The following is a 957,700-nucleotide window of genomic DNA, read 5'->3' on the forward strand; positions in this document are numbered from 1 at the left end:
GGTAAATCTGCACTGTGCTTCCACCAAGGCCAATACATCTTCCCAGATGTGGTGCCCAAAACTGAATGCAATGTTCCAGATGGGACCTGACCAAGAATCTGTACAATTGAAGCATAACTTCCTCATTTTTGCATCCCAGACTCCTTGAGATAAAGGCCAACATTGCATTAACATTTTCATTGCATTTTGTACTGTGCACTAGCTTTCAATGATCCGTGCACATGGATAACAAAATCCCTTTGCTCCTCCACAACTCCTAGCATCTTACCATGAAGAAAATATTCTGATTTGCCTTTCTTGGATCCAAATTAAATGTCCTCACATCTTCACACATTCCAGCTGCCATAACGTTGCCCACTCACTTAGTCTCCCTACTTCCTCTTGTAACATCCTGTCCCCTATCCATGGAACCTGTTATGCCTCCGAACTTCATGTCCTCTGCAAACTTGGATGTACAACTCTCTATTCCTTCATCTAAGTACCAGCCATTCTGTGGCCTCTCTGAGTGGGATTGCCAATTTGTAATGAATTAGGGACAGTTTTGTGCTGAGGACCATCTCTAACCAAGAATACAGGTCCCTCCAGCCTGCAGATAAACTTGAACTTCATAAGTAAATAGCATCAGATCAGCGTGTTGAGTCAGAAGAGGTTGCAGAAACACACCAGTTGTACCCTGTCATTGATTGTGAAGATAATTACTGTGCTTGTCTTGTATGTCACTGACATCCTTTAAATGACAGCTGGAGCATAACCCAGTTGGCAATATTCTTTCTAAACTCATATGGCTTTGCTGCTGAAGATGCCTCAGTTCTATTAATTTTATAATACTCCTACTGCACCAGCACAGCATCATAGATGCCTAATACTGTTACAGCATCTTGGGTTCCACTGAAGGAGCCCACATACCCTTCTGAATGTTTGATAGGATCCATACTCTGTGTAATATGGAATACTTTTATTTCATTAGCATGCAGACAACGTATGGTGCCAAGGAGATAAGGCTGGCAGCACCTAAATTTATTTTTTATCTTGCCAATTCTAGCTGAGATGTAAAGCTTTGGGCAAGAAAGTTTGAGTGGCAGTTGAGGTGACTGATAGCAAGAGTCTCATGAGACACATACATTTCTTTATAGCTACTGCCATGTTTGTTCAGAGTTAACAGAGGTTATAGTCCAAGGTATTTCGATACTAAACCCCTAAAGCTTTGGACAAAGGAGTTTTCTTCTGGTAAAATTTTGTACATCTGCATAGATTCTCAATGTAATAATTGCTTAACGTGCTGGATGATGATTCTAAATGGTTGTGACTCTACCATGAAAGACTTCAGGTTGGCTTTGGGCACAAGCTGCTGTTGGGAGACTCACACATAATGGTGCTTAGAATTTTTGCTTTTCTCTGCTGTTCTCTTTCAGTTGCTCCCAACATCAGGACCGCCCCATGAGGTAAATCATAATCTTATTTCCAAGTCATTCCTTTTCACACAAAGCTGCCAAATGCACACACACCATAAGCCTCTCTCTCTGCTGACCTGGGGATAGATTACTCAAATGCATCATTGTTTTAGATAATCATGATTGAGTGGTCACCGATAGATGAAACAACATTAATTTAAAAAAAACTAAATTCAGAAGAGACTATCTGGTATGAAATATCAAAACAAAAGCAAAATGCTGTAGGTGCTAGAAATTTGAAATAAAACCAAAAAATGCTGGAAATATGCCGAAGAAATACTCTCTCTGCAGAATCTGTGGAAAGAGAAACAGAGTTAATGTTTCAGGTCGATGGCTTTTCACCAGAACTGGGAACACTGGTCATGCATCTTTCAAGCTATTTCTATATTAGTGTGGCAACTTTTATTCCTGCAAAGTTATGAAAATATTATAGCAGGGGGATTGCATTTTGGGCTTGATGTACAAGATGTAAAAGTATTCCGATTCATCTTTTTATCCAAAGTGACTGGAGCTTTTCATAAAAGTCTTCCAATGGTTGTTGAGAAATACACAAAATCACAGAGGATTAGTAAGGTCTAATGCTTGAAATAAGATGACACAATGCCAGCTTTGGCCCCTGGTGATAGGTTGTTGAAAATTTGGTGCTACTTGCTCTTCAATCATGTCAGTAGTTCACAGGAAGTGAGTAGCTGTGGGTTAGACCTGGGGGAATTTCACTCCTCCCAGAATTTGTATAGTTGACATTGCAGTGTCATTCATTCTGTTCCTGGCTAGTTAGCAAATTGACAGACTTAGCCCTTTGGGATAAAACAATTGCTGAGTTTTTGAAGGCATCATGTTGACTTCCAGACAAACTGAACAAGATGCTTACTGTGCAGCTGACGTAATTTGCATGCTGTTGCTACTGGCAACAAGTAAGGGTTCTTCCAAGCATTACTTACCTGCTTAATGACAGAAGGGCTTTAACTCCATTATCAAAACTCAGTTTGGTGAATGTCCATATTATATCATGTAGACCCAAAGTAAGAAAGCAAATATAAATACTGCCTTTTATGACCATTTATATATTACAAAATAGTTTTAAATTGTTCAAAGGCTTAAAAAAAACACAAGATTTGTTGACTTGAAAATAGTTCCTTGGATCCTAAATTAATGTAATTTTTTTTGTCCTTTCAGACAAATTATAACATGAGAAAGTATAAGGTTTTATTTACTTTATGAAACAGTTGAATATTTTCATAATCAAATTAGGGAAAGCAGAAATAAACTTATAGGGAAGCTTGTTATTTGGGAGGGGTTATGATACCGAGCCAAATTTGTTCCATTTTTGAATAGTTTGAAAAGTGCAACTATGTATGGGCAACCATGGCAAGAAGACAACTGAGTCCTCTTAAAAAAAAATTGCAAATGCATTCAAGTGTTTGGAGTACTTGGAAAGGAATTGTGTTTTGTTTAGCAAAGTTAGTTTCAGGAACTGACTCATTTAATCTCATTACAAGGTTTTAAATGGCATAAATGAGGTGAATCCAGAGCATGGCTTCCAGGTAGGCCAAGACTCTCCAACAAGAAGGTAGAATCTAAAACTGGCAAAAGGACAGTTTTGTTCAAAGAACATTTTCGGGGAAAGAACAATAAAAACTTAGAATTGGATGAAGCAGCCTGAGATTTAGTTGGATAACCTGATTGGGGTGGGGCGGGGGGTGGGGGGGTGGGGGGGAGGGTGGTACTGTAAGGTTTTTTTTCTGGATTAATGAGCTAACATGGCTTAATGACTCCTCTGTATTTTTAAAAGGAAAAACTTGCATTTATTTGGCGCCTTTCACAAACACTGGACATCCCAAAGCACTTTCACAGCTAATGAAGCGTAGTCACCATTATAATTTGCAGCAACTAATTTGTGCAAAGCAAGACCCCACAATCAGCAATGTGATAATGACCAGTCTGTTTTCTTTATTCATGTTGATTGAGAGATAATTGTTGGCCTGGGTACCAGGAGAACTTCCTTGCTTAACTTCACATAGTGTCCTGAGATCTTTTACAACTGCCAGAGAGGGCAGACGGGGCTAAGCTTATCATCTTAGCTGAAATTCAGCAACTCCCAACAATGCAGCACCCCTTCAATTAGGAGTTCAAGTCTTGGACAACCTTAAGAGGTGAGAGTGCTGCCTCTGAGTACGGGGAAAATTTAAAACTCAATTGCAATGTTCCGACATCTGAAGCTATAACATTGATGAATAGTTAAAAATTCAAGGTGATGTTACAATCCATAACATACTCCAAATTCTCTTTCATTTGGTATGATCATAGTCTTCAGGATCTTTTTCAATTTTTCTCTTTGAAGTTTTCACTTGACTTTATATATCTGGTTACCATTACCAATTCTTATGTTACTGCTGCCGTTATGATAAAGTTCTGCAATATGGCTGTGTATCATGTGACAGGATGGTCAGTTTTAATGGGATCTTCACTATCATTTATATTCTCTGAACTAATAAACATTTACTACACATTTTAAATATGACTGAATGGATGTGGCTGCCCATCTTTGCTAATTCGGCACCTTTGGTAACTTGGCCAGCTCATCGTATCAGTATTGTAATTTCAAACTTTCAAAAGATATATATACTACCATATTAATCAGTTTAATTCATATTCAGACAATGACAGTTAATCTGTGAATTCTGCATTATTGAACTGACATTTTGATAATGATAATAATAGTACAGTACTTCTAATCTAACAGTGTCATAACGCTACTTTTAAATGTGCATGCTTTCCGCATTTGTGATTTTATAATTATGCTATCATCAGAAGTCGATGATAAGGAAATGACAGCTCTTCTTTCATTCTTGTCTTACAATGAATTTCATTATTGCCAGTAACTGAATCCATCACAAGGATGATCTGAGTCCATTCATCGGGTATGTGACCTTTAATGTGACCATTGCATGAGTGAGAGCAGCATTTAAATGTAGTCTAACTTTTGTAAATTGGTTTGACCCAAAATGTAACAATTCAGACACAAAATATAGCAAGTAGGCACGGGGCAGAATTTTTCAGTCGGCCTGCAGGGGTGGGCCCGACATGCCGACGCGTAAAATGACGCGCGATGACGTTGGGCATGTGTCCTGACGTCATCGCGCAGCCCCGCGATATTTCGATCGGTGGGCACGTGCCAGAGTCGGCTGCGTGCCCGTTGACATGTAAACGGCCTATTGAGGCCATTAAGAAATTAATTGAAGTACATATTAATGCTGCTGGTCCAACCTTATGGCTGGTGGGCAGGCGAAAAGGCCAAGTTGCCTTCACGTTTTTCAGTAAACCTCATCCACGAGCGGGATGAGGTTTCCTAAAGGTTTTATTCAATAAATAAAAATTTTTCCATAAATATAAAAACATGTTCCATCTCATGGGACACAGTCACATGAGGGGATATGTTTAAATAAATTTATAAACCTTTTATTTAATAATTTCAGAAGCCCTTCAATCTCCCTGAGGCAGCTTTCTGTGCCTCAGGGAGATTGAAGCGCTCTTTCGCGCACAAGAGCGCTGGCCCCGACTCTCCCTCCTCCCCCACCTACACAGGTAGCACTGAGCGCTACCGGTCGTGCCTTACGCTGGGCGGGCCTTAATTGGCCCGCCTGCGTAAAATGGCGGCGCAGAGCCGATCGCGGGCGATGATCGGCTCTGCGCCCGCTCCCGCCGAGCCCGTCCGCCATATGAAAAATTCTGCCCATGAAATCAGAATTATTTTCCCCAAATTTCATCCATGCCATTGAAATATTGCAAATGCAAATCCTATCAGGGTCATTGGGGCTAGACACTCCCAGAAGGAAAGCAATGGAATGCAGATCCAAAAGCAACATCCATGCATTGCTCAGTCAAGCCTTTTCACATGAATGGGATTTTTTTAGTGCTTTCCTGCAGGTTCAGCCTTGACAAATATTGTGCAATATTTCTAGAACGCTATATACTGGGAGGAATGAATTTCAGAGTAAAGCATTGCAGCTGATTGATTATATGGAATTAAATGTTTATTTGTATGTAAAGCAGCTGAAGCTTTAAATTAATTTTCACAGTCGAATCTGTACTAAAAAACCCTCTCCCCAGCTCCTCATCCTCCCCATCATAAAATAAATTTGATTTTGAGAAACCTAGAGGCATTGAAATTGCACCTGAAAATATGTCATCCATATTTTTTGGCCTGTGATTTACTGCTGAACAACACCCAGCTAGCTGGTCCTTGCAGCTCCACCATCGACAGGAAACCACTTAATTATAATGACTTCTGTCTCAGAATAATGATGCCTTTGTGTTCAGAGATAATCAAAGCATTTTTTTCCAGGAGAAAATGGATTAAAATATTAAAAACACAGTGAGCAATCGAGCTTTTAAAAATTATATGTATGAAGCTTAGCTTGTAAAGGAAGACTTTTATGTTGAAATGGTTTCACGATTGCGCAGTCAGTATCTGTGTATGTGATCAGCCCATGAGGTGGCAGTAAATCTGTCTTTACTTCATCCAGCTGTGTGACAGTCCAAGCTGGTGTTTGGTCAGTGGACCACATAAATGGTGAATGGGTATCAAGATCTGCATGTTATTTATAAAGGAAACACTTTAGGATTTGGAATTTCAAGCGCAGCAACAAGAGACGTTTCACTCGGCAGCGACAGACTATAAAAAACTGGTTTATTTTTGTATAATTTGTAATTTATGGGACATCTTAAAGTCGGCAACAGTTAAGGAATATTATTATTTGCACAGTGTTGAGCACACTCAGTACATTGTTACCCTACCTCTTTATAACATCTTGCATCATAAAATATGAATACAGAGTCCTTGAAGTATTGTAGGCTGCAAGGGGTTACAGAAATTGGGAGGGGCAAGATCATGGAGGATTTAACACAGGGAAGTTAAGGGACACAGGTTTGGTGCTCCAATTTGCTGAATTCACAATCTCAGAATATGTATATGTCAAAGGAGGGAAACAATAGGGAGAGGAGATGTATAACTGAGAGCAGGGGCACCCTCTCATCATCATGTAGCTAGTTAAGATTTGTAGACCGCAGGGAATTGACTGCTGACCTACACATTTGGCTGTAGTTCATCCTTGTCCTGGTGAGATCAGACATCAGTTGTGATGGGTAGGAACTCTACCTCAGGGGCACGTTTTGTGCTGACAGCATATTGTGGCAATATGTTGTAATCAGCTATTAATTTATGTTTGTCCTATAATTTTCCAATTACATTTTTAAAATTGAAAAAGGGAGAGAGAATGTTGTTAGTGAAAGCTGCTCCTAACTGGTGTCAAAGTCAGCATATTCTAAAGGAAGGTTGATCAGACTATGGGTTCAGCAGGAGCATGTTACACTTCAAGCTTCAAACATCTCCATGGCAGCTGAATGTGATTCTATTTCTGAATCAGGTATAATACATTGTGCACATACACAGGCAACAGCTGCATAATCCAGTAAGTATTTGTTAGTCTAATAAAGGCTGCCAGAGAAGGAAGCTGACAATTTAAAAATTATATGTATGGATAGTCCTTTACTCTGTGAAAGTTAATTCTACATATCCCCAGAATTAAAACAATTTTACTGACTAGCCTTATGAATGAAACACTATTGCAAGTTCTGATAAAATCATAAACTAAAACAGAAGTTTACCTTAAAGTTATCAGGGCTTTGAGAAGACAATATTTGATATGTCAAATCTTTATAATGTTTCTTCATGAATTGCAATGTTCATTCTCAAATGTCCACTAACGTTTAAATGGATATCTGTTGCTTTTTTAAATATGTAATTGCAGTCCTAGTTATCAGTTATCCCAATCTCTGAGGCAAAGGTGCATGGTATTTTGTCATGTCAGGTGACCCAATCCATTAGCAGAAAAACAGCTTTTTGGCCTCTTAATGGATTGTAGCAAGGCTGTCAAAATCAGGGAAATGTTAGCAATGATATTTATCATCAGAAGGACTGAGTAGACCTGATTAACCTAATGGAACCAAGTTTTGATTTTCAGGGCAAAATACTGTGGATGTTGGAAATGTGAAATCAAAACAGAAAATACTGAAAATACTCAGCAGGTCTGGCAGTTCTGACAAAGGGTCATTAACCTGAAATGTTAACTCTCCCTCGCTCTCTTTGAGTTCTGATGAAGGTTCATCGACCTGAACCTTCAACTCTGTTTCTCTATCCACAGGTGCTGTCAGACCTGCTGAGTATTTCCTGGATTTTCTATTTGATTTTCAGAGCAGCAGATTTCAAAGTAATTCTCAGCATTGAGGATGATTCCCTCTAGTTATTGAAGAAATGGTGAAAACAAGCATGTCAGGCCTGACTCTGAGGAGCTGTCTGCCTGACCTAAGTTAGCATTATGATTCAATTTTAGGCAAATAGGACAATAAATCACAGGAGAGAAGCAGTATAGCAGGAGTGGCATACATCTCAAGGGAAAATGATCAAAAATTTAGCTATTAAAGTTAAATTAACATTCAGAATGATTTGCTGGATTTGGATTTTAAGTTAATTGAAGTATTCAAATGAGTATAATTTGAAATTCTTTTTGCATGTAATGTTAAGTATAGAATAAAATCCTGCATATATTCAGATCCTATCTTCTGCATTCATTATTAGGGATAATAAGTTTGTTTTTTGCCTGCACCTTACATTTCATCCTTCATTGTGTCCATTGAGGTTTGTCATGTGGCTTTTCATCAGTAGAAAATAAAGTTTGTGGGACAGATTTTTCTGAATAATAACATTATTCAGTATGCATTATATTAATTATGCTTTTTGGTTCAATAAAAGAAGCTTTTATTAATTCTGCAATTCAAAAGTCTCTTGTAAAGCTTGTTGTGCTGAGTAGTACTGTATGTTCAAATGAAATTGAAGCAGACAGCACAATAATAGTTTGTCTATCTTTGCCGATGAAGCCTCTCTCCAAGTTAATAAGTGTTATGCACTGTCTCATGACTGTAAAGTCTGATTCACGAGGAATGTTTTTCCAGACACAGGACATCGGATGTCAGATTGACCTGAGGACTGATCCTTCCTTTATTTCTTTTGGGCTTCCTTTTCTTCAGCTAGCTTGATACGACTTACTTCAAGCTTCGTCAGCCCTCACAAAGCATCTTTTGCCACTTTTCGTTTCCGCAACTATCATACTCCTAGCTTCCAGTTGAGATGCCATTTTTTTTTTAGCTTGGTCTTTACACAGTCTTTATGGGGCAGAATTTTCAGGTTGGCGGGTGGGCGCGATCGGCGGGTTAATTAATTATTAATTAGTTAATTAACAGCCAGCCAGCATGAAGCGCATGCTGAAATGCTCAGCGCTGCCGGGGTGGGGGTGGGAGGAGACGGACACTGACGTAAACGCGGGCGAGCGCGGAATGAAAGCTCCCTGAAGGCAGAGAGCTGCCTTCAGGGAGCTGAAGACTTTAAAAGTATTAAATAAAGATTTTAAAATCCGAACAAAAATGTCCCAAGCATCACAAAGAGTCACCTGAACATACACATTATAAAAATTCTGTCCAAGGATTTTTATCTTTTTTTAATCTAATAATGGATACCTCATCCCGCCCTTGGATGAGGTTTCATGAAAAATGCAAAGGCCGCCTGGCCTATTTGGCTATCCACTAACCATGAGGCTGGACGGACCATGAAAAATCGAGGACAATTACAACTTTAATGGGCTTAATTGCCCTCTTAATTGTCGGCGGGCATGCTTCTGATTTTAGTGCGCGCCTGCCGACCGAAATATCACGTGTGTGCGGGACGACGTCGGGACGCCAACCTGAAAATTCTGCCCCACGTCTCTTGAACTGACCTCTACAAATCTGTTCAGCAAGTTTCAGCTCATCTTAGAATACTTTCGCGGTTATACTAGAATCAGGCATTCGGACTAAGTGACCAGGCCAACTTAATGTTGCCTTTACTATCATTGTCTCTACGCCTGGCCTGTTTGTTCTTCTGAGGGCCTCAGCATCTTGAATCTTGTGTGCCGTCGAACAGTTATGATCTTAATGAGGCAACCTGAATAAAAATGATTTTGTTTTCTGATATGGCGAATTGGTCCACCTCTCACAAATGTATGGTAAGAATGTTTACAGTTATTGCCATGTAAACCTTAAGTAATGTTGTCAGTTGAATTGTTCCTCCCCCTCCGCCCCCCATGCCCTCCCTCCCCATAACCTCACAGGAAGCCTTCTGAGAATACTACTGGCTACAATTATACTGCAGTTCACTTCATCAAGGAGCATGTGGTGTGGCATGGTGTTTCCTAAGTAGGTGAACCTAACTACTGCAGGTAACATGTGCCCTTCCATGGCAACATTGGGTGGCACAAGAGGTTTTCCAGCAGCAGGTATAACTTCCCTCATCTTGAGACACAGTGAGGTTCAGATAAAATTCCCTAGCAAAAGGAAAATAGAAGTACCTTTACTTGACCTCAGGAAGTATCCAAGAACAATTGGCCTCCAGTTAACCGCTGCATGTGCCTAGTTACAGTAATAAGACATTGATGTTTTAAAAGGTCAGTCTCTTTTACACATCTTATCATTGGAATATGACATTGTATATAATCTGGTGTAATGATTCTGTTCCTGTAAAACAGCATATCCACTGATTCAGCAAGAGCCACACCATGGGGCATTTGTTAGTATATACAAGACCATATATGACCAAGGGACACGGGCCATTTAACACTCTGGTGAGCTACTGCGCTCAAATATACCACATGTAGAGGGTGAACAAGTTGGTATATTATTAGCATGATAAACCATGTTTAAAAAGTATCATTCCTAGTTACCCATTTAGATACCTCTTTATCTTCAAATTGTAATTGTCTAATTTTGTTATTCTGTCAACTTATTTATTTAACTCATGCTTCAAATTAAAGAGTTTCTACACTGTAAATCTATTGAACCTGCTTCACCATTCAATAAAATCATGACTGATCTAATCCTGACCTCGACTCCATTTTTCCACCTGTTCCCTATAATCCTTGACTCCCACATAGTTCAGAAATCTATCTATCTTAGTTTTGAATGTATTCAGTGACTCAGCCTCCACTGCTCTCTGGGGTAGAGAATTCCAAAGATTCACCAATCCCTGAGAGAAGAAATTCCTTCTCAATTCTGTCTTAAATGGCTACCTGAAGGAGAACATCATCAGTGAACTGTGTATACAACTGAACAGCCCATAAGCTAAATTTCAGTAACAGCAGATAGGAGCCAGTCTTCCTCTAACAATAGCACAGATGCTAACATACCTTCAGAATCAAAATGCTGACCTTTGTTCAGAGGTAGCAACAATCTATAAAAAATGAATATCTTTTAACTAGAACATTTTCTTTTAAGTTAGCTGCAAAAGTGATCCTAATTATACTTTTGACCAAGTAAATAGCTAAAACTTTGAACTGAAAAGGGTCTACAGTTGTTACTTTCACTGGAGGAAAGAAATAGTGAATTAAAGGGCAATAAAATTTGTTTATGACAGGCTATCCAAAAATATATATTACTTGCATCTGAAGGATTGTTTTGATGTTTCTGAATGATACTGGAGAAAATACTTGCAATGTTAAAGGGAAAACCATGACACACTCATATATGTTAGGTCGGTGGTGTTAGTGTCCTTGGCCAGAATTTTCCGGCTGACGTGCGGATGGCGTAGCCCGCACGTCAGCGCGTAAAATGATGCGTGCGAGCGTGCCGATGTCAGCGTGCGCCATCGCGATATTTCGGTGGGTGGGCGCGATCAGTTCGCCCATTAATTGAAGGGCTCGTTGAGCCCCTTAACTTGCCAATTGTGTACGATTTTGAGGGACCCGTGCGAATTTCGGGTCGGCGCACGGGCCCAACGGGAAGGCGGGTAGGAGATTATTTAAGAAAACTTTTGCAATGTCGGGATATGTGGACTCAGAGGGGTTGTTCATGTTTTTCACAAAGTTATAATTGATGAAAGTGTTTAAAATATACCTGTATGATTGTTAGTAGTTCTCATCGATGTCCAAGAGGTTTTAGTGTAATTTGAAACCAGTCTGCAGACAGCATTCTTTTTCGGCCATGCAGCTTTCCGGAGGCCTCCATTTAGCCTGGGGCTATGGGTTCTGACCTCTCCACTGGAGGCAGCTCCCTTGAGGAGGAAGGGAGGGATAGAATCAGGAGGAGGCCAGGACTGGACAATCAGCCTCCAAGGGAGGCACCTTTGGGAGGCCAGGCGCAGGCACAAGGGGCACAGGGCCAAGAGGTTGTCCAAGGTGCAAGGGGCCGCAGACAACGCCACTATCCTGCCAGGGTATACAGGCGGCGAAGCAGCTACCTCTATATGACTGAGTTGCAGTGCCGAAGGAGGCTCCAACTCTCAAAGGAGACAGTCAACTATATCTGTCAGATGATTGGCCCTGAGATCTCCCCTAACTGTGTGGGTGGACACCCCATGCCAGCGGCTCTGAAGCTCACAGTTGCCCTCCACTTCTATGCCTCTGGCTCCTTCCAGGTCTCGGTGGGTGATCTTTGCTGTGTCTCCCAATTAGCTGTCCACACTTGTGTCAAGCAGGTTACAGACGCTCTGTTCAGACAGGTATCCACCTTTATCCACTTCCGCTGCAACCAGGCAAGTCAGGCACAGTGAGCCAGAGGCTTCGCGGCCATTGCTGGCTTCCCCCGCGTCCAGGGTGCAATAGACTGTACACATGTGGCCATCAAGGCGCCAGCAGATGAACCCGGTGCCTTTGTCAACAGGAAGGGCTTCCACTCCATGAACGTGCAGATAGTGTGTGATCACAGGATGCTGATTCTACAAGTTTGTGCGAGGTACCCAGGCAGCTCCCATGACACCTACATCCTCAGACACTCCCAGGTGCCGGGGCTCTTCAGTGCTCCGGCTCGGCTGGATGGTTGGCTGCTGGGTGACAAGGGCTGTCCCCTGTGAATGTGGCTCATGACACCACTACACCGTCCAAGAACAGAAGCTGAGCATCAGTACAATAGGGGCCAGGGCACCACAAGGGCTGTGGTGGAGAGAGCCATTGGTCTTCTCAAGATGCGCTTCTGTTGCCTGGACTACTCAGGGGGCACACTCCAGTACCCCCCAGATCGTGTCTCTCTGATAGTGGTAGTCTGCTCCGCTCTGCACAATGTTGCGCTGGAAAGGGGGGATGCGGTTGACGATGAAGACCTTCACGCCCTGGATGAGGCTGCACATGATGAATCCAGCAGTGCCTCAGAGGATGAGGAATCACAGGGCGATGATGAGGGGCAGAACAATGACCCGCATTTACACCAAGGAGGCAGGGACACCCATGACAATTTAATCCAAAGAACCTTCAGCTAGCTCCACACACATGGATCAACAGGAACAGCATTGCCTGGCACTTCCACACGTGGCACTTAGGTGCCACATCTTCCACCTGATCAGCTGCAAATAAGGCCTTAGTACAGAAACATCAATCTCCACTCTAACATTCATGATAAATATGTGAAAATGAAAAAAAACACTACAATGAAAAGACGCTCAGCTATGGTAACAAAGGTGGACTTTATTCTGTCCGCAATTAAAGCCCACATGATTATTCGACAATGTTACAAAAAGGGGTCCCTATTCTAAGGCCAACACAAAATCACCAGTGACATTCCGGGGAGTGCCTAAGGTGCCTTATGCTTACGTTTTCGGGTGCTACGTCTAGGTGCCGCCCCATTGCTCGCAGTGGCTTGAGAGGCAGCCTGCTGACTCTGCTGTCCTATTGGCCTAGCTCACCTTGGCAGGTGTCCTCTGGCCCGTGGAGCCTGTGATGGCCCTGCCTAGTGGCCAGCTCCTGAACTGTCACCTCCCCAGTTGTCGCAGCCTCAACGGAAGAAACGTTGACTGGCAGAGGGGCGGAGGAGCTGCTGCCCTCATCTGGAGCACTATGAGAGGAGCTCGCAGCGACGACAGGCAGCTGCTGCACCGACGTGAGGTCCAAATCTATCTCCCTGCTCACTGCAGATGCATGGGCACCGAGTGTCGGCGCTTGGTGTCCACAACATCTCCCACAATGGAAAACACCACCTGTGGCCAGAACCTCTGAGGGCTTGCAGGTCAGAGTGTAACCCAATCATATTTTGATCCATTTGGTGGAAGCCCCTCTCTATGAGAGTCGCCAATCTCTCATTGAAGGAAACCTGATTCTCTGCTCTGAGGCCGGATTCTTTGTGTGCACTCTGCCTAGACTCCTCCATTGCAGAGAGCAACTGAACCACTCCCTCATGCAATCCTGCCAGATGCAAACGCACTTCCTGCCACCTTTCCTGCAGCTGCTGCAATGGGGACAACTCCAGAGGCACGTCATCAGTGCCGGACTCAGCATGTGCCTTGTCCCCTGCAGCCCTCCGGCTGCTGGTGCCATCGGCACTCTCTGCCCCTACCATCTCCTCCAGTGATTGTGATGTGCCCTCTCCACTGTGACCTGGGACACTAGCCGATGGTAAAGTCCCCACCGAGGTGTGTGTGTCTGCGCTGGTGCCTGGCTGGCTGAAATTATGTGCCGCAAGTTGCACTTGTTGCCCCTCAGGTGTGGAGGGGGGGCTGCCTTGAGGACATGCAGGTCGCTCTGGTGGTGATGCTGAAATTTACAACAAGGACACTGCATCAGTTAGCGTGCATTCACTTCAACCTTTCATCCCTTTCCCCCCCACCCTCATAAGTAGCTCACCCTTAAAGACCTTTAAAAGAAGGACATTGGTGAGGTCCAAATGAGTCAAGACGGGCCCCAAGGTGTTAAACGCACATGCAAACAGGCTGGTTAGACGGCCTCATGAATGGCACATGGCTTGTAAAGAACCAGAGGAGAGGGGAGAGTGCAGAGGTACCTGATGTGGATGCATTGTTGCCTGGATTGTTGTGCGGCTGAGGAAACATTTCAAACAGTTGTGTAATTTTCCACCGAACTCAGGAGATTGAGAGGCCATATTATTGCCCTTCATTCTGTAAGGAGGGGCATAGACCGGGTGGCCAGAAGGCAACGTTTCCCCTTGGCACAGGAATGAGTAACGTGGTGGCATTCATCTAAGTTGAGTGCCATGAGGTTCACAGCTGAGGTGCTGAGGACCTTTTGGACAAAGTAATGTGGGGCACACTGGCTGAAAGGGTGCAGGAGGTCCCAAACCCCCGAAAATGGAATAAGTCTTTGGGTGTGCAGCAGCGATCCAATGGCATGTTAGACCATAGTGATAGTGGTCACAAGTGGGATAAGGTGACTTTGGAAGGTGGTGGAGAGGCGATTCCTCAAGGAGACGAGGGTCCCTCCTGTATGACCCAGATGTCAGAATGCCTCAGTCAGTGAATGAGCATTGTTTCAGCATTAACGATTGCAGCAACCATCAATTGTTTGGATGGTGGGCAGACAGAGTGGATGGGACTGTGGACCTCAAATACCTGCCCGCTGGACCCCAGCCTCACTGCCCCCGGCTGCCCTGGCCTCCTGCCTCCTGCCCAGCTCCATGGCCTGCTCCTTGAATGGGGTGAGGCACGGGAGGAGGGCGCGCCCACCTCCAGCCCTCAGGCGCTCTCGGGCATTGTGGTTACTTTTTGCCTGCAAAACAGAGAAGAGGATTTATTGGGGCAGGTCGCTCATGTACTCTGCACGCACACGCCGCACCCCAACCACAGTGGGCCATCTGAGGCCTCCAGCGGCTCCTGTCCACACTACTAGTGATGAGTCCCCAGAAGATAGTACGGCTGGTCCCAGCCCCCTCCCCCAACGGTCCCCTTGGATACATTTGGCGTCCATCGCTTTGAATAGCACACGGGTCCTAGCGCCCATGGAAAGGAGGATCAAATAGGTGCGGCGCCGATGCCAGCAGATGGGACTTGTCCAAAAGACCTTGGGGCACCCCTTGGACCATCTCATTACCATCAATATGACATGTGTCGGAGTTCTGAGTATGTTTCTACCGGCCTCCCCTGCAGCTTGCCCCCAAACTACTTAAATGCCACAAAAACCAACATATGCTGCACAGAAAGCCCTTCTCCTCAACCACTAAAGCTGATGTAAGCATTGTCAGTACCCATTTGCACACCCAGCGTGTGACAGATGCCCTATGCAGTAACGGCAGACATACATGGTGGGGGGAGGGGTCAAAGGCTAAGGCTGCCTTCTGCCTCCTGCCTCAAATAGCCCAGACAGACATGGTACTCACCCGCTCGGAGCGCAGCAAATCATTGAAGCGTTTTTGGCACTGTGTGCCAGTGCGCCGGATGTCATCATGGGCACTTACAGCCTCGCCCACCTCCTCCCACGCCTGGCTGGTGACATGGGGGACCCTCCTCCTCCCATCCTCAGGATACACAACATCACGTCGCTGGCCTACCTCTTCCAGGAGGACAGCAAGGCATGCGTCTGAGAATCTGGGTGCACAGTGGCTCCCCGCTGGCCTCTCCTGCAGCCTGCCCCCCTCCTCCTCTGCCCTCCTTGGAGCATTTCTTCCTCTCTGAGTGGCCATGGTGCACTGCTTCAAGCAGGCTGCCTGGCCACTCTTTAAACAGGCTGCCGGCTCCCCATTGGAACCGGCAGACTGAGGCCGCCCGCCCCCGCGACTATTTTCCCGTTCTCCGCAGGAGTCGCAAAGCTGCGGTGAGGGCCTTAATTGGCCCGCCCGCGGAAAATGGTGATGTGGCCCGTTTTGCCAGTGGCAATCGCCCGCTCGCCCGCTGTCGAGTTGGTCGGGCCCGCCCAATGAACATAAAGTTCTGCCCCTTGTTGTTCGATTATGTCTGAGCTGTAAAATGACTTAATCGTCTTCTGTTGGTCCTCTCATGATTGAAGAGTCGAACAAGGGATCAGCATGGATGTCCACAGAACTGGCAGTTCATATAGTTCATATTGTATTTGTTGGTACTTGGGGAACTTCTGCAGCTGCACCACCTCTGATCTCCCTCTGGGCATTTTGGATGTTGTGAGTTTGGCATGGATGGTGCTCGAAACACGCAGAAGCAAATTTTAGTGCTTGCTTCTACTCAGGCCAGTCAGCTGCTATGTTTTTCCAAGAGAGGTGGTCTGCAATACATGATAGGTAACAAAATTTTAACTCACACAAGGAAAGAAAACTTTTTTTGCAAGATTACTTGTTTATTTCATGTAAGGTTTAATGTTATTAACTTTTTTTTTCTCTAACACACTGGAAATTTTAAAACAGTTTTCTTTCTCCTGTGATTTGAATGTATTACTCAGTTTATTTTCTGCCTTTATTAAATTATACATCTTAGACCAAATAAATCTAATTACTATAAATTGATTAATGTGATTCCCAATAATAATTGAGTTCCTGGAGTTTTCTTAAATTCTTTCATGGGATGTGGGCATGGCTGGCTAGGCCAGCATTTGTTGTCTTTTCTGCTTTCTTGAACAGCTACAGTCCAGCTAAGGTCGGTACACCCACAGTGCCATTAGGGAGTTCCAGGATTTTGACTGAGTGACTGTAAAAGATATAGTTCTGATTCAGGATGGTCTGTGGCTTGGAGGGGAACTTGCATGTGGTGGTGTTCCCATACATTTGCTGCTCTTGCCCTTCTAGTCGATAGTGATCGTGGGTTTAGAAAGTGCTGTCAATAGAGTCTTGGTGAGCTGCTGCAGTTAATCTTGTGGATGGTACACTTCTGCCACTGTGCATTGCTGGTGGAGGAAGCAAATGTTTAAGGTGGTGGATGGGGTGCTAATCAAGCGGGCTGCTTTGTCCTGGACTGAGCTAAACTTCTTGAGTGTGGTTGGTGCTGCATTCATCCAGGCAAATGGAAAGTATTCCATCACTCCTGACTTGTGCCTTGTAGATGGTGGATAGGCTTGGGGAGACAGGAGGTGAGTTACTCACCACAGACCTACTCTTGTGGCCACAGTCCGGTTTCTGGTCATTGATAACCCTCAGAATGTTGATAATGCGGGATTCAGCAATGGTAATGCCATTGAATATTAGGGGAGCTGGTTAGATTTTGTTTTGTTGGAGATGGTCATTGTCTGGCACATGTGGGGCATTTATGTTACCTGCCACTTATCAGCCCGAACCTAAATGTCTAAGGTCTTGCTGCATACGGATACAGGCTGCTTCAGTATCTGAGGAGTCACAAATGGTGTGGACCATCATTGGTGAGCATCCTCACTTCTGGCCTTATGATGCAGCTAAAGATGGTTGGGTCTAGGACATTACCCTGAGGAACTCCTGCAACAAAGCCCTGGGACTGAGATGATTGACCTCCAACAATAACAACAATCTTCCTTTGTGCTAGGTATAACTCCAACCAGTGGAGAGCTTTCCCACTGATTCCCATTGACTTCAGTTTTCTTAGGGCTCCATAATGCCACACTCAGTCAAATGTTGCCTTAATGTCAAGGGCAGTCACTCTCACCTCACCCATTGAGTTCAGCTCTTTTGTTCATGCTTGGATCAAGGCTGTAATGAGGTCAGGAACTAAGTGACTCTTGCAGAACCCAAACTGAGCATCAGTGAGCAGGTTATTGCCATGTCAGTGCTGCTGGATAGCACTGTCGACGATTCCTTCCATTAAAAAAAATTTTATTTTGTGAGACGTATCCTTATTTTTGAGTATTGCTGAAAAAAGAGACATGTCAAAGCTTTTTGTCTTGCACTCATCAGGACACTTTGCAAGAATATAAGGAGGAAGACAACAATTTATACTGTATGTGAAGAGAGCGCTGATTGGTTAGCGAGTGGACTCTGATTGGTAGAGGCCATGCCATGGAGAATGCACTAGTGATGGTGACTGACAGTTGCCAAGCATTGTTTGAAATTTAAGCCAAGCAGCTTGACCCTGATTGTTAAGGCATTGCCCTGAGGAATAAGTCAGCGAATGGCTGTCACTTATTTTGTTTAGCTGAAACAAGTGTGTCGTTATTCTTTCTGTCTGCAAATAACAGGGCCCTGCGTATTAATATATTTAACTTACAGTACACGCAAATGCGCCACACTGCGAGTGGGACTGACAATCAGCGTAATTCTTAGTACACTGAGGATTATTTAGCAAATGTCCAATCGTGGAATCACACCTAATGTTGGACACTGTGTTTTGAGTTTTGCAAGCACGGGTTAATTGGGTACGGTGTGTATCTTGCCCGTTGTGAACAGCGGTTAGAACATGTTGTTTGAACCTTATTTTTATGATCTAACATTTTCAGGTGTGACATTCAGTTGTGCCTCTCCTCATTAAGGTACTCTCCATGTGAAACACGGGGCAGGATCTTTAGGGTGGCGAGCGGGGGATGGGGGAGGAGTGCCGGGGCCCGCTCACTGACACGTAAAATGATGCGGGATGACGTCGGGCGGAACTCCTGACGTCACCCCATGTCACTTCCATTTTCAGGTCGGTGGGGGCGCAGCCGAGTCATCTGTGCACCCGCCGACCTGTCAACGGCCTATTGAGCCCATTAATAAAACAATTTAGGTAATTGACAGGGCTGCCCATCCAACCTTAGGGTTGGCGGGCAGGCCGGGAGCCCTGGCGGGCTAAAGAAAAAGCATGAAACCTCATCCACGGGCGGGATGAGGTTTCATGAGGGTTTTTAAATATTTAATAAAGGTTTGAGTTAAAGTGATGGACATGTCCCAACTCATGCGACAGTGTCAGGGAAATTTTTTAAACATTTACCTTAAAAGTTTTAATTCTGAGCCGATCTCCCTGAGGCAGCACTTAGCCTCAGGGAGATCAGTGCGCTCTTTCGCACATGTGCGTGAAAGAGCGCACTCCTGGCTGAGGGAATCCCCTCCCACCCGCACAGGGAGTGCATAGTGTTTCCTGGTGGGCGTCATGCTGGGCGAGCCTTAATTGGCCCGCCTACTTAAAATGGCAGCATGCCCCTGATCGGGGGCGCCGATTAGAGGCGCGCCTGCCTGCACCCGCTCCTGCACTTCCCCCCCCAATGGGGGGAAAAGTTTTCCCATGATGCTTTAAATTACCCCAAAGATTGCAGTGAACAGTGCTAAAAATTGGATAACTGAAAATATGTACTTTTTACTTTTCAAATTACTCAAGCATCAATATATTCATTTAATTTGTACATTTTCTTTATTTTAAGTTAATCAGACATCAGTTCAAGTAGATAAAGAATGGATATAAGTACAAAAAAGGTAATGACAAACCAAAAAATGAGGCGAAACTTTTTCTCTAGAGGGTTCTGAGTCTGTGGAACCAGGGAGCGGTAGAGGCAGGGTCACTGGATATTTTTAAGGCCGAGGTAGTTAGATTCTTGACTAACAAGGGAATCAGAGGGTATAGGGGGTAGGCAGGATAATGGTGTCAGCATCAGATCATCCATGATCTTATTGAATGGTGGACCAGACTCGGAAGGACTAAATGGCCTGCCCCTGTTCCTAATTCATTTGTACGCATGTTCTTATGTTATATTAACTGCTTTGCATTGTTCTTGAGAAAACAAGTTCAAATTGGAATCATATATCAATGGCACAAATGTATCATCTTAAATGGCCCATTAAAATGAGTACTTCTGCAGTCAATTATGCCAACCAAAGATTTAGGTGTAGATTTGCTTACCGGAACGTTCAGAGTTCAGCTTCGAACCTTCTTTCCCTGAAATTAGGAAAACATATCTGTCAAAACTAACACAACAAAAACTGTGCAAAACTGTCAGTGGCAGAAGCATTTGCAAAATGGATATAAAGAGATTTATGAAAAAGCCTCAAAAACATCAAAGCACTCACATTCCTGCCAGTTTTTATTTCAATAATTTGTTTAATCTTTTAAACCGCCTTCTTCTACTAAAGTTCATAGAGAAGACTCACAAAAGAATTTACTACAAACCTAATCCTTCTGCATGATATCCGCAGCACATTGAGGTGCAATAAGTACTATTTACTGGAAAGCACTGTCGTAACTCACCAAAAGTACTCTGACGGCACATCCACCTCAGTGATCACCCCTACTGAGAAGAGATGGTTGAAAGGAGATTGGATAGATATGTTCAAATTCATGAGGGGTCCAGACAGAGTATAAAGATAGAAACTGTTCTCATTGGCAAAAGGATAAAGAACCAGAGAACACAGATTGGCAAAGTAGTGACTGGCAAAAGAGCTAAAGGCGATATGAGAAAAAACTTTCCAGGCAGTGAATGGTTGTCATCTGGAATGCACTGCCTGAAAATATGGTGGAGACAGATGAAATTATCGATTTAAGAGGGGAATTGGATAAGCACCTGAAGGGAAAACAATTGCAGGGCTACAGGGAGAGGGTTTTAGGGAGAGGGCCAGGGAAAGAGATTAACTAAATTGCACTTGCAAAACTCCAGCATGGGCTCAATGGACCAAGTGACCTCCTTCTGTGCTGTAACCATTCTCTGTTTCACAGAGAAGGACTAGTGCATGTCATCAACTCCAAATTCTCCTTCAAGCCATACAGCCTCCTGACTTGGATTTATCTCCCTCTTCCTTCTCTCAGCGTGACTTAGTCAAAATCCTTTGGAATTTACCTTTACCTTACAGAATGTCTTTTCCTAGCTTTTACTATTTTAATCCCATCCTGATTCCTTTAAATTGCATTTCCAAAAAAGCTTGTGAAACTACTTTATTTCATAATACTTCAAATTCTATATCCGATTCCTGAAAATGAGTTCTGTAACTTGTATTGTATGTTCTAAGTACAAAATCCGTCAATTTAGCTATCATGACACAATGCGTTGGTTATAGGGGTAGATCAGAAGCAAGATAAGCAATTTAATGGTAAGTTGACACTTGGGGCTGGATTTTCACTATCAAGGTGGGTCGCTTGTGTTGGAAAATTTCATAACTTGGCACACCTCTGTGTAAAGGACATTGTTATATCTATTGTTAGCTCTGGGGAGGCAGGAGCACGATCAAGTTGGGGTCCGCTGACCCCAGAAGCAGCTCCTAGGCAGCCAATGAGTGCTGAGGCAGACTGGTTAGATGTCCCATTTCGGTTCTGTCCCCATTGCTTTAGATGCTGTTAGGCCCTCGGCCCCTCAACCTTCACACCCTCTCAACCCCCATGCCACTTTCCATGGCCCTTCCATGCTAAGTCATGCCCCCCACCCATTCCCATGCCTTCTCATAGTCCCCATGCTACCTCAATAGCCACTCACCCAATACCCATCATGAGCAGACCTCAGTGGAGTACCTCCATGTGGAGGTACAAAAAAATAAAATTCTAACAATCTAGTGCAGGCCTCACTCATACACACTTGATGGTGAAAAATCTGGCGTTCATGAAACCTATTCTCCTCATGTTTAGTATTTTATAAAAAACAAACTTCTATTCATACCACATATCAAAGACTGCTAATCCTATAAGCCTCTTTAAACTGTCAATCAAACTGAACTCAGAACACCCTGCTGAGATAATTGTAGGTTTTGAAACTCAGCCAAGCATTCACAGTGACATACTAATAATCCTTTGGTAAATGTCAACAAAGATCTCTATTTAAACTGCATGACCAGATGGTAATTCTTTTCTAACTTACACCAGGTGGCCTGTACATCAAAGCAGTACAGCAGAGGGTTTTTATTTTCTCTCACTGACAGCTTAGGCTGTTACTTTTCATGTTCAAAGAGCATGGGATTTTAAAAAATTTCAGATCATGACACTTAAACAGACCTTATCCACCCTTCAAGCGTGTTTAGACTACTCCATCGATTCATGACTTCCACACTGCTGGTTAAAAGCCCTTTTAACAGCCAAAAGAGGGCCTGTTTGAATTTATCACTAAGTTCAAATGGCCCTCCTGTGTTTGGGTTTTCCTCCTGTGTGAGTCACGCCCTGCCCTCTTCCTCTGAAGGCAAAAATTGGATCTGTTGTAAATGGGGGCAGGACTTCCACATGTGGGTCCTGCCAGCCATTTTAAAGGTCTGCAGGGTCAGGAAGACTCCATGAGAATCCAGTCCTTGGAATCATATCTGACTATTGTTTTGCATCCTTTCGTAGCTTGTGTAAGCATTTATTGTAGGATATGCTTTCCAGTGTTTTTTTTTTACAGCCACTTCCTTAAGGTCAGATTCTTCTAAGATTTTGTAGTGCCATTTGAGTAGTGCAACTTAGTAAAGTGATTTTTAATGACACTCTGTGTAAGCATTCAATTTTTTATTTCTAAATAACTTAAATATGAAATTAGCAGAAAAATGTATCTAATTTCTGTTGAAATTAACAGTTAAACTCATTTAATACTTGACAAGGTGGACATTAAACTGAAAAGTATAGTTATATTTCTAAACTGATCAATTCAGTCAGTCAAGATTCAGCAGCAAAGCTTTTCATTAAGTTGGCAAATTTTGCCAATAAGTTCTATTCCAGTGATACTTGTTACACTCCGTTCCTGAACTCAACCAGTTCTTATAAGTCGATATCATGAAAATAGAAAACCACTCATCCCCGAATGGAAGAAAAATTTGAGGGCAACTGAACCTCCATTTCACCCTTTTCCCAGTGTGCAACCCTTCCTGTCATGCATTATTATGGTATGTGCTATGTGCAATTTGGCTGCTGTTTCCCCTACCTATAACAGTGACTTTACTTCAAAAGTACTTAATTGCCTGTAAAGTGCTTTGGGATGTTCTGAGCTCATGAAAGATGCTATATAAATGCAACCCTATCTACTTACCTCATTAGTCTGGAATGGTGGCTGACTATTGCTGGCAAGTGTGTATATGGGGAAAGGAGGGCAAAGGGTAATTTGTTTAAAAAAATCTAGAGAGATTAAATTTTGATCTTTCACTTTGAAATAATTATTTTCTACTGAGGATTGTTCAACCAAAGACTCCATGTGAAGTGATTACTCATTAAACCTATCTTAGTGGTTTACAAAGCTCCATGTTTCCCAGCCATTATGATGAAAAAAATACTCATATCAAACCTTAGTCAAGAAATGACTGATCTGTCATCTGAAGTGTTACTGGGCTTGAAAGCTAATTTAACATTAAAAAAAAAGATAATGTTGATGTTTGTCTCTCTTGTGACAGAAAGCCATAAAACTTAATTTTCAATGTGAGACAGTTCATCACAAGAAAACCTCTACTAGAATATAGAAATGAAGAAGATAACATTTTTTTTACTTTTTCATGGGACGTGGGCATTGTAGGCTAGGCTAGCATTTATTGTCCATCCCTAATTGCCCTTGAGAAGGTGGGGGTGAGCCATCATTGATTCCTACAGAAACAATCAACTAACACTCAAATTTAAAATTCATATCCTTATGTTTAAATCCTTTCATGGCTTTTGCCCTCCCTATTTCTATAACCTCCTCCAGAACAACAAATCCTACTGCATGCACCCCTGTCTCTGCCACTACTCCACACCCCACATTCCATTGACCCGAGCCTTTTATTTAACTCTCCTCCCTATACCTTACCATTGACAGTCATGCCTTCAGCCACCTCGGCGCCACCCTCCAGCATCTTCTCCCTAAAACCCTTCCCTCTGCTCCTTTAAGACTGTTATGGTTCCATGAATATCTGCAGTGCTTGTATGGTTTGGAAAATATTCATAACCCCAATGAAAAGTAGGTTTTGTAGTTTTTATTACTTTGATTCCTTTTAACCTTGCATTGATTCAAGACTGGAGGCGCTGCTGTAACTACTTGCAATGAGGTAATGTCTACCAGACGCATTGGCTTCTAGGTAGATACTGTAAGAACAGTAATTAAGTTCTGACAAGAGTCCAGACCCATAGGGTATAACATTGAATTTGAATATAAGGTTACAAGGAAGAACTCAGTAATGGTGTTAATGAATAATCTTTAACAATGATGAGAAAAGAAGATACCACTGAATTATGTGTCAACAACTTAGACTGTAAGGTTAAAGAGCCTTTGAAGAGGTATGTGAAAACATTAAGCAGATGAACTAACATACATAACCAATTAAGGACCACCTTCTGCAGCTGAAACTGCCACTGAACATCTTACACTTCATCGTGCTACATGAGATGAGTAAGGTCAAGCAAGTGGAAACCTTCCACATTTTCAATTAAAGTAAATTAATAAAAACAGTTGTTTGGTAGTGCAGAACTTGAGTACTGCTGAAAAAAAGAGGCATTTTTGTTGAAGCTTTCTGTCTTGCACTCATGAGGACAATTTGCAAGATTTGTCAAGGGAAGCAACAGATTTATACTGTATGAGAAGACAGTGCTGATTGGTTGGCAAGTGGACTCTGATTGGATATCCGAGGTATGTAAGCCGTACATCCCAAAGACTAGCAGATCATATCAAACAGCTTATCCCTTCCACTGTTTGCAATGGGAAAGATGTGGACCGAAGCCAACCAGCCTGTGCTTGCTGAACTCAAAATAAGTGTTGAACATTAGGTGTGATCCCACGATTGGACAACATTTGCTAAATAATCCTCAATGTGCTAAGAATTATGCTGAAAACCAATTTAAGATTGTCAGTCAGACACACAGTATGGCACAATTGCGTGTACTGGAAGTGACATACATTAATACATAGGGCCCTGTTCTTTGCAAACAGAAAGAACATGTACACACATTGCACCTGTTTTTTTTTATTCATTCATGGGATGTGGGCCTCGCTGGCTGGGCCAGCATTTATTACCCATCCTTATTTACCCTTGAGAAGGTGGGGGTGAGCCTTCTTGAACCGCTGCTGTTCATGTGGTGTGGGTACACCCACTGTGCTGTTAGGAAGGGAGTTCCATGACTTTGGCCCAGCAACAGTGAAGGAATGGCGATATATTCCCAAGTCAGGATGGTGAGTAACTTGGAGGGGAACTTCCAGGGGGTGGTGTTCCCATCTATCTGCTCCCTTGTCCTTCTAGATGGTAGTGGTCGTGAGTTTGGAAGGTGCTGTCTAAGGAGCCTTGGTGAATTCCTGCAGTGCATCTTGTAGATGTTACACACTGCTGCTACTCTGCATCGGTGGTGGAGGGAGTGAATGTTTGTGGATGTGGTGCCAATCAAGCAGGCTGCTTTGTCCTGGACTGTGTCAAGCTTCTTGAGTGTTGTGGGGGCTGCACTCATTCAGGCAAGTGGGGAGTATCTATCACATTCCTGACTTGTGCCTTGTAGATGGTGGACAGGCTTTGGGGATTCAGGAGTGAGTTACTCGTCACAGGGTTCCTAGCCTCTGTCCTGCCCTTGTAGCCACAGTATTAATATGGCTAGTCCAGCTCAGTTTCTGGCCAATGATAACCCCTAGGATGTTGATGGTTGGGGATTCTGTGATGGTGATGCCATTGAATGTCAAGGAGTGATGGTTAAATTCTCTCTTGTTGGAGATGGTTATTGCCTGGCACTTGTGTAGTGCGAATGTTACTTGCCCTTGTCTGCCCAAGCCTGCATATTGTCCAGGTCTTGCTGCATTTGGGCATGGACTGCTTCAGTATCTGAGGAGTCACGCATGGTGCTGAACATTGTGCAATCATCAGCGAACATCCTCACTTCTGACCTTATGATGGAAGGAAGATCATTGATGAAGCAGCTGAAGATGGTTGGGCCTAGAACACCAACCTGAGGAACTCCTGCAGTGATGTCCTGGAAGTGAGATGATTGACTTCCAACAACCACAACAACTTCCTTTGTGCTAGGTATGACTCCAACCAGGGGAGAATTTTCCCCCAGATTCCCATTGACTCCAATTTTGTTAGCGATCCTTGATGCCGCACTCAGTCAAATGCTGCCATGATGTCAAGGGCAGTCACTTTCACCTCACCTCTGGAATTCAGCTCTTTTGTCCGTGTTTGAACCAAGGCTGTAATGAGGTCAGAAGCTGAGTGACCCTGGCGGAACCCAAACTGAGCACCAGTGAGCAGTTTATTGCTAAGCAAGTGCAGCTTGATAGCACTGTTGATGGCCCTTTCCATTACTTGTGCTCCAGAACTAGCTGCACCCCTAGCCAAATTGTTCTAGTACAGTTGCAACACTGGCATCTACCAAGAAATGTGAAAGATTGCCCAGGTATGTCCTGTACACAAAAAAAGGACAAATCCAACCCATCCAATTACTGCCCCTTTGGTCTACTCTCGATCCTCAGCAAAGTAATGGAAGGTGTCGTCAACAGTGCTGTCAAACTGCACCTACAAAGGAATAACCTGCTCAATGATGCTCAGTTTGGGTCCGCCAGAGCCACTGAGCTCCTGGCCTCATTACAGCTTTGGTCCAAATATGGACAAAAGAGCTGAACTCTAGAGGTGAGGTGAGAGTGACTGCCCTTGACATCAAGGCTACATTTGACTGAGTGTGGCATCAAGGAGCCCTAGAAAAACTGAAGTCAATGAGAGTCAGTGGAAAACTCTCCTCTGGTTGGGGTCATACATAGCACAAAGGAAGATGGTTGTGGTTATTGGAGGTCAGTCATCTCAACCTTGGGATATTGCTGCAGGAGTTCTTCAGGGTAGTGTTCTAGGCCCAACCACCTTCACCTGCTTCATCATAAGGTCAGAAGTGAGGATGCTCGCTGATAATTGCACAATGTTCAGCACCTTTCACAACTCCTCAGATACTGAAGCAGTCCATGTCCAAATGCTGCAAGACCTGGACAGTCTTGGGCTAACAAGTGGCAAGTAACATTCTTGCCACACAAGTGCCGGGCAATGACCATCTCCAACAAGAGAGAATCTAACCATCACCCCTTGACATTCAATGGCATTATCATTGCTGAATCCCCCACTATCAACATCTTGGGGGTTACTATTGATCAGAAGTTGAACTGGACCAGCCATAAACTGTGGCTACAAAAGCAGATCAGAGACTGCAGACAGTAACTCACCTCCTGACTCCCCAAAGCCTGTCCACCCTCTACAAATTACAAGTCAGGTGTGCGATGCAATACTGTCCACCTGTTTAGATGAGTTCAACTCCCACAACACTCACAAAGTTCGACATCATCCAGGGCAAAGCAGCCCGCTTGATTGGCACCCCATCCACCACCTTCAACACTCACTCCCTTCACCACCAATGCACAGTGGCAACAGTGTATACCATCTATAAGATGCACTGCAGCAACTCACAAGGCTCCTTTGACAACTCATTCCAAACCTGCAACCTCTATCACCTAGAAGGGCAAGGACATGGGAACACCGTCACCTGCAAGTTCCCCTGCAAACCACACACCATCCAGACTTGGAATTATATCGCATTTTCTTCACTGTTGTTGGATCAAAATCCTGGAACTCCCTTCATAAAAGCACTGTGCATGTTCCTACAACACAGACTGCAGCGGTTCAAGAAGGGGGCTCACCACCACCTTCTCAAGAGCAATTAGGGATGAGCAATAAGTGCTGGTCTAGCCAGCGATGCCCGCATCCCATGAATGAATTTAAAAAATACAGTTAAACAGCCTTGGTGAGGTAAGTTACCATAAAAGCAAGTTTCAATGTGTTTTTCTCATGCTGTCGTGTTCTTATGTTTTATTTATAGATCCTTCAATGGAATTGATGAACGATTCTGAGAAAGATGTTCTACCTCAAAGGTTAACCTATTTATTCCATTACAGAGGAGGTTGAACCTATGTTTTATACCCAGAATTTTACATTGTTTTAAGGAAATAAGGCTAATACATGAAATTGTAAGAAAATATGAAAAGAATAACTATGAAAAAAAAACCCTCAGTTTATAAGACCAAGTGGCTTAGAGATTTAGTGGCACTGTGCTTGTTTTTCAGGTGTCAAACAGGCTCCTAAGAATGCAATGTGGTTGACGGGGACTGCGGCTCAGTGCAGGCCTAAAGTCTGCCGTCTACCATGTTGGTCAAGACAGAACCAGAAGCCTCCAGGGCCCATGCCTGAAAGTAGGCCCTAGGCTTCCTAGGCCCTTTGCATATGCTGGTGTGACTTAATATCTAGGCCAACACTTCTCACCTGTATGCATTCAAACTTTGATAGATCAATGTTTGTTTGTGTGCGGTTCATTATTTTACCTTAATTGAAGGTGTGGAAAGTTTCTGCTCGCTTAACCTTGCTCATTCTTCAGCATGAAGAAAGAGCCTGGTGGCTAGTGACGGGATCAGCTACAGCAGATTGCCCTTGACTGGTTATTGTATGCTAGTTCATCTGCATAAGGCTTCTGCATTCCCCTTTCAAAGGGCCTTTAGTCTTGTACTTTAAGTTGTTGACTCTTTTTCAGTAGCGTCATCAATGAAGCATGGTGCCTTCCATTTTCATCACTGTCCCATTGCAGTTATCAATCAAGGCCATCCTTGAGATCTTCCTGATAGTTAAACTGATAGTTTCTGGTTACATGTCTTTTCCAGGGAATTGCCAAATTTTAACTTAAAAGATTGAATTGAAGGCTGTTTCTGATTGCACCGACCCTTCACCGATTGTAAAATGGGAAGTATTTGATCTAGAAACATGCAAATACCAAGAGCCTGGAACAGATGCAGTGGTTATTGTATAATCTTTGAAGAAATCTGATGTATCATTATTGAAACACTCAAAACCAACCATCGTAAGTTGTACAATGCTAAAAAATATGTTCCTGTCGTGGACAGATTGCATACAGGCAACTGCTTAATTGGGATGATCAGATTTTTCATTCTGTACATAATATTGAATAGGTATGGAATTTTTTCAGCATCAAATAAGTCAGTAAATCAAACATTCATTTTGTAAAAATGTTAGTAATTTTCTGTAGTCTCAGCCCAGTTCCTGTGGACATGAAGGCAAAGTTAAAATGAAAAACTGTACCTTGTTTGGCACAAATGGAGAGCAAATTGGCCAGCTTCTTCATGGAATGCTAGAGTAGAAATGCAAAATGCCCACATGTGCAGCAGCACACTGTTGAAGGAAATATAGGGTGCCGTCATATGCAGTGACCCCTGCCATAGCTAAGCTGGGACAATGAGGCAACAAATTTGGATCCCTTGGATTGACATCCTCATCTTGATGTTCAAGAACATTTATTAAAAATATTATTTAAAAAAGCTTTAAAACCCTTTCTGAACATCCAAGTGCCTTTTGGGGAAAACCTATTTCATGGTATTATGATCTTGTGGAGACTGATAGCTTTTAAAAAGAGATATGAATTTCCCAGTGACTGATAGAAAGAATCGGAGGACAAGATTTCACATTTTCAGACTTTTACTGAAAAAAGTTAAAATTAACAGAGATGAAACATTATCTAATAGGCAGTTAATACAAACTAAAGAAAAGGTAGTTCCCCATTAACTGACTAACACAACTGAAATATTTTATGACCCATTTATATGATATTCCAAACTCCCAACAGATATGTAGCCTTAAAGATTAAGCCCCACACTCCTCCTAGCTTTTCAGCAGGCTCCCTTTTCCCTGCTACACCAAGGCAAGTCTTCCATTTCCTTTGAAAGCTGTTCTACTTCATCTTCTATGTATCACCAAACTGGCTTTCAGCAGCAAAGCACCCTCCAGTGACTCTTTGGTCCTTAAATCTTCATAAGTCCTGTATATTTGAACAGAGAACCAGTTCTCATTGGCACCTTTCTTGGTGGCTAACACACAAGTCTTTTTCTTTGCTTCTCACAGCAACAGCTGTTTCTGTCTCCCTCTCTGGGTCTCTGAGTCTGTGGATATAGAAAACCAGCTACCTCTCAGTTGTGTCAAGGTGTGAAAACTGGTACTTGATTTTCTATAGGCTTCTGCCTGGGCTTCTTTCCCCATGACAACCAGATCACATGCGCCTGTCTCAGGGCAGAGTTTAGCATGATCTCACCATCCTCCTATTTGGGACATTCTATCTCACCTTAAATTAAAGGAAACATTTTAAACCATGACCATCTTATAAAGTATTGCATTCATAACAATGGGTACAGCTGTATGGAAAAGCATGTTCATTTAAAAAAAATAGGTGCACTGTTTCTTGTGATATAGAAACAAATAGATTCACTAAAAATGTTGAATGCCTTTAAAAAATACATTCACACTGACAGTCTTACTCTTTGACACCCTGAATAAATGTTGGGCCTATTGCTGCTGCACTTGCCTTTACCACCTAGAAGGACAAGGGCAGCAGATGCATAGGAACACCACCACCCTGCAAGTTCCCCTCCAAGCCACACACCATCCTGACTTGGAACTATATCCTCATCCCTTCCCTGTCACTGGGTCAAAATCCTGGAACTCCCTTCCTAACAGCACTGTGAGTGTTCTCACAACACATGAACTGCAGCGATTCAAGAAGGCAGCTCACCACCACCTTCTCAATGGAAATTATGGATGGGCAATAAATGCTGGTCTAGCCAGTGACATCCACACCCCAGAAACAAATAAATAAAAACCTTACTTACAATTTCCCAAATCCTAGAGCAATCACTCTGAGCAAGTCACTGTTTCTTGAGGTAAAGGATGATGAGACAATGTGTTAAGAATATGGAATTACTGTCCCTCCTGCCGTGCCAGTAGCCAATGCCCTGCTGTTCGTCAAATATATATACTGTATATTGTTGCCCCTCTATTATAATAGGCCTGAGAGTATGTTCCTCGTATGTGCGTTGTGTGCTGCTCAACATATAATCCACATTTACTTCCTTACTCCAGATTTGGAACAAGTCTTCAATGAAACAGAACATGTTGAGCACACCAAATTTCAGATTCTGCTCTCACTCCGTACAGACACTAGTTTAACAACAGCTTCTTTGTACATGGAGAATAAATAACCAGCATTATACCCAGCCTTATCTCATTAATTATTAACCAATCAGTACCTCAGCCACCGTTGAATGGCTCAGCCGGTTGCAGTCAGTGTCTAATGATCCAGATTCAATTCTCTGCCTTTAATATGCTAAATATATTTGAATATCAAATGGTTTCATATCTCCCTAGTACACCTTAACTATATATATATATTTTTTACTTGTGTAATACTCGTTCCAAATTATATTTAGCAAGACGATTTATTAACGAGACGGTGATAAAAAGAGTCACAGGAAACAATTTCTGCAGATCTGGCTTTATTTCTTTACCTGATCTGTAAAATATCACAACAGAAGTCAAATCACAGTTCGAGTATTTCTGTGGCGAAGAGTTGCAACAAAAATAAACATTTACAATTATTCCAATCAAATATTTATCTTTATTGCAACGAAATGTGTTTTAAAGCAGTGAGTAGGCATTACACTACGTTTTAGAGGCGTTAAACCATTTCATTGAGGGCAATGAGAAGAAAATAATGTATATTAACGGTAGCTCACTCAAAACACTTCAGTGTTCCTGAGGAGGATTTCCAGAACAATAATTGTGGGTAAGCTGCAGGGAATGAAGTAAGGGTAACAGCGTTAGGTATATATAAAAAAAACATTGGGTGTATGTTGAAGCAAACATCCATTATCCTGAAGGAATGTAATCCGAACGAGAGTTAGATTTAATGAATGCAATTGATCAGCTCCGTTTGTATTCGAAGAGTTAGGTGGAGACGAGGCACTGGCATACAGTGCAGAACCGTGTTTACTCTATTTTCCTTTATTGTTAGCCGCGTGACTGTAAATCACACAAAACGCCTGGAAGACTGGCAGCAACTGTACAACATTGAAAGGTCGTGGAATGTGTTTTCGGGTCGTTTGGGGGGTTTCTTTGCCGAACGAACCCAGATTACAACCTTCCTTTTGATTCTCTTTCTCCTCCTCCCTCGCTTAGGCCAAGCATCTGAGAAGATTTTCTTACACTTCTGCATCAGATCCACCATGAGGCTTGTGACTACACAGCTGCCAGTTGGCGTCGTGCATTTCACATTGATAGAAAACATCGAAGATTCTTCATCAGGCTCAATCTGCAATGGGTTAATGGGGGAAAAAAAACGTGTACTTAAAAAAAAATTGTTCTGTCACAGTGAAGTTGGCCTTGTTCAATGCCTTGCTTTCACCACTGCACACACCATTTTTCCCTATATAAATAAATTCTGATTCCATGGTACTGTACAGAGTTCTTTATTGATTAAAAAAAAGGTTTAATTTATTTAGGAGACAGTTGATACGAATGGACGGCCTGTTTCTGTACTTAGAGATTTGTTATTAATCGCATATTTATTCGAACTACAAGCTCGCATTCTCCAAAGCTTTGCTTTATACAGGGTTATTTAATGTACCGTGTTAATGACAAATACTGACAGTCCAAGTGTACAATTTCGGTGCTGTACTGTATGGTAAATATAGATTATTATGGTTTCGGAAAACAATACTCACTTTCCAGTGATTAGATGTGCAACTGTTTCGCTGGTTTCCCCCCTTTAAACGCCATAGCCCCGTAGAAGTGAGTTGTGCAGATAAGATAGGTAGGTTTTCTGTTGGTCTTGAGAGAGCGATGGACGCTCTGACAATTTTACATGATTTTATTCATGTATATTTTTTGTTATTCAATGCCCCGCTGCACCAAATTTGGATTGTGGGTTAGGCGTGATAGTGACTCTAAGCTGAGCCATTGGATTAATTATTATGAACTATTAAAAACAACAGCAATTAAAACTGTCCGTACACAATTTGGAATGCAAAAGGGTTGTCTTTGACAAATGGAATCCAGGCCCTGGGCGTTGAACTGCTCAGACTCTAATGAATAGGCAGACCAGACAGATGCATATAATCTTGCACAATATGCGTGCAGCACCTCTGATTTATACCGTTTACCTTTCTGACATACAGATTTAATGCTGAGGTGAGCATCGCATTTTTTTTTAGCTCTGATAATTAATAGGTTAGTTATAGATGAACTAAATCGTTCTCCTATTAGAGGTTACGTTTTTAACAAAGTTTGAACGTTTTTCAAGATTTCGAAATCAGTGGTTTTGAGTATCCTTTGTTAGTTTTATAAACCTAAAGCCATTTGGAAGATGATGCCAAGGATATATAAAATTAAAGATATAAAATATAATATACGTTATTTTAAAAGAGTTAGTCTTGTTTTAATGGTCTGATTATCTTGTTCTATGTGAGCTGCGGGAGAAGATTCTATGTTGATGTGATAGTATAATAATGATCAGCAATGAAAGACACGTTTTAAAAAGGAAAGTTGCACGATGGAGTGAGTGTTGGAGAAAGGGATGGAGGATGATTGCTGTTTTTGGGGTTGATGGGTGAGTTGCAGCCACGCACATCAGGGCTGCTCTAAGTTTTTTTATGTTTCGGTGGTCTAGATTGTCCTCGTTCTGTTGTGGTGCAGTATCGTAGGTATGGGAGAGGATTCCATGTTGATTTGACAGCATAATAAGAACAGCAATGAAAGAGTATTGGAAGGAAAAAAAGGGAATGTGCATTTTGGAGTGTATGTTGGGGAAGGGAATGGAGGATGGTTGTTGTGATTGGGTTGCAGCCACACTCACATATACGCACACGCAGGGCTGCTCTAAATTACTGTTTTTAAAAAAAGTGAACCTGATGTTTTAGTGGTCTAGTTTGGATCACAAAAAATCAGGAATCATGAACATGGCTTGTAAGGAAAAAGGGGAATGTGCATGTTGGAGTGATAGCTGGGCAAGGGGATGGAGGATGGTTGCCGTGATTGGACTGCAGCCACACACACTCTCACTCACTCATCCACCCCCCAAACACACTCTCACACTCACACCCACACACGCATACTCTCTCACTCACACACATAGATCACTCATACCCATGCACTCTCACTGTCACATTCAGGATTCCTCCAGTCAGACAGTCTCTCACACACATTCACACACACTCAGGATTGCTCCAGTCAGTCACACACACACATTCACTCACATTCAGGGTTGCTCCAGTCAGTCACACACACACATTCAGGAATGCTCCAGTCAGTCACAAACACACATTCAAGATTGCTCCAGTCAGTCACACACATTCAGGATTGCTCCAGTCAGTCACACACACACATTCAGGATTGCTCCAGTCAGTCACACACACACATTCAGGATTGCTCCAGTCAGTCACACACACATTCACTCACATTCAGGATTGCTCCAGTCAGTCACACACACATTCACATTCAGGGTTGCTCCAGTCAGTCTCACACATTCAGGATTGATCCAGTTAGTCACACACACATTCATTCACTCACATTCAGGATTGCTCCAGTCAGTCACACACACATTCATTCACATTCAGGATTGCTCCAGTCAGTCAGTCACACACACAGGGTTGTTCCAGTCAGTCACTCACACTCAGGGATGCTCCAGTCAGTCAAAGCCAGTGTGGCTCTGGGCGGCGATGACGTCACGCGGCGGGCGGGCGCTGCGTCACGCGAGCTGAGCCTGAGCCATGGCTTCACCGGATCCTGAGGTAAAAGCAGCAACTTTTCCCTCTCACACTTTACCCTCCCCCTCACCCCCCCTCCTCCTCCTCCACTATCACCACCTCAAAAAAACACCGCCGCGGGAGGAGGAGTTTGGATGGGGGATGAGGGGGGGGGGGGAAGCATCTTCTCGCCGGAGGCCCCGACCGTCAGAGCGCCGCCTGCAGCTTTTAAAATACCAGGCGACAGCTTGGTTTTTTTTTAATTAAAAGTTGGCGCTTTGTGTGCGTTGTAAAATAAAGAAGCTGCGGGAGGAGGAGGAGGAGGAGTGGGGGAGGGGAGAGGAGGGGAGGGTGGGTTGGCCTGCTGACCGGAGAACCCTGGAGCGTGCCGCCCCGTACCCTGTATAACGTATGCGCTGCCCGTGTCTGCCCAGCGGAGGCGCAGCCGTCAGGCTGGTTCCCGGGCACCGGGCAACAGACGGAACGCAAGCCTGGCTCCAACGTCGAGTCTCTCTCTCTACAAGATTTTTGTTTGGCCAGGCGGTTAGGAAACGCGTGTGTGTGTGGGAGAGAGAGTGAGAGGGCTTTTTTTTAATTGTTAATTCCACCCCCCCCTACTCTTGAACCACCACTCTCTCCCTCCTCTCCCCCCCCATGTATCCGGGCTCTGGTAGATGAGAACAGCGTGGTTTTGCTTTTCATGTGCGAGTCTTCACTCGACAGTTGCCAGCACGTTCAAAAGAAAAGTGCTCTTGCTTTTGGAGGGGGGACTAGAGTATGGAGGATGGATGGATACCTTTCCCAATGGTCAACAGAAGCCTCTTGGAAGTTGAGCTTTTACACGTTGGAAAGGTGGTCTTTTGCACAGTATATACATCTCTGCACTTCTTGCATTGTTTGCAGATTCTTTTGTTTACACAGTGACCATTGATATTTTGAAAAAAATAGTTTTTTCTTTGAAGCTGGTTCCAGTTCTAGCAGACGAAAAACGACTTATTGATTTTACTTGTTGGGCTGTGCACAGTGTAAAGGGGATGAGCATTCTTTTCGGAGTGGTTATTTGGTTACTGTAATCTGGTGGTACAGTAAAGTGGGTCAAGATTTATTGTGATCTACTACCGAGTTCTTCAGCTGCTAAACACACTTATTGTTTTGCAGGTGAATGTCAAGTACATTTTACCTGTATTTAATCATTGCATGTTAATGTAGCTTTGCTTGCTTGTTGTAAATGGATGGTCTTCTGTGTTGAATTACCTTGCTCACTAAATTTACAGTAGTTTAATATTTTAAAGTGGGAAGGTTTGCAATGTCTAATGCTGAGCATTTGGTATCCTTGCCTCAATTAACCTTTCTTTATTTACCAGTTTGTGTCAGTATTCATGCCAAAATGTATCCTTCAGGATCCCACTTTCCCTTGTCATTAATCAGCCTCAAGTAGAGGCCTTTATAGCATTCTGATCCGAGAGCAGGGGGTTCCACTTTAGATGGTGACCAAGCTGTCATTTTGGTAAGGTCAGACTGGCCTGTTTTTCATATAGAAGATACTCCTCTTTATTCCTTTCTTAAAGGTTCTTCTAAATCTGTTTGAGAAGTAATTGCTTTTTGCCCACATCTTTTGTTCATTTTTGAATAATCAGGTATGCCTAATACTTTACAATGTAAGGTAGATAGTCAGAATGCACCAAATCTCTACAAAGTTGTGGCACTAAATGGAAAAAGTATTTTAATTTATTGGAAACGTTTTATCTTTGATCTTTATATTGGGTAAATATCATGTTGAAGTGAAGCTGCTGTTGCATCTCCATTATTGTGGTTGGTGTTTGACTGATGACCTCAAATTGATAAAACTTGGAATCTATCAAACCAAAGAAGATGTTGGTTACTTTTGCTATAGCTGTCATCATAATGGTGCTAGTGATGAAAACCAAGTCATTTTAAATTGTATCTTGCAGCAGGTTATGATCAGTCAACATCTTTTGGTCGTTAGCACATATTTAACATTGTGTATTCATTCATACATAACCTGTTTATACATGTGCCTGGGACATTTGTATTTTAACATGAGTAATGGTATATTCTATTCCAGTTTATATAGTGTGACAACTGTCAATAGCATGGTCAACGTTGCCTCAGTTAAGTTTTAATTGTTCAGGGGGAACTTAGAGTTGACTTTTCCATTACACCATGGGACAGAAAAGGGCCTTGCATGTGCACATGGTGACACCTGCCATTTTTGGGATTACTTGAAATCAGAATTTAAATTTGAAGATCTTGGTCATGCTAATATAGTATGCCTTTTAAATGGATAAAATTTAAACATGAATTTAACCTAGGAAGGATTAGATGTTACTCTGCCCCTGTCGCACAGAATCTCAGTTAATTTGAGGGTATTACAACCTATCCACAGTTACCAAGTGGAGGGCAGTATGACCATTTGTTTCAATTATCGGTAATTATTTTTTTCAATTGAGCCTATGGATTAAGGGATTCAGAAAAATGGGTTAAGGCAGTTTAAAATAAAGTATGTTTTTAACTTCAAACCCATATTTAGAATTTTAAATGATTTGAACCAAACCCTATTGACATTTAGGGGTTGTGTAACTATTTAACCTTTTCCCTGTAATTGTCATATTGAAGTGAACAGTTGGTAGCTGACTTCTGACTTTACCTTGGTGTTTGTGTTAAAGTTAACCTTTCTGTGAAGTAAAATTGTAAAGGAATGATAATATGCCTGTACATCTTTCACTCGATTTGCAATGTGCTGTTTAAAGTTATCTTTTGATGACTTCCAACCTGCATCACCTTCTTCCTATAATTATTCTGTGCTTAAAAGCGGCATCCTTCATAAAATTAAAATTGGACTAGCACACAACGCCAGATGTTTTTTTTCACCAGCGAATTAACATTGCTTATGTTGGGTAGGGCTAGAGATCTGCTTCAAATTCTGTTTTCTGTAAGTGGTGTTGTGGACATTTACAAAATGGAAGGATATGTTCAGATCTTTGTTTAAGCTATAATTTTTCAATAACTGTAAAAACCTGTGAAATATTTTGAGTTTATTATCTTGAATTCCGTATTATAAAAATTAAATGAAGAGGTGTCTTTTTAAGATTTAAGGCAGTACAGTGGATTAGTCTCCAAATGGCAGGCCTTCATGTCTGCCAGCAGCTTGGACCATGAAATGGCTGAATCTGCAGTGAATTTATGTCCAATGAGCATGCTCAGAGTGCTGTAACTGAACCTATAGGGGGAGTAGAAGAGTTGACTTGTTTACTGTAAAGGATTGAGATGGAGCTGATCAAACTAGTAACTATAGAAGCATCCCTTCATTAAATGAATAATTTGATCATCTTTCTTTTTGAAAGCCTTACCTACAGTAGTTGCAATGTTCCAGTGAGTTTTAGATGTCTTCATCTGATGTCTTATTGGGAGAGTGTTGAAATGGGACAATGCCAGCCTTTGTGTTTGCTACTGTTGATTCAACACAGTCTATTAAGTGTTATGGTGTACTCTGTTGTGCCATTTAAACGCTCTTGTGATTTTCAGATTGGTACAGCATGTATATTTTATACAGGGTAAACGCAGTCTCTTGCAGTGCCTAAGAATAATATATAGGTATGCTTTTTATGCTGCCTCTTACCAATTTGGATTCTTACAAATTGCTAGCCTCGTAAGCATTACAGAGCTGATCATAGCTGTTGAATAAAATTGGTTAACTACTCCTTTCGTTCTCCCAATATATAGATCTTTAAGATAAGTTTCCAGTGTTACTGACATGAATTTGCCAATGCAGCAATTCTAAAATGGATCTAAAGTGTTAGCTAGAACATGCACTGTACAATGTAGCATCTGGCTGAAATGGATTAAGGCATGATCCAAAATGATATTTTGACTGACAGCTTGGTAATTGCACAGTGTATAAAAGTAAATTATTTGTTGACCTTCTCAAGAACTATAACTTAGGGTGTTGACCAACAACTGGGAGAATTTTGGATGGTGAGGAAACAACATGCAAGTGTGTTAATCCAAGAACAGAGTAACAGTTTACTATATTGTGTATCAACATGTTATTTTAAACGATGAATATAGTAATGAGAAGGACCGTAATCGTTACCATGCTGAAGAATTGGTACAGCAGCAAACCATTAACAGAAGCTCAGTGAAATTCAACATTTTCAGATTCTTTATTATAAATACAAAAGGTATGCCTGCAAAAGTGCAATTGTCAGAATTATAGCTTGATTGATAAAGGACACCAATTTTTTTTGATCTATCAAGTTGCACTGTCATCCAAGTTGTGCAATTGTAGTTGTTCACAATCTTTTGTATCTTACAGCACTGTTGGTAAAATTACCTACTTTTTATAGTGTGGTGAAGCAGCGGTGAAAGCATTTGAAACAGATGTTTGGGTGAATTTGCTTCATTCTGCCTGTTTAGAAAGAAATGATCACTTTATGTTAGGAGTCGAGTTAATTTTGGCAGGATGCAGAATGTTTCTTTGAAATCAAACATTAATGAAGCCTGGTTTTGCTAGAATTCTAGAACTAGTATCGTTGAAAGGTTCTATGGTGAACATTTTCCAAATGTAAAAAAAAAGCCTGATTTTAGTTAAAATCTTTTTCACAATAGTAGCTCGGTTTTGGTTGTGGTCATCAGTAGGTTGCAAACATGGTTATGTTGGTTGTGGATTTGTTCTCTCAACGCTTTGATTACTACTGAGTTGCAAAAATCCCTGTGCCATATAGTGTGTTGTCTAATTATACTTTGTTTAACTTCTTGTATTTCACAACAGCCTTTGGTATCTGAAATGATACACATATGTGTTTATACCCAACATAATATCTGTACATTGTCTAAGAATAAGGAACTGCCAGTATGGTCAAAAGCTGTGCTTGAAACTGCATGCAGTAATATAGAACGTGAATGGATGAATAGATGAATGGATAACTATTTCTGGTGAATAACAGTTCAGTGTCTTTGTTTGGTTTTAATTTTTTGTCACAGCTTTATTAATGGAAGATTGTCCATGAGAGCACTTAAAATACTTAAGTCTATGTTTGAGATTTATTAGCTTGTATCCCAATGAACAGCTTATTACTGTATTTTATTAATAGGGTAATTATTTCCCTTTAGATCATCATATGTGAAACATTTTGAGTTGTATGTAGTGAAATAATTCATTTTGGAGGGGCTGTTTTGTCTATTAGCACTCTACTTTTAACACCAAGCCAAGATAATTTTTCCAATCATAGAACAAAATATCTAAAAGCGATTGATTTGATGCCTCACAATAATGCCAGAAACCGCTGTTTAGATATTTCTGTAAATCATTGTCTTTCCTTCATCTTACACTGCTGTGCAATTTAGTATTAATTTTTACTGGTGCTTTGGTTTCCATATTTATGCAAGAAGTGAGCTGCAACCAATTAACATTTTGCTTAGTGTACTTTTGGACTTAACAGTACAGTGGTGGAGCTCATGCAGCATTAGGCTTATGTCTGCAAATGGCAGCCCCACATATCTGTCAGAAGCTTGGACCACAAAATGGCTGCATCTGCAGTGAAATGATCTCCAACTAGCATGCTCAAAAACACAATCGGAGCCAATAGGGGGAGTTGAGAGTTGAGCTGCATGCTATATTCAAGTGGAATAATAAAGCACTGTATTTTTTTAAACTCATTTTCAAAAATATCAGAGATCAAACTTTAGCTTACTTTCCCAAAGCCCCTTGCTTTAGCAGATATTCAGAAAGTATTTTTATCAATAGTATGAATTTTACAATAAGTTTGACCATAAACATGTTAAACCGGTGACAGATACATCAATGTTTGAGATTTTTATAGTGCAGTGTGTCCATTCTAACATTGATTCAAAGACCATAGATGCATTTTTCTCAAAGATGCAAGGCCTCATGACTGAAAACAAAACTTGGTTTTTTTAACCAATATTTTATGTAACCCGGCAACAGGATTTATAACCGTGACATGAATTGGCACACTAAAAAAATCTACATTGGAGTTAATTTCTAGATTTGCATCATCTTGGTTTTGAAATTGCCTTAGATTTCACCATTTATTTATGACATGCATTTAGAATTGGGTACTTAAGATGATTAGGAACATAGGCTCCCAATAATGAATGGTTGCACTACACTACTGAATATGACCCCATATGCTTCATGACCGATGATCTTAAAGGGAATGATTCTCTTATCCCATTAATAAAATTCAGCAATGAGCTGCTCATCAGGATATGGTTGTTTTGTAATCTCCCATGCAAATTAACATTCAACTGTATAATGACAAGTAATCACAATGAAAGTTATTTTGTAAACAATTAGGGTAGAAAATAATCCAATGAACTGTACTTGATGCAGCAGAAAGTACCATTTCCAGTTATGTTGTATTTTTTGGAGTACCTTGAATAAATGTTTGTATAAGAATTATTCAACATTGCTTAGATTTTAGCTTCAGTTCATTTAGAAAATGAATGACTGGGAGCAACAGCTGTAAATGTTTTAGAGCCCATAGGCAATTAATCTCAAATGCAATGAGTGTTGACTCTTGACCATGTACAAGCTGTGGCTCAGTTCATAGCACCCTCGCCTTTGAATCAGAAGGTTGTGGGTTCATGTCCCACTCCCGGAAACCAAGAACTGTGAATGTACTCAAAAGAGTTACATGCGATCTGTTGATAACTCGAAAGAGTTACAAAGTTTCTTCCAAGTTTAGGAGAATGATGCAAGAGTAAATTGATATTGGAAACAGAAAAATTTCAGGTTAAAACATTTCACCAAATTTCATACAAGTTTTCAACTGTTTACATGAAGTTGTTCATCCATACATTTTTCCAAAATTCTTTCACAGTTAAACATTTTTAGCATCATAAACTCAACAGTTTTGAATAAGTTCTCTTGTGAGTTCATGAATGTTTGTCCTTACTCAAAGCATGGACAGTTTATATTGGGAGACCTTGAATTTTATGACTTTGAATATAAATGTCAAAACAAAATCCACATAAGACATCTCGCCAGACTAAACTGTGTACATATTTTGAAAAATTCAACTGAGCTACGCTTGCAGCATTGCCTGACCCATTCTTTGTAATCTTGCTATTGTATATGTTATGTGCAGCAGAAATTAGTTCTTAAGGTTGCAGGAATTATTTGGGTATTACTGCTCAGCCACTTTATACTTCCATGAGAAGTTTTAAGAATTTAACATTCCCATGATTTGAAAGCTTAAAAATAATATGGAAATTTTATATTTTAGGTGTTGTTTGGATCAGTGCAAATATTGTAGGCTACTGAAATAGCAAATTATTTGTATTTGTTATGCTTTTCTTAAAGCTTCGTGAAGGAGCTTGTGTATCTCAGAATTTTTATATTTGAGGTTGTCTACAAATGTAAAGATTAGCATTTTCATTTATTTTTCTTTTTTCCTCCTTACCCCTGCTCACATCATTCTTAGGCTTGGAGGGTGGGCATAAGCCCTGCTGGAAAGGCGTTTGTCAGTACGTTGTACAAGCTAAGCTGTTAGGGGGATATGTAAGATTAGATGGTGGTGACTCAATTTTTGTCTTTTCCAATCCATTGGAGAAAGTGCCTGACTTCGGCTACTACCTTGCACATTAGCCATGCAGTGATTCTGGAACTCTGGTAGGACTCAAGTGGCCAAGCACATTGGAGTCCTGACACGTGGTCTGCTGTTGCACTTGATGTTGTTTTACACTATGTTATACTCAAATCATTTTACTTCTGTGAAAAATTAATATTCATCAAATAGTATAATCACACCAATCGTTGGTTCTTTTTCTCCTTTTATATTCTTTTTCTTACTCCTTTTTTTCCTCTCATGCTTGTGGGTTCTCAGTAGCTTGCAATTTTTCTCGCTTGTTGTTCCTGCTGCAGGTGTTCTCCCCCACATGGGTCACCTTCATTTGTCCGCCTGGTCTCTCATTTGGAACGCCCTCACCTGCCAGCATGCCTCCTCTTGGTCTCTGGCCCATCTGTTTGCATCTGTGTGTATTTTCATTCATTCTCCCCTCATGTTTTCACTCATTCGCTTTTGCTAATGTGTTCTCGCTTGTACTTCATCTTTTTATTTCATTCCTTCTGTGTTCTCTCCCTGCTTTCTCATTGTTGTGTGCCCTGACTTTCTTGTTCTTTATCCAGTTCTCTGATGTTTTGACCTTTTTTATTCGTTTGTCAACGTTTTCTTCTTGCTTTCCAGTTCATGTACGCAGTCCTTTTTCTTTGTCATTTCTGAACTTCTCTCTAATGCTTTCTTCTTTTCTTCTTTATTATGCTTGTGTTCTTTCTGACTCTCCTCTGGTTTATTCTCCCCCCCCACCGAACTCTTGTTCATGCTTTCTTTATAGTTTGTGCGTGCACTTCCATTTTTTTCTTTTGTCCTTTTGTATGTTTATGCTATCACTTCTTCCCCCCCCTTTTTGTTCGCTCTCCAGTTCTTTATTTTGTCTCATTTATTCCCTTTCATTAGTAGCATTCGTTTTCTCTCAATTTGTCACTCTTCTCATTTTTTATGTCTCTTTCTGATTTTTGTGTTTTGTGTTCCCTATCTTTAGTTCCTTTCCTATTCACTCTCCAGTTCTTGCTCTATCTCTCTTCCCTTGAGTCAGTTTTCCATCCCTCCTAAAGCAGTGAAAGGTCCACAAGCTCTGTAACAGTAGTATATTATGCCTCCTTATGTTCTCTTTGTCAACCTGGTCAGCCGCATCATAATCCTCCAAATGCCTCTCCTATTGTCCAGCTTGTTGAAATTGCCTTTACTCTTACTTATTTGCAGATTCCACCTTGGCAACATGTCTACTTTGATTTGGTTGAGGAAGCTTCATCTTTCACTATTTGTTACTGGAGCACTTTGTTGTCATCTTTTTTGAAAGCAAATTGTATTCTGCTACACCAGAGTTAAACAAGGTACTTAATTCTGCAAATTCTCAAAGGCTTTACAGCATCAAATATATTCAGTATAATTTCAAAGGTTGTGAAGCTTGCTTCCATCTTTCCAAAGGGTCTTTTGGTAAAGAATTAATGTCCTGGAAATTGATTCTTTAAAACAGAATGGCTTTGCTCACTCATTGGGAATAAGACTTCAGAGCCAGGCCTGCAGTTCAAATCCAAAGAAGTGCAAACATTTAAGGTCACCAAGCTCCATTTTGCACAACAGTTGAATGATCATCTTACTAAGTATTCTTCTCTTATGAAAATAATTCTTTTACTGTTGTATATGATTTTAAAGTAGATAATTTTAGTCCAGGAGTATCTTGGTACTATGATTTTGAATATAAATCAAAGAATGGTTACTGCACAGAAGGAGCCCATTTGGCCCATCATTTCTCTGCCAGCTGTCTGGAAGAGCAAGCACCTAGTCCCACTCCCCTACCTGTTACTTGTAGTCCTGAAATTTTTAAATGGAAATTAGATTCCTGAACATAACATCTACATACATATGGCAGAGTGACTCTGCTGAAGCACCAAACTGGTGCACCATGAGGTTTCGGCTGCCTGTATTTTTTTCTTCCTTGATTTGCACATTCTCTGGATTTTCAATTTATTGTGTAGTACAGTTCTGGAATGCTTGTAACCATTTATAATATTCACCAAGGGAATGATCCTTTAAGAGATTCTGTCAATGTCTTTTGATCCAGATGATCTTTTGGACTCTTTGTTCATCAGAGCGAATAGTTGATTTTCTTGTCCAACCTGCTAGGACTCTGTATCATTTGGCAACTCTTTCTCATATGGTCATTCAACTCTCTTAAAATGCATGGTTCTATTAGCAAGTTCCTCATCAGCCTTCTGTGGGTGTTTGGATTATTGAGAACAAGTCTTTAAGTGATGGTCTCTGTTTTTTTCACTTAATTTTCATCGCTCAGCTGAACACGGTGGGTGTGCATCCACAGGGCCTTGCATTCTTCAGGCATCTTGCCCAAATAACTATAGGCCATACATGACCACAGGCAATGTTAGCTTGCTTATTTGATCTTATTTCAATCTTGGCATCAAGAAGAACTTCCTATCTATATGGAACCATTGGGTAAGGTTTCCTTTTTTATGGTTTTAGGAGAATAACAGGTACCTCTGATATTCTGACAATAATTGGGCAATTGAAGCCTCCAGGTTCTCACTAATTACAGCCTTCGCTCTTTTGGAGATAGGAAAACCAGTAGGAGGTGCCCTCATTCTTAACCCACCTTGTTTGGTGTTAAGATTTAGATAGGAAATCAGAAGTTGACCTGATGCTCAGCATACTGTGGTATCTTAATCTTGTTCCTTGCCAAATATATTTGTGAGAGTTCATCTGTGCTTGAATTTCTTGTGTAAGGACTGTCTGACTCTGTCCTTGCATATGGGCTCATGAACTGTATGCACTTGCAAATAGATCCTCTTTTTTTGTCAGTCTGTTCAGGTTGTTCTTTGACCTCAAGCCAGATTTCTGCCTATTCTTCTTATCTTGGATTTGTGGGTTGTTTTGGAGTCTTGGCATAATATATTTGCAGCACATATGCTTAGGTAGTTATGTTTTTATTTGAAAAAATCTTATGAAACCCTTGTGTTTAGGTTAGTCAGTTCCAAAGTGAACTTATTAAGCCCATCGTAGAAAATATCATGTAGATTTCTTCAATGCATTAATTCTGCACTTCATTTGTGGAAATCCATTTTTAGCCCTTAGTCTCAAAGTTTTAAGAGTGATTTCTAACAGTGTTAATACAGTTTGTTTTATGGCATGCTGTTTCTTCAGAATGTTCATGGTGTGTATGTGTCTTTGGTTAGCCACTCAGGATCTCTAGATCATGATATTGCACTGTACTAATCTTGTCAAATCTTCAAAATGAAGCTAGCAAAGAAAAGATTCCATGATCCTGATGAGATGATAAAATCAAGAATAGTGGTAATACTATTCACAGTCAAGTCTTGACAGCCATGCAAAGTTAGTTCGCAAGCCTGTCTCTTATGTAAATTCATTGGAGGTAAGACTGGGAAGGCAATAGCTTGGGTTGTACGTTTGACAGAAAATAATCTTAGTCTAACCTGTTTCTGTTTCTGGTTGGTATAAAGGAATTTCGAAATTCCCTCATTGCTTAAATAGTTAAGATATTTGGTATTTTCTGTTTGATCCTAATCCTTAATTCAGGGCTGATGCAAAATGCTTCTGCTTTTGATCTTGATACTGCAGGCTCATGCTAATTGAACATATGCATCAGTAAGATGTGGAAAAACCTTTAAATATGAAGAAAGAGACCTCTGGACCAATGTTGCAGGATTCTTGATGTATCATTAATGTAATTCAGACATTTCTCCTTCTATTAGGGAGGAAAACCTGTATAACTTAGGTTGTGTTAGAGATTTGGACAAGTGCCCCAAGGTATCCCAATACTGTCCTGTCTTTGCAGTTTGTGCAGGAGTTTGCTGAGAAGATTAGTTTTTTTTTGCAAAGCCTAGGTGATTAGCCAGTTCTATTGTCCAGGACATTCCCAAGGCAGAGAACGTGGAGGCAAATTATGAAAGAATGATGGTGATGTCATGCTTGAGTTTTAAAAGTTTGGAAATTGCAAGGAAGAAAAGGCTTAGGAATCACTTCCATGATCTTGAGGTCCAAAGACAGAACAACCTGGATTTGCAATCAATGACGAAGGGCTGGTGCCTGCTGCTTACTGTGAAAAAGCTGCCAACAAAGATTTAGAGCATCTACTTCTCCTATCGTGACATGACTTTGAATCTGGCGCAATCTACAGAGAATCTCGTGCCCAGGAGCAATGAAGTCATTAAGCTGGCTGAATTGAATTCTCACAGCAAACCAGGGAGTCAAAAACATTATAATAATTTTTCAAGAAAAAGACATAGATAAGCAATTTAGGTAGAAGCTGAAATATTATAAACTTGAACTTATTATTTTAAAAATCATGGAACTTTTATATGTTCAAAGGAATGGTACTCCATACTTGTAAAATTAGGTTTTAGGACCAGAGAGGCTGTTCAGCAGTAATTATTACTTAATATGCTGTTAAAACTTAATTATGCTCTCATGACAGGAAGAGAGAGAGTGATTGCCTTTCCTTCTCTCCAGCACTAAAGTATGAGGGAGATGTTAAATGTACCCCCAAGGTACAGATAATATTCAAAGATTTGGGTTTTGTGGAGATTTGAGATCAAGTAGAATGTTTGTGCAAATAAGAAAAGGGAGCATTTTAGGCAAAGCTTTAGCAGTGGAACTGATGTGGGAGATTCATTTTGAGGGCAGAGTGGATAGCGAGACCAAAAGTGTTCATCGATAAAGAATGAAAGGTTGGCTGCCAGCAGTGGCTTAGACTTGCAACAGAAAAGAGACAACCTTGGGCATCTTTCTGTGGTTATCAGAGGTTGGTTGAAAAGCATTAATAACAGAAACCTGTGAAAAGAATAAATACAATTGTTTTCACTAGATTGGATTAACAGACTTGTCTTATGCTATTTACCTAACAGTTTTCCCTACTGATAGTACTATGGCACTGGCAACTGCAAAATATTTGACGAATTCAAATATCCAACATTTTGCAAATTAGCCAAGAATGAAAAGTTTCAATTTATGAAGCATTTGGCTCTGTTTCAGTATTACTCTGTAATAGTATCCAGTTTTAAACCTTCTCCTACATCGTCTTCATATCATAGTAATTACTTATATTCCCTCAAGATCCAAATGGTTATGAAATATGGTAGGCTTGATTAGGCTGGCATTGAAGATAAAGAACGTCAGCTATCACATCCTTGTTGCTTAAAAAATGAGGGGGAGAAAAGATGTCTCACCTTAGTATTCGGATCTTGTGGCCAGGCAGTATTAAATTATTTGTGTTTCATTAATTTATTAATAATAAGATTCATGACTGTTTACAAGGTTCGAGGTGAGCAGGCAAGTTTTGCTTTGGTAGAATACTGTAATTTTCCACTTTTGGGAGACCAAATTTCTTAAGTTTTCCAACTAATGAATTTTCATGTAGAGCAGTTGAATTACAGTGGCTTGTTTTGAAATCTGGTGGAACTACTGAGGTTGGTTCCTGATGTAATTTGCATCCTAATTCTCAGCAGGATTTGTAGCACTCTGACAAGCAACACTCTGCAGAAGTGAGATGGCGTAGTGCAACAAGTGATACCATAAAATTGCCTATGTGGATTCATAGACCTGACTCTTAATTTGCTAGTCTTTTATGATGCTGTGAGAGTGTTGAATGTAGGTGTCTGTTTAGTATTGGAGCTGCGGTGAATGGAAATATGGAGGGCCCTGTAATTGAATTCTGTTTGTACACCTCCCAATACAGGGTTCGCAGTGATATAAACCAACCATTAGGAGAAGGCTACCTGCTCTTAGTTGGCTTGGTTAGTTAGTTTTTGGGTGGAGAAAATTGAACTTTTCCTTAAATTAAAAAAAATGCAAATTCCCTGATTCTGTCCCCAGTCTCCCTGAGTTGATTATAATGGACAATCTCAACAAGCCTAATAGAAATTTGGAAAACCTAAGTGGTTTAGAATTATGATCGCTTCTTGACCCAGCGTATCAGAGCAGCCAAAGGAGTTAGCTTATTTAGGTAACGTACAGAAAATGAAAACCATTGCATCCTTGGAGACAGTGACCATAGAATAATCAATTTCAACATAATCTGGAATTCAGGAAAAAAAACAAATTAGACGCTGTGAAAAGGCCAAATTTGAAGAAATAAGGGAACTGCCAAAACAAATAGAGCTGAATCCAGAGTAACCTTTGAGGAAATTAGGGGTGAGAAGAAAATTTTGGAAAGGGAAGTTCTAATGGGTGAAAACATAACATACTCTTTAGAAAAACTATACTCAGTTTAGTGAGAGAGGCACACTGGGTGGCTTCTTTGTGTTTTTATTTCATGGATTTTCAATAAGGTAGCGCGTCCAATGACTGTCTTGCTGCAAGTGTTACGTGGTGATTGTGTTTTTTTCCTGCACGTACGCATTTTAGCAGCATGAGTGTAAATTTAGATATCAGGTGACTTCATTTTATTTATCTAAATCTGACTGGACCTGGCTTCTTATCAATTTCGGTGGGTAAGAGCATCCAGCTTCTCAACATTGAGTTTACAAGATTGTGGCCTGGACTTTCACAGAGTCATATCAAAATGATGGATGGATCTGGAAGTCCCATCCCCATACCCGGCAGAAACCATTTCGCTGGGGTGGCAGGGGGTGCAGATTGGGGGTCGGATATGACTCCTACATGTGATGGGAAACTGGAACTCAGGGACGTTTGAACTCAGTACTGAGTTCAAACAGATTCCTTTTTCACTGGAGCAAGGACTTTATCCTGCAGCATGTGAGTTACAGATTTTTAGAGTAGATGTAAATGCTCTTGAAGGACAGATATGTAGAATCTTCAAGTTATTTATATCCCCAGTCCTTGAAAAGTTTAAACCCCTGCCTGCCTGTGTCTGTGAAAGTTGAAACAGATCTGTTTCAGCAGTGTTGATAGTACTTAGGGTTATGTTAGCAAACAGCTATCATTCTAGCATTATTAATGTTGATTGTTTTCCACAACCTATCATGCTCACAGTGGGGGTTGTAAGTTCACAGTTTGATTGACAGCTCAGAGGTTATTAAATGATTAGCTGTCTTTAGTGTGGGAGTATGAATTCAAATGTTTGTTTTTATAAGGGATTAAGTACTTGAAGTGAATTAAATGTATTGAATGGACATTCATGATTGAGAGTTTTTTTTATATATAGTGAAATCTGTAATAGATATTTAGAACTTTATTTCATCTCAGCATGGTTCCTGAAGTCTGCCCATGGTGGATACTGGGTGAGTTAGCATTGGGGCTATAAGGGGCCATGGGGATGGGTGGGGGGCATGGGTTGGCCTGGAGGGTATGAGAGGCTATTGGGGGTATGTGGAAGCATGAATTGGCATGTATGGGCATGGGGAGTGGGTGGGGATGCATGATTGTCAAGGTGAGGGCCAGATGTTTAAGAAAACAACTGGGACAAAGTCCCAGAGAACCGAGGTGGGCCTTTCCACAACCAGTAGCCCCCATGGCTGTCTCTGATTTGCATCCAAGGGTGTGGGGATGGGCATAACTCCACCTTGCACCCTCCCCACTCTGAAAGAAGGTCCTGTCATTTCGGGTAGTTTTTCCCAAGGTGGCTGTGGCGGATTTCCTGGCTCTGTGCACCCACTTCGGGAGAGGAAACCCAGGCTTAAGAGTCTTTGGAGGCTGAAGTTGATTGGCCTTCTGTCGGTGTTGAGTTCTGACCTGGAGAACAATACTAAAATGCCACTAATGGAGGTACCTGATTATAGAGGCATCTGCCAAGTTCACTATTGCTTGATCAATTTTTTGTATATGAGTTGTCAGTTTCTTTTGATTATTGTCATACTTGTAATAATTGAGCATTAGTAAATGTAATTGTCTTGGTAGCTACTGGGGAGCAGCACATCCAGTTCTTTCCCAGTGGTATTTGCGTTGGTATATTCTAGTGGTATGTTGCAGTATTTTTAAGGCTGGTGAATATTGTACCCTCTCATCAGTATAGTCAAATTTTGAAGTGGAGAAAGTGTAACACAAATTTTACAAGTAATCAGTTAATTTTGAATTCTGTGATGACTTCACATTGACAACATTTTCTTTGATATATTTGCTCAAGATTGTAAACAAAGAATGTATTTACATAAAAATGCCCCTCATCACCTCAGTATGTCCCAAAGTGCTTTATAGCCAATTGTGACGTGGTGAATTTGGGAACCAGTCTGGCAAACAGCAATGCTAAGTAAATGTCCAGTTTATGGCTAGGATTTTGCAGTCAGCGGTGACCCAGTGGTACTATCCATTTATTATACTTGGATTTGCCCACAGACTTTCTATGGTCTTTAGCACTGGAACTTACAAATATTAGAAATTCAAAACAGTGTGGCACTCTCTACAGGGGATCTAGCACCTGTGTGAACAGGACAAGAAAATGCATATCCTTAACTAATTAGATTTGAGAACCCTTACTGAGGCATGCAGAATCTGGACCAAGAAATGTAAGAGAATGGTTAATTGAATGGCAAACCATTTACAAATAGCAAATGTAAAGAGAGGGAAGGGATGATGGAATTGAGAGAGATTTAAAAATAACAAATAAAAAGTAAATATTTATTTAACATTTTAAAATCTCCAACAATATTTAAAATCTGAAGGAATGAGATTCTACATTTAGAGAGATTGTTTGGCAGTGATTAAGACTGATCATGTTCTTAAAAATTTACCTAAACTGGAATGGACAAACCCTAACTATTTTCTGGCATGTTTAGTGGGCATGTATCACACATTTAACCCCACTTCATACCCTTCCATTTGTTTGAATGCTGGGTGTCTCAGCTAGGTATTGTTATAATGAAGCTTTTGGAGGAGCACAGGCAACTTGAACAGCAACTCCCTGGTTTCCGCTTTTAACTGTGCATGTGCAGTCGCTGGAAATTTCTCTCCGATTTACACTTCAATAATGGTAAGTGCTGTTAACCTCCTTGTTATTTCTACAACAAAATCTGGGCCCACATATTTAAGGTTTTGACAGAGATGAATGTTGGCCAGGACATTGGGAGGACTCTTTTGCTCTTCAAGCTGCCAACATCTCAAAGGCAATTAGGGATGGGTAATAATTACTGGGCTTGCCAGTGATGGTCACATCCTATGAATAAATTTAAAGCAAACGTGAGGGATCAGACGGGGTCTCAATTTAATGTGCCAGCCAACAGATGGCATCCCTGAGAATACAGCACTCCCTCAGTACTGTACTGAAGTGTCGGACTAAGTTATATGCTCGAGCCTGTGGAATGATACTTGAACCCACTACCTTTTGACTCAATCGAGAATGCTAGGCACTGTGCCGTTACTGGTACCTAATGTAATGACAGGTGTCTCACTATTTCAAAATTAAAGGCAACATGATTAAATAAGTTGCACATATGGATACTGTTTTATGGGTGGACAAAATTAGAGCAAAAGAAGATAATTTTTGTATCACACCATGTTGAAACTTGAGTATTAAAACATTGTAGTTCTGTAGTATTTCCATATGAAATAATTATTCTAATCTTTAGGTAATTTGCATACTGTGGGTAAGTTAGTGGATATGGATTTCTTGTAATTTATACTACAGCTTGCTCAAATCTCAGCAAAGCATGCCCAAGTGGCTTTGTCACCGATATTGATTTTTCTTTTTGGATAAGTGTACCCTGGTAATTTGGTTTACATAACGATTGTTCGTTTAAATCATGAATAAGAACTTCTTGTGTCTAAATTTTGTTTTAAAACTTAGCATGTACTTTGACAGTACCAAATATTTTGACACAATTTTATTCTTAAAATGTATTATAGAGTGCGATGATTATCAGATTTACATTTTTGTTTCTTTGTGCCGGAACTATTGTTGAAAATATTGCACAAAGGAAATGTATATGATCTATAAATGAAAAAAAACGCCTCTGTTCTGATTTCCTATTAATTCTGTCCTTCCATCACAGCAGACTGCCAACCAAATAAGGATTTCTTATTGAGATATTGAGACTTTACACCCTATTTCACAATTAACTAAAATGATTTTGATTTGTTGTATTATATTTGCGGTTACCTGCTCTGGATGTTTGCATAGCTGAGAGAAAAATATAGCATTTGATAAAAAGGATGTAATAGAAAAGTGGCTGATGTTTACAAGGCTTCAGCTTATAAGGAATTCACATGATAAATTAAACTGTTCTAGTTTTACTGAATTCTGATTGGCATTAAGAGAATAGCACTAGATGCCTAACAATTTCTTTAAACCATTGAAAAGGTCAAGATTTGGAACAAAAATTAGATTTTTAACATCAAAGTTTGACTGAAGATTAGCATTTTGGGGCTGTTAACCTGGAGCTTATTTCTTGGAAATATCCTATATATATTTACCCTCTATGCCTCTGCAAACCTAAGTAAAAATTGAACAACCAAACAATGAGGGAAAAATGAAAGTGAACAATATTAAAATAGTTTTTGATGAGATGCGATCCTTTGCAAAGTTGTAATTCACTCCTTCAGCAAATTTATTTTAGCAAAAGTTATATTTAATTAGGTTTTAATTAAAGTGAGCAGAACCTCCTGACATCTTTCCATGAAAACCCTAATGAACAGATATTAGCTGGCTGCCCAAAATTTGGTACCATTTGAGGATTATCATTATTTGAATATTCCTCAGACGCTACCTTGGGATGTTGAAGGTGTCAATTCTCCTTTCCCACTTGAATCTCATTCTCTAAATAATTACACTGATTGTTGAAAGTGGTTGAGATGTTAAATAGGCATTTTCAATTCGTAATTGTAAGCAACTTGACATTAGTTCGTTTCAAAATTTCATCCACAATCTATTTGCTCACTTCATTGTGCCATCATCATAAAAAAATAGAAAAAATGACTATGATGAATGAATAAATTGCACAAGAACTGAAGTTACATAGGAACATAGAGATTTATGGAGATTGAAGGTGACCATTCAGTTCATTGTATCTGTGTTGTGAAGTTGGAGCGAGATAGGAGTTTTATTTCTGGTACTGCATTCAAACCAGGCAGTCAATTAGTCCCAATATTTCTACCGTGAAGTTTATATTCTAGGAGTGCTTCCATTTTCTTCAGTTGCTGTTAAAAATATGACCTATAATGTTGGCGTGAGACTGGGTCAGTGGCAACTATATTGCTGAATTAATTTCAGTCTTCACTTATTAAGGGTCTTCAATGTATTTAGCATTTAAATATGCCATTCACCCAGGGTTTCTAGATTTCTATCTCATATTAAGAACTGATTAGCATCCATGAAGCGCATATTGTAGTACCCTACAGTGCAAATTATAAGTAGTAGCCATTTTGGATTTATGATTCAGGTTCTCAATGTTATCTTTGAATGGCTGCTGTAACATCATACAAAATGAAAAGCACAGCTGTATGAAATATCCTGTGTCTACAATAAGAAATTTTTTTAAAAAAAAATCATTTTAAATTTAAAAAAATGTAATAACTTGTACTATTTGGAAAAGCTTGATAATTTGCCAACATGGTGGCACCTTTGCTTTTAAAAATTAAATAGGATTTGCATTTGGAACACATTCATGGTTGAGTAAGTAAGAGGTTTCTTTCTGTGTTAAGCTTTCTCTTGTTTCATGAAATTTCCAGTTTGTAAGAGATTGAGTTGAGCCAAAAAAACTATTTTAAAGTAGTTTTGGAGAAAATTAACAAATAAAATTCTTTAAAAATGTTTCCTTGCAATGTTCATGGAATTTTGTCCTTTAGCCTTCTAAAAAGAATTTGGACAAAACTAGCCCTATTGATTTGAGTTGGGTTTACTTTACATTTGAAAACTATAATAGAAATATGTTCATTAAATGATCTGAAATACTTGCTTGCATAATGATTCTGCCACCAGAATTGTAGAGGACGACCAAAATACATACTAATTTAAAGTTCAAATCTTTTCCAACTTGGAGTCAATTGCAGAAGGTCACTAACTAGCACTTTTTCATAAGCATCTTTATGTAGCCTTAATTTCACACAGCTTTGCAAAAATCAAATACCTTAGTCGCCCCTTCAAACTATTTGACTGTTTCTCAATTTGCATTTATTTTCAGCAGTTGACAGCTCATTCTAAATTGTCAAAGTGTGGAATCATAAAGCTTAATTGAATGAAGTGAAGATAATCTTCTGACTTATGTTAACATACTGGCCTCAGTGTCATTGAGTGAGGTGCCTGTTGCACCTTAATGTTTCAATTATAGTCGGGATCCCAGGACATAACAAGCGAAGGTAAGGGATGTTGAGCACTAGTCTTGGCCTGTAAAGGAGTGACCTTTAAAAGGGAGAATTAGGGAACTAAATCCATAAAATAATACTCTTGTCATTTAAAATTAAACGTTTTAATCATTCATGCTAGTTAGTGATTCAGGCAATAAAAAGCCTCCTGACCAGACAAGAGTTATTTCATGTTGAGGAAACATTCTGATTTTTTTTTTCCCTTTTTCTTTTCAGTATTATTTTCCTGCAAATCTCTGCACAACACACATTTTTCTGTACAATTCGGGGAAAAACATTTAAAAATTACATTTCCATAAAAAGCCACCAAACATTAATTTGAAATGCTCATCAAAGTGTAATTTTTAAATTTTGTCAGATGATGTATCTAATACAAAAAACTAAGTGCACAAGTTATAAAGTAGAATGGAGTTTTTTTTTGAATGCTAAAAATGCAAAAGTTTGAAATAGAAACCCAAGATTTTTGAAATGCAGCAGGTTCATCATCTAATAAGAGAACGTGGGGGACCTGTTCTGATAACTTGCATCAGAAGCGCATTATAGCAGCTGCTCTGTGAAAGGACTCTACACTCAACTCTTCAATTTTACTTGTTGTTTACCCTTTCTCTGCTTCATTTTGCTGAGTCCTATCAAGGTGAAACAACATTTTTCAAGTTGTGACAAATAACCTGCAGTAGAAATTATAATCTACCTTTTTAGAGATACTAATGGACCAGATTATGCTCTCAAAATAAAGGTGAAGCTAATGGCACTGACAATTATTTATGGGCAAATGGTACAGCAACTTAAGCGAGGAGCAGATGCATGATTAAATGCCAGTACTCAAAGGTTGCTGTCCTAGTTACGCTGTTTGCTCTTAGTTTCATGAAAATGGCATCTCGCTGCCTGGCTTACCCTTGAAATGTATTGAATGGTGTGAATGTGTTGTATCTGTGCAGTAGATATGAATTAATCTTAAATTTTGTCAAATTGAGTCTAAATGCCCTTTTAATGATGCAACGACTGTACTTTACCGCCACTTGCCATCTCTGGCACTGAAAATTAATTATTACAAATGTGGAGCCTCATTCGTTCATGGTATTGTTTGAGATTTTTAAAAGTTAAATTTAAAAGTGAAACTTTTTAAAGACTTTTTTTTCTTCTCTTAAATAGAGGAAAGCAAGATTGGTTTATCTGTACCTGATTTGACATTGAATTGACCCACCCTTAATTTACGTTTCTGCCCATGTGCTATTAATTTCACAATCCTTCAATTTGATTGGTTAAGAAGAAAACCAGTTGCTTGCCTGTTCACTCAGGCCCCAGATGCCCGTTTTCCCCTCAATATACTGTTATCAGCTTGCAATTCCACAACTCACCACACTAAAAAAAATTAAAACCTTAAAACGGGCAAGTCCAACAAACAGCAGATGGTGTTAGATGCCCTGTCACAACAAAATCTGGGCTGGTGTGTATTTCCAGTTTTTCTGTTTTTTTACAAGGTGCAATTAAGTTGGCACATTATAAACCCACTACAGATTGGAAACCTTGCCCTCTCTTTTTTTCTGGTAGATAGTTCATTAGTTGCTTTTATTGCAATTGCTTGAAGTGACTGACATTCCCTACCTTCTCTGCCTTTGAATTCCCTTGGTTATCACTGTGTCTTTTAAGTGCCACGCATAGAATGACATTACATTCAGCTTCTCGTATGAGGTGGAAAAGTGGCAACCTAAAGGCATGACTTAATGTTTGTAGTTCAAAACTATAAAAAGTTATTGGAAGCCGGGGATGCAAATGATTAGTAAAACGAAAACAGCCGGACTTTGTGCTGGTTATGCAGTTACTACAACGTGATGTAACCTGACATGCTTCAACAAATAGCAGTTTTACCAATATAAACTAATGGAAATTTGAAACAAAATAGGATGAACAAAGCCCCTATAAATGAGACAAATGAAGTAGTTATTTTTTAAAAATACAAAATGATGTTTATGCCAAAATGTTGAACACGCTGCTACACATTATTCCTTGCTTTCTTTCCTATATCAGGTCATAATGTTGAGTGGGAAGGAGAGGAGAAATTCCAAAAATGGTTCTTATTTAAGATGTTTTTGATTTTTTGATGTGCATTTCTGCAGAAGCACTGACAAAAAATACTTTCTTTTTATTTCAGAATTTATCAGGTTCACTCGTAGAAAATTGCTTGTTTTGATATCCTCTAACTCAAGAGTGTAGACATTGTGTGCTTCAATTAACTGGGAAATGCCAAACGAGTCAAAGGGTGATGGTTTTGTTTCCATTTTGGCAAGTATTTCTTTCTGGTTCCTCTTGAACAGCTCAACTATCTCTTCAGAAAGAGATGGTTAGGCAGTGAGAGTCCATGTATGGACAGCAGCAACAGCCATGTAAACATTTATATTCTGTGAACTTGTGTCCAGCTTAATTTACATCGCAGCCGAATGCACCAAATGTTGCTATTTGCTAGTTTTGTTCTTTTAAGGATGGATAGTTAAACCTGTAACTACTGTAAATTTACAGTGTCATTGCTGCTGTTTAATTATCATTTACTGTTGAATAAATCTGGCAGTTTATAGTCTAAGCTAAAGCCTGACAAAGTGCTAATCTACTGCCTTCCAAAGTTGAGACAGATCATGTGATATACCCACTTTTTATAAATTACTCTGCTATCAAGCAGGTAAAGCACACTCCAGGTCATAAGGAGTGAGGGGCTGTTTGAAAGTACACCAAGATCCTGACAATTCAATATTTAGAGTAAAAACACAAAACTCCAGGTATCATGACTTCTAAACCATATTTTTTGTATGATTATTGATTTAAGATAAACAATACTTTCTAAAATCTTTTTTGTAACTTCAGGGAAGTTGATTTTCTTTTATGAACTCGTGATTTGAGGTGACCTTGTGGAACAAACAGTGCTGTTTGAGTGGGAAGTTGAGTGCTTTACAAAACAAAGAGGAAGGAGAGCTGATTGACACTGAGCATAAAGGGGGAGAAAATTGGGCATTCTAGTTTGGGGCCTGAAGACACATTCGAAGATCAGTGTTTTGAGATGTTTGAGAGCAGCGAGAAAGTGGCAAAGAGGAAGCTACTCATTAACAAGTTCTGGAGCGGGTGAGGGAATAGCTGCCAGTGCTAAAGTGGAAGAAGTGATAAGCCGAGTATTGAATGAGTAGTCACTGCAAGGATGCAAGGCAAATGGAGGGCATGAAGAATGAGTGAGTGGGCAAGGCCAAAGAAAAATTTAAAAAGGAGTTGTAGCAAAAGCAAAATCATGCAGAGGCTGGAAATCAAACAAAACAGGAAATGCTGGAAAACACTGAATGATGGAGTGTAGGACATAAATGTGGATGAGAAAGGATGCTGTACCTTACTCAGGGTGTGGCTGAAACTAATTGCTTTGCCATGATGCAATTTATCGGTACTGTAACTTGAGAGCCTGGTACTGTTTGGACCTGGATTGGAGCATTGTATGGCCTTCTGTCGAAGCTATTTTGCACCATTTCAGCTTGGTGTTGCCTGAGGTATTACACCAGCATGACTTCAAACTGACTTCAGAAAGTGCTTAAGAGTTGATTAGATTTCCAGGTCACTATAAACTGAAAGCAAATCTATTTTGCTTTTATGAGAAAATGGACACCTTCCACCTGGTGTTACATTTTAGTCTTTTTAGTTCAGGTTTCCTTTTTCATGTTGAAAGAAGAAATGTTCTGTGATGAAATTGGTTATGTAGCATATTGTTTTTTTGGATAAGCATGAAAGTAAAGTGGCTGTAGCTCTGTATGCTTTCATTTTAATAAATTTGGAGTTACGCTCTTTCAGAGTGCTCTTGAGCACTACTTGGCCCTAGATTGCTGTTACATCTAAGTATTGTTGCATACGTAAAACTAAATAGATGTGAATGAGTTTACAGATTCACAGAATTGTTACCGTGCAGAAGGAGGCCATTCAGCCTATTGTCTCAGCATGGATTCTCTGAATGAGCATTTCACCTGGTGCCATTCTCCCGCCTTCCTGTAACCTTGCAGATTGTTTCTTTTCAAATAATCATCTAATTCCATCCTGAATGCCTTGATTAAACCTGCCCCCACCACGCTCTCAGGCAGTGCATTCCAGACCACTTGCTGTGTGAAAAAGTTTCTTCTCATATCGCTTTTGCTTCTTTTGCCAATTACTTGAAATCTGTGCCCCCTTGTTCTTAGTCCTTTCATGAGTAGGAAGTTTCTCCCTATCTATTCTGTCCAGACCCTTCGTGATTTTGAATACCTCTATCAAATCTCTCAGCCTTCTTTTCTCCAAAGAAAAGAGTCTCAACTTCTCCAAACTTACTTCATAACTGAAATCGTTATTCCTGGAACTATTCTCGCAAACCGCTTCTGCACTCTGTCCAATGCCTTCACATCCTTCCTAAAATGTGGTGCCTAGAACTGTATGCAATACTCCAGCTGAGGTCTAACGAGAGTCTTCTCCAAGTTCAACATAACCTCCTTGCTCTTGTATTCTATACCCCTATTAATAAAGCCTAGGTTACTATATGTTTTATTAACTGCCCTCTCTCAACCTGTCCTGCCACCTTTAATGACTTATGTACATGTACACCCAGGTCCTTCTGCTCCTGCGCCCCCTTTAAAGTTGTACCCTTTGTTTTATACTGTCTCTCCATGTTCCTACCAAAATGTATCACCTCACATTTCTCCATATTGAACTTCATCTGCCACTAATCCACCCATTCTACCAACTTGCCTATGTCCTTTTGAAGATCTACACTGTTGTCCTCACAGTTTACAATGCTTTTAAATTTTGTCTGCGAATTTTGAAACTGTTCCCTGTTCACCAAGGTCAGGGAAACCCCTGGGGACCTCCACTGCAAACCATCCTCCAGTCTCCAAAACGTCCCTTAACCATTACTCTGTCATTTAGCCAATTCCATATCCATGTTGCTACCATTCCTTACATTCCATGAGCTACAACTTTTCTCACAAGTCTGTTGTGTGGCAGTGCCTTTTGGAAGTCCATATACACCACATCAACAGCATTGTCCTTATCAACCCTCTGTGTTACCTCTTCAAAAAACTCCAGCAAATTAGTTAAACACGGTTTTCTCTTAAGAAATCCTTGCTGGCTCTCCTTAATTAATCCGCATTTGTCCATGTGATTATTAATTCTGTCTCGAATTATAGTTTCTAGAAGCTTCTCCACCACCAAAGTTAAACTGGTCCATGGTTGCTGGGCTTATCCTTACATCCCTTTTTGAACAAGGGCGTAATGTTTGCAATTCTCCAGTACCCCTGAATCTAAGGAAGATTGAAAAATTATGGCCAGTGCCTCTGCAATTTCCACTCTCACTTCCTTCAGTATCCTTGGATGCACCTAATCCGGTCCTGGTACCTTGTCTGTTTTTAAGTACAGTTAGCCTATCCAATACCACTTCCTTGTCAATTTTAAACCCTTCTAGTGACTGAATGACCTCCTCTTTCACCATGCATCTGCTTCCTTTGTAAAGACAGATGCAAAGTGTTCATTTAACACCTCAGCCATGCCCCCTGCCTCCATGTGTAAATCCTGTCCTTAATTGGCCCTACTCCTCCTTTTGCCACTTTTTTACTATTTATATGCTGATAGGAGACTTTGGAATTCTCTTATGTTAGGTGCCAGTCTTTTTTCATACTCCCTCTAAGCTACTCTTACTTGCTTTTTCACCTCCCTCCTGAACCTTCTGTATTCAGCCTGGTTCTCAATTGTATTTTCTACCTGACACCAGTCATAAGCATACTTTTTCTTCTTTATCTTGATTTCTACCTCCTTTGTCATCCAGGGAGCTCTGGATTTGTTTGTCCTAACTTTCCCTTTTGAGGGAATATACCTTGACTGTGGCCGAACTGACTCTTCTTTGAAAGTAGCCATTGTTCAGCTACCGTTTTTCCTGCCAACCTTTGGCTCTAATTTATATGACCCAGATCCGTTCTTACCCCATTGACGTTGGTTTTCCCATTGTTAATTATTCTTACTCTGGATTGTTCATTGTCCTTTTCCATTGTATCATAGGATTTAGAATGACTATGATCACTGTCCCCTAAATGTTCTCCCACCGACACTTGACCTACTTGTCCCACCTCATTCCCAAGAACCAGGTCTAGCAGTGCCCCTTTTCTCATTGTTCTGGACACACACTGTTGTAGAAAATTCTCCTGACCACACTCTGGGAACTCTTGCCCCTCTCTGTCCTTTACATTACCACTATCCCAGTCTATATTCAGATAATTATAACTAATGTATAATTTTTGCACCGCTCTAATTCCCTTGCAGATTTGTTCCTCTACACCCATCCCACTAGTTGGTGGCCTATAGACTACACCGAGCAATGTAATTGCATCTTTTTTGTTCCTTAGCACTAGCCAAATCGGTCTGTCCTTGACCCCCCCGGGACATCCTCACTGCAGTGGCTCTCAATCAATACTGCCGCCCCTCCTTTTTCTTACTTTCCTGTCTTTCCTGAATACATTGCATCCAGGAATATTTAACACCCAGTCCTGCCCTTCCTTGAGTCAGGTCTCTCTTATAGCCACAACATTGTCATTCCACATGGTAATCTGCACCTGTAACTCACCAGTCTTATTTACCACGCTCCGTGCTTTCATACGCATGCACTGTAACCATTACCTAGCCCCTATTACTTTCTCGCTTACTATTCTCTATTCTAGTGCTATCTGTCTGTGTCTCAGTATTTTGTGCACCTTGGTATTTCTCTCTGATAATTTCTCCTGGTTCCCACGCCTCTGCCTAGTGGGTTTAAACCATCCCCAACAGCACTAGAAAAGCACCCTGCAAGGAGATCAGTCCCAGCTCTATTCAGATTCAATCAGTTCGGCTTGTACAGGTCCCATCTCTCCCAGAGCCAGTCCCAATGTCCCAGAATCTAAAGCTCTCCCTCCTCTAATTAGATGTGCAATATTGTTTTAATAAAAAAAATCAAAATTGAACTCTAGTTTTTAATGTAATAACACCAATTAGTTTGGGCTATATGTAAAGCCTTTTATAATGATATGCATTACCTGTTTAGTATATTGAGATCTTGCTATTTATTTGAATCCAATGGTACTAGAAAATAAGTGGACACATTGTAGTGGTGTCAATTGGACCCATTACTGCTTTGGTCATATACAGCAGGTTATTATGAAGTTACAATTGATCAATCAGATCATTACATTTTCTTGCAGTTATTAAGCATGATCCTTTTTGCAATACTGAAAATTGGTACAGCTTATTTTTGGTGTAAAACTTTCAATGGAACATTGATTACTTTCTGCAACTTTAATAATCAGTATTACCACATTCTTCTTTCAAGCCCACTTAATTTCTCTAGACTGTCGATAAGGTACTGTGTTTTTAATCTGTGACTAGCCAAAATGTCCTATGGCATTGGCATGCAGCTTACTTGAAGGTATGCAGGATTCTGAAACTCTGGGGAAGAACTGTTGTTAAGTGTGCTTCTCTTTTGAAACATCACATTTTGAAATGTTGTTTCTTGTCATAACTCTTGTGGAGTTACAGAAATCTTTTGTACCACTAGATTTGAAGCAGTTTGTTGAAATACTAGGCCTGTTAATTCAATTTCTTGCTGGAAAGAATACACTTCCATTTCAATCTTTATAGATTTTATTTTCATAATTTTATTGCAGTACTTTTTCGAAGTAAAGTAAAACAGCTGGTCTTGTAGTATTGTTATACAATGGTGAAGTGCTGCATCTGGTTTAGCTTCCAAATGGTAGGGCCTCCTATCTGTCCCAGCAGTTAAACCATGAAATGGCTGACTTTGCAGAGGAAGTACCTCAACTGAGCATGCTCAAAACATTGAAGCTGATCCTATGAGGCTGCAGAAGTCAGCACTCTGTATTCTTATGATGGTGGAACTGGTTCAAAATTGTTCTGTTGTATAGAAGCTTCCAGAGATATAGAAAACAGTTGGTGTAAAGATTCTTAGGTTTATCGACCATACTTGTGGTTTTTTTTTGTTTTTTGAAGCTCTGGGCACAGCATGCTACTTTTATGTGTTTAGAATGCCCCAGTGATAGGTTGAAAGCATTTTCTCCAGCTAATATATTTTATGTAGATATTGGGATTGTATATATGTGATATCTGAAACATTGTTGCAGATGAAATCATTGTTTTGTTTGTCCTGCAGTTGTAGATTTCACAATATTGAAGATTCTGGGTGACTTATTATTTGTCCATTGAAGTACAAGGCTACTGTACTGAGGAAGAACATTGCATAAAGCGATGCTTTCTTACTGAACAAAAGAATTTGCTTGAAGAATTGTATGCTGGACAAGACATGCTTTTAGTGGAATTATGGTTTGCAGCCCAAGTCATGACTGCTTTGGAACAATGTTGAAATAATTTGGTGCTGGGCATTTGCATGCCAAAGGGAGAGTCATTAGATGTTGAACATGGCATATTGTAAGGATATTTTGCATGCGAATATCATTCTGTAAACATTTCATAATTTTTTTGAATGAACAAGAAATAAGATGTTTATGTTACTCAGAACAAAATTAGTCTTTTTACAACTATTCTTCAAGCAGTGATCCACCCAAGTTTGATTCAGGGAGGCATTACATCAACTATTTTTAAAATTAAGGTTTAATATTCAGTTAAATTTGATTTCAACAGATATATTTTTGAACTATTGCTAGCTGTATATCATTGGTATTTTCTCTACAATTAGCCCCGCAGTATTCAGTAAATCTGGAACAAAGGAGGAAGGAAAAGAATACAGTGAATTTTGCAGATGTTTATATTGGAATCACTTCAAGATTTTTCTTTTAGTATATCATTTTAAGTCAAATTGTTTTGACTTCCTTGTTGACCAATTGGTGTTCTGCTTCAGACAAGACCACAAGGCATTTGCAACTTGAGCCTTGTTTCTTCCAGTTAAGATGACCCTTTTTTCCCTTTTCTCTTCTCCTCCCACCAACTTGATTTTGTTTAGTCATTTAGATGGCAGCCAGTTCCATGAATTGCTGACACAGTTGTGCAAGTTAGAAGCATGCTTACTAAATCAGAACTGATATGTAAAGTAGTACATACAAGTAGACGTTGTACGTCCAGCACAATTCTCCTCTTGTTGAGGGCTGCTTTTTAAATAATTTTTTTATTGTGGGCCCATAATTTCCTCAGTCTGACATTTTTAATAGCTATGTATATGTAATTGGATAAATATCTGCATAAACCTTGTTCTTTGAACTTTAATCTCTGTGCTATTAATCAGTCAGTGTGCAATTTTGAAGGTAAAAGGTGGCATTTGGTTCACTGAAACTAACTTTTAACATTTTAATTAATATTAGTTGGGCCTCGGAATGAACATAAAGTTAATCCTTTGCATTTGTGTGTTTGTGCAATGATGCAATGTAGCATCACAACTCAAGCATGCAGACAAACAGAACCTACTTTGCACTTTGAGTGGGGAGCAAAAGAGCTGCTTAATTTACTGGCATGAAACTCTGGATCAGCTTTCGCATTGGAAATCTGGAGTTACCTCCTTTACTTGTGAGAGATGTTGATGGAGGGTGGGGAATTTGAGGTTGATGGTACTCTCTTCAGATAAAAGTGCCTCAGAATACGCTATTTAAAATAAACAATTATGAGAGTAAGAATTTGTTTCAGAATGCAGTGGCTTTCTACAGATGCTAACTATTTTACTTACTGTTACTGGCTTTGTGCGAATCAAAATACAAGTCTTTTTTATTACACAGAACCGACATTATGCCATTCTCTGTTTACCTTGCACAAGTACGCTGAGGTACCACAAACAAGCATTTTTGCTCTCGCTGGGGCAGTTCGACAAAAATAGTTTTAGTTATTAACCTGTGGTTGAAATACTGTTAGTACTTTAAACTCTTATGGCAATATACAATTGTCTCGTAAGGGGCAGGTGTGATTTGGGCTAGTACCAATTTGTGTGGAATGGAATGATTGGGTTTTTTTTCTTCTGCTCTGTTGTCAGTGAAAAATTAGATTTTGGATCCAAATTGACTATGTGACAGTTTAGAGCAGATAGTGAAGATTTTTAAAAAATTATCAAAGTCAAATTTGCCTCTGGTTTACAAACTTGAGAGGTTAAGAGGTTCCAGATAACTTATTACCTGGTATGTATTTTCACTTCTGTACATAGTTGCTGTGCCTGCAAAGTATAAAGGTGCCCTGATCAAATTTAAAAATGTACTGTAAAATTCAGTGGACAAATGGTATCCTACCCCCATCCCCTGCATCAGGTGTGCATATCATAAAAATCTTGTGAAAGTCCATTTTATGCTCTAGATTTTACATTTAGTGTCCAAGTTAAACAGGAATATGTAGATGACGTTGAGCAATTGTGATTGAATATTTTAGGAATGATATCTTGAGAAAGAAATTGTTGTCATCTTTCTCCCATCCCCTTGCTTACAGCAGTCTATAACAGCATCAGATGTTTTCTAAGATGAGCAAATGTTAAACTGTTTTATCATATATACTCATGTACAAAGAAAAGTTTTCTTTTAGACTTTTTAGGCAAAAAGTAGGGGGCTGACTTTTATACTAGTATTATGAGGAGTTGAAATCCATGCATGTTAGAGGGACAACTCTTGTATTAAAACATGAAGAATATTTACCAATTACCGGCAATGTATGCCAGGCTAAGTAGTGATAGCTGTAGCCTAAATTTCTTCTTGGCTACGATGAGAGCAAAGCCACATTTGATCTCCATATTCCACTCATAAATCCTTATTTGTGGATTTACCCACCCTTTAATTTACCCTAATTGTAGTGCCATCCTCTTCCATCTACTTGACAAAGTCACATACCTGCTTGACAATAAAATAAAGACCAAGACTGGCTTCTTTAAACAGAGTTTGTTGTATAAAATGCAACAGGATCCTTGTCTCACCTGTTTTCTCTTTTTATACACACCAAATGGGTACTTGTTAACTGATAATTACCAATTGAACACCTTGTGAGTTAACCGTTTCCTTCCCCAACAGATTCCCCTCTTAAGATGAAAGTAACATTTAAGTATATAATCAAAAAAAAAGGATTCTTTTTACCATAACACAAACATCAATATATATATTTTCCATTCAATAAATCCTCCTTATTCCCCCTTAGGAAAATAAACATGTATAGCAATGTCCACACAAAAAACTTTATCTTCTCAAAGGAAACTATGTCCTCCTTTGCAGATCACCAATAACTTTTTGGAGCTTGCTCCTCTTTTCGTGAAGCAGTCGGACAATTGGTAGCTGCTATCAATCCATTTGACCGTGGCAATCTCCTAATTCTCTAGCATCAATTTTAATGAAATTGCAATGTCAATTCGCAATCTCTTTGTTAACACATTTTGTAGAGTGAACATTGTCCCAAAGTGACTTATCATCTATTTGACATCTGATAGGAACAATTCCTGAATACTCTTTTCCATTTAAAATTTCGCCAGCATCTTTGATATGAAGAATGCCGGATCCACCACTTCAACAAGAGCGAGAGTCTCCACTGCCGACGTACTTTCTACAACTCTATCTTTTTAGCTTCCCATGCCAAAGGGCATCATTTATTTTCCCCCATGAGAAATATTATAAATCCTCCTGCACTCAAAACCATCACATAGATTTGCATATGATGTCTCATTAAACACACTCAGTTTCATTAAAGAAATACAATAATGTCCAGATTGTGTAAATTGCAAATCCACACGTTTTCCAAAGACAATAGCCTTGTTTTTCTCCATGATTAACTTCATTGGCACTTTCTTCATTGATGGCCTGCTCAACAGTAATGGTACTTTGCTGGACACTACATCCTAACTGATGAAATGATTGACTCCAGCTATCTTACAGGAAATCACTACCCTTTTTAACGATTTTAGAGTATTATCATCTCCAAATCTAAAACTGGTGGAACTCAAATTCCTTAACCTTATTTCGGTCCTTGTCATTTAAGTCCAGATAGCATTTTAACCTGTTTATTCCACACACAGTAGACGTGCATCTGCTATCAAGCACCGCACAGTTGAAGGACTCTGCAACCAAGACATTCATTTTTGTAACTAATACAATGCTCTCTCTTTGGTCAATATCTCCATCGTCTTCCGATCCTGACTTATGTTTAATTTTGAACACCTTTTTATATCATTTAGGACAGTTCATTGCATAATAGTATTTCGAATTGCATCTAAAACATTGATTGACCACACCCTGGGCATTTCTGGTGTTCATTCTTTTGTTGCAGTTCCCCAATTCTTTTCTCCTGCCATAATTGTCAAAGGTGCTTCTGTCCTCATTGTTTCTAGTTACAAATCTTCTTCCATACTGACGCCTGTGTCCTGTTTCTAAACTATCCTTCCATCCCATTAACATTGTATCCTCCATTTTCTGTCTTATTGCCGAATGACCCATTTGTGCCATGTATGCTGCCAGAAAGGAATATTTTCAGAGGAAATTTTTTTTTTAAAGAGCTTCAGACATCTGTTCTAGCAGTGTGTCTCTTTCAGCAAATTTAATTCCCGTCAAAACTAGAAGTCTGTCTGTATTTGATACTTTGGCACAGTCTAGTAACTTAAATACCAGCACTGATTGCAAAAATTCTGTTTAGAAATTCCCCAATCTTGCATATAGTCGACTGAATTCCATTATGTAATCTTCTATGGAACTATCCTCCAACTTTCTAAATTTGTCAAAATCTGACCACGCTTCGTAGGCACTTAATAAGTCATCCTTCTGGTAGATCTTATCCATAAAATCTAATAACGTTTCCAACCTTCATCCGTGTTCAAATGCTCAGGCACCACCTCTGAAAATACTTTGCATCTTATTTTGCTTTTGTATGGTAACGAAAGTGCCAAGTCTCTCTGCTTTGGGGGAAAGGGCATTATAAGATAAAGGGTAAAGTCCGCAGGCTCTCAATGCTGTCGACCTGGAGTTCTCTTGTGTGAAGCTGGTCCCGGTGGATGCCTGGAAGTTCTCACCAATTCTCCGCTTTGCAGGTCCAAATGCAGACTAGTTACACTCAGATGAGGGTTATCTGGCTACAGGTTGATAGCCCCACACAAATTTAGGCAAGGTAGAAAGAGGGAGCCAGTCAAGGTAGCCTTCTTTCCTCAGCTTGTTCTCCAGCAACTACCTTCCAAACCAGCAGGTTCAAGTTTTTTCCCTGTTTCCCATGTGACTGCCTTTTTTGACTCCTAGCCTTTCATTAAGTAAAGTGCTTTGCAGTTCAACACAGTAAACAACTCATTCTCAAGTACCATACAGATCAGGTGATTTCTTAGAAGAGGCCTGCTTGTTTACAATTCCAAGTTGAATTTATGACCTTTTTAAAAAAAAATCCCAGGTTAGCATCCAGATGATCAGATCATGCCAGGTTCTTCCATTTTGTAAAATAAAACTTCAGTATTGAGAATTATGATTCTAACAATTCTTCCATTGCTCATATGGATCAGTCTCAGAAAACATCGGTGGGTAATCATACCCCAAAACTCTACATTTTGATTCAGTCATTCTCCAAAGTTACTCCAAACCACTCTTCTCAAAGTTAACTCCAAATACAGTTTTTTGTCTGAAGAAAGCTTAGCTTAGTTTCCAATCTTTTACTTACAAGCAGGAACCATCCTCTGCTACCACTGATAACGTCCCAATACCTGCTTGACAATAAGATAAAGACCCAGACTGGTTTCTTCAAACAAAAGTTTTATTTTTGGTGCATAAAACTCAACAGGATTACTGTCTCGCCTGTTTTCCCTTTTTATACATACCAAATCGGTACTTAACTTGTTAACTAATAATTACCATTTGAACTCCTTTTGAGTTAACTGTTTCCTTCTCCAACACTACTCACTACCTAACTGTTTAAAACGTAGGTAATCTAATAGCATTGGACATATGACTATAACCTCAGGATATTATGAATACTGGTAGTTATTTGTGTTTGCACTATTTTGGCATAGCGTTGTACAAAAAACATGAAACAAAAACACCTTCTACTGTCCGTCAAAAGCTAGGGTCAACTTTGACACGAGATTGACTATTCCTCGACTATATATGGTAAATAATTTTAAGTATATAAGAGGCATAGGGGTCTACAGCACAGAAAAAGACCCTTCAGCCCATCAAGTCTGCGCCGGTCAAACAAGTACCTAACTACTCTAATCCCATTTTCCAGCACTAGGCCCATAGCCTTGTATGCCACAGCATTACAAGTGCACATCCAAATACTTCTTAAATGTTATGAGGGTTTCTGCCTGTACCACCCTTTCAGGCAGTGACTTCCAGATTCCCACCACCCTCTGGGTGAAAAGATTCTTCCTCACATCTCCTCTAAACCTCCTGCCCCTTACCTTAAATCTATGCCCTCTGGTTATTGATCCCTCCACCAAGGGGAAAAGTTCCTTCCTGTCTACCCTATCTATGTCCCTCAATTTTATACACCTCAATCATGTCCCCCCGCAATCTCCTCTGCTCCAGGGAAAATAACCCCAGTCTAACCAATCTCTCCTCATAACTAAAACTGTTCAGCCCAGGCAACATCCTGGTAAATCTCCTCTGCACTCTCTCTAGTGCAATCAATCCTTCTTATAGTGCGGATTCCAGAACTGTACGTGATACTCTAGCTGTGGCCTAACCGGCATTTTATACAGTTCCAGCATAATCTCCCTGCTCTTATATTCTGTGCCTCAGCTAATAAAGGCAAGTATCCCATTTGCTGTCTTAACCACCTTATCTACCTCTCCCGCTACCTTAAGGGACCGGTGGACATGCACACCAAGTTCCCTCTGATCTTCGGTACTTCTCAGGGTCCTACCATTCATCGTGTATTCCCGTACCTTGTTTGTCCTGCCCAAGTGCATCACCTCACACTTATCCAGATTAAATTCTGTTGCCATTGATTAGCCCATCTGACCAGCCCATCTATATCCTCTTGTAATCTAAGGCTACCCTCCTCACTATCTACCACCCCACCAGTTTTCGTGTCATCCACAAACTTACTGATCAACCCTCCTAAATCTCTTATAGATACCACAAACGGCAAGGGACCGAACACCGATCCCTGTGGAACCCCACTGGACACACGCATCCAGTCACAAAAACAACCCTCGACTATCACCCTCTGCTTCCTGCCACTCAGCCAATTCTAGATCTAATTTGCCAAATTGCCTTGGATCCCATGGGCTCTTACCTTTGTTATCAGTCTCCCATGTGGGACCTTATGAAAAGCCTTGCTGAAGCCCAAGTAGAGTACGTCAAATGCATTGCCCTCATCTACACACCTGGTCACCTCTTTGAAAAATTCAATCAAATTGGCCAGACATGATCTCCCCTGAACAAAACCATGCTGACTGTCCTTGATTAATCCCTGCCTCTCCAAGTGTAGATTAATTCTGTCCCTCAGAATTGCTTCCGATAGTTTCCCCACCACTGAGGTTAGACTGACTGGCCTGTCGTTCCTAGTTTATCTCTTCCTCCCTTCTTGAATAACGGTACCACATTGGCTGTCCTCCGGTCCCCTGGCACCTCTCCTGTGGTCAGAGAGGTATTGAAAATTATTGCCAGCGCCCCTGCTATCTCCTCCTTTGCCTCACTCAACAGCCTGGGATACATTTCATCCGGGCCTGCAGATTTATCTACTTTTAAGCCTGCCAGACCACTTCGAACCTTCTCCCTTTCAATGCTAATTTCTTTAATTATATCACAGTCCTTCTGCCTGATTTCCATACCCATGTCGTCCCTTTCACTTGTGAACACCGACACAAAATATTCATTTAGAACCCTACCTACGTCTTCCGGCTTCACACACAGATTACCACTATGGTCCTTAATGGGCCCTACTCTTTCCCTAGTTATCCTCTTACCCTTAATGTACTTGTAAAGTAACTGTATTTTCCTTTATTTTACCTGCCAATATATATTCATGCCCCCTTTTTGCTCCCCTAATTTCCTTTTTAAGTTCCCCCCCACACATTCTATACTCCCCTAGGGCTTCCGCTGTTTTGAGCCCTCGGTAGCTGCCATAAGCCTCCCTTTTTCTAATTTATTCAATCCTGTATATCGCTCGACGTCCAGGGTTCCCTGAATTTTTTAGCCCCACCCTTTATCTTTACTGGAATATGTTGGCCCTGTACTCTCCCTATTTCCTTCTTGAATGAGTCCCACTGCTCTGACGCAGATTTACCGAAAAGTAGCTGCTCCCAGTCCACTCTGGCCAAATCATATCTGATCTTATTAAAATTGGCCTTCCCCCAATTTAGAACTCTGATTTCTGGCCCATCCTTGTCCTTTTCCATAACAATCTTAAATCTAACGGCGTCATGATCACTATCTGCAAAATGTTCCCCCACTGATACCTCTACCAATTGCCTGGCTTCATTCCCTAAAATTAAGTTCAAGACCGCACCCTCTCTTGTAGGACCTTCTATGTACTGGCTTAAAAAGCTCTCCTGGATGCATTTTAAGAATTCAGCTCCCTCTAAACCTATCACACTATGACTAACCCAGTTAATGTTGGGGAAGTTGAAATCCCCCACTATTACTACCCTATTATTTTTACACTTCTCTGAAATTTGCCGACATACCTGCTCTTCTATTTCTCTCTGACTGTTTGTTTGGGGGCCTATAGTACAGTCCCAGCAATGTGATTGCTCCTTTTTTGTTTTTCAGTTCTACCCATATGGCTTCATTTGAGGAGCCTTCTAAGATCTCATCCCTCCTTACTGCTGTAATTGATTCCTTGATCAATATTGTGATTTCCCGCTCCTCTTATACCACCTCCCTTGTCTCGCCTGAAGACCCTGTGTTCTGGAATATTGAGCTGCCAATTCTGCCCCTCTCTCAACCATGTCTCTGTGACAGCAATGACATCATACTTCCATGTGTTAATTTGTGCCCTCAGCTCATCTTCCTTATTCGTCAGACTCCTTGCATTAAAATAAATACCATCCAACCTTGCCAAACTCCCTTGGCCTATAATTTCTATGCCTTTCAGACTCACTTGCTCTCTCTTCTAAATTTGGCTGTGTATCTCCCCCTGTTGAAACACCTCTCAGGATCCCATCCCCTGCCAAGTTAGTTTATACCCTCCCCAACAGCATTAGCAAACCTCCCCGCAAGGATGTTGGTCCCATTCCAGTTAGGTGCAACCCGTCCGCCTTGTACAGGTCCCACCGCCCCCAGAACCGGTCCCACTGTCCCAGAAATCTAAAGCCCTCCCTTCTGCACCATCTCTCCTGCCACGCATTCATCTGGACTAACCTCCTATCTCTATACTCACCATCGCGTGGCACCAGAAGTAATCCAGAGATTACTACCTTTGAGGTCCTGTTTTTTAATCTGCTTCCTAGCTCCCTAAATTCTGCTTGCAAGACTTCATCCCTCTTTCTACCTATGTCATCGGTACCAATATGTACCATGATCGCTGTCTGTTTGCCCTCCCCCTTTAGAATGCCCAGCAGCCATTCAGTGACATCCTTGACCCTGGCACCAGGGAGGCAACATACAATCCTGGAGTCACTTCTATGGCTGCAGAAATGCCTGTCTGTACCGCTTACTATCGAGTCTCCTACCACTATTGCTCTTGCCCTCTTTCCTCCCCCACTGTGCAGCTGAGCCACTCTGTGCCATGAGCGTGACTGCGCTCCCCAGAGGAGCCGTCACTCTCACCATTTTCCACTACACCAAAACGGTTCTCGAGTGAGATGCACCTGGAGATTTCCTGCCTACCTGCCTGACACCTTTCTTCTGACTGATGGTCACCCATTCCCTCTCTGTTTTCACTTCCATAAGCTGTGGGGTGACCATGTCTAAAAACGTGCTATCCATGAAACACAGCCTCGCGGATGCACCTCAGTGCCTCCAGCTGCCGCTTAAGCTCCGAAACTCGGAGCTCAAGTAGCTGTAGCTGGTGGCACTTCCTGCACACGTGGCTGGTCAGAGCACAAGGAGCTTCTAGGACTTCCCACATGTTGCAGGCGGTATGTAACATGGGACTGAGCTGCCCTGCCATGCCTCTAGTTGAAAAAAACCCTTACTTTAAGTTAAACACAGTAAAAAAAAAATTAAATTATTTATGTACTTTTAAATAAAACCTAGAACGCTTACCTTTCCTTAGCTTAATGTATTTTAAACTGGAGAAAAACACTTACCTACTACTCACCAATCAGCTCTCACCTTTGTGCTGACGTCACTTTTTGAAGCTTCCCTGCATTCGCGCTGGTTCTGATTCCTCCGCTGCTCTCTCACGCTGTCTTGTGATGTCACTCTTGTTATTTTCAACTGTTTGCAGGCCAGTCTTCCCAGACTGCTTCACCGCGATGCTGACTGCGGGACACCCTTCCCAGACCAAGGGAAAAGTGCCCATCTTCCATTAAAACTCATCGCTTTAGTACCTCACTATTTAAATGCATTTTAAATATATACATATTGTTTTTACATTCCAAAGGGATTGTTCCCTCCACAACACCCTAATCCGCTCCTCAGTCACCTTGAAACTCCCTTCCTCTTCACACGGCACATTTCCATACAAGTGCAGAAGATGCAACACCTGCCCTTTTATCTTCTCCATTTTCACCGCCCAAGACAAACATAAGAGTTTGCAAAAACTCATTCCAAACTGGACCTCTCTCCCTCTCTCTGACCCCCTCTAAGATGTTCTTTAACACCTACCCCTTGACCAAGCTTTTGGTTATCTGCCATAATAACTCCTCAGGTAGCTTGGTGTCAAATTTTCTTTGATAACGCTCCAGTGAAATGCCTCGACACAGTTTACTCATCTAAAGTCCTATATAGATACAAATTGTTGCTGTAACCTTCAAATACAAGGCATGTGTTAGGAATTATTATTGATGCTGTAGCACAATAATGTGCAGCATCAGCACCTTGGGATATGATCAGCAGGCCATAGTGGAGGTTATGAAGGGTGAGCAGAAAGCTATTATGAATCCATAATGAAATAATTAATATGATAATTTAATATGAGTTGGAGATACTGTATTTTGTATTTTAAAAACTGTACCTATAAACCTCTAAGCTTTGCAGTCCCGCCACATCCAGTCGTGAATAGTGGTGGACAATTAAACAACTAACTGGAGGAGGAGGCTCCACAAATATCCCCATCCTCAATGATGGGGGGAGTTTAGTAAAAGAGAAGGCAAAGCATTTGCAACCATCTTCAGCCAAAAATGCCGAGTTAATGATCCATCTCAGCCTCCTCCTGAGATTCCCAGCGTCACAGATGCCAGTCTTCGTCAAGTCAATTCAATTCACTCTGCGTGATATCAAGAAATGGCTGAAGACACTGGATACTACAAAGGCTGTGTGCCCTGGCAACATTCCGGAAATAGTACTGAAGACTTGTACTCCAGAACGAGCCAAGCCCCCTAGCCAATCTGTTCCAGTATAGATGCAACATATTGCGGCATCTACCCGACAATGTGGAAAATTGCCCAGATATGTCCTATCTACAAAGCAGGACAAATCCAGCCAGTTACCACTCCATCAGGCTACTCTCGATCATCAGCAAAGTGATGGAAGGTGTCATCAGCAGTGCTATCAAGCGGCCCTTACTCAGAAATAATCTGCTCACCGATGCTCAGTTTGAGCTCTGCCAGGGCCACTCAGCTCCTGGCTTCATTACACCTTTCATCCAAACATGGACAAAAGAGCTGAATGCCAGAGGTGAGGTAAGGTGAGCGTGACTGTCCTTGACGTCAAGGCCACATTTGACCGAGTGTGGCATCAAGGAGCCCTAGCAAAGCTGGAGCCAATGGGAATCAGGGTAAAAACTCTCCACTGGTTGGAGTCGTACCTAGCACAAAGGAAGATGGTTGTGGTTGTTGAAGGTCAATTCTCTCAATCCCAGGTCTTGGTTGCAGGAATAAAAACAAAAAAAGCTGGGAAAACTCAGCAGGCCTGACAGCATCTGTGGAGAGAGAAACAGAGTTAACGTTTCAAATCCATATGACTTCTTCAGAGCTAAAGAGAAGTAGAAAGTGATGGAATTTATACTGTTTAAGGGGGTGGAGCAGTTAAAGCAGGATAAAAGGTAAGTGATAGGTAGGGACTAAGGAGCGATTGACAAATATGTCATGGACACAAGACAAAGGGAGTGTTAATGGCATTTGTAAGGTTTGAAGAACGTGCTGATGGTGGCATAAAGGTAAGAAAGCAGAACGTGTGAATAGCAGAACAAGGGTCAGCACTCTGAAAGAACAACATAAAAACAAGTGACATGGCCCTTTAGGGGGTGACATGTGGGGAGCGGGCGGTGGGGAAAATGGATAAAAAAAAGGATAAAAAAGGGGGATAAAACAATGAATAAAAATAAGTAAATTAATGATGGTTATTGTATATTCATTGACTATTATTAAACTACCTTCACATTGCTGAGGATTGTGAAATTGAACTGCATTCCTAAATTTAGACTTTTCTTTGTGTAGAGCTATCACCTAACGTCAATAAAATTGGGCAAATTTTGACTTGAAAATGTAGGGTATTTCAGAGGGCATGTAGTGAATATTTTAAACATTTTCTCAAACATCTGCACCTGGGTTATATGGGCCAGTTCTAGGTCAGTTGGACTTGTCTCAGCTGTTAAATTTCCATTTGTAGGAAGAGGTGGGGGAAGTTATTTTGAACTGCATAATTCCCCAGTTCACATGAACTGGAGGGGAAAATCCTGGTACATTTTTGGGTGAGATTTTCAATGTTTGTTTCTCTTTTGCAAAATTATTGCGTTGTAATTTGAAGTAGTGGCTTTAATTTTTCATATAAGAATGTTAAACTTACTGGCACTTGTGCCTTCTTCCAACTCTCAAGGACAATTGCAATTGAGACAGGCTGGGTGATTCCTTATGTACAGACTGGCGGGCATTTTACAATAGCAGTAATGGTTAACCTTACTGGAATTTTGAGAGCAGTCCCTTATGGGAATGAAACCCATTTTTAATCTTCCTTCCAGTTTCTCTTTGCTTTTTGTTGCACTGCACAGTCCCTTGAAGATTGATGTGGCCCCACATATGTGTATCTTAAAGAACATGTATCTTAAAGAGAACATTGGTTTATACAGTCACTTTGTTTTCTGTTTGTATGTTCCTGATCTAGGGAACATTGGTGGTGGCTGGTCTTTTAGGTTTGGTTTATATTAAGGCAGTATGAAAATGAAACTAGTTATTAAATTGGACCAAAGTCCAGCATTTGTTTTATTTCCCTAACTGCTTGAAATATGGGGAAAATATGGAAGTGAAGGGGAAAAACAGAATGCACTGAAAAATATGTACAAAGTGATGATTTTTTTCCCACCTGGTTCTGGCAATGACACCCTTTGTATTGTAGACCATATGATTCTTATAAAGCTTTGTATATCAGATGATAATTGCTCAGAAGAATTATTATTGCTCTGAGTACCTAGAAAGCCAAGGAAATTCATATTGATGGTGTCACCTATTCAAAACGTACCTGGCAGTTTGCTTCTAATTGCATGCCACATCTTAAGTTACCTTGAGTCAAATCTCATAATGTTAAATGAGCCAAAGCCTTGAAGTCTAACTTACCTTAACCCTTAAAGTAATATCTGAAAAAACTCCACCATTTTGTTTAGAACTGAAAACTACAGTAATGGTGCATGGTATGGAACACTAATCTGAAGAAATTGCTTATAATTGATTCTAATTTTGTACTATTTTTGGATGTATTGCAGGCATGTGTCAGTAGTTGTCCAAAATGTTAGTGTTGCCAGGGGATTGAAGCCTAAAAGAAGCCAAATTTTTTTATGATTACAATCCTAACTTTTAATTGCAGTTTTAAGCTCACGAAGCAGAATTGTGGAGTTCAGTGCTAGGTGAGTAATAATACAAAAATGTTATTTCTGTCTTCATTCTGGACACAATAGAAGACTTATTAGACTGAGCTATTAAACTATTTCACAAAATAAGAGTTGTACACTATATTTGGCAGTGATGTCAAATTGTTGCATAAACCCTTTTGACATAAGTTTGTATAAGTCATTGTCATGAAGACAAGGTTGGTTATTGGTTTAAAAATATTGTCATATTGATTCATTCTGTAGATTGCCACATATATTCTTGAAGTAAACATGTAAAATTATAGCAGAGCCCCCTCCCCAATCTCTGAGGAATTTAAGTGCCATGGTAAACATGTAAATTGTGTTGTATTGCCACAGTATTCAGATGCAACAGTGGAATTAATTACAATTTTAGTGAAAATGAAATGAAATTTTGCATCAGCGTGTTCTGACTCATTTTAATACATTTGAACCATTGTTAGATGCTGTAATCAATAACATGATTTTATACTTGATCCATTGTATTCTGCTTGAAAATTATTTTGAAATCATTGTTGATTCATGGATCATGCAGATTCTAATGCAAGTTTTTAAAAAAAATCTTCCTCGATTTAGGTTTTGTATAAATTCTTAGCTGCCATAGTGTCTCCATATTTATATGTTATAAAAGCTCCACACAGCCTGGAGAATGAGATACTTTAACAGACATTTTGAAGTAAATGCGTCCAATTCTGTATTGGGATACAAAATGCTGACATCCTTGGATTTTGCATATTTTCATTCTTGTTGATGCAACCCAACGTACTATCGTATTTTGGATAAGTGCCACAATTCCAAACTGTTTCCTTGATGTCAGTGCAGCACAATAAGTCGGAAGTACCAAGTATTGTTTGTGCAAAGATAAGCTCAGGATACCAACCAGAGTAATTTGAATAGATGTTCAAGCTTTCTTGAATGTAGTGAGTACTATTTCCCTGACTCTTGTGTAGAATTCTGTGCCCCATTGGAGTAATTTTGCACCCCACTTAAGTCATGGTTTAATGAAGCTGCAACTTTTGCAAAATGAATTGAATCCCCAATTCATTGTCGCAACTAATTCAATTGAAAATTATTGACCTTGAGTCTGCATGCAACTAGTATCCATAAATGGTTGAATTTTTAAATACAGTGCTGTTTAATAGTCTTCATTGAGCATGCTCACTTAATTGAATTGAAGCTGTAGCATTTGCTCACAATTCTTTGAACCTGAGGTAAACACTAGTGATTTTATGAAAGGAAAGGCCTTTTGATATTGGTTGTGTACTGCTCCAGCTAATTGGTTTGTGTTTTTCTTCATAAACGTGTATTACAGTAGCCTACTGGCACTCATGTCTTTTATCAGGAAATAATTTTTATCTTTGTCTATGGGTTTTTGTACATGTCTGCATCTGAAGACATAGGATAGCACGTTTTGTATTGTAGATGCCACCATTTAGCATTTGACTGTCTACTTAGCATTGTAATTCTGAAAGGCAATGAATTGATGTTAATGTTGTGGGACAAATGAGCAATATCTGGCAATTTATTATTGCTTTCTTTTAAGATGGTTTTATGAGGATTGATATGTTGTCAAAAGAATTTCATAAATTGACATGTTCCATAGTTGATTGTATTAGCAGTGCATGTACAGTGGGGTGTTAACAAAAAAATCTTAACATGGAGAGCTTCTCACCAAAGGAAAGGAATGTATGGATTTTAAACTGCTTCAGTATTTTCAATAATTGAGCATGAAATCATTTTAATCATGATGTAACAGTAATGCCTGGCCTTCAGTGCTTGCAACATGATACATTATGATGTTTTGGTATCCTAAAATGGTTTTCCCTTTCTTCTTTGTTTTAATGTACAAATGCAAACTGAAATGCATGTAATGTGTGCTTGTAGTTATACTGTACACATTTGTGCCTGAATATAAAATAATACCAAATTTCCCTTAGCTATTCTCCCCAGTGGTTATTGGGCTATTCCCTAAATGGTTGTAGATGACTTCCTTGGTGTTTGTGTGTTTTTGTAGGTTTCTAATCTCACTTGTTTATTGCTAATTATTGAAGTTAAGCCACACGGCACTTGAGTGTAACAGCGGCCTGTAATGAGATTTTAGAACTTGGGGAAGCCATAGATGATACAATACAGTTAGGACACAGAGGGTTAAGTCAATTTTTGTAATGTAGAATTTGCCCGCAGTAGAAATGGGAGAAAGTATTAATTTTATCTGCTAATTGAACCATGTTTTTGAAACTGATTGAGGTATTTGTGTTGTATTGCAATAGGACACTTTAAATATGAATTCAGATCTTTTCCCTGCTGTGCATTGAGTGGTTCGCTGGAGAAGTCTGGGACCTGGATTTAGATACAACCAGAGCAGATTGGTGTTCTTGGTATCTTTTTATGCTGTATTTTTAAATGGTGGAATACATATGGGTGTCTCAATTCAGATATTGATGCAAGTCTGCCACAAAACTGCCCTTTTTAAAAATAAAATGAAGTGAAAATGCACTATTTATGCTGTCTTTTACAACCCTAAGCCTTTTCCACTTCAAGTACAATTTCAGTTTGTAAAAAGATTCTTTTTCAAGTGATTTGCCTGTTTGTTGTTCACCTGCAAGAAGTTTTTATTAAGAATAAGTGGCTACAGTGAAATAATCTTAATTATTTTCAAACTATTCACTTTTAATATGCTTATCAATGGGCTGTTCCCTTATATCTTTTTAGTGATAAAATTACATTATTTGTTAGACTGTTATTCACTGTAATTTCAACACTTTTTAAAAACATTTTTTCTCTCATCTGCAAAAGGCATTGACTTCGATCACCAATGTCGCCATCCTACAATACCTCCTTTACACTTAAGCATGGGCTGTGAGTGCTGACAGTGGGAGCATCAAAACTGAACCACATTCCTCAAGAAGCCTGGAACCTTGGCTAATTTATTTTATCCTCTGTAGTCCACATTTGCTGGAAGCATTTGTCATATCCAGCGGTTCCCTTGGCTGCAACTAGCTAGAACAAGTAGGGAATCACATCCCAAATATATGAGTACCTGTGGCCTACTGATAAATAGTGCATGTGAGGAAGGATAACATTTGCTTATGGTTGCCTAAATACGTCAAAAATTGAATAATTTTCCAGAGTTAATAGGAAGTTTTTTATGTATTGTAAGACTTATGGAGATAGGGGTGTTCCTATACTTAATTTTCAAGTGGTTGCTCTACATAAACATAAAATGGTCAAAGCTTCAAAGGATTCTACTCCTAGCTTAAATGGAAAAGTGGCCTTCAAGTTCAGCTGCAAAGATCAGTCTTCATAAGACTTCCACAAAATATTATACAACATACATCAGATTGTGATGTGAAACAGTGCTTCAGAATAATGTATGTTCTCTTGCTATTTTGATTCTATTTTATTTCAATAAATTTAGTTGCAGATGAAATCTGCTTGGCAATAATCCTGAGTTCTTTCAGCTATATTTTTGTTTCACTTGTTAAAAGTTGGTTAGCTTTACTTTTTGTTGTGTTTGACACCTATGAACCCAAATTTGGTGTAACCTGTTTTGGTATTCTAATTCTATTTTGAAGGATTTTAGTATGGCTAGTATTGAATTATTGCATTTCAATTTAGTTTGTTGCTACTCTACCCTCAGCTGAAGTACTACATTTTTTCCATTGTGCGTGATTATTTCAAAAGGAATTGATGTATTGTATTAATGTACTTCGTCTGACATTTGGATAAAGTAGTGCAAAAGTACCCTATTTAAAAGATTTCTACCTGTAGTAGTTGTGTAGTTAAGCTGATGTGACAGTTTCTCAAAGGATTACGATTTGTATATTTTGGTTCAAACCACATGTACTGTGCTTTTACATATGGCTGTAGACTTGGTGTTCAATATTATGTTTTAAGACCACTTGAACTACTTTCAGTAAATCACAAAATTCTTCTCTTGGAATTGAATTTTAGGCTTTTTGCAAGCCGTTTTATTGAATTACAATTAGTGTATAATACTGTAACAAAAATTATTTGGAGATGTGTGAACTTTTAAAAAATCATTCAACAGCCCCTTTTTATTAGCTCCAAAACCAGATCTTCTAATAAATAAAGCCGTGTTAGTCAAATAAGATCTCTCATTTAGCTGATTGAGTTTCATCCAAGATTAATCTACAGCTGATTTTTAAATGCTGGGGCATGTATTTCTTTTCATACCGACTTCTTTTGCATTAATAGTCCTACAGATCCTGGATTAAGCATTCGTCAGTGAAATTTTACTCTTTCTAGATTTAGTTGCTTGTTTCTTGCAGCAGAATTGCCCAGTATTTTTGTTTGAAATTTGGTGTATTATGAACACTTTAGACCTGCCAAGAGAAAGATGTATTTTTATCTGTATGATCCTATCTTTCATGGTTATAAGACACAGGTCAGTATTTCATGTATTAAATGTATCTTAATTTAACTAAACAGTTTCGTGAAATTTCAAGAGATTATCAAGAGCTTAACCCCAATAGTGTTGTCTCAAACAGCCTCAAAATGGCAGATAATTTTGTTTGCAAAGAGCCATGTTATGAAATGGCTGAATCTGCAGTCAAGTGTCTGCATTGAGCATGCTCAGGTCATTGAATTATAGTCCATAGGGGGAGATGAAGAGTAGAAGCTGGGAAACAGTCTTTAGCAGGAACTAGGGTTTGCAACTGCTTGTATCTTTGTCCATGGAGAGATATCAAAATGACCTGTAGGCCTTCAGTTTTGCAGGCTTTGCCTTCTAAAGAAGTAATTTTCACCTGCTGCTTGTGGCCTAACATTACTTTGTGCTTTCAAATCTATCAGCAATCTTCAAAAATAGTTTATGACCAAAAAGAGTGATTTCCCAAATAATTTTCCTAAATTTGAAGATCCGAATAATGATTAGTAGCATAGAGAATTGTTAAGCGCATTGAACAAAAGTGCAAGAGAGCCACTTGGTTGGGGAACTTTAAACATGACTAGATTTTAATGTTTAAAATTATATTATTTCACATTAGATTGCTAAGCTTACAGCATTGATAATTGAAATGTTTAGTCAAGCAGTTGAGAATAGCACTTGTCATTTGAGGAAACTTGGTAGATATTTGTGGAACCCAGGTTTAGCAATCCTGAAATAATATAACATACACGTTAGGAGCATAGGGGTCTGTTTTTTAAAAAGAAAATCCTCAGGCAAATTGGAAATACTTTTTTCAGCTGCTATATCATTTTTTGCCCTATTAAATTATCAAGATAGACCCATCTTGTCATACATACATGTGATCTAAAATTGTCAAAATTCTGATTGGAAACATTATTGGATGTCAATCAACCAATGGCATTGTGCATCTCAAAGTTGAAGTTGCATGATTCAGATACCTTGCAGTGATGTCACGGTATAATTGACATTTTATACTAGCTGTTTGTTGACAACACTTTTAGCTTAAATGAAAATTAAATTCAGTATCGTTTTGAGAATTGTAGGTGACTGCAACATGAATTTATGCTGTTTTCCTTGATACAGAGATGTGTGCTATTTTCTCAATACGTGTTGAAAGAAAGCTGAGGGGGTATGGGGGAGTTTTCTTAGTTTTTCCATGGTGTTTTCTGCTGAAAATGATTTATAGTTATGGACTTTAAAATGCTGCTTTATCTTTCCTTCCTTGAGGACATCTCATGCACTATTTTTCTAGTTTCTGCACATTTATACTATTGTCAGATGAACTTAAATGTAGTCATCTGAAGTTGTTTTGGCTTGTTGTGAAAATTAGCTGCATTGATATTCATTTTGTTGGCTGTAGCAAGTTGTACTTTGAAAATTTAGTGTTTCTTTATCAGGAAATACAATATCGGGAATTCTATTTCTATTCATAATACCATTTAATAATAGCTTGAGCATCTACATACATACCTTGTATGTGATAGATCTGAGCAAAATTGTTGCTAGAAATTGGGTGGATAATTGTATCTGATGCATTTTGTAGTCCAGAAGTATTTTGATTTACTAGTCACAAAAATAAGCTTTGTTGTTGAATTGTTTAGTTTTTGAGCTCTCACTGACTTGTACTCCATGGAGTGAAAACTGTCTATGGGTTAACTTTGCTGCTTGAAACTCTTAAATGTGTTGTTCATGACATCGGCTGCAGTCCTTCTCAAGCAATGCTCTTTGCTCTCTCTACTGTAGAGCATTGTGTACTCTGGGAGCTTGCATATATTTATTGAATCAGTTAAAATATTTTGAGTAGGTTGGCAATTTGGCTGTATATGTGGTATCCATTTGGACTTTGTTAAGCATTTTGGTATGTTTTGTGCCTTTTCCCTGTTCAGTTATGGACTTAAAAATGTCTGCTACATCAAGTAGTTCATGATGTGCATTGTTGATGACTAGCATAGCATCTGCAGCATTTTGTTAACTGCAAATGTAAATTTGTGATAATACTGCAGTTTTTTTTAGTGTGAAATAAAAGTATGTCCACCATAACTGGGACAGCTTAAGTCTGAGAGTGAAAAGAAAGGCAGCAGAATAGAACTTTTAATATGAAATGCCTTCACATGATGATCTAACAGCTTCAGTTGTGAGTAGCTAATGGATGGTTTTTTATTTCAGCATATCACTGAGACTTCAATAACCAGTCAGAAGGAAGTAATTTGGGATAGGTGGAGCCAACATAAAAGCTGAAAATATCTCAGCCATTGTTTTGGTGCCAATTTTCCTGATATTGCTGTATATGGTGTGTTAAGAAAGCCCCAGTTGGAGAGTGATTTTGTCTTGGTAAAGAAAAAAGCATCAAGTTTTATAAAAGTTAACTTTGCATTATATTGCTGCTATAAAATGTTGACATTGTCGCATTCTCAATCAGATGTACTATTTAATTAGAAGTTTATGTACTGTTCATGCAGTAATTGGGAATTACATTCTTTTCACATGTATCATCGACGAATGGAATAAAAATGGAAAATTTCTTGATGCTTAACTGAGCTGTATGGACTTACTGTGCTGAGATTTAAAGATTTTATAATGTTATGATTTAATATGTGGTCCATGTAATGTTAAAGTTACGTATCAAAAAGCAACCTCTCTGCTTTTTTCTCTGTAACCCCCCCCCACCTCATTCAATTTTGGAATGATTAAGTGACACTTGCAGATGAAAAGCATTCATTCAGAAGTCAGAAGATTTTGGGAAGTGATCTAGTCCCTCTGTAGTATGTACTTTGTGAGCTGTATTCTAAACATTTGCTTACAATTCCATTGTGTTGCTTTTTCACCAAATTATTGTGTTAAATTGTGAGATAGATTATTATATAATGCTTACAACATATTATTTAAAATTCTCGTTATTTAGCGATATTGATAAGACATTGCTTTGATATGTGACTTAAAATTTTGAAACTATCAGTGAACTGCACTTTGAAGCCAAGAATGAAAATTAAATAGTGTATTTCTCGCAAATCTTGTTAGAATTTTAATTTTACATATTATTCTTGTGATACAGTTGTGAGAAAAATATGTTCATTTCAGTATTTCAATCTGCAGTCCCTGATTGTAAAGGTTGAAATGAGCAAAATGAATAGCTCTAAACTGGAATTTCAAAATTTTAATGTGTTTTAAAGTGAACCTCTATCTTAGCATGTTAAGGTTTCATAAAATTATTTTATTGGAAATAATGTGGAATAACACCTAAACCCTTCTTTGGACAGTGCAGTAAAAAGTATTACCTCAGAGTACAGTCGGTTGCTTAATTGCAGGTTCATTCAAACACAAGGCATTTTAGACAATGTCTTTATTGTTTGTCAACTCATCCAGACCAGTTAGGAAATGGTAATATCATTTGAATCATTTTGGTTGCATCCACACAACCTCTGTTGCTCCTCCCAACCTATAAGAGTGACTCCTGCTGGGCAATCATCAGTATTTTCATCTCTCAATCAATATGAATTGCCTGAGTGCTGTTTCAGTTTGTGAGAGGGGGAAATTCTTTCTTTATACTGCTGTGTGTCTTTTCTGTCTACATCTTGTTCCAAGTTCCATCTGATTTTAAAAAAAAATCTCAAAATCTGGAATAACTGCAACACAGGAAGAAGGTCTTTGCTGTTTTTATTTTCTCTAGACACTGACTTTGCTACCTGTGAAGTTTTACTTTGCCTATTTTCTGAACAGTTTCCAATGCTCTCCCTAGATGGAATGAAGTATCTTGTGTTACATTTTGTGTGTGTGTTGATTGTTGTGTTGAAATTGGGTGTGCGGAAGCCCAAAGACAAATCCAAATACCCTGAATCGGCCTCTCAGGCACTCTGTTAGAGATGGAGCAGACTGGGAGACCCTAGGGCTTCCTGTCTTTGAGTGCTCATGTGAAAACGTTTTAAAATTACTTACATCAGTTGCAATGATCTAAGCACAATGAAAACGATAGCTGGCAATGATATTCTGCCATGGCTTGAGCCTGAGAAACCTTTTTATTCTTAAGGTAAGGCTCTGCCTCCCAGTGTCCAATTTCACTCTGAACAATGTCAGTATGTTTTCACAAATTCATCTGAACAGGACCCCCTTGATGTCACTACAGTCTACTGGTGCATTACTTTGGCAGATGCCAGAATCATCAAAAATTTGTCAGAACTTCTTAAGCCAGCATATTTGAGATGTACCCGGATCAGGGATTCGTTTGGATGTTCTGGATAGAATTATGACATTCGTAAAACTAACTTTGATTGTCACAGTGACAGCAATCCCGCAAGTAGCTATGCCTGACAATCGCTACAGCTGTTTGGTGCATGCACTTTACAGCACAGAAGGAAACCATTGGGCACATCATGCTGGTGCTAGCTCTTCAATTTAAACTCTAATTGCTTTTCCCCAGTCTTTTATATACTTCCTTTTCAAATATGACAATGGCCCCTTATTACCAATTTGCATGAAAAAAAATCATTATTTATTCTCTCAAAACCTTCCATTATTTTGAAAATGTGTTTTACCCTCTCTGTTCCAGGGGAATAAAATCTTTCTCCACAGTTATAATGTGTAATTCCTAATACTCTGGGGAGTCTTCATTGTCTCTTGCCATGACTGGTACCCTCCCCAAAACCAGATGCACAAAATGTAATGCAGTACTGCAGCTATGACCTATCCAATATCTTATGTAAATCCAATAACACTGCCTTGCTTGATTGTCAGTGCACATGTGTATTAGAATTTAATTTGCATTTTAACAGCCTTTTCGATCTGGATTCTTTATAAATCCATCTACCTGTAATGCAATATCTCTCTCTAATTGGTGAAGTCTTACAGTTCCAAAAATGTGTTGCAAATTTTGCTGCGTGGCACTGTGCCTGTAACTTACCTTTTGGCTTTTTAAAAGCATTTGAATAATGCAGACTCTGGGGGGAAAGTATAGAAATGTTTAAAATGATGAAATGATAAGACAGAATAGCTAGAAGCATACAGTTTCCAGTAATTGAGGGACCTTGAATCGGGTCACACATGAAAGATTTTTAAAAAACTTTCGTTTATATAGACAACCATGGTTGTCTAAAGTGCTTTACAGCCAATGAACTACTTTTGACATGCAGTCAATATTATAAATAGGAAACGCGGCAGCTTGTTTGGGTACTGCAAGCTCCCATAAATAACAATGTGATAATGGCCAGGTAACATTTCATGTTGATTGAGGAATAAAAATTGGCCAGGACACTGGGGTAACTCCCCTGCTTTTCAAAAAAGTGCCATGGGATCTTTGTTTTATTCTTTAATGGGACGTAGACATTGCTGGCAAGGCCATCCCTAATTGCCCTTGAGAAGCTGATGGTGAGCTGCCACCTTGAACTGCTGCAGTCCATCTGGTGCAGGTACACCTACAATGCTGTTAGGAAGGGAGTTCCAGGATTTTGATCCAGTGACAGTGAAAGAACGGTGATATTGTTTCAATTCAGGATGGTGAGTGGCTTGGAGGGGAACATGCAGGTGGTGGTGTTCCCATGTGTTTGTTGCTTTTGCCCTTTTAGGCGGTAAGAGGTCATGGGTTTGGAAGGCACTGTCGAAGGAGCCTTGGTGAGTTTCTGCAGTGCACCTTGCAGATGGTACACACTGATGTCACTGTACATCAATGGTGGAGGGAGAGAATGTTGAAGGTGGTGGATGGGCTGCCAGTCATGTAAACTGCTTTGTACTGGATGGTGTTGAGCTTCTTGAGTGTTGTTGGAGCTGCACTTATCCAGGCAAATGGAGTGTATTCCATCACACTTGTGTCTTGTAGATGGATGATAAGCTTTGGGGAGTCAGGAGATAAGTTACTTTACATTCACCCGAGTGGACAGATAGGGCCTCACTTTAACGCCTCGTTCAAAAGACAACACTTCCCACAATGCAACACTCCCTAAGTGCTGCACTGGAGTGTCAGTCTTGAATTTTGTGCTCAAGTACTGGAAGTGGGACTTGAACCCACAACCTGCTGAGTCAGAGGTGAGTGCTACCAACTGAGCCACAACTGACATTAAATGTAAGAAAAACTTTTTGACAGAGTCATGAGATTCATTCCTATGGTTACTTGTTGAGACATGAACTGTCAGTATTCAATGTAAGATTGGATGGGCGAATGAAGAAAAAAGGTGCTAAAAGGATCGGAAAACAAGTGGGTAAATTTGATCAGAGCCATTTGCTTACAGCAAGGGTAAATGTCAATGTGGACTGGTATGGGCAAATGGCTGGTTTCCCTGTTTTATGTTTTTGCTTGCCCACTCCATAAACCTGTTTTAGGTTTGCTTGCATTCTGACTCTGTCAGGTTCCCTAATTTGTATCATGAGCAAATTTCAGTGATTTTTCCTCCTGTGCCCATGATCAAATCATTTATATAAATGCAAGACAAAAGATATTCCAGCACAAATTCCTGCATCATGCACTTAGACACATTCTTGCAATCTGCTCATTTGGTGAACTGGTATAGACACGATGTGCCAAATGGCCTCCTGCACCATATCAATTCTGTGATTCTGTGAAATCCTCTCTTTCTACCTTCATTTTGACAAGTTTCTTCTAGAAGAACATAAATAGGAAAAGGAGTAGGCTGTTTGCCCACAGCTCTTTGAATGGTGTTACGACCGGAATGGGGGGAGTGCACAGTTTATCTAGCCCCACTACTCCGCAGGCTGCACTAGTTTTAAAAGTTTAATTCACTGACCAAAATGGCTAATTATTTACCTTTGCCACTGTTAGACTCAGAATGAAAGAGACTTTAACCAGGCTTCTTTCAATAAACTCATGTTTTTTTAAAGTTTTGTTTTATAATAAATCAAAGTTGCAAGGCTGGTTAAGACACAGTTGCACTCTGGAAGTATAACTATCTATTTTTAAAAATACCCCAGAACGCACGCATGCACAAATACACAAACAGGGCCTCTGTGCAGAGATGGGCTTTAGAGGATAGGCATTGTAAAAATAAAGGATAAAGCTCACAGAGTCTTGCGCTGTTGATCTGGAGCTGGTCCTGGTAGATGCTTGATGGCTCTCACCAATGAAGCTTTGCTGTGGTGGAGATTATAGCTGGGCCAGTCCTCCTTCTCAGCACCTCAGGTTTCCAAAAATGGACAAGCTCCACTGAGCTGAGGATTCTTAGCTGGATACTGCCAACAACTTTATTTCAGGCGAGGCAAGAAGTTGAGCTGGGCAGCTGTTTTACTTTCTCAGTTCAGTCCCAATTGAACTCAAAAAATACAAGTCCAAAGCTTAAAGCTCATCACAGTCATGTGATTTCCAATAACTCATTAGTTTTTTCCTTTAAACCAGTCTTTTTCATCACTTAAAGTAACTGCAATGTAAACAAGTGCACAGCTCCTTCCCTCCTAAAGTACTAGGCTGATCAGATGATTTTTTTTTGGAGAAGGCATACTTGTTGACAGCTTCATGGTGGATTTATGGCCGTTTATAAGAAAAAACTCCAGTTCAGCATCCAGAGGCCCAAATAACACAACGTCCTTTCAAATTTTCAAAGAAAAATCCAGTTTGTAAAAATGTGGTTCTCCCAACAATGTAGAAATTTCTCTTCATCTCAGCCCTGAAAGACTGACCCCTTATTTTCAGACTGTGACCCTGTGTTCTAGATTCCCCAGCAAGGGGAAACATTTTATTAGTGTCTACTCTGTCATGCATCTAAAGAATGTTATATGTTTCAATTGGATTAGCTCTCATTCTTCTAAACTCTTTACTTAAAACTGTAATAAAATTAATTAGCCTATAATCTCCTAACACTTTTTTCCCAGATCTTGAAAAGGGTGTTCATTTACCAGTTCTTTGGCCTAATACCCATTTCCAAATTGTTTTGCAACATTAAAGTCACTCTCTGCCACCCTCTTTCCCAACTTGTTTCAGTTCCGGGACTTTCTGGCTACTACCATTTTGGCCAGGTGACTTTTCAGTTTTTGAATATTGCTGAAACATAGAACACACGATGCTGAAGCTTTTTGTCTTGCACCCATCAGGACAAATGCAAGAATGGCAAATTTCAAACAATCACAACAATTTATACGACTGAGGGAAACAAATGTTGATTGGTCAGCAAGTTGACTCTGGTTGAGGTGTTGTCTTGGAGAAAGCAACATAGAACTATAGGCTGCCCAGGTTCCTCGGTGACTCCAAAAGATGCAAGGCTTGAACATATTTCTTCTGTTTGCGGAGAACTGATCCTTGTATGAATGTACATTGCTTCTAGCCAGCGTAAATGAGCCAGGTTAAGAGCTCAACTGATTATCTTAAGTTGGCTGTCAGTGTCGTTATTCACACATTCAGGATTGTTCAGCAAGTGCTTCCCACTCAAAGAGTAGATGTTTTGGGTTTTGCAAGCGCGGACTGGTTGAGTATGGTCTGTACTCTGCCTATTACAAACAAATGAATGTTCATGCTGTTTGATTCGATCAACTAATTGCTGGGATGTCCTAGTGCAGCTTTGGAACTGAGTGCATACTTGGGAGTTTGGTGAGTGGGGGGGGGGGGTTAGTGAGATGGGGAAGGAGGTGTTTCTTTCCTTTTGCTTTTTCTAACTTTTCCACCCTGTAGGAATAGGTTCCTACTCTACTACAAGGAAAGGAGTTAGCTGTTTGGTTAGTATCGGGTAGGTGGTTAAAGTCTATTCCAGTCCTAATGTTTAAAATAGTATACAAACTGGTGATAAAGTTAATAAAATATATTAAAAAGGAAAATAAATTAGTGAAAAATATAATTTGAGTAATTAATTAAAACACATTAAGGGTGGCAGGACAGGTGCTATGTCAAGGCTGCAGCACGTGGGAGCTTCTGGATGCCATTGTCATCCAGGACAAACACGTCTGCAGTAAGTGTTTGCAGTTCAAGGAGCTTCAGCTCAGAGTCATTGTGCTGGAGGCTGAGCTGCAGACATTGCGACACATTGGGGAGGGAGAAAGTTTCCTGGATGCTTTATATCATGAGACAGTTGCACCACTTAGGATAGGATCTTCTGATTTGGTCAGTGGTCAGGGACAGGAGGGTGTGAGTGAGGCAGGTAAGGGGACCCAGAGGGCAGGAGTGCTGCAGCCTCAGTCTTTGCAATTGTCCAATAGGTTTGAGGTTCTCTCAGCCTGTTTGTATGAGTGGGGGTTGCAGGGTGGATGGACAAACTGACTATGGTACTGTGGCACAGGAAGTCATTCAAGTGGGGGGAGAGAAAAAGAATCTAGTGGTAATAGGAGCAGTATAGTGAGGGGGATTGACACTGTTCTCTGCAGCAAAGAGCAAGAGTCCAGATGTGTCTGTTGCGTGTCTGGTACCAGGATTTGGGACATCTGCACAGGGCTGGCGAGGAACTTGCAGTGGGAGGGGGAGGATCCAGTTGTGTGGTCCATGTAGGTACCAGTGTCATAGGTAGAACTAGGAAAGAGGTTCTGCATAGAGAGTATGGGGAGCTAGGCACTTAATTAAAAAGCAGAACCTCAAAGGTAATAATCTCCGGATTATTGCCTGAGCTATGTGCAAATTGGCTTCAGGTACATAAAATTAGAGAGATGAATATGTGGCTCAAAGACTCATGTGGGAGAAATGGGTTCCGGTTCGTGGGGCTTTGGCACCAGTACTGAGGAAAGTGGGGGCTGTACTGTTGAGAAGGTCTATACCTCAACCGTGCTGGGATTAGTTTTCCAGTGAGCCGCATAGTTAGGGAAGTAGAGAGGGTTTTAAACTAAATAGTAGGGGCAAGGGATCAAATTTGGGAAGGTGTGGTAAATCAAAGTGTAGAGAAAAGGCAAGAGAGAAAGTTATTAATGTTGGAAGTGATAAACAGACCGTGAGGAAGCACCAGAGTACAGGGAGTGCAAATCTAAGCGTAAATAAGCAAATAAGGCTAGAGGTTACAAAAATAATGAAAGGACAAAACTAAAAACTCTTTCTGAATGTATGTAGCATTCCAAACAAAACGGATGAACAGGTTAGCAGAAATAGAAATAAATAAGTAGATAGCCATTACAGAGACACGACTGCAGGATGACATAGATTGGGACCTGAATATTGAAGGGTATATAACGTTTAGGAAGGACAGAAAGCTAGGAAAAGGTGGAGGGGCAGCTCTGTTAATCAATTATGGTATTAACACGGTAGAGAGAGATGACCTAAGTTCAGGAAACCAGGCTGTAGAAACGGTCTGGGTGAGAAATGGTAAAGGCAAGAAGTCAATTGTGGGAGTGGTGTACAGCTCCTAACTAACCATATGGTAGGACGAGGTATAAATGAAGAAATAATGGGAGCTTGCCAGAAAGGTACGGCGATAATCATGGGGGATTTTAATTTGCATATAGACTGGGAAAATCAGATGGACAAAGGTAGCCTAGATGAGGAATTCATAGAATAGTTTCTTCGAACAGCATGTTCTGGCACGAACCAGAGAGCAGGCTATATTAGACCTGGTATTGTGCAATGAGATGGGATTAATTAAAGACCTCATAATGGAGGTGCCCATGGGTAGCTGCGACCATCATATGATTGAATTTTACATTCAGTTTAAGGGAGAGAAGTGTGGGTCCAAGACTTGTATTTTAAATTTAAATAAGGGCAATTATGAGTGCATGAAAGCAGAGCTTCCTAAAGTGAACTGGCAAATGAGGTTAAGGAATAGATAATAGAGATGCAGTGGACATTTACGGGGATATTTCAGAATACATAGAATAGATACATTCCAATGAGCAAGAAAAATTCCAAGGGGAGGACCTACCACCTGTTGTTAACTAAAAAAATTAAAAATAGTATCAAACTTAAAAAAAGCAAAGGTGGGTGACAGGTCAGAAAATTGGATAACATCAAAGAATGACCAAAATATTGATAAGGAAGGAAATATTAGAGAACAAGAGAAAGCTAACTAGAAATATAAAGACAGTAAGAGTTTCTATAGATATTTTAAAAAAAGAGTTATCAAAGTAAGAGTTGGTCCTATAGGAAATGAATCTGGGGAATTAATAAGGGAAAATAAGGAGATGACAGATGAACCGATATTTTGCATCGGTCTTCACTATAGGGGATACAAGTAACATTCTAGAAATAGCTGTAAATCAGGAACTGGAAGGGAGGGAGGAACCCTGAAAAAGCTACAATCACCAAGGAAGTGGTACTGAGAAAATTGTTGGGGCTGCGGGCTGACAAGTCCCAGGGTCCTGATTGATTTCATCCTAAGATCTTAGAAGTGGCTAATGAGATAGTTGATGCATTCATTTCAGTTTTGCAAAATTCCCTAGATTCGGGCAAGGTTCCGTTGGATTGGAAAATAGCAAATGAAACTCCCTTATTCTAAAACGGAGGGAGACAGAAAGCGGGAAGCTACAGGCCAGTTAGCTTAACATATGTCATCGGGAATATGTTAGAAGCTATTTGTAAAGACGTTATAGTAGGGCACTTGGAATTATTCAAGCCAATCAGACAGAGTCCAACATGGTTTTGTGAAAGGGAAATCATGTTTAACCGATTTATTGGAGTTCTTTGAAATAACATATGCTGTGGATAAAGATGGATGTACTGTATTTAGATTTCCAGAAGGCATTTGATAAGGTGCCACATCAAAGGTCATTGTGAAAAATAAAAGCTCATGGTGTGTGAGTAACACACTGGCATGGGTAGAAGATTGGCTAGATAACAGGAAACAAAGGGTAGGCATAAATGGGTCTTTTTCTGGTTGGCAAGATGTAACGAGAGGTGTACCACAGGGATCAGTGCTGAGGCCTCAACTTTTTACAATTTATATAAATGACTTAGACGAAGGGACGGAAGGTACGGTTGCTAAATTTGCTGATGACACAAAGATAGGTAGGATAGTAAGATGTGAAGAAAACACAAGAGGGGCTGCAAAGGGATATAGATAGGTTAAGTGAGTGAGGCAAACGGAGTATGTTGTGGGAAAGTTCAAAATTGTCCATTTTGGCAGGAAAAATAAAGTCAAAGCATATTATCTAAATGGTGAGAGATTGTAGAGCTCTGAGATACAGTGGGATCTAGGTGTCAGAGTGCATGAATCGCAAAAGGCTAGAATGCAGGTACAGTAAATAATTAGGGAAGCTGAGAATGTTATCGTTTATTGCGAGGGGAATTGAATACAAAAGTAGGGAGATTATGCTTCAGTTATACAGGGTGTGGTGAGACCACATCTGGAGTACTGGTATACAGTATTGGTCTCCTTATTTAAGAAAGGATGTAAGTACGTTGGAAGCAGTTCAGAGAAGGTTTACTAAACTAATACCTGGATTGGGCGGGTTGTTTTATGAGGAATGGTTGGACAGGCTAGGCTTGTATTCGTTGGAGTTTAGAAGAGTAAGAGGCGACTTGATTGAAACCTATAAGATCCTGAGGGGCCTTGACATGGTCGATGTGGAGAGAATGTTTCCTCTTGTGAGAAAATCTAGTACTAGGGGCCACTGTTTAACAATAACTTGTCGCCCATTTGGGACAGAGATGAGAACTTTTTTCTCTGAGGCTTGAGAGTCTTTGGAACTGCCTTCCTCAAAAGGCGGTGGAATCTGGGTCTTTGAATGTTTTTAAGGCAGAGGTAGAGATAGCCTTTCACCCCATTGCTTATCAAGAATCTATCGGGGTGAGTGGAATTGTCAAATTGGGATTACAATCAGGTCAGCCATGGCCTTATTGGATGGTGGAGCAGGCTCTAATGGTCCAGTGGCCTACTCCTTCTAATTCGTATGTTACCAATCACTGGGACATACAGGCTATGTACCTAGCATCGCACTGTCACTGAAATTCATACATGATGTTGCTCAATTTTGTGGTAGAACATCTTTTTGGACTGTCGGCAGCATCTTGTTAGTGGAAAATACCATCTGCGTAGCCACTGCAAAATAGCAGCATGAAACACTTGCTTAACCTGTTGTGAGACACTAAGCTTGCAAGGTGAGCAAATGGCTAGAGGTTCAATTTACAAGATTACTGATAAGTGCAATCCTGTAGCACGTGGAGCTATATGAATCCCAACGTGTATATTGACCATTTAAGTTAGGCTTGCAGTGGATAGTCATGGAAAACCCATTGGTATATAGACATATTAGTAAACAGATGAATAGAGAATGAGAGAATGGCAGAAATACTAAATAAGTACGTGCTTATTTTCATAATAGAGGCAGATAGTGAATTGTTTAAGCTAGTGGATGTTATTTTTCAAAGAAAGATAGTGTTCAAGAAGTTATTGAAAACTAAGGGAGACAATTTTTAGGACCTCATTGTTTGTACCCAAAGATCCTGAGTGATGCTTGGGAGGAAATAATGGAGACCTTGACTTCCTGAAATTCATTGGAAAGGAAAATGGTGCCAGAGAACTGGAGGTTGACAAATGTTTCTGCCCCCTTCAGGAAAGGAGAATGCAATAAAACCGCATATGATAGGCTAGTTAATCTTAATTTAGACGTTCGTAAGCTACCAGAGCCGATAATACAAAGTGAAATTAATATGCATACAGAGAAACTCTAGGTAGTTAGAATTGAAGTACATTTCTAAAAGAGAGGATATGTTTGACCAACCTCCTAGAATTGTTTTTTTTTTGAAACAGAGCATACAGGTGCTACAGTAAATGTGTTTTTTTTTTAAAGAAGGCATTTGATAAGGCACTGTAGCATGAATGACTCGCAACGAAGAAAATGTCCCAAGGAATTAAGGGAAATGTAGCTCTGTGAAAGGAGATAATTGGAGGGGAAAAACCAAAATTAGAGTGAAAGAAAATATTTTTGTTTTAGAAAGTGTCATAGAAGGTTTTCATTAGAGGTTTTTATTTGGGCCACTTTCTCTTGCTGTATATGTTAGTATACAGCAATATGCTATATCTGTTAATGATCTGGACTTAGAAATTGAGGGAATAAATTGGAAATGATGACAAACATTGGAAAAGATATAAGAAGGTTTTAGAGGGAAGCAGGATGGGCAGAAAAGTTGGGAATGCAGGTCAATGTTAAAAACACTGAATTATAGTTCTTGCCGCTTAAATGTTTTCCATTTTGTCCAACTTAAGGAAAACGTTGCTAACCATGTTTAAACTTCAATATTTTATGGAGAAATTAATTTTGGCATGTCAGGTGTCACCTCTTGGAAAGATAATCACCTACATGCTTTTTGAATATTGTAATCATACACTCTTATTAACCTGGCTGAGAGGAGGAGCACCCAAAATAATGAACTAAGCTGCTCAGTCTGGATCTTCGAAGCGTTCCGCTGGAAGTAATGAGTGGAACTTAGCACTTTATAATTCATTACCTTTCTGTTTATTTTACAAAGCCCCAGCACAGTGGGAATGTGTTTTGTTGCTCCAAATTTCCTTTTCAACTAACTGATGCATTGCATGCCAATGGGTTAGTACACCATTGCTGTTTTGTAGAATGTGTGTGCATTGTACTCCAGCTGCTTACCTAGCTTCCTGGATGTTTCCCTCCTAATTTGTGATTTCTTTCTCTCTGCTTAAGCTAATCCTTGTATCTTGACAAATAGTGGGGAGTTAGAAAAGGTCAGAGTAGTCTAGTCTAGAAAGCAGCAGACCATGCTTTCTTCTGTTTGCATGCTTGTGAAATTGATCTCATTAGAAAAGGTGAATTTCATAAGGCAACAAAATCACTGGCATTGGACTCATTTGATGAAAGTTCAATTAATACTGTTTTCATTGGTCACTGAATTTTCAAATGTACTTAATTTATATAGAAAAAAGAGAATACTAAACTATTAATTCGACCTATTTAAAGACTAAATACGTTTCTGTGCAAGTATATCTAAAAACTCAAGTGATCCTGTTTGTACTTAAGTCTGCAGGTATGACTGGGGCAGACACCGCTATAGAAGATCGGAAGCGGGAAGTGGCAAAGGAACTATCCACTACTGAAGATCAAGGTGAATAAAGACACAAGCTCAGACTCCTAAGCCCAGATTTACGCTCCCAGGTTGAGTATGCAGAGATGGGAGAACTCCCGGCACTGCGAACTCTGCCTTTAAAAATGGCTGCCCAGATGTTGGATTTTTGGTCTGGAAGGGGTGGGCTGGATTAGAAGTTGGAGCGGGCGACCCTGGAAGAACTGAGGAGGATGCTGGGTTGGAGGCCCTCTGGGATCTGGCACTGGGTCCCAAAGTTTAAAAACAAAACATGAAACACCCCTCTAGCCCTCACTTTCCATCACACCCCCCACCCCCCCCTCCCTCGGCAACTCCCCACAAACTCCCCATGACCCATTTATGCCAGCCTATGGCCCCCCCACCCACCATCCTTTGCCCTTACACCTAACATGCCAACTCGCCTACTTACTTCATTTACATTCCATCAACTAAATAAAGCCTTATGACAACAAACATTTCATTCAAGTGCATAATCCCTTATAACAACAAGCATTGGAATTCATAATCCCAGATCAAAGCGTCTATAACCACTTATAGCTCTCAATCAAACTGTGAAATGGCAGGCACCCTACTGTGATAATGGATAGTTGTGAAATCAGTTATGCAGCACTAATCCAGTAATGTAGGCTTATGTCAACTGATAGTGAAATAGCAAACATTTTTATTTAATACTCCTGACAATTTTTTTCAAAGATTTAAAGGGTAGGATTTTTAAATGTTTGACAGCTGCTAGCTCCCTTTGACAGGTCCCCTTGACACGTGCTTCTGATTGTTTTGACAGCTGCTTCTGACAATTTTGACAGTTGACTTTGACAGGTCTCTGACAGTTCCAATGAGTTTGACAGTAATATGTTTATGCCCTTGTTATGCATATTTATGTTTTCTTTTAACAATTTCAAAGGGCACCTTACCTACCCCAAAGGTTTCCCGGGCCCAGATCCAAAGTGGTACCTTACCTCTCCAAAAGGGCACCCTGTACCCCAGCTATCCAGACAAATTCACAAAGTTCAAACCTGCTACTGCCTGATGTAATCTGCACACTTGAGGTTTCATACTCCTGGCCTACCAAAATCCCACTTCGGTGGAGGCAGCTGATGATTTAAATGGCCAGCTGCCTCCATAAATTGCACATGTGTGAAACGTCCCAATCCCACCTCCGTGAAAATAGGAAATGCTGTATTTGGGGGTGGCTCTTAGGATTTTCGGGTATTTCTGCTATCTTTGCCACAACACAGAATATCTCTGTTATGGTAAAACTCTGGGCCATAGTTTTGGTATTTTTTTAATATATTGTATAAACAAAGCATTTTAATTCCATGAAGGCTTTATGGCTCATAGAGCACTTGAAATATTTTCTGTGAATCTAGCACACTTCATAACTGGAAATCAAAATCTGCATTTTTATGATAAGCCTGTTGATTTAGTTCATAGATAACTGCTGAGTTTAAAGTAAGCCATGTAGGATGGAAGGGTGTGTTTATCATGGCTGTTGATTTAGAAGTGAAACTGTTGCAGTATAATGTCAAATAGTACTTTGGCAAAAATATACTTTTTAGGCCCTTGCTAGAAGGAAGAATTCAAAATTTGAAATACACCAAATTTCACATTCAAAGATATTTCACTGATTGGTGGTAAAATACACGTTTGGGAAATTGAGGTGTTGTCTTAGGATTCATGATTGTACAACATTGGATAGCTAATAGAATGGTGACAGCACAGACAGAGGCCATTCAGCCCATGTGGTCTGTGCCAGCTCCCAGCAAGGGCAACTCCACTAGTCTCCTTCCCCTGTCTTTTCCCCATAGCCTTGCAACGTTTTTTCTTTCCAGATAATTTCAAAGGCCTCGACTGAATCTCCTTCCGCCACAGTCTCAGACAGTGCATTCCAGATCCTAACCACTTGTTGCATAAACATGTTTTCCCTCATGTCGCTGTTGCTGCCTCGGTCAATCACCTTAATTCAGTGCCCTCTTGTTCTCAATCCACTAGTGGGAATAGTTTCTCCCTATCTACTCTGTCCAGACCTTTCAGGATGTTGAACCTCATTCTCAAATCGCCTCTTCTCCAAGGAGAACAGCCCAGCTACTCCAAGCTATCCATGTAACTGAAGTTCCTCATCCCTGGAATCATTCTGGTGATTCTTCTCTGCACCCTCTGTAATACCTTTTTTGTGCATGAATTTGACAGTTTAGATAAACTATTCTGTATTTTGTGTCTCCTTAATAATCAACCTGGTTATATATTGCACATAATAACACAGTTCCAAAATGTAATTGTACAAATACTGTCTTATTTCCAATCTGACTGAATTTAAATTAGAAGTTTGTGAAATCATTTGGCACATATTTATAAGTTAATTTAATGCAGAATGGTTCTTGTATGTTACAATACTGTTTGACATTTTAAATTTAACATAATGAAAGTTTTGTATAAAGTGGTTGCTGCGCACAAATACAACTGACTCCCGAGACATGATAAAACTTAGTGTGCCCTCTAGCTAGTTTCAGTGCCTTTATTGTTTTTGAAGAGGTAAAACTTTACATATTTCCATTAAAAGACCAAGGACAAGGACCTACAAGTTAGTTTTTAATCTTTTCACAAAGTAGAAACTTAAACATCCCTATAAAAATAATTTTATGAAATTGTTTGTTTGCTATGTTTATTTATTCTTGACTTGGGGTACCAAAAAACTTTCTGCACATATTAAGCATTTTGCATACTTGCTATCGCTCACAATTCTCCCTTTAGCTTGTCCACGTACTGTTCTTGTGGAGGAAGTAATGAAGCTGTTGTGACCTCTTCTACAGGAAGTGACCTCAAAGCTGCTAATTTGAGTGCCACAGAGAAGCCACTGGAAGTTTGTGAGATGTTTGCAGATGGTGAAACCAATGGTTCTTGTGGAAAGAGTGAAGAAGCATCTTCGACAAAGAATCATCAAACATCAGTTAAAAACACTCAGGACACTATAAAAACAGCATCGTGGGATTTAAGTGAACTAAAGCAGATAAATGAAAATGGAATATTAGGAGAAGACAATAAGACTGCTAAAGCAAGCAATCATATGAATTCAGATGATTTGACACTAACGTCTTTGACAGGAAGTAATGGATTTGTTTTAAATAGTAAACCCTTACCACAGGTACAGACTGGGACTCCTCTAATTGGTCATGCTGCCAAAACACTTCCTTCATCTCCTAGCAAGGCTGGAGGAGTTAACAAGGTAAAAAACTTAAGTGCAGTTGAAGTTCTGCAAAACCAAGCCATGAAACCGCTTAATGTGGCATCAGCCAAATCACAAGAAGAAAACCCAGAAGAAAATACATCTCAGGCTAAAAAACTTTCACAAGGCCTCAGTACTGAGGTCAAGATTCACAGAGCGAGGAAGACTCTCCCTAAACTCAACTCAAATCAGGTGAGAAATTCTTAACCTTCAAAAAAAATGAAACCCACTTCTACTGGTTACATGATTTTCCACAATTTACTCAAATTTTGGAATAAACTGCTTGAAATATAGGATGTCTTGATAAGGATTAAAAATTGATAATAGCGAATTGTTTGCTTTTGTGAAAAAATGTTACTTTGGGTTTACAGAAAGAGGTCCAATTATGCACAACACTGATACATAGCCTAAAAGCCATTTAGAATCTATAATAATAATACTCAGTTTTTGTCTGGCCTGACTGTGTTTTGATTGACCAGTTTAAGGGGTGTGTCTGCTGATGCAGGGGAGGCATGTGATGCACACAGAGGATTGCAGCGGGTGCTGCACGTGTGACTTCCAATGGTTGGTAGCAGTGGAGGGTGTGGGTGTGGTTTGGTAGAGAACAGAAACAGCAGAAGGTAAGGGGAGCCCAACAACAAAGTTGCCCTGGCTGGAGAGATTGTTTCCATATGGGATGGGATTGATGGTTGGGATGGAGATGGCATTCGGAGGGATAGAAGGAATGGGAAAGATGGGATGGCATGGGAGGGAAGGTTTGAGATGATGGAATTGGTTAAATGTGGCAAAATGGCAGAGACAATTATTGATACAACTTACTGTTCAAAGGCTATTCTTTATGCTAAAAGTGAAGATTCACTCAATTTAAATGAAAATGTTTCAGAAAAGCTGTCAGGTGAACTAAAAGAATACAGCGGCTTTGATTCTATCGATGAAAAAGATGATGAGCAGTCTAGAAACTCCAGAGTTTCTACACAGTCTAACTTTAACTGGCATGCCAGTGCACAAACTTAGACTCAAGGAAAGAGAAGTTATAATGTTGCTCCTAAAATTGAATCCTAAGCAAGGACTTGTCATGGAACAAGATTGGTAGTTAGGAAGCTGCTTTCTTCGATGCTAGATGCTACAATTATAATGGATAGATTAAGAAACTGAAGTGTTTATTCCTCAGATAGTACTGAGCTCATCAGATATAAACATGCCATTTTAACTCTGTGGAAAATTGTTTTCAATTAGACTTTTCAAAATCTACAACTATAAACAAATGGCAAGATCAGATTCTTAACAAAATTTATATTTCTAATCTTAGGCCTTTTTTTACACATGGACAGCTTTACATAGCTTCTTCCATGGTGAAATGTTGATTCTGTTAAGCACTGTTGCAGTAAAGATACTAATTTTACTGCAAATATTTTTAGCAAGTTTTGTCTTGATATCAATTTAGTAATTTTAAAACTCCAACAATGATGTACTCTCATAAACTGGCTGCATTTCAACCTAAATCATGCGCGAGTACTAACAGAGTTGATAAAACAGTACTAAACCACATTGGACGGGGGAAGTGGTTATCTGGATAGATAATGCTCACAGGAACCATCCAAAATTAAGATGCTATGTAACTTTCTGAAATATGTTGTTCTTATAGTGCAAATTTGATGGTGAATTTCAACTTTCTGAAATTAGTCTGGTAGTCTGTTTTATAATACTTAATGGAGTCTTTTTAAGATGCTATTTCCCTGAAAGTTACACAAGTTGAGTAATGAACCCGAGGGACTGCCTAAGAAGACAACTGTAATGAACCAAATTCAAATATTTCCAACGACCTGTATGAAAATCTTAAAAGTCTTGGAATGATTATCTAAAAGATGAAAGAATGAATCAAAAGTGCCAGTAATGAGTTCTAAACTTTTTTGTATGACAACTTTTTCAAAATTTAATTTGGCATGCAACACAGGAATAGAAAATCACAGCTTGCTCTTATGTAACCTTTAATGTCGAAAGATTTTCCAAGCCTCTTCCCGGAATCACAGTCATCTTCTTAGGCAGTCCCTTGGGATTCAGGATGGCTTGCTTCCATTTCCAGTGATGCATTCTGAGATGGCTAATAAGTTCTATGTGTGATCTGCAGACTCTGCCACATGTGGGGCAGGTGGTGCTTGGAGGGTGAGGTTCATAAATTGTTGTAAGGTTTGTGCATGCTCTCTGATGCCTCGACTTTGCCTTTGTGTGTTCACGACGAAGTGTCTCGAGGTGAATTCCCAAATGAACCTTCACCATTTTGATTAATCACAACTCAGGGACTCCCCTGAGTGGGTGGGACATTTGACCTCCTCAAGGATGCTTTTAGGACATCCCTAAAGAGTTTCCGTTGTCCTCCTGGGAGTCTCCTGCCATGACTGAGTTCCATGTAGAATCACAGTGAGACAAGTATGGACACCGAGCCAGTGAAGGAGATAAAAGGATGTTTGATTAAAAGATTGACCAAAGCAAATGGTATAAAAGAGGGTCTTTAAAAAGAAGAGGGGAGTGGGAAGACTAAGAGCTTTAGGGAGAACATTCCAGAGCATGGGGCCCCGACTGTCTAGAGCATGATGTAGAGCTGGGTGTCATCAATGTACTTGTGGAAGCTAATACCATGTGTATCTGTGGTGTTGCTAAGAGGCAGTATGTGGATAAGGATGAAGAGGAGGCCAAGGCTAGATCTTTTTGGAAATCCAGAGGTAATACTGTGGAGATGGGAAGACAAATCATTGTTGGAGATACTTTGCCTTTGATTTCATAGGTAAGAGTGGAGCCTAGAGAGGAGTTGCACTTAGCTGGACAATGGAGGAAAGCTGTTGAAGGAGGATAGATTTGTCAGTAGCTGTAAAAGGATTTTGAGGACAAGGAATGATAGTGTACCACAGTTGTGCGGGTTATCATTTGTGACTTTGACTTAGGGCTGTTTTAGTGCCCGGGGAGGGCTGAACAGCTAATTGGATTAATTGAAACGTGAAGCTATTGGAAAGAGCGGCACAAATTTGGATACTACAATATGGTTAAGGAGGTTGGTGCAAAAAGGGAGGTTACAGATCATATCGCAATTTACACAGACTAGGACTCGTGTTCTTTGAGGAGAGGAAACTTTATAATTCTGGCTAGTATTAAGGCCCAGGAGAGAAGTTGGATGTTCAGCGGTTCAGTGAGAATGTGGTTAAGTGAACAACAGATGGGCTTATAGACAAGTTGAAGTCAGAGACGGCTTGAAGGGAGATTGGAGAGAAATTGGATACTGATGCAGGTTCAGAACTAGGGCTAGAGGGAGTCTGTTTGGCTTGTTGGGCGGGCGGGGGGAGGAGGAGGAGGAAGTAACTGAATGGATTGTCACTGATGGAGTCCATGAGCTGCTTTTACTTGTTGTTGAAGGTGTGGACGAAAGCAGCAGAGGAGAAGGATACATGGAGACAGTTGGTAGTGGAGAAGAGAAGCCATGGGTTGTTTCTATTCTCTGGAATGATGGTGGAGCTGTGAGCTGATTTCCCAGAGGTGTGGGAGGCCCAACAGCATTTGATGTGATCCAGCTAGTTCTGGTGATAGTTAAACCTGTTGTGCACCAGATATGCTTGAGTCTATCAAAGCATGTGAAATTTCTCGTGACTTTGTTTGTAGACGATATTGGAGGCTGAAATATGGATTGTGTTAGATTTCTTTTATTCTAAAGTAACTATAGCACACTCATTTGTTATCATTTGATTTAGTTGGCTTATGGATTGTCATAAATCATGTTTTTTACAAGGACCCAGTAATGAGTTAGGTAAACGACTAGTAGACATTACTGGCATGCTAGAATGTTAATGTCTACCGAATGAATAGTGTTGGAATATATTTAGTCTTTTTTTGAAAAAGTGGATAACTGAGTTGCCAACTCTCAGAATAGAATATGATTACATTCTAACGATATCCTATGAGTAGACATTTTTCCAGACCTGGAGAATGTTATCCCTGTATTAAGGCATTTTGTGCAATTAACAACATAGCACACAATCCATTGGAGCTGTGATTCCCAGTATTCGGAAACTGCCAGATGTATTTTGTGAACTGCTGCTACTCCCTCCCAGTCAAAATAAACTACCCAATTCCCAGCAGTTGCATATTGCCATTTCATATTCACAGAAGAAATTGTGTCAAAGTGAATGTGCTATCTTATTATTGCTACTAATCGCTATGAGATTATAGTTTACTTGAGATTGAGGTTAAGTTTCTTATACAGGAAACTGTAATAAGAAACCTAGTCCCTTTGTTTTGAAAGCTAACTAGAAAATTGATGTTTTAAAAAGTCAGTGCCTCTATATTGTTTTATAATTCTGGAGCAAAATATTTCGCTGAGCGGGCGGGCATGCGCCCAAACCGCTCGAGCATAAAATAGCGTGTGATGACATCGGGTGAGCGTCCCGATGTCATCATGCACTTGCGCGATATTTCGGTTGGTGGGCGTGCGCGGGAGTTGGAGCCACGCCCGCCATCAATTACGAGGCCAATTAAGGCCATTAAAAAGGCAATTAAACTGGATTTTACGTTGCCTGTGTGATTTTTGCGCTCGTCTTGTGGGTAAAAAGGGCAGGCGGGCAACCAACAATTTGCTAAACCTTATCCATGGGTGGGATAAAAAGGGTCAGCAGCATTGCCAGTGTGAGATGTGAGGAGTTTTGGAGATAGTTTGCTGCTGGTTGCTTATTGGTACTTGGCATCACTGTTTGGGGCTTCATTTCAGGACTTATTGGTGTCTCCGAGGCCCCTAGAGGATTCAGACTCTCTGGATCCTTCCAGGTATCAGTTGGCCTTCCATTACCTGATAATGGGGATTGTGGTCTCCACTGGTGGCATGAGGGGGAAGAGAGGGGTAGAAGGGAGAGGAGGCCAGGTGTCCCAATGTAGCTTCCAAGGGAGGGACCTGTGGGAGGAGAGGTGCAGGGCCAGCAGAAAGACCAAGGTGGAAGGGGCCATAGAAGACACCTCTGTCCTGTTGTCAGAATTTCCAGGCAGCGATGCAGCTACCTCAATATGTCTGAAGTGCAATGCCAAAGGAGGCTCTGCCTCTCAGGGAAGACCATGACCTCCATTTGCCAGATGATTGGGCCTGAGATCAGCTCCGACTGTGTGGGTGGACGCTAGTGGCTCTGAAGGTTGCAATGGCCCTTAACTTCTACGCCTCTGGCTCTTTTCAGGGGTCAGTGGGGGATCTGTGTGATCTCCCAATCATCTGTCCACAGTTGTGTGAAGCTGGTGACAAGCTCTGTTCAGGCGGGTACTGACCTTTATTCTTTACCAGGCTGAGCGAGCCAGCGGCTTTAGAGCGATTGCTGGGTTCCCCTGCATCCAGGGTGCCATCAACTGCACACATGTGGCCATCAAGGCGCCAGCGGGTCAGCTGGGTGCCTTCGTCAATAGGAAGGGATTCCACTCAATCAACGTGCAGATAGTGTGACCACAGGATGCATATTCTGCAAGTCTGTGCAAGGTACCCTGGCAGTTCCCATAATGCTTCTTCAGCTAGGCTGCCAAAGATCTGCTTCCACCTCATGCCAGGGCTGCCGCCTGCATTCCAGACGTCAGAAATGACCATTTTATTTGCACTCAAAGTCCACTCAATGCCTGTGCAATAAAGTATCGAGCCACTCACATCCAGCATTACATATTGGCGTACCCTGTACCAGAAAGAAAAATGGTGAAGCATACTCAGGCCATCAGAACCAAAGCAAATTTAATGTTGTCACATTGATGCATGATAACATTACCATTACTGGTGTTGATGTCCACACCAGCAGATATATAAACCAAACATAAATGAACAGAAAATCAGCCATGAACTGTCCCTCTTGTGCTCATGGTGCCTTTAACTTAGGTTTCTGAGTGTAATGTCTTGGTGCCCCCCACTCCTCGCTGGTACTGGCATTGGAGACAGCCTGCTGACTCTGCTGTCTTGATGACCTTGGCGGTCGTCCTCTGGCTAGTGGAGCCTGTGCTGTCCCTGCTTGGTAGGGAGCGGTCAGTGCCACAGCTGGCATCTCCCCAGCCATCGCAGCCTCATCAAATGTGACGGTCACTGGTGGAGGGGCGGAGGAGCTGCTGCCATCATCTATAGCGCCCTGAAAGGAGCCCGCAGAGACAACAAGCAGCTCGTGTGCCAGCATGAGGTCGCTCTGGACCTCCCTGCTCACCATTGATGGACGGGCACCTAGCTGGGATACTGGCTGCCTTATCCATCTCCCACACTGGCACTGACCACCTGAGGTCATTGCCTGTGTGAGTGCTTGCAGGTCCAAGCGCAAACCTAGGAACCCCTGTTTCTGTCCCTGGAGCTGCCTTTCCATGAGAGTCACCACTGTCTTGATGGAGGAGGCAATGCGCTCAGCTATGAGGGTCAACGCAGTGCTCATGCTCCGTATGGACTCTTCCACAATGAAGGCAATGGCACGCAGACCCTCATGGATCTCCGCCAGATCCTCCTGCACATCTCACTGGACATCCAGCATCTGCCACCTAATGGACAACTCCAGAGGCTCATTATCTGCCTTCGACTCAGCATCGTCCTGGTCCCCAGCAGTTCTCCAACTGCAGGCGCCCTGGGCGCACTCTGCCTCTGCCTACACCTGAAGCAAGTGTGAAGTGCCCTCACAAATGTGCACCGACATTCTTGCTGCTGATCTAATGCCCACCAAGGTGCTGGTATTTTTGCTGCTGCCTGGTTCAGAGAGCGGGTGTGACACAGGTGCAAATGAAGCCTGGTGGTGCTCCAGCGTCTGGGGTGGCCCTTCAGGGTCCAGAGAACGAGTGCGTGCTGGTGAATCTAAGGGAGAATGAGGACATGTCATTAGTTAAAGTCACCACACTCACTGTGCATACCAGGCACACTGGTGAGACAATGGAAATCTGCATCATGGTGCCCTTGTCTTTCAATGATCAATGGGGACTCCAGGTTTGGGGCTCCCATCAATGAAGGGACTGCACTAGAATGGTTGCACAATCCGAAACCTTCACCTCTGTGCATTGCACTCTTACCTCTATCTGGCACATCTGCCTGTCCACTCCTGGTTGCACATGGAGCATGCTGGCTCTCCAGCTCAAGAGCATCTTGCTCGAACCTGGTGAGCAGTAGCAGGTTGGTTGGGCCTCCACCTATACATGACCTCCCTGACTATGGCTCATCTTCTCTTTAAAGGACAGAGGAGCATTGATTAGTCCACACTCTACCTGCAGCGCCATTGCAGCCTGGTCAACCCCAACTGAGGAATACCTCACAGGGCACATCCGAGTTGCAAGGCACTCACTCCAAGCAGCCAGGTCTCACCCCCTTGGCCAGCTCTGGCATCATTAACAGTTGCCACTCAGACTCCAACACCCCGAGGTCCACGGGTGGACGGAGACACCTTAACACTTCTGCACACTGACCCATGCCAACGCAGTACTCACCCTTCCTGCGCGCAGCAGGTCATTGAACCTCTTCTGGCACTGCACCCAGGCGTGCTGCACCACATCATGGCTGCTAACCAGCACTGCAACCTCCTCCCATGCTCTCTTTGTGAGGTGCGGTGACCACCTCTGGGGACAAGGGTGTCCCTCCTGGCAGCCACCACCTCCAGGAGGACTGCAAGGCATTCATCTGATAAGTGGGGCCCATGTGCCATCCCAGCCTGCCCTTCCGCCTGCCGTGTCCAGCTGCACTGGACTCCACAACTTGAATATTGAAAACGCAGAGGAGACGTTCTTCCATGGCAGCTTTCAAAACCGGCTGCCGGTTGACATTGGACCTGGTGGCCAACTGACACCCGCCCCTGTCCGCTCTTTCCCGACCATTGAGGAGCCGCGTTTCACAATGGGCGGGCCTCAATTGGCCCACCAGCATGAAATTGCAGGTGGCGACTCATTTCTCGGCTGATCCTGGGCCCGCTAATCGCACCCTCACGCCGACTTCAAAATTCTGCCCTGAAGTAAATCAGTTGACAAGCATTCTTGTTTGCTTCAGTATCTTTCTCAGAAAACTGTTCTAAATGTAAAATATTTACAACGATATTACATTTATTGTCCTGTGTTTTGACCTTCCCAATTAATGGTAGTCAAGTTGCCACTTTAAAGCAACTAAACGTTAATGTCTTAAATGCTGAAAATTACATGACTAAAATGCTTTGCTCCTTTCCGTCTGTTTTTCTATTAAATGTCGTTCTTGTAAAAAGTTTGTTTCATTTTCTAACTGGAAGAGGATGGCATGTTGATGCTGATTTCCTTTACGGACAGTCATCAATAGTGGTTTATCCAGAAAGAAACTACTTGCATTAACGAAGAACATCTGCCACGAATCATTGAAAAAAAAAACCATAGGTAGTACAGTGATTACAGTACTGGATCGGCAATCCAGAGGTTGATCTCCAATTCCAGAATGGCAATATCTGAAGTTAAATTTATTAAATTAGAGAATTTTTCAACTATCTAGATTGACATACAAGCCCATCTATTTTACAACTGCCCTTCAGGGACAGGAAAGCTGCTGACATGTGCTTTGACTGCCAGACACCATTGTTATTTCTTTTTTTTAATTCATTCATGGGATGTGGGCATCATTGACTAGGCCAGCATTTATTGCCTATCCCTAGTTGCCCTTGAGAAGACTGCCGTGAGCTGCCTTCTTGAACCGCTGCAGTCCATGTGGTGTAGGTACACCCACAGTGCTGTGAGGGAGGGAGTTCTAGGATTTTGATTTTCATTCTGACTTTTGAATCTGATGTCACAACATTGATACCAAGCACTTAGCCAACTGGGAAGAGCAATAAGTGTGGCGTTTCCAGTGAACCATGTAATTTTATTTTTTAAAAACGACTGGAGTGTATTAATTGTAGAATTTTAAAAAATATTTATAAACAGTGCTCTAATGCCACGGTCCTTGACATTTTTTTCCCCTTTATAACTTAATGCTCACCTTTCCTGAGGGATTGACTTGCTTACTGGCCTACAGTTCGAGCAATGGTCAACCTGTAGTACGTTCCCATATGTCAATTACTCATTTATGAATAATGGTATGAGTGCTAACTGAAAGACTTTAAAACCTAGTCTGATCTTGCCCTCATTCTGCATACATAAGCACTTGAGGGATCAGGAGTGAAGCAATTTTCCCTCTTGCCGAACAAGGGTACGGTGTGTTTTATTTGAATTCACTTATAGGAGGTGGGCGTCACTGGCTAGGCGAGCATTTATTGTCCATCCCTAATTATCCTTGAGAAAGTGGTGGTGAGCTGCCTTCTTGAACCGCTGCAGTCCACGTGGTATAGGTACACCCACATTGCTGTTAGAGAGTTCCAGGATTTTGACCCAGCGACAGTGAAGGAATGGCGATATACTTCCAAGTCAGGATGGTGAGTGGCTTGGAGGAGAATCCCCAGATGGTGGTATTCCCATGTATCTGCTGCCCTTGTCCTTCTAGATGGTAACGGTTGTGGGTTTGGAAGGTGCTGCCTAAGGAGCCTTGGTGAGTTTCTGCAGTGCATCTTGTAGATGATGCACACTTCTGCCACTGTTTGTTGGTGGTGGAGGGAGGAATGTTTGTGGAAGGGGTGCCAATCAAGCAGGCTGCTTTGTCCTGAACTGTGTCAAGCTTCTTGAGTGTTGTTGGAGCTGCACTTATCCAGGCAAGTAGGGAGTATCCCATCACTTTCCTGACTTGTGCCTTGTAGATGGTGGATAGGCTTTGCGGAGTCTGGAGGTGAGTTAGTCACTGTAGGATTCCTAGTCTTTGACCTGCTCTTACAGCCACGGTATTCATATACTGATCCAGTTCAGTTTCTGGTCAATGGTAACCCACAGGATGTTGATAGTGGGGGATTCAGTAATGGGTAATGCCATTGAATGTCAAAGGGTGATAGTTAGATTCTCTCTTGTTGGAGATGGTCATTGCCTGACGCTTGTGTGGCTTGAATGTTACTTGCCGCTTGTCAACCCAAGCCTGGACATTGTCCAGGTCTTGCTGTATTTGGACATGGACTGTTGAATTGTTGCCCCAGTGAATATCAGTGCAGACTATCAATATACTTGTGCAACACCAGATGAAAGATTATATCAGCTTCTTCATATCTCAAGATTCAGTCTGAAAGTCGAGATTACAAAAGTCTCGAAAGTTGTAAGATGATGAAAGAAACCGTGGGTCAGTTTGTAGTACAATTTCATTTATAAAACCAGAATTGAAGGGCCACAGACCTGAAACATTAACTCCGATTTTCTCTCCACCGATGGTATCAAACCTGCTGACTATTTCCAGCATTTTCTGTTTTCATTTTACAATTTCTTGTTGTTTGACATGTTTTAAGAATTGAATTTCTTTACACAAGACAGGTTCTGAAACCTGGCATCATCTTGTTAAAGCAGTGTTGGATTCAAAGGGGTAATTTTCCAACTTTGTGGTCTTGCTGGAATGGTTCCATGGATGACGTACTAAGGTTACATGAATAAATTGGAGAAGCTGGGCCTGATAAAGAAGAGAAGGTTTGAGAGGAGATTTGATAGAGGTTTTCAAAGCCATTGGACTCCAGGCAAGAGTAGATAGAGAGAAACTGTTTTTACTGGCGATGGGGTTGAGAACTAAAGGTCACTGATATAAGAACCATAGGTGAATAAATACTCAAGCAGATGAGTGATTAGGCTGTAGAGTGCACTGCCTGAGGCAGTGGTGGAGGCATTTTCAATTGTGGCTTTCAAAAGGGAATTGGTAAGCACCTGAAGCAAAAAATACTTGCAGAGCTATGGGGGAAGGTCAGAGGAGTGGAACTATCTGAGTTGCTATTGCAGAGAGCTAGCATGGACATCACTGGCCTCCTTTTGTGCTGTAACCATTCTATGATTCTATGCTGGGGAACCTTACCTGAAGGGAGCTCATGTCAGAAACTCAAGCATGTGCTGAGCATAATTTCCTGATAAATTTTCGTGGTTGGAAAATTGTGTGCCTGTATTTCTAATATCTGCTACTGGCTGGCAAAGCTCCCCACATCACCTGTCAGGTTGGAAAATTACTCTTGTTTGGTTCAGTTACTGATAGGGTTTATGCTAGGAAAAGCTAAAGTCAAGTGTTAGAAACGTTGAATGAAGTGTTGAAGTTTAACACGAGAAATATCGAAGAGGTTTTAGTTTTTCATTACTTCTTCCATTATTTTCAAATTCAAATGCAAAACTCAAATCATTGATGGAACTTGGCTTGTATTTTGAGTCACTGTTTGGATGTAGGTACTACAGTTTGCAGATCTCTGACATACTTTCAGGGGATATGCTGAGCAACAGCTTGATGTTTTCCTACAGCGAGTGGGAAAAAAACCTGTCAGGCAAGTCATGCATTTTCTGTCCTCAAATTCCTTGGAGTCGAGCCAAGTCCAGTAGAGGGCTACATGGAAATTATCTGCATGCTCTAGATTGGGGTTGTTGCATGAGGATACCAAAGTAGGAGAGGAAATACCATCTTCTAAATTGTTCCCAATGTATTTAGACAACAAGAACAGGTGGACATGAAAAAAATAAATGGTGAGAGACTGGGGAGTGTTAGTATTCGGAGGGACCTAGGAGTCCTTGTACATGAATCACAAAGTTAGCATGGCAAGCACAGCAAGCAGTTAGGGAAGCAAATGGTATGTCAGCCTTTATAATGAAGGAATTGGAGTATAAGATTAAAGAAGTCTTACAGAAATGTATGGGGCTTTGTTGAGGCCTCACCTGGACTACTTTTTGCCTGAGTTGATAATGTGTCTCTTCCCTGCTTCCCTTTTATTTTTGCAGATTAACTTTTGTTTTGTACTATACAATTTAATGTCCTGATCTAAGGATGTATATATTTGCCTTCGAGAGAGAGCAACAAAGGCTCAGTAGACTAATCCCGAGAATGAGCTGATTGTCCTATGAGGAGAGATAATCCCTAGGATGAGCTGATTGCCCTATGAGGAGAGATTGAGTAGACTAGGCCTATATTCCCTAGAGTTTAGAAGAATGAGAAGTGAAACATATTAGATTTCTAGAGGGCTTGAGAGGGTAGATGCTAGGAGAATTGTTCCCCTGATTGGGAGTCGAGAACCTAGGGTCTCAAAAGTCAGTCATTCAGGACTGAGATGGGGAGAAATTGCTTCACTCATAGGGTTGTGAATCTTTGGGACTCTTTACCCCAGAGGGCTGTGGATGCTCAGTTATTTAGTGTACTCAAACAGAGATTGGCCAGTTTGGATAGTAAGGGGATCAAAGGATATGGGGTTAGTGCAGGGAAGTGGAGTTGAGGTGGATGATGAGCCATAATCTGTTGAATGGCAGAGCAGGCTTGAAGGGCTGAATGACCGACTCCTACTCATGCTCCTATTTCTTATGTTCTTATGATTCCGCGACACTATCTGTAGAGTGGCGGGGGCTGGTGTTTGGTGTCCTAGCAACATTTATCCCTTATTCAACAGCACTAGAATTGATTTTATCTGATAATTTATCTTATTGCTGTTTGCTGCACTTTGTTGTGTGCAAAATTGGCTGCTGCATTTCACTACATTGTGGATATGACTACACTTGAAAGTACTTTATTGCCTCAAAAGTGCTTTGGACATCCTGAAGTAAAGAAAGGTGAGGTGATAACAATGAAATAAATAATAGTAACAATGACTATACCCATTGGAGTTTAAAAGAATGAGAGGTAGTCTTATTGAAACATATAAGATCCTGAGGGGACTTGATAGGGTGGATACACGGTGGATGTTTTCTCTTGTGGGGGAGACTAAAACTAGGGGACATTGTCTTAAAAGGGGCACCTCTTATTTTTAAACTGAAAGGGTCTGTAGTGTGTGGAATTCTCTTCCCCGGAAAGTATTGGAGGCTACATCCTTGAATTTATTTAAGGCAGAGTTATACAGATTTTAGTTGGGTAAGGGAGTTGAGGGGTATGGGAGGGAGACAGGAAAGTGGAGCTGAAACCAGAACCATGATCTTACTGAATGGTGGAGCAGACTTGAAGGCCAAATGGCCTACTCCTGCTCCTATGTCACTATGCTCCTGAAAATAATGAGGTACGATATGAATGCAAGTCCCATCCTTTCACATCAAATTAACATCAGAGTCTTGGGAATTTGTTGTCAGTAATATCAAAGCTAATAATGGCAAAAACTGGATCTGATTTTTAAAAAAAACTTTTCATGTGCATTCTTCTTGGAAGGTAAAAATGTACAAAAAAAGAGTTGGAATAAAATGCAAATAAGCCAGAAAGCCATGCGTTCATCGTGCATTATTTCTTTAATAAAATAAGGCTTAAGTAAATTTTATTTCTAGCTGATTATTTTTTGATACGAGATAAAAAGGCACAAAAGAAGAGAACAAGGAATTTGGTTATTGAAGCGGAAAAGGAAATGTTTTATGCAAGGCATTCCTGGACAGTGTTCTGCGAGAGATATAATTACGCGTGCCCTATTTAAAAAGCCCAATAAATAAAACCAGTACTATGAACTTTACACTAACGTATACTTAGCTGATTTGACTGGTTATTTGTGCAAGAAATCAAATTTTTCACTGGTTGCAATGCCAATTTTAGATGGTCCTGTGCAGGACTAAAAATATTTCTAGCCATAACACCTACAATTTAGAAAAAATGTTATTATTTGTGTGTAGAAATTAGAACTTTCAATTTTATAAACTTATAATGAGCATAACAGTTATGCATTTAAGGTATAATTGCTCATGTTGTCATCAATAATTAATGATTTTCCAAGGGTTTTGTCATTGAATTTAGTTGATGTTATCTAGTAAACTGCTTGTGTCTGGAAATAACTCTGTTTATAAAGAAAACATGTATATTTTCAAATGTCAGTGGGAATTGTTTTTATTTCCTTTTCTCCCCATTTCAAACCGTGAGTGATGGATGCTGGCTGAAATGCTACATGCAGTTGATGTGTGATAATGTTTCTGAATGATTAATGATTGAGATGTAATCGTCAAAAGTTTGCTGAAATTTAACCTACATTTGGTCAATAAATAACTAGTATGTTTGAATGTTGCTTACTGTTGTGTTGTGTACTGGCAAAAAAAGAGAAAATATTTATGCTCATCAAGATAAGCATAGTCAGTTCAGGAATGGAGTACTTACAGTTTGGATACACAATACAAGGTACTCGGATGTCAGCTTGTAACGTCATTGGAATCTCACTGGGAACTGAATTGAAACAGTCCAATGCCCTTTCATGTAAGTTCTTTTGATCCACAGAAGTCTTCCACTTTAATAGTCTGGACGATTTAAATCCAAGTCTTCAAAGGATGTAAGGCACTGAAACAGCCCATTTGGTCCAACCAGTCCATGTGGCGTTTATGTTCTATCGAGCCTCCTCCTATTTTTTCTCTACATTCTCTCCACTCTGGGTAAAGAAGTTTCTTTTAAATTCCATATTGGACTATCTTATATTGGTGGCCTCCAGTTATGCTCTTCCCCACAAATAGAAACTCTCTCACTATATCCATTCTTAAAAAAAAATCCTTTCATAATTTTAAAGACCTCAATTAGGTCAACCCCTCAGCCTTTTTTCAAGAGAGATGAAACTCAGCCTGTCAATCCTCTCCTGATATGGATACCCACACTTCTCTGATATCATCCTTGTAAATCTTTTCTGCACCCTTTCAAGTGCCTTCATTTCCTTTTTATAATATGACGACTAGAAATGTATGCAGTATAAGTTGGTCTAACCAAGATTTGATGCATGTTTAACATAACTTCTCTACTTTCCAATTCTATCCCTCTGGTAATAAAGCATGGTGCTTGTTTTTTTTATGGTCTTACTAACTTGTGGTGCAACTTTTAATGATTGATGTATTAATATTCTGAGATCCCTTTGTTCCTCTATCACACCTAGACTCTCACCTTCTAAGTAATAATTGACCTCCCTATTCTTCCTAGCAAAATATACTCCTCACATTTATCTGTGTTGAACTTAATTTGCCAAGTTATTTTCTCACTCTGCAAGTTTATTAATGTCCTCCTGTAATTTGTTACAGTCCCCCTTCAGTATTGACTATTCCCTCTGCCTGCAATTTGGTGTCATCTGCAAATTCAGAAATATGTTTTTGATTCTATGTCCAAATTGCTGATACAAATTATGAACAGCAATGGCCCCAGCACCACATCCCACCTGAATAAGAACAAGAACACAAGAAATAGGAGCAGGAGTAGACCATATGGCCTGTCAAACCTGCTCTGCCATTCAATATGATCATGACTGACCTTGGGCTTCAGCTCCTGCCTGCTCCCCATATCCTTTAATTCCTTGAGAGACCAAAAAATCTTATCTATGTTATCTATCTCAGGCTTAAATGTATTCAACGATGGAGCATTCTCAATCCTCTGGGGTAGAGAATTCCAAAGATTCACAACCCTTTGAGTAAAGTATTTTCTCCTCATCTCAATCCTAAATGATTGGCCTCTTATCCTGAGACTGTGTCCCCATGTTTTAAACTCCTTGACCAGCGGAAATAATCGCTTTGCGCAATCATAAAGAATAACTACCCTTTATTCCCACTCTCTCTGCTTTCTGTCTTGAAGCCACCTAGAAATCCATTCTGGCACTTGTCCCCTGATTCCATATTGTCTTGACCTTATTTATTAGTCTATTATGTGGCACCTTATCAAAGGTCTTTTGAAAATCCAGATAAATTACATTTACTGGATTACCATTGCCTACTTTCTGTTACTTCCTCAAAAAATGAGGTTGATCAAGCAAGATTTTCCCTTTTGAAATCATGCTGACTATTCATTATTTTATCTTTCTTTTCTAGATGTTCTCCTATCTTCTCTCTTTTAGTAGGATTCTATTATTTTTCCTACCACTGATGTTAATTTGCCTGGTCTATAATTCCTTGGGCATGTCTGTCCCTCTTCCTACCTTTGTTGTTTGCTTTAAAATGGACCATGACAACTGAACTGAACTTAAATAAAAACAGAAAATACTGGAAAAACTCAGCAGGTCTGGCAGCATCTGTGGAGAGAAAAACGGAATTAACATTTCAAATCCAATATGACTCTTCTTTGGAGTGGAAGAGAGGTAGAGATGTGTTGGGTTTTATGCTGTTGGAAAGGGGGGAGGGGTAGGTGGGGAAAATAGGAGGTCAGGGATAGTTCAGAGGGCAGGAGGGATTAAATGACAGATCAGGGAACACATGACAAAGGGAGTGGTAATGATAGTATTAAAGACTAAAGCAGGTGATAAAATCAGAATAAAGGTCAGCACTGTCTGACAGCAAAATAGCAGAATGTGTTAATCGCAGAATTTACCTTTTCCCTTTCCAAGTTTCTCACCACTGTTGTGAAATTCCCCTTACCCTGGCATCAGGTAGACAACACTCCCTTCGGAATTCTTCTTCTTGGTTGCAGAAGACATTATCTATCGCTCAAATTATAGGGTCTCCTATTAGTACTACATTCCTTTTTTGCTCTTCCCACCACCACCACCACTTCCCCTATCCCCAGACAGCCTTCTGAGCCATAGTGCCTTGGTTTGCACTGTGGCTGTCCACCAGACAGTTTTCCTCTTTGTCCTCACAAATAATGAGTACATTGCACCTGTTGGACAGAACCAGTGTCTGTGGGATGACTTCCTCAACCTCCCCAAAACCCTCGTTACCTGACTTCCAAACAGTCAACATCCTCCCTTTCTTAAACCTGTTTTTTACCTCTGGGGCGTGATTGTAACCTGGATAATACCATCCAGAAATCCCTCCCTCTCCCTTATATGTAAGAACCTCTCCAACTTACACTTCCAGTTAAATGACTCAGCTGGAGAAATTTAAGACGGCGCCAACTCCGACAGATGTGTTTACTCAGGACAGTTTTGTCATCCACAGATTCCCACATTCTGCAGTCCAGACACACAACCCTCCTCTGCTATATCTTAGACAAGCCATTTTATTTATTAAATTAGTTGATGTTTGTGTTTCATGATTATTTGTAGTATTAAATAGTTTAACTACTGATTCTATAAATTTAATACGGTACTTAGATTTTCCTGGCTCAAGTTTAAACTACTTCTTTAGAGAAAAAAAACTGAGAACTCACCAATACCTCTAGACTTCAGCTCTCAGGTCTCACTGTCTTCTGATCCCTTTCTTGGATTGCACATTGTTTTTTAAATACCAGAGTTGCACCTGTGCTGAATTCCCTCACTCACCAAATTCCACAACTTAAGTACTCTGCAGAAGAAGTACTCCATCGAGCAAAAGTCTCCTGTATTTTACTAGCAAAATTTAAAGATCTGAATCAGCACCTTCTAACCAGGAAACCAGTTCTTGCTAGCCACCTAATTAATGAGCAGCTGCCGCCGGCAGGCAGCTCATTTAACATTGACTAACACTGAACCTTAACCTGTAGTTTATTTCAGTGTTAAATGCTAAATTCAAAACTTGACTAGATTTTAGAAAGTGAGCAACCCTCGGAATTCTCTCACTCACCAAATTCCCTGAGTTATGTACTGTATAGAAGCAGCCATACAAATGAATAGGTCTGCTGCCTCACACATTGTTGCTGTTTTAACTAATGTGCTCAGAGATAATAGCTTAATGATATTACAAAGGACAGAATTGATTGTTCCAAGATTCCAGTGCCTGTCATTTAAATGGTCAAAATTGCAACCTGGCACACAATGCAAGCCTGCATGCAAGCACTGCTTTTTGGTATATTATGAATAGTGGTTTGGAGAGCAATTTTGTTGGAGACTTCTTAAGCAAAGTATATGGGGCAGAATTTTCCGGTCGAGGTGGGCCTGACACGCTGATGTGTAAAATAACGTCCGGCGTGTGTCCTGACGTCATCGCACGCTATTGCGAAATTTTGCTCGGCAGGCATGTGCCGGAGTCGGCTGTGCGCCCACCGAAATGTAAACAGCCTATTAAGACCATTAAGAAATTAACTGAACCAGTTTTGAACGCTGCCTGTCCAACTTTAAGGTTGGCGGACAGGCGAAAAGCCCCAGCGGCCTTCGCGTTTTTCAGGAAACCTCATCCATGAGCGGGGTGAGGTTTCCTGAAGCTTTTATTAAATAAATTTCCACAAGTATAAAAACATGTCCCAACTCATGTGACACAGCCACATGAGGTGGGACATGTTTAAATGAATTTTTGAACCTTTTATTTAATAATTTTAATATTGATTCAATCTCCTGAGGCAGCTCCGTGTCTCAGGGAGATTGAAGCGCGCGAAAGAGCGCTGGCCCCAACTCTTCCTTCCCCCCCCCCCGCCTGCACAGGTAGCCTGAGCGCTACAGGCCGCACATTACGCTGGGTGAGCCTTAAATGGCCCACCCGTGTAAAATGGCGGCATGGAGCCGATCGCGGGTAGTGATCGGCTCCGCGTGCGCTCCCGCCCGGCACGCCCGCCATAGGAAAAACCCTGCCCATGGTTTCCAGAAAACTGTCTTGACAACAAGAGTGGAAATGTAGAAAACTTTGACAACTTTTAGAACAGAGCCTGTGGCAAGAGATAATAATGATTTGGCTGTCATTGTTGTAGCTAAAACTGCAATTTGGATGATGGGATTAAATGTGGATCCTCGGTTATCGATAATGAATGGGTTCCTGACCAATAACGGGTAATTGTGAGCCCTAAATCACCTTATTAATTGAAATAGATGAGTAAAGAGGTGTCTCAACAGCAACATTTGCTTTTGTTACTGCTGCCAGTAAAAGTGGTTGGTTCTGTGAACAGCTGAATGGTCGGCTTCCAATTTTGCAGCCGTGAAACCTGCCAGGGACCCGATGATAGCCAAAATTGCTTCCTATTGCTAGCCATGACACCATGGATATATAGGCAAGTTCTAGGAACAAAGTTTGACTGGCCACTTTAATGTTGCCAGCTCTGTTGAGTTTGACATTGTGGAAGCTTGTGACTGGATCATGAGAGATCAGTTTCTGTTTCCTATCTCATTCACCCGCATAGCTGGGAACGTTATGATGTACTTTGACAAAGCATTTCTGGTTGTTCCTTTTGAGTTTATTATGGGGCTGGTGGCTGAAGTTGCTGGCAGGTGAAAGGGGTATTCATGAATCAGTACACCAGCTGATGGATCAACTGTTGCTATACGGTTGATCTTATGGTCAAAGGAACAGTGAGTGGAAAATAAAGATGAAATACCGGCAGTCTGAATTCTTGTTGGTCTAACAACTTTCATGAAATTTGTATAAAATGACTTTGAAACTGCAATACGGAAAAGGGCATACTGAAGTTATCCTCCAAATGAGCAGTAACCCTAAAGTCATGTTCCCATATTCATTTACCCTCTTTCCTTCAACCACCTATCTGACCTACTAAAAGTTGACAACATTCAAGGCAATTACGAATGGGCAATAAGTGCTAGACACAACATTCCATAAATGATTAAAGAAATACATATGGTCTTTAATCGCTAACTCTCTGAATTCCATGGCCTCTCAACCATCAGGAAAAAAAGTTTCTTCTGCACTCTGTACTATGTCTCTTCCATTTAATTTTAAATGTGTGTTCCCTTGTTATAGACTCCTAAATTATTGAAACAGCTTTGCCCTATTCTGTCCCATCCATCGCAATTATCAACATCTGTATCAAATCACTCTAATGAAAATAGTTACAGATTTTAAATCTATTCTGGTGAAAATGTATTGCATCAGTTTAAAAAGCTTACATTTTATAACTGAAGGGGTATTATGAAGATTAAGTAACATCTCAGTTGTGAGTTATTTATAATGGTGGTCTTTCACACCTAAGAAATGTTCTTTGTTCAATATTTATCTGTGATTCTAGAATCAGCATTAAAAGAATTCAGGAAACCAATTGATACTTTTAATTTCAATATATTTAACTTCACACTTCTTATCTGAAAGCTAATATTCACATTCATGATCAATTTGCAGTTGCAAACTGATAATCTAATGCATGCAGTTTTTGCCACTTTCACAAGCCTGTCATGTGAATGAGGTAATCTTAATTAGTGAACTACCTGACACACTATTTCACAGGATTTTTGTGTTGCTTCACTTCTTTTATCAAGTCAGCAGTGTTTTCTATACTTGTGCTATATCAAAAGCTTGTGAGCAAATAATTAAGTGTTGTGTTAAGTAGCACACCATATCAGGGGATCACTAAAACACTAATTAAGGTCTTAACTGACAGGAATTGGATTTGTCTAAACTTATAAATTTAATTCACTTTATGCCATCAATACGCTTTAGGTGGGCATAATTTCCATCAGTTATAATAAGTGGAGTGTTACTTTGAAAACCACAGTGTTAAAAGACATTAATTTTGTACTTCTACCTTTTAAAGCCACCAAACAAAGACCCAAAGGAAGAAGGTGTAAATAGTCTAGAATGTGGGAAAAAGCCACCACCTCCTCCATCACCACAACCAACACCACCACAGCAACTGATACTACCTCAGAATCAGAACAATACTGCCACTAGCAAACCACAGTCAGGTAATAAGAAAAACTGAACTGGAATACAGTAAGTTTTTATTTGATTGTGCACTCATTGTAGTGTTAAACTGATACAGATATCATAGCTTCACATAAAATAATTAACAATAAATATTTCAAGAGCAATAGTTATTAGATAAAATTTCCTGTAAATTTAAAATTTCCTGACTACATAGAAAAATTATGCCATGGCAGAAATGTTAATTTTTAAAAGTTAAAAATGGCATTTTATGTTTAATATTTATATTGATTTAAAAACTGAATAGCACAGCTTGAAGTACATATTCAGTGCAATAAAAACAATTCCAATTTGAGTGTATAACTACATGCATTTATAATTGACAAAGCAGCAAATAAACATGAATGACGGTCATGACTTAAATTGCAAAGCACGCAATTTCTGATTTTATTAAATGTTCAAAATAATTAAAACTTTGACAGTGGCTAGGAAGAAGAAGAGAAAAATGGGAACTTATAGCCTGGCTCCTAAGAAGAAGACCAAACTGCTAAAACAGCGCACCGTACTTGAAATGTTTCAGAACATGTCACAGTCTGCATCTGGCATGCAGGTGGGTCAAGAAAGTGTAAGCCTACTATATAGGAATTTTTCCCATCTCTATTTTGGGGAAATCTATTACATTATTTAAGCATAAGTATCCCCCCCCCCCCCCCGAATTCTTTAGTTCCATTGTCTTGATTTTATGCTATTAGTCATTTTAGATAAATTCCAGTATACTTTATGAATGGTGAATATATTAATGATTTTGTCAAGTGAGTATTAGTTATTGGGAGAAGCTCTACTGAGTTTATGCCTTTTCTAAACCTGAAGAGAGGTTATATTTTGCCTATCTGAAATATAAATGCTGTGCCCTCAGTTAGCTACAAGATTGAAAATTCTATGTGACGACCCAAAACACGCCATTTCCTTTTTGTCATAACCAAGGTACATTACTTTGTCTTAAGTTTGAGGTAGAAGTTGCTTTGGATGAAAATCAAAGGTCTTTCTTAAATTTTAACAAGTTTGCATGGGAGTTTGCATTTAGTATAGTATAACAGAATGAACATGGGTCTAAAAGACCACATTGCTTGCAATAAAGCAACTGCAAATTGTGAGCAAAATAATTGTCATCCAGTCATATCGATACAAAATTTTATGGTCTTGACGTTTTCTTGCTTAACTTATTTTTGAGACAAATGTCTCCATTTGATACAAAACACTAATTCAAGAAATGTCAGTCTTCACTGGAAAATGAAACTTGGACATAAGTTGGAAATAGCCATGAAAATTAATGAAAAATGTAATGCCATAGGAATTATAGTAACTCTTAAAACAGTCACTTAATCAGTATATTTTCTTCTCTCAGATGTAAGTAAAACTGAGTGAAAGTGTAATTTTTGCCTACCTAGACTTATCAGTGTAGCCTTGAGACCTAGCTTTAGAATTTCTTCTCTATCTCTTCATGTAGTATCCTCAGTTGTCTGACGGTTGCTGATCATGGCTCTCCGCACACCTTTATCTCCAGTAGTCTTTTCATTATGCCATAATGTTTCAATGGGGCAAGCAGAAGAGGCAGGTTCCAAGAACTACCTCAGCCAGTACGGGCACTGAACCCATGTTGATAGCGTTATTACTCATAGTGCAATCAACTGAGCTAACGGTTGTACTTAGAATTCCTTATCCATGCAAAATTAAATAAATAAATTCCCCTACATAACTAATGCTCACCTCCCTTGTATCCTATTTGCCCCAGTATCACAGGATAGAACTAGATGCACATTCTTCAAGATAGTTGAACTACACCTTGCCTTTCTCCACTCACCCAATGCCTTAGGTCTCATCCCAGATGAATAAGGGCCAACTTCCACAGGCAATGTTTAAAATAAAAACTCAGCACTTCTTCATACCCTCCAAATACATGACCCGTGACAATTTCTCCTAAATCATGAGAATGATATGGATGAAAAGGAGAACATATATTCTTCTTCAGTAAACACATGAATTGGCCCAGTTGGAAATAATTAACAAAAAGCCTTTATTTAATTATTAACATTGAACCAATGGTGCCATATTTGTGTCAATTACAGTTAACTTTGGTCTTGGAACCAAATGTAGAAGTTTTAATCTAGATTGGTATAAAATTGCTGATAAAGCAGGTTTGAACCTTTCTGACAGTGTAGTGGGGCACTTAATACACCAGATGGTGCTGTGTTGTGTTAGAAGGTTGCATAGTGAAAAGGATAATGATGCTGGTATGAACAAGGTTTTGGAGGAATTATGAAAAAAAATGTCTAACAAAACCAGTTCTGTCCTTTTTAAAAGCAGCCCGAGGCATGAGTAACTTATCTGAATGGCTTGAAATCACTTGACCAACGTGAAATGGATATACTTTTATATATGTGGCAAAAAATGAATTCTGATTATGGTTGAAAGTGTTAACTAACTGCACTGTGAAAAGATGGATTTCAAATCTATAGCATGAAAATGCTGCAAAGCCATCTCTTGAATGCATTGTATTTTATAAAAGAAATAATGAGTGAAGGTAAGGGCCAAGGCTTGTAATAGAGGATATGAGGTAGAAAAGAATAAGTGAGAATACATGACAGATCAGAACATAATTAGGTAATGTCAAGCTTGGGTTTTAAAAGACTGAAGATTCCAGATATATGCAACGTTTTTGACTGCATCATACATTTGAAATGTTGTCCTGATTTTTACCTCTTTCCTCTGTATTGTAGGAACAGAAAGACTCTTCTAATGGTGTCACTCAGAACATTAACGGGGAGAATGCTGACATATCTCAAGATATGGAGTCCGAGGAAGATGAAGAGGAAGATGATGAGGAGGAGGAGGAAGAAGAAGAAGAAAAATATGGTGTTGCAGACCATCCAGATTCAGAGTTATCCACAGACTTTGGAGGCACTGACAGCATTCACAAAATGGAAATTTCTAAGAAAGTATGTACTTGGTGATGCTCATGCCAGTTGATTTCCACATTCAGGGACATGTTACAACGTGGAAGAACTGTATCTCTGGGGCACCACCAGTCATTGCACAAAATAAAGTTCTTCCTCGTATCCCTTGCCTGAAACTTTAAATCTGTGCCCCCTGGTCCTAATACCATCAGCTAGTGGGAACAGCTTTTCTTTGTGTATCTTATCTAAGCTTATCATAATCTTGTTTACACCACTTTTAGTTCTCCCCTCAATCTCTTCTGCTCCAAGGAGAGAAACCCCAACTTCTCCAAACTAACTTTGTAGCTGAAATTTTCTATTCCTCGAGCCATTCTCCTCTGCATCTTAAGAGCACTCACATTCTTCAAGTATTGTGGTGGCCAGAATTGGACACAATATTCTAGTTGTGGCCTAACCAGAGCTTTATATAGATTCAGCATGACTTCCCTGCTTTTGTCTCATACTTATTTTATTCCGCCGTGAAACATTGGGATTAAGTATTGTTGCTAAAATGTGTTTATTTTACACACGCACGCACTTGCGCACACACACACATATATATTTATATTTATAAATTGCTGTGCCTTGGACCTGATCTGCTCAATAACTGAACAAGTTACTTCTGGCCCCTCTCAAGTAGAAAACGTTATTTAAAAAAACCCCTGCTGTTTTGTAAATGTAACATAATCGGTAAGCGAGAACTTCTATTAAAATCCATATAATTGTTCATGTTTCAAAATCCTTTTGCAGATTTGCATCAGACTTGAATGTTCTTGAGTGTTGCTGAAAAAAGAGATATATCTAAGCTTTTTATCTTGCAATTGCAAGAACACCAATATATACTGTATTTGAAGGGAGTGCTGATTGGTTGGCAAGTGACGTTGCCATGGGGAATGCACCACTGATGGTGACTGACAGTTAACTGCCAAACATTGTTTGAAATTTAAACCAGGCAGCTTGACCCTGATTGGTCAAGACATTGCCCTGAGGATTGAGTCAGCAAATGGCAGTCACTTATTTTGTTTAGCTGAAACAGGACGCAATGCCTGTCTGCAAAGAGCAGGGCCCTGTGTATTAATAGATGTAGCTTCCAGTACGTGCCACATTGCGAGCTCGACTGACTATCTTAAATTGGTTGTCAGTGTAATTCTTAGCACATTGTTAGCACATGTTCTCTTTGGTGCTAAAATATACCAAGTCAAGTTTAGATATCTAAATAATTTAAGAGGCATTTGATTTTTCATTCCTTAATTGTGAAAGATTGTGGCAGTTTTTTGCCCCTTTGAAAGAAAGGTTTACCATTTATTTGGTGGCTTACCTGTGATTTCTTTACACATGTTTTTTTTCATTGTCTTATATGACATTTTAAATGCATTGGAAGATTATCAAAGATTACAGTTAACTGCAGAATTTTAAAATTTTTCTCTACACAGGCTAACTTGCAGACGGAAGAATACGATCCTGAGGAGGATCAAGACTCTGACCTGGAGGAAGATGATGATGACTTTGAATCTGATGTGGTGAGTCATTTGTTCTGGAATTGCAGTTGTTTAACTGTTTTTCTTTGACTCTGTGTCTCAGGCTACTTTCATAAGTGAGCTTTTGTTTCCTATAATCCAGAGTGTGCATTTAACTGCTCATCATCACAGTAATTTGCTACAAGACCAGAAATATTAAAAAAAAACATTTTTTTTACTTTCTGGCTCAAATCATGTACTTGCATGATATCTCCTTTCACATCAGATAGCAATGGAGTCAACACTTTTAGTAGACAGTGGCTTAGGCTGTGAACTGCTTAGGCTGTGAACTGTTAAGCAGATTTATTAAATAGTAAATAGATAAATTAGCAGAAGCAGTGATGCATTTGTAGATTTAGAGTAGTTATATGTTCCCTGAATGTTAACCTTAATTGGGTTTTTGTTCTCAGTTATCCATGAAATTACTACTTGGCCTTTCCGATCTCTCTGTTAGCTTCAGATGAACTTTTCAATTCGAACAATACAAATTCAATAGAATACTGGTGCAAATGAAACTAATATATATATTTTATATATATAAAAAAAACCCAAAAATACATGTCTCAAGATCAGAAGTGCTGTCAATCCAACACTGCTAGATCTAGAACTCTCAAAATGTTTATATTAGCAGTGAATAGCTTACCCCCTTCATCACAAAACACAATGGGCTAAACTTTAATTTATAAAATGGGTGGGTTTGGGTCCCGTGGTTGGTGTGGGCGGGGGGAAGGGGAAGGTTGGGTGCTGGGGGTTAGTGTCGGGGTGGCATTGCTGTGGCGTGGTTAAAGTTTCTTTTTCGTGGTTGCCACAATTGTGATTGTGACTATTTTCTCAAGTTGTTTATGTAATTTGCATCAAAATGTCACTATATAGTTAAATTTAGATCATAAGGCGTTAAATCCATTGAATAACTATGCATTAGCGTGCTCATTACATCTAGATTAAGCACTTGAAGAAATATCATTTACTACAATTTTAAAAATTTGTTCTGTGGATGTAGGTGACAATAGTAATGCTGCATTTATTGCCCATTTCTACTACCCTGAGTGTACAATTTGGCCTTGAGACAATTGTAGTTTGTATAGGCATTTCAGCAGTAAACATTTATGTTGGAATGGCCCCATTTATTGGAGTTCAAAAGTGGGTGGTGGCTAGAGAGCCTTCACCTTGAAGAGTGATGGTCGATTTGATTGGCAGCTTAATTGGTTACTCTGTGAAGACCAGAGTTGGGTGTCAGAAGTTAAACTGTTGGGTCCCTATCCTCTTAAGAAATAAGAAGCAAAGAAGTGTGTGTGGCCTGGGGCAGTAAGGATGCCAGGCCCAGATAGTGAATGGGTTGTCTTCAAATTTAGGGATAACCAGTTTCAGAAATTTCTGTTCCGAAGAGTGCAATTAGCCTGCTAGCAGGGCATTATGGTGTGTATTGTTGTGTGGAGTGTTCGCAAATTGAAGTAAAAGGGAATTTAATGTAACCTATTTGTTCACTTGGAGAAGAAATCAGTCAACGTTTCGAGCCCTCATGGCCCTTCAGCAGAACTGAAGCATAGTTTCAACAAGGGAGAAATATAAATTGGTTTAAGGTGGGTGGGGGGGAAGAGACACATTGAGGGTGTGGTGTGAGCAGATAATCAAAAGATGTCAGAGACAAAAGGGTCAAAGAGGTGTTGAAGGTGGTGGTCTTTGTCTGAGAAAAGTGCTAATTAAGAATGCAAGACAGGATATTCAAAGTACAGCTCTAGTGGGGGTGGGGTGGAAAGACTAAAGGTTTTAGTTTTAGATTTAAAAATAATGGAAATAGGTGGGGAAAGAAGAATCTATATAAATTATTGAAAAAAAAGGCGGGTGGGGGGGGGAAAGAAACGGGGTGGGGATGGGGGGAGGGGGAGTTTAAGATCTAAAGTTGTTGAATTCAATATTCAGCCCAGAAGGCTGTAAAGTGCCTAGTCGGAAGATGAGGTGCTGTTCCTCCAGTTTGCGTTGGGCTTCACTGGAACAATGCAGCAAGCCAAGGACAGACATGTGGGCAAGAGAACAGGGTGGAGTGTTAAAATGGCAAGCGACAGGGAGGTTTGGGTCTTTCTTGCGGACAGACCGCAGGTGTTCCGCAAAACGGTCGCCCAGTTTGCGTTTGGTCTCTCCAATGTAGAGGAGACCGCATTGGGAGCAACGAATGCAGTAGACTAAGTTAGGGGAAATGCAAGTGAAATGCTGCTTCACTTGAAAGGAGTGTTTGGGCCCTTGGACGGTGAGGAGAGAGGAAGTGAAGGGGCAGGTGTTGCATCTTCTGCGTGGGCATGGGGAGGTGCCATAAGTGGGGGTTGAGGAGTAGGGGGTGATGGAGGAGTGGACCAGGGTGTCCCGGAGGGAACGATCCCTACGGAATGCTGTCAAGGGGGGTGAAGGGAAGATGTGTTTGGTGGTGGCATCATGCTGGAGTTGGCGGAAATGGCGGAGGATGATCCTTTGAATGCGGAGGCTGGTGGGGTGATAAGTGAGGACAAGGGGGACCCTATCATGTTTCTGGGAAGGAGGAGAAGGCGTGAGGGAGGATGCGCGGGATATGGGCCGGACACGGTTGAGGGCCCTGTCAACGACCGTGGATGGAAAACCTCGGTTAAGGAAGAAGGAGGACATGTCCGAGGAGCTGTTTTTGAAGGTAGCGTCATCAGAACAGATGCGACGGAGGCGAAGGAACTGAGAGAATGGGATGGAGTCTTTACAGGAAGCAGGGTGTGAGGAGCTGTAGTCGAGGTAGCTGTGGGAGTCGGTAGGCTTGTAATGGATATTGGTGGACAGTCTATCATCAGAAATTGAGACAGAGAGGTCAAGGAAGGGAAGAGAAGTGTCAGAGATGGACCATGTGAAGATGATGGAGGGGTGGAGATTGGAAGCAAAATTAATAAATTTTTCCAGGTCCCGACGAGAGCATGAAGCAGCACCGAAGTAATCATCGATGTACCGGAGAAAGAGTTGTGGGAGGGGGCCGGAGTAGGACTGGAACAAGGAATGTTCCACATACCCCATAAAGAGACAGGCATAGCTGGGGTCCATGCAGGTACCCATAGCCACACCTTTTATTTGGAGGAAGTGAGAGGAGTTAAAGGAGAAATTGTTCAGTGTGAGAACAAGTTCAGCCAGACGGAGGAGAGTAGTGGTGGATGGGGATTGTTGGGGCCTCTGTTCAAGGAAGAAGCTAAGGGCCCTCAGACCATCCTGGTGGGGGATGGAGGTGTAGAGGGATTGGACATCCATGGTGAAGAGGAAGCGGTTGGGGCCAGGGAACTGGAAATTGTTGATGTGACGTAAGGTGTCAGAGGAATCACGGATGTAGGTGGGAAGGGACTGGACAAGGGGAGAGAGAAGGGAGTCAAGATAATGAGAAATGAGTTCCGTGGGGCAGGAACAGGCTGACACGATCGGTCTGCCAGGACAGTTCTGTTTGTGGATTTTGGGTAGGAGGTAGAAGCGGGCCGTCCGAGGTTGGGCGACTATCAAGTTGGAAGCTGTGGGAGGAAGATCTCCAGAGGAGATGAGGTCAGTGACAGTCCTGGAAACAATGGCTTGATGTTCTGTGGTGGGGTCATGGTCCAGGGAGAGGTAGGAGGAAACGTCTGCGAGTTGACGCTCAGCCTCCGCGAGGTAGAGGTCAATGTGCCAGACAACAACAGTACCACCCTTGTCAGCGGGTTTGATGACAATGTTGGGGTTGGACCTGAGAGAACGGAGTGCAGTGAGTTCAGAGAGAGACAGATTAGAATGGGTGAGAGGAGCAGAGAAATTGAGACGGCTAATGTCACGCCGACAGTTCTCAATGAAAAGATCAAGAGAAGGTAAGAATCCAGAGGGAGGGGTCCAAGTGGAGGGAGAATATTGGAGGTGGGTAAAAGGATCCGTTGAACGGGGAGAGGACTCCTGCCCAAAGAAGTGAGCACGGAGACGAAGACGGCGGAAGAAGAGTTCAGCATCATGCCGAGCCCGAAATTCATTGAGATGAGGGCGTAAGGGTATGAAACTAAGTCCTTTGCTGAGCACTGAACGTTCAGCATCGGAGAGGGGAAGGTCAGGGGGTATAGTGAATACGCGGCTGGGGCTGGGATTGGAAGATGGGGTGAGGGCGGAGGGACAAGCAGGGGTGGAGGGTCCCCGATGGGTGTTGGAGTCGATGAGTTGTTGGAGCTTGCGTTCCTTAGCACTTGAGAGAAAGAGAAAAAGTTTCTTGTTGAGGCGACGGATGAGGCGAAGAATAAAATGAAACTGGGGGCACGCGCAGCTTTGAAAAAGGGTGCGGCGGTGCTGCTGGAGGGAGAGGTCAAGTGTGTTCATATGGCGGCGCATGGCACTGAGTGTGGATCTCAGAATGCGACGGGAACAGCAGTCCGAGAAACGTTTTATGTCCCGGAGATACCTGTAATCCTGGGTGGGTTCGAAACAAGAGGGATGGAATTTCAGTTGAAATCCACGTGGGGTGAGTCGGAGACGGAGACAGTCACTGAGAAAGGAGATATGGCTGTGAAAGCGGGTTTTAGTAAACACCTTGTCAAACACCAGGAGAGAAATGGAAAGCAATGAAGGTGAGCAGGGCAGAAGAGACAGTCGGAAATCCTGTCGGAGGACAGAACCATACTTCTTCCAAGAGGGCATTTTTTTGAAGAGAGGTGGCAGTCAATCAAACACAAAGATAAAAACAAAAAGCTAAAAGCTACTGCGGATGCTGGAAATCCAAAACAAAATAAAAACAGAATTACCTGGAAAAACTCAGCAAGTCTGGCAGCATCGGCGGAGAAGAAATCAGTCAACGTTTCGAGCCCTCATGGCCCTTCAGCAGAACTGAAGCATAGTTTCAACAAGGGAGAAATATAAATTGGTTTAAGGTGGGTGGGGGGGAAGAGACACATTGAGGGTGTGGTGTGAGCAGATAATCAAAAGATGTCAGAGACAAAAGGGTCAAAGAGGTGTTGAAGGTGGTGGTCTTTGTCTGAGAAAAGTGCTAATTAAGAATGCAAGACAGGATATTCAAAGTACAGCTCTAGTGGGGGTGGGGTGGAAAGACTAAAGGTTTTAGTTTTAGATTTAAAAATAATGGAAATAGGTGGGGAAAGAAGAATCTATATAAATTATTGAAAAAAAAGGCGGGTGGGGGGGGGAAAGAAACGGGGTGGGGATGGGGGGAGGGGGAGTTTAAGATCTAAAGTTGTTGAATTCAATATTCAGCCCAGAAGGCTGTAAAGTGCCTAGTCGGAAGATGAGGTGCTGTTCCTCCAGTTTGCGTTGGGCTTCACTGGAACAATGCAGCAAGCCAAGGACAGACATGTGGGCAAGAGAACAGGGTGGAGTGTTAAAATGGCAAGCGACAGGGAGGTTTGGGTCTTTCTTGCAGACAGACCGCAGGTGTTCCGCAAAACGGTCGCCCAGTTTGCGTTTGGTCTCTCCAATGTAGAGGAGACCGCATTGGGAGCAACGAATGCAGTAGACTAAGTTAGGGGAAATGCAAGTGAAATGCTGCTTCACTTGAAAGGAGTGTTTGGGCCCTTGGACGGTGAGGAGAGAGGAAGTGAAGGGGCAGGTGTTGCATCTTCTGCGTGGGCATGGGGAGGTGCCATAAGTGGGGGTTGAGGAGTAGGGGGTGATGGAGGAGTGGATCCATCCCATTCTCTCAGTTCCTTCGCCTCCGTCGCATCTGTTCTGATGACGCTACCTTCAAAAACAGCTCCTCGGACATGTCCTCCTTCTTCCTTAACCGAGGTTTTCCATCCACGGTCGTTGACAGGGCCCTCAACCGTGTCCGGCCCATATCCCGCGCATCCTCCCTCACGCCTTCTCCTCCTTCCCAGAAACATGATAGGGTCCCCCTTGTCCTCACTTATCACCCCACCAGCCTCCGCATTCAAAGGATCATCCTCTGCCATTTCCGCCAACTCCAGCATGATGCCACCACCAAACACATCTTCCCTTCACCCCCCTTGACAGCATTCCGTAGGGATCGTTCCCTCCGGGACACCCTGGTCCACTCCTCCATCACCCCCTACTCCTCAACCCCCACTTATGGCACCTCCCCATGCCCACGCAGAAGATGCAACACCTGCCCCTTCACTTCCTCTCTCCTCACCGTCCAAGGGCCCAAACACTCCTTTCAAGTGAAGCAGCATTTCACTTGCATTTCCCCTAACTTAGTCTACTGCATTCGTTGCTCCCAATGCGGTCTCCTCTACATTGGAGAGACCAAACGCAAACTGGGCGACCGTTTTGCGGAACACCTGCGGTCTGTCCGCAAGAAAGACCCAAACCTCCCTGTCGCTTGCCATTTTAACACTCCACCCTGTTCTCTTGCCCACATGTCTGTCCTTGGCTTGCTGCATTGTTCCAGTGAAGCCCAACGCAAACTGGAGGAACAGCACCTCATCTTCCGACTAGGCACTTTACAGCCTTCTGGGCTGAATATTGAATTCAACAACTTTAGATCTTAAACTCCCCCTCCCCCCATCCCCACCCCGTTTCTTTCCCCCCCCCACCCGCCTTTTTTTTCAATAATTTATATAGATTCTTCTTTCCCCACCTATTTCCATTATTTTTAAATCTAAAACTAAAACCTTTAGTCTTTCCACCCCACCCCCACTAGAGCTGTACTTTGAATATCCTGTCTTGCATTCTTAATTAGCACTTTTCTCAGACAAAGACCACCACCTTCAACACCTCTTTGACCCTTTTGTCTCTGACATCTTTTGATTATCTGCTCACACCACACCCTCAATGTGTCTCTTCCCCCCCACCCACCTTAAACCAATTTATATTTCTCCCTTGTTGAAACTATGCTTCAGTTCTGCTGAAGGGCCATGAGGGCTCGAAACGTTGACTGATTTCTTCTCCGCCGATGCTGCCAGACTTGCTGAGTTTTTCCAGGTAATTCTGTTTTTATTCTATTTGTTCACTTATTGTTTGTAATGTAAATCAGTTTGTTAACTTGTAATTGGCTTTGTTTAACTGAAGTGTTAATCTGCCTTTTCTAAGGCTAGGGAAATACATTTGGTGGCTTGTTCTGGATCACAGTTCGCTTAACGAGGGATTTCATTGTCATGCTTCCCAGGTCATGCTGCTGTATGACTAGTTGTTGAACAAGGGTTCACGAGAGTTGAGGTCTGTTTGTGTGAGAGACCAATGATGCTTAACCTTGCGAGAATATCTAGTTCAAACATAATTTGTAACTGTAGTTTTACGTTGTTCCAAGGATTGTGTTCATTCACAATTTTTTCTGTAACAAATGTAGTGAAATTAAGCTGTTGTAAATATATAGTTGTATCCCTAATACTTGGTGCATACCTCCTATGTTACGTCGCCCTTGTATTGTCTTTGTGGTGAAAATGTTTTATTGGGAACTTAGTTTGCAAATTTACTAACTTCAATACATTTACAATGTTCTAGATTCTCTCATCTTGGACTTGTAATTTACTGTTGACATTTTTAAAAGTAACAAAAACATTAGTGTAATTGTTTTCAGTGTAATTCTGTTTTTCTTGTTATGACTGAAACTATTTCAGCCTATTATTCAAAATGAAAAGTCTGGCATTCGAAGGGTAGTCCAGAACTTGCTAAGTTACTGCAGCAAATAACGTTATAAACCTGTTTCTTGACCATTCAGAGTTCAGAGTCTAGTTTGAAAAGGAAATGGAAGAAAAAAGGGAAGAATGACAGCCCATGGATAAAACCAACGAGGAAACGAAGACGAAAAATCCGGCCCAAAGGTAATGATAGAGGTAACAGAAGTAAATATTATATAGATAACAAAATGAGGGCATTAACTGGTGCATGCTATTTTTGATGCAAAGGAAGTTGACACTTTATATCCTGGTGCTGTGATGTAGGAAGATGTTGGGTTAAAATGAAAATTACCCTGCCTTTGATATTTTTGTTATTTCAAATGTCAGTCTTTATAGCTAAATCCTATACTATTGGAAATTAGAATTCTGTTATAATTCCCCATTGAAGGTAGACAGGAGCATTGTGAGATTGAATGCCAATAAACTGCCAGTAATCCAGCGGTGTCTACCCTGTATCTATTCAGTACATTGAATTTATAAAATTTGCTTGTCTTGAGAAACACCTTGCCAGTGGTTGCATTACCAGCTTGGGATGGTGGGAGTAGAGGCTAATTAAGTTCTTATATGGATTTTGACAATTTAATAACAGTTCAAAATTCATGATGAGCTTGAGATGCATTTCATTTCAATGTTCTTCCAATAGGTTTTTTCAAATGGCTAGTTTTACACACTTTTAACTTTCTATCTAGTCCTATTTTTGCATTGACACAAAACAACTTTAGGTTTGTACTGATACCAATTAACTTGTAGTTGGCCTTGTTTAACTAATGTGTTCATCTGCTTTTTCTAAGGTTAGGAAAATACATTTGGTGGTTTGTTCTGGATCGCAGTTCATTTAACAAGGGATTTCATTGTTAAGCTTCCCATGTCATGCTGCTGTATGACTAGTCGTTGAACAAAGGTTCACAAGGGTTGTGAGTTCTGTTTGTGTGAGAGACCAATGATGAGAATATCTAGTTCGGGCATATAATTTGTAACTGTAGTTTTATGTTGCCCCAAGGATTGTGTTCATTCACAAGAATTTTTCTGTAACAAATGTAGTGAAATAAGCTGTTGTAAGTACATATGTTGTATCCCTAATACATGGTGCATATATCCCACATTACTTGGAACTTGTATTGTCTTTGTGGTGAAAATGTTTTATTGGAAACTTAGTTTGAAAGTTTACTAACTTTAGTGCATCAGGTCACCAATCTGTTTCCCTGGCACACTAAAGCAAGAGGTGTAAGACCACCTCCTGTCAGCACTCTGTTCCCAGGATTTTGCACTGGGTGTTGCACAGCTCCAGAATAATGCAAAGTTGATTTTATGAAGCAAGGTAAGTTTTTGAGCCTTTCTTTAAAGCTCTGCGAGAAATGGCATTACTAGTTGATCTCTCATAACATTAAGAAATAGGTGACTGTATTGGTGCCGCTTCATGCTCTCGTCTGGACCTGGAAAATTTTATCGATTTTTGCTTCTAATTTCCACCCCTCTCTCACCTTCACATGGTCCATCTCCGACACTTCCTTTCCCTTCCTTGACCTCTCTGTCTCCATTTCTGGTGATTGACTGTCTGCCAATATTCATTGCAAGCCCACCAACTCCCACAAATACCATGACCATAGCTCCTCACACCCTGCTTCCTGTAAGGACTCCACTCCATTCTACCACTTCCACCACCTCTGTCGCATCTGTTCCAATGATGCTACCTTCCGAAATGGCGCTTCTGACATGTCTTCCTTTTTCCTTAGCCTCGGGTTTCCCCCCACCATGGTTGACAGGGCCTTCAACCGTGTCTGACCCATCTCCTGCACCTCTGCCCTCACCCCTTCCCCTCACTCCCAGAACCATGATAGGGTCCCCCTTGTCTATACTTTTCACCCCACCAGCCTCCACATTCAAAGAATCATCCTCTGCTATTTCTGCCAACTCCAGTATGATGCCACCACCAAACACATCATCTACTCACCACCCCTCCCCCTCCTCCCCGTCGGCGTTCCGTAGGGACCGTTCCCTCCGTGACACCCTGGTCCACTCCTCCTTCGCCCCCAACGCCTCACCCCCTTTCCATGCAATCGCAGATGGTGCAACACCTGCCCCTTTTACCTCCTCCCCCCTCACCATCCAAGGCCCCAAACACTCAGGTGAAGCAGCACTTCACTTGCACCTTCTTCAATTTGGTCTACTGTATTTGCTGCTCTCAATTTGGTTTCCTCTACACTGGGGAGACAAACGCAAACTATGTGACCGCGTTGTGGAACATGTTCACTCAATCCACAAGCCTGACCCAGAACTTCCTGTCGCTTGCCATTTCAACACACCATTTTGCTCTCATGCCCACATGTCTGCCCTTGGCCTGCTGCGCTGTTCCAGTGAAGCCCAATGCAAACTGGAGGAACAGTACCTCATCTTCTGATTAGGCACTTTACAGCCTTCCGGACTTAACATTGAGTTCAACAACTTCACCATGAACTCTCTCCTCTGTTTTTACCCCTTTTATAATCCAATGTGAAAAAAAATGTTTGTTTGTTTGTTTATTTATTTTATCTCTTTTTCCTCAAACCCCTCCCTCCCTCCACCCTCTTCAAAACAGGGTCACCTGTCACTTGTTTTCATGTTTTGCTTTCACAGAGCGCTGATCTTTGTTCTGCTATTAACACATTCTGCTATCCTAAATTGATACCACTCTCAGCACCTCCTTTAGTCTTTAACACTACCGTTAACACTCCCTTTGTCCGGTGTCCATGGCATCTTTGTCAAGTTTCTCCTTGGCTCCTGCCTATCCCTGACCTTCTATTTTGCTTCATCTGCTCTTAAACAGTATAAAATCCATCATATTTCTACTCTCTTTAGCTCTGAAGAAGATTCATATGGACTTGAAATGTTAGCTCTATTTCTCTCTCCACAGATGCTGCCAGACCTGCTGAGCTTTTCCAGCATTTTCTGGTCTTTTTTCAGATTTCCAGCATCTGCAGTATTTTATATTTAAAAAGTAGCTAACTGGAGATCTGAACTTGATTCATGCATCCAGTCAGCATAATCAGCAGTGAGGTACAGCAATATGTATATGGCCTGTACCTATAGTAAGATACAGCAGGAGTGTAAATAAAACTATAAAGCTCAAAAAGGTGGCTCACCACCACCTTCTCAAGGGTAGTCAAGGATGGGCAGCAAATGTTGTCCTTGCCAGTGATGCTCATGCCCCACAAAATAATTTTTAAAAAAGATATTGAGGCAAAAATTGTACACTATATTTTATACACCATAATTATTTATGAATTAACTTATTCTTCTATGGGCAGAATTTTCTGCCTGTCGGGTGGGCGAAGTAGGAGGGGCCGCGGGCGGGCGCAGACTTGATCGGGGCCACGCCGCCATTATGCGCAGGCAGGCATTTCCGACTCCCGTGAATAGCGGAAGTGTGCGGGCTGCAACGGGCGTGCACAGACCACCGGGTCCAATGGTGACCCAGCAGTCTGTTTAAGGGAAGGCCTGGCAGCCTCCTGTAGGCTGCTCATAATGGCCATGTCGAGGTCACACTGCAGGGGTTCTGCTGAGCAGGGCACACTGGAGGGAAGGGGAGAGGAGCAGGGTAGGCCAGCGGGGGGGCCAATGTGCCCCTTGCTTTTCTGATGGCTGCCTTGCTGCTTTCTGGCGGAAAGTGTTGGTCCCCCAGGATGGGAGGAGGAGGCACCCCTCACATGACCAAATGTGCCTGGGAGGAGGTGGTGAGCTCCCGCGACATGGTGTGGCGCACCTTTATCCAGTGCTGTAAGCGCCTCAACGATTTGTTGTGCTCTGGAAGGGTGAGTACCATGTTGGCATTGAGCATTTAACCCAGCAGGTAGCCTTAGCCTTTAGGCCCCTCCCCCACACCCCCAAGTCTTACTGTCGTGACTGCATTAAATCACATTGGGCATTTCTCGTATGCTGGGTGAGCAAGCAGATAGTGCCCATGCTTACATCAGCCTGAGTGGTTCATGAGATGAGTCCTCCCCCGCACCATGTGTTGCTCTTAGTCGCACATGACTAGACTGAGGGCAACCTGCAGGAGATGCAGCTAGGCGCATACTCAGAACAACGCATGTCCTATTCACGGTGGTGAGATTGTGGAAGGGGAGCCTCAAGGTCTTGTGGCCAAGAGCCATCTGCTGCTCTCGATGCTGCACATAGTTGCGCCTCCTTGCTATGTGAGCTAAGACCGTGTTTTTCCTAAAGTGATGGACGCAGAATGTGTCCAAGGTGGCCGTTGGGGGGCGGGGGTTGGGAGCAGGTGTACTACCTTTGTGTGACTGATCAGCAGTAGCGGGGAGTGGAGGCATTGGAGGCCTGAGATGGGCCACTGTGGTTGGGGTAAGGCGTGTGCGTGCAGAGTCCATGTGCGATTAGCCGCATTGAATGGCCTTCTCTGTTTTTCAGGAGAAGAATGCTCACAATGCATGTCAGCGTTTGTGGACTGGAGGTGGCCAGGCCCAGCTCACGATTTTAAGCCATTTTGAACATGAGGCCTTGGAGCTTGAGAGGCGCCATGCACCAGGTCCACTGGTGTCGGTGAGGCTGGGGTGGAACGGCCAGGTTTTTGAGGTCAACAGTGACATCTGCTCTGTCTTCCCACCATCCATAGCATTAATGATTGTTTGATATGTTATTGTTGCAACATTGCTCATTCACAGACTGATAGAGTCAGAGGTGTGGGTCATAGACAAAGGTCCCTTGGCCCTTCGAAGATGCGCATGTCAAGCACCTTCCAAAGTTGCCTTATCCCATTTCCGACCACTATCCCCATGGCCTTGTATGCCATGGCATCGCACCTGCACATCTGGATACTTATTACATGTTAAGAGGGTTTCTGCATCCACTAGTCTTTCAGGCAGTGCGTCCCACATTACTGTGTGCAAAAGTTGCTCATCACATCACCTGTCAACCTCATGCACCTTACCTTAAATCAATGCCACCAGGTTACTCACCCCTCCGCCAAGGGGAAAAGTTCCTTTCTGTTGACCCTACCTGTGCTCCTCATAATGTTATAAACCTCAATAGTGTCACCCCTCAATCTCCTCTGCTCCTGGGGAAATAACCCTATGTTATTTCTACGCTATGTCTCCTTATAAGTCAAACTCTCCAGCCCAGCCAGCATCCTGGTCAACGACCCCTGCACTCTCTCCACTCCAATCACATCCCTCCCTTGAAGCACATATCACAACTGCATGCAGAACTATAGCTGTGGCCTAGGCAGCGTTTTCTGCACTTGCAACATGACCTCCCTGTTCCTGTATTCTATTCCTCAGCTAATAAAGGCAAGTATGGCATTTACCTTCTTAAACGCCTTATGTACCTGTCCCGCTACCTTAACGGGACTGTCGACATGCCCAGCAAAGTCCCTCTGATCCTCCTTACTTTCCACGATCCTACCATTCCTCGTGTATTCCCGTACCTTGTTTCTCCTGGGCCCAAGTGCATCACCTCACACTTATCCACATAACATTCCATTTGGCATTCCTTAGGCCATCTGCCCAGCCTGTCTGTATCCGCCTGTAATGTTAGGGTATCCTCCTGACTATTTGCCACCCCACCGATATTCGTCTCCATAGGTTCTGGAAGGTTGAGCGCATAATGAGCCAGGGGGAAAGGAATGAAGCATGTCCCTGTGTGCACGCTAACTGATCCACCTTCCTTGTTGTTAACTTCAGCATCATCAGAGTCTGTCCGCCAGGAGCAATTCCAGATGCCCCCCTCACACCCCAGGGCCCTCAATTGTCACCCGTGTCACACCATTTCTGCGAGGCAGGCACCAGCGCAGATACTAGCACCTCGGTGGGCATTGCAACATCGGCTAGTGTCCTGGGGCACAGTGGAGAGGGCACTTCATAATCGCTGGAGGAGCTGGCAGAGACAGTGAGCGCCGATGGCGCCAGCAGTCCGAGGACTGCAGGGGACCAGGCACATGCTGAGTCGGTGCATGAGGATGTCCCTCTGGAGTTGTCTGCGACACAGCAATTGCAGGAAATGCGGCCAGGTGTGCGGGAGCATCTGGGAGTGTTGCATGAGTCTATGCTTCGCTTGGTGTCCATGGTGGAGGAGTCCACGCGGAGCATCAGTGATGCAATGAGCCTCATGGCAGAGCATCATGCTTCCTCCATGGAGAGAGTGGCGACTCTCGTCAAGAGGGCCCTCTAGGAGAACAAGCAGGATCTCCTGGGGGTTACGCTCGGACTCGCAAGCCCTCACTGCGCCAGTGGCCACAGCTGGTCATTGCCAATGTGGAAGATGGTGTGGGCTTCAAGCTTCCCAGCTCGTTGCCCACCCATCGACAGTGAATAGGGAGGTCCGGGGCGACCTCACGTCGGCAGAGCAGCTGCCTGTCGTATCAGCGGGCTTCTCTCACGGTGCTCTGGATGAGGGCAACAGCTGCTCCGCCTCTCTCCCAGTGACAGCTTCATTGGGTGAGGCTGCGGCGACTGGGGAGATGCCAGTTGTGGACCTGGCAGATCCCTCCCAGGCGGGTCCAGCACAGGCTCCACGGGCCAGAGGACTGCCTCCAAGGTGATCGAGGCCAACAGGACAGCAGAGACAGCAGACTGTCTCAGATGCCACTCGGAGCAATGGGACGGTACCAAGATGTAGCATCCGTAAACATAAGCATAAGGCGCCTTAGGCACACCACGGGTTTCTCACTGGTGCTTTTATGTTGGCCCTAGAATAGGGAATTATTATTTGCTTATGTTTGAAAAACGTTTTGTTTTGACTTTGTGTGACCTTATGATGGTGAAAGTTAATGAAGTGGCAGATTTAGCACTTAAGTGCTGAGTATGGAACTGCCTGGCAAGGCTGGTCCTCCTGATCCATTTGTGTGGAGCTAGCTGAAGTTTCGTTGGATTAAAGTCTCCTGGGTGTCTCTGCCTCCTTGGTGTAGACCTGGGTCAGCGTTTAGCCCCTCATCATTCCCCTGTGCCTCCTCATCCTCAGAATCAGTGCTGGACTCATCGTGTGCAGCTGCATCCACTGCATCAACGTCTTCATCGCACACTGCGTCCCCCCCTTTCCAGCTTAAGATTGTGGAGAGCGTAGCATGCAACCACTAACACCGAGACATGATTTGTGGGGTATTGGAGTGCGCCCCCTGAGTGGCCCAGGCATCAGAAGCGCATCTTGAGAAGACCGATGGCTTTCTCCACTGCAGCCCTTGTGGAGGTGTGGCTCCTATTGTAGCGCTGCTCACCTTCTGTTCTTGGATGGCGGAGAGGTGTCATGCACCACCTTCTGAGGGGATAGCCCTTGTCACCCAGCAGCCATCCATCAAGCCGAGCCAGAGCACTGAAGAGCCCCGGCACCTGGGAGTGTCTGAGTATGTAGGCGTCATGGGAGCTGCCTGGGTACCTTGCACAGACTTGTAGAATCAGCATCCTGTGATCACACACTATCTGAAAGTTCATGGAGTGGAAGCCCTTCCTGTTGACAAAGGCACTGGGCTCACCTGCTGGTGCCTTGATGGCCACATGTGTGCAGTCTATAGCACCCTGGACGTGAGGGAAGCCAGCAATGGCTGCGAAGCCTCTGACTCGCTGTGTCTGGCTTGCCTGGTCCCAGTGGAAGTGGATGCACGCCTGAACAGAGCGTCTGTAACCTGCTTGACACATGTGCACAGCTGATTGGGAGACACCGCAAAGATCACCCACCGAGTCTTGGAAGGAGCCAGAGGCGTAGAAGCTGAGGGCAGCTGTGACCTTCAGAGCCGCTGGCATGGGGTGTCCGCCCACGGAGTAAGGCGAGATCTCAGGGCCAATCATCTGACAGATGTAGTTGACTGTCTCCCTTGACAGTCGGAGCCTCCTTCGGCACTGCATCTCAGCCATACTGAGGTAGCTGCTTCGCCGCCTGTATACTCTGGCAGCAGGATAGTGGCGTTTTCTGTGGCACCTTCCACCTTAGACTACCTCTTGGCCCTGCGCCCCTTGTGCCTGCGCCTGTACTGCCAAAGGTGGCTCCCCTGGAGGCTGATTGTGCACTCCTGGCCTCCTCCTTATTGTAGCCCTCCCATCCTCCTCAGAGGAGCTGCCCCCCAGTGGACATGTCAGAACCCCTACCCAGGCTAAAGAGAGGCCTCCGGAAAGCTGCAGGCCCAATGAAGATTACTAACTGCAGAGTGCTGACCTTAAGGTTCAAAGTACACAGAAAGCTGCTGGAATTCAATCTGAACTTCTACAGATACACAGGCAAGTTTAAAAAACTTTCTGCAATAAATACTCACAGACCAGATTGACAATCCCACTGAGCCCTCTTATCCTGCCAGTGGATGAGTTTTATTAAAAAGCCTCTTACTCGCTTGCCTGTTGCGCCCTTGCACCGAGCCGAAGATCACACGGGTGCCTGAAAATCCGCGTCGATTGACGATTTAAAGTCCTTAACTAGCCCATTAATTAATGGTGGGCGCGCGTCAAACTGCCTGCACAACGAAATATCACGATGGCGCGCGGTGACACCTGACGTCACCGCGTGTCATTTTACCCGCAGACGTTGGGGCCCGCCCCCTGCATGTCAAACAGAAAATTCTGCCCTATGTTACTGAAAGTTGGCTTTTATTTACTCTTGGCTGACATCAGAAAGTTCTCATTAAAATTATTGATGGTTTGTTTCAGTTTTGATACGGTATTTGATTCACTTTAAAGAAAAATTGCTGCTGAAGTTTAAAGATTTTATGTCCACAGAATTAAATATTGGTTGGAAAATTGCCACCATAAACTTGATGTGTTTACTCCAAACTTTTTTTTTTTTGCAAACCACAATTGAATATTTGTATTAGATAGATGCCAAGTACCAACCATGAAAATAATCATTGACACGGAAGCAAATCCTCAAGCTGTATCAGCCATGGGAACCATAGATACTAGTTGCCCACTGCATATAAATTATTTCAGAATTGTTTCTAATTTTCTTTTAGTATACATTTAACTCTCAACATACTGCAAATATTGTATATTGCGTTAATACTGTAGTAGCTATGCAATGTGAAAATGGTCAATTTAAATGCTTGTGAATTTTGCACTATGGTTAAAGTACTTCACCACTTACGGACCCAATATTCTTCATTTCCACTGTGTCACATAAAGTCTATAGATATCTTCAAGCTGCAGTAGATAGATATAAGGCAGAATTTTACAGTCTCCCACCAGCTGGCTTGCAGGTGGCGGGGTGGTGGGGGGGAAATTGCTGCGTTCCTTAGAGTGTTTGGTCTATCCATTGGACCCACCCAACGCTGAAGGCTACATTTGAGAAACCTGTCTGTTTTATCAAAGGAAAAGTTAACATTCACAGAATATGCTAACGCGCTGTAGATAGATTGACATTTAATTATGAATGCAGTCAGTGATGGGAGAACCATGTGTCCACTGTCAGCTGCAGTCCTCTAACATAACATCACTAATAGAATATTCAATAGAATATTGAAATTCAAGAAACCAACCAGCAAATGTTAGTCAATAATCTTGAATTCTAGCCCTCACTAAAAAATTAAGAATTCAAAGACCTGTTGAGGCTCCAATTGGAGAAAATAAACAGTCCAGGTGAGAAAATGCTTAGGGGCTTATATTTGTAACAAAACTTAGATCTTTCAGAACCAGCCTTCAAATCCTGGCTGTTGTATGGTTAAAGTGCTTTTGTAAACATCTGAGTGTAAATTTCATTATTTACAGGTACTGAAACAGAGACTCAAGCCTTGACAGATAATAATGAGTATACCGAGATGCCCCTTAGCTCACTGAATTTGCCTGCAGGTGGCCTATTCTCTTCACAGTCTACAGGTAAAGTTGCTTTATTGGTTTTAAGGTTTGTGTTGTTTCCAGATATACAGCTGGAATATAAAACTTAATTTGCTATGAGGAAACATTTGGTAAATGTTTACACGCTGGAGATTTTAGTTCAATTGAATTTTGCATGACTTGTGTGAATGCTTTCAACCACTTATGTTTTGATTATTTTTGTACTAAGAAGGGTTGAAACGAACTGTTTGAATATTGTAATTCTACGCAGGTATTTCCCAAAGCTCTGACTCAATGGAACTAGATAAGCTACAGGAGTTACCTCTTTGTAGCTGTCGGATGGAAACACCAAAAAGTCGAGAGATTGTTAAACTGGCTAATAATAAGTGTATGGCGACTGAGAATATAGATGAAGAGGTAAGAAGCATTCGGCACAAGTTTTAGAAAACAATCATGTGGACAGGTTTATGTTGGTTGTTGGATTATGATGATTCTCATAATGTCTAAATTGCATTTTACTTAAGTTTTGATTACGTATCAAGCTAATTAGCCCCCGCCGAGCAGATAAAGTTGAAACTGCATTGAAAATGATAGAATATAACATTAAAAAAAAAGTTAAACATGCCCTTCCAAAGAAATAAGAATACCACCTTTAGGATAATGAAGTTTAACTTTATTAAGAGTTATAACAGTGAAGGATGCTGTCTCCACTAGTTTTTATATTACTTAGTCATTTATTTAGAGCTATGTTTGAGGTTTTGACTCAGCCAAAGGAAATGTGTGTTCTGGTACTAGCTCTTGACATATGTAAGATATAGTGCTATATCTTTAAGGTTAATGTATCCTTCTGCTATGAAGACTGAACCTTGGTTTTTCTTGGTGAGCTTTTGTTGTGGCTTGTGGAATAGACGTTCCCTATACGTGTAGTCTATGTAAACATTAAAGTGCACCACATATGGAACAGATTTGAAGAGGTTCGGGTGCTTTTTCAATCAGCTCCATGTATCTGTCTTCAGTATTCCCCAAAATATGCCCTTCTAAATGGTTTGATTGAGATATGCTGACTTTAAAATAAACATAGTATGCCTTACAAAATGGAGAATCTCATAAGTGGAGGTATTTTAATGTAATCTAATACACGTTGCCTAAAAAATCTTAATTTTAACATGTGTTAGCACTGTTTTACAAATCCAATATCTTCTGTCAACTCTCAAATAGCTTAGGTGATGAAGGATAGAGTATTGGAGCCGAGTTTTTCTTCATTTACAAGCTTTTATTTATAGAGGGAAACTTCATATAAAGTGCATTTCCAACAAAAAAGCCCCCTTTCTGCCTGGTCATGTGTGCATTTATGCCCATAATTGATAACCGCCAGCAGAACAAAATTAACATCCAACTGATTCACAGTAAACACTCGGTGAACCTACATTGTGCAATACAATTTTAAGTAGCACGATTGAAAAATAATTGAAGGAAGATTTCCTTTAGTCATAATTAGGATTTCAGTTTTGTTACTTCTAGAATACAGAGAAAATCCTGCTTCGCTGTACTTTTAAATGATCCATTAATTAACATCTATCATAGAATTAAAGGTTCAGCTGATACACTTGACTCTCTTTGGTGGTTTATAATATACTTTAGCCCATTGAGCAGAATAAGAGAGAAATAAATAAAGAACTTGCAATTATATTGCCCCTTTCACAATCTCCAGAAGCTCCAAAGCGCTTTACAGCTAATAAATTACGTTAGAAGTGTAGCCACTGTTGTAATATAATTAACATGACAGCCACTTTGCACACAGCAAGGTCCCAAAAGTAGCAATGAGATACCAACCAGGTAATATGTTTTAGTGATGTTGGTTGAGGGATAAATATTAGTCTAGACACTGGAGAGAACCCTTCTCTTCTTCAAAATAATGCCATGGGATCTCTTGCATCCACCTGAGGGAAGATGGTCCCTCGGTTTAACGTCATCCAAAAGAAGGCACTTGCAGAAGTGCAGCACTTCCACTTGATAGACTGAAAGTGACCAAGTATACAGGTCAGAGTTTAACTGTGATAAAAATTTTGTGCTGATAAAATCTAGATCAATTTAGAGCAAAATCTGCAAATCAGCAGCTGTAATTTGCCTGAACGAATATTTCTTGCAGTTAAGTAGCTGTATTAACAGCGTGATCAAACAAGAGATGATGCGACCCTCCAATAAGGTGCAGCTAATGGTATTGTGTGAGGACCACAGATCCCGGATGGTTAAACATCAGTGTTGCCCAGGATGTGGATACTTCTGCACTGCTGTAAGTGTAGAGAGTCTCGTATAGTAGATAAGTACAAATATCAAGATGAAAAATATTTCTCACTTGTTTTGGTTCTTGACTGTAAAGCTCAAATAATATGGAGCAAAGATGCAAAATTATTTTGTAACATATGTAAAATAATTGATATGTCTTTTTCCAGTTTCAGGTTAACTTGTAAGGCAAAAGGTCAATGTGATAAGTGTGTTCATAGTTAATAATCAGAAAGTGTGTAAAACCTTTTTTCTCTGGTAACTAGAAGAGCTGGTTGAAAAGTATTGTGTTTATAGTGAGCTCCCTTATTTGTTCCCAAATTCAGAAGCAAAAATGTCTGCAACATTTTGTTTAAACACAGTATAGTCAACCAACAAGCAGCTTAGGGATTCTTCATGTATATTAGAAATTTTTATCCATTGCCCACCAGATGGCACATGAGGTTTAAAGGTAGATTTAGCTATTTTGGGCTCCCGGTGGCAGAGGTGTCAGAGCTTTTTCCATTTTCAGTAGACTTTCCCTTTAATGGTTAGATCCTTTTTATGCACTGAACTTAAATTATTTTTGGATTTAGTCCCCTATATACGTTGATAGGAATTTAATTTCTTCACATGTAGAGGAGCATGATCTTTGAGAGAGAGAGGGGAGGAAGTGCTACTTCTTGCTTACCCAAAAGTGATCAGAGGCAAGTACATCAGTGCAGTTAGGCCAAGTTGGAACAATTTTGATTCCCTTTTCTCATGAAATGCACATTGCATTAATTTACCTGACAACAGATGTGACAGTAAGAAGGTTGCATTCTCAACCATACTTAGAATATACATCCTTTTGCATACGGGTGTGAAGTAAACCTTTTATTACTGCTCTATACACACCTTGTGTTTATTGATTTGTTTACATCACTACAGCCTCCAGTTTAACAAATAATGGGATTTTGAAGTTTATTTCTACCAGGATGATCCCCTCAACAATGCGGTAGAATAGTCGAGCTGATGCTTTAATGGGAGTGGGACAAGTTGATTTCAAAACTCAGCATTCCAGTGTGGCCTTTTTTTTTGCTTTAACCACAGTTAGTTGGGGACGCACTAAGCAAAATTATGTCTCTTATGCAGGGAAATTATGAAAATGTGGAATTGATAGCCAGGTTTTATCATTTGCCATTCTGTTTGTGTATAAAGAGGCCTGGAAGCATGCTACTGGCAACCCTTTCACTCATTTTGCATCATGATGAATGAAAATGGCATTAAAAAAAGTTATCCTTAAGTACTTGCTAGTTATGACAGGCATGTATTAAATTTATATGGCCTTTCCAGGGGACCTTCATGGAATGCCAACCTGATAGTACCATCTCACACCGCTTTCACAAGAATTGTGCATCTTATTTGAATGGGTTGTCTTTCTGCCCGCATTGTGGTGAAGATACTATTCAAGCAAAAGAAGTTACCATAGCAAAAGCAGACACTACCTCTATGGTACCTCTCCCAACACCGGAGAAGATTGTTGCTGTGAATGGAAAAGCAGACACCACTACAGCAAGGTAGTGTTTTGTGTCATCTTTGCTTAGATGTTAATGCTCTTATTGAAAGAATTGCAAGCGTTTAGAATTTTTCTATTTATGTCCTGTGTGTTTGGATGGTGGCGAGAACAGCTTAATGAGTATTGTTGAATTTCGTTTTTTTTAATTTCTCAAGTTCCAGTTTAACTGTAATATTTGAAATAGAAACATTTTTTGTTTGAAAACTCTTGGTAAAATCCCATGGTGATATTTTTTTTTGCTCTTGTTTACTTACCTTCACTAGGGCTCAGCTAAATACCCTCTTGCACCATGTCTTTTGAGTATATAATTGACTTTTGTGGGAAGGGCTTAGAATGCATTGGATGATTTTCCCATTAAGAGTACTTTTTCAAAGGCTTCTTTCACTAATAATTCAAGTAAAATTAACGCCTCAGATCACTCTGATCAGAATCCTTTTTTATTAAAAATTAGAAATCAGATATTCTCTTGCCCCGTGTCTATGTGCTATATTTGCAATCAATACTTTGCTATTTTAATAAGTACCTTGAACAAATCACAAAATGGTTAGTAACTAAAAGTATTTGAAATAATTTTAAGAACTGACCAGTTCAAGTAACTCTGTTTTCCATTTATAGTATTATAAAAATGACTTGGTACATGATTCAAACATATCTAACATATAATCCAACAAACATTCGCACATGCACATATATTCAATCATAGAATACTAAATTAAAATTATATGAGAATAAACAGTACAATGCAGCCCGAGTTTCTTGTGTTGCAGATGTACCTTTTTAGGCCTTCATTATTTGTCTAGAATTTTATTATATGGCTGAAGCCATGAACTTTCATTAAAAATGTGTCACGATTCACTGGGGATAGTGCGCTGTAATATCAAGCCCCACTATTCCCCGAGCCGCAACAAATGTGAAAAGTTTGACCAAACTACCAGATTGCCCCAATTCTGCCTAACTTTAATTTCGGTTAACAGAATATGAGCACCAGGTTTTTAAATTTCTAAGTAAATTACTGTTTATTCAACAAATTGTCTTTAACTAGTGGCAAAAGAAAGAAATATGGACTGCTAACTTCTAACTCTATATCTTAAATTCTACCCCTTCTTAAACCCCTAAACTCAAACGCGTACACAAACACAAATATACACACACATTCACATACACACACGCACGCACACACAGACACACACACAAAACACAGACTTTAAGGGTGAGATAAAACAGTTCAATGGCACCTATCTGGAGTACAGGATCAGATGAGTTGATTTTAATTGATGTCTTCCAAATTCCCTGCAGCTTGTCGATGACACGAGGTGGCCTCCCAGCACTTTCAGCCTGTGGTTCACTGGTTGAAAAACTTGCTTTTCAATGTCTCTACTGGTGAAATTTCCCTTCCTCTAGATATGGGATTTCAGAGAAAGCAGGTTACAGAAATGTGAGGAATAGCCAGCTACCTACTATGGCAGAATTACTGGAATCCTACAAGCATAGGAGAGAGAAGTTTTAGACCTCCCTCTTTGCAGGCAAGGAGCTGTACTGCCTGCACTGTTGCCACACAAAACCCAAGTCACCTGGCCAGGAGCCAATTAAAACGCTGTCATCAGGCAGTTCTCCTTATTCCAGGACTCCTTTCTGGCACCATCCTGTTCTTTTATGGTAAACTGTTTGAGGGTAGCAACATTGTAGATATTCCTCATCCTATTCCAGTGAACATGCCTTTCAACTGCAGCCATAGCTTTTTTAAAGCCACAGTCCAAAAAAAAGAAAAATATGTTCTTTACAAATGTTAAAGATTACAAAATACTTATGTATTAATGGTCAGTTAGGTGCACTGAAAATGCATGATATGAATTACAGTTCCTAAATTTATTAAAAATAGTTTCTAAAACTTTTAAGAGCATTTGGATGTCCATATACTGAAATACTATAAATGACTGAAATTTGATATTCTCATTATACCTTTAAGTTGTAATCTTGTTGTATGCCACTGACGGAGAAGGTCTGTCCACATCAGAAATTTTGTTCTGGCACAGATCCTGGGGTAGAGATAAAACTCCTGCCTGTGAGTGCCATCCACTCATTACAGCAAGTTTTACAATCTTTGCTGGGCATCAGATTCTTGACATAACTTAATTTTAGCATTTCACTCCCATTTTTGTGTGTTTTTTATTGTGTTCCTGTGAGGTGTTTAGGAATATTTTCTGCTCTCATATTATTTAAGTGCTAGTTGCTCAATTTTATCTTCTACATCTTAGAAATACTATTGAATTTTGAATTCATACATTCTTTGCCTCTCTCAGCAGTTTACTTGAGTTGGTATTTTAAAGCTTGGCTGAGAACATTGTTCAATTTCACCCATAATTTTGCTGTAATTGAATTGTCACTTTCTGGAAATAGTAGTGAGGAGCAATGATAAGTATTTGGTGATCTTGAAGGTTGGTGGATGGGTCTAAAACGAAAACGCTGTTTGGTAAACAAATCAAGATTCTCTTCAGAATTCTGTTTATTGGGCAGCATGTTCTTAAATGTAATTCATTTTTGTCTGAATAAGCTGATATGTTCGACTTTAATGTTAAGCACATTCAGTAACTTGAAGTCTGTTGGTGTTAGAATGATCATCTACAGAACGTGAATTAACTTTAGTCAGCTAATGTAATTTTCAAACAATTTTTGTAGCAGTGCTCGGATAAAAATGTCCATGGAAAACAAGCCTGAGAGTGCTATCTCCAAAGTGGCTGATAGTTCAGATACCACCAGCCTTTCTACTACGTTGAAATCTGGAGCAGTCATATCAGCTACAGGTTTGCCAACTGGGCCTGGGAAAGAGACCATGGAAAGCATTCTTATTGCGCTTGATACAGAGAGGTAAGCATTCAGAAAGTAAGGGTTTACAACAGGGAAAAAACAATTAAAAGTTTTCTCCTATTGAAACAAAGAATAATAAAAATACTGATTTGAGAAGAGCTAACACCAAAAATTCCAACGTGAAGTTGATGTATTTATTTTCTATTGACTTTCTGTGGACTCCATTACTTTGGGGTCGTTCAGGCAGGGCTTTGTAACTGAATGTCTAAGGATACACAAGAGTGACATAAGGGAGTTGCTCACTTCCTTTCCCTATCCATGTCGGGAGCCAGCATGTCCCCATTCCTCTGGCACAGCTGGGATCTGCAACTTGAGGATCATGGGTGCAGTTCCTTTAACTTATTTCAACATGTTGGTTCATCATGGCCTTTCTTGGGTCTGTTTGCAAAAAATTAATTCAGGAAATGTAAAAATAATCCTGCGTTTCTCAAATTAATTTGCATAGCCCAGATCTTCCGATTGAATTCGGGGTGAACTTTGAAATGATTGCCCCTGTTGCATGTCAGCACCCAGAGGAAGTATCAATACGCGCATATGCATAGAACATACCCCGGTGTTTCAAGCTTCTGATGGGCAGAGATATGCTGCCCGGACCCCTCCACAGTTTCCTCTGATATGGACCCTGCCATTGTATACTTGGGCTAGATACCCTGAACTTGCCCAAAAATTTACTCCAGGATATGTTGTTAATCACAGGTGTAGGACCCTAAAGTGATTAACAACAGAAACTGTATTGGCAAGGCCTCAACATATATTTAAAGCAATACCCTGCCCACCCTCCACCAAGCCCCCAACCTTCACTCACCCTTCCATCCACCTTCACCCATCGCTCGGCATCCAATATCTACCCCAACCCAAACACACCAACCCCCCCACCAAACCAACCCCCACCCATCACCCCACTTGTAAGTAACACTTGTCCATTGCTAATCCTTTCTGTAATATAAAAAAAACCAATGCATTCAGAAACCTAATGCATTTGGGAATAGCTGTGACCACTTATAATCCATTGGGTAAACAGATAATAAAAAAATCAACGCACTCAGAGACCTAATGCACTTTACCATTTATTTCATTTGAAGTACTTTTACAATTCAAGTCCAGGCTTTTCCATGGTTACTTGCGTTAAAGGTTATACAAGCTCATAAAAGCAATTAAAAGGCTTTGAAAAGTTCAAAATAGTTTTAAAAAAATCTTAAGAACTTTAAAATCCTTACCATGACAACACAAGCCTGCTGGACGTTATGGGGCATTCCTTGTGCTGCTGACATCAAAGGGCACATGGCGTTGGTGCTTCTGTGCCTTCCGCTACCCCTCTGACTGCCTTCATGGGTGGCTATGCCCTCAATGGGACAGGAAGCCTCTAAAGCCCCAGCGAAAAAGGTACAAGAGCAGTTTTAATTGCGGTCAGTGGCAAGGCCATGGCATTTGCTGCTGACTGGAGGATCTGGGACATTACAATCTAACAAAAAAATGAAATTCTTCCACCATGTTAATGACTAAACATATTTGAAAACCCCCTTTATTAGCTTAATGGGTGAAAGCTTCTCCCAGTATAGCACTAAGCATACAGTCAAAGTTCTAGGTTTGATTTCATGTCTCTGCTGAGTTTGCTAATTTGGTCTGGATCCTAACAGTTTGTATGTCATATGGTTTCCATGTCATTGGCCTAAAGAAGGGAAAGAAAATAGTCTTTGGCCGTTATCTGTAGCTTCCTGTTGGGCAGATGCTTGGGAACATGGTGAGAATGGGATCATTGTTCGTCATCATGTCCTCAGGGGTGAATGGCCTGCCAACTCTTGCTTGTGGAATTGTATACCAGTGAAAGTTGGAGAACAAAAATCTATGAAAAAAATAACATACTAGCAATGTTTTTATCAAGGAAGCTGTCCTATCTAAGTCAATATTTCCTTGTACTAGCTCAGTATAAAACTGAGGTGATGTTCCTCTTATTGAATAAACCTATTGTTGATTTTGCTTAAATTGTGCCTTTATCTGAATCTAAATAGTTTTGTTCTTGTATAGTAGAGAAATGTATATTTCTGAATTCTCTTCATGGGACATATTGCTTAAAATAACACCCATTTAAAGGGAAGTACTTTCCATTTAAAGTACTACTTACAAACAGTGCCCTAAATTTCTCCCACATCTCAAACATTGGGGTGGTAACCCCAATGAACTTGTATGACAATTGTCACTAGGGTGTAAAATAGTATTGAGCTAACAACTTCTTAGAAAAACAGTTTAGTGGCAGGGAACTAATTACATATCTGCATAATTGCAGAGCCAAAACATATCTCCCATTACTCTGCCGGTGCATGTTGGATTTCACACCGTGGAATGCCATGTTACCCATTTTCCTACTATTTATGAAAGAATAGCTTACTATGCTGCACTACTTAATGAGATTTTATTTATTTTGCTCCAATAGACCCAAGAAGTTGCGTTTTCACCCGAAGCAGCTATATATCTCCGCTAAGCAGGGAGAGATGCAGAAAGTGCTTTTAATGCTAGGTAAGTTTTCATATATATCTAAATGTGGGATAAAAACGTAATACATATTTAAAATTAAAAGGAAGGTTTTTGTACATATCAGCTCCGAAGAAATGGGCTTTATGGGCTGAATAGCCTTTTTTGTACATTTTTTTCTTTCATCTACAGGTGGAAATATCGAGCATTTTTATTTTATATATATTCATTTGCATAATCTACTGCCCTGTAACTGGTTTCAAATTGAAATCGTAGAAGCACAGAAATTTGCTTGAGTACTTAATTTTTTTCCTATCATCTTTATTCTAGTTGATGGGATTGATCCTAACTTTAGAGCTGAGCACCAGAATAAGCGGACACCTCTCCATGCAGCTGCTGAGATAGGCCATGTGGAAATTTGCCATATGCTCGTACAGGTTAAAATGATTTTATTTTGTTGACTTTTCAACCTTTTTTTTATAATGTCTTGTTTGTTCTCTACCTAGATAATTTTGCAATTTAAAAAATCACGTCCATAAATTCAGTATAACATGAAGCCAGCATTACAGTCGAACCTAGAATGTTGTAAATCACCCTTTTTTAATCTTGGACTGTGCGCCTCGCAGGCAAAGATGGCATTTATTGCTCGTTCATGGTTGCCTGTGAGAAGCTGGTGATGGTTTGTCTTCTTGAATCACTGCCGTTTGTGTCGTGAATCTTGTTCTAATTTATCTTTTATCTATTTTCATGTAAAAATACATTGTTGCAAAGAGCTGAGTGGAGAAAGAGATGAGCCTATTTGAATTATATAGTTGTCATTCTGATTATAAGGAAGCAAACTGTTACTGTATTCACCAGATAACAACAAAATTTTATCCACAATGATAAAATTGTTCCAGTTTGTGTATCATAAAGACATTTGGCCTCTTTTGCAGGCTGGTGCTAATCTAGATACCTGTGATGATGATCAGAGGACCCCATTGATGGAAGCAGCAGAGAACAACCAACTTGAAACAGTAAAATACCTCTTGAAGGCAGGTGCACTGGCAGATCACAAGGTTAGGATGGAAAGTGAAAAGTTCTCATCATACGTTTTAGTGTTCATAGATTTCTTGTGGTTTCCCCTTAAATTCCTGGACCCAAGTGTTGCACTGGTTTCTGGTACTATCTTTTCACCCTGTGATGTAGCTTGGAATCAGGTGTAAACTCATGGAATGAAAATCTCCTGATAGTTTTAAGGGCCCCGAATGAAGTAAGTTTGGATGTTTCATTTCCAAAATTTGCACAGCACATACTACCCATAATTTAGAACCTCTTTCAGAAAGGCTCAACGATGGCTAATGAGGGGAAATAGAAATATTAATGGCCCAGAATGGGATACCCTCCTGAAGCTGAAATTGAAGCATGTCATTAAAGGAACTTTATTCTGCATCTGTGGTTGAAATTGACACAAACTGCCAAAAAGAATTCCACTCCCCATAACTGGCAACCATCCCTGATTTAGAAAATGCTTCCAAATCTCTAAACTTAAGACAGCCTGCTGAGCTGTCTGATCTAGAATCCCAAGAACAGAATTTGCTGACTTGTTCAACCTTCCCTTTGTTCTTTGTACGTCCACTCTTAGTGATTCCTTGCTGCCTACCATTGGTCTGTTTTCTTGGACTGACTGTAGTTTTTTATTCAACTGATGTCATGGTCACCCTTTAGATGGGATGTCATTACCCAGTTAGTAGTGCAGTTACTTCAAGGATACCCATTGCCGCAAGAGGAAGCAAAATACCAGAAATCTAACTATTTGATTGCCATATGCTACAGTTTGCACAAGACACAAATGGGAATGATTTCAAAGTCTAAGCTTTACGTTGTGGCTTAATGGGCGTGATGAGCTTGCTGCTTTGAGTACTCCAGGTTATCTACTACTTGTGTATCTCGGGTCTACTTAGCTGTTTCGCAAAATTGTAGGACTGTACATAGATAAGGTTATGGTTCATTAGCAATAAAACCTTCTGAAGGACTTCTTATAATTACCGTGCTAACAAAAATAACCTGTATCCTATGAAGCTGTGGGACAGATTTTTGTTACACCAGCATGCTATTCCAGCTGGCCATTCTTTGTATCTTTGATGGAAAATGATAACCTATTAGAAGATTAATATTTGACAAAGCTTGTAGAAGTCTGATAAATTTCACAATGTGTGTGATTTATGTAATCCTATTTTTCCCAATGGGAAAGAATAAAATAGAAGAATATTATTCCAGTGATAATTTCTTACAAAGCTAAACTAGAAAATGACACCAAGTAAAGCTTTTTAAACATTTTTTTGTGAATTGTGAGTTTCAGTGGCAAGGCCAGCATTTGTTGCTTGCCCTTAATTGAGAAGGTGGTGGTGAGCTGCCTTCTTGAATCGCTGCAGTCCATCTGGTATAGGTACATCGACAGACTGTTAGGAAGGAAGTTCCAGGATTTTGACACAGCAGCAATGAAGGAATGGCAATGTAGTTCCAACTCGGGATGGTGTGTGGCTTGGAGGGGAGCTTGCAGGTAGTGGTGTTCCTGTGTGTGTACTGCCCTTGTTCATCGGGTGGGAGAGGTCGCAGGATTGGAATGTGCTGTCAACCGTGGCGAATTGTTGCAGTGTATCTTGTATATGTACACGCTCTTGCCACTGTACATCAGTGGTAGAGGGAGTGAATGTTTAAGATGGTGGGGGGTGTTTTGTCCTGGATGGTGTCATGCTTCTTGAGTGTTGCTGGAGCTGCACTCACCCAGGCAAGTGGACAGTATTCCTTCACACTCCTAACTAGTTAGGGTTTGTGTACATTTCTGGATGCCACACTATAGGAAGGATGAGAACGCATTGGAGTGAAGTGCAGAAGAGGTTTACGAGAATGGTTCCAGGGATGAGACACTTTGGTTATGAGGAAAGATTGAAGAAGTTGAGACTGTTTCCCTTGGAGAGGAGAAGGCTAAGGGGAGACTTAATAGAAGTTTTCAAAATCATGAAGGGTCTGGACAGAGTAGCTAGGGAGAAACTGTTGCCGCTCGTAAGCGGATTGGGAACCAGAGAGCACAGTTTTAAAGTGTTTTGCAAAAGAAGCAAATGTGAGGCAAGAAAAATCTTTTTCACACATCGAGTAGTTAGGGTTTGGAATGCACTGCCTGGAAGTGTGGTGGAGACAGGTTCGATTGAGGCATTCAAGAGGGCATTGGATGATTATTTAAATAGAAATAATGTGCAGGGTTGCGGGGAAAAGGCAGGAGCTTGGCACTAAGTTAAAATGCTCAGAGAGCCGGTGCAGACACGATGGGCCAACTGGCTGCGTCCTACATCATAATGATTCTGTGCCCTGTGGATGGTGAATAGACTTTGGAGAGTCAAGAGGTGAGTTACTTACTGATCTGCTTTTGTAGCCACAGTATTTATATGTCTGGCTCAGTTTAAGGTCAATGGTAACTCCAAGAAGTTGATAGTGGGCGATAGTATTGCCATTGAATATCAGAGGAGATGGTCATTGCCTGGCATTCGTGTGACGCAAATGTTACTTGCCACTTATCAGTCCAAGCCTTAACACAACTGAATTTGAGAAAGTTAACGTAATAGTCACACATATGTTACGGCACAGCAGCTGGTAAATGCTGAGCTGTTCAAATCCAAGAGGGAGACTTGAAGCAGCTGCCACAACTATTTTACGGTTTGTAATTATTTCGAGATGCGTGCCTTGAATTCAGTAGTAATAAGTCTTATAGGTTTCTTACAAAACTAAATTAAACCTTTATTAAATAAAATAAAATTTCGAACACATACATAGGTTTACAAATTACTTCTGTGAGAACTCTTACCTCCCCTAGTTAATCTAACACCTAGTTACACCTCTGTTAAGACAACATAGGAATTTGGATTTGAACAGGCAAAGTGCACACCCTGGACAGTCGACTTCAAAGTGAGTTTTCTCAACGTCGGTTCCTTGTAGACAACAGCTTGAGGCTTAGATGCTGGAGGCTTTTCACACTTGTGTTAGATCTTAAAATGCATTCCCTTACACATAGCCTTCTCTCCTTTACACATATTTTCCCTTTTGAACGCAAATTCCTGTTGTTTCACAATGTCTTTGGACTTTACTTCTCTAATAATAAAAATCTATTATAGTATAATCTTACTAGTAATCTGGGAAAGATAAACACACTGTTTCTTAACTTCTTCTGTCTAGGTGTAACATTTCATCCCCTCTTCTGAAATCAAGCTACGCTGGTTTATTTAAAAATGCAAATGTCCCTTTACAGCTCACGTTCTAAAACTGCACCCATGTTTACCTATTTAGCATTTCAAACCGAGCTTCTCTTCTCACATCAAAGTACCCAGACCAGCTGTCTGTAATTCAATTAAAACCCATACACGCACACACAGACGCCACTTGCTCTACAATAAATTCCCATAACATTATGAAAATTATTATATTCTCCTGACATCCCCCTCCTTATCAAAAATTGAACCATCATAATTTAAGAAGACGGCTCGTTTTCTGATAAAAACAAAAAACTACTGCGGATGCTGGAAATCCAAAACAAAAACAGAATTACCTGGAAAAACTCAGCAGGTCTGGCAGCATCGGCAGAGAAGAAAAGAGTTGACGTTTCGAGTCCTCATGACCCTTCAGCAGAACTGAGTAAAGTTAGGAGAGGGGTGAAATATAAGCTGGTTTAAGGTGGGGGATGGGGTGGGGGGGAGAGAAGTTGGTGGGGGGGTGCTTGTAGGGACAAGCAAGCAGTGATAGGAGCAGATAATCAAAATATGTCACAGACAAAGGAACAAAGACGTGTTAAAGGTGGTGATATTATCTAAGAGAATGTGCTAATTAAGAATGGATGGCAGGACACTCAAGGTACAGCTCTAGTGGGGGTGGGGTGGAAAGACTGACAGGGCATTACAGGTATAGATTTAAAAATAATGGAAATAGGTGGGAAAAGAAAAATCTATATAAATTATTGGAAAAAACAAAAGGGAGGGGGAAGAAACGGAAAGGGGGTGGGGATGGGGGAGGGAGTTCAAGATCTAAAGTTGTTGAATTCAATATTCAGTCCGGAAGGCTGTAAAGTGCCTAGTCGGAAGATGAGGTGCTGTTCCTCCAGTTTGCGTTGGGCTTCACTGGAGCAATGCAGCAAGCCAAGGACAGACATGTGGGCAAGAGAGCAGGGTGGAGTGTTAAAATGGCAAGCGACAGGGAGGTTTGGGTCTTTCTTGGGGACAGACCGCAGGTGTTCTGCAAAGCGGTCGCCCAGTTTACGTTTGGTCTCTCCAATGTAGAGGAGACCGCATTGGGAGCAACGAATGCAGTAGACTAAGTTAGGGGAAATGCAAGTGAAATGCTGCTTCACTTGAAAGGAGTGTTTGGGCCCTTGGACGGTGAGGTTCATTTTCTGAACCCATTTTACATTACTTCCTATACTTATTACTCTATTACATTATCAGATGCATGCAGTAACGTAACAATATATATACAAATCTTTGGTATCAACAGAAAACATTGCAGTCCAGTGTCCAGATGTTAAATGTCTAATTTTCTCTTTAAGCTTCAAACTCTTGGCAATGCATCTGCAATCAGGTTTTGTCGTCCAGCCACATGTATAGTCTGTAGATTAAATGGTTGCAGTAATAAACTCCATCTGAATAGCCTTGAAACTCCGTCTTGAAATTTGTCCAGAAACTTTAAAGGCTTGTGATCTGTATAATAAATTGTTTCTGACAAATTATTTGCAACGTAAATTTCAAAACGCTGCAATGTGAACACAAGACCCAAAGTTTCCTTTTTGATCATTGAATATCTTCTCTGTTGTACATTCAACTTCCATGAAAAATACCCTATCGGTGTCATCATCTTGTAACAGTACGGCCCCAATGTCTATATCACTTGTCAACGGCCACCTTAAATTGCTTGGCATAGTTGGGTACTGCCAAAACTGGTGGTGTAACTAATACAGTCTTCAAACTGTCAAATGCCTTCTGAAACTCCTTTGTCCATTGAAACTTCTTTTTTAATATTTCAGTCAATGGAGCAACCACACCGCTAAAATTTGGTACAAATTTCCAATAAAACCCACTCATGCCCAGAAATCTCAAAACTTCTTGTTTTGTTTTAGGCACGGGGAAATCCACGATAGCCTTGACTTTCACACCACTTGGAGCCATCTTACCATGTCCAATGGTATGGCCTAGATATGTGACTTGTACTTTTGTGAATTCACCTTTAGCCAAGTTTATCACCAAATTAGCTTCTTGCAATTGATTAAATAATTCTTCCAGATGTTGTACATGCTCCTCCCACATCTGACTGAAGGATATCAAGTCATCAATATAAACTGTACAACTGCTCAGACCTGCAATTGCTTTGTTTGTCAGTTTTTGAAATGTTGCAGGTGCATTTTTCATACCAAATGGCATGACTTTAAACTGATTTAGCCCATCTGGCGTCACAAAAGCCGATACCTCCTTTGCTCTCTCCAATAACGGTACTTGCCAATATCCTCTTAGCAAGTCAATGTTTGTGATAAGTTTCAATTGACCTACTTTCTCCATGCAATCTTCCAACCCTGGTATAGGATATGAATCTGCTTTTGTCACTGCATTCACCTTTCGATAGTCCACACACAATCTTTGTGTTCCATCCGGTTTCAGTACCATCACAATTAGGTGAACTCCAGTTGCTGCAGTTAGACTCAATGATATCATTTTGAAATATGAATTCAATTTCTTTCTGTACTTGTGCTAACATTGCCAGATTTAATTTATAAGAATATTGCCTTATCAAAGATGAAACTCCTACACATACATCAGGTATAGCTAAATTTGTCCTCCTCAGCTTAATCCCACACATAGCTTTGTGTGACTGCAATAGCTTACCCAAATCACTTTAACACTTGTCTGGAAGGTAACTCAATATTACATTTAAATTTTCAAGTACCCCTTCATTATCCAATTTGATTGGAGGAAAATCAGTTTCAGAATCCTGCATTTCTACCTCTTTCTCTTTATCTACCACCACTGACATCTCCCTTTGGTCCTCTTCCCTGTCAAAGTGCTTTTTAAGCATATTTACATGACACACCCTCGGCTTCTTTCTTCTATCTGGAGTAGTTATTAAATAATTTACTTCACTCAATTTCTTTTCAATCCTGTAAGGCCCATTAAACCTTGTCTTTAACGAGTCATCCAGCGCTGGTGACAGAACTAGCACTTTCTCCCCAGCAACAAAACTATGAGCTGTAGCTTTCCTGTCTGCCCTCACTTTAATCACTTGCTGCAATATCTTTAAATGTTCCGTAGCCAACTCTCATGCTCTGTCCAATCTTTCCCTGAAGTTTGATAAATAATCCAGGAGAGTAGTTTTTGAATTTTGACTCACCAATTTCTCATGAACCAGTTTCAGTGGTCTCCTTACCTCATGACCATAAACAAATTCAAAAGGACTAAAACCATTCGATGCATTAGGAGTGTCCCTAATAGCAAATAACAAGAATAGAATTCCCCAACCCAATCCTGTGGATAATCCTGACTATACGCCCTCACCATAGCTTTTAGAGTTTGATGCCACCTTTCCAAAGCCCTTGTGACTCAAGATGATAAGCCATTGACTTAAGTTGTGTTATCCCCAAACTGTTTATTACTTCGTTAAACAACTGTGACATGAAATTTGAACCCTGGTCTGATTGTATTTCCTTAGGTAAACCATATCTTGTAAAAAAAAATTTAGTTACCTCTTCCACAATTTTCTTTGTTGTAATATTTCGCAACGGTATCACTTCAGGAAATCTTGTAGACACATCCATTATTGTCAGTAAGTACTGATTTCCAATTTGTGTCTTAGTGGGGTCTTACACAATCAATCATGACCCTCGTAAAAGGTTCTTCAAATGCTGGAATTGGAATTAAAGGTGCCAGCTTAATCACTGCTTGTGGTTTCCGTATCACCTGACATGTTCTACAGAATTTGACTACATCCCTATGCAATTCAGGCCAATAAAAATATTTTTGTACTTTTGCCTGTGTCTTTCTAATTCCTAAATGTCCCCCCATTGGAATTTCATGAGCCTTCATCAGAATCTCATTTCGATGTCCAAATGGTATTATAATCTGATGCACCTCCCTCCAGTTTTCATTTGCTGAAGCATGATAAGGCCTCCATTTTCTCATTAAAACATTACCCTTAAGGTAATAACATTCTGGAATACACTTTGCCTCTGTTTCTAAGTTGTCTGATATAACGGTTTCATTTGCGAATCCCTTTTTTGTAACTCCACTAACTGCCTTGAGTTAAACATCTCAGCTAAATCTTCCTCTGTTCTTTCCTCCTGAACAATATTTTCAAACACAGTGCCAGCTAATTGGACTTCCATATCTTCTCCTTGCCTTTGAACTTCCTGTTCTTCTTGTTTCAACCTATGAGCCTGTGATCATATTATCTCACAATCTCGAAATAATCCAGGATGCTCTCTCTGCAACACTGTGGAAAATATTTCTACAGGCTGCTCAACTTCCATAGGCATTACCCACATCTGTGACCCAGCCACATCATTACCCAAAATAAATTGAACCTCTGCAATCAGCAATTTTTCCACTGCTCCAACAATAACTTCATCTGTTTTCCACTTACTCCTTAAATTTATCTTCTACAATGGAATAGTTTTAGCATCTCCATGAACCCCACTTATTATCATCTCCTGCAATACTCCCTCTGAATAACAAATATTACTATCCCACAACATTAAGGATTGACTAGCCCCTGTGTCTCTTAAAATTTTAACATCTTTACCTACTCCATCCTGCACACATGGAAAGACTTCCCCTTCACGCGCAAAACCTTTAAACATTTCTACAACCTGCTCCTCAGAATTCTCTTGGGTAAATTGTGAACATATTCCCACTTCTTTATCTGTCACTGATTCTTCCTGTTTTACCTGCACGGAAACCACTGGATTTTCCTGTGCCTGGACCTCAGAACACACGGTACTTTCACTTGCAGAACTTTTCTGCACCCCAATAATCCCAACAGATTTTACCTGCAATTTCCAACAAGCGGTCTTTGTGTGTCCAACTTTATTACAATGAAAACACCTCAATTTTTGAGTGTTGCTTCTACCCTCAGCACCTTCCTTTTTATTCTGAGAGCAAACTTCCTGCGAATTTCCACCTCCTACTCCTCTTCCCTAACTACCCACCTTCCTTTCACCTTCTCACTTTCTATCCTCCTCTGACTTAAAAGGGTGACACAAAAAAGGTTTAGTTCCATAAACTAACTCATAATCATCAGCTATTTCTGCTGCTTGTCTTATCATTTCAACCCTCTGACTCCCCCCCCCCATGAGTGCTCACTACCAAAGGAATTGTATCTTTAAATTCTTCCAAAAGAATTACCTCTCTAAGAGCTGCATATGTCATCTCTATCTTTAATGCCCATATCCACTGGTCAAAATTACTTTGTTTTACCCTTTCAAACTTAGTATAAGTTTGCCGGGGTTGTTTTCTCATATTCCTAAATTTCTGCCTGTATGCCTCAGGAACCAACTCATATACACTCAAAATAGCCTTTTTTTACCACATCATTGTCAGAAGAAATGTCGGTGAACTATGAAGCATAAACCTCATGTTCTCTACCCACCAACCTGGATTGTAACAACAATGTCCAGTTTTCCTGTGGCCCTTTCATCTGTTTGGCTATCTTCTATAATGAAATAAAGAATGCTTCAACATCTCTTTCCTCAAACTTTGGAAGAGCTTGTACAAATTTAAACATCTCCCTACTGGGTTCTGATCTAGAAATAAGTCCTTCCTCACCTCCTGATGTCTCTTTTTTAACTGCCATCATTTTAAGCTGGAATTCTCTGTCTTTTTTCTTTCCTGCTTCTGCCTGTTCCCTTTGAAATCCTCTTTTCTCTTTCCTTTCCTTTTTGTACTGCCTCAGCTCAAGCTTTTTTCATTTTCAGCTGAATTTGAGTCCATTCCAATGAACCAGCCCTCGGAGAACTTGGTCTCTCAGGTATTCCTTCCAATTTCAAATGCTGTGCTATACCTTCAATTATGTCTGATTTTCTGACCCCTGCAGGCAACCCTAATTATAACTTTCCTGCCAATTCCACTAACTTAGCTTTATTTGCCTTTTGTGAACCAACCAAAATTATAACTTCAACTCCCAGGCAAGTCTTAGCAACTGCTAAAGCCATATTGCAGTCTCACCACTTAAAAAAAAATCTCGCACCAATCCCTGAATTCAAAGTGCTTTTTGTACTCGTAACCTTAAGATTCACCAACTCCAAGCAAATCCAGAAATTTCAGATATATCCGTGACGAGCTCAATTTTGTTATAGCACAGTGGCTGCTAAATGCTGAGCTGCAAATCCCAGAGGGAAACTTAAAACAGCTGCCACAACTATTTTACAATTTGTATTTATTTTGAGACGCATGCCTTGAATTCAGTAGTAACAAGTCTTATAGGTTTCTTACAAAACTAAATTAAACCTTTATTAAATAAAAGAATGATTTTAAGCACATACATAAGTTTACAAATTACTACTATAACTCCTAGCTCCCCTAGTTAATCTAACTCCCAGTTACACCTCCATAAGGCAACAGTAAAACACATAGGCCAGAATTTTACTTTCGGCGTGCAGGGGTGGGCCTGACACGCCAGAACATAAAATGACATGCAATGACGTCAAGCGTGCGTTCGGACATCTTTGCGCCGTCTCGCGATATTTCACTTGGCGGGTGTGCACCAGAGTTGGCTGCGTGCCTGCCGCTAGTTGAAAGGCCTATTAACGCCATTAACGAAGTAATTAATTTCAACTTTACACTGCCCATCCAACCTTATGGTTGGTGGGCAGGCAAAAAGGCCAAGCGGCATTTACGTCTTTTTAGGAAACCTCATCCACGAGCGGGATGAGGTTTCCTAAAGCTTTTACTACTTAAATAAAAAGTTTCTATGGAAAATAAAAACATGTCCCATCTCATGTGACACAGTCACATGAGGGGTCGTTTCATTAAATTTTTAATGTTTGCAGATTTTTTTTAAACAATCGCTTCAATCTCCCTGAGGCACAGAGCTGCCTCAGGGAGATTGAAGCGTTCTTTCGACCTGACTCACCCTCCTCTCCCCATCCGCACAGATAGTGCTCAGCGCTACCGCTCTTGTATTACTCTGGGCAGGCCTTAATTGGCCCGCCCACACAAAATGGCGGTGTGGAGCCGATTACGGACGGTGGTCGACTCCGCGATCGCCCCCGCCTACTTCGTCAAGCCCACCTAACGTGGGAAAAATGCAGGCCATAGATTTAAACAGACCCGGGCAAAGTGCACACCCTGGACAGTCGAATTCAAAGTGAGTTTTCTCAGTTTCGGTTCCTTGTAGACAGCAGCTTGAAGCTTAGGTGCTGGAGGCTTTTCGCACTTGCATTAGATCTTAAAATGCTTTTCCTTACACACAGCCTTCTCTCCTTTGTACATATATTCCCTTTGAATGCAAATTCTCATTGTTTCACTATGTCTTTGGACTCTACCTCTCTAATAATAAAAATCTATCATGGTACTTATTTTACTAGTGATCTTTGGGAAAAATAAATTCACTGTTTCTTAACTTCTTCTGGCTAAGTGTAACATTTCATCCCCTCTTCTGACTTCAAGCTACTCTGGTTTATTTAAAAATGCAAATGTCCCTTTACACTTCACATTCTAAAACTTCACCCATGTTTACCTATTTAGCATTTCAAACCTAGCTTCTCTTCACATCAAAGCACCCAGACCAGCTGTCTGTAATTCAGTTAAAATGTGCACGCGCGCGTGCGCGCACACACACAAACTATTACTCGACAAAAATTTCCAATAACATTATGAAAATTCTTATATATCTTACTGATACATGATTATTTGGGGCACTGAAAATAATGTAATGTCTACATGCAGTGAGGAACATGAAATTCATTCATCCTTAGTTTATGGTGCAGTGATGCGATTTGCAGCACAACTTCGCCCATTTAGCAGATGGACTTGGGTAAGACACAATCTGCTTAACCATTTCATCTTGTTGATTGTGGTGCAATTTCCTGCACCTCCAGCGCATCTCTTGTCTTCTGATTGCGCGCAAGCTCTGCATACAAAGCATGAAGCGCTGGTAGCTTAGCTACACACCGCGTGGTGCACGCAACCTGCAGTTTTTTAAAGAAAAGATGCCTCTTAAAGGGAAGATGGCAAGAAACATTTCTGCAATGGGAATTCTCACAAACCGAACACCAGCGCATACAGAAAGATCCTTACTTATTCATGTTGCGTTCGAGGTGTTAGTGGTCAGGTGGGGAGCTCCTTCAAAAGGGATTGGGGGCAGGTGACCAGGAAGATCAATTCCTGAGTCTGGTCCTGAGGACCTGGCAGCAATGATGCAAGAGGTCCAATGACCTCACGAGGGTGGTCAGCGTCAGTGATTGCATTTTCACACGACATTGAACCCACCACATCACCAACCTCTCGCGCAGTAATGCACCACAGCCTCATCACTCACCCAGAAGCCCTCCCTGCCACTCAGGACTTACACCTAACATCCAGATACCCCACCTTGCCCTCAGAGACCTACTGTTGCAGCCAGCCTCACACCCACCTCTAACTGCCTCCACATACCTCCAGCTGTTCAGCTGTGGCAGGTATATCACCCAGACATGTGTAGCACTTAGCTACACAGGCACTGACATTCTGCCTTCTCTCTTGCAGGACAAGATGGCACTCAATAGAAGGTAGCATAGCAGAGCTGGCAGGGCACAAAGACACCTGCATCTCCTGAGCCCTATGATGGAGATGGCTTTCTGCATCATGGGACCGCCTGTGTCAGGACCTGTAGCGTCCAGTGTCACAAAACATTGAGGATGAGGTCATCTTTCTGGCCTATACCCCTTCTCAACTCCAAGCATAGCCCTCATTCTGCTATCTGGTATGATAAGCAAGCTGCTGACGGTGTGACCATGGACCTCTTGCTTCCCACCCCAACCCCTTCCTCACAAGAACCTTCCACTTCTCAGTTCCTCTTTTCAGGCAACCAAAAAGTTCCACCTGCACAGCTAACCACCCCAAGGTAGAAGGGAGAGAACAGCAGCACAGCAGTGATGAAGAGGCCTCTTCGCTTGTTCTGACATTTACAGACACCAGTTCAGGCACTGGCACTGCACCTTACTTGGAGTCTAGCATAGAGTTGGGATCAGCACATGGTGAGTCATCGGGCATGAATGAGCTGCAAGCAGATCAGGGTAAAGGATAGTTCATTTCCCAGCTCACCATTCTGCTGCAGAGCATTCAGCTGAGGACCTTGATGTAGTGGCATGCAGGAGAGCTCTGATTGGGCATGCATACGGAGAAGAGAGCTATATTGGTTGGTGGACGAGGCAGCCTCCTGTCAAAGAGAATGGAAAGTCTGTCTCCATTTTGGCAGAGGATATAATGCAGAACTTGCCCTCTCTGCAGCCTCTGCTCCATCTCCCTATTGTGCAGCAGGCCCAGGGGCACTGTCGATACAGCCCCTGTAGCTGTTGTAGCCTTTGTGTGTTTTCCTTACCATCCCTGTGAGGATGCAACAACAGTCTCTGACAAATCAACCAAAACACCCCCAAAAGCATTCTTGAATAGTGCCTGAAAGCACTGTAAAAAAATGTTCCACAGATTTTAGTTAGCATGCCTGGTGCTGTAAATAACACTCCTGTAGGACCCATCTTGCTGCTTTATGCTCTTTTCAAGAGTAGACAATGCAGGCATTGTCCAATTTTGAATCCTGGTATCACATTAGGTTGAGCTGTGTGGTGTCAGAAAAGCAATAATTTGACATGCTTACGCACATGCAGGGGACGCAAATGTGTTAGGCCAAAATAATTAAAGATGCCATGCAAGTAGTGGCCCATGACACTGTTGCCCCAGGGAGCAATGTAGGCTTGTCTATGCGAATTAATTTCATGGCCTGGAAGTTTGAAGTTCACAGGACACACAAATCCCCAGTTATATTCCATGGCTGCGATATGTAACTTTTGTGTTGGACCTAACTTTTTAATGAACTGAACATTGATGGAGGTGAGTGATTTCATATTAGGCAACCAATATCAGCATCAAATAGTCCTGCATCGGATGTATAGGAGATCTGCAAACAAAGTACTGAGCCTCAACTTTAGAGAAGATGAGCACCAACTTTTGGCTGTCTATTTGGCTGTTGGGACCACAAAATTAATGACAGTTTTGTACATTGGGCTTGACTAGAAACTAGTTTAGACCATCTAAAATCAATTCACAAGATGCTTAGAATTAACTGAAACAGGAGACTTTGATCCTGTCAGTCAAGTTTAGATTTAAACCCAGTTCCCATTAACCATTGCCTTGTATCCAGCGCACTGTTTCATGCTTTGGTATTAGTATAATTTGTTAATTTTCAATATTGAGATCAATTTATAATTATAGAGTCAAACTTCTTGGGTTGATATTGGCCTTTGTTACACCAAGAAAAATATGAAATGAGTGTAAATGATACATTATTAGAAGCTGCATAAACTAATATTGTCCCGCAATCAAGTGCTTAGTTAGGAAAAGGCTGCCTTTGTAGTTGACCTTTGACCTCAGCAACATTACTTCCACAGTGATTTGTCAAAAAAAAATCTCTTTGCCTTGCTGGCTTTACAGAGTCTGCAGGTGGTGTTTGCTTTTACCTCATAATTTTTTTGCTTTGCAAAATAATTATGAAAATTGAATATTCTCAGTAGTTTTAAGTTTTATTAATAACTGAATGTGCTGCCAGTCAAGTTGCTATGGATTTCTGTAATTCAAAGAGAAAATAAACTCGTTGACATTGGAGTTGGCTGCTACTGGGCACTCCTGAGACTTTATTGGGACAAAAATTGGAAGTTAGTGACTGCATTTATCTGTCTACATATTTTTATGCAACATTTTACATTTAACATACGGTTACATTCTGATTTTGTTCTCAGGATGTTGAAGGTTCAACTTGCCTTCATCTGGCTGCTAAAAAGGGACATTATGATGTGGTTGTACATCTTCTGTCCACAGGATTAATAGATGTGAGCTGTCAGGTGAGTCAGATATTTGTGTAGGTGTTATAAGTTGCATGTCCCACAGACTCGATGTCAAATGTTTGTTCCCTGAACTCACTACAGTTGTCAAATCTGGTTGCTATAATCCTGGAGGATTTGCCAAATGATCACCTGCCTTGAAACACCCGGTCCTAAGCTCTCAGCATTGGTCCATCCTCCAGGTGTATTGCCTTCCAAAGCCAATTGGAAAGGAAACAGACTCTTTCTTACTCTAATTGATTAATCTTGATTTTTGTAAAACAGCCAATTTTCCCTATCTCCACTATTTTATAATTAATGCAAGTGTTCAAAGAAACTGGAAAAACAACACAATTTGATTTAATGCCCCTTTGGTTTTTCTCCTGGGTTGCTTGTAGTGGTGACCTACAGATTAATCTTCAATTTCTCCAGACTCCCTGAAGGGTTGGTAACCCAAACCTCTACTGAATTAGTCAGAATTCCTATTAGAATTCCTATTAGAACAGGGATGGAGGGAAAAGTAAGTTAGGATTCCGATTATTGATCTACAACCAGAGATCCCAACTGGAAGTACTTGTTTCTAAATATCAAGTCGGGTTGTCAACCCTCCAGAGTTTGCCTGGCATCTCCAGGAATTGAAGATCAATCTGCAGGACACTTGTGTGTGCAACCCAGGAGAAAAATCAACAGGGCACAAAAATATATATATTTTTTGTCTTTTTTTTTGAGCATTTCTCTTTACCAAGTATAAAAATATTGAAATTGGAAAGAGAAAGGTTGTTTGGCTGACGGTCAAGCATCATCCAATTGGGTAATGAGTTGTTTTGCTTTCCAATTGGCGTAGGAAGGCAGTGCGTCACATGTTGGCTGTGTAATGGCAAGAGTATGGGGGCAAGTCGTGTGATGAAACCACCAGGAGTACATTACATCATAATTGGCAACTCTAATATCAAGTGAACACAGGATTGCTGTTAGCATTGATGGCTCCTCTGCTCAAATATCCAATTATCATTGCGTATCAGTGCACTCCAGCTAGGGTGGGATACTGGAGATCTACCACCTGCAAGTTACGTAACTGCCTAAGTTGTTATTTTAGAAGTGGCAAAGGGAGAAAATTGGAGGGCAACTTGTGATAGAAGAAAAGGCTAAGAAATCCAGGCTGTGTTTATTTTATTTTTAGTTTAAATACCAATGTTAATTGTCACTGTGGTTAAATGTGATACATGAGATATGTAATGAAAATGTATTTTGCAACATAAGCACATTAAGTTATGGCCTCAGGAGACCGACATACTGCTATAGTTTTACTTGTGACAAATAGAAAATATGACAGTTCAATCACAATTAACCTCTTTCTAAATAAAGTTATTCTGAAGTTTGAAGTGGGAACTATTTTTAGTACAAAGCAGTGTTTTTTAAATATGTTTTCTTATATACTTTAAGCTCTGTCCTTCGTGTAGTTTACTGTAACTTGGATGGTAAAGCATGAATACCTCTGATGCTAATACTACTTCAATCATATGGAAAATTTATGAAACTGTTTATATAGGAATGGCAGTTTAAGACATCTACTTTGAGAGTTTAAATATTGTGCTTGAAAAAAATTACAAATGTCTAAAGTATTACTGAATGTTAAAAGAAAAAGATGTTTGTGCAAAAGCTATTATAGAGTATTGCACGTTATATGATGAAAATATTTATGTGGATTTGTTCTGACATCCATGTCAGGTACATAATATAGTTGTATATGTAATTTAATTTTTTCCTTTTTAACTGCTTTCTAAAATTAAAGAATTTCATATATGAAAATTATAAAATGCAAATCTAACACTTAATACAGAATCATTAAATACCCATTAGGGGACAAGAGCTCTGCCTTTACCAAATAAAACAACCATAAAAGAGGTGAGAGATGACATAAAGTCCCAGATTTTGTGATAGCAATTGCAACTGATCTCAAAGAAAGCTCCCCACAAGGATCTAGCGATCTTTGTGGCGTAGATTTCACCTTTCCTAACGTTAATTTGAATCTGGCACTAAGTCCAGGAGATCTCCAGACATCCAGCAACAGTGACACCATCAAGCAGGGTAAGCAGCCAATTACATTGAAGAATTCTCAGACAGCAAACCAGGAAGCTAAAGGCACTGATTATCCTTCACTTTTTAATATCATTTTACAGAGAACGAAATAAATGATTGGGACATACACATAGGATTAAGGTAGAACCTGAAATATATATTTTTTTAAATTTAAAAATATGTGCAATTTTTATCATATTGGAGAAATTTGACATTCCACAAATATAAAATTAATTTTTCAGGGCCAGAGAGAGGGTGTTCAGCAGTAATTATGAACCTACTTATGCTATTTTTAAAAATCCAGATATAATCAAAAGAGGTGACTTTTTCAAGAATTTTTACAGCAAGTCTAATAACAGTGTGAAAAGGCAAGTTCTTAACAGTTCAGTGATTTCTAATTGTTTGCAGTTTGTGGACACTTCAACAGTGCACCCTATGGAGAGGCATAGAATCACTGAAAGCAGCTTCAGGATTTCCATATTTAACTGTGCATGTGTGGACCCCAGAAGTTGCTTTCACTTTCAGAGGAGTAATGACAGTGAACACTGTCAGTTTTGTTGTCATTACTACCGCAAAGTCTGGGCCAATGCTAAAGGTTAGAGCATACAAAAGTGCAAAAATGATGTAGATCTGGGGAACTGTGATAGATATAAAGTGCAGGGAAGGAAAACAAAAGGTAGAGCTGCAAAAAGGGATATGAAAAGAAACAGGGAAGAGATATCAAGATTAACACCAAAGTTGTTATAATTATTTTAGAAGAAAAATGGACATCAAGAGTAATGTGGGCTCTTTAAAAACAGGTGCAGATAATATTGCAAATGAAAATAAGGAAATAGCAAGCTTAGAGTCGTAAAGCCATTTATGACACAGAAGGAGGCCATTCGGCCCATCAAGCCCATGCCGGCATCCCACAGAACAGTCCAGCCAGTCCCACACCCCTGCTCGATCTCTGTAGCCTCGCAAGTTTATTTCCTTCAAGTGTCCTTTGAATTTCCTTTTCAAATCATTGATTATTTCCACTTCCACCACCCTCGTAGCAGTGGGTTCCAGGTCATTGCCATATGCTGTGCTTAAAAAAAAAGTTCTTCCTCACATTCCCCCTGCGGCTCTTGCCCGAAACCTTAAATCTGTGTTCCCAAGTCCTTGTACCATCAGCTAATGGGAAGAGTTTTTCCTTGTCTACCTTATATAAGCCTGTCATAATCCTGTATCAAATGTCCCCTTAATCTCCTTTGCTCCAAGGAGGACAACCCCAGTCCTCAGAATATTCTGCATCCTCTCAGTGATGTCCTTTACCCTCCCACCATGTGGGACTCACGATGACAGTTACAGAAATGCCTGTCTGTCCCCTGAACTATGGAATCTCCTTTAACAATTGCATACTTTGCTGTTCCCTCCTGTACAGTCCCATACCCATTGGAGTCCTGGCCTTGGATGCTCTCCATCAGGATATCGTCACTGCCAACAGTCTCTAAAACTGAGGACCTTTTTGAGAGTGGCACACACCCCAAAGACCCCTGTAATACTTGCCTCTTCCTACTCTTCTGGATGACCATGCATCTACTATCTTGACCTCTCACAGCCTGTGAGGTGGCCAGCTCCTGGAATATATGATCGAAGAAAGTCTCATCCTCCCTGATGCTCCGCAGTGACTCCAGCTGCCCCTCAAGCTCAGAAATCTGGAGCTCGAACTGGGGCAGCTGGAGACGACAACTACACACGTCACCCAAGACATGTGAAGTGACCCGAAGTTTCCACATGGTGAAGGATTGCTTTGTTTCAGTCTTCATAGTAGAGGAAGAGGATAATATGTCTGACATTCCAGGGAAACTATTAATGAATCAAGGACCAGAGCTCAGTCGAGTTAATGTAAGCAAGAAAACAGTATTAAAAAAAAATGCCACTAAAGACCAACAAATTCCCAGGAGCTGATGGTTTCCTACCCCAAGATTTAAAGGAAGTAGGTGGCGCAATTGCAGATGCTTTAGCGGAAATCTTCCAAAGCACCCTATTCAGGAACTTTCCTTTTATAGATTGAAAAATTTCAAATCTATCTTCCATTATTTAAGAGAAGTGAGAGAGAAACAAGGAAATTATAGATCTGTTAATCGAACATCGGTTGTGGTGAAGTAATTGGAATCTGTAATTAAGGACAGAGTGACTGAATGCTTGGAGAAATTTGAACTATTAAGAAAACACCAACATGGATTTACAATGGGTAGGTCATTTCTAATGAAGCTAACTGATTCTTTGAGACAGAAATTAAAGTTGTGGAAGGGAATGTCTCGGGATGTAGTTAATATAGGCTTCTATAAAGTATTCAGTAAGGTTCTACTTAAGAGACTGTGAGCTGAAATTAAAGCTCCCTGGTGTTGAAACCTACTTATTGACAGAGTTAGGAAATTGGTTAGGTGGCAAAAGTCAGAAAGCAGGAATAAATGGGTATGGGCTTGTATTGCAAGGAAGTGACTAGTGATATCCCACAAGGACCTGAACTGGGGTCTCAACTATTCACTATATTTATTAATAGCTTGGATAACAATAGAGAGCCATATGCCCAAGTTTGCTGAAGATGCAAAGATTAGTGGTTTAATAAGTAGTATAGACAGGAGCATAAAATTACGAAGAGACATTGGTAGATTAAGTGTGTGGACAAAACTGCAGTTACATATGAGATCGTCCATTTTGGACCAAAAAAGAATAGATCGGAATATTTTTTCAATAGTGTCAAGACTAAGAACAGTGGAGTTCCAAAGTGATCAAGGGCCCATGTCCACAGATCATTGAAACATAGGCAGTCAGAAATAAAAACATATTCAGAATGAGTAATGAAATGTTTTTATAACTGGAAATCTTGATTAAAAAGGAGAAGTTGTCTTATAGCTATACAAAGCCCTGACCAAATCTAGAATACTGTGTGCTGTTGTGGGCACCTCCCCTTAGAAAGGGTATTTGGCCTAGGAAAGGGTGCATCACACATTCACCAGAATGTTACCAGGGCTCCAGGATTTAGAGTATGAGGAGAAATTACATAAACTAGGATTGTATTCCATGGAATGTAGAAAGTTGTGGGTGGGGGAGGGGTGCAGTGATTTGATTAAGGTCCTTATGATTTTGAAAAAAATTAATGGAATAAGTTGAAACTTTTTCCACTGGTGCGGGAAGTTAGGACAAGGAGACATAACCATAAAAGCAGAGCCAGGCCATTAAGGAGAATTTAGGAAATAGCTCTTTGTACAAAGGGTGGCAGAAGTGTGGGACACTGTCCTGCAAAAAGATGCGAGATGCTAGCTCAGTTAACAACTTGAAATCTGAGATTGATGGATTTTTGCTGGCCAAGTATATTAAGGGATATGGAACCATGGTTGGTGGATGATGCTTGCATACAGATAGCTGTGATCTCATTAAATAGCAGAAGAGACTTAACGGGATGAATGCCATCACCTGTTCCTGTGTTCCTACTTGATTTGCCAGTTTACTTATTCTATCTTTATTTTCTGAACAGGATGATGGTGGTTGGACGTCCATGATTTGGGCCACAGAATATAAGCATATAGATATTGTAAAGCTGCTGCTGTCAAAAGGAGCTGATATCAACATTAGGGACAATGTGAGTTACTTAAACACTTGGGCGGAAAGGAGGTTAATCCTATACAGTCAATGTATATACACAGTTATATTTGGAAATTTGGGAAGAGCAAAATGTTTCTGATGAAACTGCTTTTTGGCTTCATTATGTTCTAACTTAGTGTCTAAACTTGCATAAGTGGGGTAAAAAAGACTAAAAAATATAACGGGAATCATGGAATTACGTTTTAAATAGACATTTCATCTCTAGGATTTGGTTCCAATCTGGCACAGGTTGATGGAATGAAAGTCGTCTTTCTCTTTTCAGTTTGTAATAATTTTGTATTACTTGAGTTTAGGCAGTTTAACTTAGTACATGTGGATGCAGTTTTATACCACGTTTAGCTGCTAAGTTGGCAGTTTCACTTCTATAAAACATAGTTGATGTGAGAAAACTATGGTGCTATAACTGCAGCCCTTGAGGCATATTGTTTGGTCAGAATGAGGGGAGATTTATTTTGCATATGGTTTATCTTATTAGATCATGACCTATGTCTGCTAAATATCATATTGTTTTAGAAGCTTCGTTTTCCTTGTTGCTGGATGTCATTCCTAAGCAATTAGCATTTAAATTATTTTGTCCAGGCAGAGTTCATAAGTGTAACAGACTTGTCAATGTTGATAAATGTTCTGAGTGACATTTATGAGCAGTTAGTCAAACAAATTGCAAACCCATTTAAAAATGTAGAGCTGTGCCTATGGTGAAATGCATCAACATAAGTTACATTTTGAAATGTTAACATGTCACACCTCATGAATTACACTTTGTGCATATATGGTACTCAGCTTGAATAGAATTATTTAAGGATGGTACACCAATTTCAAGTATGGTGACAGCTGCATGTTGACATGGCCTCCCTTTACCTGGAACGTCCCTCTAGAAATACAGTGCCATTTTGACTCAATAGTATTAAAGACAGCAAGAAAACATACTTTGCATTGGAATTGCATTCCTTCATCCCTAGAATATATTTCCCTTATAAAGTAATTGTCAGAATTTCACTGAGCAGGTAATTTTTTTTTAAACGGGCACGTGCTTTAATTTTGTGCTGCAGTATACTGTAAATGTAGTACGTGTTACGATCCCCGTAGAGACAGGGAACTTTTTAAAAATAAAGGAACCTCCACAGCAACAACAAAAAGAAAACTGCCTACAAGATTTCACTTTTTAAAGCTTGTACTGTAACAAACCAATTAAAATCAACATAATTCAAACATTAATTAATGGTCGAAGGGTATTTCAAATGAAAAGGTAAATTTTGCTTTAAAAAATTGATACAACAAAGATACGCCTCATATAGTTAGAAGCACTCGCATTACTTGTACAAATGTGGGACCACGTGTAATCTCACAGTCTTTCCAACTTGGCCTCCGTCTTGTAGAATTTCTCACTTCCCATTTGACTCTTGAGCTGCATTCAGCAGCAGTGGTTATTCCATTCGAAGTATCCGGTGACTGTTAACACCGACAACGTGCATGTCTACGAAACCCTCTCACTCGGGTCACGACAGTCCCAATGGCACTTAATACCCAGAGACTCCATTCCCCGACCATTTTAAACAGACTGCTGGGCTCTGGCACCACTAAACAGCAGCAGTGGGTATTGTCCAATCCACAATATCTCGCTCTTCCTGTCTTCAGTGTTCTGTCCTTTCCAACTGTATGACACACATAGTAACACAGTCTCTGCTCTATTCTCAGAGACCTGTTTCAACACCAGGATCTGCTCAAAGACTGCCAAACAGAAAATTGTTCCACCTTGCTTGTTTTCTCTTTTCTCAAATTCCAAGTCTTCTGAACAGCCAAACTGGAAAAACAGGCTGACCCACCCCACTGCAATTAGCTTTCAGTTTGCTCTTTACTTCTTAGCTGTTTGTCCCCATGGCAACACCATTTCTTGGGACCTGATGATGTCATAATCAGGAAACGAATTAACCCTCTTTCATAGTACCCTGCAGCATACTTTGTTCTTAAAGGGACATTGCACAAAAGAAAATAGAGGCTTTTCCCAGCACATGCTACACTAGGTTGCTAGGTTGTCCTAAAAACGCTAAACCTTTATTGCCTTTTCTACCAGAAAACGTAAAGTCGCATACAACTGTTCCTTGAAGACAACTTGATTTCTTACTTGATTTAACTTTTTCTTTTCAGCAATAATACTGGTATCTTGATGGTCTTTTACTTGTGCTCATATTATTATGACCTTTCCTATGAAACCATTGATAAAAAGTGCTAATGTTTAGTTGTAATTTTGGAGTGGCTTTTGGAGGAAAACCTTTTGAAATTTTCGCTAAGAATTGCAAAATAATAAAGACTCCAGTGTTCGTTTAAAGGTTCTTTGTAGCTGAAGCATAACTTAAAAGCTTTGCTCTCTCCCTATTTTCATTGCACAGGAAGAGAATATTTGTTTGCACTGGGCAGCTTTCTCAGGGTGTGTGGATATTGCTGAGATATTCTTGAATGCAAAGTCTGATCTAACTGCAGTAAATATGCATGGTGACTCTCCTCTGCATATCGCATCAAGGGAAAACCATTATGAGTGTGTAGTGTAAGTACTTGTTAATTCTCTTAAGTGTCATAGATGATGGTGTGTTACAGTTCACTCAGAGTCCGAGTTGCTTTGGCAACATGCACTTTTAAATGCATTTTGTAGTCTGGTGCTATGGATAGTGATGATGGAGCTTCCAACGTTCTTTTCATCACGTGGCTGACCAGGAATCTCTCCAGCTCTTACTGCCTGCCATTAACTTGTGTTGGAGGATTTGCAGGTTGATACTCAAACTTGCCTGGCTACATTATGAACACACCTTCCTTGGCCATCAAGCCCTGGAGCTTGAACCTGGGGTTTCTGGCTCAGAGGCAAGGATGCTACCCACTACGACACAAGATAAAATAATAAAGTGAGATTTGTGAAGCCAGAATGATAATTTCAACATAAATTATCAGACCAATATTCCTGTGATTCAAAAAAGTAGCTGTGTGTTTTTGCTTTAGTTACTGTAAGCATTGGGAGTATGACTCATGGTACATAAACAGGATATATTGTCATTTCAAATAATCATTTAATAGTACAGAACTTGACTGTTGCTGAAGAAAGAGACATGTCAAAGCTTTTCGCTTTGCACTCATCAGGACATCAAGACGAACAGCTTCTACATGCCTCTTTTTTCAGCAATAGTCATTTCAGTTCTTGAATTCAGCCTCATCTTTGGGCACTCAGCTGGTCCTACTTAACAACCTCCTTGTAGCATTATCCAAATATATTTACTTACTTTGTGTTTTATTTTGAATTTGCTGTGACAAATATTGACTTTTTGTTTTGCCTTGTTCCTGATCCTTTTAGAAATACAAGATCAATTCAATAACAATATGAATCTACATGTTTAGGCCCCTAAAAGCTTTCATCTTAATCTAAGGTTATCAACCATAACTTTTATATAGAAACTATAGGCCTCATGGAAAACCTTATGAGACTTTAAAAACTCCTTCTTTAATTCTGTTTTCCTCTGTCCTCGGAGAAATTACTGTTGTCAGTTACACTGCAAAATTATCCCCTTTTAGCAATCATTTTGGGAGCGTTGTTTGTTCATGGAGATGGCCCTTGACTATTGCGTGGAACAAAGACATTTTATTTGAAGAAAAGCACTTTGCTCAATCCATCACCAAAATTACTTCTATATTATCGTTATTGTACAGTGTAGAGAAAGCTCCAGTTTTGAAAAGCTGTACAGCAACGTGTATACAGTATTTTAGAGTCATAGAGGTCTACAGCACAGAAAAAGGCCCTTCGGCCCATCAAGTGTGTGCCGGTCAAACAAGTACCTAACTATTCTAACCCCATTTTCCAGTATTAGGCCCATAGCCTTGTATGCCATGGCATTGCAAGTGCACATCCAAATACTTCTTAAATGTTATGAGGGTTTTTGCGTCTACCACCCTTTCAGGCATGAGTTCCAGCTCCCACCACCCTTTGGGTGAAAAAATTCTTCCTTACATCCCCTCTAAACCTCCTGCCCCTTACCTTAAATCTATGTCCTCTGGTTATTGATTCCTCCACCAAGGGGAAAAGTTCCTTCCTGTCTACCCTATCTATGCCCCTCATAATTTTATACACCTCAATCATGTCCCCCCTCAATCTCCTCTGCTCCAGGGAAAATAACCCCAGTCTATCCAATCTCTCCTCATAACTAAATCTCTCAAGCCCAGGCAACATCCTGATAAATCTCCTCTGCACTCTCTCTGATGCAAGCACATCCTTCCTATAATGCAGATTCCAGAACTGCACGCAATACTCTAGCTGTGGCCTAACCAGCGTTTTATACAGTTCCAGCATAATTTTCTGATTTTCTGTGTCAGTTTTCCTAAACTGATGGAACAGATGCATCTCTTGCATTTCAGTGAAACACGGATGTGGGGATGCTAAACTGATGACTTATAAATGATGATTTGAAGTACAATGTAGGATAAAGTATGAATTATTGTAGTTTGATGCAAGTTATAAAAGATTTCCCATTCAAGTAAAAATGTACTTTAAATTATGCCATTTGGCATGTGTTTTGTGGATATTCTGGCACTAAAACTGGCTAACTATGCACATCTAGGCTTTTTCTTTCACGTGGTGCTGATGTCAATATTAAGAATAAGGAAGGAGAGACACCACTCGAATGTTCAAGTCTGAACTCTCAAGTGTGGGTCGCGCTACAGGTGAACAAAAAACTGAAACAAGCATCAGCCAATAAGACTACCCAGGTTGAGAAACTAGTTAGCAGGTACAGTATAGCACACCTCTGCCTTTTTCAGCTTCAATTTTAATAGCAAAACATTTGAACTTGAATATATTTGTATTTAAAATTTTATGTATCCTAGAGCTCCATTTCTGCTTTTGGCATATTTGTACTTAGAAAATTGTCTTGGAGCAACGTGTAGCCGAGTGAATGTTAATGTTCATTTTCTAATGTATGTACTTGGATGGAATGTTTTGTTTAATTGTTAAAAGATGCAAATAGTGCTGCAGTTACTTGCCAGTTCTAATTTATTGGAAAAGGTACATGCTCAGAGAGGATTTGATTTTTGTTGGGTTTTCACGTGTTTTCTGCTGTTAGATGACTGTGATCTATAAATATATTTACAAATGGTGCTAATACAATCCAATGAGAGAGAAAAATTCCAAGGGGAGGGCCCACCATCCATGGTTAACTAAAAACATTAAAGAACGTATCAAACTTCAAGAAATAGCATATAATTATTCAGAGACAGGTGGCAGTTCAGAAATTTGGAAAAAATATAAAGAACAGCAAAGAATGACTAAAAGATTAATAAGGAGGGAAAAATTAGAGTCTGAGAGAAAGCTATCTAATAATATAAAGATGGATAGTAAGAGTTTCTATAGATATTTAAATAAGAAAAGTGAGTGTTGGTCCTATAGAAAGTGCATCTGGGGAATTGATAATGGAGAGTAGGGAGATGGCGGATGAATTAAACAGGTATTTTCTTCAGTCTTCACTATGGAGGACACAAGTAACATCCCGGAAATAGCTCTAAATAAGGAAATGGGAGGGAGGAGCTGGGGAAAATTACAATCACTAGGGAAGTGGTATTGAGCAAATTATTGGGCTGACAAATCCCCAGGTCTGGATGGACTTCACCCTAAGGTCTTGAAAGAAGTGGCTACTGAGATAGTTGTTGCATTGGTTTAAATTTTGCAAAATTCCCTAGATTCAGGGAAGGTTCCATTAGATTGGAAAATAGCAAATATAACTCCTTTATTCAAAAATGGAGGGAGACAAATCAAGCCAGTTAGCCTAACATCTGTCATAGGGAAAGTGTTAGAAGCTACTTTTAAAGATGTTATAACAGGGCACTTAGAAAAAATCAAGGCAATCTGGTAGCGACAACATGGTTTTGTGAAAGGGAAATCACGTTTACCCAATTTATTGGAGTTCTTTGAAGGAGTCACATGCGCTGTGGATAAGGCACATGTACTATACTTAGGTTTCCAGAAAGCATTTGATAAGGTGCCACATCAAAGGTTATTGCGGAAAATAAAAGGCCATGGTGGAGGAGGTAACATATTGGCATGGATAGAAGATTGGCTAGATAACAGAAAGCGGAGAGTTGGCATAAATGGGTCTTTTTCTGGTTGGCAGGATGTGACAAGTGGTGTGCCACAGGAACCAGTGCTGCGCTTTCAACTATTTACTATTTATATAAATGACTTGGATGAAGGGACCAAAGGAATGGTTGTTAAATTTGCTGACGACACAAAGATAGATAGGAAAGTAAATTGTGAAGAGGACATAAGGAGGCTACAAAGGGACATAGGTTAAGTGAGTGGGTAAAGATCTGGCAAATAGAGTATAATGTGGGAAAATGTGAAATTGCCCATTTTGGCAGGAAGAATAAAAAAAAGAGCTTATTATCTAAATGGTGAGAGACTCCAGTGCTCTGAGATTCGGAGGGATCTGGGTGTCCTAGTGCATGAATCACAAAAGGCTAATATGCAGGTACAGGTATAGCAAGTAATTAGGAAAGCTAATAGAATGTTATCATTTATTGTGAGAGGAATTGATTACAAAAGTAGGGAGGCTATGCTTCAATTGTACAGGGCATTGGTGAGACCACATCTGGAGTATTGTGTGCAGTACTGGTCTCCTTATTTAAGGAAAGATGTCAATGCATTAGAAGCAGTTCAGAGAAGGTTTACTAGACGAATGGGCGGGTTGTTTTATGAGGAAAAACTGGACAGGTTAGGCTTGTATCCCCTGGAATTTAGAAGAGTAAGGTGACTTAATTGAAACCTTTACGGTCCTGAGGGGACTTGACAGGGTGGATGTGGAGAGGATATTTTCTCTTGTGGGAGAATCTAGAACTAGGGGTCAGTATTTAAAAATAAGAGGTTGCTCATTTAAGACAGATGAGAATTTTTTTCCGTGAGGGCCGTGAGTCTTTGGAACTCTTGCCCTCAAAACATGGTGTAAGCAGAATCTGAATATTTTTAAAGCAGAGCCAGATAGATTCTTGATTAACAAGGGAGTGAGAGATTATCTGGGTAGACAGGAATGTGGGGTTGCGATTATAATCAGATTAGTCATGATCTTATTGAATGGCGGAGCAGGCGCGAGGGGCAGAGTGTGGCCTACTCCTACTCCTAATTCGTATGTTCGTATGCATGTATGTTTAGTGGCAGCAATAATGCTGGATTGTTTTTCCATGTTATTTATATACGCAAGTGAAAATTGAGGTTCAAGTTCTGATTTTTGTTTATAATGTAACAGTAGTCTCTGCACTTCAAAGTAATTAGTTATATGTGATGTACTTTTAAAATCATCCTGAGAGAAGGGATGAGATATTGTTTTTTTAAATATAATTTTTTTAATATAATGTTAATCTTACACTGCATTGCTCACATTAACAAACTTGGAGCAGCGTCAGAGGCTCCTTTTTCATTCATTCATGGGATGTGGGCATCGCCGGCTAGGCAAGCATTTATTGCCTATTCCTAACTGCCCTTGGGAAGGTGGTGGTGAGCTGCCTTCTTGGACGGCTGCAGCCCATGTGGTGTAGGTACACCCACAGTGCTGTTAAGGAGAGAGTTCCAAGATTTTGACCCAGTGACAGCGAAGGAACTGTGATATATTTCCAAGTCAGGATGGTGAGTGACTTGGAGGGGAACTTCCAGGTTGTGGTGTTCCCATGTGCCTGCTGCTCTTGTCCTTCTCGATGGTAGTGGTTGTGGGTTTGGAAGGTGCTGCCTAAGGAGGCTTGGTGAGTTCCTGTAATCAGATGGAACATTTTTAATTGCAACAGTTGAAAGAACCGGGCATAGTGGAAACATTTAACTCATTGAGAGAATGTATGTTCACATATAAATGGTAATAAATGGTTTTTGCACATTTACAATTTTTAATTTGTTAGCTGATATTTCAATTTTCTTGTTGAAAGAATATAAACGTATGGAAGTCAGAGCTTTCAGTATGTTGTTTAGTATGTTTATCCAATGTGTGGCTGAGTCATATTTGGCAAAATGGTTCCAAGTTTTATCCCCAGACTGTATTGCGTTGCTAGATGTCAATTTGTGACGGGGTAGGGAATTAGGACTGGCCAACACCACCCTGTCTGATATTGAACATCAGCTGGACATACTGCAGAGAGAAAAATCCATTTGTCCATTGCAAAACATGCCTAATTTTATTAAGTATACTTAAACAAATGGGGGACAGTGGAGGTGGCGGGGGGGGGGTGGGGGGGGGAGGGGGGATCGCCATGATCTGTAACCAGCACGTCGTCATCCCTGTTCAATTTTCTCTTCTTGCTCAGGCGATGCTTAATACCCATGTGGTGAACCTCATGGTCAAATTGTCCACGCAGCAACTGCAGTACAAGTAGAGCTTTGAGCAAGTTTCATCAGTTTAGAAAGAAAATTCCATTAAGGCTTGTGTGATACTTCTTCCACTTTTGTGCATAGCTAATTTCTTGTTGCATTCAGAAAACTTTTTGAATGCTTTCCAAGACCAGTTAGATTTGTACTTTGCAACAGTAGGAAATGGAAAATGAGCTTGCCTGTACCTTCTGTATTTTGTATTCACCATAACCTTTCTAATTGTATGCTTGTTTCAGTTGTTTTGATCATCACTGTGACTTCAACAAAAAATATATTTTTCTTAAATTCAAATAACAGGGATATTGGTCGAGGTTATGAACATGTACCAATTCCATGTGTCAATGGTGTGGATGATGAACCTTGCCCAAACGACTATAAATATGTTTCCCAAAACTGTGTAACTTCTCCAATGAACATTGACAGGAACATCACACATTTGCAGGTATGTCTGAAAGGTAGTAGAGTTCAGCAATGTCAATTACAAAATGTAGTGCCATTAACACTTCCTGAAGACAGACTAAATAATTGCAGGGTAAGGCAGCACATTATTATATGAGAGTGGCAGCCCGGAGATAATGAGTTCAGATCCATTAATGGCAAGTTGTGAAACTGAATTCAGTAGAAACCTGGGTTAGTGGCAGATAATACTATAAAAACATGGATTGTCTATATAAAAAAAAATTGATCTGATTTGTTAATGACTTTCTAGGAAGTGAACCTGCCCTCCCTTCCTACAGGGGTCTATACATAGCTTCAGTTCCACGCTGTGGTCAACTTATTGCCCGCTGAGTAGCCAGGTATGGGTGATAGATACACCCTGGCAATGTTGTCCACACCTCAAATATAGTCATAAAAGAAAATAGCATAATTATAAATTGCCTGTAGACGAATTGGGGTTGTGAAAAGCTGTAAATCAGTCACAACCAATTATAAACTGACAAGGGACAATATTTCAACTCAGCCACCAAGTCCTACAGACATTTGAGTCTGGCTTGCCCAGAAAATCATCAAAATTAAAATGCATTACAGTCATATTTAGTGCTGGTAATTTTTGCATAATATGAGTTATATCCAGAAATAAACCAAGCATCAACACTTGATTTAATACATCTCTCTGACTCTCTTCAGCTCTGGTGGTGCCCTGCAGTGTGGACCTTGGCCTTTCACTTAGAATTTCTATAAGTAAAAAGGACAGTAGGAAGGAAAGTCTCTTTTCTTCATACTGAGTTTAATGTCAATTGTACTAGCACAAAATTCTTGAAGGTGGTGCGTGACAAATAAAGGTCATCTTGACTATTTTCTTTTTTAAATATCAAAGGGATGAAGAATGTTGAAGGTCATTATTAGATCCATCTCAATAGTTCCTTAATATGATTACTTGTCAATTGGCCTTTACAACATCATGAATCTTCATAAGCTCATCCCATAAGTAGTGATTTTCTTTGATTGGAAAATGATGCTCAAGTTTTATGTCATATCGTTATTATAAAACAAAACTGGAGAATTGCAAAGAACTGTACAACATATTTTTAATATTTCATTACATTCTTAGCATAAAGCAACTAAGATAATTTGGTGTTGAAATTCTACTTCAGTGTTCAAAGGATTAACTAAACCTTGGCATAATATTTCATGGAACAGAAGTGATTTAATGGATCTGCCACTTAACCAATGTTTGTCTATTATGTGTATGTTAATAGGTCTTGGGGCTGCATTTTTAGTATACATAATCATTCTGGCTGGCTAACTAAGGTTTTTGTTACCATGCATTTGAAAAAGACAAATGGCTATTGTTTCATGTGGTTATTAATCTGTTTCTGATGAGCACTTTTGGGTTAAAATGATAACTTTACAAATAAGATTATCACATGGCAGTCGAATTGCCATTACTTCAAAGAGACACTGTAATACTCCAAAAAAATCAAAAACTTAGGAAGTTTCATCGCCTGGTTTCAGACCATTGGTTGATACTAAATACGCTACTGTCCATATTTTGCAATATTTAGTTTATGTGCTCTCCTAAGCTAACAGCATGCCTTTGTTTAACCCCATTATTCTATAAGGATTCCATGATAGTGGAGTCACAGATCAATCTTTAACGCACCTGCCATTTTCATATTCCAGGTAAACATTATTGCACCAACATTATGGGCAAATTGTGTCTCCTTCCTCACACTATCTAAAGATACTTATTTTAGAAAGTATTGGACTCTATTGTTTTCTTTCAGAAGCATTCTTCGGAACCATTTTCGTACAGGTAGGAAGGATCAGTGTAAGGGGTAATATTTTGTGACAAGTACTGAGGTCTGAAATGTTGGGGCTCTGATACTAAAACATTGTATAGTGAATACACCAAGAATGGTGTATAACAATACTGTCAATTCTTGTTCCTGAAAACACCATCAGTACTATGTCATAACTGTATCAGGAAGGGTAGTTACACCTTTGGGAGTGCAGCAGTTGTAGTAGAGTAGAACTTTAGAGGCGAAGCAAGATCAGCATACCCGTGTGAAGGAATGCATTTGATTTGGAAGTATAGACTGACCTAAGTAGGATCGTCTTGTATAAAACAAATGTTTTTTAAAAGGTTGGAGATTTGGAGCTGTTACTATAAAATCCTGTTGAATTAAGTTTTTATAGTTTGTGCTGTAGTGTCAGATTTCACAAACAGTTGTGTGTGTGTGTTGTGCACAAGTAAATGTGTGTGCTGGTCACTTTTTTGCAATTACAGATTGGCTCAAAATGCATGCAAGATACTTCTGGCTCTCGTGTCATTAATTCCTGATGTACAGGTCACCCACAGCCCAACCACACTGGCAAATATAAACTTCACTACTTCTCCTTGGTGCGATTGAAGGCAATGGAGATTCACTGTTTCCTGTGTCTCCTGATCTACTGGTGGAACTACGACCTCTCCATTGGACTGTTAAGAGAACTGAACTGGTTTGTCCAGTCCTCATGCTAGCAGTGTAAACTTCTGACATAGTACTGGCACCCACGATGGGCTAGCTCAATGTCTTTTGTCAGCTTCCTTTTTTTTTAAAATTGGAGAACTTCCTTTTCAAATTAAAGTAGAACCACCTGCACTTTCTCACGCCTCTATAGGTTTGTTGCAGCATGATTAGAAAAATGTAGGGATTATGTTTTCTAAATCACAAGCCGAAGGAGAGCAGAGGGAAAAATGAAGCAACAGGAGAGCAAAACATGAAGGTCAGTTTGATGTTTTTCTCTCACCAAAATAGGGTTAAAAGCTTTTTATGTTGGGACTTATCCTACCAAACAGTAGGCACTGAACTTCTTAATGTACAAGTTGTAAGAGTCCTTTTCTAAAAAAAATTGTTTGGGAAAGCTGATTGACATACTATTCCATGCAGTATTGCAATCCATTGATTTGCAGACCCTAAACCTCAGTGACCAGGCTTGAGTAAATATTGTAAATATATAAAGTTTCTAGTAAATTCTCTTCATGAGTACTGCAATTAAATTAAAAAAAATTGGGGAGAAATCAAATCTTTCAAATCAACAATTGGTTTACAAAAATTACTGAACTAAGAATTTCTAAACTGCAAATTCTGATTTTTCAGTCTGTATTCATGCTACTGTATCAACTTTATCCTTTACGAACTGCTGTAGGATTTATGTACCGCATCCTAAATTTGAGTGCGAGAATTTTTTGATTTTCATTATATGCTTCAAATGTGCATTTTGCATGCATTAACTTTAAATAGGTTGTATACCTAGTACTATGTTTTGTAATGTATCATTTTAGAAAGGTGGGAGCATTTTTTAGGGAAGTAAAAGTAGGGATGTGTGAAATCATTTTATTCAGCTGCAATATTACAACCAATTCAAACATATAAAACACATTTACTTGTGCACAACACACGCACACAATTGTTTGTGAACTCTGATACTACACAAACTATAAAAACTTAAATCAATAGGATTTTGTAGTAACAGCTCCAAATCGCCAACCTTTTTAAAAACGTTTGTTTTTCAAGACGATCCTACTCAGGCCAGTCAATACTTCCAAATCAAATGCATTCCTTCACATGGGCATGTTGACCTTGCTTTGCCTTGAAAGTTCTACTTTACTACAACTGCTACATTCCCAAAGGTGTAACTATCCTTCCTGACACAGTTATTACCTGTTCCTGAAAACACCATCAGTTTGAGTTCTTAAATTGTGGATAAAAAGGGTAACGCACATTTTATGTTCATCTGAGCTCAGCTATCATGCAGGTTGATATTAGTGAACGTGGCCTATGATAATTGCCTTGATAACAATTTCAGCAAGTGACTAACTCTGTTGTTCCAGAAATAATGGCTTCAAATAGGTGCTCTGTGAACCCTTCCAGAATATTAATTTTATATTTATCTATCTAGGTGATAAATATTCAAGGCCATTATTGCTAAAAAAAAATTAAAATGACAGATATTGATAGGGAAACTAGTTGTAACCTACGCATGTGTGAATGTTTCTATGTCTGTTCCTCGGTGCATTGGAGTAACATCAATCTTCAGATTTGGCTGCAGCTATGTCTTTTTAAAATTACATTTTATTTTAATTCTGTGTGCTACTGTAAATATTTTGGTTTTTTTTAAAAAGAAAATCCTGTGAGCAGTGTTGAGTGGGAGATTGAATTTTAGAGCAAGATTTGTGATTTATGGAGACTCAAATTTGTTCAGATAAATCAATTTGTTTGTGTGAAGTGACATTTTAGATAGAAGTGAACATGAGGCTCACCTCCAACATTCTTTGTTTAGATTGGGTTCAGGCTCCTTGTCCACTCTTGCACAAAGTTCCAGGAAATTCCATCCAGAAGTCAGCAAAGCTGAGTTCTGACCTAGAGAAAGTAGCCTGATCAAATTCAGATCAGTTTAGATTTCTATGCCAGAATTATGATTATTCCTACCAAGAAAGTCTTCAGCCCTCAAAAAGGTGTTTTTAAGTATTGATGCTGCACTTGAACCGTGCCTAGTTCACTTGGCTAAATTTGAAAGTTGTGTCAGGCATGACTGATTTAACATGTGGTTTATTTGCTTGTTCTGACATTAAGTATTGTTCCCCAGATTAATGTGACCAGCGAATTTTCAAATTTAAAGGAGGGAAAACAAAGATGCTTTTCTTTTGCCAATAACCAACGTATCTTTTTATCAGATGCATGGTACCTCACCTTAATGTAAGATTAAAAAAATTATGCAGAATTTATTTAAACTAATACAAAAGCTTGATTTACATAAAGACAGTAAGATGTTTAAAATTTGGTGTCAACCTCATTAGCACAATTGATGTTAGAATTCTTTATAGATTTAATTTTTGTTTAGTTACCTATCAATGTTGTAATCTCCATAAATCTTTCTCTTTATTTTGTACAGTACTGTTTCTGTGACGATGACTGCTCCTCCAATAATTGCATGTGTGGTCAACTAAGTATACGTTGCTGGTATGACCAGGTAAGAAAAATAGTTTCAGTTGAAAAAAATGATTTCCCCTAAATCCCTTTATGGAAACTTCATTTATTTTCTCTCCACCTCAAATGGGTTGATATTGTAGAGCTTGGATATTACGTAGGTGTGTTTCCATTTCCATCCCAAAGTCAGTGTCTGTGCTTGTTGTTTAGAGCTTTTAAGCTGTAGAGTCACATAAAGCCAAGCTTGTTATCTTGAAAAGACTAAGTTGGAGACTTGGTACAGTTTTTATTGTTATAAATGAATTTCATGCACGTTAAGTTTTGAGGGTTTTGATGTTACTTGCCATTGCTGAATTGCATAGCTTGTGACATTCTTCCAAGTAAACAGAGATCAAGGGTTTAATTTTACGCTCCGTGATCGGGAGTGTTTCCCGCTTCACGGAGCGTATTATGTGGCTTGATGACGTCGGGCACCATTCGTGATATCATCCTGTCAGTTTCAGATAATACCATATGTGGGCTGATCAAAAAGTAGGGAACCAGCCTGCATTATTCAAATTTCAATTAACATGCCTATTGAAACAATTAACAACCACCCTGACTGAAACAATATGGCCAGAAGGCAATAAAACATCTTCAAGGCCAGATTCACGTTAGGTGGGAAGCCCGTTCTTTTAAGAGCAAGCTTGTTTGGGCGGCTTTTTAAATTCCAGCTGAGAGGACAATCACCCCTGCAGTTTGCAGATGAAGTCTCTCTCCCCATCCTTTTCTCCCCCCACTATCTCCTCCATCCCCCCGTATCTCCCCCCTCCTATCTCCTCCCCCTCCGGCCATCATCTCTCTCTCCCGCCCCCATCATCTCTCTCCCCCCCACTCTCTCTTCCCCCCCCACCATCTCTTCCCCCCCCCCAACCATCTCCCACCCCCATCTCCCACCCCTATGTCTCACCCCCCCACCTTCCCCCTTTCTCCCTCCCGCTCTCCCTCCCTCCCTCCCTCCCTCCCTCCCTCCCTCCCTCCCTCCCTCCCTCCCTCCCTCCCTCCCTCCCTCCCTCCCTCCCTCCCTCTCTCCCTCTCTCCCTCCCTCCCTCTCTCCCTTTCCCTGTTGCTGGAGGCAAAACTCAGCAGAAGCCACAATCAAAAAAGAAATAGTTCAGCCTCTTCAGCTACCCTGCAAATCTGCCAAAGTCAGCTCTACCAGAATCACCCAGCTTAACAACTGCAATGTATCGCCATCTGTGCCTCATGGAAAAGACTGATCTGTATTTTTTTTAACTTTTATTTGGATTCTTCACTTCTCACTTCTGATCTGTGTGTATGTGTGTTGGGCTTTTATTATTTTTCTCGGGTTTTAGTAACAAATAAGCTTACTCTTTCTTTGACTCGAAAGCCTGGTTAAATTAGCTCCTTAATAGAAGTAAATACATTTGGACTGGGAAAAGGTATCCACAGGAAAAGGATTTTTAAACTGACCTTGTTATAATCAACCAAGGGGGTTGAACAAAGAGGGGAGCCAGCTTATTTCCCCTCACCCGGGACAATAACAAAATCAGGGCCCCACCCCAGCAGTAACTGTGCCAAAAACCAGATGGAAACAGCCTGAGAATTAGCTGTCGTTGCTGGTTTCCCCAGGGCACAGGGAGCCATTGATTGCACGCATGTAGCCATCAAGGCTCCTACAGGACAGCCCTGTAGGTTCATTAACAGGAAGGGATTCCACTCAATCAACATGCAACTGGTCTATGACCACAAATTCCTGATCTTTTCACCAGCCCGAATGCATTAGAAGGTTGGCTTTTAGACGATAAGGCCTATCCTCTCAAGAGATGTCTTATGAAGCCTGTGAGAGTCCTAAGATCTGAGGGGGAGAGGAGGCACAATGAGAGCAATGCCAGCACCAGGGCCATGGTGGAGCAGCAGTCAGCATTCTCAAAATGCATTTCCAATGCCTGGACTATTTAGGAGGTGCATTACAGGACTCTCCCTTACAGGTCTTCTTGATGGTCATTGTCTGCAGTATCCTCCACAACATTGCAATACAAAGAGGACTTACTTTGGAGGATAAAGAGACACTGGAAAGGGGACCAGTCGTCTGAGGATGAGGCCAGGGAACACGGTGATGCTGCTGGGAATGCCCCTGGCCGTGACCAGGTGGATGGCTGTGACACCAGGGACACCTGGATATGATTAATGGTTTCTGTAGAGCCTTGCACCACATGTATGTAACAGGTTTCTGAAAATATATCCTTCCATCTTGCACTTAGAATGAGCAAGCCCTGAAGCCCTTACATGCAAAATTTCTCCATTCACCCACATGTTTACACATTTACTCCAGCCCACCCTGAAAGTTTGATATCCTACTGCCACTAGTCACACATTCCACAGCTATCAAAAGGAACATAAGCAAGACCAAAATCCATTTTTAAAGAGAGATGTCACCCGTGTGGCCCTATTTGTGACTATTGTGAATATGGACAAAATGTCCACGAGTGCTCCGGTGCAGCGTTATCCCCTCGTGGCTGTAGTGGAGAGAGGCATCTGATCTGCCACCTCTCTTGCCCTGGATGGTTTCAGCAGGCGTCCTCTGCATGTCTTGGAGTTTGAGCTGCAGGCCACTTCAGGAGACTCTTGCACAGATGCATGCCAGTCTTCAATCACCACGGCAATGGACAAGGCCAGCGTCAATTGTTGGACGGAGGAGATGCTACTCCCCTCATAAGTGTCATGAAAGGTACTTGCAGATGGAGGCAGCTGCTGCTCATCCCCCACCACTGGGACCAGTTGGTCTTCCCTGCCAACTGGTGAGGTTCCAGGAGCTGGGTGGGAGACCAAGCTCCCAGTTCCCCTGTCACCCTGGATCTGAGCTCTTGAGTTCAGAGCCAGGGCGACATTGTGGAGGGCAGAGAGCATACCGACAATCGCACCTGCAATGCACTCTGTTTGCCTCTCCAGGATAATAGCCAGTCTGTCCATGGTGGAGGCTTGTCATGCTGAAGAGTGGGTGATTGCATTGCTCGTGGCCTGGATGGACACCTCCACAGTCCGTGCCAGAGCACACAACATTTCTGGTATACCAGCCAAATCTTCATGGACCTCGCACTGAACATCCAGCATCTGCCGCCTTATGGATGACTCCAGAGGCACCTCATCCGACTTGGAATCAGACTCTGGATCACCCGGGCACTCTTCTCACTGCCCGAGGCCTGCTGCACGACACTATCCAGCAGCTGCACTTGTGATTGTGAAGTGCCCTCACCAGTGTGTGTATGACCCCTGTCCAACGCATTAAACCCTGTCGAGATGCCAGTATCTGCGATGGTGCGAGGTGCAAAGAGAGGATGTGACGCTGCACTCTCCAAGGGTTCCTCAGAAGAGGAAGAGGGAGGTTGCTGCACTGCTTCGTGGCCTGGATGGGGGCTGCACTGAAGAAGCTTCCCCTGTAACAGAGAGAAATCATTAAGGAGGGTAATGGGGTATCACATTACTTAATGCGACATGCCTAACACTCGACTCTCATAAGTCTTTTCACAGCCAGACACATGAATGAGCTCCTTGGAAACCTTGAACCCCTGAGTGAAGACCTGAAACCTCCGATTATGACGCTCGTCAAGGTTCCAAAGTGTGAAATCCCAACACCAAACACCATTCATTTCTTCATGACACCTTAAAACCACACCGACCATCTCATCTTATCACCAAGTCTGATATTTTTGCCATCTGACCAGAACCAGGCCTCCCTCCTATCTTGCCACTGCCAAAACTCCTGGCAGTCTCATTCATCCACTGCCTGTGCAGGGGTGCTTGCAGGCATTGTGGACTCGCTTCTGCTGAAAAGATTTGGCAAGAGTTATCATCAATGATCTCAAATGGTCATCTGTCATGTCTCAACCTCATTAGCAGATCAGCGCATGCCTGACTAAAGCCTATGCTCAGGTGTCAGAAGGTCATCTTGCCAACACCTGTTTAAATTGGTCACTGCTTGGAATGAGCAGTGGCATGATTCTGTGCAGTTGTGGAAACATGCAACTTTGGATGAGCAGGTAATCTCAAATACCTACTGCATTTGTTTTCTAGATCACACTGAACAAATATTGCTCATACTGATGTCACACACCCATGCCGACCTCATGAGATCTTTGAATCTTTCTAAGCACTGTGATCAGCTCCTCCTCATGACATCTACACTGCACACCACCTCAGTCACCACCTCCCATGCAATAAGCATCTGCCTGTGGTTCCTCTTCCTCCTCCTCCTCCCACCGCTCGGAATGAGCTGGTCACGTCTTCCCTCGACTGCACTGAAAAGGGTACCAAGGGCAGCCTCACTGAATTTGGGGGCAGCTTTGCCGCTTCTGGAGCACTTCTCCCATTGCTCCAATGGTACAAACATCTATGCATGGAGATATACAATCAATGTACAACTACTCAATGTCTAAAGCTGCTAGATTTGCTGATTTATTATAATCTGGGTAACGTTGAGGCTTCAGACGGCTGACAGACATTAGCACTAATTAAAATTTGCTTACCTGGATGGACTGCAAAGGACAGAATTCTTCACTGTTGATAACTTTCTGCACCTCTAGGATTATGTGATGACATCCCATACCAGGAGGCCCTTTAAAGGGCTGGCCGTAACTTGGTTCCAGGTTATGGCCTCCAGCCTCAGACCAGGCGTCCCACCTTCCAGAGCTCACTGGGAAGATGACAGTCTGTCACCTGGCCTTGCTGCTAATGGGCAGCAATTAGCGTTTTATCGGGCATGAGCGACAGCGGGCCCAGAAGTCAGAACGCTGCCGAATTTCCTAGTACGGAACCTGCCATTGGTGCACTAGCATAAAATTCATCCCCAAGAAGTTATGTATGGCTTTTTTCCTTTGATTACGGGATGTGAGCATAGCTGGTGCTGCCTATCCTAATTTCTCTTGAGCAGATGGTGCTGAGCCACTGCCTTGAACTACTGTAGTCCGTGTGGTATTGGTACACCCACAGTGGTTTTAGCAAGGGAGTTCCAGGATTTTGACTCAGCAACATTGAAGGAACAGTGATATAGTTCCAAGTCAGGATGGTGTGTCGCTTGGAGGGGAGCTTGCAGGTGGCGGTGTTCCCATGTTCCTGTGCCCTTGTCTTTCTAGGCGTTGAAGGTTGAGTTTGGAACATGATGTCGATGGAGGCTTGGCGAGTTGCTGCATTGCATCTTGTAGGTGCTAAACACTGCTGCCACTGTGTGTCAGTGGTGGAGGGAATGAATGTTTAAGTGGTGGATGGGGCAGCAATCAAGTGGCCTGCTTTGTCCTGGATGGTGTTGAACTTGGGTGTTTTTGGAGCTGCGGTCATCCAGGCAAGTGGACTTGTTCATCATGCCCTTGACATGTGCCTTCTGTGTGGGCATGGAATACTTCAGTATTTGAAGAGAACTGAATGGTACTGAACATTGTGCAATCATCAGCGAACATCTCTACTTCTGGCCTGATGGTGGAGGGAAGGTCATTGATGAAGCAACTGAAGATGATTGGGCCTTGGACATTACTGTGACCAACTCCTGCAGCGATGTCCTGGGACTGAGATGATTGGCTTCCATCAGCCAAAACTGTCTTCCTTTGTGCTAGGTATGACTCCAACCAGTGAAGAGTTTTCCCCTTGATTGTCATTGACTTCAACTTTACTGGGCCTCCTTGATGCCACACTCAGCTGTCTTGATGTCAAGCACAGTCATTCTCACCTCGCCTCTGGAATTCAGCTCTTTTGTCTGTGTTTGGACCAAGTCTGTAATGAGGTCTGGGACCAAGTGGCCCTGGCAGAACCCAAACTGAGTGTTGGTCAACAGGCTATTGCTTGAGTAAATGCTGCTGGATAGCACTTTCCATGGGCGTTAATTGGCCAGATTGAATCTGTCCTGCTTTTTGCACAGGGAACATACCTGAGCAATTTTCCACATTGTTGGGTAGATGTCAGTATTATAGCTGTATTTGGACGGTTAGTTCTGGAGCACAAGTCTTCGGTACTACAGTCAGGTTGTGGACAGAGCCCATTGCCTTTGCTGTTACCAGGATCTTCAGCTATTTCTTGATATCATATGGAGTGAATCAAATTGGCTGAAGACTGGCACCTGTGATGCTGGGGAACTTCAGGAAGAGGCCGAGTTGGATCATCCGCTTGGCACTCCTGCCTAAAAATAGTTGCAATTGCTTCACCCTTGCCTTTTGCACTAATGTGCTGGGCTTCCCCATCATTGAGGGAGGTATATTTGTGGAGCCTTTGTCTGGTTAGTTGTTTAATTGTCCACCACCAGTCACGGCTGTATGTGACAGGACTGCAGAGCTTTGATCTGATCCGTTCATTGTGGAATCGCTTTGCTCTGTCTATCTTCCACTGTTTAGAATGCATGTAAGCCTATGGTGTAGCTTCACTAGGTTTCAGCTCATTTTTAGTTATTCCCGGTGCCACTCCTGACATGGTTTCCTGCACTCCTCGTCGAATTATAATTGACCCCCTGGCTGGATGGTAATGGTGGAGTGAAGGATATGCTGATCCATGTAGTTAAAGATTGAGGTAGAAGATAACATTGCTGCTGATGGCCTACAATGCCTCATGGATGCAGAGTTTTGATGTGCTTGATCTATTTTGAGCCTATGCCATTTAGCATGATGGTAGTGCCACAAAATACAATAGAGGGCCTCCACAAGAACTGTGTGGTGATCACTCCTGCCAATACTGTCATTGACGGATGCAACTGCGACAGTTAGATTGGTGAGGGTGAAGTCAAGTTGGTTTTTCCCTCTTGTTTCTCTCACCAGTTGCCTCAGGCCCAATCTGGAAGATATGTTCTTGCTAGCCTTGGTGGTGGACATTGAAGTCTCTTCACTGGACATTGAAGAGTACATTGTGCCCTTGCTAGCCTCAGTCTTTCTTCAAAATTGTGTTCAACATGGAGGACTACTGATTCATCAGCTGAGGGAGGACAGTAGGTGGTAATCAGCAGAAAGTTTCCTTGCCCACCTTTGACCTGATGCCATGAGACTTCATGGGACCCAGAATCAATGCTTAAGATTCCATGGGCTACTCCTCCTCACTGTATACCACTGTGCTTTCACCTCTGGAATAGTAATGTGATGGTGGAGTCTGCGACATTAGCTATAAGGAATGATTTGGTGAGATGACTATGTCAGGCTGTTGCTCGACTAGTCAGTGGTATAGCTCTCCCAATTTTGGCACAAGTCCCCATATGTTAGTGAGGAGGACTTTACAAGGTGGACTGGGCAAGTGTTCCTTTGTCATTCCTGGTACATTCCATGTTGGGTGGTCTGTCCAGTTTTATTCTTCCTCAACTTTTCTATAGAGGCTTGATACAACTGAGTAGCTTGCCAGGCCATTTCAGAGGGTCTGGACTCACATGTTGTTCAGACTGGGTAAGGGCAGCAGCTTTCCTTCCCTAAAGGCCTTTAGCGAACCAGATAGGTTTTTATGATACAAAAACAAAAATAGTTGGAAAAACTCAGCAGGTCTGAAAGCATCTGCGGAGAGGAACACAGTTAACGTTTCGAGTCCGAAAGACTCTTCATCAGAACTAAAGAAATATAGAAATGTGGTGAAATATAAGCTGGTTGAGGTGGGTGGGACAGGTAGAGCTGGATAGAGGGCCAGTGATAGGTGGAGGCAAAGAAGAGATTGCCAAAGATGTCATAGACAAAAGGACAAAGGGGTGTTGATGGTGGTGATATTATCTAAAGAATGTGCTAATAGTGACATTAAGGGTAGAAAGCAGGGTAGGTTTTTATGATAGTGGGGTAGTTTCATTGCCATGATTACTGATGCCAGCTTTGTTTTACTGATACTAGTTTTTTATTGAGCTGGAGGAAGGAGTGATTCATCTGGGACTTGACTGATGAGTCATCTCACATTGGAAAAATGTTTAAGGGGTTGAGATCTATGGGGGAGTGGTACAGTTGGGTACCAACAGTTTACACGTGTAAGCCTGTAATGGCATTGACTTGAACTTGACCTGAAATTGTATGACCTGGATAACTTTGATTTGAATAGATTTATATTAAAAAACATTGCTGGTTGCCATTAAAGTACAGTGCTATCTTTATTGCCATTACAAATTACATTTCAATCATGGAATCTTAATTTTTTGAAGGGTACTGGAGAGTGAAAGTAAATTAGGTTTAAACAAATGTAGTTCAAGATTGTATGATGAGTTAGGACATCACATCATGTAATATTTGGTTTTTTTTTGTTTAATGGCATTTGGCATCCATTTTGAAAAGTAAATTGGATCTGTGAACTTTTTGATCAACATGATCTTCATGTGAGGCAAGAAACTTACAGTTTTAATCTTTCTTAAACTGAGAATTGATATTAGGGTTGTTTTCATCACAGACATTTTCAATGTAGGCTTTTGGAGGAATCTGAACACTGTGCAACGTCACATGTTGAAACTATATAAACTCTTCAGTGAAAGGAAAGAAAATACCATCTTTGCTTAAGAATTTTTTTTAAATGCTAATGCTTCCATAAAACATGTTTCTACCAAGCATTATAGAAATGCAAAACATAGGTTTTCGCTTCCCAGTTATTTTGAATGGGATGGCCTACAAGAAATTTACAAAACTAAGCAAATTAGAAATCAGAATTAGTTGATAATTGATAGTGTTAAAGTAGAAAATGCTTTAGTTTTTGTGACTATTCCCACAGCAACACCCAAGATAATAACTGTTGGTAGAAGTGCATTACGTAACAAAAGTTTAAGCTGCTAATGCTTTTGTCTGTTACTCGTCACAATCAAACAGAAAATTGTAGTGCTTTGTATTTTAAGGATGGACGACTTCTTCCAGAATTCAACATGCTGGAACCACCACTCATCTTTGAGTGTAACCATGCCTGTGGATGTTGGAGGACATGTAAAAATCGTGTGGTACAAAATGGAATCAGGTCAGGCAAAGTTCGTTGTATTTCTTGTGATTTAATATAAACCACATAATGTCATCCCATCGAGCCTGCTCCACCTTTCGATAGAATCATAGCTGATCTGATTGTGGCTTTAACTCCACTTTCTGTCTGTCCCCCATTGCCTTTAACTCCCTTGTTGATCAAAAACTCTGTCTAACTCAGCCTTGAATATATTCAGTGGCCCAGCATCCACTGCTCTCTCTGGCAGAGAATTCCAAAGACTAACAACCCTCTAGAGAAGAAATACCTGCTCATCTCTGTCTTAAATGGGAGATTGCTTATTTTCAGACTGTGCCCCCTGGTTCTAGATTCCTCCACAAGAGGAAACATGCTCTCAGCATCTGCCCTGTTGAGGCCCCTCAGAATCATCTTTGTTTCAATTCGATCACTTTTCATTCTTCTAAACGTCAATGAGTATAGGCCCAACCTCTTCAACCTTTCCTCATAAGACAACCCCTTCATCCCTAGAACCAGTCTAATAATCCCCTTCATCCCATGAACCAGTCTAATGAACTCACTTCATCCCAGGAATCAGTCTAATGAACCTTCTCTGACCTGCTTCCAATGCAAGTATACCCACCCTTAAGCAAGAAGACCAAAACTGTACACCGTACTCCAGGTATAGTCTCACCAATGCCCTGTCCAGTTGTAGAAAGACTTCCCTACTTTTATACTTATAGTATTCACAGTATTTGATGGAAAATTGATTATATTTACTTGTAAATGTGTCATCTTCCTATTTGGGGGACAGTTCGAGTAAATACTTCTAAAATTTTCAGATTCAGACTGTTTATAGTTTCTCATTGTACTAGGATGCAGATATTATATATCCTTTGTATAATATTGTTAATCACAGCACTGCGCTTGAGTGAGCATTAATCTGAACTTTTACACCAAAGTTTTAATGTCAGTTTTAACTAATATTTTACTTGGCCTGTTCCTATTGGGTGACTTAGATAATTTTCAGCTAACTTTCTGAGGGAGGAAAGCAATCTGGAGGACTATTTCCTGTATTCATCAATATATTGCACTAGTTAACCAAATAAGTACACTGAAACAGAATTGAAGCTTTCATCTCCTCCGTTTAATGTTTAGTTTTCCACAGTCTTCAGTGTGAGAATTAGAAATTGCACCACAGGAAGTAGTCATTTGGGTATACATAGCATTGCCAGTTCTTCAGCTGGAGCTATCTATTCTATAAACATTTCCCTACTCTTTCCTTGTGTCTTATAGAATCATAAACTTAAAGTTCCCTGTTCTGAGATGGTTTTGTTTCAGAATTTTTTAAATATAAAAATTAAAACATTGGTGAAAACAGTAAACCTAGTGGTGGAGACTGACGATTTTCTTTATCGTAGCTCTAACAAAGAGCTGGTGCACATGAGAGTCAAATGGATGGTTGTACGAAACCTTAAAGGACAACATTGTGTTTAAACAATGCTGCAACTCTTCAGGGTGTACAAATGCAACACCCTTTGTGCTTAAACAGTACTAAACTGCAATTCTACAACCAGTGACTCTCCAAATAATGTTTAGAACATTATTGTGATGTTTTGATCATAATGAAATCTAGCTGAGTTCTTTAGTTTGTCCAATAGCCTGCAAACTGAAATGCATCATGGAGGACCAAGGTTTTGTTTTCTCTTGCATAAGAAAGGAAAAATATTAACCTTTCATACTGCTTTTGGCAGAGAAAATATCTACTTTCCTTTCAATTGTATTTAAATTTGGCTGTGTCAAGAATATAACATTTCCCCATTCCATGATGCAACAGTCAAAACTGTAGTTTTTAACCTCCATCACTGTATTGTATGATTCTCATAACATTCGCACACCTAAATAATTTGTGTTTTATAGTCATTATTTCTCATTATTATGTTTAGTTCTGTAATTTTACATGGTAAAATTGGTTTCAAAGTGGTTAGCAATTAACCATTCAAGTACAAAAAAAATCAGCTTTCAAACTACACACCTTGTGTAGCATCAGAAGAACAAGCTTTCCTTTGAAATATAATGGGTCAAAAATGAGCATTGTTTAATGCTAAAAAAGACTTGCGTTTATTAGTGTCTTATCGCCTTCACGCACAACGAATTACTTTGAAATGCATGACTTGTTATGTGTGCAGTAGCTGTTTTCACGCAGCAGTAGTTTGCAAACAGCATTAAGTTGAATGGCTGCCTAATTTGCGGCATGGACACTTCTCAAGTTTTCCTGCAAATTTTTACTTAGAATTGCACCATGTTTACAAATATTTCTTAGTTGCCTATTCTGTTTTGCCATCCTTACAGGGTTCGACTACAGACCTATCGTACAAACAAAATGGGATGGGGTGTTCGGTCATTGCAGGACATTCCCAAGGGTCATTTTATTTGCGAGTAAGTGTTGGACTTCACCGTGACTGCTGTAGATGACGAATGATTTATATTTAGCATGAATTTTCCTGATTAAGTGAAAATTATTTAAATGCCGTTACTTCAAAACTCTACACAGCAACATATGACACTGTTTTTACTTCCTTACTAACTTGTGAAAGCTTTAGATGTTTGATAATAATGCACCCCTGACAATTCTATATCAAGAGTATAAAAAAGTATAGAATGACATATGGGAATTTGGTCCAGCAAGGCTATTTCTTCCATAGATCAAGCACATTGACCTTCTTTTCGACAGTATATAATTTAGGCTCTGCTGATGAAAATGAATAACTACAGGTATAACTTGTATAAATCTAAAGCTGTGAAAAATGTCTCCCCTTGGGTAATTTGCCAAAGCTTCAGGATACCAGTTTAAAGATTGCATTTTGAGTTGGAACAGATGCTGATGCTCAAGATTTATACAGGAAAAATAACCAATGCCCTTCATTCTCATTTGTTTGTTAGCTGTAGCAGAACATGCAGTAGGCTGTATCTAATTCAGCTAACTATTGCTACACCAACATTGTGATTGAGTGCTCTCATTTGATAGTCCTGTCGTGTATTTATATGAGGAAAGTTCCTTATGCAGCAACAGCCATTTCTTGTGTATTTTTGATTTTCAGCTCTCTCAATCTCCTGCCTTTCTATACAATTAGAGTTTAATTTTGTTCTCCATTGTAGGCATGGTAAGTAAGATCGTTACTGTTAACACTTTATTTACAGTCATTTTTCACAAAATGATCCTTGTAAAAATGACCTGATACTGATGAAAATGAGAATTCTGTGGAAGTATCATGTCTTTGAAACTCTTCAAAAAAAATTGGATCGATCATATGAATATTTCTATTGCATCTTGGAATTGTTCAAATTAATGAGAGGGAGAGAGACTAATAATAGACATAATAACATCCAAAAGATTAATATGTCAGACTTTTAGCTTCACTGACCAGTAAATGGATGATGATTAGGAATGAGTTTAAAAAGAATAAAATTTGGTATTTCCTTCGTGCATTCTCATGTTATTCGGAAATTTCTGTGGACCATGAACCAAAGAACAAATCATATTTGAAAAAGATTTTGCTTCTATAAATCTTGAAAGGGTGGTTGTTTGGGGGAGGAGGGTATAGGGTGGTGGGGGAGGAAAACACATTTCGTTGTTAAATTGACACATTTTTGTAACATTAATTTTTGACTTATGAGGTGACAAAACCTGTCAACAACAGATGTATCTGAACACAGTCCAGAAAATCAAAATCTTTTGGTGCCTCTTTAGAGTCAGTACTTTCTGACAAGTTGGTATTTGAATAAATCTATTAAAATATTAGCTTGCCTTTACTTTATACTGCATATGTGTATTGAAGTAAAGCCACCAGGTGTTCCAATGGTCAGAAAGTAATATGTATACATAGAAGTTACAACATGGGAACAGACTGTTCGGTCCAACCAGTCTGTGTCAATGTTTATCCTTCATGCCAGCAAATAGTTCTAATCACAGTTGCTTAGCCTGTTCCCATATCCCTTCAATCTTGTTTCTTTCATCTATCTATCCAAAATAATCTTTGTAAGACAGATATTAATGATCAACATTTTTCATGTGTATTTTACAGAGATTTCACCAATATAAATAATTAGACTTAACTGGTTTTGTGCATTGTTTGATAAATCTGTAAAATGTCTCAAGTTTGAGAAGCATTTGCTCAATGCCATTTATAAAAGGTGATACTTTCTCACATCAAAGTTAAATTCAAGACTTTGTGGATTGGCATTTGTATTCAGTGGGTACAAGAAAATCCGCTACAAGTTGAATATTTTTATCGGGTTAGATGTTAGGAACAGCTATATTCTTGGGTCTGTGCATCTGGATTTTTTTTTGTTATAACATTCACCCCATGTTCTCAAAAAAAGCTCAGTCATTTCCATTATTCCTGCTTAGTCATTTTAACTTACTATTTAAGCTTTTTACTCACTGTTAATAAGTTGTGTTTTTTTATAGCTGTGTTGAGGAAAGAGGTTCTTGCTATTAGCTTATTTTTAATATTTTAAATAAGACTGGATTTTGTTTTGTAGCTTGCTCGCTTAGTATTAGGTTAATACAGCAAAATAGGCATATACCTCAGTTTGTATTTTGTTTTAACCTGAATTGTGGGGCTTTTATACAAATGTATTTTTCTGATTTGTTTGAACATACAATAAACTCTTTAAAAAAACCAATAGTTTGCATTTATTTAGTATCTTTAGAATAGAAAAACATCCCAAGGTACCTGACAGAACTGTAATGAACAATTGAACACAGAGCCAAAGAAGGAGAAAATAGGAAGGATGATCACTCAAAGAGGTGAGGTTTAAGGAGGGAATTCCGGAATGTGGGGATTGAGCAGCTGAAGCCATCGTCACCAGTGATGGAGCGTAGGATACAGATGAGTTAGAGTCTAAGGAAAGAAGACTTTGAGGTCGTAGCGGTAGTTGTAGGCCTGGAGGAAGTTATGAAAATAAGGAGGGTAAGCTGTTGAAGGATACAAGATTAAGAATTTGAAGCATTAAGGAGCCAAGAGCAAGCGTAAATCAGTAACGACGAGTGTTGATTGAGCAAAACCTGGTGCTGGCATAGGATAACAGGTACCATTGTTTTGAATGAGCAAAAATTTACACAGGAATGGATGATGTGACACTGGCCAGGAGAACATTGGATTAGTCAAATCCGGAGGTAACAAAAGTGTGCATGAGGGCTTCAGCAGCAGCAGATGGGTTTTAGCGGGGTGAAGGTGGACAATGTTATAAAGATGGAAGCAGACAATCTTTATGATACAGATATCAGGTTAAAAACTTAGCAGAGTTGAAAAGCATTGCAAGATTGCAAAGAACTTGTTTCTACTTGAGCCAGTGGTTAAAAAGATGGATAGAATGTGTATCAAAGACCCAGGGTTTGTGGCAGAGGCTGATGGCAGTAATAAGTCTAGAGGTTGTGGTTTGAAAAAGATCTTCGTTTAAACAAAAGAACACATATTGATACTCTGACAGGAGGTGGATATGTGCCAAAGGGACCCCTTGGCTGATAGTTTGAGAGCTGTTTTACTTAATAAATGACATACTGTATGGAGGGCCCCTTATTTCTAATTAATATAATTTGATTTTAAAATAAGGGGAATGTATGTGCAGCAATGTCAAGTCTTTTAATATTTCCAATCTATGTTGTTACAGACAGGACAGAGAGGCAAAACTAAACTCCATTATTCTCTTGCTGTCTGTCCGTAAGCAGAGGTGTCTTTTTAAAAATAGGCTGTGGCGCTTATTCAAAAAACTCTTGATTCGTCAGTTTTTTTTAAAGTAACTTGCGGGTAACTCTCTTAGGATTAAATCAGAAGTTTAGTTTATTCACACATTCAAACCCAGGGGATGATGCAACTTTACACATGCGCGCACACACAAGTATACAGTTTTTACAACCATGAATAACTTAACCGTAAAAAGAACCACAGAAATAGATACCAGTTCATATTATTTCCCGGTCCAGAAATTCTAAATCCAGAGGGGGTTCCCTCACGGGGAAGTTACAACTCAGGTGGGTTCCTGGCTGAAGGCAGAAGTACAGAATTCCTTTAAGATGATGGTGCTGCAGTGAGATGAAGTTGATATTCAGAGACTTGGCCTGCTTGGCAGGGGGTGGCTAGTAGCTTTCAGATAAACAGGCTTTGAGGAGGGCTTGTTGCAGGCTACTTGTCAGCCTGGAGTCCTGCTATTGGGATGTTGGCAGATTGGAGATAAATCAGCAGATTGGCCTGCTTCTGAGTTCTCAACTGTTTAAAGAGATTTCAGAATGGCCACTCGAGTGATGTGGCCTCCTTCCTCCACAATGATTTCATCAAGGAATGTTTATCTGGCTTTTGTTTTATGGCTTTAGACTCTGAACGAGTCATCATCCATATTGGTGACCCTGTCCGGCTGACTATTGCCTTGATAGATCCTCGGACACCGCTAGAGCGGTAAGCTTATAAAGATGCAAATGATGCCCACTTACTTTTAATAGTTCCTTTTTGAAATGGACCTTGACAGCTGCAGGTGTGAGATTCCATGAGCAATATGCCACAGCATGTCTCCAGTGCAATCCATATAATGCCTTAGTGGTCACCTTACAGTTCCAGACATCAGGTGACTTGTGGCAGCCATCTTTTGGTTCCGCAAAGTTCATTTTTAAATAAGAAAAAAAGAGTAAGATCTGATTTCCATAGTTTATGATTTCTTTCAGATTTTACTGACATGTCAATATTGTGAAATGTTCATTATCGCTTTGGTGTAATGGGTTTACTAAACGGTCCTATCATGCAGGAGATTCTTTTGTGTATATTTATTTTTATGCTTCTCTATTATTTAATGAATTTTATTGTTCATTTAAATTAACATTAAGCACACTGTTGTCTGACAGGTTTTTATGCTGTTTTATATTCTAACTATGCAAAGTGATACTGTTGTTTATGAGAAGTTTTATTAGATAAATCAATATCATGAATTAGTGTGATCTAAAGTGTGTACCAGTAATGACCTTGTGACTGGAACTAATTTGATGCTCTGTTTGGTATCATAGCTATGCCATATTTATGGAGGCAGGCAAACCTATAGTAACACTTAGTAATTTTATCCCAGATAGCCCTAGTTAAACTGGGACAAGTACTTATAAAATAATGAATGAGGGCAATCAGTTTTCACTGTATCTGTTACATAGGATAGTGTTGTGCATTCAGCTCCTTGAGGCAATCGAGGTACTTCCAGGAGACCATTTACCCGTGATGTATCATTAGACTTTACGATTTACACCCCCTCCATTCTCAAACACATCTCAGTGACTCCCATCCATCAGGCCTGTCACAAATGTTGGAGTTCCTGCCCCAGTTTGGGTCTGCCAAAAATGTATCCATTGCACACTTGAAATTCCTAAAATCCAAAGTTTTTATTGCCTGTCTCATGAGGCTTGAATCCAAGCTTGAATTTTTTGCCCTAGAACTGCTAAACTAGACCCCAGACTGATGCTCAACATAAACTATTTCAGTTAGCATCTGAAAAATGCTATTAAGACCCTCTCTACACCATGTTTTTTTCCAATGTAACAACTTCCTCACAGTGTGGGTACACAATAGAATTTGATACTTTTATTACCTTTTGTACTCTGCCAAAACCTTTAATGTGCTCCCTCCCCATCAGGGAGCAAAGCTATTTCTTTTGAACTTGTACTCTATCTTTTGAGCTAAATATTCCAATATCCTATTTATCTTTTATCATCTTACCGGCATGTTGTGCTGATGGGATGCAGGAGCTTTATATATAAAACAAATCTCCGTCTCGTATTTTCCTTTAGGTTGTTTGTTTCTCCAGGAGGCACCAAAGATTTATACTGCTATGGTCTCTATGCCTGTCATATGACTATTTTGTTGGAAAAATTCAATTTAAGTAAAACAAATGGATCACTTTCCCAAAGGGAAAGGTGCTCATTAAGTCGACTTACAGCTTTGAGGAGTGTTTCTTTTAATGGAGCATCTGGAGAACTTAGCAACCTCGGGCATTTCTTCACCTGGTGGCACAATGATGGCATATTCAGATAATTTCCCTTATGACGATGACTTGTAGCTCTCAATTCTCTTCATTAACATGAGTTTGTAGATCCTCCTATCTAGTGAAATAAAATAACGTTTCACTCTTCTCTCTTTACGAATAGTATAATAGTGACAGAATGGCTTAGCCTGATGAAAATTTCTGAAGTATGTTACTGTATCTTGCAGGTTGTTGTGTAAAAAGTGATTTTGTTTTTTATACTACTGCTGTTGCAACCTTATCTTGGTTTAGTTATCTTGCAGCGTGCCATAAATTGCATTTCAGTTATTGCTTTTCAAATGTTGAAGAAACCATTAGAAAAGATTCTTACGTATGTTCTTCACTGATTTGTCTTTTAAAGCTTATGTCTGAAAACACTGTTTTCTGATATTCCAGTACAACTGGAAGTGAAGATAGTTAAAATAATATTATTGACCAGGTATTGTAAAATAATATTATTGACCAGGTATTGTGATCAGATTATATGTTCCATCAACCATATTGACTGATTTCACTTTCATAGTAATGTATCACTTATGGTTTAGCAGTAAAATGTATTTTAAACAATGCCATCTTTTCTTTGTACAAGGTATGTTGGGGAACTTATAACAGACGCTGAGGCAGATGTCAGAGAAGATGACTCCTATCTTTTTGACCTTGATAATAAGGTACTTGTTACTTTGTCTCATGGCCTTTCTGTGCTAGATCAATTATTATTTTTCTTTGTTATAGTTTATTTAATACTGATCCCCAAATTTTGAATGTTGCCCCTTTTCTTGAAATGTTGCCTGGTCAACAGAAGAGATACAAAGAGAAAACGTCTCAATCAAGAAAATTAGCAAAAATAATAAATTGGATGGGAAAGCTGTATATGTGCAATTCATTTTATATGACCTGATGCATTGTCCTAACTTGCTTGTTATAAATTATTGCACTGAATCCAGATTGATTAATGTTAACAATAAGGATGGAAGAATTTTAACAACATTGATTGTAGCATAAATTTTAATGTGCAAATTATCATCATTGGAAGGACGACAGCAGATAGATCACAAACTTTGAAAATTGCCTTTGACCATCTAATGAAGATAAGTGTGTGTTTTCAATATACAATGTCATACTTACCCTGTGAAAAAGATTGCAAGAAATTTTCTGCCAGGGGAAAATGAGATGTATTTGAATCATTCTCTTCTCTCCATAAGGAAGCCCCACCTCATGTTGGGCTTCCACATACAGTTAACATCCACTTCACAAATGTTAGTAATAATACCTGTGACCAAATGGTTACATTGGAAGTATAAAGATTGTGACATCCAGGTTGATAATGTCCTGTGTTCTGAGTTGGCGCTGAACTTTACTGGCTTGATGCCTCCGAATCTGAGACAGGCTGTGGTGCCAATCAGCATGATTTCCATTTCATTTGATCACTGACAGGTCTTGTTGCTGATGTCAGTGGAGCTGCTTACAGCTGTGAGAAAGATCCAAAATAGCGACCCTCTACAGGGAAGCAAAAGACCATTCTTCCTGTCAACCAGGAAACATTTTCACTTTGGTTAGCTGGAGAACGACTTGATTTTGAAATTATTGTAGCTGTACACAACCTTTTACTTTGAATCTATTTTTGTAAAGATTTTTACCAAAATATGAATATATATTTTGTGTTGTTTGACCTGGGGTTTCAGCAAATTTCCATTTAGTTCAGCTGGCCAGGTGTTTTGAACTATTTGTGATACTGATTTTTCTCGATAAACCACTAACATTACATGCTTTGTGACCAAATGATTACCCATCAAAATGGTGCATTGAAGGGTATTTATGAGAGCATATTAGATAATTGTATCCAACAGTGTGGGGACTTGATGAAATATTTCAGAGCTCGTTAACATATTTCCTATCACATTGCAACTGTGAATCAGGGTTTTTAAAAAAAGGTTGTTATGTGAAGCAGAATTAGAAGAAACACTGATATACCAGGAATGGAAGTCATCCTATAACCTGCAAGAACAGGGAAATGGGCCTAGACTCTGGCGGTACTGGATGGGATTCTGGATAAGTTTTGGGATCAAGGATCTTTGGAAGCAAGGATCTGCAAGCATGTGAGGGAGATCTCAGGATCTCAGAGCATTGAGGTAGCTCTGGGATTAGGAAACTTTGGAATTGTAGTCTAGATGTTTGAGAGCATGTAGAATGCCCCCAGTACCTGGAGCTTGGGGTCCAACAGGATTGAGGAGCTGTTTAGAAGTTTATGGGGCCAATGCCAGGCAGTATTAGGGGGCAATGAAAGTATTAAAAGGCACAAAGTCAATTTGTTGGCTAGATAAGCAAATTACTATGCAGCTTTGTTTGAAATCTTAATTTGGACAAGTGCTGAGAAATAAATGGCAGATAAGACATCTTCAAAAAAAAATTTTCAGTGATTCAATTGGTTTATCAATAAACTGATAGCAAGTTGTTTATGGAGTAGTATTTACATTTTTTAATGTTTGCCAAGTAGAAATGTTTATATCATCATTTTAAACTTTAAATGTTGACACAAAAGCTGCTAATTGTGACACAGGTTTGTGGACATGAAGTGTGATCCACCTAATATTGACAAGTTGACCTCTAAAGATGTTGGACACTAAGTTAGAGAATAACGTTAAACTTTTTTGTGCTTTCTTTGTTTTGGTTTTTTTGTCTTTCTTGTTCCCCCTGCTTCTGTTTTTTGCTGCTCTTCTCTCCCTGAACTGTTTTTGTTTCTCTGTCCTCTGTTTCCTCCTTTTTTTGGAAGTAGGGTGTCTTGGTTTACTGTGGCAGGTAAAGGAACTACCAGTGACTGCAGGCTACATTTAATTTGAGAATGTGATCCTACCCAAGCCTCCATCCCTCTCCCCAATCCTGTGCGCCTTTCTGGCCTGCCACCCTATCAAAGTCCTGAGTCTTTCATTTTCTTATTATCTCCTCAGTCCCATTACTACCTGTTCAATTACTGTATCCTGACCTTCCCCTTTGCTCAGCTGTCATTCACCTTACTGCTAGCACTCCATCCATTGCCCTTTCCCACTCCTATTCGCTCCCCTCAAAGGACAGCAATGAGGAACAGCCAGAGGTCTCAAACACTCATTTTGTTTCCTTACTCCCTTTCCCCCTCCTCATCTATTTCACTCAAAAATCTTAAGTCTTGTTTGATTTTAAGATCCAACCTTTTTTAAAAGAAAAATAAATCAAATCCTATTAATCTGTTTGCCTATCCCTTTCTCTGCTTATAAGCTTTAGCAATTTAAAGCTCAGTTGCACAGCTTGAAGCATCTGCCTTTTCTGACTGTCAGGTGAAATAATTGATTAGCTTCTAAAACAGTTTTAATAATTGAATTATTAGCATGTAGAAAGATTCTCTCACTCACACTTTGTGAACTGTTTGCCAGTGTTTCTTTTATGCATCTGTCTGTCTCTCTCTCTATACTTCCTGATTTAGAGCATTAGGAATTGCATTTATAGAAGAAAAACAAAATGGCAACCAACATTTTTTAATGGAAAATGTAAGCACAACATTTTGAGCAATTCATAGGAAAAATCACTGAAGGCAAATTATGCAATTACATGAACATGAGAAATAGAAATTTAGAATGGTATGTAGTTGACATAATATTGTGACAACAGGATATAATATTTGGACACAGTGTAAGATTTCAATATAATTTTTGACATGAATCAATATGTGATAGTAATTACCGGCAAAGCTAGAGTCTTTAGCAGGAGCAAGTAGGAAACTGTCACAGTAGCAAAGAGTACTTCAAGTGGTGGAATTGAAGTGTAAGATTCACCCTCTTTTAATCATCATTCCATTTGCTGTTAATTTATGGGCAAACTACAGATTAGCAAGTTGTACTTGGTGCAAATTATTTTAACATCAATGGTGGGTAAGGTTTTGACACCCTCAATCAGAGAAAAAATCAACAGGTACATGGAGAGGTTTGAGTTGACTAAGGAGAGCCAGCACAGATTTGTAAAAGGCAGATCATGCTTGACAAAGCTAATTGAATATTTTGATAAAGAAACAAAAAAAGGTTGATGAAAGGAAAGTGATAGATGTTGTCCATGTGGATTTTAAGAAAACATTTGACAAATTACCACACAAAAAGCTGGTTAACAAAATTGAGGCTTATGGAATAGGAGGGTCATAGTCCACTTGAATAAAAAATTGGCTTAAGGACAGAAAGTAGCAAGTCGTGGTAATGGTTATTTTTTGGACTAGATGGTGGTAGACACAGGTTCCCCAAGGGTCAGTGCTAGGGCCACTGCTTTTTTAGCTACATATAAAAGACTTGGATCTTGGAACACGGAGAAAAATTTCAAAATTTGCAGATGATACCAAACTTGGAGGATTGACAGTCAGTGAGGATGATACAAATTGCCTGCAACAGGACATTGATAGGCTAGCAGAATGGACAGACAAGTGGCGGATAGAATTTAATACAGAGAAGTGTGAGCTGAATTTAGCAGAAGGAATGGGAAGAGGCAACATAGACTTAAGGTCACAATTCTAAAGGGTGTGCAGGAACAGAGGGACCTGGGCGTGCATATGTGTCAATCTTTATGGCAGGACATATTGAGAGAGTGGTTGGAAATAATATGGGACACTGGACTTCATAAATAGAGGCATTGAGTACAAAAGCAGGGAAGTTATGCTGAACCTTTGAAGCTCTGGTTAAGGCCTAACTAGAGCATTGTGTCCAGTTCTGGTCACCACATTTTAGGAAAGATGTGAAGGCCCTTGAGAAGGTACAGAAGAGATTTACCAGAATGGTTCCAGAGGTGAGGTGGGACAGAGAGTGGGTTGGGTTGGTTAGTTACAAGTTTAGGTTGGAAAGGGTGGGGTGGTTGTTCTTGGAACAAAAGAGATTGAGGGGAGATTTGATGGAGGTGTGCATGATTATGACAGGCTTACATAAGACAAGGAAAAATTCTTCCCTTTAGCTGATGGTACAAGGACTTGGGGACACAGGTTTAAGATTTTGCGCAAAAGATGCAGGAGGAACATGAGGAAGAACTTTTTTACACAGTGTGTGGTAATGACCTGGAACCCACTACCCACGAGGGTGGTGAAAGCAGAAACAACCAATGATTTCAAAAGGAAAGTGGATGGATACTTAAAGGAGAAAAACTTGTAAGGCTGCCGGGATCAAGCGGGGAGTGGGACTGACTGGATTGCTCTAAGGGGAGGCTGGCATGGACTTATTGGGTCAAATGGCCTTCTTTGTAAATGATTCTGATTCTATGGTACTGACACACGGTGCAGTAGCTGTAATTACTTCAGCTTTTTGTTTTGGACAAAGTAAGCACGAAAAGGAAAGGGTGTGGGTATTGTTGCTTACTTAAGTAAAGCAGAGTTACTATAAACAATGTGTTCAATCAGCCATATGACACTTAGGAGGTCTTTAATTTTTTTATAAGTTTAATCTTATGGTGCAAATGATTTAGAAAATTTGATGTTTTTTACTTTACAATAAGAATTGACTCAGAAATGTGCATCCTAAAGCTTGCTTGACAGTTGATAAATATTTTAAACCATTCGAAATAGACATAAATTTTCAAAATGGCATTGAAATCAACTAGTTTTTTCAAATTTAAAGCCATAACATTTAAATTGAAGATGACCAGTGTTGTAGTTGTTACTGCTGGTTAGATGTGGCTACAAGAGCAGGTCAGAGGCTAGGGGTCCTGCAGCAAGTAACTCACCACCTGACTCCCCAAAGCCTGTCCACCACCTACAAGGCACAAATCAGGAGTGTGATGGAATACTCTCCACTTGCCTGGATGAGTGCAGCTCCAACAACACTCAAGAAGTTTGACACCATTCAGGACAAAGCAGCCTGCTTGATTGGCACCCCTTCCACAAACATTCATTCCCTCCACCACTGACGAACAGTGGCAGCAGTGTGTACCATCTACAAGATGCACTGAAGAAACTCACCAAGGCTCCTTAGATAGCACCTTCCAAACACACAACCACTACCATCTAGAAGGACAAGGGCAGCAGGCACATGGGAATGCTACCACCTGGAAGTTCACCTCCAAGCCACTCAACATCCTGACTTGGAAATATATCGCTGTTCCTTCACTGTTGCTGGGTCAAAATCCTGGAACTCCCTCCTTGACAGCGCTGTGGGTGTATCGACACCATGTGGACTTCAGTGGTTCAAGAAGGCAGTTCACCACCATCTTCTCAAGGGCAATTAGGGATAAGCAGTAAATATTGGCCTAGTCAGTGCCACCCACATCCCGTAATTAATTTTTTAAAATTGTGGCTGTTGGAACTCCGATTAGGATGCAGAGCAACACCTAATAAAATGTGCTCAAATCAGGCAACTTTTTTGTGATTAATTTGGCTGTTGACAAATTGAGTAACGCCACTGATGAACACAGAAAAATTATACTGATGGGAAGATTGTGTGCCCTCCCACCCCACCCCAATTCCCAAAGCTCATTGGTTACAAATGTTATTGTGGATAATGGATTGAAAGAAATGGAAGAAAGTGGCACAAATGAATAAATGCAGAGACCATTAAATTAAAATTGAACCAAAAAAAAAACAAATTAAGGGGAAAAAACTATTATAAGAGGATCAAGAGTATATTCCAGAACAACTTAAAATCCCAACAAAAGCTTTTCTAGAAACCACAATTTTATAGGTATTCAATTTTGTTTTGAAAGTTGCAAGATTTGTTGTGATGGTGTAAAGATGGATCGTAGTAGTTGATGTATTAGACTGAATAACTTACATTTCTGTTCAAAAAAGAACAAAGTTATTTGAGCATTGTCCAAGGCTTTCTAAGAAATCAACACTTCCACAGTTGCATAAGATGCAGGAAAATGGTACTTAAGGAAAAAAACATAATGATTGAATACCTGTTAGAATACAAGGCAGATTGTGTGTTGCAGTCTAAGGGGTGAAAGTTTTAAACATCTCTGTAAATTGAACCCCACTGATTTGAAGCCACCCTTGTATCCAAAAGGCCTTCTCACCTTATCCTTCTCCCCCTGTCTGTTCCTTTTAGCTTGTGCTCATGCTGGAAGGTCTATTATCCTCTGTACTTACCATCAGGAATGGCTGGTGTTTAAAGCCTGAGTAAATTTTGTTGTAGTTTGCAGCTTTTATTTTCCTGTATCCTTTATGTTGCATATACATCGTGATGTTTTGCTTCTGCTGTCATGTGCTTATTATTAATTAATTGCCAAACATAACTATGCAATCAGTCCACCCTGATATGAAGCCAATTTATTTTCGCAAAAACAGGGAAATAACTTCTAGATAGATTACCAAAAAAAAATCAACTGCAGAAAGTTCTCGTATGTATTTACTGACTCAATGCAGGTCAGGAATGAAACAATGGGCTGGATTTTCAGTCCAGGGCCAGGAACCCAAAGTCAAGACCAGTTCTGGGTATCCACCCTGCGTAGCGCGTTTCAGATACACTCAGCCAAATCTTTAAAGGGCCAGGCCTATTAATGGCAGGGAGCAGGCTTACTATCCAGTAAAAGATGGTGGCTGGCTTCTGAGGCTGGAGGGCCAATGGGAGGCCCTCCACCCTGACACATTGGCAGCTCCATGATGGGGAGAGAGAAGGGCAATAAATGCTGGCCCAGCCAGCGAAGCCCACATCCTGTGAATGAATAAAAATAAATAAATACAGGTATCTCTGTGTTACCTAGTACTGGAGTACGACTTGAATGGAGCGATGGGAGTTTGGTGAATTGAGGGAGTATGGGGAAGAAGGTGTTCCTTTTAATTTTTCACCCTGTAGGAATTGGTTCTTACTCTACTGCAGGGGAAAGAAGCAAGCTATCTGCTGAGTACCTGGTAAGTGGTTAAGGGCTATTCTATTGCTTAGATTTAAAATAGCACAGAAACCTGTGGTAAGATTAATAAATTACATGAAAGGAAAATACGCAGCTGAATAAAATAATACGTAGTTACCTTGAAACACATTAAGGATGGATGGTAGGACAGGTGATGTACCTTGGCTGCAGCACGTGGGAACTCCTGGATGCCATTGTCACCCAGGGCAAATAAGTCTGCAGTAAGTGTTTGCGGCTCAAGGATTTGGCTCAGTGCCATTGAGCTGGAGGCTGAGCTGCAGACACTGCGACACATCAGGGAGGGGAATAATTTCCTTGACGCTTTGTACCAGGAGGTGGTCACATTCCTTCGGATAGGGTCTTCTGATTTTGGAGGGTGGTCAGAGACAGGAGGCTGTGATTGCAACTAAGGCAGGTAAGGGGATCCAGCGGATAGGAGTGCAGGAGCTTCAGCCTCTGCAACTGTCCAGCAGGTTTGAGGTACTTTCAGCTTACTTGGATGAGAGTGGGGCTTCAGGGCGGATGAGCTAACTGACCATGCAACCAGGGTACAGAAAGCCATTCAAGTGGTGGGGACAAAAAGGAATGTAGTGTTCGTAGGAAACGGTATTGTGAGGGGAATTGACATTGTTCTCTGCAGCAAAGAGCGAGAGTCCAGAAAGCTGTGTTGCCTGTCCGGTGCCAGGGTTTGGGACATTTGCTCAGGATTGAAGAGAAACGTACAGCGGGAGGGTGAGGATTCAGTTGTCATGGTCCATGTAGGTACCAATGACATAGGCAGGACAAGGAGGGCGGTTCTGCATCATCAGTATAAGGAGCAAGGGACAAAATTAAGAAGCTGAACCTCAATTGTAATAATCTCTGGATTATTACTTAAGCCACATGCAAATTGGCATAGGGCAAATGGGTTAGAGAAATGAATGCGTGGCTCAAAGACTGATGTGGGAGAAGTGGATTTGGTTTATGGGACACTGACACCAGTACTAGAGAAAGTGGGGTCTGTACTGTTGGGGCGATCTACACCTGCACCTTGCTGGGGCTGGTGTTCTCGCAAGCTGCATAACTAGGGAAGCAGAGAGGAATATTGGATATGCTGTACTTAGATTTCCAGAAGGCACTTGATAAGGTGCCACGTCAAAGGTTATTGCAGAAAATAAAAGCTCATGGTGTAGGAGTAACATATTGACATGGATTGAAGATTGACTAGCTAACAGGAAAGAGTAGGCTAAAATGGGTCATTTTCTGTTTGGCAAGATGTAACAAGTGGTGTGCCAGAGGGATCAGTGATGGGGCCTCAACTTTTTACAATTTATATAAATGACTTGGATGAAAGGACCAAAGGTATGGTTGCTAAATTTGCTAATGACACAAAGATAGGTAGGAAAGTAAGTTGTGAAGAGGACACAAGGAGGCTACAAAGGGATATAGATAGGTTAAGTGAGTGGGCAAAGATTTGGCAAATGGAGTATAATGTGGGAAAATGTGAAATTGTCCATTTTGGCAGGAAGAATAAAAAAGAAGCTTATTATCTAAATGGTGAAAAATTGCAGAGCTCTGCGATGCAGAGGGAATTCGGTCTCCTTGTGCATGAATCGCAAAAGTTTAGTATGCAGACACAGCAAGTAAATAGGAAAGCTAATAGAATGTTATAGTTTATTGCGAGGGGAATTGATAACAAAAAAGTAGAGAGGTTGTGCTTCAGTTGCACTTGGCGTTGGTGAAACCACACCTGGAGTACTGTGCACAGTACTGGTCTCCTTATTGAGAAAGATGTAAATGCATTTGAAACAGTTAATAGAAGGTTTACTAGACTAATACTTGGAATGGGTGGATTAGCTTATGAGGAAATGTTGGACAGGCTAGGCTTGTATCCGTTGGAGTTTAGAAGAATAAGGAAGAACTTGATTGAAACCTTTAAGATCCTAAGGGTCTTGACAGGGTTGATGTAGAAAGGATGTTTTTCCTTGTGGGAGAATCTAGAACTAGGGGTCACTATTTAAAAATAAGGGGTCGCCTATTTAAGACCAAGATGAGGCAAAACTTTTTCTGAGAGTTGTGAGTTTTTGGAACTCTCTTCCTCAAAAGGCAGTGGAAGCAAAGTCTTTAAATATTTTTAAGGCAGAGGTAGATAGATTCTTGATAAGCAAGGGGGTGAAAGGTTATCAGGGGTAAGTGGGAATATGGAGTTACGGTTACAATCAGATCAGCCACGATCGCATTGAATGGTGGAGCAGGCTTGAGGGCCTGCTCCTGCTCCTAATTCGTATGTTTGTATGTCCCCATTGGACCACAAAACAATTAAATGTGCAAGATAGCAGATCTTTATAGCAGCCTGACAGTGACTTTGGCACCAGATGGCCTTTAGTTGTTTAATGAGGTGCAGACTTGGTGGTAGATGACCCAAATCAACAAACTAACCTTTTCACTGAAAGTAAAATCATGGAACCATACAGCACAAAACAATCATTCAAATCATTGTACCTTTACAACTCTTTGGAAGAGCACTTTCCACATAGCCCTGCAAATACATTTTCAAGTATAAATCCAATCCCCCTTTTTTTCTCTAAAGTTGCTATTGAATCTGCTTGAACCACCCTTTCAGACAATGCATCTCATATCATAACTCGCTGCATAAAAATTTTCTCCCTCACTTCCCTCTGGATTTTACCAATTACCTTAAATCAGTGTCCTCTGGTTACTGACTGTCCTGCCAGTGGATACAGTTTCCCCCTTTAACACTCTTAATAATTTTGAACACTTCTTTTAAATCTCCCTTTAGCCTCTTTGCTCTAAAGTGAACAATCCTAGCTTCTATTTTCTTGCCACACTAATTTACAAAACAACCTGAAAGAAGCAGTATTGTGTGCTGTTAATTTATTACCAAAGGTTATATTTTCTGTTTTGTTTGAAGTATCATTGCAAAATTGTGTGACCTGCCATTGTTGCCTTCAGTTTATAGAATTCACTGAAAGGCTGACAATTGTAATTGACACATGCATATCTTTACATTAAAATGTTTTTTTTAAATACTTTAGGTTGTCATTCAAAAGGAGAAGCATACCTGCATGGGAATGTGCACTAATTCTTTGAAGTACTTCATACTCTCCATTCTAAGCATAACCATTCTAAGTACCATTGTCATTACATTCCCAGTGTTTTTACCTAAGGGAGGAAGTAACTGTTTTTGTTTCATTTTTAGGAAGGGGAGGTGTACTGCATTGATGCTCGTTACTATGGAAATGTCAGCCGTTTTATAAACCATCTGTGTGAGCCAAATCTGATCCCCGTGCGAGTTTTCATGTCACACCAGGATCTTCGTTTTCCAAGAATTGCATTCTTCAGTAGCAGAGACATCAAGTCTGGCGAGGAACTAGGGTAAATATTTAATAATTTTTGAGTTGTTCTCAACTAATAATACATTTAAATATTGCAACAAAACAGATATCTCAGAATTCAATTTCACTTTATTGTCCATACGGAAATTCATTTTGAGTACATTGCTCATTCATTATAGAGTTACATGTAAATGAATAATAACAACAAAAAGAAAAAAAGTTACCCTATTACAGATGTCTAACTTTAAATTATATATTTAAAACTATTCCAATACATTAAAATAGTCAGTCATACCATGAGTGCATGTCACCATCCATACGTCAAACGCTTGCTAAAAGTTCTTATAGAGAAGGACACAAACAAGTTCAGGAACCAATTTGTCCTGCAGCTGAGGGATTGAGGAGCCTTTTCCATGAATGCATTCAACAGTAATACTGAGACAAGGGGTGATTTTCATTGCCCTTGACACTTTAATTCCGTCAAAATTCTTAGAGCCGATTTTGTCAAGAAAAATCTGTTCATCACATACCCTTCCTGTCTGGTTCAATAATCTCTGTACCCTTAAAGAGTCTAATTTCCTAAGATAACAGTACCAGAAGAGACATCTAAAAAGGATAGCACTCTCAACTACAGCTGTATAGAAGAATTATAGGATATAGACTCCAAGTCTTCACTTTTCTGTTTGCTTGCTGTACACTACAGGTATCGTTGTGGCTAAGGGACAAATTCCATGCTAAAATGTTTTGAAATGATCATTTTCCTTGGAGGCCAGTTAGTACACATTTTGGTTCATTTTGAAGTGGTTTAATTGTCATCGTGATGCAAAATATGAAACAACCTGAGGCCTAACTTGCCTCAGTTCAGGCTTGTGGATTAAATGGGAGGCATTCTTTGGATGCTTGGCTATTCACTTGCTTGAAATATTACAGTGGGTTGGATACGTTTCCAAACAGTATGGAACAAGCAGTATATATCTATTATACGAGCATACAAATTTGGAGCAGGAGTGGGCCACTTGGCCCCTCGAGCCTGCTCTGCCACTGATTAAGATCATGGCTGAACTGAATGTAACCTCAACCCCACATTCCTGCCTACTCCCGATAACTTTTCATCCCCCTTGTTCATCAAGAATCTGTCTAGCTCTGCCTTAAAAATATTCAAAGACACTGCTTTCATTGCCTTTTGAAGAAGAGTTACAAAGACTGTCAACCCTCTGAGAGAAAAAATTTCTCCTCATCTCTGTCTTAAATGAGTGACCCCTTATTTTTAAACAGTGACCCCTAGTTATAGATTGTTCCACAAGAGGAAGCATCCTCTCCACATCCATCGTATCAAGACTCCTCAGGATCTTAAATGTTTCAATTAAGTCACCTCTTACTCTTCTACATTCCAGTTGATACACGCCTAACCTGTCCAACCTTTCCTCATAAAACAACCTGCCCATTTCTGGTATTAGTCTAGTAAACCTTCTCTGAACTGCTTATGACGCATTTACATCTTTCTTTAAATAAGGAGACCAGTACTGTACACAATACTCCAGATGTGGTCTCACTAATGCCCTGTATAACTGAAGCATAATCTCCTTTTTTAATCAATTCCCCTCACAATAAATGATAACATGGTTCATACTGCTGCAAAGAAAATGCAGATAATAAATAGACACCTGCAGTATAGAAGTGGTGTTCAATATATGTTCAGTGACGAATGTAGTGTTGCAGTCAACCTGTAAAATAACAATACTGTTAAGAGACAGAAGAGTGTTGCTTGAGGAGAACCATTTTCTTTATTTTTAAAGGACACTTTTAACACCCTGCTGTATTTGTTTCTTAGTTTTGATTATGGAGACAGGTTCTGGGACATCAAGAGTAAATATTTTACCTGTCAATGTGGTTCAGAGAAATGCAAGCATTCAGCTGCTGCCATTGCTCAGCGACAAGCTACAGTGTCTCAACTTGAAGCACAACAAAATGGACTCCCAGACACCAGCTCAGCCACATCCGCCAATGTTTCTTGACATGCTAATTCGACGTGGACCACATTGAGCTGCATTGAGAGAAATGGCTCTGCTTATGTGAACAGACTTGAAGCACCAGCTCAGCTGTACCGATGAAATTCTTCCTGCGAATTGTCTGTCTAGATATTGACAATAGGACATTTAATAAATTGAACTTTTGTTATAGTGAGGGCCAACAGTTATGGTGCTGATTATTGTGTGATTTTACTCCTAAGTAAAACTCACCTCAAGATTGTATAAAGGAACAACTTGTTTTTAACATGAATTCAAGTAAAACTTTTTTACATGTAGTAGTATTAGTAATGGTAAAAGTAGTAAAAGTTTGTCTTTATGAATTTACCATCTGCTGTTGATGCGTGATGGTTGGACATTAAAAACACCATTTTGCATAAAATTTTTAAAGGTCCTTTAGTGCAGGTCAGTTTTTTTTGTGCAAGTCCTTCGAAAACTTTACAGAGACATTACTGTTTGCATTCATTATAATTTTTAATGGTTTTAAGGGCATTTATGCTTGATCCATTAGTGTTCTGAATTTGTATGCAAATCTTGCTCAAATGTTATAAATAAAAGCAGTTCGTAATAGATTTGTAAAGTGTGCAAATGCTTATTTTAAATTTGTGACTACATTACTTTAGAGACCATCACCTTAATGAAGACAATAATAACATCTTTTTACAGAGGAGTTTAATTTGTGGCAGCCTAATATAAAATATTAAAGTGTTATAAAGTAATACAAACAAGATAAATGAAATATCCCTACATCCCTATGTACATATCCAATGACTTCTTTCAGTTGACAGCTTCAGATTGAGTGGAAAGGTTGAAACTTTGTTAAAGGCTCATTTCTGTTATATTTAATTCAATGGACTGAAATAGTCGACCAGTGTGTTCATGTATGCAGTTGCCAAACATATTTGATGTATTCAGTTGACAGTGTTGATATTAGGTTGAAGGAAGTGTGTCTTAATTATAACAGCCAGAGCAAAAACATTTTAAAATGACTTAACAATGTGCCATTCCAGATTCTTTCAACTTGGCAAACCTGGCTGCTATTGTATACTATGACCACACAGCTAGCTAGTACAGAAACATCAAGGCTTCTTCGATAGCACCTCCCAAATCCGCAACCTCCACATACTGGATGATCAGAGCTGCAGGTCATTGCTGACATTTCACCTTCATTATATTGCTCCAAAAAACACTTAAAACTTTTAATCAATTTTGTAAAATGTCAGTATGTTGATGTTAAAAGGCCTTAGAATTGGCTCTTAAGATGATGAGAGCCAGTTGGATGACTGTTCTTTGGGCAAACTGTGAAACCACCCTTTTGTCCTGCTGTGTCAAACTCAGGAAAAATAATCTTGTTTATAGTGCATAGGTTATAAAGAGCACACTAAGCATTATAACTGTTCCTGACAGCTCTTTAAACAAGAGTATTGTTAGAATAAGGAGTGTACATGCTGTACAGAGGCTTGAAGAACAATGCTGGATTTATCCAATAAATCACTGAAGCAAAGGGCATTTTTAGGTTACACTGCTATTCATCTGGGTTTTTGATGCATGGAGAATTTCAGTGTGAATTAATATTGACAAAATAATTGTGCAAATGGTGCAAATTCAGGCTTTTTTTCCTGACCCACAGGAAATCCAACACCACCTGTCTGATATGTTTAAATGTCAATATATCATAGTCATCTTCTCAGCTTTGATTACACTCAAATTGTTTATGAAGCTGAGCATCTACTTTCTCAATTTACTCCCATCCCATTCTGATCACCAACCTGCCTCTTCAGCCCTATTCTTGCTCCCATCATCAACTTGTCTCCACCACCATCACAATCATCAATGATAATCACTCCTCAAAAAAGCCCCTGAAACTCCTATCACTACAATCCAAGCCCAACCTTTCTTCTTTCAAATTCATTGTGTTTTCGATGAGTGTAAGTTGAAGCTGACAATCCATTAGAATACAAAGGGAATTTGGCAGTTTGGTTATAATTATAAGTAAGAACTCCTATGCCTAGTTGATGTACAACTTACATTAGACGTGCTGTATAAATGTAGAAATATGTTGCAAGATACATGTCAGAAATGTAAAGAAAACGATGGGCTGAGCTAAAGAAGGCGATTTTAAGAGGGGTAAACAGAAGCTTGATCCCAGAGGTGGGTTTAGAGAGGGAAGTAATTGCATCTAGTTGACTGAAGGCACAATCACTAGGCCAAAGGAAGGGGGTTTCACAAGAGGCTGGAGTCAGAGGAACAAGGAAGTCAGGGTAGGAGCAGACAAGGATGAAAAATTTAACTTGAGTCATGAGAGCACCTATGCTCAATGTAGGCCATCAAAGATGCAGGACTTTGTGCGGTTTTAGATGCAGATAATGACGTTTTAAATTAACTGAGGTTCACAGAGAGTGAAAGTGGCAAAGGCATAAATGAGAATTTCAGCAGCGGGTGGGCTGAAATAGGATCTTATGTGGATGATGCCACAGATGCAACCTTTACAGGAGGATAGAGGTCAGAGTGCGGCTCATTTGAATAGGATGCAGAGGTTGAAAATATCCTGTAGCCTCATTCAGCCTGAGATATTGGCAACAGTGGTGGATGGTGTCAGTAGCGATGGTGCTGAAGTTGTAATGGATGTTGAAGACCATGCCTTTGGTCTTCCTAATGTTCAGCTGAAGTAAGTGATGGATTATCCAAGATTGAATGCTGAATAAGCAGTTTAAGGGATGATGGAAGGGCTGAGACTGATGGTGGTGAAGTAGAGCTGGGAATCATTGACCTGTAGCTACTAAACTGTGAACACATGGTTTTGTATTTCTCCAGAATTTACCTGCTAATTGGACACGGTCAAAAACTCATTGTCCTCTAAATGCCCATAGCCATGCTTTATGTCTCCACCCTGTCCAATCAACCCCAAGGTTTTTGTTGTCTTGGACAAGTTGGATTTTCTCTAGATCGGTGGCTGTAAAACTGAAGCCACCCATTTCAGCTGCCAAGTATATTTTTGTTCCTCTGACTTTGATTCAATTACCCATCCTAGATATTACCTCTGGAGCGACTAGTAATAATCGATGGGAGACAAACAAGGAGTTAAGTTTTGCTCAAAGCTTGGAGGGGGTGGGGGTGGGTGAACAAAAATGCATCACCGTTTTAGATTTTACAATTAGCTTGATCCAGTAACACTTTAATATTTTCATACACATTCCGTGTGTATTAGGGGTTCACGTTCATAAACAGTTAACAAAATAAACGAGACTCGAGCTACTTCGAATTCTTAAAAAAAACAACGCTAATGTCCAGGCTATGACATGATGACGGACAGCTCATTTGGCCGGCAAGTGAGTTTAAAGTAAATGCTTTTAGTGAGAAGTTAATGTTTGTGCTGTGATAACCATTACCAGGAAATAAGGCTTTCCTTTTCAATTCGGAAGGCACCAGTTTCTGACGGCTGCATTCCATTAAAGCTCAGAAGAATTTCGTCCACGGAATAAAATCCAAATTTCTCCTATTTTGTCCTACGTAGATTTATAGCTTAAAGTTTATTTTCTTGTTTTAAACACAGCCAAGTCTTTCCAATAGGAACAGGATATGGCACAGGGAAGACAGGTGGAGAATTCGGTCTGGGACGAGTGGAGATCATCCGTTGTTTATGGTGAGTTGCGATTGAGGGTTTAGGATAAAACTTTAACAGGATAAATTATTTTGCATATTTGAAAAGTTGCAATCAATTTATTGATACCCACTGTTTCAACCTCGTTGTTCATTCGTAGATAGATTGTCGTTTCTTGCGTTCAGTTTGAAGGTCTTGAGTGTATCACTCTAAACTCTCTGTCCATTACCTGTTTGAAAGTATTTTCCATTCGTTGATGGGAAGATTCGGCTTCAATGCTCATTTTTGTTTTGCATTTTCATATTTCTCCCCTTTCCCATAACCTATGTCTGTCTCCCATATAATGCTACCTTGTTCACCGGCATTTGGCTGGTGTTTGCGTTCATCCAGCTTGTATTCTCGTTACAACTTGTGAGAAACCTGCAACTTTTTAACGAGCATCTCTTGAGGATATCCGCTCAGTTCCTGGTACCCGAGTGTTAATTTGAACAAACAGGACGTTGCTAATGAATGCAGTCACAGGGTGGCTGATTGCAATCATTTACACAATCGGCAGGATCGGTACTTGGGCATCATCTAGTTAAAATCTATATTCATGACTTAGATGAGGGGAGTGTAATGTATCGAAGTTTGATGACCGTACGAAGTTACGTGGGAAAGTAAGCAGTGAGGGCGGCACAAAGCGACTGCAGAGAGATCATCCCTATAAAAAGATTTTACAATTAGCCTGACCCAATATTCTCATACATTTTCCGTGTGTGTTAAGGGTGCACGTACATAAACTGTTCACAAAACAAATAAATATAACCTAAGGTATCGTTCTAAACTGAGTTACTTCGAATTTAAAAAAACGCTAGTGTCCAGGCTATGAGGTGCTGACGGACAGCTCATTTGGCCTGCAAGGCTTGGGAGATTGAACAACGAACAAAGAAAAGTACAGCACAGAAACAGGCCCTTCGGCCCTCCAAGTCTGCGCGGATCATATTGCCAGTCAATTAAAATATTTTGCACTTCCGGTCGGTATCCCTCTATTCCCATCCTATTCATGTATTTGTCAAGCTGCCTCTTAAACACATCTATGGTACCTGCTTCCACCACCTCCTCTGGCAATGAATTCCAGACACTCACTACCCTCTGTGTAAAAAACTTGCCCTGCACATCTCTATAGTTTTCTCCTCTCACCTTAATTCTATGTCCCCTAGTAATTGACTCTTCCACCCTGGGAAAAAGCTTCTGACTATCTACTCTGTCCATGCCACTCATAATTTTGTAAACTTCTATCAAGTCGCCCCTCAATCTCCGTCGCTTTAGTGAGAACAATCCGCGTTTCTCCAACCTCTCCTCATAGCTAATAACCTCCAGACCAGGCAGCATCCTGGTAAACCTCCTCTGTACCTTCTCCAACGTCTCCATATCCTTCTGGTAATGTGGCGACCAGAATTGCACGCATTGCTGGGTCAAAATCCTGGAACTCCCTCCCTAACAGCACTGTGGGTGTACCTACACCACATGGACTGCAGCGGTTCAAGAAGGCAGCTCACCATCACCTTCTCAAGGGCAATTAGGGATGGGCAATAAATGCTGGCCCAGCCAGCAAAGCCCACATTCCGTGAATGAATAATAATAAAAATACACGGATTGGGTGAGTGGCACAATGTGGTGAAGTTAGGAATTATCAACTTTGGTAGAAAAAAAATGAAAAAGAATATTTTTTGAATGGTGAGAGACTGGGAAATATTATGAGGAGAGATTGAATAGACTAGGTCTATATTCCTTGAACTTTAGAAGAATGAGAGGTGATCAAATTGAAACATAAAATTCCTAAGGGGCTTGATAAGGTAGATGCAGAGAAATGTTTCCCTTGGCTGGGGAATCCAGAACACTGAGTCACAGTCTCAGGATAAGAGATTAGTCATTTAGGATTGAGATGCGAAATTTCTTAAAGGATTGAGAATATTTGGAATTCCCTAACCCTGAGAGCTGTGAATGTTCAGTCATTGAGTATATTCGACAGGTTGGTGTATTTTTGTGCACCAAGGGATAGTGCAGGAAAGTGGAGTTGAGATAGAAAATGAGCCATGATCAAGAGCAGACACAAAAGACCAAATGACAAGCTCCAGATTCTGTTTCTTATGTTCTTCATGTCCTCTTTCTCTGCTGCAACCATTCTATGATTTTTAAGGGCTATTTGGATGAAGTTGCTGGCTCTGCTTCTGGAGTGAAGAACAGTCATTCGGATCGATGCCAACACGTTTTAATTGCACAAGGGCAACAATGTGTGTCTTTTCCTTTATTCACAGTTTGTGATGTTTCCCATTCTCACTGACACAACCTAGTTCAACTGATCACAACCCCTTGCATCTGCCTCTTGCGCGCAGGTCACTTTCAAATTTGTATAAAAGCGACTAGGTAGATGAAATTTCCCCACAGGCGACTGACAAACCGAGAAAATACTTGAGATCATTTCTAAAATAATTTAGGGCCCAAAAGGGGATCTTGTGGCAGTTCACTGTAGGAAAATGGGAATGAAAGTCGGCTCATGAAGTTATTGAACCACCACATGAAATATTTTGTCAGCCATTGCCAGCGATGTGACCCGCTTGCTTTCTGACCGTTAATAAGATGCAAAGCTAATGTGAGGAGAACAAATACTGTAACCCCACACCACTGCCTCCCTGCTTTGTTGCTCCGATTTGATGACATTTGTAAACTCGGCTACAAATTATTGCTAACTTATCTTGAATCTGTAGCTGATAATATTTTACTGTTGAAAAATGCCAAGAACATTTTGTTCTGTGCTTATCCATCTCCCAGTCACCTCTCCATTTCTGCATTCTTGTGTGATGTATTAATGCAACCATTGGCACAGAGTGGTGAGAGAGTTTAGAACTAGATTAAATCCAGTCCAGCCCTGTGGAATGACGGTTTAATGGAACAATCCTAACTGCAGTGTGTTTGGGCAGTCTCACCCCAGTTCCTGTTGGAGCCCAGGACATAAAACAAAACTCCATCATCTGAATGAACACATTCTCTCTGCTTTAATTAATGGTATTTTATTCAAGAAACACGCACACAGCCCAGAGGCTGAATTGCAGTGTAACAAAGTTACACAGTACAGAAGTTGCTGCTGGTGCTACAGGACAATAGAGTTTTACAGTTGGAAGCAAGATGAATAAATACTTAAGGCAAAGATGTCTTCCCTTATCTCATATCTTTTGAAGCTTAAGCCGAGATGAGATGGATAAAGCTCTTAAATAATTCAGAAAGACATGGAAGTTCTTTCCAAGATGGAGATACAGGCCAAAAATGATTGTGCACACACCACCAAACAATCATTAAAAAATTACAATTAGCTGCAACTGACTATTAAATAAGTAAAGACAAGGAAGGCCTAGCAGCTTGAACTTTAAGGTTTCTTATTAACAGACTTACAGTGCTCACTGGTGTGGCTGCCAGAGTTGTACTTTAGTTATCCAGCAGAGGGAGTAATTTTTACTTTTGATAAACTGAAGTAGCACAATCAGGCATGTTGAATTGGTATATAATACTTGTTGCAATCACACAGATTATCTGTAGCAGCACTCAAGCCAATGAAGTATGTTGTCTAAATTGTTAACAGATATATTAGACAATGAATTGGTCCTTTTTAAATTAGAGTCAAGCAATGTCTTAATTTTAAAATTCTCACCCTTGTTTTCAAATCACTCAATGGCCTTGCCCCTCTCTATCTCTGTAATCCCCTCCAATTCCACAACCTTCTGCAATATCTGCACTTTACTAATTCCGGTCCCTTAATTATAACTGCCAATTATATTATTCTCCCAATTATTACTGGTCCACCATTGGTGCGTGTGTCTTCAGTTGCCTAGCCCTAAGATCTGCAATTCCCTCCCGACGCCTCTCAGCCTCCTTACTTCATTCTTCTCCTTTGAGACACTCCTCGAAACCTACCTCTTTGATCAAACTTTCATTATGTTGAAGGCACTATATAAATATCAGCTGTTGTTTTGATGAAAAGTGGTCAGCCTGAAACATATAACTCCACAGTTGCTGCCTGATCTACTGGGTATAATCCAGCACTTTTCTGTGTTTATTTTATTTCAGATTTCTATATCTGCAATAGCTTGCTTTCCTTTTTTATTAAGATTACTTTTGTAAAAATATGTGCTGCCAAAGAAGTATGTAACAATCACAATGCACATCTGATGAGGTGGAAACATATTCCAACCCAATGAAAGTCATATTTATAATATTCTGAGCAATTTGGCACACTACCTCTTCAAGCTAATGTTGGTACACTGGAGAAGAGTTTAAAGGGAAAAGCAGATTATATATTCAAAACACTCAACTTTACTAGAATTGAACTTTTATTGGCAAATGAAGATTGAGATGGGATATGAGTCTAGAGCTTTAAAATGTCAAAGGATAGCGATAACATGGTTTTAACTTAAATTGCAGTTCCAGGTGTTAATTCAATCTGAAGTCAGTTGGTGAAGCAGGAAACCAGATGCACATCTTTTACATAATGCTAGATTTATTTTCAGAATGCAGCATTACAAATGTCTACCTCCTCCCTCACCAACACCCAATTTTGCAGAAGACTCTGTTTATACTCTTGGAGCAATTTAATATACAAATGATCAACTCCTAAAGGACAGGTCTTTCTTTATACTCTTGAGCATACCAATTAAACTAATTAACTGCCCTTAAAAGAGGCAGGGTTTGACAATTGGCCATAGTCCACAAAGGGCCATAGCCATTTCTCTCCATTAGAGAGAGACAGTTCATTATATCTAGTTTGAGAGATACTACTCTGCAAGTGTGGAACAAGCTGAGGAGACAGGCCACGACAAACTATCGCAGCCAGTGCAGAGATTGGACCTATGCCATTAGCGACATTCTGCATCACATGCTAGCCAACTGAGCTCCACAAGTGTCTCTTTATACTCTTTTACGTATACCAAAAAACAAATGAACAAATAATCTAATTAACAGCCCCTTAAAGGGGCAAGTCTCTCTTTATATGCTCTTTTAAATAAACACTAAACTAAACAAATTAACAAGGTAACAACCCTTAACACCTTCAGCACGTAATTATTTCGACAACGATTTCTCCAAATGGGAGAATCAAATCCCTATCTCCCATGTGACAGGTAGGGATACTAACCACTATACTAACAAGGAGCTGCTAGAAGTCTCTCTTTATATGTACTCAAGGTGCTTTATCAATCAATGTTTTCCTCCTGTGTATCCTCAACCTTAATAGTACAATTAACATACAATTAACACCAGGCCTAAACAATATACACAAAACTGACCACTGCGAAGTTAACCACAGGTAGACACTGTTTTTAAAAACAACACATTACCTATGTGGAATGAGCTCCTTGTAAATGTAAGTTTTTTTAATTCATTCATGGGATGTGGGCTTCACTGGCTAGGCCAGCATTTATTGCCCATCCCTAGTTGCCCTTGAGAAGGTGATGGTAAGCTACTTTCTTGAACCACTACAGTCCATGTGGTATAGGTACACCCATAGTGCTGTTAGGAAGGGAGTTCCAGGATTTTGACCCAGCGACAGTGAAGGAATGCCAATATATTTCCAAGTCAGGTTGGTGAGTGGCTTGGTGGGGAACTTCCAGGTGGTGATATTCCTAGCTATCTGTTGCCCTTGTCCTTCTAGGTGGTAGTGGTTGTGCATTTGGAAGGTGCTGCCTAAGGAACCTTGGTGAATTCCTGCAGTGCACCTTGTAGATAGTACACACTGCTGCTACTGTGCATCGATGGTGAAGGGAATGAATGTTTGTAGATGTGGTGCCAATCAAGCGAGCTTTGTCCTAAATGGTGTCATTTTGAGTGTTGTGGGAGCTGCATTAATCCAGGCAAGTGTGGAGTATTCCATTACACTCCTGATTTGTGCCATGTAGATGGTGGACAGGCCTTGGGAAGACAGGAAGTGAGTTACTCGTCGCAGGATTCCTAGCCTCTGACCTGCTCTTGTAGCCACAGTATTTATATGGCTAGTCCAGTTCAGTTTCTAGTCAATGGTAACCCCCAGGATGTTGATAATGGTGAATTCAGTGATGGTAATGCCATTGAACATCAAGGGGCGATGGCTAGATTCTCTCTTGTTGGAGATGGTCATTGTCTGGCATTTGTGTGGCATTAATGTTACTTGCCACTTGCCAGCCCAAGCCTGGATATTGTCCAGGTCTTACTGCATTTGGACATGGACTGCTTCAGTATCTGAGGAGTCACGAACGGTGCTGAACATTGTGCAATCATCGGTGAACATCCCCACTTCTGACCTTATGATGGAAGGAAGGTAATTGATGAAGTAGCTGAAGATGTTTGGGTCGAGGACACTACCTGAGGAACTCCTGCAGTGATGTCCTGGAGCTGAGATGACTGACCTCCAACAACCACAACCATCTTCCTTTGTGAGAGTGGAGAGATTTCCCCCTGATTCCCATTGACTCCAGTTTTACTAGGGCTCCTTGATGCCACAGTTGGGCAAATGCATTCTTGATGTCAAGGACAGCAACTCTCACCTCACCTTGGGAGTTCAGCTCTTTTGCCCACGTTTGAACCAAGGCGATAATGAGGTCAGGAGCTGAGTGGCCCTGGCAGAACCCAAACTGAGTGTCAGTGAGCAGGTTATTACTAAGCAAGTGCTGCTTGATAACACTGTTGATGACCCCTTCCATTACATTACTGATGATCGAGAGTAAACTGATGGGGCAGTAAATGGCCGGTTTGGATTTGTCCTGCTTTTTGTGTACAGGACATACCTGGGCAAATTTCCACATAGCCGGCTGGATGCGAGTGTTGTACTGGAACATCTTGGCTAGGGGCGCGGCAAGTTTTGGAGCATAAGTCTTCAGTACTATTGCTGGAATATTGTCAGGGCCCAAAGCCTTTGCACTGCAGCCAGTGCCTTCAACCGTTTCTTGATATCACGCGGAGTGAATCAAATTGGCTGAAGATTGGCACCTGTGATGCTGGGGACCTCCGGAGGAGGCCGAGATGGATCATCCACTTGGTACCTCTGGCTGAAGATTGTAACAAGTACTTCAGCCTTATCTTTTGCACTGATGTGCTGGGCTTCCCATCATGAGGATGGGGATATTTGTGGAGCTTCCTCCTCCAGTGAGTTGTTTAATTGTCCACCACCATTCACGATTGCATGTGGCAAGACTATAGAGCTTAGATCTGATCCGTTGGTTGTGGGATCGCTTATCTCTGCCTATCACTTGTTGCTTATGCTGTTTGGTAGTCCAGTGTTGTATCTTCACCAGGTTGACACCTCATTTTTAGGTATGCCCAGTGCTGCTCCTGGCATTCCCTCCTGCATTCATCATTGAACCAGGGTTGATCCCCTGGCTTGATGGTAATGGTAGAATTGGGGATATGCCAGGCCATGAGGTTATAGATTGTGTTTGAGTACAATTCTGCTGCTGCTGATGGCCCACAGTGCCTCATGGATGCTCAGTCTTGAGCTGCTAGATCTGTTTGAATTCTATCCTGCTTAGCACGGTGCTAGTGCTACACAACACGATGGACGGTATCCTCAATGTGAAGATGGGACTTCGTCTCCACAATGACTGTGTGGTGGTCACTCCTACCGATGCTGTCATGGACAGATGCATCTCCGGCAGGCATGTTAGTGAGGATGAGGTCAAGTATGTTTTTCCCTCTTGTTGGTTCCCTCACCACCTACTGCAGACTGAGTCTAGCAGCTATGTCCTTTAGGACTCGGCCAGCTCGGTCAGTAGTTGTGCAATCGAGCCACCCTTGGTGATGGACATTGAAGTACCCCACTCAGAGTACATTCTGCGCCCTTGCCTCAGGCAAGCTGCGCCCTCAGTGCTTCCTCCAAATGGTGTTCAGCACTGATTCATCAGCTGAGGGAGGGCAACATGAGACTTCATGGGTAGAGTCGAGGTTGAGGACTCCTAGGGCAACTCCCTCCTGACTGTGTACCACTGTGCTGCCACCTCTGCTGGGCCTGTCCTGCCGATGATAGGACATTATCTGTAAGTATGGTTCCGTGAATATAACTATGTCAGGCTGTAGCTTGACTCATCTGTGAGACAGCTCTCCCAATTTTGGCATTAGTAAGGAGGTCTTTGCAGGATCAACAGGGCTGAGTTTGCCATTGTCGTTTCCAGTGCCTACGTCAATGCCAGGTGATCCGACCAGTTTCATTCCTTTTTTGAGGAATTGTAGCAGTTTGATACAACTGAGTAGCTTGCTAGGCCATTTCAGAGGGCATTTAAGAGTACTGAGAGTCTGGAGTCACATGTAGGCTAGACCAGGTAAGGACGACAGATTTCCTCCCCTAAATGGGATTAGTGAACCAGATGGGTTTTTACAACAATCGGCAATTGTTTCATGGTCATCATTAGATTTTTAATTCCAAATTTTTATTGAATTCAAATTCCACCATCTGACATGGCGGGATTTGAACCCAGGTTTCCAAAGCATTACCCTGGGTCTCTGGATTATTAGCACAGCCACAATACCACTATGGCATCACCTCCTCTGCATTGTTCGCTTTATCAGAAGGAGATGGGCAAATAGTACATGATAAAATTGCAATTATTGGTTCAAGGATTTGGGGGAGGGGCTAGGGTGGTGGGAATCAGACATCGGGGGGGTAGGGGGGTCAGACATTGAGGGGCGTGGTTGGTTCGGGAGGGGGTTATGGTCTGTGGTGGGTGTCTGGCCAGGTCGGCAGGGGAGTGTCGGAAAAGCAGGGTGGTACTGTGGCAGGGAAGGGGTTGTTGCTGCGGGGCGGGGGGGGTGGTCAAGTCGGGTCGAGTTGGTGGGGATGCCGGGCCTGCTCGGGGGTGTGGTTTGGGTGGGGTCTCGGGTGGAGGTGGTGTGGTGAGGGTGTGTCGGGCCTTCTGGGGTCGGGAGGGATCAAGTTGGGTCGGGGGGAATCCCACGGGGATTGGGAGGGTTGGGGAATACTGTGTGGAGGGGGGTAATCGGAGGGTGGGGGGAAACCACTCGGAGTCAGGGATTTGGGGGGTCGGGGGTTTGGGGAGTCCTGTGGGGGCAGTGGGTTTGTGTCTTTACAATAGTTACCCAGAAGTTAGAAGAGGTTTTAATTCTTCTAACTTTTTCTGGGTAACTATTTGTGTAACACAGCTATAACCATCTGACTTTTGCGATTTAAATCGCATTTTGGAATGGTTCCCAGAGCAGGGCAATTGCCTGGAGGAAGTTTGCACTCCTGGGCAATTGCCGTGCAAGTCCTGATCTTTGAGGTTCTGAGAGGGGTTCCTCAGCGCATCTTTGGGGCTACCCCACAAATCCGACACTGGAATGCTCAAAAGTTACAGCCCATTAACTCTGTTTCTCTCTCCACAGATGCTGCCAGACTTCCTGAGTATTTCCTGTTTTTATTTCAGATTTCCAGCTTCCGCAGTATTTTGCTTTTATTATTTTGGATATTTTAAAATATGTTTTGGTAGTCAGAAAACTGAAAAATAAATGAGTTTCAGTTGTCAGGATTGGTGCTGGCAGTCACACTACAGCAGAGATAAAAGATTAACTGTTGGCTACTTTGTACTTTGGACTTTAATGAGGTGCGATGTACATTGTGCTGAGCATTGCAAGCTGCAACCTGACATCAATTGGAGGTGATAAAGTATAAAAAGGGAATTGCATCTTAACAAGGTGTGAAATACTGAGTGAACACCTGCTTCTGCACGAATTACATAGGGCTTAACACACTGTACATGGCAAATTTGTAACTGAATTTAATGGGAAACGATTAACACTTCTGCTCAGTTTAAATTGGACAGTTTACGTGATGATGACTGTGTTATGTTTTTTGGTAGATTCTTTTTTTTTTACTAATCTTTCCTCACTACTCCATTGGTGGAAAATAATCAAGAGTAGTCCAGGAGTGAGGAGTGTGCTTTGAGGATGAATTGATCTAACATGAAACATCCTGTTCATAATAATTTCTACCTCACCTCAGCAAAGTATAATGAGGTTATTATATACCCTGTATAGGCTCTGGGCGGAATCATCCCAGATGAGTGCGGTAGTGGGCGAGTGAAACGACGTTTTCCCTACCGGCCACGATGGCGGGCTTTCATGCCGTATCATCCCAAACCCACCACATTATTTATGAATTCCTGGGAAACACGCCGTTTCCATGGTGGGTTCCAATTCACCTCCCACGCCATCACCTCATTTAAAGTATAACCGCGCACAGTGCTTCCAGTCCAGGACTGCAGCAAAGAGGACATGACCCTGAAAGGCAAGAAGACTGCAGCCCTCGTGAGCCCTTTGGACACCGAGGAGGCCCACTGTGATGTCCTCTACCTCCACTTTGGTCACAGGAGGGGCAGCAACATTACCACTCCAGCTTGGTAGGCGATGGCAGTGGTGATCAATGCCAAGGCTACACAGAAGAGGTTAGCCATCCAATGCAGATAGAGGATGAATGATATCACTCGTGCAGCCAGGGTAAGGCAACCATCTCATCACTCTAAACATGCACACTGAAGCCCATCACACATTCACTGGCATCTCACTCACTGCCAGCTCAAGGGACATCACCGCCCATTTCACACACATACTCTCACATGGCCATCTGGTCTCATCTCCTCTGGAGACTGCCTCCTCAGTCCTCACCATGAGGCCACTTGCACAGATCAACATGTGCCCCCACACACACCCTGGGTTACCCTCCTTACCCAGTACAGCCCTAGCCCTGCAGCCTCTTCCCTTGCCTGAGGCCACTTCTGCCCCTTCCCCAAGCAAGCCCTAGCCCTTCAGCCATTGAAAAGCCACCCAAAGGTGGCTGATCTGGTAGGTAGAAACCTACCGTGAGCCCTCCACCTAAAAGTGATGTGGTGCTGTCTGTGAAGTCTGGCGCTGATGACTGTGAGTGCTGACCGAAGCAAGGTAGGGAAACAAACCCTGACGTCCCAAGTGCAGTGCAGCCTGCCAGGTGCACATTGCTCATGTGCTGCTGTGAAACACGAAGGCATGTTTTCCCGCTGACGTGGGCGGACGAATCCGACGAGCTGGCCTAATAATGACATACTGATGTATTACAATGAGACTCACAATGTTTGATGGCAGAGAATGTGGCCCGCCATTGGCGGGTTGAGCGGACGATCAGGAATTGGTTTCACACCGTTGTGAAACCGATTGCGCCATATTATCCGCTCATGCCACCGAACACTGCCCGACATCGGCGGGCATGGAAAATTGCGTGCGTGTGTGTGTGTGGAAATTTGTGAACTGCCCAATAATTGAAAACTTCTGTGTGTTCACAATGAACACAAGTTGGAGCTCTGTGGAGGCTTTACTTTATCTTACAATTTATCAATACAATGTATGTTAATAAATGCCTCTGTCCTTGTTGTTCAGCTGTGCGTCGCTTTGGCTTGAGTACCTGGAACAAGCTGAGAAGAGGGTCTGGTGGAGCCTGGTCTCATACAGCATCCAATCAAACAAAGAGGCTGAAGGTTGGTCAAGAAATGACTGCAACTTTAGATGAAAAGGGCATTTGTGCCTCTTCTGAGCCTACAACTTACTATCATGCCATTTACCAGCTCGAGGAGGGAGAAGAGAATATAAATTACCAGGATACGTCATTTAGCTCTGAAGATGATTGTGGCATGAGATACTATGAAGCAGTCAGTCAAGAACTTCAAGACCTAGATCATGTCGCAAGGAAGAGAAAAGAGATTGTACAACAAAACAGTGTAATCAGAACACATGAAATGTACAATCATGACCTATCCCAAAACAGTTCCCAACAATGCTTTCTCCAGCACAAGAACATTCATCAGCCTCCACAAAGGAATATGTGCAAAGACCACAGGCATGAGCAGAAAAATCCAATATTGGGGTAAGCTAGGAAGAAACAATTATGTGTCAATTACATTTTAAAAAGTCATAATTCAAAACTCCCTATAACATACAACAAAGATGTATATACACAATAATCAGAATTACATTATTATCATTCACCACTTGCATTTGGGCAGTGAAGAGTACTTTGGGTTGCTGCACAACCTCATATCCCTCATCTGGGAAGAGGGGTGCATGCCAAGGGATCTCAGGTCACTGTAAGTAAATGGCTAACACCACAAAAGCGGAAAATGCTGGGAAAAACTCAGCAGGTCTAACAGCATCTGTGGAGAGAGAAAAAGAGTTAACGTTTCGAGTCCGTATGATCCTCCTTCATACCCTTTCCCAGCATTTTCTGTTTTTGTTTCAGATTTCCAACATCTGCAGTATTTTGCTTTTATCTTAGTAAGTGAATAGTTATTTTCCACAAAGGGCCATATGGCCCTCTCTTCATTGGAGAATTGGTTATATCTAGCTTGAGGGGGACCACTCTAAGTGTGGGGCTAGGTGAGGAGGCAGGTCTCCTTGAACTGCTACAGACAGTGCAGGGATTGAACCTGCACCATTGGCATCATTCTGCATCACACTCTAGCCATTAAGTAAAAGGCTATTGCACTGATTACTATTAAAACAATGGACCATATTTTATTTATGAATTGTTTCTGACCCAGCTTGCATGAAAGATAGCCCCGGATCCAGGGCTGGACAGCTATTTGTGTTAAGAGACTTAAACGTTTCTTTTGGCAGGGTTGTGTGTTCCTGTGCTCAATGTCAACACAATGGGCAGGATTTTCCCGGCGGGGGGTGGGGCCTGCTCGCCAACACGGGATGAGGTTTCATGTAGGTTTTAAAAAATTTAATTAAAGTTTTTTAAAAAGTTATGGACTTCTCCCAACTCATATGGACAGTGTCACATGAGGGGACATGTCAGGGATTTTTTTTCTATTAATATTTTTGACAGTAGAGCCGATCTCCGAGGCAGCACTTAGCCTCAGAGAGATGAGTGCACTCTTTTGTGCGCATGCGCGAAAGTGCGCACTCTCAGGTTTAGGGATTCCCCCCCGCCCGCACAGGGAGCCCACAGCACTCCCTGGCGGACATCACGCTGGGCGGCCCTAATTGGCCCGCTCACGTAAAATGGTGGCGCGCCCCCAATTGGGTGTGCCGATCGGAGGCGCACCTCTTGTGTGCCGCACTTCAACTTCCACCCCCCACCCCGACAGGGGGAAAATCCTGCCCAATGTTCATTGTAGACTGAAAGAGGCATGATGATTTCAAAGATCTATCCAAGTTTTGATGTGACGTGAAACTACATTTAAATTTGTGCACCTGATTATGATAAACCAGTGGCAAAGCTATTAATATATTGTATTTGGTCAGGTCCATGAGTTTTTGATATATGGTGTCTCATCGACACCCATATGGGGCAGAGTTTTATGTTCCCTGATGCAGGTTTGCTGGCAGGATGGGGAAGGGGCAGGAGGCAGGGGAGCCCATCAGACTCCCGCCTGCCTCAGCCTCTCTGCAATTTTACAGTGGGATGGGCAAAGCCTAGGCTGACTCACCCTTGGCCCAGTTGAGGCCGTTAAATAGCCAAATAATGAGCACTTAACAGCTGTTTCCCAACTAGCCTCAATTTCCAAGTTGGCAGGAGGAGTTCAGGATCAGGGGGAAAGCCCAAAAAGTGATTCCCAACCCAACCCCACCCCACTCCACTCCACTCCACTCCACTCCAGACCCAACACCTAGAGTCTCACCTCCCACCCCCCAACCCTGCGATCCCCCGCACTTACCTGGCGCTGGGCTCCTGAGACTTTGGAGACTGCTTGCAGTCGCAGTCCTGCCCACTGCAGCTTCTGGCGTTGCTGGGACTAGAGAGTTGCCAGCCAATCAGATTGGCTATCAGCTCCCTGAGGCGGGACTTCCTCCCCACTGTGCAGGGAAACTCCTGTCTTCAGTCAATTAACACTCGTTGGAAGAGAAAACCCGCCATCCTAAAAATCCAGACCTAGATGTCATTCCTGCCTTCTACAGACAGTAGTTTGAATTAACACGAACAACTACGTGGTAGAGCTTTTGCTGAGGTTATGCAATACTATGAAGAAACTTCTTGGCCATTTTTTTTTATACTTAAATTTCACATTTTTTTTGGTTTAATTTCTGTGAAGCTTCTTTAACCGTATCACAACTGAAAAGAACAGTTAAAAGTGGACCTTAATGATCCTGCTTCAATACACTGCTTAATATGATTACTGAAGGATTAATATTTAACGCAGGCTTGTCCAAGCGTTTCGTTCGGGGGGTGGGGGTGGAGGTGGGGGGCAGCACATCTGCAAGTTTTCTTCTCAATCAAATTTCAGAAAGATAAAGTTTGGCACAAAAATAAACTGGATTTCAAAAAAGAAATTGAGGTATTAAGCAAAGAAACAATTCCTTAGCAAAAGTAAAGCAATAAATTTTTATGTTAAAAAAGAGTAATTAATAAAAATGACCAGTGTGTGAGAGGGTCAGTGTGTGAGAGGGTCAGTTTGTGTGTGTGTGGCTCACTCCAAGTCTGAGGGTGCTCACTCACTCACCCTCACCCATTGTGAGTGGGTGCGTATGTATGTGTTGGCATGTGGTGGCTAGAGTGAGTGAGAAACTTGAGACTGGGAGTAAGGCAGACACTCACTCATTCTCTCTCCCTCTCTCCCACACACACTCTCCCTCTCTCCAAAACTCATTCACTCTTTCACTCCCATACACTCACACATACTCTCTCACTCGCACACACTCCTACACTCAGTCTCTCATTCCCATACACTCCCACACTCACTCTTTCATTCCCACCCACACTCAGTCTCTCACTATCTCACACACACGCCACAGCACCATCTCCTCCCCAGGCTCCCCAGAACTTCACTATTGCCAGGCTCCAGCCCCACTGTCCTTTAGCTCCCCAGGCTCCAGCCCTGCTACACCTTGGCTCCCTGGGCTCCAGCTCTGCCACACCTTGGCTCCCCAGACTGCAGCCCACTGTTCTTTAGCTCCCTGGGCTCCAGCCCCATCATACCTTGGCTTCCCATGCTCTAGCCCCACCGTACTTTAGCTCCCAAGGTTGCAACCCTGCTTTACCTTCACTCCCCAGGCATCAGCCCCTCTGTACCTTTGCTCCGCGGGCTACAGCCTTGCCGCACCTTCACTTCCCTTGGGCCCAGCAACCCTCAGCACACTCACCGCCGCTGGTGTTCGCTGCCTATCCAACAAGAGACTATTTCCCTCCATCATTTACTGCTGATAGGCTCACTACTGAGCCTATTAGCAGCAAACATGGGACATGAAGGGCCTGTGTTTGGAGAAGCAGCCCCTAGAAAAATCTTGAATTTGACTTACCTGCATTTTGAACCTACCAGCTTGTCTTACCAGCTTTTGAAAAGTGGTTCCACAGGCCATATAGAGAGGCTTTTGCCAGCCGCCAGTTAGAAAAGCCAGATTGAATGGTTTTCCAGTAGATCTCAGGGTTAGGGATTGTTGTAGAACAAAGTTATGCTTGTAATTTGTTTTTTAAACGAGTGCACACCACACAGGAACAATTGGATTGGTGCAAAAACTGTTTTTCAAAATAGTTGCACACTTTAACAAATGTTGAAAATCAATCCTATCTGGCTACAAACCCAATGCTAACTTTTCATTTACATTGACTGTAATCTTTGAGGCATCAATCAGATTGCTGTGAAAGTGTAGACTATCAATGAGAGATTGTCCTGATGAGTTCAAGATGGAAAGCTTCGATAAAATGTCTTTGTTTTAGCAATACTCAAGTTCTGTACTACCAAGTGACAGAGATTTTTTCATTGTAACATTATTTTAATTTCACTTTTCTTGGGTCATGGCACAACATATAGTGCAATGTGCATTTTTGGGTAATTGATAATTGCAGCTACAAGTTCAGTATGCTTGGAAAGTTTTACTGGGCAGGGGAATGGGGTGGATCAGAGATTTTATTGGGAACTAGAATTCTGTGGCCCCTGTAGGATAGAAGGACAGGAGAAGGCTGGGCACTTCCATGGTTTGAATGAATCTGTGCTCCTTTCAGTTGTGAAATTAGGACTGGGAATTGTGGTATTTGATGGAGAATGTTGGCAAGAAAGATACCTAATTTTCTGTTGTTTCCACACCCTGTGTGTTAGTGATCTAAGTGGCAAATGAAGTTTTTGGTATGCGATATCTTACTTCTGATTATCCAGAACTTCAAGAATCTAAAATATGTGTAAGCCCAAAAAATGACTCTGGAATTGTAAATGCAAGCACCATATTTAAGACTTGAAAATTGTACTCTGTGCTTGAGGTAACAGCATGAATTGTGATGGTGCCTTTTAGCATAGATAATGGCCCAAGGTGCTTGTGTCTGAGCATGGAAAGTGGAAAAGAGAAAAAGAGAGAGATTAGGAAATGGAGCAGAAAGCACAGCTGAAGAGACCAATTTGGAGGTGTACAGGTGAAGAGGTCTAGGTGGAGAGTTTCAGATAAGGGGATTAATGAAACTGAAGGCATGGCATGAAATAATGTAGCTCGACAGATAATGTACAGAACAGACTGATATGTTTCACCATCCTGTTTAGACTCCAGCTAAATTATCATGATCAAATCCTCCTGGTACTCACACTCAATTAATTACTTGCTGAACAATTAATGAGAATTTCTAGCTCTAAAATGTGTGAATTTCCTGCAGCTGCTCTGTGCAGTTTTGTGTTGGTATAAAAGTTGTTGGGATCTTGCTCCATGGGACAATTACTGAGTTTAAGAAAAAAATAGTTCTAGAGGTATGGATTCTGGCAACACCATCTCTATTGCCCATTCCTCTGCATATTCATCACTTTTAGAATGAATCACATATCAACGCTTCTGTGCTCATCTGAAACCTTTCTACAGTTATATCTGTGAATGTTACCATCCTCAATAAACTTTATCTTCCTTTAATAAATCAGGGCTGCTCTTGTTTAGAGCTTGACTTTACGTTGATCCTGCTGGGTTCATCTGCTCACTGCCTGTACATAACAGAGTTTTATTATTCATTGCAATGTAATCATTTTGTGATGTCTGTTGAATATAGAAGGCATCCATCTTGAAGACCTTAGGCCTTTGCATTATCAAGAACAGAGGAGGAAGTGTGTTTTTACTTGGGGAATGAGCTTGTGGGCTGGGGAAGGAGATGGTTGGGTGATGGATTATGACCCAGATTTTAAAATGCTGAGAGGCATAGATAATGTAGATGAAGGATGTTATTAATCGTGGACTATGAGAGCAAAACCAGAAGATGTAAATACAAATTCAACAAGCCTCAAGCAAGATTGGAGATTAGAATATTTTTGCTCTTAGTAGTGAACTCTTGAACTAGCCTACAAGCTAAATGTCGTATTGATCAACCATTTCTTTTTCAGGAAAAGGCAGCTAAACATGTAACTGAGAATAGAATTAAATTTGTGTAAATGCATATAGATGAGATGAATGTGATAGTCCTTAAGCTCATGGAAGTGTCAAATCATAAATAGAAACCAGTCAGCTTCAGAATTTTTTTTGAAATAGAAGACAAGTGAATAAGCTTGATAAATTGATAAAGAGAAATTAGAAGTTACTCAAGCCAGATACATTTGGGAAATAGATTTTTTTTTAAATGAGAAATTGAACAGGATGCTTCCTTCATTCTGCTTTGGTCACACAATGAGATTCAAGCAGAAATTTACAATTGTGGCTGTCATGGTTTGTGGGAAAGTGCAGAGACTGCTGTTTCTAATGACTCTTAATAGGATTGATTCAGGTTCACTGCAAAAAAAAGGCACCAGATACTGTACAACCATCAGAAGCTGAAATGCTTTGTGCATTTTGATGTGGCAGACACATGAGAAGGTATCTGCTGTTAGTTCGACTTGCTCTCGCATGTTTAGCTTTTTAATTTTTTTGAAATGTGGCAAGGTGCTGATAACATCACATCGAGGGAAATCAGAACCCTGGGACCTGATTCAACAGGGCAAGTGGCTATGTACTTCTTTAACCAATCAGATTGAAGGATTGTGAAATTAAACAGTGCCAGGACCATGAACTGAGAGAGGAAGAATAGAGAGACAAAGGAAAACAAGGGAAATAAGATAGGATTATACTCCACGCTCGTACTGGTTAGATTTCAGTGCCAGGAAGGGTGGTTGACAGTAATTAACAGTTATGTCATTAAAAAGATATTCAATCTGGAATGGATCAATATTAGCTATCTGTGGCAAGTTAAATCTACTGAGTGTACAAATCAATTTCACGCCATTCAAAGCATTTCAATGGTGAGCCCGACAGTGAGATCTAACAGTGGAATGGTGCAACTTAAACAGCAGCTTACGGACTTTTGTATTTAATCATGCAAGTGAAGTTACTATACCATTTGAGCATCAATAACTCTGAAGACCATTAACCTCACTGCTAACTTAACAGGAAAATCTGGGTCATTATTCTATGTGGCACGATGTCAAATTTTGTTAATGTTCCTCTGAAGCACCTTGGGACATTTTATCACATTAAAGGTGCTATATACATGCAAGGTGTTGTCATGGTGGGACCACGGGGGGAGAATGATGAATACAAAGCATTAGAAATAGGATTTGGAGTAGGTCATATGGCTCATGGAGCCTGTTCTGCCATTCAGTAAGATGGTGGCTGAGCTTCTGTATCAACTCCACTTTCTTGCCCTATCTTTAAATTCCATGATTCCCTTAGTGTCCAAAGATCTTTTGACCTCTGTCTTAAATATACTCAACGGCTGAGCATCCATGGCTCTCTGGGTTAGAGAATTCCAAAGATTCATAATTCTCTGAGTGAAGAAATTTCTCATCTCAGTTCTAAATAGTCCACTCCTTATTCTGAGATTGCGACTCTCTAGTTCTAGACTCTTCAGCCAGAGGGAAACAACCTCTGCGAATTGACTCTGTCTAACCTCTTAAGAATCTTAAATGTTTTAATGAGATCATTTCATTCTTCTAAATTCCAGAGAGCCCAGACTCATGCTAATGGATCTTTCCTCATAGGACTGCCCTCTCATTTAAGAATCAATCTAGTGAATAAAATAAAATAAAAGCAAAATACTGCGGATGCTGGAATTCTGAAACAAAAACAGAAAATGCTGGAAAAACTCAGCAGGTCTGGCAGCATCTGTGGAGAGAGAAACGGAGTTGACGTTTCGAGTCCATATGACTCTTCAGAGCTACAGAGAAGTAGAAATGTGATGAAATTTATACTGTTTAAGGAGGGTGGAGCAGATGAAGCTGGATAGAAGGCCAGCGATATGTGGGGGAAAAGGAGAGATTGACAAAGATGTCATGAACAAAAGGACAAAGGGAGTGATGGTGGTAGTGGTAAGGGCTAAAAAAAGGTGTTGTCTGAAAGTAGAAATGCCCTATTGTACCATTGGTACTTTGAGCCTATAGAAATGCCAAATGTCTACTAACCTTGAAGTCCTTTCATTCTGAATGTGACTTTCCACCCAAATGTTGAAGCATTAGCTGAAGAACCTGATGGCTGTAGCACTAATTCTTGGAGAACACTTCTCCCAGGACTATCAGCTCTAGCTCAGATGCTGTGACAAAGGGGCCTATTATCAGTGAACCATGGCTCAGCTAGAAAAATATCCTGAAGCATTGAACCTTCTGAATAAGCCTAGACACTTACTTCATTTGAATCACTTGTTAGACTCACCCTGACATTATTTGTATTCTTATTATTAATTCGTGTCTTATTCCACTCTGCTCATTAATTACCACGTATTTCAATCACTTTATCCTGGGAGGTGCACAAAGTGGTGGATTACATTTTGCTAAAATTGGGTGTCTGGATTGAACGCGATTTCCATCTGTTGTGTATGTATAGATGTTTGTTGGCTGTCAATTTAAAAAAAACAAACTAAAAACGTAGAGTTGACACTGAGAAATGCATGGGACACAGGGATGTCATGAGGAGAATTATGTTTGCACTACTTCCTTATAGTGTTTTGGCTGCCATTGGGTTAATTTTGATAGGGATGTGCTCTCTTCTCTCTTGGATCCACTTGACCTTCTGGTTTTTGTTGTTCGCTTCTTTGACAACCTGGATTTCCCCTCATCCTGATACCAGCCAGCCAACTGTTGCCAAAGAAGAAATTTCGAAATGACGGGATTGCAACAAGGAACTTGCTGTGTGTCCCTGTTGCCTTTTGGATCCCCGATGTTTGTAATAATCACACTTTAACCTTGGAAAGATCAGAACACTTTAACTTGCTATGCTGCCTTGTACATTAGAAGGACTGGTTTGAACTGGTTCTATTACACATCATACCAGTCTCTGTGCAGCTGTGAAATGTGACCCCCAGAATACTTACATGTAACAATTAGTTCCTAGCTATTTATATATATTTACAGCTATTTACAGATAATACAACAATACATAACAGAAGTACAGGCATTTTATATCTCCCTCAATCTCAGCAACCATTTAACCTATAAATACTTAATGCAGATTCTCAAGTTCAAAAGTGCAAAATTCAACATTTTCATTTAATTTTATTTGTTGTGCACCAGAAAGCCAGCTGGTGAGGGTTAATACTTTACCCTTTACTCAGTCTTACATTTATTTCCAGAGCAAAACATTACATATCCTAACTCAACCACCTCCACAGTTTCATTAAATCTCTCTTCAGATGTGCTCAAGTGAAACCCCAATTAACATCCTCCACCTGCATACAATTAAGCACAATTGATATGCAATTAACATCACCAGCAACAAGTTCTGAGCTGTGGCTCAGTTCATAGCACCCTCGCCTTTGAATCAGAGGGTTGTGGGTTCATGTCCCACTCCCGGAAACCAAGAACTGTGATTGTACTCGAAAGAGTTGCAATCTGTGACTGTTGATAACTCGAAAGAGTTTCCCCCTGAGAAGGCAAAAGATTCCATGGCATCTGGAGATGGACAGTTGACATCTCCTTCAGAATTGGAGAAGGTCCAGAATGTCATGAGGTGAACTAGCATCCCTGGCACAAGGAGCTGACTGACACGATTGGAACACCTTAGCTGACAATACCTGAGCCAGATCACTTGAGAGGTCCTTGGTAAGAACTCAGGAATTCGCAAGGCCTGATAATACCAGTGATACCTGAGTCAAGTGTAGAATTCACAGTGGAATTCACTCGATTTTCTCATTAGATCAAATGATAACTAGCTTGCTGACAATTCCAGCATAATCCCTATCCACTGCTGGTCAATCCCAGCACAAAGGGGACCATCTAGATTGCCCACCAGTGCCTTGTGCAAGCTCTTCAACTGATGCCACCTAATTCTTGCCTTAATTTAAATTATTTGACAGTTTCTGTCCCAATAGCCAATTGTTCTAATAACTCTCCTTGTATTTCTTCAACTCCCTCATTCATTCCTCAAATTTTAACCCTAAATACTGAGCATTGGTGAACACTTTGAGTAGCCGATTATTCAGCTGTGGTTTCTCTTCCTCTCAGATACTCCTTATTTAGTCCCATTGATTCTATTCCAAAGCTGCACTTTTGAGTGGGACCTGGCTCAATATCAGTCAATGGTTTAAATAGGGAGGCACTTGACTGTTTAAATTGCCCATCCAAACTGAGCTGTCCCACAAACTATCGCAGGGTGCCAGGACAAGCTGATCAGAATAACCAATGTGCACTAACAAGGAAAACCTGCACATTTTATACAGGCTGTTTCAGTTTCCAGGATTTGAGTCTTTATGCCTGCATGGTTACTACAGTGGATTTTGCTCACTCTGACTTCTGAAGGGAATGATATAAGCTGGAATTTGAGTTATATCTTATATAAGCAGGCTACCAATATTTCCATTGTTCATACGGCAAAGCTGTTCAGCTCTTCTGAGGGTGATACTTGCCCTGTGATGTCACAATACGATACGTACAGTTAAAAGATCCTCACCTTGCTGAAATAGTATTTGGCAAACCCTTGGCCTTCACTAAGGTTACGCTGCTTTGATGTGCCAGACTGCAATGACAAACTTCCGAATGGTTATGACCCAGGGAATGAAGTGGATAGGCATTAGGCAGGGATGTGATAGTTTGCCCTCTCCTTGCCCCATTCACTGAAACAGCGACTTGGGTTTCGGGTTGGTGCCAGTGAAGTGTGGGTATCTGGCCAGTGCTGGTGGAGGTCTTAGATGAAGTTGAAACCAGTTCCAGCTGGACTCTATGGTCAGGATTTTCCGTGCCCGTCGGCATCGAGCGTGTTCGGTGGTGTGAGCGGACAATATGGCGCAATCGGTTTCACAACGGCGTGAAGCCAGTTTGCGATCATCTGCTCAGCCCGCCAATGGTGGGCCGTGTTTCCTGCCATAAAGTGGCAAGAACCTCATTGTAATACATCAGCATATCATTATAAGGCCAGTTCACTGAACTCATCCCCCCACCGCTGACCTTCCACCTATGCCGGTGGGAAATACGTTGACGTGTTTCACAACAGCACATAAGCGACGTGCACCTGGGGTAGGCTGCACTTCGCTCGGGGCTTCAAGGTTTGTTTGCCTACCTTGCTTCAGTCAGCACTCGCAGTCATCAGTGCCAGGCTTTACAGACAGCACCACATCACTTTTAGGAGGCTCACGGGTAGGCCATATGTGGTGGCTTTTCAATGGCTGCAGGGAAGGTCTTGCTTGGGGAAGGGGGAGAAGTGGCCTCAGGCAAGGGAAGAGGCTGCAGGACGAGAGTTGTACTGAGGAATAAGGGTATCCCAGGGTGTGTTTGGGGGGGGGGCACATGTTTATCTGTGCAAGTGGCCTCAAGGTGGTGAGGACTGAGGAGGCAGTCTCCTGAGGAGGCAGTCTCCAGAGGAGATGAGGACATGTCAGGCTATGTGTGTGAGAATAGGTGATGTCCCTTGAGCTGGCAGTGAGTGAGATGACAGTGAATGTCTGATGGGCTTGAGTGTGTGAGTTTAGAGTGAGGAGATGGTTGCCATACCCTGGCTGCATAGATGAGATCATTCATCCTCTATTGGATGGCCAACCTCTTCAATGCAACATTGGCACTGATCACCACTGCTATCACCTACCAAGCCGGAATGGTAACGTAGCTGCCCCTCCTGCGGTGAGAGCGGGGGTAGAAGACATCACAGCAGGTCTCCACGGTGTCCAAAGGGCGCATGAGGGCTGCAGTCTTCTTGCCTTTCAGGGCCATGTCTTCTTTGCTGCAGTCCTGGGCTGGAAGCACTGAGTGCGGCTGTACTTTAAATGTGGTGCCTGGCATGATGAAGCGGTGAGGTGATGGTGCGGTGAACAAATGAGTACCCACCCGCCATGGAAACGGTCTGTCTCCCGGGAAGCCTTCTGCTTCATATATACCCAGTTTGCAAACCTATTGTGATGTCTGATTTCACTGTGATGTGTGGGGTGACAGTCAGACTTGCCCGGTGATGTCATGTCGTGACCCATCCAGTTAAAAGGTCTCAACATGAAACCATTTTCAACAAATCTTAAATAGAGATAGGCCCCTAAGGAACAAAATGGGAAACATTTTATTGCACTAAGGGTAGCAGAAATCTGGAAGTCTCTCTCCCCAAATGGTTGTGGACTCTAAATGACAACTGAAACCTTCAAGACTGAAAAGATTTTTATTGGTCAAGGGTATTGAGAGATCGGGAGCAAAGGCGAGTTAATGAAGTTGAGGTGATGATCAGTTGTGATTTAATTGCATGGTGGACAGGATCAAGGGGCTAGAGAGCTACTCCATGTATGTAATACTTTATTGAAACCCCTATTCATGGCCCTGTCCTGCCAATGGAGGAAGTGAGATTGTAGCCCAAAGTGCACATGGCTGCATTCTGAGGATTCAGGCGAGAGGCTGAAAAATGGTATTGTGGTCTCTATGATGAGGGACCGTGCTGCAGATGTGTCGGGAGCTGCCACTTACTCCGAGGGTGGAAACAGTGAGCCGTTCAAAAGTCCATTGACTTCAGCAGGACTGTGAAATCCTACCGGCGTAAAATTCTGACCCAAGGCTGATTCCAACCTTTCACTGTCTTGCATACAAACCCCACAGGTGTGGCTGTGCAGACAGTTGCACACTGTGGTCATGCGTTGCAACCTCCTGAACATGTCTTCCAATGACACTGGCTATCTTTTGGACTCTGCTTCTTTTAAAGGATGGACCCAGAGGTCAGAATCCTTTTACTTCACTCTCCACCTAGATGCTTCCTCCTCCTCACTGAACACCTCCATTTGCTCCTTATCATTTCTGCTCTACTAATTCCACAATGTGCTGCCATCAAACTGACAAGCTAAATCCATCCCTGCCCTTTCTTGTTGCTCGCTCAGCTGTCTATTTCCAGCATTTTCTGATTTCTAGTATGACATTTTCTGATTTCTGGGATGGCATTTTGTCTCTTCGTAACAGTTTATGAAGTATAAGCCAGGGGTGTTAAACCGAAGAAGCTTCACACAAAATTGCCAGAAGGTGCAGCTAAATGTCACACAGATATTTAATTACTGCTGAATATTATTTTCTCTCAATATTTGCGGCTATCTACAATTTGTAGACGGTTTGACAGTTTACTTAAATTAGCTGTTGCTTTCTCTTTTTTGTGGTGGGTAATTGGTTACGTTGCAGTTTCACAATATCGGAAAAAAGTTATTTTTAGAAAAATAAATCATCTGAGAGAGAAATTGCTATGGGTGATTGATGTCAGCACCATTTAGGACCTGACCAGTCACAGATTTGCAAATCACCTGTTTTTGGTATTGTAGATCTTATATTGGTCATCTAAAAGAACTCACACCTAACAGGTGAGTTTAGTCAACATTAGCAATGAGGGTTGAATGGCATGAAATGCGGTTGGCATTCTGGGAGGTGAGAACCTGATTATCACAGCAGCACCTGATTATTAAAGCCACTGAGCAATAAAAATGAAGTTTTAGAATTGTTAGAATTATGAGGTTTGTAACATTATTATGTTTTTGGACCGTATCTTTTGATTAATAAGATTACTATATTTTGGGAGAGGAGACTGCGAGAGAAGGGCCCTGGGACTGGCAGTCAGCAGCACCTAGATGAGAGTGTGAGAGGAGGACCCTGGGACAGGCAGTCCGCAGCACTTGGAGGAGAGCATGAGAGGAGGACCCTGGGACAGGCAGTCAGCAGCACCTAGAGGAGTTTGTGAGAGGAGGACCCTGGGACAAGCAGTCAACAGCACCTAGAGGAGAGTGTGAGAGGAGGACCCTGGGACAGGCAGTCAGCAGCACCTAGAGGAGAGTGCAAGAGGAGGACCCTGGTACAGGCAGTCAGCAACACCTAGAGGAGAGTGCGAGAGGAGCACCCTGGGACAAGCAGTCAACAGCACCTTGAGGAGAGTGTGAGAGGAGGACCCTGGGACAGGTATTCAGCAGCACCTAGAGGAGAGTGCAAGAGGAGGACCCTGGTACAGGCAGTCAGCAACACCTAGAGGAGAGTGCGAGAGGAGCACCCTGGGACAGGCAGTCAACAGCACCTAGAGGAGAGTGTGAGAGGAGGACCCTGGGACAGGTAGTCAGCAGCGCCTAGAGGAGAGTGTGAGAGGAGGACCCTGGGACAGGCAGTCCGCAGCACCTAGCACCTAACATCACAGGAGAGATATAAGTTCATAGGTTGGCGAGGAACTGCTATTAGGGAGTGTCATCAAGTAGCTGAGAATTAGAAAAACATTATTTTTAAAAGAAGTGGCTACTTACATTTAAGTAAGAAACACAAGCAATAGGGAAATAAGGTTAAGTTGAGGCCAGGTAAAATAAAATTTCATACATAAAACCAAAGTAAAATAAAGTTAAAGCTAGGGATGTAAATTGAAGCCATGACAGGACAGCTCGGTCATATGGAATGTGTACCTTATAATATTTGGGAAGTCGTGGACACTATCGGTGTCCTAGATGACCACATGTGCAGGAAGTGTCACCAGCTGCAGAATCTTGAGCTCCGGGTTTCGGAGCTCAAACTGAGGCTGGAGTCACTGTGGTGCATCCACGAGGCTGAGAGCAACGTGGATTGCACATTCAGAGAGGTGGTCACTTTGCAGCGTGGGAGCCTGGAGGCAGAAAGGGAATGGGTAACCTCCAGGCAGCCCAAGAAAATTAGACAGGTAGCACAGGAATGCCCTGGGGTCCTGCTCACCAATCAGTTTCCCATTTGTTTGGGATACCGGTGAGGGTGTTGGTTCCTCGGAGGAGTGCAGTCAGAGCCAAGTTTGTGGCACCATAGGCAGCTCTGCTGTACAGGAGGTAGAAAGAAGAGGGGAAGAGCAGTAGTAATGGGGGATCCATTAGTTTGGGCAACAGACACAGGTGTTTCTGTGGCTGTAGACGTGACTCCAGGATTGTATGTTGCCTCCCTGGTGCCAGGGCCAAGGATGTCACAGAGCGGCTGCAGGACATTCCTCTGGGGGTGGGTGATCAGACAGAGGTCATGGTCCATGTTGGCACCAATGACTTAGGTAGGAAAGGGGATGAGGTCCTGAAAGCAGACTTTAGGGAGCTGGGAAAGAGATTGAAAAGCAGGACCTCTAAAGAAGTAATCCCTGGATTACTCCCAGTCCCACGTGCAAGCGAGTATAGGAGAATTGGGTGAATAAACACGTGGCTGGAAAGCCAGTGTAGGAGGGCGGGCATCAGATTTCTGAGGCATTGGGACCAGTTCTGGGGAAGGTGGGAGCTACCCAAGCCAGACGCTCTACACCTGAACAGGACTGGGGTGGGAGAGGTGGTTAAACTAGATTGGCAGGGGGATGGGAACCTGAGGGCAAATTCAGAGCAGGGAACAGGAGTTGGTGAATTAATGAGTGACTCTGAAAGACAGAAGCAGCACAGGTTAAAAAGTATACAGCACAGGAATTTGGCAGTGTTAAAATATGTAAATGCACAGAGCGTAGTAAATGAAGCCGATGAGCTGCGGGCACAGGTAGACACATGGTAGCACGATATCATCGCTATAACAGAAACTTGATTTAGGGAGGGGCAAAAATAGCAGCTCAACATCCCTGTATATAGAGTTTTCAGGCAGGGATGGGGATGAAAATGGTAGGGATGTAGCAATATTGGTTAACGAATCAATTACAGCTGTGAGGAGGGATGAGAAACGAAATGAGCATCAAATGAAACCATATGGGTTGAACTCAGAAAAAAAAACACTGTAGGAGTGTACTATAGACCCCCAAATAGTGGAAGGGACTTAGAAGAGCAAATATGTAGACAGATTTCTGAGTGCAAAAACAATAGGGCAGTAATTGTTGGGGACTTCAACTACCCTAACATGAGTTGGGATATGAACAGTGTGAAGGACACAGAGGGCGCAAAATTCTTGAACTGCATTCAAGAGAACTTTTACAGCCACCATGTAACAAGCCCAATGAGAGGAGGTGCAATTCTAACTTTAGCCTTAGGAAATAAAGCTGGGCAAGCGGATGAAGTGGCAGTGGGGGACCATTTTGGAGATAGAGACCATAATATAGTTAGATTTAACATAATTATGGAAAAGGGCAAGGGGAACAGGAGTAAAAGCTCTAAGCTGCAGGAAGACAAATTTTACAGAGCTGAGAGGTGAGCTGGCGAGAATGGAACTGGATACAGCTATTAGAAGGAAAAACTGTGTCAAATCAGTGGGAGGCATTCAAAAGCGAGATTCTAAAGGCACAGTGTAGACATGTCCCCACAAAGAAAAAGGGCGGTTTTGCTAAATCTAGAGCCCCCTGGTTATCCAGAAGCATACAGGCCAAGGTAAAGCAGATAAAGAAATCTTATGACGGTCACGAAAGACTTAATACTGTAGAAAGCCTACAGGAGTATAAAAAGTACAGGGGCGAAGTAAAAATGGAAATTAGGAAAGCAAAGAGAGGATAGGAAAAAATATCGGCAGATAAAATCTTTAGATGTTTTACCAGTAAGAGCAAGAGAATAACTAAGGGAAAGGTAGGGTCAATCAGAGATATACATGGTATATTGTGGGTTGATGCTGAAGATGTGGGCAGGGTTCTCAATGAATACTTTGGGCAGAGTTTTCTGTGCCTGCTGGCAGCGGGTGTGGTAGGTGGCATGAACGGACAATATGGCGCAATCGGTTTCACGACAGGCCGCGATTGTCTGCTCAGCCCGCCGATGGCAGGCTGCGTTTCCCGTGATCAGTTGTCAGGAACCTCATTGTAATGCATCAGCGTATCTTTATCAGGCTCTAGCACCCCCGCTGGATCATCCATCCACATCAGCAAGAAAGCACGCCGACATGTTTCACCACAGCACACAGACGACGTGCACTTGGCGGCCTGCACTTCTGGTGAACTGGAGGTGAGTGCACAGTAACGTTCTGCCGAGCTCGCCAGGGTTGCCTGTTACTTTGCAGGCTTCAGGGGCGCCGGGGGGTTGGGGTTAAGTGCCGCCCTGCCTCAGAGGTGACTTTTGAGGGTGAGGGGGAGCGGGGGCAAGTGCAGCCATGCCATTGAAGCGACTGGTGGCGGGGAGGGGCAATGCTGGGGTGGACAAGGGGAGCCCTGCTGTTGAATATAGCGCACAAGCATTTGGCTTGGGGGGTGGTAGGGTGGGCAAAGGAAGTGGCCACCCATTCAGGAAACCTGTAGAAAGCGACCATTCCTCTGCAACTGAGGCAGCTCAGGCGCAGCCACATTGCTATGATTGGGGTTGGGCTTATCTGCCCACTCTCAAGCAACACGGAGGCATCAAAGTGCCACCAAGTTATCCAGAGCTCCCCTCCACTCTCCCCCATCCCCCCCCATGCCCCCTCCCTCCTGACAAACCCCACCAGCACAGACTGCAAGTTCATGAGCACTTTAGTTGACTATAGGGCAATTGGATTGCACACATTGTACAATCTCCTCACTAAAGCTGGTCATGGAGCAGTGACTGCTGGAGGTGCTCACAGCCTCTTGCAATGTCAGCATCCTGGTTTGGACCAGCCTCTCCCATGGTTCAAGCTAACAGGGCGGCCATGCAGCACACTAATCTCTGGCCAGCTAAGTGGTGGCCAGCACTCTCCAGGAAGCGTTAAGGGGCAGTCACACTTAACCAGGACAGGTTCTTAGTACAGACATGCTAACCACGTGTCTCTCTCTTTCAGCCTGCAGGGGGAGTACATCAGGACCATGGAGCCTGGTGGAATAGCTGTATACCTGATGGCCTACAGAGCACGAAGAAGACGGAGGAGAGAGCGACTGAGGCTCCTGGCTGCGCAGAGCCAGGAGCAGCAACCTCAGGAAGAAGGGGCGGCTGGGGCTCCCACACATGCCGCCCAAGAGCCACAGCAAGCCGTTCGTAGGCCAGCGCCTAGCTAGATCCAGGGTCTATAGACGCCGCCTTTCATTCCTGCAGATGACTAAGAACCAGTGTCGCCAAAGACTGCGCATGTCTAGGGAACTGGTCGCTCACATCTCCCAGTTACTGCAGGATTTAGTGCCACGGGGTCATGGAGGGCATACACTGCCAGTGGCCGTGAAAGTGACAGCGGTGCTCAATTTCTATGTAAGTGGCACCTTTCAGGGCTCCACAGGTAACCTCTATGGGATCTCACAAGCCTCCACCCACAAATGCATCCATGAGGTCACCGATGCCATCTTTGAGAGGGCACACAACTTTGTGCATTTCACCTGGAACCAGGACAGCCAGGATGTACGAGTGATTGGATTCGCCCAGATCTCGGGTTTCCCACAGGTGCAGGGTGCCATTGACTGAACACAGGTGGCGCTCAGATCTCCATTGCAACACACAGTGAACTACATCAACTGCAAGGGCTTTCATTCACTGAATGTGCAGCTGGTGTGCGACCACCTGAAATGCATCCTGCAGGAGTGTGCACGATGTCTACATCCTCAGTCGGTCACAGACCCCTGGAGCCTTCCAGGGTCCACCGAAGTTGCAGGGTTGGCTCCTCGGGGACAAGAGCTACCCACAGAGGCCGTGGCTGATGAAACCTGCGAGGCAGCCTCAGACTGCAGCAGAGCGACGGTATAATGAAGCTCATGCTGCAGCTTACAACTTGGTGGAGCAGACCATCAGGATGCTGAAATTGAGGTTCCAGTACCTAGACCGGTCTGGTGGAGCCCTGCAATATAGTCCACAGAGGGTGTCACGCATCATCATCGTCTGCTGTGCCCTTTACAACCTGGCGCTCCAACGGGGAGATGAGCTGGTTGAGAAGGAAATGGAAGAACTGCATGTCTCCTCCAATGAGGACGCTGACGGGGATGAGGCTGAGGAGGTCCTCGGAGGCGATGATGTTGGGGATGAGGCCCTCGCACTGGCCAGACGAGGCAGGCGCCCTCGAGAGGCTCTCAGCTGCCAGATTTGTGGAGGATGATGACGACATGCAGTGAGGTGTCCCCATAGATCCTCACATTGCATTTGTGAACGTTTGACTCCAGTCTGGCTTATGGCAGTGCAAGTACTCTCTGTGAGAATGCTCCAGTTATGGAGAGGCGGCAGAGGCTCTAATAGTCACTTGATTGCAGGAGAATGATGACAACATGCAGTGAGGACACTCCATAAATCTTCATATAGCCTCTGAGAATGTCTGACTCCTGTCTGGCTGAGGGCAGCTCGGACTCAGCAAATTTCTGGCCTCCAGCAGTCCTATGAGTGCTGGACACCAGGGAAGTCCCCGCCGCCAACTGCAGTGGGTCAGACAGTGGGATGTGCTCACCAGATTGCGATCCCGAGGCTATTCTAAAGCTAGGTCCCACCGAGGTGTGTGTCTCTGCACTGGTGGAGGGTGTGGGTGAGCGCTGTGATGGGATTTCAGGGAGGGTGCCTCCAGATTCCTCCTCAGAGGTTTCTTCAGGGCATGATTGGAGGCACTGGGTCATGGACTCTGTCAGCTGTTTGGCAGATGTGCCTGTAAAAGCAAGGAGAGATAATTAGTGCATGGCAGTGCCCTGTGAGAGAGGACACATCACTCATGACATGGTTGTCTGATGGGTGTTGCACTGCTGGACCCTCACTTGGTAGAGCAGTGCTGACCTCACTGTCAGCACAGGACTGGTCCAAATCCTTGCCACCACCTCCCAAGCTGGGTAAATGCTGTTGCTGCCCATCCTGCGGCCAGAGTGGGGGTACAGGACATCCCAGTGGACCTCCACGGCATCCAAAGGTTGCTTGAGAGACGTGTCGCTGAACCTGGGGGCTGCAGTCATCTTCAGTTTCAGGGCCATGTCTTCCGTGTAGCAGAGGTGAGTTGGAAGCGCTGAGATGTGTGCTTGCGGCTGGACTTTAAACATGGTGCCCGGCGTGACACAGCGGCGGGGTGATTGCGGGCAGATGAATGAGAGCCTGCTCACCGTGGAAATGGAATGTTTCCCGGGAGTACATAAATAATGAGGCGGGTTCAGGGCGATATGGCGTGAAAACCACCATCATGGACAATGAGTAAAACGTTGTTTTACCCGCCCGCTGCCGCACTAGCGCAAATTTGGGAAAATCCCACCCTTTGTCTCTGTCTTCACTAAGGAGGGGGATGATGCAGACATTCTAGTTAAAAAGGAGGTGTGTGAAATATTAGATACAATAAGTATAGTGAGAGAGGAAGTACTGGAGGGACTGGCATCCTTGAAAGTGGATAAATCACCAGGGCCAGATGGATTGTATCTGAGGCTATTGAAGGAAGCCAGGGAGGAAATAGCGGATGCTGTGAAGATCATTTTCCAATCCTCACTAGATACAGGTGAGTTCCCAGAGGATTGGAGGTCTGCGAGCGTTGTGCCATTATTTAAAAAGGGTGCGAGGGATGGGCCAGAAAATTATAGATTGGTCAGCCTGACTTCGGTGGTGAGCAAATTATTGGAAACAATTCTGAGAGACAGAACAAACTATCACTTAGAAAGGCACAGATTGATCAGGGATAGTCAGCATGGTTTTGTTAGGGGAATATTGTGTCTTGCTAACTTAATAGAGTTTTTTGAGGAAGTAACAAGGAGGATTGATGAGGGTAGTGCAGTGGATGTTGTCTACATGGATTTCAGTAAGGCATTTGACAAGGTCCCACATGGTAGACACGTCAAGAATGTGAGTTCTTATGGGATACAGGGGAAGGTGGCAGGTTGGATCCGAAATTGGCTCAGTGACAGGAAACAAAGAGTAATGGTCAATGGAAGTTTTTGCGAATGGAAAACAGTTTCCAGTGGTGTTCCACAGGGCTCAGTGTTGGTGCATTTGCTGTTTGTTGTATATATTAATGATTTAGACTTAGAAGCATTAGATTAGCATTAGATTTAGACATGATTGGGAAACTTGCAAATGACAAAAATTGGCCATGCAGTTAATAGCGAAGAGGATAGCTGTCGACTCCTGAATGATATCAATGGTTTGGTTGAGTGGGTAGGGAAGTGGCAAATGGAATTCAGTCCGGCAAAGAATAAAGTAATGCATTTGGGGAGGGCAAATAAAGCAAGGAAATACTCAATAAACGGGAAGTTATTGAGGGGTTGAGGAAATGAGAGACCTTGGAGTGCACGTCCATAGGCCCTTGAAGGTGGCAGGACAGGTGGTCAAGAAAACATATGGAATGCTTTCCTTTATTGGGCGCGGTATTGAATACAGAAGCAGGGATGTAATGATGGAACTGTACAAAATGCTGGTTAGGCCACAGCTGGAATTTTGCGTACAGTTCTGGTCACCGCAATACAGGAATGACATTATTGTTCTGGAGGGAGTGCAGAGGAGATTTACAAGAATATTGCCAGGGCTTGAAAATTGCAGCTATGAGGAGAGATTGGATAGGCTGGGGTTGTTTTCCTTAGAATACAGGGTGACCTAATTGAGGTGTACAAAATTATGAAGGGCCTGGATAGGGTAGACAGGAAAGACTTGTTTCCCATATCTCAGGGGACATAGATTTAAGGTGATTGGTAGAAGAATTAGAGGGGACATGAGGAAATATCTTTTCACCCAGAGGGTGCTGGGCATCCGGGATTCACTGCCTAAGTTAGTGGTTGAGGCTGAAATGTTCAACTCATTTAAAAAGGTGCTTGGACCTACATCTGAAGTGCTGTAACCTGCAAGGCTATTGACCAGTTGCTGGAAAGTGGGATTAAAATGAGCAGCTAGTTTCTTTTTTCTCTTTTTGGCTGGCGCAGACACGATGGGCTGAACGGGCTCTTTCTGTACTGTATCTTTTCAATGGCACTTTGGTTCTATTGAGGCAGTATCTTTAGGGTAAACAAAAGGGGTCACATTCTGCAGTCTGCCTGACAGTAAGCCTGGGTAGTTTGATTGTTAGCGATCAAAGAAAGACTCAGATTGTTTTAACAAGAAGAAGATGCAAAATATTTACACTTGGAGACAAACGCATCAGTCTCTGAGTACACTATGAGTAGATCCTGAGTCTCCCAAAGTCCCAGAAAGGTGTTACAAGTATTGTGTTGTGAGCAGCTGTGCTGTAAATTATCCATTTACTTTTAAGGTGAAAGGGAGTTAGGATCAAAGATAGCTACTATGCCATTCTATCTAGATACAAGGCTAATGTATTTCACATTGACATGGGAAAGAGGGCAGAGGAAGCCATTTTTGAGATCACGTTACAGGTTTCCCTACAAATCCATGAATATCACAGACAGACAGCAGTTTATCTTGTATGATCAGCAGACATCTGAGAAGCAGAAAGCAAGAGGTAGTGGCTACAGTCCTGCACCTGAAGCAGAAACAATGCTGACTATATTATTCACCATGCAGAATGCAGGTGGGAGCTCATGCTCAGGTTGCGATGACTGAGTTTGTGAGGATTTAAAGGAGGCTGGAAGATTTGCCTGGCTTGTGCTACTGGGAAAGAATCTGCAGTGTAACCCTCACAGTGAAAGTCAGTTCTGGAATTAGAAGTTATCTGGCTGGGAAAGTGAAAATGAAGCAACCCATTGGAGTCTGGGAACAATGGTGTACTGTTTGCTGTAAGGACTGTAATTCTATGGAGAGTGCTGTGTGTGTTAAGTATAAAGGAGAATGTATCTTTTAGTAATTTAAAGTATAAGTTACCTACAAAAAGAAAATAATAGTGTTTAGTTAATTGTGTTTACTTAGCCATTTGTTACAGTAAAGATTTTAAAATGCAAAATTTTGCTGTGTCTTTCCTTCAGCTAATAACTGGAAGTTCCAACCTCTTTTTCAAAGTTATCAGTCTCTATGAAGATCATAGCAGAATATAATTTTAGTATTTTTTACTTTAATGCAAGACTTGCAAAATAATTCAGAAATGAGACCTTGTGGTTTTTGATGCCGTAAACAATTACTAATACTTACACTCTAGATTATTCCAGATGGATTCAATTTAGTCGAATTGAAATATTTCTAAACTTCATGCTGAAATAGGTACAGTTAGAATAAGATTCTGTAGGGAAATGGCATGTTTATGTGTGAAAGACCAATGGCATCAGACGTGTAACAAATCTTCGCTGTCAAAGGTTCAATTCAGTATTTTATTGGATCTCATGGATTTATAAGTCAATTTTTGTAATTAATAAATTGCAGAGCATTCAATAGCATTTGATGCTTCAGAGTTTCCTGGAAGCTAGTCTGCAACTAAATGCTTTACAGGAAACATTCCACAGATTATTAACTATTAAGACAGGAAAAAATGTAAGGGTTTTCTGTCTTCAGTCCATCATTTGGAGTCTCAAAAGTACATGAGTTACACTGGAGAAAGAAAGAGAGAGTGAGAGAGATTACCGAGCACCTTTCATGCCCTGAAGATGTCCCAAAGTGCATCTCTGCTGTTAAGTATAGTCACTGTTATGTAAGCAAATGCTATCTTATGCGCAGCAAGATTCCATAAACAACAGTTGAGATAAATGGCTAGTTAATCTGTTGTTTGTGGCGTTCATTGCAAGGCAATTTCCGGCCAGGGTATCAGAAGTGCTCCATGCTCCTCACTGGAAAAGTGCAATTTGAGTTGTTTATGTCCATTTGAACAGGCAGACAAAAACTCAATTTAATAACTCACCTGAAAGACCGCACCTCTGACAATGCAGCACTCCCTCAGGACTGTACACACCAGTGGATTTCATGCTTTGATTCTGGAACGGACCTTGAATATGGAATCACCATGATAATAATTAGTGCATTATCATGGTGTAAAGAACCCATGCAGTGAACAACACCATCCATCATAACTGCAGTTTGTTTTATCATATCAGGCTACTCATTAGATGAAGATTTGTTCCATTGGTTTGATTGTAGATAAGCATTGTAGTAGGGTCCAGTGTCTTTTCCATAACTCACTTACTCTGTAACTTTCTGGTTATAGAAACTTCATAAGAACATAGCATGAGATTTACGAACAGGAGGGGCCCATTCAGTCCTTCAAGTCTGCTCCGGCTTTCAATAAGACCATGGTTGATAGACTACTTAGCGCACCTTCCCATTCTATTTCCCCTATCCCTCAATTACAAAAACAGGATACAAAAATCTAGCGATTTAAGAACAGTTGGCTATGATGTTGGAAGAGGGGAGAGAAGAAGTTTTTTCCCTACATAGAAAAGTTAAGTTGGGGTGACTTGCCCACCTGAATTGCATTGATTTTTAGCTGACAGCTATTTCATGAAGGCAATGTTTCATGACTCATAAATGGGAAGTAAGATTGCCAACTGTGATGAAATTTATTCCAGGAGGTTTCATCACATGCGCTCCAGCCATTCGTCAGCCAACACATCCGTCCATTTGACGTATTGCCTTCCTATGCCAATTGGAAAGTAAAAAGACTGATTACCCAATTGGTTGATGTTTGACTGTCAGCCAAACAACCTTTTCCACTCCCCCCCTCCCCCTCCCCTATTTTCAATATTTTTATATCTGGCAAACAGAATTGAACAAATTGATCTTCAATTCCTGGAGACTCCAGACCCATCCTGGGAAAGGAACTGGGAATTTTCTCCAATACAGTGACATTTAGTATAATTTTAACTGGCTTCAAGGAATAAGGAAAGCAAAAAAAGTGTCTTAGTCATAATAGCTATAAATGTAGGAACTGCTGTTTGAATTAGCACATATAAGGATTCCAATAAAGATTAAATTCTGTACTTATTGACATTCTTTAATTGTAATATTTAGCTAAAGGTTTTATGTTACAGTTCTACTAGTTGATTTTTCTGCCCTGGTAATTTTAAAAAGACTTTTAAATAAACAGTTGTATCTGTTTTCTTCTGCAAAATAGTCACATTAAAAACTTTAAGTCTCCACCAACATTCAAAGCACAAGCTGTAGTGAACCATGATTTGCTGAAGGGACAACAAGCAACCCATATTACAGATAATTGTACTGAAGGTGTTGATGTGAGCGCACATCAATTAATATATCCCTGAACAGGACAAGATGGTGCTGGTTCAAAGTGGCAAAATTCAAACTTAAGACTGGTTCTGTCAGGTTATTTCTTCACATGAAAAGTGAGCAATGCATGTAACAAACCTTGGATTGGGTGAAGTAAAGACTAAGCTAAAAATTATTGTTCAGCAACATTAAAATAAGAAAAGAAACAATGATTGAATTACTGGTGGGCCCAGCAAAACTTGGGAAATGTAACCAAAGTTGAATCAAAATCCTGAGTTTTTTGAAGAGGTAACAGAGAAGGTTGATGATAGTAATCCTGTTGATGTGGTATACATGGACTTCCAGAAGGCATTTGATAAAGTACCACACAATGGACTTGTGAGCAAAGTTATAGCTCATGGAATAAAAGGGACTGTAGCAACATGGAATTGAAATTGACTGAGTGACAGGAGACAGAGAGTAGTGGTAAATGGATGATTTTCAGGCTGGAGGAATGTTTGTCGTGGGGCTCCTCAGAGGTAAGTGTTGGGACCTTTGCTCTTCCTGATTTTTATTAATGACCTTGGTGTACAGGGCACAATTTCAAAATTTGTGGACAATACAAAACTTGGAAGCATTGTGAACTGTGAAGAGGATAGAATAGAACTTCGAAAGGACATACATTGGTGGTAAAAGCAAAATACTGCAGATGCTGGAAGTCTGTAACAAAAACAGAAAATGCTGGAAAATCTCAGCAGGTCTAACAGCGTTTGTGGAGAGAGAAACAGTTAACGTTTCGAGTCTGTATGACTCTTCTTCATGGAATAGGTGGACAGGTGGCAGATGAAGTTCAATGTGGGGAAATGTGAAGTGATTCATTTTGGTAGGAAGAACATGGAGAGAACATATAAATTAAATGATACAATTCTAAAGGGGTGCATGAGCAGAGGGATCTAGGTGTATATGTGCATAAGTCATTGAAGGTGGCAGGACAAGTTGAGAGAATGGTTAATAAAGCATGCAGTGTCCAAGGTTTTATTAATAGGAACATAGAGTTTAAAAGCAAGGATGTTATTTTAAACTTGTATAAGACACTAGTTCAGTGTCAGATGGAGTATTGCATCCAGTTCTGGGCGTCACACTTTAGGAAAGATGTGGAGGTATTAGAGAGAGTGCAAAAAAGATTCATGAGAATGGTCCAGGAATGAGGAAACTCAGGTTTGTAGATAGATTGGAGAAATTAGGACTGTTTTTCTTGGAGAAGAGAAGGTTGAGAGGAAATCTGATAGAGGTATTCAAAATCATGCAACAGAGTGGATATGGAGAAACTATTCCCATTTTTAGAAGCATCGAGAACAAGAGGCCACAGATTTAAAGTAATTGGCAAAAGAAGTATTGGCAACATGAGGAAAATCTTTTTCATGCAGTGAGTAGTTAGGATCTGGAATGCACTACCTGAGAGTGTGGTGGAGGTAGGGTCAATCGAGACATTGAAGATGGGATTGTTATCTGCAAAGGAAGAATGTGCAGGGCTACAGGGAAAAGGTGGGGGAGTGGCATAGGGGAGTAGGTAAATTGCTTCTACATAGAGCTGGTGCAGACATGGCTGACCAAATAGACTCCTTCTGTGCTGTAGCGATTCTGTGATTAAAAAGTTAGAACAGAAATTGAGAGTCTCACGGAAACTACAGCGCACCCAGAATTCTGCCACTCACATCGAAAGTTGCAACAAGCCCCTCTCCTTTTTCTTCAACAAACATTCAATTTAAAATATTTGTCCTCATTGATCAGCCCTTCTCTACCTTTGCAACCTCCTCCAGCTTATGTGTCAGTGTATGCCATCTGCTATTTCAACTCATTCTTTGCTTCCTCCCCTGCCTACGCTCCAGCTTTGGTGGAAGATCCTTATTTTCTTGGCCCTACACTCGGAAATACTCTGCCTAAACCACTCTGTTTTGCTAACTCTTTCCCTTCCTTCAAAAGCCACTTCAAAACTTCCTCTTTTATTTTGGTTGCGTTCACTAACGTTTCCATCACTGCTCCACTGCTCAGTCCTATTTATACTTCTGTGAAACACATTGGAATATATTATGTTAAATTTGATATAAATGTAAGTGGTTGTGAATAGACAGAAATATATATAAGACCCCTGAGAAATCACTCACCCTTTAAAAAATTTTTCTTTATATCACTTTGTTTTCTTTGACATTCTGTGTTCAATGTGTAATTGTTTGCAGATATACCTTCTGTTTGTTTTTCTCTTTAGAAGTCAATTCACAACAAAACACCCTCATAGAGACAATGCTCCAATCCACAATTGAGACAATGAACCAGTCTGCTCATGAGCAAGAGATACTGTGCTCCGAAGCAGCCATCTTGCCACTCCCTTATGTTGCTTCAAACTACACATGTGTCTCCCGTCCTTTCTTTTGTTTTAGGCAATTGTGGCACATCATCATCCCTTCTGGCATGGTACAACAAATAGAAAAATAAAAATGTTCAAGCTGTGAATTAGAACAGTGAGAGAATGTTGGCCTTTATAAGTAGAGATCTTGAACATTAGTTTTTATTGATATTCACTGAAAAATTCCTGGTGTTTTTCATTTGGTGGTGAATGGGCAACAGGTGATTTCCTTAAGAATTTGAGATAGAAAAATGCTGTAATATCCCATTATTTACCTACAAAAAAAAAACAGATTTAGAGAAATCTGAACATCACATTAATTTTATCAGCCCTTGATATGTGCTGTACATGTCATGCTTATGTCACAAATGCAACGTGTATGCACTTTTGACCTGATTTCCAGTAGATAAAGAAACAAAGGGTTTACCTCTTGTAGGAGGACCCGGACAATTTTTAGGTAGCATTTGGATGAGTTCTAGTTTAGCTTTCACTTTTCCTGTTCTAACTTTATAATATTTCAGGATTAACCAACCCCACTTCCTTCCTTTCTGATCCTCCACATCTCCAACTACTTTTCATGACAAACATCATCTTGATTTGTCTGCCTTGATTCTGGTCCAGCCACTGTTGTCATACTTTGCCAACGTTGATGTCCCCATCAGTAATTCAGTCATTGTTGTGTGCTGGTATTTTTTCTGCAGAGCAATATTTTTCATAAATTTTACTCCACCCAGTCAAAAGTTTGCTACATATGAAGATGATATTCTTTATACTACAGCAAACATCAGTCTTTTGTTTCAAGTCAGATATAGGGCAAGGGCAGCAGTGTGCTGACACAGTCACCATGCTGATGACCTCCTGAAGACTCAGGTTATCAATCAAAGGCTGACTTGGGTCACACACCAAACAAGATCATAACTGTATCCCTGTGCACCATCTTCAATAATTGTTCTGAGACCACAGTTACAGTAGCCAATATTGATTGGAGCTATGACAAAGATAAAAACCTCAATTTTATTTCTAATTTCAAAAAAATATATACTGATTGAGTGTCTGATGATATTTCATAAACATGGCACCCAGGAATTATGCAATTAATATTTGTCATTTAACTTGACTACCTTTTAAAAATACTATTTTTGCATGTTTTCTTGAATTTTGGCGATGCTCAAAATAACCGATTTTTGACCATCTTTGAATTTACTTGCATTCATGAGGTCCAATTTTTTGTTTGGTTTTCTCCCCATTTCTTTTACTAAAACTAAACAGCAAGAAAAAGTTGGTCATGAGAACCGACTTTAGTGAACTTCAATTAAAAGACCATAAGACATAGGGGCAGAAATTAGGCCATTCGGCCCATCGAGTCTGCTCCGCCATTCAATCATGGCTGATAAGTTTCTCAACCCCATTCTCCCGCCTTCTCCCTTTGATCCCCTTACTGATCAAGAACCTATCTATCTCGGTCTTAAGTACACTCAATGACCTGGCCTCCACAGCCTTCTGTGGCAATGAATTCCATAGATTCACCACTCTCTGGCTGAAGAAGTTTCTCCTCATCTCTGTTCTAAAAGGTCTTCCCTTTACTCTGAGGCTGTGCCCTCAGGTCCTAGTCTCTCCTACTAATGGAAACATCTTCCCCGCGTCCACTCTATCCAGGCCTTTCAGTATTCTGTAAGTTTCAATCAGATCCCCCCTCATCCTTCTAAACTTCATCAAGTATAGACCCAGAGTCCTCAAACGTTCCTCATATGTTAAGCCTTTCATTCCTGGGATCATTCTCGTGAACCTCCTCTGGACCCTCTCCAGGGCCAGCACATCCTTCCTGAGATACGGGGCCCAAAATTGCTCACAATATTATAAATGTGGTCTGACCAGAGCCTTATAAAGCCTCAGCAGCACATCCCTGCTTTTATATTCTAGTCCTCTCGAAATAAATGCCAACATTGCATTTGCCTTCCTAACTACCGCGTCAACCTGCAAGTTAACCTTAAGAGAATCCTGGACTAGGACTCCCAAGTCCCTTTGCACTCCAGATTTCTGAATTCTCTCCCCATTTAGAAAATAGTCTATGCCTCTATTCTTCCTACCAAAGTGCATGACCCTACACTTCCCCACGTTGTATTCCATCTGCCACTTCTTTGCCCATTCTCCTAACCTGTCTAAATCCTTCTGCAGCCTCCCCGCTTCCTCAATACTACCTGTCCCTCCACCTATCTTTGTATCATCTGCAAACTTAGCCAGAATGCCCTCAGTTCCTTCATCTAGATCATTAATGTATAAAGTGAAAAGTTGTGGTCCCAACACTGACCCCTGCGGAACTCCACTAGTCACTGGCCGCCATCCTGAGAAGGACCCCCTTAATTCCACTCTCTGCCTCTTGCCAGACAGCCGATCTTCTATCCATGCTAATACCTTGCCTCTAACACCATGGGCTCTTATCTTACTGAGCAGCCTCCTGTGTGGCACCTTGTCAAAGGCCTTCTGGAAGTCCAAGTAGATAACATCCATTGGCTCTCCTTTGTCTAACCTGCTCGCTACCTCCTCAAAGAATTCTAACAGATTTGTCAGGCATGACCTCCCCTTGATGAAACCATGCTGACTTTGCCCTATTTTACCATGCACTTCCAAGTATTCTGAAATCTCATCCTTAATAATGGACTCTAAAATCTTACCAACGACCAAGATCAGGCTAATCGGCCAGTAATTTCCCGTCTTTTGCCTCACTCCCTTCTTAAACAGGGGGACCCTCCCTGACTCCAGTGATTCCTGAAAGATCACCACTAACACCTCCACTATCTCTTCAGCTATCTCCTTCAGAACTTTGGGGTGTAATCCATCTGGTCCAGGTGACTTATCCACCTTCAGACCTTTCAGTTTTCCTAGCCCCTTCTTAGTAATGGCCACCGTACTCACCTCTGCCCCCCGACTCTCTTGAACTTTGGGGATGTTACTCGTGTCTTCCACCGTGAAGACTGACACAAAGTACCTATTCAGTTCCTCCGCCATTTCTTTGTCCCCCAATACTACTTCCCCAGCGTCATTTTCCAGCGGCCCAATGTCCACTTTTGCCTCTCTTTTACCCTTTATATATCTAAAAAAAACTCTTGCAATCTTCTTTTATATTACTGGCTAGTTTACCCTCATATTTAATCTTCTCCCCCCTTATTTCTTTTTTAGAAAGGGAAGAACTGGTCATTTGTTAGCATGTAAGGATTACGAGTTATAACACACAATTTGACCTAAGCAACTTATGTCTGCATCTGCCCTACTTTGGAAAACCAAAGATTTTAATTTAATAATTGGGTTATTTGAAACTATAAGTAGTTGCCGCTATCTTTAATTCACATTTTTAGAATTCACCTATGTTATCCCATTCTTTTTAGTCTTAAAATATTCTAAATATGATTTGAACTAGGAACAATGAGAAGTTTAAAGTTTGAGCACTAATTTGTGATCAAACAGGGACACCTATTTGGAAACACCTCTTGGGAAACACCTCTTGTACTGCTCATTGCTTAGCCTTTTATGAATATATGCCCAAACAGATTTTTTTTACACAACTACAGAGCTGCACTTAGGCTTTGCATTCCAATAATTTAAATTATTTCGATAAATTCAGTCATTGTTAATCAACTCACTTTAACTCCGGGTTGTGAAGATATTAGAATAAAGTCACACAGCTGAAATATACTATTCGCCTATTAGTAGGGGTGGCAGAGCATGACACGGCACCTGTCACTTCACCTTGCATGAGTCAATTAAAATATACACACACAATCTTGTAAAATTCAAGGCATAGGGTGGGATCGTCCCAGATTTGCACTAAGTGTGGCAGCGGGCTGGGAAAAACGACACGCCATTCTGTCCCAAGCCCACTGCTTTAATTCTGCATTCCTGGGAAACACAATGTTTTCACGGTGGGCGGGTACTCATTTGCCCACCGCACCATCACCTCGCTGCTTCATCATGCCAGGCACCACATTTAAAGTCCAGCCGCACTCAATGCTTCCAGAGGCAAAGAAGACATGGCCCCAAGAGGCAAGAAGACTGCAGCCCTCGAGCGCCTTTTGGATGCCATGGAGGCCTGCTGTCCTCTACCCTCGCTCTGGTGGCAGGCATGGCAGCTACATTACCAGTCCGGCTTGGTAGGTGATGGCAGTGGTGACCAGTGCCAATGCTGCACAGAAGAGGTTGGCCATCCAATGCAGAAAGAGGATGAATGATCTCATCGTGCAGCCAGGGTATGGGAACCATCTCAACACTCCAAACTCACCCACTCAAGCCCATTACGCATGTACTGGCATCTCACTCACTGCCAGCTCAAGGGACATCACCACCCATTCTCACGTGCACACCCTCACATCTTCATCTGGCCTCATCTCCTCTGGAGACTGCCTCCTCAGCCCTCACCATTTTGAGGCCACTTGCACAGATCCACATGTGCCCCCACACGTACCCTGGGTTACCCTCCTTCCCTAGTACAGCTCTCGTTCTGCAGCCTCTTCCCTTGCCTGAGGCCACTTCTCCCCATTCCTCAAGCAAGCCCTAGCCCTGCAGCCATTGAAAAGCCACCCACATATGGCTGACCTGGTAGGCAGAGATCTGCCTGTGAGCCTCCCTAAAAGTGATGTGGTGCTGTCTGTGAAGCCTGGCACTGATGATTGTGAGTGCTGCCCAAAGCAAAGTACGCAAACCTTGAAGTGCCGAGCAAAATGCAGCCCACCAAGTGCACACCTTATATATGCTGTTGTGAAACGCACTGGTGTGTTTTCCTGCTGATGTGGGCAGATGATCCAGTGGGATGGATGGGTCCGGCAGGCTGGCCTTGTAATGATATGCTGATGTATTACAATGAGCTTCCCACCATCCGTTGGCAGGGAATGCGGCCCGCCGTCGATGGGCTGAGTGGACGATCACAAACTGATTTCACAGCGTCGTGAAACCGATTTTTAGCCTTCTCGCCATATTGTCCGCTCGCGCCACTGAACACATCCGACAGCAGCAGGCACGGAAAGTCCCGGCCATAGTCTCTCGGATTTTCTTTGAAATAAATATCCTCATCAAATTGTATCTACCCACTGCAAAATAAGCTATTAAGCTTTGTGTGATTATCCTCAGAAAATGAAATAAACTTCTGATGAACAAATGAGATTACAAAAAAAGTAATGATGTTCTTTATAATGCACAGGTATTTTTTTTTCATTGAGAAACCTAAGCAAAAGCACAAACCCATGGCGTGAACCTTTACTTAGGGAGAAAAGAGGAAACATGAGACAAATCAGCAAGTCATTCTTGGGTAAAGTCAATCTAGGGAGTAGGGTTGTAAGAAAAAGGGAACTGCAGAAGAATGGCTTATTTGTTTCTTCAGGATGACCAAGAAAGCTTAGAAAAGTGTTAGTTATAATAATATTTATTAAGCTAGAGGTGAGGAAGTCCTTGATGGGGAGAAAAGGTGAGACAATGATCCTTTATTGGATAACAAGGTGCTACAGGTGTGAATGAGTTATGTGCAGCTCAGGTGTTTTTTTATTCATGGTTCATCAATTACCTGCCATCTGTTTTGATCATAGTAACAAGTTTACATTTGTGTGTGTTTTTAATAATGTTTTTAACAATCTTTTCCCACGTGTTTGCAGCACATATATTTTGGCAGCTGCTCAAATGTTGTTCATTGCTCCCTTGTTGTGATGCCATTGGAAGATGTGCTATAGTGCTAATCTAGCAATTGCAATTTATGTAGTGTCTCGAGCTTTACCTATTGGAGCTGCCTGACCTATGGAGGAGTTCTTTGATTTCGTACAAGGGTGATTCAATGTTTTCAAAAGCTTGTTATGTCAAGCAGAATTTGTAATTATCTCTGCAAGTCCTTGTTAGTACATTCTAGCAGAACTCGAGAATGTGCAACTAAGAGTAATAATTTTTGATCCAAAGAATGTAAATTTTAAATATATTTATAGATATCAATATTACCATTTTGAACCTGCACTTCAGCAATCTGTTTGGGACCTGCTGCCATGCAGTCTTTTGCTTATTTCCAGTATTTGTCAGTGATAACACTCCTATTGTCTCTCTTTTACTTATTCATCAAACCCAATACTCAGACTCTGTGAAGCCTGTTAAATAATGTTTAAAAAAAGTTTGCTTTATTTGTTAACCTGAATAATGTACATATATAATAGCAGAAGTTCCAGTATTGAGGTTTGTTGACCAAAATGTCACTGCTTTATAGCCTGTTATATAACTATTGCTATAACCCAGTTTGAAAATTTTCCTTAATTCCATGAAAATGAAAGTCGCCATAGTCCCAGAGGACCATAGGCTGCTCTTTCATTAGGGAGAGATGTCTGGTGGTGAGTTTAACCTGAGGGTCACCACACCTCAGGCCAGGGGCAAGGTTGAGAAGGCAGAGCCTTCATGGATGACCTCAGCTGGTACAGAAATTGAACTCGTGTTATTGGCATTACTCTGCATTACAGACCAACTGTCCAGCCAACTGAGCTGAGTTGCTTTGTGGTGAGATGCTGTCAAATGCTTTCTCAAAACCAAGATGTTCATCAACCATATTTCATTTTACCACTGACATGACTGCATGTGAATTTCAATTTCCTTAGCTCTGCATGATTTATTTACCATGCAGCAATGTAGGTTTTCATTATCTACTTATTAGAAACTTAAAAAAAAACTCTCTCTGTCAAACTCCAGTCCTTTTCCACAGTTATGTGAACCAAATCAGTCTGTAATTCACAGGGTCATGTGTCTGAGTATTCTGAAATTTCTAATTTTTAATACTGCTGTGATTTACATGTGACTGCAGCACCCATCAGTGTGACTGACTTGCAGCTACCCTCTGAAGTGGCCTAACAAGCTACACAGTTGTGCCAAACTTAGGGTAATTGGGAAGGGCAATAAATGCTGATCTTCCCAGTGACGTGCACATCCTAAGAATGAAAACATATAAAGCAATCAAATTAATGATTTTCAATTTTTGTATGACCAAAAAATAACAAAAGATGACTAACATTGCGTTCCACTCCTTCAGTATTCTTGAGTGCATTCCCTCGGAGGGGAATCAGCACTGACTCAATGCAGTGGTTAAATTTGCTCAGTTATCTTGGAAATTTAGAAATTAAAGAATGTTGAGGAATGTAGTTATTGAAGTTAAAAGATTATGTTTGTAATATGAATAATAAAAGCTATAGAAAGTCATGTTTTTTTTCCTGTATGGCTATTGAGAGAAATATTTGTTAGTGTAATCATGATGCTGTATTCTCTTGGGTAATGTACAGCTGAAATACTTTGTAATGCTTTCAGGGGAATATATTGTACTCATTAATGGACAGAGGCAGATCATAGCAGTTCCTATCATAACCTTAGTTTACAGTTACTAATATCATTTATGTTCAATTATTCAGTAAATATTTGTCATAACCTCCCTCCTTACCAAAGTAAGCATGTGAAATGTATAAGACCATAATTTTTGCATGTTATACTACTTTAATAATTAATACCAATGAATTATCTTGGCTTTAATTTGATGTTAGGAATTACTCATGTTTGTGTTTTGAAAAATGGACCTCTGATCAATTATCTACTAATATCTCACTACTTTTTCACACAATTGTGTCATATTATTTCATTTTTATTGAATTGCATATCTTTCACACATCATAAAATTATACTGTAATTACAAAAGTTGGAGGTGGCTACTTAAGGGGCAGGATTTAATGTTTTCCTGGTGTTCCCCCTCAGAGGCACATTAAAAGGCTTAGGGTGAAACTTCTGCCCCTCTCTGGGAAGGAAGCCCCAGCTCCGAGAGCTGCCAGTCAGTCAGATGGTCAGCAGCACTCTGGTCCATTGGGTGTGGCAGCCACTGTGGGGACTGCACCCAGTCACCAGCGAAGATCATCGCTGGAGCCAGATGGGGAGGTAAGTTGGGGGTGGTTGGGTTCCGCCATACTAGGAGGCCCTTGCAAAGGGTGTGGGGGCCAGAATGTGTGGGCCTAGCTGCACATGGCAGGAGGAGAAGGGAAACCCAGAGGGAGGTGATGGGAGGAGGGGGGCTGCGCATACCTTATAGGGGGCCTCTGATGGGTGTAGGAGGCCTGTAATGGAGAAACAACTTTTTTCCACCAATAACCTGAGGATGGAGACCTGGCGGACTTAAAACCTGGCTCCCTCCTCCTCCAATTGCCACGGGAAATATTATGGTGGGATAGGAAGTGCTTAATGGCCACTTAAAGGCCTCAATTGGACCAAAGTTGGCTGACCATCCAACAGCTCCCCTGAATTGTGTGAAATTGTGATGTGGTCGGCGGTGGGCAGGTAGGCGCCAGTAAAGGCAGCCACAGCATTATGTCAAATTTTATACTGACCCACCCACCTGTCAACTCACCCCTGGGGGAGCATCAAATTTTACCTAAGGTTTCATGGGGTGAATTTTCCCTATGGCGGGCTGGCTGTTCGGGAGCAGGCGCAGGCGTGTGCGGGTGGGCGTAGAGCCGATTGTCGCCCGCGATCGGCTATGCGCCACAATTTTACGCTGGTGGGCCAATGAAGGCCCACCCAGCCTAACACGCGGCTGGTAGTGCTCAGCACTACCTGTGCGGGCACGGAGCTGCCTCAGGGAGGTTAAGTTGATAATAAAACATGTTTATAAATAAAGCAAAAAATTATTTAAACATGTCCCCTCATGTGACAGTGTCACATGAGCTGGGACCTGCTTGTGAATTTTGCAAAGCTTATTTAATTATTTCATAAAACCTTCAGGAAAGCTCATCCCACCCGTGGATGAAGTTTCCTGAAAAACGAGAAGGCCGCTTGGGCTCTTCGCCTGCCCGCCAACCTTAAGGTTGGACCGGCAGCATTGTTAACAACTTTAATTACTTTTTTAATGGCCTTAATAGGCTGTCGACAGTTCGGCCGGCGCACGCCCGCCGAACAAAACATCGAAATGACGTCGGGGTGCACGCCCGATGTCATCGCGCATCATTTTACGCGTCAGCGTGTCGGGCCTGCCCCCACATGCCGACAGCAATATTTTGCCCCATGTTGGGACCTGCACTGAGAACAAAAATGTCTAAAAATTGGCCCAGATTTTGTGGCAAACTAACACTTGCTCACAGTCACCAATGGATTTTTGCATTGGAATGGCTATTAGAAATCCAAAGTGTCTTGGTATATCTCCTTCGCCAACCAGATTGAAGAATCCATGATGAAACGTGCAGATTCTGAATCGGGAAGTGCAAGTTAAAATAGTTAACTCAAAATCAAACCTTATACAGAAAATGAATTAAAGAGGGGGGAAAGGATTGGATTAAGAGACATAAAAGAGACGGATAGAAAAAGTTAAAAAATATATTTTCTAAAATCTCCTAATTGAAATCTGAAGGAATGAGTCTCCACCCATGATTGAACAAAACACTGCTTATTTCTAGACTTGTATTCAAATTTCCTACTGGAACACCCATAGAATTGTCGCTTACTAACTGTCATGAGAAGTTGATCAAAGGGGAACTGAATTTAAAATAATTTTATGCATTTCATACAAAGTCGTGCCCAGATTTTCAGTTTGGTGGAGTTAACCAAATAGCAACGACAAAGTATAGTACATTGAAACAAAATTTATTTCTATGTGGAAAATAACAATCCTAATTAATGGTTTAGCTATCAGATTTAAATTGGTGATTGGATTATTCCCATAAAAGCATCTTTTAATAAATACATTTTCCAGTGTTAAAATTTAGATCTTACTATTATAATTATGTTGCATCAGAAGCATTATATTTTATGACATTGCAAAAGATAAACCTAAGCATCTGCGTTTAGGGAAAATGATGAGTTAAAGAAAAAAATCTCATAAGTTTTAATATAGTGTCCAGGGTTAGCCCCATTTGGCAGATAGAAGTAAATTGTCCTTGGTTAGACATGCCACTCGTAAAATTAGCTTAAAAATGCAAACTGGTGGCTGATCAGAATTGGCTAGGGCACTGCTATTAATTGTCTCCAGGACCCTGATTACAGAATAATGGGAAAAGGCTTATCCGAATAGCAGTATGTTAAATATGTCTCACCTTAGACAAATTCAATATAAAACATTAGTAAGATCCAAATCAAAAATATGTTGAGAATGTTACAGTACGATATAGGATTTATGAATGAGGAAGATCAAATTTTGTCTGTCATCTTGAACACTTTACAGATATTATGTAATATGTTTCTGAGAAGGAATCTTCTAAGTGAAAGGAGTCAACTAATACTTAGCTGCTTCCCAACTGATCTTCAAAATCTTTACAGTAGGAATGAGAAATACCACACTGTCACACACACACACACACACTGTCCTGTACAATCAATTCACTAGGCTTCAATTGCATGGTGACAAATCCCAGAGATCAGTGACAAACTTTGCTTGCAATCCCACTGGTAAAGAAAATTGATGGGTGATCTGATTAAGGAGTTTAAAATGTTAAACAGATATTATGTTGTAAATACAGAGAAACCATTTCCTCTGGAGAGGGACTCAAGAATAAGGGGACCTAATCTTGAATTTAGAGCTAGGTCATTCAGGAGGGAAAGAGGAAGTACTTTCTCACACTAAGGGTAGTAGCAATCTGGAGCACTTTCTCTTCGTGCTCACTCTCCACTCCCCCTTACCCACTACACGCCCACTCAAGGCTTCTAGAACTATTTGAGCTTTAAATACTAAGACTGACGGATTCACTTTGCTAAATGTTTTAATGGATATTGTTATGACCGGGATGGGAGGACTGTGCACATTCTCTAGCGCCACTACTCCACAGGTCACAGCAATAGTATAAATGTTTAAGTCACTCACCAAAGCAGTTAATTGTTTACCTTCGCTACTGCTAGACCCAGAATAAAAGAGATTTTAACCGGGCTTCTTTCAATAAACTCAGAATAATTGATCTATTATCAAACAAACTTCTTTTTAAAAATGAGTTCTGCAAGCTGTGTGTGCCTTGGGAGCAAATTGTGAAGGAAGACTGCTTCTCTCTCTCTCCCTCTCTCTCCTACTGCATTGCCTCCAGGCTAGAGTGGAGCGTTCACCTTCAGCCAGAAAATTCTCTTCTCACACTTCTCACTCTTCTCAGTATAATTCATCTGTATTGAAAGCCAGAGAAGATGCAACAAGTGAGAGTTAACAAAGACAGTGGGCAGAATCTTCGGCTCAGCGAGCGGGGGCAGGGCTTGCTTGCTGAGGCGTAAAATGATGTGCGGTGACGTCGGACACTGCGCGCCATTCAGATTTTCAGTTCAGCAGGCGCGCAGCCGACTCGGGTGCGCACCGGCTGAACTATCAAAGGCATATTAAGACCAGTTAACGATTAATTAAAACAATAAATAGAGTTGCCCGTCCAACCTTAATGTTCGCATTTTTCATGGAACCTCATCCAAGGGGGGGATGAGGTTTCATGAAGGTTTTTAAAGGTTTGAAAAATTTTTCTATTAAATTCATAGACATGTCCCACATGCCATGTGACAGTCTCACATGAGGGGACATGTCCTAATTTTTTTTTTCTCCTTTATTAAACTTTTTAAAACTTAAACTAATCTCCCTGAGGCACCTCTGTGCCTCAGGGAGATTTCTGCACTCTTTCACGCATATGTGCGAAAGAGCACAGGCCCCGACTCAGGCAACCCCCCTGCCCGCACAGGGAGTGCTCAGCGCTTCCGGGTGTGCATCACGCTGGGTGGGCCTTAATTGGCCCACCCATGTAAAATGGCGGTGCACAGCCGATCGTGGGCGGCAATCGGCTGTGCACATGCCCATGCCCAGTGCCTCACAATGCCCCCCAATGGGGAGAAAATTCTCCCCAGTGTTTCACTGAAGAACCATCTGAAAGGATTTCCAAATAATTACTGTAAGCAGAACTCTGTCAGATCGACAGCAACAAGACCTTTTCAAACGGTATCCTTTTTATAGTGTTCCCTTACACCAACCTTTGCAGAGACCTTATTTTCCCTGCCCTTTGTTTTATGTTTATTTGTGTGTGTTGGGATTTTAAAGGGGGTAAATCATTATACTTACGGATTACAAATTGTAAACAATTTTGGTAAACAATTGGACATTTTGGTGAAAGAATTAAACATTTACGCTATTGTCAATCTATTTCTCCATCAATCCATCGATTTTTCCCATCAGCATCAGAGTTTCTAAATCATGATTTCTTATTACATGTGCAAGAAATTCCAGCTAGGTCTTCCTGATCTTTGTCAGCAGAGTTCTTTTGGTCTCAGGTTTTACTAGCACCTCTTCATTGGTAGTGTGACTTGTCCAAGATATCTTCATTATTTGCCTCAAAAACCACAACTTTGCAGCTTCAGTTCTTCGCTGCATTGCTTCACTGGTCATCCAACCCTCACTTATGTCAAAATTGGTGTGATGTAGCATTCCAGGGTTCACAGCTTTGTCTTCATGGCTGATTTTGAGTTGATCATAATCTTTTTAATTTTTTCAAATGCACCTTTGGCCATTCCAATCCTTCATCTTATTTCTTGGCCTCACTTTCTGTTCAATGTTAACATACTTCCTAGGGAACAAAATTTGCCTACCTGTTTGACCTTTTCATTCTTCACTGCGATCTTACATTCTGGTATGATTTTCTTTTTATTTATGCTCAACCCTTCTCACTTTTACGCACCACTCAATCCAAAATCTTTTGTAGCTTCTCTTCAGAGTGGTCAAAAAGAATGATGCCATCAGGGTGTTATATTATTGAAGTTGTAACCTCCAACTAATAACCCAGGAAGGTCTTCAATCTCTCTAAAAATATTTCTGTTCATGAAGACAAAATAGACACAATTGTTGCAATTTAAATTTGCCCATTGTAATTTTGTTTTGTCGCATTATTGCTTCAATTCTCTTTGGTGGCTAAATCCTTGTTTACCATATTTTTGTGTCAGTGGGGGGGGATATTTTTGTTTTTTGCTTATTGTGTTCAATGGGCATTAAGGGGTTGGCCGGCCATTATCCAGCTCTCCCGAATTTCTCGCTCAGTCTCTTCCAGCTGCCTTAATCCCCACCACACTCTTTAGTCCTTAGCACTGCAGAATAGCTAGAAGCAAATGCCACTCAGAGTCACACCTCCAACAGATTTGATTTCAGCTGAAGGTCTGGGTTCTGACACAGTTTCACCACCGAAACAAGCTCCAGTCTACGTCACGATCAAATGGGCATTTGTACCCCTCGCCACTTGCTTTCGTTTAAGTTTCCCATGCGCTATTTTAAGGAGCTCATAATTGAGCCATCACAGATTAAATACTTGGACCCTGTAGAGGTTACATTTGAGGGAGTTGGATAAAATCCCAGATTTACAGAAATATTCAATATCTCTTTTTAAATACATATTTGAATTTGCTGAGATTAAATTGCTTTTGGACAGTCATTTTGAGAACAATTCTTCCAGTTAGATTTCACCCCACAATCTTTCACCATAAAGAACTCCAGTTCACATGGAGATAAAATGGGCGTTTGTATCTCTTAGCCCTTTCATTAGTTGCCTCCGTTGAGTTTAAACCAGGAGGGAAGCAGGGCGAGCTTGCGCTTAGTGGCCAACACTGGTTCACCTGTTACTTCAAAACCTGTTGGTTTTTAATAAAACGGGGATAGCTCCGTTTGAGGTAATTTACAGCGATGATTTGAATTGCAACATTCCTGTGAAAATAATTGGGAAGGGACAACATTTTACATGTAACATAAGAGGACTGCAGAGATCGCATCTCGGCCTTTTGAGGTTGGAGGGGCACGGGGCAGGAACCCTCTCGGGTGGTCTTTTAGGGCGAATGAAGTTTGAATGAGAGAGAGATTGTGCAGAAGTTGCATGCGACTGCGCTGGCGGCGAGCACGGTGAAGGTGTGCCCGCTGCTCTGTGTGCACGGTGCGTGTGCACGCCGGACACGCCTGTCTTTGTTGGGGTTGCTTTGTTCCTGTTGTAATTGACAGCGGGTTTCTCGGGCACATCTCCCGCCAGCAAGCTCGCTTCAGGCTTGAGTGCCCACTCCAGCGTTGGCAGCAGATGCCAGTGAGCATTTCCTGATTTTGTTCATCTTTTTGAAGAACAAGAAAAGAAGCGAAACCACCCCTCCCACCAGAGTAAAATGATTTGGAAATAAAGGTGGAGTGTTTTTGCTGATTGGCTTCCAGGAATCACATGGGTAGGTTTCTATAAGGGGCTGAGATTGGCAAATTTGGTTACTTTCAGCATCTGGAAATTGACAACTGCTTGTGTGTTGATCGCGGCTCCTGTTTTCAAAATATCTGAAAAGAGCAAAAAAAGAGAGAAGCGGATATATTTTTTAACAACTGTTCGCTTTCTGAAGCGATGGCTGATGCCCCAGTTGATGTGTGTTGAACCTGCTGGAAGTTATGGGGATGAGACCGAATATTTGCCTTGGTGTTGCCTAGATTTACGAGAAGACTTAAATTGCACATCGGACTGAGATAATCTCGCTCATTTTCTGCCTCATCCGATGTCCACCCGCAACCCACGAGTTAGGAAACCTCTGCGTTTGTGATGCGCCTTCCTTCTGTGTCTAATCTGAGGTGGGATTCTAACGTGTGGTTTACTTTTCTAGAATGGCTCGCTTCGGAGACGACGTGTCAGCTCGGTATGGAGGTGGAGGTCCTGGCGGCGGGGGAAGAGGTGCGGGCCGCCAGGGAGGTCCCCAGGCCGCCCAGAGAGGGATGTATGGCTCCAAGTCGATGGCCCAAAGAGCCCGGACTATGGCCCTTTACAACCCCATCCCCGTCCGTCAGAACTGTTTTACAGTCAACAGATCACTTTTTATATTTAGTGAGGACAATATCATACGAAAATACGCCAAAAGAATAACCGAGTGGCCATATCCTTTTATATATATATATATACATATATTAGTCAAGACATCCAGAGTAGGAAGGATGCAGAATGGCAGTGAGGTGCAGTCCTGCCAAAGGTTAATGCCACCGTTGCCTGGGCGTGTGTATGGATAGCTTGTGCCGGTGTGAATGCTTTATGCTGCGCCTCTCAAAGGAGGCTGTTTTTTTATTTATATGTAATCACAGTCCCTATTGATTCTATGTAAAAGCAGTAAGTCTCGTCCACAGACACACGCCGTCTCATCCATGGGTTATGTGATAGATACATATGTGCTTCTGCCCAGAACGATTGAAAGGAAATTAACCAATTCGTTATCAACTGTCCACCATCAATAGACTGGACCTTTTTAAATTCTACTGGCAGATACTAAAATCGATGTTTTTCGCAAGTGGACGCCTCAGTGATTTTTGCGTAAGACAGGAAAGCATTTCTTGCCGGTCGCTGTATGTTAAAGTGGCGCTAACAAAATACCTCAAAACATTTGCAACGACCTGCCCTGATCATCACAATATTTTAGTGCTCTGATCACACCCCGTTTGTTAACTAATGCAACGTAAACGAGCCCAGTATTTCCTTGCATTCGCGCCAAGAGCCGGTTTCCGAAAGAAAGAAACTCTGTTCTGTCACACAGGAGATCACCAGCAGTGTAGGGGTTTTTTTTTCCCCTCTCTCTCTGTTGAGAAAGTTGCTGGATTTGTGTGTATGTGTTGTTAGATATGCTGGAAAATGGTGCTCTGGCGGAGGGCGCTGCCGCGGGGGCGCTGTTCACTGATAGTTGCTGCTGTCCTAGGTGCTGAAATGCGCCCACGCCTCCACGCAGTCGGCGACCCGGCTGGAGATGGCGAAACCCAGGTTGTGGGGAGGCGGCGAAGGGAATCATCTGTTACGTAGGATGAACGCAGATCATTTATTTTGAGTGTGTGTATGTGTGTGAAAGGCTTTGTAGTGTATCTGGGTATACATATTATAGTGACCAGATTTTACCGATGCCTCTGGTTACGATTGGCCCCAAGACTGGCCAGTTACTTATAGAAAAAGGGTTAAAATGGAAGTTAAGCTTCTTGCTTTAACGGTGTGGACGACTTTTCCCTGGAAAATGTAGTTCGTCTACCAGGAGGTGCTGTCATCTCCAATGTCCCCAAACTTCAGCTCAACTAGTGATTTTTTTTTCACCCGGAGGCGAGCAGTTCTATTGGCCAGTTTGTAAATTTCCACAACTTCATTAAAGACCATCTCCTCTATTCAACTTCAGATCCTCATTGTAAGGGAAGGATACATGTAATGTCATCGGGTTATTCTGGAATGAAATATGTTGACTCTGAAGATGTCCACCTCCCCATTGCCCGAGATTACTGAACAGTACCAAACAATTACAAGTTTGAACCAAATTATATATTATCCCAAAGAGTGTGTTTTTACAAGTCGAAGCCAGAAACAGTCAGTATGATTATGAAAACTAATTTCCTTAACTGTATTTACTCCATTTGAATACATGATATTAGCGACCATTATTGCAAACTGCATTGTTTTAGCTTTGGAGCAACACCTTCCTGATGGAGATAAAACGCCCATGTCTGAGAGATTGGTGAGTATCTTTATGCTAGTTCCTTTTTTTTTCGCGACGCTTTGCCACGAAACTGCCGCTAAACACTCTCTCCTCTCAGAGAAGAAAGATAATTTACATAAACTTTGCCACACTTCCAATTCCTTCACAAATTCAAAGAATGATCTAGAATTGGGCAAAATGGCACAGAAACTGAATATTTGGCCCAACTGGTCCTATTGTTGTTTGTGATCCATACGAGTTTCCTCTTACCCTTCTTCCTCCAATTCTCTCCGCATAAGGACAGATTCTTGAAATATGTAAGAACATGTCCAGTTGTGGTTCTAAAAGGGAAAAGGGTGGAGCTTTTTCTGAGTTGTACAGGAAAATATAAAGAATGTGAAACTTAGCTTTTGTATCCAATTAAATAAAAGGAGGAAGATTTGGAGCACCACCTAAAATTTAGACACAAAAGGCGTTAAGACATCTTAAACAAAACATTCATAACTTGGGGAACTAGCAATAACACGAAGATACTCTTTCGAGTTATCAACAGTCACAGATTGCAACTCTTTTCGAGTACAATCACAGTTCTTGGTTTCCTGGAGTGGGACATGAACCCACAACCCTCTGATTCAAAGGCCAGGGTGCTATGAACTGAGCCACAGCTGACACCTCTAATAACATGAAGATAGTGAACTGGGCTGCAAAAGCAGAAAAAAACTACTTTCTTAATGTAATCAACAAGTGGGAAAAGTCTTTTTTTCCTGGGCTATACCCAGTTATGAAGCAATGTTAAATAGTTTCATTATGGAAAATACAAATCACTTGCAAATGACAAATAATAGCAAAATGGTTTCCTGTTGAAAATAGAGAATTGATACCTTGGTGTCATGTGCAAAGAATCCTACACTGGCTTTTAAAATCTCCGATTTGATTATACTGAGTGTTAGACCCCACTTTTAACATTGTTTTCAAATAAGCTCCATTTCTACATTGTCAATTAAAAGGTTGTTATTACTGCATGACTGTCGGCAATGTGATGTAGAAAACTATCCCACACAATAGGATCTAACCCGGCTCTCTCCCTGTGGCACATTAATCATTGAGACACATAATTGTGTTTTAATTAGGCAATAAAGAATGAGAAAGCACCAATTTGTTTTTTTATGGTTCTTGTCATGTGTTGGTGTTGATCAAGGTAAAACTAAGTGCTGGTAAGGTGCAGGTCAACCACAGTTCATATAAATGCAAATGTTTGATTTAATTATTGCCAGTATTTGTGATTTTTCATCACGTTAATTTGACAGAAACTAAAGATCTGTGCCGGAGACACATTTATTCAAGGGTTTTATATTTGTTCTGAACCAATCAAAATATCCTTCTGTCCATTAACTATAATCTAATTCATTCGTTAAAACACAAATTGCAGGTGAAGTATCATTTTCTTTTACACTGGTTAATCAATTTAGTAATCAACCTCTAACACTAGTGATTTTTTAAAAAAAAACTTACACTCCCTAATGACTCATTTAGTAAAAATGGTGTACAACTGAACCATTCCATCCATAAAGTTTCAGATTTAATCTCCAGTATGTGCTCTGTTAGTTAAATTCAATGGTGATAGCAGTGCCGCAATTAGCTTTGGTGTTCTTGGGTCAGAGTGGCAAGATCATCCAGAATTCCTGCTCCTAATTTTTATTCAGTCACATCTGCTGGAAAAAGCACATATATAGACATCAGGTAAGAACATAGTTGACCTTGGCATTCCCACAATCTAATACTTTATATTGTTTAGTGTCAGGCTCAACCATGAAGAATAGACATTTGGCCGAGGTACCACCTTGTGGAGCTATACTCCAGCAGGAATCAATGACATCAGTGAAAGAAGTAAAAAGGAGGAAAACCTGGTGTGAAATTATTTGCACAATTAACAAATCATTTGCACACTCAGGAACAAAGATATCAGGAGATTTATATTTTATAGCCACTATAAATGGGATGAGTAAAGACATCAGCTTGTCTAATTGTAAAAGTTCTTGATGAATGCTGCCTTGAGCAGCCACCACCATTCATACTGATTTATAAAATATGTGAAATTTGTTTTTTTTTAAACTTTGCCTAATTGGAGTCTATCAACCAGATCTATAGTCCCTCAACATACTGTTCTACACAACTGGGTGGACTCACCTCCATATACTGTAGTTCAATGAGAGCACAGCAAATGGCTTATTGATTACTTTTTCATAGTAAAAGCACAACAAGTACTAGGGGATTATAGCCAGATAAATTAAATAGAATGTGGCTTTTGTTATTGAAAAATAAAATACTGATTGTGCTGAATCCATCATGATGTTTTCAAAAGAATTGTCATTTTAACTTTGGAAGAAAGAGCTTGCACAGACTTTTGCACACCTGAAATTACTCATTAATTGGCTATTGTAAACAAGACTTCAAAAGAGAAGTGTAAGTTACAATTTCCATGTGCCATTTGGCATTACCAAGAGAACTAATAAGTTATTATTCATATTTAGTATTTCAAGGAGAAGGTATCACAGGATAAATGTTGTACTTCATCTATTCCTGTTACCTTACAGATTACAGTAACAAAATGAATTATTGAAGTCAAAACCTAGTTTATGGATTTGCTATTCCTAGATGATGAAGTGTTTGAAGAAGTATTTCCTTCAGTTTGTATTTTCTTATTGAGGACTAGTCACTTGCTAGTGAAAGACAATGATTGCCTCAGACTTGTACTTCTGGTAAAAGGTATATGGCAGGTTTGTGTCCATTGTTTGAAACAGTTAGTTAGAGGGGGACTTTTTGTAGCTGTTCAGAAAAGCCACTCTCATCTGACTCTGTCCTAGCAATTTTTCACTCCATGGCTCGGATCAGCAGCTGGATGGATAGAGAATGCTATGTGCCTTCATCCCCATCATACTGGCTGTAATGCTTAGCACTATCATACCATTCTGGCTTCTTCATAAAAATCAAGGTAATCGCTTTTTGAATAACAAAACACTCATTTTGGAAAATTACTATATATAAAATTCTAAGTACATCTCTGCTTCTTAAGAGATTCCTGGCAAGTGCACAGCAAAAACATATGTAATATCTTGTGACACATTTTACAAAGAGCAATTGACAATATCGTGCCATTTAGGAAAAAAAGGGTCCAGCTAAAAATCGACTTCCTTAAACCAGTACAGCATTCTTCAATTAATAGAGTTTGTGAAGCACCCTGAAAACATATCTGCATTTCAATTAAAAAAAATAATTCATTGCAGCAAGCACCAACTTATGAATAATTCACGATTTTACAATTTTCTTGTAAGCAGACCAGAGGGGGCATGATGGTTAAAACTAATCATCAGCAAGAACTGTAACAGCCCAGTTACACTTATCTTTTTACCACAAAAAGCAATGATGCTGGTCCAAACTTTAAGCACTGTCCCTGGAACAAATATTGAGATCATCACTTTATTAAACACCTGGAAACCTATTTATAATGAAACAAAAAACCACGGAATTTTGGAAATCTGAATTAAAAACAAAAAATGCTAGAAACTCTCAAACAGGCTAGGATATTTTCATCAAATTATCAACCTGAAACATTAAGTCTCTTTTTCTCTCCCAGTTGCAGCCTGACCTGTGGAGTATTTTCAGCATTGTCTGTTTTTGTTTACAATGAAATATGCCTTATAAAGCTGCAGTAGCCCATAATTATACATATTTTTAGCTCAGGACATCAAACTCTTTCATTCAACATATATTAAATTTGAAGTGTGACCTTTCTTTTTAGAAATAACTGTCTTCAACCTGAAATATTATTGTACCCTGTAACATGGTTCAAGCTCCTTTAGTTAATTAATTGTGCTGAAAGTAGTTCCAGATCTGTTCCTTCTAATCCCCATATATGAAACAATGAATGAAAAATGGAGATTAAAATCAAGTTATAAACAAAAATGATGCCTTCAATGATGTATTACATTAAGGGTATATTGGCAGTGCTAGTTTAGTGTAATTGCAAATCAGCTTTGGCTTTGGACTGATGCAAATCTTGTTGAGTATAAATCAGGCACTTAAAGCTTGACTTGACTTGAGAGATGCAAAGTGAGACTTGCTTCCCAGGGAGTCTGATGCTGCTTTGCTGTGATGACAGGGCAGGTCCTGACTCTGGATTCAGGTTACATTTGCCCAGTAACTGCAGTGGGGGTGCCGAGATACTGTGGCTGTGATGTAAATGCACCACTAAAATGGAATCATTTGTGGACATTGCAGCTTATAAATAATTTCTGGGGGTCGGCCCATTGGTGTAGTATTTTGATATGTAGGCATGTTAGCATATGAGTTAATGCCTGATATTTCATCACAAAAGGTGTTTCCTTTTTTTGGGTGGGCCACTGAGGGGATAAAGACATAGGTCAAGTATAACCCTACAAGGCAGATGGTGAAGTTAAAGGATTAGTCACCTGGGTCACCCTTGTGCACACACAACTGCTGACTGAATGAAGGCACTGTCAAAGAGTGACTATCAAATTTTCTGGCCAGCTTCTCAACTACGGAATGTTGTGTGACAATAGAAGAGAATAGAAGTGAATTAAAAAACCATGGAGAGGCAGATCAAATAAATATTAGTGAGAACATGTCACTATTGTAGGAAAATGAGAGCCTGGTTTTCAGTTTTGTTTATCAATATGTTACACTTTTTGAAACTGTAATTTCCTTCACATTTCTAATTTCTATTAAGAAATGCCCATTAGCTCTTAGATGCACTTGTTTAGCATAGTCTCTTTGTGATACTACAAGCATCCATTGGAATATTCTTAGTTAATTGCGTATTGAGGAAAAATTGTACATTTAAAAACTGATATAACACAAGCCCAACTAGAATGATATGCTGAGTGCTAATATATGCTGCTGGCTGAAATGGTCTCCAAACTTCTAAGTTTTCTTTAGTCTTTCCCTTTTCCCTGCTTCAATTTTCAACTCTTTGGTCCTGATGGTACTAATTCTTGCTGTGGTATAGCTGCCTCAACCTGGTTGCAATCCTTTGTATGTGAGCCTAGGCATTGCATTGGCAAGGTATTTCATTCTGGGATGACAACACTGCTAAACCTGTTTCTGTCTTCAGCCAACATTCCCACCTGTGCACGTTTCAGCAGTAGTCACTGGATAGTATTCAGAAGCTCGAACGTTGGCTGTTTTATCTCCTTGGTCATGGGGCACTAACAGTAATTGTGACACTCATATTTTTAGTCCAACTGAAAGCTAATTAAACAAAGATTGAAAATTGAATCTGATCAGTGAGACTCAGAGAGCCAAATCATTTGTGAGACAGACTGTAATAACTTTGAGCCTCCACTGCAAAGCAGGTACTGCATCTTCAGTGATTTATGTTAAAAGTCAGACTTATTAATTGCACAGTGCTGATTTCTATCATTGTCATCTGTAATATTGTTTCATGCATGACTCTAGGTGTATTGTTATTTAATGGTGACTATCGTTATGTGTAATTATTTTTATATTTAATTTGAATGCTGTTTTCCACATTTCACCTGTACAGTGAAACCAATTAGAGTTGGTAATTAGATGTAAACATATTCTAATAAACATCCCAAAGGAAGATCTCCTGTAAAAAATGCCAAATCTATTTCTTCCTGTTAGGTAAATAACTTGAAAAATTTGTCATTTTCTTGTCAGCAGGTTAGGATGACTTTCCTCATTGGTGTATATTACTCTTTCAGGATGACACTGAGCCTTATTTCATTGGAATATTTTGCTTTGAAGCTGGCATCAAAATTATTGCTCTTGGATTCGCTTTTCATAAAGGTTCTTACCTTCGAAATGGCTGGAATGTGATGGATTTTGTGGTGGTCCTCACAGGGTAAGTGGCTGAAAATCACACTGCCAGTGCATTTGTTTCATCTGAAAAGATTTCATATGTTTTCCAGGTGAAAGGTTGAAATATAAGGCATTTTGTAATTGTGAAGCTCAATATTATGCAAGGGATTTTGTTGTAGTCAGTACAACAGAATTCCATTATCTACACTCTTATTATCCACCATCCCAATTATCAACCAAGACATTTCATTGCACAGATTCTTTTGTTTGTATTTAATTCTCTTTTCTTGATGAATAAAACTAATATTCATCAGTAGGTGTTTTGCTAGCCTTCGCCTAAGTGCCTAAAACAATGCAGCATCATAAAATATGATACCAAGATTTGGATACTCTCAATTATGCACCAGTTTTTAATTATCTGCCATGGGGTCTCCTTCATATTAATGAATGATAAGGCAGGCTCTGCTGTGCACTCACCCACAGATGGCTAATGCAGCATACTTTTTCATTATGGTACAATAGCAAAAGTGAGCTTGTGTGGAAATCACTTTGACTTTCTGAACCTACTCTCAAACTTACTTCAAAAGAATGAGAAAATATGTAGTGATCTAGTTGCACATTACATTGGATATAAAGTTGAATTCCTGTTAATGCTTTGATAGTAGTCGTTCTCCTATGTTTTCCTTTCATGAAAGTGATCACGTTACATAAAAATCGAAGAATCATACAGAACGTTTTGCCTACCTTGAGGTGAATTGCAGGTTCATTTATATACTTAAAAGGTGATAGAAAAGAAGAAAATCATTTTTTTGCCTTCGTTGACTTTTGATAAGGTGTAGATTGCTTGACATTGTGTAACCCAGCCCTAAAACATTGACAGAATATAATTTAAGTTTGAAATAAAACAGAATACAGTACATGTAGAGAGAATTTGTTTAATGTTTTGGGCAGGGCACTTCAGAATTGAAAAACGAGGGACAAATGAGCACATTAAAATGGTCAGAAAAAGAGTAAGAGGGAGCAAGATATCCCAATCATAGAAAATTATTTTATTTTAAGTTTCAGATATTCAGTAGCTAGTTATACATTCACCATGCATTTAGTAATTCATTTACAGCTTATAAACTATAGTTTATCATTTACTGTTCCCAAGTTGAGGACCATTGTGCAATGTGCTTTAACTGCTGTGAATAATTTTGAAACACTTAAAAGTCTATTTGATTGTAAGTAAGTGCATTGATGAAACAAAAGACCATATTAAAATTTGTACATTGAAAATAAATTTGGCAGGAGATTTGAAAATCATTGTTGAACTGACACTTATAGTAGCCCTCTGTGAAAACCAGGCTATCACAGTTTCAAACCATTGTGAACTACTATAATGAAGCTTCCCTTCAGATAATCAATAATTATCTTGCAAAGTTATTATTTCAGATGCTATCTTATACAGAACATTTAGAACTGACCTATTATAATGGGTGCTGCACTTTTCAGACTTCATAGTTCTGGTTGTGGTTCAGTGGGAGTGTCCCAGTGAATGCTCGATTCATTAGATACCTGCATCCACACTTAAAAGAACTCTTCCACGTGACGTGTTATTTAATGGCAGTTTGAGTACGTTTTTAATATATAGGTTTAGGTTGTTCATGAAGAACTGTGCTTAAAACCTAGCTGGACATATTCATAACTATTGGGTTTTGAGCAGAGAGTCCTGTCATTGATGATTGGAGTTTTATCTCTAAAACAATGGCCTGAATTTTATGGCCCCTCCTGCCCTTCGAACTGAATGCTGCATCTGCTGGGGGCGGGGGTGGAGGTGGGTGGAGACATGCCGTGGTGGGGCTGTAAAATCCTGGCCAAAGATCAGATATTGGCCCAGATTTATGTGTACTAATGGGGGGTGGTAATATATATTGTGGACATTGAGTAACTAGCATTTTTTTTGTTCATGATGACATACATTACACACAAATTTGAAAAATAAATGCTGCTATTCAGCCCTGTCAGTGTTCAGAAGCTTGGTGACTTGGGCTGCTGCTGATTTTCAGAAATCCTTGACAACCTGCTCTCATGGTCTACATTCGACTTGAAAATGGGCAGTTGCGACCAAATGCTTCTGAATATTTAGTCTACATTCTTTTTTATGAATTAGACTGAACATTTCGATTGCTCTCACAAGTCTTATTCCAAACAATAAATGGATCATGCTTGTAATCTTGTGATTTTAGAATGGGCTGCTTCTATGTGAGACATGGTTCAATGAAACATATTACTTTTATTATTTTTAAAAAGGAGTATTCTAATCCATGAGGCCAATATAGAACACACAGAATCTGTTGAGGGTGGGTATCCATAGAATTGTTTTTACATTGTTTATCTTGGCTGTTCATCTCAGATTTTAAGCAAGGCTTGATTTTCCAGAGGAAGAGATAAATGTATTTTTGCTTTGAGTTGTATTAAAACGCACAAATTATGTGTGATGCTCTGCAGTGAACAATAAATAAGTACACCCTGCAAATGCATTAATGGGAATAAAGAAACCCTCAGCAAATGATGCATGATGTGGTTCTGACAGACACCTCATTCAGACCGGGTGAATCTATTGAACTGTTTCTTCCTCCCGCCCTCAAATCCATTGTTGACAGAAGGCAGCAGTACTGATTCATTTTAGTGCACTCATTGGTCAAACAGATTTTTTTGAATGCAAGTGTTTAAAGCACTGCTACTGGAAAATAAAAAGTGTTTATCACGGAGGCAGGTGCCCAATTAGCTGTGTGAAATGCTTTTATCCAATCAGACACCAGCAAGATTGACAGAATCTTTCAGGAATAACTTTGTATTCTGGCTACTGGTGACAGACACATAATCTAACGAGATCCGGTACGAGAATGTGCTGATTGGGAAAGTAAATTTAGTATTTGGCCCTTGATAAAGATCGATATCTCATTGAATGACTAGAAAATCTAATAGACCAAGGCTAAGGGCTTGGTTTGCTGCTGAAAGAAATATCCTTCCACATCCAGTAACTTAATATTATGTTTGAATTGTTCATTTTAAATCCACCCCAAAAAGACCAAAAATTTATGCTGTCATTTTGCCTATTTGTTATGAATCATAAGCTGCTTGTATCTTTTGTTTTCATTTTAAACACCATTTAGCAAAGTCAGTCACTTTTTCTGTAGAATCTAAAGCTGTAGTCTGGAAATGGAAGAATGGAAAAGTTCCCCTCCTTCTTACCCATCATATTCCAAGAGTCACTAGTTAGCTTCAAACAAAGTCACTTGCTCGCTCTTTAGGATTCTTTTTGAAATATGCAGGGCTGCACTGCATTGCTCTGTGTAACAGTGCACTTGCAAACAAACTGTTTTGACAGCAACTTAAATATGTGGGAGATTTTATTTTGCCAGCTTGCTACCAGACATAAGCATTTGCTCTGACTGAAACCCTACTTTTGTTCGCATCAGTTAATCTGACGATTTGCTGTCATGTTTCCCATTTGGACCCCTGCAAATTTGGTGACAAAGCACCTGACTTCATGTTGACCTGGATTTTGATGTTGAAGGCCTGATCTCAATTACACTTGAAAGGACATTTCTTCATGCAGACGGACTGCATCAAGGTGGTACTTTAGCTTGCTGTCAATAGTATGAATGACATTAGTGAGGGGGTTGGTCAGGTGGAAGCAATGAGTCTGCTGTGATTTTCCTGCAGGTTTTTAGATGAATATTTTGATTGCATATCTGTAGCCATGGACTTTATTTTTAACATTGCAATAAAATGTTGTGCTTGTGTTTGTGAGGCACTTGCTTCCTTGCTCATACACAAAGAATGGCTGAAGTCCTGGAGGGCTGCTGTGAGATACTTGTGGAACTGTACTTGAGGAGGAAAGGAGAGAAACTTCTGTTAGGGAGAGGAAATGATTTACAACTCCCTAAACTTGCTTCACCCTTAATGGAGGCAGGTTGATTTGAATCCAGGACCCAGGGGAGCTTAATAATAAGAAATTTATGGAAAGTTAAGATTCTATTTATGTGTTTCTTTATGCCAAGCACCAAAAAACAGAATAATGCTGTTTTCCACCTTATTCTCGATAAACTAAACTCCCATTATTTCAGGGGGCTGTCCATTTCCTGTTTTTCAGGTCTATATTTTAAATATGCTATTAGGGAGCCAGGTATTGTGGTGGTACAGTGCATTGGACCATCATTAATTGATAAGATGTGGGTTCTCATCCATAATCTACTGTCAGTAAATCGTATATTTTGGTTGGACCAGCAGGAGAGGTGTGATGTGTGAGTTGAATGATAAGCTACTGGAAAGGAAGAAAATTCAGCAGAAAATTCAGCCTAGAATTGTTTTCCACTTTTTTTTTTAAAGAATCATTGTGCATGGTAGAAGCCATTAAATCATTCATCTCTATACTCAGGTACTCAAGGCTGCACAATTTTGGGAGTTAAAAATGTTAATGGAAAAAAGGTGCAACAGTTAAAAGCTACTAGACACATTTCATGACTAAAAATAACTATTGAAAGAATGTTTTCATTTTTGGAATTCATTCATATGTCTCCCCTTCAAATACGGGTTTCAGGTCCTTTGTGTCTGTTTAATTGACTTTCACCTGGATATGATCCTATTGTACATCTTTAATAAGAGTACTTCAAAGGACCATAAATGATACCTTTTGTCATATTTGTGAAGTTTCCTGGTGGATAAGGATACAGGTCTTAGGTCACTCTTACTTGTGAAATCTGTCGAGAACCATTGCATTATATTCAGGAGCAGCGTCAACATCTACATATTGGTGTCAATGTGGGCTCAACCAAGAACCAGATTGCTTTTAAAGACAATTATTAACATAGCATAGTGTCTAGGAGATACCAGCATTCCTAGCCAAATATAGAAGGCAATATTGTGTGCTAAACTAATGATGTGCAGTCAATTATCTAGGAACCATGCGTGGATATATTATTGATTATTGAAAAGCTTAAACTCACTGCCACCAATAGCATAGTGTAGTGATTAGGAATCCAATATTGCGAAGCTTGTATGATAGGTAGCCTCTCATAGAATAACTGACGGTAAAAATTAACCAAGTTAGAAGCCGAATCCAGGAACATTATGATGGAGATACTGTAACTGAAAGCTTCACATATTTATTCCAACCTGAATTAGATGCACCTGTTTAGCATTGGGTTTCACAAAAGCCTTGGGAAGTGTGTGATTTTACTTTCAATTAATTTGGAAGAAATTAGTTCACACTGTTTGTACTGTGCTGTTTAATGTGAAACAACAGCAAATTAGTTGTAGATACAAATATATACCCCCAACCCAATTTCTTTACTTCCCCAAGCCTAGACATACGCAGGGCAATTTTAGCACCTTCACCTCTGCCTTATTTGAGGTCAGCTCCCTTGGTATTTCAGGCCATTGTAGCTCAGGGTCGTTACTAAAGCCAGTGCATTTACAAACTAAGCTACCCATTGAGAGACTGCCGATATTTATACTCTAAAAGAGATCAGCTGAATTGGGATCGGTTCTGTTTTTATGATTTTGGAAAGCCTTTCTAAAGGTAATCAAAAAGGAAAGTGCTGGAAATACTCAGGAGGTCCAGCATCTTTGGGGAGAGAAACAGTTAACGTTTCTGGCCGGTGACCTTTCTTCAGACCTGATGAAAGGGCCCAGAACTGAAACATTGGGCTGCATTTCTGCATTTCACGGGCCCTGCCCCAGAAGGAAAGTTGGCTGGCAGCCGACATGCTGGGAAGAAGCCCGCCTGGCAGCCCTAACACGCTGGGGACAGGCTAAACTAGCTGAGTGGGATTTCCGTTCCTCAGTAGGAAGGAGTCCCACCCTCGAGAGCTGCCAGCCAATCAACCTGATTGGCTGGCAGCTCTAGCAGTTGCAGCAATGTGAGAGCTCAGTAATGGGCGGACTGCAGAAAGAGCACGAAGAAGAACAATAGCGGCTGGAGATAGGCTAGGCATGGCTTTTAGGGTGGGGAGGGATCCAAGAGCCCAGGGAGGGGGCAGAGAAGGTGGGGGGCTGGGTTTTGGAGGGCAGGCGGTGAGGAAGGAGGGGGATAATCCCTGAGGCACACAGAGCACCCTCCCAAATGAGATGCCCTCCCCTTCCCCTTATTTCCTGCCCCTTTTCATCTGGACCAGAAAAAAACGACCTGCCCACTCTCCTCCCACCTGGCCACACCAACCATTTTATGGTGTGGGCAGCATATTATCCTGGCCAATAGGATCCCTAACAAGCCTAAAAGACCTTTAATTTCTCATTTAAACATGGTGGGCGGGCTGCCAATATTATGGGGGGGTGGGCGCGAAGGCTGTGGACTAGCCACCCGACATATTTTACATGCTTCCCTGCTGAAAACATGCCCGGCAAGGACCATCAAACCCAGCCAATTAATTCTGTTTCTCTCTTCCCCCCAATGTTGCCAGAACAACTGAGTATTTTCAGCATTTTGTGTTTTTGTTTTAGATTCGCAGAATCCACAGTAATTTGTTGTTGATTTTTTAAAAGTGATTGTTTCAAATGTGGTAATTGATGGTCACAGATGATTTAAAGATAGTCACGTGGATTGGAGTTAGTTTTTAGCCTTTTCCAACAATGCATGTCTTTTTTATTTTCTGTTGTGTAGTCAATCTATGACTCATAACAGATGATTCCTTTTGAATGATTGGCTTTGTGTGTCATTACATATTTTTCTAAATACCTCTTTAGTTATCTCCAGCTGGTAGCCTGTTCCCTCTGGCCTCTCATCCTTGTGCCGTTCCTCATGAGAGTCTAGACAGTGAGCACTGAGGCTGTTGCAGCTGAGCCTGACCTGTTGTTCACTCAGTGTGCATTACCATAAGAACATAATAAATAGGAGCATGAGTAAATGGTATGGCCTCTCTAAGCTGCTCCGCTGACCTTCCACCTCAACTCCACTTTCCCACTCTCTCCCCATATCCCTTGATTCCCTTAGAGACCAAATAGCTGACTATCTCAGACTTGAATGTCCTCAGCGATGGAGCACCCATGACCCTCAGGAGCAGAGAATTCCAAAGATTCAGAACCTTTATCTCTATCCGAAATGATCGACCTTATCCTGTGTCCTGTTGTTCTAGATTCCTTAACAAGGGGAAACAAGCTCTGTGTCTGTCCTGTCAGCCCCTTCAGAATCTTGTATGTTTCATTGAGATCACCTCTCATTCTTCTAAACTTCAGAGAGTTTAGGCCCAATTTACTCACGCTATCACCATAGGATAGCTCGCTCATCCTAGGCACCAATCTAGTGAACCATCTCTGCACCATCTTCAAGGTAAGTATATCCTTCCTTAGATATAGAGACCAACACTGTGCACAGCACCTCAGGTGTGGTTTCACCCAAGCTTATACAATTACAGCAAGACTCCCTTATTCTTATACTCCAGTCCCCTTGCAATAAAGGCTAGCATGCAATTTGCCTTCCTAATTGTTTGCTATACCTGCATGCTAACTTTTTGTGATCCTTGTATGAGTACGCCCAAGTCACTCTGAACATTAAAGTTCAAAAGTTTCACACCTTTTAAAAAAAATTTTGCTTTTCTATTCTTCCTACCAAAGTGAATCACCTCACATTTACCCACATTATACTCCATCTGCCATCATGTTGGCCACTTACTTAACTTGTTGATTTTCTTCGCAGCCTCTTTATGTCCTTCCACCTAGCTTTGTATTATCAGCAAACTTGGGTACGTTACCCTTTGTCCAAGTGAATAGTGTAGGTTGCAAATAGCTGAGGCCCTAGCACTGATTCTTGCAGCACTCCACATGTTAAAACCTGTCAACTTGAAATTGCTCTGATTATTCTTTCTTGCTGCTTTCTGTCTGTTAACCAATCCTCCATCCATGTGAATATATAACCTCCAGCTCCATCTTGTGTATTAACCTTCTGTGTGGCACCTTATTAAATGCCTTTTGGAAATCAAAGTATACTACATCTACTGGCTCCTCTTTATCTACCCTAGTAGTTGTATCCTTGAAAAAAACTCTAAAATTTGTAAAGGTACTTTCCCTTTCCAAAAACTATATAACTGTCTAATCATACTATGATTTTCCAGGTGCATTGTTAATATTTAAGATAAGGCTTCATAAATAGACGTATTGCATACAAAAGCGGATGTTATGTTGAACCTTTATAAAGCTGTGTTTAGACTACAATTAGAGTATTGTCCTCAGTTCTGGTCTTCAGACTTTAGGAAGGTTTTGAGAGTCCTTGAGTGTGCAGGGGAGATTTACCAGAATGGCTCAGGGTGAAGGATTTTAGCTACCTGAGGTTGGGTTGGAGAAGCTGGGGTTGTTCTCCTTGGAGCAAAAGCGATTGAGGGGGATTTGATAGAGGCACACAGATTATGACAAGTTTAGATAAGGTAGACAAAGAAAAGCTGTTCCCATTTACTGATGGTGCTCAGACTAGGGGAAAGAGATTTCAGGTTTGTGGCAAAAGATGCAGGGAGAATATCTGGAAGAACTTTTTTATTCAGTGAGTCACTTGCCTGCTCCTGCCGAGCCTGCCCGCCATATGAAAAATTCTGCCCAGTGTTACATTTGCTAATATTCAACCCACTCGGACCGTACTAGAATCCTGGAGATTATGGAAAATCAAAACCAGTGCATCCACTATCTCTGCAGTGACCTCTTTTATAACCCTAGAATGTAGGTCATCAGGTCCTGGGGATTTGTGGACTTTTAGCCCTTTGTGTTTCTTGAATACAATTTTTCTGCTCTGCAGGGGCTGCTGAATAGTAATTGGGAATAATAGCAAGTGTAGTTGCCTTTTTCACCCCTCCCCTGCCCTCCAACCACATGCCTCATTTATCGCCGTTCTAGCCCAGGGATGGTGACACTAATTGTAGTGTCCTACTTCTGCCTCATTTAAGATTAGGTTAAGAAGCCAGGCATTGGACCATGGGCCCCTCTGATTCACAAGGCACAATGCAGCATATTTGCACAATGACAAAGGTTTATTGTGTCACAAAAAGTAGGATTGCTTGATCATCTTTGAAAATAAATACAACACATATTTGCAAGGCACTTTTTCCCTTGTTACGTTTGTGATGAATAACTGGCTTTGTTCCAAGCTGAGCTGAACATATGGATGCTAGGATCATGTACAGGTGTACCAGTACAATAGATGTCCACTGCCCAGAGCTCCAGAATTACAACAGAGTAACCTGGATGATCTGTTGTAGACCCACATGGTACAATTGGGACAAAATGCAGGCAGAAAAAGCAATTTTGTTGTAGGTTGGACTGGAGAATGGGAAGTAATATTGGCTGGTATTTAGTTCCCTTAAATCCTGCCCAATTTAATTCTTTGATTAATAGAACGTCTTGCAATAATTTATTTATTTATTTATTCATTCATGACATGTAGGTGTCACTGGCAAGACCAGCATTTAATGCTGATTCCTAATTGCCCTTAGAAAGGTATGGGTATTGAACCACTTTCTTGAACCGCCCTAGTCCATGTGATGAAGGTTATCCTGCAGTGTTGTTAGGCAGGGAGTTTGGGTATCTTGATCCAGTGACAATGGTGGAATAGCAATATATTTCTAAGTCAGCATGGTTGTGATTTGGAGGGGATCTTAGATGTTGACATGATGTTCCCATGCACCTGTTGCTCTTCTCCTTCTAAGTGCCAGAGATTGGGCATTTGTGTGTTGCTGCCGCAGAAGCCTTGGCGAATTGTTGCATTTCATCTTGTAGATGATAGACACTGCAGCCATGCTGCACCGGTGCTGGATGGGGTGATGATCAAAGGGGCTGCTTTATTTTGGATGGTGTCGAATGTCTTGAGTGTTGTTGGAGCTACACTCATCCAGGCAAGTGGAGCATATTCCATCACAATCCTGACTTGTGCTCTGTGGATGGTGGACAGGCTTTAAGGAGTCAGGAGGTGAGTCACTTGCCTTAGAATCCACAGCCTCTGACCTGCTCTGGTCATCGCAATATTTATGTCGCTGGTGCAGTTAGGTTTCTGGTTAATGGTGATCTCCAGGATGTTGATGGCGGACGATTTGAAGATGGTAATGCCATTGAACATCAAGGGAAGGTAGTTGCTCTTTCACATTGGAGATTGCCATTAGCTGCACTTGTGTGATGTGAATGCTACATGCCACATGACAACTCAAGCCAGAATGTTGTCTGGGTCTTGCTGCATGTGGGCATGGACTGCGTCAGCGAATATCCGCACTTCTGACCTTATGATAGAGGGAAGGCCATTGATGAAGCAGCTAAGCTTGTATTAGACCTTGGTTAGATTACACTTCTACTGTGTATGTTCCTGGTTGTCATATTGTTAAAAAGATATAAAGGCACTGGAGAGGATGCAAAAAAGATTTTCAAGAATGATACCAGAACTGAAAGGTTATACCTATCAGGAAAGAATGAACAGGCTGTGTCTCTTTTCTCTTGAAAAGAGAAGGCCAAGAGTGGACCTAAAAGAGGCCTTTAAAGTAATGAAACATTTTGTTAGAGTAGACGCAGGAAAAGTGTTTACACTTGAAGCAAAGCAAAACTAGAAGCCACCAGGATAAGCTAGTCACCAAGAAATCATATGCACGTACATATGACCATACGAATTAGGAGCAGTGATCGGCCATTCAGCCCCTCTAGTCTGCTCCACCATTTGATAAATTCATGGCTGATCTGATGGTGGCCTCTAATTTCCTGTCTAACCCCTATACCCTTTGATTCTGCTGTTAGTTAAGAATCTATCTCACGCAGCCTTAAAAACGTTCAATGACCCTGTCTCCACTGCTCTCTAAGGAAGAGAATTCCACAGACTAATGACCCTCAGAGAAAATAATTCTCCTCACCTGCATCTTAAATGTGAGAGCCCCTTATTTTTAATCTGTGCCCCCTAGTTCTGGCCTCTCCGACAAGGGGAAACATCCTTTCAGCATCCACCCTGCAAAGTTCCCTCAGGATCTTATATTTCAAACCTCTCATTCTTCTAGAATCCAATGGATGCAGGCCCAACCTGTCCAACCTTTCCTCATAAGACAACTCCTTCATCCCAGGTATCAGTCAAGTAAACCTTCTTGCTTCTAATGCAATTATATCATTCCTTAAATAAAGATATCAAAACTATACACAGTACTCCAGATGTGGTCTCACTAATGCCTTGTACGACTATAGCAAAACTTCCCTGTCTTTACATTCCATTCCCCTTGCAATAAACAATAACATTCCATTTGCCTACTAATCACTTGCTGTACCTGCATACTAACTTTTTGTGATTCTTGTACCAGGACACTCAGATCCCTCTACTGCAACCTCTCAACATTTAAATAATATGCTGCTTTCTATTCTTTCTGACAAAGTGGACTAGTTCACATTTTCCCACATTATACTCCATCTGCCAAATTTTCGCCCACTCACTTAACCGATCTATGTCCCCTTGCAGACTCCTTATGTCCTCTTCACAACTTACTGTCCTATCTATCTTTGTATCATCAGCAAATTTAGCAATCACACATTCTGTTCCTTCCTACAAGTCATTGATATAGACTGTAAATAGTTGAGACCCCCAGCACTGATCCCTATGGCACTCTACTCATTACACCTTGCCAACCTGAAACTGACCCATTTATCCCTACTCTCTGTTTCCTGTTAGCTAACCAATCCTCTAGCTATGCTATTATGTTACCCCCATCATGAGCTCTTATTTTGTGAAGTAATCTTTAATGTGGCCTTGTCAGATGCCTTCTGGAAATCCAAGTACACCACATCTATGTGTTCCCCTTTATCCACGTTGCTTGTTACTTTCTCAAAGAACTCCCTTTCACAAGACTATGTTGACTCTACCTGATTGCATTGAGTTTTTCTAAGTGCCCTGCTATAACCTCCTTAATAGCAGATTCTATCATTTTCCCTATGACTGATGTTAGGCTAATTGGCCTGTAGTTTCCTGTTTTCTGTCCACCCCTCCTTTTTTGAGTAGAGGAGAGGAGTTACATTTGCTATTTTCCAATCTGATGGGACCTTTCCAGAATATAGGTAATTTTGAAAATTAAAACCAATGCATCTACTATCTCAGCACCTACTTCTTTTAAATCAAGTAGAGAATTCATAGAAACTTCTTTAACCGGAGAGTGGTGAGAATGTGGAATTCCCTACCTACCACAGGAGTGGTTGAAGCGAATGGTATAAATGTATTTAAGGGGAGACTAGTAAGTATATTTGGAAGAAGGGAACGGAATGTTATGCTAGTAGAGTTAGGTAAAAATAAAACAAGAGGAGGCTTAAGTGGAGCATACATGCTGGCATGGAATGGTTGGGCCGAGTGGCCTGTTTCTGTTCTGTATATTCTATTTAATTCTATGCAAGATGACTGGGTCTAGGGCACCATCCTGATGAATTCCTGTAAAGATGTTAGAGATAATTGGCTTGCAACAATCACAAATATTTTCCTTTGTGTTTGTTGGATAGTATTCCATCTGATCCCCATTGACTTTAAACCTACTAGGATTCCTTGGTGCTACTCTTGGTCAAATGCTACCTTGATGTCAAGGGCATTCACTCTCACCTCATTCCCGGAATTCAGATCTTTTGTCCATATTTGGGCCAAGACTGTAAAGACAGTCTGGAACAAAAGCGAAACTGAGCATTGGTAATTAGGTTATTGGTAAGTTCAGCTTGATTGCACTGTCTACTATACCTTTCATCATTTTGCTGATGTTTGTGAGCAGTCTAATGGGATGGAAATTAGATTTGATTCATCCTGGATTTTGTGGAAATTTCCCATTTAGTCAGATAGGTGCCATTGTACTGGAAGAGTTTATTTAAAGGTGCAGTCAGTTATGGAGTGCAAGTCTTTGGCAAGCCTCTGCTGTATCCAATGTGCTCAGCTGTTTCTTAATAGCAAATGAACTGAATTGAATTGAATGAAGACGGGTAGATGTCATGGTGGGGATCTTAGGAGGAGGCCGAGATGGATCATTCATTCAGCACTTCTGGGTGAAGATGGTTTGTCTTTTGTACCAGCATGCTGGTTTCTGTCATTGTTCATGGACTTCCTGTGTAATTGTCCACCACCATTCTCGATTGTAGGTGGCAGGACTGCAGTGTTTTTATCGGCTTCATTGGTTGTGGGATCACTTAGTTCTGCTGCTGCTTCTTTAGCCTATTTTGTAGCTTCGCAAAGTTGATATGCTCTTTTACATTTCTCATTGAACCAGCGTAGGTCACCTTGTTTGATGGTAATGAGTGGGGGATATGCCAGTGCATGAGGTTATAGATTGTTGTAGAATACATTTCTGCAATTGTCTGACTCCCAGTTTTGAGCTGCCAGATCTGTACTGCTACACAACACCATGAAGACTATCCTCTGTTTGAAGGCAGGAGTCACAAGGTCTGCCCTGCAAGTGGGGCACAGATGGTGAAGGAGGAGTTCAAGACATTGATTATATCAGGCTGTCGCTTGACAGCTCTTGCAATTTTGGCACAAGTCCCTGGATATTAGTGAGAAGGACTTTTCAGTGACTTACTTTGTCCAAATCAAATGCCTAGGTCTGTGCCAATCTAGTTTAGTTCTTATTCTTTTTTGTGGCAGTTTGACAATACTGTTTGGTCATTTCAGAAAGCAGTTAAAGAGTCAACCATTGCCATGGGTTTGGAGTTCAGGGAAGGGCAGCAGGTTTACTTCCCTGAAGGGCATAAACCAGTTGGATTTTTATAACAATCCAATAGCTTCATGGTTGTCATTACTGATACTAGCAGAGCAACTCAAATAATTGAATTCGAATTCACAAACTGCACCGGGTGGGATTTGAACCTTGCATCTCTAGATCCTGGCCTTTGAATTACTAGTCCCATCACATAACTGCTCTGCTACTGAATCTACCTTCATTAAACTTGCAGTGAGCTGATATCTTTGCAGAAATGGGCCTGGTTTCTTTTTCTATGCATAATAAACTGTACTTGTATGTCTTTCAATTTGAATAGTGAAATAAACTGGTCTTTTAGAAGAACTTTTCTTGAAAATTAAGAATAATTTATTAGTGATTCTAAAACCCTGTGGAGACAAAAGTTGTTTAAACTGCTTTTGAATTATTTGCAAACTGCAGAGTGAGAACAGGCATCTACATTCAATGCTATGCTTCTAAGGCAATTTTCAGAGATTGCCACACCCTTTCATTTACAAAAGATAATTTGGTGTCAAGGATTATCAACATTATAATATCTTTCATTGAAAAGGGTTTCAGTATAATGTGTCGCACTCAAGATACCTTGGCCCTCAAGTTAATCAGATATTCCAGATTTTTGTTACCAGCCCAGTCCCTGACCAATAAACGTGTGTTTCAGTAATGACAGATGAAAGAGCCTCGTACTTGACTACCACCTATTTAATTTCCAGCCTGCGGTAATCTGATGTGTAATATACCTTTAAGAAGATTGTTATTACGGAAGATCGCATGATCTTAGTATCCAATAGCAGAGTAGCATGGGCTACCTCTGTAGTTGGTAGTCTGTAGTCAGTAGTCGTTGGAGATAGAGTTTAAAGTGTAAGCACATATTTAGTTGCTGCTGAGTACCTCTGTAAATAAACACAGAGTTTCTACCTATGAAGTGTTTGCTACTCAACTCTATCATTAGTACCAAATCGACCACCATTTACAGCAAGTGTGTGAACAGTATCCAACAAATGGGATCCAACACAGCCTTATCTTTTGTAATAACCACATGCATTCCCTAAAAACATTAATAGAAAATCTAAACTCTATTCAGAATTGTGTCATAGTATAATTATGAAATAAAGAAAGACAAATTGAATATTTAGCTGTTAATGTTGTAAGAATTTGTTCAAAAAATGGAAAAAGCAGTGAGCTTTGAATCAAATAAAATTGCATCAAGAGAAAATGAAAACGCTCTCGAATTGCAGCATATAATTGCATTTTCAATGAGGTTTGAATGAACTTGCCACAAAACAATGCCGACCATATCTGCCACTTTGCAGCAGTTCCAATAAGTTGCATATATAACAAAGAAGTTAGTTGAAAAAAAAATTGGTGGAGAATTGAAAGAAAAGATCACTGAAAGAAAAAAAATGTTGTCTTGCTTCAGTTGATAGCAATTTTGTCTGAGGCAGAGGGTTGCAAATTCTAACCTTATTATCTGACTGAAGCACACAACCTCAGCTGACATTCCAGTGAGAATGTCTGTCCTTCACATGAGTTGTTAAACCAAGGCCCAGTCTATTCCAGCAGTTCAGATGGATACTGAAGATCCCATGGCAGTTTGGAATAAGCTCAGGGATGTTGACTTGTCCACATGGAATATGTTCTTCCCTCAACCAAAACTAACAAAAATGCACATGGATAATCTGTTTATTCATTACATTCCATTGGTGTTTGTAGGAACTTGCTGTGCATAAAATAGTTGTTATATCGGGCATAGTTTTAACTTTTAGCGGCAAGTAAAAATTCACCGCAGTGAATTGGCTGCCTGATTTACAACCTCCGCCTGGTTTACACCCTACGGAGAGCAGTGGAAACTGGGTCATTGAGTTTATTCAAGGCTGAGTCAGATTGTTATTTGATAAACAAGGGAGTCAAGGGTTATGAAGGGCAGATAGAAAAGTGGAGTTAAGACCACAGCCAGATCAGCTATATGAACAAATAAAATTAGGAGCAGGAGCAGGCCATTTCATCCCTTGAGCCTGCTCCACCATTCAATAAGATCATGGCTGATCTGATTGTGGCCTCAGCGCCACTTTCCTGCCTACCCCTGATTCCCTATTATTCCCTTGTTGGTCAAGAATCTATCTACCTCTGCCATAAAAATATACAATGCACCTGCCTCTATTGCTGTCTGTGGAAGAGTGTTCCACAGACTCACCACCCTCTGAGAAAAAAAGTTTATCCTCATCTCCGTCTTAAATTGGAAACTCCTTATTTTTAAACTGTGTCCCCTAGTTCTAGTCTCTCCCACAAGGAGAAACATGCTGTCAGCATCCACCCTGTCAAGTCCCCTCAGGATCCTATATGTTTCAATAAGATCACCTCTCAGTCTTTTAAACTCCAATGATACAGGCCCAACATGTCCAACCTTTCCTCATAAGGTAATCCCCTCATCCCAGGAATCAGTTGAGTAAACTACTTCTCATGCAATTATGTCCTTTCTTAAATAAGGAGACCCAAACTGTACACAGTACTCTAGACATGGTCTACTTCAGCCATGATCTTATTAAATGGCAAATGAAGGGCTGAATGGCCTCTTCCTGCTCCTAAGTCCTATGTTCCTATGTTCACCTGAGCTAGTTTTTCATTAATAAGCTTAAAATGGCTGCCATTGCATTTGATTATATAAATCACTGCATTGTCAATGACTCACTTTGAAAAGTTGACAGATGAGTTAAAGTGCTACGAAAATGCATTTTAAAAAATTTCACAGTTGATTTACAGTACGATTAATGGTTTTAAAATTGCTTCGGTAACAGTGAGAACTACATCTGTGATGTTACAATGTGCCTGTGTCTGCACATGTGAGTGGAGTTGAACTCACCTCACACTGACAGGACCATTGTAAATAGATTTAGGACAGATCCAGAGCACTGATGGTGAAAATGGGAGAAATATTTCTGAGCTAAGACTCTGGGAAGCATAAAATAGGATAGTGCTCATAGCAAGCTTTCTTCTCCAGCTTGTTTTAACATTTATACTGCTTTAAGTAGTACATAACACAAAGTATAGAAAATATTGTGAGCAGTTGTTTTCATCTGGAAATCTAAACTCGTGGTTAATACAGTGTTAAAGATATAGAACTAATAGCTGAAAAGACCTTAATGTCTTGAACCTCCTGAAACTTAAATGAGATAGAGTGACACATGCCTCGCCACCTCATCCTCTGACATCCTAAAGTCTTGACCATTAACATTACAATGAGTGAAATCTACCCATAACCCATAGCTCATCAGAACATCGGTTTGTGGACCTATGTGAGAATTTTTACACTGACCGCTTATGGCTTGTAGTTCTAGAACCCTTAAACTAATTCCGATCATTTTTGATGTTGATGCTTTTGCATTGTATCCATTTAAATTATGTTAACTGACTCATTACAAGGAATGAGGTAGATGAGCTTTTTATTCTTCACCGCATTTTCTGATGCCGATACTGTGCTTATATTCACCTTTAGCTGCAAGAAAAATTCCTCAGTACTTCAGTGACTAAATGCAAACCAAGCACTAGGATTCACTCTCATGGGGATAGATTGAAAAACAGGGCAAGTTATGTTAAACTTGTATGGAACCTTGGTTGGATGACAATTGGACAACTATGCACAGCTTGGACTTCACATTACTGAAAGAGGAATTGGAAGCACTGGAGAAGGTACAAAAATGGTTTACAAGGATGTTACCAGAACCGGGAGGTTATAATTATAAGGAAAGATTGAACAGGCTGGTGCTCCTTTATCTAGAAAAGAGGAGGCTATGGGGTGTGACCTTATAGAGACCCTTAAAGTATGAAAGGCTTTGATAGAGTAGACTTGTGGGGGCTTCTAAAAATAGGGGCCATAAATAAAAGATAGTCATTAATAAATCAATTAGGGAATTCATGCCAAACTTTTTTACCTAGCGAGTGGTTAAAATGTGAAATTTGCTATGACAAGGAGTAGTTGAGGCAAATAGCATAGATGCATTTAAGGTATAGTTGGATAAGTACTTGAGTGAGATAGGAGGACAAAGGTACATTGATTGGATGAAAAGTAGGGTGAGAGGAGGCTTGTGTGGAGCATAAACATTGGCATAGGCCAGTTGGGCTAAATGGCCTGTTTCTGTGCTGTACATTTTATGTAATTGGACACTGAAACTGAAGTGAGGTGGCAGAATATAGAACAGTTTTGGCACATCAAGTACTGTACCACTGCTGTAGAAATTCCATTGACAACTGGACGAGCCAACTAGAATGGTGGTTGGGTATTTATAAATAATAGCCGGTGGAAGTGAGAGATTGTACAGGTACTATAAAATAGCAATAATATGCATCTTCTACTGCTGGTAACCAGACACTGAACAATCAACCAATTTGTTAGAACATTAATTTTTCATTTAGCCTGTTGCTACATAACCTACAATAATAACTGGCTAGTGATTTACGGTGGTGCTGGCCTAACTCCTTTCAGCATTGAACTGTAGAGTGCTATTTTCTTTTTAAAACAGTTAACAATCAGACATGGGGAAAAGAGTACACCATATGCTGGCTGTGAATTAGAAGCTTTGATCCCTTTGTTAAGATGGCATAATCTTCCATACGTAGCTTTACATCGTTTCTGGATTTCTAACTGCTTCCAACTCATTTCTATTTATTATATGTTCTTGACCTGCATCCTTCCACTTAAAATTATTATTTTTTTACCTATGTTGCTCTAAAATTTCCGACTGTTGTTATCGTCCACGTACTTTCTTGTTCAGTTGGAAGAGCGGAGCAATCTGGACCTGAGGCCCCTTCATAGTCAGGATTGTGAGATTTGGCCACAAACATGCCGTTTAAAGGCACTGTTTACACTTGCCTTCCGAGGCAGTCAGAACTACCAAAATTGTTCTTCCTTCAGGTTACTGGAGGCAATGCAGCCTCGATTTACAATGTAAACGCAAGTGGAGTCAAAAACAGAAAACTAAATTGTCATTGCCAAAGTGAATGTTAGATGTGCCTCTTGAGCTGTGAGGTACAGCCTCTTATATTGAGCATCATGAAGTGTGAACTGTGGGTTACAGCCTGCTTTCCCTGGCTCTTTAATACTGAACAGAATGAAGAATAATCTACACCTCATTATTATGACACTCACCAGTCCTTACATTGGACACTATGGAGAGTGAGCTGTGACTTACAGTTCCATTGAGTTTGCTGACTTCAAGCAGAGTGGAGGCCCTGGCACCCTTGGGCAAGAGAGGAGGAATTTGTCTCAGGGCCTCACTCCTGATTGCTAGTCTGTAATTCTTGGTAGAATTACACGTGGATATCCGGCACAGACAGAATCATGCTTGCTGCAACAGTTCCTCTGGTCTGTAAACACTCACTGGCCAAGGACTTGCATGAGGAAGACATTGGTGAGGTACAACAAGGCAACCAGCAAATAGTTACCAGATTCAGGAAAGTAGAAGGCAAGAAAAATTGACTGAAATAAGAGGAAAAACATATTGGAACTGCTTCCTTTGAACTTTCCCACCATCTGGGGAAGTGAGTGATGCTGGAAGAATTTCTGTCTCTGCTCTGAGGCAGTGCTAGAACTGCTCGTCTTGGCAATGATCTCTCTAATCGTTGCTTCTTCCATTGCTGGCTGCTGGTAACATCTTGCTGCAATGTAAACAAGACAGTTTCTACTGTAGCTGCAAGTTTGGAAGTAGAATCTGTTGAGGTTGGTTTACAGGTTAAGTAGAATCCTGGGCAGAGTGAAGGACACTTTTGTTTCTGCCAATTTCCCAACAGATGCAAAATACTTTGGCAATCTCTGGTGAAAAACTGGCAGAAGTTCCTAAATGACATCCTGAACAAGAGATATCAGGAATTTTCAGCTGAGGCATTGTCTTGGGCCAGAAACATATCACTGCTTTAAAGCAGCAGGCTGCGTTCACCTTTGTGAGTTTCAGTGTTAGTCAAAACTAAAATTTGAGCTTAAACTTTTTGATTGGGTATCTCATAGTTTTGTTTGAGTTACTGCATATAATTTAGATAACATTGCTAATCTAAAATTATGAAAATCTAGTTATAAGTGTCTGTACTAAAATTAGCTATTGAAATGAAACAGTGTCCTTATGTACAGATCAATAAACAAATAAACGGCCACAGTAAATGCTTCACCCATGAAAGAAGCACCTCTTAGCAGGGCGCTACAGTTGATTTCAGTGTCCCTGGGCTACCGATGGTAAAAATCAACTAAAGTGAATTCTGATGGATGGTAGACACATGAACATCAGGCTTAACTGTGAAGTCTTTGTGGTAAGCCTGCTTGCCAGCCTTCACTGTCCAGCTTTGCATGAAAAGAATGCACATTTGCATGAGGTACTAAGGGCTGCTGATGCCCACTGAACTAAGCAACTTCAGGAGGGGCGAAAATTAGATTGACAAACAGGAGATAGAAAAAAAAGCTTATTTTCAATTCAGTAGGAAATAATTTTGTTTCAATTGTGAAATTTTTTAGCGAATGTCAAGACTTGAGAGCTATTAATGCCCTAAATAATGTTTTCATGTTAAGTCAGCAGTGTCGAAGGTAAACATTTGAAAATAGGAGTCTAAAACAAACAGGCAGGATTTCAGGTGAACCAAATTTGTTGTCCAAGACTCACCTTTGTTGACCATGATATTTAACCCTGGGGACACTCTCAGCTGAATTGTTGTAAAGCATTGTGGAAAGTATCTGCACATATTACAGGAATCCCATTCTGTTTGAGTTAACAGATGGGGGTAATGAATTCTATGGAACTGACTGTAAATTAAGGAGGTATTTGCCATCCTTTCGTTTTGAAGAAGTGAGGAGGTGGGAAATTGAAGAAGGATGTTACATTTATAAAAACAGTTTCACCCTGATTTTCTAACATTACAAATTATTTGCTCACTAAAATTTATTTTGAATTATAAGTAGAATATGCTGGGGTCAGCAGGATGATGACATGAAAAATCTGTTTTGTCTCATTTACAGTGACCTGCATTTAGAGTTCTGAGTTATCCAGGCCAGGTGCACTGGTGGAGATGCTGGTCCTGTTAGCAAGCACAACTTTTCTATTTTACCTTTACCCTGAATTACTGCTGCTGCACAAATTTCCTTTTAGCCCTTTCTACTTTTCCCAATGAGTAAAAGCCCTTGAGCTTTTTCTTTGGAATGTCAAGTACTTTTGCGTTATCTTTTTTCATTCTAATCCTAAAAAAGAGAGAAGTCAAACAGGTTCTTTGTGGCTTGGTATGACTGTGCTGCTGATATATGTTCAGTCGTGTGTATGACACACTCATGTACAATTTAACATGGATGGAAGTTTACCTCATTGGATAGTCGAGTACTTTTAAAGCTTCCATAATCTATACCTATTTCTTCTCATATCAAATGCTATGTCTGTGCCTGTATTGTGCCCGTGTAGAACAATTGAATTTAATGGGTGTAGTAAGAAAGAAAACAATTTTTTAAATTGAGCTATTTGGGGACACCACCAGATGAAGAGATTAGCAGAAACAACATATGAAAGCTGGGTAGTGTTTGGTGACACCATCTTTGTCGTCATTGGATGAGCTTTAAAATTGTTTCTTTTGGCTGCCAAAATATTTTTGAAAAATAACCGGAATTCCTTCCAATGGGAATGCAAACAGTTCCAAGTGTTTGCAGCACTTTCCAACTGGTAACGTATCTTCCACAATGTGTCAAATTTCCCAATGATTCTCTCTGGCAATATAATATTATATTGCTTTCTCTTCAAATGTGATACACTATTTCCTAAACTGTACATGCATAAAGCCTTGATATCATTATTTACAAAAATACTGAACAGGAGACGAAATGATCTGACAGAAAATTCTGCTTCATTGCTGTGTATATGGTTAGGGAACCTAGAGGCTTCCCTGAGTTTAATAAACTATCAAGTTAAAGGAAGTGGCCTTGTGGTGTAGTGGTAGTGTCCCTATCTCTGGGCCAGAAACTGCAGGTTCATGTCCCACTTCAGGCCTTGATAGCTACAGAAGGTGTGTTTGTAATGTGACCAAAGAGGTTGATTATCAACTTGTAAATCCTTCCAATATGCCCAGTGGCAGGTGATAAGAGCAGGAGTGATTCCTGGTCAGCCATACTGCAGAAGGCAATGGCAGACAACTGCAGTAATTTGCCAAGCATCATCATGGACCAATCCAATGGAAGTCCATGGTTGCCAATGCCTTCTTAGGACATGGAACCTGAAGGAGGAGGAAGATTGAGTTAAAACTGTTCTGCATGTATTTGTTGTGCATAATTATGAATTAATGAGAGGAGCTATGTCACTATTCATAATGTGCACAACAATCCTGTTGCATTACTTACACGTTATGTTTACTCCTCAGTTTAATATCATGACATTGTTATATTTTGTGGGAAAGAAAATATATTTCTGCAGCAAAGAAGGATTGACCATCTCGATACTGCAATGCGAAAAGCACTGTTGGAAAAGGTTGTTCAATAATTTAGCTCATCTTACATTTCAAGAAGAGAATAAGCCTTGCAACAGAGAAAAGTTGATGTTTCTAATTGCAACCCTTTGTCAGAACTCGTAGCGTTTTCAGACTTCATTTTGTCCTTGCTGATGAGCGTGCTTTGTGTTTACAGCATCATCTGTTTTCATTTTGGTTTTCTTGCCTTTATTGTTTTTTGATCTGAGCTGATTGCTCTAAAGTTGCTGCCTAATTTGCCTACTCTTCTGAGGGTTAGTTGCCTGAGGTGCAGAGGGAGTTTGATGGGTATCGAATTGCTTCTGTTGAAGCAGGGACCCATGAAGCACAGAATAAAGTCAAATGGTTTCAGCAGTGCTAATGGCAATCATTTTGGCCCAGTGTAACAATTTTCCTCATCTTTCATAAAGCAAAGAAATCCATATTGTGTACTTAAGGTGATGTTATGCTGATTACAATTTTGTTCGTTTAGCCATGACTCACAATATGCTTACATATAAATAAGCCAGCAAACCAAATGTTTATCTTTTTTTAAATGTTTAATTTATTTTTTACTTTTTGGGCTGTTTTTACTTTGAAAGAAGTTTCACTGATATATTGGATTTTAGGTCCTCAAGGTAATCCAAACACTTCAAAGCCAATTAAGTGTATGCACTATTTTTATGTATGCATACACAACAGGCGACTTGTACATGAGGATTCCACAAATTGGCAATAGCAGCTATGCACATGTGACCACTTGAGGCAAGCTGACTGATAAAGTTGATAGATTGACAGTGCCACAAAATGTTGAGTCGATATGACTCCCATAGAGCCATAAAGGTCTACAGTGCAGAAAAAGGCCCTTCAACCCATCAAGTTTGCACCGGTCAAACAAGTACCTAACTATTCTAATCCCATTTTCCAGCACTAGGCCCATAGCTTTGTATGCCATGGCTAGTGCACTTCCAAATACTCCTTAAATGTTTCTGCTTCTACCGCCCTTTCAGGCAGTGAGTTCCAGATTCCCACCACCCTCTGGGTGAAAAAAATTCTTCCTCACATCCCCTCTAGATCTCCTGCCCCTTACCTTAAATCTATGCCCCCTGGTTATTGAACCCTCCATCAAGGGGAAAAGTTCCTTCCTGTCTACCCTATCTATGCTCCTCATAATTTTATACACCTCAATCATGTCCCCTCAATTTCCTCTGCTCCAGGGAAAATAACCCCAGTCTATCCAATCTCTCCTCATAACTAAAACTCTCCAGCCCAGGCAATACCCTGGTAAATCTCCTCTGCACTCTCTCCAGTGCAATCACATCCTTCCTATAATGCGGATTCCAGAACTTCATGCAATACTCCTACTGTGTCCTAACCAGCATTTTATACAATTCCAGCATAACCTCCCTGCTCTTATATTCTATACCTTGGCTAGAAAGGCAAGTATCCCATATGTCTTCTTAACCACCTTATCTACCTGTCCCGCTACCTTAAGGTGGACATGCACACCAAGATCCCTCTGATCCTTGGTACTTCCCAGGGTCCTACAATTCATCATATACTCCCGTGCCTTGTTTGTCCTGCCCAAGTGCATCACCTCACACTTATCCTGATTAAATTCCATTGGCCACTGATCAGCCCATCTGACTAGTCCATCTATATCCTCCTGTAATCTAAGGCTATCCTCCTCATTATTTACTGCCCCACCAATTTTCGTGTCATCTGCGAACTTACTGATCAACCCTCCTACATTCAAGTCTAAATCGTTTATACATACCACAAACAGCAAGGGACCCAACACCGATCCCTGTGGAACCCCACTGGACACAGGCATCCAGTCACAAAAACACCCCTCGACCATCAGCTGCTTCCTGCCACTCAGCCAATTCTGGAACCAATTTGCCAAATTGCCTTGGATCCCATGGGTTCTTACCTTCATTATCAGTCTCCTGTGCGGGACTTTATCAAAAGCCTTGCTGAAGTCCAAGTAGACTACGTCAAATGCGTTGCCCTCATCTACACACCTGGTCACCGCTTCGAAAAGTTCAATCAAATTGGTTAGTTATGACCCCCCTTAACAAAACCATGCTGACTATCCTTGATTAATCCCTGCCTCTCCAAGTGTAGATTAATTCTGTCCCTCAGGATTGCTTCCAATAGTTCCCCCACCACTGAGGTTAGACTGACTGGCCTGTAGTTCCCTGGTTTATCCCATCCTCCCTTCTTGAATAACGGTACCACATTGGCTGTCCTCCAGTCCTCTGGCAGCTCTCCTGTGGCCAGAGAGGTATTGAAAATTATTGCCAGCACCCCTGGTATCTCCTCCCTTGTCTCAGCCAACAGCCTGGGATACATTTCATCCAGGCCTGGAGACTTATCTACTTTTAAGCTTGCCAGACCACTTAGAACCTCCTCCTTTTCTGTGCTAATTTCTTTAATTATATCACAGTCCTTCTGCCTGATTTCCATACCCACATCATCCCACTCACTTGTGAACACCGACACAAAGTATTCATTTAGAACCCTACCTACGTCTTCCAGCTCCACACACAAATTACCATTATGGTCCTTAGTGGGCCCTACTCATTCCCTAGTTATCCTCTTACTCTTAACGTACTTGTAAAATAACTTAGGATTTTCCTTTATTTTACCTGCCAATGTTTTTGCTCTCCTAATTTCCTTTTTAAGTTCCCCTCTACACATTCTATATGCCCCTCGGGCTTCTGCTGTCTTGAGCCCTCGGTATCTGCCATTAGCCTCCCTTTTTCTCTTTATCCAATCCTGTAGATCCCTTGACATCCAGGGATCCATGAATTTGTTGATCCCACCCTCTATCTTTACTGGAATATGTTGGTCCTGTACTCTCCCTATTTCCTCCTTGAATGAGTCTCACTGCTCTGACGCACATTTACCTAAAAGTAGCTGCTCCCCACCCACTCTGGCCAAATCATATCTGATCTTATTAAAATCGGTCTTCCCCCAATTTAGAACTCTGATTTCTGGCCCACCTTTCCCATAACAGCCTTGAATCTAAGGGAGTTATGATCACCATCTGCAAAATGCTCCCCCGCTGATACCTCTACCACTTGCCTGGCTTCATTTCCTAAAATTAAGTCCAGGATTGCCCCTTTCTTGTAGAACCTTCTACATACTGCCTTAAAAAGCTCTTCTGGATGCATTTTAAGAATTCAGCTCCCTCTAAACCTATCACACTATGACTAACCCAGTTAATGTTGGGGAAGTTGACATCCACCACTATTACTACCTGTTACTTTTACACTTCTCTGAAATTTGCCTACATATGTTTTTAAGTTGAAGATTATAATTGTAATGAATGCGAGAAGGTATGTCAGAGGCTTTTGTGATAAAACTATATCGTGGTCGGGTCAGATTACATATTTAGTCAGCTATGGTCACTGAGACACAAGGGAGTCTCAGCTCTTTGAAGGCACTGCAGCCAAAATGTCAAGGTTGTAAGGAAAGACTAGAATAAACTCAGATCGACTCTTGAGCCTGGGAAGGAAGTGCCTGGTAATCTTGTATATACAATACAAATAACAGTCAATGACATGCTGCAGGTAAATCTGGAATATGACCAAATTAAACTGCAATAATCAAAATAGTTTTTAAAAATGGTGGCCTTGCTCCAGTGGTAGTCCTGTTGTTTTTGGGTCAAAAAGTCATGGCTTCAAGTTCTACTTCAGGCACTCGAACACCAATTGAGGGAACAGTGCCATCTTTTGGATGAGACCTTAAAGCAAGCCCTGTCTGCCCTCTCAGGTGGACTTAAGAGATCCTGTCATACTATTCAAACTAGAACAGAAGAGTTCCTCTGGTATTCCAGCTAACTTCATCCTTATCTGCAATGTGGCTGCTGCATTTGCCTACATTACAAAATGTGCTTCACTGGCAATTAACTGCCCTGGGATATCCTGAGGCCATGAAAAGCACTATATAAAAACAAGATTTTGAAAGACACTGTTCGGTCTGATATCAGGAAATTCATGATCAAAGTGTGGAATGGACTGCCAGTTAGAGTAGTCGAGGCAAAGGCCCTCTAATCATTTAAGAAACAATTGGGTGCTGCAGTGGGATAGTGCAGTGTGGGCTTTTGTATCTTTATGAATTAGATGAGCCTCCTGATCAGCAATAATTTATTGGGCAGATCCTTTTACATTTTAGGTGGTGGGGTGTTGAAAAATTTGTTCAAAGATTGCAGGAAAGACAATATTATCTTCAGCAATTATTGTCTTTCTCTCTGACATTCTTCAGCATAGTTCGGTATGCTTCACAGTACATTGTCGCTGGACTAGTAATCCGGAGACCCAGGGTAATGCTCTGGGGACCTGGGTTTGAATCCCGCCATGGTGGAATTTAAATTCAAACAAAAAAATATTGAATTAAAAGTCTAATGATGACCACGAAACTATTGTCAATTGTTGTAAAGACTCATTTGGTTCACAAATGCCCTTTAGGAAAGGAAATCTGCCGTCCTTACATCCATGTGACTCCAGACCCGCAGCAATGTTGTTGGCTCTTAAATGCCCTCTGAAATGGCCTAGCAAGTCACTCAGTTGTGTCAAACTGCTACAAAGTCTCAAAAAAGGAATGAAACCAGGCGGACTACCCAGCATTGACCTATGCACCGGAAATGACAACGGCAAACTCAGCCCTGTCAACCCTCCAAAGTCCTCCTTACTAACATCTGGGGGCGAGTGCCAAAATCGGGAGAGCTGTCCCACAGACTAGTCAAGCAACAGCCTGACATAGTCATCCTCACGGAACCATATCTTACAGATAATGTCCCAGACATCACCATCCCTGGGTATGTCCTGTCCCACGGCAGGACAGATCCAGCAGAGGTGGCGGCACAGTGGTATACAGTCGGGGAAGGAGTTGCTCTGGGAGTTCTCAACATTGACTCCAGACCCCATGAAGTCTCATGGCATCAGGTCAAACATGGGCAAGGAAACCTCCTGCTGATTATCACGTGCCAACCTCCCGTAACTGATGAATCAGTGCTCCTCCATGTTGAATGCCACGTGGAGGAAGCATTGAGGGTGGCAAGGATGGAGAATGTACTCTTGGCGGGGGACTTCAATGGCCATCATCATGAGTGGCTTGGTAGCACCACTACTGACTGAGCTGGCCGAGTCCTAAAGGACATAACTGCTTGTCTGGGTCTGCGGCAGGCCGTGAGGGAACCAACAAGAGGGCAAAACGTACTTAACCTCATCCTCACCAACCTGCCTGCCACAGATTCATGAAAGTATCGGTAGGAGTGACCACCACAGAGTCATTGTGGGGATGAAGTCCCACCTTCACATTGTGGATACCCTCCATCGTGTTGTGTGGCACTACCACTGTGCTAAATGGGATAGATTTTGAACAGATGAAGCAACTCAAGACTGGGCATCCATGAGGCACGGTGGGTCATCAGCAGCAGCAGAATTGCATTCGAACACAATCTGTAACCTCATGGCCCGGCACATCCCCCAGTCTACCATTACCATCAAGTCAGGGGATGAAGAGTGCAGGAGGGCATGCTAGGTGCAGCACCAGACATATCTAAAAATGAGGTGTCAACCTGGTGAAGCTATGACACAGGACTACTTACGTGCCAAACAGCATAAGCAGCAAGTGATAGAACTAAGCGATCCCACAACCAAAGGACCAGGTCTAAGCTCTGCAGTCCTGCTATATCCAATCGTGAATGGTGGTGGATAATTAAACAACTCACTGGAGGAGAGGCTCCACAAATATCCCCATTCTCAATGATGGAGGAGCCCAGCACACCAGTGCAAAGATAAGGCTGAAACATATGCTGCAATCTTCAGCCAGAAGTGCGGAGTGGATGATCCATCTCGGCCTCCTCCGGAGCTCCCCAGCATCACAGATGCCAGTCTTCAGCCAATTCGACACACTCCACGTAATAACAAGAAATGGCTGAAGTCACTGGGTAGTCCCTGACAATATTCCACTAATAGTACTGAAGACTTGTGCTCCAGAACTTGCCATGCCCCCTAGCCAAGCTGTTCTAGTACAGCTACAACACTGGCATCTACCCTGGCTATGTGGAAAATTGCCCAGGTTTGTCCTGTACACAAAAAGCAGGACAAATCCAAACCGACCAATTATCATATCAGTCTACTCTTGATCATCAGTAAAGTAATGGAAGAAGTTGTCAACAATGCTATCAAGTGGCACTTGCTTCGCAATAACGTGCTCACTGGCGCCCAGTATAGGTTCCGCCAGGGCTATTCAGCTCCTGACCTCATTACAGCCTTGGTTCATACATGGGCAAAAGAGCTGAACTCCTGAGGTGATGTGAGAGCGACTGCCCTTGACATCAAGGCTGCAAGGCATTAAGGGGCCCTAGCAAAACTGGAGTCAATGAGAATCAGGGGGAAAACTCTCCACCAGTTGGAGTCATACCTAGCACAAAGGAAGATGGTTGTGGTTGTTGGAGGTCAGTCATCTCAGCTCCAGGACATCACTGCAGGAGTTTCTCAGGGTAGTGTCCTAGGCCCAACCATCTTTAGCTACTTCATCAATGACCTTCCATCATAAGGTCAGAAGTGGGGATGTTCACTGATGATTGCACAATGTTCAGCACATTCGCGACTCCTAAAGCAGTCCACGTCTAAATGCGGCAAGACCTGGACAATATCCAGGCTTGGGCTGACAAGTGGCAAGTAACATTTGCGCCACACAATTGCCAGGCAATGACCATCTGCAACATGAGAGAATCTAACCATCGCCCCTTGATGTGCAATGGCATTACCATCACTGAATCCCCCACTATCAACATCCTGGGGGTTACAATTGACCAGAAAATGAACTGGACTAGCCATAAAAATACTGTGACTACAAGAGCAGGTCAGATGCTAGGAATCCTGCGACGAGTAACTCACCCCCTGACTCCCCATAGCCTGTCCACCATCCACAAGGCACATGTCAGGATTGTGATGGAATACTCCCCACTTTCCTGGATGAGTGCAGCATCCACAACACTCAAGAAGCTGGACACCATCCAGGACAAAGCAGCCCGCTTGTTGGCACATCCACAAACATTCACCCCCTCCACCACCGACACACACTGTCAGTAGTGTGTACCATCTACAAGATGCACGGCAGAAATTTACCAAGGCTCCTTAGACAGCACCTTCCAAACCCACGACCACTACCATTTAAGAGGACAAGGGCAGAAGATAGATGGGAACACCATCACCTGGAAGTTCCCCTCTAAGCCACTCACCATCCTGACTTGGAAATATATCACCACTCCTTCACTGTCACTGGGACAAAATCCTGGAACTCCCTTCCTAACAGCGCTGTGGGTGTACCTACACCACATGGACCGCAGTGGTTCAAGAAGGCAGCTCACCACCACGACCTTCTCAAGAGCAACTAGGAATGGGCAATAAATGCTGGCCCAGCCAGTGAAGCCCACAACCCATGAATGAATAAAAAAAAGTATATGAGAAGCCTGTACAAAACACAAATTTGAAATGGGTATGAATAAGTACATCCATTGGTCATGGAAAAATGGTATCTTAAGTCTTTTCTCGAATAGTCAATTTATACCATATAATTTAATAAGGATGGCAGTTGTGTTTGCAATTTGAAGTTGCAAAACAAATTTTTATCTTTCAACAATTTTGTACATATTGTCACCAAATCTCAGTTTGTGATGTTGAACATCAAGTGTTTCAGCGTTGGAAGCTGGTTTACTTGCAGTTCTTTTTCATTAAATTTGCACCACTTGGGGGGAAAAAAGCAAGCAGGTTTCCCGGGGGAAAACAAACACTGCCTATCACATTCTGCATGTGGCCAATCAAAGCACTGGCTTGCTGCCTCTTCCCAGGGACTTGATGTTTCACAGTGAGGGTACTCTGATCGCAGAAGCTTGAGTATCAGACTATTAGCATACTCTGTGGTACCACGACCAGGTACTGGTTTCAGCTCTGTCTGTAAACCTGGAGTTGTTAAGTAAGTGTACATCAATCCAAAGAAATGACCACATCCTTTCCAGTTGAACGTTTTAGGGAGCTGCTGATTGCTATTATTATTATTTTGGTTTTCTATCACAACTTCATACTGGAAAATGAATTGCTATTATAATTATTTATTTATAACATTCATTTTTAATAATATGCCACTCTGACGATAAGTTGATTCTATTATTTGAAATACAGTATTTATGTTGCTGGATTTTGAATTCTAAATATAAAAGCTGTTTTTAATCTTTTTGCGTTTACTAAAATGTTACTTTATCTATTTCACCTTATCCTAAATTATTAGATTATACAATCCTTATAAACCTTCTTGAATTGTGCTTTGGTAACATGTTGCTTTTAGTTGTATATGTTTTGACCCACTCCAGTAATGCGTTCCTAAAGGTCTGTAGAAATGTCAGAACGTTCCACAACCATTTTAGATAACCTAGCTCACTGGATTTTTCTAATATCCTGCCTTGTGTTTCATACTGAAAGTAGTCAGATCCTGCGGTGTAAAGAGGCATTTGTCCAAAGCATCAATCTGTCCAAGCTGCAATACCCTGTAATTTTAAGATTAATTGTGAAAGCAGTGCATGAAATAATCATGACTTGAAAATTATGGTGTCTAATTTTGTTCCAGTTATTTGTATATAGTGGTACAAAGCTGTCTGTTTGGTTTAAGAGCTGTCCATTATCATTGTGGGAGTCAGCAGGGCCAGAGGCTGCTGTCAGATGGGAACCTTTGGTCGTATTTATCCCTGCCTATTTGACCTACAGCTGCAGGAAACTAAAAGCTAAGCTCAGCAACAAGAGGGAACTGTCGGCTGGCTTGTGTTCTTCTTGCTTGTATTATTTAGCGTACTGCTTTAAAAATGCATTTTTAAAAAATGGTACTGCAAGGTTGTCCCACACCTGTCTAATCCTATTAATTTTCAATATCTGTTGAAAGCAATTAACAGCACTCAAGTCTATTGCAGGTCTTTGAGGAGGTGATGGAATTCATAAACGTAGGTTTGTCATGAGATAATTAAACACAAAATGAATGAGAAATGGCTGGATAGCTCTACAAATGGCCATTACAAGGAGGTTTTTGTACCTTCACACACTTTTCTCCCTTTGGAGAATGGTGTGGAGTGTTAGAGGGATATTGTAGGCTGATTAACAACCTGGTTTGAGCCACACAAGCACTCCTTCCACAGCCAACAAGTCCTGGAATGGGCCTTGCACCCAAGGCTTTCTGACATAGAGGGAGGAGCACTACCAGTTGAGCCAGTCAGGCTCACCATGAGGTAAATATCTGTCAGAGGAGTAGTCGCCAGCTGAATTATGCAGGAATCCTGGGTTTCTTGCTCTTAATAATAAATGTAAATGGAGTGGAGCAAGTTACCTACAGAATTTGAAAATTTGTTGATACCAAATTATGTAACTAAGTGATTAGTGTGAGAAAGACAGAACATTCAAAGGGATTTGTATCAATTCAATAGATGGCTTGGTGAATAGTAGGTGAGCTTAATGTGGATGTACAAAAGGAATGTCATACACTTTGCAGCAGGAATTGTGTACAGTAAATACGTTAGAAAGGGAACTGCTAACAACAGCAACAGTACAGAAGCAAAATACTGCAGATACTGGAAATCTGAAATAAAAACAGAAAATGCTTGGAATGCTCAGGAGGTCAGGCAACATCTGTGGAGAGAGAAACAGAGTGAACTTTTCAGTTCAGTGACCTTTCATCAGAACCGGGAAAACAACAGCAACTTGGCGTTTGTCTAGTGCCTTTAACATAATAAAATGTCCCAAGACAATTCACAGAAGCTGTATAAAACAAAATATGGGGGTGATGGTGGTGTAGTGGTAATGTCTCTGGACTAGTAATCCAGAGCCCAGGCTAATGTTCTGGAGACACAGGTTCAAGTCCTGATAACATAATATGGCTGGTGGAATTTAAATTCAATTAAGAAATCTGGAATATAAAGCTAGCCTTAGTGATGGTGACCATGACAGCTATCATTGATAGTCGTAAAAACCCATCTGATTCATTAATGCCCTATAGGGAAGGAAATCTGCCATCCTCACCTGGTCACCTACATGTGACTCTAGACCCACAGAAATCTTGTTGACTCTAAAATAGCCTTGCACGCCACTTAGTTCAAGGGCAGTTAGGGATGGGTAACAAATGCTGCCTTGCCAGTGATACCCACATCCCACAAAAGAATAAAGGAAACAAAAATGACACTGACCCACAAGAGGTAAGTTTTAAGTAGTGTCAATGTAGGTCAGTAAGTACAGGGTTGATGGGTGAACAGAATTTGGTGTGAGTTAGGAAACAGGTGGCAGAGTTTTGGATGACCTCAAGTTTATAGATGGTACAATGTGGAAGGCAGCCAGGGAGTGCTTTGAACAGTCAAGTATGGAATTAAAAAGGCATGGATGAGGCAGAAGCAGAGTTGGACCATGTTATGGAGGTGGAAGTAGATGGATTTATTGACGGTGCAGATAATATGATTAAAAGCTCATCCTGTGATCAGATATGATACCAAAGTTGCAAATGGCCTGATTCAGCCCCAGACAGTTGTCAGGGAGTGAGATAGAGTCTATGGTGAAGGAGTGGACTTTGTGGCTGGGGGTGAAGACAATGGCCAGAATTTTCCCGATGGTGATTTGGGGGCGGGGCCTGCTCGCCAATGGGAAAATGATGCCGGATGATGTCGGGAGGAACTCCCGACGTCATCCCGGTCCCTTTAGATTTTCAGGAAGGCGGGCGGGCAGTGAAATTAGCTGTCCGCCCGCCGACCTATCAATGGCCAATTGAGGCCATTGACAGGGTAATTAAAGTAATTAAAGGCCCTGCCCGTCCAACCTTAAGGCTGGCGGGCCAGGCCAGGAGCCCCAGTGGTCTCCTGATAATACATGAAACCTCATCCACTGGCAGGATGAGGTTTCATGTTCCTTTTTAAAAACTTTAATAAATGTAATGTGATATTTATTAACATGTCCCATCTCATGTGACATTGTCACATGAGGGAGACATGTTAATAATATTTTAATTTTTCTATTTTTGAGTTTTGTACACTGTCACTAATCTCCCTGAAACACCACTTGGTCTTAGGGTGCAGTGCGCTCTTTCGTGCGCATGCGTGAAAGAGCGCACTTTGACCGATGGGGAATCCCTCCACCCCCCCGCACAGGAAGCGCATAGTTCTTCCTGTCGGGCAGGCCGCTGGGCGGGCCTTAATTGGCCCACCCACTCAAAATGGCGGCAGGCCCCGTTTCGGCAGTGAGGGTCGGCTGTCTGCCCGCCGCCGAGCCGGTGGGGCCCGCACGCCCACCAAGGGCAAAATTCTGCCCAATGGCTTCAGTCTATCCAACATTTAATTGGAGGAAATTTCTGCTTTGCCTGTACTGAATGTCAGACAAGCAGTCTGATAATTTAGAGGTGGAAGGGGTCAAGAGAGATAGTGGTGAGGTAGAGATGGGTTTGTATGGAAACTGATAGTGTTTTCAGATGATCATGCTGAGGGGCAGCATGCACATGAGAAATAGGAGGATGTAAGGATACATCCTCGGAGAACATGGGAGGAGAAGCCATTGTAAGCAATTGGCTATGATTTCATCGAAAAGAATGGAACCAAGTGAGTGCAGTTCTACCCAGCTGGATGATGGTGGAGTGGTGTTGAAGGAGGCTGCAGAGAGGTTGGGAAGGACGAGGAGGGATGGTTTACCTTTATCACAGTCAAGTATGATATAATTTGTAATTTTGATAGCCATTTTGATACTGTGGCGGGGACAGAATCATGATTGGGGAGATTCAAACATGGAGTTCTGGGAAAGATGGACATGAATTTGGCAGGTGATGGCTCATTCAAGGACTTCGGAGAGGAAAGCGAGGTTGGATATAAGGCGCTATTTTGCAAGGACTGAGGGAGTTTTGAGGAGAACAATGACAAAAGCAGATTAGAAGGAAAGACCAACAGAACCTGAGGAGACAGAACCTTTAACAATATCAGCTAACATGGGGGCCAGGAAGGGAATTTGGGTGGTCGGTAGTTTCATGGGAATAGGGTCGAGAGAGCAGGCAGTGGATCACATGGACAAGAAGAGCTTGAAGATTGCGTTAGGAGAGAAACTAAGAAAGGATATGAGTTCAAGGCTTGGGCAGGGGAGGGTTCTTTAGAAGTTCAGCCATGTGGACTAGGGAAAGGGACAGGTGGGCAGAGACAACTGAATGAAGGGTCTCAATCTTAGTGACAGAGAAATTCACACTTGTTGTTGGAGGTGGGGTTGGAGAAAGCAGGGGAGAGGAGTTTACTTAGACAGCTTGCAGTAGAGAAAATGGTTTTAAGGAGCTGGGGCATGAAAGCTTGAGGTAAGGATGTGACTGAGCAGATTGGTAGCTGTAGGAATGTCATGGTGAATGGAGGGGCAAAGCTTAGACAATTGGAAGCTTGAAGTCGCAGCTGTAAGTGAATTGTGGGAGAGTTTGTTTCCAGGGACAGGTACAGAAGAAAGTACGATGTGGTGGAGAGCAACTCAAGGAAATAAAATGGACCTTTTATAGTGTCTGTAGGCCATTCCATGATGGGAGCATCACAGCCAAGCCTGATCCCAAGCCACCCCAACCTGAGATCCACAAATACATACTTTCAACAGGATTGTCAGTCAGTTGCTCTCTCTTTCTTTCTTACCCTGCACCCTCACTCCATTCCATTTTTCCCTCCTCCCCCCGCCCCCACCTCAGTTTCAAACCAGCATTCATGTCTATAATAGAAAACTGTTCATAATCCGGTACTAACTGGCAGGTTTGTTCACAGTGGAAACAAGACAGTTGATGTGAGAAAAGGTAAAATAATGTCACACTGGTGGAGTTGAGGGTGCTATTTGGAGTTTGGAGTTGGGTAGACTACAGGGAGCTTTACTTTGCGTGACTTGGGGTTTCCTTGATTCTAACACTGGGGGCCTGAAATGGGAAGTGTTCCATTATCCAGAATTAACATCCCTTGTCTCGAGGAGCAAAATCAAATGTATCCTTCCCTTTGATTGAATGGCATGCTTTACAGAAACATCGCTCTTGAGGTAGAATGCATCTCAGAATGTCCAAGCCGGACGTCGGGACTACTCTAAGTTAGATTCTACGTGAATCAAATGCTTGATGATGTGCTTGGTTGGTGCATAGACGTTGAGTGATAAGATGTCAAACCACCTATTCTCCACATGATGTTTCCTATCCCAGTCGGATTCTTTGGAAATTGTTGAGCACTGACTGGAGCACAATGTTTGAGGGAAGAAAGAAAACCAGTAAGCCATTAAAACATCTCTCATGGCCACCTCAGGATTGATTCAAGTGTGGAAGAGATGGCTACTTTTGTGCTTTGCCATAGATTTTTTGTTCAAAACTGATTATTTTCAAGATGAATAGCCTCCTCCATCATGATGTTAAGGAGTTATTCATTATAGCACTTTAAAGTCTGGCTGCTACTACAAAGTTAAAAAAATTGTCAAAATTGGCTTTGAAGGTTATTGGCAGACTACTAACCTGTCGGTTGTAGTTTTGATGATTTTAAAATAGGTTATAATGAAGAATGGTGATGTAGCTTTTAACAATGGGTTGTCCTTGTCATAGAAGGCTCCAAAGCATTTGTTCTCCACAACATGAAGTGCTGTTTAGTGATGAACCTCTCTTACATTGGTTTCTGAAGTGGACGTTATGTAAAGTGGTTTTGTATTGTACTTAAGCAAACACACAAAGTGATGGGGACACTTGAAGCAGTTAAACGGTTTCTCTGGATGCTGGGTAAAGAGAGCCCATTCTATAGATGATGGCTCAGAGTAATCCATCTGTCTATGTTTGTGTGTCTGTGGATATGTTAATATCTATTCACGTTTCAACATGAACGCTTTTGAAGCTCCAACAGCTTTAGTTGGTGAGTGGGCATCTTCTGGGGGTCAGAGAGGAATTATCCAAACTTGTTTTTTTTCTTGAATCAGCCTGGGTTTTTAATTGCTTCTCAGTGGATAATTTGGCTGCTAGTGGGTGGGAGGATTAGGGGTCATGATGCTTAGTTGCAGCACAACTTGATGGGATAGGCTTGTTGGAACAGCTGGTCTTTTCCTGCCCACTGGTTTCATTTGTTCCTATTTATTCAAGTTGCGCTCACACATGATCACTCATTCCAATTCTTTTCAGGTGTTGTGTACATTTTTGTGGGTGGCATAATGAAGAGGCAGTGTTTGAACCCAGGGACTTAACTCATCAGAGAATAATAATAGACAATGGTATTGACTTGTTATTTTCCCCTCCCACTCATTACACGTCTCTGAGACTTTCCTTTTTTTATGTTCCTTCCTTCCTCCTTCACTCTGTGCCTCTGACGCTCAATATCTCCTACCTCAATCCTGATTTCCTAAAAGATGTCTCTTTTTGCTCAACTCTTATACATTCCAGCCTCTCTCTACCTGTTGCAATGTGTATCAGCTGTAATCTCATACTTCATTAGGAAATGCTTTTAGTTGTTTGGTAGGACAGAACCTGAGTATTACTGAAAAAAGAGACATTTTGTCAAAGCTTTTCGTCTTGCACTCATCAGGACAATTCACAAGAAAGCACCAACAGGGGAAACAACATATTTGTACTGTGTAAGAAGAGAGTGCTGATTGGTTGGCAAGTGGGCTCTGATTGGTAGGGGTGTTGCCATGAAGAATGCACCAGTTGATGGTGACCGACAGACAACTGCCGAGCAGTGTTTGAAATTTAAACCAGGCAGCTTGACCCTGTTCAAGACATTGCCCTGGGGAATGAACCAGTGAATGGCTGTCACTTATTTTGTTTGTTGGTATCTTCTTGCAAATTGTCCTGATGAGTGCAAGATGAAAAGCTTCGACAAAAAAAGGATCTCTCCTCAGCCATATCCAAATGCTTTTAGGAGGCACTGCAACCTCAGGCTATATTTAAAGGGAGCTTGAAGGAAGGAGACCAGCTTTACAGCATCCCCTGACTGTTGCGTTTGACAGTGAGAGCATAGAGGAACAGTAGCATGTGATATATTAATTGACTGCCCATGTCAAAGGATATGCTCTTTTATAAGCATAGATGTAAATGCAATATATGGTATTCTGATGTTGAAGTGGAACTGCATGTAGCTGGTGGGTCCCTTTAAAGTCATGAAGTCCAATTGCTGTACAGACACAGTGAGTTCCATTATTGAGTAATTATAAATGAGCATCTGTAGAGAGAGAAACAAAAGTTAACGCTTCAGGTCAGTGACCTTTCATTAGATGATGACAGGCCATCAACCTGAAACATTAACTCTGTTTCTCTCTCTGTGGATGCTGCCAGACCTGCTAAGTATTTCCAGCATTTTCTGTTTTTATTTTAGATTTCCAGCAGCTACAGTAGTTTGCTTTCTTATTACGGACCAATTATTTTTGGGAAACCATGACATAAATTAGAGGCTATACTATATTGCTGGGGATGTTTCCCCAAAGTCAGTGGCAAATTACTAGTCTCTCACCCCCATTTTTATCACTTTTTGAAGTGATTGAAATGCATTCATTTCATGCATGGCACTGAAAACCTGAGAAACCATTTGATCTCTGCAAGTAAATGCTTGCGCAGCTCTATTCCAGGGAGAGGCGGGCTTCTTTGCCACTATAGATGCTGGGTAAAGAGTTTTACCTTCCGTGGCAGCCAGGGACTGAGCAGTACTCTCACAAACTGGGGTTTGGTTCTTCAGGGCATTTCCTCTAGAATATCTGGCGATCATTGCATTAAATTTGCTGTCGGAGTTTGCTCACCATCCCACCCCTACTCCTTGACTTCACCTGACCACTACCGCGAGAGCTGCAGCCACATATAGCACAGTCGAGAGGGACTGGAGAGTCAGGAATAGTGGATGTCAGTATTCTGAAGGGGGTCTAATATGAGGGAGGCGTCTCAGCATTTGGAGTAGGAGAGCACTCCACATATAGAGAAGGGGGCAAAACTTTTAGCTTGGCGGGCAGGTGCGTGCCCGACCTGCTCGAGTGTAAAATGACGCGCGTTGACATCGGGCGAGCGTCCCAACGTCAATGCGCAGTCGCGCGATATTTCGGTCGGTGGGTGTGCACCGGAGTCGGCAGCGTGCCCACCGACAATTAAAACGCCTATTAAGGCCATTAACAAGGAAATAAAAAGAAATTTTTCGCTGCAGTGCAGTCTTACGGTTGGCGTGCAGGTGAAAAGGCCAAGCGGCCTTTGCAATTTTTAGGAAACCTTATCCACGGGTGGGGTGAGGTTTCCTAAAGCAAACAAAAATAAAATAAGAAATTTAAAATTTAATTAATAACATGTCCCTGCTCATGTGACAGAGTCACATGAGGGGACGTGTTTTATTGCATTCTTCACACTTTTAATAATCTAAAAAAAAATTCATCTCCCTGAGGCAGCTCTGTGCGTCAGGGAGGTTATCAAGCTCACACTCGCGCGCATGCGTGAAGTTCACACTCCCCCCACCGCCTGTACAGGCAGCGATGAACGCTGCTGCTTGCATTTCACGCTGGGTGGGCCTTAATTGGCCCGCCCAACGTGAAATCGTCTTCCGGCCTCGATCGCAGGTGGCAGTTGGCTACCTGACAGCCCCAGCTCGCCCCCACCAAGCCTGCCCGACAAGGGCAAAATTCTGTCCAAGGTCTCTAAAAGCGGGGTCAGGAAGAGATGGAGACTAGTGAATAAGGAACAAAGGAGAAAGGGAAGTGAAGGGGACTGCAGAAAGGCACGGGGACCAGTTTTTAAAATTCATTCATGGGATGTGGACTTCGCTGGCTGGGCCAGCACTTACTGCCCATCCCTAGTTGCCTTTGGGAAGGTGGTGGTGAGCTGCCTTCTTGAACCGCTGTAGTCCATGTGGCGTAGGTACACCCACAGCACTGTTAGGAAGGGAGTTCCAGGATTTTGACCCAGCGACAGTGAAGGAACGGTGATATATTTCCAAGTCAGGATGGTGAGTGACTTGGAAGGGAACTTCCAGGTGGTGGTGTTCCCATCTATCTGCTGCCCTTGTCCTTCTAGATGACAGTGGTCGTGGGTTTGGAAGGTGCTGTCTAAGGAGTCTTGGTGAATTCTTGCAGTGCATCTTGTAGATGGTGCACACAGCAGCTACTGTGCCTTGGTGGTGCAGGGAGTGAATGTTTGTGGATGGGGTGCCAATCAAGCGGGCTGCTTTGTCCTGGACAGTGTCAAGCTTCTTGCGTGTTGTGAGAGCTGCACTCATCCAGGCAAGTGGGGAATATTCCATCGCACTCCTGACTTGTGCCTTGTAGATGGTGGACAGGCTTTGGGGAGTCAGGAGGTGAGTTACTCGCCGCAGGATTCCCACCCTCTGACCTGCTCTTGTAGTCACAGTATTTATATGGCTAGTCCAGTTTAGTTTCCGGTCAATGATAACCCCCAGGATGTTGATAGTGGGGGATACAGTGATGGTAATGCCACTGAACGTCAAGGGGCGATGGTTAGATTGTCTCTTGTTGGCGATGGTCATTGCCTGACACTTGAGTGGCATGAATGTTACTAGCTGCTTGTCAGCCCAAGCCTGGATATTGTCCAGGTCTTGCTGCATTTGGACATGGACTGCTTCAGTATCTGAAGAGTCACAAATGGTGCTAAACATTGTGCAATCATCAGCGAACATCCCCACTTCTGACCTTATGATGGAAGGAAGGTCATTGATGAAGCAGCTGAAGATGGTTGGGCCTAGGACACTACCCTGAGGAACTCTTGCAGTGATGGCATGGAGCTGAGATGACTCACCTCCAATAACCACAACAATCTTCCTTTGTACTAAGTATGACTCCAACCAGTGGCTAGATTCCCCCCTGATTCCCATTGACTCCAGTTTTGCTAGGGCTCCTTGATGCCACACTCAGTCAAATGCGACCTTGAAGTCAAGAGCAGTCACTCTCACCTCACCTCACCTCACCTCTGGAGTTCAGCTGTTTTGTCCATGTTTGAACCAAGGCTGTAATGAGGTCAGGAGCTGAGTAGCCCTGGAAGAACCCAAACTGGGCATCATTGAGCAGGTTATTGCTAAGCAAGTGCCACTTGAGAGTGCTGTTGATGGACCCTTCCATCACTTACATTAGAATTTCAATTCCAGATTTTTATTGAATTCAAATTCAACTATCTGCCATGGTGGGATTTAAACCCAGGTCCCCAGAGCATTGCTCTGGGATACTGGATTACTAGTCCAGCGACAATACCACTATGCCATTTCCCCCCTAGAGGCAGAGGGAGTGTGGAGATGGACACCCATCTGCAGAGACAGGAGCAGCAGGGACAACATGGATTGGAAGCAGCACTGAGAGAGGAGCAGCCAGTAAAGTGCAAGAACTGAGGAAGAAGGTTCTCTAACTGAGGGCTGTTAGACCTTGGGATCCTGTGCCACATTTAGCTTTTGAGGTCGAGAATAAGGAGAAATATAAAAGGATCGGGAGGATGGGGATGGGTTACAGACCAGAATGGTAACACTAGAGGCTGGAGGCCTCCTGCTGTAAGGTAATTTCTCCGTTTCCCCTCTCCGCCTGCACACAGGTGGCCTGGTCCTTGGAACCTTTTGCACAGCAGTGCTGACTGCCACTATAGCAGATCCCAGAATCATCCCTCCCTCAGTGGAAAAGGACCCCTGGATGGCAATCAACTGGGATATCCAACAACCCAGAAAAAGGACTGAAGTTATATCTCACTGACGGGTTTCCAGAATTAATCAGAATGCCAGAATGTGAGAGCGAAAGAAAGAAGGAATGCTGTAGGAGATACAACATTAGGATATTTGGTCAATCTGGTTTATTGTACATATATTGACCATTCTGAAAATAAGGACACCTACAAATAATGCTTGCCTGATGGAAGTTCCTTAGGTGTCCCTAACTTAACGGTTTCAACTCTACATTATTATTTAAGCCTAGCATTAATTGGAGATTTTGTATGGGAAAAACTAACGCCTAGACTAAATTCCAAAATTAGGATGTAACGTATGATTTCATTTGACTTGGCAATGATATGTATCTATATCTAATTAAACTTGGTACATCCTCCTGCCTGATGCAGGTTTTTTTTGGGTTAGATAGGTTTTGCTATTTGCTGTAATATTTAAATTAGCTGTGGAGTGGTGCATCAGTGCTGACTGGTGCAGTTTCTATGGAGACATTCCATGGAGCAGTCTTCAGTGGTTCACTTATTTCCCAACAGATGAATTGTCAATGCTTATACCACAGGCAGTAATATTCAAACAAGCTGCACCTGTGTTTGAAAAAAAAATGGAATAATTCTGGAACAAAATTTGCTCATAACATCAGCAAAACTATATTAAGACAAATATACATTTACCAGCTGTTGGTTTAAATGTTAAATGTAGATTTTTAAAGTTTTTTTTTGCTGGCTTCAGTTACCAACTCAACATATCTTGTGAGAAAAAAACACAACAGGTTTGTTAACTCACTCAAGGATAGCAGCGCGTAAAATGAATAATGAAGAGTAACATACATCCTTAATTAGCAACAAATCTATTTAAATAACCATTGTATTGCAAATATTTATTTTCTTAATAAGACTGAGGCCAATTTGCTATCTAAGTATTCTTCTCTGCTCTAGTTTTCTCCCTTATTTCCTGAAAGTCTTGACTCATGGTGGAATATGGTTCTGTAGGTACAGGTCACCCTCTGGTACCTTGCCAAAAGTGGTCAGCGATGATCCCAAACAATGGCAGCTCTGATCATACTATTCAAAATAATATTCATGGCAGGCTTTATTTTTAGCAAGGTGAGTGCCATAGCTGAACGTAATATTGTTTTTGATCAGTGTCCACAAAGGTGCACTTTCAGCATGCATTGTACCTGTCTATCGATCGGGAGTTGAACCTGTGGTTGATTTCTCCCAACCCCTCACCCCAACTTCCACCTTCTATCCTAGTGCTGAGGTCAATTGTAATGCTGCTCCTCCTGCCTAGAAGGAGCTGTTGATTCAACGCAAACTGAACATTGAATCTAGAGCTTTTCTGATCTCTATCGTTCAGCTTCACACTAGGCAATTGACTCAGCAAATAATCTTCAGGTGGATGAAATCCAACTTACCTTTTTCTGAACATGAGTGACTTAACTGGCTGTGCATGTCTTCCTGAATAACTAAACATCCATTTTAGATTCACTTTAATGGTAAAATACAAAGTGCTTCCTTAGGTACCATGCCCTAAGAGGCAGCTGGTGGCCATGGACTTCCTTCCATTGGATTGGGGCATGGTTATGCTTGGCAAAGTACTGCAGTGGTTTGCTGCTGCCTTCTGTAGTATGACCAGGAAACTCTCCTGCTTGCCATCAGGCTTATTGGAAGGATTTATAGGCTGAAATATCAACCTGTTTGGCCATGTTATGAACACACCTTCTGTGGCCATCAAGTCCTGAAGTGGGACTTGAACTCAGAGCTGCTGGCCTAAAGATAAGGATGCTACCAGTGTGCCACACAATCTCCTTTCCCATAAAGTGCTTCACAGTTTCTTATTTTGTTAGGATCAAGTTACTGTGAAGAGCTTATCACAAATGGATCGGATGTTTTTTTTTTATGCGTCTTAATGTTATTATGAAATAAAATTTGTAAGCTTGTCATGATTCTTTGGAATGTAGATTCTGATTGCAAGCGGACAGAATGTCTTGAACAGTCCATGAAGAGTATTTTGAATAGTATGATTGGAGCTGCCCCTTGCTGCGATGGTGGATGGAACCACCCACTTCTTGGAATATGTTCATTTTGAAGTAGGTGAGTTAAGTTCATCAGGCTGTGCGAAATGTGACATAGGCTGCTACACAGGAAAAGTGCTGCTGTTAGCTCATTGCACTTGTGCAGTGAAGTGCCAGAATATAACAAATTTATGGCAGTAATTGGAGCAGAAGACATTATACAATCCCTCACTGCACAAAGATGTGATGATATTTATTCATTATCCCGTTTAATTCCTGTTTTAAATTTAGATGTCAATCCCAGTGGGGTAACTCGAAAGAGTGACACTTGGGGAACTGTATGAATTGATTAGGTGCTTCCTGAGGTGTGGAGACCTACGCTGGTGGCATCGGCTGCAGAGGCTCTGATCTTATGGAGCTGGCTGCAACCCGATTGTGCATTATAAATAATCACAAGAACTTGCATTTATATAGCACCCTTAGAAATGTAAAATGTTGAGAAGGAGATATTAGTGGAGATGACCAAAGCCCTGGCCAAAGAGGAGCATCTTAAAGGGGGAAAGCGATAGAGGGGCAGAGAAATTTAGGAAGGTAATTCAAGAGCTTAGGGCCTTGGCAGCTTGACTGCCAATGCTGGATTAATTAAAATTGGGGATGCTTAAGAGCAACTTGATCCAGTTTGAATTTAAATTGGTCTTGTAGGGTTAGTGGGCTGTTGGTTGCAGATTTCTTTCCACACAGTCTGCCCTTTCCAACATTAACTCAGCAGCAGGGCAGCACCTGAAGGGAGAGGAAGGTGAACCCAAGAGCAGCACTGGGACGTGACAAGAGTGCATTAAGATGGGCTCGGGAAGGAAGAACTGTGCTAGGCTGAGGGAAAAATGACAGAAGAAGGCCAGCTGGAAGAAAAAGTCAATGAAAATTCTGCTAAAGCTAAGTGTTTCTTTGGTAAGAAGGGTAACATTTTGAACATAATGTTCCCCCTTGACTTTTTGCAATTACAATATATGTAGGCACAGGGACAGTATATCATATTTTAGATCTGTTATGACCATGTGAGGAGGAGTGAAATGACTCCCTGATTCTACCACTCTAGGTCTGACTGTAACATATTTCTTTGTGAATTTATAAAGATGAAGCTATTAATTCAATGTCTGTGCTTAACCCTTTACGTGCTGATTGTTAAATAAAAGCAATGTGATAGCCTTTCTTGAATTTGAAACACTAAGATGTTAGTTTTTATTGAGCTAAAAATCCACCAAGGTAAAGATATAAAGATATTTTGAAAGGTAAACTCATGTCCCAACCTTCGTAGCACACACACACACACACACACGGTCATGCAGAATAACAAGTTATACAGTAGGAGGTTACTTATTAGCCAAATTAATATTTAATGATAGAAAGCAAATAGAGAGCTCACTGTTCATGAGTCCTTCGTTGGTATCCATGGCTGTAGCAGGATATTTCCATGGTGGTCTTGAAATTTCAGTGGAGTTGAAGACGATGTAAACTGCAATATCTGAAGACATTGGGCAGAATTTTCTGCCTGTCGGGTGGGCCCAACCCAATCTCTGGCGGGCGGGGAGCCGATCCCCGTTGGAGAAGCGGGCCGCACCGCCATTTTACGTGGGCGGGCCAATTAAGGCCCGCCCAGCGTGACATCTGGTGGGAAGCGCTATGCACTCCCTGTGTGGGCGGGGGGATTCCCCAAAAGCGAGAGTGCGCTCTCTCGCGCATGCACACGAAAGAGTGCACATCTCCCTGAGGCTAAGTGCTGCCTTAGGGAGATCACTGACATTTTTAAAAACATTAAAAATAGAGGGAAAAAAATCCTTAGCATTTCCCCCTCATGTTACAATGTCACATGAGATGGGACATGTTCATAAATTACAGTAAAACTTTATTAAACTTCTTAGAACCCTGCATGAAACCTCATCCCGCCGGTGGATGAGGTTTCATGTTTTTTCTAGTTGCCGCTGGGGCTCCTGGCCTGCCCGCCAACCTTAAGGTTGGATGAGCAGGTCCTTTAATTGTTTTAATGATCCTTTCAATGGCCTCTATTGGCCATTGATAGGTTGGCGGGCCCGCAGCTGATTTTGCTGCGCCCCCACCTTCCTGAAAATTTAAATGGGGCGGGATGACATCGGGGGTTCTGCCCGACGTCATCCTGCATCATTTTATGCGTCGGCGAGTGGGCCCCGCCCTCTTCTCGCTGATGGCAAAATTCTGCCCAGTGTTTTTGAAAAAAAAAACCTAATCTACCTTTTCCGAAATTTGATGGTATTGCGCCTGATGTTCCTTTTGTTTGAAAATACTCAATCTCCGTGCTGGATTTCAAGCTGTAATATAGATAGGGTCTCGAACTTGAGAGAGAGAGAGGGAGAGAGAAAGCATTACTGCTGCATTGGTAGATTTCTTCCAGATCTCTGCTTAGCTGTTGTAATAAAATACATTTCAAAATGATTATTCTAGCCACACGACTTCTCTCCATAATGATTTCCGAAGGTAATTGATTAGCTCACGCCTGGACAGACCGTGGCTATTGTTTTATGGCCTAGGTGATTAGATACTGTAATACCTCAGCCATTACCGCCTGAATGATCCATTGTCCATCCTGATGAGATAGGAAGAGCATCTTCCATGTAGCTATTGTCCTGGTACACTTTCTATCTCTGCTTGAAGAGTAGTTTTATAGAAATGTAAAAGGTGAGGCACAGTACAGTTGCAGTAAATCTTTTCAAATAGCTCTTGACATCAGAAGCTGTGAAATTCCATAGGAGGTTACCTTGTCACATCCTAATTGTAATTCACATTGGAACCTTCCAGAATCTGGTCAATTTGTAATACCTGACGTCAGATGACATGTGACAGCCAGCTTAAGTCAGTGTGTTTGCTTGCTTTTTAAAAGTTCTTTTTAAAGCAGTTCAATATATATTTGATAGGCCGATGAAATTAAAGATTAATATCACTCATGCACATGTCACATAATCTTAACAAGATCATATACTGATAAGTGAAGCTAGGATTGAAGAAAACAAGAAGTAAAATCAAGACAAAGCAAAATACTACAGATGCTAGAAATCTGAAATAAAAAGTGAAAATGCTGGAATTACTCAGCAGGTCTGGCAGAATTTATGGAGAGAGAAGCAGATTTTTTTTTTATTCGTTCATGGGATGTGGGCATCACTGGGTAGGCCAGCATTTATTGCACATCCCTAATTGCCCTTGTTCAGAGTCAAGCCCATTACTGTGGTTCTGGAGTCAGAACAGTTAAGGATAGCAGATTTCCTTCCCTAAAGGGCATCAGTGAACTAGATGAGTTTTTACAACAATTGACAATGGTTTCATGGTGCTCATTAGACTTTTAATTCCAGATTTTTATTGAATTCACATTCCACCATCTGCTGTGGTGGGATTTGAACCTGGGTCCCCAGAGCATTACCCTGGGTCTCTGGATTACTAGTCCAGCAACAAAACCACTACGCCAATGGGCTGAATCTTCCAAGGAGTGGCAATAAACATTGGATTGCAACTCCGCTCCTAATTACTTGCACAGGAGCTCCACATTTCTCGCCTGAACTTCCTTGCTGGGCCTCCTCAGAATGGTGGAGTGTAGAGTCCCCTCTTGTAGTGCAAGAGTGTTGGGAGAAGTCGAGCCATTCCCACTTTTTGCATCACTGGCTGGTGGGGGGTTAATCAGGTGGCTGGGGAGGTGGTTGGAGGTTGGTTGGGCTGGAGGGATAGTTGGTGGGGATAGTCAATGGGCCTGGGGGGATAGTTGGGTGGGGGTGGGTGGGGTGGGGGTAGCCAGGTTGTCAGGGGGCCCAGTGAGAATTCGGGAGCGGGGAGGCAATAGTATTGTTACCTAGGAGTTGGGACTGGTTTTAACCCTTCTAACCTTTCCTGGGTAACTATTCTGCTAAGTAAATCGGAACCATATGAAGTCTTTGACTTTTACTCAGTTTCAGAGTGTTCCAGACTCAGGGTAATTGCTCATTAGAAGCCCAAACTTCCCAGGCAACTCCCATTTAGTCAGTATGTGGGGACATCCGAGGGGATCCGCCAGCACATCTTGTGGGGTACTTCCAGGGTACAATCATCCGGAGAAAGGTTTGAGCAACTGAAGGGGGGAGGGTGGAAGAAGAACAATAGGGATGGTCTGTGATAGGGTGAAGGGCAGGAGAGATTAAATGACAAAAGATTTTATGGTGCAAGGCCAAAGTGAGTGAAGTAAAAAAACAAAAGATGTGTCTTGAGGAGGTACAAATTGCAACATAGCTGCCATCCAAATGCAAAGGAAAGGAAATAATAGAGAAATGAGAGAAATAAAAACAAACCAGCAAAAAAAACACAAAACAAAATGAGGGCAAAGGTTACGAATTGTTGAACTCCATGTTGAATCCAGAAGGCTGTGAATTGCTCAGTTGAAAATGAGGTGCTGATCCTTGAGCTTGTGTTGAGCTTCATTGGAAGAGCTTCATTGTGATGACTGGAAAATAGCAGCTATGAGGAAAGATTGGATAGGCTAGGGTGAGCTCCTTGGAACAGTGGAAGCTGAGGGGAGATTTGATGAAGATGTACAAAATTGTGAGGGGCCTGGATAGAATGGATGAGAAGGGCCTATTTGCCTTAGCAGAGAGATCAGTGACTGGTGGGCATAGATTTAAAGTGATTGGTAGAAGGATTAGAGGGGAGATGAGGAAACATTTTTCATCCAGAGGGTGGTAGGGGTCTGGAACTCACTGCCTGAAAGAGTGGTAGAGGCAAAAAACTTAATCTCATTTAAAAGGTGCCTGGATGCGCACCTGAAGTGCTGTAACATGTAGGTCTACGGATCAAATGGTAAAAAGTGGGATTAGGCTGGGTGGCTTGTTTTTTCAGCCAGCGTGGACATGATGGACCAAGTGGCCTCCTTCTGTGCCATAACCTTTCTATGATTCTGTAACACTGGAGCAGGCCAAGGACAGTGAGGCCAGTGTGAGGATAAGTTGGAGAAATAAAATGACTGGCAACCGAAGCTCAAGGCAAGCTTGTGGACTGAATGAAGGAGTTCCGCAAAAAGGTCCCCCAGTCTGCATTTGATCTTCCCAATGGAAAGGACACCACATTGTGAGCAGTGAAAACGGTATACTAAATTGAAAGAAGTAAAGTTAACCACTATCTCATCTGGAAGCAATGTTTGGAGCCTTGAATGATGGGAATGGAGGAAGTAAACGGGCAGGTTTTGCCTCTCTTGGGCTTGCATGGAAAGGTACCGTTGGAAAGGGAGGGGTTGTTGGAGGTGGCTGAGAAGTGGGTCAGGGTGTGGCAGAGGGAAAGGTTCATTCGGAATACTGAAAGGGGAGATTGCTTGGGGGAGGATATACATGATGGTGGCATCACGTTGGAGATGGTGGAATTTAACAAAAATGATAAAAAGGTCCCAAGTTGGAGCACTTTCTTCAGTAGATGATGTGTGTGGGGAAGGATAATTTTCAATTCTTAGCATACCAGCCATTTGAGGTGTTCGATCAGCTGTTCTGGTGAAGCAGTGAGTTGCCAATTCTGCAGCAAAATCTTCGGGCTTCAACTTTTCAGCCCTGCAGCAACCTTTAGCAGCCAATGTCATTTACGTATGAGAATATTCTTTCTCCCCGTCATTGAACAGCAGGCAAAGCTGAAGTAGTTGAATGTGGCTGCACATTGTGGATAGGAATTCCTTCTCTGATGGAAATTCCTACCAGTGATGCTCTGAAAAGCTCCAGGGGTAAAATTTTTAGCTCGGCGGGTGGGTGTGCACCTGACCCGACAGAGCGTAAAATGAAGCGCGATGACATTGGGCGTGCACCCCAACGTCATGGCGCATTTGTGCGATATTTCGGTTGGCGGGCACGCGCCGGAGTCGGCAGCACGCCCACCGACAATTAAAAGGCCTATTAAGGCCATTAAAAAGTTAATTAAAAGAAATTTTTTGCTGCCCGTCCAACCTTACGGTTAGCGGGCAGCCGAAAAGGACAAGCGGCCTTTGCACTTTTTTGGAAACCTCATCCATGGACGGGATGAGGTTTCCAAAAGCAAATAAAAATCAAATAAAAACTTCATTTTTTCATTAATAACATGTCCCTGCTCATGTGACAGAATCACATGAGAAGGCGTGTTTCATAACTTTTATAAAATCTGTAATTTTTTAATGAAATCAGGCAGGTCTCTGTCTCAGGGAGATTGTCCAGCGCACACTTGCACGCAGGTGCAAAGGTCACGCTCGGCTGGCTCGCCCTCCTCCCCCTGCCCGCACAGGCAGCGCTGAGCACTGCCACTCACGTTTCATGCTGGGCGGGCCTTAATTGGCCCGCCAGCGTAAAATTGCCTTCCGGCCCCGACCGTGGGCGAGTCAGCTTCCCAACTGCCCCGCGCCCACCCCTGACGAGCCCGCACGTCAAGGGCAAAAATTCTGCCTCAGCTTTTGAACCACGGGGAACAAGAGGCCTTCAGTAAGATCCCAGGAGCAGCACAGAAAAAAACTGGGGCCAACCAGCATTGCTTTCCATCCAAACGTGTGGCCGGTTGGATGAGATTCCCAAACCACCCACTGGCCAGAATTTTCCGGCCGACGTGCGGATGGCGTAGCCCGCGCGTCAGCGCGTAGAATGATGCGTGCGAGCGTGCCGATGTCAGCGTGCGCCATCACGATATTTCGGTGGGTGGGCGTGCTCAGTTCGCCCGCCATTAATTGAAGGGCTCGTTAAGCCCCTTAACTTGCCAATTGTGTACGATTTTGAGGGGCCCGTGCGAACTTTGGGTCAGCGCACGGGCCCAACGGGAAGGCGGGTAGGAGATTATTTAAGAAAACTTTTGCAATGTCGGGATATGTGGACTCAGAGGGGTTGTTCATGTTTTTGACGAAGTTTTAATTGCTGAAAGTGTTTAAAAAGTTGCCTGTGTGATTGTAAGTAGTTCTCATCGATTTCCAAGAGCTTCTTGTGTACTTTGAAACCAGTCTGCAGACAGTAATCTTTCTCGGGCCTGCAGCTTTCTGGAGACCTCCATTTAGCCTGGGGATATGGGTTCTGACCTCTGCACTGGAGGCAGCTCCCCTGAGGAGGAAGGGAGGGATAGAATAAGGAGGAGGCCAGGACTGGACAATCAGCCTCCAGGGGAGCCATCTTTGGGAGGCCAAGCGCAGGCACAAGGGGCGCAGGGCCAAGAGGTTGTCCAAGGTGCAAGGGGCCACAGACGACGCCATTATTGCTGACTTCCTCCGCGTCCAGGGTGCTATAGACTGTACACATGTGGCCATCAAGACGCCAGCAGGTGAGCCTGGTGCCTTCGTCAACAGGAAAGGCTTCCACTCCATGAACGTGCAGATAGTGTGTGATCACAGGATGCAGATTCTACAAGCCTGTGCAAGAGACCCAGGCAGCTCCCATGACACCGACATCCTCAGACACTCCCAGGTGCCGGGGCTCTTCAGTGCTCCGGCTCGGCTGGATGGTTGGCTGCTGGGTGACAAGGGCTATCCCCTGTGAAGGTGGCTCATGACGCCACTACTCCGTCTAAGAACAGAAGCTGAGCATCGCTACAATAGGAGCCAGGGCACCACAAGGGCTGTGGTGGAGAGAGCCATCGGTCTTCTCAAGATGCGCTTCTGTTGCCTGGACCACTCAGGGGGCGCACTCCAGTACCCCCCAGATCGTGTCTCTCTGATAGTGGTAGTCTGCTGCGCTCTGCACAATCTTGCGCTGGAAAGGGGGGATGCAGTTGACGATGAAGACCTTGACGCCCTGGATGAGGCCGCACATGATGAATCCAGCAGTTACTCAGAGGATGAGGAAGCACAGGGTGATGATGAGGGGCAGAACGATGACCCGCATTTACACCAAGGAGGCAGGGACACCCGGGACAATTTAATCCAAAGTACCTTCAGCTAGTTCCACTCACATGGATCAGCAGGAACAGCATTGCCTGGCACTTCCACACGTGGCACTTAGGTGCCACATCTTCCACCTGTTCAGCTGCAAATAAGGGCTTAGTACAGAAACATCAATCTCCAGTCAAACACTCATGATAAATCTGTGAAAAATAAAAATGCACCACAAACAAAAGACCCTCAGCCATGGTTACAAAGGAGGACTTTATTTTGTCCAAAACAAAAACACACAGCACTTGTTAGCGATCACAAAAATATTGGTCCCTATGCTAAGGCCAACACAAAATCACCAATGACAAACCCGTGGAGTGCCTAAGGTGCCTTATGCTTACGTTTTCGGGTGCTATGTCTAGGTGCCGCCCCATCGCTTGGAGTGGCTTGTGAGACAGCCTGCTGACTCTGGTGTCCTATTGGGCTCGATGACCTTGGTGGGCGTCCTCTGGCCCGTGGAGCCTGCGATGGCCCTGCCTGGGAGGGAGTGGCCAGTTCCAGAACTGGCACCTCCCCAGTTGTCGCAGCCTCAACGGAGAAATGTTGACTGGCAGAGGGGAGGAGGAGCTGCTGCCCTCATCCGGAGTGCCCTGAGAGGAGCTCACAGCGACGACAGGCAGCTGCTGCGCCGGCGTGAGGTCCAAATCTACCTCCCTGCTCACCGCAGATGCATGGGCACCGAGTGCCGGCGCTTGATGTCCACAACATCTCCCACAATGGAAAACACCACCTGTGGCCAGAACCTCTGTGAGGGCTTGCAGGTCAGAGCGTAACCCAATCATATTTTGATCCATTTGGTGGAAGCCCCTCTCTATGAGAGTCGCCAATTTCTCATTGAAGGAATCCTGATGCTCTGCCTTGAGGGCGGATTCTTTGTGTACACTCTGTCTAGACTCCTCCGTCGCAGAGAGCAACTGAACCACTCGCTCATGCAACCCTGCCAGATGCAAACACACTTCCTGCCGCCTGTCCTGCAGCTGCTGCAATGGGGACAACTCCAGAGGCACATCATCAGTGCCAGACTCAGCATGTGCCTTGTCCCCTGCAGCCCTCCGGCTGCTGGAGCCATCGGCACTCTCTGCCCCTACCATCTCCTCCAGCGATCGTGATGTGCCCTCTCCACTGTGACCCGGGACACTAGCCCACGGTAAACTCCCCACCAAGGTGTGTGTGTCTGCGCTGGTGCCTGGCTGGCTGAAATGATGTGCTGCAAGTTGCACATATTGGCCTTCAGGTGTGGAGCAGGGTGTGGAACAAAGAAATGGCAGAGGAACTGAATAGGTACTTTGCGTCAGTCTTCACGGTGGAAGACAAGAGTAACATCCCCAAAGTACAAGAGAGTCGGGGGGCAGAGGTGAGTATGGTGGCCATTACCAAGGAGAAGGTGCTAGGAAAATGAAAGGTCTGAAGGTGGATAAATCACCTGGACCAGATGGATTACACCCCAGAGTTCTGAAGGAGATAGCTGAAGAGATAGTAGAGGCGTTAGTGGTGATCTTTCAGGAATCACTGGAGTCAGGGAGGGTCCCTGAGGACTGGAAAATCGCTAATGTAACTCCCCTGTTTAAGAAGGGAGTGAGGCAAAAGACAGGAAATTACAGGCTGATTAGCCTGACCTCGGTCTTTGGTAGGATTTTAGAGTCCGTTATTAAGGATGAGATTTCAGAATACTTGGAAGTGCATGGTAAAATAGGGCAAAGTCAGCATGGTTTCATCAAGGGGAGGTCATGCCTGACAAATCTGTTAGAATTCTTTGAGGAAGTAACGAGCAGGTTAGACAAAGGAGAGCCAATGGATGTTATCTACTTGGACTTCCAGAAGGCCTTTGACAAAGTGCCGCACAGGAGGCTGCTCAGTAAGATAAGAGCCCATGGTGTTAGAGGCAAGGTATTAGCATGGATAGAAGATTGGCTGTCTGGCAGGAGGCAGAGAGTGGGGAATAAGGGGGTCCTTCTCAGGATGGCGGCCGGTGACTAGTGGAGATCCACAGGGGTCAGTGTTGGGACCACAACTTTTCACTTTATACATTAATGATCTAGATGAAGGAACTGAGGGCATTCTGGCTAAGTTTGCAGATGATACAAAGATAGGTGGAGGGACAGGTAGTATTGAGGAGGCGGGGAGGCTGCAGAAGGATTTAGACAGGTTAGGAGAATGGGCAAAGAAGTGGCAAATGGAATACAATGTGGGGAAGTGTGAGGTCATGCACTGTGGTAGGAAGAATAGAGGCATAGACTATTTTCTAAATGGGGAGAGAATTCAGAAATCTGGAGTGCAAAGGGACTTGGGAGTCCTAGTGCAGGATTCTCTTAAGGTTAACTTGCAGGTTGAGTCGGTAGTTAGGAAGGCAAATGCAATGTTGGCATTTATTCCGAGAGGACTAGAATATAAAAGCAGGGATGTGCTGCTGAGGCTTTATAAGGCTCTGGTCAGACCACATTTATAATATTGTGAGCAATTTTGGGCCCCGTATCTCAGGAAGGATGTGCAGGCCCTGGAGAGGGTCCAGAGGAGGTTCACGAGAACGATCCCAGGAATGAAAGGCTTTACATATGAGGAAGGTTTGAGGACTCTGGGTCTATACTGGATGGAGTTTAGAAGGATGAGGGGGGATCTGATTGAAACTTACAGAATACTGAAAGGCCTGGATAGAGTGGACGTGGGGAAGATGTTTCCATTAGTAGGAGAGACTAGAACCCGAGGGCACAGCCTCAGAGTAAAGGGAAGACCTTTTAGAACAGAGATGAGGAGAAACTTCTATAGCCAGAGAGTGGTGAATCTATGGAATTCATTGCCACAGAAGGCTGTGGAGGCCAGGTCATTGAGTGTATTTAAGACCGAGATAGATAGGTTCTTGATTGGTAAGGTTATAGGGAGAAGGCGGGAGAATGAGGTTGAGAAACCTATCAGCCATGATTGAATACGGAGCAGACTCGATGGGCCGAATGGCCTAATTTCTGCTCCTATGTCTTATGCTCTTATGAAGGGGGGGCCGCGGGGTCAAGGTGCGACTCGCTGTGGTGGTGATGCTGAAATTAATAACAGTTAATCAGTTAGCGTACATTCAGTTCAACCTTTCATCCCTTTCCCCCCCCAGCCTCATAAGTCGCTCACCCTTCAAGACCCTAAGGAGAAGAAAATTGGTGAGGTGGAAAAGAGTCAAGATGGGCCCCAACATTAAACGCACATGCAGACAGGCTGGTCAGATGGCCTCAGGAATGCCACAAGGCATGTTATGAACCATAGGAGTGGGGAGAGTGCAGAGGTGCCTGACCTGGATGCATTGTGGCTTGGATAGTTGCGGGGCTGAGGAAACATTGTAAACAGTAGCAATATTTGCCGTTGATCACAGGAGATTGAGAGGTCACATTATTGGCCTTCATTCCGTAAGGAGGGGCATAGACCGGGTGGGCAGAAGGCAACATTTCCCCTTGGCGCAGGGATGAGTAACGTGTGGCATTCATCTAAGTTGAGTGCCATGATGTTCACAGCTGAGGTGCTGAGGACCTTTTGGACAAAGTAATGTGGGGCGCACTGGCTGAAAGGGTGCAGGAGGTCCCAAACCCCTGAAAATGGAATAAGTCTTTGGCTGTGCAGCAGCGATCCAATGGCATGTTAGACCATGGTGATAGTGGTCACAAATGGGATAAGGTGACTTTGGAAGATGGTGGAGACTCGATTCCTCAAGGGGACGAGGGTCCCTCCTGTATGACCCACACGTCTGAATGCCTCAGTCAGTGAATGAGCATTGTTTCAGCATTAACGATTGCAGCAACCATCAGTGGTTTGGATGGTGGGCAGACAGAGTGGATGGGACTGTGGACCTCAAATACCTGCCCACTGGACCCCAGCCTCGCTGCCCCCGGCCGCCCTGGCCTCCTGCCTCCTGCCCAGCTCCATGGCCTGCTCTTCAAAAGGCGTGAGGCGCTGCAGGAGGGCGCGCCCACCTCCAGTCCTCTGGCGCTCCTGGGCATTGTGGTGAGTTTTTGCCTGCAAAACAGAGAAGAGGATTTATTGGGGCTGCTCGCTCATGTAGTCTGCACGTGCACACCGCACCCCAACCACAGTGGCCCATCTGAGGCCTCCAGCGGCTCCTGTCCACACTACTGGTGATCAGTTCCCAGAAGATAGTACGGCTGGTCCCAACCCCCTCCTCCAACGGCCACCTTGGACACATTTGGCGTCCATCACTTTGAATATCACACGGCTCTTAGCGCCCATGGCAAGGAGGCGCAACTAGGTGCAGCGCCAATGCCAGCAGATGACACTTGCCCAAAACACCTTGAGGCACCCCTTGCACCATCACATTACCATCAATATGACATGTGTTGGAGTTCTGAGTATGTGTCGTGCTGGTTGCCCCTGCAGGTTGCCCCCAGACTACTCAAGTGCCACGAAGACCAACATATGCTGCGGGGAGAACCCTTCTTCTCCTCCACTAAGGCTGATGTAAGCATGGTCAGTGCCCATTTGCTTACCCAGCGTGCGACAGATGCCCTATGCAGTAACGACAGCAAGACATGGTGGGGGGGTCAAAGGCTAAGGCTGCCTTCTGGGTCAAATGGCTAAGACAGACATGGTACTCACCCTTCCAGAGCGCAGCAAACCATTGAATCGTTTCCTACACTGTGTGCCAGTGCACCGCACATCACCATGGGCAGTTACAGCGTCACCCACCTCCTCCCACGCCTGGCTGGTGACATGGGGGGCCCTCCTCCTCCCATCCTCCGGATACAAAAGGTGCCAACAGATGCCCACCTCTTGCAGGAGGACAGCAAGGCATGCATCGGAAAATCGGGGGGCACAGTGGCCCCCCCGCTGGCCTCTCCTGCAGCCTGCCCCCCTCCTCCTGCTCGTGCTGCTCTCCACTCACACCTCCCTCCCTCTCTCCACGGGTGACCATGGTGCACTGTCTCAAGCAGGCTGCCTGGCCACTCTTTAAACAGGCTGCTGGCTCCCCATTGGAACCGGCAGTCTGAGGCCGCCCACCCCCGCAACTATTTTCCCGTTCTCCACAGGAGTCGCTTACCCGCTGGGTGGGCCTTAATTGGCCCACCCGCAGAAAATGGCGGTCCGGCCCGCCTGACCGGCAAACGGAGCGGTTGGCTGTATAGTATTCTTACCCAATATATGTGCATATGCACTTACTTTGTACAATAACTTGAATCCTAAACTCTGGGCAAACTTTTTATCATGCATAAAATAGCCAAGCATTTACTGCCAGTGAAGGAAGGCACATTTGTCATATTACTTGTCCACATACTCCAGTTACATTTCAAAACCCAGGCCCATTTAAATGATAATGTATTTGTGTGTTTGAGTGCATCCTCTTGAAATTACATTTTGACCAATTTTTCCAACACTCTGCTGACACTCTGAGAACATAACTCACCCACATCCTCTTTAAAAAAAATCTAGCTCAATTTAACACTGAGTGTTGGCTTGGATCAATGGTGGTACACTTGCCTCTGAGTTAGAAAGTTGTAGGTTCAAATTCATTTCCAAGCTTGAGTGCATTATCTTGGTGGACATTTCAGTGAGGTACTGGGAGAATTCTATATTGTTGAAGTTGCTAATTTATCGAATGAGGCATTGGACAGAGGCTCTTTCTATCTATTGTGGTGATTCAGATGTATGTTAAAGAGCCAAAGCAGCAAGTTCTCTGTGTGCCTCCCATCAGAAAAATTGCCCTTGTTTAAAAACCTTCTATGTTCCCAGAATAAAAATAAAGTTATCTTTGCAACTTGTTTCTGCAGATTTTAATTTGATTTTAAAATGACTTTCATGTTCAGATTGCTGTATGTTTTCTATGTTATATTCTGAAAAGCATGCATTGGGTACACCATTCTGACGAAAGGGCATCAACCTGAAACATGGGCTGGGATTTTCTGGCCTCACCATGGTGGGAACCGCTGCGAGAGATTCAGTGGCCCAGCCAAAAGGCCATTGACTTTGAGTCGGACCGGACAATCCCAGCAGGAAATCCCGCCCATTAACTCCTGTTTCTCTACCCGCAGATGCTGCCTTACCTGCTGAGTATTTCCAGCATTTCCTGCTTTTATTTCAGATTTCCAGCATCCACAGTGTTTTGTTTTTTAATTTTTTTGATAGGTTACACCATGTTTGCTGCAATGATTGTATCTCATTATATAGTGTTACTTGTTTTGAAGAATCAGATCATTTGCCAATAACTACTTAAGTGGGCCCAGTCAGCCAAGGAGTGTTGGAAACAGTTCAAATTTGGATTGGACCATTGCTCTCCGTCGGGTGATTTGCTATTTCCCATATTTTTCTGTTTATGCCTGCTTGCCCACCCAATCCTTCATGAGGTATGTTGGATATTTTTATAGAGGGGAGTTTATGTTGAGCAGAAGTAGCACACAATAGAGTACTATTTCTGAGGTTTAGGTGGAGGCTATCGATTACTTGCTGCAACGAATGTATCCCATAAGTGCCGTAGCCACAATTTTGGAAGAGGTGGAACAGTTGCAGGAGGAAATAGTAATGATAATGGTAATGTCATTTAAATGGTTGTAAAGTTGCAGGTAGCTCTGATATACAGTGATGGCAGGCCAGGTTTGTAAAATGACAAGCATTAATCTATCTTGCCGTAAAAGGACATTGCAGGTTTTATAGTCATAGAAACAACGAAGCCAAAATGTTGTTACTTTTTAAGCTGATGTTGTGAGAGCTGTTATACAATGCAAGAGCATTGGCATTGATATTGTAACTGGATTCTTAGGATAACTTGGTCTCTGCTCCCTCTCCACACACACCATTCAAATGGAGAAAAGCCCAGCCTATACTTGCTGCACCCCTGACAACTCAGGTAAAACTGAGGAGCAGAAAACAAAACCTTTTCTTTGGCAGGGTGTGTGAGACTATGTGATAATTGAAATATATTTAACCTTTACCTGCTAAATAAATAGCAGCAATGTTTTGTGATTTAAGGGTGAAATTATTTTGTTCACTAATGTTTTCAGACTTAAGGAAAATTGGTGTTAACTTTCTCAATGTGCAGTCCAAAAATGTTCATGAATCATAACAAGGGACAAATGTACAGGTTTTTCTAAGGTAATATTATATGCTCCTTCACCATTTTCCATGCCTAACCTAGAAGTTCAGTGTAAAAGTTGAAATGTAGGATGTCCTTTCAATATTCATTTGATATTTGTTTTCATAAATGCATAGATCTATTTAAAGGAAGGATAAGCTCATGAGGAAGAAATGAATAAAAGGATATGTTAATGGGATTAGATGAAAAAAGAAAGACTTTTTAAAAATTCATCCCTGGGATGTGGGCTTTGCTGGCTTGGCCAGTATTTATTGCCCATCCCTAACTGCGCTTGAGAAAGTGCTGGTGAGCTGCCTGCTTGAACCGCTGCAGTCCATATGGTGTAGGAACACCCACAGAGCTGTTAGGAAGGGAGCTCTAGGATTTTGTCTCAGCGACAGTGATGGAACGGTGATATATTTCCAAGTCTGGATGGTGAGTGGCTTGGAGGGTAACTTCCAGGTCATGGTGTTCCCACGTGTTTGCTGCCTTTGTCCTTTTAGATGGTAGTGGTCGTGGGTTTGGAAGGTCCTGGGGAGCCATGGTGAGCTCTTGCAGTGCATCTTGTAGATGGTACACACTGCTGCCACTGTGCGTTGGTGGTGGAAAGAGTGAATGTTTGTGGATGGGGTGCCAATCAAGTGGGCTGTTTTGTCCTGGATGGTGTCAAGCTTCTTGATTGTTGTTGGAGCTGCACTTATCCAGGCAAGTGGAGAGTGTTCCATCACACATCTGACCTGACCTGTTGTTGGACAGGTTTTGGGAGTCAGGTGAGTTACTCGCTACAGAATTCCGAGCCTTTGACCTGCTCTTGTAGGAACAGCATTTATATGGCTAGTCCAGTTCAGTTTCTGGTCAATGGTAACCCCCAGTATGGTGATTGTGGGGGATTCAGCAATGGTAATGTCATGTCAAGGGGACATGGTTAGATTCTCTCTTGTTGGAGATGGTCATTACCTGGCAGTTGTGTGGCGTGAATGTTACTTGCCACTTGTCAGCCCCTTTCGTGGTCAACCAATGTCTCAACGTGTTTTACTGTGAATAAAGTACTTTGAAGTGTAGTCACTGTTACGATGTATTGAATGAGGCAGCTCATTTGTGCACAGCAAGTTCCCACATACAGCAATGTGATAACAACCAGTTAATCTGTATTTTTGTGACGTTGATTGAAGGATAAATATTGGGCAGGACACCAGGAATGATTTTCCTGCTCTTCTTTGAAATAGTAATGTGGGAACTTTTGTATTCACCTGAGCAAATCCTCGGCTTAGTACCTCATCCAAAAGACGGCAGCTCTAACAATGTAGCACTTCCTCAGCACCACACTCACATGTCAGCCTTTTACACTTAATTCCTAAAGTGGGATTTGAACCTAGAGCCTTTTGACTGAGAGGTGATAGTGCTACCAACTGAGCCACAGCTGAGAGAACAAAGAGGGTTGGGAGGAGGCTTGTGTGGAGCATAAACACTGGCATGGAACTATCAGGCTTAATGGCCTGTTTCTGTGCTGTAAATACTGTTTAATACTTTCTAATAAATGATCAGTTTAGATTTTATAAAATTAAATGAGCTTTATTATTTTGATAAATACATGCAACATAATGAGATAAATTGGGTTGAAACTCATTGCATTGTTTTTAGGTGATATTTGGGGAAGAAGCTAATGCCCATGTATGCCCAGAAAAATGGACCATCAAGATTTTTTTGTCAATTTTCTTTTGATGTCTTATCAATGTGGTGACTCTTGCTCGGGTAAGATTGCACAAAAGAAACTTCTCCTTATTAGCTATTCTCTATTTGTGGCCTTACTGACACCCATATGAATGGACTTGTTCAGCACAGTTACTGGTGATCAGAAACTGGGACCCTCTTTGAAGATTTTTCCCTATCTTTCCCAAGTGCAGGATTGCATTGGTCGAATCTAATGCCTCTGAATGCATTCTAGCTGAAAGTGGCTGACTTAAACCAGACAAGGGTTGAAGTTGGCCTCTTTCTGGTCCATATGCCTTGGTGCTTAGCTACTGAGCTCAACGGCTCACAAGAAAAATTGTGCCTGCAACAGAATATTGTCTTTTATGTTTGTGTTTGCACTGTACTCTCTTTATAATAGCGCTGAGCATAATTGTGGGAAGGGGCAGCATTTACTGATTGCAAACGGATTCCAATACACCCCCTCACCTCTTGCCAACCTAATTGCAAGGCAACCTGCTTTGAAAATTCCATTTCAAAAATAAGCACAATTACAATGAATCAAAAATACTGTTCTGATCCCTGAGCACATTGTTCTGGAAAGTTTAGCAATTACGTGCACTCAAATTAATAAACAAGATCAGTTTTAATTTTTGTCGTGAAAAGTTGTGTTCAGCAAAGAGTGAGAAATGTTAATATTTCATTTTGGATACCTAGTGTTAACATCCCAAGTTGGGTGTAGCAGTTGCAGAACACAGCTTCCTTTACTCTATTTCAGTATAACCTCAAAGAAGCACATTTACTATAGAACTGTATTATTTGCACGAGGTACAGCTGGAGTGTGGGTATACTCTTAGAACATCAGCAGCCAGCAGAGAGACTTTCTTCCAATAATCTGAGCTGAATTCAAACCCTCATTGCAGAGGTGAAAGATCAGTGTCATATCTATGGGGTTCCTCACTGAGTATGGGCAGGGACAGTCATGGGAACCTTACTCCCAATAAATGTGCACTATCTGACCTGGGAGTGCCTACTGCAAACAAAGGGTGTACAAAAATAAACCCCTTGATGAGCATAAAATTCACAAAAACGGTGAAAATAGATTTTGTCAGGCAATTTGGGAAAAAGACTGGTGTTAGACCCTGTCAATTCTCCTTTACTAATAGGTGAGAAAGACAAATGTAAAGGAGCAAGCATCAACACTAATGCCTTTCAGATGTCAATGCACAGCAAGCCTCATTATTCAGCTTGGCTCTAGACTTGAAGTTCATTGTATGTGTAACATTGAGCTGCTGCAGTTCTGGCTGGTACTCGTTTCCTGTGGTTGGGTTTTTTACTGCAGAGGGTACTTTTTGTATTCTTTTGAATGTTTGGGGATTTTGCTGGAACTAATGTTTAGCTTGTGGTGGGATTCTTTTCTCTCCTGTTTGCTTGAAGGGGGTGGAAAATTTAACTGTTGAGTGGGGTCGTCACAAGAAATGTAATAATTCACCTGTTAGATTGTGTAAAGAATTGGTCATTTTATCTTTAGGGCAGGGAGGGAGAGTGAACTTAAGAGCCCACCTAGGTTTGTTACATGCTCCAAACGACAACTTTTTAAAGTTGAGAGAAAATTGTGAATGAAAACAAAATGGTGGTCCTGCTTGGTGAAAGCCAGTGAGCACCATCAAAATACATGGGTTTAACTAGTGCATCTGATGGTTACATCACCTCCATCAATAACATTACCACAAGAAACTTACTGAATGAGGACAGGAGAAAGGAACAGGAACTGCTAATAAGCAAAGCGGTTCAAGCACTTCTGTCTGCATTCACAGACCAATGAAGGGTAGACATTCTGCTGTTGTACAGACGCTGAAAAGCCCTTGGGGAAATCCTAGATCTATAAGTGCTCTTTTCATGTTTAAAACAATTAATTATAGATTTGAATCAGATGGTCAAAATCCTGAATGTTCCTCTTAATATACCTTGTGCTCCCCTGGCCTCAGTATCGCACTGATGAAACTGAGCTAAATTTTCTTCTGTTCAGCTTACAACATCATCACATAGATCAGTGAGTACGATAGCTCAGTTAAATAAAGGAGAGTAACATGATTTTGGAAGTATCTATGCACATATTAATAGTGAGGAATCTGAAAAATCCCCTTCTCAGGATGAACAGTACAACATGAAACATTAATAAGCTTTTAAAAGTTCACTTCAAAACTTTTGTGATGCAGGTGTGAGACTCTGAGTGTGTCCAGATTTGGAATTCCTTTTAACTTTACTTAGACATTTTCTCTCATTACCGATTCCCTTGATGAAATCTGACTCTGCAATGCTGGGAACCGTCCAGTTACCTGCCCAAGTGGCCATCCAGTGAATTTTGTAGGGGTATTTGGCCACAGTGGTGATAGTGGTGATGGTTAGGCCTGATTCTGCTATAACCTGATCTCCACTCACTCCATTCCAATGTGGAAACTTTCCCACTTTTTCAGTAGGGGCCACTGGTAGTGAAAGGGATCCTAGGCCAGGGTGCTAAGGCTAGTTGTAGTATCATTTCTTAATTAAATTCAAGCACCGTGATTAATTGCTCCAGAATTGCTCCATATTTCTGTAGGATTCCAGAGAGGTTGTGCTGAAGCTAGGAGTTAGTTTACCAACAACAGGTGCGTTTTAAATATCATCAGATCTTTCAACAGATATTGGAAGTAGTAGCTGTAAGGTGGCTTATAATGAGTAAAATGTGCTTACTATAATGGATTTTGAAGCTGTTTTGCCATTGTACATATTATAGTATAAATGGCTTTTCACGCAGACAAAAATTATGCAGCTACAATATAGACAAATTCTTGTAGGGTAGTCGAGTTCTACTATTTGTGATAGAGTTGATCTGCAGACACTTCTTGGGTGGAAATGTTAAGTTTGTTTACAATATACACATCAGCAACTATGGCCTGAATCTTCTGGTCAGCGTACGGGGGTGTGCCCTGCTCACTGACGTGTAAAATGACGCACGGTGAAATGGGGCGTGCATCCCAATGTCGCCGCACGTCATTCTGATTTTCATTTCGGCGGCCGTGCAGCCGACTCAGGTGCGTGCCCGCCGAACTGTCAAAGGCCTTAAGGCCATTTAAAAACTAATTAAAAAGATTAATGGAGCTGCCCGTCCAACCTTAAGGTTGGCGGGCAGGCGAAGAGCCCGGGCGACCTTCGCATTTATCATGAAACCTCATCCATGAGCGGGATGAGGTTTCATGAAGGATTTATAAATCAAATAAATTTTTTAATTAAAATTCATTGGCAAGTCCCAGCTCATGTGACACTGTCACATGAGGGGACATGTCTGAATATTTTCTTATCTTTATTTAAACTTTTCATAATGAAATTAAACTCCCTGAGGTATGGAGGGAGATTTCTGAGCTCTTTCGTGCGCATGCGCGAAAGAGCGCAGGCCCCAAATCGGCCTCCCCTCCCCACCCGCACAGGGAGCGCTGAGCACTTCCAGGTGTGCGTCACGCTGGGCGGGCCTTAATTGGCCAAAACAACATCTGGATGTAGTTACATAGGATGACAAAATACTTAACCTGGAATAGGCTATTACTATTTACACAATGTGGCATTGTTACTGTTGGGAGGTGCAATCTGAGAATTTTGAGTTCTATTATTTCATTGCTATTGCCAAATGTTATGAAGGACAGAATATTACGCTCAGCGTGTGGGCGCACACCCGACACGCCAGAGTGTAAAATTAAGCGCAATGACGTCCGTCGTGCGTCCCGACATCATCGCGCACTCGCCCTGTTAAGGCCATTAACAATCTAATTAAATTCAAATCTGCGCTGCCTGTCCAACCTTCCGGTTGGTGGGAAGGCGAAAAGGCCAAGCGGCCTTTACATTTTTTAGGAAAACTCACCCACGAGCGGGATGAGATTTCCTGAAGCAAATAAACATTAAATAAAAACTTTATTTTGGAATTAAAAACATGTCCCATCTCATGTGTCAGAGTCACATGAGCAGATATGTTTATTAAATTTTTATTCACTTCGTTTTTTTTTTAAAACAGCACTTCAATCTCCCTGAGGCAGCTCTGTGCCTCAGGGAGATTGAAGCGCTCTTTCTCGCGCATGCGTGAACTGTGCCCGCTCGCCCTCTTCCCCCCACCCGCACAGTCGGCGCTCAGCGCTGCTGCTCGAGATCCACGCAGGGCGGGCCTTAATTGGCCCGCCCGCGTGAAATCACAGTGCGGAGACAATCTGGGGCGGCGGTCGGCTTCCCAACCCCCCCCTGCTGAGCACCCCCGCCAAGGACAAAATCCTGCCCCAAGAAAATCTTGATCAATTATAATCGGAGATTATAATGGCATTCACTTTTAACCTTTGTACTGGCCCAAACGAGTTTCTTGTCTAAAAGATGTTTTATTTTACAGATGGTATCCAGCACAAATGCAGCTATAAATAGCATCTGCATTGTTGATTGGATATTAAATGTTTCATGCTTGGTTTGTGCAATGCTTCATCATGTGCTAATCACTACTTAAGTAAATAATGCCCAATTTTCTAATATTGACAGTTCTTGAGATTGAGCCATTCAACTGTACTCATTGTTCCAGACATCAGACAATTCTGAGGACCTTTATCTTTTCAGGAAAGACTAAAGAAATCCAGCTTCATTTGTCATTTTTGTGCCACTGATGCTGGGATTCAGCCTCAATCTCCTTTTGGATTGCTTGTTGCTAGAATTGGTTAACTTAGGCTAGTTTTTCACAAATGATCAGATGCATCCTTTCAATTTTACTGTTAATGGGATTAACTTTTTACTAAAAGTTAGAATCACCCTCATCCCCCTTCTACCCTGCTCCAAAAGAGATCTGTTCAGTATGATTGTTATCCTGTTGTTGGTGACATAAAAACTTTTGTCTGTTATAATTAAGGAAGCATTTTGGGATTTCTCTCTTTTGAAGCCAGACCATTGAGTCCTCCTTTTGAGACAAATCCTCCACTTGCTTGCAATAAAGGACAAGAAACCAGTGTTGAGCATATCCACTGAAGGTGATATTCAGGCATATTTCAACTGATGCATTCTCGTCAGTTACATTTCTAATTGATTCAAAAATGGATGGCCATTACTTCAGACTCCAGAAAGTAAAGGCACTGCCTCATGCAGCTCCTTATCATACAGATGGCAAAGTTCCAGGTTAATTCCTTTGCCTTTAATGAGTTAGCTAAACTCAGCAAGGTAATAGTTGAACACTACAGATGTCGACAATGCCTCTGAAACCAAAAGAAAATTCTGTCGGGACATCTCTCCTAATGACTGGCCAGCAGCTAAAATGCATATTAGAAGGCACAAGTTGGACTTTGCTGTAATGTTGAGTAAATTCACACATGAACAAGATTGTTTGAATACAGGCAAGAGGGAAGAAGGATTGAAGATATTGACAATTTCATGTGGCATCTTCTGTGATTTATGAAAGCTCCCAAACTCTAAGGATTTTCAGAGGAATCAATCACCATCCAAAACCTTGCGAAGATGAGCACGGTCCTTTCTCAGCCTTGTAAGTAATGTGTTGATATCTGAAAATAGAGTAGGCCTTCAAAAGTTTTCAATGGTATTTCTGGTCTGTAAGCTTCTGGTAGTCCACCCCCACCCATTGTGCAGTAACAATCTTGGCAGTCTTGATCCTCAACTAACTTCAGTGGCTTCAGAGCAGATACACTTTTGGGGATAAAAGGCATTTATGTGATGCCTCCTGTAGCCCATGATCTCACTGCAATGGCCTGCAGCATTGTCGCTCCAACCCACAATATCCTACTCCCTATGATTGTCTGCCTCATGCCCCGATCATCCTGCTAAGCCCTATTCCCCATGTAGCTCACAATCTCTTCCCTAGAGCATGACCAGTGTCTCACCCCACACCATCAAGCAGCACAATCATGAAGAGGTGGCAGAAAGGAAAATAGGAAAGTGAAAGCAAAACAAAATGGGACCTGCGTGGCAAAAGCTGCACAACGAAGGGACTGCAGAATGAAATGTTATTTTAAGATGAATTACTTTTGCACGAAATGCAGTAGCAACAAGGGAGGGAGCCATTGCTGCCTATGCTCAGGCCATTTGCAGAAAGCCAGCAGAAGAATGGCACATATTCCATTGAAAACAAAACCCTCGGACCAAAATTCCTCTCTGCCTCTTGAACCGCACAAGGGGAGGGACTGAAAATAGGTCAGTCCCACCACATGACCCAGCATCCAATAAGGAAATCATCTTGTGCAGCACCAACAGGAATTCCAGGGGAACAGGCAATGGAGGATAAAATGTAGGGGAGGGGAGAACTATCTGTAGCAGACAAAGGCACTGAGGAATCAAACCCTGAGACATTCTGTCCACGGGAGCATTGTGAGGAGTTGCCAGGATGGTAGCATTGCAGGGCACAGGATCGTAAGTGAAACTGGAACAATTGAGCAGCCTCTATATTCATGGACCCCTACAGAGGAAGGTATATCTGTGGTTCATCTGAATGCTGCCTTCTTTTGCTCATTCGAATTTGAGCCAATTGTAAAATTAAAACATTAATTGTCCAAGGATTTTCACCTCAGCAAACAGATAAAAATACTGACCTATTTATGGCTTTAACAGGGCTCCCTCCCTCAGGACAACACAAGTTGGTTGCTCAGTGTGGTGCATCACTGCAGCAGCACCAACACACCACCCTGGATGTGGAAACGCCATTTGAGCAAGTCAAGTGCCAGTTCTTCTCATGATACATGAGATTTGCCTTTGGTGGAGTGTATTCACTATTTGCACTCGATATTTGCCATGTATTCTGCTCCCCAGGCCTATTTGCCTAGTTTGTAGAACCACCAGTATCCAGTATCAAAGTGAACCCAGGCATCCACAGAGTTCAGGCATGAGTGATTGAACAGAAAATATCCTGAATTCTGGTTACATGTTGCTATGTGCAACCAACCCAACTACCTCATGAGCATTTATCAAAGTTTTGTGCCTGGCAAGGTTACCAGCCTGACTGTTAGTGAACTGAACAATTATATTCCCAAGTTCCTCTGGTTAGGCAAAAGGCTTTGAACACATCTTAAATCCTTCTATCTCCCAAAAGAAGAAAGAAAACTCAATTTGCCAAATTTCAGACAGATAAGGTGTTTGTGCGCTCCTGGCCTAACCAAGACTAGCAGTGGAAGCTATGACATCCTTTCCAACCCCCTTCCTAGAATACCCTTCATACACCTTTACAAATGGCCAACAGAGAACCAGAAACAAATATTGCTCCCACCCAGCATGTCCATTAACACCATCTCCAAATAACCATTGTCTCCTGATTCCTCAATATTTTGCAGACTTCAGCATGAGGGAAACCACTTTGTTTGGAACTTGCCTCCACTCCCCAACAGTTTCTTGTGGATGTACCTCTGGCCTGAGTGCCATTTGTACCCCCCTTAGCAAGGGTGAAACGGGAGGCTTGAAGCTTTTTTGGGAATGTAATCTAGGCTGACAATTAAGAGAGGAGGAATGCCAAAAGGAGTGAAGTCAAATCTTAACACACACTGCCTGTAGTGAATACAGGAAGGCCAATTTGAAATTCTACATTGCACATGATTCACTCATTTTATCCCCTCTATCTGATAATTGCTGGAGCAGCTTTGGTCAGAAGGGATACTCCAAATATTCTGGTCTTGGAAGATCACTGGGAATTTGAGTTGCCTTGTGATTCTCTAGGACTGGACTGGGCTTGCTGGGCCTACCCACTAGACAGAAGTCAAGCTAGCACAACTCAACTTTCTATCTACAAGATGACACATTTCCCTTTTGTTGCAGAGTGCAACCCCCACCCGCTACAGTTGTGGATGAAATATTTGAGATATCGAGCACTTTGGTGCCTGTTCTTGGAGATCCACTGCCCCTCAACACTGCAACTCCTCACACCAGCCACAAGAATCACCAACCTCAGCCAATTTGACCATTAGAGCTCAGGGCCCCTAGCCAACAGTTCGAAATCTACCCTGCCCCCCCCCCCCGCCCCCCCCACACACACACACACACACACACCCACTCCCCAACCTGCATCGCTCATGTCATAAACTACATATGGGCATGTATACTTATAATATGTGATTCTATATTAACTTGATAAAATATATATGTGACATGCTGAAGTCTGCAAAATATTGAGGAATCAGGAGACAATGGTTATTTGGAGATGGTGTTAATGGACATGCTGGGTGGGAGCAATATTTGTTTCTGGTTCTCTATTGGCCACTTGTAAAGGTGTATGAAGGGTATTCTAGGAAGGGGGTTGGAAAGGATGTCATAGCTTTCACTGCTAGTCTTGGTTAGGCCAGGGATGCATGCCCATTATCATACAATCGCTTCATAGAATGTATGCCAATGTACATCTATTGCATATAATAAGTTCATAATTTATGTATGAGTTTACACCCAAATGTATAATAGCTACATAAAATATAAATGTACTTTGACAACTTAATTAAAAAATATATTTTGTGTTTGGGAAGCTCACCCTTGGAGAAACAAGAGTTACTGCATAAAATGATGTCTCATAAAACCATCTATTTATTTACTCACCCTGGATCAGGCCTATGTTGTATGCAGTTTGTGTGAAATCGGCTTATTAAAGAAGCAAATGAAAGATGTTTGAGAGTTTGCGATTGTTTTAGTACATCTCCCCTCAATATGTGATCATCTTGCGTGACCGGAAGATGTGTTACTTAAAAAGAACAAATTCTTTCAGCGGGCTATAAAATTACAAAAAGAAAGACATTTTTAGCTGTGGGAATTGAAAAATAATCCACTCCTCTGTGTGTAACTAAATGCCGTGAAAACACCATGGGCACATCAAGCGATGAATATATGTTACTTTTAAGGTGAGCTGCAGCAATTATTTGCGATCTAGCCATCTCAGTCTCTGGAAATGTGAACATGTTGATGAGTTTACTTGCACAGGTTATCAATTCGATTAATTAAACAAGACCGAGAAAGAGGGGAAATACCCCCAAATTGGTTTCCCTGCCACCATTCCTGGCCTACTCTTAAATGGGTGCAGCAATTCCCTCCTCCTTCGTTAGTGTGAACGCATTGATGGAATGTAATGTTACCTGATTGATTAAGCCAATTGGTAAAGCAGGTTCTGTATTTTGTATTAAGTTGGTTGCTTTTAGCAATCAAACATTGATAAGGTAGGGGCAGCAACAATAGTTTCCTGTCGTCCATTTTTCATTTTGCAATGATAGCATTTTGACAAGCTTGTGGTGTAGAACTTGAGCTCTCAAAATTCCTAGATGCAAGGGTAGGGCATGAATAGGAATCAATCAATAAAGTTGAGGGAAAAGTCTTCAGTTTCATCAATTGTTGAGAGGCCTTAAACAATGCTAATGGTTTGAACTGTGAAGATTTATGTAGAAAGGCAGCAGGGTCCTTGTCAAGACTCACACTACTCATTCCAACCCTTACTCCCAACTGCAGTTGAAGAGATAGTGCACTGTGCATTTTCTTACATGACTTTGCTATGAATTTGCCTCAAGCTCTTTATGACTTGGGTTGTAAATTTATGGAAAAATTGCTTGGGTTGCCTTTCTGTGACATTTTATTGCAATACTGTCGTTCCAGCTTGAAGCAGTGAATAATTCATCAGTATACAGAGGTTGATGAAGACAATCCAAATTGATTTACTGCAGCTTTGAATTACCCAAGTAAAATACATTTTCAACGGTTTTAATCGTGTGGTAAATCAGGAAAAGTGCATAAACCACTTTTTCAGTGTTCAAATCTAATTAATGGAATTCCAAAGCATGTTAGGTTAAATAATCTGTATCAGGAACAAGTGTTCTTTGGTGGGCAGAGGAAAAGTTCCTATGTTTTGTTTGAGCAGGCTATGTTTGGTGTTGTGCTTCAGTTTCCTCAGCTTGAGAAGGTGGAATACTTTAAGACTCTTGGCAGCATCATCCCAGATTTGCATTAAGTATGGTAGCGGGCAGGAAAAACGACACTTTACCTAGTGGCCGCAATGGCGGCTTTTCCTGCCGTATCTTCTCAAACCCACCGAATTAATTATGCATTCCTGGGATACACACCGTTTCCATGGCGGGAGGTCTCCGATACGCCTGCACACTGTCACCTCGCTGCTTCTTCACGCCAGGCACTACATTTAAAGTACAGCCGCACTCAGTGCTTCCAGCTCAGGACTGCAGCAAAGAAGACATGGCCCCAAAAGGCAAGAAGACTATAGTCCTCAAGTGCCTTTTGGATGCTGTGGAGGCCCGCTGTGATGTCCTCTACCCCCGCTGCGGCTGCAGGAGGGACAGATACATTACCATTCTGGCTTGGTAGGCGATGGCAGTGGTTATCAGTGCCAAGGCTACACAGGAAAGGTTGGCCATCCAATGCAGATAGAGAATGAATGATCTCATCCATGCTGACTGTGTATGGCAACCATCTCATCACTCTGAACTCACACGCTCAAGCCCATCACACATGCACTGGCATCTCACTCATTGCCAGCTCAAGGGACATCACCACCCATTCTCTCACACACACCCTCACATCTCCATCTGGCCTCATCTCCTCTGGAGACTGCCTCCTCAGCTCTCACCATCTTGAGGCCACTTGCACAGATCAACATGTGCCCCCACACGCATCCTGGGATACCCTCCTTCCCCAGTACAGCTCTCGTCCTGCAGCCTCTTCCCCTGCCTGAGGTCACTTCTCCCCCTTCCCCAAGCAAGACCTTGCCCTGCAGCCATTGAAAAGCCACCCACATATGGCGGATCTGGTAGGTAGAGACCTACCTGTGAGCCCACCTGAAAGTGATGTGGTGCTGTCTGTGAAGCCTGGTGCTGATGACTGCGAGTGCTGACCGAAGCAAAGTAGGCAAACAAACCTTGAAGTCCAGAGTGAAGTGCAGCCCACCAAGTGCACGCTATTTAAATGCCATTGTGAAACATGTTGGCATGTTTTCCCTGCAACGTGGATAGACAATCCTGTCGGGGAGGATAGGAGTCCGGTGGGCTGGCCTTATAATGATATGCTGATGTATTACAATGAGGTTCCTGATGTCCGATGGCAGGGAATGTGGCCCACCATCAGCAGGCTGCGCAGACAATCACAAACTGGTTTCACGACATCGTGAAACCGATTTTTAGCCTTCTCGCCATATTGTCCGATCATGCCACCGAACATGCCTGATGCCAGCGGGCACGGAATATCCCGACCACTGACAACTCACACGGTGATCTGTAAACTGTATGACAGGAAGTGCCTTTTGTTCAATTATTTCTAACTGTCTTGAACCCTCTGTTGAGGACCCAGGATATTTGCTTCTAATGGTATTGAATGGGCTCAAAATACCAGTTGATTCAATGCTAGGATTCAAACTGACAAGCACTTTGTTAGGAAATTTGTATTATTGACATCTGTCTGTCTCGGGAGATGGTGGACTGTGCCCTGTGTGTACGTCACTTCTGCAGTGAACATTGCCTGTTGTGGCAGTAGGGGCCAATTTGTGAGTGGCTGTCCCTTCCACAGTGGCACAGATGAATAGTGATGGCCTGAGGTTGACTAATATTTTTTCCTTCCAGTGGGCTCTCTTTTCTGCAGTCTGACCATTTCTTTTGTCTTCTGCTTTTCCATGCCTTTCCTGACTGTTTGTCTCCAGGCACTCCTGTCAGCAGCAAGGACTTACCAAGCATTGACTCCGACCTCGGTCAACTTGAAGTCTCACTTACAGATATCCTTGTATCGCAGACGTAGGTGATCTGTTGGTCTTGTGCCAATAGCAAGCTCACCATAGAGCATGTCTTTGGGGATCTGGCCGTCATCCATTCAGCTCACATGACTGAGCCAATGGAGTCACCTCTGACCCCAGAGGGAAAACATGCTGGGGATCCCTGCATGCTGGTGTACTTCCATATCCGGCACTCTGTCTTGCCAGAATATGCTCAATATTCATCTGAGGCAGCAGAGGTGGAAGCTGTTCTGCCCATTTTCTTGGCTTGGGTAAGTTGTCCATGCCTCATTACTGTAAAGGAGAGTGCTGAGACCACAAGCCTGGTACACACATGCTTTGCATTTTCAGTTAGTTCTGTTGGTCCACACTCAACTTCTCAACTGTGCCATGACAGTTGTGGCCTTGGCAATCATGGTGCTGATTTCGGCATTAAAGGACAGGTTGCTGGTAATTGTTGATCAAAGGTATGTGAAGCTGCCGGCAACCTCCAGAGTGAGGTTATCAATGTTGATGGAAGGTGGAGTCTCTATCTCCTGGCCCATAACTTTGGCCTTCCTGAAGCTGAGTGTGAGTCCAAACTCCTTGTGGACTCAGGAGAACCGATCTAAAAGCTGTTGCAAGTGAACTCCAGTATGGGATGCCAGCACAGCATCATCAGCAAACAACAACTCACAAACGAGGACATTTGTACTTTGGTCTTGGCGCACAATCTTGTCAAGTTGAACGGCGTTCTGTCAGCTCTGGCATGCAGGTAGACACCCTCTTTTCAGGTCCCTTTTAGGAAAATTGTACTCCAAAGTTATTGTACCAACTCACTTCTAATTTTTTTTAAAGAAGTTGACCTGTTAAGATCAGGTTGTTGGAGAATTGATAACATGGAATTTTTTAGGAAACGATTTCTTCTCTTCAAAAAATGTTGATTTTATTCCACATTTCACTTAATCCCCTGTTTGTCCCTGGGCCTATAATTTTGTGGTTCCTGTGACCAATATGACTGTATTTTCCTGATAGCCACTGTCAACTGATAGATGCATTAGGCTCATTAAAATGTGTCTATCCCAAAGCTAAAACATAGCTGCAGATCCGGTATCAATTAGAGGATCTTTATACAATGATTACAATTTTAGTAGCCCATTTAGCCACCCTAGCTTTTTAAATTCATTTGCAGACCCAATCAGCTAATGTTTGTCATTTGTTTTGCCACAGGTTGTTACATATGGGCCGGAATTTTCGGGTTGGCGAGCGGGGAGTGGGCCCACTTGCCGACACGTAAGATGATGCGCGGTGACGTCAGGCGTGCGTCCCGATGTCACCACACGTCATTCAGATCTTGAGATTGGCGGGGGCGCACCAGAGTCGGCTGTGCGCCTGCTGAACTGTCAAAGGCCTATTAAGGCCATTTAAACAACAATTAAACTAATTAACTGAGCAACCTTGGCGGGCAGGCGAAGAGCCCAGGCGGCCTTTGCAGTTATCATGAAACCTCATCCACGGGTGGGATGAGGTTTCATGAAGGTTTTTGAAGTTTAATAAAAATTTTTAATAAAATTCATTGACATGTCCCAGCTCATGTGTCACATGAGGGGACATGTCATAAAAATTTTGTTTTCTTTATTAAAATTTTCAAAAATCAAACTAATCTGCCTCAGGGAGATTTCTGTGTTCTTTCGCGCGCATGCGCAAAAGAGCGCAGGCCCCAATTCAGCCTACTCCCCCCGTCCGCACAGGGAGCGCACAGCGCTTCAGGGTGCGCGTCACGCTGGGTGGGCCTTAATTGGCCCGCCCACGTAAAATGGTAGCATGCAGCTGATCGTGGGCGGCGATCGTCTGCGCGCCTGTCCAAACCCCCAACGGGGACAAAATTCTCCCCATGGAAATAGGTGCAAAAATATTGTAACTTATCCATATGTTATTAAAGTCTTTAGTGTCTACATTACCCTTACTTCATTTTTCATGCTTTTATAGTGAAAAGAAAATCAAAAGATACCACATTAAAGAAGTCAAATTTACCTTCTGAATTATTTTTTTGTCTTTTGTGCCTCACTTTTAAATCAAAGCCCTTCGTCCTTTGCAAAAAACTGTCAACAGATGACAATGGAAAAAAACGCTTGGGGCAGAATTTTATGGTTCCCATGCCGACGGGTTTGCATGTGGGAGGCCCGTAAATTTTGCCAGTTGGTCTTCTCGCTGACCTCCTGCCCACCCTGACCAGCCTGCAATTTTATGGAGGGTGGTCGAGGTCTAGGGAGGCCTATCCCACTCACTTCAGTTGAGACCCCTTCACAAAAGGCACTTCCAATCCAGCCTCAATTTTGAGGCTGGCAGGAGGAGTTCAGGTGCAGGGGGATAGCCTGGAAGGTCACCCTCCTTGGGGGATAAAGTGGGGTTTGCCTCCCTCAAGGAGCCTCTTTCCACATTGGGTGCACCACCCCCCTCACCCCCACCCAACACCACCCCTCCTCTCCACCCCCAAACCAAGGTGCTTCCCCTCCCCCACACTTTTCATCAAGACTCCGACCCCCCTCTCCCCAACCCCAGACCTCCCCTCCCACACTTACCTGGTCCTTGGACTCCGAGTCTTTGTATCTGGGACTGCTTGTAGTCCCAGCTCAGCTCACTGCTGCCACTGACGCTACTGGGACTATAGAGCTGCTGATCAATCAGATTTGCTGGCAGCTGTCTAAAGTGGAATTTCTGCTATAGTGAAGGAGTGTGAAATGGCTGCGGGGCTGCTGTGATCAGCGGGGGTGTATAACACCGACTCTTTGGGTGGCAGGGCAGGAAACCCCGCCATTTGAAAAATCCTGCCTTTGTAAAGCTTAAGAATGTGAAAACCAATATTAACATGTTACTTTGCCAATTGAATCAATCACTCAGAATACTTGTCGAAAACTGTCTGCTACTTCTGTTTGGAACTGAATTTTTTAATGTCATGATGTTGCATCCCAACTTGTCAGTTCCCTCAGGAAGTGTTCATTGGAAACCATGACAGTAATATATTCTCGAAAAGTGAAAGATCTGACATCCAGAACAGACTATCATTATAGCACCAGCATTTCTCCATTTGGTCTTTTAAGTATGGACTCTATTCGAAAAGATAGCTTCAGTCAGACTCGGGTACCTTTCATTTAGGAATCTGGAATGCAGTTGTCTTCTGGTTGAAGACTGAGGATTCTGACTCTTGAATGCTAACCTTTAAACCGCGGGCATCTTGACTATTGGAGTGATAATTTTGTAGGCCACTGGAAGTTTGGCAGCCCAAATGTTTGTAATTATATTAACATATTTTCACACTCCTCCCCAATCAGATCATTGTAATTTTTTTGCCGAGGGTATCATTTTGTGGTTTGATTGTTGAAATGGTAGACTGGGTAAAAGGATTTAGCAACCAGATTCGAATATAATCTGTGCCTTTGCTTATCTGAATTTTGCAGGTTTAATCAACTCAAAAGAGCATCAACAAATAATGAAAACTAGGCTCTGTAATGCATGGATTCTGATAAAAGTTTAAGAATACTATTGTAAAGAACACTGAATAACTTGCTTAATTTTTCTGCTGTAAACAAAGGAGTTGCTGTCTGTCATGGAAGAAATACCTTGTTGAAGTGTTGTTGAAACCTGCAGTGTGTAATGTTGTTATAACACCACTTGCTGTTTGCTTATTTTACAGTCTGTTGATTGGATTTGTCAGCATACAAATATTGATTCAAGTGAGTGAAAAATGAGGTTACATTTAACCTGAGTCAATGGCATGATGAGTGCAAATATGGCCCCTTATTCACTGCAACTTGAAGTCCTTTTATTTAAATGTGTTCGTTATGTTCACAAAAGTCAATAGAAAACTGCTATAGGTGCAGACTACCTGAAATATAATGGGAATGTAATAAAACAGCACATCAGCGTGCCGAACATAATGGATAAGTTAGAAGTTGAATTGCAACTCTGTTTCACTGCTTTCCTGTCAAGAGTGAGTTTTTCTGAAGTTCTAACTGAGGCAAAAGTTACAATTCTATTTCCAACCTGTTCTCTTTTTGCGAGATAAGTTTTTTTTCTCATCCCTTTGGAGTTTAAAAATTGGCAAGAAAGTTAAAATAGATCAGTACTTTTGTTTAGGTCGGTTTTTTTTTTGTTTTGGATTTTACTTAGTTGTGAACATCATAAATGCAAAAATGTAATTTGACTGCATTGGTCGTACCATACCTGAAAACAGATCACAGCAGTTGCAGCAAAGGAGAACCTTCAGTCTACTCTACCTCTGCTAATGATAGCTCTTTAGCAGGAGCTGTCAACTCTCGTCCTATTCTTTACTCTTGCCATGTACATTTTTTTAATATTCTTCCCTTTTCAAACAACTTAACCAATTTCCATTTAAGTGAGGATATAATGCCTACTTCAATATCCCATCTTCAAATGTGGTAAAATACCCATGTTCATTTAATAACTAAATTCATCTAACTTTTCCCTTCACTCTTCTACTGATGAGCCAGAACTCTCTGCCCCCTTGACACTTGTAAGGTGGTTCTGACTACCTGGGGGTGATTCCTTGGTAGATGTTTATAGTATGGAGTGGGGCTGACATGGAAATTGCAAGCCCGGAGCCCCTGATTTTTCCATCTGTTTAAGTTAATGATTTCCCAACCAGTGTCCCTTAAAGGTGCTGCACCTTGTTGAAAACACCTAATTGGATAATCGGCCCTTCTGTGTTTCATTTAATTCAACCTCTATCAAGTAACTGATAGCAGGGTTCAACTGCTAAGTGTTACAACAATATTATTAGAGCAAGTCTCCTACTTCATTATTTTATTTGGTGTTTGGTTTTGAAATTCAGGCATCAGGGTGAGGTCAACTTCAGGAATCATACAAAGTATCATTCACATCACTCAAAGTAGATGTGCTTACTTTAGATAGAAGTGCTGTCTCCTAAGCAGAAGGACACATACACATTGTGGGTTGTACACCCTGCCAAACATCCGGCCCTCATTGTTGCATCATTTTTGGATTAATCTAGCTACTTGCCTTTGGGACCTTTCATCATCTGGGTGCCTGCTCTGGAGTAAAGAGCTTAGTAATGATCTTTACCATCATCATCATACCTTCTACATGGGGCATAGATGTTAAGGATTGTTATCCACTCTCACACAATTTGTGCTTCTATTAGAATTGAACAGTCATCTTCTCCAGGGATGATTGTTTCCAGGATAATGGGAAGATGTTTGTTGACCACTCTGCCATTGGATGATTAGGAGAAAACCAATATTGGGACCACTTAATCCCTTATGAGTTTGGTATTCAATGGGGAGGTGGGAAGGACCTCTTGTAGGAATGCTGCATGCACCCATTCTGCCTTAAAATCATCTGGATTGTTTTCCTTGATTATGTGGGGAAGCCCCTTGTCATTTAGCATGTAGTTTTGAGTTCAGGCATTTTGGGACTTAGGTTGCTATGTTGTGCATTTGCTACTGCTTTCTGCTTCACAGTCGTGTTTCCATGGGCTGCAGATTTGCCTTGTAAATTTTGGGCCTGACTATACATAGCTGCCCTGAAATTAATCCCATTTTCTTGGTATTTTTAGGACATGTTCTTGGGACTGCTTGCGTACAGGAATAAAAAGAACTTGCATTTATTTAGCACCTTTTACAATGCAAAATACTTCACAAGTAATGAATGTTTTTTAACATGGACTCACTGTTGTAATGTCGAGACAAGTAGCAGTCAGTTTGCACACAGCAAGGCCCAACAAAGAAATAACTGACCAATTAAAATGTTCTAGTGGTGTTGGATGAGGGATAAACATTAACCAGGATAGCAGAATGACCCTGCTGTTCTTTAAAATAACACCATGTGATCTTCCGCATGAATCTGTGAGGGTAGATGGGATCTTGGTTTAATGTCTCATCTCAAAGGTGGCACCTCGGACAATGTAGCATTCTCTCAGTGCTGCACTTAAGTGTAAGCTTAGATAATGCTCTTGAGTCTCTGGAGTGGGGTTTGATCCCACTACTGTTTCAAGGCAATAGTGTGACCTCTGAGTCAGGGACGTACTGACATGACTGTGTATTCCCAGTGTTATGTGCACAATAGAATTCCACAACCCATCCCATCCCATATCCAGCCCGAAGACTCTGCAGCCCTTTCTCTTCACTCTTCTCCAAATACTGTGAATCACATCCTGAAAGGCAATCAGGAATTCTTTACCGAGTGCTACTAATTGATATGTAGCAGCACACGTATGCCTGGTACTGCTCATCCAGTTGGCTGCACGATATATGGGACTGGATTTTTTGGGGCCAATAAGGGTCTCCCCAACAGCTGAGAATTGGCAGGGAACCCCTGTCCATTACATGGGGGAGGCCCAACAGAATCAAGTGCCCTGCAGCCGTTTAACTGGCGGGCCTCCCCCACAATTGAGGCCCCAGATGGCGGAAGTCCCTCCCACCAAGAGCTGCTGGCCAATCAGAGGCTGGCAGCTACTCGTTGCCATCAGTGGGAGTGGTGGCTGCTGGTGGCACTGCACCCACCAGATGCCCTGGTGCATTATGGGACCCAAGACCAAAGAAGAGTGATGGTGGAATGGGGGTCTTAGGTTTGGGGTCATGGGAGGAGTGGGTGCTGGGCAGGGCAGTGGCTTTCAGCAGACTCCCCTTCCCAAGGCCGGGTCCCCTTATCAGGTGTGCCTGGCAGTGAGCCCCCTGGCCCCCAGGAGGCCACTTACAAGCCCGACGGTTTGCTAGGCGGCATTCTGAGGGCACAGGAAAGCCTTGCGGCTCCTGTTAAATCTATGAGGCACCACTAAATTGTAGTTGGCTCAGGGATAATTGGTGTCAATCGGCTCATTAATGAGTTTAATTGTGGTGGACGGGAATCTCACGTCAGCTCCTTCTGCCCTCTTCCTTAATCGGGGCGGAGGTTCTCCAGCCAGTGGGAGACTGATGCAGGGCCTCTCCTGTGATTAAGTGGGCCCGGCCACCATGATTCCTGTCAGGATGGGCTGCAGTAAATGCACCCCATGATCTTTTTTTCCTGCGTTGAAGCAGTGGATGGGTCTTGTGATTCAAATTCTGATCACATTAAGAGTTTACAATGCTTCATGTTCACACATTGGGAGACAATTGCCTTTCCTTACAGAATGACGCTGTGTATAGTTTTGATTATCTTGGGTGAAAGCATGCAAATGACAGCAAATAACCAGCATCTTATTTGGTACCGCCACCATCAACACCCCTTTGTCCTTTTGTCTGTGACATCTTTGGCAATCTCTTCTTTGCCTCCACCTATCACTGGCCCTCTATCCAGCTCTACCTGTCCCACCCCCCCCCACCTTAACCAGCTTATATTTCACCTCATTTCTATTTTTCCTTAGTTCTGATGAAGAGTCATACGGACTCAAAACGTTAACTGTATTCCTCTCCGCAGATGCTGTCAGACCTGCTGAGTTTTTCCGGCTATTTTTGTTTTTGTTTCTTATTTGGTATGCTCACTCCAATAGACTGTCTGCAATGAGAGTTCTTAGAAGTTGGTTTGGATTGTTACCAGTTTTTCAGACTTGCCTCTTTCCCATATCTGAGTGAGTGAGTCTTCAGTTCCTATGAGTGATACCTTACTGGAGGGGGTTGAAGGGGCTTGGCCTTGCTCAGGGACTTATGTGGGAAGATTTTGGACAGCCACCTGAAGCATTCTGCACTAGTGGGGTTAGTTGGAGAGACAGGTAACTCCCAATTAGGCCATTTTCCCTGCAGTTTGTTCTTGAACATCACTCACCATTTCCAAGTTATCCTATACTTTGGGACTCTGCTGTCTAAGTAAGATTGTAAATCACAGAATATTACATGAAAAATTCCATGTGATTTGCTTTTAAGCTTGTATTCAGTAATTGGAAACTGCAATGTGCAAAGGTTTTTGTGATGAGGTTTTTGTTTTAGGCCAAGTGTTTAGAGAAGCAAGCTGTATGTTTTAAATATCTTGATACGATATTGCAGAACTGTTGCAAGTAATGTAACAAAGTACAGTTTCAGATAGTTCCCACTGGAATGGTACATATCCTTTAATGGTATTTCAGTTATACATGTCTGAGTTACTAAGCTGGATGAAGCAGTGACTGGCTCCAAATGCTGAATAAATGATGAGAGAGGTTTATGATTGGACAGAAGCTGTTGATTCTGAATATGTTTGGTATGGTTTGCCAGTTACTTTAGGACTATTTTTGATTTTTCATATTAAATTTCATACCTATAACTTCTTTTCCCCAAATCTTTCCCCTCATCCTGATGACGGAATTTTAAGCTGGGATACAATTCAGTAAATGCTGGCAGCTGTTACCTGGCACAATAGCTTCTTTTCACATGTAAGCATAGCTGATGAGTGCCAGGAGGTTATTTGAGAATGAGGAGGTATCACAGCTAAGCTCAATTGTACCATTGCCTGATATCCGCATACAGACAATGGTTGTTGGATGTGGATCGTGCTTCTTAGGCTGGTGATTATTGTGACATTGCTGTTGGCTTGGCTGAAGGCGGCAATACTGTCACTGTTAAGGGATTGAAATGAGGACCTTCATAATCCGGATGGCACACTACCACAGGAAGAGGCCCTTCAAGCCTATCCCACCAAATTAGAACATGCCTGCTCTATGCCTCAATCCATTTACCTTCCTTTTTTCTGTATGATTTGCCATTCTTAACTAACAAAAATTTATCAATCTCAGTTTTTTTAAGTTTTCAGTTGATATAACATCTGCTGCTTTTTGGTGGTGCAAGTTCTACATTTTCACTAACCTTTCTGAGAACAAGCACTCTCAGATATCTCTCCTAAATGGCCTATCTCTAATTTTAAAATGATTTCCTTTTTAGTTCTGTATCCCCCCCACTCACTGGGGAAATAGTTTCTCTATATTTACCCCATCAAATCCCTTTAGCTACAGCTTGATTAAATCTCCATCAACTTCCTAAAGTCAAGGGAATATGAGCCAGGTTTATGCGATCTATCATCATAATTTAATTCAGTTAAGTCCTGTTATCATTCTGGTCAATCTGCACGACACCCCCTTCCAAAGCCAATATATTTCTGCTGAGATTCAAAGCCTAAAGCTGAATGCAGTACTTGAGCTAGGATCTGACCAAAGCTCGGGACAATTGAAATATCACCTTCTCACTGTGGAGTTCTACACCCGATGAGATTAACCCTTCTAATTACTTTTTGTACCTTTGTGATATCTTTAAGGGATTTGTCCACATAAATCTCCCTGCTGATCAACATCTCCAACTCACTCACCATGAAGAAAATATTTGAGCTTATCTTCCTCAGATCCAAAATGAACGACCTTGCACTTCCCAACCTGAACCGAATCTGTTGCAGCCCTTCACATTAATTTAGTCTATTTAAGACCCTTTGTCATTTCTTACTGCCATTCAAACAATTTACTTTGCATCCTAAACCTATGATTCTATGGGGGAACATTTCCCCCTGTTGTGGGGAAGTGCGGGAGCGGGTGCCGGTGCCCGGCCTTCCGATCGGCTTCCCCAGCGGGGGGAGGGCGCCGCCATTTTACGTGGGCGGGCCAATTAAGGCCTGCCCAGCGTGACGTCTGCCAGGAAGTGCTATGCACTCCCTGTGTGAGCGGGGGGATTCCCTCAGCTGGGAGTGCGCTCTTTCACGCTTGCGCACGAAAGACCGCACAAGTCTCCCTGAGGCAAAGTGCTGCCTCAGGGGGATTGGCTCCGAATAAAAAGTTGACAGAAAGGTAATAAAAAGATTTCCCTGACATGTCCCCTCATGTGTCACTGTCACATGAATTGGGACATGTCCTTATCTTTTATTTAAACATTTGATGAACATTTAAAAGCCCTCATGAAACCTCATCCTGCCCATGGATGAGGTTTCATGCTTTTTCTAAGGCCGGTCTGGGCTCTCAGCCTGTCCGCCAACCCTAAGGCTGGACGGGCAGGTCCATCAATCAAGTTAACTAGTTTTTTAATGGCCTTAATGGGCCGCTGATAGTTTGGCAGGCATGCAACTGATTCGGCTGCGCGCCTGCAGAACTGAAAACCTAAATGACACAGGGTGACGTTGGGATGCACGCCCGACGTATCCCCGTATCATTTTACGCGTCGGCAAGCGGGCCCCGTCCCCACTCGCCGACCAGAAAAACCTGTCCCATTCCTTCTTCGCTACTGTGTTACTATCAGGAAGTGGTTCATAGGCCTGTAGACAGCTCCTACTTTTGCTGTTCATTAACTCTACCCGTAATATTCCTACTATTAGATCATCCCTGAAATCCTTTCCTTCTACTGTGGTAATTGTGTATTTAATCAATATTGCTAGCAATTATCTACTAAGTTCCTTTGGATGTTTTTGACTGCAGTAATGAAACACGTTTGTTTTATTGATAAGGCAAAATAATTGGGTGTATCGTTTTTGTAGCAACTAAATGATAAAATGGACCAAATAGTTTTAAAATGGTCTCAGCCTTATATTTGAGTGAGTAGCATATATGGACCGGTCTTCATTATCTTCAGATGATGGACACAGAAGAGATAAGGACTCAACATTGTTAGGATGACCAATGACCTACGGCCATGAATTGCCAAGTTTGAACTCTTCAGAGTGGCTAAAACTTATCCAGTGTAACAACTCTCTGCTGACTACAAGTGGCAAAGCTCCTGCAGGATCCTTTATCGACAGTATCATTACCTCGTACTGTGTCCATCATCTGAAGATAATGAAGCATATCGCTCACTGAACCTGGGTTGCTGGCACATGAATTCGGTTGTTGTCACACAGGCACAATCTATCCAAGAGCTTACGTGCTCCTAGCAACCAGCAGGTCAATTTTATGAAACATCTGTCCTCATCTACAGATGCACCCTGTTGCTATGCCACCTAATACACAACCAAAAATAATTATAATTCGAGCTGCTAAGTTTATGAGGCAATAAATGACAGTCATGCTGAATGAATAATAAGACTGCAGGGAGATCTATTTGTGAGAAATCGTAGAAAGTTTCTGACAGAAAAGTATTATTCAGACCATTGTGTCTGTACCAGCTGACAAAGAGCTGCCTAGCACACCTGAGCATGTGGAAATAATAACTGAATTTTGCTGATGCTTTTATATGGTAGTTTTTGGTCCAAACGTAACTGGTGAAAATGTGTTGGTTTTGTGTGACGTGCTGTTTTGCAATATTTTCAGAAGGGAGCTTTGTCAGACATGCTTTATAAAAATAATGATTTGTTCCTGGGATGTGGTTGATTTACTGGCAAGGCTATGTTTACTGTCCATCTTTGTTAGCCTGAGGGCATTGCGAATCGATCAGGTAGTGTGGGACTGGAGTCATGTAAGCCAGACATAGCAGGGGTGGTAGGCGTCCTTGTTTTTACAACTATCTGGTTGACTGTGGTCTTATATTCTTTTTGTTCAGTGGGATGTAATTTGTCAAAAAAAAAGACTTGGTGCCCTGTTGCAATGTTATTGGACGGCAAATATCAAATGTTCTTTTTCTTGAATTCTGACCAGACCTTTGTTTTAAAAAAGTGGCTAATTTGGTGTGATTAAAATATTAACCTTTAACTATAAGACTGTCAGTCTTCTGACTGGCTACGATCTGCTTCATAAAGTGTAATATGATGCATATATGGGTTGTTGAGCTGTCACAACTGATTCTACCAGATGCTTTATCTGTCCAGTTTCTATGCTTTCCATTGGGTAGTACTATAATTCTCAGAAAGGACCTATCTATACCTACATTTAACTGGATGAACTTAATTTTTTAAGACAAATTCCCTACAAACTTTTGTAATGAGCTTCCATTGTGATAGTCTATCTCATAGACATCTCTATAGTGTTGATGCTGCCCTAACATTAATCATTGAATAAATAGCAGTTTTGTTATTAAAATTTTGTCAAACAAGAAAACTGCACATTTGAACAAAAATACGTGGTTAAATCATTGTGATTAAAATGTTAATCTCTGGTGATGAAACTGTGTTTGCCGGTAAATCACTCTTTTAAATTAGCACCGAGGATGATCAGATTTTAGCACTGTTCTTTTTTGTTGATGAATTTTTCTACTCGTAACAAATGTTGATCCTTGTGAACACAACACTTTTTACATCATTAGCTGTGAAATGCGCTACGTCGTGGGGTCATGAGGGGTGCACGATTAATGCACACTTGCTTTTTTTTTCACTTTCGCCATCCACTGTCAGTACTAAGTCAATCCAGATCACATAGATGTTCTTCTGCCTTCCCCAATGATGTGCCTTAGCCCTAATCTCTGAAGATGATCCCATATTACACCAGTGTGAAATTTTCCAATTTGTACGCCTGTGGTCTAGACGAGTAAAATTACCAATTCTTGTTGAACTGTGGGTAGATTTGTGATTCTGCTGCAGATCTTTTCGATTGAGACAGGTTAAAAGCATTTCACATTAGATCCCTACAGTCCATTTGGACGTCACAATTTCAACTCATTAGTTGGGGCTGTCGGGCGTCAGAACTGAAGATGGAACCTCCTATCTGATTGCACTTCGTAATAAGATACAACTTTTAGAAATGGTTTAATTGTCAACTTAAAGTGAATCTGCCACATTTACTCCTTTCTAAAGGGAAAATTGTTTTTCATCTATTTTATTTTCACCAATCTGTGCTGCATTTTGACCACATGGTTAGGTCGCTGATCATCAGACCTTTCATAGCTATGTCCCAGTTAAATATTCCCCCACCAGAAAATGATGACTGATGTGGGGGTTACAGTTCCACGGAGACTGGAGTGGGGGACAAAGTTGAGAATAAGGTCAATACAGTTGAGGCCGAATCTGCCTTGTCAGACACTCATGTTGCTTCCCACACTGATGCTTACTGCACAGGCTCTCACATAAAGAATGACTATTTGGATGAAGTATGAGCGGAGGACCATGGTTTATGGAACTATACCCCAGGAAGGAATCAACAGCTTTGAGAAGAGGGAAAGAGAAAGCTAGGGAAGAAAAAGGAAAAAGAAACCAAACCAAAAATGAGACCAGGACCTTCCTAGTCTGCACGGTTCAGTTTGTAGTTCCATATTCCACTTAGTTCCATATCCCAGACCAACAGTTACACCCACTAATATACCAGGGGAGTACACAACCAATAGTTTTAGGGGTTATTCTTATTTCTTCAGTGCTTGCATTGTATTTTATAAAACTAAAAAGCAAATTAAATAACCAAATATTAAATATTTTGGTGATATTTTGTTTTATAATCTGAAAACTCAGTAATAGAAGCTTTCCTTCTCAAAATTAATTTGAGACAGCATTACATTTGCTGGCACTCAGAATAAACAGGAATCAAAATTAACAATTTAAATAGCAACTGCTTTATTGCTTTTTTTTTGCCATTAGCATTAGCTAATGTTTGACAAAGGATTATTTTAATTGGAAACTGCTTCGTTTTGGAAGTTGCAATCTGAATGTTTTTAACCTGAGAATCTGCAGATTATCCATTATCTAATATTGTATCCATGAGTCCATTGTCTTCATTGTTAATGGCTGGATTATTGGTATTTTATTTTGCCTTTTGTGATAAATTGTAACACATATGTAGTAGAGTGTTTTTCGAAGGTGTCATCAGCTTTAAATGGGGCATCTCATTAATTTGAATTCACCCCAAGGTTATTCTTTATCAAGATGCCAAAGAGTCCAAAGTGCTCAATAACAGTTTTCATCATTGTTAAAACACTCTCGAGAACTGGATAACTAGAAAACATCCAGACAAGAAAAGTTGGGATAAAATTTGGAGGCAGAAAATATGGTTTGAAAATTGGGAAACAAAAATAAGGGGAAATGTTAATGCAAAACTTTCTGGGTAAACCAAGTCTCATTGAAGCTGGTACACCAGTGGGGATGAAAATCTATACTTATTTGTTATTGACTGTAGAAATCATTGGTATCATTTTTGTGTTTTAATTGAGCTTCTGGGCAAATATGTCTATGTTCACAATGGAAATGGAGGTTAGGAGTGTGATAGCCATTTAAAACGCTCTACAGTTTAAATAATCATTATATATTTTCACCAGATAAAATGCATCCAATAGTATTTAAAGCAAAGAGGGGTAAATGCATGAGAGCTATTGCAGAAATGTTTCACAGGCCATTGACACCATGCTACCAAAAGATTGAAAAATAGCTGTTATTGCAGTCTTGACAAAAAGAAAATGCCTGATACACATTAGAAACTATAGGTCTGTTAACTTGATGGCTATAATCAAGAAAAACATTTATGCACAATAAGAAATAACTGATCATACAGAGAAAGTGCTGAGACTGAGAAAAATGTCTTTGGGTTACTGTGTATTAAAACCATAAATATTTCTTTTTGAATCCATATCCATGTTGTTACACATAGTGATGCAAACAGTGCTACCTCCAGGAGCAAGTGTTCGCATGCTAGTCACATGCGTAAGTGTTACAGCAAAGACCATCCTCCTGCCCTTGCTCAATTTCTGTACGTACACTCACACATACACAGAGCAGGGAGTGAATAAAATGCTGAAGCATGTCATTTTATGTTCCACAGTGCTTTTTCCAAATCTTTCATGCAGGCTTAGGGGATGTTGCCCTGGGTTATTTATATTTTAACATACCTTAACTAATAATTTTAGGCTTATTTTGAATCCTAGTTCTTGAGTTAGTGCATTTTTTCCAACAGAAATAGAAACCTGTTTTTTGTGATTAATATTTAAGCTGTAGAGGGCAGCCTAGCGGCACAGTAGATATGTGGCATGTGGATTTGGATCAAGCGTAATAAATTATTTTTATTGCCATCAGCTTGGCAAAAGGGGTGAAGCAGTTGCTCATGGTCTAGAAATCAGCATAAATGTATTGGGATGGCACAATGCTGCAGAGCTCACCTGTATCCTTCTTAGTTCAGGGAGTATGGGGTGTTCCAGCAACATGGGGATTGGGTCTTCATTTGTGAGCACCTGCCTAATTAACTAGAATCTACAGTGTGATGGGATTAAGTAATTGATGTTTTTAAGCTTATAAACATCAGTTTACAGACTAGATTGTATCAAATGCAGTAAATAACAACATGGCTAAAACATTCAAAGTGAATTGGATTGATTTTTCACCTTAAACCCATATGCCTGATTTCAAATAGTCGGCAAGTAGTACAAAATTTAAGCATTGTCCCAGAAAGACATTTTGTTGAAGCTTTTTGTCTTGCACTCATCAGGACAATCACAAGAATACCAATGTCAGGGGAAACAACAACTTTATAATGCACTAGAAGAGAGTGCTGATTGACTAGCAAGTGGACTATGATTGGTAGAGGCATTGCCATGAGAATGCATCAGTTAATGGCGACTGACAGTTAACTGCCAAGCATTGTTTGAAATTTTAAACCAGGGAGCTTGACTCTGATTGGTCAAGGCATCGCTCTGAGAAATGAACTAGTGAATGGCTATCACTTATTTTGTTGAGTTGAAACACGCGCAATGTTCTTTCTGTCTGCAAAGAACAGGGCCCTGTGTATTAATATGTAGCTTCCAGTACACGCAAATGTGCCACACTGCGAGCCTGACTGACAATCTTAAATTGGTTTTTAGCCTAATTTTTAGCACACTGAGGATTATTTAGCAAATGTTGTCCAATCGCGGAATCACATCTAATGTTGGACATTGTGTTTTGAATTTTGAAAGCACGGACTAGTTGGGTACAGTCTGTACTTTGCCCATTACGAACAGCAGCTAGAACATGCTGTTTGATACCAACTGCCAGTTTTTGGGATGTATGGCCTACATACCTAGCTTAACACTGGCACTGAAATTCATATACCACACTACTCATTTGTGTGACGGGCAGAATGTCTTTATGGCTTGACAGCAGCGTCCTGTTAGTGGTGAATACCACTCGTGTTGCTACTGCCTAGTAGCAGCATTGAAACAGCTAGCTTCACCTGTTGCTCAAAATGTTGAGATACCTCGCCCTTCCAGGGTAATCTGAGGTAGACTGGGCACTTTTCAGCCTTAAGCCCGTTCATGAGTTTGCGCAATATACAGCGTGAAATAATCTGACCAGGGTAGCCATTATCCTGCAGGATGTCTTTGATGCGCCCTATATCAGCATCTAGCTTGCATGGTGAGCAAATGGCTTGGACCCCATTTATGAGGTTGCCAATAAGACCAATCCTATAGCACATGGAACTGTAAGAATCCCAATGCATATACTGACCAGTGAAGGTAGGCTTGCAGTAGGCCGTGATAGAGAACACTCTGGCAGATTTCTCAACTAGTACGTCAAGGAAAGGGAGTACATTTGACTGCTCCATTTCAAAGCTGAATTTGAGCGCAGAATGGAGCCCAGTAATACATGCAAGGAAATTAGTACATGCTGCTACATATTAAAATATAGTGACCATATCTACTTGCTAACCAATCAGCACTCACTTCTCATGCAGCATAAAGTTGTTGCTTCCCCCTGACATTGGTATTCTTGCAATTGGCCTGATGAGTGCAAAATGAAAAGCTTCTGCAAAATGTCTTTTTTCAGCAATACCTGATTTCCCTGACTTGTAAAATTACAAGATAATGACGATGGATGACATTCAGCAACATGATCCCCAAGTCATTGCAGCATATAACTGGTTGTTAAATTGATTCAGGGTTTACGTTTACCTACCTAACCTGTGAGGTAATCCCATGTTTTACTCACTATGTGTAAAGAACAACATGCTGATATCCACCCTAAATTTGTCCTTTGCAAGCTGGAACCACGCCTCCGTCATTCTCCGTCAAATTAGTTTCAAGTAATTTTCTGGATTTATCTTTTATCTTTTTTAGAATGTTTATTGTTGTTATCACTTCTCAGATGCACCACACTGCAAGCCCAACTGACAAGTGCTATCCCAATACGGAAGGGAGCAAGGCATGAACCACATAGGCAAGAAACACAAACTCAGCAGGCCATTTGAAATTAGTGTTCAGTTCAAACAGACCCCAGTTTCGCTGTTCCAACAGCCTTAACCTGCAGTGTGAGAGTGACACATTTATGGAGTAGCCGTAAATGCTCTCAAAGGGTGGATAAGGTCTGTTTAAGTGTCATGATGTGACACTATTTAAACCCTCAGCCCTTTGAACGTGAGAAAAACAGGTTGCCGCTGTCAGTTAAAGTTTTTAAAAAAACCTGTTGGACTGTTTTGATTGACAGGCAATCTGATGTGGCTCAGACAAAACCATTAACATTCCTGCAGATTTAACAGAGTTCATTGTTGACAATTCCCAAAAGTTGTTATTGCAGCTGAGGTCATTATGAATGCTTAGGTGAGTTTCAAAAGCTCCAGAAGCACTGCTTTTGTAACCGATTGACCATTTGAGTAGGTTTAAAATCTTTGAATGGGTTTCATGAATGAAAGGTTTTTTTTTCTATATCAAATGCATATGAACTCTATTAGATTGTTAGAAGTTTTTTCATCACCTGAGGTCTGCGCATAGTGGATATTGGGTGAGTGGCTATGGAGATGGCATGGGGTATGAGGTGGCATGGGGAGCAGGTGGGGGGCATGAATTGGCATGAAGGAAGTCTGGGGAGTTGGTGGGGGTTGAGGGGGTGTGAAGAGGGAGAGCTAGAGGGCCTAACAGCTATTAAGACAAGTGGGATGAATTTCCACAGAGCCGAGGCAGGTCTTCTAACCAGTCCGCTTGACACTCGTCCTCCCCCACCTCCTGGTCACCTTCGATCTGCTTCCATGGTTGGCAGGCCCGACTTTATCCCATCTCCACCTCCCCACAGTGAAAATTGCGTATAACTGGTCCTCTATATCAAGGTGGGTCTGTAGAGTCGGAAAATTTCCCCACTTGAGGCACCTGCCTCGATAGTGAAAACCCCACCCTTAAAATCTTTCATGAACTTGTGGAATTGGGCAATGTGGTAGAATGTAGCTGTTTATTTTTTTTCCTTGCATTGAAAGAATATTCCTTGACATATTTAAGAGTGGTAACCTGGTGTTGTTTTATTAAAATGTTCATCACAAAAAATAAGCATTTTTAATAAGAGTATCTCGTTACCCAAATTTAAATAACTGAAAATGTTTGAACTGTTTACAAGTTCCATTGATGTGTGCTGGTCAGATTCTTAGTAAGTTCAATATATTTTAATGTTTAAAACCTTTTAAACCATGCCTTTGTGCTTAAAAAGCAAAACAGAAGCTTAATTTGGAGAACTTTCTCATAATGGCACAATAGGTGGAAACTTGCCATCCTTGTTATATTAATCTGTTAGCACAGCCATTTAATGTTAAAGCTTATGGAAACGCAATTTCTGCTTGATGTAACTTGTGATTAAAATTCTGTGATCTTTTATATTGGGTTGGTTGATTTTAACCAGAACTAGTGGTAACTCTAGGATGCTGTGTTTAATCTTTCTAGGCCTTAGTGAAGGGTACCTTTGTCATTATGGCTTCTGTGCTGAGAATGCGTTGGCAGCACATTCTCAAAAGCTGGATTTGATTGAGTAAAATGAGGTGGGTTTTCTCATGAGGTAAAGGCCTGGAGGAGGATTTTATTGTGTAGAGCTCATATGTTTAATGAACTGATTAATCATTCATTCTGTGCAAGAACCAGCTTACTTCAAGATTAAAGCTATGGGGCAAAGCCATTTTATATTAGGCTGCATTTGCTGCCAACGCATGCTCGTGCAGGTCTATGCACGGCCGCCATCTTTATAGGGGGCAATGTGCAGCAGGGCACATGCGCAGCTGCCATTGTTTTAGGGGGCAATGTGCTACATGAACTCAGCCTATTTCAAGGACTATGTACCGTGCATCAAAATAAAATGGCTGTCAGTACTATGCAAAATCATATTTAGTTCTTCAACGTTATTATACAAAAGAATATGCGGACATTTTAAGGCAAGAGTCTGCCCCTTCACTAAGCCACTAGAATTGGTGAGCTTAGTACAATATTGCAGCAGTTTCCTTTCCTGTCTTGACTGAGTCTTTCAGAACATTATAGTGAGTTGAAGCATCGGCGTTCAGTAACGATTCTGGATTGTCCCTGTCACTCCTGGTAACATACTGAAATACTTTCTCCAAGTGTCAATAAAATGCTTGTGAACTAGATATTTCAAGCAGCCTACTGACAAAGTGATGTGTGGGATCTATGAAATCCAAAAACCAAGAGGATATTGCAATGACCGAGTTAGAAAGCAAAGTGAGTTGGCGGTGTGCTGGATAACTGATGTGTGCACGTCATTGGATTTCTGTGATTGCGCGAACCAGTGCGCGCACACAGACGGGTATCGGCGGCCATCTTGCACGGGCATATTGTGTTGGCAGGAGACATAGTGTTTATTTTAGGGAAGCCAGTTTCAGTTCGCATATCTGCTGAGTGTAAGGGGATGTTTAAATAATATTTGGTGCAAAGAGTTGATTTTATTCTCCAGCATTGCATTGTGTTAGTTGCTGCAGTTAGGTGGAAGCTTCCAGTGAGTGTGTGTATTTAAGCCACTTCAGACATGCCTAGGATCATGACTAAACCGGCAGGATATTTGTAGAGTTATTTATGTTCCCCTTTTATTGCCAAAATTCTCTCCACCTCCTGGAAGTGTTGACTCCTTTCTGAGGTTTCGTTTCATGCCTGCTGATTAACTTCAAGAATTTGTCCGCGAGCCTAACATTTGTGTTTCAGCCCAGTGTGTCGGCATCTAACAACCAAGCCACTTTCAGTTCTGAAATCAAAATAGAAAATGCAGGAAATATTCAGCAGGTCCGGCAGCATCTGTGGCGAGAGAAAGAGAGTTAACACTTTAGGTCTTTCATCAGAACCTGGTGAACCCATTTTCTGTTTTTATTTCAGGTTTCCAGCAGCCGCAGTATTTTGATTTCTTATTTGGTCCTGACCTGAACTTGACACATTTCACACTTCCAGCAGGGATTGCTGGAAAGCAAACAGGGATGAAACCACTGGCCAGTTTTCCCGTTAGATCAAGGGATTTAAAAAAAAAAGCTCTTAATTAAAGCAGTTTTCAGGCTGTGACTCCATCCTATTACGGTTGCTGATAAACTATTGTACCAGTGTCTTGTGCCAGTATGTGTGCAGTGCCGTATTCTACTACAAAGACTTCAAACGGAGTCTTTTGGTATTTATATGCCTTGTAGTCCAATCCGGTAGGGAGGTGGTTATTGTACTGGTTATTGCCAATTTCATGTTTTCTATGAAATTGAACCACTGGGATAGTTAACTGGAGCTGAGCCCTGCAAATTAACAACAGTCTGAAAATGGCTGAAGGCTTTCTGCATGTAAGGTAGTATAGAGAAGAGCATATTTGGAAGAAATCCCCAGACAGTGAATTAACATACTGGGCTGAGCTGACATGCATTGTTATTCTCAAATTGTATTTAACAAATGCTCTGTTATACAGTGGAAAGAGTTTAAAACAGAATTTGAAGTATCACGCACTCATTCGTTGCGCTTAGCTGGTTCCAGCGAAACGAATACCTCAACATCGATGCCATTTAAGATGAGAGCTTTCATCAACAATTATGGGCAATATCCAAGTTTATCCCTTGGTAGAGCTGACAATCCATTGGTGTATCTTGGTCGTACTGAAGAACAAATTGTTTATTTTTTGCCAAAGCTGTGGGATTTGCTAATATGCTTTGAGCAATTGTCTATCTCCAGGTCCCTTCTAATCTACCTCATGTAGTGGAATTATCCCCAGAAGCAGAAAACTGGCTTTCACTCAGTCAATGTGAAAGTACTAGTGTGATGCTTGTAATGTCAGACTTTCATGTTTTTAGTGTGAAGAAGTCCAAAGTGGGTTTTATTTTGTCAAATAATTTTGCATGACTTTCTTCAGTGGCTGAGAGTTGTACTGTTCACAGATTCTAAAGCACAAATCAGACCTGGGCGGATGTTCTGCATTACCATGATTACTGTCTTCTAATAATAGTCATTTACTTAATGGCATTGCAGATCTCGTAGGCATACTCATATGCAGCAGCTCTCCACTGACAACCACAATAGATCTTTCTTGCTTCAAATATGATTGAGTAACTTGTTGCAAGTGATTATAAATAATGCACAAAGTGTATGTATTTTAATGCTACTAAAGGTTTTTATTGAATAGTTCTTGAAAGTTCAGGTTGTCTCCCAAACCCCTACTCATCTTTCCCTGCTTGAATCTCTTCATCCAGGTTTTTGACATTGCCACAACACTCAAATACCCAAATCAAAGATTCAGAATGACATCCTCTGTGATTATGATCATAAAGTGCACTATCCCTCCAAATCCTTTTTGAGCTTTCTGCAGTTTTTGAAAAGGCCAGCTACACCATCCTCTTCCAATGTCTTTACATCATTACTCAGCTCAGTAAGATGTCCCTCTTTTGCCACTTACCATTCAATTATAGCCAAAACTTTTCCAGCAATGGCTTCTCTTTCCACTCTTGTTGCTTCTGGAATCCCCCAAACATCAAACCTTGGCTGCCTTGATTTCCTCATCTACAAGTTGCCTTTTGGCAACACATTGGCTCAGGTACACTGCACATTAATGATACCTAGCTCTACCTCTCCACCACCTCTCTCCCTCTCTCAACCTATGTGTTGTCTGCCTGCTTGACCAACAATGATAGATCAGGTACAATTTCCTCTAAACTTATATTGTAAAGACCCAAACAGTTGGCCCAGATTTTGTTCTACCAATAATGGCGAGGATGTAAGTGCTTGTGTTATTATTGGGCAAAAATAACAGCAACTTCTGACTTCTGCACATGTGCAGAATCAAACATGGAAATCTGGAAGTTGTTGTCAGTGATATCTTGCTTCTTCATAGGCTGCAGTGTTGCATTTGTGGAATCAGCATAGTAATCACTGTGATGGTGAGAACCTAGGGTAATTATGCAGTACTTTCATATGAAGACAGATGGGAAAGACTGGCCTTGTATGATCAGGAGTAACTGAGTTTTTAACAGTGCAGTAATTGATAAGTACCAATGAACAACCTATCTGGTCCTGAAAAATTAGTGCTAAGTCTCATTCCTTCAGAAGAAAATGAATGTTGCAGATTGAAAAAAATATTTTATAATTTTTCTGTTTTGCTGTTTATATCTTTCCCTTAATCCATGCCTATGTCCAAATCTTTATTTTGCTTCCTGCACAAGAATTTAAATGTAATTTATGTTCCCTGGTTTTGCACTTCCTGCTTTCCACAATGCATGGCTTAGCAAGGACCCTTTAATTTGATTGGATGAAGAGCCTCCCTGTTGCTTACACTGCCCACTGATGCCATTGATCTACTGTAGACAGTGCTGGATTCAAACAGATACTGAATGGCTGGCAGTCTCCACTGGAAGGCAGATGTGGCTCAGTTTGTGCCCTCTTGGCTCTGAGCCACAAGTTTCCAGGTTCAAGTCCCACTCCAGTGTTAGTATTGAGGGAGCGCTGCACTTTCGGAGGTGCCGTCTTTTGGTCGAGAATTTATACAGAGGCCCCATCTGCCTGCTCAGGTGGATGTAAACAATCCCTTGACACTATTTCAAAGTGGAGCAGTGGAGATATCTCTGGCGTCCTAGCCAATATTTATCCCTCAATCAGCACCATAAAAACAATCCTTGGCCATCATCACGTTGGTGTTTTTGAGAGCTTGCAGCATGCAAATTGGCTGCTGTTTTTCTACATTACAATTGTGACTACACTTCAAATGTACTCCATGAACTGTAAAGTGCCTTGTGACATCCAGTGGTGGTGCTATATAAATGCAAGTCTTTCTTTTTAAACGATGTGGGCAACTGAATGACGAAAGCCATTCTTTCACTGCTCATGGTAAAATCCCGGCCATCATCTTTGGCCTGCACCACATTCTCTATACCTTTACCATTGATTCCATTCCCCTCACTGGTCACAGTCTCAGGCCAGACTGCTCACAATCCTGATACCCTTATTTGACCCTAGATAAGCTTCATTACATCCTATTCATTACATCCACCTCCATAACATTCCTGCTTCCAGTCCTTCCTCAGCCCATCTGCTGCTGAAACCTTCATCCATGTTTTTGTTGACTCTAGACTTGAATAATCTAGTGCGCTTCTAGTCAGCCTGCCGTCTCTACCGTCCATGAGCTATTTCATCCCAAACTCTGCTGCCTTAATTCCTATCCCATACCAAGTCCTGCTCATTGACTATACTGACTCTCAGTTGCTCAACACCCCAAGTTTAAAATTTTCATCCTCATGTGTGGTAATTTGAGGCATAATATACCTTTAAGACAAGTATTGTAATGTAGGTCACATGATCTTATTGTCCAATAGCAGAGTAGTGTGGGCTATCTCTATGTGAGAGAGTCTTGGGTTAGTCACTGAAGAGTGAAGACAGAGTTTTTATTTTGTGAACGCATAATCATAGTTGTTGTGTTAGATTGTAAATAAACAGCATGTGTTTATTTTAACAATGACCTCCTGATGTTCTCTGTCTCTACACCGACGTGGTCACCCCAAACAAAGTGTGCAACCCGGATCCTTTAGCCCCAGCAAACCAAGGGCACTGGATCCAACATCTTGTTTAAATCCCTTCGTGGCCTTGCCCCTTCCTACCTCTGACCTATTTGGGTGCTGTAACCCTTTGAGATCTTTGTATTCCTCAGATTCTGGCCTGTTGTGCATCTCTCACTCCCTTTGTCTCACATTGGCGGCCTCTGATTGTCTGTTGTCAAGGTCAAATGCTGTTCTGGAATTCCCTCCATAAATCACTTTGTCTGTCCACCTCCCTCCTCCGTTAAGATCTTCTTTAAAACCTATCTCTTTTACCATGGTTTTAGTCACTTTTCCTGATATCATTTTTGCCTGATTGCACATCTGTAAAGCATCATGGAATAAGTTTCTATGATAAGGGCACTATATAAATGCATGTTTTTACTGCTGAATATATGACTTACCTCTTTTCTCAGAAATAATGGTGTAGGAAAGCACTTGTTAGGGGGATTATAACCTTTCCAGACAGATGTTCTACATCAGTCATGGCCTTGCATCAACTCACAGTTTGGATCTCATTGCCTTAAAGAAATTTAACAATATTTTCAATATTGTGCATTTTTCAAAATAAAACGTAGTTCAGGCACCTCTAATAGTTCACTGAGTTTATCCAGTGAGTAACCGTGTTGTAGAAATGAAGAAGGCCCAGATTTATTCTCCATTTGGTGTTGAATTAGCTGATCACAGCTGATCACAGATGGCAATTGGGGTTCTTCAGGTGGCCTCCAAGTGAAAGATTATGGAAGGGGAAATCAGCCGGTGTTCCTTCGCTTGATTGCTATACAGCAACTTTTTGCAGTGATCTGCATGTCTAGACTATAGATAAGTACAAAATCAGACTTGGCTCTGATACCACCATTATCTCACAAGCTGCTAATAGTCAAGCCTCAGGTATGAGAAAAGGTTATTTGGGTCTAAAAAGTGTCTGTTGCTTGTACAGCTGTATATCAGTAAAACCAAGCTCTTAGGGATAGATGAGAGAAGAAAAATTGGCCCAAGAAGCATTTTCTTTAGTAAGTTACTTTGATACAGGTGCCATGGAAAATAAGTAGTAATGAAAGATACAACATTTCCCTTTAGCTTCTCTTTTTCTGTCTGATTTATACCATGTCCTTGAGGAAAGTTTGGTGAGTGGCAATGTTACAAGACAAAGAAACTGCCTTCCAACAGTGCAAGAGGAAACAGCAGGAATTGGAGTGGGAAAGGAAGATAGGAAACTTGAAAAGGGGAAGAATCCTGAGGTACAGGCTGGATGCAGAAGGGAGGATAGCGGCACAATCGAAGCTCGCTTGTTTGATGGGGAGGGCACTTCATCTCCTAGGTCAGACAAGAGAATGCATATACCAGTTCTCAATTTTAATATAATACATTTAATAAAAGTCACTATGAATCTTGTAAATGTCAGTGGCACATCACAACTGTGATTAAAGCAAATCTTAAACTTGTTCTGCTAACAAGATGTAACCTTTTATCATCACAGTAAACCTGCGGTTTTCAGCTGGTGGTTTAACAATCAAGGAAACTGCTCTGCACGATTAGTGCTGGAGGGCATGAAGAGAAGTCCTTCTGTTGATTAGATTTCATAGGGGGGGTAAATTACATTGCAGCTCTTTAAAACACAAGCTAGTCATTTTCTTCTGTGGTTGCTGCATCATGCAATGATCGGACAATGTTGTCAGGAGGACATAATGGAGGACGGTGCACTGATAGACCAGAGGAAAACACAACTTTTCAGCTGATGAGGACATTCAACAATGTCCTTGATAGTGTGCAACAAGAAAATGCTACTTGGTCCCATCAGGTCCCCTCCTTTCAACAATCCACCTGCAATTTCTATCACTATGTGCTCTTTCCAACTTGTACCATCTCCTGAGGGAAATGACTAACCTCAGGGAAGAGTTTTAGCAGATTCAATACTGATATTTTTTGTGTGACCATGTAATTGATTGAGCAAGAACTTCAATATGTCAAGATAAGCATAAAGCTTAGCTTGCTGAACCCTCAGACCATTGGATTTCACATTTAACATTCCCATGGCCTTGCTCTATTAGGTTCTATGTCTCCACTTACCCTTATAACCTTTCACTTTAACTGGATATTCATAGAGCATATTTCAGATGATACTAACTTCCTTTAATGGGTGTCTGTTTCCTATATTCTTTGAATCTCTCATGTCATGTGGCTTTTTAATTTTGTACTTATGTTCTTCAGAATAGGAACAATGGTATGTGTGATATTAAGGTGAATATGATATTTGTAAGTGTAAATATAGGAATGCTTGTTTAATTTGTTACTCGGTGAAAGGTACTGTACTCCACAGTTGTATATGTGTCCCTGTTTATTCTGATGCATTGTGGTCATTCTTTTGTTGTCCGGCATTCACTTGAAGAGTGAATCACAGAAAACTACTTTTGCAATCAAAGCTGTCCAGGCAGAATCCTCTTCAAAAAAAAAGGTTATTACACCAAATTGTAACTGTAAGGGCCAACATGAAAGTGTGAAGGAGAACAAACACTTATGTAATGAAACCATAAAATAAGCCAAAAAATGTAACTTGATGCCATCTTGTATGAATATGTATGAATATAACCAGATGACATGTACACTAAAACACATGTCAAAATAATCTAACATTTAGACATGCTTTTGCACCTTTTTCATATCTATTAACTTATGTTCTTTATGATCTCTTCTACTTCCTGATAACTTGACTCCCTTTCTGAGAACTGTGTGCAGTGAGTGAAACCAGAATCATACAAAGTTGGGGGTTTTGGTTCCTTATCCTGAGCATATATGGAGATACATTTCTGATTTGGTCACTTGGGAGAGTGGTTTGCCCTTATATCCCCTCAGTAATCCATTTTCCTTTCTTCATTGCAGTTCCTGTGAAGCACCAAGGCCAAAAACCTATGCAAAACTTTGCCTTTGATGGTCCAGAAACTGTAGCCAAAATGGATTCCAGGTTCTTTAGAGATATCTCCCCAGGTCCTGTGGTTGGGACACCTATTTGACAATGCATCATTTTCTTTGGGATTATCTGGATAATTTGGAATTTTTTGTGATGAATGAGACAACATTCTGATGCTTCATGAGGTCCATTGATTTGCCTCAGAACGTTGCCTTGAATGGGTTCCTGAATTCTGTTATTGGCAAGGAAGAATAGTGAATAAAAGGATATTGTATTTGCATATTTGAAGCATCGAATTGATATTGACTTAAGAAACTTTCACTGTTTACCTTGACTGCAAAAGCCAGTCACCTGGTGTGGGAGAATTAAACAATATTCTCCCTGGCCCCTTGTAGTTCTTCACCCATATTGGGATATTATAGCCTCGATGTTTACGATAGTAATGATAGCAACACTGTCAGTGTTCTTTTTTACTTCTCTGAAACTGACTGCAACTTCTGCAGTTAAATGTGGAAATCCCGAAGTTGCTGTCAGTGATTCTTCACTTCTCCAGAGGGGCCACTGTTAAGGACCCCAGATTGCAATCAATTAGGAATCATTGAACTGGTGAGAATTTTCACTTTTATGTTCTTAGCCTTGCGTTGGAAGTCGAAAGAGGTGTAGCTGGGCTTTTAATGGTGTACACAGTCCATAATTACTGCTAACCAGCCTCACTCAACCTGAAAGAGTAATTTTATTTTGTTGAAAGTCAGAATTTTCCAGTATAAGAAATTACACATCTTTAAAAAAAAATTCAGAAGTTTGTTTCTGATACTTTATCTTCTAGCCTAATCCAGCATATGCATCCCAATTCTTTATTTCGCTATCTGTAAGATTAAAAGTGAAGGCAGTTAGTGATTTTTACTTCCAATTTGCTGTCGGTGGGGAATACTTCAATGCTTATCCTGTTTGATGACATCATTGTTGTTGGACAATTAGAGACCCCTTGACTCAGCCCCTTAGGCATAAACTGCCGTTAGGAAAGGGAAAGTCTGCACCACAGAGATTGCTAGATATTTACAGGCAGCATTCTTTGAGGTCAACAACAAGTGTCATTGCTTCACCACTCACAGCAAATTCCAACTCTAGATTGTTTGCTTTCCTTCTTTCTTCTGGCTGTATTGCACTTGTACATGCCAACAGTATGAGGATCTTACTTGTCAGTTGCTTTCTGTTAGGTGAAGCTTATCACCTTATTCAAATTGATCACTACTTGCACTGTTTGGGTATTTGTTCCTATATTTCCATCTTTTGGAAAATTCTGTCAGAACTTTCCTGGCTCAAGTTTTGAAGGAACAATTTTGACTGTAATGATTGCTTTGGAAATGAGCTTGGGAACTTAAGCAGTACACACCATGTGTTATAAGTAGAAGCCACTTTGCGAACTGAATCTCCCTTTGGTCGCTACCTGTCAAATTACTACCTTGGTCTAGCAACGAAGGGATGTTTCTTCCACCTGTTGTGATACCTGCTGATTACAAGCAAGTAACTTGAGGGAATACCTCCTCATTCTCATTAAAATTGTTTTTTTTGTTTATAGAAAGTAGGGTAGCTCAGATCATTAAATGATAGACTTTTGGTCCAAAGGGTCTTAGTCTCCTGTTTTCGTCCCAGATTCTATAGGAACTAACCCTTGCCTTGGCACGCTGTTCAGTTCCGTTGGCTGGATGGCTAGCCTGTGGTTCAGAATAATGCCAACAACGAGGGTTTGATTCTCGTTCTAGCTGAGGTAAACTTGGGACCTGCATCCTTGTAGTGTCCTTGGCAAAACTGTAGCCAGTTCCAGGTAAATATTTGTCGTTCTTGTTTTAAAATCGTTTCTACACTTTGTGATTGCTGATTAAAATTCAAATCATACGAATTTCACAAAAAAACCTGCTAATGATACTAAAATATATCGTGCAGCCACATCCTAAATGTGTAAGTGGTAAGGTTTTCCTCTGATAATTAACAATTTAGTTGAAAAAATATTAGGCTGGCATCGATGCTGAATGTTGTTCATTGCTTAACAGATCCATTGCATTTCTGGCGTGCTAAGGAATGTTTCTCACTTGAATGCAGTAGACCTGCTGCAGCTAGTGCCAGATGGTATAAATCACAGAACTCGGCTGGGTGACAGGGTGACTGAGAAGCATGCTGTTAATCATTCCCTTTGAAATGTATGGCTGTATTTTCTTTTTGTAAAATGGATTAATGTTCTTGTGCTAATGGAGCAAATCTAATTTTTTAGACAGGGAAAGAATTCAATTTTGCTACCTCTGTCAGGAGAATGCAACAGCACTGGTACTTCCTATATGTTTGCATCTGGCCATTTGGAATGGCGGACGGACTTGGTTGATATCAGCTTAATTCTCACTTGACACTGATTCAGTATCTTGATCAAATGTTTTTGATGTATGCTACCCCCTGTTTTTCCCTTATTTTCCATCTATTTTCCCTGCACGTTTCCATGTGCATATTAGATGTGAGAAGATATCAAAAGAAAATACACAGTCTTGTTGTTTGCACAGTGTGGTCGGAATCTTCTGGTCCCGCCAGCAGTGGGAAACTTGGCGGGTGGGGGGGGCGGGGGAGCTTAATTTGGTGGCAGGCCAAAAATCCGTTTCCCGACAGCGGGATGAACTTTAGCAATTAAGTTCTGGGGACTTTAAAGCTGGGTCCTGACGAACAAGGTCAGGAAGCCCTTTTGCATACATTAGCATGTCATGAGTGCTCATTAAGAGGCCACATCGCTGGAATTAGGCTTCCTCTCCAAATTAAATTCCCTGCCAGTGAGAAATTAAAACATCCACATTTACGACTGTATATAAGTGGCATACACCTGGCGAGCTTGACTTCCTCTTTGAAGGGAGTCGACACTTCTTTGGCCTCCTTGGGGACTGCTCACAAATCTCAGCCTTTTGACTCAGACTGGGTGTTGGTAGGCCAAGCTGCGGGAAGGCAGGACACAGGAGACAGGCTGGGGGGGTGGGTAGGGTCGAGTGGAGGCTGGGCATCTGAGGCTGGCTAAGGGCGGAGTGGAATCTGGATATGGGAGGCAGGCTAAGGGGGTTAGGGTGGAAGGCTGGAGTGGAGGATGGACATGAGAGGCAAGCTAAGGGTAGAAGGGTGGGAGACTATGTGGGGAAGGAAGATAGACTGTCCGCAGCAGGGAGGGAGGCTGTCCAGGGGAGGTAGACAGAATGGGGCATGGGGGGGAGGCAGTGAGGCAATGTGAGGGTGCAGGGACATGGGTTGGAGGAAAGGGTCTTACTTCTTGGGTCTGGAGGTTCTGTGGCTGGGTGGGGGAGGGGGTTTCTTGGCAGGGATAGTGGGAGACAGATGGTTCTTGGGGGGGGTTGGGGTATCATCAGTGCTGTCTATGGTGGGATCCTGGGGGTTCTACTGAGGGTACTGGAGTGGGGTGCAGTAGGGTGGCAGGTCCAGGGTGATAGTCGGGTAGCTGAAAGTTTCATGGAGGGGGTTCATAGAAATAAAAGAAACGGGTGGCTCGGATAATGGGAGGGGTCAGGGTCAGGGTCAGGGTGAGCATGGGGACGGCAATGGGTGCAGGCTCAGAGGGGAGAGAAGGCATGTGGAAACTGATGGTTATAGGTGCAAGGGTAACAGGGGGAGGGTTCAAGGGCATCAGAGTTGAGAGGATGGTTATATTTAGTGGGTAAAGAGAAATGGGGGATGTTGGTGAGTGACAGGAGGAGGGTAGAAGGTGGTGGAGCGAGTCTCGAATGTCATGCTCACCATTTTGGGATTCTCAGCCATGCAATGCTGTCACTCTGAAACTGTGATCCCTTGAAGTGGGAGGAGGGTCTTTTTGGGTAGGTGAAGTTCAAGGTCAGCACAATTGGCCAACTAAAAGGACACCCTAATAATCCTGAGGCAACTGGATGAGAACCATGCTCAGTTGTGTTCTCCTCTCTATGGTGAAGCCCCAAATGGCAGCAGATGGGCTCCCTGACTCATGGGTCTCACAACATCGAGATCCCAGCAAGGTCTGGAGCTGCTGTTCATTCTGTGTGATATACAATCTGCTGCTCTCAAAGGCAGGGATGAAGGGAGGGAAGGAGGTGGATGCCTCTAAGGGGCACGGCTGGTGGATGGCAGCAGACTCTCAACTCCAAACCTCCATCCTCCCAGGTGAATGGTCATGTCTGACAAGGGCTCATGTGGTTAGTCTTTCTACACTGCCAAGGCAATGGTCTCTCTATAGAGCCTCGAAGGTAATGGAGGCAAGCTGAACAGTGTATGAGGGAGAGTTCTCACACATGGCTGTCATCAGCCCAGTCAAAGAGCAACGTCTCCATGTATGAATGGGGGGAGGACTCATCTCTCTTCCTCCAGGATGCCTTTCTCCTGGAAGGGGCAGGATGGGGATGCCATGCCTACATGGAAGCCAGGCACAGGGTTTAGCACTGGCTTGTTGGCTCTGAGATGGAGGCAAACCTGAATAGGATGTGCTCAGTAGGTTGATTATTGCAATTCGTTCACAGATCACTAAGGCCCAGATGAAGCAGGCTCCAGGAAACCCTGATTTCCTGCTGGCTCACATCCAGGTGAGGTGGAGGAGGAACCGATGCAGGTTGGCACAGTGCCAGGAGGAACAATGGCCTGAACAGCAAGAGGCAGCGGGGCCTCAGGAAGATCAGGGTACTGGTGACCGGGACCAGTGCAATGGTGAGAATTGGCCCCACCGTGGGTATATTGGAGGCAGTGCCGCTATCTGCAGATGAGCAAAGGACAATGCCGAAGGCACCTTAGAATGTCCCAGAATGTGGATGCACACATCTGCCAGCTTCTCCACCATGGCCTGTGGTCGCAAAGACTTGGAAGCAGTCCAATGCTGGTGGAATTAAAGGTCACCACTGCCTTAAACTTTTATGCCAGTGGCTCCTTCCAGGTTTCCACTGGGGACCTGTGCGACATCTCCTGGTCAGCGACACAGAAGTGCATTCGGGAGGTGACAGATGCCTTGTTCAGGAGAACACACCAATTTGTCCAATCCTGCTTGGATCCTGAAAGCCAGGCTGCAAAACCTTTTGCAACAGTCTCAGGTTTCCCGCAAGTACAGGGGTCTAATAATTGCATGCATGTGGCCTTGAGAGCTCGCCGACCAACAGTCAGTCACATTCGTCAATAGAAAAGATCTCCACTCTTTGAAAATGCAGCTGATAGATGATCTCAGAAGGCAAATCCTGAATGTTTGTGTTCGATTTCCAGGAAGCTCTCTCAACGCCAACATTCTGACCTACTCCTAGGTGCCTCAGGTATTTGAAAGACTTCCGTGATTGCAGGGTTGGCTCCTTGGGGATAAGGGATACCCCCAGAAGACCTGGCTGATGACACCAGTTCGCCATCTGCAGAGTGCTGCTGATGAGAGGTACAATGCCGCACATGTCTCCACCAGGTCCGTTGCTGAGCAGATGATATATGCCTCCTAAAGATGAGGTTCAGATGTTTGGATACACAGGCAGGGCTCTCCAATACTCACCACAGAGAGTGTCCTTGATCATCGCAGTCTGCTGTGCCTTGCACAACCTCGGACTACAAAGGGGCGAAGTCTTGGCTGAGGGAGACATGGAGGACAGAGATGTCTCCTCTGGTGATGAGTGAAGGGGATGGTGCTGACGAGGGCAAGGATGTCGTGGAGGCACATGGAGAGGTCATTGCAAGGGTATGATGCAACAGAGAGGCCCTCTGATAGCTAACAGATTCCAGGCCGAGTAAGCTACCAAGACATTTCCTTGACTATTTGGTTTTCTGTCGTCTGCTGGCTGGAAGGCCCCAGCTTCCTTTTGGTTTGCTCTAATGGACCTTGATTTAGGATAGTTGAACTAAATTTCACTACTTAAAGTCTGCCCTGCTGGTGGCTTGATCCTTTGCATGCACCAGACTGTGCTAATATACAGTGCCCTGATGCTAAATGCGTGCATTAGAACCTGCACAGTACTCCGTCCTCCTGTGACCTCGGACACCGGCAGGTAGAATTGAGATTTTTCCCAGGCCCTCACAAAGTCCGTATGCATGGCAACGTGGAAGCATTATCAAATCTAAACTGGGCAGTGATGTACTCACGTCACGCTCACACATGCTCCCAATGGAGGGCAGACCTTGCAGAGTGCTCTTTCAGGCAGAACCAGAAAAAGATGGGTCCACAGGGAGGAGCAGAATGAGAACACCGTTTGGCCTCTTGAGGTTGCCCCTGCGTGCAGATTGATCAGAGAAGATCATGTTCCTGATGCCTGATCATCACTCGTTTATAGTAAACCCATATCCTTTGATATCTTTATCCCGCCGAGAAGTTTCAAGGTAACTCTGGAGTCCACTCACTGAGAGCGCCCCACCTGCACTATGGGTTGCTGAGGTGCTAGCTCTCCGGACCCTCCAATCACCGAGATTCCCACAAGCCTCAGTCCTAGATGGCTTTTGTAATCGTGTGAGACTGTGATTCATCATTGTGGATACCCTGGCCAAGGACCCTGCAGAAGCCGGTTAGAGCGGCTGATGCTTCACATGGATAGCCTTACAGCCCTTGTTACGGTCCTGCACACAGGCACATTCTACTCTCTCTCACCTCATGGACTAAGACCCCAGTCCTTCAGTGATGTCCAATGCACTTTGATTGCAAACCCTTTATGCGAGGTCTACTGTAACCCTTGATAAGGAGATGAGGCCAAACAAATCTCCACGTGAGGTCTGACAAAGGCTTCTGTCAACTGCGCAAACGCCTGTTTAATCCTATGCTCAGTTACTCTTGCAGTCAAGGCTAACTTGCCCGTTACCTCCTTACTTGCAGCCTCCAACTGCATGTGAGCTCAAAATGACAAATCAACAAGGAAGGCCATTAAGAATTGGATGTGCCCACCACAGCTTCCTCCCACAAGTAGAGAAACCTCTGGTTTTCTGCTGTTAAGATAATGTAGAGCTTCACTCTTTCAACCCTGAAACTGCATCCACAGTGTTCCTTGCCACTCACAGCATGTTTAACTTCTCCTGAATACACCTTGCATCCGCCACATCTCACATCAGGGCAACAGCAGTAGGAGATGCAATGATCTTGCTGAATACATTTTCAGAGGTCAATACATGATGAGTTGCAAGTAATGGTTTCCATGATGCGTGGCCAGGCAGCACACTCACAAATGCTGGTCACTGCTTAATCATGCACATGTGGGATTATTGAGTAATTATTATGTTGATAATGGCAGAGAACTGAATCTGTAGGAGTTCTTTGTCAGACTCTCATCAGGGCCCAGATTCCACTCCCTTAAATGCCCACGACCATTGAAGCAACTAGCAGTAAGATGGAATCCAGGGTGCTTCCAAACTGTGCAAGGGAACATATATTTAGAAGTGCCAAAGCTATATACAATGGTTGTACACCCATGCCACCTGTGTGCCTTCAAAACGTCTTTACCTTTCTTTTTCTATTATTAAGTCGAGGTGCAGCCCTGACATCCACAGATGAGGTAGCCTGCTGACTGCTATGCCCTGTGACTGTGATGATTTTGGCGGGTATCCTCTGGTGACTGAGGCTTAGCGGGCCCCGGCCTGCTGAGGGTCTCCTGCTCAGGTGCAGGTGCGCTCTCCTTGGCCTGATCTGCTGGAGGTGATGGGGTCAATGGCAGAGGGGAAGCGGAGTCGCAGCTTGAAGTTTCCTGGTATGATGCCCCTGGAGTGTCGGCTGGTACCCCTCCTCGTTGATGCCGATGGCACTTCCCTGACTCCGTGAGGAGAAGGGGCACTTGGAATGGAGTACGATGTTCCCCATCCCCTCTTGCCGAGCCACTGCTGCACTGCACAGTTGGCTAGAATGATGGAGTGCTGGTCCGAGTGCATATCTAGCAGCCACTGTCCATTCTGCTGGACCTGGGTCTCCAAGGTGGCCGACACCCTTCCCATGGAGGCAGCCAAGTACTCACATGCCAGACCCATGACAGCAGACAGAACATGGATGGACTCCTCCAGCCTTAGGGCCGAGTGCAGAGGCTTGTCATCTTCATTGGGCTGAGCAGGGGCCTAGTCTCCAGCAGTCCTCCGAGTGTCAGAGACCTCAGCTGTCACTTCCTCCACCAGCTGTGGACCCGCGTCAGTGATATGCTCACCAGATTGTGACCCTGAACCTATATAAAACGTGCACCCACCAAGGTGAATGTATCTGCGCAGGTGGAGGGTACAGGTGAACGCCATGATGGTGCATCCTCTGAGGCTTCTGAGGCACCCTCCTCAGAGATGGGGTTGGAAATGGGGCTGTGGCTGGTCTCTGTTGTGGGCCTTCCCCCTTTCTTGCTGGTACCTGGAATGGAGAAAAAAAAGATTCAGTGGATGCCTAAACAGGCTCCTTCATTAGAGAAATGTGTTACTGTGTGAGCGCAGCTGACTACCTGCAGACTGGAGGCATCGACACTGGTTTCCTGGGGGAGTCCTATCTCACCTTCAGCACAGGCATGGTCCTACTCCTCCCGGGTTATCTCTGCAGCCTGCTCCTCATATGGGGTGAGGACTCAAATGTCTGGGATGCTGCCTTTGGTCCTGGCCCACTCCCGCCTATTGTGGACATTTTTGCCCTGCAGACAAGCAGAAGGATTGATTGTTATCCCTTTGGGTGCATGAGCAGTTCAGGAGCGTGCATGCCAATGACAGCTGCTGAGCACCCCCCCAGTAAGTGATTAAGAAGAAGGATGTCCTGAAACTGATAAAAGATTGAGAGCATGAAGATGTCCCATCTGCTGCTGAGTCCTGCAACCCAAACTCCTGTCTGACATCCCTGCGCACTCGCGCACTCACACTGCCTGATGCCCTAACGAGTGTCAGTTTGCAGTGACGGTGCCACTTACCCTGGTGGAGCGTAGCAGATCATTCATCCTCTTGCAACACTGCTGAGCCTTTCTGCTGGGCCCCATGGGCACTAACCTCCACTGCAGCCTCCGCCCAAGCCCCTGTGGTCAGATGGGACAGCCTCCTGCTGCCATCTCTGGGGAAGAGCACCTACCACCCTTCCTGGACAGCCTGGAGGAGAATCTCCAGGAAGGCTTCGCAAAACCGTGGGGACCACATGTTGTCTGGTCTGTGACATCCTCATCTCAGCAGAATCTGGAGTTCTTGGCCTGCAGTGAGTGACTGGCTGTCTGAGTACCCTTTAAATATGGCCCCCGGACCTTGGACCCCATGAGGTAACGGTGACAACAATGTCTTCCTGCCTGTCCCCACTATGAGAGAGAAAGTGTGTGTGTACTGCTAATGAGGAATGAGATATCTAATAGAAAATCCGACATTCTCCCACTTACCAAATATTGCACAATCTGCTGCCCAAGTTGTGAAATTTTGCATAAGGCATCAGAGGAATGAAAATATATAACATAAATGTTGCCTGGTACCATTCTCTTCACTTCCCCTACTTTATCTTTTTATTTTCTGTTGTTTGTTGTCTCCATGCCCTCCTTTATTTATTTTGTGCCTTTCATACAGTCATTACCATTAAGGTCAAGGGCAAGAGCCAGTGGAAGACAAACTGAAATGGGTTTCTGGCGAGATTTAAAGCTTACATTTTTCAGGAAGAATGCTTTAAAAAAGGTCACAGCAGGCAGAGGTAACTTATAGGAATGTAAAATTGAAGCTTAAATAAATAAGACTAGTACAGAAGCACACCATATTTGATGTAACATTTTTCCTGATAATACATCTATACAGATTTAACAAACCCAGCTATGTTTCATGAGGCTCGTGGCACTGCCAGAATGACCTGGAGGACTGAGTGTACATCCCTGTATGTGACACCCACAGTTCCCACTAGACAGAAGACAAATAGAGCCGAGGAATGGGGAACACTGGCAAACATTTTACAGTTCTGTTGGTTGTGGCTTATTGAGATGGAATGGCCCCAAAGCTCAGTGGAAATTAAATTGTGGAATTGGGACACCTATCTCATTCAAAGTGTGAATCTGCGAATAGATTAGGAGCACTGGCCACACAACTATACTTTCGTATAAAGGTAGAAAGAGTATAATGTTGAATAACACACTACAGATAAACTGTTATCTGAACCACACACAATTATAATCAAAGCAGGATTCAGTTAATTCCCTTTCTATTGCCATTGTGTAGAATCCCTGATCTAGACATACAGTGCTTTGATATGCAATGTTGGTGTAAGCATAAATATTCTGTTTTATATTTAGGCTTTTCCTTTTCTATACATTGAGGATTGGCACTTCAGCACATGACCGTATTCTTCCACATGTGAACCAGCTCTTATGAAATATTTCATAATTTGATTCAGATTGAATTGCATATGAATTATTTAAATGGTTGAGCTGCAAGCTGACTTTAAAGAAAATAAATGATGCCCTATTTAATTCTTTCAGTGCTGAAGGTGGGTTTACATTGCTTGGTGCTGCCAGCTGACCATATGTTTGATGACTCAATCCCATAACTCTTTTGATCTTAAAGAAAGATTGAAAGAACTTTCATTTCTTGAGTGCCTTTCATGGCCTTAGGACGTGCCAGAGCAGTTTACAACCTATGAGTTACTTTTGAAATGTAGTCAGTGCGTTATGTAGGAAAATAGATTAGCCAATTTGTGCACAGCAAGGTTGCACAAGCAACTAGGGGATAAATGACCAGTGATCTGCCTTTATCGTGTTTAAACAGTGTCGTGGGATTTACTGCATCCATCTAAGCAGGCAGGCGGACCTTGATTTAATGTCATCCATTGAAAATATAGCACCCACTCAGCACTGCCGGTCCAGATTATGTGCTGAAGTTCTCTTGAAGTCATGAGCTTCCGACTGAGATGAAAGTGCTGCCATGGAACCAAGCTGCCACTTTACCTGAAGGCCTTTGTTTGAAAATCTATCGCTCAAAGATAGATTTTCAGGCTATCAAACTTACTCTCACTATTAAGGTAAAGGGCAAGAGCCAGAAGAAAGACAAACTGAAGTGGCTACCTGGCAAGATTTAAAGCTTATGTTTTTGAGGAAGAATGCTTTAAGAAAGGTCACATCAGGTAGAGATAACAAAGAAATGTAAAATTGAAGCTGAAAGAAATGAGACTAGTACTGAGAGATAATTGAAGCACAGCAAATGTTATGTCACATTTTCCTTAAAATGTTTTAAAGTGGTTCAGCATTGGTATTGCATTGCTATAGTAAAGCAATATCTGAGATTTTTAGCATCATAGAACTAGGGAGACAGGAGTTGACCTAGCCTCCCATCACCGCAAGAGTCAACGTGTCATTATTGCCACCTGTAGGGGTTAGCAGACAGATTCAGCTTCTAATGAGCCAGCAAAAAGCAACTCAAAAAAACTCCACTGCATAATTAGTGACCCTGTCCACTGCAGTGGGAGGTTGATACTGTAATCTGCGATGATATGAATCTTCAAATTTACTTTTTATTTTTAGTTTATATCAAAACCAAAGTTAAAAAATAGATGCAAATGGGATCAGCAATGCAATGAGAACACAGCCCTTTTAATGTTCTGAAGGTAATCTTAGCCCTTTAGCACCAAATAAAAAATACAAAATCTGATGAATATTTTGATTGTTTATTTGCAGAATTATATTATTTAACTAACAGCCAATCTGTGAATTTCTTCAATGTGTCATAACGACTTTGGAGGATTTTTAACCCAAGAAATTCATGTCGTGTGGAAAGGCTTAACTTATCAGTATCAAAACAAAAAATGCAGGAAAATCTCAGCAGGCCAGGCAGCATCTGTGGAGAGCGAAACAGAATGAACATTTCGAGTCTAATATGATTCTTCTTCAGAGCTGGAGAGAGGTAGGAATGTGATGGGTTTTATGCTGCTGAAAAATGGGAGGAAAGGGTCAGGTGGAACAAAATAGAAATTCAGGGATAGGTTAGAGGGCAGGAGAGATTAAATGACAAAATATGTCATGGATCACAAGACAAAGGGAGTGATAATAATAGTATTAAAATCTAAAGTTTTGGTCCAGAGTAATTGTTAATAGCAGAATAAAGGTCAGCACTATCTGAAAGCAAAATAGCAGAATGTGTTAATAGCAGGAAAAAGGATCAGCATTGTCGGAAAGAAAAACATGAGAACAAGATAGAGACTGGCACTTGGAGGTGAGGAGGACATCAGAATGGAGGGCAAAGTTCATGGTCTGTAGTTGTTGATCTCAATGTTGAGTCCACAAGGCTGTAAAGTGCCTAATCAGAAGGTGAGTGCTGCTCGTCCAGCTTGCGTTGGGCTTTACTGGAACATTGCAGCAGGCCGAGGACAGAAATCTGAGCATGAGAGCAAGATGATGAATTGAAATGGCAAGTGACAGGAATGTTGGGGTCATGCTTGTGAACTGAGTGAAGGTGTTCCACAAAGCAGTTGTCCAGTCTGCGTTTGTCTTCCCAGTGTAGAGGAAACCACATCGTGAGCAGTGAATACAGTGGACTAAATTGAAAGAAGTGCAAGTAATTCACTGCTTCACCTGGAAGGCATGTTGGGGCCTTTGACAGTGAGGAGGGAGGAGGTAAAGGGACAGATTTTACACCTCCTGAAATTGCATGGGAAGGTTCCAAGGGAAGGGGATGAGGTGTAGGGGGTGACCGAGGAGTGAACCAGGGTGCCGCGGAGGGGACGGTCCCTTTGGAATGCTGACAAGGGAGGTGGGAGGAAGATGTGTTTGGTGGTGGCATCATGTTGGAGTTGGCAGAAATGGCGGAGGATGATCCTTTGAATAAGGAGGCTGGTGAGGCAAAAAGTGAGGACAAAGGGAACCCTATTGTGGTTCTGGGAGGGAGGGAAAGAGGTGAGGGAAAAGTGCGGGAAATGGGTTGGACATGGTCAAGGAGAAGGGCTGCTTTATCAATGACCTTCCGTTCATCATAAGGCCATAAATAGGGAATCTTTGCTGATAATTGCCCAATATTCAGTTCCATTTGCAACTCATCAGAAAATGAAAATGCAGGAAAACCTGGACACCATTCAGGCTTGGGTTGATAGATGGCAAACAACATCCCTGCAACACTTTTGCCAGGCAATGGTCATCTTCAACAAGAGATAATCTAACCATCTCCCCATAGCATTCAGCGGCATTAACCTTGCTGAATTCCCTCACCATTGGGGGTCACCATTGACCAGAAACTTAACTGGACTAGCTGTATAAATATTGTGTCTACAAGAGCAGTTTATAAGCTGGGAATTATGCAGTGAGCAACTCCCCCTGACTCCCCAAAGCCTGTCCACTATCTACAAGGCACAAGTGACCACTCTCCTGAATGAGTGCAGTTCCAACAACACTCAAGAAGCCCAATACCATCCAGGATGAAGCAACCCATTTGATTAACACCCCATCCACAACCTTAAGCTCTGCCTTGATGCACCGTGGCTGTGTTGCATACCAATACAAGATGCACTGCAGCAACTCACCAAGGCTCCTCCAACAGCACCTTCCAAACATGTGAGCTCTATCACTAGAAGGACAAGGACATCACCTGTAAGTTCCTTTTGAAGCCATTTTCAGACCAGAGGTGCCCCTTCACTGCAACCTTGGCTCTCACACTCAGTGTTAACCAGTATAGATCTGTGTAGTTGCATACATCTCAGACACAGCTTTCAGTGCATCTATTCAAGGGCCTGTATAGGCGGGCAAAATTTACTGCCGCATTTCCTGCAGTACAAGAGTGACTACACTTTCAAAAAGTACTTCACCGGCTGCTAAGTACTTTGAGATATCCTATGGCTGTGAAAGGTGCTATATAATTTTTACTAGTAATAGTTGTCAGGTATGCAATATACGAGTGTGCTTCCCCCCCACCCCATCACACCCCCTGCCTCTCACTTCCACTTACAATGTTCACATTTATAATGAAGCTTTTAAATGGCTTTTAACCTCTGATGCTAAATCTCATGAATAAGTAAGAAAAATTGGGTGAGCTAAATCCACCCCAACACAAAGGTGGAGGGTGCCGGTGGGGGGGGGGTCTAAAATAAGCATGAGAAACATAATTCATATTATATCTAAACATCTTAAAAGAAGTGGAAAAGTTGAGATTAAAAGCCATTTCTTTGAACATTGATATAGGATAGAAAAGCTTCATGATAAAAATGAACGTTGTAAGTGGAAGTGAGAGGCAGGGGGTGTGATGGGATGGGGGGGGGAAGCATAATTGTATATTGCATGCCTGACAACTATTACTAGTAAAAATTATATAGCACCTTTCACAGCCATAGGATATCTCAAAGTACTTAGCAGCCGGTGAAGTACTTTTTGAAAGTGTAGTCACTCTTGTACTGCAGGAAATGCGGCAGTAAATTTTGCCCGACTATACAGGCCCTTGAATAGATGCACTGAAAGCTGTGTCTGAGATGTATACAACTACACAGACCTGTACTGGTTAACACTGAGTGTGAGAGCCAAGGTTGCAGTGAGGGGGCACCTCTGGTCTGAAAATGGCTTCAAAAGGAACTTACAGGTGATGTCCTTGTCCTTCTAGTGGTAGAGCTTACATGTTTGGAAGGTGCTGTTGGAGGAGCCTTGGTGAGTTGCTACAGTGCTTCTTCCGACCTAAGTGCATGACCTCACACTTCCCCACATTGTATTCCATCTGCCACTTCTTTGCCCATTCTCCTAACCTGTCTAAATCCTTCTGCAGCCTCCCCGCCTCCTCAATACTACCTGTCCCTCCACCTATCTTTGTATCATTTGCAAACTTAGACAGAATGCCCTCAGTTCCTTCATTTAGATCAATAATGTATAAAGTGAAAAGTTGTGGTCCCAACACTGACCCCTGCGGAACTCCACTAGTCACTGGCCGCCATTCTGAGAAGGACCCCTTATCCCCACTCTCTGCCTCCTGCCAGACAGCCAATCTTCTATCCATGCTAGTACCTTGCCTCTAACACCATGGGCTCTTATCTTACTGAGCAGCCTCCTGTGCGGCACCTTGTCAAAGGCCTTCTGGAAGTCCAAGTAGATAACATCCATTGGCATTCCTTTGTCTAACCTGCTCATTACCTCCTCAAAGAATTGATATCAAACATTCCAGCTGTGATCATCCTTACTGAATGACTTTATTTGAAATCCTACCATCATGAGGCCTGCAGGCCTAGCAGTGATTGTGATTTTAATGCTCTTCCATTGAAATGGTGAGGTGTAGTGAATTAGCACCTGGGAAAGCCGTTTATATTTTAAGTAACTTCCCAGGCATATTGGCTGAGATTTTCTGGCCCTGCCACTGGTGGGCATCATCGCGGGCAGGGCAGGAAAATTTGGAGAGTTGTTTAACAGCTCTCCAAATTTTCTCGTTGCACCCGTGCCGATGCCTGCCGGTGTCAGGGCTGGAAAATCCCGCCCATTGTCTCTGTCTGTCCAGGAACCACAACTAAAGTCACCTGACTTTCTGGAGTCCATGTTGTGAAGGTACAGTGTCCATATGTGATACTGCTTTTTGTTTAAGTTGTGCGCCTCCCAATAAACTATGTGGGCATGATGTGACTGTCGCAGCTGAAAGTGATCCAAGCCAAAAAGTCTCATCCAGTCTGGTGTAAATTCTGGGGTGCACCTGTGGTGACCTCTGCTGATAAGCGTGCTCGAATTTGTGGTATGAGTCGAGGTCAGCAAAGTTGCATTTGCTGGGCAGGTACTTTTACAACTGAGGCTCTGGGCTGCCAGGGTAGCTGTAAACAGTGGAATGAAGTGACTGAATCCGGAATGGTGCCATGTCCGATTATCCCCCTGGGATGGATTATTTCTGTCTTCATTGGTCCTTTTTTGTAAGGGGTTAGAAGATATTCAAAAAAGGAAATCGTAACCTTATATCTTAACCCAGTCTGTGCTGAAGACCCAGTGGACCCCACTGGTGGCTGATATATCAGCAAGAATATAGATCTCTTTGGGTGGGTGGGGAGCAATGTACATATAGGGACGTCCCAATCCCACCACCTCTTGATGCTCTTTGCTTTCTAATTGATGGGGAGAGTTGTGTCTGTACAACGCTTATGCAAACTGACTTCGACCAGGACCTAGCATATCACTGTCCCACCTAATTTCCAATCCTCTCAGTGTGTTCCCTTTGAAGTTATGGTCTGAGTGTACCAGATAGGCAGAGGATTTTCTGGCCCCATTATTTTAAAAGTGCATGTAAGACATTTTCCAACCAACTGTTTATTAGATATCTTGGTGTAAGTGTGACATTTCTTGGCAAACCTTGTTAGCATTTGTCAGATCTAATGCTTTTGAATTATATCAAGCCTGTAAAATTCAGTCGCTGTTTCACAGTTGAATGTATAACCTTTGCCTGGGCATAATGTACAAAAGAATTGTAACTATAGCCTATGATGTTTCATTTAAGCCATTTTTGTATCTGTCAGATAATATAACATTTCCCTTTCGTGTCATAGTAACTTTTTTCCTAAGTTTGGTAACCATAATTGTGAAAGTAAGTTGCAGTTATGTGGAAGATATTAACTTCAGTAGTCAAAATTGAATGGAGATTAAATAACCCTCCCCAACAAGAGACAGTCTAACCATCTCCTGTTGAAAATCAACCACATTACAATGCTGAATCCCCTACAATCATCATCCTGGGGTACAGGGGTTCCCATTGACCAGAAACTTAACTGGATCAGTCATATAAGTACTATGCCTTCAGGAGCAGGGCAGAGACTGGGAATTCTTGGGTAGGTAACTCACCTTCTTTCCCCAAAACTTGTCTACCATCTACAAGGCACAAGCCAGGGTGCGCTAGAATACTCTCCACTTGCCTGGATGGATGAGTGCAGCTCCAACAACACTCAGGAAGCTTGTCACCATCCAGGACAAAGCAGTCCGCTTGATTGGCACACCATCCAACCACCTTAAACATTTACTCCCTCCACCACTGGCATGCAGTTACAGCAGTGTGTAACCTTTACGAAATGCACTGTAGCAACTTGCCAGGCTGCTATAACAGCACCTTCCAAATCCACAACCTTTACCACCTAGAAGAACCAGGGCAGCAGACACATTGGGGCGGCACCACCTGCAAGTTCCCCTCCAAGTCCACTCACCATCCTGACTTGGAAATATATTGCCATTTCTTCACTGTCAGTAGATCCTGGAACTCCCTCCCTAATAGCACTGTGGGTGTACCTACACCACATCGACTACAGTGGTAAAAGAAGGTGACTCACCATCACCTTTTCAAGGGAAATTAGGGATGGGCCATAAATGTTGGCCTTGTCAGTGATATTCACATCCTATTATATGAAAAAAGAACTCATACATTCCTAAAGTCATGCGATTTATGTTTAATCTAAGAATCTATTGACTAAACCATGGTCTACTGGAATACAATTCATTTCTTCTACACCAGCTACCTTATCAATGAAGGTCATGAATCTACTGGTGGAAAAATGATAACTGGTTCCTGAGACTGGACATAGGATGAGATACCTGACTGGCCCTTTATCATTCTCATGTGTCTATGCTCTTAATGGCCTCCATTAAAAGGGTAAGACAGCATTGGTTCTGAAGAGCTTGGGAAAATATAGAATCGACTTGGAGGAATAAACTCTGGCACACTTTGGCTGCACACCAGGATTACTGAGATGTCATCTGTAAAATTCCGTAAGCTCCCAACAATAAACCTTAATAGGCCTTTAACTAGGTGAATCGACTACCTGCCGTTTGCTCCCTTCATTTTGATTATGGCCCTAGAATCATTCCTGTTTATCTCTAAATAAATATATCACTCACTTGTTAATCTAAAACCAATATAATGGAGATCCTATGACATGCCAGCTTCTCATTATCTGCTGTGATTATTGTCTTGGTAGAATTCTAGTCACTCAACTGAGATAAGTCTGCCATATTGCATGCTGCAAGATGTCCCACTCCAGCAAAGTCTGGCCCAGTATTTCTGCCACTCTAGCAAACTCATTAATCAGGTCATGTTTTGAAATATTTGAACTTTAGCTGACTGATACATAACCAGGAAGAATGAGAATTACAGTTCCCAAAATGCTGTTAAGATGATACATTGGCAGACTTGTTCTGTTTCAAGAAAAGAAAATTAAGAGGCAATATGTTCTTGGATTCTAAAATACCAAGCAGCCTGTCAAATGTTCAATGGAGCAGGATACTTAACTTGAGTTATTATCACAGGTCTCAGAAGCCAAGTTTCAGATAGAACTGAGAGCAGAAGTCATTTTTCACACAAGGGGCAGATGTATAGAATAGCCACTCAACAAAAATGGTGACCGTGGCTGTGTTGAGAAAAAAGGTGATAAAACTGGTCCTTGACACAGGACAAAAATGACGGAGTGAGGTGCCTGAGTGGTCTTCCTTCACTCCAACATTCTTACACCTTTGATGAACACTCTGGCAACAAACAGACAATATTGGTTATGAAGTCCTTTCAAAGCCATAGAGACTTAGATGAGTAAAGTCTGTGGGAAACTGGCTGCAGTCACATCATGATTACTGAAATGTCATCTGTGGATTTAGGTTGATTGAAGCTGATTGTAATGTTCCTATAAATTTTCTATAGAGTAAGTTGAAATACATTTAGACTGCAGAGATTATACCTGGCTCATCTAAAGTAGTGGGCATAAAATGGCCTTTTAATTTGACGCTTTTGTTTATACAGCTTCATCAGATAACCTTTTTTTGTCAGTATAATAAAAGAGATGAAAAGACTGTGATATACTTGATTGTTGTAACACTGTACTTCCGTTATTACAATTCTATGCAGTCAAATGAAAGAACTAGTAGGCCTATAAATTTGATAGCCCCCAAAAATGGCCATGAAGATCATGCTGCCTATTAATTTAAATGATGGTGGTGTGCGGGCCAGCGTTAAAGACTGGGTTTGTGTAAGGCGAACATCACTTGAAGGTAGTCTGCACTACTTAAAGAGAGGTACATTCTGGCTGCAGAAGGTATTGAAATTGTTGTAGAAGAGTGTCTGACCTACTGTGTAAGAGCACAAGGACAGGAAAAGGCATCCGCAAGACAGTGAATGAACAAAGGTAAATAGTTGAGCTTTGTATGGAATATGTTTTGTAGGATAAAGTTGGTTTGGAATGGTTGTTTGTGCTGGCTTCCATTTCAGCATTGTGGCCAAGAGGATACAGTGATGGTCTGCACTACAGGGATTGTAAGGTGTGGGTTTGTCGTACAATGGGAATTTGGGGTTGTATTCATAGAAACTTGCCAAATAAGGTGATTGCGGACAGCCCATCTGAAACATGGATGTGTCTGCCCCCTCCTCCCTTCTGCCTTCCTCCTCCTCTTGAGGTCGTATCCCTGGTGACAAGGGCTATGCCCTCATGATGGTCTGGGTGTGGGGGATACAGCAGACAATCTCAAATCGGGGCACTGGCAAGTACCAAAAGGCTCTTCAAGAGTGGTTGAGGCACCAGAACTGTTGCTTCAGCGCCAAAGTTGTTTCCTCAATGAGGTTCCTTGTGGCAGCATGGCACTCATTGTACTGGCCATGTGTGGTTAGGTTGAGGAAAGGATTCCTGAGCCAGGGGAAATGTGTTTTGCCCTTATCACCCAGCAGTCACCCTCTGGTTTGACTTGGTGACTGATGGATTGAGGGAACAGCACAGAATGAAAGCATACCCCCCCAGTCCTGTTTGCTAGTGGGTATTCACCAATGTTCACCATGGTCATGGTCAGCTTCACTGGTGGCTCCTGCTCTGAGGCTGCAGGTCTGTTTGCATCGGGTGGCAGTGTTCGGGTGGCAGTGTTTTGTGAGCACCCCTTTTGGTGCAGGTGATGCACATACTGCTCCTGGCTTAGGTGGAAGAAAGAGAAATGCCCCTGGAAGACCCCAGGTGGATGAAGCCCATGATGAGAGCCCTTCTCCCCTTCCTGCTCCCTTGCAAGCAGTTTGTCTGTTCCTTGCTACTTCTGCTTCATCCCCTTCTCATGCTGTAGCCCAAGCGGGATGGTTGCTATAGTACCCATGACTGGGTGCAAGTGGTCTGCCCAGAACCCTTGCAGTCACAACCAAAGACCTCCCCAGGTGCAGCACCATTTGTTGTTGACTTCACCAACTTTAACCAACTCCTCAAAACACCATGCACTCCCACAAACTCAGACAGGTCCAGTAGAGTTTAATCAACTGCAAACCTGCAAGCTGTTGATGATCTCTTTAAATATCACTGGTGGGGGCTGGGGGACCTTCTTGCTGCTGAACAAGTGCTCAACTGTGTGAGCTGGAACGGTGAGGTTGAAAATGATGGCGCTGATGTCAAATTGTCACCATCTGCTTCCTCCTCATACTTCCGATGCACCCTGCTAGTGTCCACTCTAACACCCTCATCAAAGATAGGGTTTGGTGCCTGCTTTGCCAGTGGTGTGCACCTGTGACACACACCATTATGTTCCAAAATTGTACCCATGGTCCCAGACAGGCCATCTTGTTTAATAGCAAGATATACTTGATGAGGAGTTTTGGCACAACTCCACATGATATATATTATTACTTCTCCATTGTGTTTTCTTGACTGCCTCAAATAGTGCGGCCATGTAGATAAAAGGTATGAGCTACAGTCTGTGCTGTGTTCATCAGCCTCACCAGGTATGGGCCTTGCTTTTCTTGGTTAGGAGGAGGAAAATAGGTCCGACCCTGCTGTAATGCTCGAGCCTCTGGCATTCACCGACCAACAATTGCAACCATTTAGACTTATTGAATGCCCTTAATGCAGAAAAAAATGTCCAAAGGGTCCCAGATCTGTAATCAGAAAAAAGTAATAGAATACGATGTGAGGGGGTTGACCAAAAGCTCAGTAAAGTAGGGATTTCAGTGAGAGTCATAAAGGAGGAGAGGCAGAAGGTTTAGGGAGGGAAGTCAGAGAAATCCCACCAATGGTAGGGCAAAGGAATATGTAGATGTATAAAGCAAGGAGGAAAGGAGAGTTCTGGGTTTGGGGTTTGGAAGGTGGGGGTTGCAGGAGGAGTTAGCAGGATGAGGACATGCAAGACCATGAATGGATTTAAATATGAGGGTGAGAGTTTTAAACTGGGGGAAATTGAGTGACTGAAAATCATTGTAGGCCAGCAAGGCCAGAGTGATGCCTGATCAGTGTGGGCAGCCAAGTTTTGAATGAGCTGACATTTACGGAGAGTACAGGTTCCGAGCCCAGCCAGAATGGCATTGGAATAGTTGAGCCTGGAGCTGCCAAGTCTATGGCTGAGAGTTTCTGCAACAGATGGGATGAGGCAGAGGCGGATGGGTGATGTTGCGGACATGGAAGTAAACAGTCTTTGCGATGGCAAGGATATGAGGACCAGCTCCTTGGCAGAAGGACAAGAGAGCTGTCACTGGCTGTGGAGTTATACTCTGTAAATCATAACTATTTTAGTTTACGTGATGTGTCTTAAACCTGTGAGTGGCTTGGAAGCTTTGGATGGAGACTAAGTGGGACATAGTATCAAAGTTTCTCTATTTCCCTTCTGGGAACGGTGTTCAAATCTAAACAGAATAAAACAGAAGGTAACTTACTGTCAGCATTCCAGTTGGAGTGAGTTTAATTAGCTTGCTTAAAAAGCAATGATTGGGCTACTGGATTATTATAGTAAAACAATGGGCAATTGAGCAACCTGGACTAGGAATACCACAGTTTCACTTGTTCTTTGGTAAATTAGTTCATCTGAGGAGGAACCGTGGTAGGGCCTCTGTCAGAGTCCAATTTTGCTCAGGATTCCCATTACTGATCACTGTTGCAACTCGCAGTCTGATGGTCTACCAATGGTCACGGATTATGTTTAAACATGAAGAACGATCTAGTGGCTAAGATACTAGAGGGCAGTGTTAGCAATGGACTATGTCACAGGACTAGAATGTAAGGATGTCCTTAGGCACGCCATGAGACAGAATCTATAGAATTAAGAAACTCATTTGGTACAACTGTTGGTATGCATTATAAGTCACCAACAGAGAAGCAGCGAGGGGGAGATCTGTAGACAGTTCAGGGAGATATATGAGAATAACAGGCATTAATATTGCTGATTTTAATTAGGTCAGGATAAACTGGAATGAAGGTATTGCATGTGAAAAAGCAGTACATCTGTCTTTATTGCAAATTTAATAGATTTGCTGCTTAGAAACACAGGCATGTTTTGATGGACATGTTTTGGACTCTGTAGAATGCCTTAAATTTCTTTCATTTCCACAATTAACTTTTCCACTGTTGGTTCTTCCTTATGATTGACTGGGAGGAGGTACAATACAAGAAGAGCTGTATGTCTCAGACATGTTTCTGTTCAACAAAGATGGAATGAATACTCACATAGCAAAAGGTTGAAGTGAGAACTGTTTGTGCTATATATTGAAGAGCGGCTAATTTAAACACACTGTAAAGTTTCAGGTGTTCCATAGATGTGATGCACTGAGCTGAAGGAAGCAAAATGAAAGAGAAATGCAATCTCTTGTGCATCCTGTGACTATTATACAGAGGTTTTTTTTAATGGCTAGCCCTATTATGATCCCAACTGATGTTAACACTGGACAGGTCAGATCTCAGAGTGGAACCTGGCTTTATAGACCTTAACTTTTAATTTTTTAGAACCATGGAGGAACTGATTCACAGGAGTCTGCTGATAAACTTTTAACAAAAAAAATAAAACATTTATTAAACAAGAGAAATGAAACATATTACACTAGACAAAAAGGTTGGAAAGATTTCAATACAAACACCAGTAAATGAGTTAAGTTACACTACTTCACCCTAACTATAATTTACAGATTGTGAAGAAACCGTTTTTGATAAATTTGAAGGACATTGAATTTTGAATATTCTTCCTCCTAAGTTATTTTTAAAAGTTTGCAATATTAATTCTGGGCTGTGACTATGCCATTCTTCAAGAACATGAGTTAGGATAGATGTTCGGCAGGGAACACCTGGAGAGGGAAGAGATACTTTGTATCTCTAAGTTAACAAAGAACTGTTGTTGCCAGTCTAAAGACTCTTGCTGATTGGTTAATAACACCTGGCCCTAGAGAAGTATTCTTGGAACATCTTAGTCTTTAAAACTCTCAGGCAGAGTGAGTGTGGTGGGTGCCTTAGAAGTAGGCTGCGAGGAAAATACTCTCTCTTTCCCTTTCTCTGCCCCGCCTTTGTGTTAAACTTTCCTCAGAAATGTCTCCTTGGGATAAATAATCTTTTTTTTAAAGTCTGCAAAGCTGTGATAAGTAAGAGTCATCAAGGATAGTTTCACCAACAAATCCGTCTAAAAGAACTTCCAGATCTATTGTGACCAAAATTCTGTTAGATCAACAGCATCAAGATCTCTTCAAACTTTATTCTTTTTAAAGAAATGTTTCCATACTCCAGCCCTTGCAGGAGACTGTGTTTGTTTTGACCTGTTTTATGTTTGTGTTGTGCATAGGGGTTCAAATATCTGTGTTTTTAAAAAAACGGGGAAAGGTCATTACACTTCTAAAGTACAACTTGTATGTTAACCAGTTTATTAACTTGTTTTTTTAAAAAGTAGTTTATTTTATAATAAACTATTTTTTTTTGTGTTTACTGAAAGAAGCCTGGTTGGAATCTTTTTGGTGCTATGAATGACAGTATCAAAGGTAAACAATTGGCCCGTCTTGTGGGTAAATTGCGCATTTAAACAATTGTTACAACCTGTGGAGTGGTGGAGCTAGGATTAACTGCTCACTCATCCCATCTTGGTCAGTAACATAAGATACACACAAATTCGTAAAGATAACACCATTTAAAATATCTATCTTATACTCTACTATTCATAGTAAGTATGCAATACATATAAACTAATAGGTTAACGTGGTCAGACACACAACACTCCAAAGCCTAGTGACAGATGCTGCCAAAGTAGATTCTATGGATTTTTCATCAACCCATACACTCAAGCTTCACCTTTCACGCACACCCTCAGATATTCAAATAGGCCAAGCAGAACACCACTGCTCCAAAGGCCCACAGTAAGGAGTCACCAACTTTTGGCTGCCTCCTTGGGTCTTCTGGCTTCTCTCAAGGCCACTGTACTTCAAGTCTGCTCCTCGCAGCTTCCTCTCTTTAATTTGGAGTCTTTTCCTTTGCTCCTTAATTTAACTTTACTTAACAGGACCTGTTTCAGATTCCTGTCCTGGTCCCTTAACTAGACTGTCTTCTTGGGACTTTTTTCTGTCCCACTCCCTGGTTTGGGGCCTTCTTTTTTTAGGTCCTGTTCCCTTTCCCCTGACGACCCCCCCCCCCCCACCATGTGCTGTTCCTTTGAACAACTTCTCCAGAATGGGGCTTCTCTTTTAGGTCACCTGATCTTCTTTCTGCGCTGTTTCACTTTGGGTCTTCTTTCCCTTCTGCACAGGTGCGCAGAGCTGGTTTTCTGGCTGAAGACATCAAAGAAACAAACTGCGCACATGCGCAGGGCTGTTTACCGGCCTAAAGACACTGAAATCCACTAACTGCGCATATGTGGCCATTCTCCAGCTGGCACTAGCGCAGAAGACCCAAAGCCAGAAAAACCACAAATTGCACATGTGCGGCCATTCCAAGGCCAGTGCATGCACAGAGACCACTGGGGCCCATTGGGAAGTGTAGTTCCCGAACTCTTCAATTTAAAAGGTAAGGTTTTTTTTGGGCAGGATTTTCCCCTCGGCGATTTGGGGGCGGGGCAGGAAAATGACGCGGGGTGATGTCGGGAGGAATCCCTGACGTCATCCCGGTCTCGGTCCCTTTAAATTTTTAGGAAGGCGGGCGGACAGCGAAATCAGCTGTCCACCCGCTGACCTGTCAATGGCCTGTCCAATCTTAAGGCTGGCAGGCAGGCCAGGAGCCCCAGCGGGCTTCTGATTATTCATGAAACTTCATCCATTGGCAGGATGAAGTTTCATGTCCATTTTTTAAACATTTAATCAATTTTATGTGTTTATTATTAACATGTCCCATCTCGTGTGACATTGTCACATGAGGGGGACATGTTAATAATTTCAATATTTATCTATTTTTAGACTTTACTTACCAGTCATGAATCTCCCTGAGACAGGACTTTGCCTCCACGCGAAAGAGCACACTTTGACAGTTGGGAATTCCCTCCCCCCCGGAACAGGAAGCGCTTCCTGTCGGGAAGGCCGCTGGGCGGGCCTTAATTGGCCCACCCACTCAAAATTGCAGCGGGCCCCGTTTCAGTGGCGGGGGTTGGCTGTCTGCCCACCGCCGAGCCAGTGGGGCCCGCACGCCCACCAAGGGCAAAATTCTGCCCTTTGTCTCTTTAGGGTTCATCATAGTCTGTAGAGCATTGCCTCCTGTTTGAAATGGCTTAAGCTTTGGAAATCCCTCTCTAAGCTGCTCTGCCTCTCTACTTCTCTTTCCTCCTTTAAGGCACTCCTTAAAACCTATCTCTTTGACCAAGCTTTTGGTCATTTTATCTCCTTGTGGAGCTCAGTGTCAAATTTTGCTTTTTAATGCTCCTTTGAAGTGCCTTGGGCCGTTTTATTACATTAAAGGTACCGTACAAATGCAAGTTATTGTTGATATGTGGCCTAAGGTAATGCTGATGCTGCAAATGATTTTTCTTTCTTAAGTGACTTAAGCTAAACCGCCTGGGGAAGGAATCCTGAGGAATGACCATTTGAATCAACAGAGGAAGGAATCCAGAAACACATAGGGTAGGATTTTGCTCTTGATGGGTGGGCAGGCCCCACCGACTCGGTGGTGGGCAGGCAGCCGATTGCCGCCGCCGAAACGGGCCCCACCTCCATTTTAAGTGGGTGGGCCAGTTAAGGCCCACCCAGTGGGCTGCCTGACCGGAAGCGCTATGCGCTTCCTGTGTGTGGGGGGGGGGGGGGGGGGAGGGATTCCCCAACTGTCAAAGTGCGCTCTTTCGCGCATGCTGTCTCAGTGCTGTCTCAGGGAGATTACTGACAGCGTTATATATATCAAAAATAGAATAATAAAAAAATTATTAACATGTCCCCCTCATGTGACATTGTCACACGAGATGGGACATGTTAATAAATATGACTAAAACTTTATTAAACTTTTTAAAAACATACATGAAACCTCATCCCGCCAGTGGATGAGGTTTCATGTATTTTCAGAAGTCCGCTGGGGCTCCTGGCCTGCCCGCCAGCCTTAAGGTTGGATGGGCAGGGCCTTTAATTGCCTTAATGATCCTGTCAATGGCCTCAATTGATTTCGCTGTCCGCCCACCTTCCTGAATATTTAAATGGGGCGGGATGACATTGGGGGTTCCTCCCGATGTCATCCTGTATCATTTTCACGTCGGCGAGCGGGCCCCGCCTCCAACTCGCCGACAGAAAAATTCAGGCCATTGTATTTCCCAAGGGTATACAACCTGCTCCCAGGTCTCTGCCAGTGCTTCTCTTGGGTGTAATTTAGAATTAGTTAAGGTTAGCTCACTCGCCCGATATTTGTTCTTCATTTTTCTCTCCTAGAGTGGAAGCATCTGGCTTCTGTTTTGCAGCTTTCCCAGTAGAACTATCTAAAATTTGGAACATATTGTGTAGGGAATCTGTGTCCCAGCATGACTGCAATACTCTGCCACCACCACCTTCCACCCACTAATTTGCAAATAAGCTTATGCAAGAATTGAGGCAGTTCAACGATGTGTCGACCAAAGTTTAGATCCCCTAAAGTAATACTGATCATAAATGTTCAACATAGCTTCAGGGGGGAAATTCAGAACCATTTATTTACTGATTTCCTTGAGCACTGAATCCCTATTTCAATCCTGAAGTGATCGATGATGCATAGTAATTCTGAAGCTGCATGTAATATCAATTTGATGCTGATGTATCAGGAACCACTATATGCAACATCTGCCATCATATCTGAGCATACAGTAGAGAACAATAACCACAGGAGGGGGCTTTAATAAATACTTAAATGAACAGTCTGCTATACCTTTTTTTTTAGCAGAATTATGTTGGGATGATCTAATGCCTTGTGTTTATTTTACATGTGGCCTAAAATGCTTTAATCTAAAGCCAATCATAAAACTTGCTTCCGGCCATCTTAATCCTCCTGTACCTGACTAGGAAAGGGAAGGAAAGCTGTAGGAATAAATGAATGAAGAAAGAACTTGCATTTAAGCAGCATAAGGTCAGGACTTGCTGAAATGTTCCATAACCCAATGAAGAACATTTTTCCAAGTAGTGTTGCCATTGTAATGTTGGTAAATGTGCAGTCAAATTGCACACAGCAAGGCCCCACTAACAACTTGGGGAGAGGGTGGCATAGTGGTAAATGTCACTGGACTAGTAATCCAGGAGCCCAGGCTAATGCTGTGGAGACATGGGGCAGAATTTTGCCTTCGTCGGTGGCCCGCGATTGGACCCCAACCGTGATTTTATGCTGGCAGCCAGCGTGAAACGGGCGCTGCAGTGCTGCCAGGGTTCGGAGAGGGGTCAGGAGGAGCATGAGCGCTGAAGTTCGCACACGCCACTGGTGTGTGCAGTAAAAGCTCTCCTGAGGCACAGAGCTGCCTCAGGGAGCTGAAGATTTTTAACCATCAAAATAAAGATATTTAAAATCATGAAAACATGTCCCCTCATGTGACTCTGTCACATGAGCAGAGACATGTTAAATAGGAGTGTAAAAAATTTTTTTAAATCACTGGTCGAAAACTCATCCCGCCCATGGATGAGGTTTTTCCAAAAATGCAAAGGCCATTTGGTCTTTTCGCCCGCCCGCCAACTGAATGGCTGGATGGGGAGTGAGACGTTCTACTCAATTAACTGAGTAAGGGTCTTAATAGGCTGCTTAATTGTCAGCGGGCGCACTGCTGACTCCCGCTGACCGAAATATCGTGTGGGTGCGCGATGACATCGGGACGCTTGCCCGACGTCATCGCGTGTCATTTTACGCTTGTTCGGGTCGGGTGCGGCCCACCCAACGAGAGAAAATTCTGCCCATAGTTTTGTTTGAGTTACTGCATCACCCTACACCCATTGTTCTATAGTTTAGATAACATTGCTAATCTAAAGTCATGAAAACCTAACATCCAGTTATAAATGTCTGCACTAAAATTCGATGCGAGAAAGATTCTGCGCATGGATTCAAATCCTGCCATGGCAGCTGATGGAATTTAAATTCAGTTAGTGAAAGAATTGAAAGCGAGTCTCAGTCATGGTGACTATGAAACTATCATTGATTGTTGTAAAAAACCATCTGCTTCACTCATTGCCTTTAGGGAAGGAAATCTGCCGTCCTTACCAGGTCTGGCCCCCTTGTGATTCCAGATCCACGGCAATGTGGTTGACTCTTAACTACCCTCCGAAATGGCCTAGCAAGCCATTCAGTTCAATGGCATTTAGGGATGGGCAAATAATGCTGGCCTTGCCATTGAAGCCCAATTCCCATGAAAGAATAAATTTTAAAAATGGGATTAATAAATCTATTTTATTGATGTTGTTTGAGGAATGAATGCCAGCCAAGAAACTGAGAGAACTCCCTCACCCTTGTTTGAATAGCATCATGTGATCTTTCATGCCCGTTTGAGAAGGCAGTTTAATGTCCCGTCTGAGAGACAGTAACTCAAAAGAATGCAGCATTCTCCAGGCATTGCTCTTGTATGTAAACCTGAGTGACGTGCTCAAATCTCTTGACTGAGGCTTGAACCATGACCTTCCAACCCAGATGGAAGAGTACAGCCAGTGACCCAAAGCTCACTCTAAGGAATAGAAAATCAGGTTTTCTATGGGACTACACAGGCAAGAATTTCCTCTGCAACAAGTGTTGCAAAAGGTAGTGATCTTAATGAATTAAATTTTGATTCTGCAACACATGACAGAGGAATTCTTCTAGTCGGCCCCGCAAGCCAATGCGTAATATGATGTGCGGTGATGTCGGGCATGTGTCCCGACATCACCACACGTCATTCCGATTGTGAGTTTGGTGGGCGTGCGCTGGAGTCGGCTGAGCGCCCGCCGAACTGTCAAAGCCCTATTAAAGCCATTAATCAACCAATTTGGACACTTGTCAGGGCTGCCCGTCCAACCTTAAGGAGGAGGGAGAGTCGGGGCCTGTGCTCTTTTGTGCATGCGTGCGAAAGAGCGCAGAAATCTTCCTGAGGCACAGAGGTGCCTCAGGGAGATTAGTTAAAGTTTTTAAAAGCTAAATTCAGAGAAGAAAATATTATAAGACATGTCCCCTCATGTGACAGTGTCACATGAGCTGGGACATGTCAAAGAATAAATGTCTAAATTTTTATTAGATTTTAAAACACTTCATGAAACCTCATCCTGCCCGTGGATGAGGTTTCATGAAAAATGCGAAGGCCGCCCGGGCTCTTTGCCTGCCCGCCAACCTTAGGGTTGGACGAGCAACTCATTAAATTGAGTCAAATAGGTTTTAAATGGCCTTAATAAGCCTTTGACAGTTAGTCGGCTGCTCGCCCGCCGAACTGAAAATCTTAAATGATGCGCAGTGACGTACGTGTTGGTAAGTGGGCCCCGCCCCCGCTCACCAACCGGAAAATTCTTCCCTATGGTCAGCCTTAATTGACCCGCCCACGTGAAATGACGGCGTGGACCCAATCGGGGGCGCCGATCGGTTTTGTGCCTGCCCCTGCCCGCCCCCACACAACCGCCCCCCCCCCCCCCCCACCCCCACCTACCCGACAGGGGGAAATTTCTGGCCTATGTGTTGAAACACTTAGCCACTGTAAATTTGCCAAGAGATTAAAATGACACTAAAATCATCAAAGTCATCTCACTTGCTTGACTCATTTATGTTTTTAACTCCTTTGACTTCAGCTATTTGCCTCTACTTGTCCATGAAACATATAGGAAGCTCTGTTAAATGACAGACTACTTGCCATGAACGAATATTGTTTTTGAAATGGATGAGGAAGGGATTTCATTTCTCATCTGCAACCTTCCAAATCTATTTCCCCTGTAATTTCTACCACTTTCAAAATGGATTACAATTTGACTAGAAATAGCAAAGCTGGAATCCTCCGTGTATGTGCAATGTCACCAGCACATTGCAACCAGTGGAAATCTCCATCCCTCTCAGGTTTTCATAATTAAGTTTCTAAGATAATATCATAAAAACAACCATGAAAAAAACTCAGTTGTTTTAACTGTTTCACTCACTTATGGGTCAAGTGTCTACTTTGTGAGACCTTTCATATGTAATCATTTAAAGACATTGGAAGTTTTTCAAAACAGTAAAGCTCTCATTTTCAAAAAAAGGCATCTCGAGATTATTCTTTAGCAGTGCTGACTAGAGACTCCCAATCTGAAAGAGCTTTAAGGTGGAAGTTTGGCTTTAAGGTATTCCATAGATACAATCTGACACACGGGAGTTCTACAGACTGAAGTACTTCATAAGGGAGATTCCACAATGAGCTAATGAGTTAATGCAGTATTGTTATCAGTTCTTTCAGTGTTAAAATGCAGAAATATCTGCTTTTGATTCATCATCTAAGCCTCCTGGGAGCCTTTAATAGTCATGTTTGAACAGTGCAATTTTCATAGGCTAGCTAGTGTTTGTTTTAATGAAATGAACAAGGTATTACTGGACTCGAGAAGTACAAATAAAAGGAAAAGCTACAAATGTAAATCTGAAATAAAAATTTTAAGTGCTAGAAAAACATAGTTAGTGAACATCTGTGAAAAGACAGGTTTAACGTTTTGGGTCTGTACCCTTCACATATCTAAACATTGCTTTTTAGCCTTTGGTTCTAATGAAAAATGTTGATTATAAATGTTAACTTGTCCCTTATTTTTACAGATAACGATCAATCTGTGCATTTCCAGCATTTTTTGTTTGTTTTGGAATTGAGGATCCCAGCGCTGAGAAGTCGTGTAATGTTGAAATGTGCAGCGTTTGAGTTTGGTAACAATGTACAGTTGCAATGCGCCTCATCATGTTTCCACCTGACTAAAAGTGAAAGAGGGAGGACACCAAGGAGGGTTTAATGATGTTGTGGGAGGAGCCAATGGCACAATCAAAGCTTTTAAGGGCATTTGAAGGAAATGAGAAGCGGTAAAATGGAGGGATTTAAGGAAAGGTGTCCAGAGGGCAAAGCAATATACTGACTGAAAGGTGAGCCACCCAAGGAATAGTGGAGAAGGTCAGAAACAAATAAATAGCCAGAGGCAGAAGCACTTGCGGTTACAGGAGATTACTTAAGGAGAAAGGAGTGAGTGTGAAGAGATTTTCACGTCAGGACATGGACTGTGAAATCAGTACATGGAGCTGGGAATCAGTGAAGCTTTGGTAAATGGCCCAGGTTATGGGAGTGTGCAGTGCAATTTGGTCTGCAGAAGGACTCAAGTTGCTGAGTTTATGATGAACTGAGATTTGTAGATGGTGGCAGGGGTTAGGATTTGGTGTGACGGGCATTTGGCAAGCCAATCCTTGGCATGAGGCCATGGGTTGGCGTTCCATTGGTAAAGGGGGGAAGTCAGTGACATGGATGCATAATACTCCTGAGGTAGGCAAATAGAGCCTTTGAAACTAGCTGCGTGAGTGTACAAAGGTATGCTTGGACACAAAATGGACATTGTGGTTACATAAGAACTGATCCAGTTTTTTTCTCTCCTTTCTCTCATCTCTCTCCTTAATCTCCCTGGGCAGGTTTTTCTGGTTGGCGAGCAGGGGCGGGGCCCGCTTGCCGACACGTCGGATGACGCGGGGAAACACCAGGCGTGTGTCCCGACATCACCCCGTGTCACTTAGGGCGAAATTTTACGGCAGTGGGATTTTACGTTCCCGCCGAAGCCAGTGAGGTTTAGAATGCCGAAACGGGGCTGTAAAATTCTGCCCTGAGACTTTCAGTTCGGCGGGCGTGCAGCCAAATCAGCTGCACGCCCGTCGAACTGTCAACGGCCTATTAAGGCCATTAAAAAACTAATTAACCCGATTGATGGACCTGCCCGTCCAGCCTTAGGGTCAGCGGGCAGGCCGGGAGCCCAGGCGGGCCTCAGAGAAAGCATGAAACCTCATCCATGGGTGGGATGAGGATTCATGAGGGCTTTTAAATGTTTATCAAATGTTTAAATAAAAGTTAAGGACATGTCCCAGCTCATATGACGGTGTCATATGAGGGGACATGTCAGGGAAATTTTTTTACTACCTTTCTGTCAACTTTTGAATCGGAGCCGATCTCCCTGCGGCAGCACTTTACCTCAGGGAGATTTGTGCATGTTTTCGCACGCATGCACAAAAGAGCGCACTCCTGGCTGAGGGAATACCCCCCGCTTGCACAGGGAGCACACAGCGCTTCCTGGCGGACGTCACACTGGGCGGGCCTTAATTGGCCTGCCCACATAAAATGGCGCCCCCCCCCACCCCCCCCCCCCCCCACCCCACCCCCCCGAATGGGGGTGCCAATCGGAAGGCCGGCCCTCGGCGCTCGCTCCCTCACTTCCCTCCCAACGGGGGGAAAATGTTCCCCTCTGTCTCTATTTGCTGAAGTTTGGATGTGATAATTATGCTCCATTGTCAAAAGCTGAATTTTTCCTCAATTTGCACCTAAATATTATGTGTTTGTTTAGAATTAGATGGAAAATAGCTGAGGCTCAAATTACCTTGTCCCCACTGGAATAATTAAATCAGATCAGCAGATGGCATAAGATTATTTTACTAAACTATCAATGCTGACTGCTTCTTCTACCCAGTAAGAAATCCAGACCAGTGCCAGCCCAACAGACAGCTTTTTATTTCTGGGATACTAGTCTGTGCAGATAGTTTGTATTCACTCTGATCTTTAAAAACAAATTATCAATAGGAAGAATAACAATTACATAAGTAAAAGTTTTAAATATTATTTGTCTCTTTTTATGATCTTGTCCAAGTTATATACCATTTTGTGAAAATCCAAGTTCATGCAGTAAGTATATTTTAGTAGCTGACAATAAACTGAAAGCATATGCACTTTAACAATGATCTCCAGGTTATCTTGGCAGCATATAAAGTTTAAAAACCTATAACGCTGATTCTTATTGGAGTAAGATGTGAAATATGAGATCTGCAAATCATTGAACATATTTTAATGTTGGTATGAGCTCCCATTTGATAATTATCTAGCAACAGCTGTAGATTGTTTCTGAAGATGCTAATTAGTTCTTGTTCAGTTGATATCCACTCATCCGAATCATTTTAGATGCCATAAGTTGTATAATGTCACTTTTATTTCTCTAACAATGTGTCCACTAAATGAGTGCTGTGGTGTGAAACAATTAGGTGAGCAGTTTCCTTGTCACGGAAGGCTTCGGGCTGAATTTATGCTAACAAGCTGGGTAGCTTGAGTCGGGAAATTTTCCAACTTGGCAGACCTCCCTCAGTTTAAAGGGCCCCATTAGACCCAATGTTTGCTCCCGGGAGGCAGGGGCCCACTGACCCCAGAAGCAGATCGTAGTCGGCCATGGGGGATGAATGGTGGCGGTGGTGGTGGTGAATGCTGGGGCAGGCTGATTAGAAGGCCCGTCTCAGCTCTCTGGTACTTTGTCCCAGTTGTTTTTGAAGCTGTATGGCCACCTAGCCCTCACACCCTATCATGCACCCGTCACCCACTCACCCCCAGTGGTGGGTCCAAGTCAATTCATGACCCCACACATTCCCATGCTCCCTCGTACCTCCATGGACCCTTCACGCCAACCATGACTCCTCACCCAACCCCATGCCCCTTCATATCCCTATCAACCCTCTATGCCACCCTCATAATTAACTGCCTGTCAGATTCCCTGAAATAATTTGCTTTGGAAACTAGTGGTGTTTTCAGGGAGTGTTTAATTGTCAGACATGCATGAGCATAGCTCATAAGCTGTAAAAATATTTTTGTAATAATTAGTGGAAGGAAAGAGTGAGGGTTAGTTGAATTGTCTTTTATACATGGTTGGCATGGATGGTCCATAAGTGTATGAAGCCGCGTGGGGTTGGGTGAGGGGGCAAGGATGATATGAAGGATCCATAGGGGTATGAAAAGGCATGGGGATGAATGGGGGGTCATGAGTTGACATGGGGTGTGCCATTGGGAGTGGGTGGGGCGGGGGGTGTGGTGGTGGTGATAGGGTGTGAGGGGTGAGGGCTAGAGGACCATACAGCTTCTTAAACAACTGGGACAAAGTACCAGAGAACCAAGGCAGGCTTTCCGTGTCCCAGTAGAACTGAATGAAGCATTACTCAACTCACCTCATTTCCCTCTTAACCTCCAACAGTAGCTATTACTATAGCTAAAGGGAATAGCAATTGCAACAAGAAGAGTGTGAAACCACAATGAATAATACAACTGTGCAGGTTAAAATTGAATTGTTGAAAGGCTTGGCAATTCACATCATTGCAGCTATTCCTGCTGACTTTATTTGTCAATTTAATGTGTTTATGTTTGAACAAAAAAATACTCAAATTAAAAATAAAAAAAAGAATCTTGCATGAAGATTTTTATGGTGTTGAAATGCACGTGGAAATTAACTTTTCAATTATTTGAAAGTAAATGTTCTAAATGAAAACTGGGAAGATGCTTAGTTTTTGCTATAACTAATAAAATTGCTTTCCATTAACCATACAACTTAAGAATGTTGTATTTTAAGAATGGAACATTAATTAGAAAAAAGCAATCCCTCATTCAAGGAGAAATTCCATGCCATTATTTACACTGGAATTAGAAAGCAGCCAATGATACCCTCCCTCTTCATGCTCATTTATCCCCTCTGTTTAGCACTCAAACCTTATCAAATTCCAGTGGAAATCCTGTGAACTTTCTACTTGACTTACCTGTTAAACAGAAGGGCTACCGAGAAATCAACTTTTACCAGCAATTTGTGCACCATGGAGTAGTGAATTTTGCTGCAATCAGAGGCTAATTTATGTAAGGAAAAACATTATTTTGTGTCAGTTGTGCTGTTTGAAGAGTTACCATTTGACCTCAAAATGGCAACCTATGCTTGTCAAATGGTTTGTTAGACCATTAAGCTCTTGAAAATAGTGGCTAGTGCTTAAAAGCAAGCTCTCCTTGTGGCATAAATGTGCAGGTGTCAGCAGGTTGAAAATAAAAGGTTGCGGATTGTCTCGACCTCTCAAGTTGCAGGATCAAGTTTGGATCATATACACTCACCCCATGAATTGCTCTGTAGATTCCCTGAATTAACTTGGCGATAAATTAGTCATTTAGGAGGATTTTTATACTGTGGGTTTATGCTCACAAGGAGCAAAAGTTTATCCAAGCGTATTGGATCCTCTAAATAATGTGGTGCTTTGAGGCGGGGATGAAAATGCTGAGCAGGAGGAAGGAAGGAGAGTTGCAGCATTAATTGAGAGGGAAAGGGAGGACAATTTCAGCAAGATCTGGGGAGGTTGGAAGGGTGGGGGGAGGGCAGCAGGTGGTGGGTACAGGGAGAGACTATGGTAGAATTGAGGGAAAAAAGAATAAACTGTTGGGGTGTATTGATGGAAGAGAGGGCCAAGAGTCTCACCATGAATTGCAGGATGAATGGAAAGAAGAGACCCTCTATGAACAGGATAGGGAGTTTGGAGTGTGGGCAGGGTGTGGTCAGATCGGATATGGCCTGTTGAGGTAACCTTTGAGGAAGTAATCATCTAGCTGAAAACCCAAATATTACTTAAGGCTTTAATCATCTTCAAAAAAAATGGAAAACAATTAATTGTAAAATATAAAAGTGTATAAAATTAACTAAAATAAATGCCCAATTTTAAATTCCAAAATTTCTAAGGAAGTATATGAAGAAACTTAGAAAGTGCCATCACCAGTTGGTGTGGGAGGATTGACGTCCTGAATGAGTTTGTACAATTCCACATTTGCTATCTACAGCCCTGAGGGCATGGACCCATGAGTAATAAAATTGGGTTTAAATCTTCTATTTGTTATTCAGCATCCGTAATATATCAAAATCCTCACACTTCCTGTCTAGACACTTTACTTTCTGTTGTTAGGCAATCAGTCATATTTTTCAACGTTTCTGTGGAACGCTTTCTAAAGCCTCTCTCCCAAGCCGGGCAGCATCTTGTGTTTTGTGTGTATTATTTATTTAAATGTTTTGCCATTCAGTTACTGGAAGGAAGATCCTTTGAAGTATAAATCAAATCAGTTCATTGTTGAATGGCAATAGGAGCGTAGTTTTCCATAAAGTTGAAAAACGGCCCTTCCCTTTCAGATGGAGAAAACAGACTGCCTGTGTTTATTATAGTTTCAAGATACTGGAACCTTGAGCAAGTAAAATGTCAACAAGCTTTTTGGGAAGAAGGTATACCCGAAAAGTAGATACTAGGCTTACAACATTTGATTTTTTTCTCCTTCAGACTTCTGTGTAGTTATGTTAAATACTAATGAAGGAATGTTAAGTGTACCTCGAACTTTAGCCAAAAACTTGTGTTGTGCAGCACTTTCAGTATAACTACTTATTTTGATATGTCATAGGTCAGAATTAGGGGAATTTCTGAGGGGTTTGCATTTTGGAGGGTTGTATTACTTGTTTTGATGCTGTTACATATCGACTCTGTCTTAAAGTTAAATCTGAAATGGTTCAGTAATGATCTCATGGACTGGTTTCAGTTGCCTGATAGGGTCACTGAATAATATTCCCCTTATTGGCCCTGGGTTTTTCTCTTATTTGCCTGTCCTAACAGATTACAAATAGGTGGAGTGGGTCGGGGGAGGGGGAGGGTGACAGTGTTGGTCAAGGATGGCATTAAGGTTTAGTCATGATTTCCCCAACAGGCTTGATGGACCAGCTGGCTGTCCTATTTTACTATTGCTCATTGTGGTGACCTTATTCTGAAAAATGTAATTTAACTTTGTACTTTTTATATTGGTAACCATGAAGTGTTTTTAAAGACTTTAAAGAGCTGCCACCTATCTAGAATATTCTGATTTTTTTGATCCATTCACACTGAATAATCCTTTGTGAATCTATGCAGCTCACCAGTTGTGACAAGTTTTTCAAAATGCGTCATACTGCATTATCAATGAGAAAACTTGAATCGACAATTATTCTCTTAGAAGTTTCATGCAGTGCAGTGGGGCGGTAGGTAGTGGGCTGACCTATGACAGTGACTTTGGAACACCAATGTATCGTCCCCATGAATGTTGCTTTGTTCACGTGGATAAATTATGATGTTGCACTTGTTAGTGCATCACCTTGGTCACGACCTTTTAAGTCTTTTTTTTGATGTAGCATCATTCTGATAAGGCAAAATTAAACTGGCATACTTCCTGGTTAAGAAACCAATATTCTGCTTGAAAATTCATATAACAGGTGGGAAATACTCAGAAACCCTTCAAAATATTATCCTATACGAGGAGAGGGGTTTTACAGTTCTATAGTGAAAAATCTATGTTATCTATGTAATATCATTCTAATGATTAATAATAGTGGGGAGGCGATGGTGTAGAGGTATTGTCGCTGGATTAGTCTAATGCTCTGTGGACCCGGGTTTGAATCCCGCCACAGCAGATGGTGAAATTTGAATTCAATAAAAATCTGGAATTATAAGTCTAATGATGACCATGAAACCATTGTTGATTGTTGTAAAAACCCATCTGGTTCACTTTAGGGAAAGAAATCTGCCATCCTTAGCTGGTCTGGCCTACATGTGACTCCAGACCCACAGCAATGTGGTTGGCTCTTAAAAAATTCCCTCTGAATAAAATAAAAATGCCCTAGCCAACGATGCCCACATCCCATAAATAAATAAAAGGTTCCTGTTGTACTGAATTGTAGTATTTAAGAAAATGATTAGTATAAATGATTAAGAAAAATAGGCAGAATGTTGGTTTGAAAACAGTTATGTGGGGCTATGTTGAAAAATCCAACTTTCCACTGATGCCTTCTGCTTTAACTGAATATCTCACCATGAATAGTTTGGCATTTGAAGGATCATAGGGGCAAGGCCATTGCTTAACATTGAGGCACAGTACATTGACATTCAAACAGACCAATTCCTTGCTACCAGTTGGTTTATCAAAAGGGCCTTTGTGGAGGAATCATGAGAAAACTCACTTTCTTTTATCTTTTCCTGATAGTTACAGTTCCTTTATAAGTGTTACTTCATTGTAAATTCCTGTTTTGGCTGTTAGGTGAGGATCGAGGACATGTTGACAGTAACAAATTTAATCTTTGATCAGTATTTGTACTCTCAATAGTCTGTGAATCTGATCAATATTGGTAAACCAGAGGATCTCTCCACAACTATCACTGTTGAAAGCAGAAGACCATTTTCTCCTTGATCATTTCAGGAGCCTCCACCAAATACCACAACTGATTGATTAAGAAATCTGCAGTAACTGTACAATTTAATAAATAATACACCTTAATATGAAAAAATATTGAATAAATAATGGGCTCACGGCATATATATTTATTGAACAAAAATTGCTCTCACTTCAGCTGTATTTTATGATAGTAATTATAATGACAGATCATAGCTCAAAAAAGCCTAAGTAAGTAAATATTGCTTGGAAGGAAAGAGAGCAGGAACTGATTGACAGGATATACTCAGTAATGTGATAATACTTTAGAATTCCAGCAGAAAACTGCATTCAAACTGAGGTGATCTGAATGCAGCTTCACGGTGTTGCTACTCACCTCTGCCCTGGAGCTGCTTGCAAAGCAGATGGTATCAAATGACCATTTCAATGTATCCGCTGTGGTTTTCCTCAGGGCAGAAACAGACGTGAGACATAATCTATATTACATAGCTTCTTGGCAAGTTTTTTACAATGACAGTATTTTCAATCTAGGCTACTAGCATGAAATAATTCTGTGCAATTCGCACCAAAATTGTGGTCAGGTAAGTTGAAAGCTCCAGCACATGTGAGGTCCATACTTAGTACAACATGATTGTTATCTTTGGAATGCATTGCCTCAAAGATTGGTAGGAGCAGATTCAATAGAAACTTTCAAAAGGGAATTGAAATAGTATTTCAAAAGAAAGCATTTACAAGGCCATTGGAAATGAGCAGGGAAGTGAGATTTAATGGATAGTTCTTACAAAGAGCTGACACAGATATAATAGGGCTGAATGGCCTTCTGTGCTGCAAGATTCTATGATTACCTTAGTCTGGTAAAACAGAGCGGAATCTTTTGTTCCGACTGGTGGTGAGCTTGAAGGCAGGAGGGGCATTTAATTAGGCGGGGTGGTGGCGTACCAGAACCCAGCAGCCTTCCTGCCTCCACCAAAACTAAGTTCTGGGGAGGGAAGGCCCATGGTCGACCTTTTCACCCCATTGAGGCCCTTAAAGATGGCCAATTAATGACCACTTAAAGGCCTCACCTCACCACCGCTGGGATTGGGCCTGTGGCTATGCAGTATACCAACAGCTAAAACTGTGCGGCTATCTTGTCACTTTGTTTCAGGGAGTTTCCTCAGTAAAGCACAATGACTGCCTGATTAAGGGACTGGACAACGGGAAGAGGGGTGCATGCTGAGACACTCAGAGCCACCCACCCCTGCCCTTGTTTCTGACCTCCCTGCCCCCTCTCCCAACGACTTCCACCATCAACACCAACCCCCCCAAATAACCCCCTCTGTGATCCTGGGACTCCGGGGGGTGGGTGTTCTTCCTGCAACGTGGCCTCCTCAGTGACATTGCTGAGCACAAGAGCTGCTGGCCAGCAGCTCTTGCTAGGCAGGACTTCTACCCCTGGGGTCCTGATTCCAGGGGAAATCCTGCCACTGGCCTCGCCACTGCCTGATTGGCTTGTCACTCGGCGGGCCTTCCCGAGAAGAGGCAGCGGGGGTCTCTTGCCAGCTCTCCAGCTGGCAGGCGAAACTCCTGACACTTCAAGAAGATTCCACTGACAGTGTTGTTTGGGATTTAGGCACATGATATTTTCATCGATAAGCAAGGGATTCTCTTGATGGCTCAACAGTTCATTCAGTGAGTAGCCAAAAGATGCAATAAGATCTCAAGTTTGATCAAGATGGTGTCTGCTGAAAAGGTGGGTTTTAGGTCGGGGCACTATAATTTACCTGTCCGATGGTCAAAGGGGAGAACAAAAATTCCCACTCCTAATCATGGGAAAGCAATGCTATCCAAATTTAGCTCCGCTGAGATGGCCCTTACAGTAGAGAAGATGAACATGCTCCCCACCCAGGAAAGGGAAACTGCCATCCCTCTATTGACTAGCCCACATATATTTCCAGTCTGCACTATATGGTTTAACTCGTAAGCCACTCTATTTGTCAGGGTAACTGGGGATACTCACTGCAACATCAGAGGAAAATTATGAATGTTATCATTTATCACACCACCTTCGTGAACACTTACTTGAGATTCATGATTCAGTGTCATTGTTAAACTGCGGATAGTATTTTTAATTCAGATCAATGCCAGTAAGAGCTTTGTTGGAGACCACTCAAAGTTAGTTCACATTGGAACCTGAAAACAGCAGGAAGAAGAGACTTTTATCTCAACAATCTTTGCTGGATTCAAACCCAAACCCATATGTCCCAAAGGCAGTGTTCTAAATTGGGTGTGTTCTAGATGTTCATACCTTCAAATGTCATTACTCGTGGGCAATCCATGAAGTATATGTTCATATTACAACAGAGATGCTGAAGCCTTGTATTATGGTTAAAGACTCTGCAACTGTATCTCCATTAGCCCTGTCATGTTGGGAGCTGTGGTTACCTAAGGCTGATAGCTGCAGATTGGGTTCCAGTGGGGCTGACCTTGTTTCTGCTGCTTCTTCCTGCCAGACTGTTAACGAGAGAGTCCTATCCATTCCCAGGCACGTGCATGTGCAGATCTGTCCTATAAAAAATAAAAATGTAAATATTTAGAGTTCATAAGACATTTAAATGAAGGTTAGGTTGGCTTACAGTTAGTTGGACACCGCATTACTTTGTAAACCAGCGAAATAAGACCTCATTGGATTTACACACTATAATGTGATATTTTAGCAGTTGGATCACCCCTTTCAAGGGAGTCTCACTTCACTTCTCTATAAGGCCAGGTCAAATCCTGTCTTAGGATTTATACTGACAGTTTAGTGATGGTGCAAAACTGATATTGCTCCCTACTGGTGCTTAATTTGCAGCATTTTCCCCCTTAATTGTCTTTTAGATCTGACAGACTCTTGTTAAAATGTCAAAATACTGATCAATATGGGTGTAGAGTTTAGCAAATGTTTCATTTGTCAGCACATTCATTGGGCAGAATTTTCCCACCGATGGGGGGGGGATGTTGAAGTGCGGGCGCGTAAGAGGCGCGCCTCTGATCGGCGCCATGATTGGGGGCGCGCCGCCATTTTATGTGGGCGGGCCAATTAAAGCCCGAAACCCGAGAGTGTGCTCTTTCGCGCATGCGCACGAGAGAGTGCACTCATCTCCCTGAGGCTAAGTGCTGCCTCAGGGAGATCAGCTTCACAAAATAATATTAAAAATAGAAAAAAAAAAATCCCTGACATGTCCCCTCATGTGACACTGTCACATGAGTTAGGACATGTCCATAACTTTTTAAAAAACTTTAATTAAATTTTGGAAAAACCTACACGAAACCTCATCCCGCCCGTGGATGAGCTTTCATGCTTTTTCTGAAGCCCGCCAGGGCTCCCAGCCTGCCCACCAACCTTAAGGTTGGACAGGCAGGTCCATTAATTACTCAAATGACTGTCAATGGCCTCAATTGGCCATTGACAGGTCGGCGGGCACACAGCTGATTTTGCTGCGCCCCTGCCTACCTGAAAATTTAAATGGGGCACAGTGACGTTGGGGGTTCTGCCTGATGTCACCGCGCGTCATTTTACGCGTCGGATAGCGGGCCCCGCGCCCCCCGCTCGCCAATGGGAAAATCCTGCCCATTGTTTGCTTAATAAGGATTATATTAATTATAGTTTAAGAGTAGGCAAATGCTTTGAGTCAAAACTAACTAATGTTAATATGTCAAGCTCTTGGCTTGTCCCTCATCTCATGGGCCCCATTTAGATTTTTTAAAAAAAGTTTTGTCTTAGCGTAAAAACTTCCTTTCCCACAAAAGGCAAGGACAATCTAAAAGCTCTTGCATTTTCTCACAGCACAGATTATATCCATTGTTACTATAATTTTATTTTTAATATTGATCTAATACAAGTGATTTAGCTCTGTCAGCATAGGGGACATGAGTGCAGTTCCTTTGCCGCTGATTGCAAAATATGGACCAATAACATTGTAAAAATTTAGTATGAACAGCTTTAAAATGGAAAAGAAAATCTCCTGATTATATATACATCTCCATGTATATCTCCATATACAAATTATGTGGAATGGAATCAGTAACGATATATTAACCCTGGCCTGGTAGCATCAGCGTATTTTTCTGAATATGTCAAGCAGCTGTCTTCTCTAGAAGAGCCCTGTCTGTAAAGGAGACTAATTTATCAAAACTAAAGTGAAGCTGAACAAAGAGTGTAGAATTCCTAAGTGTGAGTGTGGTATTTTCCTACAATTACCTTTCCCTTTGAAAAGAATTGTTTTGCTATGCTATGCATTGGAAATATTCCACATAAATGGAACTGGGTATTGGTGGTGGACACATTCTAATAATGTCATGATCATCAGTGTTGGTATGTTTCAATTTAGTTTTGGTTGCCTTATGCAAGCATTGATGTAAAATTTTTAAAAAAATCTCTAGGAACAATTTACTACCTGCAGGAGTAAGAGTCCACAGTTTCAATTGTTGCCTTTCTGGACCACTAGGATGGGGTAGCCAGTCCTGAACGTCAATCATCCATTTAATATGGCCTTTACACCATGAAACAGCATCCCTAGCTTGCTGTGGCAAGTATAATTTGTATTTTTTGCACGTATCTACCAATTTCTTGACACTCTCTGGAGGCTGACAACAAGATCTCGTTTTTGCAAAGCTAATGAAGGCACAAATCATCCAAGAATTTGTCGCGATTCACAGCTCACTGTATATCTTTCCTTTTACACAAATTGCTGATTATTTTTAACACACTAAAAATAATGAGTGCCGTGAAGTCACCATTATTTTTCAAGCAAATCCTGGATCATGGTTGTATCTGAACATTTTATGTAAAAAAGAAACTAACAAGGCGATGAATTTATCTTTTTCACAAAAAAGTCCTGTTTTTCTCCATTACTTGCTAACAAAGTTGCTTTATCAGAAATTGCACATTTTAAAGCTATTAGTTCTCACCAGTTTGTTAGCAGGTTGTTAATTAGGGAAGAACGTGTAATCTGTTGTGTTTTTTCTCGTGAGGTATTTCCCCTCATAAACAACAAAAAAACACCATGATGAATTGCAAACAGAATTTGAGAGACTGCACTCATCATCGTGACACGACACAATAATAGTACTAAGTGAGTCTGCTATGTGCACACCTGGTCCAGATTTGTAGCCATTTCACCACATTGTAATATTTGAAATGCTATAAAGGATTGTTTTAGCTGTTTAAGATTTTGTTTACCTGACACTTAGTTGGTAGAATTGCAAGAGCCATGCCAGAAGCGGAATTCTAGTGGTCAAACAGATGGTTAATGGGTGGAAATACAAGTGTGAGATAGCATTTTAATATGCTACTGAGCCATCTGTGTTGGTAAAACTCTTATCAATGAAAGTACACTGCCAGATTCCCAGTGGGATATCGTAGGAGGAATCTGAGGAAATGAATGGTGGTGGTTTGGAATCATAATGAGGTGAAGATTTGGAAAATAAAACCTTGCTAATTGATCACTGATGGCCTAATAATGCTAACACACCCACTTCACACCAAGTTAATATTAAGAAAATAAATATTTTGAAAATTGCAGCAGCATGTGAGTTGTAAGGGAGTAATCTCCATAACTCTCGGCAGATAATCTTATATAAGATGCAGGAGTCCTTTTAAATATATAAAGTTTATAGAATATGTTTAAATCATTAGATTATTTACTGCAAAATCAGTCTTCACATCTGACCTGCACTGTGGCAAGCAGTTCGCATAACATTTCCCATTGCTGAAAAAGACCATAGAAAGATTAGCTTTGTTACTTGAAATGTTGCATTTGTGATAAATATTATGTGCCCCAGTTCATGCCTGATCAGCATTTTATAATTCTTGAATTAGTTGCGAATACTAAAATAAAAGTATTGATTGGAGTGGCTAATGTGACATCCTAAAATAAGAAATAATATTTAGTTAATTGGTTTCTCTTGTAATTATGTTAATCCTGTGGCCTAACTGAGAAGGATTACAATTTAGCAGCCACATGGGAGAATAGCAAAATATGCTGAAATAATGGACTGGAAGTCCTCGGTCCTTCTGGTGTATTCCCTAGCAACTGCAATAGGAATGCATTGGTAGGGGTGGGCATTAGATCAGGATCTGGATGTGCCAGTCACTCTGGAAAACTCCCAATTTTCCATATGACCAGTCTGCCTCTGGTTGTAAGTAAAGGTTAGCATACCCAGCTTCACACCCTCTGTTGCTCAGAATCATTTCACCTGCTTGAGTCCAGTCTGGAAGCAGTGATGAATGAACATTATTTATCAATCCAATACAAGCAGCCAGGTCTACTGGGACCACCTCTACTGGCACTGATCCACAGCCTCTTGCTCATCACAGAATATTGTTAACAGCAGTGGAGAAACCCGAGTCTGAAGGTTCTTAAATTAGATCTGAAATTATCATAACAAAGATACGAGGGATACATAATAGCTCTCTGCGATGCACCGAACAAATTAAACTGCTAAGTGTTGACAGCTTAACTCTGTTAATTTTTATTTCTGTAAACTGCTGCCTTATTGTGGATCTTTGTTTCCCATGTTCATATTTAAAAATATATATATATATTTGAGTTTATTTAAACTCTGCAAAATTGAAGTAATGTTGGGCTACAGTTATGGTGCAGTTAGGTCTCAGATTGGTATCTATGGGACGCAATGGTCAAATGGAAATGTCACTACCAGTTGAGCATCGGTAAGGATTGCACTAAGGTCAGTTATGAAGGAGCTCTGCACATGCATGCTTCAATGCATGGTGGGCCGCCTGACTATTTATTAAATGGATCTTCATACTTGCTTGCTATAGTGCGCTTAGTGGAAAGTTGTTCTTTTGTTGCTTTTAATTTAATGCTCTTGGAAGGCACACTTGGGATTTATTACTGGGTTATATTGCCAGTTTTGCACTGTTGCACGAGTGAAGCTGTTTTGCTTGAATGCAAAAGTATCAGTTTAGCTGAATGGGAACTCGGTGTGCAAGGGAAACTATGGAAATTTTTGTCCCATTCCAATGCAATCTGCAAAACAAATACAATATGAAATAATTGCTATTGTCGGAAAACTGAGCAAGACAGAGCAGTTTAAAAGGCTACTGTCACTGTGTATGCCTGTGTTTGTTTCATGATACATCATGTGATCTTAAGTGCCAAATGAAGTGAAATTCCTCCTGCCAATAATCTTTCTGACAGGGATGGGATCCTGAAGGGATAATGATCCTCCTTTGATGACTCTCTTGATGCTGTAATACTGGAAGAATCGCTCATTGCTGTGCCTAGTTTCTAAAGCTATGCTGATTTTCTAGTTCCTCCTCGTCCCTTTGATTTCTGTATTCTTCGTAGCATCTGTCATCCTTATCCCTGCAGACATTGTACAGTTTGCATCTGTTTCTTACTTCTCTTCATGTTGTCTTATTTGGCCATGTAAGATCAAGGGCAGGATTTTTCAGGTAGTAGGGTTCCCCACCCTGCCACCTGATGAGTTGTTAGGGTACAGATCCCTGCTAATCACAGCAGCTCCACACCCATTTAATGCTGTAAGGAGCATGAAGTGGCTGGAGAAAGGACTTCCACCCTTCATTCGGGCAGAAGTCCTGCCTCAGAGATCTTCCAGACAATCTGATTGGCTGAAGCTCTGTAGTCCCAGCAGCGCCAGTGGAAGCAGTGGCCAGGGCTGGGACTATAAGCTGTCCTCAGATTCTAAATCCCAGGGTCCAGGACCAGGTAAGGGCTGCGGGTTTCACAGTGGGGAGGGGATGTGAAGCCCTGGGAGATGAGGAGATGGGTGTGGAGGTCTTGATGGAGAGGTCGGGAGTGGGGAAGGGGAAGCACCCATGAGGGGCAGACATTGTGGGGGTGGGTGGGGGCTGCCTAATGTGGAAATGGGGCCCTTCAGGGAGGTGCACCCCTCTTTCTGCCTGAAGCCTGAGCAGGGTGACCTGTTGGGCTTCCCCCTGCCCTTGAACCCATCCTTTTTTAAAATTTATTCTTTCATGGGATGTAGGCATCGCTGGCTAGACCAGCATTTGTTGCCCATCCCTAATTGCCCTTGTGACGGTGGTGGTGAGCTGTCTTCTTGAACCGTTGCAGTCCATGTGGTGTAGGTACACCCACAGTGCTGTCAGGGAGGGAGTTCCAGGATTTTGACCCAGTGACAGTGAAGGAACGGCGATATATTTCCAAATCAGGATGATGTGTGTCTTGGAGAGGAACATGCAGATGGTGGTGTTCCCATGCATCTGCTGCCCTTGTCCTTCTAGGTTGTTGGGGTTGTGGGTTTGGAAGGTGCTGTCGAAGGAGCCTTGGTGTGTTGCTGCGATGCATCTTGTAGATGTTACACACTGCTGCCACTGTGAGGCAGTGGTGGAGGGAGTGAATGTGAAGGTGGTGGATGGGGTGCCAATCGAGCAGGCTGTTTTGTCCTGGATGATGTCAAACTTCTTAAGTGTTGGAGCTGCACTGATCCAGGCAAAGGGAGAGTATTCCATCACACTCCTGACCTGTGCCTTGTAGATGGTGGACAGGCTTTGGGGAGTCAGAAGGTAAGTTACTGGCCACAAAATTCCCAGCCTCTGACCTGCTATTCTAGCCACAGTATTTATATGGCTGGTCCAGTTCAGTTTCTGGTCAATGGTAATCCCCAGGAAGTTGAAATTGAGGCCAGGCAGTAAACAGCCCATAAGGGACCAATTGGGGCAAGGGCCCTTCCCATGTAAAATTTCCTGCATCATGTAAAATTGTGGAGAGGTCAGGCATGAGCAAGAGGGCAGTGGGAGGGCCACCCAGGGGATTTTACGGGATCCCTCCACCTGCGGGGAACCGAAAATTCTGTTCCATGTCTCTTTAACATGCACTTTTTAGTCCTTGGGTCAGAATTTTCTGTGCCTGCTGACATTGGGCGTGTTCGGCGGCATGAAAGGACAATATGGTGAGAAGGCCGAAAATCGTAACTCTATGAAATCTGCTTGTAAACCTGTCAATGGTGGGCCATGTTTCCTGCTGTTAGACTTGGGAACCTCATTGTAAATACATCTGCATATCATTATAAGGGCAGCGCACCGGAATCATCCCCTGGCTGGATCATCCGCCCACGTCGGCATGATTGCACGCTGATACGTTTCACAGCAGCATATATAAGGCTTGCACTCGGCGGGCTGCACTTTGAGAGGAACTCGGAGTTGAGTGCACAGTAACATTGCGCAGCGCTCGCAAGGGTCGCCTGTTGGACTTCAAGGTTGAGGCAACTTGGATGGGGGGGCAAAGGCTGCCCTGCGGTTGAAGGTAGTGTACAAGCACATGTGGGGAGGGAAGCGGACACGCTTTGGGGAAACCTTGTATAAAGTGATCATTCCTCTGCAGCTGAGACAGTTCAGGCGCAGCCACATTAACATGCGTGGAGTTGGGTCTCTAGCTTATCTGTTCACTCAAGCAATGCAAAGGCATGAAAGTGCCACCAAGCGCCTTTCACCCCTTGGGCACAGACTGCAAACTGATGAGCGTTTTAGTGGACTGCAGAAAGTTGGACGACAGCTCACGCTGCATGGTTCAATCTAACAGCGCAGCCTTGCAGTACGGGTTAGGAGAATGCCTGCACCTGAGCTGAGAGCACAGCATGCAGTTCAATCGGCAAAGCTGCCACCAATCGGTCGGGTGGAGTGGGGCGGAGGTGAGTGGGGTTTTGGGCAGCCATACAGCGCACTAAACTCTGGCCATCCAAGTGGTGGCCAGCACTCTCTAGGAAGCTCTAAGGGGCCTTCAGACTTAACCAAGAGAGGTTCTTAGAACACCCATGCTAACCCGTGCATCTCTCTCTTTCATTGTGAAGGAGGAGCACATCAGGAGCATGGAGCCTGGTGACCTAGCTGTATGTCTCCTGGCGTACAGAGAGCAGAGACGATGGAGAAGAGAGCAACAGAGGCTCCTGGCTGCGCAGAGGGAAGGGCAGCACCCTCAGGAAGAAGGGATGGCTGGGGCTCCCGCACACGCCGCCGAAGAACCACACCAAGCTATTGCAGGTCGGCGCTTAGCTAGGCCCAGGGTCTTCAGATGCTGCTTTTTATTCCTGCAGATGACCGAGAACCAGTGTCTCTGAAGACTGTGCATGTCTAGGGAACTGATCGGTCATCGCTGCCAGCTGCTGCAGGATTAGGCACCAAGGGAACATGGAGGGCATCCACTGCCCTTGGCCGTGAAAGTGACCGCGGCACTCCATTTCCACACCAGTGGCTTCTTTCAGGGCTCCACAGGCGACCTCTGTGGGATCTCTCAAGCCTCCATCCACAAATGCATCCATGAGGTCACGGATGCCATCTTCGCAAGGGTACACAACTTTGTGCATTGTGCTGGGGACCAGGAAAGCCAGGATACAAAAGTGATTGGATTTGTCCACATCTCAGGTTTCCCACAAATGCAGGGTGCCATTGACTGCACTCACATGGTGCTCAGATCTCCATCACAACACGCACTCAACTATGTCAACTGCAAGGGCTTCTAGTCACTGAATTAGCAGCTAGTGTGTGATCACCACAAAGGCATCCTGCAGGACTGTGCACGGTTTCTGGGGAGTGTCCATGGCTGCTACATTCTTAGTTGGTCTCAGATCCCTGACGTCTTCCATGATCCACAGAAGCTGCAGGGTTGGCTGTTCAGGGACAAGGGCTACTCGCAGAGGCCGTGGCTGATGACACCGTGCGGTGGCCTCAGACTGCAGCAGAGTGAAGTTACAGTAAGGCTCATGCAGCAGCTCGCAACTTGGTGGAGCAGACCATCAGGATGCTGAAAATGAGGCTCCGGTGCCTGGGCTGGTCTGGTGGAGCCCTACAATATAGTCCACAGCGGGTGTCGCTCATCGTCGTCACCTGCTGCGCCCTTTACAACCTGGTGCTGCAACTGGGAGAGGAGCTGTCTGAGGAGGAGATGGAGGGGCGGGTGGTCTCCTCCAGTGAGGAGGACATCAATGGGGATGAGGGTGAGGAGGTCCTCAAAGGTGACGATGAGGCCCTTGCACTGACCAGATGAGGCAGGCATGCTCAGGTGGCCCTCATAGCTGCTAGATTTGTGGAGGATGATGATGACATGCAGTGAGGAGACATCATAGATCCTCACAGTGCATCTGTGAATGTTTGACTCCAGTCTGGCTTATGGCAGTGCACATACCCTCTGTGATAATGCTCCTGTCATTGAGATGCAGTGGAAACCCTAATAGTCAATCAATTGCAGGAGGATGATAATGAAATGTAGTGAAGACACTCCACAGATCTTCATATTGCCTCTGAGAATGTCTAACTCCTGCCTGGCTGAGGGCAGTTGACTTGCGCTATCTGAAACCTGCCCACTACATTCTGGCATGAATAATGTGTCCAGTGAATATGAGACCGGACCATCACTTTGGTCTGAAGGCTGCACAAAACACAGGGAAGAGGCCCGGGACTGAGACACCTGCCTTTATCTTGTGCAGAAAGGTTTCACATCTGAGTGACAAGAACATTGCTCATCAGAACAAGGAGCCATATGCAGGGAGACGTTGTTGGGAGTTTATTTAGTGAACATTATGTACAAGTGATTAACACCTGTGCCCAGGCTGTGCAACTACATATTCTGAGGTGTCAGCTGTGGCTCAGTTCATAGCACCCTTGCCTTTGAACCAGAAGGTTGTGGGTTCATGTCCCACTCCCGGAAAAACCAAGAACTGTGAATGTACTTGAAAGAGTTACATGCGAACTGTTGATAACTCGAAAGAGTTACATATTCTGAGGTGTCAGCTGTGGCTCAGTTCATAGCACCCTCGCCTTTGAATCAGAAGGTTGTGGGTTCATGTCCCACTCCCGGAAAAACCAAGAACTGTGAATGTACTCGAAAGAGTTACATGCGAACTGTTGATAACTCGAAAGAGTTACATATTCTGAGGTGTCAGCTGTGGCTCAGTTCATAGCACCCTCGCCTTTGAATCAGAAGGTTGTGGGTTCATGTCCCACTCCCGGAAACCAAGAACCGTGAATGTACTCGAAAGAGTTATAATCTGTGACTGTTGATAATTCGAAAGAGTTGCATATTCTGAGGTGTCAGCTGTGGCTCAGTTCATAGCACCCTCACCTTTGAGTCAGAAGGTTGTGGGTTCATGTCCCACTCCCGGAAAAAAAAAGTCAAGAGCTGTGAATGTACTCGAAAAAGTTACATATTCTTAACCTTCCTACCCTGCTGCTATGTTTTGGTGTTCCCAGGGCATCTACAGCAGAGCTGGAAGCAGCCTGCTGACTGCTACGCTCTATCTCTGATGACCTTGGTGGGCGTCCTCTAGAGGGCTGAGACCTGGAGGGCCTGGGCCTGCTTTTGGAGTCCTGCTGTGTGGCAGTGATACCCTCCTCGGCCTGTGGATCTGGAGCTGCTGGGATCACAGGAAGAAGGGATTCGCATGGACTGGATACTCCCGGAGTCACCTGGGTAGAAGGCCGTGGGGAATGATCCTCCTCCCAATGGGTGCCCAAGGGCTCCTGACTGACTCCTTGGGGAGAAGGGGAAGCTGGAGTGAGATTGAGCTGCCCTGCACCCCTCTCGTGTACACACTGTTGGAGGCCAACTATGGCGTCAGCGATGGAGTTCAGCCCGCGCAGCAGTGCAGGAGCGACATCCTGGACCAAGGTCTTCATGGTGGCCGCCATCCTACCAGCATTGACCTCAGTGCATTGGCATGCTGGTGCTATCATCTCAGCCTGAAGGTGGACAGACTCCTCCATTGCATCCTGTAATCTGAGGAGTGCAGCAGACATCCCTTCCTTATTTTCCCAAGCTTGCCTTTGCAGCTCCAGCAACTGAGACATGACTGAGTCCAGAGGCTCATCATCTGACTCAGACTCAGCAAATTTCAGCAGTCCTCTGAGTGCCAGACAACAAAGTCCCTGCCAGCACCTGCTGTGGATCAGAAAGTACGATGTGCTCACCAGATTGTGATCCAGAGGCCACTCTAAAGCTAGACCCCACCGAGGTGTGTGTCTCTGTGCTGGTGGAGGGTGCGGGTGACAGGTCTTCAGGGAGGATTTCAGCGGATTCCTCTTCTGAGCTTCTCTCGGGGCTTGACTGGGGGCCCTGGGTCGTGGACTTACTTGGCTGTTTCCCAGAAGTGCCTGCGGAAGCAAGGGGAGATAATTAGTGCATGGCAGTGGCCTGTGAAACAGGACCCATCACTCACAGCATGGTTATCTAATGGGTGTTGCACCTCACTTGGCAGAGCACCGCCGACCTCACCATCAGCAAAGGAAGGGTCCAGCTCCTCACCGGCCAGCTGGCTGGCTCTGTTTTCAAAGTCTGTAAGGACCTTGATTTCAGGCATTCCTCCACCAGTCTGCGACCTCTCCCTCTTGTTTTATGCCAGCTTGTCCTGCATGAATAGAGATGGAGAGAGTGTAAGCAGGACACCTGCCGGGCCAGATGATAAGTATGCCTGGCATGTGTGGGTGGTGAGTGGTCCCATGGACGGGATGAGGCCAATGAAGTTGTGCATGAGAGAGTGAATGGCGATGTCCCCTGAGCTGGCAGAGAGTGAGGTCGTTGTGGGTGTGTGATGGGTTTGTGAGTGTGTGAGTTGAGAGTGATGAGAAGAGTGACTTACCCTGGCAGAACAGAGGAGATCATTCATCCTCTTGCGCCACTGGGTGGCTGTTCTCTTTTGCCACCGCCTCCCAAAGGGTGATGCTGTTGCCCATCCTGCGGCCAGAGCGGGAGTAGAGGACATCAGGACGGGTCTCCACACGCGTCCAAAAGGCGCTTGAGGGACGCATCATTAAACTGGACGGCGGGACAGGGGGGTGTGGGCTGCAGTCTTTTTGCCTTCTGGGGCCATGTCTACCATGCAACAGGCATGGACTGGAAGCACTGAGAGATGTGTGGGCAGCTGCACTTTAAATATGGCTCTCGGCATGATGACACGGCGAGGTGATGGCGTGGCAGGCAAATGAGTGCCCGTTTGCCCACCATCAAAATGGCATGTTTCCCGGGAATGCCTAATTTAATGCGGCAGGGTTCCCACCTGCTATCGCACTTCAAGCAAATCTGGGGACAGTCCTGCTCTTGGTGTGCTCAATGATCTGTTTGTGATGGAATTCCATTTAACTTCAACTGAAATTTCCTGGAATATTACCCTGGAGTCACATTGTGTAAACCCTGCCTGAAATGGTCAATTTCATGAAATGCTCTTCTTCGTAAAATGGCCAGCTTAAGAAGGTGGGGCGAAATGTAAATTCCCATCTGAAAATGAAGCCAGTTCAGTCCTTAAGAGGGGTTTTAATGTTCTTTCCTTAGATCAGTACAAATGGAACAGGATGCTAGGAGATGTTAGTCAGATGTCCCATATAGATCTTCAGGTCACAAAAGCCCATATATGGTGGTTGCAGTTCATCCAAACTAGGTTTTTTGAAACAGTTCAGTTACTGTGCTGAGAGAGTAATCATCTGTTACTGAAACTCATTAAATACTGAGCCAGGTGCAGCACCATATAAAGATGCACAGTGCCTATTTTTTGCTGGCTTTGTGCTTGGCAAGGGAGGTAATGACAGCCTCACTATTTCAGAAATGCTAATGTAGGTGCTTGTGGGAGGGCAATTAGAGTAGGATTATCCAGGGGGTTGTCTGAATCGTGTTAATTAATGCACGTTGCTTGGGAAGAGAAAATGCTTAAGATTGACTTGTTGTTAACTGTTGTGTTGCTTTAGTTTGCTCTGGTGCATTGATGGAGGAGGTGGGGAGGCAGGGTGGGAACTGGGTCTCCTTTTCTAGATGGATTTAATTAAAAAACCTGCTTGATTAATGTCAGAAATCCCTCATGTCCTCTCCATTCATTATGCTGAAAATGCTTTGGAGATACAGAAGTAAGTGTGGGCGCTACATGTTTTCTTGCACCCATTTAGGAAACAACCAAAAGATGCTCTCTGGTGCTTCAGTCAATAAAGGTTTATAGTACTTTCTGCTCTTAAACTCTTTTAAGGAGAGAGAGAGAAATTCAATACTGCATTCACCAACTCAATCTTCAACCAGAATAGCAAAACTAAGTGCTGCTGTGTTACATAGAAATCCAGCCTGTAGCATTCATCTATATCTCTGCCTTGTTACTGTTCTTTGTACTTCCATTCAATTATTGTAAAATTACACTCTTGTGTGCTGGATACAATATCTTTTGTGATTCTTTTTTCTGCAGGTTTTCACAGGTCTTTGGCTCTTAGGTAAATCAAAGGATTCTGTTACAGACGGGGTGAGAGGGGATTGCTGAAATCCCTGTCCCCTTCTCAATTGTCTGCGATCATAAGCTTTTGAAAGGAAGATGTGTGTGTGTTTTTAACCCCTGAGTGTGTGGATAATTTGAATAATCGGCAGCAAGCTTTTCCAAGGGTTTAAATAAAAGGGATTATATGTTTATGAGCTCATCTCAAAATCTAAGGCTACGGTGCTCACTTGCACAGTCATGCACACAAACAAACTAAAGGGAAGTACAGTTGAAGGGAATAGTGCATGTTTACTGGTTATAAGCAAAAGATAGTTCATAATTCATGTGATTGTCTTGTTCTGGAAAACACATGTTGCAGGCCTGATGAAGAAGACATCTTCACTCCTGAAGGGTACTTTAGGTGAAATCAGCAGCCGAAGTTGTATACCAAAGCCATTTGAGGATCCTGTCGAAGGGATGGACTTTCTGCAGGTTATAAATTTGGTTGCTTATAGTCCCGTTACCAGTAGGTCAGTATTTTTTATTGGTGGACTCGGAAAGGAACGGGCTTGGAGACCTTATGATGTTACAACCTCCATTCTTTTAAGGCAAAGGCGTTACTGCCTTTGCTGCTACTGCTGTGCCTTTTTGCAGACAACACTTAAAGATCACAAAGGGACAAATATGGCTGCCTCACCATGTGACTTCTCACAGTTCCTTTTCCAAATATGCTGGTGGTCTTAGGTTGATTAGTCACAGCCTGGTTTATTGTTTTAAGATGTTCATCCTGAGGGGGTGAAGACAATCACCTTCCTTTTTTGATTCAAAAATACTCATTCAATTCAGGAATGTCTCCTGATGGTTTCAGGATGTGTGTAGTTGAAAACTCTTAAGGCAGCATTTTCCCGTCGACGAGCTGGGGGGGGGGGGTGGGAGCGGGGCCCACTCACCGACGCGTAAAAGGACACGCGGTGATGTCAGGCGGGCGTTCCCTCGTCACCGCGCGTCATTTAGATTTTCAGTTCAGCGGGTGCACAGCCGAGTTGGCTGCGCGCCCGCTGAAATGTCAAAGGCCTATTAAGGCCTTTTAAAACCTAATTAACTCAATTTAATGAGCTGCCTGTCCAACCTTAAGGTTGGGGGCAGGCGAAGAGCCCAGGCGGCCTTCACATTTTTCATGAAACCTCATCCATGGGCGGGATGAGGTTTCATGAAGTGTTTTAAAATCTAATAAAAATTTATACATTTATTCTTTGACATGTCCCAGCTCACGTGATGGTGTCACATGAGGGGGCATGTTTTAAAAGTTTTAAAAACCTTTATTTAAAAGTTTAACACTGAAACAAATCTCCCTGAGGCACCTCAGGGAGATCTCTGTGCTCTTTTGTGCACATGCGTGAAAGAGTGCAGGGAACCACTCGGAATCTCCCTCGCCCGCTCAGCGCTTCCGGGCGTGTGTCACGATGGGCAGGCCTTAATTGGCCCACCCACGTAAGATGGCGGCGTGGACCCGATCGGGGGCGTCGATCGGGTTCGCGCCCGCCCCTGCACAACCCCCCCAACGGGGGGATATTTCTGGCCTTAGCCTAGAATGTATCCTTTTGTCCTTGTGAGACAGTGAAGCAGTTTTTGAATACACAAGCCAGGTCTTCTGACCTTCAGCGGCCATCTTTGCAGCACATTTAAATTAGCCATTTTTAAAAAGAAGAGCCAAAGAGTCCACATTGAACAAAGTTCAATAAGAATAAGATATTCCTTTACTGGACATAATTTATTTTTGTTTTGCATAATTATAGTAATGCAAATGGCAATGATAATCATAGAGAAAATGTATTTAAAGACATAAGTCAGGTGTGTGATGGAATACTCTCCAATTGCTGAGATGAATGTAGCTCCAACAACACTCAAGAAGCTCGACACCATACAGGGAAAAGCAGCCCACTGGATTGACACCCAAACCAGTACCTTAAACATTCACTCCCTCCACCAGCAGTGCACTATGGCTGCAGTATCCACCATCTACAAAATGCACTGCTAGCAACTCACCAAGGCTTTTTCAACAGGATCTTTGAAACCTGTGACCTTTACTACTTAAAAGGACAAGGGCAGCAGGTGCATGGGAACACCACCATGTGCAAGTTCTCCGAGAAATTGCATATCATTCTGACTTGGAACCATATAACTGTTCCTTTATCATTGCTGGGTCAAAATCCTGGAACTTCCTCCCTAACAGCACTGTGGGTGTACCTACTCAACACAGACTGCAGCAGTTCAATGTGGAGGATCAGCATCACCTTCTCAACGGCATTAGGGATGAACAAAAAATGCTGGCCTTGCCAGTGACATGCACATCCCATGAACAAATTTTAGAAAAATCTTACAACAACTGCTAAATTTTGAAGTCAGAATTGAAAGCTTTTTCTTCTAAGGTTCATGTTGGCACTTTCTTAGTCTCATCCTATGGCACTGTTGATTGACAGGGTGGAAGGAAGTATGCAAGGGTGACTTCAAATAAACTTCCTCATTACAGTGAAGCACCGACCCTCCATTCACTGGCAATCACCCGTTGACTTGGGAGGAAAAAGTATTCGGGAAAAATGTGTTGGAAAAATAACATAGGCAGCACCAAAATACTGAATAGGCCAAAGACAGCAGCAATTTGCTATGCATTGGCTGGACAGATGACATTGAAATGAGAAGACACAGAAGGTTTAAAATCCTGCAGGACTTCTCTTGCACCCTGTTCAGCATCTCGCTGCTAACTCACTCCCTTTTCACGATGTCACCCGTCCACTCTTCGGGTGAGGAGCACATGGGTGAATTGTGGCACTCCTGTGGCTGCTTACTCCCTGTCATCATGTGCAAGCTTGGTCTGCAAGAAAAGAAAGCTGAATGGTCGCATTGAGAGTTGTGAAAAGTTTTGGGGGCATGCATGTTGGTGTAGAATATTTGTCCTGATGCATGAAAGTTGGCAGAAGTGCGAGGTGGGGGGGATGGGGGGAGGAAGCAATAATCTGGGCAGTAGCAGGTGTAAAGCACGGCAGTAGAAAGAGGCAGAAGTGGAATGAAGTGTGCTGCAGTGATTGGAAAAAAATACTGATAACTGGGGGAGAGAAGTGGTGTGAGTAAAGGGGCAACAGGTAGTCAGATCCTAAGCAGAGAGATGTGAATTGGGAGACTTAGCTTGGCTATCCTCATGAGGCCAGAAAATCTATTTTAGCAGTGCAGCCATGTCCTGGGGGCGATGCTTCTGGCACTCATGCACCCCGCTGTCTCTGACTACTTTTGTTGGGCATGTCTTTCTAATGCTTGGTGGGCAGAACTTCACCCTACCCCAACAGGCTTCTGCACCAAAATCTCCAATGTGGCATCTTGAAAACCTGAGGCTCCTTTGTGTGAATATATGTAGCATCTAGCATCTGGGGCCCTGTCCTTTGCAAACAAAAAGAACATGTCCACACATTGCTCCTCTTTCAACTAAACAAAAGCTTGGGGCACAGCCATTCCCTGGTTCACTTCCCATAGCAATGCCTTGACCAATCAGAGTTGACTTGCCTGGTTTGAATTTAAACAAAAGCTTGGCAGTTAACTGTTCTCCGGTGCATTCTCCATGGCAATGTCTCTACCAGTCCAAGCCCTCTTCTCATACAGCATAACTTGTTGTTCCCTTTGAGATTTGGTATTCTTGCACCTGTCCTGATGAATGCAAGACAAAATCTTTGACAGTATGTCTCTTTTTTCAGCAATGCTCAAGGTTGCACATTGTTAAATTCTATAAGCATTATAAACTGTAGTCTTGGCAGAGCTACAAATATGGAAAAATTACAAGAAGCATTTAAATCTGCCTACATGAATTAGTAAGACCAGCCAAGGATCAAGATTTTCCTTTAAGACTTCAGTTTTTTTCATACTCATCTGGTCTGTCTACATGTTTGCTGATGAAGTAAGAAAGAACTGTAATGATAAGTCAAGCCGGGTCATTCTGATATACCTCCTTGCAGATGTTTTGGATAATAGTTGCTCTTCTGGTTAGCTAGCGGAATAGTGTGAAGAAAAACTAATGCGTGCAGGAAGAAAACCATAGGATGGGTGTGAGGCAAGGTGGAAACAAAGATAATTTTGGATATTTTCAGAAGAAAAAGCAATGTGACTTTTATTGAAAGGACTTACCAGAATTTGACAAACCAGCTGAAAGTAAAGACATGCCATATAGTGAGCCAGTTAACATTGGCACAAAAGAAAGGCACATTGCGAAGCTCCATTGTTTGTGGTAGGGACCAATAGGATGGACAATATTCACCTATTTCATTTTATATCAGCACAGAGTTCCAATGTTGAAGATTTGAGCATAATGGTTGAAAGAAAAGTCATCGTTTCTTAGGCTAAAGCTCCTGTTGGGCAAAGTTGTTGTTGACTAGGCCTGTCAGGAATTGGAATCTTGTTACAGCTATTACTTTTCCAAGGAAATTGTCAATTTTAATCAATCCTGAAGTAAATCACATTGATATTGAATTGCGTTGCAAGTAATCTAAAGTTGTATTCGAGAGAGCTCTGGAACCGTTGAACAAATTATTTTTCTGCACAGCATAGCCTGGAAAGTATTATTTGCTGATATCAATGGATAAGCATTTCATACATTCGTGGAACATTCTACTATTCTCTAATAATGGAGGTACTAACCTATTATTTTTAAATGGATTAACACCTCCACTAGATAAATAAAACAAAGGTTAAATGCACATCTGCAGTAATTCTTAGGTTTATATCTGTAGTTATTACATCCATGCACTTTATCTTAGCCTTTTAAAGAATGGATTGGCAGAAGCCAGAGATCATATGTTACAAATTATATATTTACACTGCAGCATAGATTTTGCAGCCTGTAAATACTGAATAAGCAGCAAATTCAAATCATGTCACATATATCTTCCAAAACTGAAGAATGAATTACTTGGATGTATTTAAATGAAAACCAAGCCATTGGCAAAGAAGGGAAAATATACTTTCAGTATAATATCTTCCACACCTGTGCTATCTATCAGCAACTCAAACTGTCAGTCCAACTGGGATTAGGGAGAAGTGCATTTGACAAGAGCATATTCAAAAAGCCGAACTGTTCAGCTCATGTTATTTTTTTTTCTTCTCCCTTGACAGAATTTGTGAAGTAGAAATATGCAGATTTAATACGCTGCTTTTAACCTCCTTAATCCACAGCTGAAAATATGTGTGCTTCACAAATATCATTTGTAGTTGTGTTTTGACAGTTATTTAAACTGACAAGACCACGACTGCTAAATGTGGGGCCTTGATTTTGTTAGGCAAATAAATAATACTTTCAGTCATCAATTATGTGAAAATAATTATATTTAAAACAGGCAAAGTACATCCTTTATACTGTGAAAATAGAATGGAAAATAGAGATTAATGCCACAATGTACTTGAGGCTTCTTTTTCTCTTCCCCTTTATTAGATATAAGGGATGTAAATTAGTATATATTTGAACTAAATATTAGCTAATTGGGAATTATTGAAATAAAGGTGAAATTGAATGTGATCAATAAGATAAGATGGTAATGATGTTAGCCTGATATAGAATCTTGTCCTGAACATAATTATACCCTTGAAATTGGCTTAAGAGCTTTAAAAACATGCTGAATTATGGTGTACAATATTATGAGTCTAAAATAAATTATTGGGGCAACGTTTTCCCCCCATTGGGGGTGGGGGAAGTGTGGGAGCGGGCACAGGCAGGCGGCATTCTGATCGGCGCCTCCGGTTGGGGGAGGGGGGCACCGCTATTTTACATGGGCGGGCCTTCCCAGTGTGATGTCCGCCAGGAAGCGCTGTGCGGGGCGGGGGGGGGGGGGGGGGGGTGGTGGGTGGAATTCCCTCAGCCGGGAGTGCGCTCTTTCGTGCATGTGTACGAAAGTGCGCACAGATCTCCCTGCTGTGCTGCCTCAGGGAGATCGGCTCTGATTGAAAGCTTCAAAGAAAGGTGTTAAAAAAGTTTCCCTGCCATTTCCCCTCATGTGACACTGTCACATGGGCTGGGACATGTCCATAACTTTTATTGAAACATTTCATAAAAATTTAAAATGCCCTCATGAAACCTCATCCCGCCCATGGATGAAGTTTCATGTTTTCTCCGAAGTCCGCCTGGGCTCCCGGCCTGCCCGCCTACCTTAAGGTTGGATGGGCAGGTCCATTAATCATCTTAATTAGTTTTTTAATGGCCTTAATAGGCCGTTGATAGTGCGGCGGGCGCGCAGCCGAACTGCAAATCTAAATGACGCGGGGTGACGTCGGGATGCACGCCCGCCGTATCCCAGCGTCATTTTACACGTTGGTGAGTGGGCCCTGTCCCCCGCTCGCCGATCGGAAGATGCTGCCCCTGAAGGTTTTCTTCCAGATCAGTGTTATCCAGCTCCTTGCGCAATCAACTATAGGCAGAACCAACGGATTGTTCTGAAATTGGAAGACTGATCTGCCAAAATCTCGCCCAGTGTGTTAAAGTATTAAACTGAGAGAAAGCCTATCTACATTTTAAATTACCATTTCCTTCTCAAGAATCATCTGTACTTGTGTGATGTTATGATCCCTGTAGAGACCAATAACATTTAAAAAGAAATTTGAACTTTCAGTTCGTAGCTGAAGGGATGACATGACAAGATTTCACGTTTTAAGATGTTTTACTGTAACAAAAGACTAAAAGCACACTTAACTAAGCACTACCTTTGTAGGCATCTTATACTTAAACTACAGAACGAAATGCCCCCTTTTTAGTTTTAGCATAACCAAAAAACCCCCACAATTCACAGGTATATGTTGCACTGTCCTTTAAGTAAACATCCAGTTCTCCCAAAATGAGCCTTAAGTTCCTTAGCTCCTGAGGACATACTTCTGTTCTTTTCCTTTCTTAGCTTGGTAACTTCTAAACCCAGAATTATCCTTCATGGTGAGTATTACTAGAGATCCTCAATCTAGTGCAAGCTAGGTGAATCTTCCAGCCTTATTTTAACTCTTCTCCAATTTGGTCTTTTCAGTCCAAGCATGAGCTTCCACCCCCATTCTGGTGTGATGAACCAGGGAGTCTTTTGGTCTTTAGCTGCTGTTGCGCTCTCTCTCTCTCTCTCTCCCTTACATATATATTTCTCTCTCTCTAGGACCTTGGCAGACTAAGTGTGTCTGTGATATTCAGAGATATTCTAGGAAAGCCCATAACTCAATCTTTACAATGGCTTCCTCATCACCCTTTCCCATAGCAACATGAATCATATGGGTCTTGTATCAAGGTAGAAACACTGAATGGTTATTCTTTAGATCTCAACTCTATCTCATCCTGGAATCAAATGGACAATTCAAAGTATACCCTTTAACACTTTCCTGGGACTTGGAGACTCAGTCTGTCCACCACCATCACAGCTGCCTTTGCTATTGTCTGCAAGTAAGAATACCTTCTTTGCAGTAAAACAACCTAGGCTTCTTTTAATCTTTAGAAGCCCCATCACCCAGACCTATTAACAGGCAGACTTCAGCACAGGTTACATACCCCATTCATTTTGCCCTAAACTTAAAGACGAAGGCCCAAAATATAATAATCTAATGAACCTTATAATTATGACAGATAGTATACAATGACTTCTAATAATCTTATTCACACGAGTGGGGAATATATTCTGTAGAAGAAAGGGACTGCAAATATATGTTTTTGCATGAGGCCAGATACTTTCAGCTCCAAAATCAGTGCTGCCTCCTATCTCATGTTGTCTCCGTGCTATTCAGCTTTCTACATGACAGTTCAAGTTAAACCTGAGGTTTCAAAAAACAGAATTCTTATGGACAAACAATTGGTTGTGAATTTATCTGGGCTCAACTTGGAACTCATTGTTTAGACTTGTTACTGGGTATAACTCTTCAATATACTCTGAGGTTCTTGCAACTTATGTGGGTGAGAGCAGGGACTGCAGGGGGGAAATGGGGCAAACTGACCACAGTACCATAGTGCAGGGAGCCATTCAAATGGGGTGAATGTTGTAGGGAACAGTATAGTTAAAGGGTAGATACTGTGCTGTAGTGGAGAGTGTGAGTCCTGAAGGCTGTGTTGCCTACCCAATGCCAGGGTTAAGGACATCTTCTCAAGGAGAGGAACTTGGAGTGGGACAGCCAGGATTCAGTTGTTGTGATCGATGTGGATACCAATGACATAGGTAGGACTAAGAAAGAGGTTTTGCTAAGGCGGTATGAGCAGCTAGGGACTAAATTAAAAAGCAGAACCACAAAGGTAATAATCTGCCTGAACCCCAAGCAACTTGGAATAGGGTAAATATGATTAGAGGGTTAAATGCATGACTCAAAGATTGGTGTGGGAAAAATGGATTTGGATTCATGGGGCACTGGTACCTATACAGGGGAAAGAGGGAGTTGTACTGTTGGGAAGGCTTTCACTTGAACTGCGCTGGGACCAGTGTATTATTACTAGGGCTGTAGAGAGGGCTTTAAACTAAATATCTGGGGGGACGGGGATGGGGACGGGTGGAGGGTTCATGTGAGGGAAGATTTGGAAAGTTAAAGAGAAAGGACATGCAATAGTGCAGGATAATGATGCAGCTAATGATAGCCAGAAAGTGACAGGAGGGCACAGAGCATACACACACATAAGAGTGCAGCAGAACATAAGGTCAGAATATGCAAAAAATTGTAAAAATACAGAATGAAAGGCTCTTTATCTGAATGCATACATAACAGATGGATTAATTGATAGCACAAATAGAAATAAATTAGTATGATATGATAGCCATTACAGAGACATGGTTGTAATGTGGCCAAGGCTGGGACCTGAATATTCAAGGGTACTTGACATTTTGGGAGAAGAGGAAGAAAGGAAAAGAAGGTGAGGTGGTTCTGTTAATAAAAGATGAGATTAGTACTGCAGTGAGAAATGATCTTGGTTCAGAGGATCAAAATGTAGAATTCACTTGCGTGGAGATAAGAAATAGAAACGGAAAGAAGTCACTGGTGGGAGTGGTTTATAGTGTCCATGACAGTAGCTACACTGTAGGACTGAGTAGAAATCAATACATAACAGGGCTTGTAAGCAAGGTACTGCAATAATCATGGGAGATTTTAATCTTTATATTGATTGGAGAAATCAAGTTGGCAAAAGGATCCTCAAGGGTGAGTTCACATGGTATATTTGGGACAGTTTCTTGGAACAATTCCTTCTGGATCCAATCAGAGTATTTAAGACCTGGTAATGTATAATGAGAAAGGATAATAAAGGTTCATAGTAAAGGATCCTCCAGGTAAGAGTGATGATAACATGATAGAATTTTACTTTCGGCTTCAGGGTGAGAAAGTTTGGTCTGAAACTCATGTCTTAAAATTAAATAAAGGCAATTACATGGGTATGAAGACAAAGTTGGCTGAAGTGGAATGGGGAAACAGTTTAAAATTTAGGACGGTAGAGAAGCAGTGGCAGATATTTAGGGAGATATTTCATAACTTTCAACAAAGATATATTCCATTAAGAAAGATAGACTGTATGAAAAGGATGCACCATCTGAGACTAACGAAGGAAGTGAAGGATGGTATCAAATTGAAAGAAAGATGCACAATGCTTCAAAGATTAATGGCAGGTCAGAAGATTGGACAGGTTTTAGAAACCAGCAAAGGATAACCAAAAAAAAAAGAGGAAGAAATTAGAGTTAGAGGAAACTGTCAAGAAATATAAGAATAGACAGTAAAAACTTTTACAAGTATACAAAAAAAGAGGAGTGAAAGTAAGCATTGGTCCTTTAGAGGGAGCAATTTGAAACAAGGAAATGTCAGAAACTTTGAACAAGAATTTTGTATCTGTCTTCACAGTAGAAGACACAGAAATCACCTCAAAAGGCAAAAGGGAGGAACTTATAACAATCACAATCACTAAAGCAAAAGTACTATGAATATTAATGTGACTGAAGGTTGACCAATCCCTTGGACCTGATGGCCTGCATCCTAGGGTCTTAAAGGAAGTGGTTGCAGCGAAAGTGGATGCATTGGTTGTAATGTCCCATAGTGACCTAGATTCTGGAAAGGTCCCACCAGAGTGGAAAACTGCAAATATAACACAATTATTCAAGAAAGGAAAGAGACAGAAAGCAGGAAACTATAAGCCAGTTAGTCTGACAGCTGTAATTGGAAAAATGCAAGAGTGCAGTAGTAAGGAGGTAGTAGCAGGACATTTAAAATATCATAATACAATCAGGCAGAGTCAACATGGTTTTGTGAAAGGGAAATTGTTTGACAATTTTATTAGAGTTCTTTAAGGATGTAACGTGCAGGGTGGATAAAGGGAAACCAGTTAGGTGTGTATTTGGATTTTGAAAAGGCATTCAGTAAGGTGCCACATAAAAGGTTACTGCAGAAGATAAGAGCTCATGGTGTTGGGGGTTATTTATTAGCATAGATAAATGACTGGCTAAATGACAGGAAACAGAGCCAGAATAAATGAGTCATTTTCGGTTTAGTGAACTGTAACTAGAGGAGTTCTGCAGGCTCAAATATTTACCATCTATATTAATGACTTAGTTGAAGGGACAGACTAATTGTAGCCAAGTAAGCAGATGATATGGAAATAAATAGGAAAGCATGTTGTGAGGAGGATAAAAGAGACTGCAAAGTGATATAGATAGGTTAAGTGAGTGGGTAAAAAAATTCGTAAGTGGAGTATAATGTATAATCTTTGTAAATTTTAAAATTTGAAGATTTAAATATAAAGATTTGTACTTTTTGGCAGGAAGAATAGAAAAGCAGAATATTATTTAAATGGGGAGTGACTGCAGAATGCTGCACTACAGATGGATTTGGGTGTCCTTGTGCATAAATCACAAAATGTTAGCATGCAGGTACAACAAGTAATTAGGAAGGCAGGTGGGATGTTGGCCTTTATTGCAAGGAGGATGGAATATAAAAGTGGGGAAGTTTTGCTACAGCTGTGCAGGGCATTGGTGAGATCACACCTCGAGTACTGTGTGTAGTTTTGGTCACCTTATTTAAGTAGGGATATACTCGAATTGGAAACAGTTCAGAGGTTCATTAGGCTGATGCCTGGGATGAAGAGGTTGTCTTATGAAGAAAGGTTGAACACGTTGAACCTATAATCATTGGAGTTTAGAAGAATGAGAGGTGTGATTTTATTGAAACATTTAAGATCCTAAGTTGACTTGACAGGGTAGATGTTGGGAGAATGTTTCCATACATGGGTGTCAAGGAGATATAATAACGTCTATAATGTTATTGGAAAATATTGGAAAATAGAGTTCTAGTCGTGTGTGTGCATGTGTGGTGTGTGTGTGTCTTAATTGGACTAAAGCCAGCTGGTCTAGAAGCTTTGATGTATAGAAGAGAAGTAGGTTTGAAGTGTTAATTAGGTAAATTACAAGGTGAAGTGTAAAGGGGGCAATTTGCATTTTTAAATAAACCATTCAAAAGAATAGGTGAAATATTACACCCAGCCAGGAGAAGCCAAACAATGTGTTCACTTTTTCCAAAGCTTACTAATAAAATTGGTGTTATGAAAGGGTTTTATTGTTAGAAGAGGTAAAGTTCAAAAAAACCTAGTGATGCAATGAGAATTTTCATTCAAAGAGGAAAATATGAATAAAGGAAGAGAAGGCTGTTGGTAAAAGAGGAGAGTGATTCTAAGATCTAAATCCTCCAGCCTGTAAGCCTCAAGCCACTGTCTGTAAGGCCCCAGAAGCTGAACGAAACTCATTTTGAATGTGACTGTCCAGAGTGTGCTTTGCCAGGGGTCTATTTAAATCTATGTGTTTTACTGTTGCCTTAACAGAGGTGTAATTGAGAGCCAGATTAATTAGGGGATTTCTTTAGAAGTTATTATCACAGTAATTTGTAGACATATATATGTGCTTACAATCTTTTAATTAATACATGTTTAATTTAGTTTTATAAAAAAAACCACTTGAGACTCGGTGGTCTTATTATAACTAAATTTAAAGTCTGCATCGCGAAACATATAAATTGCAAAATTGGTTATGACAGTTGTTTCAAGTTTCCCTCTGGGATTTGAACAACTCAGCATTTACCATCGACTGTGTCATAATAGTGGGAGAATCAAGAACTAGGGCACAGTTTCAAAATAAGGGGCCTCCCATTTTGAGGAAGAATTTCTTCTCTCAGAGGGCTGTTTGTCTTTGGAATTCTCTTCTTCAGTGAGCAGTGGAGATTGGATCATTTACTATATTCAAGGCTGAGTTAGACAGATTTTTGATCAATAAGGGAGTTAATTTTTATGGGGACAGGCAGGAAAGTGGAGTTAATACCACAATCAGATCAGCCATGATCTTATCGAATGGCAGAGCAGGCTCGATGGGCCAAATGTTCTACTCCTACTCCTATTTCTTACAATATTTTGATCTTATGTATATATAACACACAGTATGTTCCTAGGTCCTATATCATTTCTGTATGTATAACATACTCTATTTTATTGGTTGTAAAACTCCTGCATTTATTACACACTATGTTCCTGGGTATAATACTCCAGTTTAGTTCTTGTTACATTGTAGGTGGAAATGTACTATTATTAGCTATCAGTAGTAAAGATAACATTGTTAGAATCTAACTAAAACTCACAGTCAACGCAAAACAGTAAATAGAAACTTCGATTTCAAAGGTGCAAGACATGCTAGAACTTTAGGTTTTCAGAAATGCGTCATGTTTTGACAATACTATTTTTCATTTGAGAAGTTATGTGGGATTTTGTGTAACTTGTTCCAAATAGTGAAAATTGTGCTGTTGTAGCATTTAATTATCCCCTGAGATATATTGCAAGATAATTTTGGTGGGAGCTTTGTGAGGCAATGTGAAAACAATTGACATAAGAGATCTCTAATATTTTTAATAGTTGCTCATCAGGGAGCAGTTTCCTCAAAGATGTATTTTACAAAATAATCCTTCTAAGGCTATTAAAAACCTGCTTACATTGGGCCTGTGGTTAGGGGCAGTGGTGTAGTGGGAAATTTTGAGGTGCCGGAGCTCTAAGAAAATGTGTTGGCCGTATCATTTCTAAATCTGCGATTACATTGTTTTCTTATGTATTAATCACTTGAGTCCCCAAATGTCAGTAAAACTGTGCTTTTTAAGTTAAAAATATTAGTGCCAGTAGGCATTTTATTGTTAACCATGTGGTATTTTGAAACATTAGTCTTTAGCATAACTAGAATTTCATTATGGAACAGTTTAATTATTTAATTCAAGCCTATTAAAAGGATGAATTACAGAAAGCTTTACTCATAGGATATGGACCAAAACTGGGTAAATAGAGTTAAGATACAGATCAGCCGTAATTTAACTGAATGGCAGAACGAGCTCAAGAGGCTGAATGGCCTACTCTTGTTCCCATGTTCTTGTTTAGATGTCAATGAATGGGGCTTGGCACATGTATGCAAGCATTCATGCATCAAGCTCTTTCTCCAATCAATTCGAACTAGTCCAGATCTCAAAGAACTATTAATTGGCTAAATTAATGGCCCACATATTACCTCTCCAATTTTCTACAGCATTCGAGGTCAAATGGCATCAGGTCCAGCAACCTGATCAGTCTTCAGTGGCTCAAACCAAGCCAAGGCCATTTATGCATTTAAATTTAAGGAGTCAATGTCTAAAGCATTTGTACCTACCACTATATCATCTTCAATAGTGAAAATGAATACAAAATATATATTTAGCATTTCAGCCATATCCTACTCCTCAATCCTAACCACTGTGCTAAATCTTTCAAAGGACCTATCTCGTCTCTAACAGAACTTATAAAGCTTTACCATGGGAATGCCACCTGATCAGTCGTTTTTTTCCCAATGCATTTTGGCATTCATTTGTGGTTTTAGTTAACCTCAGCTATATCTGATACCTGTACATGCAATCTCGCTAATGTTTTCTACTTTGTGAAATATTTATTTTTGAGGTTACTTTTCTGATGTACCTTCATTAAGACATTTAGATTTCAGCTAAGGATATACTGTCTTATTTATGAAAAGAACATAACAAGATTTTCTGGCTATATGTTTAAATAGCTTTATTTTTCTTCCCTATTACTTATTTCCAACAACCAGCACATCCCAGTCTCTGTTTCTGAAACCTTTCTTTATACTTGAAAATTGAGCCCATTCTTACAACAGGTACCAAGTTGTCTGCAGCAGTAATTTTCGCAACTATTAGGGAAAAATTAAAAAATGCTAAAAGAGAACACTGTAAGAATTTACCGAATAACACTTAAAATCTCCCGGCAGACATGGCTGCTAAGCATATTAAGAGTTGACAATTACCAGATGAACATTGCACAGCCTTGAGAGTCAGACTAGAGACACAAGAAAGGACATAAATTAGATTAGGTGTACTCCCCTGTCACATAGGGAAGGGGCAGATGGTTTTAGCTTAGATATGGGAAGACATACAATGGACAAAGAGGGGGCTTTGATGAAACACAAACAGTCTTGAGTTGTGAGAACCAAGGTCTTTGCGTACATGTTTTAATTTTGATTGGATAATATAATTATGTACACATCCTTTAGAATAATTGGTTAGCAAAATCACATGTTTATGTGCTCAGTAGGATAGTGTTAACATGGTATCTGTGTGTCGGTTACTGATTGGGTGCATTCAAATGTACTCAAATGTATTGTGATAAGAATAAGTACAAAAGTAATGAAATGTAATCAGTCTGGGAGATGGGTCTTCATTCTTAGGAATGATTGTGGCTCCTTTGCATATGCTTGAATAAAACCGCTTAAAGGAAGCCTGAGTCTCTGTGGTTGCTGTGTGATCAAGGATTGTAATTTCTCCTCTTCAGCTGGCCTCTGTGGTAGTTGCTGGATTGGAGGGAGTACCTTCTTCAGCAACCAAATGAAATTTGATGATACGATGACCATTGATATGAATTGAGGGGCTGTTAGGACACGGAATATTCCCACCAGAAACAGTGGAAGGAATAGAATCCATCAAACGTTTCATATCTGACATTAAAAAAAGAATAGTATGAGGAATAGGATGACATGGGTAGTTCTTTCTGAGAGCTGTGTGGTTACAATGGTGGGCCGAGTGGCTTCCCTCTGTGCTGTGAAGTTCTGTGGTTCCCACGTAGAAGTCGGATATCATCCCAGGAGTATTGCTACTGATTAAATCCATTACTTCCCAACATGTTGAATAAAGAAGAAATTCTTGCCTGCATCCAAAACTATCTTTCCCCTGCCATCCTATCTATTGAATAATCTCTAATTTCTGACAAATTATCATCGTTATGCAATATACATAGCTTTTTCATTTTAGTTATTGTGGTTGTGCTTCAAATAGGATAAATGAAGTAAAAACAGAAAATGCTGGAAAAACTCAGCAGGTCTGGCAGCATCTGTGGAGAGAGAAACAGAATTAACATTTCGAGTCCCGAGCTCTGAAGAAGGGTCATACAAACTCGAAACATTAACTCTGTTTCTCTCTCCACAGATGCTGCCAGACCTGCTGAGCTTTTCCGTTTTTCTGTTTTTGTTTCAAATTTCCAGCATCGACAGTATTTTGCTTTTATCTTAGGATAAATGAAGTGATTGATAAACCTTCTGGGGTACAAAGAAACCTCTATATTCCAGGAGAATTTGCCTTTAGTTGACCCAAATCTTGATCCATATAAAATATTTATCAGGTTGGGAAGCCTAATGAAGTCGCAGCTCTGGTGCTGAGATTCCATAGTAGAGGCCATTGCCTGATTCGCTCCTGCTGGCAATAACACAAAGGAAGAAAGGGCATTAATTGAAAATCAGAATGCATTGTTCTTTCTGGGGAATGCAGGCTTGAAGTGGACTGACTTGGTCTCTGGTGCTAGGGTGAAAGATTTACCTGCAGAATGTGCTTTTCTCTCCCGGTGAGCTGGTGGCGCACTCCTGTACACCACATCCTACTGTGATGACAGCTGCCCCTCGAACATTTCCTATAGCCAACTGCATCATAATGCCAGGTGGCACCTCCCCAGGTGGAGGTTACTATCCAGATTGGCTCCTGAACGATATGTTTACTGGATACAAACACACATACACACACACCCTCTCACTCCCACACATACACACATGGCAGGCAGCCTCTTCTTCCCATGAAACCCCTCCCCCACACACATCTGGGGCTCTGCTCTGTAGCGTCTCACTCCCTGGCCTTGCAGCCAGTCTCTCTTCTCCGGGGCCCCAGGCCTCTGCTCCCCCACACTCTGCTTCCCGGGCCGTGTTTGAAGGTGCTGGAGCGCTGCTCCGGTGTGTTCCTGCAGCACTACACTGCTGGTTGGGGGGATAACTGTCTCCCATATTCAACTGTACCAAGGCAGACATTTGACACATTAGCATAATTAACACTTCAAATTTGATACTTAAGTTCGCCTGCCATTTTATAATGTCTGAGTTTCGATTCCAAATGTGTGATGTTGGGTTTTAATCCATTAACTATGAGCCAATTTCATAATGAAGTCACAAATACCTAAGAAAATTCCTGGTGAAATTGGTCTTAACCCAGCAATGCAAAATAGACCATTTTGCAAATCGACAACTGATTTTTCATCTCACCAATTTTTATTTCCCATTGCCTCAGAAAACATTGCCAAGATTTTTAATTTCAAACCAAATAAAAGAGACAGTGAGTCTAGAAAATGAGTCTCTCAAAATAGTTTGAACTATGTTTCTGTGAACTCCATTGGAAAGACGATCAGACGTGGTGAAAAATCAGCTTCTGATTCGCGACAAGCCCATTTCATGCTGCTGGCTTTGACCAATTTTTCCCTCTACATCTATTGCTATATATCTTGTAACAGGGCTATAGTTTGTACAGCTTTTTGTGGCCAGTAGTGATCACTTAAGTTGATAAAATGTTGATTGAATTGGTGATACTGTGGTAATAAAGTAGCTTACCTTGAATCTTCACCATCATTGTTTTAATTAGACATTCCTACAGTTCAGTTCTGTCTGTGGTATGTTTGATTCAGTTGTGCACACTACGTACAATCAATTGATTGCCAGGTATAAATATACACCTGGTTAACGGTATTGCCAAACCATGCTTCAACTGTGGTTTTAATTCCGACATTGGCTTTGTTACAATCCTGTTAAAAGAGACCGTTAACCTTTAAAGAAGAAATCTGAACACCCAGTCATTAACTGACAGAACTACGCCACAAGATTTCATGTTTTTAAACAGAAACAAACTTTATTGTATACAAAAAGAAATTAAAGAAAGCAAACACTACTAACACTGTAAGTTATAAAGACTTATGCTAGAAATTCAATTCTACCTTTTAGTCCAGCCCCGCCCTCCCTAAGACTTCCCCATCTTACAAAATCTGTAAGGTTCATTCACTTTTCCCAGGACCAACCCAAAAGGTATGTTACAAACTGCTGGATTTACTTTAATTCTCCTCAGCGTTCCAACTATTCCTCCCAGGTAATATTCTATGAGGTCCTGCCATTAGCTTTTTGGCTGAGCGACCTTCCACCTTTTCCTGACCTCACAACTGTGGACGGCTCCTTGATTGGGTTGCTAGCAGATCCAACTATCTTCCCACAGTTTCCTAAGCTAACTCTGCTAACTGCTTTTTGCCACAAAGCTCTGTGAGGACAATGGCAGGTTTATTCCACAGCTTCATGCCAATCTTCCAGATGCTTTCCCCTCACGAAATCCAAACTGAGATAGAGCCCAATCTGCTTTCCATGTCTTGAATTTTGAAGTTAGCATTTTCTCTGCATGAAATACAGGCCGAACTGACTATCACTTTCTGTTGACTCTCTCAGTCCAGTGAGGTACAGTCTATACCAAAGCAAAGCTAAAGCTGCCTCTGTCTGTTCCCAGAATGTACTGCCTCTGTATGTTCCCAAACTGAACTGCCTGCTTCTGTTTAGCAAACACACACATGCACACAAACACATTCACATAGACACACACACACACACAAATTAAACAAAAGAACCTCTTAACCAAGGCTCCATCCTGAATCGCTATCTCCATGGCAATGTGGCACACATGGCTTGTTCCAGGAAGAAATGCAAATTAACTACCTTTTAATGCCAAAGTTTTCCTTGATTCTGGAAAACCATATGAATAATTCCTGTTTCTAATGGAATTTTATGACCCTCTTTCCTAGAATTGCTAGCTTTTAGCTTCTTTTCTGGAGATAACAATAAACATCCTGACTCTACCAGGAGGTGGAGAAATGGGTCATTCATTGTTCGAGTGCTTACTTCTCCCTCTGACATAGTAAGATCAACATAGGTCAGCTTTTAATTATATTTAATTCCCAGCTTGTTTGAATTGCATTCGCTTCAGGATTAATACCAGCTCCTCCATCAGGATTTTCCATTTGTCTTACATTTCACACTTTAACCTCCTAAAACTAAACGTTATATTCTAAAACATGTTAATTATGAACTAGATATTTTTTTATATAGTATTTATATAGTATTTTTTTAAACTTTCTTTCAGCCTTAGGCAGCGTAAACACACTCCACTGAGAGAGCTAAGCAGTTAATTAGTTAACTGGTTGAACCTGGTTTCTGCAGCTCTAGTTCAGTTTACTATACGATTGGGGTTCTTCAGTGCAGCCTTGGCAAATGAGCGCATACCTCAGAGTTTGGTGAGTGGGGGTGTTTTGGTGAGGTAGGGAAGGAGGTGTTCCTTTCCTTTTGCTTTTTCTATCTTTTTCATCCTGTAGGAATTGGTTCTTACTCAATTACAGGGAAAGGAGCCAGCTGTTTGGTGAGTATCTGGTAAGTGGTTAAGATCTATTTCAGCCCTAAGGTTTAAACTAGTATACAAACTGGTGGTAAAGTTAATAAAATATATCAAAAGGGAAAATAAATAAGTGCATAATGTAATTAAGTAATTAATTAAAACATATTAAGGATGGTAGGGCAGCTGATGGCAGGACAGGCGATCAAGGCTGCAGCACGTGGGAGCTCCTGATTGTCAGTGTGATCCAGACCAAACACGTCTGCAGTAAGTGTTTGTGGCTCGAGGAGCTTCGGCTCAGAGTCATTGAGCTAGAGGCTGAGCTGCAGACACTGCAACACATCAGGGAAGGGGAAAGTTACCTGGATGCTTTGTACCAGGAGGCAGTCACACCACTTAGGATAGGGTCTTCTGATTTGGTCAGTGGTCAAGGATATGAGGGTGTGATTGTGAGTGAGGTAGGTAAGAGGACCCAGAGATTGTGTGATCCATGCAGTTACCAATGACATAGGCAGAATGAGGATAGAGGTTCTGCAGAGAGAATTTGAGGAGCTAGGCACTAAATTAAAAAGCTGAATCTCAAAGGTAATAATATCTGGATTATTACCTGAGCCACGTGCAAATTGGCATAGTATACATAAAATTAGAGAGATTAATATGTGGCTCAAAAAACTGGTGTGGGAGAAGTGGGTTCCGGTTTGTGGCACCAGTGCTGGGGGCTGTACCGTTGGGATGATCTACACCTGAACCATGCTGAGACCAGTGTTCTACTGAACCGCATAACTAGCGAAGTAGGGAGGATATTAAACTAGATAGTGGGGGCCACCGATCAAATTTGGGAAGACGTAGATCAAAGAGTAGAGAAAAGGCAAGAGAGAAAAGCATTAATGTGGGAAATGATATACAGACGGTGACAGGGAGGGACAAAGAGTACGGGGAGTACATATCTAAGAGTAAATCAGCAGATAAGACTGCAGGTTACAAAAATAATAAAAGGACAAAGCTAAGGGCTCGGTATCTGAATGCATGTAGCATTCAAAACAAAACAGATGAACTGATAGCTCAAATAGAAATAAGTAAGTATTATCTGTTAGTCATTACAGAGACATGGCTGCAGGATGACATAGATTGGGACCTGCATATTGAAGGGTACATGACATTTAGGAAGGACTGAAGCTAGGAAAAGATGGAGGGGCAGCTCTGTAATGAATGATGGTATTAGCACAATAGAGAGGGATGACCTAAGTTCAGGAAAACAGGATTTAGAAACAATTTGGGTAGAGATGAGAAATGATAAAGGCAAGAAATAATTTGTAGGAGTGGTGTACAGTCCCCCTAACAGTAACTACATGGTAGGACGGGGTATAAAGGAAGAAATAATGGGCGCTTGTCAGAAAGGTATGATGATAATCATGGGGAATTTTAATCTGCATATAGACTGGCAAAATCAAATGGGTAAAGGTAGCCTAGATGCAGAATTCATAGAATCTTTTCGGAGTAGTTTCTTAAAACAGCATGTTCTGGTGCCAACCAAAGACTAGGCTATACTAGGCCTGGTATTGTGCAATGAGATAGGATTAATTGACCTCATAGTGAAGGTGCCCCTGGTAGCAGTGATGATCATGTGATTGAATTTTACATTCAGTTTGAGGGAGAGGAGAGTGGGTCCAAGACTAGTATTTTAAACTTAAATAAGGGAAGTTATGAATGAGAGCATGAAAGCACAGCTAGCTAAAGTGAACTGGCAAATTAGGTTAAGGGATGTGTTAATTGAAATGCAGTGGCAGGCATTTAAAGGGATATTTCAGAATACACCAAATAAATACATCCCAATAAGAAACAAAATTTCCAAGGGGAGTACCCACCACCTGGGTTCTCCTTGGGTACTCCGTGGTGAACTAAAAACATTAAAGATTAGTATCAAGCTTAAAGAAAAAGCATATAATTGTGCAAAGATGGGTGACAGGTCAGTAGATTGGACAGAATATAAAAAACAGCAAAGAATGACAGAAGACTGATAAGGAAGGAAAAATTAGTGCATGAGAGAAAGCTGGCTAGAAATATAAAGACAGATAGTAAGAATTTCCATTGATATTTAAAAAGGAAAAGAAAGTGAGCCTGGGGAATTAATAATGGAAAATAAAGAGATGGCAGATGAATTGATTGCATATATTGCATTGTTCTTCAGTATAGAGGATGCAAGTAACAATCCAGAAATAGCTGTAAATCAGGAAATGGAAGGGAGGGAGGAACTCAAGAAAATTACAATTACCAGGGAAGTGGTACTAAGCAAATTGTTGGAGCTGTGGGCTGACGAGTCCCCGGGCCCTGATGGACTTCATCCTAAGGTCTTAAAAGAAGTGGCTAGTGAGATAGTTGATGCATCGGTTTTGATTCGGGGAAGGTTCCATTGGATTTGAAAATAGCAAATGTAACTCCTTCATTCAAAAAGGGAGGGAGACAGAAAGCAGGAAACTACAGGCCAGTAGGCTAAGCATCTGTCAAAGGGAAAATTTTAGAAGCTATTATTAAAGATGTTATAGCAGGGCACTTGGAAAAATTCAGGGTAATCAGGCAGAGTCAGCATGGTTTTGTGAAAGGGAAATCATGTTTAATTTATTGGCGTGCTTTGAAGAAGTAACACATGCTGTGGCTAAGGGTGAACCAATGGATTTAGATTTCCAGAAGGCATTTGATAATGTGCCACATCAAACATTATTGCGAAAAATAAAAGCTCACAGTTTACAGGTAACATGTTGGCATGGATAGAAGTTTGGCTAGCTAACAGGCAAGAGGGTAGGCACATTGAGTCTTTTTCTGGTTAGCAAGATGTAATGAATAGTGTGCCATGGAGATCAGTGCTGGGGCCTCAACCTTTTACAATGTATATAAATGGCTTGGATGAAGGGACTGAAGGTACGGTTGCTAAATTTACTGAAGACACAAAGACAGGTAGGATAGTAAGATGGGAAGAGGACACAGGGACATAGATAGGTTAAGTGAGTGAGCAAAGAGCTGGCAAATGGAGTATAATGTGGGAAAGTGTCAAATTGTCTATTTTGGCAGGAAAAATAAAAAAGAAGCATATTATCTAAATGGTGAAAGATTGCAGAGCTCTGAGATGCAGAGGGAACTAGGTGTCCCAGTGCATGAATTGCAAAAGGCTAGTATGCAGGTGCAGCAAGTAATTAGGAAGCCAGTAGAATGTTATCATTTATTGCAACGGGTGTTGAATACAAAAGTAGGGAGGTTATGCTTTAGTTATACAGGGCATTGGTGCGACCACATCAGGAGTACTGTGTACAGTATTGGTTTCCTTATTTAAGGAAGGATGTAAATGCGTTGGAAGCAGTTCAGAGAAGGTTTACTAGATTAAATACCTGGATTGGGTGTGTTGTCTTTTGAGGAAAGGTTGGACAGACTAGGCTTGTATCTGCTGGAGTTTAGAAGAGAATGAGACAACTTGATTGAAGCATATATGATCCTGAGGGGTCTTGATAAGTGTTGAAGTGGAGAGGATGTTTCCTCTTGTGGGAGAATCTAGTACTAGGGGCCACTGTTCAAAAATAAGGGGTCGTCCATTTAGGACAGAGATGAGGGGAATATTTTTTCTTTCAGAAGGTTGTGAGTCTTTGGAATTCTCTTCCTCAAATGGCAGTGGGAGCAGGGTCTTTGAATATTTTTAACATAGAAGTAGATACATTCTTGATAAGCAAAGGGGTGACAGGTTATTCAGGTAGGCGGGAATATGGAGTTGAGGTTGCAATCAGATCGGCCATGGTTTTATTGAATGGTAAAGCAGGCTCGAATGGCTCGAATATTGTCAAGTGCTATTCTTTGATGTCTATTGTCTAGGTATGAATGAAATCACTGTATAGCTTGTCAGATATTCCAAACTGCTTATTACACAGGATGCTGTGATTTACTGAATCAAAAACCTCATTAAGGTCTCATTGAATGATCCTGCCTACATTTCCGTTGTTCGTACTATTTTGAACCTAGTTTCTGAATTCAAATAAGGCTGTGGAGGTGGATTGACTCGCATGAAATCCTGGCCGGTGAGCATTTGTTCATAGAATATTAGCTCATCAGAGAGCTGTTGACACGTTGCTATTTTTATAACCTTCAATGAAAGAGGCAGGATAGACAGCATCCTGCAATTTTTAGAAATTGTTAGAATGCTCACTGATTATTGAGGAAAGTTGAGGAATGGAGATATATAAAGGGGACAAGTAAATCACTTCTGACAATGCTCCATAAATGTTGTTATTTTGCAGAAATCTTCAGCTATTGTAAGAAAATGCGAAGAGTTACATCATGTTTTGGAAATTGTGAGATTCCACATTGAGTTTTGAAATTCTCTGAGCAATTTTTCCCCCAACTACTGTGAAGATTTTTTTTTCGTTTATGGGTATCTAGGGATATGGAACAAAGGTGGATAAATGGAGTTGAATTACAGATAATCCATGATCGTATAAATGGGTAACAGGCTCAAGGGACTGAATAGCCCACTCCTGTTCTGATGTCCCTATGTTCCTAACCAATTGAAGTGTCTGATATTGAAAAAGACTAGAGCTAAGCTCATAGCCATACTGTTGTAGAGCCTTTGAGTACTTTATAGGATTTCTTCAATTATGGTGCCTCTTGAAATCTTATCCATAAAATGATGTTTTTGCATCAAATGATGGATTCAACTGATTTAGAGACCCCAGTGTTTTATTTTCATACTGAAGAAAATGACACATTATTCATCCTGGAGATGGCATCATGTATGATCTGTAGCATTTGAGTGCTTTTGTCATCCTACACATTGTGTGCTATAATGATCACATGTTTGGAATAAACTTTCTGAAATAAAATCCTGGTTAAGGGGAATATATGTTACTGCTTCACATTATCCTACCTTTAGGTCAAAGATACAGAAAAAACAATCGTGTATTTTCAGAAGCTTGGCCTGGGAAAATTCTGCCATTTCTTGAACTAAAGTTAAGCTGTGGTGAAAGATATTAATTTGGCAAAATCAGCTAAGAAAATGATTCTTTGTGAACACTTGATAAGAAGAGTCCTAAAGGCTGATGTTACCAAGCCTGTAGACCAAATAGTTTCTGGTGCAAGTTAGAGTTCAGTGAAGAAGGGAGTAGCTGTACAACATTATTTGAATATACCCAAAAAAGAAATAGCCTCATATATGTAAAAAGTCATCAATTGCCCAGAGGTTTGAAATAGGTTTAGCATAAGTAAGATAGCTACGCATGAGAAAGGCCATTAACCCCATCTTCACCCATCTCAGCAGATCCTAACATCTCCCCATTGTATATCTAATTGTTTCTTAGACATTGCCAGATAATTCAAACCATTGAAGTCTTATACAGGAAGCTGTAAGTTACTAAATCAGGTGAAGTCTCATTGCACAATACCACCTAAACATGAGCAAATTGTCTGTTGTCTGATAAATATCCAAGGTTGATACTTTTCAAATGACTTTGGTCTGTGTGAGCCAATTTTCAGTCCATGCATTTGGTTTCTGCATCATGCATTAAAGCCAACTTAAAAGGCAGAATTTTACGGCAGCGGGATTTTACGTTCCCGCTGACGTCAGTGGCTCGCCGCATTTTACGGCCCCGTCCTCGCCGAAACAGGGCCGTAAAATCCTTCCCAATAAATCTGGTTGTATTTAAAATAAAATTTCGGTGCTTGTCATCGAAATATAGAGAGTGGGTATGTCAGAGTCCAACATGATCTATTTTGATGGTCATGGGTAGGGGTTCAGCATCTAATGCCTTGGAGCAAAGTAGTCGGGCATGTCCCTGAGCTACCAATCTTCTGGTGGTGAATTCCTGGATTCATTGCTTAAACTCCTTAAATTTAGATTACTCTCTGCTGCACATAAACTCCCTCTGTTCCACCTCAGAATGTATTAGCAATAAAATATCCAAATCCTTTGTACAAAATCAAAGCAGCTGCATCTAAAAGAGAACACACATCTTATAAATAATGGATTGTGATGTGAATGCATATCTTTTCACATCAGAGAAACTCATCATTTGATGTTTTATTGACATTGAGAAATAGATTTTTTGTCCTTCTTAGATAATAAATAACAACATAGTATAGACATGAATATTGGGACAAATCTCATAGTAAATATATCAATTTATTGGAACATTTGCCCCTTTCCATCTGACTTTAAAATGAAAATAATTTTGGGTTCTGGTCGCATTGGTAGCACAGTGAATTAAAACAGTGTTCTTTCATTTCCAGGATTTGAGTATAAACCAGAGGGCTGGCATTCAGTTCTTCTCTTTTGGAGCATAAAAGTGTTGGGTAAAATAAGTTGCGCTACCTCAGCTTAAGTCCTAGCAGGACAGTTTGTATTCCAAAAGTATCCAATATCTATAGTTAATTGCCTGACTCCTCCTTCTGAGGTCCCCAGGATCACAGATGTCAGTCTTCTGCCAATTTGATTGACTCCACACGACATCAAGAAAAGGCTGAAGGTACTAAAGGCAAAGGCTACAGGCCATGACAACATCCCCACTGTAGTACTGAAGACATATGCTGCAGGACTAGCTGCGCCCTGAGACAAACTGCTCCAGCAGCTCCAACACTGGCAATGTGGAGAATTGTCGACTTATGTCCTACCCACAAAAAGCAGGACAAATCCAATCCGTTCAATTACGACCTCATCAGTCTACTCTCAATCATTAGCAAAGTAATGTAAAGTATCATTGACAGTGCTATCAATTGGCACTTGCTCAGCAATAACCTGCTCACCGATTCTCAGTTTGCGTTCCACCAGGGGCACTCAGCTGCCAACCTCATTGCGTCCTTGGTTCAAACATGAATATGAATCCCAGAGGTGAGGTTGGAGTGACTGCCTTTGCTATCAGGGCACCGTCTGACAGTGTGTGGTATCAAGGATCCCTAACAAACTTGAAGACAATGGGAATCAAGGGGAAATCTCTCCACTGGTTGGAGTCACACCTAGCACAAAGAAAGATGGCTTGACACATAGTGGCTGCAAAGTGTACCATCTACAAAGTGCGCTGCAGCAACTCGCCAAGCCTCCTTTTACAGTACCTTCTAGACCTACGACCTCGAACAGCTAGATGGACAAGGGCAGCAGACACACCACCTGCAAGTTGCTTTCCAAGCCACACACTATCCTGACTTGGAACTATATTGCCATTCCTTCACTGTCACTGGATCAAAAAGCTGGAACTCCCTCTCTGACAGCACTGTCTATATTCAAATCCTGGCGCTGGAAAGGAAAGGACACTGTTTTAGCTCACAGTGCCACCAGAACCCCTAACAATCAATTTGTGGCTTTTCTCTACACTGATTGTATTGTTTAAACATCTCCCTTTATTTCAGTGAAAATTGGACACAGTGCTCAAGGTGTAGTCTGTCCAGAGTTAGAATTTAGTTTGGTCATGACTTCCTTGGCATGTATTCTATTGTTGAATGCTGAGCATTTAGTGTCTGGCACTGCATTCAGTGTTGTAGCTATACTGTGCAGTACTGATTTTTTTGAAAGAGGTGAGACAGTGGAGCTGCTTTATAGCACCTGCCTTCTCGTGTCACTGTAAAGTGAGAAGTTACCCTCACAGAGCTCTGCTTGCCAGTCACCAACTGCTGGTGAGGATTTTATTGATTGGCTTGATTTGACAGAATAATCAGCTCTGCATTCTTTAGCAATTGAATGGAAGTGTAAGAGGTACTGTATATTTATTACAAACACGTTCTAGTTCCAGACAGATGTTGACAAAACAGCCAAGCTAGATTTTACAATACCTATTTTATGGATAAACTTTGCATTTTGGGTGAGCTGGAGTGTAAGGCTGGAGAGAGGGATGGAGTTTGTGTTCAAGGTATAGAGTCTGTGGTGTGATGTTGAAAGGTGGTGGCTTTGATTTTCTCAATGCTTATCTGCAGGATATTGTAACTCATCCATAACTGGATGTTTTAAACAGACAGCCTGAGAGCACAGAGGCTGAAAGGCCATGGGAGGGGGTGGACAGATAGGTTTGAGTGTCATCAGCGTACATGCAAAAATGCTTTACCCTTGGTAATGATATTGAATAGGACCAGAGACAATTTTGCTTGACCTTTTTTGCACAAAATACAGATCCAGTAAGCTTCTCATCCGTTCTTGCACATATCTTACAACTGCTTCACACATCACGGATGAAGTCCAAATAGTCAGTGACAGCAGGTTGACATTGTTGCCTTTCTGCAGTCGAGTATTATGTTTAAAGCAAGCCAGGCAAGATTCGGATGAGTGCTTGGCCACACTGCCAAAAATCTCCTGAATGTTTGTTTTATGGAATACAACAAATAGCTTTTATATATTTCTTGGCCTTCTAAACCACTTGTACACATTTTGCATTGGGGCAAGTACTTTTGGCTTTGCATCAATACAACATGTGGAGTATATTTTTGGTGTGAAGATTTAGGCAGCTCAGGGAAGAAGACTGACGTGGTTTTGAAGTATAACTGCACTGGTATGAGGTAGCATGAAGTGGAATAGAGAAGGATCGGGGTGATTTAATTGTGGTATTTTAGGATTTTGAAATCCTAGGTGGGTTAGAGAGAAACTTTTTCTGTCAGTGGGGGAGGGGGGTGGTTTAGGACCAGAAATATGACCTTAAAATCAGAGGCAGATCATTTGGGAGGGAAGCTATGAAACACTTTTCAATGCGAAGGGTAGTAGAAGTGCAGTACACGCTGTCATAAGAACCAATAGATGCCACGGGTATTGAGAGATGGAGTCAAGGTGGGTGAAGGGAGTTAGGATACAGATTATCCATGATCTCACTGAATGGCAGAACAGGCTGGAGGAGTTGAATGACCTACTCCTGTAACTAATTTTTTTATTCGTTCATGGAGTGTGGGTATTGCTGGCAAGGCCAGCATTTGTTCCCCTAATTGCGTTTGGGAAGGCGGGGTGAGCCACCTTTTTTAGCCACTGCAGCCCATCTGGTGCAGGCACTCCCACGGTGCTGTTGGGATTTTGATCCAACGATAGTGATGAAACGGCAATATAGTTCCAAGTCAGGATGGTGTATATTCCTAGCGAAATCGTAGTACGGCAGGGGAATATAGAGGGCAATATATAACAAGAAAAATATAAGGATTGTAAAATATTTTTGTGTTGCGTCAGAGACTGTGACTTACATTTAACTTTTTCATTATAATGTGAGTTAAGTTTGACTAGGGTTCGAAAGCTGCACTTCTCTGTCAAATAGCTTTAGTTTAATGAGAGAAAGAAATGAAAGGAAAAGGTGAACATTCGTAAAATAATCTTATGCTCAGGATAAAGGGAGAAAAAACCTCGTCTACAGGCTAGCGTTGAGGTAGATTCTACATCCAAATATTATTGAAACAAAGACATAAATATATTCATAAATGGGACTGTTGTCTCAAACCAACTTATGATAATTAATACTTGAAAAAGCTTTTATTCAACAAAAGTGATTTGCCATTGAGATTAGCATGCAGAGTACATATGCTATTTGATGAAATGTAGAGAATTCCTTTCAACACTGGGCAGATAAAATCTGCCAAAGTTCACTGAACCATGTCTTGAAATAGTGGCCCAGTTCAAATAGCATACTGATGCCCCGAAGTGTTGTCATAGACTGGAAAGATGTGTATTCAAGCTCCCAGGATTATTCACGGGATGAGTTGCTGATCCCAGCTGCATTGTTGAAGTTGGAGCTGGAATGAGAGTAATGCCTGAGAACCACAATGAGGTTACTTCCTTGAGGGGAGAAGAGGAGGTAGGAATCCCTCCCCCCCTCTGCCCCCACCCCCACCCCCACCTTGCCGACTCTCATTCCCCTTTTGGCTGCAAGCTTGAGAGCAACGTTAACAGCTTGTCTAACTGGGATCTTAGCTGGGATGTATGACATCTCAGGAGAGAACTCAAAAGAATGGGGGGAGGGATTTTTTTGTTTGAAGTCAGGTGGAACCTCTCACCTCAAAGCTAAGCCCTGAAATTGCATTCAATATTGAAATTATCACTTAAAAGAATCTTGCTAAGTATGCAATACTGAAGCGACACTATAAAGCAAAAAGGCTGACTGCAATAAATCTGTAATGAAAACCTTACAGGCATTTTGCGTTCACATTCAGTGAAGCATCTAAAATATTTCTAATTGTCTCTATTAATGCTTTAAATCTATTGGAAGAAGCTTTTATCATGACTGAACAAAACCATTATTTAGCAACAAAGCCACATGAAATCCATTTGAAGTGATGTTTTTGGGCTTTCTTCAACATACGGTCAAAACCATGGTCCCTAATTGGTGCCCAAAAAATGTTACTGCTCGATTTATTGTAAGATGCTGAAGCAATGGCCGGCTAACCCCTTGAGGTGCAACCTTGTTTCATCCTCACCTTCCACACCTCAGCAGAGATGAGTCAACTATTAAGTCAATTAATTTTTTTCCCTGGGAAATGTTACAGCTCTTACCGAATACGGTACAGGTTGCTGAGGGATATACCTCAAGTCTTACCCTGCAGTGCATCTACTTCCCTGAGTGCAGGGAAATCAATCATTGTACTGTAACTACTGACTCAGCAATTTGTACTAATCAACAAAGTAGCTGCATTTATTTATGCTTTAAATATGGTTAGTCATAAATAGTTGAGTGTCTGAGTAACTTAAGATTTAAGCACTATGTGATTTACTGAAAGGGGTTACTGCCAAGAGTACTGCAACAATGTAGTGCATCGATTAAAGATTTTGGTTAGCAAGCATTTGTTTATCAATTTTCTTGGGTGATTTCAACCTTGTCTTCCTTCTGAAGACATTGACTCCTTACTTGATGTATGGTGAGTGCCAGCTGGGTATTTATTAGATGGGGATAGTGCTGGGGAGGTGTTAGGAGGGTAATTGCTTCCAGGCTTGTCTCATATAAATGCTCAATCACGACTTGGAATGGTCCCTGGTTATAATGCCAAAGGAGGGATCTGTCTGATTTTTCCTCCACTGAAAAGACCATTCTTCATAACCAAGCCTTGTTTTTTGGCCCTATTCCATGATGCATGTTTTCATAATCACACCCAATTCTATTCTTAACTGAAGTCCACTTGCGTAGTTTCCAGTAGGAACCTTTGTGTCATGATCAGGATTGGGAAACCTGGCTGATTTTTATTCTTCTCCTTAATGCAGAAGTGACAAATTGATCTTTTAACACCTGCCTTTGGTGAGATCAGCTAACCAAGGCTCAAATCTGTGACCTTCTTTTCCACATGCCTGAGTACATAGGGTAAATATAAATAGTAAGAATGTGCATTTATATACCACTTTTGATTCCCAAATGCTTTAGTGTCTAGGAAGTGCTTTTAAAGTGTGAGCACTGTTGTGACATAGAGAAATGCAGCATCCAATTGTCGCACAGCAAGATCTCACAAACAGCAATGAGATGCAAAATCAGATAATCTGTTGTAGTTTATATTTTGTAGTGATAGATGTTAGGCAGGACACTGAGAGAACTCCTCTGCTCTTCGAATAGTGCCACGGGATCTTTCACATCTGCCTGATGGGAAAGACAGGGCTTCAGTTGAACATCTCACCCTAAAGAGAGCAGCTCTGACTGTACAGCACGCCCTCAGCACAACACTGATAAACCAGTCTGGATTACATGCTCACATTTCTAGAGTGGGGCTTGAATCCACAAATTTCTGACTTGGAGTTGAGAGTGCTATCACTGCGCCATGCATGTAACCACTGCATCATCAGAGAACTGTTGTCTACCATAAATCATCACTTTATAAACATATTTTTCTTAAGTCATATAATTGTGAAAAATTGTCAAAATTCTAATCTTATTCTGTAACTGAATGCAATATTGAGGGTTTCTAAATGCCTAGATATATTGTTTATGTTATTTCAATTAAATTGCATTAATGTTTTAGGCTTGCATGCAATATTTCTTCAAGAGGGTGGTTGAATTTTTATAATGTGCAGCATTTTGTAGTGTTGCCAGTATTTTATAATTTTATTCTAAATTAGCTTGAAAGAAATGCACCATTTAATATAACATACATTAAGAGACCATATACCTCAATAATCCTTTACATAATAATACTAAAAATTCACAGGGCAGCATTTTCCCCTCATTCAGGGTGGAGGGGGGGGGGCTTGTGGGAGCAGGCACGTGCGGGCAGATTCCCAATTGGCACCCCCAGTTGGGGGTGTGCCGCCATTTTATGTGGGTGGGCCAATTAAGGCCCGCCCAGCGTGACGTCCGCCCGGAAGCGCTATGCGCTCACTGTGCGGGCGGGGGTGGGGGGGGATTCCCTGAGCAGGTCTCCCTCAGGGAGATCGGTTGAACTTTAAAAAATTTATTAAAGGTAAGAAAACATTTTCCTGACCTGTCCCCTCATGTGACACTGTCACATGAGCTGGGACATGTCCATTACTTTAATTTAAAAATTTCCCGAACATTTGAAATCCCTCATGAAACCTCATCCTGGCCGTGGATGAGGTTTCATGCTTTTTCGGAAGGCTGCCTGGGCTCTTCGCCTGCCCGCCAACCTTAAGATTGGATGGGCAGGTCCATTAATCATTTTAATTACTTTTCTAGTGGCCTTAATAGGCCATTGACAGGTCGGCGGGTGAGCACCCGAGCCGGCTGCGCACCCACCGAACTGAAAATTTAAATGACACGGGGTGATGTCGGGACACACGACCGATGTCACCCTGTGCCATTTTAATTGTCGGTGAGCGGGCCCCGCCCCCGCTTGCCGACCAGAAACTGCAGCCCACAGTGTCAGAAATGTTATTGGTATCCTGCTGTGCATGTTATCCACGGCATGGTAAATAGAACAGCACACACAGTTAAACAGTTGATATTAAAATATAACTGATATTGAGGAATAAATTCAAGGCTTTAATGTGGTCTGTTTAGTATCTACATTGATTGAGTCAGCATTTGGAAGCAAGGGGCTGCAAGTGGCTCGGCCACCGAAGCCACCAAAGAGGACAATAGTAACTGGAGAGATGTCTTCAATGGTCTTCCCTCTTTCAGAAGATAGAAGATAAACAAAAACTATTTACGGTGCCACAAGTGCTGGTGGATTTCAGTACCTCATCTAAGTGGGCATTTTTAATGTGACTGTGGATTGCATATGCTGACCATTCAGTCTTGGAGAACATTGCGACGTCTGAATACTGTCTTCATCTCATATATACTTTCCAGCAGTGGCCACTGGACTAGGATCAGAAAAGGGATGAGTTTTTCTTCTCAATAGCCCGAGGACGCTGAGGCAAATTATAGCAACAGGTAGGATTTTGGGAGTCGTCAGGATGATTACTCATGGGGCTGTCTTATCCAGTATATCCTTTTCAGATTCAGTTCCTGGATCTTTATTAGTGGGATGCACACAAATAAGTCTATTCACACATATATGTATGCATCCACGCAAACACACACACTCTCAAATAAATGTATGTACGCTTGTACATTATATTCAGTGCCTGACTTTGACTTTGAGATCACCTGGTATTCATAATTACAGAGGAACAAATTTTGCCAATTTTTTAAAATGAAAATAAATATGAATTCTTCCTCTCCACCATGTCAGTAATGTTTTCACAGAACTCTAGGATGTGAGTTAAACATTACCTCTGTTTCGTGATAACAGTGCTGAATATCCCTCTAAATTTTGGTTTTCCGTGTCTTTTCTTATGAGGCATCTCAAATTATTTTGAAACACTTTGCCTACAAATATATACTTTAAGGGACGTCTCTCAATCCTTTTTTTAAATGATGAAGTTCAACGCTGTTTGAACCTGGCGTGTTCTGCAATGCATAAATATAGTTATTTATGAATAATTCAAATGCCTAATTTTTGTTTTAAATTCTATTCAGCACTCAACCATAATTTGCTTGTAACCTTTTGTTGACTCTTCACTTTATGGTGCCGCTAAATTGCTAAGTTATAAGAAAGTAATAATCTGCCATGCACCCAAAGATCATTAAAAAGAGTAATCATCCTTAAACCACTTCAATATTAATTGTATTGCTAAACAATTACTGGTTTTACCATTAACTTCAAACCCTTTGTGCGAATGGCACTTCTGTGATTCATGTCCTAAACATCACAAGTGAAGAAGAGATGTACCATTGGCTGTTGCACTTCAGTTGCCTTTCTTTAGCTACGTGTGTTTTGCATGAAGAATTGCCAGCACTATGGTAACTGATTTCTCAGCCATGCTTTAAATGTTTTTCAACTTGGGCTTTTCTTCAATCAATGTCCATGTCTTCTAAATGCCACAGTTTCAATCTGTTTCTTGTTAATTTTAATGAAGTAGCAAACTGCTTCCTGATTGGAGAAAATGTTGCTTCCAGCATTTTCCATTCAGAGTAAAAGATCAATCTAAATGCTGCAGTTGAAGTAATGCATCTTGTTATCCCTCAGCAGCTAAATTAAATGGAAAGAGAAAAAAATTGTTTTTTGTCTTTGCCTTCGATGTTGTGTTCAGAAAGCAACTGATGCATCACAGTTGGACTCAAATTAAATTTTAGGGCGCAGTTACACCACAACTTTGACAGTGAAATGAAGCGATTTTGCTTTGCACTAATACAACAGTTAGAATGTAGTGCAACTTATACCTGCCAAAATGACATTGGAACAAAGCACAATGAGATTCCCTTGGGTAGAGTGTGTTACTCTGTTTCATTTCCAAGTCACTTGGGGCCATCCTTGACATGCACCAGCTATTCCCTTGACCCAAGTCCCATGGAAATGCTGACCACCTGACTTCCCTTCACAACCTCCATGCTAGTTGACATTGTAAATGTTTCCCTCTCCTCAAGCACTGTACCCTCTGTTCAAAACCAGCAGCATCACCCTTGTGTAAAAAAAACCCTGCTCCATCTGGCTTTGCAGACTATCACCCCAGCTGCAACCTTTCTTTCCTCTACAAAGCCCTCAAATGTGTTGGCATCATCCTCAGATATAACGTGAGCTTTCACATATGATGCTGATAATAATCAACTGCACTTCTCCACTGCCTCTTTCTCAATCCCCCAAATGCCTGTCAGTTGTCAGATTGTTTGTCCAAATCAAGTCTTGGATGAGCCATAATTTCCTCCAGTTAAACTTTGGGAAGACCAAAGGCATTGTCTTTGGGTCTGGCCACAAACTCCATATGTTTGCTACTCTTCCATCTCCCTGTCTTAGGCTGAGCAGATTGTTTGCAATCTCAGCATTCCATTCAACCTCAACTTTAACCTACAAATCCATATCATCTGCATTATAGAGACTGCTTAATTCCACCTCTATAACGTTGCCTGAACCTACCCAGCTGCTGCTGAAACTCTTATCCACATGGACCTTTTTACCTATTCCAATACCATCCCCTCTGTCATCGCATCCTCCTGGACTCCATTAACCTCAACTTATCCAAAACTGCTGTCTATATCCCTATCCTGTCCTGCACACCAATTATCCCAGCCCTTGCTGATATATATGGACTCCAGTTCCTCCGTGCAACAAATTTAAAGTTCAGATCCTTGTGTTAAATCCCTCACCTTGCGCCCTATCTCTGTAAACTTCCCTAGCGCTAACCAACCATTCCCACCCTGCCACCCCCAGAATTCTCTGTTCCTCCAACTCTGGCCTCTTTTGCCAACCCCTTGATTTTTGTTTTACCATTGATGGCTTTGCCTCAACTGCCTAGACCCTGTTTTGTTTGAAATTCAATCCAAGCCCTTAAACCTCTCCACCTTCCTCTCTCCTTTCAGAGCCTAAAACCTACCTCTTTGACCAAGTTTTAGTAACCCTTCCAAACCCATCCTTTGGCTTAAAATTCAATTTTTAAAATTGTATCTCCATGAAAGTGCCTTTGGTACATTTTCCAAACACCAACTGATTGACATGGCACAGATTTAGTATCCACACAAAGCTGAGATGTCGTTTTACTGACACTAAACATTCATACAGTCACAATATTTATCTTCCCTGCTGATTTGTACAGTATTAGTATTTTGAAATAGAATCAGTGCAAGCCAGCTTTGGAACTTACAGGAACTTCATGCAGTCATGGGTTTCTGAGATACTTAAAGCAGCCATTCCCATTCCTGACCTGCTTATTAGCAATGGATTCAGTATGGATCACAGATTGAGCCTGGATGTTCTTCACCATTATAGCTTGTTACCACATTTTGGGTAATGTAGTTACTAGCTGTTTCATTAATGGAGCTTTCCCTTGAAGATTCTATCATCAATTAGCATAAACACGACTAAGCATATTGGGTAGAATTACATAAAAAATACAGCACAGAGACAGGCCATTTGATCCAGTCAGTCTCTGCTGACTTTTATGCTCCACTCAAACTTGCTCCCATTCTGCCTTATGTAACTATCAGCATAACCCTCAAATGCCTTCCCTGTCATATGCCTATCTAGTTTCTTAAATGCATTTATATTATTCTTCTCAACCACTCCCTGTGGTAGAGTCTCACATCCTCACCACTCTCCAGGTAAAGATGACTCCCTATTGGGTTTCTTGGTGACTATCTGACAGTGATAGGCTCTAGTTTTACACTGATCCACAATCTCTCTGCATCGACTTTATCAGAGCCTTTCATAATTTTAATATCTCAATTAGGCCACCACTCAGCCCTGTCCTGTGCGTCATGATCAGTCAGCCTACTACCTTCCAGGATTGCCCTTGCAAACCACGTGAGGTAGAGGGTGTCTCATCACCTTCTTATCAGCTGCTGGAATATCCCCGATTAACAGTGAGGAATGAACAGTAATAGTTTGATTATCATGTTGGAAAAGCATTATCTAACCTTAATGCCCTAGTGCCTTACCAGGAATCCTTCCATTCTTTACGGCCTTTTTTAATACACCATGGGCTGAATTTTCCCCTGTCAGGGGGGTTGTGCGGAGGTCAGGCGGGAGCGAGCGCGAACCCGATCGGCGCCGCCATTTTACATCGGCAGGCCAATTAAGGCCCGCCCAGCGTGACACTCACCCGGAAGTGCTAAACGCTCCCTTTTCCTGGTGGGGGTGGGTGTGCGGTGGATTCCCTGAGTCAGGGCCTGCGCTCTTTTGTGCATGCGCATGAAAGAGCGCAGAAATCTCCCTGAGGCACCTTTGTGCCTTAGGGAGATCAGTTTAAGGTTTAAAAATTTAAATAAGGGAAAAAAATTCTTTAAAACATGTCCCCTCATGTGACAGTGTCACATGAGCTGGGAAATGTCAATGAATTTTTAAAATAATTTTTATTGAATTTTAAAATAGTTCATGAAACCTCATCCTGCCCATGGATGAGATTTCATGAAAATGCGAAGGCCGCCTGGGCTCTTCGTCTGCCCGCCAACCTTAGCTTTGGATGGGCAGCTCATTTAATTGTTTTAATTAGTTTTTAACAGGCCTTAGTAGGCCTTTGACAGTTCGACGGGTGCGCAGCCAGGTCAGCTGTGCGCCTGCAGATCTGAAAATCGAAATGACGTGCAGTGACGTTGGGACGCCCGCCCTGCCCCTGCTCACCGACCGAAAAATTCTTCCCCATATCTCCAGAATGAAAGTCTATCTTAGATGGTCTAATATGATGCCTTAAGAGCTCTCAGAGTTTCCTCTGAGACATCAGCTTTGATGAAAGCCCTTCTCCCTGCATGTGAGGCATTCAAATGTGCAAAGAGAAAGGAATTAATGTAGCGCTCTCTAGGGAAGGGGCACTATTGCTCAGCACAGAAGGTCAAAATGGGTAATTTATGATACCTCCCATTGACCAATTCATAGGGACTACACCCTGCAACTATCCAAAGTAAATTATTTGCATGAACTGCCCTGTGTCTCTGTGAAAGTGCCTTTGGTACATTTTCCAAATACCAACTGATTGACATTGCACAGATTTAGTATCCACACAAAGCTGACACTAAACATTCAGCCATATAGTTACAAGAGTATATTCCCAGCTGATTTGTATATTATTAGTACTTTGAAATAGAATCAATGCAAGCCAGCTTTGGAACTTTCAGGAACTTCATGCAGTCATGGGTTTATGAGATACTTAAAGCAGCCATTCCCATCCCTGACCTGCATGTTAGTGCAGTTGTTAACTTGCAGTGTGTTTGATCTGCTAAGATTTTATGCTGTATTTCATCTATCACCGTGTGATTCCTTTCACGAAGTCCATTACTGAAAGGACATTGGCTGTAATATTCATGACCATAATGTTTATGTTTTCACATATGACATAAACTCATCATTAGCAAACTCCCCTCCATTATCAGTCAGAAACTTAGCCAATACCCCAAGTACGGCCCCTATCCATTTCTCCATGATTTTATCTACAATTACCCTTTTGTCCTTATCATGTTTTACCACAGAAAGACTAAATCTGATTGCCATGTCTGAAAAGTGTAAAATGAAAATATTTCTCTTTTTGTTCCATACCGTTAGGTCTATGGCGACTACTTCATTAAAGTCACATGCCAATGGAAGGCTGATAATGGGATGTGTTGTGTCCTGCAATATCTTTTACATATTTCACATTTTGCACTAATCTCTTTGATGAACCTTGTATACTCCCCATCAACCACACCTGCATCCTTTAGCAGGGTTTTTAATCTTTGCGAAGAAGGGTAAACAAATTGTACAGCTTTAAGACAATTTGCTTTTTGTTCTCTGACTCTTATCACCGGATGCCATCAATACTTGTCTAACATTCTGATTAGAAACAGCAGGTTTTGTTAAGGGGAAACAGTAATTCCTTGATTGGGTAAACTGCAGATGCACTCACTTTCCAAAAACAATTGTTTTATCATGCTCCATGTCCTGTTTCATATGTGCCTTTTTCGTGTAAGGCTTACTTAACTGGAGAATACATCAATTATCAAGAGGTTCAAATTGTATAACAATAGATAACTTGACATTAGAATAATATGGGCAAGGCTCAAGTTTATTTATAATACAGGATGCTAACAGTGGAACATATAAACTGAAAAGTGTGGAAAAGTTACAAATGAAGAAGCTGTTCATCAGCCCCTCTGGCCAGCTGAACTCATTCTCCTCAAAGTAAAAGGAAATTTGGCAGTGAAGTGTAAATATGCATTTGTGGTAAAGTTATGAGAAAGGACAGATCACAAGGTTATTGGCTATTAGTATAACAAGAGAGAATTGATGGTGACTCCAGGTTTTTATCATCTTGCAGTTAATGTCCCTGCGAGCTAAATCTGTTCCACCATTTAGTGCTCTGATTGAACACAGATAACAAAAAAGGATATTTACGTTGAGCAAGTACTTCTAAACCCAGTTTCTGTGGAGCACCAAACAGTCATTGGTTAATTTCCTTTCACATCCACCTTTGTTGTTGAAATCAGCCTGTACTGCCTGTATTTCAACCTAACAATCTGCAGACAGCAAGAAAAGAAACAAAGACTTATACTTACAAAACACCTTCCACAATTTCAGGAGGTCCCAAAGCACTTTCCAGTCAAAGAAGTTGCGTTGAAATGTAGGTATGCACTGTGTTAGCACCACAGTAAGTGCATTAATGATGTTCACTCCCTGACTGCACTTATTGCCACTGAAAAGGATATTTACTCCATATTCTTTCATATGTCCCAGCAAAAGCTTTTGGTAAGCACCATTAAGGACAATCAAGTATTTTCCATGACTAAAACCTTTCTTCGTGTTGTAAAATGTTGACCACAAATGGTACTTTGCATCTTGGTGAACCTTTCTCCCCAAAAGCTTTAAGATTATTTCATCATCCAGCAGCAAAATCTGACATCTTTGTCAAACTGAGTGCTTTGATGAAATGCAAGATGACCTCCAGCAGTACTCTACTTCCATTGCAACAGCTGCAAAATTGCTCATGGATGCTTGCGTTTCACCTCTGGGTTGCAACTGTCAAAAGATTGGTACTTTTTGAACTGGAATATAATCGGGCATAACCCAAGACTGATGCGTTGGCGCCCGCTTCTCAAATCTGTTACTGGAAAAGGCTCCCTTCTGAGCAGCCAAACACTCCAATATTTAAAAATGCCATCACCTTGCGGGTGGAAAATTAGAAGAAATGCTATTTTATCATCATAAATTAAAGATGATCCACATGCTCGTTATGAACTGTGCAGTAATTCTTATCGCCTCTCTTCTTTTGGGTTTCCATCTGCAATTATATTGCTTTCTCCTTTTCTTCTGCTTCAAGCTACAACTTTGTGGTTCTGCCAAATTTTTGCAAGACCAGTTTTTTTATTCTTCCAGGAGATGTGGGCATCGCTGGCAAGGCCAGGACTTATTGCCCATCCCTAATTGCCCTTGAACTGAGTGGCTTATTAGCAGCCATTTCAGGGCAGTTAAGAGCCAGCTACATTACTGTGGATCTAGAGTCACATGTAGGCCAGATCAGGTAAGGATGACAGATTTCCTTCCCTAAAGGACAATAGATTGTTGGTTGTGCAAAGGTATCCAAAACTGCATTGAACATTTTGCAGAGGCCAGGTCATCTGTGTGATCTACATAATCTCTGGCTGTGTATCGCTTCGTGTTTGAATAGAGAATGTAAAGAATATGGGTAGGAGTTCCGTTTTAAAGGAATGTACCTATTTAATGGTAAGTAGATGCATATGGGGGCCGATATAAACAGGACTTTGGAACAAAGTGAACAGTGTAGCGTCTCCAAGATGATGCAAGAAATAGGAAACTAGTTATAACGAAACTGGAGATATTAGGACTTTCACCACTGGACTAGAAAGGCTCCCTTTCACAGCTGTTTCATAAAAATTAATAATTGGTTTTGATGGGAAATGAGTAATTTTGAGGGAAAAGGAGGGAAAATTACATTAGACATTACATTAAATATTTTTAGATTAATTTTGGGTCTCTAATGAGGAAATGACACAGGGGGCAGAATTTTCTGCTCGCCGGGTGGGCACGCGCCCGACCCAAACAAACATACAATGATGTGCGATGACGTCAGGTGAGCATCCTGAAGTCACCGTGCAATATTTCGGTTGGCAGGCATGTGCAGGAGTTTGCAGCCCTCCCGCCAACAATTAAAAGGCCTATTAAGGCTGTTAAAGTAATAATTAAGTTCAATTTTTCGCTGCCTGTCCAACCTTACAGTTGGCGGGCAGGTGAAAAGGCCAAGCAGCCTTTGGATTTTTTAGGAAACCTCATCCACGGGCAGGGTGAGGTTTCCAACGGCAAATAAAAATGCTTAAATTTCATTCATAACATCTCCCTGCTCATGTGACAGGATCACATGAGGGGACATGTTTTTAACATTTTTAAATTCTTTCCTTTCTATTTTCAAAAATCTTCATCTCCCTGAGGCAGCACTATGCCTCAGGGAGCTTTTCCTGTGTGCACCTGCGCACATGTGCGAACTTCCACGTTCGCCCTCCTCTCCCCCCCACCCCCCAACCAACACAGGCAGTGCTGAGCGGGCCTTAATTGGCCTGGCAGTGTGAAATCGCGGTCGTGGCCCGATTGCTGGCAAAGGTAGGCTTCCCGGCCGCTCCCGCATGCCCCCACCCGACGAGGGCAAAATCCTGGCCAGGATGTTTGCAGATATTCTGGTGCACAGAATGTGACTGGACTGAAAGTCAGGAGAACAAGGAATGAGGGGCCAAACATGCCTGAGGCCTGTTGCCCCATTTTATTGTTTACGTTGCGCCTGTTCTTTACCATGAAAAGATCCCAAAAGTCTCTGTTCCATGGGAAACAATTCCCATAAAGGAAGAGGCCCTTAAACATCTGTATGTTTAACGGAAAATACTCAGCATTGGAGATTCTAAGATTTCCTCTGCGTTAAATACAATAACATCATCTTTAGCTCCACCTTTCTTGTCATCTACCCTAATGTCGTCTTATATGCCTCAGAGTCATTTTTTTAATATAACTCTTGTGAAGCACCTTGGGACATTTTACTATGTTAAAGGAGCTTTATAAATGTAAATTGTTGTTGGAAAAACAGTTTCAGCAGTGAGGTGGGGCAATTACTTAGGAAGCTCACCCCTATTCTTTACAAACTGGCTGTGGATGAAATAACACAAAGCGCACAGAGGAAATCATTCCCCTCAATTTCCACACAGATCACACTGCTTTAACTTTGTTGTTATCTGAACAAGTTTAGAGGACCTATATTAGAACAAAGGCTTTTTGTGTGACTTCAAAAAGATGCCAACATTATTGCAAAACAAACAAAAACAAAAGGGCATCCTTATATTAAAAAGGAAAGCTTTCTAAAGCCCTGTTAAAACGCTGTAATGGAATCAGCTTACTCTCTTCTTATACTTCACAGATTGACTCATTACCTTTTCATAGACAGAGCTTTGATTCTTAACAAGAAAGGAAATGTGTTCACTGAGGTAATTAACATTTCGATGCAGCATTTAACCAGGTCAGGGTAGCACTGGTTTTCTTTTCATCTTTATTTCTACCAAGCTGCCATTAAATTATGTATAAAGTAACACTGCTTGCAATTTCTAGCACTGTATATGCACATGAAACCTCTTGAATTAACATCCCTTAAATCATCAAAAATATAAGTAATATAAAGGTCAACAATTGTGCAAATCAAGACAGGTTGCTTCCTTTTAATGTTCTCAATAGGCATCAGGGAGGCTTTTTCTTTGTTACAATATTCAAGAAATGTCTTAATCCAAGTATTTTATATCGGAAAATTCTATTACAATTATGCAAGAAAAATGTTTTGTCTTATGAAGGATCTTTTTAACACTAAGACATCAAGCATTAAATATTCATTCTGTGTGGTTTGTATTTCCAATAGCTTTACCTATCTTTCACGAAGGCACCAGTTTGTGCTGGGAATTTCTCCTGTGGGATGATAGGCATACTTTCCAATAAGCCATTGGGTCATGATTAGGAAAGAAAACTCATTCCACTCTCTTCCCCAGTCCCCGTCCCCGTCCCCACCCCACTGCTCTTTTTCATGCTGACTCCAAATAGACTGGAGATTCAGCCCCTAGCCTAACTTCCTGAAAGGCCTATTAGCTGAAGATACTGCCGATGAAGCCCAATATTGATGCAGATTTCATAATCTTAGTTGGGGCAACAATTAAGGGTTTACTCTTGGTCTTGGCTGCAGCTGGCAAGATCAATCAGTGTTTCTACATCTGAATACTATCCAATGATCTCGATTGGGAAGGGCGAAAGTTAATTGTGATTAGGATCAGGCTTGGCTGTGTGCTGTCCATTGTTGACATTCATGGTCTTGGTTCAGACATCAGTTATTTTGGTGAGCTACCTGAGGCCTGTGACAACAAAGGGAACAAAAGTAACTGGGAGAAGATCATAACAAATAAAATCTGTAAATTTCCTTGGTCTGTACGGTATTGCACTTGTCAATAGACATATTGGAGGAGTATGTTGTGAAGTTTGATAACGTTGTGCTTGCCCATAACTTTAAGTAATATGTAAGAAATTGTAAATGTCGATAGAGTTGTTTTGTTTAGCTATGTATTTCTGCAGCCATTAATTGGAATGAATGTCCGAAAACTGGGAACAGAAGCCTGCCATTGGTGTTCCATTCTGCCTCCAATGGTAGAAAACAATATGATGGAACAGTTAAATTGTATTGAGCAAAGAACTGGCAGGATGATAGACTAAATGATACAACAGCGGGTGTAGGTAGTGAAGATGACTGTGGGTTTGAGACTCAGTGATGGGAGGGAGAGGGGGAAGTGACTGAGAAGTATACTGACTTCGGTCCAACTTATTTGACATTTGGTACATGTAGCTATTCTGTGCATAGTATAAACTAATAAAACAACATTTAAAAGTGTATGAGAATAGCTCACGTTGTAACACCCATCTACAAGTTGATGCATAATGACATGCTGAAAAATGCATCTCGTTAACATGTCCAAAAACTTAAGTGCAAGAAATTTTTCTTGGAAGACTGTGGTGTAAGATTTTCTAAATGGAAGAGTGGAAAGTATACTTGATTTATTTTCTTTGTGGGTAAGATTAATGTGATTGGGCAAACACGAATGAGCTTACAGCAACTGAGTACTGTTCTCCTTTACGTTGTACATTAATGTGGTACATTAATGTGCTTTGTGGTGCAATGTACTTTTTAGAAGATTGCCTTCTAGAGGGAAGCTTTGCCTTGATGTTAAATTGTGGTAAGATAAAGAAAGTAGTTCAGACCTATGAAGCAACTATATGAATACTTCTTAAATCACATTAACACCAGCTTTAGAATGCTAATGGTGCACTTATGCCATTGCCACTGGTCTGAGATTGATAGCCATAGAATTGGATCCCCCTGGCGCGGTACCTTGTTTATACTCTACTACAGAACTGCTGCCAGAAGAGAACTTTGCTCATTTGCACTCATTTGTAGATCTCCTCTCTCAACATTTATGACTTCACTGCTTCCAGAGCACCTAAGTGTTTGCACTCTTTTAACATCGAAGACTAGGCTAAAAAGTTGACTCGGAAGTCCACGTTAGTTCTTATTTGACAAGGTTTGACACTGGAGTTATACTGCATGTGGCATCAAGCCCAAAGGCGTCAGCTCTCCTCCAGCATTTATCACTCAGCAACCCAACGTGACTAACATCAATCTCTGACTGGAGTTATACTGCAAATTAGCCTCACTATGAAGTGAAAACTGCTAAAGTTGCAGCGCAAATGTAGTCTATAGCTAGCGTCAAGAACATGACGCATGAAGATTTCTGAACAGATTAGTCTTTTCTGCGCTGTATGTTTTTCTCTTTCCCTCGGCGTTAATGGTTCAGCATTGCTGGGTCAGAATTTTGCGTCCCATGGGCAGCCGCGTGCCCAACCTGATTGGATGTAAAATTGCACGAGAAGATGTTGGGCAAGCATCCTGACGTCATTCAGCACTCGCGCGATAATTCGCTCGGTGTGTGCGCGTGCTAAAGTCAAAAGCACGCCCGCTGACAATTAAGTCCATTAACGGTGCAATTGTCTCTGATTTTTCATGGCCCGTCCAACCTTACGGTTGGCGGACGGGCGACTCAGCCAGGCGGACTTTGCATTTTTCATGAAACCTCATCCGAGGGCGGGATGAGATTTCCGTTATTAAATAAAATAAAGATAAAAATCTCTGGACGACATTTTTTTATCATCTATATGTTCAGGTGCCTGATTGTGATGCTTGGACATTTTTCTGATTTTCAAAACTTTGGGCAGAATTTTGCCCTTGGGGGGGGGCGGGCGGGGGCAGTTGGGAAGATGACCGCCACCCGCAATCGGCACTGCACTGTTAATTGGCCAGCCAGCATGAAATCACAGTCGGGAACTGATTGCAGTCGGCGGTGCATTTCCCGACCGCTCCTGGGCCCACTGATTGCGCCTGCCTGCCGAGCTGAAACTTCAGGCCCTGGTGAACATAAAACTAGAGGGTAACATTTTTAGCTTCCTGCACCTGCGTAAGTGTTTAGTTTGTCACCTCTCTCTCCTTTTCAGGTTCATTTTGACTGGCATTGAGCAAATGAAGGGAGTGTTTCAATTGTCATACCTAAACAGTGATAACCAACATTTAAGTTTTAAGAAGAAAGGCAAAAGGCACCTTGAAGAGAGGCAAGCTATTCCTTTTTTTGGTTCTGGGCCAATTGATTGTCCCTGTACAGAAGGGATAGGTGGTTTCTCCAAATAGCACATTGCACCTATCACAATTAGATGTTCCCATTATTTTCCCAATTTTCTGTTCTGTTATATTTCCCGCTGTGCTGATGTGAAAGAATAAAGGAAAAACTTGGAGCCATTAAACCATTTTTTTTTTTGCTGTGTACGTGTGAAAAGCGGCAATCCTTGGCTAAATTTGCCATTTCTATTATCTGTCTCTGCTGCTTAGTTAATTTGCTTTTTTAAAACATTCAATTATAATGGATGCTGCATTTGAGGTTAAAATAGCATTTAAGAAAATGCAAACAGATATTGAATATGTGGCAATCAAATTAATCTATCACATATTCTTGTAAATCTTTTTGCATTATTCACCATCAAAATAGGGTTAAGAAACATTAATATTTTCTGAATAATTCCAAAAAGTAGCTGGCTTCAGTGAGATGCTATATATACCATTGCCCCTGTGGAATGGAGAGAGTTAATATACTGCACTATCATGTTTAACAAATATGAGGATTACAGACAACTTTCATTTGTTCAATTTCATTATTAACCTGTTTAGGAGCATCATGGAGTCTGAGCGGAGATATGGGTAAGTGAGAGGACAGGGCTGATGTACGGTGATGAGAATTAATGTTTGTTTCTGCAGTGCTTCCCAGAGGCTTTCCAAATGGTAATTGGCCCATCTGGCAATCTCGGCTGCATTATTTACTCACCAGGTCACACTGATAGTTGAACAAGTAAAAAAAAAAGATAACTGGTCTTTGCAGGAATTAAATAATCGCATTTAATAATGATTTTTTTTCAAAAAGAATTATATGATAGCATATTTCTCAAACAATGGCATTTTCATTGACTCACTACGATGGGATCTCAGAATTTTTGGATGGACTGAGCAACAGGATATTAAAGGGCAGTTATCCTGTGAAATATCGCAATCATCTTTACAGTTTAACTTGTTGGTTATATATAAAACTATTTATTACAGATGAGAATATCGAGAATCTCGATTGTCATGGCTATTTCATCAGTGATGTCAGTACTATTATTGGCAGTGACAGAGGGACTGGCAGAGATGCTAGAGGAATCTAAACAAGATAAGTCATTGTGTGATGGAGTTGTTGTCCCAACTAGTTTACTGCTTTCCCCCTTCCCTACCCACCCCAATTTTATTGGGAATCTAGGTCCTCTTAGGAACCACTGAATCACTTCCCTGATAATTTAAACTTAGACTTTTACTACATTTAAGGAGCAGATCTATGTTATCAATGCTTGTGCTCCCTTTGAACGTTTGACATAGAGCGAAATGGGCACCTTTCACAGCCTCAGGACATCTAAGAGTGCTTGCTAGCCAATTAAATACCTTTTTGAAATGTACTTGCAGTTATTTGGGAAATGAGCAGCCAATTTGTGTATAGAAAGGGCCCACGAACAGAAATGAAACAAATAACAAAGTCATCCACTTTTTTAGATGTTGTAGAGTGATAATAATGTGCTAGGACACAGGGGAGCGGTCTTGCTCATCAAATAGCCTTGGATAGTTTTATTTCCATCTTAGAAGGCAGGCAGGACTTCATTTTAATACCTCTTCTGAAAGACGACACCTCTGACAGTGCAGCACTCACTTAGTAATGGACTAAAGAGCCGGCCTAGATTATGGCCGGGATTTTCTGGCCCCCTGGTGGCGGGACCTACCACGGGAGATTCGGCGGCCCAGCCAAAAGTCGAGAATTTCAGCAGGACTGGATGATCTTGGCGATGGGTGGGGCCAAACAATCCTGCCCTATGTAGTTGACTCTGGAGTGGGACTTGAACCCACAGCCTTCTGACTCTTGAGAGGAGTGCTACCACTGAGCTAAGACTGAGACCTTGAGCAATTCAATACTTAAATGCATTTAGAGAATGTGAATTTGTGGCCAGGGTTCTATATGTATGGGGTAGAAATCAGTCTGGGCTGTTTTCAAACACCACACGTATAAAGCAGGCCAGATCTGGCCTGAAATTGGGCCTCTGGCCATACCCACATAGTCATAGGTAGGATTTTTGGTCTTGAAGTAAGTTCTGGATGAGAGATTGATTTAGGCAATGGGCAGGGGATTGTGGGGTGTGTCAATTGTTGGGACTTTGGCTTTGGGACAAGCGCTCCTGCTCCTTCCGCTTCACAGAAAATTTTAACTGTTGAAAAGAAGGCACCATCTTCTGGGAGGCTGCTCTGAGTTTGTGTGCATTTTGGCAGCCCTGGGGGCCATTGAAGAATCTTGAGTAGGGAAGGCCTGACCCCTGCCCAACTCATCATGGACTAGTTACTCAAAAGGGTCCTTTGACAGGTGTTAGGCACCTATTATTTATGAAGTCAATCTCGTATTTTCCTGGAAGGTGTGTATATGCACCTTGGATGAAAGGAAACATTTCACCTCAAAGTAAGCAAGTAATCTAAATTTGAGAATATTGCAAAAAGAGGTTGAAAAGTACATGGATTTGCTATTACATAAACTGTTTGTATTGCGTTTGAAATGATAAGTTGCCAGACAACACAATAATGTACAAAAATAATGGATTTTATTTCTTTCTGAGAGTTTAATGTGCTTTTATCTATTTAAATGTGATGTGTTGTTTTTAAAGGAAACTTCCAGGACAAGATTACACCTTCAAAAATTAAATTTAGATTTGCTTTCTCATAAGTTAAAGCTCCAAATTTCTGCACTATTTCAAACGTACTGTTGTGGTTACTTGACTGCTGGAGCTAAATGTGCTCCCTGGACACTATATAAACCTGGATGACCTTAATTGAAATATTTAGACTGCTGGGATTCATTCTCCACATCCTCTAAACATTTACATTTTTATCTTCTGGGAGGCTGCTCTGAGTTTGTGTGCATTTAAATATGCACAGTTTTTGAACAGGGCAGAGTTGAACCCAGATAAGAACCAACAGGCATAAACAGGGCCAAACTTCAGTGACCAACATTAGGCTAGTAGCTAAAGTGTAAATGCACGCTAAATTAACAAATTAACTTGTGAATATATTTGGAATGCTCAGTAACATATGGAAATTTAATTGACTTACTACATTCTCTACATTTCGCAAAGTTTGGGCTGAATGCAGTACTGTGAAATTCAGGGGATCCAAGTTTTTGGATTGGGTTACACATTTGAATTAGTCATAATCAAGAGCAATTGGCATTGCTAATGAGTGGTGCAGCACTGATAGGTTATCTCACTGGGCCAAATCATGCTGTAATTTCCATTTTGAGATAATCCCTTGGTGAAGCAATCTCATTTAGTCCGGGGAACACTGCACCTGTTCCTGGTGGGATTGCACGAGAGCAAACACATTTTTGAAACAACTTAATCTGCCCCAGACTTTGGATATTGGCACCAAGTTTGACTTCAACCTGTTGCACGCAAATATTGGGATGTAACACATTCAACATTTTGTGTGCAAATAAGGCTGACCAGAGAAGGTTTTATATGTGTGCAGATAAGCCTGTTACTGTAAAGTGTAGTAATAATAAAATTACTTTAAAAATTGTCAAATATTTCCAATTATGTGTTGCACTTGAATGGAATGCTGTCATATTTAACTATTGAAATTAAAGGAATTAATAGGATTTTCTGTGCTCCCTGTCTCCATTTCTCCTTTGAACAGTTTTCTTTCCTAGATTATGCCGAAATTGGTTTTGCACACATTTTGGACCTCTCTGCTGTCTAAGCTTCTCCTCAGTTTATGGCAGTATCCACTCCTGATGCCCTGGGCTAATTTCTCAAAAGAAGGTGCAATTTCCTGGGTGTTTTGTTAAATGCCTGTGGAGAGGTTTAAGGAAAAATTGGCGATGAATGCGACTTCGGACCTAACACCAGTAAGAAACAGAGCAACCTAGTGAAAGGGTGACCGTTAGAACCTATCCCTTTGATGTGTTCACGTTGTGAGGCATGAGTGAAGACAAAAGTCAGGGAGACTGGGATTAGAATCCCGAAAGAAAAGGGCAACTCTTTTTTGTCTGTTGAAAATGACACATAGACATTGCTACAAGAAAAAAATAAACCATTATACACTTTTATCAAAACTGTACAGTTAGAAGTATTGCTTCTGTTTGACACTGACTAGGACAAATGTCTTTGTGTGCTTAGAATTGGGAATTAAGTTTCACTTTTGCAGCCACAATGCATTTATTACAAAATGGAGAGTGTAGAGTGTAACAATTAGTAAAATAGCTCAGCTTGAATCATTGCAGAGGATGACATCGGCACCTGCTGCACTCATCTTCAGCCTGCAAACCACCTCCCATGATTTGATCAAGAAGTGTATCTTATCTTCTAAAGAGAATCTGCTATTTGTCACACTGTGTGTCTAGTTTCTCATGCAGGTGCATAAATACTTCTGACTGTAATGAGCTGTAGAGCACAACCTCCCTGCAGTCACTTGCCATATGCCCATGGCTGGAGACCAGTACCATTTCATTATCGTACCGAGCTCTATGTGTTTCTGATCTCAGTCACTGGAAATAACAACTGTTTCTGACTGTCACAGCATGAGCTGCAAATGTTATTGCTCCCAAAGTAGACATGTTTGAGGAGCTGGAGCCACAGTGGGATAACTTAATAGAGTAGATGAGCTATGTTGTTCCTTGTAGTTCTGAACAGATCTTGGGTTCCGACAATGATAAATCAGTGACCATGTGTCTGAATTGCATGTTACTATGGTAAATACATAAATGTGTACTCTTTTACCTTGTTCAGTGCACTCAATTTTAGAAACAGGTTTGCAGTTTGTAACAGAGTAGTTTCCACTGCCCTAAACAGAGATTCTACTTGAGTTCCAGAATCCTGTCAGTTTAAATTATCAGCAGATGATCTGAAAAACATTACAACAGATAAAGAACTCACAGTGAGGATTAGGTTACCTCTAGTTGCTATGAATTCTTGACATCATAGACATAGACAGTTTTAGAATATATTTAGAATTCTGCTGCAAATAATGTCCAAAGCAAATCTTTCTGCTAAGTTAATGATGCCAAAAACAAGGGTGGTGGGAACTGGGAGGTGTTAGAAAGGGGTGAGGTGCACATCGGGTGAGGATGTGCAACCGGGGTGGGGTGGGGTGGGGGTGGGGGCGTGCACCCAGAGAGTGATGATTATCCACTGGGTGTGAGCATGCAGCAGACAGGGGTGTGCAGCAGGCAGGGGGCTGCAATGGGCAGGGCCATGCATGGACGCACAATGGGTGACTGCTCTGCCGCTACTCATTATCAACCACTGTGGAAAACTAAAACCGGTCCTAAAGTGACGAGTGGAAATCCTCCCCACAATCACCTGAAAGATTTATTTTAACTGACCTTAGTGAACTGTGCCCGCCACAGCCACCCACCACCCCCCACCCTCCCCACCCACCCACCTTCCGCGACACCCAGAAGGCTGAGCAGTAGTCTTCTATCACTGCTACCCATTTAACAGATTTAATGTCACTCCATCCAGTTTTACCCTCTTCACAGTCTTGAAGAGAAACCTCCTCCTGTAGCCATACTGTTCCGTGGACATAGGGAACCTTCTGACACACCCTTTATCTGTGGGGCTAGGTAGTGAATTTTGGCAGAACCTGTTCTGACCCGATGCTTCAGGTGTACTCTTTCCAACAAGCTCATGAATCCTGTTTTATTTTCCCTCTCCTTGCTTGGATGAGGCCAATTTTATTGCTCTAGTTGTTTCTGAGATCAACCTACACAGTGGTGGCTGGGGATTGAACTTGAGAGCCAATGACCTCAATAGGTTAGTTAACCATTGGGCAGTTGTACTGCCTGAGCTATGGGAAAGCTTTAGATAAATTTTGTTAGATGTAAGACCAGACCAAAGTGAAAATAAAAAGAAAACAAGTACACATGTAAATTTCAACAAAATGCCAGATTAGCAGAGTTGAAGCAAAACTCACTGATACAAAAGGATCCCCTCGATACCTGCCCAACCTACTGATCCCTCCATCGAATTGATAGTAAGTTGGCTGATAAGTACTTAGCTGGAGCGCTGAGGTACTCATTTAGGAAGCAGCACAAATCCAGGATTGCTTGATGTGGGTTTAGTTGGAATGTTACCAGCTGCTTTGAGATAATTGTGAACTGACCTTATTTTATTAAGGTATTTTGCTACCTTGAAAATAATATAAGTACAAGCTGTCCTTCTGTGATTAAATGTTAGGATTAACCAACACTTGCACCCACTAATTTGAACCATGTAAGGTTGCCTGGCATTTTGCCTAGCTTCACAACTTGTTCCAAAATAGAGAAATTGGTTTTCCCACCCCCCGTCTTGACTTAGTCAGAAGAACTGTCTACATAATACTCCTGTGCTTCCAAAGAGCACTTTGGTACCACGGCATGTGGAGGAGGCCAGATGATAGTGTATAATGCCAGTCTTGTGTCTCTTTTGAAGTTTGAAGTTTGGTAATTAAAATTCTTGTGTCATTACAAGATAAGTTTTTCTTTTTTTTAAATATGATGTCTCCTGTCTTATTTTTTTATCGCATGTCATTAAGTTATATCATCTAGTTTTGATGCTGGTCAAATGATGACATTTCAGAAACTCTCCAACTTCAACAGTTTCAATACTTTCAATCAGGGATTATATTAATGAAGAAACTTCCTTTATGTGTGATAAACCACTGTGAGTGCTAACTCTGTATTGTCAGTACAAGGTTATGATCTATGCTTCCAACCCATAGATTCTAATTGTCACTGTATTGATTTTACAACAGGTGCTGGTGGTACCAGACAGTAAAGAAAATCACCAAATTAGAGTAAACCACACATTTTGAGCTCTGCAGATGGACAGTTTATTTTCTATCCAGATATGATTTGAGTATATTTTGATATGCCACTTGAGGTTTGGATGTTCCCACAGTTTTATCTGACCTTCAAATAACATTAAAGGAAGAACTCTTACATTGAGCAAAACATCTATTTCTTGGTGCTATAGACTTTTTCCTTTTTCATGATCTACAAACGTAGAAATTGAATGCTGCTGAAAAAAGACATTTTATCGAAGCTTTTTGTCTTGCACTCAATAGAACAATCGCAAGAATACCAATGTCAGGGGAAGCAACAACTTTAAGTTCTATGAGAGGAGGGTGTTGGTTGGTTGGCAAGTGGACTGTGATTGGTAGAGGCGTTGCCATGGGGAATGCGCTAGTTAATGATGACTGGCAAGTAACTGCCAAGCATTGTTTGAAATTTTAAACCAGGCAGCTTGACTCTGATTGGTCAAGGCATTGCCCTGGGGAATGAACCAGCGAATGCCTATCACTTATTTTCTTTAGCTGAAACAGGCGATATGTGTACACGTTCTTTCTGTCTGCAAAGAACAGAGCCCATATCAATATATGAAGCTTCCAGTACATGCAAATGTGCCACACTGCGATCCCAACTGAAATCTTAAATTGGTTGTCAGAGTAATTTTTAGCACACTGAGCATTATTTAGCAAGTGTTCTCCAATCGTGGAATCATGTTGGACACGTGTTTTGAATTTTGCAAGCACGGGCTGGTTGGGTACAGTCTGTACCTTGGCCGTTGCGAACAGCAGAAGGGACATGTTGTTTGATACGATCTGCCAGTCTTTGGGACATATGGCCTATACATCGAGCATCATGCTGGTACTGAAATTCATACACCACGTTACTCATTGGTGTGATAGGCAGAACACCTTTTTGCTTGATGGCAGTGTCCTGTTAGCGGCAAATGCCACTCGTGTTGCTACTGCATTGTGGCAGCATGAAACAGCTAGCTTCACCTGTTGCTCAAAATTTTGAGATGCCTTGCCCTTCCAGGGTAACCTGAGGTAAACTGGGCACTTTTCAGGGCCGAAAGTGACGGCCTTAGGCCCATGAGTTTGCGTGGTATACAGCACAAAATGATCTGATCATGGTAGCCATTATCCCTTAGGATGTATTTGATGTGCCCTATTTAAGCATCAAGTTTGCATGGTGAGCAACCCATTTGCTGAAATAGGGTGCATCAAAGACATCCTGCAAGATAATGGCTACCCTGATCAGATCATTTCGCACTGTATATCGCGCAAACTCATGAACCGGCCTAAGGCCGTCACTTTCGGCCCTGAAAAGTGCCCAGTCCACCTCAGATTACCCTGGAAGGGCAAGGCATCTCAAGAATTTGAGCAACAGGTGAAGCTAGCTGTTTCGTGCTACTACAATGCAGTACCAACACGAGTGGTATTCGCCACTAACAGGATGCTGCCTTCAAGCCAAAAAGACGTTCTGCCGATCACACAAATGAGTAATGTGGTATAAGAACTTCAGTACCAGTGTGATGCTAGGCTTGTAAGCCATATGTCCCAAAGACTGGAGGATCATATCAAACAGCATGTCCCTTCCACTGTTCGCAAAGGGCAAGGTACAGACTGTACCCAACCAGCCCGTGCTTACAAAACACAGTGTCCAACATTAGATGTGATTCCATGATTGGACAAAATTTGCTAAATAATTCTCAATGTGCTAAGAATTACGCTGACAACCAATTTAAGATTGTCAGTCAGGCTCACAGTGTGACACATTTGTGTGTACTGGGAGTTACATATATTAACACACAGGGCCCTGTTCTTTGTTGACAGAAAGAACATGTACACACATTGCGCCTGTTTCAGCTAAAGAAAATGAGTGATAGCCATTCACTGGTTTATTCCTCAGGGCAATGCCTTGACCAATCAAAGTCCAGCTGCGTAGTTTAAAATTTCAAGCAATGCTTGGCAGTTACCTGTCAGTCACCATTAACTAGTGCATTCTCCATGGCAACACCTCTACCAATCACAGTCCACTTGCCAACCAACCAGCACTCTCTTCTCATACAGTATAAAGTTGTTGCTTCCCCTGACATTGGTATTCATGCGATTGTTCTGATGAGTGCAAGATGAAAAGCTTTGACAAAATATCTTTTTTCATCAATACTCAAGTTCTGTACTACCAAATGACAATTTGTAAACATAGAAGTATTTTTCTTTCATTGGATAGATTACTTGAGAAAGGGTATGCTGCCTATTGGTTGGTATTAGCTTTTGCTGGTTTAATTGGGAGAAGGGATATCTGATTTGAGACCCAGCTCATGAGAATTTTTATAGAGCATGTTAAAATGTTCTCTAAGTAGTTTAACCTTTACAAAGAGCTGCTCAAGTCTAAGTGGAAGTTGATAATTGTTTTCAAGCAATGTGTAGCTTATAGGTTTTGATAGCCTCTAGGAGAAAGGACAAGGCAGAACTACCATGTTTTGGTTTGCAAATTGTGTTCTTGTCCAAGCTACTAGTGAGCTACTCCCTACTTACGGGTGCAATCTTTATTCTGAAGCTTTGGATTCAAGTTCTAAACTACAGGTTTAAATACAGAGTTCCAATTCATCCAAATGCCCATGCCTACTTCATAACACTTGAGAAATAATTTATTGCTTGCATTTTCTCCAATCCTCTTGAGGCTTGTCACCCATACTTTGCCTAAATGGACAGTCGACATATATAAAGCTATTTAGTGGACTAGAAATTCATCATTGTTGACTCTGTTTTCTAGGTGGAAAATGGGGGCTAAGATGACTAATTTTGCAGGTTATGTCATGCCCCCCAAGGACGTCTAATACTCCTGATACCACAATGTGAGGGCCCCTTGCCTATGCTCCAGGTGCAGGAATGCCACCTCAGCCCAAGATCTGGGATCAATTGTTGTACTAGTTGAGATTAACTATTTCAGCATAGATTGCGATTGAAATTGGAAAGTTTTTGATTGCTGTTACTTGGTATGACACTGAAGGTAGCTTGATCCAGTATAACATTAATCTTGTTTTTTGAGAAATCTTTGCTGCCCATTATTATTACAATAGCTACTAAAATTTGATTTTGTCATTGTTAAAGTGTATCCAAATTTGATAGAGTAAGAACTAGTCTAGCATATACAAATGAAGGATGTACTGCTGTCCCTTGGATTTCAGCCTGAGTTGTTGAGTTTGAATCTTTGTGACATTGTCATGGTGTAGTTACATGGTCCACTGACAGATTTAACAATGCCTGAATTTATTGCTATTATGGTGCCTGTGAAGCTATTGTTCTATGTAGGCGTAAAGGTTTTTTAAAAATAAAACTTGTTTAATAAATTACAGAATACTACACTGGAAGGAAAGATTAGTTTTGGCATAACTGCTATAGTTGCAAAGTAGGTAATAAACTTTTCAGAACCTACCCTATCTGAATATAATGATCAAGGTTAAGAGATCATGTGCTTTTGTAATCTTGCTGATCAATCCCTCAACTTCCTCAACAGACTAAGGTACCATTGTTGTACCCTTGCTTTAAACTCAAGAACTGTATCCTCTTTGGTAGAATGTGATGCTTGGAAGAACTTAAGAAATAGGAGCAGAAGTAGGTCATATAGCTCCTTGACCTGGCTCCATTATTCAATAAGATCATAGCTGACCTTTGGCATCAATTTCAGTTTTCCACCTGGTCCTCATATCACTTGATTTCCTGATAGTCCAAAATCTATATATTCCAGCCTTGAAAATACTCAGCAACTAAACATCCACAGACCTCTGGGGTAGAGAACTCCAAAGATCCACAACCATCTGAGTAAAGAAATTCCTCCCCATCTCATTATTGAATGATGGATTGCTTATCCTGAGATTATGCCTTCTAGTTCTAGATTCTCTACCCAGGAGAAAACAACCTCTCAGCATCTACCTTGCCAAGCCCCCTCAGAATCTTACAGTCTTCAATGGTGTGCACTCTCATTCTTCAAAACTCCAGAGTATAGGCCCAATTTGCTGAACCTCTCACCATAGGACAACACTCTCATCTAATGGGAATCAATCTAATGGACTTCCATTGAAATCCCCCTAAGGCAAGATAATTCTTCCTTAGGTAAGGAATAATTCTTCCTGTTCAGGGTGCTCCAGGTGTGGGCTTACCAAAACCCTAAATAATGCAGCAAAATTTTCTTACTCTTTGCTCCAGCCCCTTGCAATAAAAGCCAGTGCTATTTGCCTTCCAAAATGCTTGCTGTACTTGGATGCTAACTTGCTCTACTTCTTGTACAAGGCCATCCAAATCTCCCTGAGCATGAACTTTTAAAAGTTTTTCACCTTTTAAAAAAAAATCTACTTTCCTATTCTTCCTACCGAGAATGGAAAACTCCTCGGTTCTCCATCTTTGGACTGAATTCGAGGAATGAATTGTCAAACATTGGGGCAAGGGGAAGTGGGTTTGTGAGCATGTGGAGAGTTTAATGCCCGAACGGTGATTTCAGATTGGGATTCCAACATCATTCTTCCCTCTTCTAGCTTTTATTGGGGCAGATGAAAGCAAAATACTGCAGATGCTGGAAATCTGAAATAAAATCCCTCCCAACACCTTCCCATGCGATCACAGAAGGTGCAACATCTACTCCTTTACTGCCTCCCTCCTCACCGTCCTTGAGGTAGCAGATGACAAAGCCTGAGGCTCTTGAGGTACCTGGTGCTCAGGCATGTTGGGAATGTTGGCCCTCTGCCTATAGACTCTGTGTTGAGGGTTTTAAGGAACACTCCTTGGGTGTAAAGCAGTGCTTCACTTGTCCCTCCTTCAATTTGATCTGCTGTATTCACAGCTCCCAATGTGGTCTCCTCTACATTGGGGAGACTAAACGCAGGCTGGGTGACCGCTTTGCGGAACACCTCCAGTCTGTCCACAGGCATGACCCAGACCTTCCTGTCATTTGCCATTTCAACACACCATCCTGCCCTCATGCCCACATGTCTGTCCTTGGCCTTCTGCAGCGTTCCAGTGAAGCCCAATGCAAACTGGAGGAACAGCACCTCATCTTCCATTTAGGCACTTTACAGCCTTCCGGACTTAACATTGAGTTCAACAATTTCACCATGAACTCTCTCCTCCATCTTTACCCCCTTTTAATCCAATTCTTTTGTTTTTTTTGTTTTTTTAATTTTCATTTTTTATTTATATTTATTTATATTTATTCACCTTTCCACAGCCCCTCAGATCTCACAGCAGGACCCCCCAGGTAAGAGTGAGAGACCAGGGGACTAACCTTCCCAAGTCAGGATAAGGGTTCAATCATTTAGGACTGAGATGAGGTGAAATTTCTTCACAGGGTGTTGTGAATCTTTGGAATTGTCCATCTCAAAAGGCTGTGGATGTTCCATAGTTGAATACATTCAAGGATGAGATAGATTTTACATCTCTTAGCAACTTAAGCGATATGGGGAGTTGGCAGGAAAGTGGAGTTGAGGCAGAAAATCAACCATGATTGTATTGAATGGCAGACTAGGCTCTTAGAGCCTATATTGTCTACTACTGCTTCTATTTCTCATATCTCCTCTCCATTCCTGTGGTTACTATACCCTCAACATTCCAAGTGCTGATGACCTATTGTAACTCGTTATGGTCCCTTTAATTAGAAATCCTTCCTTTGACAGAATGGATGTGTCATCCTGCCCGTCCTCTCTGATTAGAGAGGAAGATTTGCTGAGCCGCCTACTTAATGCATAATCCAAAAGGAAGTGTAAGAGCAGACCTTACAAAACCATGACATTGCCTTCGACTCCCATCACAAGCTCTGTTCCCAAGCCAACTGCTCCATCCTTTTCACTAGCAACATCTGAGGCTGAACCAGACTGTTTGCGACCTTGGTGCAACATTTTCCCCCCATCGGGGGGGATCTGTGGGAGCGGCCGCGGGCAGGCGGCCTCTTCCGATCGGCGCCCCCGGTCGGGGGTGGGGGGGGGGTGCCATTTTGTGTGGGCGGGCCAATTAAGGCCTGCCCAGCATGACGTCCGCCAGGAAGCGCTATGCACTCCCTGATTCCCTCAGCCAAGAGTGTGCTCTTTCGCGCATGCGTGCGAAAGAGCGCACAGATCTCCCTGAGGCAAAGTGCTGCCTCAGGGAAATTGGCTCTGATTTGAAACTTTAAATGAAGGTTTTTTTTAAAATTTCCCTGCCATGTCCCCTCATGTGACACTGTCACATGAGTTAGGACATGTCCATAACTTTTATTGAAACCTTTAATAAAAATTTAAATATTCTCATGAAACCTCATCCCGCCCATGGATGAGGTTTCATGCTTTCTCCGAGGCCTGCCTGGGCTCCCAGCCTGCCCACCAACCCTAAGGCTGGATGGGCAGGTCCATCAATCGGGTTAATTAGTTTTTTAATGACCTTAATGGGCCATTGACAGTTCGGCGGGCGTGCAGCCGATTCAGCTGCGCGCCTGCCGAACTGAAAATCTAAATGATGCGGGGTGATGTCGGGATGCACGCCGGACATATCCCCGCATCATTTCACACGTTGGCAAGCGGGTCCCGCCCCCATTCGCCGACCGGAAGATGTTGCCCTTGGTATCGTATCTGACTCTGAAATAAACTTCCAATTAGATATCCATGTTATCACTAAGACTGCCTATTTCTACCACTAACAACACCTGTTTCCATCCGTACATCAGCTCTTCCATGCCTTTGTCACCTCTAGACTTCCAGTATTCCAGTATTTCATCTGGCCTCCCATGTTCTACCCCCCCCGGCGTAAGCTTGAGATCATCCATAACTCTGCTGCCCATATATTAACTTGCAGCAGGTCCCACTCATCCATCATGGTTGTGCTTGATGACCTACATTGGCTCCCAGTTAACCCATGCCTCAAAATTCCCATCCTTGTTTTCAGTCCCTCCCCCTCCCTATCATTGTAACCTCCTCATAGCTCTCTGAGATACCTGTGTTCCTTTAATTCTAGCCTCTACAACACCCCTCATTTTAATTGCTCCATCATTGGTGGCTGTGCTTTCAGCTGCCGACACCTTAAACTCTGGAATTGTTTCTCTGAACCCCTCCTTTTTGCCTCTCTTTCCTCCTTTACAAAGCTCTCTTTGAATGAGCTTTTGGTCATCTGCCACAAAACCTCCTTAAGAGGCTCCATGTCAACATTTTTGTGTTAATGCTCCTGTGAAACGCCTTGGGATGTTTTACTATGTTAAAGGCATTATATAAATACAAGTTGTTGTTATTTTTGAGCAGATATTCTTCACGCCAGTGGGCATCTTTTGGCTGCCTGTATTTTTCCTCAAGATCAGTGTGATCCAATTGGGTGTGGGTGAATAGGTTGTTTTTGCTCTCGACATCTCAAGTCACCTATCTATTGTGGCTTTAAGTTATGCCAGGCATTCTTGCTTTTTTGCTCATCTGTATTTTCTGGGATTGTTGCTGTTCTAATAGCTTTTCCTTTATCCTTTTGGTACGGCTTTGGAAGCATACTTAAGTGTTTATGTGGAGGCTATGAGGTAGAATTACGTACCCTGGTGATTCCAGTCCTCCTAAAGGAATTTCACATGTAACAACCCACTGCCTAATTCTCGTATTATTAATAAAACGTAATTGGGCATTGCTACCTGAGGACCATGTTCACGAGTCTGAAACATAGAATTCCACATCAACGTGTTCATGTTTCCAGGTGTTTTGTCACATTTTGTCACATCAAATATGTGGAGGACATCTCCATGCCCAGGAATTATTAGGGAAGGTCATTTCTTAGTTTTTTTTTTCCCTTTAGTGCACCTCCAACCCCATCCCCGGCACCCTCCAGTTATCAGCTTGGATTTAGCTTGTGTCCAACTAATGGTTGACAATAGTTGAATTTCATTAGCAAAAACTCAACTCTAAATTCTCAAATTTTCACTCATTTATAATAACAGTATCCTGATTGCTTGAAAGAAAATTTAATCTTTTAAACATTAATTCATTCCTAATACATTATCTACCGTTGCAATTGGTCCTTTGCATAATGTGGTTTCAAGAATATGCTTCTGCATTTATCAAAAATAATTTTATTTTTTTCTTGCCCAAATTATAGCCTATGTTGCTCATTATAAATCAAAATAATCAAAGCTCCTGCATTCAGATGATTGGAGTCAAGAAGAGATGCGCAAGATGGTGAATTGACAACTTTTGATAGAATCACATCAATTTTCAGAAATATTTCACCAATGAATTACATGAAAATACTTACAGTTATAGTGAAAGAAACCATTCAAACATCACAACAGAATATTTGTCACTTCCTTGTAGACCTTTTGACGAAAGAAATCCAATAAAAGACGGAGAAAAGCAAAGAGATGTGAAATCCAGGAGGGCAGATTATGGTAACACATCTCTTGAGCAGTGCACTTGTGAGATCCCATGTTCTGATTGTAAAAGTATATCAAGTATCAAATACACAAAAATATTTGCCATAATATGTCATTGTTGCTATAGAAACAGTATTAACGAATTGTGCTCTTAAGTGGGAATCAATTCCATGTGGCTGCTGGGAAGGCTGTGTCTATGGAAAAACATGTGATTCGCTGGAAGATTCTGTGAAAATTAAGGTAGCAACCAGGAGTCCTGAGTGGACGCGGTGTAGAAGGATTTCACAATGAAGTGCATAGTATTGTTTCTTTCCTTCTTCACGATTTGGGAAAAGTCATGTGAGATTCCGAAGAGTTGGACATAGATTCGTTTCAGGTCCGTAACTATGGGGGCAGCAAACACACAGGCCAGAATTTTATCTTCGGCGTGCAGGCATGCGCCCAACACACACAAACGTAATGTGACACTCGATGATGTCGGGCATGCGTCCCGATGTCATTGTGTACTTGCGCAATACTTCGTTTGGCGGGCATGCGCCAGAGTCGGCTGTGCGCCCTCCGATAATTGAAAGGCCTATTAAGGCCATTAATGAGCCCATTAAGTTGAAATTTACGCTGCCCGTCCAACTTAATGATTGTCGGGCAGGCGAAAAGACCGAGCGGCCTTTACATTTTTTAGGAAACCTCATCCCGCTCTTTTTCTAAAGCTAATACAAGTTAAATAAAAACATTATTTTGAAATTAAAAACATGTCCCATCTCATGTGACACAGTCACAAGAGGGGACATGTTTCATTAAGTTTTTAATGTCTTTATTTTTTTTAAAAGAGCTTCAATTTCCCTGAGGCAGCTCCGTGCCTCAGGGAGGCTGAAGTGCTCTTTCACGCGCATGCATGAACTGCGCTGCCAAGCCCACTCTCCCTTCTCCCCCCACCTGCCCATGTAGCGCTCAGCACTACTGCTCATGATCCACGCAGAGGGGGGCCTTAATTGGCCTGCCTGGGTGAAACCGCAGAGCGGAGCTGTTCGCGGGCGGTGGTCGGCTTCCCTGCCACTCCTGCTGAGCCCGCCTGATGAGGGAATAATTCGGGCCATAGTGTACCAGCCATGAGACCAGATGACCACCCACCACTGCTCCGCTCATCAGAATCAAATTTCCACTGAGGGATTTTTAAAACAGTTGTTAGTCCCCTTGCATATTTTATTGAAGTGCTCAATAGTAGTTCCAGCAACCATTCAAAAAATGAACCTGACATCTTCAGCAGTGGCTTGAATACAGAGCATATTGGGAGAGGACGTTCCTACTGTTGAACTTGCCAGGAAGATTGCCACTGTTAAATAGGTGCAACCCGTCTCAGTTTCGATCCTGGAATCTTTATAAAACCCAATATATAATACAACGTGGTTTGACTGTTCAAAAAGGAAAGCAATTAAAATCAGCTACAGATTCAGTCTATGCAAAAGCTGGATATTTTGCAGCTCTTTCACACACTCTCCTATCACAAGGGAACTGCATCAAACCACTGCAGTTGCCTTGAAATGTTTAGCAAGAATCTGAACAAAATATTTAAACATGACAGTCACTGTTGTCAATGATGATCTGGCAAAGCTGCCGGCATTATGGCTTCACGCGGTTGCCTGGATATTTGCATTCACAGTTGTTATGGTCCCTACGGAGACCGATAACTTAAAAGGAAATTTGAACTTCCAGTTAATAGCTGAACAGATGACATGACGTCTTTTGTAAAAGAGAACAGACTAATAGCACTATTGGCTGAACACTATTTTTGAGGGCAATTTATACTTTAAACTACAAAACTGAACTTTTAACACAACTGAAAAAACATCCCACTATCAGATGTACGTACACTGTCCTTTAATTGGAGATTCAATTCTCCAAGAATCAGTCCAAAATATTTCTTAGCTTCCGAGGGTTTACTTCAGATCTGTTCTTTTTCCAGCCTGGAAACTTTTAACTCTCGAACTGTCTTTCACGGTGCAAGTTTTCCTGGAGACTTCTCCCTGTAGCTAAAGCTAGGCAAATCTTCCAGCCTTCTTTTAACTCCCCATGGTCTTTCCAGTCTGAACACATTCCCACCCATATTCCTGCACAGCATCTTGCTGAATCACAGCATCTTGCTGCATCTGGCTGCTCTCCCTCTGTCAGATCCTGGCAGAATAACCCAGCCGTCTGTGGTATTCATTGATATTTTAGGAAAGCCTTTTACCTTATCTTTGCAATGGCTTCCACTGCACCCTTCCCCATGGCAACATGAATCACATGGGCCTTGTATCTGGTAGAATTGCTGATTAGCTATTCTTTAGACCCCAACCCCCGGGCCAGGATTTTACAGCCCCTCCCGCCCGGTGAGATATTACGGTCCCGCCAAACTGAGTGGAGCTTTAAATGGCTCACCGCATCAGCCGGGTCAGACACGCCATGGCAGTGCCGTAAAACCTTGGCCCTGGAATCAAATGGACAGTTCAAAGCGTACCCTTTCAGAACCAGACGTTTTTAACACTTCCCAGGATATTTCGCAGTCAGCCCACCAGCATCACAGCTGCATTCACCATTGTCTGCAAGTGTGAATAACTTGCACTTTCTTCCCAATAAAACAGTCTAGGCCTTCCTTTAATCTTTAGCAGCTCTGTCACCCAGATCTGTTTTCAGGCAGGCTACAGCACAGGTCACATGGCTCCCTTCATTTTTTTTTTACCCTAAATTTTAAAGTCACAGTCCCAAAGCATAATAATTTTATCAACCACATAATTGTAACACAGCACATGGTTTACTGTGGTGAATAGCTGAAAATGCAAAATAAAGGAGAATTATCTTTATTAATTTCTGATTGTTGTGCAATAACAAAATTTCTCCATGAAATGAGCATTTGAGTCAGAGCATTTTCCTGTGAACTATCTTCTGTTGGGAGGAAATTAACTTATAACCGCTGCCTTTGGAACTGTTGTCTAGCCTGAGTCATTATTGAATTTAGAGAGGATTGTTAGGGGACAAAAATCAGAAAGGAAATGGATTCAATGGCAAGAATAAGGACAGTCTAGTTTACACGTGATTCCACGCCATATTTTTGTGTTTTTATTTGCCTGTCAGAAATGCAAACCATCCTGTGGTAAAGGGAATTGAATTGCATATTGGCATGAGTCAGAGCTTAAGAGAAAGAAATGTTTTAAATTGATTCTCTTCATGAGCCATGTTATGAAATACTAAGAGATCAACAAAAAGCAATTTCCTGTTCAATCATCATCCCACTTGGGTGTACCCTGGATTCTCATAAATCTAGCACTGACAGTACCCGATTTAGCAGGAAGCACACACGCTTTGAGTGTTGATGAATATTCAGATTATGTATGTATCAAAACTGCTTCTTTCTTACCATGATCCTTTCTCAAAATGGAACTGCTAAGGACAGAAAATAGCTTGCCAGCTGAGTAACCAAATGTTGAAGAGGCTGCTGGGTGTTGGGCTCACTATGAGAGGTTATTGAGTTGAGAGATCTTTGGGCTCCCTGGTGAACAATGAAACTTGAAGCGGCACTATCTTGTGACCAAATAATGTCTTGCAGGAATCCTGCTTCTTTTTTTCAATGTTTCTACCGAAATTGTACTTAGCGCTTGGTAGTGATGCAACAGGTTTATTTGAATTTATGAAGGAAATTCCAATTAAAATATCATTTTGTTTTCCATGCCTTTCAACCATCATTTACATTATTCTTTCTGACCTTTAGTGATTATAAAAATCAATTGTCTGCAGCCATTATAAATTATGAATGATTCATTTTGAAGAGCCGGAGGCAGCCATTTTAAAAACTGTTCTGAGGGACTAGATAGCTTACATTACACAATTTGTGTCGGTTTGGACCTATGAAATTATAAGTGGAAAGTTATGTAAATCAAGAGGAAAAAATACACAAGTAATTGCAGCTTATTATGATGCACTACTGCAGGGTCAGATTTGACGTGATGACATCTGACACATTGGACTGCTTTAATTGTCTGTTAGCTGGAGAAGTATAAGTGGTGATTTGAGTAATTTTGGACTAAGGTATAAGCTAGCTGCAGCAGCTTACAGCAAGATGTTGGCAGGATTTTGCTGAAACAAAAGTGGAACAATGACTGAGTGGGAAGTCTAGTGATTATTCGCATATTTTATACTTATTTAACAAGAATAGCTTATAGTAAGAGAGAAGTCAAATTTGAGATTTCTGAAGGCATAAATTAAGAGCCCAAAATTTGATCCTTAAAATCTTGAGATTCAATTACTGTTGTGCATCTTTGACATTTTGTATTCTATATAATGTAGAACATAGTACCGAGTATCTATTTGTTTTAAAATTTGTTGCAGGTTTTGTCTGACATTTTTTTAGTTGCACTGGTCTTCAGCCATAGGGTGGGAGTGTGTGAAGTTGACAAATGTAAGGCAAAGATAGGAGTAATATTCGACCTAAACCTGCATCAATGTGACTGGTAGCCTAGTACCTCTTGGCTTGTAGAATGTGTGAAAGTGAAGCTAACCACTTCTATGATAGTTAAGTACAGATTTAAAGAAAAACTGATGTTTAGGAATCTGATTTAAAAAGCACAGCAAGTGCTGAACATACTCAACAAGTTGCTTCGTATATGGAAAAAGAAAGGACAGGTTAAATTTTCCAGTGGAGACCCTTCATCAGAACGCAAACATCTGAACTCAGCAGTGAGCCGCCTTGGGACAACTGAATAAAATCTGTTACCATGGGGAGCTTACCTGACATTTAAATGCTGAGTCATAGAAGAACAACAGAACTCTGTGAGGTATTGGTTGCTAAGATGCAATTGGTTGGAATCGGAACCTTATGGTTCACAGACTTTTAGTTCATGTCACGGAGCGCTGGGTGTACAACTTGGGGATGATGCTGCTCCTTCACTGTCACTGGGTCAAAATCCTGGAACTCCCTCCCATATAATAGCACTGGGGGTGTACCTACAGCACAGGGACTGCAGCAGTTTAAGAAGGCAGCTCACCACCACCTTCTCAAGGGCAATTAGGGATGGGCAATAAATGCTGGCCTAGCCAGTGACGCCCACACCCCATAAAAATGAATTTTAAAAAAAAAATCACTTTTCATTTTCCCTTTTGTTGTGTCAACATTCAATTATACTGTGTTATGATGTGTTCCGCAAATATTTAAAAATACTAATTGGGATGGTTTGTTAATATGTTATGCATTTAATAACAACAGTTTAAGTGTAGAACAATTCTTATGGCATGAAGTGAAAATAACTTATCGCAGCAGCTCACCTGACAAAGATTAAAATATATTTTCTGGAAAACATTCTAAGCTCAAAGTACATTCCACTGATATGTTATTTATATCTTCAGGAAAGAGCTGAAGAATCACCTCACAGATGAATCACTTTGTTGAAGTATGCTTTTGGTTATAAGCTACTAGATCCTGTGAATGGCATTGTCTAATATTATCATATTTTACACATTTGTATCAAACGCCACTGTTCCCTATTTTAACATTAAACTAGTGAACAAATAGATGTTTAACCTATAATTTTGCACAATATAATTTTCAGACCTCAATTTCCCTCTGGTGTATTACAATCCCACTGTCTGCTGATAGAAGCTTTGTTTCAAGCAGATAACCTTGTTTACACTTTATTGTCAAATGGTCTGATTCCAAATTGAGTTTACTTATATTTTAGTTATATCTAGTTATATCTAGTTATAACTGTCTTGTAAAGTCCCATATTCATTACACCCTAAACAGTTAATGAAACAGTACAATGGGAACTGATGGCAGATTCTTTGTAAGTTGAGCCTATTCGTCAAATCATTCTGTTTGAACATTGTGAAAGTAAGATTTAATCCACATCACACAAACAACAGAGAGACGTGGGGGAATCTTTGAGCAGGCTGTTTCTTCCCTACCCCAGCAGAAGGTGAAATTTGAATTCGATAAAAAATCTGGAGTTAAAAGTCTGATGATGACCATGGGGAGAATTTTCTCCCTGTCGGGTGGGCCGGTGGGGAGCGGGCGCAGGTGGGCGTGGAGCCGATCGCTGTCCACGATCGGCTGCGCGCCGCCATTTTGTGTGGGTGGGCCTTAGCGTGACGCGCACTCGGAAGCGCTCAGCGCTACCTGTGCGGGCGGGGGGGAGGAGGGAGAGTCGGAGCCTGCACAAAAGAGCACAGAAATCTCCTTGAGGCACAGAGCAGCCTCAGGGAGATTAACTTCAGCATGAAGAATTGAAAAAAAGAATTAAAAAAATTATTCAGACATGTCTGCTCATGTGACATTGTCACATGAGTTGGGACATGTTTATGAATTTTCATGAAACATTTTATTGAATTAATAAACCCTTCATGAAACCTCATCTCGCCCGTGGATGAGGTTCCATGAAAAATGTGAAGGCCGCCTGGGCTCTTCACCTGCCCGTCAACCTTAAGGTTGGACGGGCAGCCCTGACAAGTACTTCAATTAGGTTAGTAATGGCCTTAACAGGCCTTTGACAGTTCGGCGGGCTAGCAGCCGGCTCTGGTGTGCGCCCGCCGAACAGAAGATCAGAATGATGTGCTCTGACGTCGGGATGCACACCCGATGTCACCGTGCATCATTTTACATGTCAGCGTGCGGGGCCCGCCCCCGCATGCTGATCAGAAGATTCTGCCCCATGAAACCATTGCCGATTGTGGTAAACACCCATCTGGTTCATTAATGTCCTTTACGGAAGGAAATCTGCTTTACCTGGTTTGGCCTACATGTGACTCCAGACCCACATCAAAGTGGTTAAGTCTTAATGCCCTCTGAACATGGGGAATTAGGGATGGGCAATAAATGCTGGTGTAGCCAGTGACACCCACATCCCAGGAATGAATATAAAAAAGAATACAGTACCTTAAAGTATCATGGATTAAAAGAATACAGTATTACTGTTTCAATGAAGTTTGAGGAATTAGAAAGGTTGAAGCAAATAGGATTATTGATCAGGTTTTAATACAATGGCAGAGGAGGGGCATTTAAAAGAACCATCTATTGTTATAGTAACTATTAAGTTGTACCATGAAATGATGATACAAAGCGCTTCATGCTTCTCTTGTACAGTAGAGGAGTGAATATATGTTAAAAACAGAGATCTATGTACATCTAATAACACCCTGAGCATTGCAATTTCTGCCAAAATATTTTACTGATATTTAAAGGGGCACTGTGTCTTGACAGTTTCCGTGCCAAATGTATTTGCCAAAATTATTTACACAGGGGATGTATAGGATAACTTTATTACATTATCAAATTCACAGTTTAGAATTTAACAAATAAATGTTAAATATTATTTTATAATAATTGTGGGGGAGGCAGTTTTACTGCAGCAGATACAGCATCTGTTGCAATATGATCTGTCCCAGAGTGCTGTCTTGTGTCTGTTCAGTCACAGCACCATCATCATTACCTCATCCAGTATAACAGTGCATCCCTCCAAAGGTAAATGATGCTGAAAACAGTTAAGACTCTTTTTAGCTAGTGTGTTCCAATTGTAGAGATAATTGCATTTATTTTGTGACTTACCACATCAAAATTGTGATTCACACAATGAATTTGTCAGGACCATAAATCACGTCATTAAACAGGGTCCTTACATAGTGAAATACTAGCCTTGGATGCGATTCAGTCATTTTTACAGTGCATTTCCATCAATGTCTTGACACTTCAGGGGGAGGTTAATGGTGAGCTTCTGTTTTTGTCAAGGTCAAAGGTAAAGTGGAGCAAATAGTTCAGCAACTTGTCAAGATTCATAGCTCATGGAGTATCTCTTCCTCACCACAAATTGCTGGGCTTTTTATGTGCTATTAATGGCGGGCACCATGAACTCGCCATTATTTTTCCAGCAAACAAGCCAATAAAGAACAATACGATGCACTGTTAGTTTAAGAATAACTTGCAAGTGTTCTCCTATGGAGAGGGCTTCAAACTCGATAGGGCAGATAAAAGAATATATGCAGGAACCAGGAACAATTGAATCTGGGAATAAATGCTGAAAAAAATGTGATGCTTTCCCCAGATCCACTCTGCCTTGTAGTTATCATTTTCCAATTAAACTGCTCAGTAATTGCAATGGATGTTTTGGCCTGGGGTTTTATTTATCGTTATCCATTGTCTCTGTGGTGTGTTTGGATCTGTAGTCTTGGCTGCATAGGATATTACAGAGGATTACATAAAATTCCATCTTGTCACTGCAGACTTGGAAGTTAGGGAAACACAAACTTTCTTTTTTATGATTTTTAGGCTGGGATAGTTGTGGTTCTTGTTTTAAGAACATTTAAGTGGATTTGAAAATGCGAATAAAATCAGTCTTGAGAGGGAAATAGAAGCTTCTTGTGAGTCCCTCTCAGCTAATCCTTAAGACTACACAGTTCCTGATATGACAAATTTGCAGAACTAAGGTTAAAAAACAACAAAAATATAGTGAAGAGGGCTGTTAAATATGGATAGTACTTCATCTCTGCTCTTACAGCTTTGCCAGGAATCTTTCATGTGGAGCAGACATGACATTCTTTGCAAGGTTTGGACAGCAATGTGTGCCACCATTCTGCCTATTTTATCTTTCTCACTGAAGTGTAATGGCTGCTGTTCATGGACGTCTTCAATTCCCCTCAGTGTTTTCCTTGGCAGGTGATGCTCATGTTCTCTCATCTGGCAGAGGAGGGTAGAATATGTAATGACAGATTGATGTGTCTGAAGGCTTGGAAGATCTCAATGGGACTTCATCGCTTAGAAAACAAAGAAATGCCCAATACAATAGTGTCAGAAATCTTAGATTAATTGACAACGACTCACTATTCGTAAACAAATAGTTGCAGAAAGTAGAACTGCCGTGGCAGAGTAAGTCTGTCTCATTTTTCAGTGTTAACTTCAAGATTGTTAAAATATATCGATTTTGGAAATCCGAGTGCTAGAAATCAAATATTGCTGTGTCTTAAAAAAATTTCTGCTATGTGCTTTTGGAACATCACAAAGCCATATAGTGTTAGTCATGTTATTCTATCTCTAGCACAGCTTGGAAAAATTAATTGGGATTATTGTGTGTGATGGCATAAAATTCACTTTGTATTGGAAGCCCTGGTATTTATATGTTAACTCTGCTCTACTGTGCATTACTTTCCATAATGAGAATTTAATTGTGGACTGGTTACTCCAAAGGAAAAGTGGCAAAAAGCAAACGCGGAAACTAATAATCAAAATTCTGGAGATGGGTAGTAGTGAGGAGCCATAAGTGCAGGATAACTTGAATCACTGCACTCATGGTACTTGGCGAGTTAAATGAGTAACTTTCAGTGTTATTGCAGGTACTTAATTACAGGTAGGCTTGTATATATCAGACTACCCTGCAAGGTATGAGAAAATCAGCCTATCAAACGAAGTAGCCTCTCAAAATTGTCCCAACCAACTGGCCTAATTCCCTCCGTGCTGCATTTGATTGGCAGCAAGCACATCTGAATATTTTTTGGCTACAATTTTTGATTAGTTTAGTGACAATTAATTTATTTGTCATAAACAAACTGTCAAACCATTTACTGACTTGTCAGATTATTAGCAAAATATCTGATGGAAGCATGTTATGTTCATTAAATAGCATCTCAAATCCACAAATTGTACAACTGCTTCAGTACCATGGCAGCTGTTTTCCAAAAGCGTTCATGCAAATAAGACCTTTGACCTTCCCTTTATATTGTGATTGGCTTACAATATGATTTTTGACTTGGCACCTTAATATTATGATTATAATGTGCAGCAGCAAGTAAACAACAAATCCCCAGGTGTGTTTACCTCCACAGAAAAACAAAGCTAAAAAATTAGATTGGGGGTTGGGGTTGGGGGTGGGGAGAAGAGAAAAATTGCACAACTTAACAGAGTATTTTTTCAAAGTTTTAGACAATTGCTTAAGGATCAATTACCAATTCTCTAGATGCGACAGGCCTTTAAAATTATCCCCTCTCACTCCTAAGTTTACTTGGGCACTTGCGATGGCTTCCTGCTAAATGTTGGATTAAATTCTCCTTTTTCTTTGAGGGAGTGGAGAAGTTGGGTAATTGGGAAGGAAGAGACAATATTTATGGAAAAAATGGTCATCAAGGACTTTGGAGCTCTCTTCTATAGATACAATGCCAGAGGATGCAATAACATGCTAAATATCATTTCAGTGGAAAACAGGAAAAACACATTTCAAATTTGATTATGGCCGCTGAGATTGTTCATACAGATGCTTCCGGCAATGTGAAGCAACAAAATGTGACTTAAACCTTGGGAGCTGTTGTATTTTAAAGGCTACAATTTGTTTTCTCCTACAGAAGACAGATGGATGCACATTTTAGCCAACTCAATCCTTACAATTCTCTAGCTTGGCCTAACTTGGTTTGTGGAAAACAAAATGACAGCTGTGTTAATTTTACACAGTATAATAGCTCATGTAATGCATCTGTTTATCCTTTTGTTTTAAATCTATAGTCTTTATGGATGGCACTTTTAATAGTCCCTGTTATATGTCTCCTGCATTTTTATAGATTTATCTCTCCTGCTCCATGAGACAAATCTATTCTTTTGCTATTTTCTCAGCCTGCCTGTAACATCCATCATTTCTCATCAGAGTGTGTGCACACAGGTAGTTTACCACTAACGCTTCCAAAACCATTCTTTAAATGCTTTTTGGAATGTGTAGTATTTTGGGCCATCATCACCATGGTTTATGCTAGTTGCCCTTTACTTGTTTGGCCTTCTGGTTCAATGAGGTTACTCTTACTCTGTGAGTGATTTGGAGATAGTCAGCATTTAGTTTTTCTTGAAGCTGCTTATGTAGAACTATTTACACCCAAGACCTCATGGTAAGTACATTGTTCTCTGTACACAGATTATTCTTTGTCTTGTTCTCTTGGAGCCTCTTGGTCATCTGACCTTGATGTCATGCTTACATCATCATTAACATGATTGTCTAATTAACATAACTATTAGCCCTTTACAAATATGAGAGTAGTCTTGGATGACTCAGTGTGCAATTTTCTCTTTCTTTGTGTTGCTTACTGTCTACTTTTCATAGACTGGTCATGGTCAAGAACATCCCACAGTTGGCATTGCAGACCAACCTTTGGTTTTTTATTCTTTGTGATGAGGTATTCTAAAAGTGATCCCCACACTTACAGCATAGAAGATAGAATATATTTTGTGCTCCCAAAAGACAAAAATAATTAGTTGTTACATGGAGAGCCTGTGATGTGGGTAAAAATTCTCCCAAGCTAAAATGATTGCAAGTGATGGTATCAATATTGATGCTGCAGAAAATCACACTAATAATTCCCCACACACTTGCTTGCCATTAGGTGAAATTTGATGCTTCCTTTTGGGATGAAGGGAGAAAGAATTGGATAATGAGACATACGGACTGGTATCCCATGTTTGATTTGGAAGATTTCAACATGGCCTGAAAGCTGGAAACAGTTGATCTATTTGCTCCTTTGGACAGAGTTGTGATTGAGGTCCCCAAGGAAATACTTGGAAGTTGCAACATGGAAATAGACCATTCAACCCAACATCATGTCTGTATTTACCCTCCACGTAAACAAATAGTTCTAATCACATTTATCCACCCTGTTTCTATATCCCTTCAAACCCTTTTCCATCATTCACCTATCCAATCTAATCTTGAATGTTAACATATTTTCTGTCTCAACCTTTAACCTTGGAAGTGAATTCCACAGCCTCACAACTCTCTGTGAAGAAGTTTCCCTAACCTGTGCTCTAAATTTCTTATATTTAATGTTGTAACAATGGCCCTTCATTCTTGACCTCTCAACCCCTGGAAGCAATCTGGTTCTATCCACCCTAAAACATCCTTTCACAATTTCAAAAGCTCCACAATCTGTGTCTTTCCTTTTTCTTCCCTCATAACCAGGAAAATTCTGATTATTCTGTGTTGTATCCTCTCTAAATCGCCAATTCCTGTCCTCTAGTGTGAACTCAAATAATGCACATGGTACTCTAACTTAGGATTTTATATAAGCTCATTAGTATCTCTTGCCTTTAATATTTCATACCTCAAGAGAGTTAAAACTAGAATTCTATTAGCGTTTTTTTTTAGTGTTATCAACTTGAACTCTGATGAGAGACCAAAAGATGTGGAGAAAAGAAAAAAAGCATTGCAAATTTAAATGAGCCGGGACAACATATTTGATTATGTGAATATAGATATCCTGAAAAAGGGTATGTTTGTGAGCTGCAAATATTGTATGACAGAGTTGTGAGATTTGGTTTCTGTCCAAGATTCCCCATATAGTGTGATCCGGATTGCAAGGGGAGGTACTGAATCGAGATTTCAAGAAAACTGGAGAGCCCCATACTTTTATTTTGTTGTCTTCTGCCTAGTAACTGGGCTTCAACTTAGAGATAGGCTACGGAGTGTTGAGAATCAGAATCAAGCAAAACAACCATTAGTAGCACAGCAAAAAATTAAAACTTGTATTCCTTTTTCTTGTTGCCACTGGTACTCAATGCAAGTGTGCTTCATCCTGTATTCTATGCAGCCCTAGCCTTTGCTGTAATTATTCCGATGAACAAGTGAAATATTATGGAAGCCTAGTCATCTGAGATACGCTATAATCTGCTGCTTATATTATGGGTACAAAATTTCAATTGCCACTACTCAGGATTCATCAGGGTGTGTGTTGATTTGAGTTCTGATATTTCTGTATTTAATTTTGAAGATTTGTGTTTTGGCTTTAATTTAATGTATATGCATCAAAATGCTAGATTTAACCAACTGAATGGAAAGTGTGTGTGGCAAGATTCAACCCCCAGCACAAGAAAGGCAGAAGTGTAATGGGTTTAACATTTGGATGTGGATGTGAAAAATGATCAGCATTCAAATGGAAGGCAGTCTTCATCCGGACTAGCACAGGCTGAAGAGTCAGGGGCTTTCTCATGTATTCTTCCCCTAAAGTACACCCTTTGTGGTCAATAACCACTTTATGTTCAAATGTGGTTAGCTGTTGGTTGTGCCCGTCTTTTCTTGAAGCATTGTGTTACTTAATTGCCTATGAAAGTATAAGGTAGAAGAGATATTTGCACTCAACAATAATTACTTCTCCTTATTACTGGTGTGTTATAACATTTTCAGGGAATGTAAAGTAATACCAAAGGGACAAAAGAATCAATTCTGATTGAACTCTGCCACAACTATTTGTCTTTATCCTATAGTTAGTGTATATTGCAGAACTATACTTGACAGAGATTACACAATAGTGCTGTAAAGAATTTTGGATAATCTTGTTGTTCAGTCTGCTAGCAAAAGAACCAGAGGTCAAGGGTTGTTTTAAGGCACCGCCTTAAAGGGTACTGGAAGCAAATTCAATAGTAACTTTCAAAATGGAACTGTGTCAATACGTGAAAGGGAAAAATCTGTAGGATGATGGAGAAAAAGCAGCATAAAAAGAAAGACTTGTATTTATATAGTGCTCTTCATGACCACTGAATGTCTCAAAGCACTTGACAGCTTTTGAAATGTAGTCACTGTTGTAATGTACAAAATACAATGACTAGTTTGCATTTGGTGAAGTCCCACAAACAGCAATGTGATAATGTCAAGATAATTTTTTTTTAATGTTGATTGAGGGATAAATATTGGCCAGGACACCAGGGATAATTCCTTTGGTCTTCTTTGAAATAGTGCCATGGGATCCTTTACATCCACCTGAGCAGGCGGCTTAATGTCTCATCCAAAGGATGACACCTCCAACAATGCAGTGCTCCCTCAGCACTGCACTGAGGGGGCAGCCTTGGTTTTTGTGCTCAAGTCCTGATGTGGCTCTTGAGCTCAGAACCTTGTGACTTAGGCATGAGGGTGCTATCGAGCCACAACTGACAGTGGCAGGAGAGTGAAACTGCTTGAACATCTCTTTCAAAGAGCTGGCACCGTTCAAATGGTCTCCATCTGTGATGTATGATTCCATGATTCTGCACATACTATATTTTCCATAAACACTAGTTTACAAACGTTGACTGCAGTTGAACAGTATAATCATAAAACAGTGCATCACCAAATACATTAGTTACTCAAAGCATTTTATGCTGCCCAGGGATGAAGGCGAAGGATATTATTTTATATAACCACTCAATTCATGAAGCTTAGAATTGCTGGAAATACTTTTACTGCCTACCAACTGCACTCAGTATTTGTTTTGTTCGAGCTGAGACAAATTTACTTGAAAAATTAGAAATGTTCTGAATCTTTTAATGGAGGATTGTGATTCCAGTGAGAAATCATTGGTGATAATAGAACATATCTCGCCAATGTCTAGAGAAAAAAAAACCGCTGAATTTTAAATCAAAACGCAATAGCTCGCTGATTTAATATCTGCAAGATGGGTTTATATTACAGTCCTGGTTTATCACCATATGGACAATAATGTGAAAGCGTGAACAATATTTTTTTTTACACACAGTTGAAGGTTAGAATCACAAAAAGATGCTTAAGTTATCATACCTGAATGTGGAGCTATATACTATCTGTGCATGAAAACACTAAAGCCTAGCAATTATTGGGACTAATTTTCAACTTCGCTGCTTGGGCAACAAAAATCAGGCGTGTTCAAGTGGCTGATCTGCTCTACCGGGTTATTGCCCAGAAGACCAAGTTGAAAATTACATTCCCCTCCCCACCCACCATCACGATTGTGCACAATACAAGAAAGAATGAACTATCACACTATTCACATCCTGAATACATGCTAAATTGATCACCTTTGGCGTGTAGTCATGACCGTTGTGTAGGCGAACACAATAGCTAATCTGTGTGCAATAATGCCATTTCTAACGCTTCCTTTATTTTGATAGTACTGGGCTATGCATTTATAACTTGTTCATATAATTAGCCGTATAAGAATGTAACATAACACTGACCAGTATCAACAACAATGACATGCATTTATGCAGCGCCTTTAATAATAAAACATCCCAAGTGCTTCATAGGGGCAGTATCAAATAAAATTTGACAGCAAGCCACGTGAAATATTAGGAGAGCTTGGCCAAAGATCTAAGGTTTAAAGAACATTTTAAAGGGGGAGAGAGAGTTTAGGCAGGAAGTTCAGAGTTTAGGGCCTAGGCAGCTGAAAGCACAAATGCCAATGGGGGAGCAATGAAAACCCGGGTGCAGACGATGCCAGAACTGAAACAGTGCAGTGATGTAGGGTTCAAGGAGGTTACAGAGGTGGGCATTTATTGCCTTGGCTTAGCGCAGTATGATGTAAAACCTAGACGGGTTCGACAGGAAAATAAATGTTACTTTATGTTTTGTGTTTTAAAGTTCCTATATATTAAAATAAATAAGTAAGTCATTTGTCCATTGAACCTCACTTCACTCCTGAATCTTTGAAGAACAAAGTATTATAATTAACCCGATGATATATGCTTTATCCACAATATCAAGTGCATATGGCAACAAAATGTTTCTACAAACTGAAAATCAGTTACTTCAATATTAAATTAAATGCCATATCTTTGAAAATCGGAGGTTTGCCAAAAGCCAGATCATGCAACAGAATAAAAGTAACAAGAAAAAACAAAGTTTAACAAGTCTGCTCTGGCATTTGAGTAGAATCTGGTATTTGATAGAAATGTGGATTAGGGAAACTATTAAGTTCATCTCTCGAATCCAGATCTGAATCCCAGGGTGGATTCAGATCTGGATTCGAGGGATGAACTTAATAGTCAGGATACTAATAGAATGAGAGTGGGTAAAATTGGTCTTTGCCAGTAGCACAAAACACATTCATAGTGAATTAGAAACCTGTTTTTACACAGTACTTCATTTTATTTTATTGAAGTCAATGGACACAAAAGGGACACTCAGTAAAACAGGCTGCCAATTAACTTTGAGCACATATTGTGTTAACTGCATATCAATTGTGTTTAACTGTATGTAAGCAGTGGGCATACATTTGGGCCCTGATTAAAAAAATAGACAGACTAAACTGCAATTGTTGAGCTAGGGGGTGTATGCTTATAATGTATAACTCTGTAAATAAATATGAAAGTATGTAAAGATTGGCTCCAGTTCCATCCTTAACCAATCGGCTTTCTGTAATGGAATATACTGCACTACTGGTGAGGACCAATTCCACTCTCAAAGTCACTAGTTATTTTTATATTGGTTTTGAGTTAGCGCCAATCTCCAGTGAACCTGTCAGATCCATGAAGGATGCCTATTATGCTGAATCGGTTAAAAAAGATCCAGTATCTTTCTGGCAGTCAGCCAGAATTTGTGAACTTTGCATAAGCATGGCATGAAAGCTTTTTTAAAGCAGTTTCTGCCTCCTTCCCTTCCTTCCCCTATTTGTCCCTCAATCTCCTATAAGGGTCCGGCAAAAAATGGATTGAGATACGCCCAAACCATTACCAAGTGGGAAAGTCCACCCCACAAAAGATCCACCAAAAATAGGAATTTGGATGAATGGATCTGAATTTTCAAATGCTGTCTTACTCGTTTTTTAGGCAATGATGTATTTAGGAATGTTGATATTTTAGGTTAATTTTAGCTATTCATAGTTTCCTGCGTAATTGTTTCTATTTTTTGCAGTGATTTTACAGGAAAGTTAATGTTCAAATCTTTATTATTGTGCAGGATTTTAGCCACTGTTGGAACGGACTTTGATCTGAGGACCTTGAGGGCTGTCCGAGTGCTACGACCATTGAAACTTGTATCAGGAATTCCAAGTACGTTAAACAACTGGATTACATTATTTTTAAATTAGATTTTTCCTGTCTAAGAACTAGTATTATATGTTCTGTAGAAGCATTTCATTTTTCATATTAAAAACATGCACATCAAATACAGCCGTAGAATCTATCTATGTAGGATCTCTCCTTGACGCCCTCCTATTACTCAGTTACATGTATCTGAAAGCACAGCATGTGCACTGATGGCATCCAGCTTTATCTCACCACCATCTTTCTCAACTCCTCCACTGTTGCTAAATTATCAGACTGCTTACCCCACATCCAATACTGACTGAACAGAAACTTCTTTCAATCAAATATTGGGAAGACTGAAACCATACATTTTGGTTCAAACTCCATTCCCCAGATACTGACTCCACCCCTCTCCCTGCCAACAGTCTGAGATTTGCAACCTTGGTGTCATGTCTGACCCCGAGATGAACTTCCAACCACAAGTCACTAAGGCCGTTACTTCCCCCTGTCTATCCTTGCCCAACATCACCTCCGTCTCAGCTCATCTGCTGCTGAAATCCTCTTTCATGCCTTTGTTACCTCTAAGTTTGACTATTCGGGGCACTCCTGGATGATCTTCCACATCCTATCCTCTGTAAACTTGCGGTCTTCCAAAACTCTGCTGCTCTTTTCTTAAGTCGCACCAAATCTCATTCATCTTTAACCCCTGACCTACTTTGACTCCTAAAAACAATGTCTTGATTTTAAAATTCTCACCCTGTTTCCTCTATGGCCTCCCCTCCCTTTTTTATAATCTCCTCCATCCTTCAGCCCTCTGAAATATCTCCATTTCTCGCCTCCACAACATCCCTAATTTTAATTGTTTGATTATTCGAGGCTGTGCTTTCACCTGCTAGGCCCTAAGCTCTGGAATTGTTTCCCTAAACCTCTCCTCCTCTCTTCCTCTCTTTCCTCTTTTATGAAGGAGAGGCGATGGCATAGTGGTAATCTCACTGGATTAGCAACCCAGAGGCCCAGGCTAATGCTCTGGTGGGGGCACAGGTTCAAATCCCACCACGGCAGCTGGTGGAATTTAAATGCAATTAATAAATCTGGAAGTATAAGACAGTCTCAGTCATGGTGACCATGAAACCATTGCCATAATTGTCATAAAATTGTCATAAAAACCCATCTGGTTCACTGATGTCCTTTACGGAAGGAAATCTGCTGTCCTTACCAGACCTGGGCCACATGTGATTCCAAACCCACAGCAATGTGGTTGATTCTTAAATGTGCTCATAAATGACTGAGCAAGCCATTCAGTTATATCAAACCGGGCAGAGCAACTGTCATCGACCTAGGTACTGGAAATGCCAATGGCACACCCTGCCCTGTCGACCCTGCAAAATTCTTCTTACTAATATCTTGAGTGAAAATTTGGAGAACTGTCCCATAGACAAGACAAGCAACAGCCTGACAGTCATACTCATGGAATTATACCTTACAATGTCCCAGACACCATTATCACCATTCCTTGGTATGTCCATTCCCATTGGGATGACAGACCCACCAGAGGTGGCAGCACAGTGGTATACCTTCAGGAGGGAGTTGCCCTGGGAGTTCTCAGCATCGACTCTGGACCCCATGAAGTCTCATGATATCAGGTCAAACATGGGCATGGAAAGCTGCTGCTGGTTACCACCTATGGTCCCCCCCTCAGCTGATGAATCATGGAGGAATTATACCTTACTCCTCCATGTTGAACACCACTTGGAAGAAGCACTGAGGGTGGCAAGGACACAGGATGTACTCTGGTTGGGGGTCTTCAGTGTTCATCAACAGGAGTGGCGCAGTAGCACCACTACTAACCGAGCTGGCTGAGTCCTAAAGGGCAGAGCTGCTAGACTGGGTCCAGGTGAGGGAACCCACAAGAGGGAAAAACCTGCTTGAACCTGGCCCCACCAATTTACCTGTCGCAGATGCATCCGTCCATGACAGTTTTGGTAGAAGTGACCAGCGTACAGTCCTTGTGGAGACAAAGTCCCATCTTCACATTGAGGATACCCTCTGTTATGATCCAGCAGTTGGTAAAGCTGAGTTATCTATAAAATTCCCAGATGGAAACTTTAAACAACTGTCATAACCTATAAGTTTAAGTGTTATGTTTGAGATGCAACTCTAAGTTCAGGAATCATACCACCAGTTCTCAAGAGGTTTTATATTAAGCTAAATGAAACATTTTATTAAGTTACACAAGTTAAATAGAACACATGGCTACAAATTACTATGATCATAACTTTTAACAAATTCCCAAACTAATCTCCATTAAAGCAACAACAACCCGTGGGCTCAACCAGACACCAGGCAAAGCATTTTCACCTTATGAATTCAAAATGAGCTTCTTTTCACTTTGGTTCCTGTGGAGACAGTTGGAGGCTTGCAGCTTTTGATACAGTTGTTTTTACATCACCTCTGCTCTACACACACAAAACTGCTGAAGTTATACCTAGCACAGCCCACTGAATGCAAATTCTCATTGTATTACCAGCCTCTTTGAACTCCACTTTTTAAATAATAAAACCCTTTTCATAATACCAATTTTATTAGTAAATATTGCCTGGTATCTGCTAGCTAGGGGGTAGTTTTCACCCCACTTCTTGTATTCTCTATTCAAAAAATGCAATTGCACTCTACCTCTCGGTTTACTTCAAAACTAGTACACATCAAAGTACCCAGACTAGCTGGCTTTAATCCGATTAAGACACACCCACAGACTAAACCTCTATTTTAAAAGAAAAATATTTTCCAATAATATTATATACATTAATAGCTTCATGACACCCTCCATCATGTTGTGTGGCAGTACCAACATGCTAAGTGGGATAGATTTAGAACAGGTCTCGTAACTCAAAACTGAGCTTTCATGAGATGCTGTGGGCTATCAGCAGGAGCAGAATTGTATACAACCACAATCTGTAACCTCATGGCCCGGCGTATCACGCATTCTACCATTACCACCAAGCCGGGGGATCAACCCTGGTTCAATGAACAGTGTAGGAGGGCATTCCAGGAGCAGCATCAGGCATACCTAAACGCAGGACTACTTGAATGCCAAACAGCGGAAACAGCACATGATACACAGAGCTAAATGAACCTACAACCAATGAATCAGATCTAGGCTCTGCAGTCCTGCCACATCCAGTCATAAATGGTGGCGGACAATTAAACAATTAACTGGACGAGGAGGCTCCACAAATATCTCCATTCTCAATGATAGAAGAGACCAGCACATCAATGCAAAAGACAAGGCTAAAGCATTTGCAACCATCTTTAGTCAGAAGTGCCAAGTGGATGATCCTTCTCACCTATTCCTGAAGCCCCAGCATCACAGATGCCAGTCTTCAGCCAATTCAATTCACTTCATGTGATATCAAGAAATTGCTGAAGGCATTGGATAGCTCAAAGGCTATGGGCTCTGACAACATTCTGGCAATAGTACTGAAGACTTGTGCTCCAGAACTAGGCACCTAGCCTAGCTATTCCAGTGCAGCTACAACACTGGCGTCTATCCGGCATGGTGGAAAATTGCCCAGGCATGTCCCGTGCACAAAAAGCAGGACAAATTCAACCCAGCCAATTATTGCCCCATCAATCTACTCACTGTCATCAACAGTGTTATCAAGCAGCAACTACTCAGCAATAACCTGCTTAGTTTGGGTTCCGCCAGGGCCACTCAGCTTCTGATCTCATTACAGCCTTGATCCAAGTATGGACAAAAGAGTAGAACTCAAGAGGGGAGGTGAGAGTGACAGCCCTTGACATCAAGGCAACATTTGACCAAGTCTGGATTCAAGGAGCCCCAGCAAAACTGGAGTCAATGGGAATAAGGGGAAAAAATTTCCACTGGTTGGAGTCATTTTTAGCATAAACGAAGGTTGTTGTGTTTGTTGCAGGTCAATCATTTAAGTCCCAGGTCATCACTGCAGGAGTTCCTCAGGGTAGTGTCCTAGGCCTAACCATCTCCGGATGCTTCATCAATGACCTTCCCTGCATCATAAGGTCAGAAATGGTGATGATTGCACAATGTTCAGCACCATTTGTAACTCCTCAGATACTAAAGCAGTCTGTGTCCATATACGGCGAGACCTGGACAACATTCAAACTTGGACTGATAAGTGACAAGTAACATCCATGCCACACAAGTGCCAGGCAATGGACATCTCCAACAAGAGAGAATCCAACCACCTCCCCTTGACATTCAATGGCAATACCATCACTGAATCCCCCACTACCAATATCCTGGGGACTACCATTGACCAGAAACTGAACTGGACCATCCAAGAGCAGATTAGAGGCTGGGAATTCTGCAGTGAGTAACTCATCTCCTGACCTCCCAAAGCCTGCCCACCATCGACAAGGAACAAGCCAGGAACACGATGGAATCCTCTCCATTTGCTTGGATGAGTGCAGGTCCAACAACACTCAAGAAGCTCTACGCCATCCAGGACAAATCCACCACCTTCAGCATTCACTCCCTCCACCACTGGCGCACAGTAGCAGCAGTGTATGCCATCTACAAGATGCATTGCAGTAGCTCACCAAGGCTCCTTGGACAGCACCTTACAAATCTATGACCTGTACCACCTAGAAGGACAAGGACAGCAGATGCATAGGAACACCACCAACTGCAAGTTCCCCTCCAAGCCATACACCATCCTGACTTGGAACTATATCACCGTTCCTTCACTATTGGCGGGTCAAAATCCTGGAAGTCTCTCCCTAACAGCAGTATGGGTGTACCTACACCACATACACTGGAGCGGTTCAAGAAGGCAGCTCACCACCAGTTTCACAAGGGTAATTGGGGATAGGCAATAAATACTGGCCTAGCCAGCGACATCCACATGCTGTGAAAGAACAAAAAAAAAAGCTCTCTCAAACCTATCTCTTTGTATAAGCTTTTGGTCATCGACCTCAGTATCTCTTTATGTGGCTCCATGTCAAGTTTTGTTTGATAATGCTCCAGGGAAATGCCTTAGGATGTTTTATTGCATTAAAGGCACTATATAAATACAAGTTGTTGTTGTTTTTGAGCAGTTAATAATAGAATTGTTTGCACCAGTGGATACCTTTCAGCTGCCTGCATTTTCCTCTAGAGCAATATGATTCAACTGAGTGTTGGTGGCTAGGCTCCCCATCAAGCAATGTCTTGATTTTAAAATTCTCATTCTTGTTTTTAAATCCCTCTATGGCCTTGCACCTCCCTTTTTCTGTAATCTCCTCCACCCTATAATCCTCTAAGGTCATGACACTCATCTAATTCTGGCCTCCTGAGAATCCCAATTTTAATCACTCCACAATTGGTGGCCGTGTCTTCAATTGCCTCAGTCCTCAGCTTTGGAATTCCCTTTTTACACTTCTCTGTCTCTCTACCTCACTTTCTGGAAGACATTTGTTAAAACGACATCTTTGACCAAGCTTTCGCTCAACTGACCTAATATTAGGTCAACTGACCTACTTATGTGACTCAATGTCAGATTTTGTTTTAAAATGCTCCTGTGGAACACCGTGGGACATTTTATTACATTAAAGATGCTAGATAAATATAAATTGTTGTTGTTTTGTAGAATCTTAGAACACCATTTGATTATTGACAACAGACAGCCAAGGTAAAATCTATAATGTATCATTAAATTCCTACACTCTCCTTCACTGGTCATGAATCACTACTTTTCTATCGGGACTGGCATTTAAACAAAAATAATTAGTGAGTGGCATTTTTTAATTGCCTAATTCCATAGTGTTTTAATTTATAATTGTTTTTATGGTTAAACCTCCCCTTTAACATTCAAAATACAGCTTGTAAAAAATTGAATGTACAGTTGTGTATTGTTAAAACTGACTTGTCAACTGGTGCAGGGAATCTTCTACTGTTTGGTCAGCTGTTTTGCAGTTTTACTTCTTACCCTTTTCAACCAACTGGATATATTCTAAAAGGCTAACTTTGGTTGCATTAAAATCCCTAATCTTGTATATATTGTTTATTCATTTGTGGACTAAATTCTTCTAGTGGCTACTAAATATATCTTTTTCATTCTGTTTACTGCTTTCAAAATGATAATTGGAGAAACAGGATGCTCACATTGTTGAAGCAAGTCATCAATGAAGCTTCATTTCCAACCTCTTCATATGCTATGGGTCTACCTTTTCCAGTCAAATTAGATGAAACCATACCTTTCTCATATTTAAATTTTTACCTTCTCCTTCCCATCCAGGCTACATTGCATCCAACATCTTGTTTTCTACCACTACTTACTGGCCAGCAACAAGCAGATGCTTTCTATGTTATATAGAATTTTTAATGGCATCTCTGGGCAAAGCCCAGCAAACCACCATCTGTTCACTTTGCTTCACTATTGATTGGAGATCACGTCTGATGCATGGAGCTTTGTTTGCCTTGCACCTGTGTCTTTGCGCTCAATGTCTGAGTGATGTTCGGTTCTGAGAATGGATGAGGTAAAGCACAGTTTGCTTCCTATATGCAACTGCCAGCAATGTGCCTTAGAGAACAACTTCAAATGTGTTGATCAAGGACGTTTAGGTTGACAGTGTTTGTGTGATACTGACCATTTGTGCTAAAACTTCCATTGATCCACTCGGAAATAATTAAAGCTACCCAAACTCAAAAGAATTTAATTCCTCTTATTCAGGGCTGAATGTGAACATGGTTTCAGAGGTGAATAGCTAGTGTCTAACTGACTGAGCCCTACCCAGTTCCACATGCATTGCTGTTTGCTTTCCACAACAGCAACAACAACAAATCGCATTTATATAGCACTTTTAATGTAGAAAAATGTCACAAGGTGCTTCACCTTGTTGTGAAACAAATTTTCAAAACGAGTCACATAAGGAGATATTAGGGCAGATGACCAAAAGCTTGGTCAAAAAGGTAGGTTTTAAGGAATGTGTTAAAGGAGGAAAGTCAGGTAGAGAAATGGAGAGGTTAGGGAGGGAATTCCAGAGCTTAAGGTCTAAGCAGCTGAAGGCACAGCCACCAACGATAGAGCAATTGAAATTGGGGATGTTCAAGAGGCCAGAATCAGAAGAAATCAAATTCTCAGAGGGTTGTGGGGTGGAGGAGATTAAAGAGATAGAGAGAGGCCAGGCCATGGAGGGAATTGAAAATGAGGGTGAACATTTTAACATTGAGGCATTGCTTAACAGAAAGCCAATGTAGATAAGGTTGATAGGTTGGATGGGGGAAGGGGATTATGGATAGAGAGAAATGCAAAGAAATGATCAAAGACTGCCTTATCCGTGATAGCTACACTGGGAGTAGTGAGGTGTTGAGCCTGAGAATTTTAACTCTGTGTGAGTGGGTGGTTTTGAATGGGTTAAAATCACGCTCTTGGTCTCAGCTTTTTTTCAGTGTCAACATGCTACCCAGATATATATTTCATAATGATTTCAATTCAGTGCCCATTTACTGATTTTCACCCAATTTCCCACTGCTGGGTAGAGCTAAAATCACCCCCTACCCCCACCCCCCCCCCCCCCCACCCCCACCGCCCCCAAGTCCACATTCTCCTGCAGACGTTTGTAAATTTTTTTAACAATTTGAATACAAAAATCTATTGGCAAACCAGTGTATGTTACAGAGGCCAAGAGCTTTCAGTGGGTGACATTTCAACCCTTGGGTCCTTCACCCAGGGGAGGCCCAATGCTGACCACTTAAGTGCCTGGACACTTAATACGGCAGGCCTTCCTCATTGAGGGCAACACGGGGCTCCCGCCAATTCCCTAGCCAGGGGGCAAGACCCCCATTGGAAACATTAAATTCTACCCAGTGGGAGCTTCTGACCCACATTTCAGTCTGACGGGGTTCAAAAGCCTGCATGGAAAATCCTACCCAGTGATTATAATTCTGAGACAATGTGGTAATATAGTGATGACAAGCATGCTGTGTGACTCTTGAAAGGTGATGGAATGGGTTTGCAGCTGGTAAAGAGAAGGGGGAGGCTTCAGCTGGAACCATCTATCCCCCTTGGTTGTCTGCCAGAAGGGAAGATCAGACAGCACTTGCAGCTGGCAGGTCCAAGAGCAGAAATCATCTCCGTCATTATTCAGTTGATCTTGTACGTTCAGACGTTGTGAAAACAGAGATCTATCATACAGTAAGTGGAGTTCAGTGTTATTTCCCAACTTGCAGGCTGACTTCATCCAGGTATAATGTTTCACTGCAGGAGCTGTCAGAACCTCATCTGCTCTATTCCAGTTTTCTAGTTCAAAGACACATGAATCATTGTTAATCCTAAATAATCAGCCGTAGTGCTTTGATTCAATGAGCACTCTCAAATCAAAAATGGTTAAAGATAGTCTAGCCTGAATATAAGAAACCTTGCATAAGATACTCCAGGGCTTCCTAGGGCATCAGGTCAATCCCCTGCTGACATGTTAATTACAATGGAGAATTCTCATCTTATCTTATGTTAAGAGCTTCAACAAGATGTTTGAAACCTAAGAAAGGCCAGAAAAATAAGTCTGTGGCTCAAATGTTAATACATGCAGAAAATGAATAATACTCCATTTTGAAGCACTTGTGGCATTAATAAAGTGTGATGAGGGGCTGTGCAAATGTCCTTTCCTACCAAGCACAGGCATTCTTCTTTAGCACTTGTTGCTTAGATCTCTATCATAAAATGGATCTGTTGTTTGGTAGGTCAATGCTGTGTTCAATTTACACATTATCTGATTATTTAGGATAGAAGGTCACTCTGCCTCTTAAGAAATCACTCCTTATGCTTTTGTCCCATTTTATACAAAGGAGAATGTTTAAGGAAGAATTCATTTCTTATAAGCAAGCAATCCTTTATACTTTCTTCCTTAAAGAAGAGCAGCATTTGTTGTGACATTGACTTTTAACCATCATGCTTGCTGATCACTTGCTGAGGTCTGTAGCTGGAAAAGTCAAGTACAAGTGCATTTCTTTCAACATATTTGTTTTCTATTTCTCCACATGAAATAAAAAGTATTCAAGTTAAGCACTAAAACGAGTCGCTAGTATTTTTTTTAGATTTCATGCTTTGCACACTTTCAAAATGAGCTTTTGTCTTTATTGACACAGACAATTATCTGCAAGCTGTTATCTAAAATATATGCAGGTAACTGCATGTTATATTTCATATGGATATTTTTCCTTTTTTGCTGGAGAGATATCCATTAAATATTTCAAATGTGTTGTCTCTGTGTTTTAATTTTATTTGCATTTAGTATATTCTAACTGAAATGCACCGACAGATTAATTTTATCTTCATTGCTAGTTTTCACAATCACCAACATTTCAATTTAATTATGTTCTGTAAATAAAAGGCTTGAACGTGTAATTATGAATCAAGCATGTTTTTCAACAGCGTAAATGTAATTCGAATTGAGTCAGCAAGAAACTAGCTGATTCAGGAACATAGGAACAGGAATAAGCCATTCAGCCTCTTGAGCTTGTTCTGCCATTCAATCAGACATATCTGATCTGTATCGTAATCCCACCTACCTGCCTTGGTTTTGTGGCCCTTAATACCCTTGCAAAGCCAAACGTCTATCAATTCCTTTATCTTTCTTCAATCAGGTTTGCAAGTTGTACTAAAGTCGATAATGAAGGCCATGGTCCCACTGCTTCAGATTGGGCTTCTCTTGTTCTTTGCGATCGTAATGTTTGCCATTATTGGTCTGGAGTTCTACATGGGAAAATTTCACCGAACCTGCTTCAGTGAGGAAACAAGTAAGGAAAGATATTGTTGCATTAGAATGTTGCCTGTCGGGTTTTTGGAATGCTGTTAACTGTTATCGCTGAGTAGCAATTAAAATTTTCCTTCATTTCTAGCTGTTTAAATTTCCCTGATGCATCTAGAATTAGAGCAGCTTCTGTGCAACTCTCAGTGAATGGCCACTTCAACTGCATTATAATTCTGTGTACGAAAGCAAATTATTTGCACTTTGTTTTAAAGATACATTGGTTAAAAAAACCTGTACTTTTAAAAAATATGTTTAGGCACATGCCCTTGCAAATATCACATATAAGGATGGACTGAAGTACAAAATTATGTGACCCATTTATATGCTAACAGCTATAATAGTCACATCAAAAAACATATTTAAATGTAGCAGCCGTGGTGTTAGATCTGATTTTCAATATTGCACATGCAGAAGTAAATCTATATTGAATAATCAGAATCTATTTTATAGCAATAATAGTAAGGAGTATTTATAATGTTAAATGTGGGTATGTTGCTTAATACAAATGATCCCTTTTCTACATTAAACTCTGTGGTAAAACTGCTGTATAAATGGTTGTGCTATGGCAGATGGAATGTCTGGCGCTGTGCAATATGTTTTCCAGTTTAGATAATGGATTTGCAAGCAGGCTATTGTGATGTTCCTGGAACTGAAATTGTTTGCAAGACTTTCCAAAGCAGCACAGCACTTCTGATAAATTAATCTGCTAATTACTAGTTTCATCTTCAGGAGCCAGAAGACTCAATTCTGACGAATATTCCTCTTGTCGTTCTAGATTGAAGTCACCTCCTCTTGTGTTAGTTGTACTTTTTCAGGAATATGTAGTTTGATTGTAACAGTTCACCCAATCCTGCTGAAAATGCCTTTTCCTGCTAACTTGACAATGGTGAAAAACAAGAAGCCTGCAACCATTGCTGTTAGTAACAACTAACCATGCTCTTGCAGGATTTGTGGGATTTAAACATTCTCTTGTCAGTTAAGGTCTTGACCTTACCCCAGTTCACTCAGTTACTCCATGAGGTGATACAATTTCTATTTTTAGAGTTGTAAATGGACTAGATAATGTGGACCATGACAAGCTCTTTGACCATGTCCTGAACAGTAAAACCGGAGGACATATGTTTTGAAAGGGGATTGCAGGGGTGGGGGCTTTTGGTGTTGCGGGGGTGTGGAACAGTTTTCCAGTGAGCGTGGTCAAGCTATAGAACAGGCTGTCTAGCGAGCTGGAATATGCAGTTAGTATTGATTTATTCAAATGCACACGAGATAATTTATTTCAGAGAATAATAACTGGGATACATTATAGGAGTAATGTGAGACTTGACACTGTGAATGTTGTAGGCTTAGGAGGAACAGGTGAATTTGGACCTACAGTTCCCAAACCTTCTCACCTCTGCAGTTTTCCTCATTTTATGTCTGAGTCTGTTGTAGAATAATTGATAGAAGTTGATTGCTATTAGACAATAAGTCCCGTTATCGTTGCATCGTGCGATTATTAGGAAGGTAGCAGGCGAACTAGTTGGACCTTGCTCTTTTAACATTTTTTAATGATGTGGTTACAGGGTTCTTGATACCACGTGTTTGATATTTAAAACTATTCTGATTCTGCCACTGAAGGTGAGCGGAGGCAAAATGTTTTTGCTTCTGCTTGTCTGTAAATAATGTATCTGATTCGCATTCCAGAATTTTTTTAAAGGATCCATTAACATTGGAAGATAGAGCAAATTGACTTTATTTTTTAGAATGTTGTGGGTGGTTTTGTTTAGGATGTTGTTGATTGTCTCAGCTGTTGTGGTGTAATTTGTCACAGCTATCAAATTATGTGCAGAGTTTTTAGAGCAGGTTGTTGGATGTGGATTTGCCTGAAGCCTGTTCAGTGAGATGGAAGCTCTTAATTTGTAAATACAAAGGTTTTTTTTTATTATTATCGACTAGGCAGAGAAAAACCTCAAGGAAGAGCTGCGTAATTGTAATAATGTTGATTTAACTGAGCATGGAGAAGATATGCACTCTACCGAATGCCTTTTCCACTTGTTTATATATGGAATTTAATGTTCTGACATAACTGTTGGAAAGATTGAACTGATAAAAAGGGCAAACACGAGATCTGAAGCAAATTTAGAAAAATGCTAGAAATTCACAATGGAAGGAGAAAGATCAGTTGGCATTTGGAGTGTGATCATTCATCAGAATCAATGAAATAGAAGTATCAGAATTGCATAATTAATTGTAATTCAAAAATCCTAACCTATTTTTTCTTACGCAGTTGCTCATCAAACTGCTGTGTTTTTCCTGCATTTTCAGTTTTTCTAATTGAGCTGCTATTTAGTAACTATAGCGCAAGTAGTGCAAGTTGGATGGAACTCTAGGATTGATTGCTTTCAGGCATTCGCCATCCCAGATCAAGCGTTAAACACTGAAATATAATTCACTGTTGACTTTGTTTCAGTCACAAAATTAAGAATTTTCAGAGGAACAGCATCTTAACACTGAGTTCAAATTTGTATTATGAAGAACCATGTTAGTTCATTCAATGACCGGATGGCAAACAATATCAATTAATGATATTTCATTATGTGAGCACCTTTCTTTCATTTCATTAATTTCATTTCTTTCATTTTATGAAACCTGCAAGATTTTGAGCTGTGGCTTTATTGCTCTAAAGGGAACCCAATATTAATTTGTTTTTCCTGTACATTATTGATTCTCTTCATTAACTACTGTATAATATGTTTCTCAACTGTATCCCTCATTTCCAACAACAGTATTTTGCGCTAAGTCACTTCTGCTACTAGAGTAGTCAATATCCAGTTCTTCTTCATGAGCACAATGGCTATATTATCACTGCAGCTTAATAGTTCCTGTGTCAAACCTGTTGCAACAACATTTAAAGATTGAGAAAGAAACAGAGGAACAATGAGGAAAGAGGTGAATTAGAGTCAAATCAGGAACAGAAAGAGAAATAAAGAGAAGAAAGATTGGATTACATGAGAGAGAGAAAAAAGACACAAAAAGCATGAAAAATTCTACATTCAACATTTTTAAGAGTCTCCAACAACAGTTGCCTGTGCACAGGAATGAGATTAAATAATTTAAATTCTTCCCTTTCAGAGTCAGAGAGATTGATTGCCATTGCATTAGCAGCTAGAACATTGTTAAAAATGTACATGCACTCTTAATTACCGGACTTAAACTTGGTGAGTTTAATGGATAATTAATCTATAAATCCAACAAATCCTTAAAAGTGACAAGGAGCTAAGGGTGAGATGCTTTTCGTGCAAAGCAAATGGTGGAGAGTTGCAATACAACCAGCAAGTCTGGAGATTTGCAGCTCACAGCCCAACTCTTAAACCCCTGGATATGCTGCCAAATTATGGATAAATAGCATAAGAACATAAGAACCTAAGAACAAGGAGCAGGAATAGGCCATTTGGCCCCTCAAGCCTGTCACTCCATTCAATAAGATCATGGCTGATCTGCCCCAGGCCTCAACTCCTCTTTCGTGCCAGTTCCTCTTAACCATAATAGTCTGCCTTTCGATTTTTCCTACCAAAGTGCATGACCTCATGCTTTCCTACATTAAACTCCATCTGCCGAGTTTTTGCCCATTCACTCAACCTGTCTATACTCACAACGTGCTCTCCCACCTATTTTTATATCATCAGCAAATTTAGATACATTACACTCTGTCCCCTCCTCCAAGTCATTAATATAGATTTTAAATAATTGAGGCCCTAGGACTGATCCTTTTGGCACTCCACTAGTTACATCTTTCCAACCTGGAAAAGACCCATTAATCCCAACTCTTTTGTTATTCACAATAAGAGGTTGCGATGGAAGAATTAATCCAGGCAGGTCTCTTGGTTAAAGCTGGTTTATTTCCAAGACAACTCCTCAATGCTAATCGCTTCCACCCAAAGTGTTCCAGCTGTACCAATTTATTCTATTCAGTTGGGATAATTAATGCCCATCACCTGTTTAACTAGCAATTGGTTTTAACAAGATGATTGCCATATTAACATCTCTGTCTTCTGTGTGGTAATCCTCAATCCATACTAATACATTACCCCCAATACCATGAGCTCCTATCTTGTGCAATAATGTGGCACCTTATTGAATGCCCTCTGGACATCCAAATACAGGACATCTATCGGTTCCCCTTTATCAACCCTGCTTGTTATATCCTCAAAGACCTCCAGCAAATTTGTCAAAATTTCCCTTTCACTTCAGCTGCTTCATCAATGACCTTCCTTCCATCATAAGGTCAGAAGTGGGGGTGTTCGCTAATGATTGCACAATGTTCAGCACCGTTCGTGATTCAGATACTGAAGCAGTCTATGTCCCAATGCAGCAAGACCTGGACAATATCCAGGCTTGGGCTGACAAGTAGCAAGTAACATTTGCACCACACAAGCGTCAGGCAATGATCATCTCCAACAGGAGAGAATCCAACCATCGCCGCTTGATGTTCAATGGCATTACCATCACTGAATCCCCCACTATCAACATCCTGGGGGTTAGCATTGACCAGAAGCTGAACTGGACTAGCCATATAAATACTGTAGCTATAAGAACAGGTCAGAGGCTAGGAATAGTGCAATGAGTAACCCACCGCCTGACTCCCCAAAGCCTGTCCACCATCTATAAGGCACAAGTCAGAAGTGTAATGGAATACTCTCCACTGGCCTGGATGAGTGCAGCTCCCATGACACTCAAGAAGCTTGACACTATCCAGGACAAAGCAGCCCGCTTGATTGGCACCACATCCACGAACATTCACTCCCTTCACTACCGACACACAGTAGCAGCAGTGTGTGCCATCTACAAGATGCCCTGCAGGAATCCACCAAGGCTCCTTCGACAATACCTTCCAAACCCACGACTACTACCATCTAGAAGGACAAGGGCAGCAGATAGATGGGAACACCACCACTTAGAAGTTCCCCTCCAAGTCACTCACCATCCTGACTTGGAAATATATCGCCATTCCTTCACTGTCGCTGGGTCAAAATCCTGGAACTCCCTTCCTAACAGCACTGTGGGTGTACCTACACCACATGGACTGCAGTGGTTCAAGAAAGCAGCTGACCACCACCTTCTCAAGAGCAACAAGGGATGAGCAATAAATGCTGGCCCAGCCAGCGAAGCACACATCCCATGAATGAATAAAAAAAACCATGTTGACTCTGTTTGATTGGGTTAAGCTTTTCTAAATGTCCTGCTATTTCTTCCTTCATAATGGACTCTGGTATTTTCCCAACGACAAATGTTGGGCCAACTGGCCGATAGTTTCCTACTTTTTGCCTCCCTCCCTTCTTGAACCGGGCATCACATTAGTGGTTTTCCAATCCTCTGGGACCCTCCCGGAATCCAGTGAGTTCTGGAATATTTCGACCAATGCCTCCACTATCTCTGCAGCCTCTTCCTTTAAAACCCTTGGTGTAGGCCATCAGGTCCTGGCGACTTGTCTGCCTTTAGTCCCATTAGTTTGTCAAATAGCTTGTCCCTCATGCTAGAGATTGTTACAAGATCCTTCCTCCCATTAGCTCCTTGCTTAACTGATATCTTTGGGATGTTTATAGTGTCTCCCACCGTGAAGACCGATGCAAAATATTAGTTTAAATTATCTGCCATTTCCCTGTTCGCCTATATCAATTTCCCAGTTGCATCTTCCAAGGGTCCCAACTCACTTTAGCCACTCTTTTTATATACCTGAAGAAGCTCTTGCTGTTTGTTTTTATATTTCTTGCCAATTTACTTTCATAATCAATTTTCTCCCATTTTATTAGCTTTTTAGTCATCCACTGCTGGCTCCTAAAAAAATTCCCAATCCTCTGGCCTACCACTAGTTTTCACCACTTCGTATGCCTTAGTTTTTGGTTGGACACTCTGCCTTGACTGCCTTTGTTTACCATGGGTGGTTCACCTTCTCATTGAGCCCTGCTTTTTGACCGGGATAAATTTTTGCTGAGCTTTATGAAATATCTGCTTAAATGTCTGCCACTGCTCAACCACTTAGTCTATTTTCCCAGCCCGCTTTAGAGAAGTCTTTCTTCATACTTCTGTAATTGCCCTTATTTAAGTTGAGGACACTGGTTTGAGACCTGAGTTGCTCGCCCTCAAACTGAATTTGAAATTCTACCATGTTGTGATCGCTATCCCCTAGAGGGTCCTTAACTACAAGATCTCTTATTACACATTACTAGATCTAAAATAGCCTGTTCCCGGGTAGGTTCTGCAATGTATTGCTCTAAGAAACAATCCCTGTTGCACTCTACAAATTCGTCCATGTTACTCCAGCCATCTGGTTTGTCCAGTCAATATGCAGATTATAATCACCCATGACAATTGTAGTGCCCTTTTTACATGCCTCCAATTTTTCGCAATTTATACTTTGTCCTACAGTGAGGTAACTCTTCAGGGGCCTATAGACGACTCCCACCCGTGACTTCTTCTGCTTGCTATTCCTTATTTCTACCCAAACTGATTTCACATCACAATCTATGGCACCTATATCACTTCTCACCACTGCACTGAAACCTTCCTTTATTAACAAAGCTACCCCATCTCCTTTTCCTTTTTGCCTATTTTTCCAGAATGTCGAATACCCTTGAATATTGAGTTCCCAATCTTGGTCACCCTGCAACCACATCTCTGTAATAGCTCCCAAGTCATAGCCACATATTTCTATTTGTGCCGTCAATTCATTTATCTTGTTACAAATGCTGCGTGCATTCAGAAAAAGAGCCTTAAGCTTTGACGTTTTACCATTATTACTCATTCTGGTTCTAATTCCTGCTGCACTCTTCTGCTTATATATTCTGCCTCTTCCTGTCACACTTTTATTATTGTTTGCCTCTTCACAACCCTGCACTTTGGCTCTCTCATTTCTTTTTGATTTTTAAAATTCCCCTTCATTTGAGCCCTCCCCCCAACTAATTCGTTTACAGTCCTATCTACAACCCTAGTTATACAATTCGCTAGGACACTGGTCCCAGCTTGATTCAAATGAAGCCCATCCAAATGGAACAGCTCTCTCCTTCCCCAGCACTGGTGCCAGTGCCCCATGAATCGGAACCTATTTCCCCCACACCAACCTTTGAGCCATGCATTTACCTCTCTAATCTTATTTACCCTTTGTCAATTTGCATGTGGCTTGGGTAGTAATCCAGAGATTATTGCCTTTGTGGTTCTGCTTTTTAATTTAGTCCTGAGCTGCTCGTAGTCCCTCATCAGAACCTCTTTCCTCGTCCTACCTACATTGTTGGTACCCATGTGGACCACGACAACTGGATCTTTCCCCTCCCGCTCCAAGTTCCTCTCCAGCCGAGAAGAGATGTCCTTAACCTTGGCACCAGGTAGGTAACGCAGCCTTCTGGACTCTCTGCCTTTGTTGAAGAGAACAGTATCTGTTTCCCTAACTATACAATCCCTTATTACTACTACATTTCTCTTTTCTTCCCCCACTTGAATGGCGCTCTGTACCATGGTGCTGTGGTCAGTTTTCTCATCCTCCCTGCAGTCTGTGCCCTCATCCACACTGGGAGCAAGAACCTCGTGCCTATTGGACAGGATGTGTCACCAGCACACTGGATGGAATTTTCCGGGTGTCGGGTGTGTTCGGCAGCGTGAGCAGACAACATGGCGAGAAGGCCAAAAATCAGTTTCACCACATCGTGAAACTAGTTTGCAATCGTCTGCTCTGCCCGTCGATGGGGGGCCATATTTCCCACTGTCGGACGCCAGGAACCCCATTGTAATACATCTGCATCTCATTATAAGCCCAGCCCGTCGGAATCATCTCCCCCCCGCCCCATGCTGGATCTCCGAGCATGTCAGCATGATTGCACATAGACATGTTTCACAACAGCATATATAAGGTGGGCACGCGGCAGGCTGCACTTTGAGGGGAACTCAAGAGCTGAGTGCACAGTAACATTGCGCAGCACTCGCGAGGGTCGCCTGTTGGATTTCAAGGTTGAGGTGAGTTGGTGGGGGTCAAGGACTGCACTGTCATTGATGGTAGAGCACAAGCACATGCGGGGTTGGGGTGAGGGAAGCAGCCACGCATCAGGGAAACCTTCTATAAAGTGACTATTCCTCAGCAGCTGAGACAGTTCAGATGCAGCCACATTAACATGCTTGGAGTTGGGCCTCTAGCTTATCTGCCCACTCAAGCAACACAGAGGCATGAAAGTGACACCAAGTGCTCCAGAGCTTTTCACCCCTTGGGTACAGACTGCAAACTAATGAATGGTTTAGTGGACTGCAGAACAGTTGGATGACTGGGCATGTTGTACAATCCCCTTGCTAAAGCTGTCCCTGGAGCAGTCACTGGCGAAGGCGCTCACAGCCCCTTGCAAAGTCATCATTCTGGTCTGGACCAGCCTCCCCCTTGGTGTAAGCTAACAGTGCAGCCTTGCATTGCGGGTTAGGAGAATGCCTGCGCCTGAGCTGAGAGCACAGCGCGTAATCCAGTGGGCAAAGCTGCTGCCAATTGGTCATGTGGAGTGGGGCGGAGGATGGTGGGATTATGGGTAGCCATGCAGCGTGATAAACTCTGGCCATCCTGGTGGTGGCCAGCACTCTCTGGGATGCGTTAACAGACCTTCAGACTTAACCAAGAGAGGTTCTTAGAACACCCAAGCTAACCCACATGTCTCTCCCTTTCATCCTGCAGGAGGGGGTACATCATCATGAGCATGGAGCCTGGTGAACTAGCTGTATGCCTCATGGCGTATAGAGAGCAGAAACGACAGAAGAGAGCAACGGAGGCACCTGGCTGTGCAGAGGGAGGAGCAGAACCCTAAGGAAAAAGGAGTGTCACTGGTCAGCACTTAGCTAGACCCAGGGTCTATAGACGCCATCTTTCATTCCTGCAGATGACCAAGAACCAGTGTCGCCAAATACTGCGCATGTCTATGGAACTGGTCGGTTACATCTGCCAGCTACTGCAGGATTTCGCGCCATGGGGACATGTGGGCCACTGCCAGTGGCTGTGAAAATGACAGAGGCGCTCAGGTTTTACGCCAGTGGCTCCTTTCAGGGCTCCACAGGTGACCTCTGTGGGATATCGCAAGCCTCCACCCACAAATACATCCATGAGGTCACGGATACAGGACAGCCAGGATGCAAGAGCGATTCAATTTGCCCAAATCTCAGGTTTCCCACTGGTGCAGGGCGCCATCAACTGCACTCACGTGGTGCTCAGATCTCCGTCGCAACAAATGGTCAACTATGTCAACCGCAAGGGGTTCCATTCACATGTACAGGTGCAGCTGGTGTGCGACCACCACAAATGCATCCTGCAGGTCTGCGCACGGTTTCCAGGGAGTGTCCATGACTCCTACATTCTCAGTCGGTCACAGATCCCTGACGTCTTCCAGGGTCCACGGAGAGTGCGGGGTTGGCTCCTTGGGGATAAGGGCTACCCGCAGAGGACATGGCTTGATGCTACCCATGTGGCAGCCTCAGACTGCAGCAGAGTGAAGGTATAACGAGGCTCATGCTGCAACTCACAACTTGGTGGAGCAGACCATCGGGATGCTGAAGATGAGGTTCTGGTGCCTGGGCCGGTCTGGTGGAGCCCTGCAATACAGTCCACAGAGGGTGTCACGCATCGTCGTCACCTGCTGCGCCCTTTACAACCTGGCGCTGCAACAGGGAGAGGAGCTGGTTGAGGAGGAGGTGGAGGAGCTGGAGGGCTCCTCCGATGAGGACATTGATGGGGAAAAGGGCGAGGATTTCCTCGAAGGCGATGAGGCCATCGCACTGAATTGATGAGGCAGGCGCAATCGGGAGACACTCATAGCTGCTAGATTTGTGGAGGATGATGACAACTTGCAATGAGGACACTCCATAGGTCTTCACATAGCCTCTGTGAATGTCTGACTCTTGTTTGGCTGAGGACAGCTCGCTTACACTTTGTGATCAGGATCATATCATGGAGACGCAGCCGTGAAATTTTAAATGTGCCTAATCTTTTGTAAGCCTTCAGCATCTGACCCCTTCCAGGAGCACAGCATCACGGATCACAGATGCTGAAGAGATGGGGGCCAACCAATCCTGAGAGCTCACAGAGAGAATGACGGAACTCTGTGACGCCTGCCCACAACATTCTGGCAGCAATGACAAGCACCATTAAGGTGCAAGTATCACTAATGTGTGAGGCTCAGTGAGTGTGAGGCTGAACCATCACTTTGGTCTGAAGACCACACAAAGCACAGGGAAGAGGCCCTGGACTGAGACACCTGCCTTTATCTTGTGCAGGAACCAAAGTTTCACATCTGAGTGACATGAACACTGCTCATCAGAACAAGGAGCCATTGGCAGGGAGAGATTCTTGAGTGTTTATTTACAATAGTGAACATTAAGTACAAGTGATTAACACCCGTGCCCAGGCTGTGCAACCACTACTTCTTAACCTTCCTAACCCTGCCACTACGTTTTGATGCACCCCAGACATCCACAGCGGAGGTGGAGGTGGAGGCAGCCTGCTGACTGCTACGCCCTGTCTGACCTTGGTGGGTATCCTCAGGAGGGCTGAGACCTGGAGGGCCCCAGCCTGCTTTCAGGGTCGTGCTGTGTGGCAGTGGCACCCTCCTCGGCCTGTGGAGCTGGAGCTGCTGGGCTCACAGGAAGAGGGTATTCAGATGGGCCCGACACTCCTGGAGTCACTTGGGTGGATGGCCCTGGGGTGTGCACATGCTGATCCTCCTCCCTGTGGGTGCCTGAGGGACCCTGGCTGACTCCTTGAGGAGAAGGGGAAGCTGGAGTGAGATTGAGCTGCCCTGCACTCCTCACGTGCACACACTGTTGAAGGCCAACTTTGGCGGCAGCGATAGAGTTCATCCCACACAGCAGTGCAGGATCGATGTCCTGACCAAGGTCTCCATGGAAGCTGCATCCTACCCCTGTTGACCTCAGTTCATTGGTATGCTGGCGCTATCACCTCAGCCCGACGGCGGCCTTGCAATCTGAGGAGTGCAGCGGACATCCCTCCCTGATGTTCCCGGGCTTGCCTTTGCAGCTCCAGCAACTGAGACATGATCGAGTCCAGAGGCTCATGATCTGACTCGGACTCAGCAGATTTCTAGGCTCCAGCAGTCCGCCAAGTGCCGGACACCTGGGAACTCCCCGCTGCCACCTACTGTGGATCAGATAGTGTGATATGCTCACCCAGGTGTGTATCTCTGCGCTGGTGGAGGGAATGAGTGAGCGCTACGACAGGCCTTAAATGAAGGTGCCTTCAGATTCCTCTTCATATGTTTCTTCAGGGCTTGGGTCGAGGACCTGGGTCGTTGACTCCCTCAGCTTTATCTCAGATGTGCCTGCAAAAGCAAGGAGAGATAATTAGTGCATGGCAGTGTCCTGTGCAACAAGGCACATCAGTCATGGCATGGTTGTCTGACGGATCCTCACTTGGTGGAGCACCGCCAGCTTCACCATCAGCACAGGAAGGGTCCAGATCCTCACCGGCCATCTGGATGGCTCCATTTTCAAAGTCCATGAGGTCCTTGATTTCAGGCATTCCTCCACTGGTCTGCGACCTCTCCCTCTCGTTGTGTGCCAGATTGTCCTGCATGAAAAGAGATGGAGAGAGTGTAAACAGGATGCCTGCCAGGCCAGATTATATGTATGCCTGGCATGTGTGGGTGGTGAGTGGTCCCATGGACGGGCTGAAGACAATGAAGCCGTGGGTGAGAGAGTGAATGGTGATGTCCCTTGAACTGGCAGCGAGTGAGGGCCCTGTGGATGTGTAATGGGTTTGCGAGTGTGTGAGTTGAGAGTGATGAGAAGAGTGACTTCCCCTGGCGGAACAGAGGAGATTACTCATCCTTTTTCGGCACTGGGTGGCTGTCCTCTTTTGCAGGGCATTGGCACTGACCACCACTGCCACTGCCTCCCAAGCTGCCAAGCTCCCAAGTTGCTGCCCCTCCTGTGGCCAGAGCGGGGGTAGAGGACATCACGGCGGGCAGCCACTGCATCCAAAAGGCGCTCGAGGGACATGTCATTAAACCTGGGGGCTGCAGTCTTCTTGCCTTTCAGGGCCATGTCTTCTGTGCAACAGACATGGGCTGGAAGCACTGAGAGGTGTGCGCGTGTATGCACTTTAAATATGCTGCCCGGTGTGAGGAAGCGGTGAGGTGATGGTGTGACGGGCGAATGAGAGCCCGCCAGCCATTGAAACAGCGTGTTCCCTGGGAATGCGTAATTAATATGATGGGACTGGGACAATACAGCATGAAAAGCCGCAATTGCAACTTACAGGTAAAACGTCATTTTTTCCGCATTTAGTGCAAATCTGGGACAATTCCGCTCAATCTTAATTTTTCAGCAAGTCCGGCCCATTATCTGCATGTTAAGAATAAACCACAAGCTGTACTGTGAAATATTGAGGTGCTTGCGCTCTGGCTAATATATTTAGCAGTGGATGTGAATGATATTGAATGGGACTCCCTTCTGAAAAAAAGCAGAGTATCTGCAACAGAGTGAGAACAGCCATGATATTCACAGCAGGGCTACCAACTGTCCTGGATTTTCTGGAACCATCCCATAATTTGGCCTTTCATCCCACGTCCCAGGTCAGGCCTTCCCAGGACGCATTTCATCCTGGATTTCTTCTTTGCAGTTAGGTAGGGAACTCATAAGAACTAGTATTTGGCTTATCAAGATGACAAGAAGATAATGAAGACATGTTTGTTTTATTTTACCTTTCCAAGGATCTAACTGCTTCCTTTATGTACCGCACACAATGGGCAGAATTTACTGCTCTCCCCATGGCAAGTTTGGTGGAGGGGAGAATTCCACCTTCCCATTTCCGCCCTGATTAAGTCCATGATGGGAAGGTTCCTGGATGGCCTTCTTGCCCCGCTTGCTAATTGAGGCCCTTAAGTGGGCAATTAATGACTATTTAAGGGCTTCATCCTGCCTCCACTGGTCTTCATCCAGTGGCAGGCAAGGGGCTCACCATACGGGGAGCACGACAAGCATGTTTGGTTGTCAGATCCTAGGGGGCACCTTTCGTTCAAAGGCACTCAGTGCCCGACTGATGGACCCAGCATTGGGAAAAAGGGGCCGCTGAAAGCCAACCCTTGCTCTTGCTACTGACCTCCCTCCCCGCTCAACAACGATCTCCGCCCTGTGGACCTCTTCCCGCCATCACTCACCTGTGCCTGGGCGTCTCCTCGATCAGAAGCCCCAAATGTTGTATCACCACAACAGCCACTGCCTCCCCAGCGGTGCTCCTGAGTACAGAAGAGCTGCTGGCCTCTGATTGGCTGGCAGCTCCTGGTGGGTGTGACTTTTGCACACCCCCCCCGCCCCCACCCGGTGTCCTTAATCCCAGTGGATAGGCCGCCGTAGGCCTGTTAAGTGCATGGGTGACGCAACATGACAACGAGCCTTCTCGAAAATAGGTGATGCGGGGATCTCTCTGGCTCTTCAGTCAGTGGCTGAGACCTCCATCACCTCCACAAGATTCCACCTCATGTCTAAAATTAAACTGGGGCAGGATCTGTTGCTGAGATTCAAAACAGGCTATTTGTGGAAATAAAAGAAAATATATTTTTGTACAAGAGATTGTACAACCCTGGAGGAAAAAGTTGACTAATTTCTATTTGCATGTTACCACTTGGCTAGTTTATCATTTATTGACATATCCATCCCTCATTAAATGGTAAATGATTTCTCAAATAAAACAGTTTGGACAAAATAACGTTAAACATGTATCCATAGCCAAGCTGTTAATTTCTAAGAAATAACAACAGAGAATGAAAATACTCAGCAGGTCAGGCAGCAACCCATGGGGAGGGAAACAAAGTTAGCATTTCAAGTTGATGTTGACCTGATGCTGCCTGACTTGCTGAGTATTTCCAGAATTCTCTGTTTTAGTTTCAGATTTCCAGCATCTGCTGTATTCTGCTTTTTAATTACTGTTATTTCACACAGTTCATTTTGATAAAGCCCACTTTGGATTAAATTGGTTAAAACGTGTGATATAGAAAAGATAAATATTGATTTGCAGAAAAGGGGGCAAGACTATTTTAGTTAATATAAAACAAAATCCCCTGACATTGCAAATGGGGAGTTGAGACCAAGTGTGTGGTATTAAGGTGAAGGCGATTGGAAAGTGATGAGACAACGGGTTCCAGGTAGGGGAAGGGAGGATAGAAATATGAGGGAGAAGGGCAGGAATGGAGGAAGAATGGAGGGGAGAAAGAATAGAAGTGTGATAGGGAGATGGATAGAAAGGAGACGGGGGAGGGGAAAAGGTGGGACAGGGCAAGAGGAGTAAATGGAGGAAAAGGCACAACAGAATACAATGAATGGTGCGTGGTGCTGAGCCAAGGCCTGTTTCTTCGCTGGAAGGGGTGGAAGCAAAGATCAGAAGGTCATATCGAGAGGGATATGGAGGGGAGAATAGGAGAGAATGAAGAAGGGATCAGGCATGAAGGACACAGTGCTGTAATGGAGGGGGAAGGATTTGTTTTGCATTCAATCAAGACCACCATTCCTCTCAAGGAAGGTAGAATACGGTGGTGGGGTAGCTCTGTTAATAAAGAATGTCATTAGTACAGTAGTGAGAGATGACCCTAGTCCTAAAGATCAAGATGTAGAATCAGTTTTGATAGAGATAAAAAATAGCAAAGGTAAAAAGACACTTGTGGGAGTAGTTTATAGGCCCCCTAATAGTAGCTACACATTGCATACAGGAAGAAATGATCGAGGCTTGTAAGAAAGGTACTGTAATAACCATGGGTGATTTTAATCTTCATTATATTGGACAAATCAGATTGGCAAAGGTATCTTGGAAGAGGAGTTCATTGAGTCTATTCAGAACAATTTCTTGGGGCAGTACATTCTAGAGCCAAACAGGGAGCAGGCTATTTTAGACCTGGTAATGTTCAGTTAGAAAGGGTTAATTGTTTACCTCATAGTAAAGGAACGTCTAGGCAGTAATAATCATCACATGGTAGAATTTCACATTCATTTTGAGGGTGAGAAGTGTGGATTTAAGACTTTAACTTAAATAAATGTAATTGCAAGCATATGAAGACAGAGTTGGCTAAAATGAACTGCAAAAATAGATTAAATGGTAGGACATAGAGGAGCAGTGGTTGAAATTTAAGGAGATATTTCATAACTCTCAGCAAAGATATATTCCATTAAGAAAGAAAGACTTTATGAAAAGGTTGCATCATCCATGGCCAACTAAGGAAGTTAAGGATAGTATCAAATTGAAAGAAAAGCGTACAATACTGTGAAAATTAATGGTAAGTCAGGAGATTCAAGACTATCCTCATCGCCATTGACAACATTTCCAATCTTCGTATCATCTGCAAATTTTGAAATCATGCCCTGTACACGATAATCTAAGTCATTAATGTATATCAGGAAGAGCAAGGGTCCCAACACTGGGCCCTGGGGACCTCCACTACAAATCTTCCTCCAATCTGAAAAACAGCCATTTATCACTACTGTCTGTTTCCTGTCACTCAGCCGATTTCTTATCCAAGTGCCTACTTTCCCTATTAATCCATGACCTAGAATTTTGCTCACAAGTCTGTTGTGTGGCATTGTGACAAATGCATCCTTTTTAAAAATCCAGATTCACCAAATTAACAGTGTTTCCCTTATCAACCTTCTCTGTTACCCCCTCAAAAATTTCCAGTAAGAGTTATCTAGGAGGTAATAGCAGGACATTTAGGAGGTAATAGCAGGACATTTAGAAAATAATAGTACATATCAGGCAGAGTCAACATAGTTTGTGAAAGGGAAATCATGTTTGACTTATTTATTGGAATTCTTTGAGGAAGTAAAAAGCAAGCTGGATAAAGAGGAACCTGCAGATGTGGTGCACTTGGATTTCTAGAAGGCACTTGACAAGGTGCAACCTCAAAGGCTACTTCACAAAATAAGAACTCATGATGTAGGCAGTAACGTAGTAGTATGGATAGAGGATTAGTTAGCTAACAGGAAGCAGAGCGCATGTATAAATAGGTAATTTTCAGGTCGGCAATCTGGAACTAGTGGAGTGCCACCAAGATCAGTGCTGGGGTGTCAGCTGTTTACAATCTATATTCATGAGCTGAATGAAGGAGCTGAATGTATGGTGGCTAGATATGCTGATGAAAACATTGCTAGGTAGGAAAGTAAGTTGTCTAGAGGACATAAAGACTCCACAAAGAGATTTAGATCAGTTAAGTGAGTGGGCAAAAATTTGGCAGATGGAATATAATGTGGGAAAATGTGAACTTGTCCACTTTGGCAGGAAGAATAGAAAAGCAGCATATTATTTAAATGGAGATAGACTGCAGAACTCTACAGTACAGAGGGATCTGGGTGTCCTGGTACATGAATCCCAAAAAAGTTAGTATGCAGGTACAGCAAGTGATTAGGAAGGCAAATGGACTGTTGATGTTTATTGCAAAGGGAATCGAATATAAAATAGGGAAGTATTGCTACAGCTGTACGATGCCTTGGTGAGACTGCATCTGGATTATTGTGTAGTGTTTTCATCACCTTACTTAAAAGAGGATATAATTGCATTAGAAGCAGTTCAGAAAAGGTTCACTCGACTGATTTGGGATGAAGGGGTTATCTTATGAGGAAAGGTTGAGCATGTTGAGCCTAAACCCATAAAAGTTTAGAAGAATGATAAGTGATCTTATTGAAGTATATAAGATCCTGAGGGAACTTGACAGGGTGGATGCTGAGATGTTTCCCCTTGTAGGGGAGTCTAGAACTAGGAGACACAGGTTAAAAATTAGGAGTCTCCCATTTAAGACTGAGATGAGGAGTAATTTCTTCTCAGACTGTCGGTGGTCTGTGGAATTCTCTTCCCCAGAAAGCAGTGGAGGATGGGTCATTGAATATATTCAAGACTGAGTTAGATAGATTTTTGATCCACAGGGAAGTCAAGGGTTTTTGGGTGCAGACAGGAAAATGGAGTTAAGGCCACATCAGATCAGTCGTGATCTTATGGAATGGTAGAGCAGGTTTGATACTCTTGTTCTAAGTGTGCGTGCATGCGTGCGTGTGTGTGTGTAGGGTTAAGTGTCCCAATTCCATCTCTGAATTTGATATGGAGCGGAGACCACATGTTTCTGATATGGGAGGGAATGTTACAAAGTGAAAGATTTTTTAATGTTCATTTTCAGTTCATTGATGGATAGACTTTGAACAGCCAAAAAATATTTTCTTTAGCTGCATTTCAAGGAAATTTAATGGTCTGCAATTATTCTGCTTAACTGCACGAGTCTTGACTATAGATGACAATGATCTTTAGCCGAATGAGATATATGAACGTTAAATGTTCTTGCAATAATATCAGAAAGAACATTATATTGCCACTGTATGTACAGCAAGATTAAAAACATTTATTTTCCACTGAAATTAAACTGGCAATATTCAAGGCGAGAGCAAACCATTCTGAAACGGAATAGGAAAATTAGTTATGTACTGAAAACACCTGTTTTTTAAATTGGATATTACAATTGGGGAGCTAAATTGGACTGTGTAGTGTTAATTGTACATGAATTGAGTAGTTAATTGTATTTAGGTGGTGGGTATTAACTGGGGATTTATTTGTGCTCCTATATATAGGAGCAGACTAAAACTGTGGTTGTTGGATTTGAAGGTGCATGTTTATAATATGTAGCTCCAAAAAGAAATGCTTGTAAATGTGTAAAGATTAGACTTCAGTTCTATCCTACACAGCCTGGTTATCTGCAACAGAACATGTAGCACCAGTTTTTAGGCGTTACATAACTTAACACTTGAAAATGGGGTCAGAGATGTGCTGACATGCTCTTGACAGGAAGTGGGCAGGATGCCAGTTTGATAAAGTGGTTTGTGTGTGCAGCTGGCAGGGCACACAGATTATGATATCAAACAGTGTGCAAATCTGAATTGATGCCTGTGCTACCATTTCCAAGCACCAACTACATCCAATGCCATTTCTTAACCTCATGTTCAGCTGTTCAAAGTTATGTGGAATGTTGGATTCCCCACCAGAGCTATTTAAAGGGATCGTGGATTACTTATAGGGTTAGTTCTTCTGGTTGTTTTTATACCTACCTTTGGAGCATTTTTATACTTGTGTTATGATCAGGTGAGAAGGGGTTGAATGGCTCCCGTCTTTTCCCTCTCCTCATTTGACCGTAACAGGTTTTTTTGTTTGAAAAGGATTTACTTGGCAATTCAGTAAGTACTTAAGTGTTTACATGCTGTGATAATAAATAACCAATCAAACAGGTTTTCCCGAATTTAACAAAGAAAGAGGTTAGCTTTATTATGCTTCAACTGACCTAAGTAAAATAATAAAATATACTTTGACACACACACACACACAAATATAGATTATAGAGGAGGGGAGGATAGGTTGGTCAAATGTGAGTTCATAAAAAGTAAAAGGAATATACAATCTGTAGTTTGGTGACTTTTCTGGTGTCAGGTTGAATTTGGTCATCTTGCAACTTGCCTTCGGTGGTCCTGATGCTTCCAATTTAAAGAAATAGACTGCTGATTTGGCTGTCTTTCTGGAGACAGTCGTGCTGGGCTGAATTCTTTCAGGAAGTCTCTGTCTGCAGGATGGTCACAGTCAGCAAACAGGGTTCAAACATACAAAGGGTTGGATTGTCATGTGACCTCCCCCTCTTCAAATTCCCAGGGGATCTAAATAATGCTATTGCCAGTGTATTCCAAGGGTACCTGGATTAGATCATGTCTGGGAAGCTCGCTTAGTCAGGGTCTCAGTAGGCTTAATGGTTCATCTCCAACAGTTGAATACCTCAGGCGATTTCTTTAATGCCTTGCAAATGGGACAGGAGATGTGGGCCCTTCACATCCTCCCAAGGTCATTGCCTTTAATGGGTTTTGCAGACATGCTGTCACCATTCCAAAGGGTTGGAATGTGGAATGTACGGTAATGTAAATTGGAGAAGCCATCTTTGGCTGCAAGCTCAAGTCACCTTTAGTCTCTGTGTTTCAAAGTCTCTGTTTCAAAAGTTCAATTCAGCCACTTTTCAGCTGATGGATTCAAAATCACCATTTGACATAAAACACATTATCATGACACTTGCCTGAAGTTTGAATACTCTAAGTGGTCTGGACTGGCTGATGTACTTTTCAGTTCATTTAAAAACTTGTGCTGAAACAAGTTACTTCCAGACATGGGCGAATTGGTAAGGCTTTCTTTGGGAATTGAAAATGAGTGAGAGAATGAAGAAAGGTCACACAGAGCAGGACAAGCTGTTAGAAGAAGGAGCAGGAAGGGAAGAAGGGCTCTCAGCTGGAGACCATATCCACTAAGGGTTTCAGGGAACAATTATCTTTTACCTCAAATTCAGCAAGGACCAATGCATGAGATGTCTTTGTTTCACACAAGAGCTGTGACTAAAAGCTGCAAACTTCCTTAGTTAAAACTGCAACCTCAAAGCAGGACAAGGGCAGCATTGCCTATGGCTGACAAAGTGACTGTGGCTCTCAACTTCTATGCATCTGGTTCTATCCAGGTTGCTGCTGGCGACATGAGGCATATCTCTCAGTTTGTAATGCACCACTTATAAGGGACATCATTGAGGTTTTCTATTCAGAGAGCGAGAACTTCATTTCATTCCCTCTTGCCAGAGACAAGCAGAGAGACAGCACGAGGGTTTGCATGGATTGAAGGCTTCACAATAATGAAGGGTATCGTTGACTACAATCATATTGCTATGCAATGCCCCATGTGAACCGGGCCACTTTCCTGAACAGAGAGGGATTCCACTCTCTCAATGTGCTGTTGGTGTGTGACTACACCATCACACATCATGATGGTAAATGCTTGTTATCCTGGCAACAGTTATAATTCCTTCACCCTGTGACAATCCTCTGTACTACATGTATTTGACTCAATCAGCAAAGTGATTTAAGGTGTTGTTGACAGTGCTATCAAGTGACACTTACACAGCCTTAACCTGCTCACTGACATTCAGCTTGGGTTCTGCCAGGGCCACTCAGCCTCCAACCTCATTATAGCCATGGTCAAAAGAGCTGAATTCAAGAGGTGAGCTGAGACTGACTGTCCTTGATATCAAGGCAGCATTTGACTGAATGTGGCATCAAGCAGAATTCGCAAATCTGAAGTCAATGGGAATCAGGGGGAAAGCTCTCCGCTGGGTGGAGTCATACCTAGAACAATGGAAGCTGGTTGTGGTTGTTGGAGGCCAATTATCTCAGTTCCAGGACAACATTGCAGGAGTCCCTCAGGAAAGTGTCCTCGGCCCCACCATCTCCAGCTGTTTCATCAATGACCTTCCTTCCATCATAAGGTCAGAAGTGGGGGCTTTCACTGATGATTGCACAATGTTCCATTCATGACTCCTCAAATACTGAAGTAGTCCATGTCCATATGCAGCAATGCCGGGACGACATTCAGGTTTGGGCTGACAAGTGGCAAGTAACATTCACGCCACACAAGTGTCAGGCAATGACCATCTCCAACAAGAGAAAATCCAACCATCATTCAATGATGACATTCAATGTCATAACATCACTAAATCCCCCACTATTAACATCATGGGGGTGATCTGCAATTGTGTCTGATGGTCATTCTCTTACAACTGTTCAGGAAGCAGATTCTTACTGCACACTTGCTTCATTTTGAGCTGTATTTTTTGATGCTGTTTTCTTCAAACTCTCATGTTTTATACATTGTTGTGTTTAGTTGAGGTGCACCAAAGTTTTATTACATCTAGAAAACCTGTGTCAAAATGCAGTTTAAGCTGTGGGCTGCTTGATCTTTTTCCACCTTGGATGTAACATTCATGTCACACAAGTGCCAGGCAATGACCATCTCCAGTAAGAGAGAATATAACCATCTAATCTTGACATTCAATGGCATTATCATCACTGAATCCCCCACTATCAACAATATGGGGGTTACCATTGACATGGACTGCAGTGGTTTAAGAAGGCAGCTCATCACCACCTTCTTAAGGGCACTTAAGGATGGGCAACTAATGCTGGCCTAGCCAGTGATGCCCACACCCTGTAGTTACCGGGCAACCAGGGTTGTCCAGTCATGACATAGCTTATAATTTCAAAAATGAACCCACGCACATACGCACAATAGGCTGACAATGAGAGCCATGCTGTCACAAGGAACATTAGAGAGCACACTCCTCTGGTGGAGCCCTGCAATACTAAGCTGAGTGGGCATCAAGATTTGTGCTAGTTTGCTGCAAAACCTCACCGTTCTGAACGTCCAACCCTTGCACCTATCTGGTGAGAAGCTGAGGAGCAGGAGCACAAGGAAGTGAAGGAAAGAGGACTAAGTGCAACAAGAGGAGGCTACAGTGCAGACAACTCCCTTCTGCCCGGGCCCTACATGATGAAATAATTATTGAGTGACGCTGTTAACCTCAATCCCATCTCCCTGGTCACCAGCAGTCCAACAGTCCTTACCTTTCCTCTATCACTGATCATCACGTTGTCCTGTTCTCAACAACACAAAAATAAATACCACTGTACAATGAGTTGTGTAATTGATTTTATAAATTCAATCATGGTATCATGCATATAAAACTAAACTACTGTCCATCTTCCACGTGCCTGCTCTAGTGCTCTCATGTTGTGCTGCCCTACTGGCTGCAGCTTGGTTGATGAAAGGCTGCTAAGCTTCAATTGAGGAGACTACAGGAAGCCTTGGAGTGCAACCTCAAGCAGCGTTGGACCTAGAAGACCTGGCTTCAAGTTGCAGCATTTAGGTCTGGGCTGCAGTTGTTTGGGCTGGCTGGATAATGGACAAAAACGCAGGCGCTGGCAGAGTGGCAGGGGTGGAAGCTGGAATGCAGCCATTGTGAGAGAGGACAGCAGGTTTGTGCTCCATGGAGCCACTGCCAGTCTCCCGGGTGGCGTCTCAGCAGTGCTACTGATATGTTGGAGAACAGATTGTTGGATCTGATGTTTGATGCTAGAAGCCCCTTTGAATATTGTTGTCGACAGGCACAAGGGTAGCAGTCTGAGCATGCAAGGTACCATTCTGAACTTCCACTACAGCATCCAGACCCTTATGGAAGCTTGTGCTGCAGTACAAGCTGTGATATTGGTCATTAGACATGGCATCACAGTGGGTTCCACAACTGTGCTGAGATGACCACCTCTTCAAAGTTGGAAAGGATGGGCTTTGAGCATGAAGCCCTGTGCCAAGTTAGTGCTGAATTCATCCTTGCTTCTTGACATTGTGTGCAGGTTTTCCTGTGTACCAAGCATTTGATCATGTACACCAGTCAGCCTTCCTCTGTGGCCTTGGTTATCAAAGTCCTCATCTCTGTCCTCCGTGACAGAACTAGCGTGTGACCTCAACCTTTGGTGAGCTAACACCTGCAATATCTTTTCTAGCCGCTAAACTGCATGTAGGGTCCACGGCTGTGAGCACAAGATTGAGTGATGATTTCTCTTCATCTTTACTATTTTCTTCATGGGTTAAGTTCCAGATATTGGGTGTCTGAAATTAAAAATGAACAAGGATCGGGTTGTGAGGGGAGGGGTGAAAGTAAGAAGTGCTTATATTATCTGCAGCTTGTGAGCCAGAAGAGTTTGTGGGATAAAGGGAAGGTAGATTAAGGTTTGTAGATACCCTCAATTTCAGTCCCCCTAGCTCTGCTAGTGGCCACAATCTCAACGATGCCCTTTCTTGTGGTCATCAGCAGTGTCATTACCATGGATGTTAAACCATGTCTTTATGCTGCATCCTGTTATGTGCTATCTTCCCAAGAAAGAGGGAAGTGTGTCATTGAGTGTCCTGCAATATATTTGGGTGATGTGGCTGTCATGGTTGAATAGCTGCCAGTGTGTGTGAGGTGTGCTTTTCAGGGTTTTGAAACAGTGCTATATGGATGAGCAAAAGCATATAAATTGATGTTTGAGTACTGATTGATAGAGATTGTTGATGGTAGGTGATGGTGGTGTAGAGAATGGATTAAGCTCATGGTGTAGTTGATGGGATATGTCATTGAAGATAAACTAATATTAGTTTGTCATAATGTTAATCATAATTTGTCAGATTGTTAAATTTATTCCTGTGCAGCACCTAAGCTCTTAGAGTAACTTTCCAGCATTGACTTCCATCCTTACTTCTTCCTGTTGCCTCCTGAACATATCTCTGGAAGGCCTCCTGCCCCCTCTCTAGATATAGGGTGCCATTCAGTCATTTCCCAAAATACCACAGCTTGCATTCATGTTTCAAAAATCTCCCACTCCTTCTTGCAACCACTGTGCACCTTCTCTTTAAGAGGTGCAGGCATCCTTTAAGTTAGCCACTAGTCACTTGTGGTATTGGTTCCCCTGCTGATTTGTGCAGTCAGTGAACATTGTAGGTAACACTGGCTGCATGCAGAAATCATTTAAAAGAGCAGGTGGCACCAATTTAGTCTGCTGTCTGCATCACAACGCACAGGCATGGGCGAATTGCCTACAGCAATATCCAGACCTGTTTTCTGAGTTTAAACTAGTTTAATCCCCCAGCTGCCCCCCTGCCTTTCCCCAATTATCATATTCAATTCCAAAAGGGCTATTTTCTACTGTGAAAGGTCTTCATTAATTGCTGGTTTACAGTTACTGGTTGGGATTTGAGTGGCAATGTACCCTGTTTTCTATCTCACCGCTCCTCTTCCATAATAAATTCTCACTCTTTAAAAACAGGCAGCTGCTGCTTCTCTCTCCTTTCTGCTTGACTTCCTCGGACAATGAATTGTTTTCATTTTTCATTCCCTTGGCATTAACTGTACCACTGAGCAACAAGAAGAGAATTCTGCCGCTGCAACCAACATTTGATGTGATATTTGCTCTCCCAAGTTTAACAAGTTTGAAGTGCGCAGACTGTATTTCAGATTTGATTGGGCCTTGCATTTTTTTTGTGAGGGCTACTCGTGCAGCAGCAATTGGAAGATATAATTCTTCCACCAGATCATGGGTTTGAAGCCAGCCAGAATAATGGATGAAAGCCTTTATTCCTGCAAGGATGTGAAAGCCATTCCAGCACTTTCATCTTCCCATACTCTCTGTACAAGGCCATGTGATCTCCTGGGAAGAGGCAAAACATTCATCCCACCTTATTAGTTTTTGATGCTGGTGTTTATGAAGAAATAGATCTCCAGATATAGGTGATTTACCCATAAAATTTAGTCAGCAACCTCCGACTTAACACCAAGTAGGTACTATGGGTTACATGGATTTAGCAACAAAATAATTTTGTTTTGGTTGGAGTTTTAATCCAGGGTGTTGCATCCCATTTTTCTGAGTTTTGAGCCATCAAATTTCTTCTTCAGTAGCATTGAGCCTCTCAGTTTTAATCACATTCAAGTTGTGAATTACTGAGCAATGTTTATCCAACAATCAGTTGATTTTCACTCGATTCCTGAGATTGTACAATATGAACTTCTCAATGAAATATCTGAATATTCAGATAAACCGGATAGGGAAAGTTATTGCTGATGATGCATCAAGCCATATGTTAGGTGTAGAAATGTCTGGCAAAGATACATGGGCTTATTTGAGATCTGCACATATCCCAAAACTGATGCAGAAAGCTCCCTATAAAAGTACATATTGTGCTGTTAGAAAGGAAAATTGTGAGCTCTGGGTCAGCTCTCCTATAGCATATGTCACTGGTACTGATAGCACTGGAACCCTTTCAAAAATTTTTTTATATCTAGCAAATTTTACTTGAACCTTTCACCTTACAATCAGCAATCCTATTACCATCTATACATAGAATAAGTTTCTTTTATATAAGTGTTGCACTGATTTCCAATGTGTTATATACTATGTAATGCTAGATAAATGGCTCATACTAGCAATTTCTTACTTGTTGGCAGCAGTGTTTCCATAGCCAAGTGGAAACTGGATTCTGCTACAGCAAGGGAGGGAAGACTAACAATTGTGATAAGGCACCCTGGGTCATTGTTGCATGTCTCCTACTGGATAAATTGGAACAAGGCTAGGACACATCAGCTGGGGGACTCTTGTTTGGTAGTATAACTAGGGGCAGACAGGAAATAGAATACCTTAAAAAGAGTAAATTCTGCTGATTTGCCTTTGAGATGATTAGTATTGTAATGTTCAGTGGTACATACAATTTAAGAGTGAACTGAAATGGTTTGCCTCTGTTTCTATCTAGATCAACCAGTGACAGATTTTCCATGTGGCTCGCGGGAATGTCCAAATGGAACGGTTTGTAAAGGATACTGGACTGGACCCAACTATGGAATTACAAATTTTGACAATATCCTGTTTGCTGTGCTCACAGTCTTCCAGTGTATCACCATGGAGGGGTGGACTGACATTTTGTACAACGTAAGTACAGTTTAATCACTTCATAGTGGCAGCCATTGTAATTGCTGAGGTGACCTGTTGTTGTCTTGCACCAGTAAGATCTGTGGAATTATATTGAAGTTAAGTCTCAAAATTTCTGCCAGTGCAGGAATAAGCAGCATTCTGAGTGTTCATAGCAAAATGTAGGTTTGACATCGATCTTTCAGATGTTGGACTGTAGCCAGTCTGTTCCAATGGCCAAGTGAATGTTAAAGACCCCATAACATTTTTCAGATAAATGGAGCACTTATTTTTGGCGTTCTAACCAATATTCTTTTCTCAGGCAACATCATCAGAGAACAGTTTAACTGGTCTTTCATCTCATGGCTGTTTGTGAGACGTTGCTGACAAAGAAGAAGAGTGACATTTTGTTTATTGAGCCACAGTCACTGCAGTTCACCAGCAATTCATTGTGCGTTGCAATTTGAAACATTTCACATGACAAGGTGCTAAAAGAAATGGAGTATTATTGTTAAGCCAGAATAGATCAATTAAAGAAACCACAACCAAACCATGTAGAACCTGACCTTGAATAACAATCCAGCTATCACTTGCATTAATGACCATAATGTTATGCTAGAGGGCAAGAAATCAATCCCTTCATTATACTAGATATTAAGCTGTTTATAAGCACCAAGTCACTCATACTTGATATACTGCCACAGGCAATTAAAATCAAAATTAATGTATAATACTTTTGTTTCATAATATGGTTTACTCTATTTTTATACTATAATGCAAAACTATATATCACACAATCATATTTACTGTCCATTTTTATAAGAAAAAATACTCAAAGGCAAGCTTGGAGCCTTAAATCTCTAACCTAAATCATCCAATGTGTTAATGGTAAAAACTTGTAAGGTTGAAAGGAAGTGTTAGTTGGGAGTGCTGCTTTTAGGATAATTACTTCATGCTATTTACTTCTTGTAAAATTTACATACCAGGTCAAAGTTGTATAGAATAAAAATAAAATACTGTGAATGCTGGAAATCTGAAATAGAAACAGAAAGTGCTGGAAAAACTCAGCAGATCTGGCAGCATCTGTGGAGATAGAGAGTTAACACTTCAAGTCCAACATGACTGTTCTTCAGAAGCAGAAGTTGTTTGACTGTAGGTGGGAGAAAGGATTGCTGGAAGTAAGGAGTGCAATGGTTTTGTGGTGAAGGGAATGGCAGAGTGAAAGGAGAAGACAGTATAATGAACCTTATTTTCAGCATAGGTAGGACAAAAGAACAGGAAGATCTTGTGAGTCCTTGAAGTTTAGGAGAAACAAGAAAGAAAAATTCAGAGGAGCATCAAACATGGTATTGATAAATAGAGAGAGAAGAAAATTTGCAATGTCTGTTGGCATGCATCTCAATAGCCACCAACAATGCAACTGTCTTACCAAAATTTAAGCTTGTTACTGATTGCCATGGTGGGGTAGGGAAACACCAAGCATTTAATCCTGTTCATACCTTACTGCATTTTGATTTTGACAAATGTGCATAATAAGGATTCTGGAGGAGTGCCATCACTGTGTAAAGCTAAATTGCTGTAACAGTCAGGGAAAATGAGGTTCAAGTGTATTTTTTAGAGATTAAATTGAACACGTGTGTTTGCTGAAGTAATCAGTCAACGGCAGAATGGCATTGTCGTCACAAGGCATTTTTGTGACTTAATTTTGTACACGTTAGGCTTCTTGGAAGGTCAACTCAACTCTTCCAATGTTGGCCAGACTACCCACTTACCAAATTGGTAAAGGGAATCATTTAACTTCCTTTTGTCCCTTCAGTATTAGTCTGCAGATGCATTCTGTTTTAGCTGGTAAATTGGTTTGTGCAGATACCCAAAATTATGGCCGTGAGAGTGTATCATTTGTGTACTGTACTGAAATACCTACTGAGTGTTGTAATAACTGATGCCCCTTTTTGTGCTGGTACTAACTGCACTGTGTTGTCAATAAATCTTGTACATAATCGCCGTGCTTGGAGAAATAGCAGTTGGAAATTTACTTCTAACAGCAGGAACAGCATTTGGAGCGTGTCAGCAACTTAAGAAGCTCAATTACCTTGTCTGCTTTCACAGTTTTGGACAGCACATATGGTGCAATGAAGAAGTGATATATCACAAAAGCATGTCAATTTTATCTTAAAATTTTCACCCTTATTTTCAAACCCCTCCATTGCCTCATCCCTCCCTATCTTTCTAACCTCCTGCAGACCAACAAACCTCCAAGATCTCTGCACTCATTGCATTCTGATCTCTTGTGCATCCTGATTTTCATTGCTACATCACCGCTGGCCTGAACTGTAAGCTCTGGAATTCCCTCCCTAAACCTCTACCTCGCTTCCTCTCACTTCTCCTTTAAGACATGCCTTAAAACTTACCCCTTTGACCAAGCCTTTGGTTAACTGTCTGGCTATCTGCTTGTGTAGTTTGGTGTCAAGTTTTGTTTGATAACACTCCTGTGAAGCAGCTTGTGTTTTTTACCTTGTTAAACCTGCTATATAACGACTTAAATTTATGTTGCGTCTTTAACGTAATAAAACGATTAAAGTCCTTTTTAGGAGCATTATAAAGTTAATTAGACATTGAGCTATGTAAAGCAATATTAGGGCAGCTGACCAAAGCTTGGTCAAAGAGCTATGTTTTAAGGAAAAAAGAGAGGTAGAGAGATGGAGAGGTTTAGAGAGTTCAGGGCCTAGGCAACTTAAAGCACAACCACAAGGTTAGAACAATTAAAATCTCAGATGCTTGAGTGGCCTGAATTAGATGATACCAGATATCTCAGGGCTGTGAGGATGGAAGAGATGAGAAAGATGAGGAGGGTCAAGGCCATGGGGGGGATTTGAAAACATAGATGAGAATTTTAAAATCAAGATGTTGCTTGACCTGGAACCAGTGTCAGTCAGTGGGTACAGGGTTGATGGGTGAATGGTACTTGGCATGAGTAAGGACTTGGGAAGCAAAGATTTGGATGAACACAGTATACAGAGGGTAGAATATGAGGTCAGTTAAGAGAGCATTGAAATAGTCAAATCTAGAGGTAACAGAGGCATAAATATAAACACAAGTTCTTACTTTTAGAAATCTATAAAGCATATATTGAAGTCAATTAACAAGTCTAGATGTCAGCAATCCTGTACAGATTATATATTCTGTCATTGTTATAATGGGACGTGAACAAGTAGTGCGTGCCTACGGACGATCTGCAGTATACTACTGTAAAGAAGTTTGTATAAGATACTCATGGACCTGAATGCTGTCTATAAAATCTTCTCCATGTTTTAGTGGTTAAGTTAATTCTTTTAATGTGTGCTTTATTTTAATTTCTACTATAAAGCTCAATCAGTAAAATTATTTCAATTTTTTGATATTAAACTTAATTTGTCAAAAGGAATGGCTGTTGATTTGAACAATTTGTGTGACAAAATGGCACCATGAACAGTGTCATTCAGTTAGAAGGAGAAGAGAAGAGCTCTTATTTCCTGTTATAGTATTTGAATAACATGACACCCACGCATAGAAAAGATACTGTGGGTGTCTGAATTTTTTTATTCTCCCTTTCCCTTTTGGTTGCTGTTATGTGGCGGGCATAGTTCAAGAGTTCTTTGGTGTTCGCTTGAACTTGAAATCCTCCTACAATTGTTTTGACAGACCATCGAAAATTACATCTAAATTTCCAAGAAATATAATTTAAACACTGGGGTACACAAACATTTTTTCGCTCAGGAAGATATAATTCTTTATTTAAAATTGCATGATAAGTTGGGACAGAGTATGATATCTTCTCTGTTTTTTCCTGGGATGTGAGCATTGCTGATGAGACCAGCATTTATTGACCCTGAGAAGATGGTGATGAGCCACCTTCTTGAACCGTTGCAGTCTGTCTGGTGAAGGTACTCTTATAATGAAAGGCCTATTTTTTTTCATATGCTTCAGAGAAGAGTCCACAATGACCTGGAGCTCAGTCTCTGAATGAACTTGAACACAAGCGTCATCTACATACTGGAGCTTAGTAACTGAAGTTGGAGTGATTTTGGTTTTAGATTGAAGGCAGCATAGGCTGAACAGTTTCTCATCTGTCCTGTAAATTATCTCCAAGCCTGTGGATAACTAGCTGGAGGTGAGTTTGTAGTATTGCAGCAAGGAAGGAGGACAGGGTTGGTGTGATGACACAGCCTTGTTTGACTGATCGGGACTGTTTTAGTTCTGTTGGCTTCATATCATGTCATGCGAGCTTTGCCCAAAAGCAAGTCATTGGCTCATTGTCTGACAATGCCCCACTGAGCTGTTTCCTTGGCAGCTTTTGACAGCGATGTGTTGCCATTGCCTTCCACGCTCAGGGGCAGGGCAAGGAGGCAGGTCCCAAGTTTACCTCAGCTGGAACCCCACGCTGGCCATCTAGCCAACTGAGCTAACTGGCCCCCTTCCGTTTGCTTGTGACCAATCAAAATAGGGAAGGTTCATTCAGGGACCAGCAACTACAGGCCAGTTAGTTTAACTTTGGTGGTGGGGAAGCTTCTTGAAACAATAATTCAGGACAAAATGAATAGTCACTTGGGCAAATGCGGGTTAATTAAGGAAGGCCAGCACAGATTTGTTGAGGGAAAATCATGTTTAAGTAACTTGCTGAAGATTTTGAGGAGGTTACAGAGAGGGTTTGTAAGGGTAATCTGTTGTTGTGATGTACATGGACTTCCAGGAGATGTTTAATACAGTGCCGCACAGCAGACTAGTGAGCAAAGCTGTAATAAGGACAGTAGCAACATGGATATAACATTGGCTGAGTGACAGGAAAAAGAGAGTAGTGGTTAATGGATGTTTCTTTGGACTGAAGGAAGGTTTGTAGTGGATTCACCAGGGTCCCTGTTGAGAAAACTTAGCAGATCAAACAGCATCTGTGGAGAGAAACAGAGTAAACTTTGCAGGTCGATGACCTTTCTGATCTTACCATTCTTATTTCAGAATTCCTGCATCTGCAGTATTTGCTTTTGTCCCTGTTGGGACCCTTACTCTTCGTGATGTATATTAATGACCTAGACCTTGGCGTACAGGGCACAATTTCAAATTTTGCAAATGATACGAAATTTGGAATCATTGTGAACTGTGAGGTGGATAGTGTAGAACTTCAAAAAGACATAGACAAGTTGGTGGAATGTGTGGACAAGTGGCAGATGAAATTCAATGCAGGGAAGTGTGAAGTGATTCATATTGGCAGGAAGAATACGGAGAGACAATATAAAATAAGGGATACAATTTTAAAGTGAGTGCAAGAGTAGAAGGACCTGGGTGTATATATGCATACTCATTGCAGGTGGCAGGACAGGTTGAAACAGTGGTTAATAAAGCACACAGCATCCTGAGCTTTATCAATAGGGGCATAGAATACAAAGCAAAGAGGTTATGTTATGTTAAATTGGTATAAAACACCAGTTTGGCCTCAACTGGAGTATTGCTTCCTGTTCTGGGCACCACACTTCAGGAAGCATGAGAAAGCATTAGAGAGAGTACAGAAAAGATTCAGGAGAATGGTTCCAGGGATGAGGAACTTCAGTTCTTCAGGAGAAGCTGGGACTGTTTTCCTAGGAGCAGAGAAGGTTGGGAGGTGATTTGATAGAGGTATTCAAAATCATGAGGGCTTTGGACAGAGTAGGAAGGAACTGTTCCCATTGGTGGAGGGATGGAGAACAAGAGGGCCCAGAGTTAGGGTAATTAGTAAAAGAAGCAATGGAGACATTAGGAGAAACTTTTTCACCCAGTGAGTGGTTAAGATCTGGAATGCACAGCCTGAAAGTGTGGTGGAGGCACATTTTCTTGAGGTATTTAAGAGGGAATTGGATTATTATCTGTAAAGGAGGAATGTGCAGGGCTATGGGGAGAAGGCAGGGGAGTGGCACTGGGCGAATTGCTCATTGTCAGAGATGACGCTTACACAACGGGCCGAATGGCCTCCTCCTGTGCTGTAACAATTCTGTGATTCTATGCGAAGGCACCGAACACATTGAGAGACTTCGTTGAGAACACACAGAGGCAAAGTCAAGGATTCGGAGAGAGTGCACAGACCTCCAAACAACTCATCTGGCTGACCCTTCAAGCACTACCTGCCCCACATGTGGCAGAGTCTGCAGATTGTGCATTGGACTTATTAGCCATCCCAGAACCCATCGAACCGGAGTAGAAGCAAATCATCCTCAATCCCATAATAAGTAAGAAGACGACTCCTGTGGTGTTGTTAGATAGAGAGTTCCAGGACTTTGACCCAGTGAAGATGAAGGAATGACGATATAATTCACTCCCTGCATTTAGACTAACAAAATCGTCATCCAGAGAAAGAAAGCTTACGGATATCCTCAGAATATGAAATTAGCCTTTAGATAATTTCCTGGGATATTCAGAATCATGCAAAGGCCAAGATGTGTAACGAACCAACATGTGGTTTATATAACTCCCACAAGAATGAAGTATGAATGTTTCAGTAGTAATATCTGAATCTAAAACATCTTGAATCCAAAAAGCACATTGCTTATTTTTTGTGCAGGTGTAGTTCAAACTATTTATTTTCCTAGTGCATGTCAACATCAGGACATATTTGAAGTGCATGTGATTATTGAAATGTTGTAATGCTGGATTATATTGAACTCCTGATTGGAAGGAAATGTTAAGATCATTAAACTTTTATAGCCTTGGTGTTTTTAGATGGTCTTAGTGTCTCCATGCATTTCAGAAGGATGAATTATTTCATCCTCTGACTTTAACCAGCGGGCTTTCGGCAAAATTCCATAGACTGGAAGAATTTATATCATATGAACACTGGATATAAAATTTTCAAGTGATTAACTGCAGCTAACTGTTAATACTGCAGGTTTATTGATGTCTCAGCTATTAATCTTTTCTGAGCATCATCAAACCCAGAATAAGGAGCACATGAACAATTGTCATCTTGCTGATGGCCAAAATGGTAATGAACCTTGACATGAAATTGAAACAACACATATCATTATAAATAAAAGTGCTCCTTAAAGTTTAAGCTAACGTTCTGATAGTTATCGATTGCTCGGGTTTTACTGTGGTAGTTTAAGGTGCTTTTTGAATTGATAACTAAACTGTGGCAAAAACGCAAAATATTGGAAACGCTCAGCAAGTCACACAGCATCTGTGGTGAACGGTGACAAGTTAATGTTTTGGGCACACACGTCCTCAAAACTCGAAGACATTACTGATCAACAGCTTAGAGAAGGAACAGAGCAAGAGAAAGGTAAACTAAAATAGAAAAAAAGAGAATGAGCTACAAGGCAATTAGGTGGAAAAAAGGAGATGGTTAACTGAGTGAAGTGATAATATTAGACAAAAGGAGGCCGGGTGAGAGAAATTAAGAGAACTAAAAGATATATGAGACACAGAGAACGTCCGAATGATTAAAGCAACTTAGTTAACTGGAAGCATGAAAACATGCCAAAGTAGATCAGGGTCCAGAGTCTCCAGGAGCAGAAATTTGTCTCAGCAGTGACACAAAATGGGTGGTCCCGGATTGGCCACCTGTTATACGTAGCACATGGTGTTCAGTTCCATCATAGCCAATGGGATTAAATAGCAGGCTCTGTGTATAACAGGCAACTGATCCCACAATGCCTGTTTCGTGCCACTGCCTGTTATGACGCGGAGGATGATATGTGCCAGGCGGGTCAAATCCATGAGGGAATCTTGATCACGCAGTTTTGCAATTTGTATTTTGTTTCAAGATGATAGCCCTGAATTCAGATGTAATAAGTCCACCAAGACTTCAGAGATTTTTTAGAAAACTAAATGAAACATGCATTAACAAAAGAAAAGATTTCAAGCATAGGCCTTCAAATTACTACAATAAAAACTCCTAAACCCCTAATTAATCTGGCTTCCAGTTACACCCCCGTTAATGCAACAGTAAAAAAAAACTAAACTAGATTTTAAACAGATCCAGGAAAATCAACACAATACCCTGGGCAGTAGAATTCATGGCTTTTCCCAGCTTTGGTTTCTGTAGACAGCAGGCTTAATGCACAAATACTGGAGGCTTTTCACACTTCTGTTAGATCTTACAATGCCTTCCCTAACGCATAGCCTCATTCTCCTTTATACATGTCTCTCCCTTTTAATGTAAATTCCATTGTTCCCATAAGTCTTCGGAACTTTACCTTTCTCATAATATAAATCTTTCCATGGTGCTAATATTGTCGATAACCTTTGAGAAAAATAAACACACTGCTTGGCCTAGCTTCTCTGGCTAGGCATAAACAGCCTACCACCTCTTTGAAATTCAAACTGCCCTGATTTATCTAAAAATGCAAATTCTCCTCACCCCACATTCTAAGATTTCAGCCATGTTTATGTATTTAGCATTTCAAACCTAGCTTCTTTTGATGAGTCAAAGCCTCCAGACCAGCTGTCTCCAATTCAATTAAATCCCCCCCCCCAACACACACACTACACAGAAACTATCCAAACTCCAAAATCACAACAATATTGTGAGAATTATTATACTGTTGTGACACTGCCTGAGATGAATGGAAGATGAGTGGAAGATGAAAGGAAATCAGCTCCGAGGGTGATGTACCTATCGGGGAGGGTGGTGGCAGTGAGGGTGGTGGCAGTGAGGTGCTCTGTCCCAGTAAAAGCAGAAATATACTTCCTCCCATGCATGGAAGCACTGGTACACTCTGCTGGGACTGCTTTCTTGTTCCAATTCATTCTGTTATCTTAAATGCCAGAGGACACAGGCATCAATTGATACAGCCACAGAATCAGGTCTTTAACAAGCCCATGTTACATGACTCAACATCAGTACTCAGGTAAATTATACTACTAGATTCCAATATTACACTATTCTTTATTGAGTTCACAATTCACTATCAGAGCTCAAGCGCATCACACTCCACAATCCAGTGTAACCACAAACAGTGGTTCACTCAAAATTCTTATAGCAATTCTACCTTTGATCTCTACATTTTCTGCATACTGCCACTTGATCACAATAGCTCAAAAGACACATGTGACATTGAAGCAACAACATGGATCCAGGAAGAAACACTTACCCCAACCCAATCTCTCCTAATCATTCTGTTACCATGGTTATATGGTCCAATTTTGCTTGTCCAAGTACTTTAGTACAATAAATGCAGTTACCAGGCCAACATCTTCCCAGACCCTGAAGACCTGGATGAAAGACCATTACATTTTGCTTCAAATCCTCATCCTCGTCTTAGGCCTTCTTCACAAAGTGTCCCTGTTCAGCACAAAGCTGTTTTAACTCATTGTGTGCTGATTCCACAAACAATAAGTTGCACAGATAGTGTAAACCCATATTCCCATACACTAGTTTACCAAAACCTACTGTGAGAGAGAAAATGAGAGCTTGCATTAAGGCCTGAAATTGTTGAACATTAAGGCCATAAGGCTGGAAGGTGCCTAGTAGAAAGGTGAGGTGCTATTTTGGAAGCTTACTTTGAACTTTACTGGAACAATGTGGAAAGCCAAAGACACAGAGGTCAGAATGGGAATGGGAAGGAGAGGTAAAGTAGCAAGTGACTGGGAGCTTAGGGTCACACTTTTGGACAGAAAAGTATTCAGAAAAACAATAACCTAATCTCCTTTTGGTCTCCCCCAAAATAAAGGGGACCGCATGTGAGCAGCGAATACAGTATAGTCGGTTGAAGGGAATACAATGGTTTCCAATTGATTGCAGCCTAGGGAGACCGCAACAATGCAACCTCCTGGAGAAGCATAGAATCACTGACAGCAACTTCAGGATCTCCATGTTTAAATGCACATACGCGTACTCCAGGAGTTTCAGAGGAATAATGATGGTGAACGCTGACAGTTTTGCCGTGATTGCTACTGCAAAGTCTGGGCCTATGCATTATCTTTACTCACCTTTCATCAGTCTTGGTATCACTGCTGTTGAAAAATAGATGCGTTATTCCAGCACTTTGCTCTCGTTTTACCTCATTCAGCCTATTCTGTTGTGGATTTAGCAACGCCAGTATTAATAACAAGTTTTACCTGATGGTTGTTGTTATCAAGTGATTTATTTGCAGCAGTATACCAGTAAATATGCATCTATCATGGGCCCTTTCTGCCATATGCACTTTAATGCATCTTAGATGTGATGTGCTTTCTGCTATCAAATGCCTTTTTTTCTGCTGTGCAACAGTGCCTGCTGGAGTGTTTCATTGAACAGTGACAGACTAAGAACGATCACTGCAACTCTGCTGCTGACAGAAAGTGAGAATAAGCGGAAAAGGTGTCATGAGTAAATGACAGACAAATTTGCCGATGGAGACACTCACCCTATCTCATTAAATAAACAAGGCCCATTGTATTTGTAGCTTATTTCAAAATATAAACTCAAAACAAGTTTGTAGAAACATAGGGCAGAATTTTCTGGCCCCCTCCACCACCAGGATCACCCATTCCCGCCAAAAAGTCGATGGACTTTTGGCGGGGCTGCCGAAGCTCCCACGGCAGGTCCCGGCACGATGGGGCCGGAAAATACTGGCCATATTGTCAGCAGTTCTCAGACCGAGTGTTAAAATTCACTGCAGCTCTAGTGTGTGATAGTGTATTTCCAACTTTTTTAACATTTAAATGCCGATTAAATTAGTTAATATTTGCCTAATACTAATGATGAGTAAGTTTCCAGAAAATACAATAAGAGGATAAAATTCCTGCTAGAGAGAGGCGTTAATTAATGACAATCAACGTGGATTTGTAAATGATAGGGCATATCAGAAAAATTTAATAAGAGTCCCTTGTGGAAATTACTGAAAGTATTGACAAAGGAAATTTTGAGTATCTTGATAAAATCAAGAAATATGGTATTAAAGCACGTGAGACAGCATGGGTAGGAAGTTGGTTAAAGGGTAGAAAACAAAGTATGGTTAATGGATCTTTTTTCAATTGGAGGGGATGGAATGAGTCAAACAGTGGGATCATGAGCAGTGCTACGATCCCTGTTCTACATATTAAACAATCTGCACTTCATGCACAAGATCAACATTTGCAATAATATTAGAGTTTGTGGACTATCGTTGACTTCAGGGGACCCGCTGACAGTTTCGCCAATATTACCACCACAAAATCCAAGCCTTTAAAACAACCCTGAGCAAAGAGGTAACGCTAAACCGATATACATTATGGATTAGGTCGCTGTTAAAGCATTGTGTCTAATTTTGAGCGCCTGAAATCAGGAAATGTGTCACGGCCATGGAGAGGCTGCAGAATTGATTCACTATGATGGCAACAACTTGCATTTAGATAGCACCTTCAGTAATACTCCCTAAGGCTGAGATAATAAGAGGTTTTAACTTTGGGCAGAGACAAGAGAAATTGGGGCTCTTTTTCTTTAATCGATGGAAATTAACATAAGCTCTGATAGATGTTTAAAATTGTGTGGGGCTACGATGAGTTAAATCAGGAACTAGTCATTTGGTAGTACAGAACTTGAGTGTTGCTGAAAATTGAGACATGTCTAAGCTTTTCGTCTTGCAGTCATCAAGACACTCACAAGAATACCAATACAAGGGAGAAAACAACAATTTATACTGTATGTGAAAAGGGTGTTGATTGGTTGGCAAATAGCGTTGCCATGGAGAATGCACCACTGATGGTGACTGACAGTTAACTGCCAAGCATTGTTTGAAATTTAAACCAGGCAGCTTGACCCTAATTGGTCAAGGCATTGCCCTGAGGAATGAGTTAGCGAATGGCTGTCACTTATTTTGTTTAGCTGAACAGGTGCAATGTATGTACATGCTTTTTCTGTCTGCAAAGAACAGGGCCTTGTATATCAATATATGTAGCTTACAGTACACACAAGTGTGCCACATTGCAAGCCTGACTGACTATCTTAAATTGGTTGTCAGTGTAATTCTTAGCACATTGAGGATTATTTAGCAAATGTTGTCCAATCGCAGAATCACATCGAATGTTGGACACTGTGTTTTGAGTTTTGCAAGCACAGGCTGGTTGGGGACAGTCTTCCCATTGTGAACAGCAGCTGGGACATGCTGTTTGATACGATCTGTTAGTCTTTGGGACATACAACCTTCATACCTAGCATCAATCTGGCACTGAAATTCATATACCACACTACTCATTTGTGTGATAGGCAGAACATCTTTTTGGCTTGATGGCAGCATGCTGTTAGTGGCAAATACCACCTGTGTTCCGACCGCATAGTAGCAGCGTGAAACTTCATCTATTGCTCAAATTTTTGAGATACCTTGCTGTTTCAAGGTAATTGGAGGTAGATTGGGCACTTTTCAGGGCTGAAAGTGATGGCCTGAGGCCCGTTCATGAGTTTGCAGGATATACAGTGTGAAATGATCTGATCAGGGTAGCCATTATCCTGCAGGTTGGCTTTGATGTGCCCTATTTCAGCATCAAGCTTACATGGTGAGGAAATGGCTCGGACCCTAGGTACAAGGTTGCTGATAAGACCAATCTTACAGCGTGTGGAACTGTAAGAATTCCAACACCTATATTGACCAGTGAAGGTAGGCTTACAGAAGATCGTAGTAGAGAACCCCCTGGCAGATTTATGATACGTGGACAATACATAAGCTATGTTTAAATCCATAGCTGCATGGAACAATTTTCTTACATGTCTTAATGGGCTCCATCCTGCGTTCAAATTCACCTTTGAAATGCAGCAGTCAAATTAACTCCCCTTCCTTGACATACTGGTTGAGAAATCTGCCAGGGGATTCTCTACCACAAGCCTACCTCCACTGGGTGGTGGGGGAGGTAGTACGGAGAGGGGGGTGGAGGAGGGAGAATGTGGCAACCGAGGAAGTAGGTATAAGGATGGAGGAAGGTGTAAGGGAAGGAGTTTGGAGGGGGAAGGGGTTCAGAAGGGGGAAAGACTTTGGGTAGAGGAAGCAATTCGGAGGGGTCCGGGACTTTGGGGAGAGGAAAGAATTTGCAGGGGGAGGAAGGAATTCAGAGGATGGGGGGAGGGGGGGGGGGAGAAGGAGTCCAGGGGGGGAAGAAGGAATTTGGAGAGGGGAAGGAATCCAGGGGGAGGAAGGAGTTTGGAGGGGGGAAGGAGTCCACAGGGAGGAAGGAGTAAGTGTGAAGGAAGGAGAAAAGGGGAGGAAGGAGTAAGAGGGGAGGGATATCCAGGTGAACGTGCAAGGGAAGGGCCCGTGGAGTCAATGACTGCCTTCTGGGTAGTGAAATGAGGCTGGGCATGGTAGGAGGGAATTGTGAGAATGAGAGGGGGCAGGGTGAGCCAGTAGAGTGGGAGGGTGAGGGTGCAAAGGTAGTGGTAGAAGGTACGGTGAGGGTGGTTGGTGGAGACTCAGAGGCAGACACGGACCCTGGGGGTGAGAAGGGAAAGGTTGGGGAGGTCAATGTGGATGAGGGTGGGATTCTCGGGAAGACAGGGAACGTACACATTCACCTGGACGTCCAGGAAAGAAAAGGTGATGGTGAGGAGTTAGAAGGTGATGCTAGGGGGGTCAACAGTGATTGGTGAAAAGGACATGGGTGACTTGGGTGGAGAAAGAATGGGGGAGCTGAAGGCATACTTCACTACTAGCATCTTGCAAAATCGAAAGTGATGGAAGCCTCATGTTGGCTGGGGACAAGTGCTACATGGGAGTGCAATCAGTGGGTGGGTGGAGATGCAGGTCAACTCAGATGGACAACTGAAAGAGAATCCCAGCAGGTAGTATGGAAAATGTTTGGGACATTGAGATGAGTGTGATAGAGGAAGGATCCACGTGCGTGGGAGAGTGCTTGTATGAGGCTCCAAAAGGCCCTGACACACACACACACACACACACACTTCTCCCTCCAGAATCGTTCATGGCCTGGCGCCATGCAGCTGAACTTCTGTGGGGGGAGAGTGCAGGGGGAGGACTTGCAAAGCCTGTAAATAAAGCTGAAAGATACCATTACACAATATTCAGTGAAAGTGAATATATTTTCAGATTCTAAAGTGACAAAATGTGTTCATTGTGCAACCACTTGTGATCAGAAACTCTTAACTAGGCCTACCTAGCTAGGCCTACCACTTCCAGGTGCTGCCCTGACATCCGCAGCAAGGGTGGAGACAGCCTGTGCAATGGTTGGCCCTGTTGCCTCTGTGCATTGTGTTATGATCCCAGCTGAGGTTACCCCTGGGCAAGCCTGATCCCAGGTTGGAACCCAGATTGATAGATCCTAATTTTTATTTTTGTTTGTTTAGATACGTGGAGACTAGCTACTGAACAGAGGCACAGGGGTCAGCTGATGAACTTTTAACAAAATAATAAAATATTTATGCTACAAGAAATGATGAACTATATTGCAATACTCCTTCACCCACAACTATACCTTTACAGATGTACACAGATTTGTAAGGATGACACAAGTTACAAAAACTATCTTATACTCTAATGTTCACTGTAAGTTCCCAGTCCATGTAAACCTATGGCACCCTGTGGTCAGACACATCACACTCTGAAACCAAGTAACAGATGACATATCAAACAGATGCTATGGATCTCTCCTCAACTCCCCCCAGACAATTGTCACACCTTGAGCCAACCAGTCTCACTGAATTCCATCCTTCACATGAGGGATTCCAATCTCCACTATCCGGGACCTCAACTTGGAATCTTCTCCCAAACTGATGCTTTCTCTCAGACACCTTCCACAAGTGTTCACCTCCAGGGTTTTGAGCTCTTCTTCTGATGTTCCTCTTCCCTGGGTCACCAAATGCTCTCAGGCTGTCTTCCATGTACTCTCTCTTACCAATTCAGCCTTAACCGCTGCTTCACATGCCTATAGCAAAGAATTACAGACATTCAGTTGTCTCTTTGAACCATCTTGCTTCTTGCAAGCTGGTCTCACTTCAAAACTGAAGCTTGGAGCTTTTTTCTCTGCCTCTCACTCTTAACTTCACATAAAAGGACCTTTTCCCAGGTTCCTATCCTTCCTTTAACTAGAAGGTCTTTCTTGGACTTTCTCATCTTCCACTCCCCTGGATTTTTGGGGTATTTCTTAGCTTGGGACCTTTTTTTGTTCTTTTGGGAAATCTGCAGTTCCCTCTCCCAGTGTCCAGTCTCTCTGGGTCCTGGCTTCAAATTGAACTTAAAACTGCTGTTTCTTTAGTTCTGTGTGTATGTCTGTGGGAGGAACCTGCCTATCTGGCCCCTTGTTGCTAGGCACAGCATTGTTCTTTCTACTCATGTGTTTACTTTCACTTTATAGGGATCGTAAACATCTCATTAGAAGTGCAAGCAGCCTTTTAAAGTGAAACTAAAACTCCATTTGACTTTTCTTAACACACCCATACGGAAATACAAATCAAACAAACTTTAAAGCTAAAACTCATTCCTAACACCCACAAATACAAGTATAACTTACTTAAGCTTTCTCTATTTCCTAATAATTAATCCTCTGGAGAGCCAAGGTCCTCAGGGACCCGGCTTGCTTTGGCTGTCCTCCTGTGGGCCAGCTGCTCCCTCTGTGGTGACAGAGGATGTTGAGGGGGTCACAGGCAAAGGGGAGTTGGAGGGAGGATACGTGCACATGTGGGCACCACTTCATCAGAGAGCAGGTAGACGCACTCCTCCGATTTGCATGCCACTCTGTTGAGGGCCTCCAACAGCTCTGCGTGATGTGCCCCCGCCTTCTGCTGACTCTCCAGGATGAGTTGGAATGCTGATCCAGAGGCTCGTCATCTGACTCAGACCTCACAGGTGCCTGTTTTCCATCAGTCCTCAGAGTGCCGGGGAGCTCAGCTGAACCTGCCTCCTCCTGCTTGGGACACATGTCTGTGTGGTGACCTCCAGGTTGTGAACCTGAGCCTACTCGAGATCTAGGTCCCACTGAGGTGTGTGTCTCTGCACTGGTGGAGGGTGTAGGTAAGCGCTGTGACCGGTCTTCCAGGCTGCTTGTTTCTAGCTCTTCAATGAAGAAGGTGTCCTCTTGGCTGGAGGTGAGGATCTGGATGGAGCTGAGGGAATGGTTGGCTGAGGGTGTCGGTCACTTGGCAGAGCTCCCTGTGAACCAAAGTAGAGATGATTAGTGCATGGCAGCACAGTCAAAAGCAGGAGAGAGAGCACTCACAGTTGCATTGAGAGGGGGATGATGTGGCGCAGGATCCTCACGTGGGTGTTCGCCGCTGACCTCACCGTCACCACAGCAGCAGTCCACGTTCTCACCACTCAGCACGATGGCACGCTCCTCAAAGTGATTGAAAGGCCTATTGCCACTCCATCCCCAGTCTGGGACCTCTCCTTCTGACATGATCCAACTTCTCTTGCATAGAAACAGATGGAGAGAGTGTGAGCAGGACACATGGCACTGCGTGGAATGTTTATGTGGTGAGCGGAGACATGGACGGGATGAGGACATGAGCTCTTGAGGGTATCAGCCTGATGAAGATGTGATGTTGTCCCTTGAGGTGTGAGGTCCCTGTGGATGTGTGTTGGGTTTATGAGTGTGTGATTTGAGAGCGATGAGAAGAGTGACTTATCCTGGCAGAACGGAGGAGATCATTCATCTCTTGCTGCACTGGGTGGCTGTCCTCTTTTGCAAGGCATGGGCACTGACCACTGCTTCCACCACCTCCAACGCTGGATTGGTGACCTTGCTTGCTGGTCTTCGCCCAGAACAGGGGTAGAGGACATCGTGGCAGGCCTCTGCTACATCCAGTAGGTGCTCGAGGAAGGCATTGGTAAACCTAGGGGCAGCGTGTTTCCTCCCTTTGGCAGCCATAAGTTCACAGCAGCTTCCTATCCATTAAAGAGTGCTGGTTCTTTGAAGGGATGGCCTTTAAATATGGTGCTCGGTTAACTGAAGGCTTGAGGTGACACCCTCTCATTCACCTCCCCGCCAGTGACAGGGCACGTTTCCCGGGAATGCATCATTAGTGAGGCGGGATTGGGATGATATGGTGCGAAGTCACCATTGCGGCCAGCGGATATAAGGTCCTTTTTCCTGCCCACTATCGCACTTAGTACAAATCTGTGACGATTCCACCCATAAATGTTTTATGTCTACCCGAGAGGGCAGACAGGGCTATGGTATAACATGTCATCCAAAAGCTGGCACTTCTGACAACGCAGCTCTTGCTCAGTGCTGAACTGAGTTGTCAGCCTTGATTGTTGTGCTTAACTCCTGGAATGGGCCATGATGTCATTGAATGGCAGAACAGGTTCTAGGTGCTAAATGGTTTATACTTGTTCAAATGTTCCTATGTTTGTGTTGGGTTAATTTGTTGAACTGTTTTGCTTGTTAATTTAATTTGTTGTTTATTTGATCAAAGGCTTCAATGATATCTAATATGATACTCTGCTTCTTTCCTGGATTTAGAATCCTTCTAATTTGTTTGTAACTTTTTATGCTGAGTTTGCCCTCTGTTCAGTAACTGCCTGCTCAAATAATGCAGTGTTTACTGATTAATTGGACACCATACTCATTGAATTGACACCATATCAGTTGAAGTGGCCAGTTGCCAGCAGAAATGCCAAGCAAAGCTGGCCATATCTGGAGTTGGGTCGAATGGTCATTCTCTTACATCTGTTTTGCAAGCATATTCTGTCAGCCACCATTAACTGGTGCATTCTCCATAGCAATGCCTCTACCAATCAGAGTCCACTTGCCAACCAATCAGCACTCTCTTCTCATCCAGTATAAAGTTGTTACTTCCCCTAACATTGGTATTCATGCGATTGTCCTGATGAGTGTAAGACGAAAAGCTTTGACAAAATGTCATTTTTCAGCAATACTCAGATTCTTATTGTGCACTTGCTCCATTTTGAGCTATAGATTTTGATGCTGATTGCTTCAAACTCCCAGGAAACTTCTGTCAAAATGCAATTTAAGCTGTTGACTGCTTAATCTTTTTCTACCTTGGATGTAACATTTGTGCCACACAAGTGCCAGGCAATGACCATCTCCAACAAGAATCTAACCATCTCCCCTTAACAATAGCATTATCATATCTGAATCCCTGACTAACAACATCCTAGTGGTTACCATTGACCAGACACTGAACTGGACCAGCCATATAAATACTGTGGCTACAAGAGCAGGTCAGAGGCTGGGAATTCAGTGAATAACTCACCTCCTGACTCCCCAAAGCCTGTCCACCATCTACAAGGCGCAAGCCAGGAGTGTGATGAAATACTCTCCACTTGCCCAGATGAGCATGATTCCAACAACTCAATTCAAGAAACTCAACACCATCCGGGACAAAGCAACATGCTTGATCACCACCCTATCCATCACCTGAAACATTCACTCCCTCCACCACCAACACCCGGTGGTAGCAGTGTGTACCATTTACAAGATGCGCTGCAGAAACTTGCCAATGCTCTTTCGTCAGCACCTTCCAAACCCACAGCCTCTATCGCTTAGGACAAAGGCAGCAGATGCATGGGAACACACCACTTTCAAGTTCTCCTCCAAGCCACACACCATCCTGACTTGGAACTGTATTGATGTTCCTTCACTGCTCGATCAAAATCCTGGAACTCCATTCCTAACAGCACTGTGGATCTACCTGCACCAGATGGACTGCAGCAATTCTATAAGGCGGCTTGCCATCACCTTCTCAAAGGCAATTAGAGATGGGCAACAAATACTGGCCTTGCCAGTGATGCCTATATTCCATGAAAGAATAATTTTGAAAACTGTCTGCTTTTGACATTGCCTTTTATGTTGTTCACAAGATGGGACCACACTTAGGATACCCAGTACTGATTACACTGGGAACCTTAGATAAACTTGTTATGAAATACTCTGATTCTACCCAGTATCCCTCTCCAGATGTCCCTATATATATATAGTGCTTAAGATCTCTGGTCTTTTTTTTAACCATCACTCTGATTTGATCCACGAGTTCAAGATAAACTGAAAGAAATCTTTTGCAGATCTCCCATGAGTACAAAATGTGTTGGTCAGGAACTGCACAAAGATCCTCAGTACCATTTTGACAATATACGGTAATTCCTTTTCTGCACCGGTGTGATGATTTCATTTTCAACCCTCCGAGCCCCGAGTCTCTTGTGGGCTTTACAAATTAGATGTCAAATTCAAGGATCTGTAGATATGTGCTGTGTAATTCTGCCAAGTTAACTGACAGAACTCATTTAATTTGCGGCCCCTAACAGCCACCAGCCGGGAAAGGTTGTTACCTCTCTTGCCTGGGCTAAATTTGAATTTCAGTCTCCATAGTAACAGTTACGGCATATAAAACAATAGATCTGTCATTCTCTTCCTTTCCCCTCCTGTGCTTTCAGCAGCTTTGTTTTTCGATTTCTAGATACTCTTTCTAAACAAGAATATAAATGAACACCTTGTGGGGAAAGAAATATTGTTTCTTGCTATTTGGTTCACTTCTGCTTCCTGTCAGATCAAACACATTTGTAGTATCCTTGTCACCTTCAATTATGCAGAGAGTCTTAACAGTTCAGTGTGTCTGGAAGACAAGTCCATCACCTTGAGCATTGGCCTGTATAGTGTGAAGGCAACTTTGTGTCATTTCAATTGACACTAGTTACTTAAGAAGAGATCAGCAAATGGACATTTAAAATTGTCGATGCCAGTGCTCTCAGTATTTTACAGTTATTTCTGGGAAATGCGATAATCTACCAGAGAAATGTTCATTCTTTTCGACAGTATCAAAATCTTCACATGACGTGACATTTCTCAACATGGCATTGTTATCCAGCTGTACACTGAAGGTAGTCATTTTCTTGACATTGAAATAAATGGGTTCAAATAAAAATACAAGTTCTTAAGGAAAACAAAGCTATGCAAATTAGGTAAATTAAAGGCTGTCTTTGAAGCAAAATATTAAATGCAAACTAAGTTAAATTCCTATACATCTATATATATCTATAAAGCAATATTCAAATTGAAGTTTGACTGTCACTAAGCTGAGAGGCTTCATACCGGAATTAAGGTTTGCCTAAATGAGCGTAGCTCCAATAACACTCAAGAAGCTTCACACCATTGAGGACAAAGCTTCATTGGCACCCCTTCCACAAACATTCACTCCCTCCACCATCGATGCACAGTAGCAGCAGTGTGTACCAGTTACAAGATGCACTGAAGGAACTCACCAATGCTGCTTCGACAGCACCTTCCAAACCCCGACCACTACCATCTAGAAGGACAAGGACAGTAGATGCATGGGAACATCACCACCTGGACGATCCCCTCCAAGCCATACACCGTCCTGACATAGAACATAAGAACATAAGAAATAGGAGCAGGAGTAGGCCATACGGCCCCTCAAGCCTGCCCCGCCATTCAATAAGATCATGGCTGACCTGCCCCAGGCCTCAATTCCTCTTTCGTGCCAGTTCCTCAGAGCCCTCAACTCCCCGATATTTCAAAAATCTATCTACCTCCTCTTTAAATACATTCAGTGATCTAACCTCCACAACTCTCTGGGGTAGAGAATTCTAGACATTCAGTACCCTCTGAGAAAAGAATTCCTTCGCATTGCAGTTTTAAATGAGTGCCCCCCTATTCTGTAACTATGTCCCCTAGTTCGAGATTCCCCAACAAGTGGAAACATCTTCTCAACACCTACCCTGTCAAGCCCCCTCAGAATCTTGTACGTTTCAATAAGATCACCCCTCATTCTTCTAAACTCTAATGAATAAAGGCCTAACCTGTTTAGCCATTCTTGATAATTCAACCCCTTCATCCCAGGAATCAGCCTAGTGAATCTCTTTGAACAGCCTCCAATGCCAGTATATCCTCTCTTAAATACGGGGGCCAAAACTGTACACAGTACTCCAGGTGTGGCCTCACCAACACCCTGTACACTTCCCTATTTTCCCTGTGGACTTCCATATTTTTAAACTCCAACCTCCTAGCAAAATAGGTCAAAATTCCATTTGCCCCCTTAATTACTTGCTGCATCTGCGCGCTAACTTTGTGTTTCATGCACAAGTACACCCAGATCCCTCTGTGCTGCACTTTTTTGGAGTTTCTCTCCATTTAAATAATAGTCTGCCTTTTGATTCTTCCTACCAAATTGCATGACCTCACAATTTCCTACATTAAATTCCATCTGCTAAGTTTTTGCCTACTCACTCAACCTATCTATATCCCCTTGCAGATTCTTTATGTCCTCATCACAATATGCCCACCCACCTAGTTTTGTATCGTCAACAAATTTGGAGACATTACAACCTTCTCCCTCCTCCAAGTCACTAATATAGATAATAAATAATTGAGGCCTTAGGACTAATCCTTGTGCCACTCCACTAGTTATGTCCTTCCAACCTGAAAAAGACCCATTAATCCTGACTCCCTGTATTCTGTGTGTTAACCAATCCTCAATCCATGCGAATACATTACCCCTTAATTGGCCAACCAATGTGAAATCACGCTCGCGGCCAGATCATGGGCAGCAGTTAGCTTCCCGACTGCTCCCACTCTCTCCCATTGAGCCCATCCAACAAGGGCAAAATTCTGCCCTATATTTCTTGCCAATTTACTATCATAACCAATTTTCTACCTCTTTGTTAGCTTTTTAGTCATCCGCTGCTGGTACCTAAAAAGTTCCCAATCCTCTGGCCTACCACTAGTTTTCGCCACTTTGTATGCTTCAGTTTTTGATTGGACACTCTCCTTAGCCGCCTTTGTTACCACGAGTGGTTCATCCTTCTCATCCAGTCCTTTTTGACCAGGATAAATTTTTGCTGAGTGTTATGAAATATCTTCTCAAATGTCTGCCACTGCTCATCCACTGACCTCCCCCTTAGTCTATTTTTCCGGCCCGCTTGAGACAACTCTCTCTTCGTACCTCTGTAATTGCCCTTATTTAAGTTGAGGACATTGGTTTGAGACCCGAGTTGCTCACCCTCAAACTGAATTTGAAATTCTACCATGTTGTGATCTCTGTCCCCTGGAGGATCCTTAACTATGATACCTCTTATTAATCTCACCTCACTACACATTACTAGTTCGAAAATAGCCTGTTCCCAGGCAGGTTCTACAATGCATTGTTCCAAGAAACTGTTGACCGGAGGTCACCGGTAACGGTTATTGGCTTAGTACAAAGAGGAGAAGAGTCAATTCTCTCTTAACTCTAAATTCGCTTTATTCACATCATTAGATCATCTACATATAGCTTATACGTCTGGTTAAATATAGACATGCAGTTTATAGCAGGTTATACAGTTTTATACCCAAAACTAGGATCTAAACGCACACCCACCAGGTTTCTCTGACTCTCCTTGAGTGGCCACAGAATATAAAAGCTAATACCCGAAAAGGAGAGCTGACGTTGGCCAGGCGTTCCGTTCTCTCTCTCTTTCGATGTCGTCTCTACATTGCTGATGTTGGTTCTTCCGCTTCTGCGATGGTTGATCTCTGGAGTTCTCGCTGCCTCCATGCCCGAAATTCTCCATTCTTATACTGAATCTTATCTCTTCAAGCCGTGCTGTCTCTCTCCCGTTGGTTTAGGCTTGCTTGCCTAGTCTGTGACATCTTCTCATTGGCTCTGTCCCAAGGACTTAGGTAGCATTACCTCGTTACTCCTTTTTCTAAATAAGGACTTGTGCCTTATCACATTTCCTTTGCTTGTCACGAAACTCAGCTACTTCAGACGGTTCCAGCCAGCTCAGGCCAGTGACTGGACTCAGGTTACTTCAGGTCAAAAGTTGCTTTTGCCTATGTGTCAGTAATTCGGCTGCAGCCCCTGACCAACAAAACAATCCCTAATGCACTCTACAAACTTGTCTTTCATGTTACCCCTGCCAACCTGATTTGCCCAGTCAATATGTAGATTAAAATCACCCATGACAATTGTAGCACGCTTCTTACACACCTCCATTGTTTCCCAATTTATACTTTGTCTTACAGTGAGGCAACCCTTCGGGGGCCTATAGACAACTCCCACCCGTGACTTCTTCCCCTTGTTTCCTTATTTCCATCCAAACTAATTCCACATCACAATCTATTGCACCTATATCACTTCTCACCACTGCACTGATACCTTCCTTTATTAACAAAGCTACCCCACCTCCTTTTCCTTTTTGCCTATTTTTCCGGAATGTCGAATACCCTTGAATATTGAGTTCCCAGTCTTGGTCACCCTGCAACCACGTCTCTGTAATAGCTATCAAGTCATATTCATTTATTTCTATTTGTGCCGTCAACTCATCTATCTTGTTACAAATGCTGCGTGCATTCAGATAAAGAGCCTTAAGCTTTGACTTTTTACCATTATTACTCATTCTGTTTCTAATTTCTGCTGCACTCTTCTGCTTATATTTTTCTGCCCCTTCCTGTCGCACTTTGATTTTGTTCACCTCTTCACTACCCTGCACCTCTACTCTCGTTTCTTTTTGATTTTTTAAACTTCCCTTCAGTTTAACCCTCCCCCCAACTAATTAGTTTAAATCCTATCTACAACCCTAGTTATACGATTTGCCAGGACACTAGTCCCAGCATGGATGAAATGAAGCCCGTCCCAACAGAACAGCTCTCTTCTTACCCAGTACTGGTGCCAGTGCCCCATGAATTGGAACCCATTTCTCCCACACCAATCTTTGAGCCACGCATTTACCTCTCTAGTCTTATTTACCCTACGTCATTTGCACGTGGCCCAGGTAATAATCCAGTGGTTCTGCTTTTCAATTTAGCCCCAAGCTGCTCATAGTCCCTCAGCAGAACGTGGACATCGACAACTGGATCCTTCCCCTCCCACTCCAGCCAGAAGAGATGTCCTTAACCTTGGCACCATGTAGGCAACACAGCGTTCGGGACTCTGTCTTTGCTGCAGAGAACAGTATCTCTTCCCCTAAGTATGCAATCCCCTAATACTACTACATTTCTCTTTTCTCCCCCAACTTGAATAGTGCTCTATATCACGGTGCTGTGGTCAGTTCACTTATCCGCCCTGCAGTCTGTGCCCTTGTCCACACCGGGAGCAAGAACCTTGCACCTATTGGACAAGGGCAATTCTAGATCCCCATTTACCTGCCTCACTCGTAGTCACACCCTCCTGTCCCTGGCCACGGTCCAAATTTGTTGTAATTAATCTAAGGGGTGTGACTGTCTCCTGAAACATACTGTCCGGGTAACTCTCCCCTTGATGTGCAACAGTGTCTGCAGCTCGGACTCCAGCTCATCAACTTTGAGTCGAAGTTCCTCGAGCAGTCAACGCTTGCTGCAGGTGTGATCACTGTGGATCGCACCAGCGCCCACCAACTGCCACAAACTATAGCTGCAACACATCGCCTGCCCAGACATCTCTATTCTATTTAATTAATTAATGAACTTGGATGTTAAATATTTTAAAAGTGAATTTCTTAACTGTACTCCTTAGCTGTAATAACATCTCCTGATTTAAATCACTTGGCCAATCAAAAGAGACACGGATGAGATACTCACTGATCACCTACCTTTTCTCTTTTGACATCACACTTTGGCTCTGACAGGTAGAAACAGATTGAAGGGCTCTCTGCTGCTGGTTTTTAATCTCCTGCCACTGCTGCCCTTCTCACGTAGGTCTGCTCTCCGTGTGCTCTTTGGCCAAGCTTCAGATCACTGCTTTATAATCTCCTCCTTTGACTCAACTTCATGTTTTTTTTCTGACTACACTCCTCTGAAGAGCTTATATTGTTGTTCCTTCATTGTTACTGGGTAAAAATCCTGGAACTCCCTCCCTAACAGCACTGTGGGTGTACCTGCACCACATGGACTGCAGTGGTTCAAGAAGGCAGTTCACCACCATCTTCTCAAGAGCAATTAGGAATGGGCAATAAATGCTGGCCTAGCCAGCCATGAGTGAATAAAAAGACATAAACAGATGAAAATTGGAAAGAAAATTTTAGTTTTTCTGCAGAGTAGCATCTTGTGTGTTTCAAGTGTGTCTCATGGTATTTTACATACAAACATACATACAAATTAGGAGGAGTAGGCCACTCAGCCCCTCGAGCTTGCTCTGCCATTCAATAAGATCATGGCTGATCTGAATGTAACCCCAACCCCCACATTCCTGCCTACCCCCGATAACCTTTCAACCCCTTGTTGATCAAAAATCTATATAGCTCTGCCTTAAAAATATTCAAAGACTCTGTTTTCACCTCCTTTTGAGGAAGAGAGTTTCAAAGACTCACTACCCTCAGAGAAAAACATTTCTTCTTATTTCTGTCTTAAAGGAGAGACCCCTTATTTTTAAACAGTGACCCCTAGTTCTAGATTGTCCCACATGAGGAAACATCCTCTCCGTATCCGCCCTGTCAAGACCACTCAGGATCTTAAAAGTTTCAATCAAGTCATCTCTTATTCTTCTAAATTCCAGTGGATACAAGCTTAACCTGTCCAACCTTTCCTCATAAAACAACCTGCCCGTTCCTGGTGTTAGTCTAGTAAACCTTCTCTATAGGAGACCTTTATCTTTAAGAAGCCTAGAGATTCTGATGCTTCAGTTTGCTTTAACCTGTCAGATTTTAAGCATTGTTAAAATGCTCTCTGTCGAGATGCAGTTGAAGTTGTTGGCTACTTATAGAAACAAAATAGGAGCAGAGGCAGGTCATTCAGCCCTTCGAGTCTGCTCTGCCATTCAACATGATCATGGCTGATCCTCTATCTGAACGCCATACTTCCAGTCTCTCCCCATACCCCTTGATGCTTAGTCACTTTTTTTTATCTGGGATGCCTGCTTATAGAACATGACCTCTTATGTTGTACACAAGGTGGGGCCACACTTAAGATACCCAGTACTGATTGCGCTTGGTACTATGCTGGAGTAAAGAATGATAACACTTAGCTGCAACATTGAACAAGATTATCTGCTCCAACATTCCTTGTGCCATCATCTGTCTAGATGCAAAGCTTTCGGTCTTTCCACCTCCTTCTCTTCCTCTTCAAGATCTTCCATTTTGACAAAGTCACCCCTCGTAATGGCACTGAGAGTATATTACTGTGCAGTCCTTTGAGACTTTTTCTACACTGAAGATGCTAAATAAATGTAAGTTGTTGCTATTGTATCAAATTATTCAACTGGCTTCTACCTAGTTAAATCAGGGAGATCAGAAAAGTTACTAGTTCTTCTCAATTCGCTGCAGCATTTACCTGTATTTTCAGTTCTATAGTTAACAATAGCCTAAAGCCATTTCTAAGGGATGGAGAACAACAGGTAAGGAAGGAAGAGAACTGTAGTCAGCCAAACTATGCCCCTATATTGACTAACAGTTACTTGGAGAGTGACACTGATTGAAGCCGCTGGCAGACTCTACCAAACTGAGAGTGCACGACATTAAAACAAATTAAAAATATTTTAAAAATATTACGTCTTGATGCCAAAGCTCACTATCGCTCGCCATGATTTCACCACAAGATTGGGAAAACTCCCTCGAACAGTCGGTGTAAATATCTGTTGTTTACGGTGCTGCTTCTGATGAGTCAATCAGAAGAACTATGTGAAAATTTGTCCCCAGAAACTTACATCTTGTGCAGGTGGAAATACTTGCAAATTGATTGCAATTTAACAACTACCAATTGCTAAGACGATAGTTAACTTAAGATGGTGCTGCATCAGAGAGACAGATTTGCAATAATCCTACACCATTGGAGGAACTTAATACTCATCCAGGAGGCGGGCTTTGATGTGAGGGTGGGGTGTGGCTGGGGAGAGCATATAATGGGGCAGGAAGGTGCAGGGTGGAGACCCCATTCCCTTCCTGACTCCCTGCAATTAATTCCAGGGTGGCTACTGTCAAGGATGGCCTTACTGCCCCGAGGCCAATTGAGGCCCTTAAGTGGCCTCTTAAGGGCCTCATCCTGCCACAGCTTGTATTCAGCCAGCAGCAGGTGGATGCTCCATGCGGGAAAACTGTGTGGTAAACCCTGGCGAGTATGCCTGTAGCCTAATTGCGGGGGGGAGGTCCCTCATTCTTGGGCATCCTGTGTCCAGTAGAGGGAACCATTGGTGGCAATGGAGGGGCCTGGGGAAAGATAGCACCCCCCCTTTCAGAATGATTTCCCTCGCCACACTCATTGGGCCTCCCTGACCGGCCCCACTGACCCCACTCCATTCGCCTTCATCTGGGGGCTCCAGTGACGATCTTCATCCTCGGGCCTCCTGCAGTACTGGCAGTGGCCACCGTTCCTGGTGGCACCGCAGGTGCTGGAGAACTGCCAGCCTCTGATCATCAGCCCTCGGAGGCAGACATCTGGCCCGCACCAAGATGTTTGGTGAGAAACTGACCCTGTTGGAGCCGGAAACGTGCAGTGGTAGCCAGCGGGCTACCTAACTGGGGCTCAATCCTGATGGGGCTCCCAGAAATGGCCATGGTGGGGTTACCAACCTGCTCTCCACTGGTGGACGGGCCCACCAGCATGACCATGATTTCTGCCTCATATACATTTTAATGTCTGCTGATATAATTAATGAGCCATTTTGATAAATATTAAGCTATTCTCATATCCACATGCTTTACAATCATACAGAATCATTAAAACTATTTAGATTGCCTTATCATTAAATATTATTGAGCTGACTTTTTATTCACTATAGATGAGAGCTTGTAGCCCTTGGTCTATCAGACTAGCGTGTGATACACACAAAATATACCTTGTAATAAACGTGCTTAATAATTATTAGATCCTAACACATATCAATTAGCTGTTCTCGTTTCAAGAAAATTGATGAGTAGATCTGAAAAAAAAATAGGCAAAGACATTTGAAGAAGGGTATGGCCTGGATAATGATCTTACTCTGACCTTGTTGTACCAGCCAATTACCCAGGTTCTTGTTTTAATTTAATATTACGTCTTACTGAAGGTAATTAAATGTCTGCCTTCAGAGAGTAACAAAATAATGGAAGTAATGTTGCCATTATATTGCTACATTTAGGTGCAAGGCAGCCAATTTTTGGTTAGGCATTTACTTTTTAGTTGACAATCATGTTTAAAGCATTATTAAAATATGCCACGCAAACTGGTAATCGAATACAGTTAATCCAGTTACAGTTGGTTTATACATCAGTGAGCTGTCAGGAGTGAGAGTGATGACCAAAGAGGCTGGAGATTTTAAATCTATTTTTTATCACTCTTGTAACATGCATCAAAACAGATCACGTGATGAAATTGGCCTTTGGCAGTGTGGGCGACGGTGAACCTTTACACCATTATTTCTGTTGAAAGCAAAATTGGAAGCTTTGAAAATCAGGCTGCCCATTTACTGTCCCCCATTTTGCAATGTCACCAAAGACTCCCGTCCACCCAGTTTTTGCGTCAGAATACATGGGATTCGCTATAGGTGAGGGAAATTTGACAGGCTTTATATCATTGATAAACCTGTATTAATATATCGTAACTATCCATTCTTCAGTGTCAGCATTATTGTACAACAGCTTCATGGAGTGAGGTAATCATAGATGTATCATGACACCAGCTGCTGATGTAAAAAAGGACAAATTGAATAAATCTGCCTTCATCTTTTCCGGGTGTATTATAATTACATTGGAATGATACCAATGCAGTAATATTCCTGGAGTTGAGATGACAACTATAAACCAAACATAAATTTTATGGCTTAACACCATCTGAACCCTGAAATAAAATCAATCCTCTGCATCAATTCATTGGCTAAACAATAGGTTTGATTCATTTAATGTTTCTGCCAATGCAACATGCAATTTGCTATCAACATAGCCTTGAAAAATGATATAATTCAGCAGTGATCTTTTCTGAATAAAAATGTATGTGCTCATTTTAATGCATTTATGGCATGATTCCATACCGAATTTTGGAGGTGGCACAACAGTACTAAAATCTAGTTCTTTGTGCTCAAAGCTGAAGCCTGCATATTATTTTAAGGTGTCTATCTGAGTCTCTCATGCACATTCTAGGGTCATTGAACATAGGATCTGATTTTCACAGCACCATCCCCAACCCAGAACCAGTGCGACCAATGATACTTCCCTTGCCACTTCCCCCTCAGTTGATCTCAGGACAGGTGGGGGAATAAAACCTTGAAAGTGAACTGAATGATCAGAAGTCCACATATTCTGGATAATGACACACTCACAAAATGAAATATGTTCACTTTGATACGAGGTTAAATATATCTGTCGTCTGTGGGTGTTTTGAATTATGCACACACCACTATGAGGAGATCTGTGTAAAAAAAAAAGTAAACCTTTATTTCTGGTGGCATAATGTCAGGCAAACTCATCTTAATGATTGTTATTTTAAGTGTCCCGGTGGACCAATCATAGGGCATAGCAGACTAAGTTGATTTGACAAGTAATGTATTATGCATAGAAATGGTGATATAAATCAAAGTCAACTTTGAACAATTACAATTTCCAGTTCATTAATTGCTACGAGAAAGGTCTGATTATTTGGACGTTTTCATTCGCGAGTTTGAGGAGAGGATGTGGGTTGGCTAGTATGGACTATCCTTGTTGACTGATTAAGATTAAGATGCATTTGAGAAATTGACAGAATATCGAGAAGTTCACTTTATGTGAATGCAGTGGGATGAAAGTCAGGCCGATTTGCTCTGCCAGGTTACCTCCCTGGTAACGAAGTTGAAAAAATTATCCACAGCCCGTTTCTGCACATTTACGGGCAGGACCTGACTTGGCTGTGATGCCTCCTCCTCTCATGGGGGAAATTTTAACTTATTCAAAACCCACCCACTTGCACAATGTTAAAATTGGGCTCCCAGTGTCTATGTTTAGGCACAAACAATGGCTGAATACTGGATCATGACCTCAGAGCCAGTCACCAGGAAAAGCCAGTTCCTTTGGGAGAGGGAGATCTGTTTTTCTTTTGCACAGAATATATGTACAATCCATTTGCGCCTCATAGTTTTACTTAAAGGGTAAGCCCAGCAATTACAGATCAGTCAGTAAATTCAGTGGTGGGGAAACTTCTTGAAATTATTACTCGGGATAGAATTAATAGTCACACGGAAAAATGTGGGTTGATTAGGGAGAGCCAGCTTAGATTTCTAAAGGGGCAATGATGTTTCTGGAGCTTTTTGAAGAGGTGAAAGAGAGGGTTGATGAGGGTAATGCTGTTGATGTGGTGTACATGTACTTTCAAAAGGCATTAGATGTAGTGCTACGCAACAGACTTGTGAGAAAAGTTATAGCTCATGGAATAAAAGGGACAGTAGCAACGTGGACACAAAATTGGCTGAGCAATAGGAAACAGAGGGTAATGGTCAATGGATATTTTCTGGGCTGGCCGAAGGTTTGTAGTGGAGTTCGCCAGGGGTCAGTATTTGGACCCTTGCTTTTCCTGATATATATTAATGATATAGATTTTGGTATGCAGGGGAGAAATTCAAAGTTTACGGATGATATGAAACTTGGAAGCATCGTAAATTGGGAGGAGGACAGTATAGAACTTCAAAAGGACATAGACCAGTTGGTGGAGTGGGCAGATAGATGGCAGGTGAAGTTCAATGCAGAGAAATGTGAAGTGATGTATTTTGCTAGGAAGAACATGGAGAGCTAATACAGTATAAGGGGTACAATTCTTAAGGGGGTGCAGGAGCAGAGGGACCTGGGTGTATATATGCATAGATCATTGAAGGTGGCAGGACAGGTAGAGAGAGCAGTTAATAAAGCATACATTGTCTTGGGCTTTATTAATAGGGGCATTGTGTACAAGCAGGGAGATTATGCTGAGCTTATAGAAGACACTAGTTAGACCTCAGCTGGAGTATTGTGTACAATTCTGGGCACCACACTATTGGAAGGATGTGAATGCATTGGAGAGAGTGCAGAAAAGGTTTACAAGAATGGTTCCAGGGATGAGAAACTTCAATTATGAGGATAGATTGAAGAGATTGGGACTGTTCTCCTTGGAGAGGAGCAGACTCAGAGGAGATTTGATAGAGGTGTTCAAAATCATGAGGGGGCTGGATAGAGTAAATAGGGAGAAACTGTTCCCATTTGTAAAAAGATCACGAATGAGAAGGCACAGAATCAAAGTGATTTGCAAAAGAAGCAAACGTGATGAGAGAAAAAACTTTTTCATGCGACGAGTGGTTTGGGTCTGGAATGCACTGACTGGAAGTGTGATAGAGGCAGGTTCAATCGAAGCATTCAAGAGGGCGCTAGATGATTATTTGAATAGAGACAATGTGCAAGGGTATGGGGAAAAGGCAGAATGGCACAAAGTCATAATGCTCATTTGGAGAGCTGGTGTAGACACATGGGCTGAATGGCCTCCTTCTGCACCATAACATTCTGCGATTCTGTGATTCTGAATGTAGAAAGGATGACTCAATCTTCCTCACGATTTGGTTTTAAAGCTGTTGTATTTAGGACAGCTAAACCAAATTAAATTTGGCCATTCCAATATGACAGGAATAAATGGAGGAACACAGTATATAAATAAGGGCAACAAAACACTTTGGGCAGAATTTTACATTTGGCGTGTGGGTGCACACCCGATGTGCCGGAATGTAAAATACTGCACGATGACATCGGGCTTATGTCCCGACACCTTCGCGAAGTCACGCGATATTTTGTTTGGCGGGCACGCTCCAGAGTCGGCAGTGCGCCCGCCGATAATTGATAGGCCTAGTAAGGCCATTAACCAGGTAATTAACCAGAATTTTACGCTGCCTGTCCAACCTTATGGTTGGTGGGCAGGCGAAAATGCCAAGTGGCCTTAACGTTTTTTTAGGAAACCTCATCCACGAGCGGGATGAGGTTTCCCTGAAGCTATTACAAATTAAATGACAAGTTTCATTTGAACTTAAAAACATGTCCCATCTCATTCGACGCAGTCACATGAGGGGACATATTTCATGGAATTTTTCTGCTCTTTGTTAATTTTTTCATTAAGCACTTCAATCTCCCTGAGGCACTCCTTCGCACACGTGTGCAAACTGCGCGCTAATCCCGGCTCTCCCTCCTCCTCCCGCCCGCACAGACAGCGCTTAGTGCTGCCGCTCGCGATCCCGCAGGGGGGTGGGGGCCTTAATTGGCCTGCCCACGTGAAATCGCGTTGTGGAGCCGATCGCGGGCGGTGGGCGGCCTCGTGACCACCCCTGCCGAGCCTGCCCGATGAATGGAAATTCCTGGCCTTTGTTGCAGCCACTGGATAAGGACCTATTATCCGTGGCGCTGCACAATAATGCTCCCATTGTCTTCATGTGGGTACCTTAAGGAAACTGTTTTGCATATTAAAAAGCAGGAAAGTCAAAATTAAAAGCTCAGCATATATTATTTTAGACTTATTTTATCATAAGCTATTTTAGCAGAGCTTTGAAATGAAGTCAGTAAATAATCTCACTTTATAGTGAAACAAATCCTTTGTTATTCATTTATAATAAATTATGCACCATTTAAGAAACACTGTTATCAGTTGGTAACAGAGACATTCCTATGAATTCTTTTTTTAAAATGTTACCCAATGTGCTTTTTTTTTTGAAGTATTGTTTGAGGCACAAACATGAAGAACATGAAATTAATTAGATTAATGAAATCATGACATTTTTTACACTGAAAATAATTTACTTTAATAATACTTAAAATAGTCAACCATGATATCTGTAACATAACAAAGATGATAATAAATGCGAAAATATGTACGGAGTGGGGCTGGCGATTTTAAATCACAAGCGGCACAGTTAATGAGGCAACCTGCTAGCGAAAATGGCAGGCAAATGGTGGCCACCCCTTGAAAGCCCAAGACCTACCTGAAGGGATTTTCACTTAAGTCTGTAACAGTGCACGCAGCACTCCTGCCTGGCCTGAATTTTTACCGCATCGGGTGGGCTCGGCGGGAGGAGTCACGGAGCCAACCACCGCCCGCGATCAGCTCTGCACTGCCATTTTACGCTGGCGGGCCAATTAAGGCCCACCCAGCATAATATGCAAGCCGTAGAGTGCTACATGTGCGGGCGGGGGGAGGAGAGAGAATTGAGTCCAGTGCTCTTTCGCACATGCACGTGAAAGGGCGTTTCAATCTCCCGAAGGCATGGAGCACCCTCACGGAGATTGAAGCGCTTTTGTAAAAAATAAGCAAATGCAACAAAAATTTAACGAAACATGCCCCCTCATGTGACAGTGTCACACAAGGTGGGACATGTTTTTATTTTTCAGAAAAAGTTTTTATTCAATTCGTAAATGCTTTAGGAAAAAAAAACCTTATCCCGCTCGTGGATGAGGCTTCCTAAAAAAGGTAAAGGCTGCTTGGCCTTTTTGCCTGCCCGCCAACCCTAAGGTTGGACGGGCAGTGTAAACTTGAAATTAATTACTTCGTTAATGGCCTTAATAGGCCTTTTAATTATTGGTGGGCGTGCAGCCAACTCCGGCGCGCGCCCGCCGAACGAAACATCGCAAGACTGCATGATGATGTCAGGATGCACGCCCGATGTCATCGCATGGCATTTTACGTTCTGGCGTGTCGGGCCCGTCCCTGCACGCTGAATGTAAAATCCTGGCCCCTGTTTTCAGTTTTTGAGTATATGGGTGGGAATGTGTGCTGTACATGCCCCACCCAATAAGATTGGGCTGTCCTGTCGGGAGAATCTTTTGTTGAGGGGAATATGAAGGGTCTGCAAAAATACTGCAGCCTGCCGGTGGCTCTTGGGAAGCCTCTCCCACCACAACCCACTCTGCTGTACATACCATTGCCCTTTACTGATAAGTTCCAGTTTCGCTAGCCCATGGAGATGGCAGATTTCCTGTACCCTGCCACCCTCAGGTGCTGCTGATGCACCTCCACTATGCGCCTGCTTTGAACAAAAGTTCATATTCCCCATAGTGAATTGCGCGTAAGCGAGCAGAAGTTTGAAAAGAGCACCGATATGTTAAGCCATGAGGAACACAAGGCCAGATGCAGTTTAACATCAAACGCATGTTAAAGAGAGAAGCTGCTTTCATATTGTGCCTGAGAATGACCTCAGAGTAAAAGAAAACAGAAAATGCTGGAAACACTCAGCAGGTATGGCAACATCTATAGATGTACCCTTTCTTCAGTGTTGAAATCATTTTAAATTTGAAGTTATAAAGGCTCAAAATTTCCCCCATTCACAATTGAACAAATCGTCACGATGTTTGAGTTAGAATTGAATGGATTATCTGTTTGCTTTGCAGCAGGTTCAGTACATGCTTATTATAGAATACTAATGTGCATTTCAACAGCTGAAAAACTTAACAGTATTGTTTTAAGCCTATGGCTTGCTATATACTAAAAACACCATAAGGGCTTTGCTGCCCTGCCAGAAATACTTAGAAAATGTGCAGAGAACTCAGAAACGTGGTAAAGAGGGAGCAGGATAGTAACAGGTTTCAGCAGATACGTGGCAGATGCAAGTTAACGTGGACAAGCTGCCTTTTGGAAGGAAAAATGAGGAGTGGCAATATTAACTGAATTGTTCATTGGGATATTCAAGAGGTTTTGATGGAGAAATGTTTCCATTGGCAGGATGGTCAGTAATCAGTGGGCACAGATTTGAATTCATTTGCAAAAAAAGCCGGAGGGGAGATGAGAATTTTTTTCCATGTAGACAATCCTTATGACCTGGAGCTCACTCCCTGAAAAGGTGGTGGAAGCAGATTTGCCAGTCATTTTCAAAATGAAATTGGATATATAAGCTTGAAGTGAAAAAAAAGGAATGCAGGATAATGGGGAAAAGCAGGAGAGTGGGGCTAATTGGACAGCTTTTTCAAAGAACCAGTACAGGCACAATGGGACAAATAGACTTCTGTCCTGTATTAGAATGATGGTGTAGACTTTGCCCAAGTACCAAAACAATAAGCATTTCATTGTGAAGAAAGATGATGGGAAAATTGCACATGGCATGCTGATGTCCTTTAATAATAATCCTCAGTTTGCAATCTTTTTTTACACATCAGTGGGTTGGAAGCTAAAAATAGAGAGGTTGTGTGATATTCAAAGCTGCAACTGCACTTTTTTTTTGACAAGTTGAAAACTCTCAAACAATTGCTGTCCATAAATAATCAGGTTGTGTCTGGGAGCTGTCAATTTACATTCTGCTGCAATATCAGTTGCCTGTGGGCAAAAGCAATTTACCATGGATTGTGTGAGTTTGTAGGCTTTAACTATCATAGAAGAACTCTATAACTAGTGCTAAAGGTGGATTTGAATACGTAGAAGAAAATTGGAAGTGCCGTGTTTTTTCAAATCCCAATTCACTATTCATTGATCAGTGATGGTGATTATTTGTTATTGTGGAACAGTAAAATAATTACATGACATTAAGGAGAAACTGCAGATTGATCTGGGTTTCGGTAAAGGTGTGAAAGGTCACCTTTTGTGGTGTAATCCATTTGCTGCATGAGCCTTTTGCTTGCAGTCAATTTAGCATTCTGTGTGCCACCCATTACTAAATTGAAAATTATTCTTTGTCCAGAAATATTCATGTTAGAGAAGCGTACCTGTGGATTAATGTGAAGTCAGCACTTTTGCACAGGTTACATGTCTTATGTATAAAATCCACCATTGCACTTTGAAGTGTGTAACAGAATATCCTTTATACTTTTCTTCAGTCAGCTGGGAGTCAGGTACAAGTGGAAATCCTTCATCAAGTTTGAACCTTTAAGCTGTAAAGAATCAATTTGCTTGGTGTGAATTACAGGCTAGATGTCCATAGGGATGTATCGCACACATTTAATCCAGAGAGTTTGGGAGTTAGGCTGGCAGAGCCAAAGCTCAAGGACAGAGAATTGCGCTCAGAATGCAGCCAGAATTGTGCACTCTACCTGTATGGGCTGATTTTAGAGCAAGAAAGTAGGATTAGAGTGGATATGGATAATATATGGATACTCTTTCGAGTTACCAACAGTCACAGATTGCAACTTCTTTCGAGTACAATCACAGTTCTTAGTTTTCCAGGAGTGGGACATGAGCCCACAACCCTCTGATTCAAAGGCGAGGGTGCTATGCACTGAGCCACAGCTGACACCTGAACCCAGACTGGAACAATAATGATGGGATTTTCTGTTGCTGCAGAAAGACAAGAAATAGCATCGAAGAGAAGATGTTAGAACTGCTAGAGGAAGCTAATCCTGTGCAAATTTTGACTTCCAACATGTTGTATCTTTAGATAGAGTTAAGTGAGATGCATATAAGAACCTTCAAGCATTGAGTATTTGAACCACTTAGATTCAATACAGCTGTGATTTGCTTTTGGGCTCACAATTCAGTAGGTAGCTCTTTTACCCATAATTATTTAGGTGAAGAGGAATTCACTGGGACAACTTCAGTTGCAAGCTTGAATCAGAAACATATTTATTAACTGCTAATTAAGGCACTTTTCATCGCTTCTCTGTTTGCAGGCTACTGTTGTGAGAACCTGCTAATGGTATCCTGTTAACATGGTGTGGGCACAATTCATTAGCCTATTTTTGGTTTCCAGTGAATTTCTGTAATTTCTTTCATTTGTTGATAATTTGCTAAATGTGGCAATATTATTCAGGAAGTTTTCACTGACCTGCAGTGGAACTAAAAGGAAAACAAGAGGATGATGATTACTGACAAGTGATGGTGCTACAGTGGTTTGTTTGCCTTTGTAGGTAACAATATGTGTAGTATAAAGGATTAACAAAATGGTTATACTAACGTATGATGTAGATGATGATACATCAGTCAGTCATGTGCTTGAGATTCTGTACCGCAGATGGGCAACTCTTAGAGGCGACGTGTCCTCCCAATAATCCACCTTGCACATCCTAGGCCCCATCATTTTCAGCTGTTTTATCAATCACCTTCCCTCCAAAATAAGGTCAGAGGTGATGATTGCAGTACCATTGCAACCCCTCAGATAATAAAGCAATCCATACCCGTATGCAGCAAGAGCTGGACAGTGTTCAGGCTTAGGCTCATAAGTTATAAAAGGTGTGCTGCACAAGTGCTTGGCAATGGCCACCTCCAACAAGAGATAATTTAACCATCTCCCCTTGACATTCAGAAGCACGCTTCACTGAATCCCCCACCATCAACATCCTGGAGATTGCCATTGATTAGAATCTTAACTGGACCAACTATGTAAATAATGTGGCTACAAGAACAGGTCAGAGGCTGGGAATTCTGCAGCCTCTGTTCCTAACTCCCCAAAGCCTGTCCACCAACTACAAAGGCACAAAGTCAAGAGGGTGATGGAATACTCTCCAAGCACTTGCTTTATCAATATCAGATAACAGTACAGTGAAATCGCAGTGAGTCAAACTCGGGTGACATGAAATTCCAGATATGTGGAAGTCTTCAACCATTCCCACTGGCAGAATAACAAATCCCATAGAATGATGCCCCTGATAAGCCGCAATTTCACAATATTAACTCCGGATTCGCTGAACTTGTCTAAGCTTGTCATGACTGCACTGACCAATCAGAGTGGAGTTAGACCATACAAGAGCGTGAATACTAGGCAAACCATTATGTGGTATTCAAGATCTCCCTGTGACTGGACATGCAAAACCTGAGAGTATGGCTAAACTTGTGTGAAAGTTAAATGTGTTGTCGATTGGAGAGAAGGTGAAGTCGATACAGCAAGGGGAAAACCGTGATGTGAAGCAGAAAGTGGATTTCGCAAAGGAGTGGGAGATTCCGCCATCAAGTTTGTCCACCATTATGAAACACTAAGGTGAACATCTTGCAACAATTCGACAAATGGGCATTCTCTCCAGCAAGGAAGAGGATGAGAACGGCTTCCTATCCCAATGTTGAAGAAGTTCTGCTAACATGGTTCAAGGCAGCCTGAGCAGAGAACGTTCCCATCTCTGGTCCAATCCTGCAGGAAAGAAGAGTCGCCCTGGTAATTAAAGAAGCTGAGCCACATGGAATTCACGTCCAGCGACGGATGGCTGGACTGATTCAAGGCAAGGCACAGCATTGTTTTATCCACCTGATAAGTGGTGAGGGTGTGGCGGTTATGGCGGCAACGACAGATGATTGGTTCCAAAACGGTCTCACTCAAGAGACATTTTTAATGCAGATGAAACCAGACTGTTTTACTGTCTGTTGCCAGACCCCTCTTTGATGTATAAGGGTGAATCATGTAATGGTGGAAAGCGGAGCTAGGAACGTGTCACTGCTATGGTCTGTGCCAACACGGATGATACCAAGAAGCTGTCTCTTCTTGAGATGGGAAAGTCCAAGAAGCCACATTGCTACACGAATGTTAAGACACTATCCAGAAAATACGAGGCTCACAAAACCACCTGAATGACTTCCAGCATTTTTGAGGTGTGGATCAGGAAAGTGGACAAAATGTATCAGCAAAAGGAAAGGAAGATTGTCCTAATTACAGGCTGCCCTGCTACAGCCTGACATTGCTGGCCTCAAGAGCATCGAGCTGATGTACTTGCCCCACGGCCAAGCTCCAGCTAATGGATCAGGGGATGATTAGGAACCTGAAAACCCACAACCGAGGGCAGTTGAGCTCTTGGGTTATCGAGGTCAATGAGTGCACTCCTGCTTGCCCGCCTGTTTCCCCAGCCAATGCCAGAAAGGCCATAGAGATGATCTGGGATTTTGCACTGCAGCACGGAAACACTGAAAATATGTTTGACTGCATTGAAAACATGTTGGACTATATCACACACATCCAAAAGCAGCACACTAACAGAGAAAGATTATGGAGTTTTTTCCGGGAGCTAATTCCTGGCCTTTTTTAATGCAAAGCACAGCCTTTTGCAAGGTCAGGTCATTGAAAGGTGTGAAGAAATTGAATAAAGATTTTTCACACATTTACTGCTTTACTGTGTTTTCCTCTGGCGTTTGAATCGGATGATTTTGACAGAGACCGCTGTTGTAGGCATATCAGGTTACATAGAGATGCATTCATGTAGGAATGGGGCTTCTTCGGCTATTTCGAAGCTTTCGAAGATCTGGAGGCAGAACCCCTGTATACTATTGCTGCTGTTACTGAACTTAGGAAAAAGGAAATACAAATTTTACAATGAAGTATTCAACTTTTGGTTGTTGCTAGACACCATTTTGATCATGATTCTTCCAAACATTCTAGGTATTGAGCCAGAACTTGCTATCAAATGAACTGTGAGGCTAGTGGGACTTAACGTTATTTACACATAAATGGAACAGCAACTTAAGTGTGAGGGGCAGATGTGTAGTTACAAAGGTACCGGAATTGTATCACTATGTGTTGGCTTTGTGAAAATGGCAATTCGCAGTCTGACTTACCATTGAAATGCATTGAATAGTGTGAAGTTGCTGTGTTTGCACAATTGACATTAACTAAACTTGTCACAGTAATTTAAATCGTGTCCATTCTACAAATCTACTTGATGATATGGTGAGTGTTAATTGTTGCCAAACGACCTTTCTAGCACTGTAAGCTATTTTAAGTGTCGAATCTCACTGTTTCAAGTGTTCATTGTTGTTGTTGATTTAAAAGATGTCAAATATATTTTTTCTATTCTCTCCTGTCCCTTTTTTAACTTGTTGAATTCTTTACACTTCCACCTCAATCCTTATGCTTTTAATGTCATAGAGCTTCAATCTGATTGGTTAAGGAGGCACAGTTACTTGTCATATTCACTCAGGTTCAAGGTTTTCCTCACTTCGACATTATCAGCTAGCACTTCCAGCAACTCTCCAAACAAAAAGTACCAAAATCTAAATGTGCTAGGACAAATCTAACTAACGGCCGACACTAGTGGATGTCCCGACACAGCCAACTGTGGACCATTTTGTTAGAATTCTTGCATATATAGGCATGGATTTAATGTGGAGGGCTTGGCATGCAAGTTGGAGGGTGAGCCTGCCTCTGCTGGCCCTGGATGCCACGACTCAATTCATCACCTGAAGTCATGCCTTCCGTCCCTCTGAGATGGGATGGACCTACCTCCAGAGCTGCGAGCCAGTCAGAGAACTGCCCATGACATTGAGGCAGCATTTGACCAAATGTGGCATTCAGTCTCAGTAGCACCATCAGGAGCACTGAAGGCCCAGAAGACAGTGGGGCGGACTCCAAGAGTGGCTTGGTAGCACCACTACAGACAAAGCTGGCTGAGTCCTAAAGGACAAAGCTGCTAGACTGGGTTTGTGGCAGATGGTGAGGGAACCAACAAGAGGGAAAAACATACTTGACTCCTCCCTCACCAACCTGTCTGCTGCAGATGCATCTGTCCATGACAGTAACAGTAGGAGTGACCACCTCACAGTCCTTGTGGAAATGAAGTCCCATCTTCACACTTGAGGTTACCCTCCATCGTGTTGTGTGGCACTACCATAGATTTCGAGCAGATCTAGTAACTGAAGACTGGGCAGCCATGAGGCGACATCAACAGCAGGAGAATTGTACTCAACCATAATCTGTAACCTCATGGCCTGGCATTTTCCCCACTGTACCGTTACCGCCAAGCCAGGGGATCAACCCTGGTTCAAATGAAGAATGCAGGAGGTCATGCCAGGAGCAGCACCAGGTATACCTAAAATCAGTAAAGTGATGTAAGGGGTCATCAACAGTGCTATCAAGCAGTACTTGCTTAGTAATAACCTGCTCACTGATGCTCAGTTTGGGTTCCGCCAGGACCCTCAGCTCCTGACCTCATTACAGCCTTGGTTCAAAAATGGACAAAAGAGCTTAACTCCCAAGGTGAAGTGAGAGTCCCTGTCCTTTACATTGAGGCAGCATTTGACCAAATGTGGCATTAAGGAGCCCTAGCAAAACTAGAGTCAATGGGAATCAGAGGGAAAGCTCTCCATTGGTTGGAGTCATTTGTGGTTGTTGGAGGTCAATTATCTCAGTTCCAGGACATCACTGCAGGAGTTCCTCAGAGTAGAGTCCTAGGCTCAACCATCTTCAACTGCTTCAGCGCAGACCTGGAGCCGGAAGGAGTACACATGGCAGAGGCTAGGCTCGCTGAGGTCAAGCGGGATTGGCACAACCCTGGACCTGACCTCTCCTAGTTGGTGAAGGTGGGGGAGGAGGAGCTCACCGGAAACAAAGGGCAGGACATTGGATAACACAAGCCTCTCCATGGTGGCCTCTAAAGGGTCCACCACCAAATAGGTCCCACCCACAATGAGCCGCTTGGCCAGGGCCAGGTGCACTACTCCCTCAGACCTCGGCCTTCCCATACACGCATGAGGCCGCGACGATGGCCAAGGGGCTGACAACCCCGGGTAAAGTCTTCACGCACGCTTCAATGCTCTTCACGGGGGAGTGTAGCTCTTTATCCCCAGGGTCTCTGTTAGGAGGCGGAGCGGTGATGGGACCGCAGGAGCAGCAGAGGCCACAGAAGCAGCCACTCCCCCATAGGTCTTCTTGGGGGCCATGCCTCTGGTGATTGTGCCGCCTCCACAGCTGCCCTGGAGGGCCCGGCTGCTGGTGACCATGTTGCAGCCATAGGTGCTGAGCCACACCCACCCCAAGCTCTTTCTGGCAAGTCCAGACAGTATGGCCCCAGGGGTGGCGGGGAAAGAAGATGGCGTAACCTCTTCTTCCTGATGGCAAGTAGAGATGGAGAGGGGAGGAAAGAGAGGGAGAAAAGGACAGGGAGACACAGGAGAGAAAGGGTAAAGGGTGCAGAGTGGGTGGGTGTCACTCGGTGGAATAGAGCATGGGTGGTGGCCTTGCTGTTCTTCCCATTAGGGGAGGGTGATGTCTTCACCAGGCAGCCGGTACTGCCTGGCATACAGAAGTTGGCACTCTCCTTTTTCACCAGGCAGCATCGGCTACCTGGACTTAGACACGGGTGGTGCGAACTTGGGGGGTGGTGGCAAGATCTTAAGCAAAACACACACACACACACGCCTTCTCCCCAAGTCTCTGCAATGGTCTTCTCTCCTCCCCCCACAAAACACACAGTCGTCTTCAGCCCCCACCGAACAAAGGTTCAGACACCCACCTCTGATGTTACTTCAAAAAGTCCTTGCCTCCTAGCCTCCCTATCCCACAGCACCTCCTCTCTCTCTCTCCCTTTCAAGGCTTTAGGCTTCAGGCCCTGCAGGCTCCAGGTCCCTGCAGCCCAGACAAAAACACCAGCAGTAAGGCCTTGCACGCTTCTAGTGTCCCTTGGGCAGCAGCAAAACAGACAAATAAAGAAGTCCTGAGGTGCCTGAGGCAAAAGGCAGTAAGCAGCAAAATCTCAGCAACAACTCCTGGCTCCTTCCAGCTCCAACAACACCCAGCACAAAACTGCAGTAGCAGCAAGGAGCTGCACCTGTGTCCGATCAGGAAGAGGCAGTTGCAGAGCCTGGGCATGGGTGTTCATCACTTGTACATAATGTTCACTGTTAATAAACTCCCAAGAATATTTCCTTGCCTGTGGCTCCTTAATCAAACGGAGGGAGACAAAAAAAACGGTAACTATAGGCCAGTTAGCTTAACATCTGTCATTGGGAAAATGTTAGAGTCTATTGTAAAGGATGTAATGGCAGAGCATTTAGAAACACATAATATAATCAAGCAGAGTCAGCATGGCTTCATGAAGGGGAAATCATGCCTGACAAATTTATTAGAATTCTTCGAGGAGGTAACAAGCAGGATATATAAAGGGGAACCAGGAGATGTAATATATTTGGATTTTCAAAAGGCGTTTGATAAGGTACAGCACATGAGGCTACTTAATAAGATAGGAGCCGATGGTGTTGGGGGTAGTATTTTAGCATGGATAAGGGATTGGTTACCTAACAGAAGACAGAGAGTTGGGATAAGTGGGGCATTTTCAGGATGGCAACCTGTAACTAGTGGAGTGCCACAGGGATCAGTGCTGGGGCCACAATTATTTACATTATATACATTAATGACTTGGATGAGGGAAATGAATGTACTATCGCCAAGTTTGCAGATGACACAAAAGCAGGTGGGAAGGCAAGTGGTGAGGATGACACAGAGGCCAGAATCTTCCCGTCGGCAATTTGGGGGCGGGGCCTGCTCGCCGATGGGAAAATGACGCAGGATGATGTCGCGAGGAACCCCCGACGTCATCCCGGTCCTTTTAAATTTTTAGGAAGGCAGGCGGACAGCGAAATCAGCTGTCCACCCGCCGACCTGTCAATGGCCAATTAAGGCCATTGACAGGCTAATTAAGATTGTTAAAGTCCTGCCCATCCAACCTTAAGGCTGGCGGGCAGGCCAGGAGCCCCCGCGGGCTCCAGATTATACATGAAACTTCATCCACTGGCGGGATGAGGTTTCATGTCCGTTTTTAAAAAGTTACATAAAGTTTATGTGTTTCTTATTAACATGTCCCATCTCGTGTGACATTGTCACATGAGGGGGACATGTTAATAATTCTAATATTTTTCTATTTTTGGAGTTTTTTTTACCTGTTTGTAATCTCCCTGAGACAGCACTTGGTCTCAGGGAGCAATGCGCTCTTTCGCGTGCATGCGTGAAAGAGCGCACTTTGACAGTTGGGGAATCCCTGCCCCCCCCTGCACAGGCTGCTGGGCAGGCCTTAATTGGCCCGCCCACTCAAAATGGTGGCGGGCCCCGTTTCGGTGGCAGAGTTCGGCTGCCCCCCCGCCGCCAAGCTGGTGGGGCCCGCCCGCCCACCAAGGGCAAAATTCTGCCCAAAGAATCTACAGAGGGATATAGACAGGTTAAGTGAGTGGCCAAAAACTTGGCAGATGGAATATAATGTGGGAAAATGTGAGGTTATACACTTTGGCAGGAAGAATAGAGGAGCAATATAATATTTAAACAGAGAAAGACTGCAGAAAGCTGCAGCACAGAGGGAGTTGGGGGGCACATGCTTGAATCCCAAAACTTAGCATACAAGTTCAGCAGGTAATAGGGAAGGCAAATGGAACGTTGATCTTTATTTCAAAGGGAATGGAGTACAAAAATAGGGAAGCCTTGCTAAAACTATACAAGGCACTAGTTAGACCACACCTAGAATACTGTGAACAGTTTTGGTCCCCTTATCTAAGGAAAGATGTACTGGCATTGGAGGCAGTCCAGATAAGGTTCACTAAGTTGATCCCAGGTATGGAGGGATTTTCTTATGAGGAGAGGTTGAGTAGGTTGGGCCTGTACTGTTGGAGTTTAGAAGAATGAGAGTCGACCTTATTGAAACATATAAGATTCTTAGGGGGTTTGACAGGGTAGATGCTGAGAGGTTGTTTCCCCTTGTGGGAGAGTCTAGGACCAGAGGGCATAATCTTATAGTAAGGAGTTGCCTATTTAAGACAGAGATGAGGAGGAATTTCTTCTCTGAGGGTAGCAAATCCGTGGAATTCTTTACCGCAGAGGGCTGTTGGGGTTGTGTCGTTAAGTATATTCAAAGCTGAGATAGACAGATTTTTAATCAGTAAAGGAATCAAGGGTTATGGGGAAAAGGCAAAAAAGTGGAATTGAGGACTATCAGATCAGCCATGATCTAATTGAATGGCAGAGCAAACTCGATGGGTCGAATGGCCTACTTCTGCTTCTACGTCTTATAAGGTCAGAAGTGGGGATGTTCGCTGATGATTGCACAACGTTCAGCACCACTCGCGACTTCTCAGATACTAAAGCAGTCCATGTCCAAAAGCAGCAAGACTTGAGCAATATTCAGGCTTGGGCTGATAGGTGTCAAGTAACATTCACAACACACAAGTGCCAGACAATGACTATCTCCAACAAGAGAGAATTTAACCATTGCCCCTTGACATTCAATGGCATTACCATCACTGAACCCCCACTATCAATCATGGGGGTTACCATTGACCATAAACTGAACTGGACCAGCCATATAAATACTGTGACTACTAGAGTAGGTCAAAGACTAGGAATCCTGTGGCGAGTAACTCAGCTCCTGACTCCCCAAAGCCTGTCCACTATCTACAAGGCACAAGTCAGGCACAAGTAATGGAATATTCTCCACTTTCCTGGATGAGTGCAGCTCCAATAACACTCAAGAAATTTGACACCTTCCAGGATAAAGCAGCCCACTTGATTGGCACCACACCCACAAACATTCAATCTCTCCACCACCTGACGCACAGCAGCAGCAGTGTGTACCATCTACAAGATGCACTGCAGAAACTCACCAAGGCTCCACAGACAGCACCTTCCAAACTCAGGACCACTACCGTCTAGAAGCACAAGGGCAGCAGATACATAGGGCCACCACCACCTGCAAGCTCCCCTCCAAGCCACTCACCATCCTGACTTGGAACTATATCACCATTCCTTCACTGTTGCTGGGTCAAAATCCTGGAACTCCCTTCCTAACAACACTGTGGGTGTACCTACATCACATAGACTGCAGCGGTTCAAGAAGGCAGCTCACCACCACCTTCTCAAGGGAAATTAGGGATGGGCAATAAATGCTGGCCTAGTCAGCGACACCCACATCCCATGGATGAATTTAAAAAAAACTCACCGGGGCCAGTCAGGTCGACCCCACCAAGTTGATGAGGGGATGGGGTTGATCACAAGGACAAATGGGGTCTTCCATCAAGAGTGCCCAATCAGGAGGGACCATCTGAGCCTGCAGGCATGTGGCAGGGAGCCTCTTATCAGTGGCCCATTAAGTGGTTAATTAATGGCTACACCACTTAATGGGCCTCAATTATCCCACAGCTAGTAAAATACCAACGGTGGTGATTAGGTGAGAGGCACTGCTCCCTTTACCATCCCACCCATTTTAACACGTCCCCGGGCACTGCCTGCCAGCTTCCTCCTGGAGGAGTTATTAAATTCGAGCTACAGTGGGCACTTTCCCCTTGCACTTTCTCAATAACAGCACTAATGTTACAATGCAGCCTCAGACTCTCTCTATTTGGACCACAGGTGATCTGCTTATACCTTACATAAGTGCAGCAAATTTCCTGCAAACCTGTCTTGTCTTAAAAACATTAGTGGCCAGTCATCCTTTTGCACTAAGCATCATACAAATTAACAGACAAAAGAGATCAAATCAAATCAGTAGAGGAGGGCCATGAAAATCATTGAAACTCAGTCAACGATTGGAGTTAAAGGATTGATTTTATACTTTGGGGCTATCCGCATGTTTCTTTTTCAAAAGGAGTTTGAGATTTGCTGGTGCTCTGTAATTGGTCCCGGGTCAAGCGTGTTGTTTGGTTAATCTCAAGTTTCTTTTGCTGTTTCAGTTGCACTGCCCATCGGAAAACAATATGACATCCCATTTCTCCGAAAATGTTGTTATCCAACACCTTTGCAGTGGATACAAGTGCACGTACATTTGCCTGCAGGCATCCAAAATAAGCCTGAAGGGTGAAGGATGTATTGATGCAATGAACTTTGCATGTAGCAGGAGTGCATAATTAATGGTGGAGTTGAATCTTTCTTTTCCCCAATTCTTCCCTTGAAGGTACTGACTCATGCAGGCTCATAGCTTCAAAGGAAATGACATCCTCGGCTGTGTTACCCAGGTAATCATTTCTCATGCTTGAGTCCGCTGGCACTCTGTAAGGTAACTCTGACAAAAAATAACACGCTCAATTGAAGTTCTTTTCCTGAGACTTTGAACAATAAGTAATTTGTTTGCTTGTACGTGCAATTATAAAACACATTGCAGCTATTGTGTTAAACATCCTTTCGATCTCTGTCTCTGTAGGAAGACATACATATAAGATAGAGATGGGGCCAAAGGCAAGGAGAGAGGCTTTTATTAGACATGAAGGATGTGAACACATCAGAGTTAATTGGAAAAGCTGAGGGCCTCTGTTGAGAAAAAGAAGCTAGATGTGCTGGAGTAAAGTTAAAGGAGCTCCTGTTTAAGTTAAATAAGATAGCTCGTTGTCACAGAGGTAGTGTGATATATTTCTTTTCCATCATTGCACAAAGATAAGTTGTACCAATTGAATTATGGAGTCTGATCATATCTGTTACTCCCTACGTTCACCTTAATGTGAAATAAAGCAGTCTGACACTTCACATAAAGTGTTGCTTCACTTCACGTCTAGTTAGCTTTTATTTGAAAAGATTGGAGAAGCATATGGTAGGACACATGTGAAAGACACAAGCCAGACCTGCTGAGTTTTTCCAGGTGTTTTTGTTTTTGTTGTGAAAGACACAATCCTGTCAAGGGGGATGCATTGCCACATCCACTGGGATGCACTATTTTATAAGTATATATTGGTCGGTGTGAATTAACTCTGTCACACAAGAGACATGGGATCCACTTATGGGAGTGACTGATCATGAGACGTTTGGCAGAATTTTCCATGCCCGCTGGCATTGGGCATTATGGTGGATGTGAGCAGACAATATGGCAGGAAGGCTAAAAACCTGTTTCACACCATCGTGAACCAGTTTACAATTGTCCGCTCCGCCTGTCAATGGCGGGCCTGCGTTTCCCGCCACCACACGTTAGGGACTTTATTGTAATATATCTGCATGTCGTTACAAGCCCAACTTTCCAGAATCATTCCCCCCACGCTGGACCACCCGAGCACGTCGGTGTGATTGTACGCTGACGTGTTTCACAACTGTGCACCTGGGGAGCTGCACTTCGCTCGGGACTTTGAGGTTTGTTTGCCTACCTTGCTTTGGGCAGCACTTGTGGTCATCAGCGCCAGGCTTCACAGACAGCACCTCATCACTTTTAGAGGGGGCTCACAGGCAGGTCTCTACCTAACAGACCAACCATAATGCAGGGGTGGCTTTTCAACGGCTGCAGTGCCAGGGCTTGCTTGGGGAAGGGGGAGAAATGGCCTCAGGTAAGGGAAGAGGCTGCAGGATGAGGGCTGTACAGGGGAAGGGGGATATTCCAGGGTGTGTGTGGGGGAACATGTTGATTTGTGCAAGTGGCCTCAAGATGGTGAGGGCTGAGGAGGCAGTTCTCCAGAGGAGATGAGGCAAAATGGCAATGTGAGGGTGTGTGTAAGAGAGATGATTGGTGATGTCCCTTGAGCTGGCAGCGAGTGAGATGCCAGTGCCAGTGAACGTGTGATGGGCTTGTGAGTGTGAGTTTAGAGGGATGAGATAGTTGCCTTACCCTGACGGCACTGATGAGATCATTCATCCTCTTTCTGCATTGGATGGCGAACCTCTTTTATGCAGCATTGGCACTGACCAGCACTGCCACCGCCTCCCAAGCTGGAGAGGTGAGATTGCTGGACCTCCTGCAGCCAGAGCAGGGGTGGAGGACATCATAACAGGCCTCCACAAGTCATTCCAGTGATGGGTCATTGAACACTTTTTGGTTTTCAGGGCCATGTCTTCAGTGGAGCAGTCCAGGACTGCAAGCATCGAGAACTGTGCGGGTGGCTGTATTTTAGATATGGCACCTGGAGTGAGGGAATGGCGAGGGAAGGGTGTGGTGGGCGATTCAGAGGCCACCCGCCAGTGAGATGGCGTGTTTCCTGTAGTTACATAATCAATGTGATGGGATTGGGATGATACGGCGTGAATAGCCACCATTGCAGCCGGCGGGTGAAACATCCTTTTTCCCGCCCGCTACCGCACTTGGTGCAAATCTGGGAAGATTCCGCTTGTTGTCAGCGGCAGACCCACACTTACAGCAAGTGCTTTTCCAAATTAAGGTTCTTTGCAAGACTCAGTATAAAAAAGGCTTCTACCAGAGAGAAATTGTATCTAAAATTATATTTTGATAGATCCACAAAAATCTTTGCGAATACTGCTCCATGTAGAGATAGTCTATGTTTCCCAGAGCAGCGTATTTTTATACTGGATACATCCTATTTGTGTTATGGCAGCATATAAATAATGTGCTGTATTAATAAGGCTAAAGATGAGGGATCTTATAGATTCTCTTAACAATTTCTGATTATATCCAACAGCTCCTACTTTTGCTACTTTCCAATTTTACATTTGGAGCTTTTTTTTTCTTCTGAAGGCATTTCTTTATGTCAGCACGACCCTATTCAGCATGGTGCTCCATTTTTTTATAGTCATATTTAAAATCACTGTCTTCCATGTGAAGAGCGCCGTTCACGGAAATTGACTTTATTGAATGCAAGGGACATTCAACATGTACATTAGTCAACTGCCTAAAGGGCTCTTAACTTACTGAGATGAAGCTCCATTGGCATAACTGTACTACCTTACGGTTTTGTAAGTGTTCAGAATGCAAATAGTGTCATAGTTAAATTCATGTAAAAAGAAAAGCCTAGATCAAAAGGCACAATGGACAAAGAGTCAAATGTAACTTATGTAACATGCTTCATTAGGATACATGGTTTAAAAACCACCCAGTATCACACATGCATTTTGCACCTGGGATCACTACATATTAGGAAGGAATCTCAACTGAATTTTCTTTCTCTAGCACAGTGGCACTACGGCCTTTTGTATCACTCCCAACACTTGACTGAGATCAGCTATCTTGGTGCAGACTGTAGATCGAGCCCGTGACATTCCTGTGGATCCTGTACTCACTGGATAAAGAACCATCAAGAAACCTGAATTTTTTTTTTTGTGAGCCATGGTGATGCTTATCATTTCAAGATTTAATTTCCTTGAGGCTAAAGTGCAGTTGAATTTGTTTACTACCAGTGGCAAGACCATTCTTGTTTTAAATAATGGTGGTGACAAATAAAGTAAAAAGATAATGGATCCCTGGCAGTACATTGCTACGATACACCTTGTAGTCACACTTCAGAAGATATTCCATATGCCGTCAGTGTAGTAGAGCAGGTAGTAGTTAAGAGCATGACAAGCTGTCATACCTTGCGTGGATTCAGCAGTTGAATAATGGTTTACATTCCCTCTACAAATTATGTATTCCCATTATGCAAGGTAGACAATTCCCTGTAATATTTATGAGCATTCCACAAACTGTTTCCACATGTGGAATTTTTGCATATCACTTATTGTACCATCGGGGTATGCTACTGAATAAAATCCCATAGACCCTACTGCGGAACTTAGATGGAGATTTCTTCTTTAAGAAATGACTGATGTTAGTTTAGTTCAACACTAGTATAAGCTGAGAATACTTAGGCCGGGTTTTCCAGCCCTGCCTTGGTAGGACTCGCCACAGGGGATACGGTGGGCCAACCAAAAGTCCATTGACTTCCGGCGGGACCGGAAGATCCCAGCGGCAGGCAGGGCCGAAAATTCCCGGCCTTAGTTTTCTTTCATCAAACAAAGCCAAGTGCATTGATATATTTTCTTTTTGAACTAACACCAGACTGTTAATGATTCAGAAATTCATCTAGGAAGTTTAATTTTCATTTATCACAGAAGTTAACATGCCACATTGTATTTCTAGGATATAAATAATATCAATGAATCATTCTTATTTAGAGATTTAATTTCACATTAAACATATTACAGAGGGCTTGTTCAAGTTGGTTTGAGGAGCTGGCCCTTTCAATTATGTTTACAACAAAAACAAATCAACTTAAAGTCAAAGGGATTATTATTTTCACATATTCATAAAGAAAAACAGCGATAAGAATGTGGATTAAAGTGATGATCAACTGTAGTTTACCAGTACTCAGACAGTAGGATGAGACAACAGGAGTTAAGTATTGCAACTTGTTCCACATTGTTCATTAGCCTTTTCTCTCAATGGATTCTGGGTCCACTTTTCCCTCCTTTATAGTAGTCGCTTGGTAGCACAGAACTTGAATATTGCCATAAGCAGAGACATCTTGCCAAAGCTTTTCATCATGCACCCATCAGCATAAATACAAGAATACCAAATTTCAAACAATCTCAACCATTTATACCAAAGGAGGAAAGGTTGTGGATTGGTTGGCAAGTTGACTCTGATTTACTGAGGCATTGGCATGGAGAAAGCAATGTGGAACAACAGGCTTCTCAACCTTTGGGTAATTCAAAAAGGTGCAAAGTTTGAACATGTTCCTGCTGCCAGTTTAAAAAGCTGTTTTACCTACCACACAATTAAGTAATGCCATGTAGGAATTTCTGTGCCAGTGTGATGCCAGGTATGTAGGCCGTATGTCTCAAAGTTTGGCTGATCAAATCAAACAGAATGTTCCTTTGGTTGTTCATAATAGGCAGAGTTCAGACCGTACTCAACTAGCCCGCGCTTGCAAAACCCAAAACAAAATGTCTGCTGTTAGATGTGATTTAGCTATTGGGCAGCACTTGCTGAACAATCCTGACTGTGCTAATAGCAACATTAACATCCAGTTTAAGATAATCAGCCAAGCTCATAACATGGCTCATTTGCGCTTGATAGAAGAGACATACATTTATAAGCCAGGACTAGTACTCTGCAAGCAAAAGGGTTATGTTCATGCCATATGTTTTTTTAAAGAACCCAGGAGCCTGTGGAGCCTATAATTTTCCATTGATTTCTCCATGGCGACACCTCGGCTAATCAGAGTCAACTTGCCAACCAATCAGCACCCGTTTCTCCTGTAGTATAAATTATTGTGATCATTTGAAATTTGTCATTCTTGCTTTTGTCCTGATGAGTGCAAGATGAAAAGCTTCAGCAACATGTCCCTTTTCCTTAACAGTAGTTGAGAATCTCAAGCGGAACTACTTCTGCTAATCCTGCTTGAATTATATATAGGTCATGTGAGAAAAAGAACTCCTGCGGTCCAGCATAGGTCTATTCCTAATCTTATATTTTTAAAAAATGGAATCACTGGAAATCTAAAATGAAAACAGAAAATGTTGTAACATACAGCAAATCAGTCAATATCTGTCAAAAAAAAGTACCTCAGGTGTAGATGCGAAATGTCTTAACAATTTTTATTTTTGCAGATAATGACTAACCTGCTACATATTACAACATTGTTTGCAGTTCTTAACTTTTTTGTGCCCTCTGATGCCTGCAATCCTTGCTATAGCACTTGATTTTCTTGGATCAACATTGTCTGTTTGTAATGTTTTTTGTTTCATGGGCCCGAAAGGTTGAGTATCAATTAAGAGTTCAAAATAATTTTCTAACTTTACTCACTTTAAGACAAGACAGTTCTTCCAGGTAACAAAGTTATACAACCTTAACCTGGGAAGAACATCCTAAATGCAGGGTGGGGTGTGGGGGGGAAGTGGCGGGGAGAGGGCCTTGTTCTAAGAGGGTTGAGGAATTGGTTCTTCTTCAGTATCTTCCTCAAATGCTGCCATCATCTACAACAAAATCATTGTATAATTACATAGTTCATACTTTTTCTTCCCGAGTCTCTTGCCTAACTGACAAGGCTTATCTCATTTTTCAAAGTTCGGCAAAGCGTTGTCCTTTTTTTTTTACACCTTATCTTTTGCTGTCAGCAGGATGAGTAAGGGTCCTTGAGCAGTACACAGGTTCCAGTCAGTCTACCATATATCCTTTCTCAAAGCAGCTTAAGCTGTGAACTAGTCCATGATGCTTTATGATCTTGTTCAAGCTAACAATGATAATCCAGAGTCATTTGCTGAATTGGCGTTTCATTACAAATGATCTATTCCTCAGTAAGCTATCGATCCCAATTTAGTCTATGTGTAATTTAGTTTTGATTGTATTGACTGCACATGGGTTATTCTTCATTGGCTGTTTATAATGATTTTTATATCCAATAATTCACCCTGCTAATCCAGAGATGCAAGTCCATTCCTTTATCTGTCTCAGTTCCTGGCTGAGTATCATCCTAACAGTTCCCGTTTCATAAGTTTTGCTTTGTCCTCCTTAGGAGCAGACACCAAAATTTTCATGTGAATTAGCACTAAACCCTTCAAGTTCCTTCCTAAACTTGAAACTCTCGATTGACATGTTCTATAAGAAGGCTTGTTAATTCTTTCATGTTGTATTTGTCAAACTGATTTTTAAAAACTATTTTGACAAATGAGTTTGTAAAATCTGCTATAGTGACAAACTCTCCTATACCTTTGTGATTGGCGTTTCAACTACATTTGTTTAACTAGCAAGGTTTGTGTTGAAGGTTTTTTGAATTAATTAAATACTAGGAATTGATTGCAGCTGTACATAGTTATAACTCCAATGCAATGCATCAGGAACAATTAATAAGCCTTAACTGTAATTGATTTTACCCCTCCAAATATACAAATAAATAAAAATGTATGATAGTGCATTTATTATTTATATTGCAGAAATTAGCTCTGTGTTTTCTATTTTACAACAATGCTTTTATGATGTTTCCAAATACTTCATCCATCAATCAGTCAGGGTCAACTACAACTAATATGGTGGGGTGTTAAGTTTAATCAGAATTTAACATTGAATATAACATATTTGTTAGACAGCAAAAACATACGACTGTGACAAGTAGTGAGTCCTGATCTAAGTTAGGCAGGATGGCTGGCATGTGCGAATAGCTCTTTCTTTCTTCTTCCACTTTTCTTGGTGCCCAAAGGCCTCTTGACTCTTCAAATTATTCAGGAGTGCTGGAGCAGAGTCTTCTTTGAGAGTTCTTCTCCACTGCCTAACTGCGCTGTGGGGGGCCACTCCCATTGGGCAAGCCAGTCGGCAGCAGGCACAGGCGGGCGTGGAGCCGATTTTTACATGGGCGGCCCAATTAAGGCCCGCCCAACGTCACGTTGTAGCTCAGCGCTACCTGTGTGGGCAGGGGGAGGAGGGAGAGTTGGGGGCTGCACTCTGCCCATGCACACAAAAGAGCGCAGAAATCTCCCTGAGGCAGCTCCGTGCCTCAGGGAGATTAATTTAATAATGAAACATTGGAAAAAAGAAAAAAGAAAAAAGAAAATTACTCATACATGTCCCCTCGCAAACACATCCTCCTATCTTCCCCTGGACCATGACCCCACCATTGAACATCAAGTCATTGTTTCCAGGACGTCACATGAGCTGAGACGTTTTTGAATTTTCATAAGACATTTTATTTAATTAATAAACACTTCATGAAACCTCATCCTGCCCGTGGATGAAGTTGCATGAAAAATGCGAAGGCCGCCTGGGCTCTTTGCCTGCCCGCCAACCTTAAGGTTGGACGGGCAGCCCTGACAATCACTTTAATTAGTTAATTAACGGTCTTAACAGGCCTTTGACAGTTCGACGGGCGCGCAGCCGACTCCGGCGCATGCCCGTCGATCGGAAGATCGGAATGATGCGTGGTGATGCCGGGGCGCACGCCTGATGTCACCACGCATCATTTTACACGTTGGCATGCGGGGCCTGCCCCCACACGCTGAATGGAAGATCCTGGCTGTAGTCTCCTAAAGTCTTTTACTTTATACCCCTTTTCAGGGGTGATTACCTGGATGGATTATTGACAAGATCTTTTTGCCCGATAAAGATTTACTCAATTTCAAAATAGCCAATAAAACATCAAGTTCTTCATCTAAACCTCGGGTTGAAAATGGGGTCGCCAATTGTGATTAAATGTATTACTGGAGATTTCATCACATGACTTGCCTCCATGCTCCAGCTGTTTGTCAGCGAACAGATTTATCCTTGTCACACACTGCCTTCCTACGCTAATTGGAAAGCAAAAAGGTTGGTTACCCAATTGGTTGATACTTGGGTGTCAACCAAACAGCCTTTTTTTCCCCCATCATTTTCAATGTTTTTGTATCTGGTAAAGAGAAATGTTTATCTTTTTAAATGTCCCTATTATTTTTCTCCATGATTGCACACAGCAATGTCCTGGAGATTGATCTTCAATTACTGGAGACTCCAGGCCAATCCTGGAGGGTCGGCAACCCTAGCTGAAAATCCTGGCTTTAATGCCATTTGCCTGTCATTAACCTCTTGGTCCTTCGGACATACCTTCTTGATCAATCACTCTGAGCTCATTGTTTCCTTATTGCATCTCAAGCTGTTCTCCCTGACTACTTTCATACTCCAAGTAACATTCCATCTCCAGCATCAAACTAACTCCCAAAATTATCATTATTTGTATCTATTCCACTATCAGTTGTTTATGTCTAAGGCTGCTCCTAAGGCTTGTTAACACGCTTTTTATAATGGCCCTTCAGTTCAGCTGTTCTTATTTCTAACCAAACAGTTAAACCAGGGTCCAATCCTGACTTTGTCATCAAACCTGCTGACAAGGGTCGTGCTGTTGTTGTCTGGCGCACTGAACTCTACCTCGCAGAGGCTGAGCGTCAACTCGCAAACACATCCTCCTATCTTCCCCTGGACCATGACCCCACCATTTAACATCAAGCCATTGTTTCCAGGACTGTCACTGACCTCATCTCCTCTGGAGATCTTCCCTCCACAGCTTCCAACCTCATAGTCTCCCAGCCTCGGACGGCCAGCTTCTACCTCCTACCCAAAATCCACAAACAGAACTGTCCCGGCAGACCAATCATGTCAGCCTGTTCCTGCCCCACGGAACTCATTTCTTGCTATCTTGACTCCATTCTCTCCCTCCTTGTCCAGTCTCTTCCCACCTACATCCGCGATTCCTCTGACGCCCTACATCATATCAACAATTTCCAGTTCCCTGGCCCCAACTGCCTCCTCTTCACCATGGACGTCCAATCCCTCTACACCTCCATCCCTCACTGGGATGGTCTGAGGGCTCTCTGCTTCTTCCTCAAACAGAGGCCGAGCAATCCCCAACCACCACTACTCTCCTCCATCTGGCTGAACTTGTTCTCTCACTGAACAATTTCTCCTTAAACTCGTCTCACTTCCTCCAAATAAAAGGTGTGGCTATGGGTACCCGTATGGGCCCCAGTTATGCCTGCCTCTTTATTGGGTATGTGGAACATTCCTTGTTCCAGTCCTACTCAGGCTCCCTCCCACAACTCTTTCTCCGGTACATCAATGATTACTTCGGTGCTGCTTCATGCTCTCGTCTGGACCTGGAAAAATTTATTAATTTTGCTTCCAATTTCCACCCCTCCATCATTTTCACATGGCCCATCTCTGACACTTCTCTTCCCTTCCTTGGCCTCTCTGGCTCAATTTCTGGTGATAGAGTGTCCACCAATATTCATTACAAGCCTACCGACTCCCACAGCTACCTTGACTACAGCTCCTCACACCCCGCTTCCTGTAAGGACTCTGTTGCCGGAGGTCACCGGTAACAGTTGTTGGCTTAGTACAAAGAGGAGAAGAGTCAATTCTCTCTTAACTCTAAATTCGCTTTATTCATGTCGTCTGATCATCTACATATAGCTTATACGTCTGGTTAAATATAGGCATGCAGTTTACAGCAGGTTATACAGTTTCATACCCAAAACTAGGATCTAAACACACACCCACTAGGTTTCTCCGACATTCCCTGAGTGGTCACAGAATATAAAAGCTAATACCCGAAAAGAAGAGCTGACGCTGGCCAGGCGTTCCATTCTCTCTCTCTTGCATCTCTACATTGCTGACATAGGTTCTTCTGCTTCTGCAATGGTTGGTCTCCGGAGTTCTCACTGCCTCCACACCCGATATTCTCCATTCTTATACTGAATCTTATCTCTTCAAGCTGTGCTATCTCTCTCCCGTTGGTTTAGGCTTGCTTGCCTAGTCTGTGGCATCTCCTCATTGGCTCTGTCCCAAGGACTTAGGTAGCATTACCTTGTTACTCCTTTTCTAAATAAGGACTTGTGCCTTATCACATTTCCTTTGTCTTTGCTAATTCAAACCGGTTCCAGCCAGCTCAGGCCAGTGACTGAGCTCAGGTTACTTCAGTTCAAAAGTTGCTCAGGAGTTTCGCTGCAGCCCCTGGCCAACAACTCCATCCCATTCTCTCAGTTCCTTCGCCTCCGTTGCATCTGTTCTGATGATGCCACTTTCCAAAACAGTTCCTCTGACATGTCTTTCTTCTTCCTTAACCGAGGTTTTCTACCCACGGTGGTTGACAGGGTCCTCAACCGTGTCCGGCCCATCTCCCATACATCCACCCTCACTCCTTCCTCTCCCTCCCAGAACCATGATAGCGTCCCCCTTGTCCTCACTTATCACCCCACCAGCCTCCGCATTCAAAGGATCATCCTCCGCCATTTCCGTCAACTCCAGCATGATGCCACCACCAAACACATCTTCCCTTCACCCCTCCTGGCGGCATTCCGTAGGGATCGTTCCCTCCAGGACACCCTGGTCCACTCCTCCATCACCCCCTACACCTCAAACCCCTCCCACGGCACCTTCCCATGCAACCGCAGAAGTTGGAACACCTGCCCCTTTACTTCCCCGTTCCTCACTGTCCAAGGGCCCAAACAATCTTTTCAAGTGAAGCGCTGCTTCACTTGTACTTCCCTCAATTTAGTCTACTGCATTCGCTGATCCCAATGCGGTCTCCTCTACATTGGAGAGACCAAACGCAGACTGGGTGACCGCTTTGCGGAACACCTGCGGTCTGTCCGCAAGCATGACCCAGACCTCCCTGTCGTTTGCCATTTCAACACACCACCCTGCTCTCATGCCCACATGTCCGTCCTTGGCCTGCTGCGTTGTTCCAGTGAAGCTCAATGCAAACTGGAGGAACAGCACCTCATCTTCCGACTAGGCACTTTACAGCCTTCCGGACTTAACGTTGAGTTCAACAATTTCAGATCATGAACTCTCTCCTCCATCCCCACCCCCTTTCCTATCCCCCTTTTTCCAATAATTTATGATTTTTTTCTTTTAAATATATTTTTATTTTCCCACCTATTTTTAAATTTATTTTGATCTATCATTTTATCTTCATCTTTCAGCCAATTTCGATTCCTCCGCCACCCCCCAGCCCCATTAGGGCCATCTGCTACTTGCTTGTCCTGCTTTCTACCCTTAATGTCACCATTAACACATTCCTTAGATAATATCAATACCATGAACACCCCTTTGTCCTTTTGTCTATGACATCCTTGGCAATCTCTTCTTTGCCTCCACCGATCACTGGCCCTCTATTCAGCTCTACCTGTCCCAGCCCCCTCAACCAGCTTATATTTTGCCACATTTCTATAATTCTTTAGTTCTGATGAAGAGTCATATGGACTTGAAATGTTAACTGTGTTCCTCTCCACAGATGCTGTCAGACCTGCTGAGTTTTTCCAGCTATTTTTGTTTTTGTTTCAGTTAAACCATGGTGTTGTTCACTAAAGCATCACAGAATCACAGAATTTTAATGGCTCAGAAGGAGGTCATTCAGCCCATCCTGTCTGCACCAGCTCTCCAAATGAGCGTTATGACGTAGTGCCATTGCCCTACCTTTTCCCCATATCCCTGCACGTTGTTTCTATTCAAATAACCATCTAATACCCTCTTGAATGCCTCAATTGAACCTGACTCCACTATACTTCCAGGCAGTGCATTCCAGACCCGAACCACTCGTTGCGTGAAAAAGTTTTTTCTCACTTCACATTTGCTTCTATTGCGAGTCACTTTAAATCTGTGCCCTCTTATTCTTGATCCTTTTGTGAGCGGGAATAGTTTCTCCCTATCTCCCTGTCCAGCCCACTCATGATTTTGAACATCTCTATCAAATCTCCTCTTAGCCACCTTCTCTCGAGGAAGAAGAACAGTCTCAACCTCTCCAATCTATCTTTGTAACTGTAGTTTCTCATCCCTGGAACCATTCTTGTAAACCTCTTCTGCAATCTCTCCAAAGTGTTCACATCCTTCCTATAATGTGGTGCCCAGAACTGTACACAATACTCCAGCTGAGATCTAATGAGTGTCTTATATAAATTCAGCATAACCTCCTTGCTCTTGTACTCTATGCCCCTATTAATAAAGCCGAGGATACTATATGCTTGAATAACTGCTCTCTCCAACTGTCCTGCCACCTTCAATGATCTATGCACACATGTATCTAGGTCTTTCTGCTCTTACACCCCTTCAATTAACTTCACTCTTTATTTTATATTGTCTGTCCATGTTCTTCCTACCAAAATGCATCACCTTACACTTCTCCGCATTGAACTTCATCTGCTACCTATCTGCGCACTCCACCAACTTGTTTATGTCCTTTTGAAGTTCTACACTATCCTCCTTACAGTTTACAACACTCCCAAGCTTCCTATCATCTGCAAACTTTGAAATTGTCTCCTGCATACCAAGATCTAGATCATTAATAAGTATCAGGAAAAGCAAGGGTCCCAATTCCGACTCCACTGCAAATTTTTCTCCAGCCTGAGAAATATCCATTGACCATAATTCTACTTACTATTTTTCAGCCAATTTTTATCCACATTGCTGGTGTCCCTTTTATTCCATGAGCAATAACTTTTCTCACAAGTCTGTTGTGTGGCACTGTATCAAATGCCTTTTGAAAGTCCATGTACACCACATCAACAGCATTACCCTCATCGACCTTTTCTGTTACCTCTTCAAAAAACTCTAGCAAGTTAGTTAAGCACGATTTCCCCTTTAGAAATCCATGCTGGCTCTTCCTTATCGACCCATATTTTTCCGTGTGACTACTAATTCTATCCCAAATAATTGTTTCTAGAACGTTGCCCACCACTGAGGTTAAACTGACTGGTCTGTAGTTGCTGGGCTTATCCTTACAACTTTTTTTGAACAAGGGCATAATATTTACAAGTCTCCAGTCCTCAGGCACCTTCCCTGAGCCTAGAAAAGACTGAAAAATTATAGCCAGTGCCCCTGCAATTTCTACTCTCACTTCCTTCAATATCCTTGGATGCTTCTTGTCCAGTCCCGGTGCCTTGTCAACTTTAAGTACCAACAATCTATTCAACACTTCCTCCTTATCAATTTTGAACACTTCCAGTGACAGAGTTTCCTCGTCTGTTCCAATGGCCTGGGTAGCATCTATCTCTTTGGTAAAGACAGGTGCAAAGTATTCATTTAATACCTCAGCCATGGCCCCTTCTTCCATGTGTAAATTCCCTTTTAGGTCCCTATTCAGTCCTACTCCCCCTTTTACTACCTTTTTACCATTTATATGCCTTTGGAAGACTGTGGAATTCCCCTTTATGTTGGCTGCCAGTCTTTTCTCATATCCTTCTTCGTTTCTCTAATATGCTTTCTTGCCTCCCTTCTGAACCTTCTGTATTCCTCTTGGTTCTCAAACGTATTTCCTACCTGATACCTGTCATAAGCACACTTTTTCTTCTCTATCTTAATTTCTATCTCCTTTCCCATCCAGGGGTTTTGGATTTGTTTGCCCTGCCTTTCCCTTTTGATGGAATATGCCTTGACGGTGCCCGAACCAATTCTTTTTTGAAGGAAGCCCATTGTTCAGCCACACCTTTTCCCGCCAATCTTTCATTCCGGTTTATCTGGCCCAGCTCCGTTCTTTCCCCCATCAAAGTCGGCTCTCGTCTAGTTAATTATTCTTACTCTGGATTGCCTATTGTCCTTTTCTATCATCATCCTAAAATGTACAATACAATGATTACTCTTTCCTAAATGCTCCCCCACTGACACTTGACCCACCTCATTTCCAAGAAACAGGCGCAAAGTCTTTTCATGTTGGATCGGACACAAACTGCTGTAGAAAATTTTCCTGAACACAATCTAGGAACTTTTGCCCCTCTCCGCCCTTCACACTACCACTGTCCCAGTCTACATTTGAATAACTAAAGCCACCCATTATAACTCCTCTATAATGCTTGCATCTCTTTGCAATTTCCCAGCAGATTTGTTGTTCTACGCCCTTTTCACTATTTGGCAGTCTATAGATTACACCAAGCAGTGTAATTGCATCCTTTTTGTTCCTTAGCTCTAGCCAAATTGATTCTGTCCTTGATCCCTCTGGCACATCCTTTCTCTCTAGCACGGCAATGCTCTCCTTAACCAATACCGCCACCCCTCCTCCTTTCTTTCCTTTCCTATCTCTCCGAACACCTTGTACCCGGGAATATTTAACATCCAGTTCCGCCCTTCCTTGAGGCAGGTCTCTGTTATCGCCACAACATCATATTTCCACATGGCAATCTGGCCCTGTAACCCCCCAATCTTATTTACTATACCCTGTGCATTCACATACATGCATGCATAGTAACCCTGGTTTAGATTTTGTTACTTTCTCCCTCACCCCAACTTCACCTATTAACTTACTATTCTCTATACTAGTGCTATCTGTCCCTCCCAGTATTTTGCGCACCCTGGTATTCCTCTCTAATATTTCCCCTTGGTTCCCACATCCCTGCCAAGTTAGTTTAAAGCCCTCCCGACAGCATTAGCAAAATGCCCTGCAAGGAACTCGGTCCCAGCTCTGTTCAGGTGCAACCTGTCCAGCTTGTATCGGTGCCATCTCCCCCAGAGCCAGTCCCAGCGTCTCAGGAATCTAAAGCCCTCCCTCCTGCACCATTTTTTCAGCCACGCATTAATATGCCTTATCTTCCTATTTCTGTACTCACTGGCATGTGGCACTGGGAGTAATCCAGAGATTACTACATTTGAAGTCCCGCTTGCTAATTTTCTACCTAGCTCCCTAAATCCTGATTGCAGAACCACATCCCCCTTCCTACCTAAGTCATTAGTACCAATGTGGACTATGACCTCTGGTTGTTCACGCTCCCCTAGAAGAATGTCCTGCAGCCGCTCTGTGACATCCTTGACCATGGTACCAGGGAGGCAACATACCATCCTGGAGTCATGTCTGCGGCCACAGAAATGCCTGTCTGTCCCCCTAACCAATGAATCCCCTTTCACTATTGCTCTTCCTTTCTTCTTCCTCCCCTCCTGTATAGCCGAGCCACTCGTGATGCTACAAACTTGGCTCTGACTGCGCTCCTATGAAGAACCAGTGCCCTCACCAGCTTCCAAAATGGAAAACCATTTGTAAGCGGGCCCTCAGGTGATTACTGTACTACCTGCCTACTTTTCTTGGACTGCCTGGTGGTCACCCCATTCCCTCTGTTTCCAGGCTCTTAAGCTGCAGTGTGACCACTTCTCTGAACTAACTATCCATGTAGCTCTTAGCCTCGCGGATGTGCCACAGTGAATCCAGCCACTGCTCAAGCTCTGAAACCCTGAGCTCAAGTTACTGCAGCTGGCAGCATTTCCTACACATGTGGTCGTCTAGCAAACCGGTAGCGCCCATGATTTCACACATATTACAGGACACGCATTCCACTCCATTGAGCTGCCCTGCCATGTTTTAACTCTACTTCCCTTACATTAACTTCATTCTACTTTGGATTATTTATATTACTTCATTATATTGGCCCTAAATTTCCCTTATACCTGGTGCTTCTCAGTTAAATCCAAGTATAGCTACTTGTTTAAAAATATTACACTTTATTAATTTACTCACCAGGTCCTACTTACCAAGGCCTCCACTCTTCTTTCTGAGGAAAGGTAGTGAAGGAAAGGAGCATCTCCTACCTCGTCACCGAACTCCCTCAGTCACCTCTGCTCTCAAACCCGTGCCGCTTCTCGTGCTGTTTTTATAGCTCTTCTGTTCTCCTCTGGGTGCTGCTGACTGCCTGGCTAGGGGTCCTCCTCTCACCCTCTCCTCTAAGTCCTATTCTACGTCCACATACTCATGAATTTCAGCAAGCATCTTAATTAAGCAAGTGAAAAGCCTAGCACAACTTTGTAGTTTGATTGTTTTAAGTTTTTTATTGTTGCTCTCTCAGTAGGCCTTGTCTGCCCATGGATTCCTTTTCGGGCTAGGTACTGTTGTCATCATCTAAGAATAATCATTCCATTAGCTTTGTTTCCAGAGAGACAAAACCTTGATCAGTTTCCAGTATAATTAAACTTACAGCACCAACCTATTCCTTCACCTATTTCACAATGATTTTATGTATATATTTCTAACAGACTTTACTGAAAACAAAAATAAAACTAAGTTGGAAATTTGGTAGCTATGCGGTTGCTTCTGGATGAAGTTGATGCCTCCTAACCTTTGACTATCATATCTATTCATATTTGAGACTCTGTAATCCTATAGTTACAGCTTGAACAGAGTAAACTGAAATTTTGATTTGACATTTAGTATAACAAGCATGTGAAGTCACAGCAAAACTATGTTCCCCACCTATACCAAACTTTGGTTAGAGTAGAATTTTGTAGAAGTGGTACTCATTCTCTTCCCCTTTCCAATGTGTAGACTTTGAACTTGTCCCAACAACATTAACCCTATCCAGAATGTTTCAGCCCTTAACAGCCCTTACAGCTGTCTCCAACAGTTTTCAGGATTTCATAAGTACTTGATTAACTATCCCCATAATAAGGTTTGATGTTGTGCCAATGCTCTTGTCAAAGAATAGTTTCCAGAATATCTAACGGATATTGCAGTTCAATCTTTGTGAAAATGTTTGCAAAGTCTGAAAAATCTCTGAGTAAGAACCGAGGCTGGGATTTTCTGTGCCCGCTGCTGCAGGCGTGTTTGGTGGTGTGAGCGGACAATGTGGCGAGAAGGCCAAAAATCGGTTTCATGACATCATGTCAAAACCAGTTTGCAATCGTCCGCTCAACCTGTCGATGGCAGGCCACGTTCCCTGCCATTGGACATCAGGAACCTCATTGTAATACATCAGCATATCATCCTGAGGCCAGCCCACCGAACTCATCCCCCACTCACTGGATCGTCCGCCCATGACGGCAGGAAAACACGTCAATGCAGAACACATCTTGACAACTGTGAGGTGCAGAAGTCAGGACTTACTGCCAGGGCCTTGCTCACATTGCGGACATCTGAGGAGCAGAAGATACTGGAGCCCGACAGCAACGGGGTCCTGGAGGAACGTCCATGGCATGCTGGGTGGATTCTCATGGACATGACTCTGCTGCGAAGCAGCTCATGGAAGTTGGAAAGTCACCATTAATACTCACAACGGATGATGGTCGAGGAGGTGAGACAGGAAGATCTAAGATCGACAGGAAGAAGAAAAGATGTCAGGGTTGGGAGGGGGGAATGAAGGTGTCGGGGGTGTAAGGTTGGGAGGGGGGGAATGAAGGTGTCGGGGGTGTAAGGTTGGGAGGGGGGGAATGAAGGTGTCAGGGGTGTAAGGTTGGGAGGGGGGTAATGAAGGTGTCAGGGGTGTGAGGTTGGGAGGGGGTAATGAAGGTGTCGGGAGGTGAGGTTGGGAGGGGGGAATGAAGGTGTTGGAAGGTGAGGTTGGGAGGGGGGGAAATGAAGGTGTCGGGGGTGTATGGTTGGGAGGGAGTACGGGGAGAGGAGTGGGTAACGGGTGAGAAGATGGCAACTGGGAACTGGGGAGGTAATTTAAGGGGGTTGGAAGGTGTAAGGGAAGGACTTTGGAGGGGGAAAAGAGTGCAGAGAGGGGAAACGAGCCCAGGGGGAGGAAGGAGTGCAGAGAGGGGAGGGAGTAAGGGTGGAGGAAGAAGTAAGGTTGGAAGAAGGAGTTGGGAAGGGAGAAGGAGTAAACCTGGAGGAAGAAGTGAGGGTATCCAAGGGAGTCAGGAAGGGGGAAGGAGTAAGGCTGGAAGATGGATTCTGGAGGGGCGAAGTACTAAGGCTGGCGGAAGAAGTAAGGGTGTCTGAGGGAGTCAGAGTTGGGGAGGGACTAAGCTGGGGTACGGAGTCTGTGGGGTCTGTGGGAGGACTAAGCGGGGAAGGGGTTCCTGGGGTGGGGGTAGGGATCCAGAGGGGGAAGGGGTCGGGAGGGGATAAGGTGTTCCAAAGGGGGAAGGGGTTCCATGAGGGGAAGGGGTCCAGAGGGGTGGTGTCCAGGTGAACATTCAAGGGAGGGCTCTGATGAATCCATGACTGCCTCCTGGGGAGCAAACTGAGGGTGGGTGTGGTATGAGGGAATGGTGAGATTGACGGAGGGCAGAGTGAGGTGGTCGGGTGGGAGGGTGAGGGTTCAACGGTAGCAGTAGAAGGGATGGTGAGGGTTTGTTTTTGGGGACTCAGGCAGACACGGACCCTGGAGGTGGAAAGAAGAAGGTAGGGGAAGTGAATGTGGACAGAGTGGGATTTTCGAGAAGGGAGGGAATGTGCACGTCCACCTGGGCATCCCCGAAGGAAAAGGGCTGTGGTTGGTAGGTAATGGAGGGGAGGTGGAACGCGATGCCAGGGGGGTCAACTGTGATGGGGGAAAGGAAATGGATAACTGGGGGAGGGGAAAATACAAGAGAGCACATGAAAAACCAAATCCAGACCATGCTGTCCAAATCGAAAGTGAAACGAGAGTCGTGGTGGGCGAGATCAGGTGCTGCATGGGAGTGTGATCATTGGGTCGGCAGAGATGCAGGTCAGCTGCAGGACAGCTGAAAGCAATCCCCAGCAGGCAGCATTCGAAATGCTCAGAACATTGAGGTGAGTATGATACATGAAGGATCCGTGTGCGTGGGAGAGTGCTTACACAAGGCTCTGAAAGGCCCTGCCACACAGACACTTCTCCTTCCCAGCTGCTCCCCCTGCGGTGACAGAGTACAATTTTGAGGGGCTCACAAGCAAAGGGGACTTGGAGGGAGAGGACAACCTCTGAGGTTCCTGAGTGGATGACCCAGGGGTGTCCAGCTGCTGCTCCTCCTCCCTTTGGGCCTGACTCCTTGATGGGAAGGAGCACCTGGAGGAACGTCGAGGTGTCCCGTTTCCCTCGTGTTGCCACCGTAGGAACTCACCCATGGCTCCCACGATGGAGTGCAGGTCCGTACACATCTCTGAGTTCTGCTGGACCAGGGTCTCCATGGCAGCCATCATCCTCCCCATGGAGACCTCCATACAGGTACATATGGGCAACACTTCATCAGAGAGCAGGCGGATGTATATCTTCCAGCTCGTGTGCCACTCTTTTGAGGGCTTCCGCTGACCCTTCAGGATGAGTTGGAAGGCCAAATGTACAGACTCATTGTCTGACTCGGACCTCACAGATGCCTGTTTCCCAGCAGTCCTCCGAGTGCCGGGGAGCTCGCACGAACCTGCTTCCTCCCGCTGTGGACATGTGTCTGTGTGGTGACCACCAGATTGTGAACCTGAGCCTTCTCTAGATCTAGGTCCCACTAAGGTGTGTGTCTCTGCACTGGTGGAGGGTGTGGGTAAGCGCTGTAACAGGTCTTCCAGGCTGCTTATTTCCAGCTCTTCAATGGAGGAGGTGTCATCTTGGCTGGAGATGAGGATGTGGATGGAGCTGAGGAACTTGCTGGCTGAGGGTGTCAGTCACTTGGCAGAGCTCCCTGTGAACTGAAGTAGAGATAAGCAGTGTATAGCAGCAGAGTCAAAAACAGGAGAGAAAGCACTCACATTTGCTTTGAGAGAGGGATGATGTGGTGCAGGATCTTCACATGGGTATTCGTCGCCGACCTCACCATCACCACAGGCATGGTCCATGTTCACTAATCAGTGTGATGGCACACTCCTAAAGTGAGTGAGGGGCCTAATGTGGGCCACTCCACCCCCGGTCTCGGACCTCTCCCTGTTGAAGTGAGCAAGCTTCCCCCGCATGAAAACAGATGGAGAGAGCGTGGGCAGGACGCATGGCACTGCATGGAATGTTTGTGTGGTGAGCGGAGCCATGGACAGGATGAGGGCGCGTTCTCGAGAGGGTATGGAGATGTGAGGGTGTGTGTGAGAGTTAGCGGTGTTTCCCCTTGAGATATGAGATCCCTGTGGATGTGTGATGGGTTTCTAAGTGTGTGAGTTGAGAGCGATGAGAAGAGTGAATTACCCTGGTGGAATGGATGAGATCATTCATCCTCTTGCAGCACTGGGTGGCTGTTCTCTTTTGCAGGGCATTGGCATTGACCACTGCTGCCACCGCCTCCCAAGCTGGATTAGTAAAGTTGCTGCCCATCCTGCGGCCAAAGCGGGAGTAGAGGATATCACGGTGAGCCTCCACTGTGTCCAAAAGGCGCTCGAGTGACGTGTCATTGAACTTGGGGCCTGCAGTCTTTTTGCCTTTCAGGGCCATGTCTTATTTCCAGCAGTCGTGAGCTGGAAGCACTGAGAGGTGTGCACGCAGCTGGACTTTAAATGTGGCACCCGGCGTGATGAAGCAGCGAGGTGATGGTGTGGCGGGCGAATGAGAGCCCGCCCGCCATGGAAATGGCATGTTTCCCGGGAATGCATAATTAATATGGCGGGTTTGGGTCGATGGTGTGTGAAAACCCGCCATTGCAGTAGGCGGGTAAAACGTCATTTTACCCGCCCGCGACCACACTTAGTGCAATTCTGGGACGATTCCGCCCCAAATCTGTTTCTCCACCTCTGAAATTTTATCTGTTAGCCTTTAGCACCCTTAAATTCACCTTTAATACTCTGCTTAAATAAAATCAAGTTGCTATCAGAAATAAATTCCACCAAGCCTCAAATAAAATTCAACCCTCATTCCTACTTTAATCATACACCCAAGGCTAACCCAAATCCTCACCTTAAATGCAGTGAGTCTAAATGTAAAACAAGTCCTCCCAGCCCTCATCTAGGAAGATTTTATCCCAGGGCTGGCCTGAGTAGGGATGAAATTCCCAACACTGGTGGTTAGACCTGAAGTTCCATTGGTAGCAAGACAGAAAAATACAGGCGAGTGGGGCAAAAAAGCTGACCGAAGCAACAATGATGTGAATGGTGAAGCAAAAATGTCAGTGGGAGCAAGGTTGTTGAGAGGGCTTGTAGCGGTACAAAGGCAGATTTAGGAAAAACAGACAAAAGATTGTTCAGGGGTATGAAAGAAAAGAGATAAGGCTATCTACATTTTTATTGGGAGGCCATTGAACTGGGAAAGCGCAACAGTAAGTTGGGTGTTAGGTATCAGCCACGGCTCAACTCTGAGTTAGAGTTGGGTGCAAACTCTACTCCAGAAACATGGGCATGTGATCGAGGCATTCCTTCAATGAAGTACTGAGGGTGTGCTGTGCAGTCACAAGTGTTGCTTTTCAGGCAAGCTGCTAATTCTGACACCTCAGGTGGATATAGAAGATCCCATAGCACTATTGAAGAAGACCCAGTGATGTTCCCCCTCAATCCATACATCAAGAACAGATCTATCATGTGTCTCATTGGGGCTTGTAGGACTTTTTTGTGTACAAATTGGCTGCTAATTTTATAAAGTGGCTTCAAAGTACTTCATTGGTTGGAAGACCAGCCTTGGCTGCCTTTTGTTCATGAGCTCTGATGATCCCTTATAAGTGCCAGCAACTGAAACTCGGACCTGCTGCCAGCACTTAAAAATGCGGATTTGAGCCTCCTGTATCCTCAGAGAGGGCCCATCAAAATCACCAAAATTTGGCCCTTATATGGAATTGTCCCCTTGCCTCTACCCCCTTCTTTACTGACCTCCCTCCACATTAGCTTGCCTCCAATGCCACCCTAAAAATTTTCTAATTTACCTTTCAAGAAGTTTGCTGTCCTTCTGTTCTGCCTCGGTGGTCATTTCCACCTCTTCTCACTCGGTGGGGTTGCGGAGGGTTTCCAAAGCCCGCCCATCCTGGTGAAAATCCTGAAAGCTCTGACTGTTGACCTCTCAATAAGGGTGGGTGGGTTTCCTGCCATGACATGGAGCATGAATTCTTCTGCTACCAAATCCAAGGCAGCTTACAGCATCCTTCTATTCTTCCTGAAAACCCATCAAAACTGCTTTACCATGGCAAGAAATTTTGTTGAATGCAAGCATTCCTCCCTCTACTCAAAGCCATACTATTTGATATTACAAATTATCATTTTTTATCGGACATGGTATGATTAAACTAAAATGCTAATCCTTAATTATTCCGTGTTAAGAGACTAACTCAATTTCTACTGTGCGTGCAAGGTGATTAGGACACCTGGTAGGTTTAGCCTCTGCAGCGTGCAGTGTCACAAATTATGTGGAACAAGGAGCTAATGAATGCACATTACCTGACCTTTGCTCTCAATCGGCTTTTTAAATGTATATGGTAATTGTCTTTCTATCGGAGACATTACAGACAGTTGTGTGAAGTAACGAGAGAATCATTTCTCATTGATGACTTAGGAAAGCATGTGAGCATTCATTTGTGCTGATAAATAGCATAAGAAAGGATGTGTTATTTAATTGTAACGAGAATGTGAATATCATTAATCACATCTTTTATTGCTTTAGTTTTTTTTTCCTGCTGGAACATGAGTTGCGTTGGTGTGACTATTTATTGGAAGTGTATGTCAACGAGACAGAGACCTTCTCAAAGATGCTTTATCTTTTGACTAGCAACACCAATGAATGATGCAAAGCATCTTAAATGTGCTCCAATGGTGCTAGACAATTTTTATATTACAATGCTGATTTGAGCATCACAATATTGGATCTTAGAGAAGCCAACTGAGGAGTGTGATTTCCTCTGTGTGCTGCAGCAAAATCATAAAGCTGTTTTTTTAAAAAAAAAGAACAGTCTGTTTTCAGTACCAGCAAGGACTTGCAAAATGATCAATTTGCATTGACCCAGTAATTACACTACAGGATACTATTATTTATTCCAAAAATACTGGAGGGAGAAATTTCTAACAAATGCATTAAGCATTCGTATGGTAGCTCCCCATGTAATTTCAGAGCCCTGTTCTTTATTTGTGAACTATATTAAGTATGAAGAGTTTAATATCAGTGCAGTGCAAGTTCTAATAATAATTCTAGTTCCAGTCAATTTAATTCCATATGTAGAAGTGGTGTTCATGAAATCCTATATTTAATAATTAGCCCTCAACTCAGTTTTGAAGTAATATTCCATGCCATTTCTACTGATATGACCTTTGAAAGGCTTTATGTTCACTAATGTCTCACAGCATCCTTGCATATTTGAAATATTTATCATTTCCAGATTTCTTTGGAAAACCTTTTGTTCATAGGTCAAGTGCATATTGCCTCCTCCTTGCTGTTATTTTAATATCTGGTGGTACTTTTATTTCTTCGCCACAGCTTTCACACTAGAAAAGATTTTTAGTATTTACAAGCAGCTGGCTGAAGTGATGAGTGATCCATCAGAGGTCCAGGAGGCAATAAGGAATGGAATGGATGGATTGCCGGAATGCTTGGTGACTCCTAGTAACTCGAAGCCCAGACTGTGGGGAGTTGTAAAATAGAGTCATACCTCAGTTGGTATCACTCTTTTGTCTGACTCAGAATTATGGGTTCAAGTTCAACTGCGGAGACTTGAATGCAAAAATCTAGGCTGATGCTCCAGTGCAGGACTGAGAGAATACTGCACTTTTGGAGGCGTGTCTTTCAGCAGGTCCCCACATTTCTGCCCCTTCAGCTGGATATAAAAGATCCCATGACACTATTTCGAAGAGGAGCAGGGGGATTATCCCTGGCATTCCTGATCAATACTTATCCCTTAATCAACATCACAAAATATAGAGATAAAAACAAAAAGCTAAAAGCTACTGCGGATGCTGGAAATCCAAAACAAAAACAGAATTACCTGGAAAAACTCAGCAGGTCTGGCAGCATCGGTGGAGAAGAAAACAGTTGACGTTTCGAGTCCTCATGACCCTTCGGCAGAACTGAAGAATAGTTAGGAGAGAGGTGAAATATAAGCTGGTCTAAGGTGGGGGGCGGGGGGGAGAGAGAAGTTGAGGGTGGGGTGGTTGTGGGGATAAGCAAGCAGTGATAGGAGCAGATAATCAAAAGATGTCACAGACAAAAGGATCAAAGAGGTGTTGAAGGTGGTGATATTATCTAAGAAAAGTGCTAATTAAGAATGGAAGGCAGGATACTCAAGGTACAGCTCTAGTTGGGGTGGGGTGGAAAGACTAACAAAGTATTCGTTGTAGATTTAAAAATAATGGAAATAGGTGGGAAAAGAGGAATCTATATAAATTATTGAAAAAAAAAGGGAGGGGGAAGAAACGGGGTGGGGATGGGGGGAGGGGGAGTTTAAGATCTAAAGTTGTTGAATTCAATATTCAGCCCGGAAGGCTGTAAAGTGCCTAGTCGGAAGATGAGGTGCTGTTCCTCCAGTTTGCGTTGGGCTTCACTGGAACAATGCAGCAAGCCAAGGACAGACATGTGGGCAAGAGAACAGGGTGGAGTGTTAAAATGGCAAGTGACAGGGAGGTTTGGGTCTTTCTTGCGGAGGTACCAGAGGATTAGAGGTCTGCAAATGTTGTACCATTGTTTAAAAAGGGTGCGAGGGATGGGCCAAGTAATTATAGACTGGTCAGTGTGATGTCGCTGGTGGGCAAGTTATTAGAATCAATTCAGAGAGACAGGATAAACTGTCATTTAGAAAGGAACAGGTTAATCAGGAATAGTCAGCATGGTTTTGTTAATGGAAAGTGGCAGCAGTGTGTACCATCTACAAGATGCACTGCAGAAACTCACCAAGGCTTCTTAGGCAGCACCTTCCAAACCCACGACCGCTACCACCTAGAAGGACAAGGGTAGCAGATAGATGGGAACACCACCACCTGGGGGTTCCCTTCCAAGCCACTCACCATCCTGACTTGTAAATATATCACCACTCCTTCACTGTCACTAGGTCAAAATCCTGGAACTCCCTCCCTAACAGCACTGTGTACCTACACCACATGAACTGCAGCGGTTCAAGAAGGCAGCTCACCACCACCTTATCAAGGGCAATTAGGGATGGGCAATAACTGCTGGCCCAGCCAGTGATGCCCACATCCCATAAATGAATTTTTTAAAAATTGTGCCTTACTAACTTATTTGAATATTTTGAGGAATTGAGAAGGAGGACTGAGGATGCTAGTGCAGTGGATGTTGTCTACATGGATTTTAGTAAGGCATTTGACAAGGTCCCACATGGCAGACTGATCAGAAAAGTAAAAGCTCATGGGATACAGGGGAATGTGGCGAGTTGGATCCAAAATTGGCTTAGTGACAGGAAACAAAGGGTAATGATCAACAGATCGACAGTGAATGGAAAGCGGTTTCCAGTGGCATTCCACAAGGCTCAGTGTTGGGTCCCCTGCTGTTTATGGCATATATTAATGATTTGTACTTAAATATGGGAGGCATGATTGGGAAATTTGCAGATGACATGAAAATTGGCCATGTAGTAGATAGTGAAACGGATAGTTGTGGACTCCAGAATGATAGCAATGCTTTGTGGGCAGAAAATTGGTGGCAAATGGAATTCAATCCAGAGAAGTGTGAGGTTATGAATTTTGTGGGGGCAAACAAGGCAAGAGAATGCTCAATAAGTGGGAGGAATTTGAGTGGGGTAGAGGAAGTGAGAGACCTTGGAGTGCACGTCCACAGGTCCCTGAAGGTGGCAGGACAGGTAGATAAGGTGGTAAAGAAGTCATGTGGAATGTTTTCCTTTATTGCACAAGGTATAGAATACAAAAACAAGGGATGTAATGCTGGAACTGTATAAAACACTAGTTAGGCCACAGCTGGAGTTTTGTGTACAGTTCTGGTCACCATATTACAGGAAGGACTTAAGTGCTCTGAAGAGAGTACAGAAGAGATTTGCAAGAATGTTGCCAGGGCTGGAAAATTGCAGCTATGAGGAGAGGTTAGATAGGCTAGGGCTGTTTTCCTTAGAACAGAGGAGGCTGAGGGATGACTTGATTGAGGTGTACAAAATTATGAGGAGCCTAGATAGAGCAGACAGGGAAGACTTGTTTCCCCTAGAGGAGAAGTCAATTACCAGGGGTCACAGATTTAAGGTGATTGGTGGAAGGATTAGAGGGGATATTTGGAAAATTCTTTTCACCCAAAGGGTGGTGATTGTAGAACTTGTTGCCTGGTTTGGTGGTGGAGGCAGAAAACCTCAACTCAAAAAAAGGTACCTGGACCTCCACCTAAAGTGCTGAAAACTGCAAGGCTATGGACCGGGTGCTAGAAGATGGGATTAGAATGGGTGGCTAGTTTTTTCAGCCAGCGCAGACATGATGAGCTGAATGGCCTCTTTCTGTGCCATAACTTCTCTATAATTCTATCGTTTTACTGAGATGCTTAGCTCAAAATTGTAGCACCCAAGCAGGAAAACACCTGCAAAACTAAATATAGAAATTCATAGGATGTCATGTTACAAGAAGCCATTGAGGGGACACTGGGATGATGCCAAGATCACGAAAGGAGAATTGTAATCGTAATGAAAAGATGATTTGCGAGACCTTCAGAATTTGAGGGCCATTCTCTTGAAATCGGTACAGTGGGAATTTAACAGAAGTAAGCACAAAAATACTTGCAGTAATATCACTTTTGGAATGACCAAATCAGTTCAACAAATTTATTAAAATCTTTGAAAAAATAACTGAGTTAGTAAACGAGGCTCATGCAGTTAATATTTTAAATAATAGCTTCAGGAAATTTAGATACTGGGCGGGATTTTCCCCACCCACCCGCCAACGTGAATTTCCAGTCCCGCCGCAAGTCAATGGACTCCTGGCCGGGGCCGGAAAATCCCGGCCACCTTTTTATTTTGTTATTCCTTTGCAAGTAGCCTGATATATTTTTATCCCTTCGCTAATCTAAGCCAAGAATGCCTATGTATAAATCACCTTTATACCCACACCTACAGAAGAAAATATATTGCTTAATTATTATTTTCACCCATTTAGTATTATCCCTGTATTTCCTTCCTTAGAAACACAACTGGTGCACATGTCACTCGCACAAAATAGTGATGGAAATACCCTGCAACCAAACAGAAAATTAGTGTATAAGTATTCTAGCTCATCTGCATATATTCGGAAAATGAGTTTGGAAAATCAGTCTCTTCCAGTTAGGCTTCAGCATATGTTTATTTCTCTAAAAAAGAACCCAAAATATCAAACCCAACTGAAGCCAACTGAAAAGAAAAATGGAGAAGGTTTAAAACAGGTGACTGCTTTACTTTCCTCTGTTGATAAAATTAAAATGACCCCTTTGCCTGCAAAATAATATAAAGCAGTAACAACATTACACTTCCCCACATTAAGTTGACTTACTTGAACAGAATATCACTGCTGCTTCCTTAGTGACTACCTTTCTCGGGTCTTTTTGCCTCAGCAACATCACTCTGTTTCAAAGATTCAGCTGCTCATGTATCCTTTTTGTTCAAAAGATTTCCTCTCTCTCTCCCTGTTTATCTCTCTCTTTGTAGTGCCACAAAACGATTGAAGTCTTTTTTGATTACCTGGGCAAGCAAATAAATTGCTTATTGTTCACTATCTGGGGAAAACAACTTTAATTTAGCATATTAGTCAATCGGCCATTGAGGAACCTCTCCCATAATACCCTTTTGCTTAAACATAATCTAACATTAAAAGTAATCCATATTTTCAAATCCTTTTTGTGGGAAAAGTGGATAATGCATCCTGAAACGTGATGGTTAACCATGGATAAATTCCCAAGTGTGCATAGTTATGCTTTCTGCCAACTTAGGAAAATACAAGTGCTCAGTGAGCTGGAAGGGTTCTGCTTTATCTCAGAGTAAATCCCTAAATTTGATGGCAGTACGTTTTTGATGTTTGGTTCAGTGATTGTTCCTAATTATGAATATATATTGTCTCCCTTTGTGGCTGAGGTATCACAGAGACAGCTCAAACTTGACTGAACTGGCGCAGTAAGTCAAGGTTATAAAATCCACTGAATTTGGATTTATTTTATATCTACGCTTTGCAACGCATGAGCAGCCTGACATCTAAATAGAGGTCAGGAATACATTCTGCTGGATCAATTGTAAAGTTAGCAACCTAGTGTAACAATTAACCTGTGCCTAATTAAATTTACAGTCCTTATCTTTCTGTTTTTATTTGTGTAGCAGCTGACTATTTTAGTGACAATGTTCAGGCATGGAGCAATAATTTCTAGGCAAAGCATTAAGAAAACATTTGTAATTGTCTGCTGAAAATACGATGAAACAACTGATAAACTGACCATAAAGGAAACAAAACAATTCAATGAATACCAATCTTCCACAACTTTTGTCTTATGTGCCATAATTCTTAAAATTTTAATTTATCTGATGTCCAATCCTTCCCCGAATGATCCATGCAAAATTAATTCTAAATTACAGTCGATCTTTTTGAAGCTGTGGTACGATGGTCACATTGATACACGTATTGCTGTCATGTCTTGCCACCCAGCAGTCTGGAGGCCACAAAGACAGCCTCAATCGCTGCAAACTAGTCCAGTCACTGGAGAGCAACACTCCCATCCTGCAGTGCACAGGGGGGTACAATTCCATTAACTGAAAGGCACTTTCACTGTTGTCCCCAATGTGGACAAGTAATGTGAAAGCGAAACAGCTATAGGGCATGTGTCAGTCGAAGTATATTCGATATGGTCTTAGTTTGCAGCTGGGAAAGTATTATTTAAATGGGGAGAGACTGAAGAATGACACACTACAGAGGCAGTGTACATGAAACACAAAAAATTGGCATGCAGATAGAGCAAGTACTGCAATTAGGAAGACAACTGGAATGTTGGCCTTTAGTGTAAGGGGGTTGGAGCATAAAAGTAGGGAAGTCTTGCAACAGCTGTACAGGGGGCATTGGTGAAGCTACACCTAGGGCAGGATTTTCTGCTCGGTGTGCGGGCACATGCCCAACATGTCCGAACGCGAAATAGCAATGATGTCAGGCAGGTGTCCCAACGTCATCGCGCACTTACGCCTCATTTCAGTTGGCGGACGTGTGCAAGAGTCGGCAGCGCGCCCGCCGACAATTAAGAGGCCTATTAAGGCCATTAATCAATTAAGTAACCAGTATTTTACACTGCCCGTCCAACGTTACGGTTGGCAGGTGGGCGAATCGGCCAGGCGGCCTTTGGATTTTTGAGGAAATCTCATCCACGGGTGGAATGAGGTTTCTGTAATTAAATTTAAAATCTTTTTGGGCAAAATTTTTCAAACATGCGTGTCCGCTGTGAGGACATTTATTCTGGATTTTTAAAAACTTTATTCATTGGTTTGAAATACTTCAGCTCCCTGAGGTAGCTCACTGTATTGCGTAATGTTTGGGCTCCTTTATTTAAGGAGGAATATACTTGTGCTGGAGGCAGTTCAGTAAAGGTTCACTGGGATGAAGCGGATGTCTTACGAGGAAAGGTTGATCAGGTTGGGCCTATTTCCATTGGAGTTTAGAAGGATGAGGGATGATCGTATTGAAACACATAAGATTCTGAAGTGACTTGACAGGATAAAGACAGAGGGCAGAATTTTCTGCCTGCCGGGCGGGCGGGCGGGCCCGACCCAATCTCCGGCGGGCGGGGAGTCGATCCCTGCTGGGGAAGCGGGTTCTGCCGCCATTTTACATGGGCGGGCCAATTAAAGCCCGCCCAGCGTGACGCCCGGTGGGAAGTGCTGTCCGCTTGCTGTGCGGGAGGGCGGGGGGGGGGGGATTCCCCAAAAGCGAGAGTGCGCTCTTTCGCGCATGCACACGAAAGAGCGCACATCTCGCTGAGGCTAAGTACTGCCTCAGGGAGATCGCTGACACTTTTAAAAACGTTAAAAATAGAAAAATAAAATCCTTAACATGTCCCCCTCATGTGACAATGTCACATGAGATGGAACATGTTCATTAATTACACTAAAACTTTTAAAATCCCAACATGAAACCTCATCCCGCTGGTGGATGAGGTTTCATGTTTTTTCTAATTGCCGCCGGGGCTCCTGGCCTGCCCGCCAGCCTTAAGGTTGGACGGGCAGGTCCTTTAATTGTTTTAAAGATCCTGTCAATGGCCAATTGAGGCCATTGACAGGTCGGCGGGCGCACAGCTGATTTGGCTGTGCCCCCTTTCCTGAAAATTTAAATGGGGCGGGATGATGTCGGGGATTCCCCCTGACGTCATCCTGCATCATTTTACGTGTTGGCGAGCGGGCCCCGCCCCCTGCTCGCCGATGGCAAAATTCAGCCCAAAGAGTTTGTTTCCCCTGGCTTTGGAATCTAGATTGTGGGGGCACAGTCTCAAGATAAGGAGCTGATCATTTAGGACTGAGATGAGAAGAAATTTCTTCACTCAGAGGTTTGTGACTCTTTGGAATTATCTACTGTAGAGGGTTCTGAATGCTCCATTGTTGATTATGTTTAAGACTGCAGTTGATAGATTTTTGATTCACGGCAAATGGATAAAGGGCAGGAAAATGGAGTTGAGGCAGAAGTTCAGCCATTATCATGTTGAATGGCAGTACAGGCTCAAGCAGCCGGAAGGTACCCTCCTGCTCTTATTTCTTATGTTCGTAAACTGCCCCCAGCCCGGTGTCTGCTGTGTTCAGGACAACTCCATTTTGCTCGCGTAGGTGCCCATTTTGTGCCTGAAAATGAGCGCAGTGTCATCAAATTTCTGGGCCATCATGTCCAAGCCCAAGCCTTTGGGAGAGCGTTTAAGTTTTTTTTTAATGAATGTACTCAAAGCCACAAAAGATCACACAAGAAATAGGAGTAGGAGGAGACCATATGGCCCGCCAAACCTGTCCTGCAATTCAATCCGATCATCGCTGATCTTGGGCTCCAACTCACTTTCCTGCCCACGCCCCATTTTCTTTGATTTCCTGGGCAACCAAAAGTTTATCTATCCCAGTCTTAAATGTATTCAGTGTGAAAAATTGAGCTGCCCTGAACACAGCAGACACCGGGCTGGGGGCATTCAGTTTATGGACATAAGAAATAAGAGCAGGAGGGTACCTTCCGGCTCCTTGAGCCTGCTCCACCATTCAACACAATAATAGCTTATCTTTTGCCTCAACTTCACTTCCCCGCCCCTTCCCCATTTTCCTTGATTCAGAAATCTATCGACTGCTGCCTTGAACATACTCAACGATAGAGCACCCACATCCCTAGGGGTTAGGGAATTACAAGGATTCACAACCTTTTGAGTGAAGTAATTTCTCCTCCTTTCAGTCCTAAATGATCAGCCTCTTATCCTGAGACTGTGCCTCCATGTTTTCGATTCCCGATGAGTGGAAATAAGCTCTCAGCACCCACCCTATCAAGCCCCTTGAGAATCTTATATGTTTCAATGAGCTTGCCTTTCATTATCCTAAACTCCAGAGAACATAGGCCCAATTTACTGAGCCTCTCATCATAGGACCAACCCCTTCCGAGTGTTCACTTCAGAGCTAAGTCTCATCCTGCCTTTGTGAAATGTGTAATTATGAAATGCCTTTTTAATGTTATAAACCTCATTTTCATTATTAGAAATTACTAATTAAAAAAGGACAAAAACCTTTGCATTAAGTGTGAATTCACATATTTTATTTTAATGGCTGTTTTCATCAGTTCCTACCAATGTCTTTCTTAAGTTTACTGGCCACTTTGCTCATTTCTGATTCATATACGACCACCACCATCTAGAAGGACAAGGGCAGCCAATAGATGGGAATACCACCACCTACAAGTTCCCCTCCAAACCACTCACCATCCTGACTTGGAAATATATTGCCGTTTCTTCACTGTCTCTGGGTCAAAATCCTGGAACTCCCTTCCTAACAGCACTGTGGATGTACCTACACCACATGGACTGCAGTGGTTCAAGAAGTCAGCTCACCACCACCTTCACAAGGGTATCTAGGGATGCAATAAATGCTGGCCCAGCCAGCGAAGCCCACATCCTGTGAATGAATAGAAAAAAAATTCCTAACGCTTCAATTCTAATTTACAGTTGTTGTGCATTAAAATAAGCAAGCTATTTTGTCATCAAGATATATAAATATATATGTATAATATATATCAAAATAATATATGTCTATATATAGAACCATTTCACATTTATAATGGCTTTCATGACCCCTCAAGCCATTTCAAAGAGCCTCAAGGTCAAGGAATTCCACGTTGCACTGCAGTCACTGTTGTTTTGTACCATCAACGAGATTAACAACCAGATTATTGGTTTTCCTGATGTTAGTTGATGGGCAAATATTGGCCAGGGGACCCTGATAACTCCTCTTTTCTTGAATAGTGCCATGGGATCTTTTACATCCATCTGAGATGGCAGATGGTGCTGAAAGGCAGGACCTTTGACAGTACAGTGCTCCCTCAGTACTGCATCGGAGTATCAGCCTGGATTACTTGCTCAAATCTTTGGATTGGGACTTAAACCTATGACCTCTGACTCAGAGACGAGAACATTACAACTGAACCAAGACTGAAACCTATGTCAAAGGATATTTTATAGTCTCACTTTGTATATAATGTTCATCATGGTGAGACATGTTAGTGCTGGGGAATTCATGTGCCAGCGTTAAGAATTGACAGTAATAAAAACAGAAAATGCTGGAAAAACTCAGCAGGTCTGACAGCATCTGTGGAGGGGGAAACAGAGTTATTGTTTCGCGTCCGTATGACTTCTTCAGAAGGCTCCCTCACTGCTCACGATCGGGAATCTGGATATAGTGATCTATTTTATAGATCCCAAAAAGATCACTATACCTGCATGATCAATAAATAAGGAAGTGACAAACTGACAGTACATGACAGGGCAGCTCTCTTATCAAAATCGGCAGGTGGGCAATATTGTTGAAGAGCAGCGTGGCGCTCCCTGGTGATTTAAACAGCTGCTCGGTAAACTGCTAGATCCTTGCCATCTTCTACTTCAGTTCTAAACTGCAAGGGACAGACTGACGAGGCGGAGAAGTTTGACAGTACTGCCAGGATTTGTAAGATTCGCTGGTGAATGTTGGTCCGCTGTTCAACAACCACATTTATAGACTAATTAAACAGTAGATCAGTGGTCTGCTCGAAGCCATTTTTGGACTGTCATACAGGTGTCATAGATTTGCCGACTTTTAAATTGGGTTTGCTACCTTCAGGAGCACGAGTTCTATTGGGAATCCAGGAGAAAGCACAGGTCTGTACAGTAGAACCTTATGCGGATTTAATATTCACACGCTTGCCACAAACTTTGAGGTGGATGGTAATTCCATACATTGTAGGCACTGTCAATATTAACAAATGGCTTTTAACTAGCCTGTAAGTGTGGTTGTTGGACAGCGAGCCAACATTGACCAGCGAGCCTTAAAAACCTTGCTGTACTGCTGAACATGTCCACGTCTTCAGCACATCCCCAGTATTTTAGAAGTGTAGCAGAAGATGGCAAGAAGGGTTCAAGGATCTAACAGTTTGAATGTTCCATTGGATTAAAAGATTCTGTTTGTAGTGGTCTTGAAAACCTCTTTGCTGTGTTACAACAGCCTGGAAGAAATAGTGGACACCATTTGTTCATAAGCTACTTTCTTCCTGTAAGTTGATATTACTCCAAGCATCATATAATGTTTCTTTAAAATCTTCAATTGCTATCCCATTGCAAAGGTGCCCAGAGAAAACTAGTGTGCATTAAAGAGGATTGTTTGCAGCAGTAACCGATTGTTAAATGAAGCTACAGACTCAAATAGGAAATAACTATATATTGAGCTGTATTTTATCCTCGGCTTTTGCACATTGTAGGTTTGTGTGACATTTATGAAGTGCCTCGGCTTCAGTTTAATGCTTCATCCCGTTGCCAAAGCCCTCTAGTGCCTAACACAGTTGGAGCCATCTGTTACTCTGTTTTGAAGCATGTTGTTGTACCAGCAGCTTACATTCTTGTTAATAGATAAATCTTAGCTACTGTTTTGACCAAAATAGGCACAGGAATTTAACTCCAGGAGTTCATTTCAATAAATGTATTATGTTTAATTTTTAATGTGTAACGCTGTGTCCATAGAAGATACCTGTCAACAGAAATCACAAAGGACAATGGGCAGAATCTTCTGGACTTAGGTCCTGCCGGAACAGTGGGATCATTTTCAGGTCAGGGACCTGATTTGCTGAATTACGGGCTTAGCATGACTCTTTAACTCAGTCCCAGCATTATCATCCTGCCTCTGGTTGCTTGGCTAATCAGGAAGAGTGGGCGTGATGTTGTGTCAATTCTGTCAAAGAAAGTATTTCCAATTAAACGGACCGCGACAGGGGTTACAAGAGCTTCCCGGCATTTGGATTTCTGAGACTGGAGCAATCACAGGGATGGAAAGGAGACCTGGGAGTGTGTTCCCCGCGTCTCTCACTCTTACCTGGAGGTCCTGCTGTGGGATCTGAGGCCCTGTAGCGAGGTCAGCTCTCACAAGCACAGGAGGAAGAGGACAACCTCTCCAACCAAGTCCATGGGCGGAAGTAACAGAGGAAGTCAGCAACAGGAGTGTGGGCCCTCCGAACTGAGGCAGAACACCAAAAGGATCCAGGACTCAGGAGACTGGGCATGGTGACTGGCAGAACACTTTCAGGCATCAAACCCCACACTTTGACTTTCTCAGCATTCTCCAGCGCAGCACTCCTCAGGACAACACATCTTACAGCTCCACTCATTCCCCTTTCTCTCTCTCTAGGCAGCTCACATTCTCATCTGAGCAGCCAGCACTCATGCTGTCCCTCATCCTATTGTCCTCTCACGCCCATGCCTCACAGCCGCTCTCCACAAATGTTGCCCTACTCTCCTCTCCATACGTTATGATGAAAATTCACACCTCTCAGCTTTCTATCCCTGCAGAAGAGAGTGCACAATTTGGTTTGGGGGGCGGGGGGAGGGGGGGTGGGTGGGTGGGCAGCTGGAGTGGGGAGTTCCTAGCTTGCTTTCAACCCTACCCACAGAAACCCGGAAGAGAGCCGGATGATGTCGGGATTCTGACCCGACGTCAGCTTCAGGACACATAGGACAAGTGCCCATTTTTCTGCCCTCACTGCCACCTCCACCTCCCCAGTGACTAAATACTATTATTGTAATGGGTTCTTAATTACTTTATGTAACTAGTCCAACCCCAGAAGCTCTAGTAGAGTCAGGCTCACCAGTGGAGCACAATCCCTGGTCTATCATAGATGCATAGTTTTTGGTAAGAATATGAAATCTCTTTATTTTCTCCTTAACCTGTCCTATTTTCATTTTTGTCCCAATCCCCGGACAAGTACTTTTACTACAGCATGTTTACTTTGTTTTCAAACTGAGGGCCATAGTACAGGACTCCATCAAATTTGAACAGAGTTAGGAAATGTTAAGTCAGATAGCAGGAATTAGATGTTGTCAAGTGTCAATTGGAAAGAATTGTAGATTGTAGAGCAGAGGAAAGATTGAGGAAGGTGAATACTTTCATCATTCCAAGGATCTGAGAAATGATATGTTTGCATCAGAGACTAGCACATGTAGAACCATTAGCAGCTTATACATAGAAATCCATTTGGCTCATATTGTTGGTGCCAACTCTTTGCTAGGTGTTACAATCAGGTCTACAAGGTTGAACTGACTCCTCTCTTTGTCCCACTCCTGAGTTGGTTATAACAGAGTTTGAATTTAAAAGGGAGAAGATATTGCCAATTTAATACATATTTAACTGTGCACAACTCATTGCGAGAAATTAGCCAGCCAGGTTCCTTAAGTTCACAAATACCATGAACCGTCCTCTCTCAGCTGATGAATCAGTGCTGCTCCATGTTGAACATCACTTAGAGGAAGCACTGAGGGTGGCAAAGGCACAGAATGTTCTCTGGGTGGAGGACTTCAATGTCCATCACCAAGAGTGGCTCGGTAGCACCACTACTGACCAAGCTGGCTGAATCCTAAATGACATAGCTGCTAGACTGGGTCTGCGGCAGGTGGTGAGGGAACCAACAAGAGGGAAAAACATACTTGACCTCGGCCTCACCAACCTGCCTGCCGCAGATGCTTCTGTCCATGACAGTATTGGTAAGAGTGACCGCACAGTCATTGTGGAGACAAAGTCCCGCCTTCACATTGAGGATACCGTCCATCGTGTTGTGTGGCACTACCACCATGCTAAATGGGATAGATTTCAAACAGATCTAGCAACTCAAGACTGGGAATCCATAAGGAGCTGTGGCCATCAGCAGCAGCAGAATTGTACTCGAACACAATCTGTAACCTCATGGCCTGGCACATCCCCCGCTGTACCATTACCATCAAGCCAGGGGATCAACCCTGGTTCAATGAAGAGTGCAGGAGGGCATGACCGGAGCAGCACCAGGCATACCTAAAAATTAGGTGTCAACCTGGCGAAGCTATAACACAGGACTACTTGCATGCCAAACAGCATAAGCAGCAAGTGATAGGCAGAGCTAAGTGATCCCACACCCAACAGATCAGATCTAAGCTCTGCAGTCCTGCCACATCTAGTCATGAATGGTGGTTGGCAATTAAACAACTCACTGGAGGAGAAGGCTCCACAAATATCCCCATTCTTAATGATTGAGGAGACCAGCACATCAGTGCAAAAGATAAGGCTGAAGCACTCGCAATAATATTCTGCCAGAAGTGCCGAGTGGATGATCCATCTCGGCCTCCTCTGGAGGTCCCCAGCATCACAGATGCCAGTCTTCAGCCAATTCGATTCACTTCACATGATGTCACAAAACGGCTGAAGGCACTGGATACTGCAAAGGATATGGGCCCTGACAACATTCCGACAATAGTACTGAAGACTTGTGCTCCAGAACTTGCCGCGCCCCTAGCCAAGCTGTTCCAGCTACAGCTACAACACTGGCATCTACCTGGCTATGTGGAAAATTGCCCAGGTATGTCCTGTACACAAAAAGCAGGACAAATCCAACCCAGCCAATTACCACCCCATCAGTCTACTCTCGATCATCAGTAAAGTAATGGAAGGGGTCATCAACAGGGCTATCAAGCAGCACTTGCTTAGCAATAACCTGCTCACTGATGCCCAGTTTGGGTTCCGCCAGGGCCACTAAGCTCCTGATCTCGTTACAGCTTTGGTTCAAACATGGGCAAAAGAGCTGAACTCCAAGGTGAGGTGAGAGTGACTGCCCTTGACATCAAGGCAGCATTTGACTGAGTGTGGCATCAAGGAGCCCTAGCAAAACTGGAGTCAATGGGAACCAGGGGAAAACTCTTCGCTGGTTGGAGTCATACCTAGCACAAAGGAAGATGGTTGTGGTTGTTGAGGGTCAGTCATCTCAGCTCCAGGACATCACTGCAGGAGCTCCTCATGGTAGTGTCCTAGGCCCAACCATCTTCAGCTGCTTCATCAATGACCTTCCTCCCATCATAAGGTCAGAAGTGGGGATGTTCGCTGATGATTACACAATGTTCATCACCATTCGCGACTCCTAGATACTGAAGCAGTCCATGTCCAAATGCAGCAAGACCAGGACAATTTCCAGGCTTGGGCTGACAAGTGGCAAGTAACATTCGCACCCCAGAAGTGCCAGGCAATGACCATCTCCAACAACAGAATCCAACCACCGTCCCTTGATGTTCAATGGCATTATCATCACTGAATCCCCCACTATCAACACCCTGGGTGTTACCATTGACCAGAAACTGAACTGGACTAGCCATGTAAATACTGTGGCTACAAGAGCAGGTCAGAGGCTAGGAATTGTGCAACGAGTAACTCGCCTCCTGACTCCCCAAAGCCTGTCCACCATCTACAAGGCACAAGTCAGGAATATGATGGAATGCTCCCCAATTGCCTGGATGAGTGCAGCTCCCACAACACTGAAGAAGCTGGACATTGTCCAGGACAAAGCAGTCGCTTGACGAAACCACACCCACAAACATTCACTCCCTCCACCACTGTCGCACAGTGGCAGCAGTGTGTACCATCTACAAGATGCACTGCAGGAATTCACCAAGGCTCCTTAGGCAGCACCTTCCAAACCCACAACTACTACCACCTAGAAGGTCAATGGCAGCAGATAGATGGGAACACCACCACCTGCAAGTTCCCCTCCAAGTCACTCACCATCCTGACTTGGAAATATATCGCAGTTCCTACACTGTCGCTGGGTCAAAATCCTGGAACTCTCTGCCTAACAGCATTGTGGGTGTATCTACACCCCAGGGACTGCAGTTCAAGGCAGCAGCTCACCACCACCTTCTCACGGGCAACTAGGGATGGGCAATAAATGCCGGCCCAGCCAGCGAAGCTCACATCCCATGAATGAATAAAAAACGAACAAATAATGAGTTAGTTTTATTGCTAAAACTCACTTAGGTAAAGATGCAAAAATTATTAACAAAAGGTTTAAAATGTACAAGTATATCTAACTACCCACTAATGCAAAAACAACACACACACACAATCGCCCCAAGCATGCAAAAAAGATGTAAAACTCTGCAAAGTATCAGGCCAAGTAACAAGTAAAGTCAGAAAAAAAATATTCATGGAGTGTCCAGATGCTTGTTTACAGCTGAAATGGCCAGGTGCACAGTAGCTGCTGGTTCTTGGAGTTTCTTACTGGAGACAGTGTTGTTGATTTGGAATTCCCCTTTGAGATCTCTTGGTTTGCAGCAATGAGGTCTTCTGGTGGGTTTTTCACATCACAAACAGCTCAGCTTTGATCAGAGAGATTTTAGAAGAAAGCGAGATTGGGTAAGGCTGTGGTTCCTGGGGCAGTCTTTCTCTCTGACTATCCAAAAATCCAGATTTTTTTTTTACACCCAAGAGCTGGATCATGTGACCTCTCTCTGAGAGCTCCACAGACTCTGTGTCTCCATAAAAGCAGCCTGGTCCCTCACAAATGCAACATAGTAGCTGCTGTAAGCCAGTGTCCTTTGATCAGGAAAAGTGTTTTTTTAAAAATTCAATACGTATGTATGTCAAGCTGATGACATAAATTAATATTTTATATCTTCATAACACTAGGATACTGTACAACTAATCACATTCTCTCACTGGGATGCTAGATCTTCCTCTACTTCAAATAGTTGCCAAGTTTGCTCTTAAAAAATATAACAATTCCTGCACCAAACACTCCACATGGTGAAGAATTCTAAGCTCCATCAAAACCAGTGTAAAAAAATTTCACCTAACCTTCTCCTCACTTAGTAGCTATTTTAAATTGATGACCCGTAGTGATTGACACCCTAATCTGAGAAAACGGTTGTGACCTATTCAAGCTGTCAAAAGCCTTCATAATTTGAAAAAAACCTTCAATTAAATCTTCCCTTTGCTTTCTGTGTTGCAACGGAAGTAGTTTCAGTAACTCAAGTTTCTCCTCCTAATAGCTTCCCATCCCTGATATCATCTAGTCAATCAATACTGTACACTGTGTTTCTTTAATGCTTTCTCCATAGTGAGGCTCATAAAACTGCATGCAGTACTCTAACTGTGTCCTAATCAATGTGTTTTTTTGCAGTAGGTAGGAGTAAGAGTGTGTAGAACAATGTTTTCACTGCTCAAGCAACAACCAGGAGAGGGAATTTTATAGGAATAATGACCATAATATTGACAAAATAGAGACAGATTGCAATAGAAGTAGAGGTTGAAGGTGAGACAGGAATTATTAATCAGCTATGATTTTTCATATACTTTCCTCACATTTTTGAAAAGCCTCCCTAGGACTGTTACAGTAGCATTGCGGTTATGTTAGTGGGCTCGTAATCCAGAGGCTAGGACTAATGATCATGAGACAGGAGTTCAAATCCCACCGTGACAGCTGGGGAATTTGAGTTCAGTTCATTAAATAAATAAATCTGCAATAAAATATTAGGGTCAGTAAAGGTGACTATGAAACATCTGGATTTTTGTAAAAACCCACTGGATCATTATAGTCCTTCAGGGAAAGAAATTCGCCATCCTTACCCCTACATGTGACTACAGACCCACAGCAATGTGGTTGACACTTAACTGTCCTCCAAAATGGCCGAGTTGTGCAATTAAGGATAGGCATTAACTGTTGAGTTTGCCAGTGATGCCCACGCCCATGTATGAACAAAAAGTACCTGGGAAGCTCGTTCATGTTTTGTACAAACCAATGCTTCGTAAAGCGCTTCATATTATTGTAAAGAAATGCTAAATTATCAAAATGCTCACAAAAACACAAAAAAAATCCTGTGCTGAGTTTAGTGCTGAGGTATCTAGACAAAGAAGGTCATCAGTTTGATTTGTGGTCTGAGACAAATTATCCAATCTCAGCTGGGACAACAGTTTACTTGAATATGTCTAAGGCAGAGGTGCTAAATTGAACATATTTGTATAATTTTGAAAAGATTGGTGACTTTTTAAGAGTCAATTCTCTGCTTGCTAAAACTATTTTATTGCTTATTAATTAAAAGCATGATCCAATAATGTTCATAATTAGGCACTATTAATTGCAAGATTGTATTCTGAATGGTGCAGATCTGTCCACTCCCTACTGGCGAATTGAAGAAAACTCTGAACGTTGATTATTATTGTTAAGAAAAGGGGAGGAGGTTATGACAAGTTGATTCTGGTTTGTCTAATTGAATGTTAAATTCACCAACAGCTGTTCACTTCATGACAATTAAGTGCAATGTTATTAGACTTGAATTGAAAAATATTTTGCAGTCGATGTCTGCACCAAGCAACCTTTGGGTGCAGTATGGCATAGTTTGTACGCAAGATTGTGTTTGCTGAACTTTTCCCTGCTTCAGAAGGGCACCTTTTCTTGCACCAATGTGACCTTACACTTCTCGTTCAGCTGCACTCTTATTTCTCCGGATGATAATTATACTCCAGTACAAGGTTAATTTACAGATTAAGGGTTACTTCAATCCCAAACAGGCAGCAAATTTCAAGTTTTCCATATCACAGCTCATCTCACATCCATCCCATCCATTTCGAGATGGAGCCAGCAACAGGGGGACCTACAAAGCTCAAATTGTTGCACTAAAGATGGCGCATTGTGGTTCATTTTAAAGAGCTTTTTACTTCCACAATTAATAGATTTTAATCCAAAACTTGGATAATTAGGTCACTTCAGGGCTAATCCATATTTCACATTTCACTAAAAATCTGCCTGAGCTCTCTTTCTCCCTTGCATGAAGGGCACTCCCCTTCCTATCATTGAGGTCTGATCCCTCCATCCAAAGAGGAACTGTTTCTCCTTCAGAGTGGGACACTGCCATCTTAAATCTTCCAAGCTCAGAGATATAGACCTTCCAAACACCCTGCCAAATTTCACTTTTCTAGCCCTTCTAGTTCACAGAGGTACTCTACCCCACTAAACCCCCAGTAACAAAGACACATTTATTTCCCCTAACTCCCAGTAACAGATGTACTTAATTCCTCCTGCCCCATTATCCGAAGCGTTCTAACTCCACTAACCCCCAGTAACGGAAACGCTTTGACCTCGCTATCACCCACTCCCCCGCCCCATACAGAGACACCCTCTCTTCAAAATCCCACTCACAGAGGCACCCTATCCTTTCTAACTGCCCAGTCACTATCCAGTTGGCTATTCCAGTTACAAAAATAAAAATAGCTGGAAAAACTCAGCAGGTCTGACAGCAACTGCGGAGAGGAACACAGTTAACGTTTCGAGTCCGTATGACTCTTCATCAGAACCTTTATGCCTCATCGAGTCCGTATGACTCTTCATCCGATGAAGAGTCGTACGGACTCGAAACGTTAACTGTATTCCTCTCCGCAGATGCTGTCAGACCTGCTGAGTTTTTGCAACTATTTTTATTTTTGTTTCAGATTTCCAGCATCCGCAGTATTTTGCTTTTATCTTAGCTATTCCAGTTAGCTGGCAGAACAACTACCCTCCTGTAATAGACCTGTGGATGGTGCTGAACAAAGATGGGTGGGGTTGGACAGAGAATACTTTGGTGGAGGTTTGTTCTAGTGTCTACTCATCACAGGCAGATTTTGATGTGCTGGTGGGCAGATTTATCAGTCTATCTTCACATATAAGAAATGTTGGCACTTTCAGGAATACGACACTATATACAAGAGGTGTGAGTTACAGAACCGTGAAGTGCCATCACTTTGCTGGGAGACTGACCAGGGTTTGGTGGTTGGGGGAAAACCACTAGAGTTCCTGCAAGAATCAAAACAGGGACATGAACGAGTTAGAAGATGCAGCCTGGAACTGCGGCCATTTTGAAATATTTGGGTCGTAACTTCCGAGCTCCAGAGCATCGTATTTGTGGGGGTCGGGAACCAAAAGATGTGCTGGGGAATCCCCTTCAGAAGTTCACAGGTATGGTTTGCACAGCAATTGCCTGGAAGTGCAAACCTCCCCTGGGCAATTCCTCCATACTGGGAACTATCCGAAATTGCAATTTAAATAGCAAACTTCCGATGGTTCTGACCGGGTTACATCAGTCGTCACCCAGAAAAGGTTAGAACAATTAAAACTCTTCTAACCTGGGTAACTATTGGACACTCTATGGTACTACCCCTCCTCCCTCCCCCAACTACTCCCCCTGGCGGGACTCCAGCCCACCCCCACAGGACTCTCCCTACTCCCAAGGGACTACACCCCTCGACTGGAACTCCCCAACCCATTGGATTCCCCCACCCCCACAGGGACTCTTCCCCCACCGCTGTTGCCAGGCCTGACTCTCACCCCTCCCCCTCCCCACCAGGCCCAACTCTCACCCGCAACCTCCCCCCTCCACTGAGCTCTGAACGGACCTGACCTGACAAACCCCCCATCCCAAGGCCCGACTCCACCCGAGCCAAACGCGGTGCCCCCCCACAACGAGGCCAACCCCCCCGCCCCACGAGACGTGACAGACTCTTCTGAGGCCCGACAACACCCCACCACCCCCCCCCAACAAGGCCTGAAAACCTCCAGAGGTCCGACCCCTCCCTGACCTCCTTCTGACCTTCCCTGATCTCCCGCCGATCTCCCCGACATCCCACCAAGACTCCCCCACCAAACCCCGCCCTGAGGAGGGCCATTCCATGGAGGTTCAGGGCCATTGCTGCATGTAGCTCAGATGTGGGAATTAACAGGAATACTCAGCAGGTCTGGCAGCAGCTGTGGAGCGAGAAACAGAGTTAACATTCCTCAGAACATTCAGTATTTCCAGCAGTTTCTGTTTTTATTTCAGATTTCCAGCATCTGCAGTATTTTGCATTAACGGTATGTTTCAGCAGCTTCCTAGACTATGTTGGAGTAAGATTTCCACTTTGGGCGCAGTCAACAATCAGGGTGCAAATTGTGTTTGAAATTACATTAACTTTGCGAAGCGATGTCATGGTTCAGGTTTCTGCTGAAACTCATTTGCATAATCATAAATGTAAAATCTTCTTGAACCAGTGCAAGGTGGCAATGTTTCAGAATGTAAGTCTTTTGGCCTTTGCAATAAAAGAAATCCCTTGATATATTCAAGAGTGGTGACCTGACACAGTTTAATTGCTACTGCTGCACAATTTCAAAATTTGCAGATGACACACAACTTGGAAGCATTGTGCACTAGGAGGATGATAGCGTAGAACTTCAAAAGACTCCAAAAGACAAGTGGCAGATGAAACTCAATGCAGAGAAATGTGAAGTGACTCATTTTGGTAGGAAGAACATGGAGAGACAATATAAAATAAGGGGTACAACTCTAAAGAAAGTGCAGGAGCTGGAGGTCCTGGGTGTATATGTGCATAAATCATTGAAGGTGGCAGGACAGGTTGAGAGAGCGGTTAATAAAGCAGACTGCATCCTAGGCTTTATTATAAGGGCATAGAGTACACAGGGCAAGGAGGTTATGTTGAACTTGTATAAGACGCTAGCTGGGCCTCAGCTGGAGTATTGTGTCCAGTTGTGGGTGCTGCACTTTAGGAAAGGTGTGAAGGGATTGGCCCCAGTGCAGAAAAGATTCATGAGAATGGTTCCAGAGATGAGGATCTTCAGTTACCTGGATACATTGGAGAAGTTGGCTCTGTTTCTTTTGGAGAAGAGAAGGCTGAGAGGAGGTTTGGTAGAGGTATTCAAAATCATGAGGGGTTTGGACAGGATAGGTAGAGAGAAACTGCTCCCATTGGTGGAAGGATCGAGAATGAAAAGGCACAGACTTAAAGTAACTGGCAACAGAAGCAAAGGTGTCATGAGGCAAAACTTTTTCACACAGCAAGTAGTTTATGTCTGGAATGCACTGTCTAGGAGCATGGTGGAGGCAGGTTTAATTGAGGCATTGAAAGGGAATTAGACTGCTATCTGAAAAGGAAGAACATGCAGGGCTATGGGGATGAAGCAGGGGAGCGGCACTAGGTGAGTTGCTCATTCGGAGAGCTGGTGCAGACACAATAGGCCAAATGGCCTCCTTCAGAATTCTGTGATTCTGAAAATGGGTTGATCGTGAGAAAATAAGCGTTTTAGTAAGAGTATCTCGGCCACTACCTGTACCTGAAGTTACATAATTGAAAATGACTTTAGAACCTATACAGAACCATTTACTAGTTTTGTTGGTGCACACCAGCCAGTTTCTTAGTACATTAGCTTTTGTGCCTATAGAAGGGAATAACTTAATTTGAAGAGGCTCCTTGCAGGGCTGCAAACAGGCACAATTTGCAGAAACTTGCCACGCTGATTTATTTAATCTGATTTTGTGGGTAATTTTCTGTTGGCTTTATGCTAGTTTGGCCGGCTTAAGGTGAATTATGCTGGTAAAATCAATATACGTCAACAGAAACTCTTCCCCTTAAAATATTAAGCAAATAATATTAAATACCTCGATCACAGTGCCACCTATAGGTGCAACAGGTTTTGCAGATAAAATCAAATGGAACAATGTCATAAGGGTTATATTACATAGGAATTTTTCAATGCGTTTAAAAATGGACTGCTGTGATCTGCCTAGCGTGTTCAATAAATAATGGAAATATGCAGAGTTAATATTTGGCCTATTGGCTGAAAGATCACTGGCTAGACAACAGGGGTAGGATTATGTCTGATTGTCCTGTCCATGACTTTTGGGGCGGTTCTTTAGCATTCCCAATCACTACTCCAGGTGGAACTTTTCCAGAAAAGGGACTAAACTCAGTTCTGTGACCTCTGACCCCACCTGATAGCCATTTTTTCCTAAACTGCAAATCAATGTCCCCTCTATTTTATTTTGTTCTGCAGCTGTGCATGCATGCACCTTAGAGAAAACAGCATTACTCATTCAAGGCTTACACCAGAAGATATGGAGATAAGCAGGTAGCTGGACAGACAATGCTGAAGCACTTGCGTATGGACATTTGCAACTTTCTAAAGAGCTCCTCTGCACTACATGGAACTCTTCAGTACCCAAAATAGTATGGATGCAATAAAATCCAATATCATCCACATTATAGAGGCAACATCCATCCCAATCTCTTGATTCATAGCAAACTTTCATTTTAATGTAGCCAGGGAAAAAGCACATAAATAACATTCAGTGAAGCATACTTAAATCAAACAGAAGCTTCTGACAAACAAATCTTGGGGAATAGAAATATAACAAGAAGGTACCATGACATATATTGGAGATTACTGATAAGATTCCCAGAAGTCAGGCTGCAAAATATATCAGTAGTAAATGGGTATAAACATAGCTAATATTTTTTTTCAAAACCTGTTAAGTGGATAAACATTAGAGAGGGGATCCAAGGCTTGAGCACTGAGGAGGAGGAGGACATGGTTGCATCTTGCCCCATGCATTTTTTTTAAATAAAACTTGTTTAAAGATGTTCAGAAAAGACTTGAAGAATTCACCACAGCAGGCCTCTCTGGGGGATACAGCAGCACCTTAAGATCTGTTTTCGTTCTGGAAGTTCTGATGAAAGACCGTCAAGCTGAAACACTGGGCTGCATTTTACATGTCCCCCCCTGGGTGTGTTTTTGGTGGGATGGCACATAAAATAAGGAAGGTGCGTACCCCACCGCCTACCCACAGACCTGCGAGCTCACCCCCATAATACAGGAGGGGTGGCGGGGGGCAGGCACCGAAATCGGCAGCCCACCTACCGTATTTAAATAGTTCATCAAGAGTCAGTTAGGCTTGTTACCAAGCCAGTTGACCCTGATAATACGCTGCCCACGCCATAAAATGTTAGCGTGGTCAGTCAGGCGGGAATGAGCAGCCCGATTTTTAAAATAATCTCTTCAAAGGGTGGGAAGGGAGAGCTCTAACTTCAGGGCAACCCTTTGCTAATTGGGGGGGAAACCACCCCAAGATAGACCCCCGCCCCCTTTCTTCCTACCTTAAACCACTTCCCCCACCCCCACCCCCACCCCTCTGCCCTCGCCCAAACTCTTCCTGCCCAGAACCCTGGACTTGCCTGTTTTCAGGGATCCATGGGCCGCCTTCCTTCTCTTCTTGCAGCACCTACTAACACCGGCTCGACACTGCAATCTGATTAGCCAGCAGCTCTTGAGGGCAGGTCTTCCTCCCTAGTGAGGAACGGAAGACCCACTCAGCTCTTGTTTAGTCTGCTCATAGCGTGTTGTGGCTGCTCCGCGGGCTCCACAGCGATTTTGCTTCTGGTTGGCGGAGGGGGGTGGGTAACGAGCTGTCCGCCATCCCACCCCGCCCCACCTCTCCTATAATAGTCAGTCCACTCAGTCAGTCTGGTCCTCTTCCACCACAGAAGCTGTCTGACCTGCAGAATGTTTCCAGCATGCTCTGTCCTTTTGTTTCAAACCTCCAGCAGCCCCAGTATTTTGCTTTTGTTGTGAATTAATTCTTCTTTAAGAATAAAACAGTCACCAGCGCTGAAATCACCCATGTTTAATTGGGGGAATCACTGAAGTTGTACAAATTCTGCCAGTAACTCTTTTGAGTTATCAACAGTCACAGATTGTAACTCTTTCGAGTACATTCACAGTTCTTGGTTTCCGGGAGTGGGACATGAACCCACAACCTTCTGATTCAAAGGCGAGGGTGCTATGAACTGAGCCTCCATTATTGTGAAATATAACATGTTAAACACACTGTCAATTTTGGGCAGAAATTGGTGCTCAGTGAATATTTTGCACCTCGTTAAGGTGCAATTACCTTGTATAATTAATCACTTGTAAGTGGTGTTGGTTAATACTGAAGGTGTTGGGAGAAATTTTGAACACAGTAACTGACAAGCATGTGAACAGATGCAATTTTCAAGCCTCAGTTATATTGTTTTAATTCATTGTTAATAGAGGATTTCACAAGCTAAGATGGTACTTGAAAGCCACGTTGACTTTTGATACTTAACCAATGAAATAGTTTTGAGTCGTAGGTTTATTTATTGGCAGCAATTTGCAGTAAGAGTTAATCTTTCAATTCCTCTCATTAACTCACACAGAAAGCAGCAATGCAAAGCAGATGTTGGTTTTGATGCTGCTTTTGTCATTCACACCGCCACTAGACTCATCTTTGTTTTGTTTTAACTTATCTATTACCACTCCTGTTAGCCTTGCACCACCATCCTTTTTTGATTTTTAACCACTCCTGCCTTCTACTGTATCACAGACCTGTCTTTTTGCCCTTTCTTCTGTTTCCCTGTCTCTGTATTTACTTAAAACCTGTTGCATTTCTAACAGCTTCCAGTCCTGATGAAATGCTATTCACCTGAAAGATCAGGTGGAATTTAATAGTCCCCCCAGAGGTGGGCAGGGCCATATAATGGTTAGTGAAGGTGACGAGGTGGAGACCCCATCACCTTCCCAACTCTCCCCAATTAAGCCTAGAGCGGTTGAGGGTGGCTAGGAAAGCCTGGAGGCCAAGTGAGACCCTTAAGTGGCCACTTAAGGGCATCATCCTGCTGCCACTGGCATTCAACCAGCGCCGGGTGGGGGCCGTGCCATGTGGACAAACTGGCAGCTAAGCCCTGGTTGTGGGAGGGCATCCTGTGCCCAGTAAAGAGACCCACTAGAGGCAAAGGAGTAATTCACAGAAAGACACCCCATTACCCTTCGCATTGAACTTCCTCTTCCTCCTCGCTGCAGTGCCCCTGACCATCCTGGCAATCTCACCCCACTCACCTTCACCAGTGACTCCAGCGATGATCCTCAGCCTTGGACCTCCTGCAGTGTGAGCAGTGCCCACTGGTCCCAGTGGCACTGCCAGTACTGGAGAGCTGCCAGCCTCTGGTTTGCCCCCAGAGGCGGAACATCGACCCTACACCGGAAATCGTGGTGGGAAATTGCGCCTGGTGGAGACGGGAACCCCGACAACAACCAGCAGACTGTCTAATTGGGACTTAATCCCGATGGTGTTCTGGGAAATGGCCCCTGGTTGCTCACCAGCCCACCGCTGTGACCATTAAGTTCCACCCATTAAATTCTCTCTCCGCAGAGGCTGCCAGACCTGCTGAGCATTTCCAATATTTTCTGTTTTTATTTCAGGTTTCCAGCAAATGCAGTATTTTGATTTGGTGAATATGTCTAGCTTAATGTTCAAATTTTATTAGGCCATACAAGAAACAAAAGTGAGGAAATGCTTCATCTATAGTACTGTACAGGCTTATCAACAAACACCATAGAGTCATGTAAACCGTCTTAACACATATAGTGCATTAGCACATTACACGTAATGGGGATTGTAGGTCAATTTGTGTAAATGAAAAGACTTAAACTTTGTCTCTTTTGATCATCCAGATATTTACATGTGCCACTTCATTTTAAGAAAAAGATTATCCTCAATTGCTGAACTCAATTTATTTTTTTCTCAGCCAGAAGGTGGACAACTAGGTTGCAAACTCCGTAATTTGCGTTGTCTAACATGCTCGTTGTGTTGGTCAACAAGCAACATACCTCCACGGGGACAGTCAGAGCATCTGTTTGTGCTTCTGGTGAGGACTGCCAAAGCAAATTGCCTGCACTGCTTCATTACCCAGTTAGATCACCCATTTTTGTTAGGGGACTTAAGACTCCAACCACAACAAAGCAATTTCGTGTAATATGTTGCCCGGCCTTGTCCCAGGAAGAAGGCCTTGAAAATCATAGATCTATTTGAAATTTTATATGATGGGAGACTTACCGTATCAGTATTGGTAGATTAAATACACATGTTTCACTAGTATGTGAATTGAACTTTGACAGAACCATTATTTGAACTGGATGGTATTTTTTTTGTCATCAAATGTGTACTCAGAGTATTTGCACTGGAATCTGCGGCGATTAGAAACCAGTAACAGTGTGGTGCCCTCCGCAGGAAATCAGGGACAGGCCAAGCAACTATTTGTCATCATAACTAGACAGATTGAAGAATTCGCAATGTGCCTGAACCAGGAAGTGTCAGTTAGAATAGTTCATTCAATGCCAAATCATGTACAGAAAGGAAAATAAGGAGAGGAAAGAAATATGGGATTGAGAGAGAAAAAGAAGAAACATCTTTTTTTCAACATCTCCAACAGTAATTTAGAGCTGAATGAATGAGATCCACATGCTTAAAGATTATTTTTCAGTGCCATAGTCGTTTCTGAGCAGTAATTAACACTTACTGCACCATTAAACTTTTACTTACACTGGAATGGACAAGCGGTAATTTTTTTCTGGTGAGTTTAGTGGGTATCTATCACAAGTATAGCAACTTCACAAGCTTCCATGTAGTTCACTGCCCAGTCTCTCAATTGGTTCCCATATAACAAATCCTCTGGAGGATCAGGGCAATTTGGACAGCAACATCCTGATTTCTGAATTTAATTGTGCATGTGTGGTTACCAGAAGTTGCTGTCAGATTTACTCTCTAATGATGGTAAGTGCTGTTAGCCTCACTAGTATTTCTACCGTGAAATTCGAGCCATATCAGGAATACAGGCTGAACTGATGCAGGGGCACGTCCAAGATGTAACTGTAACAGCGCAATTGTTATAGTCTGTCTTCTGTGAAAAGAATCAATACCCAAGAGTGAGTTCAATTACTATGTCCAATCTGGATATTCAGTTGTAAATCATACAGACTCTGCTCATGCACGTTGTGGTCGGAATTTTCCAGCCAATGGGATCTTCCAGTCCCGCCAGTGAGAACGGAAATTTCAGTGGCTCGCCAGCCCTCACCGGATGGAGCTGGAAAATTCTGGCCTGTGACACTGAATCCCCTCAGTTGGATTACAATCTCAAATTCACTCCCACGTCCCATTCTATATGTATATTTAGGTTTCAATAAAACATGTGTCGAGCTATATTCAACTTTGACCAATAATGTGACTCGGTTTCATGGCAATTTTTTAAAGAAATACTTATCTAAGAGGAGATTTAATTAATTTAGAATTTACAGTAACAGAAAGAAGCAAGTAGCCAGAACTGAGTGATTAGTGTTTTGGGAAATACACTGATCCATATTTAGGAACTTAAACAGTTACACTCAAATCAGATAAGTGATATTTAGTAAATGAACATTTAGGAATGCAATTTGTGTGATTGTTTAAAAAAATAGCTTTTAGCTAATAAGTGCAATACTTATGACAAATATTTTTCCAAAATCTTTTGCCCCGACTATATTTTTGTTTCCTCCAGGTTTATAGAATTAACCAATTGAATTTCAGCTATTTACCATCTTCTTTGTTTGACTTCGGCAATTTCTGACATATCTCAGCAGAAACTTGAGGCTTTGTGGAGCTCACAGGCAGCCTAATAAAACTCCTATGGAGTGATCCAACCTAGAATAGCTTAAGAACAATTGCTTTGTATATATGAATAGCAAAAGTTGCATGTTTGGAAACAGGAAGGCTGACAATATTATTAATGAAACATAACATCCTGCTTCTACATTTAATTTTAGCACTAACCAGGATTAGTTGCCATACTGCCACTGAATATTAGGGATGGAACAGATTATGCTTTAATGGACTGACCAGTGCTATCTGTCACTTTGTAACCTTTTAATTTGGATTATGCGTGAATGGTATTAGCTGAGTCGCAGGATTAGTGTCTTTTATTCACTGTTAATTGCTGAAAAAAGAGATTGTATCAAGCAGCATGTCCCATCGGCTGTTCACAACAGGCAAAGTACTGACCGTACCCAATCAGCAGTGGTTGCAAAACTCAAAACATTGTCCAACATTAGATATGATTGCGCGATTAGACAATACTTGCTAAACAATCTTGATTGGACTAAGAATTACACTGACAGCCAATTTAAGATTATCAGTCCGGCTCACAATGTGACTCACTTGCACATGCTGGAAGTTACATATATTCACATACAGGGCCCTGTCCTTTGTGGACAGAAGGAGCATGTCCACATATTGCGCCTTTTTCAACTAAACAAAAGCTTGGGGACAGCCATTCCCTGGTTTATTCCCCATGGCGAAGCCTTGACCAATGAGAATCGAAATGCCTGGTTTGAATTTAAACAAAAGCTTGGCAGTTAATCGGCAGCTTTGGGGACAGCCATTCCCTGGTGCATTCTCCCATGGCAACACCTCTACCAACCAGAGTCCACTTGCCAATCAGCACGCTGTTCTCATGCAGTATAAATTGTTGTTCCCTTTACAACTGGCAATCTTTCAAATTCTGTCCTGATGAGTGCAAGTTCTGTACTACCGAACGATTATTGTTAATTGTTTTAAATAGAAGTGGTTTTAAATTATCTACTTATTTCACTTGTTTTATTCAGAAGTTTGCTCAGTTAAAGTTGATCAGCGGTGATTAATGATTGACAGCTATATTGAGCAAGCGCTGCACTGTGGGAGGTGCCAACTTTGCAGAAGAGAATTAAACCGAGGCTGTATCTACTCTCTTGGATTGGAGTAAAATATTCTATGGCACAAGTTGAAGAAGAACAAGAAAGTTCTTCCTCAACCAACACCAATAAATTAAATGATCTTGTCATTTATTTTATTGCTTTTTATGGCACCTTGCAGTACATAAAATGGCTGCTGTCTTGCCTACATTAGAACAGTAACTAGAGGCGGAATTTAATGGAGCCCGCATGTAATGGGCAAGATGGTAGGGTGGCCAGAAGAATTAGGGCAGGGGGCCACATGTCTGAGTACTGGTGGCGGGGAAAGTGTCCCACATATCGTGAGGAGTGGGAAAGGCCTGAAAAGAGAAGGTGATTAGGCTCATTAATGAACCACTTGATCCCTAATCCCACTGGGATTTAATGATGTTTTAAGGATTTAACTGAACTTGCACTGGTCTCCCATGCCGACACAGAGCAGCCCAGCAAACTCCTATGGATTTGCTAGCGGCCTTGTAGGGAGGCTTCCCCATTCACAGATTTTCAGTGCCTGATCAAGGGATCCAGCATCGGGAAGAGAGCAGGGTGCTGCTGAAATCCACCCCCCTGCACTTGCAACTGACCCCACAACCCCCACCTCGTGATAACCCCCTACCTACGACCCCCCATCCCATCCCACTTACCTTTCCCCAGGAATCCAGAAATGATCCCTGTGAAGGCCACAGTGCATTGCCAGCGATGGCCACCACGCCTGGTGGCATGCCAGTACTGGAGAGTTGCCATCCTCTGACTGGCTGGCAGCTTTCACTGGTGGGAGGTCCACCCTATTAGGGCCTTATTTCATTGGGAGGCCCAATGCTGACCAGCTAAATGCCCATTTGCATGTATATCATTGTGCCTCCTGTGGAAAAATAATGTATGGCTCCCACCAGTTTTCCAACCAGTGGTTGGACCCTGGTTATCGACAATAAATTCCATCCTACATTTCAATAATTCATTATTGAATGTGCGAAGCACAGCAGAATATCCCGGGAATAAGAAAGCCGCTATATAAATGTGAGTTTGTTCTTTCTTCAGCTGTAAACCAGATGTCATTTAGGCTCATACATCGCGCTGACATAACATACGTCAGCTGCTTTTCCTAAAATCAAATACTAAGGTAGAGAATTATCGAGCAGACTATATCATCATTCCTTCACTGTCGCTGGGTCAAAATCCTGGAACTCCTTTCTTAGCAGCACTGTACCTACACCACATGGACTGCAGTTGTACAAAGAGACGGCTCACCACCACCTTCTCCAAGGCAATTAGGGGTGGGCAATAATTGCTGGCCTAGCCAGCAATGCTCCCATCCCTTAAACGCGTAAAAAAATTAGTGAATACTCCAATTATAAACAAACTACTTTGCCTTTGAAATGTAGGTTTTAACACTACATAGTTGTTCTCACTGCAGGTGTGCACCTTCTGGTGCTTTTCCCTCCATGGATTCCTGAGAATGAATGTTGAGAGCCTTTGGGCCTTTATATTTTAACAGAGCGTCTGATGTTAATACTAAAATCATCTTAACCATGAGGATAAAGCTTGTTCGTCATAACAGCATAACCTCCAGTGGTCCATTCCTAATTCTGCAGATTACAGGCCATGAAAATCCATGGATTTTATTCAGAAGTTATGTGTAAACACTTTGAATTATTTATTCCTCCCTCTGAAGTTCTCAAGCATAACAGCTTTTTTCATTCTCCATCAACCGAGCTTGCTTTAAGGCAAGTCCAGTGGGAAACTTGGCAAACACAATTGTACCATGGAAGATTTAGCCACATCAAAGCCTGTTTAACACACATTCACACATTGACACCTGGCAACATTGTTATAGTAATTCGTTAATGAGTTAAATATTTCAATGACAGTTGGAAATTATATTGTGATCTCCAATAATATTACAAGCTTCTAACATAGAGATCAAAAGACCTGTGATTGTAAAATTGCCTCATATATTTCAAGTGTTCCATGTGATTTTAAACTGTAAAGTATAATACTTAATATTGTACCAGATAGCATCTCATTTGGGTTCATATATGGAATTTAATGTCTTATGTAACAGACTTTATTTGTTAAAGCCTGTTTAATTTTTAACAATGAACTTTTACACATCATCATAGAGGAATCATTACCTCTATGTGCTTAGTGTAGAGAATTCTATTTAAATTCATCGGTAATTTTCCTATACTCAGTATGTTAGCACCCTTCCCTTTTGGTGTGTTTTAATGTCTACCCAACTGTAATGCGCACAAGGATTTCAAGACAACACCTAGCCATTGAAGCACTAGGGTTTCCCAATGTTTGAATCAGATTAAGGGAAAATTGAACCAAAATGGTGTCCTAATTCCATTTGTTAGATTGTCACTCTTCCATTCAGATTTGCTTTTGTGCAGGCAATTGACTATCTCCTGGTCTTTTCTCAGTCAGTGTTCATTCCATCATCTTCCAGGCTTGCTGACATTCAACTAAAAGGTCTGCGACTGCCCAGCAGTCGTCTTGCTGTAACGAGCACACTGCACTCAGGCCTATCCTTGCTACTTCAGCTTTGATCAGTGTCTTCTTGCAACATTCTCCCTGCACAGCACATACCAATAGCATTCACACCCTGCTTCCATGCTCAGGTTAGGCTTCAGATCTCAGTACTGAGAAACTGGCCACCTGCTCAATACACTTCAATTTTCATTTGCCATCGTTTCTCCAGTCTTTTAAAAAAAAAAGAAACTTGCACTTTAAAAAAAATAAACTTAGCAGGAAGAAAAACGTAAAGGTATCACTCTTCTCTCAAATATTCCAGCTCCTTGTAAATGAAAACGATGATCTCACCAAATGAATGGTATGTTTGTTTTTTTTCAAAACAAGGAATATTTAACAGAGGATCTCCGTCCCTGCTGTGTTACTCTGCTGAGTGACCTAGAGTGCCTCCATTGCTAACAAAAGGTGATGCTACTGGGTGCTACCTTACCCGAGGGCACTGGGCTATAGCTGGGGGAATGTAAATGGATGAAATCATTCAACTGGGAATTTAGGAGTGGAAAAGTTAAAGATCAATGCAACAAAATAGTAACTAATCAGGCCACGATAATTGGCACAGCTGGTTTTGAAATTAGTGAGGAAGATTGTTTTAATACAAAAGGATGAAGGGAAACGGGGGAACTCCTAGTGAACCAGGAATATGTTGTGAATCTATGGGCTGGTTTCTCCTTTTTGAGCAAAGCTCCAACAGTGTGTCTTCCACCAGCTCCTCTCTACATCAATTCCAAGTATTTTTCCTGGATTGGAAGTGATTCATGACTCACCAGTGCCCAGCTAAAATATTCTGCCAGTGCTCCGGTGGGATTGCCACTACAGCACCAGAAGAGGTGATGGGGCATTTAAAGGGGCCAAATGATCAGGAAGTCACCCACCCAAGGCCTACACAGGAATGTAAGTGGTGGCCAGATTGGAGGGAGAGGAGGATGCTGCAAGGCTGTATCTCATTCTCTATCTTGCTTTCTCTCTCTCTCTCGCTTTCTTCAGGGAGGTCAGTGGCATTACCATCGCTTCCTGGGGTTGAATTCCACTTTCCACTTAGCAATCATAATCGTGGGAAATTATAGTAGCTGGGGTGGAATTAGGAAAATCCACTGAGGGGCTGGACCAGAACCCTTTCCCCCAATTCGATTTGCATGCGGTGAGAGGGGAAGGAGTGTCAGCAGCAGGTCTGATGATGACTCAGTAGTAGGCCTGAAGACCAGAATTTTCTTTCATCCCCTTGATCTATCCCAACCCATTTTGCATGAAACTGCAGAGAAGACTCCAGTTTACTGCATTTAGGACCCAACCAGCTGAACTGCTCACACAGTTTATAATGAGGCTTATTGAAATACGCATGAATTAGCCTCTGGCTATTACATAATTCATATACTCTTCAGTATACAACATGTGTATGCTATTTTCTTGCAATTCTTCTGTAACCCTCATGTTGACCCTTGTCCTCTTGGGTCCAAAATTCATTCACAGTAAGGGCAGCAACACATCAGGCATTTAATAAGTTTTGAAAATAGGGGGCTACATTAGATAATTGAAAACCTCAATGTTTGGTTCAGACTATTTGGCAAATTTTAATCGAGAAGGATTATTTAGGAAAATAAGTTTGAAATATCTGCAGTGTTACTCAAAGGAATATTATCCACACTAAATCTGTGTAATAAGTGTGCATGCGGTTAGCAATTGAGTTCTCAATGGACATAACTCCTCCTCCTGAGTGAATTTAGAGACCATGCTGTATTTGTTGTGATCCCCGTGCAAACTGATTATTTTTCAAAAGAAATTCGAACTTGAGTTAATAGCTGAGGAATGAAACATCAAGATTTCATCCTTTAAAACGTTTACTGTAATAAATGAATGAAACACATTCAACTTAACAGTATCATTGCAGGCAACTTTTACTTTAAACCACAGAAAGGAATACCCCCCTTATTCTTAGCCTAACCAAAAGAGACACATCGCAGCTCTACTTTACGCTATCCTTTACGTAGACATTCAATATTTCCAGAATCAATCCGTAGCGATTGTTAGCTCCCGAGAGTATATTCCTGTTCTTTTCTCAGCCTGGCAACTTGCAATCTTACAACTGTCCTTCACAGTGAAATTTTCTTTTCTTGGAGAATGTACATCCAGCCCAAGCTAGGCGATCCTTCTAGACTGGTTATAACTCCCCATGAATTGGTATTTTCAATTCAAGCGTGAACTGTATTCCTGAATGGTGAACTATAGTCTTTTTTGCTCTCTAACTGATCCCCCTCTCTTGAATCCAGACAGACTAAAAATAAAACTGTCTGAGATATTCACTGATATTCTAGGAAAGCCTTTAATGTGGTCTTTACAATGGCTTCCTCTGCAGCCTTCCCCATGGCAATGTGAATCACATGGGCCATGTATCTAGATAGAGCTCAACTCACTTCTACCTTGGAACTAAATGGACAATTTAAGACATAGCAGTTTACAACTTGACATTCTCAACACCTTTGTGGGACCTTGGAGGCTCAGGCCAGAATTTTCCACTCTGGCTGGCAGCGGGCGACATGACAGGTATGACCGGATAATATGGCAAGAAAGCCAAAAATCAGTTTTACACCGTCGTGAAATCAGGTTGCAATCGTCTGCTCCACATATCAATGGCAGGTGGCGTTTTCCACCGCCACACGTTGGGAAATTATTTTCAGTACTTTAGCATCTCACAATAAGCCCTGCTCACTGGAATCATTCCCCTCCCCCCATGCTGGATCATCTGTGGTCATGTCAACAGGTTTCACAACTGTACATAAGCGGCGTGCACCTGGCGAGCTACACTTCGCTCAGGACTTTGAGGTTTGTTTGCCTACCTTGCTGCGGGCAACACGCGCAGCCATCAGCGCCAGGCTTCGCAGGCAGAACCGCATCACTTTTAGGGGGGCTCATAGGCAGTTCTCTACCTACCAGACTAGCCGTGAGGCAGGGGTGGCTTTTCAATTGTGGCAGTGCTAGGGCTTGCTTAGAGAAGGGGGAGAAGTGGCCTCAGGCAAGGGAAGTGGCTGCAGAATGATGGCTGTACTGGGAAAGCGAGGTATCCCAGGGTGTGTGTGGGGGCATATGTTGATCTGTGCAAGTGGCTTCAAGGTGGTGAGGGCTGAGGAGGCAGTCTCCAGAGGAGATGAGGCCAGACGGACATGTGAGGGTATGTGTGTGAGAATGGGTGGTGATGTCCCTTGAGCTGGCAGTGAGTGAGATGCCAGTGAATGTGTGATGGGCTTGTGAGTGTGTGAGTTATAGTGATGAGATGGTTGCCTTACCCTGGCGGCACAGATGAGATCATTCATCCTCTTTCTGCACTGGATGGCCAACCTCTTTTGTGCAACTTTGGCACTGACCACCACTGCCACCAGCTCCCAAGCCAGAGTGGTGAGATTGCTGCTCCTGCGGCCAGAGGAGGGGGTGGAGGGCATCAGGGGGGCCTCCAGAAGGCATTCCAGTGAAGGGTCACTGAACTCTTCTTGGCTTTCAGGGCCGTGTCTTGACTGGAGCAGTCCTGGGCTGTAAGTATTGAGAACTCTGTGCACGGCTGCAGTTTAGATATGGCAGCCGGAGTGAGGAAACAGTGAGGTAACAGCGTGGCAGGTGGTTCAGAAGCCGCCCACCAGCGAGAGAGAGCATTTCATGTGACTGCATAATTAAAGAGGTGGGAAGCGGATGATGCGATGCGAAAACGTCTTTTTTCAAGCCTGCTACCGCACTTAGTGCAATTCTGGGATGACTCCGCCTTCAGTTATCCACTGTTAACCCACAGGCTGCTGCCGTGGTCTCCAGGCCTAAAAACCTTGCACCTTCTTCCCGGTAGAATAATCGAAGCCTTCCTTTGATCTTTCACAAATAAACCAGCCATCTTACTATCAGGCAGACTTCAGAACAGGTCAAATGATCCTCTTCATTTTACCTTAATTTTTGCAAAGGTACAGTCTCAAAACATCATAATATTACTAAACCTCACAATTGTAACATTTTTCAATATGAAAAAGGTGCTGAAATATTTCTAACCTTCATCTTCCAACTGCTGCTATCAAGCTGTGCCTTCTGTACATCATATTGAATTTTGTATGTGAACTAATCTTGACATAGGTGGAATTTTCCAGTCACGTTGGCGTTGGGTGTCATGGCGGGTGGTGGGGGGACAATATAGCGAGAAGGCCAAAAATGTGTTTCGCGCCGGCATGAAAGCACAATGGGATCATCCAATGGTGTCCACCGTGGCGGAACGCCAAACCCGCTGAAGGCCTGCGTGAACCCACTTTGCATCCTGCTAATGGGATGCAAAGTAGGGCCCAACCTGAATCACCTCCCCACGCATCACCCCACCCCCCCACGCCAGATTTACCGTTAGGCTGGTAGGAAAACATACCGGCCCAGAACACGTCTGGACGAGTTTGACGTGCAGAAGTCGGGACTTACCGTCAGAGCCTTGCTCATATCGCAGACATCCAAGGAGAAGAAGATACTGGAGCCCGAAGCATGGAGGAACACATGCATCATATGCTGGGTGGATCCTCATGGACATGGCTCCACCACGAAGCAGCTCACGGAAGGTGGGAGGTCTCCGTTGATGTCTTGGGTCTGTTCTGAGCCTTCACGGTCTTGGCCATGGGCTGCTATGGATGACTTGTGAGGCGGAGAAGAAGGTCCAGCTGTGAGTGGGAGAGGAAGGTGTACCAGCTGTACTGGGTGTCTGGGGTGGAGGGGACGGTGAGGTGGCTGCGGTAAGGGGAAGGTCTAGGTTTTACTGGGAAAGGGAGGTGTACATGGAGGGTCATGAGGTTAGCGGGGCGGAGATGAAGGTAGGGGAGGTGAAGTTGGGGGTGGCGAAGGTGTTGGTGGTGAGGTTGGTGGGGGGGAAACGAAGGTGTCAGGGGTGAGGTTGGTGGGGGGGGGGAACGAAGGTGTTGGGGGTGAGGGTTGGAGGAGGCAGAGACGTCAGGGAGGTAAGGTCGTGAGGGGAGGACGAAGGTGTTGGAGGGCCGAGGTTGGGAGTGGGAAGGAGGGAGTACCAGAGAGGAAGGTGTCTGGGGGGGGTGATGAAGGAGTTTGGAGGGGGGAAGGAATTCTGAGGGGGGAAGGAATTCAGGCGGAGCAAGGTGTCTGGGGGGAGGAGGGAGTAAGGGTGGAGGAGGGAGTAAGGAGGGGGATGTCCAGTGTACGTGCAAGGGAGGGGTCTGTGGCATCAATGACTGCCTCCTGGGGATCGAGCTTATGGTGGAAATGGCAGGAAGGAATGGTGAGTATGAGAGGGGGCAGAGGGAGACGGAAAGGTGGGAGGGTGAGGATATGATAGTGGTGATAGAAGGGTGGTTGGTGGGGACTCGAAGGCCCTGGGGGAAGGAGGAGGTCGGGGAGGTCAATATGGATGGGAGTGGGAGTGGGAATGTGCACATTCACCTGGACATCCTGGAAAGAAAAGTGTTCGGGTTGGTAGGTAATGGCAGAGAGGTGGAAGGTGATGCCAGGGATGACCACAGTGATGGGGGAAAGGACGTGGTTGACTGGGGGAGGGGAAAGGACAGAGGAGCTGATCAGAAACTTAACGACTACCATGGTTGTCAAAACGGAAAGCGAGCGGAGCCTTGTTTGGACGGGCACAGGTGCTGCATGGGATTGTGATCAGTGGGCGGCGCGGAGATGCAGGTCAGCTCAGATGGACAGCTGAAAGATGACACCAGCAGACAGCATTGAAAATGCTCAGGACAGTGAGATGAGTGTGATGGGTGAAGGCTCCGCATGCGTGGGAGAGTGCGTGAATGAGATTCTCAAAGGCCCTGCCCCACACACACACACACACACACACACTCCTCCCCCCGGAATCACTCGTGGTCTGGCTGCGTGCAACTGAGCTGCTTGTGGAGAGGTGGGGAGGGGGGTGCGATGCAGTGGGAGAACTCTCACATCCTGTAAATGAAGCTGAAAGACAACATTACACATTGGGCAGGATTTTACGCGTTGGCGAGCGGGAGCGGTGCTCGCTCGCTGACACGTAAAATGACGCGCGGTGACGTCGGGGGGTGGGGGGGAACTCCTGACATCACCGCGCCCCATTTAAATTTTCAGGAAGGCGGGGACACAGCGAAATCAGTTGCGCGCCCGCCAACCTCTCAATGGCCAATTGAGGCCATTGACAGGGTCAATTAAGTAATTAAAGGGCCTGCCCATCCCACTTTCAGGTTGTCGGGCAGGCCAGGAGCCCCGGCGCGAACTAGAAAAAGCATAAAACCTCATCCAACCTCTGCACTGACAGAAGACGAGGTTGAGGGGGGTTACAGGCAAAGGGGACTTGAAAGGAGTGGGCAGCCTCTGAGATTCCTGAGTGGATGACCCAAGGGTGTCCAGCTGCCGCTCCTCCTCCCTTCAGGTGCCCGAGGGCCCTGGCCTGACTCCTTGAGGAGAAGGAGCAACTGGAGGGATGTTGAGGTGCCCTGTTTCCCTCTTGCGATGCCGCTGCAGGAACTCAGGCTACCGCGATGGAGTGCAGGTCTGGACACATCTCCACGTTCTGCTAGACCAGGGTCTCCATGGTGCTTGCCATCCTTCCCATGGAGACCTCCATATGCGCACATGTGGGCACCACTTCATCAGAGAGCAGGCAGACGCACTCCTCCGACTCGCATGTCACTTTGTTGAGGGCTTCCAAGAGCTCTGCGTGATGATCCCACCCCCCCCTGCCTTTTGCTGACTCTCCAGGTTGAGTTGGGAGGCCAAATCCAGAGGTTCGTCATCTGACTCAGGCCTCACAAATGCCTCTTCCCCAGCAGTCCTCTGAATGCCGGGGTGCTCGGCTGAACCTGCCTCCTCCTGCTGCGGACACCTGTCCGTGCAGTAACCACAAGATTGTGAAACCGAGCCTGCTCTAGATCTAGGTCCCACCGAGGTGTGTGTCTCCACGTTGGTGCAAGGTTTGGGTAAGTGCTGTGATGGGTCTTCCAGGCTGCTTATTTCCAGCTTTTCAATGGAGGAGGTGTCCTCTTGGCTGGAGGGGAGGACCTGGGTGGAGTTGAGGGATTGGCTGACTGAGGGTGTTGGTTGCTTGGCAGAGCTCCCTGTGAACCAAAGTACAGATAATTAGTGCATGGCAGCAGAGTCAAAAGCAAGAGAGAGGGCACTTATAAGTTGCATAAAGAGAGGGATGATGTGGTGCAGGATCCTACCACGGGTGTTCGCTACCAACTTCACCATCGCAAGGCCCATGTCCTCATCAGTCACCACAATGGCACGCTCCTCAAAGTGAGTGAGGGGCTTAATGTAGGCCACTCCACCCCCAGTCTGGGACCTCTCCCTGCTGATGTGAGCAGGCTTCCCTGCATGGAAACAGATGGAGAGTGTGTGAGCAGGACACATGGCACTGCATGGAATATTTGTGTGGTGAGCGGAGCCATGGACAGGATGAGGACATGAGCTCCAGAGGATGTGAGCCTGATGGAGATGGGAGGGTGCGTGTGAGAGTTAGTGGTGTTGTCCCTTAAGGTGTGAGATCCCTGTGGATGTGTGATGGGTTTGTGAGTGTGTGAGTTGAGAGTGATGAGGTGGTTGACTTACCCTGGCAGAAAGGATGAGAACATTTATCCTCTTCCTGCACTGGATGGCTGACCTCCTCTGTGCTCCAGTGGCACTGACTGCTGCTGCCACCACCTCCCAGGCCAAATTGATAACTCTGGTGGACCTGCTGCGGCCAGAATAGGGGTAGAGGACATTGTGGCAGCCTTCCACTGCGCCCAGCAGATGCCTCAGAGAGGCATCACTAAATTTGGGGGCTGCCGTCTTCTTTGCTTTTGGGGCTGTCTGTCACCTGGAGCAGTCCTGGTCTGTAGACATGAAGTAGACTGCACTCTGGAGCGCTTTAAAAATGGTGCCCAGAGTGAGGAAGCACTGAGGTCATGGCAGGGCGGGCAAATCCGAGCCTGGCTGCCAGTGATCCACGTGTTTCCCGTGAATGCATTATTAATGAGGCGGGACATGCCGGGAATGGGACAATACAGCGCAAAAACCTGCCATTGTGGCCAGTGGGTAAAATGTCCTTCTTTCGCCCAGGACCACACTTTGTGCAAATCTGGGACGATTCCGCCCAAAGTCACTGCTGATGATGTAACAAAGACTCAAACACTGTTCATGGTACATAATCATTTCTATTGTTCCCAGTATTGCAAGCTCATTTTCTGCTGCATAGCACTAATCTTTTAAAAAAAACACTATTTTGAATTGCAAAAATCAAAGCAAGTACTATACCTGAAATGCTTCCATGTTTACACCTTTTCTGGTATAAATGAAAACTTATTACTCAATGCTTAACATATGATGCAACATAATACTGCACAGATAAACCTGTGAGCTGTTAAGCCACCATCTTTCTGTAGTAGTTATTTAACTTATAGCTGTGAATATCTTGTGTGGGCAAAGACAGAAGGTGTGAACTATCAGATGAAAAGGTTGTAGCTTTCCAATGTCACCATCTAAATCACTGTTGTCAGGTAGAAAGTGTAGCCTACTGTCACGGACACTCTAAAAGGTGTTTCTCCAAAGTCGCCTGTTGTGAGTGGGTGTATTTCTTATGTTACATATATATTATCGCCATTCCTTCGCTGTCGTTGGGTCAAAATCCTGGAATTCCCTTCTTACCAGCACTGTGGGTGCACTTGCATCACATGGACTGCAGCAGTTCAAGAAGGCAGCTCACCACCACCTCCCCAAGGGCAACTAGGGATGGGCAAGAAATGCTGGCCTAAGAATAATGAATAAAACAAATTCTTACCCTTGGAGTGAGAAATTCAATTAAAAATTACCCAGCAGCAAAGCCTTTTTACTTAAAAAGGGAAAGTTAGTTTATTTTGCACTATTTCTCTGGAAGTTACTTAAGAAAAGATAAAGTTACTAACACAGACACACATAAGGATCAATTACAGATGAGGATAAAACGATACTTGTAAACATGAATTAAGTTGTCAGTATTTTTTGGTGAAGACCTGATATATTTTGAAGTCCAGATGTTGCGTCATCTGAAATGAAGGTTTCAAGGTTGTAGAATTGTCTCTGCAGCTGTGACGGCTTCCACTGTTGAATTGCCCGAGGTTGCTTTAGTAGGTGAACTTTGCAGACAGAACAGGGAAGAGAGAGGGGTTCCTTGCTCTTATGATACAGCAGGTGTAGCACTTTTAGCTGCACAGTTGCTTACAGCAGATCATTAACTGCTTCTAAATGTCTTTCCATCTCTCCCTGGGTTGAAGCTCTTGTCTGTTTCTCTGAAGATATTTCAAGATGGTACTTGACAGCCTTCCAGACTGAATATTTAATTCAACAACTTTAGATTATGAACTCTCTCCTGCATCCCCACCCCCTTTCCAATCCCCCTTTTCCCAATAATTTGTATATATTTTTCTTTTCCCACCTATTTCCATTATTTTTAAATGTATTTCCATCCATTGTTTTATCTCTACTTTTTAGACTATTTCGATTTCTTCCCCTCACCCCACCCCCACTAGGGCTATCTGTCCCTTGCTCGTCCTGCTTTACCCTTAATGTCACCATTAGCACATTTCTTAGCTAATATCACCGCCGTCAACACCTCTTTGTTCTTTTGTCTATGACATCTTTTGGCAATCTCCACCTATCACTGGCCCTCTATCCAGCTCTACCTGTCCCACTCCCCCTTAAACCAGCTTATATTTCACCTCTTTTCTATTTTTCCTTAGTTCTGGTGAAGAGTCATACAGACTCGAAACATTAACTGTGTTCCTCTCCGCAGATGCTGTCAGACCTGCTGAGTTTTTCCAGGTATTTTTGTTTCAAGGCGGATCTGTGTCAAGGCAGCTTGCCCTACCTTTTTGTATTATTCTTGACAGGCAAGCCAAGATGGCCACTGTTATCATGTGACCTATACAAGAGCGCCGAGTCACATTCCACATAAGCCACATGGTAAGCCCATTTAACAATCGGAAGTCTCCGTTTCCCACCAAGGATTTTCACACTTTAAAGCCCTTATCAGTTGTTTACACTCGTGGAACATTCATTGTATTTCAAATGTCTTTCATGTCTGGGTATATCTGCTTGTAATCCACTCCAAGCCTTCCAAAAGTCTGACAACATGGCAGTTGTAAAGTCAGGTAACTCTTGGCCACCATTTTAAGTCCCACCATGTCCATTTTTTTCATGGGTTTTTTTTACAGAATCTGTAAGATCATAACTACACCCATGACACTACCCATAGCTGTGGCTACAATGACACTTGTAGCCATGTGCAATAATTTTTGTGGAAAATTTTTACATATACTTGCACAATACTGATCAATTTTAAGAAAACACACAGTTCCCCGATTGACTAGGAAACATGTCTTGTAGTTAGTTTTGCATGAGGTTTGTTAATTTTTAAAAATACGTTTCCTTGAATTCTCTGTTCACGGTATAGGATTAATAATCTTTTTCAGCCATGTTAACCATGTGTTGTAGGGAGCTTGTGCAGAGTGGGAGCATCAGGGGTGTAATAGTGATCCAGGGGCCCAAGCCAATGCTCTGGGATTTGGGGCTCAAACTCCCCCCATGGCAACTGATTGAATTTAAAATTCAACCAATAAACCTAGAATATAAAGCCAGTAATAGTGACCATGAAACTACCATCAATTGACCCAAAAACCCCATTTGGTTCACAAATGTCTTTTAAGGAAGGAAATCTGCCATCCTTACCTGGTCTGGCCGAAATGTGACTCCAGATCCATAGCAATGTGAATGATTCCTAAATGCCCTCTGAAATGGTGTAGCAAGTCACTCGGTTCAAGGGGAATTAGGGATGGGCAACAAATGTTGGCCTTGTCAGTGATGCCCATATCCCATGAAAGAACAAATAATAAAATAAAAGTTGTGCCTGCAAAATGGCCCAACAAGGTCCAATTTCTACTTCATTGCATCCTGTCTCTCCTTGGTCTTCCTCTAATGCAAATCATTTCTGACCTATGAGATGCCTTCCTAACTAAAAACTATGGGCAGAATTTTACGATTCAGTGAGTGGGGGCAGCTGATAACTAAAATGACGCGCGGTGACGTCGGGTAGAACTCCCGACATCACCGCGCCCGATTTAAATTTTCAGGAAGGCGGGAGCGCAGCAAAATCAGCTGTGCACCCACCGACCTGTCAATGGCCAATTGAGGCCATTGACAGGGTCAAATAAGTAATTAAAGGACTTGCCCGTCCAACCGTAAGGTTGGCGGGCAGGCCAGGAGCCCTGGCCGGAATTAGAAAAAACATGAAACCTCATCCACCAGCAGGATGAGATTTCATGTAGGGTTTTAAAAATTTTAATAAAGATTTTGTAAAAATTATGGACATGTCCCAACTTGTGAGTCTTTATCACATGAGGGGACATGTAAGGGAATTTTTTTTTTCTATTTTTAATATTTTTGAAAGTAGAGGTGATCTCCCTGAGGCAGCACTTAGCCTCAGGGAGATGAATGCGCTCTTTCACGCGTATGCACGAAAGAGCGCGCTCTCGATTTTGGGAATCCCCCCTCTGCGCGCACAGCGCTTCCCTGCGGACGTCACGCTGGGCAGGCCTTAATTGGCCCGCCCATGTAAAATGGCGCCGTGCCTCCGATCGGGGGCGCCGATCGGAAGCGCGCCCGTATGCACCCACCCATCAACTTCCCCACCCAACAGGGGGGAAATTCAGCCCTATAAGTTCCAAAATGAGCTTATCATTTTTATAAAAGCACTTTTTTCCCGAATACTTCAATGTCTTTTTGAAATTAAGGTGCCTAAACGAAGCAAAATAACTGAAACAAAAACAGAAAATGCTGGAAAAACTCAGCAGCATCTGTGGAGAGAGAAAAATGAGTAATCTAAGAAAGTTCATTACCATAAAAAGAGTTAACGTTTCGAGTCCGTATGACCCTTCTTCAGAGCTGGAAGACCTTGAAGAAGCAAAATAACTGTTCTGAAGGTATTGGCTTTTGACTTTAAGAAGGATTTAAGCATTTTGCAATGAAAATAACAAAGTAATTTGACTTGGCTCTTGAGATTATATTTACAACATCATAACAGTCCTGAAGTAACCCTTCAGAACCAACACATGATAGACTGAGGCTACATTTTAAAAATAGCTATTAGTAAAATGAGAAGTGGCGTTAATAAAGTATGCATATTTATGCCTCAAATATACTTTGAAAGCTTCTCTGCATTGATATAAAACATTAGTATAGCATTGGCAGAGCTCAGAAGAAGGGTCATACGGATTCGAAATGTTAACTCTGTTTGTCTCTCCACAGATGCTGCCAGATCTGCTGAGTTTTTCCAGCATTTTTTGTTTTTATTTCAGATTTCCAGTTTTGGAGCTTAATTAATTGTCAGGTGAAAAGACAGTTTGAGCAGTTGTGTGTGTGAATAAATACCTTTAAGCTTTTAGCCAAATGACAAGCTTTTAAAAGTGGGGCGAACATTTACATCTCTCCTGAGAAAGGGGATTTCATAATAGAAAAAGTGAGTGAAGGAAAGAAATTAATTATTCAGAACAATATTTTCAAAATGGACCGAGCAGAGCCAATTACTGACACAATTTTCAGCAGTACAGGAACAATACCTTTAAATCAACACAAAATCTTTCAGCTAATATAGGCAACATCGTGTCGAGGTATTGTTTCTATTGCTGAAATGATAACATTTTATCGGGACAGAGATAAGCATAGCTTTGTATTGCCCAGCCCTTGATATGTGACCTTGCTTTTATGTGAAGATAATTTCCCCAGTGGATTGCCCACTAGTGATTGATCTTGCCAGAGAAGGGTGAGATTCAAATCACCAGGCATTTTCTATGATCCTGACATTTCAATAGGAATGGGTTGGATGAGTGGTTTTGTTGTTTTGAAATCTGAGCCAGCATTTGTATGGAGTAATTCCAATATTCAAATAGAGCATTCAGATTGTGTGAGTGGTGGACAGACAGGTGTATCCATTCTGTTAAAGGTTGGCTTGTTTGAAGTTACGCAGCTGGCTTTTAATGTACCCAAATCTCAATATTTGACTTTGCAGGACTTGGTCTGAACAGTTTCTGACGAGCTTATTGCCACAGAGAGAATATGACTTGAAGGCCTTGATTCATCAAGAAGCTTATCAATCTGATTTACTTTCAAGAGTGTGTCAAATCTTGAACAAAGCAGATAAAGGTTGTGTGATGCCAGTGCAACAGTAGTGGTGATGGGATTTTGCAGATGCATTTCTCAAATATTAACTGGCAAACTGTATTGGGTCAATGTATATTTGGCACCTTATAGTGCTAGGGTGAGACTTATACAACATAATCTCCTCACTGGAGTGTGCTATTGACAAAGATGGGCGATTTGCCCTGTATCAGGTGTTGAAGAGGTTACTAGTAGGGGGGGAATTTAAATTTATATTGTTTGATATTACTCTCATTCGCACTGTCAGACCATATTTGTCTCATAATCTTAGATACTACATAAATAGGGATGGTTTAATTATACTGGTCTACAATTCTAAAGAGCCAGCTTCATGTAATCAGTGTCAGCCCAATTTAAGGGACAATACTTTATTTGGATGGGTTGATATGCAGGTGCTTGGGAAAAGTAGACATGTGGATTCAGAAATAAAAGAAAGCATTAATTGGGCCTACATGGAGACTCATGGGCTTCTTGGAAATTAATGATTTTGCTCAAAATGAGACATGGGATCCGAGTAATGTCTGGATTTAATACCTTTTTACCTTTATAATTTTCTTGTCAGGTTTTTAAGTGATTATTTTATTATATAGAATCTGTAATACAGGAACAGGCCATTCAACCCAATAGGTCTATGCTGGTCTTTATACGTCGCTCAAGTCTCCAACCACTCTAGTTAACTCTTCTCACTCTGCCCCCATATAACTCCCTTCTCCCTCATTGATGCATTAAGCATATACGACAGGTAAGAATGGTGGGAAACTTTGTTTCTATGTTTGGTGTTGTTATTGCAGTAAGGTGGCAAATGTACATAGAAAAATAATTACAATGACAGTCTACTTCAGTGATTAAATTTTTAAGCAAACATATTACCTCTTAATAGGCAATATTTCAAGCTGTGATTCATTCTGAGGTCTTTTTACAGGCAAGTATACTGCTAGTAAATGGACTGATATGGTCATGAATATTTTTAAGGTAATGAACTTTCTTAGATTACTCATTTATTCCATATGGTAAGGCAATCAATTCCAGATTTATATTTTTTTTATTAACAGTTCCTTTCCTGAACTTTAGCTAAGGTAATATTTCACTTCATTGCCCTTTTATTCATCGATAAGCAATTCAAATATTTTAGTTTCCATGTAAAACTCATGAATTATATTGAGCGGAAATTAAGCAACATTTCCAGCATTAGGGATTTCTTTAAAGGCAAAATCTTGCTTGCATTTAATTTTTGTGGCAGAAAAGTTTTAATGTAATAAAAATTTAACAAGAATATGAACCTTTAGAAGACCTATTAATTAATTCATAAATCTAATACTCTGTAACTGTTATTTTTCAGCTGACATTTCTATCTTATTAATTGATAGACTTAAAATTAGTTAGCACTTTGTCCTCTGCTAAATGAAATTGAAGAATCATTAAGAGTTTGTCCACTAATATCACAGTGATGATATCTAATCCATATTGTTTCAATGTGCAGCTATCATCTTCTAACAAATGTGTTTCTTTCTAATTAAAAGATCACAAAAACCATAAAACACAACTGCTGAGCTGTTGTGAGTATATTTTATCCCATTCACTCGTGTTAGTGAAAAAAGGTGTGAATATAAATCAGAAAGAACTGCTATATTCTAATGATTAAGAAGACCTGTTCACGTTAGCGTCAACTGATTTTTTTTTCTGAATTACAATGGCAGTAAAAAAATAAAGGAAAAGTTGCATTTATATAATATCTTTCATGACCACAGGATGTCCCAAAGCTCTTTACAACCAATGAAGTACATTTGAAATGTAGTCACTTTTGTAATGTAGAAAACACAGCAGCCAATTTGCAGACACCAAGCTCCCACAACAGTAATGTGATAATGACCAGATAAGATGGTACTGATTGAGGGATAAGTATTGAGACACTGGGGGATAACTCCCCTGTTCCTCTTCTAAACATGCCATGGGATCTTTTGCCTGAGAGGACAAATGGGGCAGACAGGGCCTTAGTTTAACATCTGATCCGAAAGATGGCACCTCCCACAGTGCAGCACTCCCTTTGTACTGCACTGGAGTATCAGCCTAGATGTTTGTGTTCAAGCCCTGGAGTGGCACACCTTCTGACTCAGAGGTGAAATTGTTACTCACTGAGCCACAGCTGCATGTGCACATCATAAAATTATTTTCAGTTCAAAATAAGAAATATTGTTTCTTGCTCAAAACACAAATATTGAAATAATTGGGCTGAATAGCGAGAGTGCGGGAGTGCCATAAAATTTGGTGCCATGCCAGCAGCATCATTCCTGCTACCTACCTGCCCACCCCTGCTGCAATTTTTGCCTGCAGCAGGAGACATGTTGGGAGGCTTGTTCACGTGTAGGTCAATTAAGGCTTTTAAATGGCCAATGAATGAACATTTGAGGGCCTCCTCGTGCCGCTGCTGGAATTTTATTCGTGGAGAGGGGAGGCCAGCATCAAGTGTCCAGTGAAACCTGGTGGGTTGGTAACCAGGCATGGGTGGGGGCAGCTGCCTTCTTTTTGATCCCCTGTGACAATCGGAGGCCCCCACATTTCCCCTCTCCCTTTACCCTGTCCACCCACCCCTCTGCTGGGGCCTACCAGCCTGTCCCCAGTGAGACCCTGGACTTACCTTGAAGTCCAGTTCCATCGCAACTCACTTCCCCCTGGGACTTGCTGTAGTGGCCACCACTCCCTGTGGCGATGCTGGGACCAGAGATTTGCCAGTTGTCTGATTGGCTGGCAGCACTTGAAGGTGGGGCTTCATTGTCAATGGGAGCAGAATTCTTGACTTAAGCCAAATAGCAATGCATTGGCTGTGAAATGGCTTCAGGATGAGCCAACCAAGATGGGTTGGGCTCCTCTCCGACTTTTATGATGGTGAGGCGGGTGGGGACCCAGCTACCAGTGTAAAATTCAGTCCAATCATGTTAAAATGAACTATCCAGATAAGGGACTGAATATTGCTGAGCAGTTGCATCAGAACTGTGTCAGTGATGTTTTGAATAAGGTTAGTGATGCTGTGATTTAAGGGGTTGCATTGTCTTTGACTGGCTTCAGCTGTGTTCTGCTTAATTCCCTTTCATTTGTACAAAATGCAGATCTAGGGACAGAACATATTTTGCTTAGCAAATTGAAGCTGCAGCACATGAATAGTGTCAGGCCAAGAAGGCATGAAGAAGAAAATGTCTTTAAATTTTTTTCTCTCCCATATTCTCTTGTTTAAATTCTATATTGTTAAAAAAATGGACAAAGGCTAACTCATCAACCTCCTGGACTGTGACACACCTTGCATTTTATGAACATTCCAGCCAAGCCAACACAAAGGACTAGTAGATGAGAGATCTGCACTAGCCAGCTCTGGTCAAAGGCAGAGCTATTTGTGACTCTTCATCTCCAATGTTGTGCTAATGGTTCCACAGTTATCTGCTCAAAATACAATGGGTTTTAATGAGGGTCCTTAAAGTACATAATTAGCTGAATGGCACAACCTGAAACCATCCTGTCACATGACCGAGACTTGAGCTGTTTGAATTGCTTTAGTTATACAGCTTTTGGATTCTGTCTTCAGTTACGGTTTAACCTCAGAAAAGAAAACCAGACTGTAAGCCAGCAGCCTGCCTTTGACCTCCATCTCTCTCAAAGTCAGATCTCCAGAAAGAATCCTGTATTTTGCCTACAGAGTGAACTAATTCCCAGAATACAAGAATACTTTGCTGCATCTTCAACCACTTCATCCGAGTTCCTAAGACAAAGACCAGGAATTCTACTAGAAAAAGCCACCTGAAAGAACCTTCATTGGACATTGGCTTACTGGCTTCTACTCACGTGAATTAATGCCAATACCTTTTTGATTTTTTTTAAGTAAATCACAATTTGTAACTTCTTTCCCTTTCTTTCTCTGCCTTCCTACCATGTATGCTCATGAGTGAATGTGTGTTGCAATCCATCCCTCGAGTTTTGAATGTGTAAATAAATCTTAGTGTTGTTTTACCTTAAAGAATTGCTGTGTGGTAATTTTTGACATTTGACCTCATAAACCACGGTGTGGGAAACACACGATGGCCCATTCTGACAAGGGACAGGATACTAAGGGAAACAAATTAAACCAGAAATTTAAAAACTACTGCTGTCACGGGCAGAAGATCGGAACAGTAATAATAATTCAATTCGCCTAGTCCTCTTGCCCATAACAATAACCTCATAACTGCAAGAACTCAGCAATTAGAATGAAAAAGAAAGCTTGCATAAACCCAGCGCATTTGATTTGTCTCTGCTAGACCAAGGCAACTTCAGATGATAGGTAGAAAAGGAATATTTTAATGCTGATGTGTTCCAGTTGGTCCTGATAGAATATTAGTCTCACAATACAAAATGACAGTCAAACTTTTCTCTACACCTTAGAATAGAGAAACTTAAGGGGAGATTTGATAGAGGTGGTCAACATTGTAAAGGGTCTTAATAGGGTAAATGGACGGTAACCAGAGGACGCAGACTTGGCAAAATATCCAGAGTAGAAATGAGAAGATATTTTCTGGGAAAAGGGAAAGGGAATGGGACGAATTGGATAGCGATTTCAAAACGGTATAGATACGATGGCCTAATTGGCCTCCATCTGAACTGTATGATTCTATTAAAAAAAACTATGAAGGAAAACAAAATCCCTGTTGTTAAACTTGTGAAAAAAAAGCAGCTTGTTTGATGTAGAAGGCATCAGGCTTGTTCCCTCTTGCTGCAGCACTTCATAACCTACTTAATGAAAAAGGATCAGTTTGTATGAGATGAGTGGGACACACTTGACAACTGATTGGCATAACAACTTGAGAATCCTAATTCTAGCTGAAGGCTGAGATGATGGATCTGAGACATGCAACAATTTGAAGATACAAGTCCTTTGAATAGACAGAGTGTCAGTAAAACTTTCTAATTCACCATCTGCAAGCCCAGTAAATCTGTTGTAAAATGACTGCAACATCCAATAAGCAACCAACTCGGGATATTGATATGGGAAGGATCTCCTGAAATACAAAGTTTATGGAATAACCAGGCCTCTTAACAGTGCAGGAAAGCATTTAATGATCTTTTTAGGAATAAGGACTAACACTCCCCTACCAGGTAAGGTGACTATTACAATGCAGCAAATTCCCTTATATAGATATAAGAGTACAGGGATTAAAAGGAACAGCACTTCCACTCGAAGCTGCAAGGGGCAACAGTCACATATGTTTCTTATAACTTCATCAATCTCAGAAATTACTTGTAAATGTAATGTGGGATTAAAGCACAAGGACTGCCTGAAAGTGAAAAAAAATGCCTTCATTCCACGGGCATCAAAACTGTATTAACTTTCAAGGGAAAGAGTAACTCTAAGAATCAAACTATTTACAGAGAATATTCACCACCGATGTGCCAAATCCCTGCCCTGAACAGGGCTTTGGCCCCTCAATGCAGTGACTCACCAGGCTTGTTCTGTTGCCCAGCTCCTGGCTGCAGTCCTGCTTTCTATTCCTCTTCACAAGGCTTCTGGTGCATCCTTCTCCAGCCCACACTCCTGGCTCAGGCCCCACCTCCAGCTTTCTTCAGCCCGCACTCAGCTTCTTCAGGACTTCGGCTCCTGTTCCAAGGTGAGCCCCAAAGCCGGCATGGATCCCCCTACCTGGCATCCTCCCAGGCTGAAGACCCCTGCTGGACAGGACCTAGTGCCCCGCAATAAATGCCCGCAGTGGGCAGGCCTGATCTCCGGCCCCACTCTGTAGTCAGAAGTTGAGACGCTGTGAGCCCGCTCGCCTCTCCCGCTACATAAAAACCCTCAAAAAAGCTTTGGAGACAAACTTACCTTGACCCCACTATGACAACAATTCAGGGATGAAAGTTTACATCTTTAGAAAAAACTATAGAAGTTCAAACAATGAAGAAGTAATTTTGACATTTGCCAATAATGTAAACCAGAAGATATTGGATCAGCTGCCCATAAAACATCTTCCTCAAATTTGATTTCCATTGATGTTAATGGAAAAGCAAATCAGGAGAGATATACAACAGGTAGCTGATCTGATATCACCCTTTTTACACAATCCCCCAAAGTCAGAATTACTCCCTAAGTGGCTACAATTTAAAGCCATTAATTCAGAAATCCTGAAGAAGGCTGAGGCAGCTACAGGTCCAAGCACTAAATTGGTTTTCACCAATTAGGTCCTCACTCTCTTCAGAACCAGAATATTGTGTGTAGTTGAGAGAGGAGGATACAAACCTGTAATAGTGAAAGCTTCCACTGGGGGATGCATTTTTTATTACCCATTGTGTTTATCTAGGTCATTATTTTGCCATTAAAAAAAGAAACAACCATTAACACCAGAAGCGAATGGAACCAAAGATAGCAGAGGAGAGAGGGGAAAGGGAGCTTGGATTAAGATTGGAATCACCAACAATGGGAAGTCATTTGGTGCAAAGGCTAAGGGAGGATATATGCTTTATATTTCTCTAAGCCAGAAAGACAGCTACTTTGGGCAGAAGCATGTGTACAGGAATTTATAAATAAAAGCCATAAATAAAAACAGTTGTAGTGGCTTGGGCGTGAAGTACATTCCAACTATAATATTTGTTTTCAGTTTGACCGAACCTGCAGATGTGAAGGGTTGCATAGCAAGTATATTTTTTTCTATTTTAGCTATTTGACTTTAAGCATTTCACACAGCAAATTGTTTACACACAACGTAAAAGGCTGAATGTATTTGTGATCTGAGGATGTGATGATATTTTAAACATTCCCTCAATCACTACAGTCTCGTCTGCAGAAATTGCAAGCTAATGTCAACTCAAGACTTTCAACTGATATATCTCAGACAAATGCAATGTTCAGGGAGCAACACAATTAGATATGTGTTTCAACTGCCAGTTGGTTCTGCAGACCAATGGGAAATGTAGGCGTGAAAGCTGCTTTCATACAGTACAGAGTAAGTGGGTTGATGACACGATATGCATGGCTGCATAGTTTTGCAAATTATGTTGTTGGTACTGATTGACAATCTTTGGCTTTAGACGTGTTTCATCCTAGAGAGCTCCATGTCCTGAATAAGCTGCAGCATCAATCAAAAACAAAAGGCCAATGAATCGTCTTTAACAGTGTTGAGAATTGATTTCTCATTAACATCATATTTCAAGTTCTGCAACCCATTCTAGGTTGTTGGCAAAGTATTCTGTAGTAACATAGTACTGTTTAGTTATTGCAAAGCTTAAAACTAAGACTGCACAATTTGAAGTCTTATTTAAGCTTATGAAAGTACATGTTGTAGTTGGCCTTTTTGTACCATTTGCCTATGGGAATCACTTAATCCCTAAAAATCAATAGTTGTGAAATATGCCTTGCCATTGCTTACATTAAAATACCACATCAGAACAGATTTTCTTACAGTTTAAAATGGTATAGATCTCATAAAGTAGCTTTGATTTAATCATATATTTAAAATTCAGGCCTAGTAATTTGCCCATATGGTGCCAGTATTTTGAGTGCTGGATAGTCTCATAAGTTCCAATATTGCTCAGAGGAAATGTGCGTTCATCACAAGCCAGACATGGCACTGGTAAACATACCCAAATGAGAGGCCTAATGCCTCTGCAAGATTGGTTTGTCTTAAGGTAGCCAGTGCTGTCTATGTTCAGGAAAACCAGGTCTACTTTAGAGTCTAATAGATGGTGCTTAAAGGGACCCATAATGAACATACATCCCTCAATTTGGAGCTGGGAGGAGTAGGATTGCCCTCTGAACAGCCCATTCAAAGACCACAGGCCGCCTTGTGGTACCCATCCCCCAGCACCCCCACCCCACCTCCAGCAATTACAAGGTAATAAGGCCATTTTTGATGTGGCTTGAGACCACAAAAATTAACGAGCCCCATAATTGAACTCGGTAAAAAACATCAAAAAATGATGAGCTAATATGACCAGAGAAAGGTAGGCTGGATTGTAACATTGAGAATGATTTTCTGAAAACCTTCCACAAAAGATTTTTAAAATTCATTCATAGGATGTGGGCATGGTTGGCTGGGCCAGCATTTATTGCCCATCCCCAGTTGCCCTTGAGAAGGTGGTGGTGAGCTGCCTTCTTGAACCGCTGCAGTCCATGTGGTGTAGGTACACCCACAGTACTGTTAGGGAGGGAGTTCCAGGATTTTGATCCAGTGACAGTGAAGGAGCGGCGATATATTTCCAAGTCAGGATGGTGAGTGGCTTGCAGAGGAACTTCCAGGCGATGGTGTTCCCATGTATTTGCTGCCCTTGTTCTTCTAGATGGTAGCAGCCGTGGGTTTGGAAGGTGCTATCTAAGGAGCCTTGGGGAGTTCCTGCAGTGCATCTTGTAGATAGGTGGTACACATTGATGCTACTGTGCGTCGCCAGTAGTGGATGTTTGTGGAAGGGATGCCAATCAAGTGGGCTGCTTTGTCCTGAATGGTCAAGCTTCGTGAGTGTTGTTGGAGCTGCACTCATCCAGGCAAGTTGATGGTATTCCATCCCAATCCTGACTTGTGCCTTGTAGATAGTGGACAGGCTTTGGGGAGTCAGGAAGTGAGTCACATGCCACACGATTCCTAGCCTCTGACCTGCTCTAGTAGCCACAGTTTTTATATGGCTAGTCCAGTTCAGTTTCTGATTTATTGAGATCACAGCATTGTTTTAGATATTTTAAGAAATATTAACATGAATGCTTGACATAAATGTCACTGAATTTATAAAGTAGGAATTTAATCAGGCGAAATGGAGCTTAAAGGATTTTTAAAGGAATGTTCTGGGCAGTCAATCTGTCATCAAAGATTTGACTAAAAAAAGCCCCAATTTAGAATTAATGGGCGGAATCATCCCAGATTTGCGCTAAATGTGGTAGCAGGCTAGTAAAACGATGTTTATCTGCCGGCTGCAATGGCAGCTTCTCACGCTGTATCGACTCAAACCCACGGTATTAATTATGCATTCCCCGGAAACATGCCATTTTCATGGCAGGTGGGCTCTGATTTGCCTGCCATGCCATCATCGCGGCGTTTCATTACACCAGGCCCAACATTTAAAGTACAGCCGTGCGCACACCTCTCAGTGCTTCTAGGCCAGGACTGCTTCAAATAAGACATGACCCCAAAAGGCAAGAAGACTGCAGCCCCCAGGATTAGTGACGCATCCCTTGAGTGCCTTTTAGATGCTGTGGAGGCCCGCCGTGATGTCCTCTACCCCCGCTCTGGCTGCAAGAGGGGCAGCAACATTACCACTCCGACTTGGTAGGCGATGACAGTAGTGATCAGTGCCAATGCTGCACAGAAGAGGTTGGCCATCCAATGCAAATAGAGGATGAATGATCTCATCTGTGCCGCCAGGGTAAGGCAACCATCACATCACTCAACTCACACACTCAAGTCTATCACACATTCACTGGCAGCTCAAGGGACATCACCACCCATTCTCACACACATACCCTCACATCTCCATCTGGCCTCATCTGCTCTGGAGACTGCTTCCTCAGCCTCACCATCTTGAGGCCATTTGCACAGATCAAGTTGCGTCTCCACACAAACCCTGGGATAGTCCCCTGCCTCTATAAGCCCTCACACTGCAGCCTCTTCCTTTGCCTGTGGCCACTTCCCCCCCTTCCCCAAACAAGCCCTAGCCCTGCAGCCATACAAAGCCACCCCTGCTTTTTGGCTGGTCTGGTAGGTAGAGACCTGCCCGTGAGCCCTCCTAAAAGTGCAGTGTTACTGTCTGCGAAGCCTGATGCTGATGACTGCTAGTGCTGCCCAAAGCAAGATAGACAAACAAGCCAGGTGCACGTCATTTATGTTGCTTATGATTGCACGCCAATGTGGACGAACGATCCAGTGTGGCAGGATGACTCCAGTGGGCTGGCCTTACAATGATATGCAGATGTATTACAATGAGGTTCCCGACATCCGATGGCGGGAAACGTGGCCCGCCATCGACGGACTGGGTGGACTATTGCAAACTGGTTTCACAACGTCGCAAAACCGATTTTTGGCCTCCTGCCATATTGTCTGCTCATGCCACCGAGCACGCCTAATGTCAGTGGGCATGGATGATTCTGCCCAATGTCTTATTTCAGAACACCTTTTGGTGTGATTGTTCTCCAGTCAAGGCTGCCGACTTTGTTGCATTTCCTAGATATTGCAGCATTGATTTGCTTCAGGTCCCCATGCCTCATGTCTGCTGTCTACTGTTTTTTGAAGGAGTAGTTGGGGACACCAGGAGCTGTGTTCAATTAACAGAACCTCATGCTTTAGCTACTTGATAAGGAAATATGACAAAGATGTCTAGCTATCTTTTGATTAACTTCCTTTAAAGATGGATTTTTTCCTTGCTTATAATGGTTGCCACAAATGTGACACTCATTATTTTCAATCCTCTATAAGTGCTGACATTGGAAGCTCAGAAAAGGAATCAGACAAGTATGTACAGGAATTCCAGGACAAAATACACATGAAGACATTGATGGGATAGCGATGCGCTCATGCAATAATAGAAGTGTGTACTGTTTGACTAAATTCAGGATAACTGTGATGATTGAAGGTCAAGTTTATTAATTCATTCATGGGATGTGAGTATTGCTGGCAAGGCCAGCATTTGTTGCCCATCCCTAATTGCCCTTGAGAAGGAGTTTTTGAGCATCACATTGCTGCCCACAGTACTTTGAAGGCCCAAATTGAAGATTTTATACAAAAATATACTTTTCGTTTAAATTTTGAAGAGACACTATCTTCACACAAAGCATTGAATTAATGAAAATGTACTGAACAGTGATATAAGTGATATCAGAACAACTCATTGCAGTATTAAAAATACCTTTGTAACATTTGGGTGTGAAATTTCATGATGGAAACAATCCCTCCCCCATTTAAGCTTTTTCCAAATTTCAAATATTTTACTTGCTCATCTGAACTATACTATCTGGACAATCTCCAGTTACTGAATGGTTCAATCCATTTTTTAACTTCAGCATTATTGTGGTACGATCAGTGTATCTATCTGTCAAGTTCAGGCATCCACAGTTGAAATTAGTTCTATCCTTCAACTGATCAGCTCTGAGTTGAAATATGTTTCAATATTATAAGGTGGTCCCTTGCCAATAGTACTGAATCGTTAAACTGCTTTACTGATTGTGGGTATATTCATAAAACCTTATATTAACAAATACAAATTATGACTATTATTACAGGAAGATTCAAATGTTGCAATTCTGTCAAGACATGGTTTGCAGAGTATGTGCTGTAGTATATATTTTACAATACTTATGAATAATTGCACGGAGGTTCATACCTGACAATACAGTTCTGTTTATTAGGATGGTGGGTAGTTGGGCATTGGGCCAGAATCTACTGTAACTGATGGTGTTGAGGTTTGCAGAGGTATTGACCTATGGGTGCTTTATGCTCCCTTATTACAGTATGTATTGGTCACGTGTAAGCCTATGCAGCAATTTGTTGACAGTTTTCTTTTGATTGAGGGGGCCATTTTTTCCCCTTTATTCTTTCATGAGATGTGGGTGTTGCTGGCAAGGCCAGCATTTGTTGCCCATCCTAGATTGCCCTTGAGACGTTGCTAGGCCGTTTCAGAGGGCAGTTAAGAGTCAACCACAATGCAATGGGCCTGGAGTCACATGTAGGCCAGACCAGGTAAGGATGACAGATTTCCTATACTAAGGACATTAGTGAAGCAGATGGGTTTTTATGACAATCAATGATAGCTTCATGGTTACCATTTCTGAATTGAGTTTTCAATTCCGGATTATATTAATTGAATTTAAATTCTACCAGCTACTGCAGTAGGATTTGAACTTGTGCCCCTGGGCATTAGCCTGAGCCTCTAGATTATTAGTCTAGTGACATTACCACTATGCCGCCATCTCCCCATCATGGCAACATCAGTCCTGTTCTTGGCATGCTCACACCCGTACACACATTCTCCTGCAGGAAAGATAGAAATGGGAAGTGAAAACTTGGCTGAATATTAATTTTCTTTTGCTTCCAAGAATTGCTGAGGCCATTTGTCACAGCTATTGATGCTCTTGCTAAGATTAGCTACCTCACTAAAGACTGTGGATAAAATCTGCATCTGTGTGGTTTAGTTTCACACTGGTTGGCTTATTTAACAGCTGAGCTATCAAGGAAGCTGTGGATCTTTAGTTTAAATCCATTTTTCCAGAGTTTGAATGTTAAGTTCCTTTGTCTTAAGCATATGGACTGGAGCACAAAATGCTGTAGATTGACAAATATAGTACTCAGGTACCAAGAAAACTGCCGTCTACCTAATTGTATTCATGAAAGCAGAACTTGATCGAGAGATATTTTAGCACAATGGGCCTCAACATAAGAGGTTTCTGTAGGCCCTTGGGTCACATTAAATGAGACAGTTGAAATGATGCAGTCAAGGTTCAGCATAATAAGTATTACCTTGATGCTGATTCCCATCTTTATAAATGATAATGAGTCATGTTAAGTTGTTCTGTTATAGAAAGGTATTCCCATCGTCAATTGAGAAGCTAATTGTCTCATGTCTAAGGTGGCACTTATTTGGAATCATTTAATGATCCTGAATAAATACAACTTTGGGAAATTTCTATAGATGAGAAAATTGCTTTAAAGCTGACTTGTATTAGCTATAGATGTTTGTTACCACCCGACTTATAGAAAAGGACGCAGTATAAAAATCACTGATATGAGGAGTTGTGATTATAACATCCTTCTTTGAATTTTCTATTTATTTTTTTATGTGATTATGACATAATTGGAAGAACTGACTTGGAAGACTAATTAAGCACGAAGGTGCAAGAGGATCTAAAGTGCTATCACTGTACAATGGGCTCATAACTCAAGGTCTTCAGTGATTGTAAAACTCCAAATGCATTTGATCCAACAGCTGTATTATGACTAGTTTTGTACCACACCAACACCAAATGCACATTATAGTTCAGGCGTCAGTAGTTGGTGCCCTTTATGAGGTTATTTGGGTTGTACATTAGCTGCATTTTATTTGGAATTTGTGTAACGTTGCCTTTTAAAACTTGAGACACAAATGAGAAGAGCTATTAGGTTAATATGCTTTATGCTGCAGTAGTGAAGGTGGGTTCAGTAACTGCCACCATCTTCTTGCCGTACTTTCACAGATATTTCAAATTACCTTATTATAATTGGGACTCTAGTGCAACTCCAGAGTATCATCACATCCTATTGATTGTTTTACCATTGATGTTATTAGCAGAGTCTTCAGCTTGCCTTCAGTTTAATTCACACCTTTATATAATTGTTATTGCATGAGTAGTAACACATCAGGCAACATAAAGAGGAACAAACAGCAAGGGTGTTGAAAATCTAGCTGGATGCTAGATTGGGGGATGTTGACTGCTTTTATACCAGCAATTAGTTGTGTTAGATTCCTGAGTTTTGGCATCTGTGAGCCAGCTCCCAGCATTTAGACTACTAAATCCAGTTCCTTTATTTAGGTGGTAAAATTGGAGATGAACAAAAAGTTGGGTCAATAAAGTCTCTTGTTGAGATAAAGGAGTCAAGGGTGACGGTGTGGATAATACATTTGAATCCTCTGCTGGATCTTTTTAGGTGAATTGAAGGCTGTGCCATGAATGCCAGCCTGCTGGAATCTGCTCTTAACAAACATCCAAATAGAGCTGTTTTTAGGATAATAGAGCCTTGAGTTAGTTGGGCCAGAAGGCCTTTTGTCATATTACTGGAATAAGTGCCAATATTTTCTGATATTGCAAACAATAAATGTGCTGCATTTAAAATGTGCAATAATAGCAGTGTCCAATAAATAAGGCATATATAGTTAAAGTCAACAAACTAAGAACATTTTAGTACAGATTCAATGTTCTTAAGATTGCAGCTTCTTCAGTTCTGCTTCATGTAATTTTGTAACTAAAATGAGCTGACTATACAGATGTGTTTGCCTGTTCTCACATTTCACTGGAGTCCTGTCTTTGCTATTTATTTAACAGGCAAATGATGCCTCGGGGAATGCCTGGAATTGGTTGTATTTCATCCCTCTGATCATCATTGGATCTTTCTTCATGCTCAACCTTGTTTTGGGGGTGTTGTCAGGGTAAGTGAATGGAAATTTCTAATTCACCAATTAGTATATCTTAGAACCTAGCAAATACAGGGATGTGACAGGAGCCTCTTGATGGTAGAATAATCATTGCTAAATAAAAATCAATTTTGTGTTGATCTGCTGTCTGTCAGCAATGCCTTCCCACAGCACTGAGAAAGGTGAAGCAGCAGCAGAAGATGTACTGTGATCAATCTTATCAGGGACACTATACTGATGAGTTGGCATTTGGATGGAAGATTGCTTGTTCAGGTGTCACACACTGTTTGAAATGCTGTTACTATTGAGATATTTGCATTAAAAAAGCACAAAACACCTTGCAGGGCGTTACTTTCTGCAATTTTCAGAGTAATTTGCAGCAGTGAAATTAAACACTCAGCTTTCTGTACACGTAAGAGGTTTCCAGACCCACACAGTGTAGAAATATTTCAGCCTTCTCTCCATTTTAGTTTATTTTCTTGCAGAGGTTGTTTTTATTTTTTTTTAAGGAGAAAGCTGATGAGGAGCCAAAGCTCGATCCCAGACATTACTAAAGTTAAAAGGAGTGGAGGATAAATCAGGAAGTGGTCATTAACTTATGGTAAGCTTGGGTTTTAAAAGCCTGAAAGCTGTGAAAAGATGGAAAAGCTAATTAATGGCTGAGTAATGGATATCTGAGACGGAGTTTCTTTAACACCATCTCCCAAACTTGCACCTTTCGCCACCTAGAAGGGTTGCAGGTACATGGGAACTCCATCAACTCCAAGTTCCCATCCAAGTCACACTTGGACATAGATCACCATTCCTTCATCATTGTTGGGTGAAAATACTGGAACTCCCTGCCTAATTGCTCTTGGGAGTACCTTCATCACACAGGTTCAAGAAGATAGGTCACCATCACCTTTTCAAGGACTGCTCGGGATGGGCTACAAATCCTAGCCTTGTTAGTTGGCACCCACATTTTGCGACCCAAAAATGTATTTTAAAATGTCTGAGTAGAGGTTAAAAAGACAAATTCTTGCTTATGGAAATTTGAAATTATAACAATCACAGCAGGGGAAACACTGGATAACAATTCAGTCTACATTAGATTTAATAACCTCTGGGTACATTTTACACAATATAGGGAACCACAAAAGCCTCACATTTGAGATCGATTTTCCATTCCTACCAGACAATGTTCTCCATTGGGCAAAGGACGTTGTAAATAAAAATCTCGTAGTCTGTAAGTGACTTATTTTAGCCATCAAACAAAAGTTACACCTGCAGAAGAATTACATAGAGTATCCTTATAATAACTATGTAAAATATATCAAACATCAGTAGGAGTGCAGCCTGTGTGAAAAAAATAAAATAAAACGTCCACAAAGTCAGATCATTACTGAACAGTAATAATAGTTAGACATAAAATCTGTATGATTTAATAGTTCATCCACTGGGTCAACACTTATATCTGATATTGGACTTTGTTAAGCCATTGTAAGTAAAGCTAATGTGGAAATTATATTCATTTTGCATGGCTTATTATTCCAGTAATACCAAAGAAGGATTCTCCTAGGGTGCAAGGATTATAGAACTTCTACAAAATGGTTACCTTCTGTGAAAGCTCTCACAGATGCCATTAGATGTATATTATTATTACATTTCCATAATGATTCTGCCAAATACCCTTTCATTATTTCTAGTCAAACATCGGGAGTCCTTTGTAGCACCAGCTAGAGACTATTATACACAGTGCACCACATGAAATTGTATTAGGACTATGTTAATTTAACATCTGATGAGAAAAAATTATATGCTGAAGAACTGCCCTGGAAAGAGAAGGCGTTAGCCTTTCATCAAGCCTTCAAAAACCAGAACAAAGCATCTCAGATTGATAGAAAGTCTGAAGAAATGGCCCCACCTTTCTCTCACTGTTCTTGTACAGTGATTCTCTGGATGAATAGTTCTGTACAAAGTTGAACAAACATAGAAATTTCTATCATTAGGACCTGGAGCGTACTGATGTTCTATTACCCTGTCCTGTTATCCTTCACTTTGATGGTTACCAGTTCATGTACAAAATAGTAGATTCCCATTCTCACGAAACCTCACATAGAACATTTCAACTTCTGGAATTTTGTGAGGTGGAACAAAGGGGAAAAGTCACTTTTGGGAGCAGGTTTTGAATTTAGATCATAGTTTGTACATCATTCCAAATTTATCATATTTTAATTAACTGGGAATCAAGTATTTTCTATCTATCAACATCCCCCTAATAAGATATATCTTGAGTTCTGCAGTAATAAAAGAATGAGGAACTTCATTACACAATGTCGTGGCCTGTTAAGCAACAAGTACAACTGACACCGACCACGCTTACCACAGGCTGCGCCTATTTTGTGCAAATGATGTTTGCCAGTAATATGAGAGTCAGTTATAAAACCTTTGTTATAACATAGTCGACGTGCTGGTTATTTTGAGCAGTTCCAAAGGTTCTTCACTTATGTGTACCTTGTTATTTCCCTGCATTTGCGAAATTGGCCTTTTGTTTTAGTTGCTGAATTCATCAAAGGCATTAAATTACAATGGTGAAGAGGAAGAGAGAAACGCACAGCCAAAACTAGCCTTGAGCTCATAGGCTGATGTTTAATCGTTAATAGCTGAGTTTTGATTGATTCTAGCCTGCAGAGAAGATCTTAGCTAGTTTCAGTTTGGAACAATGAAACGAAGCTTAATGCTGAGATCAAAATGAATAGATTTGATCCAATATGGCTGAACTGGCCACTTTTTATAGTGGGCAAATTGTGTTAACAGCAACACATTCTCTTTAGATGGTGGGAATTGTATTAGCAGCAATGATCAAAAGGTTGGTCATAGAGGTGGGCTTTAATGAGTTTTTAAAGAAGGAGGAGAGGTAGCTTGGATTTTCACAGAGTGGAATATAGTTGACTGAAAGCATTGCTGCCAAAGGTTGGGCAACGGGAGAGGATTTGCACAAGAGGAAGAGGGTGTGGGGGAGCATATTTGTGCTAGAGGAGGTTACAGAGTTAGAATCATATGGCACAGAAAGAGGCCATTCTGCCTATCATGCTTGTAAAGGCCAATGGAAGTGCTATTAGCCTCATTCCCCTTAGAGAGGCAAGGCCTTGGAATGATTTAGGTACAAAATTAATAAAGTTTAAATTGACTTGATTATCAAGAGAAACTAATGGTTTGCTAGAAACTTGAAGCATGGACAACAGGAGATCTATTCTTTCCCACCTTCCTCACAACAGACACCAGACCTACCCTCTCCTGGGACTCAAGCACAGACACTGAGCTTGTAGATACTGATGGGCCTGCTTCTATACAATGGGTAAACTGGCATTGAATCAACATTGTTCTTGATTCCTCCATGCTGCCATTGAGTTGACAAAAAAAATTGTACACAATTGTCTAAGTTGCAGGTGCTCCCTACACTGTGGGAGGAAATGTGAACTGAAAGATGTGACCAGTAGCAAATTATTTTAAAACAAGGAGGCCAGAAATGAATCGCAAATTACTTGAGAATGTTGTTGCTTAAAGTTAAAGGTGGTATTCTGGGTTTATCTGGTTAATCTCAGCATTGAAATCAAATTCTTCCCTGTCTGGTGAAGTATGGATTAAAAATATGATTTGATGGTATTTTACATGATTTGGAGTAGACAGTCAGACAAGAGCTATTTAATCATTTGCTTGAAAGTTGACAGATTTCCTAAATGTTTTTATAAATTTTGCTATTTGTGATGGTTAATGCTCAGTCCATGGTGCAGAACCTATCTATTGTGTCACATTCTCTATTAGAAGACAGTTGCTGTGTGATAATTTCCCCAGTGCTTTAGTTCCTCTATCTCTTGCGTTAATTTACATCGAAGTGAGGATTAGATTCTGTCTCATGCTGTGACCTGTTCACTAAGTGTTTTCTACTTTTTACATACTGAGTATGGCCTACAGGATTATCAGTAATGCAGTGATGTCACTACCTATACATGGGATTTGGAAAGCCACTTTAAACAATAAATTTGTTCATTCACTCCTTTGGCCATTTGGGATTAGAACTACTTCACAGTCTTACTGCAATACTAGTATCATTTGTTCAGTGTCCTGATTCCTTGTGTGACAGAAGAGATAGTGAAAGATTATGCTCTATCAATCACCTCCTGAAGTGGCTCTGTGAAGTGGCTGCTCCCAGTTTCACTGCTTTAGACATTGCCTCATATATGATGCAGAATGGGTCCTACCAGATCAACTCTAAGGGAGAACACTTTCTCCAATAGCCGGGGAAGGTCTTTACAGGATGACTGATGCTGAAAATTATTTTGTTTGTTTGTGCAGAGGAAATTGACAGCTTTTCAACCCACTTGTGGCTATGTTTTTTGATCATTCCTGTCTGCAAGGTGATGGTGTTTGTGCTGTCATTAGAGGCACGACTTGAAACCACATTTTTGGCAGTGCAGTTGCCAGCCATAACAGATGCCATTTTGTTGGTAGTACTGAATTTGAATATTGCTGTAAAGAGAGACATGTTGCTGAAGCTCTTTGTCTTGCACTCATCAGGACAAACACAAGAATGCCAAATTTCAAATGATCACAATTTATGTTACAGGAGAAAAGGGTGCTGATTGGTTAGCAAGTGGACTCTGATTGGGCGAGACATTGCCATGGAGAAAGCAAAGGGGAATTATAGGCTCCCCAAGCTCCTGGGTAAATCAAAAAGGTGCAAGGATTGAACATATTCATTTTGTTTGCAGAGAACAGATCTCTGCATATGAATGTATATTGCTTATAGCAAAGATAAATGAGCCACATTACGAGCTTGACTGATTATCTTAAATTGGTTGTTAGTGTAGCTATTTGCACACTTGGGATTGTTCAGCAAGTGCTGACCAATAGTGAAATCACATCTAACAGTAGAGTTTTGTCCTGGGTTTTGGAAGTGCAGGCTGGCTGAGTATAGTCTTTACTCTGCCTATTAAGAGCAACCAAAGGAACACACTGTTTGAACAAGCCTTGCAGCTTTTTTGAATTACCTGGGAGCTTGGCAAGCCTGTAGTTCCCCATTGCTTTCTCCATGGCAATGTGTCACCCAATCAGAGTCGACTTGCCAACCAATCAGCACTCTTTTCTCCTTTTGTATAATTTGCTGTGATCACTTGAAATTTGGCATTCTTGCATTTGTCCTGATGAGTGCAAGACACAAAGCTTCAGCAACATGTTTCTCTTTTCAGCTAGATGTCATTTTTTTCAAATCTACACTTTGTTACTAACTTTGGAGATCTCATCAGTGGCAAACTACATATCTAAATTGGCTATTAAACATTAAGTTACCTCACTGTTTGCACCACTGATGTAACTCTTGAGAAAAGCCTAAAGCCTTGTGAGGATAGTAATTTCTAGGTCCGGATTAATGCTCTTAAATCCCCAATATCTCAACCTACATATCCTCACTCTGTGATTGGCACCTTGTAGAACTTCCAAAATTCTATTCACTCATAAAACAGGAGCAGGAATGCTTCTTCCTGTTGCCCCTGGTGTGCACAGTTCTCAGGCTCAGCAAAGAGGAAATGGGGGGGTGGACATGCACTATGTGATCCCTGTTACCCCAGCAATATCTGGAACTTCCTTCAGGAACTCCAATCTGATGCAGCCGGGCCTCTGGAGTTTTGGGGAGGTGAGATGTAATGTCCTTGTTGCCTCGCCTTACATTTCTCTGAATTTCCACACCTTTCTCCCCTCAATGCCTTAGGACATTTTAGCGATTGCTCTCCAGCAACCAGAAGGCTACAATGCTGGTAGCTGGAAATGTAGCTCAAAAAGCAAAGAAGCATTCAGCTACACAATTGTTTACACACACCCTTCACCACCACCTCCACCCCCCCACTCCCCCCCAATCCCACACACATAATTCCAGCACAAACCCTGCTAGGATGCAGACCTGATCTGGGCCATGTAAATGGCCATGGGCCAGACAAATCATGGGCACCTTCCCCCTTATGGTTGCATCTTTTGCTTGTTGGTCACCGTGCGAGAAGCAATGAAAGGAAAATTAGCCATGAAATGTGTGATAATATCTGAGAACCACCCTACATTTTCAGATTTAATGCCAAATTGGAGAGGAACATACTGACTCAAAAGCATGAAAAAGAACTATAAACATATGTCAAGGCAGCAAAATGTCAATAAGAGTTAGCTACTAACATTGATTTTTTTTACCTTGTTTTGTCATATGTTTTCATGTGTTTTTCAAGAATGTCGGGAAAGGAAACTCCAATAAGCCTCGTAATGAGAGCTAATCAATGTTCATCTTATTAAACTGCCAACACTTTATTAAAAATTTACAAGGTTTCAATATGACAATCTGAAAGTGCAATGTAAAACAACTATTCAAAAGTCTCCCCAGATGCACTGAGTGCTTAGGCTGTGAATAGTAGGAATATTGGAGGTTCTGTGACTCAGTGGGTAGCGCCGCTGTCTCTGAGGCAGAAGCTCTGAGGCCAACTCCCACTCCTGCAATTGTTGGCCACAGAAAGAGCATTTCTGATGTGGTCAAACAGGTTGGTAAATCAACCTGCTAATCCTTCCAACACACCCATTGCAGGCAGAGTGGGAGAGATTCCTTGTCAGCAATGCTTGATGTGGAGTAGTGCCACTCAAGTTATAACACTTGTCTTCTCTCTGAAACAGAGGGAGATGCCTATGGTCCATTGCGGACTGCGGCTAATTATGGACAAAATAAGTAGTACGAATGGCCTACATCAAACTATTTGTCCTTCCTGGATCAGTTAGTAAATGAGCTGCTCTGTATGGAACTGAATCACATAAACTAAGAATGGCGCAGTTTATTCTGAGTTATATAGTCTCAGCTGGACTGGAAGTTGGGGATGCTACAATAGACCTCTAACTGGGCTAACAAAGGGGAAAATTGGTACCCAGGAATTCTGCTCTTGACTGTTGTGAAGTGATTCCTGCTGAAAACTCGAGCAAGGAGCACAGAAATGGAACTCAGCTGTAAGATTCCCTATGGTCAAATAGACTGACAATAATCACTGTGTCGACTTTCACATGGACCGTGTCTAAGAGCAAGGTTCTGGAGAGTTACCAGCTTCCATGAAATCGGCCTGAATATAAAACAGCACCTTCAGGAAAAGAGAGAAGAAAATGGTGAAGCTGTAAGCAGGAGAATATGTTTGTTTATCAGCTTCAGGCAGTTTTCTATATTTTATTCTCAGTTTAGTATTACAGGAACAATGTATTTTTCATTTGCAAACAAACATTTTTCTTTGATCATGTTATGGAACCTTTCTCCATTTAGAAACCTTTACTATTTGGCAATGCAGCATTATATCACCTTAATGTAGTAAGATACAGCAGATGATCAGATACTACCTGACTTATTGGCCCATAAGTGCTCATGTTAAGCATTTAAGCAAGTGTGACGTAATCGAATTTCTAGGCCCGAAGTTTCAAATCAGCAGCAGGTGAACTAGACACCATTTCCTGATCTCAATTCACACCTGACTCACAATCCAAATCCCAGATGCTAGTGTACGTTATTTATTTATTTGTAAATTTTTATTTTTAAATGTTTCTCAGGATATGGATGTTGCTGGCAAGTCCATACCTATTTGCCATTGGGAAGGTGGTGATGAGCCGCCTTCTTGAACCGCTGCAGTCCATATGATGAAGGTACTGTTTTGTAAGGAAAGATTTCCAGGATTTTGACCCAGTGACGAGGAAGGAATGGAGATATATGTCCCAAATCAGGATAATGTGTGATTTGGGTGTGATGGTGTTTCCACACATCTGCTGTCCTTGACCTTCACCAGCTAAGAAGTACTCGTGTTTTGGAGGTGCTGCTGGAGAAATCTTGGCCAGTTGCTGTAGTGCATCCTGTAGATAGTACACGTTGCTGACATGGTGTGCTGGAATGGATGTTTAAAGTAGTGGATGGACTATTTTGTCCTGGATGGTACTGAGCTTCCTGAGTGTTGCTGCAGCTGCACCTATCTAGACAAGATGTAGTATTATTATTTTTAATTGTGCAGCCTGCCAACATGAAGCAGCAACTGCTTTACATCCATCTGCATACATTCTTTACAATATTGAGCTTGTACTAAACACTGGACCTCAACATAAGCGTGATAATGATGAGAACAACTAACCTGAATTTAACATAGCATCACACCTGACCTAAATATTTTTTTATGAAACCTGATTGTCAACAAGAAGACCATTGATCCATAAACATGCCAGCAGATTTTGAACAGAGCTCACTGTTGAGTTAATCCCCTAATATTTTCACACCTGTTTAACACCATTACTACAACCATCTGCTTCTCACTTCTGTTGTTACCATGCCAGCAGTATTTGCAGAAGGGTGTGAGCTGGAAATCATAGTTATATTGTCAACTCCTGTTCCTATAAAGAAGAGATCGGCGAAGCCCCAAGTACGAGTTCTCAAATGCCAGCTCCTTGGGGGGCTTTTACATTGCATCTTTCAGACAAAGGAATATTTTGTGCATCAGTTTCCCCTTCTTAATTTTTCAGGCGGGTGCAAGACATATTGAGAAGTTGGATATGTTAAAGTTGACTCTCCTGGTTAAAATTGGCTCTCTCCTACTGTTTAATGGATTGATTTTGACTCTCTCGTGCTGCATAATGGGTTAATGTTGACTCCTTCCTGACATTGGATGTGTTAATGTTGACTATGTTCTGGTGTTGGATGGTTAATGTTGACTATCTCCTGGTGTTGGATGGTTAATGTTGACTATCTCCTGGTGTTGGACGGGTTACTGTTGACTATCTCCTGGTAGTGGATGGTTAATGTTGACTATCTCCTGGTGTTGGATGGTTAACGTTGACTACCTCCTGGTGTTGGATTGGTTACTGTTGACTATCTCCTGGTAGTGGATGGGTTACTGTTGACTATCTCCTGGTAGTGGATGGTGACTATGTCCTGGTGTTGGATGGGTTAGTGTTGACTATCTCCTGGTGTTGAATGGTTAATGTTGACTATCTCCTGCTGTTGGATGGGTTAATGTTCACTTGCTCCTGATGTTGGAGGGAGACCACCTCCATCCCTTAATTGTGTTTCGGGCTCAGTGGGGAGCATATATGCCACCTGGAAAATTCCAGTAAGCATGTGAAGAGTGGCCTAAATGGGCCCTTTAATTGGCCTACAGGTTGCCCACTGCTTGCGGACAAGTAGCCATTACCCTGCCCCATTCCTCCAGGAATGAAAATGGCCTGGAGGTGGGACCATGTAGAGCTGCACTACTGGTGGGGAAAATTGCGTGTGGGTCCACCTGTAGTCCCACCTCTGTGGCCATTTAAAAATTTGGCCCCTCATGCTCCCTCAACTAGTTACTTAACCAACAGCACATTTAAACCACATATACACTGTGGCTTGCAGCTGACAGAAGGAGGCCTGCATGCCTGTCATCAGTTATTAAGAGATAAACCACCTTGCCTGTAATAAGCACTACATTTACTTAAAGGAGCTGAGGCCAGCTGTTTCCAGTTGTTGAAATTTAGTGTTCATATATAAGGCCTTCCGTGACTCTTTAAAACTGAAATTATCACCTGGCCAATAAAAGAAAAATAAAAATAAATGACCAAATGAGAAACAACACCAGCAACAATGTTATACAGAAGGGGGAAAAAAAATAGTGAGAACAATTTAAAAGTGAAATAATGGCTCGTGACAATCGAAAATGAAGGAAGAGTGGATAAGCAAGGAATAATATTTTACAGATTAGCAGCTGTCACATATACTGCACCATGAATACAGCCACACCATTTCTACATCAGAATCCAGGTAATACAAATATTTTTCACAGCTTTAATCAAAAGAATACTGCATGTTTCCCATTGCTGTGTGGTTCAGTTTATGCATCGATCTCCACTTTAGGGACTTCGTTGCTTCAAATCATCAAAGCTTTATTTTTCATCACAAGCTGACTGAAAGCAAGCTTGTGCTCGTTTGACAGCAGAACAGGGCTCCCTTGCTTATGGCTGTATCATGATATCATGTCAGGTACTCTGCAGACTACACTGTGTGCTCTGAATGTCAATTTCTCTTTTATTGTGGGTTATTTCTCAACCTGGTACTACACTCCTCCAAGATTCAGGTGCTATCCGATACAACATTGGGTTGTGGGCTTGTATTCCTGACTACTGAAGGCCTAGCGTGCTGTACAGAGAAGTGCGGTACCTGTCAAACAATTTTAGTTTGCACAATAATAAAACTATTGTAATTCAGCCATGAAGTAGATGAAAGGTGGTACTTTGAGGGCATAAATAAGAGACATGGGGTTAAAACCAACAAAGTTCCAGTGAGATTAGGGAAATGCTTTCCTTTTTACACAGGAGAGCACATGTAGAATCGATTTTGTTTAAAAAAAATCATTACTGAAGAGCTATGACTAGTAGTTTGGTCTCAGTAGAGATGAATGTGTTACTGGGCTAGGAATTAGACAGTGGATTGCCTGTGGTGTTGTTCTTAACTAATTAAATCAACATATCATAGCTGATTGCCCTGAGTGCCCAGGTGACCTCATTGCTTCTGCCATCCAATAAATAAATAGAAAGATTCTGCATTTGAATCTTGCCTGGACCAAGGTAACTTATCTTAACCAAGGCAGTAGTTGGGATGACCCCTGAGAATGGGCTAAGAAAGAAATGTCAGACAGTGTTTCTGCTACACACACTGCCTCCTCCCCCTCCCACCAGTGAACATACATACCATACATACAAACATACAAATTAGGAGCAGGAGTAGGCCTTTTGTCCCCTTGAGCTTGCTCTGCTGTTTGATGTGGCCTCAACTCTACTTTCCTGCCAACTCCCTATATTCTTTGACGCTCTTAAGAACCTATCTAACTCAGCCTTAAAAATATTTAATGACATTGCCTCCACTGCTCTCTGGGGAAGAGAATTCCACAGACTAATGACCCTCTGAGAGAAAAAAATTCCCCTCATCTCCATCTTAATAGGAGACCCCTTATTTTTAAACTGTACTCCCTAGTTCTAGTCTCTCCCATAAGGGGAAACATCCTCTCAGCATTCACCCTGTCAACTCCCTGTCAGGATCTTAAATGTTTCAATAAGATCACCTCTCACTCTTCTAAATCCGAAAGGATACTGGCCAAAACTGTCCAACCTTACCTCATAAGATAGCCCCTGGATCCCAGGAATCAGTGAAAGTGATCATCTGTAGATGTTTGTGCAAGAACAGCAATGGGTTTAACTGTGATGCACTGTAAGATTGTTCAGCCTTGTTCAACCAGTACTCTTTGCCTGCATATGGATATGATGGGAAAAGCTGGTGCCCTGTAATTGCCCCATCGTGAGTCAGAAACTTTAGGTAAAGGAAGATTAAAAGGAGGGATTTGCAGCAGATGGTTAAAATGATTATAGTTGTGAAGAAATTCACAGACTGAAAGGCTCCAGTAAACAAGTGAGATATGAGTAGTATTTAACTAGCTAAATTTAAGTATTGTTTAACATGCAAAATATTTAGCTATTTGATGGATAGTTAAATGATTTAATTGTGTCAGATCTTCTAAAATCCTGTATAGTGTAAGACTGAATTCCCCACTGATACATCCTGACTGTATGCATTGAATATATTTACCATAAGTGGTTTTAGGTATTGTCAGTTAGTAAAGACTCGGTTCATTTCCAGAATTGCCACTTCTGTAAATACCAGCTGCCAACGACAAGAACCAAACCAGGTCACATTTAGATACCGGGGTTATAAGGTTCCAAATTTACTCCCTAAAACAGTCATGTTTAAATTCTCTTTATGGACATAGTGCTGTTCCTGAAAATGTTTTATAATAATTTTCATGTTGGAGTTGTATCGAACCTTGGTGAGGCCACAGCTGGAGTACTGTGTGCAGTTCTGGTCGCCACATTATAGGAAGGATGTGATTGCACTGGAGGGGGTGCAGAGGAGATTCACCAGGATGTTGCCTGGGATGAAACATTCAAGTTATGAAGAGAGGTTAGATAGACTTGGGTTGTTTTTGTTGGAGCAGAGAAGACTGAGGGGTGACCTGATCGAGGTGTACAAGATTATAAGGGGCATGGACAGGGTGGATAGGGAGCAGCTATTCCCCTTAATTGAAGGGTCAGTCATGAGGGGACATAAGTTCAAGGTGAGGGGCAGGAGGTTTAGGGGGGATGTGAGGAAAAACTTTTTTACCCAGAGGTCTGGAATGTGCAACCTGGGAGGGTGGTGGAGGCGGGTTGCCTCACATCCTTTAAAAAGTACCTGGATGAGCACTTGGCACGTCATAACATTCAAGGCTATGGGCCAAGTGCTGGTAAATGGGATTAGGCAGGTAGGTCAGGTGTTTGTGACATGTCCGTGCAGACTCAATGGGCCAAAGGGCCTCTTCTGCACTGTGTGATTCTGTAATTCTGTGACCAATGTTTGTACTACGAAGGATCTGATGGAACAACAACTTGCATTTATGTCCTGATTTTAATGTAGAAAATGTTCCCAAGACACTTTACAGAGATGTAATCAGGCAGAAATGAATCGTGGGACAAAGGTGGAGATATTAAGATGGTCAGTGAGGTCAATGTTACAGGGAGATGGAAAGCTTTAGGCAGGGAATCTCTGAGTGTTGGACCAAGGTTACAAAAAGCACAGTTGCCAGTTGTGCAGTGAAGGGTAGAGGATATACAAGTGTCGTATTCAGAGAATTGAGTTATGAGAGGGGGGCGAGTGATTTTAGGTCTGGAAGAGATAGTGGCAGCTAAGGTCTTGGAGGTATTTAAATGTAGTAGGTGGCCTTTGTGATAGGTAGCAGATGTGGTCAGAAGCTCAATTTGGGTCGAATAGGATGAAGAGCATGCAAACAGTCTAGTTCAGCTTGTGCCAATGGCTGTGGAGCAGAGTAGGGTGGGGAATTGTTGAGTTTGTGTTGGGGGCTAAGGTCGATGCCTTCAGTCTTCCCAAAGTTTAACTGGAGGCAGTTGTGGCTCATTCAAAACTGGATATTGGACAAGCAGTCAGACAATACAAAAGCAGTGATTTTGTACACGCATCAAACTAATTTCTAGATGCCTTGTAATACAAGGTTGCTGTGCAGGGATCAAATGTTGCCTTGCTGTTTAATTTCTGCACTGTATTCTCCAGTGAGGAAGTAGATGTTTCCCTTAGAAACTGGATTTATCCAAATTACTCTGTGATCTGGATACAGTGCGTGTGTCCAATGAAGCTTGGAGGTAGGATCGTGGCAAATTGGTACACCAGTTTCATTTACTTATTACTCATGAGTTGGAGGCAGCAGTTGTGCCCCGAGGTTACTCGTCAGTCCCAGGGGTGGTGTTGGGTGGTTCAGCAAGGTTGGTTTTATGAAAATCTGGGCAAGGGTGAGGGGATGAGGTCAGTTGGGATGACCATTAGTGATTTTGAAATGGGGACAGGAGGAGCACTCCTACTTCTCTCGAACCAACAAGAAGAGTCGAAATCTATCTTTTAGATGGCAGTCTTCAACAATATCTTTAAGCACCACTGGATTGGGCTGTTAGGTGCCTGAAGTAAGTTACTGCTTGGACCGTTGGTAGCTGTCCTTTCAGTCACAACACCCATGACCTCCAGAGGTGTCTTGCAATCTCCCTCCAACATGTCACTCTCTTCCCTGTTGTCAAAACCCCCTTTAATGATACTTCTTTTGGACCATCCTTCCACCCCTACTGGCCAATTCTTTTCCTCCTTTTACTTAACTTGATGTCCGCATTTTGATTTTTGTGGCCAGTGAAAATGAGTGATTTTCCTCTCTGGCAATAATATATATGCTTCCACTAGAGCCCGCCAGATTCAAAAGGCACTGGCAAAATATACCTCTTGATATATGGTCTTGGGACCTCCAGACGAAGCACTGCCACTTCATTTCTTTTCCAGTTGCCACCCAACATCAGCTATTGGCATCATTACTCTAAAGCAAATGGGGTACAAAATATCGCAGGCTCAGTTTCCCATCATAACTATTCGAAGAGTCCTACCCAACATCCCAACATTGGTAAGCAGCAGCCTTCATAAAGACATGAAAATGCAAAAAACCGCTTCACCGAAAACAATTTTACATTAGCCAAAGTCTCCAGGTGCAATAAAAACTAGTTTGTAAACTCCGCTGGACTTAGTCCAAATCCAGAATTGTCACCCTCCATTGCAATGAAATTCAAATCCCATGCATTTGTGGCATTATAAACGCCTGCTAGCCAGTTAGATAACTTCTCTTGACAAATCATCTTCTCTCCCTGGATTCTATAGTCTGCCCTAGTGAAAACAGTTTCTGTACAGATTTCCAAATTCAATAAAAGCAAAATCCACTTGCTCAGTTGCTGGCTAACTTGGCCTGGATTTTCCTCTCCCACTAGAAGTAGGTCAAACCAGGGACTCCCATCCTCCAACCTGACTCTTTATCTTGGGTCAGGGTCAATTACATCTGTAAGGGAGTGTCCCAGCAGTCTGCCCACTTGGAGGGGAAGCCTGCCACACCCAGAAAAGAAAATTCTGCAGTGCTAGAGCACAGTACATTTGTAGATCTACTGCTAAAGATGCAGAAGCTCACAGAATAATGTAGATTGAAATTTGGAAGAGGTTTGATGGAGCACCCAACATTAAGAAGTAAATCCAGGCTTAAAATATCTACAAAGGTTCTACACAATATTTCATGAGCCCTTTTGAAAAGATCTAAAATATGTATCATAGACAGCCTCAAACAATTGCATTAATTAATCTGTGTATATCATTACATCTTGAAATGTAAACAACTTACATTTAGATAATATCTCTGATGTAATAAAACATCCAAAGGTGCTTCACAGGAGTGTCATTGGACAGAAATTGACTCCGAGTTAAGAAGGAGATATTAGAACAGGTTACTAAAATCCTGGTCAAAGACTTGGGTTCAAAGGATTGTCTCGAAGGAGGAAAGAGAGGTAAAGAGGATTATGGAGGAAATTCCAGGGCTTAGAGCCTGAGCAAGGATTCATAGAGTGTATTTGGGACAGTTTCCTAGGGCAATATGTTGTGGATCCAACAAGGGATCAGGCTATTTTGGATTTGGTAATGTGCAGTGAGGCAGGTTTAATAAATGATCTCAGAGTAAAAGATCCCCTGGGAAACAGTGACCATAACATGGTAGAATTTAGTATTCAATTTGGGAGTGAGAAACTTGGGTCGGAAACAATTGTGCTAAACTTAAATAAGAGTAATTACAATGGAATGAGGACAAAGTTGGCTGGAGCAGACTGGGAAAGGAGTTTAGCAGAAAAGATGGTTGATGAACAATGGCAGACATTTAAGAGAAGAGTTCATGACTCACAACAAAGATATATCCCAGTGAGGAAGAAGGATTCTAGGAAAGGAATAAACCAACCATGGTTAACCAAGTAAATTAAGGATAGTATCTAACTGAAAGAAAAAATATACAATGTGGCAAAGATCAGTGGTAAGCCAGAGGATTGGGAAAGTTTTAAAAACCAATAAAAGATGTCCAAAAAAATTATAAAGAGGATGAAAATAAACTTTGAGGGTAAACTAGCAAATAATATAAAAATGGACAGTAAGAGCTTCTTTAAATATATAAAAAGGAAGAGAGAGGCCAAAGTGAACATAGGTCCCTTCACGGTAGCAGGCACTAATAGCATTCCAAAAATACTAAATAATCAGGAGGCAAAAGGGGTGGGGGTGAGGGGGTGGGGGGAGGAAATAAATACAATAATTATCACTAGAGAAAAAGTACTAAGGAAACTAACGGGGCTAAAGGCCGATAAGTCCCCTGGACCTGATGGGTTGCATCCTCGGGTACTAAAGGTAGTAGCTACAGAGATAGTGCATACACTGGTAGTAATCTTCTAAGAATCCTTAGATTTGGAAAAGCCCCAGAAGATTGGAAAAATGCCAATGTAACGCCCTTATTCAAAAAGAGAGGGAGACAAAAAAAACGTTAACTATAGTCCAGTTAGCTTAACATCCATCATTGGGAAAATGTTAGAGTCTATAATGAAGGATGTAATAGCAGAGCATTTAGAAATACATAATCTAATCAAGCAGAGTCAGCATGGCTTCATGAAAGGGAAATCATGCCTGACAAATTTATTAGAATTCTTTGAGGAGGTGACAAGCAGGATAGATAAAGGGGAACCAGTAGACATAATATATTTCTTTTTCCAAAAGGCATTTTATAAGGTACCATATGTGAGGCTACTTAATAAGGTAAGAACCCATGGTGTTGGGGTTCGTATATTAGCATAGATAGAGGATTGGCTAACTAATAGAAGACAGAGAGTTGGGATAAGGGAGGCATTTTCAAGATGGCAACCCGTGACTAATGGAATGCCACAGGGATCAGTGCTGGGGCCACAATTATTTACAATATATATTAATGACTTGGATGAGGGAAGTGAGTGTACTATCTCCAAGTTTGTGGATGACACAAAAATAGGTGGGAAGGCAAGTGGTGAGGATGACACATAGTCTACAGAGAGATATAGACAGGTTAAGTGAGTGGGCAAAAACTTGGCAGATGGAATATAGTGTGGGAAAATGTGAGGTTATGCACTTTGGCGGGAAGAATAGAGGAGCTGAATATTATTTAAATGGAGAAAGACTGCAGCAAGCTGCAGCACAGAGGGATTTAGGAGTCCTCATGCATGAATCTCAAAAAGCTAGCATACAAGTTCGGCAGGTAATAGGAATGGAGTACAAAAATAGGAAAGTCTTGCTAAAACTATACAAGGCACGAATTAGACCACACCTAGAATACTGTGAACAGTTTTGGTCCCGTTATCTAAGGACAGATACACTGCATTGGAGGCAGTCCAGAGAAGGCTCATGTGGTGATCTGAGGTGTAATACACCTTTAAGAGGCTGAGTGTAGATTGACCACGTGACTATAAGACCCAATAGCTGTGTAGAGCGGGCTACCAAGTTAGTGTTAGTCTAGAGTAGGCTCTGGCTGGAGAAGCACACATCGTGTTAATGCTCAGGTGTTTATGTAGATAAATAATATGTGCGTCATTTCATATTGGTCCCTGCATCTGCTGTATATTGTAATTAACATGCCTGCCGACAGATAAGTGTGCAACCAGTTCACGAGCAAAGCGACCCATAGTCAAAGCATAACAGTTCACTAGGTTGATCCAAGGAATGGAGGGATTTTCTTATGCGGAGAGGTTGAATGGGCTGGGCCTGTATTCATTGGAGTTTAGAAGAATGAGAGGTGACCTTATTGAAACATATAAGCTCCTTAGGAATATTGACAAGGTAGGTGCTGAGAGGTTGTTTCACCTTGTGGGAGAATCTAGGACCAGAGGGCATAATCTCAGAGTAAGGGGTTTCCCATTTAAGATAGAGATGAGGAAGAATTTCTTCTCTCAGAGGGTAGTCAATCTGTGGAATTCTTTACCGCAGAGGGCTGTAGAGGCTGGGTCATTAAGTATATTCAAGGCTGAGATAGACAGATTTTTAATCAGTAAGGGAACCAAGGGTATGGGGAAAAGGCAGGAAAGTGGAGTCGGGGACTATCAGATCAGCCATGATCTAATTGAATGGCGGAGCAGACTCGATGGGCCGAATGGCCGACTTCTGCTCCTATGTCTTATGGTCTTATGGTCAGTGGAATTTTGGTTGAACTCAAATCTGTGGAGAATTGAAACTTGGAATACCAGCCAAGTGAGCAGAGGAACAGCCGAGTCTGAAGATAACTAAAGCATGGATGAGGGTTTCAGGAGCAGATGGGCCGATGCAGAAGCAGAACTGGCAATGATATAGTGACAATCTTTATGCTAGAGAGAATATTGGGTTCGGGTCAAATAGGACACCTAGATTGTGTATTGGCTGATGTGATAAGACAGTTTATTAACACAAGTCTTATTCTTTCTAATACTTTGCAGATACAGAAATACGGTCAATACTAATAGACTTTCAAATATTTAAATGTTTATATTTGCCCAGATAGTTTCCACTATAGCTTTTATCTTTACGGATTGTTGATTCTACTTTTCAAAAATGATCACTGATCTTTAGAAGTTGAGCCTTAAGTTAGACATCCAATTCAAATGAACTTATTTCTCCACATTACCACCGCTTCCCCGGCACGCCTTTGAGTGGCTGCTATATTACAAGATTAGCCCACTAATATTTTACGGTAAAATAATAATTGCATTTTTATAAATATCTTTACATTTCTTTTTTTTTACAAATTAGGCATGGAGGAAATATTCCCTGAGGTGCATTGCATTAGAAATAGAGAAAAAAAAATCTGATTCTGAAGGAGATAACAGAGCTGGAAAGAAGATAGAGATAACATGGATTAAACCGGCAACTGAAACATAGAATGTCATTCATCAAAGCTGTTTCAGTTGAGCTGTGAATATGTATATGAAAGGGATCACTGGCTGGTCACCTATTTATTCAGTCACTTCATTGCTGAGCACAGCATGCTGGAATATTAATCTAAAGGTGAGACTGCTGTCCGCTGTGCTGTTAATCAGCGTCTTGATTGACGGATTGCCTTTGCCAGAAAACATATTGATTTGCACCTCTAAGATTTACTGTTGATCTGGTGTCATTCTAAAATTCTTTGGTTTTCATCATGGAATTCCTAGATTTAGAAGGAGAACATTTCTAAAGATGCAACTGTTCAGAAATGTGTCAGGCTGTCAGCTCCCTGCTTATCCAGTATTATGAGTATAGATCTTGAAAGGATACTGCTTTGTCCATGTCTTTGAAAATAATTAAATCTTTGTACCTGGGGATATTGTAATATCCACTTGGTAATTGTGCTGAAAAGGTTCATTTTCTGTTCATTTTCAACTCCGGCCTGCTATTTTAACTTGTCATTTGGAAGCTTTTTGCTCTATTCTTCCCCTTCGATTTTTCACTTTTCTCCTCAAGGTTAAACTGGAGTATAGCAACTCAGGAACAAGATTAAGATATTCAGCTTGTTGAGCCAGTCCCACCATTCAAGTAGATCATGGCTGATCTGTATCTTAACTCCATCAACTTGACTTGGTTAATGCCTTGCCCATTGATCTCAATTTTGAAATTTCCAATTAACCCAACTTCAACAGCTTTTTGAGGCAGGGAGTTCTAGATTTGCACTAGCCTTTGTATGAAGAGGTGCTTTCTGACAACACCTTCAATGTCTCAAGTTTAAATTTTAGAAGCCATTTTAAAGTTACACCCCTTGGTTCTATACTCTCCCACCAAAGGAAATAGTGCAAATCCTTTAATCATCTTAAGCATCTCAATTAGATCATCCTTTAATCTTTTACTTAAGGAAATACAAGCCTAGTCTATGGAACCAGTCCTCATTATTTAACCCTTTTACACTTGTTATGATGCTGGTGGATCTGCGCTGCACTCCCTCCAGCATATCCCTTCTGAAGTGTGGTGCCCTGAATTGTAGGGGCACTGTAAATGGAGTCTATAACCAGAGATTTATATAGCTATAACATTCCTTCCACTCCTTGTATTCCAACCCAGCCTCTTTAGATAAACGTCAACATTCCCTTAACCTTTTTATTTAGATTTTGCACCTGTCCAGTAACTTTTAGAGATTCTTATTCTTGGATCCTCAAATCTCTCTGCTCCTTCCCAATTTCCCAATTTCACCATTTAGGAAATACTCTAATCTATTTTTCTTAGGTCCAGAATAGGTGACCTCAGTCTTATCCACATTGAACTCTCATCTGCCACCATTTTGTTTCCACAACCTATCAATGTTGCTTTGTCATTTTCTGCTCTATGTTTACAGTACCACCTAACTTAGTATCATCAGCACCGGCATGAGTGAAATATGCTAGATTTCGTCATTTGTACAGAAAGTAGTGGGAATTTTGTTCCAAAATATAAAGGTTTTATGAAGAAGTTACAATACTATTGGGGGAGGGCACAGTTAGCTCAATTGGCTAGATGGCTACTGTGTGGATCAGATTAATGCCAACAGTATGGGGCTTCACCCCCATTCTGACTGCAGTAGACTCGGGGTCTGCCTCCTCGCCCCACAGTAAAATATACGGCACTTAGCTGTGGTTTGGTGAATAATCACCAAGGGCCTGCCTTCAGGCAGAGAAAACAAGGCAGTATAAGAGGTAAAAATGTTAAAATGCGAGTGCATAATCACAATATGTTAAAGAAGACTTTGAGAGGCAAAGCCGAATGCCAACCAGGTTCCGAGATGATCAAACCAAATGGCCTTGCTACAACTTAACCATCTTGCAATTCAATCTGTTAGTGCCTGATATCTTTGCTTTATGCCTAGCGTTATGTGTATTAATTACACATTAATCTTGAAAGAACCATAATGCTGCTTGGTGCCTCAGTGCCAATCAATTTCAGTGTATGTCAAGCCAAGCTACTGCCTCACACGCTATCTACAACAGGCAGAAACAGGCAATTAATGGTTTCCCATGCCATAATTCTATATCTTACTACATGGTGTTCATCAAGGGCAAACTAACTAAACAAGGGTAAGTAATATTCGGACACAGCTGCTGATACTTTTCTTTTACGCATCTTTTTCTTTTACCTTGCTGATAAATGCTTTTCTTACAATAGTATTAGGTCTACTGCTATTGGACAGACTCAGCTGATTTGCCAATATGGCCATTTTCCCGGTACGAGGCTAGAAATTGTGAGCAGAATTTTCTCGTTGGCGTGTGGGGGCGGGCTCCGCACGCACACACGTAAAATGAGGCGCGGTGACGTCGGGCGAGCATCCTGATGTCACCGTGCGCCATCGTGATATTTCATTGGGCGGGCGCGCAACGATTTCTGGTGCATACTCGCCATTAATTAACAGGCCACATAAGGCCCTTGACGCGCTAATCGACCGTGATTTTTCAGCGCCCGTGCAATCTTCAGGTCAGCGCACGGGCACGATGGGCAGGCGGGTAGGACACATTTCTATAAGCCTCATCCACGGGCAGGATAAGAGGGCTCAGTGGGGTCACGAGTGTGCTCTGTCAAGTGTTGATGTTCCAAAGTTACTGACACTTGCCTGTGTGACCTGCAATATTTCAAAACGTATACCAGCTGCTTGGTCCGGACTCACAACCTTCAGGTCAGCACTCTGCAGTGAGGAATCTTTTTTGGGCCTGCAGGTTTCAGGAAGCCTTCCCTTAGCCTGGGAATGGGAGCTGAACTCTCCACTGGAGGCACTTCCTCTGAGGAGGAAGGGAGGGCTAGGAGGAGGAGGCCAGAAGTGCATATGCAGCCTCCAGGGGAGCCACCTTTGGGAGGTCAGGCGCAGGCACAAGGGGTGCAGGGCCAAGAGGTAGTCCAAGGCGGAAGGGGCCTCAGAAGATGCCACTATCCTGCTGCCAGGGTATACTGGTGGCGAAGCAGCTACCTCAATATGTCTGAGGTGCAGTGCCGAAGGAGGCTCCGACTCTCAAGGGAGACAGTCAACTATATCTGTCAGATGATTGGGCCTGAGATCTCCGCTAACTGTGTGAGTGGACACCCCATGCCAGTGGCTCTAAAGGTCACAGCTGCCCTCATATTCTATGCCTCTTACTCCTTCCAGGGCTCGGTGGGTGATCTTTGTGGTGTCTCCCAATCAGCTGTCCACAGTGTCAAGCAGGTTATAGATACTCTGTTCAGGCATGCATTAACCTTCATCCTCTACCTTTGGGACCAAGCAAGCCAGACACAGTGAAACAGAGGCTTCACAGCGATTGCTGGCTTCCCTCACATCCAGAGTACAATAGACTGCACACATATGGCCATCAAGGCGCCAGCAGGTGAGCCCGGTGCCTTCGTCAACAGGAAGGGCTTCCACTCCATGAACATGCAGGTAGTGTGTGACCACAGGATGCTGATTCTACAAGTCTGTGCAAGGTACCAGGCAGCTCCCACGAAGCCTACATCCTCAGACACTCGCAGGTGCCAGGGCTCTTCAGTGCTCCAGCCCGGCTGGATGGATGGCTGCTGGGTGACAAGGGCTGTCCCCTCAGAAGATGGCTCATGATGCCTCTCCACTATCCAAGAACAGAAGCTGAGCAGTGGTACAATAGGAGCCACACCTCCACAAGGGCTGTGACGGAGAGAACCGTCGGTCTTCTCAAGATGCGCTTCCAATGCCTGGACCACTCAGGGGATGCACTCCAGTACACCCCAGATCGTGTGTTGCTGATAGTGGTTGCATGCTGTGCTCTCCACAATCTTTCGCTGGAAAGGGCGGACACTGTGGACGATGAAGCTGTTGATGCAGTGGCTGCGGCTGCACACAGGGAAATGCCAATGGGGTAGACGCTGACCCGGGCATACTCCAGGGAGGCAGGGACACTCAGGAGGCTTTAATCCAATGAACCTTCAGTTAGCACACCGCATATGAACCTCCAGGACAAGCCTGGGCTGTATGCTCCATATTCAAGACCTAAGTGCAAAATCTGCCTGGTTAGGAACATCAGCTAAGGTCCTTGTTAATAAAACTGAATGTCCCACAAAGCACATATAGCATTATTGGAAACCATCCGCCTGCAGAACAAAAGGGGCAGCCTCAGCCATGGTGACATGTCTGAATTTATTTTTGCAAACAAAGAAACTTAATGAAACAAAATGAAAAAGGTGTTAAAAATCACGCCAACTCATAAAGACCTCATTGCGGGCCAACACAAAAGCACCAGTGATAAACCCATAATGTGCCTAAGGTGCCTTATGTTTACGTTTTTGGGTGCTACGTCTTGGTGCTGCCCCTCGCTGGGACTGGCATCTGAGACAGCCTGCTCACCCTGCTGTCCTGTTGGCCTCGATGACCTTGGCGGTCGTCCTCTGGCCCGTGGAGCCTGTGCTGGCCCCGCCTGGGAGGAAGCTGCCAGTTCCGCAGCTGGCATCTCCCCAGTTGTCACAGCCTCACCGGATGCTACGGTCACTGGGAGAGGGACGAAGGAGCTGCTGCCCTCATCCGGAGCGCCCTGAGACGAGCCCATAGAGATGACAGGCAGCTGCTGCGCCAACATGAGGTTGCTTCGGACCTCCCTGCTCACCGTGAATGGATGAGCACCGAGCTGGGAAACTTGGTGCCCAGGCCATCTCCCACACTGGCACTGGCCATCTGAGGTCAATGCCGATGTGAGGGCTTGCTGGTCCGAGCGCATCCCCAGAAAGCCCTGATTGGTCTCCTGGAGGAGCCTCTCCACGAGAGTCGCCACTCTCTCCATGGAGGACACATGGCGCTCGGCCACGAGGCTCAACTTCAGCGATGGTCCATGTAGACTCCTCCACCACGGACACCAAGCCAAGCATAGCCTCATGTATCCCCCCAGATGCTCCCGCATTTCCTGCCCCTGCTGCGTCACGGACGACTCCAGAGGCACATCGTCGGGCACCGACTGAGCATGTGCCTGGTCCCCTGCAGCCCTCTGACTGTTGGTGCCATGGCCACTCTCTGTCTCCGCTAGCTGCTCCAGCTACCGTGAAGTGCCCTCACCGCTGTGCCCCGGGACACTAGCCGATGTTCTAATTCCACTGAGGTGCTAGTATCTGCGCTGGTGCCTGCCTGGCAGAGATGGTGTGATGCTGGTGAGACTTCAGGGCCCTCAGTTGTGAGAGGGGGTCTCTGCTGCTCCTCCTCCCAGCCCTGCTCCACTGATGCTGAAAGGAAGAACAAGGACATCGGATCAGTTAATGTGGAGACAATGTCAATGTGTATCCCTGTCCCCCAGATCACTATGCGCTCATCCTTCCATAAGCAATGGTCAAGCCATATTGCAAACTTCAAGCACTGAACTTTCAGCACTGCCATGGCTGTTGGGAGAACAATGGTGACCTTAGTGCCGGGCATACATACCTGCCCATGGCACCCCAGCCTCACCGATATTGGTGGACCTGGGCACACGGCGCCTCCTCAAATCTTGGGCCACCTGCACGAAGCAGCTGAGAATCGCTCACTGAGCCAGCCCGTCGCCAGTCCTCACCCGCTCAGCTGCATTATGTGCATTCTTCTCCTGAAAAGGAGAGAAGAGCATTGATTAGTGCTGCTTGTACCTGGACTCTCTTCATGGACAGCCCACCCAAACCAGAGTGGGACATTGCAGGGCTCCAGTGTCTCCTCACCCCGCTGCTGCTGAACACTCACACAAAGATGCTAGGCCTGTTCCCCCTTCCCCCCACTCCCTTGGCCAAATGCAGCCTACATCACATTAGGCACCACATGGTCCAACCTTCCATAGCAAGGAGGCGTAAGCACGTGGAGTGCAGAGGACAGCAGATCGATCGATGCCACACCACCTTGAAGCTCCCCTCCCAGCATGTCATCACCCTGACTTTGACATGTCCTGGAGTTCCAGCACTGCGCCTAGGTGCAGCTCCTCCAGGTTGCCCCCAAAACAGTAATGTGGGTCTCAGTGTACCACATGTTGCGGGTGCAGAACCCATCTCTTCACCACGCTCTCAGGGTGACCTCGGCATGAGCAATATCTGCTGGCCCACCCAGCGAAGGACACATGCCGTCAATGATTCAATGCAGCTACACTCAGACTTTGGGGGAGTGGAGATGGGGGCACACCAGGGGGGAAAGCCTACCTGCTGTGTTAATGACCAGTGCCAACATGGTACCCACCCTTCCTGAGCGCAACAAGTCGTTGAAGTGCTTGCGACACTGGACCCAGGTGCGCCGCACCACATCGTGGGAGCTCACCAACTCTGCCACCTTCTCCCAGGCACGTTTAGTCATGTGTGGGTGGGCCTCCTCCTCCCGTCCTGGGGTACGAGGACCTCCTGCCATGCTGCCACCTCCTCAAGGAGGGCAGCAAGGCAATCATTGGAAAAAGGAGGGGCACAGTGCCCCCCTTCCCTACCCTCCTGCCTGGCCTGCTCACCAGCAGCGCTATGGGGAGCCCTTCCACTGGCCGTGATTCGCAGCCTTTAAAAGGCTGCAGCAGCTTTTTTTAAACAGGCCTCCGGGTCGCCGTTGGACCCGGTGGTCATTGCAGTCCTGCTGCCACCTGCCCACTCTCGCTGTCCTCGGGAGCTGCGATTCATGCTGGGTGGGTCTTAATTAGCCCGCCTGCTTAAAGTGACGGCGCGGACCCGATCGCGGGCAGCGATAGGGTCCGCGCCCGCCCGCTCCCGTTCCGTCCCCCGCCAGCCAGAAAAGTCAACCCTGTGTGTTGTCAGCAATCTATTTGACTGTAGGAGGTTGCCCCGGCGAAACTTAGCTCTATTCTCACCCACGTACACACATATGCATTTAGTGCAAATGGTTGCCGGATAGCAACCAGGAACAGGAACCCAAAATGGTCTTTATGTTTCTTTTACCTTTTGTCGGAGTAAATATAAAAAAAAGCACCTCTGTTGCACAATCCAGCTGAGGTCAGTGAACCTAACATAGACCAGGGTTGGGTCAAAATTGCTGATCTGCACAATTTAGTGTCTGGAGAACGAATATTTCAAGTGGGCCATGAGGAAAGCTCAATTCAGGTTTACTCAAGAAACAAAAGTTGTTCCTCCCTGCAGGGCACTGCTTTATGAAAATACACACTGTGACACTTTGGTCTTTCCAAACCTTAAATTCTGGAGCCATACAGCACAGAAGGAGGCCATGCAGCCCATGGTGCCTCTGCTAGCCCTTTGAAAGAGCTGTCCATTAGTCCCATTACCGCACTCTTTCCCTATGGCCCTGCAAACTTTTCCTGCTCAGGTATTTATCCAATTCCCTTTTGAAAGTTACTGTTGGATCTGCTTCGATCACCCTTTCAGGTAGCATACTCCACTCACAACAGTTTTCTGTGTTTAAAAGAAACTCTCATCATCTCCTGTCTGGTTCTTTTACCAATTCCTTAAACCTGTGTCCTCTGGTCAGTGGAAACAGTTTCTCCTTATTTACACTGTCAAAAAGCTTTCTAATTTTGAACACCTCCGTTGAATGTCCCCTTAACTGTCGTTGCTGTAAGGAGAACAATCCCAGCTTCTCTAACTTCTCCACATAACTGAAGCCCCTCAGTGTACTATAAACGCTCATGAACTCCTGAATTTAAAACTGTGATTGCAATTACAGTTTCTACGATAGGTTGGATGTAGAATTTCCTGGTGACAATAAGGGCATTGGGGATGAGATATTTTAACACCTGTCATAACATGAAGAGTGCTTAACTTTTGTTTTGTGTCATGCTTTGTCACTAATGAATTTGGCTGGTTAGAATAGCCAGTGAGAGGAACGGAAATGAACAACTAGCTGAGCTGACCCCAGTCATGAGGTTAATGTAAATCTATCTGATGTATGCATGTTAACAACAGTTTGCAGGTTTTGTCTGAGAATGCTTAAGCAAGTGATTCAAGTTAAACACTTTCAAAGTGGATGCTGAATCAACTAATTCCTTAAGTATCTTGCCTGTAAACTGTATTATCACTCAGCGATTCTGAAAAAGATTCAGAACAAGCTGAATGAGTTCTGACAATATTGATTCTGCCTATCACAACATTGTGAGTGTGGACTGGGAAATATGTTGCGCAAGGTAAATATTAAAGATAGCTCTCATACTGAAGATAAAATTGTGTTACAAATTGACACTGAACAAATAAAAGAGCAGGCAGAATTTAAAATACACACACACACACATATATATATATATGTAGTGACTCAATCAAACCAGAGGTCATAGCAATGACACTGTGATATGTTGTCTTTGATGGTTTACCTATCAGATGTACCAGAACAGCTGGCTAGTTTTCTGTCATAAAGGAGCAGGTGCTTTGGGTAGGTTGACTCAACCCAGTGTAAAGGTTGAGATTTAAATATGAATGGTGCACCACGGGTTGGGTGTAAGAAAATATGGCCTTTGCCATAACTGTCATTTGGCAGATTAACAGCCCTTGATTGCACCTAAGAGATTGATTTGTCCATATACATGCTTAAGAAGAGAGTAAACACAATCATTTGGAGGCTTTTTCAGTATAGGTGATTATATAAATTCACAATGTGCTCTCCAGTCTTGCAGAGTGAGGATTAAGCTTGATGCTTTTCATCTGTTATTGCCCAACAGATGTAGATTATATCATAATTGTAGCCATGAAGTGCCAGGTTTATATTAGCTATATGTTAGCAGTCTGACCTACAAACTTAAGCACCATCAGGCAAACAAGCCACCAATTTTAAGAACGTTAGCAAGCATGATATTGATACTGTTCCACAATCTGACAAAACTTCGTCAGGGAGAGATAGTGAGTACAGGTTGAAGCCCATTGTTAAAACTTGACCAAATTGATGCTGTGTTGATCAACAATATTCTTGATGGGCTGTCCTGGGGCTGAATTTTCCTCCCGTTGGGGGGTGTTGTGCGGGGGCAGATGGGAGCGAGTGCGAACCCGATCGGCGCCCCGATCGGGTCCGTGCCTACATTTTACGTGGGTGGGCCAATTAAGGCCCACCCAGCATGATGCTCCCCCCCGAAGCACTGAGCGCTCCCTGTGTGGGCGGGGGAGATTCCCTTTCGCATGCGCGCGAAAGAGCGCAGAAACCTCCCTGAGGCACAGAGGTGCCTCAGAGAGGTCAGTTTAAGGTTTTAAAATTTAAATAAAGGAAGAAGAAACTTTTAAACCATGTCCCCTCATGTGAGTCACATGAACTGGGACATGTCAATGAATTTTTAAAATAATTTTTATTGAATTTTTAAAAACTTCATGAAACCTCATCCTGCCCCTGAATGAGGTTTCATGATAAATGCAAAGGCCGCCTGGCCTATTCACCTGCCCGCCAACCTTAAGGTTGAACAGGCAGCTCGTTTAACTGTTTTAATTAGTTTTTAACAGGCCTTTGAGAATTCAGCGGACGCGCAGCCGACTCGGCTGCGCACCCGCCGAATTGAAAATCTAAATGATGTGCATTGATGTCGGGACGCCTGCCTGATGTCACTGCACATCATTTTACGTGTTGGCGAATGGGCCCCGCCCCCGCTCGCCAACCGGAAAATTCTTCCCCTGGTATGAGAGACATTTTACTTAGATTTTAAAAAAATTTCTTCCTTATGCCTGTAACCAAAAACATAGGACCAAGAGTAGGCTATTCAGCCCATTGAGTGTGTTTATTTTTGAAGGTTGAAAGTGGTGGATGGCATGCCAGTCAAGCGGGTTGCTTTGTCCTAGATGGTGTTGAGCTTCATGAGTGTTGTTGGAGCTGCACCCATCCAGGCAAGTGGAGAGTAATCCATCACATTCCTGACTTGTGCCTTGTATATGGTGGTCAGGCTTTGGGGAGTCAGGAGATGAGTTACTCGTCATGGAATTCCCAGCCTCTGACCTGCTCTTGTAGTCACAATATTTATATGGCTGGTCCAGTTCAGTTTCTGATCAATGGTAACCCCATGATGTTGGTAGTGGGGGATTCAGCGATTGTAGTGCCATTGAATGTCAAAGGGAGATGTTTGGATTCTCCCTTGTTGGCGATGGTCATGGCCTGGCAATTTTGTGGCACAAATGTTATTTGCCAGTTATCAGCCCAAGCCTGAATGTTGTCCAGGTCTTGCTGTATATGGGCACGGGCTGCTTCAGTCCATTCTGCCATTCAATTAAATCATGGCTGATTTTAATTGGTATACATCCCTTCCTTCAAATAAAGTAAGTTTGATTTTGTGTGCCATTTCCCAATTTGCATGGACAAAATATTATCCCTTGATGATGATTTCTAAACTGGAGCAGGAAATTGGATATGTTGAAACCATGTATCACAAGTAATAAGGAACCATTGAATAAATAGAGAGACATCAGTCCTACTGCACAAATACACTTCAGACCTTTTCATTTATATGCTATTTTTACAGTTGGAATGTAATACAAATGTTTCCTGAAAGTTAACACACTTTTTCACACATTTTTGTCATGAAATCACTGTTCATTTAGGGTTGATCACGTTAAAGCAGAGAAGGTTAAGAGAAGACTTGCTAAAGGTGAACAGAATCATGAACAGTTTTGACTGAATAAGGAGAAACTGTTTCCATTGTCAGAAGGGTAGGTAACCAGAGGACACATGTTTTTGTTAATTAGTAAAAGAACCAGAGGGAAATGAGAATTTTTTAACACATGATTAGTTGATCTGCAATGCGCTGCCTAAAGGGCAGTGGAAGCTGATTCAGTGGTAGCTTTCAGAAGAGAATTAGATAAATACTTGAAGAGCAAAATTTGCAGGGCTACGGGGAAAGGGCAGGGGAGTGGGGCTAATTGGATAGCTCTTTCAAAGAATTGACACAAGCAGAATGGGTCAAATGGCCTCCTTCTGTACTGTATCATTTCAAGATCAAGGTGAGGGGTGATCTTGCCCAAACAATCACTCATTTAAAGTGTTAAGAACCTCTCAGATCAAGTGTTTAGATGTAGAGTAACTTTCCCTCATCTCTACCTCTACTATGCCTCAGCTCCAACATTGGAGTGCACTTGTGTGACATTTCGAAGCCATCATTTCTGGCCTGCCTTGAATAATTGCCAGTTGAGCATCTATTAAAGACAGCTTTTGTTTGTGTAGAGAGACCCGAATCAGTAGCTCCTGACCTCTCACAACCTTATTTCGTATTGGATCATCACAGGTGGAGACTTTCAAGGTAACTGTTTGGCCAATTTTCCCTCCCTTTTTCCAGTCCTGTGGTATTGATTCCTACTAGGGTACAGTTCAATATATGCTGCACCTTTTCTTTAAGCGTGAATCCAGAGACTCAGCTTCAACAGGCCGGGGAGCATCGTAACAGAGTCTAATTTTACTTTCAATTGATGCTGACAAGTGCCGATTTTAGCAGGAATCACTGCAGTGTTCAGGAATGGAGACTTCCATTACCCTGCATGACATCAAGGTTTATTGTAGAAGGAAGACCTACATGGAACCATCAGTGGATCTCCCACAGCTTTTCACACAGAAAGCTAACTCAGGGGGCCGTAACTTCCTTGGGGGTCTTTAATAGATGCTAAACTGGCAATTATTCAAGACAGGCCAGAAATGATGGCTTCAAAATGTCACACAAGTTCAGTAAAGGTTGCCTTTCCGATGTTGAAGCATGGGGGTGGGGCAGTCCTATGGGGGTTGGTAGTCAGGGGGGAATCCCCTGGGGAGGGGATGGGAGGGGAGGTTAGCGGTGTGGGGGGAGTCCCATGGTGGGGGTGGGGAGTCGGCCTGGGTCTGTACAACAGTTACCCAGAAGTTAGAAGCGGTAACTATTGATGTAACCCAGCCAGAACCACCCAAAGTTTATGATTTAAATCGCATTTTCGGATGGTTCCCAGTGTAGGGCAAATGCCCTGGGGAAGTTTGTGCTTCTCGGCAATTGCCATGCAAACCTTACCTGGGAACTTCCGATAGGAATTCCCCATTGCATCGTCGGGGTGCTCCCCCAAAGACGCCGCTGGGGAGCTTGGAAGTTAGTGCCCTAAGTAAATTTGCCTTAGAGTGCATTTGCATTAGAGTGATACTGCTGATCTGTGTATAGGATCTGGATCTTATGAAGTTACGTCTCATGGTGGAAGTATGAAATTGAAGGTCTGACTGCCTGGCGCTGCTCAGATCAAGAGTGTACAGCTTGCTTAGCGAATGTAATATATTTTAGGTACCATGGGCCAATGGCGTCAGGACCCCATATGGGCGCGATTCAAAAATCATGGTCCCAGAGATCGTCTCTAGATCCCGACGCTTCCAGGACAGTGTACAATTTTCAAAGTGCTAGCGGCCAAGAGGGAATGGGGAATCTATTCACCACAAATTAAGGGCCCATTAAGCTCCTTTAGGAGCTTATGAATGGGTTGGGGAGGGTCAGGATAGGATTTTCAAAGGACAATTCAGTAAACCTGAACAGTCTTGTGCACTGGGGACATCAGAAAGTTTATTTTTATTTGTTGAAAGCTGTTGTTTCATGGGCCAATTTGCACCAGGTTGACCAGAGTACCTTCATTTTCCCTGAATGGCCACTTTCCTCTGCATTAACGCTGTTGGCCCCCTGAGAAGCTGCCTGCTCTCTTTGGCAAGGCAGTGGCGGGCCCCATCATGGCTGCCATCTGCCTTTGCCATTGGAGCCGGACAGGCAGCCCTTGCCTCCTAGAGGTGCTCAGTGCCACTGATTGGGTGTTGAGCTTGCCTTCAGTCCAATTAGGGCATTTGCATATAAAAGCAGCATCAAGCAAGGGACACATCACGGTGCTGTGTCAGGACCTGAAATTCACCTGGGCACCAGGTTCCCAATCTTACTTTGAAAATCTAGCCCCATGTCTCTCTGAAATATACAATGGTGCATTTAAGCTACAACTATAGTGTTGCAGTGAAGTGATATTTACTTTGTACTGACACTGCACTTAAAATGTAAATATAAGCTAAATCCAAAAGCTAGGGCTACTTAGCTCAGATAGTTAGAAATTGATGCTTAATAATGCCGATGGCATGAGTTCAGCCCCCGTACTAACTGAGGTAGTTCTTGGGCCCTGCCTCATCGCCCCATTGTGATAATGGCATCATGGAAAGGCTACCGAGAATGCTAACGAAGGGAGAGGGAGAAATCCAAAACTGTTTCATATAATCAAATGATCTGCTTTGAAGTGTAGACACTGTTGTTTCGTTTATTGTTATGCAATGCCTTTACTGCAGTCTTTGCATAGATCAGCTAACATAATAGAAGCCAGGAATCAATATGGCTTCATTAGTAACAGGGCCATTGTGGGATTGTAGAGCAGCTGTTTTAAAGCACCACTTCTACTCAATTTATAATTAAAGTGAACACGAAAGTTTCTTTTTAGAGGTCTTATTGTTTCAGAGTGGGGGAAAGTCAAAAAACATATCTTGAATACAGCAATAAAGGTGAAAGATTGAAATTGAAAATGTATAAGAAATAGAGGGGGTGATATTCAACTACAGCCGCCCATTTTGCACAAGTTAAACAGGTGTTAGGCCTTTAAAGTTTTTATCATTCCTGATCAGGACCAGAAATACACAGAAGACCATATGAGCATGGGTGAATTTTAGTCATCCAGGTTGTGTGTCTGAAACAGGTCTTAAACTCCTTAAATGTGCAAATCAAAGACCGCTGCTGGTCATACCCTGAATGTGGTATTCAGGTATAAAAACTGGGTGAGCTCATGCTCCAGGGCTTTGCATTTATCTGGAATTGCAGATGCTGTAGGTGCTTTCTAGCATCTCTCCTTGATTAATCTGAACCTTTTAACAGGGAGTTTTAAAAAGAAACATGCCATTAAACATTACCCTGCCCAACCTTAATTGCTGCAGCAAAGCCAAGATGTCTTAAAAAATTTATACCAGAGAGCTTATATGTAATACTCTGAATTCAACTTTGTCGAAAGGGAAGTATCTGTAGAGCCTATTTCCAGTGGAACAATGGTGAGCTGCATCCACACTTTTAAAAAAGCCATACTTAAATCCCATTAAAAATATCAAGATCTATTTTGGCCAAGCTCACTTTTAATCATAATCCTTTTCAGATGATTACATCGACATCTATTGCAAAAAGGAATGACATAGTCGAGGGTTACAATGAGAATAGTAACATATCTTATGAAATATGCTTATTATGATCCTGTGATAGTGTAATCTAATAATTGAGGAAATTTTTATCTTGAAATCCAAATACTGTTAAGCCATCTCTCCTTGAGACAATTCTAGCTCAAATTACTGTTGCAGTGTTTTCAAGCATTGCTCACAGTACTGAAGCTAATGGTTGGGCAGATTATCTACCTTACAATTCTAAGTGATAGTGAAGGAAGAACAACTTCCTGATGAGATTCGAATTGCTCACAACACCCTCTACCTCCTGGTGATGCTTCTTTTGACTAACCAGGGTACAGTGGATAGGAAAATACAATGAAATATACGTCATCAGTGGGGCCTTTGCAAAGAGGTAACAGGTTTAGCCTTTGAGAAGTGAAATTACTTGATGATAAATCCCTTCGATACAAAATAGAACACAAAAAATAGGAACTTGCAGTTAAGTATAATAGCCCTGTAATAGAATTGTAGTCATCTATTTTTTTCTTTGAAAAGGTAGATTGCTGTATTGCTGAAGCTAATGATATTCCAAAATGCTAGTGAGAAGGTAGCTTGGGCCCAATAAGCTAGGACAGCACCAATCAAAAAGTGGTATTTTGCCACTTTTTGGCATTTTACTTTCTTACTTTCCCCTGTCCACAAAGGGGACCATTGAAGCCCTTAGCTTTTTATTAGAAACTATTTGAACCAATTTTAGGAAGAGATGGACTCAAACTCCATAGCTTCAGCAACAATGCAAGGCCACTGTCACTTTGCAATGACACTGAATCTAAGATGTAAGTTGGGTGCCAAGACCCAAACTGCCTCTCAGGCAAAGCAGAAGTTAGAGCCTGTCCTCCAGGGCATCTCATTTTGCTTCATTCAGTGTTAGGTCAGGCCTGGACAATAGAATTTTAAAATATGATTCTTTGGTAGTAAGAAGAAGTTGAAAAAACCATTGTGCATAGTATGTAGATTTTAACAACAGGACAATTTGTAAACATGTAATGGCCTTTTCTCAATTTTACCACACCATGTGCTAAAGTAGAGTTCAGTTCTGAAATTCTGCCAAACCTCAAGATCTTACATGAAGTTAGAGGGTTAGTTCCATCAGGGTTAATGCTGAAGCTACTTTGAACAACTTACTGATGTTTCATTTTCTTAAATTGTCGATAAAATGTTAAAACAAGCTCATAATAAAAAGTGAAAGAGCATTTAATGATGTACACAAGGCTATGGTACAGAGGGCCTTTTGAAAAGGTGAAAAGAGTTTGAATTTGTGAGTGAGGCTAACTTTAGACGTGCCTGTTTAAGACTTCCTGGAAAGCAACAGTACTTTTCCAAAGTATTATCATCTAGAATTGTTGGCTGTAAAAAAACATGCAGGTGGAGGCATCCTGGCCTCTTCTGGAATGTCATCAGAAAGATGTTCCATATTGCTGACAGAAAATAAGGAAATTCAATAACTCTATATTGTGTTCATTCTTGAAAGGAAGTTCTTCACTGTGCAGTGATGTGAGGGTTATCCCCAGAAGACATTTTCTGGACTCTGAGTAAGATTCGTTGCATAATTTTTGAACAGTTGAATGATTTCCGCTGGGAAGGGAAGGCATTGTGGCACTGTAAATGTGAAGAGGAACTGGCAGATGAGGGATTGTGGGATTGATAGAATATGTATCAGTTGGAGTTGATAATATTGTGAATCAAATTAAATATAGGGCAGAATTTTCTGCCTTCTGGGCGGGCGGGTCCAAACCAATCTCCGGCAGGCAGGGAGCTGATCCCTGCCGGAGAAGTGGGCCCCGCTGCCATTTTACGTGGGCGGGCCAATTAAGGCCCACCCAGCGTGACGTCCGGCGGGAAGTGCTATGCGCTTCCTGTGTGGGAGGGGGGGGATTTCCCAAAAGCGAGAGTGCGCTCTTTCGCGCATGCACACGAAAGGGCGCACATCTCCCTGAGGCTAAGTGCTGCCTCAGGCAGATCGCTGAAAGTTCTAAAAACAAAAAAAAATCCTTAACATGTCTCCCTCATGTGACAATGTCACATGAGATGGGACATGTTCATAATTTACACTAAAACTTTATTAAACTTTTTAAATCCCCACATGAAACCTCATCCTGCCGGTGGATGAGGTTTCATGTTTTTTCTATTCCCCGCCCGGGCTCCTGGCCTGCCCACCAACCTTAAGGTTAGATGGGCAGGTCCTTTAATTGTTTTAATGATCCAGTCAATGGCCTCAATTGGCCATTGACAGGTCGGCGGGCCCGCAGCTGATATGGCTGTGCCCCCGCCTTCCTGAAGATTTGAATGGGGCAGAATGATGTAAGGGGTTAACCCCGACGTCATCCCGTGTCATTTTACGCGTCGGCGAGCGGGTCCCGCCCCCTGCTCGCCGATGGCAAAATTCAGCCCATAGAGTTTAAAGCAAAGAGTAAGGATCCCTTGGGCAGGAATCTTCCGCTCTGAAGTCTAAGTTCAGTGGCACGTGGAAGTGGGAGTGATACCCGCTGGGGGATGGGACGGCTGAACACGCATGATCTCACACTGTTCAGCTTATTAATTATTCATTCGTGTGGAGTACAGCGAATCTTGTGGCAGAGGTGGGCAGGAAGCCACCATCCCTGCCGTTACCTCATGGGATCGAAGATCCTGGTGCCATATTTAAAGGGCACCCGGACAGCCATTCACTCACTGCAGGTCAGGCGCTCCGAATAATTCGTCCAGGTTCCTTGCAGCTGCAGCTCACCTTGGAGTAGTTGGCAGACGTGAGAAACCACATCCCGGGACATATGAGGTGCCTCCGGCATTGCCTCTTGCTCACCTCCAGTTAAGACCACCACCTGCGATACACCCATAATTGGGCCAGTGGTCGCCATTGCAGTGAACTGGGTTTGCCAGCATCGCGACCTTCTTGAGGCCCTGCTGCCTCTTGCTGCCAGGCCCTTGTTCCTGCTGGCACTGTGCCAACCTGCGATGAGCCCTACTTCTCCTCATCTGGATTAAAGCCAGTATGTATCAAGGCAGGGTTGCCTGTAGCCTAGATCATCGATGCCTCAATGGATCTGTGAGCGCACTAAAGTTAACTTGTAAGCTCACAAGTGAGCTTATCCTTTAAAGGTTTCCCTCCGTCTCAAAGCCACCAGACCAGTGCCAAGCCATCTGTCTACTCCCTGTCCGTGACCACACCACCCCATGAAGACTTCACCTACCAAACTATCACCGTGGACCTGCCATCCTACTGTATTCCTCTGTGACTGTTCCCTCCTATTACCAGCATCCTGAGCTCAAACCCCACAACCCCACCTTCGACACCACCGACCCCACTCTCAAAGACACTCCCCCATCTCCTTCCCTCTACCCTCTTCCCACCCCCCCTTCTCCACATAGCCTGCCTCCCCTGTCCAACCTTTGCATCACCCTACCCTGCCTTGCAGCCTTCACCTGCCTCCCCTGTCCAACTTTGCTCCACCCTAGCCACCTTCCCCCCCTGCCAGCCTTTGTCTACCTCCCATGCCCAGCCTTGGCACAGTTTTTGCTACTGGCACTCGATGTGAGTGAAGTTATGCATGGTGCCCAAGAAGGCGAAAACAATGTCTACTGAGCTCAAAGGGGTGGAAGAAGTGAAGTTCACCAGTTGCACGCCACTTATATACATTCCAATTTCTCGCTGGTGCAGAATTTAATTTGGAGGGGGAGCTTGATTCCAGTGATGTGGTCTTTTAATGAGCATGCATGAGATACTAATGAACGCAAGAGGGCTTCTCGACATTTTTCATCGGAAAGCTCCACCTGACATTAACCCCCCTTTATTGACCCAAAAACATAATTTCTGCAGTTCGTCCCACCATCCGGAAACAGACTTTTAGCCTCCCACGAAATTAAGTGCCCCCACCCGCCATGATTCCCGGCAGGACAGGAAGATTCCATCCTAGATCTCTGTTGTTCCATTTTCTTTACTTTTTAATGTTGTGGATGTCACATCTTTGTTCTCAAAATTATTGACTGTTTCATAGCTTAGCATTAAGTTGCAACTTTCTGCCCATCTAATTAATGAAGCTTCTGGTATGCTTCATCTTAACTGACGAAATTTGAATAGGCCAGTTTGATTCCAAGGACCACTGTAGTAAAGAGAGACAGACTTGGATTTACATAGCGCCTTTCGCGACCTCGGGACATCCCAAAGCACTTTACAGACAATGAGGTATTTTTGAAGTGTAGTCAGTGTTGCAATATAGGAAATGCTGCAGTCAATTTGTGCACAGCAAGGTCCCACAAACAACTATGTGATAATAACCAGATAATCTGTTTATTGTGACTTGGATAAACAATGGCCAGAACACTGGTGAGAGCTTCTCTGCTCTTCTCTGGAATAATCTCATGGGATCTTTTATGTGCACCTGACAGAACAGACAAGGCCTTAGTTTAACATCTCATCTAGAAGTGTTCAGCACAGTTCAAATGAGATTGCCCACAGAGTTTAACCCTTCCATCTGTTCCGTACTTTTGTTATAGAAAGCCATTGCTGCTGTATGGACTTTGAACTCTGCTTCATGCAGCTACTGTAGACCCAAATGAATTTGGAAATCATGACCCTCTTGTAATAGAAGCTATTGAACAACATATTTTACAACTTCTTTAAATTAAACCAAGTTTTTGAGAAATAAGACCATGAGCAATGTATTAGAAAATAACCATTAGACCACTAATATTAATTATAGTTTCCACTCAGATCTCATGTTAACTTGATTTAGTATGGTTTTTGGCCAAACAGCCTTTTCTTAGCAACAAGATTTATGGGTAAACAGACTAATTTTACTTTTATTGCAAAACAATGTTGAATAACATGAGTAAGATTAATTGCTCTTGAACTCTACTAGGAAATAAAGGATTTTAGAGCTGAATGTTGAAGCATTCTGAATATTTTTTAATGAGTATTGCTGTATCTGGGAGTTAAGACAGCTTTGTCAGGAATGAACTCCTTGTGAATTGCAGTTTAAATAACTTCCACATGAATCTTATTTCAATGCAAACTGTTGTGATGTTGGTTTTTAGTTAACTTTCATATAGAGGCTACAATTTTCTAGTGTCAAACATCATTTATCATTTATTGATACACTGTGATACAATAGTTCAAAAAACGTGCAAAAAACATGGTAAACATGCAAAGGGACAGAGAGCAGAAGGGTGGTGATGAACTTTTCAGACTGTGAGGGGAGAAGTATACAGTGATGTCTCCCAGAGGTTTAGTACTAGGACCACCGCTCTTTCTGATATATGGTAATAACCTGGCCTTAGGTATATGAGACATCATTTCGAAGTTTTCAGATAACATGAAACTGGGAAATGCAGTAAACAGGGAGGAGGAAAGTCACAGATACAGGACATAGACAGTCTGGTGAAATGGAGAGACACATGATCAATGCATTTTAATGCAGGAAAGTGTGAATGAAGGAAAAGTGGGAAAACTGATTTTGGAAAGAAGAATGAGGTGATATAAACTAATTAGTACAATTTACAATGGTATGTCAAAGAGTGCAAATACCTGCACTCATTGAATATGGGAAGACAGGTTGATGAGACTGTTAAAAAAAGCATATAGACTCCTTGGCTTTATAAAAAGAGGGTTAACATACAGAAGCAAATAAGTTATGCTAAACCTGTATAAACCACTGCTTAGGCCTCAGCTATTGTAGTGTGTCCAGTTCTGGGCACCACATTTTAGGGAAGGTGCCAAGGCCTTGGAGAGGGTCCAGAGGAGATCTGCTTGAGCGGTACCAGGGATGAGGGACTTCAGTTGTGTGGAATGATTAAAGAAGCTGGAATTGTTTTCTTTAGAGCAAAGAAAGTTAAGGGGAAGTTTAATAGTGGTTTTCATATTTTTGAGGGGTTTTGGTTAAGAGTACATAGGGGAAAACTGTTTTTACAAGTAGGAAAGGTGATAACCAAAGGCCTAAAATTAGTTCACAAAATAACCAGAAGGGAGATGAGAATTTTTCTACGCAGTGAGTTGTTAAGATCTGGAATCTGCTGCCTTGTAGACACCGATTCAATAGTAACTTTCAAAAGGGTATTGGAAAATAACTAGAAAAGGAAAAATTTACAGGACTACGAGGAAAGAGCAGGAGAGTTGGACTAATTGGACTCCACTTTCAAAGAGCTAGCACAGGCAGGATGGGCTGAATGACCTCCTCTGTGCTGTATAATTCTGCGACTCTTGAATGTATGCTTTCTGAGACACTGTAGCAGGCAAAAATGCCTTGTGAGGCTTTCACATCATTGTTAATGAGATTACTCTCGTGGAAGAGATAATATAGATTAATCTTTGCAATCAGCTGTTTTTCACAATTGTTCGTATAGTATTCAGTTTGTATTTAAACTTCGTGCTGTGGGAATGAATTAAGCAAACTGTATTGATGTCCATAATTGCTCCAATAAGGCAAACTATCACAAATTTACAAATAATACCTTCATCAATTAATTGCATTCTCTTCTTCAAAGTGACAAATGGAATTATCTGACACACATACAATATCTTTAATATAATTATAGTAGTTTTTTATGCCTTCTAGATTTGATAGAGCTGGAGAGGAGATTAGGTTAAGCAGGACACATACTAATATAATCTGACAGAAATCACTTTGATATTGAGAAAATTACATTTTGTTGACATTGTCCCAGGCCCAATGGCAAAAAATTGCAGTCTCAACTCAAAAAATGAGAATCTGAATTCCAGCCATGACAGGTGTTCAAATCTGTTCACAATTATTTCATGAGTGCCACCCCAGAGAAAACCACCCCCCAATAATGATGCATGGCATAAAATTGATGGGGTCTGCAGAAGAGCAGGGTTGGCAAACCAGATTGTTGTCCTCTCAGCAATAAAGGAGAAGTATAATGGGGAGTCTAGCTGTGAGACCTGAAAATAAGAATAAAAACTTTCATTTGTATAAAATGCTTCACAGCCCCAGGGCATTGCAAAGCACTTCATAGCTAATGAGTTAATATATAAATGCAGTCACTGCTGTTTTTTGGACAAGCACAGCAGCCAATTTCCAAACAGCCATGTCCCACAAACAGAATTGAAATAAATGACCAGTTAATCAAGTCTTCTTTTGGTGGTGTTTGAGGGATTAATGTTGGCCAGGACTCCCCTGCTCATCTTTCAATAGTGCTGTGGGATCATTTATATTCATCTGAAGAGATAGATAAGGCCTTTGTTTAAGGCCTCATTAGAAAGCCAGCATACATAATGAGGCCTGGCTGAGAGCCCAGACATTACTACTTTTGTTGTAAGGAAAACATTGCTTGATTGACAGCTCTGCAACTGATGTATACCACTAATTTCATAATATTTATTTACACAACGTTAAGTGGTTTCAAGGGCTTGTAGTTTTTATTATCGATACCCTAAAGTGACTGCATGTCTGACCTGTTTATTGCCTTTGTGAAATGACTTTTTTTTTAACATAATGGAAAGTAACGAATGAATTACTTTTTTTTAACATATTCTGCTATCACTGTAGGGTATAGTGGGTCAATGGGCATGGAAGTGGCATAGCTTAGCATTGGGGGCATGGGGTTGGGTGAAGGGGCATAGATTGGCATTGGGGTATGAAGGGACCATTGGGGTAGGTGGGGGCATAAGGTGGCATGGATGGGGCATGGGGAGTATTTGGAAGGTGAGGGGGTGTGAAGGTTGAAGGCTGAAGGGTCTTTGTTTTATTGTTTTAACTGGGATGATGTCCCACAGTACAGAGACAGGCCTTTTAATCAGCCCGCCTCTGCACTCGGCAGCCCCTGTGGCTGCCTCTGACCTCTTTGCTGGGTTGGCTGGCCCGATCCCAGCCCACATCCATCCCCCAGAAATGAAGATCATGTCTTTGCGGGCACTTGCTCCCGAGGCCAAGTTGGGAATTATTCCGACTGCCATTACTTGGCTGAAGGATGAAAGTTCAGGACCTTGTCTCTGTTTGGGGATGAGGATTGGTGGCTGGAAAGCACAATTTCTAGTCATCTATGCTCAATACTTTTCAAAGCTTGGTCTATAAGCAAAAACTTATTTTAAGTATCTTCCCTGAAAAATGTAGCAGGTAACTGTTAAACTGAGCATCTAAATGAAAATAATGCTTCATTTTATTCTAAAAGAAATTGGAAATTGTAATGGAACCTGTTGCACTGATTGCTATATTAATGGCAAAGGCCCAAATTCGCTTTCAAAATAATGATCGCCATCGACCTTATTTATGTGTGAATGCTACCGCAACATCGAGCCAGGACAGATACACAAAAATCCAAAAATTGCTTTTGGAGATGCACCGCTCCATTGTTAGCTTCACGAAAATGGCATCTTGCTGGCAGTCTGATTGGTTGAAGAGATACACAGTTGCTTTCCCTGTTGACTCAGATCCCATGTTATGAGGATGCCACACTGTTTTCTTCTCAGACTCTCAACAATTTGCAGCACAAAATATCAGGGCGATTAAATGGGCAAGAACAAATTAATCAACAGCATTTGTCGCCCTGCAATCTTTGCGCCAGTGGGCAGGATTTTCTAGTCCCGCCCACTGCGGGAATCGTCGCGGCGGGCAGGTCCAGAAAATCCCGCCCAATGTTTTTAAGGAGTGTCAAAGTAATAAATGTTTGACAAAAGCAACTTCAACAGCGAAATGGTTTGAAGAACACTATTAGCGGATTTCTTAGTCACAACCTTCAGTTAGTTCAGTATCAGTAACTCTGCTTATGATTCATATAATAACAAGCTTTATTACAATGACTGATTTGCTCTTCCATTTCTATAAAATGCCATACAAATAATGCAACTGAGTTTCCAGGTTCCAAACAATTCCGAGAATGCTGTCTGGTGTCCAGGAGCGATCAGCTCCTGCCCTCATGTCCTCTGCCTGACTCTCACGCCTGATGAGATGAAAGCAGACCTGGCTGTATCCTTACACCGTAGTGCGACCTTGGTTGATCGTGCTATATTATGTAGGCATAAATAAGTGGATTGCATGTTTAGCCGAGGCGACATTTTTAGGTACAGTATTTACCCAGCTTATAATCTTTTCAGTCTCTGCCTTTGCACTCCAAAATGCGTTTATAATACAGTCAGTGTTTATCCCATTCTCAAGACCTGGGTTTTCATGCTCTGCTCTTGCATTTACAAACCGTCCATTGTTTCTACAGTAAATCAAGACAAGATTAATATTTCCTTTTCTCGCCCATTAATTCTCCAACTAAAAATGCTAAAAGAAAGGAATGCTGTGGTAGATTAATTTTTAAAATATATTATTTCAAAACAATCTGAGAATCTTGAGTCATTCATTTCCTATGTGACCATTTGCTTTTCCAATTCATCTCCACTTATTTTGGATCATTTGGTATTTTACTTGTCTCAGTGTGGTACTTTGTTGCATGTATGTATGAAGTGATAAACTCTTTGAGGTGCTTTGGCCTAGTACTGCATTCTGAGATTAGAGTATATCCACAGCAGGGTATCTTCTTCATAGGGAATTGACTATCTAGGCATTTGGATGTGCACTATGATCTGCTGCACCCTTTTCTCAATTGTCTCTGTCCATTCAGGGCATAGAAATCTCTATTAAGCATTGAACTTAAAAAAGTTACTGTTTGAACATATACATCAGTTTTCCAATGACCTTGCCCCTTATTTGTGACTAACTGAAAGGCTCTGGACTTTCGTGTCCAGATATCACTTGAAAGTCTCCTTGCTCTTCTACAACTATCCCTTCAAACCTTTCATCTAAACTAATCTCTGCCCCAACACTGGCCACATTCCTGGCCTTGATCATAAAATTCTCAGTCCCTTCATGGCCTTGTTCCTCCCCATCTTTGTAATCTCCTGCAGCCCTACAACTCTTCGATATCATGTGCTCCTCCAATTCTGGCCTCTTGTACATTCATTACTTTAATCAATTCATCAGTGGTGGCTGTGTCTTCCACTGCCAAACCTCTAGAGTCTGGAATTCTCTCCCTAAACCTTTCTGCCTCTATACCTTTCTTTCCTCCTTTAGGATGCCCCTTAAAACCTACCACTTGGACTAAGATTTTGGCCATCTGGCCTAAACCTTCTTCTGTAGCTTGGTGTCAAATTTTGCTTTATATCGCTTTTGTGAACAATCTTGGGAAGTTTTACAATGTTAAAGGTGCTATATAAATAGAATTGTTGTTGTTTTTCGGTATCTGATGTTATTGTACATTCAGCCATTAATCAATGAATAAGAAATCACAACTGGACCAACCTGCAGAAAATTGAAAGATTCAAATATCGCAGAATCACAGAATTGTTATGGTGTAGAAGGAAGCCATTCAGCCCATCGTGTCTGCACCGGTTCTCTGATCATTTTAACTTAGTGCCAATCTCCTGCCTTTTCCCCGTAACCCTGCACATCGTTTCTATTTAAATAACCATCCAATGCCCTCTTGAATGCCTCAATCGAACCTGCCTCCACCACACTCCCAGGCAGTGCATTCCAAACTCTAACTACCCAATGTGTGAAAAAGTTTTTTCTCACCTTGCATTTGCTTCTTTTTCAAAACACTTTAAAACTGTGCCCACTGGTTCTTGATCCGCTTACGAGTGGGAACAGTTTCTCCCTATCTACTCTGTCCAGACCCCTCATGATTTTGAAAACCTCTATCAAGTCTCCTCTTAGCCTTCTCCTCTCCAAGGAAAACAGTCTCAACTTCTCCAATCTTTCCTCATAACTGAAGTGTCTCATCCCTGGAACCATTCTCGTAAACTTCTTCTGCACTCCCTCCAATGCATTCACATCCTTCCTATAGTATGGCGCCCAGAACTGTACACAATACTCCAGCTGAGGTCTAACCAGTGTCTTATATAAGTTCATCATAGCCTCCCTACTCTTGTACTTTATGCCCCTATTAATGAAGCCTAGAATACCATACGCTTTAGAAACAGCTCCCTCTACCTGTCCTGCTACCTTTAATAACACAACCACAAGCAAAAACAAAAAATGCTGCGCAGCATCTGTGGAGAGAGAAACAAAGTTAATGTTTTCAGTCCGTATGACCCTTCTTCAGAGCTGAAGAGAAGTGGAAATGTGATGAAATTTATACTGTTTAAGGGGAGAGGGGTAGGTAGAGCTGATAGAAGGCAAACGATAGGTGGGGACAAAGGAGGGATTGACAATCTCTCCTTTTTTTGTTTCAGATTTTCAGCATTCGCAGTATTTTGCTTTTCTTACTGCCACCTTTAATGATTTATGTACATGTACACCCAGGTCCCTCTGCTCCTGCACGCCCTTTAGAATAGTATCCTTTATTTTACACTGTCTCTCCATATTTTTTGTACCAAAGTGTAATACCTCACACTTCTCCACATTGAACTTCATCTATCCTCTCTGTCAATGTGTCAATGTCCTTTGAAGTTCTACATTGTCCTCCACACAGTTTACAATTCTCTCAAGTTTTGTGTCATCCGCAAACTTTGAAATTTTCCCCTGCACACCAAGATCTAGATCATAATATATATCAGGAAAAGCAATACTGACCCCTGGGGAGCTCCACTACAGACCTTCTTCCAGCCTGAAAAATACTTATTAACCATTACTCTCTCTTTATTGTCCCTTAGCCAATTTTGTATCCACGTTGCTACTATCCCTTTTATTCATAATTTATAATTTTCCTCACAAGTCTATTGTGTGACACTGTATTGAATGCCTTTTGGAAGTCCATATACACCACATCAACAGCTTTGCCCTCATCAACCATTTCTGTTACCTCTTCAAAAAACTCCAGCTAGTTAGACATGATTTTCCTTTAACAAATCCATGCTGACTGTTCCGAATCAATCCATGTTTTTCCATGTGGCTATTAATTCTATCCCAAATAATTGCTTTTAGAAGTTTCCCACCACTGAAGTTAAACTGACTGGTCTGCAGGGCAGATCTTTACAACATTTTTGAACAAGAGCGTAATTTTTGCAATTCTCCAGTCCTCTGGCGCCTCCCCCAAATCCAGGAAACATTGAAAGATTATTGCCAGTGCTTCTGCAATTTCCACTCTCAATTCCTTCAAACTTTTGGATGCATCTCATCCGGTACTGGTGCCTTATCAACTTTTAAGTACTGACAGCTTATCCAATACTTCCTCCTTATGAATTTTAAACCCTTCTGGTGACTAAGGGCAGAATTTTCTGCCTGCCGGGCGGGCGGGTGGGCCTGACCCAATCTCCGGCGGGTGGGGAGCTGATCCCCGCTGGTGAAGTGGGCCCCGCCGCCATTTTACGTGGGCAGACCAATTAAAGCGCTATGCGCTTCCTATGTGGGCGGGGGGGGGGGGGGGATTCCCCAAAAGCGAGAGTGTGCTCTTGCGCGTATGCGCACGAAAGAGCGCACATCTCCCTGAGGCTAAGTGCTGTCTCAGGGAGATCGCTGACACTTTTAAAAACATCAAAAATAAAAATAAAAAATCCTTAACATGCTCCCCTCATGTGACAATGTCACATGAGATGGGACATGTTCATAAATTACACTAAAGCTTTATTAAACTGTTTAAATCGCTACATGAAACCTCATCCCGCCATTGGATGAGGTTTCATGTTTTTTCAGAACCCCGCCAGCCTTACGGTTGGACGCGCATGTCCTTTAATTGTTTTAATGATCCTGTCAATGGCCTCAATTGGCCATTGACGGGTCGGCGGGCCTGCAGCTGATTTTGCTGTGCCCCCACCTTCCTGAAAATTTAAATGGGGCGGGATGACATCGGGGACCCCCCGGACATCATCCCGCGTCATTTTACACGTCGGTGAGTGGGCCCCACCCACTGCTCCCCAACGGCAAAATTCTGCCCTAAGTTTCCTCCTCTGTCACCATGGCCTGGGCAGCATCTACCTCATAGGTATATACAGATGCAAAGTGTTCATTTAACAACTCAGCCATGCCTCTTGCCTCTATGTGTAAATCCCCTTTTTAGTCCCTAATCGGCCCAACTCTTCCTTTTACCACCTTTTTTTACTATTGATGTGCTTACTTTGGGATTTCCTTTTATGTTAGCTGCCAGTCTTTATCATAATCCCTCTTTGCTTCTCGTATTTACTTTTTCACATCCCTCCTGAACCTTCTGTATTCAGCTTGGTTCTCAATTGTATTTGCTGCCTGACACCTGTCATAAGCACACTTTTCCTTCTTCAACTTAATTTCTATCTCCTTTGTCATCCAGGGAGCTCTGGATTTATTTGTCCAACCCTTCCCTTTTGAGGGAACACACCTTGACTGTGCCCAAACCATCTCCTCTTTAAAGGTAGCCCATTGTTCAGCTACTGTTTTTCCTGCCAACCTTTGGTTCCAGTCTATCTGGCCCAGCTCCGTTCTTGATGTGTTTAGACTAATAGAGACTGAAAATTCTATAAAAAGCAGGATTTCAAAGAATTTAGGATGTTATTTTTATTGGGATGTTCTTTTTAAAAAGACTGATGCTATTTATTTCCCCATTTACTGTGCTGGTACCGATTACTATCACTTAGCTGTCTTCACTGAGAAGTTGGAGTGATTGCCAGTCTTGTGTGACCGACACTAATACTTGATGGTCAGATTTATAGCAATATAGGGAACGCTTTTCCGAATAGTTCCCCGTCTAGCTCGTAACTAATGAAAGATAAATACTTGACCAATAAACTTAGACCAGTTGAGGTGACAGGTAGTGCTAGTACTAAATCCCTCAAAATCAAAGTCAATCTCATGGGTTATTCAGCTCCCAAAAATATTATGCTTTGCATCTTCTCTGTATATTTTTTCTTTGTACATTTTTATGTCTGATGTACAGTATCTTTGTTAAAATCAAGTTAAGAGTAAATTATTCAGAAAATGTATTATTGAGCATCATTGCTCAAAATTTTGGATGTAACAATCGCACCCATTTCTTTTGCAAAAATGCTCCTTAATCCTTCTAAAGGTGCAATAAGCAAACACTTTGGAAGCTGCCACCTGGTACAAATAGATTGCTTTGTTTCACATTCAAGTGAGCATACAGAATGGCAATGCTGATTGAGCTCATCTAATTCAAGCAGTACAAGGTGTCTTTATCTAATGGTAGAAGATACATGCTTCTCCACATCAATGGTTTTGATTAATAGGCTTAAAAAAGCATAGTCTCTAACAGTTCTTCCAGCCATTCTGACCTTTTTTTTCATCCACAAAAGCCTGGCTGACTGCACAGCATTGTGTTTCAAACAACCTCTCTACCAGTCCATATCGCAATTGAAATCTTGCTTCGTATTCACTGATAAAAATGATCTAATATTTTCCAATGCAAGGGGTGTGAGGTACTTTATTGATGGCCAAGGGAGGTCAGTAAATTACTTAATTACAGTCTACAGAGAAACATCATCAAAGCTAGCTCATTAATATCTCAACTACTTATTGATTCAGCCTTTTTTAAAAAAACTAGAATCGAACATTAAAAGCACAGTAACTCTTTTTGTTCAAATCCTTTCTGTGAACAACTGGTCAAAAAACCTTGAAACATGACAATTATCTCTCATACTTTGTTTCACAATGTGTTGTATTACTCAATTTACTCATTTTTGTACCACAAGACAAGAAAAGACCTATTTTTACCTTGCAGTGAGTTTGCTAAAGAACGCGAAAGGGTGGAGAACAGGCGTGCATTTCTAAAATTAAGACGACAACAACAGATAGAGCAAGAATTCAACAGATATCTGCGCTGGATCCATATAGCAGGTAAACTTGTCAAGTCCAAAGTTGGGATGTTTGTTTCTGTTGAGAAAATTTTAACACCTCAAGTTATAAACCCATTATTGCGGAATTACATATTGTCTATAGGAATCTCATTGACCAATCTTCTTGGTTTCCTATTGACCATTGTTCCACAGATATGGAGGTCTTAAGATTACAACATGCAAATTGAGGGATGCTAGATTTCTGTAATGTAGCTGGGTGCAGACCTAGAGGAGAGAGATGGCGTTAAAGCAAGAGAAGCCTCAAGTTATAAATAATCGTGGACATTTTAACTGATTCCATTTTTTCTCAGTTTGTTCTCACTTGTGTGCAGATAGAAGCATCCAGAAACATGCTCAATACAATGCAAAAAAAAAAATCTAATTGTGAGTTGAGAGCACTGATTAGAAATTTAGATTTATTAGTATTTAACACTTTGTCTGACAGGAGAGAGGAATAACCCAGTGAATGTAGTGGTACAGAGGAAAGCCAGCAGAAAGGAAAACTCAAGGTACTGAGTTGAATTACACCACAAAGGCTATCACTGATGATGAGAATATTACTTATATAGAGTCCATGGAAAAACATCATCAAAGCTACATCATTAGCATCTTAACCACTTATTGTCTCGGCCCTTTTATTACCTGGAACTCAACATTAATAATGGCTCATTTTGTTCAAATCCATTCTGAGGACAAATGGCAAAGGTTGTCTTTCGTATCTATATGTAGCATTATCGTACTTTGTAGGGCTTTCTTTCCCATTTCTAGCTTAACATCACATATTGACAACACATCTGTTCAACATCAAAGATATCTCCCAGAGGTGCCTGATTTCTGTTCCTGTGTAGCGTTTTTGTGAGTACTGTGGATCTTTGAGAAAGTGCTCATGTACATTGATCTGATATGGAAGGATTTTACCTTACTGGGTTACTGATAGTATTATTTTTATGGGTTCTGTTTAAGGATTACCCAAAATTAAACTCTTGCGAATATATAGTGTCCTCTGAAACACTGGGGTGGTGGGGTGGGAGGGCATGTGGGGTGTGAGTTTTCCTAGGCAAGAGGAGGGGAGTTCTAGTGTGTTAAAACCCCTAAGGCCAGGTCAGGATCCCGACAACATCCTGCTCTCTTCTGGGTTCGAAGGCAAGTGGGGAACCCCTAGTAAGCAAACTTCAAATAGCCAATTAACTTGTGTTTTAATCAAGCCAATGACCTATTTCCTGAGCTGTGTAGAACTCACCAGGGTCACCGAGGTGAGTGCACAGTGGGGAGAGCTTTGCCAGTGACAGGCTGGGAAGTATTTAATCAGTGAAACTGAAGAGCTGCATCCATGGCCAGGTGAGAGGCTGCTGTTCAGAGCACTCGAGAGTGCTTTCAGTGTTTGACAGGCAATTGCAAACTTCTTGGAAGTCACTTCACCTGTCTTGTACTTCGCTTGGCTTCAGCTGCACCTCCCTGCTGCCAGCCTTCGCCTTGGCATAGAGCAGCTTCTGCAGCTCTACCTTGCACCTTGGATGCAGAGAAAAAGAGTAGAAATGGCAACACCGACAGCACCAGGAGCAATATCAGGACCAGCTGCATTCTCCTGAGCTACATATCACTCCACAGGACAGAGGGGATGGTCCCAGAGATCCAGCTCAAAGGAGGTGAAAACCCACCCGTCCAGCGCAGGCTCCAACGGCAGAGGATCATCTCTTTCAACATGTGTGAGCACCAGTGCCTCAGGAGGCCCAGGCGGCCTTGGCAGGTCGTTGCTGACATCTGCAGCCTCCTGAACAAATTCTCCTTCCCAATGGACCAGGTGGGCATGCATTGGCAATGGCTGACAAGGTGCCCATCGCTGGAGGGCAACCTCCTCAGGCCTCTGCCTCTCATCAAGTTGTGTGATTTCTACTGCAAGGAGAGAAAGCAGAGAGTTCTGAGTATTAACATGGCTTGTGTTGGATGCAGGAAAGGACAACATTTGTGGAAGGTGAGATCCAGGTGTGAGAGGGCAATAGACTGAGGATGAGTGTGAATGTTGGCCGCTCAGATGGGGATATGAGGCAATGCCTGGAGAGAAAGGAATGAGCGGAATTGCAACCTGAGGGTTGTGGAGGAGAATGCTGGTAAGTTAGAGTGTGTGGCTTGGCACCTGAAAGTGTCCTGCTACTCACCTTTCTTGCCCTCTTGAGGTTCTGGATCCTCTTGGTGCGCTGTCTTCAGGTTGGATGGATCATACTCCTGCTGCTAATTTTCTCTGCCTCTTCAATACATGCCTACTTTATTGGAGAGGTTGTGCTCCTCCCTTCCTTGGGAGAGCTCACCTCACTGCAGCCCATCAGATCTGACAGCAGGGCCTCTAATCGAGGCCCACAGAGCAGTCTTCCTAGTTCCCCTCTCAATTCCTGTGGTTGCTGAAGCCTCAAACATCCATCACCATTTCAGTCATTTTTACTCCATGCTGTGGATCCTTTGATTAGAAATTCTCCTTTGACATATCTAGTGTGTTACACAGCCCTGCCTCTCTCATTGGCTAGGGAACCCAGAGACAGGATGTTAATGCTGTGGCTCAGTTAAATTGCAGCAATGCCCACTACTTAATCGAACAGCATTTGAACTTGTCAATGGTCTTGTTGTTTCCATATTTTATAAATATTATTTTTAAATTGGTTCATGATGGTTTAGCTTCTGTCTTAATTCAATCATAATCACTTATTTTTCACTATCTGAAAATTTAAATTAAAACTGATGATAACCAGTGCTTTTAACCTCCTGCATTGCTGTCTGTGAGAATACTTCATTGTGATTAGCTGCTTACCTCGCTTGGTGACATCCCTGCTGCTGCATGCCAAGCGATTCCCTTGGCTTGGTGCCAGATTTAAACTGCCATTGAGAAAGAGGAAATCTACACTATGGAGATCACTGGACCTTTTGAACAGCTTTCTTCAAGATCAATGTTACTCTGTTACTTCACTCTTGATTGCAAAATTCATCCGTAGATATTTCATCGCACAGCAGCGTACAAAACTTAGGAAAAAAAGGCCACACAACTCACCCCATTAATCCATAATCAATGCATGAGTGCTTCACTCCTCCAGTTAAATTGCCAATACAGTAATCTCATCCTAATCTCCAGGTACATGCATGATGTGGGGACTATCTGAATTCTAGATTTGTACTGTAGAAGTTGAGTTCCAACTTCCATGATATGCATTTGATGGAATTTAATGGATTCTCTGGGAATTGTGACCCAACAGTTAGAGTTTGCATGAAAATAAGAGCGTTAGGAAGGTCTCAAACTCTGCCAACCTACTCTGCACATGATAATTCACATCGAGAGAAGTGTAGACTCACAACAGGACAGAAAGGGTCTCAAAAAGTAATGAAATCTATGTAAGCTTCAGCTGCTTGTGGGCATGGATGGAAACTTCATTTGTTAAACAGAAAGTTATACGTTTAAATACATCAATTGTTCATTTGATTTGCACGTAAACTCAGTCACGTGAATCACAGCCACAGTGAAGGTTGAGAATCCATACAGCCAGATTTACGTCATCAGCTGGGTAGCTCTCTGTTAGTCACATTGATGTTAGAAATACTGCATATTTCAGCCTTCTTTTCTTGCATCTCATTTTAGAGGAGGTCATGTTGGCAGAAGAGGACAAGAATGCAGAAGACAAGTGTGCTTTGGATGGTATGTGCACATTCTGTTAATTGCCACTATGATGAGTAAAGTGTCTGGTTCAAAGCTACTCAAAAGATTCTAGCTACCGGGTTATTTCAACCTTTTATGCAGCCATCCTTTTAATATAATTGTTGTATCCATATAACCTGCTGGAGACATTTGCCTTTCAAAACTCGGCTTTCCCAGTAACATGAGGCACATTACTACTTGGAACTTTATTTGTCCTCAATGTGTTTATTCTTGCTATGACATGCCTCTAATAGGCAGGGTGCCAGATTCTTTAAGTGTGACACTAGATGGTGACCGTCAGAATTGAATGGGGGTGGAGGGTGGGTTGGTGAGGGTGAGGTGCAGCACCCCATCTGAGCCTGATCGTCTCAACATATAAATATGTATTTTCCCAGCACAATAGCAATCAGAGTTGGGAATGTTGTCTGATTTATAGTCACCCAGCCCAGGCAATGGTGCTGACATGAATCCTGGAGCCCTTCCTAAGAATCAAGCCTGAAACTTTAAGAATCAGTGTGGTCCACACTGGATAACATTATTAACAGATCCACTGAGAAGTTGTGGCACTTCAAGTTGATATCAATGAAGAGTATTTTGAAAGACAAAATACTCCTTACATCCCTTAAACTTTATACAATGGTTTGCAAATTTGCTTGAGTTCAGCTGCATTAATGCATGTGTATCTAGAATCAGCACTGGGCAAGGAACTGTACCTCCGGTCTGAGAAAGAGATTTGGTAAAAGAAAGTAACAATAATTCTTCTGACAAGATCCTTTGGTCGTGATTTTATTTTCGCTATGCCCATGTTATTCCAATGCTCTGGGGAAGGCAGGGGAGTAGATTAATGAACTTTATTCAAGAACATTAGCATTCCGAATAATGATGCAATTCTAACCAAGCAAATTGGAACTTGTTTGTATATATCAGAACCAGAGGAAATGGATCCCTACTTCCAGATTTGAAGCTCATACTATAATATGTGGGATTCACATATTCTGTTCAGCTGAAGGGCAACAGCTGTAATGAATCAGGTGTGAGAGGGGGGTGATATGTTTGCTTTATTACAATTCCTAAAATATCGAGAGAGTAAGACATCAATTAATAAAACAGACATATAACACAAAAGGTGTCAATATTATCCAGCATGTTTTTCTGAAAGCTTGGGCTCTGGATTGTAAGAGAAGCCCATCAACCCATGCAGGATTTGGTTTATAGCAGATTGACTGGAGCTGTGAATGTCAGACCTGTGTTTGGATGATAGGTTTTCATGTTGAAATCCATCCCGATGCACAGCCCTCACCACTTGAGACATAACTGCATGCCAGGCATATGAACTCTGCCTTTCGAGAGCCGAGACCTTTGTATCGATTTGAGCGCTTCCTCTTCACAATCACCCTTCAAGTTTTGAATATCGGAAACATAAAGGTGAAGAATGAATGGAACTGTACCCTTCCTGCATCTTATGAACTCAAAGACAAATGCTGTCAAATTTGTATGAATCATCACCGCTTGCAGCCTTTATTTATCGCACAAAAAAAAATCACATGTTTTGTTAAAAGTAAGCAGCTTTTCTTGATCCCAAGCACATATAAAAGTGATATACATAAATGCTGTCTCAGGTCAGCTATTGTTAGCTCAGTGTGCGTGGACTGAAAGTACTAGATTGATTTAAACACTAAATGGCCTGAAACACACACTGTGTGGGAATAGATAATTGTGGATTGTAGGAAATTTTTTACGGACAGATTTGTATGCGATTGACAATCAGTTTTGATCCCTACTAATGAATGGATGATCCTGGCCACATCTTGTAAGGTAAGCAGGAACAGTGTTCCTTTAGCTAGCAATGCAGAAGTATAGAGGGTAGCTATTGACAACATTTGATGTGATTGAGTGGATTTTGCCTCAAATAACCGCTAGACAGCCAATTAATTCTAAATTGGAAAATCTGAGGAAGTACAAATCTCCAAATTGGGAAGAGTATTGATCTTATTTTGAGTTAACTAACCACCCATTTTTTCATGTAATAAATGCACGTCTTGTAAGATTAAGATGGTGCTAGGAAGATTGATGGTGCAGTAACGCTTTATTGTTTGCGCAGTCTTAAAGAGAGCAACAACGAAAAAGAGTAAGAATGACCTGATTAATGCTGAAGAGGGAGAAGATCATTTCACAGACATTTCCTCAGTGGGTGAGTAATGTCCCTTGAAGCCCTTCTCATTTAAATGTTGTGGTTTCCTCGGAAGGGGTGGGGGGGAGGGTAGTTGTGGTGAGCGGGGCGGGGATGGCTTTATATTGAAAGACATTTTGCTGCCAGAGAATTGCAGAAAAATGTAGAGTTTTTTAAAAGTATTTTTCTAGCTTTGACATATTCTGTTCAAGGCAATGAGCAAAATCATCCATGTTGGCAAGATTTTATTCCTACTAAGTCAGCAAATCTATTGGTGAGGGTGAGGTAGGGTAGAGGAGAAGGTGTTGGAGGCCTTGCACTCCCTGTTCCTGAGGCATTTGAAAAGGTTCTAGAAAATGATTGATTACTGAATGTGTGTAGGTTTATTGACTTTATTGCGAAGAGCAGCCTGTGTTGTACTAATCTTCCCTTTACATGGCTCTGAAGTACTGCCTCTTGTTACCGCCTCTGTCTATCAGTTTTCTTCATTCTATAACATTGTCATCCCTCTGTCCCCTCTTTTTTTTCTGTATGTTTCTCACCCTGTGTAAGGTTGTTATAGGGTTTGTACATTCTTTTTTCTGTAATTTTGGCTTTCCCTTTGCCTGTCTCAGACTTTGTTCCAACACTCGGTTTACATTTTTCCCCCACCTTCTGAATTTGCTGATTCCTTCTTTCTGATTGTTTCCTCCTTTTCATTCATGCTCTGTATTTTCTTCTAAGCAGCCTTTCTTAACCTTCTATTTAAGTTCACTCTTCATGTCTAATTTCTGAGGCATGGCTCCCTGGTTGAATGATGGGGCATGTGAATCGTGCCATATTGAGTCATACTTGACAAAGAGACCGAGTAGGTTGTTCTCAGGGGAGAGATGGGCAGACTCAGGCTGGACAGACAGACTAGCTAAACACGTTAATGTGACCACATGGGAGAAATACATTTAGCCTTCAATTACCAGTGGATGTGGTTTATTTGGACTTTCAGAAGGCTTTCGACAAAGTCCCACATAAAAGATTGGGGTGTAAAATTAAAGCTCAAGGGATTGGGTGTAGTGTATTGAGATGGATAGAAAACCAGTTGGCAGACAGGAAACAAAGAGTAGGAACAAATGGGTCTTTTTCCGATTGGCAGGCAGTGACTAGTGGGGTACCGCAGGGATCGGTGCTGGGACCCCAGTTATTCACAATATATATTAATGATTTAGATGAGGGAATTAAATGTAATATCTCCAAATTTGCAGAATACACAAAGCTGGGTGGGAGGGTGAGCTGTAAGGAGGATGCAGAGATGCTTCAGTGTGATTTGGATGAGCTGAGTGAGTGGGCAAATGCATGGCAGATGCAGTATAATGTGGATAAATGTGAGGTTATCCCTTTTGGTAGCAGAAACAGGAAGGCAGATTATTATCTGAATGGCTATAAATTGAGAGAAGGGAATGTGTAACGAGACCTGGGTGTCCTCGTACACCTGTCGCTGAAGGTAAGCATGCTGGTGCAGCAGGCGGTAAAGAAGGCAAATGGTATGTTGGCCTTCAATGCCAGAGGATTCGAGTACAGGAACAGGGATGTCTTGCTGTAATTGTACAGGGCCTTGGTGAGACCACACCTGGAATATTGTGTGCAGTTTTGGTCTCTTTATCTGAGGAAGGATGTTCTTGCTATAGAGGGAGTGCAGTGAAGGTTTACCCGACTGATTCCTGGGATGGCGGGACTGACATATGAGGAGAGATTGAGTCGATTAGGATTATATTCGCTGGAGTTCAGAAGAATGAGGGGGGATCTCATAGAAACCTATAAAATTCTAACAGGACTAGACAGGGTAGATGCAGGAAGGATGTTCCCGATGGTGGGTGAGTCCAGAACCAGGGGTCACAGTCTGAGGATATGGGGTAGACCATTTAGGACTGAGGTGAGGAGAAATTTCTTCACCCAGAGAGTGGTGAGCCTGTGGAATTCATTACCACAGAAAGTAGTTGAGGCCAAAACATTGTATGCTTTCAAGAAGGAGTTAGATATAGCTCTTGGGGTGAAAGGGATCAAAGGGTATGGGGAGAAAGCGGGAGCAGGCTATTGAGTTAGTTGATCAGCCATGATCATAATAAATGGTGGAACAGGCTCGAAGGGCCGAATGGCCTACTCCTGCTCCTATTTTCTATGTTTCTATGCTTTGAGAAAAATTGACAGTTTTCATTGAACTTGCTCTAAAATTAAATACCATCCCCTGGCAACATAGCTCTGTGTTAAAATATGTAGAATGAGTTTATTTATGTATTGTTAAATGTAAAAATGAATGCAAATTCGATCCATTTTATTGTATTATTTAAAAAGTAATGTGATCCAGCACTATCTCGTTTATCTGTCTCGACGCTGTATGCTACAGGGCACTTGTTGTGCAAAGTGAAATCCAAGCCTTTCATTTGTGTTATTGGCCAGAATTAATCTGCACTGCCCAATATCTGCTGGTACTATTATTAAATCAGTCCTTTGCATTACTTAATTGTTAATTGTGGGGGCTTGTTATTGTCAGGGACAATAGCTATGCAAGGAAAGTGAGATTTGTTTGTGCACATCTATAGGCCCACACTTCACACATCAAACATTTTGATCAATGCAATCTATCCCTAGAAAACAAAAGTGAAAGAAAGCCAGTGATTCCCTGCTGCTTTCTACAGGCCTCAGAGAGTGGCGTCTAATTAACTTTGAGATCTCATTTACAGCAATTAGATTTTGAGGCCTTTAAGTGACGGGGCTTTACTTCATCAACAGACAATACATTGCACAATACATGCTTTAGGCTTTTTAAATCCATGTATCCTCCAACTTGCAATTCGCTGGGCTGACGTGGAAGACTCGTTTATTTAATTAACATATGGGAGCACAGTTTTTCAGTCAACTCGGAGGAATTTCATCTGCTCCTGTTGCACAGTGGAATATGCTCACACAGAATTGTCATGTTTGTTATTTTAACACTGTTGTTAACCAATCTATTTAAATGAGTAACTTCTGTGTGAATGGCCCACAAAGGGATTCCACCAGCATGTGTGAACCAGCGTGCTGACAGAAGAAGTGGCAGAGAACCATTATTGCAATGCCAGACAGGCTTCGGTTTCATGCCTAAGGACCTGGATGTTTAGGCACTGCCAGATGCCTGGTGGCTATGGCCAAAATCTATTTCCCAGCTTTGACTTTGGCAATGATCCCATTGATAATCCTCAGCGCTGTCCACAGCACCCAATAAATCACTGTTTAAGCTTTCTATATTATACAAGGCAAAAACTATTGATCTGCAAGTGTTATTTTAATGGAAGTCCATATTTCACTAAAATAGACAGAGGTGGCCTGGTAGTCCAAATCTTACACCAGTTACTCATTGACATTCATGGGCTTGAGTCCCAAGCTACCTTAATCAGGCGAATATTCTTAATTTTCAGCCTGGCTACTCAATAGAATGCTCTCCCTCTGCCCTAGCCCTGAACTCGCATCTTTCTCTGGTTTCTTCCCTATCTCCCTCTCTGAGCTCATCTTGTCCATAAGGCCCACCTTTTGTTCCCTCAAAGCTATTCCCACTAAACTGATGAACACACAACTTCCCCTCCTGGCCCCCATATAAGCCAATATTATGAACAGTTCTCTCTCTTCAGGTGTTGGCCCTTTCTCCTTTAAATCTGCCATCATCACCCCTTTCAAAAAAACCAACGCTTGATCTCATCATCCTTGCAAGCTACCATTCCGCCCCCAAGCTCCCCTTTCTCTCCAAAGTCCTTGGACATAGTCCAGTTATCCCAAGTCAGTTTTCTTCTTTCCTGGAATTCCATTGGCAGAATTTTGCCTGCCCACTGGCATCGGGCACGTTTGGTGGCGTGAGTGGACAATATGGCGTGGTTGGTTTCACGACGGTGTGGAACCAGTTTACAATTGTCCGCTCAGCCCACCGATGACGGGCTGTGTTTCCCGCCATCGGACATCGGGAACCTCATTATAATACACAAGCATATCATTATTAGGCTAGCCTGCTGGAATTATTAACCACCCCCCCCACCGTCACTCCCCCTCCCCCAACACCCCGCAGCTGGATCGTCCATCCATGTCGGCGGGAAAGCACACTGACATGTTTCACAACAGCATATAAAAGGCGTGCACTTGGCGGGCTGCACTTTGAGGGGAACTCGGAGGTGAGTGCACAGAAACATTGCGCAGCACTCGCGAGGGTCACCTGTTGAACTTCAAGCTTGAGGGGCATTGGGGGGGGGCAGGTTTAAGGGCAACCCAGCCATTGGGGTGACTTATGGGGGGTGGTGGAGGCAATGGCAGCCCTGCCGCTGAATATAGCGAACAATCATTTGGGATGGCGAGTAGGGTGGGTGAGGGAAGCGGCCATACATTAGGGAAACCTGTCTAAAGTGACCATTTCTCTGCAGCTGAGACAATTCAGGCACAGCCGCATTGATATGATTGGGGTTGGGCTCCTGGCTTATCTGCCCACTCAAGCAACGCAGGGGCATCAAAATGCCACCAATTGCTCCAGAGATTTTCACTCTGCCACCCTCCACAACACCCCGCACAGACTGCAAAGTCATGAGCATTTTATTGGACTGCAGAACCATTGGACAACTGCACACATTGTACAGTTTCCTTGCTAAAGCGGCCATGGAGCAGTCACTGCTGGAGGCACTCACAGACCCTTGCAATGTCATCCTCCCAGTGTGGACCAGTCTCTCCTATGGTCCAATCTAACAGTGCAGCCTTGCATTGCGGGTTAGGAGAAGGCCTGCGCCTGAGCTGAGAGCACAGCATGCAGTCCAATGGGCAAAGCTGCTGCCAATCAGTCGGTTGGAGTGGGGCAGAGGTGGTGGGATTTTGGGCAGCCATGCAGCGCACTAATCTCTGGCCATCCAAGTGGTGGCCAGCATTCCCTGGGAAGTGTTAAAGGGCCTTTACACTTAACCAGGTCAGGTTCTTAGTACACCCATGATAACCATGTGTCTCTCTCTTTCATCCTGCAGGAGGAGTACATCAGGATCATGGAACCTGGTGACCTAACTATGCCTCATGGTTTACAGGGAGAAAAAATGACAGAGGAGAGAGTGACTGAGGCTCCTGGCTGCGCAGAGGCCGGAGTAACAACCTCAGGAAGAAGGGGTGGCTGAGGCTCTCGCCCATGCTGCCCAGGAGCCACAGTGAGCCGTCGCTGGTCGGCGCCTAGCGACATCCAGGGTCTATAGACGCCGCCTGTCATTCCTGCAGATGACCGAGAACCAGTGTTGCCGAAGACTGCGCACGTCTAGGGAACTGTTTGGTCACGTCTGCCAATTACTGCAGGATTTGGCGCCATGGGGACATGGAAGATATCCACTGCCAGTGGCCGTGAAAGTGACCGTGGCGCTCAATTTCTATGCCAGTGGCTCCTTTCAGGGCTCCACAGGTGACCTTGGTGGGATCTCTCAAACCCACTAATGCATCCATGAGGTCATGGATGCCATCTTCAAGAGGACACACAACTTTGTGCATTTTGCCTGGGACCAGGACGGCCAGGATGCAAGAGCGATTGGGTTCGCTCAGATCTTGGGTTTCCCATGGGTTCAGGGTGCGATCGACTGCACTCACTTGGCGCTCAGATCTCTGTCGCAACATATGGAGAACTACATCAACTGCAAGGGGCTCCATTCACTGAATGTGGTACAGCTAGTGTGCAACCACCACAAATACATACTGCAGGTGTGTGCACGGTTTCCAGGGAGTGTGAACGATGCCTACATCCTCAGTCAGTCACAGATGTCTGAAGTCTTCCAGGGTCTATAGAAGCTGCAGGATTGGCTCCTCGGGACAAGGGCTACCTGCAGAGGCCATGGCTGATGACACCCATGCAAAGGTATAATGAAGCTCATGCTGCAACTCGCAACTTGGTGGAGCAAACCATCAGGATGTTGAAGATGAGGGTTTCGGTGCCTGGACTGGTCTGGTGAAGCCCTGCAATATAGTCCACAGAGGGTGTCATGCATCATTGTCGTCTGCTGCACCCTTTACAACCTGGCTCTGCAACAGAGAGATGAGCTAGCTGAGGAGGAGATGGAGGAGGACGCCGATGTGGATGAGGGTGAGGAGGTCCTCGGAGGCGACGATGATGGAGATGAGGCCCTCGTTCTGGCTAGACGAGGCAGACGCCTTGGAAGACCCTCATAGCTGCTAGATTTGTGGGGAATGATGATGACATGTAGTGAGGTGACCCCATAGATCCTCACATTGCATCTGTGAATGTTTGAATACAGTCTGGCTTATGGCAGCGCGAATACCCTGTGAGAATGCTCCTATCATGGTGACACAGTGGAGGCAATAATAGCCACTCAATTGCAGGAGAATGAAGACATCATGTGGTGAGGACATTCCATAGATCTTCAAATAGCCTCTGAGAATGTCTGACTCCTGCCTGGCCGAGGGCAGCTCACTTGCGCTCTGTGATCAGGGTCATATCATAGTGATGCAACCATGAAACATTAGAAATATCTGATCCATTGTCCACCTTCAGCACCTGAGCCCTTCAGGAGCACAGCATCACTGATCACAGATGCTGAAGAGATGGGAGCCAGCCCCACCTTAAAGGTGCTGAGAGCGCACAGAGAGAATGAGAGAACTCTGTGGCATCTGCCCATGACATTTTGGCAGCAATGACAAGCACCATTGAGGTGCAGGCTTCATTATATTTCCAGGAAGTGTGAGGCCGGAACATCACTTTGGTCTGAAGGCTGCACAAAGCACAGGGAAGAGGCCCTGAACTGAGACACCTGCCTTTATCTTGTGCAGAAAGGTTTCACATCTGAGTGACACGAACACTGCTCATCAGAACAAGGAGCCATAGGCAGGGAGTTTATTGACAATAGTAAACAGCATGTACAAGTGGTTAACACCCATGCCCAGGCTGTGCAACTAATTCTTCTTAACTTTCCTAACTCTGCCACTACATCTTGGTGCTCCCCGGACATCCACAGCAGAGGTGGAGGCAGCCTGTCTTAATGACCTTGGTGGGCGACCTTTGGAGGGCTGAGACTTAGAGGACCCCGGCCTGCTTTCAGGATCCTGCTGTGTGGCAGTGGCACCATCCTCGCCCTGTGGAGCGGGAGCTGCTGCGGGCACAGGGAGAGGGGAGTCAGATTGGCTGGACACTCTCGGAGTCATCTGGATGGATAACCCCGGAGTGTGCACCTGCTGACCCTCCTCCCTATGATACCTGAGGGCCCCAGGCTAACCCCTTGAGGAGAAGGGGTTAGCTGGAGTGAGATTGAACTGCCCGGCGCCCCTCTCGTGTACACACTGTCGGAGGCCAACTATGGCATCAGTGATGGAGTTGAGCCCGCGCAGCAGTGCAGGAGTGACATCCTGGACCAAGGTCTCCATGGCGGTCGCCATCCTGCCAGTGTTGACCTCGGTGAGTTGGCATGCCGGCGCTATCACCTCAGAGTGAAAGTGGACGGACTCTTCCATCGTGCCTTGGAATCTGAGGGGTGCAGCGGACATCCCTTCCTGATGTTCCCGAGCTTGCCTTTGCAGCTCCAGCAACTGTGACACGACCAATTCCAGAAGCTCGTCATCTGACTCGGAGTCAGCAAATTTCTGGCCTCCAGCAGTCCTCCGAGTGCCGGACACCAGGGGAGTCCCTGCCGCCGCCTGTTGTGGATCAGGCAGTGTGATGTGCTCACCAGATTGTGATCCCAAGGCTACCCTAAAGCTAAATCTCACTGAGGTGTGTGTCTCTGCACTAGTGGAGGGTATGGGTGAGTGCCGTGATGGGATTTCAAGGAGGGTGCCTTCAGATTCCTCTTTAAAGGTTTCTTTGGGGCTTGATTGGAGTCCCTGGGTCACGGCTCCATCGGCTGTTTCCCAGAAGTGTCGGTGGAAGCAAGGGGAGATAATTAGTGCATGGCAGTGGCCTGTGAAACAGGACACATCACTCACAACATGGTTGTCTGATGGATGTTGCACTGCTGGACCCTCACTCAGTAGAGCACTGCTGACCTCACCGTCAGCACAGGATTACTCCAGATTGTTGCTGGCTAGCTGGATGGCTCTGTTTTCAAAACCTGTGAGGACCGTGATTTCAGGCATTCTGCGACCTCTCCCTCTTGTTGTCCTGCATGAATAGAGTTGGAGAAAGTGTATGCAGGATGCCTGCCAGGCCAGAGGATAAGTATGCCTGGTATGTGTGGGTGGTCAGTGGTCCCATGGACGGGATAAGGACAATGACGGTGAGTGTGAGAGAGTGAATGATGATGTCCCTTGAACTGGCAGTGAGCAAGGGCCCTGTGGATGTGTGATGGATTTGTGAATGTGTGAGTTGAGATTGATGAGAAGAGTGACTTACCCTGGCGGAAAGGAGGAGATCACTCATCCTCTTGCAGCACTGGGTGGCTGTCTTCTTTTGAAGGGCGTTGGCGCTGACCACCACTGCCATTGGCTCCCAAGCCAGATTGGTGATGCTGCTGCCCATCCTGTGCCCAGAGCTGGGGTAGAGGACATGCCGGCGGGACTCCACGGCATCCAAAAGGCGTTCCAGTGATGCGTTGCTGTACCTGGGGGGGGCTACAGTCTTTTTGCCTTTCAGGGCCATGTCTTCCCTGAAGCAGTTGTGGTCTGGAAGCACTGAGATGTGTGGGCATGAGAGGCGAGGTGATGGCGGGTGGGCGAATGAGAGCCTGCCCGCCATGGAAACGGCGTGTTTCCTGGGACCATATAGGTAATGTGGTGGGTTTGGGACAATACGGTGTGAAAGCCCACCATCGCGGCTGGCGGGTAAAACGTCATTTACCTGCCTGCTACTGCACTTAGTGCAAACCTGGGACAATTCTGCCCCATGTTTGAATCCCTCCAGTCAGGTTTCTGCCCCCGTCACAGTAATAAATGGCTCTTAACAAAGTCACAAATGACGTTCTATGTGAATGTGACAAAGGTAAAAATATCCCTCCTCATTCTTTTCGACCTGTCTGCAGCCTTTGACACAGTTAATCACACCAAACACTCCTCCAACACCTCTCCATTGTCATCCTGCTGGGTTGGGCTGCTCTCACGTGGTTCTATTCTTATCTATCTAATCATAGTCAAACATTAACTTCTCTCTCCCCCCACCCCCCCACCTTAAACCAGCTTATATTTCACCCGTCTCCTAATATTACTCAGTTCTGCTGAAGGGTCATGAGGACTTGAAACGTCAACTGTTTTCTTCTCCGCCGATGCTGCCAGACCTGCTGAGTTTTTCCAGGTAATTCTGTTTTTGTTATTAACTTGCAATGGCTGCTCTAAATGCTCCTGCATCTATTCAAGGATCTATCCTTAGCCCCTTCCTATTTCTCAGCTACATGTTGTCCTTTGCCGATGACAGCCAGTTCTACCTCATCTCCACCTCTCTCGAATCCTCCACTTTTGCTAAATTATCAGGTTGCTTATCCGAAATCCAGTACTGGATGAGCAGAAATTCCTTCCAATTAAATTTTGAGAAGGCTGAAGCCGTTGCTTTGGTCCTCACTCCAAATTCCATTCTTGAGTTATTGACTCTATCTCTTTCCTTGACAGCAGTCTGAATTTAAACCAGTGCGGTCGCAACCTTGGTGTCACATTTAGTCCAGAGTCAATCTTTCAATCTCATTCATATCATCACTAAGACCACCTATTTCCTCCCTATAACTTCGCCCATGCCTCAGCTTATCTGCTGCTGAAACCCTCAGCCGTGTCTTTGTTACTTCTAGACTCAACTATTGCAACACACTCCTGCCTGGTCTCCCATATTCTACCCTCTGTAAACCTGAGGTCATCCAAAACTCTGCTGCCTATGCCTTACTCGCAGCAAGTCTCGTTCCCTTATCACCTCAATGATCGCTGATCTACACTGGCTCCTGGTCAACGAGCATCTTGACTTTAAAATTTCCATCCTAGTTTTCAAACCCCTCCATGGCCTTGCCTCTCTCTATCTCTCTATTATCCTCTAGGCCCACAAACCTTCGAGATATTTGCGCTCCTCTAATTCTGGCTGCTTGAACATCCCTGATTTTAATCACTGCACCGTTGGTAGCAATGGCTTCAGCTGCCAAGGCCCCAAGCTCTGGAGTTTTCCTTCCTCTCTGCTTCTCTACCTCGCTTTCCTCCTTTCCTTCTTAAAGCATACCTCTCTGACCAAGTTTTTGGTCATCTCACCTAATATCTCTTTCTGTGGTTTGGTGTCATACTTCATTTTATAATGCTCCTGTGAAGCACCTTGGGATGTTTTATTACGTTAAAGCCTCTGTATGAATATAAGTTGCTGTTGTAGTACAGAGAAACAAAGCTTTTCAGCAGGGGATGTGGAGGAAGAAGTACATTCTGCTTAATACTTAAATTCCCGGTCACTGTTAGCTGCAAGTAACTGGCATTGATGGATCAGACAGACCTCTCTCATTACGAATGAAGGGGTTGTAAACAACAGGCAATGAGGAATGAAAAAGTATCTTAAGATGAATAGAGAAGGAAATCATTATCATAGTGAAGGCATATTTTAGAATGTGGACCACATCCCCAATATGCTTATAAGTCATTAGCCCAGCGGGATGTCATGGTCCCACTGAACGGAATGGAGATTTAAATGGCTCGTCACATTCACAGAAGGGGAGACACGCCACAGCAGGGCTGTTAAATCCTGGCCATTATTCCAAAAAAGAACAAAGGTACATTTACAGAGCGCCTTTCACAACCTCTGGATGTCCCAATTTACTTCGCAGATAGAGCTAAAGCTTTGAAATGTAATGTTTTGTAATGTAGGCAAACAATTTGCAGACTCCAAGGTCCCACAAACAGCAATGAGATAAATGGCAAGATAGTTTCTTTCTTTCATGATGTTGCATAACAGGTAAATGTTGGTCTGGAAGCCATGAGAAATCCTCTGTTCCTCTTGAAATAGTGCCAGGAGATATTTTATGTCCACTTTATAGGGTAAAAGATGTTACTTGTAACAGCGGAGCACTCTCTCAGTGTTGCACTGAACTGTCAGTTTAGATTATATGCTCAGGTCCCTAGAGTGGAACTTGAAGCCACCACCTTCTGACTCAGAGGTGACTACTGAATCCAGCTGACATTTTAGGGATTATCTTGCTTTTCAATTTAAATGTAAGGATGTTTTCTTCGGTATTGTATTTATTTATAAGTCATAAGTAGGTAATGCGGGCAAACATCTTGTTATGAAAGCCTGTGCTACCCAGATTTGGTTTGCCTACTGGGAGAGAAGCTCACTCTCAGGTATAAACCAGCTTTTTATATTTAAAACTTTCAGTCAACAGTAAACAATTCTTCTTTTGCTTCTCAGAAAGCTTGAGCGTTTTTGTGAGTTTAATATTTTCCTGAAGCTACAGTAATTTCGCAAAGATTATGTTTGCTTCAATCTAACAATTCTTTTCACTAGAATTGAACTGTTCAAAAAAAAAAACTACTGTATGTTTGGTTTCAATGGCAGTCAGTTTGTAAATGTGTAATCTTCACAATGGAAGCTAAGTATGATTGGTCGCAATTTTCTTCAATGTTTTGTTACTGCCCCATATCCAACTGGCAGGGTCAGAGGTTGCACCGTGGGCAGTTGTGGATGTCTATTTCATTCCCAGGTGAGCTGCCCACAATGGTATTGTGACCGCTTGCATTGTTGGAGTGGTACTAATCCACACAGCCCATGGAAGTGCCAGGTTTGATCGGCATCTATGCCTAGTGACTTGATCTCAATTGGAGTGCCAACTGGGATTGGTGCAATAGGCCTTGATATCCCTGGGCTACTGCAAGGAAGTATATTTGGACATTGGATAAGAACAGGATTGAGTGCTGCAATGATACCCTTCATATCTCATGTGAAAAATAGCCACTTGGATGAGACTTCTGAATTCTGCTGATCATTTGTGGAAAGAGGCTTGTAACTCATTTCTAATATTTAAGATCAACTTTAAAATGGCATTAGATAAGGTGCCACATAAAATGTTATTGTACAAGGTAAGATCTTATGATATTGGGAGTTATCTATTAGCCATGGTCAGAGGATTTGGCAAAATAACAGGAAACAGACAGTCAGGATAAACAGGTCATTTTCAGATTGGCAAACTGTAACAAGTGAAGTGCCATAGAGATCAGTGCTGGGGCCTTAACTATTTACAATCTATACTAATGAGTTGGATGAAAGGACAGAGTGTATTGTAGCCAATATTTTTGACGATACAAAGAAAGGGAGTATTACGATACCAGACCAGACCCCCAGCTTTTTTACGGTCCCAGCTGAGACCCCCAAATTTGACAACCCGATTAGAGACCAATAACTTTTTTTTGTTGAAGTAAACGAAATTTGAAATCCCAGTTACTCACGAAGAGAATAAAGCCACAAGATTCCACGGTTTTAAACAAACAGAACTTCTATTATACTAGAGTCAACAAAGCAATAAATGCTTTTTATACTCTTAACATATAGAATAAGAATGAGGTAAATATGCATTAACAGGCAAACTGGTCAAACACACCACAAACTGAACATTAAATGGCAAGATAGGTCCCCCACATTTTCTCAGCAGCCCACCTAGACATCAGTGAGTCACAAAAATTCTTTAAAATTCTTGACTTCCTCCTGAGGGATTTCAGCTTCTCTCTTTCAAAGAGCTAGTCTGATCACCAGCTGGCAGCAGCACTACTCTACCCAAGTTACATGGGTACAATATTACCCAAGAGGCACATTATTCCAGATTTCTTTTGAATCTGCTCCCAGGTCTAACCTTCTGGGTCTCTTTTCCAGCTGACCTAACCTACTATCAAGTCTGCTTCCTCCTCTGATGGTCAGGCTACACTCCAGCGTCTCAGCACAGATACAGTCCCAGTTTCTCAGCCACACTGCTCCCAGTAACTGTTCCTGGGGTTTCCTTCACCCCAACAGCCAGCTTCACTAAGCTGGCATTGCCGCTGGGAACCTCTTAGCTCTGATCACCTCAGCTACACCGACAAATACTGGTCGTGGGCTTCCCTTAAGCCCCAACTCCAAGCAGCATGGAGCTCCGGTTGTCTTATCACTTTAAGGGAATATGAAAATGTGCAAGTAGCCAGGATGTAGAGCAGCATGTGACCTGTAGCTAGTCGTGTATAGGAGTTGCAGCTGTGCTGTCCTTGTGAGTAATAGTTTCTAAATCTGTCTACTGAGCCATCGTGTGCTGTACCTTCAACCACACCAAACCTATGTATAAATTACCAGTCCTGGTGTGAGATTGATGAGTTTGTGCAAATCAGACATAGAAATACAACATGGTGGCAGTGATGGTGGCAAGCTGCTTCAGAGTCATGCTTTGCAGTTGGTTTTAAATCGGGCAGGAAAAGCTGCAGGGCCATTGCAACATCCTCGGGTGTCATTCTCACACAAAAGACAAAATAGAAAAACTGCAGCCACAAAAAAAGAGGGAAGAAAATAAAGAAAAATCTATCCACAGAGTAGAGAGGTTACAAATCCCCTGCTCATTAGGAATTTGACCACCAAATTCCCCAGCATGAATGAGAAGGCCACAGATGTCCTATCTGAATTTAGGATTTTCAAACAAAGGATGGAACTATGCGTTTTAGATTTATCGGTCACAGAACCAGGTAAACAGCCTGTGAAAATAAAGATAGTCATTGGAAATGAGTGGCTGCATAGGGTCAACACTTTGGGCCTATCTGAGGAGGATCAGAAGGACCTTGTTAAGCTATGGAATATGCTGGAGGATCAGCTATAGAAGTGAATTTCAAAATCCACCATTTAAAGCTGATGTCCTACAGACAACAGCCACAGGAATCAATTGATCATGTCATCAGCAGGTGCCATGATTAGGGCAAAGACTGCAATTTTTTCAGAATCTAAGCTGTCTGGATGGATAATGGAGCTAGTTACAGCTTCAGTGCTGATCAAAGCCTCCCAGAAAGACCTTTTGAAGAAAAAGAAAGGTCACGATATTGACACTCTCCTAAAAGAAGCTATTGTGGCTGGACAACAATACCTGCAAGCATTAGGTACAGCTACCAGTATTGGTGCAATAGCTAGGATGCAGAAAGCAAGCAAACCATGTGGGAAGTGCAGTTTATTGTAGCCATTGCAGAGCCGTCCTGTGTTCCAAGATCTTTGCAAGGTATGTAATAGGGAAGTCTTGTTACAACTGTACAAGGTGTCAGTGAGGCCACACCTGGAGTACTGTGTACAGTTTTGGTCCCCGTATTTAAGAAAGGGCATACTGGCATTGGAGGCAGTTCAAAAGAGATTCACTAGGCTGATCCCTGGGATGAAGGGGTTGAATTATCAAGAATGGCTAAACAGGTGAAGCCTTTATTCATTAGAGTTTAGAAGAATGAGGGGTGATCTTATTGAAATGTACAAGGTTCTGAGGGGGCTTGACTGGGTAGGTGTTGAGGAGATGTTTCCACTATTGGGGGAATCTTGAACTAGGGGACATAGTTGCTGAATAAGGGGACACTCATTTAAAACTGAGATGCAAAGGAATCTCTTCTCTCAGAGGGTAGTGAATGTCTGGAATTCTCTACCCCAGGGAGTTGTGGAGGCTAGATCACTGAAAGTATTTAAAGAGGAGGTAGATATATTTTAAAAATGTCGGGGAATTGAAAACTATGAGGAGCTGGCACGAAAAAGGAGTTGACACCTGGGGCAGATCAACCATGAACTTATTTAATTGGAGGTGCAGGCTTGAGGGGCTGAATGGCCTACTGCTGCTCCTATTCCTTAGGTTCTTATGTTCTGGGCTTGCCTATGTGGAAATCTGGTTCCAGAGGTGTGACCACAGGTTACAGTAAGATACAACCAAACAAAAAGTATGTGCAGCAATAACAGGGAGTGCACCAGACACCTACATAAGTGCAAACACATACACAAGGTTAGCAGCCTGACAGACCAGGGTAAAGATTCAGGGTGGAAAAGTCTTCAACTGGAAGACAAACAGGCTCTCCACCCTGTGAATATGACATGATGTATGGATGAAGTCAAACAGTTAGAGGCTTTCGCTACTATTGGCATCATATAGCCGAAGGAAAGCGGCAAACATACACTCACAGCCAAAGTTGACACGGGAGTGAGTATGAACATGTTGCCAGTCAGAATCCTGAAGGATATGTTTTTGGATTGTTGGAAGCCAATGATACAACCTACAACAGCCAAACTAACTGTGGCAGTGGATCATCCATTCATTGCATAGGTACATTGACATTGAAATGCAGCGTTGGCAAGTCTGCATGGAAACTATGCAGGTTTGCCTGGTATACTTGAGCAGACCAGCAGGTTTATCAATGTGTACTGAACTTGACATTGTGCCCACACACGAGATCACCAATATACCAAGCACAGCAGAAGAGAACAAGAGTAATCGCATTCAGTCAGTCTGTGGCAGATATACCCAGACAGATTCGATGCAGTTGGAAACTTCAGAGGTGACACTGTACAAAGAAGACGTAATTCTGTCAATTGACCCTCCTGACAAGTGTAGTGTGTGTATACAGGAGAAACTTAAGAATGCTTTGGATGGTGTAGAGTGAACAAGGCCCCTGGCAAGGGAAACTATGTATTGGCCAGGGATCAACAATGATATCGGGAAAGTGAGGATGCACAAAGTATGCCAGAGTCACCAGCAACATCAACACAAAGAGCCCCTACACCCTCACAAGATTGCATTGTACTCTTGCTCTAAAACAGATTTATTCACTATCTGTGGTTAAGACTTTCTCCTAGTCAATGACTACTTTTCCAAGTCTTCAATCATCAGGCAATTGAAGAATACCTGTCATGAAAGTATAATAATTCTTATAATATTATTGTGATTTATTATAAAAGTAAATTAATAGTGGGGTTTGGATAGTTTCTGTGTGTGTGTGTGTGTGTGATTTAATTGAATTGGAGACAGCTGGTCTGGAGGATTTGATTCATCATAAGAAGCTAGGTTTGAAATGCTAAATAAGTAAACATGGCTGAAGTTTTAGAATGTGAGGTGAGGAGAATTTGCATTTTTAGATAAATCAGGGTAGTTTGAATTTCAAAGAGATAGTAGGATGTCACATCTAGCCAGAGAAGCTAGGCCAAGCAGTGTGTTTATTTTTCCCAAAGGTTACTGATAATATCAGCACCGTGAAAAGATTTATATTATGAGAAAGGTAAAGTTCCAAAGACACATGAGAACAATGGAATTTACATTAAAAAGGGGAAACATGTATAAAGGAGAAGAGGCTATGTGTCAGAGAAGAAGGTATTGCAAGAGCTACCACAAGTGTAAAAAGCCAACAGTAGTTGTGCGTTAAGCTGCTGTCTACAGAAACAGAAGCTGGGAACAGCCATTTTGAATTCTACTGTCCAGGGTAATGTGTTAATTGCCTGGATCTGTTTAAATCTCTTTTTTTACCATTGCCTTAACAGGGGTGTAACTGGAAGCCAGATTAATTAGGGGTTTTAGGAGTTATTATAGTAGTAATTTGTAGACCTATGTATGTGCTTGAAATCTTTTCTTTTGTTAATAAATGTTTAATTTAGTTTTGTAAAAAATCTCTAGTGTCTTGGTGGACTTGTTACGACTGAATTCAGGGCACACATCTCAAAATAAAATACAAATTGTAAAATTATTGCGACTATGTGATCAAGTTTCCTTTGTGGATTTGCTCCACCTGGCACACATCATCTGCCGCGTGATAGCAATACCTCAAGTGCGTCCATGGCGGACACAATGAGTGCAATATTCAGTTTGTTCAGTATGCCTGAAGAGACAATATCAGACAATGGGCCACAACATACTGGCAGACCTTTGAGGCACACATGGGCTAAATAGGGCATAAACCATGTGACAGACTCACCACACTACCCCAGATCCAACAGTCATGCCAAGCGAATGATTTGCACTGCTAAGGCATTAATCATGAAGTGCAGGGAAACAAAACAAGATTTCCGCATTACCATGTTACACTTGAGAGCAACGCCTTTAGATATTGGCCTACCGTCACCAGTGGAAATCATATTCGAAAGGCAGGTTAGAACAACCTTGCCAAGCCATCATCTGTTCCAGTTCTCAAAGATACATGAAAAACTTCTTGAAAAACAAGGGATAATGAAGACAGCATGTGCCCGACCTTCAGGTGTGGAACTACCTAGTCTGTGCATAGGACAGAAGGTTCGGGTCATACATCCTACCCAGGCAACCTGATCGCCCGCAAAATCCAAAGTGTGTAGTGAACCTAGGTCCTATGAGGTCATAACATCGAATGGAGTGACGGTAAGGAGAAACAGAAGCTAGCTAAGAGAATTGTACAACCGCATAACACCCAGCACTCCTATTGCATCTAAAACAAAGATGAACTTGGAAAGTGAAGTTATGGAAAACCACAAACACTTTGATAATAACAGGATGCCGACATACCTACATGGCAAGAACATTCAAGTTATAAGTCTAGATCTGAGGAAGGTCATACCATCATAAGATCCAGGAAGATTAGCAAACCACCTGTAACGTTATACAGACTTTTAAACTCTTAAACAGAGATTTGTCTTTTGTATAAATATCTTTCAGAAACAGTCTATTGTGCATGTATTTTTACTTGTAATGTATTTAATATTATCTTGGAGAAAAAGAAGGGGATGTTGTGATGTCACTTAAAGGAATATGCAAATGAGCAAGTAGCCAGGATGTAGAGCAGCATGTGACCAGCAGCGATAGTGTGTAGTGTGTATGTGGGAATTGCAGCTGTGCTGTCCTTGTGAGTAATAGTTGCTGAATCCATAAAGTAGATCTGTCTGCTGAGCCATCTGTTACTGTGTCTTCAAATAAACCGAACCTCTGTGTAGTTTACCAGTCCTGGTGTGAGCTTGGTGATTTTGTGTAATGCAGACATAGAAACGCAACAACTACCAATGGCTCCTGGAGCTTCTCATAGCCACCCGGCCCCTCAGCAGCAAGGAGCTTATGGCAGCACTTTAGCTGCATGCAGCCAACCTTCCTGTTCATCTGCTCCCGACTAACTTATCCTTGAACTGACCGGTGTGACCTGTTGTTATCTCCCGATAGGGTTCTGCCCCTGTTCCGAGGCAGAATTTGATGAATGCAAGCTGGGTGCATTCTGTACCTTGAATGCTACAATCGCCAGTCAACCAGAGGTAACCCACACAAATGCAAAACTACCGTGGCTCCACATCTAATACATGCAGACAGAATATTTTTTTAAAATACAGTCAACTCCCATAATTTGTGAGCCTCTCTATCGCAAATTCATTTACTCGGACAAATGTATACGTACATTAAATCGTGGTTCATGGCCCCAAAACTTTGCTCATCCGTGATTTAGAATGTTAAACTCTCACCTTTCCTGTGTCTTTCTCATATAGAAAGTGCTGGTGCTGTTGCTGCGCATGTGCAAGGTCACCGTTCACGATTTCACCCTTCACATGATTTTGTGGGAACGGAACCCCTTGCAAACGGGAGTTGACCGTATACATTTTATCACAGTGGGAAAGCAAATGGTGAGGAGGGTATGAAGAGTCTGCAAAATGATATAGATAGGTTAAGTGAGTGGGCAAAAAATTGGCAGATGGAGTGTAATGTTGGAAAAGGTGAGGCTGTCCACTTTGGTGGGAAGAATAGAAAAGCAGAATATTATCAAAATGGAGAGAGAGACTGCAGAATGTTGTAGTACAGAGGGACCAGGGTGTCCTTGTACATGAATCACAAAAAGTTAGCATGCAGGTACAATAAATAATTAGGAAGGCAAATGAAGTGTTGGCCTTTATTGCATGGGGGGTCTTGCTACAGCTGTACAGAATATTGATGAGACCTCACCTACATACTGAAGGAGGGATATACTTGCATTGGACGCAGTTTGGAGAAGATTCAGTAAGTTGATCCTTGGGAAGAAGGGGTTGTCTTATAAGGATAGGTTGGGGCTATACTCATTGAAGTTTGGGAGAATGAGTGGTGACCTTATTGAAATATAAGATTCTGAGGGGCTATGCTGGGTAGATGCTGGGAAACATCTCCTTGCGGGAGAAACCTAGAACCGGGGAGGCAGTTTCAGAATAAGAGGTTTCCCATTTAAGGCAGTGATGAGGAAGAATTTCTTCTCCCAGAGGGTCATTAGTCTTTGGAATTCTCTGCCCCAGGGAGCAGTGGAGGCTGGATCATTGAATATATTTAAGGCTGATTAGACAAATATTTACTGTGGAGTCAAGGATTATGGGGGACAGGCAGGAAAGTGGAGCCGAGGCCACAATCAGATCAGCCCTGATCTTACTGAATGGCGGAGCAGGCTCGAGGGGCCAAATGGCCTACTCCTGCTCCTATTTCTTATGTTTTTAAATGCTGCTCTATGGAAGATTGTGCTGGCTTTTCGGCACATGGTCACGAGGGTTAAATGTGAACAGTTTCCACTGCTTCGCTGCTATGGTAAGCCTATTTTACAGATTTTTCGGAAGCTCACAGAATGGTTCCTCTCTGTATTGGTAAGCCCACCTGTCGTGTAAGATGACTAAGGCGGGCCTCAGGTGCCTACAGTAATGTATCATGGTCAGTGGCCTCTCAGGCCAGTCCTGGGTGTTTTTTGCTATTAAAATTCATGCCTAATTTCTTCAGGCTGTGGAATCAGAAGAACATGAACAGTAAATTCTTCCCGTGTTGATTGTAGTAACTACTACATTCATCTGAATTTGGCTGTCTGGATGATTTTACTCTATATGCAAATTATAGAATAACATTAAAACAGTGCCAATTAAAGTTAAAAGCAAGATGGAGAAAAAGCGCATTGGGTTATGAAAAGGCAGATTTATGAAGAGAGAAAAATGCCAGGGGAACTTCAATTAGGCCCAATGCTGGGCGCGGAGGTCACAATCCACAATTACCTCGCCCCTGATCGCATTGAGACTGGCACACAAACACACAAACTTCATGCTGCCTGCTCATCAATATGAGTGTAGCTTGCAGCCCAGCATAAAACACGTTGCTGACTAGCTGTACACAGCTGCATATGTGGCTAGCATGATATACAGCTAGCCTGCTCTTAGATGGTAGCCTGCTCCTCGTAAAGGGAAGGTGCATTGGTCAAAAGGAGGAGAGAGGCCATGTTTCCACATGGGGCCAGGAGGCCCTCTGGACACACCCCAGAAAAGAAATGGCAGCAGGTGGCCAGGGTGGTCAATTCCAGGAAGTCTGGCCCTGAGGTACTGGCAGCTGTGCCACAAGAAGTCTTACAGCCTCACGTGAGTGGTCACACTCAGTGAGTGCAACTTCAAAGGGCCTCACACCCACTTTTCACCATCCTCTCACTGCTCAATGCACCGCACCCCCAGCACTCACTCATTAACAATCAAGACTCATGCTTAACATTCAGATGATCCACTTCATCCTCACACACTCACCGATGCTGCCAGCCTCACAAACACCTCTCACTGTTTCTACATACTTTCAGGGGACAGGCACACCAACATTGCCTGAACACTTTGGACGAGACAGTGCTTCACGTTATGGGACTGGGAGTGACTGAGGCCATGGCATGCTGTGCCACTGAGGTCATTCAGAATGATTGTATGTTCCTGCCTTATGGATCTTCTCTAATCCCACCTCAGCCTCATCCTGCTATCTGACCTGAAGGCTGGCCCTCGAAGGCCCAGGGCTGCCCCAGCGTATTGGGCAAGGCTATCTGCAGTCTGCCCCATCAGCAGCCTTCCACCAACCATGCTGCAGCCACGGGGGTAGCACTGTGTAGAAGCACTAGGCTAGGCAAAGGCACATGAACACCAGGCACAAAGGGAATGCACAAGAGTGGACAGTTCAGTTTTCTTGTTTAATGGAACAGTTGTTGAATAAAGTTGTAACGTAGTGACTTTGGTAGTAGCTTTCATCTCAGGATTTTGACCAAGAGCATGCTGTGGTGGAACGTAACAGATGGACTGAAAAGTGGGCACTTGTGGAGCAATGGTGATGTGGAGATGAGATCTTGGGGGAACTGGCGTTTGAGTATCTGCTTACGAACTGCCTGTCAAGGTGAAGGTCTCCCAAATATCTACTGCTTTCTTGCCCCTTTTTCTCCTCCTGAGGTGGCCTCTAAATGTCTTGTGACAAGACTTGTGCCATCATGAGAGAGAGGACGCAGCAGAACACCACAACCTTGGAGACATGCTCCAGTGAGTACTGGAGTACCGCCCAAGCAGTGCAGGCAGCAGGACCGGTGTTGGAGAACACCAATGGTTTGTTCTATGACATTCCTGATAGTAGCATAGCTCTCATTATAGACGTACTGAGCATGCACGGTCAGGTGGCAGAGGGGAGACATAAGCTAGGTACGGAGAGGGTATTCTTTGTCACCTGCAACCAGCCTTTGCTTCTTTCGTGGTGGCTCAGAAATGGTGAGTACAGTTGACTGGACGAGTGCATGATCACCAAATGCACTTTCATAAAGTGGTAGCCTTTGTGGTTCTGGCCAGTCTTCCTTTCAATATGTGGGACCCACATAGCTACGAGTGTGAATTGATGGCACCCTGCAGCATTGGGAACCCAGCCAGCCTGGCAAAGCCACGTGCCTGCTTCGCGGTAGCAAGAAAGAAGATGATGAAGTCCCTTTCCTTCTGTAGATGGCCTCTGTCACATCCCGGAAGCAGCAACACAGTGAATTGTGAAATGTTGGAAGTGTCACCTGCACCTGCCTGGAAGTATCTGCTAGCATAGAAATTGAGTGGTCCCGGTTACCTTCACAGTCACAGGCAGCTGTGCAGCTCCAGGTCCAGTTGCAAGTGGTGGCACAGCTTAGTGAAATGTAGGTGCTTCAGACACTGCTCCTGGCTGAGGTGGAGTAAGTCTTCTCCAAAAACTCTTAATGGGTAGGAGCTTCTATTGAGAGTCCTCCTCCCTCTGTTCACAGCTTCCCCTCTCTGCGATCTGTGCTGCATTTCCAAGTTATGCTGCAGCCCAAGAGGAACTGTAACTGTAGTCTCAATTACTGAAAGCAGGCATTCTCTTGACAGGTCTTTCAACTCTATTGACCTCCTCAGGATCCAGTGCCTTGAGAATCCAAAATCTGTTTTCTACTCCACCAAAAAACTCATAACAATGCTTCGACTAACTCTGCATCAACTACAGAAAGCCAAAAGCATCTTGTCTGAAAGTTTAATGGTGATCAGTATAAACAGTGCTAGTGGAGGATTTTCTTGTGCAGCTGAATGCATGTTCAAGAGTGATTAACAAAGGGCGCTAACAGGATTTGCAAGGTTCAAAAAGGCAGATTGTGTGCCAAGTTAGATTTGTTAATAAGAAAAGAGCCAGAATTACTTAACAGCATAATGGTGCATAAATATTTATCCAATAATATTATGATGGAGTCCAATGTAGTTTTTGAAAGGAAGAAATGTGAAACGGCTGCTAAGATTGTAAATTTTGGTAAGGCTCATGTCAATGCGATGAGACAGAGACTGTCCTCAGTCAAATGGGCAAATCTATTATAAAAACAGAAAATGCTGCAAAAACTCAGCACGTCTGACAGTATCTGTGGAGAGAGAAAAACAGAGTTAACGTTTCAAGTCCATATGACTCTTTGTGGAAATCCGGTTGGAGAGAAGAGCAGTGCTTCTTCAAGGTAGGCATTCCTGGAAGAGGCGTGGCAGTGAATTAAACACTAAGATAAAAGCAAAATAATGCGGATGCTGGAAAACTGAAATATTTCAGATTTCCAGCATCCGCAATATTTTGCTTTTATACAAATGGGTGAAGTGTTTTGTCACTTCTTGACAATTAAGAATACACACACAGCAAAAACAGAATTACCTGGAAAAACTCAGCAGGTCTGGCAGTATCGGAGAAGAAAGCAGTTGACGTTTCGAGTCCTCACGACCACACAGCTATCTGCTTCTGAATCCCAACTTGCTGTGTAAAAAACAGAAGGTTCCTTTATTCCTTATTCTACACCAGAGGGCAGTAGATCCTAGATTTAATGTACCCTACAGTCAGGTTTTTTACATAGAAAGCTCCAGTGTCAACCTCCATTTCAACCATTTTACCATTTAAGTCAATGCCAGCTTTTAGTCCTTCATCTGGTTTCAGATCAGACTGAATGCAACACAATTGCTCTTCTGCATCGTAGCTGTTAGTTTCACTTTCTGTCTTGTCTGGATTCACAATACTTTTGTACTTCGTTTCCAAGTGATGCGTCTTTTTAAACTGCCTGTTCATCTTCAAGCGTGACTTGTCTGTGTGTTCCTCATGATGTCCTTTTCTTGGTTGTACTGCTTTACTGTGATCAGCCTTAGATCTACATACATGCTGTATGTGCCCTTTTTTTCCAAAGTAGCGGCAATCAGTGGTTTTCCACTTACAGGCTTGTGAATTATGCCCTGTTCCTTTACAGCGGTAACATGTTTGAAAGCGAATATAGCCTGACTTTACAATTTTAAGTTTGGCATAGTTAGAATGCGCTTTCAAATCTCCAGCTTGTTCCTCTGCCATTTCTATACTTTGCACAATCTCGAACGCTTTCTTCAGAGTCAACTCTTGCTCCGCTAACAATCTATGTTGAATTCTTTTCTTTCTTAATCCACAAACCAAGCGATCACACAATGCTTCTTCCAGATAACCTTTAAAACTCAACACAAACTGGAGGAACAGCACCTCATCTTATGACTTGGCACTTTACAGTCTTCCGGACTTAACATTGAGTTCAATACTTTCAGATCATGAACTCTCTCCTCCATCCCCACCCCCTTTCTGATCCCCCTTTTTCCAATAATTTATAATTTTTTTACAATTATATTGTTTTCTTTTCCCTCCTATTTTTAAATTTATTTCGATCTATTGTTTCTTCTCCACCTTTTAGCCCATTTCGATCCCTTCCTCCCACCCCACCCGCACTAGAGCCATCTGCCACTAGCTTGCTTCCCTTAATGTCACCATTAGCACATCCTTTAGATAATATCACCACCATCAATACCCCTTTGTCCTTTTGTCTATGATATCTTTGGCAGTCTCTTCTTGGCCTCCACCTATCATTGGCCTGCTATCGAGCTCTCCTGTCCCACCTCCTTCTACCAGCTTATGTTTAATCTAATTTCTATATGTCTTAGTTCTGATGAAGGGTCATACAGACTCAAAATGCCAACTGTATCCCTTTTCGCAGATGCTGTCAGACCTGCTGAGTTTTTCCAGGTATCTTTGTTTTGGTTTAAAGTCACAATGTTCCGCTAATTTTCTCAACTCAACCAGGAACTGGGAAACCGACTCACTTTCATGCTGTTCCCTTCAGTGAAACTTGAATCTCTCGGGAATTATTGCTGGTCTGGGATTGAAGTGCTTTTTCAAAACGTCCACAAAGCTCTTTAAAGTTTTTATCTGCTGTTTTTTCAGGAGCAATGAGATTTCTCAGTAAAGTGAAATCTTTCATTCCGATGACTGTAAGAAATGCTGAGGCCTGCTTTTCCTCTTCAATCGCATTCGCAATGAAAAACTGTTCCATTTGCTCGACATGAACTACAAAGTCTATTGTGGCTGGATCAAAAGCCTCTAAAGCCCCTAATAATGATGATCCCATCCTCGTCGCCATTTAAAATGCTTTGCCAGTTGCTAACAATTAAGAATATACACACAGCTACCCGCTTCTGAACCCCAACTTCCTGTGTTAAAAAACAGAAGGTTCCTTTATTCCTTATTCTACACCAGAGGGCAATACATCCATGATTTAGCACACTCTACTGTCAGATGTTTTAAATAACACTTCTTTTTAACTAAAATGTCCTTTTACAAAAAAGCATAAACGTTAAACACAAACATCACAATGGACAAATCTGTTAACGGGTAAGTGGCAGAAGATCAATGGGAGGTGTTCAAAAAATAATTTAACTTGATACAGAACCAGTTTATTGCCCTAAGGGGCAAGAGCTCTATTTTTCAGTAAAGGCAGCCCTGTGGACAACTAAAGAGGTAAGAGACAAGATGAAACTAAAAGATAAAGCATGCAAAAAAAAAACAGCAATGCTGGTGAATGGGAAAAATGCAATGAGCAGCAAAGGCTAACAATGCAGGTGCTATGAGCTTCAAAAATGGAATATGAAAAGATATTTGCAAGGGAGATCAAAATCAATACGAAAAGCTTTACAATCACATTAGGAAAAAGAAGGTGCTCAGAAACAATCTGGACCCCTTGAAAACTGATATTGTCAATTAAAATAAGGAAATGACAGACATGCTGAATAATTACTTCCCATCAGTATTTACAGTAAAGGAAGAGGCCAGCATGCCAGACATCCCAATGAAATCATTATTGAATCAAGGACTCACCAGAATTAATGTAAGCAAGATAACAGTGATGAAAAAGTGGTTGGCACTAAAGAGTGGCAATCCCCAGGACCAAATCCCAGACTTTTCAAAGGAGGAGGTGAGATCCTCATAAATGCTCTAACTGTAATTTTCTGAAGTTCTCTCAGCTCAGGGATTGTTCCTTTAGATTGGAAAATTGTGCACTCCGCTCCACTAAGAAAGGTAAGAGAGGGAACCAGGGAGTTATAGATCAGTCAACTTAACATCTATTGTCGGGAAATTGCTAACATCTATAAATAAGGATAGGGCGACTGAGCACCTTAAAAAATTGCAGCTGACCAGAGAGGGACAACATGGACTTGTAAAGGGTACATCATACCTGACAAATCATATTAAGGTCTTGAAGAGGTGACTAAACTAATGGTCAAGGGATGTTACATATACATTTGGACTTCCAAAGGCATTTGATAAAGCCCCTTATAAAAGAGAGTTAGCTTAAGTTGGAATCCATGGAATTAAAGACTTTTGACTTGGATAGGAAATTGGTTGGATGGCAGGGGTGTAGGGATAATGGACAGGTACTCCCAAGTGACAGGATGTGACTAGTGATGTCCCATGAGGATCTGTGTTGGGACCTCCATTATTCACTGTATTCATTAATAACTTTGATGATGGAATCAATATATCAATATATCCAAGTTTGTTGATGAAGTAAGGATAGGGTGGCATTGCAAGCAAGTAGATGGAAGTGTAAAATTACAACAAGATATTGATAAATTAGTGAATGAGCAAAACAGTGGCAAATGGGATGTAATGAAAGCAAATGTGAGGTCATCCACTTTGTAGCTAAAAAAGATAAAACATGTTTCTTTCTAAATGGTAGAAAGCTAGAAACTGTGCAGGTGCAAAGAAACTTGGGGTATTTAAGTACCTAGACCATTAAAATGTCATGAACAGGTATTGATTGTAATGAAAAAAGGCTAATGGACTGCTGCCATTTATATCTAGACGACTAAATACAAAGGGATAGAAGTTATGCTACAGCTAAACGAAGCCTTGGTGAGATTGCACCGAGAGTACAGTGAACAGTTCAGGGCACCACACCTTAGGAAGGATATATTGGCTTTAGAGGAAGTGCAGTATATATTTTCTAGAATGTGACCCGACTTCCAAGGGTTAGACTATGAGGAGAGATTAAACAAACTCAGGTTGCCTTCCTGAATTTAGTAAGTCATTGGAGGTTTTCAAGATATTAATGGGAACAGATAGAGTAGACAGGGAGAAACTATTTCTGCTATTTGGGGAGTCTAAGACATAGGAGGACTGGTCTAAAAATTAGATCCAGACCTTTCAGGAGTGAAATTCGGAAATACTTTTTCATGTAAAGGGTAATAGAAGTTTGGAACTCTCTTCAATAAACAGTAATTGATGCTACATTAGTTGTTAAATTTTAAAACTGAGGTTCATAGATATTTGTTAGCCAAAGTTATTCAGAGATATGGGGCAAAGAATGCGGAGTTAGGTTGAAGGTCAGCCATGATCTCCTTAAATGGCAGAACAAGCATGAGAGTCTAAATAGCTTATGTTCATAAATCAGCAATAGCCCCGTTTGACATCGTGTCCACCCACTCTGCATGCTTCCCATGCTAATGCCCTTCAGAGTGTGCCCTGTGGCCCGCGCCAGAAGTGGCCAGAACATCCCGGCCAGCGTTTTTAGGATTTCAGGCTTCAGCACCAACAGCACCAAATTTTATGACCCCATTATTCTCAACTATTGAGAGACATTCTTAAAAATGGACAGGTGCTGGATTAACCTGATAAATTATTTTCTTGATGGTGCACTTCCATTATACTTACACTTTCCCTCAGTTAGTTTAGATTGAATCTGACAGCTGTTGAAGGCACAGTGGGTTGCCTTAAATGGCATGATAAAATAGTGTTTCCTTTTTTATTAAAGGACAGAAAATTGATGATACCAAAAAGGCAATTAAGCTTCATCCAAGAATCAATTTGTGTCAGTTCTGAATGTGCCTTTTGCTCCTTATTGGAATTGTACCTATACCAGCGATTCTTATAAGAGAAAATGCAGATATTTACCTGTTACCTTGCAATGCAAGCAATTTTTTCACATTAAACTTGACATGAATGCATGCTGTTTTTGAAGAAGGCACTGATACCTCATATAATATCGAGCTATGCAAATGGGAAGGTCACAGGTCCGAACTCCAGCCTGTGTTGAGTTAACACAGACTTGTCCAACCTTTTCGCATGGTGGAGGGCCCACTTTTCAAATATTCTCACACTCGGGGGTTGGGGGGAGGGGGGGGGGCGCGGTGAGAAGGGAGGTGGGCCGATGAGAAAATATCAGAAACGGGGTGGCGGGGGGGTAGTTGGGTGGGACTGGGCGATCGGCTGGGTGCCGCCATTTTGCGTGGCCGGGCCAATTGAGGCCCGTCCAGCGTGACTTGCACCTGGAAACGCTGTGCGCTACCTGTGCAGGCGGGGGAGGAGGGAGAGTAGGGCACAGAGCTGCCTCTGGGAGATTAGTGTGATTTTAATCGAGAAAATTTTTTTTTTAAGACCTGTCCCCTCATGTGACAGTGTCACATGAGCTGGGACATGTCAATGAACTTTAATTAAAAAATATATTTAATTTATAAACCCTTCATGAAACCTCATCTCGCCCGTGGATGAGATTTCATGAAAAATGCGAAGACCGCCTGGGCTCTTCGTCTGCCCGCCAACCTTAAGGTTGGGCGGGTAGCTCAGTTAATTACTTTAATTAGTTTTTAAATGGTCTTAATAGGCCTTTGACAATTCGGTGGGTCTGCTGTGCACCCGCCAAACTGATGATTGGAATGACGCGCAGTGATGTCGGGATGCACGCCCGACATCGCCGCACGTCATTTTACGCATTGGCGAGCAGGACCCGCCCCCACTCGCCAACCCGAAGATTCTGCCCATAAGGTTGGGCATAACATTAAACATGAATTTCAAAAAAAAAAAGTTGGCGTATGAAAAGAAACAACTTGCTGAGCAAAAAAGAAGTCACAACAATAAGTTGGTTATTTATTACTCATTTTAAAAAAAATTAAGATGACCATTCGAGTGTGAAAGGGTGAGAGTGTGTGTGTCCAGCTCACTCCCAGTCTCAGGGTGTTCACTTACTCACCCTCACCACTGAGAGAGTGGGTGAGAATGCCTGTTGGTGTGTGGGGGTGAGGGTGAATGTGAACCCTGATACTGGGAATGAGCCGGACACAGTCTCCCTCCCTCTTACCCCCACCGCCTTTCTCTCTCTCTCTCTCTCTCTCTCACACACACACACTCACCCTCTCTCTCTCTTTCACACACACACACGCTCACCCTCTCTTTCTCTCTCTCTCTCTGTTAGACAGACACACGCTCACTCTCTCTGTCAGACACAAACATGCTCACCCTCCCTCACTGACCCACCCACCGTCATTCATCGTCGATCCACTTACATCCCCTGACCCACCCTCACCCATCCACCCATGATGCCGCAGTGGTATTGTCACTGGACTAGTAATCCAGAGACCCCAGGGTAATGCTCCCAGGGACCCGGGTTCGAATCTCGTGAAATTTGAATTCAATAAAAATCTGGAATTAAACCATCGTCGATTGTTGTAAGAACCTATCTGGTCCATTGATGCCCTTTAGGGAAGGAAATCTACTAGCCTTACCTGGTCTGGCCTACATGTGACTCCAGACCCACAGCAATGTGGTTAACCTCTGAACAAGGGAAATTAAGGATGGGCAATAAATGCTGGCATAGCCAGCCAAGCCCACATCCCATGAATAAAAAAAAAACCACCGACACTCACCCACCCGTCTTCACCCACCGCCACCATCCACACTCTTCCACCCACATTCACCCACACATACTGATCCACTCGCCCTCACTTACTCACTCACCCATTCTCGCATTCACTTACTTACTTACCCTCACTCACCAAATCGGCTGTGGGGGCAGGGGAGGTGTGATGAGAGCAGAAGGGAGACCTGGAGCAAGGCCTGAGGCCTAGCGGCACCTGAACGCCAAGGTCCGTGAGAGCTGGTTGAACATGGGAAGAACATGGGGAGGAACCGGGGGAACACAGCTGGAGCAGGGGGAATACGGCTGGACCTAGGCCGAAGCACTGTGAGCACGCTCCAGCTTTGCCAGTGCTCACCGTTCCTCCAATCACAGCTTGCTCCTCTTCCATGTTTGCTGCTGATAGGTTCAATAGTGAGATTATCAGCAGCAAATGTGGGAGAGAAACAGACTGTGATTGGAGGAACAGACCCCTGCAGAAATCTTCAAACTGACTGACCCATCCTGCTGGCTTTTTCAACAAACCCTCCGGGGGCCACATGGAGTGGGGGGGTGCTTCATGGGCCACAGTGGCCCATGGGTTGCCCAAGCCTGATTTAACAGATCTCAACCTCTGGAACAGCTAGGGTGCCTCGATCAAGATCCACATCTCCGGTTCAGGAGGGACAGTGGGCGGGGGAGGGAGCAGACACAAATCAAAGTCAACATTTTAAACGCTGCTAAAAAATAGTGCATTGAGGGAATCAGATCCAGTGAAGAGGACTGAAGCAGGCTCAGCTTTGATGTCCACAATGCTCAAATTGGCAGACGGCATTGACTACTTAGTTTCGTACATGCAGTGTAGACTCCTGGTTAGGCAGAGCTGCCCAAGCTGTTGGAACTTCAGCCAGAAAACAGCCGTTCATGACATAAGGGGAGAAAACTGAAAGAGAAAATAAAGGCTGCATTTTCCCACTAGTTCTGAGAGGGCCCAGAAGCCAAAACAGAGTGAAGCTGGAAATAAGAGCGAAGCTGGAAATAAGAGCAGCCCAGACCGGCAGAAACTTGCATCATATAATAGCATGGCTAACTTGAAACCAAAAGTGGCATTCAAGGCCATCAAACGGGCAATATATTTTGAACAAACAGTAGGAAAATAGATGCAACCCCGTGACGTCCTTTATAACCATTGGTATAGAGGGGGAAATGGTGAAAATCCAAGGCCTACAACAGGCTGAATAAGTTGTGAGAGGGATTGCATGCAGCATGATCACTGGGTTTACATTCTAATAGAAAGAAGACAGCACACTTTGTAAAAAAAAATGTTTTTTTTTCTTTTTTAAAAAAGAGCTGCACTTTTTCCTTTTTTTTTAAAGGAGCTGGAACGGATCCGAAGCCGGCAGCAGTTTCTGTAGATGACGCCAGCAGCAGTTAGTGTTATTTTAATTATTTCTGCATCTCATATCACCAACATTTCATCTTTGGCTTTTTGTTTTCAGTCACCTGTGTGATTTTTTTTTGATGACCGTGGTAAAAAGCACAGAGTCTAAGATTATCACATAGATAATAACTATTCCCAGCACTCAAATCATAACACTGCAGCACCACTTTCCAATCTATGCCCTCTTCAACTAGGGTTCCCTATTACGAGTGTGGATTCAGTGAATTTATTTTTGGCGTTATTTTTATTCCTTTCCAAGTGTGTTATTTTCTTACTTTCCAACTGCCCAGTCTTTCAATAACAGCTTCTGTTCAGAAACCAATCATTAACATTAAGCCTGAATTGGAGGTCTGTGTATACCGTTCATTTTCCTTCTACTTTGTCTCCACACCTGCCAAACAGTGGATAAATTTTATAACATCATGGTCCTATTCCTCAATGGAATTGCTTCACTAATGCACATGGGAACAGATCAGAGTGAGCACCTTTAAACTTCGAGCACTTTGCCTATTTTACTGAAGTCCAATTAATGGCCTACTGTTTCATGGTTTTGGGTTGTCAGCCTTCATAAGCTTCGAACTACTTTAGCACTTTTCCAACCTGAGGGAACAGCCTGACTTTAGTGAGCTATTAAAGATATGGGAAAAGGCTTATAAAGTATATGTCCCAGCTGTTTACAGATATGATCAGGTCAGTGTCAAGTGTTGGTGAGTTTCTCTTTTTCATTCTAAGATGGCAGGGATTGGCCAATTAGAGAGGCAGCCTGTGTGAAAGTAGGCCCAACACAATTAACCCTTGAAGTTATAATAGTCCATCTTCATAATATGTTTACATTTTTCCTTCTGTGTGCATCTCCTGTCAACTTTTTCATTATAAATTACAGTGTCTCCATTTATAATGGAAACAGGGTGCCTGTAAATTTGTCACCCTGTAATTATAGCCTCTTGCCTATAGAGGCACTGGAGCATGGCAAGTTTGCAGAGGCTACTCCCATCATCAATGCAGACATAGGAGTTTATAATGGAAGTATAAAACTTAAGACAGAATGCCTGCTCCAATTGTTCCCTGCCCACTGAACCCTACTTCGTCTGAAAACCAGACTTGGTCTTCCCTCCATGTGTACAGCACCGTGGGACATTGTCAATTTATGTGCAATGTTTTCAAAACACAGTTGCAACAGCAAATGTGCAGTTAAATCTTCCAACTGCTTTCTTTTTTTCCTGTTTTATTACAGTTTAACTATTGAGATATAATTCCAAAAACAAGTAACAGCAAATTGGAATTAATCATATGGGCTCTCCGCAGTGCAGCCTGCTGTTGTTAATTCAGTTATGTTTTATGCTAAATCATTTAAATTATCCAGTAATTCAAACAAAGTGATTGGAACAAAACAGCACTAGAGGCTTTCTTCTTGAGCACAATTCACATTCGAATTACCCCGTAATTTGAATAGAAACAACATCTAATTAGCAGAAATAGCTGTATTTAAAATGGAAGTATGGAGAACTGTCCATTCATCTGACCATGCATTATTAAACAGAAAGTCAACCCAGGTCACTTACCCTGCAGTAAGTTGGCAGCCTTTTCCAGCAGGATTTGAGAAAATCCTAGGGGTATTAAATTTTAATTGGAGGAAAATGTCATAGATTTCATTTTATGTTATTGTTTATGTTTTTACTTGCAGCTTCCTTCCACTGCTCATCTTCACTCATTTCTTTTCATGTTCAATTTCTTGGCTATCTTCTGCAGCAGTCTTCCTTTGTCAGGCCCATGGAAGACTGCAGTAGAAAATTGTTCAGCCAGTTGATATAAAAATGCACTTGCTTGAAAATGCTGTTTGAAAATTTGACACATAATGTATTAATGGCAACAGTTGGGTACCGCTGGAGTGTAAATTTGCTACTTCAATCTGTTGTTTCTTATTAATGTTCTCCATACATCAAACAGTGCATCCACAAAAACCACAACTGGGTAAACTAAGATTAGTTTGTGAACTCTACAGCAGACTTCTGTCAGGATAATTTCTGTTTGAGAACTAGCACTGAGGCAATTACGTACAAACACCAGCTCATCACCTCATTTAGTCATTAACATTTTCTGTTTTTTAACCAGGGTTGATATGTGAACTCCTCTTTCTTGATGAGTTTCTTTCTGGGGTTCTTGAGGAATCAACTGCCCCGAAAATAAACAATCTCCTAAGTAACAAAATTACTCAGTTCACTTTTGAACAAACTTAAATATTCCAAGTGTGGTGTTGCCATATCAACCAATAAAAAATTGCTGTGAGAATAATGAAATTTGAATCTTAACATGGGAAATGAAATAGTGCGATGTACACTGCATAATGATGTGAATGTTGTGTGCTGGTCACTTGTGGTCAGTTTAGGCATGGCTACTGTTTTGACTGTTTCAGCTCCTGTGTGTTAGAGTTGATGCCTTTTTATAAAAGAAATATGTGTAGCAGAGTTAAATGCTATAGAGACGTGTGGACTTGTACTCAGGGAGAGTGAGGATCTCATCCCTACAATGAGTTCTCAGTGTTAACCTGGCTTTCTAGGAGGTGTTGAGTGAAAACAGTTTCCCTGAGGGAGAGAAAGAAGATTGGAGATATTAGATGGAGACAGCTTATTGACACTGTATGTTCCTTGCTACTCTACCACCCACAGTGCTTCTGGCACCAATGTCGGAGGCCTTGGTACTTGTCCAGAAAATGATGCATAGTACCAGGGAAATATATAAGAAGATAGAAACTAATTATAAAACAGGATGAGAAAGAGGTGTCATCTTTTCTTATGAACTTGGTGCTGCTCGAAGTGATGGATAATTGTGTTGGAATGCTGCATATTTTCTTTCTTTATTGCTATCAAGCACATGAGGCTCAGTTGTAGCTAGGGTTAAGTGCAGGATAAACATAGGGACAGGCCATTCAGTCCCTCAAGTGTAATCTATTGGAATATTATTTCACTAATTCAACAACGTGCCCAAAATTAAACAATGTCTCCAAAGGGTTTTTTGAGGTGAGGTCACAAATTTCAAAACGGAGATTGATATATTTTTGTTAGGAGGGATATTGAGGGAATCAAAGAGAGTAGATGGAGTTAGATTGCAGATTGGCCATGATTTAATTAAATCATGGAACAGGCTGAAAGGGCTGAATGGCCTATTCCTGTTCCTATGGCTGAGAGTTTCAAACATCAGAAATGCACAATGTACTACATCAATGTGAGACCAGTTCACCATCACAGTTATGTTTACGGAATCTTGATGAAGCTGGGAACTTAGTATCGATTGATCCCAAGTTATGAGCTGCATTATGTTGTTTATTTGTGCTCACTCGGAACTGACCAGCAATTCCCCAAAGCTGATTTTGTTTTGGACCCTGGGAGCTATCGGGAGACTTCCATTCTCACAATCCTTGGGCTGGATTCGTTCAACCTGGGGTTTCCAAATCAAGCAGAACACTGAAATATTTTAGCATCACATCACCACAATTATTCAGCTCTGACTAGCTGCTGTCCACAGTCAACATCCATCCCCATGCCAGCAATACAAGGATCATTGGTTCTTACAGAGTACCTGATTGTTTTTCTAGACTTATTCCTCCGACCTTCAATTCCATTGCCAACCAGATAATTAAAGAGACATTTGTGCAAATTGGTGCTGTTATGAATAATTAACTGACAGTAGTTTGTTAGAAAAAGAGTGAATTAATAATTATGCTCATTTAAATAGTAAGAGGTGCAAACTAAATAAGCAGTCACAAATGAACTTGAACGGTGTTTCCCAAAAAGGAGACCTTGGCTACAATACACTTGCTGCATAGTATTCCAGTTAATCTGAATAACACACTCAACTTCAACATAAAGTTAAACCTATGGGCTTGAAGTGACATAGGATAAATTTGTCTATAAAATATCATCTCCTTTGATTTGAAGCGTTTACAATTATACTGAATTTTACACTTGTTTCAATTCATATCTCTTTTCCCAGGATTTACTCGACCCAGCCTGAAAAGTGTTAAAAATGAAAGCTCCTCATATTTTCGGAGGAAAGAGAAGAGATTTCGCTTCTTCATTAGACGCATGGTGAAATCGCAGAGTTTCTATTGGATTGTTCTCTGCGTGGTGGCACTTAATACTCTCTGTGTTGCAATTGTCCACTATGACCAGCCAATGTGGCTCACCGAGGCTTTGTGTAAGTATGCAGGACCATATTAAGCCCATTGTCAAGTATATTTTCATCTTGCTCCTATTTAGTTCAAAAATATTTATATGGGGTCAGTAAGGTGATCGAAAGGTCGGGGCCTCCTCAAGCAGTGGTGGCCCTTTCATGATGTGGCATGGCGTCCGCCCCCCACCCCCCACAACCTCCCCAGCAATGGCAAGAAGTGGCTCTAAATGGCCATTAATTGGCTGATTAAGACTCTCAATGGACCCAAGGATGGACGGGCAGCCTGCCATCTATGCTGCTGCTGTTAAAATACCAGGGAGGCAGGTAGGCAATGGGAACAGCACACCCTGCCATCAAACCCAGTTTTACGACACCCTGAAAAATATTTTCATCGGTCCGAGCCAAAACTGAGATCTCAGTATGCTTAATGTTAGCATTGTCTTTGCACTTACAGGGGAACTCCATTTTCACTGGGTGGCTACTTTTCTGCAATTAGAATGACATACAAATAAAATTCTATGTCAAGTATTCACCTGTCAATTCAGAAATAGAAAATTCTCCAAATAATGCGTCTTCCTATTGGAGAAGCCACATTCCTTTTCCTCTCCTACTTCCTTGTTGTCTTTGCTGACTCAGTCTGATTTCTCAAATTAATCCAAAATGGAATGTGTTACCCACTAGTTTACAAAACTAGTTTACAAAATTTAATCCTGCCAATGTAAGACACGGTTTTGCAACCATACACAGTAATTTGCTTCACTGGAGCGTACTTAAACTGGGAATGATCAGGCCCCAGTTCTACTGTAAGGAACAGAAGTCCTAGTGCAAATGTAAAGAAATCTGTGATAGGCTGTGCAGATTTTTCAGTTAGTACAATCACCGCACAAGGCAGGATTGAGCTGTGCTGACCAGGGGCTCCAGCTCTTAATTGTGATCCGTTGACTGCTGCAGGCAAGTTCACGTGTGTGGATACAGGTAAGGATGGGATGAGACTCGATGGCTGGGATTTAATGCAAAGGCAGCGGCCCCGACCATCAGCTGAAAAGTCAAGGGCGAGCCCATCTCTGCCGGTCCGAGAAGCCAGGACCAGATTTTATAGTCCTCAAGCAATTAGTTGCCTGAGGTGGTGGCTTCTGCTGCACCCCACACCATCCCCCCGCTACCGCTGCTGGATGTCATGCCTCCAAGAGCTGCCGGCCAATCAAAGGGAAGTTCCTCAGTCCCAGCAGCGCCAGCAGGTGCAGTGGTCATTTCTGGGACTATGGTAAACCCTAGACCAGTAGCAGTGCTGCAAGCCTGAAGTAAAGGTAAGTGGAGTGGGCTCACTGGGGTCAGCAAGTGGTCAGTAAGGTGATCAAAAGGTCAGGGCCTCCTCAAGCAGTGGTGGCCCTTTCATGATGTGGCATGGCGTCCCGTTCCCACCCCCCCCCAGAACCTCCCCAGCGATGGCAAGAAGTGGCTCTAAGTGGTCACTAATTGGATGATTAAGACTCTCAATGGACCCAAGGATGGATGGGCAGCCTGCCATTTATGCTGCTGCTGTTAAAATACCAGGGAGGCGGGTAGGCAATGGGAATAGCACACCCTGCCATCAAACCCGATTTTACGACACCCTGCCCCCCCTGCCTGTCAGCTTGCCCCTAGGCTTGCATGTGTAAAGTGGTACTCGAGCAAGGTATCAGAGCAGTTGGTACCTTGGGAATACATCTCAATATAACAACCACTTCATTACCTCTACCTACCCACTTGGTCACGTCTTCATAAAGGATGTGTTTATCAAAGTCATGCTGGTTCTCCTTCATAACCTTTACATTTTGAAATATTGTATTTTAGTTTTCTGACAACTGAAGTTAGATTAATTGTTGTCTGATTATTCTGTTTATATTCATCTACCTTCTTGGCTACTCTCCAATCCAGTCAATTTGAAGAGAATGGCAACTTATGCCCAAAATCTTTGTTATCTCCCTGCTGACTTCTTTCAACAGTACAGGGTCTATGCCTTTGGGCCTACTTAATTTCTCATCTTGTGTTTTTCAGAATAAAATCCTTTCCTACAGCTATCACCAACAATCAATATGTACAAATATTTATTTATTATCTCCAGTGTCCTTTGATCTGCTACAATCTGTTCTTCCCTCCTTTATTCCTGCGTGTTTTCCTTGCTTTAGCTATTGTTATGCTCTATACATCCTCATAACAACTCTTACACTTGCCTTTTATATTTTTTGCTAGCCTTTTCTTCAGAATCAGTTGTGGCCCATCTGATCTCCCACAATAATTCCTATATTCCTCCTGATTTTCTTTATTCCCAATTTATAAATGCACAATTCTAAAAGATAATGAGAGAAATGTGGACAAATTTATTTATGAATGCAGTTGTTAGAGCATGGAGCAGTTGAAGTGGAGACTATTTGCATTTGTTGAGGGTAGAACAGATGGACAGTTGAAGCAGAGGTCGATACAAGCCATGGGGAAAGGGTAGTGAAGTAGGATTAGCTTGGATTGCTTTAGCAAAAAAATGACACTGATATAATGGGTTGAATGGCCAACTTCTGTGCTGTGAATTTTTTTATTCTGAATATTTGGAATCCTATGTTCATAAACTTCATAGATCTTGTACACAAGCAAACAGTTGCAAGCTGTTTCTCTGATGAGCTGTTAACATGTAAGTTATGTAACAGGTCTATTATGTGCTCTGTACAATTTTAACGAATGATTCTTGTTTCAGATTTTGCTGAGTTTGTTTTCCTTGGACTTTTTCTGAGTGAGATGTCCCTGAAAATGTATGGTTTGGGACCTAGAACATACTTCCATTCCTCATTCAACTGTTTTGATTTTGGGGTAAGATCGATGTGTCATTGCATGCAGACAATGGAAATATTATTGTACAGAGCTCAGTAACCAACCGTGTGTATATACTATTTTTGCAGGTGATTGTTGGCAGTATTTTTGAGGTAATTTGGGCTGCTGTCAAACCAGGTACCTCGTTTGGTATAAGTGTTCTCAGAGCACTTCGCTTACTCAGAATCTTCAAAGTAACCAAGTAAGGAGAATATTCATTTGTTGTGAACTTCCCTTTTCAGTTTCTTGCAAAACTTTATGTTGGCAATAAAAGAAAAACATTACTTGCACTCCAATAGTTTATTTTTGGGGTTAAAACTGCGGCTCTGTAAACCCTAACTGACGATAAGGGACACTTAATGGCAAATTAGTTCCATTCTGCCTCAGTTCCAGTTCTTTAGCCTGCCATTTTATCGTATATGTTTAGAAAGTTCAGTTGTTTCCCCTTCAAAGGTTCCATTGGTTTTGCATTCATTGAATCGATTGGCAATTGTTCCACTGGACAACTGCAAGTGGGAAGGTGGCAAGACATCTTGTTGTCATGACCACACAATCCAGTGGTTCTTTGTTTACCATTTATTGCTTCCTATTTTGTTGACATAGGGCAATGGTCTCATTGTCACATTGCTTGAAGTAGCCAATTATATGAAGTATTTATGTCTAAGCTTGCAATACACATCACAGGCTGGGATTTTCCGGCCCCATTGTGGCGGGATCCACTGCGGGAGATTCGGCGGCTAGCCAAAGGCCCATTGGCTTACGGCAGCAGTGGATGATCCTAGCAGTGGGCAGGGCTGGAAAATCCCACCTATGGCCTTTCTAAGGATGTGAACAGGAAAGTACCATAAGAATTGCTCCTTTCTAATACTTACTTATTTAGAAATAGCATTTCAGTGAAGTACCATAAGAATTTTTGTTTACTTATTAAGAATTGTGTCCTTACCTGAAGCTGGAATAAAAGTATGAAATCCAGAATGAGAAAAAGCCGTTTGGCTCATCAAGTAGGCTAGATCCTAAGTGAAAGTGTAATTATTCAGTTATACATTTCCTCAGCCATCATTGCTAACAACATCCCCTATTTTAAGAAACACTTCCATCTCTAATTTCCTATGGAGAACAAAAATCAAGCAGTATTATAAATCTGTCTCTACCCCTCAGCTAGGCTTCTCAACATATTTTGGTCCCGTTCCCTTTTAAAAGTATTAATTGACCTTGAATCAACTATCATTTTTGAGAGCAAGGTCCACATGCTCACTGTCCTGTGGGATTCAGAAGCATTTTGGTGTGTATTATTTTGGTACTGATAATGAATAATTGCTCATGGAAATCATGTAAATAACTCAAAATTTAACTACTGCTACTATGTAAAATGTCTTAATATAATGGGCAGAAGTTAGCCCTTGATGGGCGGGCGGGCCCCACTGGCTCAGCGGCAGGCAGGCAGCTGAACTCCGCCGCCGAGACAGGCCCCGCCGCCATTTTGAGTGGGTGCGTCAATTAAAGCCCGCCCAGTGGGCTGCCCAACGGGAAGCGCTATGCGTTTCCTATGCGTAGGGGGGGAAGGATTCCCTAACTGTCAAAGTGCGCGCTTTCGTGCATGCACGCGAGAGAGAGCATTGCTCCCTGAGACTAAGTGCTGTCTCAGGGAGAGCGCTGAAAGTTTAATAAACCTAAAAAATAGCAAAATAAAAAATTATTAACATGTCCCCGTCATGTGACAATGTCACACGAGATGGGACATGTTCATAAATATTACATAAAGTTTATTAAAGCTTTTAAAAACAGACATGAAACCTCATCCCGCCAGTGGATGAGGTTTCATGTTTTTTCAGAAGCCCGCTGGGGCTCCTGGCCTGCCCACCAGCCTTAAGGTTGGACGGGCAGGTCCTTTAAGTGGTTTAATTATCCTGTCAGTGGCCTCAATTGGCCATTGACAGGTCGGCGGGCAGACAGCTGGTTTCGCTGTCCGCCCGCCTTCCTGAATATTGAAATGGGGTGGGATGACTTCGGGGGTTCCTCCCAATGTCATCCCGTGTCATTTTCGCGTCGGCGAGTGGACCCCGCCCCTAACTCGCCGACGGAAAAATTCTGGCCAATGTAATGTTTTCAGTCAGCTATTTTTCAAACCAAGTAACATGACACCCTCCTAATAAACTCCTAGAATCATAGAATATTACAGCTTTGGAGGAAGCCATGTGGCCCATTGTACTTCTGTAGGTATCTGAGATATGAGCTATTCTGTTACTTATTTACAAGTAGAACTTAAGCCTCGAGTGCTTCGTTGTCTTGCAGCATTCATTTCAGTTCCCAAATCTTCCCAATTATGAAGCCATTTTGCTTAAGGTTTTAGATTTTAAACATTTTTTTAATGTGAATTTCAACGTGAAGAAAAATCAGCCTTGCTAGTCTGAAACCTCCACAAATAGAAGTTTCTCAATTTTCACATGCTTATTAATCATAATTATCCTATTTCACTAAATGTTTACAGATAAATACATATTCTCTCAACCAGTTCAACAAATATCATACACATCAATAAATGTTGACCATAAGCTAACATGAGTCATAGAGTCATAGGGCGGAATTTTGCCGTTGGCGAGCAGGGGCGGGGCCCACTTGCCGACGTGTAAAATGACGCGGGATGACTTCGGGCGGAACCCCCGATGTCACCCCACCCCATTTAAATTTTCAGGAAGGCGGGGGCACAACCAAATCAGCTGTGGGCCCACCGACTTGTCAATGGCCAATTGAGGCCATTGATAGGATCAATTATACAATTAAAGGACCTGCCCATCCAACCTTAAGGTTGGCGGGCAGGCCAGGAGCTCCGGTGGGAGCTAGAAAAAACATGAAACCTCATCCACCGGCGGGATGAGGTTTCATGTAGGGTTTTAAAAAGTTTAGTAAACTTATTATGTAAATTATGAACATGTCCCATCTCATGTGACATTGTCACATGAGGGGGGCATGCTAGGGAATTTTTTTTTCTATTTTTCATATTTTTAAAAGTGTAAGCAATCTCCCTGAGGCAGCACTTTGCCTCAGGGAGATGTGTGCTCTTTCGTGTGCATGCACGATAGAGTGCATTCTCACTTTTGGGGAATCCCCCCACCCACAAAGGAAGCGCATAGTGCTTCCTGCCAAACGTCACGCTGGGCTGGCCAACGTAAAATGGTGGCGGGGCCTGCTTCTCCGACGGGAATCATCTCCGCCCGCCCGACAGGCAGAAAATTCTGCCCATAGAGGTCTACAGCACAGAAAAAGGCCCTTCTGCTCATCAAGCCTGCGCTGGTCAAACAAGTACCTAACTATGCTAATCCCATTTTCCAGCACTAGGCCCATAGCCTTGTATGCCATGGCATTGCAAGTGCATGTCCAAATACTTCTTAAATGTTATGAGGGTTTCTGCCTCTACCAGCCTTACAGGCAGTGAGTTCCAGATTCCCACCACCCTCTGGGTGAAAAAATTCTTCCTCACATCCCCTCTAAACCTCCTGCCCCTTACCTTAAATCTATGCTCCCTGGTTATTGATCCCTCCACTAAGGGGAAAAGTTCCTTCCTGTCTACCCTATCTATGCCCCTCATAATTTTATACACCTCAAACATGTCCCCCTCAGTCTCCTCTGCTCCAGGGAAAATAACCCCAGTCTATCCAATCCCTCCTCATAACTAAAACTCTCCAGCCCAGGCAACATCCTGGTAAATCTCCTCTGCACTCTCTCTAGTGCAATCACATCCTTCCTATAATGCGGATTCAGAACTGCATGCAATACTCTAGCTGTGGCCTAACCAGCATTTTATACAGTTCCAGCATAACCTCCCTGCTCTTATATTCTACGCCTCGGCTAATAAAGGCAAGTATCCCGTATGCCTTCTTAACCACCTTAACTATCTGTCCCGCTACCCCAAGGGACTGGTGGACATGCACACTTAAAAGTAGCTGCTCCGAGTCCACTCTGGCCTGATCTTATTAAAATCGGCCTTCCCCCAATTTAGAATTCTGATTTCTGGCCCATCCTTGTCCTTTTCCATAACAACCTTGAATCTAACAGAGTTATGATCACTGTCTGCAAAATGCTCCTCCACTGATACCTCTACCACTTGCCCAGCTTCATTCCCTAAAATTAAGTCCAGGACTGCCTTACCCCCCTTCTTGTAGGACCTTCAATATTTATCCAGTAACTCATTCAAACTTTATTAAAACCAGTTCAATGTTCCTCGAAGCATGTGATTTTTAAGATTGAAGTCACAGAAAAATGCGAACTAACTTTATTTTAAAAATTCTCTAACAGATGTCATGTCAAAGGAGCACTGCTGTTGTTGGTGTTTGGCTAAGGTGATTGATCTGTGTTTTTAAAGGTACTGGAACTCATTGCGTAACCTGGTGGTATCTCTACTGAACTCCATGAAATCTATCATCAGTCTGCTCTTCCTGCTCTTCCTGTTCATTGTAGTCTTCGCCTTACTTGGAATGCAGCTCTTTGGGGGACAGTAAGTCACACTCTAGTATGATATGAATTTCAAACCAGGTTTTTTTTATGACTTGGAAACTTCAATGAAAGATGAAAATCTGAACTGCAAGATCCGAGCAAGATTGAAAAGAGAAGGAGGGCATATGAAATCAATCAAGAAATAGTGCGGAGAGGAGAGGTTTTCAAAGCCTGTACATTGACAGAGGTTGGGAAGATTGACCAAGGCTATTGGTGTTCCATAGTTTTGAGCTCCGAAGAGAGGATAGGCTTGATTATCTACTGGTGGAAGTGTGGTCTAGTGAACAGCTGAAAGGGCTTTGAGGTTATCCAGAAGTAGCTGCCTGTCAAGTAAAAATTGTGCGGCTTAGGGGCCACCACCGGGAATCCATGGGAAAAGTCATCAGCACAAGGTAAATGGTTGTGATGACTCCAGATCAAAATCTGGAGGGTGGAAGCAGGAGGCAGAGGGAGGCATAGGATTTCCTTCTGGGGCCCATTGCAGCACTATTGCTCCTCCTGACCCATAGGGAGCGGTACAATTATTTTATTTGAAACTTCTGACTCTGGCTTCTGTTGCTAGCAGGTTTGGCTGAGCCAGAGATGTCACTACTGCTCCTCCAGCCAGGCCGGAGATTAATATAGTAGATGCTCCGTTTTAACTGCTTCACACTCGTGTCTGATGTGCAGGGAAAGGCTTAAAATACCCTCCAAAATGTCAATATGGTATGGGACACAGTGCAATAGGTCTTAATCTCAGGACAGTAATCCATATGGATGAGGAGAAAGAGCAAGTGAGTTGGTATTTTCCAACTTTAGAAGGAATAGAAAAGAAAGGTTCATAGAAACCAGAGTAAATGAAGATAAGACATATGCTTGAGTTGAAAGGGTTAGAAATCCTGTGATATGCCCACATCTTGGACACGTCATGTATTCACAATATTAATTATAACACTATTTCAATACTTTGAGAATGGAATAGTAACTTAAAACGACGGCTTTCTTTTATCAACTCAAATACAGCTTACACCTCTTGTGGGCTCACATGCATGTTCTGAAAATCCACAGCAAATGGTTTAACAGCACAGAATGAACCTCAATCCATTGCATAGCCTGCTCATCACAGCCACATCCATTATCAAGAACATTCAGATGCACCTTTAGAAGTTTTGTCTGCGAATCATGCTATAAATCATTGTTTTTCAGCACCATTACATTTTCTGTTGCTATACTGCTATTGGAACTGGTATCACAATCCGCAGCCGGGAAAAAAAATACCCTCGACAAGTGTTAAACAATGGAACCAGATTCACCTGTGGTGTTGTTCATCTCTAGGTTTAATTTTGAAGATGGAACCCCTCCGACAAATTTTGATACCTTTCCTGCTGCAATTCTTACTGTGTTCCAGGTAAAAAAAAAAGCTTTAGTTTTAATTTGAGTGAATTAAGTTATTTTAAAGTCATTTCTGCTCTTTTATCCTGCTCTATTTCTTGCATTGGCAATTACATACAATAAGCCTGCAATACACACTAACAGTAGACAACACTGCTTGCAATGGCTACAGACCACCCATGGCTTGACTAATTTTCTAGCTCTTGCACACTCACCAATCCACTCTGATATGAAAGTAAACGTGTGCAATTGCCTAGACCATTGTGGTGGGGAGGGTATAAAATTCCGGCCTTTTTTAACACTTGATATTTTCTTGAGTTCGATGCCACCGGTAACTCCTGTAAATGGATTTGGCATCCACAAGAACCCAAGTACATCTATTTTGCCCCCATTATTTCGGCAAATAATCACAAGACCTAAGTAAGGACCACAATAGTGAACCTGTATACACAGGTTACTGGAATTTGTCACATGTTGCTACATTGTTCTTTTTCCTGTGAAAAGCAGAATGAGTCTCACGGTCTCACCCAGAGATACATTGTGAGTCCTTGGGCTGAATTTTATCCCCGTCGGGGGGGTGTTGTGCGGGGGCGGGCGGGAGCGAGCGCAAACCTGATCGGCACCCCAGATTGGGTGCATGACGCTATTTTACGTGGACGGGCCAATTAAGGCCCGCCCAGCGTGACGCGCACCTGGAAATGCTGAGCGCTCCCTGTATGGGCGAGGTGGGGGGGGATTCCGTGAGTCAGGGCCTGCGCTCTTTCGCGCATCTCCCTGAGGCACCTCCTTTAAGAACTTTAAGTTCTGAAAAATTTAATAAAGAAAAAAAAATTTAAGGACATGTCCCCTCATGTGAAACTGTCACATGAGCTGGGACATGTCCATTAATTTTTTCAAAAATTTTTATTCAATTAATAAACCCTTCATGAAACCTCATCCCACCCGTGGATGACATTTCATGAAAAATGCGAAGGCCGCCTGGGCTCTTCACTTGCCCGCCAACCTTAAGGTTGGACGGACAGCATTCTTAACAACTTTAATTACTTTGTTAACGGCCTTAATAGGCCTTTGGCGTCGGCTGCGCGCCTGCCGAACTGAAAATCTAAATGACATGCGGTGACGTCGGGACGCCTGCCCAACATCACCGCGCGTCATTTTACACATCAGCGAGCGGGCCCCGCCCCCGCTCGCCGACTGGAAAACCCTTCCCCTTGGGTGTGAATCCTTACATGCTGTTTCTAGCAATTCAAAATACATGTTAAAAGTTCAATGTATAAAAAGCACATTTTTGCCTTGAAGACTTTGATGGTCAAAAGGTATAGGGAACCTTTCTGACTTAATCTTGATTTAAACATTTTAATTTCATTGATAATTGAAAATCCTCAGAATCATTGAAGCTTTTCAGTCTGTAATGTAGATAATAAGTGGTAATGAAGCAATTGAATCTATTTTTCCATTATTATTTCACAGATCTTGACAGGAGAAGACTGGAATGCAGTTATGTATTTTGGAATTGAGTCACAAGGAGGAGTTAAAAAAGGAATGTTTTCATCTGTTTATTTTATTATCTTGACACTGTTTGGCAATTGTATCCTTTGAAACTGGATCAACAACTGTTGTTGAAATTTGCTGTGTCACAACTTAATCTTTAGGTATTTGGTTTCCACCAGTTACTGTGGAGTGTTGCTAATATTCAATTCAGTGGAATGGCACAAATCTGGAGAAAAAACATATTCTATTGGTGTCTTGGAGTAAAAAAAATGTTCCTTTTGTCAGCTGAGCTGTGAAGCAACTTCAGCACCACAAATCGTAGAAATATTTGTCCCGCTCCTCACCCCGCTCCTCCTACCAAGCTACTGGAGCATGTGTGGAAATGAATTAATGAATGGACTGGATGGGAGAGCAAAATATGTTGTGAAGGCTTTCAATAGTCTTCTAACTTTGACATTAAAACAAATGCATTTCCTTAGCTTTATCATGAACAGATACACTTCTCAATGTCTTCTTGGCCATCGCAGTTGACAACCTGGCAAATGCACAAGAGCTGACAAAGGTTTGCACTTCAAATCATTCCCTTCCTAGCAAATACTTTGAGGTGGAAAACAAATTATTCCTCTTGGCTCTTTCACGTGGTTTGCTTATAATGGAACACAAAGCAGCATCTTGTTGAGGAATGGATTACTTTTATTAAAGAACAGAAGTTTAAATGTGAAAGATGCTTGCTATCCTCAAGACCTTAATTTGACAAACCAAACATTATAGAAACAACATAATTAATTGCACATCACAGATAATGAGTTTATTTCTATTATATTCAGCTCAGAAGCTTGTCTGACACAATTGAATTGCACAACTATAGTCATTAAATGCAAGATGTTTTCATTTCGGGCCAAAGTGGGTCAAACTAATGTATGCAGTCACTGTAGAGATAAAAAAAGGTTATGCAATGGAAATCAAAATGTTTCACTTCCATGGTAATTTTGTCAGAGAGAATCTGTTGTCAGTAGACAGATGCCAGAAACTTTCAGATAGACTGTGGGAGAAATTGGAGAGCCTAATACATACGATCTAGCAGAAGGTTTAAATGCACCACTTGTCCAGAGCTGAGAAGATCACATTGTTCATCTATATCAAGCACACTTTTCCCACTGAACACTTTCTTATAACTATCTGTGCTATTTGTTCAAAAAATTGCAGCAAGTCAGCAATTGTCCTTCTTCATCTGGGAGACCCAAAGAGAAACAAAAGAAAGTTCAGGAGGTAGAAAGGGAAAGTATTTTTTAACAGGAATCGTGCAAGTAGAGCCAATAGCAATAAATATTTCTAAAGTTAATTTAAATGAATTTAAGTTCAGGGAAAGTAAAGACATTTTAAAACGTGCCTCGACAGTAACATTTACCTGTAACATAGCACTTCTGTGGTGTTTGTGAGCAGTTTCAATGAATTTGATCCAAAAGCCAAGTCTTGGACCAACTTTGAATGTCACCCCATAAATATTTGGAAGATTCCAGTAGCCTGTTTGCAGTGTATCTGCCTTTTTTCTTATATGGAATATAGTGAAATAAACCCCTTTCCAGATCAAATATCAGTTCCTAAGAAGATCAATACTGATTGAGCCATGTGGTAGATTACAGTAATCAGGTAATATATTGTATGGTAGGTTGTCCTATGCAGATTTCTTCTAGCATTATGGTAAAGAAGTGTTTCATCACATTGGTTACCAACCATTAATAACAGTGATGTTCAACAAAACCTAAACTTAATGCAAGTTTTGGGGAGGTTTTACATTGTTTAGGCTACTAACATTATATATCCTATAACTAATTTCCAGAAGACATTCGATAAGGTACCACATCAAAGGTTACTTCACAAAGTAAGAGGTGTAGGCAGTAACATTGATAGAAGATTGGTTAGCTAATACGAAGCAGAGAATAGTGATGAATGGGTCATTTTCAGGTTGGCAAGTTGTAACAAGTGGAATGCCACAGGGATCAGTATTGGGGTCTCAACTATTTATAATCTATATTTCTAAATGAAGGGACCAAAAGTATGGTAGCTAAATTTACTGAAGACACAAAGATAGATGGGAAAGTAAGTTGTCAAGAGGATATAAAGAGTCTACAAAGGGATTTAGATAGGTTAAGTGAGTGGGAAAAAAATTGGCAGATGAAATCTAGTGTGGAATAATGTGAACTTGTCCACTTTGGTAGGAAGAATAGAAAAGTAGTGTATTGTTTAAATGGAGAGAGACTGCAGAACTCTATGGTACAGAAGGATCTGGGTGTCCTGGTGCATGAATCACAGGAAGTTAGTGTGCAGGTACAGCAAGTGATTATGAAGGCAAATGGAATGTTGGTGTTTATTGGAAGGAGAATTGAGTATAAAAGTAGGGAGATGTTGCTACAGCTGTACAGGGCCTTGTAAAACCTCATCTAGTGTGGTTTGGGCTCTTAATTGCATTAGAAGCTGTTTAAATAAGGTTCACACAATTGATTCCTGGGATAAGGTGCTTACCTTATGAAGAAATCTTGAGCAGGTTTGGAGTTTAGAAAAATGAGAGATGATCTTATTGAAACATATACGATCCTGAGGGTACTTGACAGGGTGGATGCAGAGAACGTTTCTTTTTGTGGGGGAGTCTAGTGTTATTTTGCTGAGCAGGCATCTGGTAAAGGAAGAAGCTGGAGCCAGTCTGTCTTCAACATACATTAATTCTACCTGGCTATAATATTCCAAAATTCCCTGGATTCTGGAAAGGTTCCAGTGGACTGGAAAAATACTAATATAACATCCTTATTCAAAAAGGAGGGGAGGCAAAAGGTAGGAAACAGTTAGTTTAACGTCTGTCGTTGGGAAATTGTTGGAATCCATTATTAAGGAAGTAGTAATGGGACATTTGGAAAGTAAAAATGCAATCCATCAGAGTCAGCATGGTTTTATGAAGAGTAAATCGTGTTTGACTAATTTGCTAGAGTTCTTTGAAGATGTGACAAGCAAAGTGGATAATGGGGATCCTGTAGATGTAGTATATCTGGACTTCCAGAAGGCCTTTGATAAGGCGCCACACAAAAGATTAATACACAAGATAAGATCACATGGAGTTAGGGGTAATATATTAGCTTGGATAGAGGATTGGCTAACCGACAGAAAGCAGAGAGTCGGGATAAATGGGTCTTTTTCTGAATGGCAAGCTGTATCTAGTGGGGTGCCACAGGGTTTGGTCCTTGGGCCTCAACTATTTACAATCTATATTAATGACTTGGATTCAGGGGTAGAAGGTACTATAGCTAAATTTGCAGATGACACCAAAATAGGTGGGAAAGTGAGTTGCAAGGAAGAAATAGGAAATTTACAAATGGATATGGACAGGTTAGGTGAATGGGCCAAAATTTGGCGGATGGAGTTTAACGTGGATAAGTGTGAGGTTATCCATTTTGGTGAGAAGAATAAAAAGGCGACATAGTATTTAAATGGAGAGAAACTTCAGAATGCTTCAGTGCAGAGGGATCTGGGTGTCCTCGTGCATGAATCGCTGAAAGCTAGTATGCAGGTACAGCAGGTAATAAGGAAGGCAAATGGAATTTTGGCCTTTATTGCAAAAGGAATAGAGTATAAAAATAGGGAAGTGTTGTTGCAACTGTACAAGGCACTGGTGAGACCGCACCTGAAGTACTGTGCACAGTTTTGGTCCCCTTCCTTGAGGAAGGATGTAGTTGCACTGGAGGCGGTTCAGAGGAGGTTCACTAGATTGATTGCAGAGATGCGGGGCATGTCTTATGAGGAGAGATTGAGCAGTTTAGGCCTATACTCGCTAGAGCTTAAAAGGATGAGAGGAGATCTAATTGAGGTACATAAGATGCTAAAGGGGATAGACAAAGTAGACGTGGAGCAGATGTTTCCCCTTCTGGGGCATTCTAGAATGAGAGGCCATAGTTTTAGGCTAAGGGGTGGTAGATTTAAATCAGAGATGAGGAGGAATTACTTTTCTCAAAGGATCGTGAATCTGGAATTCACTACCTCAGAGTGCAGTGGATGCCGGGACACTGAATAAATTTAAGGAGGAGCTAGACAGATTTTTAATTAGTAATGGGTTGAAAGGTTATGGGGAGAGGGCGGAAAATTGGAGTTGAGGCCAAACCGAGATCAGCCATGATTGTAATGAATGGCAGGGCAGGCTCGAGGGGATGAATTGCCTACTCCTGCTCCTAGTTCCTACGTTCTTATGTTCTTATTAATTCACAAAATCCCGCATAACATAAGTGCAGACTACTTTTCCCTTTCACGCAGTTTCTCCCCCACACAGGTGGATAGTGGTTCTTGTATATGAATTTTTCCCCAATTAATATCAGTTGCTCTTAATCACAACTGGAGCATGCCCACAATTGTCATAGCATTTGCCACCTTAACATCTAGAACTAGAGGACACAGTTTAAAAATCAGGGGTCTCGCTTTAAGACTGAGATGAGAGGGTTGTTAATCTGTGGAACTCTTTTCCACAGAGAGCAGTGAAGGCTGGGTCATTGAATATATTCAAGGCTGAGTTAGATTTTGATCGACAAGGGAGTCGAGGGTTATTGGGGAGTGGGGGAGGTGGTGTGGTGGGTTGGTGGCGGGATGTGCAGGCAGGAAAGTGGAGTTGAGGCCAAAATCAGATCAGCCATGATTTTATCAACTGGAAGAGCAGGCCTCTCCTACTCCTATACTGCTCTGAATTCTTGGTTTCTTGTGTATTCCTCACATTTACACATCCGATCTAACAGTTAGTTCTCTATCTATTGTATCTTTCACACACTAGTTAAATAACAGGAGCTGTTACTTGGAAGCCACTGTAGCATTTTGGTTATAGAAGTAGGAAGCTTGAATAATGTATAAATTATCCACGATGTCACTTGTCTATACTGTCCTGAGCTATTAAATGGGGAGTGCTTCTGGTGATGACTTTCCCTCCTGTAGGCAAGCTCTTGCCTTCACCTTGGTAATGTGAAGAACAAGAAACCTTGGCCCTTTTACTGGAGCCAGTCAGGGGAATAGGTACATTCCAAGCATGATACATTGACAGTGCTATTTTACTTTCATAGAATCATAGAATAACACAGCACAGAAGGAGGCCATTTATCCTTCTAGCTGCAATCCCTGCTCTTTCTCCCTAACCTGCCAATGTTTTAAGTATATATCCAATTCCTGTTTTGAAAGTTTCTATTCAATCTGCCTCCACCATCTTTTCAGGGATTGCCTTCCAGATCATAACAACTCTCTGCATGGAAAAAAAATGCCTCCTAATCTACCTGCTTCCTTTTTTTAACCAAATTTCTTAAACCTCTGTCTTTTGGTTACTGACCATTCTGCCGTAGAAACAGTTTCCTCCTATCTACCATCAAAATCTCTTATAGTTAGCTTAGAAATTTTTTCTAGTGGAATAACATTCAGCCTTAGAAATGTTTTGAATTCTTGGCATATATTTAATTCCTCAAAGAATTAGAGAAACACTTGAGTGTCAGTGGAACTAAAATATCCAGGCATAAAATGGAATAATATGTATCTCAGAACCATCTCCTGCTATTCCACTCATCAGGATGAAGAAGAGATGGAAGAGGCCAACATCCAAAAAAATACCATCCAGAAGGCAATGGAGGTTGCAGACGTCAGCCCAATATCTGCAACTAACCTGTCCATAGCAGCGTAAGTTCAGAATTTAAACAGTAACATACTGCATGCAAATTTATTTCTGTTTATCGTTGCACTTCAATTGCTCTCTGCATGACATCAAAACTATTGTTATTTCAGTCTATTTTGTTTTATGAGCGTTCTTTTGTTTGTCATATTTTAGTTCAGACATTTTAATTTTGCCTTTGGCATCCAAGACTGTTGGGCCATGGAATCTGCATCTACTATACAGTGTCAGTGATTAACTTCCACAAGGCTGTTTCATCACTTGATGGTGGGGCCACTAAAGTAGGCATCAGTGTTCCTGGGCTGAAAAGAGAAAATATAGATCGCCAGGGCACTTCCACCTTATTGCTATTTTATAACACAGCTGGATGACTGCACATAGGGTGAAGGCAAGTCATGCTGAAAAGTCTTGTCTTCCCATGTTCTTTGCCTTCTGACTTACTGCCCAAGTTCATGTCTGAAAATAGTTCATTTGGAAGAGCAACCAGAAGCCTGTTGGTGACTATGGAACCACATTGGAGTGAGTATCTTTTTAAAAATTCTTTCATGGGATGTAAGTGTTGCTGGCAAGGTCAACGTTTATTCCTCATCCCTCATTGTTCTTCAGAAAGTGGTGAGGAGCATGCTTCTTGAACTGCTGCAGTCCATCTGTTGTAGGTACACCCAATGTGCTATTAGCAAGAAAGTTCCAGGATTTTGAACCAGAGACAGTGAAGGAACGGCAATACAGTTCCAAGTCAGGATAGTGTGTTGCTTGGAGGGGAACTTGCAGCTGGTGGTGTTCCCATGGGTCTGCTGCTGTCGTCTTTCTGGATGGTAGAGTTCATAGGTTTTAAAGGTGCTGTCAAAGAAGTATTGGTGAGTTGCTACAGTGCATCTAGTACATGGTGCACACTGCTGCATTGGTGGTGAATGGAGTGAATGTTTAATGTGGTGTATGGGGTGCTGATTAACTAGCCTATTTTGTCCTTGAGCTTTGTTGGAGCCACAATCATCCAGGCAAATGGAAAGTATTTCATCACACTCCTGACTTGTGCTTTGTCGATGGTGGACAGGCCTTGGGGAGTCAGGAAGTGCGGAATACTCATTGCAGAATTCCCAGCCCTTGACCCTCTCTTTTAGCCACAATATTTATGTGGCTGGTCCAGTTCAGTTTCTGGTCAATGGTAACCCAAAGGGTTTTCAATTTCCTGCACGCCTCCAAAAGAATTCAAAGGAAGTTCCCGAACAAGAACTACATTTCATGCCATTGAGATTGTATCATGGGGTGGCTGGGGTGAGAGCGATTCTTGAGTAACTGTGGTCTCTTGGAACCTGGTGGATTGTCCTTTGGGGTCAAAGAGAACATTTCCAGAGCTTTTCCTAAATTCTCAGCTTCTCAGGTCTTGATTTAATTTTCCCAGGGAGATTATGTGACTTAGAGGAATGCAAAATGATAGTGTGCCTGGTTAAACCATGTCTGGATGGGGCAAATATGATGGATCATATGGCCTTTCCTCATCCTAGGCTATCCAGTTAAATCACTACCTTTGGGAGTGGAGATTCTGGGAGTGGCGGGCTGAAGTGGGGACTAAAGATAAAGTCATATTCCATTGCTTAATGTCTGATTTTTCTAATTATTTCAAGTCTTTTATAATTTGCAATAATAATAAAAATGCTTTGGTTACTCTCAGGCAGTGCTACTTGGTCCATAATGACAACATTACAATTGGAATTAAAAGCATTAATTAATGCTTCACAAGTATTTACATGGATTAACATATTTTCAGCTTGTTTCTCTTGTTTCTCTGCATTAATTTGAATGAAGAACCATTTCATTTTGGATCTGTTTTCTTTCCGTTCAGCTTTTCGTTGCTTTAATTTGAGTTTTATGGAGGTGAGTTGCTATACCTGCAATCAGTCCCAGACCCATCCCTGTTCTTTCCTCAACCGGCCATATTTTGGTCCAATACTCTATGTTCCTAAATTGGTTTGTTTTGATCAGAAGCTAAACAGCGGCAAAAGCAAGAAGTGGAGATAAACTGTGCAGTTTGCAGGGCAAAGAAGCCACTTCTAGCAAATGATCCAATCGGATGATTACTGTGCTTTTTAGCTACTTTCTGACAAGGTCAGGAGGTTTAGCAAAATGCAATGTAGCATTGATCTAGTCTATCTAATTTTTAAAAATCTAATTCACCGTCGCGGGGAATAACGGCCTCATTATTCCGTGCAGAGCAATGGCTAACATTAGCCTCAGTTTTGTTGGTGCTGAGAGATTTTCTCCATTGTGACAAACACATTAGCAATGACATTAGGGGCATTCTGTCTCCAACTCTGCTTTATGTGGCCTATATTTCTATTCAATCACTGCAGATTATTAAAAATGGTTAATATGTTTCTAGAAAAAAATTGCAAATGCCAATTTAATTGGGAAACAAGGGAAAATCAAACATTAAATGCTAGATTAGTTAATGATTAGTTCATATCATTTCAATTTTCTTTTTCTCAATAATAGCAAAATTTAGAAAACAAATGCCAATAAATCTCCCAAGTTGTTTATGTGGATTAAAACTATCCAAATGTTGAGCTCGCAAACAGGAACTTTTCAAATCTTAATCCTGATCCCCAAGAAAATACAATTCTTTCTTCATAAATTCTGTTGCTGTGTGTTATTGAATGTTTCCACTTGTTGCCTTTGCTGTGTATCTTATAATAAAGCAACTTAATTCAACATCCTTTTCTTCTGCCCTGTGACTGAAATGTGGTAAGTAATTATCCCGTAAATATGTTGATGCACTCCCTTTTTGCCCTCTGGCATGTGTGATATTGCCTCACCCCACTGGGCCTTGCTGTTAGATTTTTGATTTGATTTGCCATTAATCTTTCTGCTTTATTTGAAATTGTGATTTCCGGAATGATTTTTACAAAAGTGACACTTGCTCAATTTATTTCCTTCTTAAAGGTTCTGTATGGTACTGCTGTAGTGGTACTTTAAATGGAAGCAGGATGGAGTCCAAAGGTTGAAGCATTAAGACTAATTGTTGTTTAGCTGAATTGAGTGTTATTCAGTAGCAGTTTTCACCAGAATAACTGCTCTGATCAAGTCTGTGGAGGTGGAGTCACAGACAAATGCAACCTGCCTGTGAATATGATGGAGCCTGTTGACCTTTTCCCAATGTATTTTTTGTCTCATCTTTTTTGCATGTGCAGTTTTGTAAAGCAAAATCGAGGTGCTCTATCTCGCAGCTCGTCAGTCTCCAGCGTAAATTCACCGTGAGTTGCTCTCTGTTACAATATTATACAGTAACCCCTTCAGAAAGTGTCATTCACCATTGTAACACCGAGTGTGAAGAGCGGATGTTGTAAACATGCAGTGGCTGTGCTCTTCCTACTGTTCGGACAACTCTTTTTGTCTTCTCCATTCACTGTCATTGGTGGCTTCTGTGCTTTTTGATATCTTGGCACTTTATTATGTTCCTTTGACCTTTCTGCAGTGAATCAGGAACACATCAACTTGAACAAGGAAGTTTAAATTACATATCATCTAAACATAGGTCATAGCAATCTTCATTCTGCCAAATCGTCTAATTAAGGTCACGATAAAATTGCATGCTTACAAATAAAATAGCTATGTGTCAAAATCAATTAGAACTAATTGGCCCCAAATTCTTTTTTCCAGAATGAGTTGGTAAGGGTACCATAAAGTAGTACTGGTCCTTTCTAATTTCTTCCTGTGCCAACTTGCCTTTAAATTTTGCATGATTTAAAAACTCTGAGTTAAGTTTAAAAATCTACAGAATTGTCTTAATCCTATTTTAGCAGATGATATCTAAGACAGGATAGATCGATATCCTGGATATAGGTATAGGCACATAGCTTCCTCAAATGATGCCAGTTAAACCCTTCAGTCCATTTTAGTGTGTTCAGTAACATAGATTTTTGTTTCATATGTTTTGCGAAACTATGATAGTGGCATATATACAGCTTCAGCAATGAGATTCAAAATATTATTTTGGCCCTTTAATCAGCTGCAGATTCTTACTTTTGAAGTGTTATTATTTTCACTTATATTTTATGATGGAGGCATTCAGTTTTCCAAGACACCTGCAAAACACACAGTGTTGGATGAAGTGGATCATAAAAAGCAAATGAATCTTAGAATATTTTTTTTTTGCTTCTTTAGGACCTTCATCCACGTTTAATTTTATTTCTGTGGATTTTTTGGCTGCACAGTAGGAAAGTAGGGGCTTGAAATTGATATTGTGCAGTGTTGCTGTCCGGATGTTTTGTGGGCATGTTGATTTTAAATGGGGTATTAACATGGCGGTCAAAGGAATTCAAAACGAATGCTGTAACTGTATATATAGGGCCGGATTTTGCAGTGAGCAGCAAAGCAAGGGAACTCACCGCTGACCTCTAAGTAAGCTGCCCACAAAGATCTAGCGATCCCTGTCTCGGGAATTTCCACTTTCCCGACAGCAGTTTAAATCTCCCGCCAAGTCAAACTCCATGTGTAGCAGTAGTAATGTTAGCAAGCAAGTAATCAAACTGCCCCCATTGAAGCATTCTCACACAGCAAGGAGCTTGAATCAATTAGTCCTTCACATTCAATTTACATTTTCAGATAGTGAAATTAATGTACGACTGTATTGAGACAGAAGCTAAAATAAAGATAAGCAGGCCTTTCTTTAAAAAGAATGGAGTTCTTAATCATTGTGGATAAATTTGACATTCCACAATATAAAAGTTGCTCTTCAGAGTCAGTGACGGTGTTTAGCTGTAATTATGATGTTAGTATGCTGTTAAAAACCCAGTTACACCTCATTTAACAGAGTGTAACTTTTTCAGGGCATGAGACTAACAGTGTAGATAAAAGTCGAAGTCTCATCAATTCATGATTGCAAGGAAGATTGCAGTTTGTGAAAACCTCTACAGCACAAGCTCTGGAGGAGCATGGGCTCTCAAACAGCAACTTCTGCATTATTCTGTGCATGTGTGGACTCCCAAAGTGGCTGTCAATTTCAGTGGAGTAATGGCGGCAAACGCTGACAATTTTGCCATGATTACCACTGCAAAATCTGGGCCATTGTCATGTTACATGCATGCTTTCAAAGCCCTGATGTTTTAGTAGTACACAGCTGGAAAAAAAAGTCCCATTTAATTTTATTGCGTATCAATATTGGTGATCAGGATCTTGCATGCTGAATTGTACTATTTGATGCCTCAGCGGTTTACTGTTGAAATAAAAAAAGATATTAGAAATCCTAGCCGTGCAATGGATTCAAAAATCTTGCACTAGATTTTAATAATTTGGAAATTATAATTACTTGGAAAACAGATCGCAGATGCTAAAATATAGGAACTGAGGCCTTTCAGTTGTGACTTAACTGAACAGGAAACAAAATCTTCTATTTGTTGAACTTTTTAAAAGAAGGTTCTGATGCGATCATTTCAATAATTCCTCTATTGCAAAGGACAGCAAAATAGTGCAAAAGGATGCCAAATTAAGTATAAATCAGATTTTATTCCTTCTTCAACAATAATACCAAATTATTGGTTCAATGGTTCACTTACTTAAAATGATAAAAAGGAAGGCATTCCTGACCATTATGTTTCAGCTGGTGCAAGTGTTACTTTTCAGCTGAAGTGTGCTTTGTACAGTGGAGTTGTTTTATGTCCCAGAGGTCGTTTCATTGTCTCATTTGAATGCTCCTATCCAGCTTTTGTTTTTAAATGTGTTTCTTTGTACCATTTGGAGCATTTGTATATCTGTGTGCGTATATGTTTCCGCTCACTATTTGTAGCAAGTATGATTCTGTGCTTCTGACATTCAACCGTGGGATTTGAGACGGCTAATCTGACTGACAAGCCTGACTGTTACTGCAGGACAGTTTTGGTTTACGTGAGGAATGTTTTTATTCTTTTCCTTTACGTTTACCACTGTCAATTGATTTATTTTGAATTTTTACACTTTTTCCTTCATTTAAAAAAAAAATCTCCGCAAGCACAGAATCAGAACTTGCCCTCACACGTTCACATTTACTAAGGAGCTGTGCTGCTGCTTGATGATAGCCCCCAACAAATGACACATTGTTGCATCCTAAAATGGATGGCATTTGCTTGTGGTGCTGATCTTTACTTTTGGCAAGGATGATTGCGTTAGGATTCCGGAGAATGCATGCTTCAGTGCAACAACAACATCTAGGTGACTTTTATCTAGTCTCATTTCTGAAGGTAGATTTTCCATTTGGTCGGAGGAACACTTAAGACAGAATTCTGTTGCTTTCATCCGTCGTTTAAATGCTGTGTGTGGTTACATTCTCGGAGGAGATTTAAAGCAGATAACTTTTCTTTATGAATTTCCTGAAAAAATGCAGCTTTATATTACATTCTCATTACTTGTTGTTTATAGCAAGGATCAACAGAAGGCGTTCAAGTCAATGTCCGTTTGGGAGCAAAGGACTTCTCAGCTAAGGCGCCAGCACCTGCTAACTAGTCAAGAGGCTCTGTTTAATGAACTTGATGATGAGCAGCGTAGAATGTATGTCTCCTCGCACCAGATCCGGCCAGATATGAAAACTCACCTGGACCGACCTCTGGTAGTGGAACCCAGGAAAGACGTAAAGAACAGCAATGATAAAATCCGTCCAAATGATTGCCAAGATAGTGAACACGAAAGGCTAGTCCAGCCTGAGAGCTGTGAGGTACCAAAACGGCACCATCGGCATCGAGACAAGTCGAGCGAGAAGGGAGATGGCGCAACGAACAACGGGGAATCTGGGACGAACAGCAAGGACGAACAACGGCGTTCACACAGGAGCCGAAGTAAAGAGACTGAGAGGGACCAGGAAGAAAGGGCTAAGGATAGTAAGGGCGACCGTAGCAGAAGTCGAGAAGGAGGGAGGAAGCATCATCACCACCAGCAGAGCTCTGCGGATGAGCCTTCTGAAAAGGAACATAGGCGGCACCGGTCTCACCGGCATGGGGCAGATCAACAGACCAAGGAAGGGAATGGCACAGTCAATGGCACAAAGAGTGAAAGGCGGACACGTGCCAAAGAGGGGTCGCGGTCGGGAAATCGAGAGGGAGATGTACCCAGCAGAAGTCAAAACACAGACGGAACAGAAAGACGACGCAGGCACAGACAGAAGGCACTCTCAACCTATGAGTCAGAGGAGAAAAGAGAGAATGACGAAAAGGAAGGAGAGACTGTTCTACGAGAACGACGGAATCATAAAGTGAAGTAAGTTTCCATGAAATTATTACAAAAGCAATTATTTTTGTGGGGTCTCTGAGTTCTAGATGTAGTAATGTACAGTACACAGCGGACACTGTTATACAGGTTTTCAGCATACATCACATAAGAGTTGCGTGCCACTCATCTGGGAAAGTTCACGATTTGCATATGGAAACTGTACATAATTCATGTAGCTGTTAAACTAGTCCCAGATAGACACATTTTGCTCATTTCACCAGCTCTCGTCCCTCAATTCCTGCTATACTGTATTTTCCAATTATATACAATTTATAGCATATGTATGCAAGACCGCAGAGACATTCATGAGCAATATTATTCCAAATACAAGTGAACTGTCAGCTTTTATTTAGTGTAAGTGTGAGCTCTAACTGGAACATAAGGGCTTGTGTTAACGAGAGCAATCAACTCTAGCCTCTGAATGTTTACTCAAATACAATCAATTCCATTTTAGATTCATGTGCACATCTGTGAAATGTGACCTGAAGTTTCACAGAATGATAGCTAATTGCACGTGACCATCAATTATTGTGAATTTAAGAATAAACAGCACAGATATGTCATGAGTGGAGGAAAAATGGTTTTAAGTTCATTGATTCTGATACATTTTTACCCCTAAATTAACTTCTTGTACAGAGGTTTATCAAATTACCCTTTAATCTCCGGCCCTGGGCTTGCACCCAGCCTAATGGAATAAACCCCTCCCCCCATTCACCTTTCTGGCTGCATTGAGTCTTATGATTAAAGAGATTGGTCACTGTGCAAAGTTGTCTCTAATTCAGTCTATTTCACAGTGGGTGCAGAACAAAGATACTGCATCCTTAATTCAGCACAAACGTCATTCACAGAGGTTATAAGGAATGGTTTGCATGGAAATTGGAGAAAGAACACACTGCTGTAGTAAGGTCAACAGATGTGAAAAGGTTCATTGTTGGCATAGAATGGACGGAGCAACTGGCTTATTGCTAGTTGACTTGAGCATACTTGGGGGTGTGGGTCGATTCCAATACACCCAGTTCCGGTTTTAATGGAGGCTGGATTTGGGTGGGGGTGAGGATGGGAGTGCTGGCGAGTGTGGGGTGGTTAACCAAAACTTACAGGAGGTGGGTCGGTGATTTAAATGTTATGTTGAGGTTACATGCCTCAGAATTAACCACCATTTTCAATTGAATCTGGGCCAGCTGGGTTTACGTTTCTCAGGAAACCTGGAAGATAAAGGGAGGCAAGAACCTTTGGATCCAGGAAGTAAGTGCCTTTCCATTTCCCTGCTGGATCCAGTTTATCTGCTTCACCCATGCCCTCTGCTGGGACACCCTCCCACTGCTGATTCTTCCAATTTCCTTCTCATCCCCATCCTTTTTGATGTCCCGCTCACTCTATCACTCCTGTCCCTTCCGATGTCTCCCCCTCCCTCCCACCAAACCTTTCAAGCTCCATCTTTCCCTAACACCGCCTTCCAATTTCTCCTGTGGCCACCATTCTTCCACTTCCAGTCCCAAGCCTGCCCTTTTGACCCCTCCCTTCCCCCCTCTCTCTGCTCCCTGGTGCTGAAGGCCAACTCACTCAACAGCCGACCTCTCAATCTGGCTGGTTGAAGCCGGGAAGCAGAGGGAAATCCATCTCTCCAGGATTCCCAACTGCAAATTTGCCAACCTACCGCTGGAAGGATGTTGCATTTTTCCTAGTTATTAATGAATGGAATGTTCCAGTCTTTTCCTGCATAAGTATAAAGCACTTTTGGGGGGGATATGGCGGCACACTGGTAACATCACTAGACTAGTAATCCAGAGGCCTAACCTAATGCTCTGGGGGCATGGGTTCAAATCCCACTATGGCAGCTGGTGGAATTTAAATTCAATTAATAAAAATATCTGGAATATAAAGCTCATCTCACTAATGGTGACCATGAAGCTATCATTGATTGCCATCTGGTTCACTAATGTCCTTTAGGGAATGGAAACTGCTGTCCTTACCTGGGTTTGGCTTACATGTGACTCCAGACCCACAGCAGTGTGGCTGACTTTTAACTGCCCTCTGAAATGGCCCAGTAAGCCACTCGGTTCAAGGGCAATTAGGGATGGGCAACAAATGCTGGTCTTTCCAGCAACACCCACATCCCATGAAAGATTTTTAAAAAATGTTCTTAACAATTCACTCAAATAGGTTGAGAGCTGGTTGGCCTGGGAATGGAAAATGTATGCATGCAGTGGAAGCTGGGATTGAGATATTGTTGGCGCAGAGTGGACAGAGCTTTATCCTTCAACTAGCCATGCGACACCTGACTTGAATGCACTTGATGCTGCCACTAGGGGTCAGATTTTCACTTCCGAGTTGAGTAGCTTGAGTCAGGAAATTTCCCGACTTGGCAGAACCACCTCGGTTAGACCCAATATTTGCTCCAGGGAGGCAGCGGTGAGATTATGTTTGGCTTACCAACCTAGGAAGCAGATCTTAGGTGACCAAGGGGACAGGTGAGTGCCAGGGTGGGCTTGTTAGAAGGCCCGTTTCAGTTCTCTGGGACCTCATCCCAGTTATTTTAGATGCTGTTAGGCCCTCTAGCCCTCACCCCTTACGAGCCCTCACACCACGACTGACTCCCAATGCCCCTCCTACCCCAATGCAACTTCCTTGCCAATTCATGCCACCACCCATGCCCCTTTATTCCCTCACACCACCTCCATGCCAATTCATATCCACAACCCAACCCCCATTCACCCTTATACCTCCTATGTCATCTCATACCCCATGCCACCTCCAAAGCCACTTGCCCAGTATCCACCATGGGCAGACCACAGAACTGTATGGCGATAAAAAAACAACTTCTAACAACCTAATACAGCTCTCACTAATACACATTTGATAGTGTAAAAACTCCTAATCAGAGCTTTTAAACCTCAAATAATTACTCTCTTATGAAAACAAACAAACTTCTATTCAGACCCCACATCAAAGCTCTTTGATAAATAATTAGGTGAGTGGTAGCATAACAGTGTGGCCACTTTACGGGTAGTCTCCACACATGGCATGCGCTCCTGTGATTGATAGCCCTTTCATGGTTTCCTAATCTGTCAATCAAACTGTGAACTCAGAACCCTGCCACCCCTGGTGAGAAAATTTTAGCATTTGAAACTCAGCCAAGCATTCATAATGGCATAATAATAATAATAATAATAATAATAATAATAATAATAGCCTTTGGGGAAATCTCAACAAAGATCTCTGTTAAAACTGCACAACTGGATGGTTTTTTTTTTTCTAACCTATAGCAGATGGCCAATCAAACAAAGTGGTCCAGCAGAGTTTTTTTTTAACTCTCACTGACAACTTAAGCCTGTTTATTTCATGTTTAAAGAGCAGGGGATTTTTAAAAAAAACTTCAGATCATGACACTTAATCAGAACTTATCTGACCTTCAAGAGCATTTATGTTTCCTCCATCAATTTGTGACATCAACATTGTGGGTTAAAGCCCTTGCAACAGCCAAAATGGGGTCTGCTTGAATTCAGCACTGGGTTCAAATGGCCCTGCTGAGTTCAGATTTCCCCCTTGTGTGAATCACACCCCACCCCTTCCCCTAATGGCAGAAATTGGACCAGTTGGAAATAGGAGCAGAACCTCCTGTATCCGGGTCCTGCTGCCATTTTGAAAGGTCCATGGAGCCTTCCCAATTCCAGAAAAATCCGGCCCTGGGTTCCTGACCTGGAATGTGTTGAACTGAAGGACATTGTACATCAATGTACTGGTCAACGCCCCTCATGTTTATAGTTCCATGTTTTATTTGTTTGCTCCATGAAGTCCATTGAATGTAAGCGTCTTCATGGTAATATGTGGAAACTGCTCTCTTCTATTAGCCAACAATAACTGGATTTACTCTCACTTCTAATGTGAGACTGTCTTCCTCAGATAGCCCATATGTTAGTCTGGCTGCAAAGTTAACTAGGTTTATATGTCTGCAGCTGATGGATCGGAATGCCAGCATTAAGCAGTACAGAAAATCCTGGGGCCTGAAATCAACTGCAGGAGTCTGAACTTTTGGTCACTAACGGCTAATGGAAATTAAACATAATATAGAAATGGGTAATTGTTTAAATGTAGTAGATCAAATGTGCTGAGATCTGAAACAGATTTCTCCAAAAGAATTGTATTAGAATTGATGTGTCATTAAAATCCATTCCAATTGAGGGATTTCTTTTGTAATGACATTACAAAGCATTTCAAACCATAACCATTGAGAATATTATTGATCAGTACTTCATTGTTATTTAACATTTACCCACAATTATTTTGGCCAAAGAAAGCTAGTGGGTGGGTAGATTTTATTCTTTCTCTTCTTAAACCAGTGGTGCCAAAGTCGATTGTACACCCTGTGAACACTATGCTCTTTGGACCAGGATCTTTCTATTATAGAGCCAACTGCGCATTAGATAAACTCGCTCAGCCATTAGATGAGTCACATGGTGATTCCTCTTCATGAAGAACTTCTCACATGGAAGCAATTGAAGAAATTGAATACCGTTAGAAGAAGGCTTGTTTTGTTAAATTGCTTTGAATGTGAAATGGCCAAATTATTGGGTGGAATCTATTCATTCTGACTTTCAAGAAAAGGTCACAGGTAAATTTCAGACTCTTGCCTGTTAAGCTGATGCTGCCAGGTCAAAACTTACCATTAACACAATTCACACTGATCGAAGAACATTCAATCTGTCATTTTTATTGACCCATGTGGCCGGTGACCATTTAATGCTCTACTAATAATTTAAAGACTTTGCTTTTTTAAATTTTATCAAATTTTCACAGGGAGAGCCAAATACCTGTGGACACCACCATGTTGGGGACCACACCACTGCCACCTACTAGTAGTTTGAAGCATGTTCCTCAGCAACCGGAGGATGCTGACAACCAGAAGAATATTAAGCTGGTGACGCTACCGACAAGAGATGCAGAGCACACCATCACAGTGAACATCCCAGTCACCGTCACTGCTCCTCCTGGAGAGACCACATTACTCCCGAGTGAGTGACACAAAAAACTGCTTAGCCGAACAGAAGAAATAGTGCATTATTTGTCTCTTTGGAAACTGGTATTGGTTCGAGGTATTCACACGTACTGCAATCAGGTTCATGAGGCACTCAAGGGCAACGGGAAGAGGTTCACTTTAGAATAATGGCCTACTGTTTTAATTTTAGTGCAGAAAAATAAATCCTACTGCTGTGTCTAGCAACAATGAACACTGGAATCACATAATTGGATCCCTAGAAGTACCAGTGTGGGCTGGTTGAAAAGTTGACGATTTTGGCCTTTCTGTCAAAAATCTGAATCAGGAATGTTTACTGACTTATACTCAATTTTAGGGATCAGGCAAGAGACACAGTTTGCACGTATTGTCAGAACTGAAAGGCGTGGGCAAACAGTGTCCCTTCAATTCTCCCTATTGATGGCAAGCCAAAGCTAATTGCAAGCTACTGCTCTTTACCTCAATGTTATAGCCTTAATATACCTTAAAGTGAAGGCTGCCACCCGCTCATTGGTCTCCTTGTGCAGCTTCCTCTAAGTGCAACCTATAGGCTTGCTGCCTGCCAAACATTACCCTGGTTCAAGTACATGCTGGTTTCTCCATTGAGCTGTGCAGATTTTCCTTTCCACATCCATCAGATGTACATCCCAGTGACCTCACATCACGATTGAGAGCCAGCAGTAAAAGAGAGGTTCTGAACTTGTAAACCCAGCAGTTAGCCTCTAGCTTCCTTGAAACTGCTGCCTTTGTGCAGCCATAAAAAGACAGTCAGTAGCCCCACTCTAGACCCTCCAGCTTCTGCGGGCAGGTGCAGCTGCCCCGAAACATGTCCTACAACCCGATCTTAATCAAGGTATACAAAATTCACCTAAATGTTAATCAGCATTTTTGCTCACAAACCGGGGGAAGAATTTTCCCGTTGGCGAGCGGGGGCGGGGCCCGCTCGCCGACACGTAAAATGACACATGGTGACATCGGGCGGACGTCCCGACATCACAGCACGTCATTTAGATTTTCAGTTCAGTGGGCGCGCAGCCAAACTGTCATAAGCCTATTAAGGCCACTTAAAACCTAATTAATTCAATTTAATGAGCTGCCCGTCCAACCTTAAGGTTGGGGGCAGGTGAAGAGCCCAGGCGGCCTTTGCGTTTTTCCTGAAACCTCATCCATGGGCGGGATGAAGTTTCATGAAGTGTTTTAAAATCTAATAAAAATTTATACATTTATTCTTTGACATGTCACAGCCCATGTGATAGTGTCACATGAGGGGACATGTTTTAAAAGCGTAAAGAGCCTTTATTTAAAACTTTAGCACTGAAACAAATCTCCCTGAGATACCTCTGTTCCTTTAGGGAGATCTCTGTGTCTTTCATGCGCATGTGCGAAAAAGTGCAGGGAACCTCTCAGGGAAACCCCCCCGCCCGCACAGGGAGCCCTCACATTGGCCCGCCGGCGTAAATTGGCGGGGGAGGGCACCGATCGGAGGTGTGCCCACTTCCACACGTCCCGTCCTCCCCCACAATGGGGGGAAAATTTTTCCCAAGGAGTTTGAGGTGTAAGCTGAGTGGAGCGGATGGCAGTGTGTCTGAGGCAAGAATTAAGACACCTGATATTAAAGAGAAAGTAATCATGTGGATGGAGACATGACTCAGGAAGGAAAAGAAAAGAATAAAGAAATTAATGTTTTCAAATGAGTCCTCTTTTTATTTCATTTATAAAATTGATTTGGCCATAAACTACAGAAAGAATGAGTCATGGAATCATTTTCTTTTATTCATTCATGGGATGTGGGCGTTGCTGGCTAGGCCAGCATTTACTGCCCATCCCTAATGGCCTTTGAAAAGATGGGGGTGAGCTGCTTTCTTGAATCACTGCAGGCCATGTGTTGTAGGAATATCCACAGTGCTGTTAGGAAGGGAGTTCCAGGAGTTTGACCCCCAGCAACAGCAAAGGAATGGCGATATATTTCCAAGTCAGGATGGTGTATGACTTGAAGGGGAACTTGCAGGTGGTGGTGTTCCCATGCATCTGCTGCCTTTGTCATTCATGGTGTTAGAGGTTGATGAGTTGCTGCGGTGCATCTTGTAGCTGGTTCACACTGCTGCCACTGTGGATAGTTGTGGAGAGATTAAATATTTTAGGTCGTGGATGGGGTGCCAACCAGTGGGCTGCTTTGTCCTGGATGGTGCCAAGCTTCTTGAGTGTTCTTGGAGCTGCACTCGTCCAGGCAAGTGAAAGGTATTCCATCAAATTCCTGACGTGTGTCTTGTAGATGGTGCACAGGCTTTGAGGAGTCAGGAGGTGAGTTACTAACTGCAGAGTTCCCAGCCTCTGACCTGCTCTTGTAGCCACAGTATTTATATGGCTAGTCCAGTTCAGTTCCTGGTCAATGGTAACCCCCAGGATGTAGATAGTGGGGGATTCAGTGATGGTAATGCCGTTGAATGTCAAGGCAAGATGGTTAGATTCTCTCTTGTCGAAGATGGTCATTGCCTGGTACTTATGTGGCATGAATGTTACTTGCCACCATAGGCCCAAGCCTGAATATTATCCAGGTCTTGCTGCGTATGGACATGGGCTGCTTCAGTATCTGAGGAATCACGAATGGCGCTGACATTGTGCAATCATCAGCGAACATCCCCACTTCTGACCTGATGATGGAGCGAAGTTCATTGATGAAGCAACTGAAGGTGGTTGGGCCTAGAACACTAACCTGAGGAACTCCTCCAATGATGACTCTCATGGAGTCATTATGTTGCAGAAGAAATCCATTCAACCCATCAAGTCCATGCTGGCTCTCTGTAGAGCGACCCCGTCAATCCCATTCCCCTGCTCAATCCCTGTAGTCTGCAAGTTTATTTCCCTCAAATACCCATTCACTTTCCTTATGAAGGAAATAAATATTAAAGTTTGTTGTTGAACTTGTTAGAGACCTGTAGATTGCTCTTGGATCATTATGTAAAGTTCTGCTCATCTACTAATAGGAAGGAAACAAATGGGAAGATTCACTAGTGTATTGCCAGGAAGAAAGGATTATTGCTATGAAGAAAGGTTTGGGAATGTAGGGCTTTTTCACTGGCACAGAGAACATTAAAGAGGAACTAATAGAAGTTTTCAAATTCATGAAAGGTTTGGAAGGGCAAAGAGTGAAGGATCATTCCCACTGGTTGGTGAACAAGTGGAGAATGAACTGAGGATCATCATCAGAAGAATGCTGTAAATGATTTTTTTTCACACAAGAGAGTTAGCAGTACATGGAACATTTTACCACATGTGGCTATGAATGTAAAAAATAGCACAATTCAGAGAAGAATTGCTAAGTATTTGAAAAAGAAAAAAAAAAATAAGACAGGGAAATGGGACTGGAGTAATTACCTCTAGTTGAAGCACTAGATCCCGTCCTGTGCTAAAAATCTACCAAAATAGATCTCAGATTTAAGGTGGGTTGCACCTTACAAATTACTACAGAGGGACACATTACGTTGGTACTTTGTGTTGGACTCTTTTATGTTCCTATACAGAATCTAGAGTTGTAAAACATCTTTTCCTTCCTTTTCAAGCCACCAATTAAATGTTAAATCAACTTTAGATTACATGGTACTTAAAAATTCATTCATAGGGGCGCTTTACACAGTTACACAATCTTGAACATGTGAGCAGAATTACTCACTGATGCAATGATTATCAAGGGGTTTGGAAAGCACTTAGAAGGTGGAAGAGGAGTCTAGCACTGGGTTGAGACAACATGGCCTTAGGAGTTGATAGGGCACTGATTTTCTGGGTATTATGGGTGGAATGTTACGCCAGCGTAAGGGATTTTACGGTCCTGCTGAAGTCGATGGAGTTTAGAATGGCTCGCCGCATTTTACGGCCCTGGCCCTGTCCTCCTCACGCGGTGCCATAAAATTCCAGCCCATGGGCAGAATTTCCCCCCCGTTGTCGGCTTGGGGGGGTGGGGGAGGGGGTGGAAGTTCAGGAGCGGGTGCGTGGAGGCGCACCTCCAATCTGTGCCCCGAATTGGGGGCGCGCTGCCATTTTACGTGGGCAGGCCAATTAAGGCCCGCCCAGTGTGACGTCCGCAAGGAAGCGCAGCGCGCTCCCTGTGCTGGCATCAGGGAGGGGATTCCCTGAGCCGAGAGTGCGCTCATTCACCCATGCGCACGAAAGAGCGCACTCATCTCCCTGAGGCTAAGTGCTGCCTCAGGGAGATCTGCGCCAAATTAAAAAATGTTTAAAACAGAAAAAAAAAATTCCCCTGACATGTTCCCTCATGTGACACTGTCCATCACTTTTAGTTACACTTTTATTAAATTTTTAAAAATCTACATGAAACCCCATCCTGCCCGTGGATGAGGTTTCATGCTTTTTCCAATGCCCGCCAGGGCTCCTGGCCTGCCCAACGACCTTAAGGGTGGACGGGCAGGTCCACTAATTACTTTAATTACTTTGTCAATGGTCTCAATAGGCCATTGACAGGTCGGTGGGCGCACAGCTGATTCAGCTAAGCCCCCGCCAACCTGAAAATTGAAATGAGGCGGGATGGCGTCGGGTATTCCGCCCGACGCCATCCCGAGTCATTTTACGCGTCAGCGAGCAGGCCCCGCTCCCCGCTCACCGACCGGGAAATCCTGGTCTATGTCTTTTTAGCAGTTGACACTGCATTGCCTTTTGCTGCAGAGGCACACTTGGTTGACTGGTGGGCCTTAGGAAGGTCCCATACTTCATGGTGCTTTCTTAGCTTGCTCTGGTTGGCAAATTCCTACATGTGCTTTATATACATATTCGTTGTGAAACATGTACAGAATACTTAAAACTAAATTATCTGGGAATTGTCTCCCATTTTAATATCTATGCAAATTATGCTTTAATAGCAATTATTATACAATGTTTCTGCTTAATTGACATAACTATACCTCATGAAACATATATGCAAACTTCTATTATTGCTAGATTTTTGAAGGTATTAATGGTTCTGATCATTTTTATTCTGTTTTTTCAGTCAATAGTGCAGGTGTAGATCTGGAAAGTATGACAAAAATGGAGGAAAAGAAGGACATGGATGCTGATGATTTGATCAAAAGTGGGCCGAGACAGATACCACCATACAGTTGCATGTTCATTTTCAGCCCTACAAACCCGTAAGTACCATTGCTGTAACTCCAGCCAATGACCAGGGTAGTCAACATGTATTAGCACCTCATCGCGTCAACACCATTCTTCTAACCTACTTCTTTATGTGTCTTTGTTCTCTGAGCACTTAATTACCTACCCCATCTTGAAGACTTGTTTTATCAGTTCCGCAGAAATAATTTGTCTCAAAATAATATTTTTCATTTTAGTTTTTATTCATCAGTTAAGAGAATGTTTCCCTGAAGGGCACTTTAAGACAATATAACTAAAGCCCTGCTGAATCTTTCTCTGACTGATGTTATCCACATGCACCCATGGCCAATATAATCATAATGCACTGCCATGCCAGCAGAGACACTGCATCAATAAATGTTTCTGTAGACAAATTATACAGCAGCAATGATATATAGGGAAAGAAAAGTACCGATTGTATCCAGAAAAGAATTACTTGCTGCTAATTGATGGGAGCAACTGTCTTGGGGTTGGAACTTGCTATTCATTAACTGACAACAATTGAATGATCATCTCTTAGCAAGAGCCCACTCTATACGCCGGAATTTGAATATAAAGCCTGATATAAAGAGGATTTCATTTTTGAGACTCTAAGACTATTAAGGAACCCATGTTAAAAGTAAAGAAATTAAGTGTAAGGAGGTTAGTCAGATGGACATTTATTACCCATAGTTTCTTGGGGCAGAATTTTACATTCGGCGTGCGGGTGCGCGCCCGACACGCCGGAACGTAATATGACATGTGATGATGTCGGGTGTGCGTCTCGATGTCATTGCACTGTTTTGCAATATTTCATATGGCAGGCGCGCACCCGAGTTGGCTTCATGCCCGCCAATAATTTAAAGGCCTATTAAGGCCATTAATAAACTAATTAACTTCAAATTTATGCTACCTGTCCAATCTAGCGGTTGGCGGGCAGGCAAAAAGGCCAAGCGGCCTTTACATTTTTTAGGAAACCTCATCCACAAGCGGGGTTTCCTAAAGCTATTACAAATTAAATAAAAATTTTCCTTTGACAGTAAAAACATGTCCCATCTCACATGATACAGTCACATGAGGGGACATGTTTCTTTAATTTTTAATGTCTTCAATCATTTTTTTAAAAAGCGCTTCAATCTCCCTGAGGCCGCTCTGTGCCTCAGGGAGATTGAAGTGCTCTTTCGCACAGATGCGCGAAAGAGCGCTGGACCCAACTCTCCCTCCTCCCCCTGCCCACACAGGTAGCACCGCCCGCGTGAAATCATGGTGCGGAGCCGATTGCGGGCAGTGGTCAGCTCCACAACTACCCCCGCCCACTCACGCCAAACCTGCCTGGCCAATGTAAAATCCTGGCCTTGAAGTTTTGGGAGCATGATTGAAGTGGGCAGTATAAAGGGCTTCATGAGACTTGCATTTCTGGAGAGAGGCGGGATTGAAATATATGCTGAGAAGTATCTAACAGTAGATCAAAAGAGAATCTTGTTAGATTTAGTGCCCTTTTCTTGTTTCTAAAAATGATATGAATACTCTTTTAAGAGTATTTATATATAACTAATGAAATACCAATTATAAAAGTTCCAGAGCCATCAGGTATGCATCTTTTGAATGAGTAGTACAGTCAAAACATAGTACAGCCAAATATCCTTTATTCGTACATTCGAAAACTGAACACATCCAAAAACCAAACTTTTTTTGAATGGACCCTAATGTGAGGCAACATGAACCTCATCAACCTTTTGCACGGGAAGTCTGATACCCAAGCCGACATGAACCTCGCTGACCAGAGCCGATCTTTTGCGTGTATAGTCTAGTTGTGTGTCTGCACTGTTTAAAATCGCACACTCTTGCTTAATGGCAAGTGTTAACAGGTAGGAAATAGGGTGTTTGAGATTTGGCAAATCGAGAAACAACCAAGTATCCGTAGAATATAGCTAACCTAGGCTTAGGCTATTGTATTGTAAGTAGGCCTAGGCCTACCATATGTATGATAACTATATCACATCCGAAAAAATCTGAGTACCGAAACGCAATCGAACCCAAGGGTTTCGGATAAAGGATACTCGACCTGTAGCATGGTTGCAGATTCAATGCCTTGACAAGTCCTTACAGGCAAATCGTTCTTCACTGCCTTTCATTGCATCAAGGTCACTCATTAGAAGCACTTTTGAAGGGGTACAAGATGCCAGTGAGACCAGTTTCACTCCATTTCTCTCTCTTGTTTTAAATCTTTCCCAGGAACCATTTGATCAGGCAAGCTTTTTTGCCACAACCACCAAACTCCCACCTCTAATTTCTCCGGTTTTGTTTCCAATTTGTTTCACCTCTCCATCTTTGGATGGCTATTTTACATTGAAGTTGCTTTATTAATGTAAGTTGTCAGGATCGCTATCACTATCACTGCATAAATAATAACAATGAGAGGTTGTTTTCCATTATAATTTGACATGCCACTCAACCTGGCAGAATTTAGTCCAATTTTTGACTTCATTAGTCTAACCTTCAATGGGAATTTGTTTCAGCAGTTTTAATCCATGTTGATGTACAGCATCCAGCAGAATGGTGCTAACTCAGTGACATAGGGCTGAATTTCCTGCTCCTGCCAGCGGCAGGAATTGTGGTGGGCGTGGCACTGAATTTGGCGTGATGGAAAAAAATCAGTTTCCTGCCGGCAGGAAGTTAGTTTCGAATTTTGTTCTTTCAACTTTGTTGGTGGGTTACAAGCTTCCTGCTGATCTACATCAGGAACCATATTTGCATCTCATGAGTTCTCATTACAAGGCCAATTCACCGGAATTACGTTCCCCCTCCAAATTATATGCCTGCCAGCAGATAATTCGAAAGGTCTGTTTCCCGACTGTATATGTGTGCATCCAGCGAATTTCAGTTCGTCAGTGACATTGAGGTCTCTAGACATTGCTTTCGCCGACCATTCAGAGCATTGCTGAGAAATTTCAGGTGCTTGTATCACAAGCTGCACCAAGGCTTGGCACGGGAGGCAACACCAGTGGGGAGGGGTGAGACAGAGGCAGGATTAGGGAGGGGGAACACAAGAGGGAGGGGGAAGATAGAGGCAGGAGTTGGGGGTGGATGTGGAACATGAGTGGGGTGGGGGGGGAGACAGAGGCAGAGTGGGGGTGGTGGAATCACAAGAGTGGAGGGGAGAGACAGAAGTGATGGGGGGGAACACGAGAGCGGAGGGGGGAGACAGAGGCAGGACAAGGGCATGAGGAAAATACATGAGCAGAAGGGGGAGACAGAGGCAGGACAAGGGCATGAGGAAAATACATGAGCAGAAGGGGGAGACAGAGGCAGGACAAGGGCATGAGGAAAATACGTGAGCAGAAGGGGGAGACAGAGACAGGACAAGGGGATGGGGAAAATGTGAGAGTGGAGGGGGATACAGAGGCAGGACAGGAAGGAACACCAGAGCAGAGGGGGAGACAGAGGCAGGACAAGTGGGGGAACACAAGAGTGGAGTGGGAAGCAGAGGCAGGACTAGGGGGTGGCCAAGGAACAGAGTACTGAAAGGCTCTCCTGGGGCAAGAGGTGTAAGACTCTCCAAGGAAGAGTCAGAGACTGTCCTGGGGCAGAGGCTACACTGTCAGGGGCATATTGAAGAGACTGTCCTGGGTTGCATGGGCCATGTTAGAGGGCTCTGTATAGCACACACGCCTTGGTCTTGGGTGGTGTAAGGCCTCTCTGGCAGTGACAGTTGTGCACAGTATCGTGTGCAGGGAGTGGCCTGTCACCTAAGGAATTTGATCCTGGGGGTTAGAGTCATGGTATTGTGCTGCAGAGGGCACAGTAACATTCAGGGATGGCATCTGGATACTTTAAGTCAGTAGCTGAAAAGTCATGGGAGGGTATTGGATGGTCTAATGGTGGTTGGGGTGGCAGTCCCGAAAAGTAAGGCTGCATGAGGCCTTGAGAAAGGGAGGGTTCAGGTTAACAAAGGGCATGGAGACATCAGCATTAAAGAGCTCGGGGGGGTGAACAGGAATATCCACATGGACAATGATGGGGTCAAGGGTAACAGGGGAGGCTGGATAGTGATAGGAGGAAGGGAAATTAGGACGTAGTGAGTATGAAGGAGGATCTGAGGAGCTTGGTGGGTGATAAGGGGAGGTCTCACAGGCGAAGGTCAGCAGCACCATGTTTGAGCTCACCTAAGAATGATGCAGTTTGAAAACCAAGATAGAAAAATAGTGATTGATGGGGCGGTGGGTGCGGTCTCTAGGCCAGCGGGAAGAGTTCACCAGAGCAATTTTTGAATGGTTGAAGAAGAACCCTATAAATTTCCTGTTCAAACCATAGAGAGCATGGCTTAGCTGAGTGCTGGACTCGAGGGTCTAATGCACAATGACCGAGCTTGAATCTTTTACTCATGTTGCACATTTAGTTGAGGATCCAATAAGTTTAGGTGCTGCGGTGCATATGGTCTTAATTGGCATGTAATCCTTACACAGGCATGTCAGAATGGATGTAGGGTCAAAAAAACCAAGGACCATGGCTGCTGCACAGAGGCAGTATGGACACCACAAACCTCGAAGTACTGGTCATGGCATTCAAGGCACCATACTTGCAGTCAGGACAAAAGTGCAAGGACTGGGTATCGATAGCTTTTGTCGAGGCTACTGGAGGAGAACCAACACAAAACTGACTCTGGCTCCTAGGACTTGGGTCCTTTGACACTAATGAAGACCCTCATTGTGAATGCATAGTGACATTGAGCCACCTGTTGTCCTCCAGGATGATCTTATCCTGCAAGGGATGGGCTTGGTATGTCATGTATAGACTGAGGGCAAGTCAAGGGCTAGAGATTGCATTCTTGCCTTGTATATGAAGGGAGACCATTCCATGGGAACTACCATTGTTTGCTCAATTGTATCTGCACACAGGGAGGAGTGGAGAATGACGGCTGCAGGCAAAACTGCCTTCTTGATAGCTTTGCTTAGAATGAGGAGAAGAAGGGCCTGTTGCCAAATGGAACACATGAGGGGAGACAATCGCCCAAAAAGTCCCAGATGCTGACGAGGAGGGGCCAAATGTTTGACGTGACCAAGGGTCTACAGAAAACGCAGCTCCTACATGGAGATGAGTGAAGGACAGTGCCGCAGTCGCCTTGGCTTGTCTAGGGATGTGGTAGCTCATATTTGCCACATCCTCCATGAGGAATTCACGCCACGCAGGCTGGGAGGGCATCCAATGCCAGTTACTTTGAAGATTACTGCCGCCATGAACTTCTTGCCAGCGGATCAGTCTAGTTGTCCACTTTGTAGAATCTCACAATTGGCGACAAACAAGTACTTGTAACAGCCACAAACTCCAGACTTCAGTGCGACAGCATCAGTACAATCACTAACTTTGATGAGCAATTCTCCTGAGGCCAGATAATGTCTGCCTGAGATCCAAAGCTCACATATGCATTGTCCAGCCATCATTTTCACATATGAAGTACCTTTGTTCATGTCACAGATGTAGAACTAAAGACGAATCGCTATGATCAGACTTAATGGAACTGAGAGTCCAGATGGGAGATAATTTAGGGGCAGGGATTGGGGGGGATTCATTTTTTACCCTTGAATGAATGTGGGACCTTGCATCACATCGATTAACCATTGAATGCCAGAGAATTGGAGAGGGATAAAAGCAAAATATAATTACAATAGAGCAGATTATAAAAAGTGAATGAACACCCGTGCCACCAGTGTGCATTTAAAACTTCTTAATTTTTCTAACTCGACCACTGCATCTAGATGCAGCCCTGACATCCACAGCAGAGGTGGAGGCAGCCTGCTGGTTGCTATGCCCTGTTGTCTGAGATGACTTTGGTGGACATCCTCTGGTGCCCTGAGGCCTGGAGGGCCCCAGCCTGCTAAGGGTCTCCTGCTCTGGGGCAGGTGGACCCTCCTTGACCGGACCTGATAGCGTTGATGGGGTCACAGGCAGAGGGGATTTGGAGCAGCAGATCACCCCAGGGGTGTCCTGGATGGATGCCCCCGGGGTACCTGACTGGCGTTCCTCCTCGCTTTGTGTGTTCGAGGGCGCCTCCCTGACTCCTTGACTAGAGAAATGGTGTGCAGGTTCGATCGTAAATCCAGCAGAAACTGCTGGATCTGGGTCTCCAAGGCAGCTGCTACCCTTCTCATGGAGACTTTGACATGTTTGCATGACTGAGCCACAATATCAGACAGAACATGAGCGGACTCCTCCATCCTTCGTTCCAGTCAGATGATGGCCTCTGACAACCCTGCTTGATGTTTTCCTGCTTGTCTCTTCATCTCTAATATTTCTCTCAGGGCCGATTCCAGAGACTCGTCATTGGACTTGGACACAGCAGGGACCTGGCCTCCAGCAGTCCTCCTAGTGTCAGAGATCTCGGCTGCCACTGCCTCTGCCTGCTGTGGACACGGGTCAGTGAGGTGATCACCAGATTGTGAATCCAAGCCTACTCTAGAACTAGATCCCACCGAGATGCGTGTATCTGCACTAGTAGAGGGTGCAGGTGAACACAGTGACGGGTCTTCATCTGATAGTTCCTAGGCCTCCTCAACTGCGGTGGTCTGGAGGCTTGAGCTGAGGCACCTGCTTGGCGGCTTCCTCTGCCTTTTTTTGCTGTTGGCTGGAATAGAGAGAAGGGATAATTAGTGATTGACTTAGACGGGCTCCAACATTATAGGTCCCTCACAGTCATTGTCTGTGTTATCGGTGTATACTGGATGGACCCTCACTGGCTTGTTGGGGAAGGTCGATCTCACCTTCCATGCAGGAAAGATCCCTATCCTCCCAGTGAGCTCTGCTGCTTGCTCCTTGTGGGAGCAGAATGTCCTCAACTCTGGGGTCCCATCTCCAGTCTTCACCCTCTCCCTTCTGTTTTGGGTGATTTTGTTCTGCATAAAGACAGATGGATTGACTGTGAGCATTATGGATAAGAAAGCAGCTCAGAAGATTGCAGGCCTGTTGTGTGTGCTGAATGCTCCCCAGTGAGGGTTTAAGATGCCGTTTGTGCAGGATCTTACATGAGATGGTGATCTTAAAGTGGCTGGCAGACACATAGTGCTGATGTCCCATCTGTTGGTAGTGGCTCTAACCCTTAGACTGCCTTTCGCCCTTATGAGTGTGTGAGTTTGGAGTGAGTAGAAGTTTCACTTACCCTGGTGGAACGTAGCAGATCATTCATTCTTTTCACTGCAGGCGGTGTCGACCACAGACACTGACCTCCCTGGCGACCTCGTCCCAGGCCGGTGTGGTCAGGTAGGAGGATCTCCTGCTCCTGTCCCAAGGAAACACCTCCTGCCTTTCCTGGATGGCCTGGATGGGAATCCCAGGGAGGCCTCGTTGAACGATGGAATGGAGGGTTTTGTTCTTTTTGGGCGCCATAGAGAAGCAGAATGAAGCAATGCACCTGGCCTGCAGTGAGTGACTGTCTGTGCGGGTGCCTTTTAAATATGGCTGCAGGACCTTTGACCCCTTGAGGTGGCAACAGGGCCTACGAACCCCCGCCCGTCCCGCCATGAGATTCGATAAGCTCTTCATTGCTGCACAATTAATGAGCTGAAAAGCGGAACATCACACAGATTAATTCCCCTGCTGCCCTGTGGAAATCGTGCCAACTTTCCTGTCTGACCCGGCACTTAGTCTCCAGAATGAAAAATTCCTCCCATGAGGTAATCAGGACCTAGTTCAGGGCCAGGAAATCTGGTGTTTGGGTGGGCTCGGCGGGCAGGCGGGCCCGGGAGTGGTCAGGAAGCTGACCACCGCCTGCGATCGGGCTCTGACTACGATTTCACACTGGCTGGCCAATTAACGGGGGCCAGCGTGAAACACGCGCTGCAACACTGCCGGGGTGGGGGTGGGAGGAGTGCGCGTGCTGAAGTTCACGCATGCACGCGGGTGCGCACAATGAAAGCTCCCTGGGGCACAGAGCTGGCTCAGTGGGCTGAAGATTTTTAAAATTAAAAATTAAAAACTTAGGCAATGTTAAAACCATGTCCCCTCATGTGACTCTGTCACATGAACAGGGACACGTTATGAATGAAATTTAAACATTTTTATTTTGTTTTTATTTGCCGCTGGAAACCTCATCCTGCCCGTGGATGAGGTTTCCTAAAAAATCCAAAGGCCAGGTTAGACGGGCAGCGGAAGATTTCATTTAATTATTACTTTAATGGACATAATAGGCCTGTTAATTGTCATCGGGTACTCTGCCGACTCCTGTGCGCGCCCGCTGACCGACATATTGCGCGAGTGTGCGATGACTTCGGGACGCTCGCCCGACGTCATCGCGTGTCATTTTATGCTCATTCAGGTCGGGCGCGCGCCTGCACGACAAGCACAATATTCTGCCCCAGGGAATTATAAAATTGTGGGAATCGGGTACAGGCTGCTGTTTTGAGGTCTAATTTTATGACGTCAGGGAATTGCAGACAGAGATCCACTCTATTTTAAGTGAATTATTCTAGTCATTGCTCTACAAATGTTGTTCTTCGTAATTTTTCAGAGAATATTATGTATCACTGTAGATAGCTGAACTTAGCACTAACCTGAGGATGGGTAGTGTGTGCATTGGTGACCTGATGTGTTTTATACAGTCCTCAGATGGCCTTTGTCAGATTGCAAACATACCAAAATATCAACATCAAGTTTCCATAATAATCTAATCATTGTGCATTGATGTGGTATGATGGAAGGGTAACCACGATGTCCTTTATTTTCTGTTTTCTGTATATCACTGAATGTCCCTCATTCATTCTCCATCCATAAGTGTTTGATGTTTTCAAATTTCCAGTTCCTCTTAGTTTTATTTTTAATTCATTCCTGGTACGTGGGTGTCACTGGCAAAGCTAACATTTATTGCCCATCCCTTGCAGCTTTGATACATATAAATTGCTTGCTAGCCCACTTAGGCAGATAGGAGTCAATCTTATTACTGTATGTCTGGAGTCACATAGAGGCCAGATGGAAAAATGGATGGTTGGTTAAGGACATGAGTGAACTAGTTTGGCTTTTACAGCAATTATCAACTTCATGTTCACTTTTACTGATGCCAGCCTTTTATTTCTGGATTAGATTTTTAACTGAATTCAAATTCTCAAACTGCCACAATAGGATTTGAACATGTGTTCTTTGGACTATTAGTGCAGAGTTACCTCTCAAATGATGTTCTGTACATTTCAGACAAAAAAAAATTCTGAACGCACTTGAAAATTATTTCTTCTTTTTTCAGCTTCTCCCGTTTAACTTGGGGGTCACCACAATTCTGGTTTTACACCGAAGGGTAATCTCCTCTTGTCAGTCACCCGTCCCTTTTCCAATCCTGCTGCTTTGAAGTCTCCCACCACTGTATCTTTCCATCTGGTCGTAGGGCTTCCTCTTCTCCTTTCACTCACCCCAGGTACTTGAAAATACTCACTTTCTCCAAGTCTTCACTCATAACCTTTACACCTTCATTCTGATCCTCTTCCATAAGCTCAAACTGACAGTCCATAAATTGGTTCTTTGGCCTTCTGATCTTCATATCCCTGTTTTCCACTGCTTTTCTCCAGTTCTCTTGATACTTTGTCATGTTCTCATCATTCCCACTACATAGCTCAATGCCTTCTGCAAACACTTGCAGATTGAATTTAGCCATTTTAGCAATCTGCAAGTGTTTGCAGAAGGCATTGAGCTATGTAGTGGGAATGATGAGAACATGTAATAATTTTAAACAAGTATTTTTTATAAACCTCAAAGGTGATTTAATTTATAGATTAATCAGCAAATTGAGTTTACATTGTATTTTAAACATTGGCGAAGAGTTCGGTGTCCACCTATTGAATTTAGCTATCTTAGCAATAGGTGGACACAGAACTCTTCGCCAATGTTTAAAATACAATGTAAACTCAATTTGCTGATTAATCTATAAATTAAATCACCTTTGAGGTTTATAAAAAATACTTGTTTAAAATTATTACAACAGAGTTTTCCCTGTTGTGCTAGGGCATTTGTATATGACACATGTAGAGTCCTGTTTGATATATTAATGGCAAACCTGAGCGTATAAAACATGAGATACAGATCCGGAAGTGACAAGTGTATCCTGAATCCTGAATTCTATCCTGAATTCTATCAGGCCACAATATTTCTTTTACTTGTACCCTGGCAGTGGCTGAGTCTCCTAATGGGCGACAGAAAGAAAATCAGCTGCATTTCTGCCACACAGGCACAGGGTTCAGAAAGAATAGTTTACCAAGAAATAACGCTGTAAAAATGGTAACTGCTTGAAGCAGTTAAAAGTTCAAGATAGACACTGAAATTTATGTGCAAATTTAAACTTCATTAAATTTACAGGCTACACATTCACCATTTAGAACATGGAATAATTTGATACAAATTTTGAAAGCTGATTCTGGCAAAGGAGTTTTTCTGATGATCTTTCAGTTCCAGTTTGACACCACTGCAAAACTCACAATATAGTTTCAGGCATAGTAATTAAACAGGCTATCCATATTAATTGTGGAATAATAGTTGCCTAACACTCTGCACATCATAGGAAAGAGGTTTTTCCACTGAGAGAGAGCGAGAGAGAGAGAAGTAACTTTACAATTATGATTTTGAATACTTATTTGGGTAGTGTGCAAGCTTTATGTCTTTGTTGTTATGATCCTAGCTGTTGTTATTCCTGGACAAGCCTGATCCCAGAGTGGAACCCAGCTTGATGGATCCTAACTTTTAATTTGTTTGTTTAAATACGTGCAGAGTAGCTACTGAATAGAGTCACCGGATTCAGCTAATGAACTTTTAACAAAAGAATAAAACGTTTATTAAACAAGAAAAGATGAACTATATTACAATACTGCTTCATCCACAACTATACCTTTTACAGATATATACAGATTTGCTAAGGATAACACAAGTTACAAAGCTATCTTATTCTCTAGTGTTCACAGTAAGTACACAGTCCATGTACCAATAGGCATCCCATGGTCAGACACACCATACTCTGAAACCAAATGACAGATGCCACCTCAATCAGATTTTATGGATCTCTGTTCAACTCCCACCCAGACGCTTATCACACTGTGAGCCAACCGGTCTCACTGCAATCCATCTTTCACACGAGGGTTTCCAATCTCCACTCTCCAAGACCTCACCTCGGAATCTTCTCCCAAACCGACGCTTTCTCTCAGACGCCTTCCGCAAGTGTTCACCTCCAGGGTTTCGAACTCTCCTTCTGATGTTCCTCTTCCCTGGGTCACCACATGCATTCAAGCTGACTTCCATGCACTCTCTCTCACCAACTCAGCCATCAACAGTACACCACTGCATCACATGCCCATAGCAAAGAGTTACAGACCTTCAGTTGTCTCTTTGGACCTTTCTGCCTCTTGTAAGCTGCTCTCACTTTAAATCTGCTTTCTGTAGCTTTTGCCTCTTTAAATATGAATCTTGGAGCCTTTCTCTCTGCCCCTCACTCTTAACTTCATCAACAGGACCTTTTCCAGGTCCCTGTCCTTTCTTTGACTAGCAGGTCTTTTTGGGACTTTCTCTTGTTCCATTCCCCTGGATTTTGGGTCTTTTCTTTAGCTTGGGATGGCTGTCTGTCCCCTTTCTAGGCTGCTTCTCTGGCAGCTATCTTCAAAATCAGCTGAACTTCAACAGCTTCCAAAACAAACTGCTATTTCTAGCTTTTCTGTGTGTGTCTGTGGGATGGACCTGCCTCTCTGGACCCCTGTTGCAGTCAACAGCACTGCTTTTTTTCTACTCTTGTTTGCTTAACTTAGTTTACGTTGTAAAACTTTCATCAGAAATGCAAACACCCTTTTAAAGTGAAACTAAAATTCAATTTGACATTTCTTAACTCACAGGTACAGAAATACAAATCAAACTTAGACATTAATGCTAAAACTCATTCCTAACACTCACAAAATACAAATATAACTTACTTAAACTAGCTGTATTTCCTAACATTGTGGCTGCTAAAGTGTAGGTCAGATATTAAGCCTAAATCTGTATTCCCATTAATCTGTAGATACTAACCAATTTAGGTTTCCTAACAGAACTATCCTCCTATGAGACAAAAGCACTAAGAATCATCCTTTGCAAACCCCCAGTCACGCCAGTAAGCAAACAGTATAAACACAAATAGGTCTTAGTTTCATGGACGTTATGGCAGGAAAATGGTGGTTCAAGGACTGGAAATGGCTCAAAGGTAACAACTTGGACACCACTGAACCAATTCAAGCAAATTACCTTTGTCTGTCTCAGCAGAAAATGTACCCAGTTATTTTCAATGGGTTAATGGCTAAAATAGCAGAGATTGAAAGATGAGAATGCATTAGGCTTTGGTACCCTAGTAGCCCAGAGTGTCACTTGATGGCTGTAGTTTCCTGAAGACCTTTCGTGATTAAATTTGGAATATATCTGACTATGAATGAGGATTTGTTTCAACATTTCCAAAGCTTACTATTTATGTCAATAGTTCATCATTAATGTCAAATGACAATAAATTATATTTTGCAAGTTTGGAACTAAAGCAAAATTTGGATTTTTTTCTCCATGCCCTTACCACTTGTTTTATCTGCATTTACTCATCTCAAAATGCTGATGACTGTTGCTGCGATAACATTTTATATTATCAAAATTCTTTATTAAATTCTTTATTAAACGGAAATCTGGGCATGAACTGAATAATTCTCTTTAGAGTGCTGAAAACTGGAAAAATCCTCCTGCTGCTGTACCATTCCAGCAATTGTTTTGTTGCTTTGGTCAACATTAAAAAGGTCCTAAAATATTTTATTTGGCAAAATGGGACCTTTAATCTTATAAAGCTTCCCAACATGTCAGTTTAAAATATGTATAACTACCTATAATTATTGAGTGCCTGTCTTGTTTAAGTCTAACATATCTTAATATTGTCCAAAACTTGGGGGTCAGCTTGTATTTAAGTGAGACAAGAATTGTTTATGTTATTACAACACCCTCATAAGTTACCTCAGTTCCATTATATAAAGGTGTCAGTAGCATCAAGAGTGCTAGATGGTTGGTTTGCAAGCAGTTTTTCTTTAACCAAAATAAATCTGAAATTTTGTTGTTTTTGTCTTGAGTTTATACAAACAAGATTAGTTCTCCCAGTAGCTCATCTGGCAATTACATTGTTGAACACTTAAGAACAATATATGGTCCTAGAATTGATCTCTTCTCTGCACTGAGTCAGTTAATCTCAGTTGGACCAATGACAGCAATGGTGCAACTGGCCCTAGTGTTCTTGAGATTTGAGAAAGGAAAGAACGTCAGAGTATTTGCTTCAGTTCTCAATCTAGTGAGCTGTTCTGGAAATTGTGAACATCTGGTCCAAGAATAATCACCCGGGTGAGGTACTAAAATGTTGCTGTAATCATGTAAAAGCCAATGCCTTTGAGGGTGAGAATTTGTGGAGGGGAAAATAAAATGGTTCAATGCAGGCAATATGATGAATAGTAGTAATCGATCTTTCAGTTAATATATCTTGAGCTGAATATGACTATGTTACAGAATGTATTGAGGATAGCTCCCTGGATGGTTTAGTGGGGAATGTGGCTGCAGTCAATTGTCTTCATAGCATAAACTAGAAGTCAATGAAGACAACATTTCAAAAGCTCAGTAATGGAGAAAAGCAGTTTTCAATTTACATTTTTAGTTTAGTATTTATTAATTTAAAAAAATATTTGAAAAATGTGTAGTTTCTCTTATTCTTGGAATATGATCTGTACATATTTAGGAACATATATAGGACAATGTTTGGACAGAAAAAGCTTCACTGTGCTATCCAACTTGACTCACACAACTACAATGTCTTGTGCACCACAACATATATATAGACTCTTCATCCCACCCAAAATCTTTGTAGGAAGCACAGATGAAAACCCAAGGCGTCACAAGAAGAATGTCCACCTTCGCCTATGAAGCTGGGTGTATATTCTATTTATGTTAATAATTGCTTCTTCGTTTCATTAGATTAAGAGGTACAAAGAATGGCTTTTATGGTTCATTGCGATTCCTTCTTTTTGGTTGCAGTTTTACTGGCAGCTGGGTGACTTATAATCATCTCATTGGTGCTTAGTGTGAAATCGAACATGTTTTTAAATGGGATCTCTTGAATGAACTTCAAAGGAAAAAGTGTTGACCAATTAAAATGCAACATGATGCAATTTCTATGAATTCACATCATACCATGAAATAGTGGCACAAAAGAGAGAAGGAAGTGACAATTTACATTGTATGCATAAAGATGGTTGTTACCAGTATGTAGTTCCAGAAAATATTACAAAACCTGTTTGTGAATTTGCCCATTGATACTCCCATTTCTTGCTACATTGAATGCTTGTATAATGGTGCATTTGTGACTTTTTTTTTTAGTATTCGCAGGGCATGCCATTACATTGTCAACCTACGATATTTTGAGATGTGTATCCTGCTGGTGATTGCGATGAGCAGCATAGCCCTGGCAGCAGAGGATCCTGTGGTAGCAGATTCTCCAAGAAATAATGTAAGTTGGTTCAACGACTAATCAACAACTATTGTAAAGTATCACAGCCGTATGTCAAGGAATCAGTTCAGCTGTGAATGCTGTTAAAATGTGCCCTAATAAAAAAGGAAAAGTAACATTAGACCCACAGGATAAAGACTAATTTGTATAGGGCACAATCATTTGCCCTCAAATCCTCAAAGATCACAAATTTGGTGTTAGGACATCAATTTTCTTATGCTTTGCATTTGAACAACAACTATCCTGCATTCACACCTCCTCTAGACAAAACCTTTGAGTGGAATCGTCCCAGATTTGCACTAAGTGCAATAGTGGGCGTGAAAAATGACGTTTTCCCCGCCAGCCGCAATGGCGGGTCTTCACACCATATCGTCCCATTCCCGGCGCGTCCCACCTCATTAATAATACATTCAGGGGAAACGGACTGGATTGTTGGCAGGCGGGCTGGGATTTGCCAGCCATACCATGACCGCAGCGCTTCCTCGCTCTGGGCGCCATATTTCAAGCGCAGCCTACTTCATGTCTACAGGACAGGACTGCTCGAGGGGACAGATGGCCGCAAAAGCAAAGAAGGCGGCAGCCCCCAAATTTAGTAACGCCTCTCTGGGCCGCCACGATGTCCTCTATCCCTACCATGGCCGCAGGAGGCCCACCAATCTGGCCTGGGAAGCGGTGGCGGTGATGGTCAGCGCCACTAGAGCACAGAGGAGGTCAGCCATCCAGTGGAGGAAGGGGATGAGTGCTCTCATTCATTCCGCCAAGGTAAGTCAACCACCTCATCATTCTCACCTCACACACTTACAAACCCATCACAGATCCACAGGGATCTCACACCTCAAGGGACAATGCAACGAACTCTCACACACACCTTCACAACTCCATCAGGCTCATATCCTCTGGAGCTCGCGTCCTCATTCCGTCCATGGCTCCGCTCGCCACACAAACATTCCACGCAGTGCCATGCGTCCTGCTCACACTCTCTCCATCTGTTTTCACGCAGGAGAAGCCTGCTCACAACAGCAGGGAATAGTCACAGACCAGGGGTGGAGTGGCCCACATTAGGCCCCTCACTCACTTTGAGGAACATTCCTTCGTGCTGACTGGTGAGGACGTGGACTGTGGCTGCGGCAATGGTGAAGTCGGCGGTGAATACCCACGTGAGGATCCTGCACCACATTATCTCTCTCTCAATGCAAATGTGAGTGCTCTCTCTCCTGCTTTTGACTGTGCTGCCATGCACTAATTATCTGTACTTTGGTTCACAGGGAGCTCTGCCAAGCGACTGACACCCTCAGCCAACCAGTCCCTCAGCTCCATCCTCATCCTCACCTCCAGCCAAGAGGACTCCTCTTCCATTGAAGAGCTGGAAATAAGCAGCCTGGAAGACCCATCACAGCACCACCCACACCCTCCACCAACGCAGAGACACACACCTCAGTGGGACCTAGATCTAGAGCAGGCTCGAGTTGACAATCTGGTGGTCACCACACAGACTCGTATCCACAGCAAGAGGAAGTAGGTTCAGCTGAGCTTCCCAGCACTCGGAGGACTGCTGGGGTAGAGGCATCTGTGAGGTCCAAGTCAGATGACGAGACTCTGGATTTGGCCTTCCAACTCATCGTGGAGAGTCAGCGGAAGGCGGGGGCATCATCATGCAGAGCTGTTGGAAGCCCTCAACAAAGTGGCACATGAGTCGGAGGAGTGCGTTCATCTGCCCTCTGATGAAGTGGTGCCCACATGTGCGCATATGGAGGTCTCCATGGGAAGGATAGTGGACACTATGGAGATCTTGGTCCAGCAGAACACAGAGATGTGTGCGGACCTGCACTCCATCACGCCATCACGGTAACCATGGGTGAGTTCCTGCAGGGCAACGCAAGAGGGAAACAGGGCACCTCGACGTCCCTCCAGGTGCCCCTTCCCCTCAAGGAGTCAGGCTGGGGCCCTTGGGCACCAGAAGGAAGGAGGAGCAGCAGCTGGACTCCCCTGGGTCATCCACTCAGGAATCTCAGAGGCTGTCCACTCAATCTGAGTCCTCTTTGCCTGTGACCCCCTCAACCTCATCCTCTGTCACCACAGAGGGAGCAGCTGGCCCACAGGAGGGCAACCAAAGCAAGCCAGCCCCCTCAAGGCCTCAGCTCCCCAGAGGACACACACCAAAGTCATCAAAGATAACAGGGCCAACCATTGCACAGGCTGTCTCCACCCCTGCTGCGGATGTCAGGGCAGCACCTAGAAGAAGTGGTAGGCCTAGAAAAGTTAAGAAATTCTGATCACAATTGGGTGAACACATTTTGTCACCTTATAATATGAAAATATATTCACTTCCACTGAATAATATGGAATGTTGTCTTTCAACTTCATTGACAGGCTTCGCAAGTCCTCCCATAGCATCCTCCCACACAAGCAGTTCAGCTGCATGCAGCCGGACCACAAGTGATTCTGGAGGGAGAAGTGTGTGGGTGGCAGTGCCTTGTGGAGCCTTGTGCAAGCACACTCCCATACATGTGGAGCCCTCATACTGTCCAGAGCATTTTCAATGCTGCCTGCTGGGGCTCTCTTTCAGTTGTCCATCTGAGCTGACCTGCATCTCCGCCCACCCATTGATTGCTCTCCCAGGCAGCACCTGTGCCTGTCAAACACAAGGCTCCGCTCACTTTCAATTTCAAAATTCATGCTCGTGGACAAGTATATCATCAGCTCCCCCGTCCTTTCCCCTCCGCCAGTCACCATGTCCTTTCCCCCATCTGTCAACCCCCCTGGCATCACCTTCCACCTTCGCACCGTCACCTACCAACCTGAACCCTTGTCTTTCCAGGATGTCCAGGTGAATATGCACATTCCTTACCTTCCCGAGAATCCCACTCCCATCACCATTGACCTCATCAACCTCCTCCTTCCCACCCCCAGGGTCAGTGTCTGCCTCCAAGTCCCCACCAACCACCCTCACCGTCCCTTCCACCGTTACCAATGCATCCGCTTCCTTCCATCCTTCCCGCTCCCCCTGCTCTCTCTCACACTCACCATTCTCTCCTACCATGTCCACCCTCAGTTTGCTCTCCAGGAAGCCGTCATTGACCCTGAAGACCCCTCCCTTGCATGTTCACCTGGACATCCCCCCCTTACTGCCTCCTCCACTCTTACTCCCTGCTCTCCCTGAACACCTTCCCTCCTCCGCACTCCCTCCTCCCTTGAACACCTCCCTCCGTTACACATTCTATCCTCTTACACCTACCTCCCCAGTTACTGCATTCTCCCATGTTGCACCCTCCTCCCCCCGACTCCCTCCTTCCCCCTCACACCTCATCCCCTAACATCAGTCCCCCGACATCTTCATCACCCCCCAACAACTTCACCCCCCAACAACTTCACCCCCCGACATCTTTGTTTCCCTCCCCTCCAACCTCACCCACTCTCTGACACCTTTGTCTCCCCCCACCCCTCCCAAAGTCACATTCCCTGGTACACCTTCCTTGGCCACTCACACCTAGACTTTCCCATCTCAGCCCTTCTCTGATCAGCTGTAGCAGCCCATGGCCAAGACCGTGATGTTCCAAAGCAGGCCCGAAGCATCAACGGAGACCTCCCACCTTCTGTGAGCTGCTTTGTGGCATAGCCACGCCCATGAGGATCCACCCAGCATCCGATGCATGTGTTCATGTGTTCCTCCAGGGTCCAGTAGCTGTAGGGCTTCAGCATCTTCTGCTCCTTGAATATCCGCGACCTGAGCAAGGACCTAAAGGTGAGTCCTGATTTCTGCACATCTTGCTTATCCAGACGTGTTCTGGGTCAGCGTCTTTTACCACCAGCATAACAGTAAATCGGGTGTGGGGGATTTGATTCCGGTTGGGCCTTACTTTGCATCCCATTATCGGGATGCACATTGGGTTCATGCCGGCTTCCAGTGGGATTCGCGCATGGCAGACACCATCGGATAATCTCGCTGCAGAATTGTTCTCCACCCACCCCGCCCACCATGACACCTGACGCCTGACGCAAATGTGAACAGACGACTCCGCCCTTTGCTTCTTCACTTGTCCCATTGTCACTTCCTTTGACCTTGCACCATGAGACCTTTTGTCATTTAATCTGTCCGGCCCTCTATCCATTCACAAACCTTCCCTTTTGTTATTCTTCTCACTCTCTCCCCTTTCACTTGATAAAAACCTATTACATTTCTAACTTTTCTCAGTTCTGATGAAAGGTCACAGACCCAAAATGTCAGCTCCAGAAACATTTTTCTCTCTCCAAAGATGCTATCAGATCTGCTGTGTATTTCCATCGTTTTCTGTTGCTACTTAATAAATGTTCTCACTTACTTGAAAATAGCCTTTGGTTTGACTGTGCAAAATTCAGGGATCATACTTGGATTTGAATTAATGGAAACAGTGAATGGTATTTGATGGAAGTGAGAGAGTCTCACTTGTTAGCTGGGGAGCAACATATTACCTCTTTTCAGGAAGGCCTGCTGAATTAAATGCCAATCAGGCATTTAACTGGCCAGTGGTGGGTCTTCCCTGGGTTCAAGGACCTCAGGGGCTTAAGCCCCGCCCACTGAGAGCTGCCAGCCAATCGGGCTGGCAACTCAACATTGCTCGGCAGCGACCAGTACTGTACCTACCTAAGGCCTAGCATCACCAATGGACCTAGGTACAGGTGAGTATTGGTGGGAGAGGAGTCACAGAGTGGGGTGGGAGAGGTGGATGGGGGTCAGCAGTATGGGCAGAGGTGGTAGCTCTCAAAGGACCTCCCCCCAGCTTCCTCAATCTTGATCAGACACTGGGGACCCACGAGCAACCCCAACAGGATTTGCTTTTTGGGCTTCCTGCATGGTGAATCGCCCGCCCACTGCTGGCTGGATAACAGTGGTGGCAGGATGAGGTTTTTAAGTGGACATTAATTACCCACTCCAGGTCTTCAATTCACAGTGGGGTAGGAAAGCCATCCATGGGCCTTCTCACCATGGTCTTAACTGGGACAGTGGCCCATCGGCAGCTAGGTCCCCACCCACCACCCTCCTTCCTGATTAAATGCTCTCCTGCCACCAAAAGTGCCATGGGGGAGGGCATTAAATTCCATTCAGTAACTCTAACTCATTGAGAACAGTGGCGTGGGTCTATAATCTACTGATAGTGGGGTTGGTGAAATGGTTATTCTTATTACAGTTAGAAGTTACTCCACTTGCTGAACTATATTTTTGCTTTGCCTGCTTTGATATTAATGTCAGATGATGGCCTAGAATTTCTGCTAAAACTAGTGCAAGTTGCCTGAAATCGGCCAAAAAAGCATGGAATTTTGCATGCAAGTTATGTAAAGCGTGACTCAACAAGTTTCAACAATCTTTAGTAGTTCTTTTTAAATCTTTGTGCTGAATGTTTGTCCCGCCCACAAACCTGTCCTTGCCTCCATTTCAATGAGAATGAGCAGGGTGAGTTTCTCCCATTTGCAACTGTCCAAGAAGGCTCTTAAAATTAAACTCACCTTTTTCAGGCACTCGTGGGCACATTGTAAAAATTTTTAACCAAGAAACTGAACTGGTGGACACCAACAAAACTAGTAACTGTCTCCGTAGGATGTTTAAATCATTCCCAGTCATTTATAGTTACATGTGGCGGACTAGACATTTATTAAAAATGCACATTTCTTGAGATGAACCTATTTTCAGCTGTTTTCTATTTTCACTAAAACTGCACCAGGTCACCATTCTTGAATATACAAATTATTGAATACAAGGCAAAAGATATAATTAATGACTTTCTATTGTGGGACCCAATTGTGCTGATTCCTGGAAGGTTTGCCTGTAGGTTTGAGTTGCTTGTTATTACGCAAACGAATTTAAACAGAGACTTGAGCAATTAGCTCACTTTGGAAACCCATTGCAATTTCAAGCCTAATTTGCACCCATTTTGCAAATTGCAGCCAAAGCAGAAACTTTGATATAATTGGACATGTTCTCATTGTTCCTGATTGTATTTCCAAGCGTCTATGTTTTCCAGTTCCAACCAATGTTTTATATAATGTTCTTCAATTATGCATTATTGAAATAACTAAGGAAGCAGCTTTTATTAATGCAACTAACAAAAATTACTGTAAATTTACAATGAAAAATGGCAAACATTTTTGCAATACCATGTCCCATGGATAAATCTATGAATAATCAAAATATGAACAGTTTCTTAAAGATATTGTTAGGGGGTGACCAATCTGAATCAAGACCGCAGATTTTTTTTTCTCTGGGTAATAGATACATGGAATGAGTCTTTTTATGAAAGGAACTATTGTGTTGTTAATTAACACCATCAAAAAAGGATTGAAGGAATAGCTGATCAAGAAAGGGACTGAACACTCCAAGGGTTAATTTGGGCATTTGAAGTGCAAATGTTCTGTGAAACCACATGGCTCCAATCCTGTTGGTACCATGAAAATGTCACCTGTGGACTGCAGCAGAAAGAGTTGAATAATGTTGGTTGTTAAGGTGTTGCCGGTTATTTTGCTTGATTTGCTTGGGATTCAGAGAAAACTTAACAGATTGACCATCTTCGTTATTTTACTTGTGATTGTTCACTCATCTCAGAAGATTGAACAAATGGGGGACTGTCTGCAATAATGTAAGTTATACATGAAGGTGACTCTAACCTAAAGTATCTGGTAGGAAACTGATGGGTTGGGATTGACCATCCGCTTTGTACCCCTCCTGATTTTATTTTTTGAAAGTAAAATCGACCAGTATTGGCAGCTGATCCAATACTGTAAGTTTTCTGCCATGCAGGTTAGGCAAAGACTACCCCCATAGTCTGTCTGAGGGCGGAAGTTCAATGGCTGTGGTACCTCTGGCATTTTTAACATTTGACTTCACCTCTATGAACGGAAAGTATATGTTATTAACATAATTTTCAAATTCTGGCTGCCTGTAATTGAGCTAACTAGGCAACGGTTGGAGGCTTTTGTTATTGTGCAACCTGTTAAAACAGCAACTGTTTTGGAACCTTTGCTTTTTGCTGTCATTGAACAGCTCATCTCCTAGTTTTTATTTCCTTTTTTCTGAAGACATGGCCTGAACCAATGGCAAAGCCGAAAGTCCATCTTTTGTCTTTTTCACCTGGTTATGTTTTACCTGTTTTCATTCTAAACTCTTCAGTAATTCTGTAATTAGCAGTGTGTTTTTGCCAACTTGCACGAACTTATCAAATCAATGACAAATGCGTTACTGAAATTGATTATTTGAAGCACCAAGCAACAATGAAAAACGGACTTTGAAGACAGATAGGTTATACGCTCTCAAATCTGAATATAAATTATTTCTTGCTTTAGGTTCTGAAATATCTGGATTACGTGTTCACTGGGGTCTTTACATTTGAAATGGTGATAAAGGTAAATATTCCAACTGGATTCTTCATCATTTAAATGCACGAAGAATAATATTTGAAAAGAAAACCTGCATTTAATTATACTTTTAGTCACTGGCTGGGAATTATTAATTTGAATTTTTTTTGTGATTAATGAGGGCAGCAGTTCATTGGATTGAACTTAAAGGTCTGGTTGTTTGTTTTTAATGAGTTGTGCGCTGTGATAAATTTGTGTATCAGACAAAAGTAAATTAAAGTTTCAATATTTTTGTTCAGAAGTGTGAATTTTAGAAATTGTTTTTTTTATTTGCTCATGGGATGTGGGCGTCGCTGACTAGGCCAGCATTTATTGCCCATCCCTAATTGCCCTTGAGACGATGTTCGTGAGTGGCCTACAGCAATTCAAGAAAGAAGGCCATGTGGTGTAGATATGCCCACAGCACTGTTAGGGAGGGAGTCCCAGGACTTTGACAGCAACAGTGAAGGAACGATAATACATTTCCAAGTCAAGATGGGGAGTGGCTCGGAGGGGAACTTCAAGGTGTACGCTGGATCCCATCAGTACCCAGGCAGAGGGGTCTATCTCCTGAAATTCGACAATCCCTACTCACTGTGGAGGTCAAAATCTGTTTATTACAGAGTTTATTATACCAGATAAAACCAAGCTTTGGTTTGCCCTCACTTGGCATCTGCTGTTTTTAGTTTTCTTTTGTAAACTTTAATTTGCACATCGTGTCTGCTGCCCTTGTCCTTCGAGATGGTGGTGGTTGTGGGTTTGGAAGGTGCTGTCTAAGGAGGCTGGTGAGTTTCGGTAGTACATCTTGTAGATGGTACACACTGCTGCCACTCTTTGTTGGTGGTGGAAGGAGTGAACGTTTGTGGATGTGGTGCCAATCAATCGGGCTGCTTTGTCCTGGATAGTGTCAAGCTTCTTAAGTGTTGTGGGAGCTGCACTCATCCAAGAAAGTGGGACATATTCCATCACACTCCTGACTTGTGCACTGTAGATAGTGGACAGGCTATGGGGAGTCAGGAGGTGAGTTACTTGTTGCAGGATTCCTAGCCTCTAGCCTGCCCTTGTAGCTACAATATTTATATGGCTAGTGCAGTTCAGCTTGTGGTCAATAGTAACCCCAGGATGATGATAGTGGCGTACAAAATTATGAGGGGCCTAGATAGGATAGACAGGAAAGACTTATTTCCCCTAGCTGAGAGGAATAGGTTTAACGTGATTGATAGAAGGATTAGAGGTATCATGAGGAAAAACATTTTCACCCGGAGGGTGGTGGGCATCTGGAATTCACTGCCTAAGTTGGATATTGAGGCTGAAACGCTCAACTCATTTAAAAGGTACCTGGACCTGCATCTTAAGTGCTGTAAACGGCAAGAGTGCTGGAAAGTGGGGTTAAAACGAGTGGCTAGTTTCTTTTTTCTTTTTGTGGCCGGCGCAGACATGATGGGCTGAATGGCCTCTTTCTACACTGTAACTGCTCTATGTTTCTACAATTTGGTACTGTGAATTACTCAACACAATATGCATTTATTTCCTTTGATTTTTGAACAGCCCCTCGAAGCATCCTATTGTGTGCTTCAATTTTAACATTTTTTTGTGAATTTTAAAGAGCTGTAGAACTGGGAGAATCTGACATTCTTGCTGAATGGATAAAATGATCATCTTTATAGCCCTGTGGTGCAGTGTCAGAATCTTTCTGCCATAATTTTACAGAATGAATCCATAGGCCTTGAAATTTGTTGACACTGCACCCGTTTTACGGGTGTAAAATGGGTTCCTGAGTGATCGAGTGAGAGTGATTAGGGGCTTGAATAAGGCACTAGATAATCTGAGTGCCCCTTTCCAGCCACTCAAGAGTGCACTTGCCCTTTAAGAGGTGTTGGTTGTCTTTAAATGGCATCAAAGCTGCAGAATTTCCTGCTCCCTACAAAATAAAGCAGCTAATGAATTTGTGTCCTAACATCAATTTAACACAGTCCCTTGAGACCACATGAACAGGCATGTATGACGATGGCCTGTCTCCTGTGTGCCCGTTTTCAAATTTCTCAGCCATAGCCTTAAAGATCCACATAAGCTTTGTGTAGAGGGACTGATAATCAAACATAATTGCAACAAAGCAAAGACTTATGTTTTTCATATTTATATGTAAATTTCACTTTACCTCATTTCCTTTCACAAGATGATTAATTTAGGCCTGTTACTTCATCCTGGCTCTTATTTCCGAGACCTTTGGAACATTCTGGATTTCATTGTCGTCAGTGGTGCTCTTGTGGCTTTTGCTTTTACGTGAGTAACATCTGAAGATTTGACTGTTCTGGATTCACCTTTTCTGTGTTTTAACCCTTGTAAACTGCAATTGAAGTAAAAATATCATTTTCATCTCATGTACTGTTCAGCTGAGTTATCCAACTGCACTCTATGTTGGGTTTGGAAAATACTTTACGTTGTTTTATTTCTGTGGCTCTTAAAATGTTTGTTTCTACCCTGTTTTGTTCAATGAATCAAAGAAGTCAAGTTGCGTGATCTTGAATGAAATCTTCAGCCATAGTAGTGGAAATTGTAACTCCTGGGTGATTGGTCAGCAGAACACACGGGACAGCAGTCCAGGCACTATCACAAGAAACCGGACTTTATGAACATAGCTGCAAAGAGGCAGGACTCTGGGTGGTGGCCAAATTGTCCCACTCCTCTGCTGTTTTCCCCATAGCTGCATTTTCCCTTTCAAGTGTCCAATTTCCGATTGAAAGATTGGGCTGAATTTTCATTCCAGGGTGGGAATCCAATATGGGGACCAGCTCCAGGCTCCGATCCTTCACAGCATGTTCCAGACACCCCCTCCACTATTTTAAAGGAATGAGCAATTAAAGGCCAGACACCGGGCTCAGCATCCAATTAAGGATGATGGGCAGGCTTCTGAGGCTGGAGGGCCAGTGGGAGGCCCTTCAGTGTTCACGAATTAGCAGCTCTGCCAGCCCAGATGAGAGCTGCTGTTCTGTAGATGGGGAGAGAGAGAGAGAGGGAGAAAGCTAATTAAGTTGTTTGGATTTTTAAAACAGCCCCAGCTGCCTCACTGTGATCTTTGAGGGGCAAATTCTGCTTGGTACGGCCAGCAGACACAACCGTGGCCCAGGAGCTATTATGGATTGGGTGGGGGAGGAATCCCTCGTGGGTTGAAGCAGCTCCTCTCCCCCCCCCATTCCGACCTGAGCTCACCACATTGGCCTGCACATGTTTCAGCCTGATGTGGGCTGCCCACATGCTATCTGGAAACCCCAGTTGGCACAGAAACCAGCCCTTAGTAGGCCCCTTGACTGCATTAATTTGATCTAAACTGGCTGCTTGCTATTTGCAGCCAGGTATCCAATGTGATGCCACGCGGCCTCTCTGAAAACAGCCGGGGATCAGGATCGTGGTGCCACGCCGACAAGATGGCCGGTGGCGCCAAATTAAAACCCGCAGCCTCCAATCCCAACCCCGACTTTCTTCGAAAACTCCGCCCATTATTATTGAACCTGTTTCAACCTTCCTTTAAGGCAGTGCATTCTGGATCGTAAAAACGCACTGCAAAAAATAATCTCCTCATCTTCCCTCTGATTATTTTGCCAGTGACTTTAAATCTGTGTCCTCTAGTTACTAAATGTCCTGGCAGTGGAAACAGTATCTCTGTATTTCAAGTTCAAAATGGAATTCAAACTCAAGGCCTGGAATTAAAAGAGCAATGTTCCCAACCAATGTGTTACCCAGTCAGCAAGCAGTAACCTCTTAACTAACTAATTAACTATTAAAGAAAATACAAGTTCTGTTGTTGTTGTTGTTATTGTTGTCTTGTAACTGACCTGTTTCCTTTCTTCCCTGGTGCGGGGACCTGAACAGAAGCTTCCTCGGGTAAGGTCTTCATTGCAATCTTCAAACAAAATTTGTAACATTGCTCCTGTGATTATGTCAGTGTGGATGTACGTCATGTATGTTATATGTATTAGGATGTATGAATGAGTGCATGTGTGTTTACTGTTCAAAAAAAATCATGTGTCACGTTCTAGTAATTCTAGCGAGAAAGTCTACCACGCATGCTAACAAGTTCCTGAATGAATTTGAGATGATGTGTGGTAAACTCAGTGACTTCGCAGTCTAACAGACCTTGTACAGTCCCCTGTGAGTTTAAATCGGTCATTGGTTATCCAAACCCGTTTGGCCACTCCCTTCCTTTAATTACATTATTTGACTTTCAAAGTCACTCGACCATAAAATTTTTAGAGAAAATTGTGGCAATTTTTCTTATTAACTTTCCTGAAGCTGAGAATTTAGATTGATGAGAAAAGCAATTTGAGGAACTATGTAATTGCATGTAATTCTTTTTTTTCAGATTTCAGTTTCAAATAGAGCAATCATTGTGTATTAAACTTATTAACCTCTATTAATATTTAAAACCATCCTCATTTCATAATAACCATAACAGACACTTCAATAAGGCTGAATTACAAATCTTGCCTGGATTAATTCATTCTAGAACCATTTCAGTTCCACTTTGAAAATGGAATATATTATCCTGTATAAGGAATTTTTTGCCTAATATATTTTCACAGAACCTTGAGTTATTCTCACTACCAGTAAAAAAAGATTAGCTCCTGTTTCTTTTTAGTTTGATCTAATTCTACCGGAGCAGCATTAGTGACAATGCTGATTGTGATAGAAATCTGAACTCGAGGCATAATTTGTTTACCATTAATTGGTATTGGTAATGACTATTGGGATTTGTTGTATTCTCCTAATGTGATTATATTAGCAATAGGCTTTCAGTCAAGAGGACAAGATGTTGGAAACCTGAAATAAAAATAGAAAGTTCTGCTAATGCAAGGTAGATTAGGCAGCATGAAAACAGGAAGAAAGAGTTCAGAGGAGATCCTTCAGTAGATCCATTGTGGAGGAGCCCACCCAAAATCTGAGTCTATCTATTGAGATACTGGCCGGAATTTTCCATGCCCACTGGTGTCGGGCATGTTCGGCAGTGTGAGTGGACAATATGGCGAAAAGGCCAAAAATCGGTTTCACTGTGCCATGAAACCAGTTTGCGATCATCCACTCAGCATGTTGATAGCAGGCTGTGTTTCCCGCCATCGGACGTCAGGAACCTCATCGTAATACATCTGCATATCATGAAAAGGCCCCGCCGACATGTTTCACAACAGCATATATAAGGTGGTTGGTGGGCTGCACTTCTTTTGGGACTTCAAGGTTTGTTTGCCTACCTTGCTTCAGTTAGCACTCACAGTCATCGGTGCCAGGCTTCACAGACTGCACCACATCACTTTTAGCGGGGCTCACGGGTAGGTCTCAATCTATCAGATCAGTCATATGTGGTGGCTTTTCAATGACTGCAGGGCAAGGTCTTGCTTGGGGAAGGGGGAGAAGTGGCCTCAGGCAAGGGAAGAGGCTGCAGGACGAGAGCTGTACTAGGGAAGGAGGGTAACCCAGGGTGTGTGTGGGGGCACATGTTTATCTGGGCAAGTGGCCTCAGGATGGTGAGGGCTGAGGAGGCAGTCTCCAGAGGAGATGAGGCCAGATGGATATGTGAGGCTGTGTATGTGAGAATGGTTGGGGATGTCCCTTGAGCTGGCAGTGAGTGAGATGCCAGTGAATGTGTGATGGGCTTGAGTGTGTGAGTTTAGAGTGAGGAGATGGTTGCCTTACCCCAGCTGCACAGATGAGATCCATTCATCCTCTATCAGCATTGGATGGCCAACCTCTTCTGAACAGCATTGGCACTGATCGCCACTGCCATCGCCTCCCAAGCCGGAGTGGTAATGTAGCTGCCCCTCCTGTGGCCAGAACGGGGGTAGATGACATCACAGCGGGTCTCCACAGTATCCAAAAGGTGCTAGAGGTCTGCAGTCTTCTTGCCTTTCGGGGCCATGTCTTCTTTGCAACAGTCCTGGGCTGGAAGTACTGAGCGTGGCTGTACTTCAAATGTGAAGAAGCAGCAAGGCGATGGCGTGGCAGGCGAATTGGAGCCTGCCTGCCATGGAAATGGCGTGTATCCCGGGAATGCCTAATTAATACGGCGGGTTTGGGATGATACGGTGTGAAAAGCCACCATTGCAGCTGGCGGGTAAAACGTCATTTTTCCCACCTGCTAGCGCACTTCGTGCAAATCTGGAACGATTCCGCCCACTGACTGAGCATATGTTCCCAGCATTTTCTTTTCCTACTGCATCATTTTTATCTTTCTTGAGACACTTTAATCACAATAGTGAATCAGATTTTCTGAATAAGATGTGAACAGTCATTGCAATTATACATGACAGGATGACACCATGGTGGTGTGGGGAGGAATAATTTATTTGGGAGACGGTTGCTGTGTGCATGTGGAGTAATGGCTGGTCTAAATATGCAGTTCTCGGACAGGAGTTAACACCACCACCCACTCCCAGCTGGGGTGTTTGGAGGCAGGGGGGCACAAAATATGTTGGGTGGTCACCCTACCATCTTCCTGCTCACCCCTGACCCGGTCTCCATATTATGGAGGGGGAGGAAGAGGGTGCGGGTAAGGCACCCGCTGCACCGTCTGCCCTTAGGCCTATTGAGTCTCTTAAGTGGCCATTTATTGGATGCTTCAGGGCCTAAGTCAGCTTCCACTGCCATAATATGCTGGCTGGCAGAAGGCAGACAAGAGTGGGCAGGCCATATTTTCACCAAACTTGGTGAAAGGGCTGGAAGGAAGGGTGTCACCACATTTGGGGAGCATCAAGGGGTACCCACCCCCGCCCCAGTAAGATAGTACCCCCACTTAATGCCTCCCCGTCTGACCTCCAAAACCCGCCACCCAACCTCCTCCCCCCCACCCTGCCCCTGCCTCGGCTCCGGCTCCCAGATCCTCCCCATCCAAACCCCCAGACCTACCTCACTCTGCTGGCCACGTCCTCTTCATCACAGGGCCTCCTTGCAGTCTCAGGAGCCCCCACTACTCAGTTCCGGCACTGCTGGGACTGCAAAGAGCTGTCGGCCAATCAGACTGGCCAGCAGCTCTCGAGGGCAGGCGTTCCTTTGACTGAGGGGCGGAAGTTAAGGCTGCTCTCAGCGTGATATCGCTGCAGGGTCCAACCGACTTTTCTTCCGGGGGCGAGCAGTGCAGACTGTGCCCCCCTCCCCCACGCCGATCCTGTAAAATTCAGCCCCTGAGTTGCTCTTCCTCCATTTTGTTAAGAGGCAGAGAGCAAAGAGGGATTCTGTGCGCTTTTTAGAATCACCACCAGCTATCTGATTTGCATATCTCTACTCGGTTGAATTAGAATCTCTTTAAACAAAAACCTGGCCTGCAGTGGCCATTCAGTTGTAACTATGGGAATTATGACTTTGCAGCTTCTGAATGGTAGGAAGATTGCTCATGTAATTTAACACAAATATATCGGAATAGATGAAAAATCTAAGCAAATAAACTGAAATTCGATCTGTAAGAATAGAAGAACATAATTTCTTTGCTCTACATTCCAGAAGTTAATAGCATGTTAATCAGGTTCATTTACATGGTTAATGAATAGATTTGAAGTTGCAGAGAAATGGATGGGTGTTACTCCAATCATGTGGTTCTTTTTTTCTCTAGAACTGACATACTATTTTAAAATATTTATATAAGATCAAATCCCTTCTGCTTTGGTTCATGTACAAGAATTTTCATTGATAGGCAGATGATGACAAGTGCAGAAAGGCATTCAAATACATCATATCAGTATAGTGATGCAAGCATAGCAGGGAAAAAAGGCCCATTTGGTTCATTCAGTTTGTTGTTTCTATGCCTGGTGGTATTGTACAGAAGGAATAAAATGAGTGGAACTATTTGACGGGAGTTTTAAGCAACTCACTTTTACTTTGCAAAAGGTAGTTTATCATTGATAAAACAAGAAGTAAATGCAATATGTGTGAAAAAGGGAAGTCACGGGAGACACTAGGGAAAGGGATGGGTCTTATGCAGAGAAGGAGCGAGGGCAGGAGAATTGCAATGTCAAGGAATTAAGAAACTGGTGAGATGTGCAAAGGACAAATGAGGGATCTATAGAGGAAAAAAAATTAAGGGCAATAACAACCTTTTTAAAGTATATCAGGAGTAAAAGAAGGGCACAGTGGGATATTGGCTTATTTAAGAGTGTCTGGGGGCAGTGCGAAAACTGAGAACAATACTGCGGAATTACTAATTTAGTATTTTGTCACTATTTTTACCATTGAAGGAGGGAGGTGTGGGTGTGTTAAAAAAGGAAATATAAGGGAAAGAGCAAATTACAAATCCTTAGTGTCACAAGGGAAGGTAAGGTAGAAATTAAGAAACTGAAGGTGATCAAGGTCCCAGACTTGGACAATCTCTGCCCATTGGTACGGATAGAGATAGGTGAAGAGATTGCAGTTCTCTGTACCAATAATTGCCTTGGTGTAATTGCGCAATGTTCCAATGGATTGGAAAGCAGCAAATGAGACCTCAGGCAGAATTTTCCAGTGCCCCCTGCGGCGGGTTAAATGGTGGGTGGGGAAACAATGTGGCGGGAGCTGAGAAATCGGTTTCCGCGGGTGCAAAATGACGGCGGAAAGTTTGCTCCTACCCGTCATGGCAGGTCGCCATTCCCACCAGCGGCCGGTGTGAAGTCGTTTTGCAACCCGTCAATGGGATGCAAATGAAGGCCTGACTGGAATCGCTCCCCCTACCCTTCCAATTGTCCGTACCACCAACAGGATATCACACCGGTCTAGAACACGTCCAAACCACGTGGCATGTTCATGTTTGACTTACCTGCAAGAAGGCCTGGTGCAGCTCACGGAGTTTGGAAGATGGAAGCCTTCGGCAACTGGACCCGAGAACACCACATGAAGCAGTGGCTGGGTGGAGCATCTATGACGTGGACCTTCTAACTTCAGGATCTTCCAGGAGGTGGACCTTCTCCTTCTCCTTCAACAGTGGGTAAGTTGATGTCTGGGTGTCTTTTAAATATGGCGCCCAGATATGTTGGTAGGGCACACGCCATCCAGTCCACCCTGTCATGCAAAATGTTGGGAAACCCCCGACTGCGTAATTAATTAAGCCAGCATTGCGCGATCCGGTGCGAATTCCCACCGGCCTCCACGATGGGAAACACTCCCCATTCCTGCCCCCACCGCGGGTCTTAGTCCCGGAATGGAAAATTTCACCCCTCATCTTCAAAAGGGACAAGAGTAGACCACATTGGCCTCTCTCTTACTTTTTATATATTTAAAGACACTCTTACTGTCCATTTTTATATTACTTGCTAATTTATTCTCAAAGTTTATTTTCTCCCTCCATATTATTTTTTTGGTCATCCTTTGTTGGTTTTTAAAACTTTCCCAATCCTCTGGCTTACCACTAATCCTCGCCACACTGTATGTTTTCTCTTTCAATTTGATACTATCCTTAGCTTCCTTGGTTAACTGTGGATGGCTTATCCCCTTCCTAAAATCCTTCTTCCTCACTGGGGAGGAAAGACTGTGAGGAAAGACACTGGAATGAAAACAGAAAGTGTTGGAAAAGCTCCGAAGGTCCGACAGCATCTGTGGAGAGGGAAACAGAGTTAATGTTTCGAGTCTTCTTCAGAGACATTCTTCAGAGGTCATATAGGCTCGAAATGTTAACTCTGTTTCTCTCTCCACAGATGCTGTCAGATCTGCTGAGTTTTTCCAGCAGTTTCTGTTTTTGTTTCGGATTTTCAACATCTGCAGTATTTTGCTTTTATCTTAGGAAAGACTCTGACCCTGGAACACTACTGTTTGAAGAGGAGGAGAATAAGGGGGTCTTGATAGAAGTCTTTTGAGATTTTTATGGGTACGGAGAAATTGGATAAAGAAAAGTTCTTTCTTGAGCACAGATTTGAGGATAAAGGGAATATGGTGTAACATTAGGAATATGAAAACAAAGAAGGGAAATCTATGCAATATTTCTGAAGGAGGAAGGTTTTATAATTAAGGACCCTGATTACCAGGTTCCTGATTGAGTAGGGGTGGTAAAACAGAAATCTGTAGCTGTTGAGGCCTGGAGAAAAACATTCTTTTCAAAAAGACAGAGAGGACTGCTAATTCCAGAATCACAGCCAGGAAATTGGTTAGGGAGGTGGACTAGATGGACCACTTGTCTTCCCTTGCCCAAAATATTCTCGTAACTAAGTGTATTATTACCACTTGCTACTTATTTGGTCAACTGCTAGCTCTTTTGAGTAATTAGATTCTTAAAGCAAATTGTAAAACAGAGGTCCAATTATTTAGCCTCAGAAAAAACAATTATTCCCCAGCCCCAGTAATACTCATTTATAATTACATCACACATTGTGTAGGCGATTTGTGATTCATTTTGACATCTACTGCTAATGTTTATGAGCTAGAAAAATATGCAAAGAACTTAACATACAGACATTTTTATTTTAGTTTTAATTATTGGACTTACAAGTGCATTAGTACTGCTGTTTAAAATATGTCAAAAGTGTGTATAGTTGAGCAGGGAGTGAATTTTTCAAAATGAGACTATAAACTGACTAGTTTATCACCATAGATATTAATATGCAATATAAAACATTGGTTGTCCTGTTGGCTGAAAAAGCTGGATATTAATGAATGCTTGGCACGAGCTCACATTCTGAGCATGAACTAAACTCCTTTGCAGATAAATAACGATTTGAATACTAATAGTCTCAATAAATGCTTCAGCATGTTTTATTCTGGAATACAAGACTGAAGCTTATTGGAGCAGCTCCTGATTTTTAGCACTTCTCTATCCTGAAATAAGGCAGGCTGAAATATTTATTCTGGCTTTTTGCTATTCTTTGGGACTCCTTCTATAATTCTCTTCACCTCTGCCCCTCTTTCACCCCCTTTAAAAACCTCCTCAAAATACTTCTACTTGATCTGACCCTTGGTCACCTCTCCCAATCTTATCCTTCCTGGCTCTATTTCTGTTTTCATTGCACCCTTTTGTGAAGCACCCTGGGCCACATTTTTAATGCTGGAGGTGCCATATAAAAGCAAATTGTTGCATGATTATCACTGATTTACTTTGTATCTGTTCTCGCTAAAGCAAGCGAACAGTCTGTCTTTCCTCCACTGTTTTGCTGAAGAAATTGCTCTTGGCTAGGACAGCATTAAAGACAGTATTAAAATAGGGACAAGCTTGAAGTCATACGAAGGGTTCTAATCTAATTTAAGCTGACAATACAGTGCAGTACTGAGGGAACACTGCACTGTTGGAAGTTTCATCATTCAAATGAGACGCACTCATGTATACTTCAGAGGCTTGGATAACCTGCAGCAGGCACCTCAAAGCACTGAAGAAATACCACCAGAGGTGCCTTCGCATGACCCTTCAAATCTGATGGCAAGAAAGGTGGTCGAACAGCAGTGTCTTCTCTCAAGCCAACTTGCCCAGCAGAGGTACTAATCACTTAAAACCAGCTCTGCTTGGTGAGCGTGTAGTTCATATGCCTGACACCAGACTCCCAAAGCAACTGTTCTACTTGGATCTCAATGGTGGCAGGAGACTCGCAGAAGTACAGCAGAAACACTTTAGGAATATCCTAAAAGCATCCCTGAAGAGGTCAAACATCCCGGCTGGCTCATGGGAGTCCCTGTTGACCAACCAAAATGGAGAACGTACATCTGGGAGTATACACATTGAGAGACGTTGTTGGGAATATGCAGAGGCAAAGTCCATGCATTGGAGGGAGCACAAACCTTCAAACAACCCATCTACCCAACTCTTCAAGCACCACCTGCCCCGCATGTGGCACAGTCTGCAGATCGTGCATTGGACTTATCATCCATCTCAGAACCCATCAAACCGGAGTGGAAGCAAAGCATTCTCATTCCTGCGGGACTGCCAAAGAAAAGCCTAGGCCCCATCTGCCCTCTCAGGTAGACATAAAAAGCCCCATAACACTAGCTGAAGGAGAGTAAGGGAGTTCTGCTGGTGTCTTGGCCAATATTTATCCCTTAACCAACTCCAAAAACAGATAACATGGTGATTTATTTCATTGTTATTTGTGGTAACTTGCTGTGCATAAATTGACTGCTTTGTTTCCTACATTACAACAGTGTCTAGATTTCACTGAGCTCGTGAAAGGCACTATGTAAATGCAAGTGTTTCTTTTCTTATTCTTAAATGTTACATAGGTAAACAGTCATTCTGAATGTAGCCCAAACATGTATGACCACATTACGTGTTACGGTTTGAAGAAAAGCTGGGATCTTTACACCCATCTATTGCACTGGAACAGGCAAACAGGCTCAGATTAATGCTGTGTTTGAAGAACAGTGCCTTTGACAATGCTGCACTCCCTCAGTGTAGCACTCAACAGTTAGCTTGGATTAGGTGCTAATAAGGACATGGACTAGGGCTTCAGAGAAAAGATTGTTAGCAACTGAGCCAAGCTAACCACCTGGGCCACTGAAGGGAATAATCAGCTTAGATTTAATCACTTGATCACCATGTAGTGATAACTGGTAAAAAGTGTACATGTGGGACATTGAATGACATGAGCATTGGGCTCAGTTGTCAGACCCTGCACAGTAGAATAACTTGTTGATGCTCACTGTCGAGACTCACCCATGAAGAATGGTCAGTTGAGCAAAGTCTTGGAGAGCCACTAATACCTGTGGAACAGTAAGCAACAAGGTCTTCAGCTTTGGGAAGAAAAATGAATTTGGCAGCATTTTTGAACATCTTTGTAACACAATGCCACCAATGACAGATATTTAAAGAATGTTCACTGTAGTGCTGTTTATATTTCCTCCAGACTTGCCTGTAACTATCAAAAGGACAATATGGATCATAAACCACATGATTAATAAAAGTCCATAGACAATCACACTCATCGCTGACAAGAATGTTGGTATTATAAAGAAAAGGATGAACTGAGTTTAAATTCAAAAATGGGCTAAATTGTCGTGAAGTTTCCAAGTAATTGTTTGCTGTACAAATAGGGGTCACCATGAAATGGCGTAATATAGGTGTGTACATGAAAATGATGGTGAAGCAGAAATCATGATCTACTGCCGTGCTTTGCTGAATATTATACCCACTTAATCATGCATCATTCTCATTAGAAGCACACCAGATTGATTACAGTAGTTCAAATACTATTTGTTCCTTAGTAATCATACAAACTTTTTATTAGGCCATAAATGTCAAGCAGTCTCTTTAATTTGAACAAGCATCAGCCAAACTGAAGAGATGATTATTTTGCATGTTATCTTAAAAGACGTTTTTGTCATGAATGTGAATCCTTTCCTTAGTTTTCTGATTTTAACCGTTTTCTCATTTTATCTTTGCACATCTATCCACTTACATGACTAAGCAGTCTGCACAATTTAGCACTTTATTCCTTGCGGCTATAAACATTGAGCCGAGAGCAATACTGACCCAGAGTTTGCGGTCAGCGGCGAAGAGAGGGTGCCTCTAACCATCTCTCTGGCAAGAATTTCACCTCCATCTTCGTGCAGTGATACTGCACCTGATTACAGCGTTCTTTACTGGGGATACCCAGCCTGGGGCTGGAGAGAGAGCATCAGGCTGTCCAGGCAGCCAAACACATTAAAGGATTTTCACAGAAGCCCAACCAGGAAAGAAGCAGCAGCAAAATAAAACACTTCTAAAAATATTTACATAATGCAGATTAAAGGTTGGGGGCACACACATGGGGTGAAGGTAGAATCTAAATAATTCTGAAAAAAAACTTATTTGAAAATTTAATTTGGTTTAAAAAAATCTACTGGTTAATCACTTAGCAACACTCCACAAACTTAAAATTGTTTTTTTGGGGGACAATTCTGAAGTTCATTAAATTTTATTAACACAGTTACCCCTTATTAACAAAACAAGTTTCTAATAGTAATGTGAGAGCAGGAAAGTTGAAATTCTTGCTTCTTTCAAAGATTGTCAGCCATGGGGTGGGGAGCGTGGGGCAGGGTGAGGATGGTGGGTGGTTCTACAGTGCAGCCTGTTGTGGAACACTGAGTGACAGACCACAGCTTCAACATTTCCATACTAATCTGACGTTCTGAAGTTGTAGTCAGGTTCAGAGGGATGGCGATGTTGACAGGTCTTCATCAAAGCCTTCCTCCCCTAACCCGGCCAAATCCTGCCCATCGTGCTTCCAGTTTTCCACTAATGTTCCATTGCTTTACAGTCAGCGATAAGCTCACCAACATTTATTTTTCGAATTGGTGAGCTGAACAATGGTGTTCTTTGACAGTATTAGAGAAAGGCAATGCAAATGAAACAATTGCAATCTAAAAAACTGGAGTATAATGTGAAATTATATTTGCGATTGTGGACTGCTGGATCTCTGTTTTTGGAAGCTTTACTTCCAATATTATTATGTTGCTATCCTTGCTTATGTCCAATAAGTTAGCACAGAAAAGAAACTAAATTTGGGATCTTACTGACCTATACAGCTCTGTAGCACATTACACTTAAACCCTGAGCCATCAAGAGAAGGTGGAATGGAAGCTTAATGATGCTCAGATGATACATGGCAGTTTAAAATTTATTTTATTCAGCAATAGCACTTTAACCTTCAGTGTAGTGTGCATTTCTTATTTTGTTATAGCATTCTATAGATTATTTTAGGTCACTGAGACAGATATGAATGACATTGAATGTTAAGCAAAAATATGACTTTATGTTGAAGTTAGACTTTACAATATAGATAGTATAAGGGCATGGTATTAAAGAGATGTGTTTTTTAATCCTTGGTTCACTTTTTTATGATGGGGTTCAAATAATATACAACAAAATAAATTTCTATAGCGATCATTTCAAACAGGAAGAGATCTCAAAAAGTGTTTCTTGGATGATAAGCAAGATGAAAAAGGGAACACCGAGTGTTAAGCTGGGAGTTGAAGGCAAGGTGGAAGAGAAAGGTTTTTAAAGCTTTTTGAAAGCAGGGAGAGAGATGGCAGAGTGAAGTATGGAGGAAGTTCAGAGCGAAAGGGGTATTGTTGCCAAACAAGTGGCTGCTTGGCGGAGAGGAGGACATCAAATGACTTGGTATCGGGGAGCAATGGGTATTTGTGGGCTGGCCGTGTGGCACTTGGTCTTGGAAGGTCTGATAATTATTATCAGAATAATGGTCAGTCAAGGCAAAGAAGCTATTTTGTAATAACTTTACTGCTTTAGCATTAATATTGCAAGGATAGGTAACTCAAGGTCGCACGTGAGGTATCCATTGTGGGAAATGTGCTTGCAATGACCTTACTGAAACAATGCAATGGCATTACTATTTGTCACTGTTGTGGTTAAGCTCTGTAGGAAGCATTGTGGTGAGTGTATAGAAGCTCTGTGTTCTTATCTTTTGTTAAAGACTTAATTTTCCAAGCAGGTTTCTCATTAGAAACATTGAACTTTATTTACAGGCTGCAGCAGCAGTTACATACTTCCATCAAGCTCCACAACTAGGAGAAGAACTCCCACTCTAAGCTTTCCCATGTTTACAGCTGATTTGTTCACACTGTCACATGATACTATACAACACAATAAGTCTTAAAGCTACAAGCACTACATCACTTAGAGCTACATATACTACATCTTTTGAATTTAGTACCAGGCTCATCAATCTGCTGTTTTAATGCATTGATTCAACTTGGAGATGTTTTTCATTATGTGACCGTGATACAATGAATTACCAGCATTTACCTTCAAGACATCCATCATATCCAGGTTCCAAATCAAGTGCATTTAAGGAGAAAGAAATAGTGGTGATATTTCAGGTCGATGACTTTTCATCAGAACTGAAACGTTAGCTCTGTTTCTCACTCCACAGATGCTGTCTGACCTGTTAGGTGCTTCCTGCACTTTCTGTTTTAGATTTCTAGCCCCCATAGTATATTGCTTCTGTTTTAATGTACATTGAAGCTTTGAAGCACTGAAAGAAATATAATTCTTGTATTTCACTGTGTTCTAATAGTTATGGGAGAAGGTGCTAGCTGAATTTTGGGTTCAGCTTTAGTTGTATATTGAGGGATTGCTGTGCCAAGCTATTGATGTGATTTTGCCAGCTGATATATGTGCCCTTCTGCAGAATCATAAATAATATATAGTGCAAATCTGGGACGATTTCGCCCTAAGTACGGTAGCGGACAGGAAAAAAGACCCTTTATCTGCTGGCTGCAATGGCGGGTTTTTGTGCCGTGTCATCCCAAACCCAGTGTGTCCCGCCTCATTAATAATGCATTCCCAAGAAACATGCCGGATCACTGGGGTGGCCTCTGATTCGCCAGCCCCACTGTCACCTCAGGCCTCTAGTAATCCAGGCGCCCCTGCACAGAGCTAGCACTGCCTAAGGGATCAGAAGCTGCTAGAAGGTCATGGCTGCCAAAAGGAGGACACGTGCTGCCCCCAAATTTAGCAGTGCCTCCCTCCGACACCCGCCAAGGTCATCACAGGCAGGGCGTAGCAGTCAGCAGGCTGCCTCCACCTCTGCTGTGGATGTCGGGGGAGGGAACATCAAGGCGTAGCGGCAGGACTAGGAAGGTTAAGAAGAAGTAACTCTTTCGAGTTATCAACAGTCACAGATTGTAACTCTTTCGAGTACATTCACAGTTCTTGGTTTCCGGGAGTGGGACATGAACCCACAACCTTCTGATTCAAAGGCGAGGGTGCTATGAACTGAGCCACAGCTGACACCTCGTTAAGAAGAAGTAACTCTTTCGAGTTATCAACAGATCGCATGTAACTCTTTCGAGTACATTCACAGTTCTTGGTTTTCCGGGAGTGGGACATGAACCCACAACCTTCTGACTCAAAGGCGAGGGTGCTATGAACTGAGCCACAGCTGACACCTCGTTAAAAGAAGAAGTAACTCTTTCGAGTTATCAACAGATCTCATGTAACTCTTTCGAGTACATTCACAGTTCTTGGTTTTTCCGGGAGTGGGACATGAACCCACAACCTTCTGACTCAAAGGTGAGGGTGCTATGAACTGAGCCACAGTTGCACAGCCTGGGCGTGGGTGTTAATCACTTGTTCATAATGCTCACAATTGTAAATAAACTCCCAAGAATGTCTCCCTGCCAATGTCTCCTTGCCTATGGCTCCTTGTTATGATGAGCAGTGTTCATGTTGCTTAGACAAGAAACCTTGGTTCCTGCACAAGATAAAGGCAGGTGACTCAGTCCAGGGCCTCTTCCCTGTGTTTTGTGTAACCTTCAGACCAAAGCGATGGTCCAGCTTAACACTCACTGGACACATTAGTGATGCCTGCACCTCGCCGGTGCTTGTCATTACTGCCAGAATGTCGTGGGCAGGTGTCACAGAGTTCCGTCATTCTCTCTGTGTCTTCTCAGCACCTTTTGAGGTCAGGCTGACCCCCATCTCTTCAGCATCTGTGACCAGTGACAGTGTGCTCCTGAAGCTGACAAAGGATCAGGTGCATTTAAAGTTTCATGGCTGTGTCTCCATGATATGTCCCTAATGACAGAGCGCAAGTAAGCTGCCATGAGCCAGGTAGAAGTCAGACATTCACAGAGGCTATATGAAGATCTATGGAGTGTCCTCACTGCATGTCGTCATCGTCCTCCTGGAATCTAGGGCTTCTGCTGCATCTCCATGACATGAGCCTGAGCACTGAGGGTACATGCGCTGCCATCAGCCACACAGGAGTCAAACGCTCACAGGTGCAAGGTGAGGTTGTCAGGAATGTCCTCACTGTATCTCATCATCATCCTCCATGAATCTTGCAGCTATGAGGGCCTCCTGAGTACTCCTGCTTCATCTGGCCAATATGATGGCCTCATCGCCAACATCCTCGCCTTCAAGGACCTCAACACTGTCATCCCCTTCAATGTCCTCCCCATTGGAGGAGATGTGCAGCTATTCCATCTCCTCCTCAGCCAGGCCCTCCCTGCCCCCCATTGCAGCACCAGGTTGTGGAACGCACAGCAAGCTATTGGATGATGCACATCTCCCTCCGAGAACTGTATTGCAGTGCTCCATGGGACCTGTCGAGACATCGGAACCTCATTTTCAAAACGCCTATCATTTTCTCCACCAAAGTCCGGGACACAGCATGAGCCTTGTTATACCATCACTCTGCTGCAGTCTGAGGCTGCCTCATGGGTGTCATCAGCCACACCCTCTGTGGGTAGCCCTCCTCCCTGAGGAGCCTCACTGGATCCTGGAAGATGTCAGGGATCTGAGACCTGCTAAGGATATAGGAGTCCTGCACACTCCCTGGGAATTGTGTGCAGACCTGTAGGATGCGTTTGTGGTCATCGCACACCAGCTGAACATTCAGCGAGTGGAAGCCCTTGCAGTTGACGTAGTTGACTGCTTGTTGCCATGGAAATCTAAGCACCATATGAGTGCAGTCAATGATACCCTGCACCTGTGGAAAACCTGAGATCTGTGCAAATCCCAGCACTCTTGCTTCCTTGCTTTCCCAGTCCCTGGCAAAATGCACAAAATTCTGTGCCTTCGTGAACATGGCTTCCATGGCCTTCTGGATACATCTATGCATGGAGGCTTGTGAGATCCTACACAGGTGACCTGTGGAGCCCTGGAAGGAGCCACTGGCATAGAAATTGAGCTCTGCAGTCAATTTCATGGCCACCAGCAGTGGATGCCCTCCATGTCCCCGTGGCGCCAAATCCTGCAGGCGGTGACACCTGTGACCGATCAGTTCCCTAGACATGTGCAGTCTTCGGCGACACTGGTTCTCAGTCATCTGCAGGAATAACAAGCGGCATCTGGGTCTAGTGAAGCGCCTACAAGCGATGGCTCAATGTGGATCTTCAGCTGCATGTGCAGCAGGCCTTGCTGCCCCTTCACCTTGCGGGAGGTGCTCCTCCCTTTACTGAGCCAGGTGCCTCCATTGCTCTCTTCTTCTTCCCTGGTCTCTGTAAGCTATGAGGTATTACCAGGCTTCATGACCCTGATATTATCCTCCTGCAGGATGAAAGAGAGAGACACATGGGTTAGCATGGGTGGCCTAAGAACCTCTCTTGTTTAAGTCTGAAGGCCCCTTCATGATTCCAGGAGGACAGTGCTGGCCACCACTTTTGAATGACCAATGTGTAGTGGACTTCATGGCTCTCCGAACCCCACCCACGCTTGCTCCACTCCACTTGACCAATTGGTGGCAGCTTCAGCCACAGGACTGCACGCTGTGCTCTCAGCCCAGGCACAGGCATTCTCCTAACCTGCACTGCAAGGCTGCGCTGTTAGCTTGAACCATGATGGATACTGGTTCAAACCTTAGTAAAGACTTTGCAAGGGGCTGTGAACACCTCCACCAGTGACTGTGACATGGTCGCCTTTCACAAGGGGATTCTACAACTTTCCCAGTTCGTCAGTTGCTGTGCTGCCCCCTAAAATGCACATTAATTTGCAGCCGGTGTCCAGAGGGAGAGAAAAGTTTCTGGAGCATCTGGTGGCACTTTTATGCTTTTGCATTGCTTGAGTGGGCAGAAAAGCTTCAGAGGCCCAACTCCAAGCATGTCAATGGAGCTGCAGCTGAACGGTCTCAGCTGCAGAAGAATGCTCACTTTTGACAAGCTTTTCCAAGTGTGTGGCTGTTTCCTTCACCCCGTCCATCCGCCATCCCCCCCCCGGCATGGCATAAAATCAATTTTTGACCCTTCTCACCATATTGTTCCCCCCACCCCACCCTGCCCACCATGATGCCCAACACCAACGGGCCAGAAAATAGAGTGCAATGTGCTGGCTAAGAAACTCGGATTGAAATCGGGGAGAAATTTAGCAGAAACTGCCAGAGGAGGCAGGCTGAGAGAATTGTGCAGGAGGCAGTGAGTCCGACTCCCACCAGCGGGATAACTGCCCAGCATTTGGTGATGGACAGAAAGGGGAAACTCTTTCGAGTTATCAACAGTCACAGATTGCAACTCTTTCGAGTACAATCACAGTTCTTGGTTTTCCGGGAGTGGGACATGAACCCACAACCCTCTGATTCAAAGACGAGGGTGCTATGAACTGAGCCACAGCTGACACCTCACAGAAAGGGGAAACCTGCACACTACCAGTGGAAAGGCAATTCAGCTCATTAATGAGCCGCCTAAAACCAATGATCTCTGAGCCCACCTGGATTTAATTGTGGCTCAGGGATAACATGAGGCTTGCAAGAGTCTCTATTGCCTCCAGTAAAGCACTCAGCAAGCCCTGTGGCCAACTGTTGGGGAGGGGTTGGACCCTCATTCCCAAGCACTCAGTGCCTGATCGAGAGACCCAGCATTGAGAGGGGGAGGGGAGGTGGAGCCTACTGGGAATTTATCTGACAGGAGGGCCGACGCTGTCCAGGTGCGTGCCTACTTACCTTGTAAATGTGTCGGGCCTGGAGAAATGTGACTTGGGGTTCCCACTGGTTCTCCGGTGGCCAGCAATAAATTCTGCCCCAGGTGTCATACAAATTGTTCATGTAAATAGCTCAAGACTTAACAAATACATTGGTTCCTTTAATGGACGAACAAATATCACCAATGATAAACAATAGGGTTTTGTCAAAAAACCATTCATTATTTCATTGGTGAATTTAAGGCTTGTTTTCACATTGCAGTTTTTATGTACAAATTGGTTGCCACATTTCTTACATTACAGCGATGACTACACTTCAAAAAAAAAAGTACTTCATTGGTTGTAAAGCACTTTGGGACATCCTGAGGTCATAAAAGGTACTATATAAATGCAAATTCTTTTAGCCTCAGCAATAAAGCAGTTGAACTGCCTGAACCAGATCATACTGGATTGTCTGACTTAAATTAGTGACAAATTAGATTAAGTTTGGGTTCAGCTTTAGAAGGCCTGAAATTCCAATCGCCCCATAATCTGAATAATGAAGTTCTGGTAGGCAAGTAAGTGAAGCTAATTATGGTCATAGAACAGTTTCACAATCACGGGCCAGACTTTTCCGGCCCTGTTGGAGTTGGCCGTCATGGCGGACAGGGGGCAACAATGTGGCGAGAAGGCCAAAAATTGATTTGCTTTGCATCCCACTAATGTGATGCAAAGTGAGGCCTGACTGGAATCATTCCCCCACCCGCCAGATTTATCGTTACACAGGCGGGAAAGCACGCTGGCCCAGAACGCGCCTGGAGAAGTGTGACGTACAGGAAGTCGGGACTTACCGTTAGGGCCTTGCTCAAATCGCGGACATCTGAGAAGCAGAAGATGCTGGAGCTCAAGAGCTACCAGATCTTCAAGGAACACGTGCATCGCATCCTGAGTGGATCCTTATGGACATGGCTCCGCCACGAAGCAGCTCTCTGAAGGTGGGAGGTCTCCACTGATGTTTCAGGTCTGCTTCGGAACATCACAGCCTTGGTCATGGGCTGCTATGGATGGTCAGCGGTGGGCGGGGGGATGGTCCAGCTGTGAGTGGGAGAGGGAGGTGTATCGGGATGGGGGGGTGACTAGGTTTGACTTGGAGAGGGAGGTGTATCGGGGGATGGGGATGGGGGGTTGGGAAATGAACGTGTCGGGGGTGGGGGGGGCAAGGTTGGAAGGGGAGGATGATGGTTTGGGGGGGTGAGTTTGGGAGGGGGAGAGGAAGGTGTAACGGGGGAGAATGCGGCAAGTGGGAAGGTAGGTGCGTGAGAGTTAGTGGTGTTGTCCCTTGAGGTTTGAGATCCCTGTGGATGTGTGATGGGCTTGAGAGTGTGAGAGTTGAGAGTGATGCGGTGGTTGACTTACACTGGCAGAATGGATGAGAATATTCATCCTCTTCCTGCACTGGATGGCTGACCTCCTCTGTGCTCCGGCGGTGCTGACCACTGCTGCCCCTGCCTCCCAGGCCAGATTTGTGACTCTGGTGGACCTCCTGCAGCCAGAGCAGGGGCGGAGGACATCGCAGTGACTTTCCACTGCGTCTTGCAGGTGCCCCAGAGAGGCGTCATTAAATTTGGGGGCTGCCGTCTTTTCTTTTGGGGCCATCTGGTCTGAAGATGTGAAGTAGGCTGCGCTCTGGTGTGCTTTAAATATGGCGCCCAGAGCGAGGAACCGCTTTGGCCAAATTGTGGAGGGCAAATCTGAGCCCACCCACCATCGATCCAGCGGGTTCCCCGTGAACGCATAATTAATGAGCCAGGACATGCTGGGAATGGGACGATACGGCGTGAAAAGCTGCCATTCCGACCGGCAGGTAAAATGTCCCTTTTCCCGCCCGATACCACACTTTGTGTAAACCTGGGATGATTCCTCCCACTATTGAAGATGGGGAATTATCACAATCATTTTGACTTTTGTCTCCTGAATTGAACAAGTAAATCACAACAAAGAAACCAACTAATCCCCTCAAACTACAACGCAAGGTACCAGATTTAAATTAGTGATGAAGAAAAATAATTTAATCTGTCACTTACCATTGCCTGCAAAAATGATTTTTAATAAAATCATGTCTTTGTTGCTATACCTACAAATCACAACTCGTCACTTGGATCAATGGCCTGAAATTCTGCATTAAAATGCACACATTTTAGTCTCTCTCCATCCATAGTTTGTTCCACCACCCCTTTTCTTTCAATAAATATTTTACAAGTGTATATATTTGGAGAATGAATCCTAAGTGGTCTGCTTTTAGTTTAGATTTAGTTCATTCTCAGTCCTGTTATCTGCCAGCAAGTAATATTGGATAGAGTGCTTCCTGGCTGGGGGTGGGTGATGGGTGGTTAGCTCAGTTGGCTAGATGGTTAGTGTGTGGTTCCAAATAACACCACCAGCACTGGTCCATATTCTATTCTAGCTGAGGTAGATTTGGGACCTGCTTCTTCACTTTGTCCTTGAAAGTAGAAAGCAATGGCAAGCCACTACTGACGGGGGAAAAGAAAAGCTGCCCAGGAAATGTCTCAGACTGAAGAATCAGCAGGCAGAGCATGCATCATCTTTCCAGGTCATTGTCGTGTCACTTTCCTTTTTTATCAGGGCTTAAGGCCATGATTGTAATGTCTCTAGATGGAGCCTCCATTTTCTGCCATAACAGAGTGGATTCTTCCTACCTCTCATCCCTTGGTGGATGATAGAGTTTGATGGATGATGAAGAATTCCCAGATTTTGCTCTTACTTGTATATAGCACAGGAATTAAAAGAATTTCAATACAAGTTAAAGAGCTAATCCTGTGAAAATTTGTTTGGATAGCAAGACAGAACATAATGAAGGTTTCATGTAGAATTTACTAGGATTTTTCCGAATATAATTTAATTTTTGGAATTCACTGGATTTGATACAATATATGATTTACTTCCTGACTATCTATCTATAAGTAGTAACTGAACAAGTATCATTACAGATCCCTCAATGAGCAGATTAAATGTATATTACATTAGTCAGATTTCACAAATTTAACATTGATTTACTTTCTAAAATATATTTTAAAATGTAACATCATTTTAAATGTGTACATGTAGAACAACTTTGGACCAAAACATTACTGTTGATGTCTCATCCAATTGACTATGCCCTAAACTGAAAGTACATTGCTTCCTCCATGTAAGGAATTGGTTAAGTATAAGTAGATATTTCTCCACTTCAGTAGCATGTTCTTTTTGTCATTCTTGTTTGTTTTGTCATTTGTCACAGAAGTGTGACTTTTCATCCATCTATAATCTTGCCAGTTTCATCTCCTATTATAAATGTGGTTCCCAGGCATGCCTGTGTATTGACATGTGCTCTGTACTTTGTGTCTAGTTAGCGTGACACAGACTGGATAAAGTTAGATTTAATTCAATCATGTATGATTCTTTATTTTTACATGTACAGTGGAAACAAAGGAAAGGATCTCAACACCATCAAATCCCTGCGTGTTCTCCGTGTTTTACGGCCACTGAAAACTATCAAGCGTTTGCCAAAATTAAAGGTATTGAGTTCTTGCATTATCGCGCTCACGCAGTGAAATCCTCTCTGTAAAAATCAAGAAGCTAGTTGGGGGGTCGGTTAGTTCAGTTGGCTGGGCGGCTGGCTTGTGATGCAGAGTAATGCAAACAGCGCAGGTTCAATTCACATACCATGATCAAACTTGCCCCTTGCCTGAGGTGTGGTGACCCTCAGGTTAAACTCATCACCAGTCGTCTCTCTCTATGGTCCTCTGGGACTGCGGCAACTTTCATTTCATTTTTTAATCCCAGGGCTGTGTTTTTGAGCCCCACATTGAGTGATGATTCTTTTCCTTTAAATATTTTGTTCAAAATACTTATTTTATTGTTTTTTTTTTACCAATGTTAAGAGCATATAGTTTTGTTTTCCAAGAATGACTTTCACCCGATCTGAATGGTTGCTGGGAGGATAAATAATATACATGTCACTCCCAGACACCTTGTATTACCATTTGAATAACAATTTGAAAAAAAAGGTGATGCTTTGTTTAATAATTAGGTGAAACAAACCAAAAAAAAACCTTATAATTATTATTTTTGCCATTACAAGAACCTGACTGTTAAAATGGTTGCTTTCTGAGTAGTTGCAATTTTGTTCCATTAACTGATTTTGTTGTGAAGCCGACAGTTATGAGACACCAGCTTGCAGAACAATCGCATAATTCAGCAACAGGAAATAGCACCATACTTAAAAGCATCTTTCATTTTAAACAGTCACAGGCTCTGACACTGACACTGCGGCCTGAATCTTCGCTCCCCTGTCGGGAGCACAGATTTGGGATAATTCCTGGACCTGTGAACCCGACTCCTGAAAGATTGCCCTGGATGGTCAAATTTTCATTCTAAGGGGTCTGGGATATACTGGGACTGCTGACCCTGGAAACGGTTTGGAGGCAGCACAGGGGCTGCTGGGCAGAAGGCTGGCCTTGGTGATCCAACACGTTGTCCCAGCTGTAAAAAAAACCCAATAAAGCAAAAAACAGCCCCATAGCCCTCACCCCCACATCCGCATACACGCCCTCACCTCTCTCAGACTCCCCATGTCCCATCCTTGCCAATGTTTGGCACCTCATGCCCTCACCCACGCCCACCCATGGCCCTCATAGCCTCCATGCAACCCATGCCCCTACACCCACCCCCATGGCCTTTTATACCCCCTATGCCAACTTAGTGCTAACTCATGACAGCCCATGCCCCCACACCCATTGCCCTTTGCCCTTACACCCTCCGTGACAAATCATCCAGTATCACCACGCTGAGAGGAGATAAAATAACATTTTAAGTGTCTATTTATGAATTTACTATTAAAAAATACCTCCCATTGATAAAAGTTCATTCACTACATTTAAATTCCTTTGACCACTAATCCCTTATAACAGCAAGCATTTATATTCATGGTCCCACTTCAAAGACTTTATAAGCAGTTGCAGCTATCAATCAAATTCTGAACTGACAGGCACCCACTGTGATAATGATAGGTTGTGAAATCAGTGTAATCAGCACTAACCCTATAATGATAACCCTCAGGCTTATGTCAACAGAGTGAAACAGCAAGCACTGATTTTTAACACTGCAAACAGTTTATGTTTCAAATATTTGAAGGGACTGAGATCTAAGTGCCTTGACAACTCCCTTGACAGTTTCAATGAGCTGAAAGTTCCGATGAGTTTATCCATTTTTTAAATGTGCATTCATGTCTACTTTTAACAATCCGGAAAGGCACTTAACTTCTCCCAAAAATGTTCTGGGACCATATCCAGAAGGGTGCCATACTTCTCCAAAGAAATATGCTAACTTTAAACCTTCTCCTGATCGGTCTAAAGTGCACAAGTGGGTATCCCACTAATGAAAATTGGATCTCACTGAAGGCAGCAGCACTTTAACATTTGTAGTTGCCTCCATAAACCATGGATGTGCAAAGTACTACCTCCCCCAACTTCCCACCGCCTCCCCCGCCACCAACCTGTTGAAATGGTGGAGGACAGGACTTCCGAAATCGAGGCCCTGGAGCCATATTGGATAAGCTGGGGAGCCTCTTGATCTGCACAAAAATTCAGGCCTGCATCTGCACGTCTGCAGGAAGTGCTCCCCCTGGTTTTGTGACACAAATAAACGCAGCAGTGTGTATTATCTTACTTGTGCATCTTACTTTATGCACTTATTTTGAGAAGTGATCAGTTTTTTTGTGCACTGCATTCTGTGTAAAAATTTTATACTTTTAAACAAAAATACTTTTGGTAGGTTATCTTTCAAAAATCCTGGCCAACTGCTTCATTTCTACCTACTCATCCATCTATTTTCCAAAATAAAAATGGTTTGAATTACGCACTGCAGCACCCATATAGTTTTATTTGTAGTCACATTTGGCACTTAATGATAATTTGCCAGAGAAGTTGAGAGTAAGAATCCAGTTGAATTGATTTGAGTCAGCTTGAGAAGGCCCTTTCACACCACTTCAGCTTAGCACCAGTTGCATTTTAATTGGTTCAAAATGGAGCTTTACGAAGCTCTCAATAGGCATATCAGCTGACATTGTTTTGAGATGTAACTTAGACATTTTACTGTTAGCAAAGTATTGATAATCCTGTCAACTGGTTTGTAACGCAAAATGTAACTATCATTTTACCTTGTCTCCTCTGGTTAGAGAGATGCAGAGCTGTCTGTACACCTTGCGTCTTTTATCTCACCAATGCTCGAAACTGGTATCAGTTTTAAATTTATTGGCAACATATCCAATCCTACGCGTCGATCAGATGCTCTGACTAAATGGTCTTTACATGCAGACTCTGTGGGTCTAGTCTTGTTTGTCACTTCTTGTTAGTATCTGACTCAAAATTTGCTTCCCTTAGGCTGTCTTTGACTGTGTAGTGAACTCCCTGAAGAATGTTCTGAATATACTCATCGTTTACATGCTCTTCATGTTCATCTTTGCTGTCATTGCTGTGCAACTTTTCAAGGGTAAATTCTTCTACTGCACTGATGAGTCAAAGGATTTGGAAAAAGACTGCAGGTAAACCACTACAAAAAGAGCCAATGGCCGTATTAACTGGAGGATCAATATAACATTGAAGTGTTTGATTTTGGTGTAAATAATTGCAAAAACTGTTTTAATTCTATCTAATTTAAACCAAATGTAATTTCATGTTATTAATAACTGAGTTCTCCTTTTGTGTCCTAGCCAAAGTTATTCCTCAACCAACATCACTAAAGCAGATTATCTGGGCGTTATCGCATTGTTGTTTGTAGGAGCTGGCTGTGAAAATAGACTGCCACATCTCTGATGTTATAACTACCCTCCAAACATAATTGGCTATAAAGCACTTTAGGATGTCTTAGTGTGTGAAAGGCGCATTATACCATTGCAAGCCTTTCTTTACGGAAGCATAACCATTGTTTAACAATACAGTTTTCCTCACAAAGCTGAAGATGGTTCTCAGTTACAAAATAAATTCTAGAGTCATTTACGGCACAGAAGAAGGCCATTCAGCCCATTAAGTCCATGCTGGCTCCCCATGGAACAATCCAGTCAGTTCCACTCCCTTGCTTGATCCGTGTAGCCCTGTAAGTTTATTTCCTTCAAGCGCTCATCCAATTTCCTTTGAAAATTATTTATTGTTTCCACTTCCACCACCCTCATGGGCAGCAGGTTATTACCACTCGCTGTGTAAAAAAAGCTCTTCTTCACATTCCCCTTCATCTCTTGTCCATAATCTTAAAGCTGTGTCCCCAAGTCCTCCTACCATCAGCTAATGGGAAGAGTTTTCCTTGTCTACCTTACCTAAGCCTGTCATAATCTTATACATCTCCATCAAATCTCCCTTCAATCTTCTTTGCTCCAAGGAGAACAACCCCAGCCTTTCAAACCTAACCTTGTAGCTAAAACTGCCCATCCCTGGAACCATCCTGGTAAACCCTCTCTGCACTCTCTCAAGCACCTTTATATCTTTCCTACAGTGTGATGATCAGAACTGGATGCAAACTCCAGTTCAGGCCAGCATAACTTCCTTTCTTTTGCGCTCAAGGTCCCTATTTATGAAGCCCTGGGTCCAATATTCTTTGCTAACCACTCTCTCAATATGTGCTGCCACCTTCAAAGATCGATGCACACTTCCCCCAGATTCCTCTGTTCCTGCACACTCTTTAGAATTATGCCATTAAGTCTAAATTGCCTCTCCCTATCTCTTCTGTCTAAATGCATCACCTCACACTTCTCTGTATTGAATTCCATCTGCCACTTGTCTGCCCGTTCTAATAGCCTATCCATGTCCTGGTGCTGGCGATTCAGATCACCCTCACTGTTTGCCACTTTGCCAAGTTTGGTATCTTTGGCAAATTTTGGAATTTTACTCAATGTTCCAAGATCCAATCATTTATATGTAGCAGAAAAAAGCACTAACCCTTGGGGCCTACCACCTTCCATTGTGGAAAAACAACCATCTACCACAACTCTGTCATTAAGCAACTATTTTATCCAATTAGATACTGACCCTCTATTCCATAAGCCTCAATTTTGTTAACCAGCCTTTTAAGTGGTCCTACGTAAAATGCTATCTTAAAATCCATATGGACAACATCCACTGCATTTCCTTCATCAACCGTTTCTGTACTTCATCAAAAAATCAATTAGATTAGTCAAGCACAATTTGCCTTTTACAAATCTGTGCTGGCTCTCCTTGATTAACTCAAACCTCTCCCAAGAGCCTATTGATTTTTTTCCCCTGAATATGGATTCCAAAATCAAATACTCCCCACTGATGTTAAACTAACTGGCTTGTGGTTGCTAGGGCTGTCCTCACACCCTTTCTTGAATGAAGGTGTCACATTTTCCACTCTCCAATCCTCTGGCACTTTCCCCATATCTAGCTAAAATTGGAAGATTAAGGCAGGCCCTTCCACTGTCTTCACCCCCACTTAATTTAGCAACCTGGAATGCAAGCCATCTAGACCAGGTGGCTTATCAATCCTAAGCATAGTCAGCCATCCCAGCTTAAGTTTCAAGTTCCACACTATCCATTGCCTCTACTCTCTCCACTTCTTCTGATATTTTGACAGATTCCTCTTCCTTGGTAAACATCAATACAAAGAACTTATTAAGTTCTAGCCTTGCCCTGCACCTCTAAACATATATTACTCTCTTTGCTCTTAATCGGAACTGCTCCACCTCTAGTACCAGCCTGCTATTTACATGCTGATAGAAGATTTTTGGGTTCCCTTTTATGTTGACTGCCATTCTATTCTCATATTCCCTCTTTGCCAATCTAATTTTCCTCTTCACCTCTCCTCTCAACCTATTCAATTTGACCTGGTTCTTGAAGCATCCACCTGACATTCAACATACACTCCTTTTTTGTTTCATCATAACCTCTATCTCCCTCATCATCTAAGGAGCCATGTTTTTGGCTGCCTTACCTTTTAGTCTTTATTGGAATGTACCTAGGTTGTACCTAATACATCTCTTACTTAAAGATTGTTCCATTACAGTCTTTCCTGTCAGTCTCTGGTTCCATTTTACCTTGGCTAGATCCCTCCCCATTGCATTGAAATTAGCCCTCTTCCAATTTGGAAGTTCTATATTATGTTGCTCCTTGTTCTTCTCCTTTACTAATCTAAACCTTATGATACAATGATCACACTTACCCAAATGTTCCCCCACAGACACTTGGTCCACTTGGTTCACCTCATTTCCCAGCACCAGATCCAGCAATGCTTTCTTCCTAGTTGGTCTGAGAACGTACTGATCAAAGAAGTTCTCCTGAACACAGTTCAGAAATTCCTCCTCCTCTTTACCCTTTACTCTAATATTTTCCCAATTGTTATTTGGATAATTGAAGTCTCCCAGTAACAGCATTCCATAGCCCTTACACATCTCTGTGATTCCTGCAGATTTGTTCCTCCATCTCTCTGTCACTATTTGGAGTCCTATAGAATACCCCAAGTTGCGTGATCTTACCTTTGTCGCTGCTCAATTCTAACAAAATGGACTCTGTCCTTGCCCCAAAGACAATCCCATCTTTCCAACACTGCAATATCCTTAATTAAAATAATGCCTTCAATCTTTTCACACCGTATGCTCAAGTTTCAAACTTTCTAACTTTTTTCAAAGTAATCAGCCTATGACAGACAAGCTGAAGCAGAAGCCCTGATTTTAACTCCGGGCCAGTTTCGGGTGCAAAGTTAGAAACTCGCCCACTGCTCCGGAAATGAGGAATGCTGTATTTTAATTCCTAGGCCTCATTTAACTCTTTCCTGCTGACTCCTCACCATGTCAGGTGGGAAGCTGCAGAAAATTGCCCAGTGTCCACCAAGACCAGCTAAGTGGCAGGATCCACTGTCAGTTCAGGCCTGAGAGATCTGCAATTGGGGGCTGCGAATCTGTGGCCAGGGAGGCCTAAGCTACTTTTGTGGAGCCTCCAAGAGCAAAAGTCTTGTGCCATCTAATCCCACAAGGAAAGTCCAAAAGATAATGGGCTGGATTTTGCCGTCGGTGAGCAGGGGGCGGGGCCAGTTTGCTGACGCGCAAAATGACGCGGATGATGTCAGGGGGAACTCCCGTCCCGCCCCATTTAAATTTTCAGGAAGGCGGGGGCGCAGCAAAATCAGCTGTGGGCCCGCCGACCTGTCAATGGCCAATTGAGGCCATTGACAGGATCATTAAAACAATTAAAGGACCTGCCTGTCCAACCTTAAGGTTGGTGGGCAGGCCAGGAGCCCCGGTGGCAACTAGAAAAAACGTGAAACCTCATCCACCGGCGGGATGAGGTTTCATGTAAGGTTTAAAAAACTCTAATAAAGTTTTTTGTGAAACTTATTAACATGTCCCATCTTGTGTGACATTGTCACGTGAGGGGGACATGTTAAGGATTTTTTTATTTTTCTATTTTTAATGTTTGAACAAGTGTAAAGGATCTCCCTGAGGCAGCACTTAACCTCAGAGAGATGTGTGCTCTTTCGTGCGCATGCGAATCCTCCCCCGCCTGCACAGGAAGCGCATAGCGCTTCCCGCCGAGCGGGCCTTAATTGGCCCACCCACTTAAATGGCGGCAGGACCCGCTTCTCCGGCGGGGATCAGCTCCCTGCCCGCCAGAGATTGGGTCGGGCCCGCCCACCCGGTAGGCAGAAAATTCTGCCCAATATTTTCTAATTTCCATTTTCAGCCTTGTCTAGCTCTGATCCGATTTCCCTCTAGTTTGACTTGGCTGTAAACTCATTGCAGAGTCCAGCTCAGGCTTCCAAATTAAAATTGCAGTTCTGGTGATCTCAACGTTAAGAACGGTGCCACTTGATATGGGTGTGTGGTCTTGCTGCCTGCTTGGACATTCAGGTTAAAATTGGAACTGGTCAGCTTCCTGTCACTCCAGGGAGATTAAGTACCCTGATCGGTTTTAACTCTTTCACCGTTTGGGTAGAGTTAAGACATCCCAAATGTGATGAAAATCAGGCTGGATTTACACTGGACAAACAATCTTCCACTCTAACCTCCCAGGCAGTGAATGACCCTTCCCGCCAATAACCTACAACTCTCAACTGGTTCAATAGACATCCTATCCAAAGGCATATCACTGGCACCTGTTTGCTTTTGGCTTCAGCTACACCATTAGATAAACCTGTGTAAGGTGTACACTGGCTATCATTGACCTACATACCATCCAATTTATTTACCACTCTTTACATTGGGATAGCCTTCTTTGTGATTTTTGGTATATTGAGACCTCCAGGGAAATATTTCACTGACACCTAGATTGACATTTCATTGTAGCAAAGTGTGCTTTTGTTAGTTTTATTTTGCCAGTGTACCCTAGTCTAACTGTGTTTGATATCTCGGGTAAGAGATCTAGATCAATGGAACTATTTTATCCCATGTGAAAATATATTCAAGAATCAAACTAAGAGCTACACATTAATGGGAACTACATGTTAACCTTCCATTTTGACGAGTCACAATGGACTCGAAACGTTAATTCTTTTTCTATCCCCACAAATGCTGCCAGACCTGCTGAGTGTTTCCAGCACTTTTTCTTTTTTACTTATGCTAATGGGAGCCTTTGTAATATTCTAAAATCTCTAACCCCTCAAATATTTTCCTTAAAACTTCTCTTGAGTCACAGAAAATTAGCCAATAGAAGCACTGATGAGGAACTATCCAAAACAAAAGTATTATTCCTACTGATCCAGTCGCTGTTTATGTTTCAGGGGTCAATATCTAGTTTATGATAATGATGAAATTGAGGCAGAACCCAGGGAATGGAAGAAGTATGATTTCCACTATGATAATGTGCTGTGGGCCTTACTGACACTATTCACAGTGTCGACAGGTGAAGGCTGGCCAACGTAAGTACTAACTATTGTAATCATCGATGTTTATGTAATCCGATTGCTGGGAGTCATTAAAAATATAACTTGGAATTAATTGTTGCAACATTGTAACTTCAGTTGTCAAAATTTAAATGCATTAGACTGAATAAGTTTTAATGACAGGTTGCTGAAAACTCAGTGATTTAAAAAAAAAGCTGCATGACAATGTGGTACAAGGATTAGATTAAGGGAGTCTGATCTGTCCTTTTGGTCAGCAATCACTTTTTAAATCATGCCCAACTTTTAAAATTTGATGGAATGAGTTTTCAATTGCCGCACTCAGGCTTGTCACCTCTGATTATATGTTGGTCACGTCACTTTAAAGTAATTCATTGTAAGTAATACTATATAAATGCACATCTTATTTCAACTGCCTCATTGCTGAAGGTAATACACAAGCAATGCATTATGTCTTATGGGAAAGATGTTGACATTATCTCATTGACTGAAATTTTATCTATTTTGAGCAGATCAAAGTGACTGATACTGTCTCTTTTCTTGGCTGAAACTCTTGGTAGTGTTCTTACTGCTGCTTGGAAGAATCCTGATAAATACAATTGTGTGAAATAATAAATGTAGTATATGTGCAGTGAGATGGTGAACAATGCAGGTTTCAAAAAAATGGCCTGGATACAAAACCCAAAAGCAATGTACTTATTTTTTAAAGTTTTGACACATGAACCTCCACAAAGGCAAAGCAGTACACATTGTGCTCCACTTGGAGTAACAGTTATCAGTATTGGGGGAAGGAGTGTTGGGGTTTTGGGGGTGGGTGTCTTTGCACGGCAATGTAATGGAACCCTGAATATTTTAGGTACCAGATGAATTTTTGATCTGGCTCTGGTGAAAGGTTGAGGCTCATTGTGCTGGAAACCTCTATGTTCAGAGGCGAGAAGCTGTAATGGTGAGGTGATACCAAGCTTGGGTATTAAGCATCTGCACATGGGAGGAGGACAGGAATACTAATGGAGGTGAAGAGTTCTTCTGTGAAAGAATGATGGTCAGTGAATCTCCATGACCGTGACTTTGCAGAGGAGGAGGATCAGCATGCAGGAAGAGTAGAAAGTAAAATGCGGAGGAACACTGAGACCTAGTTTATGAGTAAAATAAAGAGAGGCAGCAGAGGAAGGATGGGGAGAGAAAGGTTGTAGGCTGTTCGAAATATCAGGAAGGATGTTGCCACCTGAGGTGCAACTACATAAGAAGAGTTGAGGGAGGTTCATCATCAGGGGCAATTCCTGGATTTGAAGAGGGACAGAACTCATGGTTACACCTATGGCTCTCATGATATAATGTTAATGCTCCCAAAATTTTGGAGTAAAACTATTTGGGGGTTTTCTCATTCTCCTGCTGTACTGGAAATTCTAGAGATAGGGTCTTTTGTGCAGTTCCTCTGAAGTTATCATGAGGGCTTGAAGAAACCTCAATGGAAATTCTAATTATTTATAGCTATAGAAAATCAGGATATCTTAATCAATATAAGTGATGAGATTTGCGTACAAATGAGTTGTATAATGTTAAAGGGAACAGGTTCACTCTAAAAGCATATATTTATTATGATATTATCATGTTTATTTGCATAATTAGAATTATAAATCCATTAAACAATTCAAAATATAATTTTAATAACCATTGCAGCATGTTAAATTTGGAAACATCCATGACTTGGCATAGAATGTTTATGTTTTTTGTGGACATTCTGAATAACTCAAACTTTGCAGATTTTGAGTTACAGATTTTCTACTTATCAAGTGAAGATTAGTTGTCCACACCAGACTGTAAATTAACCTCAAAGTTTCTGTTCTGTCTTCCTCAGAGTTTTGAAACACTCCGTGGATGCTACAGAAGAGGAACAGGGACCCAGCCCTCGCTACCGCATGGAAATGTCCATCTTTTATGTTGTGTACTTTGTTGTGTTTCCATTTTTCTTTGTGAATATTTTTGTTGCGCTCATTATCATTACATTCCAGGAGCAAGGTGATAAGGTGCTATCTGAATGCAGTCTTGAGAAAAATGAGGTACGCATAATAAAACATTACCAACTTAATTATTTATGACTCCATTTCTAAATTTCCTTGAAGCTGTTTTTTCACCCCTGGGGCTAAAGGTCAGATAAATGGATAGTGATTTCCTTTTCCTGACTAGCTCATCCAAAATGAAATGAAATTAAGATTATTTAATCCAGTCCCCATTAATCACAGGTTCACAATAATATTGTTGACATGTAATGCCCCCCAAACTGGCTATCAGAATATTAGGACAAGATTACCATGGTCTGATTTCTTACTTTTCAATGAGGTGCACCTACTCATAACAGCTATATGATAGTTGAAAATATCTTTTCTATGTTGCTTGTTTTACCTTATCATAAGACCTGTCGTAAGAATTAAGAGCTGGAGCAGGCCAGGCCATTTGGTCATTTGAGCGTGTTCTGTCATTCAACAAGATTATGGCTGATTTTTTTTACCTCAATTCACATTCCCACAATATTCCCCATTTTCAATCAATTACTTTGACAAGTTGCAATATTAAAATTATTCTGAAAGCTCAATGAATGAAAAACACTGAAAGGCTGATCTATTTAGAGCACAGATACTGGAAGGTTTGTATAACAGTGATGAAGCATATAAAGGTACAATTCAAATGCTCAATATGGAACGGAGAGAGAACTGTAAATGATGGAATAGATGATGCTAAGAGTGTTTGGTGGTAGAAAGTATTAATATAGGAGAGAGAGCACACTCTTTAGGCAGTGAATACAGGATGGAGGGACTGAATACAAGATAGCAGCTGACTTTGGGATGGGGAAGGAACTGAAAACTAGAGGCAGAGACAGTGAATAGGGGGCACCCAGATTTTACAGGAGTAAACGGCATATTATAGTGCAGACAGTGCACTGCAACAGAAGAGTCATGAGAGAGTTAGTGCAGGATACAAGAAGCCAGAGAATGAAAATTTGTGATCTTATGAGTGAAATCAGCCAAATTACTCTCAAATGATGGCTACCTGTGAGTTCTCTTCATTTCTTCTCACATTTGTGATGAATTCCGATGTCATGGTTCAACGCAAAGCACTAGGATTGAAGTAGCATATGTGAAAAGAATTGAAGGTAGTGCAAATGTAGTAGGTAGTGATGCACAAATGTTCATTGTTTTCTTATTTCACTGTTAATTGATGTTGCCGTCTCGTTGAAAGTTATTGTCTGAGGATTTATTTGATTTGCATGTTTGAATATTCTGTAACCTTTACCTTGCCCTTCAAATGTTACAAACCAAGAATGGGCCAGTGATGGTGACCTTGTCCGATTCAGACACATTGGCTTTTCTCTTCCAGAGGGCCTGTATTGATTTTGCTATAAGTGCCAAACCGCTAACTCGCTACATGCCACAGAACAAGCAAACTTTTCAGTACAAGATGTGGAGATTTGTGGTCTCCCCTCCTTTTGAATATTTTATAATGGCCATGATTGCAATCAATACCGTAGTACTGATGATGAAGGTAAGGTGCATCTGCCAATATTCTACAAAACTGGAGTAAGTGCTGCACATAAACACAGTTAGTCATTTTACTTCTCCGGTTTTTCTTTTGTGACAAAGTCAAATTCTCCTGTTTTAGAGAACACCAGATTGTCTGTTATGTGGCATTTTATCACAGGGGAGTTGGTGACGTAGTGATAGTGTCACTGGAAGAGTAATCCAGAGCTCAGGCTAATGCCCAGGGGGCACGAGTTCAATTCCCACCACAGCAGCTGGTGGAATTTAAATTCAAGTAATAAAACCTGGAATTGAAAGTTTGGGCGGGATTCTCCCACCCCACCCGCTGTGAGGATCATCCAGTCCTGCTGAATGTCAGTGGGCTTTTGGCTGGACTGCCACATTCCCGCCACAATGGGGCCAGAAAAATCCCGTCCCTACTCTCAGTAATGGTGACCATGAAACTGTCATGGATTGTCATTAAAAACCCATCTGGCTCACTAATGGCCCTTTAGGAAAGGAAATCTGCCATTCCTTGGTCTGCCCTAAATGTGGCTGCAGACCCACAGTAATGAGGTTGACTATTAACTGCCTTCTGAAATGGCCTAGCAAGCCACTCATTTCAAAGGCAATTAGGGATGGGCAACAAATGCTGCCCTTGCTCGAGACACCCCATCCCATAAAGAAATAAAGAAGAAAAATACAATTCAGTTGTCATTGTGAAACTTGGTCTTTTAGTTTCACATACACAAGATCCAGTCTTCTTTCAGCACAAGTTGAAAATGTCTGAAATGATTGGTTACTACACAATTGGACATTTACATGATTGTGAGCTAATACAGTAATACTTTTGACTCTGGGCTACATCAGATCAGTCAATGTTCAATAGAAATAAAAAATGGGGAGAGATATGTAATAGGTGGCTGAATGGATGTTGTCTTTTTTATGCCATCACCTAAAGCTCAAGTGCAAGAGTCATCACTGAGGATCCCACTGACAATTGGAAAAGATCACTTTTTTAATCTGAAAGTTTAGCATTTAGAAGCCACTTGGCTTGTCCACCAGTCTTCTGACCATGTGGTTATCGCACATTTACATGGTTAAAATTTATAACCATATGACCATAGTAAGATTTGGAACTGATTGCAAAACTGTAATCCAATTCAGGAGTACCTATTGCGTCATAAAGTGTGATAAAGAAGTGGTTTATAACCCTCATTTGAACCCCAAAATCAGATTAAAATATTCTATTATGTTTTATAGTGTGTTAAGTTAAATTGGTTGACAGTTTTATTTAATTTTAAGTTGTTTTATGAACAGCACGGCCACTGTTGATAGATCACTTCATACGACTTAAATGTGTTGGTGTTTATATCAAAGAATTACTGATTTGATGGCTTTCATATGTATATTTATTGAGAGGAAATGTGTGGCTTATTGCCAGTGCATTATATGGAAAGTGTAATAAAAGCTCCTATTAGCGTACATAAGACTGTCCTTGAGGAAATTAAAGTTTTAAAAATCAGCTAATTTTCATAATGCTCTCCATGGAACAATCAGTTTAAAAAAAAAACTGAATTGCAAGATAACAGATAAACAAATCATTGACAGCCTAGTCAATCATTGAACAATCGCTAAACTTCCAAAAAAAGATTAGAATATTATCAAACAATTTTTTTTTTTAATCGGCATTTTATTATCTAAGGGATGTCTAAATATGGGGCAGGATTTTATGCGCCGGCAAGCGGGGGCGGGGCCCACTTGCCGACGCATAAAATGATGCGCGGTGACGTCGGGGGGGGAACTCGTGACGTCACCGTCCGCCATTTAAATTTTCAGGTAGGCGGAGGCGCAGCAAAATCAGCTGCGTGCCCGCCGACCTGTCAATGGCCAATTGAGGCCATTGGCAGAGTCAATTAAGTAATTAAAGGACCTGCCCATCCAACCTTAAGGTTGGCGGGCAGGCCAGGAGCCCCGGCGCGAATTAGAAAAAGCATGAAACCTCATCCACGGGCGGGATGAGGTTTCATGTAGGTTTTTTAAAATTTTAATAAAGTTTTTGTAAAAATTATGGACATGTCCCAACTCATGTGACAGTGTCACACGAGGGGGCATGTTAGGGAAATTTTATTTTTCTATTTGTAGCTTTTTGACATTTAGAGCCGATCTCCCTGAGGCTACACTTAGCCTCAGGGAGCTGAGTGCGCTCTTTCGTACGCATGCACGAAAGAGCGCACTCTTGATTTTGGGATTTCCCCTCCCCCGCCTGCACAGGAAGTGCATAGCGCTTCTGTGCAGACATCACGCTGGGTGGGCCTTAATTGGCCCGCCCACGTAAAATGGCGCCGCACCCCCGATCGGGGGCGCTGATAGAAACCACGCCTGTGCACGCCAGTCCTCCAACTTCGCCCCCAACGGGGGGAAAATCCGGCCCACTGAGTTTCTGTCTATCTGGCGCCTGCCTGTCTATATATTTCTGGTCAGTTGACGGCTTTGTTTACAGTGATTAATAATGGCTTCATCTCATACAATAGGGGACAATTATGTTACATAATGGTGCACTGGATAATAATGCACATCCATATTGAGCCACATCACAGAAGAATATGAAGTAATTCTACAGTGTTGTGCTTTTGCATTCAATCAGAAATTGCAGGCCATTTAATTGGTCTGTTTCCTGTATTTTTATGCAGTGTAGGACATTGCTGCAGCCACTCATAAAGTGATAGTATTAGGTTTGTAATATGATGCTACAAACAGGCAGTAAAAGACAGCTGCCACTCATCTTATTCCCGCTGGTGAGTGATGGATTAACATCGCCTGTTGAGAAAACCTTGTGAAAATCTGGATTCCAACAGGGCCAGATAGGAAGCTGTTGCTAGTGCATCACTAGTTGATGCTTGAAATCAGAGAGAAGTTGTCAATGTCATCTTGTATATAATTAGGAATGAATGAAGGAAGTGCTGATGAATGTTTCATGTGGACATTGATGAATAATGAATGCACTTCTGAATTTGATCAATCAACCTGCAACATAAATCAGTTTTCTAAAATCCTCAACACAGCTGTGTTTAAGCGAAACAAATAGACCCTCCTTTCAGGGCAGGAAATTACTTCATTCCCTGTATAGAAAATTGTAACCTTGTTTTTTTCTTTATTGACATTCTCCAAAGGGCTGCTACTGATTCTTGTATTCTTTTACATTTCATGTAGTTCTATAATGCTCCTGATCCCTATGACAGAATGCTGCAGTACCTGAACATATTATTCACTTTTCTGTTCTCCATGGAGTGTGTACTGAAGCTCATTGCATTTGGTATTCTGGTATGTTATATTTCAATTCAACTGACAAACAAGTTGTAATGTAGTTTATAAGTAGAAAAAAATCACAGGGTGTCTCAATGAAAAAAGATCTTGTGAAGATATTGATTCAAATATATTTTATGCAATTAAATAGAGAGAAAAAAAAGATGTTTTCATATAGCCAGTCAAAAGCTGCAGCTCAACAAAGACCTGCACATATATAAGTTCATCAGTAATCAGTGATTGGCTTTGTTGGGATGTGGCTTTAAGCCCCTCTTCAGAATTTGAGCACATGATCTACTCTGATACGATCTGAGCCCTTTTCCTTTGGATAAACTGCCTGTTTGAATGAACCAAAAGATCTCATTATCCTAGTTTAGGAAGAGCAGAAAATGATTCTAGTATATATTCCTTTCTCAACAAACTTCACCAAAATAGTTGCTGCTTCTGGGATCTGCTGTGTACATGATGACTGAGTCATTTGTCCACATAACAATAGCTCTTGCACTTCAAAATCTTTTGATTTATGAAAAACTCTTCAGAATGTTTCCAAAATATGCAATAAAACACTTTAGAAACGCAGTGTAAAACCATTCTATGATTCGGAGAAGATCTTTTTAATCTCTAATCTGCAAAATTCTTGCTGTCTGTTTTATAACTATACATTTTGCCACCGGTGTTAAGCACTGCCTCGCTATTTCTCATAGTTATGTTTCTTTCACTTAATGGTTCATAACTGCTTCCATAAATTGATATAAATATGGGATGCCAAAAAGTGAAGAAAAAATTTATTTAGTTTAAAAATTGTAATGAAAGCAGTATTTTATACCTTGTCATTGCTACTGATTGTGATGTATTGCTAATTCTAAGGGTGTCAAGAGTATACATCCTTCTCTGTGATTGGTACTAGCCCAAATCAGCAATGGTGGATAGACCCAAACTATAGTGACAAAATCCTGTGTTTCAGTCTTCCCAGGGAATCTGGAGATCTAGGTATGTGTCCAAGAATTCATGCAGAAAAATCCACTCAATGGCATCTGGTTAAGATTGAATGTTGACAAAAAGCTGTCTGCCCGAAAGCATTATTGCTTTACAAAAAGTTCCAGGTTGGTCCATTGAACGCTGTGTGAACTTCAGTACTGCAGCAGCTGTGGCCTAAGGCTGCCTCCTGCTGGTGTTGTTGCACCTTGTCCCAAATAGCACTTTGGGTTATTTAACATACTGCACAATCTGTGTTGGAAGTGAAGCTGAAACTACTTCATCTTAACCTAAATTGAGTCACATACACAAGCTGTCATGTGAGCTGGTATAAAGATCAACTTTTATTTCTTAGCAATCTGAGACTGATTTTTCCTTTTTTTTATTTAGAATTACTTCCGCGATGCATGGAATGTGTTTGACTTTGTAACTGTACTGGGAAGTATAACTGATATTTTAGTCACTGAGCTGGTGGTAAGTGTATCTGCCCTAAATCAAGCTGTTGTTGGAAAACCTACAGTCACTCCAAAGATTGGGGTGAAGTGTAATGCTGAACTGAATTCTTGCACTGTCTGCATTTGATTTTCCTTTTGGAACAAGTGATAAAGCACCACATTCACGATTTTGATTCATTTAAATTTACATGAAGAGGATTTGCTGAATTCCATGATTTGTGCTGCAACAGATTTTCCTGAAAAGGGTGCTGGAAATATTGTGAAAGTTGCATCAAATGGGCGCGATTGCAGACTTAGGGCAGAATTTTACATTCGGCGTGCAGGTGCGCGCCCAACACGCCAGAACGTAAAATGACACGCGATATTTCGTTCGGCCGGCACACGCCAAAGTCGCCTGAGCGGTCACCGATAATTGAAAAGCCTATTAAAGCCATTAACAAGGTAATTGAGTTGAATTTTAAGCTGCCTGTCCAACAGGCAGGCAGGCGAAAAGGCCAAGCGGCCTTTACGTTTTTTTAGGAAACCTCATCCACGAGCGGGGAGGTTTCCTAAAGCTAATACTAATTAAATAAAAACTTTCTTTTAAAATAAAAACATGTCCCATCTCATGTGACACAGTCACATGAGATGGGACATGTTTCATTACATTTTTATTGTCTTTAGTTATTTTTTTAAATAGTGCTTCAATCTCCCTGAGGCCATCGGTGCTTCAGGGAGATTGAAGTGCTCTTTCGCGCGCATGTGTGAATTGTGCACCAGGCGCTACCACTCGCGATCCATGCAGAGTGGGCTTTAATTGGCCCGCCCACGTGAAGTAGCAGTGTGGAGCCAATCACGGGTAGCGTTCCGCTCTGCAACCGCTCCCGCCAAGCCCACCCAGCGGCTGGAAAATCCTGGCCTTACTTTCCAGGGCTTGCTTGACCTTGAATCCACTAAAGATCAAAAAACAGTGCAGCTAATAGTTGGGCTGCCATGGTTTGGAAATCAAATGAGAAGAATGTGACGTGGCTTTCTCCTGGCTCACTGTCTTTCCAACCTCAACTTCCTTCGCACAACCTCCATTCCGCACCCCATCCAACTCCTGCCTTTTTTCCTAATTAAGGAACATAGAGAAGAACTGTACAAATCCATTGTGTTGAAGTCAGCACTCTTGCCTACTCCAGTCTCTGAAGGCAACAGATTGGGAAGAATTGAAATTAATCAAGTAAAACATCCTTTCACTTCTGGGAACTGGGATTGGATTCAGCCAGCCAGATCATGGCAGATGGAAGTCTCATTTATTCTCTTTGCTGAGGATTATTATACAAGATCGGGCAGTAGTTTCAATCTGGGATCTAATTCAAGGGGACCCACAGCACAAAATCACCCACCATTTGGCTTTAGGTGACACACATTCTGCAGTCTTCCTTGGAAACTAGGACAGAATGGAAGTGGTGTAATGGGATTCTCCAAAGTGGTTGGTTTTGTCCTGCTCATTGGAACAATGAAAATGGTCTTAGTGCTGTTTTGGGTCAATAGAAAGTAACACACTGGACCAACCTTAAATGGGTTTAGCGCCGCCCATGTTCTAATCCACAACATGGCTTTCCTTCACCCCAAAGAAAAACTGACACCAGGAAAGACGCCAGAAATTATTGTTGGTGGTATTAGAGATCAGGAGCTTAGTATGGCCTTCCTACTATTTTAACTGCGGTATTTACCTGCTGATTATAAGTGGGCTGATACCTTTGTTAAAATAAAGTGGAGAAGAATTTTAGAGAATCACATTTGATGTTCATCCAATAATATTTAAAACAAAAATTTCTGTCTTCACACTTTTCACGGTTTCAATATCAGCCCTTGTTTTAAGGGAGAGATCAGTTCTTGCAGCATGCCTGAGGTGAATTACAGTTTCTCAATAAGAGCAGTGAACCCAGTATGTTGTTGCTATTGTTAAGTAAATAATGTGATAAGTGATAAAGCACCACATTCACCATTTTGTTTCATTTAAATTTACATGGAGAGGATTTGTTGAATTCCATGATTTGCACTGCAACAGATTTTCTTTATACGGAATTACGACTTTTTAAAAATAGCTTTCCACAACTATGGCTTAAATTAAAAGTGCTTTGAAAGAGAAATTATGTTTGCAGTACTGCCAATATAATGTACTTGTCACATGTAAATCTTCGATCTTGTTGGAGATAACCTTAGCTTTCACGTTAATGCAGTTTTATAATGAGCGGTTCCTGGGTATAGACTCACCAGAGAGCTGTTTTAGCTGGCATCAGCCACAAAGTTTTGTCAGTGTGTTTCTACAAACAGGTCAATATTCATCAACATTATTTCTTTTGGCCCTTGGACACGAACTGGGAGTGGTCCAGAAACACCAGCCAAGTTCTGATGTGCACTCAGCTAGTCGTGAATTTTAAAGTCTCTGGAATATTTTTCAGTGTAGGGCAACAGTGATGACAATCTAAGATTAATTTAAGCTCCAAAGTGATAAAATGAGCGGGGGAATAGCAAGTCCACCTTGGTAGGTGAGCTATGAGAGATGACTGGCATCTTTCACCTGTATTTATCCTGTGATCTGGCTTGCTGACCTCAAATGCTGTACATTTGAGTTGATCGGCCTGTGACATTAAATCACTAACTTTTTTTTAAATGGTGGTCATAACCACATCATTTTTTGTATTCAGCAAGAAAAAAATGTGTTGACCCTTTGAAGTTATTTTATCGTTAACAAGATCCAATAAAAATATGTAAGGGTTACTTTGCAGAAGTTGATTTCACAACTAATTTGATTCCTGTACCTGTTGGACTTAAGAAGTTGAGAGGGGCTCCAAACCTGGGAGGGCCAAGCTGCATTGAGAACATTAAAACTATGATTTCTCCCACAAGGTGACAATGGTGAATGTTATATTTCACCTAGTGACCTGGTGGAGTATTTCACAATACAAGTATTCTCTCTAGGAAGGGATACGAGGGGCAGAATATTTCGCTCGTTGGGAGGGCATGTGCCCGAGCTGAACGAGCGGAAAATGACACACGATGACATCGGGCGAGCATCCTGACTCTCGCGCGATATTTTGGGCGGCGGGCGCGCGTGGGAGTCGGCAGCTTGCCTGCCGACAATTAAGCGGCCTATTAAGGCCATTAGAGTCATAATTAAAATTAATTTTTTTCTGCCCAATAGGCAGGCGAATCAGCCAGGCAGCCTTTGGGTTTTTTTTTGAAACCTCATCCACGGACGGGATAAGGTTTCGATCAGTGATTTAAGAAAAAAATTTCCAACCAATTTCTAACATGTCTCTGCTCGTGTGACAGAGCCTTTAAAATTTTAATTTTTTTTATTTTTTAATCTTCAGCCCCCTGAGGCAGCTCTGTGCCTCAGGGAGCTTTTACTGTGCACACCTCTGCGTTCACCCTCCTCCCTCCCCCCACCCCCCCACATCCCACCAGTGCTGAGCGCTGTGGCGCGTGTTTTACATTAATTGGCCAGCCAGCGTGAAGTTGCGGTTGGAGTCTGATCGGCGGCGATAGCCCGTTTCGTGGCCGCTCCCGCTCGCCCCCACCGAATCCGCCCGACGCCTGGAAAATCCTGGCCTAGAGAGTCAGTCCCCCTTACCATGACACACATTCATGCATTGTTCAGCAACCAGCTAGATACTAGCCTGAATGTCTGCCTGAGCTGTCCACGGGGGATTAGGGGACTGAAAAGAGATGAATAGGAAAAATAAAAAGTAAGAACTTACAAGAAAAAATAAGCCAAAATTGCCGGAAGTATGTATGGTTAATCAACACCTGATAGAGATAGGTGCTTTACATTTCGGTCAGAAGTTGTCACTTTCAGGTGTTGAGTTACCTGCCAATTTTTACAAACTTTTCTCCTTTTGGTGCTGATTTTCACTATCGGTGCATTTTCTTTGCTTAAGCAAATCAAATTTTAAAATATTCATATTCAAGCATTTTGATTTTAAATGTAAACACTTTTCACTCACAAAACATTACGTGGAATTAAATTGAACTTTCCTGGAAAAAAAAATGTTTTTTGGAATTTCTGCAGAATGTGCAAGATATTCAGACATGCACCAGGTGACAAATCTGGCTGACGTGTATGTGATTAAACTATTAAATAGTTCCTCATTAGATGCATTAAAATGACACTTCAGCTAGAATCATTTCTGATTAATTATTATAATCCTGTCCAAATATAGCTTATATTGTTTATTCTTTAATTCAACTTAAAGAACAATGCATTTGTATTCATGCAATTGCAATTTTTATTTGTTTCGGTATATTTATTTAGGAGTGACAATTTTAGATTACTTCGAATAATCATACATTACTGGCAGTTAGTGGGAGCAGATTAAAATGTAGTTATCTTCTTTTACTCTCCTTTAAATTTACAGCTACTTCAGCTAAGGGATACTTTGAACATTATCTTTGAACTAAAAAATTCCCTCCCTGTTTTGAAGCTACTGACTGGAGCTGGGGTGTAGTTCCTTGGCATTGGTAGGCCTGCAAGACCAAATCCAATTTGCTATTATTCATGTTTGACCCTGGGCAGTGATCATTAGTATGCTAAGTGAATGTGGCAGCATTGCCATCTAGGCTGATACTGTTGTCACCTGATGGTTATTACACATGCATTTCCAGTTGAGGTTTTTGGATAACACTGCCCCATGGAACTCGTTCTTCAGGTGGGTTTCCACCCACGCTGCCCCCCCTCCTTCCTATATTCACTAAATATAGAATTGTAATGATTTGAGCTTATCACAAGGTAAATTTTATGGGGCTTATTTCTGGAGAAGTACCTTGCTTGGCAGGAAAGCAGATTGAAGAATCGAGCTCAGAGCTTAGAGTGTCCAATTTGCCAGTGTTCAACTGATCACCGGTAAACCAGAAGGCATGGCAAATTGGGCATGGCACCTCATTGCCCGATCTCTGATCTGCAGTGCCATTGAATGAGACTTTGCATCAGTAATAGAGCACTGCAAAATGTACTCTTCAATAGTTGTAAAGCAAAATATATTCCACAAAAGATTACCACATTATACTAAAGATTATTTACTTAAAACTGGCCTCCAATGCAGTAAAATAAAATGCTGTAACTACCTGGATAAGAAATAAGTATGAGGAACCTAGTACTTTAGTAAAAATTATTGATGTGCTTGTAACTGCTGTAAATTGTTAAAAGCCGATGGCAACATGGGACTTGTAAACCTTTTGAGTGACATGTCACATGATTATTCGACTATAAAATTGCTATTCAACTTCTGAGGTCACCACTAGTTGAATAAAAAATTGTTGCTCCTTATTTTTGTATTGATTTTCTTCCTGGTAAATCTGCAATGAGCCCACATTCTGATTTACCACAAGATTGTCCTTTTTAGCATCACTGTGAAGGTCATGATTTCTAATACTGATTTGCTGGATTGTAATATAATTCAAGTGATGTTTTCTTTATAAAAAGAAAAAAAAATCTGAGTTTGATTTTGCTCATCTGATTTCTCATTTCCTCTTGTTTTTGTTCCTTATTTTCTCCAACGGTCTGCTGAATCACGCCATCCAATCAACACACAATATGAAAACCCATGTATCCGTCTGTATGTTGTGCACCTGCTGCTCCCTCCCAAAAAAAAAACAAAACCTTTCTTTGCATACTGCCAACATCAATCATCCATGAACAACATCAACACGTAGCAATGGGTTGGTTTCATCAATTTAAGAAATCTTTTGATTGGAATTGGGTTTGCTTTTTAATTTGCTTTATTTTTGTTACTCAGTGCATGCGAAGATACAAAAGTGAAGCTTGTTCATTTTGTCCCGCTCTCCTGTGTCCTGACATGCAGGAAGTGTATGGTACCCACTTTAGCAGCTTACCCTGGCCAAACCTGTTTCCCTTTTCCTGACCTAGCAATGGATTTTGGAGTAAACAACCTTGGTATTCCGCAGCGCAGGCTTTGAAGTGCTATCTGAAACATCATGGTTGAATTTTATTAATTGTTTCAGCGTAAAACAAAGGAGGAAGCGAATAAAAAGGGAACAGATAGAGGAAAGGCACTGGGAAAGGAATAAGTCGGAAAATAGAATAAGTGAGTCGTTCTCCTGCTTTATAACTATAGACTTTCTCACTAATAATAACAAATAGTCCTCCCTTAGTGTACTTACTTACTCAGAATTAGGATTAACTTTTTGCTTTTTTTGCATTAATTTTAAATAAATTGCTTTCTTTTAAGAAGTAATCAGTTGCAATGATTTCATTGATGGGATTGGGTTGGAGGAGTCAGTGTGTGAGAGGTGGGTTAGTGGAGAGTCACACATTAAACCCAGGGAAATTCAATAATTGTTTTGCTTCATTTGTTCACTTTTTAATTCAGCGCTCTCACACACTCATACTTCCCAGATAGTTCCCCCAATGGTATTTATCCACACTGGCTACTGAAAGCAAATTGCTCCGAAACATTAGGAAAACGCAAAAGGGGAAAAAAAATTGCATTCAAATGAGCGAAGTGCTTTAAATTTGGCCTAACAATGGCTTTTTAAATTGAAATGGTGATTTTGAATGTTTACCGTTAGCATTTTCCAACAGCAGGATTGCTTAATTCAGAGCAAGTCTATTAGATCCTGCACTAGCATGTCAGAAATATTGATTAACCATTTTGCAATTACAGAGGAAACCTCTGAGAAACATCCATATTTATCATGTCTATTCAGTGTGGAGCCTTGTTAAGAGGAAGAATAGTGGGTTAAACAGAGAAAATGGATGCAAAGTAAGATTACTAAAAGACAGAGGGAACAATTTAAGCCCCTCTTCTCTTATAACTCAAAAACACGAGTCATTGATAATAACTGACAGAGGTAAGGCCCTACTGAGGCAGAGCTGTCCATCCTAAGATCTGTATAATCAGCAAACTAAATCATGTTTCTGTCAAAGAGAAAATGCCTCTAGTTATGCTGGCGAGATGTGTTGCTCCCCCTCATTTTGGAAGAAAGCCCAGAGTGGAATCCAGCTCTTTGATGAAAGATCAAATTGCAAGTCAAAACAGTATGTGTTCTCCAGAAATTCCAATAACAACCCAATCAGTGGCTCAAAGATATAAGAAGTGATAGGTGATAAGTGCAAGACTGCATTAATGCTGCTTTTTGAAGCTCTGTAGGTCATCAGCATTTCTAGGTAGTTGGATCTCAAGTTCACTTTAAGATTAACAAGCTCTTGGAGCATTTTCTTCCTTGCCTGATAACAAGGTGCTCTATCTAATGAGACAATTCTACCCTTGAGCTCCCTTTACTTAAAGATGGCAATATTCTTGAGGCAAAGAAACAGAAGCTGACTCTGCAGGAGTTCTTTAGGCTTTTCATGGAATAATCAATGACCTGCAGCAGGCAGGAATTCTGCAGAGCCTCAATCTACTAACAAATATCCAGTTCCCCAAAGAAGCTGGGGCCTTCGCTCTAGGCCCCATGCACAGTAATTAGACGGATCCATTCTCCTGCACAGGAACCAGAGATCATTATGAAAGATCTTTGAATCCCTGCTGATTTAAAATGGAAGGACTGACAACTGTCTGCCCTAGGATTTGTTGAGTATACTAACCGCTGCAACCACCACCCCCACCCCTATCCCCCTGGCTTCTGCACAATCTAACATGTTCTATGCTAATCAGATTTATCCTCTGGGCCAGTATTTGATAACACAATTTTATTCCAGGAGTGACAGTATTTTCTTGTCTCTAATGGAGTGATTAACACATTTGACATTTAGTGAAATTAGCGTTAAGTCAGCTGTAACCATTAGATACTATTTTTATTCCAGTCACACATTTCTCTGAATGCATAATTATATTTCGCATTCCCCAATGCAAATGCAGAGAAATCTACTTCCCATTCAGGTATAGAGTTACAAAATTAATGTGTATGTCCTTGTGCAAGATCCTGATATCAGGAATGCATAACTCTCCGCTTCCCAGTTACTCAAGAATGCACTGAACAGTTACAGCCTCCCATTCTGATGATGAGGAAACAAAATGTTGCACCCAACACTTCATTGTGGCCTCCCCATTTCTCCGATTCCTCTGTGCCAGATACGGTGAAAATATTTCCCCATCCGTCCACCGCAGGATCAGGGCCAACCAATTTTCACAGCCAATAATTTCTACCTCTCACAGAAAATCCAACCTGTAGGAAGGGCAGAGCAGGGAAAATGAACACTCGATGCACTCTTCTGTCAGGCTTCTATCACCGATTTCAAATAGCAACCCCAAACGTTGATAACTGAGCAACAAGCCAGCTCTCGGTACAAACATTGGAAAGTAAAGAGCACACCAAGCCAAACCCATTTCCAAAGAAGCAAGCTGTAATTAAAAGCACCTTTGCTAAGATTCAAACTGCTTATATGGATCTTCTGTTCGAACTTAGTCCTGATGCACCTCAATTTACAGGGGCTGGTGCAGAGGAGAAAAAATGTAAAAGGAAACGAAATATTGAAGGCACAACCTCTGCACTGTAAACAATGACATTTCATTTCATTGAGACGAGGCCATTGGTTTGGGTCTGATTAATTTCTTTTCTTTGTCTTACAGTAGAATTCTAAACCAATTGCAGCCTATTTTAATAAATGGTCAGTTCATGTTTTAAACTCATCATTCAAGTTTTAAATCATATTTGGAATTTTGGGAGATCAAAATGGTTTTGTCAGAATAAAAGAAATGTGTTGAGTCCCAGGAATGAGAGGAAGGTTTTTAGTTGCAAAATCCTTTGTCCAAACATGATCAGGATTTAATGTGAAGGAAGAAAGTAATCTTTTACCAATTTTCATGACAATTGAGTCCTTTCCTGTATTTACGAAAAGATGCATGATTGTGGTTTATGATTTGTTTTCACTGTTTTGTTTTGTAATTTATTTAACCATTTCCGGTCCAGTCTTCCCTGGTTCTTGCAGTATTTCGGACTGACAACCATCATCTCCTTAATGTACCTGACTAATCAATTCCTCAGTCTAAAAGTGTTCCCCATGTATCAACCAAATAATTCATTTCCATTGACCTTGTTTAATGTTGTTCAAAAATAAATCAGTTTTTGGATGGTGGGATATGTCTCTGAATGCTGATAGAGAAGTACAAGATGTGTCAGGTTCAATGCTCAAGAGGATACAAAAGAGTTTTTGAGGCACCTGTTTACTCAGAGGAGCCCAGTAGAGCCTAACTAACTGTGCAACTACAATGTTTACTCCGATGAATTAAAGATGCTTTTATCTCAGGAATGGTACAATCCCAATTGTTGGTCACAACCTAAGCTTGCAATTGATCTGACTGGGCAGGAGAGGGTTAATATGTGCATGCTTAAATCCGCCTGCTTCTATGCCACAGATGCTTCATGCATGGAAAGTTTTTTTTTAAGATATACGCTTAAGTGCATTTGAGCTGCATCACCTTTTTGGGTTTAATTGTCTGTCTGTGGGCTCAATGGCCATACTATCTGATAGCCAAATGAGTAAGTCCAATATGTGTTAGCACGGACTTCTGTATAAGAAATTATATCTGAGCATGTTATAGCTCAATCAGTTTGTTTGAACCAATTTTGCTCATTGATTATTATCATTCACTTTTAAATAATAGAGTTCGATCTGTTGAATCCATTGGATGGCTTCTGATAGGTTATAATAGAAAGGAACATTCAGAAAACCCTCTGGAATTTGGCATTACCTTTTGCAGTCGACTGGTTGGTGCAATGGTAAAACATTTAATAGCTCCCACTTCTCAACAAGAGTCTTGTCTTCAAAGATCAATTCCATTTGCTGACAAGCAGGTTAGCCTCAGGAAGCCTGTGGCATTATCCAGGAAAATGTTCAATCGTGTACAAGATGATGATTAAAAAAAAACCAAATATGTAACTACCCAATCCATTATGGTGTTAATGATCAATGATATTTTCCACAAATTCATTAACTTAAAACTAATCCGAAAAATATCTTGCATAGTTAATTAAGTGGAAACCATCACAACTACAATGGGCCAAATGGCCTCCCTCGCTGCTCCAAATTCTATGATTGCAAATTCTAAATACATTTTTAAGTGCCTGCCAAAAAACAAAAAATGATAAATAAGAGCGTGTGTTGAAATATTTCATGAAGATGATTAAAAACTGTGCCAATTCCATGACAACTAACCAGCAGAGAGATGAGGAACTGTAGGCTCTGGGGAGCTGATGCATGCATTGGATGGACTTTTTAATTATTCTATGATTTTTAAAAAGTGATTTTCTATTTGAATCAGGCCCATAACATTTTTTTTTGCAAAGGAAGTCAGTCCTTCTCCTTTAGGCATACACCTCCAATAGAACGTGCTCGTGGTTGGAACAGCCACTTGCTCTATCAACTGAGGTCTGCTTGCTAGTGAGGAACCACAACATCAAGTCAGTAATTCTGCTTTCTTCCAAAGTTTGGCCTTTTTAGCTAATTTAGGGCAACACATTATCAGGATTTGTTTTATTTCATGGATCCAGGATACTATTGTAAGCCAAACTGTCTCTATTGGATGCCATGTGTGGATTTCATGATAAGCTTTTTTTACCAGTAATTTTGAACCTTTTTAAACAAGTGGCTTTGTCTTCTTGCATTTCATTTGCCACAATAATATTCTGCATCATCCCTACCACCAGGATAGCAACAGGGTGTTCAAAGACATAAGTTGAGACATGTTTTACCCTTGTACCATTCATTAGCTACAACTATTTAGGTATTTTGAATTGATCTCAAATTTATATTTCAAATTACTAAAATGTCTTAATTTTCCAGATGTCTATTGACTGTACAAGTATCTTCAAACATTCATCTTTCAGAAATCAAACCTTGGCTTGACCTGTGTCCAAGGGCAAAGTGGAAGTCAACATATGGTCTAATGTCATTATTATTATTAATAAGAGAGGAAAAAAATCCAGTCTTCCTCTCCCAAAACTAGAGGGTAAAATTGTCAAGATGACCTACAATTATATTGATTATATTATTGAAGCTTAATTTGCATTTGTAAATTGGGATAGTTACATTTCTCTTAGGATAGGAATATGCTCAATGTGTGTTATCCTTGTCTATTTCTGTGTTTCTGCAGTAATAGGAATGTGTTGTGTAAATTTTCTAATCCTGAAAAATGTTCATAACGTTGTCCTTGATTGTAAAGTGTAACCAATCAAGGGGAACTTGGATATAGGACAAAAATGTTAATCAAGTTGTTTATTCATTTAAAAGGAACCTCTGGAAAATAACCAATTACTTATTAAATTCACGTATTTCAATTGATGAACTGATGTCACTAATAAAATGCAACATTGAGAGTGCTCCTTTAAAAGATTCATTGCAGTGTGAACCCCACTGCTCTACTGATAGGTTTTGGGTTGCTGACCGTACCCTGAATTCTTTGCTTTTCACCAGGATAACTTTATCAATCTCAGCTTCCTGCGGTTGTTCAGAGCAGCACGTCTTATCAAGCTCCTCCGCCAGGGATATACCATTCGTATTTTGCTTTGGACCTTTGTGCAGTCTTTTAAGGTGCGTCTCAGATTATCGCGGTAAACCGAAACAAACTGACGATGCAACATGGGCCCGGAGAGGGCGAGTATTTAAAACAGGAAGTAAGCCCATGTAAGATCAGTAATAGGTTAGGATCGATGAGAGAATTGTTTTATTTCTTTGTAATTGTACGTACCAAGGTTAGTTACTTGTATTTTTTTAAACATGCAGAAGACACTGCTGTTAGGCTTAGTTGACCTGAGTGTTGTGGGATAATTGTGCCACCTATTGGTTATTGGTTGCAGTTTTATCCAGTGCAGCGGGATCAGTGAAGACAGTTATTAAGTGAGCTGAAAATTTGACAAAACTTATCAGGCATTTGTCAGAAATTGACCTTAAAGCTAGCACTTCAAACTTATTCAGTTAATAAGTAAAATAATAGCATGTCATGTAAAGATCACATTCTTTATTTTCAGCAAATTTAAATGGAACAGTGGTTCATTTAGACTATGATTAAAAAGTCAGTGGGTAGGATTTTAGCAGCACGGCAGGTGGGCACCCGATGCTGCTGGCCCAATCAGAGAGTTGGCAGCTCTGGAGCCTCGACAACCCCTTCTTTGGGACACAGAACCTCTCCAGTTTGATGGTCCCTTGGACGTCTGCAGGGTACTGTCTCCACGAAACTGGTGGCCTCATCACACAATGGTGTGCCACTTTGCTGCTGGCAAAATGCCAGGGAGTCGGGAAAATCGCCCCTAATACGGGCCTTATTTAAATTCGCTGCCTGCCTCCATCCGTCACTGGAAATTTTTAACAGTGGTGGAAGTGTGTCCAGGAGCCATCCTGCTCCCAGCTATTTCCCAGCCTTCCACCTGGAACTGGGAAAATCCTGCCCAATGATGCAGCTTGTGTCACCTTCATTAGCACATTGAAAACTTTAATAAGCCATGATCACTGTGCACCACACCCTAGAACGATTGGAAACTGAAAGCAGCAATCAGGCTAGAACCTAACTCTAGTATTTTGTAATGCACTGTCTCAGTAAACCAAAGCTAACCATGAGGTCAAACACCATGATGGTATTAAAGTTCTCTGTAATTAACATTAATAATTGTAAATAAAGTTTACTAAACGCATAAATAATCAAACTATAAGCATAACCCACTGCTCGTTGATCACTCATAGATTTGGTTTAAAACCCATTCAGGTAGAAACATATTTTTCAAATGAGAGGCAAAATGTCAAGTTCCTTGTGCATGTTGACATTAAATGCAATGCTAAAGAGAAATGCTGTTTATTTAGTAACCCTGATATTTTTGCATGTTTGCTTTCAGTCACAGAAGCAGAATGTAATCTGTCTTGTGCATTGAGCAGATGAGTATTCCATAAGGTAGTGGGAGATAAAGGAACATTATTCTGAGGGAGACAGACTGTTGTAATGAACCTTTCACTAAAAGAGCCCTTATGTTATTCCAAGACCAAATAGAACATTGATTCATATCTTTAATTGAAGTCCTGGCTGTTTTGACTTGGCCCTCAAATAGCTTGAGAACCTGACTTTAAATGATAGAGAGCAGAAGTACAAGGAGTGGTTCAAATAAAATATTCATGTCGCTCTTCAACTGAGTGCATAAGTGTTTATTTCTTATTTTGTGAATTATTGTTGAAAGAAGTGACATGTTGTTGAAGCTTTTTGTCTTGCACTCATCAGGACAGACACAAGAATACCAAATTTCCAAGGGAACAACAGTTGATACTGCATGAGAAAAGGTGCTGATTGGTTGGCAAGTGGACTCTGATTAGTCAAGGCATTGCCATAGAGAATGCACCAGGGAACAGTTATCCCCCAAACTTGTGTTTAAATTCAAAGAAGGCATGTTGACTCTGGTTGAGACATTGCCATGGGGAATGCACCAGGGAACAGTTGTTCCCCATGCTTTTGTTTAATTAAAAAGGCACAATGCCTGGACATATTTTTTCTGCTTGCAGAAGACAAGGCTCTGTGCTAGTGGAGTGCCAGAAGACTTTTACTAATGGCCATTAAATATACCAGGAAAATCCTAGAAAAGCAGCTGCTGGACAGCTGGTGTCAAATTGATGCTCAGTGTTCACTGAGAATCTACTAATGTTCCATAGACTCAGATTAATTCAAACATACTGTAATACCTAACTAACAAATTGTTCAGCGAGCATAGAAAGCAAGACATTAACACAAAGCTGCAGAATCTTGTGCATTGTATTTAATGTTACAGTGAAAATCTAAATATTTCCTATGGTGTTGGTTGACGTGTATGTTTTTCAGAGTTGCTTACTTTGTGTTTCTTTTGCAGGCATTACCGTATGTTTGCCTCCTGATTGCCATGTTGTTTTTCATCTATGCCATTATTGGAATGCAGGTTAGTGCAGTTAATGTTGCAAAAAGCTCTAATGTAGTTTATGCTGAAGAAGACTATTGCTCACTGTCACACCTCTGAAAACCTGAAGTCACGTTAATTGTACCTGTTGTCCACATTGCATATTAAGCAGTTGGCACAGCAGTTTTACTCTAGTCAGGGGAGATATTTAATAAAATGTGTTTATATATTTGAAAATAAAATGCAAATATATTTTAAAATTTAGAAATGTTATGTGCAATAATTATTTAAACATTGTGCATTCATCAGTAAAAGTTGGTTGCACTCACTCTCCCTCTGGGTTCAAAGGTTGTGGATCTGAATTCCGTTCTGAGGTTCGGCTGATCTAGATTTATACTCTAATAAAGCACTGAGAAAGTGCTGTGGTGTTGTTCCTGTCGGAGTTTGCATGATACATGTGTCTGTTTTGATGGACTGAGTGTTTAAGATCAAGTGGCATTGTTTAAAGAAGGAATTCATTCAGTGGCTTGGTTCTGCATTAATCCCTCAAATTAACCAACCATAAAAGATCAGTTGCTCATTTCATTTGGTCAGACACTTAAGGCAGTGCTAAGGCATTGCATAAGGGCAATTATTACATACTTGATTAACTCTGTCCCTGTCACTCATCAACCAAACGTTCAGTATAAACCAGCTGAATGGTGCATTCTATTTTTATTATGAAGGGCACAGTAACTTCAAACAGAAGAAACCTTTAAAAAAACAGTATTTGCAATAAGATGGCGTCATTTGCATCCTTAGGGTGTCCCAAAGCACTTAAATATGCATCATTTTTAATGTTTTGTTACAAGGAATCACATAGAATTGTTATGGCACAAAAGGAGGCCATTTGGTTTACTGTTCATTTAAATTTAAAGACAAACATGGCAGTCAATTTGTGCACAGAAAGGCCCCTTAAATAGCAATGAGAGAGATTACCAGTTAATCCGTTTTGGTGGTGTTGGTTGAAGTATACATGTTGGCTTGAATAATAACTGAACTCTTGGACTCTCCTTTTCAGTCCATCTGAACAGGCAGATGCAGCTCAGTTTAACAACTCAACCATGCGAAGTCGAAATCCCCAAATAGTCCATCCAAATAATTTATAGAGGGCACAATTTCCTGACTTCCACATTGGCTCAGGAAGTTCAGTGGCTATTCCAGTTAGGAGTGCACATGTTGAAAACACACAAATTTGATTTAAATTGGGTAAAGTTACTTGTTTTATCTGCAAAGCCTATCCATTGCAAAAAGAGAACTTTCAAAGTTTATACATGTTTCATCCTAGAAGAAGATTCTGAACCCGTCTGGCTGTAATTTTGTTGGTTCAGTACAACATTGGTTGTACCCTACTTGACATGAAAAGTCCCATGATTATATTGTTCAGACCCCTGATATAACCATTGCTGATTCATATATAAGCCTATATCATGTCCATGGAATATTAAAAGCTATTTTGTCATTTAAGCATTGATAGGTGCATTTGTTGACTTAATGAGATTTTGCACCTTTATGGGTTCAGTTTTATATCATACATAGATATAAACTACTTCTGCAAATTAATAGTTCTGTATTTAAGGGTAACTTTGTAATTCAAATAATAAAGTGGAATCAATAGATTCAATTTCATTGTTCAAAATCATTTCCAAATTGTCCTAAATCCATTCGTGTTATACCACATAATATAATCATTTTCATAGTTTTTTTTTACAAACTATTGGTGCAGCAAATACTGTCCAAAGGGTTAATGCTGCTAAGGACTCAACTGAACACATTTGCGCTTTTTTCTCTTTTTAAGGTATTTGGCAACATTGAACTAGACGATGATGGTGCAATTAATCGCCACAACAATTTTAGGACCTTCTTACAAGCACTAATGCTCTTATTCAGGTAAAGCAACGAAAAACATAGTTTAAAAGAAAAAATAGGGTTTGCTATGCAAAGTTATCCAGCTAGAACATAAGTTATGGCCACTGTGGCAAATGTTGTGACATAAACCGGGACTGATTCAAATACGCTGTTCCAATAACGTAGGCCCTGAATTTCCTCGAAGCTTTTCTCAATCTGATCATTCCAGGTTGTGGATTTCAACATCTGAAAGCATTAAGCTTCATTATGTAAATGCAGTATCTATTACATAGAACATGTTCTCAATTTTTTTAAATTGAGAGTCCAAGGCCAAGAGTACAGGATATCACAAAGACTGAAAAGATTAAAAGATACAAAGGAAGTCAGGATATGGTGTTTTGGTTTTAAAAAACTGAAACATGTAAGAAGAAGGGAACACCAGGGCAGGCAAGGGGTTCCACTGTTTTGAGCTTGTGATAAAGAATGTGCTAGAACAGAAGACCACAGTCCACAGTAAACCCTGATGTCAACACAGTAGGATGTAGCGAGGAATGAGAGAGAGCACAGAATGTCTTCTTTTCAGTCAAAGGAGATAGTGAAGTCAATGATGTCACCTGGCAAACAAATCAGAATTGGTGATTGTCACTTTGATTGGGAGAGTCGTGAAGAAATTATATCTTGAAGAACTGAAAGAAATGTGATTTTTAATTGAAGGTTATGGGGGAGATATGATATAATGTTTCCAGCATTATATTGAGAGAGCACTGAATTAGGAGAGTTGGGTGGTGCATTGGAGTAAGTGGTTCAAAAAAGGCACAGAGTGGGGGAGAGAGCAGAGTTCTGGGAATCTTAAATTAATGGAATAGCAGTTAGAGGATAAGCCATTACTTGTTGCACAGAAGAACAATTTGGAAGGAAATTAAATAACGACATACATAGTTTTAGTGAGAGACCATTTAGAATCATAGGACAGAATTTTGCCCTTGATGGGCGGACGGGCCCCAACGGCTGGGCAGTGGGCGGGCAGCCGATCGCCACCCCCGAAACAGGCCCCGCCACCATGTTAAGTGGGCGGGCCAATTAAGGCCCACCCAGTGGACCGCCCAATGGGAAGCGCTATGCGCTTCCTGTGTGGGGGAGGTGGATTCCCCAACTGTCAGAGTGCGCTCTTTCATGCATGCGCACAAAAGAGCGCACATCTCCCTGAGACTAAGTGCTGCCTCAGGGAGATCGCTGACAGTGTTTGAAACTTTAAAAATAGAAAAATAAAAAAATTATTAACATGTCTCCCTCATGTGACAATGTTAAACAAGATGGAACATGTTAATAAATATCACAAAAACTTCATTAAAGTTTTTTAAAACTGACATGAAACCTCATCCCGCTGGTGGATGAGGTTTCATGTTTTTTCAGAAGCCCGCTGGGGCTCCTGGCCTGCCCGCCAGCCTTAAGGTTGGACGGGCAGGGGCTTTAATTGCCTTAATTATCCTGTCAATGGCCTCAATGACAGGTCGGCGGGCGGACAGCTGATCGAGCTGCCCCCCCCCCACCTTCCTGAAGATTTAAATGGGGCCGGATGATGTCGGGGGTTCCACCCGATGTCATCCCACGTCATTTTCGCGTCAGCGAGCGGGCTCCGCCTCCAGCTCGCCGACGGAAAGATTCTGCCCATAGAATGGAAAGAACAAGGTCATTCGGCCCTTCGCGCCCATGCCAGCTCTGAAAGAGCAGCTCAGTTAATCCCGTCCCCTTGCTATTGTCCATTACTTTATATTGCCTCTCTTCGTTCTTCCTACCAAAATGTATCACTTCACATTTCTCTACATGAAGTTTAATCTGCCAAGTGTCCGCCCATTTCACCAGCCTGTCTATGTCCTCTTGAAGTTTATCACTATCCTCCTCCCAGTTCACAATATTTTCAAGTTTTGTGTCATTTGCAAATTTGGAATTATATCCTGTGTTGTCAGCAGCTATCCCTCGATTCAGGGGTAACATCTACTCAGGGTCATGAGTTTCTGCCATGGGTCTTCATGTGACTGAACAGGCCAATTCTCGATCCACAGATCTTTGAGCACATGGGGCAGGAAGTCCCATGAAGTACTATAATCTGGAGTGTAGGATTTGCTTCATTTTCTTTCCCTCTCTGCTGCCGCTCTGCCTCTTCATTAAAATGCTGTGACTCAAAGCATGATGCAGCTTGATGGACAAGTTGTCGCCATTTTGAATGATTGGTAACGAGCCTTTCCTAGTCATTAATGTCATTGCTGCTGTGCTGTGAGGAGAGCTTCATTGTGCTATTATGACCACAGACGGTGTTTAATGTTGAACAAACCAAATACCAGAGAGAAACTTGGCTTACAGGCCATACCTTTTTTTTTGTATTCTGAAAATGAGAAGAAGATGTGCCGATCTCAGCAGTAAGAGGTCCAGTAACACTTTTGGGATTTTAAAAATTAAAAATAAAAGTTTTATTAACAAGAATAAAAGAAAACTTACGCACGCTAGATTACAGTTGCACAATTAAGGTTAGTCTTACAAATATTTCCTCCAAAAAGACACTCCACTTGGTCAGACCCACAAGTAAACACCTTCCAGGCGACATTCCTTTATGGATGTTTAACTCTAAGAAATCCGGTAATATTACCCAGTGTAAACTGCTGTAGCTTTAATAAAGGCATACAACATGACCTTTCTACCACTCTGCTGTGGAATCCAAACTTCAAAATACAACTGCTTTTTGCAGCCCAAGGCTTTTCTGGCTTGACAGGATGGCTGGTTCAAATGGCATCTCCTCCCAGCCCAGAGCTAACAGCTCCCAACTCAGCTCCAGCAGCGACCTCAACAGCTCAAACAGCTATATCTCCAGCTCAACAGCAACACTAAAATACCTTTTTTCTCCCCTTTCATTTCAGGTTCCATTGTTTCCACATCTCATTGAAACTCAAACCCTTCCAAAAATTAAGATCTTTCATGTTTCCATCTTATCTTTGCTTTCGCATCACTTAAATATATCTCTCTCATTCTATTTGCCTATGGAACTCCTGCAAGATGCAAACATATTTCTTCTTATCTCTGACTCCCCTTTGATATTCAAACAAACTCTCAACTTATCTAAAAATGCAAATGTTAGATCTAACCTTGTTAGTTGTACCTCAACCTAACCCTCTATCCTTTTCATGTTTTAAACACCCCAGGCAACATGTCTCCTGTTAATTTCTGCCCAGCTTAATTAAATCATACACCCACACAGACACACACACACACACACACACAGCCATTTCCACAGAATAACACAATATTCCCTAAAAATATTTTTAAAAAATCAATTTCTCCGTGTCTTTGAAATGTTTTCTTTGAGCTCCCTTGGAATGTGGGCCATTTGAGAGTTGAGAAAACAGAGCCTGGTGAGGGAGTCACTTTTTTTCCATCCAGACAGTGTTCAGTCAATCAAAATTGATTGTGCAGGCATTTTGCCTGAATGCTTGTGGAACTGGCTTCAAGAAAGACACTAGCATTTGTTTGATGGTCCTTCCATTGAATCCAGAGGATGCAGTGGAAGCATAACTGATGGAATTTCTGTAGTGCTCTCATGTGTCGCTGATACACAGCCCTGGTCTCACTGCAATACAGGAGTGTGGTGACGACAGCTGCTCTGCACACTAGGACTTTGGTCTTTTTTGTCACTCACTATCGTAGTTTGAAGAGGGCTGAGCTGGCGCAGCTGATCCGACATTGGATCTCCTCATCAATGGTGGCCTTTTCAGAGAGGTATACCTTGGCAGCCAGCTCTCTCTGTGCTCCACACATCCAAATTTAGGCTATTACTATAAATCTAGAAAAGAAGTAGCCCTACAACCAACCCATGGAGAACCTTATTTACCTTTCTCTAATCCAACGACTCTCGATTTCCTGTCATTCCACCAACTTCCTATCCATGACTGCCTCTGTCCATTTTATTCCATGGAATTTTATTTAGCTGATAAGCCTGTTATTTGACGCTTTATCAAACGCCTTTTGGAAGTTCATGTACACCACATCAACTACATTATTCTCATCAACCCTCTTATTACCTCATCAAAAAAAAAACTCAATCAAGTTAGCTAAGCATGATTTGATGCCAACTTGTTTCGAAATGCCACACCCTGTCAAAGGCTGAGGTGCTTCACTGATATACTTAAGGGCCCAATCCCAGATGCGCGTAACATTGCAACAGAGTCACCATTGGAGTGGCCATGCTGAAAACGCTGCTGTGGATTGTAGGTTAGGTCAGCGCTTTCAAGATGATAGACCTTTTGAGAGTTAGCAATAGACTCAATAAATTTAGAAAGCGCTGATGTAAAGACAAAATGCGATAGTTAGGCTAATGGGAACCACCTAGAGATAGTATGAATCAAAGCAAGGGAAAAGCAGACCGAACACAAAAGCAAAATACAGCAGCTGCTGAAAACATGAAATTAAAACTGGAAGCGCTAGAAATACTCAGCAGATCTGGCAGCATCTGTGGAGAGAGAAACAGAGTTCATGGGGGCATTCACCCCCTTCGCCAGGATGATCTGGCAGCTGCAGCCATTTCTTTTTTAAAATGTTTGCAAACAGTGCTGAGAGGGTGCCAGCAGCTTGAGGCACCCACTTTCTCCCTTAACCCCATTAGCAGGCTGCTGCTTCCAATTTCCACAGCTCCTCCCCACCCCACCCCCCTCCCCACCCCCGCCACCACTGCCCTCAATTGGTTGTCAAGCGTGCCCACTGGCCATTAATTAGTCTTTCATTCAAAAATTGCGGCATGCATGTCACACTGATGCCATGCAAGATCAGGACTAGGAAATTATCCCCGGGCTCCCAACCCGAAAATGAAAATCTGGCCCACTGTTTCAGCTCGATGTACATTCATCAGCAAAGCAAAGGCAAGCGGGAGAAAAAGCAATTGAAGAGATTGTGTAGGATAAGGGCAAGTCAAGGATGTAGATTTTCCCAAAGATGGGAATAAATTACCCTCAAATTGAGCCCACTTCTTGTGGTCCAGATAGTAGAGGCTTTGAAAAAGCTATTGGAGGTAAAATCTGATGCTACTGAAAAGGGTTAAGTAGAAGGAAGCAGTGTAAGGTGGTTCTCTGCAAAGATCATTGGAATTCAAATTAGGGGAAGAAAGCGAAGGAAAAAGATCATTTTTTCTTTTGTCTTGGAGAGTTAAGAACTGTACTGTTAGTATTGAAGTGTGAGGTGGGGATTCACAAGAGTTGAGAGAGACAGCTTTGGCAGGAGACCAGATGGATTGAATGCTGGATGGACAGGAGAACAACAGTTGATGCTTCCTCTCAACAAAGTTGCATTTAACAATTCAAATAGTGGATTCAGAGAATTTACAGTGAAAAATAATGTTGGCTCGGGCTGCTTCTGACAGATCAAGACACCAAATATAGTTGGTAGAATATTTATGAGGCTGCAGAAAGACAAGCATAATTGAACTGAGACTTGGTGCCAGATCTGACAGAAGGCGAAGAGGGAGGAATGAAACCTTCCAGTTGAATTTATGGTTGTCCAAAGCATTATTTAGATCCTCTTTATTCTGTAAAGGAGGCTATATTTTTAATTAGTGCAATCTAGCTGAAACCTCTGCTCTCACACAACTCTGAAATACATTTCATTACTTAAACGTAATCCACTGAGATGTCCCAATATGAAAAGTAATAGAAGCAGTCTCCTTTCTCATTGTTATTCATGGGCCCTGTTAAGTTATGTAAAATGAAAAAAAAATACATCAGGCTCCAAATTCCAGTTGTAGTCTCCTGCAATCTTATATTTCCAGTTGGATATTTTACCAATGGAGTTACAGACAAGTGCTGCCTTTCACTGTCAATATGTTTGAAGCACCCATGTCCCAATCCCAAATGGCTTGGATTCATAATGACTTTATATAGCATCTTACAGCAATTTTCTTGCTAGTTTTCTCCCTCCTCTTCTAATGGTACAAGCTCATGTTCACCTACAATTCCGTGGCCACAGGCAACCATTTGAAGCGCTCATTGGAAATGTGAGGCTGAGCGCCTTTTTTTATCCATTCATGAGTTGTGGGCATTGCTGGCTGGGCCAGCATTTATTCCCCATCCCCAGTTGCCCTTGAGAAGGTGGTGGTGAGCTGCCTTCTTGAACCGCTGCAGTCCATGTGGTGTAGGTACATCCACAGTGCTGTTAGGAAGGGAGTTCCAGGACATTGATTTGATGTCAGTGAAGGAGCGATGATATATTTCCAAGTTAGGATGGTGAGTAGTTTGGAGGGTATCTTCCAGGTGGCGGTGTTCCCATGTGCCTGCTGCCCTTTTCCTTCTAGATGGTAGTGGTCGTGGGTTTGGAAGGTGCTGTCTAAAGAGGTTGGTGAGCTCCTGCAGTGCATCTTGTAGATGGTACACACTGCTGCTACTGTGTGTCGGTGGTGTAGGGAGTGAATGTTTGTGGATGTGGTGCCAATCAAGTGGGCTGCTTTGTCCTGGATGGTGTCAAGCTTCTTCAGTGTTGTTGGAGCTGCACTCATCCAGGCAAGTGGAGAGTATTCCATCACACTCCTGACTTGTGCCTTGTAGGTGGACACGTTTTGGGGAGTCAGGGGATGAGTTACTCACCACAGGATTCCTAGCCTCTGACCTGCTCTTGTAGCCACAGTATTTATATAGCTAGTCCAGTTCAGTTTCTGGTCAATTGTAACCCCCAGGATGTTGATAGTGGGGGATTCAGTGTTGGTAATGCGATTGAATATCATTGAGTTTTTGATCATCTGTTTTGCTGTGGAATCCATTACAGCTGAGCTCAAGTCAGCCCCACACAGAATCCACCTTCAAGCAAACTGCAGTCAGAAGTAGGGAACCTTGACTAACACTTAACTGCTTCCATCCCAGGGATACTGAAGCCAATTGGAGCACCTTAACTGCTGCTCGGCTGAAATCGGCTGTTTTAGCACAGAGAAAATTACTGCTTCAAACTCCAATGAGAAAAGATAGTCATACACCCGTGAATTGTTTTGATGCCACTGAATAAATTTTGTATCTGATAGTTCCAAAATAGAAGATCATAGAATCTTACGACACAGACGGAGGTTTTTTGGCCCATTGTGCCTTTGCCATATCTTTGAATGAGTTGTCCAATTTAGTTCCACACTCCTCTTTTTCACCATGGCCCCACAAATTATTTCTCCAAGTCCCATTATCTTTTGAAAGTTTTTAGGGAATCTGGTTCCACCATCCTTTCAGGTAATGTATTCCAGATCTTAGCAACCTTCTGTGTGAAAAAAATTGCTCCTCGTTTCCACTCTAATTGTTTTATCAATTATTTTAAACCTATGACCGCTTGCCAGAGGAAACCATTTCTCCTGACTTGCTATGTCAAAGCCTCTTATAATTTTCAATAAACCTTAACCTCCTCGGCTCTAAAGAGAACAATCACAGCTTGCCTGATCTCTCCCTGTAACTGAAGCCCCTCATCCATGGTATTATTCTGGTGAACCTCCTCAGTACCCTCTCCAAGGTGTGCGATGACTGACCCCAGTTGTAATTAATTTTATTTTGTTAAGATGGATGAAAATTGATTGCTATTGTATCACTCAGCTGATAAAACAATGATGTGCTTAAACTTTGTCTTTGCCTGATGAAAGTGAGAGTTTGTACGGAGACAGAAAATATAGAATTATATTAATGAAACTTCAAACATATCTTTTGTTTGCAGGAGTGCCACTGGAGAAGCCTGGCATGAAATTATGTTGGCATGTCTGAGCAAAAGCCCCTGTGATCCTGACTCAGACATAGAGAAAAACGGGTGTGGAAACGACTTTGCATATTTCTACTTTGTGTCTTTCATTTTCCTTTGTTCTTTTCTGGTAGGTTTAAATTTTCTTAACATCACGTTAAACCGTTAAGCACAAACAGTCCCTGACTTTACTTCAAGCTTCTTTTCTATGTGATACAACATTTAATCCTTCGAACTGGTCAGTGGAATTGTTCTCTTCAACTTCCTACATAATGCACGTTGTCTACATCAACCACCACACAACATATGTAGGACTATTTAAATGCAAATGAGGAATTTACACAAGGGAACTGCTCATCGCAAATGAATGCAGAATTTAGAGTACTTTCATAAGTTCAAGCACTGATGTGGTTCTTTCATCTTTTTAGACACAGCTCTTGGCTTACTGCTTACAGTACAAAGGGATATACACATCTAAATTTAGCACATTTTAGAAGTCAAATCGTTCTTCAGTTGTGCTTTGTACTTGGTACAAAAGGTCAGCTGTTCAGCCAACCAACATGCAACTCAGTATAAGTGACCATATCCCTGATCACATTCTCCAGGAAAACCTTCAGCACCCCACAGTCTCCTCATAGACCAAGCCCAAAATATGCTCAATACCAACATGGTGACCCAGGTGGTGGCTATCTGGTATGGTGATGCCCTGCATGTTATTACAGAGTACTATGTGGTGCCACTTGGCTCTGTTTTTGCTCAGTCCTTTCCTTCTGTCTGTCCCAGACATGATGATTCTTCAATCAAAGCATTGCTGAATGAGTTGTGCTTTGTGCTTGCTTTAACCATGTTCAGAAGGAGTGCTTTAGACCTTAACACAAGGCACAAACCAAAAAGAGATGGCAAATTTCTCCTGTTACCCACCAAGGTCAATGGGTCTCTTCAAAGCCAATAATGGTGGCCTATACGGAGTTAGTGAGTGTTTTGAATTGCTTTATTACCAATGGCAGACACACACTGGAGCTCTCAAAAGGTAAAATAATTCGTAACTTTTATCTTTGTTTCGCATGTGCATGTACGTTTCCTGTTACAAAATTAATATGTTGTGAGTATTTCAGTCATCTTGATAAGGGCATCAGTGAAGAAGTTGAGAACTTAGCAGTTGAGTCCATGCAATCTGGAGATGCAACCCTCGAGAGCATAATTGATTAATATAATGGGCCGTAACCGCTGACTAGTGTTGGCAAGTGCTGGCCTGCAGAAATTAGAAGAGATAAATACCTACTTACCTGGTCTTGAAAATTATGTTGCCGTTTCCGTTCACTGGAGCTGCTTGGGGCCTGCATCAAAAGACGCCTCGCAGGCCCCAGCGATGTGTAGCTCCAGCTCGGAGGTTGCCGGGAGGTGGGGGTGGGGTGGCGGGGTGGGGGAGGCGCGGGGTGGTGGTGGTGTGGTTTGGTGGGGGGGAGAGGGGGGGCGAGGGGTGGTTCAGAGTTGGGGGGGGACATCCCGTTGGGGGTTGGGTGGTGGTGGTTGTTTTGGGGTGTGGGGGGGGGAAGTCCCGTGGGGTCGGTCTGGGTCTTTACAATAGTTATTCAGAAGTTAGAAGAGTTTTAAATTCTTCTAACCTTTTTCTGGGTAACTATTGGTATAACCGTGGCAGAACCATCCAAAGTTTGCGATTTAAACCACATTTTTGGATGGTTCCCAGTGCAGCGCAATTGTCCAGAGGAAGTTAGCACTTCTGGGCTATTGCCGTGCAAACCCCTACCTGGGAACGTCCCAGAGGGATTCCCCAGCGCATCTTTGGGGTACCCCCCAAATCCGACGCTGGGGAGCGCGGAAGTTATGGGCCATTATTCAGGCGTCTTTCATGTGTAGGGATAAAAATATGAGAATGCAGCATGCATGAGCACATCTACTGCTTATATTTTGTATAATCTTACTCATTTCAACAAAACTATGAAAATAAATTCCTCTGAACCTGAATTTACATGACTGCAGATTCATTTAGCAGTGAAACACTGGGGATCAGGTTAATGACAAGCAAGTTGTGCAAGGTTGTGCTACAAATTACTGACTAGGTGTCCCAGCAGCACAGTGTATCGGGCTGTGCCATTGAATGGTGTAGAATGGCATTGCTTGTTTCCTCCATTTGTTCCGGTCCCAGCTTCAGATTAGCCAACTGATGAAGAAAATGGCTGCTAGGCACTCTAAAGGAGGCAATTTTGGAAAGTACATTGCCTTTTGCCTTCAAATTACAGAGTAGTGCTGATAGATGCCTGCCATCAGGTCTGCTGGCTAACCTCTTGCCCTATGGATCTGTGCATTTTGTGAGTGATGTTAAATATAGGGAAGTGACTAACTAAGTGTTTTCTAAAAAAAATAAATTTAACTTGAATGCCGTGAAAAACAGCAGGGCTTTATTAAATTACCTAAAATACTAATATGTTATCTTCAAATTGTTACTTAAGAACTGCACCATGCCATAAAGTATTAGATGCAACCTGGCATTACCGAAACAATTGGTGAAGTGGATTCGGAGCAATAACAATAATAATAATAATGTCAGAAGGTTATGGGTTCAAGTCCCACACCAGGGAATTGAGCACATAATCTAGGCTAACACTTCAATTCAGTTCTAAGATATTTCTCAGGTGGATGTTAAAGATTCCATGGCATTATTTCAAAGAAGAACAGGGGAGTTCTCCCTGGTGTTCTGGCCAGTATGTATCCCTGAATCAACATCATTTGAACAGATGATTACATTGCTGTTTGTGGGAACTTGCTGTGCGCAAATTGGCTGCCTCATTTCCTCCATTGCAGCAACACTTCAAACACACTTCATTGGCTGTAAAGTGATTTGAGCCGTTCTGAGGATGTGAAAAGTGTTATGTAAAAGCATGTCTTTCTTTTTCATAGTTGGCCTGCTGGCATCAGAAACTAATTTGGGGTAGTTTTGACTTTGGGCAATAATGTAGAACAGACAATATCAATTCAGCAGCCTATTATGTATCTCTCCTGATTTTCATTGACTTCAGTGGAAATGAAAATCAGGAGGGAAGCATAATGGATGACTGAATCGATCTCGCATATTTTACCCGATCACTCAGAATCAAAGTGATCTCCAATAATGTTGCAAGAAGCAAGGGCAGGACTCGCCCATCTGGCAGGTTAATAAATCGTAGCAGATTCCAATTTCTTTCAGACAGGAGGAAAGAAGGAAGACCAAGCTGCCACAACCTGCCCTCAGGATCAAAGCAGAATTTTTAATCTCTCGACTTGGATACTCAGGAATTGTGTGACCTTACCATACAGTCACAGTGCAAGTCTCAAATACAATAATACTGATAGGGAACATGTGTCACATAGCTTATTGGTAGCTTTTTATGCAAGAAATGAGAGCTTTCAAAACAGAACAGAGAAAAAGAAAGCTGACATAGAAAGATTTAATTTGGAATATAATGAAATTCTCAACCAGCTGTATCCAATTTCAATAAGCAACTGTTTTACATGCTGCATTGACAATGCACAGTGCTAAGAATTATGCTTAATAGCACTAGGTGTTGAAATGGACATCACGTTTATTACATTCATTAGTGAAACTGAAATTGAATGATTCAAAACAGCTTTAAACATAAAATATAAATTAAACCTTTAGATTGTAGTTTCCCTGCTTGCTTTAGAAAACATACAAGGCAGATATTTTGGTAGTGGTTATGAATTCTTTTACAAAAACAAATATCCATGGTCCTGATTAACTGTGACTGATTGCCAAGTTCACGTAACTTCTAAAAGAGTGAACTGTTGAAATTAGAGATCAATTTTAAAAAATGCTAACAGCCCTTTAATTGACTCCTCTGATGACATTTATGTCAGTTTTTGATTCCCATTCCCAAATTGACAATCCAAAGGAAATTAAGCAAAAACTACACTCTAGAAATTGATGACTGTCACACTAGCATATGAGCGGTGAATGCGTTTTTTATGTTCATTTAAGGGGTGTGAGCGTTGCTGGCTAGGCCAGCATTTATGTGGCGTAGGTACACCCAAGGACTGCAGTGGTTCAAGAAAGCAGATCACCACCATCTTTTCAAGGGCAATTAGGAATGGGCAATAAATGCTGGCCTAGCTAGTGAAGCCCACATCCCCTAATTGAATTAAAAAAAAAACATTCACTGTTCATACGCTAATGTGACAGTCATCAATTTCTGGACTAATTCTACAATACTCCACTTTCCACTATTTTAAAGGATGTGTGAACCTTTATTTGAAACCGATTAATACCTCCACATGGGGTTGCCAGTTAGCTCAGTTGGCTAGACATGTTGGCATGTGCTTCAGAATAATGCCAATAGATGGGTCTTGATTCCTATTCTGGCGAAGGTAAACTTGGGGCTTGCCTCCTGGCCCTGCCCTGTGGCAAAATCATGGCATGAGCTGTGGTTCAGCAACCCTCGAATAATTGATGTTACCTGGAAAAGAAGAAAAGAAACAGTGAACAAAAGAATCTTTTAGCAGTGCATATGTATTCACCTCCTACATCATAAATTAGCAGCTTTTGGTTTCATGAGTATTCAGGGGAAAGAATTTGAATTTTCTGAAACATTATTCACATATCTTAAAAGAAGCCACTTCCAAGATGTTTTCTCTTTGACTACCTTGAGCGCTGCAAGTCTGTTTATCAATCCAAATGGATCTGAACTAGCTAACAGTAGGGCTGGTCTAACTTTGATTCCACTACACTATCAAATTAACTATTGTCTAGCAATTTGCTCACCACCCCCCAACTTCCAAGAAAAGCCTTGCTTGCATTTGTATTCTTGATGTTTAGCAGTGGGTGAAAGCATTTACAGAAATTCATCTTGCTGCACTGCAATTTCAGTCATCTGATATACCCGCAAGTGCTTCTCATCCATTTGAAATGGACATTCAAATGCTAAGCACTCAGTTCATTTTACATCAAGCTGCTGTAGTGCTTAAAACTATAAATATATATTTGAAAGAATAACAGGTATTAAAGGGCCACATTAGAAACTACACGAGCTTTACATGTGTAGACTAATGTCATCTGAAACCTTCCTTTCATTAATTCTTAAAACACATTCCATTATTTCTCTGAAATCTCCTCCAGCCCTACCCACCACCACCCCCCCCCCCCCACCACACCCCCACCCCCCCCCCCACCCACCCTCACCAACCCCTTGCAAAGATTTCTCTGATCCTTCAATTCTGGCCTCTTGCGCATCCCTGATTTTATTGGCCCGACACTGGCTGCTGTGCTTTCAGTTACCCAGGCTCCAAACTCCGGATTTCCTGCCCTAAACCTCTCCGTGTCTCCCTCCCTGTTTAAAATGCTGCTTAAAACCGATTTCTTTGATCAGACTTTCGATCATCTGTCCTAATATCGTTTCAGATGGTTCAGTGTTAAATTTTGTCTGATTATGCTCTGGTATAATTCTTTTGGGGCATTTTTACTATCTTAAATGTGTTATATGAATGTCTATTCTTGTTATCTAGTGTTGTTGCTTTGAAAAAATTATTAGGACAAAGGTTATCTGTGTAAATTTGGAGTTGAGTACATTTGGTTTGTTAATGCTGATTAAGGACAATGAGTGACTTGCACACTGCCAAAGAAACTGGACCACCTCTTGTTATCAGAGCAGCCCAGGTACCTAATTGACAAATGTAACATCCAGATGCTTCAAGAAGCGAAGTAGACCTCAGCAAACCACTGACCATCAGCGATGGCACAAAATGCTTCGGGTGAAATGCTAGTAATCAAGGAATTACCCTAGATCACAAAGAGGCAGTCTACAGAGGTTGCAAGACTTCTAACCAGAGTTTAGAGAGATAACATCATTACCTGCCATGCACAGAAGTGGAACCAATTTACAGAATAACAAATAAGTTAAAATTATTCAATTTGCTACAGCATCAAAGCTTGCTAGTTCCATGATCCTGTCATCAGCTAACATTCTTGAGTTCAGGCACATTCACATTACATTGCACTGACCTTTGTCGTGCTTTGATGCGCCACAGATGTATATTCAGTAGGAACAGATGTAGCTGTATTGATTTGGAGGCCCATTCCTCAGAACTGACATCATGGTGTATTGAAATAAATCTTTGTGAAAGTTTTTACCACACAGTAAAGATTTAGGAATAGGAAAAGTCCACTCTATTTTAATAGATCAACCCCATCAAGCCTTCATAGCCGTTTCTGAAACATATCTGGAATGATATTTTCATCCAACAAACTTGTGGAATCAGTTACCAGAATGAAGCAGACAGTACTGGCGGTTCAAAGAGCTAATTTGGGGCTATAGTCTCCTCAGTTCTAAAAGGCTGGGCATAATGTCTACTTCCCCTCTGTAATATATGTCCTGCCAAAGAAATTGCAGGAACATGTGGTTTAAAGCATAAACTTATTGGAAAAAATAGACATTCACAAAAGGGGTTAATTTTGTAGTAAAGTAGTAGTGATTATTTCTTCATGGTTGGTACTTTCTGGAGGGTTTGTACTCCTCTTTAAAAAAAAAAGAGCTTATTAACAAAAACAAACAAGAAAGAAACATTGTTTTTGTTGAGGCCTTCCTCAGCTACAATCAAATTAAAAAGTAAATAATTTACTCTAGGTCAAGATCTGAATGTAATGAATAAGATTATTTTAAGATATTTCCACAGCAGTGACAGAGGTGCATCTCATCCAGCACTGTGGACAATTTGCAGAGGTTACCCTTGTTCATTCTTTTCATAATCTTGAAAACTCTAATGGATTCATCTTGAAGGTTCTTTGTCCCAAAGAAAACAAGTCCAACATCTCCAACCTTTCATTATGATTTAAGTTCTCGATAGCTAGAATCATCATTAATGGTTGACTCTGTACCCTCTCACAACCAGTAGTTCCATCACTATGACTTGGTGACTAGAAATGCACGTAGTGAGTGATATGGACCTGACCAGTGTCTTCCAAAGCAGGAGTATAAACCCTTTTGATTTATACCGTATCTATCTGTTAATGCAGCTCAGTACAATCTTTGCCTTTCTACTGCAGTTGATCACTCGACGAGCAGTTTAATAGACTTAGCTACAGGATCCCTTTCCTTGATCAATGCATCGTGTTGCAGTTCTATTTGTCAAATGATCCCTCTTTTAGTTCTTTGCTCCGATATTAATAGTTTCTTCCTACATAGCCTACTACATAGTGGATTGTATATACTTTTCAGGAATTTCTTGTGAAAGTGTTTTTTGAAAAATAACAGTTTTATATCAATTAGTCCATTTAATGGGCTTGACATGTGATTATTTTGGTGCTTTTTCCAGATGTTAAACCTTTTTGTAGCAGTTATTATGGACAATTTTGAGTATTTAACTCGAGATTCTTCTATCCTGGGACCACACCACTTGGATGAATTCATCCGTGTCTGGGCTGACTATGATCCTGGAGCCTGGTATGTAAAATTGGCTTTATTACCACATAATATGTCTGGCACTTAAAATGATTGCGTAATCTTTGAAAAGTGATGAAGGGAGAAATGTTGTAAAACATGTGTGATGTCAAACTGTTAATATATAGAATAGAAGAACTGCATTGGTTTGAGAGCAAAATTATGTCAAGCATATCGTTTCTAGAAATTTGCCACACCTGGCTTTACTTATCAGTGGTTTTATAATCAGAAGATGTAATAAAAGTGAGCACTATTTTGAAGAAATGATTGAAATTATGGTTAGAAGGTAGCAGAGATCAAGCAGCTCGCAGCAATATCTTAATATGATCTTGCCAGCTGCATTTTCAAAGAATGCAAGGCCTGGCAAAATTCTCGTAACTTTTTCTTTATATTTCCATCTTTTTTTCATGCCAGGGGCCTCATTATGCAATGAACCATTCCCCAGGCAAGAAGGTTCCCAAATAACCAGATCTTTGTCGATGCCCTCTTAAAACTGGCTTCTATTTTTTATTTGAAAAATATGCTTTATTCATAAAATATCTGGAAGAACATTACAAAACATTTCTAAATCGCCATCACAAAAAGTACAATCAGATTCAACTTTTACACATGGATCACGAGGTGCTTCAATACAATCAATGAATATTACATTCATTTCAATATGGTCATTACAGACAATCAGACAGTGCAATGGTATTGGAGTTATCAACATACATCATGTTGCACTCTGAGGTGCTTCAGTACAATTATAATACAATTAGTATTCAATGCATACATTCAATGCGAGCCGTACAGCCCGAGGGGTCTCTACCTTTCCCAACCCCTCGGTGCCCTATGGCAGAAAGGTCTTAGACAGCGACCTTACCCCACTGCGCCTTTGCGGCAGCTGCCCCAAGCTTTACTGCGTCCCTCAGCACGTAGTCCTGGACCTTGGAATGTGCCAGTCTGCAACACTCAGTCGGGGACAACTCTTTGCACTGGAGCGATCTGATAAGAACAGTTTTTTTTTGAAAAAATACTTTATTCATAAAATATCTGAAAACTATGCACGAAAGCACCCTGTAGTAACTTGACCTGCAGCTTTCTCACTAGGAAACTTTCTGTCATCCAGTTCATGCTGCCTTTAAATTAACCTAGCTGAGATTAGGAACTTCATTTTATGAGGGACGACAGCTCCCTGCTCTTCATGATATAAGCCATTGCTGTACCAACCTCCTGTCTATTTGGGCTACACCAATCAATTGGAGTATCTTAAATTGCCTGTCTGCCTCTACTTTGTTCTTGATGCGTCTGTTTGATCATGCTTATGACTGTTCATTCTCATTGAGCAGTTCTTAGTGAAGCGAGGTGCTGGATTTAATGGGCCTCAGCAGGGTCATGGAGGCAGAGCAGAAAATGAGTGGCCCACTTGCTCCTGCCCCACCCCTGCCATCTCAGCTTGGCAAATCGTGTCGGTCGGCCAATTAGCGTGCGCCCAGCAGGAAGGTAGCCAATTACAGTGTGAAGGGGGCTCTGCACCGAATTGGGAGTGTAGTCCGGGATGCCATGAGTCAGGGGACTTATGCCGTGAACAGGAAGTTGGTCAAGGCTACAAATGGCCCCTTGCTCTCTGGATTTCTCTTTCTTTTGGCAAGCTTAAAAAAGTAAATAAATGAAGTCAAACATCAGACAGTGATGCTGCCACCTTCACCAGCAGACTCTGCTGCGACATGCAGCCATGGTCCTGGTGGTAAGCCTTCTCTGCTGCCCTTGTGCCACCTGGTCATAGCTGCTGTAAAGCACTCCCAAACTTATTCCTGCCCGATGCCTAAAGAATGTAGCAGGCAACAAAAAATTGTGTACAAGTGGCTTTTTAACAAGCTCAATAGCTTGTTAATAATTTCAAAATGGCAGGCGGGCTTCTGATTTCATTGCTGTAGTTTCAGACACTAACATGATGATGTTGTATTACTGACGCAGTGTCATCACCCCCTCTTTTACGATCATGTGGGGGCTGGCCCGCCTGATTTGTGGCGATAAAATGAAGCCCAAAGTAGTAGGCAGGATTTTTGGGTGGTTGGGCAGGCGGGCAGGCACAGGAGAGCGGCTGGGGAACATCCCTCCGCCCGCAATCAGCCCCTGACTGTGATTTCACGCTGACTGGCCAATTAACGGCCAGCCAGCATGAAACACGTGCTGCTGGGCGGGAGGAGGGCGAGCGCTGATGTCAGCGCGGCTGCAGGGGAGCGCGCAATGAAAGCTCCCTGAAGGCAGAGAGCTGCCTCAGGGAGCTGAAGAATATAAAACCATCAAATAAAGATTGATAAATGCAGAAAAAATGTCCACACATTGGACTCACTCACCTAAACATATGCATGATAAAAATTATGCCCAAATGGTTTAAATTTTATTATATTTAATTACGGAAACCTCATCCCGCCCTTGGATGAGGTTTCCTGAAAAATGCAAAGGCCGCCTGGCTGATTTGCCTGCCTGCCAACCGTAAGGTTGGAAAGGCAGAGAAAAATTGCTGTTAATTAACATTTTAATGGTCTTAATAGGCCTCTTAATTGTTGGCGGACGCACTGCCGACTCTCGCATGCGCCCACCGACCTAAGTATCGCGCGAGTGCGCGATGACATCGGGGACGCTTGCCCGAAGTATCGCATGCCATTTTACGCCCAATCAGATCGGGCGCACGCCCACCCGCAGGACGTAAAATTCTGCCCACTGTTTCAGAAACCAGTGTCATTTTATGGTCTGACTTGAAGGGGGCAAATCGGCTGCTCATTGGTTGAAGGCAGAATAAGATATTCCTTTCTCATCGCCCTTCCCACTCAGTAGGCTGTTCGGGAACTGTCACAGCAGATTCAATTTAGGAATCACTGCATTTGTGATCCTAGATTAGTATAGTAACCCTTCAAGGCTGCAGTGATCAATCTGTTAATCCATGAACTCACACTGTGAACTATTTAAATACATCTGACAGAAACCTTAAGTTAAATGAAGGAAAGGATTCCAAAGGAAGATTTGCCTGAAGCCAACTGATCAGGTGAAAGTCAAATGAGAGCATTAAAACAATCTATGTTTTTAAATCAAGCAAGTGTCATTTATCAAAAACTAAAGGGCAACAACTATTGGATCAAAAGTTGTTTTGACCAATTTAGGGAATGAATTTTTGTGTTTGCCACAGGTTCTTTGTGGTTAGCTGGTGATAATTTGGCATGCCTTTGTTTTATTCTATTTGCAAGAACAGCTTGCCTTGGGGAACCTGCCACTTGCACTCAGTTGCTGTAAATAATTGTGAACTTTGTTTCACTGTCCAGAAGAATGTCATTAATACTGGGAGTCATCTGTGGCCAAAATCAGTGATTGTTAACACAGCAGTCAGGAATGATCATATCAGCAGTTTTAATAAACTTAAATTGCCTGATGCATAATGAGGGAATAGAATTGGCAGGACGTAAATGCATTAATGGTATCCAAGGGCAGGATTAGTGATAGGAATCAGTTCCATTTTTATGATATTCCAGTTATTTTAACAGAATTATTGGAAAAAAAGAATTTTGAAATATTCTTTTCCACTCAAGCATTTGAGACTAATGGAGGGAATCTCTTTCACATGAGCTTCCAAGAAATCTTCTACAGCATCGTAACCTTGATAAAGGTAATACGGCTTCAAACCTTGCATTCATACCCAGTGCTAAGGACAAATGTTATTGGCAGAGGTTAGAGAACCAAATTACCCTGTCCAAAATGGCAGTAACGTGTTTTCTTTAATATAAAGAAAGTGAAAGAGATGCATAAAAAGCGCATTACAACAATTATGTCGAAAAGAATGTATTAAAGAAAACAAAACGTTGGCAAGCTATTCACCACCCCCTGAATACATCACACCTGACTGTAATCCCATCTGATGTCTACACGTGCACTTTCTAGCAGTGTTCACTGGTTTATAATCCTTGATTGACTTGCCTCCTGTCCCCCTCCCTCCCACGTAGCACATGAATGTTGGGACCAATCATAGGTCTCAACTGTTAGTTCAGGCTGCAATCAGCCTAGTGCAGCCTTAGTCTGTATTGCTTAGTGCAAAACCAGCATACCTCAATACAATAAACCATTGACTGATTTAGGTTGTGATACACTAATGCACTTTGTGTCATTGCATTTGAAAATATGCACACAGACAAGAATTACATTTACAAGCCTTGACCTTGATTGCCAACAGACTATAGATGGTGAGTTGAGTTCACACCATCTTCCAGTTGTGATTCTGAATGTGGCAGTCATGCTGCACCATCAGTGCCCCAATATATGCTTCTGAGCAAATAGAAAGGAAGAGGGATGACTCTTGCTCTTATCCCCTATTGCCTTCATTAGCATTTGCCTTGCATATAAATGGTTCCTCTGCACCCATTGGTGAAACCGTTACGATCAGACAACACTGAAGAGCCGCATTAGCTTATCTCTGCTCTTATTAAATTTGGATTATGATTTTTTTTTAAAGTTTTGACAATAAAATTAAGTAACTCCCAGTTAATTAATTAAAAAATGTATGGGCAGAACAAAAACAGATTTTTTTCTGCAGCTTCGTATTTTAAAGAGTACTTGTAAAACAAACAGTGAAACTTGTGTGAGGTCACATAAAGGAGTAAGTATTCATGAAGGAGGCAAAGATGATCTGTCACTTCCTAACTATCTTTCTCCTGCAGATAACTTGGGCAAGGCAAACAAAATGGTGGAACTGCTGCAGATGAAATCCGTGTTTGGTGTATAATTTTTACAAAGCAGATATTAATATATGTGAAGAATTTATTCCAGTTAATTTAAATTCAAAAATACAGCCCGGAGTATTCTTTCAAAAGCTAACTGATATCAAACAGGGTTAATTGATTCAAACTGGAAATTTGTGGCAGTTTTATCCTCTTTTCTCATTTATTATTACCTAACCATTGATCATGCCATGTAACCCTCCAGGCCAATATTTTAGAGTGCTATGATGCTCAATTGTAATCTTTATGTACTCATTTTGGTTTCATTTTGAATATGTTGAACATTTAGAATCAAAGCTGTATGAATTGCTTGTTTAATATATTTTCATTGTCATTGTGAATGTGGTGTTTGTGATAGTCACACTCATTATTTCCTTGAGGATCAAATGTAAGTATAGTTTTCCTCATGAACTGTCTGGGGTTTTCACTTTATAATTAGTTCACAAAGTGTTTTTTTGTACATGAAAAATATTATGCGAAAGTGAAGTGTCCAGATAAACACTTCAGTTCCTAGTCCTTTGATGCCCAAGTCAAAATTCTGAAAACAAGAGACACTTAAGGGCATGGTGCCACTTACAGCCCATCTGAGAAAAATTTAAAGATCTAATGCAGCAACCCATCCAGTGGTACAAATGATCTGGTTTTTGAAGCTTAAAAACTGTTACTTCTACTGCATACTTGTGCAAACATTTTTAGAAGAGAATTCCACCATAAAACATGAATGAGAACGTTTGAAGTGCTCAGGTTATGTCATCAATAAATTATTTGAAATACAAATGCTTACCTTTGCAAGTGCAACCTGATGAGGAAATAGGTTTTGTTTAATGAGTATTCAAATTTATTCTGTTTGTGTCCCACTTAAGAAGTATTTTTCTTTATTTTTTTTGCTCAGAAATCAATTGTCTCTGCACGTACTCTGTTGTCTCTTTGGTTTGCGTGAATCAATCAATTCACTGATATGAAGTCCTGTTTCGTAAATTCATTTGTAGTGCTCATTTTCTAACTTGTGAAATTCTCTTTTCAGTTACCGGATTCATTATAAGGATATGTACAAATTGTTGCGTATTATCTCACCACCTCTCGGCTTAGGGAAGAACTGCCCACATAGGTTGGCCTATAAGGTTTGAAATTAAACTGATAAACAGAGTATCCAAAAAGCCCTGACTGTCTGCATCTGAATAGGAATGATTGACTTTGACCATCTTCTTTCATTCAATCCAATGTTTAGCTTTTATGGGTTTGCTAGAGATTTCTTGGCATGCTGACTTGAAGTATGTTCAATGAAAGGAAGCCATCATTCATACATCCTTTTACCATTTACTAAACTGTCAATCATTCCATATTGAAACAGGGATTAGAGGTCTAGATTTCATTGCAAGAAGACACATTCCCATGCAAAGCCTGTATTTGCACTGGAAAATCTTGCACCTCCATTTTGGAATCTAATTAACCTGGATTTCTGTGTTTCTTTTCCTTTCTGTTCTTTGTTCCCTTTTTGTTTTGTTTTTTTTTCTGATTTTGCCTCACTTCTTTTCCAAAGTGGGCGCATCACTTACAATGACATGTATGAGATGCTGAGACACATGTGTCCACCCTTAGGCCTGGGAAAGAAATGTCCTGCAAGAGTCGCCTACAAGGTAGCATATAAACCGAGTATACACAAAACTACCTTACATGTCAAATCCAAATCTGTGTTTTCCTGTGTGTGCTATTATATTTATGTAACCGTGTTCATGCTGTTCCATTTTGTATTCGAAAGTCACATTGTCAATGTATTTTTGGCCCACCTGTGATTTATAATTTTGAAAAGGTTGCTAGAGTTAATTGAGAATGATATTGTTACAAGGGGTCTACAGATACTTCCATTTTTAAAAAAAATTCTATTAGGTTTTAAGCCCAAATCTATAAACAATAGGAAATACTAAGCAAAAAGGGATTTTTTTTAATGCCAATTACTGTTTCTGAACCTCCTTACTCCTTTGAATTTGTACCTTTTTAGTGGTGGTAACCCAATTACACTGGAAGAGCTAATTGTTGACATCAAGCAGCTATTGAAAATATTGAAAATAGTTCAGATAATGGAAACATGTTAGCACCACGAGACTTACAACAATGATCAATATCCTCTCTCTATAACAGTTCAAGTTGTGTATGGGGTCCAACTGTAGAGTGCAGTGCAGCAATCCAGAGCGCTTCTTAAAATAAATACGAAAGTCAGAATTAATGAGACACTCACTGTCTGCTTAAATTTGCATGTTTTATAGTGTAGGTTAATCTGAACTAAATAGGTGGAGTAGTGTGGAAGGTTTGCTTGTGTGTTAATTCTTGTGTCTGGTAAAGTTATCGTGTCGCATGCCACTTTCCTTTCATGTCTCAGTTGCCACTTCCGTGCATTTTCATTGGTTGTGTGACTTCTCAAAATCAATCAAAATAAATGTAATTATCTGTTTTTATTTTTTTTAAATATCAAACAATCAAAAGCCACTTAAACACACTGATTTCTGAAACATTAAGTTTTTCAAAAACTAGTTATTTCAGGAAATATGAAAGGGAGTTGGAGGCTGAGTGAATAAAAGAGCACTTAAGAACTGTACAGAGAGAAAGAGTGAAGCAGGAAGAGTGGAAGGCCAGCAGCCTTCAACAAGAAGACAATAGAATTAGAGAGATTTGGGATATAGTTAGGGACAGGTGCAGGAAGAGAGACTTAGAAATGTTGATTTTATTTTTCCCATGAGCACATAGCAACAGAGGATCCAAAAGTTTTCGATAAATCAACCATAAAGACTTTTTCTTGATAATTGAGCGATACATATTCACTCATTACCATCAGAATTGAATTGTTTGTGAATAAATTTAGCTATTTATTTGCAGTTACTACAGTTACTAAATATAACAGCACATTTTTAGTTTAGAACTTGTAGATGTGCAGTGGAACATTATAATTGTATTTAGTTTGTTCTATAAATAGTGACAATATTTCAGATTTAATTAACAATTTGCATTGAACATTCCATTGTTTTCTTTATTTTACTTCTCTGTCCTCTTACTGTTTGCAAAAAAGATCTTGCTTTAAATCTTATTGTCTGGCAAAAACTTAAAATCTGTTTTTTAATTTTAAAAAAATTCAATTGTAACTCTAAAGTTTGTTCTCTCTTTCTTTTGTAATTGTATATTGATCTGTCAGGTCTTCAACAGTATCTCTTCAGAACAGCAGGACAAATCCCTGTACAGTTCATGTGCCATTGCATTCCAGCATGTACTAAATTGCTAGTCTTTTGAATTGCATGCAAGTCTGTGCCTGTTTCTGCTCTACTGGGCAACTCTCCATCTGTCTGCTCATTGCTATGCATTTCTCTCTCTCTGTCGCTCACTTCTCTTGCTCTCGAATGGATTCACACTGACTCTATTTCAGTAAGTTGTTTGTTGCATCGTGTTGTATTCAGACTAAAGAATGCTCACTTATGTTAACTCCTGGTCTGCTGACTGAGATCTACAGTGTCATAGCAATGCAAACTCTACATTTACAGAATTTATGAACTAGCCTTCTGATTGCTGGGTCCTGCATTTCGGGAGCCTTATTAACTACAAATTTCACTCTCATAACGATGGCTAGATTATATTGCTGCTTGAAGTGCTTTTGAATAGTATTCCCATTTGTCCTATTCAGCCACTTGAAAGATTAGATGCAAGAATTACAACAAGTGCAACGAGCACCAGCAATCATACTGAGGCCACAAAATTAGTCTTATGTGGTTGAAATGTAGACTAATTTAAAAAAGCATTCCAGAATATATGTCACTTTGATTTTGAAAACACAAATCCCTGATTAAACCAAAAAAAATTTTAAAAGTATATAGTTTTATATGTTTTCTAAGCTTCTCTTGTACTAAAAGGGAAACTGGTTTTGTATCATTTTTATAGCTCTCTGACATCCCATTTTTAAAAGGAAAGTTGGTTTCAGATTTGACACCTGTTGCGTCAGCAGATGATGAGTTAACATTGTTAAAAGTGCAGCTAGAAATACATTGTCAGCTGTGCTCAATGCAGAAATCCCCACTAATCCTCAACATCTTTGTTGCTATTTTCTCACAGCGGCTTGTAAGAATGAACATGCCGATTGCTGAAGATGGTTCTGTGCATTTCACATCTACGCTGATGGCATTGATTAGAACAGCCCTTGATATCAAAATTGCTGGAGGTGAGCAATATTATATTGGTTGTGTAGTCGAATTGAGGGCATTGAATCTCTAGTGGCAGAATTATCTCAAAATGTTGCATTTATGGTAAAACTTCCAAGTATTCAAATAGCCTGTCCTAATATAACAGTTTGTAACTCTGTTACAGTGCTTGTTTTTGCTATGTTATATCATTCCATCACTCTTGCCTTTTTTTTAAACTTTATTCTCTTTCAGAAATACTATTCAGGATAGTTTAAAGCAGATATCAAAGAGTGTAAAATATACTTTTAATGGAGGAAGCAAAAGATGGGGGTAGAATTTCCTCTGGGCCAGGTTTAAAGACCAAAGGAGGTCAAGGTGTATTTCCAGTCATTTTCCACCACCATGTAGCCCAGACATCCAGCCCATAATGTCAGATATTTCTGCAAAAGAAATCTCTATTGACTACTCTTCGCCAATTTTTATTGAACTGTTGTTAACCAATTCACCTGCCTTATAGGGTTTTTGTAGGTATTTTTGCTAAGGTGGATAACTGATGCTGATGTGTGACAGTGATAGTCATCTATATCATATACACTCCCAGTGTCTTTTGTTTTATGCGTTTGGTTTCTGTCAGCGCAAAGTTTAAGAAAGGTTTATGTATCAGGGTGGAGATACTCACCTTTGGAGGTTGTGACGGTAACCATCTTAATTCATCCTCTTGTGACACCAGTAACTTTAAGCTAATTAAACCTAGCACAGAGGGCACTGCTATTAATGCAACATATGGGGCCGGATTTTCTTCTCCCATTGAGGTGTGAATCGGGTTGCCAAGTGCTGAATTTAGTTTTTTTTTGCTGGAAAAGTAATTTTCCTGCATCTTCCTGACCCCACACCATTTTCATGTGGACTTTTGGCAGGTCTTGGGTGCACATGCACACACAGCTCTTCCAAGGTTGGGGTCCCCATTGTGAGGACTACAGGAAAATTGCATTTCCTATTGCACGCTGTTTTCATGTGCTGGTGTTGGTTTTGTAAGTCCTAAAAAAATGCACCTACCTGGAGAGTTCATGACCATTGAGAGAAGCCTTTTGAGGAGCCGGGAACATTCTGTTCTGACACCTTCAAATGTCACTATTAGATGCTACATTGTAATGTAAAATTAATTTTAATGCAATGATTCATCATTGGGAATCTGTCCAGCAAAGTTAAGTTGACCCTTATGTTGACCAGCATTGTGTAACTGTTGTGATGCATTACAATATTTTTCCAATTGTCAAGAGTGCAATAATATATTAAAAATGTAAAAAAAATGCCCTGCTAGCCTCTGCTGTCATGTTTTGTGCTGTGATTTAACTTGACTGACAGCTCTGACCATTAAAAAAACTTTACTTTTGAAAGTCGAAAAAAAATCCCTGCGCCTGCTCCCCTCCATTGATTGACAGGCACTCTGCTTTGAAATGGAAATAAGACTATTCTTTTCTGTCAGTTTCAGGCAATGTAGCTAGGAGCTTTTCATTATGACAGCTGTAGCCATTATGAATGGTTGGCTGGATTTCAAATGCTTTTAATGGCTTCAGCTCAGCAGGCGGTCTGTTGATCCATGAATCACTTAAACTTTTAAGAGGCTGTAATAACAGAAAATGCCTTTGATGTGGCTTCTTGTTTGTTTATAAACCTAATAGGCACTTAAAGGATTGTAATTTTTTGCACTGGAGTAGTTTCTTTTTTCTTTCAAATATCAATAATAATGTGTTTGAATTCAGGGTTTATTAGGTTGATACAGGTTTATTTTTTCCCAATGATTTTGAAATATTTCAAATTGCTATTGCATGGTTAGGCAGAGTTGTCAAAGAATTTTAAAACGGACAAGAATCTTGAAGTCAGTTTGCTGGTTATGGGGAATGGGTGGTGCTTGACAGGGATAATGTTGATGAGAATACAGGACATTGTAAGGGAAGCAATGGATTATAATGATTTGAACATTGTAGATGGGGTGGTCAGGTTGGTGAATGTTATTAAAGTCAAGCCTAAAGATTATGCTTCAACTGCAGAGGGTAATAGAATAGAGGTGGAGGCAACTGAGGGAAGAAGGCATTCTTGGTGATGGACGAAAAACAGAAAACGTTGGAAATGCTGAGTTGGTTGGGCAGCACCTGGAGAAAGAAACAGTTACCATTTCAGCTTGATGAGCTGGAAAAAGTTAGAGATATAACAGGCTTTAAGCAAGCACAGCGGTTGGGAAAAGGGGAAGGGAAGATAAATCGTGACAGGGGAAGAACAAGAAAGAAGGCCTGTGATAGAGTAGAAGACAGGAAAGGTAGGCCAGAATTTTCCAGCCCTCCCCCACAGCTGGTTCCTCTGCGGCAAGGCCGACGAGCCATTGAAATCTCCGTTCACATCGGCGGGACCAGAAGATCCTACCGCCATGAAGGGCTGGAGCATTCTGGCCGCAGTCTTGGTGATGGAATGGATTTAAGGAAAGTACGTTTCCTCAGGGGTCAAACAGAACTTCCAATGGTCAACAACTAGACGCAGAAGTTGATGGACTCAAGGTCAGAGGGCTGAAGCAGATAACATCGATTTGCCAAAATGATTGATAGAAATTTCAACTCCTCCTGGTCTTGATATTGGCCAGGCAGTTAAACAGCATAGTAGCAGCCTAGGCGCATTGAAGGAAATGAGGGCAGATAGTTTATGGCATGAATTTTACTGATTTGAGGGGTTGAGTACTGTTAGCTATTTAATTGAGAAGTGTATTTACCTCTGTTTTAATATCAATTAAATTAGATTTTTGATTTTTTTTCAGGGAAGTGAAATGTTTTATCCTTGCTACAGTGGTTATCTGACCTAATAAAACATTAGGTTTGTTGAACTGCAAGTCTCATTTGCATTATGATCAGGGGTATACTGCCAAATTTTGAGCTGCAGGAGCTCTAAGAAAATGTGTTGGCCGTATCATTTCTAAATCTACTATTATGTTGTTTTCCTATGTATTAATCATTTGAGTACCCAAATGTCAGTAAAATTATGCTTTTTAAGTGAAAAATATTAGTACCAGTAGGCATTTTATTTTGAACCATGTGGTATTTTGAATCATTAGTCTTTAGCACAGCTAGAATTTTATTATGCAACAATTTAATTCAAGCCTATTAAAAACATGAATTGCAGAAACATTGCTTACTTCTGACTGTGGGATGGTATATAGAGGGGACCACTGATTTTCTTGATTTATATTAAATGTTGCAAGACTTGGAAGTATTGTGAACTATGAGGAGGATAGTGATGGACTTCAAGAGACATAGACAGGCTGGTGGAATGGGCAGACATGTAGCAGATGAAATTTAATGGAGAGAAGTGCGAAGTGATATATTTTAGTCAGAAGAACGAGGAGAGGTGACATTAAATAAAGGGTACAATTTTAAAAGAAATGCAGGATCAGAGGGGCCTGGCTGTATATGTGCATAAAGCTTTGAAGATGGCAGAGCAGGTTGAGAAAGTAGTTAATAAATTATACTGAATCCTGGCTTTTATGAATATGGGCACAGAGTACGAAAGCAAGCAAGCTATGAACCTGCATAAAACACCGGCTCAGCCTCAACAGGAAGGATGCGAAGATTATAGAAAGACAGCAGAAAAGATTTACGAGAATAGTTCCGAGGATAAGAGACTTCAGTTATGTGGGTAGATTGGCGAAGCCGGGGCAGTTCTCCTTGGAGAGGAGAAGGTTGAGAGGAGATTTGTTAGACATGCTCAAAATCATGAGGGGCCTGGATAGAGTAAATGGGGAGAAACTCTTCCAATTGGCAGAAGGCCGAGAACCTGAGGTGATTAACAAAAGAACCACAGACGACATGAGGAAAATCATCTTTATGCAACAAGTGGTTTGGATCTGGAATGCACTGTCTAAGCGTGTGGTGGAAACAGATTCAATTGCGGTTTTCAAAATTATCTGAAGAATAAAGATTTTAGAGGGATACAGGGAAAAGTTGGAGGAGTGGGTCTAGCTGAGTTGCTGTTGCAGAGAACTGACACAGAGACAATGTGCTGAATGGCCTCCTTCTGTACTGTAACCATTCTATGATTCTAGTATAGATGCATTCAAGGAACTTGAGAAACACATGAGGAAGATTGAAGCTGGAGGTTCTGATAGTGTAATCAAGAAGGGTGGGAGGAGGCTTGTGTGGAACAGAAGCACCAACATAGATGAGGTGGGCCAAAGGCCTGTTTCTGTGCAGTAAATTCCATGTAAAGCTGCCAGCAAGGAATACGAACACTATACTGTGTTTCACATCCTCTGGCCATCACAGCTAAGTAATTAATGTTCAGTATGCAAACGCAGCAGGGTGTTTGGAGATATTGATGTTGCTTTAGATCTCGAGAACCTTGAGCTTCAAAGAGGCTGTGTGCAGGGAGTTATAAGGTCTGTATTTTTTTAGCCCAGGAGCTGTACAGGAGGGTTACTGCTGCTGCACATTGACTCAGAGACATTCAGCAGCAGCAGTGTGAGGCCCAGGACCCTGGGCCCGGCCTTCCCTCCACCACCTCTTAACTTCCCCATGCTCTGGATCCACAGTCACACTGCGAGTTCTGGACAATCCGGCCATCTTTTACCATCTGGCCTGAACTCAAACTCCATGATCTCGTGGCCAGACTTGACATTCTGCCCCATATAATAACGCAGGTAGAATTCACTTGACGTGGTTCTTGGGCTAGCCACTTCTGCATCACGAGTCATCCAACCCCATGTAGCTGAGAGAGGATCTCTCTCTAGTTCTGAATGTTGCCATCAATGAGCCAAATCCCCCTGCATGTGTTACTTCTGGAAGCAAGTAGCTTTAATATTGGAGGCAGTGAGGATTAAACTCAACACCAATCTTACAGGTTGAAAATCCAATTAATGGAGTGGATCCCACCAAGAATTTCCTCCAACCTCCTCCCCACCTCTCCTCCAAACCTCCCCACCACCCCCCAACCACCCCCTCTCTACCCATATCCTCCCAATCTTCAGTCTAAAATTTGTCCAAGTGAAATCTCCAATCTATTTCTTATATTTACAACAATAGTGACTGTACTCTAAAATAACTTAATTGGATGTTGAGTACCGAGGGACATCTTGAGATTCTGAGTGGCGCTAATAGAAATGCATCTCTTTTATATAGAGACAATCTCTGGCATAGCCATAAAACTGAGGGAGGGAGGGAGGGACATACCGCAGTCCAGCCCCTTCAGACTCTGTCATGGTGCTCAGTTATGACGTGGCAGATGATGTGTGCCAGGTGGATCAAATCCACGAGGGAAACTTGATCATGTGGTCACAACACTTTTACAATTTTGTTTTATTTTGAGGTACATGCCCTGAGTTCAGAAGTAATAAGTCTACCAAGACTTCAGAGATTTTTAGAAAACTAAATTAAATATTTATTAACAAAAAATATTTCGAGCACATACATAGGTCTACAAATTACTACTATAATAACTCCTAAAACCCATAATTAATCTGGCTTCCAGTTACACCCCTAATAAGGCAATGGTAAAAAAGTAGATTTTAAGCAGATGCCAGCAAGTTACCGTGTCACCCTTGACAGTAGTATTCAAAGTGGCTTTTCCTAGCTTCGGTTTCCATAGACAGCAGGCTTGATGCACACTTCTGGTAAATCTTACAATGCCTTCTCTGACTTATCACTCATTCTCCCCATATGCTTCCCCATTTTAATGTAATTCCCATTCTTCCCACATGACTTTGGAACTTTACTTTTTCATAATATTAGCACCATGAAAAGATTTATATTATCAGTAACCTTTGGGAAAAATAAACACATTGCTTGGCCCAGCTTCTCTGGCTAGGTGTAACATCCTACCATCTCTTTGGAGTTCAAACTACCCTGAATTATCTAAATATGCAAAATCTCTTCACCTCACATTCTAAGACTTCAGCCATGTTTCCATATTTAGCATTTCAAACCTAGCTTCTTTTGATGAGTCAAGGTCTTCAGACCAGCTGGCTCTAATTCAGTTAATTCTCACACGCACATACACAGAGAAACTATCCAAACCCCACTATTTAACTACTTTTACAATAAATCACAATAATGTGATGAGAATTATTATACTTTGTAACAGCTCTCACTCGTAAAGTGTTTGAAAACACAGAGATCAGTTCAATCTAACACAACAGGCGGGTTTTAACATTTCTTACCATGATTCTGCTGAAGGTGACAGAGAAGAAACTCTGAAAGGAGAAAGGGACGAGTTTCCCAAATGGCGACAGAGAGAGTGAGTGAGGAAGAGCCTGCCCTGGAAAAGCAGCAAAAACTGGACCAACAGGTTTCCCAGTGAGTGATCTGGATAAACCCTGATCTCTGGATAGCCGGTACCTGCTGCTCTCCAACTTTCCAACCTCAAACTATATCTGAAAGCTGCACTAGTTCAGTCAGCTTTAAAGGGTTTGTGGTGAAAGAACTTTGTTTGTCCACCCCGGCCTGATTCCCCCTTCAATCCCCAATACACGGCCTAAATCCCGCTTTAACGCACCCATTACATCCCCATCTGACCCGAACCGTGTTTAAACTTTGCGATCTGTTGTTTAAGATTTTTTTAAAACTCCACCAATGCTCCTGTGAAAGTCATTACATCCCCTTTTTCCCGGCAGGAACTGCAGAACTCAGTTTAGACATGCCCTTATGCACCCCTACAAAACCATTCCTCTCCCCACTCCCCTCCCCACTCTACAAACTCCCTAACCCCCCCAGCAGCAGCACAGCAATGAAATTGACCAGACAGACAATTTCAAAAAATTGGAACTCAGCCTGAAAGTTCCAATTTTTTTTTTAAGCCCGTCATTCAGGTCCTAACTTCTGTCTGCACAATGTGGATGATGAGAGCTCTGCTTAAAACACTGAGCCAGACCCACATGAGCTTCCTGGGCCTCGGTGTTTGGAACTGCCTGCACCCCTCCTCTCCCAGGCCCTGGTTGGAGGTGCCGGAGTGGTGCGCTGGCAGCAATACACCCCTGAATATGATATGGGCAATGACAGACAAAGCAACGAATGAAAGTCATTACATAGGTTGGGCTACAAAAGTCAGCTTCATCAGGTAACTTCCACACTTCCGAGAGCTTGGACATCCTGGTTATTACTTTCCCAAGAATTTCAGTAGTTCTAATAATCTAGTGAAGTTCATGAGCAGACTAAAGACTGGATAGTTTTTAATGATGGCAAATACCTCATGCTTATACATGTGTGAATAATTAAGTCACAACACATTGACTTTTGGGTTTGGTGATAGATAAATTTAGGCTGATCGCAAGAAGTACATTATTTGGCATGCAAGCATATTGTGTTGGGAAGACTATAGGAAAAAGAATGTGCAAACCAAGTTAAGCAATCATTTGAATTTACCTATAAAATTAAGCCTCCTTTACCAACTGCAACCTGCATTTATTGATGTAAGCCCTATTACTGAGCGCTTCTATGCTCTTCCTGCCTTTGTTCTTACCACAATGGTCCAGCAGTGCTCACTACATCAACTTCCTGATATTTATAAATTACTCCCTTCAGCTGACACAGGGTAAGGCACCAGCTGCGTGTTAACTTTGTTAGGATCTATTGCTGTAATTTGCAGGTCACAACACATACAACTTTGATTTGTCTCCCCAGTTATCTAAGGCATATTTTTCTCTCTTTGCAAATTTTACCAAAGCAGCAGCAAGTTCAAAAGCATTGTTTCTTGATTTAAGGTCAAAGTTGCTTAATTCAAGTTTGATCCTGTACTGTTTTACTTGTTTCTAATTCTAATTATTAGATCATTTGAATTTTGAGCAAGAAAATAACTTTGCATTGACATAAGTGAACTGTAATGTATTTTTCATTAAAGTCAGTGAACAGAGGAAAATATAGGCCAGAATTCTGAAATGATGAGTTGTGACATGTGTTTCTAACTCGAGGCATTTGTGTTCAAATGCTTACAATTAAAAAAGAATGGTACAGAATGGAAGAGTTGTAAGATTCACATCGTGAAACTTTCTGAAAGTTCCTCAATTCAGCCACAGGGAAAAATGCCAAGTCCTTTTCGTTTGTGAAGAGAGATTTCAGTATTTTAATGTATACTGCTGAGTACATTGTATACTTCAATATATACAACCAGAGTCAGTAATATGCCAATCAAAAATTATACAACAGTTGGCAACCATTGATGGTATTTATATAAAAGAAATTACTGAAATATCAGATTATGAAATATCTGAAGTGTACTAGATCTAACCAGAGAATAAAGGGCTCTGTTTCCTTCTTTTGAAATCTAAATTGTATTTTACATCAAATTGCAAGGGAAGCTTTTTAATTAGAATTTCTTTCCTTATCTTCCACTGGCCCCAATTTTACCCACTAAAACATTTCTGAGGTCCTTTGAAGAAAACATTTTGAAGACAACATAAGGAGGCTACAAAGGGATATAGATCAGTTAAGTGAGTGGGCAAAGATCTAGGAAATGGAGTGTAAAGTGGGAAAATATGAAATTGTCCATTTTGGCAGGAAGAATAAAAAAGAGGTATATTGTCTAAATGAGGAGATATTGCAGAGCTCTGAGATGCAGAGGGATCTGGGTGTCCTAGTGTATGAATCGCAAAAGGTTATGCAGGTACAGCAAGTAAATAGGAAAGCTAATAGAATGTTGTTGTCTATTGTGAGGGGAATTGAATACAAAAGTAGGGAGGTTATGTTTCAGTTATACAGGGCACTGGTGAGACCTCATCTGGAGTACTGCATACGTTATTGGTCTCCTTATTTTAGGAAGGATGTAAATGCATTGGAAGCAGTTCAGAGAAGGTTTACTAGACTAATACCTGGAATGGGTGAGTTGTCTTATGAGGAAAGGTTGGACAGGCTTGGCTTGTATCCTCTGAAGTTTAGAGTAAGAGGCGACTTGATTGAAACATATAAGATCCTGAGAGGTCTTGACAGGGTGAATGTAAAGAGGATGTTTTCTCTTGTGGGAGAATCTAGGGGTCACTGTTTAAAAATAAGGGGTCGCCCAGCAAGACAGAGAAGTTTTTTTGCTCAGCGGGTGGTAAGTCTTTTGAATTCTCTTCCTCAAAAGGTGGTGGAAGCAGAGTGTTTGAATATTTTTAAGGTGGTGGTAGATAGATTCCTGATAAGCAAGGGGGGTGAAATATTATCGGGGGTAGGTGGGAATGTGAAGGTGAGGTTACAATCAGATCAGCCATGATCTTATTGAATAGTGGAGCAGGCTCGAGGGGCTGGGTGGCCTACTCCTGCTCCTAATTCATATGTTCTTAGGTCAAGGGTGCAGATTGTTGTCAGAAGTTAAAACATAGGATTTGAATTTTCTTCATTTTCAAATTGACACTCTGAGGATTGCTCACCAAGTGAGAAAGCAGAGGAAGAAGTCTGCCTCTGAAAGCGACAGAAGTGGTCTTTGATGAATGGTGACAGTTAACTAAAAGAGCCAAGCGATATGTTTCAAAGTTGATAATACATATCAAATGGAGAGGGGCTGGAAATGGCCATTACCTCTCTGACTTTGCAGCAGGACTTGAACAAACCTTACTTATCATGCATAGATGGAGCAGGCATTGACATCTGCTGCAGTGGAGTGAAGATTGAAAAACTGATGGCTGCACACAGACTCAACAAGCCCTGGCCATATTATTATCACACAGAATGATAAAATCAGACCTCTAAAGCTTGTTTAAATGAAAGCTGATTAGCCACAAACGAGAAAAACCTGTAGACTGTTCAACACTAACTTCTGCTGTCTGGTCAACTTAGAGTCCAGAAGAGAACAAAATGCCATAAGGCAGTTTGAATTATCCTTAAATTACTTAATTTGCATAGTACCTTACTTTATACTGTATTCCCCCTCTCTGCAAAAGTGACAGTGGATTTTTTTTTCAATATGGGGCAAGCATGACATTTTTAATCATGCACTTAAATTACACCTGTTATTCTGAAGGGCATTACTGAAGTTTATGACCTAACTAACATTAAATCACTAGTGGAGTGTCAACAAATGGTGATGGCATTGCTTTAACATGTAATCCCAAGGGTTGACTTAATCCCCATTTCGACATGAATATTTTTGACATTAATATTAGGCAATGTGTTGACACATTTTAAAAAGCATTAACGAAACAATTTTTCAAAAGCTGTCCAAGAAATTAAATGGCTGCTTGCCATTGATATGCTAATGTAAATAATGGTAATTGGTGAATGGCATGCAACAAGGAAGGATTCTGACTGAAACATGTACAATTTTCTGAGATATGCTGGCAATATTTTTCTAAAGGATTTTGTAAAATGTAATCTGTTTAGCATTGCATTTGTGTGAGGTCGGTGTCAAAAGTATATTAATACCATCTAAAAAAAGAACAGAAGAGTAGAAGTACTTCTTGGGGGTGGGTGGTGCTAAGTGGTCAATTTCAGATTCGCCTCCTGCTCTACGCAGTGCATGATATTTGGTTCCTGTGTAGTGAATGTGCAGGGCTACGGGGAGAAGGCAGGGGAGTGGCATTAACTGAATTACTCCTTCAGAGACCCAGCAGAGGGTCAAGATGCAGAATGGCTGACTCCTATGCTGTAACCATTGTGGAATTCTGTGATTCTGAAAGGACTTCTCCTCAAATTTCATTTTTAAGTTGATTGTTTTAAAACTCAGAACGTACCTGCAATAATCTTAATTGGGATTTCAGATTCTCGCCATTTATCTGAATTAGTGAGGCCGTGACATTTGAAGATGGCATATTAGTCTCTGTTCATGGGCTTCAAGTGCATCCTGCTATTCAGCGTAATGCAGTCCATCCATCTGCTCCAATGCATTTTATTTCTCAACAGTATTGATGCCTAGTCAGCAGTCCAGAATACTCCAAGGGCTGGATTTTACACTCCCTTGCTGGCAGATTTCAATGTTGGGAAGCTTGTAAAACCCAGCGCGTGGACTGCTTGACGTCTACCTGCCTCCAAATTCAATGAAATTTTACAGGGGGAGCTGGAACATCATGTGGCCAGCCCACCTTTGGGCCAATTAATGGTAACTCAAGGGTCTCATCCCGCCTTCATCACTATTTTACCTGCAGCAATGGGAGGCTCATGGCACACGAGAAGCCTGGCAGCTTTAGCTGTGTTGGAGAAGGGAGGGGAACTCCCCCTATATTCTCCCCCTGGCCTCTCAAACCCGGTCCCCAAAACCCCTGACTGGGACCTTCCAGCCAGACCCTGGCGAAAATCCCCCCACTTACCTTGGTGCCTGATTCCTGTGACAATCTCTACTAGGGACTTCCTATACTCCCAGCAGTGGCCACCACTCCCTCCTGACTCTGCTGGGACCACAGAGCAGCTGGACATTCGATTGACCGTCAGCTCTCTGAGGCAGGGCTTCCTGTCCCTGAGGGGTGGAAATCCTGCCTCCAGCCTATTAAGGGCAAGCTGAACCTCAAATGACAGTGTGGCAGCCTTTTTTCCCCTGGGCAGAATCCCCACTGACTTTTTAGCCGGAGGGGTGGGAACCACGATATCCTGTAAAATACAGCCCAATATTATTGAGGAACCTTCAAGATTCGGTAAAGTTAGTAGTGCTTGGGTGGAAGTTATGACTGCAACTGAGACGTTAATGTTGGCGACATAATTGGAGCAGTGTATAATGTAATTGTATGACATTCCTTTCATTGTAGCAGAAGCATTAACATGTTTGAAATAAATAGAAGGTAATGTTCTATTAATACAGAAAGTGCTTGTAGATTAATACAACCAACAATAATTTTTTGCACCATTGTTAATGCTCTGTCAAATGGTCATAGTTTCACAAAAGGGATATAAGATCCTTGCTGAATCCAAAACGCAAAGGAAAGGCCTACCAACCATCAGTCAGTGGAGTAAAGCTGTATGGAAGTTAAACAGAGGACATGAAACATCCATTAGGAATTAAAAGCTCACCGACATGAAGCACAAAGCATGAGTAATTCATTGCCATCACCATAGCCTTGAGAGGAGAGTGAAGTTGCACTTATTCCAAAGATCTACCATTTCTTAAAACACACATAGTTGTCAATAATTGATGTGAGATGGTGTCCACTTTGAAGAATTCAAATTTGTGATATCATCACTAAAATTTTATTCAAAAGAAATCCCTTATCTTTATGTAGCGCCGTTCATGACCTTAGGGCATCTCAAAGTTCCTTACAACCAATAAAGTACTTTTTGAAGTGCAGACTCTGTTGCATTGCAGGGAAACACAGCAGCCATGCTGCACACAGCAAGGTTGACCAAGGAGCAATGAGATAAATTACTAGATAATCTGTTTTAGTGATGTTGGTTGAGGGATAAATATTTGCAAAGAAACTGACAGAACTCCCTGGTTTTCTTGGAAAAGTGCTATGGGATCTTGGGACCTGGGTTGGCAAGCAAAGCCTCAGTTTAATATCACATCAGAAAGACGGCATCTCCAACAATGCAGCCCTCCTTCATTACTGCATTGAAGTATCAGCGTAAATTATGTGCTCCAGTCCATGGTGTGGCACTTGAACCATTAAGTACTTTTTTTTTGTTGTGAAACAACTTATAGTCACCATCTACAATAAAGATCATCTTCATGGTTAATAACATTTCTTAAAGGAATTTAGTTATCCAAAAGCAAAGAACTTTACTAATCCTGTCTCTATAGCGTTAAATGATTCATCGGATTTGGTACATGTATACGAAACTTCCATTAAAATAGCACATGCTCATGGGTGGACCAGAATTTTTTCGTTTGGTCAGCCTTTGGGTTTTCTTCACCACTGCGATCTGAAGATGCACATTATCCTGAGTCCTCCCCATTTCCCTGACCAGTACATTTGGTCACCCAGCTCTGCTTCTTTTGTGATTAACAGACATCATCTTCCTTCAATGGCATTAATAAGGATTTCCATCCCTTAGTTGGTTTTTGTGCTGTTCATACTGTATTTGTGCAACTTGGGTTTGGTTCACATGAATTTAAGGCAATCCAAATCCAAGTCAATTCAATCTAAAATCATGTTCTCATGAATAGGAATGAGTAGCTTTTGCAATGTTTTTGTCGGTGTGGCCGTCCATAATAATATCATGCCCTCACTACATGAATATGGCTTGCTACCCTGGAGATGGGGTTCTATTTCCTCTTTTAATGATTGTAGGTAACACCAGTAATAATCACACACCATACAAGTAAAATGGGTTATTTTTGGTTTCAGCACCATGCCAATTTGCATTATCTTTACTCAAACACATCTCTTTCTATGTTTTTTTTTCTCCTTAATTGATTCAAAGCCCTCTTCTGTTAACCAGTAGAGCTAGTGCTCTCACAGTCTGCGCACTGATGTCATCTACTCCACTTCCTGCAAATTCTCAGGAATATGAGACACTGATAGACATCTGTTTTCCTTGGCTGTGCAACCTGTCAATCAGCCGTTCAATATTATTGGGACAGGAACAGAACTGTAGTGACATTCTGGTAGGTGACGTAATCCACATTGGATTTCTTCAGATAAAACCTGGAACCTATTATATTATAGACAGACTTATTGAAATGCATTTTTAAAATATATGTATATATTTCTAGCAGTCATTCTTGAGTACCCTGCATTTAATTATTGAGTGGTAAAGTGGTGACATCACATAACTAAACTAGGTGATCACTACACCAATGTGTTAATATGTTTGTTAGACATTTAAATAGACTGGCATAAGCCCACCGAAAATTTCAAGAAGCTCAGTTATTACAATTTACATGGCAAAATCAGCACTATAATTTTAGTAGGTGGCCTTCAGCACTGCTGTAAAAGAGGGGGTCATTCACACCTACAGCATTCTCTTAGGGGAGAATTTTCCCCATGTCAGGTGGGCCACCTATAGTCGGCTCCGCGCCGCCATTTTACATGGGCAGGCCAATTAAGGTGCAGAAAGAGTGCAGAATTCTCCCTGAGGCACAGACTGAGATTAAGTACATATTGAGAATTTTTAATAAAAATAAAAATTATTTGCACATGTGCCCTCATGTGACAGGGTCACATAAGCTGGGATATGTTTATGAATCGAGCAAAATGTATTTATTTAAGTAATAAAACCTTCAGGTAACTTCATCCTGCCTGTGGATGAGGCTTCCTGAAAAACGTGAAGGCCGCTTGCCTGCCCCCCAACCTTAAGGTTGGACAGGCAGCGTTGATAATTACTTTAATTGGTTTTTTAATGGGCTTAACAGCTGACTCCGGCTGGTGCCCACCGAACGAAAGATCTGAATGATGCGCAGTGACACTGGGATGCACGCCGGACATCACCACGCCTCATTTTACATGTCGGTGTGCCGGGCCTGCCCCCGCATGCCAACGTGAAAATTCTGGACATTTTCTTGCTCTTTTGTGAGAAATGCTGGTATTCATCTGAGCATTGCATATATGTACATCACTATCTCCTGCAACAGATTTTTTTTTATTCATTCATGGGATGTTACAATTACAAGCAAGGGCAGCATTTATTGCCCATGCCTGAGTGCTCCTGAGAAAATAGTGGTAGGCTGTCATCTTGAACTGCTGCAATTCATGTGATGAAGGTACACCTCCAGTGCTGTTACGGAGGGAGTTCCAGGATTTTGACCCAGTGACACTGAAGACACAACAATATATTTTCCAAGTCAGGATAGTGTGTGACTTTGAGGAGAACTTGTAGGCCATGGTATTCCCATATTCCTGCTGCCATTGTCCTTCTGGATGGTAGAGGTCACTGGTTTGGAAAGTGCTGTCTAAGGAGCCTTAATGAGTTGCTGCATTGCATCTTGTCGATGGTGAACGCTGCTGCCTCTATGTGCCAGTGAGTCTGTGAATGTTTAAAGTGATGATGTGGTGCCAATCAAGCTGGATGCTTTGGCCTGGATGTCATAGAGTTTTTTTTGTTTATTTTTCATGGGATGTGGGCTTCGCTGGCAAGCCCAGCATTTGTTGCCCATCCCCAATTGCCTTTGAACTGAGAGGCTTGCCAAGCCATTTCAGAGGGCAGTTAAGAGCAAACCACATTTCTGTGGATCTGGAGTCACATGTAGGCCAGACCGGATAAGGATGGCAGATTTCCTTCCCTGAAGGACTTAGTGAACCATATGGGTTTTTATGGCATTCGATGATAATTTCATGGTCACCATTACTGAGAATAGCTTTCAATTCCAGGTTTTAAAAAAAATTAATTTGAATTTAAATTCCACCAGCTGCCATGGCGGGATTTGAAACCATTTCTCCAGAAAAATTTTCTAGACCTCTGGATTACTAGTGATGTTACCACTAAGCCACCATCTCCCTGAGAGGCTTGTTGGAGCTACACTCATCCAGGCTAGTGGGGAATATTCCATCACACTTCTGCCTTGAACTTTGTAAATGGTGGATAGGCTTCGGGGAGTCAGGGGTGATTACTTCCCACAGAATTCCCAGCCTCTGACCTGCTCCTATAGCAGCAGTATTTATATGGCTGGCCCAGTTCAGTTTCTGGTAACCCCCCATGATGTTGATGCTGGGGCATTCAGTGATGGTAATGCCATTGAATGCCAAACAGGGATGTTTAACTTCTCTCTCATTGGAGATAGTCATTGTCTGGCACTTGGAATTTTGCTTGCCACCTATTAGGCCATGTCTGAGGGTTTTCCAGGCCTTGCTGCATGTAGGCACGGACTGCTTCAGTATCTGAGGAGTTACAAATGGGGCTGAACACTGTACAATCATCAGCAAACATCTCACTTCTGACCTTATGATGGAGGGAATGTCATTGATGAAGCAGTTGAAGATGCTTGGATCTAGAACACTACCCTGAAGAACTCCTGCAGAGATGTCTTGGAGCTGAAATGATTGGCCTTTAACAACCAAGACCATCTTCCTTTGTATTATGTATGACTGCAACCAGTGGAGAGTTTCCCCCCTGATTTCCGTGACATCATTGTTATTAGGGCTCCCTTTTGCCATATTTGGTCAAATGTTGCCTTGATGCCAAGGGCAGTTACTTTCACATCACCTCTGGAATTCAGCTCTTTTGTCCACTTTTGAACCAAGGCTGTAATGAGATCTGGAGCTGAATGTTGCACAGTTTGGATTTTGCCAGGACCAGTGAGCAGATTATTGCTGTGTAAGAACTGCTTGATAGCATTATAGACAATACCCATTGCTTTCCTGATAATTGAGAGTAGACTGATAGTATGAAAATTGGTCAAATTAGATTTGTACTGATTTTTGTGGGAGGACATGCCTGGGAAATTTTCCACATTGCCAAATAGATGCCCATGTTGTAGCTGTACTGGAACAGCTTGGAAAGGGGTGCAGCTAGTTCTGGAGTACAAGTCTTCATTCCAGCCAAAGTGTTGTGAGGCTTTTTGAAGGCTCCATGAATCAGGCCAGCAATAAATTCTCTAAGGCTGACTACCTGGAGACAATGAGGATAACTTCACAGTTAAATCTTTCTAAAAAGAAACCTTTGCATTTTGTTGTACAATGATAGGAATATTGAATTGCAAACCTCACAGGACTGAGGAATTCATAGATAGTCCCAATTTCAGGGACTATTGCAGCTGTTTAAGCACTGAGGTCAACTCATTTAGTTTCCTCCTGACAAACTGTTCAAATCTCCCTTACAATGCCACTATATAATATTTCACGAGAAGTATAGTATCATCTGAATTCCTTCCAAGGAGCAAGCACAGCTTCCAACAAAGGGCATTACACAATTAAAATCTCTCAAGCTGTCTCTTCATAATTTTGCAGAAAATATTGGGCAGGATTTTGCCCTTGGCGGAGGTGTTCGGCGAGGGTGGGCTGGAAGCCAACCACCGCCCACGGTCGGCACTGCACTGCAATTTTACGTGGGTGGGCCATTTAAGGCCCACCCAGCGTGGAATGTGAGTGGCAGCGCTCAGCACTGCCTGTGCGGGTGGGGGGAGGAGGGCGAGCGGGTCTTGCACATAGTTTGCGCATGCATGAGAAAGAGCACTTCAATCCCCCTGGATATGAAGCGCTGTTTGAAAAAAAAACTAATGAACAAAATAAAAATGTCATAAAGCATGTACCCTCATGTCACATGAACAGGGGCATGTTTTTAATTCAAGTGTAAAATTGTTATTTTATTTTTATTTACTTTAGAAAACCTCATCCCGCCTGTGGATGAGGTTTCATAAAAAGTGCAAAGGCTGCTTGGCGTTTTCGCCTGTAAATTTGAACTTAATTACCTTTTTAATGGCCTTAATAGGCCTTTTAATTGTCGTCGGGTGTGCTGCCGACTCTAGCGCATGCCTGCTGAACAAAATATCGCGTGTCATTTTATGCTTGGCTGGGTCAGGCGTGTGCTCATCTGCCGAGCTCAATATTCTGCCCATTATCTCTTTAGAAAAAACTAACATTCTCAGCATTGCAAAATGAACATTATCATAGAAGATGAAATTAAGGCAGACAGATACTGAGCATTATATGTAGATAGGCATGAAAAGTTTAAAGCAGAAAGTAAAACAGCTTCTGTGCAGACAGCCTAATGAGAAAGAATACATTGGAGATACTGAGACTGGCAAGTTACAAGCATTATAGTTCCTAAATAAGTAGTAGTATAAAGACTGTGGACAGGTGAGAAATGGCTATGCATTGGAGATATTTAGTTCCTTTACAGTTAAGTCAGGATTGTACATCTAAGAATCATGTATCTTCATAATTGTGAAATGAATCAGTGGAGGATTTTTACACATCCAAGAGGTCAATTTCTCTGATAGCAGAAGTGGGTAAAGGAACTATCTACTTTCTGACAGTCAGTGAAAGCATAAGAAATTGCAGTCCGGTGGTGGAGTCTTGCTGTCCATTGTCCTGCATGGGATCAGAGCAACTAAGTCTAAGTAAGTAAATAAGTAGAAGCGACCAGTCCAAAGTATGCATTTGTGCTGAAACCTGAAGGTGTCCAAACTGATCCCATGGTTTTGGAACTGTTAAGCCAAATGGCTGTCAAGATTTTTTGCTATTTTGCTGAGGTTCATCTCAAAATGTTATCTGCACTGCCAGGAGATGAAAGAAGTTGGGCATAACAGAATCATACAGAACAGAAGGAGGCCATTCTGCCTATCATGTGTACGCTGACTCTTTAAAAGAACAATCCAATTGGCTCCACATCCTGGATCTTACTCCAGCGCCCTGAAAATTTCTCCTTTTCAAGTATATATTGAATTCCCATTTGGAAAGTTATGGTTGAGTCTGCCTTCACTACCCTTTCAGGTAGCACATTCTGGTTCATGATTTGAGAGGGTAATGTTCCTGATTGAACTATGAGTTGGGGGTTAGATGGGGCAAAGTGGTAGCTGTAAAATGGAATTAAAGCAAGTTCACAAAAATCCAGTAAATAGTTCTTGTTCCTTTTCAGTTCCTGTGTAGACTGTTTTCTAGCAGCTTCAGAGAGAAGCTGCTTGACTACCTGTGATTCACTTGCCAAACCTTTGATGTTAGAGCTATGCCTTCCTCATCTGTGTTCTTTTCAGCCACACAAGTTCTTTTTAAGACCAAAAATCGTATCAATATATGTAAACGAAATTCTGTAAATGCATCAAATGATCAAGTGGTGCTTTTGATATTTTGTAAATACTAGTGAAGTTTATTATCTTGTAGTAATAGCAGGTTATTATAGCCTAAAGAATCGGCTGGAATGTGGCTAGATATTTTACACTCATTCCATAATGAGTTTTTTCAAATTGTGTTTTTAGAAGGACCACCAGCAGGGAGTGGAGTTGTACTTCAACACTAATGAGGCATACCTGCTCTTTCATGATGTTCCATCTCTCTTCTGTCATTTGTCTGTATTTCCCTTCTCTGTGTTTATTCTTATTGTGGACATTCTAACATTGTAAAGAAGTCCTTTTGATTCCAGGGGCAATCTATTTACCTCACCTAATTTTGCTTCTTTGCGAAGTATGTAGAGTCACAATTTATCTACCATCAGGGTAGATATCTAATGAATGGACAAAAATGTTGGCACAGCATGTTGTTCCACGGTGTTAACCCCAAGGTCTTAGGCCTTTCCAGTTGGCCTTGCACACAAGGTGAACAAAAATACAGCTGCTGTTTGCCTGGATGTAGATCTGGGTGGGTACAGAAAAATAATTTCTATGCACACTGCTGGAGCAAGAGCAGTATCTGACTGTGCTTGTCTTCTCCCTTAGGAGGTGCATACCAGCAACAATGTGATGCAGAGCTTCGGAAGGAAATAACTGCTGTTTGGCCAAATCTATCTCAAAAGATTCTGGATATACTGGTGCCTCCACATAGACGTGAGTCCTCTTCCTAAATTAAAAGGATTTGGTTTGCCTAAAGGACATAAAATGGCATCAGTCGTGTTTATTGAATCAATATTTTTATGGCATGATTTTGGGTAATGTATGAGCTAAATCCAAACAAACGAGCTGAAGTACCTGGCGTTCCTTCAATTTGAGAGCTGATCTGATACTTTATTACTGAGAACTTGGGTGAAGAGCCTGGGATCTTGTTGTAATTTTTATATAAAGCAAGTATTTATACAGATAAGATCTATCTAGATTATGACAGAGCACATTGGAACTTTAAAAGCAGGTTACAAACATCTGATGCACCTGGAAATAAAATGCAAACAAAGAAATTGGTAGTGGAAATTAAATGGAATGGTGCAATACTGTTATTAGTACTGCAAATTGTTTTAATGATGCGCTTTCAGTTAGACTTGATAAAACAGGAATACTTCCCATCGTCTGAGAAGAGGCTTTTAAAAAAAAAACTCTGATGTGTATCTTATGCATCTATTTATTGATCTGAAATCAGCAAACATTGGCTTGATTTTTCAGTCCAGAAGGGTTATTATAAATGTCAGAGCAAGCACACTGACAAAGTTGATTTTCACAGAAATCCATCCATGAACTAACATGTCAAGCCATGTGGAATCTTCCTCATCCTTTTGCAGGGTATTTTACAGTTAAAGCAACTGTTCACTTGTTTCATTTTGATTTTTTTGATGTATGCACCTTGTCCAAAATGTTTGCATTGTACAAAAGCTCAATACAGGATAAATAAATAGTTGTAAGAGAAAAGCCCCAAAAAGCTCTTTCCTTAAATAATCCCGATTGAGAAGGACAGCCTATTGAGGTTCACTGAATTGAAAGGGGCAATGCTGCAAGAGCGGGGATAGCACTCACATTTTTATTTCTTTCTGCAGCCACAGAGTTGACAGTGGGGAAAGTCTATGCAGCTCTGATGATTTTTGATTACTACAAGCAGAACAAAAGTAAAAGAATGCAGCAACAGCAGTCTGGCAGCTTGTCACAGGTAACTAGAAAGACAGAGCCATGAACCAACACACGATTATTCCCCTGCGGTTTCTAATTTCCATAGTAGAGATAGTTCCCTAAATACCTTCAATGGCATTTAAAAGTACAATGAAACTTTACACATTCTAAAATGTACTGGCTATTTAACTTCTCTCTCTCTCTCCCTCTCTATCTCTCATTACATGGAGTTTCGACATTTGTTAACTTCTCACCCCGATAGCTGTTTAATGAGATCATTACTTTAGTCCTATGGGGATAGATTTGGTAATAATTATTCCAGCACAACTACTTCAGCAATAAAATTTGGTCGGTCACCATGCAATTCCCATTATTGTTCAGTTTCTCCTATCGCTGAACGATGTTTATGATGTCTTAACTGCTCAAACTCTACCACTTCAGACTACCCTGCATTGATTACTGCAGCAATGTAACATGTCTGCTTCAAACCCTTTCTAAGAAGAAATCTGCAACAAACATATAGGTTGCCTATGTGTGCCAGTCTATGTATGTATATCTGTGTATGCGTGTTACTCTCCTCCTACACTGGGACAGCTTTTTTTTTCACGAGAGGAGGGAACTTATTGAGGGCAATTTTCATCATCATTTGAGCTGTAACTTGGCAGATTGGATTGCCCACCCATTATAAAACCCCCCTGACTTTTACCCCAGTGAAATCAATGCATTGAAAATCAGGCAGGTCGTACAATAAGCGGTCGACCTGTGCTGCCAGGTAACCACCCAGGCAGCGAAATTTAAATGGCACCACTGCACTGAAACTGGGGTATAAGCAAGTGACCGGGCTGGAGAAGTCCATGATACATATATTCTGGATGGAGTGCATTGTGGAGCCAGATAGCTTTTATCACTTGAGATGTTCTTTTCTTATTTTGTTCTTGTATCCTAAAGTAAAAGAGAATCGCCTTCCCTTATTTTTGAGGTAAATTTTGAACAATTAAAAGGTTTGTGTTTTTGAAGGATATGTAAGAGAGGTAAGAAGCCTGGCGGCTGCTGCTGCTTCTAGATACAGGGCTGAACTTTTGTCTGGCTGTGAAAGTGTGTTTCTGTTTGCAAAAAAAACAAACTTAGAATTTTTTCAGCATGATCTCAGTGAAGTCGGAGAGCGTTTGTGGGTGCAGCTTGCGAATTGTGAAATGGCCCAATTAGTATTTCGTGACCCGTAGAGAAAATTCAGCCTGTAATCTCCATTCAGTATTTACCATGAATTATATATTTTAAATTTTTCATTCTGTATTTGTCTCCATTCATTTTTGACTCTCCTGCCAGTTACCATTCTACTGCCTATAGAGGTACTGGAAGGCTAGCTCCAAGGACTCTGTCATTGGGCAGAGGTGGAGAAAAGACTATATCAGACGCTATTTTCTAAAATTAATAACATTTGCACACTTTTTCTGTTGGGAAAAGGGGCCTGCCTGACTATGGAGGCCTGAACATGTGCTGATAACAAAGCTGAAGAATCACATTTCCCTCATTGGATGATCAGAAAACAAAATGTGCACTGCAGCCATTAGACCACTAGGGGAAACAAATCTCCCTTCCAGGAGATCACTAGAGACTTGATCCTTATCACAAGGACTGTAAAATACGCTAACCTATTTCTATCCCATCGTTAAAACATATGATCTTTTCATATTTTCTTATTTATCAGTATAAGGCAGGTGTTAAGTAAAACTTCAATCCTTAGTTTAGCTTAGGAAAATCTGTAAATCCATTTTATTCGTTCCCATCCCATCTGTACACTGCCTGGTCTCGCATTTGTATAGTTGCAGGTTTGTCCAGTGCTGACCGCTGCTTTCGCTGTGTAAAGTGGACTGCTGAGTGGGTCATCTCCCCACTGGAAGGAAGAGTTGATGTGTGTTTAGTGAGTGAATGTGCCAAATAGACAACTAAACGCAGGTTAAGAGTAGCCATGTGTATGCTGTTTGTACTCACCTTGGAAGTAGCATAAATGATATAACTGCAATGTGGAGTGAATTTGTACTTGTTTATTTCTCCATTTAGAACTATTGTCATTGCCTTGCCCGAATAACCTATTGCTTCAACGCAAGCATGCGTATATTACCCCCCTCACCATTTTATAACCCTCTCTTTCATGCTCAAATTCTTCGCATTTTCTTTGTATGCCATTTTGTGCTGCCTGAGATCTTGTCCCTCCAATTTCATTTCACCATCCCTCCTCTCTCTCAATAGCTTGAACCAGGCCTCTGCTGTCCTTTGCACTTTTCCTCATCTGTTGAGCTGCTTCCTCCCAGACTGCCTTATCTCTCCTGATTGCCAATAGTCACCATGATGAAACTGAGGCCTGATATTGAGTACAGTGTCACATGGTTGCTATACCTATCAACAGGCCTGTTTGGACTCAAAGACAGATATTTGCCTAAAATGAGCTAAAGCTTTCTCTTAAAGTTAATTTCTTCCTTCAAATTTTTGCTATGAAAACCCCATAATTAAGCACAGGGGAACATAAATTGCAAAGCACTGATTCCCTTAAAAATAGTTCACCACATGACACTGACTAGATAATTCATTTTCTGTTATGTAATCGGATGTCATTCTGTGGTGCAATTTTTCAGTAAATTACCAATTGCCATCCCCCTTTCTGTATCTGAGGTTGAAGGGCTTAAAGAAAGCCCAGAAAGAGAGAGAACACTGTATGGCATTTACAATACATTGTTGTACGGCCATGTACATTTCCATGCAATTGGAATTATCCAGCAGTGGGGTCCACCAACGAATCAGTCTCCTCAGATTTTTGCCTTTGATTTTGCTTGTACCTTTCTTTTTGGTTTGCATCCATAAGTCCCTTTCATTCCAGACCTGCACTGTATTATATTTCACACAGACTCAAACATCGTTCTTTCAGCGCATGGTGGGAGCTTTGACACCTACGCAAGAAGAGCCCCCCTCACTTAACAACACAAAGTCCATCTCTCACCCAATAAGCAAGAATGCACTCAACAATGGTGGCAACATGTAAGTATTTGAAATTTCTATTCAATGTCTTGAAGTATCACAGACTTGCTCAATACTTATTTCGTAAGCCACAAGGGAAGGCCAGGGATCCATGGATTCAATAGAGGACTGGATATTTTGGGGAGATTGATGGATATGGTGAGATGGTGCTAGGTAGATCTACCCAGAAGAGTGGACCATGTTGGGCCAATTGGCTACCTTCCTTCATTTAACAGTCATCCTATTTTTAACTAATTTTGGCTAAGTTTCCGAGGCCGGGGAAAACCAGCGGCTGAAAGGGCTGAATCCTTAAGTTAATTGTCCTTACATCACTGCTTGTGGGTGAGGAGGAGCAGAAGTGTTTTCTCCACAATCAACGAGCTGCCTCCCTTCTTTCCCCCCACCCCAAGAAATCAGTTTGCCCCCTCATGACCAACATACGAACTCCCCCCCATTCCCCCCCCCCACTCTCACCCCCTCCCCCCCGCCTTCCTCACTGGCCCTCACAATCTCTCTCACTTTCCCAATATACCTACCTGATCTTGTAGGCCTTGGCCTTGTGAAATAGGTTTCCTGTCCAAAAGAGGTCCAGCCTGTCAAACAGGCTGCTGTGGCCAAGGACCCAACAGAAAAAGAATTATAAGAGCCCTGCAGTTGAAAACTAACAGGATATTTGGGAAGATAAAAACAAAAAGCTAAAAGCTACTGCGGATGCTGGAAATCCAAAACAAAATAAAAACAGAATTACCTGGAAAAACTCAGCAAGTCTGGCAGCATCGGCGGAGAAGAAATCAGTCAACGTTTCGAGCCCTCATGGCCCTTCAGCAGAACTGAAGCATAGTTTCAACAAGGGAGAAATATAAATTGGTTTAAGGTGGGTGGGGGGGAAGAGACACATTGAGGGTGTGGTGTGAGCAGATAATCAAAAGATGTCAGAGACAAAAGGGTCAAAGAGGTGTTGAAGGTGGTGGTCTTTGTCTGAGAAAAGTGCTAATTAAGAATGCAAGACAGGATATTCAAAGTACAGCTCTAGTGGGGGTGGGGTGGAAAGACTAAAGGTTTTAGTTTTAGATTTAAAAATAATGGAAATAGGTGGGGAAAGAAGAATCTATATAAATTATTGAAAAAAAAGGCGGGTGGGGGGGGAAAAGAAACGGGGTGGGGATGGGGGGAGGGGGGTTTAAGATCTAAAGTTGTTGAATTCAATATTCAGCCCGGAAGGCTGTAAAGTGCCTAGTCGGAAGATGAGGTGCTGTTCCTCCAGTTTGCGTTGGGCTTCACTGGAACAATGCAGCAAGCCAAGGACAGACATGTGGGCAAGAGAACAGGGTGGAGTGTTAAAATGGCAAGCGACAGGGAGGTTTGGGTCTTTCTTGCGGACAGACCGCAGGTGTTCCGCAAAACGGTCGCCCAGTTTGCGTTTGGTCTCTCCAATGTAGAGGAGACCGCATTGGGAGCAACGAATGCAGTAGACTAAGTTAGGGGAAATGCAAGTGAAATGCTGCTTCACTTGAAAGGAGTGTTTGGGCCCTTGGACGGTGAGGAGAGAGGAAGTGAAGGGGCAGGTGTTGCATCTTCTGCGTGGGCATGGGGAGGTGCCATAAGTGGGGGTTGAGGAGTAGGGGGTGATGGAGGAGTGGACCAGGGTGTCCCGGAGGGAACGATCCCTACGGAATGCCGTCAAGGGGGGTGAAGGGAAGATGTGTTTGGTGGTGGCATCATGCTGGAGTTGGCGGAAATGGCGGAGGATGATCCTTTGAATGCGGAGGCTGGTGGGGTGATAAGTGAGGACAAGGGGGACCCTATCATGTTTCTGGGAAGGAGGAGAAGGCGTGAGGGAGGATGCGCGGGATATGGGCCGGACACGGTTGAGGGCCCTGTCAACGACCGTGGATGGAAAACCTCGGTTAAGGAAGAAGGAGGACATGTCAGAGGAGCTGTTTTTGAAGGTAGCGTCATCAGAACAGATGCGACGGAGGCGAAGGAACTGAGAGAATGGGATGGAGTCTTTACAGGAAGCGGGGTGTGAGGAGCTGTAGTCGAGGTAGCTGTGGGAGTCGGTAGGCTTGTAATGGATATTGGTGGACAGTCTATCATCAGAGATTGAGACAGAGAGGTCAAGGAAGGGAAGAGAAGTGTCAGAGATGGACCATGTGAAGATGATGGAGGGGTGGAGATTGGAAGCAAAATTAATAAATTTTTCCAGGTCCCGACGAGAGCATGAAGCAGCACCGAAGTAATCATCGATGTACCGGATATTTGGGAAACCCGTTCTTCTGGGTTTACAGACCTCACAACAGCGCCCTCACATGGAACTCGTCTCCAGGCAGATATCTCCAGCTGACATTGCCCAGCAGTATTAATCATTCTTTTAAGAGTAACGTTTTTGGCTTTTGGCTCCTTTCATGTTGGATGTCGAATACTTTCACATTAATCTACTTTGATGCTCAATTTTCAAAATTTGAAATTTGTTGATGGACGTTAGTTGAAAGGCCTCACTGATATTCAAGATATCCATGTCTTCATGTCAAATGTTAATCCTTTTACCGATCACGACTGGATGTCATAAACCACATGAAAACAATTCACTGCATTCCTTGCGCACCATGATATTGCAGAGAAATTGATGACAGGTCTTTTTAAGCAATGTTGAGGACATTATGTAGTCAACCGCTATATATTTTTATTGCAATATCACCATGTATTTAAATTTGTATATGTTGTTCAAATACTGAACACCCTTTCACAGCCAAACCTAATGCTGCTTGTTTCCATTCTGATTCTAAACAGCTGATTATTAACATACCTCCTCTATCTGATTGTGACAATTATATTTCTCTTGATAGAGAATTTATACTCTATCCTCATTGCATTACCCTTCATCAGGGCCGGGTATTTTGAATGTCCGAGAATTGTACACAATAGTGTGTGTGTCCCTATGATAAAGCATATGCATCACAAAAATGCCTGGGGATTAGTCCCCAGTCAGGTTAAAACAGCATGATTTTTTATTAAAAATGTGGGCTGTACTGTAGTAATTACATTTTCTATCATTTAGCTTGTATCAAGGTGGACTCAAAGAATCCTCACCCTGGTTGCGGGCCCAGGAGGCATTTAATGAGGCTAAACTGCGAATGCCTGAACATAGTCGGGCAGACGAAACTCCGGTTACCCAAAGCAGCCTTCAGGTATGAAATTAATATTTAACATGCGAGATAATTGTGTAGTGCAGTTAATAATTCCCATTGACAAAAGTGAGTGAATGTGACTGACATTGAATCTAAAACTCACATTTGCTTCCTGTTATATTTGATTCTGTAAGATGCATCTTGTTTATATGATGCATGTGACTGGATAATAATATGCAATGTTTTGCGAAGCTAATAGGGAAGAGGCCTGCATTGTTAAGTAATGGGGATTGAAAATGCTGGCTTTTACTGTATCAAAATACTGCACTATGGAAATGTAGCTGGAAGGTGTATCTCTAGAGAACATCCATTCATCATGATTTTGCACCCCCTCCACAACACAGCCAACCACACCCCCGCCAAGCCAACTGCTCCCCCCACCCCCCCATGAAAGGACATACTCCCAAAGATGTGGCTTCAAAACTTAGATTCTGTGTCTTTTTACATAGACCAGGTCTGAATTCCATATTTTCCATGCTCAATGAGCACCTAAAAACCTTAAAATGGCACCAGGTTGAATGCTAGGGAACCCCCACCCACAGAAAATTGATAACAAAACATGACTTTATACAACATGAGCTGGGACATGTCACTGAATTTTAATTTAAAAAATTATTTAATTTATAAAGCCCTCGTGAAACCTCATCCCACCCGTGGATGAGGTTTCATAATAAACGCAAAGGCCGCCTGGCCTCTTCGCTTGCCTGCCAAACTTAAGGTTGGACAGGCAGCTCAGTTAATTATCTTAACTGGAATCTAAATGGCCTTAATAGGCCTTTTACAGTTCAGCGGGCACGCAGCCGACTCCGCTGCACGTCCACCGAACTGAGGATCTGAACGACGCGCGGTGACATCGGGACTCACGCCCAACATCACTGTGCATCATTTTATGTGGACAGAAGATTCTGGCCCTGGAAATGTTAGTGCTGCTTTTCTGGTGTGATGTACACAGGCACTTTCCATGTCTGACACTGGGAACAAATCATTTTCTATCCATTTGAAGAACAGCTATTCATTTATAGCACACATTAGTTATGTTAACCATTTGGAGATGGCAAAACCAAATTCCAGTGGGAGGAGGAAGGACTGAGGGTACAACTAATGATGCACGCTAAACTTTTTCAACATGATAGTTTGGGAAAATCTTTCTATTTGTCATTTACTTAAAGATTTGCCTTGTTCCTTCCAAAGTTAGTCTACCTTTCATGGCCAAAATCTTCTGGTCATGAATATTGACCACATAATTGCCTCACTAACATAATTAAGTCATTTGTGCTGCTAAGACATCTTTATCCTCATTTACAAATCCATGTATACTCTTCTCTACTCTGGAACGTCTCTCTACATTTTTTGGGGTTGTCCAATTCTGCATTCCCATTCTCACTATACCATCATTGGTAGACCCTTCAGCCATTACACTCCTGCTGTCCGTGATTCTCTTCTTTATCATCTCCCCATTTGCAAAAGGAAGGAAAGGGAATTTGTACCTGACCTGATCTACATCTGACTCCAGCCTCACATGACCTAATAGACTCTTTGTTGAAGCTGTCCACATCGCAAGAGCAAATTAAGCTCTATTTCTAAGCTACTACTCCTGTGAAGCACCTTGATTAAAGGTGTTATGTAAGCATAGTGTGATGTTGTCCTCTGCTCTCAGCTACTTTCTTCGGGAGATGATGGAATAATGGTAATGTCACTAGACTAGTAATCCAGTGGTCCAGGCTAATGCTCTGGGATTGTGGGTTCAAATTCCACCATGGCAGGTGGAATTTTAACTCAATTAATAAATCTGGAATATAAAGCTAATCTCAAAATGGTGGCCATGAAACTATCATCAATTGTTGTCAAAGACCCATCTGGTTCACTAATGTCCTTTAGGAAAGAAAATCTGCCAGTTTTACTCAGTCTGACCTACATGTGACTCCAGACCCACATCAATGTGGTTGACTGTGCAGCAAATGCTGGCTTTTCTAGTGACATCCACATCTCATGAAAGAATAAAGAAATATATGACCCTATCCAAATATCGTAAGTTATGTGGCTGCATCTACATATATTTGCAAAACATTTTGGCATAAAACTTAAAATGCAGTCAGCCTTTTAAATCTTTCATCAGCCCTGGACTTATGTATGCTTGCTGCTAACTCCAGTTAGCATCAACACTGGATATTTTTAGCTTGAAAGCATTTGTTATTAATAAAAAATATACATCCACTGCACCTTCTTTGACACCAGAAAATCAGCCTGCCAATAAATAGCTGATCATTTTAAACCGATACTAGATATGGCACATGGATTGATAAATAGGCCTTTTGGCACCATTAAAACAATACCATGAATCATGATGTTCACAGTCAAGATTGGAAATTTACTGTGGGGGTGACAGTTTTTGTATGAAATTTTGCAACTGGTCCAAGGCAGGTTCCCGGTACAATCGTCTCTGAAACAGGGCCTTTCTCATATCTTGGCATTTTGCATTTTCTGAACAAAAAGAATGTGAATTCACATGAAAATAGTCTAAGTGGTCAGAGAAGAAATAAAATACCTTAGATAAAGACAGAAAATGTTGGAAATACACAGGGGGTCAGGCAGCATCTGTGGAGAAACAGAACTAACATTTAAGGTCAAGGATCTTTCATCAGAACTGGGAAAAGTTGGAGATGTAATAGGTGTTAAATGGAGTTACGGCCTCCTGCACTGCTCCAATGAAGTGCAATGCAAGCTTGAGGAGTAGCGCCTCATCTTTCACTAAGGCACTTCACAGCCTTCTAGACTCAACATTAAGTTCAACAATTTCAGACCGTAACCTCGACCCGTTCAGAGCCAGGGCGCTGAACCTTTCATAATGTTATGGGGATCATGTGACTGTACAGACGAATCAGCCCTAAGTGTGGGTAATCTTAGGGGTGGAGTTTTCTAGCCTTGGTCTTGGTACAAGCATGTAGCTTCATCAGGAGCACTGTAAATAAAGTTTACTGTTTCTTACAAGAAGCCTGCCCGACATTCCAAGTTTATTGCACAGAGACAAAATAAATCTTTCTTTTCTTGTCCCAACACCAAAGAAACAAAATATGTACCTGGAGGAGGTGTGCTGCTGTCTGAAACATGCAAGAAAACCCAAAATAAGGGCCCAGACCTTCGGTCTCTAGATCATCGGAGACCAGGCTTACCTTTCAATATGCGCTTTGGGGCATGTGGGAGTCCTGACACAATGTGTCAATGGGAATTGCCCAGGAAGTTTGAACTTCTGATGAGCAATTTCCCCTGCTCCCCCGGGACCCTCCCAAAAAGTCTCCAACTCTGAGTGAGAGTTGGAGCCTTTGGACAGTTCCAACTTACTTACCTGGATAGTTACCCAGGAAATGTAAGTAAGTTGGAACTGTCCAAAAGTCTGGGCCCTTATTTTGTTTTATTTGTTTTTGCATGTTTCTGCTTTTTTTCTCTCTTGCTTTTGCTTTCAGATAGCAGCACACCTACTCCAGGCACATATTTTGTTTCTTTGGTAATGAGGCAAGAAAAGAAAGATTGATTTTGTCACGATATAATTAACTTGGGGCAGAATTTTCTGCCTGCCGGCCGGGCGGGCCCAACCCAATCTCAAGCGGGCGGGGAGACAATCCCCGCCGGAGAAGTGGGCCCCGACGACATTTTACATGGGCGGGCCAATTAAGGCCTGCCCAGCGTGACATCCGGCTTCCTGTGCGGGCGGGGGGGTGGGGATTCCCCAAATACGAGAGTGCGCTCTTTCACGCATGCGCACGAAAGAGCGCACATCTCCCTGAGGCTAAGTGCTGCCTCAGGGAGATCGCTGGCAGCTTTAAAAATATTAGAAATAGAGAAAAAAAATCCTTAACATGTCCTCCTCATGTGACAATGTCACATGAGATGGGACATGTTCATTAATTACAGTAAAACTTTAATAAACTTTTTAAATCCCTGCATGAAACTTCATCCCGCCGGTGGATGAGGTTTAATGTTTTTTCTATTTGCCGAATGTTGGACGGGCAGGTCCTTTAATTGTTTTAATGATCCTGTCAATGGCCTCAATTGGCCATTAACAGGTCGGCGGGCACACAGCTGATTTGGCTGTGCCCCCGCCTTCCTGAAAATTTAAATGGGGCGGGATGACATCAGGGGTTCCCCCCGACATCATCCCACGTCATTTTACACATCGGCAAGCGGGCCCCGCCCCCTGCTCACCGACGGCAAAATTCAGCCCCTGGAGTACCAGGCAGGCTTTTTGTAAGAAGCAGTAAACTTTATTTATGCAGCTCCTGATGAGGCTACATGCTTGTACCAAGACCAAGGCTATAAAACTCCACCCCTAAGATTACCCACGCTTAGGGCTGATTTGTCTGTAGTGTCACATGACCCCCCATAACAGTATGAAAGGTTTTACATACAATTAACTACATGCTGGAAGACTAATTCTTTTGTCATTCAATGTCTCCTGTCTTCCACTCTATCACAGACCTTCCTTTTGTCCTTGTCCCACCCATCCCTTACTCAAAAGCTATTGCATCTCTAACTTTCCCCAGTTCTGATCACAGGTCCTAACCAGAAACATTGGGCAGAATTTTGCCGTCGGTGAGCTGGGGGCGGGGCCCGCTCGCTAACGTGAAAATGACGCAGGATGACGTCGGAGGGAACCCCAAACTTCATCCCGCCCCATTTAAATCTTCCGGAAGGCCGGGGGACAGCGCGATCAGCTGTCTGCCCTCCGACCTGTCAATGGCCAATTGAGGCCATTGACAAGATAATTAAAACAATTAAAGGCCCTGCCCGTCCAACCTTAAGGCTGGCGGGCAGGCCAGGAGCCCCAGCGGGCTTCTGAAAAAACATGAAACCTCATCCACTGGTGGGATGAGGTTTCATGTTGGTTTTAAAAAAGTTTAATAAAGTTTTTGTGATATTTATTAACATGTTCCATCTCGTGTGACATTGTCACATGAGGGGGACATGTTAATAATTTTTTTACTTTTCTATTTTTAAAGTTTCAAACAATGTCAGCGAAATCCCTGAGGCAGCACTTAGTCTCAGGGAGATGTGCGCTCTTTCGCGCGCATGCGCAAAAGAGCGCACTCTGACAGTTGGGGAATCCCCCCCCACCCCCCGCACATAGCGCTTCCCGTCAGGCAGCCCACTGGGTGGGCCTTAATTGGCCCTCCCACTTAAAATGGCGGCGGGGCCCGTTTTGGCGGCAGCGATCGGCTGCCCACCTGCTGCCGAGCCGGTGGGTCCCACCCGCCCATCAAGGGCAAAATTCTGCCCGTTAACTCTGTTTCTCTGTCCACAGGTGCTGCCTGACCTACTGAATGCCTCCTACATTTTCTGCTTTCATTTCAGATTTTCGGCATTCACAGTGTTGCTTTTAAAATAAAATACCTTGTCACATTTGTCATTGAGAGGTTGAAAAATTCTGTGAAAAACGAGCATTGCTGGTTTTTAATTATTTATCTGTGTAGATTCTGAATGTGGTTTAGCAGAGATTTAATCTCACTGAACGGTGAAGTCATGATGAGTTGAATGGAAAAAAGCTGATATCCACTTACTTTTGCACAGGCTGTGGAGATGAGAGAGATGGGGTATGATTTGAATCAGGCCGATCAGCCAGGCCTAGAGAGCCAAGGGCGTGCAGCATCTATGCCTCGACTAACTGCAGAGACACAGGTAAGTGATTAACAAAAAAAATGGAAGCTAATATTAAGGTTTCACATAGTGCCAATGTGCTTTGAGTGTTTTGATGCGGGTACAGAGTTTGTATGAATCCTGATTTGAAGGGATGTTGAGCAGAGGCGAGGTGCTCACAAAATGCCATGGGATTGAGGCGAGTCTGTGGGGGAGAACGGTGAGAAGAGGCACATTAAATATACAAGGGGAAGACTGGGATTAACCTAAAGAAAAGCTATGCACCTTGTGAAGTCCTACAAGAATTATATTGGAATCCCTTTTCACCACAGCCTGAGAGCAAGGACTACTAAATAATTACCTATTCAATTTTATGTACAATATAAAGCTTATACACTGTGTATAAGTGTGTGCTCAGTCTTATTTATCAGTCAGACTTTGTTTCTTACAAATTGTTGTTGGACACTTTTACAAAAAAATTATTTAGCCTTTATTGTTAATTTTGCTTCCATATTAGTGCAAAAAAATTTGGAGATAAATTTGAATAATACAGCTATTTAGAATAGTATTTTATAATAGTATCAGAGCTAAACCATTGGAAATATTTACAATGCAATAAATCATTTTCAATCAGCTTAATAAAGAACTCTTATTTAGGCAGTTATACTTAATTTGCTGAAAACCACTTCAAAACATAGCATTGAGTGTTCATGTAAGTTAACTTGACAAGTGTGAAGTTGAACTGAAATCTGAAATTAGAGGTAATCAAACAGTAGAAATACAGCCAAAGAGAATCAAAATCATTCACAAGTTTTCATTTAACCTCTGCAAACCACTAAGTATAAGCCTCCTCCAAAAGATTAAAAATAAATCACTTCACTCTTCTGTTAGTGGTGAAGCCCATACTCTGGCCCAGTGTATTCATCAGAGATCAACGTTTGATGTTTTCTTATGCAATTGGTATTTTCAGGACTTATTCATTTCTCAATAACTAGCCATTACCCTGAGGTTTTTAGCTAGTATCCATTCTTGCCTCAAAGCAATATTTTTGCTTAATAATGCCCTGGATGCCATTCATTCTCTTTGGAGTGTTAGTTTTTTTTTGGTTTAAATTATCAGCTTTCAATCACAGTACCTGTTGCTTGTTCATTCATCCAGGCCGGTAAATATCATTTGATGTAACCAAAAACAGACTTGCAATTGCTAGTTATTTTGAGCTCAATTGCTGAAACATTTCATAATTTTTTTGTGCTTTGTCTTTCCCATCCCAACCAACGTTTGATTCATCAATCCTTCCCATCATTCTTTAATCCGACTTCTTATTTAACTGACTTATCTTTTCTCTCCTGTTTTATTCTCTTTCTTTATTTGTTTTGTAACTTCCCCTATATCTACTTTTTTGCGGTGTCTGGCATTCTGGGTTGATCTGTTTTGCTTTTATAAATATATCTGGTGTTTTGGTTTGCTGTGCTTTTTCTCTATTTCCACCTGACCTCTGTCTAACCCTCCCTAACCTCACCATACCCTGTGAATGCTGTGCTATGGGCTGCTTCACTGTGTCGTCTTACTCGACCCTTTACTGAAGAAAACATCTCGATCATCTGGGAGTGTCCTTGCAGTATGTAAATCGTATTCCGTCCACATTGTTTTGTAACTTCAGTCTTTTGATCTTTACACATTTTCTTATAAATTTGTTTGAATGAAACCCCGCTCACACTTGTTTTGTTGGGGGTGCTGAATGTCATTTCAACCTGGCGTATGGCCCAGTCCTGTAGCCATATTTGTAGCTTTGAGTACTGATAGAAGCTCCTCCCTCTGAAGTATGGGTTGAGTTTAGGAAACTCGTGACTGTGCCACTGAGAAGCTGCTACATCTTTAAGAGAACTACTACCAGGCTTGCCCTCTACTTATTGCATTTATTAATAAATATTGTTTGCTGTGGCTATGAATCCTAATTTACATGCATGATAAAATAATCATAGGACTTAAGAGTAGGAGTAGGCCATTCGGCCCTTGTTCTGTCATTTGATAAGATCATGGCTGATCTGGTTGTGATCTCAATTCCATTTTCTTGTCTGACCCCATAACCCTTGACTCTCTTGTCTATTGCTTCTACAAAGATGTCAAAGGTGGTTTATCAGCTAAGATCTTAAGTCTCTATGTTGACTGCAGTTTATCAAGTTATTGTTGTACAGGTATTGATCCTCAGGTTTACTCCTGACCATCGATTCCATTATAGACTGCTGGGTCTATAGTTGCCATTGCTTGTTTTGGCCTCCTTTTTGAATATAGGCACCATTTTGGCTCATTTGCAATCTTCTGTACTTCCACAGTGTTCAATGACTTCTTCATAATGCCCAACAGATCTTATCCCTGGTCTCTATCAGCACTCAGGGATAGATACCACCTACCTCACAAGGAATGTATTTGTTTTGAGTCCAACTGGCGAGAATTAGACTTCTATCTCATTTAGAACAAAGTACTAATTTTGTTAGGAATGTGCTGTTCATGTCCACTATTTTGAAACACTTCTTATATTAAAAAGCAGACTCAAAATTCTATTCAGAATGAAAGTGCCCATAACCGGAAATTTTTTTTCAAAAGCTCAGTTCAAATGCATCTATGTAGGGAGTAAATTATGAGACACCTTGGTCTTGTACAAGAACTATTTTAGTTTTGCTTGCGTATGCTTCATTCCACCTTAAACTCCATAGGTTAATGGAGCTCTCTATAATGTACTCATGGACGATATGTTAATGTGTATGTTTTATTGATATCAGTAACCAAATATAAGGAAAATATGGTGGAATAGGCCAAAAGAAAAAAGTGCAATTATGGAATCTCTTGGTTATTAAGATTGATTGGTTTCCATGAGTTGCAAAATACACATTATGTATAAAAAATCATGGCCTAGTTTAGAATGGATCCATTTATTCTTAGTCTCAATCATTCTTATTGATGACTATTTCTATTAGTTAAGCTATATGGGTTGATTTATTCTAATAATACAATTTAAGTGGACGACATAAAAAGACAATTAGCATGTTTGTGAGGTGCATTCTTGGGACAATACCAGTATGTGAAATACTTGCTAAAGTAATATTATTTGACAGTGCAGCAAAAACTTTTCAAATGTAGTTAAAAATTGTTTAAAAATAATAGCGAGACCAAAGTAAATATCTGGACTGCATCCAATCAGTCATCAATATTACATTGTGATTGATTTAAATATTGCATTGTGACTGATTTAAATATCTGACCTGTCAGAAAATGAAATGCTAAATTCCATTATTCACTCAGTTCACTTGGTTTAAGATGTTTTGGATTTCCAGAGGTCAAGTGTTGCCCAATATTTTCGGCCAATAGAGGCCAGTAGATTCCAATCTGTGAAGGTGATCGCTTTGCTTTATGAAGATAAACAAATGCTGGTGTTCAAGGTATTTGAAATATTAAAAACATTTGATAGTATAGATACGGAGAAATGATTTCCTCTGGTGGGGTAATCAAGAATAATCTTAAAATTAGATTTTGGTCACTCAGGAGTGAAATCAGGAAGCAACTCTTTCCACACATGAAATAGTAGAAATTTTGAATTCTCTCCTCCAAAAGGCTATGGATGCTGGGAGATTTGGAGTTTTAAAGAGTGAGAGACAGATTTTTGTTCAGTAAAGGTACTAGGGGATATGGAACAAAGTGATCTATGGGAAACTGGAGTTTAAGTGAAAGTCAGCCAGGATCTAATTGAATGGTAGAGCAAGCCTGAGGAGCTGAATGGGAGAAGCTGAATGGCTTTCTCCTGTTCCTAATGGTCCTGTTATCTTAGGAATATTTACTCTTGTCAGCATTTTTACTAACATGTTCACGTGATTAATGATGCCATTACACAAAGCAATTCTGAGCATATGCTCAGAACTATAAAATGAGCTCGATCAAGCTTATTGAATGTCATTTGAGTCAATATAAGTAGTGGTTTTGTGTTTCCTAAAAGCTTCTTCAGTGTTAATAACTATGCTTAATAATGTGACATTAAGAAGATGATATCAACAGAACACCAGAATAAAATTTTATCATTGTAACATCAGTGTGTGTCTGATATACTCGGACATTCTAACTTTCTTGGGTGTCGCGCCCTTTTTTGTGTAGCCAATTCCAGACACAAGCCCCATGAAGCGTTCTGTGTCTACGCTCACACCACAGCGATCTCACGGAATGCATCTGCCCGATTACTCTCTGGAGCGCGTTATCCCAGAACGAATGCCTCATCATCACCACCACCATCAGCATCGCTGCCATCGGAGAAAAGAGAAAAAACAACGGTCACTCGAGAGGTCTCCCAGCAGACATGCTGATGGAGAAATAGGTAATGAACTGGGATTACCTTAAGGTGTGGGAATTGGGTATTGTAAGAGAGATGTCTGAAATTTTGACAATTAGTGATTCTTTTTTTTCCTGGTCATTTTTAATTCATTTCATGAATCTTGTGTTCATCAAAGGTGAAGTGTATAATACTGTGGAATGAAAAACTTCCCATTGTCAGCACCACATGTTTGCATCAAGCATTCCCAGGCTGGTGTAGTACTGTTTAATGGAGGCTAAAACTCAGTTCACTTTGCCCGAACAATGTGTTGCAGTCCCAGTGTCAGAAAAACAGCTCCTACTGCATCACAGCTGTTGTTTTCCCAATGCCATCATGTACTTGGCAGAACATTTTTATGTAACAGGCTCTATGTTAGAATTGGCACAGAGTGCACTAAGCTAGATTAAAACTGTCCAAACTCATTTCAGATAGGATTATTGTGGGCAATAATCAGAGGAGACCATCTCTCTGCACTGGATTTGTATTTAGTTGATTTGAATCCACTCTCTCTCTGCCCCGCACCCCAGCCCAAGCCCCAATAACCAAATGTACATAAAGATATCCTTCTCTCAGTTAATAGATATTCTTGCAAGGTGAAGTCAGCTGGACATTTGGTTTCTTAGGTGAATTTGCAACAACAGCAAATAAAATGAGATTTGTATCTATTTAATGGATTTCATTTGAATGACAATGGTTCTCATAATAGCTGTTTAATATGAGAAGAGCTTTTGGAAAATAGTCAAAAACATGAATGCACAAGTGATCCTTGATGCATATAAAATAAATCTTTAGAGAGCATGTTATAGGGGGATTTCCCCTCCTATGAATGCCCATGGTGATCTGGATTGTGGTGTCGTGTTTTGTTTATACATCTCTCCTGGTCATCTTACCTTTGCTTCGTTTTCTGTGATGGCTCCCCTACTTTAGATATCCATGCTGAAATTAAACAAGCCTTTTGCTAACATATCACTATATATGACTAGAAATGTGATATATTCCACCAGAGAGGGCCCTGCACACTAGGTCTTAGCAAGCTAAATAAATACATTCTAAAAGTAAAGTAATCCATGTAAAATATATCTGTCAGCTGTTCAAGAATGTTATGATGCAGATAATACTATTACTAAATCACATTAACTTATAGAGTAGCAGGTTGTGAAGGCTGTTATCATGCTTTCAATTACAACTATGAACAAGCTATTCATTATTCTCTACGTCAAAAAATAAACCTACAGATGCTTTGCAATGTGGGCAAGTTGGATGTAAGTCACCACCAGTCACGCCCCTTTCACACTTGGCAGTCCCCAGTTTCTTGTGTCATTACATGGAGGGGCTGAATGGAGGTCGAGTGCTTCCACTTCCATGGAGCAGAGTTGGGAAAATGATTAAGCAGATAATGTAGCATGATTCTCCTGCTCCCTTGGGCAGCACTGCATAGAATTGTTGGAAAAGGCCTTGAGAGTAGAGTACCTGCTGGATAAAACTGGAACAATGGACCAAAGGAAAGGAAGCAAATAAACAATATGCAAGCTGATATTCAGCCAGATGAAAATTGTCCCTCATCTGCAAGAATAATAGTGTTCTTCAGTATAATAATTAAGAATGAAAAGTTTACTGCATCATAAATAGTTCTCCATAAAAATAGGAGGATTTATATAACAGCAACTAAAGGATCCAAAAAAAACAGAAGAGGACTAGTGCCAGGCTTCTGCTGCTCTTGAAGGGAGATTGATGGCTGAAAGCATTGGGAATTCAATCATAGTCCCCCGTTCAAATGCAGCGTGGGATCTCCTGAAATGCCATTGGACCACCAGGCACAGCCAATATAATGAAAAACTGGTTCTAGTTTTATGGTTTTTCATAGCTCTGCAAATTAAAAGAATGTGCTTCAGCAGATTAGAGGAAAGTGTGTCAAAAACTGATCAAAGAAGTGGAACAAGTCTCCGTGCTCAGCAGATGTGACTCCAGCATTTGTTGAGTACTTTTTGGAGCACTGGATCGGAACCTTTGTGAATGAGAATTCTGAGAATGGTGTGGTGTGGGTTCATAACTCAAAAAAGGTTACAGATTGGGAAAAATTTTTGTCTTATCGCATTCCCCATAATTGGTGCATGTCAGTTAGAGTGGTTCAATTTTATACCTTTGCAGAAATAAAGGGCAGAATTTTATGCAGGTGGGAGTTTATGGTCCCACCGAAGTCAATGGACTTCTCAATGCCTTGACGCACTTTATGGCCCCACTCCCGCCGCAATGGGGCCATAAAATGCTGCCCAAAGAAACACAAAGACTTGCATTTATATAGCATCTTTACATCCTCAAGACACCCCAAAAGGCTTTACAGCCAATTAAATACTTTAGAAATGTAGCCACTTGTATAGGAAACGTGACTGACAATGTGCACACAGCAAGCTCTCACAAATATCGAGGTGATAATTGCCAACTAATCTGTATCAGTGATGTTGGTTGAGGGATAAATTTGGGCCAGGGCATCAAAGAGAACACTTCTTTGAAATAGTGTCAATTGACAGGGCAATGAAGCCTTTGTTTAACATGCTGTTCAAAAAGACAGATGCAGGTATGCTTCATTAATTACTACCCAAAAGTAAAGGCAGGCTACATCATTCAATGGATAGTGTTTATATATTTTATTGTACATTCAGCCTGGGATATTTTTCAGCCATCAGTATGAACACTGCTTATTGAAGAACAAAGGTCTCATTCACATGCATCTCACACTCTGTCTGATGATATTGCTTTTAGACCAAATGGATGACCTCAGTTCTGTAGCTCGCCAAAAGGATCAACCATCGAAGGAGCGTGTGCGAGGTAGGTCACAGGAGCGAAAATCTCCATCCTCCAATGAGAAGCAGCGTTACTACTCCTGCGACCGATATGGCAGTCGGGAAACCCCACAGCCCAAATCAACTGATCACAGCCGGTCAACATCTCCTAGTGCAGGCCCAGACCATAGCCTCCACAGACAGGTGAGAAGAAATTAGCATATGCCAAGGGATCTTACTGGGAACTGTAAGTTCTAATGAAAATTTAATTTACTGGTAATGAAAAAAAAAGGTTTTTTTTTAAAGAATCAGCTGTTGCGTTAGGGGCTATAAGAAGTGAAAATTCCTTTTGTTGCTGACAGATATAGTATTACATACATTGGTGCTATGGTGAGTGCTTCAGACTTAAATTCAAGTTATCTCTGATTTCGATTCTAAAATACTGAATATGAAGAGACCTTTGAAGATAGAAATTCATTTTTTATATTATAGAAGTATTTAAAACAGTGTCAAGTTGGTAGAGTAAAGCTGAGGGGGTAATGTGAGAGAGGTCACAAGTATCATTAGCAATGATCAGTTTCTTCAGTGCAGTGGTATTCCTTCGACCCACTCAGCTTATTGTCCCTCTCGCTCGCCATCATTCCTGTTTACTGTTCCATTCCCTGACCCTGCTACTCGCAAACCCCCTCACTCCCTCGCTCTCTTCTTGCCTCCTGCCGCACCTCTGCTGACACCTTGCTCACTGCAAGGCCTCTTAAGAGGAAGGGTCGGGGAGCGAGAGGAAGGGTCAGTGAGTGGGAGAAGCAGTGAGCCGGAAGATCAGGAACCCAGAAAAGTCAGGAGTGGTAAGGTGGCAAGGGGAGAGTCAGTGAGCAGGAGGGAAGTGGCCAGCAGGAGGTAAGTAGATAGAGTTATTAAGTTATTAAGAGTTAGGAAGAAATTCTTGGGTCTGTTACTTTTAAGGCAGCCAATAGGTTTTTAATGTAAATATCATAGGTCAGGAATATAACTCACCCTTATTACATGGTTTCTTATGGGAAGGTGATTTTCATTTAGTACACTGCTTTTTAGGAACACATTAGGAGTGCTAAACGAGGGATAGCTGTAAGGTAATTCAATAAGAGGGGGAATATGCACTTAACATTCAGCACTTCCCATTTGATTCTGATACAGTTGAGAACATATGGCAAATTGCTGAAATGTTGGTGGCTTCACATTGACAGTTCTCTTATATGCATATCCCTGGCTTTAAAGGTTTTGGTGGGAAGTGTTTTACTAACTGCATTAGATACCTTTATTTGAATGATACTTTATTGAATCCTAAATTCTTAAAATGTTAATATTGACTTTTGATGCATTTTTTCATTATAATTCAGTACTCGCACTTTCCATTTTCTTGAGCCAGTAACTTGCATTATGATTCTCAGTCCAAAAACACAAAACTATCACAGAATTTGCTGCGTAAGATGTACAGCATTTCTCAGTTGATTCTGATGCAGTTGTGAATACCTTCAGCAAATGGCTGAAATGTTGGCAGCTATGATTTGCTACGAATGCCAGATCAAGGTCATTTCAAAATTCAACTAGTCTTCAGACCACAAGCATGTTTTGGGGAGCATTTATTTTGAATAGTGGCGTAGAGTAGGTTGGGTTAGCTCAGATTGTTAAGAGTGTGGTGTTTAATGGTGCCGTACTGGCTGAGGTAGTCCTTGGGGCCTGCCTCTTCTACTTGCCCCATTGTGGGATCATGGCATCATTGAGCTATGATTGACAACTGAGGATGCTACATGAAGAGAGAGAAGTAGGCATAGAAGTTTGTCTTACAGACCAAGCTTAAGAGCAGCTGTAGTCCACAAGAACTGACTTTTAATAAATGAATATAAAGTAAGCAGAGTGGATCAAGTATGAGAGGTTTGGATCAGAAAAAAGAGTTTCCAAGTATCCTTAAAAAAACAATTGGATATCACTCTTTCAAAATCAAGTGAAGAAATCTTTAGCTTCCACTGACTGAGATTTCATTTGCACACCAAAAACTTGTCCTCATAGAAAAATATCAAATCTTTTATATCCTAACACTTTATGACTCCACTTTTTTCTTTGTCTTCACCGCCTGGTTTAAGTTTACAGGTAAATTCTGTACCCCAAAGGTTGCTCAGTCATTGATTTTATTCAAGGCTGAGATCAAGGAATATGGGGATTGGGCAAGAAAATAGAGTTGAGGTACAGGATCCGCTATGATCCTATTAAATGGTGGAGCAGGGTCGAGGAGCCATATGACTTACTCCTAATGGTATTTATTATGTTTCTCACATTGTTCTGTAGAATATATGCCTCTATATTTATTAACGTTTAACATGTGTACCTTGCTTAAATTCGCAGCAGTGTTTTCACTAATGTGCACAGGTAGTGTGAAATTTTAAGGCATATATCTCCTTAGGAGCTTATCTCTCTCCTCAGCATTGCACAGAAAATAAGGCACTCTATTTTAACAAATTTCATCTAATGAAATTAACATTGTTAAACTGTGATTAAACTGTTCATTCAAATTGTCTTCAATGAATATTCTTTAACAACTGCACTAATTAAATTTCTTTTGTGTTCCCTTGACTACCTACCTCTGCACTCTCCCTATTTACCAATCTCTTCTAGGGTTTTATCTTGTGTGCTTAATGCCTAATACTGCTAATTATTTACCTACTTTTTCAATAGTTGATTTTGCCACTCATGATAATCATTTTTTCCCCCAATTCTCTCTGCATCTCTGTGTATTTTGCCTCATACTTTACTTACGTTTTTTGGTGCTCGTCTGCACATTTCATCTTTTTTCTTCTTTCATGTGGCTTTGTGTCCTTTTCTGTTGACATTTTTTTGTTTTCCGTGTGTCTGTTCTTTTGTTTTTTGAATTGCTTTGTTCCAATTTTCATCTAGGGCAGTGGTTCGGTTAACAGCAGCCCTCTGCAGTCAGTCTCTGGCGCTAGCACCCCGTGTCGTGGTCGACGGCAGCTTCCGCAGACACCTCTAACACCGCGCCCCAGCATCACCTACAAAACTGCAAACTCCTCTCCGACTCAGTTTAGCAACCTGCACGGCGTCTTACCCCCAACTCCCCCAGGGAGACTCAGCCGCGGACGGTCAGAGCACAACACTCTGCTGCGCAGCGAGTCCCAGAACCACCCTTACACTAGCGGCGAGAGCAGACAATCGATGGTGATGCGCATTGGATCGGACCCTTACTTGGGACACCGCGAAAGTTGCAGCAGCGATGGCCAGACACTGGCAGAAGAGACTCTGACCTTTGAGGTGGCTGTTGCCACGACTACGGGCAGGTCCCCAAGGACTTCTTGCATCTCATCCTTTACATCTCAGTCTCACCAAAGCCGCAGAGTCCCAAACGGTTACCACTGCAACCTGGGCATGAGTGCAGGCCCTGGGATGGGAGCAGGAGAGCGGAAATACTATCGCGAAACAGACGAAGATGATTGGTGCTAGCGTGCCAGTCTAGTGAGACTCTTACAGATTATGCATTAATATGATGAGTTTTATCATCTGCAGGGTGTTCTGTCAGAGCTCAGAGTGTATATTAATATGCAGCATTCATGGGGATTTAGAAACTGGAAATCCTTCCAGAAATCTGATTTTTTTTTAAAGAGTTGCTTCAGCTTGTTTTTGCACTGAATTTGCAAGTGAAAAATCGTTCACTTGAAGTGAAGAAAACAAAAGACTGTTTCATTCTAGAAAACATCTGTTTTTCTATATCTCCCTACATTGGCTATTTCAGAAAACAACAGATGCCAAATTTATTTACAAATATATACATAACGGTGAAAAAATACCTGATAAAATGCAGTAGCCTGCTCTTGTGAACCACTAGGGCAAGAAGTGAGAGAGGTTGCCTCATTATGATACAGGTTGTGAGAAGGTGGCCCTACTTTCATCACAGACTTTGAATATCAGAGGGGGAAGAAACACAAAGTTGGGGGGGGGGGTATAAAATATTTTAATGCATACCGAGAGACTAACACAGACAGCAAAACCTTTTAAATGTAGGATTTGATGTTAATAACAGAGATAAATAATGTCTTGAATGGAGCCAGTAAACAAATTCTGCTCTCGTACTGCACTATGTCTCCACATGTCTCTGCATTGTTCTCATCTACACCAAGAACTTCTGCAACATGTTCAGTTTAAAGTTGTGGAGTTGCCGGCACCATTTTCTCCAGGTCCAGAGGCCTTTAAGTGTGTTGCTTTTCACACTTTGTTAAATAATTTTGGCGATTTGTTTATTTTTCCATTTTTGCTTTTTATTTTCATTTACCGTAATGGTAAATGAAATGTGACCTGTGATCCTGATTTTATTAAATCGCCAGTGAATAGCCTTACATAGCCAAACCAACTTCATAGAATTCATATGTTTTTCATAAAGTGTATAAAAAGTAGGAATTTGTATGTAAAGAGTGAGCCTGACACCATTCCACTCTTTGTACTTATTGCTCCAGCTGTTGAATTCCAAGTGCCTAACCTTTTAAATATCTCATTAAGAGAAGATGTAACTTGCTTCAGTGCATCTTAACTGGTAAGTGAGGACCCTGGGAGGTATGGCTGAAAAGCATAGGTGAGCAAAGTTAGTGGTTTACATCAAAATATCTATAAATGATTTCTTGATAACCTGACTTGAAATTAGTAACGACATGTTGCAAAATTAAAATTTGAAACATAAAAGCCAAAAGACTTTATTTGGTGTTGGTGAGCAAATCTGGGCTTTACCCTTTTCTGAAGTTAAAGCATTAGGAAGATCAGTGCTGAAACAATGTGCGAACCAGTACAGCATTATGTCTGCTGTCCTTAAAATTCACAGTGCATGTCCAGTCTTATAAACTTGGTTGTGGCGGTTATGAGCACATGTTTTATGGTGTACAGTTTCTATGTTGTAAGGATACATGGGAAAACATTGCTGTTGCCGTTGTAATGTAAGTCTTTTTTTAAAAAAAATGTTGGAAGTAGTCTACAAAACGTGCACTTTGAAGAATCAAAAGATGAAATGAGGACACTGGGTTACAGAGGATGATCCGAGTGTTTGTCAGGAGGGCTATGCAACAAGTTGATTTTTGTCAGGTAAAAAAGCAAATCATCCTTTCTGTAGCTTTATCTGCTGGATTCTCCTGTTTCAGGCTTCAGCATGATTGTGACCAAATGTTTTATAGATTTCCTTATAACAAAGGCACAATGATTATTTGAAACTTTAAAGAAAACCCATTATTGGGTGGGTGGGTGGGGGAAATATATATTGATAAAATTGTTCGTGGAACATTTAACAAGACATTTTAAGTCAACTTACATCGTGAATAATGCATGCACCAATTGTACTCATTAATTATAGAACCTACATCTGTGTGAAGGATTGGATTTTTTTTAAAAAAAGGTAAAACTCCCATACTTTTGAAAATGACCGTTTGTGATGTGATGTTGGACAGGGGATGTTGTGACAGGGGAGGTTAGAGAAAACATCTTTTTTATGTACAACAATAATACACAAAAGTGTCAACAATCTTATTTAAAATCGTTTTGTCCCAATTCAGTATTGTGGGGCTGCTGTGGGTAAACAAACATTAAAAAAAAGCTAAATAATAAATGAAAATGGAAACTCTTGCCAGTTCACTGTCAAACTGTTACCTGTGGCCTCTCCACCTTTTTAGTGTGCAGCTTAAACATCTTTGAACTGCACTCCTTCCCATCATCTGTTTACAGTAGGTTGCCAAACTCAAGATACACCCAACTATTTTCACATCCAGAGTTCAGTTTATTCGTGGTTGTACTTTGATGAAGTAATGTTAGCATGTGATAAAAGTGTGTGCATGGAATATTGTTTATCTTGGTACCACTTTTTTGATACAATGTATTCATCATCTGTTCATTTTTAACAACAAGGGAAAGAAAAAAACATTTATAAATTTGGGAGTTTGTTGCGATAACTTTATATATGAAACAGTGTTGGGAAAGTTCATGAGTTCCAACCATGCAACATGACCGGAGCTAATAAGGTCTTGTGATTGACTAGTTTGCTGCCTGATTGACATTTATCAGCCAAACTTTGAACTTCTGCAGTTTCTACAGTTACATTTTGTATGAGGCAGAGTCCTTGAATTAAAATAAAACTTAGCAGGAAAATTTCACGTGCTTCATGTTTTTCTAATTTGCACAATTTTTAAACAAGACTTCTGCAAATCTTTAAAGAAAAATGTTAACTGGCTTTGTTGCATTAACTAATATGTTGAGAATGTATGAATGTTATGAAACTATATAAAGATGCATTTGCTGAGCTGTTCTTATGTCTTTAATTGATGGTTTGCACTCGTACCAAAAAGAACACAACCCTAATTATAATTGGGACAAAATGTTGTTATGCACCACAATTACTTTTTGTTTGATACAACTGACAGAAAATGCATGTCATGCCCCAAGCTTGAACCTTGCATTAACCTTTTGCCCTGCTAGTCTTTTTATATCACTTCCTGTCTACAAGAAAAACTTCCTGCATGGGAAGTGGCTAACCAAAAAGAAAACATTAAATTTTTTGGAATGTTTGAATGGGTCTTTTATTTGTCCATGCATGATTGACTAAATAAACCTTTTTGAAAAAAAACTTGTAAATTAGTTGCAAAGTAATATGCTGTCTACCACAGCAAACAACGAACTTCTGCACTTAACTGCACCATCATTTCTAAAAAGGGGGTTAAAAAAAAGGCTACTTGAATTTAATGTAATTTAAAACCCTCTTAAAATAATTTTTGTTTCCTTGTGTAAAAAGAGGAACCACCCTAATGGCAAGTGGTCTTTTGAGCATTCCTAAAAATAGTTAGGGTTGAGTTGTCATTTTAAAGGGGCTGTGTCATCTTGAGGGAAGGGCTTAACTGGTGGTTTCCATAGCAACATATTTATCCCTGGTGATGTACTCGTGGCAAACATGGACCATTTGGTATCACAGCTGGCTTGAGAAAGTCATTTTTTTGGGAAAATACGGAATAATATTTTTGACTGTTCCAAAATTTCATCTTTGTATGAAAGCCTAGGTTCCTCACTTTGCCAATTTTACCAAAAAGGTGGATGTGAGTATAAGGTGGCATTGAGTGCTTTATACTCCTATCTTCTCACTAAAATTAGCGAACAGAATAAAATAATGCTCTTAAATCTTTTGAAACAGTTAATGAAGTGTCTATGGTGAAAGGAAATGGCAGACTTTGATATGCCAATGCTGTCTGTGACTTGAGCAGCATTCACCAAGGGGCACAATGATTTCAACACAATTTTTACTGAAGTTTTCTGGCTTGAAAGCCACAAAAAAAAATCCTGATGACGTAGGCCTTTTAAGAAGTTATTACTATTGTAAAACAATTAAATGTATCTGCATTCTGTTTGTTCAGCTGAACCTTGTTAAGATCAAATCAGTGTTGTTGAAGAACAGTTGCTCTGAAGACAAGCATGATCTTATCAAAGGTATTTCGGTGGTAGATGTCAGCATATTTAACAAAAAAATGTAAAAGGAAAGCTCGTCAGGAATTAATCAGGAAAGGAGTCTACTGCATGTAAATTGTGGTTCCCAGTGAGAGTGACCATTAGGATGTTATAATGCCTGAAGTCAAAGACCGAGGGCACTCCAACATACTGGAGGTCACACTTGTAACATGGGTGAAAATACAGTATTATGATATATACAAATACTATATCCCCCTGTGTTTTCTGAAAAATAAACCTTGTACTTTGCACATTCTGACATCAGAACGTGCGTGTTATTTTCCTACTCACACATCAAATATCACACTTTCCATCTATGAATGCACTCGGCACAATGTTTCCATTGTTCTCCATTACAAATGACCTTGACGTTTATGTTGTCAACTCACCGTGATAAAATGTTGGCTATTTCAATGTTCCTAAGATGTGTATATATATTAAAGATATTACTGAAGTATCTATATTGAAGGGTCCTCGCTGGCTGGAGTGCCATCAGTTCCTCCATATTATTCCAAAACATTGCAATTACAATCCTGGATCTTACTTTCCTACACACATTGTGGGTAATACTGTCAGTGTAGTGAGTGATTATTGTGTCCAAGGTTAGCAAGTGTGCAGACTTGTCACATTACTCAATTCCCATTATTGTTCTATTACATTCTTATGGACAGGAAGGGGGGTTAATTTAAATGGCACTAATTTCTCCCCTCACCACCCGTCCGTAAACAGAAAGGTATTTTGATTTGTTTCCCTCTTTATAAGCATTGGCGTATTTCCCAACCCTTTGGTTTTGGTGCGATCCAATTTTCTATTAATAACCCCACAGCAAACTCAAGATAGGATGAACTCAAAGGGTTAGTTTATTTGCACATGCTCAAAACATGAAAAGAGGGTTTACAATGTCTCCCTCACCTTCAGATAGTAAAGAGAGGGATAGAGAAAAGAAAGATTTACAGTACAGTGACCAAAGGGAAAGAAATATTGTTTCGTGTGGGTTCCAGAGTCCAGAATCAAAGTCCAATAAGGTATTCCTTCACGAAGGTCGATAGGCTGAAAATTGAATCTGGATTATTTAGTTCTCTGGTGGTGTTGCCTTCCCATGATGAGATAGGCACGCAGAGATAAATCAGTTTTGTAGGCGATAGTATGGACTTCCAGCAGAAGCAGGATAGATGGGGCCAGCTGTCCAACATGGGCAAGAGCTCCTTCAGCGTGGCCTGCTAGTCAGATGTTAAACAGCACACTGAGCTATGCAGCTCAGCAAGGCAATATTAATTTGTCCACAAGCCAGAGGCCCATGTCACATAACTCTTACCTCTTCACTATCTTTAGCAAAGGATGTGTATCCTTCGTCTGGATTCCAGAGACTTAACTGTCTCAGCCATTAGGAATTGAAAGGAAGGTTGCGGGGCCTTTGTCTTAGCAGACCACGCATATTCTTCTGGCCAGCCTTGGTTACTAAATGCAGATGGCCTTTGTATAGCTCTCTTTGAAGTTGAGCTGCACAATCCACAGGGGGTTGTTAGAGGCTCCTAAGAGATAACAAGGTATGAGTTTTCCTGAAACTGCAAAGTGGCTTCTTTTGTTCAGGGATCACAGACAGATGCAGTTTCAGCCAATTTAAAGGTCTTTGTTCAGATTTTAAAAAATAGAAATAGCAATGAGCATATCTATATATACACACATATATTATAAAAATGTACAGAGTGAGGTCTTAGTCTCTTGCAACATATTAATTGAGAAAGCTACCATATATCTATCTCAGGCAATGCGACCAATTTCTAAAAATTTGCGTTCCAAATTGGAGCACTGAAGGCACTGATGGATGATGTAGAGTAGGTATTTAGTTGTCTCCAGTGAGTGTGGTTCCACCTCATTATGGTATTTTACACTGAGCCAGATGGAGAACACTTCGGAAAAGGACCTGTTTTTGTTCCTACAGTTTTCCCCCATCCTTTCCTGAAGGATGCTGATGCAGTAATAGTGACATAGGATGAGGCATGCTGGCAGTCAGCGAATGCTTACTTTTCTTGGCAGTCAGCGAATGCTTACTTTTCTTGGCCTGGCTAGTGACCATCCGTGCTGATTTACTTTGAGTGCATAATAGCCATGTCTGACTCCTGCCTTTACCAGAAATCCAAATGTTCCAGCTGGAATCACCGTATGCTGATCAGGAACTCTGGCTGATTTGTTTTTCTCTCGAGGTTAAGGCACTAAGGCCAATTGTATGTGCAGTCCCCCACCAAAAAAAAATGGCTGAGAACAACTCACTCAGTATAAAAGGAGGGGTAGAACCTGGGGTGTCACCTGATTTGTGTGGATCAGCCAGTCCTAAACATTGGTTTAAAGTCAAAACAAAGTGTCTTCTAGTAACAAAATGATACCCACCAAAATCTTGCAACACCAGTTTTTGATGAAATGTCCAATCTATGAGGAACGTCAAGAGGTCCCAATAAAAAGAATCATTGCTGTCAACAGAGATGTTTATTTTCAATTCAAGATAGATATTGATGCAGGCTACACATGTGGTTTAAGCATTTTGGGAATGAGGTTGAATGTTCACAGAATCACAAATAACTCTCCCAAATCGAGCGGTTATATGTTTACGGAATGCCCTTTGAAAATTGCCAATGCAGCAAAGCAATTCTTTCTGACCTCCTACGCTGCACAGTCATTAAATTAAAAAAGGATATCAAAGGATTTACTTGTCATGAAGCCAGACCATAGAATTACCGTCCTAACTACAGGAGTTGGAACTTCTTGCTGTGCAGTAGATTCCTGAATTGCAAAAAAAAAAATCCTTGGAATTCTCTTGCTCAATAAGCGCATCCATTGTATGTGGGATGGGGGATTTTAAAACCAGTGAAATCATAAATCTCCTAATCTATGATTTGTATGAATTTCCTTGTTTAAGAATATTAATTATTAAGCTATTTTCCCATTTTGCAATGGTCTCCTTTTGCTGTACTCAACCTCCAGTCAAGAAGATCAGCAACTACCCTCTCTGTGTCCTAAGCCAACACCACTCTGAATGGCCACTAGAAGTTGTTCAAGATCATTGCAGCTTTACACATCCCTGACTCCCAGATTTCCAATCCCTCCACGTCGCCCAACCCCCATTCTTGACTCAGTGCCATCCCGTAATTACATAGCTGAGAATAACTAATGCCCTTTAGGGAAGGAAATCTGTGGTCCTTACCTGGTCTGGCCTACATTTGACTGCAGACCCACAGCAATGTGGTTGACTCTTAAATGCCTTCTGAACAAGGGCAATTAGGGATGGGTAATAAATGCTGGCCCAGCTAGCGATGCCCATATCCCATGAATGAATGAAAGAAAGATAAACTTTCCCCATAGCTTCTCCTTTGGAATTGATCGCTATGCAAATGTTGAAGACTCGAAAACAGCCATGCAAGAATCTTGTTTTTCTTTAAATATTTTCAACATGTTTTTGGCAGAATTTTAACATTCCAAAAGACAACAAAGGATATAAAAATGATTTTTTTAAAAACTAGGCGCTGAGTTTAAAGGTGAGGGGATGCAAAACTAATCGGTTTATTTCAACATTTCTATCATATTACAGCACAAAACAAAATGGATCATTTTTGTAAATTTGAAGTTATAAATGGACGTCTGGGTGCCATTTTGCAAAATCAAGAATTTTCCCATATTTACATCAGATATCAGTGGAGACACTTTAAACATAGTCACTTTATAAATGAACAGTTCTGTCAAGAACTTATGAACTCAATATGGACTATCAACTGGAAAGTTTTTGTACAACTTTGCCTTTGTTTGGAACATGGCCTTAGATAATGGGGAGAATCTTCTCCCCATCGGGTGGGCCAGTCGGGAGTGGGCTGGCGCGGAGCCGATTGCCGCCCGCAATGGGCTGCATGCCGCCATTTTACGTGTGCGGGCCAATTAAGGCCTGCCCAGTGCGACGTGCACCTGGAAGCGCTCAGCGCTACCTGTGCGGGCAAGGGAGACAAGTGAGAGTTGTCGGGGCCTGCGCAAAAGAGCACAGAAATCTCCCTGAGGCAGCTCCGTGCCTCAGGGAGATTAATTTCATCATGAAAAATTGAATGAAAGAATAAAACAAATTATTTAGACATGTCCCCTCATGTGACAGTGTCACGTGAGCTGGGACACGTTTATGAATTTTAATAAAATTTTTAATTTAAGTTATAGACCCTTCATGAAACCTCATCCCGCTCGTGGATGAGGTTCCATGAAAAATGCGGAGGCCACCTGGGCTTTTCGCCTGCCCACCAACCTTAAGTTTGCGCGCCCACCGAAGGAAGATCAGAATGACACGCGGTGATGTCAGGACGCATGCCCGACATCACCGCGCATCATTTTACGTGTTGGCGTGCTGGGCCCGCCTCTGCTTGCTAACCAGAAGGTTCTGCCCAATGTCATTGCCTGACTATATGGGACTTGCTGTCAGTTTTTGAACCAGGGATGCAGGAAAATACATGATTGGGCATCCATGGTGACATCTTTCTGCACTTCCCTCCCCCTGCAGGATGACCTGAGGGTTACCCACTTCTTCCTTGAACAGAGGCCCAACCAGTCCCCGTTCACCACCATCCTCCTCCACTTGGGTGAACCTGTTCTCATGTTGAATAGTTTCTCCTTTAACTTCAGGTACTTCCTCCCAATAAAAGGTATTGTTATGGAAGCCCATATGGATCTGAGCTATGCCTGCTTTTTATGGGATATGTGGAACATCCTTTGTCCCAGTTCTACTCAGGTCCCCTCCCTTACCTCTTTTCTTATATATTGATGACTATTGGTGCCGTTTCCTGCTCTCACCTTAAACTGAAAAATTTCATCAACTTTGCTTTCAATTTCAGCACTTCATTTGCCTTCACATGATCCATCTCTGACTTTTTCCCTTTCCTTCCACAACATCTCTGTCTAGAATGGTTCCTGGGAGTGAAGGAATTTAGTCATAAGTTTAAAGTGGTGAAGCTGGGATTGTTCTCCTTTAAGCAAAGGACATTGAGGGGAGATTTGATAGAGGTATACATATATTATGATGGGCTTAGATAAAGTAGACAAAGAAAAGCTATTCCCATTAGCTGATGGTGTAAGGACTCCTCCTTCAGGTACCATGCCCTAGGAGGGCATAGGCAACCACAGACTTCCATTGGATTGGTCCATGATTATGCTTGGCAAAGCAGCACAGTGGTTTACTGTTGCCTTCTGCAGTATGGCTGACCAGGAAACTCTCCCATTCTTACCACCTGCCATCAGGTGCATTGGAAGGATTTACAAGCTCATAATCAACTTGTTTGGCCACGTTATGAATGCACCTTCCCTGGCCATCAAGTCCTGGAGTTGAACTTGAACCTGGAGTTTCCAGCCTAGAGGTAGGGATGCTACCAAGGCACCATAAGACCTCTCAGTCCAAGGGGCTAAGGGACACAAAATGTAAGATTTTGGACAAGACATGCAGGGGAATGTGTGGAAGAACTTTTTCATATAGCGAGTGTTAATGACCTGGAACTTGATGCCCATGAGGGTGCTGGAAGAGGAGATGATCGGTGAATTCAAAAGGGAATTGGATGGACAAATAAATTTGCAGGATTATGGAGATAGAGCAGGCAAATGGAACTGACAACATTGCTGTACAGAGTCAGTGTGGACTTGATGGGCTGGAAGGCCTCTTTCCTTACCACTCTGACTTAATGGCTCAATTTTTGGAGATAGGCTATTGATCAGTATTTCCTATAAGCCCACTGACTCACAGAGTTACCTTGACTGCACTTCTTCACTTCCTGCTCCCTGTAAGGACTCTATTCCATTTTCTCAATTTCCCTGTCTCTGTTGTATCTGTCCCAGCAATGCAAACTTCCATACCAGTACTTCTGATATGTGTTCTCTTTTTCAACAATTGAGGATTTCTCCATTGTGGGTGACAGGGCCCTTGGGCATGTCTGCTCCATTTCCTCCGCTTAAGTTCTAATTCCTTCCTCCTGTCCCATCCAAAACCATGATAGCATTCCTCTTGTCCTCACCTTCCAACCTACCAGCCTCCACACAAAATGGATCTTCCTTTGCCATTTCTGTCACCTCTAGCATGATGCCACATCAAACTCATCTTTCTCTCGACTCCTATTTCAGAGTTCCGAAGGGAACATTCCCTCTGTGACACCCTGGTCCAATCCCAGTTACCCAAACGCCTTGCCTCTCCATGACAACGTCCTGTACAACTACAGGAGATGCAGCAATTATTCTTTTACCTCCTTCCTCCTCACCATCCAGAGCCCTAAACACCCTTTTCAGGTGAAACAGTGATTTATTTGTACTTCACTAGATTTAGTATACTGTATTCAATGCTCACAAGGTGATCAGCTCCACGTTGGAGAAACCAAACGTAGATTGTATGGCCGCTTTTTGGAACACCTCCATTCAGTCCTCAAGTGTGTCTCTGAGCTTCTGATTGTTTGTCATTTCAATTCTCTGCCCCACTTCCACTTTAACTTTTCTGTCCTTGGTCTTCTGCACTGTTCCAATCAAGCTTGACGTAAGCTTGAGTAACAGCGCCTCATCTTTCACCTAGGCACTTTACAGCCTGCTGGACTGAACATATAGTTCAACAATTTCAGATCAGTCCTCTTTTCCTTCTGTTTCTGTTAGGGTATAAGTGCGGGAATTAGAACAGACAGCAACCGTTGGGGACGCTTCTGTTATTCCTATTTACAACTCCTCTAGACATAAATTTTGTTCATCTATTTGGTCCACTACCATCTCCTTTGGTCTTGCACCATCATCCCTTTTGTTGTTTAATCTCTCTTGCCTTCCACCATATCACAGATTCTTCCTTTTGTTCTTGCCTCCCTTTTCCACTTAAAATTTATACATCTCTAAGGACTCCCAGTTCTGATGAACTGTCATTGACCTGAAATGTTAACTCGGATTTTTCTGTCCACGATTCATGCCAAACCTGCTGAGTATTTCCGGCTTTTTCTGTTTTTTATTCCAGTTTATATTTAACTTCTGTTCGTTAATAATCAAATGAAATGTATGTTTATGGATTAAATGGACTAGTGTTTCCCTGGTTTTGCATGCCTCAAATGTCTTTGGGGAATAGTTTTTATGTGCTCAGACTCTCAATATATTTGTATAAATGATCCTTTAGCAAATAGCTCTTAATGAGCATCACCCTTCATGAACTGATGTGTGTTAGCTAACCTATTTCACAGAAATATGGAATTAAATTATAAGATTGTCAGAAAGTATTTCTAATTTTTGTAACACTCCGTGTCATTCAGCAATTTATTTGCATCAAGATGTGTTGAAAATAACATGTTTCGATCGGTTGAACAGCGTATTTGCAATTTAACTGTGGATTAAAAGGCTTCCTGTGATTTCCTAGTTCCCAGTCAGCCTCTTCACACATCATCAGCAGTAGTAAAACATTCGTTCCTGGCCAGTTGTGAGATTGTGATAGAATCTCTTCAAAGCAGGAAACCACAGTTACAAAATGAAGTGCAATTTTTTTTTGTCGAGCTTAAGAAATTGTAGAATAAAAGTTCTGATTACAAATGTGCAAGCTGTGATCAATAATCAGCATTGCACTTCCTACTGAACATCTTAAGATTGGAAATGCTGGCAGGAGGTCATTACTGGAACTTCTATTCCGTCATCTCTTGTCAGCATTAAATGTTCATGTTTCTGTTCCAATGTGTGGACGAACACTGATTTAAAGGGAGCAATCTTTGTGAAGAGATTGTCAAGCCTGTATTCCTTCGGGGTATGGGTGTGGAGTGGGTGCTTTTGGCAATTATGGGAGGCATCATGTGGGAGGCTTGAGAGTCAGAAATTAGGAAGTATTCAAAAATTGTGGGGGAGTTGGATATCAGGAGTGGGGGGAGAGGAGATGGGAAATGGAGATCAAGGTGGGGAGAGAGGGAGACTGGAGGAGCCCAGGGTTTGCATTAGAACTGATGGTGCTGAGTTGAGGACAATTTGCCCTCTAAGAAGTGCCGAAACAGCAAACCTGTGCACTATGTGTGATCTCTTGCTCAGCCTATGTCTTCCGATTTTGGTGTGAAGTCTAAGTACAGATTGACTCAAACTGATCTTCCCAGTTCAGAACTGTTGCTTTCGTGTACGACCTGAGTCGAAACCAGAGGAAATTTTAAAAATTTGTTCATGAGATGTGAGCATTGCTGACAAATTCAGCATTTATTGCCCACCCCTAATTGCCCTTGAGCAGCTGTAGGTGAACTGTCTTCTTGAAGTGCTGCAAGCCATGTGGTATAGGTACACCTGCAGTGCTGTTAGGCAGGGAATTCCAGGATTTTGATCCAGGGACATGGAAGAAATGGTGATATAGTTCCAAGTTAGGCTGATGAGTGGTTTGAAGAGGAACTTGGTGGTGTTTCCATGTTGCTCTTGTCCTTCCAGTGGCAGAGGTCGCAGATTTGGCAAATGCTGGTGAAGGATGTTTGGTGAGTTGCTGCAGTGCATCTTGTACACACTGCTGCCATAGTACAACAGGGCAGCGGAGGGAGTGAATGTTTAAGGTGGTGGATGGGCTGCCAATCAATCAGGTTGCTTTGTCCTGGATGGTGTCAAGCTTCTTGAATGTTGTTGGACTTGCATTCATCCAGGCAAGTGGAGAGTATTACACCACAGTCCTTGTAGATGGCGGACAGGTTTTGTGGAGTCAGGAGGTGAGTTACTCTTTGCAGAATTCTGAGCCTCTGATCTGCTCTTGTAGATACTTATATAACTGGTCCAGTTAAGTTTCTAGTCAATGGTAACCCCCAGGTTGTTGATGGTGGGGGATTCAGTGATGGTAATGCCATTGAATCTCAAGGGGTGATGACTGGCTTCTCTCTGGTTGGAGATGGTCATTACCTGGCACCTGTGTCACTTGTTACTTGCCACTTATCAGCCCAAACCCGAATGTTGTCCAGGTCTTGCTGCATTTGTGCATGGATTGCTTCAGTACCTGAACATTGTGCAATCATCAGTGAACATCCCCACTTCTGATCTTATGATGGAAGAAAGGTCATTGATGAAGCAGCTGAAGATGGCTGGGCCTAAGACAATGCTCTAAGGAACACCCGCAGTGATGTCCTGGGACTGAGATGATTGACCTACAATAACCACAGCCATTTTTTTGAGCTAGGTTTGGCTCTATCCAGTGGATACTCCTCTCCCTGATTTCCATTGACACCAATTTTACAATGGCTTCACGATTCTACACTGTTAAATGCTGCTTTGAAGTCCAGGGCAGTCACTTTCATCTCACCTCTTGAGTTTACCTCTTTTGTCCATGTTTATTCCAAAGATGTAATGAGGTTTGGAGTTGTGGTCACAGTAGAAACCAAACTGAGCATTGATGAGTAGGTTATTGCTGAGTAAGTGTGCTTGACTATTGATGATACCTTCCATCACTTGTTTGATGATTGATGGGGCAATAACTGGCTGAATTGGATTTGTCCAGCTTTTTATAGGCAATTGTCCATTTTGTTGGGTAGATGCATGTCTTATAGCTGTACTGGAACAGCATGGCTAAGGCCATGGCAAGTTCTGGAGCACAAGTTTTCAGTACGATCGTCAGGATGTTGTCAGGGCCCAGAGCCTTCAACATTTCTCCATATAATCTGGAGTGAATCAAATTGGCTGAAGACTGGCATCCATGATGGTAAAGACCTCAGGAGAAGGCTGAGATGGTTTTATGGGTTGCTTTGCTCAGCAAACACAGTTGCACATCTATCTACTGTTGTGTGAGGTGGTAAACAAGATACTGCAGATGCAGAGACCAATGTAAGATGAAGCACATGCTGTTTATTAACACAAGTAACAGAACACTAACACATGTGATTTTCCAACCCAGACCCTATTCCAAACTACTGATTAACATTGTAGCACACGCTACACAGCAATTAGTAATACAGCCATGTGGTCAATCTGCTTACATTCTCTTAAAGGTGTGTTGCACCTCAGATTACCACATCCCCCCCCTTTACTCGAAAGTACAATTTACAATCTTTACAATATATTAACTATTTACATGAATAAATTGTATACAAATTCAGTCTCTCTGGAACCTTCTTCAAAGGTGTTGAACGTCATAGTTCCAAGACTTCGGATGGTTTATCCAAGGCCTCCCTCTCAGGAGTCATCTGTCCACTAGGCTTTCCAGTAGGAACCTGTAAGTTTGCCTCTTCGACTCTCTCAGGCTCAACAGATCCTACAGGTACTTCCAAACCAAGTGGAGTTCCTTCCACATGTGATGTAGACTCCAATGGGAATGTTTGTACCTGCCTTTGGGCTCAATCACATTCACTCCTGCTACCCTTCCCCTCCAAGTTCAACAATATGAAGGTCAACGATCAGGAAGGTTCTCAAAATCAGGATGTTGGGCAAGGTTAAATTCAACATGGTATGATCAGCTTCCTGTTGTGTATATAAAAAGATTTTTGGGGCCTTGTTAGTGATTCCGCTTTTTCTTCCTACGTGTCTTCTTTTGATGGGTTTTCTTCTTGACAATGCTGGCTTTAATCTCGGCCTTCTTTTCAATTTCCTGATTGGCCAGACTAGGCTCAGGTTTGAGCTCAACTTGAATGAACTCAGTGGTTGAGTCTCCCAGCATTTCCTCATCTGTCAGCTCCTTTGAAAACTCAGGGGTCTCTTTTTAAAGGTTCTTGGCTTTCACGTGGCTGATTCTTCAGCTCTTCCATTTCTTTTTTATATTTGTTAGTTATTTCCTGGAGAATTAAGCATTGTTGTGTTTTCTCAGCTAATTTATTCCTCATCTTGACCAGAGATATGCTGAACTCTTTCTGTTCTTCCTCATACCTTTTTAGTGGTACAAATTGGGATCTGAGGGGATCTTGGAATATGTGAACGTCCTTCAGCAGGTTTTCCTTTTCTTTTTGGAGGTCACGGACTTCAACTCGAACTCTGTCCTAAGCATCATCTCTACGAGCTCCTTTTGTTGAGTCTTTACATACTCCTTTTTTCCAAACAGTAACATTTCCTGCTTCTGACTGAGATCTCAGTAGTCTCTTAAGATTAATCTCTCTTAACCAATTCCTTCCGAGAGACTCAGTCCTCTGCCTGGTATCACTATCGGGGTAAATTGACAGACTGATTTCCATACTACAGGAACATTGCATATACCTCTTACTCGTATGTCTTCACCAGTATACGAATTTAATTTAGCATCTGAATTTTCCAGATTTAATGACTGGTCTCCTCTCATTCAGATATTCGAACATGTTCCCCCATAACTGTCATACCCCTGTATCCACCTCCATTCGGATAGGTTTCTCGTTGACTTTTACTGTCACGTGGATTGGCTCTGTTTTACCCATTTTTAAGTTGTGTAGTGAGTAAATATCTGACTGTTTCTTCTGGTTGCTCTATTATGTGGATTTCACAATTTCTACCTTTTTGCTTAAAGTTATGTCTTAATCTATCTTTACAGTATTGCATAATGTGTCCATTACGATGGCAGTAGAAACACTCAATTATTTTAAGTTGTCTTTCGCTTGCAGACTCTCTGGTTCCATTTCTGCCATTTTTATTGTGGGTTTTCTCTGTTAAACCATTGCTTTATGCTGGTCTGTTAATGGTGGCTGTTTCCCGCCTTTGGAGCCCAATGCTGAAGCGCTGTTGATACAATAGCGATTTAGTACAACTGAATGGCTCATTTCAGAGGGCAGTCAAGAGTCAACCACATTACTGTGGAGTCAAAGGCAGGCCAGACCAGATAAGGACAGCAGATTTCCTTCCTCAAAGGGGTGTTGGTCAACCAGCTGGACTTCTATGACAAACCATGATGAATATTAATGAATTTTATTCTAGATTTATTAATTAATCAAATTTAAATTCCCCCAGATGCTGTGGTGGGATTTGAACTCATGCCTCCAGAGTGTTAATCAGGGCATCTGGATTATTAGTCTAGCAACGTTACCATTATGTAACTGAAATCACAAATTTGATTGTTACCAGTATTATTATTAATTTTAGTGAAATTTCAATAGTAACTGGTGTAATCAAAGTTCCTCTCACCTCTGGTTCCTCCCTGTGAATTTCTTCTACCTCCATCACATGGCTTCCATTCCCCTCCTCCCCTGCCTTCAATTTCCCATTTTACTCCCTGGCCCTCGTTTTCCCATGCCTTCTCCCCCAGCCCCTTGGGTAGCCTCCTGGTGATGGGAAATTCCTGCATGACAACGATGGCAAAACCATGAGCAGGATGTTTAACCACAAGGGACCCAACCTTTATACAGTAAATGCTATAGATGGCATTTGTAGATGTCATGTGCCCAGATGTCACATGATCAGAATGCTACACAATCAAACTGCTCAAGTTGACAATCATATTAAGGCCTCCTTTAATATTTCTGTGGTTGGCCTTCTGAGCCTGACCATCTTTTGGTCTGAGATGAGGGATTTTTCCTTTGCTTGACCAGGCTTGCTGACTTTCCACCCAGCGATCTCTTTATCCCTTTCCTCTGTACGCCAAGCCAATGGGAGTGCTGTTCCTCTAAGTCCTTCTGCAATCTGTGAATTGCTAGTTGTCCTGTCAATAAAATAGGCTAACTGCCCCCTTGCTAATAGTAATAAAAACACTTACAAAATAAAACAATGCTACCGATTTTTAAAAAAATTCTTTCATAGGATGTCAGCATTGCTGACATAGCCAGCACTTGTTGCCCATCCCTGATTGCCCTAGAAGGGAATAACTTGCCACTTCAGAGGGCAGTTAAGAGTCAACCACATTGCTGTGGGGAGTCACATGTAGGCCAGACCAGGTAAGAATGGCAGATTTGCTTCCCTAAAGGACATTAGTGAACCAAAGGGGTTTTACAACAATTGACAATACCATTACTGAGACTAGCTTTCAATTCCAGATTTTATTAGTTGAATTTAAATTTCACCAGCTGCCATACTTAAAGGGATGATGATGGATAGGCAATGGCAAACATTCAAAGAGCGCATGGGTGAACTGCAACAATTGTTTATTCCTGTTTGGCGCAAAGGTAAAATGTGGCCAAACCATGGCTTACGAGGGAAATTAGAGATAGTATTGGATCCAAGGAAGAGGCATACAAATTGGCTAATCAAAACAACAGACCTGAGGATTGGGAGCAGTTTAGAATTCAGCAAAGGAGGTTCAAGGGATTGATTAAGAAGGGGAAATTAGAGTACGAGAATAAGCTTGCGGGGAACATAAAAATGGACTGTAAAAGTTTCTATAGGTATGTGAAGAGAAAGAGATTGGTGAAGCCAAATGTAGGTCCCTTACTGTCAGAAACAGGGGAATTTATAATGGGGAACAAAGAAATGGCTGACCAACTAAATACATACTTTGGTTCTGTCTTCACAAAGGAGGACACAAATAACATACCAGGAATGTTAGGGAGAGGGAGGAACTGAAAGAAATCAGTATTAGTAGGGAAATGGTGTTGGGGAAATTGACGAGATTGAAGGCTGATAAATCCCCAGAGCCTACATCCCAGAGTGCTTAAGGAAGTGGCCCCAGAAATAGTGGATGCATTGGTGTTCATCTTCCGAGATTCTATAGACTCTGGAACAGTTCCTACAGTTTGGAGGGTAGCTAATGTAACCCCACTATTTAAAGAGGGAGGTAGAAAGAAAACGGAATTATAGACCAGTCAGCCTGACGTCAGTAGTGGGGAAAATTCTAGAGTCCATTATAAAAGATTTAATAGCTGAGCACTTAGAAAACAGTGGCAGAATCGGACAGAATCAGCATGGATTTACAAAAAGGAAATCATGCTTGACAAATCTACTGGAATTTTTTGAGGATGTAAGTAATAGAGTTGATGAGGGGGAGCCAGTGGATGTGGTTTATTTGGACTTTCAGAAGGCTTTCGACAAAGTCCCACATAAGAGATTAGTGTGTAAAATTAAAGCATATGGGATTGGGGTAATGTTTTGAGATGGATAGAAAACTAGTTGGCAGACAGGAAACAAAGAGTAGGAATAATTGGGTCTTTTTCCGAATGGCAGGCAGTGACTAGTGGGGTACCGGAGGGATTGGTTCTGGGACCCCAGCTATTCACAATATATATTAATGATTTAGATGAGGGAACTAAATGTAATACCTCCAAATTTGCAGATAACACAAAGCTGGGTGGGAGGATGAGCTGTGAGGAGGATGCAGAGATGCTTCACTGTGATTTGGACAAGCTGAGTGAGTGGGCAAATGCATGGCAGATGCAGTATAATGTGGATAAATGTGAGATTATCCACTTTGATAGCAAAAACAGGAAGGCAGATTATTATCTGAATGGCTATAAATTGAGAGAGGAGAATGTGCAGTGAGACCTGGGTGTCCTCGTACACCAGTCGCTGAAGGTAAGCATGCAGGTGCAGCAGGCGGTAAAGAAGGCAAATGGTATGTTGGCCTTCATAGCGAGATGATTCGAGTACAGGAGCAGGGATGTCTTGCTGCAATTATACAGGGCTTTGGTGAGACCACACCTGAAATATTGTGAGCAGTTTTGTCTCCATATCTGAGGAAGGATGTTCTTGCTATGGAGGGAGTACAGTGAAAGTTTACCAGACTGATTCCTGAGATGGCGGGACTCATATAAGGAGAGATTGAGTCGGTAAGGTTTATATTTGCTGGAGTTCAGAAGAATGAGGGGGGATCTCATAGAGACCTATAAAATTCTAACAGGACTAGACAGGGTAGGTGCAGGAAGGATGTTCCTGATGAAGGAGGAGTCCAGAACCAGGGGTCACAGTCTGAGGATACAGGGTAGACCATTTAGGACTGAGATGAGGAGAAATTTCTTCACCCAGAGAGTGGTGAGCCTGTGGAATTCGCTACCACAGAAAGCAGTTGACGCCAAAACATTGTATGTTTTCAAGAAAGAGTTAGATATAGCTCTTGGGGCAAAAGAGATTAAAGGATATGGGGAGAAAGTGGGAGCAGGCTATTGAGTTGGATGATCAGCCATGATCATGACGAATGGTGGAGCAGGCTCGAAGGGCCGAATGGCCTACTCCTGCTCCTATTTTCTATGTTTCTATAAGGTCAGAAGTAGGGATGTTCGCTGATGATTGCACAATGTTCGACACCATTCGCGACTCCTCAGATACTGCAAGTTATAGTTGTGCCACACGGATGCCAAGCAATGACCATCTCCAGCGAGAGAGAATCTAACCATCACTCCTTGATGTTCAATGGCATTACCATTGCTGAATCTCCCACTATTAACATTCTGGGGGTTACCATTGACCAAAACCTCAACTGGAGTAGCCATATAAATACTGTGGCTACAAGAGCAGGTCAGAGGCTAGGAATCCTGCGACGAGTGACTCAACTCCTGACTTCTCAAAGCCTGTCTACCATTTACATAAGAACATAAGAAAAAGGAACAGGAGTAGACCAGCCCCTCAAGTCTGCTCCACCATTCAGTAAGATCATGGCTGATCTGCTTGTGTTTCAATTTCCACATTCCCATCTAACCTTTAACTCCCTTGCCTAACAAGAATCTATCCACCTATGCCTTAAGAACATTCAATGGCACGCCTCCACCACCTCCTGAGGCAGAGAATTCCAAAGTTGCACAACCCTGTGAGAGAAAAAAATGTCTCCTCATCTCTGCCCTAAAAGGGTGACCCCTAATTTTAAAACAGTGCCCCCTAGTTCTGGACTCACCACAAGAAGAAACATCCTTTCGATGTCCACCTTGTCAAGGCCATTCAGGATCTTGTATACTTCAATCAAATCACCCCTCACACTTCTAAACTCCAGTGGAAACAAGCCCAGTCTGTCCAACCTTTTTTAGTAAGACAACCCATTCATTCCAGGTATCAATCTAGTAAATCTCCTTTGAACCGCCTCCAATGCATTTACACCCTTCCTTAAATAAGGAGACCAAAACTGCACACAGTGTCCGAGGTGCAGTCTAACCAATGCCCTGTACAACTGAAGCACAGCATCTATCCTTTTATGTTCAATCCCTCTCGTAATAAAGGATAGCATTCCATTAGCCTTCTTAATTACTTTCTGTACCTGCATACTAACTTTTTGTGACTCATGTGCTAGAACACCTAGATCCCTCTACACCTCAGAATTATGCAGCCATTGTCTATTTAAGTAATACTCTACTTTTTGTTCTTCCTGCCGAAGTGAACAACTTCACATTTTCCCACATTAAACTCCATTTGCCAGATCTTTGCCCACTCACTCAACCTATGTATACCCATCTGCAACCTCCTCATGTTGTCTTCACAACATACTTTCCTACCTACCTTTGTGTCATCTGCAAATTTAGCTACAATGTCTTCACTCCCCTCATTTAAATCATTGATGTAAATCGTAAAAAGTGGAGGCCTCAGTACAGACCCCTGTGGGACTCCACTTGGCACATCCTGCCAATGAGAAAAATACCCATTTCTGCATACTCTCTGCTTTCTGCCAGCCAGCCAATCTTCTATCCATGTTAATATGTTACCCACTACACCATGTGCTTTTATTTTCTGAGATAATCTTTGATGTGGCACCTTATCAAATGCCTTTTGGAAATCCAAATACAGTACATCCACAGGCTCCCCTTTATCCACTGCACATGTTACTCCTTCAAAAAACTCCAATAAATTAGTTAAGCATATTTTTCCTTTCACAAAACCATGCTGACCCTTCCCTATTGCCTTGAGCTCTTCTGAGTGCCCAGCTATAACCTCCTTAATGATCGATTCTAATAACATCCCCATGCTAGATGTCAAGCTAACTGGCCCATAGTTTCCTGTTTTCTGCCTCCCTCCCTTCTTGGATAGAGGGGTTATATTTGCTACTTTCCAATCTGATGGAACCTTTCCAGAATCTAGCGAATTTTGGAAAATTAACACCAGCGCATCAACTACCTCTTTAGCCACCTCTTTTAATACCCTAGGATGTAGTCCATCGGGACTCGGAGACTTGCCAGCCTGCAGCTCCATCAATTTGCTCGGTACCGTTTCCCTAGTGATTTCAGTTTCACCAAGTTCCTTTCTCCCATTCACCTCCTGATTTGCAGCTATTCCTGGAATGTTTTTGTATCCTCTATAGTGAACACAGAAGCAAAATATTTGTTCATTTCTTCCACAATTTACTTATCATCTACTATTAACTCCCCACTGTCACTCCCTAGAGGACCAACACTCACTTTACTTACTCTTATTTTTTCTTAAATACCTGTAGAAGCTCTTGCTATCCATTTTTACATTTCTAGATAGCTTTCTCTCATACTCTAATTTCTTTATCCTGATTAACCTTTTAGTCATTCACTGCCGTTCTTTATATTCTGTCCAATCATCTGTCTTGCCACTCATCTTTGTGGAGTTGTATGCTTTTTCCTTAAGTTCGATGCTTTCCTTAACATCTTTAGTTAACCATGGATCATGGGTCCTCCCGTAGAATTTTTCTTTCTAGTAGGAATCTACTTATTCTGAACACACTGAAATATTCCCTTAAATGTCTGCTACTGCTTCTCTCCTGATCTATCCTCTAGCTTAGTTTCCCAGTTCACTTCAGATAGCTCAGCTTTCATGCTCACATAGTTGCCCTTATTTATGCTTCAATATTAAGGACCCAATCTTTGTCTTCCTGTAGCCACATCTCCGTAATTGCTATCAGATCATATTTATTTACTTCAATGTGGGCTATCAATTCATTCACTTTATTATGAATGCTTTGTGCATTCAGATAGAGAACCTTCAGTTTTGTCTTTTTGTTACCTCTGTAACATCTAGTTTTGACTGTTGATCTATTAGGTTTTTTCTCTCTGTCCCTTCCTGCCATTCTCTGACCCTCATTTCTCATATTACTATTTTGCTCTCCTGTTTTGACTATACACCTTGAATTGCTACCTCTACCCAAGCTTGATCCCTCACCCGTCTTGTTTAGTTTAAAGCCCTCTCTACTTCCCTAGTTATGTGATTTGCAAGGACGCTCATCCCAGCCCGGTTCAGGTGTAAACCCTCCCGACAGTATAGCCCCCACTTTCCTCAGTACTGATGCCAGTGCCCCACAAACCGGAACCCACAGCACAAGTCAGGGGTGTGATTGAATACTCTCCACTTGCCTGGATGAGTGCAGCTCCAACAACACTCAAAAAGCATAACACCATCCAGGACAAAGCAACCCGCTTGATTGGCACCCCTACCACAAACATTCACCCCTTCCACCACCGACGAACAGTGGCGGCAGTGTGTACCATCTACTAGATGCATTACAGAACCTCATCAAGGCTCCTGAGGCAGCACCTTCCAAACCCACGACTGCTACCATCTAGAAGGACAAGGGCAGCAGATACGTGGGAACACTACCACCTGAAAGTTTCCCTCCAAGTCACTCATCATCTTGACTTTGGAATATATCACCATTCCTTCACTATGGTTGGGTCAAAGTCCTGGAACTCCCTTCCTAACAACACTGTGGGTGTACCTGCATCATGTGGACTGCAGCGGTTCAAGAAGGCAGCTCACCACCACCTTCTCAAGGACAATTAGGGGCGGGCAATAAATGCTGGCCTAGCCAGTGACACCCACATCTGGTAAATGAATTTGAAAAAACTTGGTGCATTAAACTGGGTAAAATGAAAACCAATTACTGGATTACTACG

At 42.2% G+C, this 957,700-nt stretch overlaps 2 protein-coding genes across 15 annotated transcripts; both read left to right on the forward strand.

Moving 5' to 3' along the window:
* The first annotated feature begins 34,477 nt into the window (after window positions 1–34,477).
* On the forward strand, window positions 34,478–215,524 carry LOC144685612 (histone-lysine N-methyltransferase EHMT1-like). 14 transcript variants are annotated; one of them, XM_078550306.1, is made up of 28 exons: window positions 34,580–34,630; window positions 43,393–43,523; window positions 95,525–95,609; window positions 98,417–99,021; window positions 119,132–119,282; window positions 119,724–119,851; window positions 122,019–122,237; window positions 123,668–123,754; window positions 131,385–131,499; window positions 141,015–141,122; window positions 141,352–141,497; window positions 143,230–143,373; window positions 144,678–144,901; window positions 147,577–147,765; window positions 150,197–150,279; window positions 150,565–150,671; window positions 151,170–151,292; window positions 165,227–165,328; window positions 170,892–170,996; window positions 173,407–173,561; window positions 175,615–175,782; window positions 179,691–179,835; window positions 184,773–184,850; window positions 193,623–193,738; window positions 196,046–196,132; window positions 202,341–202,419; window positions 212,790–212,965; window positions 214,757–215,524. In XM_078550306.1, exons 3-28 carry the CDS (start codon window positions 95,534–95,536, stop codon window positions 214,938–214,940), a joined length of 3,900 nt encoding a protein of 1,299 aa, XP_078406432.1. In that variant the 5' UTR covers window positions 34,580–34,630; window positions 43,393–43,523; window positions 95,525–95,533; the 3' UTR covers window positions 214,941–215,524. The 14 variants fall into 14 exon arrangements, with proteins under 14 accessions (XP_078406439.1, XP_078406430.1, XP_078406432.1 ...); XM_078550304.1 differs by lacking the exon at window positions 43,393–43,523 and having other exon boundaries at window positions 34,557–34,630; XM_078550301.1 differs by lacking the exons at window positions 34,580–34,630; window positions 43,393–43,523 and adding an exon at window positions 34,732–35,437.
* Window positions 215,525–218,422: 2,898 nt separating this feature from the next.
* cacna1ba (calcium channel, voltage-dependent, N type, alpha 1B subunit, a) lies at window positions 218,423–939,538 on the forward strand. The gene is made up of 49 exons (XM_078550316.1): window positions 218,423–218,595; window positions 229,954–230,437; window positions 271,710–271,976; window positions 273,473–273,578; window positions 279,284–279,423; window positions 506,505–506,596; window positions 516,174–516,326; window positions 541,506–541,681; window positions 669,186–669,289; window positions 716,350–716,465; window positions 720,084–720,140; window positions 722,242–722,331; window positions 756,815–757,018; window positions 759,723–759,835; window positions 759,925–760,037; window positions 764,196–764,327; window positions 765,641–765,713; window positions 767,168–767,285; window positions 767,683–767,750; window positions 772,770–772,876; window positions 776,057–776,119; window positions 779,259–780,089; window positions 784,899–785,113; window positions 790,115–790,253; window positions 804,613–804,742; window positions 812,054–812,113; window positions 814,281–814,387; window positions 835,843–835,939; window positions 838,805–838,965; window positions 844,146–844,283; window positions 846,124–846,325; window positions 847,641–847,805; window positions 850,994–851,104; window positions 852,452–852,541; window positions 863,924–864,040; window positions 866,332–866,397; window positions 868,193–868,284; window positions 875,956–876,106; window positions 883,300–883,427; window positions 889,716–889,812; window positions 892,268–892,373; window positions 911,515–911,622; window positions 912,537–912,646; window positions 915,509–915,639; window positions 918,677–918,806; window positions 924,369–924,476; window positions 928,578–928,794; window positions 931,552–931,775; window positions 934,500–939,538. Exons 1-49 carry the CDS (start codon window positions 218,532–218,534, stop codon window positions 935,058–935,060), a joined length of 7,632 nt encoding a protein of 2,543 aa, XP_078406442.1. The 5' UTR covers window positions 218,423–218,531; the 3' UTR covers window positions 935,061–939,538.
* The last annotated feature ends 18,162 nt before the right edge of the window (window positions 939,539–957,700 follow it).

This window comes from Cetorhinus maximus, chromosome 10, assembly GCF_964194155.1.
Source record: "Cetorhinus maximus chromosome 10, sCetMax3.hap1.1, whole genome shotgun sequence".
Classification (NCBI taxonomy): domain Eukaryota; kingdom Metazoa; phylum Chordata; class Chondrichthyes; order Lamniformes; family Cetorhinidae; genus Cetorhinus; species Cetorhinus maximus.

Excerpts from the sequence above, each read along its gene's own strand:
- cacna1ba (XM_078550316.1), top strand. The coding sequence starts at position 218,532 with ATGGCACAGGGAAGACAGGTGGAGAATTCGGTCTGGGACGAGTGGAGA. Across the intron at positions 765,714-767,167 it reads CAATTCTTACTGTGTTCCAG|ATCTTGACAGGAGAAGACTG; the intron begins GTAAAAAAAAAA and ends ATTATTTCACAG. Across the intron at positions 846,326-847,640 it reads GCAGTCTTGAGAAAAATGAG|AGGGCCTGTATTGATTTTGC; the intron begins GTACGCATAATA and ends TTTCTCTTCCAG.
- LOC144685612 (XM_078550301.1), top strand. The coding sequence starts at position 35,363 with ATGGAGGATGGATGGATACCTTTCCCAATGGTCAACAGAAGCCTCTTG. Across the intron at positions 150,280-150,564 it reads GAAAGTGCTTTTAATGCTAG|TTGATGGGATTGATCCTAAC; the intron begins GTAAGTTTTCAT and ends TCTTTATTCTAG. Across the intron at positions 151,293-165,226 it reads GTGCACTGGCAGATCACAAG|GATGTTGAAGGTTCAACTTG; the intron begins GTTAGGATGGAA and ends TTTTGTTCTCAG.